The 1,134,469-nt window shown below is 41.3% G+C and overlaps 11 protein-coding genes, 1 long non-coding RNA gene, 351 other non-coding genes and 1 pseudogene across 418 annotated transcripts; 359 read left to right on the top strand and 5 right to left on the bottom strand.

Annotated features, from left to right (window-relative positions):
• Positions 1 to 21,610: 21,610 nt before the first annotated feature.
• On the bottom strand, positions 21,611 to 23,250 carry LOC149982023 (uncharacterized). Its single transcript, XR_016482441.1, has 2 exons — positions 22,996 to 23,250; positions 21,611 to 22,859 (listed from the first exon to the last, which is right to left on the bottom strand). It is a non-coding gene; the product is annotated as an uncharacterized LOC149982023 (long non-coding RNA).
• trnap-ugg (transfer RNA proline (anticodon UGG)) lies at positions 21,914 to 21,985 on the bottom strand. Its single transcript has one exon. It is a non-coding gene; the product is annotated as a tRNA-Pro (tRNA).
• Positions 23,251 to 30,594: 7,344 nt separating the features above from the next.
• On the top strand, positions 30,595 to 54,316 carry LOC110530084 (septin-2B). 4 transcript variants are annotated; one of them, XM_021612883.3, is made up of 14 exons: positions 30,606 to 30,958; positions 31,377 to 31,607; positions 31,854 to 31,893; positions 32,823 to 32,937; positions 40,108 to 40,194; positions 40,418 to 40,541; positions 40,816 to 40,950; positions 41,059 to 41,176; positions 41,432 to 41,533; positions 42,364 to 42,509; positions 42,867 to 42,983; positions 44,147 to 44,207; positions 44,440 to 44,537; positions 52,882 to 54,316. In XM_021612883.3, the coding sequence occupies exons 3-13, from the start codon at positions 31,870 to 31,872 to the stop codon at positions 44,524 to 44,526; spliced, it is 1,116 nt and encodes a 371-aa protein (XP_021468558.1). In that variant the 5' UTR covers positions 30,606 to 30,958; positions 31,377 to 31,607; positions 31,854 to 31,869; the 3' UTR covers positions 44,527 to 44,537; positions 52,882 to 54,316. The 4 variants fall into 4 exon arrangements, with proteins under 4 accessions (XP_021468560.1, XP_021468557.1, XP_021468558.1 ...); XM_090181963.1 differs by having other exon boundaries at positions 30,826 to 30,958; positions 42,867 to 42,950; XM_021612885.3 differs by lacking the exon at positions 31,377 to 31,607 and having other exon boundaries at positions 30,595 to 30,958; positions 42,867 to 42,950.
• A 3,039-nt stretch (positions 54,317 to 57,355) lies between these two features.
• On the top strand, positions 57,356 to 57,428 carry trnav-cac (transfer RNA valine (anticodon CAC)). Its single transcript has one exon. It is a non-coding gene; the product is annotated as a tRNA-Val (tRNA).
• A 2,867-nt stretch (positions 57,429 to 60,295) lies between these two features.
• On the top strand, positions 60,296 to 60,368 carry trnav-cac (transfer RNA valine (anticodon CAC)). The gene has a single exon. It is a non-coding gene; the product is annotated as a tRNA-Val (tRNA).
• A 3,020-nt stretch (positions 60,369 to 63,388) lies between these two features.
• Positions 63,389 to 63,461, top strand: trnav-cac (transfer RNA valine (anticodon CAC)). Its single transcript has one exon. It is a non-coding gene; the product is annotated as a tRNA-Val (tRNA).
• Positions 63,462 to 64,694: 1,233 nt separating this feature from the next.
• trnav-cac (transfer RNA valine (anticodon CAC)) lies at positions 64,695 to 64,767 on the top strand. The gene has a single exon. It is a non-coding gene; the product is annotated as a tRNA-Val (tRNA).
• Positions 64,768 to 66,000: 1,233 nt separating this feature from the next.
• trnav-cac (transfer RNA valine (anticodon CAC)) lies at positions 66,001 to 66,073 on the top strand. Its single transcript has one exon. It is a non-coding gene; the product is annotated as a tRNA-Val (tRNA).
• A 1,233-nt stretch (positions 66,074 to 67,306) lies between these two features.
• On the top strand, positions 67,307 to 67,379 carry trnav-aac (transfer RNA valine (anticodon AAC)). The gene has a single exon. It is a non-coding gene; the product is annotated as a tRNA-Val (tRNA).
• A 1,435-nt stretch (positions 67,380 to 68,814) lies between these two features.
• trnav-aac (transfer RNA valine (anticodon AAC)) lies at positions 68,815 to 68,887 on the top strand. The gene has a single exon. It is a non-coding gene; the product is annotated as a tRNA-Val (tRNA).
• A 1,233-nt stretch (positions 68,888 to 70,120) lies between these two features.
• trnav-cac (transfer RNA valine (anticodon CAC)) lies at positions 70,121 to 70,193 on the top strand. Its single transcript has one exon. It is a non-coding gene; the product is annotated as a tRNA-Val (tRNA).
• A 1,233-nt stretch (positions 70,194 to 71,426) lies between these two features.
• trnav-aac (transfer RNA valine (anticodon AAC)) lies at positions 71,427 to 71,499 on the top strand. The gene has a single exon. It is a non-coding gene; the product is annotated as a tRNA-Val (tRNA).
• Positions 71,500 to 72,934: 1,435 nt separating this feature from the next.
• On the top strand, positions 72,935 to 73,007 carry trnav-aac (transfer RNA valine (anticodon AAC)). Its single transcript has one exon. It is a non-coding gene; the product is annotated as a tRNA-Val (tRNA).
• Positions 73,008 to 75,943: 2,936 nt separating this feature from the next.
• trnav-aac (transfer RNA valine (anticodon AAC)) lies at positions 75,944 to 76,016 on the top strand. Its single transcript has one exon. It is a non-coding gene; the product is annotated as a tRNA-Val (tRNA).
• A 6,147-nt stretch (positions 76,017 to 82,163) lies between these two features.
• trnav-cac (transfer RNA valine (anticodon CAC)) lies at positions 82,164 to 82,236 on the top strand. Its single transcript has one exon. It is a non-coding gene; the product is annotated as a tRNA-Val (tRNA).
• A 2,936-nt stretch (positions 82,237 to 85,172) lies between these two features.
• On the top strand, positions 85,173 to 85,245 carry trnav-cac (transfer RNA valine (anticodon CAC)). The gene has a single exon. It is a non-coding gene; the product is annotated as a tRNA-Val (tRNA).
• A 1,087-nt stretch (positions 85,246 to 86,332) lies between these two features.
• trnav-cac (transfer RNA valine (anticodon CAC)) lies at positions 86,333 to 86,405 on the top strand. The gene has a single exon. It is a non-coding gene; the product is annotated as a tRNA-Val (tRNA).
• A 1,564-nt stretch (positions 86,406 to 87,969) lies between these two features.
• On the top strand, positions 87,970 to 88,042 carry trnav-cac (transfer RNA valine (anticodon CAC)). Its single transcript has one exon. It is a non-coding gene; the product is annotated as a tRNA-Val (tRNA).
• A 6,716-nt stretch (positions 88,043 to 94,758) lies between these two features.
• Positions 94,759 to 94,831, top strand: trnav-cac (transfer RNA valine (anticodon CAC)). Its single transcript has one exon. It is a non-coding gene; the product is annotated as a tRNA-Val (tRNA).
• A 4,035-nt stretch (positions 94,832 to 98,866) lies between these two features.
• On the top strand, positions 98,867 to 98,939 carry trnav-cac (transfer RNA valine (anticodon CAC)). The gene has a single exon. It is a non-coding gene; the product is annotated as a tRNA-Val (tRNA).
• Positions 98,940 to 101,882: 2,943 nt separating this feature from the next.
• trnav-cac (transfer RNA valine (anticodon CAC)) lies at positions 101,883 to 101,955 on the top strand. Its single transcript has one exon. It is a non-coding gene; the product is annotated as a tRNA-Val (tRNA).
• A 4,426-nt stretch (positions 101,956 to 106,381) lies between these two features.
• trnav-cac (transfer RNA valine (anticodon CAC)) lies at positions 106,382 to 106,454 on the top strand. Its single transcript has one exon. It is a non-coding gene; the product is annotated as a tRNA-Val (tRNA).
• Positions 106,455 to 115,424: 8,970 nt separating this feature from the next.
• Positions 115,425 to 115,497, top strand: trnav-aac (transfer RNA valine (anticodon AAC)). The gene has a single exon. It is a non-coding gene; the product is annotated as a tRNA-Val (tRNA).
• Positions 115,498 to 116,856: 1,359 nt separating this feature from the next.
• Positions 116,857 to 116,929, top strand: trnav-aac (transfer RNA valine (anticodon AAC)). The gene has a single exon. It is a non-coding gene; the product is annotated as a tRNA-Val (tRNA).
• Positions 116,930 to 118,029: 1,100 nt separating this feature from the next.
• Positions 118,030 to 118,102, top strand: trnav-aac (transfer RNA valine (anticodon AAC)). The gene has a single exon. It is a non-coding gene; the product is annotated as a tRNA-Val (tRNA).
• A 9,869-nt stretch (positions 118,103 to 127,971) lies between these two features.
• Positions 127,972 to 128,044, top strand: trnav-aac (transfer RNA valine (anticodon AAC)). The gene has a single exon. It is a non-coding gene; the product is annotated as a tRNA-Val (tRNA).
• A 129-nt stretch (positions 128,045 to 128,173) lies between these two features.
• trnav-cac (transfer RNA valine (anticodon CAC)) lies at positions 128,174 to 128,246 on the top strand. The gene has a single exon. It is a non-coding gene; the product is annotated as a tRNA-Val (tRNA).
• A 1,155-nt stretch (positions 128,247 to 129,401) lies between these two features.
• Positions 129,402 to 129,474, top strand: trnav-aac (transfer RNA valine (anticodon AAC)). The gene has a single exon. It is a non-coding gene; the product is annotated as a tRNA-Val (tRNA).
• A 129-nt stretch (positions 129,475 to 129,603) lies between these two features.
• trnav-cac (transfer RNA valine (anticodon CAC)) lies at positions 129,604 to 129,676 on the top strand. Its single transcript has one exon. It is a non-coding gene; the product is annotated as a tRNA-Val (tRNA).
• A 1,233-nt stretch (positions 129,677 to 130,909) lies between these two features.
• trnav-aac (transfer RNA valine (anticodon AAC)) lies at positions 130,910 to 130,982 on the top strand. Its single transcript has one exon. It is a non-coding gene; the product is annotated as a tRNA-Val (tRNA).
• Positions 130,983 to 134,261: 3,279 nt separating this feature from the next.
• Positions 134,262 to 134,334, top strand: trnav-aac (transfer RNA valine (anticodon AAC)). The gene has a single exon. It is a non-coding gene; the product is annotated as a tRNA-Val (tRNA).
• A 10,056-nt stretch (positions 134,335 to 144,390) lies between these two features.
• Positions 144,391 to 144,463, top strand: trnav-cac (transfer RNA valine (anticodon CAC)). Its single transcript has one exon. It is a non-coding gene; the product is annotated as a tRNA-Val (tRNA).
• A 1,232-nt stretch (positions 144,464 to 145,695) lies between these two features.
• Positions 145,696 to 145,768, top strand: trnav-aac (transfer RNA valine (anticodon AAC)). The gene has a single exon. It is a non-coding gene; the product is annotated as a tRNA-Val (tRNA).
• A 1,095-nt stretch (positions 145,769 to 146,863) lies between these two features.
• trnav-cac (transfer RNA valine (anticodon CAC)) lies at positions 146,864 to 146,936 on the top strand. The gene has a single exon. It is a non-coding gene; the product is annotated as a tRNA-Val (tRNA).
• Positions 146,937 to 153,453: 6,517 nt separating this feature from the next.
• trnav-cac (transfer RNA valine (anticodon CAC)) lies at positions 153,454 to 153,526 on the top strand. The gene has a single exon. It is a non-coding gene; the product is annotated as a tRNA-Val (tRNA).
• Positions 153,527 to 161,722: 8,196 nt separating this feature from the next.
• Positions 161,723 to 161,795, top strand: trnav-cac (transfer RNA valine (anticodon CAC)). The gene has a single exon. It is a non-coding gene; the product is annotated as a tRNA-Val (tRNA).
• Positions 161,796 to 164,134: 2,339 nt separating this feature from the next.
• On the top strand, positions 164,135 to 164,207 carry trnav-cac (transfer RNA valine (anticodon CAC)). The gene has a single exon. It is a non-coding gene; the product is annotated as a tRNA-Val (tRNA).
• Positions 164,208 to 174,269: 10,062 nt separating this feature from the next.
• Positions 174,270 to 174,342, top strand: trnav-cac (transfer RNA valine (anticodon CAC)). The gene has a single exon. It is a non-coding gene; the product is annotated as a tRNA-Val (tRNA).
• A 1,426-nt stretch (positions 174,343 to 175,768) lies between these two features.
• Positions 175,769 to 175,841, top strand: trnav-cac (transfer RNA valine (anticodon CAC)). Its single transcript has one exon. It is a non-coding gene; the product is annotated as a tRNA-Val (tRNA).
• Positions 175,842 to 178,784: 2,943 nt separating this feature from the next.
• trnav-cac (transfer RNA valine (anticodon CAC)) lies at positions 178,785 to 178,857 on the top strand. Its single transcript has one exon. It is a non-coding gene; the product is annotated as a tRNA-Val (tRNA).
• A 129-nt stretch (positions 178,858 to 178,986) lies between these two features.
• Positions 178,987 to 179,059, top strand: trnav-cac (transfer RNA valine (anticodon CAC)). Its single transcript has one exon. It is a non-coding gene; the product is annotated as a tRNA-Val (tRNA).
• Positions 179,060 to 180,292: 1,233 nt separating this feature from the next.
• On the top strand, positions 180,293 to 180,365 carry trnav-cac (transfer RNA valine (anticodon CAC)). The gene has a single exon. It is a non-coding gene; the product is annotated as a tRNA-Val (tRNA).
• A 129-nt stretch (positions 180,366 to 180,494) lies between these two features.
• On the top strand, positions 180,495 to 180,567 carry trnav-cac (transfer RNA valine (anticodon CAC)). Its single transcript has one exon. It is a non-coding gene; the product is annotated as a tRNA-Val (tRNA).
• Positions 180,568 to 181,464: 897 nt separating this feature from the next.
• trnav-cac (transfer RNA valine (anticodon CAC)) lies at positions 181,465 to 181,537 on the top strand. Its single transcript has one exon. It is a non-coding gene; the product is annotated as a tRNA-Val (tRNA).
• A 1,435-nt stretch (positions 181,538 to 182,972) lies between these two features.
• On the top strand, positions 182,973 to 183,045 carry trnav-cac (transfer RNA valine (anticodon CAC)). Its single transcript has one exon. It is a non-coding gene; the product is annotated as a tRNA-Val (tRNA).
• A 2,943-nt stretch (positions 183,046 to 185,988) lies between these two features.
• trnav-cac (transfer RNA valine (anticodon CAC)) lies at positions 185,989 to 186,061 on the top strand. The gene has a single exon. It is a non-coding gene; the product is annotated as a tRNA-Val (tRNA).
• Positions 186,062 to 187,496: 1,435 nt separating this feature from the next.
• Positions 187,497 to 187,569, top strand: trnav-cac (transfer RNA valine (anticodon CAC)). Its single transcript has one exon. It is a non-coding gene; the product is annotated as a tRNA-Val (tRNA).
• Positions 187,570 to 189,004: 1,435 nt separating this feature from the next.
• Positions 189,005 to 189,077, top strand: trnav-cac (transfer RNA valine (anticodon CAC)). Its single transcript has one exon. It is a non-coding gene; the product is annotated as a tRNA-Val (tRNA).
• A 1,510-nt stretch (positions 189,078 to 190,587) lies between these two features.
• trnav-aac (transfer RNA valine (anticodon AAC)) lies at positions 190,588 to 190,660 on the top strand. Its single transcript has one exon. It is a non-coding gene; the product is annotated as a tRNA-Val (tRNA).
• A 3,019-nt stretch (positions 190,661 to 193,679) lies between these two features.
• trnav-aac (transfer RNA valine (anticodon AAC)) lies at positions 193,680 to 193,752 on the top strand. The gene has a single exon. It is a non-coding gene; the product is annotated as a tRNA-Val (tRNA).
• A 1,325-nt stretch (positions 193,753 to 195,077) lies between these two features.
• Positions 195,078 to 195,150, top strand: trnav-aac (transfer RNA valine (anticodon AAC)). Its single transcript has one exon. It is a non-coding gene; the product is annotated as a tRNA-Val (tRNA).
• Positions 195,151 to 200,773: 5,623 nt separating this feature from the next.
• trnav-aac (transfer RNA valine (anticodon AAC)) lies at positions 200,774 to 200,846 on the top strand. The gene has a single exon. It is a non-coding gene; the product is annotated as a tRNA-Val (tRNA).
• A 2,608-nt stretch (positions 200,847 to 203,454) lies between these two features.
• Positions 203,455 to 203,527, top strand: trnav-aac (transfer RNA valine (anticodon AAC)). The gene has a single exon. It is a non-coding gene; the product is annotated as a tRNA-Val (tRNA).
• A 1,435-nt stretch (positions 203,528 to 204,962) lies between these two features.
• Positions 204,963 to 205,035, top strand: trnav-aac (transfer RNA valine (anticodon AAC)). Its single transcript has one exon. It is a non-coding gene; the product is annotated as a tRNA-Val (tRNA).
• A 1,435-nt stretch (positions 205,036 to 206,470) lies between these two features.
• Positions 206,471 to 206,543, top strand: trnav-aac (transfer RNA valine (anticodon AAC)). Its single transcript has one exon. It is a non-coding gene; the product is annotated as a tRNA-Val (tRNA).
• Positions 206,544 to 215,507: 8,964 nt separating this feature from the next.
• On the top strand, positions 215,508 to 215,580 carry trnav-cac (transfer RNA valine (anticodon CAC)). The gene has a single exon. It is a non-coding gene; the product is annotated as a tRNA-Val (tRNA).
• Positions 215,581 to 218,523: 2,943 nt separating this feature from the next.
• On the top strand, positions 218,524 to 218,596 carry trnav-cac (transfer RNA valine (anticodon CAC)). The gene has a single exon. It is a non-coding gene; the product is annotated as a tRNA-Val (tRNA).
• Positions 218,597 to 221,270: 2,674 nt separating this feature from the next.
• Positions 221,271 to 221,343, top strand: trnav-cac (transfer RNA valine (anticodon CAC)). Its single transcript has one exon. It is a non-coding gene; the product is annotated as a tRNA-Val (tRNA).
• An 11,382-nt stretch (positions 221,344 to 232,725) lies between these two features.
• trnav-cac (transfer RNA valine (anticodon CAC)) lies at positions 232,726 to 232,798 on the top strand. Its single transcript has one exon. It is a non-coding gene; the product is annotated as a tRNA-Val (tRNA).
• Positions 232,799 to 246,927: 14,129 nt separating this feature from the next.
• On the top strand, positions 246,928 to 247,000 carry trnav-cac (transfer RNA valine (anticodon CAC)). Its single transcript has one exon. It is a non-coding gene; the product is annotated as a tRNA-Val (tRNA).
• A 1,100-nt stretch (positions 247,001 to 248,100) lies between these two features.
• trnav-aac (transfer RNA valine (anticodon AAC)) lies at positions 248,101 to 248,173 on the top strand. Its single transcript has one exon. It is a non-coding gene; the product is annotated as a tRNA-Val (tRNA).
• Positions 248,174 to 248,302: 129 nt separating this feature from the next.
• trnav-cac (transfer RNA valine (anticodon CAC)) lies at positions 248,303 to 248,375 on the top strand. Its single transcript has one exon. It is a non-coding gene; the product is annotated as a tRNA-Val (tRNA).
• Positions 248,376 to 249,810: 1,435 nt separating this feature from the next.
• On the top strand, positions 249,811 to 249,883 carry trnav-cac (transfer RNA valine (anticodon CAC)). The gene has a single exon. It is a non-coding gene; the product is annotated as a tRNA-Val (tRNA).
• A 1,100-nt stretch (positions 249,884 to 250,983) lies between these two features.
• trnav-cac (transfer RNA valine (anticodon CAC)) lies at positions 250,984 to 251,056 on the top strand. The gene has a single exon. It is a non-coding gene; the product is annotated as a tRNA-Val (tRNA).
• Positions 251,057 to 252,289: 1,233 nt separating this feature from the next.
• trnav-aac (transfer RNA valine (anticodon AAC)) lies at positions 252,290 to 252,362 on the top strand. Its single transcript has one exon. It is a non-coding gene; the product is annotated as a tRNA-Val (tRNA).
• Positions 252,363 to 254,559: 2,197 nt separating this feature from the next.
• On the top strand, positions 254,560 to 254,632 carry trnav-aac (transfer RNA valine (anticodon AAC)). The gene has a single exon. It is a non-coding gene; the product is annotated as a tRNA-Val (tRNA).
• A 1,435-nt stretch (positions 254,633 to 256,067) lies between these two features.
• On the top strand, positions 256,068 to 256,140 carry trnav-aac (transfer RNA valine (anticodon AAC)). The gene has a single exon. It is a non-coding gene; the product is annotated as a tRNA-Val (tRNA).
• Positions 256,141 to 257,498: 1,358 nt separating this feature from the next.
• trnav-aac (transfer RNA valine (anticodon AAC)) lies at positions 257,499 to 257,571 on the top strand. The gene has a single exon. It is a non-coding gene; the product is annotated as a tRNA-Val (tRNA).
• A 2,791-nt stretch (positions 257,572 to 260,362) lies between these two features.
• Positions 260,363 to 260,435, top strand: trnav-aac (transfer RNA valine (anticodon AAC)). Its single transcript has one exon. It is a non-coding gene; the product is annotated as a tRNA-Val (tRNA).
• A 6,953-nt stretch (positions 260,436 to 267,388) lies between these two features.
• Positions 267,389 to 267,461, top strand: trnav-cac (transfer RNA valine (anticodon CAC)). Its single transcript has one exon. It is a non-coding gene; the product is annotated as a tRNA-Val (tRNA).
• Positions 267,462 to 270,404: 2,943 nt separating this feature from the next.
• Positions 270,405 to 270,477, top strand: trnav-cac (transfer RNA valine (anticodon CAC)). Its single transcript has one exon. It is a non-coding gene; the product is annotated as a tRNA-Val (tRNA).
• A 1,435-nt stretch (positions 270,478 to 271,912) lies between these two features.
• On the top strand, positions 271,913 to 271,985 carry trnav-cac (transfer RNA valine (anticodon CAC)). Its single transcript has one exon. It is a non-coding gene; the product is annotated as a tRNA-Val (tRNA).
• A 1,435-nt stretch (positions 271,986 to 273,420) lies between these two features.
• On the top strand, positions 273,421 to 273,493 carry trnav-cac (transfer RNA valine (anticodon CAC)). The gene has a single exon. It is a non-coding gene; the product is annotated as a tRNA-Val (tRNA).
• Positions 273,494 to 274,928: 1,435 nt separating this feature from the next.
• On the top strand, positions 274,929 to 275,001 carry trnav-cac (transfer RNA valine (anticodon CAC)). The gene has a single exon. It is a non-coding gene; the product is annotated as a tRNA-Val (tRNA).
• Positions 275,002 to 276,436: 1,435 nt separating this feature from the next.
• On the top strand, positions 276,437 to 276,509 carry trnav-cac (transfer RNA valine (anticodon CAC)). The gene has a single exon. It is a non-coding gene; the product is annotated as a tRNA-Val (tRNA).
• A 1,435-nt stretch (positions 276,510 to 277,944) lies between these two features.
• trnav-cac (transfer RNA valine (anticodon CAC)) lies at positions 277,945 to 278,017 on the top strand. The gene has a single exon. It is a non-coding gene; the product is annotated as a tRNA-Val (tRNA).
• A 1,435-nt stretch (positions 278,018 to 279,452) lies between these two features.
• trnav-cac (transfer RNA valine (anticodon CAC)) lies at positions 279,453 to 279,525 on the top strand. The gene has a single exon. It is a non-coding gene; the product is annotated as a tRNA-Val (tRNA).
• A 1,435-nt stretch (positions 279,526 to 280,960) lies between these two features.
• On the top strand, positions 280,961 to 281,033 carry trnav-cac (transfer RNA valine (anticodon CAC)). Its single transcript has one exon. It is a non-coding gene; the product is annotated as a tRNA-Val (tRNA).
• A 1,435-nt stretch (positions 281,034 to 282,468) lies between these two features.
• trnav-cac (transfer RNA valine (anticodon CAC)) lies at positions 282,469 to 282,541 on the top strand. Its single transcript has one exon. It is a non-coding gene; the product is annotated as a tRNA-Val (tRNA).
• Positions 282,542 to 283,976: 1,435 nt separating this feature from the next.
• trnav-cac (transfer RNA valine (anticodon CAC)) lies at positions 283,977 to 284,049 on the top strand. Its single transcript has one exon. It is a non-coding gene; the product is annotated as a tRNA-Val (tRNA).
• Positions 284,050 to 285,484: 1,435 nt separating this feature from the next.
• On the top strand, positions 285,485 to 285,557 carry trnav-cac (transfer RNA valine (anticodon CAC)). Its single transcript has one exon. It is a non-coding gene; the product is annotated as a tRNA-Val (tRNA).
• Positions 285,558 to 286,992: 1,435 nt separating this feature from the next.
• trnav-cac (transfer RNA valine (anticodon CAC)) lies at positions 286,993 to 287,065 on the top strand. The gene has a single exon. It is a non-coding gene; the product is annotated as a tRNA-Val (tRNA).
• Positions 287,066 to 288,500: 1,435 nt separating this feature from the next.
• Positions 288,501 to 288,573, top strand: trnav-cac (transfer RNA valine (anticodon CAC)). The gene has a single exon. It is a non-coding gene; the product is annotated as a tRNA-Val (tRNA).
• A 1,435-nt stretch (positions 288,574 to 290,008) lies between these two features.
• Positions 290,009 to 290,081, top strand: trnav-cac (transfer RNA valine (anticodon CAC)). The gene has a single exon. It is a non-coding gene; the product is annotated as a tRNA-Val (tRNA).
• Positions 290,082 to 293,024: 2,943 nt separating this feature from the next.
• trnav-cac (transfer RNA valine (anticodon CAC)) lies at positions 293,025 to 293,097 on the top strand. Its single transcript has one exon. It is a non-coding gene; the product is annotated as a tRNA-Val (tRNA).
• Positions 293,098 to 294,532: 1,435 nt separating this feature from the next.
• On the top strand, positions 294,533 to 294,605 carry trnav-cac (transfer RNA valine (anticodon CAC)). The gene has a single exon. It is a non-coding gene; the product is annotated as a tRNA-Val (tRNA).
• Positions 294,606 to 299,818: 5,213 nt separating this feature from the next.
• On the top strand, positions 299,819 to 299,891 carry trnav-cac (transfer RNA valine (anticodon CAC)). Its single transcript has one exon. It is a non-coding gene; the product is annotated as a tRNA-Val (tRNA).
• A 1,435-nt stretch (positions 299,892 to 301,326) lies between these two features.
• trnav-cac (transfer RNA valine (anticodon CAC)) lies at positions 301,327 to 301,399 on the top strand. The gene has a single exon. It is a non-coding gene; the product is annotated as a tRNA-Val (tRNA).
• A 1,435-nt stretch (positions 301,400 to 302,834) lies between these two features.
• trnav-cac (transfer RNA valine (anticodon CAC)) lies at positions 302,835 to 302,907 on the top strand. The gene has a single exon. It is a non-coding gene; the product is annotated as a tRNA-Val (tRNA).
• Positions 302,908 to 304,342: 1,435 nt separating this feature from the next.
• On the top strand, positions 304,343 to 304,415 carry trnav-cac (transfer RNA valine (anticodon CAC)). The gene has a single exon. It is a non-coding gene; the product is annotated as a tRNA-Val (tRNA).
• A 3,145-nt stretch (positions 304,416 to 307,560) lies between these two features.
• On the top strand, positions 307,561 to 307,633 carry trnav-cac (transfer RNA valine (anticodon CAC)). Its single transcript has one exon. It is a non-coding gene; the product is annotated as a tRNA-Val (tRNA).
• Positions 307,634 to 308,866: 1,233 nt separating this feature from the next.
• On the top strand, positions 308,867 to 308,939 carry trnav-aac (transfer RNA valine (anticodon AAC)). Its single transcript has one exon. It is a non-coding gene; the product is annotated as a tRNA-Val (tRNA).
• Positions 308,940 to 310,576: 1,637 nt separating this feature from the next.
• On the top strand, positions 310,577 to 310,649 carry trnav-cac (transfer RNA valine (anticodon CAC)). Its single transcript has one exon. It is a non-coding gene; the product is annotated as a tRNA-Val (tRNA).
• An 898-nt stretch (positions 310,650 to 311,547) lies between these two features.
• On the top strand, positions 311,548 to 311,620 carry trnav-aac (transfer RNA valine (anticodon AAC)). Its single transcript has one exon. It is a non-coding gene; the product is annotated as a tRNA-Val (tRNA).
• A 129-nt stretch (positions 311,621 to 311,749) lies between these two features.
• Positions 311,750 to 311,822, top strand: trnav-cac (transfer RNA valine (anticodon CAC)). The gene has a single exon. It is a non-coding gene; the product is annotated as a tRNA-Val (tRNA).
• A 3,915-nt stretch (positions 311,823 to 315,737) lies between these two features.
• trnav-aac (transfer RNA valine (anticodon AAC)) lies at positions 315,738 to 315,810 on the top strand. Its single transcript has one exon. It is a non-coding gene; the product is annotated as a tRNA-Val (tRNA).
• A 129-nt stretch (positions 315,811 to 315,939) lies between these two features.
• On the top strand, positions 315,940 to 316,012 carry trnav-cac (transfer RNA valine (anticodon CAC)). Its single transcript has one exon. It is a non-coding gene; the product is annotated as a tRNA-Val (tRNA).
• A 1,435-nt stretch (positions 316,013 to 317,447) lies between these two features.
• Positions 317,448 to 317,520, top strand: trnav-cac (transfer RNA valine (anticodon CAC)). Its single transcript has one exon. It is a non-coding gene; the product is annotated as a tRNA-Val (tRNA).
• Positions 317,521 to 318,418: 898 nt separating this feature from the next.
• On the top strand, positions 318,419 to 318,491 carry trnav-aac (transfer RNA valine (anticodon AAC)). Its single transcript has one exon. It is a non-coding gene; the product is annotated as a tRNA-Val (tRNA).
• A 129-nt stretch (positions 318,492 to 318,620) lies between these two features.
• trnav-cac (transfer RNA valine (anticodon CAC)) lies at positions 318,621 to 318,693 on the top strand. The gene has a single exon. It is a non-coding gene; the product is annotated as a tRNA-Val (tRNA).
• Positions 318,694 to 319,926: 1,233 nt separating this feature from the next.
• On the top strand, positions 319,927 to 319,999 carry trnav-aac (transfer RNA valine (anticodon AAC)). Its single transcript has one exon. It is a non-coding gene; the product is annotated as a tRNA-Val (tRNA).
• A 129-nt stretch (positions 320,000 to 320,128) lies between these two features.
• trnav-cac (transfer RNA valine (anticodon CAC)) lies at positions 320,129 to 320,201 on the top strand. The gene has a single exon. It is a non-coding gene; the product is annotated as a tRNA-Val (tRNA).
• A 1,233-nt stretch (positions 320,202 to 321,434) lies between these two features.
• trnav-aac (transfer RNA valine (anticodon AAC)) lies at positions 321,435 to 321,507 on the top strand. Its single transcript has one exon. It is a non-coding gene; the product is annotated as a tRNA-Val (tRNA).
• Positions 321,508 to 322,917: 1,410 nt separating this feature from the next.
• trnav-aac (transfer RNA valine (anticodon AAC)) lies at positions 322,918 to 322,990 on the top strand. Its single transcript has one exon. It is a non-coding gene; the product is annotated as a tRNA-Val (tRNA).
• A 2,842-nt stretch (positions 322,991 to 325,832) lies between these two features.
• Positions 325,833 to 325,905, top strand: trnav-aac (transfer RNA valine (anticodon AAC)). The gene has a single exon. It is a non-coding gene; the product is annotated as a tRNA-Val (tRNA).
• A 1,409-nt stretch (positions 325,906 to 327,314) lies between these two features.
• trnav-cac (transfer RNA valine (anticodon CAC)) lies at positions 327,315 to 327,387 on the top strand. The gene has a single exon. It is a non-coding gene; the product is annotated as a tRNA-Val (tRNA).
• A 2,493-nt stretch (positions 327,388 to 329,880) lies between these two features.
• trnav-cac (transfer RNA valine (anticodon CAC)) lies at positions 329,881 to 329,953 on the top strand. The gene has a single exon. It is a non-coding gene; the product is annotated as a tRNA-Val (tRNA).
• A 129-nt stretch (positions 329,954 to 330,082) lies between these two features.
• On the top strand, positions 330,083 to 330,155 carry trnav-cac (transfer RNA valine (anticodon CAC)). Its single transcript has one exon. It is a non-coding gene; the product is annotated as a tRNA-Val (tRNA).
• Positions 330,156 to 339,629: 9,474 nt separating this feature from the next.
• trnav-aac (transfer RNA valine (anticodon AAC)) lies at positions 339,630 to 339,702 on the top strand. The gene has a single exon. It is a non-coding gene; the product is annotated as a tRNA-Val (tRNA).
• A 5,015-nt stretch (positions 339,703 to 344,717) lies between these two features.
• Positions 344,718 to 344,790, top strand: trnav-aac (transfer RNA valine (anticodon AAC)). The gene has a single exon. It is a non-coding gene; the product is annotated as a tRNA-Val (tRNA).
• Positions 344,791 to 346,225: 1,435 nt separating this feature from the next.
• On the top strand, positions 346,226 to 346,298 carry trnav-aac (transfer RNA valine (anticodon AAC)). Its single transcript has one exon. It is a non-coding gene; the product is annotated as a tRNA-Val (tRNA).
• Positions 346,299 to 351,342: 5,044 nt separating this feature from the next.
• trnav-aac (transfer RNA valine (anticodon AAC)) lies at positions 351,343 to 351,415 on the top strand. The gene has a single exon. It is a non-coding gene; the product is annotated as a tRNA-Val (tRNA).
• A 1,769-nt stretch (positions 351,416 to 353,184) lies between these two features.
• On the top strand, positions 353,185 to 353,257 carry trnav-aac (transfer RNA valine (anticodon AAC)). Its single transcript has one exon. It is a non-coding gene; the product is annotated as a tRNA-Val (tRNA).
• A 6,292-nt stretch (positions 353,258 to 359,549) lies between these two features.
• Positions 359,550 to 359,622, top strand: trnav-aac (transfer RNA valine (anticodon AAC)). Its single transcript has one exon. It is a non-coding gene; the product is annotated as a tRNA-Val (tRNA).
• Positions 359,623 to 362,564: 2,942 nt separating this feature from the next.
• Positions 362,565 to 362,637, top strand: trnav-aac (transfer RNA valine (anticodon AAC)). Its single transcript has one exon. It is a non-coding gene; the product is annotated as a tRNA-Val (tRNA).
• Positions 362,638 to 364,071: 1,434 nt separating this feature from the next.
• Positions 364,072 to 364,144, top strand: trnav-aac (transfer RNA valine (anticodon AAC)). The gene has a single exon. It is a non-coding gene; the product is annotated as a tRNA-Val (tRNA).
• A 2,608-nt stretch (positions 364,145 to 366,752) lies between these two features.
• On the top strand, positions 366,753 to 366,825 carry trnav-aac (transfer RNA valine (anticodon AAC)). Its single transcript has one exon. It is a non-coding gene; the product is annotated as a tRNA-Val (tRNA).
• Positions 366,826 to 367,925: 1,100 nt separating this feature from the next.
• Positions 367,926 to 367,998, top strand: trnav-aac (transfer RNA valine (anticodon AAC)). Its single transcript has one exon. It is a non-coding gene; the product is annotated as a tRNA-Val (tRNA).
• Positions 367,999 to 370,606: 2,608 nt separating this feature from the next.
• On the top strand, positions 370,607 to 370,679 carry trnav-aac (transfer RNA valine (anticodon AAC)). Its single transcript has one exon. It is a non-coding gene; the product is annotated as a tRNA-Val (tRNA).
• Positions 370,680 to 377,104: 6,425 nt separating this feature from the next.
• trnav-aac (transfer RNA valine (anticodon AAC)) lies at positions 377,105 to 377,177 on the top strand. The gene has a single exon. It is a non-coding gene; the product is annotated as a tRNA-Val (tRNA).
• Positions 377,178 to 383,338: 6,161 nt separating this feature from the next.
• Positions 383,339 to 383,411, top strand: trnav-cac (transfer RNA valine (anticodon CAC)). Its single transcript has one exon. It is a non-coding gene; the product is annotated as a tRNA-Val (tRNA).
• A 5,215-nt stretch (positions 383,412 to 388,626) lies between these two features.
• On the top strand, positions 388,627 to 388,699 carry trnav-aac (transfer RNA valine (anticodon AAC)). The gene has a single exon. It is a non-coding gene; the product is annotated as a tRNA-Val (tRNA).
• Positions 388,700 to 390,134: 1,435 nt separating this feature from the next.
• Positions 390,135 to 390,207, top strand: trnav-aac (transfer RNA valine (anticodon AAC)). Its single transcript has one exon. It is a non-coding gene; the product is annotated as a tRNA-Val (tRNA).
• Positions 390,208 to 391,976: 1,769 nt separating this feature from the next.
• On the top strand, positions 391,977 to 392,049 carry trnav-aac (transfer RNA valine (anticodon AAC)). Its single transcript has one exon. It is a non-coding gene; the product is annotated as a tRNA-Val (tRNA).
• Positions 392,050 to 393,484: 1,435 nt separating this feature from the next.
• On the top strand, positions 393,485 to 393,557 carry trnav-aac (transfer RNA valine (anticodon AAC)). The gene has a single exon. It is a non-coding gene; the product is annotated as a tRNA-Val (tRNA).
• A 1,769-nt stretch (positions 393,558 to 395,326) lies between these two features.
• On the top strand, positions 395,327 to 395,399 carry trnav-aac (transfer RNA valine (anticodon AAC)). The gene has a single exon. It is a non-coding gene; the product is annotated as a tRNA-Val (tRNA).
• Positions 395,400 to 396,499: 1,100 nt separating this feature from the next.
• On the top strand, positions 396,500 to 396,572 carry trnav-aac (transfer RNA valine (anticodon AAC)). The gene has a single exon. It is a non-coding gene; the product is annotated as a tRNA-Val (tRNA).
• Positions 396,573 to 400,354: 3,782 nt separating this feature from the next.
• On the top strand, positions 400,355 to 400,427 carry trnav-aac (transfer RNA valine (anticodon AAC)). The gene has a single exon. It is a non-coding gene; the product is annotated as a tRNA-Val (tRNA).
• Positions 400,428 to 402,196: 1,769 nt separating this feature from the next.
• trnav-aac (transfer RNA valine (anticodon AAC)) lies at positions 402,197 to 402,269 on the top strand. Its single transcript has one exon. It is a non-coding gene; the product is annotated as a tRNA-Val (tRNA).
• A 129-nt stretch (positions 402,270 to 402,398) lies between these two features.
• trnav-cac (transfer RNA valine (anticodon CAC)) lies at positions 402,399 to 402,471 on the top strand. The gene has a single exon. It is a non-coding gene; the product is annotated as a tRNA-Val (tRNA).
• Positions 402,472 to 409,736: 7,265 nt separating this feature from the next.
• trnav-aac (transfer RNA valine (anticodon AAC)) lies at positions 409,737 to 409,809 on the top strand. Its single transcript has one exon. It is a non-coding gene; the product is annotated as a tRNA-Val (tRNA).
• Positions 409,810 to 410,910: 1,101 nt separating this feature from the next.
• trnav-aac (transfer RNA valine (anticodon AAC)) lies at positions 410,911 to 410,983 on the top strand. Its single transcript has one exon. It is a non-coding gene; the product is annotated as a tRNA-Val (tRNA).
• A 1,769-nt stretch (positions 410,984 to 412,752) lies between these two features.
• trnav-aac (transfer RNA valine (anticodon AAC)) lies at positions 412,753 to 412,825 on the top strand. Its single transcript has one exon. It is a non-coding gene; the product is annotated as a tRNA-Val (tRNA).
• A 129-nt stretch (positions 412,826 to 412,954) lies between these two features.
• On the top strand, positions 412,955 to 413,027 carry trnav-cac (transfer RNA valine (anticodon CAC)). Its single transcript has one exon. It is a non-coding gene; the product is annotated as a tRNA-Val (tRNA).
• Positions 413,028 to 415,756: 2,729 nt separating this feature from the next.
• trnav-aac (transfer RNA valine (anticodon AAC)) lies at positions 415,757 to 415,829 on the top strand. The gene has a single exon. It is a non-coding gene; the product is annotated as a tRNA-Val (tRNA).
• Positions 415,830 to 417,265: 1,436 nt separating this feature from the next.
• Positions 417,266 to 417,338, top strand: trnav-aac (transfer RNA valine (anticodon AAC)). The gene has a single exon. It is a non-coding gene; the product is annotated as a tRNA-Val (tRNA).
• Positions 417,339 to 419,108: 1,770 nt separating this feature from the next.
• On the top strand, positions 419,109 to 419,181 carry trnav-aac (transfer RNA valine (anticodon AAC)). The gene has a single exon. It is a non-coding gene; the product is annotated as a tRNA-Val (tRNA).
• Positions 419,182 to 419,310: 129 nt separating this feature from the next.
• Positions 419,311 to 419,383, top strand: trnav-cac (transfer RNA valine (anticodon CAC)). Its single transcript has one exon. It is a non-coding gene; the product is annotated as a tRNA-Val (tRNA).
• A 2,728-nt stretch (positions 419,384 to 422,111) lies between these two features.
• On the top strand, positions 422,112 to 422,184 carry trnav-aac (transfer RNA valine (anticodon AAC)). Its single transcript has one exon. It is a non-coding gene; the product is annotated as a tRNA-Val (tRNA).
• A 7,469-nt stretch (positions 422,185 to 429,653) lies between these two features.
• Positions 429,654 to 429,726, top strand: trnav-aac (transfer RNA valine (anticodon AAC)). The gene has a single exon. It is a non-coding gene; the product is annotated as a tRNA-Val (tRNA).
• A 1,101-nt stretch (positions 429,727 to 430,827) lies between these two features.
• On the top strand, positions 430,828 to 430,900 carry trnav-aac (transfer RNA valine (anticodon AAC)). The gene has a single exon. It is a non-coding gene; the product is annotated as a tRNA-Val (tRNA).
• Positions 430,901 to 432,669: 1,769 nt separating this feature from the next.
• trnav-aac (transfer RNA valine (anticodon AAC)) lies at positions 432,670 to 432,742 on the top strand. Its single transcript has one exon. It is a non-coding gene; the product is annotated as a tRNA-Val (tRNA).
• Positions 432,743 to 432,871: 129 nt separating this feature from the next.
• On the top strand, positions 432,872 to 432,944 carry trnav-cac (transfer RNA valine (anticodon CAC)). The gene has a single exon. It is a non-coding gene; the product is annotated as a tRNA-Val (tRNA).
• A 2,729-nt stretch (positions 432,945 to 435,673) lies between these two features.
• On the top strand, positions 435,674 to 435,746 carry trnav-aac (transfer RNA valine (anticodon AAC)). Its single transcript has one exon. It is a non-coding gene; the product is annotated as a tRNA-Val (tRNA).
• A 1,436-nt stretch (positions 435,747 to 437,182) lies between these two features.
• Positions 437,183 to 437,255, top strand: trnav-aac (transfer RNA valine (anticodon AAC)). The gene has a single exon. It is a non-coding gene; the product is annotated as a tRNA-Val (tRNA).
• A 1,770-nt stretch (positions 437,256 to 439,025) lies between these two features.
• Positions 439,026 to 439,098, top strand: trnav-aac (transfer RNA valine (anticodon AAC)). The gene has a single exon. It is a non-coding gene; the product is annotated as a tRNA-Val (tRNA).
• Positions 439,099 to 439,227: 129 nt separating this feature from the next.
• trnav-cac (transfer RNA valine (anticodon CAC)) lies at positions 439,228 to 439,300 on the top strand. Its single transcript has one exon. It is a non-coding gene; the product is annotated as a tRNA-Val (tRNA).
• Positions 439,301 to 442,028: 2,728 nt separating this feature from the next.
• trnav-aac (transfer RNA valine (anticodon AAC)) lies at positions 442,029 to 442,101 on the top strand. Its single transcript has one exon. It is a non-coding gene; the product is annotated as a tRNA-Val (tRNA).
• Positions 442,102 to 443,538: 1,437 nt separating this feature from the next.
• Positions 443,539 to 443,611, top strand: trnav-aac (transfer RNA valine (anticodon AAC)). Its single transcript has one exon. It is a non-coding gene; the product is annotated as a tRNA-Val (tRNA).
• Positions 443,612 to 445,047: 1,436 nt separating this feature from the next.
• trnav-aac (transfer RNA valine (anticodon AAC)) lies at positions 445,048 to 445,120 on the top strand. The gene has a single exon. It is a non-coding gene; the product is annotated as a tRNA-Val (tRNA).
• Positions 445,121 to 446,556: 1,436 nt separating this feature from the next.
• On the top strand, positions 446,557 to 446,629 carry trnav-aac (transfer RNA valine (anticodon AAC)). Its single transcript has one exon. It is a non-coding gene; the product is annotated as a tRNA-Val (tRNA).
• Positions 446,630 to 449,574: 2,945 nt separating this feature from the next.
• trnav-aac (transfer RNA valine (anticodon AAC)) lies at positions 449,575 to 449,647 on the top strand. The gene has a single exon. It is a non-coding gene; the product is annotated as a tRNA-Val (tRNA).
• A 124-nt stretch (positions 449,648 to 449,771) lies between these two features.
• Positions 449,772 to 449,844, top strand: trnav-cac (transfer RNA valine (anticodon CAC)). The gene has a single exon. It is a non-coding gene; the product is annotated as a tRNA-Val (tRNA).
• Positions 449,845 to 451,279: 1,435 nt separating this feature from the next.
• trnav-cac (transfer RNA valine (anticodon CAC)) lies at positions 451,280 to 451,352 on the top strand. The gene has a single exon. It is a non-coding gene; the product is annotated as a tRNA-Val (tRNA).
• Positions 451,353 to 453,122: 1,770 nt separating this feature from the next.
• Positions 453,123 to 453,195, top strand: trnav-cac (transfer RNA valine (anticodon CAC)). The gene has a single exon. It is a non-coding gene; the product is annotated as a tRNA-Val (tRNA).
• Positions 453,196 to 454,428: 1,233 nt separating this feature from the next.
• trnav-aac (transfer RNA valine (anticodon AAC)) lies at positions 454,429 to 454,501 on the top strand. The gene has a single exon. It is a non-coding gene; the product is annotated as a tRNA-Val (tRNA).
• Positions 454,502 to 455,936: 1,435 nt separating this feature from the next.
• Positions 455,937 to 456,009, top strand: trnav-aac (transfer RNA valine (anticodon AAC)). Its single transcript has one exon. It is a non-coding gene; the product is annotated as a tRNA-Val (tRNA).
• Positions 456,010 to 460,125: 4,116 nt separating this feature from the next.
• On the top strand, positions 460,126 to 460,198 carry trnav-aac (transfer RNA valine (anticodon AAC)). Its single transcript has one exon. It is a non-coding gene; the product is annotated as a tRNA-Val (tRNA).
• Positions 460,199 to 462,768: 2,570 nt separating this feature from the next.
• trnav-aac (transfer RNA valine (anticodon AAC)) lies at positions 462,769 to 462,841 on the top strand. Its single transcript has one exon. It is a non-coding gene; the product is annotated as a tRNA-Val (tRNA).
• Positions 462,842 to 464,812: 1,971 nt separating this feature from the next.
• trnav-cac (transfer RNA valine (anticodon CAC)) lies at positions 464,813 to 464,885 on the top strand. Its single transcript has one exon. It is a non-coding gene; the product is annotated as a tRNA-Val (tRNA).
• A 2,367-nt stretch (positions 464,886 to 467,252) lies between these two features.
• Positions 467,253 to 467,325, top strand: trnav-aac (transfer RNA valine (anticodon AAC)). The gene has a single exon. It is a non-coding gene; the product is annotated as a tRNA-Val (tRNA).
• A 1,971-nt stretch (positions 467,326 to 469,296) lies between these two features.
• On the top strand, positions 469,297 to 469,369 carry trnav-cac (transfer RNA valine (anticodon CAC)). The gene has a single exon. It is a non-coding gene; the product is annotated as a tRNA-Val (tRNA).
• Positions 469,370 to 473,178: 3,809 nt separating this feature from the next.
• On the top strand, positions 473,179 to 473,251 carry trnav-cac (transfer RNA valine (anticodon CAC)). The gene has a single exon. It is a non-coding gene; the product is annotated as a tRNA-Val (tRNA).
• A 4,144-nt stretch (positions 473,252 to 477,395) lies between these two features.
• trnav-cac (transfer RNA valine (anticodon CAC)) lies at positions 477,396 to 477,468 on the top strand. Its single transcript has one exon. It is a non-coding gene; the product is annotated as a tRNA-Val (tRNA).
• A 964-nt stretch (positions 477,469 to 478,432) lies between these two features.
• Positions 478,433 to 478,505, top strand: trnav-cac (transfer RNA valine (anticodon CAC)). The gene has a single exon. It is a non-coding gene; the product is annotated as a tRNA-Val (tRNA).
• Positions 478,506 to 484,247: 5,742 nt separating this feature from the next.
• On the top strand, positions 484,248 to 484,320 carry trnav-cac (transfer RNA valine (anticodon CAC)). The gene has a single exon. It is a non-coding gene; the product is annotated as a tRNA-Val (tRNA).
• Positions 484,321 to 487,061: 2,741 nt separating this feature from the next.
• trnav-cac (transfer RNA valine (anticodon CAC)) lies at positions 487,062 to 487,134 on the top strand. Its single transcript has one exon. It is a non-coding gene; the product is annotated as a tRNA-Val (tRNA).
• Positions 487,135 to 490,065: 2,931 nt separating this feature from the next.
• Positions 490,066 to 490,138, top strand: trnav-cac (transfer RNA valine (anticodon CAC)). Its single transcript has one exon. It is a non-coding gene; the product is annotated as a tRNA-Val (tRNA).
• Positions 490,139 to 491,561: 1,423 nt separating this feature from the next.
• trnav-cac (transfer RNA valine (anticodon CAC)) lies at positions 491,562 to 491,634 on the top strand. The gene has a single exon. It is a non-coding gene; the product is annotated as a tRNA-Val (tRNA).
• A 1,435-nt stretch (positions 491,635 to 493,069) lies between these two features.
• On the top strand, positions 493,070 to 493,142 carry trnav-cac (transfer RNA valine (anticodon CAC)). The gene has a single exon. It is a non-coding gene; the product is annotated as a tRNA-Val (tRNA).
• Positions 493,143 to 493,271: 129 nt separating this feature from the next.
• Positions 493,272 to 493,344, top strand: trnav-cac (transfer RNA valine (anticodon CAC)). The gene has a single exon. It is a non-coding gene; the product is annotated as a tRNA-Val (tRNA).
• Positions 493,345 to 494,577: 1,233 nt separating this feature from the next.
• trnav-cac (transfer RNA valine (anticodon CAC)) lies at positions 494,578 to 494,650 on the top strand. Its single transcript has one exon. It is a non-coding gene; the product is annotated as a tRNA-Val (tRNA).
• Positions 494,651 to 495,750: 1,100 nt separating this feature from the next.
• On the top strand, positions 495,751 to 495,823 carry trnav-cac (transfer RNA valine (anticodon CAC)). The gene has a single exon. It is a non-coding gene; the product is annotated as a tRNA-Val (tRNA).
• A 2,608-nt stretch (positions 495,824 to 498,431) lies between these two features.
• On the top strand, positions 498,432 to 498,504 carry trnav-cac (transfer RNA valine (anticodon CAC)). Its single transcript has one exon. It is a non-coding gene; the product is annotated as a tRNA-Val (tRNA).
• A 2,943-nt stretch (positions 498,505 to 501,447) lies between these two features.
• Positions 501,448 to 501,520, top strand: trnav-cac (transfer RNA valine (anticodon CAC)). Its single transcript has one exon. It is a non-coding gene; the product is annotated as a tRNA-Val (tRNA).
• Positions 501,521 to 503,156: 1,636 nt separating this feature from the next.
• trnav-uac (transfer RNA valine (anticodon UAC)) lies at positions 503,157 to 503,229 on the top strand. Its single transcript has one exon. It is a non-coding gene; the product is annotated as a tRNA-Val (tRNA).
• A 1,159-nt stretch (positions 503,230 to 504,388) lies between these two features.
• Positions 504,389 to 504,461, top strand: trnav-aac (transfer RNA valine (anticodon AAC)). The gene has a single exon. It is a non-coding gene; the product is annotated as a tRNA-Val (tRNA).
• A 4,115-nt stretch (positions 504,462 to 508,576) lies between these two features.
• Positions 508,577 to 508,649, top strand: trnav-aac (transfer RNA valine (anticodon AAC)). Its single transcript has one exon. It is a non-coding gene; the product is annotated as a tRNA-Val (tRNA).
• Positions 508,650 to 517,287: 8,638 nt separating this feature from the next.
• On the top strand, positions 517,288 to 517,360 carry trnav-aac (transfer RNA valine (anticodon AAC)). Its single transcript has one exon. It is a non-coding gene; the product is annotated as a tRNA-Val (tRNA).
• A 4,452-nt stretch (positions 517,361 to 521,812) lies between these two features.
• trnav-aac (transfer RNA valine (anticodon AAC)) lies at positions 521,813 to 521,885 on the top strand. The gene has a single exon. It is a non-coding gene; the product is annotated as a tRNA-Val (tRNA).
• A 1,638-nt stretch (positions 521,886 to 523,523) lies between these two features.
• On the top strand, positions 523,524 to 523,596 carry trnav-cac (transfer RNA valine (anticodon CAC)). The gene has a single exon. It is a non-coding gene; the product is annotated as a tRNA-Val (tRNA).
• A 4,249-nt stretch (positions 523,597 to 527,845) lies between these two features.
• On the top strand, positions 527,846 to 527,918 carry trnav-aac (transfer RNA valine (anticodon AAC)). The gene has a single exon. It is a non-coding gene; the product is annotated as a tRNA-Val (tRNA).
• A 2,937-nt stretch (positions 527,919 to 530,855) lies between these two features.
• Positions 530,856 to 530,928, top strand: trnav-cac (transfer RNA valine (anticodon CAC)). Its single transcript has one exon. It is a non-coding gene; the product is annotated as a tRNA-Val (tRNA).
• Positions 530,929 to 531,057: 129 nt separating this feature from the next.
• Positions 531,058 to 531,130, top strand: trnav-cac (transfer RNA valine (anticodon CAC)). The gene has a single exon. It is a non-coding gene; the product is annotated as a tRNA-Val (tRNA).
• Positions 531,131 to 533,865: 2,735 nt separating this feature from the next.
• Positions 533,866 to 533,938, top strand: trnav-cac (transfer RNA valine (anticodon CAC)). Its single transcript has one exon. It is a non-coding gene; the product is annotated as a tRNA-Val (tRNA).
• A 129-nt stretch (positions 533,939 to 534,067) lies between these two features.
• Positions 534,068 to 534,140, top strand: trnav-cac (transfer RNA valine (anticodon CAC)). Its single transcript has one exon. It is a non-coding gene; the product is annotated as a tRNA-Val (tRNA).
• A 3,914-nt stretch (positions 534,141 to 538,054) lies between these two features.
• trnav-cac (transfer RNA valine (anticodon CAC)) lies at positions 538,055 to 538,127 on the top strand. Its single transcript has one exon. It is a non-coding gene; the product is annotated as a tRNA-Val (tRNA).
• A 2,674-nt stretch (positions 538,128 to 540,801) lies between these two features.
• trnav-cac (transfer RNA valine (anticodon CAC)) lies at positions 540,802 to 540,874 on the top strand. Its single transcript has one exon. It is a non-coding gene; the product is annotated as a tRNA-Val (tRNA).
• A 5,689-nt stretch (positions 540,875 to 546,563) lies between these two features.
• Positions 546,564 to 546,636, top strand: trnav-cac (transfer RNA valine (anticodon CAC)). The gene has a single exon. It is a non-coding gene; the product is annotated as a tRNA-Val (tRNA).
• Positions 546,637 to 556,770: 10,134 nt separating this feature from the next.
• On the top strand, positions 556,771 to 556,843 carry trnav-cac (transfer RNA valine (anticodon CAC)). The gene has a single exon. It is a non-coding gene; the product is annotated as a tRNA-Val (tRNA).
• Positions 556,844 to 556,972: 129 nt separating this feature from the next.
• Positions 556,973 to 557,045, top strand: trnav-cac (transfer RNA valine (anticodon CAC)). The gene has a single exon. It is a non-coding gene; the product is annotated as a tRNA-Val (tRNA).
• Positions 557,046 to 559,451: 2,406 nt separating this feature from the next.
• trnav-aac (transfer RNA valine (anticodon AAC)) lies at positions 559,452 to 559,524 on the top strand. The gene has a single exon. It is a non-coding gene; the product is annotated as a tRNA-Val (tRNA).
• Positions 559,525 to 559,653: 129 nt separating this feature from the next.
• trnav-cac (transfer RNA valine (anticodon CAC)) lies at positions 559,654 to 559,726 on the top strand. Its single transcript has one exon. It is a non-coding gene; the product is annotated as a tRNA-Val (tRNA).
• A 2,608-nt stretch (positions 559,727 to 562,334) lies between these two features.
• trnav-cac (transfer RNA valine (anticodon CAC)) lies at positions 562,335 to 562,407 on the top strand. Its single transcript has one exon. It is a non-coding gene; the product is annotated as a tRNA-Val (tRNA).
• A 1,233-nt stretch (positions 562,408 to 563,640) lies between these two features.
• Positions 563,641 to 563,713, top strand: trnav-aac (transfer RNA valine (anticodon AAC)). The gene has a single exon. It is a non-coding gene; the product is annotated as a tRNA-Val (tRNA).
• A 2,531-nt stretch (positions 563,714 to 566,244) lies between these two features.
• trnav-aac (transfer RNA valine (anticodon AAC)) lies at positions 566,245 to 566,317 on the top strand. The gene has a single exon. It is a non-coding gene; the product is annotated as a tRNA-Val (tRNA).
• A 1,435-nt stretch (positions 566,318 to 567,752) lies between these two features.
• Positions 567,753 to 567,825, top strand: trnav-aac (transfer RNA valine (anticodon AAC)). The gene has a single exon. It is a non-coding gene; the product is annotated as a tRNA-Val (tRNA).
• A 2,791-nt stretch (positions 567,826 to 570,616) lies between these two features.
• trnav-aac (transfer RNA valine (anticodon AAC)) lies at positions 570,617 to 570,689 on the top strand. The gene has a single exon. It is a non-coding gene; the product is annotated as a tRNA-Val (tRNA).
• A 2,791-nt stretch (positions 570,690 to 573,480) lies between these two features.
• trnav-aac (transfer RNA valine (anticodon AAC)) lies at positions 573,481 to 573,553 on the top strand. The gene has a single exon. It is a non-coding gene; the product is annotated as a tRNA-Val (tRNA).
• Positions 573,554 to 577,683: 4,130 nt separating this feature from the next.
• On the top strand, positions 577,684 to 577,756 carry trnav-cac (transfer RNA valine (anticodon CAC)). Its single transcript has one exon. It is a non-coding gene; the product is annotated as a tRNA-Val (tRNA).
• Positions 577,757 to 579,191: 1,435 nt separating this feature from the next.
• On the top strand, positions 579,192 to 579,264 carry trnav-cac (transfer RNA valine (anticodon CAC)). The gene has a single exon. It is a non-coding gene; the product is annotated as a tRNA-Val (tRNA).
• A 1,435-nt stretch (positions 579,265 to 580,699) lies between these two features.
• On the top strand, positions 580,700 to 580,772 carry trnav-cac (transfer RNA valine (anticodon CAC)). Its single transcript has one exon. It is a non-coding gene; the product is annotated as a tRNA-Val (tRNA).
• Positions 580,773 to 580,901: 129 nt separating this feature from the next.
• Positions 580,902 to 580,974, top strand: trnav-cac (transfer RNA valine (anticodon CAC)). The gene has a single exon. It is a non-coding gene; the product is annotated as a tRNA-Val (tRNA).
• A 1,233-nt stretch (positions 580,975 to 582,207) lies between these two features.
• On the top strand, positions 582,208 to 582,280 carry trnav-cac (transfer RNA valine (anticodon CAC)). The gene has a single exon. It is a non-coding gene; the product is annotated as a tRNA-Val (tRNA).
• Positions 582,281 to 582,409: 129 nt separating this feature from the next.
• Positions 582,410 to 582,482, top strand: trnav-cac (transfer RNA valine (anticodon CAC)). Its single transcript has one exon. It is a non-coding gene; the product is annotated as a tRNA-Val (tRNA).
• A 1,435-nt stretch (positions 582,483 to 583,917) lies between these two features.
• On the top strand, positions 583,918 to 583,990 carry trnav-cac (transfer RNA valine (anticodon CAC)). Its single transcript has one exon. It is a non-coding gene; the product is annotated as a tRNA-Val (tRNA).
• Positions 583,991 to 585,223: 1,233 nt separating this feature from the next.
• Positions 585,224 to 585,296, top strand: trnav-cac (transfer RNA valine (anticodon CAC)). The gene has a single exon. It is a non-coding gene; the product is annotated as a tRNA-Val (tRNA).
• Positions 585,297 to 586,731: 1,435 nt separating this feature from the next.
• On the top strand, positions 586,732 to 586,804 carry trnav-cac (transfer RNA valine (anticodon CAC)). Its single transcript has one exon. It is a non-coding gene; the product is annotated as a tRNA-Val (tRNA).
• Positions 586,805 to 586,933: 129 nt separating this feature from the next.
• Positions 586,934 to 587,006, top strand: trnav-cac (transfer RNA valine (anticodon CAC)). The gene has a single exon. It is a non-coding gene; the product is annotated as a tRNA-Val (tRNA).
• A 1,233-nt stretch (positions 587,007 to 588,239) lies between these two features.
• Positions 588,240 to 588,312, top strand: trnav-cac (transfer RNA valine (anticodon CAC)). The gene has a single exon. It is a non-coding gene; the product is annotated as a tRNA-Val (tRNA).
• A 1,435-nt stretch (positions 588,313 to 589,747) lies between these two features.
• Positions 589,748 to 589,820, top strand: trnav-cac (transfer RNA valine (anticodon CAC)). Its single transcript has one exon. It is a non-coding gene; the product is annotated as a tRNA-Val (tRNA).
• A 9,160-nt stretch (positions 589,821 to 598,980) lies between these two features.
• Positions 598,981 to 599,053, top strand: trnav-cac (transfer RNA valine (anticodon CAC)). Its single transcript has one exon. It is a non-coding gene; the product is annotated as a tRNA-Val (tRNA).
• Positions 599,054 to 601,661: 2,608 nt separating this feature from the next.
• trnav-cac (transfer RNA valine (anticodon CAC)) lies at positions 601,662 to 601,734 on the top strand. Its single transcript has one exon. It is a non-coding gene; the product is annotated as a tRNA-Val (tRNA).
• Positions 601,735 to 602,834: 1,100 nt separating this feature from the next.
• trnav-cac (transfer RNA valine (anticodon CAC)) lies at positions 602,835 to 602,907 on the top strand. The gene has a single exon. It is a non-coding gene; the product is annotated as a tRNA-Val (tRNA).
• Positions 602,908 to 604,342: 1,435 nt separating this feature from the next.
• On the top strand, positions 604,343 to 604,415 carry trnav-cac (transfer RNA valine (anticodon CAC)). The gene has a single exon. It is a non-coding gene; the product is annotated as a tRNA-Val (tRNA).
• A 1,435-nt stretch (positions 604,416 to 605,850) lies between these two features.
• On the top strand, positions 605,851 to 605,923 carry trnav-cac (transfer RNA valine (anticodon CAC)). Its single transcript has one exon. It is a non-coding gene; the product is annotated as a tRNA-Val (tRNA).
• Positions 605,924 to 606,821: 898 nt separating this feature from the next.
• trnav-aac (transfer RNA valine (anticodon AAC)) lies at positions 606,822 to 606,894 on the top strand. The gene has a single exon. It is a non-coding gene; the product is annotated as a tRNA-Val (tRNA).
• A 129-nt stretch (positions 606,895 to 607,023) lies between these two features.
• On the top strand, positions 607,024 to 607,096 carry trnav-cac (transfer RNA valine (anticodon CAC)). Its single transcript has one exon. It is a non-coding gene; the product is annotated as a tRNA-Val (tRNA).
• Positions 607,097 to 607,994: 898 nt separating this feature from the next.
• On the top strand, positions 607,995 to 608,067 carry trnav-aac (transfer RNA valine (anticodon AAC)). The gene has a single exon. It is a non-coding gene; the product is annotated as a tRNA-Val (tRNA).
• A 129-nt stretch (positions 608,068 to 608,196) lies between these two features.
• On the top strand, positions 608,197 to 608,269 carry trnav-cac (transfer RNA valine (anticodon CAC)). Its single transcript has one exon. It is a non-coding gene; the product is annotated as a tRNA-Val (tRNA).
• A 1,435-nt stretch (positions 608,270 to 609,704) lies between these two features.
• Positions 609,705 to 609,777, top strand: trnav-cac (transfer RNA valine (anticodon CAC)). Its single transcript has one exon. It is a non-coding gene; the product is annotated as a tRNA-Val (tRNA).
• An 898-nt stretch (positions 609,778 to 610,675) lies between these two features.
• trnav-aac (transfer RNA valine (anticodon AAC)) lies at positions 610,676 to 610,748 on the top strand. Its single transcript has one exon. It is a non-coding gene; the product is annotated as a tRNA-Val (tRNA).
• Positions 610,749 to 610,877: 129 nt separating this feature from the next.
• trnav-cac (transfer RNA valine (anticodon CAC)) lies at positions 610,878 to 610,950 on the top strand. Its single transcript has one exon. It is a non-coding gene; the product is annotated as a tRNA-Val (tRNA).
• Positions 610,951 to 612,259: 1,309 nt separating this feature from the next.
• On the top strand, positions 612,260 to 612,332 carry trnav-cac (transfer RNA valine (anticodon CAC)). Its single transcript has one exon. It is a non-coding gene; the product is annotated as a tRNA-Val (tRNA).
• Positions 612,333 to 613,230: 898 nt separating this feature from the next.
• Positions 613,231 to 613,303, top strand: trnav-aac (transfer RNA valine (anticodon AAC)). The gene has a single exon. It is a non-coding gene; the product is annotated as a tRNA-Val (tRNA).
• A 1,435-nt stretch (positions 613,304 to 614,738) lies between these two features.
• On the top strand, positions 614,739 to 614,811 carry trnav-aac (transfer RNA valine (anticodon AAC)). The gene has a single exon. It is a non-coding gene; the product is annotated as a tRNA-Val (tRNA).
• Positions 614,812 to 616,220: 1,409 nt separating this feature from the next.
• Positions 616,221 to 616,293, top strand: trnav-aac (transfer RNA valine (anticodon AAC)). Its single transcript has one exon. It is a non-coding gene; the product is annotated as a tRNA-Val (tRNA).
• Positions 616,294 to 620,564: 4,271 nt separating this feature from the next.
• trnav-aac (transfer RNA valine (anticodon AAC)) lies at positions 620,565 to 620,637 on the top strand. The gene has a single exon. It is a non-coding gene; the product is annotated as a tRNA-Val (tRNA).
• Positions 620,638 to 622,046: 1,409 nt separating this feature from the next.
• Positions 622,047 to 622,119, top strand: trnav-cac (transfer RNA valine (anticodon CAC)). Its single transcript has one exon. It is a non-coding gene; the product is annotated as a tRNA-Val (tRNA).
• A 129-nt stretch (positions 622,120 to 622,248) lies between these two features.
• trnav-cac (transfer RNA valine (anticodon CAC)) lies at positions 622,249 to 622,321 on the top strand. The gene has a single exon. It is a non-coding gene; the product is annotated as a tRNA-Val (tRNA).
• A 2,291-nt stretch (positions 622,322 to 624,612) lies between these two features.
• Positions 624,613 to 624,685, top strand: trnav-cac (transfer RNA valine (anticodon CAC)). Its single transcript has one exon. It is a non-coding gene; the product is annotated as a tRNA-Val (tRNA).
• A 129-nt stretch (positions 624,686 to 624,814) lies between these two features.
• trnav-cac (transfer RNA valine (anticodon CAC)) lies at positions 624,815 to 624,887 on the top strand. The gene has a single exon. It is a non-coding gene; the product is annotated as a tRNA-Val (tRNA).
• Positions 624,888 to 629,541: 4,654 nt separating this feature from the next.
• trnav-aac (transfer RNA valine (anticodon AAC)) lies at positions 629,542 to 629,614 on the top strand. The gene has a single exon. It is a non-coding gene; the product is annotated as a tRNA-Val (tRNA).
• Positions 629,615 to 635,944: 6,330 nt separating this feature from the next.
• Positions 635,945 to 636,017, top strand: trnav-aac (transfer RNA valine (anticodon AAC)). Its single transcript has one exon. It is a non-coding gene; the product is annotated as a tRNA-Val (tRNA).
• Positions 636,018 to 638,695: 2,678 nt separating this feature from the next.
• On the top strand, positions 638,696 to 638,768 carry trnav-aac (transfer RNA valine (anticodon AAC)). The gene has a single exon. It is a non-coding gene; the product is annotated as a tRNA-Val (tRNA).
• Positions 638,769 to 645,963: 7,195 nt separating this feature from the next.
• Positions 645,964 to 646,036, top strand: trnav-aac (transfer RNA valine (anticodon AAC)). The gene has a single exon. It is a non-coding gene; the product is annotated as a tRNA-Val (tRNA).
• A 1,769-nt stretch (positions 646,037 to 647,805) lies between these two features.
• trnav-aac (transfer RNA valine (anticodon AAC)) lies at positions 647,806 to 647,878 on the top strand. Its single transcript has one exon. It is a non-coding gene; the product is annotated as a tRNA-Val (tRNA).
• Positions 647,879 to 649,313: 1,435 nt separating this feature from the next.
• Positions 649,314 to 649,386, top strand: trnav-aac (transfer RNA valine (anticodon AAC)). The gene has a single exon. It is a non-coding gene; the product is annotated as a tRNA-Val (tRNA).
• A 2,902-nt stretch (positions 649,387 to 652,288) lies between these two features.
• Positions 652,289 to 652,361, top strand: trnav-aac (transfer RNA valine (anticodon AAC)). The gene has a single exon. It is a non-coding gene; the product is annotated as a tRNA-Val (tRNA).
• A 1,433-nt stretch (positions 652,362 to 653,794) lies between these two features.
• Positions 653,795 to 653,867, top strand: trnav-aac (transfer RNA valine (anticodon AAC)). Its single transcript has one exon. It is a non-coding gene; the product is annotated as a tRNA-Val (tRNA).
• Positions 653,868 to 654,967: 1,100 nt separating this feature from the next.
• trnav-aac (transfer RNA valine (anticodon AAC)) lies at positions 654,968 to 655,040 on the top strand. Its single transcript has one exon. It is a non-coding gene; the product is annotated as a tRNA-Val (tRNA).
• Positions 655,041 to 661,201: 6,161 nt separating this feature from the next.
• Positions 661,202 to 661,274, top strand: trnav-cac (transfer RNA valine (anticodon CAC)). Its single transcript has one exon. It is a non-coding gene; the product is annotated as a tRNA-Val (tRNA).
• Positions 661,275 to 666,489: 5,215 nt separating this feature from the next.
• Positions 666,490 to 666,562, top strand: trnav-aac (transfer RNA valine (anticodon AAC)). The gene has a single exon. It is a non-coding gene; the product is annotated as a tRNA-Val (tRNA).
• A 1,435-nt stretch (positions 666,563 to 667,997) lies between these two features.
• trnav-aac (transfer RNA valine (anticodon AAC)) lies at positions 667,998 to 668,070 on the top strand. The gene has a single exon. It is a non-coding gene; the product is annotated as a tRNA-Val (tRNA).
• A 1,910-nt stretch (positions 668,071 to 669,980) lies between these two features.
• On the top strand, positions 669,981 to 670,053 carry trnav-aac (transfer RNA valine (anticodon AAC)). Its single transcript has one exon. It is a non-coding gene; the product is annotated as a tRNA-Val (tRNA).
• Positions 670,054 to 671,336: 1,283 nt separating this feature from the next.
• Positions 671,337 to 671,409, top strand: trnav-aac (transfer RNA valine (anticodon AAC)). Its single transcript has one exon. It is a non-coding gene; the product is annotated as a tRNA-Val (tRNA).
• A 129-nt stretch (positions 671,410 to 671,538) lies between these two features.
• On the top strand, positions 671,539 to 671,611 carry trnav-cac (transfer RNA valine (anticodon CAC)). Its single transcript has one exon. It is a non-coding gene; the product is annotated as a tRNA-Val (tRNA).
• A 3,428-nt stretch (positions 671,612 to 675,039) lies between these two features.
• On the top strand, positions 675,040 to 675,112 carry trnav-cac (transfer RNA valine (anticodon CAC)). Its single transcript has one exon. It is a non-coding gene; the product is annotated as a tRNA-Val (tRNA).
• A 5,181-nt stretch (positions 675,113 to 680,293) lies between these two features.
• Positions 680,294 to 680,366, top strand: trnav-aac (transfer RNA valine (anticodon AAC)). The gene has a single exon. It is a non-coding gene; the product is annotated as a tRNA-Val (tRNA).
• Positions 680,367 to 681,725: 1,359 nt separating this feature from the next.
• On the top strand, positions 681,726 to 681,798 carry trnai-aau (transfer RNA isoleucine (anticodon AAU)). Its single transcript has one exon. It is a non-coding gene; the product is annotated as a tRNA-Ile (tRNA).
• Positions 681,799 to 689,189: 7,391 nt separating this feature from the next.
• Positions 689,190 to 689,262, top strand: trnav-aac (transfer RNA valine (anticodon AAC)). The gene has a single exon. It is a non-coding gene; the product is annotated as a tRNA-Val (tRNA).
• Positions 689,263 to 697,583: 8,321 nt separating this feature from the next.
• On the top strand, positions 697,584 to 697,656 carry trnav-cac (transfer RNA valine (anticodon CAC)). Its single transcript has one exon. It is a non-coding gene; the product is annotated as a tRNA-Val (tRNA).
• Positions 697,657 to 703,707: 6,051 nt separating this feature from the next.
• On the top strand, positions 703,708 to 703,780 carry trnav-cac (transfer RNA valine (anticodon CAC)). The gene has a single exon. It is a non-coding gene; the product is annotated as a tRNA-Val (tRNA).
• An 898-nt stretch (positions 703,781 to 704,678) lies between these two features.
• On the top strand, positions 704,679 to 704,751 carry trnav-aac (transfer RNA valine (anticodon AAC)). Its single transcript has one exon. It is a non-coding gene; the product is annotated as a tRNA-Val (tRNA).
• Positions 704,752 to 708,658: 3,907 nt separating this feature from the next.
• On the top strand, positions 708,659 to 708,731 carry trnav-cac (transfer RNA valine (anticodon CAC)). Its single transcript has one exon. It is a non-coding gene; the product is annotated as a tRNA-Val (tRNA).
• Positions 708,732 to 709,629: 898 nt separating this feature from the next.
• trnav-aac (transfer RNA valine (anticodon AAC)) lies at positions 709,630 to 709,702 on the top strand. Its single transcript has one exon. It is a non-coding gene; the product is annotated as a tRNA-Val (tRNA).
• Positions 709,703 to 712,177: 2,475 nt separating this feature from the next.
• trnav-cac (transfer RNA valine (anticodon CAC)) lies at positions 712,178 to 712,250 on the top strand. The gene has a single exon. It is a non-coding gene; the product is annotated as a tRNA-Val (tRNA).
• Positions 712,251 to 715,034: 2,784 nt separating this feature from the next.
• trnav-aac (transfer RNA valine (anticodon AAC)) lies at positions 715,035 to 715,107 on the top strand. Its single transcript has one exon. It is a non-coding gene; the product is annotated as a tRNA-Val (tRNA).
• A 1,075-nt stretch (positions 715,108 to 716,182) lies between these two features.
• Positions 716,183 to 716,255, top strand: trnav-aac (transfer RNA valine (anticodon AAC)). The gene has a single exon. It is a non-coding gene; the product is annotated as a tRNA-Val (tRNA).
• Positions 716,256 to 718,856: 2,601 nt separating this feature from the next.
• trnav-aac (transfer RNA valine (anticodon AAC)) lies at positions 718,857 to 718,929 on the top strand. The gene has a single exon. It is a non-coding gene; the product is annotated as a tRNA-Val (tRNA).
• Positions 718,930 to 721,526: 2,597 nt separating this feature from the next.
• trnav-aac (transfer RNA valine (anticodon AAC)) lies at positions 721,527 to 721,599 on the top strand. The gene has a single exon. It is a non-coding gene; the product is annotated as a tRNA-Val (tRNA).
• Positions 721,600 to 723,027: 1,428 nt separating this feature from the next.
• trnav-aac (transfer RNA valine (anticodon AAC)) lies at positions 723,028 to 723,100 on the top strand. The gene has a single exon. It is a non-coding gene; the product is annotated as a tRNA-Val (tRNA).
• A 3,648-nt stretch (positions 723,101 to 726,748) lies between these two features.
• Positions 726,749 to 726,821, top strand: trnav-cac (transfer RNA valine (anticodon CAC)). Its single transcript has one exon. It is a non-coding gene; the product is annotated as a tRNA-Val (tRNA).
• A 1,233-nt stretch (positions 726,822 to 728,054) lies between these two features.
• On the top strand, positions 728,055 to 728,127 carry trnav-aac (transfer RNA valine (anticodon AAC)). The gene has a single exon. It is a non-coding gene; the product is annotated as a tRNA-Val (tRNA).
• A 1,454-nt stretch (positions 728,128 to 729,581) lies between these two features.
• On the top strand, positions 729,582 to 729,654 carry trnav-aac (transfer RNA valine (anticodon AAC)). Its single transcript has one exon. It is a non-coding gene; the product is annotated as a tRNA-Val (tRNA).
• Positions 729,655 to 735,527: 5,873 nt separating this feature from the next.
• On the top strand, positions 735,528 to 735,600 carry trnav-aac (transfer RNA valine (anticodon AAC)). The gene has a single exon. It is a non-coding gene; the product is annotated as a tRNA-Val (tRNA).
• A 4,096-nt stretch (positions 735,601 to 739,696) lies between these two features.
• On the top strand, positions 739,697 to 739,769 carry trnav-aac (transfer RNA valine (anticodon AAC)). Its single transcript has one exon. It is a non-coding gene; the product is annotated as a tRNA-Val (tRNA).
• A 3,959-nt stretch (positions 739,770 to 743,728) lies between these two features.
• Positions 743,729 to 743,801, top strand: trnav-aac (transfer RNA valine (anticodon AAC)). Its single transcript has one exon. It is a non-coding gene; the product is annotated as a tRNA-Val (tRNA).
• Positions 743,802 to 746,611: 2,810 nt separating this feature from the next.
• Positions 746,612 to 746,684, top strand: trnav-aac (transfer RNA valine (anticodon AAC)). Its single transcript has one exon. It is a non-coding gene; the product is annotated as a tRNA-Val (tRNA).
• Positions 746,685 to 749,494: 2,810 nt separating this feature from the next.
• trnav-aac (transfer RNA valine (anticodon AAC)) lies at positions 749,495 to 749,567 on the top strand. Its single transcript has one exon. It is a non-coding gene; the product is annotated as a tRNA-Val (tRNA).
• A 2,810-nt stretch (positions 749,568 to 752,377) lies between these two features.
• trnav-aac (transfer RNA valine (anticodon AAC)) lies at positions 752,378 to 752,450 on the top strand. Its single transcript has one exon. It is a non-coding gene; the product is annotated as a tRNA-Val (tRNA).
• Positions 752,451 to 755,291: 2,841 nt separating this feature from the next.
• Positions 755,292 to 755,364, top strand: trnav-aac (transfer RNA valine (anticodon AAC)). Its single transcript has one exon. It is a non-coding gene; the product is annotated as a tRNA-Val (tRNA).
• A 6,742-nt stretch (positions 755,365 to 762,106) lies between these two features.
• Positions 762,107 to 762,179, top strand: trnav-aac (transfer RNA valine (anticodon AAC)). Its single transcript has one exon. It is a non-coding gene; the product is annotated as a tRNA-Val (tRNA).
• Positions 762,180 to 764,671: 2,492 nt separating this feature from the next.
• On the top strand, positions 764,672 to 764,744 carry trnav-aac (transfer RNA valine (anticodon AAC)). Its single transcript has one exon. It is a non-coding gene; the product is annotated as a tRNA-Val (tRNA).
• A 1,638-nt stretch (positions 764,745 to 766,382) lies between these two features.
• trnav-uac (transfer RNA valine (anticodon UAC)) lies at positions 766,383 to 766,455 on the top strand. Its single transcript has one exon. It is a non-coding gene; the product is annotated as a tRNA-Val (tRNA).
• Positions 766,456 to 766,584: 129 nt separating this feature from the next.
• Positions 766,585 to 766,657, top strand: trnav-uac (transfer RNA valine (anticodon UAC)). Its single transcript has one exon. It is a non-coding gene; the product is annotated as a tRNA-Val (tRNA).
• A 1,083-nt stretch (positions 766,658 to 767,740) lies between these two features.
• trnav-aac (transfer RNA valine (anticodon AAC)) lies at positions 767,741 to 767,813 on the top strand. The gene has a single exon. It is a non-coding gene; the product is annotated as a tRNA-Val (tRNA).
• Positions 767,814 to 768,665: 852 nt separating this feature from the next.
• Positions 768,666 to 768,738, top strand: trnav-uac (transfer RNA valine (anticodon UAC)). The gene has a single exon. It is a non-coding gene; the product is annotated as a tRNA-Val (tRNA).
• A 112-nt stretch (positions 768,739 to 768,850) lies between these two features.
• trnav-uac (transfer RNA valine (anticodon UAC)) lies at positions 768,851 to 768,923 on the top strand. Its single transcript has one exon. It is a non-coding gene; the product is annotated as a tRNA-Val (tRNA).
• A 1,076-nt stretch (positions 768,924 to 769,999) lies between these two features.
• trnav-aac (transfer RNA valine (anticodon AAC)) lies at positions 770,000 to 770,072 on the top strand. Its single transcript has one exon. It is a non-coding gene; the product is annotated as a tRNA-Val (tRNA).
• A 129-nt stretch (positions 770,073 to 770,201) lies between these two features.
• On the top strand, positions 770,202 to 770,274 carry trnav-uac (transfer RNA valine (anticodon UAC)). Its single transcript has one exon. It is a non-coding gene; the product is annotated as a tRNA-Val (tRNA).
• Positions 770,275 to 770,403: 129 nt separating this feature from the next.
• Positions 770,404 to 770,476, top strand: trnav-cac (transfer RNA valine (anticodon CAC)). The gene has a single exon. It is a non-coding gene; the product is annotated as a tRNA-Val (tRNA).
• Positions 770,477 to 771,374: 898 nt separating this feature from the next.
• On the top strand, positions 771,375 to 771,447 carry trnav-aac (transfer RNA valine (anticodon AAC)). Its single transcript has one exon. It is a non-coding gene; the product is annotated as a tRNA-Val (tRNA).
• A 413-nt stretch (positions 771,448 to 771,860) lies between these two features.
• Positions 771,861 to 771,933, top strand: trnav-aac (transfer RNA valine (anticodon AAC)). Its single transcript has one exon. It is a non-coding gene; the product is annotated as a tRNA-Val (tRNA).
• Positions 771,934 to 773,493: 1,560 nt separating this feature from the next.
• On the top strand, positions 773,494 to 773,566 carry trnav-uac (transfer RNA valine (anticodon UAC)). Its single transcript has one exon. It is a non-coding gene; the product is annotated as a tRNA-Val (tRNA).
• Positions 773,567 to 774,851: 1,285 nt separating this feature from the next.
• Positions 774,852 to 774,924, top strand: trnav-uac (transfer RNA valine (anticodon UAC)). Its single transcript has one exon. It is a non-coding gene; the product is annotated as a tRNA-Val (tRNA).
• A 1,209-nt stretch (positions 774,925 to 776,133) lies between these two features.
• Positions 776,134 to 776,206, top strand: trnav-uac (transfer RNA valine (anticodon UAC)). Its single transcript has one exon. It is a non-coding gene; the product is annotated as a tRNA-Val (tRNA).
• A 1,209-nt stretch (positions 776,207 to 777,415) lies between these two features.
• Positions 777,416 to 777,488, top strand: trnav-uac (transfer RNA valine (anticodon UAC)). The gene has a single exon. It is a non-coding gene; the product is annotated as a tRNA-Val (tRNA).
• Positions 777,489 to 778,697: 1,209 nt separating this feature from the next.
• trnav-uac (transfer RNA valine (anticodon UAC)) lies at positions 778,698 to 778,770 on the top strand. Its single transcript has one exon. It is a non-coding gene; the product is annotated as a tRNA-Val (tRNA).
• Positions 778,771 to 779,979: 1,209 nt separating this feature from the next.
• Positions 779,980 to 780,052, top strand: trnav-uac (transfer RNA valine (anticodon UAC)). Its single transcript has one exon. It is a non-coding gene; the product is annotated as a tRNA-Val (tRNA).
• A 1,209-nt stretch (positions 780,053 to 781,261) lies between these two features.
• Positions 781,262 to 781,334, top strand: trnav-uac (transfer RNA valine (anticodon UAC)). The gene has a single exon. It is a non-coding gene; the product is annotated as a tRNA-Val (tRNA).
• Positions 781,335 to 782,543: 1,209 nt separating this feature from the next.
• Positions 782,544 to 782,616, top strand: trnav-uac (transfer RNA valine (anticodon UAC)). Its single transcript has one exon. It is a non-coding gene; the product is annotated as a tRNA-Val (tRNA).
• A 1,209-nt stretch (positions 782,617 to 783,825) lies between these two features.
• trnav-uac (transfer RNA valine (anticodon UAC)) lies at positions 783,826 to 783,898 on the top strand. Its single transcript has one exon. It is a non-coding gene; the product is annotated as a tRNA-Val (tRNA).
• Positions 783,899 to 785,108: 1,210 nt separating this feature from the next.
• Positions 785,109 to 785,181, top strand: trnav-uac (transfer RNA valine (anticodon UAC)). Its single transcript has one exon. It is a non-coding gene; the product is annotated as a tRNA-Val (tRNA).
• A 1,209-nt stretch (positions 785,182 to 786,390) lies between these two features.
• trnav-uac (transfer RNA valine (anticodon UAC)) lies at positions 786,391 to 786,463 on the top strand. Its single transcript has one exon. It is a non-coding gene; the product is annotated as a tRNA-Val (tRNA).
• A 1,209-nt stretch (positions 786,464 to 787,672) lies between these two features.
• trnav-uac (transfer RNA valine (anticodon UAC)) lies at positions 787,673 to 787,745 on the top strand. The gene has a single exon. It is a non-coding gene; the product is annotated as a tRNA-Val (tRNA).
• A 1,209-nt stretch (positions 787,746 to 788,954) lies between these two features.
• Positions 788,955 to 789,027, top strand: trnav-uac (transfer RNA valine (anticodon UAC)). Its single transcript has one exon. It is a non-coding gene; the product is annotated as a tRNA-Val (tRNA).
• A 1,209-nt stretch (positions 789,028 to 790,236) lies between these two features.
• trnav-uac (transfer RNA valine (anticodon UAC)) lies at positions 790,237 to 790,309 on the top strand. Its single transcript has one exon. It is a non-coding gene; the product is annotated as a tRNA-Val (tRNA).
• A 1,209-nt stretch (positions 790,310 to 791,518) lies between these two features.
• On the top strand, positions 791,519 to 791,591 carry trnav-uac (transfer RNA valine (anticodon UAC)). The gene has a single exon. It is a non-coding gene; the product is annotated as a tRNA-Val (tRNA).
• Positions 791,592 to 792,800: 1,209 nt separating this feature from the next.
• On the top strand, positions 792,801 to 792,873 carry trnav-uac (transfer RNA valine (anticodon UAC)). Its single transcript has one exon. It is a non-coding gene; the product is annotated as a tRNA-Val (tRNA).
• A 4,033-nt stretch (positions 792,874 to 796,906) lies between these two features.
• trnav-cac (transfer RNA valine (anticodon CAC)) lies at positions 796,907 to 796,979 on the top strand. The gene has a single exon. It is a non-coding gene; the product is annotated as a tRNA-Val (tRNA).
• Positions 796,980 to 800,355: 3,376 nt separating this feature from the next.
• On the top strand, positions 800,356 to 800,428 carry trnav-aac (transfer RNA valine (anticodon AAC)). Its single transcript has one exon. It is a non-coding gene; the product is annotated as a tRNA-Val (tRNA).
• Positions 800,429 to 800,557: 129 nt separating this feature from the next.
• trnav-cac (transfer RNA valine (anticodon CAC)) lies at positions 800,558 to 800,630 on the top strand. Its single transcript has one exon. It is a non-coding gene; the product is annotated as a tRNA-Val (tRNA).
• Positions 800,631 to 803,178: 2,548 nt separating this feature from the next.
• On the top strand, positions 803,179 to 803,251 carry trnav-aac (transfer RNA valine (anticodon AAC)). Its single transcript has one exon. It is a non-coding gene; the product is annotated as a tRNA-Val (tRNA).
• A 2,608-nt stretch (positions 803,252 to 805,859) lies between these two features.
• On the top strand, positions 805,860 to 805,932 carry trnav-aac (transfer RNA valine (anticodon AAC)). Its single transcript has one exon. It is a non-coding gene; the product is annotated as a tRNA-Val (tRNA).
• A 3,447-nt stretch (positions 805,933 to 809,379) lies between these two features.
• trnav-aac (transfer RNA valine (anticodon AAC)) lies at positions 809,380 to 809,452 on the top strand. Its single transcript has one exon. It is a non-coding gene; the product is annotated as a tRNA-Val (tRNA).
• A 3,079-nt stretch (positions 809,453 to 812,531) lies between these two features.
• Positions 812,532 to 812,604, top strand: trnav-cac (transfer RNA valine (anticodon CAC)). The gene has a single exon. It is a non-coding gene; the product is annotated as a tRNA-Val (tRNA).
• A 3,376-nt stretch (positions 812,605 to 815,980) lies between these two features.
• Positions 815,981 to 816,053, top strand: trnav-aac (transfer RNA valine (anticodon AAC)). The gene has a single exon. It is a non-coding gene; the product is annotated as a tRNA-Val (tRNA).
• Positions 816,054 to 816,182: 129 nt separating this feature from the next.
• On the top strand, positions 816,183 to 816,255 carry trnav-cac (transfer RNA valine (anticodon CAC)). The gene has a single exon. It is a non-coding gene; the product is annotated as a tRNA-Val (tRNA).
• A 2,548-nt stretch (positions 816,256 to 818,803) lies between these two features.
• Positions 818,804 to 818,876, top strand: trnav-aac (transfer RNA valine (anticodon AAC)). Its single transcript has one exon. It is a non-coding gene; the product is annotated as a tRNA-Val (tRNA).
• A 2,273-nt stretch (positions 818,877 to 821,149) lies between these two features.
• trnav-aac (transfer RNA valine (anticodon AAC)) lies at positions 821,150 to 821,222 on the top strand. The gene has a single exon. It is a non-coding gene; the product is annotated as a tRNA-Val (tRNA).
• Positions 821,223 to 824,099: 2,877 nt separating this feature from the next.
• trnav-aac (transfer RNA valine (anticodon AAC)) lies at positions 824,100 to 824,172 on the top strand. The gene has a single exon. It is a non-coding gene; the product is annotated as a tRNA-Val (tRNA).
• A 1,435-nt stretch (positions 824,173 to 825,607) lies between these two features.
• Positions 825,608 to 825,680, top strand: trnav-aac (transfer RNA valine (anticodon AAC)). Its single transcript has one exon. It is a non-coding gene; the product is annotated as a tRNA-Val (tRNA).
• A 129-nt stretch (positions 825,681 to 825,809) lies between these two features.
• trnav-aac (transfer RNA valine (anticodon AAC)) lies at positions 825,810 to 825,882 on the top strand. Its single transcript has one exon. It is a non-coding gene; the product is annotated as a tRNA-Val (tRNA).
• A 1,435-nt stretch (positions 825,883 to 827,317) lies between these two features.
• trnag-acc (transfer RNA glycine (anticodon ACC)) lies at positions 827,318 to 827,390 on the top strand. Its single transcript has one exon. It is a non-coding gene; the product is annotated as a tRNA-Gly (tRNA).
• A 2,158-nt stretch (positions 827,391 to 829,548) lies between these two features.
• Positions 829,549 to 829,621, top strand: trnav-aac (transfer RNA valine (anticodon AAC)). Its single transcript has one exon. It is a non-coding gene; the product is annotated as a tRNA-Val (tRNA).
• A 3,589-nt stretch (positions 829,622 to 833,210) lies between these two features.
• Positions 833,211 to 833,283, top strand: trnav-aac (transfer RNA valine (anticodon AAC)). The gene has a single exon. It is a non-coding gene; the product is annotated as a tRNA-Val (tRNA).
• Positions 833,284 to 834,715: 1,432 nt separating this feature from the next.
• trnav-aac (transfer RNA valine (anticodon AAC)) lies at positions 834,716 to 834,788 on the top strand. Its single transcript has one exon. It is a non-coding gene; the product is annotated as a tRNA-Val (tRNA).
• A 2,281-nt stretch (positions 834,789 to 837,069) lies between these two features.
• Positions 837,070 to 837,142, top strand: trnav-aac (transfer RNA valine (anticodon AAC)). Its single transcript has one exon. It is a non-coding gene; the product is annotated as a tRNA-Val (tRNA).
• A 1,435-nt stretch (positions 837,143 to 838,577) lies between these two features.
• Positions 838,578 to 838,650, top strand: trnav-aac (transfer RNA valine (anticodon AAC)). The gene has a single exon. It is a non-coding gene; the product is annotated as a tRNA-Val (tRNA).
• Positions 838,651 to 840,931: 2,281 nt separating this feature from the next.
• trnav-aac (transfer RNA valine (anticodon AAC)) lies at positions 840,932 to 841,004 on the top strand. Its single transcript has one exon. It is a non-coding gene; the product is annotated as a tRNA-Val (tRNA).
• A 2,868-nt stretch (positions 841,005 to 843,872) lies between these two features.
• Positions 843,873 to 843,945, top strand: trnav-aac (transfer RNA valine (anticodon AAC)). The gene has a single exon. It is a non-coding gene; the product is annotated as a tRNA-Val (tRNA).
• Positions 843,946 to 846,813: 2,868 nt separating this feature from the next.
• trnav-aac (transfer RNA valine (anticodon AAC)) lies at positions 846,814 to 846,886 on the top strand. The gene has a single exon. It is a non-coding gene; the product is annotated as a tRNA-Val (tRNA).
• A 3,203-nt stretch (positions 846,887 to 850,089) lies between these two features.
• On the top strand, positions 850,090 to 850,162 carry trnav-uac (transfer RNA valine (anticodon UAC)). The gene has a single exon. It is a non-coding gene; the product is annotated as a tRNA-Val (tRNA).
• A 1,488-nt stretch (positions 850,163 to 851,650) lies between these two features.
• Positions 851,651 to 851,723, top strand: trnav-uac (transfer RNA valine (anticodon UAC)). Its single transcript has one exon. It is a non-coding gene; the product is annotated as a tRNA-Val (tRNA).
• Positions 851,724 to 852,578: 855 nt separating this feature from the next.
• Positions 852,579 to 852,651, top strand: trnav-aac (transfer RNA valine (anticodon AAC)). Its single transcript has one exon. It is a non-coding gene; the product is annotated as a tRNA-Val (tRNA).
• A 129-nt stretch (positions 852,652 to 852,780) lies between these two features.
• trnav-cac (transfer RNA valine (anticodon CAC)) lies at positions 852,781 to 852,853 on the top strand. The gene has a single exon. It is a non-coding gene; the product is annotated as a tRNA-Val (tRNA).
• An 898-nt stretch (positions 852,854 to 853,751) lies between these two features.
• Positions 853,752 to 853,824, top strand: trnav-aac (transfer RNA valine (anticodon AAC)). The gene has a single exon. It is a non-coding gene; the product is annotated as a tRNA-Val (tRNA).
• A 129-nt stretch (positions 853,825 to 853,953) lies between these two features.
• trnav-cac (transfer RNA valine (anticodon CAC)) lies at positions 853,954 to 854,026 on the top strand. Its single transcript has one exon. It is a non-coding gene; the product is annotated as a tRNA-Val (tRNA).
• Positions 854,027 to 854,924: 898 nt separating this feature from the next.
• Positions 854,925 to 854,997, top strand: trnav-aac (transfer RNA valine (anticodon AAC)). The gene has a single exon. It is a non-coding gene; the product is annotated as a tRNA-Val (tRNA).
• A 129-nt stretch (positions 854,998 to 855,126) lies between these two features.
• Positions 855,127 to 855,199, top strand: trnav-cac (transfer RNA valine (anticodon CAC)). Its single transcript has one exon. It is a non-coding gene; the product is annotated as a tRNA-Val (tRNA).
• An 898-nt stretch (positions 855,200 to 856,097) lies between these two features.
• trnav-aac (transfer RNA valine (anticodon AAC)) lies at positions 856,098 to 856,170 on the top strand. The gene has a single exon. It is a non-coding gene; the product is annotated as a tRNA-Val (tRNA).
• An 898-nt stretch (positions 856,171 to 857,068) lies between these two features.
• Positions 857,069 to 857,141, top strand: trnav-cac (transfer RNA valine (anticodon CAC)). The gene has a single exon. It is a non-coding gene; the product is annotated as a tRNA-Val (tRNA).
• An 898-nt stretch (positions 857,142 to 858,039) lies between these two features.
• Positions 858,040 to 858,112, top strand: trnav-aac (transfer RNA valine (anticodon AAC)). Its single transcript has one exon. It is a non-coding gene; the product is annotated as a tRNA-Val (tRNA).
• A 129-nt stretch (positions 858,113 to 858,241) lies between these two features.
• On the top strand, positions 858,242 to 858,314 carry trnav-cac (transfer RNA valine (anticodon CAC)). Its single transcript has one exon. It is a non-coding gene; the product is annotated as a tRNA-Val (tRNA).
• Positions 858,315 to 859,212: 898 nt separating this feature from the next.
• Positions 859,213 to 859,285, top strand: trnav-aac (transfer RNA valine (anticodon AAC)). Its single transcript has one exon. It is a non-coding gene; the product is annotated as a tRNA-Val (tRNA).
• A 129-nt stretch (positions 859,286 to 859,414) lies between these two features.
• trnav-cac (transfer RNA valine (anticodon CAC)) lies at positions 859,415 to 859,487 on the top strand. Its single transcript has one exon. It is a non-coding gene; the product is annotated as a tRNA-Val (tRNA).
• An 898-nt stretch (positions 859,488 to 860,385) lies between these two features.
• Positions 860,386 to 860,458, top strand: trnav-aac (transfer RNA valine (anticodon AAC)). The gene has a single exon. It is a non-coding gene; the product is annotated as a tRNA-Val (tRNA).
• A 2,385-nt stretch (positions 860,459 to 862,843) lies between these two features.
• On the top strand, positions 862,844 to 862,916 carry trnav-aac (transfer RNA valine (anticodon AAC)). The gene has a single exon. It is a non-coding gene; the product is annotated as a tRNA-Val (tRNA).
• Positions 862,917 to 864,553: 1,637 nt separating this feature from the next.
• trnav-cac (transfer RNA valine (anticodon CAC)) lies at positions 864,554 to 864,626 on the top strand. Its single transcript has one exon. It is a non-coding gene; the product is annotated as a tRNA-Val (tRNA).
• A 1,435-nt stretch (positions 864,627 to 866,061) lies between these two features.
• On the top strand, positions 866,062 to 866,134 carry trnav-cac (transfer RNA valine (anticodon CAC)). The gene has a single exon. It is a non-coding gene; the product is annotated as a tRNA-Val (tRNA).
• A 1,435-nt stretch (positions 866,135 to 867,569) lies between these two features.
• On the top strand, positions 867,570 to 867,642 carry trnav-cac (transfer RNA valine (anticodon CAC)). The gene has a single exon. It is a non-coding gene; the product is annotated as a tRNA-Val (tRNA).
• A 1,435-nt stretch (positions 867,643 to 869,077) lies between these two features.
• On the top strand, positions 869,078 to 869,150 carry trnav-cac (transfer RNA valine (anticodon CAC)). The gene has a single exon. It is a non-coding gene; the product is annotated as a tRNA-Val (tRNA).
• Positions 869,151 to 871,891: 2,741 nt separating this feature from the next.
• trnav-aac (transfer RNA valine (anticodon AAC)) lies at positions 871,892 to 871,964 on the top strand. The gene has a single exon. It is a non-coding gene; the product is annotated as a tRNA-Val (tRNA).
• A 129-nt stretch (positions 871,965 to 872,093) lies between these two features.
• On the top strand, positions 872,094 to 872,166 carry trnav-cac (transfer RNA valine (anticodon CAC)). The gene has a single exon. It is a non-coding gene; the product is annotated as a tRNA-Val (tRNA).
• Positions 872,167 to 874,908: 2,742 nt separating this feature from the next.
• On the top strand, positions 874,909 to 874,981 carry trnav-aac (transfer RNA valine (anticodon AAC)). The gene has a single exon. It is a non-coding gene; the product is annotated as a tRNA-Val (tRNA).
• A 129-nt stretch (positions 874,982 to 875,110) lies between these two features.
• trnav-cac (transfer RNA valine (anticodon CAC)) lies at positions 875,111 to 875,183 on the top strand. Its single transcript has one exon. It is a non-coding gene; the product is annotated as a tRNA-Val (tRNA).
• Positions 875,184 to 876,416: 1,233 nt separating this feature from the next.
• Positions 876,417 to 876,489, top strand: trnav-aac (transfer RNA valine (anticodon AAC)). The gene has a single exon. It is a non-coding gene; the product is annotated as a tRNA-Val (tRNA).
• A 129-nt stretch (positions 876,490 to 876,618) lies between these two features.
• trnav-cac (transfer RNA valine (anticodon CAC)) lies at positions 876,619 to 876,691 on the top strand. The gene has a single exon. It is a non-coding gene; the product is annotated as a tRNA-Val (tRNA).
• A 2,945-nt stretch (positions 876,692 to 879,636) lies between these two features.
• Positions 879,637 to 879,709, top strand: trnav-cac (transfer RNA valine (anticodon CAC)). The gene has a single exon. It is a non-coding gene; the product is annotated as a tRNA-Val (tRNA).
• Positions 879,710 to 880,942: 1,233 nt separating this feature from the next.
• On the top strand, positions 880,943 to 881,015 carry trnav-aac (transfer RNA valine (anticodon AAC)). The gene has a single exon. It is a non-coding gene; the product is annotated as a tRNA-Val (tRNA).
• A 129-nt stretch (positions 881,016 to 881,144) lies between these two features.
• trnav-cac (transfer RNA valine (anticodon CAC)) lies at positions 881,145 to 881,217 on the top strand. Its single transcript has one exon. It is a non-coding gene; the product is annotated as a tRNA-Val (tRNA).
• Positions 881,218 to 882,450: 1,233 nt separating this feature from the next.
• On the top strand, positions 882,451 to 882,523 carry trnav-aac (transfer RNA valine (anticodon AAC)). The gene has a single exon. It is a non-coding gene; the product is annotated as a tRNA-Val (tRNA).
• An 8,892-nt stretch (positions 882,524 to 891,415) lies between these two features.
• On the top strand, positions 891,416 to 902,900 carry LOC110530083 (bcl-2-related ovarian killer protein homolog A). Its single transcript, XM_021612881.3, has 5 exons — positions 891,416 to 891,853; positions 893,478 to 893,789; positions 894,529 to 894,657; positions 899,319 to 899,482; positions 900,179 to 902,900. The coding sequence occupies exons 2-5, from the start codon at positions 893,582 to 893,584 to the stop codon at positions 900,302 to 900,304; spliced, it is 627 nt and encodes a 208-aa protein (XP_021468556.2). The 5' UTR covers positions 891,416 to 891,853; positions 893,478 to 893,581; the 3' UTR covers positions 900,305 to 902,900.
• A 3,724-nt stretch (positions 902,901 to 906,624) lies between these two features.
• agxtb (alanine--glyoxylate aminotransferase b) lies at positions 906,625 to 918,197 on the bottom strand. The gene is made up of 11 exons (XM_021612880.3): positions 917,237 to 918,197; positions 916,641 to 916,833; positions 916,427 to 916,491; positions 913,490 to 913,590; positions 913,295 to 913,365; positions 913,121 to 913,205; positions 912,869 to 912,967; positions 912,683 to 912,752; positions 909,697 to 909,792; positions 909,306 to 909,434; positions 906,625 to 907,010 (listed from the first exon to the last, which is right to left on the bottom strand). Exons 1-11 carry the CDS (start codon positions 917,504 to 917,506, stop codon positions 906,903 to 906,905), a joined length of 1,287 nt encoding a protein of 428 aa, XP_021468555.1. The 5' UTR covers positions 917,507 to 918,197; the 3' UTR covers positions 906,625 to 906,902.
• Positions 918,198 to 921,775: 3,578 nt separating this feature from the next.
• LOC149981692 (uncharacterized) lies at positions 921,776 to 923,110 on the top strand (annotated as a pseudogene).
• Positions 923,111 to 928,927: 5,817 nt separating this feature from the next.
• Positions 928,928 to 984,609, top strand: kif1ab (kinesin family member 1Ab). 50 transcript variants are annotated; one of them, XM_090181944.1, is made up of 49 exons: positions 928,928 to 929,309; positions 939,008 to 939,196; positions 941,466 to 941,539; positions 941,676 to 941,858; positions 942,568 to 942,636; positions 943,271 to 943,449; positions 943,584 to 943,695; positions 944,267 to 944,344; positions 944,565 to 944,630; positions 944,740 to 944,757; positions 944,935 to 945,013; positions 945,579 to 945,657; positions 951,070 to 951,212; positions 951,387 to 951,425; positions 952,050 to 952,076; positions 952,552 to 952,682; positions 952,987 to 953,066; positions 953,152 to 953,227; positions 953,405 to 953,484; positions 953,733 to 953,839; positions 954,982 to 955,065; positions 956,177 to 956,357; positions 956,474 to 956,546; positions 958,167 to 958,263; positions 958,409 to 958,557; positions 958,887 to 959,065; positions 959,350 to 959,487; positions 960,228 to 960,346; positions 960,549 to 960,634; positions 960,757 to 960,892; positions 961,132 to 961,300; positions 964,380 to 964,470; positions 964,669 to 964,787; positions 964,882 to 964,937; positions 966,629 to 966,737; positions 968,432 to 968,583; positions 968,742 to 968,847; positions 969,156 to 969,179; positions 969,530 to 969,644; positions 969,744 to 969,877; positions 970,124 to 970,185; positions 970,396 to 970,541; positions 970,809 to 970,997; positions 971,169 to 971,213; positions 972,048 to 972,154; positions 972,351 to 972,473; positions 974,357 to 974,549; positions 980,846 to 980,964; positions 981,122 to 984,609. In XM_090181944.1, exons 2-49 carry the CDS (start codon positions 939,091 to 939,093, stop codon positions 981,159 to 981,161), a joined length of 5,067 nt encoding a protein of 1,688 aa, XP_090038070.1. In that variant the 5' UTR covers positions 928,928 to 929,309; positions 939,008 to 939,090; the 3' UTR covers positions 981,162 to 984,609. The 50 variants fall into 50 exon arrangements, with proteins under 50 accessions (XP_090038070.1, XP_090038053.1, XP_090038044.1 ...); XM_090181927.1 differs by having other exon boundaries at positions 961,114 to 961,300; positions 971,169 to 971,240; XM_090181918.1 differs by having other exon boundaries at positions 961,114 to 961,300; positions 964,864 to 964,937; positions 971,169 to 971,240.
• A 9,283-nt stretch (positions 984,610 to 993,892) lies between these two features.
• Positions 993,893 to 1,000,725, top strand: espnlb (espin like b). The gene is made up of 4 exons (XM_090183055.1): positions 993,893 to 994,043; positions 995,700 to 995,818; positions 998,599 to 998,781; positions 999,091 to 1,000,725. The coding sequence occupies exons 1-4, from the start codon at positions 993,893 to 993,895 to the stop codon at positions 1,000,723 to 1,000,725; spliced, it is 2,088 nt and encodes a 695-aa protein (XP_090039181.1).
• A 623-nt stretch (positions 1,000,726 to 1,001,348) lies between these two features.
• LOC110530080 (solute carrier organic anion transporter family member 2A1) lies at positions 1,001,349 to 1,010,791 on the top strand. The gene is made up of 14 exons (XM_021612877.3): positions 1,001,349 to 1,001,683; positions 1,002,669 to 1,002,806; positions 1,004,871 to 1,005,033; positions 1,005,849 to 1,006,067; positions 1,006,531 to 1,006,629; positions 1,006,923 to 1,007,065; positions 1,007,216 to 1,007,288; positions 1,007,684 to 1,007,848; positions 1,008,024 to 1,008,243; positions 1,008,634 to 1,008,781; positions 1,009,319 to 1,009,515; positions 1,009,701 to 1,009,765; positions 1,009,886 to 1,010,009; positions 1,010,178 to 1,010,791. The coding sequence occupies exons 1-14, from the start codon at positions 1,001,636 to 1,001,638 to the stop codon at positions 1,010,296 to 1,010,298; spliced, it is 1,923 nt and encodes a 640-aa protein (XP_021468552.3). The 5' UTR covers positions 1,001,349 to 1,001,635; the 3' UTR covers positions 1,010,299 to 1,010,791.
• An 87-nt stretch (positions 1,010,792 to 1,010,878) lies between these two features.
• Positions 1,010,879 to 1,017,479, top strand: LOC110530079 (ras-related protein Rab-6B). 2 transcript variants are annotated; one of them, XM_021612874.3, is made up of 8 exons: positions 1,010,879 to 1,011,128; positions 1,013,385 to 1,013,443; positions 1,014,068 to 1,014,121; positions 1,014,413 to 1,014,518; positions 1,014,687 to 1,014,798; positions 1,015,376 to 1,015,469; positions 1,016,055 to 1,016,121; positions 1,016,587 to 1,017,479. In XM_021612874.3, the coding sequence occupies exons 1-8, from the start codon at positions 1,011,059 to 1,011,061 to the stop codon at positions 1,016,649 to 1,016,651; spliced, it is 627 nt and encodes a 208-aa protein (XP_021468549.1). In that variant the 5' UTR covers positions 1,010,879 to 1,011,058; the 3' UTR covers positions 1,016,652 to 1,017,479. The 2 variants fall into 2 exon arrangements, with proteins under 2 accessions (XP_021468549.1, XP_021468547.1); XM_021612872.3 differs by having other exon boundaries at positions 1,010,912 to 1,011,128; positions 1,014,068 to 1,014,133.
• A 2,256-nt stretch (positions 1,017,480 to 1,019,735) lies between these two features.
• On the top strand, positions 1,019,736 to 1,034,774 carry aire (autoimmune regulator). Its single transcript, XM_090183054.1, has 12 exons — positions 1,019,736 to 1,019,882; positions 1,020,347 to 1,020,521; positions 1,021,260 to 1,021,388; positions 1,022,216 to 1,022,332; positions 1,026,218 to 1,026,357; positions 1,026,550 to 1,026,665; positions 1,026,801 to 1,026,876; positions 1,027,915 to 1,028,049; positions 1,032,859 to 1,032,980; positions 1,033,258 to 1,033,336; positions 1,033,460 to 1,033,546; positions 1,033,738 to 1,034,774. Exons 1-12 carry the CDS (start codon positions 1,019,736 to 1,019,738, stop codon positions 1,033,819 to 1,033,821), a joined length of 1,407 nt encoding a protein of 468 aa, XP_090039180.1. The 3' UTR covers positions 1,033,822 to 1,034,774.
• Positions 1,034,775 to 1,039,292: 4,518 nt separating this feature from the next.
• LOC110530077 (angiomotin-like 2a) lies at positions 1,039,293 to 1,060,240 on the top strand. Of its 3 annotated transcripts, none has more exons than XM_090181908.1 (10): positions 1,039,293 to 1,039,418; positions 1,051,798 to 1,052,601; positions 1,053,796 to 1,053,964; positions 1,055,874 to 1,056,018; positions 1,056,185 to 1,056,274; positions 1,057,106 to 1,057,577; positions 1,057,745 to 1,057,846; positions 1,058,017 to 1,058,177; positions 1,058,445 to 1,058,579; positions 1,058,954 to 1,060,240. In XM_090181908.1, exons 2-10 carry the CDS (start codon positions 1,051,862 to 1,051,864, stop codon positions 1,059,046 to 1,059,048), a joined length of 2,109 nt encoding a protein of 702 aa, XP_090038034.1. In that variant the 5' UTR covers positions 1,039,293 to 1,039,418; positions 1,051,798 to 1,051,861; the 3' UTR covers positions 1,059,049 to 1,060,240. The 3 variants fall into 3 exon arrangements, with proteins under 3 accessions (XP_090038034.1, XP_021468546.2, XP_021468545.2); XM_021612871.3 differs by lacking the exon at positions 1,039,293 to 1,039,418 and adding an exon at positions 1,050,500 to 1,050,597; XM_021612870.3 differs by lacking the exon at positions 1,039,293 to 1,039,418 and adding an exon at positions 1,050,757 to 1,051,093.
• Positions 1,060,241 to 1,081,475: 21,235 nt separating this feature from the next.
• On the bottom strand, positions 1,081,476 to 1,108,812 carry LOC110530076 (unconventional myosin-VIIb). Its single transcript, XM_036985614.2, has 48 exons — positions 1,108,412 to 1,108,812; positions 1,107,974 to 1,108,011; positions 1,107,205 to 1,107,306; positions 1,106,681 to 1,106,833; positions 1,105,729 to 1,105,913; positions 1,105,389 to 1,105,510; positions 1,105,167 to 1,105,309; positions 1,104,688 to 1,104,801; positions 1,102,316 to 1,102,469; positions 1,101,961 to 1,102,037; positions 1,101,393 to 1,101,512; positions 1,100,964 to 1,101,106; positions 1,100,610 to 1,100,820; positions 1,100,385 to 1,100,520; positions 1,100,078 to 1,100,247; positions 1,099,779 to 1,099,922; positions 1,099,142 to 1,099,300; positions 1,098,922 to 1,099,014; positions 1,098,680 to 1,098,774; positions 1,098,356 to 1,098,440; positions 1,097,896 to 1,098,114; positions 1,097,596 to 1,097,805; positions 1,097,081 to 1,097,395; positions 1,096,666 to 1,096,821; positions 1,096,416 to 1,096,484; positions 1,096,192 to 1,096,316; positions 1,095,798 to 1,095,924; positions 1,095,523 to 1,095,642; positions 1,094,733 to 1,094,906; positions 1,093,795 to 1,094,022; positions 1,092,877 to 1,093,044; positions 1,092,529 to 1,092,646; positions 1,092,245 to 1,092,371; positions 1,091,133 to 1,091,305; positions 1,090,433 to 1,090,614; positions 1,089,470 to 1,089,582; positions 1,089,067 to 1,089,221; positions 1,087,643 to 1,087,796; positions 1,087,323 to 1,087,478; positions 1,086,995 to 1,087,100; positions 1,086,785 to 1,086,898; positions 1,086,546 to 1,086,657; positions 1,086,231 to 1,086,337; positions 1,085,769 to 1,085,954; positions 1,083,017 to 1,083,133; positions 1,082,529 to 1,082,612; positions 1,082,132 to 1,082,251; positions 1,081,476 to 1,081,908 (listed from the first exon to the last, which is right to left on the bottom strand). The coding sequence occupies exons 2-48, from the start codon at positions 1,107,989 to 1,107,991 to the stop codon at positions 1,081,810 to 1,081,812; spliced, it is 6,558 nt and encodes a 2,185-aa protein (XP_036841509.2). The 5' UTR covers positions 1,107,992 to 1,108,011; positions 1,108,412 to 1,108,812; the 3' UTR covers positions 1,081,476 to 1,081,809.
• Positions 1,108,813 to 1,115,696: 6,884 nt separating this feature from the next.
• dis3l2 (DIS3 like 3'-5' exoribonuclease 2) lies at positions 1,115,697 to 1,133,373 on the bottom strand. The gene is made up of 21 exons (XM_021612868.3): positions 1,133,191 to 1,133,373; positions 1,130,835 to 1,131,643; positions 1,130,553 to 1,130,683; positions 1,130,287 to 1,130,340; positions 1,130,104 to 1,130,205; positions 1,128,909 to 1,129,083; positions 1,128,707 to 1,128,747; positions 1,128,227 to 1,128,456; positions 1,125,966 to 1,126,139; positions 1,125,666 to 1,125,745; positions 1,125,400 to 1,125,512; positions 1,125,142 to 1,125,249; positions 1,123,446 to 1,123,679; positions 1,123,095 to 1,123,174; positions 1,122,314 to 1,122,497; positions 1,121,963 to 1,122,049; positions 1,121,015 to 1,121,162; positions 1,120,523 to 1,120,653; positions 1,120,001 to 1,120,105; positions 1,119,271 to 1,119,375; positions 1,115,697 to 1,118,175 (listed from the first exon to the last, which is right to left on the bottom strand). Exons 2-21 carry the CDS (start codon positions 1,131,604 to 1,131,606, stop codon positions 1,118,077 to 1,118,079), a joined length of 3,153 nt encoding a protein of 1,050 aa, XP_021468543.3. The 5' UTR covers positions 1,131,607 to 1,131,643; positions 1,133,191 to 1,133,373; the 3' UTR covers positions 1,115,697 to 1,118,076.
• Between the last annotated feature and the right edge of the window lie 1,096 nt (positions 1,133,374 to 1,134,469).

Genomic DNA, 1,134,469 nt, shown 5'->3' with positions numbered 1-1,134,469 from the left:
AGTGAATTCCCCCAACCTTACAATGTAAATCAGTTGGAAAAGGCTTTAAATGCTGTCTACACACGCAGCCCAATTTGGATCTATTGCCCAATTACTGTCAAAAGAGCTGATCTTCTCATTGGTCAAAAGACCAATTTGTGGGGAAACATGAGAATTGGGCTGCCTGTGTAAACAGGCATAAATCCCAAGTAATTTACCTGAGAAGCCCAGGATTCTGTAGAGGGGCCGGCACTCGGTGAAGCCTGAGGTGCCCGTCTCACAATTCTGCCACAGTCCCTTGTAAGTGTAGACCGAAGTCACCACATGCCCCTGGCGGTCCTTGACGCTCCAGTTGTTCATCCCCGTGGCAACGATGATGGCGGCAACGCCTATCAGGCCAGGACAAATCCACCAGTCTGGAGTGCTGTGGCCATACTCTCCGCCTGCTATAGAGGTCTAGAAATCCTGGATGACAGGAAGCTTGGCCCCAGTGATGTACTGGGCCATACGCACTACCCTCTGTAGTGCCTTGCGGTCGGAGGCCGAGCAGCTGCCACACCAGGCCGTGATGCAACCAATCAGGATGCGCTCGATGGTGCAGCTGTAGAACCTTTTGAGGATCTGAGGACCCATGCCAAATCTTTTCAGTCTCCTGAGGGCGAATAGGTTTTGTCGTGCCCTCTTCACTACTATCTTGGTGTGCTTGAACCATGTTCATTTGTTGCTGATGTGGACAACAAGGAACTTCAAGCTCTCAACCCGCTCCTCCACTACAGCCCCGTCGATGAGAAAGGGGGCGTGCTTGGTCCTCCTTTTCCTGTAGTCCACTATCATCTCCTTTGTCTTGATCGTGTTAAGGGAGAGGTTGTTGTCCTGGCACCACACGGCCAGGTCTCTAACCTCTTCCCTATAGGCTGTCTCGTCGTTGTCGGTGATCAGGCCTACCACTGTTGTGTCATCGGCAAACTTAATGATGGTGTTGGAGTTCAGGCCAAAGAGTTCAGTCTTGGTTTCATCAGACCAGAGCATCTCGTTTCTCATGGTCTGAGTGTCCTTTAGGTGCCTTTTGGGAAACTCCAAGCAGGCTGTCATGTGCCTATTACGGAGGAGTGGCTTCCGTCTGGCCACTCTACCATAAAGGCCTGATTGGTGGAGTGCTGCAGAGATGGTTATCCTTCTGGAAGATTCTCCCATCTCCACAGAGGAAATCTGGAGCTCTGTCAGAGTGACCATCGGGTTCGTGGTCACCTCCCTGACCAAGGCCCTTCTCCCCTGATTCCTCAGTTTGGCCAGGCGGCCAGCTTTAGGAAGAATCTTGGTGGTTCCAAACTTCTTCCATTTAATAATGATGGAAGCCACTGTGTTTATGGGGACTATCAATGATGCAGAAATCTTTTGGTACCCTTCCTCAGATCTGTGCCTCGACACAATACTGTCTCGGAGCTCTAGGGACAGTTCCTTCGACCTCATGACTTGGTTTTTGCTCCAACATGCACTGTCAACTGTGGGACCTTATATAGACAGGTGTGTGCCTTTCCAAATCATGTCCAATCAATTGAATTTACCACAGGTGGACACAAGAGTGCTAGTGAGGTCGGGCACTAATGTTGGGCAATTAGGCCTGGCTCGCAGTCGGCGTTCCAATTAATCTCAAAGGTGTTCGATAGGGTTGAGGTCAGGGCTCTGTGCAGGCCAGTCAAGTTCTTCCACGCCGATCTCAACAAACCATTTCTGTATGGACCTCGATTTGTGCACAGGGGCATTGTCATGGTTAAACAGGAGAGGGCCTTCCCAAAACAGAATCGTCTAGAATGACATTGTATGCTGTGGCGTTAAGATTTCGCTTCACTGGAACTAAGAGGCCTAGCCGGAACCATGAAAAACAGCCCCAGACCATTATTCCTCTTCCACCAAACTTTACAGTTGGCACTATGCATTGGGGCAGGTAGCAGTCTCCTGGCAACCGCCAAACCCAGATTCATCCGTCAGACTGCCAGATGGTGAAGCGTACGGACTCGTCGGAATAGGACTATGCATGTGTGAAGCAACACAACCGATTGTGAATAGAAGCAATATTAACGTTAGTGTAAAGTATTCATAGGTTGCATCCCCGTGCAAGTAGCTAGCAATGCTAAAATTGGCTAGCTAAACTCCGGTGTCCTCCCCTCAATCTAAGATAGCTAGCTAACGCTAATCTGAATCTAATGTCAATCTGACAACACAAAATTATGACAAAAAGGTTTTCCTACTAATAATTTGCGTCCTTTAGAAATATAATTGTATTTCCAAGACACTGTAATGCAATTTTGATGAAATGTCCATCAGCACCATCTGGCAATGCATTATTGTGACGAATCGTGCAACCCATGAATAGCTTTTTTTTTACTAGCTAGTAGGATTGACATGACCTATTGCTGCAGGCTGCAATTTTGTCTTGGCGTAAACGTGCAGAGGAGTATGAATTGCACGAGACTAATGGACATTCATTTTGCACGATTCATATTTTGCATGGGACTGGTATGGACCTTTCATAATATTGTTTTGAATTGTAGAAATTAAAAGCAATTCTCAGCGCATCCCTGTTACTGGCAGGACATCTTTCAGTTGGCCAGGGGGCTCATTTGGACTCATGCTGATTTGTTAGCGATTCACTTAAACGCCTGCACCATTGGGCGACCAAAGAGCTGTTGATATAGGTGATATTGCATTGCTATTTGTAACCCCTATAAATGCACAACAGTGAATCACCGGCTAAGCGCAGCCTCGGCACCGCACTCTGGTTCACATTATCAAAGACCCAGGTTCAAACATTTATTGTCTGGCTAGTTATGGTTAGCTAAACAAATAACACAGTGGGTGATAATCATAAGACTAAACAGAAATATGGTGGAGCACAGTCCCATCCTATCTTTACACCACCAAATTGAAAAACTTTGTTCTGGAAACACCTTTTGTTCCTACGCTTTAGGCCCAGATAACGAAATTGAAAGTTCAAAGTTGGCTGCACCTTGGGGGGCTGTCGCCACTGCCTGCCTAGCTTATTTACAGTGCCTTGCGAAAGTATTCGGCCCCCTTGAACTTTGCAACCTTTTGCCACATTTCAGGCTTCAAACATAAAGATATAAAACTGTATTTTTTTGTGAAGAATCAACAACAAGTGGGACACAATCATGAAGTGGAACGACATTTATTGGATATTTCAAACTTTTTTAACAAATCCAAAACTTTCCCCAGCTTACGCTCTCCAAATGGAAGTTAGCTGTGAGGGCCGAGATGCAATCTAGTCACAGAGCATTTCGTATTATTCGGAACGTATATCCGAGACATTTTGTATGGTACGTAGTAATTTGTGGATGCCCATCACCCATTTCATATGATATGTTACGAATTTGCGAAATGTACAAAATGTTATAAAATGGGAAAATGTACAATGTATTATGAATTTCCAAAACATATGATATGTTCAGAATTCTAACTAGGTGGCTAAGGTTAGCTATGCTAAGGGTTAGGCTTAAGGTTAGGGTTAAGTTTAGGAATTAGGTTAAAGCTTAGGTTAAGTTTAGGGGAAGGGTTATCTAACATGCTACGTAGTTGCAAAGTAGCTAAAAAGTAGTAAGTAGTTGAAAAGGTGCTAATTAGCTAAAATGCAAAAGTTGTCCATGAAGAGATTTGAACTCGCAACCTTTAGGTTGCTAGACATTCGCGTTATATGCCCACCCAACATACCACCCTACTTTTTGCATTAAGTAACCACCTGTCTTATGTAACCATAGCAAAACGTGACATACTGTATCATAGTTATGAATGTGTCTCTGTCTGCCATATGGATGCATTATATGATACACCTGTCACACCCTGATCTGTTTCACCAGTCCTTGTGATTGTCTCAACCCCCTCCAGGTGTCGCTTATTTTTCCTAGTGTATTTATCCCTGTGTTTCCTGTCTCTCTGTGCCAGTTGGTCTTGTATGTTTTTAAGTCAACCAGTGTGTTTTCCTGTGCTCATTTTCTATTCTCTTTTTGCTAGTCCTCCCGGTTTTGACCCTTGCCTGTTTTCTGGGCTCCATTCCCGCCTGCCTGACCATTCTGCCCGCCCTGACCTCGAGCCTGTCTGCCCTTCGGTACCTCCTGGAGTCTGAACTGGTTTTGACCTTTTGCCTGTACACAACCATTATTTTGCCTGTACAAGACCATTCTTTTGCCTAACCATTTTTGGATTTATTAAACTTCAAAGACTCCAACCATCTGCCTCCTGTGTTTGCATCTGGGTCTTGCCTTGTGTCTTTATAGTACAAACTGGCCATGACAGACCCAGCAGACTTGGACCAGCTCCGCCACGCTGTCTCCCTGCATTGGGAGACATGAGGAGCTGTTACAGGACTTTCTGGAAGGGCTCCGTTCCTTGACGGAACACCACAACCAAGAGTTTAAGGCTATAATGGAGCAAATCAGGGAGTTAGCTCAGAGGCAGCCTGCCACCTCTGAGAAACCAACCAGTAACCTTTTCCCTATTTGTGGTGAGTTTGTACAGACTACCCCGGGCTCCCCGAGAACCCCACTTACCTCCTCTGGAGCGATATTCTGGGGATCCTGGTACCTGCCAGGGTTTTCCTTTTCAGTGCTCTCTTATTTTTGAGCTTCAGCCATCTTCGTTTCCTTCAGACCGATCGAAGATAGGGTATATTATCACTCTAATGCCGGGAAGGGCGCTGTCCTGGGCTACGGCAGTTTGGGAGCAACAATCCGCTATTTGTTGTCATCTGGAGGATTTCATGGCAAAGGTGAGGAAGGTATTCGAGTCTCCGGTATCCGGGAGAGAGGCGGCCAGTAAACTTCTTGAATTACGTCAAAACTCCTGTAGTGTGGCAGACTACGTGGCTAATTTTCACACGTTGGCCGCCGAGAGTGCCTGGAATCCGGAGTTTCTTTTCGATACCTTTCTTTGTGGATTATCTGAGGTGGTAAAAGATCAGCTAGCTGCTCGGGAATTGCCGGAGGACCTCGACTCCCTCATCGCCCTAACCATTAGAATTGTTGTGAGAGGAGGTCTGTCCTCGGGCACACTCGTTCATCTGCTATGGCTCGCTCACCTTCAAAGGAATCCGGAAGTTCCCGAAGGCAGTTTTTCAGAGAAGATCCGAAGCCACCCGAGTTCCCTCGTGAATCATCAACAACGGGTGAGTTGGATACTCCTGAACCTATGCAATTGGGAAGAGCTAGGTTATCGGTTGGGGAATGCTCACTTAGGCTGAGTTCTAACTGTTGTCTGTGCTGTGGAGGGGAAGGACATTATATAGCTACCTGCCCTGTAAGGAATCCCTGGTCTCTGGTGGGTACAAGTACTCTGGTGAGCCAGACTGGGAGTTCCTTTTTTTTGTGCTTTTGCTGTGGGTTGACCAATCTAAGTCTCTCCGAGTGCTCATTGACTCTGGGGCTGATGAAAGTTTTATGGATGCTACGAGCCCATTCCAGGACCCGGTTCACATGGATGCTAGGGCTCAATAGGTGGAGTCATCCATAGTACTGTGCCCGTTCATATACGGGTTTCAGGTAACCACAGTGAGACCATACAGTTCCTCCTCATTGCATCTCCCCATGTTCCTGTTGTTTTGGTATTTTCCTGGCTCCAAAAACACAACCCTGTTATTGACTGGACCACAAGCTCCATGCTGGGTTGGAGCCCATTTTGCCATTCCCACTGTCTTCAAGCAGCACAGCTTTCCCCGAGATGTCTTCCACAGGACGTTAGCAAGGCTTGGGATGTTTCTGCCATTCCCACTGAATACCATGACCTCCTTGGAGTTTTCAGTAAGGCACGTGCTACTTCCCCCTTAACGTCCTTATGACTGTGCCATTGATCTTCTCCCAGGCACCACACCACCTCGGGGTCAGCTATATTCTCTATCTGGTCTGGAGACCAAGGCTATGGAGGAGTACATAGAGGAGTCTCTGGCTACTGGGGCTGTCTGTCCGTCTGCATCTCCTGCTGGCGCAGGGTTTTTCTTTGTGGCGTCTGTGCATTGACTACCGGGGACTGAATGACATTACTGTTAAAAATTGTTACCCCCCCTACCACTCTTCTCCTCGACTTTTGAACCTCTCCAGGGGGCCACACATCCAGCGGACATTATGAGTACCAGGTCATGCCGTTTGGACTCACCAACACCCCAGCTGTCTTCCAGGCTTTGGTAAACTGTGTTCTCCGGGACATGCTAAACCGTTATGTGTTCGTCTACCTTGACGACATCCTGTTTTTTTTCTCGGTCTGCCCAAGAACATGTTCTTCATGTTAGGCAGGTCCTTCAGCGCCTCCTGGAGAACCAATTGTTTGTGAAAGCCAAGAAGTGTAAGTTCCACCGCTCTTCTATCGTCTTTCTGGGATATGTCATTGCTGAGGGTAATGTCCAGATGGACCCTGGAAAGGTGAAAGCAGTGGTGGATTGGCTTCAACCTACGTCCAGGGTGCAGTTGCAATGTTTCCTAGGTTTGGAAAGCTTCTACCGCCATTTAATTCAGGGTTACAACACCCTGGCGGCCTCCCTCTCGGCACTCACCTCTCCCAAAGTACCGTTCACATGGTCTTCAGCTGTCGACAAAGCCTTTGTGGACCTGAAGCATCGGTTCAGAACAGTACCCATCCTCATCCATCAGGACCCCTCGCGTCAATTTGTGGTCGAGGTTGATGCTTCTGATGTTGGAGTGGGGGCCATCCTATCCCAGCAATCTGCCCAGGACCATAAGCTTCATCCCTGTGCCTTCCTGTCCTATCGTCTCAATCCTGCAGAGAGGAACTACGACGTAGGCAACCGAGACCTCCTGGTGGTCAAGATGGCGTTGGAAGAGTGGAGGCACTGTCTGGAAGGAGCAGAACAGCCATTCTTGGTCTGGACCGACCATTAAAATGTGGAATATCTCCGTACAGCCAAGCATCATAACTTCAGGCAGGCGCGGTGGGCTCTTTTTGTTTACTAGATTCAACTTCACAATTTCCTACCGCCCAGGGTCCAAAAATTTGAAGTCTGACGCTCTCTCCCACCATTATCCCCACCTCATGCCTTGCAGCCACAGTGGGTTGGGGTATTGAGACCCTGGTTTACAAGGCACAGCGCTCCCAGCCTGGACCTGAAGGGGGCCCGGCTAACCGTCTGTTTGTCCCCAACTCAGTCCGGTCCCGGGGCCTGGAATGGGCTCAGTCCTCCAAGCTAACCTGTCATCCAAGTTCCCGCAGTACCCTGGCATCCCTCCGAAAACGTTTCTGGTGGCCCACAATGGTTCCTGACGTCTCTGCCTTTGTCGCCGCATGCAAGGTGTGCGCCCAGAACAAGACTCCACGGCAAGCTCCTTCTGGCCTTCTTCAGCCACTAACGGTCCCTCATCATCCCTGGTCTCATATGTCTCTGGACTTTGTCACTGGGCTTCCCCTGTCTGATGGCATCACCTTCATTCTGACAGTAGTGGATTGGTTCTCTAAGGCCGCTCATTTAATCGCTCTCCCCAAACTTCCCTCTGCCAAGGAAACGGCCCAGCTCATGGTACAGCAAGTCTTCTGGATCCATGGACTCCCAGTGGATATGGTTTCCAGCCGGGGTCCTCAATTCTCATCTCAGTTTTGGAAGGCGTTCTGCACCCTTATGGGGGCGTCGGCCAGCCTATCCTCCAGATTCCATCCCCAATTGAACGGCCATTCTTTTGCCTACCCCTTTTTGGATTTATTAAACTTCAGACTCTTCCTATCTGCCTCCTGTGTCTGCATCTGGGTCTCGCCTTGTGCCCTTATACACCGAGAGCAAATGGCGCCAAAAGAGCTGAAAACAGAACTCTGAGATACAGTGGGGCAAAAAAGTATTTAGTCAGCCACCAATTGTGCAAGTTCTCCCACTTAAAAAAATGAGAGAGGCCTGTAATTTTCATCATAGGTACACTTTGACTATGACAGACAACATGAGAAAATCACATTTTAGGATTTTTAATGAATTTATTTGCAAATGATGGTGGAAAATAAGTATTTAGGGAAAAAAATACAATGCTGGGGGAAAAGGCCAAATAAAAAGATACAGACAATGCCTTCATCAAACAACACCATTTCACGATGCATCAGTGACATGGCAGGATATGTTTTCAAGCAATTACTGCTTTGCATACAAGCCAGTGAATTCTATGCGTTACAGCTGGAGAGTCAACAGACGTGGCGGGCCTGGCACAGCTCCTGGTATATGTCCGTTACGTTTATGGGGGGTCAATTAAGGAAGACATCCTCTTCTGCAAACCAGGACAACAGGAGAGGATATTTTAAAAGTATTGGACAGCTTTGTGACATCAAATGGACTTTGGTGGTCAAGATGTATCTGTACTGATGGCGCAAAAGCCATGATAGGGAGACATAATGGAGTGGTAACGCGCGTGCAAGCAGTTAGTCCCGAGGCTACTTGGGTACACTGCAGCATCCACCGAGAAGCTCTTGCTGCCAAGTGAATGCCTGACAGCTTGAAAGACATTTTGGACACTACAGTGAAAATGGTTAACTTTGTTCAAGCAAGGCCCCTTATCCTACCTCATTTGCACACACTGTATATAGACTTTTTCAATTGTATTATTGACTGAATGTTTTTTTTATTCCATGTGTAACTCTGTGTTGTTGTTTGTGTCGCACTGCTTTGCTTTATCTTGGCCAGGTCACAGTTGTAAATGAGAACTTGTTCTCAACTAGCCTACCAGGTTAAATAAAGGTGAAATAAAAAAATTTAAAAAAAGATTCAGATCAAATTTTATGACCAATTTATGCAGAAATCCAGGTAATTCCAAAGGGTTCACATACTTTTTCTTGCCACTGTATAAAAGTGATTCCAGCAGAACTACAGTAATCTTTTAGCCAGATGTGTAATGCCAGTAGGCTGCTGAATCATTCACACACGTGGCCCAATTATGGTACTGGACCTGAAATGATTGGCCTCACTGTCTGATGAGGGTGGGAGCTCTGAGGATCTGAACCTGAGGTAGCAGCCACCGGAGAGGGAGATAGAACAGAGGACAAAGCCACAGGTACCTCCAGATCCGATCTTGAATGGGAAGCCAAGAAGGAGGAAGGCGCCGGAACCTCTGGATCCAGGGCGGCAAAGCCGTTTCTGGTCTGTGTCAGGTCCAGGCTTAACATCTCTAAGGACACCCCCATTGCCAGAGTAAGCGTTATTTGATTTCCACGGCGAGTGACATATCTCCATGGCTGGTTGGTTGGGTCAAGAACGGCTCCGTTCTCCAGGGAAGGGGGAGACCCTTTCAGGGATGAATCCCTGCTGAGCACCGGCCAGTCGGCTGTGGCGAGCTGACACGTCGGCAACACTTCCTCCAGACCAGAGCGTGGTCCGCCTACTGGGGTGGAAGAACAATAAAAAGTAGGCCGACGTGGATTCCCCAGTAGCTATTGTAGGTTTGCTACTTGCTTGCTAAGAGTAGCCACTTCACCCCTGTAGTCCTCCGCAAGGAAGCAGTTGCTACATTGAAAGTCAGCGTGGTCCACATTATCCCCGAACAAAGCAAAGTGAGACCGCCGAGCCAACTAGGCTAGCTGGGTATCCATGTCTCTCCATCATTATATCATCATATAATCTGGCAGAATCCCGGGACAGAAAACAGAGCTCACATTAACTAAGCCCAACAGAGCCGCAGGATCCAAAATAAAATAAACTTTTATTTTATAGAATAAAAGAAACACTTTCACCTTTACAAAAAAACAATAAACCGAGATCTCTCGTTCAGCTTTCAGCGTTCAAAAACAAACATACGTTGCGCTCAGATGACCTCAGACAAAGGTTTGATTCTGTAACTCACACATGCAAGTGAAAGTTGCGCCCCTGTCCAGATCACTTGATTGACATATGATTTGCAACTGGTTGCATGCATCCACCGCCATATCTTCTTCAGAACTGTGGCCTCTTTCCCCTTCAACTCTCTTCACTGCCTCCACATAGGACATTTGCTGTACAGCCACGATCCTTGACACCTCAACCCTTTTCACCCTGACAGCGCACTCCCCACCACAGTTGCAACATTTTACATTCACAGACTCTTCAATAACATATTAATTTTGTCTGCAAACACTTGACAAACTTTTTACACTTCTTGCATTGCATCGGGTTTTGCACAGAATGCTCTTACGGCGTATCTTACATATCCAACCTTTACACACGGTGGTAGATCATCTTCATTAAACATCAATAATACAGATCAACTTTGCTCCTTTTTTCCCATTCTCCATAGGGGTCAAGCGACATGCATTAACTACCCCTGGAATGTTTTGCCTAAGATATTGATTATCAATCTCTAACGGAATGCCAGAGGTATCACCTTTTACCTTTGCCCTGCTCCGAAAATCAAAGCTGTCCACTTCAAGGGTCGATAACTTCGCGCCACAATGCACACTCCTTTTGCTCTTTAGATACACATGATAAAACACCATACCACTCCTGGTTACTTTGACTGCATCCACTTTTCCCAACGCCTTCTCCACCATCCGTGTGACTTTAAAATGGTTTCCCAAATGAACATCCTTATCCAAAAAACATACTCCATACAGCTACGATTCATCAGACTCATTTTCCACAACAAATACCTGTTTTTGTTCCATTCTTTGACTTCACTGTTGTCCAATCATCTTTCACACTAACTGTACTCGAGACGCTTTCATCTTCAAGCAACACTTCTGCTTTCGCCTTCTCAACTTCCTCCTGTCAAGCGCACGCTACAGCTCCACCAGAGCCTATCGTTTCCAATGGGAGCAAATTAATCGTAGTGGACAAAACAAGTAAAGAGGTGGGCAGAGCCCAGCATGAGCTAGTGAGATCCTATTGGCGCGTTCTAGCATTTATTTGCACATTTCCGTTAGGGAACTCCTATGTGAAGTGGGCGTGTGCAGTAACTCAATTTGCCTTTGCACTCCTCGAAACAATGCCATTTTTTGAAACTTTAGCAAAGAGTGAAGTCTACAAAACGCAGTCCACTCTGTGTATTACAGATACTAGTTTTGGAAAAAGAGAACGGTATATGGCGATCAAATGTTTCGTTGATGAGAAAATGTGCAGAATGTCAGCCAAAATCCATCTCGCTCCATCTTCTCACACTGCTGGCCAATGGGCTTCCTCTCATCACCATATTTGGTAGTGAGTGGAAACGCCAACCGGATGCTTCACATTTATACATCCGGTGAAATATCTGGCTCATTGTTCTATTTCTGGCAGAGCTGTTGTGAAGTGTTCTTCTTCTTCTTTGGTGCCATGGCGATTTTGTTTGTGCATGCCGCCACCTACTGTGCGGCAGTGTGCGGTCAATCACTTTACATTTTGTGATACAAAATTTAAAAAGTAGGGGATAGGAAAAAAATTGCACCACCAACTAACCCTACACCATATACCACTATTTGAGTGTGAAAAACCCAACGGTGTTGCAGTTCTTGACACAAACCGGTGCGCCTGTCACCTGCTACCAAACCCTGTTCAAAGGCACTTAAATATTTTGTCTTGCCCACACCCTCTGAATGGCACACATACACAATCCTTGTCTCAATTATCGCAAGGCTTAAAAATCCTTCGTTAACCTGTTTCCTCCCCTTCATCTACACTGATTGAAGTGGATTTAACAAGTGACATCAACAAAGGATCATAGCTTTCCCCTGGATTCTCCTGGTCAATCTAGTGTCCAGATCATGGAAAGAGCAGGTGTTCATAATGTTCTGTACACTCAGTGTATAAAGGCAACTTTTTTCATTTGTCGTGTTTTATTGAACCTGAGCATTAAAAGAATACAAAGGGATTCATTTCACAAATAAACAGTAAACAGAAGCTACAGTATGTAAGAGTGAGAATTATGTCCACAGTTACATAAAGTGTATTTACCCTTGTTACCCATACTGTCATCATAACAATAATAATGCATTTAAATTGAAGCAGAAATAATAGACACTAAACTGATCGAAAACTACCAATGAACAGTACTCCATAGTAATACTGCGTTCACATGCTAGTCGGGAACTAGGAAACTCACAAATGTTCGACTTGCTAACTGATGATTGTAGTTCTACACTTGCCACATTCAATGAATTAGCAAATCAGACATTTCTGAGGACCCTAGTTCCGATTAGAATGTTGTAACAGTTTCAACTTGAGGTTATTGTTTGTTAGGGGTGCCAGGTAGGTTGTGCCTACCAGAGAAAATATTGATTTCTCCTTTTTGTTTGTGAGGGAATGAGTCCCGTCTGGTCCGTCAAGTCAAAACCAATGCAAAGTACTCATGTAAAAGTCAGTATAGAAATACAATTTTCATAAACCTTTAAAACATTGGAAATAACTTCAAAATCACTGTTCTTTTGCGTTTGTTGTATTATCACAATAATCACACAATCAATATAATAACAACAACAGCCCCAAAATAATAACAACCTTGGTTCACTGGTAAGTGTCCCATACCTAAAAATAAAATTAAAATCCAGCCCGGGATAATTTAAAAAATTCAGGCCGGTAAATCAGTGCAGCGAACCCAAGTCACCTCAGTCACAAAATTGTCCTTCCATAATGTGATGCATGAAACCGGTCTCAATCAGCACAATAAGACTGCAATAAACTCCAGCTCCACAAACAATAAAGAGTATCGGATATCTCAGTAATCTTCAACTACAACTGAACACATAAACCAACACGGTATAAATCACACTAAAACAAATGAAATACCATATGCAAAAAAGTTGGAGTCAGTCGGTCAGTCAGACAATCAAATCCGCCAACAGATCTCCAGCGGAGAAAGGCCACGGAAAACAGAGGGAGACCAACATAGGTCGGTAGTCCAACAATAGTAGATACGATACTGGTTGATCTTGCGCAGTGGTGATTTTAGCATGTAAATCTTGGTAGGGCAAGAAAAAAAATGCGGGATGCATGCCAACAAAGCCACTACACAACTCAACACTAAACAATATATTAATTGCACTAAAACGGTGACTAAAACGGGCCTCCATAAAGCTGTCCCTGCAGCAGTCCCAACAGTTTACCACTGCTACACCTGGCTATCAGCGGAGCCTTGTCTGGCACCAAAACAGTTCATTCAGCCTCATTTACTATCTTTAAAAAAAACATAGCTGATATGGCTGACTTGCTTAAACAAATGTGGTTTCTAATGACAATCGAGATGTACAAACTATGGCATAAGGGGACGACAAGCGGATTAAAGGCAATCCGCATGTACAGTAAACTTGATAACAAGTGTCTTTGATTGAAATCCAGCCTTAGGGCTCAATTCAATCCGTATTGCCAAAGTTCAGCACTATAAAGATTGAATTTTAAAGGGAATGTTCCCGCATTCACGGTAAACGCTGTATGTCGGCTCAAATTGGCAATGTGGATTGAATCGAGCCCTTAGTGACATAATCTGCTTTAATGTCTTTAAGAATCTAGTGGGCGGTATTATTGCAGCTAATTGCTCATAGCATGCATTGCCAGTAGGCCTTCCCTTTCTGGGGACTGATCTGTAAAAAAAGATCTGGCCTGTAAAAAAATATAACTAAAAAATTCAAAGACCTTCCATAAAAATGGTAAGTACCTCTTAATCATTGACAAAACCCATACATGATCTTCTTGATCAGGTGTTGGGTCATTGTTGTTGGATCTAGCTGATGTCCTGTTGCTGTCATGCGGCTGCGTATCTGTTGGTGTAGGCCTAGCTCTTTTTCGTCTCTGAACTGCCTTTTTCTCTTGCATTAAATTGTTTGCCATTTTGAACAGCTCAGAGCTGTAATATTCGCCATTGTTTTCTGCTACAATCTCATCTATTCTCTCTAGTAGATTCCTGACCTGCTGTTTGTTGGTCGCAGCTTCGTTGTTAAAGACACAGTACCTGCCACCACACATCTCAACCATTTGTTTTAGATACTCGTTTGCCTGTATTTTTTCTTCGATTGGTTGGTTTTTGAGTTCATCACCATGAGTGAAAAGAACCATTGCATATTTCCTAGCATCAGCATCAAATACCTTTTCAAGTAGACGAAGCATGTCAGCGTCATTGCTTGTTACCCTCCCAATCTCAAAAACAAAGACAAAGGCATGTGACCCTGGTGCAGAGAGCACAAAACCCTTCACCATCTCATGAAATACATGCTCAGCAGAGTGTCTCTCATCAGAAAGACCAGGTGTATCTATCACAGTAACTTCCCTTCCTGCTACCGTTGCTGTTTTGGCCTCACTATGTGTGGTTACGGAGCCAAAGCCACAGTCAGACTTAAACTGTTCAGACACTCTCAGATCCAGAATGTTGTTCCCTGATGCACTCTTCCCAACTCCACTTCTACCCAGCAACACGATTCTTCTGTCTTCTGTGTTTTCTGGGACACCTGTTGGATAACCATAGACACCCATGAAAAATACCCTTACTATAGATATAAGACGGTCAGCTTACCATTTGGTATGCACCCATGGACCTAGGTGTTGATAAACATGTAACTTTCTCTGGAAAATATGTACCCTACATTAATCTTAGGTTCTAATTGCCTTGTGGTTTATCATATCAATCACTATTTTTCAGTTAACAAAAGGTCCCAAACAGTCAAAATCATGCTTTTCATGAAATTGGATGATATTTGTATGAAACCAGATCAAAGTCAGACAAATGACTGTTGCTTCTAAATTGACAAAGTTTGATAAAAAAATGACTGGTCCCCTCCCCCAATGTCAAACGTGGATTTAATGAAATGTAAAGTTTCATCAAGAAAGACCCTTGAGTAAACCTCTTTTGCAAAGACGACCTGCCAAATAATAAGATACTTACTCAATGTCAGGTATCCCGACTTGGTCAGAAGCTCCTCAACCTGATCTTGACTTCCAGTGTCATTGTTGAACACATGGTATTTCGCACCAAATCTCCGAACGACTTTTGGGAGAACACCCTCTTCATCTTCAAAAATGAAATCCTCTATTTTCATACCTTTGAGAGCATCGCCATTTTGTGAACAGAATGTAACTCTTGTCTATTCCTTCATCACCCAAGATCTTCTCCATTTTCTTCACTATTTTCTGATCCTCCTCGGTGAACCTGTCTACCTTGAGTACTACCAGAAACAGACAGGGAATGGATGATTCAAGGGCATGTTGACACTCTGATTTAATTTGCTCTTCTTCAATTTGCTCTTCTTCAGTACTGGGTAATTCCTGGTGTGTCGACCACCCAGATTTGTCTTCCAGAGACTTTATCAGTCTGCTCTGTACATGTTTTTGTCACAGCCTTGAAGCTTAATTTTGATTCAAAAGCTGACCTTAATATGACTCATGGCCCTTCTAGCAGTTTCTATTTAGAACAAAAAGTAAGCAAAAATGCCCACAGTCATCAAGCTAGGTAAGAGATCATTATTAAATATGTTCAAGTGATTGATAAGACTGAACTAGATCAATGATAATTCAATAATCAATATTGTGTTAAACCTGTAACCAATAGCCTAACAAATGAACTGGAGGTCGAAGGATTATGATTTTCCCACGCCGATACTGATACCGATTATTGGAGGACCAAAAAAAATCTGATACCGATTAATTGGCCAATTTTTATATATATTTGTAATGGATCTTGTCCTCCTCTTCTGAGGAGGAGTATCGAGAAGGATCAGAGAACCAATGCGCAGCGTGGTAAGCGTCCACAATGTTTAATCAAACACAACAGAACACTGGAACAAAACAATAAACGTAAATAACCAAACCAGTCCCGTGTGGTAACAAACAGACACGGAAGACAAACACCCACAACTCAAAAGTGAAACCAGGCTACCTAAGTATGATTCTCAATCAGGGACAACGATTGACAGCTGCCTCTGATTGAGAACCATACTAGGCCAACACAGAAATCCCAAATTATAGAAAAACGAACATAGACAACCCACCCAACTCACGCCCTGACCATACTAAAACAAAGACATAACAAAGGAACTAAGGTCAGAACGTGACAATATTTGTAATAATGACATTTACAACAATCCTGAATGAACAATTAACCCTTTTATTTGAACTTAATATAATACATAAATAAAATGTACCTATGATGAACATTACAGGCCTCTCTCATCTTTTTAAGTGGGAGAACTTGCACAATTGGTGGCTGACTAAATACTTTTTTTGCCCCACTGTAGGTGCTTCTTTTGCCATTTCTTGCATAAATAATTTTACCGACACAAAAGATGCCACCTTGTCTAGCGTATTTTGTTTTGTCGACATTTTGAAAGTAAGTTTATCAACAAATTTGCTGTTTCCATCAGGCCATGTACTTCATGTGCGTTAAAAGGTTGGCTGATGGAAACCTGGTTCCTGAAACCCTATAATGACAACATACATTTCACGGATGTGAAAAATCACTCACTACCATTATGTCACATTTGTACACAGTATTAGGGCACTGTTTGTTTTTTTCACCACCAGCAGAGAATGTATTCTGAATTTAGATACTCATCTCATCTGGAGTACTGTGGCCTCCATGGTGCTGAAATGACAACTAAATGCAAGAGGTGTCATGACATGTCTTGGTCTAAGGCACTGCATCTCAGTACTAGAGATGTCACTACCGACACCATGGTTTGAATCCAGGCTTTATCACAACTGGCTGTGATTGGGAGTCCCATAGGGTGGTGCACAATTGACAGGAAACATTGCTAAGGAAAGTGTAACCTTGTTTATATCACCTGCCAAAATAACAGTAAGGCCACATTAGTAGGTGACTGCCACGTCTTTTCAGGTAGCCTACCAAACTTAAACAATTATTACTTATGCCCACACTTTCCACAGTTCTCAAACTGCCCTTAAAAGATGACAGGTTCATAGAAATGCTTAACTGCACCCTCAATTGACATAATATGTGTAATTGTGTCTCACCAGACCCAGCCACCATTCCTATCCCAGTGTAATCAATAATAATCACAGAAATAATTCCATAGTCCTTGATGATTCCATTTATTTTGAAATGCTGGTAAATACTATCCCTTATCTGATCAAATGTATATTTATACTATTTTCCTTGATATTGAAATTACATTGATAGGACGGGGCAAAATGCCTGAATGTCCTGGGGGGGAGCAGATTTGTACACAACACAGAAACATTTATATTAGGATTAAACTTTCTAAAAATCTGGTCCCACGAGGGACACCTTTTTGGGGGGATAAGGGAAATACACCCCTCTTCGGGGGTGCCTCAATAGAAGTGGAAGCCCCTAGTTCATTTGACAAAACCCTAAAAACTCAGAAGGCACTTGAACCAAACAGATTATCACCATGACAGACAGATTATAATTTTTTATATTTTTTTTACCCTGATAGACTTGGTACCAGTGGATCAGAGTTGGGAGTGGAGGGTATAAGGACACTTAAACCAGAGTGGAGGCCTTCTTTATTTGAATCCAGCGCCAACCTAACATGGTTAACTCAAATCTGTACATCAGTGGCACTGCAGGGCCACTTTAAAGACAGAAAAATTGATGCTGGGGCAGAGGTTCTAAAGACGTTATTAAACCAGGGGGGTCAGTGGATCCACAGTAACCCCACAACCACGTTATCTATCTGCTGTGGTGAGTTCAGTTCAGAGCTTCAGACACAGGAGGTGTTGACCATACAGCGAGGCTGATTGCTTCTCCAGAACAGGGTATAAATCCGGTTTGTTTTTCAAGCAGTTTGAAGGAATCAGTGAATGGATTAAAATAACAAAGTGTGTAAACACAAATTCAGGTAGTGTCACGCCCTGACCTTAGTTATCTTTGTTTTCTTTATTATTTTGGTTAGGTCAGGGTGTGACTAGGGTGGGTACGTTAGTTTTGTATTGTCTAGGGTTTTTGTATTCTAGGTGATTTGTATGTCTATGGTGGCCTGATATGGTTCCCAATCAGAGGCAGCTGTTTATCGTTGTCTCTGATTGGGGACCATATTTAGGTAGCCATTTTCCCTTTTGTTTTTTTTTGGGGTACTTGTCTATGTGTAGTTGCCTGTCAGCAATCGTTTATATAGCGTCACATTTTGTTAGTTTGTTCAGTGGACACACACATATGTAAATAGTGCCAGACATGCACTCAAACATGTAAAGTTGGCCTTGCTGTTATGATTTTAGTCATCTTTGATGTCCTTTGTTTTTTTTTGCATGCTTGTTTTCTGTTTTCTTTTGTCTTTTTTCTCATGAGTTCATTGTCTTAGTAGTTAGTGCATTGGGGGGGTTCTTGGGGGTGGGGAATGGAAAACATTTTATTTTTAATATATTTTTTATCTTGGGGGTTTGACTGTGGGAGGGGTCTCGGATGGTCGAGGGACAGCTATGGGGAACTGTGGGGGTATCTTGGAGGATTCTCGTCCCCGTTTTCTTTTGGGGGGGGGGGCTTGTAGGAGATCTATCGACATGCCCTTGAGCAGGGCGTTGATCCTGGATGCTTCTGTGTGTCGCTCTGAATGGGAGTCTGTTGGATGACTGGTGTGGTTGTTGAGTGGCTTCACTGCAAGTATATGGTATGTTTTGGATATTCAATAAAATAAAATACAAATAATATAAAATAAAAAATTATGCTGTCATCCGAAATTATTTATGCTGTATGAGGAAAGCTCTGAGAAATGTAACTACATGATGGCAGTGCTATGTGTCGTTTTCTGTACAGTCTGTTTGTGTAAGTAAGTGTTTGGTGTGACTATGTTCTGTGAGGATGGCATTTCCTCTCTAAAATTCGACAAAACCTTGGGTAATAAGAAACTGCCAGAAGCACAAAATGGCAGACATGATCTGGTTACCATCCGGGCTCTGAAGATACTGGTCCTTCGGGAGTCTATCTTTTTCTTGTTATGTCAAAACTGTCCCCCATTCACTCAGGTAGATTAAGAAGTCACGCTTTTGAGAGAAATTGACAGGTACAAAAGACCTGGGGGAAGAAAGTAAACGAAAGAGAAGAATAAAGAAGTTGGGGTAGCTGTACCTCAGGACACCAAGAACTTTCTATTCGATAAAAGGCAAAAAACAGGTAACCACAGAGTTCAAAAAGTAAACAAGCCCTGCTAATTTTGAGTTAAATACTTGCTGCTCTATTCTGTTATTAACTACTAACAACTGGCATGTACCCCAATGGGCACACACTGGTTGAATCAACGTTGTTTCAAACTAATTTGTCAATGTATTGTGACGTGGAATCAACACGGAATGTACATTGGATTTTGAAAAAAAGTAATCAACCAGTAGACTGCTGTTTTCATCTAATTTCAACCTGCGTTGTAAACATTCGCTTTCACTTGGATTCACCTGGTCAGTCTACGTCATGAAAAGAGCAGGTGTCTTAACGTTTAATGGGTGGTTGAAATTATACTGAATTACATATTTGATTAGATATATTTCATCAGCTTCCAAGCTCATTTGCGTAGACTACCTAAATAACATTAAATAGTTGAAAGTAACTCCTCTAACTATTCTTACACAAGCCGTATGTGAAAGTAAATTCGGAGTGTGGTTGGATTTACATAGGCTACATTGACATCAGATTTGCCTAAAGGACACCATAATTTCAATGTGTAGAGATGTATACTATCATTCATCCATGGTTGATTGGATCTTCGGAGGTTTAGAAGTAGTCACCATTAGCCCTATAAATAGGATGCCATATTCATGATATTAATGGATATTGCATTTTATATATGTTATTTATTCATAATGTTCACTAGTGTACAAAACATTAGGAACACCTACACATGAACGATTGATATGCTGGATTCAAGTCTGCATCTCAACCAAAAAAATCTCAGTTAGGGTTAGCACTTTAAATGCATTTCAAATAAAGTTTGATTTGATTTAATCCTTTTCTTCAACTTTGATTTTTGGTTGAGATGGAGATGTGAATCCAACATATTAATAACTTGTAGATTAAATTTGAAATCAACCAACCATCCTTCATTGGGGTGGCAGGGTAGCCTAGTGGTTAGAGCATTGGACTAGTAACCGGAAGGTCATTGAAAATAAGATATATTGTTCTTAACTGACTTGCCTAGTTAAATAAAGGTAAATATGATCAATAGCTCAATGTGTTCACGTGACAGCTCCGCTGAAACCAACGCAGCTTGTTTCGAAAGCCAAGCAGGGTACATAGAGGCAGGCATTTGGCTGGTAGACTTGTTCTCATTGAAGTTTGTTTCTCCTCATGGCACTGTTCAGGCAGAAATCATTGGAGTGTGGCTTCAGGTTTTATTTCAATATACTTCTTCATTTAGATTGATATCATGACATTGAAACAATGATGTTGATTCAAACATACCATTTTACTATCAACATTGAAACAAGGTCAAATAAAATATTTTTAATGCTGGTGACACTGTCAGTGATTTATTTAGAATTCAAGGCACACTTAACCAGCAGGACTACTACAGCATTCTGCAGTGATTCGCCATCCCATTTGGTTTGTGCATAGTGGGACTCTAACCCAGAAGCTTATAAGAAATCGCGCTATACCTTCAATCAAACAGGCAAAGCGTCAATACAGAACTAAGATTGAATCATATTACACCCGGCTCTTACGCTCGTTGGATGTGGCAGGGCTTGCAAACTATTACAGACTACAAAGGGAAGCACGAGCCTACCAGACGAGCTAAATTACTTCTATGCTCGCTTCGAGGCAAGCAACCCTGAAACATGCATGAGAACACCAGCTGTTCCGGGCGACTGTGTGATCACGATCTCCGCAGCCGGTGTGAGTAAGACCTTTAAACAGGTCAACATTCACAAGGCCGCAGGGCCAGACGTATTACCAGGACTTGTACTCCGAGCATGCGCTGACCAACTGGCAAATGTCTGTCTGAGTCTGTAATACCAACAAGCAGACCACCATAGTCCCTGTGCCCAGGAACACTAAGATAACCTGCCTAAATGACTACTGACCCGTAGCACTCCCCCTGATTCCATAGTAAACACTGAGCAATGATGAACAAGACAGGAGACATGATAAAAGCACTAAGACACGACAGAAAGTCAATCTGAAAACAACCCCCAATAGCATGATTGGAGAAGCATCTAGATTTAGAGCAAGTTGGAGAAGCACACCAAGAAAAATCAATGCACACACTGAGGTTAGTGCTGACAATAACATGACATGTCCTTCTACATTTGCATTGTGTGCTGTTTGGGGTTTTAGGCTGGGTTTCTGTAAAGCATTTTGTGACATCGGCAGATGTAAAATGGGCTTTATAAATACATTTGTTTGATTGATTAGTTGATTGATTGATTGCGTGCTTGCTTGATTGATGTAAGGTGTGAAGGACCAGCAGCAGGCATTTACCAAGCAAAAAGGGAGTAACTGCTCATAGCGTGGAACTGAGAAAAATTGCTTTTTATATACCTTGGTTTCACAGTAACTTTATGCAGTTACTGCTAACATGACCCCCATTTTCTCAAAAACACAATAAAATAGAGGCAGGATATCTGTCCACATAATTAAGCATGTATTTAAGGTTGCAAAAAGGACATGAACTCATTTTCGACCAAATGAGCAGTTACTGCCTTTTTGCTTGGTAGGGCAGATTAGGCCTACTGGTCATTTGTTGAAACTGCACACGATTGCAGTACTGAAGAAGGCCAGAAGAGATCAATATACAGTCATTCATTGGGCTATAATTCAGCAAGTAACCTGTACATTTTTTTAATCAACATTTGCAAATAGGTAAACGTGAGGTTAGATCCAACCCTGTTATTTCTGAGACAAGACATTTTCAAGTGTGATTAGGCCTACTTCCAGTCTTAGAGGTCACGGCTGGCAACATAATTAGTTAAGCCACCTATAAAAACACATTCCAGATCAAGATGCATTCATGGACAGACGATGCGAACGTTAGAGGGAAGAACAGTTTATGATAATTGGCCTTGCTACAACATACCGAAAATGTTGAATAAAATGTGAGGACTACGGTGGCAAAAGACGGGCTCGTCCGGGATTTGAACCCGGGACCTCTCGCACCCAAAGCGAGAATCATACCCCTAGACCAACGAGCCACTTACAACAATTGCCGTTGTCGATATATTACTACCAAGAGCATGACATTGTTTTTCTGGGATGAATTTGTCTTCATCGTTGTTGTCTATACATTTATCCGGATGTTGCCGGTAAATTAATAGCTTGGAAAACACAGACTTTCCTTTTTTAATTATGAAGAAAACCCTGGCTTTACGTACCTCAATTTCACCCAACTTGCCTTAATATCTTGTAAAAAATGTTTTGTACACAAATTCTACCTCCGAAGTTTCACGAGCACTGATGTTGTTGATTAATGTCCTCATTACCTCGAGAAAGCTTGCTACATTGTTACGCTGGCTACAGAAGATGAGATACGTAAATACACCTGAGCAGTGTTCGAATACCCATACGGTATACTACACACTTAATGAGTACATACTATTAGTTCATTTTAGTATACTGTAATCAGATTACCGATACTTTTGAAAAACTAGATGATTACTTTTAAATTCAGAAAGAATGTTTTTGCGAAAAAAAATCTGTGTTTTCGCAATGACATTCAAGTCAGCATATAAAAAAGGCGCACATTTAAGTTTGTTCCACCTCAGCAAGTCTGAACACAAGTCAGAGACCACTATGATGACACACCAAATATGTTTGATGGATCGCGGGAAAAGAGCAGGAATGGGTTTTTGTAGGCTACAGTCCAAGCTATGTCTTCCAATGGTGCGACTGCTGTCGGCATCCAAAGATTATCCAATTTGAAAAAACGCTTGAAGGTAAGTATGACAGTGGTAGTGTAGTCTACGGCGATATTCCTTCCTCTGCCGCCGTGTTTTGGCCAAGTTGAAACCAGCCTCATCCACAAAGATGAATATGTGGAGTGTTTGCCTGGCTTCAATCTCCATGACTCTAAAATAAATCCACAAGGCATCATAAGAGTTAGGCTATTACACTAGTTTACATTATACCTAAAAACATGCCATTGTGTGCCCCTGCCCTGTTGGGTTTTGTTCAAAACCAGTTCTGTATTTTATAGTCATCTTACCTGGACATATTGGTTCCTGAGTTGCTTGACTCATTCCGAGTTCCTCTCAAAGTGTACAACTGCTTCATCCTGACTTGATGTTGTTTCAGGACTCTATAAATAGTTGTTATGCTTACATTGTGAATATTTCCAAATGTGATGTTGTCTACCAACGCTCTGTCCCGAATCTCTGTGAGTTTTATGCCATTGTTTCTGATGACCATATCAACAATTGCAGTTTCCTGCACAGCAGTGAAAATCCTATCTCTCCCGCCTGTGGGAGGTAACCGTTGGGTCAGCAGAAATACAAAAACAATTACACACCAGTGGGTTTGGAGGCTTTGCTCAATTTACTTCTGTAATGTGCAGTTCAGTCAGATGCCCTTGTAGAATGCACATCTTACCTGTTGTTTTGCCAGAAATTCTCACAATAGATGCCACTGTTGAGCGTTGCAAATTTGGCTCCACTCTCAGACCAGCCTCTCTCATTGATATACTATGATTTATTACATGATCAATTATAGTAGCCCTAATCTCATCCTAGACTACAGCTCTTGATCTTCCTCTCAGTCTTCTTCCACCACACATACGTACTCCTCTTCCTCTCCCTCTCCCTCTCCCAGCCACTCTTCTTCCTCTGTCAGCCACTTCTCTATCTCTGGCTGGGTCCATGTTTACATTACAGTACAGCATTATTCCTAAAATGTCTCCTTTTGTATAGATGGTAATGAAATTAAAAGACTAACACCTGGGTAGGTGTTCAGCTACAATGGAAATCAGCTGTGGTTGGTCTAATTGTTTTGATAGTATTTCATTTTTTAGATTTGGAATATATTTCAATACGGTATTACTGTAGAAATGTAGCAAATTGCTGTCTTATTCAATTTGGGTTTCTGTTATTCTGTTAGGTTTTGAACTTAAGTTTAACAGTTTTCAAAAGAGTATGTAAACATGTACAAATTGGCCTGTAGGTACATAGAGTTTTGGTGGTTGTTGTGTCTGAGTGAGAAAAGAATTCATGAAATTTGAAAGATGTAGTCATTGAATGCATTTTGTGCCAAAGCAATGAAAAATGATCCACCGTTTAGCCCACATAGATTGCTGTTGTGCTCACTGTGTGAAGAGTTCTGAAAAAGTGAACAAAGTATTGAGAAATGGGTCCTAGCGATTGTAAAAAAATAAATAAAAAAAAACTGTATTCTGAGAGTGGTTACATTTCTCGAGGCCCATCCCTCATCTTTTTACCAAAACAGAGGTGGTTGGTTGCCCAACCATTTTGTTATTGTTTCATCTGTGAATTTGCCCTTTAAACAGCTGCATATCAAAGTGACACTAACAAAAAGGTAAACGATAGGTCTATAGCAAATGCAGCATATGGCATTCATATTTCACATGTAAATAGCACTTTTCAGTAGTGCTCAAAGCATGCCATTCCATGAGCGCAGCATTTACTTTTCAACTCGAATCAATGAGCCCAATCAGTCCTCCATGACAACAAAGTAGGGCTTTACCCTTTCTGCCTGCCCTGAGCCTGCCTGCTGTCCTGTACCTTTGCCCCACCTGTCCAGATTACTGACCCCTGCCTGCCCTTGACCTGTCTTTTGCCTGCCCCTGTTGGATTAATAAACTGTTGTTAATTTGACGGGTCTGCATCTGGGTCTTACCTTGAAACGTGATAGTACGAACTGGCCATGACTGACCCAGCAGACCCTGGCCATCTGCCCCAAGCCATCTCCTCCCAGGAAGCCACCATCAGTAGGCACGAGGAATTGCTTCGTGGCCTTATGGAGGGGGTCCAAACGTTGGCGTAACACCATGACCAGGCTTTGGACATTTTGCTGGAGTAATTCTGCGGGTTGTCTGGGAGGCAGCCTACCATGGTGGTAACCTCTCAGCCCCTCAGTAACTCAGCAGTTAGCAGCGCAGTCTCATCTGTCACTTCAACTTCTCGGGAGCCCTGCTTACCTCCCCCGGATCACTTCAATGGAGAGACAAGCACATGTCAAGGGTTTCTAGCTCAGTGTGCCCTCGTCTTCAAGCTTCAGCCCTCCTCCTCCTCGGAGGATCGCTCCTCGGATCGCTCCAAGATAGCCTACTTCATCACGCTGATGTCCGGGAGGGCTCTCACCTAGGCTACTGCTGTATGGGAACAACAGCCAGCCATATGCGTTAGTCTGGAGGGTTCGTGGGAGAGGTGAAGAAGGATTTTTTGATGTCCCATTCTCCGGGAGAGAAGTTGCCCTAATTCAGCTTCGGCAGGACTCCCACAGTGTGGCAGGCTATGCAGTGGATTTCCGCACGCTGGCAGCGGAGAGGGCTTGGAACCAGGAAGCGCTGTTTGATATATTCCTTTTTTTATTTATCCGTTATTGTACCAGGTAAGTTGACTGAGAACACGTTCTCATTTGCAGCAACAACCTGGGGAATAGTTACAGGGGAGAGGAGGGGGATTAATGAGCCAATTGCTGCTCGGGAGTTACCTACGGTTCTCGATTCTCTCATTGCGTTGACCATCCGCATTGATGGTCGATTATGGGAACGACGGAGGGAGAGGAAATGTTATTTTCCTCGTATGTCCAGGGATTCCACCTTGCCTCCGAGTCATCCCGGAAGTCCACGACGGTCTCGTTGCCGAGAGAACCCGAGGCTTCCTGACCTCCCCCTGGAGTCGCTGAAGACGGCCGTGTCACCTCTTCCCGAGCCTATGCAACTAGGCAGAGCCGGGCTGTCGCCAGCTGAACGGCAATACAGGATCAACACAAAGAGTTGTCTGTATTGCGGGACTCTTGGTGATTTTTGTGTCCTCTTGTGCTTTAAAAAGACCAGGCTCACCGGTAGGGGCGAGTATTCTGGTGGGCCATATGGATAACTTTTCTGCTTCCCTTGCTCTCAGCCCTTAGAGCTTTTTGGACGCTACCCTGGCTTCTGAGCTGAACATCCCCACTCAGCCCCTTTCTATTCCCATGGATGTTAGAGCGCTGGTCAGATTCCCGTGGTTTTGGGATTCTTCTGGCTCCAGCGATACAATCCCCTCATCTACTGGTCTACGGGTGCCATCATGGGCTGGAGTCTGTTCTGCCTTGCCCATTGTCTGAAGTCAGTGCAACCTGTCCCAGGATGTCTTCCTGGGGACTCGGAAGGTTCCCCGGACCTCTCCACCATCCCCGCGGAGTACCAGGACCTCCGGGAGGTGTTCAGCAAGGCCCGGGCCACTTCGCTTCCGCCGCACCGACCCTATGACTGCGGGTTGATCTTCTCCCTAGCACCACGCCACCCCGGGGATGTCTGTACTCTCTGTCGGGACAGGAGACCAAGGCTATAAAGACCTACATTGGGGACTCCCTAGCTGCAGTATTTATCCGTCCCTCTTCTTCTCCCGCCGGCGCAGGGTTCTTCTTCGTGGAGAAAAAGGACAAGACCCTGCGCCCGTGCATTGACTACCGGGGACTCATTGACATTACTGTTAAGAACCGTTACCCGCTACCACTAATTTCCTCGGCCTTCGAGCTGCTCCAGGGGACCACTGTATTTTCCAAGCTGGATCTACGGAACACCTACCAACTGGTGTGGATACGAGAGGAGGACGATTGGAAGACACCTTCAACACAACCAGCAGCCGCTACAAGTATCTGGTCATGCCTTTTGGCCTCACCAACACCCCTGCTGTGTTCCAGGCTCTGGTAAATGATGTTCTCTGCGACATGTTGAACCGTTTCGTCATGGCGGAGATGTCCGGGGCACCTTCCGAGCCCCTAAGAAGACATACAGTGGGGCAAAAAAGTATTTAGTCATCCACCAATTGTGCAAGTTCTCCCACTTAAAAAGATGAGAGAGGCCTGTAATTGTCATCATAGGTACACTTCAACTATGACATACAAAATGAGAAAAGAAATCCAGAAAATCACATTGTAGGATTTTTAATGAATTTATTTGCAAATTATGGTAGAAAATAAGTATTTGGTCACCTACAAACAAGCAAGATTTCTGGCTCTCACAGACCTGTAACTTCTTCTTTAAGAGGCTCCTCTGTCCTCCACTCGTTACCTGTATTAATGGCACCTGTTTGAACTTGTTATCAGTATAAAAGACACCTGTCCACAACCTCAAACAGTCACACTCCAAACTCCACTATGGCCAAGACCAAAGAGCTGTCAAAGGACACCAGAAACAAAATTGTAGACCTGCACCAGGCTGGGAAGACTGAATCTGCAATAGGTAAGCAGCTTGGTTTGAATAAATCAACTGCGGGAGCAATTATTAGGAAATGGAAGACATACAAGACCACTGATAATCTCCCTCGATCTGGGGCTCCACGCAAGAACTCACCCCGTGGGGTCAAAATGATCACAAGAACGGTGAGAAAAAATTCACAGAACCACACAGGGGGACCTAGTGAATGACCTGCAGAGAGCTGGGACCAAAGTAACAAAGCCTACCATCAGTAACACACTACGCCGCCAGGGACTCAAATCCTGCAGTGCCAGACGTGTCCCCCTGCTTAAGCCAGTACATGTCCAGGCCCGTCTGAAGTTTGCTAGAGCGCATTTGGATGATCCAGAAGAAGATTGGGAGAATGTCATATGGTCAGATGAAACCAAAATATTACTTTTTGGTAAAAACTCAACTCGTCATGTTTGGAGGACAAAGAATGCTGAGTTGCATCCAAAGAACACCATACCTACTGTGAAGCATGGGGGTGGAAACATCATGCTTTGGGGCTGTTTTTCTGCAAAGGGACCAGGACGACTGATCCGTGTAAAGGAAAGAATGAATGGGGCCATGTATCGTGAGATTTTGAGAGAAAACCTCCTTCCATCAGCAAGGGCATTGAAGATGAAACGTGGCTGGGTCTTTCAGCATGACAATGATCCCAAACACACCGCCCGGGCAACGAAGGAGTGGCTTCGTAAGAAGCATTTCAAGGTCCTGGAGTGGCCTAGCCACTCTCCAGATCTCAACCCATAGAAAATCTTTGGAGGGAGTTGAAAGTCTGTGTTGCCCAGCAACAGCCCCAAAACATCACTGCTCTAGAGGAATTCTGCATGGGGGAATGGGCCAAAATTACCAGCAACAGTGTGTGAAAACCTTGTGAAGACTTACAGAAAACGTTTGACCTCTGTCATTGCCAACAAAGGGTATATAACAAAGTATTGAGATAAACTTTTGTAAGTGACCAAATACTTATTTTCCACCATAATTTGCAAATAAATTCATTAAAAATCCTACAATGTGATTTTCAGGATTTTTTTTCTTCTCATTTTGTCTGTCATAGTTGAAGTGTACCTATGATGAAAATTACAGGCCTCTCTCATATTTTTAAGTGGGAGAACTTGCACAATTGGTGGCGGACTAAATACTTTTTTGCCCCACTGTATTTTTAAATAATGGGCTAGTATTATTATTAGTAGGCCCATAATCAATCCTATTAGATATCATCGTTGAAAAACTATACAGTTTTATTCTAACTTTAGGGACCTCTTCAAAATCAGGAGGCTGAAGAAATTTAGCTTGGCACCTAAAACACTCAAACCTTTACAGATGCACAACTGAGAGCATCCTGTCGGGCTGTATCACCGACTGGTACGGCAACTGCACCGCCCTCAACCACAGGGCTCTCTAGAGGGTGGTGCGGTCTGCCCAACGCATCCCCGGGGGCAAACTACCAGCCCTCCAGGACACCTACAGCACCCGATGCCACAGGGAGGCCAAAAAATAATCAAGGACAACAACCACCTGAGCCACTGCCTGTTCACCCTGCTAGAAGGCGAGGTCAGTACAGGTGCATCAAAGCCGGGACCGAGAAACTCAAAAACAGCTCCTATCTCAAGCCCATCAGACTATTAAATAGCCATCCCTAGCACATTAGAGGCTGCTGCACTTTATACATAGACTTGAAATCACTGGCCACTTTAATAATGGAACACTAGTCACTTTAATAAAATTTACAGATTTTCCATTACTCATCTCATATGTCTGCATGTACTGTATTTTATTATATTCTACTGTATCTCAGTCTATGCCGCTCTGACATTGCTCGTCCAAATATATATATATATATATATATATATATATATATATATATATATATATATATATATATATATATTTTATATTGTGTTATTGACTGTACGTTTGTTCATGTGTACCTCTGTGTTGTTGTTTTTGTCGCACTGCTTTGCTTTATCTTGGCTAGGTCGCAGTTGTAAATGAGAACTTGTTCTCAACTGGCCTACCTGGTTAAATAAAATAAAGGTGAAATATATATATATTTTTTTATTAAAAAATATATTTATATATTCTCAATCCCATTCCTTTACTTTATATTTGTGTATCTTGTTGTGAAATTGTTAGATATTTCTTGTTAGATATTACTGCACTGTTGGCACTAGAAACACAAGCATTTCGCTACACTCGCAATAACATCTGCTAAACACGTGTATGTGACCAATAAAATTTTATTTGATTTGACTTGAAATTGCTTCTACCTCAGATGGGCAACTGGTGGTCCGCACCCCATTTTGCACCCCACCCCCAGAACAAATTTTATTAAAAAAAATTGGAACTCAGTCGTGGTTCCAACTTACTGTTGCGAGTTAGAATAGTAGAATACACAAGGTCAAATGTAGAAATTTGGTTATCATGGTTAGACCGTCTGGAGGGCCCCCATTGATTTTGTCTTCAGTCTCACTCGGATATCATATTAAAAATTGCAAACATTTTTCACCACCCAATGGCAAAATGTGTAGAATTGCAGAACATTAGCTGTAACAAAGCTAATTTTCCTCTCTGTCCCATGGCACAACCTGTTCTCAGAGTATTTCGTATTATTCTGTAAGTAAAACCAGAATAGTCCTTTTATTACGCTTTGTTATGTTTCGTATGGTTTGTATTAATTTGTGGATGTCCGTCATCCATTCCGTAAGATATGTTACAAGTTGCAATTCATACAATATGTAATGAATTGCAATTTCTTACAATATGTTGCGAATTAGAAAAGCAAACAATAAGTTACGAATTTGCAAACCGTATTATGTTACAATTCAAATTTGTTGCTAAAGTTAGCTAGGTAGCTAGCTGGCTAACGTTAGCAAGGCTAATGTTAGGGTTAAGGTTAGGAGTTAGGTTGTGTTAAGGTTAGCTAAAATAATTAAGGTTAGGGGAAGGGTTAGCTAACATGTTGAAAAGTTGAAAAGTAGCAAGTAGTTGCTAATTAGCTAAAATGCAAACGTTGTCCGTGTTACACACTCATCCTCCCATCTTCCTTTTGTTTTGCCTTCAGTAACCTGTCTTAAGAAACCATATCAAAATGAACATGTCATATTTTTGTATGTTCTGGATTTACATGTCATGTCTAGTGTATGAGAACTGGATTTACTTTACTATGTAACATCTAGTGTATGAGTCCAGGTTGCATGGCAAAATTAGTATAATTATGTGAAATTAGTTATACATACGCAAAATCTTCTTTCCACCCCATGGCAAAATGTATATAATTTCTGCAAACATGCTTTAAAATGGCAACATCTTCTCTACACCGCATGGCAAAATGTGTAGAATTGCACGAAATTAACTCTCTAAGATAAAAATGTGTTTATCTCTCTGCTGTTACTAAAAGGTTTTGCTCGCAATGTGGTGGGGATGGATGTCGGTATGCAAGCAGTTGAGCCACTCATGATGAGTTTAGATTTTTTAAACTCTATGATAATGATGGTTGGCGATGACGTTGGTGGTGATGAATAGCGGTTGCATTACAAATTGTAAAGAAAATCGTTGGTAGTAGAATGACGTGTTCAATTTTATTGATAAGAAAAATCAATACATTATAAGAGGACCAATTTGGGGACAGTCAACGCCCAATGCATTCTGGTCCTTGTGCTGAAGAAGATCCGAAATTTGAGGTGTTGTTCGCCAGTCCGGCCTCCAAACCAATGACTGTATATGTGCACCTAACCCACACGGTTTTCTTTCAGTGACAATCAAAACGGTAAATATTGTATTTATTAGCAATATTCATGACATTTTAAACTGTCTCGTTGAATAAGATACGTTGCTTTAATTTTCTACCGCTTCCCAAATAGCTTGTTAGCAAAGTAGCTAGCTACTTGCTAATTAGTTGGCTAGTTTTCAATGCTTGCGTTTAGACACCTCGCCGGTTTAATGGTCAGTGTTGGATAGCTACCATTTGAAACCCCGTGATACAGTAATCAATTTACAGTTTGTCTACACGGCCCTGTTTGAAATACTTGTTTGCCAGCTAGCTTGAAGGTGTTGATAAGATCATGTTTTGTGATATTATTAGCGTTAAATTAACTAGGCATATTTAAGGTAACTGCAATGTTTAGTTGTATTTAATTCTTTGGGACAGCGCTTTCAACACCTAACGCTAGTTTTTTTTATTTCAGACTTCCACTGCTCCGCGTTGAACAAATAACAGTTCAGAGAGCAGTTAATGCGCTAACTAACTGTAGGAAGTTTTGTTATCGCTTCAAGCTTCTTTTTTTTATAGGTATACTGTAGTAGAAAAGGCACTAACTCACTAAATAAAAGAACAGAATGGAAAGTTGAATTCAAGTTAAAACCAACTTGTGTACATGCATCTGTGAAGTGAAAGCGCGTAACAACATCTTTGGAAGGTAAGGCTGTCAGTTATTTGAGGTTAGATATTCTTTCGGAAAGTCATTATTGAGCAGAAAGCAGACTTCCTGTCTCACGGTCCACTAAATCATGTAGGTAGGCTATCCTCCATTTTGTTGTACACTCGTCATTCTCTTCCAAGTTATAGCTAGGCCTATTGATATAGTATTTGCATGCTCTGCTAACAAACAAAAGAAACAGGAGTACGTTACAGTTGACATGTAATGTTCTCTGTTCTCTGGCAGGTTGAAAGAGTGCAAAATGTCTCAGGCTGAAAAAATTAAGGTACGTTCCCGACCCAGCATAAGAGGATGCTGCTTCCTCTCCGTTTATTTAATCTAAGTAATACTGTCAGGCTGTCCAATAATGATTTCAGAGGGAGCTTATTTTGATTAGGCCTATATAAACCGGATGTGAATCTGCTTTGGGAAAATCAGGATTTATTAGAATTAAACCATTGCAGACATTGAGTTTAAAAAAACAACAATTGAGCATAGAGGATGCAAATATTGTGTATAATCATCTTACCAGAGACATACTTAATTACAGAATGCATGGTCACGCTAGCAGATGCTTCCAGGCAGCTGCTTTCTTCATGACTCACTGTTGTGCCTTGACCTGGGTTGAAATGAGAACACTCCAATGTATGAGCTTAGCCTAGCTATTTTATAGTGACAATTTTTTTGTCACATACACCACGTACAGTAAAATGTTGTTTTGCAGGGGCAGCCATAGTAGTATGGCACCCCTGGAGTAAATTAGGGTTAAGTGCCTTGCTCAAGGGCCCATCGATATATTTTTCACGGTCTGCTCGGGTATTCGAACCAGCAACCTTTCGGTTACTGGCCACTAGGCTATCTGCCGCTCTAGATGTAATGCAATGTAATATATGCTCCTTCCTCACATCTGTTTATAAGCTGAATAGATAGGTTTAGGCATAACTTTGAAACACTTTGGTTAGACTGCATATTCTCCCTGGTTACGTACAGGCCTGTTAGAATGCAGGAAATCATGTTTTTGCAAAGAGATGGCAGAGACGAGACAGTCACCTCACCCAAAGGTCATTCGTGGACAGCTGTTTCTTTTGAGTAGTGGCCTAATTGCTGGTTTTAATCTTTGTTGCTGTGATTTACACAGCCCATGACAACATTTAAATTATGGTATTCCTGAGTTGAATGACTCAGATGCTCATGTTGTTGTCTCATGTATTACAGCAGGGTCAGTTCACCAACCCAGAGACCCCGGGGTATGTGGGCTTTGCCAACCTGCCCAACCAGGTGCACCGCAAGTCAGTCAAAAAGGGCTTTGAGTTCACCCTCATGGTAGTTGGTGAGTGTCATGATATTTGGAACTTAAGAAATGTCTGGTGTTTTTGTTTTGAGAGTATTCTATTGTTCGTATGTAGTATCGAGCCTTAGACAGAACGTCTACACCAGTTGTTTGAGCTTTGCATAAAACCACTTTGTGTCTTTGCTTGTCGGTGAGTGTCAGCCATTTTCTTGTTGCAGTTTTTTTCTCACTTCAGTAGAGATGAGTTTTGGCCTTCAAAGGGGAATGTGTGCCAAAATGATAATGTTCACACAGCTTTGTCAGATCATAACCATTTTAGGAATATAACAGCAAGCAATGCATATTAATAGGGTTGTCACGATACCAGTATCACAATACTATGATACCAGATTTTCCATGGCAAAAAAATAAAACCAGAATTAGACTAAACTCTATGGTCCTATAAAAACCTACTTTATGGAAAATTGTGAGTGCTATAGCTTGCAAAATAAACATGTGACAAAATAATGGTGCTTGTTTCTAATATCAGGACTGTTTTCCTCAAGAAATTAAATCGGCTTCATGTTTTGTTTCTTTGCCACGATACTTCAGAATATCGCAATACTGGTCTCGTGACAACCCACTATGCATTTCCTTGATTCATTTTGAGTTGGAAGGATAGCTTTTTTTCTTTGCCAAACATTCTATATATCTTTTTAACAGAAACAACTGTTTGTTCTAAGCATTTAAGCTATCACTTCATGCTGTCGACAGAATGGAATGTGACTTATTTGACCTTGTGCCCGGACAGTTAGCTAGTTGACATTTCCTTTTCCCATAGCCTCTCCTCACAAATAACATTACCCCCCCCCCTAATTTTTTTTGTCATTAAGCACTGTTCCAAATCGCCTCACTTCCTTTTAGAGTTTTTAACGTGAGTTTATGCATGTCCAGCATACGTGTGTGCCAGAGTGTTTGTGTCTGAGTGGGATATGTGTAGGATCATGTCAGAGGCCCCTGTTTAGGTCACCGTTGTGAGTCCAGCCTCTATATAAACGGATGGAGGCTGGGCGTCTCTGGGTCCTCTGATTTAACTGTGTGAAATGGTTGTCCTTTCTCTCTTCTCCCTCCATGTCTGCCTTAAAATAAACCAGAGTGGAATGTGTGCCTGAGGGGCAGCACCGGACAGGGCTCTGCTGAATAGAGAACAGAATAACAAATAAAATTATGAATAAAAACCACACAAGAACTACGATGACGGTTAAATACATGAGAATGCAAGTATATACAGTGTATTCGGAAAGTATTCAGACCCCTTCACTTTTTTACTTTACAGCCTTATTAAAAAATGTGTTTTTAAATTATTTCTCAATCTACGCACAATACCCCATAATGACAAAGCAAAAACAGGTTTAGAAATGTTTGCTAATTTATTGAAAATAAATTGAAATCACATTTACATAAGTATTCAGACCCTTTACTCAGTACTTTATTGAAGCACCTTTTGGCAGCGATTACAGCCTTGAGTCTTCTTGTGTATGACGCTACAAGTTTGGCACACCTGTATTTGGGGAGTTTCTCCAATTCTTCTCTAACAATCCTCTCAAGCTCTGTCAGGTTGGATGGGGAGCATTGCTTCACAGCTATTTTCAGGTCTCTCCAGAGATCGGGTTCAAGTCCTGGCTCTGGCTGGGCCACTCAAGGACATTCAGAGACTTGTCCTGAAGCCACTCCTGTGTTGTCTTGGCTGTGTGCTTAGGGTTGTTGTCCTGTTGGAAGGTGAACCTTTGCCCCAGTCTGAGGTCCTGAGCAGGATTTCATCAAGAATCTCTCTGTACTTTGCTCCATTCATCTTTCCCTTGATCCTGACTAGTCTCCCAGTCCCTGAAAAACATCCCCACAGCATGATGTTGCCTCCACCATGCTTCACCGTAGGGATGGTGCCAGGTTTCCTCCAGACGTAACGCTTGGCATTCACTCCAAAGAGCTCAATCTTGGTTTCATCAGATCAGAGAATCTTGTTTTTCATGGTCTGAGTCTTTAGGTGCCTTTTGACAAACTCCAAGCGGGCTGCCATGTTCCTTTTACTGAGGATTGGCTTCCGTCTGGCCGTTCTACCATAAAGGCCTGATTGGTGTAGTGCTGCAGAGATGGTTGTCCTTCTGGAAGGTTCTCCCATCTCCACAGAGAAACTATACAGTTCATTGCGTTCCTGGTCACCTCCCCAATCAAGGCCTTTCTGCCCTGATTGCTCAGTTTGGCCAGGCGGCCAGCTCTAGGCAGAGTCTGGAAGGGTCCAAAATTCTTCCATTTTAAGAATGATTGAGGCCACTGTTCTTGGGGACCAATGCTCCAGACATTTTTTGGTACCCTTACCCAGATCTGTGCCTCTACAGTCCTGTCTCGGAGCTCTAGGGACAATTCCTTTGACCTCGTGGCTTGGTTTTAAACATTTTTATTTTTATTTGTTAACTTATTGGTGATTTCGTAGATATCTTTTTTTAGTTTTTTGAATGTTTTCACTAAATAGGCCAAAGCTTTGTTACACAATTAAAGATCAATACACTGTATTTCAAACAGCTGGAATAATCTAAAGAATTAAGGGCTTGTAAAATATAAGCCATCAACCTTAAGACCCACTAAAAATAATGAAATAATATCAAAATAGTTTAACCTGCTTTTTTGCTTGTCCAATGAAAGTTACATTTTGTTTTGACTGAACCATGCACAACCACTAATAATGACCAACTTCTGGTAGCAGGCACTATAGAATATTAACACAAGTCTCATAAACAATCTCTCTAGCCTTTCGTCGTGACTCGCAGTTCCATTACATTAGTCATTGGACGAAGGTGTCTTGTGTAGAGGGGATTTTTTTTTTTTACATTAACACGCAACGCTTGCGATACGGTTTTGCATAAGGATCATATCTTTCATATCGGCGAGAAATCATTTTCAGTTAACAAAATGTTAAATTGATACACAGCTTTTTATAGGGTGGCCATATTTCTATATTACAGTGCTTGTTTCCGTAAAACAGATGGAAGACAGTGGGCTACCTATGCGAGTGGACTAGTTGGCTAGCTGTGTTTCCGAACACCTGTCTAAACGGAAGACTCCAGAAATACTGTATGTTGTCACTGAAAAATACTGTCTGCTACAACTGTGTTAACCGTGAACTATAAGTGTGTATTTTGCATTTTGTGAAATTAATTTGATATGAAAGTGAAGGGATTTATGTTTCTAGAACCGTACAGCAATTGAGAATCGATTCACATTTAGATGTAGTGGCTTCCAGAGCCTGTTCACTTTGTTTCAACATTAAAACACAGGTGGTCAACTAGCATAGGTAGTCCACTGTCTGGATAAGAAGATGCTTATTTCTCAGAATGAGAGTTCCTTATATAAATGTGTCTTTATGCTCATTGCACATTTTATAAAACCCACACTAGACAGCTAGCATATTAGTCTGGCTAAAATGCTGCTAGCGGTACTGCAATGCTGCGCATGACAAACTGAGCATTCATTGTCCACAATTATGTTCATTGATACTCCCATCTTATTAGGCTCTGCAGTGTTTTACATTTTGGGAGTTGAGACATAAAAAGGCTATTGTTATAAAGGTTGTTCTCCTCTATTACAGTAAAATAATGTCTCTGTGTTTAGGTGTCTATATGACTGATTTTTATGTTTGACCAAACCTCAAATGCAATAGCGATTTGAAACGGCTTGTCAGAGATGACGATGCTCTTTCGTCGTTGTTGTGAGCTGCAGGGGGAGGGGCTTGGTGTCTGTGTGCGAGTAGTAAGGTGCACACAGCACAGAAGGAGCAAATTATACGAGACCAAAAAGACACACTCATGAATTCAAACCTAGATTCTTCCAATACATGGGTTTGGAACATTGCGCTAAAACATATATATATATTGAATTAATTTGAATGTATATCGCCCAGCCCTACATGTAAACGGGAGTAATAGTGACCAGTAGCAGGATAAATACACTGCTCAAAAAAATAAAGGGAACACTAAAATAACACATCCTAGATCTGAATGAATGAAATACTTATTAAATACTTTTTTCTTTACAGAGTTGAATGTGCTGACAACAAAATCACACAAATTATCAATGGAAATCAAATTTATCAACCCTTGGAGGTCTGGATTTGGAGACACTCAAAATTAAAGTGGAAAACCACACTACAGGCTGATCCAACTTTGATGTCATGTCCTTAAAACAAGTCAAAATGAGGCTCAGTAGTGTGTGTGGCCTCCACGTGCCTGTAAGACCTCCCTACAACGCCTGGGCATGCTCCTGATGAGGTGGCGGATGGTCTCCTGAGGGATCTCCTCCCAGACCTGGACTAAAGCATCTGCCAACTCCTGGACAGTCTGGTGTGGCGTTGGTGGATGGAGCGAGACATGATGTCCCAGATGTGCTCAATTGGATTCAGGCCTGGGGAACGGGCGGGCCAGTCCATAGCATCAATGCCTTCCTCTTGCAGGAACTGCTGACACACTCCAGCCACATGAGGTCTAGCATTACTTGCATTAGGAGGAACCCAGGGCCAACCACACCAGCATATGGTCTCACAAGGGGTCTGAGGATCTCATCTCGGTACCTAATGGCAGTCAGGCTACCTCTGGCGAGCACATGGGCTGTGCGGCCCCCCCAAAGAAATGCCACCCCACACCATGACTGACCCACCGCCAAACCGGTCATGCTGAAGGATGTTGCAGGCAGCAGAATGTTCTCCACGGCGTCTCCAGACTGTCACGTCTGTCACGTGCTCAGTGTGAACCTGCTTTCATCTGTGAAGAGCACAGGGCGCCAGTGGCGAATTTGCCAATCTTGGTGTTCTCTAGCAAATGCCAAACGTCCTGCACGGTGTTGGGCTGTAAGCACAACCCCCACCTGTGGACGTCGGGCCCTCATACCACCCTCATGGAGTCTGTTTCTGACCGTTTGAACAGACACATGCACATTTGTGGCCTGCTGGAGGTCATTTTGCAGGGCTCTGGCAGTGCTCCTCCTAGCACAAAGGCGGAGGTAGCGGTCCTGCTGCTGGGTTGTTGCCCTCCTACGGCCTCCTCCACGTCTCCTGATGTACTGGCCTGTCTCCTGGTAGCGCCTCCATGCTCTGGACACTACGCTGACAGACACAGCAAACCTTCTTGCCACAGCTCGCATTGATGTGCCATCCTGGATGAGCTGCACTACCTGAGCCACTTGTGTGCGTTGTAGACTCCGTCTCATGCTACCACTAGAGTGAAAGCACCGCCAGCATTCAAAAGTGACCAAAACATCAGCCAGGAAGCATAGGAACTGAGAAGTGGTCTGTGGTCACCACCTGCAGAACCACTCCTTTATTGGTGGTGTCTTGCTAATTGCCTATAATTTCCACCTGTTGTCTATTCCATTTGCACAACAGCATGTGAAATTTATTGTCAATCAGTGTTGCTTCCTAAGTGGACAGTTTGATTTCACAGAAGTGTGATTGACTTGCAGTTACATTGTGTTGTTTAAGGGTTCCCTTTATTTTTTTGAGCAGTGTACTAAAGGTAAATACTAAAGGTAATCAATCTGTGGACTGTCATGCATCGAATCAATAATAATTTTTGTAGCAGTGTAGGTTGTCTGAGTGGGTTGAGACCTGTGGATGGGCATAGTCAGTGTGGATAGTCTGTGGGAGTGGGAGATCAGTAGTTGTTAGCACTTTAACAGTCTTATGGCCAGGGGATAGAAGCTGTTCAGGAGTCTGTTTGTCTGAGTCTTGATTCACCAGGACTGCCTGCCAGACGGAAGCATGGATAACAGTCCATGTCTCAGGTGGCTGTAGTCTTTGGCAATTTTCCAGACCTGTCTCAGACAGCAGCTGGTATGCATGTCCTGAATGGCTTGGAGCTCACCCCCAGTGATGCGCTGGGCTGTCCGGTCTTGCTGTTGCAGACGGTGCAGTTGCCGTGCCATCTGAGGGGCCATGCCAAATCGTTTCAGCCTCCTGAGGGAGAAGATGCGTTGCCGTGCCTTCACGACTGTTCTGGTGTGAGGACCATGTTAAGTCCTCAGTGATATGGACACAGGAACGTGACGCTCTTGACCCTCCACTGCGGCCTGTAGATTTTTTATTTTTTTGTAGTCCATCATCCTGTTGCCCTGGCACCACACTGCCAGTTTTCTCACCTCCTCCCTGAAGGCTGTCTTAACATTGTTGATCAGGCCTACCACCATCATGTCATCAGCAAACATGATGATAGATTGGGAGTTGTGTGTGGCCACAGTCGTGGTTAAATACCCCTGGGGGGGCCCCCGTGTTGAAGGTCAGCCTACTCTCACCACCAGTGGACAGCCTGTCAGGAAGTCCAGGATCCAGTTGCCGATGGAGGTGTTCAGTCTCAGGGTCCCGAGCTTGGAGGGCAATATAGTGTTGCACTGTAGTCGATGAACAGCATTCTCACGTAGGTATTCCTCTTCTCTAGGTGGGAGAGCGCAGTGTGGAGTGCAATTGAGATTGTATCGTCTGTAGATCTGTTGGTGGTAGGAGAGTTTGAAGATGCCTGCCACCTGGACAGCGAATGCTCTGAGTACGTGCCCTGGAATATCTGACCCCATAGCTTTGGGATTGTTAAACCTTGGTGATCTCGCTCTCCAAGGGCAACATGACGAAGTCCTCTAGGACGGCAGGGGCCCTTTCGTGTTTTTTTGGTCAGAGTGCATAAAATTCATTGAGTTTGTCTGGTAGAGGCATTGTTGAATAAATCACAACTAGTCTGTAGCCCCTGCTATATGCATTGAGCGTCAGTGTAATAGGTTTTTAACCTTGTTCCTAAATTTACCTTTTGTGTGCGGTAGCTCTGTCCTTTAGTTTAGCACGTACCTCTGTGTTAATCCAGGGCTTTTGATTGGGGAAGCAGCGACCCTTCACTTGAGCTTGTTGCATTTTTGACTAAGGAAAATGTTAGTCTTGTTTTACTGTGAGGTTCATGCTTTTCCCACGCAATGAAAGGCCTAATGTGTAGGAAGCTGCTTGGCTGCAAATGTAGTGTGCCCATTACATTGGGTATTTTGTGGAAAAAGGTTCACCCTGCACACATCTAATTGTAGATTTTTGTAGTATTTGTGGTTCGTAGACTCAAAGGTAATTGAGTATATTGCTTTACAGGCACAATAGTCTGTTCTTTTTGATTTTCTCTTTTTTTTATATATATTGATTCTGTGCGTTCTGTTTAGGTGAGTCTGGTCTGGGGAAGTCCACCCTCATCAACAGTCTGTTCCTTACGGATCTCTACCCAGAGAGAGTGATCCCCGGAGCAGCAGGTAATGGTTATACACACACAAACACACACCAAGGCCAAACTTTCTGCTAACTATCAAAACCAAATTTCTTCCTGCATAACCTAATGGGAGTCATTTTAAACAGATTACACCAAATCACCCCTCATTTAGTCAGTAAGCCTCAAGAGTATCTCAAAAGTTTTAAAAAAATAATTAAAAAAACATTTTCCTCTCCCCCTGGTCTCCTTTTCATTTTGTCCCACAGAGAAGATTGAGCGCACGGTTCAGATCGAGGCATCTACGGTTGAGATCGAGGAGAGAGGGGTGAAGCTCCGCCTCACCGTGGTGGACACACCTGGATACGGCGACGCCATCAACAGCCAGGACTGGTATGCCACTGCCCACCTTCTTCTTTTGTCCAACATGGAAATTGTTATTGTTGGAATATAGTTGAACTAACATTTTTATCGTTTTAAAAATATATTTTTCTAAAATTTGAAGGGATAGATAGTTCACATTTTAAAAGTTTAAGCTTAGTTTTACATGAGTTTCTGGACGTGGCAGACACCACTATCTAAAATGTCATTCCCCATTGCTCTACTCATGTCATACGGTGTTATATGGGTTGGCTTTTCTAACAGCTGCTGCTTCTCGTTTCTCCAGTTTCAGCACCATCATCGCCTACATCGACGACCAGTTTGAGCGCTATCTCCACGACGAGAGCGGTCTGAACCGACGGCACATCGTGGACAACCGTGTTCACTGCTGCTTCTACTTCATCTCCCCATTAGGCCACGGGTATACACACATTTTCAACATGTACTTTTTAACACCCCCCCCCCCCCCCCCCCCCCCCCCCCCCCCCCCCCCCAGTTCTTACACGCTCTCCCTTTCTCTCTCTCTCAGGCTGAAGCCTCTGGATGTACAGTTCATGAAGGCCATCCACAACAAAGTCAACGTGGTCCCTGTCATCGCCAAGGCCGACACACTCACCCTGAGGGAGAGGGAGAGGCTCAAGCGCAGGGTACGTTATAGCTCAACCTGACTCTAAAAAGTATACAATGGGAGAAGGTTTTTTTTTTTAAGTCGTCTCGCACAAGGGATGTAGATGTAGTGATCTTCCTTTCATATGATACAACTGCACCCATGTACTGCCTGTATTTGAATAATCCCTCTGGATTAATAAAGTACTATATATTCAATTTAATAGTTAAAGTGCAGCTAAAGTAAATAGCCCAAATTTTGTCTATATCCTCCATATTCCTGTGTGTGGCTGTAGATTCTGGATGAGATTGATGAGCACGGCATCAAGATATACCATCTCCCCGACGCGGAGTCTGACGAGGACGAAGACTTCAAGGAGCAGACGAGGATTCTCAAAGTAATCCCCACCTCCTTTTCTAGACTCGGTCCTGCCTCCATAAGGATTCTGAACCCCATTTGACATTTCAGCATACGGTGGGGTCTGAAAGTATTGGAATCCTTGATAAAGATGAGCAATAATAACTATCAAATAAATAATTTTAATACGGATCTATATTGTATGCACATCAAAAAAAATCTCAAATTATATTTTATACTAGTACAATTGTTCAGAGAAAGAGGTTTTGTTTTTAATAATTAATATTTTCTCTCAAAAAGGTAGGTGTCAATTGACACCCCTAAAGATTCTTATAAAGAAAGTAGTCAAAAGTGTATTATTTGGTCCAGTATTCCTAGCACTTGACTACATCAAGCTTGTGACGCTTTGCAGTTCTTCTTGGTTATGTTTCAGAGTTATTTTGGGCCAAATAGAAATGAACGATAAATAATCTATTGTCATTTTGTGGTCACTCTAATTGTAATTAAGAATGGAATGTTTCTAAACTCTTCTACATTAATTTTGATCCTACTATGATTACAAATAATCTTGAATGAATGGTGAAAAATTATAAATGAGAAAGTTAGAGGGTCAACAATTATACCCCCAAGACATGCTTAACTCCCCCTGTCATCTTTTATCTAGGGTGTCAATCATTTTGGTGACCGGAATTGAAATTGAGCATGGTTTCTTTGAGACTTTTACTACTGTTCCTGAAAGTTACTAGCAAATTTAAAATCAAAAGAAAACATACAACTTTACAAATAAGCTCAGAATGGTATGCAATCGCCACTGTCGCAAACATGCTATCTGTTTTGACCGTCAGCACCTGCTCTCTCTCCTCCCTCCAGGCCAGTATTCCCTTTGCGGTGGTTGGCTCCAACCAGCAGATCGAGGCCAAGGGGAAGAAGGTGCGGGGTCGCCTGTATCCCTGGGGTGTGGTGGAGGTGGAGAACCCCGAGCACAACGACTTCCTCAAGCTACGCACCATGCTCATGTGAGTGGGTGGGAGAGCGAGGGCCTGCGCTGGGTCATCCCCGGAGGGGCTCGCTCTGGTTTCTTCATATATAAAACTTGAATAGCAGCTTGAGAATCCCAACTTGAAATAGTGGCTTGGCGATTTAAAATTTAAAAAAAAATAATAACTCAATTTTTAAATTGAGTGTTTATGGTTGATTTGGCTTATACTACAAAAGCTGTGTCAGTTGTATAATATGTTGTCAATCCATTAAGTGTCAGTCATGAGCAGTGGCTGTCCCATCTCACATACTGCTTGGTGTTTCGCTTATGACGATCTTGAGTTGAGTAGTTGGTTTAGTGCTTGATTGATCGACTGACACCTATCCATCTACAGCACCCACATGCAGGACCTGCAGGAGGTGACCCAGGACCTACACTACGAGAATTTCCGTTCGGAGCGCCTCAAACGAGGCGGCAGGTTGTCCTCTCATGGTTACGTTCTGTCTCCTGCGTACGTACCGTTCTGTCTGCTTGCCTTTCTGTACCCTGCCTGCCTCCAAAACTTCCCATACGCAGTAATATAATATACAACCAAAGACACAAAGGCTTAATATAACAGAGCAGGTTGATGGTGTTGAGACATTTGTAACACAAGACTCATGTGTGGCTTGACTTTCTTGGATTTTAATGACTTATCTGGCTAACTAATACAGTGTCTCAGAGTCAGCCAGTTCCACTTATCTTGTGTTAATGTCTATCAAGAAGTGATTGGGCAATAGTCAGCATTGAAAGTAAATCTCCATGTGTTCATTAATATTACATGGTTGAAAAAACGAAAACATTTTAAGTTAAACTATAATTTTGGATGTACATTCTACAGCAATTTGACCTTGGTAGTGGGTTTGAGTTAGGCATGTATAGTCTGTGGGCAATTTTTTTAAAAATCTTTATGGTTTTCTTTTTTTAGTGGGCTATGGGGTTTTTAACCAGCATATAGGTTGTATTTGTAGTAGTATGGGTGGTAGTAGTAGTATGGGTATCATTTAACTCTAGGAGTGTGGACCCTTTGGATTCTTTGAGACCTTCCTCTATAGCCAATCCAGGAGAAGGGAGAGATTTTACTGCCTTCCTATTGGCTCACCATCAGCCCAATGATGGTCTGGTCTGTCCAATCCTCTGAGTGGACTGTTGGAGGTACTGTTTTCAATATGGGAGGTACCACTATCCTCCCTGTCTCACAACCTTGCTGCTCTCTTCTTGCTTCTGCAGCTTGCCCTCTTTCACTTTAACACCCAGCTTTCTACTTTTCTAGCCCACTAATCTGTTCTTTCTCTCTCTCACTAATTTACCTCTGGCTCTTTCTACTTTCTAAGTGTTGCTTTCGTCACGTCTGCTTAAATACTAGAAAGCTAGAAACTGCACCACACACAACCACCAGACGTGGGGATTTACCAAACTGTCTTCCCGAAGAGTTTTCACTCTTCCACCTTTCTGCTGATTCTATGAATGACAATGATATGCTTTTGAATACTGCATTTTCTTCTGAATGCACAAACTATGTAATAACTTGAAATGTATGAGATTTCCAGTGTTCATTTATGTGGATATTTATGGCAAGTCTCCCCAATGATTGTGCCTTGAGCCTAACTCAACAAATCTGTGTCCGTGTTACAGGAAGGGACCGGAGCCGGAGGAAATGGACAAGGACATGATCCTGCAGGAGAAGGAGGCTGAGGTGGGATAGCTAAGCATTCATATCCCTCTCTCACCACCTACCACTCACACTACCCTTATACTGTATACTTCCATTCAAATATCACTATTTTGAATAGCCCACCCACATTACCTCTTATATCCTCACTCTTAGTTGGACTGCAATACGTTTATTTCATGGGGGGGGGGGTTTAGCCAGGTACTCAGTGTTCTATGTTTTGGTATTAATGTTATGTTTATTTTGTTCTGTGCAGCTGAGGAGAATGCAGGAGATGATTACCAAGATGCAGGCCCAGATGCAGATTAAGCCTGATGGAGCGGGAGACGGCCAGCATGTGTGACACTCACCACGGTAAGAACAACACGTCCATTTTGACACTAAACACAGCAAACCCGTGTTATGAAAACTCAAATGTACACTATGGTATATTATGGACCTGTATGGCTCAGTTGGTAAGCGTGTGCAATGCCATGGTTGTGGGTTCAACACCTGTTGTAATCAAAATACACACAAAGATGATTTGAACTCGCTCTACGGTAAATCTCTTTGGATTAACTTCTTGACACACCCATCATGTTAGCGGGATCATTTTCATCAACACCCGCTGAATTGCCGTGTGCCAAATTAAATTACTAAAATGTTTTAATTTTCATGAAATCACAAGTGCAATATAGCAAAACACAGCTTAGTTTGTTGTTAATCCACCTGGCATGTCAGATTTCAATATAGCTTTTTGGCAAAAGCATGACAAGCGTTTATGTAAGAACATCTCTCAGTAGACAAAATATTACAAACACTAGCAGCCAAGTAGATTGGTCAGAAAAATAATAAATGAAATCGCTTACCTTTGATCTTTGGATGTTTGCACTCACGAGACTCCTAGTTACACAATAAATGTTCCTTTTGTTCCATAAAGATTATTTTGTATATCCAAAATACCTCCATTTGTTTGGCGCGTTATGTTCAGAAATCCACAGACTCGAGCGGTCACGACATCGCAGACAAATTCCAGATAGTATCCGTAATGTCCACAAACATGTCAAATGTCTTTTATAATCAATCCTCAGGTTGTTTTTACAATATATAATCGATAATATACCGGGACTGTGGCTTTTTCAATAGGAGAGGGAGAGACAATGGCTGCAAAACTCTGCGAACACCCAGCTATCCACTGACGCGATGTGATCTTTCTCGCTCATTTTTCAAAATAAAAGCCTGAAACTATGTCTAACGACTGACACCTTGAGGAAGCCATAGGAAAAGGAATCTGGTTGATACCCCTTTAAATGGAGGCAAGGCATCCAATGGAACAGAGCTGTCAGGAAAAACAGCACTTCCTTGTTGGATTTTCCTCAGGTTTTCGCCTGCAATATCAGTTCTGTTATACTCACAGACAATATTTTGACCGTTTTGGAAACTTTAGAGTTTTCTATCCTAATCTGACAATTACATGCATATTCTAGTTTCTGGGCCTGAGAAATAGGCAGTTTCAAATGGGTAAAAAAAATGTTTTTGCATTAAATGAAAATCCTGCCCCCTACACTCAAGAAGTTTTAAAGTGTCTGCTAGGTGGTATATATATATTTTTTTACTATACTGAACAAAAATATAAATGAATTATGCAAAAAAATCTGATTTTACTGAGTTAGCAGGAAATAATTTAAATTGATTAATTAGGCCCTATGGATTTCACATGACTGAGAATACAGATATGTAACTGTTGGTCACATACCTTTAAAAAAAGTAGCGGCGTGGTTCAGAAAACCCCAGTATCTGGTGTGACCACCATTTGCCTCATGCAGTGCGACACATCTCCTTTGCATAGAGTTGATCAATCAATCAATCAATCAAATTTATTTTATATAGCCCTTCGTACATCAGCTGATATCTCAAAGTGCTGTACAGAAACCCAGCCTAAAACCCCAAACAGCAAGCAATGCAGGTGAAGAAGCACGGTGGCTAGGAAAAACTCCCTAGAAAGGCCAAAACCTAGGAAGAAACCTAGAGAGGAACCAGGCTATGTGGGGTGGCCAGTCCTCTTCTGGCTGTGCCGGGTGGAGATTATAACAAAACATGGTCAAGATGTTCAAATGTTCATAAATGACCAGCATGGTTGAATAATAATAAGGCAGAACAGTTGAAACTGGAGCAGCAGCACAGCCAGGTGGACTGGGGACAGCAAGGAGTCATCATGTCAGGTAGTCCTGGGGCATGGTCCTAGGGCTCAGGTCCTCCGAGAGAGAGAAAGAGAGAAGGAGAGAATTAGAGAACGCACACTTAGATTCACACAGGACACCGAATAGGACAGGAGAAGTACTCCAGATATAACAAACTGACCCTAGCCCCCCGACACATAAACTACTGCAGCATAAATACTGGAGGCTGAGACAGGAGGGGTCAGGAGACACTGTGGCCCACTCCGAGGACACCCCCGGACAGGGCCAAACAGGAAGGATATAACCCCACCCACTTTGCCAAAGCACAGCCCCCACACCACTAGAGGGATATCTTCAACCACCAACATACCATCCTGAGACAAGGCTGAGTATAGCCCACAAAGACCTCCGCCACGGCACAACTTAAGGGGGGGGGGCGCCAACCCAGACAGGATGACCACATCAGTGACTCAACCCACTCAGGTGACGCACCCCCTCCAGGGACGGCATGAGAGAGCCCCAGTAAAGCCAGTGACTCAGCCCCTGCAATAGGGTTAGAGGCAGAGAATCCCAGTGGAAAGAGGGGAACCGGCCAGGCAGAGACAGCAAGGGTGGTTCGTTGCTCCAGAGCCTTTCCGTTCACCCTCCCACTCCTGGGCCAGACTACACTCAATCATATGACCCACTGAAGAGATGAGTCTTCAGTAGAGACTTAAAGGTTGAGACCGAGTTTGCGTCTCTGACATGGGTAGGCAGACCGTTCCATAAAAATGGAGCTCTATAGGAGAAAGCCCTGCCTCCAGCTGTTTGCTTAAAAATTCTAGGGACAATTAGGAGGCCTGCGTCTTGTGACCGTAGCGTACGTGTAGGTATGTACGGCAGGACCAAATCAGAGAGATAGATAGGAGCAAGCCCATGTAATGCTTTGTAGGTTAGCAGTAAAACCTTGAAATCAGCCCTTGCTTTGACAGGAAGCCAGTGTAGAGAGGCTAGCACTGGAGTAATATGATAAAATTTTTTGGTTCTAGTCAGGATTCTAGCAGCCGTATTTAGCACTAACTGAAGTTTATTTAGTGCTTTATCCGGGTAGCCGGAAAGTAGAGCATTGCAGTAGTCTAACCTGGAAGTGACAAAAGCATGGATTAATTTTTCTGCATCATTTTTGGACAGAAAGTTCCTGATTTTTGCAATGTTACGTAGATGGAAAAAAGCTGTCCTTGAAATGGTCTTGATATGTTCTTCAAAAGAGAGATCAGGGTCCAGAGTAACGCCGAGGTCCTTCACAGTTTTATTTGAGACGACTGTACAACCATTAAGATTAATTGTCAGATTCAACAGAAGATCTCTTTGTTTCTTGGGACCTAGAACAAGCATCTCTGTTTTGTCCGAGTTTAAAAGTAGAAAGTTTGCAGCCATCCACTTCCTTATGTCTGAAACACATTCTTCTAGCAAGGGCAATTTTGGGGCTTCACCATGTTTAATTGAAATGTACAGCTGTGTGTCATCCGCATAGCAGTGAAAGTTAACATTATGTTTTCGAATAACATCCCCAAGAGGTAAAATATATAGTGAAAACAATAGTGGTCCTAAAACGGAACCTTGAGGAACACCGAAATTTACAGTTGATTTGTCAGAGGACAGACCATTCACAGAGACAAACTGATATCTTTCCGACAGATAAGATCTAAACCAGGCCAGAACTTGTCCGTGTAGACCAATTTGGGTTTCCAATCTCTCCAAAAGAATGTGGTGATCGATGGTATCAAAAGCAGCACTAAGGTCTAGGAGCACGAGGACAGATGCAGAGCCTCGGTCCGATGCCATTAAAATGTCATTTACCACCTTCACAAGTGCCGTCTCAGTGCTATGATGGGGTCTAAAACCAGACTGAAGCATTTCGTATACATTGTTTGTCTTCAGGAAGGCAGTGAGTTTTTGCGCAACAGCCTTTTCTAAAATTTGAGAGGAATGGAAGATTCGATATAGGCCGATAGTTTTTTATATTTTCTGGGTCAAGGTTTGGCTTTTTCAAGAGAGGCTTTATTACTGCCACTTTTAGTGAGTTTGGTACACATCCGGTGGATAGAGAGCCGTTTATTATGTTCAACATAGGAGGGCCAAGCACAGGAAGCAGCTCTTTCAGTAGTTTAGTTGGAATAGGGTCCAGTATGCAGCTTGAAGGTTTAGAGGCCATGATTATTTTCATCATTGTGTCAAGAGATATAGTACTAAAACACTTGAGTGTCTCTCTTGATCCTAGGTCCTGGCAGAGTTGTGCAGACTCAGGACAACTGAGCTTTGAAGGAATACGCAGATTTAAGGAAGAGTCCGTAATTTGCTTTCTAATAATCATAATCTTTTCCTCAAAGAAGTTCATGAATTTATCACTGCTAAAGTGAAAGTCATCCTCTCTTGGGGAATGCTGCTTTTTAGTTAGCTTTGCGACAGTATCAAAAAGGAATTTCGGATTGTTCTTATTTTCCTTAATTAAGTTAGAAAAATAGGATGATCGAGCAGCAGTAAGGGCTCTTCGGTACTGCACAGTACTGTCTTTCCAAGCTAGTCGGAAGACTTCCAGTTTGGTGTGTCGCCATTTCCGTTCCAATTTTCTGGAAGCTTGCTTCAGAGCTCGGGTATTTTCTGTGTACCAGGGAGCTAGTTTCTTATGAGAAATGTTTTTAGTTTTTAGGGGTGCAACTGCATCTAGGGTATTGCGCAAGGTTAAGTTGAGTTCCTCAGTTAGGTGGTTAACTGATTTTTGTCCTCTGGCGTCCTTGGGTAGACAGAGGGAATCTGGAAGGACATCAAGGAATCTTTGTGTTGTCTGTGAATTTATAGCACGACTTTTGATGATCCTTGGTTGGGGTCTGAGCAGATTATTTGTTGCAATTGCAAACGTAATAAAATGGTGGTCCGATAGTCCAGGATTATGAGGAAAAACATTAAGATCCACAACATTTATTCCATGGGACAAAACTAGGTCCAGCGTATGACTGTGACAGTGAGTGGGTCCAGAGACATGTTGGACAAAACCCACTGAGTCGATGATGGCTCCGAAAGCCTTTTGGAGTGGGTCTGTGGACTTTTCCATGTGAATATTAAAGTCACCAAAGATTAGAATATTATCCGCTATGACTACAAGGTCCGATAGGAATTCAGGGAACTCAGTGAGGAACGCTGTATATGGCCCAGGAGGCCTGTAAACAGTAGCTATAAAAAGTGATTGAGTAGGCTGCATAGATTTCATGACTAGAAGCTCAAAAGACGAAAACGTCTTTTTTTTTTTTTGTAAATTGAAATTTGCTATCGGAAATGTTAGCAACACCTCCGCCTTTGCGGGATGCACGGGGGATATGGTCACTAGTGTAGCCAGGAGGTGAGGCCTCATTTAACACAGTAAATTCATCAGGCTTAAGCCATGTTTCAGTCAGGCCAATCACATCAAGATTATGATCAGTGATTAGTTCATTGACTATAATTGCCTTTGAAGTAAGTGATCTAACATTAAGTAGCCCTATTTTGAGATGTGAGGTATCATGATCTCTTTCAATAATGACAGGAATGGAGGTGGTCTTTATCCTAGTGAGATTGCTAAGGCGAACACCGCCATGTTTAGTTTTGCCCAACCTAGGTCGAGGCACAGACACGGTCTCAATGGTGATAGCTGAGCTGACTACACTGACTGTGCTAGTGGCAGACTCCACTATGCTGGCAGGCTGGCTAACAGCCTGCTGCCTGGCCTGCACCCTATTTCATTGTGGAGCTAGAGGAGTTAGAGCCCTGTCTATGTTGGTAGATAAAATGAGAGCACCCCTCCAGCTAGGATGGAGTCCGTCACTCCTCAGCAGGTCAGGCTTGGTCCTGTTTGTGGGTGAGTCCCAGAAAGAGGGCCAATTATCTACAAATTCTATCTTTTGGGAGGGGCAGAAAACAGTTTTCAACCAGCGATTGAGTTGTGAGACTCTGCTGTAGAGCTCATCACTCCCCCTAACTGGGAGGGGGCCAGAGACAATTACTCGATGCCGACACATCTTTCTAGCTGATTTACACGCAGAAGCTATGTTGCGCTTGGTGATCTCTGACTGTTTCATCCTAACATCGTTGGTGCCGACGTGGATAACAATATCTCTATACTCTCTACACTCGCCAGTTTTAGCTTTAGCCAGCACCATCTTCAGATTAGCCTTAACGTCGGTAGCCCTGCCCCCCGGTAAACAGTGTATGATCGCTGGATGATTCTCAAGTCTAATACTGCGGGTAATGGAGTCGCCAATGACTAGAGTTTTCAATTTGTCAGAGCTAATGGTGGGAAGCTTCGGCGTCTCAGACCCCGTAACGGGAGGAGTAGAGACCAGAGAAGACTCGGCCTCTGACTCCGACCCGCTGCTTAATGGGGAAAACCGGTTGAAAGTTTCTGTCGGCTGAATGAGCGACACCGGTTGAGCGTTCCTACAGCATTTCCTTCCAGAAACCGTGAGAAAGTTGTCCGGCTGCGGGGACTGTGCCAGGGGATTTATACTACTATCTGTACTTACTGGTGGCACAGACGCTGTTTCATCCTTTCCTACACTGAAATTACCCTTGCCTAGCGATTGCGTCTGAAGCTGGGCTTGTAGCACAGCTATCCTCGCCGTAAGGCGAGTACAGCGACTGCAATTAGAAGGCATCATGTTAATGTTACTACTTAGCTTCGGCTGTTGGAGGTCCTGACGAACCGTGTCCAGATAAAGCGTCCGGAGTGAAAAAGTTGAGTAGGAAAAAACAAAAATATAAACGGTAATTAAAAAGTAAAAACCGTAAATTTGTCAGGTAGCAAAACAGGTTGGCAACAAAACGCACAGCAACTCAAAAACAAGTCTGCAAGTCGTGACCGGATCATGCTGTTGATTGTGGAATGTTGACCCACTCCTCTTCAATGGCTGTGTGAAGTTGCTGGATATTGGCGGGAACTGGAACATGCTGTCATACATGTCGATCCAGAGCATCCCAAACATGCTCAATGGGTGACATGTCTGAGTATGCAAGCCATGGAAGAACTGGGACATTTTCAGCTTCCAGGAATTGTGTACAGATCCTTGCGACATGGGGCTGTGCATTGTCATGCTGAAACATGAGGTGATGGCGGCGGATGAACAGCATGACAATGGGCCTCAGGATCTCATCACAGCATCCCCGTGCATTCAAATTGCCATTGCTAAAGGCAATTGTGTTCGTTCTCTGTAGCTGATCCCTGCCCATACCATAACCCCACCGCCACCATGGGACACCCTCTTCACAACGTTGACATCAGCAAACCGCCCACCCACACAATACCATACACGTGGTCTGCGGTTGTGAGGCCGGTTGTACATACTGTCAAATTCTCTAAAACGACATTGGAAGCAGCTTATGGTAGTGAAATGAACATTAAATTCTCTGGCAACAGCTCTGAACATTCCTGCAGTCAGCATGCCAATTGCACGCTCCCTCAACTTGAGACATCTGTGGCATCATGGCGTGACACAACTGCACAGATCGCAATTTGCTGGGGTGGTTATCAAACTTATTTTTTGGGGTCATGGCAGGGTAGTGTTCATTTTTGGGGGGGGGTTAACATTTGCTCTTGCAGCTTTTACTAGACTTAACAAAAATATAAACACAACATGCAGCAACTTCAAAGATTTTACTGAGTTCCAGTTCATAGTCCCCCCCCCCCCCCCCCCCCCCTCAGACAATTCTGCAGGTGAAGAAGCCAGATGTGGAAGTCTTAGGCTGGCGTGATTACACGTGGTCTGCGGTTGTGAGGCCGGTTGGATATACCTATGTAATGTTGTTTAATCATCTTCTTGATATGCCACACCTGTCAGGTGGCTGGATTATCTTGACAAAGGAGAAATGCTCACTAACAAGGATGTAAACAAGTTTGTGCACAAAATTTGAGAATTTTTGTACATATGGAAAATGTCGTGCAACTTTTATTTCACTCCTGAAACATGGGACCGATGCTACGGTTTGCATTTTATATATTTGTTCATTGCCTAATGAAAGTATTCAGACCCCTTTTTCCACATTTTGTTACGTTACAGCCTTATTCTAAAATGGATTAAAAAAAGTTTTTTTGAAATGTTTGCAAATGTACTAAAAATAAAAAATGTACCTTACGTATTTAAACCGTTTGCTATGAGACCCTAAATTGAGCTCCGGTGCATCCTGTTTCCATTGATCAGGATGATTGGTTGGAATTGGTAAATTCAATTGATTGGACGTGATTTGGAAAGGCCCACGGCTGTCTGTCTGTAAGGTCCCACAGTTGACAGTGCATGTCGGAGCAAAAACCGAGCCATGAGGTCGAAGGAACTGTCCCTAAACTATTTTTAATACATTTTTGAATAAGGCTGTAACCTAACAAAATGTGGAAAAAGTCAAGTGGTCTGAATACTTTCCGATGGCATCAGATGTACTCAATCAGAATTATTGGTCCCTTTTTTTAGTCTGAATTCATATAAATGGAACATTAGGAAGTACAAGTCCTTATGTATCACTTTTGTCTTTCCCTGCAGGTTTTCAAGCTGTTATTTGAGCTTGACCAGAGATGGAGGGATTGCAGAAGAGAAGGGAGTGAAAACAAGAGCAAGATAACTGGTCCTTGTCTCATTCTGCTTGCTACTATATTTAGTTTATTTCAGTCCTACTTGGGATCATTTTGAATTCTTTATTTTTTGTTTTTGTATCTAAGCAGTATTACATTTTTATATTTACACACATTTTCTTTATAATATTCCAAATGGCTCATTATTCATTTGTTCCATTCTATTGGAATGGACCATGCCAGATAGTCATCAAATGAAGAATAACTCTTTTAACCAGGGAAATGCTTTCATTATAGAACCATTGTTCTTTATTACATTTTTTTTCTGTTGAGAAAGCCAAAAGTTGCTGCTGCTCCTCAGTACTGTCATAGCCAAGTCTTTACACTCGGCCTCCGCTAAAACCACTCAGGAACGGTCGATCGTGTTACTTACTGTGGCTCCGCATTACGAGTGGGAAAGGCCAGCTTACTGTGAAAGTTAGCAACGCTCTTCTCTTTCGTGGAGCCAGACAGCTAAAATTGTATTATTATTATTTTTTTCCCTCTAGTGGTTGTCATGCCAATGTTAAAATATCTTTAAACAATAGTCTTTGAAAAGCAGCATAAAGATGTTTCCTTATTGCTAGGATTCGTTGACCGTGTTCTCGTTCTCCTACTCCCTCGCATGCAGCTCTTAACCCAGTCTGAAGTGTCTGAAATATGACTGAAATACATGACACTGTGACCTTCCCAGTTATCCTGTAGCCCTGAACCAATGAAGGAGACATACCTTGGTGTTTTTTACTGCATGTGCCTCTATGAATACTGAGCCTGTAAAGTGTCTCAGAGTAGGAGTGGCAATCTAGGATCAGTTAAGCCTTTTAGATCATAATGAATATGGTTCTATAGACTGGGGGGGACGCAATCCTAGATCAGCACTCCTACTCGGAGACGCTTTATGACAGCCCCCAGGTTTTAACATATTACAAAGTGAATTGATGTTTTAGGCAAAAGTCCTAGCGAACTAAAAGTAAATTGAATTACTGTGATGTTCAAACCAGGCCTATGCATCGAAAAGGACTTTGCTTTTCCTCATGGCCCCCAGTAATATTGATTGTTGAATTAAGTGCATCCAGAGGGTTGTGGAGTTCGTGCTGTAAAGCCCATGCTGTACTTGGTGTAATATGATATCCATATCCTTCTATTCTTTATGGCTGAGTGTCAATGGGTTAAGACTGAAAAGTGGATGACGTTTGGATGTTGGACAGGCCCAGTTAGTTGCTATGACCGCTTGCCTGGTCATTGTGATGACCTAGTTCGCAAGCCGAGTCAGTTATTAACATTCCTGTTTCTGCTGTTTTATCCAATGACTATCAAATAAAACCTTTGACGTATGCCATCTTGTAATAAAGTTTATATTAAAGCTAGATTCTAGTTTGCTTCATTTGTCATTTTACAAAAAACCAAATCCCGATCCAATGTTCCTATATGTATCGTTAATATACACTGCTCAAAAAAATAAAGGGAACACTTAAACACACAATGTAACTCCAAGTCCATCACACTTCTGTGAAATCAAACTGTCCACTTAGGAAGCAACACTGATTGACAAATTTCACATGCTGTTGTGCAAATGGAATAGACAACAGGTGGAAATTATAGGCATTAGCAAGACACCCCCAATAAAGGAGTGGTTCTGCAGGTGGTGACCACAAACCACTTCAGTTCCTATGCTTCCTGGCTGATGTTTTGGTCACTTTTGAATGCTGGCGGTGCTTTCACTCTAGTGGTAGCATGAGACGGCATCTACAACCCACACAAATGGCTCCGGTAGTGCAGCTCATCCAGGATGGCACATCAATGCGAGCTGTGGCAAGAAGGTTTGCTGTGTCTGTCAGCGTAGTGTCCAGAGCATGGAGGCACTACCAGGAGACAGGCCAGTACATCAGGAGACATGGAGGAGGCCGTAGGAGGGCAACAACCCAGCAGCAGGACCGCTACCTCCGCTTTTGTGCAAGGAGGAGCAGGAGGAGCACTGCCAGAGCCCTGCAAAATGACCTCCAGCAGGCCACAAATGTGCATGTGTCTGCTCAAACGGTCAGAAACAGACTCCATGAGGGTGGTATGAGGGCCCGACGTCCACAGGTGGGGGTTGTGCTTACAGCCCAACACCGTGCAGGACGTTTGGCATTTGCCAGAGAACACCAAGATTGGCAAATTCGCCACTGGCGCCCTGTGCTCTTCACAGATGAAAGCAGGTTCACACTGAGCACATGTGACAGACGTGACAGTCTGGCGACGCCGTGGAGAACGTTCTGCTTCCTACAACATCCTCCAGCATGACCGGTTTGGCGGTGGGTCAGTTATGGTGTGGGGTGGAATTTCTTTGGGGGGCTGCACAGCCCTCCATGTGCTCGCCAGAGGTAGCCTGACTGCCATTAGGTACCGAGATGAGATCCTCAGATCCCTTGTGAGACCATATGCTGGTGCGGTTGGCCCTGGGTTCCTCCTAATGCAAGTAATGCTAGACCTCATGTGGCTGGAGTGTGTCAGCAGTTCCTGCAAGAGGAAGGCATTGATGCTATCGACTGGCCCGCCTGTTCCCCAGACCTGAATCCAATTGAGCACATCTGGGACATCATGTCTCGCTCCATCCACCAACGCCACGTTGCAGCACAGACTGTCCAGGAGTTGGCGGATGCTTTAGTCCAGGTCTGGGAGGAGATCCCTCAAGAGACCATCCGCCACCTCATCAGGAGCATGCCCAGGCGTTGTAGGGAGGTCATACAGGCACGTGGAGGCCACACACACTACTGAGCCTCATTTTGACTTGTTTTAAGGACATTACATCAAAGTTGGATCAGCCTGTAGTGTGGTTTTCCACTTTAATTTTGAGTGTGATTCCAAATCCAGACCTCCATGGGTTGATAAATTTGATTTTCATTGATAATTTCTGTGTGATTTTGTTGTTAGCACATTCAACTATGTAAAGAAAGTATTTAATAAGAATATTTCATTCATTCAGATCTAGGATGTGTTATTTTAGTGTTCCCTTTATTTTTTTGAGCAGTGTAGTTTACCATGCCAGGGTAAGCCGACAAGAAACACAGCCCTTATTTTAAGTGTATTTAAAATCCCCTGTGCGGAACATGAAGGGTGGAAAAACGATTGGAACCATTTTCCTGTTTGACCGCTTGTTTTTAATGGGTATTATGGCTCTTTCTGTGGTACTCAATTTGGGATATTATGTGAGGTAGACTTCTGTGCATTACTAATATTTTCCACGACTTCCTCTTTTTGTATTGTAGTTTCCGTAGTCTAGTGGTTATCACGTTCGCCTCACACGTGAAAGGTCCCCGGTTTGAAACTGGGCGGAAACATTTTGTAATATTCAATATTTCCCAATGCCCAGAGGCTAGCATTTGGTTTGAAACAGTTGAGGTTTGTCTTATACTAAAATGGATGAAATAAAATAAAATCTATCTACACACAATACCCCAGAATGACAAAGCGATAACATATAGTTTTTATTAATGAAAAAAACATTTTAAAAATACCTTATTTACATACGTTTTCAGACCCTTTGCTCTGAGGCTGGAAATTGCGCTCAGGTTTATCCTGTTTCCATTGATCATCCTTGAGATGTTTCTTCAACTTGATTGGAGTCCACCTGTGGTAAATTCAAATGATTGGTCATTTCTGCAGCGTTGAAGGTACCCAAGAACACAGAGGCTTCCATCACTCTTAAATGGAAGAAGTTTGGAACCACCAAGCCTCTTCCAAGATCCGGCTGCACACGATAATTCCCGGCTTCTCAAGTCTACCTCACATAATATCCCAAATTGAGTACCACAGAAAGAGCCATAAAACCCATTAAATATTTAAAAAATACCTTATTTACGTACGTTTTCAGACCCTTTGCTATGAGGCTGAAAATTGAGCTCAGGTCCATCCTGTTTCCATTGATCATCCTTGAGATGTTTCTTCAACTTGATTGGAGTCCACCTGTGGTAAATTCAAATGATTGGTCATTTCTGCAGCATTGAAGGTACCCAAGAACACAGTGGCTTCCATCACTCTTAAATGGAAGAAGTTTTGAACCACCAAGCCTCTTCCAAGAGCCGCTGCACACAATAATTCCCGGCTTCTCAAGCCTTATTGTTTAATTAATTGACTAAGTAATTTCTGATTTCATTAGGTTCTGAGAGCGATAAATGTCCCACCCAGCCAAAGTCAGCCACACCCTTAGTATTCCACTCATTGGGTTTCCGTAGTGTAGATGTTATCACGTTCACCTAACACGCGAAAGGTCTCCGGTTCGAGACCGGGCGGAAACACATTTTAACAAATTGGTCCTTCGCACTTCTCAGTATTTGCTATTCAGACTTTAGTGTCAGTAGTGTATTGGTTATCACGTTCGCCTCACACGCGAAAGTCAGTCACACCCTTAGTTTTCCAATCATTCGGTTTCCGTAGTGTAGTGGTTATCACGTTCGCCTCACACGCGAAAGGTCCCCGGTTCGAAACCGGGCGGAAACATTTTGTAATATTCAATATTTCCCAATGCCCAGAGGCTAGCATTTGGTTTGAAACAGTTGAGGTTTGTCTAAACCTTGCTGTCTACCTCTCCGACCTGTGGATCAATGTTGCCGTTTTTTTGGGGACCTCCACCATGCGATCTGTATGAATGTGACCAGACTGACAGCTTCTCTGAGCCAGGCAAATTCATTTATCAGGGTCATTGTAATGGATATATCCAAATAAATGGCAATATAATCCAAGGTAAAACAAACAAAAATGTAGATCGTTTTCTGTCATTTCAGCTGCTTGATGTGATTGTGTGATAGATTTAGTTGGCTGGCTAGCAAAGGAAAAGAAGCTAGCCTGCATAGGTACAGTGCATTCGGAAAGTTTTCAGACCCCTTACTTTTTTCCACATTTTGTTACGTTACAGCCTTATTCTAAAATGGATGAAATAAAATAAAATCTATCTACACACAATACCACATAATGACAAAGCGATAACATATAGTTTTTATTAATGAAAAAAATATTTTAAAAATACCTTATTTACATACATTTTCAGACCCTTTGCTATGAGGCTGGAAATTGCGCTCAGGTTTATCCTGTTTCCATTGATCATCCTTGAGATGTTTCTTCAACTTGATTGGAGTCCACCTGTGGTAAATTCAAATGATTGGTCATTTCTGCAGCGTTGAAGGTACCCAAGAACACAGAGGCTTCCATCACTCTTAAATGGAAGAAGTTTGGAACCACCAAGCCTCTTCCAAGATCCGGCTGCACACGATAATTCCCGGCTTCTCAAGTCTACCTCACATAATATCCCAAATTGAGTACCACAGAAAGAGCCATAAAACCCATTAAATATTAAAAAAATACCTTATTTACGTACGTTTTCAGACCCTTTGCTATGAGGCTGAAAATTGAGCTCAGGACCATCCTGTTTCCATTGATCATCCTTGAGATGTTTCTTCAACTTGATTGGAGTCCACCTGTGGTAAATTCAAATGATTGGTCATTTCTGCAGCATTGAAGGTACCCAAGAACACAGTGGCTTCCATCACTCTTAAATGGAAGAAGTTTTGAACCACCAAGCCTCTTCCAAGAGCCGCTGCACACAATAATTCCCGGCTTCTCAAGCCTTATTGTTTAATTAATTGACTAAGTAATTTCTGATTTCATTAGGTTCTGAGAGCGATAAATGTCCCACCCAGCCAAAGTCAGCCACACCCTTAGTATTCCACTCATTGGGTTTCCGTAGTGTAGATGTTATCACGTTCGCCTAACACGCAAAAGGTCTCCGGTTCGAGACCGGTCGGAAACACATTTTAACAAATTGGTCCTTCGCACTTCTCAGTATTTGCTATTCAGACTTTAGTTTCAGTAGTGTATTGGTTATCACGTTAGCCTCACACGCAAAAGGTCCCCGGTTCGAAACCGGGCGGAAACATTTTGTAATATTCAATATTTCCCAATGCCCAGAGGCTAGCATTTGGTTTGAAACAGTTGAGGTTTGTCTAAACCTTGCTGTCTACCTCTCCGACCTGTGGATCAATGTTGCCGTTTTTTTGGGGACCTCCACCATGCGATCTGTATGAATGTGACCAGACTGACAGCTTCTCTGAGCCAGGCAAATTAATTTATCAGGGTCATTGTAATGGATATATCCAAAGAAATGGCAATATAATCCAAGGTAAAACAAACAAAAATGTAGATCGTTTTCTGTCATTTCAGCTGCTTGATGTGATTGTGTGATATATTTAGTTGGCTGGCTAGCAAAGGAAAAGAAGCTAGCCTGCATAGGTACAGTGCATTCGGAAAGTTTTTAGACCCCTTACTTTTTTCCACATTTTGTTACGTTACAGCCTTATACTAAAATGGATGAAATAAAATAAAATCTATCTACACACAATACCCCAGAATGACAAAGCGATAACATATAGTTTTTATTAATGAAAAAAACATTTTAAAAATACCTTATTTACATACGTTTTCAGACCCTTTGCTATGAGGCTGGAAATTGCGCTCAGGTTTATCCTGTTTCCATTGATCATCCTTGAGATGTTTCTTCAACTTGATTGGAGTCCACCTGTGGTAAATTCAAATGATTGGTAATTTCTGCAGCGTTGAAGGTACCCAAGAACACAGAGGCTTCCATCACTCTTAAATGGAAGAATTTTGGAACCACCAAGCCTCTTCCAAGATCCGGCTGCACACGATAATTCCCGGCTTCTCAAGTCTACCTCACATAATATCCCAAATTGAGTACCACAGAAAGAGCCATAAAACCCATTAAATATTTAAAAAATACCTTATTTACGTACGTTTTCAGACCCTTTGCTCTGAGGCTGAAAATTGAGCTCAGGTCCATCCTGTTTCCATTGATCATCCTTGAGATGTTTCTTCAACTTGATTGGAGTCCACCTGTGGTAAATTCAAATGATTGGTCATTTCTGCAGCATTGAAGGTACCCAAGAACACAGTGGCTTCCATCACTCTTAAATGGAAGAAGTTTTGAACCACCAAGCCTCTTCCAAGAGCCGCTGCACACAATAATTCCCGGCTTCTCAAGCCTTATTGTTTAATTAATTGACTAAGTAATTTCTGATTTCATTAGGTTCTGAGAGCGATAAATGTCCCACCCAGCCAAAGTCAGCCACACCCTTAGTATTCCACTCATTGGGTTTCCGTAGTGTAGATGTTATCACGTTCGCCTAACACGCGAAAGGTCTCCGGTTCGAGACCGGGCGGAAACCCATTTTAACAAATTGGTCCTTCGCACTTCTCAGTATTTGCTATTCAGACTTTAGTGTCAGTAGTGTATTGGTTATCACGTTCGCCTCACACGCGAAAGTCAGTCACACCCTTAGTTTTCCAATCATTCGGTTTCCGTAGTGTAGTGGTTATCATGTTCGCCTCACACGCGAAAGGTCCCCGGTTCGAAACCGGGCGGAAACATTTTGTAATATTCAATATTTCCCAATGCCCAGAGGCTAGCATTTGGTTTGAAACAGTTGAGGTTTGTCTAAACCTTGCTGTCTACCTCTCCGACCTGTGGATCAATGTTGCCGTTTTTTTGGGGACCTCCACCATGCGATCTGTATGAATGTGACCAGACTGACAGCTTCTCTGAGCCAGGCAAATTCATTTATCAGGGTCATTGTAATGGATATATCCAAAGAAATGGCAATATAATCCAAGGTAAAACAAACAAAAATGTAGATCGTTTTCTGTCATTTCAGCTGCTTGATGTGATTGTGTGATATATTTAGTTGGCTGGCTAGCAAAGGAAAAGAAGCTAGCCTGCATAGGTACAGTGCATTCGGAAAGTTTTTAGACCCCTTACTTTTTTCCACATTTTGTTACGTTACAGCCTTATACTAAAATGGATGAAATAAAATAAAATCTATCTACACACAATACCACATAATGACAAAGCGATAACATATAGTTTTTATTAATGAAAAAAATATTTTAAAAATACCTTATTTACATACATTTTCAGACCCTTTGCTATGAGGCTGGAAATTGAGCTCAGGTCCATCCTGTTTCCATTGATCATCCTTGAGATGTTTCTTCAACTTGATTGGAGTCCACCTGTGGTAAATTCAAATGATTGGTCATTTCTGCAGCATTGAAGGTACCCAAGAACACAGTGGCTTCCATCACTCTAAAATAGAAGAAGTTTGGAACCACCAAGCCTCTTCCAAGTTCCGGCTGCACACGATAATTCCCGGCTTCTCATGTCTACCTCACATAATATCCCAAATTGAGTACCACAGAAAGAGCCATAATACCCATTAAATATTTTAAAAATACCTTATTTACGTACGTTTTCAGACCCTTTGCTATGAGGCTGGAAATTGAGCTCAGGTCCATCCTGTTTCCATTGATCATCCTTGAGATGTTTCTTCAACTTGATTGGAGTCCACCTGTGGTAAATTCAAATGATTGGTCATTTCTGCAGCATTGAAGGTACCCAAGAACACAGTGGCTTCCATCACTCTTAAATGGAAGAAGTTTTGAACCACGAAGCCTCTTCCAAAAGCCGCTGCACACAATAATTCCCGGCTTCTCAAGCCTTATTGTTTAATTAATTGACTAAGTAATTTCTGATTTCATTAGGTTCTGAGAGCGATAAATGTCTCACCCAGCCAAAGTCAGTCACACCCTTAGTATTCCACTCATTGGGTTTCCGTAGTGTAGATGTTATCACGTTCGCCTAACACGCGAAAGGTCTCCGGTTCGAGACCGGTCGGAAACACATTTTAACAAATTGGTCCTTCGCACTTCTCAGTATTTGCTATTCAGACTTTAGTTTCAGTAGTGTATTGGTTATCACGTTCGCCTCACACGCGAAGGTCAGTCACACCCTTAGTTTTCCAATCATTCGGTTTCCGTAGTGTAGTGGTTATCACGTTCGCCTCACACGCGGAAGGTCAGTCACACCCTTAGTTTTCCAATCATTCGGTTTCCGTAGTGTAGTGGTTATCACGTTCGCCTCACACGCGGAAGGTCCCCGGTTCGAAACCGGGCGGAAACATTTTGTAATATTCAATATTTCCCAATGCCCAGAGGCTAGCATTTGGTTTGAAACAGTTGAGGTTTGTCTAAACCTTGCTGTCTACCTCTCCGACCTGTGGATCAATGTTGCCGTTTTTTTGGGGACCTCCACCATGCGATCTGTATGAATGTGACCAGACTGACAGCTTCTCTGAGCCAGGCAAATTCATTTATCAGGGTCATTGTAATGGATATATCCAAAGAAATGGCAATATAATCCAAGGTAAAACAAACAAAAATGTAGATCGTTTTCTGTCATTTCAGCTGCTTGATGTGATTGTGTGATAGATTTAGTTGGCCTGCTAGCAAAGGAAAAGAAGCTAGCATGCATAGGTACAGTGCATTCGGAAAGTTTTCAGACCCCTTACTTTTTTCCACATTTTGTTACGTTACAGCCTTATACTAAAATGGATGAAATAAAATAAAACCTATCTACACACAATACCACATAATGACAAAGCGATAACATATAGTTTTTATTAATGAAAAAAATATTTTAAAAATACCTTATTTACATACATTTTCAGACCCTTTGCTATGAGGCTGGAAATTGAGCTCAGGTCCATCCTGTTTCCATTGATCATCCTTGAGATGTTTCTTCAACTTGATTGGAGTCCACCTGTGGTAAATTCAAATGATTGGTCATTTCTGCAGCATTGAAGGTACCCAAGAACACAGTGGCTTCCATCACTCTAAAATAGAAGAAGTTTGGAACCACCAAGCCTCTTCCAAGTTCCGGCTGCACACGATAATTCCCGGCTTCTCATGTCTACCTCACATAATATCCCAAATTGAGTACCACAGAAAGAGCCATAATACCCATTAAATATTTTAAAAATACCTTATTTACGTACGTTTTCAGACCCTTTGCTATGAGGCTGGAAATTGAGCTCAGGTCCATCCTGTTTCCATTGATCATCCTTGAGATGTTTCTTCAACTTGATTGGAGTCCACCTGTGGTAAATTCAAATGATTGGTCATTTCTGCAGCATTGAAGGTACCCAAGAACACAGTGGCTTCCATCACTCTTAAATGGAAGAAGTTTTGAACCACGAAGCCTCTTCCAAAAACCGCTGCACACAATAATTCCCGGCTTCTCAAGCCTTATTGTTTAATTAATTGACTAAGTAATTTCTGATTTCATTAGGTTCTGAGAGCGATAAATGTCTCACCCAGCCAAAGTCAGTCACACCCTTAGTACTCCACTCATTGGGTTTCCGTAGTGTAGAGGTTATCACGTTCGCCTAACACGCGAAAGGTCCCCGGTTTGAGACCGGGCGGAAACACATTTTAACAAATTGGTCCTTCGCACTTCTCAGTATTTGCTATTCAGACTTTAGTTTCAGTAGTGTATTGGTTATCACGTTCGCCTCACACGCGAAAGTCAGTCACACCCTTAGTTTTCCAATCATTTGGTTTCCGTAGTGTAGTGGTTATCACGTTCGCCTCACACGCGAAAGGTCCCCGGTTCGAAACCGGGCGGAAACATTTTGTAATATTCAATATTTCCCAATGCCCAGAGGCTAGCATTTGGTTTGAAACAGTTGAGGTTTGTCTAAACCTTGCTGTCTACCTCTCCGACCTGTGGATCAATGTTGCCGTTTTTTTGGGGACCTCCACCATGCGATCTGTATGAATGTGACCAGACTGACAGCTTCTCTGAGCCAGGCAAATTCATTTATCAGGGTCATTGTAATGGATATATCCAAAGAAATGGCAATATAATCCAAGGTAAAACAAACAAAAATGTAGATCGTTTTCTGTCATTTCAGCTGCTTGATGTGATTGTGTGATAGATTTAGTTGGCCTGCTAGCAAAGGAAAAGAAGCTAGCATGCATAGGTACAGTGCATTCGGAAAGTTTTCAGACCCCTTACTTTTTTCCACATTTTGTTACGTTACAGCCTTATACTAAAATGGATGAAATAAAATAAAATCTATCTACACACAGTACCACATAATGACAAAGCGATAACATATAGTTTTTATTAATGAAAAAAATATTTTAAAAATACCTTATTTACATACATTTTCAGACCCTTTGCTATGAGGCTGGAAATTGAGCTCAGGTCCATCCTGTTTCCATTGATCATCCTTGAGATGTTTCTTCAACTTGATTGGAGTCCACCTGTGGTAAATTCAAATGATTGGTCATTTCTGCAGCATTGAAGGTACCCAAGAACACAGTGGCTTCCATCACTCTCAAATAGAAGAAGTTTGGAACCACCAAGCCTCTTCCAAGTTCCGTCTGCACACGATAATTCCCGGCTTCTCATGTCTACCTCACATAATATCCCAAATTGAGTACCACAGAAAGAGCCATAATACCCATTAAATATTTTAAAAATACCTTATTTACGTACGTTTTCAGACCCTTTGCTATGAGGCTGGAAATTGAGCTCAGGTCCATCCTGTTTCCATTGATCATCCTTGAGATGTTTCTTCAACTTGATTGGAGTCCACCTGTGGTAAATTCAAATGATTGGTCATTTCTGCAGCATTGAAGGTACCCAAGAACACAGTGGCTTCCATCACTCTTAAATGGAAGAAGTTTTGAACCACGAAGCCTCTTCCAAAAGCCGCTGCACACAATAATTCCCGGCTTCTCAAGCCTTATTGTTTAATTAATTGACTAAGTAATTTCTGATTTCATTAGGTTCTGAGAGCGATAAATGTCTCACCCAGCCAAAGTCAGTCACACCCTTAGTTTTCCAATCATTTGGTTTCCGTAGTGTAGTGGTTATCACGTTCGCCTCACACGCGAAAGGTCCCCGGTTCGAAACCGGGCGGAAACATTTTGTAATATTCAATATTTCCCAATGCCCAGAGGCTAGCATTTGGTTTGAAACAGTTGAGGTTTGTCTAAACCTTGCTGTCTACCTCTCCGACCTGTGGATCAATGTTGCCGTTTTTTTGGGGACCTCCACCATGCGATCTGTATGAATGTGACCAGACTGACAGCTTCTCTGAGCCAGGCAAATTCATTTATCAGGGTCATTGTAATGGATATATCCAAAGAAATGGCAATATAATCCAAGGTAAAACAAACAAAAATGTAGATCGTTTTCTGTCATTTCAGCTGCTTGATGTGATTGTGTGATATATTTAGTTGGCTGGCTAGCAAAGGAAAATAAGCTAGCCTGCATAGGTACAGTGCATTCGGAAAGTTTTTAGACCCCTTACTTTTTTCCACATTTTGTTACGTTACAGCCTTATACTAAAATGGATGAAATAAAATAAAATCTATCTACACACAATACCACATAATGACAAAGCGATAACATATAGTTTTTATTAATGAAAAAAATATTTTAAAAATACCTTATTTACATACATTTTCAGACCCTTTGCTATGAGGCTGGAAATTGAGCTCAGGTCCATCCTGTTTCCATTGATCATCCTTGAGATGTTTCTTCAACTTGATTGGAGTCCACCTGTGGTAAATTCAAATGATTGGTCATTTCTGCAGCATTGAAGGTACCCAAGAACACAGTGGCTTCCATCACTCTAAAATAGAAGAAGTTTGGAACCACCAAGCCTCTTCCAAGTTCCGTCTGCACACGATAATTCCCGGCTTCTCATGTCTACCTCACATAATATCCCAAATTGAGTACCACAGAAAGAGCCATAATACCCATTAAATATTTTAAAAATACCTTATTTACGTACGTTTTCAGACCCTTTGCTATGAGGCTGGAAATTGAGCTCAGGTCCATCCTGTTTCCATTGATCATCCTTGAGATGTTTCTTCAACTTGATTGGAGTCCACCTGTGGTAAATTCAAATGATTGGTCATTTCTGCAGCATTGAAGGTACCCAAGAACACAGTGGCTTCCATCACTCTTAAATGGAAGAAGTTTTGAACCACGAAGCCTCTTCCAAAAGCCGCTGCACACAATAATTCCCGGCTTCTCAAGCCTTATTGTTTAATTAATTGACTAAGTAATTTCTGATTTCATTAGGTTCTGAGAGCGATAAATGTCTCACCCAGCCAAAGTCAGTCACACCCTTAGTTTTCCAATCATTTGGTTTCCGTAGTGTAGTGGTTATCACGTTCGCCTCACACGCGAAAGGTCCCCGGTTCGAAACCGGGCGGAAACATTTTGTAATATTCAATATTTCCCAATGCCCAGAGGCTAGCATTTGGTTTGAAACAGTTGAGGTTTGTCTAAACCTTGCTGTCTACCTCTCCGACCTGTGGATCAATGTTGCCGTTTTTTTGGGGACCTCCACCATGCGATCTGTATGAATGTGACCAGACTGACAGCTTCTCTGAGCCAGGCAAATTCATTTATCAGGGTCATTGTAATGGATATATCCAAAGAAATGGCAATATAATCCAAGGTAAAACAAACAAAAATGTAGATCGTTTTCTGTCATTTCAGCTGCTTGATGTGATTGTGTGATAGATTTAGTTGGCTGGCTAGCAAAGGAAAAGAAGCTAGCCTGCATAGGTACAGTGCATTCGGAAAGTTTTCAGACCCCTTACTTTTTTCCACATTTTGTTACGTTACAGCCTTATTCTAAAATGGATGAAATAAAATAAAATCTATCTACACACAAAACCACATAATGACAAAGCGATAACATATAGTTTTTATTAATGAAAAAAATATTTTAAAAATACCTTATTTACATACATTTTCAGACCCTTTGCTATGAGGCTGGAAATTGAGCTCAGGTCCATCCTGTTTCCATTGATCATCCTTGAGATGTTTCTTCAACTTGATTGGAGTCCACCTGTGGTAAATTCAAATGATTGGTCATTTCTGCAGCATTGAAGGTACCCAAGAACACAGTGGCTTCCATCACTCTTAAATAGAAGAAGTTTGGAACCACCAAGCCTCTTCCAAGTTCCGGCTGCACACGATAATTCCCGGCTTCTCATGTCTACCTCACATAATATCCCAAATTGAGTACCACAGAAAGAGCCATAATACCCATTAAATATTTTAAAAATACCTTATTTACGTACATTTTCAGACCCTTTGCTATGAGCCTGGAAATTGAGCTCAGGTCCATCCTGTTTCCATTGATCATCCTTGAGATGTTTCTTCAACTTGATTGGAGTCCACCTGTGGTAAATTCAAATGATTGGTCATTTCTGCAGCATTGAAGGTACCCAAGAACACAGTGGCTTCCATCACTCTTAAATGGAAGAAGTTTTGAACCACCAAGCCTCTTCCAAGAGCCGCTGCACACAATAATTCCCGGCTTCTCAAGCCTTATTGTTTAATTAATTGACTAAGTAATTTCTGATTTCATTAGGTTCTGAGAGCGATAAATGTCCCACCCAGCCAAAGTCAGCCACACCCTTAGTATTCCACTCATTGGGTTTCCGTAGTGTAGTGGTTATCACGTTCGCCTAACACGCGAAAGGTCCCCGGTTCGAGACCGGGCGGAAACACATTTTAACAAATTGGTCCTTCGCACTTCTCAGTATTTGCTATTCAGACTTTAGTTTCAGTAGTGTATTGGTTATCACGTTCGCCTCACACGCGAAAGTCAGTCACACCCTTAGTTTTCCAATCATTCGGTTTCCGTAGTCTAGTGGTTATCACGTTCGCCTCACACGCGAAAGGTCCCCGGTTCGAAACCGGGCGGAAACATTTTGTAATATTCAATATTTCCCAATGCCCAGAGGCTAGCATTTGGTTTGAAACAGTTGAGGTTTGTCTAAACCTTGCTGTCTACCTCTCCGACCTGTGGATCAATGTTGCCGTTTTTTTGGGGACCTCCACCATGCGATCTGTATGAATGTGACCAGACTGACAGCTTCTCTGAGCCAGGCAAATTCATTTATCAGGGTCATTGTAATGGATATATCCAAAGAAATGGCAATATAATCCAAGGTAAAACAAACAAAAATGTAGATCGTTTTCTGTCATTTCAGCTGCTTGATGTGATTGTGTGATAGATTTAGTTGGCTGGCTAGCAAAGGAAAAGAAGCTAGCCTGCATAGGTACAGTGCATTCGGAAAGTTTTCAGACCCCTTACTTTTTTCCACATTTTGTTACGTTACAGCCTTATTCTAAAATGGATGAAATAAAATAAAATCTATCTACACACAAAACCACATAATGACAAAGCGATAACATATAGTTTTTATTAATGAAAAAAATATTTTAAAAATACCTTATTTACATACATTTTCAGACCCTTTGCTATGAGGCTGGAAATTGAGCTCAGGTCCATCCTGTTTCCATTGATCATCCTTGAGATGTTTCTTCAACTTGATTGGAGTCCACCTGTGGTAAATTCAAATGATTGGTCATTTCTGCAGCATTGAAGGTACCCAAGAACACAGTGGCTTCCATCACTCTCAAATAGAAGAAGTTTGGAACCACCAAGCCTCTTCCAAGTTCCGTCTGCACACGATAATTCCCGGCTTCTCATGTCTACCTCACATAATATCCCAAATTGAGTACCACAGAAAGAGCCATAATACCCATTAAATATTTTAAAAATACCTTATTTACGTACGTTTTCAGACCCTTTGCTATGAGGCTGGAAATTGAGCTCAGGTCCATCCTGTTTCCATTGATCATCCTTGAGATGTTTCTTCAACTTGATTGGAGTCCACCTGTGGTAAATTCAAATGATTGGTCATTTCTGCAGCATTGAAGGTACCCAAGAACACAGTGGCTTCCATCACTCTTAAATGGAAGAAGTTTTGAACCACGAAGCCTCTTCCAAAAGCCGCTGCACACAATAATTCCCGGCTTCTCAAGCCTTATTGTTTAATTAATTGACTAAGTAATTTCTGATTTCATTAGGTTCTGAGAGCGATAAATGTCTCACCCAGCCAAAGTCAGTCACACCCTTAGTTTTCCAATCATTTGGTTTCCGTAGTGTAGTGGTTATCACGTTCGCCTCACACGCGAAAGGTCCCCGGTTCGAAACCGGGCGGAAACATTTTGTAATATTCAATATTTCCCAATGCCCAGAGGCTAGCATTTGGTTTGAAACAGTTGAGGTTTGTCTAAACCTTTCTGTCTACCTCTCCGACCTGTGGATCAATGTTGCCGTTTTTTTGGGGACCTCCACCATGCGATCTGTATGAATGTGACCAGACTGACAGCTTCTCTGAGCCAGGCAAATTCATTTATCAGGGTCATTGTAATGGATATATCCAAAGAAATGGCAATATAATCCAAGGTAAAACAAACAAAAATGTAGATCGTTTTCTGTCATTTCAGCTGCTTGATGTGATTGTGTGATAGATTTAGTTGGCTGGCTAGCAAAGGAAAATAAGCTAGCCTGCATAGGTACAGTGCATTCGGAAAGTTTTTAGACCCCTTACTTTTTTCCACATTTTGTTACGTTACAGCCTTATACTAAAATGGATGAAATAAAATAAAATCTATCTACACACAATACCACATAATGACAAAGCGATAACATATAGTTTTTATTAATGAAAAAAATATTTTAAAAATACCTTATTTACATACATTTTCAGACCCTTTGCTATGAGGCTGGAAATTGAGCTCAGGTCCATCCTGTTTCCATTGATCATCCTTGAGATGTTTCTTCAACTTGATTGGAGTCCACCTGTGGTAAATTCAAATGATTGGTCATTTCTGCAGCATTGAAGGTACCCAAGAACACAGTGGCTTCCATCACTCTAAAATAGAAGAAGTTTGGAACCACCAAGCCTCTTCCAAGTTCCGTCTGCACACGATAATTCCCGGCTTCTCATGTCTACCTCACATAATATCCCAAATTGAGTACCACAGAAAGAGCCATAATACCCATTAAATATTTTAAAAATACCTTATTTACGTACGTTTTCAGACCCTTTGCTATGAGGCTGGAAATTGAGCTCAGGTCCATCCTGTTTCCATTGATCATCCTTGAGATGTTTCTTCAACTTGATTGGAGTCCACCTGTGGTAAATTCAAATGATTGGTCATTTCTGCAGCATTGAAGGTACCCAAGAACACAGTGGCTTCCATCACTCTTAAATGGAAGAAGTTTTGAACCACGAAGCCTCTTCCAAAAGCCGCTGCACACAATAATTCCCGGCTTCTCAAGCCTTATTGTTTAATTAATTGACTAAGTAATTTCTGATTTCATTAGGTTCTGAGAGCGATAAATGTCTCACCCAGCCAAAGTCAGTCACACCCTTAGTTTTCCAATCATTTGGTTTCCGTAGTGTAGTGGTTATCACGTTCGCCTCACACGCGAAAGGTCCCCGGTTCGAAACCGGGCGGAAACATTTTGTAATATTCAATATTTCCCAATGCCCAGAGGCTAGCATTTGGTTTGAAACAGTTGAGGTTTGTCTAAACCTTGCTGTCTACCTCTCCGACCTGTGGATCAATGTTGCCGTTTTTTTGGGGACCTCCACCATGCGATCTGTATGAATGTGACCAGACTGACAGCTTCTCTGAGCCAGGCAAATTCATTTATCAGGGTCATTGTAATGGATATATCCAAAGAAATGGCAATATAATCCAAGGTAAAACAAACAAAAATGTAGATCGTTTTCTGTCATTTCAGCTGCTTGATGTGATTGTGTGATAGATTTAGTTGGCTGGCTAGCAAAGGAAAAGAAGCTAGCCTGCATAGGTACAGTGCATTCGGAAAGTTTTCAGACCCCTTACTTTTTTCCACATTTTGTTACGTTACAGCCTTATTCTAAAATGGATGAAATAAAATAAAATCTATCTACACACAAAACCACATAATGACAAAGCGATAACATATAGTTTTTATTAATGAAAAAAATATTTTAAAAATACCTTATTTACATACATTTTCAGACCCTTTGCTATGAGGCTGGAAATTGAGCTCAGGTCCATCCTGTTTCCATTGATCATCCTTGAGATGTTTCTTCAACTTGATTGGAGTCCACCTGTGGTAAATTCAAATGATTGGTCATTTCTGCAGCATTGAAGGTACCCAAGAACACAGTGGCTTCCATCACTCTTAAATAGAAGAAGTTTGGAACCACCAAGCCTCTTCCAAGTTCCGGCTGCACACGATAATTCCCGGCTTCTCATGTCTACCTCACATAATATCCCAAATTGAGTACCACAGAAAGAGCCATAATACCCATTAAATATTTTAAAAATACCTTATTTACGTACATTTTCAGACCCTTTGCTATGAGCCTGGAAATTGAGCTCAGGTCCATCCTGTTTCCATTGATCATCCTTGAGATGTTTCTTCAACTTGATTGGAGTCCACCTGTGGTAAATTCAAATGATTGGTCATTTCTGCAGCATTGAAGGTACCCAAGAACACAGTGGCTTCCATCACTCTTAAATGGAAGAAGTTTTGAACCACCAAGCCTCTTCCAAGAGCCGCTGCACACAATAATTCCCGGCTTCTCAAGCCTTATTGTTTAATTAATTGACTAAGTAATTTCTGATTTCATTAGGTTCTGAGAGCGATAAATGTCCCACCCAGCCAAAGTCAGCCACACCCTTAGTATTCCACTCATTGGGTTTCCGTAGTGTAGTGGTTATCACGTTCGCCTAACACGCGAAAGGTCCCCGGTTCGAGACCGGGCGGAAACACATTTTAACAAATTGGTCCTTCGCACTTCTCAGTATTTGCTATTCAGACTTTAGTTTCAGTAGTGTATTGGTTATCACGTTCGCCTCACACGCGAAAGTCAGTCACACCCTTAGTTTTCCAATCATTCGGTTTCCGTAGTCTAGTGGTTATCACGTTCGCCTCACACGCGAAAGGTCCCCGGTTCGAAACCGGGCGGAAACATTTTGTAATATTCAATATTTCCCAATGCCCAGAGGCTAGCATTTGGTTTGAAACAGTTGAGGTTTGTCTAAACCTTGCTGTCTACCTCTCCGACCTGTGGATCAATGTTGCCGTTTTTTTGGGGACCTCCACCATGCGATCTGTATGAATGTGACCAGACTGACAGCTTCTCTGAGCCAGGCAAATTCATTTATCAGGGTCATTGTAATGGATATATCCAAAGAAATGGCAATATAATCCAAGGTAAAACAAACAAAAATGTAGATCGTTTTCTGTCATTTCAGCTGCTTGATGTGATTGTGTGATAGATTTAGTTGGCTGGCTAGCAAAGGAAAAGAAGCTAGCCTGCATAGGTACAGTGCATTCGGAAAGTTTTCAGACCCCTTACTTTTTTCCACATTTTGTTACGTTACAGCCTTATTCTAAAATGGATGAAATAAAATAAAATCTATCTACACACAAAACCACATAATGACAAAGCGATAACATATAGTTTTTATTAATGAAAAAAATATTTTAAAAATACCTTATTTACATACATTTTCAGACCCTTTGCTATGAGGCTGGAAATTGAGCTCAGGTCCATCCTGTTTCCATTGATCATCCTTGAGATGTTTCTTCAACTTGATTGGAGTCCACCTGTGGTAAATTCAAATGATTGGTCATTTCTGCAGCATTGAAGGTACCCAAGAACACAGTGGCTTCCATCACTCTTAAATAGAAGAAGTTTGGAACCACCAAGCCTCTTCCAAGTTCCGGCTGCACACGATAATTCCCGGCTTCTCATGTCTACCTCACATAATATCCCAAATTGAGTACCACAGAAAGAGCCATAATACCCATTAAATATTTTAAAAATACCTTATTTACGTACATTTTCAGACCCTTTGCTATGAGCCTGGAAATTGAGCTCAGGTCCATCCTGTTTCCATTGATCATCCTTGAGATGTTTCTTCAACTTGATTGGAGTCCACCTGTGGTAAATTCAAATGATTGGTCATTTCTGCAGCATTGAAGGTACCCAAGAACACAGTGGCTTCCATCACTCTTAAATGGAAGAAGTTTTGAACCACCAAGCCTCTTCCAAGAGCCGCTGCACACAATAATTCCCGGCTTCTCAAGCCTTATTGTTTAATTAATTGACTAAGTAATTTCTGATTTCATTAGGTTCTGAGAGCGATAAATGTCCCACCCAGCCAAAGTCAGCCACACCCTTAGTACTCCACTCATTGGGTTTCCGTAGTGTAGTGGTTATCACGTTCGCCTAACACGCGAAAGGTCCCCGGTTCGAGACCGGGCGGAAACACATTTTAACAAATTGGTCCTTCGCACTTCTCAGTATTTGCTATTCAGACTTTAGTTTCAGTAGTGTATTGGTTATCACGTTCGCCTCACACGCGAAAGTCAGTCACACCCTTAGTTTTCCAATCATTCGGTTTACGTAGTCTAGTGGTTATCACGTTCGCCTCACACGCGAAAGGTCCCCGGTTTGAAACCGGGCGGAAACATTTTGTAATATTCAATATTTCCCAATGCCCAGAGGCTAGCATTTGGTTTGAAACAGTTGAGGTTTGTCTAAACCTTGCTGTCTACCTCTCCGACCTGTGGATCAATGTTGCCGTTTTTTTGGGGACCTCCACCATGCGATCTGTATGAATGTGACCAGACTGACAGCTTCTCTGAGCCAGGCAAATTCATTTATCAGGGTCATTGTAATGGATATATCCAAAGAAATGGCAATATAATCCAAGGTAAAACAAACAAAAATGTAGATCGTTTTCTGTCATTTCAGCTGCTTGATGTGATTGTGTGATAGATTTAGTTGGCTGGCTAGCAAAGGAAAAGAAGCTAGCCTGCATAGGTACAGTGCATTCGGAAAGTTTTCAGACCCCTTACTTTTTTCCACATTTTGTTACGTTACAGCCTTATTCTAAAATGGATGAAATAAAATAAAATCTATCTACACACAAAACCACATAATGACAAAGCGATAACATATAGTTTTTATTCATGAAAAAAATATTTTAAAAATACCTTATTTACATACATTTTCAGACCCTTTGCTATGAGGCTGGAAATTGAGCTCAGGTCCATCCTGTTTCCATTGATCATCCTTGAGATGTTTCTTCAACTTGATTGGAGTCCACCTGTGTTAAATTCAAATGATTGCTCATTTCTGCAGCATTGAAGGTACCCAAGAACACAGTGGCTTCCATCACTCTTAAATAGAAGAAGTTTGGAACCACCAAGCCTCTTCCAAGTTCCGGCTGCACACGATAATTCCCGGCTTCTCATGTCTACCTCACATAATATCCCAAATTGAGTACCACAGAAAGAGCCATAATACCCATTAAATTTTTTTAAAATACCTTATTTACGTACATTTTCAGACCCTTTGCTATGACGCTGGAAATTGAGCTCAGGTCCATCCTGTTTCCATTGATCATCCTTGAGATGTTTCGTCAACTTGATTGGAGTCCACCTGTGGTAAATTCAAATGATTGGTCATTTCTGCAGCATTGAAGGTACCCAAGAACACAGTGGCTTCCATCACTCTTAAATGGAAGAAGTTTTGAACCACCAAGCCTCTTCCAAGAGCCGCTGCACACAATAATTCCCGGCTTCTCAAGCCTTATTGTTTAATTAATTGACTAAGTAATTTCTGATTTCATTAGGTTCTGAGAGCGATAAATGTCCCACCCAACCAAAGTCAGCCACACCCTTAGTATTCCACTCATTGGGTTTCCGTAGTGTAGATGTCATCACGTTCGCCTAACACGCGAAAGGTCTCCGGTTCGAGACCGGGCGGAAACACATTTTAACAAATTGGTCCTTCGCACTTCTCAGTATTTGCTATTCAGACTTTAGTTTCAGTAGTGTATTGGTTATCACGTTCGCCTCACACGCGAAAGTCAGTCACACCCTTAGTTTTCCAATCATTTGGTTTCCGTAGTGTAGTGGTTATCACGTTTGCCTCACACACGAAAGGTCCCCGGTTCGAAACCGGGCGGAAACCTTATGTAATATTCAATATTTCCCAGAGGCAAGCATTTGGTTTGAAACAGTTGAGGTTTGTCTAAACCTTGCTGTCTACCTCTCCGACCTGTGGATCAATGTTGCCGTTTTTTTGGGGACCTCCACCATGCGATCTGTATGAATGTGACCAGACTGACAGCTTCTCTGAGCCAGGCAAATTAATTTATCAGGGTCATTGTAATGGATATATCCAAAGAAATGGCAATATAATCCAAGGTAAAACAAACAAAAATGTAGATCGTTTTCTGTCATTTCAGCTGCTTGATGTGATTGTGTGATAGATTTAGTTGGCTGGCTAGCAAAGGAAAAGAAGCTAGCCTGCATAGGTACAGTGCATTCGGAAAGTTTTCAGACCCCTTACTTTTTTCCACATTTTGTTACGTTACAGCCTTATTCTAAAATGGATGAAATAAAATAAAATCTATCTACACACAAAACCACATAATGACAAAGCGATAACATATAGTTTTTATTCATGAAAAAAATATTTTAAAAATACCTTATTTACATACATTTTCAGACCCTTTGCTATGAGGCTGGAAATTGAGCTCAGGTCCATCCTGTTTCCATTGATCATCCTTGAGATGTTTCTTCAACTTGATTGGAGTCCACCTGTGGTAAATTCAAATGATTGGTCATTTCTGCAGCATTGAAGGTACCCAAGAACACAGTGGCTTCCATCACTCTTAAATAGAAGAAGTTTGGAACCACCAAGCCTCTTCCAAGTTCCGGCTGCACACGATAATTCCCGGCTTCTCATGTCTACCTCACATAATATCCCAAATTGAGTACCACAGAAAGAGCCATAATACCCATTAAATATTTTAAAAATACCTTATTTACATACATTTTCAGACCCTTTGCTATGAGGCTGGAAATTGAGCTCAGGTCCATCCTGTTTCCATTGATCATCCTTGAGATGTTTCTTCAACTTGATTGGAGTCCACCTGTGGTAAATTCAAATGATTGGTCATTTCTGCAGCATTGAAGGTACCCAAGAACACAGTGGCTTCCATCACTCTTAAATGGAAGAAGTTTTGAACCACCAAGCCTCTTCCAAGAGCCGCTGCACACAATAATTCCCGGCTTCTCAAGCCTTATTGTTTAATTAATTGACTAAGTAATTTCTGATTTCATTAGGTTCTGAGAGCGATAAATGTCCCACCCAGCCAAAGTCAGCCACACCCTTAGTACTCCACTCATTGGGTTTCCGTAGTGTAGTGGTTATCACGTTCGCCTAACACGCGAAAGGTCCCCGGTTCGAGACCGGGCGGAAACACATTTTAACAAATTGGTCCTTCGCACTTCTCAGTATTTGCTATTCAGACTTTAGTTTCAGTAGTGTATTGGTTTTCACGTTCGCCTCACACGCGAAAGTCAGTCACACCCTTAGTTTTCCAATCATTCGGTTTACGTAGTCTAGTGGTTATCACGTTCGCCTCACACGCGAAAGGTCCCCGGTTTGAAACCGGGCGGAAACATTTTGTAATATTCAATATTTCCCAATGCCCAGAGGCTAGCATTTGGTTTGAAACAGTTGAGGTTTGTCTAAACCTTGCTGTCTACCTCTCCGACCTGTGGATCAATGTTGCCGTTTTTTTGGGGACCTCCACCATGCGATCTGTATGAATGTGACCAGACTGACAGCTTCTCTGAGCCAGGCAAATTCATTTATCAGGGTCATTGTAATGGATATATCCAAAGAAATGGCAATATAATCCAAGGTAAAACAAACAAAAATGTAGATCGTTTTCTGTCATTTCAGCTGCTTGATGTGATTGTGTGATAGATTTAGTTGGCTGGCTAGCAAAGGAAAAGAAGCTAGCCTGCATAGGTACAGTGCATTCGGAAAGTTTTCAGACCCCTTACTTTTTTCCACATTTTGTTACGTTACAGCCTTATTCTAAAATGGATGAAATAAAATAAAATCTATCTACACACAAAACCACATAATGACAAAGCGATAACATATAGTTTTTATTCATGAAAAAAATATTTTAAAAATACCTTATTTACATACATTTTCAGACCCTTTGCTATGAGGCTGGAAATTGAGCTCAGGTCCATCCTGTTTCCATTGATCATCCTTGAGATGTTTCTTCAACTTGATTGGAGTCCACCTGTGTTAAATTCAAATGATTGCTCATTTCTGCAGCATTGAAGGTACCCAAGAACACAGTGGCTTCCATCACTCTTAAATAGAAGAAGTTTGGAACCACCAAGCCTCTTCCAAGTTCCGGCTGCACACGATAATTCCCGGCTTCTCATGTCTACCTCACATAATATCCCAAATTGAGTACCACAGAAAGAGCCATAATACCCATTAAATTTTTTTAAAATACCTTATTTACGTACATTTTCAGACCCTTTGCTATGACGCTGGAAATTGAGCTCAGGTCCATCCTGTTTCCATTGATCATCCTTGAGATGTTTCGTCAACTTGATTGGAGTCCACCTGTGGTAAATTCAAATGATTGGTCATTTCTGCAGCATTGAAGGTACCCAAGAACACAGTGGCTTCCATCACTCTTAAATGGAAGAAGTTTTGAACCACCAAGCCTCTTCCAAGAGCCGCTGCACACAATAATTCCCGGCTTCTCAAGCCTTATTGTTTAATTAATTGACTAAGTAATTTCTGATTTCATTAGGTTCTGAGAGCGATAAATGTCCCACCCAACCAAAGTCAGCCACACCCTTAGTATTCCACTCATTGGGTTTCCGTAGTGTAGATGTCATCACGTTCGCCTAACACGCGAAAGGTCTCCGGTTCGAGACCGGGCGGAAACACATTTTAACAAATTGGTCCTTCGCACTTCTCAGTATTTGCTATTCAGACTTTAGTTTCAGTAGTGTATTGGTTATCACGTTCGCCTCACACGCGAAAGTCAGTCACACCCTTAGTTTTCCAATCATTTGGTTTCCGTAGTGTAGTGGTTATCACGTTTGCCTCACACACGAAAGGTCCCCGGTTCGAAACCGGGCGGAAACCTTATGTAATATTCAATATTTCCCAGAGGCAAGCATTTGGTTTGAAACAGTTGAGGTTTGTCTAAACCTTGCTGTCTACCTCTCCGACCTGTGGATCAATGTTGCCGTTTTTTTGGGGACCTCCACCATGCGATCTGTATGAATGTGACCAGACTGACAGCTTCTCTGAGCCAGGCAAATTAATTTATCAGGGTCATTGTAATGGATATATCCAAAGAAATGGCAATATAATCCAAGGTAAAACAAACAAAAATGTAGATCGTTTTCTGTCATTTCAGCTGCTTGATGTGATTGTGTGATAGATTTAGTTGGCTGGCTAGCAAAGGAAAAGAAGCTAGCCTGCATAGGTACAGTGCATTCGGAAAGTTTTCAGACCCCTTACTTTTTTCCACATTTTGTTACGTTACAGCCTTATTCTAAAATGGATGAAATAAAATAAAATCTATCTACACACAAAACCACATAATGACAAAGCGATAACATATAGTTTTTATTCATGAAAAAAATATTTTAAAAATACCTTATTTACATACATTTTCAGACCCTTTGCTATGAGGCTGGAAATTGAGCTCAGGTCCATCCTGTTTCCATTGATCATCCTTGAGATGTTTCTTCAACTTGATTGGAGTCCACCTGTGGTAAATTCAAATGATTGGTCATTTCTGCAGCATTGAAGGTACCCAAGAACACAGTGGCTTCCATCACTCTTAAATAGAAGAAGTTTGGAACCACCAAGCCTCTTCCAAGTTCCGGCTGCACACGATAATTCCCGGCTTCTCATGTCTACCTCACATAATATCCCAAATTGAGTACCACAGAAAGAGCCATAATACCCATTAAATATTTTAAAAATACCTTATTTACATACATTTTCAGACCCTTTGCTATGAGGCTGGAAATTGAGCTCAGGTCCATCCTGTTTCCATTGATCATCCTTGAGATGTTTCTTCAACTTGATTGGAGTCCACCTGTGGTAAATTCAAATGATTGGTCATTTCTGCAGCATTGAAGGTACCCAAGAACACAGTGGCTTCCATCACTCTTAAATGGAAGAAGTTTTGAACCACCAAGCCTCTTCCAAGAGCCGCTGCACACAATAATTCCCGGCTTCTCAAGCCTTATTGTTTAATTAATTGACTAAGTAATTTCTGATTTCATTAGGTTCTGAGAGCGATAAATGTCCCACCCAGCCAAAGTCAGCCACACCCTTAGTACTCCACTCATTGGGTTTCCGTAGTGTAGTGGTTATCACGTTCGCCTAACACGCGAAAGGTCCCCGGTTCGAGACCAGGCGGAAACACATTTTAACAAATTGGTCCTTCGCACTTCTCAGTATTTGCTATTCAGACTTTAGTTTCAGTAGTGTATTGGTTATCACGTTCGCCTCACACGCGAAAGTCAGTCACACCCTTAGTTTTCCAATCATTCGGTTTACGTAGTCTAGTGGTTATCACGTTCGCCTCACACGCGAAAGGTCCCCGGTTTGAAACCGGGCGGAAACATTTTGTAATATTCAATATTTCCCAATGCCCAGAGGCTAGCATTTGGTTTGAAACAGTTGAGGTTTGTCTAAACCTTGCTGTCTACCTCTCCGACCTGTGGATCAATGTTGCCGTTTTTTTGGGGACCTCCACCATGCGATCTGTATGAATGTGACCAGACTGACAGCTTCTCTGAGCCAGGCAAATTCATTTATCAGGGTCATTGTAATGGATATATCCAAAGAAATGGCAATATAATCCAAGGTAAAACAAACAAAAATGTAGATCGTTTTCTGTCATTTCAGCTGCTTGATGTGATTGTGTGATAGATTTAGTTGGCTGGCTAGCAAAGGAAAAGAAGCTAGCCTGCATAGGTACAGTGCATTCGGAAAGTTTTCAGACCCCTTACTTTTTTCCACATTTTGTTACGTTACAGCCTTATTCTAAAATGGATGAAATAAAATAAAATCTATCTACACACAAAACCACATAATGACAAAGCGATAACATATAGTTTTTATTCATGAAAAAAATATTTTAAAAATACCTTATTTACATACATTTTCAGACCCTTTGCTATGAGGCTGGAAATTGAGCTCAGGTCCATCCTGTTTCCATTGATCATCCTTGAGATGTTTCTTCAACTTGATTGGAGTCCACCTGTGTTAAATTCAAATGATTGCTCATTTCTGCAGCATTGAAGGTACCCAAGAACACAGTGGCTTCCATCACTCTTAAATAGAAGAAGTTTGGAACCACCAAGCCTCTTCCAAGTTCCGGCTGCACACGATAATTCCCGGCTTCTCATGTCTACCTCACATAATATCCCAAATTGAGTACCACAGAAAGAGCCATAATACCCATTAAATTTTTTTAAAATACCTTATTTACGTACATTTTCAGACCCTTTGCTATGACGCTGGAAATTGAGCTCAGGTCCATCCTGTTTCCATTGATCATCCTTGAGATGTTTCGTCAACTTGATTGGAGTCCACCTGTGGTAAATTCAAATGATTGGTCATTTCTGCAGCATTGAAGGTACCCAAGAACACAGTGGCTTCCATCACTCTTAAATGGAAGAAGTTTTGAACCACCAAGCCTCTTCCAAGAGCCGCTGCACACAATAATTCCCGGCTTCTCAAGCCTTATTGTTTAATTAATTGACTAAGTAATTTCTGATTTCATTAGGTTCTGAGAGCGATAAATGTCCCACCCAACCAAAGTCAGCCACACCCTTAGTATTCCACTCATTGGGTTTCCGTAGTGTAGATGTCATCACGTTCGCCTAACACGCGAAAGGTCTCTGGTTCGAGACCGGGCGGAAACACATTTTAACAAATTGGTCCTTCGCACTTCTCAGTATTTGCTCTTCAGACTTTAGTTTCAGTAGTGTATTGGTTATCACGTTCGCCTCACACGCGAAAGTCAGTCACACCCTTAGTTTTCCAATCATTTGGTTTCCGTAGTGTAGTGGTTATCACGTTTGCCTCACACACGAAAGGTCCCCGGTTCGAAACCGGGCGGAAACCTTATGTAATATTCAATATTTCCCAGAGGCAAGCATTTGGTTTGAAACAGTTGAGGTTTGTCTAAACCTTGCTGTCTACCTCTCCGACCTGTGGATCAATGTTGCCGTTTTTTTGGGGACCTCCACCATGCGATCTGTATGAATGTGACCAGACTGACAGCTTCTCTGAGCCAGGCAAATTAATTTATCAGGGTCATTGTAATGGATATATCCAAAGAAATGGCAATATAATCCAAGGTAAAACAAACAAAAATGTAGATCGTTTTCTGTCATTTCAGCTGCTTGATGTGATTGTGTGATAGATTTAGTTGGCTGGCTAGCAAAGGAAAAGAAGCTAGCCTGCATAGGTACAGTGCATTCGGAAAGTTTTCAGACCCCTTACTTTTTTCCACATTTTGTTACGTTACAGCCTTATTCTAAAATGGATGAAATAAAATAAAATCTATCTACACACAAAACCACATAATGACAAAGCGATAACATATAGTTTTTATTCATGAAAAAAATATTTTAAAAATACCTTATTTACATACATTTTCAGACCCTTTGCTATGAGGCTGGAAATTGAGCTCAGGTCCATCCTGTTTCCATTGATCATCCTTGAGATGTTTCTTCAACTTGATTGGAGTCCACCTGTGGTAAATTCAAATGATTGGTCATTTCTGCAGCATTGAAGGTACCCAAGAACACAGTGGCTTCCATCACTCTTAAATAGAAGAAGTTTGGAACCACCAAGCCTCTTCCAAGTTCCGGCTGCACACGATAATTCCCGGCTTCTCATGTCTACCTCACATAATATCCCAAATTGAGTACCACAGAAAGAGCCATAATACCCATTAAATATTTTAAAAATACCTTATTTACATACATTTTCAGACCCTTTGCTATGAGGCTGGAAATTGAGCTCAGGTCCATCCTGTTTCCATTGATCATCCTTGAGATGTTTCTTCAACTTGATTGGAGTCCACCTGTGGTAAATTCAAATGATTGGTCATTTCTGCAGCATTGAAGGTACCCAAGAACACAGTGGCTTCCATCACTCTTAAATGGAAGAAGTTTTGAACCACCAAGCCTCTTCCAAGAGCCGCTGCACACAATAATTCCCGGCTTCTCAAGCCTTATTGTTTAATTAATTGACTAAGTAATTTCTGATTTCATTAGGTTCTGAGAGCGATAAATGTCCCACCCAGCCAAAGTCAGCCACACCCTTAGTACTCCACTCATTGGGTTTCCGTAGTGTAGTGGTTATCACGTTCGCCTAACACGCGAAAGGTCCCCGTTTCGAGACCGGGCGGAAACACATTTTAACAAATTGGTCCTTCGCACTTCTCAGTATTTGCTATTCAGACTTTAGTTTCAGTAGTGTATTGGTTATCACGTTCGCCTCACACGCGAAAGTCAGTCACACCCTTAGTTTTCCAATCAATTGGTTTCCGTAGTGTAGTGGTTATCACGTTCGCCTCACACGCGAAAGGTCCCCGGTTCGAAACCGGGCGGAAACATTTTGTAATATTCAATATTTCCCAATGCCCAGAGGCTAGCATTTGGTTTGAAACAGTTGAGGTTTGTCTAAACCTTGCTGTCTACCTCTCCGACCTGTGGATCAATGTTGCCGTTTTTTTGGGGACCTCCACCATGCGATCTGTATGAATGTGACCAAACTGACAGCTTCTCTGAGCCAGGCAAATTCATTTATCAGGGTCATTGTAATGGATATATCCAAAGAAATGGCAATATAATCCAAGGTAAAACAAACAAAAATGTAGATCGTTTTCTGTCATTTCAGGTGCTTGATGTGATTGTGTGATAGATTTAGTTGGCTGGCTAGCAAAGGAAAAGAAGCTAGCCTGCATAGGTACAGTGCATTGGGAAAGTTTTCAGACCCCTTACTTTTTTCCACATTTTGTTTCGTTACAGCCTTATACTAAAATGGATTAAATAAAATAAAATCTATCTACACACAATACCACATAATGACAAAGCGATAACATATAGTTTTTATTCATGAAAAAAATATTTTAAAAATACCTTATTTACATACATTTTCAGACCCTTTGCTATGAGGCTGGAAATTGAGCTCAGGTCCATCCTGTTTCCATTGATCATCCTTGAGATGTTTCTTCAACTTGATTGGAGTCCACCTGTGTTAAATTCAAATGATTGCTCATTTCTGCAGCATTGAAGGTACCCAAGAACACAGTGGCTTCCATCACTCTTAAATAGAAGAAGTTTGGAACCACCAAGCCTCTTCCAAGTTCCGGCTGCACACGATAATTCCCGGCTTCTCATGTCTACCTCACATAATATCCCAAATTGAGTACCACAGAAAGAGCCATAATACCCATTAAATTTTTTTAAAATACCTTATTTACGTACATTTTCAGACCCTTTGCTATGACGCTGGAAATTGAGCTCAGGTCCATCCTGTTTCCATTGATCATCCTTGAGATGTTTCGTCAACTTGATTGGAGTCCACCTGTGGTAAATTCAAATGATTGGTCATTTCTGCAGCATTGAAGGTACCCAAGAACACAGTGGCTTCCATCACTCTTAAATGGAAGAAGTTTTGAACCACCAAGCCTCTTCCAAGAGCCGCTGCACACAATAATTCCCGGCTTCTCAAGCCTTATTGTTTAATTAATTGACTAAGTAATTTCTGATTTCATTAGGTTCTGAGAGCGATAAATGTCCCACCCAACCAAAGTCAGCCACACCCTTAGTATTCCACTCATTGGGTTTCCGTAGTGTAGATGTCATCACGTTCGCCTAACACGCGAAAGGTCTCCGGTTCGAGACCGGGCGGAAACACATTTTAACAAATTGGTCCTTCGCACTTCTCAGTATTTGCTATTCAGACTTTAGTTTCAGTAGCGTATTGGTTATCACGTTCGCCTCACACGCGAAAGTCAGTCACACCCTTAGTTTTCCAATCATTTGGTTTCCGTAGTGTAGTGGTTATCACGTTTGCCTCACACACGAAAGGTCCCCGGTTCGAAACCGGGCGGAAACCTTATGTAATATTCAATATTTCCCAGAGGCAAGCATTTGGTTTGAAACAGTTGAGGTTTGTCTAAACCTTGCTGTCTACCTCTCCGACCTGTGGATCAATGTTGCCGTTTTTTTGGGGACCTCCACCATGCGATCTGTATGAATGTGACCAGACTGACAGCTTCTCTGAGCCAGGCAAATTAATTTATCTTGGTCATTGTAATGGATATATCCAAAGAAATGGCAATATAATCCAAGGTAAAACAAACAAAAATGTAGATCGTTTTCTGTCATTTCAGCTGCTTGATGTGATTGTGTGATAGATTTAGTTGGCTGGCTAGCAAAGGAAAATAAGCTAGCCTGCATAGGTACAGTGCATTCGGAAAGTTTTCAGACCCCTTACTTTTTTCCACATTTTGTTACGTTACAGCCTTATTCTAAAATGGATGAAATAAAATAAAATCTATCTACACACAAAACCACATAATGACAAAGCGATAACATATAGTTTTTATTCATGAAAAAAATATTTTAAAAATACCTTATTTACATACATTTTCAGACCCTTTGCTATGAGGCTGGAAATTGAGCTCAGGTCCATCCTGTTTCCATTGATCATCCTTGAGATGTTTCTTCAACTTGATTGGAGTCCACCTGTGGTAAATTCAAATGATTGGTCATTTCTGCAGCATTGAAGGTACCCAAGAACACAGTGGCTTCCATCACTCTTAAATAGAAGAAGTTTGGAACCACCAAGCCTCTTCCAAGTTCCGGCTGCACACGATAATTCCCGGCTTCTCATGTCTACCTCACATAATATCCCAAATTGAGTACCACAGAAAGAGCCATAATACCCATTAAATATTTTAAAAATACCTTATTTACATACATTTTCAGACCCTTTGCTATGAGGCTGGAAATTGAGCTCAGGTCCATCCTGTTTCCATTGATCATCCTTGAGATGTTTCTTCAACTTGATTGGAGTCCACCTGTGGTAAATTCAAATGATTGGTCATTTCTGCAGCATTGAAGGTACCCAAGAACACAGTGGCTTCCATCACTCTTAAATGGAAGAAGTTTTGAACCACCAAGCCTCTTCCAAGAGCCGCTGCACACAATAATTCCCGGCTTCTCAAGCCTTATTGTTTAATTAATTGACTAAGTAATTTCTGATTTCATTAGGTTCTGAGAGCGATAAATGTCCCACCCAGCCAAAGTCAGCCACACCCTTAGTATTCCACTCATTGGGTTTCCGTAGTGTAGTGGTTATCACGTTCGCCTAACACGCGAAAGGTCCCCGTTTCGAGACCGGGCGGAAACACATTTTAACAAATTGGTCCTTCGCACTTCTCAGTATTTGCTATTCAGACTTTAGTTTCAGTAGTGTATTGGTTATCACGTTCGCCTCACACGCGAAAGTCAGTCACACCCTTAGTTTTCCAATCAATTGGTTTCCGTAGTGTAGTGGTTATCACGTTCGCCTCACACGCGAAAGGTCCCCGGTTCGAAACCGGGCGGAAACATTTTGTAATATTCAATATTTCCCAATGCCCAGAGGCTAGCATTTGGTTTGAAACAGTTGAGGTTTGTCTAAACCTTGCTGTCTACCTCTCCGACCTGTGGATCAATGTTGCCGTTTTTTTGGGGACCTCCACCATGCGATCTGTATGAATGTGACCAAACTGACAGCTTCTCTGAGCCAGGCAAATTCATTTATCAGGGTCATTGTAATGGATATATCCAAAGAAATGGCAATATAATCCAAGGTAAAACAAACAAAAATGTAGATCGTTTTCTGTCATTTCAGCTGCTTGATGTGATTGTGTGATAGATTTAGTTGGCTGGCTAGCAAAGGAAAAGAAGCTAGCCTGCATAGGTACAGTGCATTGGGAAAGTTTTCAGACCCCTTACTTTTTTCCACATTTTGTTTCGTTACAGCCTTATACTAAAATGGATTAAATAAAATAAAATCTATCTACACACAATACCACATAATGACAAAGCGATAACATATAGTTTTTATTAATTAAAAAAATATTTTAAAAATACCTTATTTACATACATTTTCAGACCCTTTGCTATGAGGCTGGAAATTGAGCTCAGGTCCATCCTGTTTCCATTGATCATCCTTGAGATGTTTCTTCAACTTGATTGGAGTCCACCTGTGGTAAATTCAAATGATTGGTCATTTCTGCAGCATTGAAGGTACCCAAGAACACAGTGGCTTCCATCACTCTTAAATGGAAGAAGTTTTGAACCACCAAGCCTCTTCCAAGAGCCGCTGCACACAATAATTCCCGGCTTCTCAAGCCTTATTGTTTAATTAATTGACTAAGTAATTTCTGATTTCATTAGGTTCTGAGAGCGATAAATGTCCCACCCAGCCAAAGTCAGCCACACCCTTAGTATTCCACTCATTGGGTTTCCGTAGTGTAGTGGTTATCACGTTCGCCTAACACGCGAAAGGTCCCCGTTTCGAGACCGGGCAGAAACAAATTTTAACAAATTGGTCCTTCGCACTTGTCAGTATTTGCTATTCAGTAGTGTATTGGTTATCACGTTCGCCTCACACGCGACAGTCAGTCACACCCTTAGTTTTCCAATCAATTGGTTTCCGTAGTGTAGTGGTTATCACGTTCGCCTCACACGCGAAAGGTCCCCGGTTCGAAACCGGGCGGAAACATTATGTAATATTCAATATTTCCCAATGCCCAGAGGCTAGCATTTGGTTTGAAACAGTTGAGGTTTGTCTAAACCTTGCTGTCTACCTCTCCGACCTGTGGATCAATGTTGCCGTTTTTTTGGGGACCTCCACCATGCGATCTGTATGAATGTGACCAGACTGACAGCTTCTCTGAGCCAGGCAAATTCATTTATCAGGGTCATTGTAATGGATATATCCAAAGAAATGGCAATATAATCCAAGGTAAAACAAACAAAAATGTAGATTGTTTTCTGTCATTTCAGCTGCTTGATGTGATTGTGTGATAGATTTAGTTGGCTGGCTAGCAAAGGAAAAGAAGCTAGCCTGCATAGGTACAGTGCATTGGGAACGTTTTCAGACCCCTTACTTTTTTCCACATTTTGTTTCGTTACAGCCTTATACTAAAATGGATGAAATAGAATAAAATCTATCTACACACAAAACCACATAATGACAAAGCGATAACATATAGTTTTTATTCATGAAAAAAATATTTTAAAAATACCTTATTTACATACATTTTCAGACCCTTTGCTATGAGGCTGGAAATTGAGCTCAGGTCCATCCTGTTTCCATTGATCATCCTTGAGATGTTTCTTCAACTTGATTGGAGTCCACCTGTGTTAAATTCAAATGATTGCTCATTTCTGCAGCATTGAAGGTACCCAAGAACACAGTGGTTTCCATCACTCTTAAATAGAAGAAGTTTGGAACCACCAAGCCTCTTCCAAGTTCCGGCTGCACACGATAATTCCCGGCTTCTCATGTCTACCTCACATAATATCCCAAATTGAGTACCACAGAAAGAGCCATAATACCCATTAAATTTTTTAAAAATACCTTATTTACGTACATTTTCAGACCCTTTGCTATGACGCTGGAAATTGAGCTCAGGTCCATCCTGTTTCCATTGATCATCCTTGAGATGTTTCGTCAACTTGATTGGAGTCCACCTGTGGTAAATTCAAATGATTGGTCATTTCTGCAGCATTGAAGGTACCCAAGAACACAGTGGCTTCCATCACTCTTAAATAGAAGAAGTTTGGAACCACCAAGCCTCTTCCAAGTTCCGGCTGCACACGATAATTCCCAGCTTCTCATTTCTACCTCACATAATATCCCAAATTGAGTACCACAGAAAGAGCCATAATACCCATTAAATATTTTAAAAATACCTTATTTACGTACGTTTTCAGACCCTTTGCTATGAGGCTGGAAATTGAGCTCAGGTCCATCCTGTTTCCATTGATCATCCTTGAGATGTTTCTTCAACTTGATTGTGGACACCTGTGGTAAATTCAAATGATTGGTCATTTCTGCTTTCAAGGTACCCAAGAACACAGTTGCTTCCATCACTCTTAAATGGAAGAAGTTTTGAACCACCAAGCCTCTTCCAAGAGCCGCTGCACACAATAATTCCCGGCTTCTCAAGCCTTATTGTTTAATTAATTGACTAAGTAATTTCTGATTTCATTAGGTTCTGAGAGCGATAAATGTCCCACCCAGCCAAAGTCAGTCACACCCTTAGTTTTCCAATCATTTGGTTTCTGTAGTGTAGTGGTTATCACGTTCGCCTCACACGCGAAAGGTCCCCGGTTCGAAACCGGGCGGAAACATTTTGTAATATTCAATATTTCCCAATGCCCAGAGGCTATCATTTGGTTTGAAACAGTTGAGGTTTGTCTAAACCTTGCTGTCTACCTCTCCGACCTGTGGATCAATGTTGCCGTTTTTTTGGGGACCTCCACCATGCGATCTGTATGAATGTGACCAGACTGACAGCTTCTCTGAGCCAGGCAAATTCATTTATCAGGGTCATTGTAATGGATATATCCAAAGAAATGGCAATATAATCCAAGGTAAAACAAACAAAAATGTAGATCGTTTTCTGTCATTTCAGCTGCTTGATGTGATTGTGTGATAGATTTAGTTGGCTGGCTAGCAAAGGAAAAGAAGCTAGCCTGCATAGGTACAGTGCATTGGGAAAGTTTTCAGACCCCTTACTTTTTTCCACATTTTGTTTCGTTACAGCCTTATACTAAAATGGATGAAATAAAATAAAATCTATCTACACACAATACCACATAATGACAAAGCGATAACATATAGTTTTTATTAATGAAAAAAATATTTTAAAAATACCTTATTTACATACATTTTCAGACCCTTTGCTATGAGGCTGGAAATTGAGCTCAGGTCCATCCTGTTTCCATTGATCATCCTTGAGATGTTTCTTCAACTTGATTGGAATCCACCTGTGGTAAATTCAAATGATTGGTCATTTCTGCAGCATTGAAGGTACCCAAGAACACAGTGGCTTCCATCACTCTTAAATGGAAGAAGTTTTGAACCACCAAGCCTCTTCCAAGAGCCGCTGCACACAATAATTCCCGGCTTCTCAAGCCTTATTGTTTAATTAATTGACTAAGTAATTTCTGATTTCATTAGGTTCTGAGAGCGATAAATGTCCCACCCAGCCAAAGTCAGCCACACCCTTAGTATTCCACTCATTGGGTTTCCGTAGTGTAGTGGTTATCACGTTCGCCTAACACGCGAAAGGTCCCCGTTTCGAGACCGGGCGGAAACAAATTTTAACAAATTGGTTCTTCGCACTTCTCAGTATTTGCTATTCAGACTTTAGTTTCAGTAGTGTATTGGTTATCACGTTCGCCTCACACGCGAAAGTCAGTCACACCCTTAGTTTTCCAATCAATTGGTTTCCGTAGTGTAGTGGTTATCACGTTCGCCTCACACGTGAAAGGTCCCCGGTTCGAAACCGGGCGGAAACATTTTGTAATATTCAATATTTCCCAATGCCCAGAGGCTAGCATTTGGTTTGAAACAGTTGAGGTTTGTCTAAACCTTGCTGTCTACCTCTCCGACCTGTGGATCAATGTTGCCGTTTTTTTGGGGACCTCCACCATGCGATCTGTATGAATGTGACCAAACTGACAGCTTCTCTGAGCCAGGCAAATTCATTTATCAGGGTCATTGTAATGGATATATCCAAAGAAATGGCAATATAATCCAAGGTAAAACAAACAAAAATGTAGATTGTTTTCTGTCATTTCAGCTGCTTGATGTGATTGTGTGATAGATTTAGTTGGCTGGCTAGCAAAGGAAAAGAAGCTAGCCTGCATAGGTACAGTGCATTGGGAACGTTTTCAGACCCCTTACTTTTTTCCACATTTTGTTTCGTTACAGCCTTATACTAAAATGGATGAAATAAAATAAAATCTATCTACACACAATACCACATAATGACAAAGCGATAACATATAGTTTTTATTAATGAAAAAAATATTTTAAAAATACCTTATTTACATTCATTTTCAGACCCTTTGCTATGAGGCTGGAAATTGAGCTCAGGTCCATCCTGTTTCCATTGATCATCCTTGAGATGTTTCTTCAACTTGATTGGAGTCCACCTGTGGTAAATTCAAATGATTGGTCATTTCTGCAGCATTGAAGGTACCCAAGAACACAGTGGCTTCCATCACTCTTAAATAGAAGAAGTTTGGAACCACCAAGCCTCTTCCAAGTTCCGGCTGCACACGATAATTCCCGGCTTCTCATGTCTACCTCACATAATATCCCAAATTGAGTACCACAGAAAGAGCCATAATACCCATTAAATATTTTAAAAATACCTTATTTACGTACGTTTTCAGACCCTTTGCTATGAGGCTGGAAATTGAGCTCAGGTCCATCCTGTTTCCATTGATCATCCTTGAGATGTTTCTTCAACTTGATTGGAGTCCACCTGTGGTAAATTCAAATGATTGGTCATTTCTGCAGCATTGAAGGTACCCAAGAACACAGTGGCTTCCATCACTCTTAAATGGAAGAAGTTTTGAACCACCAAGCCTCTTCCAAGAGCCGCTGCACACAATAATTCCCGGCTTCTCAAGCCTTATTGTTTAATTAATTGACTAAGTAATTTCTGATTTCATTAGGTTCTGAGAGCGATAAATGTCCCACCCAGCCAAAGTCAGCCACACCCTTAGTACTCCACTCATTGGGTTTCCGTAGTGTACTGGTTATCACGTTCGGCTAACACGCGAAAGGTCCCCGGTTCGAGACCGGGCGGAAACACATTTTAACAGATTGGTCCTTCGCACTTCTCAGTATTTGCTATTCAGACTTTAGTTTCAGTAGTGTATTGGTTATCACGTTCGCCTCACACGCGAAAGTCAGTCACACCCTTAGTTTACCAATCATTCGGTTTCTGTAGTGTAGTGGTTATCACGTTCGCCTCACACGCGAAAGGTCCCCGGTTCGAAACCGGGTGGAAACATTTTGTAATATTCAATATTTCCCAATGCCCAGAGGCTAGCATTTGGTTTGAAACAGTTGAGGTTTGTCTAAACCTTGCTGTCTACCTCTCCGACCAGTGGATCAATGTTGCCGTTTTTTTGGGGACCTCCACCATGCGATCTGTATGAATGTGACCAGACTGACAGCTTCTCTGAGCCAGGCAAATTCATTTATCAGGGTCATTGTAATGGATATATCCAAAGAAATGGCAATATAATCCAAGGTAAAACAAACAAAAATGTAGATCGTTTTCTGTCATTTCAGCTGCTTGATGTGATTGTGTGATAGATTTAGTTGGCTGGCTAGCAAAGGAAAAGAAGCTAGCCTGCATAGGTACAGTGCATTCGGAAAGTTTTCAGACCCCTTACTTTTTTCCACATTTTGTTACGTTACAGCCTTATACTAAAATGGATGAAATAAAATAAAATCTATCTACACACAATACCACATAATGACAAAGCGATAACATATAGTTTTTATTAATGAAAAAAATATTTTAAAAATACCTTATTTACATACATTTTCAGACCCTTTGCTATGAGGCTGGAAATTGAGCTCAGTTCCATCCTGTTTCCATTGATCATCCTTGAGATGTTTCTTCAACTTGATTGGAGTCCACCTGTGGTAAATTCAAATGATTGGTCATTTCTGCAGCATTGAAGGTACCCAAGAACACAGTGGCTTCCATCACTCTTAAATAGAAGAAGTTTGGAACCACCAAGCCTCTTCCAAGTTCCGGCTGCACACGATAATTCCCGGCTTCTCATGTCTACCTCACATAATATCCCAAATTGAGTACCACAGAAAGAGCCATTATACCCATTAAATATTTTAAAAATACCTTATTTACGTACGTTTTCAGACCCTTTGCTATGAGGCTGGAAATTGAGCTCAGGTCCATCCTGTTTCCATTGATCATCCTTGAGATGTTTCTTCAACTTGATTGGAGTCCACCTGTGGTAAATTCAAATGATTGGTCATTTCTGCAGCATTGAAGGTACCCAAGAACACAGTGGCTTCCATCACTCTTAAATGGAAGAAGTTTTGAACCACCAAGCCTCTTCCAAGAGCCGCTGCACACAATAATTCCCGGCTTCTCAAGCCTTATTGTTTAATTAATTGACTAAGTAATTTCTGATTTCATTAGGTTCTGAGAGCGATAAATGTCCCACCCAGCCAAAGTCAGCCACACCCTTAGTACTCCACTCATTGGGTTTCCGTAGTGTACTGGTTATCACGTTCGGCTAACACGCGAAAGGTCCCCGGTTCGAGACCGGGCGGAAACACATTTTAACAGATTGGTCCTTCGCACTTCTCAGTATTTGCTATTCAGACTTTAGTTTCAGTAGTGTATTGGTTATCACGTTCGCCTCACACGCGAAAGTCAGTCACACCCTTAGTTTACCAATCATTCGGTTTCTGTAGTGTAGTGGTTATCACGTTCGCCTCACACGCGAAAGGTCCCCGGTTCGAAACCGGGTGGAAACATTTTGTAATATTCAATATTTCCCAATGCCCAGAGGCTAGCATTTGGTTTGAAACAGTTGAGGTTTGTCTAAACCTTGCTGTCTACCTCTCCGACCAGTGGATCAATGTTGCCGTTTTTTGGGGGACCTCCACCATGCGATCTGTATGAATGTGACCAGACTGACAGCTTCTCTGAGCCAGGCAAATTCATTTATCAGGGTCATTGTAATGGATATATCCAAAGAAATGGCAATATAATCCAAGGTAAAACAAACAAAAATGTAGATTGTTTTCTGTCATTTCAGCTGCTTGATGTGATTGTGTGATAGATTTAGTTGGCTGGCTAGCAAAGGAAAAGAAGCTAGCCTGCATAGGTACAGTGCATTCGGAAAGTTTTCAGACCCCTTACTTTTTTCCACATTTTGTTACGTTACAGCCTTATACTAAAATGGATGAAATAAAATAAAATCTATCTACACACAATACCACATAATGACAAAGCGATAGCATATAGTTTTTATTAATGAAAAAAATATTTTAAAAATACCTTATTTACATACATTTTCAGACCCTTTGCTATGAGACTGGAAATTGAGCTCAGGTCCATCCTGTTTCCATTGATCATCCTTGAGATGTTTCTTCAACTTGATTGGAGTCCACCTGTGGTAAATTCAAATGATTGGTCATTTCTGCAGCATTGAAGGTACCCAAGAACACAGTGGCTTCCATCACTCTTAAATAGAAGAAGTTTGGAACCACCAAGCCTCTTCCAAGTTCCGGCTGCACACGATAATTCCCGGCTTCTCATGTCTACCTCACATAATGTTCCACAGAAAGAGCCATAATACCCATTAAATATTTTAAAAATACCTTATTTACGTAAGTTTTCAGACCCTTTGCTATGAGGCTGGAAATTGAGCTCAGGTCCATCCTGTTTCCATTGATCATCCTTGAGATGTTTCTTCAACTTGATTGGAGTCCACCTGTGGTAAATTCAAATGATTGGTCATTTCTGCAGCATTGAAGGTACCCAAGAACACAGTGGCTTCCATCACTCTTAAATGGAAGAAGTTTTGAACCACCAAGCCTCTTCCAAGAGCCGCTGCACACAATAATTCCCGGATTCTCAAGCCTTATTGTTTAATTAATTGACTAAGTAATTTCTGATTTCATTAGGTTCTGAGAGCGATAAATGTCCCACCCAGCCAAAGTCAGTCACACCCTTAGTTTTCCAATCATTCGGTTTCTGTAGTGTAGTGGTTATCACATTCGCCTCACACGCGAAAGGTCCCTGGTTCGAAACCGGGTGGAAACATTTTGTAATATTCAATATTTCCCAATGCCCAGAGGCTAGCATTTGGTTTGAAACAGTTGAGGTTTGTCTAAACCTTGCTGTCTACCTCTCCGACCAGTGGATCAATGTTGCCGTTTTTTTGGGGACCTCCACCATGCGATCTGTATGAATGTGACCAGACTGACAGCTTCTCTGAGCCAGGCAAATTCATTTATCAGGGTCATTGTAATGGATATATCCAAAGAAATGGCAATATAATCCAAGGTAAAACAAACAAAAATGTAGATTGTTTTCTGTCATTTCAGCTGCTTGATGTGATTGTGTGATAGATTTAGTTGGCTGGCTAGCAAAGGAAAAGAAGCTAGCCTGCATAGGTACAGTGCATTCGGAAAGTTTTCAGACCCCTTACTTTTTTCCACATTTTGTTACGTTACAGCCTTATACTAAAATGGATGAAATAAAATAAAATCTATCTACACACAATACCACATAATGACAAAGCGATAGCATATAGTTTTTATTAATGAAAAAAATATTTTAAAAATACCTTATTTACATACATTTTCAGACCCTTTGCTATGAGACTGGAAATTGAGCTCAGGTCCATCCTGTTTCCATTGATCATCCTTGAGATGTTTCTTCAACTTGATTGGAGTCCACCTGTGGTAAATTCAAATGATTGGTCATTTCTGCAGCATTGAAGGTACCCAAGAACACAGTGGCTTCCATCACTCTTAAATAGAAGAAGTTTGGAACCACCAAGCCTCTTCCAAGTTCCGGCTGCACACGATAATTCCCGGCTTCTCATGTCTACCTCACATAATATCCCAAATTGAGTTCCACAGAAAGAGCCATAATACCCATTAAATATTTTAAAAATACCTTATTTACGTACGTTTTCAGACCCTTTGCTATGAGGCTGGAAATTGAGCTCAGGTCCATCCTGTTTCCATTGATCATCCTTGAGATGTTTCTTCAACTTGATTGGAGTCCACCTGTGGTAAATTCAAATGATTGGTCATTTCTGCAGCATTGAAGGTACCCAAGAACACAGTGGCTTCCATCACTCTTAAATGGAAGAAGTTTTGAACCACCAAGCCTCTTCCAAGAGCCGCTGCACACAATAATTCCCGGCTTCTCAAGCCTTATTGTTTAATTAATTGACTAAGTAATTTCTGATTTCATTAGGTTCTGAGAGCGATAAATGTCCCACCCAGCCAAAGTCAGCCACACCCTTAGTTTTCCAATCATTCGGTTTCCGTAGTGTAGTGGTTATCACGTTCGCCTCACACGCGAAAGGTCCCCGGTTCGAGACCGGGCGGAAACACATTTTAACAGATTGGTCCTTCGCACTTCTCAGTATTTGCTATTCAGACTTTAGTTTCAGTAGTGTATTGGTTATCACGTTCGCCTCACACGCGAAAGTCAGTCACACCCTTAGTTTCCCAATCATTCGGTTTCCGTAGTGTAGTGGTTATCACATTCGCCTCACACGCGAAAGGTCCCCGGTTGAAACCGGATGGAAACATTTTGTAATATTCAATATTTCCCAATGCCCAGAGGCTAGCATTTGGTTTGAAACAGTTGAGGTTTGTCTAAACCTTGCTGTCTACCTCTCCGACCAGTGGATCAATGTTGCCGTTTTTTTGGGGACCTCCACCATGCGATCTGTATGAATGTGACCAGACTGACAGCTTCTCTGAGCCAGGCAAATTAATTTATCAGGGTCATTGTAATGGATATATCCAAAGAAATGGCAATATAATCCAAGGTAAAACAAACAAAAATGTAGATTGTTTTCTGTCATTTCAGCTGCTTGATGTGATTGTGTGATAGATTTAGTTGGCTGGCTAGCAAAGGAAAAGAAGCTAGCCTGCATAGGTACAGTGCATTCGGAAAGTTTTCAGACCCCTTACTTTTTTCCACATTTTGTTACGTTACAGCCTTATACTAAAATGGATGAAATAAAATAAAATCTATCTACACACAATACCACATAATGACAAAGCGATAGCATATAGTTTTTATTAATGAAAAAAATATTTTAAAAATACCTTATTTACATACATTTTCAGACCCTTTGCTATGAGACTGGAAATTGAGCTCAGGTCCATCCTGTTTCCCATTGATCATCCTTGAGATGTTTCTTCAACTTGATTGGAGTCCACCTGTGGTAAATTCAAATGATTGGTCATTTCTGCAGCATTGAAGGTACCCAAGAACACAGTGGCTTCCATCACTCTTAAATAGAAGAAGTTTGGAACCACCAAGCCTCTTCCAAGTTCCGGCTGCACACGATAATTCCCGGCTTCTCATGTCTACCTCACATAATGTTCCACAGAAAGAGCCATAATACCCATTAAATATTTTAAAAATACCTTATTTACGTAAGTTTTCAGACCCTTTGCTATGAGGCTGGAAATTGAGCTCAGGTCCATCCTGTTTCCATTGATCATCCTTGAGATGTTTCTTCAACTTGATTGGAGTCCACCTGTGGTAAATTCAAATGATTGGTCATTTCTGCAGCATTGAAGGTACCCAAGAACACAGTGGCTTCCATCACTCTTAAATGGAAGAAGTTTTGAACCACCAAGCCTCTTCCAAGAGCCGCTGCACACAATAATTCCCGGATTCTCAAGCCTTATTGTTTAATTAATTGACTAAGTAATTTCTGATTTCATTAGGTTCTGAGAGCGATAAATGTCCCACCCAGCCAAAGTCAGTCACACCCTTAGTTTTCCAATCATTCGGTTTCCGTAGTGTAGTGGTTATCACATTCGCCTCACACGCGAAAGGTCCCTGGTTCGAAACCGGGTGGAAACATTTTGTAATATTCAATATTTCCCAATGCCCAGAGGCTAGCATTTGGTTTGAAACAGTTGAGGTTTGTCTAAACCTTGCTGTCTACCTCTCCGACCAGTGGATCAATGTTGCCGTTTTTTTGGGGACCTCCACCATGCGATCTGTATGAATGTGACCAGACTGACAGCTTCTCTGAGCCAGGCAAATTCATTTATCAGGGTCATTGTAATGGATATATCCAAAGAAATGGCAATATAATCCAAGGTAAAACAAACAAAAATGTAGATTGTTTTCTGTCATTTCAGCTGCTTGATGTGATTGTGTGATAGATTTAGTTGGCTGGCTAGCAAAGGAAAAGAAGCTAGCCTGCATAGGTACAGTGCATTCGGAAAGTTTTCAGACCCCTTACTTTTTTCCACATTTTGTTACGTTACAGCCTTATACTAAAATGGATGAAATAAAATAAAATCTATCTACACACAATACCACATAATGACAAAGCGATAGCATATAGTTTTTATTAATGAAAAAAATATTTTAAAAATACCTTATTTACATACATTTTCAGACCCTTTGCTATGAGACTGGAAATTGAGCTCAGGTCCATCCTGTTTCCATTGATCATCCTTGAGATGTTTCTTCAACTTGATTGGAGTCCACCTGTGGTAAATTCAAATGATTGGTCATTTCTGCAGCATTGAAGGTACCCAAGAACACAGTGGCTTCCATCACTCTTAAATAGAAGAAGTTTGGAACCACCAAGCCTCTTCCAAGTTCCGGCTGCACACGATAATTCCCGGCTTCTCATGTCTACCTCACATAATATCCCAAATTGAGTACCACAGAAAGAGCCATAATACCCATTAAATATTTTAAAAATACCTTATTTACGTAAGTTTTCAGACCCTTTGCTATGAGGCTGGAAATTGAGCTCAGGTCCATCCTGTTTCCATTGATCATCCTTGAGATGTTTCTTCAACTTGATTGGAGTCCACCTGTGGTAAATTCAAATGATTGGTCATTTCTGCAGCATTGAAGGTACCCAAGAACACAGTGGCTTCCATCACTCTTAAATGGAAGAAGTTTTGAACCACCAAGCCTCTTCCAAGAGCCGCTGCACACAATAATTCCCGGATTCTCAAGCCTTATTGTTTAATTAATTGACTAAGTAATTTCTGATTTCATTAGGTTCTGAGAGCGATAAATGTCCCACCCAGCCAAAGTCAGTCACACCCTTAGTTTTCCAATCATTCGGTTTCCGTAGTGTAGTGGTTATCACGTTCGCCTCACACGCGAAAGGTCCCTGGTTCGAAACCGGGTGGAAACATTTTGTAATATTCAATATTTCCCAATGCCCAGAGGCTAGCATTTGGTTTGAAACAGTTGAGGTTTGTCTAAACCTTGCTGTCTACCTCTCCGACCAGTGGATCAATGTTGCCGTTTTTTTGGGGACCTCCACCATGCGATCTGTATGAATGTGACCAGACTGACAGCTTCTCTGAGCCAGGCAAATTCATTTATCAGGGTCATTGTAATGGATATATCCAAAGAAATGGCAATATAATCCAAGGTAAAACAAACAAAAATGTAGATTGTTTTCTGTCATTTCAGCTGCTTGATGTGATTGTGTGATAGATTTAGTTGGCTGGCTAGCAAAGGAAAAGAAGCTAGCCTGCATAGGTACAGTGCATTCGGAAAGTTTTCAGACCCCTTACTTTTTTCCACATTTTGTTACGTTACAGCCTTATACTAAAATGGATGAAATAAAATAAAATCTATCTACACACAATACCACATAATGACAAAGCGATAGCATATAGTTTTTATTAATGAAAAAAATATTTTAAAAATACCTTATTTACATACATTTTCAGACCCTTTGCTATGAGACTGGAAATTGAGCTCAGGTCCATCCTGTTTCCATTGATCATCCTTGAGATGTTTCTTCAACTTGATTGGAGTCCACCTGTGGTAAATTCAAATGATTGGTCATTTCTGCAGCATTGAAGGTACCCAAGAACACAGTGGCTTCCATCACTCTTAAATAGAAGAAGTTTGGAACCACCAAGCCTCTTCCAAGTTCCGGCTGCACACGATAATTCCCGGCTTCTCATGTCTACCTCACATAATATCCCAAATTGAGTACCACAGAAAGAGCCATAATACCCATTAAATATTTTAAAAATACCTTATTTACGTAAGTTTTCAGACCCTTTGCTATGAGGCTGGAAATTGAGCTCAGGTCCATCCTGTTTCCATTGATCATCCTTGAGATGTTTCTTCAACTTGATTGGAGTCCACCTGTGGTAAATTCAAATGATTGGTCATTTCTGCAGCATTGAAGGTACCCAAGAACACAGTGGCTTCCATCACTCTTAAATGGAAGAAGTTTTGAACCACCAAGCCTCTTCCAAGAGCCGCTGCACACAATAATTCCCGGCTTTTCAAGCCTTATTGTTTAATTAATTGACTAAGTAATTTCTGATTTCATTATTTTCTGAGAGCGATAAATGTCCCACCCAGCCAAAGTCAGTCACACCCTTAGTTTTCCAATCATTCGGTTTCCGTAGTGTAGTGGTTATCACGTTCGCCTCACACGCGAAAGGTCCCCGGTTCGAGACCGGGCGGAAACACATTTTAACAGATTGGTCCTTCGCACTTCTCAGTATTTGCTATTCAGACTTTAGTTTCAGTAGTGTATTGGTTATCACGTTCGCCTCACACGCGAAAGTCAGTCACACCCTTAGTTTTCCAATCATTCGGTTTCCGTAGTGTAGTGGTTATCACGTTCGCCTCACACGCGAAAGGTCCCCGGTTCGAAACCGGGTGGAAACATTTTGTAATATTCAATATTTCCCAATGCCCAGAGGCTAGCATTTGGTTTGAAACAGTTGAGGTTTGTCTAAACCTTGCTGTCTACCTCTCCGACCAGTGGATCAATGTTGCCATTTTTTTGGGGACCTCCACCATGCGATCTGTATGAATGTGACCAGACTGACAGCTTCTCTGAGCCAGGCAAATTCATTTATCAGGGTCATTGTAATGGATATATCCAAAGAAATGGCAATATAATCCAAGGTAAAACAAACAAAAATGTAGATCGTTTTCTGTCATTTCAGCTGCTTGATGTGATTGTGTGATAGATTTAGTTGGCTGGCTAGCAAAGGAAAAGAAGCTAGCCTGCATAGGTACAGTGCATTCGGAAAGTTTTCAGACCCCTTACTTTTTTCCACATTTTGTTACGTTACAGTCTTATACTAAAATGGATGAAATAAAATAAAATCTATCTACACACAATACCACATAATGACAAAGCGATAGCATATAGTTTTTATTAATGAAAAAAATATTTTAAAAATACCTTATTTACATACATTTTCAGACCCTTTGCTATGAGACTGGAAATTGAGCTCAGGTCCATCCTGTTTCCATTGATCATCCTTGAGATGTTTCTTCAACTTGATTGGAGTCCACCTGTGGTAAATTCAAATGATTGGTCATTTCTGCAGCATTGAAGGTACCCAAGAACACAGTGGCTTCCATCACTCTTAAATAGAAGAAGTTTGGAACCACCAAGCCTCTTCCAAGTTCCGGCTGCACACGATAATTCCCGGCTTCTCATGTCTACCTCACATAATATCCCAAATTGAGTTCCACAGAAAGAGCCATAATACCCATTAAATATTTTAAAAATACCTTATTTACGTACGTTTTCAGACCCTTTGCTATGAGGCTGGAAATTGAGCTCAGGTCCATCCTGTTTCCATTGATCATCCTTGAGATGTTTCTTCAACTTGATTGGAGTCCACCTGTGGTAAATTCAAATGATTGGTCATTTCTGCAGCATTGAAGGTACCCAAGAACACAGTGGCTTCCATCACTCTTAAATGGAAGAAGTTTTGAACCACCAAGCCTCTTCCAAGAGCCGCTGCACACAATAATTCCCGGCTTCTCAAGCCTTATTGTTTAATTAATTGACTAAGTAATTTCTGATTTCATTAGGTTCTGAGAGCGATAAATGTCCCACCCAGCCAAAGTCAGCCACACCCTTAGTATTCCACTCATTGGGTTTCCGTAGTGTAGTGGTTATCACGTTCGCCTAACACGCGAAAGGTCCCCGTTTCGAGACCGGGCGGAAACAAATTTTAACAAATTGGTTCTTCGCACTTCTCAGTATTTGCTATTCAGACTTTAGTTTCAGTAGTGTATTGGTTATCACGTTCGCCTCACACGCGAAAGTCAGTCACACCCTTAGTTTTCCAATCAATTGGTTTCCGTAGTGTAGTGGTTATCACGTTCGCCTCACACGTGAAAGGTCCCCGGTTCGAAACCGGGCGGAAACATTTTGTAATATTCAATATTTCCCAATGCCCAGAGGCTAGCATTTGGTTTGAAACAGTTGAGGTTTGTCTAAACCTTGCTGTCTACCTCTCCGACCTGTGGATCAATGTTGCCGTTTTTTTGGGGACCTCCACCATGCGATCTGTATGAATGTGACCAAACTGACAGCTTCTCTGAGCCAGGCAAATTCATTTATCAGGGTCATTGTAATGGATATATCCAAAGAAATGGCAATATAATCCAAGGTAAAACAAACAAAAATGTAGATTGTTTTCTGTCATTTCAGCTGCTTGATGTGATTGTGTGATAGATTTAGTTGGCTGGCTAGCAAAGGAAAAGAAGCTAGCTTGCATAGGTACAGTGCATTCGGAAAGTTTTCAGACCCCTTACTTTTTTCCACATTTTGTTACGTTACAGCCTTATACTAAAATGGATGAAATAAAATAAAATCTATCTACACACAATACCACATAATGACAAAGCGATAGCATATAGTTTTTATTAATGAAAAAAATATTTTAAAAATACCTTATTTACATACATTTTCAGACCCTTTGCTATGAGACTGGAAATTGAGCTCAGGTCCATCCTGTTTCCATTGATCATCCTTGAGATGTTTCTTCAACTTGATTGGAGTCCACCTGTGGTAAATTCAAATGATTGGTCATTTCTGCAGCATTGAAGGTACCCAAGAACACAGTGGCTTCCATCACTCTTAAATAGAAGAAGTTTGGAACCACCAAGCCTCTTCCAAGTTCCGGCTGCACACGATAATTCCCGGCTTCTCATGTCTACCTCACATAATATCCCAAATTGAGTACCACAGAAAGAGCCATAATACCCATTAAATATTTTAAAAATACCTTATTTACGTAAGTTTTCAGACCCTTTGCTATGAGGCTGGAAATTGAGCTCAGGTCCATCCTGTTTCCATTGATCATCCTTGAGATGTTTCTTCAACTTGATTGGAGTCCACCTGTGGTAAATTCAAATGATTGGTCATTTCTGCAGCATTGAAGGTACCCAAGAACACAGTGGCTTCCATCACTCTTAAATGGAAGAAGTTTTGAACCACCAAGCCTCTTCCAAGAGCCGCTGCACACAATAATTCCCGGCTTTTCAAGCCTTATTGTTTAATTAATTGACTAAGTAATTTCTGATTTCATTATTTTCTGAGAGCGATAAATGTCCCACCCAGCCAAAGTCAGTCACACCCTTAGTTTTCCAATCATTCGGTTTCCGTAGTGTAGTGGTTATCACGTTCGCCTCACACGCGAAAGGTCCCCGGTTCGAGACCGGGCGGAAACACATTTTAACAGATTGGTCCTTCGCACTTCTCAGTATTTGCTATTCAGACTTTAGTTTCAGTAGTGTATTGGTTATCACGTTCGCCTCACACGCGAAAGTCAGTCACACCCTTAGTTTTCCAATCATTCGGTTTCCGTAGTGTAGTGGTTATCACGTTCGCCTCACACGCGAAAGGTCCCCGGTTCGAAACCGGGTGGAAACATTTTGTAATATTCAATATTTCCCAATGCCCAGAGGCTAGCATTTGGTTTGAAACAGTTGAGGTTTGTCTAAACCTTGCTGTCTACCTCTCCGACCAGTGGATCAATGTTGCCGTTTTTTTGGGGACCTCCACCATGCGATCTGTATGAATGTGACCAGACTGACAGCTTCTCTGAGCCAGGCAAATTCATTTATCAGGGTCATTGTAATGGATATATCCAAAGAAATGGCAATATAATCCAAGGTAAAACAAACAAAAATGTAGATTGTTTTCTGTCATTTCAGCTGCTTGATGTGATTGTGTGATAGATTTAGTTGGCTGGCTAGCAAAGGAAAAGAAGCTAGCCTGCATAGGTACAGTGCATTCGGAAAGTTTTCAGACCCCTTACTTTTTACCACATTTTGTTACGTTACAGTCTTATACTAAAATGGATGAAATAAAATAAAATCTATCTACACACAATACCACATAATGACAAAGCGATAGCATATAGTTTTTATTAATGAAAAAAATATTTTAAAAATACCTTATTTACATACATTTTCAGACCCTTTGCTATGAGACTGGAAATTGAGCTCAGGTCCATCCTGTTTCCATTGATCATCCTTGAGATGTTTCTTCAACTTGATTGGAGTCCACCTGTGGTAAATTCAAATGATTGGTCATTTCTGCAGCATTGAAGGTACCCAAGAACACAGTGGCTTCCATCACTCTTAAATAGAAGAAGTTTGGAACCACCAAGCCTCTTCCAAGTTCCGGCTGCACACGATAATTCCCGGCTTCTCATGTCTACCTCACATAATATCCCAAATTGAGTTCCACAGAAAGAGCCATAATACCCATTAAATATTTTAAAAATACCTTATTTACGTACGTTTTCAGACCCTTTGCTATGAGGCTGGAAATTGAGCTCAGGTCCATCCTGTTTCCATTGATCATCCTTGAGATGTTTCTTCAACTTGATTGGAGTCCACCTGTGGTAAATTCAAATGATTGGTCATTTCTGCAGCATTGAAGGTACCCAAGAACACAGTGGCTTCCATCACTCTTAAATGGAAGAAGTTTTGAACCACCAAGCCTCTTCCAAGAGCCGCTGCACACAATAATTCCCGGCTTCTCAAGCCTTATTGTTTAATTCATTGACTAAGTAATTTCTGATTTCATTAGGTTCTGAGAGCGATAAATGTCCCACCCAGCCAAAGTCAGTCACACCCTTAGTTTTCCAATCATTCGGTTTCCGTAGTGTAGTGGTTATCACGTTCGCCTCACACCCGAAAGGTCCCTGGTTCGAGACCGGGCGCAAACACATCTTAACAGATTGGTCCTTCGCACTTCTCAGTATTTGCTATTCAGACTTTAGTTTCAGTAGTGTATTGGTTATCACGTTCGCCTCACACGCGAAAGTCAGTCACACCCTTAGTTTTCCAATCATTCGGTTTCTGTAGTGTAGTGGTTATCACATTCGCCTCACACGCGAAAGGTCCCCGGTTCGAAACCGGGTGGAAACATTTTGTAATATTCAATATTTCCCAATGCCCAGAGGCTAGCATTTGGTTTGAAACAGTTGAGGTTTGTCTAAACCTTGCTGTCTACCTCTCCGACCAGTGGATCAATGTTGCCGTTTTTTTGGGGACCTCCACCATGCGATCTGTATGAATGTGACCAGACTGACAGCTTCTCTGAGCCAGGCAAATTCATTTATCAGGGTCATTGTAATGGATATATCCAAAGAAATGGCAATATAATCCAAGGTAAAACAAACAATAATGTAGATTGTTTTCTGTCATTTCAGCTGCTTGATGTGATTGTGTGATAGATTTAGTTGGCTGGCTAGCAAAGGAAAAGAAGCTAGCCTGCATAGGTACAGTGCATTCGGAAAGTTTTCAGACCCCTTACTTTTTTCCACATTTTGTTACGTTACAGCCTTATACTAAAATGGATGAAATAAAATAAAATCTATCTACACACAATACCACATAATGACAAAGCGATAGCATATAGTTTTTATTAATGAAAAAAATATTTTAAAAATACCTTATTTACATACATTTTCAGACCCTTTGCTATGAGACTGGAAATTGAGCTCAGGTCCATCCTGTTTCCATTGATCATCCTTGAGATGTTTCTTCAACTTGATTGGAGTCCACCTGTGGTAAATTCAAATGATTGGTCATTTCTGCAGCATTGAAGGTACCCAAGAACACAGTGGCTTCCATCACTCTTAAATAGAAGAAGTTTGGAACCACCAAGCCTCTTCCAAGTTCCGGCTGCACACGATAATTCCCGGCTTCTCATGTCTACCTCACATAATGTTCCACAGAAAGAGCCATAATACCCATTACATATTTTAAAAATACCTTATTTACGTAAGTTTTCAGACCCTTTGCTATGAGGCTGGAAATTGAGCTCAGGTCCATCCTGTTTCCATTGATCATCCTTGAGATGTTTCTTCAACTTGATTGGAGTCCACCTGTGGTAAATTCAAATGATTGGTCATTTCTGCAGCATTGAAGGTACCCAAGAACACAGTGGCTTCCATCACTCTTAAATGGAAGAAGTTTTGAACCACCAAGCCTCTTCCAAGAGCCGCTGCACACAATAATTCCCGGCTTCTCAAGCCTTATTGTTTAATTCATTGACTAAGTAATTTCTGATTTCATTAGGTTCTGAGAGCGATAAATGTCCCACCCAGCCAAAGTCAGCCACACCCTTAGTTTTCAAATCATTCGGTTTCCGTAGTGTAGTGGTTATCACGTTCGCCTCACACGCGAAAGGTCCCCGGTTCGAGACCGGCGGAAACACATTTTAACAGATTGGTCCTTCGCACTTCTCAGTATTTGCTATTCAGACTTTAGTTTCAGTAGTGTATTGGTTATCACGTTCGCCTCACACGCGAAAGTCAGTCACACCCTTAGTTTCCCAATCATTCGGTTTCCGTAGTGTAGTGGTTATCACATTCGCCTCACACGCGAAAGGTCCCCGGTTCGAAACCGGGTGGAAACATTTTGTAATATTCAATATTTCCCAATGCCCAGAGGCTAGCATTTGGTTTGAAACAGTTGAGGTTTGTCTAAACCTTGCTGTCTACCTCTCCGACCAGTGGATCAATGTTGCCGTTTTTTTGGGGACCTCCACCATGCGATCTGTATGAATGTGACCAGACTGACAGCTTCTCTGAGCCAGGCAAATTCATTTATCAGGGTCATTGTAATGGATATATCCAAAGAAATGGCAATATAATCCAAGGTAAAACAAACAAAAATGTAGATTGTTTTCTGTCATTTCAGCTGCTTGATGTGATTGTGTGATAGATTTAGTTGGCTGGCTAGCAAAGGAAAAGAAGCTAGCCTGCATAGGTACAGTGCATTCGGAAAGTTTTCAGACCCCTTACTTTTTTCCACATTTTGTTACGTTACAGCCTTATACTAAAATGGATGAAATAAAATAAAATCTATCTACACACAATACCACATAATGACAAAGCGATAGCATATAGTTTTTATTAATGAAAAAAATATTTTAAAAATACCTTATTTACATACATTTTCAGACCCTTTGCTATGAGACTGGAAATTGAGCTCAGGTCCATCCTGTTTCCATTGATCATCCTTGAGATGTTTCTTCAACTTGATTGGAGTCCACCTGTGGTAAATTCAAATGATTGGTCATTTCTGCAGCATTGAAGGTACCCAGGAACACAGTGGCTTCCATCACTCTTAAATAGAAGAAGTTTGGAACCACCAAGCCTCTTCCAAGTTCCGGCTGCACACGATAATTCCCGGCTTCTCATGTCTACCTCACATAATGTTCCACAGAAAGAGCCATAATACCCATTAAATATTTTAAAAATACCTTATTTACGTACGTTTTCAGACCCTTTGCTATGAGGCTGGAAATTGAGCTCAGGTCCATCCTGTTTCCATTGATCATCCTTGAGATGTTTCTTCAACTTGATTGGAGTCCACCTGTGGTAAATTCAAATGATTGCTCATTTCTGCAGCATTGAAGGTACCCAAGAACACAGTGGCTTCCATCACTCTTAAATGGAAGAAGTTTTGAACCACCAAGCCTCTTCCAAGAGCCGCTGCACACAATAATTCCCGGCTTCTCAAGCCTTATTGTTTAATTAATTGACTAAGTAATTTCTGATTTCATTAGGTTCTGAGAGCGATAAATGTCCCACCCAGCCAAAGTCAGTCACACCCTTAGTTTTCCAATCATTCGGTTTCCGTAGTGTAGTGGTTATCACGTTCGCCTCACACGCGAAAGGTCCCCGGTTCGAGACCGGGCGGAAACACATTTTAACAGATTGGTCCTTCGCACTTCTCAGTATTTGCTATTCAGACTTTAGTTTCAGTAGTCTATTGGTTATCACGTTCGCCTCACACGCGAAAGTCAGTCACACCCTTAGTTTTCCAATCATTCGGTTTCCGTAGTGTAGTGGTTATCACGTTCGCCTCACACGCGAAAGGTCCCTGGTTCGAAACCGGGTGGAAACATTTTGTAATATTCAATATTTCCCAATGCCCAGAGGCTAGCATTTGGTTTGAAACAGTTGAGGTTTGTCTAAACCTTGCTGTCTACCTCTCCGACCAGTGGATCAATGTTGCCGTTTTTTTGGGGACCTCCACCATGCGATCTGTATGAATGTGACCAGACTGACAGCTTCTCTGAGCCAGGCAAATTCATTTATCAGGGTCATTGTAATGGATATATCCAAAGAAATGGCAATATAATCCAAGGTAAAACAAACAAAAATGTAGATTGTTTTCTGTCATTTCAGCTGCTTGATGTGATTGTGTGATAGATTTAGTTGGCTGGCTAGCAAAGGAAAAGAAGCTAGCCTGCATAGGTACAGTGCATTCGGAAAGTTTTCAGACCCCTTACTTTTTTCCACATTTTGTTACGTTACAGCCTTATACTAAAATGGATGAAATAAAATAAAATCTATCTACACACAATACCACATAATGACAAAGCGATAGCATATAGTTTTTATTAATGAAAAAAATATTTTAAAAATACCTTATTTACATACATTTTCAGACCCTTTGCTATGAGACTGGAAATTGAGCTCAGGTCCATCCTGTTTCCATTGATCATCCTTGAGATGTTTCTTCAACTTGATTGGAGTCCACCTGTGGTAAATTCAAATGATTGGTCATTTCTGCAGCATTGAAGGTACCCAAGAACACAGTGGCTTCCATCACTCTTAAATAGAAGAAGTTTGGAACCACCAAGCCTCTTCCAAGTTCCGGCTGCACACGATAATTCCCGGCTTCTCATGTCTACCTCACATAATATCCCAAATTGAGTTCCACAGAAAGAGCCATAATACCCATTAAATATTTTAAAAATACCTTATTTACGTAAGTTTTCAGACCCTTTGCTATGAGGCTGGAAATTGAGCTCAGGTCCATCCTGTTTCCATTGATCATCCTTGAGATGTTTCTTCAACTTGATTGGAGTCCACCTGTGGTAAATTCAAATGATTGGTCATTTCTGCAGCATTGAAGGTACCCAAGAACACAGTGGCTTCCATCACTCTTAAATGGAAGAAGTTTTGAACCACCAAGCCTCTTCCAAGAGCCGCTGCACACAATAATTCCCGGCTTTTCAAGCCTTATTGTTTAATTAATTGACTAAGTAATTTCTGATTTCATTATTTTCTGAGAGCGATAAATGTCCCACCCAGCCAAAGTCAGTCACACCCTTAGTTTTCCAATCATTTGGTTTCCGTAGTGTAGTGGTTATCACGTTCGCCTCACACGCGAAAGTCAGTCACACCCTTAGTTTTCCAATCATTCGGTTTCTGTAGTGTAGTGGTTATCACGTTCACCTCACACGCGAAAGGTCCCCGGTTCGAAACCGGGTGGAAACATTTTGTAATATTCAATATTTCCCAATGCCCAGAGGCTAGCATTTGGTTTGAAACAGTTGAGGTTTGTCTAAACCTTGCTGTCTACCTCTCCGACCAGTGGATCAATGTTGCCGTTTTTTTGGGGACCTCCACCATGCGATCTGTATGAATGTGACCAGACTGACAGCTTCTCTGAGCCAGGCAAATTCATTTATCAGGGTCATTGTAATGGATATATCCAAAGAAATGGCAATATAATCCAAGGTAAAACAAACAAAAATGTAGATTGTTTTCTGTCATTTCAGCTGCTTGATGTGATTGTGTGATAGATTTAGTTGGCTGGCTAGCAAAGGAAAAGAAGCTAGCCTGCATAGGTACAGTGCATTCGGAAAGTTTTCAGACCCCTTACTTTTTTCCACATTTTGTTACGTTACAGCCTTATACTAAAATGGATTAAATAAAATAAAATCTATCTACACACAATACCACATAATGACAAAGCGATAGCATATAGTTTTTATTAATGAAAAAAATATTTTAAAAATACCTTATTTACATACATTTTCAGACCCTTTGCTATGAGACTGGAAATTGAGCTCAGGTCCATCCTGTTTCCATTGATCATCCTTGAGATGTTTCTTCAACTTGATTGGAGTCCACCTGTGGTAAATTCAAATGATTGGTCATTTCTGCAGCATTGAAGGTACCCAAGAACACAGTGGCTTCCATCACTCTTAAATAGAAGAAGTTTGGAACCACCAAGCCTCTTCCAAGTTCCGGCTGCACACGATAATTCCCGGCTTCTCATGTCTACCTCACATAATATCCCAAATTGAGTTCCACAGAAAGAGCCATAATACCCATTAAATATTTTAAAAATACCTTATTTACGTAAGTTTTCAGACCCTTTGCTATGAGGCTGGAAATTGAGCTCAGGTCCATCCTGTTTCCATTGATCATCCTTGAGATGTTTCTTCAACTTGATTGGAGTCCACCTGTGGTAAATTCAAATGATTGGTCATTTCTGCAACATTGAAGGTACCCAAGAACACAGTGGCTTCCATCACTCTTAAATGGAAGAAGTTTTGAACCACCAAGCCTCTTCCAAGAGCCGCTGCACACAATAATTCCCGGCTTCTCAAGCCTTATTGTTTAATTAATTGACTAAGTAATTTCTGATTTCATTAGGTTCTGAGAGCGATAAATGTCCCACCCAGCCAAAGTCAGTCACACCCTTAGTTTTCCAATCATTTGGTTTCCGTAGTGTAGTGGTTATCACGTTCGCCTCACACCCGAAAGGTCCCCGGTTTGAGACCGGGCGGAAACACATCTTAACAGATTGGTCCTTCGCACTTCTCAGTATTTGCTATTCAGACTTTAGTTTCAGTAGTGTATTGGTTATCACGTTCGCCTCACACGCGAAAGTCAGTCACACCCTTAGTTTTCCAATCATTCGGTTTCCGTAGTGTAGTGGTTATCACATTCGCCTCACACGCGAAAGGTCCCCGGTTCGAAACCGGGTGGAAACATTTTGTAATATTCAATATTTCCCAATGCCCAGAGGCTAGCATTTGGTTTGAAACAGTTGAGGTTTGTCTAAACCTTGCTGTCTACCTCTCCGACCAGTGGATCAATGTTGCCGTTTTTTTGGGGACCTCCACCATGCGATCTGTATGAATGTGACCAGACTGACAGCTTCTCTGAGCCAGGCAAATTCATTTATCAGGGTCATTGTAATGGATATATCCAAAGAAATGGCAATATAATCCAAGGTAAAACAAACAAAAATGTAGATAGTTTTCTGTCATTTCAGCTGCTTGATGTGATTGTGTGATAGATTTAGTTGGCTGGCTAGCAAAGGAAAAGAAGCTAGCCTGCATAAGTCAGTGACACCCTTAGTTTTCCAATCATTCGGTTTCCGTAGTGTAGTGGTTATCACGTTCGCCTCACACGCGAAAGGTCCCCGGTTTGAAACCGGGCGGAAACATTTTGTAATATTCAATATTTCCCAATGCCCAGAGGCTAGCATTTGGTTTGAAACAGTTGAGGTTTGTCTAAACCTTGCTGTCTACCTCTCCGACCTGTGGATCAATGTTGCCGTTTTTTTGGGGACCTCCACCATGAGATCTGTATGAATGTGACCAGACTGACAGCTTCTCTGAGCCAGGCAAATTCATTTATCAGAGTCATTGTAATGGATATATCCAAAGAAATGGCAATATAATCCAAGGTAAAACAAACAAAAATGTAGATCGTTTTCTGTCATTTCAGCTGCTTGATGTGATTGTGTGATAGATTTAGTTGGCTGGCTAGCAAAGGAAAAGAAGCTAGCCAGCATAGGTACAGTGCATTCGGAAAGTTTTCAGACCCCTTACATTTTTCCACATTTTGTTACGTTACAGCCTTATACTAAAATGGATGAAATAAAATAAAATCTATCTACACACAATACCACATAATGACAAAGCGATAACATATCGTTTTTATTAATGAAAAAAATATTTTAAAAATACCTTATTTACATACATTTTCAGACCCTTTGCTATGAGGCTGGAAATTGAGCTCAGGTCCATCCTGTTTCCATTGATCATCCTTGAGATGTTTCTTCAACTTGATTGGAGTCCACCTGTGGTAAATTCAAATGATTGGTCATTTCTGCAGCATTGAAGGTACCCAAGAACACAGTGGCTTCCATCACTCTTAAATAGAAGAAGTTTGGAACCACCAAGCCTCTTCCAAGTTCCGGCTGCACACGATAATTCCCGGCTTCTCATGTCTACCTCACATAATATCCCAAATTGAGTACCACAGAAAGAGCCATAATACCCATTAAATATTTTAAAAATACCTTATTTACGTACGTTTTCAGACCCTTTGCTATGAGGCTGGAAATTGAGCTCAGGTCCATCCTGATTCCATTGATCATCCTTGAGATGTTTCTTCAACTTGATTGGAGTCCACCTGTGGTAAATTCAAATGATTGGTCATTTCTGCAGCATTGAAGGTAACCAAGAACACAGTGGCTTCCATCACTCTTAAATGGAAGAAGTTTTGAACCACCAAGCCTCTTCCAAGAGCCGCTGCACACAATAATTCCCGGCTTCTCAAGCCTTATTGTTTAATTAATTGGCTAAGTAATTTCTGATTTCATTAGGTTCTGAGAGCGATAAATATCCCACCCAGCCAAAGTCAGCCACACCCTTAGTATTCCACTCATTGGGTTTCCGTAGTGTAGTGGTTATCACGTTCGCCTAACACGCGAAAGGTCCTCGGTTTGAGACTGGGTGGAAAACATTTTAACAAATTGGTCCTTCGCACTTCTCAGTATTTCCTATTCAGACTTTAGTTTCAGTAGTGTATTGGTTATCACGTTCGCCTCACACGCGAAAGTCAGTCACACCCTTATTTTTGTAATCGTTCGGCTTCCGTAGTGTAGTGGTTATCACGTTCGCCTCACACGCGAAAGGTCCCCGGTTCGAAACTGGGCGGAAACATTTTGTAATATTCAATATTTCCCAATGCCCAGAGGCTAGCATTTGGTTTGAAACAGTTGAGGTTTGTCTAAACCTTGCTGTCTACCTCTCCGACCTGTGGATCAATGTTGCCGTTTTTTTGGGGACCTCCTCCATGCGATCTGTATGAATGTGACCAGACTGACAGCTTCTCTGAGCCAGGCAAATTCATTTATCAGGGTCATTGTAATGGATATATCCAAAGAAATGGCAATATAATCCAAGGTAAAACAAAATAAAATGTAGATCGTTTTCTGTCATTTCAGCTGCTTGATGTGATTGTGTGATAGATTTAGTTGGCTGGCTAGCAAAGGAAAAGAAGCTAGCCTGCATAGGTACAGTGCATTCGGAAAGTTTTCAGACCCCTTACTTTTTTCCACATTTTGTTACGTTACAGCCTTATACTAAAATGGATGAAATAAAATAAAATCTATCTACACACAATACCACATAATGACAAAGCGATAACATATAGTTTTTATTAATGAAAAAAATATTTTAAAAATACCTTATTTACATACATTTTCAGACCCTTTGCTATGAGGCTGGAAATTGAGCTCAGGTCCATCCTGTTTCCATTGATCATCCTTGAGATGTTTCTTCAACTTGATTGGAGTCCACCTGTGGTAAATTCAAATGATTGGTCATTTCTGCAGCATTGAAGGTACCCAAGAACACAGTGGCTTCCATCACTCTTAAATAGAAGAAGTTTGGAACCACCAAGCCTCTTCCAAGTTCCGGCTGCACACGGTAATTCCCGGCTTCTCATGTCTACCTCACATAATATCCCAAATTGAGTACCACAGAAAGAGCCATAATACCCATTAAATATTTTAAAAATACCTTATTTACGTACGTTTTCAGACCCTTTGCTATGAGGCTGGAAATTGAGCTCAGGTCCATCCTGTTTTCATTGATCATCCTTGAGATGTTTCTTCAACTTGATTGGAGTCCACCTGTGGTAAATTCAAATGATTGGTCATTTCTGCAGCATTGAAGGTAACCAAGAACACAGTGGCTTCCATCACTCTTAAATGGAAGAAGTTTTGAACCACCAAGCCTCTTCCAAGAGCCGCTGCACACAATAATTCCCGGCTTCTCAAGCCTTATTGTTTAATTAATTGGCTAAGTAATTTCTGATTTCATTAGGTTCTGAGAGCGATAAATATCCCACCCAGCCAAAGTCAGCCACACCCTTAGTATTCCACTCATTGGGTTTCCGTAGTGTAGTGGTTATCACGTTCGCCTAACACGCGAAAGGTCCTCGGTTTGAGACTGGGTGGAAAACATTTTAACAAATTGGTCCTTCGCACTTCTCAGTATTTCCTATTCAGACTTTAGTTTCAGTAGTGTATTGGTTATCACGTTCGCCTCACACGCGAAAGTCAGTCACACCCTTATTTTTGTAATCGTTCGGCTTCCGTAGTGTAGTGGTTATCACGTTCGCCTCACACGCGAAAGGTCCCCGGTTCGAAACTGGGCGGAAACATTTTGTAATATTCAATATTTCCCAATGCCCAGAGGCTAGCATTTGGTTTGAAACAGTTGAGGTTTGTCTAAACCTTGCTGTCTACCTCTCCGACCTGTGGATCAATGTTGCCGTTTTTTTGGGGACCTCCTCCATGCGATCTGTATGAATGTGACCAGACTGACAGCTTCTCTGAGCCAGGCAAATTCATTTATCAGGGTCATTGTAATGGATATATCCAAAGAAATGGCAATATAATCCAAGGTAAAACAAAATAAAATGTAGATCGTTTTCTGTCATTTCAGCTGCTTGATGTGATTGTGTGATAGATTTAGTTGGCTGGCTAGCAAAGGAAAAGAAGCTAGCCTGCATAGGTACAGTGCATTCGGAAAGTTTTCAGACCCCTTACTTTTTTCCACATTTTGTTACGTTACAGCCTTATACTAAAATGGATGAAATAAAATAAAATCTATCTACACACAATACCACATAATGACAAAGCGATAACATATAGTTTTTATTAATGAAAAAAATATTTTAAAAATACCTTATTTACATACATTTTCAGACCCTTTGCTATGAGGCTGGAAATTGAGCTCAGGTCCATCCTGTTTCCATTGATCATCCTTGAGATGTTTCTTCAACTTGATTGGAGTCCACCTGTGGTAAATTCAAATGATTGGTCATTTCTGCAGCATTGAAGGTACCCAAGAACACAGTGGCTTCCATCACTCTTAAATAGAAGAAGTTTGGAACCACCAAGCCTCTTCCAAGTTCCGGCTGCACACGGTAATTCCCGGCTTCTCATGTCTACCTCACATAATATCCCAAATTGAGTACCACAGAAAGAGCCATAATACCCATTAAATATTTTAAAAATACCTTATTTACGTACGTTTTCAGACCCTTTGCTATGAGGCTGGAAATTGAGCTCAGGTCCATCCTGTTTTCATTGATCATCCTTGAGATGTTTCTTCAACTTGATTGGAGTCCACCTGTGGTAAATTCAAATGATTGGTCATTTCTGCAGCATTGAAGGTACCCAAGAACACAGTGGCTTCCATCACTCTTAAATGGAAGAAGTTTTGAACCACCAAGCCTCTTCCAAGAGCCGCTGCACACAATAATTCCCAGCTTCTCAAGCCTTATTGTTTAATTAATTGACTAAGTAATTTCTGATTTCATTAGGTTCTGAGAGCGATAAATGTCCCACCCAGCCAAAGTCAGCCACACCCTTAGTATTCCACTCATTGGGTTTCTGTAGTGTAGTGATTATCACGTTCGCCTAACACGCGAAAGTTCCCTGGTTCGAGACCGGGTGGAAACACATTTTAACAAATTGGTCCTTCGCACTTCTCAGTATTTGCTATTCAGACTTTAGTTTCAGTAGTATGTTGGTTATCACGTTCGCCTCACACGCGAAAGTCAGTCACACCCTTAGTTTTCCAATCATTCGGTTTCAGTAGTGTAGTGGTTATCACGTTTGTCTCACACGCGAAAGGTCCCCGGTTTGAAACTGGGCGGAAACATTTTGTAATATTCAATATTTCCCAATGCCCAGAGGCTAGCATTTGGTTTGAAACAGTTGAGGTTTGTCTAAACCTTGCTGTCTACCTCTCCGACCTGTGGATCAATGTTGCCGTTTTTTTGGGGACCTCCACCATGCGATCTGTATGACTGTGACCAGACTGACAGCTTCTCTGAGCCAGGCAAATTCATTTATCAGGGTCATTGTAATGGATATATCCAAAGAAATGGCAATATAATCCAAGGTAAAACAAACAAAACTGTAGATCGTTTTCTGTCATTTCAGCTGCTTGATGTGATTGTGTGATAGATTTAGTTGGCTGGCTAGCAAAGGAAAAGAAGCTAGCCTGCATAGGTACAGTGCATTCGGAAAGTTTTCAGACCCCTTACTTTTTTCCACATTTTGTTTCGTTACAGCCTTATACTAAAATGGATGAAAGAAAATAAAATCTATCTACACACAATACCACATAATGACAAAGCGATAACATATAGTTTTTATTAATGAAAAAAATATTTTAAAAATACCTTATTTACATACATTTTCAGACCCTTTGCTATGAGGCTGGAAATTGAGCTCAGGTCCATCCTGTTTCCATTGATCATCCTTGAGATGTTTCTTCAACTTGATTGGAGTCCACCTGTGGTAAATTCAAATGATTGGTCATTTCTGCAGCATTGAAGGTACCCAAGAACACAGTGGCTTCCATCACTCTTAAATGGAAGAAGTTTTGAACCACCAAGCCTCTTCCAAGAGCCGCTGCACACAATAATGCCCGGATTCTCAAGCCTTATTGTTTAATTAATTGACTAAGTAATTTCTGATTTCATTAGGTTCTGAGAGCGATAAATGTCCCACCCAGCCAAAGTCAGCCACACCCTTACTATTCCACTCATTGGGTTTCTGTAGTGTAGTGGTTATCACGTTCGCCTAACACGTGAAAGGTCCCCGGTTCGAGACCGGGCGGAAACACATTTTAACAAATTGGTCCTTCGCACTTCTCAGTATTTGCTATTCAGACTTTAGTTTCAGTAGTGTATTGGTTTTCACATTCGCCTCACACGTGAAAGGTCCCCGGTTCGAAACCGGCCGGAAACATTTTGTAATATTCAATATTTCCCAATGCCCAGAGGCTAGCATTTGGTTTGAAACAGTTGAGGTTTGTCTAAACCTTGCTGTCTACTTCTCCGACCTGTGGATCAATGTTGCCGTTTTTTTGGGGACCTCCACCATGCGATCTGTATGAATGTGACCAGACTGACAGCTTCTCTGAGCCAGGCAAATTCATTTATCAGGGTCATTGTAATGGATATATCCAAAGAAATGGCAATATAATCCAAGGTAAAACAAACAAAAATGTAGATCGTTTTCTGTCATTTCAGCTGCTTGATGTGATTGTGTGATAGATTTAGTTGGCTGGCTAGCAAAGGAAAATAAGCTAGCCTGCATAGGTACAGTGCATTGGGAAAGTTTTCAGACCCCTTACTTTTTTCCACATTTTGTTTCGTTACAGCCTTATACTAAAATGGATGAAATAAAATAAAATCTATCTACACACAATACCACATAATGACAAAGCGATAACATATAGTTTTTATTAATGAAAAAAATATTTTAAAAATACCTTATTTACATACATTTTCAGACCCTTTGCTATGAGGCTGGAAATTGAGCTCAGGTCCATCCTGTTTCCATTGATCATCCTTGAGATGTTTCTTCAACTTGATTGGAGTCCACCTGTGGTAAATTCAAATGATTGGTCATTTCTGCAGCATTGAAGGTACCCAAGAACACAGTGGCTTCCATCACTCTTAAATAGAAGAAGTTTGGAACCACCAAGCCTCTTCCAAGTTCCGGCTGCACACGATAATTCCCGGCTTCTCATGTCTACCTCACATAATATCCCAAATTGAGTACCTCAGAAAGAGCCATAATACCCATTAAATATTTTAAAAATAACTTATTTACGTACGTTTTCAGACCCTTTGCTATGAGGCTGGAAATTGAGCTCAGGTCCATCCTGTTTCCATTGATCATCCTTGAGATGTTTCTTCAACTTGATTGGAGTCCACCTGTGGTAAATTCAAATGATTGGTCATTTCTGCAGCATTGAAGGTACCCAAGAACACAGTGGCTTCCATCACTCTTAAATGGAAGAAGTTTTGAACCACCAAGCCTCGTCCAAGAGCCGCTGCACACAATAATTCCCGGCTTCTCAAGCCTTATTGTTTAATTAATTGACTAAGTAATTTCTGATTTCATTAGGTTCTGAGAGCGATAAATGTCCCACCCAGCCCAAGTCAGCCACACCCTTAGTTTTCCAGTCATTGGGTTTCTGTAGTGTAGTGGTTATCACGTTCGCCTAACACGCGAAAGGTCCCCGGTTCGAGACCGGGCGGAAACACATTTTAACAAATTGGTCCTTCGCACTTCTCAGTATTTGCTATTCAGACTTTAGTTTCAGTAGTGTATTAGTTATCACGTTCGCCTCACACGCGAAAGTCAGTCACACCCTTAGTTTTCCAATAATTCGGTTTCCGTAGTGTAGTGGTTATCACGTTTACCTCACACACGAAAGGTCCCCGGTTCGAAACCGGGCAGAAACATTTTGTAATATTCAATATTTCCCAATGCCCAGAGGCTAGCATTTGGTTTGAAACAGTTGAGGTTTGTCTAAACCTTGCTGTCTACCTCTCCGACCTGTGGATCAATGTTGCCGTTTTTTTGGGGACCTCCACCATGCGATCTGTATGACTGTGACCAGACTGACAGCTTCTCTGAGCCAGGCAAATTCATTTATCAGGGTCATTGTAATGGATATATCCAAAGAAATGGCAATATAATCCAAGGTAAAACAAACAAAAATGTAGATCGTTTTCTGTCATTTCAGCTGCTTGATGTGATTGTGTGATAGATTTAGTTGGCTGGCTAGCAAAGGAAAAGAAGCTAGCCTGCATAGGTACAGTGCATTGGGAAAGTTTTCAGACCCCTTACTTTTTTCCACATTTTGTTTCGTTACAGCCTTATACTAAAATGGATGAAATAAAATAAAATCTATCTACACACAATACCACATAATGACAAAGCGATAACATATAGTTTTTATTAATGAAAAAAATATTTTAAAAATACCTTATTTACATACATTTTCAGACCCTTTGCTATGAGGCTGGAAATTGAGCTCAGGTCCATCCTGTTTCCATTGATCATCCTTGAGATGTTTCTTCAACTTGATTGGAGTCCACCTGTGGTAAATTCAAATGATTGGTCATTTCTGCAGCATTGAAGGTACCCAAGAACACAGTGGCTTCCATCACTCTTAAATGGAAGAAGTTTTGAACCACCAAGCCTCTTCCAAGAGCCGCTGCACACAATAATTCCCGGATTCTCAAGCCTTATTGTTTAATTAATTGACTAAGTAATTTCTGATTTCATTAGGTTCTGAGAGCGATAAATGTCCCACCCAGCCAAAGTCAGCCACACCCTTACTATTCCACTAATTGGGTTTCTGTAGTGTAGTGGTTATCACGTTCGCCTAACACGTGAAAGGTCCCCGGTTCGAGACCGGGCGGAAACACATTTTAACAAATTGGTCCTTCGCACTTCTCAGTATTTGCTATTCAGACTTTAGTTTCAGTAGTGTATTGGTTTTCACATTCGCCTCACACGTGAAAGGTCCCCGGTTCGAAACCGGCCGGAAACATTTTGTAATATTCAATATTTCCCAATGCCCAGAGGCTAGCATTTGGTTTGAAACAGTTGAGGTTTGTCTAAACCTTGCTGTCTACTTCTCCGACCTGTGGATCAATGTTGCCGTTTTTTTGGGGACCTCCACCATGCGATCTGTATGAATGTGACCAGACTGACAGCTTCTCTGAGCCAGGCAAATTCATTTATCAGGGTCATTGTAATGGATATATCCAAAGAAATGGCAATATAATCCAAGGTAAAACAAACAAAAATGTAGATCGTTTTCTGTCATTTCAGCTGCTTGATGTGATTGTGTGATAGATTTAGTTGGCTGGCTAGCAAAGGAAAATAAGCTAGCCTGCATAGGTACAGTGCATTGGGAAAGTTTTCAGACCCCTTATTTTTTTCCACATTTTGTTTCGTTACAGCCTTATACTAAAATGGATGAAATAAAATAAAATCTATCTACACACAATACCACATAATGACAAAGCGATAACATATAGTTTTTATTAATGAAAAAAATATTTTAAAAATACCTTATTTACATACATTTTCAGACCCTTTGCTATGAGGCTGGAAATTGAGCTCAGGTCCATCCTGTTTCCATTGATCATCCTTGAGATGTTTCTTCAACTTGATTGGAGTCCACCTGTGGTAAATTCAAATGATTGGTCATTTCTGCAGCATTGAAGGTACCCAAGAACACAGTGGCTTCCATCACTCTTAAATAGAAGAAGTTTGGAACCACCAAGCCTCTTCCAAGTTCCGGCTGCACACGATAATTCCCGGCTTCTCATGTCTACCTCACATAATATCCCAAATTGAGTACCTCAGAAAGAGCCATAATACCCATTAAATATTTTAAAAATACCTTATTTACGTACGTTTTCAGACCCTTTGCTATGAGGCTGGAAATTGAGCTCAGGTCCATCCTGTTTCCATTGATCATCCTTGAGATGTTTCTTCAACTTGATTGGAGTCCACCTGTGGTAAATTCAAATGATTGGTCATTTCTGCAGCATTGAAGGTACCCAAGAACACAGTGGCTTCCATCACTCTTAAATGGAAGAAGTTTTGAACCACCAAGCCTCGGCCAAGAGCCGCTGCACACAATAATTCCCGGCTTCTCAAGCCTTATTGTTTAATTAATTGACTAAGTAATTTCTGATTTCATTAGGTTCTGAGAGCGATAAATGTCCCACCCAGCCCAAGTCAGCCACACCCTTAGTTTTCCAGTCATTGGGTTTCTGTAGTGTAGTGGTTATCACGTTCGCCTAACACGCGAAAGGTCCCCGGTTCGAAACCGGGCAGAAAAATTTTGTAATATTCAATATTTCCCAATGCCCAGAGGCTAGCATTTGGTTTGAAACAGTTGAGGTTTGTCTAAACCTTGCTGTCTACCTCTCCGACCTGTGGATCAATGTTGCCGTTTTTTTGGGGACCTCCACCATGCGATCTGTATGACTGTGACCAGACTGACAGCTTCTCTGAGCCAGGCAAATTCATTTATCAGGGTCATTGTAATGGATATATCCAAAGAAATGGCAATATAATCCAAGGTAAAACAAACAAAAATGTAGATCGTTTTCTGTCATTTCAGCTGCTTGATGTGATTGTGTGATAGATTTAGTTGGCTGGCTAGCAAAGGAAAAGAAGCTAGCCTGCATAGGTACAGTGCATTGGGAAAGTTTTCAGACCCCTTACTTTTTTCCACATTTTGTTTCGTTACAGCCTTATACTAAAATGGATGAAATAAAATAAAATCTATCTACACACAATACCACATAATGACAAAGCGATAACATATAGTTTTTATTAATGAAAAAAATATTTTAAAAATACCTTATTTACATACATTTTCAGACCCTTTGCTATGAGGCTGGAAATTGAGCTCAGGTCCATCCTGTTTCCATTGATCATCCTTGAGATGTTTCTTCAACTTGATTGGAGTCCACCTGTGGTAAATTCAAATGATTGGTCATTTCTGCAGCATTGAAGGTACCCAAGAACACAGTGGCTTCCATCACTCTTAAATGGAAGAAGTTTTGAACCACCAAGCCTCTTCCAAGAGCCGCTGCACACAATAATTCCCGGATTCTCAAGCCTTATTGTTTAATTAATTGACTAAGTAATTTCTGATTTCATTAGGTTCTGAGAGCGATAAATGTCCCACCCAGCCCAAGTCAGCCACACCCTTAGTACTCCACTCATTGGGTTTCTGTAGTGTAGTGGTTATCACGTTCGCCTAACACATGAAAGGTCCCCGGTTAGAGCCCGTCGGAAACACATTTTAACAAATTGGTCCTTCGCACTTCTCAGTATTTGCTATTCAGACTTTAGTTTCAGTAGTGAATTAGTTATCACATTCGCCTCACACGCGAAAGTCAGTCACACCCTTAGTTTTCCAATCATTCGGTTTCCGTAGTGTAGTGGTTATCAAGTTCGCCTCACACGCGAAAGGTCCCCGGTTCGAAACCTGGCGGAAACATTTTGTAATATTCAATATTTCCCAATGCCCAGAGGCTAGCATTTGGTTTGAAACAGTGGAGGTTTGTCTAAACCTTGCTGTCTACCTCTCCGACCTGTGGATCAATGTTGCCGTTTTTTTGGGGACCTCCACCATGCGATCTGTATGAATGTGACCAGACTGACAGCTTCTCTGAGCCAGGCAAATTCATTTATCAGGGTCATTGTAATGGATATATCCAAAGAAATGGCAATATAATCCAAGGTAAAACAAACAAAAATGTAGATCGTTTTCTGTCATTTCAGCTGCTTGATGTGATTGTGTGATAGATTTAGTTGGCTGGCTAGCAAAGGAAAAGAAGCTAGCACTGCATAGGTACAGTGCATTCGGAAAGTTTTCAGACCCCTTACTTTTTTCCACATTTTGTTACGTTACAGCCTTATACTAAAATGGATGAAATAAAATAAAATCTATCTACACACAATACCACATAATGACAAAGCGATAACATATAGTTTTTATTAATGAAAAAAATATTTTAAAAATACCTTATTTACATACATTTTCAGACCCTTTGCTATGAGGCTGGAAATTGAGCTCAGGTCCATCCTGTTTCCATTGATCATCCTTGAGATGTTTCTTCAACTTGATTGGAGTCCACCTGTGGTAAATTCAAATGATTGGTCATTTCTGCAGCATTGAAGGTACCCAAGAACACAGTGGCTTCCATCACTCTTAAATAGAAGAAGTTTGGAACCACCAAGCCTCTTCCAAGTTCCGGCTGCACACGATAATTCCCGGCTTCTCATGTCTACCTCACATAATATCCCAAATTGAGTACCACAGAAAGAGCCATAATACCCATTAAATATTTTAAAAATACCTTATTTACGTACGTTTTCAGACCCTTTGCTATGAGGCTGGAAATTGAGCTCAGGTCCATCCTGTTTCCATTGATCATCCTTGAGATGTTTCTTCAACTTGATTGGAGTCCACCTGTGGTAAATTCAAATGATTGGTCATTTCTGCAGCATTGAAGGTACCCAAGAACACAGTGGCTTCCATCACTCTTAAATGGAAGAAGTTTTGAACCACCAAGCCTCTTCCAAGAGCCGCTGCACACAATAATTCCCGGCTTCTCAAGCCTTATTGTTTAATTAATTGACTAAGTAATTTCTGATTTCATTAGGTTCTGAGAGCGATAAATGTCCCACCCAGCCCAAGTCAGCCACACCCTTAGTACTCCACTCATTGGGTTTCTGTAGTGTAGTGGTTATCACGTTCGCCTAACACACGAAAGGTCCCCGGTTAGAGCCCGTCGGAAACACATTTTAACAAATTGGTCCTTCGCACTTCTCAGTATTTGCTATTCAGACTTTAGTTTCAGTAGTGAATTAGTTATCACATTCGCCTCACACGCGAAAGTCAGTCACACCCTTAGTTTTCCAATCATTCGGTTTCCGTAGTGTAGTGGTTATCATGTTCGCCTCACACGCGAAAGGTCCCTGGTTCGAAACCTGGCGGAAACATTTTGTAATATTCAATATTTCCCAATGCCCAGAGGCTAGCATTTGGTTTGAAACAGTGGAGGTTTGTCTAAACCTTGCTGTCTACCTCTCCGACCTGTGGATCAATGTTGCCGTTTTTTTGGGGACCTCCACCATGCGATCTGTATGAATGTGACCAGACTGACAGCTTCTCTGAGCCAGGCAAATTCATTTATCAGGGTCATTGTAATGGATATATCCAAAGAAATGGCAATATAATCCAAGGTAAAACAAACAAAAATGTAGATCGTTTTCTGTCATTTCAGCTGCTTGATGTGATTGTGTGATAGATTTAGTTGGCTGGCTAGCAAAGGAAAAGAAGCTAGCACTGCATAGGTACAGTGCATTCGGAAAGTTTTCAGACCCCTTACTTTTTTCCACATTTTGTTACGTTACAGCCTTATACTAAAATGGATGAAATAAAATAAAATCTATCTACACACAATACCACATAATGACAAAGCGATAGCACATCGTTTTTATTAATGAAAAAAATATTTTAAAAATACCTTATTTACATACATTTTCAGACCCTTTGCTATGAGGCTGGAAATTGAGCTCAGGTCCATCCTGTTTCCATTGATCATCCTTGAGATGTTTCTTCAACTTGATTGGAGTCCACCTGTGGTAAATTCAAATGATTGGTCATTTCTGCAGCATTGAAGGTACCCAAGAACACAGTGGCTTCCATCACTCTTAAATAGAAGAAGTTTGGAACCACCAAGCCTCTTCCAAGTTCAGGCTGCACACGATAATTCCCGGCTTCTCATGTCTACCTCACATAATATCCCAAATTGAGTACCACAGAAAGAGCCATAATACCCATTAAATATTTTAAAAATACCTTATTTACGTACGTTTTCAGACCCTTTGCTATGAGGCTGGAAATTGAGCTCAGGTCCATCCTGTTTCCATTGGTCATCCTTGAGATGTTTCTTCAACTTGATTGGAGTCCACCTGTGGTAAATTCAAATGATTGGTCATTTCTGCAGCATTGAAGGTACCCAAGAACACAGTGGCTTCCATCACTCTTAAATGGAAGAAGTTTTGAACCACCAAGCCTCTTCCAAGAGCCGCTGCACACAATAATTCCCGGCTTCTCAAGCCTTATTGTTTAATTAATTGACTAAGTAATTTCTGATTTCATTAGGTTCTGAGAGCGATAAATGTCCCACCCAGCCCAAGTCAGCCACACCCTTAGTACTCCACTCATTGGGTTTCTGTAGTGTAGTGGTTATCACGTTCGCCTAACACACGAAAGGTCCCCGGTTAGAGCCCGTCGGAAACACATTTTAACAAATTGGTCCTTCGCACTTCTCAGTATTTGCTATTCAGACTTTAGTTTCAGTAGTGAATTAGTTATCACATTCGCCTCACACGCGAAAGTCAGTCACACCCTCAGTTTTCCAATCATTCGGTTTCCGTAGTGTAGTGGTTATCACGTTCGCCTCACACGCGAAAGGTCCCCGGTTCGAAACCTGGCGGAAACATTTTGTAATATTCAATATTTCCCAATGCCCAGAGGCTAGCATTTGGTTTGAAACAGTGGAGGTTTGTCTAAACCTTGCTGTCTACGTCTCCGACCTGTGGATCAATGTTGCCGTTTTTTTGGGGACCTCCACCATGCGATCTGTATGAATGTGACCAGACTGACAGCTTCTCTGAGCCAGGCAAATTCATTTATCAGGGTCATTGTAATGGATATATCCAAAGAAATGGCAATATAATCCAAGGTAAAACAAACAAAAATGTAGATCGTTTTCTGTCATTTCAGCTGCTTGATGTGATTGTGTGATAGATTTAGTTGGCTGGCTAGCAAAGGAAAAGAAGCTAGCACTGCATAGGTACAGTGCATTCGGAAAGTTTTCAGACCCCTTACTTTTTTCCACATTTTGTTACGTTACAGCCTTATACTAAAATGGATGAAATAAAATAAAATCTATCTACACACAATACCACATAATGACAAAGCGATAGCACATCGTTTTTATTAATGAAAAAAATATTTTAAAAATACCTTATTTACATACATTTTCAGACCCTTTGCTATGAGGCTGGAAATTGAGCTCAGGTCCATCCTGTTTCCATTGATCATCCTTGAGATGTTTCTTCAACTTGATTGGAGTCCACCTGTGGTAAATTCAAATGATTGGTCATTTCTGCAGCATTGAAGGTACCCAAGAACACAGTGGCTTCCATCACTCTTAAATAGAAGAAGTTTGGAACCACCAAGCCTCTTCCAAGTTCCGGCTGCACACGATAATTCCCGGCTTCTCATGTCTACCTCACATAATATCCCAAATTGAGTACCACAGAAAGAGCCATAATACCCATTAAATATTTTAAAAATACTTTATTTACGTACGTTTTCAGACCCTTTGCTATGAGGCTGGAAATTGAGCTCAGGTCCATCCTGTTTCCATTGGTCATCCTTGAGATGTTTCTTCAACTTGATTGGAGTCCACCTGTGGTAAATTCAAATGATTGGTCATTTCTGCAGCATTGAAGGTACCCAAGAACACAGTGGCTTCCATCACTCTTAAATGGAAGAAGTTTTGAACCACCAAGCCTCTTCCAAGAGCCGCTGCACACAATAATTCCCGGCTTCTCAAGCCTTATTGTTTAATTAATTGACTAAGTAATTTCTGATTTCATTAGGTTCTGAGAGCGATAAATGTCCCACCCAGCCCAAGTCAGCCACACCCTTAGTACTCCAGTCATTGGGTTTCTGTAGTGTAGTGGTTATCACGTTCGCCTAACACACGAAAGGTCCCCGGTTAGAGCCCGTCGGAAACACATTTTAACAAATTGGTCTTTTGCACTTCTCAGTATTTGCTATTCAGACTTTAGTTTCAGTAGTGAATTAGTTATCACATTCGCCTCACACGCGAAAGTCAGTCACACCCTTAGTTTTCCAATCATTCGGTTTCCGTAGTGTAGTGGTTATCACGTTCGCCTCACATGCGAAAGGTCCCCGGTTCGAAACCTGGCGGAAACATTTTGTAATATTCAATATTTCCCAATGCCCAGAGGCTAGCATTTGGTTTGAAACAGTTGAGGTTTGTCTAAACCTTGCTGTCTACCTCTCCGACCTGTGGATCAATGTTGCCGTTTTTTTGGGGACCTCCACCATGCGATCTGTATGAATGTGACCAGACTGACAGCTTCTCTGAGCCAGGCAAATTCATTTATCAGGGTCATTGTAATGGATATATCCAAAGAAATGGCAATATAATCCAAGGTAAAACAAACAAAAATGTAGATCGTTTTCTGTCATTTCAGCTGCTTGATGTGATTGTGTGATAGATTTAGTTGGCTGGCTAGCAAAGGAAAAGAAGCTAGCACTGCATAGGTACAGTGCATTCGGAAAGTTTTCAGACCCCTTACTTTTTTCCACATTTTGTTACGTTACAGCCTTATACTAAAATGGATGAAATAAAATAAAATCTATCTACACACAATACCACATAATGACAAAGCGATAGCACATCGTTTTTATTAATGAAAAAAATATTTTAAAAATACCTTATTTACATACATTTTCAGACCCTTTGCTATGAGGCTGGAAATTGAGCTCAGGTCCATCCTGTTTCCATTGATCATCCTTGAGATGTTTCTTCAACTTGATTGGAGTCCACCTGTGGTAAATTCAAATGATTGGTCATTTCTGCAGCATTGAAGGTACCCAAGAACACAGTGGCTTCCATCACTCTTAAATAGAAGAAGTTTGGAACCACCAAGCCTCTTCCAAGTTCCGGCTGCACACGATAATTCCCGGCTTCTCATGTCTACCTCACATAATATCCCAAATTGAGTACCACAGAAAGAGCCATAATACCCATTAAATATTTTAAAAATACTTTATTTACGTACGTTTTCAGACCCTTTGCTATGAGGCTGGAAATTGAGCTCAGGTCCATCCTGTTTCCATTGGTCATCCTTGAGATGTTTCTTCAACTTGATTGGAGTCCACCTGTGGTAAATTCAAATGATTGGTCATTTCTGCAGCATTGAAGGTACCCAAGAACACAGTGGCTTCCATCACTCTTAAATGGAAGAAGTTTTGAACCACCAAGCCTCTTCCAAGAGCCGCTGCACACAATAATTCCCGGCTTCTCAAGCCTTATTGTTTAATTAATTGACTAAGTAATTTCTGATTTCATTAGGTTCTGAGAGCGATAAATGTCCCACCCAGCCCAAGTCAGCCACACCCTTAGTACTCCAGTCATTGGGTTTCTGTAGTGTAGTGGTTATCACGTTCGCCTAACACACGAAAGGTCCCCGGTTAGAGCCCGTCGGAAACACATTTTAACAAATTGGTCTTTTGCACTTCTCAGTATTTGCTATTCAGACTTTAGTTTCAGTAGTGAATTAGTTATCACATTCGCCTCACACGCGAAAGTCAGTCACACCCTTAGTTTTCCAATCATTCGGTTTCCGTAGTGTAGTGGTTATCACGTTCGCCTCACATGCGAAAGGTCCCCGGTTCGAAACCTGGCGGAAACATTTTGTAATATTCAATATTTCCCAATGCCCAGAGGCTAGCATTTGGTTTGAAACAGTTGAGGTTTGTCTAAACCTTGCTGTCTACCTCTCCGACCTGTGGATCAATGTTGCCGTTTTTTTGGGGACCTCCACCATGCGATCTGTATGAATGTGACCAGACTGACAGCTTCTCTGAGCCAGGCAAATTCATTTATCAGGGTCATTGTAATGGATATATCCAAAGAAATGGCAATATAATCCAAGGTAAAACAAACAAAAATGTAGATCGTTTTCTGTCATTTCAGCTGCTTGATGTGATTGTGTGATAGATTTAGTTGGCTGGCTAGCAAAGGAAAAGAAGCTAGCACTGCATAGGTACAGTGCATTCGGAAAGTTTTCAGACCCCTTACTTTTTTCCACATTTTGTTACGTTACAGCCTTATACTAAAATGGATGAAATAAAATAAAATCTATCTACACACAATACCACATAATGACAAAGCGATAGCACATCGTTTTTATTAATGAAAACAATATTTTAAAAATACCTTATTTACATACATTTTCAGACCCTTTGCTATGAGGCTGGAAATTGAGCTCAGGTCCATCCTGTTTCCATTGATCATCCTTGAGATGTTTCTTCAACTTGATTGGAGTCCACCTGTGGTAAATTCAAATGATTGGTCATTTCTGCAGCATTGAAGGTACCCAAGAACACAGTGGCTTCCATCACTCTTAAATAGAAGAAGTTTGGAACCACCAAGCCTCTTCCAAGTTCCGGCTGCACACGATAATTCCCGGCTTCTCATGTCTACCTCACATAATATCCCAAATTGAGTACCACAGAAAGAGCCATAATACCCATTAAATATTTTAAAAATACCTTATTTACGTACGTTTTCAGACCCTTTGCTATGAGGCTGGAAATTGAGCTCAGGTCCATCTTGTTTCCATTGATCATCCTTGAGATGTTTCTTCAACTTGATTGTGGACACCTGTGGTAAATTCAAATGATTGGTCATTTCTGCAGCATTGAAGGTACCCAAGAACACAGTGGCTTCCATCACTCTTAAATAGAAGAAGTTTTGAACCACCAAGCCTCTTCCAAGAGCCGCTGCACACAATAATTCCCGGCTTCTCAAGCCTTATTGTTTAATTAATTGACTAAGTAATTTCTGATTTCATTAGGTTCTGAGAGCGATAAATGTCCCACCCAGCCAAAGTCAGCCACACCCTTAGTATTCCACTCATTGGGTTTCCGTAGTGTAGTGGTTATCACGTTCGCCTAACACGCGAAAGGTCCCCGGTTCGAGACCGGGCGGAAACACATTTTAACAAATTGGTCCTTCGCACTTCTCAGTATTTGCTATTCAGACTTTAGTTTCAGTAGTGTATTGGTTATCACGTTCGCCTCACACGCGAAAGTCAGTCACACCCTTAGTTTTCCAATCATTCGGTTTCCGTAGTGTAGTGGTTATCACGTTCGCCTCACACGCGAAAGGTCCCCGGTTCGAAACCGGGCGGAAACATTTTGTCATATTCAATATTTCCCAATGCCCAGAGGCTAGCATTTGGTTTGAAACAGTTGAGGTTTGTCTAAACCTTGCTGTCTACCTCTCCAACCTGTGGATCAATGTTGCCGTTTTTTTGGGGACCTCCACCATGCGATCTGTATGAATGTGACCAGACTGACAGCTTCTCTGAGCCAGGCAAATTCATTTATCAGGGTCATTGTAATGGATATATCCAAAGAAATGGCAATATAATCCAAGGTAAAACAAACAAAAATGTAGATCGTTTTCTGTCATTTCAGCTGCTTGATGTGATTGTGTGATAGATTTAGTTGGCTGGCTAGCAAAGGAAAAGAAGCTAGCCTGCATAGGTACAGTGCATTGGGAACGTTTTCAGACCCCTTACTTTTTTCCACATTTTGTTTCGTTACAGCCTTATACTAAAATGGATGAAATAAAATAAAATCTATCTACACACAATACCACATAATGACAAAGCGATAACATATAGTTTTTATTAATGAAAAAAATATTTTAAAAATACCTTATTTACATTCATTTTCAGACCCTTTGCTTTACCTGTGGTAAATTCAAATGATTGGTCATTTCTGCAGCATTGAAGGTACCCAAGAACACAGTGGCTTCCATCACTCTTAAATAGAAGAAGTTTGGAACCACCAAGCCTCTTCCAAGTTCCGGCTGCACACGATAATTCCCGGCTTCTCATGTCTACCTCACATAATATCCCAAAATGAGTACCACAGAAAGAGCCATAATACCCATTAAATATTTTAAAAATACCTTATTTACGTAAGTTTTCAGACCCTTTGCTATGAGGCTGGAAATTGAGCTCAGGTCCATCCTGTTTCCATTGATCATCCTTGAGATGTTTCTTCAACTTGATTGGAGTCCACCTGTGGTAAATTCAAATGATTGGTCATTTCTGCAGCATTGAAGGTACCCAAGAACACAGTGGCTTCCATCACTCTTAAATAGAAGAAGTTTTGAACCACCAAGCCTCTTCCAAGAGCCGCTGCACACAATAATTCCCGGCTTCTCAAGCCTTATTGTTTAATTAATTGACTAAGTAATTTCTGATTTCATTAGGTTCTGAGAGCGATAAATGTCCTACCCAGCCAAAGTCAGCCACACCCTTAGTATTCCACTCATTGGGTTTCCGTAGTGTAGTGGTTATCACGTTCGCCTAACACGCGAAAGGTCCCCGGTTCGAGACCGGGCGGAAACACATTTTAACAAATTGGTCCTTCGCACTTCTCAGTATTTGCTATTCAGACTTTAGTTTCAGTAGTGTATTGGTTATCACGTTCGCCTCACACGCGAAAGTCAGTCACACCCTTAGTTTTCCAATCATTCGGTTTCCGTAGTGTAGTGGTTATCACGTTCGCCTCACACGCGAAAGGTCCCCGGTTCGAAACCGGGCGGAAACATTTTGTCATATTCAATATTTCCCAATGCCCAGAGGCTAGCATTTGGTTTGAAACAGTTGAGGTTTGTCTAAACCTTGCTGTCTACCTCTCCAACCTGTGGATCAATGTTGCCGTTTTTTTGGGGACCTCCACCATGCGATCTGTATGAATGTGACCAGACTGACAGCTTCTCTGAGCCAGACAAATTCATTTATCAGGGTCATTGTAATGGATATATCCAAAGAAATGGCAATATAATCCAAGGTAAAACAAACAAAAATGTAGATCGTTTTCTGTCATTTCAGCTGCTTGATGTGATTGTGTGATAGATTTAGTTGGCTGGCTAGCAAAGGAAAAGAAGCTAGCCTGCATAGGTACAGTGCATTGGGAACGTTTTCAGACCCCTTACTTTTTTCCACATTTTGTTTCGTTACAGCCTTATACTAAAATGGATGAAATAAAATAAAATCTATCTACACACAATACCACATAATGACAAAGCGATAACATATAGTTTTTATTAATGAAAAAAATATTTTAAAAATACCTTATTTACATTCATTTTCAGACCCTTTGCTATGAGGCTGGAAATTGAGCTCAGGTCCATCCTGTTTCCATTGATCATCCTTGAGATGTTTCTTCAACTTGATTGGAGTCCACCTGTGGTAAATTCAAATGATTGGTCATTTCTGCAGCATTGAAGGTACCCAAGAACACAGTGGCTTCCATCACTCTTAAATAGAAGAAGTTTGGAACCACCAAGCCTCTTCCAAGTTCCGGCTGCACACGATAATTCCCGGCTTCTCATGTCTACCTCACATAATATCCCAAATTGAGTACCACAGAAAGAGCCATAATACCCATTAAATATTTTAAAAATACCTTATTTACGTACGTTTTCAGACCCTTTGCTATGAGGCTGGAAATTGAGCTCAGGTCCATCCTGTTTCCATTGATCATCCTTGAGATGTTTCTTCAACTTGATTGGAGTCCACCTGTGGTAAATTCAAATGATTGGTCATTTCTGCAGCATTGAAGGTACCCAAGAACACAGTGGCTTCCATCACTCTTAAATGGAAGAAGTTTTGAACCACCAAGCCTCTTCCAAGAGCCGCTGCACACAATAATTCCCGGCTTCTCAAGCCTTATTGTTTAATTAATTGACTAAGTAATTTCTGATTTCATTAGGTTCTGAGAGCGATAAATGTCCCACCCAGCCAAAGTCAGCCACACCCTTAGTATTCTACTCATTGGGTTTCCGTAGTGTAGTGGTTATCACGTTCGCCTAACACGCGAAAGGTCCCCGGTTCGAGACCGGGCGGAAACACATTTTAACAAATTGGTCCTTCGCACTTCTCAGTATTTGCTATTCAGACTTTAGTTTCAGTAGTGTATTGGTTATCACGTTCGCCTCACACGCGAAAGTCAGTCACACCCTTAGTTTTCCAATAATTTGGTTTCCGTAGTGTAGTGGTTATCACGTTCGCCTCACACGCGAAAGGTCCCCGGTTCGAAACCGGGGCGGAAACATTTTGTAATATTCAATATTTCCCAATGCCCAGAGGCTAGCATTTGGTTTGAAACAGTTGAGGTTTGTCTAAACCTTGCTGTCTACCTCTCCGACCTGTGGATCAATGTTGCCGTTTTTTTGGGGACCTCCACCATGCGATCTGTATGAATGTGACCAGACTGACAGCTTCTCTGAGCCAGGCAAATTCATTTATCAGGGTCATTGTAATGGATATATCCAAAGAAATGGCAATATAATCCAAGGTAAAACAAACAAAAATGTAGATAGTTTTCTGTCATTTCAGCTGCTTGATGTGATTGTGTGATAGATTTAGTTGGCTGGCTAGCAAAGGAAAAGAAGCTAGCCTGCATAGGTACAGTGCATTCGGAAAGTTTTCAGACCCCTTACTTTTTTCCACATTTTGTTACGTTACAGCCTTATTCTAAAATGGATGAAATAAAATAAAATCTATCTACACACAAAACCACATAATGACAAAGCGATAACATATAGTTTTTATTAATGAAAAAAATATTTTAAAAATACCTTATTTACATACATTTTCAGACCCTTTGCTATGAGGCTGGAAATTGAGCTCAGGTCCATCCTGTTTCCATTGATCATCCTTGAGATGTTTCTTCAACTTGATTGGAGTCCACCTGTGTTAAATTCAAATGATTGGTCATTTCTGCAGCATTGAAGGTACCCAAGAACACAGTGGCTTCCATCACTCTTAAATAGAAGAAGTTTGGAACCACCAAGCCTCTTCCAAGTTCCGGCTGCACACGATAATTCCCGGCTTCTCATGTCTACCTCACATAATATCCCAAATTGAGTACCACAGAAAGAGCCATAATACCCATTAAATATTTTAAAAATACCTTATTTACGTACATTTTCAGACCCTTTGCTATGAGGCTGGAAATTGAGCTCAGGTCCATCCTGTTTCCATTGATCATCCTTGAGATGTTTCTTCAACTTGATTGGAGTCCACCTGTGGTAAATTCAAATGATTGGTCATTTCTGCAGCATTGAAGGTACCCAAGAACACAGTGGCTTCCATCACTCTTAAATGGAAGAAGTTTTGAACCACCAAGCCTCTTCCAAGAGCCGCTGCACACAATAATTCCCGGCTTCTCAAGCCTTATTGTTTAATTAATTGACTAAGTAATTTCTGATTTCATTAGGTTCTGAGAGCGATAAATGTCCCACCCAGCCAAAGTCAGCCACACCCTTAGTACTCCACTCATTGGGTTTCCGTAGTTTAGTGGTTATCACGTTCGCCTAACACGCGAAATGTCCCCGGTTCGAGACCGGGCGGAAACACATTTTAACAAATTGGTCCTTCGCACTTCTCAGTATTTGCTATTCAGACTTTAGTTTCAGTAGTGTATTGGTTATCACGTTCGCCTCACACGCGAAAGTCAGTCACACCCTTAGTTTTCCAATAATTTGGTTTCCGTAGTGTAGTGGTTATCACGTTCGCCTCACACGCGAAAGGTCCCCGGTTCGAAACCGGGGCGGAAACATTTTGTAATATTCAATATTTCCCAATGCCCAGAGGCTAGCATTTGGTTTGAAACAGTTGAGGTTTGTCTAAACCTTGCTGTCTACCTCTCCGACCTGTGGATCAATGTTGCCGTTTTTTTGGGGACCTCCACCATGCGATCTGTATGAATGTGACCAGACTGACAGCTTCTCTGAGCCAGGCAAATTCATTTATCAGGGTCATTGTAATGGATATATCCAAAGAAATGGCAATATAATCCAAGGTAAAACAAACAAAAATGTAGATAGTTTTCTGTCATTTCAGCTGCTTGATGTGATTGTGTGATAGATTTAGTTGGCTGGCTAGCAAAGGAAAAGAAGCTAGCCTGCATAGGTACAGTGCATTCGGAAAGTTTTCAGACCCCTTACTTTTTTCCACATTTTGTTACGTTACAGCCTTATTCTAAAATGGATGAAATAAAATAAAATCTATCTACACACAAAACCACATAATGACAAAGCGATAACATATAGTTTTTATTAATGAAAAAAATATTTTAAAAATACCTTATTTACATACATTTTCAGACCCTTTGCTATGAGGCTGGAAATTGAGCTCAGGTCCATCCTGTTTCCATTGATCATCCTTGAGATGTTTCTTCAACTTGATTGGAGTCCACCTGTGGTAAATTCAAATGATTGGTCATTTCTGCAGCATTGAAGGTACCCAAGAACACAGTGGCTTCCATCACTCTTAAATAGAAGAAGTTTGGAACCACCAAGCCTCTTCCAAGTTCCGGCTGCACACGATAATTCCCGGCTTCTCATGTCTACCTCACATAATATCCCAAAATGAGTACCACAGAAAGAGCCATAATACCCATTAAATATTTTAAAAATACCTTATTTACGTAAGTTTTCAGACCCTTTGCTATGAGGCTGGAAATTGAGCTCAGGTCCATCCTGTTTCCATTGATCATCCTTGAGATGTTTCTTCAACTTGATTGGAGTCCACCTGTGGTAAATTCAAATGATTGGTCATTTCTGCAGCATTGAAGGTACCCAAGAACACAGTGGCTTCCATCACTCTTAAATAGAAGAAGTTTGGAACCACCAAGCCTCTTCCAAGTTCCGGCTGCACACGATAATTCCCGGCTTCTCATGTCTACCTCACATAATATCCCAAATTGAGTACCACAGAAAGAGCCATAATACCCATTAAATATTTTAAAAATACCTTATTTACGTACGTTTTCAGACCCTTTGCTATGAGGCTGGAAATTGAGCTCAGGTCCATCCTGTTTCCATTGATCATCCTTGAGATGTTTCTTCAACTTGATTGTGGACACCTGTGGTAAATTCAAATGATTGGTCATTTCTGCAGCATTGAAGGTACCCAAGAACACAGTGGCTTCCATCACTCTTAAATAGAAGAAGTTTTGAACCACCAAGCCTCTTCCAAGAGCCGCTGCACACAATAATTCCCGGCTTCTCAAGCCTTATTGTTTAATTAATTGACTAAGTAATTTCTGATTTCATTAGGTTCTGAGAGCGATAAATGTCCCACCCAGCCAAAGTCAGCCACACCCTTAGTATTCCACTCATTGGGTTTCCGTAGTGTAGTGGTTATCACGTTCGCCTAACACGCGAAAGGTCCCCGGTTCGAGACCGGGCGGAAACACATTTTAACAAATTGGTCCTTCGCACTTCTCAGTATTTGCTATTCAGACTTTAGTTTCAGTAGTGTATTGGTTATCACGTTCGCCTCACACGCGAAAGTCAGTCACACCCTTAGTTTTCCAATCATTCGGTTTCCGTAGTGTAGTGGTTATCACGTTCGCCTCACACGCGAAAGGTCCCCGGTTCGAAACCGAGCGGAAACATTTTGTCATATTCAATATTTCCCAATGCCCAGAGGCTAGCATTTGGTTTGAAACAGTTGAGGTTTGTCTAAACCTTGCTGTCTACCTCTCCAACCTGTGGATCAATGTTGCCGTTTTTTTGGGGACCTCCACCATGCGATCTGTATGAATGTGACCAGACTGACAGCTTCTCTGAGCCAGGCAAATTCATTTATCAGGGTCATTGTAATGGATATATCCAAAGAAATGGCAATATAATCCAAGGTAAAACAAACAAAAATGTAGATCGTTTTCTGTCATTTCAGCTGCTTGATGTGATTGTGTGATAGATTTAGTTGGCTGGCTAGCAAAGGAAAAGAAGCTAGCCTGCATAGGTACAGTGCATTGGGAACGTTTTCAGACCCCTTACTTTTTTCCACATTTTGTTTCGTTACAGCCTTATACTAAAATGGATGAAATAAAATAAAATCTATCTACACACAATACCACATAATGACAAAGCGATAACATATAGTTTTTATTAATGAAAAAAATATTTTAAAAATACCTTATTTACATTCATTTTCAGACCCTTTGCTATGAGGCTGGAAATTGAGCTCAGGTCCATCCTGTTTCCATTGATCATCCTTGAGATGTTTCTTCAACTTGATTGGAGTCCACCTGTGGTAAATTCAAATGATTGGTCATTTCTGCAGCATTGAAGGTACCCAAGAACACAGTGGCTTCCATCACTCTTAAATAGAAGAAGTTTGGAACCACCAAGCCTCTTCCAAGTTCCGGCTGCACACGATAATTCCCGGCTTCTCATGTCTACCTCACATAATATCCCAAATTGAGTACCACAGAAAGAGCCATAATACCCATTAAATATTTTAAAAATACCTTATTTACGTACGTTTTCAGACCCTTTGCTATGAGGCTGGAAATTGAGCTCAGGTCCATCCTGTTTCCATTGATCATCCTTGAGATGTTTCTTCAACTTGATTGGAGTCCACCTGTGGTAAATTCAAATGATTGGTCATTTCTGCAGCATTGAAGGTACCCAAGAACACAGTGGCTTCCATCACTCTTAAATGGAAGAAGTTTTGAACCACCAAGCCTCTTCCAAGAGCCGCTGCAAACAATAATTCCCGGCTTCTCAAGCCTTATTGTTTAATTAATTGACTAAGTAATTTCTGATTTCATTAGGTTCTGAGAGCGATAAATGTCCCACCCAGCCAAAGTCAGCCACACCCTTAGTACTCCGCTCAATGGGTTTCCGTAGTGTAGTGGTTATCACGTTCGCCTAACACGCGAAAGGTCCCCGGTTCGTGACCGGGCGGAAACACATTTTAACAAATTGGTCCTTCGCACTTCTCAGTATTTGCTATTCAGACTTTAGTTTCAGTAGTATGTTGGTTATCACGTTCGCCTCACACGCGAAAGTCAGTCACACCCTTAGTTTTCCAATCATTCGGTTTCCGTAGTGTAGTGGTTATCACGTTTGCCTCACACGCGAAAGGTCCCCGGTTCGAAACCGGGCGGAAACATTTTGTAATATTCAATATTTCCCAATGCCCAGAGGCTAGCATTTGGTTTGAAACAGTTGAGGTTTGTCTAAACCTTGCTGTCTACCTCTCCGACCTGTGGATCAATGTTGCCGTTTTTTTGGGGACCTCCACCATGCGATCTGTATGAATGTGACCAGACTGACAGCTTCTCTGAGCCAGGCAAATTCATTTATCAGGGTCATTGTAATGGATATATCCAAAGAAATGGCAATATAATCCAAGGTAAAACAAACAAAAATGTAGATCGTTTTCTGTCATTTCAGCTGCTTGATGTGATTGAGTGATAGATTTAGTTGGCTGGCTAGCAAAGGAAAAGAAGCTAGGTACAGTGCATTCGGAAAGTTTTCAGACCCCTTACTTTTTTCCACATTTTGTTACGTTACAGCCTTATACTAAAATGGATGAAATAAAATAAAATCTATCTACACACAATACCACATAATGACAAAGCGATAACATATAGTTTTTATTAATGAAATTTTTTTTTTAAAAATACCTTATTTACATACATTTTCAGACCCTTTGCTATGAGGCTGGAAATTGAGCTCAGGTCCATCCTGTTTCCATTGATCATCCTTGAGATGTTTCTTCAACTTGATTGGAGTCCACCTGTGGTAAATTCAAATGATTGGTCATTTCTGCAGCATTGAAGGTACCCAAGAACACAGTGGCTTCCATCACTCTTAAATGGAAGAAGTTTTGAACCACCACTCTTCCAAGAGCCGCTGCACACAATAATTCCCGGCTTCTCAAGCCTTATTGTTTAATTAATTGACTAAGTCATTTCTGATTTCATTAGGTTCTGAGAGCGATAAATGTCCCACCCAGCCAAAGTCAGCCACACCCTTACTATTCCACTCATTGGGTTTCTGTAGTGTAGTGGTTATCACGTTCGCCTAACAAGTGAAAGGTCCCCCGTTCGAGACTGGGCGGAAACACATTTTAACAAATTGGTCCTTCGCACTTCTCAGTATTTGCTATTCAGACTTTAGTTTCAGTAGTATGTTGGTTATCACGTTCGCCTCACACGCGAAAGTCAGTCACACCCTTAGCTTTCCAATCATTCGGTTTCCGTAGTGTAGTGGTTATCACCTTCGCCTCACACGCGAAAGGTCCCCGGTTCGAAACCGGGCGGAAACATTTTGTAATATTCAATATTTCCCAATGCCCAGAGGCTAGCATTTGGTTTGAAACTGTTGAGGTTTGTCTAAACCTTGCTGTCTACCTCTCCGACCTGTGGATCAATGTTGCCGTTTTTTTTGGGACCTCCACCATGCGATCTGTATGAATGTGACCAGACTGACAGCTTCTCTGAGCCAGGCAAATTCATTTATCAGGGTCATTGTAATGGATATATCCAAAGAAATGGCAATATAATCCAAGGTAAAACAAACAAAAATGTAGATCGTTTTCTGTCATTTCAGCTGCTTGATGTGATTGAGTGATAGATTTAGTTGGCTGGCTAGCAAAGGAAAAGAAGCTAGGTACAGTGCATTCGGAAAGTTTTCAGACCCCTTACTTTTTTCCACATTTTGTTACGTTACAGCCTTATACTAAAATGGATGAAATAAAATAAAATCTATCTACACACAATACCACATAATGACAAAGCGATAACATATAGTTTTTATTAATGAAAAAAATATTTTAAAAATACCTTATTTACGTACGTTTTCAGACCCTTTGCTATGAGGCTGGAAATTGAGCTCAGGTCCATCCTGTTTCCATTGATCATCCTTGAGATGTTTCTTCAACTTGATTGGAGTCCACCTGTGGTAAATTCAAATGATTGGTCATTTCTGCAGCATTGAAGGTACCCAAGAACACAGTGGCTTCCATCACTCTTAAATGGAAGAAGTTTTGAACCACCACTCTTCCAAGAGCCGCTGCACACAATAATTCCCGGCTTCTCAAGCCTTATTGTTTAATTAATTGACTAAGTAATTTCTGATTTCATTAGGTTCTGAGAGCGATAAATGTCCCACCCAGCCAAAGTCAGCCACACCCTTAGTATTCCACTCACTGGGTTTCCGTAGTGTAGTGGTTATCACGTTCGCCTAACACGCGAAAGGTCCCCGGTTTGAGACCGGGCTGAAACACAATTTAACAAATTGGTCCTTCGCACTTTTCAGTATTTGCTATTCAGACTTGAGTTTCAGTAGTGTATTGGTTATCAAATTCGCCTCACACGCGAAAGGTCCCCGGTTCAAAACCGGGCGGAAACATTTTGTAATATTCAATATTTCCCAAAGCCCAGAGGCTAGCATTTGGTTTGAAACAGTTGAGGTTTGTCTAAACCTTGCTGTCTACCTCTCCGACCTGTGGATCAATGTTGCCGTTTTTTTGGGGACCTCCACCATGCGATCTGTATGAATGTGACCAGACTGACAGCATCTCTGAGCCAGGCAAATTCATTTATCAGGGTCATTGTAATGGATATATCCAAAGAAATGGCAATATAATCCAAGGTAAAACAAACAAAAATGTAGATCGTTTTCTGTCATTTCAGCTGCTTGATGTGATTGTGTGATAGATTTAGTTGGCTGGCTAGCAAAGGAAAAGAAGCTAGCCTGCATAGGTACAGTGCATTCGGAAAGTTTTCAGACCCCTTACTTTTTTCCACATTTTGTTACGTTACAGCCTTATACTAAAATGGATGAAATAAAATAAAATCTATCTACACACAATACCACATAATGACAACATATAGTTTTTATTAATGAAAAAAATATTTTTAAAATACCTTATTTACATACATTTTCAGACCCTTTGCTATGAGGCTGGAAATTGAGCTCAGGTCCATCCTGTTTCCATTGATCATCCTTGAGATGTTTCTTCAACTTGATTGGAGTCCACCTGTGGTAAATTCAAATGATTGGTCATTTCTGCAGCATTGAAGGTACCCAAGAACACAGTGGCTTCCATCACTCTTAAATGGAAGAAGTTTTGAACCACCAAGCCTCTTCCAAGTTCCGGCTGCACACGATAATTCCCGGCTTCTCATGTCTACCTCACATAATATCCCAAATTGAGTACCACAGAAAGAGCCATAATACCCATTAAATATTTTTAAAATACCTTTTTCACGTACGTTTTCAGACCCTTTGCTGTGAGGCTAGAAATTGAGCTCAGGTCCATCCTGTTTCCATTGATCATCCTTGAGATGTTTCTTCAACTTGATTGGAGTCCACCTGTAGTAAATTCAAATGATTGGTCATTTCTGCAGCATTGAAGGTACCCAAGAACACAGTGGCTTCCATCACTCTTAAATTGAAGAAGTTTTGAACCACCAAGCCTCTTCCAAGAGCCGCTGCACACAATAATTCCCGGCATCTCAAGCCTTATTGTTTAATTAATTGACTAAGTAATTTCTGATTTCATTAGGTTCTGAGAGCGATAAATGTCCCACCCAGCCAAAGTCAGCCACACCCTTAGTATTCCACTCATTGGGTTCCGGTAGTGTAGTGGTTATCATGTTCGCCTAACACGCGGAAGGTCCCCGGTTCGAAACCGGGCAGAAACATCTTGTAATATTCAATATTTCCCAATGCCCAGAGGCTAGCATTTGGTTTGAAACAGTTGAGGTTTGTCTAAACCTTGCTGTCTACCTCTCCGACCTGTGGATCAATGTTGCCGTTTTTTTGGGGACCTCCACCATGCGATCTGTATGAATGTGACCAGACTGACAGCTTCTCTGAGCCAGGCAAATTCATTTATCATGGTCATTGTAATGGATATATCCAAAGAAATGGCAATATAATCCAAGGTAAAACAAACAAAAATGTAGATCGTTTTCTGTCATTTCAGCTGCTTGATGTGATTGTGTGATAGATTTAGTTGGCTGGCTAGCAAAGGAAAAGAAGCTAGCCTGCATAGGTACAGTGCATTCGGAAAGTTTTCAGACCCCTTACTTTTTTCCACATTTTGTTACGTTACAGCCTTATACTAAAATGGATGAAATAAAATAAAATCTATCTACACACAATACCACATAATGACAAAGCGATAACATATAGTTTTTATTAATGAAAAAAATATTTTAAAAATACCTTATTTACGTACGTTTTCAGACCCTTTGCTATGAGGCTGGAAATTGAGCTCAGGTCCATCCTGTTTCCATTGATCATCCTTGAGATGTTTCTTCAACTTGATTGGAGTCCACCTGTGGTAAATTCAAATGATTGGTCATTTCTGCAGCATTGAAGGTACCCAAGAACACAGTGGCTTCCATCACTCTTAAATGGAAGAAGTTTTGAACCACCAAGCCTCTTCCAAGAGCCGCTGCACACAATAATTCCCGGCATCTCAAGCCTTATTGTTTAATTAATTGACTAAGTAATTTCTGATTTCATTAGGTTCTGAGAGCGATAAATGTCCCACCCAGCCAAAGTCAGCCACACCCTTAGTATTCCACTCATTGGGTTCCGGTAGTGTAGTGGTTATCATGTTCGCCTAACACGTGGAAGGTCCCCGGTTCGAAACCGGGCAGAAACATCTTGTAATATTCAATATTTCCCAATGCCCAGAGGCTAGCATTTGGTTTGAAACAGTTGAGGTTTGTCTAAACCTTGCTGTCTACCTCTCCGACCTGTGGATCAATGTTGCTGTTTTTTTGGGGACCTCCACCATGCGATCTGTATGAATGTGACCAGACTGACAGCTTCTCTGAGCCAGGCAAATTCATTTATCATGGTCATTGTAATGGATATATCCAAAGAAATGGCAATATAATCCAAGGTAAAACAAACAAAAATGTAGATCGTTTTCTGTCATTTCAGCTGCTTGATGTGATTGTGTGATAGATTTAGTTGGCTGGCTAGCAAAGGAAAAGAAGCTAGCCTGCATAGGTACAGTGCATTCGGAAAGTTTTCAGACCCCTTACTTTTTTCCACATTTTGTTACGTTACAGCCTTATACTAAAATGGATGAAATAAAATAAAATCTATCTACACACAATACCACATAATGACAACATATAGTTTTTATTAATGAAAAAAATATTTTAAAAATACCTTATTTACATACATTTTCAGACCCTTTGCTATGAGGCTGGAAATTGAGCTCAGGTCCATCCTGTTTCCATTGATCATCCTTGAGATGTTTCTTCAACTTGATTGGAGTCCACCTGTGGTAAATTCAAATGATTGGTCATTTCTGCAGCATTGAAGGTACCCAAGAACACAGTGGCTTCCATCATTCTTAAATAGAAGAAGTTTGGAACCACCAAGCCTCTTCCAAGTTCCGGCTGCACACGATAATTCCCGGCTTCTCATGTCTACCTCACATAATATCCCAAATTGAGTACCACAGAAAGAGCCATAATACCCATTAAATATTTTAAAAATACCTTATTTACGTACGTTTTCAGACCCTTTGCTATGAGGCTGGAAATTGAGCTCAGGTCCATCCTGTTTCCATTGATCATCCTTGAGATGTTTCTTCAACTTGATTGGAGTCCACCTGTGGTAAATTCAAATGATTGGTCATTTCTGCAGCATTGAAGGTACCCAAGAACACAGTGGCTTCCATCACTCTTAAATAGAAGAAGTTTTGAACCACCAAGCCTCTTCCAAGTTCAAGCTGCACACGATAATTCCCGTCTTCTCATGTCTACCTCACATAATATCCCAAATTGAGTACCACAGAAAGAGCCATAATACCCATTAAATATTTTAAAAATACCTTATTTACGTACGTTTTCAGACCCTTTGCTATGAGGCTGGAAATTGAGCTCAGGTCCATCCTGTTTCCATTGATCATCCTTGAGATGTTTCTTCAACTTGATTGGAGTCCACCTGTGGTAAATTCAAATGATTGGTCATTTCTGCAGCATTGAAGGTACCCAAGAACACAGTGGCTTCCATCACTCTTAAATGGAAGAAGTTTTGAACCACCAAGCCTCTTCCAAGAGCCGCTGCACACAATAATTCCTGGCTTCTCAAGCCTTATTGTTTAATTAATTGACTAAGTAATTTCTGATTTCATTAGGTTCTGAGAGCGATAAATGTCCCACCCAGCCAAAGTCAGCCACACCCTTAGTATTCCACTCACTGGGTTTCCGTAGTGTATTGGTTATCACGTTCGCCTAACACGCGAAAGGTCCCCGGTTTGAGACCGGGCTGAAACACAATTTAACAAATTGGTCCTTCGCACTTTTCAGTATTTGCTATTCAGACTTGAGTTTCAGTAGTGTATTGGTTATCAAATTCGCCTCACATGCGAAAGGTCCCCGGTTCAAAACCGGGCGGAAACATTTTGTAATATTCAATATTTCCCAAAGCCCAGAGGCTAGCATTTGGTTTGAAACAGTTGAGGTTTGTCTAAACCTTGCTGTCTACCTCTCCGACCTGTGGATCAATGTTGCCGTTTTTTTGGGGACCTCCACCATGCGATCTGTATGAATAATATCCCAAATTGAGTACCACAGAAAGAGCCATAATACCCATTAAATATTTTTAAAATACCTTTTTCACGTACGTTTTCAGACCCTTTGCTGTGAGGCTAGAAATTGAGCTCAGGTCCATCCTGTTTCCATTGATCATCCTTGAGATGTTTCTTCAACTTGATTGGAGTCCACCTGTAGTAAATTCAAATGATTGGTCATTTCTGCAGCATTGAAGGTACCCAAGAACACAGTGGCTTCCATCACTCTTAAATGGAAGAAGTTTTGAACCACCAAGCCTCTTCCAAGAGCCGCTGCACACAATAATTCCCGGCATCTCAAGCCTTATTGTTTAATTAATTGACTAAGTAATTTCTGATTTCATTAGGTTCTGAGAGCGATAAATGTCCCACCCAGCCAAAGTCAGCCACACCCTTAGTATTCCACTCATTGGGTTCCGGTAGTGTAGTGGTTATCATGTTCGCCTAACACGTGGAAGGTCCCCGGTTCGAAACCGGGCAGAAACATCTTGTAATATTCTATATTTCCCAATGCCCAGAGGCTAGCATTTGGTTTGAAACAGTTGAGGTTTGTCTAAACCTTGCTGTCTACCTCTCCGACCTGTGGATCAATGTTGCTGTTTTTTTGGGGACCTCCACCATGCGATCTGTATGAATGTGACCAGACTGACAGCTTCTCTGAGCCAGGCAAATGAATTTATCATGGTCATTGTAATGGATATATCCAAAGAAATGGCAATATAATCCAAGGTAAAACAAACAAAAATGTAGATCGTTTTCTGTCATTTCAGCTGCTTGATGTGATTGTGTGATAGATTTAGTTGGCTGGCTAGCAAAGGAAAAGAAGCTAGCCTGCATAGGTACAGTGCATTCGGAAAGTTTTCAGACCCCTTACTTTTTTCCACATTTTGTTACGTTACAGCCTTATACTAAAATGGATGAAATAAAATAAAATCTATCTACACACAATACCACATAATGACAACATATAGTTTTTATTAATGAAAAAAATATTTTAAAAATACCTTATTTACATACATTTTCAGACCCTTTGCTATGAGGCTGGAAATTGAGCTCAGGTCCATCCTGTTTCCATTGATCATCCTTGAGATGTTTCTTCAACTTGATTGGAGTCCACCTGTGGTAAATTCAAATGATTGGTCATTTCTGCAGCATTGAAGGTACCCAAGAACACAGTGGCTTCCATTACTCTTAAATAGAAGAAGTTTGGAACCACCAAGCCTCTTTCAAGTTCCGGCTGCACACGATAATTCCCGGCTTCTCATGTCTACCTCACATAATATCCCAAATTGAGTACCACAGAAAGAGCCATAATACCCATTAAATATTTTAAAAATACCTTATTTACGTACGTTTTCAGACCCTTTGCTATGAGGCTGGAAATTGAGCTCAGGTCCATCCTGTTTCCATTGATCATCCTTGAGATGTTTCTTCAACTTGATTGGAGTCCACCTGTGGTAAATTCAAATGATTGGTCATTTCTGCAGCATTGAAGGTACCCAAGAACACAGTGGCTTCCATCACTCTTAAATAGAAGAAGTTTTGAACCACCAAGCCTCTTCCAAGAGCCGCTGCACACAATAATTCCCGGCTTCTCAAGCCTTATTGTTTAATTAATTGACTAAGTAATTTCTGATTTCATTAGGTTCTGAGAGCGATAAATGTCCCACCCAGCCAAAGTCAGCCACACCCTTAGTATTTCACTCATTGGGTTTCCGTAGTGTAGATGTTATCACGTTCGCAAGGTCTCCGGTTCGAGACCGGGCGGAAACACATTTTAACAAATTGGTCCTTCGCACTTCTCAGTATTTGCTATTCAGACTTTAGTTTCAGTAGTGTATTGGTTATCACGTTCGCCTCACACGCGAAAGTCAGTCACACCCTTAGTTTTCCAATCATTCGGTTTCCGTAGTGTAGTGGTTATCACGTTCGCCTCACACGCGAAAGGTCCCCGGTTCGAAACCGGGCGGAAACATTTTGTAATATTCAATATTTCCCAATGCCCAGAGGCTAGCATTTGGTTTGAAACAGTTGAGGTTTGTCTAAACCTTGCTGTCTACCTCTCCGACCTGTGGATCAATGTTGCCGTTTTTTTGGGGACCTCCACCATGCGATCTGTATGAATGTGACCAGACTGACAGCTTCTCTGAGCCAGGCAAATTCATTTATCAGGGTCATTGTAATGGATATATCCAAAGAAATGGCAATATAATCCAAGGTAAAACAAACAAAAATGTAGATCGTTTTCTGTCATTTCAGCTGCTTGATGTGATTGTGTGATATATTTAGTTGGCTGGCTAGCAAAGGAAAAGAAGCTAGCCTGCATAGTACAGTGCATTCGGAAAGTTTTCAGACCCCTTACTTTTTTCCACATTTTGTTACGTTACAGCCTTATTCTAAAATGGATGAAATAAAATAAAATCTATCTACACACAATACCACATAATGACAAAGCGATAACATATAGTTTTTATTAATGAAAAAAATATTTTAAAAATACCTTATTTACATACATTTTCAGACCCTTTGCTATGAGGCTGGAAATTGAGCTCAGGTCCATCCTGTTTCCATTGATCATCCTTGAGATGTTTCTTCAACTTGATTGGAGTCCACCTGTGTTAAATTCAAATGATTGGTCATTTCTGCAGCATTGAAGGTACCCAAGAACACAGTGGCTTCCATCACTCTTAAATAGAAGAAGTTTGGAACCACCAAGCCTCTTCCAAGTTCAAGCTGCACACGATAATTCCCGGCTTCTCATGTCTACCTCACATAATATCCCAAATTGAGTACCACAGAAAGAGCCATAATACCCATTAAATATTTTAAAAATACCTTATTTACGTACGTTTTCAGACCCTTTGCTATGAGTCTGGAAATTGAGCTCGGTTCCATCCTGTTTCCATTGATCATCCTTGAGATGTTTCTTCAACTTGATTGGAGTCCACCTGTGGTAAATTCAAATGATTGGTCATTTCTGCAGCATTGAAGGTACCCAAGAACACAGTGGCTTCCATCACTCTTAAATGGAAGAAGTTTTGAACCACCAAGCCTCTTCCAAGAGCCGCTGCACACAATAATTCCCGGCTTCTCAAGCCTTATAGTTTAATTAATTGACTAAGTAATTTCTGATTTCATTAGGTTCTGAGAGCGATAAATGTCCCACCCAGCCAAAGTCAGCCACACCCTTAGTACTCCACTCATTGGGTTTCCGTAGTGTAGTGGTTATCACGTTCGCCTAACACGCGAAAGGTCCCCGGTTCGAAACCGGGCGGAAACATTTGGTAATATTCAATATTTCCCAATGCCCAGAGGCTAGCATTTGGTTTGAAACAGTTGAGGTTTGTCTAAACCTTGCTGTCTACCTCTCCGACCTGTGGATCAATGTTGCCGTTTTTTTGGGGACCTCCACCATGCGATCTGTATGAATGTGACCAGACTGACAGCTTCTCTGAGCCAGGCAAATTCATTTATCAGGGTCATTGTAATGGATATATCCAAAGAAATGGCAATATAATCCAAGGTAAAACAAACAAAAATGTAGATCGTTTTCTGTCATTTCAGCTGCTTGATGTGATTGTGTGATAGATTTAGTTGGCTGGCTAGCAAAGGAAAAGAAGCTAGCCTGCATAGGTACAGTGCATTCGGAAAGTTTTCAGACCCCTTACTTTTTTCCACATTTTGTTACGTTACAGCCTTATACTAAAATGGATGAAATAAAATAAAATCTATCTACACACAATACCACATAATGACAAAGCGATAGCATATAGTTTTTATTAATGAAAAAAATATTTTAAAAATACCTTATTTACATACATTTTCAGACCCTTTGCTATGAGACTGGAAATTGAGCTCAGGTCCATCCTGTTTCCATTGATCATCCTTGAGATGTTTCTTCAACTTGATTGGAGTCCACCTGTGGTAAATTCAAATGATTGGTCATTTCTGCAGCATTGAAGGTACCCAAGAACACAGTGGCTTCCATCACTCTTAAATGGAAGAAGTTTTGAACCACCAAGCCTCTTCCAAGAGCCGCTGCACACGATAATTCCCGGCTTCTCAAGCCTTATTGTTTAATTAATTGACTAAGTAATTTCTGATTTCATTAGGTTCTGAGAGCGATAAATGTCCCACCCAGCCAAAGTCAGCCACACCCGTAGTATTCTACTCATTGGGTTTCCGTAGTGTACTGGTTATCACGTTCGGCTAACACGCGAAAGGTCCCCGGTTCGAGACCGGGCGGAAACACATTTTAACAGATTGGTCCTTCGCACTTCTCAGTATTTGCTATTCAGACTTTAGTTTCAGTAGTGTATTGGTTATCACGTTCGCCTCACAAAGTCAGTCACACCCTTAGTTTTCCAATCATTTGGTTTCCGTAGTGTAGTGGTTATCATGTTCGCCTCACACGCGAAAGGTCCCCGGTTCGAAACCGGGCGGAAACATTTGGTAATATTCAGTATTTCCCAATGCCCAGAGGCTAGCATTTGGTTTGAAACAGTTGAGGTTTGTTTAAACCTTGCTGTCTACCTCTCCGACCTGTGGATCAATGTTGCCGTTTTTTTGGGGACCTCCACCATGCGATCTGTATGAATGTGACCAGACTGACAGCTTCTCTGAGCCAGGCAAATTCATTTATCAGGGTCATTGTAATGGATATATCCAAAGAAATGGCAATATAATCCAAGGTAAAACAAACAAAAATGTAGATCGTTTTCTGTCATTTCAGCTGCTTGATGTGATTGTGTGATAGATTTAGTTGGCTGGCTAGCAAAGGAAAAGAAGCTAGCCTGCATAGGTACAGTGCATTCGGAAAGTTTTCAGACCCCTTACTTTTTTCCACATTTTGTTACGTTACAGCCTTATACTAAAATGGATGAAATAAAATAAAATCTATCTACACACAATACCACATAATGACAAAGCGATAACACATAGATTTTATTAATGAAAAAAATATTTTAAAAATACCTTATTTACATACATTTTCAGACCCTTTGCTATGAGGCTGGAAATTGAGCTCAGGTCCATCCTGTTTCCATTGATCATCCTTGAGACGTTTCTTCAACTTGATTGGAGTCCACCTGTGGTAAATTCAAATGATTGGTCATTTCTGCAGCATTGAAGGTACCCAAGAACACAGTGGCTTCCATCACTCTTAAATAGAAGAAGTTTGGAACCACCAAGCCTCTTCCAAGTTCCAGCTGCACACGATAATTCCCGGCTTCTCATGTCTACCTCACATAATATCCCAAATTGAGTACCACAGAAAGAGCCATAATACCCATTAAATATTTTAAAAATACCTTATTTACGTACGTTTTCAGACCCTTTGCTATGAGGCTGGAAATTGAGCTCAGGTCCATCCTGTTTCCATTGATCATCCTTGAGACGTTTCTTCAACTTGATTGGAGTCCACCTGTGGTAAATTCAAATGATTGGTCATTTCTGCAGCATTGAAGGTACCCAAGAACACAGTGGCTTCCATCACTCTTAAATGGAAGAAGTTTTGAACCAGTGTAGTGGTTATCACGTTTGCCTCACACGCGAAAGGTCCCCGGTTTGAAACCGGGCGTAAACATCTTGTAATATTCAATATTTCCCAATGCCCAGAGGCTAGCATTTGGTTTGAAACAGTTGAGGTTTGTCTAAACCTTGCTGTCTACCTCTCCGACCTGTGGATCAATGTTGCCGTTTTTTGGGGACCTCCACCATGCGATCTGTATGAATGTGACCAGACTGACAGCTTCTCTGAGCCAGGCAAATTCATTTATCAGGGTCATTGTAATGGATATATCCAAAGAAATGGCAATATAATCCAAGGTAAAACAAACAAAAATGTAGATCGTTTTCTGTCATTTCAGCTGCTTGATGTGATTGTGTGATAGATTTAGTTGGCTGGCTAGCAAAGGAAAAGAAGCTAGCCTGCATAGGTACAGTGCATTCGGAAAGTTTTCAGACCCCTTACTTTTTTCCACATTTTGTTACGTTACAGCCTTATACTAAAATGGATGAAATAAAATAAAATCTATCTACACACAATACCACATAATGACAAAGCGATAGCATATAGTTTTTATTAATGAAAAAAATATTTTAAAAATACCTTATTTACATACATTTTCAGACCCTTTGCTATGAGACTGGAAATTGAGCTCAGGTCCATCCTGTTTCCATTGATCATCCTTGAGATGTTTCTTCAACTTGATTGGAGTCCACCTGTGGTAAATTCAAATGATTGGTCATTTCTGCAGCATTGAAGGTACCCAAGAACACAGTGGCTTCCATCACTCTTAAATGGAAGAAGTTTTGAACCACCAAGCCTCGTCCAAGAGCCGCTGCACACAATAATTCCCGGCTTCTCAAGCCTTATTGTTTAATTAATTGACTAAGTAATTTCTGATTTCATTAGGTTCTGAGAGCGATAAATGTCCCACCCAGCCCAAGTCAGCCACACCCTTAGTACGCCACTCATTGGGTTTCTGTAGTGTAGTGGTTATCACGTTCGCCTAACACGCGAAAGGTCCCCGGTTCGAGACCTGGCGGAAACACATTTTAACAGATTGGTCCTTTGCACTTCTCAGTATTTGCTATTCAGACTTTAGTTTCAGTAGTGTATTAGTTATCACGTTCGCCTCACACGCGAAAGTCAGTCACACCCTTAGTTTTCCAATAATTTGGTTTCCGTAGTGTAGTGGTTATCACGTTTGCCTCACACGTGAAAGGTCCCCGGTTTGAAACCTGGCCGAAACATTTTGTAATATTCAATATTTCCCAATGCCCAGAGGCTAGCATTTGGTTTGAAACAGTTGAGCTTTGTCTAAACCTTGCTGTCTACCTCTCCGACCTGTGGATCAATGTTGCCGTTTTTTTGGGGACCTCCACCATGCGATCTGTATGAATGTGACCAGACTGACAGCTTCTCTGAGCCAGGCAAATTCATTTATCAGGGTCATTGTAATGGATATATCCAAAGAAATGGCAATATAATCCAAGGTAAAACAAACAAAAATGTAGATCGTTTTCTGTCATTTCAGCTGCTTGATGTGATTGTGTGATAGATTTAGTTGGCTGGCTAGCAAAGGAAAAGAAGCTAGCCTGCATAGGTACAGTGCATTGGGAAAGTTTTCAGACCCCTTACTTTTTTCCACATTTTGTTTCGTTACAGCCTTATACTAAAATGGATGAAATAAAATAAAATCTATCTACACACAATACCACATAATGACAAAGCGATAACATGTAGTTGTTATTAATGAAAAAATATTTTAAAAATACCTTATTTACATACATTTTCAGACCCTTTGCTATGAGGCTGGAAATTGAGCTCAGGTCCATCCTGTTTCCATTGATCATCCTTGAGATGTTTCTTCAACTTGATTGGAGTCCACCTGTGGTAAATTCAAATGATTGGTCATTTCTGCAGCATTGAAGGTACCCAAGAACACAGTGGCTTCCATCACTCTTAAATAGAAGAAGTTTGGAACCACCAAGCCTCTTCCATGTTCCGGCTGCACACAATAATTACCGGCTTCTCATGTCTACCTCACATAATATCCCAAATTGAGTACCACAGAAAGAGCCATAATACCCATTAAATATTTTAAAAATACCTTATTTACGTACGTTTTCAGACCCTTTGCTATGAGGCTGGAAATTGAGCTCAGGTCCATCCTGTTTCCATTGATCATCCTTGAGGTGTTTCTTCAACTTGATTGGAGTCCACCTGTGGTAAATTCAAATGATTAGTCATTTCTGCAGCATTGAAGGCACCCAAGAACACAGTGGCTTCCATCACTCTTAAATGGAAGAAGTTTGGAACCACCAAGCCTCTTCCAAGTTCCGGCTGCACACGATAATTCCCGGCTTTTCATGTCTACCTCACATAATATCCCAAATTGAGTTCCACAGAAAGAGCCATAATACACATTAAATATTTTAAAAATACCTTATTTACGTAAGTTTTCAGACCCTTTGCTATGAGGCTGGAAATTGAGCTCAGGTCCATCCTGTTTCCATTGATCATCCTTGAGATGTTTCTTCAACTTGATTGGAGTCCACCTGTGGTAAATTCAAATGATTGGTCATTTCTGCAGCATTGAAGGTACCCAAGAACACAGTGGCTTCCATCACTCTTAAATGGAAGAAGTTTTGAACCAGTGTAGTGGTTATCACGTTTGCCTCACACGCGAAAGGTCCCCGGTTCGAAACCAGGCGTAAACATCTTGTAATATTCAATATTTCCCAATGCCCAGAGGCTAGCATTTGGTTTGAAACAGTTGAGGTTTCTCTAAACCTTGCTGTCTACCTCTCCGACCTGTGGATCAATGTTGCCGTTTTTTGGGGACCTCCACCATGCGATCTGTATGAATGTGACCAGACTGACAGCTTCTCTGAGCCAGGCAAATTCATTTATCAGGGTCATTGTAATGGATATATCCAAAGAAATGGCAATATAATCCAAGGTAAAACAAACAAAAATGTAGATCGTTTTCTGTCATTTCAGCTGCTTGATGTGATTGTGTGATAGATTTAGTTGGCTGGCTAGCAAAGGAAAAGAAGCTAGCCTGCATAGGTACAGTGCATTCGGAAAGTTTTCAGACCCCTTACTTTTTTCCACATTTTGTTACGTTACAGCCTTATACTAAAATGGATGAAATAAAATAAAATCTATCTACACACAATACCACATAATGACAAAGCGATAGCATATAGTTTTTATTAATGAAAAAAATATTTTAAAAATACCTTATTTACATACATTTTCAGACCCTTTGCTATGAGACTGGAAATTGAGCTCAGGTCCATCCTGTTTCCATTGATCATCCTTGAGATGTTTCTTCAACTTGATTGGAGTCCACCTGTGGTAAATTCAAATGATTGGTCATTTCTGCAGCATTGAAGGTACCCAAGAACACAGTGGCTTCCATCACTCTTAAATGGAAGAAGTTTTGAACCACCAAGCCTCGTCCAAGAGCCGCTGCACACAATAATTCCCGGCTTCTCAAGCCTTATTGTTTAATTAATTGACTAAGTAATTTCTGATTTCATTAGGTTCTGAGAGCGATAAATGTCCCACCCAGCCCAAGTCAGCCACACCCTTAGTACGCCACTCATTGGGTTTCTGTAGTGTAGTGGTTATCACGTTCGCCTAACACGCGAAAGGTCCCCGGTTCGAGACCTGGCGGAAACACATTTTAACAGATTGGTCCTTTGCACTTCTCAGTATTTGCTATTCAGACTTTAGTTTCAGTAGTGTATTAGTTATCACGTTCGCCTCACACGCGAAAGTCAGTCACACCCTTAGTTTTCCAATAATTTGGTTTCCGTAGTGTAGTGGTTATCACGTTTGCCTCACACGTGAAAGGTCCCCGGTTTGAAACCTGGCCGAAACATTTTGTAATATTCAATATTTCCCAATGCCCAGAGGCTAGCATTTGGTTTGAAACAGTTGAGCTTTGTCTAAACCTTGCTGTCTACCTCTCCGACCTGTGGATCAATGTTGCCGTTTTTTTGGGGACCTCCACCATGCGATCTGTATGAATGTGACCAGACTGACAGCTTCTCTGAGCCAGGCAAATTCATTTATCAGGGTCATTGTAATGGATATATCCAAAGAAATGGCGAAATAATCCAAGGTAAAACAAACAAAAATGTAGATCGTTTTCTGTCATTTCAGCTGCTTGATGTGATTGTGTGATAGATTTAGTTGGCTGGCTAGCAAAGGAAAAGAAGCTAGCCTGCATAGGTACAGTGCATTGGGAAAGTTTTCAGACCCCTTACTTTTTTCCACATTTTGTTTCGTTACAGCCTTATACTAAAATGGATGAAATAAAATAAAATCTATCTACACACAATACCACATAATGACAAAGCGATAACATGTAGTTTTTATTAATGAAAAAATATTTTAAAAATACCTTATTTACATACATTTTCAGACCCTTTGCTATGAGGCTGGAAATTGAGCTCAGGTCCATCCTGTTTCCATTGATCATCCTTGAGATGTTTCTTCAACTTGATTGGAGTCCACCTGTGGTAAATTCAAATGATTGGTCATTTCTGCAGCATTGAAGGTACCCAAGAACACAGTGGCTTCCATCACTCTTAAATAGAAGAAGTTTGGAACCACCAAGCCTCTTCCATGTTCCGGCTGCACACAATAATTACCGGCTTCTCATGTCTACCTCACATAATATCCCAAATTGAGTACCACAGAAAGAGCCATAATACCCATTAAATATTTAAAAAATACCTTATTTACGTACGTTTTCAGACCCTTTGCTATGAGGCTGGAAATTGAGCTCAGGTCCATCCTGTTTCCATTGATCATCCTTGAGATGTTTCTTCAACTTGATTGGAGTCCACCTGTGGTAAATTCAAATGATTAGTCATTTCTGCAGCATTGAAGGCACCCAAGAACACAGTGGCTTCCATCACTCTTAAATGGAAGAAGTTTGGAACCACCAAGCCTCTTCCAAGTTCCGGCTGCACACGATAATTCCCGGCTTTTCATGTCTACCTCACATAATATCCCAAATTGAGTTCCACAGAAAGAGCCATAATACACATTAAATATTTTAAAAATACCTTATTTACGTAAGTTTTCAGACCCTTTGCTATGAGGCTGGAAATTGAGCTCAGGTCCATCCTGTTTCCATTGATCATCCTTGAGATGTTTCTTCAACTTGATTGGAGTCCACCTGTGGTAAATTCAAATGATTGGTCATTTCTGCAGCATTGAAGGTACCCAAGAACACAGTGGCTTCCATCACTCTTAAATGGAAGAAGTTTTGAACCACCAAGCCTCGTCCAAGAGCCGCTGCACACAATAATTCCCGGCTTCTCAAGCCTTATTGTTTAATTAATTGACTAAGTAATTTCTGATTTCATTAGGTTCTGAGAGCGATAAATGTCCCACCCAGCCCAAGTCAGTCACACCCTTAGTTTTCCAATCATTCGGTTTCCGTAGTGTAGTGGTTATCACGTTCGCCTCACACGCGAAAGGTCCCCGGTTCGAAACCGGGCGGAAACATCTTGTAATATTCAATATTTCCCAATGCCCAGAGGCTAGCATTTGGTTTGAAACAGTTGAGGTTTGTCTAAACCTTGCTGTCTACCTCTCCGACCTGTGGATCAATGTTGCCGTTTTTTGGGGACCTCCACCATGCGATCTGTATGAATGTGACCAGACTGACAGCTTCTCTGAGCCAGGCAAATTCATTTATCAGGGTCATTGTAATGGATATATCCAAAGAAATGGCAATATAATCCAAGGTAAAACAAACAAAAATGTAGATCGTTTTCTGTCATTTCAGCTGCTTGATGTGATTGTGTGATAGATTTAGTTGGCTGGCTAGCAAAGGAAAAGAAGCTAGCCTGCATAGGTACAGTGCATTCGGAAAGTTTTCAGACCCCTTACTTTTTTCCACATTTTGTTACGTTACAGCCTTATACTAAAATGGATGAAATAAAATAAAATCTATCTACACACAATACCACATAATGACAAAGCGATAGCATATAGTTTTTATTAATGAAAAAAATATTTTAAAAATACCTTATTTACATACATTTTCAGACCCTTTGCTATGAGACTGGAAATTGAGCTCAGGTCCATCCTGTTTCCATTGATCATCCTTGAGATGTTTCTTCAACTTGATTGGAGTCCACCTGTGGTAAATTCAAATGATTGGTCATTTCTGCAGCATTGAAGGTACCCAAGAACACAGTGGCTTCCATCACTCTTAAATGGAAGAAGTTTTGAACCACCAAGCCTCGTCCAAGAGCCGCTGCACACAATAATTCCCGGCTTCTCATGTCTACCTCACATAATATCCCAAATTGAGTACCACAGAAAGAGCCATAATACCCATTAAATATTTTAAAAATACCTTATTTACGTACGTTTTCAGACCCTTTGCTATGAGGCTGGAAATTGAGCTCAGGTCCATCCTGTTTCCATTGATCATCCTTGAGATGTTTCTTCAACTTGATTGGAGTCCACCTGTGGTAAATTCAAATGATTAGTCATTTCTGCAGCATTGAAGGCACCCAAGAACACAGTGGCTTCCATCACTCTTAAATGGAAGAAGTTTGGAACCACCAAGCCTCTTCCAAGTTCCGGCTGCACACGATAATTCCCGGCTTTTCATGTCTACCTCACATAATATCCCAAATTGAGTTCCACAGAAAGAGCCATAATACACATTAAATATTTTAAAAATACCTTATTTACGTAAGTTTTCAGACCCTTTGCTATGAGGCTGGAAATTGAGCTCAGGTCCATCCTGTTTCCATTGATCATCCTTGAGATGTTTCTTCAACTTGATTGGAGTCCACCTGTGGTAAATTCAAATGATTGGTCATTTCTGCAGCATTGAAGGTACCCAAGAACACAGTGGCTTCCATCACTCTTAAATGGAAGAAGTTTTGAACCACCAAGCCTCTTCCAAGAGCCGCTGCACACAATAATTCCCGGCTTCTCAAGCCTTATTGTTTAATTAATTGACTAAGTAATTTCTGATTTCATTAGGTTCTGAGAGCGACAAATGTCCCACCCAGCCAAAGTCAGTCACACCCTTAGTTTTCCAATCATTCGGTTTCCGTAGTGTAGTGGTTATCACGTTCGCCTCACACGCGAAAGGTCCCCGGTTCGAGACCGGGTGGAAACACATTTTAACAGATTGGTCCTTCGCACTTCTCAGTATTTGCTATTCAGACTTTAGTTTCAGTAGTTTATTGGTTATCACGTTCGCCTCACACGCGAAAGTCAGTCACACCCTTAGTTTTCCAATCATTCGGTTTCCGTAGTGTAGTGGTTATCACGTTCGCCTCACACGCGAAAGGTCCCTGGTTCGAAACCGGGTGGAAACATTTTGTAATATTCAATATTTCCCAATGCCCAGAGGCTAGCATTTGGTTTGAAACAGTTGACGTTTGTCTAAACCTTGCTGTCTACCTCTCCGACCAGTGGATCAATGTTGCCGTTTTTTTGGGGACCTCCACCATGCGATCTGTATGAATGTGACCAGACTGACAGCTTCTCTGAGCCAGGCAAATTCATTTATCAGGGTCATTGTAATGGATATATCCAAAGAAATGGCAATATAATCCAAGGTAAAACAAACAAAAATGTAGATCGTTTTCTGTCATTTCAGCTGCTTGATGTGATTGTGTGATAGATTTAGTTGGCTGGCTAGCAAAGGAAAAGAAGCTAGCCTGCATAGGTACAGTGCATTCGGAAAGTTTTCAGACCCCTTACTTTTTTCCACATTTTGTTACGTTACAGCCTTATACTAAAATGGATGAAATAAAATAAAATCTATCTACACACAATACCACATAATGACAAAGCGATAACATATAGTTTTTATTAATGAAAAAAATATTTTAAAAATACCTTATTTACATACATTTTCAGACCCTTTGCTATGAGGCTGGAAATTGAGCTCAGTTCCATCCTGTTTCCATTGATCATCCTTGAGATGTTTCTTCAACTTGATTGGAATCCACCTGTGGTAAATTCAAATGATTGGTCATTTCTGCAGCATTGAAGGTACCCAAGAACACAGTGGCTTCCATCACTCTTAAATAGAAGAAGTTTGGAACCACCAAGCCTCTTCCAAGTTCCGGCTGCACACGATAATTCCCGGCTTCTCATGTCTACCTCACATAATATCCCAAATTGAGTACCACAGAAAGAGCCATTATACCCATTAAATATTTTAAAAATACCTTATTTACGTACGTTTTCAGACCCTTTGCTATGAGGCTGGAAATTGAGCTCAGGTCCATCCTGTTTCCATTGATCATCCTTGAGATGTTTCTTCAACTTGATTGGAGTCCACCTGTGGTAAATTCAAATGATTGGTCATTTCTGCAGCATTGAAGGTACCCAAGAACACAGTGGCTTCCATCACTCTTAAATGGAAGAAGTTTTGAACCACCAAGCCTCTTCCAAGAGCCGCTGCACACAATAATTCCCGGCTTCTCAAGCCTTATTGTTTAATTAATTGACTAAGTAATTTCTGATTTCATTAGGTTCTGAGAGCGATAAATGTCCCACCCAGCCAAAGTCAGCCACACCCTTAGTACTCCACTCATTGGGTTTCCGTAGTGTACTGGTTATCACGTTCGGCTAACACGCGAAAGGTCCCCGTTTCGAGACCGGGCGGAAACACATTTTAACAGATTGGTCCTTCGCACTTCTCAGTATTTGCTATTCAGACTTTAGTTTCAGTAGTGTATTGGTTATCACGTTCGCCTCACACGCGAAAGTCAGTCACACCCTTAGTTTACCAATCATTCAGTTTCTGTAGTGTAGTGGTTATCACGTTCGCCTCACACGCGAAAGGTCCCCGGTTAAAAACCGGGTGGAAACATTTTGTAATATTCAATATTTCCCAATGCCCAGAGGCTAGCATTTGGTTTGAAACAGTTGAGGTTTGTCTAAACCTTGCTGTCTACCTCTCCGACCAGTGGATCAATGTTGCCGTTTTTTTGGGGACCTCCACCATGCGATCTGTATGAATGTGACCAGACTGACAGCTTCTCTGAGCCAGGCAAATTCATTTATCAGGGTCATTGTAATGGATATATCCAAAGAAATGGCAATATAATCCAAGGTAAAACAAACAAAAATGTAGATCGTTTTCTGTCATTTCAGCTGCTTTATGTGATTGTGTGATAGATTTAGTTGGCTGGCTAGCAAAGGAAAAGAAGCTAGCCTGCATAGGTACAGTGCATTCGGAAAGTTTTCAGACCCCTTACTTTTTTCCACATTTTGTTACGTTACAGCCTTATACTAAAATGGATGAAATAAAATAAAATCTATCTACACACAATACCACATAATGACAAAGCGATAGCATATAGTTTTTATTAATGAAAAAAATATTTTAAAAATACCTTATTTACATACATTTTCAGACCCTTTGCTATGAGACTGGAAATTGAGCTCAGGTCCATCCTGTTTCCATTGATCATCCTTGAGATGTTTCTTCAACTTGATTGGAGTCCACCTGTGGTAAATTCAAATGATTGGTCATTTCTGCAGCATTGAAGGTACCCAAGAACACAGTGGCTTCCATCACTCTTAAATAGAAGAAGTTTGGAACCACCAAGCCTCTTCCAAGTTCCGGCTGCACACGATAATTCCCGGCTTCTCATGTCTACCTCACATAATATCCCAAATTGAGTTCCACAGAAAGAGCCATAATACCCACCCTTCTCAAGCCGTATTGTTTAATTAATTGACTAAGTAATTTCTGATTTCATTAGGTTCTGAGAGCGATAAATGTCCCACCCAGCCAAAGTCAGTCACACCCTTAGTTTTCCAATCATTCGGTTTCCGTAGTGTAGTGGTTATCACGTTCGCATCACACGCGAAAGGTCCCCGGTTCGAGACCGGGCGGAAACACATTTTAACAGATTGGTCCTTCGCACTTCTCAGTATTTGCTATTCAGACTTTAGTTTCAGTAGTGTATTAGTTATCACGTTCGCCTCACATGCGAAAGTCAGTCACACCCTTAGTTTTCCAATAATTCGGTTTCCGTAGTGTAGTGGTTATCACGTTCACCTCACACGCGAAAGGTCCCCGGTTCGAAACCGGGTGGAAACATTTTGTAATATTCAATATTTCCCAATGCCCAGAGGCTAGCATTTGGTTTGAAACAGTTGAGGTTTGTCTAAACCTTGCTGTCTACCTCTCCGACCAGTGGATCAATGTTGCCGTTTTTTGGGGGACCTCCACCATGCGATCTGTATGAATGTGACCAGACTGACAGCTTCTCTGAGCCAGGCAAATTCATTTATCAGGGTCATTGTAATGGATATATCCAAAGAAATGGCAATATAATCCAAGGTAAAACAAACAAAAATGTAGATCGTTTTCTGTCATTTCAGCTGCTTGATGTGATTGTGTGATAGATTTAGTTGGCTGGCTAGCAAAGGAAAAGAAGCTAGCCTGCATAGGTACAGTGCATTCGGAAAGTTTTCAGACCCCTTACTTTTTTCCACATTTTGTTACGTTACAGCCTTATACTAAAATGGATGAAATAAAATAAAATCTATCTACACACAATACCACATAATGACAAAGCGATAACACATAGTTTTTATTAATGAAAAAAATATTTTAAAAATACCTTATTTACATACATTTTCAGACCCTTTGCTATGAGGCTGGAAATTGAGCTCAGGTCCATCCTGTTTCCATTGATCATCCTTGAGACGTTTCTTCAACTTGATTGGAGTCCACCTGTGGTAAATTCAAATGATTGGTCATTTCTGCAGCATTGAAGGTACCCAAGAACACAGTGGCTTCCATCACTCTTAAATAGAAGAAGTTTGGAACCACCAAGCCTCTTCCAAGTTCCAGCTGCACACGATAATTCCCGGCTTCTCATGTCTACCTCACATAATATCCCAAATTGAGTACCACAGAAAGAGCCATAATACCCATTAAATATTTTAAAAATACCTTATTTACGTACGTTTTCAGACCCTTTGCTATGAGGCTGGAAATTGAGCTCAGGTCCATCCTGTTTCCATTGATCATCCTTGAGATGTTTCTTCAACTTGATTGGAGTCCACCTGTGGTAAATTCAAATGATTGGTCATTTCTGCAGCATTGAAGGTACCCAAGAACACAGTGGCTTCCATCACTCTTAAATGGAAGAAGTTTTGAACCAGTGTAGTGGTTATCACGTTTGCCTCACACGCGAAAGGTCCCCGGTTCGAAACCGGGCGGAAACATCTTGTAATATTCAATATTTCCCAATGCCCAGAGGCTAGCATTTGGTTTGAAACAGTTGAGGTTTGTCTAAACCTTGCTGTCTACCTCTCCGACCTGTGGATCAATGTTGCTGTTTTTTGGGGACCTCCACCATGCGATCTGTATGAATGTGACCAGACTGACAGCTTCTCTGAGCCAGGCAAATTCATTTATCAGGGTCATTGTAATGGATATATCCAAAGAAATGGCAATATAATCCAAGGTAAAACAAACAAAAATGTAGATCGTTTTCTGTCATTTCAGCTGCTTGATGTGATTGTGTGATAGATTTAGTTGGCTGGCTAGCAAAGGAAAAGAAGCTAGCACTGCATAGGTACAGTGCATTCGGAAAGTTTTCAGACCCCTTACTTTTTTCCACATTTTGTTACGTTACAGCCTTATACTAAAATGGATGAAATAAAATAAAATCTATCTACACACAATACCACATAATGACAAAGCGATAGCATATAGTTTTTATTAATGAAAAAAATATTTTAAAAATACCTTATTTACATACATTTTCAGACCCTTTGCTATGAGACTGGAAATTGAGCTCAGGTCCATCCTGTTTCCATTGATCGTCCTTGAGATGTTTCTTCAACTTGATTGGAGTCCACCTGTGGTAAATTCAAATGATTGGTCATTTCTGCAGCATTGAAGGTACCCAAGAACACAGTGGCTTCCATCACTCTTAAATAGAAGAAGTTTGGAACCACCAAGCCTCTTCCAAGTTCCGGCTGCACACGATAATTCCCGGCTTCTCATGTCTACCTCACATAATATCCCAAATTGAGTACCACAGAAAGAGCCATTATACCCATTAAATATTTTAAAAATACCTTATTTACGTACGTTTTCAGACCCTTTGCTATGAGGCTGGAAATTGAGCTCAGGTCCATCCTGTTTCCATTGATCATCCTTGAGATGTTTCTTCAACTTGATTGGAGTCCACCTGTGGTAAATTCAAATGATTGGTCATTTCTGCAGCATTGAAGGTACCCAAGAACACAGTGGCTTCCATCACTCTTAAATGGAAGAAGTTTTGAACCACCAAGCCTCTTCCAAGAGCCGCTGCACACAATAATTTCCGGCTTCTCAAGCCTTATTGTTTAATTAATTGACTAAGTAATTTCTGATTTCATTAGGTTCTGAGAGCGATAAATGTCCCACCCAGCCAAAGTCAGCCACACCCTCAGTACTCCACTCATTGGGTTTCCGTAGTGTACTGGTTATCACGTTCGGCTAACACGCGAAAGGTCCCCGTTTCGAGACCGGGCGGAAACACATTTTAACAGATTGGTCCTTCGCACTTCTCAGTATTTGCTATTCAGACTTTAGTTTCAGTAGTGTATTGGTTATCACGTTCGCCTCACACGCGAAAGTCAGTCACACCCTTAGTTTACCAATAATTCGGTTTCCGTAGTGTAGTGGTTATCACGTTCGCCTCACACGCGAAAGGTCCCCGGTTCGAAACCGGGTGGAAACATTTTGTAATATTCAATATTTCCCAATGCCCAGAGGCTAGCATTTGGTTTGAAACAGTTGAGGTTTGTCTAAACCTTGCTGTCTACCTCTCCGACCAGTGGATCAATGTTGCCGTTTTTTGGGGGACCTCCACCATGCGATCTGTATGAATGTGACCAGACTGACAGCTTCTCTGAGCCAGGCAAATTCATTTATCAGGGTCATTGTAATGGATATATCCAAAGAAATGGCAATATAATCCAAGGTAAAACAAACAAAAATGTAGATCGTTTTCTGTCATTTCAGCTGCTTGATGTGATTGTGTGATAGATTTAGTTGGCTGGCTAGCAAAGGAAAAGAAGCTAGCCTGCATAGGTACAGTGCATTCGGAAAGTTTTCAGACCCCTTACTTTTTTCCACATTTTGTTACGTTACAGCCTTATACTAAAATGGATGAAATAAAATAAAATCTATCTACACACAATACCACATAATGACAAAGCGATAGCATATAGTTTTTATTAATGAAAAAAACATTTTAAAAATACCTTATTTACATACATTTTCAGACCCTTTGCTATGAGACTGGAAATTGAGCTCAGGTCCATCCTGTTTCCATTGATCATCCTTGAGATGTTTCTTCAACTTGATTGGAGTCCACCTGTGGTAAATTCAAATGATTGGTCATTTCTGCAGCATTGAAGGTACCCAAGAACACAGTGGCTTCCATCACTCTTAAATAGAAGAAGTTTGGAACCACCAAGCCTCTTCCAAGTTCCGGCTGCACACGATAATTCCCGGCTTCTCATGTCTACCTCACATAATATCCCAAATTGAGTTCCACAGAAAGAGCCATAATACCCACCCTTCTCAAGCCGTATTGTTTAATTAATTGACTAAGTCATTTCTGATTTCATTAGGTTCTGAGAGCGATAAATGTCCCACCCAGCCAAAGTCAGTCACACCCTTAGTTTTCCAATCATTCGGTTTCCGTAGTGTAGTGGTTATCACGTTCGCCTCACACGCGAAAGGTCCCCGGTTCGAGACCGGGCGGAAACACATTTTAACAGATTGGTCCTTCGCACTTCTCAGTATTTGCTATTCAGACTTTAGTTTCAGTAGTGTATTGGTTATCACGTTCGCCTCACACGCGAAAGTCAGTCACACCCTTAGTTTCCCAATCATTCGGTTTCCGTAGTGTAGTGGTTATCACGTTTGCCTCACACGCGAAAGGTCCCCGGTTCGAAACCGGGTGGAAACATTTTGTAATATTCAATATTTCCCAATGCCCAGAGGCTAGCATTTGGTTTGAAACAGTTGAGGTTTGTCTAAACCTTGCCGTCTACCTCTCCGACCAGTGGATCAATGTTGCCGTTTTTTTGGGGACCTCCACCATGCGATCTGTATGAATGTGACCAGACTGACAGCTTCTCTGAGCCAGGCAAATTCATTTATCAGGGTCATTGTAATGGATATATCCAAAGAAATGGCAATATAATCCAAGGTAAAACAAACAAAAATGTAGATCGTTTTCTGTCATTTCAGCTGCTTGATGTGATTGTGTGATAGATTTAGTTGGCTGGCTAGCAAAGGAAAAGAAGCTAGCCTGCATAGGTACAGTGCATTCGGAAAGTTTTCAGACCCCTTACTTTTTTCCACATTTTGTTACGTTACAGCCTTATACTAAAATGGATGAAATAAAATAAAATCTATCTACACACAATACCACATAATGACAAAGCGATAACATATAGTTTTTATTAATGAAAAAAACATTTTAAAAATACTTTATTTACATACATTTTCAGACCCTTTGCTATGAGGCTGGAAATTGAGCTCAGTTCCATCCTGTTTCCATTGATCATCCTTGAGATGTTTCTTCAACTTGATTGGAGTCCACCTGTGGTAAATTCAAATGATTGGTCATTTCTGCAGCATTGAAGGTACCCAAGAACACAGTGGCTTCCATCACTCTTAAATGGAAGAAGTTTTGAACCACCAAGCCTCTTCCAAGAGCCGCTGCACACAATAATTCCCGGCTTCTCAAGCCTTATTGTTTAATTAATTGACTAAGTAATTTCTGATTTCATTAGGTTCTGAGAGCGATAAATGTCCCACCCAGCCAAAGTCAGCCACACCCTCAGTACTCCACTCATTGGGTTTCCGTAGTGTACTGGTTATCACGTTCGGCTAACACGCGAAAGGTCCCCGTTTCGAGACCGGGCGGAAACACATTTTAACAGATTGGTCCTTCGCACTTCTCAGTATTTGCTATTCAGACTTTAGTTTCAGTAGTGTATTGGTTATCACGTTCGCCTCACACGCGAAAGTCAGTCACACCCTTAGTTTACCAATAATTCGGTTTCCGTAGTGTAGTGGTTATCACGTTCGCCTCACACGCGAAAGGTCCCCGGTTCGAAACCGGGTGGAAACATTTTGTAATATTCAATATTTCCCAATGCCCAGAGGCTAGCATTTGGTTTGAAACAGTTGAGGTTTGTCTAAACCTTGCTGTCTACCTCTCCGACCAGTGGATCAATGTTGCCGTTTTTTGGGGGACCTCCACCATGCGATCTGTATGAATGTGACCAGACTGACAGCTTCTCTGAGCCAGGCAAATTCATTTATCAGGGTCATTGTAATGGATATATCCAAAGAAATGGCAATATAATCCAAGGTAAAACAAACAAAAATGTAGATCGTTTTCTGTCATTTCAGCTGCTTGATGTGATTGTGTGATAGATTTAGTTGGCTGGCTAGCAAAGGAAAAGAAGCTAGCCTGCATAGGTACAGTGCATTCGGAAAGTTTTCAGACCCCTTACTTTTTTCCACATTTTGTTACGTTACAGCCTTATACTAAAATGGATGAAATAAAATAAAATCTATCTACACACAATACCACATAATGACAAAGCGATAGCATATAGTTTTTATTAATGAAAAAAACATTTTAAAAATACCTTATTTACATACATTTTCAGACCCTTTGCTATGAGACTGGAAATTGAGCTCAGGTCCATCCTGTTTCCATTGATCATCCTTGAGATGTTTCTTCAACTTGATTGGAGTCCACCTGTGGTAAATTCAAATGATTGGTCATTTCTGCAGCATTGAAGGTACCCAAGAACACAGTGGCTTCCATCACTCTTAAATAGAAGAAGTTTGGAACCACCAAGCCTCTTCCAAGTTCCGGCTGCACACGATAATTCCCGGCTTCTCATGTCTACCTCACATAATATCCCAAATTGAGTTCCACAGAAAGAGCCATAATACCCACCCTTCTCAAGCCGTATTGTTTAATTAATTGACTAAGTCATTTCTGATTTCATTAGGTTCTGAGAGCGATAAATGTCCCACCCAGCCAAAGTCAGTCACACCCTTAGTTTTCCAATCATTCGGTTTCCGTAGTGTAGTGGTTATCACGTTCGCCTCACACGCGAAAGGTCCCCGGTTCGAGACCGGGCGGAAACACATTTTAACAGATTGGTCCTTCGCACTTCTCAGTATTTGCTATTCAGACTTTAGTTTCAGTAGTGTATTGGTTATCACGTTCGCCTCACACGCGAAAGTCAGTCACACCCTTAGTTTTCCAATCATTCGGTTTCCGTAGTGTAGTGGTTATCACGTTTGCCTCACACGCGAAAGGTCCCCGGTTCGAAACCGGGTGGAAACATTTTGTAATATTCAATATTTCCCAATGCCCAGAGGCTAGCATTTGGTTTGAAACAGTTGAGGTTTGTCTAAACCTTGCCGTCTACCTCTCCGACCAGTGGATCAATGTTGCCGTTTTTTTGGGGACCTCCACCATGCGATCTGTATGAATGTGACCAGACTGACAGCTTCTCTGAGCCAGGCAAATTCATTTATCAGGGTCATTGTAATGGATATATCCAAAGAAATGGCAATATAATCCAAGGTAAAACAAACAAAAATGTAGATCGTTTTCTGTCATTTCAGCTGCTTGATGTGATTGTGTGATAGATTTAGTTGGCTGGCTAGCAAAGGAAAAGAAGCTAGCCTGCATAGGTACAGTGCATTCGGAAAGTTTTCAGACCCCTTACTTTTTTCCACATTTTGTTACGTTACAGCCTTATACTAAAATGGATGAAATAAAATAAAATCTATCTACACACAATACCACATAATGACAAAGCGATAACATATAGTTTTTATTAATGAAAAAAACATTTTAAAAATACTTTATTTACATACATTTTCAGACCCTTTGCTATGAGGCTGGAAATTGAGCTCAGTTCCATCCTGTTTCCATTGATCATCCTTGAGATGTTTCTTCAACTTGATTGGAGTCCACCTGTGGTAAATTCAAATGATTGGTCATTTCTGCAGCATTGAAGGTACCCAAGAACACAGTGGCTTCCATCACTCTTAAATAGAAGAAGTTTGGAACCACCAAGCCTCTTCCAAGTTCCGGCTGCACACGATAATTCCCGGCTTCTCATGTCTACCTCACATAATATCCCAAATTGAGTACCACAGAAAGAGCCATTATACCCATTAAATATTTTAAAAATACCTTATTTACGTACGTTTTCAGACCCTTTGCTATGAGGCTGGAAATTGAGCTCAGGTCCATCCTGTTTCCATTGATCATCCTTGAGATGTTTCTTCAACTTGATTGGAGTCCACCTGTGGTAAATTCAAATGATTGGTCATTTCTGCAGCATTGAAGGTACCCAAGAACACAGTGGCTTCCATCACTCTTAAATGGAAGAAGTTTTGAACCACCAAGCCTCTTCCAAGAGCCGCTGCACACAATAATTCCCGGCTTCTCAAGCCTTATTGTTTAATTAATTGACTAAGTAATTTCTGATTTCATTAGGTTCTGAGAGCGATAAATGTCCCAAAGTCAGCCACACCCTTAGTACTCCACTCATTGGGTTTCCGTAGTGTACTGGTTATCACGTTCGGCTAACACGCGAAAGGTCCCCGGTTCGAGACCGGGCGGAAACACATTTTAACAGATTGGTCCTTCGCACTTCTCAGTATTTGCTATTCAGACTTTAGTTTCAGTAGTGTATTGGTTATCACGTTCGCCTCACACGCGAAAGTCAGTCACACCCTTAGTTTACCAATCATTCGGTTTCTGTAGTGTAGTGGTTATCACGTTCACCTCACACGCGAAAGGTCCCCGGTTCGAAACCGGGTGGAAACATTTTGTAATATTCAATATTTCCCAATGCCCAGAGGCTAGCATTTGGTTTGAAACAGTTGAGGTTTGTCTAAACCTTGCTGTCTACCTCTCCGACCAGTGGATCAATGTTGCCGTTTTTTTGGGGACCTCCACCATGCGATCTGTATGAATGTGACCAGACTGACAGCTTCTCTGAGCCAGGCAAATTCATTTATCAGGGTCATTGTAATGGATATATCCAAAGAAATGGCAATATAATCCAAGGTAAAACAAACAAAAATGTAGATCGTTTTCTGTCATTTCAGCTGCTTGATGTGATTGTGTGATAGATTTAGTTGGCTGGCTAGCAAAGGAAAAGAAGCTAGCCTGCATAGGTACAGTGCATTCGGAAAGTTTTCAGACCCCTTACTTTTTTCCACATTTTGTTACGTTACAGCCTTATACTAAAATGGATGAAATAAAATCAAATCTATCTACACACAATACCACATAATGACAAAGCGATAACATATAGTTTTTATTAATGAAAAAAATATTTTAAAAATACCTTATTTACATACATTTTCAGACCCTTTGCTATGAGGCTGGAAATTGAGCTCAGTTCCATCCTGTTTCCATTGATCATCCTTGAGATGTTTCTTCAACTTGATTGGAGTCCACCTGTGGTAAATTCAAATGATTGGTCATTTCTGCAGCATTGAAGGTACCCAAGAACACAGTGGCTTCCATCACTCTTAAATAGAAGAAGTTTGGAACCACCAAGCCTCTTCCAAGTTCCGGCTGCACACGATAATTCCCGGCTTCTCATGTCTACCTCACATAATATCCCAAATTGAGTACCACAGAAAGAGCCATTATACCCATTAAATATTTTAAAAATACCTTATTTACGTACGTTTTCAGACCCTTTGCTATGAGGCTGGAAATTGAGCTCAGGTCCATCCTGTTTCCATTGATCATCCTTGAGATGTTTCTTCAACTTGATTGGAGTCCACCTGTGGTAAATTCAAATGATTGGTCATTTCTGCAGCATTGAAGGTACCCAAGAACACAGTGGCTTCCATCACTCTTAAATGGAAGAAGTTTTGAACCACCAAGCCTCTTCCAAGAGCCGCTGCACACAATAATTCCCGGCTTCTCAAGCCTTATTGTTTAATTAATTGACTAAGTAATTTCTGATTTCATTAGGTTCTGAGAGCGATAAATGTCCCACCCAGCCAAAGTCAGCCACACCCTTAGTACTCCACTCATTGGGTTTCCGTAGTGTACTGGTTATCACGTTCGGCTAACACGCGAAAGCTCCCCGGTTCGAGACCGGGCGGAAACACATTTTAACAGATTGGTCCTTCGCACTTCTCAGTATTTGCTATTCAGACTTTAGTTTCAGTAGTGTATTGGTTATCACGTTCGCCTCACACGCGAAAGTCAGTCACACCCTTAGTTTACCAATCATTCGGTTTCTGTAGTGTAGTGGTTATCACGTTCGCCTCACACGCGAAAGGTCCCCGGTTCGAAACCGGGTGGAAACATTTTGTAATATTCAATATTTCCCAATGCCCAGAGGCTAGCATTTGGTTTGAAACAGTTGAGGTTTGTCTAAACCTTGCTGTCTACCTCTCCGACCAGTGGATCAATGTTGCCGTTTTTTTGGGGACCTCCACCATGCGATCTGTATGAATGTGACCAGACTGACAGCTTCTCTGAGCCAGGCAAATTCATTTATCAGGGTCATTGTAATGGATATATCCAAAGAAATGGCAATATAATCCAAGGTAAAACAAACAAAAATGTAGATCGTTTTCTGTCATTTCAGCTGCTTGATGTGATTGTGTGATAGATTTAGTTGGCTGGCTAGCAAAGGAAAAGAAGCTAGCCTGCATAGGTACAGTGCATTCGGAAAGTTTTCAGACCCCTTACTTTTTTCCACATTTTGTTACGTTACAGCCTTATACTAAAATGGATGAAATAAAATAAAATCTATCTACACACAATACCACATAATGACAAAGCGATAGCATATAGTTTTTATTAATGAAAAAAATATTTTAAAAATACCTTATTTACATACATTTTCAGACCCTTTGCTATGAGACTGGAAATTGAGCTCAGGTCCATCCTGTTTCCATTGATCATCCTTGAGATGTTTCTTCAACTTGATTGGAGTCCACCTGTGGTAAATTCAAATGATTGGTCATTTCTGCAGCATTGAAGGTACCCAAGAACACAGTGGCTTCGATCACTCTTAAATAGAAGAAGTTTGGAACCACCAAGCCTTTTCCAAGTTCCGGCTGCACACGATAATTCCCGGCTTCTCATGTCTACCTCACATAATATCCCAAATTGAGTTCCACAGAAAGAGCCATAATACCCATTAAATATTTTAAAAATACCTTATTTACATAAGTTTTCAGACCCTTTGCTATGAGGCTGGAAATTGAGCTCAGGTCCATCCTGTTTCCATTGATCATCCTTGAGATGTTTCTTCAACTTGATTGGAGTCCACCTGTGGTAAATTCAAATGATTGGTCATTTCTGCAGCATTGAAGGTACCCAAGAACACAGTGGCTTCCATCACTCTTAAATGGAAGAAGTTTTGAACCACCAAGCCTCTTCCAAGAGCCGCTGCACACAATAATTCCCGGCTTCTCAAGCCTTATTGTTTAATTAATTGACTAAGTAATTTCTGATTTCATTAGGTTCTGAGAGCGATAAATGTCCCACCCAGCCAAAGTCAGTCACACCCTTAGTTTTCCAATCATTCGGTTTCCGTAGTGTAGTGGTTATCACGTTCGCCTCACACGCGAAAGGTCCCCGGTTCGAAACCGGGTGGAAACATTTTGTAATATTCAATATTTCCCAATGCCCAGAGGCTAGCATTTGGTTTGAAACAGTTGAGGTTTGTCTAAACCTTGCTGTCTACCTCTCCGACCTGTGGATCAATGTTGCCGTTTTTTTGGGGACCTCCACCATGCGATCTGTATGAATGTGACCAGACTGACAGCTTCTCTGAGCCAGGCAAATTCATTTATCAGGGTCATTGTAATGGATATATCCAAAGAAATGGCAATATAATCCAAGGTAAAACAAACAAAAATGTAGATCGTTTTCTGTCATTTCAGCTGCTTGATGTGATTGTGTGATAGATTTAGTTGGCTGGCTAGCAAAGGAAAAGAAGCTAGCCTGCATAGGTACAGTGCATTCGGAAAGTTTTCAGACCCCTTACTTTTTTCCACATTTTGTTACGTTACAGCCTTATACTAAAATGGATGAAATAAAATCAAATCTATCTACACACAATACCACATAATGACAAAGCGATAACATATAGTTTTTATTAATGAAAAAAATATTTTAAAAATACCTTATTTACATACATTTTCAGACCCTTTGCTATGAGGCTGGAAATTGAGCTCAGTTCCATCCTGTTTCCATTGATCATCCTTGAGATGTTTCTTCAACTTGATTGGAGTCCACCTGTGGTAAATTCAAATGATTGGTCATTTCTGCAGCATTGAAGGTACCCAAGAACACAGTGGCTTCCATCACTCTTAAATAGAAGAAGTTTGGAACCACCAAGCCTCTTCCAAGTTCCGGCTGCACACGATAATTCCCGGCTTCTCATGTCTACCTCACATAATATCCCAAATTGAGTACCACAGAAAGAGCCATTATACCCATTAAATATTTTAAAAATACCTTATTTACGTACGTTTTCAGACCCTTTGCTATGAGGCTGGAAATTGAGCTCAGGTCCATCCTGTTTCCATTGATCATCCTTGAGATGTTTCTTCAACTTGATTGGAGTCCACCTGTGGTAAATTCAAATGATTGGTCATTTCTGCAGCATTGAAGGTACCCAAGAACACAGTGGCTTCCATCACTCTTAAATGGAAGAAGTTTTGAACCACCAAGCCTCTTCCAAGAGCCGCTGCACACAATAATTCCCGGCTTCTCAAGCCTTATTGTTTAATTAATTGACTAAGTAATTTCTGATTTCATTAGGTTCTGAGAGCGATAAATGTCCCACCCAGCCAAAGTCAGCCACACCCTTAGTACTCCACTCATTGGGTTTCCGTAGTGTACTGGTTATCACGTTCGGCTAACACGCGAAAGGTCCCCGGTTCGAGACCGGGCGGAAACACATTTTAACAGATTGGTCCTTCGCACTTCTCAGTATTTGCTATTCAGACTTTAGTTTCAGTAGTGTATTGGTTATCACGTTCGCCTCACACGCGAAAGTCAGTCACACCCTTAGTTTACCAATCATTCGGTTTCTGTAGTGTAGTGGTTATCACGTTTGCCTCACACGCGAAAGGTCCCCGGTTCGAAACCGGGTGGAAACATTTTGTAATATTCAATATTTCCCAATGCCCAGAGGCTAGCATTTGGTTTGAAACAGTTGAGGTTTGTCTAAACCTTGCTGTCTACCTCTCCGACCAGTGGATCAATGTTGCCGTTTTTTTGGGGACCTCCACCATGCGATCTGTATGAATGTGACCAGACTGACAGCTTCTCTGAGCCAGGCAAATTCATTTATCAGGGTCATTGTAATGGATATATCCAAATAAATGGCAATATAATCCAAGGTAAAACAAACAAAAATGTAGATCGTTTTCTGTCATTTCAGCTGCTTGATGTGATTGTGTGATAGATTTAGTTGGCTGGCTAGCAAAGGAAAAGAAGCTAGCCTGCATAGGTACAGTGCATTCGGAAAGTTTTCAGACCCCTTACTTTTTTCCACATTTTGTTACGTTACAGCCTTATACTAAAATGGATGAAATAAAATAAAATCTATCTACACACAATACCACATAATGACAAAGCGATAGCATATAGTTTTTATTAATGAAAAAAATATTTTAAAAATACCTTATTTACATACATTTTCAGACCCTTTGCTATGAGACTGGAAATTGAGCTCAGGTCCATCCTGTTTCCATTGATCATCCTTGAGATGTTTCTTCAACTTGATTGGAGTCCACCTGTGGTAAATTCAAATGATTGGTCATTTCTGCAGCATTGAAGGTACCCAAGAACACAGTGGCTTCGATCACTCTTAAATAGAAGAAGTTTGGAACCACCAAGCCTTTTCCAAGTTCCGGCTGCACACGATAATTCCCGGCTTCTCATGTCTACCTCACATAATATCCCAAATTGAGTTCCACAGAAAGAGCCATAATACCCATTAAATATTTTAAAAATACCTTATTTACATAAGTTTTCAGACCCTTTGCTATGAGGCTGGAAATTGAGCTCAGGTCCATCCTGTTTCCATTGATCATCCTTGAGATGTTTCTTCAACTTGATTGGAGTCCACCTGTGGTAAATTCAAATGATTGGTCATTTCTGCAGCATTGAAGGTACCCAAGAACACAGTGGCTTCCATCACTCTTAAATGGAAGAAGTTTTGAACCACCAAGCCTCTTCCAAGAGCCGCTGCACACAATAATTCCCGGCTTCTCAAGCCTTATTGTTTAATTAATTGACTAAGTAATTTCTGATTTCATTAGGTTCTGAGAGCGATAAATGTCCCACCCAGCCAAAGTCAGTCACACCCTTAGTTTTCCAATCATTCGGTTTCCGTAGTGTAGTGGTTATCACGTTCGCCTCACACGCGAAAGGTCCCCGGTTCGAAACCGGGTGGAAACATTTTGTAATATTCAATATTTCCCAATGCCCAGAGGCTAGCATTTGGTTTGAAACAGTTGAGGTTTGTCTAAACCTTGCTGTCTACCTCTCCGACCTGTGGATCAATGTTGCCGTTTTTTTGGGGACCTCCACCATGCGATCTGTATGAATGTGACCAGACTGACAGCTTCTCTGAGCCAGGCAAATTCATTTATCAGGGTCATTGTAATGGATATATCCAAAGAAATGGCAATATAATCCAAGGTAAAACAAACAAAAATGTAGATCGTTTTCTGTCATTTCAGCTGCTTGATGTGATTGTGTGATAGATTTAGTTGGCTGGCTAGCAAAGGAAAAGAAGCTAGCCTGCATAGGTACAGTGCATTGGGAAAGTTTTCAGACCCCTTACTTTTTTCCACATTTTGTTTCGTTACAGCCTTATACTAAAATGGATGAAATAAAATCAAATCTATCTACACACAATACCACATAATGACAAAGCGATAACATATAGTTTTTATTAATGAAAAAAATATTTTAAAAATACCTTATTTACATACATTTTCAGACCCTTTGCTATGAGGCTGGAAATTGAGCTCAGTTCCATCCTGTTTCCATTGATCATCCTTGAGATGTTTCTTCAACTTGATTGGAGTCCACCTGTGGTAAATTCAAATGATTGGTCATTTCTGCAGCATTGAAGGTACCCAAGAACACAGTGGCTTCCATCACTCTTAAATAGAAGAAGTTTGGAACCACCAAGCCTCTTCCAAGTTCCGGCTGCACACGATAATTCCCGGCTTCTCATGTCTACCTCACATAATATCCCAAATTGAGTACCACAGAAAGAGCCATTATACCCATTAAATATTTTAAAAATACCTTATTTACGTACGTTTTCAGACCCTTTGCTATGAGGCTGGAAATTGAGCTCAGGTCCATCCTGTTTCCATTGATCATCCTTGAGATGTTTCTTCAACTTGATTGGAGTCCACCTGTGGTAAATTCAAATGATTGGTCATTTCTGCAGCATTGAAGGTACCCAAGAACACAGTGGCTTCCATCACTCTTAAATGGAAGAAGTTTTGAACCACCAAGCCTCTTCCAAGAGCCGCTGCACACAATAATTCCCGGCTTCTCAAGCCTTATTGTTTAATTAATTGACTAAGTAATTTCTGATTTCATTAGGTTCTGAGAGCGATAAATGTCCCACCCAGCCAAAGTCAGCCACACCCTTAGTACTCCACTCATTGGGTTTCCGTAGTGTACTGGTTATCACGTTCGGCTAACACGCGAAAGCTCCCCGGTTCGAGACCGGGCGGAAACACATTTTAACAGATTGGTCCTTCGCACTTCTCAGTATTTGCTATTCAGACTTTAGTTTCAGTAGTGTATTGGTTATCACGTTCGCCTCACACGCGAAAGTCAGTCACACCCTTAGTTTACCAATCATTCGGTTTCCGTAGTGTAGTGGTTATCACATTCGCCTCACACGCGAAAGGTCCCCGGTTCGAAACCGGGTGGAAACATTTTGTAATATTCAATATTTCCCAATGCCCAGAGGCTAGCATTTGGTTTGAAACAGTTGAGGTTTGTCTAAACCTTGCTGTCTACCTCTCCGACCAGTGGATCAATGTTGCCGTTTTTTTGGGGACCTCCACCATGCGATCTGTATGAATGTGACCAGACTGACAGCTTCTCTGAGCCAGGCAAATTCATTTATCAGGGTCATTGTAATGGATATATCCAAAGAAATGGCAATATAATCCAAGGTAAAACAAACAAAAATGTAGATTGTTTTCTGTCATTTCAGCTGCTTGATGTGATTGTGTGATAGATTTAGTTGGCTGGCTAGCAAAGGAAAAGAAGCTAGCCTGCATAGGTACAGTGCATTCGGAAAGTTTTCAGACCCCTTGCTTTTTTCCACATTTTGTTACGTTACAGCCTTATACTAAAATGGATGAAATAAAATAAAATCTATCTACACACAATACCACATAATGACAAAGCGATAGCATATAGTTTTTATTAATGAAAAAAATATTTTAAAAATACCTTATTTACATACATTTTCAGACCCTTTGCTATGAGACTGGAAATTGAGCTCAGGTCCATCCTGTTTCCATTGATCATCCTTGAGATGTTTCTTCAACTTGATTGGAGTCCACCTGTGGTAAATTCAAATGATTGGTCATTTCTGCAGCATTGAAGGTACCCAAGAACACAGTGGCTTCCATCACTCTTAAATAGAAGAAGTTTGGAACCACCAAGCCTCTTCCAAGTTCCGGCTGCACACGATAATTCCCGGCTTCTCATGTCTACCTCACATAATATCCCAAATTGAGTACCACAGAAAGAGCCATTAAATATTTTAAAAATACCTTATTTACGTAAGTTTTCAGACCCTTTGCTATGAGGCTGGAAATTGAGCTCAGGTCCATCCTGTTTCCATTGATCATCCTTGAGATGTTTCTTCAACTTGATTGGAGTCCACCTGTGGTAAATTCAAATGATTGGTCATTTCTGCAGCATTGAAGGTACCCAAGAACACAGTGGCTTCCATCACTCTTAAATGGAAGAAGTTTTGAACCACCAAGCCTCTTCCAAGAGCCGCTGCACACAATAATTCCCGGCTTTTCAAGCCTTATTGTTTAATTAATTGACTAAGTAATTTCTGATTTCATTATTTTCTGAGAGCGATAAATGTCCCACCCAGCCAAAGTCAGTCACACCCTTAGTTTTCCAATCATTCGGTTTCCGTAGTGTAGTGGTTATCACGTTCGCCTCACACGCGAAAGGTCCCCGGTTCGAGACCGGGCGGAAACACATTTTAACAGATTGGTCCTTCGCACTTCTCAGTATTTGCTATTCAGACTTTAGTTTCAGTAGTGTATTGGTTATCACGTTCGCCTCACACGCGAAAGTCAGTCACACCCTTAGTTTTCCAATCATTCGGTTTCAGTAGTGTAGTGGTTATCACGTTCGCCTCACACGCGAAAGGTCCCCGGTTCGAAACCGGGTGGAAACATTTTGTAATATTCAATATTTCCCAATGCCCAGAGGCTAGCATTTGGTTTGAAACAGTTGAGGTTTGTCTAAACCTTGCTGTCTACCTCTCCGACCAGTGGATCAATGTTGCCGTTTTTTTGGGGACCTCCACCATGCGATCTGTATGAATGTGACCAGACTGACAGCTTCTCTGAGCCAGGCAAATTCATTTATCAGGGTCATTGTAATGGATATATCCAAAGAAATGGCAATATAATCCAAGGTAAAACAAACAAAAATGTAGATTGTTTTCTGTCATTTCAGCTGCTTGATGTGATTGTGTGATAGATTTAGTTGGCTGGCTAGCAAAGGAAAAGAAGCTAGCCTGCATAGGTACAGTGCATTCGGAAAGTTTTCAGACCCCTTGCTTTTTTCCACATTTTGTTACGTTACAGCCTTATACTAAAATGGATGAAATAAAATAAAATCTATCTACACACAATACCACATAATGACAAAGCGATAGCATATAGTTTTTATTAATGAAAAAAATATTTTAAAAATACCTTATTTACATACATTTTCAGACCCTTTGCTATGAGACTGGAAATTGAGCTCAGGTCCATCCTGTTTCCATTGATCATCCTTGAGATGTTTCTTCAACTTGATTGGAGTCCACCTGTGGTAAATTCAAATGATTGGTCATTTCTGCAGCATTGAAGGTACCCAAGAACACAGTGGCTTCCATCACTCTTAAATAGAAGAAGTTTGGAACCACCAAGCCTCTTCCAAGTTCCGGCTGCACACGATAATTCCCGGCTTCTCATGTCTACCTCACATAATATCCCAAATTGAGTACCACAGAAAGAGCCATTAAATATTTTAAAAATACCTTATTTACGTAAGTTTTCAGACCCTTTGCTATGAGGCTGGAAATTGAGCTCAGGTCCATCCTGTTTCCATTGATCATCCTTGAGATGTTTCTTCAACTTGATTGGAGTCCACCTGTGGTAAATTCAAATGATTGGTCATTTCTGCAGCATTGAAGGTACCCAAGAACACAGTGGCTTCCATCACTCTTAAATGGAAGAAGTTTTGAACCACCAAGCCTCTTCCAAGAGCCGCTGCACACAATAATTCCCGGCTTTTCAAGCCTTATTGTTTAATTAATTGACTAAGTAATTTCTGATTTCATTATTTTCTGAGAGCGATAAATGTCCCACCCAGCCAAAGTCAGTCACACCCTTAGTTTTCCAATCATTCGGTTTCCGTAGTGTAGTGGTTATCACGTTCGCCTCACACGCGAAAGGTCCCCGGTTCGAGACCGGGCGGAAACACATTTTAACAGATTGGTCCTTCGCACTTCTCAGTATTTGCTATTCAGACTTTAGTTTCAGTAGTGTATTGGTTATCACGTTCGCCTCACACGCGAAAGTCAGTCACACCCTTAGTTTTCCAATCATTCGGTTTCAGTAGTGTAGTGGTTATCACGTTCGCCTCACACGCGAAAGGTCCCCGGTTCGAAACCGGGTGGAAACATTTTGTAATATTCAATATTTCCCAATGCCCAGAGGCTAGCATTTGGTTTGAAACAGTTGAGGTTTGTCTAAACCTTGCTGTCTACCTCTCCGACCAGTGGATCAATGTTGCCGTTTTTTTGGGGACCTCCACCATGCGATCTGTATGAATGTGACCAGACTGACAGCTTCTCTGAGCCAGGCAAATTCATTTATCAGGGTCATTGTAATGGATATATCCAAAGAAATGGCAATATAATCCAAGGTAAAACAAACAAAAATGTAGATTGTTTTCTGTCATTTCAGCTGCTTGATGTGATTGTGTGATAGATTTAGTTGGCTGGCTAGCAAAGGAAAAGAAGCTAGCCTGCATAGGTACAGTGCATTCGGAAAGTTTTCAGACCCCTTGCTTTTTTCCACATTTTGTTACGTTACAGCCTTATACTAAAATGGATGAAATAAAATAAAATCTATCTACACACAATACCACATAATGACAAAGCGATAGCATATAGTTTTTATTAATGAAAAAAATATTTTAAAAATACCTTATTTACATACATTTTCAGACCCTTTGCTATGAGACTGGAAATTGAGCTCAGGTCCATCCTGTTTCCATTGATCATCCTTGAGATGTTTCTTCAACTTGATTGGAGTCCACCTGTGGTAAATTCAAATGATTGGTCATTTCTGCAGCATTGAAGGTACCCAAGAACACAGTGGCTTCCATCACTCTTAAATAGAAGAAGTTTGGAACCACCAAGCCTCTTCCAAGTTCCGGCTGCACACGATAATTCCCGGCTTCTCATGTCTACCTCACATAATATCCCAAATTGAGTTCCACAGAAAGAGCCATAATACCCATTAAATATTTTAAAAATACCTTATTTACGTAAGTTTTCAGACCCTTTGCTATGAGGCTGGAAATTGAGCTCAGGTCCATCCTGTTTCCATTGATCATCCTTGAGATGTTTCTTCAACTTGATTGGAGTCCACCTGTGGTAAATTCAAATGATTGGTCATTTCTGCAGCATTGAAGGTACCCAAGAACACAGTGGCTTCCATCACTCTTAAATGGAAGAAGTTTTGAACCACCAAGCCTCTTCCAAGAGCCGCTGCACACAATAATTCCCGGCTTTTCAAGCCTTATTGTTTAATTAATTGACTAAGTAATTTCTGATTTCATTATTTTCTGAGAGCGATAAATGTCCCACCCAGCCAAAGTCAGTCACACCCTTAGTTTTCCAATCATTTGGTTTCCGTAGTGTAGTGGTTATCAAGTTCGCCTCACACGCGAAAGGTCCCCGGTTCAAGACCGGGCGGAAACACATTTTAACAGATTGGTCCTTCGCACTTCTCAGTATTTGCTATTCAGACTTTAGTTTCAGTAGTGTATTGGTTATCACGTTCGCCTCACACGCGAAAGTCAGTCACACCCTTAGTTTTCCAATCATTCGGTTTCTGTAGTGTAGTGGTTATCACGTTCGCCTCACACGCGAAAGGTCCCCGGTTCGAAACCGGGTGGAAACATTTTGTAATATTCAATATTTCCCAATGCCCAGAGGCTAGCATTTGGTTTGAAACAGTTGAGGTTTGTCTAAACCTTGCTGTCTACCTCTCCGACCAGTGGATCAATGTTGCCGTTTTTTTGGGGACCTCCACCATGCGATCTGTATGAATGTGACCAGACTGACAGCTTCTCTGAGCCAGGCAAATTCATTTATCAGGGTCATTGTAATGGATATATCCAAAGAAATGGCAATATAATCCAAGGTAAAACAAACAAAAATGTAGATTGTTTTCTGTCATTTCAGCTGCTTGATGTGATTGTGTGAAAGATTTAGTTGGCTGGCTAGCAAAGGAAAAGAAGCTAGCCTGCATAGGTACAGTGCATTCGGAAAGTTTTCAGACCCCTTACTTTTTTCCACATTTTGTTACGTTACAGCCTTATACTAAAATGGATGAAATAAAATAAAATCTATCTACACACAATACCACATAATGACAAAGCGATAGCATATAGTTTTTATTAATGAAAAAAATATTTTAAAAATACCTTATTTACATACATTTTCAGACCCTTTGCTATGAGACTGGAAATTGAGCTCAGGTCCATCCTGTTTCCATTGATCATCCTTGAGATGTTTCTTCAACTTGATTGGAGTCCACCTGTGGTAAATTCAAATGATTGGTCATTTCTGCAGCATTGAAGGTACCCAAGAACACAGTGGCTTCCATCACTCTTAAATAGAAGAAGTTTGGAACCACCAAGCCTCTTCCAAGTTCCGGCTGCACACGATAATTCCCGGCTTCTCATGTCTACCTCACATAATATCCCAAATTGAGTTCCACAGAAAGAGCCATAATACCCATTAAATATTTTAAAAATACCTTATTTACGTAAGTTTTCAGACCCTTTGCTATGAGGCTGGAAATTGAGCTCAGGTCCATCCTGTTTCCATTGATCATCCTTGAGATGTTTCTTCAACTTGATTGGAGTCCACCTGTGGTAAATTCAAATGATTGGTCATTTCTGCAGCATTGAAGGTACCCAAGAACACAGTGGCTTCCATCACTCTTAAATGGAAGAAGTTTTGAACCACCAAGCCTCTTCCAAGAGCCGCTGCACACAATAATTCCCGGCTTTTCAAGCCTTATTGTTTAATTAATTGACTAAGTAATTTCTGATTTCATTATTTTCTGAGAGCGATAAATGTCCCACCCAGCCAAAGTCAGTCACACCCTTAGTTTTCCAATCATTCGGTTTCCGTAGTGTAGTGGTTATCACGTTCGCCTCACACGCGAAAGGTCCCCGGTTCGAGACCGGGCGGAAACACATTTTAACAGATTGGTCCTTCGCACTTCTCAGTATTTGCTATTCAGACTTTAGTTTCAGTAGTGTATTGGTTATCACGTTCGCCTCACACGCGAAAGTCAGTCACACCCTTAGTTTTCCAATCATTCGGTTTCCATAGTGTAGTGGTTATCACGTTCGCCTCACACGCGAAAGGTCCCCGGTTCGAAACCGGGTGGAAACATTATGTAATATTCAATATTTCCCAATGCCCAGAGGCTAGCATTTGGTTTGAAACAGTTGAGGTTTGTCTAAACCTTGCTGTCTACCTCTCCGACCAGTGGATCAATGTTGCCGTTTTTTTGGGGACCTCCACCATGCGATCTGTATGAATGTGACCAGACTGACAGCTTCTCTGAGCCAGGCAAATTCATTTATCAGGGTCATTGTAATGGATATATCCAAAGAAATGGCAATATAATCCAAGGTAAAACAAACAAAAATGTAGATCGTTTTCTGTCATTTCAGCTGCTTGATGTGATTGTGTGATAGATTTAGTTGGCTGGCTAGCAAAGGAAAAGAAGCTAGCCTGCATAGGTACAGTGCATTCGGAAAGTTTTCAGACCCCTTACTTTTTTCCACATTTTGTTACGTTACAGCCTTATACTAAAATGGATAAAATAAAATAAAATCTATCTACACACAATACCACATAATGACAAAGCGATAGCATATAGTTTTTATTAATGAAAAAAATATTTTAAAAATACCTTATTTACATACATTTTCAGACCCTTTGCTATGAGACTGGAAATTGAGCTCAGGTCCATCCTGTTTCCATTGATCATCCTTGAGATGTTTCTTCAACTTGATTGGAGTCCACCTGTGGTAAATTCAAATGATTGGTCATTTCTGCAGCATTGAAGGTACCCAAGAACACAGTGGCTTCCATCACTCTTAAATAGAAGAAGTTTGGAACCACCAAGCCTCTTCCAAGTTCCGGCTGCACACGATAATTCCCGGCTTCTCATGTCTACCTCACATAATATCCCAAATTGAGTTCCACAGAAAGAGCCATAATACCCATTAAATATTTTAAAAATACCTTATTTACGTACGTTTTCAGACCCTTTGCTATGAGGCTGGAAATTGAGCTCAGGTCCATCCTGTTTCCATTGATCATCCTTGAGATGTTTCTTCAACTTGATTGGAGTCCACCTGTGGTAAATTCAAATGATTGGTCATTTCTGCAGCATTGAAGGTACCCAAGAACACAGTGGCTTCCATCACTCTTAAATGGAAGAAGTTTTGAACCACCAAGCCTCTTCCAAGAGCCGCTGCACACAATAATTCCCGGCTTTTCAAGCCTTATTGTTTAATTAATTGACTAAGTAATTTCTGATTTCATTATTTTCTGAGAGCGATAAATGTCCCACCCAGACAAAGTCAGTCACACCCTTAGTTGTCCAATCATTCGGTTTCCGTAGTGTAGTGGTTATCACGTTCGCCTCACACGCGAAAGGTCCCCGGTTCGAGACCGGGCGGAAACACATTTTAACAGATTGGTCCTTCGCACTTCTCAGTATTTGCTATTCAGACTTTAGTTTCAGTAGTGTATTGGTTATCACGTTCGCCTCACACGCGAAAGTCAGTCACACCCTTAGTTTTCCAATCATTCGGTTTCCATAGTGTAGTGGTTATCACGTTCGCCTCACACGCGAAAGGTCCCCGGTTCGAAACCGGGTGGAAACATTTTGTAATATTCAATATTTCCCAATGCCCAGAGGCTAGCATTTGGTTTGAAACAGTTGAGGTTTGTCTAAACCTTGCTGTCTACCTCTCCGACCAGTGGATCAATGTTGCCGTTTTTTTGGGGACCTCCACCATGCGATCTGTATGAATGTGACCAGACTGACAGCTTCTCTGAGCCAGGCAAATTCATTTATCAGGGTCATTGTAATGGATATATCCAAAGAAATGGCAATATAATCCAAGGTAAAACAAACAAAAATGTAGATCGTTTTCTGTCATTTCAGCTGCTTGATGTGATTGTGTGATAGATTTAGTTGGCTGGCTAGCAAAGGAAAAGAAGCTAGCCTGCATAGGTACAGTGCATTCGGAAAGTTTTCAGACCCCTTACTTTTTTCCACATTTTGTTACGTTACAGCCTTATACTAAAATGGATAAAATAAAATAAAATCTATCTACACACAATACCACATAATGACAAAGCGATAGCATATAGTTTTTATTAATGAAAAAAATATTTTAAAAATACCTTATTTACATACATTTTCAGACCCTTTGCTATGAGACTGGAAATTGAGCTCAGGTCCATCCTGTTTCCATTGATCATCCTTGAGATGTTTCTTCAACTTGATTGGAGTCCACCTGTGGTAAATTCAAATGATTGGTCATTTCTGCAGCATTGAAGGTACCCAAGAACACAGTGGCTTCCATCACTCTTAAATGGAAGAAGTTTTGAACCACCAAGCCTCTTCCAAGAGCCGCTGCACACAATAATTCCCGGCTTTTCAAGCCTTATTGTTTAATTAATTGACTAAGTAATTTCTGATTTCATTATTTTCTGAGAGCGATAAATGTCCCACCCAGCCAAAGTCAGTCACACCCTTAGTTTCCAATCATTCGGTTTCCGTAGTGTAGTGGTTATCACGTTCGCCTCACACGCGAAAGGTCCCCGGTTCGAGACCGGGCGGAAACACATTTTAACAGATTGGTCCTTCGCACTTCTCAGTATTTGCTATTCAGACTTTAGTTTCAGTAGTGTATTGGTTATCACGTTCGCCTCACACGCGAAAGTCAGTCACACCCTTAGTTTTCCAATCATTCGGTTTCCGTAGTGTAGTGGTTATCACGTTCGCCTCACACGCGAAAGGTCCCGGGTTTGAAACCGGGTGGAAACATTTTGTAATATTCAATATTTCCCAATGCCCAGAGGCTAGCATTTGGTTTGAAACAGTTGAGGTTTGTCTAAACCTTGCTGTCTACCTCTCCGACCAGTGGATCAATGTTGCCGTTTTTTTGGGGACCTCCACCATGCGATCTGTATGAATGTGACCAGACTGACAGCTTCTCTGAGCCAGGCAAATTCATTTATCAGGGTCATTGTAATGGATATATCCAAAGAAATGGCAATATAATCCAAGGTAAAACAAACAAAAATGTAGATCGTTTTCTGTCATTTCAGCTGCTTGATGTGATTGTGTGATAGATTTAGTTGGCTGGCTAGCAAAGGAAAAGAAGCTAGCCTGCATAGGTACAGTGCATTCGGAAAGTTTTCAGACCCCTTACTTTTTTCCACATTTTGTTACGTTACAGCCTTATACTAAAATGGATAAAAGAAAATAAAATCTATCTACACACAATACCACATAATGACAAAGCGATAGCATATAGTTTTTATTAATGAAAAAAATATTTTAAAAATACCTTATTTACATACATTTTCAGACCCTTTGCTATGAGACTGGAAATTGAGCTCAGGTCCATCCTGTTTCCATTGATCATCCTTGAGATGTTTCTTCAACTTGATTGGAGTCCACCTGTGGTAAATTCAAATGATTGGTCATTTCTGCAGCATTGAAGGTACCCAAGAACACAGTGGCTTCCATCACTCTTAAATAGAAGAAGTTTGGAACCACCAAGCCTCTTCCAAGTTCCGGCTGCACACGATAATTCCCGGCTTCTCATGTCTACCTCACATAATATCCCAAATTGAGTTCCACAGAAAGAGCCATAATACCCATTAAATATTTTAAAAATACCTTATTTACGTAAGTTTTCAGACCCTTTGCTATGAGGCTGGAAATTGAGCTCAGGTCCATCCTGTTTCCATTGATCATCCTTGAGATGTTTCTTCAACTTGATTGGAGTCCACCTGTGGTAAATTCAAATGATTGGTCATTTCTGCAGCATTGAAGGTACCCAAGAACACAGTGGCTTCCATCACTCTTAAATGGAAGAAGTTTTGAACCACCAAGCCTCTTCCAAGAGCCGCTGCACACAATAATTCCCGGCTTTTCAAGCCTTATTGTTTAATTAATTGACTAAGTAATTTCTGATTTCATTATTTTCTGAGAGCGATAAATGTCCCACCCAGCCAAAGTCAGTCACACCCTTAGTTTTCCAATCATTTGGTTTCCGTAGTGTAGTGGTTATCACGTTCGCCTCACACGCGAAAGGTCCCCGGTTCGAGACCGGGCGGAAACACATTTTAACAGATTGGTCCTTCGCACTTCTCAGTATTTGCTATTCAGACTTTAGTTTCAGTAGTGTATTGGTTATCACGTTCGCCTCACACGCGAAAGTCAGTCACACCCTTAGTTTTCCAATCATTCGGTTTCTGTAGTGTAGTGGTTATCACGTTCGCCTCACACGCGAAAGGTCCCCGGTTCGAAACCGGGTGGAAACATTTTGTAATATTCAATATTTCCCAATGCCCAGAGGCTAGCATTTGGTTTGAAACAGTTGAGGTTTGTCTAAACCTTGCTGTCTACCTCTCCGACCAGTGGATCAATGTTGCCGTTTTTTTGGGGACCTCCACCATGCGATCTGTATGAATGTGACCAGACTGACAGCTTCTCTGAGCCAGGCAAATTCATTTATCAGGGTCATTGTAATGGATATATCCAAAGAAATGGCAATATAATCCAAGGTAAAACAAACAAAAATGTAGATTGTTTTCTGTCATTTCAGCTGCTTGATGTGATTGTGTGATAGATTTAGTTGGCTGGCTAGCAAAGGAAAAGAAGCTAGCCTGCATAGGTACAGTGCATTCGGAAAGTTTTCAGACCCCTTACTTTTTTCCACATTTTGTTACGTTACAGCCTTATACTAAAATGGATGAAATAAAATAAAATCTATCTACACACAATACCACATAATGACAAAGCGATAGCATATAGTTTTTATTAATGAAAAAAATATTTTAAAAATACCTTATTTACATACATTTTCAGACCCTTTGCTATGAGACTGGAAATTGAGCTCAGGTCCATCCTGTTTCCATTGATCATCCTTGAGATGTTTCTTCAACTTGATTGGTGTCCACCTGTGGTAAATTCAAATGATTGGTCATTTCTGCAGCATTGAAGGTACCCAAGAACACAGTGGCTTCCATCACTCTTAAATAGAAGAAGTTTGGAACCACCAAGCCTCTTCCAAGTTCCGGCTGCACACGATAATTCCCGGCTTCTCATGTCTACCTCACATAATATCCCAAATTGAGTTCCACAGAAAGAGCCATAATACCCATTAAATATTTTAAAAATACCTTATTTACGTAAGTTTTCAGACCCTTTGCTATGAGGCTGGAAATTGAGCTCAGGTCCATCCTGTTTCCATTGATCATCCTTGAGATGTTTCTTCAACTTGATTGGAGTCCACCTGTGGTAAATTCAAATGATTGGTCATTTCTGCAGCATTGAAGGTACCCAAGAACACAGTGGCTTCCATCACTCTTAAATGGAAGAAGTTTTGAACCACCAAGCCTCTTCCAAGAGCCGCTGCACACAATAATTCCCGGCTTCTCAAGCCTTATTGTTTAATTAATTGACTAAGTAATTTCTGATTTCATTAGGTTCTGAGAGCGATAAATGTCCCACCCAGCCAAAGTCAGTCACACCCTTAGTTTTCCAATCATTCGATTTCCGTAGTGTAGTGGTTATCACGTTCGCCTCACACCCGAAAGGTCCCCGGTTCGAGACCGGGCGGAAACACATCTTAACAGATTGGTCCTTCGCACTTCTCAGTATTTGCTATTCAGACTTTAGTTTCAGTAGTGTATTGGTTATCACGTTCGCCTCACACGCGAAAGTCAGTCACACCCTTAGTTTTCCAATCATTCGGTTTCCGTAGTGTAGTGGTTATCACATTCGCCTCACACGCGAAAGGTCCCCGGTTCGAAACCGGGTGGAAACATTTTGTAATATTCAATATTTCCCAATGCCCAGAGGCTAGCATTTGGTTTGAAACAGTTGAGGTTTGTCTAAACCTTGCTGTCTACCTCTCCGACCAGTGGATCAATGTTGCCGTTTTTTTGGGGACCTCCACCATGCGATCTGTATGAATGTGACCAGACTGACAGCTTCTCTGAGCCAGGCAAATTCATTTATCAGGGTCATTGTAATGGATATATCCAAAGAAATGGCAATATAATCCAAGGTAAAACAAACAAAAATGTAGATCGTGTTCTGTCATTTCAGCTGCTTGATGTGATTGTGTGATAGATTTAGTTGGCTGGCTAGCAAAGGAAAAGAAGCTAGCCTGCATAGGTACAGTGCATTCGGAAAGTTTTCAGACCCCTTACTTTTTTCCACATTTTGTTACGTTACAGCCTTATACTAAAATGGATGAAATAAAATAAAATCTATCTACACACAATACCACATAATGACAAAGTGATAGCATATAGTTTTTATTAATGAAAAAAATATTTTAAAAATACCTTATTTACATACATTTTCAGACCCTTTGCTATGAGACTGGAAATTGAGCTCAGGTCCATCCTGTTTCCATTGATCATCCTTGAGATGTTTCTTCAACTTGATTGGAGTCCACCTGTGGTAAATTCAAATGATTGGTCATTTCTGCAGCATTGAAGGTACCCAAGAACACAGTGGCTTCCATCACTCTTAAATAGAAGAAGTTTGGAACCACCAAGCCTCTTCCAAGTTCCGGCTGCACACGATAATTCCCGGCTTCTCATGTCTACCTCACATAATATCCCAAATTGAGTTCCACAGAAAGAGCCATAATACCCATTAAATATTTTAAAAATACCTTATTTACGTAAGTTTTCAGACCCTTTGCTATGAGGCTGGAAATTGAGCTCAGGTCCATCCTGTTTCCATTGATCATCCTTGAGATGTTTCTTCAACTTGATTGGAGTCCACCTGTGGTAAATTCAAATGATTGGTCATTTCTGCAGCATTGAAGGTACCCAAGAACACAGTGGCTTCCATCACTCTTAAATGGAAGAAGTTTTGAACCACCAAGCCTCTTCCAAGAGCCGCTGCACACAATAATTCCCGGCTTCTCAAGCCTTATTGTTTAATTAATTGACTAAGTAATTTCTGATTTCATTAGGTTCTGAGAGCGATAAATGTCCCACCCAGCCAAAGTCAGTCACACCCTTAGTTTTCCAATCATTGGGTTTCCGTAGTGTAGTGGTTATCACGTTCGCCTCACACGCGAAAGGTCCCCGGTTCGAGACCGGGCGGAAACACATCTTAACAGATTGGTCATTCACACTTCTCAGTATTTGCTATTCAGACTTTAGTTTCAGTAGTGTATTGGTTATCACGTTCGCCTCACACGCGAAAGTCAGTCACACCCTTAGTTTTCCAATCATTCGGTTTCCGTAGTGTAGTGGTTATCACATTCGCCTCACACGCGAAAGGTCCCCGGTTCGAAACCGGGTGGAAACATTTTGTAATATTCAATATTTCCCAATGCCCAGAGGCTAGCATTTGGTTTGAAACAGTTGAGGTTTGTCTAAACCTTGCTGTCTACCTCTCCGACCAGTGGATCAATGTTGCCGTTTTTTTGGGGACCTCCACCATGCGATCTGTATGAATGTGACCAGACTGACAGCTTCTCTGAGCCAGGCAAATTCATTTATCAGGGTCATTGTAATGGATATATCCAAAGAAATGGCAATATAATCCAAGGTAAAACAAACAAAAATGTAGATAGTTTTCTGTCATTTCAGCTGCTTGATGTGATTGTGTGATAGATTTAGTTGGCTGGCTAGCAAAGGAAAAGAAGCTAGCCTGCATAGGTACAGTGCATTCGGAAAGTTTTCAGACCCCTTACTTTTTTCCACATTTTGTTACGTTACAGCCTTATACTAAAATGGATGAAATAAAATAAAATCTATCTACACACAATACCACATAATGACAAAGCGATAGCATATAGTTTTTATTAATGAAAAAAATATTTTAAAAATACCTTATTTACATACATTTTCAGACCCTTTGCTATGAGACTGGAAATTGAGCTCAGGTCCATCCTGTTTCCATTGATCATCCTTGAGATGTTTCTTCAACTTGATTGGAGTCCACCTGTGGTAAATTCAAATGATTGGTCATTTCTGCAGCATTGAAGGTACCCAAGAACACAGTGGCTTCCATCACTCTTAAATAGAAGAAGTTTGGAACCACCAAGCCTCTTCCAAGTTCCGGCTGCACACGATAATTCCCGGCTTCTCATGTCTACCTCACATAATATCCCAAATTGAGTTCCACAGAAAGAGCCATAATACCCATTAAATATTTTAAAAATACCTTATTTACGTAAGTTTTCAGACCCTTTGCTATGAGGCTGGAAATTGAGCTCAGGTCCATCCTGTTTCCATTGATCATCCTTGAGATGTTTCTTCAACTTGATTGGAGTCCACCTGTGGTAAATTCAAATGATTGGTCATTTCTGCAGCATTGAAGGTACCCAAGAACACAGTGGCTTCCATCACTCTTAAATGGAAGAAGTTTTGAACCACCAAGCCTCTTCCAAGAGCCGCTGCACACAATAATTCCCGGCTTCTCAAGCCTTATTGTTTAATTAATTGACTAAGTAATTTCTGATTTCATTAGGTTCTGAGAGCGATAAATGTCACACCCAGCCAAAGTCAGTTACACCCTTAGTTTTCCAATCATTCGGTTTCCGTAGTGTAGTGGTTATCACGTTCGCCTCACACGCGAAAGGTCCCCGGTTCGAGACCGGGCGGAAACACATCTTAACAGATTGGTCCTTCGCACTTCTCAGTATTTGCTATTCAGACTTTAGTTTCAGTAGTGTATTGGTTATCACGTTCGCCTCACACGCGAAAGTCAGTCACACCCTTAGTTTTCCAATCATTCGGTTTCCGTAGTGTAGTGGTTATCACATTCGCCTCACACGCGAAAGGTCCCCGGTTCGAAACCGGGTGGAAACATTTTGTAATATTCAATATTTCCCAATGCCCAGAGGCTAGCATTTGGTTTGAAACAGTTGAGGTTTGTCTAAACCTTGCTGTCTACCTCTCCGACCAGTGGATCAATGTTGCCGTTTTTTTGGGGACCTCCACCATGCGATCTGTATGAATGTGACCAGACTGACAGCTTCTCTGAGCCAGGCAAATTCATTTATCAGGGTCATTGTAATGGATATATCCAAAGAAATGGCAATATAATCCAAGGTAAAACAAACAAAAATGTAGATAGTTTTCTGTCATTTCAGCTGCTTGATGTGATTGTGTGATAGATTTAGTTGGCTGGCTAGCAAAGGAAAAGAAGCTAGCCTGCATAGGTACAGTGCATTCGGAAAGTTTTCAGACCCCTTACTTTTTTCCACATTTTGTTACGTTACAGCCTTATACTAAAATGGATGAAATAAAATAAAATCTATCTACACACAATACCACATAATGACAAAGCGATAGCATATAGTTTTTATTAATGAAAAAAATATTTTAAAAATACCTTATTTACATACATTTTCAGACCCTTTGCTATGAGACTGGAAATTGAGCTCAGGTCCATCCTGTTTCCATTGATCATCCTTGAGATGTTTCTTCAACTTGATTGGAGTCCACCTGTGGTAAATTCAAATGATTGGTCATTTCTGCAGCATTGAAGGTACCCAAGAACACAGTGGCTTCCATCACTCTTAAATAGAAGAAGTTTGGAACCACCAAGCCTCTTCCAAGTTCCGGCTGCACACGATAATTCCCGGCTTCTCATGTCTACCTCACATAATATCCCAAATTGAGTTCCACAGAAAGAGCCATAATACCCATTAAATATTTTAAAAATACCTTATTTACGTAAGTTTTCAGACCCTTTGCTATGAGGCTGGAAATTGAGCTCAGGTCCATCCTGTTTCCATTGATCATCCTTGAGATGTTTCTTCAACTTGATTGGAGTCCACCTGTGGTAAATTCAAATGATTGGTCATTTCTGCAGCATTGAAGGTACCCAAGAACACAGTGGCTTCCATCACTCTTAAATGGAAGAAGTTTTGAACCACCAAGCCTCTTCCAAGAGCCGCTGCACACAATAATTCCCGGCTTCTCAAGCCTTATTGTTTAATTAATTGACTAAGTAATTTCTGATTTCATTAGGTTCTGAGAGCGATAAATGTCACACCCAGCCAAAGTCAGTTACACCCTTAGTTTTCCAATCATTCGGTTTCCGTAGTGTAGTGGTTATCACGTTCGCCTCACACGCGAAAGGTCCCCGGTTCGAGACCGGGCGGAAACACATCTTAACAGATTGGTCCTTCGCACTTCTCAGTATTTGCTATTCAGACTTTAGTTTCAGTAGTGTATTGGTTATCACGTTCGCCTCACACGCGAAAGTCAGTCACACCCTTAGTTTTCCAATCATTCGGTTTCCGTAGTGTAGTGGTTATCACGTTTCCCTCACACGCGAAAGGTCCCCGGTTCGAAACCGGGTGGAAACATTTTGTAATATTCAATATTTCCCAATGCCCAGAGGCTAGCATTTGGTTTGAAACAGTTGAGGTTTGTCTAAACCTTGCTGTCTACCTCTCCGACCAGTGGATCAATGTTGCCGTTTTTTTGGGGACCTCCACCATGCGATCTGTATGAATGTGACCAGACTGACAGCTTCTCTGAGCCAGGCAAATTCATTTATCAGGGTCATTGTAATGGATATATCCAAAGAAATGGCAATATAATCCAAGGTAAAACAAACAAAAATGTAGATAGTTTTCTGTCATTTCAGCTGCTTGATGTGATTGTGTGATAGATTTAGTTGGCTGGCTAGCAAAGGAAAAGAAGCTAGCCTGCATAGGTACAGTGCATTCGGAAAGTTTTCAGACCCCTTACTTTTTTCCACATTTTGTTACGTTACAGCCTTATACTAAAATGGATGAAATAAAATAAAATCTATCTACACACAATACCACATAATGACAAAGCGATAGCATATAGTTTTTATTAATGAAAAAAATATTTTAAAAATACCTTATTTACATACATTTTCAGACCCTTTGCTATGAGACTGGAAATTGAGCTCAGGTCCATCCTGTTTCCATTGATCATCCTTGAGATGTTTCTTCAACTTGATTGGAGTCCACCTGTGGTAAATTCAAATGATTGGTCATTTCTGCAGCATTGAAGGTACCCAAGAACACAGTGGCTTCCATCACTCTTAATAGAATAAGTTTGGAAGCACCAAGCCTCTTCCAAGTTCCGGCTGCACACGATAATTCCCGGCTTCTCATGTCTACCTCACATAATATCCCAAATTGAGTTCCACAGAAAGAGCCATAATACCCATTAAATATTTTAAAAATACCTTATTTACATACGTTTTCAGACCCTTTGCTATGAGGCTGGAAATTGAGCTCAGGTCCATCCTGTTTCCATTGATCATCCTTGAGATGTTTCTTCAACTTGATTGGAGTCCACCTGTGGTAAATTCAAATGATTGGTCATTTCTGCAGCATTGAAGGTACCCAAGAACACAGTGGCTTCCATCACTCTTAAATGGAAGAAGTTTTGAACCACCAAGCCTCTTCCAAGAGCCGCTGCACACAATAATTCCCGGCTTCTCAAGCCTTATTGTTTAATTAATTGACTAAGTAATTTCTGATTTCAATAGGTTCTGAGAGCGATCAATGTCCCACCCAGCCAAAGTCAGCCACACCCTTAGTATTCCACTCATTGGGTTTCCGTAGTGTAGTGGTTATCACGTTCGCCTCACACGCGAAAGTCAGTCACACCCTTAGTTTTCCACTCATTGGGTTTCCGTAGTGTAGAGGTTATCACGTTCGCCTAACACGCGAAAGGTCCCCGGTTCGAGACCGGGCGGAAACACATTTTAACAAATTGGTCCTTCGCACTTCTCAGTATTTGCTATTCAGACTTTAGTTTCAGTAGTGTATTGGTTATCACGTTCGCCACACACGCCAAAGTCAGTCACACCCTCAGTCTTCCAATCTTTTGGTTTCCGTAGTGTAGTGGTTATCACGTTCGCCTCACACGCGAAAGGTCTCTGGTTCGAAACCGGGCGGAAACATTTTGTAATATTCAATATTTCCCAATGCCCAGAGGCTAGCATTGGGTTTGAAACAGTTGAGGTTTGTCTAAACCTTGCTGTCTACCTCTCCGACCAGTGGATCAATGTTGCCGTTTTTTTGGGGACCTCCACCATGCGATCTGTATGAATGTGACCAGACTGACAGCTTCTCTGAGCCAGGCAAATTCATTTATCAGGGTCATTGTAATGGATATATCCAAAGAAATGGCAATATAATCCAAGGTAAAACAAACAAAAATGTAGATTGTTTTCTGTCATTTCAGCTGCTTGATGTGATTGTGTGATAGATTTTGTTGGCTGGCTAGCAAAGGAAAAGAAGCTAGCCTGCATAGGTACAGTGCATTCGGAAAGTTTTCAGACCCCTTACTTTTTTCCACATTTTGTTACGTTACAGCCTTATACTAAAATGGATGAAATAAAATAAAATCTATCTACACACAATACCACATCATGACAAAGCGATAACATATAGTTTTTATTAATGAAAAAAATATTTTAAAAATACCTTATTTACATACATTTTCAGACCCTTTGCTATGAGACTGGAAATTGAGCTCAGGTCCATCCTGTTTCCATTGATCATCCTTGAGATGTTTCTTCAACTTGATTGGAGTCCACCTGTGGTAAATTCAAATGATTGGTCATTTCTGCAGCATTGAAGGTACCCAAGAACACAGTGGCTTCCATCACTCTTAAATAGAATAAGTTTGGAACCACCAAGCCTCTTCCAAGTTCCGGCTGCACACGATAATTCCCGGCTTCTCATGTCTACCTCACATAATATCCCAAATTGAGTTCCACAGAAAGAGCCATAATACCCATTAAATATTTTAAAAATACCTTATTTACATACGTTTTCAGACCCTTTGCTATGAGGCTGGAAATTGAGCTCAGGTCCATCCTGTTTCCATTGATCATCCTTGAGATGTTTCTTCAACTTGATTGGAGTCCACCTGTGGTAAATTCAAATGATTGGTCATTTCTGCAGCATTGAAGGTACCCAAGAACACAGTGGCTTCCATCACTCTTAAATGGAAGAAGTTTTGAACCACCAAGCCTCTTCCAAGAGCCGCTGCACACAATAATTCCCGGCTTCTCAAGCCTTATTGTTTAATTAATTGACTAAGTAATTTCTGATTTCAATAGGTTCTGAGAGCGATCAATGTCCCACCCAGCCAAAGTCAGCCACACCCTTAGTATTCCACTCATTGGGTTTCCGTAGTGTAGTGGTTATCACGTTCGCCTAACATGCGGAAGGTCCCCGGTTCGAGACTGGGCGGAAACACATTTTAACAAATTGGTCCTTCGCACTTCTCAGTATTTGCTGTTCAGACTTTAGTTTCAGTAGTGTATTGGTTATCACGTTCGCCTCACATGCGAAAGTCAGTCACACCCTTAGTTTTCCAATCATTCAGTTTCCGTAGTGTAGTGGTTATCACGTTCGCCTCACACGCGAAAGGTCTCTGGTTCGAAACCGGGCGGAAACATTTTGTAATATTCAATATTTCCCAATGCCCAGAGGCTAGCATTGGGTTTGAAACAGTTGAGGTTTGTCTAAACCTTGCTGTCTACCTCTCCGACCAGTGGATCAATGTTGCCGTTTTTTTGGGGACCTCCACCATGCGATCTGTATGAATGTGACCAGACTGACAGCTTCTCTGAGCCAGGCAAATTCATTTATCAGGGTCATTGTAATGGATATATCCAAAGAAATGGCAATATAATCCAAGGTAAAACAAACAAAAATGTAGATTGTTTTCTGTCATTTCAGCTGCTTGATGTGATTGTGTGATAGATTTTGTTGGCTGGCTAGCAAAGGAAAAGAAGCTAGCCTGCATAGGTACAGTGCATTCGGAAAGTTTTCAGACCCCTTACTTTTTTCCACATTTTGTTACGTTACAGCCTTATACTAAAATGGATGAAATAAAATAAAATCTATCTACACACAATACCACATAATGACAAAGCGATAACATATAGTTTTTATTAATGAAAAAAATATTTTAAAAATACCTTATTTACATACATTTTCAGACCCTTTGCTATGAGACTGGAAATTGAGCTCAGGTCCATCCTGTTTCCATTGATCATCCTTGAGATGTTTCTTCAACTTGATTGGAGTCCACCTGTGGTAAATTCAAATGATTGGTCATTTCTGCAGCATTGAAGGTACCCAAGAACACAGTGGCTTCCATCACTCTTAAATAGAATAAGTTTGGAACCACCAAGCCTCTTCCAAGTTCCGGCTGCACACGATAATTCCCGGCTTCTCATGTCTACCTCACATAATATCCCAAATTGAGTACCACAGAAAGAGCCATAATACCCATTAAATATTTTAAAAATACCTTATTTACGTACGTTTTCAGACCCTTTGCTATGAGGCTGGAAATTGAGCTCAGGTCCATCCTGTTTCCATTGATCAACCTTGACATGTTTCTTCAACTTGATTGGAGTCCACCTGTGGTAAATTCAAATGATTGGTCATTTCTGCAGCATTGAAGGTACCCAAGAACACAGTGGCTTCCATCACTCTTAAATGGAAGAAGTTTTGAACCACCAAGCCTCTTCCAAGAGCCGCTGCACACAATAATTCCCGGCTTCTCAAGCCTTATTGTTTAATTAATTGACTAAGTAATTTCTGATTTCATTAGGTTCTGAGAGCGATAAATGTCCCACCCAGCCAAAGTCAGCCACACCCTTAGTATTCCACTCATTGGGTTTCCGTAGTGTAGTGGTTATCACGTTCGCCTCACACGCGAAAGTCAGTCACACCCTTAGTTTTCCACTCATTGGGTTTCCGTAGTGTAGAGGTTATCACGTTCGCCTAACACGCGAAAGGTCCCCGGTTCGAGACCGGGCGGAAACACATTTTAACAAATTGGTCCTTCGCACTTCTCAGTATTTGCTATTCAGACTTTAGTTTCAGTAGTGTATTGGTTATCACGTTCGCCACACACGCCAAAGTCAGTCACACCCTCAGTCTTCCAATCTTTTGGTTTCCGTAGTGTAGTGGTTATCGCGTTCGCCTCACACGCGAAAGGTCTCTGGTTCGAAACCGGGCGGAAACATCTTGTAATATTCAATATTTCCCAATGCCCAGAGGCTAGCATTGGGTTTGAAACAGTTGAGGTTTGTCTAAACCTTGCTGTCTACCTCTCCGACCAGTGGATCAATGTTGCCGTTTTTTTGGGGACCTCTACCATGCGATCTGTATGAATGTGACCAGACTGACAGCTTCTCTGAGCCAGGCAAATTCATTTATCAGGGTCATTGTAATGGATATATCCAAAGAAATGGCAATATAATCCAAGGTAAAACAAACAAAAATGTAGATTGTTTTCTGTCATTTCAGTTGCTTGATGTGATTGTGTGATAGATTTAGTTGGCTGGCTAGCAAAGGAAAAGAAGCTAGCCTGCATAGGTACAGTGCATTCGGAAAGTTTTCAGACCCCTTACTTTTTTCCACATTTTGTTACGTTACAGACTTATACTAAAATGGATTAAATAAAATAAAATCTATCTACACACAATACCACATAATGACAAAGCGATAACATATAGTTTTTATTAATGAAAAAAATATTTTTAAAATACCTTATTTACATACATTTTCACATTTTGTTACGTTACAGCCTTATAATAAAATGGATGAAATAAAATAAAATCTATCTACACACAATACCACATAATGACAAAGCGATAACATATAGTTTTTATTAATGAAAAAAATATTTTAAAAATACCTTATTTACATACATTTTCAGACCCTTTGCTATGAGGCTGGAAATTGAGCTCAGGTCCACCCTGTTTCCATTGATCATCCTTGAGATGTTTCTTCAACTTGATTGGAGTCCACCTGTGGTAAATTCAAATGATTGGTCATTTCTGCAGCATTGAAGGTACCCAAGAACACAGTGGCTTCCATCACTCTTAAATGGAAGAAGTTTTGAACTACCAAGCCTCTTCCAAGAGCCGCTGCACACAATAATTCCCGGCTTCTCAAGCCTTATTGTTTAATTAATTGACTAAGTAATTTCTGATTTCATTAGGTTCTGAGAGCGATAAATGTCCCACCCAGCCAAAGTCAGCCACACCCTTACTATTCCACTCATTTGGTTTCCGTAGTGTAGTGGTTATCATGTTCGCCTCTCACGCGAAAGTCAGTCACACCCTTAGTCTTCCAATCTTTCGGTTTCCGTAGTGTAATGGTTATCACGTTCGCCTAACACGCGAAAGGTCCCCGGTTCGAGACCGGGCGGAAACACATTTTAACAAATTGGTCCTTCGCACTTCTCAGTATTTGCTATTCAGACTTTAGTTTCAGTAGTGTATTGGTTATCACGTTCGCCACACACGCGAAAGTCAGTCACACCCTAAGTCTTCCAATCTTTCGGTTTCCGTAGTGTAGTGGTTATCACGTTCGCCTCACAAGCGAAAGGTCTCTGGTTCGAAACCGGGCGGAAACATTTTGTAATATTCAATATCTCCCAATGCCCAGAGGCTAGCATTGGGTTTGAAACAGTTGAGGTTTGTCTAAACCTTGCTGTCTACCTCTCCGACCTGTGGATCAATGTTGCCGTTTTTTTGGGGACCTCCACCATGCGATCTGTATGAATGTGACCAGACTGACAGCTTCTCTGAGCCAGGCAAATTCATTTATCAGGGTCATTGTAATGGATATATCCAAAGAAATGGCAATATAATCCAAGGTAAAACAAACAAAAATGTAGATTGTTTTCTGTCATTTCAGTTGCTTGATGTGATTGTGTGATAGATTTAGTTGGCTGGCTAGCAAAGTAAAAGAAGCTAGCCTGCATAGGTACAGTGCATTGGGAAAGTTTTCAGACCCCTTACTTTTTTCCACATTTTGTTACGTTACAGCCTTATACTAAAATGGATGAAATAAAATAAAATCTATCTACACACAATACCACATAATGACAAAGCGATAACATATCGTTTTTATTAATGAAAAAAATATTTTAAAAATACCTTATTTACATACATTTTCAGACCATTTGCTATGAGGTTGGAAATTGAGCTCAGGTCCATCCTGTTTCCATTGATCATCCTTGAGATGTTTCTTCAACTTGATTGGAGTCCACCTGTGGTAAATTCAAATGATTGGTCATTTCTGCAGCATTGAAGGTACCCAAGAACACAGTGGCTTCCATCACTCTTAAATGGAAGAAGTTTGGAACCACCAAGCCTCTTCCAAGTTCCGGCTGCACACGATAATTCCCGGCTTCTCATGTCTACCTCACATAATATCCCAAATTGAGTTCCACAGAAAGAGCCATAATACCCATTAAATATTTTAAAAATACCTTATTTACGTAAGTTTTCAGACCCTTTGCTATGAGGCTGGAAATTGAGCTCAGGTCCATCCTGTTTCCATTGATCATCCTTGAGATGTTTCTTCAACTTGATTGGAGTCCACCTGTGGTAAATTCAAATGATTGGTCATTTCTGCAGCATTGAAGGTACCCAAGAACACAGTGGCTTCCATCACTCTTAAATGGAAGAAGTTTTGAACCACCAAGCCTCTTCCAAGAGCCGCTGCACACAATAATTCCCGGCTTCTCAAGCCTTATTGTTTAATTAATTGACTAAGTAATTTCTGATTTCATTAGGTTCTGAGAGCGATAAATGTCCCACCCAGCCAAAGTCAGCCACACCCTTAGTACTCCACTCATTGGGTTTCCGTAGTGAAGTGGTTATCACGTTCGCCTCACACGCGAAAGGTCCCCGGTTCGAGACCGGGCGGAAACACATTTTAACAAATTGGTCCTTCGAACTTCTCAGTATTTGCTATTCAGACTTTAGTTTCAGTAGTGTATTGGTTATCACGTTCGCCTCACACGCGAAAGTCAGTGACACCCTTAGTTTTCCAATCATTCGGTTTCCGTAGTGTAGTGGTTATCACGTTCGCCTCACACGCGAAAGGTCCCCGGTTTGAAACCGGGCGGAAACATTTTGTAATATTCAATATTTCCCAATGCCCAGAGGCTAGCATTTGGTTTGAAACAGTTGAGGTTTGTCTAAACCTTGCTGTCTACCTCTCCGACCTGTGGATCAATGTTGCCGTTTTTTTGGGGACCTCCACCATGAGATCTGTATGAATGTGACCAGACTGACAGCTTCTCTGAGCCAGGCAAATTCATTTATCAGAGTCATTGTAATGGATATATCCAAAGAAATGGCAATATAATCCAAGGTAAAACAAACAAAAATGTAGATCGTTTTCTGTCATTTCAGCTGCTTGATGTGATTGTGTGATAGATTTAGTTGGCTGGCTAGCAAAGGAAAAGAAGCTAGCCAGCATAGGTACAGTGCATTCGGAAAGTTTTCAGACCCCTTACATTTTTCCACATTTTGTTACGTTACAGCCTTATACTAAAATGGATGAAATAAAATAAAATCTATCTACACACAATACCACATAATGACAAAGCGATAACATATCGTTTTTATTAATGAAAAAAATATTTTAAAAATACCTTATTTACATACATTTTCAGACCCTTTGCTATGAGGCTGGAAATTGAGCTCAGGTCCATCCTGTTTCCATTGATCATCCTTGAGATGTTTCTTCAACTTGATTGGAGTCCACCTGTGGTAAATTCAAATGATTGGTCATTTCTGCAGCATTGAAGGTACCCAAGAACACAGTGGCTTCCATCACTCTTAAATAGAAGAAGTTTGGAACCACCAAGCCTCTTCCAAGTTCCGGCTGCACACGATAATTCCCGGCTTCTCATGTCTACCTCACATAATATCCCAAATTGAGTACCACAGAAAGAGCCATAATACCCATTAAATATTTTAAAAATACCTTATTTACGTACGTTTTCAGACCCTTTGCTATGAGGCTGGAAATTGAGCTCAGGTCCATCCTGATTCCATTGATCATCCTTGAGATGTTTCTTCAACTTGATTGGAGTCCACCTGTGGTAAATTCAAATGATTGGTCATTTCTGCAGCATTGAAGGTAACCAAGAACACAGTGGCTTCCATCACTCTTAAATGGAAGAAGTTTTGAACCACCAAGCCTCTTCCAAGAGCCGCTGCACACAATAATTCCCGGCTTCTCAAGCCTTATTGTTTAATTAATTGGCTAAGTAATTTCTGATTTCATTAGGTTCTGAGAGCGATAAATATCCCACCCAGCCAAAGTCAGCCACACCCTTAGTATTCCACTCATTGGGTTTCCGTAGTGTAGTGGTTATCACGTTCGCCTAACACGCGAAAGGTCCTCGGTTTGAGACTGGGTGGAAAACATTTTAACAAATTGGTCCTTCGCACTTCTCAGTATTTCCTATTCAGACTTTAGTTTCAGTAGTGTATTGGTTATCACGTTCGCCTCACACGCGAAAGTCAGTCACACCCTTATTTTTGTAATCGTTCGGCTTCCGTAGTGTAGTGGTTATCACGTTCGCCTCACACGCGAAAGGTCCCCGGTTCGAAACTGGGCGGAAACATTTTGTAATATTCAATATTTCCCAATGCCCAGAGGCTAGCATTTGGTTTGAAACAGTTGAGGTTTGTCTAAACCTTGCTGTCTACCTCTCCGACCTGTGGATCAATGTTGCCGTTTTTTTGGGGACCTCCTCCATGCGATCTGTATGAATGTGACCAGACTGACAGCTTCTCTGAGCCAGGCAAATTCATTTATCAGGGTCATTGTAATGGATATATCCAAAGAAATGGCAATATAATCCAAGGTAAAACAAAATAAAATGTAGATCGTTTTCTGTCATTTCAGCTGCTTGATGTGATTGTGTGATAGATTTAGTTGGCTGGCTAGCAAAGGAAAAGAAGCTAGCCTGCATAGGTACAGTGCATTCGGAAAGTTTTCAGACCCCTTACTTTTTTCCACATTTTGTTACGTTACAGCCTTATACTAAAATGGATGAAATAAAATAAAATCTATCTACACACAATACCACATAATGACAAAGCGATAACATATAGTTTTTATTAATGAAAAAAATATTTTAAAAATACCTTATTTACATACATTTTCAGACCCTTTGCTATGAGGCTGGAAATTGAGCTCAGGTCCATCCTGTTTCCATTGATCATCCTTGAGATGTTTCTTCAACTTGATTGGAGTCCACCTGTGGTAAATTCAAATGATTGGTCATTTCTGCAGCATTGAAGGTACCCAAGAACACAGTGGCTTCCATCACTCTTAAATGGAAGAAGTTTTGAACCACCAAGCCTCTTCCAAGAGCCGCTGCACACAATAATTCCCGGCTTCTCAAGCCTTATTGTTTAATTCATTGACTAAGTAATTTCTGATTTCATTAGGTTCTGAGAGCGATAAATGTCCCACCCAGCCAAAGTCAGCCACACCCTTACTATTCCACTCATTGGGTTTCTGTAGTGTAGTGGTTATCACGTTCGCCTAACACCCGAAAGGTCCCCGGTTCGAGACCGGGCGGAAACACATTTTAACAAAGTGGTCCTTCGCACTTCTCAGTATTTGCTATTCAGACTTTAGTTTCAGTAGTGTATTGGTTATCACGTTCGCCTCACACGCGAAAGTCAGTCACACCCTTAGTTTTCCAATCATTCGGCTTCTGTAGTGTAGTGGTTATCACGTTCGCCTCACACGCGTAAGGTCCCCGGTTCAAAACCGGGTGGAGACATTTTGTAATATTCAATATTTCCCAATGCCCAGAGGCTAGCATTTGGTTTGAAACAGTTGAGGTTTGTCTAAACCTTGCTGTCTACCTCTCCGACCTGTGGATCAATGTTGCCGTTTTTTTGGGGACCTCCACCATGCGATCTGTATGACTGTGACCAGACTGACAGCTTCTCTGAGCCAGGCAAATTCATTTATCAGGGTCATTGTAATGGATATATCCAAAGAAATGGCAATATAATCCAAGGTAAAACAAACAAAAATGTAGATCGTTTTCTGTCATTTCAGCTGCTTGATGTGATTGTGTGATAGATTTAGTTGGCTGGCTAGCAAAGGAAAATAAGCTAGCCTGCATAGGTACAGTGCATTGGGAAAGTTTTCAGACCCCTTACTTTTTTCCACATTTTGTTTCGTTACAGCCTTATACTAAAATGGATGAAATAAAATAAAATCTATCTACACACAATACCACATAATGACAAAGCGATAACATATAGTTTTTATTAATGAAAAAAATATTTTAAAAATACCTTATTTACATACATTTTCAGACCCTTTGCTATGAGGCTGGAAATTGAGCTCAGGTCCATCCTGTTTCCATTGATCATCCTTGAGATGTTTCTTCAACTTGATTGGAGTCCACCTGTGGTAAATTCAAATGATTGGTCATTTCTGCAGCATTGAAGGTACCCAAGAACACAGTGGCTTCCATCACTCTTAAATAGAAGAAGTTTGGAACCACCAAGCCTCTTCCAAGTTCCGGCTGCACACGATAATTCCCGGCTTCTCATGTCTACCTCACATAATATCCCAAATTGAGTACCACAGAAAGAGCCATAATACCCATTAAATATTTTAAAAATACCTTATTTACGTACGTTTTCAGACCCTTTGCTATGAGGCTGGAAATTGAGCTCAGGTCCATCCTGTTTCCATTGATCATCCTTGAGATGTTTCTTCAACTTGATTGGAGTCCACCTGTGGTAAATTCAAATGATTGGTCATTTCTGCAGCATTGAAGGTACCCAAGAACACAGTGGCTTCCATCACTCTTAAATGGAAGAAGTTTTGAACCACCAAGCCTCGTCCAAGAGCCGCTGCACACAATAATTCCCGGCTTCTCAAGCCTTATTGTTTAATTAATTGACTAAGTAATTTCTGATTTCATTAGGTTCTGAGAGCGATAAATGTCCCACCCAGCCCAAGTCAGCCACACCCTTAGTTTTCCAGTCATTGGGTTTCTGTAGTGTAGTGGTTATCACGTTCGCCTAACACGCGAAAGGTCCCCGGTTCGAGACCGGGCGGAAACACATTTTAACAAATTGGTCCTTCGCACTTCTCAGTATTTGCTATTCAGACTTTAGTTTCAGTAGTGTATTAGTTATCACGTTCGCCTCACACGCGAAAGTCAGTCACACCCTTAGTTTTCCAATAATTTGGTTTCCGTAGTGTAGTGGTTATCACGTTTACCTCACACGCGAAAGGTCCCCGGTTCGAAACCGGGCAGAAACATTTTGTAATATTCAATATTTCCCAATGCCCAGAGGCTAGCATTTGGTTTGAAACAGTTGAGGTTTGTCTAAACCTTGCTGTCTACCTCTCCGACCTGTGGATCAATGTTGCCGTTTTTTTGGGGACCTCCACCATGCGATCTGTATGACTGTGACCAGACTGACAGCTTCTCTGAGCCAGGCAAATTCATTTATCAGGGTCATTGTAATGGATATATCCAAAGAAATGGCAATATAATCCAAGGTAAAACAAACAAAAATGTAGATCGTTTTCTGTCATTTCAGCTGCTTGATGTGATTGTGTGATAGATTTAGTTGGCTGGCTAGCAAAGGAAAAGAAGCTAGCCTGCATAGGTACAGTGCATTGGGAAAGTTTTCAGACCCCTTACTTTTTTCCACATTTTGTTTCGTTACAGCCTTATACTAAAATGGATGAAATAAAATAAAATCTATCTACACACAATACCACATAATGACAAAGCGATAACATATAGTTTTTATTAATGAAAAAAATATTTAAAAAATACCTTATTTACATACATTTTCAGACCCTTTGCTATGAGGCTGGAAATTGAGCTCAGGTCCATCCTGTTTCCATTGATCATCCTTGAGATGTTTCTTCAACTTGATTGGAGTCCACCTGTGGTAAATTCAAATGATTGGTCATTTCTGCAGCATTGAAGGTACCCAAGAACACAGTGGCTTCCATCACTCTTAAATGGAAGAAGTTTTGAACCACCAAGCCTCTTCCAAGAGCCGCTGCACACAATAATTCCCGGCTTCTCAAGCCTTATTGTTTAATTAATTGACTAAGTAATTTCTGATTTCATTAGGTTCTGAGAGCGATAAATGTCCCACCCAGCCCAAGTCAGCCACACCCTTAGTACTCCACTCGTTGGGTTTCTGTAGTGTAGTGGTTATCACGTTCGCCTAACACACGAAAGGTCCCCGGTTAGAGCCCGTCGGAAACACATTTTAACAAATTGGTCCTTCGCACTTCTCAGTATTTGCTATTCAGACTTTAGTTTCAGTAGTGAAATAGTTATCACATTCGCCTCACACGCGAAAGTCAGTCACACCCTTAGTTTTCCAATCAATTGGTTTCCGTAGTGTAGTGGTTATCACGTTCGCCTCACACGCGAAAGGTCCCCGGTTCGAAACCTGGCGGAAACATTTTGCAATATTCAATATTTCCCAATGCCCAGAGGCTAGCATTTGGTTTGAAACAGTGGAGGTTTGTCTAAACCTTGCTGTCTACCTCTCCGACCTGTGGATCAATGTTGCCGTTTTTTTGGGGACCTCCACCATGCGATCTGTATGAATGTGACCAGACTGACAGCTTCTCTGAGCCAGGCAAATTCATTTATCAGGGTCATTGTAATGGATATATCCAAAGAAATGGCAATATAATCCAAGGTAAAACAAACAAAAATGTAGATCGTTTTCTGTCATTTCAGCTGCTTGATGTGATTGTGTGATAGATTTAGTTGGCTGGCTAGCAAAGGAAAAGAAGCTAGCACTGCATAGGTACAGTGCATTCGGAAAGTTTTCAGACCCCTTACTTTTTTCCACATTTTGTTACGTTACAGCCTTATACTAAAATGGATGAAATAAAATAAAATCTATCTACACACAATACCACATAATGACAAAGCGATAGCACATCGTTTTTATTAATGAAAAAAATATTTTAAAAATACCTTATTTACATACATTTTCAGACCCTTTGCTATGAGGCTGGAAATTGAGCTCAGGTCCATCCTGTTTCCATTGATCATCCTTGAGATGTTTCTTCAACTTGATTGGAGTCCACCTGTGGTAAATTCAAATGATTGGTCATTTCTGCAGCATTGAAGGTACCCAAGAACACAGTGGCTTCCATCACTCTTAAATAGAAGAAGTTTGGAACCACCAAGCCTCTTCCAAGTTCCGGCTGCACACGATAATTCCCGGCTTCTCATGTCTACCTCACATAATATCCCAAATTGAGTACCACAGAAAGAGCCATAATACCCATTAAATATTTTAAAAATACCTTATTTACGTACGTTTTCAGACCCTTTGCTATGAGGCTGGAAATTGAGCTCAGGTCCATCCTCTTTCCATTGATCATCCTTGAGATGTTTCTTCAACTTGATTGGAGTTCACCTGTGGTAAATTCAAATGATTGGTCATTTCTGCAGCATTGAAGGTACCCAAGAACACAGTGGCTTCCATCACTCTTAAATGGAAGAAGTTTTGAACCACCAAGCCTCTTCCAAGAGCCGCTGCACACAATAATTCCCGGCTTCTCAAGCCTTATTGTTTAATTCATTGACTAAGTAATTTCTGATTTCATTAGGTTCTGAGAGCGATAAATGTCCCACCCAGCCAAAGTCAGCCACACCCTTAGTACACCACTCATTGGGTTTCTGTAGTGTAGTGGTTAACACGTTCGCCTAACACGCGAAAGGTCCCCGGTTCGAGACCGGGCGGAAACACATTTTAACTAATTGGTCCTTCGCACTTCTCAGTATTTGCTATTCAGACTTTAGTTTCAGTAGTGTATTGGTTATCACGTTCGCCTCACACGCGAAAGTCTGTCACACCGTTAGTTATCCAATAATTCGGTTTCTGTAGTGTAGTGGTTATCACATTCGCCTCACACGCGAAAGGTCCCCGGTTCGAAACCGGGCGGAAACATTTTGTAATATTCAATATTTCCCAATGCCCAGAGGCTAGCATTTGGTTTGAAACAGTTGAGGTTTGTCTAAACCTTGCTGTCTACCTCTCCGACCTGTGGATCAATGTTGCCGTTTTTTTGGGGACCTCCACCATGCGATCTGTATGAATGTGACCAGACTGACAGCTTCTCTGAGCCAGGCAAATTCATTTATCAGGGTCATTGTAATGGATGTATCCAAAGAAATGGCAATATAATCCAAGGTAAAACAAACAAAAATGTAGATCGTTTTCTGTCATTTCAGCTGCTTGATGTGATTGTGTGATAGATTTAGTTGGCTGGCTAGCAAAGGAAAAGAAGCTAGCCTGCATAGGTACAGTGCATTGGGAAAGTTTTCAGACCCCTTACTTTTTTCCACATTTTGTTTCGTTACAGCCTTATACTAAAATGGATGAAATAAAATAAAATCTATCTACACACAATACCACATAATGACAAAGCGATAACATATAGTTTTTATTAATGAAAAAAATATTTTAAAAATACCTTATTTACATACATTTTCAGACCCTTTGCTATGAGGCTGGAAATTGAGCTCAGGTCCATCCTGTTTCCATTGATCATCCTTGAGATGTTTCTTCAACTTGATTGGAGTCCACCTGTGGTAAATTCAAATGATTGGTCATTTCTGCAGCATTGAAGGTACCCAAGAACACAGTGGCTTCCATCACTCTTAAATAGAAGAAGTTTGGAACCACCAAGCCTCTTCCAAGTTCCGGCTGCACACGATAATTCCCGGCTTCTCATGTCTACCTCACATAATATCCCAAATTGAGTACCACAGAAAGAGCCATAATACCCATTAAATATTTTAAAAATACCTTATTTACGTACGTTTTCAGACCCTTTGCTATGAGGCTGGAAATTGAGCTCAGGTCCATCCTCTTTCCATTGATCATCCTTGAGATGTTTCTTCAACTTGATTGGAGTTCACCTGTGGTAAATTCAAATGATTGGTCATTTCTGCAGCATTGAAGGTACCCAAGAACACAGTGGCTTCCATCACTCTTAAATGGAAGAAGTTTTGAACCACCAAGCCTCTTCCAAGAGCCGCTGCACACAATAATTCCCGGCTTCTCAAGCCTTATTGTTTAATTCATTGACTAAGTAATTTCTGATTTCATTAGGTTCTGAGAGCGATAAATGTCCCACCCAGCCAAAGTCAGCCACACCCTTAGTACACCACTCATTGGGTTTCTGTAGTGTAGTGGTTAACACGTTCGCCTAACACGCGAAAGGTCCCCGGTTCGAGACCGGGCGGAAACACATTTTAACAAATTGGTCCTTCGCACTTCTCAGTATTTGCTATTCAGACTTTAGTTTCAGTAGTGTACTGGTTATCACGTTCGCCTCACACGCGAAAGTCTGTCACACCGTTAGTTATCCAATAATTCGGTTTCTGTAGTGTAGTGGTTATCACATTCGCCTCACACGCGAAAGGTCCCCGGTTCGAAACCGGGCGGAAACATTTTGTAATATTCAATATTTCCCAATGCCCAGAGGCTAGCATTTGGTTTGAAACAGTTGAGGTTTGTCTAAACCTTGCTGTCTACCTCTCCGACCTGTGGATCAATGTTGCCGTTTTTTTGGGGACCTCCACCATGCGATCTGTATGAATGTGACCAGACTGACAGCTTCTCTGAGCCAGGCAAATTCATTTATCAGGGTCATTGTAATGGATATATCCAAAGAAATGTCAATATAATCCAAGGTAAAACAAACAAAAATGTAGATCGTTTTCTGTCATTTCAGCTGCTTGATGTGATTGTGTGATAGATTTAGTTGGCTGGCTAGCAAAGGAAAAGAAGCTAGCCTGCATAGGTACAGTGCATTCGGAAAGTTTTCAGACCCCTTACTTTTTTCCACATTTTGTTACGTTACAGCCTTATACTAAAATGGATGAAATAAAATAAAATCTATCTACACACAATACCACATAATGACAAAGCGATAGCATATAGTTTTTATTAATGAAAAAAATATTTTAAAAATACCTTATTTACATACATTTTCAGACCCTTTGCTATGAGACTGGAAATTGAGCTCAGGTCCATCCTGTTTCCATTGATCATCCTTGAGATGTTTCTTCAACTTGATTGGAGTCCACCTGTGGTAAATTCAAATGATTGGTCATTTCTGCAGCATTGAAGGTACCCAAGAACACAGTGGCTTCCATCACTCTTAAATAGAAGAAGTTTGGAACCACCAAGCCTCTTCCAAGTTCCGGCTGCACACGATAATTCCCGGCTTCTCATGACTACCTCACATAATATCCCAAATTGAGTACCACAGAAAGAGCCATAATACCCATTAAATATTTTAAAAATACCTTATTTACGTACGTTTTCAGACCCTTTGCTATGAGGCTGGAAATTGAGCTCAGGTCCATCCTGTTTCCATTGATCATCCTTGAGATGTTTCTTCAACTTGATTGGAGTCCACCTGTGGTAAATTCAAATGATTAGTCATTTCTGCAGCATTGAAGGCACCCAAGAAAACAGTGGCTTCCATCACTCTTAAATGGAAGAAGTTTTGAACCACCAAGCCTCTTCCAAGAGCCGCTGCACACAATAATTCCCGGATTCTCAAGCCTTATTGTTTAATTAATTGACTAAGTAATTTCTGATTTCATTAGGTTCTGAGAGCGATAAATGTCCCACCCAGCCCAAGTCAGCCACACCCTTAGTTTTCCACTCATTGGGTTTCTGTAGTGTAGTGGTTATCACGTTCGCCTAACACGCGAAAGGTCCCCGGTTCGAGACCGGGCGGAAACACATTTTAACAAATTGGTCCTTCGCACTTCTCAGTATTTGCTATTCAGACTTTAGTTTCAGTAGTGTATTGGTTATCACGTTCGCCTCACACGCGAAAGTCTGTCATACCCTTAGTTTTCCAATAATTCGGTTTCTGTAGTGTAGTGGTTATCACGTTCGCCTCACACGCGAAAGGTCCCCGGTTCGAAACTGGGCGGAAACATTTTGTAATATTCAATATTTCCCAATGCCCAGAGGCTAGCATTTGGTTTGAAACAGTTGAGGTTTGTCTAAACCTTGCTGTCTACCTCTCCGACCTGTGGATCAATGTTGCCGTTTTTTTGGGGACCTCCACCATGCGATCTGTATGAATGTGACCAGACTGACAGCTTCTCTGAGCCAGGCAAATTCATTTATCAGGGTCATTGTAATGGATATATCAAAAGAAATGGCAATATAATCCAAGGTAAAACAAACAAAAATGTAGATCGTTTTCTGTCATTTCAGCTGCTTGATGTGATTGTGTGATAGATTTAGTTGGCTGGCTAGCAAAGGAAAAGAAGCTAGCCTGCATAGGTACAGTGCATTCGGAAAGTTTTCAGACCCCTTACTTTTTTCCACATTTTGTTACGTTACAGCCTTATACTAAAATGGATGAAATAAAATAAAATCTATCTACACACAATACCACATAATGACAAAGCGATAACATATAGTTTTTATTAATGAAAAAAATATTTTAAAAATACCTTATTTACATACATTTTCAGACCCTTTGCTATGAGACTGGAAATTGAGCTCAGGTCCATCCTGTTTCCATTGATCATCCTTGAGATGTTTCTTCAACTTGATTGGAGTCCACCTGTTGTAAATTCAAATGATTGGTCATTTCTGCAGCATTGAAGGTACCCAAGAACACAGTGGCTTCCATCACTCTTAAATAGAAGAAGTTTGGAACCACCAAGCCTCTTCCAAGTTCCGGCTGCACACGATAATTCCCGGCTTCTCATGTCTACCTCACATAATATCCCAAATTGAGTACCACAGAAAGAGCCATAATACCCATTAAATATTTTAAAAATACCTTATTTACGTACGTTTTCAGACCCTTTGCTATGAGGCTGGAAATTGAGCTCAGGTCCATCCTGTTTCCATTGATCATCCTTGAGATGTTTCTTCAACTTGATTGGAGTCCACCTGTGGTAAATTCAAATGATTAGTCATTTCTGCAGCATTGAAGGCACCCAAGAACACAGTGGCTTCCATCACTCTTAAATGGAAGAAGTTTTGAACCACCAAGCCTCTTCCAAGAGCCGCTGCACACAATAATTCCCGGCTTCTCAAGCCTTATTGTTTAATTTATTGACTAAGTAATTTCTGATTTCATTAGGTTCTGAGAGCGATAAATGTCCCACCCAGCCAAAGTCAGTCACACCCTTAGTTTTCCAATCATTCGGTTTCTGTAGTGTAGTGGTTATCACGTTCACCTCACACGCGAAAGGTCCCCGGTTCCAGACTGGGTGGAAACACATTTTAACAGATTGGTCCTTCGCACTTCTCAGTATTTGCTATTCAGACTTTAGTTTCAGTAGTGTATTGGTTATCACGTTCGCCTCACACGCGAAAGTCAGTCACACCCTTAGTTTTCCAATCATTCGGTTTCCGTAGTGTAGTGGTTATCACGTTCGCCTCACACGCGAAAGGTCCCCGGTTCGAAACCTGGCGGAAACATTTTGTAATATTCAATATTTCCCAATGCCCAGAGGCTAGCATTTGGTTTGAAACAGTGGAGGTTTGTCTAAACCTTGCTGTCTACCTCTCCGACCTGTGGATCAATGTTGCCGTTTTTTTGGGGACCTCCACCATGCGATCTGTATGAATGTGACCAGACTGACAGCTTCTCTGAGCCAGGCAAATTCATTTATCAGGGTCATTGTAATGGATATATCCAAAGAAATGGCAATATAATCCAAGGTAAAACAAACAAAAATGTAGATCGTTTTCTGTCATTTCAGCTGCTTGATGTGATTGTGTGATAGATTTAGTTGGCTGGCTAGCAAAGGAAAAGAAGCTAGCACTGCATAGGTACAGTGCATTCGGAAAGTTTTCAGACCCCTTACTTTTTTCCACATTTTGTTACGTTACAGCCTTATACTAAAATGGATGAAATAAAATAAAATCTATCTACACACAATACCACATAATGACAAAGCGATAGCACATCGTTTTTATTAATGAAAAAAATATTTTAAAAATACCTTATTTACATACATTTTCAGACCCTTTGCTATGAGGCTGGAAATTGAGCTCAGGTCCATCCTGTTTCCATTGATCATCCTTGAGATGTTTCTTCAACTTGATTGGAGTCCACCTGTGGTAAATTCAAATGATTGGTCATTTCTGCAGCATTGAAGGTACCCAAGAACACAGTGGCTTCCATCACTCTTAAATAGAAGAAGTTTGGAACCACCAAGCCTCTTCCAAGTTCCGGCTGCACACGATAATTCCCGGCTTCTCATGTCTACCTCACATAATATCCCAAATTGAGTACCACAGAAAGAGCCATAATACCCATTAAATATTTTAAAAATACCTTATTTGCGTACATTTTCAGACCCTTTGCTATGAGACTGGAAATTGAGCTCAGGTCCATCCTGTTTCCATTGATCTTCCTTGAGATGTTTCTTCAACTTGATTGGAGTCCACCTGTGGTAAATTCAAATGATTAGTCATTTCTGCAGCATTGAAGGCACCCAAGAACACAGTGGCTTCCATCACTCTTAAATGGAAGAAGTTTTGAACTACCAAGCCTCTTCCAAGAGCCGCTGCACACAATAATTCCCGGCTTCTCAAGCCTTATTGTTTAATTAATTGACTAAGTAATTTCTGATTTCATTAGGTTCTGAGAGCGATAAATGTCCCACCCAGCCCAAGTCAGCCACACCCTTAGTTTTCCACTCTTTGGGTTTCTGTAGTGTAGTGGTTATCACGTTCGCCTAACACGCGAAAGGTCCCCGGTTCGAGACCGAGCGAAAACACATTTTAACAGATTGGTCCTTCGCACTTCTCAGTATTTGCTATTCAGACTTTAGTTTCAGTAGTGTATTGGTTATAACGTTCGCCTCACACGCGAAAGTCAGTCACACCCTTAGTTTACCAATCATTCGGTTTCCGTAGTGTAGTGGTTATCACGTTCGCCTCACACGCGAAAGGTCCCCTGTTCGAAACCGGGTGGAAACATTTTGTAATATTCAATATTTCCCAATGCCCAGAGGCTAGCATTTGGTTTGAAACAGTTGAGGTTTGTCTAAACCTTGCTGTCTACCTCTCCGACCAGTGGATCAATGTTGCCGTTTTTTTGGGGACCTCCACCATGCGATCTGTATGAATGTGACCAGACTGACAGCTTCTCTGAGCCAGGCAAATTCATTTATCAGGGTCATTGTAATGGATATATCCAAAGAAATGGCAATATAATCCAAGGTAAAACAAACAAAAATGTAGATCGTTTTCTGTCATTTCAGCTGCTTGATGTGATTGTGTGATAGATTTAGTTGGCTGGCTAGCAAAGGAAAAGAAGCTAGCCTGCATAGGTACAGTGCATTCGGGAAGTTTTCAGACCCCTTACTTTTTTCCACATTTTGTTACGTTACAGCCTTATACTAAAATGGATGAAATAAAATAAAATCTATCTACACACAATACCACATAATGACAAAGCGATAGCATATAGTTTTTATTAATGAAAAAAATATTTTAAAAATACCTTATTTACATACATTTTCAGACCCTTTGCTATAAGGCTGGAAATTGAGCTCAGGTCCATCCTGTTTCCATTGATCATCCTTGAGATATTTCTTCAACTTGACTGGAGTCCACCTGTGGTAAATTCAAATGATTGGTCATTTCTGCAGCATTGAAGGTACCCAAGTACACAGTGGCTTCCATCACTCTTAAATAGAAGAAGTTTGGAACCACCAAGCCTCTTCCAAGTTCCGGCTGCACACGATAATTCCCGGCTTCTCATGTCTACCTCACATAATATCCCAAATTGAGTACCACAGAAAGAGCCATAATACCCATTAAATATTTTAAAAATACCTTATTTGCGTACATTTTCAGACCCTTTGCTATGAGACTGGAAATTGAGCTCAGGTCCATCCTGTTTCCATTGATCATCCTTGAGATGTTTCTTCAACTTGATTGGAGTCCACCTGTGGTAAATTCAAATGATTGGTCATTTCTGCAGCATTGAAGGTACCCAAGAACACAGTGGCTTCCATCACTCTTAAATGGAAGAAGTTTTGAACCACCAAGCCTCTTCCAAGAGCCGCTGCACACAATAATTCCCGGCTTCTCAAGCCTTATTGTTTAATTAATTGACTAAGTAATTTCTGATTTCATTAGGTTCTGAGAGCGATAAATGTCCCACCCAGCCAAAGTCAGTCACACCCTTAGTTTTCCAATCATTCGGTTTCCGTAGTGTAGTGGTTATCACGTTTGCCTCACACGCGAAAGGTCCCCGGTTCGAGACCGGGCGGAAACACATTTTAACAGATTGGTCCTTCGCACTTCTCAGTATTTGCTATTCAGACTTTAGTTTCAGTAGTGTATTGGTTATCACGTTCGCCTCACACGCGAAAGTCAGTCACACCCTTAGTTTTCCAATCATTCGGTTTCCGTAGTGTAGTGGTTATCACGTTCGCCTCACACGCGAAAGGTCCCCGATTCGAAACCGGGTGGAAACATTTTGTAATATTCAATATTTCCCAATGCCCAGAGGCTAGCATTTGGTTTGAAACAGTTGAGGTTTGTCTAAACCTTGCTGTCTACCTCTCCGACCAGTGGATCAATGTTGCCGTTTTTTTGGGGACCTCCACCATGTGATCTGTATGAATGTGACCAGACTGACAGCTTCTCTGAGCCAGGCAAATTCATTTATCAGGGTCATTGTAATGGATATATCCAAAGAAATGGCAATATAATCCAAGGTAAAACAAACAAAAATGTAGATCGTTTTCTGTCATTTCAGCTGCTTGATGTGATTGTGTGATAGATTTAGTTGGCTGGCTAGCAAAGGAAAAGAAGCTAGCCTGCATAGGTACAGTGCATTCGGAAAGTTTTCAGACCCCTTACTTTTTTCCACATTTTGTTACGCCTTATACTAAAATGGATGAAATAAAATAAAATCTATCTACACACAATACCACATAATGACAAAGCGATAGCATATAGTTTTTATTAATGAAAAAAATATTTTAAAAATACCTTATTTACATACATTTTCAGACCCTTTGCTATGAGACTGGAAATTGAGCTCAGGTCCATCCTGTTTCCATTGATCATCCTTGAGATGTTTCTTCAACTTGATTGGAGTCCACCTGTGGTAAATTCAAATGATTGGTCATTTCTGCAGCATTGAAGGTACCCAAGAACACAGTGGCTTCCATCACTCTTAAATAGAAGAAGTTTGGAACCACCAAGCCTCTTCCAAGTTCCGGCTGCACACGATAATTCCCGGCTTCTCATGTCTACCTCACATAATATCCCAAATTGAGTTCCACAGAAAGAGCCGTAATACCCATTAAATATTTTAAATATACCTTATTTACGTAAGTTTTCAGACCCTTTGCTATGAGGCTGGAAATTGAGCTCAGGTCTATCCTGTTTCCATTGATCATCCTTGAGATGTTTCTTCAACTTGATTGGAGTCCACCTGTGGTAAATTCAAATGATTGGTCATTTCTGCAGCATTGAAGGTACCCAAGAACACAGTGGCTTCCATCACTCTTAAATGGAAGAAGTTTTGAACCACCAAGCCTCTTCCAAGAGCCGCTGCACACAATAATTCCCGGCTTCTCAAGCCTTATTGTTTAATTAATTGACTAAGTAATTTCTGATTTCATTAGGTTCTGAGAGCGATAAATGTCCCACCCAGCCAAAGTCAGCCACACCCTTAGTTTTCCAATCATTCGGTTTCCGTAGTGTAGTGGTTATCACGTTCGCCTCACAAGCGAAAGGTCCCCGGTTCGAGACCGGACGGAAACACATTTTAACAGATTGGTCCTTCGCACTTCTCAGTATTTGCTATTCAGACTTTAGTTTCAGTAGTGTATTGGTTATCACGTTCGCCTCACACGCGAAAGTCAGTCACACCCTTAGTTTCCCAATCATTCGGTTTCCGTAGTGTAGTGGTTATCACGTTCGCCTCACACGCGAAAGGTCCCCGGTTCGAAACCGGGTGGAAACATTTTGTAATATTCAATATTTCCCAATGCCCAGAGGCTAGCATTTGGTTTGAAACAGTTGAGGTTTGTCTAAACCTTGCTGTCTACCTCTCCGACCAGTGGATCAATGTTGCCGTTTTTTTGGGGACCTCCACCATGCGATCTGTATGAATGTGACCAGACTGACAGCTTCTCTGAGCCAGGCAAATTCATTTATCAGGGTCATTGTAATGGATATATCCAAAGAAATGGCAATATAATCCAAGGTAAAACAAACAAAAATGTAGATTGTTTTCTGTCATTTCAGCTGCTTGATGTGATTGTGTGATAGATTTAGTTGGCTGGCTAGCAAAGGAAAAGAAGCTAGCCTGCATAGGTACAGTGCATTCGGAAAGTTTTCAGACCCCTTACTTTTTTCCACATTTTGTTACGTTACAGCCTTATACTAAAATGGATGAAATAAAATAAAATCTATCTACACACAATACCACATAATGACAAAGCGATAGCATATAGTTTTTATTAATGAAAAAAATATTTTAAAAATACCTTATTTACATACATTTTCAGACCCTTTGCTATGAGACTGGAAATTGAGCTCAGGTCCATCCTGTTTCCATTGATCATCCTTGAGATGTTTCTTCAACTTGATTGGAGTCCACCTGTGGTAAATTCAAATGATTGGTCATTTCTGCAGCATTGAAGGTACCCAAGAACACAGTGGCTTCCATCACTCTTAAATAGAAGAAGTTTGGAAGCACCAAGCCTCTTCCAAGTTCCGGCTGCACACGATAATTCCCGGCTTCTCATGTCTACCTCACATAATATCCCAAATTGAGTTCCACAGAAAGAGCCATAATACCCATTAAATATTTTAAAAATACCTTATTTACGTAAGTTTTCAGACCCTTTGCTATGAGGCTGGAAATTGAGCTCAGGTCCATCCTGTTTCCATTGATCATCCTTGAGATGTTTCTTCAACTTGATTGGAGTCCACCTGTGGTAAATTCAAATGATTGGTCATTTCTGCAGCATTGAAGGTACCCAAGAACACAGTGGCTTCCATCACTCTTAAATGGAAGAAGTTTTGAACCACCAAGCCTCTTCCAAGAGCCGCTGCACACAATAATTCCCGGCTTCTCAAGCCTTATTGTTTAATTAATTGACTAAGTAATTTCTGATTTCATTAGGTTCTGAGAGCGATAAATGTCCCACCCAGCCAAAGTCAGTCACACCCTTAGTTTTCCAATCATTCGGTTTCCGTAGTGTAGTGGTTATGACGTTTGCCTCACACGCGAAAGGTCCCCGGTTCGAGACCGGGCGGAAACACATTTTAACAGATTGGTCCTTCGCACTTCTCAGTATTTGCTATTCAGACTTTAGTTTCAGTAGTGTATTGGTTATCACGTTCGCCTCACACGCGAAAGTCAGTCACACCCTTAGTTTTCCAATCATTCGGTTTCCGTAGTGTAGTGGTTATCACGTTCGCCTCACACGCGAAAGGTCCCCGATTCGAAACCGGGTGGAAACATTTTGTAATATTCAATATTTCCCAATGCCCAGAGGCTAGCATTTGGTTTGAAACAGTTGAGGTTTGTCTAAACCTTGCTGTCTACCTCTCCGACCAGTGGATCAATGTTGCCGTTTTTTTGGGGACCTCCACCATGTGATCTGTATGAATGTGACCAGACTGACAGCTTCTCTGAGCCAGGCAAATTCATTTATCAGGGTCATTGTAATGGATATATCCAAAGAAATGGCAATATAATCCAAGGTAAAACAAACAAAAATGTAGATCGTTTTCTGTCATTTCAGCTGCTTGATGTGATTGTGTGATAGATTTAGTTGGCTGGCTAGCAAAGGAAAAGAAGCTAGCCTGCATAGGTACAGTGCATTCGGAAAGTTTTCAGACCCCTTACTTTTTTCCACATTTTGTTACGCCTTATACTAAAATGGATGAAATAAAATAAAATCTATCTACACACAATACCACATAATGACAAAGCGATAGCATATAGTTTTTATTAATGAAAAAAATATTTTAAAAATACCTTATTTACATACATTTTCAGACCCTTTGCTATGAGACTGGAAATTGAGCTCAGGTCCATCCTGTTTCCATTGATCATCCTTGAGATGTTTCTTCAACTTGATTGGAGTCCACCTGTGGTAAATTCAAATGATTGGTCATTTCTGCAGCATTGAAGGTACCCAAGAACACAGTGGCTTCCATCACTCTTAAATAGAAGAAGTTTGGAACCACCAAGCCTCTTCCAAGTTCCGGCTGCACACGATAATTCCCGGCTTCTCATGTCTACCTCACATAATATCCCAAATTGAGTTCCACAGAAAGAGCCATAATACCCATTAAATATTTTAAAAATACCTTATTTACGTAACTTTTCAGACCCTTTGCTATGAGGCTGGAAATTGAGCTCAGGTCTATCCTGTTTCCATTGATCATCCTTGAGATGTTTCTTCAACTTGATTGGAGTCCACCTGTGGTAAATTCAAATGATTGGTCATTTCTGCAGCATTGAAGGTACCCAAGAACACAGTGGCTTCCATCACTCTTAAATGGAAGAAGTTTTGAACCACCAAGCCTCTTCCAAGAGCCGCTGCACACAATAATTCCCGGCTTCTCAAGCCTTATTGTTTAATTAATTGACTAAGTAATTTCTGATTTCATTAGGTTCTGAGAGCGATAAATGTCCCACCCAGCCAAAGTCAGCCACACCCTTAGTTTTCCAATCATTCGGTTTCCGTAGTGTAGTGGTTATCACGTTCGCCTCACAAGCGAAAGGTCCCCGGTTCGAGACCGGGCGGAAACACATTTTAACAGATTGGTCCTTCGCACTTCTCAGTATTTGCTATTCAGACTTTAGTTTCAGTAGTGTATTGGTTATCACGTTCGCCTCACACGCGAAAGTCAGTCACACCCTTAGTTTCCCAATCATTCGGTTTCCGTAGTGTAGTGGTTATCACGTTCGCCTCACACGCGAAAGGTCCCCGGTTCGAAACCGGGTGGAAACATTTTGTAATATTCAATATTTCCCAATGCCCAGAGGCTAGCATTTGGTTTGAAACAGTTGAGGTTTGTCTAAACCTTGCTGTCTACCTCTCCGACCAGTGGATCAATGTTGCCGTTTTTTTGGGGACCTCCACCATGCGATCTGTATGAATGTGACCAGACTGACAGCTTCTCTGAGCCAGGCAAATTCATTTATCAGGGTCATTGTAATGGATATATCCAAAGAAATGGCAATATAATCCAAGGTAAAACAAACAAAAATGTAGATTGTTTTCTGTCATTTCAGCTGCTTGATGTGATTGTGTGATAGATTTAGTTGGCTGGCTAGCAAAGGAAAAGAAGCTAGCCTGCATAGGTACAGTGCATTCGGAAAGTTTTCAGACCCCTTACTTTTTTCCACATTTTGTTACGTTACAGCCTTATACTAAAATGGATGAAATAAAATAAAATCTATCTACACACAATACCACATAATGACAAAGCGATAGCATATAGTTTTTATTAATGAAAAAAATATTTTAAAAATACCTTATTTACATACATTTTCAGACCCTTTGCTATGAGACTGGAAATTGAGCTCAGGTCCATCCTGTTTCCATTGATCATCCTTGAGATGTTTCTTCAACTTGATTGGAGTCCACCTGTGGTAAATTCAAATGATTGGTCATTTCTGCAGCATTGAAGGTACCCAAGAACACAGTGGCTTCCATCACTCTTAAATAGAAGAAGTTTGGAAGCACCAAGCCTCTTCCAAGTTCCGGCTGCACACGATAATTCCCGGCTTCTCATGTCTACCTCACATAATATCCCAAATTGAGTTCCACAGAAAGAGCCATAATACCCATTAAATATTTTAAAAATACCTTATTTACGTAAGTTTTCAGACCCTTTGCTATGAGGCTGGAAATTGAGCTCAGGTCCATCCTGTTTCCATTGATCATCCTTGAGATGTTTCTTCAACTTGATTGGAGTCCACCTGTGGTAAATTCAAATGATTGGTCATTTCTGCAGCATTGAAGGTACCCAAGAACACAGTGGCTTCCATCACTCTTAAATGGAAGAAGTTTTGAACCACCAAGCCTCTTCCAAGAGCCGCTGCACACAATAATTCCCGGCTTCTCAAGCCTTATTGTTTAATTAATTGACTAAGTAATTTCTGATTTCATTAGGTTCTGAGAGCGATAAATGTCCCACCCAGCCAAAGTCAGCCACACCCGTAGTATTCTACTCCTTGGGTTTCCGTAGTGTACTGGTTATCACGTTCGGCTAACACGCGAAAGGTCCCCGGTTCGAGACCGGGCGGAAACACATTTTAACAGATTGGTCCTTCGCACTTCTCAGTATTTGCTATTCAGACTTTAGTTTCAGTAGTGTATTGGTTATCACGTTCGCCTCACACGCGAAAGTCAGTCACACCCTTAGTTTTCCAATCATTCGGTTTCCGTAGTGTAGTGGTTATCAAGTTCGCCTCACACGCGAAAGGTCCCTGGTTCGAAACCGGGTGGAAACATTTTGTAATATTCAATATTTCCCAATGCCCAGAGGCTAGCATTTGGTTTGAAACAGTTGAGGTTTGTCTAAACCTTGCTGTCTACCTCTCCGACCAGTGGATCAATGTTGCCGTTTTTTTGGGGACCTCCACCATGCGATCTGTATGAATGTGACCAGACTGACAGCTTCTCTGAGCCAGGCAAATTCATTTATCAGGGTCATTGTAATGGATATATCCAAAGAAATGGCAATATAATCCAAGGTAAAACAAACAAAAATGTAGATTGTTTTCTGTCATTTCAGCTGCTTGATGTGATTGTGTGATAGATTTAGTTGGCTGGCTAGCAAAGGAAAAGAAGCTAGCCTGCATAGGTACAGTGCATTCGGAAAGTTTTCAGACCCCTTACTTTTTTCCACATTTTGTTACGTTACAGCCTTATACTAAAATGGATGAAATAAAATAAAATCTATCTACACACTATACCACATAATGACAAAGCGATAGCATATAGTTTTTATTAATGAAAAAAATATTTTAAAAATACCTTATTTACATACATTTTCAGACCCTTTGCTATGAGACTGGAAATTGAGCTCAGGTCCATCCTGTTTCCATTGATCATCCTTGAGATGTTTCTTCAACTTGATTGGAGTCCACCTGTGGTAAATTCAAATGATTGGTCATTTCTGCAGCATTGAAGGTACCCAAGAACACAGTGGCTTCCATCACTCTTAAATAGAAGAAGTTTGGAACCACCAAGCCTCTTCCAAGTTCCGGCTGCACACGATAATTCCCGGCTTCTCATGTCTACCTCACATAATATCCCAAATTGAGTTCCACAGAAAGAGCCATAATACCCATTAAATATTTTAAAAATACCTTATTTACGTAAGTTTTCAGACCCTTTGCTATGAGGCTGGAAATTGAGCTCAGGTCCATCCTGTTTCCATTGATCATCCTTGAGATGTTTCTTCAACTTGATTGGAGTCCACCTGTGGTAAATTCAAATGATTGGTCATTTCTGCAGCATTGAAGGTACCCAAGAACACAGTGGCTTCCATCACTCTTAAATGGAAGAAGTTTTGAACCACCAAGCCTCTTCCAAGAGCCGCTGCACACAATAATTCCCGGCTTCTCAAGCCTTATTGTTTAATTAATTGACTAAGTAATTTCTGATTTCATTAGGTTCTGAGAGCGATAAATGTCCCACCCAGCCAAAGTCAGTCACACCCTTAGTTTTCCAATCATTTGGTTTCCGTAGTGTAGTGGTTATCACGTTCGCCTCACACGCGAAAGGTCCCCGGTTCGAGACCGGGCGGAAACACATTTTAACAGATTGGTCCTTCGCACTTCTCAGTATTTGCTATTCAGACTTTAGTTTCAGTAGTGTATTGGTTATCACGTTCGCCTCACACGCGAAAGTCAGTCACACCCTTAGTTTTCCAATCATTCGGTTTCCGTAGTGTAGTGGTTATCACGTTTGCCTCACACGTGAAAGGTCCCCGGTTCGAAACCGGGTGGAAACATTTTGTAATATTCAATATTTCCCAATGCCCAGAGGCTAGCATTTGGTTTGAAACAGTTGAGGTTTGTCTAAACCTTGCTGTCTACCTCTCCGACCAGTGGATCAATGTTGCCGTTTTTTTGGGGACCTCCACCATGCGATCTGTATGAATGTGACCAGACTGACAGCTTCTCTGAGCCAGGCAAATTCATTTATCAGGGTCATTGTAATGGATATATCCAAAGAAATGGCAATATAATCCAAGGTAAAACAAACAAAAATGTAGATTGTTTTCTGTCATTTCAGCTGCTTGATGTGATTGTGTGATAGATTTAGTTGGCTGGCTAGCAAAGGAAAAGAAGCTAGCCTGCATAGGTACAGTGCATTCGGAAAGTTTTCAGACCCCTTACTTTTTTCCACATTTTGTTACGTTACAGCCTTATACTAAAATGGATGAAATAAAATAAAATCTATCTACACACAATACCACATAATGACAAAGCGATAGCATATAGTTTTTATTAATTAAAAAAATATTTTAAAAATACCTTATTTACATACATTTTCAGACCCTTTGCTATGAGACTGGAAATTGAGCTCAGGTCCATCCTGTTTCCATTGATCATCCTTGAGATGTTTCTTCAACTTGATTGGAGTCCACCTGTGGTAAATTCAAATGATTGGTCATTTCTGCAGCATTGAAGGTACCCAAGAACACAGTGGCTTCCATCACTCTTAAATAGAAGAAGTTTGGAACCACCAAGCCTCTTCCAAGTTCCGGCTGCACACGATAATTCCCGGCTTCTCATGTCTACCTCACATAATATCCCAAATTGAGTTCCACAGAAAGAGCCATAATACCCACCCTTCTCAAGCTTTATTGTTTAATTAATTGACTAAGTAATTTCTGATTTCATTAGGTTCTGAGAGCGATAAATGTCCCACCCAGCCAAAGTCAGCCACACCCGTAGTATTCTACTCATTGGGTTTCCGTAGTGTACTGGTTATCACGTTCGGCTAACACGCGAAAGGTCCCCGGTTCGAGACCGGGCGGAAACACATTTTAACAGATTGGTCCTTCGCACTTCTCAGTATTTGCTATTCAGAATTTAGTTTCAGTAGTGTATTGGTTATCACGTTCGCCTCACACGCGAAAGTCAGTCACACCCTTAGTTTACCAATCATTCGGTTTCTGTAGTGTAGTGGTTATCACGTTCGCCTCACACGCGAAAGGTCCCTGGTTCGAAACCGGGTGGAAACATTTTGTAATATTCAATATTTCCCAATGCCCAGAGGCTAGCATTTGGTTTGAAACAGTTGAGGTTTGTCTAAACCTTGCCGTCTACCTCTCCGACCAGTGGATCAATGTTGCCGTTTTTTTGGGGACCTCCACCATGCGATCTGTATGAATGTGACCAGACTGACAGCTTCTCTGAGCCAGGCAAATTCATTTATCAGGGTCATTGTAATGGATATATCCAAAGAAATGGCAATATAATCCAAGGTAAAACAAACAAAAATGTAGATCGTTTTCTGTCATTTCAGCTGCTTGATGTGATTGTGTGATAGATTTAGTTGGCTGGCTAGCAAAGGAAAAGAAGCTAGCCTGCATAGGTACAGTGCATTCGGAAAGTTTTCAGACCCCTTACTTTTTTCCACATTTTGTTACGTTACAGCCTTATACTAAAATGGATGAAATAAAATAAAATCTATCTACACATAATACCACATAATGACAAAGCGATAACATATAGTTTTTATTAATGAAAAAAATATTTTAAAAATACCTTATTTACATACATTTTCAGACCCTTTGCTATGAGGCTGGAAATTGAGCTCAGTTCCATCCTGTTTCCATTGATCATCCTTGAGATGTTTCTTCAACTTGATTGGAGTCCACCTGTGGTAAATTCAAATGATTGGTCATTTCTGCAGCATTGAAGGTACCCAAGAACACAGTGGCTTCCATCACTCTTAAATAGAAGAAGTTTGGAACCACCAAGCCTCTTCCAAGTTCCGGCTGCACACGATAATTCCCGGCTTCTCATGTCTACCTCACATAATATCCCAAATTGAGTTCCACAGAAAGAGCCATAATACCCATTAAATATTTTAAAAATACCTTATTTACGTAAGTTTTCAGACCCTTTGCTATGAGGCTGGAAATTGAGCTCAGGTCCATCCTGTTTCCATTGATCATCCTTGAGATGTTTCTTCAACTTGATTGGAGTCCACCTGTGGTAAATTCAAATGATTGGTCATTTCTGCAGCATTGAAGGTACCCAAGAACACAGTGGCTTCCATCACTCTTAAATGGAAGAAGTTTTGAACCACCAAGCCTCTTCCAAGAGCCGCTGCACACAATAATTCCCGGCTTCTCAAGCCTTATTGTTTAATTAATTGACTAAGTAATTTCTGATTTCATTAGGTTCTGAGAGCGATAAATGTCCCACCCAGCCAAAGTCAGTCACACCCTTAGTTTTCCAATCATTTGGTTTCCGTAGTGTAGTGGTTATCACGTTCGCCTCACACGCGAAAGGTCCCCGGTTCGAGACCGGGCGGAAACACATTTTAACAGATTGGTCCTTCGCACTTCTCAGTATTTGCTATTCAGACTTTAGTTTCAGTAGTGTATTGGTTATCACGTTCGCCTCACACGCGAAAGTCAGTCACACCCTTAGTTTTCCAATCATTCGGTTTCCGTAGTGTAGTGGTTATCACGTTTGCCTCACACGTGAAAGGTCCCCGGTTCGAAACCGGGTGGAAACATTTTGTAATATTCAATATTTCCCAATGCCCAGAGGCTAGCATTTGGTTTGAAACAGTTGAGGTTTGTCTAAACCTTGCTGTCTACCTCTCCGACCAGTGGATCAATGTTGCCGTTTTTTTGGGGACCTCCACCATGCGATCTGTATGAATGTGACCAGACTGACAGCTTCTCTGAGCCAGGCAAATTCATTTATCAGGGTCATTGTAATGGATATATCCAAAGAAATGGCAATATAATCCAAGGTAAAACAAACAAAAATGTAGATTGTTTTCTGTCATTTCAGCTGCTTGATGTGATTGTGTGATAGATTTAGTTGGCTGGCTAGCAAAGGAAAAGAAGCTAGCCTGCATAGGTACAGTGCATTCGGAAAGTTTTCAGACCCCTTACTTTTTTCCACATTTTGTTACGTTACAGCCTTATACTAAAATGGATGAAATAAAATAAAATCTATCTACACACAATACCACATAATGACAAAGCGATAGCATATAGTTTTTATTTATGAAAAAAATATTTTAAAAATACCTTATTTACATACATTTTCAGACCCTTTGCTATGAGACTGGAAATTGAGCTCAGGTCCATCCTGTTTCCATTGATCATCCTTGAGATGTTTCTTCAACTTGATTGGAGTCCACCTGTGGTAAATTCAAATGATTGGTCATTTCTGCAGCATTGAAGGTACCCAAGAACACAGTGGCTTCCATCACTCTTAAATAGAAGAAGTTTGGAACCACCAAGCCTCTTCCAAGTTCCGGCTGCACACGATAATTCCCGGCTTCTCATGTCTACCTCACATAATATCCCAAATTGAGTTCCACAGAAAGAGCCATAATACCCACCCTTCTCAAGCCGTATTGTTTAATTAATTGACTAAGTAATTTCTGATTTCATTAGGTTCTGAGAGGGATAAATGTCCCACCCAGCCAAAGTCAGCCACACCCGTAGTATTCTACTCATTGGGTTTCCGTAGTGTACTGGTTATCACGTTCGGCTAACACGCGAAAGGTCCCCGGTTCGAGACCGGGCGGAAACACATTTTAACAGATTGGTCCTTCGCACTTCTCAGTATTTGCTATTCAGACTTTAGTTTCAGTAGTGTATTGGTTATCACGTTCGCCTCACACGCGAAAGTCAGTCACACCCTTAGTTTACCAATCATTCGGTTTCTGTAGTGTAGTGGTTGTCACGTTCGCCTCACACGCGAAAGGTCCCTGGTTCGAAACCGGGTGGAAACATTTTGTAATATTCAATATTTCCCAATGCCCAGAGGCTAGCATTTGGTTTGAAACAGTTGAGGTTTGTCTAAACCTTGCTGTCTACCTCTCCGACCAGTGGATCAATGTTGCCGTTTTTTTGGGGACCTCCACCATGCGATCTGTATGAATGTGACCAGACTGACAGCTTCTCTGAGCCAGGCAAATTCATTTATCAGGGTCATTGTAATGGATATATCCAAAGAAATGGCAATATAATCCAAGGTAAAACAAACAAAAATGTAGATCGTTTTCTGTCATTTCAGCTGCTTGATGTGATTGTGTGATAGATTTAGTTGGCTGGCTAGCAAAGGAAAAGAAGCTAGCCTGCATAGGTACAGTGCATTCGGAAAGTTTTCAGACCCCTTACTTTTTTCCACATTTTGTTACGTTACAGCCTTATACTAAAATGGATGAAATAAAATAAAATCTATCTACACACAATACCACATAATGACAAAGCGATAGCATATAGTTTTTATTAATGAAAAAAATATTTTAAAAATACCTTATTTACATACATTTTCAGACCCTTTGCTATGAGACTGGAAATTGAGCTCAGGTCCATCCTGTTTCCATTGATCATCCTTGAGATGTTTCTTCAACTTGATTGGAGTCCACCTGTGGTAAATTCAAATGATTGGTCATTTCTGCAGCATTGAAGGTACCCAAGAACACAGTGGCTTCCATCACTCTTAAATAGAAGAAGTTTGGAACCACCAAGCCTCTTCCAAGTTCCGGCTGCACACGATAATTCCCGGCTTCTCATGTCTACCTCACATAATATCCCAAATTGAGTTCCACAGAAAGAGCCATAATACCCATTAAATATTTTAAAAATACCTTATTTACGTAAGTTTTCAGACCCTTTGCTATGAGGCTGGAAATTGAGCTCAGGTCCATCCTGTTTCCATTGATCATCCTTGAGATGTTTCTTCAACTTGATTGGAGTCCACCTGTGGTAAATTCAAATGATTGGTCATTTCTGCAGCATTGAAGGTACCCAAGAACACAGTGGCTTCCATCACTCTTAAATAGAAGAAGTTTGGAACCACCAAGCCTCTTCCAAGTTCCGGCTGCACACGATAATTCCCGGCTTCTCATGTCTACCTCACATAATATCCCAAATTGAGTTCCACAGAAAGAGCCATAATACCCACCCTTCTCAAGCCGTATTGTTTAATTAATTGACTAAGTAATTTCTGATTTCATTAGGTTCTGAGAGGGATAAATGTCCCACCCAGCCAAAGTCAGCCACACCCGTAGTATTCTACTCATTGGGTTTCCGTAGTGTACTGGTTATCACGTTCGGCTAACACGCGAAAGGTCCCCGGTTCGAGACCGGGCGGAAACACATTTTAACAGATTGGTCCTTCGCACTTCTCAGTATTTGCTATTCAGACTTTAGTTTCAGTAGTGTATTGGTTATCACGTTCGCCTCACACGCGAAAGTCAGTCACACCCTTAGTTTACCAATCATTCGGTTTCTGTAGTGTAGTGGTTGTCACGTTCGCCTCACACGCGAAAGGTCCCTGGTTCGAAACCGGGTGGAAACATTTTGTAATATTCAATATTTCCCAATGCCCAGAGGCTAGCATTTGGTTTGAAACAGTTGAGGTTTGTCTAAACCTTGCTGTCTACCTCTCCGACCAGTGGATCAATGTTGCCGTTTTTTTGGGGACCTCCACCATGCGATCTGTATGAATGTGACCAGACTGACAGCTTCTCTGAGCCAGGCAAATTCATTTATCAGGGTCATTGTAATGGATATATCCAAAGAAATGGCAATATAATCCAAGGTAAAACAAACAAAAATGTAGATTGTTTTCTGTCATTTCAGCTGCTTGATGTGATTGTGTGATAGATTTAGTTGGCTGGCTAGCAAAGGAAAAGAAGCTAGCCTGCATAGGTACAGTGCATTCGGAAAGTTTTCAGACCCCTTACTTTTTTCCACATTTTGTTACGTTACAGCCTTATACTAAAATGGATGAAATAAAATAAAATCTATCTACACACAATACCACATAATGACAAAGCGATAGCATATAGTTTTTATTAATGAAAAAAATATTTTAAAAATACCTTATTTACATGGATTTTCAGACCCTTTGCTATGAGACTGGAAATTGAGCTCAGGTCCATCCTGTTTCCATTGATCATCCTTGAGATGTTTCTTCAACTTGATTGTAGTCCACCTGTGGTAAATTCAAATGATTGGTCATTTCTGCAGCATTGAAGGTACCCAAGAACACAGTGGCTTCCATCACTCTTAAATAGAAGAAGTTTGGAACCACCAAGCCTCTTCCAAGTTCCGGCTGCACACGATAATTCCCGGCTTCTCATGTCTACCTCACATAATATCCCAAATTGAGTTCCACAGAAAGAGCCATAATACCCATTAAATATTTTAAAAATACCTTATTTACGTAAGTTTTCAGACCCTTTGCTATGAGGCTGGAAATTGAGCTCAGGTCCATCCTGTTTCCATTGATCATCCTTGAGATGTTTCTTCAACTTGATTGGAGTCCACCTGTGGTAAATTCAAATGATTGGTCATTTCTGCAGCATTGAAGGTACCCAAGAACACAGTGGCTTCCATCACTCTTAAATGGAAGAAGTTTTGAACCACCAAGCCTCTTCCAAGAGCCGCTGCACACAATAATTCCCGGCTTCTCAAGCCTTATTGTTTAATTAATTGACTAAGTAATTTCTGATTTCATTAGGTTCTGAGAGCGATAAATGTCCCACCCAGCCAAAGTCAGCCACACCCGTAGTATTCTACTCATTGGGTTTCCGTAGTGTACTGGTTATCACGTTCGAATAACGCGCGACAGGTCCCTGGTTCGAGACCGGGCGGAAACACATTTTAACAGATTGGTCCTTCGCACTTCTCAGTATTTGCTATTCAGACTTTAGTTTCAGTAGTGTATTGGTTATCACGTTCGCCTCACACGCGAAAGTCAGTCACACCCTTAGTTTTCCAATCATTCGGTTTCCGTAGTGTAGTGGTTATCACGTTCGCCTCACACGCGAAAGGTCCCTGGTTCGAAACCGGGTGGAAACATTTTGTAATATTCAATATTTCCCAATGCCCAGAGGCTAGCATTTGGTTTGAAACAGTTGAGGTTTGTCTAAACCTTGCTGTCTACCTCTCCGACCAGTGGATCAATGTTGCCGTTTTTTTGGGGACCTCCACCATGCGATCTGTATGAATGTGACCAGACTGACAGCTTCTCTGAGCCAGGCAAATTCATTTATCAGGGTCATTGTAATGGATATATCCAAAGAAATGGCAATATAATCCAAGGTAAAACAAACAAAAATGTAGATTGTTTTCTGTCATTTCAGCTGCTTGATGTGATTGTGTGATAGATTTAGTTGGCTGGCTAGCAAAGGAAAAGAAGCTAGCCTGCATAGGTACAGTGCATTCGGAAAGTTTTCAGACCCCTTACTTTTTTCCACATTTTGTTACGTTACAGCCTTATACTAAAATGGATGAAATAAAATAAAATCTATCTACACACAATACCACATAATGACAAAGCGATAGCATATAGTTTTTATTAATGAAAAAAATATTTTAAAAATACCTTATTTACATACATTTTCAGACCCTTTGCTATGAGACTGGAAATTGAGCTCAGGTCCATCCTGTTTCCATTGATCATCCTTGAGATGTTTCTTCAACTTGATTGGAGTCCACCTGTGGTAAATTCAAATGATTGGTCATTTCTGCAGCATTGAAGGTACCCAAGAACACAGTGGCTTCCATCACTCTTAAATAGAAGAAGTTTGGAACCACCAAGCCTCTTCCAAGTTCCGGCTGCACACGATAATTCCCGGCTTCTCATGTCTACCTCACATAATATCCCAAATTGAGTTCCACAGAAAGAGCCATAATACCCACCCTTCTCAAGCCGTATTGTTTAATTAATTGACTAAGTAATTTCTGATTTCATTAGGTTCTGAGAGGGATAAATGTCCCACCCAGCCAAAGTCAGCCACACCCGTAGTATTCTACTCATTGGGTTTCCGTAGTGTACTGGTTATCACGTTCGGCTAACACGCGAAAGGTCCCCGGTTCGAGACCGGGCGGAAACACATTTTAACAGATTGGTCCTTCGCACTTCTCAGTATTTGCTATTCAGACTTTAGTTTCAGTAGTGTATTGGTTATCACGTTCGCCTCACACGCGAAAGTCAGTCACACCCTTAGTTTTCCAATCATTCGGTTTCCGTAGTGTAGTGGTTATCACGCTCGCCTCACACGCGAAAGGTCCCCGGTTCGAAACCGGGTGGAAACATTTTGTAATATTCAATATTTCCCAATGCCCAGAGGCTAGCATTTGGTTTGAAACAGTTGAGGTTTGTCTAAACCTTGCTGTCTACCTCTCCGACCAGTGGATCAATGTTGCCGTTTTTTTGGGGACCTCCACCATGCGATCTGTATGAATGTGACCAGACTGACAGCTTCTCTGAGCCAGGCAAATTCATTTATCAGGGTCATTGTAATGGATATATCCAAAGAAATGGCAATATAATCCAAGGTAAAACAAACAAAAATGTAGATTGTTTTCTGTCATTTCAGCTGCTTGATGTGATTGTGTGATAGATTTAGTTGGCTGGCTAGCAAAGGAAAAGAAGCAAGCCTGCATAGGTACAGTGCATTCGGAAAGTTTTCAGACCCCTTACTTTTTTCCACATTTTGTTACGTTACAGCCTTATACTAAAATGGATGAAATAAAATAAAATCTATCTACACACAATACCACATAATGACAAAGCGATAGCATATAGTTTTTATTAATGAAAAAAATATTTTAAAAATACCTTATTTACATACATTTTCAGACCCTTTGCTATGAGACTGGAAATTGAGCTCAGGTCCATCCTGTTTCCATTGATCATCCTTGAGATGTTTCTTCAACTTGATTGGAGTCCACCTGTGGTAAATTCAAATGATTGGTCATTTCTGCAGCATTGAAGGTACCCAAGAACACAGTGGCTTCCATCACTCTTAAATAGAAGAAGTTTGGAACCACCAAGCCTCTTCCAAGTTCCGGCTGCACACGATAATTCCCGGCTTCTCATGTCTACCTCACATAATATCCCAAATTGAGTTCCACAGAAAGAGCCATAATACCCACCCTTCTCAAGCCGTATTGTTTAATTAATTGACTAAGTAATTTCTGATTTCATTAGGTTCTGAGAGGGATAAATGTCCCACCCAGCCAAAGTCAGCCACACCCGTAGTATTCTACTCATTGGGTTTCCGTAGTGTACTGGTTATCACGTTCGGCTAACACGCGAAAGGTCCCCGGTTCGAGACCGGGCGGAAACACATTTTAACAGATTGGTCCTTCGCACTTCTCAGTATTTGCTATTCAGACTTTAGTTTCAGTAGTGTATTGGTTATCACGTTCGCCTCACACGCGAAAGTCAGTCACACCCTTAGTTTTCCAATCATTCGGTTTCCGTAGTGTAGTGGTTATCACGCTCGCCTCACACGCGAAAGGTCCCCGGTTCGAAACCGGGTGGAAACATTTTGTAATATTCAATATTTCCCAATGCCCAGAGGCTAGCATTTGGTTTGAAACAGTTGAGGTTTGTCTAAACCTTGCTGTCTACCTCTCCGACCAGTGGATCAATGTTGCCGTTTTTTTGGGGACCTCCACCATGCGATCTGTATGAATGTGACCAGACTGACAGCTTCTCTGAGCCAGGCAAATTCATTTATCAGGGTCATTGTAATGGATATATCCAAAGAAATGGCAATATAATCCAAGGTAAAACAAACAAAAATGTAGATTGTTTTCTGTCATTTCAGCTGCTTGATGTGATTGTGTGATAGATTTAGTTGGCTGGCTAGCAAAGGAAAAGAAGCAAGCCTGCATAGGTACAGTGCATTCGGAAAGTTTTCAGACCCCTTACTTTTTTCCACATTTTGTTACGTTACAGCCTTATACTAAAATGGATGAAATAAAATAAAATCTATCTACACACAATACCACATAATGACAAAGCGATAACATATAGTTTTTATTAATGAAAAAAATATTTTAAAAATACCTTATTTACATACATTTTCAGACCCTTTGCTATGAGGCTGGAAATTGAGCTCAGGTCCATCCTGTTTCCATTGATCATCCTTGAGATGTTTCTTCAACTTGATTGGAGTCCACCTGTGGTAAATTCAAATGATTGGTCATTTCTGCAGCATTGAAGGTACCCAAGAACACAGTGGCTTCCATCACTCTTAAATAGAAGAAGTTTGGAACCACCAAGCCTCTTCCAAGTTCCGGCTGCACACGATAATTCCCGGCTTCTCATGTCTACCTCACATAATATCCCAAATTGAGTTCCACAGAAAGAGCCATAATACCCACCCTTCTCAAGCCGTATTGTTTAATTAATTGACTAAGTAATTTCTGATTTCATTAGGTTCTGAGAGGGATAAATGTCCCACCCAGCCAAAGTCAGCCACACCCGTAGTATTCTACTCATTGGGTTTCCGTAGTGTACTGGTTATCACGTTCGGCTAACACGCGAAAGGTCCCCGGTTCGAGACCGGGCGGAAACACATTTTAACAGATTGGTCCTTCGCACTTCTCAGTATTTGCTATTCAGACTTTAGTTTCAGTAGTGTATTGGTTATCACGTTCGCCTCACACGCGAAAGTCAGTCACACCCTTAGTTTTCCAATCATTCGGTTTCCGTAGTGTAGTGGTTATCACGCTCGCCTCACACGCGAAAGGTCCCCGGTTCGAAACCGGGTGGAAACATTTTGTAATATTCAATATTTCCCAATGCCCAGAGGCTAGCATTTGGTTTGAAACAGTTGAGGTTTGTCTAAACCTTGCTGTCTACCTCTCCGACCAGTGGATCAATGTTGCCGTTTTTTTGGGGACCTCCACCATGCGATCTGTATGAATGTGACCAGACTGACAGCTTCTCTGAGCCAGGCAAATTCATTTATCAGGGTCATTGTAATGGATATATCCAAAGAAATGGCAATATAATCCAAGGTAAAACAAACAAAAATGTAGATTGTTTTCTGTCATTTCAGCTGCTTGATGTGATTGTGTGATAGATTTAGTTGGCTGGCTAGCAAAGGAAAAGAAGCAAGCCTGCATAGGTACAGTGCATTCGGAAAGTTTTCAGACCCCTTACTTTTTTCCACATTTTGTTACGTTACAGCCTTATACTAAAATGGATGAAATAAAATAAAATCTATCTACACACAATACCACATAATGACAAAGCGATAGCATATAGTTTTTATTAATGAAAAAAATATTTTAAAAATACCTTATTTACATACATTTTCAGACCCTTTGCTATGAGACTGGAAATTGAGCTCAGGTCCATCCTGTTTCCATTGATCATCCTTGAGATGTTTCTTCAACTTGATTGGAGTCCACCTGTGGTAAATTCAAATGATTGGTCATTTCTGCAGCATTGAAGGTACCCAAGAACACAGTGGCTTCCATCACTCTTAAATAGAAGAAGTTTGGAACCACCAAGCCTCTTCCAAGTTCCGGCTGCACACGATAATTCCCGGCTTCTCATGTCTACCTCACATAATATCCCAAATTGAGTTCCACAGAAAGAGCCATAATACCCACCCTTCTCAAGCCGTATTGTTTAATTAATTGACTAAGTAATTTCTGATTTCATTAGGTTCTGAGAGGGATAAATGTCCCACCCAGCCAAAGTCAGCCACACCCGTAGTATTCTACTCATTGGGTTTCCGTAGTGTACTGGTTATCACGTTCGGCTAACACGCGAAAGGTCCCCGGTTCGAGACCGGGCGGAAACACATTTTAACAGATTGGTCCTTCGCACTTCTCAGTATTTGCTATTCAGACTTTAGTTTCAGTAGTGTATTGGTTATCACGTTCGCCTCACACGCGAAAGTCAGTCACACCCTTAGTTTTCCAATCATTCGGTTTCCGTAGTGTAGTGGTTATCACGCTCGCCTCACACGCGAAAGGTCCCCGGTTCGAAACCGGGTGGAAACATTTTGTAATATTCAATATTTCCCAATGCCCAGAGGCTAGCATTTGGTTTGAAACAGTTGAGGTTTGTCTAAACCTTGCTGTCTACCTCTCCGACCAGTGGATCAATGTTGCCGTTTTTTTGGGGACCTCCACCATGCGATCTGTATGAATGTGACCAGACTGACAGCTTCTCTGAGCCAGGCAAATTCATTTATCAGGGTCATTGTAATGGATATATCCAAAGAAATGGCAATATAATCCAAGGTAAAACAAACAAAAATGTAGATTGTTTTCTGTCATTTCAGCTGCTTGATGTGATTGTGTGATAGATTTAGTTGGCTGGCTAGCAAAGGAAAAGAAGCAAGCCTGCATAGGTACAGTGCATTCGGAAAGTTTTCAGACCCCTTACTTTTTTCCACATTTTGTTACGTTACAGCCTTATACTAAAATGGATGAAATAAAATAAAATCTATCTACACACAATACCACATAATGACAAAGCGATAGCATATAGTTTTTATTAATGAAAAAAATATTTTAAAAATACCTTATTTACATACATTTTCAGACCCTTTGCTATGAGACTGGAAATTGAGCTCAGGTCCATCCTGTTTCCATTGATCATCCTTGAGATGTTTCTTCAACTTGATTGGAGTCCACCTGTGGTAAATTCAAATGATTGGTCATTTCTGCAGCATTGAAGGTACCCAAGAACACAGTGGCTTCCATCACTCTTAAATAGAAGAAGTTTGGAACCACCAAGCCTCTTCCAAGTTCCGGCTGCACACGATAATTCCCGGCTTCTCATGTCTACCTCACATAATATCCCAAATTGAGTTCCACAGAAAGAGCCATAATACCCATTAAATATTTTAAAAATACCTTATTTACTTAAGTTTTCAGACCCTTTGCTATGAGGCTGGAAATTGAGCTCAGGTCCATCCTGTTTCCATTGATCATCCTTGAGATGTTTCTTCAACTTGATTGGAGTCCACCTGTGGTAAATTCAAATGATTGGTCATTTCTGAAGCATTGAAGGTACCCAAGAACACAGTGGCTTCCATCACTCTTAAATAGAAGAAGTTTGGAACCACCAAGCCTCTTCCAAGTTCCGGCTGCACACGATAATTCCCGGCTTCTCATGTCTACCTCACATAATATCCCAAATTGAGTTCCACAGAAAGAGCCATAATACCCATTAAATATTTAAAAAATACCTTATTTATGTAAGTTTTCAGACCCTTTGCTATGAGGCTGGAAATTGAGCTCAGGTCCATCCTGTTTCCATTGATCATCCTTGAGATGTTTCTTCAACTTGATTGGAGTCCACCTGTGGTAAATTCAAATGATTGGTCATTTCTGCAGCATTGAAGGTACCCAAGAACACAGTGGCTTCCATCACTCTTAAATAGAAGAAGTTTGGAACCACCAAGCCTCGTCCAAGTTCCGGCTGCACACGATAATTCCCGGCTTCTCATGTCTACCTCACATAATATCCCAAATTGAGTTCCACAGAAAGAGCCATAATACCCATTAAATATTTTAAAAATACCTTATTTACGTAACTTTTCAGACCCTTTGCTATGAGGCTGGAAATTGAGCTCAGGTCCATCCTGTTTCCATTGATCATCCTTGAGATGTTTCTTCAACTTGATTGGAGTCCACCTGTGGTAAATTCAAATGATTGGTCATTTCTGCAGCATTGAAGGTACCCAAGAACACAGTGGCTTCCATCACTCTTAAATGGAAGAAGTTTTGAACCACCAAGCCTCTTCCAAGAGCCGCTGCACACAATAATTCCCGGCTTCTCAAGCCTTATTGTTTAATAAATTGACTAAGTAATTTCTGATTTCATTAGGTTCTGAGAGCGATAAATGTCCCACCCAGCCAAAGTCAGTCACACCCTTAGTTTTCCAATCATTTGGTTTCCGTAGTGTAGTGGTTATCACGTTCGCCTCACACGCGAAAGGTCCCCGGTTCGAGACCGGGCGGAAACACATTTTAACAGATTGGTCCTTCGCACTTCTCAGTATTTGCTATTCAGACTTTAGTTTCAGTAGTGTATTGGTTATCACGTTCGCCTCACACGCGAAAGTCAGTCACACCCTTAGTTTTCCAATCATTCGGTTTCCGTAGTGTAGTGGTTATCACGTTTGCCTCACACGCGAAAGGTCCCCGGTTCGAAACCGGGTGGAAACATTTTGTAATATTCAATATTTCCCAATGCCCAGAGGCTAGCATTTGGTTTGAAACAGTTGAGGTTTGTCTAAACCTTGCTGTCTACCTCTCCGACCAGTGGATCAATGTTGCCGTTTTTTTGGGGACCTCCACCATGCGATCTGTATGAATGTGACCAGACTGACAGCTTCTCTGAGCCAGGCAAATTCATTTATCAGGGTCATTGTAATGGATATATCCAAAGAAATGGCAATATAATCCAAGGTAAAACAAACAAAAATGTAGATTGTTTTCTGTCATTTCAGCTGCTTGATGTGATTGTGTGATAGATTTAGTTGGCTGGCTAGCAAAGGAAAAGAAGCTAGCCTGCATAGGTACAGTGCATTCGGAAAGTTTTCAGACCCCTTACTTTTTTCCACATTTTGTTACGTTACAGCCTTATACTAAAATGGATGAAATAAAATAAAATCTATCTACACACAATACCACATAATGACAAAGCGATAGCATATAGTTTTTATTAATGAAAAAAATATTTTAAAAATACCTTATTTACATACATTTTCAGACCCTTTGCTATGAGACTGGAAATTGAGCTCAGGTCCATCCTGTTTCCATTGATCATCCTTGAGATGTTTCTTCAACTTGATTGGAGTCCACCTGTGGTAAATTCAAATGATTGGTCATTTCTGCAGCATTGAAGGTACCCAAGAACACAGTGGCTTCCATCACTCTTAAATAGAAGAAGTTTGGAACCACCAAGCCTCTTCCAAGTTCCGGCTGCACACGATAATTCCCGGCTTCTCATGTCTACCTCACATAATATCCCAAATTGAGTTCCACAGAAAGAGCCATAATACCCACCCTTCTCAAGCCGTATTGTTTAATTAATTGACTAAGTAATTTCTGATTTCATTAGGTTCTGAGAGGGATAAATGTCCCACCCAGCCAAAGTCAGCCACACCCGTAGTATTCTACTCATTGGGTTTCCGTAGTGTACTGGTTATCACGTTCGGCTAACACGCGAAAGGTCCCCGGTTCGAGACCGGGCGGAAACACATTTTAACAGATTGGTCCTTCGCACTTCTCAGTATTTGCTATTCAGACTTTAGTTTCAGTAGTGTATTGGTTATCACGTTCGCCTCACACGCGAAAGTCAGTCACACCCTTAGTTTACCAATCATTCGGTTTCTGTAGTGTAGTGGTTGTCACGTTCGCCTCACACGCGAAAGGTCCCTGGTTCGAAACCGGGTGGAAACATTTCGTAATATTCAATATTTCCCAATGCCCAGAGGCTAGCATTTGGTTTGAAACAGTTGAGGTTTGTCTAAACCTTGCTGTCTACCTCTCCGACCAGTGGATCAATGTTGCCGTTTTTTTGGGGACCTCCACCATGCGATCTGTATGAATGTGACCAGACTGACAGCTTCTCTGAGCCAGGCAAATTCATTTATCAGGGTCATTGTAATGGATATATCCAAAGAAATGGCAATATAATCCAAGGTAAAACAAACAAAAATGTAGATCGTTTTCTGTCATTTCAGCTGCTTGATGTGATTGTGTGATAGATTTAGTTGGCTGGCTAGCAAAGGAAAAGAAGCTAGCCTGCATAGGTACAGTGCATTCGGAAAGTTTTCAGACCCCTTACTTTTTTCCACATTTTGTTACGTTACAGCCTTATACTAAAATGGATGAAATAAAATAAAATCTATCTACACACAATACCACATAATGACAAAGCGATAGCATATAGTTTTTATTAATGAAAAAAATATTTTAAAAATACCTTATTTACATACATTTTCAGACCCTTTGCTATGAGACTGGAAATTGAGCTCAGGTCCATCCTGTTTCCATTGATCATCCTTGAGATGTTTCTTCAACTTGATTGGAGTCCACCTGTGGTAAATTCAAATGATTGGTCATTTCTGCAGCATTGAAGGTACCCAAGAACACAGTGGCTTCCATCACTCTTAAATAGAAGAAGTTTGGAACCACCAAGCCTCTTCCAAGTTCCGGCTGCACACGATAATTCCCGGCTTCTCATGTCTACCTCACATAATATCCCAAATTGAGTTCCACAGAAAGAGCCATAATACCCATTAAATATTTTAAAAATACCTTATTTACGTAAGTTTTCAGACCCTTTGCTATGAGGCTGGAAATTGAGCTCAGGTCCATCCTGTTTCCATTGATCATCCTTGAGATGTTTCTTCAACTTGATTGGAGTCCACCTGTGGTAAATTCAAATGATTGGTCATTTCTGCAGCATTGAAGGTACCCAAGAACACAGTGGCTTCCATCACTCTTAAATAGAAGAAGTTTGGAACCACCAAGCCTCTTCCAAGTTCCGGCTGCACACGATAATTCCCGGCTTCTCATGTCTACCTCACATAATATCCCAAATTGAGTTCCACAGAAAGAGCCATAATACCCACCCTTCTCAAGCCGTATTGTTTAATTAATTGACTAAGTAATTTCTGATTTCATTAGGTTCTGAGAGGGATAAATGTCCCACCCAGCCAAAGTCAGCCACACCCGTAGTATTCTACTCATTGGGTTTCCGTAGTGTACTGGTTATCACGTTCGGCTAACACGCGAAAGGTCCCCGGTTCGAGACCGGGCGGAAACACATTTTAACAGATTGGTCCTTCGCACTTCTCAGTATTTGCTATTCAGACTTTAGTTTCAGTAGTGTATTGGTTATCACGTTCGCCTCACACGCGAAAGTCAGTCACACCCTTAGTTTACCAATCATTCGGTTTCTGTAGTGTAGTGGTTGTCACGTTCGCCTCACACGCGAAAGGTCCCTGGTTCGAAACCGGGTGGAAACATTTTGTAATATTCAATATTTCCCAATGCCCAGAGGCTAGCATTTGGTTTGAAACAGTTGAGGTTTGTCTAAACCTTGCTGTCTACCTCTCCGACCAGTGGATCAATGTTGCCGTTTTTTTGGGGACCTCCACCATGCGATCTGTATGAATGTGACCAGACTGACAGCTTCTCTGAGCCAGGCAAATTCATTTATCAGGGTCATTGTAATGGATATATCCAAAGAAATGGCAATATAATCCAAGGTAAAACAAACAAAAATGTAGATTGTTTTCTGTCATTTCAGCTGCTTGATGTGATTGTGTGATAGATTTAGTTGGCTGGCTAGCAAAGGAAAAGAAGCTAGCCTGCATAGGTACAGTGCATTCGGAAAGTTTTCAGACCCCTTACTTTTTTCCACATTTTGTTACGTTACAGCCTTATACTAAAATGGATGAAATAAAATAAAATCTATCTACACACAATACCACATAATGACAAAGCGATAGCATATAGTTTTTATTAATGAAAAAAATATTTTAAAAATACCTTATTTACATACATTTTCAGACCCTTTGCTATGAGACTGGAAATTGAGCTCAGGTCCATCCTGTTTCCATTGATCATCCTTGAGATGTTTCTTCAACTTGATTGGAGTCCACCTGTGGTAAATTCAAATGATTGGTCATTTCTGCAGCATTGAAGGTACCCAAGAACACAGTGGCTTCCATCACTCTTAAATAGAAGAAGTTTGGAACCACCAAGCCTCTTCCAAGTTCCGGCTGCACACGATAATTCCCGGCTTCTCATGTCTACCTCACATAATATCCCAAATTGAGTTCCACAGAAAGAGCCATAATACCCACCCTTCTCAAGCCGTATTGTTTAATTAATTGACTAAGTAATTTCTGATTTCATTAGGTTCTGAGAGGGATAAATGTCCCACCCAGCCAAAGTCAGCCACACCCGTAGTATTCTACTCATTGGGTTTCCGTAGTGTACTGGTTATCACGTTCGGCTAACACGCGAAAGGTCCCCGGTTCGAGACCGGGCGGAAACACATTTTAACAGATTGGTCCTTCGCACTTCTCAGTATTTGCTATTCAGACTTTAGTTTCAGTAGTGTATTGGTTATCACGTTCGCCTCACACGCGAAAGTCAGTCACACCCTTAGTTTACCAATCATTCGGTTTCTGTAGTGTAGTGGTTGTCACGTTCGCCTCACACGCGAAAGGTCCCTGGTTCGAAACCGGGTGGAAACATTTCGTAATATTCAATATTTCCCAATGCCCAGAGGCTAGCATTTGGTTTGAAACAGTTGAGGTTTGTCTAAACCTTGCTGTCTACCTCTCCGACCAGTGGATCAATGTTGCCGTTTTTTTGGGGACCTCCACCATGCGATCTGTATGAATGTGACCAGACTGACAGCTTCTCTGAGCCAGGCAAATTCATTTATCAGGGTCATTGTAATGGATATATCCAAAGAAATGGCAATATAATCCAAGGTAAAACAAACAAAAATGTAGATCGTTTTCTGTCATTTCAGCTGCTTGATGTGATTGTGTGATAGATTTAGTTGGCTGGCTAGCAAAGGAAAAGAAGCTAGCCTGCATAGGTACAGTGCATTCGGAAAGTTTTCAGACCCCTTACTTTTTTCCACATTTTGTTACGTTACAGCCTTATACTAAAATGGATGAAATAAAATAAAATCTATCTACACACAATACCACATAATGACAAAGCGATAGCATATAGTTTTTATTAATGAAAAAAATATTTTAAAAATACCTTATTTACATACATTTTCAGACCCTTTGCTATGAGACTGGAAATTGAGCTCAGGTCCATCCTGTTTCCATTGATCATCCTTGAGATGTTTCTTCAACTTGATTGGAGTCCACCTGTGGTAAATTCAAATGATTGGTCATTTCTGCAGCATTGAAGGTACCCAAGAACACAGTGGCTTCCATCACTCTTAAATAGAAGAAGTTTGGAACCACCAAGCCTCTTCCAAGTTCCGGCTGCACACGATAATTCCCGGCTTCTCATGTCTACCTCACATAATATCCCAAATTGAGTTCCACAGAAAGAGCCATAATACCCATTAAATATTTTAAAAATACCTTATTTACGTAAGTTTTCAGACCCTTTGCTATGAGGCTGGAAATTGAGCTCAGGTCCATCCTGTTTCCATTGATCATCCTTGAGATGTTTCTTCAACTTGATTGGAGTCCACCTGTGGTAAATTCAAATGATTGGTCATTTCTGCAGCATTGAAGGTACCCAAGAACACAGTGGCTTCCATCACTCTTAAATAGAAGAAGTTTGGAACCACCAAGCCTCTTCCAAGTTCCGGCTGCACACGATAATTCCCGGCTTCTCATGTCTACCTCACATAATATCCCAAATTGAGTTCCACAGAAAGAGCCATAATACCCACCCTTCTCAAGCCGTATTGTTTAATTAATTGACTAAGTAATTTCTGATTTCATTAGGTTCTGAGAGGGATAAATGTCCCACCCAGCCAAAGTCAGCCACACCCGTAGTATTCTACTCATTGGGTTTCCGTAGTGTACTGGTTATCACGTTCGGCTAACACGCGAAAGGTCCCCGGTTCGAGACCGGGCGGAAACACATTTTAACAGATTGGTCCTTCGCACTTCTCAGTATTTGCTATTCAGACTTTAGTTTCAGTAGTGTATTGGTTATCACGTTCGCCTCACACGCGAAAGTCAGTCACACCCTTAGTTTACCAATCATTCGGTTTCTGTAGTGTAGTGGTTGTCACGTTCGCCTCACACGCGAAAGGTCCCTGGTTCGAAACCGGGTGGAAACATTTTGTAATATTCAATATTTCCCAATGCCCAGAGGCTAGCATTTGGTTTGAAACAGTTGAGGTTTGTCTAAACCTTGCTGTCTACCTCTCCGACCAGTGGATCAATGTTGCCGTTTTTTTGGGGACCTCCACCATGCGATCTGTATGAATGTGACCAGACTGACAGCTTCTCTGAGCCAGGCAAATTCATTTATCAGGGTCATTGTAATGGATATATCCAAAGAAATGGCAATATAATCCAAGGTAAAACAAACAAAAATGTAGATCGTTTTCTGTCATTTCAGCTGCTTGATGTGATTGTGTGATAGATTTAGTTGGCTGGCTAGCAAAGGAAAAGAAGCTAGCCTGCATAGGTACAGTGCATTCGGAAAGTTTTCAGACCCCTTACTTTTTTCCACATTTTGTTACGTTACAGCCTTATACTAAAATGGATGAAATAAAATAAAATCTATCTACACACAATACCACATAATGACAAAGCGATAGCATATAGTTTTTATTAATGAAAAAAATATTTTAAAAATACCTTATTTACATACATTTTCAGACCCTTTGCTATGAGACTGGAAATTGAGCTCAGGTCCATCCTGTTTCCATTGATCATCCTTGAGATGTTTCTTCAACTTGATTGGAGTCCACCTGTGGTAAATTCAAATGATTGGTCATTTCTGCAGCATTGAAGGTACCCAAGAACACAGTGGCTTCCATCACTCTTAAATAGAAGAAGTTTGGAACCACCAAGCCTCTTCCAAGTTCCGGCTGCACACGATAATTCCCGGCTTCTCATGTCTACCTCACATAATATCCCAAATTGAGTTCCACAGAAAGAGCCATAATACCCACCCTTCTCAAGCCGTATTGTTTAATTAATTGACTAAGTAATTTCTGATTTCATTAGGTTCTGAGAGGGATAAATGTCCCACCCAGCCAAAGTCAGCCACACCCGTAGTATTCTACTCATTGGGTTTCCGTAGTGTACTGGTTATCACGTTCGGCTAACACGCGAAAGGTCCCCGGTTCGAGACCGGGCGGAAACACATTTTAACAGATTGGTCCTTCGCACTTCTCAGTATTTGCTATTCAGACTTTAGTTTCAGTAGTGTATTGGTTATCACGTTCGCCTCACACGCGAAAGTCAGTCACACCCTTAGTTTACCAATCATTCGGTTTCTGTAGTGTAGTGGTTGTCACGTTCGCCTCACACGCGAAAGGTCCCTGGTTCGAAACCGGGTGGAAACATTTTGTAATATTCAATATTTCCCAATGCCCAGAGGCTAGCATTTGGTTTGAAACAGTTGAGGTTTGTCTAAACCTTGCTGTCTACCTCTCCGACCAGTGGATCAATGTTGCCGTTTTTTTGGGGACCTCCACCATGCGATCTGTATGAATGTGACCAGACTGACAGCTTCTCTGAGCCAGGCAAATTCATTTATCAGGGTCATTGTAATGGATATATCCAAAGAAATGGCAATATAATCCAAGGTAAAACAAACAAAAATGTAGATTGTTTTCTGTCATTTCAGCTGCTTGATGTGATTGTGTGATAGATTTAGTTGGCTGGCTAGCAAAGGAAAAGAAGCTAGCCTGCATAGGTACAGTGCATTCGGAAAGTTTTCAGACCCCTTACTTTTTTCCACATTTTGTTACGTTACAGCCTTATACTAAAATGGATGAAATAAAATAAAATCTATCTACACACAATACCACATAATGACAAAGCGATAGCATATAGTTTTTATTAATGAAAAAAATATTTTAAAAATACCTTATTTACATACATTTTCAGACCCTTTGCTATGAGACTGGAAATTGAGCTCAGGTCCATCCTGTTTCCATTGATCATCCTTGAGATGTTTCTTCAACTTGATTGGAGTCCACCTGTGGTAAATTCAAATGATTGGTCATTTCTGCAGCATTGAAGGTACCCAAGAACACAGTGGCTTCCATCACTCTTAAATAGAAGAAGTTTGGAACCACCAAGCCTCTTCCAAGTTCCGGCTGCACACGATAATTCCCGGCTTCTCATGTCTACCTCACATAATATCCCAAATTGAGTTCCACAGAAAGAGCCATAATACCCACCCTTCTCAAGCCGTATTGTTTAATTAATTGACTAAGTAATTTCTGATTTCATTAGGTTCTGAGAGGGATAAATGTCCCACCCAGCCAAAGTCAGCCACACCCGTAGTATTCTACTCATTGGGTTTCCGTAGTGTACTGGTTATCACGTTCGGCTAACACGCGAAAGGTCCCCGGTTCGAGACCGGGCGGAAACACATTTTAACAGATTGGTCCTTCGCACTTCTCAGTATTTGCTATTCAGACTTTAGTTTCAGTAGTGTATTGGTTATCACGTTCGCCTCACACGCGAAAGTCAGTCACACCCTTAGTTTACCAATCATTCGGTTTCTGTAGTGTAGTGGTTGTCACGTTCGCCTCACACGCGAAAGGTCCCTGGTTCGAAACCGGGTGGAAACATTTTGTAATATTCAATATTTCCCAATGCCCAGAGGCTAGCATTTGGTTTGAAACAGTTGAGGTTTGTCTAAACCTTGCTGTCTACCTCTCCGACCAGTGGATCAATGTTGCCGTTTTTTTGGGGACCTCCACCATGCGATCTGTATGAATGTGACCAGACTGACAGCTTCTCTGAGCCAGGCAAATTCATTTATCAGGGTCATTGTAATGGATATATCCAAAGAAATGGCAATATAATCCAAGGTAAAACAAACAAAAATGTAGATCGTTTTCTGTCATTTCAGCTGCTTGATGTGATTGTGTGATAGATTTAGTTGGCTGGCTAGCAAAGGAAAAGAAGCTAGCCTGCATAGGTACAGTGCATTCGGAAAGTTTTCAGACCCCTTACTTTTTTCCACATTTTGTTACGTTACAGCCTTATACTAAAATGGATGAAATAAAATAAAATCTATCTACACACAATACCACATAATGACAAAGCGATAGCATATAGTTTTTATTAATGAAAAAAATATTTTAAAAATACCTTATTTACATACATTTTCAGACCCTTTGCTATGAGACTGGAAATTGAGCTCAGGTCCATCCTGTTTCCATTGATCATCCTTGAGATGTTTCTTCAACTTGATTGGAGTCCACCTGTGGTAAATTCAAATGATTGGTCATTTCTGCAGCATTGAAGGTACCCAAGAACACAGTGGCTTCCATCACTCTTAAATAGAAGAAGTTTGGAACCACCAAGCCTCTTCCAAGTTCCGGCTGCACACGATAATTCCCGGCTTCTCATGTCTACCTCACATAATATCCCAAATTGAGTTCCACAGAAAGAGCCATAATACCCATTAAATATTTTAAAAATACCTTATTTACGTAAGTTTTCAGACCCTTTGCTATGAGGCTGGAAATTGAGCTCAGGTCCATCCTGTTTCCATTGATCATCCTTGAGATGTTTCTTCAACTTGATTGGAGTCCACCTGTGGTAAATTCAAATGATTGGTCATTTCTGCAGCATTGAAGGTACCCAAGAACACAGTGGCTTCCATCACTCTTAAATGGAAGAAGTTTTGAACCACCAAGCCTCTTCCAAGAGCCGCTGCACACAATAATTCCCGGCTTCTCAAGCCTTATTGTTTAATTAATTGACTAAGTCATTTCTGATTTCATTAGGTTCTGAGAGCGATAAATGTCCCACCCAGCCAAAGTCAGCCACACCCGTAGTATTCTACTCATTGGGTTTCCGTAGTGTACTGGTTATCACGTTCGGCTAACGCGCGACAGGTCCCTGGTTCGAGACCGGGCGGAAACACATTTTAACAGATTGGTCCTTCGCACTTCTCAGTATTTGCTATTCAGACTTTAGTTTCAGTAGTGTATTGGTTATCACGTTCGCCTCACACGCGAAAGTCAGTCACACCCTTAGTTTTCCAATCATTCGGTTTCCGTAGTGTAGTGGTTATCACGTTCGCCTCACACGCGAAAGGTCCCTGGTTCGAAACCGGGTGGAAACATTTTGTAATATTCAATATTTCCCAATGCCCAGAGGCTAGCATTTGGTTTGAAACAGTTGAGGTTTGTCTAAACCTTGCTGTCTACCTCTCCGACCAGTGGATCAATGTTGCCGTTTTTTTGGGGACCTCCACCATGCGATCTGTATGAATGTGACCAGACTGACAGCTTCTCTGAGCCAGGCAAATTCATTTATCAGGGTCATTGTAATGGATATATCCAAAGAAATGGCAATATAATCCAAGGTAAAACAAACAAAAATGTAGATTGTTTTCTGTCATTTCAGCTGCTTGATGTGATTGTGTGATAGATTTAGTTGGCTGGCTAGCAAAGGAAAAGAAGCTAGCCTGCATAGGTACAGTGCATTCGGAAAGTTTTCAGACCCCTTACTTTTTTCCACATTTTGTTACGTTACAGCCTTATACTAAAATGGATGAAATAAAATAAAATCTATCTACACACAATACCACAAAATGACAAAGCGATAGCATATAGTTTTTATTAATGAAAAAAATATTTTAAAAATACCTTATTTACATACATTTTCAGACCCTTTGCTATGAGACTGGAAATTGAGCTCAGGTCCATCCTGTTTCCATTGATCATCCTTGAGATGTTTCTTCAACTTGATTGGAGTCCACCTGTGGTAAATTCAAATGATTGGTCATTTCTGCAGCATTGAAGGTACCCAAGAACACAGTGGCTTCCATCACTCTTAAATAGAAGAAGTTTGGAACCACCAAGCCTCTTCCAAGTTCCGGCTGCACACGATAATTCCCGGCTTCTCATGTCTACCTCACATAATATCCCAAATTGAGTTCCACAGAAAGAGCCATAATACCCACCCTTCTCAAGCCGTATTGTTTAATTAATTGACTAAGTAATTTCTGATTTCATTAGGTTCTGAGAGGGATAAATGTCCCACCCAGCCAAAGTCAGCCACACCCGTAGTATTCTACTCATTGGGTTTCCGTAGTGTACTGGTTATCACGTTCGGCTAACACGCGAAAGGTCCCCGGTTCGAGACCGGGCGGAAACACATTTTAACAGATTGGTCCTTCGCACTTCTCAGTATTTGCTATTCAGACTTTAGTTTCAGTAGTGTATTGGTTATCACGTTCGCCTCACACGCGAAAGTCAGTCACACCCTTAGTTTTCCAATCATTCGGTTTCCGTAGTGTAGTGGTTATCACGCTCGCCTCACACGCGAAAGGTCCCCGGTTCGAAACCGGGTGGAAACATTTTGTAATATTCAATATTTCCCAATGCCCAGAGGCTAGCATTTGGTTTGAAACAGTTGAGGTTTGTCTAAACCTTGCTGTCTACCTCTCCGACCAGTGGATCAATGTTGCCGTTTTTTTGGGGACCTCCACCATGCGATCTGTATGAATGTGACCAGACTGACAGCTTCTCTGAGCCAGGCAAATTCATTTATCAGGGTCATTGTAATGGATATATCCAAAGAAATGGCAATATAATCCAAGGTAAAACAAACAAAAATGTAGATTGTTTTCTGTCATTTCAGCTGCTTGATGTGATTGTGTGATAGATTTAGTTGGCTGGCTAGCAAAGGAAAAGAAGCAAGCCTGCATAGGTACAGTGCATTCGGAAAGTTTTCAGACCCCTTACTTTTTTCCACATTTTGTTACGTTACAGCCTTATACTAAAATGGATGAAATAAAATAAAATCTATCTACACACAATACCACATAATGACAAAGCGATAGCATATAGTTTTTATTAATGAAAAAAATATTTTAAAAATACCTTATTTACATACATTTTCAGACCCTTTGCTATGAGACTGGAAATTGAGCTCAGGTCCATCCTGTTTCCATTGATCATCCTTGAGATGTTTCTTCAACTTGATTGGAGTCCACCTGTGGTAAATTCAAATGATTGGTCATTTCTGCAGCATTGAAGGTACCCAAGAACACAGTGGCTTCCATCACTCTTAAATAGAAGAAGTTTGGAACCACCAAGCCTCTTCCAAGTTCCGGCTGCACACGATAATTCCCGGCTTCTCATGTCTACCTCACATAATATCCCAAATTGAGTTCCACAGAAAGAGCCATAATACCCATTAAATATTTTAAAAATACCTTATTTACTTAAGTTTTCAGACCCTTTGCTATGAGGCTGGAAATTGAGCTCAGGTCCATCCTGTTTCCATTGATCATCCTTGAGATGTTTCTTCAACTTGATTGGAGTCCACCTGTGGTAAATTCAAATGATTGGTCATTTCTGAAGCATTGAAGGTACCCAAGAACACAGTGGCTTCCATCACTCTTAAATAGAAGAAGTTTGGAACCACCAAGCCTCTTCCAAGTTCCGGCTGCACACGATAATTCCCGGCTTCTCATGTCTACCTCACATAATATCCCAAATTGAGTTCCACAGAAAGAGCCATAATACCCATTAAATATTTAAAAAATACCTTATTTATGTAAGTTTTCAGACCCTTTGCTATGAGGCTGGAAATTGAGCTCAGGTCCATCCTGTTTCCATTGATCATCCTTGAGATGTTTCTTCAACTTGATTGGAGTCCACCTGTGGTAAATTCAAATGATTGGTCATTTCTGCAGCATTGAAGGTACCCAAGAACACAGTGGCTTCCATCACTCTTAAATGGAAGAAGTTTTGAACCACCAAGCCTCTTCCAAGAGCCGCTGCACACAATAATTCCCGGCTTCTAAAGCCTTATTGTTTAATTAATTGACTAAGTAATTTCTGATTTCATTAGGTTCTGAGAGCGATAAATGTCCCACCCAGCCAAAGTCAGTCACACCCTTAGTTTTCCAATCATTCGGTTTCCGTAGTGTAGTGGTTATCACGTTCTCCTCACACGCGAAAGGTCCCCGGTTCGAGACCGGGTGGAAACACATTTTAACAGATTGGTCCTTCGCACTTCTCAGTATTTGCTATTCAGAATTTAGTTTCAGTAGTGTATTGGTTATCACGTTCGCCTCACACGCGAAAGTCAGTCACACCCTTAGTTTTCCAATCATTAGGTTTCCGTAGTGTAGTGGTTATCACGTTCGCCTCACACGCGAAAGGTCCCCGGTTCGAAACCGGGTGGAAACATTTTGTAATATTCAATATTTCCCAATGCCCAGAGGCTAGCATTTGGTTTGAAACAGTTGAGGTTTGTCTAAACCTTGCTGTCTACCTCTCCGACCAGTGGATCAATGTTGCCGTTTTTTTGGGGACCTCCACCATGCGATCTGTATGAATGTGACCAGACTGACAGCTTCTCTGAGCCAGGCAAATTCATTTATCAGGGTCATTGTAATGGATATATCCAAAGAAATGGCAATATAATCCAAGGTAAAACAAACAAAAATGTAGATCGTTTTCTGTCATTTCAGCTGCTTGATGTGATTGTGTGATAGATTTAGTTGGCTGGCTAGCAAAGGAAAAGAAGCTAGCCTGCATAGGTACAGTGCATTCGGAAAGTTTTCAGACCCCTTACTTTATTCCACATTTTGTTAAGTTACAGCCTTATACTAAAATGGATGAAATAAAATAAAATCTATCTACACACAATACCACATAATGACAAAGCGATAGCATATAGTTTTTATTAATGAAAAAAATATTTTAAAAATACCTTATTTACATACATTTTCAGACCCTTTGCTATGAGGCTGGAAATTGAGCTCAGGTCCATCCTGTTTCCATTGATCATCCTTGAGATGTTTCTTCAACTTGATTGGAGTCCACCTGTGGTAAATTCAAATGATTGGTCATTTCTGCAGCATTGAAGGTACCCAAGAACACAGTGGCTTCCATCACTCTTAAATAGAAGAAGTTTGGAACCACCAAGCCTCTTCCAAGTTCCGGCTGCACACGATAATTCCCGGCTTCTCATGTCTACCTCACATAATATCCCAAATTGAGTTCCACAGAAAGAGCCATAATACCCATTAAATATTTTAAAAATACCTTATTTACGTAAGTTTTCAGACCCTTTGCTATGAGGCTGGAAATTGAGCTCAGGTCCATCCTGTTTCCATTGATCATCCTTGAGATGTTTCTTCAACTTGATTGGAGTCCACCTGTGGTAAATTCAAATGATTGGTCATTTCTGCAGCATTGAAGGTACCCAAGAACACAGTGGCTTCCATCACTCTTAAATGGAAGAAGTTTTGAACCACCAAGCCTCTTCCAAGAGCCGCTGCACACAATAATTCCCGGCTTCTCAAGCCTTATTGTTTAATTAATTGACTAAGTAATTTCTGATTTCATTAGGTTCTGAGAGCGATAAATGTCCCACCCAGCCAAAGTCAGCCACACCCTTAGTTTTCCAATCATTCGGTTTCCGTAGTGTAGTGGTTATCACGTTCGCCTCACACGCGAAAGGTCCCCGGTTCGAGACCGGGCGGAAACACATTTTAACAGATTGGTCCTTCGCACTTCTCAGTATTTGCTATTCAGACTTTAGTTTCAGTAGTGTATTGGTTATCACGTTCGCCTCACACGCGAAAGTCAGTCACACCCTTAGTTTCCCAATCATTCGGTTTCCGTAGTGTAGTGGTTATCACGTTTGCCTCACACGCGAAAGGTCCCCGGTTCGAAACCGGGTGGAAACATTTTGTAATATTCAATATTTCCCAATGCCCAGAGGCTAGCATTTGGTTTGAAACAGTTGAGGTTTGTCTAAACCTTGCTGTCTACCTCTCCGACCAGTGGATCAATGTTGCCGTTTTTTTGGGGACCTCCACCATGCGATCTGTATGAATGTGACCAGACTGACAGCTTCTCTGAGCCAGGCAAATTCATTTATCAGGGTCATTGTAATGGATATATCCAAAGAAATGGCAATATAATCCAAGGTAAAACAAACAAAAATGTAGATAGTTTTCTGTCATTTCAGCTGCTTGATGTGATTGTGTGATAGATTTAGTTGGCTAGCTAGCAAAGGAAAAGAAGCTAGCCTGCATAGGTACAGTGCATTCGGAAAGTTTTCAGACCCCTTACTTTTTTCCACATTTTGTTACGTTACAGCCTTATACTAAAATGGATGAAATAAAATAAAATCTATCTACACACAATACCACATAATGACAAAGCGATAACATATAGTTTTTATTAATGAAAAAAATATTTTAAAAATACCTTATTTACATACATTTTCAGACCCTTTGCTATGAGGCTGGAAATTGAGCTCAGGTCCATCCTGTTTCCATTGATCATCCTTGAGATGTTTCTTCAACTTGATTGGAGTCCACCTGTGGTAAATTCAAATGATTGGTCATTTCTGCAGCATTGAAGGTACCCAAGAACACAGTGGCTTCCATCACTCTTAAATGGAAGAAGTTTTGAACCACCAAGCCTCTTCCAAGAGCCGCTGCACATAATAATTCCCGGCTTCTCAAGCCTTATTGTTTAATTAATTGACTAAGTAATTTCTGATATCATTAGGTTCTGAGAGCGATAAATGTCCCACCCAGCCAAAGTCAGCCACACCCTTAGTTTTCCACTCAATGGGTTTCCGTAGTGTAGTGGTTATCACGTTCGCCTAACACGCGAAAGGTCCCCGGTTCGAGACCGGGCGGAAACACATTTTAACAAATTGGTCCTTCGCACTTCTCAGTATTTGCTATTCAGACTTTAGTTTCAGTAGTGTATTGGTTATCACGTTCGCCTCACACGCGAAAGTCAGTGACACCCTTAGTTTTCCAATCATTCGGTTTCCGTAGTGTAGTGGTTATCACGTTCGCCTCACACGCGAAAGGTCCCTGGTTCGAAACCGGGCGGAAACATCTTGTAATATTCAATATTTCCCAATGCCCAGAGGCTAGCATTTGGTTTGAAACAGTTGAGGTTTGTCTAAACCTTGCTGTCTACCTCTCCGACCTGTGGATCAATGTTGCCGTTTTTTTGGGGACCTCCACCATGAGATCTGTATGAATGTGACCAGACTGACAGCTTCTCTGAGCCAGGCAAATTCATTTATCAGGGTCATTGTAATGGATATATCCAAAGAAATGGCAATATAATCCAAGGTAAAACAAACAAAAATGTAGATCGTTTTCTGTCATTTCAGCTGCTTGATGTGATTGTGTGATAGATTTAGTTGGCTGGCTAGCAAAGGAAAAGAAGCTAGCCAGCATAGGTACAGTGCATTCGGAAAGTTTTCAGACCCCTTACATTTTTCCACATTTTGTTACGTTACAGCCTTATACTAAAATGGATGAAATAAAATAAAATCTATCTACACACAATACCACATAATGACAAAGCGATAACATATAGTTTTTATTAATGAAAAAAATATTTTAAAAATACCTTATTTACATACATTTTCAGACCCTTTGCTATGAGGCTGGAAATTGAGCTCAGGTCCATCCTGTTTCCATTGATCATCCTTGAGATGTTTCTTCAACTTGATTGGAGTCCACCTGTGGTAAATTCAAATGATTGGTCATTTCTGCAGCATTGAAGGTACCCAAGAACACAGTGGCTTCCATCACTCTTAAATGGAAGAAGTTTGGAACCACCAAGCCTCTTCCAAGTTCCGGCTGCACACGATAATTCCCGGCTTCTCATGTCTACCTCACATAATATCCCAAATTGAGTTCCACAGAAAGAGCCATAATACCCATTAAATATTTTAAAAATACCTTATTTACGTAAGTTTTCAGACCCTTTGCTATGAGGCTGGAAATTGAGCTCAGGTCCATCCTGTTTCCATTGATCATCCTTGAGATGTTTCTTCAACTTGATTGGAGTCCACCTGTGGTAAATTCAAATGATTGGTCATTTCTGCAGCATTGAAGGTACCCAAGAACACAGTGGCTTCCATCACTCTTAAATGGAAGAAGTTTTGAACCACCAAGCCTCTTCCAAGAGCCGCTGCACACAATAATTCCCGGCTTCTCAAGCCTTATTGTTTAATTAATTGACTAAGTAATTTCTGATTTCATTAGGTTCTGAGAGCGATAAATGTCCCACCCAGCCAAAGTCAGCCACACCCTAAGTACTCCACTCATTGGGTTTCCGTAGTGAAGTGGTTATCACGTTCGCCTAACACGCGAAAGGTCCCCGGTTCGAGACCGGGCGGAAACACATTTTAACAAATTGGTCCTTCGCACTTCTCAGTATTTGCTATTCAGACTTTAGTTTCAGTAGTGTATTGGTTATCACGTTCGCCTCACACGCGAAAGTCAGTGACACCCTTAGTTTTCCAATCATTCGGTTTCCGTAGTGTAGTGGTTATCACGTTCGCCTCACACGCGAAAGGTCCCCGGTTCGAAACCGGGCGGAAACATTTGGTAATATTCAATATTTCCCAATGCCCAGAGGCTAGCATTTGGTTTGAAACAGTTGAGGTTTGTCTAAACCTTGCTGTCTACCTCTCCGACCTGTGGATCAATGTTGCCGTTTTTTTGGGGACCTCCACCATGAGATCTGTATGAATGTGACCAGACTGACAGCTTCTCTGAGCCAGGCAAATTCATTTATCAGGGTCATTGTAATGGATATATCCAAAGAAATGGCAATATAATCCAAGGTAAAACAAACAAAAATGTAGATCGTTTTCTGTCATTTCAGCTGCTTGATGTGATTGTGTGATAGATTTAGTTGGCTGGCTAGCAAAGGAAAAGAAGCTAGCCAGCATAGGTACAGTGCATTCGGAAAGTTTTCAGACCCCTTACATTTTTCCACATTTTGTTACGTTACAGCCTTATACTAAAATGGATGAAATAAAATAAAATCTATCTACACACAATACCACATAATGACAAAGCGATAACATATCGTTTTTATTAATGAAAAAAATATTTTAAAAATACCTTATTTACATACATTTTCAGACCCTTTGCTATGAGGCTGGAAATTGAGCTCAGGTCCATCCTGTTTCCATTGATCATCCTTGAGATGTTTCTTCAACTTGATTGGAGTCCACCTGTGGTAAATTCAAATGATTGGTGATTTCTGCAGCATTGAAGGTACCCAAGAACACAGTGGCTTCCATCACTCTTAAATGGAAGAAGTTTTGAACCACCAAGCCTCTTCCAAGAGCCGCTGCACACAATAATTCCCGGCTTCTCAAGCCTTATTGTTTAATTAATTGACTAAGTAATTTCTGATTTCATTAGATTCTGAGAGCGATAAATGTCCCACCCAGCCAAAGTCACCCACACCCTTAGTACTCCACTCATTGGGTTTCCGTAGTGTAGTGGTTATCAAGTTCGCCTAACACGCGAAAGATCCCCGGTTCGAGACCGGGCGGAAACACATTTTAACAAATTGGTCCTTCGCACTTCTCAGTATTTGCTATTCAGACTTTAGTGTCAGTAGTGTATTGGTTATCACGTTCGCCTCACACGCGAAAGTCAGTCACACCCTTAGTTTTCCAAAAGTTCGGTTTCCGTAGTGTAGTGGTTATCACGTTTGCCTCACACGCGAAAGGTCCCCGGTTCGAATCCGGGCGGAAACATTTTGTAATATTCAATATTTCCCAATGCCAAAAGGCTAGCATTTGGTTTGAAACTGTTGAGGTTTGTCTAAACCTTGCTGTCTACCTCTCCGACCTGTGGATCAATGTTGCCGTTTTTTTGGGGACCTCCACCATGTGATCTGTATGAATGTGACCAGACTGACAGCTTCTCTGAGCCAGGCAAATTCATTTATCAGGGTCATTGTAATGGATATATCCAAAGAAATGGCAATATAATCCAAGGTAAAACAAACAAAAATGTAGATCGTTTTCTGTCATTTCAGCTGCTTGATGTGATTGTGTGATAGATTTAGTTGGCTGGCTAGCAAAGGAAAAGAAGCTAGCCTGCATAGGTACAGTGCATTCAGAAAGTTTTCAGACCCCTTACTTTTTTCCACATTTTGTTACGTTACAGCCTTATACTAAAATGGATGAAATAAAATAAAATCTATCCACACACAATACCACATAATGACAAAGCGATAGCATATAGTTTTTATTAATGAAAAAAATATTTTAAAAATACCTTATTTACATACATTTTCAGACCCTTTGCTATGAGGCTGGAAATTGAGCTCAGGTCCATCCTGTTTCCATTGATCATCCTTGAGATGTTTCTTCAACTTGATTGGAGTCCACCTGTGGTAAATTCAAATGATTGGTCATTTCTGCAGCATTGAAGGTACCCAAGAACACAGTGGCTTCCATCACTCTTAAATAGAAGAAGTTTGGAACCACCAAGCCTCTTCCAAGTTCCGGCTGCACACGATAATTCCCGGCTTCTCATGTCTACCTCACATAATATCCCAAATTGAGTTCCACAGAAAGAGCCATAATACCCATTAAATATTTTAAAAATACCTTATTTACGTACGTTTTCAGACCCTTTGCTATGAGGCTGGAAATTGAGCTCAGGTCCATCCTGTTTCCATTGATCATCCTTGAGATGTTTCTTCAACTTGATTGGAGTCCACCTGTGGTAAATTCAAATGATTGGTCATTTCTGCAGCATTGAAGGTACCCAAGAACACAGTGGCTTCCATCACTCTTAAATGGAATAAGTTTTCAACCACCAAGCCTCTTCCAAGAGCCGCTGCACACAATAATTCCCGGCTTCTCAAGCCTTATTGTTTAATTAATTGACTAAGTAATTTCTGATTTCATTAGGTTCTGAGAGCGATAAATGTCCCACCCAGCCAAAGTCAGCCACACCCTTAGTACTCCACTCAATGGGTTTCCGTAGTGTAGTGGTTATCACGTTCGCCTAACACGCGAAAGGTCCCCGGTTCGAGACCGGGCGGAAACACATTTTAACAAATTGGTCCTTCGCACTTCTCAGTATTTGCTATTCAGACTTTAGTGTCAGTAGTGTATTGGTTATCACGTTCGCCTCACACGCGAAAGTCAGTGACACCCTTAGTTTTCCAATCATTCGGTTTCCGTAGTGTAGTGGTTATCACGTTCGCCTCACACGTGAAAGGTCCCCGGTTCGAAACCGGGCGGAAACATTTTGTAATATTCAATATTTCCCAATGCCCAGAGGCTAGCATTTGGTTTGAAACAGTTGAGGTTTGTCTAAACCTTGCTGTCTACCTCTCCGACCTGTGGATCAATGTTGCCGTTTTTTTGGGGACCTCCACCATGAGATCTGTATGAATGTGACCAGACTGACAGCTTCTCTGAGCCAGGCAAATTCATTTATCAGGGTCATTGTAATGGATATATCCAAAGAAATGGCAATATAATCCAAGGTAAAACAAACAAAAATGTAGATCGTTTTCTGTCATTTCAGCTGCTTGATGTGATTGTGTGATAGATTTAGTTGGCTGGCTAGCAAAGGAAAAGAAGCTAGCCAGCATAGGTACAGTGCATTCGGAAAGTTTTCAGACCCCTTACATTTTTCCACATTTTGTTACGTTACAGCCTTATACTAAAATGGATGAAATAAAATAAAATCTATCTACACACAATACCACATAATGACAAAGCGATAACATATCGTTTTTATTAATGAAAAAAATATTTTAAAAATACCTTATTTACATACATTTTCAGACCCTTTGCTATGAGGCTGGAAATTGAGCTCAGGTCCATCCTGTTTCCATTGATCATCCTTGAGATGTTTCTTCAACTTGATTGGAGTCCACCTGTGGTAAATTCAAATGATTGGTCATTTCTGCAGCATTGAAGGTACCCAAGAACACAGTGGCTTCCATCACTCTTAAATGGAAGAAGTTTTGAACCACCAAGCCTCTTCCAAGAGCCGCTGCACACAATAATTCCCGGCTTCTCAAGCCTTATTGTTTAATTAATTGACTAAGTAATTTCTGATTTCATTAGATTCTGAGAGCGATAAATGTCCCACCCAGCCAAAGTCAGCCACACCCTTAGTACTCCACTCATTGGGTTTCCGTAGTGTAGTGGTTATCATGTTCGCCTAACACGCGAAAGGTCCCCGGTTCGAGACCGGGCGGAAAAACATTTGAACAAATTGGTCCTTCGCACTTCTCAGTATTTGCTATTCAGACTTTAGTTTCAGTAGTGTAGTGGTTGTCACGTTCGCTTCGCACGCGAAAGGTCCCCTGTTCGAAACCGGGCGGAAACATTTTGTAATATTCAATATTTCCCAATGCCCAGAGGCTAGCATTTGGTTTGAAACAGTTGAGGTTTGTCTAAACCTTGCTGTCTACCTCTCCGACCTGTGGATCAATGTTGCCGTTTTTTTGGGGACCTCCACCATGAGATCTGTATGAATGTGACCAGACTGACAGCTTCTCTGAGCCAGGCAAATTCATTTATCAGGGTCATTGTAATGGATATATCCAAAGAAATGGCAATATAATCCAAGGTAAAACAAACAAAAATGTAGATCGTTTTCTGTCATTTCAGCTGCTTGATGTGATTGTGTGATAGATTTAGTTGGCTGGCTAGCAAAGGAAAAGAAGCTAGCCAGCATAGGTACAGTGCATTCGGAAAGTTTTCAGACCCCTTACATTTTTCCACATTTTGTTACGTTACAGCCTTATACTAAAATGGATGAAATAAAATAAAATCTATCTACACACAATACCACATAATGACAAAGCGATAACATATCGTTTTTATTAATGAAAAAAATATTTTAAAAATACCTTATTTACATACATTTTCAGACCCTTTGCTATGAGGCTGGAAATTGAGCTCAGGTCCATCCTGTTTCCATTGATCATCCTTGAGATGTTTCTTCAACTTGATTGGAGTCCACCTGTGGTAAATTCAAATGATTGGTCATTTCTGCAGCATTGAAGGTACCCAAGAACACAGTGGCTTCCATCACTCTTAAATGGAAGAAGTTTTGAACCACCAAGCCTCTTCCAAGAGCCGCTGCACACAATAATTCCCGGCTTCTCAAGCCTTATTGTTTAATTAATTGACTAAGTAATTTCTGATTTCATTAGATTCTGAGAGCGATAAATGTCCCACCCAGCCAAAGTCAGCCACACCCTTAGTACTCCACTCATTGGGTTTCCGTAGTGTAGTGGTTATCACGTTCGCCTAACACGCGAAAGATCCCCGGTTCGAGACCGGGCGGAAACACATTTTAACAAATTGGTCCTTCGCACTTCTCAGTATTTGCTATTCAGACTTTAGTTTCAGTAGTGTATTGGTTATCACGTTCGCCTCACACGCGAAAGTCAGTCGCGCCCTTAGTTTTCCAAAAGTTCGGTTTCCGTAGTGTAGTGGTTATCACGTTTGCCTCACATGCGAAAGGTCCCCGGTTCGAATCTGGGCGGAAACATTTTGTAATATTCAATATTTCCCAATGCCAAAAGGCTAGCATTTGGTTTGAAACTGTTGAGGTTTGTCTAAACCTTGCTGTCTACCTCTCCGACCTGTGGATCAATGTTGCCGTTTTTTTGGGGACCTCCACCATGTGATCTGTATGAATGTGACCAGACTGACAGCTTCTCTGAGCCAGGCAAATTCATTTATCAGGGTCATTGTAATGGATATATCCAAAGAAATGGCAATATAATCCAAGGTAAAACAAACAAAAATGTAGATCGTTTTCTGTCATTTCAGCTGCTTGATGTGATTGTGTGATAGATTTAGTTGGCTGGCTAGCAAAGGAAAAGAAGCTAGCCTGCATAGGTACAGTGCATTCGGAAAGTTTTCAGACCCCTTACTTTTTTCCACATTTTGTTACGTTACAGCCTTATACTAAAATGGATGAAATAAAATAAAATCTATCCACACACAATACCACATAATGACAAAGCGATAGCATATAGTTTTTATTAATGAAAAAAATATTTTAAAAATACCTTATTTACATACATTTTCAGACCCTTTGCTATGAGGCTGGAAATTGAGCTCAGGTCCATCCTGTTTCCATTGATCATCCTTGAGATGTTTCTTCAACTTGATTGGAGTCCACCTGTGGTAAATTCAAATGATTGGTCATTTCTGCAGCATTGAAGGTACCCAAGAACACAGTGGCTTCCATCACTCTTAAATAGAAGAAGTTTGGAACCACCAAGCCTCTTCCAAGTTCCGGCTGCACACGATAATTCCCGGCTTCTCATGTCTACCTCACATAATATCCCAAATTGAGTTCCACAGAAAGAGCCATAATACCCATTAAATATTTTAAAAATACCTTATTTACGTACGTTTTCAGACCCTTTGCTATGAGGCTGGAAATTGAGCTCAGGTCCATCCTGTTTCCATTGATCATCCTTGAGATGTTTCTTCAACTTGATTGGAGTCCACCTGTGGTAAATTCAAATGATTGGTCATTTCTGCAGCATTGAAGGTACCCAAGAACACAGTGGCTTCCATCACTCTTAAATGGAATAAGTTTTGAACCACCAAGCCTCTTCCAAGAGCCGCTGCACACAATAATTCCCGGCTTCTCAAGCCTTATTGTTTAATTAATTGACTAAGTAATTTCTGATTTCATTAGGTTCTGAGAGCGATAAATGTCCCACCCAGCCAAAGTCAGCCACACCCTTAGTACTCCACTCAATGGGTTTCCGTAGTGTAGTGGTTATCACGTTCGCCTAACACGCGAAAGGTCCCCGGTTCGAGACCGGGCGGAAACACATTTTAACAAATTGGTCCTTCGCACTTCTCAGTATTTGCTATTCAGACTTTAGTTTCAGTAGTGTAGTGGTTATCACGTTTGCCTCACACGCGAAAGGTCCCCGGTTCGAAACCGGGCGGAAACATTTGGTAATATTCAGTATTTCCCAATGCCCAGAGGCTAGCATTTGGTTTGAAACAGTTGAGGTTTGTCTAAACCTTGCTGTCTACCTCTCCGACCTGTGGATCAATGTTGCCGTTTTTTGGGGGACCTCCACCATGCGATCTGTATGAATGTGACCAGACTGACAGCTTCTCTGAGCCAGGCAAATTCATTTATCAGGGTCATTGTAATGGATATATCCAAAGAAATGGCAATATAATCCAAGGTAAAACAAACAAAAATGTAGATTGTTTTCTGTCATTTCAGCTGCTTGATGTGATTGTGTGATAGATTTAGTTGGCTGGCTAGCAAAGGAAAAGAAGCTAGCCTGCATAGGTACAGTGCATTCGGAAAGTTTTCAGACCCCTTACTTTTTTCCACATTTTGTTACGTTACAGCCTTGTACTAAAATGGATAAAATAAAATAACATCTATCTACACACAATCCCACATAATGACAAAGCGATAACATATAGTTTTTATTAATGAAAAAATATTTTAAAAATACCTTATTTACATACATTTTCAGACCCTTTGCTATGAGGCTGGAAATTGAGCTCAGGTCCATCCTGTTTCCATTGATCATCCTTGAGATGTTTCTTCAACTTGATTGGAGTCCACCTGTGGTAAATTCAAATGATTGGTCATTTCTGCAGCATTGAAGGTACCCAAGAACACAGTGGCTTCCATCACTCTTAAATAGAAGAAGTTTGGAACCACCAAGCCTCTTCCAAGTTCCGGCTGCACACGATAATTCCCGGCTTCTCATGTCTACCTCACATAATATCCCAAATTGAGTTCCACAGAAAGAGCCATAATACCCATTAAATATTTTAAAAATACCTTATTTACGTACGTTTTCAGACCCTTTGCTATGAGGCTGGAAATTGAGCTCAGGTCCATCCTGTTTCCATTGATCATCCTTGAGATGTTTCTTCAACTTGATTGGAGTCCACCTGTGGTAAATTCAAATGATTGGTCATTTCTGCAGCATTGAAGGTACCCAAGAACACAGTGGCTTCCATCACTCTTAAATGGAATAAGTTTTGAACCACCAAGCCTCTTCCAAGAGCCGCTGCACACAATAATTCCCGGCTTCTCAAGCCTTATTGTTTAATTAATTGACTAAGTAATTTCTGATTTCATTAGGTTCTGAGAGCGATAAATGTCCCACCCAGCCAAAGTCAGCCACACCCTTAGTACTCCACTCAATGGGTTTCCGTAGTGTAGTGGTTATCACGTTTGCCTAACACGCGAAAGGTCCCCGGTTCGAGACCGGGCGGAAACACATTTTAACAAATTGGTCCTTCGCACTTCTCAGTATTTGCTATTCAGACTTTAGTTTCAGTAGTGTAGTGGTTATCACGTTTGCCTCACACGCGAAAGGTCCCCGGTTCGAAACCGGGCGGAAACATTTGGTAATATTCAGTATTTCCCAATGCCCAGAGGCTAGCATTTGGTTTGAAACAGTTGAGGTTTGTCTAAACCTTGCTGTCTACCTCTCCGACCTGTGGATCAATGTTGCCGTTTTTTGGGGGACCTCCACCATGCGATCTGTATGAATGTGACCAGACTGACAGCTTCTCTGAGCCAGGCAAATTCATTTATCAGGGTCATTGTAATGGATATATCCAAAGAAATGGCAATATAATCCAAGGTAAAACAAACAAAAATGTAGATTGTTTTCTGTCATTTCAGCTGCTTGATGTGATTGTGTGATAGATTTAGTTGGCTGGCTAGCAAAGGAAAAGAAGCTAGCCTGCATAGGTACAGTGCATTCGGAAAGTTTTCAGACCCCTTACTTTTTTCCACATTTTGTTACGTTACAGCCTTATACTAAAATGGATAAAATAAAATAACATCTATCTACACACAATCCCACATAATGACAAAGCGATAACATATAGTTTTTATTAATGAAAAAATATTTTAAAAATACCTTATTTACATACATTTTCAGACCCTTTGCTATGAGGTTGGAAATTGAGCTCAGGTCCATCCTGTTTCCATTGATCATCCTTGAGATGTTTCTTCAACTTGATTGGAGTCCACCTGTGGTAAATTCAAATGATTGGTCATTTCTGCAGCATTGAAGGTACCCAAGAACAGAGTGGCTTCCATCACTCTTAAATAGAAGAAGTTTGGAACCACCAAGCCTCTTCCAAGTTCCGGCTGCACACGATAATTCCCGGCTTCTCATGTCTACCTCACATAATATCCCAAATTGAGTACCACAGAAAGAGCCATAATACCCATTAAATATTTTAAAAATACCTTATTTACGTACGTTTTCAGACCCTTTGCTATGAGGCTGGAAATTGAGCTCAGGTCCATCCTGTTTCCATTGATCATCCTTGAGATGTTTCTTCAACTTGATTGGAGTCCACCTGTGGTAAATTCAAATGATTGGTCATTTCTGCAGCAATGAAGGTACCCAAGAACACAGTGGCTTCCATCACTCTTAAATGGAAGAAGTTTTGAACCACCAAGCCTCTTCCAAGAGCCGCTGCACACAATAATTCCCGGCTTCTCAAGCCTTACTGTTTAATTAATTGACTAAGCAATTTCTGATTTCATTAGGTTCTGAGAGCGATAAATGTCCCACCCAGCCAAAGTCAGCCACACCCTTAGTACTCCACTCATTGGGTTTCCGTAGTGTAGTGGTTATCATGTTCGCCTAACACGCGAAAGGTCCCCGGTTCGAGACCGGGCGGAAAAACATTTGAACAAATTGGTCCTTCGCACTTCTCAGTATTTGCTATTCAGACTTTAGTTTCAGTAGTGTAGTGGTTGTCACGTTCGCTTCGCACGCGAAAGGTCCCCTGTTCGAAACCGGGCGGAAACATTTTGTAATATTCAATATTTCCCAATGCCCAGAGGCTAGCATTTGGTTTGAAACAGTTGAGGTTTGTCTAAACCTTGCTGTCTACCTCTCCGACCTGTGGATCAATGTTGCCGTTTTTTTTGGGGACCTCCACCATGCGATCTGTATGAATGTGACCAGACTGACAGCTTCTCTGAGCAAGGCAAATTCATTTATCAGGGTCATTGTAATGGATATATCCAAAGAAATGGCAATATAATCCAAGGTAAAACAAACAAAAATGTAGATTGTTTTCTGTCATTTCAGCTGCTTGATGTGATTGTGTGATAGATTTAGTTGGCTGGCTAGCAAAGGAAAATAAGCTAGCCTGCATAGGTACAGTGCATTCGGAAAGTTTTCAGACCCCTTACTTTTTTCCACATTTTGTTACGTTACAGCCTTATACTAAAATGGATGAAATAAAATAAAATCTATCTACACACAATACCACATAATGACAAAGCGATAACATATAGTTTTTATTAATGAAAAAAATATTTTAAAAATACCTTATTTACATACATTTTCAGACCCTTTGCTATGAGGCTGGAAATTGAGCTCAGGTCCATCCTGTTTCCATTGATCATCCTTGAGATGTTTCTTCAACTTGATTGGAGTCCACCTGTGGTAAATTCAAATGATTGGTCATTTCTGCAGCATTGAAGGTACCCAAGAACACAGTGGCTTCCATCACTCTTAAATAGAAGAAGTTTGGAACCACCAAGCCTCTTCCAAGTTCCGGCTGCACACGATAATTCCCGGCTTCTCATGTCTACCTCACATAATATCCCAAATTGAGTACCACAGAAAGAGCCATAATACCCATTAAATATTTTAAAAATACCTTATTTACGTACGTTTTCAGACTCTTTGCTATGAGGCTGGAAATTGAGCTCAGGTCCATCCTGTTTCCATTGATCATCCTTGAGATGTTTCTTCAACTTGATTGGAGTCCACCTGTGGTAAATTCAAATGATTGGTCATTTCTGCAGCATTGAAGGTACCCAAGAACACAGTGGCTTCCATCACTCTTAAATGGAAGAAGTTTTGAACCACCAAGCCTCTTCCAAGAGCCGCTGCACACAATAATTCCCGGCTTCTCAAGCCTTATTGTTTAATTAATTGACTAAGTAATTTCTGATTTCATTAGGTTCTGAGAGCGATAAATGTCCCACCCAGCCAAAGTCAGCCACACCCTTAGTACTCCACTCAATGGGTTTCCGTAGTGTAGTGGTTATCACGTTCGCCTAACACGCGAAAGGTCCCCGGTTCGAGACCGGGCGGAAACACATTTTAACAAATTGGTCCTTCGCACTTCTCAGTATTTGCTATTCAGGCTTTAGTTTCAGTAGTGTATTGATTATCACGTTCGCCTCACACGCGAAAGTCAGTCACACCCTTAGTTTTCCAATCATTCGGTTTCCGTAGTGTAGTGGTTATCACAGGTTCGAAACCGGGCGGAAACATTTTGTAATATTCAATATTTCCCAATGCCCAGAGGCTAGCATTTGGTTTGAAACAGTTGAGGTTTGTCTAAACCTTGCTGTCTACCTCTCCGACCTGTGGATCAATGTTGCCGTTTTTTTGGGGACCTCCACCATGCGATCTGTATGAATGTGACCAGACTGACAGCTTCTCTGAGCCAGGCAAATTCATTTATCAGGGTCATTGTAATGGATATATCCAAAGAAATGGCAATATAATCCAAGGTAAAACAAACAAAAATGTAGATTGTTTTCTGTCATTTCAGCTGCTTGATGTGATTGTGTGATAGATTTAGTTGGCTGGCTAGCAAAGGAAAAGAAGCTAGCCTGCAAAGGTACAGTGCATTCGGAAAGTTTTCAGACCCCTTACTTTTTTCCACATTTTGTTACGTTACAGCCTTATACTAAAATTGATTAAATAAAATAAAATCTATCTACACACAATCCCACATAATGACAAAGCGATAACATATAGTTTTTATTAATGAAAAAATATTTTAAAAATACCTTATTTACATACATTTTCAGACCCTTTGCTATGAGGTTGGAAATTGAGCTCAGGTCCATCCTGTTTCCATTGATCATCCTTGAGATGTTTCTTCAACTTGATTGGAGTCCACCTGTGGTAAATTCAAATGATTGGTCATTTCTGCAGCATTGAAGGTACCCAAGAACAGAGTGGCTTCCATCACTCTTAAATAGAAGAAGTTTGGAACCACCAAGCCTCTTCCAAGTTCCGGCGGCACACGATAATTCCAGGCTTCTCATGTCTACCACACATAATATTCCAAATTTAGTACCACAGAAAGAGCCATAATACCCATTAAATATTTTAAAAATACCTTATTTACGTACGTTTTCAGACCCTTTGCTATGAGGCTGGAAATTGAGCTCAGGTCCATCCTGTTTCCATTGATCATCCTTGAGATGTTTCTTCAACTTGATTGGAGTCCACCTGTGGTAAATTCAAATGATTGGTCATTTCTGCAGCATTGAAGGTACCCAAGAACACAGTGGCTTCCATCACTCTTAAATGGAAGAAGTTTTGAACCACCAAGCCTCTTCCAAGAGCCGCTGCACACAATAATTCCCGGCTTCTCAAGCCTTATTGTTTAATTAATTGACTAAGTAATTTCTGATATCATTAGGTTCTGAGAGCGATAAATGTCCCACCCAGCCAAAGTCAGCCACACCCTTAGTATTCAACTCATTGGGTTTCCGTAGTGTAGTGGTTATCACGTTTGCCTAACACGTGAAAGGTCCCCGGTTCGAGACTGGGCGGAAACACATTTTTACAAATTGGTCCTTCGCACTTCTCAGTATTTGCTATTCAGACTTTAGTTTCAGTAGTGTAGTGGTTATCACGTTTGCCTCACACGCGAAAGGTCCCCGGTTCGAAACCGGGCGGAAACATTTGGTAATATTCAGTATTTCCCAATGCCCAGAGGCTAGCATTTGGTTTGAAACAGTTGAGGTTTGTCTAAACCTTGCTGTCTACCTCTCCGACCTGTGGATCAATGTTGCCGTTTTTTGGGGGACCTCCACCATGCGATCTGTATGAATGTGACCAGACTGACAGCTTCTCTGAGCCAGGCAAATTCATTTATCAGGGTCATTGTAATGGATATATCCAAAGAAATGGCAATATAATCCAAGGTAAAACAAACAAAAATGTAGATTGTTTTCTGTCATTTCAGCTGCTTGATGTGATTGTGTGATAGATTTAGTTGGCTGGCTAGCAAAGGAAAAGAAGCTAGCCTGCATAGGTACAGTGCATTCGGAAAGTTTTCAGACCCCTTACTTTTTTCCACATTTTGTTACGTTACAGACTTATACTAAAATGGATAAACTAAAATAACATCTATCTACACACAATCCCACATAATGACAAAGCGATAACATATAGTTTTTATTAATGAAAAAATATTTTAAAAATACCTTATTTACATACATTTTCAGACCCTTTGCTATGAGGTTGGAAATTGAGCTCAGGTCCATCCTGTTTCCATTGATCATCCTTGAGATGTTTCTTCAACTTGATTGGAGTCCACCTGTGGTAAATTCAAATGATTGGTCATTTCTGCAGCATTGAAGGTACCCAAGAACAGAGTGGCTTCCATCACTCTTAAATAGAAGAAGTTTGGAACCACCAAGCCTCTTCCAAGTTCCGGCTGCACACGATAATTCCCGGCTTCTCATGTCTACCTCACATAATATCCCAAATTGAGTTCCACAGAAAGAGCCATAATACCCATTAAATATTTTAAAAATACCTTATTTACGTAAGTTTTCAGACCCTTTGCTATGAGGCTGGAAATTGAGCTCAGGTCCATCCTGTTTCCATTGATCATCCTTGAGATGTTTCTTCAACTTGATTGGAGTCCACCTGTGGTAAATTCAAATGATTGGTCATTTCTGCAGCATTGAAGGTACCCAAGAACACAGTGGCTTCCATCACTCTTAAATGGAAGAAGTTTTGAACCACCAAGCCTCTTCCAAGAGCCGCTGCACACAATAATTCCCGGCTTCTCAAGCCTTATTGTTTAATTAATTGACTAAGTAATTTCTGATTTCATTAGGTCCTGAGAGCGATAAATGTCCCACCCAGCCAAAGTCAGTCACACCCTTAGTTTTCCAATCATTCGGTTTCCGTAGTGTAGTGGTTATCACGTTCGCCTCACACGTGAAAGGTCCCCGGTTCGAGACCGGGCGGAAACACATTTTAACAGATTGGTCCTTCGCACTTCTCAGTATTTGCTATTCAGAATTTAGTTTCAGTAGTGTATTGGTTATCACGTTCGCCTCACACGCGAAAGGTCCCTGGTTCGAAACCGGGTGGAAACATTTTGTAATATTCAATATTTCCCAATGCCCAGAGGCTAGCATTTGGTTTGAAACAGTTGAGGTTTGTCTAAACCTTGCTGTCTACCTCTCCGACCAGTGGATCAATGTTGCCGTTTTTTTGGGGACCTCCACCATGCGATCTGTATGAATGTGACCAGACTGACAGCTTCTCTGAGCCAGGCAAATTCATTTATCAGGGTCATTGTAATGGATATATCCAAAGAAATGGCAATATAATCCAAGGTAAAACAAACAAAAATGTAGATCGTTTTCTGTCATTTCAGCTGCTTGATGTGATTGTGTGATAGATTTAGTTGGCTGGCTAGCAAAGGAAAAGAAGCTAGCCTGCATAGGTACAGTGCATTCGGAAAGTTTTCAGACCCCTTACTTTTTTCCACATTTTGTTACGTTACAGCCTTATACTAAAATGGATGAAATAAAATAAAATCTATCTACACACAATACCACATAATGACAAAGCAATAGCATATAGTTTTTATTAATGAAAAAAATATTTTAAAAATACCTTATTTACATACATTTTCAGACCCTTTGCTATGAGACTGGAAATTGAGCTCAGGTCCATCCTGTTTCCATTGATCATCCTTGAGATGTTTCTTCAACTTGATTGGAGTCCACCTGTGGTAAATTCAAATGATTGGTCATTTCTGCAGCATTGAAGGTACCCAAGAACACAGTGGCTTCCATCACTCTTAAATGGAAGAAGTTTTGAACCACCAAGCCTCTTCCAAGAGCCGCTGCACACAATAATTCCCGGCTTCTCAAGCCTTATTGTTTAATTAATTGACTAAGTAATTTCTGATTTCATTAGGTTCTGAGAGCGATAAATGTCCCACCCAGCCTAAGTCAGTCACACCCTTAGTTTTCCAATCATTAGGTTTCTGTAGTGTAGTGGTTATCACGTTCGCCTCACACGCGAAAGGTCCCCGGTTCGAGACCGGGCGGAAACACATTTTAACAGATTGGTCCTTCGCACTTCTCAGTATTTGCTATTCAGACTTTAGTTTCAGTAGTGTATTGGTTATCACGTTCGCCTCACACGCGAAAGTCAGTCACACCCTTAGTTTTCCAATCATCCGGTTTCTGTAGTGTAGTGGTTATCACGTTTGCCTCACACGCGAAAGGTCCCCGGTTCGAAACCGGGTGGGAACATTTTGTAATATTCAATATTTCCCAATGCCCAGAGGCTAGCATTTGGTTTGAAACAGTTGAGGTTTGTCTAAACCTTGCTGTCTACCTCTCCGACCAGTGGATCAATGTTGCCGTTTTTTTGGGGACCTCCACCATGCGATCTGTATGAATGTGACCAGACTGACAGCTTCTCTGAGCCAGGCAAATTCATTTATCAGGGTCATTGTAATGGATATATCCAAAGAAATGGCAATATAATCCAAGGTAAAACAAACAAAAATGTAGATCGTTTTCTGTCATTTCAGCTGCTTGATGTGATTGTGTGATAGATTTAGTTGGCTGGCTAGCAAAGGAAAAGAAGCTAGCCTGCATAGGTACAGTGCATTCGGAAAGTTTTCAGACCCCTTACTTTTTTCCACATTTTGTTACGTTACAGCCTTATACTAAAATGGATGAAATAAAATAAAATCTATCTACACACAATACCACATAATGACAAAGCGATAGCATATAGTTTTTATTAATGAAAAAAATATTTTAAAAATACCTTATTTACATACATTTTCAGACCCTTTGCTATGAGACTGGAAATTGAGCTCAGGTCCATCCTGTTTCCATTGATCATCCTTGAGATGTTTCTTCAACTTGATTGGAGTCCACCTGTGGTAAATTCAAATGATTGGTCATTTCTGCAGCATTGAAGGTACCCAAGAACACAGTGGCTTCCATCACTCTTAAATAGAAGAAGTTTGGAACCACCAAGCCTCTTCCAAGTTCCGGCTGCACACGATAATTCCCGGCTTCTCATGTCTACCTCACATAATATCCCAAATTGAGTTCCACAGAAAGAGCCATAATACCCATTAAATATTTTAAAAATACCTTATTTACGTAAGTTTTCAGACCCTTTGCTATGAGGCTGGAAATTGAGCTCAGGTCCATCCTGTTTCCATTGATCATCCTTGAGATGTTTCTTCAACTTGATTGGAGTCCACCTGTGGTAAATTCAAATGATTGGTCATTTCTGCAGCATTGAAGGTACCCAAGAACACAGTGGCTTCCATCACTCTTAAATGGAAGAAGTTTTGAACCACCAAGCCTCTTCCAAGAGCCGCTGCACACAATAATTCCCGGCTTCTCAAGCCTTATTGTTTAATTAATTGACTAAGTAATTTCTGATTTCATTAGGTTCTGAGAGCGATAAATGTCCCACCCAGCCTAAGTCAGTCACACCCTTAGTTTTCCAATCATTCGGTGTCTGTAGTGTAGTGGTTATCACGTTCGCCTCACACGCGAAAGGTCCCCGGTTCGAGACCGGGCGGAAACACATTTTAACAGATTGGTCCTTCGCACTTCTCAGTATTTGCTATTCAGACTTTAGTTTCAGTAGTGTATTGGTTATCACGTTCGCCTCACACGCGAAAGTCAGTCACACCCTTAGTTTTCCAATCATTCGGTTTCTGTAGTGTAGTGGTTATCACGTTTGCCTCACACGCGAAAGGTCCCCGGTTCGAAACCGGGTGGGAACATTTTGTAATATTCAATATTTCCCAATGCCCAGAGGCTAGCATTTGGTTTAAAACAGTTGAGGTTTGTCTAAACCTTGCTGTCTACCTCTCCGACCAGTGGATCAATGTTGCTGTTTTTTTGGGGACCTCCACCATGCGATCTGTATGAATGTGACCAGACTGACAGCTTCTCTGAGCCAGGCAAATTCATTTATCAGGGTCATTGTAATGGATATATCCAAAGAAATGGCAATATAATCCAAGGTAAAACAAACAAAAATGTAGATCGTTTTCTGTCATTTCAGCTGCTTGATGTGATTGTGTGATAGATTTAGTTGGCTGGCTAGCAAAGGAAAAGAAGCTAGCCTGCATAGGTACAGTGCATTCGGAAAGTTTTCAGACCCCTTACTTTTTTCCACATTTTGTTACGTTACAGCCTTATACTAAAATGGATGAAATAAAATAAAATCTATCTACACACAATACCACATAATGACAAAGCGATAGCATATAGTTTTTATTAATGAAAAAAATATTTTAAAAATACCTTATTTACATACATTTTCAGACCCTTTGCTATGAGACTGGAAATTGAGCTCAGGTCCATCCTGTTTCCATTGATCATCCTTGAGATGTTTCTTCAACTTGATTGGAGTCCACCTGTGGTAAATTCAAATGATTGGTCATTTCTGCAGCATTGAAGGTACCCAAGAACACAGTGGCTTCCATCACTCTTAAATAGAAGAAGTTTGGAACCACCAAGCCTCTTCCAAGTTCCGGCTGCACACGATAATTCCCGGCTTCTCATGTCTACCTCACATAATATCCCAAATTGAGTTCCACAGAAAGAGCCATAATACCCATTAAATATTTTAAAAATACCTTATTTACGTAAGTTTTCAGACCCTTTGCTATGAGGCTGGAAATTGAGCTCAGGTCCATCCTGTTTCCATTGATCATCCTTGAGATGTTTCTTCAACTTGATTGGAGTCCACCTGTGGTAAATTCAAATGATTGGTCATTTCTGCAGCATTGAAGGTACCCAAGAACACAGTGGCTTCCATCACTCTTAAATGGAAGAAGTTTTGAACCACCAAGCCTCTTCCAAGAGCCGCTGCACACAATAATTCCCGGCTTCTCAAGCCTTATTGTTTAATTAATTGACTAAGTAATTTCTGATTTCATTAGGTTCTGAGAGCGATAAATGTCCCACCCAGCCAAAGTCAGCCACACCCTTAGTTTTCCAATCATTCGGTTTCCGTAGTGTAGTGGTTATCACGTTCGCCTCACACGCGAAAGGTCCCCGGTTCGAGACCGGGCGGAAACACATTTTAACAGATTGGTCCTTCGCACTTCTCAGTATTTGCTATTCAGACTTTAGTTTCAGTAGTGTATTGGTTATCACGTTCGCCTCACACGCGAAAGTCAGTCACACCCTTAGTTTCCCAATCATTCGGTTTCCGTAGTGTAGTGGTTATCACGTTCGCCTCACACGCGAAAGGTCCCCGGTTCGAAACCGGGTGGAAACATTTTGTAATATTCAATATTTCCCAATGCCCAGAGGCTAGCATTTGGTTTGAAACAGTTGAGGTTTGTCTAAACCTTGCTGTCTACCTCTCCGACCAGTGGATCAATGTTGCCGTTTTTTTGGGGACCTCCACCATGCGATCTGTATGAATGTGACCAGACTGACAGCTTCTCTGAGCCAGGCAAATTCATTTATCAGGGTCATTGTAATGGATATATCCAAAGAAATGGCAATATAATCCAAGGTAAAGCAAACAAAAATGTAGATTGTTTTCTGTCATTTCAGCTGCTTGATGTGATTGTGTGATAGATTTAGTTGGCTGGCTAGCAAAGGAAAAGAAGCTAGCCTGCATAGGTACAGTGCATTCGGAAAGTTTTCAGACCCCTTACTTTTTTCCACATTTTGTTACGTTACAGCCTTATACTAAAATGGATGAAATAAAATAAAATCTATCTACACACAATACCACATAATGACAAAGCGATAGCATATAGTTTTTATTAATGAAAAAAATATTTTAAAAATACCTTATTTACATACATTTTCAGACCCTTTGCTATGAGACTGGAAATTGAGCTCAGGTCCATCCTGTTTCCATTGATCATCCTTGAGATGTTTCTTCAACTTGATTGGAGTCCACCTGTGGTAAATTCAAATGATTGGTCATTTCTGCAGCATTGAAGGTACCCAAGAACACAGTGGCTTCCATCACTCTTAAATAGAAGAAGTTTGGAACCACCAAGCCTCTTCCAAGTTCCGGCTGCACACGATAATTCCCGGCTTCTCATGTCTACCTCACATAATATCCCAAATTGAGTTCCACAGAAAGAGCCATAATACCCATTAAATATTTTAAAAATACCTTATTTACGTAAGTTTTCAGACCCTTTGCTATGAGGCTGGAAATTGAGCTCAGGTCCATCCTGTTTCCATTGATCATCCTTGAGATGTTTCTTCAACTTGATTGGAGTCCACCTGTGGTAAATTCAAATGATTGGTCATTTCTGCAGCATTGAAGGTACCCAAGAACACAGTGGCTTCCATCACTCTTAAATGGAAGAAGTTTTGAACCACCAAGCCTCTTCCAAGAGCCGCTGCACACAATAATTCCCGGCTTCTCAAGCCTTATTGTTTAATTAATTGACTAAGTAATTTCTGATTTCATTAGGTTCTGAGAGCGATAAATGTCCCACCCAGCCTAAGTCAGTCACACCCTTAGTTTTCCAATCATTCGGTGTCTGTAGTGTAGTGGTTATCACGTTCGCCTCACACGCGAAAGGTCCCCGGTTCGAGACCGGGCGGAAACACATTTTAACAGATTGGTCCTTCGCACTTCTCAGTATTTGCTATTCAGACTTTAGTTTCAGTAGTGTATTGGTTATCACGTTCGCCTCACACGCGAAAGTCAGTCACACCCTTAGTTTTCCAATCATTCGGTTTCTGTAGTGTAGTGGTTATCACGTTTGCCTCACACGCGAAAGGTCCCCGGTTCGAAACCGGGTGGGAACATTTTGTAATATTCAATATTTCCCAATGCCCAGAGGCTAGCATTTGGTTTAAAACAGTTGAGGTTTGTCTAAACCTTGCTGTCTACCTCTCCGACCAGTGGATCAATGTTGCTGTTTTTTTGGGGACCTCCACCATGCGATCTGTATGAATGTGACCAGACTGACAGCTTCTCTGAGCCAGGCAAATTCATTTATCAGGGTCATTGTAATGGATATATCCAAAGAAATGGCAATATAATCCAAGGTAAAACAAACAAAAATGTAGATCGTTTTCTGTCATTTCAGCTGCTTGATGTGATTGTGTGATAGATTTAGTTGGCTGGCTAGCAAAGGAAAAGAAGCTAGCCTGCATAGGTACAGTGCATTCGGAAAGTTTTCAGACCCCTTACTTTTTTCCACATTTTGTTACGTTACAGCCTTATACTAAAATGGATGAAATAAAATAAAATCTATCTACACACAATACCACATAATGACAAAGCGATAGCATATAGTTTTTATTAATGAAAAAAATATTTTAAAAATACCTTATTTACATACATTTTCAGACCCTTTGCTATGAGACTGGAAATTGAGCTCAGGTCCATCCTGTTTCCATTGATCATCCTTGAGATGTTTCTTCAACTTGATTGGAGTCCACCTGTGGTAAATTCAAATGATTGGTCATTTCTGCAGCATTGAAGGTACCCAAGAACACAGTGGCTTCCATCACTCTTAAATAGAAGAAGTTTGGAACCACCAAGCCTCTTCCAAGTTCCGGCTGCACACGATAATTCCCGGCTTCTCATGTCTACCTCACATAATATCCCAAATTGAGTTCCACAGAAAGAGCCATAATACCCATTAAATATTTTAAAAATACCTTATTTACGTAAGTTTTCAGACCCTTTGCTATGAGGCTGGAAATTGAGCTCAGGTCCATCCTGTTTCCATTGATCATCCTTGAGATGTTTCTTCAACTTGATTGGAGTCCACCTGTGGTAAATTCAAATGATTGGTCATTTCTGCAGCATTGAAGGTACCCAAGAACACAGTGGCTTCCATCACTCTTAAATGGAAGAAGTTTTGAACCACCAAGCCTCTTCCAAGAGCCGCTGCACACAATAATTCCCGGCTTCTCAAGCCTTATTGTTTAATTAATTGACTAAGTAATTTCTGATTTCATTAGGTTCTGAGAGCGATAAATGTCCCACCCAGCCAAAGTCAGCCACACCCTTAGTTTTCCAATCATTCGGTTTCCGTAGTGTAGTGGTTATCACGTTCGCCTCACACGCGAAAGGTCCCCGGTTCGAGACCGGGCGGAAACACATTTTAACAGATTGGTCCTTCGCACTTCTCAGTATTTGCTATTCAGACTTTAGTTTCAGTAGTGTATTGGTTATCACGTTCGCCTCACACGCGAAAGTCAGTCACACCCTTAGTTTCCCAATCATTCGGTTTCCGTAGTGTAGTGGTTATCACGTTCGCCTCACACGCGAAAGGTCCCCGGTTCGAAACCGGGTGGAAACATTTTGTAATATTCAATATTTCCCAATGCCCAGAGGCTAGCATTTGGTTTGAAACAGTTGAGGTTTGTCTAAACCTTGCTGTCTACCTCTCCGACCAGTGGATCAATGTTGCCGTTTTTTTGGGGACCTCCACCATGCGATCTGTATGAATGTGACCAGACTGACAGCTTCTCTGAGCCAGGCAAATTCATTTATCAGGGTCATTGTAATGGATATATCCAAAGAAATGGCAATATAATCCAAGGTAAAACAAACAAAAATGTAGATTGTTTTCTGTCATTTCAGCTGCTTGATGTGATTGTGTGATAGATTTAGTTGGCTGGCTAGCAAAGGAAAAGAAGCTAGCCTGCATAGGTACAGTGCATTCGGAAAGTTTTCAGACCCCTTACTTTTTTCCACATTTTGTTACGTTACAGCCTTATACTAAAATGGATGAAATAAAATAAAATCTATCTACACACAATACCACATAATGACAAAGCGATAGCATATAGTTTTTATTAATGAAAAAAATATTTTAAAAATACCTTATTTACATACATTTTCAGACCCTTTGCTATGAGACTGGAAATTGAGCTCAGGTCCATCCTGTTTCCATTGATCATCCTTGAGATGTTTCTTCAACTTGATTGGAGTCCACCTGTGGTAAATTCAAATGATTGGTCATTTCTGCAGCATTGAAGGTACCCAAGAACACAGTGGCTTCCATCACTCTTAAATAGAAGAAGTTTGGAACCACCAAGCCTCTTCCAAGTTCCGGCTGCACACGATAATTCCCGGCTTCTCATGTCTACCTCACATAATATCCCAAATTGAGTTCCACAGAAAGAGCCATAATACCCATTAAATATTTTAAAAATACCTTATTTACGTAAGTTTTCAGACCCTTTGCTATGAGGCTGGAAATTGAGCTCAGGTCCATCCTGTTTCCATTGATCATCCTTGAGATGTTTCTTCAACTTGATTGGAGTCCACCTGTGGTAAATTCAAATGATTGGTCATTTCTGCAGCATTGAAGGTACCCAAGAACACAGTGGCTTCCATCACTCTTAAATGGAAGAAGTTTTGAACCACCAAGCCTCTTCCAAGAGCCGCTGCACACAATAATTCCCGGCTTCTCAAGCCTTATTGTTTAATTAATTGACTAAGTAATTTCTGATTTCATTAGGTTCTGAGAGCGATAAATGTCCCACCCAGCCAAAGTCAGCCACACCCTTAGTTTTCCAATCATTCGGTTTCCGTAGTGTAGTGGTTATCACGTTCGCCTCACACGCGAAAGGTCCCCGGTTCGAGACCGGGCGGAAACACATTTTAACAGATTGGTCCTTCGCACTTCTCAGTATTTGCTATTCAGACTTTAGTTTCAGTAGTGTATTGGTTATCACGTTCGCCTCACACGCGAAAGTCAGTCACACCCATAGTTTCCCAATCATTCGGTTTCCGTAGTGTAGTGGTTATCACGTTCGCCTCACACGCGAAAGGTCCCCGGTTCGAAACCGGGTGGAAACATTTTGTAATATTCAATATTTCCCAATGCCCAGAGGCTAGCATTTGGTTTGAAACAGTTGAGGTTTGTCTAAACCTTGCTGTCTACCTCTCCGACCAGTGGATCAATGTTGCCGTTTTTTTGGGGACCTCCACCATGCGATCTGTATGAATGTGACCAGACTGACAGCTTCTCTGAGCCAGGCAAATTCATTTATCAGGGTCATTGTAATGGATATATCCAAAGAAATGGCAATATAATCCAAGGTAAAACAAACAAAAATGTAGATAGTTTTCTGTCATTTCAGCTGCTTGATGTGATTGTGTGATAGATTTAGTTGGCTGGCTAGCAAAGGAAAAGAAGCTAGCCTGCATAGGTACAGTGCATTCGGAAAGTTTTCAGACCCCTTACTTTTTTCCACATTTTGTTACGTTACAGCCTTATACTAAAATGGATGAAATAAAATAAAATCTATCTACACACAATACCACATAATGACAAAGCGATAGCATATAGTTTTTATTAATGAAAAAAATATTTTAAAAATACCTTATTTACATACATTTTCAGACCCTTTGCTATGAGACTGGAAATTGAGCTCAGGTCCATCCTGTTTCCATTGATCATCCTTGAGATGTTTCTTCAACTTGATTGGAGTCCACCTGTGGTAAATTCAAATGATTGGTCATTTCTGCAGCATTGAAGGTACCCAAGAACACAGTGGCTTCCATCACTCTTAAATAGAAGAAGTTTGGAACCACCAAGCCTCTTCCAAGTTCCGGCTGCACACGATAATTCCCGGCTTCTCATGTCTACCTCACATAATATCCCAAATTGAGTTCCACAGAAAGAGCCATAATACCCATTAAATATTTTAAAAATACCTTATTTACGTAAGTTTTCAGACCCTTTGCTATGAGGCTGGAAATTGAGCTCAGGTCCATCCTGTTTCCATTGATCATCCTTGAGATGTTTCTTCAACTTGATTGGAGTCCACCTGTGGTAAATTCAAATGATTGGTCATTTCTGCAGCATTGAAGGTACCCAAGAACACAGTGGCTTCCATCACTCTTAAATGGAAGAAGTTTTGAACCACCAAGCCTCTTCCAAGAGCCGCTGCACACAATAATTCCCGGCTTCTCAAGCCTTATTGTTTAATTAATTGACTAAGTAATTTCTGATTTCATTAGGTTCTGAGAGCGATAAATGTCCCACCCAGCCAAAGTCAGCCACACCCTTAGTTTTCCAATCATTCGGTTTCCGTAGTGTAGTGGTTATCACGTTCGCCTCACACGCGAAAGGTCCCCGGTTCGAGACCGGGCGGAAACACATTTTAACAGATTGGTCCTTCGCACTTCTCAGTATTTGCTATTCAGACTTTAGTTTCAGTAGTGTATTGGTTATCACGTTCGCCTCACACGCGAAAGTCAGTCACACCCTTAGTTTCCCAATCATTCGGTTTCCGTAGTGTAGTGGTTATCACGTTCGCCTCACACGCGAAAGGTCCCCGGTTCGAAACCGGGTGGAAACATTTTGTAATATTCAATATTTCCCAATGCCCAGAGGCTAGCATTTGGTTTGAAACAGTTGAGGTTTGTCTAAACCTTGCTGTCTACCTCTCCGACCAGTGGATCAATGTTGCCGTTTTTTTGGGGACCTCCACCATGCGATCTGTATGAATGTGACCAGACTGACAGCTTCTCTGAGCCAGGCAAATTCATTTATCAGGGTCATTGTAATGGATATATCCAAAGAAATGGCAATATAATCCAAGGTAAAACAAACAAAAATGTAGATTGTTTTCTGTCATTTCAGCTGCTTGATGTGATTGTGTGATAGATTTAGTTGGCTGGCTAGCAAAGGAAAAGAAGCTAGCCTGCATAGGTACAGTGCATTCGGAAAGTTTTCAGACCCCTTACTTTTTTCCACATTTTGTTACGTTACAGCCTTATACTAAAATGGATGAAATAAAATAAAATCTATCTACACACAATACCACATAATGACAAAGCGATAGCATATAGTTTTTATTAATGAAAAAAATATTTTAAAAATACCTTATTTACATACATTTTCAGACCCTTTGCTATGAGACTGGAAATTGAGCTCAGGTCCATCCTGTTTCCATTGATCATCCTTGAGATGTTTCTTCAACTTGATTGGAGTCCACCTGTGGTAAATTCAAATGATTGGTCATTTCTGCAGCATTGAAGGTACCCAAGAACACAGTGGCTTCCATCACTCTTAAATAGAAGAAGTTTGGAACCACCAAGCCTCTTCCAAGTTCCGGCTGCACACGATAATTCCCGGCTTCTCATGTCTACCTCACATAATATCCCAAATTGAGTTCCACAGAAAGAGCCATAATACCCATTAAATATTTTAAAAATACCTTATTTACGTAAGTTTTCAGACCCTTTGCTATGAGGCTGGAAATTGAGCTCAGGTCCATCCTGTTTCCATTGATCATCCTTGAGATGTTTCTTCAACTTGATTGGAGTCCACCTGTGGTAAATTCAAATGATTGGTCATTTCTGCAGCATTGAAGGTACCCAAGAACACAGTGGCTTCCATCACTCTTAAATGGAAGAAGTTTTGAACCACCAAGCCTCTTCCAAGAGCCGCTGCACACAATAATTCCCGGCTTCTCAAGCCTTATTGTTTAATTAATTGACTAAGTAATTTCTGATTTCATTAGGTTCTGAGAGCGATAAATGTCCCACCCAGCCAAAGTCAGCCACACCCTTAGTTTTCCAATCATTCGGTTTCCGTAGTGTAGTGGTTATCACGTTCGCCTCACACGCGAAAGGTCCCCGGTTCGAGACCGGGCGGAAACACATTTTAACAGATTGGTCCTTCGCACTTCTCAGTATTTGCTATTCAGACTTTAGTTTCAGTAGTGTATTGGTTATCACGTTCGCCTCACACGCGAAAGTCAGTCACACCCATAGTTTCCCAATCATTCGGTTTCCGTAGTGTAGTGGTTATCACGTTCGCCTCACACGCGAAAGGTCCCCGGTTCGAAACCGGGTGGAAACATTTTGTAATATTCAATATTTCCCAATGCCCAGAGGCTAGCATTTGGTTTGAAACAGTTGAGGTTTGTCTAAACCTTGCTGTCTACCTCTCCGACCAGTGGATCAATGTTGCCGTTTTTTTGGGGACCTCCACCATGCGATCTGTATGAATGTGACCAGACTGACAGCTTCTCTGAGCCAGGCAAATTCATTTATCAGGGTCATTGTAATGGATATATCCAAAGAAATGGCAATATAATCCAAGGTAAAACAAACAAAAATGTAGATCGTTTTCTGTCATTTCAGCTGCTTGATGTGATTGTGTGATAGATTTAGTTGGCTGGCTAGCAAAGGAAAAGAAGCTAGCCTGCATAGGTACAGTGCATTCGGAAAGTTTTCAGACCCCTTACTTTTTTCCACATTTTGTTACGTTACAGCCTTATACTAAAATGGATGAAATAAAATAAAATCTATCTACACACAATACCACATAATGACAAAGCGATAGCATATAGTTTTTATTAATGAAAAAAATATTTTAAAAATACCTTATTTACATACATTTTCAGACCCTTTGCTATGAGACTGGAAATTGAGCTCAGGTCCATCCTGTTTCCATTGATCATCCTTGAGATGTTTCTTCAACTTGATTGGAGTCCACCTGTGGTAAATTCAAATGATTGGTCATTTCTGCAGCATTGAAGGTACCCAAGAACACAGTGGCTTCCATCACTCTTAAATAGAAGAAGTTTGGAACCACCAAGCCTCTTCCAAGTTCCGGCTGCACACGATAATTCCCGGCTTCTCATGTCTACCTCACATAATATCCCAAATTGAGTTCCACAGAAAGAGCCATAATACCCATTAAATATTTTAAAAATACCTTATTTACGTAAGTTTTCAGACCCTTTGCTATGAGGCTGGAAATTGAGCTCAGGTCCATCCTGTTTCCATTGATCATCCTTGAGATGTTTCTTCAACTTGATTGGAGTCCACCTGTGGTAAATTCAAATGATTGGTCATTTCTGCAGCATTGAAGGTACCCAAGAACACAGTGGCTTCCATCACTCTTAAATGGAAGAAGTTTTGAACCACCAAGCCTCTTCCAAGAGCCGCTGCACACAATAATTCCCGGCTTCTCAAGCCTTATTGTTTAATTAATTGACTAAGTAATTTCTGATTTCATTAGGTTCTGAGAGCGATAAATGTCCCACCCAGCCAAAGTCAGCCACACCCTTAGTTTTCCAATCATTCGGTTTCCGTAGTGTAGTGGTTATCACGTTCGCCTCACACGCGAAAGGTCCCCGGTTCGAGACCGGGCGGAAACACATTTTAACAGATTGGTCCTTCGCACTTCTCAGTATTTGCTATTCAGACTTTAGTTTCAGTAGTGTATTGGTTATCACGTTCGCCTCACACGCGAAAGTCAGTCACACCCTTAGTTTCCCAATCATTCGGTTTCCGTAGTGTAGTGGTTATCACGTTCGCCTCACACGCGAAAGGTCCCCGGTTCGAAACCGGGTGGAAACATTTTGTAATATTCAATATTTCCCAATGCCCAGAGGCTAGCATTTGGTTTGAAACAGTTGAGGTTTGTCTAAACCTTGCTGTCTACCTCTCCGACCAGTGGATCAATGTTGCCGTTTTTTTGGGGACCTCCACCATGCGATCTGTATGAATGTGACCAGACTGACAGCTTCTCTGAGCCAGGCAAATTCATTTATCAGGGTCATTGTAATGGATATATCCAAAGAAATGGCAATATAATCCAAGGTAAAACAAACAAAAATGTAGATTGTTTTCTGTCATTTCAGCTGCTTGATGTGATTGTGTGATAGATTTAGTTGGCTGGCTAGCAAAGGAAAAGAAGCTAGCCTGCATAGGTACAGTGCATTCGGAAAGTTTTCAGACCCCTTACTTTTTTCCACATTTTGTTACGTTACAGCCTTATACTAAAATGGATGAAATAAAATAAAATCTATCTACACACAATACCACATAATGACAAAGCGATAGCATATAGTTTTTATTAATGAAAAAAATATTTTAAAAATACCTTATTTACATACATTTTCAGACCCTTTGCTATGAGACTGGAAATTGAGCTCAGGTCCATCCTGTTTCCATTGATCATCCTTGAGATGTTTCTTCAACTTGATTGGAGTCCACCTGTGGTAAATTCAAATGATTGGTCATTTCTGCAGCATTGAAGGTACCCAAGAACACAGTGGCTTCCATCACTCTTAAATAGAAGAAGTTTGGAACCACCAAGCCTCTTCCAAGTTCCGGCTGCACACGATAATTCCCGGCTTCTCATGTCTACCTCACATAATATCCCAAATTGAGTTCCACAGAAAGAGCCATAATACCCATTAAATATTTTAAAAATACCTTATTTACGTAAGTTTTCAGACCCTTTGCTATGAGGCTGGAAATTGAGCTCAGGTCCATCCTGTTTCCATTGATCATCCTTGAGATGTTTCTTCAACTTGATTGGAGTCCACCTGTGGTAAATTCAAATGATTGGTCATTTCTGCAGCATTGAAGGTACCCAAGAACACAGTGGCTTCCATCACTCTTAAATGGAAGAAGTTTTGAACCACCAAGCCTCTTCCAAGAGCCGCTGCACACAATAATTCCCGGCTTCTCAAGCCTTATTGTTTAATTAATTGACTAAGTAATTTCTGATTTCATTAGGTTCTGAGAGCGATAAATGTCCCACCCAGCCAAAGTCAGCCACACCCTTAGTTTTCCAATCATTCGGTTTCCGTAGTGTAGTGGTTATCACGTTCGCCTCACACGCGAAAGGTCCCCGGTTCGAGACCGGGCGGAAACACATTTTAACAGATTGGTCCTTCGCACTTCTCAGTATTTGCTATTCAGACTTTAGTTTCAGTAGTGTATTGGTTATCACGTTCGCCTCACACGCGAAAGTCAGTCACACCCATAGTTTCCCAATCATTCGGTTTCCGTAGTGTAGTGGTTATCACGTTCGCCTCACACGCGAAAGGTCCCCGGTTCGAAACCGGGTGGAAACATTTTGTAATATTCAATATTTCCCAATGCCCAGAGGCTAGCATTTGGTTTGAAACAGTTGAGGTTTGTCTAAACCTTGCTGTCTACCTCTCCGACCAGTGGATCAATGTTGCCGTTTTTTTGGGGACCTCCACCATGCGATCTGTATGAATGTGACCAGACTGACAGCTTCTCTGAGCCAGGCAAATTCATTTATCAGGGTCATTGTAATGGATATATCCAAAGAAATGGCAATATAATCCAAGGTAAAACAAACAAAAATGTAGATAGTTTTCTGTCATTTCAGCTGCTTGATGTGATTGTGTGATAGATTTAGTTGGCTGGCTAGCAAAGGAAAAGAAGCTAGCCTGCATAGGTACAGTGCATTCGGAAAGTTTTCAGACCCCTTACTTTTTTCCACATTTTGTTACGTTACAGCCTTATACTAAAATGGATGAAATAAAATAAAATCTATCTACACACAATACCACATAATGACAAAGCGATAGCATATAGTTTTTATTAATGAAAAAAATATTTTAAAAATACCTTATTTACATACATTTTCAGACCCTTTGCTATGAGACTGGAAATTGAGCTCAGGTCCATCCTGTTTCCATTGATCATCCTTGAGATGTTTCTTCAACTTGATTGGAGTCCACCTGTGGTAAATTCAAATGATTGGTCATTTCTGCAGCATTGAAGGTACCCAAGAACACAGTGGCTTCCATCACTCTTAAATAGAAGAAGTTTGGAACCACCAAGCCTCTTCCAAGTTCCGGCTGCACACGATAATTCCCGGCTTCTCATGTCTACCTCACATAATATCCCAAATTGAGTTCCACAGAAAGAGCCATAATACCCATTAAATATTTTAAAAATACCTTATTTACGTAAGTTTTCAGACCCTTTGCTATGAGGCTGGAAATTGAGCTCAGGTCCATCCTGTTTCCATTGATCATCCTTGAGATGTTTCTTCAACTTGATTGGAGTCCACCTGTGGTAAATTCAAATGATTGGTCATTTCTGCAGCATTGAAGGTACCCAAGAACACAGTGGCTTCCATCACTCTTAAATGGAAGAAGTTTTGAACCACCAAGCCTCTTCCAAGAGCCGCTGCACACAATAATTCCCGGCTTCTCAAGCCTTATTGTTTAATTAATTGACTAAGTAATTTCTGATTTCATTAGGTTCTGAGAGCGATAAATGTCCCACCCAGCCAAAGTCAGCCACACCCTTAGTTTTCCAATCATTCGGTTTCCGTAGTGTAGTGGTTATCACGTTCGCCTCACACGCGAAAGGTCCCCGGTTCGAGACCGGGCGGAAACACATTTTAACAGATTGGTCCTTCGCACTTCTCAGTATTTGCTATTCAGACTTTAGTTTCAGTAGTGTATTGGTTATCACGTTCGCCTCACACGCGAAAGTCAGTCACACCCATAGTTTCCCAATCATTCGGTTTCCGTAGTGTAGTGGTTATCACGTTCGCCTCACACGCGAAAGGTCCCCGGTTCGAAACCGGGTGGAAACATTTTGTAATATTCAATATTTCCCAATGCCCAGAGGCTAGCATTTGGTTTGAAACAGTTGAGGTTTGTCTAAACCTTGCTGTCTACCTCTCCGACCAGTGGATCAATGTTGCCGTTTTTTTGGGGACCTCCACCATGCGATCTGTATGAATGTGACCAGACTGACAGCTTCTCTGAGCCAGGCAAATTCATTTATCAGGGTCATTGTAATGGATATATCCAAAGAAATGGCAATATAATCCAAGGTAAAACAAACAAAAATGTAGATAGTTTTCTGTCATTTCAGCTGCTTGATGTGATTGTGTGATAGATTTAGTTGGCTGGCTAGCAAAGGAAAAGAAGCTAGCCTGCATAGGTACAGTGCATTCGGAAAGTTTTCAGACCCCTTACTTTTTTCCACATTTTGTTACGTTACAGCCTTATACTAAAATGGATGAAATAAAATAAAATCTATCTACACACAATACCACATAATGACAAAGCGATAGCATATAGTTTTTATTAATGAAAAAAATATTTTAAAAATACCTTATTTACATACATTTTCAGACCCTTTGCTATGAGACTGGAAATTGAGCTCAGGTCCATCCTGTTTCCATTGATCATCCTTGAGATGTTTCTTCAACTTGATTGGAGTCCACCTGTGGTAAATTCAAATGATTGGTCATTTCTGCAGCATTGAAGGTACCCAAGAACACAGTGGCTTCCATCACTCTTAAATAGAAGAAGTTTGGAACCACCAAGCCTCTTCCAAGTTCCGGCTGCACACGATAATTCCCGGCTTCTCATGTCTACCTCACATAATATCCCAAATTGAGTTCCACAGAAAGAGCCATAATACCCATTAAATATTTTAAAAATACCTTATTTACGTAAGTTTTCAGACTCTTTGCTATGAGGCTGGAAATTGAGCTCAGGTCCATCCTGTTTCCATTGATCATCCTTGAGATGTTTCTTCAACTTGATTGGAGTCCACCTGTGGTAAATTCAAATGATTGGTCATTTCTGCAGCATTGAAGGTACCCAAGAACACAGTGGCTTCCATCACTCTTAAATGGAAGAAGTTTTGAACCACCAAGCCTCTTCCAAGAGCCGCTGCACACAATAATTCCCGGCTTCTCAAGCCTTATTGTTTAATTAATTGACTAAGTAATTTCTGATTTCATTAGGTTCTGAGAGCGATAAATGTCCCACCCAGCCAAAGTCAGCCACACCCTTAGTTTTCCAATCATTCGGTTTCCGTAGTGTAGTGGTTATCACGTTCGCCTCACACGCGAAAGGTCCCCGGTTCGAGACCGGGCGGAAACACATTTTAACAGATTGGTCCTTCGCACTTCTCAGTATTTGCTATTCAGACTTTAGTTTCAGTAGTGTATTGGTTATCACGTTCGCCTCACACGCGAAAGTCAGTCACACCCTTAGTTTCCCAATCATTCGGTTTCCGTAGCGTAGTGGTTATCACGTTCGCCTCACACGCGAAAGGTCCCCGGTTCGAAACCGGGTGGAAACATTTTGTAATATTCAATATTTCCCAATGCCCAGAGGCTAGCATTTGGTTTGAAACAGTTGAGGTTTGTCTAAACCTTGCTGTCTACCTCTCCGACCAGTGGATCAATGTTGCCGTTTTTTTGGGGACCTCCACCATGCGATCTGTATGAATGTGACCAGACTGACAGCTTCTCTGAGCCAGGCAAATTCATTTATCAGGGTCATTGTAATGGATATATCCAAAGAAATGGCAATATAATCCAAGGTAAAACAAACAAAAATGTAGATTGTTTTCTGTCATTTCAGCTGCTTGATGTGATTGTGTGATAGATTTAGTTGGCTGGCTAGCAAAGGAAAAGAAGCTAGCCTGCATAGGTACAGTGCATTCGGAAAGTTTTCAGACCCCTTACTTTTTTCCACATTTTGTTACGTTACAGCCTTATACTAAAATGGATGAAATAAAATAAAATCTATCTACACACAATACCACATAATGACAAAGCGATAGCATATAGTTTTTATTAATGAAAAAAATATTTTAAAAATACCTTATTTACATACATTTTCAGACCCTTTGCTATGAGACTGGAAATTGAGCTCAGGTCCATCCTGTTTCCATTGATCATCCTTGAGATGTTTCTTCAACTTGATTGGAGTCCACCTGTGGTAAATTCAAATGATTGGTCATTTCTGCAGCATTGAAGGTACCCAAGAACACAGTGGCTTCCATCACTCTTAAATAGAAGAAGTTTGGAACCACCAAGCCTCTTCCAAGTTCCGGCTGCACACGATAATTCCCGGCTTCTCATGTCTACCTCACATAATATCCCAAATTGAGTTCCACAGAAAGAGCCATAATACCCATTAAATATTTTAAAAATACCTTATTTACGTAAGTTTTCAGACCCTTTGCTATGAGGCTGGAAATTGAGCTCAGGTCCATCCTGTTTCCATTGATCATCCTTGAGATGTTTCTTCAACTTGATTGGAGTCCACCTGTGGTAAATTCAAATGATTGGTCATTTCTGCAGCATTGAAGGTACCCAAGAACACAGTGGCTTCCATCACTCTTAAATGGAAGAAGTTTTGAACCACCAAGCCTCTTCCAAGAGCCGCTGCACACAATAATTCCCGGCTTCTCAAGCCTTATTGTTTAATTAATTGACTAAGTAATTTCTGATTTCATTAGGTTCTGAGAGCGATAAATGTCCCACCCAGCCAAAGTCAGCCACACCCTTAGTTTTCCAATCATTCGGTTTCCGTAGTGTAGTGGTTATCACGTTCGCCTCACACGCGAAAGGTCCCCGGTTCGAGACCGGGCGGAAACACATTTTAACAGATTGGTCCTTCACACTTCTCAGTATTTGCTATTCAGACTTTAGTTTCAGTAGTGTATTGGTTATCACGTTCGCCTCACACGCGAAAGTCAGTCACACCCATAGTTTCCCAATCATTCGGTTTCCGTAGTGTAGTGGTTATCACGTTCGCCTCACACGCGAAAGGTCCCCGGTTCGAAACCGGGTGGAAACATTTTGTAATATTCAATATTTCCCAATGCCCAGAGGCTAGCATTTGGTTTGAAACAGTTGAGGTTTGTCTAAACCTTGCTGTCTACCTCTCCGACCAGTGGATCAATGTTGCCGTTTTTTTGGGGACCTCCACCATGCGATCTGTATGAATGTGACCAGACTGACAGCTTCTCTGAGCCAGGCAAATTCATTTATCAGGGTCATTGTAATGGATATATCCAAAGAAATGGCAATATAATCCAAGGTAAAACAAACAAAAATGTAGATAGTTTTCTGTCATTTCAGCTGCTTGATGTGATTGTGTGATAGATTTAGTTGGCTGGCTAGCAAAGGAAAAGAAGCTAGCCTGCATAGGTACAGTGCATTCGGAAAGTTTTCAGACCCCTTACTTTTTTCCACATTTTGTTACGTTACAGCCTTATACTAAAATGGATGAAATAAAATAAAATCTATCTACACACAATACCACATAATGACAAAGCGATAGCATATAGTTTTTATTAATGAAAAAAATATTTTAAAAATACCTTATTTACATACATTTTCAGACCCTTTGCTATGAGACTGGAAATTGAGCTCAGGTCCATCCTGTTTCCATTGATCATCCTTGAGATGTTTCTTCAACTTGATTGGAGTCCACCTGTGGTAAATTCAAATGATTGGTCATTTCTGCAGCATTGAAGGTACCCAAGAACACAGTGGCTTCCATCACTCTTAAATAGAAGAAGTTTGGAACCACCAAGCCTCTTCCAAGTTCCGGCTGCACACGATAATTCCCGGCTTCTCATGTCTACCTCACATAATATCCCAAATTGAGTTCCACAGAAAGAGCCATAATACCCATTAAATATTTTAAAAATACCTTATTTACGTAAGTTTTCAGACCCTTTGCTATGAGGCTGGAAATTGAGCTCAGGTCCATCCTGTTTCCATTGATCATCCTTGAGATGTTTCTTCAACTTGATTGGAGTCCACCTGTGGTAAATTCAAATGATTGGTCATTTCTGCAGCATTGAAGGTACCCAAGAACACAGTGGCTTCCATCACTCTTAAATGGAAGAAGTTTTGAACCACCAAGCCTCTTCCAAGAGCCGCTGCACACAATAATTCCCGGCTTCTCAAGCCTTATTGTTTAATTAATTGACTAAGTAATTTCTGATTTCATTAGGTTCTGAGAGCGATAAATGTCCCACCCAGCCAAAGTCAGCCACACCCTTAGTTTTCCAATCATTCGGTTTCCGTAGTGTAGTGGTTATCACGTTCGCCTCACACGCGAAAGGTCCCCGGTTCGAGACCGGGCGGAAACACATTTTAACAGATTGGTCCTTCGCACTTCTCAGTATTTGCTATTCAGACTTTAGTTTCAGTAGTGTATTGGTTATCACGTTCGCCTCACACGCGAAAGTCAGTCACACCCATAGTTTCCCAATCATTCGGTTTCCGTAGTGTAGTGGTTATCACGTTCGCCTCACACGCGAAAGGTCCCCGGTTCGAAACCGGGTGGAAACATTTTGTAATATTCAATATTTCCCAATGCCCAGAGGCTAGCATTTGGTTTGAAACAGTTGAGGTTTGTCTAAACCTTGCTGTCTACCTCTCCGACCAGTGGATCAATGTTGCCGTTTTTTTGGGGACCTCCACCATGCGATCTGTATGAATGTGACCAGACTGACAGCTTCTCTGAGCCAGGCAAATTCATTTATCAGGGTCATTGTAATGGATATATCCAAAGAAATGGCAATATAATCCAAGGTAAAACAAACAAAAATGTAGATCGTTTTCTGTCATTTCAGCTGCTTGATGTGATTGTGTGATAGATTTAGTTGGCTGGCTAGCAAAGGAAAAGAAGCTAGCCTGCATAGGTACAGTGCATTCGGAAAGTTTTCAGACCCCTTACTTTTTTCCACATTTTGTTACGTTACAGCCTTATACTAAAATGGATGAAATAAAATAAAATCTATCTACACACAATACCACATAATGACAAAGCGATAGCATATAGTTTTTATTAATGAAAAAAATATTTTAAAAATACCTTATTTACATACATTTTCAGACCCTTTGCTATGAGACTGGAAATTGAGCTCAGGTCCATCCTGTTTCCATTGATCATCCTTGAGATGTTTCTTCAACTTGATTGGAGTCCACCTGTGGTAAATTCAAATGATTGGTCATTTCTGCAGCATTGAAGGTACCCAAGAACACAGTGGCTTCCATCACTCTTAAATAGAAGAAGTTTGGAACCACCAAGCCTCTTCCAAGTTCCGGCTGCACACGATAATTCCCGGCTTCTCATGTCTACCTCACATAATATCCCAAATTGAGTTCCACAGAAAGAGCCATAATACCCATTAAATATTTTAAAAATACCTTATTTACGTAAGTTTTCAGACTCTTTGCTATGAGGCTGGAAATTGAGCTCAGGTCCATCCTGTTTCCATTGATCATCCTTGAGATGTTTCTTCAACTTGATTGGAGTCCACCTGTGGTAAATTCAAATGATTGGTCATTTCTGCAGCATTGAAGGTACCCAAGAACACAGTGGCTTCCATCACTCTTAAATGGAAGAAGTTTTGAACCACCAAGCCTCTTCCAAGAGCCGCTGCACACAATAATTCCCGGCTTCTCAAGCCTTATTGTTTAATTAATTGACTAAGTAATTTCTGATTTCATTAGGTTCTGAGAGCGATAAATGTCCCACCCAGCCAAAGTCAGCCACACCCTTAGTTTTCCAATCATTCGGTTTCCGTAGTGTAGTGGTTATCACGTTCGCCTCACACGCGAAAGGTCCCCGGTTCGAGACCGGGCGGAAACACATTTTAACAGATTGGTCCTTCGCACTTCTCAGTATTTGCTATTCAGACTTTAGTTTCAGTAGTGTATTGGTTATCACGTTCGCCTCACACGCGAAAGTCAGTCACACCCTTAGTTTCCCAATCATTCGGTTTCCGTAGCGTAGTGGTTATCACGTTCGCCTCACACGCGAAAGGTCCCCGGTTCGAAACCGGGTGGAAACATTTTGTAATATTCAATATTTCCCAATGCCCAGAGGCTAGCATTTGGTTTGAAACAGTTGAGGTTTGTCTAAACCTTGCTGTCTACCTCTCCGACCAGTGGATCAATGTTGCCGTTTTTTTGGGGACCTCCACCATGCGATCTGTATGAATGTGACCAGACTGACAGCTTCTCTGAGCCAGGCAAATTCATTTATCAGGGTCATTGTAATGGATATATCCAAAGAAATGGCAATATAATCCAAGGTAAAACAAACAAAAATGTAGATTGTTTTCTGTCATTTCAGCTGCTTGATGTGATTGTGTGATAGATTTAGTTGGCTGGCTAGCAAAGGAAAAGAAGCTAGCCTGCATAGGTACAGTGCATTCGGAAAGTTTTCAGACCCCTTACTTTTTTCCACATTTTGTTACGTTACAGCCTTATACTAAAATGGATGAAATAAAATAAAATCTATCTACACACAATACCACATAATGACAAAGCGATAGCATATAGTTTTTATTAATGAAAAAAATATTTTAAAAATACCTTATTTACATACATTTTCAGACCCTTTGCTATGAGACTGGAAATTGAGCTCAGGTCCATCCTGTTTCCATTGATCATCCTTGAGATGTTTCTTCAACTTGATTGGAGTCCACCTGTGGTAAATTCAAATGATTGGTCATTTCTGCAGCATTGAAGGTACCCAAGAACACAGTGGCTTCCATCACTCTTAAATAGAAGAAGTTTGGAACCACCAAGCCTCTTCCAAGTTCCGGCTGCACACGATAATTCCCGGCTTCTCATGTCTACCTCACATAATATCCCAAATTGAGTTCCACAGAAAGAGCCATAATACCCATTAAATATTTTAAAAATACCTTATTTACGTAAGTTTTCAGACCCTTTGCTATGAGGCTGGAAATTGAGCTCAGGTCCATCCTGTTTCCATTGATCATCCTTGAGATGTTTCTTCAACTTGATTGGAGTCCACCTGTGGTAAATTCAAATGATTGGTCATTTCTGCAGCATTGAAGGTACCCAAGAACACAGTGGCTTCCATCACTCTTAAATGGAAGAAGTTTTGAACCACCAAGCCTCTTCCAAGAGCCGCTGCACACAATAATTCCCGGCTTCTCAAGCCTTATTGTTTAATTAATTGACTAAGTAATTTCTGATTTCATTAGGTTCTGAGAGCGATAAATGTCCCACCCAGCCAAAGTCAGCCACACCCTTAGTTTTCCAATCATTCGGTTTCCGTAGTGTAGTGGTTATCACGTTCGCCTCACACGCGAAAGGTCCCCGGTTCGAGACCGGGCGGAAACACATTTTAACAGATTGGTCCTTCGCACTTCTCAGTATTTGCTATTCAGACTTTAGTTTCAGTAGTGTATTGGTTATCACGTTCGCCTCACACGCGAAAGTCAGTCACACCCATAGTTTCCCAATCATTCGGTTTCCGTAGTGTAGTGGTTATCACGTTCGCCTCACACGCGAAAGGTCCCCGGTTCGAAACCGGGTGGAAACATTTTGTAATATTCAATATTTCCCAATGCCCAGAGGCTAGCATTTGGTTTGAAACAGTTGAGGTTTGTCTAAACCTTGCTGTCTACCTCTCCGACCAGTGGATCAATGTTGCCGTTTTTTTGGGGACCTCCACCATGCGATCTGTATGAATGTGACCAGACTGACAGCTTCTCTGAGCCAGGCAAATTCATTTATCAGGGTCATTGTAATGGATATATCCAAAGAAATGGCAATATAATCCAAGGTAAAACAAACAAAAATGTAGATAGTTTTCTGTCATTTCAGCTGCTTGATGTGATTGTGTGATAGATTTAGTTGGCTGGCTAGCAAAGGAAAAGAAGCTAGCCTGCATAGGTACAGTGCATTCGGAAAGTTTTCAGACCCCTTACTTTTTTCCACATTTTGTTACGTTACAGCCTTATACTAAAATGGATGAAATAAAATAAAATCTATCTACACACAATACCACATAATGACAAAGCGATAGCATATAGTTTTTATTAATGAAAAAAATATTTTAAAAATACCTTATTTACATACATTTTCAGACCCTTTGCTATGAGACTGGAAATTGAGCTCAGGTCCATCCTGTTTCCATTGATCATCCTTGAGATGTTTCTTCAACTTGATTGGAGTCCACCTGTGGTAAATTCAAATGATTGGTCATTTCTGCAGCATTGAAGGTACCCAAGAACACAGTGGCTTCCATCACTCTTAAATAGAAGAAGTTTGGAACCACCAAGCCTCTTCCAAGTTCCGGCTGCACACGATAATTCCCGGCTTCTCATGTCTACCTCACATAATATCCCAAATTGAGTTCCACAGAAAGAGCCATAATACCCATTAAATATTTTAAAAATACCTTATTTACGTAAGTTTTCAGACCCTTTGCTATGAGGCTGGAAATTGAGCTCAGGTCCATCCTGTTTCCATTGATCATCCTTGAGATGTTTCTTCAACTTGATTGGAGTCCACCTGTGGTAAATTCAAATGATTGGTCATTTCTGCAGCATTGAAGGTACCCAAGAACACAGTGGCTTCCATCACTCTTAAATGGAAGAAGTTTTGAACCACCAAGCCTCTTCCAAGAGCCGCTGCACACAATAATTCCCGGCTTCTCAAGCCTTATTGTTTAATTAATTGACTAAGTAATTTCTGATTTCATTAGGTTCTGAGAGCGATAAATGTCCCACCCAGCCAAAGTCAGCCACACCCTTAGTTTTCCAATCATTCGGTTTCCGTAGTGTAGTGGTTATCACGTTCGCCTCACACGCGAAAGGTCCCCGGTTCGAGACCGGGCGGAAACACATTTTAACAGATTGGTCCTTCGCACTTCTCAGTATTTGCTATTCAGACTTTAGTTTCAGTAGTGTATTGGTTATCACGTTCGCCTCACACGCGAAAGTCAGTCACACCCATAGTTTCCCAATCATTCGGTTTCCGTAGTGTAGTGGTTATCACGTTCGCCTCACACGCGAAAGGTCCCCGGTTCGAAACCGGGTGGAAACATTTTGTAATATTCAATATTTCCCAATGCCCAGAGGCTAGCATTTGGTTTGAAACAGTTGAGGTTTGTCTAAACCTTGCTGTCTACCTCTCCGACCAGTGGATCAATGTTGCCGTTTTTTTGGGGACCTCCACCATGCGATCTGTATGAATGTGACCAGACTGACAGCTTCTCTGAGCCAGGCAAATTCATTTATCAGGGTCATTGTAATGGATATATCCAAAGAAATGGCAATATAATCCAAGGTAAAACAAACAAAAATGTAGATCGTTTTCTGTCATTTCAGCTGCTTGATGTGATTGTGTGATAGATTTAGTTGGCTGGCTAGCAAAGGAAAAGAAGCTAGCCTGCATAGGTACAGTGCATTCGGAAAGTTTTCAGACCCCTTACTTTTTTCCACATTTTGTTACGTTACAGCCTTATACTAAAATGGATGAAATAAAATAAAATCTATCTACACACAATACCACATAATGACAAAGCGATAGCATATAGTTTTTATTAATGAAAAAAATATTTTAAAAATACCTTATTTACATACATTTTCAGGCCCTTTGCTATGAGACTGGAAATTGAGCTCAGGTCCATCCTGTTTCCATTGATCATCCTTGAGATGTTTCTTCAACTTGATTGGAGTCCACCTGTGGTAAATTCAAATGATTGGTCATTTCTGCAGCATTGAAGGTACCCAAGAACACAGTGGCTTCCATCACTCTTAAATAGAAGAAGTTTGGAACCACCAAGCCTCTTCCAAGTTCCGGCTGCACACGATAATTCCCGGCTTCTCATGTCTACCTCACATAATATCCCAAATTGAGTTCCACAGAAAGAGCCATAATACCCATTAAATATTTTAAAAATACCTTATTTACGTAAGTTTTCAGACCCTTTGCTATGAGGCTGGAAATTGAGCTCAGGTCCATCCTGTTTCCATTGATCATCCTTGAGATGTTTCTTCAACTTGATTGGAGTCCACCTGTGGTAAATTCAAATGATTGGTCATTTCTGCAGCATTGAAGGTACCCAAGAACACAGTGGCTTCCATCACTCTTAAATGGAAGAAGTTTTGAACCACCAAGCCTCTTCCAAGAGCCGCTGCACACAATAATTCCCGGCTTCTCAAGCCTTATTGTTTAATTAATTGACTAAGTAATTTCTGATTTCATTAGGTTCTGAGAGCGATAAATGTCCCACCCAGCCAAAGTCAGTCACACCCTTAGTTTTCCAATCATTCGGTTTCCGTAGTGTAGTGGTTATCACGTTCGCCTCACACGCGAAAGGTCCCCGGTTCGAGACCGGGCGGAAACACATTTTAACAGATTGGTCCTTCGCACTTCTCAGTATTTGCTATTCAGACTTTAGTTTCAGTAGTGTATTGGTTATCACGTTCGCCTCACACGCGAAAGTCAGTCACACCCTTAGTTTTCCAATCATTCGGTTTCCGTAGTGTAGTGGTTATCACGCTCGCCTCACACGTGAAAGGTCCCCGGTTCGAAACCGGGTGGAAACATTTTGTAATATTCAATATTTCCCAATGCCCAGAGGCTAGCATTTGGTTTGAAACAGTTGAGGTTTGTCTAAACCTTGCTGTCTACCTCTCCGACCAGTGGATCAATGTTGCCGTTTTTTTGGGGACCTCCACCATGCGATCTGTATGAATGTGACCAGACTGACAGCTTCTCTGAGCCAGGCAAATTCATTTATCAGGGTCATTGTAATGGATATATCCAAAGAAATGGCAATATAATCCAAGGTAAAACAAACAAAAATGTAGATTGTTTTCTGTTATTTCAGCTGCTTGATGTGATTGTGTGATAGATTTAGTTGGCTGGCTAGCAAAGGAAAAGAAGCTAGCCTGCATAGGTACAGTGCATTCGGAAAGTTTTCAGACCCCTTACTTTTTTCCACATTTTGTTACGTTACAGCCTTATACTAAAATGGATGAAATAAAATAAAATCTATCTACACACAATACCACATAATGACAAAGCGATAGCATATAGTTTTTATTAATGAAAAAAATATTTTAAAAATACCTTATTTACATACATTTTCAGACCCTTTGCTATGAGACTGGAAATTGAGCTCAGGTCCATCCTGTTTCCATTGATCATCCTTGAGATGTTTCTTCAACTTGATTGGAGTCCACCTGTGGTAAATTCAAATGATTGGTCATTTCTGCAGCATTGAAGGTACCCAAGAACACAGTGGCTTCCATCACTCTTAAATAGAAGAAGTTTGGAACCACCAAGCCTCTTCCAAGTTCCGGCTGCACACGATAATTCCCGGCTTCTCATGTCTACCTCACATAATATCCCAAATTGAGTTCCACAGAAAGAGCCATAATACCCATTAAATATTTTAAAAATACCTTATTTACGTACGTTTTCAGACCCTTTGCTATGAGACTGGAAATTGAGCTCAGGTCCATCCTGTTTCCATTGATCATCCTTGAGATGTTTCTTCAACTTGATTGGAGTCCACCTGTGGTAAATTCAAATGATTGGTCATTTCTGAAGCATTGAAGGTACCCAAGAACACAGTGGCTTCCATCACTCTTAAATGGAAGAAGTTTTGAACCACCAAGCCTCTTCCATGAGCCGCTGCACACAATAATTCCCGGCTTCTAAAGCCTTATTGTTTAATTAATTGACTAAGTAATTTCTGATTTCATTAGGTTCTGAGAGCGATAAATGTCCCACCCAGCCAAAGTCAGTCACACCCTTAGTTTTCCAATCATTCGGTTTCCGTAGTGTAGTGGTTATCACGTTCTCCTCACACGCGAAAGGTCCCCGGTTCGAGACCGGGCGGAAACACATTTTAACAGATTGGTCCTTCGCACTTCTCAGTATTTGCTATTCAGAATTTAGTTTCAGTAGTGTATTGGTTATCACGTTCGCCTCACACGCGAAAGTCAGTCACACCCTTAGTTTTCCAATCATTAGGTTTCCGTAGTGTAGTGGTTATCACGTTTGCCTCACACGCGAAAGGTCCCCGGTTCGAAACCGGGTGGAAACATTTTGTAATATTCAATATTTCCCAATGCCCAGAGGCTAGCATTTGGTTTGAAACAGTTGAGGTTTGTCTAAACCTTGCTGTCTACCTCTCCGACCAGTGGATCAATGTTGCCGTTTTTTTGGGGACCTCCACCATGCGATCTGTATGAATGTGACCAGACTGACAGCTTCTCTGAGCCAGGCAAATTCATTTATCAGGGTCATTGTAATGGATATATCCAAAGAAATGGCAATATAATCCAAGGTAAAACAAACAAAAATGTAGATCGTTTTCTGTCATTTCAGCTGCTTGATGTGATTGTGTGATAGATTTAGTTGGCTGGCTAGCAAAGGAAAAGAAGCTAGCCTGCATAGGTACAGTGCATTCGGAAAGTTTTCAGACCCCTTACTTTATTCCACATTTTGTTACGTTACAGCCTTATACTAAAATGGATTAAATAAAATAAAATCTATCTACACACAATACCACATAATGACAAAGCGATAGCATATAGTTTTTATTAATGAAAAAAATATTTTAAAAATACCTTATTTACATACATTTTCAGACCCTTTGCTATGAGACTGGAAATTGAGCTCAGGTCCATCCTGTTTCCATTGATCATCCTTGAGATGTTTCTTCAACTTGATTGGAGTCCACCTGTGGTAAATTCAAATGATTGGTCATTTCTGCAGCATTGAAGGTACCCAAGAACACAGTGGCTTCCATCACTCTTAAATAGAAGAAGTTTGGAACCACCAAGCCTCTTCCAAGTTCCGGCTGCACACGATAATTCCCGGCTTCTCATGTCTACCTCACATAATATCCCAAATTGAGTTCCACAGAAAGAGCCATAATACCCATTAAATATTTTAAAAATACCTTATTTACGTAAGTTTTCAGACCCTTTGCTATGAGGCTGGAAATTGAGCTCAGGTCCATCCTGTTTCCATTGATCATCCTTGAGATGTTTCTTCAACTTGATTGGAGTCCACCTGTGGTAAATTCAAATGATTGGTCATTTCTGCAGCATTGAAGGTACCCAAGAACACAGTGGCTTCCATCACTCTTAAATGGAAGAAGTTTTGAACCACCAAGCCTCTTCCAAGAGCCGCTGCACACAATAATTCCCGGCTTCTCAAGCCTTATTGTTTAATTAATTGACTAAGTAATTTCTGATTTCATTAGGTTCTGAGAGCGATAAATGTCCCACCCAGCCAAAGTCAGCCACACCCTTAGTTTTCCAATCATTCGGTTTCCGTAGTGTAGTGGTTATCACGTTCGCCTCACACGCGAAAGGTCCCCGGTTCGAGACCGGGCGGAAACACATTTTAACAGATTGGTCCTTCGCACTTCTCAGTATTTGCTATTCAGACTTTAGTTTCAGTAGTGTATTGGTTATCACGTTCGCCTCACACGCGAAAGTCAGTCACACCCATAGTTTCCCAATCATTCGGTTTCCGTAGTGTAGTGGTTATCACGTTCGCCTCACACGCGAAAGGTCCCCGGTTCGAAACCGGGTGGAAACATTTTGTAATATTCAATATTTCCCAATGCCCAGAGGCTAGCATTTGGTTTGAAACAGTTGAGGTTTGTCTAAACCTTGCTGTCTACCTCTCCGACCAGTGGATCAATGTTGCCGTTTTTTTGGGGACCTCCACCATGCGATCTGTATGAATGTGACCAGACTGACAGCTTCTCTGAGCCAGGCAAATTCATTTATCAGGGTCATTGTAATGGATATATCCAAAGAAATGGCAATATAATCCAAGGTAAAACAAACAAAAATGTAGATAGTTTTCTGTCATTTCAGCTGCTTGATGTGATTGTGTGATAGATTTAGTTGGCTGGCTAGCAAAGGAAAAGAAGCTAGCCTGCATAGGTACAGTGCATTCGGAAAGTTTTCAGACCCCTTACTTTTTTCCACATTTTGTTACGTTACAGCCTTATACTAAAAAGGATGAAATAAAATAAAATCTATCTACACACAATACCACATAATGACAAAGCGATAGCATATAGTTTTTATTAATGAAAAAAATATTTTAAAAATACCTTATTTACATACATTTTCAGACCCTTTGCTATGAGACTGGAAATTGAGCTCAGGTCCATCCTGTTTCCATTGATCATCCTTGAGATGTTTCTTCAACTTGATTGGAGTCCACCTGTGGTAAATTCAAATGATTGGTCATTTCTGCAGCATTGAAGGTACCCAAGAACACAGTGGCTTCCATCACTCTTAAATAGAAGAAGTTTGGAACCACCAAGCCTCTTCCAAGTTCCGGCTGCACACGATAATTCCCGGCTTCTCATGTCTACCTCACATAATATCCCAAATTGAGTTCCACAGAAAGAGCCATAATACCCATTAAATATTTTAAAAATACCTTATTTACGTAAGTTTTCAGACCCTTTGCTATGAGGCTGGAAATTGAGCTCAGGTCCATCCTGTTTCCATTGATCATCCTTGAGATGTTTCTTCAACTTGATTGGAGTCCACCTGTGGTAAATTCAAATGATTGGTCATTTCTGCAGCATTGAAGGTACCCAAGAACACAGTGGCTTCCATCACTCTTAAATGGAAGAAGTTTTGAACCACCAAGCCTCTTCCAAGAGCCGCTGCACACAATAATTCCCGGCTTCTCAAGCCTTATTGTTTAATTAATTGACTAAGTAATTTCTGATTTCATTAGGTTCTGAGAGCGATAAATGTCCCACCCAGCCAAAGTCAGCCACACCCTTAGTTTTCCAATCATTCGGTTTCCGTAGTGTAGTGGTTATCACGTTCGCCTCACACGCGAAAGGTCCCCGGTTCGAGACCGGGCGGAAACACATTTTAACAGATTGGTCCTTCGCACTTCTCAGTATTTGCTATTCAGACTTTAGTTTCAGTAGTGTATTGGTTATCACGTTCGCCTCACACGCGAAAGTCAGTCACACCCTTAGTTTCCCAATCATTCGTTTTCTGTAGTGTAGTGGTTATCACGTTCGCCTCACACGCGAAAGGTCCCCGGTTCAAAACTGGGTGGAAACATTTTGTAATATTCAATATTTCCCAATGCCCAGAGGCTAGCATTTGGTTTGAAACAGTTGAGGTTTGTCTAAACCTTGCTGTCTACCTCTCCGACCAGTGGATCAATGTTGCCGTTTTTTTGGGGACCTCCACCATGCAATCTGTATGAATGTGACCAGACTGACAGCTTCTCTGAGCCAGGCAAATTCATTTATCAGGGTCATTGTAATGGATATATCCAAAGAAATGGCAATATAATCCAAGGTAAAACAAACAAAAATGTAGATTGTTTTCTGTCATTTCAGCTGCTTGATGTGATTGTGTGATAGATTTAGTTGGCTGGCTAGCAAAGGAAAAGAAGCTAGCCTGCATAGGTACAGTGCATTCGGAAAGTTTTCAGACCCCTTACTTTTTTCCACATTTTGTTACGTTACAGCCTTATACTAAAAAGGATGAAATAAAATAAAATCTATCTACACACAATACCACATAATGACAAAGCGATAGCATATAGTTTTTATTAATGAAAAAAATATTTTAAAAATACCTTATTTACATACATTTTCAGACCCTTTGCTATGAGACTGGAAATTGAGCTCAGGTCCATCCTGTTTCCATTGATCATCCTTGAGATGTTTCTTCAACTTGATTGGAGTCCACCTGTGGTAAATTCAAATGATTGGTCATTTCTGCAGCATTGAAGGTACCCAAGAACACAGTGGCTTCCATCACTCTTAAATGGAAGAAGTTTTGAACCACCAAGCCTCTTCCAAGAGCCGCTGCACACAATAATTCCCGGCTTCTCAAGCCTTATTGTTTAATTAATTGACTAAGTAATTTCTGATTTCATTAGGCTCTGAGAGCGATAAATGTCCCACCCAGCCAAAGTCAGTCACACCCTTAGTTTTCCAATCATTCGGTTTCCGTATTGTAGTGGTTATCACGTTCGCCTCACACGCGAAAGGTCCCCGGTTCGAGACCGGGCGGAAACACATCTTAACAGATTGGTCCTTCGCACTTCTCAGTATTTGCTATTCAGACTTTAGTTTCAGTAGTGTATTGGTTATCACGTTTCCCTCACACGCGAAAGGTCCCCGGTTCGAAACCGGGTGGAAACATTTTGTAATATTCAATATTTCCCAATGCCCAGAGGCTAGCATTTGGTTTGAAACAGTTGAGGTTTGTCTAAACCTTGCTGTCTACCTCTCCGACCAGTGGATCAATGTTGCCGTTTTTTTGGGGACCTCCACCATGCGATCTGTATGAATGTGACCAGACTGACAGCTTCTCTGAGCCAGGCAAATTCATTTATCAGGGTCATTGTAATGGATATATCCAAAGAAATGGCAATATAATCCAAGGTAAAACAAACAAAAATGTAGATAGTTTTCTGTCATTTCAGCTGCTTGATGTGATTGTGTGATAGATTTAGTTGGCTGGCTAGCAAAGGAAAAGAAGCTAGCCTGCATAGGTACAGTGCATTCGGAAAGTTTTCAGACCCCTTACTTTTTTCCACATTTTGTTACGTTACAGCCTTATACTAAAATGGATGAAATAAAATAAAATCTATCTACACACAATACCACATAATGACAAAGCGATAGCATATAGTTTTTATTAATGAAAAAAATATTTTAAAAATACCTTATTTACATACATTTTCAGACCCTTTGCTATGAGACTGGAAATTGAGCTCAGGTCCATCCTGTTTCCATTGATCATCCTTGAGATGTTTCTTCAACTTGATTGGAGTCCACCTGTGGTAAATTCAAATGATTGGTCATTTCTGCAGCATTGAAGGTACCCAAGAACACAGTGGCTTCCATCACTCTTAAATAGAAGAAGTTTGGAACCACCAAGCCTCTTCCAAGTTCCGGCTGCACACGATAATTCCCGGCTTCTCATGTCTACCTCACATAATATCCCAAATTGAGTTCCACAGAAAGAGCCATAATACCCATTAAATATTTTAAAAATACCTTATTTACATACGTTTTCAGACCCTTTGCTATGAGGCTGGAAATTGAGCTCAGGTCCATCCTGTTTCCATTGATCATCCTTGAGATGTTTCTTCAACTTGATTGGAGTCCACCTGTGGTAAATTCAAATGATTGGTCATTTCTGCAGCATTGAAGGTACCCAAGAACACAGTGGCTTCCATCACTCTTAAATGGAAGAAGTTTTGAACCACCAAGCCTCTTCCAAGAGCCGCTGCACACAATAATTCCCGGCTTCTCAAGCCTTATTGTTTAATTAATTGACTAAGTAATTTCTGATTTCAATAGGTTCTGAGAGCGATCAATGTCCCACCCAGCCAAAGTCAGCCACACCCTTAGTATTCCACTCATTGGGTTTCCGTAGTGTAGTGGTTATCATGTTCGCCTCACACGCGAAAGGTCCCCGGTTCGAGACCGGGCGGAAACACATTTTAACAGATTGGTCCTTCGCACTTCTCAGTATTTGCTATTCAGAATTTAGTTTCAGTAGTGTATTGGTTATCACGTTCGCCTCACTCGCGAAAGTCAGTCACACCCTTAGTTTTCCAATCTTTCGGTTTCCGTAGTGTAGTGGTTATCACGTTTGCCTCACATGCGAAAGGTCCCCGGTTCGAAACCGGGTGAAAACATTTTGTAATATTCAATATTTCCCAATGCCCAGAGGCTAGCATTTGGTTTGAAACAGTTGAGGTTTGTCTAAACCTTGCTGTCTACCTCTCCGACCAGTGGATCAATGTTGCCGTTTTTTTGGGGACCTCCACCATGCGATCTGTATGAATGTGACCAGACTGACAGCTTCTCTGAGCCAGGCAAATTCATTTATCAGGGTCATTGTAATGGATATATCCAAAGAAATGGCAATATAATCCAAGGTAAAACAAACAAAAATGTAGATCGTTTTCTGTCATTTCAGCTGCTTGATGTGATTGTGTGATAGATTTAGTTGGCTGGCTAGCAAAGGAAAAGAAGCTAGCCTGCATAGGTACAGTGCATTCGGAAAGTTTTCAGACCCCTTACTTTTTTCCACATTTTGTTACGTTACAGCCTTATACTAAAAAGGATGAAATAAAATAAAATCTATCTACACACAATACCACATAATGACAAAGCGATAGCATATAGTTTTTATTAATGAAAAAAATATTTTAAAAATACCTTATTTACGTACATTTTCAGACCCTTTGCTATGAGACTGGAAATTGAGCTCAGGTCCATCCTGTTTCCATTGATCATCCTTGAGATGTTTCTTCAACTTGATTGGAGTCCACCTGTGGTAAATTCAAATGATTGGTCATTTCTGCAGCATTGAAGGTACCCAAGAACACAGTGGCTTCCATCACTCTTAAATGGAAGAAGTTTTGAACCACCAAGCCTCTTCCAAGAGCCGCTGCACACAATAATTCCCGGCTTCTCAAGCCTTATTGTTTAATTAATTGACTAAGTAATTTCTGATTTCATTAGGTTCTGAGAGCGATAAATGTCCCACCCAGCCAAAGTCAGTCACACCCTTAGTTTTCCAATCATTCGGTTTCCGTATTGTAGTGGTTATCACGTTCGCCTCACACGCGAAAGGTCCCCGGTTCGAGACCGGGCGGAAACACATCTTAACAGATTGGTCCTTCGCACTTCTCAGTATTTGCTATTCAGACTTTAGTTTCAGTAGTGTATTGGTTATCACGTTCGCCTCACACGCGAAAGTCAGTCACACCCTTAGTTTCCCAATCTTTCGGTTTCCGTAGTGTAGTGGTTATCACGTTCGCCTCACACGCGAAAGGTCCCCGGTTCGAAACCGGGTGGAAACATTTTGTAATATTCAATATTTCCCAATGCCCAGAGGCTAGCATTTGGTTTGAAACAGTTGAGGTTTGTCTAAACCTTGCTGTCTACCTCTCCGACCAGTGGATCAATGTTGCCGTTTTTTTGGGGACCTCCACCATGCGATCTGTATGAATGTGACCAGACTGACAGCTTCTCTGAGCCAGGCAAATTCATTTATCAGGGTCATTGTAATGGATATATCCAAAGAAATGGCAATATAATCCAAGGTAAAACAAACAAAAATGTAGATCGTTTTCTGTCATTTCAGCTGCTTGATGTGATTGTGTGATAGATTTAGTTGGCTGGCTAGCAAAGGAAAAGAAGCTAGCCTGCATAGGTACAGTGCATTCGGAAAGTTTTCAGACCCCTTACTTTTTTCCACATTTTGTTACGTTACAGCCTTATACTAAAATGGATGAAATAAAATAAAATCTATCTACACACAATACCACATAATGACAAAGCGATAGCATATAGTTTTTATTAATGAAAAAAATATTTTAAAAATACCTTATTTACATACATTTTCAGACCCTTTGCTATGAGACTGGAAATTGAGCTCAGGTCCATCCTGTTTCCATTGATCATCCTTGAGATGTTTCTTCAACTTGATTGGAGTCCACCTGTGGTAAATTCAAATGATTGGTCATTTCTGCAGCATTGAAGGTACCCAAGAACACAGTGGCTTCCATCACTCTTAAATAGAAGAAGTTTGGAAGCACCAAGCCTCTTCCAAGTTCCGGCTGCACACGATAATTCCCGGCTTCTCATGTCTACCTCACATAATATCCCAAATTGAGTTCCACAGAAAGAGCCATAATACCCATTAAATATTTTAAAAATACCTTATTTACATACGTTTTCAGACCCTTTGCTATGAGGCTGGAAATTGAGCTCAGGTCCATCCTGTTTCCATTGATCATCCTTGAGATGTTTCTTCAACTTGATTGGAGTCCACCTGTGGTAAATTCAAATGATTGGTCATTTCTGCAGCATTGAAGGTACCCAAGAACACAGTGGCTTCCATCACTCTTAAATGGAAGAAGTTTTGAACCACCAAGCCTCTTCCAAGAGCCGCTGCACACAATAATTCCCGGCTTCTCAAGCCTTATTGTTTAATTAATTGACTAAGTAATTTCTGATTTCAATAGGTTCTGAGAGCGATCAATGTCCCACCCAGCCAAAGTCAGCCACACCCTTAGTATTCCACTCATTGGGTTTCCGTAGTGTAGTGGTTATCACGTTCGCCTCACACGCGAAAGGTCCCCGGTTCGAGACCGGGCGGAAACGCATTTTAACAGATTGGTCCTTCACACTTCTCAGTATTTGCTATTCAGAATTTAGTTTCAGTAGTGTATTGGTTATCACGTTCGCCTCACACGCGAAAGTCAGTCACACCCTTAGTTTTCCAATCATTCGGTTTCCGTAGTGTAGTGGTTATCACGTTCGCCTCACACGCGAAAGGTCCCCGGTTCGAAACCGGGTGGAAACATTTTGTAATATTCAATATTTCCCAATGCCCAGAGGCTAGCATTTGGTTTGAAACAGTTGAGGTTTGTCTAAACCTTGCTGTCTACCTCTCCGACCAGTGGATCAATGTTGCCGTTTTTTTGGGGACCTCCACCATGCGATCTGTATGAATGTGACCAGACTGACAGCTTCTCTGAGCCAGGCAAATTCATTTATCAGGGTCATTGTAATGGATATATCCAAAGAAATGGCAATATAATCCAAGGTAAAACAAACAAAAATGTAGATTGTTTTCTGTCATTTCAGCTGCTTGATGTGATTGTGTGATAGATTTAGTTGGCTGGCTAGCAAAGGAAAAGAAGCTAGCCTGCATAGGTACAGTGCATTCGGAAAGTTTTCAGACCCCTTACTTTTTTCCACATTTTGTTACGTTACAGCCTTATACTAAAATGGATGAAATAAAATAAAATCTATCTACACACAATACCACATAATGACAAAGCGATAGCATATAGTTTTTATTAATGAAAAAAATATTTTAAAAATACCTTATTTACATACATTTTCAGACCCTTTGCTATGAGACTGGAAATTGAGCTCAGGTCCATCCTGTTTCCATTGATCATCCTTGAGATGTTTCTTCAACTTGATTGGAGTCCACCTGTGGTAAATTCAAATGATTGGTCATTTCTGCAGCATTGAAGGTACCCAAGAACACAGTGGCTTCCATCACTCTTAAATAGAAGAAGTTTGGAACCACCAAGCCTCTTCCAAGTTCCGGCTGCACACGATAATTCCCGGCTTCTCATGTCTACCTCACATAATATCCAAAATTGAGTTCCACAGAAAGAGCCATAATACCCATTAAATATTTTAAAAATACCTTATTTACGTAAGTTTTCAGACCCTTTGCTATGAGGCTGGAAATTGAGCTCAGGTCCATCCTGTTTCCATTGATCATCCTTGAGATGTTTCTTCAACTTGATTGGAGTCCACCTGTGGTAAATTCAAATGATTGGTCATTTCTGCAGCATTGAAGGTACCCAAGAACACAGTGGCTTCCATCACTCTTAAATGGAAGAAGTTTTGAACCACCAAGCCTCTTCCAAGAGCCGCTGCACACAATAATTCCCGGCTTCTCAAGCCTTATTGTTTAATTAATTGACTAAGTAATTTCTGATTTCATTAGGTCCTGAGAGCGATAAATGTCCCACCCAGCCAAAGTCAGTCACACCCTTAGTTTTCCAATCATTCGGTTTCCGTAGTGTAGTGGTTATCACGTTCGCCTCACACGCGAAAGGTCCCCGGTTCGAGACCGGGCGGAAACACATTTTAACAGATTGGTCCTTCGCACTTCTCAGTATTTGCTATTCAGAATTTAGTTTCAGTAGTGTATTGGTTATCACGTTCGCCTCACACGCGAAAGTCAGTCACACCCTTAGTTTTCCAATCATTCGGTTTCCGTAGTGTAGTGGTTATCACGTTCGCCTCACATGCGAAAGGTCCCTGGTTCGAAACCGGGTGGAAACATTTTGTAATATTCAATATTTCCCAATGCCCAGAGGCTAGCATTTGGTTTGAAACAGTTGAGGTTTGTCTAAACCTTGCTGTCTACCTCTCCGACCAGTGGATCAATGTTGCCGTTTTTTTGGGGACCTCCACCATGCGATCTGTATGAATGTGACCAGACTGACAGCTTCTCTGAGCCAGGCAAATTCATTTATCAGGGTCATTGTAATGGATATATCCAAAGAAATGGCAATATAATCCAAGGTAAAACAAACAAAAATGTAGATCGTTTTCTGTCATTTCAGCTGCTTGATGTGATTGTGTGATAGATTTAGTTGGCTGGCTAGCAAAGGAAAAGAAGCTAGCCTGCATAGGTACAGTGCATTCGGAAAGTTTTCAGACCCCTTACTTTTTTCCACATTTTGTTACGTTACAGCCTTATACTAAAATGGATGAAATAAAATAAAATCTATCTACACACAATACCACATAATGACAAAGCGATAGCATATAGTTTTTATTAATGAAAAAAATATTTTAAAAATACCTTATTTACATACATTTTCAGACCCTTTGCTATGAGACTGGAAATTGAGCTCAGGTCCATCCTGTTTCCATTGATCATCCTTGAGATGTTTCTTCAACTTGATTGGAGTCCACCTGTGGTAAATTCAAATGATTGGTCATTTCTGCAGCATTGAAGGTACCCAAGAACACAGTGGCTTCCATCACTCTTAAATAGAAGAAGTTTGGAACCACCAAGCCTCTTCCAAGTTCCGGCTGCACACGATAATTCCCGGCTTCTCATGTCTACCTCACATAATATCCCAAATTGAGTTCCACAGAAAGAGCCATAATACCCATTAAATATTTTAAAAATACCTTATTTACGTAAGTTTTCAGACCCTTTGCTATGAGGCTGGAAATTGAGCTCAGGTCCATCCTGTTTCCATTGATCATCCTTGAGATGTTTCTTCAACTTGATTGGAGTCCACCTGTGGTAAATTCAAATGATTGGTCATTTCTGCAGCATTGAAGGTACCCAAGAACACAGTGGCTTCCATCACTCTTAAATGGAAGAAGTTTTGAACCACCAAGCCTCTTCCAAGAGCCGCTGCACACAATAATTCCCGGCTTCTCAAGCCTTATTGTTTAATTAATTGACTAAGTAATTTCTGATTTCATTAGGTTCTGAGAGCGATAAATGTCCCACCCAGCCAAAGTCAGTCACACCCTTAGTTTTCCAATCATTCGGTTTCCGTAGTGTAGTGGTTATCACGTTCGCCTCACACGCGAAAGGTCCCCGGTTCGAGACCGGGCGGAAACACATTTTAACAGATTGGTCCTTCGCACTTCTCAGTATTTGCTATTCAGACTTTAGTTTCAGTAGTGTATTGGTTATCACGTTCGCCTCACACGCGAAAGTCAGTCACACCCTTAGTTTCCCAATCTTTCGGTTTCCGTAGTGTAGTGGTTATCACGTTCGCCTCACACGCGAAAGGTCCCCGGTTCGAAACCGGGTGGAAACATTTTGTAATATTCAATATTTCCCAATGCCCAGAGGCTAGCATTTGGTTTGAAACAGTTGAGGTTTGTCTAAACCTTGCTGTCTACCTCTCCGACCAGTGGATCAATGTTGCCGTTTTTTTGGGGACCTCCACCATGCGATCTGTATGAATGTGACCAGACTGACAGCTTCTCTGAGCCAGGCAAATTCATTTATCAGGGTCATTGTAATGGATATATCCAAAGAAATGGCAATATAATCCAAGGTAAAACAAACAAAAATGTAGATTGTTTTCTGTCATTTCAGCTGCTTGATGTGATTGTGTGATAGATTTAGTTGGCTGGCTAGCAAAGGAAAAGAAGCTAGCCTGCATAGGTACAGTGCATTCGGAAAGTTTTCAGACCCCTTACTTTTTTCCACATTTTGTTACGTTACAGCCTTATACTAAAATGGATGAAATAAAATAAAATCTATCTACACACAATACCACATAATGACAAAGCGATAGCATATAGTTTTTATTAATGAAAAAAATATTTTAAAAATACCTTATTTACATACATTTTCAGACCCTTTGCTATGAGACTGGAAATTGAGCTCAGGTCCATCCTGTTTCCATTGATCATCCTTGAGATGTTTCTTCAACTTGATTGGAGTCCACCTGTGGTAAATTCAAATGATTGGTCATTTCTGCAGCATTGAAGGTACCCAAGAACACAGTGGCTTCCATCACTCTTAAATAGAAGAAGTTTGGAACCACCAAGCCTCTTCCAAGTTCCGGCTGCACACGATAATTCCCGGCTTCTCATGTCTACCTCACATAATATCCAAAATTGAGTTCCACAGAAAGAGCCATAATACCCATTAAATATTTTAAAAATACCTTATTTACGTAAGTTTTCAGACCCTTTGCTATGAGGCTGGAAATTGAGCTCAGGTCCATCCTGTTTCCATTGATCATCCTTGAGATGTTTCTTCAACTTGATTGGAGTCCACCTGTGGTAAATTCAAATGATTGGTCATTTCTGCAGCATTGAAGGTACCCAAGAACACAGTGGCTTCCATCACTCTTAAATGGAAGAAGTTTTGAACCACCAAGCCTCTTCCAAGAGCCGCTGCACACAATAATTCCCGGCTTCTCAAGCCTTATTGTTTAATTAATTGACTAAGTAATTTCTGATTTCATTAGGTCCTGAGAGCGATAAATGTCCCACCCAGCCAAAGTCAGTCACACCCTTAGTTTTCCAATCATTCGGTTTCCGTAGTGTAGTGGTTATCACGTTCGCCTCACACGCGAAAGGTCCCCGGTTCGAGACCGGGCGGAAACACATTTTAACAGATTGGTCCTTCGCACTTCTCAGTATTTGCTATTCAGAATTTAGTTTCAGTAGTGTATTGGTTATCACGTTCGCCTCACACGCGAAAGTCAGTCACACCCTTAGTTTTCCAATCATTCGGTTTCCGTAGTGTAGTGGTTATCACGTTCGCCTCACATGCGAAAGGTCCCTGGTTCGAAACCGGGTGGAAACATTTTGTAATATTCAATATTTCCCAATGCCCAGAGGCTAGCATTTGGTTTGAAACAGTTGAGGTTTGTCTAAACCTTGCTGTCTACCTCTCCGACCAGTGGATCAATGTTGCCGTTTTTTTGGGGACCTCCACCATGCGATCTGTATGAATGTGACCAGACTGACAGCTTCTCTGAGCCAGGCAAATTCATTTATCAGGGTCATTGTAATGGATATATCCAAAGAAATGGCAATATAATCCAAGGTAAAACAAACAAAAATGTAGATCGTTTTCTGTCATTTCAGCTGCTTGATGTGATTGTGTGATAGATTTAGTTGGCTGGCTAGCAAAGGAAAAGAAGCTAGCCTGCATAGGTACAGTGCATTCGGAAAGTTTTCAGACCCCTTACTTTTTTCCACATTTTGTTACGTTACAGCCTTATACTAAAATGGATGAAATAAAATAAAATCTATCTACACACAATACCACATAATGACAAAGCGATAGCATATAGTTTTTATTAATGAAAAAAATATTTTAAAAATACCTTATTTACATACATTTTCAGACCCTTTGCTATGAGACTGGAAATTGAGCTCAGGTCCATCCTGTTTCCATTGATCATCCTTGAGATGTTTCTTCAACTTGATTGGAGTCCACCTGTGGTAAATTCAAATGATTGGTCATTTCTGCAGCATTGAAGGTACCCAAGAACACAGTGGCTTCCATCACTCTTAAATAGAAGAAGTTTGGAACCACCAAGCCTCTTCCAAGTTCCGGCTGCACACGATAATTCCCGGCTTCTCATGTCTACCTCACATAATATCCCAAATTGAGTTCCACAGAAAGAGCCATAATACCCATTAAATATTTTAAAAATACCTTATTTACGTAAGTTTTCAGACCCTTTGCTATGAGGCTGGAAATTGAGCTCAGGTCCATCCTGTTTCCATTGATCATCCTTGAGATGTTTCTTCAACTTGATTGGAGTCCACCTGTGGTAAATTCAAATGATTGGTCATTTCTGCAGCATTGAAGGTACCCAAGAACACAGTGGCTTCCATCACTCTTAAATGGAAGAAGTTTTGAACCACCAAGCCTCTTCCAAGAGCCGCTGCACACAATAATTCCCGGCTTCTCAAGCCTTATTGTTTAATTAATTGACTAAGTAATTTCTGATTTCATTAGGTTCTGAGAGCGATAAATGTCCCACCCAGCCAAAGTCAGTCACACCCTTAGTTTTCCAATCATTCGGTTTCCGTAGTGTAGTGGTTATCACGTTCGCCTCACACGCGAAAGGTCCCCGGTTTGAGACCGGGCGGAAACACATTTTAACAGATTGGTCCTTCGCACTTCTCAGTATTTGCTATTCAGACTTTAGTTTCAGTAGTGTATTGGTTATCACGTTCGCCTCACACGCGAAAGTCAGTCACACCCTTAGTTTCCCAATCTTTCGGTTTCCGTAGTGTAGTGGTTATCACGTTCGCCTCACACGCGAAAGGTCCCCGGTTCGAAACCGGGTGGAAACATTTTGTAATATTCAATATTTCCCAATGCCCAGAGGCTAGCATTTGGTTTGAAACAGTTGAGGTTTGTCTAAACCTTGCTGTCTACCTCTCCGACCAGTGGATCAATGTTGCCGTTTTTTTGGGGACCTCCACCATGCGATCTGTATGAATGTGACCAGACTGACAGCTTCTCTGAGCCAGGCAAATTCATTTATCAGGGTCATTGTAATGGATATATCCAAAGAAATGGCAATATAATCCAAGGTAAAACAAACAAAAATGTAGATCGTTTTCTGTCATTTCAGCTGCTTGATGTGATTGTGTGATAGATTTAGTTGGCTGGCTAGCAAAGGAAAAGAAGCTAGCCTGCATAGGTACAGTGCATTCGGAAAGTTTTCAGACCCCTTACTTTTTTCCACATTTTGTTACGTTACAGCCTTATACTAAAATGGATGAAATAAAATAAAATCTATCTACACACAATACCACATAATGACAAAGCGATAGCATATAGTTTTTATTAATGAAAAAAATATTTTAAAAATACCTTATTTACATACATTTTCAGACCCTTTGCTATGAGACTGGAAATTGAGCTCAGGTCCATCCTGTTTCCATTGATCATCCTTGAGATGTTTCTTCAACTTGATTGGAGTCCACCTGTGGTAAATTCAAATGATTGGTCATTTCTGCAGCATTGAAGGTACCCAAGAACACAGTGGCTTCCATCACTCTTAAATAGAAGAAGTTTGGAACCACCAAGCCTCTTCCAAGTTCCGGCTGCACACGATAATTCCCGGCTTCTCATGTCTACCTCACATAATATCCCAAATTGAGTTCCACAGAAAGAGCCATAATACCCATTAAATATTTTAAAAATACCTTATTTACGTAAGTTTTCAGACCCTTTGCTATGAGACTGGAAATTGAGCTCAGGTCCATCCTGTTTCCATTGATCATCCTTGAGATGTTTCTTCAACTTGATTGGAGTCCACCTGTGGTAAATTCAAATGATTGGTCATTTCTGCAGCATTGAAGGTACCCAAGAACACAGTGGCTTCCATCACTCTTAAATGGAAGAAGTTTTGAACCACCAAGCCTCTTCCAAGAGCCGCTGCACACAATAATTCCCGGCTTCTCAAGCCTTATTGTTTAATTAATTGACTAAGTAATTTCTGATTTCAATAGGTTCTGAGAGCGATCAATGTCCCACCCAGCCAAAGTCAGCCACACCCTTAGTATGCCACTCATTGGGTTTCCGTAGTGTAGTGGTTATCACGTTCGACTAACATGCGGAAGGTCCCCGGTTCGAGACCGGGCGGAAACACATTTTAACAAATTGGTCCTTCGCACTTCTCAGTATTTGCTGTTCAGACATTAGTTTCAGTAGTGTATTGGTTATCACGTTCGCCTCACATGCGAAAGTCAGTCACACCCTTAGTTTTCCAAAAGTTCGGTTTCCGTAGTGTAGTGGTTATCACGTTTGCCTCACACGCGAAAGGTCCCCGGTTCGAATCCGGGCGGAAACATTTTGTAATATTCAATATTTCCCAATGCCAAAAGGCTAGCATTTGGTTTGAAACTGTTGAGGTTTGTCTAAACCTTGCTGTCTACCTCTCCGACCTGTGGATCAATGTTGCCGTTTTTTTGGGGACCTCCACCATGTGATCTGTATGAATGTGACCAGACTGACAGCTTCTCTGAGCCAGGCAAATTCATTTATCAGGGTCATTGTAATGGATATATCCAAAGAAATGGCAATATAATCCAAGGTAAAACAAACAAAAATGTAGATCGTTTTCTGTCATTTCAGCTGCTTGATGTGATTGTGTGATAGATTTAGTTGGCTGGCTAGCAAAGGAAAAGAAGCTAGCCTGCATAGGTACAGTGCATTCAGAAAGTTTTCAGACCCCTTACTTTTTTCCACATTTTGTTACGTTACAGCCTTATACTAAAATGGATGAAATAAAATAAAATCTATCCACACACAATACCACATAATGACAAAGCGATAGCATATAGTTTTTATTAATGAAAAAAATATTTTAAAAATACCTTATTTACATACATTTTCAGACCCTTTGCTATGAGACTGGAAATTGAGCTCAGGTCCATCCTGTTTCCATTGATCATCCTTGAGATGTTTCTTCAACTTGATTGGAGTCCACCTGTGGTAAATTCAAATGATTGGTCATTTCTGCAGCATTGAAGGTACCCAAGAACACAGTGGCTTCCATCACTCTTAAATAGAAGAAGTTTGGAACCACCAAGCCTCTTCCAAGTTCCGGCTGCACACGATAATTCCCGGCTTCTCATGTCTACCTCACATAATATCCCAAATTGAGTACCACAGAAAGAGCCATAATACCCATTAAATATTTTAAAAATACCTTATTTACGTACGTTTTCAGACCCTTTGCTATGAGGCTGGAAATTGAGCTCAGGTCCATCCTGTTTCCATTGATCAACCTTGACATGTTTCTTCAACTTGATTGGAGTCCACCTGTGGTAAATTCAAATGATTGGTCATTTCTGCAGCATTGAAGGTACCCAAGAACACAGTGGCTTCCATCACTCTTAAATGGAAGAAGTTTTGAACCACCAAGCCTCTTCCAAGAGCCGCTGCACACAATAATTCCCGGCTTCTCAAGCCTTATTGTTTAATTAATTGACTAAGTAATTTCTGATTTCATTAGGTTCTGAGAGCGATAAATGTCCCACCCAGCCAAAGTCAGCCACACCCTTAGTTTTCCACTCATTGGGTTTCCGTAGTGTAGAGGTTATCACGTTCGCCTAACACGCGAAAGGTCCCCGGTTCGAGACCGGGCGGAAACACATTTTAACAAATTGGTCCTTCGCACTTCTCAGTATTTGCTATTCAGACTTTAGTTTCAGTAGTGTATTGGTTATCACGTTCGCCACACACGCGAAAGTCAGTCACACCCTTAGTCTTCCAATCTTTCGGTTTCCGTAGTGTAGTGGTTATCACGTTCGCCTCACAAGCGAAAGGTCTCTGGTTCGAAACCGGGCGGAAACATTTTGTAATATTCAATATCTCCCAATGCCCAGAGGCTAGCATTGGGTTTGAAACAGTTGAGGTTTGTCTAAACCTTGCTGTCTACCTCTCCGACCTGTGGATCAATGTTGCCGTTTTTTTGGGGACCTCCACCATGAGATCTGTATGAATGTGACCAGACTGACAGCTTCTCTGAGCCAGGCAAATTCATTTATCAGGGTCATTGTAATGGATATATCCAAAGAAATGGCAATATAATCCAAGGTAAAACAAACAAAAATGTAGATTGTTTTCTGTCATTTCAGTTGCTTGATGTGATTGTGTGATAGATTTAGTTGGCTGGCTAGCAAAGGAAAAGAAGCTAGCCTGCATAGGTACAGTGCATTCGGAAAGTTTTCAGACCCCTTACTTTTTTCCACATTTTGTTACGTTACAGCCTTATACTAAAATGGATGAAATAAAATAAAATCTATCTACACACAATACCACATAATGACAAAGCGATAACATATAGTTTTTATTAATGAAAAAAATATTTTAAAAATACCTTATTTACATACATTTTCAGACCCTTTGCTATGAGGCTGGAAATTGAGCTCAGGTCCATCCTGTTTCCATTGATCATCCTTGAGATGTTTCTTCAACTTGATTGGAGTCCACCTGTGGTAAATTCAAATGATTGGTCATTTCTGCAGCATTGAAGGTACCCAAGAACACAGTGGCTTCCATCACTCTTAAATGGAAGAAGTTTGGAACCACCAAGCCTCTTCCAAGTTCCGGCTGCACACGATAATTCCCGGCTTCTCATGTCTACCTCACATAATATCCCAAATTGAGTTCCACAGAAAGAGCCATAATACCCATTAAATATTTTAAAAATACCTTATTTACGTAAGTTTTCAGACCCTTTGCTATGAGGCTGGAAATTGAGCTCAGGTCCATCCTGTTTCCATTGATCATCCTTGAGATGTTTCTTCAACTTGATTGGAGTCCACCTGTGGTAAATTCAAATGATTGGTCATTTCTGCAGCATTGAAGGTACCCAAGAACACAGTGGCTTCCATCACTCTTAAATGGAAGAAGTTTTGAACCACCAAGCCTCTTCCAAGAGCCGCTGCACACAATAATTCCCGGCTTCTCAAGCCTTATTGTTTAATTAATTGACTAAGTAATTTCTGATTTCATTAGGTTCTGAGAGCGATAAATGTCCCACCCAGCCAAAGTCAGCCACACCCTAAGTACTCCACTCATTGGGTTTCCGTAGTGAAGTGGTTATCACGTTCGCCTAACACGCGAAAGGTCCCCGGTTCGAGACCGGGCGGAAACACATTTTAACAAATTGGTCCTTCGCACTTCTCAGTATTTGCTATTCAGACTTTAGTTTCAGTAGTGTATTGGTTATCACGTTCGCCTCACACGCGAAAGTCAGTGACACCCTTAGTTTTCCAATCATTCGGTTTCCGTAGTGTAGTGGTTATCACGTTCGCCTCACACGCGAAAGGTCCCCGGTTCGAAACCGGGCGGAAACATTTTGTAATATTCAATATTTCCCAATGCCCAGAGGCTAGCATTTGGTTTGAAACAGTTGAGGTTTGTCTAAACCTTGCTGTCTACCTCTCCGACCTGTGGATCAATGTTGCCGTTTTTTTGGGGACCTCCACCATGAGATCTGTATGAATGTGACCAGACTGACAGCTTCTCTGAGCCAGGCAAATTCATTTATCAGGGTCATTGTAATGGATATATCCAAAGAAATGGCAATATAATCCAAGGTAAAACAAACAAAAATGTAGATCGTTTTCTGTCATTTCAGCTGCTTGATGTGATTGTGTGATAGATTTAGTTGGCTGGCTAGCAAAGGAAAAGAAGCTAGCCAGCATAGGTACAGTGCATTCGGAAAGTTTTCAGACCCCTTACATTTTTCCACATTTTGTTACGTTACAGCCTTATACTAAAATGGATGAAATAAAATAAAATCTATCTACACACAATACCACATAATGACAAAGCGATAACATATCGTTTTTATTAATGAAAAAAATATTTTAAAAATACCTTATTTACATACATTTTCAGACCCTTTGCTATGAGGCTGGAAATTGAGCTCAGGTCCATCCTGTTTCCATTGATCATCCTTGAGATGTTTCTTCAACTTGATTGGAGTCCACCTGTGGTAAATTCAAATGATTGGTCATTTCTGCAGCATTGAAGGTACCCAAGAACACAGTGGCTTCCATCACTCTTAAATGGAAGAAGTTTTGAACCACCAAGCCTCTTCCAAGAGCCGCTGCACACAATAATTCCCGGCTTCTCAAGCCTTATTGTTTAATTAATTGACTAAGTAATTTCTGATTTCATTAGATTCTGAGAGCGATAAATGTCCCACCCAGCCAAAGTCAGCCACACCCTTAGTACTCAACTCATTGGGTTTCCGTAGTGTAGTGGTTATCACGTTCGCCTAACACGCGAAAGATCCCCGGTTCGAGACCGGGCGGAAACACATTTCAACAAATTGGTCCTTCGCACTTCTCAGTATTTGCTATTCAGACTTTAGTTTCAGTAGTGTTTTGGTTATCACGTTCGCCTCACACGCGAAAGTCAGTCACACCCTTAGTTTTCCAAAAGTTCGGTTTCCGTAGTGTAGTGGTTATCACGTTTGCCTCACACGCGAAAGGTCCCCGGTTCAAATCCGGGCGGAAACATTTTGTAATATTCAATATTTCCCAATGCCAAAAGGCTAGCATTTGGTTTGAAACTGTTGAGGTTTGTCTAAACCTTGCTGTCTACCTCTCCGACCTGTGGATCAATGTTGCCGTTTTTTTGGGGACCTCCACCATGCGATCTGTATGAATGTGACCAGACTGACAGCTTCTCTGAGCCAGGCAAATTCATTTATCAGGGTCATTGTAATGGATATATCCAAAGAAATGGCAATATAATCCAAGGTAAAACAAACAAAAATGTAGATCGTTTTCTGTCATTTCAGCTGCTTGATGTGATTGTGTGATAGATTTAGTTGGCTGGCTAGCAAAGGAAAAGAAGCTAGCCTGCATAGGTACAGTGCATTCAGAAAGTTTTCAGACCCCTTACTTTTTTCCACATTTTGTTACGTTACAGCCTTATACTAAAATGGATGAAATAAAATTAAATCTATCCACACACAATACCACATAATGACAAAGCGATAGCATATAGTTTTTATTAATGAAAAAAATATTTTAAAAATACCTTATTTACATACATTTTCAGACCCTTTGCTATGAGGCTGGAAATTGAGCTCAGGTCCATCCTGTTTCCATTGATCATCCTTGAGATGTTTCTTCAACTTGATTGGAGTCCACCTGTGGTAAATTCAAATGATTGGTCATTTCTGCAGCATTGAAGGTACCCAAGAACACAGTGGCTTCCATCACTCTTAAATAGAAGAAGTTTGGAACCACCAAGCCTCTTCCAAGTTCCGGCTGCACACGATAATTCCCGGCTTCTCATGTCTACCTCACATAATATCCCAAATTGAGTTCCACAGAAAGAGCCATAATACCCATTAAATATTTTAAAAATACCTTATTTACGTACGTTTTCAGACCCTTTGCTATGAGGCTGGAAATTGAGCTCAGGTCCATCCTGTTTCCATTGATCAACCTTGACATGTTTCTTCAACTTGATTGGAGTCCACCTGTGGTAAATTCAAATGATTGGTCATTTCTGCAGCATTGAAGGTACCCAAGAACACAGTGGCTTCCATCACTCTTAAATGGAAGAAGTTTTGAACCACCAAGCCTCTTCCAAGAGCCGCTGCACACAATAATTCCCAGCTTCTCAAGCCTTATTGTTTAATTAATTGACTAAGTAATTTCTGATATCATTAGGTTCTGAGAGCGATAAATGTCCCACCCAGCCAAAGTCAGCCACACCCTTAGTTTTCCACTCATTGGGTTTCCGTAGTGTAGAGGTTATCACGTTCGCCTAACACGCGAAAGGTCCCCGGTTCGAGACCAGGCGGAAACACATTTTAACAAATTGGTCCTTCGCACTTCTCAGTATTTGCTATTCAGACTTTAGTTTCAGTAGTGTATTGGTTATCACGTTCGCCACACACGCGAAAGTCAGTCACACCCTTAGTCTTCCAATCTTTCGGTTTCCGTAGTGTAGTGGTTATCACGTTCGCCTCACAAGCGAAAGGTCTCTGGTTCGAAACCGGGTGGAAACATTTTGTAATATTCAATATCTCCCAATGCCCAGAGGCTAGCATTGGGTTTGAAACAGTTGAGGTTTGTCTAAACCTTGCTGTCTACCTCTCCGACCTGTGGATCAATGTTGCCGTTTTTTTGGGGACCTCCACCATGCGATCTGTATGAATGTGACCAGACTGACAGCTTCTCTGAGCCAGGCAAATTCATTTATCAGGGTCATTGTAATGGATATATCCAAAGAAATGGCAATATAATCCAAGGTAAAACAAACAAAAATGTAGATTGTTTTCTGTCATTTCAGTTGCTTGATGTGATTGTGTGATAGATTTAGTTGGCTGGCTAGCAAAGGAAAAGAAGCTAGCCTGCATAGGTACAGTGCATTCGGAAAGTTTTCAGACCCCTTACTTTTTTCCACATTTTGTTACGTTACAGCCTTATACTAAAATGGATGAAATAAAATAAAAATCTATCTACACACAATACCACACAATGACAAAGCGATAACATATAGTTTTTATTAATGAAAAAAATATTTTAAAAATACCTTATTTACATACATTTTCAGACCCTTTGCTATGAGGCTGGAAATTGAGCTCAGGTCCATCCTGTTTCCATTGATCATCCTTGAGATGTTTCTTCAACTTGATTGGAGTCCACCTGTGGTAAATTCAAATGATTGGTCATTTCTGCAGCATTGAAGGTACCCAAGAACACAGTGGCTTCCATCACTCTTAAATGGAAGAAGTTTTGAACCACCAAGCCTCTTCCAAGAGCCGCTGCACATAATAATTCCCGGCTTCTCAAGCCTTATTGTTTAATTAATTGACTAAGTAATTTCTGATATCATTAGGTTCTGAGAGCGATAAATGTCCCACCCAGCCAAAGTCAGCCACACCCTTAGTTTTCCACTCATTGGGTTTCCGTAGTGTAGAGGTTATCACGTACGCCTAACACGCGAAAGGTCACCGGTTCGAGACCGGGCGGAAACACATTTTAACAAATTGGTCCTTCTCACTTCTCAGTATTTGCTATTCAGACTTTAGTTTCAGTAGTGTATTGGTTATCACGTTCGCCACACACGCGAAAGTCAGTCACACCCTTAGTCTTCCAATCTTTCGGTTTCCGTAGTGTAGTGGTTATCACGTTCGCCTCACAAGCGAAAGGTCTCTGGTTCGAAACCGGGCGGAAACATTTTGTAATATTCAATATCTCCCAATGCCCAGAGGCTAGCATTGGGTTTGAAACAGTTGAGGTTTGTCTAAACCTTGCTGTCTACCTCTCCGACCTGTGGATCAATGTTGCCGTTTTTTGGGGGACCTCCACCATGCGATCTGTATGAATGTGACCAGACTGACAGCTTCTCTGAGCCAGGCAAATTCATTTATCAGGGTCATTGTAATGGATATATCCAAAGAAATGGCAATATAATCCAAGGTAAAACAAACAAAAATGTAGATCGTTTTCTGTCATTTCAGCTGCTTGATGTGATTGTGTGATAGATTTAGTTGGCTGGCTAGCAAAGGAAAAGAAGCTAGCCTGCATAGGTACAGTGCATTCAGAAAGTTTTCAGACCCCTTACTTTTTTCCACATTTTGTTACGTTACAGCCTTATACTAAAATGGATGAAATAAAATAAAATCTATCCACACACAATACCACATAATGACAAAGCGATAGCATATAGTTTTTATTAATGAAAAAAATATTTTAAAAATACCTTATTTACATACATTTTCAGACTCTTTGCTATGAGGCTGGAAATTGAGCTCAGGTCCATCCTGTTTCCATTGATCATCCTTGAGATGTTTCTTCAACTTGATTGGAGTCCACCTGTGGTAAATTCAAATGATTGGTCATTTCTGCAGCATTGAAGGTACCCAAGAACACAGTGGCTTCCATCACTCTTAAATAGAAGAAGTTTGGAACCACCAAGCCTCTTCCAAGTTCCGGCTGCACACGATAATTCCCGGCTTCTCATGTCTACCTCACATAATATCCCAAATTGAGTTCCACAGAAAGAGCCATAATACCCATTAAATATTTTAAAAATACCTTATTTACGTACGTTTTCAGACCCTTTGCTATGAGGCTGGAAATTGAGCTCAGGTCCATCCTGTTTCCATTGATCATCCTTGAGATGTTTCTTCAACTTGATTGGAGTCCACCTGTGGTAAATTCAAATGATTGGTCATTTCTGCAGCATTGAAGGTACCCAAGAACACAGTGGCTTCCATCACTCTTAAATGGAATAAGTTTTGAACCACCAAGCCTCTTCCAAGAGCCGCTGCACACAATAATTCCCGGCTTCTCAAGCCTTATTGTTTAATTAATTGACTAAGTAATTTCTGATTTCATTAGGTTCTGAGAGCGATAAATGTCCCACCCAGCCAAAGTCAGCCACACCCTTAGTACTCCACTCAATGGGTTTCCGTAGTGTAGTGGTTATCACGTTCGCCTAACACGCGAAAGGTCCCCGGTTCGAGACCGGGCGGAAACACATTTTAACAAATTGGTCCTTCGCACTTCTCAGTATTTGCTATTCAGACTTTAGTTTCAGTAGTGTATTGGTTATCACGTTCGCCTCACACGCGAAAGTCAGTGACACCCTTAGTTTTCCAATCATTCGGTTTCCGTAGTGTAGTGGTTATCACGTTCGCCTCACACGCGAAAGGTCCCCGGTTCGAAACCGGGCGGAAACATTTTGTAATATTCAATATTTCCCAATGCCCAGAGGCTAGCATTTGGTTTGAAACAGTTGAGGTTTGTCTAAACCTTGCTGTCTACCTCTCCGACCTGTGGATCAATGTTGCCGTTTTTTTGGGGACCTCCACCATGAGATCTGTATGAATGTGACCAGACTGACAGCTTCTCTGAGCCAGGCAAATTCATTTATCAGGGTCATTGTAATGGATATATCCAAAGAAATGGCAATATAATCCAAGGTAAAACAAACAAAAATGTAGATTGTTTTCTGTCATTTCAGTTGCTTGATGTGATTGTGTGATAGATTTAGTTGGCTGGCTAGCAAAGGAAAAGAAGCTAGCCTGCATAGGTACAGTGCATTCGGAAAGTTTTCAGACCCCTTACTTTTTTCCACATTTTGTTACGTTACAGCCTTATACTAAAATGGATGAAATAAAATAAAATCTATCTACACACAATACCACATAATGACAAAGCGATAACATATAGTTTTTATTAATGAAAAAAATATTTTAAAAATACCTTATTTACATACATTTTCAGACCCTTTGCTATGAGGCTGGAAATTGAGCTCAGGTCCATCCTGTTTCCATTGATCATCCTTGAGATGTTTCTTCAACTTGATTGGAGTCCACCTGTGGTAAATTCAAATGATTGGTCATTTCTGCAGCATTGAAGGTACCCAAGAACACAGTGGCTTCCATCACTCTTAAATGGAAGAAGTTTGGAACCACCAAGCCTCTTCCAAGTTCCGGCTGCACACGATAATTCCCGGCTTCTCATGTCTACCTCACATAATATCCCAAATTGAGTTCCACAGAAAGAGCCATAATACCCATTAAATATTTTAAAAATACCTTATTTACGTAAGTTTTCAGACCCTTTGCTATGAGGCTGGAAATTGAGCTCAGGTCCATCCTGTTTCCATTGATCATCCTTGAGATGTTTCTTCAACTTGATTGGAGTCCACCTGTGGTAAATTCAAATGATTGGTCATTTCTGCAGCATTGAAGGTACCCAAGAACACAGTGGCTTCCATCACTCTTAAATGGAAGAAGTTTTGAACCACCAAGCCTCTTCCAAGAGCCGCTGCACACAATAATTCCCGGCTTCTCAAGCCTTATTGTTTAATTAATTGACTAAGTAATTTCTGATTTCATTAGGTTCTGAGAGCGATAAATGTCCCACCCAGCCAAAGTCAGCCACACCCTAAGTACTCCACTCATTGGGTTTCCGTAGTGAAGTGGTTATCACGTTCGCCTAACACGCGAAAGGTCCCTGGTTCGAGACCGGGCGGAAACACATTTTAACAAATTGGTCCTTCGCACTTCTCAGTATTTGCTATTCAGACTTTAGTTTCAGTAGTGTATTGGTTATCACGTTCGCCTCACACGCGAAAGTCAGTGACACCCTTAGTTTTCCAATCATTAGGTTTCCGTAGTGTAGTGGTTATCACGTTCGCCTCACACGCGAAAGGTCCCCGGTTCGAAACCGGGCGGAAACATTTTGTAATATTCAATATTTCCCAATGCCCAGAGGCTAGCATTTGGTTTGAAACAGTTGAGGTTTGTCTAAACCTTGCTGTCTACCTCTCCGACCTGTGGATCAATGTTGCCGTTTTTTTGGGGACCTCCACCATGAGATCTGTATGAATGTGACCAGACTGACAGCTTCTCTGAGCCAGGCAAATTCATTTATCAGGGTCATTGTAATGGATATATCCAAAGAAATGGCAATATAATCCAAGGTAAAACAAATAAAAATGTAGATCGTTTTCTGTCATTTCAGCTGCTTGATGTGATTGTGTGATAGATTTAGTTGGCTGGCTAGCAAAGGAAAAGAAGCTAGCCAGCATAGGTACAGTGCATTCGGAAAGTTTTCAGACCCCTTACTTTTTTCCACATTTTGTTACGTTACAGCCTTATACTAAAATGGATGAAATAAAATAAAATCTATCTACACACAATACCACATAATGACAAAGCGATAACATATCGTTTTTATTAATGAAAAAAATATTTTAAAAATACCTTATTTACATACATTTTCAGACCCTTTGCTATGAGGCTGGAAATTGAGCTCAGGTCCATCCTGTTTCCATTGATCATCCTTGAGATGTTTCTTCAACTTGATTGGAGTCCACCTGTGGTAAATTCAAATGATTGGTCATTTCTGCAGCATTGAAGGTACCCAAGAACACAGTGGCTTCCATCACTCTTAAATGGAAGAAGTTTTGAACCACCAAGCCTCTTCCAAGAGCCGCTGCACACAATAATTCCCGGCTTCTCAAGCCTTATTGTTTAATTAATTGACTAAGTAATTTCTGATTTCATTAGATTCTGAGAGCGATAAATGTCCCACCCAGCCAAAGTCAGCCACACCCTTAGTACTCCACTCATTGGGTTTCCGTAGTGTAGTGGTTATCACGTTCGCCTAACACGCGAAAGATCCCCGGTTCGAGACCGGGCGGAAACACATTTTAACAAATTGGTCCTTCGCACTTCTCAGTATTTGCTACTCAGACTTTAGTTTCAGTAGTGTATTGGTTATCACGTTCGCCTCACACGCGAAAGTCAGTCACACCCTTAGTTTTCCAAAAGTTCGGTTTCCGTAGTGTAGTGGTTATCACGTTTGCCTCACACGCGAAAGGTCCCCGGTTCGAATCCGGGCGGAAACATTTTGTAATATTCAATATTTCCCAATGCCAAAAGGCTAGCATTTGGTTTGAAACTGTTGAGGTTTGTCTAAACCTTGCTGTCTACCTCTCCGACCTGTGGATCAATGTTGCCGTTTTTTTGGGGACCTCCACCATGTGATCTGTATGAATGTGACCAGACTGACAGCTTCTCTGAGCCAGGCAAATTCATTTATCAGGGTCATTGTAATGGATATATCCAAAGAAATGGCAATATAATCCAAGGTAAAACAAACAAAAATGTAGATCGTTTTCTGTCATTTCAGCTGCTTGATGTGATTGTGTGATAGATTTAGTTGGCTGGCTAGCAAAGGAAAAGAAGCTAGCCTGCATAGGTACAGTGCATTCAGAAAGTTTTCAGACCCCTTACTTTTTTCCACATTTTGTTACGTTACAGCCTTATACTAAAATGGATGAAATAAAATAAAATCTATCCACACACAATACCACATAATGACAAAGCGATAGCATATAGTTTTTATTAATGAAAAAAATATTTTAAAAATACCTTATTTACATACATTTTCAGACCCTTTGCTATGAGGCTGGAAATTGAGCTCAGGTCCATCCTGTTTCCATTGATCATCCTTGAGATGTTTCTTCAACTTGATTGGAGTCCACCTGTGGTAAATTCAAATGATTGGTCATTTCTGCAGCATTGAAGGTACCCAAGAACACAGTGGCTTCCATCACTCTTAAATAGAAGAAGTTTGGAACCACCAAGCCTCTTCCAAGTTCCGGCTGCACACGATAATTCCCGGCTTCTCATGTCTACCTCACATAATATCCCAAATTGAGTTCCACAGAAAGAGCCATAATACCCATTAAATATTTTAAAAATACCTTATTTACGTACGTTTTCAGACCCTTTGCTATGAGGCTGGAAATTGAGCTCAGGTCCATCCTGTTTCCATTGATCATCCTTGAGATGTTTCTTCAACTTGATTGGAGTCCACCTGTGGTAAATTCAAATGATTGGTCATTTCTGCAGCATTGAAGGTACCCAAGAACACAGTGGCTTCCATCACTCTTAAATGGAATAAGTTTTGAACCACCAAGCCTCTTCCAAGAGCCGCTGCACACAATAATTCCCGGCTTCTCAAGCCTTATTGTTTAATTAATTGACTAAGTAATTTCTGATTTCATTAGGTTCTGAGAGCGATAAATGTCCCACCCAGCCAAAGTCAGCCACACCCTTAGTACTCCACTCAATGGGTTTCCGTAGTGTAGTGGTTATCACGTTCGCCTAACACGCGAAAGGTCCCCGGTTCGAGACCGGGCGGAAACACATTTTAACAAATTGGTCCTTCGCACTTCTCAGTATTTGCTATTCAGACTTTAGTTTCAGTAGTGTATTGGTTATCACGTTCGCCTCACACGCGAAAGTCAGTGACACCCTTAGTTTTCCAATCATTCGGTTTCCGTAGTGTAGTGGTTATCACGTTCGCCTCACACGCGAAAGGTCCCCGGTTCGAAACCGGGCGGAAACATTTTGTAATATTCAATATTTCCCAATGCCCAGAGGCTAGCATTTGGTTTGAAACTGTTGAGGTTTGTCTAAACCTTGCTGTCTACCTCTCCGACCTGTGGATCAATGTTGTCGTTTTTTTGGGGACCTCCACCATGCGATCTGTATGAATGTGACCAGACTGACAGCTTCTCTGAGCCAGGCAAATTCATTTATCAGGGTCATTGTAATGGATATATCCAAAGAAATGGCAATATAATCCAAGGTAAAACAAACAAAAATGTAGATCGTTTTCTGTCATTTCAGCTGCTTGATGTGATTGTGTGATAGATTTAGTTGGCTGGCTAGCAAAGGAAAAGAAGCTAGCCTGCATAGGTACAGTGCATTCGGAAAGTTTTCAGACCCCTTACTTTTTTCCACATTTTGTTACGTTACAGCCTTATACTAAAATGGATGAAATAAAATAAAATCTATCTACACACAATACCACATAATGACAAAGCGATAACATATAGTTTTTATTAATGAAAAAAATATTTTAAAAATACCTTATTTACATACATTTTCAGACCCTTTGCTATGAGGCTGGAAATTGAGCTCAGGTCCATCCTGTTTCCATTGATCATCCTTGAGATGTTTCTTCAACTTGATTGGAGTCCACCTGTGGTAAATTCAAATGATTGGTCATTTCTGCAGCATTGAAGGTACCCAAGAACACAGTGGCTTCCATCACTCTTAAATAGAAGAAGTTTGGAACCACCAAGCCTCTTCCAAGTTCCGGCTGCACACGATAATTCCCGGCTTCTCATGTCTACCTCACATAATATCCCAAATTGAGTACCACAGAAAGAGCCATAATACCCATTAAATATTTTAAAAATACCTTATTTACGTACGTTTTCAGACCCTTTGCTATGTGGCTGGAAATTGAGCTCAGGTCCATCCTGTTTCCATTGATCATCCTTGAGATGTTTCTTCAACTTGATTGGAGTCCACCTGTGGTAAATTCAAATGATTGGTCATTTCTGCAGCATTGAAGGTACCCAAGAACACAGTGGCTTCCATCACTCTTAAATGGAAGAAGTTTTGAACCACCAAGCCTCTTCCAAGAGCCGCTGCACACAATGATTCCCGGCTTCTCAAGCCTTATTGTTTAATTAATTGACTAAGTAATTTCTGATTTCATTAGGTTCTGAGAGCGATAAATGTCCCACCCAGCCAAAGTCAGCCACACCCTTAGTACTCCACTCAATGGGTTTCCGTAGTGTAGTGGTTATCACGTTCGCCTAACACGCGAAAGGTCCCCGGTTTGAGACCGGGCGGAAACACATTTTAACAAATTGGTCCTTCGCACCTTCGCGTATTTGCTATTCAGGCTTTAGTTTCAGTAGTGTATTGATTATCACGTTCGCCTCACACGCGAAAGTCAGTCACACCCTTAGTTTTCCAATCATTCGGTTTCCGTAGTGTAGTGGTTATCCCAGGTTCGAAACCGGGCGGAAACATTTTGTAATATTCAATATTTCCCAATGCCCAGAGGCTAGCATTTGGTTTGAAACAGTTGAGGTTTGTCTAAACCTTGCTGTCTACCTCTCCGACCTGTGGATCAATGTTGCCGTTTTTTTGGGGACCTCCACCATGCGATCTGTATGAATGTGACCAGACTGACAGCTTCTCTGAGCCAGGCAAATTCATTTATCAGGGTCATTGTAATGGATATATCCAAAGAAATGGCAATATAATCCAAGGTAAAACAAACAAAAATGTAGATTGTTTTCTGTCATTTCAGCTGCTTGATGTGATTGTGTGATAGATTTAGTTGGCTGGCTAGCAAAGGAAAAGAAGCTAGTCTGCAAAGGTACAGTGCATTCGGAAAGTTTTCAGACCCCTTACTTTTTTCCACATTTTGTTACGTTACAGCCTTATACTAAAATGGATGAAATAAAATAAAATCTATCTACACACAATACCACATAATGACAAAGCGATAACATATAGTTTTTATTAATGAAAAAAATATTTTAAAAATACCTTATTTACATACATTTTCAGACCCTTTGCTATGAGGCTGGAAATTGAGCTCAGGTCCATCCTGTTTCCATTGATCATCCTTGAGATGTTTCTTCAACTTGATTGGAGTCCACCTGTGGTAAATTCAAATGATTGGTCATTTCTGCAGCATTGAAGGTACCCAAGAACACAGTGGCTTCCATCACTCTTAAATAGAAGAAGTTTGGAACCACCAAGCCTCTTCCAAGTTCCGGCTGCACACGATAATTCCCGGCTTCTCATGTCTACCTCACATAATATCCCAAATTGAGTACCACAGAAAGAGCCATAATACCCATTAAATATTTTAAAAATACCTTATTTACGTACGTTTTCAGACCCTTTGCTATGTGGCTGGAAATTGAGCTCAGGTCCATCCTGTTTCCATTGATCATCCTTGAGATGTTTCTTCAACTTGATTGGAGTCCACCTGTGGTAAATTCAAATGATTGGTCATTTCTGCAGCATTGAAGGTACCCAAGAACACAGTGGCTTCCATCACTCTTAAATGGAAGAAGTTTTGAACCACCAAGCCTCTTCCAAGAGCCGCTGCACACAATGATTCCCGGCTTCTCAAGCCTTATTGTTTAATTAATTGACTAAGTAATTTCTGATTTCATTAGGTTCTGAGAGCGATAAATGTCCCACCCAGCCAAAGTCAGCCACACCCTTAGTACTCCACTCAATGGGTTTCCGTAGTGTAGTGGTTATCACGTTCGCCTAACACGCGAAAGGTCCCCGGTTTGAGACCGGGCGGAAACACATTTTAACAAATTGGTCCTTCGCACCTTCGCGTATTTGCTATTCAGGCTTTAGTTTCAGTAGTGTATTGATTATCACGTTCGCCTCACACGCGAAAGTCAGTCACACCCTTAGTTTTCCAATCATTCGGTTTCCGTAGTGTAGTGGTTATCCCAGGTTCGAAACCGGGCGGAAACATTTTGTAATATTCAATATTTCCCAATGCCCAGAGGCTAGCATTTGGTTTGAAACAGTTGAGGTTTGTCTAAACCTTGCTGTCTACCTCTCCGACCTGTGGATCAATGTTGCCGTTTTTTGGGGGACCTCCACCATGCGATCTGTATGAATGTGACCAGACTGACAGCTTCTCTGAGCCAGGCAAATTCATTTATCAGGGTCATTGTAATGGATATATCCAAAGAAATGGCAATATAATCCAAGGTAAAACAAACAAAAATGTAGATTGTTTTCTGTCATTTCAGCTGCTTGATGTGATTGTGTGATAGATTTAGTTGGCTGGCTAGCAAAGGAAAAGAAGCTAGCCTGCATAGGTACAGTGCATTCGGAAAGTTTTCAGACCCCTTACTTTTTTCCACATTTTGTTACGTTACAGCCTTATACTAAAATGGATAAAATAAAATAACATCTATCTACACACAATCCCACATAATGACAAAGCGATAACATATAGTTTTTATTAATGAAAAAATATTTTAAAAATACCTTATTTACATACATTTTCAGACCCTTTGCTATGAGGTTGGAAATTGAGCTCAGGTCCATCCTGTTTCCATTGATCATCCTTGAGATGTTTCTTCAACTTGATTGGAGTCCACCTGTGGTAAATTCAAATGATTGGTCATTTCTGCAGCATTGAAGGTACCCAAGAACAGAGTGGCTTCCATCACTCTTAAATAGAAGAAGTTTGGAACCACCAAGCCTCTTCCAAGTTCCGGCTGCACACGATAATTCCCGGCTTCTCATGTCTACCTCACATAATATCCCAAATTGAGTACCACAGAAAGAGCCATAATACCCATTAAATATTTTAAAAATACCTTATTTACGTACGTTTTCAGACCCTTTGCTATGAGGCTGGAAATTGAGCTCAGCTCCATCCTGTTTCCATTGATCATCCTTGAGATGTTTCTTCAACTTGATTGGAGTCCACCTGTGGTAAATTCAAATGATTGGTCATTTCTGCAGCATTGAAGGTACCCAAGAACACAGTGGCTTCCATCACTCTTAAATGGAAGAAGTTTTGAACCACCAAGCCTCTTCCAAGAGCCGCTGCACACAATAATTCCCGGCTTCTCAAGCCTTACTGTTTAATTAATTGACTAAGCAATTTCTGATTTCATTAGGTTCTGAGAGCGATAAATGTCCCACCCAGCCAAAGTCAGCCACACCCTTAGTACTCCACTCATTGGGTTTCCGTAGTGTAGTGGTTATCATGTTCGCCTAACACGCGAAAGGTCCCCGGTTCGAGACCGGGCGGAAAAACATTTGAACAAATTGGTCCTTCGCACTTCTCAGTATTTGCTATTCAGACTTTAGTTTCAGTAGTGTAGTGGTTGTCACGTTCGCTTCGCACGCGAAAGGTCCCCTGTTCGAAACCGGGCGGAAACATTTTGTAATATTCAATATTTCCCAATGCCCAGAGGCTAGCATTTGGTTTGAAACAGTTGAGGTTTGTCTAAACCTTGCTGTCTACCTCTCCGACCTGTGGATCAATGTTGCCGTTTTTTTTGGGGACCTCCACCATGCGATCTGTATGAATGTGACCAGACTGACAGCTTCTCTGAGCAAGGCAAATTCATTTATCAGGGTCATTGTAATGGATATATCCAAAGAAATGGCAATATAATCCAAGGTAAAACAAACAAAAATGTAGATTGTTTTCTGTCATTTCAGCTGCTTGATGTGATTGTGTGATAGATTTAGTTGGCTGGCTAGCAAAGGAAAAGAAGCTAGCCTGCATAGGTACAGTGCATTCGGAAAGTTTTCAGACCCCTTACTTTTTTCCACATTTTGTTACGTTACAGCCTTATACTAAAATGGATGAAATAAAATAAAATCTATCTACACACAATACCACATAATGACAAAGCGATAACATATAGTTTTTATTAATGAAAAAAATATTTTAAAAATACCTTATTTACATACATTTTCAGACCCTTTGCTATGAGGCTGGAAATTGAGCTCAGGTCCATCCTGTTTCCATTGATCATCCTTGAGATGTTTCTTCAACTTGATTGGGGTCCACCTGTGGTAAATTCAAATGATTGGTCATTTCTGCAGCATTGAAGGTACCCAAGAACACAGTGGCTTCCATCACTCTTAAATAGAAGAAGTTTGGAACCACCAAGCCTCTTCCAAGTTCCGGCTGCACACGATAATTCCCGGCTTCTCATGTCTACCTCACATAATATCCCAAATTGAGTACCACAGAAAGAGCCATAATACCCATTAAATATTTTAAAAATACCTTATTTACGTACGTTTTCAGACCCTTTGCTATGAGGCTGGAAATTGAGCTCAGGTCCATCCTGTTTCCATTGATCATCCTTGAGATGTTTCTTCAACTTGATTGGAGTCCACCTGTGGTAAATTCAAATGATTGGTCATTTCTGCAGCATTGAAGGTACCCAAGAACACAGTGGCTTCCATCACTCTTAAATGGAAGAAGTTTTGAACCACCAAGCCTCTTCCAAGAGCCGCTGCACACAATAATTCCCGGCTTCTCAAGCCTTATTGTTTAATTAATTGACTAAGTAATTTCTGATATCATTAGGTTCTGAGAGCGATAAATGTCCCACCCAGCCAAAGTCAGCCACACCCTTAGTACTCCACTCAATGGGTTTCCGTAGTGTAGTGGTTATCACGTTCGCCTAACACGCGAAAGGTCCCCGGTTCGAGACCGGGCGGAAACACATTTTAACAAATTGGTCCTTCGCACTTCTCAGTATTTGCTATTCAGGCTTTAGTTTCAGTAGTGTATTGATTATCACGTTCGCCTCACACGCGAAAGTCAGTCACACCCTTAGTTTTCCAATCATTCGGTTTCCGTAGTGTAGTGGTTATCCCAGGTTCGAAACCGGGCGGAAACATTTTGTAATATTCAATATTTCCCAATGCCCAGAGGCTAGCATTTGGTTTGAAACAGTTGAGGTTTGTCTAAACCTTGCTGTCTACCTCTCCGACCTGTGGATCAATGTTGCCGTTTTTTTGGGGACCTCCACCATGCGATCTGTATGAATATGACCAGACTGACAGCTTCTCTGAGCCAGGCAAATTCATTTATCAGGGTCATTGTAATGGATATATCCAAAGAAATGGCAATATAATCCAAGGTAAAACAAACAAAAATGTAGATTGTTTTCTGTCATTTCAGCTGCTTGATGTGATTGTGTGATAGATTTAGTTGGCTGGCTAGCAAAGGAAAAGAAGCTAGCCTGCAAAGGTACAGTGCATTCGGAAAGTTTTCAGACCCCTTACTTTTTTCCACATTTTGTTACGTTACAGCCTTATACTAAAATTGATTAAATAAAATAAAATCTATCTACACACAATCCCACATAATGACAAAGCGATAACATATAGTTTTTATTAATGAAAAAATATTTTAAAAATACCTTATTTACATACATTTTCAGACCCTTTGCTATGAGGTTGGAAATTGAGCTCAGGTCCATCCTGTTTCCATTGATCATCCTTGAGATGTTTCTTCAACTTGATTGGAGTCCACCTGTGGTAAATTCAAATGATTGGTCATTTCTGCAGCATTGAAGGTACCCAAGAACAGAGTGGCTTCCATCACTCTTAAATAGAAGAAGTTTGGAACCACCAAGCCTCTTCCAAGTTCCGGCGGCACACGATAATTCCAGGCTTCTCATGTCTACCACACATAATATTCCAAATTTAGTACCACAGAAAGAGCCATAATACCCATTAAATATTTTAAAAATACCTTATTTACGTACGTTTTCAGACCCTTTGCTATGAGGCTGGGAATTGAGCTCAGGTCCATCCTGTTTCCATTGATCATCCTTGAGATGTTTCTTCAACTTGATTGGAGTCCACCTGTGGTAAATTCAAATGATTGGTCATTTCTGCAGCATTGAAGGTACCCAAGAACACAGTGGCTTCCATCACTCTTAAATGGAAGAAGTTTTGAACCACCAAGCCTCTTCCAAGAGCCGCTGCACACAATAATTCCCGGCTTCTCAAGCCTTATTGTTTAATTAATTGACTAAGTAATTTCTGATATCATTAGGTTCTGAGAGCGATAAATGTCCCACCCAGCCAAAGTCAGTCACACCCTTAGTTTTCCAATCATTCGGTTTCCGTAGTGTAGTGGTTATCACGTTCGCCTCACACGCGAAAGGTCCCCGGTTCGAGACCGGGCGGAAACACATTTTAACAGATTGGTCCTTCGCACTTCTCAGTATTTGCTATTCAGAATTTAGTTTCAGTAGTGTATTGGTTATCACGTTCGCCTCACACGCGAAAGTCAGTCACACCCTTAGTTTTCCAATCATTCGGTTTCCGTAGTGTAGTGGTTATCACGTTCGCCTCACACGCGAAAGGTCCCCGGTTCGAAACCGGGTGGAAACATTTTGTAATATTCAATGTTTCCCAATGCCCAGAGGCTAGCATTTGGTTTGAAACAGTTGAGGTTTGTCTAAACCTTGCTGTCTACCTCTCCGACCTGTGGATCAATGTTGCCGTTTTTTTTGGGGACCTCCACCATGCGATCTGTATGAATGTGACCAGACTGACAGCTTCTCTGAGCAAGGCAAATTCATTTATCAGGGTCATTGTAATGGATATATCCAAAGAAATGGCAATATAATCCAAGGTAAAACAAACAAAAATGTAGATTGTTTTCTGTCATTTCAGCTGCTTGATGTGATTGTGTGATAGATTTAGTTGGCTGGCTAGCAAAGGAAAAGAAGCTAGCCTGCATAGGTACAGTGCATTCGGAAAGTTTTCAGACCCCTTACTTTTTTCCACATTTTGTTACGTTACAGCCTTATACTAAAATGGATGAAATAAAATAAAATCTATCTACACACAATCCCACATAATGACAAAGCGATAACATATAGTTTTTATTAATGAAAAAATATTTTAAAAATACCTTATTTACATACATTTTCAGACCCTTTGCTATGAGGTTGGAAATTGAGCTCAGGTCCATCCTGTTTCCATTGATCATCCTTGAGATGTTTCTTCAACTTGATTGGAGTCCACCTGTGGTAAATTCAAATGATTGGTCATTTCTGCAGCATTGAAGGTACCCAAGAACAGAGTGGCTTCCATCACTCTTAAATAGAAGAAGTTTGGAACCACCAAGCCTCTTCCAAGTTCCGGCGGCACTCGATAATTCCCGGCTTCTCATGTCTACCACACATAATATCCCAAATTTAGTACCACAGAAAGAGCCATAATACCCATTAAATATTTTAAAAATACCTTATTTACGTACGTTTTCAGACCCTTTGCTATGAGGCTGGAAATTGAGCTCAGGTCCATCCTGTTTCCATTGATCATCCTTGAGATGTTTCTTCAACTTGATTGGAGTCCACCTGTGGTAAATTCAAATGATTGGTCATTTCTGCAGCATTGAAGGTACCCAAGAACACAGTGGCTTCCATCACTCTTAAATGGAAGAAGTTTTGAACCACCAAGCCTCTTCCAAGAGCCGCTGCACACAATAATTCCCGGCTTCTCAAGCCTTATTGTTTAATTAATTGACTAAGTAATTTCTGATATCATTAGGTTCTGAGAGCGATAAATGTCCCACCCAGCCAAAGTCAGCCACACCCTTAGTATTCAACTCATTGGGTTTCCGTGAGTTGAATATATATCCAAAGAATATGGATATATCCAAAGAAATGGCAATATAATCCAAGGTAAAACAAACAAAAATGTAGATCGTTTTCTGTCATTTCAGCTGCTTGATGTGATTGTGTGATAGATTTAGTTGGCTGGCTAGCAAAGGAAAAGAAGCTAGCCTGCATAGGTACAGTGCATTCGGAAAGTTTTCAGACCCCTTACTTTTTTCCACATTTTGTTTCGTTACCGCCTTATACTAAAATGGATGAAATAAAATCAAATCTATCTACACACAATACCACATAATGACAAAGCGATAACATATAGTTTTTATTAATGAAAAAAATATTTTAAAAATACCTTATTTACATACATTTTCAGACCCTTTGCTATGAGGCTGGAAATTGAGCTCAGGTCCATCCTGTTTCCATTGATCATCCTTGAGATGTTTCTTCAACTTGATTGGAGTCCACCTGTGGTAAATTCAAATGATTGGTCATTTCTGCAGCATTGAAGGTACCCAAGAACAGAGTGGCTTCCATCACTCTTAAATAGAAGAAGTTTGGAACCACCAAGCCTCTTCCAAGTTCCGGCTGCACACGATAATTCCCGGCTTCTCATGTCTACCTCACATAATATCCCAAATTGAGTTCCACAGAAAGAGCCATAATACCCATTAAATATTTTAAAAATACCTTATTTACGTAAGTTTTCAGACCCTTTGCTATGAGGCTGGAAATTGCGCTCAGGTCCATCCTGTTTCCATTGATCATCCTTGAGATGTTTCTTCAACTTGATTGGAGTCCACCTGTGGTAAATTCAAATGATTGGTCATTTCTGCAGCATTGAAGGTACCCAAGAACACAGTGGCTTCCATCACTCTTAAATGGAAGAAGTTTTGAACCACCAAGCCTCTTCCAAGAGCCGCTGCACACAATAATTCCCGGCTTCTCAAGCCTTATTGTTTAATTAATTGACTAAGTAATTTCTGATTTCATTAGGTCCTGAGAGCGATAAATGTCCCACCCAGCCAAAGTCAGTCACACCCTTAGTTTTCCAATCATTCGGTTTCCGTAGTGTAGTGGTTATCACGTTCGCCTCACACGCGAAAGGTCCCCGGTTCGAGACCGGGCGGAAACACATTTTAACAGATTGGTCCTTCGCACTTCTCAGTATTTGCTATTCAGAATTTAGTTTCAGTAGTGTATTGGTTATCACGTTCGCCTCACACGCGAAAGTCAGTCACACCCTTAGTTTTCCAATCATTCGGTTTCCGTAGTGTAGTGGTTATCACGTTCGCCTCACACGCGAAAGGTCCCCGGTTCGAAACCGGGTGGAAACATTTTGTAATATTCAATGTTTCCCAATGCCCAGAGGCTAGCATTTGGTTTGAAACAGTTGAGGTTTGTCTAAACCTTGCTGTCTACCTCTCCGACCTGTGGATCAATGTTGCCGTTTTTTTTGGGGACCTCCACCATGCGATCTGTATGAATGTGACCAGACTGACAGCTTCTCTGAGCAAGGCAAATTCATTTATCAGGGTCATTGTAATGGATATATCCAAAGAAATGGCAATATAATCCAAGGTAAAACAAACAAAAATGTAGATTGTTTTCTGTCATTTCAGCTGCTTGATGTGATTGTGTGATAGATTTAGTTGGCTGGCTAGCAAAGGAAAAGAAGCTAGCCTGCATAGGTACAGTGCATTCGGAAAGTTTTCAGACCCCTTACTTTTTTCCACATTTTGTTACGTTACAGCCTTATACTAAAATGGATGAAATAAAATAAAATCTATCTACACACAATCCCACATAATGACAAAGCGATAACATATAGTTTTTATTAATGAAAAAAATATTTTAAAAATACCTTATTTACATACATTTTCAGACCCTTTGCTATGAGGTTGGAAATTGAGCTCAGGTCCATCCTGTTTCCATTGATCATCCTTGAGATGTTTCTTCAACTTGATTGGAGTCCACCTGTGGTAAATTCAAATGATTGGTCATTTCTGCAGCATTGAAGGTACCCAAGAACACAGTGGCTTCCATCACTCTTAAATAGAAGAAGTTTGGAACCACCAAGCCTCTTCCAAGTTCCGGCTGCACACGATAATTCCCGGCTTCTCATGTCTACCTCACATAATATCCCAAATTGAGTACCACAGAAAGAGCCATAATACCCATTAAATATTTTAAAAATACCTTATTTATGTACGTTTTCAGACCCTTTGCTATGAGGCTGGAAATTGAGCTCAGGTCCATCCTGTTTCCATTGGTCATCCTTGAGATGTTTCTTCAACTTGATTGGAGTCCACCTGTGGTAAATTCAAATGATTGGTCATTTCTGCAGCATTGAAGGTACCCAAGAACACAGTGGCTTCCATCACTCTTAAATGGAAGAAGTTTTGAACCACCAAGCCTCTTCCAAGAGCCGCTGCACACAATAATTCCCGGCTTCTCAAGCCTTATTGTTTAATTAATTGACTAAGTAATTTCTGATTTCATTAGGTTCTGAGAGCGATAAATGTCCCACCCAGCCAAAGTCAGCCACACCCTTAGTATTCCACTCATTGGGTTTCTGTAGTGTAGTGGTTATCACGTTCGCCTAACACGCGAAAGGTCCCCGGTTTGAGACCGGGCGGAAACACATTTTAACAAAGTGGTCCTTCGCAATTCTCAGTATTTGCTATTCAGACTTTAGTTTCAGTAGTGTATTGGTTATCACGTTCGCCTCACACGCGAAAGTCAGTCACACCCTTAGTTTTCCAATCATTTGGCTTCTGTAGTGTAGTGGTTATCACGTTCGCCTCACACGCGAAAGGTCCCCGGTTCGAAACCGGGCGGAAACATTTTGTAATATTCAATATTTCCCAATGCCCAGAGGCTAGCATTTGGTTTGAAACAGTTGAGGTTTGTCTAAACCTTGCTGTCTACCTCTCCGACCTGTGGATCAATGTTGCCGTTTTTTTGGGGACCTCCACCATGCGATCTGTATGAATGTGACCAGACTGACAGCTTCTCTGAGCCAGGCAAATTCATTTATCAGGGTCATTGTAATGGATATATCCAAAGAAATGGCAATATAATCCAAGGTAAAACAAACAAAAATGTAGATCGTTTTCTGTCATTTCAGCTGCTTGATGTGATTGTGTGATAGATTTAGTTGGCTGGCTAGCAAAGGAAAAGAAGCTAGCCTGCATAGGTACAGTGCATTCGGAAAGTTTTCAGACCCCTTACTTTTTTCCACATTTTGTTACGTTACAGCCTTATACTAAAATGGATGAAATAAAATAAAATCTATCTACACACAATACCACATAATGACAAAGCGATAACATATAGTTTTTATTAATGAAAAAAATATTTTAAAAATACCTTATTTACATACATTTTCAGACCCTTTGCTATGAGGCTGGAAATTGAGCTCAGGTCCATCCTGTGTCCATTGATCATCCTTGAGATGTTTCTTCAACTTGATTGGAGTCCACCTGTGGTAAATTCAAATGATTGGTCATTTCTGCAGCATTGAAGGTACCCAAGAACACAGTGGCTTCCATCACTCTTAAATAGAAGAAGTTTGGAACCACCAAGCCTCTTCCAAGTTCCGGCTGCACACGATAATTCCCGGCTTCTCATGTCTACCTCACATGATATCCCAAATTGAGTACCACAGAAAGAGCCATAATACCCATTAAATATTTGAAAAATACCTTATTTACGTACGTTTTCAGACCCTTTGCTATGAGGCTGGAAATTGAGCTCAGGTCCATCCTGTTTCCATTGATCATCCTTGAGATGTTTCTTCAACTTGATCGGAGTCCACCTGTGGTAAATTCAAATGATTGGTCATTTCTGCAGCATTGAAGGTACCTAAGAACACAGTGGCTTCCATCACTCTTAAATGGAAGAAGTTTTGAACCACCAAGCCTCTTCCAAGAGCCGCTGCACACAATAATTCCCGGCTTCTCAAGCCTTATTGTTTAATTAATTGACTAAGTAATTTCTGATTTCATTAGGTTCTGAGAGCGATAAATGTCCCACCCAGCCAAAGTCAGCCACACCCTTAGTATTCCACTCATTGGGTTTCTGTAGTGTAGTGGTTATCACGTTCGCCTAACACGCGAAAGGTCCCCGGTTTGAGACCGGGCGGAAACACATTTTAACAAAGTGGTCCTTCGCACTTCTCAGTATTTGCTATTCAGACTTTAGTTTCAGTAGTGTATTGGTTATCACGTTCGCCTCACACGCGAAAGTCAGTCACACCCTTAGTTTTCCAATCATTCGGCTTCTGTAGTGTAGTGGTTATCACGTTCGCCTCACACGCGAAAGGTCCCCGGTTCGAAACCGGGCGGAAACATTTTGTAATATTCAATATTTCCCAATGCCCAGAGGCTAGCATTTGGTTTGAAACAGTTGAGGTTTGTCTAAACCTTGCTGTCTACCTCTCCGACCTGTGGATCAATGTTGCCGTTTTTTTGGGGACCTCCACCATGCGATCTGTATGAATGTGACCAGACTGACAGCTTCTCTGAGCCAGGCAAATTCATTTATCAGGGTCATTGTAATGGATATATCCAAAGAAATGGCAATATAATCCAAGGTAAAACAAACAAAAATGTAGATCGTTTTCTGTCATTTCAGCTGCTTGATGTGATTGTGTGATAGATTTAGTTGGCTGGCTAGCAAAGGAAAAGAAGCTAGCCTGCATAGGTACAGTGCATTCGGAAAGTTTTCAGACCCCTTACTTTTTTCCACATTTTGTTACGTTACAGCCTTATACTAAAATGGATGAAATAAAATAAAATCTATCTACACACAATACCACATAATGACAAAGCGATAACATATAGTTTTTATTAATGAAAAAAATATTTTAAAAATACCTTATTTACATACATTTTCAGACCCTTTGCTATGAGGCTGGAAATTGAGCTCAGGTCCATCCTGTGTCCATTGATCATCCTTGAGATGTTTCTTCAACTTGATTGGAGTCCACCTGTGGTAAATTCAAATGATTGGTCATTTCTGCAGCATTGAAGGTACCCAAGAACACAGTGGCTTCCATCACTCTTAAATAGAAGAAGTTTGGAACCACCAAGCCTCTTCCAAGTTCCGGCTGCACACGATAATTCCCGGCTTCTCATGTCTACCTCACATGATATCCCAAATTGAGTACCACAGAAAGAGCCATAATACCCATTAAATATTTGAAAAATACCTTATTTACGTACGTTTTCAGACCCTTTGCTATGAGGCTGGAAATTGAGCTCAGGTCCATCCTGTTTCCATTGATCATCCTTGAGATGTTTCTTCAACTTGATCGGAGTCCACCTGTGGTAAATTCAAATGATTGGTCATTTCTGCAGCATTGAAGGTACCCAAGAACACAGTGGCTTCCATCACTCTTAAATGGAAGAAGTTTTGAACCACCAAGCCTCTTCCAAGAGCCGCTGCACAAAATAATTCCCGGCTTCTCAAGCCTTATTGTTTAATTAATTGACTAAGTAATTTCTGATTTCATTAGGTTCTGAGAGCGATAAATGTCCCACCCAGCCAAAGTCAGCCACACCCTTACTATTCCATTCATTTGGTTTCCGTAGTGTAGTGGTTATCATGTTCGCCTAACACGCGAAAGGTCCCCGGTTCGAGACCGGGCGGCAACATTTTGTAATATTCAATATTTCCCAATGCCCAGAGGCTAGCATTTGGTTTGAAACAGTTGAGGTTTGTCTAAACCTTGCTGTCTACCTCTCCGACCTGTGGATCAATGTTGCCGTTTTTTTGGGGACCTCCACCATGCGATCTGTATGAATGTGACCAGACTGACAGCTTCTCTGAGCCAGGCAAATTCATTTATCAGGGTCATTGTAATGGATATATCCAAAGAAATGGCAATATAATCCAAGGTAAAACAAACAAAAATGTAGATCGTTTTCTGTCATTTCAGCTGCTTGATGTGATTGTGTGATAGATTTAGTTGGCTGGCTAGCAAAGGAAAAGAAGCTAGCCTGCATAGGTACAGTGCATTCGGAAAGTTTTCAGACCCCTTACTTTTTTCCACATTTTGTTACGTTACAGCCTTATACTAAAATGGATGAAATAAAATAAAATCTATCTACACACAATACCACATAATGACAAAGCGATAACATATAGTTTTTATTAATGAAAAAAATATTTTAAAAATACCTTATTTACATACATTTTCAGACCCTTTGCTATGAGGCTGGAAATTGAGCTCAGGTCCATCCTGTGTCCATTGATCATCCTTGAGATGTTTCTTCAACTTGATTGGAGTCCACCTGTGGTAAATTCAAATGATTGGTCATTTCTGCAGCATTGAAGGTACCCAAGAACACAGTGGCTTCCATCACTCTTAAATAGAAGAAGTTTGGAACCACCAAGCCTCTTCCAAGTTCCGGCTGCACACGATAATTCCCGGCTTCTCATGTCTACCTCACATGATATCCCAAATTGAGTACCACAGAAAGAGCCATAATACCCATTAAATATTAGAAAAATACCTTATTTACGTACGTTTTCAGACTCTTTGCTATGAGGCTGGAAATTGAGCTCAGGTCCATCCTGTTTCCATTGATCATCCTTGAGATGTTTCTTCAACTTGATCGGAGTCCACCTGTGGTAAATTCAAATGATTGGTCATTTCTGCAGCATTGAAGGTACCCAAGAACACAGTGGCTTCCATCACTCTTAAATGGAAGAAGTTTTGAACCACCAAGCCTCTTCCAAGAGCCGCTGCACACAATAATTCCCGGCTTCTCAAGCCTTATTGTTTAATTAATTGACTAAGTATTTTCTGATTTCATTAGGTTCTGAGAGCGATAAATGTCCCACCCAGCCAAAGTCAGCCACACCCTTAGTATTCCACTCATTGGGTTTCTGTAGTGTAGTGGTTATCACGTTCGCCTAACATGCGAAAGTTCCCCGGTTCGAGACCGGGCGGAAACACATTTTAACAAATTGGTCCTTCGCACTTCTCAGTATTTGCGATTCAGACTTTAGTTTCAGTAGTAAGTTGGTTATCACGTTCGCCTCACACGCGAAAGTCAGTCACACCCTTAGTTTTCCAATCATTCGGTTTCCGTAGTGTAGTGGTTATCACGTTCGCCTCACACGCGGAAGGTCCCCGGTTCGAAACTGGGCGGAAACATTTTGTAATATTCAATATTTCCCAATGCCCAGAGGCTAGCATTTGGTTAGAAACAGTTGAGGTTTGTCTAAACCTTGCTGTCTACCTCTCCGACCTGTGGATCAATGTTGCCGTTTTTTTGGGGACCTCCACCATGCGATCTGTATGAATGTGACCAGACTGACAGCTTCTCTGAGCCAGGCAAATTCATTTATCAGGGTCATTGTAATGGATATATCCAAAGAAATGGCAATATAATCCAAGGTAAAACAAACAAAAATGTAGATCGTTTTCTGTCATTTCAGCTGCTTGATGTGATTGTGTGATAGAGTTAGTTGGCTGGCTAGCAAAGGAAAAGAAGCTAGCCTGCATAGGTACAGTGCATTCGGAAAGTTTTCAGACCCCTTACTTTTTTCCACATTTTGTTACGCCTCATACTAAAATGGATGAAATAAAATAAAATCTATCTACACACAATACCACATAATGACAAAGCGATAACATATAGTTTTTATTAATGAAAAAAATATTTTAAAAATACCTTATTTACATACATTTTCAGACCCTTTGCTATGAGGCTGGAAATTGAGCTCAGGTCCATCCTGTTTCCATTGATCATCCTTGAGATGTTTCTTCAACTTGATTGGAGTCCACCTGTGGTAAATTCAAATGATTGGTCATTTCTGCAGCATTGAAGGTACCCAAGAACACAGTGGCTTCCATCACTCTTAAATGGAAGAAGTTTTGAACCACCAAGCCTCTTCCAAGAGCCGCTGCACACAATAATTCCCGGCTTCTCAAGCCTTATTGTTTAATTAATTGACTAAGTAATTTCTGATTTCATTAGGTTCTGAGAGCGATAAATGTCCCACCCAGCCAAAGTCAGCCACACCCTTACTATTTCACTCATTGGGTTTCTGTAGTGTAGTGGTTATCACGTTCGCCTAACACGCGAAAGGTCCCCTGTTCGAGACCGGGCGGAAACACATTTTAACAAAGTGGTCCTTCGCAGTTCTCAGTATTTGCTATTCAGACTTTAGTTTCAGTAGTGTATTGGTTATCACGTTCGCCTCACACGCGAAAGTCAGTCACACCCTTAGTTTTCCAATCATTCGGTTTCCGTAGTGTAGTGGTTATCACGTTCGCCTCACACGTGAAAGGTCCCCGGTTCGAAACCGGGCGGAATCATTTTGTAATATTCAATATTTCCCAATGCCCAGAGGCTAGCATTTGGTTTGAAACAGTTGAGGTTTGTCTAAACCTTGCTGTCTACCTCTCCGACCTGTGGATCAATGTTGCCGTTTTTTTGGGGACCTCCACCATGCGATCTGTATGAATGTGACCAGACTGACAGCTTCTCTGAGCCAGGCAAATTCATTTATCAGGGTCATTGTAATGGATATATCCAAAGAAATGGCAATATAATCCAAGGTAAAACAAACAAAAATGTAGATCGTTTTCTGTCATTTCAGCTGCTTGATGTGATTGTGTGATAGATTTAGTTGGCTGGCTAGCAAAGGAAAAGAAGCTAGCCTGCATAGGTACAGTGCATTCGGAAAGTTTTCAGACCCCTTACTTTTTTCCACATTTTGTTACGTTACAGCCTTATACTAAAATGGATGAAATAAAATAAAATCTATCTACACACAATACCACATAATGACAAAGCGATAGCATATAGTTTTTATTAATGAAAAAAATATTTTAAAAATACCTTATTTACATACATTTTCAGACCCTTTGCTATGAGGCTGGAAATTGAGCTCAGGTCCATCCTGTGTCCATTGATCATCCTTGAGATGTTTCTTCAACTTGATTGGAGTCCACCTGTGGTAAATTCAAATGATTGGTCATTTCTGCAGCATTGAAGGTACCCAAGAACACAGTGGCTTCCATCACTCTTAAATAGAAGAAGTTTGGAACAACCAAGCCTCTTCCAAGTTCCGGCTGCACACGATAATTCCCGGCTTCTCATGTCTACCTCACATAATATCCCAAATTGAGTACCACAGAAAGAGCCATAATACCCATTAAATATTTTAAAAATACCTTATTTACGTACGTTTTCAGACCCTTTGCTATGAGGCTGGAAATTGAGCTCAGGTCCATCCTGTTTCCATTGATCATCCTTGAGATGTTTCTTCAACTTGATTGGAGTCCACCTGTGGTAAATTCAAATGATTGGTCATTTCTGCAGCATTGAAGGTACCCAAGAACACAGTGGCTTCCATCACTCTTAAATGGAAGAAGTTTTGAACCACCAAGCCTCTTCCAAGAGCCGCTGCACACAATAATTCCCGGCTTCTCAAGCCTTATTGTTTAATTAATTGACTAAGTAATTTCTGATTTCATTAGGTTCTGAGAGCGATAAATGTCCCACCCAGCCAAAGTCAGCCACACCCTTAGTATTCCACTCATTGGGTTTCTGTAGTGTAGTGGTTATCACGTTCGCCTAACACGCGAAAGGTCCCCGGTTAGAGACCGGGCGGAAACACATTTTAACAAATTGGTCCTTCGCACTTCTCAGTATTTGCTATTCAGACTTTAGTTTCAGTAGTATGTTGGTTATCACGTTCGCCTCACACGCGAAAGTCAGTCACACCCTTAGTTTTCCAATCATTCGGTTTCCGTAGTGTAGTGGTTATCACGTTCGCCTCACACGTGAAAGGTCCCCGGTTCGAAACCGGGCGGAATCATTTTGTAATATTCAATATTTCCCAATGCCCAGAGGCTAGCATTTGGTTTGAAACAGTTGAGGTTTGTCTAAACCTTGCTGTCTACCTCTCCGACCTGTGGATCAATGTTGCCGTTTTTTTGGGGACCTCCACCATGCGATCTGTATGAATGTGACCAGACTGACAGCTTCTCTGAGCCAGGCAAATTCATTTATCAGGGTCATTGTAATGGATATATCCAAAGAAATGGCAATATAATCCAAGGTAAAACAAACAAAAATGTAGATCGTTTTCTGTCATTTCAGCTGCTTGATGTGATTGTGTGATAGATTTAGTTGGCTGGCTAGCAAAGGAAAAGAAGCTAGCCTGCATAGGTACAGTGCATTCGGAAAGTTTTCAGACCCCTTACTTTTTTCCACATTTTGTTACGCCTTATACTAAAATGGATGAAATAAAATAAAATCTATCTACACACAATACCACATAATGACAAAGCGATAACATATAGTTTTTATTAATGAAAAAAATATTTTAAAAATACCTTATTTACATACATTTTCAGACCCTTTGCTATGAGGCTGGAAATTGAGCTCAGGTCCATCCTGTTTCCATTGATCATCCTTGAGATGTTTCTTCAACTTGATTGGAGTCCACCTGTGGTAAATTCAAATGATTGGTGATTTCTGCAGCATTGAAGGTACCCAAGAACACAGTGGCTTCCATCACTCTTAAATGGAAGAAGTTTTGAACCACCAAGCCTCTTCCAAGAGCCGCTGCACACAATAATTCCCGGCTTCTCAAGCCTTATTGTTTAATTAATTGACTAAGTAATTTCTGATTTCATTAGGTTCTGAGAGCGATAAATGTCCCACCCAGCCAAAGTCAGCCACACCCTTAGTATTCCACTCATTGGGTTTCTGTAGTGTAGTGGTTATCACGTTCGCCTCACACGCGAAAGTCAGTCACACCCTTAGTTTTCCACTCATTGGGTTTCCGTAGTGTAGAGGTTATCACGTTCGCCTAACACGCGAAAGGTCCCCGGTTCGAGACCGGGCGGAAACACATTTTAACAAATTGGTCCTTCGCACTTCTCAGTATTTGCTATTCAGAGTTTAGTTTCAGTAGTGTATTGGTTATCACGTTCGCCACACACGCGAAAGTCAGTCACACCCTCAGTCTTCCAATCTTTTGGTTTCCGTAGTGTAGTGGTTATCACGTTCGCCTCACACGCGAAAGGTCTCTGGTTCGAAACCGGGCGGAAACATTTTGTAATATTCAATATTTCCCAATGCCCAAAGGCTAGCATTGGGTTTGAAACAGTTGAGGTTTGTCTAAACCTTGCTGTCTACCTCTCCGACCTGTGGATCAATGTTGCCGTTTTTTTGGGGACCTCCACCATGCGATCTGTATGAATGTGACCAGACTGACAGCTCCTTTGAGCCAGGCAAATTCATTTATCAGGGTCATTGTAATGGATATATCCAAAGAAATGGCAATATAATCCAAGGTAAAACAAACAAAAATGTAGATTGTTTTCTGTCATTTCAGTTGCTTGATGTGATTGTGTGATAGATTTAGTTGGCTGGCTAGCAAAGGAAAATAAGCTAGCCTGCATAGGTACAGTGCATTCGGAAAGTTTTCAGACCCCTTACTTTTTTCCACATTTTGTTACGTTACAGCCTTATACTAAAATGGATGAAATAAAATAAAATCTATCTACACACAATACCACATAATGACAAAGCGATAACATATAGTTTTTATTAATGAAAAAAATATTTTAAAAATACCTTATTTACATACATTTTCAGACCCTTTGCTATGAGGCTGGAAATTGAGCTCAGGTCCACCCTGTTTCCATTGATCATCCTTGAGATGTTTCTTCAACTTGATTGGAGTCCACCTGTGGTAAATTCAAATGATTGGTCATTTCTGCAGCATTGAAGGTACCCAAGAACACAGTGGCTTCCATCACTCTTAAATGGAAGAAGTTTTGAACTACCAAGCCTCTTCCAAGAGCCGCTGCACACAATAATTCCCGGCTTCTCAAGCCTTATTGTTTAATTAATTGACTAAGTAATTTCTGATTTCATTAGGTTCTGAGAGCGATAAATGTCCCACCCAGCCAAAGTCAGCCACACCCTTACTATTCCACTAATTTGGTTTCCGTAGTGTAGTGGTTATCATGTTCGCCTCTCACGCGAAAGTCAGTCACACCCTTAGTCTTCCAATCTTTCGGTTTCCGTAGTGTAATGGTTATCACGTTCGCCTAACACGCGAAAGGTCCCCGGTTTGAGACCGGGCGGAAACACATTTTAACAAATTGGTCCTTCGCACTTCTCAGTATTTGCTATTCAGACTTTAGTTTCAGTAGTGTATTGGTTATCACGTTCGCCACACACGCGAAAGTCAGTCACACCCTTAGTCTTCCAATCTTTCGGTTTCCGTAGTGTAGTGGTTATCACGTTCGCCTCACAAGCGAAAGGTCTCTGGTTCGAAACCGGGCGGAAACATTTTGTAATATTCAATATTTCCCAAATGCCCAGAGGCTAGCATTGGGTTAGAAACAGTTGAGGTTTGTCTAAACCTTGCTGTCTACCTCTCCGACCTGTGGATCAATGTTGCCGTTTTTTTGTGGACCTCCACCATGCGATCTGTATGAATGTGACCAGACTGACAGCTTCTCTGAGCCAGGCAAATTCATTTATCAGGGTCATTGTAATGGATATATCCAAAGAAATGGCAATATAATCCAAGGTAAAACAAACAAAAATGTAGATTGTTTTCTGTCATTTCAGTTGCTTGATGTGATTGTGTGATAGATTTAGTTGGCTGGCTAGCAAAGGAAAAGAAGCTAGCCTGCATAGGTACAGTGCATTCGGAAAGTTTTCAGACCCCTTACTTTTTTCCACATTTTGTTACGTTACAGCCTTATACTAAAATGGATGAAATAAAATAAAATCTATCTACACACAATACCACATAATGACAAAGCGATAACATATAGTTTTTATTAATGAAAAAAATATTTTAAAAATACCTTATTTACATACATTTTCAGACCCTTTGCTATGAGGCTGGAAATTGAGCTCAGGTCCATCCTGTTTCCATTGATCATCCTTGAGATGTTTCTTCAACTTGATTGGAGTCCACCTGTGGTAAATTCAAATGATTGGTCATTTCTGCAGCATTGAAGGTACCCAAGAACACAGTGGCTTCCATCACTCTTAAATGGAAGAAGTTTTGAACTACCAAGCCTCTTCCAAGAGCCGCTGCACACAATAATTCCCGGCTTCTCAAGCCTTATTGTTTAATTAATTGACTAAGTAATTTCTGATTTCATTAGGTTCTGAGAGCAATAAATGTCCCACCCAGCCAAAGTCAGCCACACCTTTACTTTTCCACTCATTGGGTTTCCGTAGTGTAGAGGTTATCACGTTTGCCTAACACGCGAAAGGTCCCCGCTTCGACACCGGGCGGAAACACATTTTAACAAATTGGTCCTTCGCACTTCTCAGTATTTGCTATTCAGACTTTAGTTTCAGTAGTGTATTGGTTATCACGTTCGCCTCACACGCGAAAGTCAGTCACACCCTTAGTTTTACAATCATTCGGTTTCCGTAGTGTAGTGGTTATCACGTTCGCCTCACACGCGAAAGGTCCCTGGTTCGAAACCGGGCGGAAAAATGTTGTAATATTCAATATTTCCCAATGCCCAGAGGCTAGCATTTGGTTTGAAACAGTTGAGGTTTGTCTAAACCCTGCTGACTACCTCTCTGACCTATGGATCAATGTTGCCGTTTTTTTGGGGACCTCCACCATGCGATCTGTATGAATGTGACCAGACTGACAGCTTCTCTGAGCCAGGCAAATTCATTTATCAGGGTCATTGTAATGGATATATCCAAAGAAATGGCAATATAATCCAAGGTAAAACAAACAAAAATGTAGATTGTTTTCTGTCATTTCAGCCGCTTGATGTGATTGTGTGATAGATTTAGTTGGCTGGCTAGCAAAGGAAAAGAAGCTAGCCTGCATAGGTACAGTGCATTCGGAAAGTTTTCAGACCCCTTACTTTTTTCCACATTTTGTTACGTTACAGCCTTATACTAAAATGGATGAAATAAAATAAAATCTATCTACACACAATACCACATAATGACAAAGCGATAACATATAGTTTTTATTAATGAAAGAAATATTTTAAAAATACCTTATTTACATACATTTTCAGACCCTTTGCTATGAGGCTGGAAATTGAGCTCAGGTCCATCCTGTTTCCATTGATCATCCTTGAGATGTTTCTTCAACTTGATTGGAGTCCAACTGTGGTAAATTCAAATGATTGGTCATTTCTGCAGCATTGAAGGTACCCAAGAACACAGTGGCTTCCATCACTCTTAAATGGAAGAAGTTTTGAACCACCAAGCCTCTTCCAAGAGCCGCTGCACACAATAATTCCCGGCTTCTCAAGCCTTATTGTTTAATTAATTGACTAAGTAATTTCTGATTTCAATAGGTTCTGAGAGCGATAAATGTCCCACCCAGCCAAAGTCAGTTTTCCACTCATTGGGTTTCCGTAGTGTAGAGGTTATCACCTTCACCTAACACGCGACAGGTCCCCGGTTTGAGACCGGGCGGAAATACATTTTAACAAATTGGTCCTTCGCACTTCTCAGTATTTGCTATTCAGACTTTAGTTTCAGTAGTGTATTGGTTATCACGTTCGCCTCACACGCGAAAGTCAGTCACACCCTTAGTCTTCCAATCTTTCAGTTTCCGTAGTGTAGTGGTTATCACGTTCGCCTCACACGCGAAAGGTCTCTGGTTCGAAACCGGGCGGAAAAATATTGTAATATTCAATATTTCCCAATGCCTAGAGGCTAGCATTTGGTTTGAAACAGTTGAGGTTTGTCTAAACCTTGCTGTCTACCTCTCCGACCTGTGGATCAATGTTGCCGTTTTTTTGGGGACCTCCACCATGCGATCTGTATGAATGTGACCAGACTGACAGCTTCTCTGAGCCAGGCAAATTCATTTATCAGGGTCATTGTAATGGATATATCCAAAGAAATGGCAATATAATCCAAGGTAAAACAAACAAAAATGTAGATTGTTTTCTGTCATTTCAGTTGCTTGATGTGATTGTGTGATAGATTTAGTTGGCTGGCTAGCAAAGGAAAAGAAGCTAGCCTGCATAGGTACAGTGCATTCGGAAAGTTTTCAGACCCCTTACTTTTTTCCACATTTTGTTACGTTACAGCCTTATACTAAAATGGATGAAATAAAATAAAATCTATCTACACACAATACCAATGACAAAGCGATAACATATAGTTTTTATTAATGAAAAAAATATTTTAAAAATACCTTATTTACATACATTTTCAGACCCTTTGCTATGAGGCTGGAAATTGAGCTCAGGTCCATCCTGTTTCCATTGATCATCCTTGAGATGTTTCTTCAACTTGATTGGAGTCCACCTGTGGTAAATTCAAATGATTGGTCATTTCTGCAGCATTGAAGGTACCCAAGAACACAGTGGCTTCCATCACTCTTAAATAGAAGAAGTTTGGAACCACCAAGCCTCTTCCAAGTTCCGGCTGCACACGATAATTCCCGGCTTCTCATGTCTACCTCACATGATATCCCAAATTGAGTACCACAGAAAGAGCCATAATACCCATTAAATATTTTAAAAATACCTTATTTACGTACATTTTCAGACCCTTTGCTATGAGGCTGGAAATTGAGCTCAGGTCCATCCTGTTTCCATTGATCATCCTTGAGATGTTTCTTCAACTTGATTGGAGTCCACCTGTGGTAAATTCAAATGATTGGTCATTTCTGCAGCATTGAAGGTACCCAAGAACACAGTGGCTTCCATCACTCTTAAATGGAAGAAGTTTTGAACCACCAAGCCTCTTCCAAGAGCCGCTGCACACAATAATTCCCGGCTTCTCAAGCCTTATTGTTTAATTAATTGACTAAGTAATTTCTGATTTCATTAGGTTCTGAGAGCGATAAATGTCCCACCCAGCCAAAGTCAGCCACACCCTTACTATTCCACTCATTTGGTTTCCGTAGTGTAGTGGTTATCATGTTCGCCTAACACGCGAAAGGTCCCCGGTTCGAGACCGGGCGGAAACACATTTTAACAAATTGGTCCTTCGCACTTCTCAGTATTTGCTATTCAGACTTTAGTTTCAGTAGTGTACTGGTTATCATGTTCGCCTCTCACGCGAAAGTCAGTCACACCCTTAGTCTTCCAATCTTTCGGTTTCGGTAGTGTAGTGGTTATCACGTTCGCCTCACACGCGGAAGGTCCCTGGTTCGAAACCGGGCAGAAACATTTTGTAATATTCAATATTTCCCAATGCCCAGAGGCTAGCATTGGGTTTGAAACAGTTGAGGTTTGTCTAAACCTTGCTGTATACCTCTCCGACCTGTGGATCAATGTTGCCGTTTTTTTGGGGACCTCCACCATGCGATCTGTATGAATGTGACCAGACTGACAGCTTCTCTGAGCCAGGCAAATTCATTTATCAGGGTCATTGTAATGGATATATCCAAAGAAATGGCAATATAATCCAAGGTAAAACAAACAAAAATGTAGATCGTTTTCTGTCATTTCAGCTGCTTGATGTGATTGTGTGATAGATTTAGTTGGCTGGCTAGCAAAGGAAAAGAAGCTAGCCTGCATAGGTACAGTGCATTCGGAAAGTTTTCAGACCCCTTACTTTTTTCCACATTTTGTTACGTTACAGCCTTATACTAAAATGGATGAAATAAAATAAAATCTATCTACACACAATACCACATAATGACAAAGCGATAACATATAGTTTTTATTAATGAAAAAAATATTTTAAAAATACCTTATTTACATACATTTTCAGACCCTTTGCTATGAGGCTGGAAATTGAGCTCAGGTCCATCCTGTGTCCATTGATCATCCTTGAGATGTTTCTTCAACTTGATTGGAGTCCACCTGTGGTAAATTCAAATGATTGGTCATTTCTGCAGCATTGAAGGTACCCAAGAACACAGTGGCTTCCATCACTCTTAAATAGAAGAAGTTTGGAACCACCAAGCCTCTTCCAAGTTCCGGCTGCACACGATAATTCCCGGCTTCTCATGTCTACCTCACATAATATCCCAAATTGAGTACCACAGAAAGAGCCATAATACCCATTAAATATTTTAAAAATACCTTATTTACGTACGTTTTCAGACCCTTTGCTATGAGGCTGGAAATTGAGCTCAGGTCCATCCTGTTTCCATTGATCATCCTTGAGATGTTTCTTCAACTTGATCGGAGTCCACCTGTGGTAAATTCAAATGATTGGTCATTTCTGCAGCATTGAAGGTACCCAAGAACACAGTGGCTTCCATCACTCTTAAATGGAAGAAGTTTTGAACCACCAAGCCTCTTCCAAGAGCCGCTGCACACAATAATTCCCGGCTTCTCAAGCCTTATTGTTTAATTAATTGACTAAGTCATTTCTGATTTCATTAGGTTCTGACAGCGATAAATGTCCCACCCAGCCAAAGTCAGCCACACCCTTACTATTCCACTCATTGGGTTTCTGTAGTGTAGTGGTTATCACGTTCGCCTAACACGCGAAAGGTCCCCGGTTCGAGACCGGGCGGAAACACATTTTAACAAAGTGGTCCTTCGCACTTCTCAGTATTTGCTATTCAGACTTGAGTTTCAGTAGTGTATTGGTTATCATGTTCGCCTCACACGCGAAAGTCAGTCACACCCTTAGTTTTCCAATCATTCGGCTTCTGTAGTTTAGTGGTTTTCACGTTCGCCTCACACGTGAAAGGTCCCCGGTTCGAAACCGGCCGGAAACATTTTGTAATATTCAATATTTCCCAATGCCCAGAGGCTAGCATTTGGTTTGAAACAGTTGAGGTTTGTCTAAACCTTGCTGTCTACCTCTCCGACCTGTGGATCAATGTTGCCGTTTTTTTGGGGACCTCCACCATGCGATCTGTATGAATGTGACCAGACTGACAGCTTCTCTGAGCCAGGCAAATTCATTTATCAGGGTCATTGTAATGGATATATCCAAAGAAATGGCAATATAATCCAAGGTAAAACAAACAAAAATGTAGATCGTTTTCTGTCATTTCAGCTGCTTGATGTGATTGTGTGATAGATTTAGTTGGCTGGCTAGCAAAGGAAAAGAAGCTAGCCTGCATAGGTACAGTGCATTCGGAAAGTTTTCAAACCCCTTACTTTTTTCCACATTTTGTTACGTTACAGCCTTATACTAAAATGGATGAAATAAAATAAAATCTATCTACACACAATACCACATACTGACAAAGCGATAGCATATAGTTTTTATTAATGAAAAAAATATTTTAAAAATACCTTATTTACATACATTTTCAGACCCTTTGCTATGAGGCTGGAAATTGAGCTCAGGTCCATCCTGTTTCCATTGATCATCCTTGAGATGTTTCTTCAACTTGATTGGAGTCCACCTGTGGTAAATTCAAATGATTGGTCATTTCTGCAGCATTGAATGTACCCAAGAACACAGTGGCTTCCATCACTCTTAAATAGAAGAAGTTTGGAACCACCAAGCCTCTTCCAAGTTCCGGCTGCACACGATAATTCCCGGCTTCTCATGTCTACCTCACATAATATCCCAAATTGAGTACCACAGAAAGAGCCATAATACCCATTAAATATTTTAAAAATACCCTATTTACGTACGTATTCAGACCCTTTGCTATGAGGCTGGAAATTGAGCTCAGGTCCATCCTGTTTCCATTGATCATCCTTGAGATGTTTCTTCAACTTGATTGGAGTCCACCTGTGGTAAATTCAAATGATTGGTCATTTCTGCAGCATTGAATGTACCCAAGAACACAGTGGCTTCCATCACTCTTAAATAGAAGAAGTTTGGAACCACCAAGCCTCTTCCAAGTTCCGGCTGCACACGATAATTCCCGGCTTCTCATGTCTACCTCACATAATATCCCAAATTGAGTACCACAGAAAGAGCCATAATACCCATTAAATATTTTTAAAATACCCTATTTACGTACGTATTCAGACCCTTTGCTATGAGGCTGGAAATTGAGCTCACGTCCATCCTGTTTCCATTGATCATCCTTGAGATGTTTCTTCAACTTGATTGGAGTCCACCTGTGGTAAATTCAAATGATTGGTCATTTCTGCAGCATTGAAGGTACCCAAGAACACAGTGGCTTCCATCACTCTTAAATGGAAGAAGTTTTGAACCACCAAGCCTCTTCCAAGAGCCGCTGCACACAATAATTCCCGGCTTCTCAAGCCTTATTGTTTAATTAATTGACTAAGTAATTTCTGATTTCATTACGTTCTGACAGCGATAAATGTCCCACCCAGCCAAAGTCAGCCACACCCTTACTATTCCACTCATTGGGTTTCTATACTGTAGTGGTTATCACGTTCGCCTAACACGCGAAAGGTCCCCGGTTCGAGACCGGGCGGAAACACATTTTAACAAAGTGGTCCTTCGCACTTCTCAGTATTTGCTATTCAGACTTGAGTTTCAGTAGTGTATTGGTTATCACGTTCGCCTCACACGTGAAAGGTCCCCGGTTCGAAACCGGCCGGAAACATTTTGTAATATTCAATATTTCCCAATGCCCAGAGGCTAGCATTTGGTTTGAAACAGTTGAGGTTTGTCTAAACCTTGCTGTCTACCTCTCCGACCTGTGGATCAATGTTGCCGTTTTTTTGGGGACCTCCACCATGCGATCTGTATGAATGTGACCAGACTGACAGCTTCTCTGAGCCAGGCAAATTCATTTATCAGGGTCATTGTAATGGATATATCCAAAGAAATGGCAATATAATCCAAGGTAAAACAAACAAAAATGTAGATCGTTTTCTGTCATTTCAGCTGCTTGATGTGATTGTGTGATAGATTTAGTTGGCTGGCTAGCAAAGGAAAAGAAGCTAGCCTGCATAGGTACAGTGCATTCGGAAAGTTTTCAAACCCCTTACTTTTTTCCACATTTTGTTACGTTACAGCCTTATACTAAAATGGATGAAATAAAATAAAATCTATCTACACACAATACCACATAATGACAAAGCGATAGCATATAGGTTTTATTAATGAAAAAAGTATTTTAAAAATACCTTATTTACATATATTTTCAGACCCTTTGCTATGAGGCTGGAAATTGAGCTCAGGTCCATCCTGTTTCCATTGATCATCCTTGAGATGTTTCTTCAACTTGATTGGAGTCCACCTGTGGTAAATTCAAATGATTGGTCATTTCTGCAGCATTGAATGTACCCAAGAACACAGTGGCTTCCATCACTCTTAAATAGAAGAAGTTTGGAACCACCAAGCCTCTTCCAAGTTCCGGCTGCACACGATAATTCCCGGCTTCTCATGTCTACCTCACATAATATCCCAAATTGAGTACCACAGAAAGAGCCATAATACCCATTAAATATTTTAAAAATACCCTATTTACGTACGTATTCAGACCCTTTGCTATGAGGCTGGAAATTGAGCTCACGTCCATCCTGTTTCCATTGATCATCCTTGAGATGTTTCTTCCACTTGATTGGAGTCCACCTGTGGTAAATTCAAATGATTGGTCATTTCTGCAGCATTGAAGGTACCCAAGAACACAGTGGCTTCCATCACTCTTAAATGGAAGAAGTTTTGAACCACCAAGCCTCTTCCAAGAGCCGCTGCACACAATAATTCCCGGCTTCTCAAGCCTTATTGTTTAATTAATTGACTAAGTAATTTCTGATTTCATTACGTTCTGACAGCGATAAATGTCCCACCCAGCCAAAGTCAGCCACACCCTTACTATTCCACTCATTGGGTTTCTATACTGTAGTGGTTATCACGTTCGCCTAACACGCGAAAGGTCCCCGGTTCGAGACCGGGCGGAAACACATTTTAACAAAGTGGTCCTTCGCACTTCTCAGTATTTGCTATTCAGACTTGAGTTTCAGTAGTGTATTGGTTATCACGTTCGCCTCACACGCGAAAGTCAGTCACACCCTTAGTTTTCCAATCATTCGGCTTCTGTAGTGTAGTGGTTTTCACGTTCGCCTCACACGTGAAAGGTCCCCGGTTCGAAACCGGCCGGAAACATTTTGTAATATTCAATATTTCCCAATGCCCAGAGGCTAGCATTTGGTTTGAAACAGTTGAGGTTTGTCTAAACCTTGCTGTCTACCTCTCCGACCTGTGGATCAATGTTGCCGTTTTTTTGGGGACCTCCACCATGCGATCTGTATGAATGTGACCAGACTGACAGCTTCTCTGAGCCAGGCAAATTCATTTATCAGGGTCATTGTAATGGATATATCCAAAGAAATGGCAATATAATCCAAGGTAAAACAAACAAAAATGTAGATCGTTTTCTGTCATTTCAGCTGCTTGATGTGATTGTGTGATAGATTTAGTTGGCTGGCTAGCAAAGGAAAAGAAGCTAGCCTGCATAGGTACAGTGCATTCGGAAAGTTTTCAAACCCCTTACTTTTTTCCACATTTTGTTACGTTACAGCCTTATACTAAAATGGATGAAATAAAATAAAATCTATCTACACACAATACCACATAATGACAAAGCGATAGCATATAGGTTTTATTAATGAAAAAAATATTTTAAAAATACCTTATTTACATATATTTTCAGACCCTTTGCTATGAGGCTGGAAATTGAGCTCAGGTCCATCCTGTTTCCATTGATCATCCTTGAGATGTTTCTTCAACTTGATTGGAGTCCACCTGTGGTAAATTCAAATGATTGGTCATTTCTGCAGCATTGAAGGTACCCAAGAACACAGTGGCTTCCATCACTCTTAAATAGAAGAAGTTTGGAACCACCAAGCCTCTTCCAAGTTCCGGCTGCACACGATAATTCCCGGCTTCTCATGTCTACCTCACATAATATCCCAAATTGAGTACCCCATATAGAGCCATAATACCCATTAAATATTTTAAAAATACCTTATTTACGTACGTTTTCAGACCCTTTGCTATGAGGCTGGAAATTGAGCTCAGGTCCATCCTGTTTCCATTGATCATCCTTGAGATGTTTCTTCAACTTGATTTGAGTCCACCTGTGGTAAATTCAAATGATTGGTCATTTCTGCAGCATTGAAGGTACCCAAGAACACAGTGGCTTCCATCACTCTTAAATAGAAGAAGTTTGGAACCACCAAGCCTCTTCCAAGTTCCGGCTGCACACGATAATTCCCGGCTTCTCATGTCTACCTCACATAATATCCCAAATTGAGTACACAGAAAGAGCCATAATACCCATTAAATATTTTAAAAATACCTTATTTACGTACGTTTTCAGACCCTTTGCTATGAGGCTGGAAATTGAGCTCAGGTCCATCCTGTTTCCATTGATCATCCTTGAGATGTTTCTTCAACTTGATTGGAGTCCACCTGTGGTAAATTCAAATGATTGGTCATTTCTGCAGCATTGAAGGTACCCAAGAACACAGTGGCTTCCATCACTCTTAAATGGAAGAAGTTTTGAACCACCAAGCCTCTTCCAAGAGCCGCTGCACACAATAATTCCCGGCTTCTCAAGCCTTATTGTTTAATTAATTGACTAAGTAATTTCTGATTTCATTAGGTTCTGAGAGCGATAAATGTCCCACCCAGCCAAAGTCAGCCACACCCTTAGTATTCCACTCATTGGGTTTCTGTAGTGTAGTGGTTATCACGTTCGCCTAACAAGCGAAAGTTCCCCGGTTCGAGACCGGGCGGAAACACATTTTAACAAATTGGTCCTTCGCACTTCTCAGTATTTGCTATTCAGACTTTAGTTTCAGTAGTAAGTTGGTTATCACGTTCGCCTCACACGCGAAAGTCAGTCACACCCTTAGTTTTCCGATCATTCGGTTTCCGTAGTGTAGTGGTTATCACGTTCGCCTCACACGCGGAAGGTCCCCGGTTTGAAACCGGGCGGAAACATTTTGTAATATTCAATATTTCCCAATGCCCAGAGGCTAGCATTTGGTTAGAAACAGTTGAGGTTTGTCTAAACCTTGCTGTCTACCTCTCCGACCTGTGGATCAATGTTGCCGTTTTTTTGGGGACCTCCACCATGCGATCTGTATGAATGTGACCAGACTGACAGCTTCTCTGAGCCAGGCAAATTCATTTATCAGGGTCATTGTAATGGATATATCCAAAGAAATGGCAATATAATCCAAGGTAAAACAAACAAAAATGTAGATCGTTTTCTGTCATTTCAGCTGCTTGATGTGATTGTGTGATAGATTTAGTTGGCTGGCTAGCAAAGGAAAAGAAGCTAGCCTGCATAGGTACAGTGCATTCGGAAAGTTTTCAAACCCCTTACTTTTTTCCACATTTTGTTACGTTACAGCCTTATACTAAAATGGATGAAATAAAATAAAATCTATCTACACACAATACCACATAATGACAAAGCGATAGCATATAGGTTTTATTAATGAAAAAAATATTTTTAAAATACCTTATTTACATATATTTTCAGACCCTTTGCTATGAGGCTGGAAATTGAGCTCAGGTCCATCCTGTTTCCATTGATCATCCTTGAGATGTTTCTTCAACTTGATTGGAGTCCACCTGTGGTAAATTCAAATGATTGGTCATTTCTGCAGCATTGAAGGTACCCAAGAACACAGTGGCTTCCATCACTCTTAAATAGAAGAAGTTTGGAACCACCAAGCCTCTTCCAAGTTCCGGCTGCACACGATAATTCCCGGCTTCTCATGTCTACCTCACATAATATCCCAAATTGAGTACCCCATATAGAGCCATAATACCCATTAAATATTTTAAAAATACCTTATTTACGTACGTTTTCAGACCCTTTGCTATGAGGCTGGAAATTGAGCTCAGGTCCATCCTGTTTCCATTGATCATCCTTGAGATGTTTCTTCAACTTGATTTGAGTCCACCTGTGGTAAATTCAAATGATTGGTCATTTCTGCAGCATTGAAGGTACCCAAGAACACAGTGGCTTCCATCACTCTTAAATAGAAGAAGTTTGGAACCACCAAGCCTCTTCCAAGTTCCGGCTGCACACGATAATTTCCGGCTTCTCATGTCTACCTCACATAATATCCCAAATTGAGTACACAGAAAGAGCCATAATACCCATTAAATATTTTAAAAATACCTTATTTACGTACGTTTTCAGACCCTTTGCTATGAGGCTGGAAATTGAGCTCAGGTCCATCCTGTTTCCATTGATCATCCTTGAGATGTTTCTTCAACTTGATTGGAGTCCACCTGTGGTAAATTCAAATGATTGGTCATTTCTGCAGCATTGAAGGTACCCAAGAACACAGTGGCTTCCATCACTCTTAAATGGAAGAAGTTTTGAACCACCAAGCCTCTTCCAAGAGCCGCTGCACACAATAATTCCCGGCTTCTCAAGCCTTATTGTTTAATTAATTGACTAAGTAATTTCTGATTTCATTAGGTTCTGAGAGCGATAAATGTCCCACCCAGCCAAAGTCAGCCACACCCTTAGTATTCCACTCATTGGGTTTCTGTAGTGTAGTGGTTATCACGTTCGCCTAACAAGCGAAAGTTCCCCGGTTCGAGACCGGGCGGAAACACATTTTAACAAATTGGTCCTTCGCACTTCTCAGTATTTGCTATTCAGACTTTAGTTTCAGTAGTAAGTTGGTTATCACGTTCGCCTCACACGCGAAAGTCAGTCACACCCTTAGTTTTCCGATCATTCGGTTTCCGTAGTGTAGTGGTTATCACGTTCGCCTCACACGCGGAAGGTCCCCGGTTTGAAACCGGGCGGAAACATTTTGTAATATTCAATATTTCCCAATGCCCAGAGGCTAGCATTTGGTTAGAAACAGTTGAGGTTTGTCTAAACCTTGCTGTCTACCTCTCCGACCTGTGGATCAATGTTGCCGTTTTTTTGGGGACCTCCACCATGCGATCTGTATGAATGTGACCAGACTGACAGCTTCTCTGAGCCAGGCAAATTCATTTATCAGGGTCATTGTAATGGATATATCCAAAGAAATGGCAATATAATCCAAGGTAAAACAAACAAAAATGTAGATCGTTTTCTGTCATTTCAGCTGCTTGATGTGATTGTGTGATAGAGTTAGTTGGCTGGCTAGCAAAGGAAAAGAAGCTAGCCTGCATAGGTACAGTGCATTCGGAAAGTTTTCAGACCCCTTACTTTTTTCCACATTTTGTTACGTTACAGCCTTATACTAAAATGGATGAAATAAAATAAAATCTATCTACACACAATACCACATAATGACAAAGCGATAACATATAGTTTTTATTAATGAAAAAAATATTTTAAAAATACCTTATTTACATACATTTTCAGACCCTTTGCTATGAGGCTGGAAATTGAGCTCAGGTCCATCCTGTTTCCATTGATCATCCTTGAGATGTTTCTTCAACTTGATTGGAGTCCACCTGTGGTAAATTCAAATGATTGGTCATTTCTGCAGCATTGAAGGTACCCAAGAACACAGTGGCTTCCATCACTCTTAAATAGAAGAAGTTTGGAACCACCAAGCCTCTTCCAAGTTCCGGCTGCACACGATAATTCCCGGCTTCTCATGTCTACCTCACATGATATCCCAAATTGAGTACCACAGAAAGAGCCATAATACCCATTAAATATTTTAAAAATACCTTATTTACGTACATTTTCAGACCCTTTGCTATGAGGCTGGAAATTGAGCTCACGTCCATCCTGTTTCCATTGATCATCCTTGAGATGTTTCTTCAACTTGATTGGAGTCCACCTGTGGTAAATTCAAATGATTGGTCATTTCTGCAGCATTGAAGGTACCCAAGAACACAGTGGCTTCCATCACTCTTAAATGGAAGAAGTTTTGAACCACCAAGCCTCTTCCAAGAGCCGCTGCACACAATAATTCCCGGCTTCTCAAGCCTTATTGTTTAATTAATTGACTAAGTAATTTCTGATTTCATTAGGTTCTGAGAGCGATAAATGTCCCACCCAGCCAAAGTCAGCCACACCCTTACTATTCCACTCATTGGGTTTCTGTAGTGTAGTGGTTATCACGTTCGCTTAACACGCGAAAGGTCCCCGGTTTGAGACCGGGCGGAAACACATTTTAACAAAGTGGTCCTTCGCACTTCTCAGTATTTGCTATTCAGACTTTAGTTTCAGTAGTAAGTTGGTTATCACGTTCGCCTCACACGCGAAAGTCAGTCACACCCTTAGTTTTCCAATCATTCGGCTTCTGTAGTGTAGTGGTTATCACGTTTGCCTCACACGCGAAAGGTCCCCGGTTCGAAACCGGGCGGAAACATTTTGTAATATTCAATATTTCCCAATGCCCAGAGGCTAGCATTTGGTTTGAAACAGTTGAGGTTTGTCTAAACCTTGCTGTCTACCTCTCCGACCTGTGGATCAATGTTGCCGTTTTTTTGGGGACCTCCACCATGCGATCTGTATGAATGTGACCAGACTGACAGCTTCTCTGAGCCAGGCAAATTCATTTATCAGGGTCATTGTAATGTATATATCCAAAGAAATGGCAATATAATCCAAGGTAAAACAAACAAAAATGTAGATCGTTTTCTGTCATTTCAGCTGCTTGATGTGATTGTGTGATAGATTTAGTTGGCTGGCTAGCAAAGGAAAAGAAGCTAGCCTGCATAGGTACAGTGCATTCGGAAAGTTTTCAGACCCCTTACTTTTTTCCACATTTTGTTACGTTACAGCCTTATACTAAAATGGATGAAATAAAATAAAATCTATCTACACACAATACCACATAATGACAAAGCGATAACATATAGTTTTTATTAATGAAAAAAATATTTTAAAAATACCTTATTTACATACATTTTCAGACCCTTTGCTATGAGGCTGGAAATTGAGCTCAGGTCCATCCTGTGTCCATTGATCATCCTTGAGATGTTTCTTCAACTTGATTGGAGTCCACCTGTGGTAAATTCAAATGATTGGTCATTTCTGCAGCATTGAAGGTACCCAAGAACACAGTGGCTTCCATCACTCTTAAATAGAAGAAGTTTGGAACCACCAAGCCTCTTCCAAGTTCCGGCTGCACACGATAATTCCCGGCTTCTCATGTCTACCTCACATAATATCCCAAATTGAGTACCACAGAAAGAGCCATAATACCCATTAAATATTTTAAAAATACCTTATTTACGTACGTTTTCAGACCCTTTGCTATGAGGCTGGAAATTGAGCTCAGGTCCATCCTGTTTCCATTGATCATCCTTGAGATGTTTCTTCAACTTGATCGGAGTCCACCTGTGGTAAATTCAAATGATTGGTCATTTCTGCAGCATTGAAGGTACCCAAGAACACAGTGGCTTCCATCACTCTTAAATGGAAGAAGTTTTGAACCACCAAGCCTCTTCCAAGAGCCGCTGCACACAATAATTCCCGGCTTCTCAAGCCTTATTGTTTAATTAATTGACTAAGTCATTTCTGATTTCATTAGGTTCTGACAGCGATAAATGTCCCACCCAGCCAAAGTCAGCCACACCCTTACTATTCCAATCATTGGGTTTCTGTAGTGTAGTGGTTATCACGTTCACCTAACACGCGAAAGGTCCCCGGTTCGAGACCGGGCGGAAACACATTTTAACAAAGTGGTCCTTCGCACTTCTCAGTATTTGCTATTCAGACTTGAGTTTCAGTAGTGTATTGGTTATCATGTTCGCCCCACACGCGAAAGTCAGTCACACCCTTAGTTTTCCAATCATTCGGCTTCTGTAGTTTAGTGGTTTTCACGTTCGCCTCAAACGTGAAAGGTCCCCGGTTCGAAACCGGCCGGAAACATTTTGTAATATTCAATATTTCCCAATGCCCAGAGGCTAGCATTTGGTTTGAAACAGTTGAGGTTTGTCTAAACCTTGCTGTCTACCTCTCCGACCTGTGGATCAATGTTGCCGTTTTTTTGGGGACCTCCACCATGCGATCTGTATGAATGTGACCAGACTGACAGCTTCTCTGAGCCAGGCAAATTCATTTATCAGGGTCATTGTAATGGATATATCCAAAGAAATGGCAATATAATCCAAGGTAAAACAAACAAAAATGTAGATCGTTTTCTGTCATTTCAGCTGCTTGATGTGATTGTGTGATAGATTTAGTTGGCTGGCTAGCAAAGGAAAAGAAGCTAGTCTGCATAGGTACAGTGCATTCGGAAAGTTTTCAAACCCCTTACTTTTTTCCACATTTTGTTACGTTACAGCCTTATACTAAAATGGATGAAATAAAATAAAATCTATCTACACACAATACCACATAATGACAAAGCGATAGCATATAGTTTTTATTAATGAAAAAAATATTTTAAAAATACTTTATTTACATACATTTTCAGACCCTTTGCTATGAGGCTGGAAATTGAGCTCAGGTCCATCCTGTTTCCATTGATCATCCTTGAGATGTTTCTTCAACTTGATTGGAGTCCACCTGTGGTAAATTCAAATGATTGGTCATTTCTGCAGCATTGAATGTACCCAAGAACACAGTGGCTTCCATCACTCTTAAATAGAAGAAGTTTGGAACCACCAAGCCTCTTCCAAGTTCCGGCTGCACACGATAATTCCCGGCTTCTCATGTCTACCTCACATAATATCCCAAATTGAGTACCACAGAAAGAGCCATAATACCCATTAAATATTTTAAAAATACCCTATTTACGTACGTATTCAGACCCTTTGCTATGAGGCTGGAAATTGAGCTCAGGTCCATCCTGTTTCCATTGATCATCCTTGAGATGTTTCTTCAACTTGATTTGAGTCCACCTGTGGTAAATTCAAATGATTGGTCATTTCTGCAGCATTGAAGGTACCCAAGAACACAGTGGCTTCCATCACTCTTAAATAGAAGAAGTTTGGAACCACCAAGCCTCTTCCAAGTTCCGGCTGCACACGATAATTCCCGGCTTCTCATGTCTACCTCACATAATATCCCAAATTGAGTACACAGAAAGAGCCATAATACCCATTAAATATTTTAAAAATACCTTATTTACGTACGTTTTCAGACCCTTTGCTATGAGGCTGGAATTTGAGCTCAGGTCCATCCTGTTTCCATTGATCATCCTTGAGATGTTTCTTCAAATTGATTGGAGTCCACCTGTGGTAAATTCAAATGATTGGTCATTTCTGCAGCATTGAAGGTACCCAAGAACACAGTGGCTTCCATCACTCTTAAATGGAAGAAGTTTTGAACCACCAAGCCTCTTCCAAGAGCCGCTGCACACAATAATTCCCGGCTTCTCAAGCCTTATTGTTTAATTAATTGACTAAGTAATTTCTGATTTCATTAGGTTCTGAGAGCGATAAATGTCCCACCCAGCCAAAGTCAGCCACACCCTTAGTATTCCACTCATTGGGTTTCTGTAGTGTAGTGGTTATCACGTTCGCCTAACAAGCGAAAGTTCCCCGGTTCGAGACTGGGCGGAAACACATTTTAACAAATTGGTCCTTCGCACTTCTCAGTATTTGCTATTCAGACTTTAGTTTCAGTAGTAAATTGGTTATCACGTTCGCCTCACACGCGAAAGTCAGTCACACCCTTAGTTTTCCAATCATTCGGTTTCCGTAGTGTAGTGGTTATCACGTTCGCCTCACACGCGGAAGGTCCCCGGTTTGAAACCGGGCGGAAACATTTTTAATATTCAATATTTCCCAATGCCCAGAGGCTAGCATTTGGTTAGAAACAGTTGAGGTTTGTCTAAACCTTGCTGTCTACCTCTCCGACCTGTGGATCAATGTTGCCGTTTTTTTGGGGACCTCCACCATGCGATCTGTATGAATGTGACCAGACTGACAGCTTCTCTGAGCCAGGCAAATTCATTTATCAGGGTCATTGTAATGGATATATCCAAAGAAATGGCAATATAATCCAAGGTAAAACAAACAAAAATGTAGATCGTTTTCTGTCATTTCAGCTGCTTGATGTGATTGTGTGATAGAGTTAGTTGGCTGGCTAGCAAAGGAAAAGAAGCTAGCCTGCATAGGTACAGTGCATTCGGAAAGTTTTCAGACCCCTTACTTTTTTCCACATTTTGTTACGTTACAGCCTTATACTAAAATGCATGAAATAAAATAAAATCTATCTACACACAATACCACATAATGACAAAGCGATAACATATAGTTTTTATTAATGAAAAAAATATTTTAAAAATACCTTATTTACATACATTTTCAGACCCTTTGCTATGAGGCTGGAAATTGAGCTCAGGTCCATCCTGTTTCCATTGATCATCCTTGAGATGTTTCTTCAACTTGATTGGAGTCCACCTGTGGTAAATTCAAATGATTGGTCATTTCTGCAGCATTGAAGGTACCCAAGAACACAGTGGCTTCCATCACTCTTAAATAGAAGAAGTTTGGAACCACCAAGCCTCTTCCAAGTTCCGGCTGCACACGATAATTCCCGGCTTCTCATGTCTACCTCACATGATATCCCAAATTGAGTACCACAGAAAGAGCCATAATACCCATTAAATATTTTAAAAATACCTTATTTACGTACATTTTCAGACCCTTTGCTATGAGGCTGGAAATTGAGCTCAGGTCCATCCTGTTTCCATTGATCATCCTTGAGATGTTTCTTCAACTTGATTGGAGTCCACCTGTGGTAAATTCAAATGATTGGTCATTTCTGCAGCATTGAAGGTACCCAAGAACACAGTGGCTTCCATCACTCTTAAATGGAAGAAGTTTTGAACCACCAAGCCTCTTCCAAGAGCCGCTGCACACAATAATTCCCGGCTTCTCAAGCCTTATTGTTTAATTAATTGACTAAGTAATTTCTGATTTCATTAGGTTCTGAGAGCGATAAATGTCCCACCCAGCGAAAGTCAGCCACACCCTTAGTATTCCACTCATTGGGTTTCTGTAGTGTAGTGGTTATCACGTTCGCCTAACAAGCGAAAGTTCCCCGGTTCGAGACCGGGCGGAAACACATTTTAACAAATTGGTCCTTCGCACTTCTCAGTATTTGCTATTCAGACTTTAGTTTCAGTAGTAAATTGGTTATCACGTTCGCCTCACACGCGAAAGTCAGTCACACCCTTAGTTTTCCAATCATTCGGTTTCCGTAGTGTAGTGGTTATCACGTTCGCCTCACACGCGGAAGGTCCCCGGTTTGAAACCGGGCGGAAACATTTTTAATATTCAATATTTCCCAATGCCCAGAGGCTAGCATTTGGTTAGAAACAGTTGAGGTTTGTCTAAACCTTGCTGTCTACCTCTCCGACCTGTGGATCAATGTTGCCGTTTTTTTGGGGACCTCCACCATGCGATCTGTATGAATGTGACCAGACTGACAGCTTCTCTGAGCCAGGCAAATTCATTTATCAGGGTCATTGTAATGGATATATCCAAAGAAATGGCAATATAATCCAAGGTAAAACAAACAAAAATGTAGATCGTTTTCTGTCATTTCAGCTGCTTGATGTGATTGTGTGATAGAGTTAGTTGGCTGGCTAGCAAAGGAAAAGAAGCTAGCCTGCATAGGTACAGTGCATTCGGAAAGTTTTCAGACCCCTTACTTTTTTCCACATTTTGTTACGTTACAGCCTTATACTAAAATGGATGAAATAAAATAAAATCTATCTACACACAATACCACATAATGACAAAGCGATAACATATAGTTTTTATTAATGAAAAAAATATTTTAAAAATACCTTATTTACATACATTTTCAGACCCTTTGCTATGAGGCTGGAAATTGAGCTCAGGTCCATCCTGTTTCCATTGATCATCCTTGAGATGTTTCTTCAACTTGATTGGAGTCCACCTGTGGTAAATTCAAATGATTGGTCATTTCTGCAGCATTGAAGGTACCCAAGAACACAGTGGCTTCCATCACTCTTAAATAGAAGAAGTTTGGAACCACCAAGCCTCTTCCAAGTTCCGGCTGCACACGATAATTCCCGGCTTCTCATGTCTACCTCACATAATATCCCAAATTGAGTACCACAGAAAGAGCCATAATACCCATTAAATATTTTAAAAATACCTTATTTACGTACGTTTTCAGACCCTTTGCTATGAGGCTGGAAATTGAGCTCAGGTCCATCCTGTTTCCATTGATCATCCTTGAGATGTTTCTTCAACTTGATCGGAGTCCACCTGTGGTAAATTCAAATGATTGGTCATTTCTGCAGCATTGAAGGTACCCAAGAACACAGTGGTTTCCATCACTCTTAAATGGAAGAAGTTTTGAACCACCAAGCCTCTTCCAAGAGCCGCTGCACACAATAATTCCCGGCTTCTCAAGCCTTATTGTTTAATTAATTGACTAAGTAATTTCTGATTTCATTAGGTTCTGACAGCGATAAATGTCCCACCCAGCCAAAGTCAGCCACACCCTTACTATTCCATTCATTGGGTTTCTATACTGTAGTGGTTATCACGTTCGCCTAACACGCGAAAGGTCCCCGGTTCGAGACCGGGCGGAAACACATTTTAACAAAGTGGTCCTTCGCACTTCTCAGTATTTGCTATTCAGACTTGAGTTTCAGTAGTGTATTGGTTATCACGTTCGCCTCACACGCGAAAGTCAGTCACACCCTTAGTTTTCCAATCATTCGGTTTCCGTAGTGTAGTGGTTATCACGTTCGCCTCACACGCGGAAGGTCCCCGGTTTGAAACCGGGCGGAAACATTTTGTAATATTCAATATTTCCCAATGCCCAGAGGCTAGCATTTGGTTAGAAACAGTTGAGGTTTGTCTAAACCTTGCTGTCTACCTCTCCGACCTGTGGATCAATGTTGCCGTTTTTTTGGGGACCTCCACCATGCGATCTGTATGAATGTGACCAGACTGACAGCTTCTCTGAGCCAGGCAAATTCATTTATCAGGGTCATTGTAATGGATATATCCAAAGAAATGGCAATATAATCCAAGGTAAAACAAACAAAAATGTAGATCGTTTTCTGTCATTTCAGCTGCTTGATGTGATTGTGTGATAGAGTTAGTTGGCTGGCTAGCAAAGGAAAAGAAGCTAGCCTGCATAGGTACAGTGCATTCGGAAAGTTTTCAGACCCCTTACTTTTTTCCACATTTTGTTACGTTACAGCCTTATACTAAAATGCATGAAATAAAATAAAATCTATCTACACACAATACCACATAATGACAAAGCGATAACATATAGTTTTTATTAATGAAAAAAATATTTTAAAAATACCTTATTTACATACATTTTCAGACCCTTTGCTATGAGGCTGGAAATTGAGCTCAGGTCCATCCTGTTTCCATTGATCATCCTTGAGATGTTTCTTCAACTTGATTGGAGTCCACCTGTGGTAAATTCAAATGATTGGTCATTTCTGCAGCATTGAAGGTACCCAAGAACACAGTGGCTTCCATCACTCTTAAATAGAAGAAGTTTGGAACCACCAAGCCTCTTCCAAGTTCCGGCTGCACACGATAATTCCCGGCTTCTCATGTCTACCTCACATGATATCCCAAATTGAGTACCACAGAAAGAGCCATAATACCCATTAAATATTTTAAAAATACCTTATTTACGTACATTTTCAGACCCTTTGCTATGAGGCTGGAAATTGAGCTCAGGTCCATCCTGTTTCCATTGATCATCCTTGAGATGTTTCTTCAACTTGATTGGAGTCCACCTGTGGTAAATTCAAATGATTGGTCATTTCTGCAGCATTGAAGGTACCCAAGAACACAGTGGCTTCCATCACTCTTAAATGGAAGAAGTTTTGAACCACCAAGCCTCTTCCAAGAGCCGCTGCACACAATAATTCCCGGCTTCTCAAGCCTTATTGTTTAATTAATTGACTAAGTAATTTCTGATTTCATTAGGTTCTGAGAGCGATAAATGTCCCACCCAGCGAAAGTCAGCCACACCCTTAGTATTCCACTCATTGGGTTTCTGTAGTGTAGTGGTTATCACGTTCGCCTAACAAGCGAAAGTTCCCCGGTTCGAGACCGGGCGGAAACACATTTTAACAAATTGGTCCTTCGCACTTCTCAGTATTTGCTATTCAGACTTTAGTTTCAGTAGTAAATTGGTTATCACGTTCGCCTCACACGCGAAAGTCAGTCACACCCTTAGTTTTCCAATCATTCGGTTTCCGTAGTGTAGTGGTTATCACGTTCGCCTCACACGCGGAAGGTCCCCGGTTTGAAACCGGGCGGAAACATTTTTAATATTCAATATTTCCCAATGCCCAGAGGCTAGCATTTGGTTAGAAACAGTTGAGGTTTGTCTAAACCTTGCTGTCTACCTCTCCGACCTGTGGATCAATGTTGCCGTTTTTTTGGGGACCTCCACCATGCGATCTGTATGAATGTGACCAGACTGACAGCTTCTCTGAGCCAGGCAAATTCATTTATCAGGGTCATTGTAATGGATATATCCAAAGAAATGGCAATATAATCCAAGGTAAAACAAACAAAAATGTAGATCGTTTTCTGTCATTTCAGCTGCTTGATGTGATTGTGTGATAGAGTTAGTTGGCTGGCTAGCAAAGGAAAAGAAGCTAGCCTGCATAGGTACAGTGCATTCGGAAAGTTTTCAGACCCCTTACTTTTTTCCACATTTTGTTACGTTACAGCCTTATACTAAAATGGATGAAATAAAATAAAATCTATCTACACACAATACCACATAATGACAAAGCGATAACATATAGTTTTTATTAATGAAAAAAATATTTTAAAAATACCTTATTTACATACATTTTCAGACCCTTTGCTATGAGGCTGGAAATTGAGCTCAGGTCCATCCTGTTTCCATTGATCATCCTTGAGATGTTTCTTCAACTTGATTGGAGTCCACCTGTGGTAAATTCAAATGATTGGTCATTTCTGCAGCATTGAAGGTACCCAAGAACACAGTGGCTTCCATCACTCTTAAATAGAAGAAGTTTGGAACCACCAAGCCTCTTCCAAGTTCCGGCTGCACACGATAATTCCCGGCTTCTCATGTCTACCTCACATGATATCCCAAATTGAGTACCACAGAAAGAGCCATAATACCCATTAAATATTTTAAAAATACCTTATTTACGTACATTTTCAGACCCTTTGCTATGAGGCTGGAAATTGAGCTCAGGTCCATCCTGTTTCCATTGATCATCCTTGAGATGTTTCTTCAACTTGATTGGAGTCCACCTGTGGTAAATTCAAATGATTGGTCATTTCTGCAGCATTGAAGGTACCCAAGAACACAGTGGCTTCCATCACTCTTAAATGGAAGAAGTTTTGAACCACCAAGCCTCTTCCAAGAGCCGCTGCACACAATAATTCCCGGCTTCTCAAGCCTTATTGTTTAATTAATTGACTAAGTAATTTCTGATTTCATTAGGTTCTGAGAGCGATAAATGTCCCACCCAGCCAAAGTCAGCCACACCCTTACTATTCCACTCATTTGGTTTCCGTAGTGTAGTGGTTATCATGTTCGCCTAACACGCGAAAGGTCCCCGGTTCGAGACCGGGCGGAAACACATTTTAACAAATTGGTCCTTCGCACTTCTCAGTATTTGCTATTCAGACTTTAGTTTCAGTAGTGTACTGGTTATCATGTTCGCCTCTCACGCGAAAGTCAGTCACACCCTTAGTCTTCCAATCTTTCGGTTTCCGTAGTGTAGTGGTTATCACGTTCGCCTCACACGCGAAAGGTCCCCGGCTCGAAACCGGGCGGAAACATTTTGTAATATTCAATTTTTCCCAATGCCCAGAGGCTAGCATTTGGTTTGAAACAGTTGAGGTTTGTCTAAACCTTGCTGTCTACCTCTCCGACCTGTGGATCAATGTTGCCGTTTTTTTGGGGACCTCCACCATGCGATCTGTATGAATGTGACCAGACTGACAGCTTCTCTGAGCCAGGCAAATTCATTTATCAGGGTCATTGTAATGGATATATCCAAAGAAATGGCAATATAATCCAAGGTAAAACAAACAAAAATGTAGATCGTTTTCTGTCATTTCAGCTGCTTGATGTGATTGTGTGATAGATTTAGTTGGCTGGCTAGCAAAGGAAAAGAAGCTAGCCTGCATAGGTACAGTGCATTCGGAAAGTTTTCAGACCCCTTACTTTTTTCCACATTTTGTTACGTTACAGCCTTATACTAAAATGGATGAAATAAAATAAAATCTATCTACACACAATACCACATAATGACAAAGCGATAACATATAGTTTTTATTAATGAAAAAAATATTTTAAAAATACCTTATTTACATACATTTTCAGACCCTTTGCTATGAGGCTGGAAATTGAGCTCAGGTCCATCCTGTGTCCATTGATCATCCTTGAGATGTTTCTTCAACTTGATTGGAGTCCACCTGTGGTAAATTCAAATGATTGGTCATTTCTGCAGCATTGAAGGTACCCAAGAACACAGTGGCTTCCATCACTCTTAAATAGAAGAAGTTTGGAACCACCAAGCCTCTTCCAAGTTCCGGCTGCACACGATAATTCCCGGCTTCTCATGTCTACCTCACATAATATCCCAAATTGAGTACCACAGAAAGAGCCATAATACCCATTAAATATTTTAAAAATACCTTATTTACGTACGTTTTCAGACCCTTTGCTATGAGGCTGGAAATTGAGCTCAGGTCCATCCTGTTTCCATTGATCATCCTTGAGATGTTTCTTCAACTTGATCGGAGTCCACCTGTGGTAAATTCAAATGATTGGTCATTTCTGCAGCATTGAAGGTACCCAAGAACACAGTGGTTTCCATCACTCTTAAATGGAAGAAGTTTTGAACCACCAAGCCTCTTCCAAGAGCCGCTGCACACAATAATTCCCGGCTTCTCAAGCCTTATTGTTTAATTAATTGACTAAGTAATTTCTGATTTCATTAGGTTCTGACAGCGATAAATGTCCCACCCAGCCAAAGTCAGCCACACCCTTACTATTCCATTCATTGGGTTTCTATACTGTAGTGGTTATCACGTTCGCCTAACACGCGAAAGGTCCCCGGTTCGAGACCGGGCGGAAACACATTTTAACAAAGTGGTCCTTCGCACTTCTCAGTATTTGCTATTCAGACTTGAGTTTCAGTAGTGTATTGGTTATCACGTTCGCCTCACACGCGAAAGTCAGTCACACCCTTAGTTTTCCAATCATTCGGTTTCCGTAGTGTAGTGGTTATCACGTTCGCCTCACACGCGGAAGGTCCCCGGTTTGAAACCGGGCGGAAACATTTTGTAATATTCAATATTTCCCAATGCCCAGAGGCTAGCATTTGGTTAGAAACAGTTGAGGTTTGTCTAAACCTTGCTGTCTACCTCTCCGACCTGTGGATCAATGTTGCCGTTTTTTTGGGGACCTCCACCATGCGATCTGTATGAATGTGACCAGACTGACAGCTTCTCTGAGCCAGGCAAATTCATTTATCAGGGTCATTGTAATGGATATATCCAAAGAAATGGCAATATAATCCAAGGTAAAACAAACAAAAATGTAGATCGTTTTCTGTCATTTCAGCTGCTTGATGTGATTGTGTGATAGAGTTAGTTGGCTGGCTAGCAAAGGAAAAGAAGCTAGCCTGCATAGGTACAGTGCATTCGGAAAGTTTTCAGACCCCTTACTTTTTTCCACATTTTGTTACGTTACAGCCTTATACTAAAATGGATGAAATAAAATAAAATCTATCTACACACAATACCACATAATGACAAAGCGATAACATATAGTTTTTATTAATGAAAAAAATATTTTAAAAATACCTTATTTACATACATTTTCAGACCCTTTGCTATGAGGCTGAAAATTGAGCTCAGGTCCATCCTGTTTCCATTGATCATCCTTGAGATGTTTCTTCAACTTGATTGGAGTCCACCTGTGGTAAATTCAAATGATTGGTCATTTCTGCAGCATTGAAGGTACCCAAGAACACAGTGGCTTCCATCACTCTTAAATGGAAGAAGTTTTGAACCACCAAGCCTCTTCCAAGAGCCGCTGCACACAATAATTCCCGGCTTCTCAAGCCTTATTGTTTAATTAATTGACTAAGTAATTTCTGATTTCATTAGGTTCTGAGAGCGATAAATGTCCCACCCAGCCAAAGTCAGCCACACCCTTAGTATTCCACTCATTGGGTTTCTGTAGTGTAGTGGTTATCACGTTCGCCTAACAAGCGAAAGTTCCCCGGTTCGAGACCGGGCGGAAACACATTTTAACAAATTGGTCCTTCGCACTTCTCAGTATTTGCTATTCAGACTTTAGTTTCAGTAGTAAGTTGGTTATCACGTTCGCCTCACACGCGAAAGTCAGTCACACCCTTAGTTTTCCAATCATTCGGTTTCTGTAGTGTAGTGGTTATCACGTTCGCCTCACACGCGGAAGGTCCCCGGTTTGAAACCGGGCGGAAACATTTTGTAATATTCAATATTTCCCAATGCCCAGAGGCTAGCATTTGGTTAGAAACAGTTGAGGTTTGTCTAAACCTTGCTGTCTACCTCTCCGACCTGTGGATCAATGTTGCCGTTTTTTTGGGGACCTCCACCATGCGATCTGTATGAATGTGACCAGACTGACAGCTTCTCTGAGCCAGGCAAATTCATTTATCAGGGTCATTGTAATGGATATATCCAAAGAAATGGCAATATAATCCAAGGTAAAACAAACAAAAATGTAGATCGTTTTCTGTCATTTCAGCTGCTTGATGTGATTGTGTGATAGAGTTAGTTGGCTGGCTAGCAAAGGAAAATAAGCTAGCCTGCATAGGTACAGTGCATTCGGAAAGTTTTCAGACCCCTTACTTTTTTCCACATTTTGTTACGTTACAGCCTTATACTAAAATGGATGAAATAAAATAAAATCTATCTACACACAATACCACATAATGACAAAGCGATAACATATAGTTTTTATTAATGAAAAAAATATTTTAAAAATACCTTATTTACATACATTTTCAGACCCTTTGCTATGAGGCTGGAAATTGAGCTCAGGTCCATCCTGTTTCCATTGATCATCCTTGAGATGTTTCTTCAACTTGATTGGAGTCCACCTGTGGTAAATTCAAATGATTGGTCATTTCTGCAGCATTGAAGGTACCCAAGAACACAGTGGCTTCCATCACTCTTAAATGGAAGAAGTTTTGAACCACCAAGCCTCTTCCAAGAGCCGCTGCACACAATAATTCCCGGCTTCTCAAGCCTTATTGTTTAATTAATTGACTAAGTAATTTCTGATTTCATTAGGTTCTGAGAGCGATAAATGTCCCACCCAGCCAAAGTCAGCCACACCCTTACTATTCCACTCATTGGGTTTCTGTAGTGTAGTGGTTATCACGTTCGCCTAACACGCGAAAGGTCCCCGGTTCGAGACCGGGCGGAAACACATTTTAACAAAGTGGTCCTTCGCACTTCTCAGTATTTGCTATTCAGACTTTAGTTTCAGTAGTGTATTGGTTATCACGTTCGCCTCACACGCGAAAGTCAGTCACACCCTTAGTTTTCCAATCATTCGGTTTCCGTAGTGTAGTGGTTATCACGTTCGCCTCACACATGAAAGGTCCCCGGTTCGAAACCGGGCGGAAACATTTTGTAATATTCAATATTTCCCAATGCGCAGAGGCTAGCATTTGGTTTGAAACAGTTGAGGTTTGTCTAAACCTTGCTGTCTACCTCTCCGACCTGTGGATCAATGTTGCCGTTTTTTTGGGGACCTCCACCATGCGATCTGTATGAATGTGACCAGACTGACAGCTTCTCTGAGCCAGGCAAATTCATTTATCAGGGTCATTGTAATGGATATATCCAAAGAAATGGCAATATAATCCAAGGTAAAACAAACAAAAATGTAGATTGTTTTCTGTCATTTCAGCTGCTTGATGTGATTGTGTGATAGATTTAGTTGGCTGGCTAGCAAAGGAAAAGAAGCTAGCCTGCATAGGTACAGTGCATTCGGAAAGTTTTCAGACCCCTTACTTTTTTCCACATTTTGTTACGTTACAACCTTATACTAAAATGGATGAAATAAAATAAAATCTATCTACACACAATACCACATAATGACAAAGCGATAGCATATAGTTTTTATTAATGAAAAAAATATTTTAAAAATACCTTATTTACATACATTTTCAGACCCTTTGCTATGAGGCTGGAAATTGAGCTCAGGTCCATACTGTGTCCATTGATCATCCTTGAGATGTTTCTTCAACTTGATTGGAGTCCACCTGTGGTAAATTCAAATGATTGGTCATTTCTGCAGCATTGAAGGTACCCAAGAACACAGTGGCTTCCATCACTCTTAAATAGAAGAAGTTTGGAACCACCAAGCCTCTTCCAAGTTCCGGCTGCACACGATAATTCCCGGCTTCTCATGTCTACCTCACATAATATCCCAAATTGAGTACCACAGAAAGAGCCATAATACCCATTAAATATTTTAAAAATACCTTATTTACGTACGTTTTCAGACCCTTTGCTATGAGGCTGGAAATTGAGCTCAGGTCCATCCTGTTTCCATTGATCATCCTTGAGATGTTTCTTCAACTTGATTGGAGTCCACCTGTGGTAAATTCAAATGATTGGTCATTTCTGCAGCATTGAAGGTAACCAAGAACACAGTGGCTTCCATCACTCTTAAATGGAAGAAGTTTTGAACCACCAAGCCTTTTCCAAGAGCCGCTGCACACAATAATTCCTGGCTTCTCAAGCCTTATTGTTTAATTAATTGACTAAGTAATTTCTGATTTCATTAGGTTCTGAGAGCGATAAATGTCCCACCCAGCCAAAGTCAGCCACACCCTTAGTATTCCACTCATTGGGTTTCTGTAGTGTAGTGGTTATCACGTTCGCCTAACACGCGAAAGTTCCCCGGTTCGAGACCGGGCGGAAACACATTTTAACAAATTGGTCCTTTGCACTTCTCAGTATTTGCTATTCAGACTTTAGTTTCAGTAGTATGTTGGTTATCACGTTCGCCTCACACGCGAAAGTCAGTCACACCCTTAGTTTTCCAATCATTCGGTTTCCGTAGTGTAGTGGTTATCACGTTCGCCTCACATGCGGAAGGTCCCCGGTTCGAAACCGGACGGAAACATTTTGTAATATTCAATATTTCCCAATGCCCAGAGGCTAGCATTTGGTTAGAAACAGTTGAGGTTTGTCTAAACCTTGCTGTCTACCTCTCCGACCTGTGGATCAATGTTGCCGTTTTTTTGGGGACCTCCACCATGCGATCTGTATGAATGTGACCAGACTGACAGCTTCTCTGAGCCAGGCAAATTCATTTATCAGGGTCATTGTAATGGATATATCCAAAGAAATGGCAATATAATCCAAGGTAAAACAAACAAAAATGTAGATCGTTTTCTGTCATTTCAGCTGCTTGATGTGATTGTGTGATAGAGTTAGTTGGCTGGCTAGCAAAGGAAAAGAAGCTAGCCTGCATAGGTACAGTGCATTCGGAAAGTTTTCAGACCCCTTACTTTTTTCCACATTTTGTTACGTTACAGCCTTATACTAAAATGGATGAAATAAAATAAAATCTATCTACACACAATACCACATAATGACAAAGCGATAACATATAGTTTTTATTAATGAAAAAAATATTTTAAAAATACCTTATTTACATACATTTTCAGACCCTTTGCTATGAGGCTGGAAATTGAGCTCAGGTCCATCCTGTTTCCATTGATCATCCTTGAGATGTTTCTTCAACTTGATTGGAGTCCACCTGTGGTAAATTCAAATGATTGGTCATTTCTGCAGCATTGAAGGTACCCAAGAACACAGTGGCTTCCATCACTCTTAAATGGAAGAAGTTTTGAACCACCAAGCCTCTTCCAAGAGCCGCTGCACACAATAATTCCCGGCTTCTCAAGCCTTATTGTTTAATTAATTGACTAAGTAATTTCTGATTTCATTAGGTCCTGAGAGCGATAAATGTCCCACCCAGCTAAAGTCAGCCACACCCTTACTATTACGCTCATTGGGTTTCTGTAGTGTAGTGGTTATCACGTTCGCCTAACACGCGAAAGGTCCCCGGTTCGAGACCGGGTGGAAACACATTTTAACAAAGTGGTCCTTCGCACTTCTCAGTATTTGCTATTCAGACTTTAGTTTCAGTAGTGTATTGGTTATCACGTTCGCCTCACACGCGAAAGTCAGCCACACCCTTAGTTTTCCAATCATTCGGTTTCCGTAGTGTAGTGGTTATCACGTTCGCCTCACACGTGAAAGGTCCCTGGTTCGAAACCGGGCGGAAACATTTTGAAATATTCAATATTTCCCAATGCGCAGAGGCTAGCATTTGGTTTGAAACAGTTGAGGTTTGTCTAAACCTTGCTGTCTACCTCTCCGACCTGTGGATCAATGTTGCCGTTTTTTTGGGGACCTCCACCATGCGATCTGTATGAATGTGACCAGACTGACAGCTTCTCTGAGCCAGGCAAATTCATTTATCAGGGTCATTGTAATGGATATATCCAAAGAAATGGCAATATAATCCAAGGTAAAACAAACAAAAATGTAGATCGTTTTCTGTCATTTCAGCTGCTTGATGTGATTGTGTGATAGATTTAGTTGGCTGGCTAGCAAAGGAAAAGAAGCTAGCCTGCATAGGTACAGTGCATTCTGAAAGTTTTCAGACCCCTTACTTTTTTCCACATTTTGTTACGTTACAGCCTTATACTAAAATGGATGAAATAAAATAAAATCTATCTACACACAATACCACATAATGACAAAGCGATAGCATATAGTTTTTATTAATGAAAAAAATATTTTAAAAATACCTTATTTACATACATTTTCAGACCCTTTGCTATGAGGCTGGAAATTGAGCTCAGGTCCATACTGTGTCCATTGATCATCCTTGAGATGTTTCTTCAACTTGATTGGAGTCCACCTGTGGTAAATTCAAATGATTGGTCATTTCTGCAGCATTGAAGGTACCCAAGAACACAGTGGCTTCCATCACTCTTAAATAGAAGAAGTTTTGAACCACCAAGCCTCTTCCAAGTTCCGGCTGCACACGATAATTCCCGGCTTCTCATGTCTACCTCACATAATATCCCAAATTGAGTACCACAGAAAGAGCCATAATACCCATTAAATATTTTAAAAATACCTTATTTACGTACGTTTTCAGACCCTTTGCTATGAGGCTGGAAATTGAGCTCAGGTCCATCCTGTTTCCATTGATCATCCTTGAGATGTTTCTTCAACTTGATTGGAGTCCACCTGTGGTAAATTCAAATGATTGGTCATTTCTGCAGCATTGAAGGTACCCAAGAACACAGTGGCTTCCATCACTCTTAAATGGAAGAAGTTTTGAACCACCAAGCCTCTTCCAAGAGCCGCTGCACACAATAATTCCTGGCTTCTCAAGCCTTATTGTTTAATTAATTGACTAAGTAATTTCTGATTTCATTAGGTTCTGAGAGCGATAAATGTCCCACCCAGCCAAAGTCAGCCACACCCTTAGTATTCCACTCATTGGGTTTTTGTAGTGTAGTGGGTATCACGTTCGCCTAACACGCGAAAGTTCCCCGGTTCGAGACCGGGCGGAAACACATTTTAACAAATTGGTCCTTCGCACTTCTCAGTATTTGCTATTCAGACTTTAGTTTCAGTAGTATGTTGGTTATCACGTTCGCCTCACACGCGAAAGTCAGTCACACCCTTAGTTTTCCAATCATTCGGTTTCCGTAGTGTAGTGGTTATCACGTTCGCCTCACATGCGGAAGGTCCCCGGTTCGAAACCGGACGGAAACATTTTGTAATATTCAATATTTCCCAATGCCCAGAGGCTAGCATTTGGTTAGAAACAGTTGAGGTTTGTCTAAACCTTGCTGTCTACCTCTCCGACCTGTGGATCAATGTTGCCGTTTTTTTGGGGACCTCCACCATGCGATCTGTATGAATGTGACCAGACTGACAGCTTCTCTGAGCCAGGCAAATTCATTTATCAGGGTCATTGTAATGGATATATCCAAAGAAATGGCAATATAATCCAAGGTAAAACAAACAAAAATGTAGATCGTTTTCTGTCATTTCAGCTGCTTGATGTGATTGTGTGATAGAGTTAGTTGGCTGGCTAGCAAAGGAAAAGAAGCTAGCCTGCATAGGTACAGTGCATTCGGAAAGTTTTCAGACCCCTTACTTTTTTCCACATTTTGTTACGCCTTATACTAAAATGGATGAAATAAAATAAAATCTATCTACACACAATACCACATAATGACAAAGCGATAACATATAGTTTTTAGTAATGAAAAAAATATTTTAAAAATACCTTATTTACATACATTTTCAGACCCTTTGCTATGAGGCTGGAAATTGAGCTCAGGTCCATCCTGTTTCCATTGATCATCCTTGAGATGTTTCTTCAACTTGATTGGAGTCCACCTGTGGTAAATTCAAATGATTGGTGATTTCTGCAGCATTGAAGGTACCCAAGAACACAGTGGCTTCCATCACTCTTAAATGGAAGAAGTTTTGAACCACCAAGCCTCTTCCAAGAGCCGCTGCACACAATAATTCCCGGCTTCTCAAGCCTTATTGTTTAATTAATTGACTAAGTAATTTCTGATTTCATTAGGTTCTGAGAGCGATAAATGTCCCACCCAGCTAAAGTCAGCCACACCCTTACTATTCAACTCATTGGGTTTCTGTAGTGTAGTGGTTATCACGTTCGCCTAACACGCGAAAGGTCCCTGGTTCGAGACTGGGCGGAAACACATTTTAACAAAGTGGTCCTTCGCACTTCTCAGTATTTGCTATTCAGACTTTAGTTTCAGTAGTGTATTGGTTATCACGTTCGCCTCACACGCGAAAGTCAGTCACACCCTTAGTTTTCCAATCATTCGGTTTCCGTAGTGTAGTGGTTATCACGTTCTCCTCACACGTGAAAGGTCCCCGGTTCGAAACCGGGTGGAAACATTTTGTAATATTCAATATTTCCCAATGCGCAGAGGCTAGCATTTGGTTTGAAACAGTTGAGGTTTGTCTAAACCTTGCTGTCTACCTCTCCGACCTGTGGATCAATGTTGCCGTTTTTTTGGGGACCTCCACCATGCGATCTGTATGAATGTGACCAGACTGACAGCTTCTCTGAGCCAGGCAAATTCATTTATCAGGGTCATTGTAATGGATATATCCAAAGAAATGGCAATATAATCCAAGGTAAAACAAACAAAAATGTAGATCGTTTTCTGTCATTTCAGCTGCTTGATGTGATTGTGTGATAGAGTTAGTTGGCTGGCTAGCAAAGGAAAAGAAGCTAGCCTGCATAGGTACAGTGCATTCGGAAAGTTTTCAGACCCCTTACTTTTTTCCACATTTTGTTACGTTACAGCCTTATACTAAAATGGATGAAATAAAATAAAATCTATCTACACACAATACCACATAATGACAAAGCGATAGCATATAGTTTTTATTAATGAAAAAAATATTTTAAAAATACCTTATTTACATACATTTTCAGACCCTTTGCTATGAGGCTGGAAATTGAGCTCAGGTCCATACTGTGTCCATTGATCATCCTTGAGATGTTTCTTCAACTTGATTGGAGTCCACCTGTGGTAAATTCAAATGATTGGTCATTTCTGCAGCATTGAAGGTACCCAAGAACACAGTGGCTTCCATCACTCTTAAATAGAAGAAGTTTGGAACCACCAAGCCTCTTCCAAGTTCCGGCTGCACACGATAATTCCCGGCTTCTCATGTCTACCTCACATAATATCCCAAATTGAGTACCACAGAAAGAGCCATAATACCCATTAAATATTTTAAAAATACCTTATTTACGTACGTTTTCAGACCCTTTGCTATGAGGCTGGAAATTGAGCTCAGGTCCATCCTGTTTCCATTGATCATCCTTGAGATGTTTCTTCAACTTGATTGGAGTCCACCTGTGGTAAATTCAAATGATTGGTCATTTCTGCAGCATTGAAGGTACCCAAGAACACAGTGGCTTCCATCACTCTTAAATGGAAGAAATTTTGAACCACCAAGCCTCTTCCAAGAGCCGCTGCACACAATAATTCCTGGCTTCTCAAGCCTTATTGTTTAATTAATTGACTAAGTAATTTCTGATTTCATTAGGTTCTGAGAGCGATAAATGTCCCACCCAGCCAAAGTCAGCCACACCCTTAGTATTCCACTCATTGGGTTTCTGTAGTGTAGTGGTTATCACGTTCGCCTAACACGCGAAAGTTCCCCGGTTCGAGACCGGGCGGAAACACATTTTAACAAATTGGTCCTTCGCACTTCTCAGTATTTGCTATTCAGACTTTAGTTTCAGTAGTATGTTGGTTATCACGTTCGCCTCACACGCGAAAGTCAGTCACACCCTTAGTTTTCCAATCATTCGGTTTCCGTAGTGTAGTGGTTATCACGTTCGCCTCACATGCGGAAGGTCCCCGGTTCGAAACCGGACGGAAACATTTTGTAATATTCAATATTTCCCAATGCCCAGAGGCTAGCATTTGGTTAGAAACAGTTGAGGTTTGTCTAAACCTTGCTGTCTACCTCTCCGACCTGTGGATCAATGTTGCCGTTTTTTTGGGGACCTCCACCATGCGATCTGTATGAATGTGACCAGACTGACAGCTTCTCTGAGCCAGGCAAATTCATTTATCAGGGTCATTGTAATGGATATATCCAAAGAAATGGCAATATAATCCAAGGTAAAACAAACAAAAATGTAGATCGTTTTCTGTCATTTCAGCTGCTTGATGTGATTGTGTGATAGAGTTAGTTGGCTGGCTAGCAAAGGAAAAGAAGCTATCCTGCATAGGTACAGTGCATTCGGAAAGTTTTCAGACCCCTTACTTTTTTCCACATTTTGTTACGCCTTATACTAAAATGGATGAAATAAAATAAAATCTATCTACACACAATACCACATAATGACAAAGCGATAACATATAGTTTTTAGTAATGAAAAAAATATTTTAAAAATACCTTATTTACATACATTTTCAGACCCTTTGCTATGAGGCTGGAAATTGAGCTCAGGTCCATCCTGTTTCCATTGATCATCCTTGAGATGTTTCTTCAACTTGATTGGAGTCCACCTGTGGTAAATTCAAATGATTGGTGATTTCTGCAGCATTGAAGGTACCCAAGAACACAGTGGCTTCCATCACTCTTAAATGGAAGAAGTTTTGAACCACCAAGCCTCTTCCAAGAGCCGCTGCACACAATAATTCCCGGCTTCTCAAGCCTTATTGTTTAATTAATTGACTAAGTAATTTCTGATTTCATTAGGTTCTGAGAGCGATAAATGTCCCACCCAGCCAAAGTCAGCCACACCCTTAGTACTCCACTCAATGGGTTTCCGTAGTGTAGTGGTTATCATGTTTGCCTAACACGCGAAAGGTCCCTGGTTCGAGACCGGGCGGAAACACATTTTAACAAATTGGTCCTTCGCACTTCTCAGTATTTGCTATTCAGACTTTAGTTTCAGTAGTGTATTGATTATCACGTTCGCCTCACACGCGAAAGTCAGTCACACCCTTAGTTTTCCAATCATTCGGTTTCCGTAGTGTAGTGGTTATCCCAGGTTCGAAACCGGGCGGAAACATTTTGTAATATTCAATATTTCCCAATGCCCAGAGGCTAGCATTTGGTTTGAAACAGTTGAGGTTTGTCTAAACCTTGCTGTCTACCTCTCCGACCTGTGGATCAATGTTGCCGTTTTTTTGGGGACCTCCACCATGCGATCTGTATGAATGTGACCAGACTGACAGCTTCTCTGAGCCAGGCAAATTCATTTATCAGGGTCATTGTAATGGATATATCCAAAGAAATGGCAATATAATCCAAGGTAAAACAAACAAAAATGTAGATCGTTTTCTGTCATTTCAGCTGCTTGATGTGATTGTGTGATAGATTTAGTTGGCTGGCTAGCAAAGGAAAAGAAGCTAGCCTGCATAGGTACAGTGCATTGGGAAAGTTTTCAGACCCCTTATTTTTTTCGACATTTTGTTTCGTTACAGCCTTATACTAAAATGGATGAAATAAAATAAAATCTATCTACACACAATACCACATAATGACAAAGCGATAACATATAGTTTTTATTAATGAAAAAAATATTTTAAAAATACCTTATTTACATACATTTTCAGACCCTTTGCTATGAGGCTGGAAATTGAGCTCAGGTCCATCCTGTTTCCATTGATCATCCTTGAGATGTTTCTTCAACTTGATTGGAGTCCACCTGTGGTAAATTCAAATGATTGGTCATTTCTGCAGCATTGAAGGTACCCAAGAACACAGTGGCTTCCATCACTCTTAAATGGAAGAAGTTTTGAACCACCAAGCCTCTTCCAAGAGCCGCTGCACACAATAATTCCCGGCTTCTCAAGCCTTATTGTTTAATTAATTGACTAAGTAATTTCTGATTTCATTAGGTTCTGAGAGCGATAAATGTCCCACCCAGCCAAAGTCAGCCACACACTTAGTATTCTACTCATTGGGTTTCCGTAGTGTAGTGGTTATCACGTTCGCCTAACACGCGAAAGGTCCCCGGTTCGAGACCGGGCGGAAACACATTTTAACAAATTGGTCCTTCGCACTTCTCAGTATTTGCTATTCAGACTTTAGTTTCAGTAGTGTATTGGTTATCACGTTCGCCTCACACGCGAAAGTCAGTCACACCCTTAGTTTTCCAATCATTCGGTTTCCGTAGTGTAGTGGTTATCATGTTCGCTTCACACGCGGAAGGTCCCCGGTTCGAAACCGGGCGGAAACATTTTGTAATATTCAATATTTCCCAATGCCCAGAGGCTAGCATTTGGTTTGAAACAGTTGAGGTTTGTCTAAAACTTGCTGTCTACCTCTCCGACCTGTGGATCAATGTTGCCGCTTTTTGGGGGACCTCCACCATGCGATCTGTATGAATGTGACCAGACTGACAGCTTCTCTGAGCCAGGCAAATTCATTTATCAGGGTCATTGTAATGGATATATCCAAAGAAATGGCAATATAATCCAAGGTAAAACAAACAAAAATGTAGATCGTTTTCTGTCATTTCAGCTGCTTGATGTGATTGTGTGATAGATTTAGTTGGCTGGCTAGCAAAGGAAAAGAAGCTAGCCTGCATAGGTACAGTGCATTCGGAAAGTTTTCAGACCCCTTACTTTTTTCCACATTTTGTTACGTTACAGCCTTATACTAAAATGGATGAAATAAAATAAAATCTATCTACACACAATACCACATAATGACAAAGCGATAACAAATAGTTTTTATTAATGAAAAAAATATTTTAAAAATACCTTATTTACATACATTTTCAGACCCTTTGCTATGAGACTGGAAATTGAGCTCAGGTCCATCCTGTTTCCATTGATCATCCTTGAGATGTTTCTTCAACTTGATTGGAGTCCACCTGTGGTAAATTCAAATGATTGGTCATTTCTGCAGCATTGAAGGTGCCCAAGAACACAGTGGCTTCCATCACTCTTAAATAGAAGAAGTTTGGAACCACCAAGCCTCTTCCAAGTTCCGGCTGCACACGATAATTCCCGGCTTCTCATGTCTACCTCACATAATATCCCAAATTGAGTACCACAGAAAGAGCCATAATACCCATTAAATATTTTAAAAATACCTTATTTACGTACGTTTTCAGACCCTTTGCTATGAGGCTGGAAATTGAGCTCAGGTCCATCCTGCTTCCATTGATCATCCTTGAGATGTTTCTTCAACTTGATTGGAGTCCACCTGTGGTAAATTCAAATGATTGGTCATTTCTGCAGCATTGAAGGTACCCAAGAACACAGTGGCTTCCATCACTCTTAAATGGAAGAAGTTTTGAACCACCAAGCCTCTTCCAAGAGCCGCTGCACACAATAATTCCCGGCTTCTCAAGCCTTATTGTTTAATTAATTGACTAAGTAATTTCTGATTTCATTAGGTTCTGAGAGCGATAAATGTCCCACCCAGCCAAAGTCAGCCACACCCTTAGTACTCCACTCATTGGGTTTCCGTAGTGTAGTTGTTATCACGTTCGCCTAACACGCGAAAGGTCCCCGTTTCGAGACCGGGCGGAAACACATTTTAACAAATTGGTCCTTCGCACTTCTCAGTATTTGCTATTCAGACTTTAGTTTCAGTAGTGTATTGGTTATCACGTTCGCCTCACACGCGAAAGTCAGTGACACCCTTAGTTTTCCAATAATTCGGTTTCCGTAGTGTAGTGGTTATCACGTTCGCCTCACACGCGAAAGGTCCCCGTTTCGAAACCGGGCGGAAACATTTTGTAATATTCAATATTTCCCAATGCCCAGAGGCTAGCATTTGGTTTGAAACAGTTGAGGTTTGTCTAAACCTTGCTGTCTACCTCTCCGACCAGTGGATCAATGTTGCCGTTTTTTTGGGGACCTCCACCATGCGATCTGTATGAATGTGACCAGACTGACAGCTTCTCTGAGCCAGGCAAATTCATTTATCAGGGTCATTGTAATGGATATATCCAAAGAAATGGCAATATAATCCAAGGTAAAACAAACAAAAATGTAGATCGTTTTCTGTCATTTCAGCTGCTTGATGTGATTGTGTGATAGATTTAGTTGGCTGGCTAGCAAAGGAAAAGAAGCTAGCCTGCATAGGTACAGTGCATTCGGAAAGTTTTCAGACCCCTTACTTTTTTCCACATTTTGTTACGTTACAGCCTTATACTAAAATGGATGAAATAAAATAAAATCTATCTACACACAATACCACATAATGACAAAGCGATAGCATATAGTTTTTATTAATGAAAAAAATATTTTAAAAATACCTTATTTACATACATTTTCAGACCCTTTGCTATGAGACTGGAAATTGAGCTCAGGTCCATCCTGTTTCCATTGATCATCCTTGAGATGTTTCTTCAACGTGATTGGAGTCCACCTGTGGTAAATTCAAATGATTGGTCATTTCTGCAGCATTGAAGGTACCCAAGAACACAGTGGCTTCCATCACTCTTAAATAGAAGAAGTTTGGAACCACCAAGCCTCTTCCAAGTTCCGGCTGCACACGATAATTCCCGGCTTCTCATGTCTACCTCACATAATATCCCAAATTGAGTACCACAGAAAGAGCCATAATACCCATTAAATATTTAAAAAATACCTTATTTACATACATTTTCAGACCCTTTGCTATGAGGCTGGAAATTGAGCTCAGGTCCATCCTGTTTCCATTGATCATCCTTGAGATGTTTCTTCAACTTGATTGGAGTCCACCTGTGGTAAATTCAAATGATTGGTCATTTCTGCAGCATTGAAGGTACCCAAGAACACAGTGGCTTCCATCACTCTTAAATGGAAGAAGTTTTGAACCACCAAGCCTCTTCCAAGAGCCGCTGCAAACAATAATTCCCGGCTTCTCAAGCCTTATTGTTTAATTAATTGACTAAGTAATTTCTGATTTCATTAGGTTCTGAGAGCGATAAATGTCCCACCCAGCCAAAGTCAGCCACACCCTTAGTACTCCACTCATTGGGTTTCCGTAGTGTAGTTGTTATCACGTTCGCCTAACACGCGAAAGGTCCCCGTTTCGAGACCGGGCGGAAACACATTTTAACAAATTGGTCCTTCGCACTTCTCAGTATTTGCTATTCAGACTTTAGTTTCAGTAGTGTATTGGTTATCACGTTCGCCTCACACGCGAAAGTCAGTGACACCCTTAGTTTTCCAATAATTCGGTTTCCGTAGTGTAGTGGTTATCACGTTCGCCTCACACGCGAAAGGTCCCCGTTTCGAAACCGGGCGGAAACATTTTGTAATATTCAATATTTCCCAATGCCCAGAGGCTAGCATTTGGTTTGAAACAGTTGAGGTTTGTCTAAACCTTGCTGTCTACCTCTCCGACCAGTGGATCAATGTTGCCGTTTTTTTGGGGACCTCCACCATGCGATCTGTATGAATGTGACCAGACTGACAGCTTCTCTGAGCCAGGCAAATTAATTTATCAGGGTCATTGTAATGGATATATCCAAAGAAATGGCAATATAATCCAAGGTAAAACAAACAAAAATGTAGATCGTTTTCTGTCATTTCAGCTGCTTGATGTGATTGTGTGATAGATTTAGTTGGCTGGCTAGCAAAGGAAAAGAAGCTAGCCTGCATAGGTACAGTGCATTCGGAAAGTTTTCAGACCCCTTACTTTTTTCCACATTTTGTTACGTTACAGCCTTATACTAAAATGGATGAAATAAAATAAAATCTATCTACACACAATACCACATAATGACAAAGCGATAGCATATAGTTTTTATTAATGAAAAAAATATTTTAAAAATACCTTATTTACATACATTTTCAGACCCTTTGCTATGAGACTGGAAATTGAGCTCAGGTCCATCCTGTTTCCATTGATCATCCTTGAGATGTTTCTTCAACGTGATTGGAGTCCACCTGTGGTAAATTCAAATGATTGGTCATTTCTGCAGCATTGAAGGTACCCAAGAACACAGTGGCTTCCATCACTCTTAAATAGAAGAAGTTTGGAACCACCAAGCCTCTTCCAAGTTCCGGCTGCACACGATAATTCCCGGCTTCTCATGTCTACCTCACATAATATCCCAAATTGAGTACCACAGAAAGAGCCATAATACCCATTAAATATTTAAAAAATACCTTATTTACATACATTTTCAGACCCTTTGCTATGAGGCTGGAAATTGAGCTCAGGTCCATCCTGTTTCCATTGATCATCCTTGAGATGTTTCTTCAACTTGATTGGAGTCCACCTGTGGTAAATTCAAATGATTGGTCATTTCTGCAGCATTGAAGGTACCCAAGAACACAGTGGCTTCCATCACTCTTAAATGGAAGAAGTATTGAACCACCAAGCCTCTTCCAAGAGCCGCTGCAAACAATAATTCCCGGCTTCTCAAGCCTTATTGTTTAATTAATTGACTAAGTAATTTCTGATTTCATTAGGTTCTGAGAGCGATAAATGTCCCACCCAGCCAAAGTCAGCCACACCCTTAGTACTCCGCTCAATGGGTTTCCGTAGTCTAGTGGTTATCACGTTAAACTAACACGCGAAAGGTCCCCGGTTCGAGACCGGGCGGAAATACATTTTAACAAATTGGTCCTTCGCACTTCTCAGTATTTGCTATTCAGACTTTAGTTTCAGTAGTGTATTGGTTATCACGTTCGCCTCACACGCGAAAGTCAGTCACACCCTTAGTTTTCCAATCATTCGGTTTCCGTAGTGTAGTGGTTATCACGTTCGCCTCACATGCGAAAGGTCCCCGTTTCGAAACCGGGCGGAAACATTTTGTAATATTCAATATTTCCCAATGCCCAGAGGCTAGCATTTGGTTTGAAACAGTTGAGGTTTGTCTAAACCTTGCTGTCTACCTCTCCGACCTGTGGATCAATGTTGCCGTTTTTTTGGGGACCTCCACCATGCGATCTGTATGAATGTGACCAGACTGACAGCTTCTCTGAGCCAGGCAAATTCATTTATCAGGGTCATTGTAATGGATATATCCAAAGAAATTGCAATATAATCCAAGGTAAAACAAACAAAAATGTAGATCGTTTTCTGTCATTTCAGCTGCTTGATGTGATTGTGTGATAGATTTAGTTGGCTGGCTAGCAAAGGAAAAGAAGCTAGCCTGCATAGGTACAGTGCATTCGGAAAGTTTTCAGACCCCTTACTTTTTTCCACATTTTGTTACGTTACAGCCTTATACTAAAATGGATGAAATAAAATAAAATCTATCTACACACAATACCACATAATGACAAAGCGATAACAAATAGTTTTTATTAATGAAAAAAATATTTTAAAAATACCTTATTTACATACATTTTCAGACCCTTTGCTATGAGACTGGAAATTGAGCTCAGGTCCATCCTGTTTCCATTGATCATCCTTGAGATGTTTCTTCAACTTGATTGGAGTCCACCTGTGGTAAATTCAAATGATTGGTCATTTCTGCAGCATTGAAGGTACCCAAGAACACAGTGGCTTCCATCACTCTTAAATAGAAGAAGTTTGGAACCACCAAGCCTCTTCCAAGTTTCGGCTGCACACGATAATTCCCGGCTTCTCATGTCTACCTCACATAATATCCCAAATTGAGTACCACAGAAAGAGCCATAATACCCATTAAATATTTTAAAAATACCTTATTTACGTACGTTTTCAGACCCTTTGCTATGAGGCTGGAAATTGAGCTCAGGTCCATCCTGCTTCCATTGATCATCCTTGAGATGTTTCTTCAACTTGATTGGAGTCCACCTGTGGTAAATTCAAATGATTGGTCATTTCTGCAGCATTGAAGGTACCCAAGAACACAGTGGCTTCCATCACTCTTAAATGGAAGAAGTTTTGAACCACCAAGCCTCTTCCAAGAGCCGCTGCACACAATAATTCCCGGCTTCTCAAGCCTTATTGTTTAATTAATTGACTAAGTAATTTCTGATTTCATTAGGTTCTGAGAGCGATAAATGTCCCACCCAGCCAAAGTCAGCCACACCCTTAGTACTCCACTCATTGGGTTTCCGTAGTGTAGTTGTTATCACGTTCGCCTAACACGCGAAAGGTCCCCGTTTCGAGACCGGGCGGAAACACATTTTAACAAATTGGTCCTTCGCACTTCTCAGTATTTGCTATTCAGACTTTAGTTTCAGTAGTGTATTGGTTATCACGTTCGCCTCACACGCGAAAGTAAGTCACACCCTTAGTTTTCCAATCATTTGGTTTCCGTAGTGTAGTGGTTATCACGTTCGCCTCACACGCGAAAGGTCCCCGGTTCGAAACCGGGCGGAAACATTTTGTAATATTCAATATTTCCCAATGCCCAGAGGCTAGCATTTGGTTTGAAACAGTTGAGGTTTGTCTAAATCTTGCTGTCTACCTCTCCGACCTGTGGATCAATGTTGCCGTTTTTTTGGGGACCTCCACCATGCGATCTGTATGAATGTGACCAGACTGACAGCTTCTCTGAGCCAGGCAAATTCATTTATCAGGGTCATTGTAATGGATATATCCAAAGAAATGGCAATATAATCCAAGGTAAAACAAACAAAAATGTAGATTGTTTTCTGTCATTTCAGCTGCTTGATGTGATTGTGTGATAGATTTAGTTGGCTGACTAGCAAAGGAAAAGAAGCTAGCCTGCATAGGTACAGTGCATTGGGAAAGTTTTCAGACCCCTTACTTTTTTCCACATTTTGTTTCGTTACAGCCTTATACTAAAATGGATGAAATAAAATAAAATCTATCTACACACAATACCACATAATGACAAAGCGATAACATATAGTTTTTATTAATGAAAAAAATATTTTAAAAATACCTTATTTACATACATTTTCAGACCCTTTGCTATGAGGCTGGAAATTGAGCTCAGGTCCATCCTGTTTCCATTGATCATCCTTGAGATGTTTCTTCAACTTGATTGGAGTCCACCTGTGGTAAATTCAAATGATTGGTCATTTCTGCAGCATTGAAGGTACCCAAGAACACAGTGGCTTCCATCACTCTTAAATGGAAGAAGTTTTGAACCACCAAGCCTCTTCCAAGAGCCGCTGCACACAATAATTCCCGGCTTCTCAAGCCTTATTGTTTAATTAATTGACTAAGTAATTTCTAATTTCATTAGGTTCTGAGAGCGATAAATGTCCCACCCAGCCAAAGTCAGCCACACCCTTAATATTCCACTCATTGGGTTTCCGTAGTGTAGTGGTTATCATGTTCGCCTAACACGCAAAAGGTCCCCGGTTCGAGACCGGGCTGAAACACAATTTACCAAATTGGTCCTTCGCACTTCTCAGTATTTGCTATTCAGACTTTAGTTTCAGTAGTGTATTGGTTATCACGTTCGCCTCACACGCGAAAGTCAGTGACACCCTTAGTTTTCCAATAATTCGGTTTCCGTAGTGTAGTGGTTATCACGTTCGCCTCACACGCGAAAGGTCCCCGTTTCGAAACCGGGCGGAAACATTTTGTAATATTCAATATTTCCCAATGCCCAGAGGCTAGCATTTGGTTTGAAACAGTTGAGGTTTGTCTAAACCTTGCTGTCTACCTCTCCGACCAGTGGATCAATGTTGCCGTTTTTTTGGGGACCTCCACCATGCGATCTGTATGAATGTGACCAGACTGACAGCTTCTCTGAGCCAGGCAAATTAATTTATCAGGGTCATTGTAATGGATATATCCAAAGAAATGGCAATATAATCCAAGGTAAAACAAACAAAAATGTAGATCGTTTTCTGTCATTTCAGCTGCTTGATGTGATTGTGTGATAGATTTAGTTGGCTGGCTAGCAAAGGAAAAGAAGCTAGCCTGCATAGGTACAGTGCATTCGGAAAGTTTTCAGACCCCTTACTTTTTTCCACATTTTGTTACGTTACAGCCTTATACTAAAATGGATGAAATAAAATAAAATCTATCTACACACAATACCACATAATGACAAAGCGATAGCATATACAGTGCCTTGCGAAAGTATTCGGCCCCCTTGAACTTTGCGACCTTTTGCCACATTTCAGGCTTCAAACATAAAGATATAAAACTGTATTTTTTTGTGAAGAATCAACAACAAGTGGGACACAATCATGAAGTGGAACGACATTTATTGGATATTTCAAACTTTTTTAACAAATCAAAAAATGAAAAATTGGGCGTGCAAAATTATTCAGCCCCTTTACTTTCAGTGCAGCAAACTCTCTCCAGAAGTTCAGTGAGGATCTCTGAATGATCCAATGTTGACCTAAATGACTAATGATGATAAATACAATCCACCTGTGTGTAATCAAGTCTCCGTATAAATGTACCTGCACTGTGATAGTCTCAGAGGTCCGTCAAAAGCGCAGAGAGCATCATGAAGAACAAGGAACACACCAGGCAGGTCCGAGATACTGTTGTGAAGAAGTTTAAAGCCGGATTTGGATACAAAAAGATTTCACAAGCTTTAAACATGCCAAGGAGCACTGTGCAAGCGATAATATTGAAATGGAAGGAGTATCAGACCACTGCAAATCTACCAAGACCTGGCCGTCCCTCTAAACTTTCAGCTCATACAAGGAGAAGACTGATCAGAGATGCAGCCAAGAGGCCCATGATCACTCTGGATGAACTGCAGAGATCTACAGCTGAGGTGGGAGACTCTGTCCATAGGACAACAATCAAAAAGTCATATATTGCACAAATCTGGCCTTTATGGAAGAGTGGCAAGAAGAAAGCCCTTTCTTAAAGATATCCATAAAAAGTGTTGTTTAAAGATTGCCACAATCCACCTGGGAGACACACCAAACATGTGGAAGAAGGTGCTCTGGTCAGATGAAACCAAAATTGAACTTTTTGGCAACAATGCAAAACGTTATGTTTGGCGTAAAAGCAACACAGCTCATCACCCTGAACGCACCATCCCCACTGTCAAACATGGTGGTGGCAGCATCATGGTTTGGGCCTGCTTTTCTTCAGCAGGGACAGGGAAGATGGTTAAAATTGATGGGAAGATGGATGGAGCCAAATACAGGACCATTCTGGAAGAAAACCTGATGGAGTCTGCAAAAGACCTGAGACTGGGACGGAGATTTGTCTTCCAACAAGACAATGATCCAAAACATAAAGCAAAATCTACAATGGAATGGTTCAAAAATAAACATATCCAGGTGTTAGAATGGCCAAGTCAAAGTCCAGACCTGAATCCAATCAAGAATCTGTGGAAAGAACTGAAAACTGTTGTTCACAAATGCTCTCCATCCAACCTCACTGAGCTCGAGCTGTTTTGCAAGGAGGAATGGGAAAAAATGTCAGTCTCTCGATGTGCAAAACTGATAGAGACATACCCCAAGCGACTTACAGCTGTAATCGCAGCAAAAGGTGGCGCTACAAAGTATTAACTTAAGGGGGCTGAATAATTTTGCACGCCCAATTTTTCAGTTTTTGATTTGTTAAAAAAGTTTGAAATATCCAATAAATGTCGTTCCACTTCATGATTGTGTCCCACTTGTTGTTGATTCTTCACAAAAAAATACAGTTTTATATCTTTATGTTTGAAGCCTGAAATGTGGCAAAAGGTCGCAAAGTTCAAGGGGGCCGAATACTTTCGCAAGGCACTGTAGTTTTTATTAATGAAAAAAATATTTTAAAAATACCTTATTTACATACATTTTCAGACCCTTTGCTATGAGACTGGAAATTGAGCTCAGGTCCATCCTGTTTCCATTGATCATCCTTGAGATGTTTCTTCAACTTGATTGGAGTCCACCTGTGGTAAATTCAAATGATTGGTCATTTCTGCAGCATTGAAGGTACCCAAGAACACAGTGGCTTCCATTACTCTTAAATGGAAGAAGTTTGGAACCACCAAGCCTCTTCCAAGAGCCGCTGCACACAATAATTCCCGGCTTCTCAAGCCTTATTGTTTAATTAATTGACTAAGTAATTTCTAATTTCATTAGGTTCTGAGAGCGATAAATGTCCCACCCAGCCAAAGTCAGCCACACCCTTAGTATTCCACTCATTGGGTTTCCGTAGTGTAGTGGTTATCATGTTCGCCTAACACGCAAAAGGTCCCCGGTTCGAGACCGGGCTGAAACACAATTTACCAAATTGGTCCTTCGCATTTCTCAGTATTTGCTATTCAGACTTTAGTTTCAGTAGTGTATTGGTTATCACGTTCGCCTCACACGCGAAAGTCAGTCACACCCTTAGTTTTCCAGTCATTCGGCTTCTGTAGTGTAGTGGTTATCACGTTCGCCTCACATGCGAAAGGTCCCCGGTTCGAAACCGGGCGGAAACATTATGTAATATTCAATGTTTCCCAATGCCCAGAGGCTAGCATTTGGTTTGAAACAGTTGAGGTTTGTCTAAACCTTGCTGTCTGCCTCTCCGACCTGTGGATCAATGTTGCTGTTTTTTTGGGGACCTCCACCATGCGATCTGTATGAATGTGACCAGACTGACAGCTTCTCTGAGCCAGGCAAATTCATTTATCAGGGTCATTGTAATGGATATATCCAAAGAAATGGCAATATAATCCAAGGTAAAACAAACAAAAATGTAGATCGTTTTCTGTCATTTCAGCTGCTTGATGTGATTGTGTGATAGATTTAGTTGGCTGGCTAGCAAAGGAAAAGAAGCTAGCCTGCATAGGTACAGTGCATTCGGAAAGTTTTCAGACCCCTTACTTTTTTCCACATTTTGTTACGTTACAGCCTTATACTAAAATGGATGAAATAAAATAAAATCTATCTACACACAATACCACATAATGACAAAGCGATAGCATATAGTTTTTATTAATGAAAAAAATATTTTAAAAATACCTTATTTACATACATTTTCAGACCCTTTGCTATGAGACTGGAAATTGAGCTCAGGTCCATCCTGTTTCCATTGATCATCCTTGAGATGTTTCTTCAACTTGATTGGAGTCCACCTGTGGTAAATTCAAATGATTGGTCATTTCTGCAGCATTGAAGGTACCCAAGAACACAGTGGCTTCCATCACTCTTAAATAGAAGAAGTTTGGAACCACCAAGCCTCTTCCAAGTTCCGGCTGCACACGATAATTCCCGGCTTCTCATGTCTACCTCACATAATATCCCAAATTGAGTTCCACAGAAAGAGCCATAATACAAATTAAATATTTTAAAAATACCTTATTTACGTACGTTTTCAGACCCTTTGCTATGAGACTGGAAATTGAGCTCAGGTCCATCCTGTTTCCATTGATCATCCTTGAGATGTTTCTTCAACTTGATTGGAGTCCACCTGTGGTAAATTCAAATGATTGGTCATTTCTGCAGCATTGAAGGTACCCAAGAACACAGTGGCTTCCATCACTCTTAAATGGAAGAAGTTTTGAACCACCAAGCCTCTTCCAAGAGCCGCTGCACACAATAATTCCCGGCTTCTCAAGCCTTATTGTTTAATTAATTGACTAAGTAATTTCTGATTTCATTAGGTTCTGAGAGCGATAAATGTCCCACCCAGCCAAAGTCAGCCACACCCTTAGTAATCCACTCATTGGGTTTCCGTAGTGTAGTGGTTATCACGTTCGCCTAACACGTGAAAGGTCCCCGGTTCGAGACCGGGCGGAAACACATTTTAACAAATTGGTCCTTCGCACTTCTCAGTATTTTCTATTCAGACTTTAGTTTCAGTAGTGTATTGGTTATCACGTTCGCCTCACACGCGAAAGTCAGTGACACCCTTAGTTTTCCAATAATTCGGTTTCCGTAGTGTAGTGGTTATCACATTCGCCTCACACGCGAAAGGTCCCCGTTTCGAAACCGGGCGGAAACATTTTGTAATATTCAATATTTCCCAATGCCCAGAGGCTAGCATTTGGTTTGAAACAGTTGAGGTTTGTCTAAACCTTGCTGTCTACCTCTCCGACCTGTGGATCAATGTTGCCGTTTTTTTGGGGACCTCCACCATGCGATCTGTATGAATGTGACCAGACTGACAGCTTCTCTGAGCCAGGCAAATTCATTTATCAGGGTCATTGTAATGGATATATCCAAAGAAATGGCAATATAATCCAAGGTAAAACAAACAAAAATGTAGATCGTTTTCTGTCATTTCAGCTGCTTGATGTTATTGTGTGATAGATTTAGTTGGCTGGCTAGCAAAGGAAAATAAGCTAGCCTGCATAGGTACAGTGCATTCGGAAAGTTTTCAGACCCCTTACTTTTTTCCACATTTTGTTACGTTACAGCCTTATACTAAAATGGATGAAATAAAATAAAATCTATCTACACACAATACCACATAATGACAAAGCGATAGCATATAGTTTTTATTAATGAAAAAAATATTTTAAAAATACCTTATTTACATACATTTTCAGACCCTTTGCTATGAGACTGGAAATTGAGCTCAGGTCCATCCTGTTTCCATTGATCATCCTTGAGATGTTTCTTCAACTTGATTGGAGTCCACCTGTGGTAAATTCAAATGATTGGTCATTTCTGCAGCATTGAAGGTACCCAAGAACACAGTGGCTTCCATCACTCTAAAATAGAAGAAGTTTGGAACCACCAAGCCTCTTCCAAGTTCCGGCTGCACACGATAATTCCCGGCTTCTCATGTCTACCTCACATAATATCCCAAATTGAGTTCCACAGAAAGAGCCATAATACCCATTAAATATTTTAAAAATACCTTATTTACGTACGTTTTCAGACCCTTTGCTATGAGACTGGAAATTGAGCTCAGGTCCATCCTGTTTCCATTGATCATCCTTGAGATGTTTCTTCAACTTGATTGGAGTCCACCTGTGGTAAATTCAAATGATTGGTCATTTCTGCAGCATTGAAGGTACCCAAGAACACAGTGGCTTCCATCACTCTTAAATGGAAGAAGTTTTGAACCACCAAGCCTCTTCCAAGAGCCGCTGCACACAATAATTCCCGGCTTCTCAAGCCTTATTGTTTAATTAATTGACTAAGTAATTTCTGATTTCATTAGGTTCTGAGAGCGATAAATGTCCCACCCAGCCAAAGTCAGCCACACCCTTAGTAATCCACTCATTGGGTTTCCGTAGTGTAGTGGTTATCACGTTCGCCTAACACGCGAAAGGTCCCCGGTTCGAGACCGGGCGGAAACACATTTTAACAAATTGGTCCTTCGCACTTCTCAGTATTTTCTATTCAGACTTTAGTTTCAGTAGTGTATTGGTTATCACGTTCGCCTCACACGCGAAAGTCAGTGACACCCTTAGTTTTCCAATAATTCGGTTTCTGTAGTGTAGTGGTTATCACGTTCGCCTCACATGCGAAAGGTCCCCGTTTCGAAACCGGGCGGAAACATTTTGTAATATTCAATATTTCCCAATGCCCAGAGGCTAGCATTTGGTTTGAAACAGTTGAGGTTTGTCTAAACCTTGCTGTCTACCTCTCCGACCTGTGGATCAATGTTGCCGTTTTTTTGGGGACCTCCACCATGCGATCTGTATGAATGTGACCAGACTGACAGCTTCTCTGAGCCAGGCAAATTCATTTATCAGGGTCATTGTAATGGATATATCCAAAGAAATGGCAATATAATCCAAGGTAAAACAAAAAAAATGTAGATCGTTTTCTGTCATTTCAGCTGCTTGATGTGATTGTGTGATAGATTTAGTTGGCTGGCTAGCAAAGGAAAAGAAGCTAGCCTGCATAGGTACAGTGCATTCGGAAAGTTTTCAGACCCCTTACTTTTTTCCACATTTTGTTACGTTACAGCCTTATACTAAAATGGATGAAATAAAATAAAATCTATCTACACACAATACCACATAATGACAAAGCGATAGCATATAGTTTTTATTAATGAAAAAAATATTTTAAAAATACCTTATTTACATACATTTTCAGACCCTTTGCTATGAGACTGGAAATTGAGCTCAGGTCCATCCTGTTTCCATTGATCATCCTTGAGATGTTTCTTCAACTTGATTGGAGTCCACCTGTGGTAAATTCAAATGATTGGTCATTTCTGCAGCATTGAAGGTACCCAAGAACACAGTGGCTTCCATCACTCTTAAATAGAAGAAGTTTGGAACCACCAAGCCTCTTCCAAGTTCCGGCTGCACACGATAATTCCCGGCTTCTCATGTCTACCTCACATAATATCCCAAATTGAGTTCCACAGAAAGAGCCATAATACCCATTAAATATTTTAAAAATACCTTATTTACGTACGTTTTCAGACCCTTTGCTATGAGACTGGAAATTGAGCTCAGGTCCATCCTGTTTCCATTGATCATCCTTGAGCTGTTTCTTCAACTTGATTGGAGTCCACCTGTGGTAAATTCAAATGATTGGTCATTTCTGCAGCATTGAAGGTACCCAAGAACACAGTGGCTTCCATCACTCTTAAATAGAAGAAGTTTGGAACCACCAAGCCTCTTCCAAGTTCCGGCTGCACACGATAATTCCCGGCTTCTCATGTCTACCTCACATAATATCCCAAATTGAGTTCCACAGAAAGAGCCATAATACCCATTAAATATTTTAAAAATACCTTATTTACGTACGTTTTCAGACCCTTTGCTATGAGACTGGAAATTGAGCTCAGGTCCATCCTGTTTCCATTGATCATCCTTGAGATGTTTCTTCAACTTGATTGGAGTCCACCTGTGGTAAATTCAAATGATTGGTCATTTCTGCAGCATTGAAGGTACCCAAGAACACAGTGGCTTCCATCACTCTTAAATGGAAGAAGTTTTGAACCACCAAGCCTCTTCCAAGAGCCGCTGCACACAATAATTCCCGGCTTCTCAAGCCTTATTGTTTAATTAATTGACTAAGTAATTTCTGATTTCATTAGGTTCTGAGAGCGATAAATGTCCCACCCAGCCAAAGTCAGCCACACCCTTAGTAATCCACTCATTGGGTTTCCGTAGTGTAGTGGTTATCACGTTCGCCTAACAAGCGAAAGGTCCCCGGTTCAAGACCGGGCGGAAACACATTTTAACAAATTGGTCCTTCGCACTTCTCAGTATTTGCTATTCAGACTTTAGTTTCAGTAGTGTATTGGTTATCACGTTCGCCTCACACGCGAAAGTCAGTCACACCCTTAGTTTTCCAATCATTCGGTTTCCGTAGTGTAGTGGTTATCACATTCGCCTCACACGCGAAAGGTCCCAGGTTCGAAACCGGGCGGAAACATTTTGTAATATTCAATATTTCCCAATGTCCAGAGGCTAGCATTTGGTTTGAAACAGTTGAGGTTTGTCTAAACCTTGCTGTCTACCTCTCCGACCTGTGGATCAATGTTGCCGTTTTTTTGGGGACCTCCACCATGCGATCTGTATGAATGTGACCAGACTGACAGCTTCTCTGAGCCAGGCAAATTCATTTATCAGGGTCATTGTAATGGATATATCCAAAGAAATGGCAATATAATCCAAGGTAAAACAAACAAAAATGTAGATCGTTTTCTGTCATTTCAGCTGCTTGATGTTATTGTGTGATAGATTTAGTTGGCTGGCTAGCAAAGGAAAATAAGCTAGCCTGCATAGGTACAGTGCATTCGGAAAGTTTTCAGACCCCTTACTTTTTTCCACATTTTGTTACGTTACAGCCTTATACTAAAATGGATGAAATAAAATAAAATCTATCTACACACAATACCACATAATGACAAAGCGATAGCATATAGTTTTTATTAATGAAAAAAATATTTTAAAAATACCTTATTTACATACATTTTCAGACCCTTTGCTATGAGACTGGAAATTGAGCTCAGGTCCATCCTGTTTCCATTGATCATCCTTGAGATGTTTCTTCAACTTGATTGGAGTCCACCTGTGGTAAATTCAAATGATTGGTCATTTCTGCAGCATTGAAGGTACCCAAGAACACAGTGGCTTCCATCACTCTAAAATAGAAGAAGTTTGGAACCACCAAGCCTCTTCCAAGTTCCGGCTGCACACGATAATTCCCGGCTTCTCATGTCTACCTCACATAATATCCCAAATTGAGTTCCACAGAAAGAGCCATAATACCCATTAAATATTTTAAAAATACCTTATTTACGTACGTTTTCAGACCCTTTGCTATGAGACTGGAAATTGAGCTCAGGTCCATCCTGTTTCCATTGATCATCCTTGAGATGTTTCTTCAACTTGATTGGAGTCCACCTGTGGTAAATTCAAATGATTGGTCATTTCTGCAGCATTGAAGGTACCCAAGAACACAGTGGCTTCCATCACTCTTAAATGGAAGAAGTTTTGAACCACCAAGCCTCTTCCAAGAGCCGCTGCACACAATAATTCCCGGCTTCTCAAGCCTTATTGTTTAATTAATTGACTAAGTAATTTCTGATTTCATTAGGTTCTGAGAGCGATAAATGTCCCACCCAGCCAAAGTCAGCCACACCCTTAGTAATCCACTCATTGGGTTTCCGTAGTGTAGTGGTTATCACGTTCGCCTAACACGCGAAAGGTCCCCGGTTCGAGACCGGGCGGAAACACATTTTAACAAATTGGTCCTTCGCACTTCTCAGTATTTTCTATTCAGACTTTAGTTTCAGTAGTGTATTGGTTATCACGTTCGCCTCACACGCGAAAGTCAGTGACACCCTTAGTTTTCCAATAATTCGCTTTCTGTAGTGTAGTGGTTATCACGTTCGCCTCACATGCGAAAGGTCCCCGTTTCGAAACCGGGCGGAAACATTTTGTAATATTCAATATTTCCCAATGCCCAGAGGCTAGCATTTGGTTTGAAACAGTTGAGGTTTGTCTAAACCTTGCTGTCTACCTCTCCGACCTGTGGATCAATGTTGCCGTTTTTTTGGGGACCTCCACCATGCGATCTGTATGAATGTGACCAGACTGACAGCTTCTCTGAGCCAGGCAAATTCATTTATCAGGGTCATTGTAATGGATATATCCAAAGAAATGGCAATATAATCCAAGGTAAAACAAAAAAAATGTAGATCGTTTTCTGTCATTTCAGCTGCTTGATGTGATTGTGTGATAGATTTAGTTGGCTGGCTAGCAAAGGAAAAGAAGCTAGCCTGCATAGGTACAGTGCATTCGGAAAGTTTTCAGACCCCTTACTTTTTTCCACATTTTGTTACGTTACAGCCTTATACTAAAATGGATGAAATAAAATAAAATCTATCTACACACAATACCACATAATGACAAAGCGATAGCATATAGTTTTTATTAATGAAAAAAATATTTTAAAAATACCTTATTTACATACATTTTCAGACCCTTTGCTATGAGACTGGAAATTGAGCTCAGGTCCATCCTGTTTCCATTGATCATCCTTGAGATGTTTCTTCAACTTGATTGGAGTCCACCTGTGGTAAATTCAAATGATTGGTCATTTCTGCAGCATTGAAGGTACCCAAGAACACAGTGGCTTCCATCACTCTTAAATAGAAGAAGTTTGGAACCACCAAGCCTCTTCCAAGTTCCGGCTGCACACGATAATTCCCGGCTTCTCATGTCTACCTCACATAATATCCCAAATTGAGTTCCACAGAAAGAGCCATAATACCCATTAAATATTTTAAAAATACCTTATTTACGTACGTTTTCAGACCCTTTGCTATGAGACTGGAAATTGAGCTCAGGTCCATCCTGTTTCCATTGATCATCCTTGAGCTGTTTCTTCAACTTGATTGGAGTCCACCTGTGGTAAATTCAAATGATTGGTCATTTCTGCAGCATTGAAGGTACCCAAGAACACAGTGGCTTCCATCACTCTTAAATAGAAGAAGTTTGGAACCACCAAGCCTCTTCCAAGTTCCGGCTGCACACGATAATTCCCGGCTTCTCATGTCTACCTCACATAATATCCCAAATTGAGTTCCACAGAAAGAGCCATAATACCCATTAAATATTTTAAAAATACCTTATTTACGTACGTTTTCAGACCCTTTGCTATGAGACTGGAAATTGAGCTCAGGTCCATCCTGTTTCCATTGATCATCCTTGAGCTGTTTCTTCAACTTGATTGGAGTCCACCTGTGGTAAATTCAAATGATTGGTCATTTCTGCAGCATTGAAGGTACCCAAGAACACAGTGGCTTCCATCACTCTTAAATGGAAGAAGTTTTGAACCACCAAGCCTCTTCCAAGAGCCGCTGCACACAATAATTCCCGGCTTCTCAAGCCTTATTGTTTAATTAATTGACTAAGTAATTTCTGATTTCATTAGGTTCTGAGAGCGATAAATGTCCCACCCAGCCAAAGTCAGCCACACCCTTAGTAATCCACTCATTGGGTTTCCGTAGTGTAGTGGTTATCACGTTCGCCTAACAAGCGAAAGGTCCCCGGTTCAAGACCGGGCGGAAACACATTTTAACAAATTGGTCCTTCGCACTTCTCAGTATTTGCTATTCAGACTTTAGTTTCAGTAGTGTATTGGTTATCACGTTCGCCTCACACGCGAAAGTCAGTCACACCCTTAGTTTTCCAATCATTCGGTTTCCGTAGTGTAGTGGTTATCACATTCGCCTCACACGCGAAAGGTCCCAGGTTCGAAACCGGGCGGAAACATTTTGTAATATTCAATATTTCCCAATGTCCAGAGGCTAGCATTTGGTTTGAAACAGTTGAGGTTTGTCTAAACCTTGCTGTCTACCTCTCTGACCTGTGGATCAATGTTGCCGTTTTTTTGGGGACCTCCACCATGCGATCTGTATGAATGTGACCAGACTGACAGCTTCTCTGAGCCAGGCAAATTCATTTATCAGGGTCATTGTAATGGATATATCCAAAGAAATGGCAATATAATCCAAGGTAAAACAAACAAAAATGTAGATCGTTTTCTGTCATTTCAGCTGCTTGATGTGATTGTGTGATAGATTTAGTTGGCTGGCTAGCAAAGGAAAAGAAGCTAGCCTGCATAGGTACAGTGCATTCGGAAAGTTTTCAGACCCCTTACTTTTTTCCACATTTTGTTACGTTACAGCCTTATACTAAAATGGATGAAATAAAATAAAATCTATCTACACACAATACCACATAATGACAAAGCGATAACATATAGTTTTTATTAATGAAAAAAATATTTTAAAAATACCTTATTTACATACATTTTCAGACCCTTTGCTATGAGGCTGGAAATTGAGCTCAGGTCCATCCTGTTTCCATTGATCATCCTTGAGATGTTTCTTCAACTTGATTGGAGTCCACCTGTGGTAAATTCAAATGATTGGTCATTTCTGCAGCATTGAAGGTACCCAAGAACACAGTGGCTTCCATCACTCTTAAATGGAAGAAGTTTTGAACCACCAAGCCTCTTCCAAGAGCCGCTGCACACAATAATTCCCGGCTTCTCAAGCCTTATTGTTTAATTAATTGACTAAGTAATTTCTGATTTCATTAGATTCTGAGAGCGATAAACGTCCCACCCAGCCAAAGTCAGCCACACCCTTAGTATTCCACTCATTGGGTTTCTGTAGTGTAGTGGTTATCACGTTCGCCTAACACGTGAAAGGTCCCCGGTTCGAGACCGGGCGGAAACACATTTTAACAAATTGGTCCTTCGCACTTCTCAGTATTTGCTATTCAGACTTTAGTTTCAGTAGTATGTTGGTTATCACGTTCGCCTCACACGCTTAAGTCAGTCACACCCTTAGTTTTCCAATCATTCGGTTTCCGTAGTGTAGTGGTTATCACGTTTGCCTCACACGCGAAAGGTCCCAGGTTCGAAACCAGGTGGAAACATTTTGTAATATTCAATATTTCCCAATGGCCAGAGGCTAGCATTTGGTTTGAAACAGTTGAGGTTTGTCTAAACCTTGCTGTCTACCTCTCCGACCTGTGGATCAATGTTGCCGTTTTTTTGGGGACCTCCACCATGCGATCTGTATGAATGTGACCAGACTGACAGCTTCTCTGAGCCAGGCAAATTCATTTATCAGGGTCATTGTAATGGATATATCCAAAGAAATGGCAATATAATCCAAGGTAAAACAAACAAAAATGTAGATTGTTTTCTGTCATTTCAGCTGCTTGATGTGATTGTGTGATAGATTTAGTTGGCTGGCTAGCAAAGGAAAAGAAGCTAGCCTGCATAGGTACAGTGCATTCGGAAAGTTTTCAGACCCCTTACTTTTTTCCACATTTTGTTACGTTACAGCCTTATACTAAAATGGATGAAATAAAATAAAATCTATCTACACACAATACCACATAATGACAAAGCGATAACATATAGTTTTTATTAATGAAAAAAATATTTTAAAAATACCTTATTTACATACATTTTCAGACCCTTTGCTATGAGGCTGGAAATTGAGCTCAGGTCCATCCTGTTTCCATTGATCATCCTTGAGATGTTTCTTCAACTTGATTGGAGTCCACCTGTGGTAAATTCAAATGATTGGTCATTTCTGCAGCATTGAAGGTACCCAAGAACACAGTGGCTTCCATCACTCTTAAATGGAAGAAGTTTTGAACCACCAAGCCTCTTCCAAGAGCCGCTGCACACAATAATTCCCGGCTTCTCAAGCCTTATTGTTTAATTAATTGACTAAGTAATTTCTGATTTCATTAGATTCTGAGAGCGATAAATGTCCCACCCAGCCAAAGTCAGCCACACCCTTAGTATTCCACTCATTGGGTTTCTGTAGTGTAGTGGTTATCACGTTCGCCTAACACGTGAAATTTCCCCGGTTCGAGACCGGGCGGAAACACATTTTAACAAATTGGTCCTTCGCACTTCTCAGTATTTGCTATTCAGACTTTAGTTTCAGTAGTATGTTGGTTATCACGTTCGCCTCACACGCGAAAGTCAGTCACACCCTTAGTTTTCCAATCATTCGGTTTCCGTAGTGTAGTGGTTATCACGTTTGCCTCACATGTGAAAGGTCCCAGGTTCGAAACCAGGTGGAAACATTTTGTAATATTCAATATTTCCCAATGGCCAGAGGCTAGCATTTGGTTTGAAACAGTTGAGGTTTGTCTAAACCTTGCTGTCTACCTCTCCGACCTGTGGATCAATGTTGCCGTTTTTTTGGGGACCTCCACCATGCGATCTGTATGAATGTGACCAGACTGACAGCTTCTCTGAGCCAGGCAAATTCATTTATCAGGGTCATTGTAATGGATATATCCAAAGAAATTGCAATATAATCCAAGGTAAAACAAACAAAAATGTAGATTGTTTTCTGTCATTTCAGCTGCTTGATGTGATTGTGTGATAGAATTAGTTGGCTGGCTAGCAAAGGAAAATAAGCTAGCCTGCATAGGTACAGTGCATTCGGAAAGTTTTCAGACCCCTTACTTTTTTCCACATTTTGTTACGTTACAGCCTTATACTAAAATGGATGAAATAAAATAAAATCTATCTACACACAATACCACATAATGACAAAGCGATAACATATAGTTTTTATTAATGAAAAAAATATTTTAAAAATACCTTATTTACATACATTTTCAGACCCTTTGCTATGAGGCTGGAAATTGAGCTCAGGTCCATCCTGTTTCCATTGATCATCCTTGAGCTGTTTCTTCAACTTGATTGGAGTCCACCTGTGGTAAATTCAAATGATTGGTCATTTCTGCAGCATTGAAGGTACCCAAGAACACAGTGGCTTCCATCACTCTTAAATGGAAGAAGTTTTGAACCACCAAGCCTCTTCCAAGAGCCGCTGCACACAATAATTCCCGGCTTCTCAAGCCTTATTGTTTAATTAATTGACTAAGTAATTTCTGATTTCATTAGGTTCTGAGAGCGATAAATGTCCCACCCAGCCAAAGTCAGCCACACCCTTAGTAATCCACTCATTGGGTTTCCGTAGTGTAGTGGTTATCACGTTCGCCTAACACACGAAAGGTCCCTAGTTCGAGACCGGGCGGAAACACATTTTAACAAATTGGTCCTTCGCACTTCTCAGTATTTGCTATTCAGACTTTAGTTTCAGTAGTGAATTAGTTATCACATTCGCCTCACACGCGAAAGTCAGTCACACCCTTAGTTTTCCAATCATTCGGTTTCCGTAGTGTAGTGGTTATCACGTTCGCCTCACATGCGAAAGGTCCCCGGTTCGAAACCTGGCGGAAACATTTTGTAATATTCAATATTTCCCAATGCCCAGAGGCTAGCATTTGGTTTGAAACAGTTGAGGTTTGTCTAAACCTTGCTGTCTACCTCTCCGACCTGTGGATCAATGTTGCCGTTTTTTTGGGGACCTCCACCATGCGATCTGTATGAATGTGACCAGACTGACAGCTTCTCTGAGCCAGGCAAATTCATTTATCAGGGTCATTGTAATGGATATATCCAAAGAAATGGCAATATAATCCAAGGTAAAACAAACAAAAATGTAGATCGTTTTCTGTCATTTCAGCTGCTTGATGTGATTGTGTGATAGATTTAGTTGGCTGGCTAGCAAAGGAAAAGAAGCTAGCACTGCATAGGTACAGTGCATTCGGAAAGTTTTCAGACCCCTTACTTTTTTCCACATTTTGTTACGTTACAGCCTTATACTAAAATGGATGAAATAAAATAAAATCTATCTACACACAATACCACATAATGACAAAGCGATAGCACATCGTTTTTATTAATGAAAAAAATATTTTAAAAATACCTTATTTACATACATTTTCAGACCCTTTGCTATGAGGCTGGAAATTGAGCTCAGGTCCATCCTGTTTCCATTGATCATCCTTGAGATGTTTCTTCAACTTGATTGGAGTCCACCTGTGGTAAATTCAAATGATTGGTCATTTCTGCAGCATTGAAGGTACCCAAGAACACAGTGGCTTCCATCACTCTTAAATAGAAGAAGTTTGGAACCACCAAGCCTCTTCCAAGTTCCGGCTGCACACGATAATTCCCGGCTTCTCATGTCTACCTCACATAATATCCCAAATTGAGTACCACAGAAAGAGCCATAATACCCATTAAATATTTTAAAAATACCTTATTTACGTACGTTTTCAGACCCTTTGCTATGAGGCTGGAAATTGAGCTCAGGTCCATCCTGTTTCCATTGATCATCCTTGAGATGTTTCTTCAACTTGATTGGAGTCCACCTGTGGTAAATTCAAATGATTGGTCATTTCTGCAGCATTGAAGGTACCCAAGAACACAGTGGCTTCCATCACTCTTAAATGGAAGAAGTTTTGAACCACCAAGCCTCTTCCAAGAGCCGCTGCACACAATAATTCCCGGCTTCTCAAGCCTTATTGTTTAATTAATTGACTAAGTAATTTCTGATTTCATTAGGTTCTGAGAGCGATAAATGTCCCACCCAGCCAAAGTCAGCCACACCCTTAGTATTCTACTCATTGGGTTTCCGTAGTGTAGTGGTTATCACGTTCGCCTAACACGCGAAAGGTCCCCGGTTCGAGACCGGGCGGAAACACATTTTAACAAATTGGTCCTTCGCACTTCTCAGTATTTGCTATTCAGACTTTAGTTTCAGTAGTGTATTGGTTATCACGTTCGCCTCACACGCGAAAGTCAGTCACACCCTTAGTTTTCCAATCAATTGGTTTCCGTAGTGTAGTGGTTATCACATTCGCCTCACACGCGAAAGGTCCCCGGTTCGAAACTGGGCGGAAACATTTTGTAATATTCAATATTTCCCAATGCCCAGAGGCTAGCATTTGGTTTGAAACAGTTGAGGTTTGTCTAAACCTTGCTGTCTACCTCTCCGACCTGTGGATCAATGTTGCCGTTTTTTTGGGGACCTCCACCATGCGATCTGTATGAATGTGACCAGACTGACAGCTTCTCTGAGCCAGGCAAATTCCTTTATCAGGGTCATTGTAATGGATATATCCAAAGAAATGGCAATATAATCCAAGGTAAAACAAACAAAAATGTAGATCGTTTTCTGTCATTTCAGCTGCTTGATGTGATTGTGTGATAGATTTAGTTGGCTGGCTAGCAAAGGAAAAGAAGCTAGCCTGCATAGGTACAGTGCATTGGGAACGTTATCAGACCCCTTACTTTTTTCCACATTTTGTTTCGTTACAGCCTTATACTAAAATGGATGAAATAAAATAAAATCTATCTACACACAATACCACATAATGACAAAGCGATAACATATAGTTTTTATTAATGAAAAAAATATTTTAAAAATACCTTATTTACATACATTTTCAGACCCTTTGCTATGAGGCTGGAAATTGAGCTCAGGTCCATCCTGTTTCCATTGATCATCCTTGAGATGTTTCTTCAACTTGATTGGAGTCCACCTGTGGTAAATTCAAATGATTGGTCATTTCTGCAGCATTGAAGGTACCCAAGAACACAGTGGCTTCCATCACTCTTAAATAGAAGAAGTTTGGAACCACCAAGCCTCTTCCAAGTTCCGGCTGCACACGATAATTCCCGGCTTCTCATGTCTACCTCACATAATATCCCAAAATGAGTACCACAGAAAGAGCCATAATACCCATTAAATATTTTAAAAATACCTTATTTACGTACGTTTTCAGACCCTTTGCTATGAGGCTGGAAATTGAGCTCAGGTCCATCCTGTTTCCATTGATCATCCTTGAGATGTTTCTTCAACTTGATTGGAGTCCACCTGTGGTAAATTCAAATGATTGGTCATTTCTGCAGCATTGAAGGTACCCAAGAACACAGTGGCTTCCATCACTCTTAAATAGAAGAAGTTTGGAACCACCAAGCCTCTTCCAAGTTCCGGCTGCACACGATAATTCCCGGCTTCTCATGTCTACCTCACATAATATCCCAAATTGAGTACCACAGAAAGAGCCATAATACCCATTAAATATTTTAAAAATACCTTATTTACGTACGTTTTCAGACCCTTTGCTATGAGGCTGGAAATTGAGCTCAGGTCCATCCTGTTTCCATTGATCATCCTTGAGATGTTTCTTCAACTTGATTGTGGACACCTGTGGTAAATTCAAATGATTGGTCATTTCTGCAGCATTGAAGGTACCCAAGAACACAGTGGCTTCCATCACTCTTAAATAGAAGAAGTTTTGAACCACCAAGCCTCTTCCAAGAGCCGCTGCACACAATAATTCCCGGCTTCTCAAGCCTTATTGTTTAATTAATTGACTAAGTAATTTCTGATTTCATTAGGTTCTGAGAGCGATAAATGTCCCACCCAGCCAAAGTCAGCCACACCCTTAGTATTCCACTCATTGGGTTTCCGTAGTGTAGTGGTTATCACGTTCGCCTAACACGCGAAAGGTCCCCGGTTCGAGACCGGGCGGAAACACATTTTAACAAATTGGTCCTTCGCACTTCTCAGTATTTGCTATTCAGACTTTAGTTTCAGTAGTGTATTGGTTATCACGTTCGCCTCACACGCGAAAGTCAGTCACACCCTTAGTTTTCCAATCATTCGGTTTCCGTAGTGTAGTGGTTATCACGTTCGCCTCACACGCGAAAGGTCCCCGGTTCGAAACCGGGCGGAAACATTTTGTCATATTCAATATTTCCCAATGCCCAGAGGCTAGCATTTGGTTTGAAACAGTTGAGGTTTGTCTAAACCTTGCTGTCTACCTCTCCAACCTGTGGATCAATGTTGCCGTTTTTTTGGGGACCTCCACCATGCGATCTGTATGAATGTGACCAGACTGACAGCTTCTCTGAGCCAGGCAAATTCATTTATCAGGGTCATTGTAATGGATATATCCAAAGAAATGGCAATATAATCCAAGGTAAAACAAACAAAAATGTAGATCGTTTTCTGTCATTTCAGCTGCTTGATGTGATTGTGTGATAGATTTAGTTGGCTGGCTAGCAAAGGAAAAGAAGCTAGCCTGCATAGGTACAGTGCATTGGGAACGTTTTCAGACCCCTTACTTTTTTCCACATTTTGTTTCGTTACAGCCTTATACTAAAATGGATGAAATAAAATAAAATCTATCTACACACAATACCACATAATGACAAAGCGATAACATATAGTTTTTATTAATGAAAAAAATATTTTAAAAATACCTTATTTACATTCATTTTCAGACCCTTTGCTATGAGGCTGGAAATTGAGCTCAGGTCCATCCTGTTTCCATTGATCATCCTTGAGATGTTTCTTCAACTTGATTGGAGTCCACCTGTGGTAAATTCAAATGATTGGTCATTTCTGCAGCATTGAAGGTACCCAAGAACACAGTGGCTTCCATCACTCTTAAATAGAAGAAGTTTGGAACCACCAAGCCTCTTCCAAGTTCCGGCTGCACACGATAATTCCCGGCTTCTCATGTCTACCTCACATAATATCCCAAATTGAGTACCACAGAAAGAGCCATAATACCCATTAAATATTTTAAAAATACCTTATTTACGTACGTTTTCAGACCCTTTGCTATGAGGCTGGAAATTGAGCTCAGGTCCATCCTGTTTCCATTGATCATCCTTGAGATGTTTCTTCAACTTGATTGGAGTCCACCTGTGGTAAATTCAAATGATTGGTCATTTCTGCAGCATTGAAGGTACCCAAGAACACAGTGGCTTCCATCACTCTTAAATGGAAGAAGTTTTGAACCACCAAGCCTCTTCCAAGAGCCGCTGCACACAATAATTCCCGGCTTCTCAAGCCTTATTGTTTAATTAATTGACTAAGTAATTTCTGATTTCATTAGGTTCTGAGAGCGATAAATGTCCCACCCAGCCCAAGTCAGCCACACCCTTAGTACTCCAGTCATTGGGTTTCTGTAGTGTAGTGGTTATCACGTTCGCCTAACACACGAAAGGTCCCCGGTTAGAGCCCGTCGGAAACACATTTTAACAAATTGGTCCTTCGCACTTCTCAGTATTTGCTATTCAGACTTTAGTTTCAGTAGTGAATTAGTTATCACATTCGCCTCACACGCGAAAGTCAGTCACACCCTTAGTTTTCCAATCAATTGGTTTCCGTAGTGTAGTGGTTATCACGTTCGCTTCACACGCGAAAGGTCCCCGGTTCGAAACCTGGCGGAAACATTTTGCAATATTCAATATTTCCCAATGCCCAGAGGCTAGCATTTGGTTTGAAACAGTGGAGGTTTGTCTAAACCTTGCTGTCTACCTCTCCGACCTGTGGATCAATGTTGCCGTTTTTTTGGGGACCTCCACCATGCGATCTGTATGAATGTGACCAGACTGACAGCTTCTCTGAGCCAGGCAAATTCATTTATCAGGGTCATTGTAATGGATATATCCAAAGAAATGGCAATATAATCCAAGGTAAAACAAACAAAAATGTAGATCGTTTTCTGTCATTTCAGCTGCTTGATGTGATTGTGTGATAGATTTAGTTGGCTGGCTAGCAAAGGAAAAGAAGCTAGCACTGCATAGGTACAGTGCATTCGGAAAGTTTTCAGACCCCTTACTTTTTTCCACATTTTGTTACGTTACAGCCTTATACTAAAATGGATGAAATAAAATAAAATCTATCTACACACAATACCACATAATGACAAAGCGATAGCACATCGTTTTTATTAATGAAAAAAACATTTTAAAAATACCTTATTTACATACATTTTCAGACCCTTTGCTATGAGGCTGGAAATTGAGCTCAGGTCCATCCTGTTTCCATTGATCATCCTTGAGATGTTTCTTCAACTTGATTGGAGTCCACCTGTGGTAAATTCAAATGATTGGTCATTTCTGCAGCATTGAAGGTACCCAAGAACACAGTGGCTTCCATCACTCTTAAATAGAAGAAGTTTGGAACCACCAAGCCTCTTCCAAGTTCCGGCTGCACACGATAATTCCCGGCTTCTCATGTCTACCTCACATAATATCCCAAATTGAGTACCACAGAAAGAGCCATAATACCCATTAAATATTTTAAAAATACCTTATTTACGTACGTTTTCAGACCCTTTGCTATGAGGCTGGAAATTGAGCTCAGGTCCATCCTGTTTCCATTGATCATCCTTGAGATGTTTCTTCAACTTGATTGGAGTCCACCTGTGGTAAATTCAAATGATTGGTCATTTCTGCAGCATTGAAGGTACCCAAGAACACAGTGGCTTCCATCACTCTTAAATGGAAGAAGTTTTGAACCACCAAGCCTCTTCCAAGAGCCGCTGCACACAATAATTCCCGGCTTCTCAAGCCTTATTGTTTAATTAATTGACTAAGTAATTTCTGATTTCATTAGGTTCTGAGAGCGATAAATGTCCCACCCAGCCCAAGTCAGCCACACCCTTAGTACTCCACTCATTGGGTTTCTGTAGTGTAGTGGTTATCATGTTCGCCTAACACACGAAAGGTCCCCGGTTAGAGCCCGTCGGAAACACATTTTAACAAATTGGTCCTTCGCACTTCTCAGTATTTGCTATTCAGACTTTAGTTTCAGTAGTGAATTAGTTATCACATTCGCCTCACACGCGAAAGTCAGTCACACCCTTAGTTTTCCGATCATTCGGTTTCCGTAGTGTAGTGGTTATCATGTTCGCCTCACACGCGAAAGGTCCCTGGTTCGAAACCTGGCGGAAACATTTTGTAATATTCAATATTTCCCAATGCCCAGAGGCTAGCATTTGGTTTGAAACAGTGGAGGTTTGTCTAAACCTTGCTGTCTACCTCTCCGACCTGTGGATCAATGTTGCCGTTTTTTTGGGGACCTCCACCATGCGATCTGTATGAATGTGACCAGACTGACAGCTTCTCTGAGCCAGGCAAATTCATTTATCAGGGTCATTGTAATGGATATATCCAAAGAAATGGCAATATAATCCAAGGTAAAACAAACAAAAATGTAGATCGTTTTCTGTCATTTCAGCTGCTTGATGTGATTGTGTGATAGATTTAGTTGGCTGGCTAGCAAAGGAAAAGAAGCTAGCACTGCATAGGTACAGTGCATTCGGAAAGTTTTCAGACCCCTTACTTTTTTCCACATTTTGTTACGTTACAGCCTTATACTAAAATGGATGAAATAAAATAAAATCTATCTACACACAATACCACATAATGACAAAGCGATAGCACATCGTTTTTATTAATGAAAAAAATATTTTAAAAATACCTTATTTACATACATTTTCAGACCCTTTGCTATGAGGCTGGAAATTGAGCTCAGGTCCATCCTGTTTCCATTGATCATCCTTGAGATGTTTCTTCAACTTGATTGGAGTCCACCTGTGGTAAATTCAAATGATTGGTCATTTCTGCAGCATTGAAGGTACCCAAGAACACAGTGGCTTCCATCACTCTTAAATAGAAGAAGTTTGGAACCACCAAGCCTCTTCCAAGTTCCGGCTGCACACGATAATTCCCGGCTTCTCATGTCTACCTCACATAATATCCCAAATTGAGTACCACAGAAAGAGCCATAATACCCATTAAATATTTTAAAAATACCTTATTTACGTACGTTTTCAGACCCTTTGCTATGAGGCTGGAAATTGAGCTCAGGTCCATCCTGTTTCCATTGGTCATCCTTGAGATGTTTCTTCAACTTGATTGGAGTCCACCTGTGGTAAATTCAAATGATTGGTCATTTCTGCAGCATTGAAGGTACCCAAGAACACAGTGGCTTCCATCACTCTTAAATGGAAGAAGTTTTGAACCACCAAGCCTCTTCCAAGAGCCGCTGCACACAATAATTCCCGGCTTCTCAAGCCTTATTGTTTAATTAATTGACTAAGTAATTTCTGATTTCATTAGGTTCTGAGAGCGATAAATGTCCCACCCAGCCCAAGTCAGCCACACCCTTAGTACTCCACTCATTGGGTTTCTGTAGTGTAGTGGTTATCACGTTCGCCTAACACACGAAAGGTCCCCGGTTAGAGCCCGTCGGAAACACATTTTAACAAATTGGTCCTTCGCACTTCTCAGTATTTGCTATTCAGACTTTAGTTTCAGTAGTGAATTAGTTATCACATTCGCCTCACACGCGAAAGTCAGTCACACCCTCAGTTTTCCAATCATTCGGTTTCCGTAGTGTAGTGGTTATCACGTTCGCCTCACACGCGAAAGGTCCCCGGTTCGAAACCTGGCGGAAACATTTTGTAATATTCAATATTTCCCAATGCCCAGAGGCTAGCATTTGGTTTGAAACAGTGGAGGTTTGTCTAAACCTTGCTGTCTACGTCTCCGACCTGTGGATCAATGTTGCCGTTTTTTTGGGGACCTCCACCATGCGATCTGTATGAATGTGACCAGACTGACAGCTTCTCTGAGCCAGGCAAATTCATTTATCAGGGTCATTGTAATGGATATATCCAAAGAAATGGCAATATAATCCAAGGTAAAACAAACAAAAATGTAGATCGTTTTCTGTCATTTCAGCTGCTTGATGTGATTGTGTGATAGATTTAGTTGGCTGGCTAGCAAAGGAAAAGAAGCTAGCACTGCATAGGTACAGTGCATTCGGAAAGTTTTCAGACCCCTTACTTTTTTCCACATTTTGTTACGTTACAGCCTTATACTAAAATGGATGAAATAAAATAAAATCTATCTACACACAATACCACATAATGACAAAGCGATAGCACATCGTTTTTATTAATGAAAAAAATATTTTAAAAATACCTTATTTACATACATTTTCAGACCCTTTGCTATGAGGCTGGAAATTGAGCTCAGGTCCATCCTGTTTCCATTGATCATCCTTGAGATGTTTCTTCAACTTGATTGGAGTCCACCTGTGGTAAATTCAAATGATTGGTCATTTCTGCAGCATTGAAGGTAGCCAAGAACACAGTGGCTTCCATCACTCTTAAATAGAAGAAGTTTGGAACCACCAAGCCTCTTCCAAGTTCCGGCTGCACACGATAATTCCCGGCTTCTCATGTCTACCTCACATAATATCCCAAATTGAGTACCACAGAAAGAGCCATAATACCCATTAAATATTTTAAAAATACTTTATTTACGTACGTTTTCAGACCCTTTGCTATGAGGCTGGAAATTGAGCTCAGGTCCATCCTGTTTCCATTGGTCATCCTTGAGATGTTTCTTCAACTTGATTGGAGTCCACCTGTGGTAAATTCAAATGATTGGTCATTTCTGCAGCATTGAAGGTACCCAAGAACACAGTGGCTTCCATCACTCTTAAATGGAAGAAGTTTTGAACCACCAAGCCTCTTCCAAGAGCCGCTGCACACAATAATTCCCGGCTTCTCAAGCCTTATTGTTTAATTAATTGACTAAGTAATTTCTGATTTCATTAGGTTCTGAGAGCGATAAATGTCCCACCCAGCCCAAGTCAGCCACACCCTTAGTACTCCAGTCATTGGGTTTCTGTAGTGTAGTGGTTATCACGTTCGCCTAACACACGAAAGGTCCCCGGTTAGAGCCCGTCGGAAACACATTTTAACAAATTGGTCTTTTGCACTTCTCAGTATTTGCTATTCAGACTTTAGTTTCAGTAGTGAATTAGTTATCACATTCGCCTCACACGCGAAAGTCAGTCACACCCTTAGTTTTCCAATCATTCGGTTTCCGTAGTGTAGTGGTTATCACGTTCGCCTCACATGCGAAAGGTCCCCGGTTCGAAACCTGGCGGAAACATTTTGTAATATTCAATATTTCCCAATGCCCAGAGGCTAGCATTTGGTTTGAAACAGTTGAGGTTTGTCTAAACCTTGCTGTCTACCTCTCCGACCTGTGGATCAATGTTGCCGTTTTTTTGGGGACCTCCACCATGCGATCTGTATGAATGTGACCAGACTGACAGCTTCTCTGAGCCAGGCAAATTCATTTATCAGGGTCATTGTAATGGATATATCCAAAGAAATGGCAATATAATCCAAGGTAAAACAAACAAAAATGTAGATCGTTTTCTGTCATTTCAGCTGCTTGATGTGATTGTGTGATAGATTTAGTTGGCTGGCTAGCAAAGGAAAAGAAGCTAGCACTGCATAGGTACAGTGCATTCGGAAAGTTTTCAGACCCCTTACTTTTTTCCACATTTTGTTACGTTACAGCCTTATACTAAAATGGATGAAATAAAATAAAATCTATCTACACACAATACCACATAATGACAAAGCGATAGCACATCGTTTTTATTAATGAAAAAAATATTTTAAAAATACCTTATTTACATACATTTTCAGACCCTTTGCTATGAGGCTGGAAATTGAGCTCAGGTCCATCCTGTTTCCATTGATCATCCTTGAGATGTTTCTTCAACTTGATTGGAGTCCACCTGTGGTAAATTCAAATGATTGGTCATTTCTGCAGCATTGAAGGTACCCAAGAACACAGTGGCTTCCATCACTCTTAAATAGAAGAAGTTTGGAACCACCAAGCCTCTTCCAAGTTCCGGCTGCACACGATAATTCCCGGCTTCTCATGTCTACCTCACATAATATCCCAAATTGAGTACCACAGAAAGAGCCATAATACCCATTAAATATTTTAAAAATACCTTATTTACGTACGTTTTCAGACCCTTTGCTATGAGGCTGGAAATTGAGCTCAGGTCCATCCTGTTTCCATTGATCATCCTTGAGATGTTTCTTCAACTTGATTGGAGTCCACCTGTGGTAAATTCAAATGATTGGTCATTTCTGCAGCATTGAAGGTACCCAAGAACACAGTGGCTTCCATCACTCTTAAATGGAAGAAGTTTTGAACCACCAAGCCTCTTCCAAGAGCCGCTGCACACAATAATTCCCGGCTTCTCAAGCCTTATTGTTTAATTAATTGACTAAGTAATTTCTGATTTCATTAGGTTCTGAGAGCGATAAATGTCCCACCCAGCCAAAGTCAGCCACACCCTTAGTATTCTACTCATTGGGTTTCCGTAGTGTAGTGGTTATCACGTTCGCCTAACACGCGAAAGGTCCCCGGTTCGAGACCGGGCGGAAACACATTTTAACAAATTGGTCCTTCGCACTTCTCAGTATTTGCTATTCAGACTTTAGTTTCAGTAGTGTATTGGTTATCACGTTCGCCTCACACGCGAAAGTCAGTCACACCCTTAGTTTTCCAATAATTTGGTTTCCGTAGTGTAGTGGTTATCACGTTCGCCTCACACGCGAAAGGTCCCCGGTTCGAAACCGGGCCGGAAACATTTTGTAATATTCAATATTTCCCAATGCCCAGAGGCTAGCATTTGGTTTGAAACAGTTGAGGTTTGTCTAAACCTTGCTGTCTACCTCTCCGACCTGTGGATCAATGTTGCCGTTTTTTTGGGGACCTCCACCATGCGATCTGTATGAATGTGACCAGACTGACAGCTTCTCTGAGCCAGGCAAATTCATTTATCAGGGTCATTGTAATGGATATATCCAAAGAAATGGCAATATAATCCAAGGTAAAACAAACAAAAATGTAGATCGTTTTCTGTCATTTCAGCTGCTTGATGTGATTGTGTGATAGATTTAGTTGGCTGGCTAGCAAAGGAAAAGAAGCTAGCCTGCATAGGTACAGTGCATTCGGAAAGTTTTCAGACCCCTTACTTTTTTCCACATTTTGTTACGTTACAGCCTTATTCTAAAATGGATGAAATAAAATAAAATCTATCTACACACAAAACCACATAATGACAAAGCGATAACATATAGTTTTTATTAATGAAAAAAATATTTTAAAAATACCTTATTTACATACATTTTCAGACCCTTTGCTATGAGGCTGGAAATTGAGCTCAGGTCCATCCTGTTTCCATTGATCATCCTTGAGATGTTTCTTCAACTTGATTGGAGTCCACCTGTGGTAAATTCAAATGATTGGTCATTTCTGCAGCATTGAAGGTACCCAAGAACAAAGTGGCTTCCATCACTCTTAAATGGAAGAAGTTTTGAACCACCAAGCCTCTTCCAAGAGCCGCTGCACACAATAATTCCCGGCTTCTCAAGCCTTATTGTTTAATTAATTGACTAAGTAATTTCTGATTTCATTAGGTTCTGAGAGCGATAAATGTCCCACCCAGCCAAAGTCAGCCACACCCTTAGTACTCCACTCATTGGGTTTCCGTAGTGTAGTGGTTATCACGTTCGCCTAACACGCGAGAGGTCCCCGGTTCGAGACCGGGCGGAAACACATTTTAACAAATTGGTCCTTCGCACTTCTCAGTATTTGCTATTCAGACTTTAGTTTCAGTAGTGTATTGGTTATCACGTTCGCCCCACACGCGAAAGTCAGTCACACCCTTAGTTTTCCAATCAATTGGTTTCCGTAGTGTAGTGGTTATCACATTCGCCTCACACGCGAAAGGTCCCCGGTTCGAAACTGGGCGGAAACATTTTGTAATATTCAATATTTCCCAATGCCCAGAGGCTAGCATTTGGTTTGAAACAGTTGAGGTTTGTCTAAACCTTGCTGTCTACCTCTCCGACCTGTGGATCAATGTTGCCGTTTTTTTGGGGACCTCCACCATGCGATCTGTATGAATGTGACCAGACTGACAGCTTCTCTGAGCCAGGCAAATTCATTTATCAGGGTCATTGTAATGGATATATCCAAAGAAATGGCAATATAATCCAAGGTAAAACAAACAAAAATGTAGATCGTTTTCTGTCATTTCAGCTGCTTGATGTGATTGTGTGATAGATTTAGTTGGCTGGCTAGCAAAGGAAAAGAAGCTAGCCTGCATAGGTACAGTGCATTGGGAACGTTTTCAGACCCCTTACTTTTTTCCACATTTTGTTTCGTTACAGCCTTATACTAAAATGGATGAAATAAAATAAAATCTATCTACACACAATACCACATAATGACAAAGCGATAACATATAGTTTTTATTAATGAAAAAAATATTTTAAAAATACCTTATTTACATACATTTTCAGACCCTTTGCTATGAGGCTGGAAATTGAGCTCAGGTCCATCCTGTTTCCATTGATCATCCTTGAGATGTTTCTTCAACTTGATTGGAGTCCACCTGTGGTAAATTCAAATGATTGGTCATTTCTGCAGCATTGAAGGTACCCAAGAACACAGTGGCTTCCATCACTCTTAAATAGAAGAAGTTTGGAACCACCAAGCCTCTTCCAAGTTCCGGCTGCACACGATAATTCCCGGCTTCTCATGTCTACCTCACATAATATCCCAAAATGAGTACCACAGAAAGAGCCATAATACCCATTAAATATTTTAAAAATACCTTATTTACGTAAGTTTTCAGACCCTTTGCTATGAGGCTGGAAATTGAGCTCAGGTCCATCCTGTTTCCATTGATCATCCTTGAGATGTTTCTTCAACTTGATTGGAGTCCACCTGTGGTAAATTCAAATGATTGGTCATTTCTGCAGCATTGAAGGTACCCAAGAACACAGTGGCTTCCATCACTCTTAAATAGAAGAAGTTTGGAACCACCAAGCCTCTTCCAAGTTCCGGCTGCACACGATAATTCCCGGCTTCTCATGTCTACCTCACATAATATCCCAAATTGAGTACCACAGAAAGAGCCATAATACCCATTAAATATTTTAAAAATACCTTATTTACGTACGTTTTCAGACCCTTTGCTATGAGGCTGGAAATTGAGCTCAGGTCCATCCTGTTTCCATTGATCATCCTTGAGATGTTTCTTCAACTTGATTGTGGACACCTGTGGTAAATTCAAATGATTGGTCATTTCTGCAGCATTGAAGGTACCCAAGAACACAGTGGCTTCCATCACTCTTAAATAGAAGAAGTTTTGAACCACCAAGCCTCTTCCAAGAGCCGCTGCACACAATAATTCCCGGCTTCTCAAGCCTTATTGTTTAATTAATTGACTAAGTAATTTCTGATTTCATTAGGTTCTGAGAGCGATAAATGTCCCACCCAGCCAAAGTCAGCCACACCCTTAGTATTCCACTCATTGGGTTTCCGTAGTGTAGTGGTTATCACGTTCGCCTAACACGCGAAAGGTCCCCGGTTCGAGACCGGGCGGAAACACATTTTAACAAATTGGTCCTTCGCACTTCTCAGTATTTGCTATTCAGACTTTAGTTTCAGTAGTGTATTGGTTATCACGTTCGCCTCACACGCGAAAGTCAGTCACACCCTTAGTTTTCCAATCATTCGGTTTCCGTAGTGTAGTGGTTATCACGTTCGCCTCACACGCGAAAGGTCCCCGGTTCGAAACCGGGTGGAAACATTTTGTCATATTCAATATTTCCCAATGCCCAGAGGCTAGCATTTGGTTTGAAACAGTTGAGGTTTGTCTAAACCTTGCTGTCTACCTCTCCAACCTGTGGATCAATGTTGCCGTTTTTTTGGGGACCTCCACCATGCGATCTGTATGAATGTGACCAGACTGACAGCTTCTCTGAGCCAGGCAAATTCATTTATCAGGGTCATTGTAATGGATATATCCAAAGAAATGGCAATATAATCCAAGGTAAAACAAACAAAAATGTAGATCGTTTTCTGTCATTTCAGCTGCTTGATGTGATTGTGTGATAGATTTAGTTGGCTGGCTAGCAAAGGAAAAGAAGCTAGCCTGCATAGGTACAGTGCATTGGGAACGTTTTCAGACCCCTTACTTTTTTCCACATTTTGTTTCGTTACAGCCTTATACTAAAATGGATGAAATAAAATAAAATCTATCTACACACAATACCACATAATGACAAAGCGATAACATATAGTTTTTATTAATGAAAAAAATATTTTAAAAATACCTTATTTACATTCATTTTCAGACCCTTTGCTATGAGGCTGGAAATTGAGCTCAGGTCCATCCTGTTTCCATTGATCATCCTTGAGATGTTTCTTCAACTTGATTGGAGTCCACCTGTGGTAAATTCAAATGATTGGTCATTTCTGCAGCATTGAAGGTACCCAAGAACACAGTGGCTTCCATCACTCTTAAATAGAAGAAGTTTGGAACCACCAAGCCTCTTCCAAGTTCCGGCTGCACACGATAATTCCCGGCTTCTCATGTCTACCTCACATAATATCCCAAATTGAGTACCACAGAAAGAGCCATAATACCCATTAAATATTTTAAAAATACCTTATTTACGTACGTTTTCAGACCCTTTGCTATGAGGCTGGAAATTGAGCTCAGGTCCATCCTGTTTCCATTGATCATCCTTGAGATGTTTCTTCAACTTGATTGGAGTCCACCTGTGGTAAATTCAAATGATTGGTCATTTCTGCAGCATTGAAGGTACCCAAGAACACAGTGGCTTCCATCACTCTTAAATGGAAGAAGTTTTGAACCACCAAGCCTCTTCCAAGAGCCGCTGCACACAATAATTCCCGGCTTCTCAAGCCTTATTGTTTAATTAATTGACTAAGTAATTTCTGATTTCATTAGGTTCTGAGAGCGATAAATGTCCCACCCAGCCCAAGTCAGCCACACCCTTAGTACTCCAGTCATTGGGTTTCTGTAGTGTAGTGGTTATCACGTTCGCCTAACACACGAAAGAGCCCGTCGGAAACACATTTTAACAAATTGGTCCTTCGCACTTCTCAGTATTTGCTATTCAGACTTTAGTTTCAGTAGTGAATTAGTTATCACATTCGCCTCACACGCGAAAGTCAGTCACACCCTTAGTTTTCCAATCAATTGGTTTCCGTAGTGTAGTGGTTATCACGTTCGCTTCACACGCGAAAGGTCCCCGGTTCGAAACCTGGCGGAAACATTTTGCAATATTCAATATTTCCCAATGCCCAGAGGCTAGCATTTGGTTTGAAACAGTGGAGGTTTGTCTAAACCTTGCTGTCTACCTCTCCGACCTGTGGATCAATGTTGCCGTTTTTTTGGGGACCTCCACCATGCGATCTGTATGAATGTGACCAGACTGACAGCTTCTCTGAGCCAGGCAAATTCATTTATCAGGGTCATTGTAATGGATATATCCAAAGAAATGGCAATATAATCCAAGGTAAAACAAACAAAAATGTAGATCGTTTTCTGTCATTTCAGCTGCTTGATGTGATTGTGTGATAGATTTAGTTGGCTGGCTAGCAAAGGAAAAGAAGCTAGCACTGCATAGGTACAGTGCATTCGGAAAGTTTTCAGACCCCTTACTTTTTTCCACATTTTGTTACGTTACAGCCTTATACTAAAATGGATGAAATAAAATAAAATCTATCTACACACAATACCACATAATGACAAAGCGATAGCACATCGTTTTTATTAATGAAAAAAATATTTTAAAAATACCTTATTTACATACATTTTCAGACCCTTTGCTATGAGGCTGGAAATTGAGCTCAGGTCCATCCTGTTTCCATTGATCATCCTTGAGATGTTTCTTCAACTTGATTGGAGTCCACCTGTGGTAAATTCAAATGATTGGTCATTTCTGCAGCATTGAAGGTACCCAAGAACACAGTGGCTTCCATCACTCTTAAATAGAAGAAGTTTGGAACCACCAAGCCTCTTCCAAGTTCCGGCTGCACACGATAATTCCCGGCTTCTCATGTCTACCTCACATAATATCCCAAATTGAGTACCACAGAAAGAGCCATAATACCCATTAAATATTTTAAAAATACCTTATTTACGTACGTTTTCAGACCCTTTGCTATGAGGCTGGAAATTGAGCTCAGGTCCATCCTGTTTCCATTGATCATCCTTGAGATGTTTCTTCAACTTGATTGGAGTCCACCTGTGGTAAATTCAAATGATTGGTCATTTCTGCAGCATTGAAGGTACCCAAGAACACAGTGGCTTCCATCACTCTTAAATGGAAGAAGTTTTGAACCACCAAGCCTCTTCCAAGAGCCGCTGCACACAATAATACCCGGCTTCTCAAGCCTTATTGTTTAATTAATTGACTAAGTAATTTCTGATTTCATTAGGTTCTGAGAGCGATAAATGTCCCACCCAGCCAAAGTCAGCCACACCCTTAGTATTCTACTCATTGGGTTTCCGTAGTGTAGTGGTTATCACGTTCGCCTAACACGCGAAAGGTCCCCGGTTCGAGACCGGGCGGAAACACATTTTAACAAATTGGTCCTTCGCACTTCTCAGTATTTGCTATTCAGACTTTAGTTTCAGTAGTGTATTGGTTATCACGTTCGCCTCACACGCGAAAGTCAGTCACACCCTTAGTTTTCCAATAATTTGGTTTCCGTAGTGTAGTGGTTATCACGTTCGCCTCACACGCGAAAGGTCCCCGGTTCGAAACCGGGGCGGAAACATTTTGTAATATTCAATATTTCCCAATGCCCAGAGGCTAGCATTTGGTTTGAAACAGTTGAGGTTTGTCTAAACCTTGCTGTCTACCTCTCCGACCTGTGGATCAATGTTGCCGTTTTTTTGGGGACCTCCACCATGCGATCTGTATGAATGTGACCAGACTGACAGCTTCTCTGAGCCAGGCAAATTCATTTATCAGGGTCATTGTAATGGATATATCCAAAGAAATGGCAATATAATCCAAGGTAAAACAAACAAAAATGTAGATCGTTTTCTGTCATTTCAGCTGCTTGATGTGATTGTGTGATAGATTTAGTTGGCTGGCTAGCAAAGGAAAAGAAGCTAGCCTGCATAGGTACAGTGCATTCGGAAAGTTTTCAGACCCCTTACTTTTTTCCACATTTTGTTACGTTACAGCCTTATTCTAAAATGGATGAAATAAAATAAAATCTATCTACACACAAAACCACATAATGACAAAGCGATAACATATAGTTTTTATTAATGAAAAAAATATTTTAAAAATACCTTATTTACATACATTTTCAGACCCTTTGCTATGAGGCTGGAAATTGAGCTCAGGTCCATCCTGTTTCCATTGATCATCCTTGAGATGTTTCTTCAACTTGATTGGAGTCCACCTGTGTTAAATTCAAATGATTGGTCATTTCTGCAGCATTGAAGGTACCCAAGAACACAGTGGCTTCCATCACTCTTAAATAGAAGAAGTTTGGAACCACCAAGCCTCTTCCAAGTTCCGGCTGCACACGATAATTCCCGGCTTCTCATGTCTACCTCACATAATATCCCAAATTGAGTACCACAGAAAGAGCCATAATACCCATTAAATATTTTAAAAATACCTTATTTACGTACATTTTCAGACCCTTTGCTATGAGGCTGGAAATTGAGCTCAGGTCCATCCTGTTTCCATTGATCATCCTTGAGATGTTTCTTCAACTTGATTGGAGTCCACCTGTGGTAAATTCAAATGATTGGTCATTTCTGCAGCATTGAAGGTACCCAAGAACACAGTGGCTTCCATCACTCTTAAATGGAAGAAGTTTTGAACCACCAAGCCTCTTCCAAGAGCCGCTGCACACAATAATTCCCGGCTTCTCAAGCCTTATTGTTTAATTAATTGACTAAGTAATTTCTGATTTCATTAGGTTCTGAGAGCGATAAATGTCCCACCCAGCCAAAGTCAGCCACACCCTTAGTACTCCACTCATTGGGTTTCCGTAGTGTAGTGGTTATCACGTTCGCCTAACACGCGAAATGTCCCCGGTTCGAGACCGGGCGGAAACACATTTTAACAAATTGGTCCTTCGCACTTCTCAGTATTTGCTATTCAGACTTTAGTTTCAGTAGTGTATTGGTTATCACGTTCGCCTCACACGCGAAAGTCAGTCACACCCTTAGTTTTCCAATAATTTGGTTTCCGTAGTGTAGTGGTTATCACGTTCGCCTCACACGCGAAAGGTCCCCGGTTCGAAACCGGGGCGGAAACATTTTGTAATATTCAATATTTCCCAATGCCCAGAGGCTAGCATTTGGTTTGAAACAGTTGAGGTTTGTCTAAACCTTGCTGTCTACCTCTCCGACCTGTGGATCAATGTTGCCGTTTTTTTGGGGACCTCCACCATGCGATCTGTATGAATGTGACCAGACTGACAGCTTCTCTGAGCCAGGCAAATTCATTTATCAGGGTCATTGTAATGGATATATCCAAAGAAATGGCAATATAATCCAAGGTAAAACAAACAAAAATGTAGATAGTTTTCTGTCATTTCAGCTGCTTGATGTGATTGTGTGATAGATTTAGTTGGCTGGCTAGCAAAGGAAAAGAAGCTAGCCTGCATAGGTACAGTGCATTCGGAAAGTTTTCAGACCCCTTACTTTTTTCCACATTTTGTTACGTTACAGCCTTATTCTAAAATGGATGAAATAAAATAAAATCTATCTACACACAAAACCACATAATGACAAAGCGATAACATATAGTTTTTATTAATGAAAAAAATATTTTAAAAATACCTTATTTACATACATTTTCAGACCCTTTGCTATGAGGCTGGAAATTGAGCTCAGGTCCATCCTGTTTCCATTGATCATCCTTGAGATGTTTCTTCAACTTGATTGGAGTCCACCTGTGGTAAATTCAAATGATTGGTCATTTCTGCAGCATTGAAGGTACCCAAGAACACAGTGGCTTCCATCACTCTTAAATAGAAGAAGTTTGGAACCACCAAGCCTCTTCCAAGTTCCGGCTGCACACGATAATTCCCGGCTTCTCATGTCTACCTCACATAATATCCCAAAATGAGTACCACAGAAAGAGCCATAATACCCATTAAATATTTTAAAAATACCTTATTTACGTAAGTTTTCAGACCCTTTGCTATGAGGCTGGAAATTGAGCTCAGGTCCATCCTGTTTCCATTGATCATCCTTGAGATGTTTCTTCAACTTGATTGGAGTCCACCTGTGGTAAATTCAAATGATTGGTCATTTCTGCAGCATTGAAGGTACCCAAGAACACAGTGGCTTCCATCACTCTTAAATAGAAGAAGTTTGGAACCACCAAGCCTCTTCCAAGTTCCGGCTGCACACGATAATTCCCGGCTTCTCATGTCTACCTCACATAATATCCCAAATTGAGTACCACAGAAAGAGCCATAATACCCATTAAATATTTTAAAAATACCTTATTTACGTACGTTTTCAGACCCTTTGCTATGAGGCTGGAAATTGAGCTCAGGTCCATCCTGTTTCCATTGATCATCCTTGAGATGTTTCTTCAACTTGATTGTGGACACCTGTGGTAAATTCAAATGATTGGTCATTTCTGCAGCATTGAAGGTACCCAAGAACACAGTGGCTTCCATCACTCTTAAATAGAAGAAGTTTTGAACCACCAAGCCTCTTCCAAGAGCCGCTGCACACAATAATTCCCGGCTTCTCAAGCCTTATTGTTTAATTAATTGACTAAGTAATTTCTGATTTCATTAGGTTCTGAGAGCGATAAATGTCCCACCCAGCCAAAGTCAGCCACACCCTTAGTATTCCACTCATTGGGTTTCCGTAGTGTAGTGGTTATCACGTTCGCCTAACACGCGAAAGGTCCCCGGTTCGAGACCGGGCGGAAACACATTTTAACAAATTGGTCCTTCGCACTTCTCAGTATTTGCTATTCAGACTTTAGTTTCAGTAGTGTATTGGTTATCACGTTCGCCTCACACGCGAAAGTCAGTCACACCCTTAGTTTTCCAATCATTCGGTTTCCGTAGTGTAGTGGTTATCACGTTCGCCTCACACGCGAAAGGTCCCCGGTTCGAAACCGGGCGGAAACATTTTGTCATATTCAATATTTCCCAATGCCCAGAGGCTAGCATTTGGTTTGAAACAGTTGAGGTTTGTCTAAACCTTGCTGTCTACCTCTCCAACCTGTGGATCAATGTTGCCGTTTTTTTGGGGACCTCCACCATGCGATCTGTATGAATGTGACCAGACTGACAGCTTCTCTGAGCCAGGCAAATTCATTTATCAGGGTCATTGTAATGGATATATCCAAAGAAATGGCAATATAATCCAAGGTAAAACAAACAAAAATGTAGATCGTTTTCTGTCATTTCAGCTGCTTGATGTGATTGTGTGATAGATTTAGTTGGCTGGCTAGCAAAGGAAAAGAAGCTAGCCTGCATAGGTACAGTGCATTGGGAACGTTTTCAGACCCCTTACTTTTTTCCACATTTTGTTTCGTTACAGCCTTATACTAAAATGGATGAAATAAAATAAAATCTATCTACACACAATACCACATAATGACAAAGCGATAACATATAGTTTTTATTAATGAAAAAATATTTTAAAAATACCTTATTTACATTCATTTTCAGACCCTTTGCTATGAGGCTGGAAATTGAGCTCAGGTCCATCCTGTTTCCATTGATCATCCTTGAGATGTTTCTTCAACTTGATTGGAGTCCACCTGTGGTAAATTCAAATGATTGGTCATTTCTGCAGCATTGAAGGTACCCAAGAACACAGTGGCTTCCATCACTCTTAAATAGAAGAAGTTTGGAACCACCAAGCCTCTTCCAAGTTCCGGCTGCACACGATAATTCCCGGCTTCTCATGTCTACCTCACATAATATCCCAAATTGAGTACCACAGAAAGAGCCATAATACCCATTAAATATTTTAAAAATACCTTATTTACGTACGTTTTCAGACCCTTTGCTATGAGGCTGGAAATTGAGCTCAGGTCCATCCTGTTTCCATTGATCATCCTTGAGATGTTTCTTCAACTTGATTGGAGTCCACCTGTGGTAAATTCAAATGATTGGTCATTTCTGCAGCATTGAAGGTACCCAAGAACACAGTGGCTTCCATCACTCTTAAATGGAAGAAGTTTTGAACCACCAAGCCTCTTCCAAGAGCCGCTGCACACAATAATTCCCGGCTTCTCAAGCCTTATTGTTTAATTAATTGACTAAGTAATTTCTGATTTCATTAGGTTCTGAGAGCGATAAATGTCCCACCCAGCCCAAGTCAGCCACACCCTTAGTACTCCAGTCATTGGGTTTCTGTAGTGTAGTGGTTATCACGTTCGCCTAACACACGAAAGAGCCCGTCGGAAACACATTTTAACAAATTGGTCCTTCGCACTTCTCAGTATTTGCTATTCAGACTTTAGTTTCAGTAGTGAATTAGTTATCACATTCGCCTCACACGCGAAAGTCAGTCACACCCTTAGTTTTCCAATCAATTGGTTTCCGTAGTGTAGTGGTTATCACGTTCGCTTCACACGCGAAAGGTCCCCGGTTCGAAACCTGGCGGAAACATTTTGCAATATTCAATATTTCCCAATGCCCAGAGGCTAGCATTTGGTTTGAAACAGTGGAGGTTTGTCTAAACCTTGCTGTCTACCTCTCCGACCTGTGGATCAATGTTGCCGTTTTTTTGGGGACCTCCACCATGCGATCTGTATGAATGTGACCAGACTGACAGCTTCTCTGAGCCAGGCAAATTCATTTATCAGGGTCATTGTAATGGATATATCCAAAGAAATGGCAATATAATCCAAGGTAAAACAAACAAAAATGTAGATCGTTTTCTGTCATTTCAGCTGCTTGATGTGATTGTGTGATAGATTTAGTTGGCTGGCTAGCAAAGGAAAAGAAGCTAGCACTGCATAGGTACAGTGCATTCGGAAAGTTTTCAGACCCCTTACTTTTTTCCACATTTTGTTACGTTACAGCCTTATACTAAAATGGATGAAATAAAATAAAATCTATCTACACACAATACCACATAATGACAAAGCGATAGCACATCGTTTTTATTAATGAAAAAAATATTTTAAAAATACCTTATTTACATACATTTTCAGACCCTTTGCTATGAGGCTGGAAATTGAGCTCAGGTCCATCCTGTTTCCATTGATCATCCTTGAGATGTTTCTTCAACTTGATTGGAGTCCACCTGTGGTAAATTCAAATGATTGGTCATTTCTGCAGCATTGAAGGTACCCAAGAACACAGTGGCTTCCATCACTCTTAAATAGAAGAAGTTTGGAACCACCAAGCCTCTTCCAAGTTCCGGCTGCACACGATAATTCCCGGCTTCTCATGTCTACCTCACATAATATCCCAAATTGAGTACCACAGAAAGAGCCATAATACCCATTAAATATTTTAAAAATACCTTATTTACGTACGTTTTCAGACCCTTTGCTATGAGGCTGGAAATTGAGCTCAGGTCCATCCTGTTTCCATTGATCATCCTTGAGATGTTTCTTCAACTTGATTGGAGTCCACCTGTGGTAAATTCAAATGATTGGTCATTTCTGCAGCATTGAAGGTACCCAAGAACACAGTGGCTTCCATCACTCTTAAATGGAAGAAGTTTTGAACCACCAAGCCTCTTCCAAGAGCCGCTGCACACAATAATTCCCGGCTTCTCAAGCCTTATTGTTTAATTAATTGACTAAGTAATTTCTGATTTCATTAGGTTCTGAGAGCGATAAATGTCCCACCCAGCCAAAGTCAGCCACACCCTTAGTATTCTACTCATTGGGTTTCCGTAGTGTAGTGGTTATCACGTTCGCCTAACACGCGAAAGGTCCCCGGTTCGAGACCGGGCGGAAACACATTTTAACAAATTGGTCCTTCGCACTTCTCAGTATTTGCTATTCAGACTTTAGTTTCAGTAGTGTATTGGTTATCACGTTCGCCTCACACGCGAAAGTCAGTCACACCCTTAGTTTTCAAATAATTTGGTTTCCGTAGTGTAGTGGTTATCACGTTCGCCTCACACGCGAAAGGTCCCCGGTTCGAAACCGGGGCGGAAACATTTTGTAATATTCAATATTTCCCAATGCCCAGAGGCTAGCATTTGGTTTGAAACAGTTGAGGTTTGTCTAAACCTTGCTGTCTACCTCTCCGACCTGTGGATCAATGTTGCCGTTTTTTTGGGGACCTCCACCATGCGATCTGTATGAATGTGACCAGACTGACAGCTTCTCTGAGCCAGGCAAATTCATTTATCAGGGTCATTGTAATGGATATATCCAAAGAAATGGCAATATAATCCAAGGTAAAACAAACAAAAATGTAGATAGTTTTCTGTCATTTCAGCTGCTTGATGTGATTGTGTGATAGATTTAGTTGGCTGGCTAGCAAAGGAAAAGAAGCTAGCACTGCATAGGTACAGTGCATTCGGAAAGTTTTCAGACCCCTTACTTTTTTCCACATTTTGTTACGTTACAGCCTTATACTAAAATGGATGAAATAAAATAAAATCTATCTACACACAATACCACATAATGACAAAGCGATAGCACATCGTTTTTATTAATGAAAAAAATATTTTAAAAATACCTTATTTACATACATTTTCAGACCCTTTGCTATGAGGCTGGAAATTGAGCTCAGGTCCATCCTGTTTCCATTGATCATCCTTGAGATGTTTCTTCAACTTGATTGGAGTCCACCTGTGGTAAATTCAAATGATTGGTCATTTCTGCAGCATTGAAGGTACCCAAGAACACAGTGGCTTCCATCACTCTTAAATAGAAGAAGTTTGGAACCACCAAGCCTCTTCCAAGTTCCGGCTGCACACGATAATTCCCGGCTTCTCATGTCTACCTCACATAATATCCCAAATTGAGTACCACAGAAAGAGCCATAATACCCATTAAATATTTTAAAAATACCTTATTTACGTACGTTTTCAGACCCTTTGCTATGAGGCTGGAAATTGAGCTCAGGTCCATCCTGTTTCCATTGATCATCCTTGAGATGTTTCTTCAACTTGATTGGAGTCCACCTGTGGTAAATTCAAATGATTGGTCATTTCTGCAGCATTGAAGGTACCCAAGAACACAGTGGCTTCCATCACTCTTAAATGGAAGAAGTTTTGAACCACCAAGCCTCTTCCAAGAGCCGCTGCACACAATAATTCCCGGCTTCTCAAGCCTTATTGTTTAATTAATTGACTAAGTAATTTCTGATTTCATTAGGTTCTGAGAGCGATAAATGTCCCACCCAGCCCAAGTCAGCCACACCCTTAGTACTCCAGTCATTGGGTTTCTGTAGTGTAGTGGTTATCACGTTCGCCTAACACACGAAAGGTCCCCGGTTAGAGCCCGTCGGAAACACATTTTAACAAATTGGTCCTTCGCACTTCTCAGTATTTGCTATTCAGACTTTAGTTTCAGTAGTGAATTAGTTATCACATTCGCCTCACACGCGAAAGTCAGTCACACCCTTAGTTTTCCAATCAATTGGTTTCCGTAGTGTAGTGGTTATCACGTTCGCTTCACACGCGAAAGGTCCCCGGTTCGAAACCTGGCGGAAACATTTTGCAATATTCAATATTTCCCAATGCCCAGAGGCTAGCATTTGGTTTGAAACAGTGGAGGTTTGTCTAAACCTTGCTGTCTACCTCTCCGACCTGTGGATCAATGTTGCCGTTTTTTTGGGGACCTCCACCATGCGATCTGTATGAATGTGACCAGACTGACAGCTTCTCTGAGCCAGGCAAATTCATTTATCAGGGTCATTGTAATGGATATATCCAAAGAAATGGCAATATAATCCAAGGTAAAACAAACAAAAATGTAGATCGTTTTCTGTCATTTCAGCTGCTTGATGTGATTGTGTGATAGATTTAGTTGGCTGGCTAGCAAAGGAAAAGAAGCTAGCACTGCATAGGTACAGTGCATTCGGAAAGTTTTCAGACCCCTTACTTTTTTCCACATTTTGTTACGTTACAGCCTTATACTAAAATGGATGAAATAAAATAAAATCTATCTACACACAATACCACATAATGACAAAGCGATAGCACATCGTTTTTATTAATGAAAAAAACATTTTAAAAATACCTTATTTACATACATTTTCAGACCCTTTGCTATGAGGCTGGAAATTGAGCTCAGGTCCATCCTGTTTCCATTGATCATCCTTGAGATGTTTCTTCAACTTGATTGGAGTCCACCTGTGGTAAATTCAAATGATTGGTCATTTCTGCAGCATTGAAGGTACCCAAGAACACAGTGGCTTCCATCACTCTTAAATAGAAGAAGTTTGGAACCACCAAGCCTCTTCCAAGTTCCGGCTGCACACGATAATTCCCGGCTTCTCATGTCTACCTCACATAATATCCCAAATTGAGTACCACAGAAAGAGCCATAATACCCATTAAATATTTTAAAAATACCTTATTTACGTACGTTTTCAGACCCTTTGCTATGAGGCTGGAAATTGAGCTCAGGTCCATCCTGTTTCCATTGATCATCCTTGAGATGTTTCTTCAACTTGATTGGAGTCCACCTGTGGTAAATTCAAATGATTGGTCATTTCTGCAGCATTGAAGGTACCCAAGAACACAGTGGCTTCCATCACTCTTAAATGGAAGAAGTTTTGAACCACCAAGCCTCTTCCAAGAGCCGCTGCACACAATAATTCCCGGCTTCTCAAGCCTTATTGTTTAATTAATTGACTAAGTAATTTCTGATTTCATTAGGTTCTGAGAGCGATAAATGTCCCACCCAGCCCAAGTCAGCCACACCCTTAGTACTCCACTCATTGGGTTTCTGTAGTGTAGTGGTTATCATGTTCGCCTAACACACGAAAGGTCCCCGGTTAGAGCCCGTCGGAAACACATTTTAACAAATTGGTCCTTCGCACTTCTCAGTATTTGCTATTCAGACTTTAGTTTCAGTAGTGAATTAGTTATCACATTCGCCTCACACGCGAAAGTCAGTCACACCCTTAGTTTTCCGATCATTCGGTTTCCGTAGTGTAGTGGTTATCATGTTCGCCTCACACGCGAAAGGTCCCTGGTTCGAAACCTGGCGGAAACATTTTGTAATATTCAATATTTCCCAATGCCCAGAGGCTAGCATTTGGTTTGAAACAGTGGAGGTTTGTCTAAACCTTGCTGTCTACCTCTCCGACCTGTGGATCAATGTTGCCGTTTTTTTGGGGACCTCCACCATGCGATCTGTATGAATGTGACCAGACTGACAGCTTCTCTGAGCCAGGCAAATTCATTTATCAGGGTCATTGTAATGGATATATCCAAAGAAATGGCAATATAATCCAAGGTAAAACAAACAAAAATGTAGATCGTTTTCTGTCATTTCAGCTGCTTGATGTGATTGTGTGATAGATTTAGTTGGCTGGCTAGCAAAGGAAAAGAAGCTAGCACTGCATAGGTACAGTGCATTCGGAAAGTTTTCAGACCCCTTACTTTTTTCCACATTTTGTTACGTTACAGCCTTATACTAAAATGGATGAAATAAAATAAAATCTATCTACACACAATACCACATAATGACAAAGCGATAGCACATCGTTTTTATTAATGAAAAAAATATTTTAAAAATACCTTATTTACATACATTTTCAGACCCTTTGCTATGAGGCTGGAAATTGAGCTCAGGTCCATCCTGTTTCCATTGATCATCCTTGAGATGTTTCTTCAACTTGATTGGAGTCCACCTGTGGTAAATTCAAATGATTGGTCATTTCTGCAGCATTGAAGGTACCCAAGAACACAGTGGCTTCCATCACTCTTAAATAGAAGAAGTTTGGAACCACCAAGCCTCTTCCAAGTTCCGGCTGCACACGATAATTCCCGGCTTCTCATGTCTACCTCACATAATATCCCAAATTGAGTACCACAGAAAGAGCCATAATACCCATTAAATATTTTAAAAATACCTTATTTACGTACGTTTTCAGACCCTTTGCTATGAGGCTGGAAATTGAGCTCAGGTCCATCCTGTTTCCATTGGTCATCCTTGAGATGTTTCTTCAACTTGATTGGAGTCCACCTGTGGTAAATTCAAATGATTGGTCATTTCTGCAGCATTGAAGGTACCCAAGAACACAGTGGCTTCCATCACTCTTAAATGGAAGAAGTTTTGAACCACCAAGCCTCTTCCAAGAGCCGCTGCACACAATAATTCCCGGCTTCTCAAGCCTTATTGTTTAATTAATTGACTAAGTAATTTCTGATTTCATTAGGTTCTGAGAGCGATAAATGTCCCACCCAGCCCAAGTCAGCCACACCCTTAGTACTCCACTCATTGGGTTTCTGTAGTGTAGTGGTTATCACGTTCGCCTAACACACGAAAGGTCCCCGGTTAGAGCCCGTCGGAAACACATTTTAACAAATTGGTCCTTCGCACTTCTCAGTATTTGCTATTCAGACTTTAGTTTCAGTAGTGAATTAGTTATCACATTCGCCTCACACGCGAAAGTCAGTCACACCCTCAGTTTTCCAATCATTCGGTTTCCGTAGTGTAGTGGTTATCACGTTCGCCTCACACGCGAAAGGTCCCCGGTTCGAAACCTGGCGGAAACATTTTGTAATATTCAATATTTCCCAATGCCCAGAGGCTAGCATTTGGTTTGAAACAGTGGAGGTTTGTCTAAACCTTGCTGTCTACGTCTCCGACCTGTGGATCAATGTTGCCGTTTTTTTGGGGACCTCCACCATGCGATCTGTATGAATGTGACCAGACTGACAGCTTCTCTGAGCCAGGCAAATTCATTTATCAGGGTCATTGTAATGGATATATCCAAAGAAATGGCAATATAATCCAAGGTAAAACAAACAAAAATGTAGATCGTTTTCTGTCATTTCAGCTGCTTGATGTGATTGTGTGATAGATTTAGTTGGCTGGCTAGCAAAGGAAAAGAAGCTAGCACTGCATAGGTACAGTGCATTCGGAAAGTTTTCAGACCCCTTACTTTTTTCCACATTTTGTTACGTTACAGCCTTATACTAAAATGGATGAAATAAAATAAAATCTATCTACACACAATACCACATAATGACAAAGCGATAGCACATCGTTTTTATTAATGAAAAAAATATTTTAAAAATACCTTATTTACATACATTTTCAGACCCTTTGCTATGAGGCTGGAAATTGAGCTCAGGTCCATCCTGTTTCCATTGATCATCCTTGAGATGTTTCTTCAACTTGATTGGAGTCCACCTGTGGTAAATTCAAATGATTGGTCATTTCTGCAGCATTGAAGGTAGCCAAGAACACAGTGGCTTCCATCACTCTTAAATAGAAGAAGTTTGGAACCACCAAGCCTCTTCCAAGTTCCGGCTGCACACGATAATTCCCGGCTTCTCATGTCTACCTCACATAATATCCCAAATTGAGTACCACAGAAAGAGCCATAATACCCATTAAATATTTTAAAAATACTTTATTTACGTACGTTTTCAGACCCTTTGCTATGAGGCTGGAAATTGAGCTCAGGTCCATCCTGTTTCCATTGGTCATCCTTGAGATGTTTCTTCAACTTGATTGGAGTCCACCTGTGGTAAATTCAAATGATTGGTCATTTCTGCAGCATTGAAGGTACCCAAGAACACAGTGGCTTCCATCACTCTTAAATGGAAGAAGTTTTGAACCACCAAGCCTCTTCCAAGAGCCGCTGCACACAATAATTCCCGGCTTCTCAAGCCTTATTGTTTAATTAATTGACTAAGTAATTTCTGATTTCATTAGGTTCTGAGAGCGATAAATGTCCCACCCAGCCCAAGTCAGCCACACCCTTAGTACTCCAGTCATTGGGTTTCTGTAGTGTAGTGGTTATCACGTTCGCCTAACACACGAAAGGTCCCCGGTTAGAGCCCGTCGGAAACACATTTTAACAAATTGGTCTTTTGCACTTCTCAGTATTTGCTATTCAGACTTTAGTTTCAGTAGTGAATTAGTTATCACATTCGCCTCACACGCGAAAGTCAGTCACACCCTTAGTTTTCCAATCATTCGGTTTCCGTAGTGTAGTGGTTATCACGTTCGCCTCACATGCGAAAGGTCCCCGGTTCGAAACCTGGCGGAAACATTTTGTAATATTCAATATTTCCCAATGCCCAGAGGCTAGCATTTGGTTTGAAACAGTTGAGGTTTGTCTAAACCTTGCTGTCTACCTCTCCGACCTGTGGATCAATGTTGCCGTTTTTTTGGGGACCTCCACCATGCGATCTGTATGAATGTGACCAGACTGACAGCTTCTCTGAGCCAGGCAAATTCATTTATCAGGGTCATTGTAATGGATATATCCAAAGAAATGGCAATATAATCCAAGGTAAAACAAACAAAAATGTAGATCGTTTTCTGTCATTTCAGCTGCTTGATGTGATTGTGTGATAGATTTAGTTGGCTGGCTAGCAAAGGAAAAGAAGCTAGCACTGCATAGGTACAGTGCATTCGGAAAGTTTTCAGACCCCTTACTTTTTTCCACATTTTGTTACGTTACAGCCTTATACTAAAATGGATGAAATAAAATAAAATCTATCTACACACAATACCACATAATGACAAAGCGATAGCACATCGTTTTTATTAATGAAAAAAATATTTTAAAAATACCTTATTTACATACATTTTCAGACCCTTTGCTATGAGGCTGGAAATTGAGCTCAGGTCCATCCTGTTTCCATTGATCATCCTTGAGATGTTTCTTCAACTTGATTGGAGTCCACCTGTGGTAAATTCAAATGATTGGTCATTTCTGCAGCATTGAAGGTACCCAAGAACACAGTGGCTTCCATCACTCTTAAATAGAAGAAGTTTGGAACCACCAAGCCTCTTCCAAGTTCCGGCTGCACACGATAATTCCCGGCTTCTCATGTCTACCTCACATAATATCCCAAATTGAGTACCACAGAAAGAGCCATAATACCCATTAAATATTTTAAAAATACCTTATTTACGTACGTTTTCAGACCCTTTGCTATGAGGCTGGAAATTGAGCTCAGGTCCATCCTGTTTCCATTGATCATCCTTGAGATGTTTCTTCAACTTGATTGGAGTCCACCTGTGGTAAATTCAAATGATTGGTCATTTCTGCAGCATTGAAGGTACCCAAGAACACAGTGGCTTCCATCACTCTTAAATGGAAGAAGTTTTGAACCACCAAGCCTCTTCCAAGAGCCGCTGCACACAATAATTCCCGGCTTCTCAAGCCTTATTGTTTAATTAATTGACTAAGTAATTTCTGATTTCATTAGGTTCTGAGAGCGATAAATGTCCCACCCAGCCAAAGTCAGCCACACCCTTAGTATTCTACTCATTGGGTTTCCGTAGTGTAGTGGTTATCACGTTCGCCTAACACGCGAAAGGTCCCCGGTTCGAGACCGGGCGGAAACACATTTTAACAAATTGGTCCTTCGCACTTCTCAGTATTTGCTATTCAGACTTTAGTTTCAGTAGTGTATTGGTTATCACGTTCGCCTCACACGCGAAAGTCAGTCACACCCTTAGTTTTCCAATAATTTGGTTTCCGTAGTGTAGTGGTTATCACGTTCGCCTCACACGCGAAAGGTCCCCGGTTCGAAACCGGGCCGGAAACATTTTGTAATATTCAATATTTCCCAATGCCCAGAGGCTAGCATTTGGTTTGAAACAGTTGAGGTTTGTCTAAACCTTGCTGTCTACCTCTCCGACCTGTGGATCAATGTTGCCGTTTTTTTGGGGACCTCCACCATGCGATCTGTATGAATGTGACCAGACTGACAGCTTCTCTGAGCCAGGCAAATTCATTTATCAGGGTCATTGTAATGGATATATCCAAAGAAATGGCAATATAATCCAAGGTAAAACAAACAAAAATGTAGATCGTTTTCTGTCATTTCAGCTGCTTGATGTGATTGTGTGATAGATTTAGTTGGCTGGCTAGCAAAGGAAAAGAAGCTAGCCTGCATAGGTACAGTGCATTCGGAAAGTTTTCAGACCCCTTACTTTTTTCCACATTTTGTTACGTTACAGCCTTATTCTAAAATGGATGAAATAAAATAAAATCTATCTACACACAAAACCACATAATGACAAAGCGATAACATATAGTTTTTATTAATGAAAAAAATATTTTAAAAATACCTTATTTACATACATTTTCAGACCCTTTGCTATGAGGCTGGAAATTGAGCTCAGGTCCATCCTGTTTCCATTGATCATCCTTGAGATGTTTCTTCAACTTGATTGGAGTCCACCTGTGGTAAATTCAAATGATTGGTCATTTCTGCAGCATTGAAGGTACCCAAGAACAAAGTGGCTTCCATCACTCTTAAATGGAAGAAGTTTTGAACCACCAAGCCTCTTCCAAGAGCCGCTGCACACAATAATTCCCGGCTTCTCAAGCCTTATTGTTTAATTAATTGACTAAGTAATTTCTGATTTCATTAGGTTCTGAGAGCGATAAATGTCCCACCCAGCCAAAGTCAGCCACACCCTTAGTACTCCACTCATTGGGTTTCCGTAGTGTAGTGGTTATCACGTTCGCCTAACACGCGAGAGGTCCCCGGTTCGAGACCGGGCGGAAACACATTTTAACAAATTGGTCCTTCGCACTTCTCAGTATTTGCTATTCAGACTTTAGTTTCAGTAGTGTATTGGTTATCACGTTCGCCCCACACGCGAAAGTCAGTCACACCCTTAGTTTTCCAATCAATTGGTTTCCGTAGTGTAGTGGTTATCACATTCGCCTCACACGCGAAAGGTCCCCGGTTCGAAACTGGGCGGAAACATTTTGTAATATTCAATATTTCCCAATGCCCAGAGGCTAGCATTTGGTTTGAAACAGTTGAGGTTTGTCTAAACCTTGCTGTCTACCTCTCCGACCTGTGGATCAATGTTGCCGTTTTTTTGGGGACCTCCACCATGCGATCTGTATGAATGTGACCAGACTGACAGCTTCTCTGAGCCAGGCAAATTCATTTATCAGGGTCATTGTAATGGATATATCCAAAGAAATGGCAATATAATCCAAGGTAAAACAAACAAAAATGTAGATCGTTTTCTGTCATTTCAGCTGCTTGATGTGATTGTGTGATAGATTTAGTTGGCTGGCTAGCAAAGGAAAAGAAGCTAGCCTGCATAGGTACAGTGCATTGGGAACGTTTTCAGACCCCTTACTTTTTTCCACATTTTGTTTCGTTACAGCCTTATACTAAAATGGATGAAATAAAATAAAATCTATCTACACACAATACCACATAATGACAAAGCGATAACATATAGTTTTTATTAATGAAAAAAATATTTTAAAAATACCTTATTTACATACATTTTCAGACCCTTTGCTATGAGGCTGGAAATTGAGCTCAGGTCCATCCTGTTTCCATTGATCATCCTTGAGATGTTTCTTCAACTTGATTGGAGTCCACCTGTGGTAAATTCAAATGATTGGTCATTTCTGCAGCATTGAAGGTACCCAAGAACACAGTGGCTTCCATCACTCTTAAATAGAAGAAGTTTGGAACCACCAAGCCTCTTCCAAGTTCCGGCTGCACACGATAATTCCCGGCTTCTCATGTCTACCTCACATAATATCCCAAAATGAGTACCACAGAAAGAGCCATAATACCCATTAAATATTTTAAAAATACCTTATTTACGTAAGTTTTCAGACCCTTTGCTATGAGGCTGGAAATTGAGCTCAGGTCCATCCTGTTTCCATTGATCATCCTTGAGATGTTTCTTCAACTTGATTGGAGTCCACCTGTGGTAAATTCAAATGATTGGTCATTTCTGCAGCATTGAAGGTACCCAAGAACACAGTGGCTTCCATCACTCTTAAATAGAAGAAGTTTGGAACCACCAAGCCTCTTCCAAGTTCCGGCTGCACACGATAATTCCCGGCTTCTCATGTCTACCTCACATAATATCCCAAATTGAGTACCACAGAAAGAGCCATAATACCCATTAAATATTTTAAAAATACCTTATTTACGTACGTTTTCAGACCCTTTGCTATGAGGCTGGAAATTGAGCTCAGGTCCATCCTGTTTCCATTGATCATCCTTGAGATGTTTCTTCAACTTGATTGTGGACACCTGTGGTAAATTCAAATGATTGGTCATTTCTGCAGCATTGAAGGTACCCAAGAACACAGTGGCTTCCATCACTCTTAAATAGAAGAAGTTTTGAACCACCAAGCCTCTTCCAAGAGCCGCTGCACACAATAATTCCCGGCTTCTCAAGCCTTATTGTTTAATTAATTGACTAAGTAATTTCTGATTTCATTAGGTTCTGAGAGCGATAAATGTCCCACCCAGCCAAAGTCAGCCACACCCTTAGTATTCCACTCATTGGGTTTCCGTAGTGTAGTGGTTATCACGTTCGCCTAACACGCGAAAGGTCCCCGGTTCGAGACCGGGCGGAAACACATTTTAACAAATTGGTCCTTCGCACTTCTCAGTATTTGCTATTCAGACTTTAGTTTCAGTAGTGTATTGGTTATCACGTTCGCCTCACACGCGAAAGTCAGTCACACCCTTAGTTTTCCAATCATTCGGTTTCCGTAGTGTAGTGGTTATCACGTTCGCCTCACACGCGAAAGGTCCCCGGTTCGAAACCGGGCGGAAACATTTTGTCATATTCAATATTTCCCAATGCCCAGAGGCTAGCATTTGGTTTGAAACAGTTGAGGTTTGTCTAAACCTTGCTGTCTACCTCTCCAACCTGTGGATCAATGTTGCCGTTTTTTTGGGGACCTCCACCATGCGATCTGTATGAATGTGACCAGACTGACAGCTTCTCTGAGCCAGGCAAATTCATTTATCAGGGTCATTGTAATGGATATATCCAAAGAAATGGCAATATAATCCAAGGTAAAACAAACAAAAATGTAGATCGTTTTCTGTCATTTCAGCTGCTTGATGTGATTGTGTGATAGATTTAGTTGGCTGGCTAGCAAAGGAAAAGAAGCTAGCCTGCATAGGTACAGTGCATTGGGAACGTTTTCAGACCCCTTACTTTTTTCCACATTTTGTTTCGTTACAGCCTTATACTAAAATGGATGAAATAAAATAAAATCTATCTACACACAATACCACATAATGACAAAGCGATAACATATAGTTTTTATTAATGAAAAAAATATTTTAAAAATACCTTATTTACATTCATTTTCAGACCCTTTGCTATGAGGCTGGAAATTGAGCTCAGGTCCATCCTGTTTCCATTGATCATCCTTGAGATGTTTCTTCAACTTGATTGGAGTCCACCTGTGGTAAATTCAAATGATTGGTCATTTCTGCAGCATTGAAGGTACCCAAGAACACAGTGGCTTCCATCACTCTTAAATAGAAGAAGTTTGGAACCACCAAGCCTCTTCCAAGTTCCGGCTGCACACGATAATTCCCGGCTTCTCATGTCTACCTCACATAATATCCCAAATTGAGTACCACAGAAAGAGCCATAATACCCATTAAATATTTTAAAAATACCTTATTTACGTACGTTTTCAGACCCTTTGCTATGAGGCTGGAAATTGAGCTCAGGTCCATCCTGTTTCCATTGATCATCCTTGAGATGTTTCTTCAACTTGATTGGAGTCCACCTGTGGTAAATTCAAATGATTGGTCATTTCTGCAGCATTGAAGGTACCCAAGAACACAGTGGCTTCCATCACTCTTAAATGGAAGAAGTTTTGAACCACCAAGCCTCTTCCAAGAGCCGCTGCACACAATAATTCCCGGCTTCTCAAGCCTTATTGTTTAATTAATTGACTAAGTAATTTCTGATTTCATTAGGTTCTGAGAGCGATAAATGTCCCACCCAGCCCAAGTCAGCCACACCCTTAGTACTCCAGTCATTGGGTTTCTGTAGTGTAGTGGTTATCACGTTCGCCTAACACACGAAAGAGCCCGTCGGAAACACATTTTAACAAATTGGTCCTTCGCACTTCTCAGTATTTGCTATTCAGACTTTAGTTTCAGTAGTGAATTAGTTATCACATTCGCCTCACACGCGAAAGTCAGTCACACCCTTAGTTTTCCAATCAATTGGTTTCCGTAGTGTAGTGGTTATCACGTTCGCTTCACACGCGAAAGGTCCCCGGTTCGAAACCTGGCGGAAACATTTTGCAATATTCAATATTTCCCAATGCCCAGAGGCTAGCATTTGGTTTGAAACAGTGGAGGTTTGTCTAAACCTTGCTGTCTACCTCTCCGACCTGTGGATCAATGTTGCCGTTTTTTTGGGGACCTCCACCATGCGATCTGTATGAATGTGACCAGACTGACAGCTTCTCTGAGCCAGGCAAATTCATTTATCAGGGTCATTGTAATGGATATATCCAAAGAAATGGCAATATAATCCAAGGTAAAACAAACAAAAATGTAGATCGTTTTCTGTCATTTCAGCTGCTTGATGTGATTGTGTGATAGATTTAGTTGGCTGGCTAGCAAAGGAAAAGAAGCTAGCACTGCATAGGTACAGTGCATTCGGAAAGTTTTCAGACCCCTTACTTTTTTCCACATTTTGTTACGTTACAGCCTTATACTAAAATGGATGAAATAAAATAAAATCTATCTACACACAATACCACATAATGACAAAGCGATAGCACATCGTTTTTATTAATGAAAAAAATATTTTAAAAATACCTTATTTACATACATTTTCAGACCCTTTGCTATGAGGCTGGAAATTGAGCTCAGGTCCATCCTGTTTCCATTGATCATCCTTGAGATGTTTCTTCAACTTGATTGGAGTCCACCTGTGGTAAATTCAAATGATTGGTCATTTCTGCAGCATTGAAGGTACCCAAGAACACAGTGGCTTCCATCACTCTTAAATAGAAGAAGTTTGGAACCACCAAGCCTCTTCCAAGTTCCGGCTGCACACGATAATTCCCGGCTTCTCATGTCTACCTCACATAATATCCCAAATTGAGTACCACAGAAAGAGCCATAATACCCATTAAATATTTTAAAAATACCTTATTTACGTACGTTTTCAGACCCTTTGCTATGAGGCTGGAAATTGAGCTCAGGTCCATCCTGTTTCCATTGATCATCCTTGAGATGTTTCTTCAACTTGATTGGAGTCCACCTGTGGTAAATTCAAATGATTGGTCATTTCTGCAGCATTGAAGGTACCCAAGAACACAGTGGCTTCCATCACTCTTAAATGGAAGAAGTTTTGAACCACCAAGCCTCTTCCAAGAGCCGCTGCACACAATAATACCCGGCTTCTCAAGCCTTATTGTTTAATTAATTGACTAAGTAATTTCTGATTTCATTAGGTTCTGAGAGCGATAAATGTCCCACCCAGCCAAAGTCAGCCACACCCTTAGTATTCTACTCATTGGGTTTCCGTAGTGTAGTGGTTATCACGTTCGCCTAACACGCGAAAGGTCCCCGGTTCGAGACCGGGCGGAAACACATTTTAACAAATTGGTCCTTCGCACTTCTCAGTATTTGCTATTCAGACTTTAGTTTCAGTAGTGTATTGGTTATCACGTTCGCCTCACACGCGAAAGTCAGTCACACCCTTAGTTTTCCAATAATTTGGTTTCCGTAGTGTAGTGGTTATCACGTTCGCCTCACACGCGAAAGGTCCCCGGTTCGAAACCGGGGCGGAAACATTTTGTAATATTCAATATTTCCCAATGCCCAGAGGCTAGCATTTGGTTTGAAACAGTTGAGGTTTGTCTAAACCTTGCTGTCTACCTCTCCGACCTGTGGATCAATGTTGCCGTTTTTTTGGGGACCTCCACCATGCGATCTGTATGAATGTGACCAGACTGACAGCTTCTCTGAGCCAGGCAAATTCATTTATCAGGGTCATTGTAATGGATATATCCAAAGAAATGGCAATATAATCCAAGGTAAAACAAACAAAAATGTAGATCGTTTTCTGTCATTTCAGCTGCTTGATGTGATTGTGTGATAGATTTAGTTGGCTGGCTAGCAAAGGAAAAGAAGCTAGCCTGCATAGGTACAGTGCATTCGGAAAGTTTTCAGACCCCTTACTTTTTTCCACATTTTGTTACGTTACAGCCTTATTCTAAAATGGATGAAATAAAATAAAATCTATCTACACACAAAACCACATAATGACAAAGCGATAACATATAGTTTTTATTAATGAAAAAAATATTTTAAAAATACCTTATTTACATACATTTTCAGACCCTTTGCTATGAGGCTGGAAATTGAGCTCAGGTCCATCCTGTTTCCATTGATCATCCTTGAGATGTTTCTTCAACTTGATTGGAGTCCACCTGTGTTAAATTCAAATGATTGGTCATTTCTGCAGCATTGAAGGTACCCAAGAACACAGTGGCTTCCATCACTCTTAAATAGAAGAAGTTTGGAACCACCAAGCCTCTTCCAAGTTCCGGCTGCACACGATAATTCCCGGCTTCTCATGTCTACCTCACATAATATCCCAAATTGAGTACCACAGAAAGAGCCATAATACCCATTAAATATTTTAAAAATACCTTATTTACGTACATTTTCAGACCCTTTGCTATGAGGCTGGAAATTGAGCTCAGGTCCATCCTGTTTCCATTGATCATCCTTGAGATGTTTCTTCAACTTGATTGGAGTCCACCTGTGGTAAATTCAAATGATTGGTCATTTCTGCAGCATTGAAGGTACCCAAGAACACAGTGGCTTCCATCACTCTTAAATGGAAGAAGTTTTGAACCACCAAGCCTCTTCCAAGAGCCGCTGCACACAATAATTCCCGGCTTCTCAAGCCTTATTGTTTAATTAATTGACTAAGTAATTTCTGATTTCATTAGGTTCTGAGAGCGATAAATGTCCCACCCAGCCAAAGTCAGCCACACCCTTAGTACTCCACTCATTGGGTTTCCGTAGTGTAGTGGTTATCACGTTCGCCTAACACGCGAAATGTCCCCGGTTCGAGACCGGGCGGAAACACATTTTAACAAATTGGTCCTTCGCACTTCTCAGTATTTGCTATTCAGACTTTAGTTTCAGTAGTGTATTGGTTATCACGTTCGCCTCACACGCGAAAGTCAGTCACACCCTTAGTTTTCCAATAATTTGGTTTCCGTAGTGTAGTGGTTATCACGTTCGCCTCACACGCGAAAGGTCCCCGGTTCGAAACCGGGGCGGAAACATTTTGTAATATTCAATATTTCCCAATGCCCAGAGGCTAGCATTTGGTTTGAAACAGTTGAGGTTTGTCTAAACCTTGCTGTCTACCTCTCCGACCTGTGGATCAATGTTGCCGTTTTTTTGGGGACCTCCACCATGCGATCTGTATGAATGTGACCAGACTGACAGCTTCTCTGAGCCAGGCAAATTCATTTATCAGGGTCATTGTAATGGATATATCCAAAGAAATGGCAATATAATCCAAGGTAAAACAAACAAAAATGTAGATAGTTTTCTGTCATTTCAGCTGCTTGATGTGATTGTGTGATAGATTTAGTTGGCTGGCTAGCAAAGGAAAAGAAGCTAGCCTGCATAGGTACAGTGCATTCGGAAAGTTTTCAGACCCCTTACTTTTTTCCACATTTTGTTACGTTACAGCCTTATTCTAAAATGGATGAAATAAAATAAAATCTATCTACACACAAAACCACATAATGACAAAGCGATAACATATAGTTTTTATTAATGAAAAAAATATTTTAAAAATACCTTATTTACATACATTTTCAGACCCTTTGCTATGAGGCTGGAAATTGAGCTCAGGTCCATCCTGTTTCCATTGATCATCCTTGAGATGTTTCTTCAACTTGATTGGAGTCCACCTGTGGTAAATTCAAATGATTGGTCATTTCTGCAGCATTGAAGGTACCCAAGAACACAGTGGCTTCCATCACTCTTAAATAGAAGAAGTTTGGAACCACCAAGCCTCTTCCAAGTTCCGGCTGCACACGATAATTCCCGGCTTCTCATGTCTACCTCACATAATATCCCAAAATGAGTACCACAGAAAGAGCCATAATACCCATTAAATATTTTAAAAATACCTTATTTACGTAAGTTTTCAGACCCTTTGCTATGAGGCTGGAAATTGAGCTCAGGTCCATCCTGTTTCCATTGATCATCCTTGAGATGTTTCTTCAACTTGATTGGAGTCCACCTGTGGTAAATTCAAATGATTGGTCATTTCTGCAGCATTGAAGGTACCCAAGAACACAGTGGCTTCCATCACTCTTAAATAGAAGAAGTTTGGAACCACCAAGCCTCTTCCAAGTTCCGGCTGCACACGATAATTCCCGGCTTCTCATGTCTACCTCACATAATATCCCAAATTGAGTACCACAGAAAGAGCCATAATACCCATTAAATATTTTAAAAATACCTTATTTACGTACGTTTTCAGACCCTTTGCTATGAGGCTGGAAATTGAGCTCAGGTCCATCCTGTTTCCATTGATCATCCTTGAGATGTTTCTTCAACTTGATTGTGGACACCTGTGGTAAATTCAAATGATTGGTCATTTCTGCAGCATTGAAGGTACCCAAGAACACAGTGGCTTCCATCACTCTTAAATAGAAGAAGTTTTGAACCACCAAGCCTCTTCCAAGAGCCGCTGCACACAATAATTCCCGGCTTCTCAAGCCTTATTGTTTAATTAATTGACTAAGTAATTTCTGATTTCATTAGGTTCTGAGAGCGATAAATGTCCCACCCAGCCAAAGTCAGCCACACCCTTAGTATTCCACTCATTGGGTTTCCGTAGTGTAGTGGTTATCACGTTCGCCTAACACGCGAAAGGTCCCCGGTTCGAGACCGGGCGGAAACACATTTTAACAAATTGGTCCTTCGCACTTCTCAGTATTTGCTATTCAGACTTTAGTTTCAGTAGTGTATTGGTTATCACGTTCGCCTCACACGCGAAAGTCAGTCACACCCTTAGTTTTCCAATCATTCGGTTTCCGTAGTGTAGTGGTTATCACGTTCGCCTCACACGCGAAAGGTCCCCGGTTCGAAACCGGGCGGAAACATTTTGTCATATTCAATATTTCCCAATGCCCAGAGGCTAGCATTTGGTTTGAAACAGTTGAGGTTTGTCTAAACCTTGCTGTCTACCTCTCCAACCTGTGGATCAATGTTGCCGTTTTTTTGGGGACCTCCACCATGCGATCTGTATGAATGTGACCAGACTGACAGCTTCTCTGAGCCAGGCAAATTCATTTATCAGGGTCATTGTAATGGATATATCCAAAGAAATGGCAATATAATCCAAGGTAAAACAAACAAAAATGTAGATCGTTTTCTGTCATTTCAGCTGCTTGATGTGATTGTGTGATAGATTTAGTTGGCTGGCTAGCAAAGGAAAAGAAGCTAGCCTGCATAGGTACAGTGCATTGGGAACGTTTTCAGACCCCTTACTTTTTTCCACATTTTGTTTCGTTACAGCCTTATACTAAAATGGATGAAATAAAATAAAATCTATCTACACACAATACCACATAATGACAAAGCGATAACATATAGTTTTTATTAATGAAAAAATATTTTAAAAATACCTTATTTACATTCATTTTCAGACCCTTTGCTATGAGGCTGGAAATTGAGCTCAGGTCCATCCTGTTTCCATTGATCATCCTTGAGATGTTTCTTCAACTTGATTGGAGTCCACCTGTGGTAAATTCAAATGATTGGTCATTTCTGCAGCATTGAAGGTACCCAAGAACACAGTGGCTTCCATCACTCTTAAATAGAAGAAGTTTGGAACCACCAAGCCTCTTCCAAGTTCCGGCTGCACACGATAATTCCCGGCTTCTCATGTCTACCTCACATAATATCCCAAATTGAGTACCACAGAAAGAGCCATAATACCCATTAAATATTTTAAAAATACCTTATTTACGTACGTTTTCAGACCCTTTGCTATGAGGCTGGAAATTGAGCTCAGGTCCATCCTGTTTCCATTGATCATCCTTGAGATGTTTCTTCAACTTGATTGGAGTCCACCTGTGGTAAATTCAAATGATTGGTCATTTCTGCAGCATTGAAGGTACCCAAGAACACAGTGGCTTCCATCACTCTTAAATGGAAGAAGTTTTGAACCACCAAGCCTCTTCCAAGAGCCGCTGCACACAATAATTCCCGGCTTCTCAAGCCTTATTGTTTAATTAATTGACTAAGTAATTTCTGATTTCATTAGGTTCTGAGAGCGATAAATGTCCCACCCAGCCCAAGTCAGCCACACCCTTAGTACTCCAGTCATTGGGTTTCTGTAGTGTAGTGGTTATCACGTTCGCCTAACACACGAAAGAGCCCGTCGGAAACACATTTTAACAAATTGGTCCTTCGCACTTCTCAGTATTTGCTATTCAGACTTTAGTTTCAGTAGTGAATTAGTTATCACATTCGCCTCACACGCGAAAGTCAGTCACACCCTTAGTTTTCCAATCAATTGGTTTCCGTAGTGTAGTGGTTATCACGTTCGCTTCACACGCGAAAGGTCCCCGGTTCGAAACCTGGCGGAAACATTTTGCAATATTCAATATTTCCCAATGCCCAGAGGCTAGCATTTGGTTTGAAACAGTGGAGGTTTGTCTAAACCTTGCTGTCTACCTCTCCGACCTGTGGATCAATGTTGCCGTTTTTTTGGGGACCTCCACCATGCGATCTGTATGAATGTGACCAGACTGACAGCTTCTCTGAGCCAGGCAAATTCATTTATCAGGGTCATTGTAATGGATATATCCAAAGAAATGGCAATATAATCCAAGGTAAAACAAACAAAAATGTAGATCGTTTTCTGTCATTTCAGCTGCTTGATGTGATTGTGTGATAGATTTAGTTGGCTGGCTAGCAAAGGAAAAGAAGCTAGCACTGCATAGGTACAGTGCATTCGGAAAGTTTTCAGACCCCTTACTTTTTTCCACATTTTGTTACGTTACAGCCTTATACTAAAATGGATGAAATAAAATAAAATCTATCTACACACAATACCACATAATGACAAAGCGATAGCACATCGTTTTTATTAATGAAAAAAATATTTTAAAAATACCTTATTTACATACATTTTCAGACCCTTTGCTATGAGGCTGGAAATTGAGCTCAGGTCCATCCTGTTTCCATTGATCATCCTTGAGATGTTTCTTCAACTTGATTGGAGTCCACCTGTGGTAAATTCAAATGATTGGTCATTTCTGCAGCATTGAAGGTACCCAAGAACACAGTGGCTTCCATCACTCTTAAATAGAAGAAGTTTGGAACCACCAAGCCTCTTCCAAGTTCCGGCTGCACACGATAATTCCCGGCTTCTCATGTCTACCTCACATAATATCCCAAATTGAGTACCACAGAAAGAGCCATAATACCCATTAAATATTTTAAAAATACCTTATTTACGTACGTTTTCAGACCCTTTGCTATGAGGCTGGAAATTGAGCTCAGGTCCATCCTGTTTCCATTGATCATCCTTGAGATGTTTCTTCAACTTGATTGGAGTCCACCTGTGGTAAATTCAAATGATTGGTCATTTCTGCAGCATTGAAGGTACCCAAGAACACAGTGGCTTCCATCACTCTTAAATGGAAGAAGTTTTGAACCACCAAGCCTCTTCCAAGAGCCGCTGCACACAATAATTCCCGGCTTCTCAAGCCTTATTGTTTAATTAATTGACTAAGTAATTTCTGATTTCATTAGGTTCTGAGAGCGATAAATGTCCCACCCAGCCAAAGTCAGCCACACCCTTAGTATTCTACTCATTGGGTTTCCGTAGTGTAGTGGTTATCACGTTCGCCTAACACGCGAAAGGTCCCCGGTTCGAGACCGGGCGGAAACACATTTTAACAAATTGGTCCTTCGCACTTCTCAGTATTTGCTATTCAGACTTTAGTTTCAGTAGTGTATTGGTTATCACGTTCGCCTCACACGCGAAAGTCAGTCACACCCTTAGTTTTCCAATAATTTGGTTTCCGTAGTGTAGTGGTTATCACGTTCGCCTCACACGCGAAAGGTCCCCGGTTCGAAACCGGGGCGGAAACATTTTGTAATATTCAATATTTCCCAATGCCCAGAGGCTAGCATTTGGTTTGAAACAGTTGAGGTTTGTCTAAACCTTGCTGTCTACCTCTCCGACCTGTGGATCAATGTTGCCGTTTTTTTGGGGACCTCCACCATGCGATCTGTATGAATGTGACCAGACTGACAGCTTCTCTGAGCCAGGCAAATTCATTTATCAGGGTCATTGTAATGGATATATCCAAAGAAATGGCAATATAATCCAAGGTAAAACAAACAAAAATGTAGATAGTTTTCTGTCATTTCAGCTGCTTGATGTGATTGTGTGATAGATTTAGTTGGCTGGCTAGCAAAGGAAAAGAAGCTAGCACTGCATAGGTACAGTGCATTCGGAAAGTTTTCAGACCCCTTACTTTTTTCCACATTTTGTTACGTTACAGCCTTATACTAAAATGGATGAAATAAAATAAAATCTATCTACACACAATACCACATAATGACAAAGCGATAGCACATCGTTTTTATTAATGAAAAAAATATTTTAAAAATACCTTATTTACATACATTTTCAGACCCTTTGCTATGAGGCTGGAAATTGAGCTCAGGTCCATCCTGTTTCCATTGATCATCCTTGAGATGTTTCTTCAACTTGATTGGAGTCCACCTGTGGTAAATTCAAATGATTGGTCATTTCTGCAGCATTGAAGGTACCCAAGAACACAGTGGCTTCCATCACTCTTAAATAGAAGAAGTTTGGAACCACCAAGCCTCTTCCAAGTTCCGGCTGCACACGATAATTCCCGGCTTCTCATGTCTACCTCACATAATATCCCAAATTGAGTACCACAGAAAGAGCCATAATACCCATTAAATATTTTAAAAATACCTTATTTACGTACGTTTTCAGACCCTTTGCTATGAGGCTGGAAATTGAGCTCAGGTCCATCCTGTTTCCATTGATCATCCTTGAGATGTTTCTTCAACTTGATTGGAGTCCACCTGTGGTAAATTCAAATGATTGGTCATTTCTGCAGCATTGAAGGTACCCAAGAACACAGTGGCTTCCATCACTCTTAAATGGAAGAAGTTTTGAACCACCAAGCCTCTTCCAAGAGCCGCTGCACACAATAATTCCCGGCTTCTCAAGCCTTATTGTTTAATTAATTGACTAAGTAATTTCTGATTTCATTAGGTTCTGAGAGCGATAAATGTCCCACCCAGCCAAAGTCAGCCACACCCTTAGTATTCTACTCATTGGGTTTCCGTAGTGTAGTGGTTATCACGTTCGCCTAACACGCGAAAGGTCCCCGGTTCGAGACCGGGCGGAAACACATTTTAACAAATTGGTCCTTCGCACTTCTCAGTATTTGTTATTCAGACTTTAGTTTCAGTAGTGTATTGGTTATCACGTTCGCCTCACACGCGAAAGTCAGTCACACCCTTAGTTTTCCAATAATTTGGTTTCCGTAGTGTAGTGGTTATCACGTTCGCCTCACACGCGAAAGGTCCCCGGTTCGAAACCGGGGCGGAAACATTTTGTAATATTCAATATTTCCCAATGCCCAGAGGCTAGCATTTGGTTTGAAACAGTTGAGGTTTGTCTAAACCTTGCTGTCTACCTCTCCGACCTGTGGATCAATGTTGCCGTTTTTTTGGGGACCTCCACCATGCGATCTGTATGAATGTGACCAGACTGACAGCTTCTCTGAGCCAGGCAAATTCATTTATCAGGGTCATTGTAATGGATATATCCAAAGAAATGGCAATATAATCCAAGGTAAAACAAACAAAAATGTAGATAGTTTTCTGTCATTTCAGCTGCTTGATGTGATTGTGTGATAGATTTAGTTGGCTGGCTAGCAAAGGAAAAGAAGCTAGCCTGCATAGGTACAGTGCATTCGGAAAGTTTTCAGACCCCTTACTTTTTTCCACATTTTGTTACGTTACAGCCTTATTCTAAAATGGATGAAATAAAATAAAATCTATCTACACACAAAACCACATAATGACAAAGCGATAACATATAGTTTTTATTAATGAAAAAAATATTTTAAAAATACCTTATTTACATACATTTTCAGACCCTTTGCTATGAGGCTGGAAATTGAGCTCAGGTCCATCCTGTTTCCATTGATCATCCTTGAGATGTTTCTTCAACTTGATTGGAGTCCACCTGTGTTAAATTCAAATGATTGGTCATTTCTGCAGCATTGAAGGTACCCAAGAACACAGTGGCTTCCATCACTCTTAAATAGAAGAAGTTTGGAACCACCAAGCCTCTTCCAAGTTCCGGCTGCACACGATAATTCCCGGCTTCTCATGTCTACCTCACATAATATCCCAAATTGAGTACCACAGAAAGAGCCATAATACCCATTAAATATTTTAAAAATACCTTATTTACGTACATTTTCAGACCCTTTGCTATGAGGCTGGAAATTGAGCTCAGGTCCATCCTGTTTCCATTGATCATCCTTGAGATGTTTCTTCAACTTGATTGGAGTCCACCTGTGGTAAATTCAAATGATTGGTCATTTCTGCAGCATTGAAGGTACCCAAGAACACAGTGGCTTCCATCACTCTTAAATGGAAGAAGTTTTGAACCACCAAGCCTCTTCCAAGAGCCGCTGCACACAATAATTCCCGGCTTCTCAAGCCTTATTGTTTAATTAATTGACTAAGTAATTTCTGATTTCATTAGGTTCTGAGAGCGATAAATGTCCCACCCAGCCAAAGTCAGCCACACCCTTAGTACTCCACTCATTGGGTTTCCGTAGTGTAGTGGTTATCACGTTCGCCTAACACGCGAAATGTCCCCGGTTCGAGACCGGGCGGAAACACATTTTAACAAATTGGTCCTTCGCACTTCTCAGTATTTGCTATTCAGACTTTAGTTTCAGTAGTGTATTGGTTATCACGTTCGCCTCACACGCGAAAGTCAGTCACACCCTTAGTTTTCCAATAATTTGGTTTCCGTAGTGTAGTGGTTATCACGTTCGCCTCACACGCGAAAGGTCCCCGGTTCGAAACCGGGGCGGAAACATTTTTTAATATTCAATATTTCCCAATGCCCAGAGGCTAGCATTTGGTTTGAAACAGTTGAGGTTTGTCTAAACCTTGCTGTCTACCTCTCCGACCTGTGGATCAATGTTGCCGTTTTTTTGGGGACCTCCACCATGCGATCTGTATGAATGTGACCAGACTGACAGCTTCTCTGAGCCAGGCAAATTCATTTATCAGGGTCATTGTAATGGATATATCCAAAGAAATGGCAATATAATCCAAGGTAAAACAAACAAAAATGTAGATAGTTTTCTGTCATTTCAGCTGCTTGATGTGATTGTGTGATAGATTTAGTTGGCTGGCTAGCAAAGGAAAAGAAGCTAGCCTGCATAGGTACAGTGCATTGGGAAAGTTTTCAGACCCCTTACTTTTTTCCACATTTTGTTACGTTACAGCCTTATTCTAAAATGGATGAAATAAAATAAAATCTATCTACACACAAAACCACATAATGACAAAGCGATAACATATAGTTTTTATTAATGAAAAAAATATTTTAAAAATACCTTATTTACATACATTTTCAGACCCTTTGCTATGAGGCTGGAAATTGAGCTCAGGTCCATCCTGTTTCCATTGATCATCCTTGAGATGTTTCTTCAACTTGATTGGAGTCCACCTGTGTTAAATTCAAATGATTGGTCATTTCTGCAGCATTGAAGGTACCCAAGAACACAGTGGCTTCCATCACTCTTAAATAGAAGAAGTTTGGAACCACCAAGCCTCTTCCAAGTTCCGGCTGCACACGATAATTCCCGGCTTCTCATGTCTACCTCACATAATATCCCAAATTGAGTACCACAGAAAGAGCCATAATACCCATTAAATATTTTAAAAATACCTTATTTACGTACATTTTCAGACCCTTTGCTATGAGGCTGGAAATTGAGCTCAGGTCCATCCTGTTTCCATTGATCATCCTTGAGATGTTTCTTCAACTTGATTGGAGTCCACCTGTGGTAAATTCAAATGATTGGTCATTTCTGCAGCATTGAAGGTACCCAAGAACACAGTGGCTTCCATCACTCTTAAATGGAAGAAGTTTTGAACCACCAAGCCTCTTCCAAGAGCCGCTGCACACAATAATTCCCGGCTTCTCAAGCCTTATTGTTTAATTAATTGACTAAGTAATTTCTGATTTCATTAGGTTCTGAGAGCGATAAATGTCCCACCCAGCCAAAGTCAGCCACACCCTTAGTACTCCACTCATTGGGTTTCCGTAGTGTAGTGGTTATCACGTTCGCCTAACACGCGAAAGGTCCCCGGTTCGAGACCGGGCGGAAACACATTTTAACAAATTGGTCCTTCGCACTTCTCAGTATTTGCTATTCAGACTTTAGTTTCAGTAGTGTATTGGTTATCACGTTCGCCTCACACGCGAAAGTCAGTCACACCCTTAGTTTTCCAATAATTTGGTTTCCGTAGTGTAGTGGTTATCACGTTTGCCTCACACGCGAAAGGTCCCCGGTTCGAAACCGGGGCGGAAACATTTTGTAATATTCAATATTTCCCAATGCCCAGAGGCTAGCATTTGGTTTGAAACAGTTGAGGTTTGTCTAAACCTTGCTGTCTACCTCTCCGACCTGTGGATCAATGTTGCCGTTTTTTTGGGGACCTCCACCATGCGATCTGTATGAATGTGACCAGACTGACAGCTTCTCTGAGCCAGGCAAATTCATTTATCAGGGTCATTGTAATGGATATATCCAAAGAAATGGCAATATAATCCAAGGTAAAACAAACAAAAATGTAGATCGTTTTCTGTCATTTCAGCTGCTTGATGTGATTGTGTGATAGATTTAGTTGGCTGGCTAGCAAAGGAAAAGAAGCTAGCCTGCATAGGTACAGTGCATTCGGAAAGTTTTCAGACCCCTTACTTTTTTCCACATTTTGTTACGTTACAGCCTTATTCTAAAATGGATGAAATAAAATAAAATCTATCTACACACAAAACCACATAATGACAAAGCGATAACATATAGTTTTTATTAATGAAAAAAATATTTTAAAAATACCTTATTTACATACATTTTCAGACCCTTTGCTATGAGGCTGGAAATTGAGCTCAGGTCCATCCTGTTTCCATTGATCATCCTTGAGATGTTTCTTCAACTTGATTGGAGTCCACCTGTGTTAAATTCAAATGATTGGTCATTTCTGCAGCATTGAAGGTACCCAAGAACACAGTGGCTTCCATCACTCTTAAATAGAAGAAGTTTGGAACCACCAAGCCTCTTCCAAGTTCCGGCTGCACACGATAATTCCCGGCTTCTCATGTCTACCTCACATAATATCCCAAATTGAGTACCACAGAAAGAGCCATAATACCCATTAAATATTTTAAAAATACCTTATTTACGTACATTTTCAGACCCTTTGCTATGAGGCTGGAAATTGAGCTCAGGTCCATCCTGTTTCCATTGATCATCCTTGAGATGTTTCTTCAACTTGATTGGAGTCCACCTGTGGTAAATTCAAATGATTGGTCATTTCTGCAGCATTGAAGGTACCCAAGAACACAGTGGCTTCCATCACTCTTAAATGGAAGAAGTTTTGAACCACCAAGCCTCTTCCAAGAGCCGCTGCACACAATAATTCCCGGCTTCTCAAGCCTTATTGTTTAATTAATTGACTAAGTAATTTCTGATTTCATTAGGTTCTGAGAGCGATAAATGTCCCACCCAGCCAAAGTCAGCCACACCCTTAGTACTCCACTCATTGGGTTTCCGTAGTGTAGTGGTTATCAAGTTCGCCTAACACGCGAAAGGTCCCCGGTTCGAGACCGGGCGGAAACACATTTTAACAAATTGGTCCTTCGCACTTCTCAGTATTTGCTATTCAGACTTTAGTTTCAGTAGTGTATTGGTTATCACGTTCGCCTCACACGCGAAAGTCAGTCACACCCTTAGTTTTCCAATAATTTGGTTTCCGTAGTGTAGTGGTTATCACGTTCGCCTCACACGCGAAAGGTCCCCGGTTCGAAACCGGGGCGGAAACATTTTGTAATATTCAATATTTCCCAATGCCCAGAGGCTAGCATTTGGTTTGAAACAGTTGAGGTTTGTCTAAACCTTGCTGTCTACCTCTCCGACCTGTGGATCAATGTTGCCGTTTTTTTGGGGACCTCCACCATGCGATCTGTATGAATGTGACCAGACTGACAGCTTCTCTGAGCCAGGCAAATTCATTTATCAGGGTCATTGTAATGGATATATCCAAAGAAATGGCAATATAATCCAAGGTAAAACAAACAAAAATGTAGATCGTTTTCTGTCATTTCAGCTGCTTGATGTGATTGTGTGATAGATTTAGTTGGCTGGCTAGCAAAGGAAAAGAAGCTAGCCTGCATAGGTACAGTGCATTCGGAAAGTTTTCAGACCCCTTACTTTTTTCCACATTTTGTTACGTTACAGCCTTATTCTAAAATGGATGAAATAAAATAAAATCTATCTACACACAAAACCACATAATGACAAAGCGATAACATATAGTTTTTATTAATGAAAAAAATATTTTAAAAATACCTTATTTACATACATTTTCAGACCCTTTGCTATGAGGCTGGAAATTGAGCTCAGGTCCATCCTGTTTCCATTGATCATCCTTGAGATGTTTCTTCAACTTGATTGGAGTCCACCTGTGTTAAATTCAAATGATTGGTCATTTCTGCAGCATTGAAGGTACCCAAGAACACAGTGGCTTCCATCACTCTTAAATAGAAGAAGTTTGGAACCACCAAGCCTCTTCCAAGTTCCGGCTGCACACGATAATTCCCGGCTTCTCATGTCTACCTCACATAATATCCCAAATTGAGTACCACAGAAAGAGCCATAATACCCATTAAATATTTTAAAAATACCTTATTTACGTACATTTTCAGACCCTTTGCTATGAGGCTGGAAATTGAGCTCAGGTCCATCCTGTTTCCATTGATCATCCTTGAGATGTTTCTTCAACTTGATTGGAGTCCACCTGTGGTAAATTCAAATGATTGGTCATTTCTGCAGCATTGAAGGTACCCAAGAACACAGTGGCTTCCATCACTCTTAAATGGAAGAAGTTTTGAACCACCAAGCCTCTTCCAAGAGCCGCTGCACACAATAATTCCCGGCTTCTCAAGCCTTATTGTTTAATTAATTGACTAAGTAATTTCTGATTTCATTAGGTTCTGAGAGCGATAAATGTCCCACCCAGCCAAAGTCAGCCACACCCTTAGTACTCCACTCATTGGGTTTCCGTAGTGTAGTGGTTATCACGTTCGCCTAACACGCGAAAGGTCCCCGGTTCGAGACCGGGCGGAAACACATTTTAACAAATTGGTCCTTCGCACTTCTCAGTATTTGCTATTCAGACTTTAGTTTCAGTAGTGTATTGGTTATCACGTTCGCCTCACAAAGTCAGTCACACCCTTAGTTTTCCAATCATTTGGTTTCCGTAGTGTAGTGGTTATCACGTTCGCCTCACACGCGAAAGGTCCCCGGTTCGAAACCGGGCGGAAACATATTGTAATATTCAATATTTCCCAATGCCCAGAGGCTAGCATTTGGTTTGAAACAGTTGAGGTTTGTCTAAACCTTGCTGTCTACCTCTCCGACCTGTGGATCAATGTTGCCGTTTTTTTGGGGACCTCCACCATGCGATCTGTATGAATGTGACCAGACTGACAGCTTCTCTGAGCCAGGCAAATTCATTTATCAGGGTCATTGTAATGGATATATCCAAAGAAATAGCAATATAATCCAAGGTAAAACAAACAAAAATGTAGATCGTTTTCTGTCATTTCAGCTGCTTGATGTGATTGTGTGATAGATTTAGTTGGCTGGCTAGCAAAGGAAAAGAAGCTAGCCTGCATAGGTACAGTGCATTCGGAAAGTTTTCAGACCCCTTACTTTTTTCCACATTTTGTTACATTACAGCCTTATTCTAAAAAGGATGAAATAAAATAAAATCTATCTACACACAAAACCACATAATGACAAAGCGATAACATATAGTTTTTATTAATGAAAAAAATATTTTAAAAATACCTTATTTACATACATTTTCAGACCCTTTGCTATGAGGCTGGAAATTGAGCTCAGGTCCATCCTGTTTCCATTGATCATCCTTGAGATGTTTCTTCAACTTGATTGGAGTCCACCTGTGGTAAATTCAAATGATTGGTCATTTCTGCAGCATTGAAGGTACCCAAGAACACAGTGGCTTCCATCACTCTTAAATAGAAGAAGTTTGGAACCACCAAGCCTCTTCCAAGTTCCGGCTGCACACGATAATTCCCGGCTTCTCATGTCTACCTCACATAATATCCCAAATTGAGTACCACAGAAAGAGCCATAATACCCATTAAATATTTTAAAAATACCTTATTTACGTACATTTTCAGACCCTTTGCTATGAGGCTGGAAATTGAGCTCAGGTCCATCCTGTTTCCATTGATCATCCTTGAGATGTTTCTTCAACTTGATTGGAGTCCACCTGTGGTAAATTCAAATGATTGGTCATTTCTGCAGCATTGAAGGTACCCAAGAACACAGTGGCTTCCATCACTCTTAAATAGAAGAAGTTTTGAACCACCAAGCCTCTTCCAAGAGCCGCTGCACACAATAATTCCCGGCTTCTCAAGCCTTATTGTTTAATTAATTGACTAAGTAATTTCTGATTTCATTAGGTTCTGAGAGCGATAAATGTCCCACCCAGCCAAAGTCAGCCACACCCTTAGTATTCCACTCATTGGGTTTCCGTAGTGTAGTGGTTATCACGTTCGCCTAACACGCGAAAGGTCCCCGTTTCGAGACCGGGCGGAAACACATTTTAACAAATTGGTCCTTCGCACTTCTCAGTATTTGCTATTCAGACTTTAGTTTCAGTAGTGTATTGGTTATCACGTTCGCCTCACACGCGAAAGTCAGTCACACCCTTAGTTTTCCAATCATTTGGTTTCCGTAGTGTAGTGGTTATCATGTTCGCCTCACACGCGAAAGGTCCCCGGTTCGAAACCGGGCGGAAACATTTTGTAATATTCAATATTTCCCAATGCCCAGAGGCTAGCATTTGGTTTGAAACAGTTGAGGTTTGTCTAAACCTTGCTGTCTACCTCTCCGACCTGTGGATCAATGTTGCCGTTTTTTTGGGGACCTCCACCATGCGATCTGTATGAATGTGACCAGACTGACAGCTTCTCTGAGCCAGGCAAATTAATTTATCAGGGTCATTGTAATGGATGTATCCAAAGAAATGGCAATATAATCCAAGGTAAAACAAACAAAAATGTAGATCGTTTTCTGTCATTTCAGCTGCTTGATGTGATTGTGTGATAGATTTAGTTGGCTGGTTAGCAAATGAAAAGAAGCTAGCCTGCATAGGTACAGTGCATTGGGAAAGTTTTCAGACCCCTTACTTTTTTCCACATTTTGTTTCGTTACAGCCTTATACTAAAATGGATGAAATAAAATAAAATCTATCTACACACAATACCACATAATGACAAAGCGATAACATATAGTTTTTATTAATGAAAAAAATATTTTAAAAATACCTTATTTACATACATTTTCAGACCCTTTGCTATGAGGCTGGAAATTGAGCTCAGGTCCATCCTGTTTCCATTGATCATCCTTGAGATGTTTCTTCAACTTGATTGGAGTCCACCTGTGGTAAATTCAAATGATTGGTCATTTCTGCAGCATTGAAGGTACCCAAGAACACAGTGGCTTCCATCACTCTTAAATAGAAGAAGTTTGGAACCACCAAGCCTCTTCCAAGTTCCGGCTGCACACAATAATTCCCGGCTTCTCATGTCTACCTCACATAATATCCCAAATTGAGTACCACAGAAAGAGCCATAATACCCATTAAATATTTTTAAAATACCTTATTTACGTACGTTTTCAGACCCTTTGCTATGAGGCTGGAAATTGAGCTCAGGTCCATCCTGTTTCCATTGATCATCCTTGAGATGTTTCTTCAACTTGATTGGAGTCCACCTGTGGTAAATTCAAATGATTGGTCATTTCTGCAGCATTGAAGGTACCCAAGAACACAGTGGCTTCCATCACTCTTAAATGGAAGAAGTTTGGAACCACCAAGCCTCTTCCAAGTTCCGGCTGCACACGATAATTCCCGGCTTCTCATGTCTACCTCACATAATATCCCAAATTGAGTACCACAGAAAGAGCCATAATACCCATTAAATATTTTTAAAATACCTTATTTACGTACGTTTTCAGACCCTTTGCTATGAGGCTGGAAATTGAGCTCAGGTCCATCCTGTTTCCATTGATCATCCTTGAGATGTTTCTTCAACTTGATTGGAGTCCACCTGTGGTAAATTCAAATGATTGGTCATTTCTGCAGCATTGAAGGTACCCAAGAACACAGTGGCTTCCATCACTCTTAAATGGAAGAAGTTTTGAACCACCAAGCCTCTTCCAAGAGCCGCTGCACACAATAATTCCCGGCTTCTCAAGCCTTATTGTTTAATTAATTGACTAAGTAATTTCTGATTTCATTAGGTTCTGAGAGCGATAAATGTCCCACCCAGCCAAAGTCAGCCACACCCTTAGTACTCGACTCATTGGGTTTCCGTACTGTAGTGGTTATCACGTTCGCCTCACACGCGAAAGATCCCCGGTTCGAGACCGGGCGGAAACACATTTTAACAAATTGGTCCTTCGCACTTCTCAGTATTTGCTATTCAGACTTTAGTTTCAGTAGTGTATTGGTTATCACGTTCGCCTCACACGCGAAAGTCAGTCACACCCTTAGTTTTCCAATCATTTGGTTTCCGTAGTGTAGTGGTTATCATGTTCGCCTCACACGCGAAAGGTCCCCGGTTCGAAACCGGGCGGAAACATTTTGTAATATTCAATATTTCCCAATGCCCAGAGGCTAGCATTTGGTTTGAAACAGTTGAGGTTTGTCTAAACCTTGCTGTCTACCTCTCCGACCTGTGGATCAATGTTGCCGTTTTTTTGGGGACCTCCACCATGCGATCTGTATGAATGTGACCAGACTGACAGCTTCTCTGAGCCAGGCAAATTCATTTATCAGGGTCATTGTAATGGATGTATCCAAAGAAATGGCAATATAATCCAAGGTAAAACAAACAAAAATGTAGATCGTTTTCTGTCATTTCAGCTGCTTGATGTGATTGTGTGATAGATTTAGTTGGCTGGCTAGCAAAGGAAAAGAAGCTAGCCTGCATAGGTACAGTGCATTGGGAAAGTTTTCAGACCCCTTACTTTTTTCCACATTTTGTTTCGTTACAGCCTTATACTAAAATGGATGAAATAAAATAAAATCTATCTACACACAATACCACATAATGACAAAGCGATAACATATAGTTTTTATTAATGAAAAAAACATTTTAAAAATACCTTATTTACATACATTTTCAGACCCTTTGCTATGAGGCTGGAAATTGAGCTCAGGTCCATCCTGTTTCCATTGATCATCCTTGAGATGTTTCTTCAACTTGATTGGAGTCCACCTGTGGTAAATTCAAATGATTGGTCATTTCTGCAGCATTGAAGGTACCCAAGAACACAGTGGCTTCCATCACTCTTAAATAGAAGAAGTTTGGAACCACCAAGCCTCTTCCAAGTTCCGGCTGCACACGATAATTCCCGGCTTCTCATGTCTACCTCACATAATATCCCAAATTGAGTACCACAGAAAGAGCCATAATACCCATTAAATATTTTAAAAATACCTTATTTACGTACGTTTTCAGACCCTTTGCTATGAGGCTGGAAATTGAGCTCAGGTCCATCCTCTTTCCATTGATCATCCTTGAGATGTTTCTTCAACTTGATTGGAGTTCACCTGTGGTAAATTCAAATGATTGGTCATTTCTGCAGCATTGAAGGTACCCAAGAACACAGTGGCTTCCATCACTCTTAAATGGAAGAAGTTTTGAACCACCAAGCCTCTTCCAAGAGCCGCTGCACACAATAATTCCCGGCTTCTCAAGCCTTATTGTTTAATTCATTGACTAAGTAATTTCTGATTTCATTAGGTTCTGAGAGCGATAAATGTCCCACCCAGCCCAAGTCAGCCACACCCTTAGTTTTCCACTCATTGGGTTTCTGTAGTGTAGTGGTTATCACGTTCGCCTAACACGCGAAAGGTCCCCGGTTCGAGACCGGGCGGAAACACATTTTAACAAATTGGTCCTTCGCACTTCTCAGTATTTGCTATTCAGACTTTAGTTTCAGTAGTGTATTGGTTATCACGTTCGCCTCAGACGCGAAAGTCTGTCACACCGTTAGTTATCCAATAATTCGGTTTCTGTAGTGTAGTGGTTATCACATTCGCCTCACACGCGAAAGGTCCCCGGTTCGAAACCGGGCGGAAACATTTTGTAATATTCAATATTTCCCAATGCCCAGAGGCTAGCATTTGGTTTGAAACAGTTGAGGTTTGTCTAAACCTTGCTGTCTACCTCTCCGACCTGTGGATCAATGTTGCCGTTTTTTTGGGGACCTCCACCATGCGATCTGTATGAATGTGACCAGACTGACAGCTTCTCTGAGCCAGGCAAATTCATTTATCAGGGTCATTGTAATGGATATATCCAAAGAAATGTCAATATAATCCAAGGTAAAACAAACAAAAATGTAGATCGTTTTCTGTCATTTCAGCTGCTTGATGTGATTGTGTGATAGATTTAGTTGGCTGGCTAGCAAAGGAAAAGAAGCTAGCCTGCATAGGTACAGTGCATTCGGAAAGTTTTCAGACCCCTTACTTTTTTCCACATTTTGTTACGTTACAGCCTTATACTAAAATGGATGAAATAAAATAAAATCTATCTACACACAATACCACATAATGACAAAGCGATAGCATATAGTTTTTATTAATGAAAAAAATATTTTAAAAATACCTTATTTACATACATTTTCAGACCCTTTGCTATGAGACTGGAAATTGAGCTCAGGTCCATCCTGTTTCCATTGATCATCCTTGAGATGTTTCTTCAACTTGATTGGAGTCCACCTGTGGTAAATTCAAATGATTGGTCATTTCTGCAGCATTGAAGGTACCCAAGAACACAGTGGCTTCCATCACTCTTAAATAGAAGAAGTTTGGAACCACCAAGCCTCTTCCAAGTTCCGGCTGCACACGATAATTCCCGGCTTCTCATGACTACCTCACATAATATCCCAAATTGAGTACCACAGAAAGAGCCATAATACCCATTAAATATTTTAAAAATACCTTATTTACGTACGTTTTCAGACCCTTTGCTATGAGGCTGGAAATTGAGCTCAGGTCCATCCTGTTTCCATTGATCATCCTTGAGATGTTTCTTCAACTTGATTGGAGTCCACCTGTGGTAAATTCAAATGATTAGTCATTTCTGCAGCATTGAAGGCACCCAAGAAAACAGTGGCTTCCATCACTCTTAAATGGAAGAAGTTTTGAACCACCAAGCCTCTTCCAAGAGCCGCTGCACACAATAATTCCCGGATTCTCAAGCCTTATTGTTTAATTAATTGACTAAGTAATTTCTGATTTCATTAGGTTCTGAGAGCGATAAATGTCCCACCCAGCCCAAGTCAGCCACACCCTTAGTTTTCCACTCATTGGGTTTCTGTAGTGTAGTGGTTATCACGTTCGCCTAACACGCGAAAGGTCCCCGGTTCGAGACCGGGCGGAAACACATTTTAACAAATTGGTCCTTCGCACTTCTCAGTATTTGCTATTCAGACTTTAGTTTCAGTAGTGTATTGGTTATCACGTTCGCCTCACACGCGAAAGTCTGTCATACCCTTAGTTTTCCAATAATTCGGTTTCCGTAGTGTACTGGTTATCACGTTCGCCTCACACGCGAAAGGTCCCCGGTTCGAAACTGGGCGGAAACATTTTGTAATATTCAATATTTCCCAATGCCCAGAGGCTAGCATTTGGTTTGAAACAGTTGAGGTTTGTCTAAACCTTGCTGTCTACCTCTCCGACCTGTGGATCAATGTTGCCGTTTTTTTGGGGACCTCCACCATGCGATCTGTATGAATGTGACCAGACTGACAGCTTCTCTGAGCCAGGCAAATTCATTTATCAGGGTCATTGTAATGGATATATCCAAAGAAATGGCAATATAATCCAAGGTAAAACAAACAAAAATGTAGATCGTTTTCTGTCATTTCAGCTGCTTGATGTGATTGTGTGATAGATTTAGTTGGCTGGCTAGCAAAGGAAAAGAAGCTAGCCTGCATAGGTACAGTGCATTCGGAAAGTTTTCAGACCCCTTACTTTTTTCCACATTTTGTTACGTTACAGCCTTATACTAAAATGGATGAAATAAAATAAAATCTATCTACACACAATACCACATAATGACAAAGCGATAACATATAGTTTTTATTAATGAAAAAAATATTTTAAAAATACCTTATTTACATACATTTTCAGACCCTTTGCTATGAGACTGGAAATTGAGCTCAGGTCCATCCTGTTTCCATTGATCATCCTTGAGATGTTTCTTCAACTTGATTGGAGTCCACCTGTTGTAAATTCAAATGATTGGTCATTTCTGCAGCATTGAAGGTACCCAAGAACACAGTGGCTTCCATCACTCTTAAATAGAAGAAGTTTGGAACCACCAAGCCTCTTCCAAGTTCCGGCTGCACACGATAATTCCCGGCTTCTCATGTCTACCTCACATAATATCCCAAATTGAGTACCACAGAAAGAGCCATAATACCCATTAAATATTTTAAAAATACCTTATTTACGTACGTTTTCAGACCCTTTGCTATGAGGCTGGAAATTGAGCTCAGGTCCATCCTGTTTCCATTGATCATCCTTGAGATGTTTCTTCAACTTGATTGGAGTCCACCTGTGGTAAATTCAAATGATTAGTCATTTCTGCAGCATTGAAGGCACCCAAGAACACAGTGGCTTCCATCACTCTTAAATGGAAGAAGTTTTGAACCACCAAGCCTCTTCCAAGAGCCGCTGCACACAATAATTCCCGGCTTCTCAAGCCTTATTGTTTAATTTATTGACTAAGTAATTTCTGATTTCATTAGGTTCTGAGAGCGATAAATGTCCCACCCAGCCAAAGTCAGTCACACCCTTAGTTTTCCAATGATTCGGTTTCTGTAGTGTAGTGGTTATCACGTTCGCCTCACACGCGAAAGGTCCCCGGTTCCAGACTGGGTGGAAACACATTTTAACAGATTGGTCCTTCGCACTTCTCAGTATTTGCTATTCAGACTTTAGTTTCAGTAGTGTATTGGTTATCACGTTCGCCTCACACGCGAAAGTCAGTCACACCCTTAGTTTTCCAATCATTCGGTTTCCGTAGTGTAGTGGTTATCACGTTTGCCTCACACGCGAAAGGTCCCCGGTTTGAAACCGGGTGGAAACATTTTGTAATATTCAATATTTCCCAATGCCCAGAGGCTAGCATTTGGTTTGAAACAGTTGAGGTTTGTCTAAACCTTGCTGTCTACCTCTCCGACCAGTGGATCAATGTTGCCGTTTTTTTGGGGACCTCCACCATGCGATCTGTATGAATGTGACCAGACTGACAGCTTCTCTGAGCCAGGCAAATTCATTTATCAGGGTCATTGTAATGGATATATCCAAAGAAATGGCAATATAATCCAAGGTAAAACAAACAAAAATGTAGATCGTTTTCTGTCATTTCAGCTGCTTGATGTGATTGTGTGATAGATTTAGTTGGCTGGCTAGCAAAGGAAAAGAAGCTAGCCTGCATAGGTACAGTGCATTCGGAAAGTTTTCAGACCCCTTACTTTTTTCCACATTTTGTTACGTTACAGCCTTATACTAAAATGGATGAAATAAAATAAAATCTATCTACACACAATACCACATAATGACAAAGCGATAACATTTAGTTTTTATTAATGAAAAAAATATTTTAAAAATACCTTATTTACATACATTTTCAGACCCTTTGCTATAAGGCTGGAAATTGAGCTCAGGTCCATCCTGTTTCCATTGATCATCCTTGAGATATTTCTTCAACTTGATTGGAGTCCACCTGTGGTAAATTCAAATGATTGGTCATTTCTGCAGCATTGAAGGTACCCAAGTACACAGTGGCTTCCATCACTCTTAAATAGAAGAAGTTTGGAACCACCAAGCCTCTTCCAAGTTCCGGCTGCACACGATAATTCCCGGCTTCTCATGTCTACCTCACATAATATCCCAAATTGAGTACCACAGAAAGAGCCATAATACCCATTAAATATTTTAAAAATACCTTATTTGCGTACATTTTCAGACCCTTTGCTATGAGACTGGAAATTGAGCTCAGGTCCATCCTGTTTCCATTGATCATCCTTGAGATGTTTCTTCAACTTGATTGGAGTCCACCTGTGGTAAATTCAAATGATTAGTCATTTCTGCAGCATTGAAGGCACCCAAGAACACAGTGGCTTCCATCACTCTTAAATGGAAGAAGTTTTGAACTACCAAGCCTCTTCCAAGAGCCGCTGCACACAATAATTCCCGGCTTCTCAAGCCTTATTGTTTAATTAATTGACTAAGTAATTTCTGATTTCATTAGGTTCTGAGAGCGATAAATGTCCCACCCAGCCCAAGTCAGCCACACCCTTAGTTTTCCACTCTTTGGGTTTCTGTAGTGTAGTGGTTATCACGTTCGCCTAACACGCGAAAGGTCCCCGGTTCGAGACCGAGCGAAAACAGATTTTAACAGATTGGTCCTTCGCACTTCTCAGTATTTGCTATTCAGACTTTAGTTTCAGTAGTGTATTGGTTATCACGTTCGCCTCACACGCGAAAGTCAGTCACACCCTTAGTTTACCAATCATTCGGTTTCCGTAGTGTAGTGGTTATCACGTTCGCCTCACACGCGAAAGGTCCCCTGTTCGAAACCGGGTGGAAACATTTTGTAATATTCAATATTTCCCAATGCCCAGAGGCTAGCATTTGGTTTGAAACAGTTGAGGTTTGTCTAAACCTTGCTGTCTACCTCTCCGACCAGTGGATCAATGTTGCCGTTTTTTTGGGGACCTCCACCATGCGATCTGTATGAATGTGACCAGACTGACAGCTTCTCTGAGCCAGGCAAATTCATTTATCAGGGTCATTGTAATGGATATATCCAAAGAAATGGCAATATAATCCAAGGTAAAACAAACAAAAATGTAGATCGTTTTCTGTCATTTCAGCTGCTTGATGTGATTGTGTGATAGATTTAGTTGGCTGGCTAGCAAAGGAAAAGAAGCTAGCCTGCATAGGTACAGTGCATTCGGAAAGTTTTCAGACCCCTTACTTTTTTCCACATTTTGTTACGTTACAGCCTTATACTAAAATGGATGAAATAAAATAAAATCTATCTACACACAATACCACATAATGACAAAGCGATAGCATATAGTTTTTATTAATGAAAAAAATATTTTAAAAATACCTTATTTACATACATTTTCAGACCCTTTGCTATGAGACTGGAAATTGAGCTCAGGTCCATCCTGTTTCCATTGATCATCCTTGAGATGTTTCTTCAACTTGATTGGAGTCCACCTGTGGTAAATTCAAATGATTGGTCATTTCTGCAGCATTGAAGGTACCCAAGAACACAGTGGCTTCCATCACTCTTAAATGGAAGAAGTTTTGAACCACCAAGCCTCGTCCAAGAGCCGCTGCACACAATAATTCCCGGCTTCTCAAGCCTTATTGTTTAATTAATTGACTAAGTAATTTCTGATTTCATTAGGTTCTGAGAGCGATAAATGTCCCACCCAGCCCAAGTCAGCCACACCCTTAGTACGCCACTCATTGGGTTTCTGTAGTGTAGTGGTTATCACGTTCGCCTAACACGCGAAAGGTCCCCGGTTCAAGACCGGGCGGAAACACATTTTAACAGATTGGTCCTTTGCACTTCTCAGTATTTGCTATTCAGACTTTAGTTTCAGTAGTGTATTAGTTATCACTTTCGCCTCACACGCGAAAGTCAGTCACACCCTTAGTTTTCCAATAATTTTGTTTTCCGTAGTGTAGTGGTTATCACGTTTGCCTCACACGTGAAAGGTCCCCGGTTTGAAACCTGGCCGAAACATTTTGTAATATTCAATATTTCCCAATGCCCAGAGGCTAGCATTTGGTTTGAAACAGTTGAGCTTTGTCTAAACCTTGCTGTCTACCTCTCCGACCTGTGGATCAATGTTGCCGTTTTTTTGGGGACCTCCACCATGCGATCTGTATGAATGTGACCAGACTGACAGCTTCTCTGAGCCAGGCAAATTCATTTATCAGGGTCATTGTAATGGATATATCCAAAGAAATGGCAATATAATCCAAGGTAAAACAAACAAAAATGTAGATCGTTTTCTGTCATTTCAGCTGCTTGATGTGATTGTGTGATAGATTTAGTTGGCTGGCTAGCAAAGGAAAAGAAGCTAGCCTGCATAGGTACAGTGCATTGGGAAAGTTTTCAGACCCCTTACTTTTTTCCACATTTTGTTTCGTTACAGCCTTATACTAAAATGGATGAAATAAAATAAAATCTATCTACACACAATACCACATAATGACAAAGCGATAGCATATAGTTTTTATTAATGAAAAAATATTTTAAAAATACCTTATTTACATACATTTTCAGACCCTTTGCTATGAGACTGGAAATTGAGCTCAGGTCCATCCTGTTTCCATTGATCATCCTTGAGATGTTTCTTCAACTTGATTGGAGTCCACCTGTGGTAAATTCAAATTATTGGTCATTTCTGCAGCATTGAAGGTACCCAAGAACACAGTGGCTTCCATCACTCTTAAATAGAAGAAGTTTGGAACCACCAAGCCTCTTCCATGTTCCGGCTGCACACAATAATTACCGGCTTCTCATGTCTACCTCACATAATATCCCAAATTGAGTACCACAGAAAGAGCCATAATACCCATTAAATATTTTAAAAATACCTTATTTACGTACGTTTTCAGACCCTTTGCTATGAGGCTGGAAATTGAGCTCAGGTCCATCCTGTTTCCATTGATCATCCTTGAGATGTTTCTTCAACTTGATTGGAGTCCACCTGTGGTAAATTCAAATGATTAGTCATTTCTGCAGCATTGAAGGCACCCAAGAACACAGTGGCTTCCATCACTCTTAAATGGAAGAAGTTTGGAACCACCAAGCCTCTTCCAAGTTCCGGCTGCACACGATAATTCCCGGCTTTTCATGTCTACCTCACATAATATCCCAAATTGAGTTCCACAGAAAGAGCCATAATACACATTAAATATTTTAAAAATACCTTATTTACGTAAGTTTTCAGACCCTTTGCTATGAGGCTGGAAATTGAGCTCAGGTCCATCCTGTTTCCATTGATCATCCTTGAGATGTTTCTTCAACTTGATTGGAGTCCACCTGTGGTAAATTCAAATGATTGGTCATTTCTGCAGCATTGAAGGTACCCAAGAACACAGTGGCTTCCATCACTCTTAAATGGAAGAAGTTTTGAACCAGTGTAGTGGTTATCACGTTTGCCTCACACGCGAAAGGTCCCCGGTTCGAAACCGGGCGGAAACATCTTGTAATATTCAATATTTCCCAATGCCCAGAGGCTAGCATTTGGTTTGAAACAGTTGAGGTTTGTCTAAACCTTGCTGTCTACCTCTCCGACCTGTGGATCAATGTTGCCGTTTTTTGGGGACCTCCACCATGCGATCTGTATGAATGTGACCAGACTGACAGCTTCTCTGAGCCAGGCAAATTCATTTATCAGGGTCATTGTAATGGATATATCCAAAGAAATGGCAATATAATCCAAGGTAAAACAAACAAAAATGTAGATCGTTTTCTGTCATTTCAGCTGCTTGATGTGATTGTGTGATAGATTTAGTTGGCTGGCTAGCAAAGGAAAAGAAGCTAGCCTGCATAGGTACAGTGCATTCGGAAAGTTTTCAGACCCCTTACTTTTTTCCACATTTTGTTACGTTACAGCCTTATACTAAAATGGATGAAATAAAATAAAATCTATCTACACACAATACCACATAATGACAAAGCGATAGCATATAGTTTTTATTAATGAAAAAAATATTTTAAAAATACCTTATTTACATACATTTTCAGACCCTTTGCTATGAGACTGGAAATTGAGCTCAGGTCCATCCTGTTTCCATTGATCATCCTTGAGATGTTTCTTCAACTTGATTGGAGTCCACCTGTGGTAAATTCAAATGATTGGTCATTTCTGCAGCATTGAAGGTACCCAAGAACACAGTGGCTTCCATCACTCTTAAATGGAAGAAGTTTTGAACCACCAAGCCTCGTCCAAGAGCCGCTGCACACAATAATTCCCGGCTTCTCAAGCCTTATTGTTTAATTAATTGACTAAGTAATTTCTGATTTCATTAGATTCTGAGAGCGATAAATGTCCCACCCAGCCCAAGTCAGCCACACCCTTAGTACGCCACTCATTGGGTTTCTGTAGTGTAGTGGTTATCACGTTCGCCTAACACGCGAAAGGTCCCCGGTTCGAGACCGGGCGGAAACACATTTTAACAGATTGGTCCTTTGCACTTCTCAGTATTTGCTATTCAGACTTTAGTTTCAGTAGTGTATTAGTTATCACGTTCGCCTCACACGCGAAAGTCAGTCACACCCTTAGTTTTCCAATAATTTGGTTTCCGTAGTGTAGTGGTTATCACGTTTGCCTCACACGTGAAAGGTCCCCGGTTTGAAACCTGGCCGAAACATTTTGTAATATTCAATATTTCCCAATGCCCAGAGGCTAGCATTTGGTTTGAAACAGTTGAGCTTTGTCTAAACCTTGCTGTCTACCTCTCCGACCTGTGGATCAATGTTGCCGTTTTTTTGGGGACCTCCACCATGCGATCTGTATGAATGTGACCAGACTGACAGCTTCTCTGAGCCAGGCAAATTCATTTATCAGGGTCATTGTAATGGATATATCCAAAGAAATGGCAATATAATCCAAGGTAAAACAAACAAAAATGTAGATCGTTTTCTGTCATTTCAGCTGCTTGATGTGATTGTGTGATAGATTTAGTTGGCTGGCTAGCAAAGGAAAAGAAGCTAGCCTGCATAGGTACAGTGCATTGGGAAAGTTTTCAGACCCCTTACTTTTTTCCACATTTTGTTTCGTTACAGCCTTATACTAAAATGGATGAAATAAAATAAAATCTATCTACACACAATACCACATAATGACAAAGCGATAACATATAGTTTTTATTAATGAAAAAATATTTTAAAAATACCTTATTTACATACATTTTCAGACCCTTTGCTATGAGGCTGGAAATTGAGCTCAGGTCCATCCTGTTTCCATTGATCATCCTTGAGATGTTTCTTCAACTTGATTGGAGTCCACCTGTGGTAAATTCAAATGATTGGTCATTTCTGCAGCATTGAAGGTACCCAAGAACACAGTGGCTTCCATCACTCTTAAATAGAAGAAGTTTGGAACCACCAAGCCTCTTCCATGTTCCGGCTGCACACAATAATTACCGGCTTCTCATGTCTACCTCACATAATATCCCAAATTGAGTACCACAGAAAGAGCCATAATACCCATTAAATATTTTAAAAATACCTTATTTACGTACGTTTTCAGACCCTTTCCTATGAGGCTGGAAATTGAGCTCAGGTCCATCCTGTTTCCATTGATCATCCCTGAGATGTTTCTTCAACTTGATTGGAGTCCACCTGTGGTAAATTCAAATGATTAGTCATTTCTGCAGCATTGAAGGCACCCAAGAACACAGTGGCTTCCATCACTCTTAAATGGAAGAAGTTTGGAACCACCAAGCCTCTTCCAAGTTCCGGCTGCACACGATAATTCCCGGCTTTTCATGTCTACCTCACATAATATCCCAAATTGAGTTCCACAGAAAGAGCCATAATACACATTAAATATTTTAAAAATACCTTATTTACGTAAGTTTTCAGACCCTTTGCTATGAGGCTGGAAATTGAGCTCAGGTCCATCCTGTTTCCATTGATCATCCTTGAGATGTTTCTTCAACTTGATTGGAGTCCACCTGTGGTAAATTCAAATGATTGGTCATTTCTGCAGCATTGAAGGTACCCAAGAACACAGTGGCTTCCATCACTCTTAAATGGAAGAAGTTTTGAACCACCAAGCCTCTTCCAAGAGCCGCTGCACACAATAATTCCCGGCTTCTCAAGCCTTATTGTTTAATTAATTGACTAAGTAATTTCTGATTTCATTAGGTTCTGAGAGCGACAAATGTCCCACCCAGCCAAAGTCAGTCACACCCTTAGTTTTCCAATCATTCGGTTTCCGTAGTGTAGTGGTTATCACGTTCGCCTCACACGCGAAAGGTCCCCGGTTCGAGACCGGGTGGAAACACATTTTAACAGATTGGTCCTTCGCACTTCTCAGTATTTGCTATTCAGACTTTAGTTTCAGTAGTTTATTGGTTATCACGTTCGCCTCACACGCGAAAGTCAGTCACACCCTTAGTTTTCCAATCATTCGGTTTCCGTAGTGTAGTGGTTATCACGTTCGCCTCACACGCGAAAGGTCCCCGGTTCGAAACCGGGTGGAAACATTTTGTAATATTCAATATTTCCCAATGCCCAGAGGCTAGCATTTGGTTTGAAACAGTTGACGTTTGTCTAAACCTTGCTGTCTACCTCTCCGACCAGTGGATCAATGTTGCCGTTTTTTTGGGGACCTCCACCATGCGATCTGTATGAATGTGACCAGACTGACAGCTTCTCTGAGCCAGGCAAATTCATTTATCAGGGTCATTGTAATGGATATATCCAAAGAAATGGCAATATAATCCAAGGTAAAACAAACAAAAATGTAGATCGTTTTCTGTCATTTCAGCTGCTTGATGTGATTGTGTGATAGATTTAGTTGGCTGGCTAGCAAAGGAAAAGAAGCTAGCCTGCATAGGTACAGTGCATTCGGAAAGTTTTCAGACCCCTTACTTTTTTCCACATTTTGTTTCGTTACAGCCTTATACTAAAATGGATGAAATAAAATAAAATCTATCTACACACAATACCACATAATGACAAAGCGATAACATATAGTTTTTATTAATGAAAAAATATTTTAAAAATACCTTATTTACATACATTTTCAGACCCTTTGCTATGAGGCTGGAAATTGAGCTCAGGTCCATCCTGTTTCCATTGATCATCCTTGAGATGTTTCTTCAACTTGATTGGAGTCCACCTGTGGTAAATTCAAATTATTGGTCATTTCTGCAGCATTGAAGGTACCCAAGAACACAGTGGCTTCCATCACTCTTAAATAGAAGAAGTTTGGAACCACCAAGCCTCTTCCATGTTCCGGCTGCACACAATAATTACCGGCTTCTCATGTCTACCTCACATAATATCCCAAATTGAGTACCACAGAAAGAGCCATAATACCCATTAAATATTTTAAAAATACCTTATTTACGTACGTTTTCAGACCCTTTGCTATGAGGCTGGAAATTGAGCTCAGGTCCATCCTGTTTCCATTGATCATCCTTGAGATGTTTCTTCAACTTGATTGGAGTCCACCTGTGGTAAATTCAAATGATTAGTCATTTCTGCAGCATTGAAGGCACCCAAGAACACAGTGGCTTCCATCACTCTTAAATGGAAGAAGTTTGGAACCACCAAGCCTCTTCCAAGTTCCGGCTGCACACGATAATTCCCGGCTTTTCATGTCTACCTCACATAATATCCCAAATTGAGTTCCACAGAAAGAGCCATAATACACATTAAATATTTTAAAAATACCTTATTTACGTAAGTTTTCAGACCCTTTGCTATGAGGCTGGAAATTGAGCTCAGGTCCATCCTGTTTCCATTGATCATCCTTGAGATGTTTCTTCAACTTGATTGGAGTCCACCTGTGGTAAATTCAAATGATTGGTCATTTCTGCAGCATTGAAGGTACCCAAGAACACAGTGGCTTCCATCACTCTTAAATGGAAGAAGTTTTGAACCAGTGTAGTGGTTATCACGTTTGCCTCACACGCGAAAGGTCCCCGGTTCGAAACCGGGCGGAAACATCTTGTAATATTCAATATTTCCCAATGCCCAGAGGCTAGCATTTGGTTTGAAACAGTTGAGGTTTGTCTAAACCTTGCTGTCTACCTCTCCGACCTGTGGATCAATGTTGCCGTTTTTTGGGGACCTCCACCATGCGATCTGTATGAATGTGACCAGACTGACAGCTTCTCTGAGCCAGGCAAATTCATTTATCAGGGTCATTGTAATGGATATATCCAAAGAAATGGCAATATAATCCAAGGTAAAACAAACAAAAATGTAGATCGTTTTCTGTCATTTCAGCTGCTTGATGTGATTGTGTGATAGATTTAGTTGGCTGGCTAGCAAAGGAAAAGAAGCTAGCCTGCATAGGTACAGTGCATTCGGAAAGTTTTCAGACCCCTTACTTTTTTCCACATTTTGTTACGTTACAGCCTTATACTAAAATGGATGAAATAAAATAAAATCTATCTACACACAATACCACATAATGACAAAGCGATAGCATATAGTTTTTATTAATGAAAAAAATATTTTAAAAATACCTTATTTACATACATTTTCAGACCCTTTGCTATGAGACTGGAAATTGAGCTCAGGTCCATCCTGTTTCCATTGATCATCCTTGAGATGTTTCTTCAACTTGATTGGAGTCCACCTGTGGTAAATTCAAATGATTGGTCATTTCTGCAGCATTGAAGGTACCCAAGAACACAGTGGCTTCCATCACTCTTAAATGGAAGAAGTTTTGAACCACCAAGCCTCGTCCAAGAGCCGCTGCACACAATAATTCCCGGCTTCTCAAGCCTTATTGTTTAATTAATTGACTAAGTAATTTCTGATTTCATTAGATTCTGAGAGCGATAAATGTCCCACCCAGCCCAAGTCAGCCACACCCTTAGTACGCCACTCATTGGGTTTCTGTAGTGTAGTGGTTATCACGTTCGCCTAACACGCGAAAGGTCCCCGGTTCGAGACCGGGCGGAAACACATTTTAACAGATTGGTCCTTTGCACTTCTCAGTATTTGCTATTCAGACTTTAGTTTCAGTAGTGTATTAGTTATCACGTTCGCCTCACACGCGAAAGTCAGTCACACCCTTAGTTTTCCAATAATTTGGTTTCCGTAGTGTAGTGGTTATCACGTTTGCCTCACACGTGAAAGGTCCCCGGTTTGAAACCTGGCCGAAACATTTTGTAATATTCAATATTTCCCAATGCCCAGAGGCTAGCATTTGGTTTGAAACAGTTGAGCTTTGTCTAAACCTTGCTGTCTACCTCTCCGACCTGTGGATCAATGTTGCCGTTTTTTTGGGGACCTCCACCATGCGATCTGTATGAATGTGACCAGACTGACAGCTTCTCTGAGCCAGGCAAATTCATTTATCAGGGTCATTGTAATGGATATATCCAAAGAAATGGCAATATAATCCAAGGTAAAACAAACAAAAATGTAGATCGTTTTCTGTCATTTCAGCTGCTTGATGTGATTGTGTGATAGATTTAGTTGGCTGGCTAGCAAAGGAAAAGAAGCTAGCCTGCATAGGTACAGTGCATTGGGAAAGTTTTCAGACCCCTTACTTTTTTCCACATTTTGTTTCGTTACAGCCTTATACTAAAATGGATGAAATAAAATAAAATCTATCTACACACAATACCACATAATGACAAAGCGATAACATATAGTTTTTATTAATGAAAAAATATTTTAAAAATACCTTATTTACATACATTTTCAGACCCTTTGCTATGAGGCTGGAAATTGAGCTCAGGTCCATCCTGTTTCCATTGATCATCCTTGAGATGTTTCTTCAACTTGATTGGAGTCCACCTGTGGTAAATTCAAATGATTGGTCATTTCTGCAGCATTGAAGGTACCCAAGAACACAGTGGCTTCCATCACTCTTAAATAGAAGAAGTTTGGAACCACCAAGCCTCTTCCAAGTTCCGGCTGCACACAATAATTACCGGCTTCTCATGTCTACCTCACATAATATCCCAAATTGAGTACCACAGAAAGAGCCATAATACCCATTAAATATTTTAAAAATACCTTATTTACGTACGTTTTCAGACCCTTTGCTATGAGGCTGGAAATTGAGCTCAGGTCCATCCTGTTTCCATTGATCATCCTTGAGATGTTTCTTCAACTTGATTGGAGTCCACCTGTGGTAAATTCAAATGATTAGTCATTTCTGCAGCATTGAAGGCACCCAAGAACACAGTGGCTTCCATCACTCTTAAATGGAAGAAGTTTGGAACCACCAAGCCTCTTCCAAGTTCCGGCTGCACACGATAATTCCCGGCTTTTCATGTCTACCTCACATAATATCCCAAATTGAGTTCCACAGAAAGAGCCATAATACACATTAAATATTTTAAAAATACCTTATTTACGTAAGTTTTCAGACCCTTTGCTATGAGGCTGGAAATTGAGCTCAGGTCCATCCTGTTTCCATTGATCATCCTTGAGATGTTTCTTCAACTTGATTGGAGTCCACCTGTGGTAAATTCAAATGATTGGTCATTTCTGCAGCATTGAAGGTACCCAAGAACACAGTGGCTTCCATCACTCTTAAATGGAAGAAGTTTTGAACCACCAAGCCTCTTCCAAGAGCCGCTGCACACAATAATTCCCGGCTTCTCAAGCCTTATTGTTTAATTAATTGACTAAGTAATTTCTGATTTCATTAGGTTCTGAGAGCGATAAATGTCCCACCCAGCCAAAGTCAGCCACACCCTTAGTACTCCACTCATTGGGTTTCCGTAGTGTACTGGTTATCACGTTCGGCTAACACGCGAAAGGTCCCCGTTTCGAGACCGGGCGGAAACACATTTTAACAGATTGGTCCTTCGCACTTCTCAGTATTTGCTATTCAGACTTTAGTTTCAGTAGTGTATTGGTTATCACGTTCGCCTCACACGCGAAAGTCAGTCACACCCTTAGTTTACCAATAATTCGGTTTCCGTAGTGTAGTGGTTATCACGTTCGCCTCACACGCGAAAGGTCCCCGGTTCGAAACCGGGTGGAAACATTTTGTAATATTCAATATTTCCCAATGCCCAGAGGCTAGCATTTGGTTTGAAACAGTTGAGGTTTGTCTAAACCTTGCTGTCTACCTCTCCGACCAGTGGATCAATGTTGCCGTTTTTTGGGGGACCTCCACCATGCGATCTGTATGAATGTGACCAGACTGACAGCTTCTCTGAGCCAGGCAAATTCATTTATCAGGGTCATTGTAATGGATATATCCAAAGAAATGGCAATATAATCCAAGGTAAAACAAACAAAAATGTAGATCGTTTTCTGTCATTTCAGCTGCTTGATGTGATTGTGTGATAGATTTAGTTGGCTGGCTAGCAAAGGAAAAGAAGCTAGCCTGCATAGGTACAGTGCATTCGGAAAGTTTTCAGACCCCTTACTTTTTTCCACATTTTGTTACGTTACAGCCTTATACTAAAATGGATGAAATAAAATAAAATCTATCTACACACAATACCACATAATGACAAAGCGATAGCATATAGTTTTTATTAATGAAAAAAATATTTTAAAAATACCTTATTTACATACATTTTCAGACCCTTTGCTATGAGACTGGAAATTGAGCTCAGGTCCATCCTGTTTCCATTGATCATCCTTGAGATGTTTCTTCAACTTGATTGGAGTCCACCTGTGGTAAATTCAAATGATTGGTCATTTCTGCAGCATTGAAGGTACCCAAGAACACAGTGGCTTCCATCACTCTTAAATAGAAGAAGTTTGGAACCACCAAGCCTCTTCCAAGTTCCGGCTGCACACGATAATTCCCGGCTTCTCATGTCTACCTCACATAATATCCCAAATTGAGTTCCACAGAAAGAGCCATAATACCCACCCTTCTCAAGCCGTATTGTTTAATTAATTGACTAAGTCATTTCTGATTTCATTAGGTTCTGAGAGCGATAAATGTCCCACCCAGCCAAAGTCAGTCACACCCTTAGTTTTCCAATCATTCGGTTTCCGTAGTGTAGTGGTTATCACGTTCGCATCACACGCGAAAGGTCCCCGGTTCGAGACCGGGCTGAAACACATTTTAACAGATTGGTCCTTCGCACTTCTCAGTATTTGCTATTCAGACTTTAGTTTCAGTAGTGTATTAGTTATCACGTTCGCCTCACATGCGAAAGTCAGTCACACCCTTAGTTTTCCAATAATTCGGTTTCCGTAGTGTAGTGGTTATCACGTTCACCTCACACGCGAAAGGTCCCCGGTTCGAAACCGGGTGGAAACATTTTGTAATATTCAATATTTCCCAATGCCCAGAGGCTAGCATTTGGTTTGAAACAGTTGAGGTTTGTCTAAACCTTGCTGTCTACCTCTCCGACCAGTGGATCAATGTTGCCGTTTTTTGGGGGACCTCCACCATGCGATCTGTATGAATGTGACCAGACTGACAGCTTCTCTGAGCCAGGCAAATTCATTTATCAGGGTCATTGTAATGGATATATCCAAAGAAATGGCAATATAATCCAAGGTAAAACAAACAAAAATGTAGATCGTTTTCTGTCATTTCAGCTGCTTGATGTGATTGTGTGATAGATTTAGTTGGCTGGCTAGCAAAGGAAAAGAAGCTAGCCTGCATAGGTACAGTGCATTCGGAAAGTTTTCAGACCCCTTACTTTTTTCCACATTTTGTTACGTTACAGCCTTATACTAAAATGGATGAAATAAAATAAAATCTATCTACACACAATACCACATAATGACAAAGCGATAACACATAGTTTTTATTAATGAAAAAAATATTTTAAAAATACCTTATTTACATACATTTTCAGACCCTTTGCTATGAGGCTGGAAATTGAGCTCAGGTCCATCCTGTTTCCATTGATCATCCTTGAGACGTTTCTTCAACTTGATTGGAGTCCACCTGTGGTAAATTCAAATGATTGGTCATTTCTGCAGCATTGAAGGTACCCAAGAACACAGTGGCTTCCATCACTCTTAAATAGAAGAAGTTTGGAACCACCAAGCCTCTTCCAAGTTCCAGCTGCACACGATAATTCCCGGCTTCTCATGTCTACCTCACATAATATCCCAAATTGAGTACCACAGAAAGAGCCATAATACCCATTAAATATTTTAAAAATACCTTATTTACGTACGTTTTCAGACCCTTTGCTATGAGGCTGGAAATTGAGCTCAGGTCCATCCTGTTTCCATTGATCATCCTTGAGATGTTTCTTCAACTTGATTGGAGTCCACCTGTGGTAAATTCAAATGATTGGTCATTTCTGCAGCATTGAAGGTACCCAAGAACACAGTGGCTTCCATCACTCTTAAATGGAAGAAGTTTTGAACCAGTGTAGTGGTTATCACGTTTGCCTCACACGCGAAAGGTCCCCGGTTCGAAACCGGGCGGAAACATCTTGTAATATTCAATATTTCCCAATGCCCAGAGGCTAGCATTTGGTTTGAAACAGTTGAGGTTTGTCTAAACCTTGCTGTCTACCTCTCCGACCTGTGGATCAATGTTGCTGTTTTTTGGGGACCTCCACCATGCGATCTGTATCAATGTGACCAGACTGACAGCTTCTCTGAGCCAGGCAAATTCATTTATCAGGGTCATTGTAATGGATATATCCAAAGAAATGGCAATATAATCCAAGGTAAAACAAACAAAAATGTAGATCGTTTTCTGTCATTTCAGCTGCTTGATGTGATTGTGTGATAGATTTAGTTGGCTGGCTAGCAAAGGAAAAGAAGCTAGCCTGCATAGGTACAGTGCATTCGGAAAGTTTTCAGACCCCTTACTTTTTTCCACATTTTGTTACGTTACAGCCTTATACTAAAATGGATGAAATAAAATAAAATCTATCTACACACAATACCACATAATGACAAAGCGATAGCATATAGTTTTTATTAATGAAAAAAATATTTTAAAAATACCTTATTTACATACATTTTCAGACCCTTTGCTATGAGACTGGAAATTGAGCTCAGGTCCATCCTGTTTCCATTGATCATCCTTGAGATGTTTCTTCAACTTGATTGGAGTCCACCTGTGGTAAATTCAAATGATTGGTCATTTCTGCAGCATTGAAGGTACCCAAGAACACAGTGGCTTCCATCACTCTTAAATAGAAGAAGTTTGGAACCACCAAGCCTCTTCCAAGTTCCGGCTGCACACGATAATTCCCGGCTTCTCATGTCTACCTCACATAATATCCCAAATTGAGTACCACAGAAAGAGCCATTATACCCATTAAATATTTTAAAAATACCTTATTTACGTACGTTTTCAGACCCTTTGCTATGAGGCTGGAAATTGAGCTCAGGTCCATCCTGTTTCCATTGATCATCCTTGAGATGTTTCTTCAACTTGATTGGAGTCCACCTGTGGTAAATTCAAATGATTGGTCATTTCTGCAGCATTGAAGGTACCCAAGAACACAGTGGCTTCCATCACTCTTAAATGGAAGAAGTTTTGAACCACCAAGCCTCTTCCAAGAGCCGCTGCACACAATAATTCCCGGCTTCTCAAGCCTTATTGTTTAATTAATTGACTAAGTAATTTCTGATTTCATTAGGTTCTGAGAGCGATAAATGTCCCACCCAGCCAAAGTCAGCCACACCCTTAGTACTCCACTCATTGGGTTTCCGTAGTGTACTGGTTATCACGTTCGGCTAACACGCGAAAGGTCCCCGTTTCGAGACCGGGCGGAAACACATTTTAACAGATTGGTCCTTCGCACTTCTCAGTATTTGCTATTCAGACTTTAGTTTCAGTAGTGTATTGGTTATCACGTTCGCCTCACACGCGAAAGTCAGTCACACCCTTAGTTTACCAATAATTCGGTTTCCGTAGTGTAGTGGTTATCACGTTCGCCTCACACGCGAAAGGTCCCCGGTTCGAAACCGGGTGGAAACATTTTGTAATATTCAATATTTCCCAATGCCCAGAGGCTAGCATTTGGTTTGAAACAGTTGAGGTTTGTCTAAACCTTGCTGTCTACCTCTCCGACCAGTGGATCAATGTTGCCGTTTTTTGGGGGACCTCCACCATGCGATCTGTATGAATGTGACCAGACTGACAGCTTCTCTGAGCCAGGCAAATTCATTTATCAGGGTCATTGTAATGGATATATCCAAAGAAATGGCAATATAATCCAAGGTAAAACAAACAAAAATGTAGATCGTTTTCTGTCATTTCAGCTGCTTGATGTGATTGTGTGATAGATTTAGTTGGCTGGCTAGCAAAGGAAAAGAAGCTAGCCTGCATAGGTACAGTGCATTCGGAAAGTTTTCAGACCCCTTACTTTTTTCCACATTTTGTTACGTTACAGCCTTATACTAAAATGGATGAAATAAAATAAAATCTATCTACACACAATACCACATAATGACAAAGCGATAGCATATAGTTTTTATTAATGAAAAAAATATTTTAAAAATACCTTATTTACATACATTTTCAGACCCTTTGCTATGAGACTGGAAATTGAGCTCAGGTCCATCCTGTTTCCATTGATCATCCTTGAGATGTTTCTTCAACTTGATTGGAGTCCACCTGTGGTAAATTCAAATGATTGGTCATTTCTGCAGCATTGAAGGTACCCAAGAACACAGTGGCTTCCATCACTCTTAAATAGAAGAAGTTTGGAACCACCAAGCCTCTTCCAAGTTCCGGCTGCACACGATAATTCCCGGCTTCTCATGTCTACCTCACATAATATCCCAAATTGAGTTCCACAGAAAGAGCCATAATACCCACCCTTCTCAAGCCGTATTGTTTAATTAATTGACTAAGTCATTTCTGATTTCATTAGGTTCTGAGAGCGATAAATGTCCCACCCAGCCAAAGTCAGTCACACCCTTAGTTTTCCAATCATTCGGTTTCCGTAGTGTAGTGGTTATCACGTTCGCATCACACGCGAAAGGTCCCCGGTTCGAGACCGGGCGGAAACACATTTTAACAGATTGGTCCTTCGCACTTCTCAGTATTTGCTATTCAGACTTTAGTTTCAGTAGTGTATTAGTTATCACGTTCGCCTCACATGCGAAAGTCAGTCACACCCTTAGTTTTCCAATAATTCGGTTTCCGTAGTGTAGTGGTTATCACGTTCACCTCACACGCGAAAGGTCCCCGGTTCGAAACCGGGTGGAAACATTTTGTAATATTCAATATTTCCCAATGCCCAGAGGCTAGCATTTGGTTTGAAACAGTTGAGGTTTGTCTAAACCTTGCTGTCTACCTCTCCGACCAGTGGATCAATGTTGCCGTTTTTTGGGGGACCTCCACCATGCGATCTGTATGAATGTGACCAGACTGACAGCTTCTCTGAGCCAGGCAAATTCATTTATCAGGGTCATTGTAATGGATATATCCAAAGAAATGGCAATATAATCCAAGGTAAAACAAACAAAAATGTAGATCGTTTTCTGTCATTTCAGCTGCTTGATGTGATTGTGTGATAGATTTAGTTGGCTGGCTAGCAAAGGAAAAGAAGCTAGCCTGCATAGGTACAGTGCATTCGGAAAGTTTTCAGACCCCTTACTTTTTTCCACATTTTGTTACGTTACAGCCTTATACTAAAATGGATGAAATAAAATAAAATCTATCTACACACAATACCACATAATGACAAAGCGATAACACATAGTTTTTATTAATGAAAAAAATATTTTAAAAATACCTTATTTACATACATTTTCAGACCCTTTGCTATGAGGCTGGAAATTGAGCTCAGGTCCATCCTGTTTCCATTGATCATCCTTGAGACGTTTCTTCAACTTGATTGGAGTCCACCTGTGGTAAATTCAAATGATTGGTCATTTCTGCAGCATTGAAGGTACCCAAGAACACAGTGGCTTCCATCACTCTTAAATAGAAGAAGTTTGGAACCACCAAGCCTCTTCCAAGTTCCAGCTGCACACGATAATTCCCGGCTTCTCATGTCTACCTCACATAATATCCCAAATTGAGTACCACAGAAAGAGCCATAATACCCATTAAATATTTTAAAAATACCTTATTTACGTACGTTTTCAGACCCTTTGCTATGAGGCTGGAAATTGAGCTCAGGTCCATCCTGTTTCCATTGATCATCCTTGAGATGTTTCTTCAACTTGATTGGAGTCCACCTGTGGTAAATTCAAATGATTGGTCATTTCTGCAGCATTGAAGGTACCCAAGAACACAGTGGCTTCCATCACTCTTAAATGGAAGAAGTTTTGAACCAGTGTAGTGGTTATCACGTTTGCCTCACACGCGAAAGGTCCCCGGTTCGAAACCGGGCGGAAACATCTTGTAATATTCAATATTTCCCAATGCCCAGAGGCTAGCATTTGGTTTGAAACAGTTGAGGTTTGTCTAAACCTTGCTGTCTACCTCTCCGACCTGTGGATCAATGTTGCTGTTTTTTGGGGACCTCCACCATGCGATCTGTATCAATGTGACCAGACTGACAGCTTCTCTGAGCCAGGCAAATTCATTTATCAGGGTCATTGTAATGGATATATCCAAAGAAATGGCAATATAATCCAAGGTAAAACAAACAAAAATGTAGATCGTTTTCTGTCATTTCAGCTGCTTGATGTGATTGTGTGATAGATTTAGTTGGCTGGCTAGCAAAGGAAAAGAAGCTAGCCTGCATAGGTACAGTGCATTCGGAAAGTTTTCAGACCCCTTACTTTTTTCCACATTTTGTTACGTTACAGCCTTATACTAAAATGGATGAAATAAAATAAAATCTATCTACACACAATACCACATAATGACAAAGCGATAGCATATAGTTTTTATTAATGAAAAAAATATTTTAAAAATACCTTATTTACATACATTTTCAGACCCTTTGCTATGAGACTGGAAATTGAGCTCAGGTCCATCCTGTTTCCATTGATCATCCTTGAGATGTTTCTTCAACTTGATTGGAGTCCACCTGTGGTAAATTCAAATGATTGGTCATTTCTGCAGCATTGAAGGTACCCAAGAACACAGTGGCTTCCATCACTCTTAAATAGAAGAAGTTTGGAACCACCAAGCCTCTTCCAAGTTCCGGCTGCACACGATAATTCCCGGCTTCTCATGTCTACCTCACATAATATCCCAAATTGAGTACCACAGAAAGAGCCATTATACCCATTAAATATTTTAAAAATACCTTATTTACGTACGTTTTCAGACCCTTTGCTATGAGGCTGGAAATTGAGCTCAGGTCCATCCTGTTTCCATTGATCATCCTTGAGATGTTTCTTCAACTTGATTGGAGTCCACCTGTGGTAAATTCAAATGATTGGTCATTTCTGCAGCATTGAAGGTACCCAAGAACACAGTGGCTTCCATCACTCTTAAATAGAAGAAGTTTGGAACCACCAAGCCTCTTCCAAGTTCCGGCTGCACACGATAATTCCCGGCTTCTCATGTCTACCTCACATAATATCCCAAATTGAGTACCACAGAAAGAGCCATTATACCCATTAAATATTTTAAAAATACCTTATTTACGTACGTTTTCAGACCCTTTGCTATGAGGCTGGAAATTGAGCTCAGGTCCATCCTGTTTCCATTGATCATCCTTGAGATGTTTCTTCAACTTGATTGGAGTCCACCTGTGGTAAATTCAAATGATTGGTCATTTCTGCAGCATTGAAGGTACCCAAGAACACAGTGGCTTCCATCACTCTTAAATGGAAGAAGTTTTGAACCACCAAGCCTCTTCCAAGAGCCGCTGCACACAATAATTCCCGGCTTCTCAAGCCTTATTGTTTAATTAATTGACTAAGTAATTTCTGATTTCATTAGGTTCTGAGAGCGATAAATGTCCCACCCAGCCAAAGTCAGCCACACCCTTAGTACTCCACTCATTGGGTTTCCGTAGTGTACTGGTTATCACGTTCGGCTAACACGCGAAAGGTCCCCGTTTCGAGACCGGGCGGAAACACATTTTAACAGATTGGTCCTTCGCACTTCTCAGTATTTGCTATTCAGACTTTAGTTTCAGTAGTGTATTGGTTATCACGTTCGCCTCACACGCGAAAGTCAGTCACACCCTTAGTTTACCAATAATTCGGTTTCCGTAGTGTAGTGGTTATCACGTTCGCCTCACACGCGAAAGGTCCCCGGTTCGAAACCGGGTGGAAACATTTTGTAATATTCAATATTTCCCAATGCCCAGAGGCTAGCATTTGGTTTGAAACAGTTGAGGTTTGTCTAAACCTTGCTGTCTACCTCTCCGACCAGTGGATCAATGTTGCCGTTTTTTGGGGGACCTCCACCATGCGATCTGTATGAATGTGACCAGACTGACAGCTTCTCTGAGCCAGGCAAATTCATTTATCAGGGTCATTGTAATGGATATATCCAAAGAAATGGCAATATAATCCAAGGTAAAACAAACAAAAATGTAGATCGTTTTCTGTCATTTCAGCTGCTTGATGTGATTGTGTGATAGATTTAGTTGGCTGGCTAGCAAAGGAAAAGAAGCTAGCCTGCATAGGTACAGTGCATTCGGAAAGTTTTCAGACCCCTTACTTTTTTCCACATTTTGTTACGTTACAGCCTTATACTAAAATGGATGAAATAAAATAAAATCTATCTACACACAATACCACATAATGACAAAGCGATAGCATATAGTTTTTATTAATGAAAAAAATATTTTAAAAATACCTTATTTACATACATTTTCAGACCCTTTGCTATGAGACTGGAAATTGAGCTCAGGTCCATCCTGTTTCCATTGATCATCCTTGAGATGTTTCTTCAACTTGATTGGAGTCCACCTGTGGTAAATTCAAATGATTGGTCATTTCTGCAGCATTGAAGGTACCCAAGAACACAGTGGCTTCCATCACTCTTAAATAGAAGAAGTTTGGAACCACCAAGCCTCTTCCAAGTTCCGGCTGCACACGATAATTCCCGGCTTCTCATGTCTACCTCACATAATATCCCAAATTGAGTTCCACAGAAAGAGCCATAATACCCACCCTTCTCAAGCCGTATTGTTTAATTAATTGACTAAGTCATTTCTGATTTCATTAGGTTCTGAGAGCGATAAATGTCCCACCCAGCCAAAGTCAGTCACACCCTTAGTTTTCCAATCATTCGGTTTCCGTAGTGTAGTGGTTATCACGTTCGCCTCACACGCGAAAGGTCCCCGGTTCGAGACCGGGCGGAAACACATTTTAACACCTTCGCACTTCTCAGTATTTGCTATTCAGACTTTAGTTTCAGTAGTGTATTGGTTATCACGTTCGCCTCACACGCGAAAGTCAGTCACACCCTTAGTTTTCCAATCATTCGGTTTCCGTAGTGTAGTGGTTATCACGTTTGCCTCACACGCGAAAGGTCCCCGGTTCGAAACCGGGTGGAAACATTTTGTAATATTCAATATTTCCCAATGCCCAGAGGCTAGCATTTGGTTTGAAACAGTTGAGGTTTGTCTAAACCTTGCCGTCTACCTCTCCGACCAGTGGATCAATGTTGCCGTTTTTTTGGGGACCTCCACCATGCGATCTGTATGAATGTGACCAGACTGACAGCTTCTCTGAGCCAGGCAAATTCATTTATCAGGGTCATTGTAATGGATATATCCAAAGAAATGGCAATATAATCCAAGGTAAAACAAACAAAAATGTAGATCGTTTTCTGTCATTTCAGCTGCTTGATGTGATTGTGTGATAGATTTAGTTGGCTGGCTAGCAAAGGAAAAGAAGCTAGCCTGCATAGGTACAGTGCATTCGGAAAGTTTTCAGACCCCTTACTTTTTTCCACATTTTGTTACGTTACAGCCTTATACTAAAATGGATGAAATAAAATAAAATCTATCTACACACAATACCACATAATGACAAAGCGATAACATATAGTTTTTATTAATGAAAAAAACATTTTAAAAATACTTTATTTACATACATTTTCAGACCCTTTGCTATGAGGCTGGAAATTGAGCTCAGTTCCATCCTGTTTCCATTGATCATCCTTGAGATGTTTCTTCAACTTGATTGGAGTCCACCTGTGGTAAATTCAAATGATTGGTCATTTCTGCAGCATTGAAGGTACCCAAGAACACAGTGGCTTCCATCACTCTTAAATAGAAGAAGTTTGGAACCACCAAGCCTCTTCCAAGTTCCGGCTGCACACGATAATTCCCGGCTTCTCATGTCTACCTCACATAATATCCCAAATTGAGTACCACAGAAAGAGCCATTATACCCATTAAATATTTTAAAAATACCTTATTTACGTACGTTTTCAGACCCTTTGCTATGAGGCTGGAAATTGAGCTCAGGTCCATCCTGTTTCCATTGATCATCCTTGAGATGTTTCTTCAACTTGATTGGAGTCCACCTGTGGTAAATTCAAATGATTGGTCATTTCTGCAGCATTGAAGGTACCCAAGAACACAGTGGCTTCCATCACTCTTAAATGGAAGAAGTTTTGAACCACCAAGCCTCTTCCAAGAGCCGCTGCACACAATAATTCCCGGCTTCTCAAGCCTTATTGTTTAATTAATTGACTAAGTAATTTCTGATTTCATTAGGTTCTGAGAGCGATAAATGTCCCAAAGTCAGCCACACCCTTAGTACTCCACTCATTGGGTTTCCGTAGTGTACTGGTTATCACGTTCGGCTAACACGCGAAAGGTCCCCGGTTCGAGACCGGGCGGAAACACATTTTAACAGATTGGTCCTTCGCACTTCTCAGTATTTGCTATTCAGACTTTAGTTTCAGTAGTGTATTGGTTATCACGTTCGCCTCACACGCGAAAGTCAGTCACACCCTTAGTTTACCAATCATTCGGTTTCTGTAGTGTAGTGGTTATCACGTTCACCTCACACGCGAAAGGTCCCCGGTTCGAAACCGGGTGGAAACATTTTGTAATATTCAATATTTCCCAATGCCCAGAGGCTAGCATTTGGTTTGAAACAGTTGAGGTTTGTCTAAACCTTGCTGTCTACCTCTCCGACCAGTGGATCAATGTTGCCGTTTTTTTGGGGACCTCCACCATGCGATCTGTATGAATGTGACCAGACTGACAGCTTCTCTGAGCCAGGCAAATTCATTTATCAGGGTCATTGTAATGGATATATCCAAAGAAATGGCAATATAATCCAAGGTAAAACAAACAAAAATGTAGATTGTTTTCTGTCATTTCAGCTGCTTGATGTGATTGTGTGATAGATTTAGTTGGCTGGCTAGCAAAGGAAAAGAAGCTAGCCTGCATAGGTACAGTGCATTCGGAAAGTTTTCAGACCCCTTACTTTTTTCCACATTTTGTTACGTTACAGCCTTATACTAAAATGGATGAAATAAAATAAAATCTATCTACACACAATACCACATAATGACAAAGCGTTAGCATATAGTTTTTATTAATGAAAAAAATATTTTAAAAATACCTTATTTACATACATTTTCAGACCCTTTGCTATGAGACTGGAAATTGAGCTCAGGTCCATCCTGTTTCCATTGATCATCCTTGAGATGTTTCTTCAACTTGATTGGAGTCCACCTGTGGTAAATTCAAATGATTGGTCATTTCTGCAGCATTGAAGGTACCCAAGAACACAGTGGCTTCCATCACTCTTAAATAGAAGAAGTTTGGAACCACCAAGCCTCTTCCAAGTTCCGGCTGCACACGATAATTCCCGGCTTCTCATGTCTACCTCACATAATATCCCAAATTGAGTACCACAGAAAGAGCCATTATACCCATTAAATATTTTAAAAATACCTTATTTACGTACGTTTTCAGACCCTTTGCTATGAGGCTGGAAATTGAGCTCAGGTCCATCCTGTTTCCATTGATCATCCTTGAGATGTTTCTTCAACTTGATTGGAGTCCACCTGTGGTAAATTCAAATGATTGGTCATTTCTGCAGCATTGAAGGTACCCAAGAACACAGTGGCTTCCATCACTCTTAAATGGAAGAAGTTTTGAACCACCAAGCCTCTTCCAAGAGCCGCTGCACACAATAATTCCCGGCTTCTCAAGCCTTATTGTTTAATTAATTGACTAAGTAATTTCTGATTTCATTAGGTTCTGAGAGCGATAAATGTCCCACCCAGCCAAAGTCAGCCACACCCTTAGTACTCCACTCATTGGGTTTCCGTAGTGTACTGGTTATCACGTTCGGTTAACACGCGAAAGCTCCCCGGTTCGAGACCGGGCGGAAACACATTTTAACAGATTGGTCCTTCGCACTTCTCAGTATTTGCTATTCAGACTTTAGTTTCAGTAGTGTATTGGTTATCACGTTCGCCTCACACGCGAAAGTCAGTCACACCCTTAGTTTACCAATCATTCGGTTTCTGTAGTGTAGTGGTTATCACGTTCGCCTCACACGCGAAAGGTCCCCGGTTCGAAACCGGGTGGAAACATTTTGTAATATTCAATATTTCCCAATGCCCAGAGGCTAGCATTTGGTTTGAAACAGTTGAGGTTTGTCTAAACCTTGCTGTCTACCTCTCCGACCAGTGGATCAATGTTGCCGTTTTTTTGGGGACCTCCACCATGCGATCTGTATGAATGTGACCAGACTGACAGCTTCTCTGAGCCAGGCAAATTCATTTATCAGGGTCATTGTAATGGATATATCCAAAGAAATGGCAATATAATCCAAGGTAAAACAAACAAAAATGTAGATCGTTTTCTGTCATTTCAGCTGCTTGATGTGATTGTGTGATAGATTTAGTTGGCTGGCTAGCAAAGGAAAAGAAGCTAGCCTGCATAGGTACAGTGCATTCGGAAAGTTTTCAGACCCCTTACTTTTTTCCACATTTTGTTACGTTACAGCCTTATACTAAAATGGATGAAATAAAATAAAATCTATCTACACACAATACCACATAATGACAAAGCGATAGCATATAGTTTTTATTAATGAAAAAAATATTTTAAAAATACCTTATTTACATACATTTTCAGACCCTTTGCTATGAGACTGGAAATTGAGCTCAGGTCCATCCTGTTTCCATTGATCATCCTTGAGATGTTTCTTCAACTTGATTGGAGTCCACCTGTGGTAAATTCAAATGATTGGTCATTTCTGCAGCATTGAAGGTACCCAAGAACACAGTGGCTTCGATCACTCTTAAATAGAAGAAGTTTGGAACCACCAAGCCTTTTCCAAGTTCCGGCTGCACACGATAATTCCCGGCTTCTCATGTCTACCTCACATAATATCCCAAATTGAGTTCCACAGAAAGAGCCATAATACCCATTAAATATTTTAAAAATACCTTATTTACATAAGTTTTCAGACCCTTTGCTATGAGGCTGGAAATTGAGCTCAGGTCCATCCTGTTTCCATTGATCATCCTTGAGATGTTTCTTCAACTTGATTGGAGTCCACCTGTGGTAAATTCAAATGATTGGTCATTTCTGCAGCATTGAAGGTACCCAAGAACACAGTGGCTTCCATCACTCTTAAATGGAAGAAGTTTTGAACCACCAAGCCTCTTCCAAGAGCCGCTGCACACAATAATTCCCGGCTTCTCAAGCCTTATTGTTTAATTAATTGACTAAGTAATTTCTGATTTCATTAGGTTCTGAGAGCGATAAATGTCCCACCCAGCCAAAGTCAGCCACACCCTTAGTACTCCACTCATTGGGTTTCCGTAGTGTACTGGTTATCACGTTCGCCTCACACGCGAAAGGTCCCCGGTTCGAAACCGGGTGGAAACATTTTGTAATATTCAATATTTCCCAATGCCCAGAGGCTAGCATTTGGTTTGAAACAGTTGAGGTTTGTCTAAACCTTGCTGTCTACCTCTCCGACCAGTGGATCAATGTTGCCGTTTTTTTGGGGACCTCCACCATGCGATCTGTATGAATGTGACCAGACTGACAGCTTCTCTGAGCCAGGCAAATTCATTTATCAGGGTCATTGTAATGGATATATCCAAAGAAATGGCAATATAATCCAAGGTAAAACAAACAAAAATGTAGATCGTTTTCTGTCATTTCAGCTGCTTGATGTGATTGTGTGATAGATTTAGTTGGCTGGCTAGCAAAGGAAAAGAAGCTAGCCTGCATAGGTACAGTGCATTCGGAAAGTTTTCAGACCCCTTACTTTTTTCCACATTTTGTTACGTTACAGCCTTATACTAAAATGGATGAAATAAAATAAAATCTATCTACACACAATACCACATAATGACAAAGCGATAGCATATAGTTTTTATTAATGAAAAAAATATTTTAAAAATACCTTATTTACATACATTTTCAGACCCTTTGCTATGAGACTGGAAATTGAGCTCAGGTCCATCCTGTTTCCATTGATCATCCTTGAGATGTTTCTTCAACTTGATTGGAGTCCACCTGTGGTAAATTCAAATGATTGGTCATTTCTGCAGCATTGAAGGTACCCAAGAACACAGTGGCTTCGATCACTCTTAAATAGAAGAAGTTTGGAACCACCAAGCCTTTTCCAAGTTCCGGCTGCACACGATAATTCCCGGCTTCTCATGTCTACCTCACATAATATCCCAAATTGAGTTCCACAGAAAGAGCCATAATACCCATTAAATATTTTAAAAATACCTTATTTACATAAGTTTTCAGACCCTTTGCTATGAGGCTGGAAATTGAGCTCAGGTCCATCCTGTTTCCATTGATCATCCTTGAGATGTTTCTTCAACTTGATTGGAGTCCACCTGTGGTAAATTCAAATGATTGGTCATTTCTGCAGCATTGAAGGTACCCAAGAACACAGTGGCTTCCATCACTCTTAAATGGAAGAAGTTTTGAACCACCAAGCCTCTTCCAAGAGCCGCTGCACACAATAATTCCCGGCTTCTCAAGCCTTATTGTTTAATTAATTGACTAAGTAATTTCTGATTTCATTAGGTTCTGAGAGCGATAAATGTCCCACCCAGCCAAAGTCAGTCACACCCTTAGTTTTCCAATCATTCGGTTTCCGTAGTGTAGTGGTTATCACGTTCGCCTCACACGCGAAAGGTCCCCGGTTCGAAACCGGGTGGAAACATTTTGTAATATTCAATATTTCCCAATGCCCAGAGGCTAGCATTTGGTTTGAAACAGTTGAGGTTTGTCTAAACCTTGCTGTCTACCTCTCCGACCTGTGGATCAATGTTGCCGTTTTTTTGGGGACCTCCACCATGCGATCTGTATGAATGTGACCAGACTGACAGCTTCTCTGAGCCAGGCAAATTCATTTATCAGGGTCATTGTAATGGATATATCCAAAGAAATGGCAATATAATCCAAGGTAAAACAAACAAAAATGTAGATCGTTTTCTGTCATTTCAGCTGCTTGATGTGATTGTGTGATAGATTTAGTTGGCTGGCTAGCAAAGGAAAAGAAGCTAGCCTGCATAGGTACAGTGCATTGGGAAAGTTTTCAGACCCCTTACTTTTTTCCACATTTTGTTTCGTTACAGCCTTATACTAAAATGGATGAAATAAAATCAAATCTATCTACACACAATACCACATAATGACAAAGCGATAACATATAGTTTTTATTAATGAAAAAAATATTTTAAAAATACCTTATTTACATACATTTTCAGACCCTTTGCTATGAGGCTGGAAATTGAGCTCAGTTCCATCCTGTTTCCATTGATCATCCTTGAGATGTTTCTTCAACTTGATTGGAGTCCACCTGTGGTAAATTCAAATGATTGGTCATTTCTGCAGCATTGAAGGTACCCAAGAACACAGTGGCTTCCATCACTCTTAAATAGAAGAAGTTTGGAACCACCAAGCCTCTTCCAAGTTCCGGCTGCACACGATAATTCCCGGCTTCTCATGTCTACCTCACATAATATCCCAAATTGAGTACCACAGAAAGAGCCATTATACCCATTAAATATTTTAAAAATACCTTATTTACGTACGTTTTCAGACCCTTTGCTATGAGGCTGGAAATTGAGCTCAGGTCCATCCTGTTTCCATTGATCATCCTTGAGATGTTTCTTCAACTTGATTGGAGTCCACCTGTGGTAAATTCAAATGATTGGTCATTTCTGCAGCATTGAAGGTACCCAAGAACACAGTGGCTTCCATCACTCTTAAATGGAAGAAGTTTTGAACCACCAAGCCTCTTCCAAGAGCCGCTGCACACAATAATTCCCGGCTTCTCAAGCCTTATTGTTTAATTAATTGACTAAGTAATTTCTGATTTCATTAGGTTCTGAGAGCGATAAATGTCCCACCCAGCCAAAGTCAGCCACACCCTTAGTACTCCACTCATTGGGTTTCCGTAGTGTACTGGTTATCACGTTCGGCTAACACGCGAAAGGTCCCCGGTTCGAGACCGGGCGGAAACACATTTTAACAGATTGGTCCTTCGCACTTCTCAGTATTTGCTATTCAGACTTTAGTTTCAGTAGTGTATTGGTTATCACGTTCGCCTCACACGCGAAAGTCAGTCACACCCTTAGTTTACCAATCATTCGGTTTCCGTAGTGTAGTGGTTATCACATTCGCCTCACACGCGAAAGGTCCCCGGTTCGAAACCGGGTGGAAACATTTTGTAATATTCAATATTTCCCAATGCCCAGAGGCTAGCATTTGGTTTGAAACAGTTGAGGTTTGTCTAAACCTTGCTGTCTACCTCTCCGACCAGTGGATCAATGTTGCCGTTTTTTTGGGGACCTCCACCATGCGATCTGTATGAATGTGACCAGACTGACAGCTTCTCTGAGCCAGGCAAATTCATTTATCAGGGTCATTGTAATGGATATATCCAAAGAAATGGCAATATAATCCAAGGTAAAACAAACAAAAATGTAGATTGTTTTCTGTCATTTCAGCTGCTTGATGTGATTGTGTGATAGATTTAGTTGGCTGGCTAGCAAAGGAAAAGAAGCTAGCCTGCATAGGTACAGTGCATTCGGAAAGTTTTCAGACCCCTTGCTTTTTTCCACATTTTGTTACGTTACAGCCTTATACTAAAATGGATGAAATAAAATAAAATCTATCTACACACAATACCACATAATGACAAAGCGATAGCATATAGTTTTTATTAATGAAAAAAATATTTTAAAAATACCTTATTTACATACATTTTCAGACCCTTTGCTATGAGACTGGAAATTGAGCTCAGGTCCATCCTGTTTCCATTGATCATCCTTGAGATGTTTCTTCAACTTGATTGGAGTCCACCTGTGGTAAATTCAAATGATTGGTCATTTCTGCAGCATTGAAGGTACCCAAGAACACAGTGGCTTCCATCACTCTTAAATAGAAGAAGTTTGGAACCACCAAGCCTCTTCCAAGTTCCGGCTGCACACGATAATTCCCGGCTTCTCATGTCTACCTCACATAATATCCCAAATTGAGTACCACAGAAAGAGCCATAATACCCATTAAATATTTTAAAAATACCTTATTTACGTAAGTTTTCAGACCCTTTGCTATGAGGCTGGAAATTGAGCTCAGGTCCATCCTGTTTCCATTGATCATCCTTGAGATGTTTCTTCAACTTGATTGGAGTCCACCTGTGGTAAATTCAAATGATTGGTCATTTCTGCAGCATTGAAGGTACCCAAGAACACAGTGGCTTCCATCACTCTTAAATGGAAGAAGTTTTGAACCACCAAGCCTCTTCCAAGAGCCGCTGCACACAATAATTCCCGGCTTTTCAAGCCTTATTGTTTAATTAATTGACTAAGTAATTTCTGATTTCATTATTTTCTGAGAGCGATAAATGTCCCACCCAGCCAAAGTCAGTCACACCCTTAGTTTTCCAATCATTCGGTTTCCGTAGTGTAGTGGTTATCACGTTCGCCTCACACGCGAAAGGTCCCCGGTTCGAGACCGGGCGGAAACACATTTTAACAGATTGGTCCTTCGCACTTCTCAGTATTTGCTATTCAGACTTTAGTTTCAGTAGTGTATTGGTTATCACGTTCGCCTCACACGCGAAAGTCAGTCACACCCTTAGTTTTCCAATCATTCGGTTTCAGTAGTGTAGTGGTTATCACGTTCGCCTCACAAGCGAAAGGTCCCCGGTTCGAAACCGGGTGGAAACATTTTGTAATATTCAATATTTCCCAATGCCCAGAGGCTAGCATTTGGTTTGAAACAGTTGAGGTTTGTCTAAACCTTGCTGTCTACCTCTCCGACCAGTGGATCAATGTTGCCGTTTTTTTGGGGACCTCCACCATGCGATCTGTATGAATGTGACCAGACTGACAGCTTCTCTGAGCCAGGCAAATTCATTTATCAGGGTCATTGTAATGGATATATCCAAAGAAATGGCAATATAATCCAAGGTAAAACAAACAAAAATGTAGATTGTTTTCTGTCATTTCAGCTGCTTGATGTGATTGTGTGATAGATTTAGTTGGCTGGCTAGCAAAGGAAAAGAAGCTAGCCTGCATAGGTACAGTGCATTCGGAAAGTTTTCAGACCCCTTGCTTTTTTCCACATTTTGTTACGTTACAGCCTTATACTAAAATGGATGAAATAAAATAAAATCTATCTACACACAATACCACATAATGACAAAGCGATAGCATATAGTTTTTATTAATGAAAAAAATATTTTAAAAATACCTTATTTACATACATTTTCAGACCCTTTGCTATGAGACTGGAAATTGAGCTCAGGTCCATCCTGTTTCCATTGATCATCCTTGAGATGTTTCTTCAACTTGATTGGAGTCCACCTGTGGTAAATTCAAATGATTGGTCATTTCTGCAGCATTGAAGGTACCCAAGAACACAGTGGCTTCCATCACTCTTAAATAGAAGAAGTTTGGAACCACCAAGCCTCTTCCAAGTTCCGGCTGCACACGATAATTCCCGGCTTCTCATGTCTACCTCACATAATATCCCAAATTGAGTTCCACAGAAAGAGCCATAATACCCATTAAATATTTTAAAAATACCTTATTTACGTAAGTTTTCAGACCCTTTGCTATGAGGCTGGAAATTGAGCTCAGGTCCATCCTGTTTCCATTGATCATCCTTGAGATGTTTCTTCAACTTGATTGGAGTCCACCTGTGGTAAATTCAAATGATTGGTCATTTCTGCAGCATTGAAGGTACCCAAGAACACAGTGGCTTCCATCACTCTTAAATGGAAGAAGTTTTGAACCACCAAGCCTCTTCCAAGAGCCGCTGCACACAATAATTCCCGGCTTTTCAAGCCTTATTGTTTAATTAATTGACTAAGTAATTTCTGATTTCATTATTTTCTGAGAGCGATAAATGTCCCACCCAGCCAAAGTCAGTCACACCCTTAGTTTTCCAATCATTTGGTTTCCGTAGTGTAGTGGTTATCAAGTTCGCCTCACACGCGAAAGGTCCCCGGTTCGAGACCGGGCGGAAACACATTTTAACAGATTGGTCCTTCGCACTTCTCAGTATTTGCTATTCAGACTTTAGTTTCAGTAGTGTATTGGTTATCACGTTCGCCTCACACGCGAAAGTCAGTCACACCCTTAGTTTTCCAATCATTCGGTTTCTGTAGTGTAGTGGTTATCACGTTCGCCTCACACGCGAAAGGTCCCCGGTTCGAAACCGGGTGGAAACATTTTGTAATATTCAATATTTCCCAATGCCCAGAGGCTAGCATTTGGTTTGAAACAGTTGAGGTTTGTCTAAACCTTGCTGTCTACCTCTCCGACCAGTGGATCAATGTTGCCGTTTTTTTGGGGACCTCCACCATGCGATCTGTATGAATGTGACCAGACTGACAGCTTCTCTGAGCCAGGCAAATTCATTTATCAGGGTCATTGTAATGGATATATCCAAAGAAATGGCAATATAATCCAAGGTAAAACAAACAAAAATGTAGATTGTTTTCTGTCATTTCAGCTGCTTGATGTGATTGTGTGAAAGATTTAGTTGGCTGGCTAGCAAAGGAAAAGAAGCTAGCCTGCATAGGTACAGTGCATTCGGAAAGTTTTCAGACCCCTTACTTTTTTCCACATTTTGTTACGTTACAGCCTTATACTAAAATGGATGAAATAAAATAAAATCTATCTACACACAATACCACATAATGACAAAGCGATAGCATATAGTTTTTATTAATGAAAAAAATATTTTAAAAATACCTTATTTACATACATTTTCAGACCCTTTGCTATGAGACTGGAAATTGAGCTCAGGTCCATCCTGTTTCCATTGATCATCCTTGAGATGTTTCTTCAACTTGATTGGAGTCCACCTGTGGTAAATTCAAATGATTGGTCATTTCTGCAGCATTGAAGGTACCCAAGAACACAGTGGCTTCCATCACTCTTAAATAGAAGAAGTTTGGAACCACCAAGCCTCTTCCAAGTTCCGGCTGCACACGATAATACCCGGCTTCTCATGTCTACCTCACATAATGTTCCACAGAAAGAGCCATAATACCCATTAAATATTTTAAAAATACCTTATTTACGTAAGTTTTCAGACCCTTTGCTATGAGGCTGGAAATTGAGCTCAGGTCCATCCTGTTTCCATTGATCATCCTTGAGATGTTTCTTCAACTTGATTGGAGTCCACCTGTGGTAAATTCAAATGATTGGTCATTTCTGCAGCATTGAAGGTACCCAAGAACACAGTGGCTTCCATCACTCTTAAATGGAAGAAGTTTTGAACCACCAAGCCTCTTCCAAGAGCCGCTGCACACAATAATTCCCGGCTTCTCAAGCCTTATTGTTTAATTCATTGACTAAGTAATTTCTGATTTCATTAGGTTCTGAGAGCGATAAATGTCCCACCCAGCCAAAGTCAGCCACACCCTTAGTTTTCCAATCATTCGGTTTCCGTAGTGTAGTGGTTATCACGTTCGCCTCACACGCGAAAGGTCCCCGGTTCGAGACCGGGCGGAAACACATTTTAACAGATTGGTCCTTCGCACTTCTCAGTATTTGCTATTCAGACTTTAGTTTCAGTAGTGTATTGGTTATCACGTTCGCCTCACACGCGAAAGTCAGTCACACCCTTAGTTTCCCAATCATTCGGTTTCTGTAGTGTAGTGGTTATCACATTCGCCTCACACGCGAAAGGTCCCCGGTTCGAAACCGGGTGGAAACATTTTGTAATATTCAATATTTCCCAATGCCCAGAGGCTAGCATTTGGTTTGAAACAGTTGAGGTTTGTCTAAACCTTGCTGTCTACCTCTCCGACCAGTGGATCAATGTTGCCGTTTTTTTGGGGACCTCCACCATGCGATCTGTATGAATGTGACCAGACTGACAGCTTCTCTGAGCCAGGCAAATTCATTTATCAGGGTCATTGTAATGGATATATCCAAAGAAATGGCAATATAATCCAAGGTAAAACAAACAAAAATGTAGATTGTTTTCTGTCATTTCAGCTGCTTGATGTGATTGTGTGATAGATTTAGTTGGCTGGCTAGCAAAGGAAAAGAAGCTAGCCTGCATAGGTACAGTGCATTCGGAAAGTTTTCAGACCCCTTACTTTTTTCCACATTTTGTTACGTTACAGCCTTATACTAAAATGGATGAAATAAAATAAAATCTATCTACACACAATACCACATAATGACAAAGCGTTAGCATATAGTTTTTATTAATGAAAAAAATATTTTAAAAATACCTTATTTACATACATTTTCAGACCCTTTGCTATGAGACTGGAAATTGAGCTCAGGTCCATCCTGTTTCCATTGATCATCCTTGAGATGTTTCTTCAACTTGATTGGAGTCCACCTGTGGTAAATTCAAATGATTGGTCATTTCTGCAGCATTGAAGGTACCCAAGAACACAGTGGCTTCCATCACTCTTAAATAGAAGAAGTTTGGAACCACCAAGCCTCTTCCAAGTTCCGGCTGCACACGATAATTCCCGGCTTCTCATGTCTACCTCACATAATGTTCCACAGAAAGAGCCATAATACCCATTAAATATTTTAAAAATACCTTATTTACGTACGTTTTCAGACCCTTTGCTATGAGGCTGGAAATTGAGCTCAGGTCCATCCTGTTTCCATTGATCATCCTTGAGATGTTTCTTCAACTTGATTGGAGTCCACCTGTGGTAAATTCAAATGATTGGTCATTTCTGCAGCATTGAAGGTACCCAAGAACACAGTGGCTTCCATCACTCTTAAATAGAAGAAGTTTTGAACCACCAAGCCTCTTCCAAGAGCCGCTGCACACAATAATTCCCGGCTTCTCAAGCCTTATTGTTTAATTAATTGACTAAGTAATTTCTGATTTCATTAGGTTCTGAGAGCGATAAATGTCCCACCCAGCCAAAGTCAGTCACACCCTTAGTTTTCAAATCATTCGGTTTCCGTAGTGTAGTGGTTATCACGTTCGCCTCACACGCGAAAGGTCCCCGGTTCGAGACCGGGCGGAAACACATTTTAACAGATTGGTCCTTCGCACTTCTCAGTATTTGCTATTCAGACTTTAGTTTCAGTAGTGTATTGGTTATCACGTTCGCCTCACACGCGAAAGTCAGTCACACCCTTAGTTTTCCAATCATTCGGTTTCCGTAGTGTAGTGGTTATCACGTTCGCCTCACATGCGAAAGGTCCCTGGTTCGAAACCGGGTGGAAACATTTTGTAATATTCAATATTTCCCAATGCCCAGAGGCTAGCATTTGGTTTGAAACAGTTGAGGTTTGTCTAAACCTTGCTGTCTACCTCTCCGACCAGTGGATCAATGTTGCCGTTTTTTTGGGGACCTCCACCATGAGATCAGTATGAATGTGACCAGACTGACAGCTTCTCTGAGCCAGGCAAATTAATTTATCAGGGTCATTGTAATGGATATATCCAAAGAAATGGCAATATAATCCAAGGTAAAACAAACAAAAATGTAGATTGTTTTCTGTCATTTCAGCTGCTTGATGTGATTGTGTGATAGATTTAGTTGGCTGGCTAGCAAAGGAAAAGAAGCTAGCCTGCATAGGTACAGTGCATTCGGAAAGTTTTCAGACCCCTTACTTTTTTCCACATTTTGTTACGTTACAGCCTTATACTAAAATGGATGAAATAAAATAAAATCTATCTACACACAATACCACATAATGACAAAGCGATAGCATATAGTTTTTATTAATGAAAAAAATATTTTAAAAATACCTTATTTACATACATTTTCAGACCCTTTGCTATGAGACTGGAAATTGAGCTCAGGTCCATCCTGTTTCCATTGATCATCCTTGAGATGTTTCTTCAACTTGATTGGAGTCCACCTGTGGTAAATTCAAATGATTGGTCATTTCTGCAGCATTGAAGGTACCCAAGAACACAGTGGCTTCCATCACTCTTAAATAGAAGAAGTTTGGAACCACCAAGCCTCTTCCAAGTTCCGGCTGCACACGATAATTCCCGGCTTCTCATGTCTACCTCACATAATATCCCAAATTGAGTTCCACAGAAAGAGCCATAATACCCATTAAATATTTTAAAAATACCTTATTTACGTAAGTTTTCAGACCCTTTGCTATGAGGCTGGAAATTGAGCTCAGGTCCATCCTGTTTCCATTGATCATCCTTGAGATGTTTCTTCAACTTGATTGGAGTCCACCTGTGGTAAATTCAAATGATTGGTCATTTCTGCAGCATTGAAGGTACCCAAGAACACAGTGGCTTCCATCACTCTTAAATGGAAGAAGTTTTGAACCACCAAGCCTCTTCCAAGAGCCGCTGCACACAATAATTCCCGGCTTTTCAAGCCTTATTGTTTAATTAATTGACTAAGTAATTTCTGATTTCATTATTTTCTGAGAGCGATAAATGTCCCACCCAGCCAAAGTCAGTCACACCCTTAGTTTTCCAATCATTCGGTTTCCGTAGTGTAGTGGTTATCACGTTCGCCTCACACGCGAAAGGTCCCCGGTTCGAGACCGGGCGGAAACACATTTTAACAGATTGGTCCTTCGCACTTCTCAGTATTTGCTATTCAGACTTTAGTTTCAGTAGTGTATTGGTTATCACGTTCGCCTCACACGCGAAAGTCAGTCACACCCTTAGGTTTCCAATCATTCGGTTTCCATAGTGTAGTGGTTATCACGTTCGCCTCACACGCGAAAGGTCCCTGGTTCGAAACCGGGTGGAAACATTTTGTAATATTCAATATTTCCCAATGCCCAGAGGCTAGCATTTGGTTTGAAACAGTTGAGGTTTGTCTAAACCTTGCTGTCTACCTCTCCGACCAGTGGATCAATGTTGCCGTTTTTTTGGGGACCTCCACCATGCGATCTGTATGAATGTGACCAGACTGACAGCTTCTCTGAGCCAGGCAAATTCATTTATCAGGGTCATTGTAATGGATATATCCAAAGAAATGGCAATATAATCCAAGGTAAAACAAACAAAAATGTAGATCGTTTTCTGTCATTTCAGCTGCTTGATGTGATTGTGTGATAGATTTAGTTGGCTGGCTAGCAAAGGAAAAGAAGCTAGCCTGCATAGGTACAGTGCATTCGGAAAGTTTTCAGACCCCTTACTTTTTTCCACATTTTGTTACGTTACAGCCTTATACTAAAATGGATAAAATAAAATAAAATCTATCTACACACAATACGACATAATGACAAAGCGATAGCATATAGTTTTTATTAATGAAAAAAATATTTTAAAAATACCTTATTTACATACATTTTCAGACCCTTTGCTATGAGACTGGAAATTGAGCTCAGGTCCATCCTGTTTCCATTGATCATCCTTGAGATGTTTCTTCAACTTGATTGGAGTCCACCTGTGGTAAATTCAAATGATTGGTCATTTCTGCAGCATTGAAGGTACCCAAGAACACAGTGGCTTCCATCACTCTTAAATAGAAGAAGTTTGGAACCACCAAGCCTCTTCCAAGTTCCGGCTGCACACGATAATTCCCGGCTTCTCATGTCTACCTCACATAATATCCCAAATTGAGTTCCACAGAAAGAGCCATAATACCCATTAAATATTTTAAAAATACCTTATTTACGTAAGTTTTCAGACCCTTTGCTATGAGGCTGGAAATTGAGCTCAGGTCCATCCTGTTTCCATTGATCATCCTTGAGATGTTTCTTCAACTTGATTGGAGTCCACCTGTGGTAAATTCAAATGATTGGTCATTTCTGCAGCATTGAAGGTACCCAAGAACACAGTGGCTTCCATCACTCTTAAATGGAAGAAGTTTTGAACCACCAAGCCTCTTCCAAGAGCCGCTGCACACAATAATTCCCGGCTTTTCAAGCCTTATTGTTTAATTAATTGACTAAGTAATTTCTGATTTCATTATTTTCTGAGAGCGATAAATGTCCCACCCAGCCAAAGTCAGTCACACCCTTAGTTTTCCAATCATTCGGTTTCCGTAGTGTAGTGGTTATCACGTTCGCCTCACACGCGAAAGGTCCCCGGTTCGAGACCGGGCGGAAACACATTTTAACAGATTGGTCCTTCGCACTTCTCAGTATTTGCTATTCAGACTTTAGTTTCAGTAGTGTATTGGTTATCACGTTTGCCTCACACGCGAAAGTCAGTCACACCCTTAGTTTTCCAATCATTCGGTTTCCATAGTGTAGTGGTTATCACGTTCTCCTCACACGCGAAAGGTCCCCGGTTCGAAACCGGGTGGAAACATTTTGTAATATTCAATATTTCCCAATGCCCAGAGGCTAGCATTTGGTTTGAAACAGTTGAGGTTTGTCTAAACCTTGCTGTCTACCTCTCCGACCAGTGGATCAATGTTGCCGTTTTTTTGGGGACCTCCACCATGCGATCTGTATGAATGTGACCAGACTGACAGCTTCTCTGAGCCAGGCAAATTCATTTATCAGGGTCATTGTAATGGATATATCCAAAGAAATGGCAATATAATCCAAGGTAAAACAAACAAAAATGTAGATCGTTTTCTGTCATTTCAGCTGCTTGATGTGATTGTGTGATAGATTTAGTTGGCTGGCTAGCAAAGGAAAAGAAGCTAGCCTGCATAGGTACAGTGCATTCGGAAAGTTTTCAGACCCCTTACTTTTTTCCACATTTTGTTACGTTACAGCCTTATACTAAAATGGATAAAATAAAATAAAATCTATCTACACACAATACCACATAATGACAAAGCGATAGCATATAGTTTTTATTAATGAAAAAAATATTTTAAAAATACCTTATTTACATACATTTTCAGACCCTTTGCTATGAGACTGGAAATTGAGCTCAGGTCCATCCTGTTTCCATTGATCATCCTTGAGATGTTTCTTCAACTTGATTGGAGTCCACCTGTGGTAAATTCAAATGATTGGTCATTTCTGCAGCATTGAAGGTACCCAAGAACACAGTGGCTTCCATCACTCTTAAATGGAAGAAGTTTTGAACCACCAAGCCTCTTCCAAGAGCCGCTGCACACAATAATTCCCGGCTTTTCAAGCCTTATTGTTTAATTAATTGACTAAGTAATTTCTGATTTCATTATTTTCTGAGAGCGATAAATGTCCCACCCAGCCAAAGTCAGTCACACCCTTAGTTTTCCAATCATTTGGTTTCCGTAGTGTAGTGGTTATCACGTTCGCCTCACACGCGAAAGGTCCCCGGTTCGAGACCGGGCGGAAACACATTTTAACAGATTGGTCCTTCGCACTTCTCAGTATTTGCTATTCAGACTTTAGTTTCAGTAGTGTATTGGTTATCACGTTCGCCTCACACGCGAAAGTCAGTCACACCCTTAGTTTTCCAATCATTCGGTTTCTGTAGTGTAGTGGTTATCACGTTCGCCTCACACGCGAAAGGTCCCCGGTTCAAAACCGGGTGGAAACATTTTGTAATATTCAATATTTCCCAATGCCCAGAGGCTAGCATTTGGTTTGAAACAGTTGAGGTTTGTCTAAACCTTGCTGTCTACCTCTCCGACCAGTGGATCAATGTTGCCGTTTTTTTGGGGACCTCCACCATGCGATCTGTATGAATGTGACCAGACTGACAGCTTCTCTGAGCCAGGCAAATTCATTTATCAGGGTCATTGTAATGGAGATATCCAAAGAAATGGCAATATAATCCAAGGTAAAACAAACAAAAATGTAGATTGTTTTCTGTCATTTCAGCTGCTTGATGTGATTGTGTGATAGATTTAGTTGGCTGGCTAGCAAAGGAAAAGAAGCTAGCCTGCATAGGTACAGTGCATTCGGAAAGTTTTCAGACCCCTTACTTTTTTCCACATTTTGTTACGTTACAGCCTTATACTAAAATGGATGAAATAAAATAAAATCTATCTACACACAATACCACATAATGACAAAGCGATAGCATATAGTTTTTATTAATGAAAAAAATATTTTAAAAATACCTTATTTACATACATTTTCAGACCCTTTGCTATGAGACTGGAAATTGAGCTCAGGTCCATCCTGTTTCCATTGATCATCCTTGAGATGTTTCTTCAACTTGATTGGAGTCCACCTGTGGTAAATTCAAATGATTGGTCATTTCTGCAGCATTGAAGGTACCCAAGAACACAGTGGCTTCCATCACTCTTAAATAGAAGAAGTTTGGAACCACCAAGCCTCTTCCAAGTTCCGGCTGCACACGATAATTCCCGCCTTCTCATGTCTACCTCACATAATATCCCAAATTGAGTTCCACAGAAAGAGCCATAATACCCATTAAATATTTTAAAAATACCTTATTTACGTAAGTTTTCAGACCCTTTGCTATGAGGCTGGAAATTGAGCTCAGGTCCATCCTGTTTCCATTGATCATCCTTGAGATGTTTCTTCAACTTGATTGGAGTCCACCTGTGGTAAATTCAAATGATTGGTCATTTCTGCAGCATTGAAGGTACCCAAGAACACAGTGGCTTCCATCACTCTTAAATGGAAGAAGTTTTGAACCACCAAGCCTCTTCCAAGAGCCGCTGCACACAATAATTCCCGGCTTCTCAAGCCTTATTGTTTAATTAATTGACTAAGTAATTTCTGATTTCATTAGGTTCTGAGAGCGATAAATGTCCCACCCAGCCAAAGTCAGTCACACCCTTAGTTTTCCAATCATTCGGTTTCCGTAGTGTAGTGGTTATCACGTTCGCCTCACACCCGAAAGGTCCCCGGTTCGAGACCGGGCGGAAACACATCTTAACAGATTGGTCCTTCGCACTTCTCAGTATTTGCTATTCAGACTTTAGTTTCAGTAGTGTATTGGTTATCACGTTCGCCTCACACGCGAAAGTCAGTCACACCCTTAGTTTTCCAATCATTCGGTTTCCGTAGTGTAGTGGTTATCACATTCGCCTCACACGCGAAAGGTCCCCGGTTCGAAACCGGGTGGAAACATTTTGTAATATTCAATATTTCCCAATGCCCAGAGGCTAGCATTTGGTTTGAAACAGTTGAGGTTTGTCTAAACCTTGCTGTCTACCTCTCCGACCAGTGGATCAATGTTGCCGTTTTTTTGGGGACCTCCACCATGCGATCTGTATGAATGTGACCAGACTGACAGCTTCTCTGAGCCAGGCAAATTCATTTATCAGGGTCATTGTAATGGATATATCCAAAGAAATGGCAATATAATCCAAGGTAAAACAAACAAAAATGTAGATCGTGTTCTGTCATTTCAGCTGCTTGATGTGATTGTGTGATAGATTTAGTTGGCTGGCTAGCAAAGGAAAAGAAGCTAGCCTGCATAGGTACAGTGCATTCGGAAAGTTTTCAGACCCCTTACTTTTTTCCACATTTTGTTACGTTACAGCCTTATACTAAAATGGATGAAATAAAATAAAATCTATCTACACACAATACCACATAATGACAAAGTGATAGCATATAGTTTTTATTAATGAAAAAAATATTTTAAAAATACCTTATTTACATACATTTTCAGACCCTTTGCTATGAGACTGGAAATTGAGCTCAGGTCCATCCTGTTTCCATTGATCATCCTTGAGATGTTTCTTCAACTTGATTGGAGTCCACCTGTGGTAAATTCAAATGATTGGTCATTTCTGCAGCATTGAAGGTACCCAAGAACACAGTGGCTTCCATCACTCTTAAATGGAAGAAGTTTTGAACCACCAAGCCTCTTCCAAGAGCCGCTGCACACAATAATTCCCGGCTTTTCAAGCCTTATTGTTTAATTAATTGACTAAGTAATTTCTGATTTCATTATTTTCTGAGAGCGATAAATGTCCCACCCAGCCAAAGTCAGTCACACCCTTAGTTTTCCAATCATTTGGTTTCCGTAGTGTAGTGGTTATCACGTTCGCCTCACACGCGAAAGGTCCCCGGTTCGAGACCGGGCGGAAACACATTTTAACAGATTGGTCCTTCGCACTTCTCAGTATTTGCTATTCAGACTTTAGTTTCAGTAGTGTATTGGTTATCACGTTCGCCTCACACGTGAAAGTCAGTCACACCCTTAGTTTTCCAATCATTCGGTTTCTGTAGTGTAGTGGTTATCACGTTCGCCTCACACGCGAAAGGTCCCCGGTTCAAAACCGGGTGGAAACATTTTGTAATATTCAATATTTCCCAATGCCCAGAGGCTAGCATTTGGTTTGAAACAGTTGAGGTTTGTCTAAACCTTGCTGTCTACCTCTCCGACCAGTGGATCAATGTTGCCGTTTTTTTGGGGACCTCCACCATGCGATCTGTATGAATGTGACCAGACTGACAGCTTCTCTGAGCCAGGCAAATTCATTTATCAGGGTCATTGTAATGGAGATATCCAAAGAAATGGCAATATAATCCAAGGTAAAACAAACAAAAATGTAGATTGTTTTCTGTCATTTCAGCTGCTTGATGTGATTGTGTGATAGATTTAGTTGGCTGGCTAGCAAAGGAAAAGAAGCTAGCCTGCATAGGTACAGTGCATTCGGAAAGTTTTCAGACCCCTTACTTTTTTCCACATTTTGTTACGTTACAGCCTTATACTAAAATGGATGAAATAAAATAAAATCTATCTACACACAATACCACATAATGACAAAGCGATAGCATATAGTTTTTATTAATGAAAAAAATATTTTAAAAATACCTTATTTACATACATTTTCAGACCCTTTGCTATGAGACTGGAAATTGAGCTCAGGTCCATCCTGTTTCCATTGATCATCCTTGAGATGTTTCTTCAACTTGATTGGAGTCCACCTGTGGTAAATTCAAATGATTGGTCATTTCTGCAGCATTGAAGGTACCCAAGAACACAGTGGCTTCCATCACTCTTAAATAGAAGAAGTTTGGAACCACCAAGCCTCTTCCAAGTTCCGGCTGCACACGATAATTCCCGGCTTCTCATGTCTACCTCACATAATATCCCAAATTGAGTTCCACAGAAAGAGCCATAATACCCATTAAATATTTTAAAAATACCTTATTTACGTAAGTTTTCAGACCCTTTGCTATGAGGCTGGAAATTGAGCTCAGGTCCATCCTGTTTCCATTGATCATCCTTGAGATGTTTCTTCAACTTGATTGGAGTCCACCTGTGGTAAATTCAAATGATTGGTCATTTCTGCAGCATTGAAGGTACCCAAGAACACAGTGGCTTCCATCACTCTTAAATGGAAGAAGTTTTGAACCACCAAGCCTCTTCCAAGAGCCGCTGCACACAATAATTCCCGGCTTCTCAAGCCTTATTGTTTAATTAATTGACTAAGTAATTTCTGATTTCATTAGGTTCTGAGAGCGATAAATGTCCCACCCAGCCAAAGTCAGTCACACCCTTAGTTTTCCAATCATTCGGTTTCCGTAGTGTAGTGGTTATCACGTTCGCCTCACACCCGAAAGGTCCCCGGTTCGAGACCGGGCGGAAACACATCTTAACAGATTGGTCCTTCGCACTTCTCAGTATTTGCTATTCAGACTTTAGTTTCAGTAGTGTATTGGTTATCACGTTCGCCTCACACGCGAAAGTCAGTCACACCCTTAGTTTTCCAATCATTCGGTTTCCGTAGTGTAGTGGTTATCACATTCGCCTCACACGCGAAAGGTCCCCGGTTCGAAACCGGGTGGAAACATTTTGTAATATTCAATATTTCCCAATGCCCAGAGGCTAGCATTTGGTTTGAAACAGTTGAGGTTTGTCTAAACCTTGCTGTCTACCTCTCCGACCAGTGGATCAATGTTGCCGTTTTTTTGGGGACCTCCACCATGCGATCTGTATGAATGTGACCAGACTGACAGCTTCTCTGAGCCAGGCAAATTCATTTATCAGGGTCATTGTAATGGATATATCCAAAGAAATGGCAATATAATCCAAGGTAAAACAAACAAAAATGTAGATCGTGTTCTGTCATTTCAGCTGCTTGATGTGATTGTGTGATAGATTTAGTTGGCTGGCTAGCAAAGGAAAAGAAGCTAGCCTGCATAGGTACAGTGCATTCGGAAAGTTTTCAGACCCCTTACTTTTTTCCACATTTTGTTACGTTACAGCCTTATACTAAAATGGATGAAATAAAATAAAATCTATCTACACACAATACCACATAATGACAAAGTGATAGCATATAGTTTTTATTAATGAAAAAAATATTTTAAAAATACCTTATTTACATACATTTTCAGACCCTTTGCTATGAGACTGGAAATTGAGCTCAGGTCCATCCTGTTTCCATTGATCATCCTTGAGATGTTTCTTCAACTTGATTGGAGTCCACCTGTGGTAAATTCAAATGATTGGTCATTTCTGCAGCATTGAAGGTACCCAAGAACACAGTGGCTTCCATCACTCTTAAATAGAAGAAGTTTGGAACCACCAAGCCTCTTCCAAGTTCCGGCTGCACACGATAATTCCCGGCTTCTCATGTCTACCTCACATAATATCCCAAATTGAGTTCCACAGAAAGAGCCATAATACCCATTAAATATTTTAAAAATACCTTATTTACGTAAGTTTTCAGACCCTTTGCTATGAGGCTGGAAATTGAGCTCAGGTCCATCCTGTTTCCATTGATCATCCTTGAGATGTTTCTTCAACTTGATTGGAGTCCACCTGTGGTAAATTCAAATGATTGGTCATTTCTGCAGCATTGAAGGTACCCAAGAACACAGTGGCTTCCATCACTCTTAAATGGAAGAAGTTTTGAACCACCAAGCCTCTTCCAAGAGCCGCTGCACACAATAATTCCCGGCTTCTCAAGCCTTATTGTTTAATTAATTGACTAAGTAATTTCTGATTTCATTAGGTTCTGAGAGCGATAAATGTCACACCCAGCCAAAGTCAGTTACACCCTTAGTTTTCCAATCATTCGGTTTCCGTAGTGTAGTGGTTATCACGTTCGCCTCACACGCGAAAGGTCCCCGGTTCGAGACCGGGCGGAAACACATCTTAACAGATTGGTCCTTCGCACTTCTCAGTATTTGCTATTCAGACTTTAGTTTCAGTAGTGTATTGGTTATCACGTTCGCCTCACACGCGAAAGTCAGTCACACCCTTAGTTTTCCAATCATTCGGTTTCCGTAGTGTAGTGGTTATCACGTTTCCCTCACACGCGAAAGGTCCCCGGTTCGAAACCGGGTGGAAACATTTTGTAATATTCAATATTTCCCAATGCCCAGAGGCTAGCATTTGGTTTGAAACAGTTGAGGTTTGTCTAAACCTTGCTGTCTACCTCTCCGACCAGTGGATCAATGTTGCCGTTTTTTTGGGGACCTCCACCATGCGATCTGTATGAATGTGACCAGACTGACAGCTTCTCTGAGCCAGGCAAATTCATTTATCAGGGTCATTGTAATGGATATATCCAAAGAAATGGCAATATAATCCAAGGTAAAACAAACAAAAATGTAGATAGTTTTCTGTCATTTCAGCTGCTTGATGTGATTGTGTGATAGATTTAGTTGGCTGGCTAGCAAAGGAAAAGAAGCTAGCCTGCATAGGTACAGTGCATTCGGAAAGTTTTCAGACCCCTTACTTTTTTCCACATTTTGTTACGTTACAGCCTTATACTAAAATGGATGAAATAAAATAAAATCTATCTACACACAATACCACATAATGACAAAGCGATAGCATATAGTTTTTATTAATGAAAAAAATATTTTAAAAATACCTTATTTACATACATTTTCAGACCCTTTGCTATGAGACTGGAAATTGAGCTCAGGTCCATCCTGTTTCCATTGATCATCCTTGAGATGTTTCTTCAACTTGATTGGAGTCCACCTGTGGTAAATTCAAATGATTGGTCATTTCTGCAGCATTGAAGGTACCCAAGAACACAGTGGCTTCCATCACTCTTAATAGAAGAAGTTTGGAAGCACCAAGCCTCTTCCAAGTTCCGGCTGCACACGATAATTCCCGGCTTCTCATGTCTACCTCACATAATATCCCAAATTGAGTTCCACAGAAAGAGCCATAATACCCATTAAATATTTTAAAAATACCTTATTTACATACGTTTTCAGACCCTTTGCTATGAGGCTGGAAATTGAGCTCAGGTCCATCCTGTTTCCATTGATCATCCTTGAGATGTTTCTTCAACTTGATTGGAGTCCACCTGTGGTAAATTCAAATGATTGGTCATTTCTGCAGCATTGAAGGTACCCAAGAACACAGTGGCTTCCATCACTCTTAAATGGAAGAAGTTTTGAACCACCAAGCCTCTTCCAAGAGCCGCTGCACACAATAATTCCCGGCTTCTCAAGCCTTATTGTTTAATTAATTGACTAAGTAATTTCTGATTTCAATAGGTTCTGAGAGCGATCAATGTCCCACCCAGCCAAAGTCAGCCACACCCTTAGTATTCCACTCATTGGGTTTCTGTAGTGTAGTGGTTATCACGTTCGCCTAACATGCGGAAGGTCCCCGGTTCGAGACTGGGCGGAAACACATTTTAACAAATTGGTCCTTCGCACTTCTCAGTATTTGCTGTTCAGACTTTAGTTTCAGTAGTGTATTGGTTATCACGTTCGCCTCACATGCGAAAGTCAGTCACACCCTTAGTTTTCCAATCATTCAGTTTCCGTAGTGTAGTGGTTATCACGTTCGCCTTACACGCGAAAGGTCCCCGGTTCGAGACCGGGCGGAAACACATTTTAACAAATTAGTATTTGCTATTCAGACTTTAGTTTCAGTAGTGTATTGGTTATCACGTTCGCCTCACACGCGAAAGTCAGTCACATCCTTAGTTTTCCAATCATTCGGTTTCCGTAGTGTAGTGGTTATCATGTTCGCCTCACACGTGAAAGGTCCCCGGTTCGAAACCGGGTGGAAACATTTTGTAATATTCAATATTTCCCAATGCCCAGAGGTTAGCATTTGGTTTGAAACAGTTGAGGTTTGTCTAAACCTTGCTGTCTACCTCTCCGACCTGTGGATCAATGTTGCCGTTTTTTTGGGGACCTCCACCATGCGATCTTTATGAATGTGACCAGACTGACAGCTTCTCTGAGCCAGGCAAATTCATTTATCAGGGTCATTGTAATGGATATATCCAAAGAAATGGCCATATAATCCAAGGTAAAACAAACAAAAATGTAGATCGTTTTCTGTCATTTCAGCTGCTTGATGTGATTGTGTGATAGATTTAGTTGGCTGGCTAGCAAAGGAAAAGAAGCTAGCCTGCATAGGTACAGTGCATTCGGAAAGTTTTCAGACCCCTTACTTTTTTCCACATTTTGTTACGTTACAGCCTTACAATAAAATGGATGAAATAAAATAAAATCTATCTACACACAATACCACATAATGACAAAGCGATAACATATAGTTTTTATTAATGAAAAAAATATTTTAAAAATACCTTATTTACATACATTTTCAGACCCTTTGCTATGAGGCTGGAAATTGAGCTCAGGTCCACCCTGTTTCCATTGATCATCCTTGAGATGTTTCTTCAACTTGATTGGAGTCCACCTGTGGTAAATTCAAATGATTGGTCATTTCTGCAGCATTGAAGGTACCCAAGAACACAGTGGCTTCCATCACTCTTAAATGGAAGAAGTTTTGAACTACCAAGCCTCTTCCAAGAGCCGCTGCACACAATAATTCCCGGCTTCTCAAGCCTTATTGTTTAATTAATTGACTAAGTAATTTCTGATTTCATTAGGTTCTGAGAGCGATAAATGTCCCACCCAGCCAAAGTCAGCCACACCCTTACTATTCCACTCATTTGGTTTCCGTAGTGTAGTGGTTATCATGTTCGCCTCTCACGCGAAAGTCAGTCACACCCTTAGTCTTCCAATCTTTCGGTTTCCGTAGTGTAATGGTTATCACGTTCGCCTAACACGCGAAAGGTCCCCGGTTCGAGACCGGGCGGAAACACATTTTAACAAATTGGTCCTTCGCACTTCTCAGTATTTGCTATTCAGACTTTAGTTTCAGTAGTGTATTGGTTATCACGTTCGCCACACACGCGAAAGTCAGTCACACCCTAAGTCTTCCAATCTTTCTGTTTCCGTAGTGTAGTGGTTATCACGTTCGCCTCACAAGCGAAAGGTCTCTGGTTCGAAACCGGGCGGAAACATTTTGTAATATTCAATATCTCCCAATGCCCAGAGGCTAGCATTGGGTTTGAAACAGTTGAGGTTTGTCTAAACCTTGCTGTCTACCTCTCCGACCTGTGGATCAATGTTGCCGTTTTTTTGGGGACCTCCACCATGCGATCTGTATGAATGTGACCAGACTGACAGCTTCTCTGAGCCAGGCAAATTCATTTATCAGGGTCATTGTAATGGATATATCCAAAGAAATGGCAATATAATCCAAGGTAAAACAAACAAAAATGTAGATTGTTTTCTGTCATTTCAGTTGCTTGATGTGATTGTGTGATAGATTTAGTTGGCTGGCTAGCAAAGTAAAAGAAGCTAGCCTGCATAGGTACAGTGCATTGGGAAAGTTTTCAGACCCCTTACTTTTTTCCACATTTTGTTACGTTACAGCCTTATACTAAAATGGATGAAATAAAATAAAATCTATCTACACACAATACCACATAATGACAAAGCGATAACATATCGTTTTTATTAATGAAAAAAATATTTTAAAAATACCTTATTTACATACATTTTCAGACCATTTGCTATGAGGTTGGAAATTGAGCTCAGGTCCATCCTGTTTCCATTGATCATCCTTGAGATGTTTCTTCAACTTGATTGGAGTCCACCTGTGGTAAATTCAAATGATTGGTCATTTCTGCAGCATTGAAGGTACCCAAGAACACAGTGGCTTCCATCACTCTTAAATGGAAGAAGTTTGGAACCACCAAGCCTCTTCCAAGTTCCGGCTGCACACGATAATTCCCGGCTTCTCATGTCTACCTCACATAATATCCCAAATTGAGTTCCACAGAAAGAGCCATAATACCCATTAAATATTTTAAAAATACCTTATTTACGTAAGTTTTCAGACCCTTTGCTATGAGGCTGGAAATTGAGCTCAGGTCCATCCTGTTTCCATTGATCATCCTTGAGATGTTTCTTCAACTTGATTGGAGTCCACCTGTGGTAAATTCAAATGATTGGTCATTTCTGCAGCATTGAAGGTACCCAAGAACACAGTGGCTTCCATCACTCTTAAATGGAAGAAGTTTTGAACCACCAAGCCTCTTCCAAGAGCCGCTGCACACAATAATTCCCGGCTTCTCAAGCCTTATTGTTTAATTAATTGGCTAAGTAATTTCTGATTTCATTAGGTTCTGAGAGCGATAAATATCCCACCCAGCCAAAGTCAGCCACACCCTTAGTATTCCACTCATTGGGTTTCCGTAGTGTAGTGGTTATCACGTTCGCCTAACACGCGAAAGGTCCTCGGTTTGAGACTGGGTGGAAAACATTTTAACAAATTGGTCCTTCGCACTTCTCAGTATTTCCTATTCAGACTTTAGTTTCAGTAGTGTATTGGTTATCACGTTCGCCTCACACGCGAAAGTCAGTCACACCCTTATTTTTGTAATCGTTCGGCTTCCGTAGTGTAGTGGTTATCACGTTCGCCTCACACGCGAAAGGTCCCCGGTTCGAAACTGGGCGGAAACATTTTGTAATATTCAATATTTCCCAATGCCCAGAGGCTAGCATTTGGTTTGAAACAGTTGAGGTTTGTCTAAACCTTGCTGTCTACCTCTCCGACCTGTGGATCAATGTTGCCGTTTTTTTGGGGACCTCCTCCATGCGATCTGTATGAATGTGACCAGACTGACAGCTTCTCTGAGCCAGGCAAATTCATTTATCAGGGTCATTGTAATGGATATATCCAAAGAAATGGCAATATAATCCAAGGTAAAACAAAATAAAATGTAGATCGTTTTCTGTCATTTCAGCTGCTTGATGTGATTGTGTGATAGATTTAGTTGGCTGGCTAGCAAAGGAAAAGAAGCTAGCCTGCATAGGTACAGTGCATTCGGAAAGTTTTCAGACCCCTTACTTTTTTCCACATTTTGTTACGTTACAGCCTTATACTAAAATGGATGAAATAAAATAAAATCTATCTACACACAATACCACATAATGACAAAGCGATAACATATAGTTTTTATTAATGAAAAAAATATTTTAAAAATACCTTATTTACATACATTTTCAGACCCTTTGCTATGAGGCTGGAAATTGAGCTCAGGTCCATCCTGTTTCCATTGATCATCCTTGAGATGTTTCTTCAACTTGATTGGAGTCCACCTGTGGTAAATTCAAATGATTGGTCATTTCTGCAGCATTGAAGGTACCCAAGAACACAGTGGCTTCCATCACTCTTAAATGGAAGAAGTTTTGAACCACCAAGCCTCTTCCAAGAGCCGCTGCACACAATAATTCCCGGCTTCTCAAGCCTTATTGTTTAATTCATTGACTAAGTAATTTCTGATTTCATTAGGTTCTGAGAGCGATAAATGTCCCACCCAGCCAAAGTCAGCCACACCCTTACTATTCCACTCATTGGGTTTCTGTAGTGTAGTGGTTATCACGTTCGCCTAACACCCGAAAGGTCCCCGGTTCGAGACCGGGCGGAAACACATTTTAACAAAGTGGTCCTTCGCACTTCTCAGTATTTGCTATTCAGACTTTAGTTTCAGTAGTGTATTGGTTATCACGTTCGCCTCACACGCGAAAGTCAGTCACACCCTTAGTTTTCCAATCATTCGGCTTCTGTAGTGTAGTGGTTATCACGTTCGCCTCACACGCGTAAGGTCCCCGGTTCGAAACCGGGTGGAGACATTTTGTAATATTCAATATTTCCCAATGCCCAGAGGCTAGCATTTGGTTTGAAACAGTTGAGGTTTGTCTAAACCTTGCTGTCTACCTCTCCGACCTGTGGATCAATGTTGCCGTTTTTTTGGGGACCTCCACCATGCGATCTGTATGACTGTGACCAGACTGACAGCTTCTCTGAGCCAGGCAAATTCATTTATCAGGGTCATTGTAATGGATATATCCAAAGAAATGGCAATATAATCCAAGGTAAAACAAACAAAAATGTAGATCGTTTTCTGTCATTTCAGCTGCTTGATGTGATTGTGTGATAGATTTAGTTGGCTGGCTAGCAAAGGAAAATAAGCTAGCCTGCATAGGTACAGTGCATTGGGAAAGTTTTCAGACCCCTTACTTTTTTCCACATTTTGTTTCGTTACAGCCTTATACTAAAATGGATGAAATAAAATAAAATCTATCTACACACAATACCACATAATGACAAAGCGATAACATATAGTTTTTATTAATGAAAAAAATATTTTAAAAATACCTTATTTACATACATTTTCAGACCCTTTGCTATGAGGCTGGAAATTGAGCTCAGGTCCATCCTGTTTCCATTGATCATCCTTGAGATGTTTCTTCAACTTGATTGGAGTCCACCTGTGGTAAATTCAAATGATTGGTCATTTCTGCAGCATTGAAGGTACCCAAGAACACAGTGGCTTCCATCACTCTTAAATAGAAGAAGTTTGGAACCACCAAGCCTCTTCCAAGTTCCGGCTGCACACGATAATTCCCGGCTTCTCATGTCTACCTCACATAATATCCCAAATTGAGTACCACAGAAAGAGCCATAATACCCATTAAATATTTTAAAAATACCTTATTTACGTACGTTTTCAGACCCTTTGCTATGAGGCTGGAAATTGAGCTCAGGTCCATCCTGTTTCCATTGATCATCCTTGAGATGTTTCTTCAACTTGATTGGAGTCCACCTGTGGTAAATTCAAATGATTGGTCATTTCTGCAGCATTGAAGGTACCCAAGAACACAGTGGCTTCCATCACTCTTAAATGGAAGAAGTTTTGAACCACCAAGCCTCGTCCAAGAGCCGCTGCACACAATAATTCCCGGCTTCTCAAGCCTTATTGTTTAATTAATTGACTAAGTAATTTCTGATTTCATTAGGTTCTGAGAGCGATAAATGTCCCACCCAGCCCAAGTCAGCCACACCCTTAGTTTTCCAGTCATTGGGTTTCTGTAGTGTAGTGGTTATCACGTTCGCCTAACACGCGAAAGGTCCCCGGTTCGAGACCGGGCGGAAACACATTTTAACAAATTGGTCCTTCGCACTTCTCAGTATTTGCTATTCAGACTTTAGTTTCAGTAGTGTATTAGTTATCACGTTCGCCTCACACGCGAAAGTCAGTCACACCCTTAGTTTTCCAATAATTTGGTTTCCGTAGTGTAGTGGTTATCACGTTTACCTCACACGCGAAAGGTCCCCGGTTCGAAACCGGGCAGAAACATTTTGTAATATTCAATATTTCCCAATGCCCAGAGGCTAGCATTTGGTTTGAAACAGTTGAGGTTTGTCTAAACCTTGCTGTCTACCTCTCCGACCTGTGGATCAATGTTGCCGTTTTTTTGGGGACCTCCACCATGCGATCTGTATGACTGTGACCAGACTGACAGCTTCTCTGAGCCAGGCAAATTCATTTATCAGGGTCATTGTAATGGATATATCCAAAGAAATGGCAATATAATCCAAGGTAAAACAAACAAAAATGTAGATCGTTTTCTGTCATTTCAGCTGCTTGATGTGATTGTGTGATAGATTTAGTTGGCTGGCTAGCAAAGGAAAAGAAGCTAGCCTGCATAGGTACAGTGCATTGGGAAAGTTTTCAGACCCCTTACTTTTTTCCACATTTTGTTTCGTTACAGCCTTATACTAAAATGGATGAAATAAAATAAAATCTATCTACACACAATACCACATAATGACAAAGCGATAACATATAGTTTTTATTAATGAAAAAAATATTTTAAAAATACCTTATTTACATACATTTTCAGACCCTTTGCTATGAGGCTGGAAATTGAGCTCAGGTCCATCCTGTTTCCATTGATCATCCTTGAGATGTTTCTTCAACTTGATTGGAGTCCACCTGTGGTAAATTCAAATGATTGGTCATTTCTGCAGCATTGAAGGTACCCAAGAACACAGTGGCTTCCATCACTCTTAAATGGAAGAAGTTTTGAACCACCAAGCCTCTTCCAAGAGCCGCTGCACACAATAATTCCCGGATTCTCAAGCCTTATTGTTTAATTAATTGACTAAGTAATTTCTGATTTCATTAGGTTCTGAGAGCGATAAATGTCCCACCCAGCCCAAGTCAGCCACACCCTTAGTACTCCACTCATTGGGTTTCTGTAGTGTAGTGGTTATCACGTTCGCCTAACACATGAAAGGTCCCCGGTTAGAGCCCGTCGGAAACACATTTTAACAAATTGGTCCTTCGCACTTCTCAGTATTTGCTATTCAGACTTTAGTTTCAGTAGTGAATTAGTTATCACATTCGCCTCACACGCGAAAGTCAGTCACACCCTTAGTTTTCCAATCATTCGGTTTCCGTAGTGTAGTGGTTATCACGTTCGCCTCACACGCGAAAGGTCCCCGGTTCGAAACCTGGCGGAAACATTTTGTAATATTCAATATTTCCCAATGCCCAGAGGCTAGCATTTGGTTTGAAACAGTGGAGGTTTGTCTAAACCTTGCTGTCTACCTCTCCGACCTGTGGATCAATGTTGCCGTTTTTTTGGGGACCTCCACCATGCGATCTGTATGAATGTGACCAGACTGACAGCTTCTCTGAGCCAGGCAAATTCATTTATCAGGGTCATTGTAATGGATATATCCAAAGAAATGGCAATATAATCCAAGGTAAAACAAACAAAAATGTAGATCGTTTTCTGTCATTTCAGCTGCTTGATGTGATTGTGTGATAGATTTAGTTGGCTGGCTAGCAAAGGAAAAGAAGCTAGCACTGCATAGGTACAGTGCATTCGGAAAGTTTTCAGACCCCTTACTTTTTTCCACATTTTGTTACGTTACAGCCTTATACTAAAATGGATGAAATAAAATAAAATCTATCTACACACAATACCACATAATGACAAAGCGATAGCACATCGTTTTTATTAATGAAAAAAATATTTTAAAAATACCTTATTTACATACATTTTCAGACCCTTTGCTATGAGGCTGGAAATTGAGCTCAGGTCCATCCTGTTTCCATTGATCATCCTTGAGATGTTTCTTCAACTTGATTGGAGTCCACCTGTGGTAAATTCAAATGATTGGTCATTTCTGCAGCATTGAAGGTACCCAAGAACACAGTGGCTTCCATCACTCTTAAATAGAAGAAGTTTGGAACCACCAAGCCTCTTCCAAGTTCCGGCTGCACACGATAATTCCCGGCTTCTCATGTCTACCTCACATAATATCCCAAATTGAGTACCACAGAAAGAGCCATAATACCCATTAAATATTTTAAAAATACCTTATTTACGTACGTTTTCAGACCCTTTGCTATGAGGCTGGAAATTGAGCTCAGGTCCATCCTGTTTCCATTGATCATCCTTGAGATGTTTCTTCAACTTGATTGGAGTCCACCTGTGGTAAATTCAAATGATTGGTCATTTCTGCAGCATTGAAGGTACCCAAGAACACAGTGGCTTCCATCACTCTTAAATAGAAGAAGTTTTGAACCACCAAGCCTCTTCCAAGAGCCGCTGCACACAATAATTCCCGGCTTCTCAAGCCTTATTGTTTAATTAATTGACTAAGTAATTTCTGATTTCATTAGGTTCTGAGAGCGATAAATGTCCCACCCAGCCCAAGTCAGCCACACCCTTAGTACTCCACTCATTGGGTTTCTGTAGTGTAGTGGTTATCACGTTCGCCTAACACACGAAAGGTCCCCGGTTAGAGCCCGTCGGAAACACATTTTAACAAATTGGTCCTTCGCACTTCTCAGTATTTGCTATTCAGACTTTAGTTTCAGTAGTGTATTAGTTATCACGTTCGCCTCACACGCGAAAGTCAGTCACACCCTTAGTTTTCCAATAATTTGGTTTCCGTAGTGTAGTGGTTATCACGTTTACCTCACACGCGAAAGGTCCCCGGTTCGAAACCGGGCAGAAACATTTTGTAATATTCAATATTTCCCAATGCCCAGAGGCTAGCATTTGGTTTGAAACAGTTGAGGTTTGTCTAAACCTTGCTGTCTACCTCTCCGACCTGTGGATCAATGTTGCCGTTTTTTTGGGGACCTCCACCATGCGATCTGTATGACTGTGACCAGACTGACAGCTTCTCTGAGCCAGGCAAATTCATTTATCAGGGTCATTGTAATGGATATATCCAAAGAAATGGCAATATAATCCAAGGTAAAACAAACAAAAATGTAGATCGTTTTCTGTCATTTCAGCTGCTTGATGTGATTGTGTGATAGATTTAGTTGGCTGGCTAGCAAAGGAAAAGAAGCTAGCCTGCATAGGTACAGTGCATTGGGAAAGTTTTCAGACCCCTTACTTTTTTCCACATTTTGTTTCGTTACAGCCTTATACTAAAATGGATGAAATAAAATAAAATCTATCTACACACAATACCACATAATGACAAAGCGATAACATATAGTTTTTATTAATGAAAAAAATATTTTAAAAATACCTTATTTACATACATTTTCAGACCCTTTGCTATGAGGCTGGAAATTGAGCTCAGGTCCATCCTGTTTCCATTGATCATCCTTGAGATGTTTCTTCAACTTGATTGGAGTCCACCTGTGGTAAATTCAAATGATTGGTCATTTCTGCAGCATTGAAGGTACCCAAGAACACAGTGGCTTCCATCACTCTTAAATGGAAGAAGTTTTGAACCACCAAGCCTCTTCCAAGAGCCGCTGCACACAATAATTCCCGGATTCTCAAGCCTTATTGTTTAATTAATTGACTAAGTAATTTCTGATTTCATTAGGTTCTGAGAGCGATAAATGTCCCACCCAGCCCAAGTCAGCCACACCCTTAGTACTCCACTCATTGGGTTTCTGTAGTGTAGTGGTTATCACGTTCGCCTAACACATGAAAGGTCCCCGGTTAGAGCCCGTCGGAAACACATTTTAACAAATTGGTCCTTCGCACTTCTCAGTATTTGCTATTCAGACTTTAGTTTCAGTAGTGAATTAGTTATCACATTCGCCTCACACGCGAAAGTCAGTCACACCCTTAGTTTTCCAATCATTCGGTTTCCGTAGTGTAGTGGTTATCACGTTCGCCTCACACGCGAAAGGTCCCCGGTTCGAAACCTGGCGGAAACATTTTGTAATATTCAATATTTCCCAATGCCCAGAGGCTAGCATTTGGTTTGAAACAGTGGAGGTTTGTCTAAACCTTGCTGTCTACCTCTCCGACCTGTGGATCAATGTTGCCGTTTTTTTGGGGACCTCCACCATGCGATCTGTATGAATGTGACCAGACTGACAGCTTCTCTGAGCCAGGCAAATTCATTTATCAGGGTCATTGTAATGGATATATCCAAAGAAATGGCAATATAATCCAAGGTAAAACAAACAAAAATGTAGATCGTTTTCTGTCATTTCAGCTGCTTGATGTGATTGTGTGATAGATTTAGTTGGCTGGCTAGCAAAGGAAAAGAAGCTAGCACTGCATAGGTACAGTGCATTCGGAAAGTTTTCAGACCCCTTACTTTTTTCCACATTTTGTTACGTTACAGCCTTATACTAAAATGGATGAAATAAAATAAAATCTATCTACACACAATACCACATAATGACAAAGCGATAGCACATCGTTTTTATTAATGAAAAAAATATTTTAAAAATACCTTATTTACATACATTTTCAGACCCTTTGCTATGAGGCTGGAAATTGAGCTCAGGTCCATCCTGTTTCCATTGATCATCCTTGAGATGTTTCTTCAACTTGATTGGAGTCCACCTGTGGTAAATTCAAATGATTGGTCATTTCTGCAGCATTGAAGGTACCCAAGAACACAGTGGCTTCCATCACTCTTAAATAGAAGAAGTTTGGAACCACCAAGCCTCTTCCAAGTTCCGGCTGCACACGATAATTCCCGGCTTCTCATGTCTACCTCACATAATATCCCAAATTGAGTACCACAGAAAGAGCCATAATACCCATTAAATATTTTAAAAATACCTTATTTACGTACGTTTTCAGACCCTTTGCTATGAGGCTGGAAATTGAGCTCAGGTCCATCCTGTTTCCATTGATCATCCTTGAGATGTTTCTTCAACTTGATTGGAGTCCACCTGTGGTAAATTCAAATGATTGGTCATTTCTGCAGCATTGAAGGTACCCAAGAACACAGTGGCTTCCATCACTCTTAAATAGAAGAAGTTTTGAACCACCAAGCCTCTTCCAAGAGCCGCTGCACACAATAATTCCCGGCTTCTCAAGCCTTATTGTTTAATTAATTGACTAAGTAATTTCTGATTTCATTAGGTTCTGAGAGCGATAAATGTCCCACCCAGCCCAAGTCAGCCACACCCTTAGTACTCCACTCATTGGGTTTCTGTAGTGTAGTGGTTATCACGTTCGCCTAACACACGAAAGGTCCCCGGTTAGAGCCCGTCGGAAACACATTTTAACAAATTGGTCCTTCGCACTTCTCAGTATTTGCTATTCAGACTTTAGTTTCAGTAGTGAATTAGTTATCACATTCGCCTCACACGCGAAAGTCAGTCACACCCTCAGTTTTCCAATCATTCGGTTTCCGTAGTGTAGTGGTTATCACGTTCGCCTCACACGCGAAAGGTCCCCGGTTCAAAACCTGGCGGAAACATTTTGTAATATTCAATATTTCCCAATGCCCAGAGGCTAGCATTTGGTTTGAAACAGTGGAGGTTTGTCTAAACCTTGCTGTCTACGTCTCCGACCTGTGGATCAATGTTGCCGTTTTTTTGGGGACCTCCACCATGCGATCTGTATGAATGTGACCAGACTGACAGCTTCTCTGAGCCAGGCAAATTCATTTATCAGGGTCATTGTAATGGATATATCCAAAGAAATGGCAATATAATCCAAGGTAAAACAAACAAAAATGTAGATCGTTTTCTGTCATTTCAGCTGCTTGAAGTGATTGTGTGATAGATTTAGATGGCTGGCAAGCAAAGGAAAAGAAGCTAGCCTGCATAGGTAGAGTGCATTCGGAAAGTTTTCAGACCCCTTACTTTTTTCCACATTTTGTTACGTTACAGCCTTATACTAAAATTGATGAATTAAAATAAAATCTATCTACACACAATACCACATAATGACAAAGCGATAACATATCGTTTTTATTAATGAAAAAAATATTTTAAAAATACCTTATTTACATACATTTTCAGACCCTTTGCTATGAGACTGGAAATTGAGCTCAGGTCCATCCTGTTTCCATTGATCATCCTTGAGATGTTTCTTCAACTTGATTGGAGTCCACCTGTGGTAAATTCAAATGATTGGTCATTTCTGCAGCATTGAAGGTACCCAAGAACACAGTGGCTTCCATCACTCTTAAATAGAAGAAGTTTGGAACCACCAAGCCTCTTCCAAGTTCCGGCTGCACACGATAATTCCCGGCTTCTCATGTCTACCTCACATAATATCCCAAATTGAGTACCACAGAAAGAGCCATAATACCCATTAAATATTTTAAAAATACCTTATTTACGTACGTTTTCAGACCCTTTGCTATGAGGCTGGAAATTGAGCTCAGGTCCATCCTGTTTCCATTGATCAACCTTGACATGTTTCTTCAACTTGATTGGAGTCCACCTGTGGTAAATTCAAATGATTGGTCATTTCTGCAGCATTGAAGGTGCCCAAGAACACAGTGGCTTCCATCACTCTTAAATAGAAGAAGTTTGGAACCACCAAGCCTCTTCCAAGTTCCGGCTGCACACGATAATTCCCGGCTTCTCATGTCTACCTCACATAATATCCCAAATTGAGTACCACAGAAAGAGCCATAATACCCATTAAATATTTTAAAAATACCTTATTTACGTACGTTTTCAGACCCTTTGCTATGAGGCTGGAAATTGAGCTCAGGTCCATCCTGTTTCCATTGATCATCCTTGAGATGTTTCTTCAACTTGATTGGAGTCCACCTGTGGTAAATTCAAATGATTGGTCATTTCTGCAGCATTGAAGGTACCCAAGAACACAGTGGCTTCCATCACTCTTAAATGGAAGAAGTTTTGAACCACCAAGCCTCTTCCAAGAGCCGCTGCACACAATAATTCCCGGCTTCTCAAGCCTTATTGTTTAATTAATTGACTAAGTAATTTCTGATTTCATTAGGTTCTGAGAGCGATAAATGTCCCACCCAGCCCAAGTCAGCCACACCCTTAGTACTCCAGTCATTGGGTTTCTGTAGTGTAGTGGTTATCACGTTCGCCTAACACACGAAAGGTCCCCGGTTAGAGCCCGTCGGAAACACATTTTAACAAATTGGTCCTTCGCACTTCTCAGTATTTGCTATTCAGACTTTAGTTTCAGTAGTGAATTAGTTATCACATTCGCCTCACACGCGAAAGTCAGTCACACCCTTAGTTTTCCAATCAATTGGTTTCCGTAGTGTAGTGGTTATCACGTTCGCCTCACACGCGAAAGGTCCCCGGTTCGAAACCGGGGCGGAAACATTTTGTAATATTCAATATTTCCCAATGCCCAGAGGCTAGCATTTGGTTTGAAACAGTTGAGGTTTGTCTAAACCTTGCTGTCTACCTCTCCGACCTGTGGATCAATGTTGCCGTTTTTTTGGGGACCTCCACCATGCGATCTGTATGAATGTGACCAGACTGACAGCTTCTCTGAGCCAGGCAAATTCATTTATCAGGGTCATTGTAATGGATATATCCAAAGAAATGGCAATATAATCCAAGGTAAAACAAACAAAAATGTAGATCGTTTTCTGTCATTTCAGCTGCTTGATGTGATTGTGTGATAGATTTAGTTGGCTGGCTAGCAAAGGAAAAGAAGCTAGCCTGCATAGCTACAGTGCATTCGGAAAGTTTTCAGACCCCTTACTTTTTTCCACATTTTGTTACGTTACAGCCTTATTCTAAAATGGATGAAATAAAATAAAATCTATCTACACACAAAACCACATAATGACAAAGCGATAACATATAGTTTTTATTAATGAAAAAAATATTTTAAAAATACCTTATTTACATACATTTTCAGACCCTTTGCTATGAGGCTGGAAATTGAGCTCAGGTCCATCCTGTTTCCATTGATCATCCTTGAGATGTTTCTTCAACTTGATTGGAGTCCACCTGTGTTAAATTCAAATGATTGGTCATTTCTGCAGCATTGAAGGTACCCAAGAACACAGTGGCTTCCATCACTCTTAAATAGAAGAAGTTTGGAACCACCAAGCCTCTTCCAAGTTCCGGCTGCACACGATAATTCCCGGCTTCTCATGTCTACCTCACATAATATCCCAAATTGAGTACCACAGAAAGAGCCATAATACCCATTAAATATTTTAAAAATACCTTATTTACGTACATTTTCAGACCCTTTGCTATGAGGCTGGAAATTGAGCTCAGGTCCATCCTGTTTCCATTGATCATCCTTGAGATGTTTCTTCAACTTGATTGGAGTCCACCTGTGGTAAATTCAAATGATTGGTCATTTCTGCAGCATTGAAGGTACCCAAGAACACAGTGGCTTCCATCACTCTTAAATGGAAGAAGTTTTGAACCACCAAGCCTCTTCCAAGAGCCGCTGCACACAATAATTCCCGGCTTCTCAAGCCTTATTGTTTAATTAATTGACTAAGTAATTTCTGATTTCATTAGGTTCTGAGAGCGATAAATGTCCCACCCAGCCAAAGTCAGCCACACCCTTAGTACTCCACTCATTGGGTTTCCGTAGTGTAGTGGTTATCACGTTCGCCTAACACGCGAAAGGTCCCCGGTTCGAGACCGGGCGGAAACACATTTTAACAAATTGGTCCTTCGCACTTCTCAGTATTTGCTATTCAGACTTTAGTTTCAGTAGTGTATTGGTTATCACGTTCGCCTCACACGCGAAAGTCAGTCACACCCTTAGTTTTCCAATAATTTGGTTTCCGTAGTGTAGTGGTTATCACGTTCGCCTCACACGCGAAAGGTCCCCGGTTCGAAACCGGGGCGGAAACATTTTGTAATATTCAATATTTCCCAATGCCCAGAGGCTAGCATTTGGTTTGAAACAGTTGAGGTTTGTCTAAACCTTGCTGTCTACCTCTCCGACCTGTGGATCAATGTTGCCGTTTTTTTGGGGACCTCCACCATGCGATCTGTATGAATGTGACCAGACTGACAGCTTCTCTGAGCCAGGCAAATTCATTTATCAGGGTCATTGTAATGGATATATCCAAAGAAATGGCAATATAATCCAAGGTAAAACAAACAAAAATGTAGATCGTTTTCTGTCATTTCAGCTGCTTGATGTGATTGTGTGATAGATTTAGTTGGCTGGCTAGCAAAGGAAAAGAAGCTAGCCTGCATAGGTACAGTGCATTCGGAAAGTTTTCAGACCCCTTACTTTTTTCCACATTTTGTTACATTACAGCCTTATTCTAAAAAGGATGAAATAAAATAAAATCTATCTACACACAAAACCACATAATGACAAAGCGATAACATATAGTTTTTATTAATGAAAAAAATATTTTAAAAATACCTTATTTACATACATTTTCAGACCCTTTGCTATGAGGCTGGAAATTGAGCTCAGGTCCATCCTGTTTCCATTGATCATCCTTGAGATGTTTCTTCAACTTGATTGGAGTCCACCTGTGGTAAATTCAAATGATTGGTCATTTCTGCAGCATTGAAGGTACCCAAGAACACAGTGGCTTCCATCACTCTTAAATAGAAGAAGTTTGGAACCACCAAGCCTCTTCCAAGTTCCGGCTGCACACGATAATTCCCGGCTTCTCATGTCTACCTCACATAATATCCCAAATTGAGTACCACAGAAAGAGCCATAATACCCATTAAATATTTTAAAAATACCTTATTTACGTACATTTTCAGACCCTTTGCTATGAGGCTGGAAATTGAGCTCAGGTCCATCCTGTTTCCATTGATCATCCTTGAGATGTTTCTTCAACTTGATTGGAGTCCACCTGTGGTAAATTCAAATGATTGGTCATTTCTGCAGCATTGAAGGTACCCAAGAACACAGTGGCTTCCATCACTCTTAAATGGAAGAAGTTTTGAACCACCAAGCCTCTTCCAAGAGCCGCTGCACACAATAATTCCCGGCTTCTCAAGCCTTATTGTTTAATTAATTGACTAAGTAATTTCTGATTTCATTAGGTTCTGAGAGCGATAAATGTCCCACCCAGCCCAAGTCAGCCACACCCTTAGTACTCCACTCATTGGGTTTCTGTAGTGTAGTGGTTATCACGTTCGCCTAACACACGAAAGGTCCCCGGTTAGAGCCCGTCGGAAACACATTTTAACAAATTGGTCCTTCGCACTTCTCAGTATTTGCTATTCAGACTTTAGTTTCAGTAGTGAAATAGTTATCACATTCGCCTCACACGCGAAAGTCAGTCACACCCTTAGTTTTCCAATCAATTGGTTTCCGTAGTGTAGTGGTTATCACGTTCGCCTCACACGCGAAAGGTCCCCGGTTCGAAACCTGGCGGAAACATTTTGCAATATTCAATATTTCCCAATGCCCAGAGGCTAGCATTTGGTTTGAAACAGTGGAGGTTTGTCTAAACCTTGCTGTCTACCTCTCCGACCTGTGGATCAATGTTGCCGTTTTTTTGGGGACCTCCACCATGCGATCTGTATGAATGTGACCAGACTGACAGCTTCTCTGAGCCAGGCAAATTCATTTATCAGGGTCATTGTAATGGATATATCCAAAGAAATGGCAATATAATCCAAGGTAAAACAAACAAAAATGTAGATCGTTTTCTGTCATTTCAGCTGCTTGATGTGATTGTGTGATAGATTTAGTTGGCTGGCTAGCAAAGGAAAAGAAGCTAGCACTGCATAGGTACAGTGCATTCGGAAAGTTTTCAGACCCCTTACTTTTTTCCACATTTTGTTACGTTACAGCCTTATACTAAAATGGATGAAATAAAATAAAATCTATCTACACACAATACCACATAATGACAAAGCGATAGCACATCGTTTTTATTAATGAAAAAAATATTTTAAAAATACCTTATTTACATACATTTTCAGACCCTTTGCTATGAGGCTGGAAATTGAGCTCAGGTCCATCCTGTTTCCATTGATCATCCTTGAGATGTTTCTTCAACTTGATTGGAGTCCACCTGTGGTAAATTCAAATGATTGGTCATTTCTGCAGCATTGAAGGTACCCAAGAACACAGTGGCTTCCATCACTCTTAAATAGAAGAAGTTTGGAACCACCAAGCCTCTTCCAAGTTCCGGCTGCACACGATAATTCCCGGCTTCTCATGTCTACCTCACATAATATCCCAAATTGAGTACCACAGAAAGAGCCATAATACCCATTAAATATTTTAAAAATACCTTATTTACGTACGTTTTCAGACCCTTTGCTATGAGGCTGGAAATTGAGCTCAGGTCCATCCTGTTTCCATTGATCATCCTTGAGATGTTTCTTCAACTTGATTGGAGTCCACCTGTGGTAAATTCAAATGATTGGTCATTTCTGCAGCATTGAAGGTACCCAAGAACACAGTGGCTTCCATCACTCTTAAATGGAAGAAGTTTTGAACCACCAAGCCTCTTCCAAGAGCCGCTGCACACAATAATTCCCGGCTTCTCAAGCCTTATTGTTTAATTAATTGACTAAGTAATTTCTGATTTCATTAGGTTCTGAGAGCGATAAATGTCCCACCCAGCCCAAGTCAGCCACACCCTTAGTACTCCAGTCATTGGGTTTCTGTAGTGTAGTGGTTATCACGTTCGCCTAACACACGAAAGGTCCCCGGTTAGAGCCCGTCGGAAACACATTTTAACAAATTGGTCCTTCGCACTTCTCAGTATTTGCTATTCAGACTTTAGTTTCAGTAGTGAATTAGTTATCACATTCGCCTCACACGCGAAAGTCAGTCACACCCTTAGTTTTCCAATCAATTGGTTTCCGTAGTGTAGTGGTTATCACGTTCGCCTCACACGCGAAAGGTCCCCGGTTCGAAACCGGGGCGGAAACATTTTGTAATATTCAATATTTCCCAATGCCCAGAGGCTAGCATTTGGTTTGAAACAGTTGAGGTTTGTCTAAACCTTGCTGTCTACCTCTCCGACCTGTGGATCAATGTTGCCGTTTTTTTGGGGACCTCCACCATGCGATCTGTATGAATGTGACCAGACTGACAGCTTCTCTGAGCCAGGCAAATTCATTTATCAGGGTCATTGTAATGGATATATCCAAAGAAATGGCAATATAATCCAAGGTAAAACAAACAAAAATGTAGATCGTTTTCTGTCATTTCAGCTGCTTGATGTGATTGTGTGATAGATTTAGTTGGCTGGCTAGCAAAGGAAAAGAAGCTAGCCTGCATAGGTACAGTGCATTCGGAAAGTTTTCAGACCCCTTACTTTTTTCCACATTTTGTTACGTTACAGCCTTATTCTAAAATGGATGAAATAAAATAAAATCTATCTACACACAAAACCACATAATGACAAAGCGATAACATATAGTTTTTATTAATGAAAAAAATATTTTAAAAATACCTTATTTACATACATTTTCAGACCCTTTGCTATGAGGCTGGAAATTGAGCTCAGGTCCATCCTGTTTCCATTGATCATCCTTGAGATGTTTCTTCAACTTGATTGGAGTCCACCTGTGTTAAATTCAAATGATTGGTCATTTCTGCAGCATTGAAGGTACCCAAGAACACAGTGGCTTCCATCACTCTTAAATAGAAGAAGTTTGGAACCACCAAGCCTCTTCCAAGTTCCGGCTGCACACGATAATTCCCGGCTTCTCATGTCTACCTCACATAATATCCCAAATTGAGTACCACAGAAAGAGCCATAATACCCATTAAATATTTTAAAAATACCTTATTTACGTACATTTTCAGACCCTTTGCTATGAGGCTGGAAATTGAGCTCAGGTCCATCCTGTTTCCATTGATCATCCTTGAGATGTTTCTTCAACTTGATTGGAGTCCACCTGTGGTAAATTCAAATGATTGGTCATTTCTGCAGCATTGAAGGTACCCAAGAACACAGTGGCTTCCATCACTCTTAAATGGAAGAAGTTTTGAACCACCAAGCCTCTTCCAAGAGCCGCTGCACACAATAATTCCCGGCTTCTCAAGCCTTATTGTTTAATTAATTGACTAAGTAATTTCTGATTTCATTAGGTTCTGAGAGCGATAAATGTCCCACCCAGCCAAAGTCAGCCACACCCTTAGTACTCCACTCATTGGGTTTCCGTAGTGTAGTGGTTATCACGTTCGCCTAACACGCGAAAGGTCCCCGGTTCGAGACCGGGCGGAAACACATTTTAACAAATTGGTCCTTCGCACTTCTCAGTATTTGCTATTCAGACTTTAGTTTCAGTAGTGTATTGGTTATCACGTTCGCCTCACACGCGAAAGTCAGTCACACCCTTAGTTTTCCAATAATTTGGTTTCCGTAGTGTAGTGGTTATCACGTTTGCCTCACACGCGAAAGGTCCCCGGTTCGAAACCGGGGCGGAAACATTTTGTAATATTCAATATTTCCCAATGCCCAGAGGCTAGCATTTGGTTTGAAACAGTTGAGGTTTGTCTAAACCTTGCTGTCTACCTCTCCGACCTGTGGATCAATGTTGCCGTTTTTTTGGGGACCTCCACCATGCGATCTGTATGAATGTGACCAGACTGACAGCTTCTCTGAGCCAGGCAAATTCATTTATCAGGGTCATTGTAATGGATATATCCAAAGAAATGGCAATATAATCCAAGGTAAAACAAACAAAAATGTAGATCGTTTTCTGTCATTTCAGCTGCTTGATGTGATTGTGTGATAGATTTAGTTGGCTGGCTAGCAAAGGAAAAGAAGCTAGCCTGCATAGGTACAGTGCATTCGGAAAGTTTTCAGACCCCTTACTTTTTTCCACATTTTGTTACATTACAGCCTTATTCTAAAAAGGATGAAATAAAATAAAATCTATCTACACACAAAACCACATAATGACAAAGCGATAACATATAGTTTTTATTAATGAAAAAAATATTTTAAAAATACCTTATTTACATACATTTTCAGACCCTTTGCTATGAGGCTGGAAATTGAGCTCAGGTCCATCCTGTTTCCATTGATCATCCTTGAGATGTTTCTTCAACTTGATTGGAGTCCACCTGTGGTAAATTCAAATGATTGGTCATTTCTGCAGCATTGAAGGTACCCAAGAACACAGTGGCTTCCATCACTCTTAAATAGAAGAAGTTTGGAACCACCAAGCCTCTTCCAAGTTCCGGCTGCACACGATAATTCCCGGCTTCTCATGTCTACCTCACATAATATCCCAAATTGAGTACCACAGAAAGAGCCATAATACCCATTAAATATTTTAAAAATACCTTATTTACGTACGTTTTCAGACCCTTTGCTATGAGGCTGGAAATTGAGCTCAGGTCCATCCTGTTTCCATTGATCATCCTTGAGATGTTTCTTCAACTTGATTGGAGTCCACCTGTGGTAAATTCAAATGATTGGTCATTTCTGCAGCATTGAAGGTACCCAAGAACACAGTGGCTTCCATCACTCTTAAATAGAAGAAGTTTTGAACCACCAAGCCTCTTCCAAGAGCCGCTGCACACAATAATTCCCGGCTTCTCAAGCCTTATTGTTTAATTAATTGACTAAGTAATTTCTGATTTCATTAGGTTCTAAGAGCGATAAATGTCCCACCCAGCCAAAGTCAGCCACACCCTTAGTATTCCACTCATTGGGTTTCCGTAGTGTAGTGGTTATCACGTTCGCCTAACACGCGAAAGGTCCCCGTTTCGAGACCGGGCGGAAACACATTTTAACAAATTGGTCCTTCGCACTTCTCAGTATTTGCTATTCAGACTTTAGTTTCAGTAGTGTATTGGTTATCACGTTCGCCTCACACGCGAAAGTCAGTCACACCCTTAGTTTTCCAATCATTTGGTTTCCGTAGTGTAGTGGTTATCATGTTCGCCTCACACGCGAAAGGTCCCCGGTTCGAAACCGGGCGGAAACATTTTGTAATATTCAATATTTCCCAATGCCCAGAGGCTAGCATTTGGTTTGAAACAGTTGAGGTTTGTCTAAACCTTGCTGTCTACCTCTCCGACCTGTGGATCAATGTTGCCGTTTTTTTGGGGACCTCCACCATGCGATCTGTATGAATGTGACCAGACTGACATCTTCTCTGAGCCAGGCAAATTCATTTATCAGGGTCATTGTAATGGATGTATCCAAAGAAATGGCAATATAATCCAAGGTAAAACAAACAAAAATGTAGATCGTTTTCTGTCATTTCAGCTGCTTGATGTGATTGTGTGATAGATTTAGTTGGCTGGTTAGCAAAGGTAAAGAAGCTAGCCTGCATAGGTACAGTGCATTGGGAAAGTTTTCAGACCCCTTACTTTTTTCCACATTTTGTTACGTTACAGCCTTATACTAAAATGGATGAAATAAAATAAAATCTATCTACACACAATACCACATAATGACAAAGCGGTAACATATAGTTTTTATTAATGAAAAAAATATTTTAAAAATACCTTATTTACATACATTTTCAGACCCTTTGCTATGAGGCTGGAAATTGAGCTCAGGTCCATCCTGTTTCCATTGATCATCCTTGAGATGTTTCTTCAACTTGATTGGAGTCCACCTGTGGTAAATTCAAATGATTGGTCATTTCTGCAGCATTGAAGGTACCCAAGAACACAGTGGCTTCCATCACTCTTAAATAGAAGAAGTTTGGAACCACCAAGCCTCTTCCAAGTTCCGGCTGCACACGATAATTCCCGGCTTCTCATGTCTACCTCACATAATATCCCAAATTGAGTACCACAGAAAGAGCCATAATACCCATTAAATATTTTAAAAATACCTTATTTACGTACGTTTTCAGACCCTTTGCTATGAGGCTGGAAATTGAGCTCAGGTCCATCCTGTTTCCATTGATCATCCTTGAGATGTTTCTTCAACTTGATTGGAGTCCACCTGTGGTAAATTCAAATGATTGGTCATTTCTGCAGCATTGAAGGTACCCAAGAACACAGTGGCTTCCATCACTCTTAAATGGAAGAAGTTTTGAACCACCAAGCCTCTTCCAAGAGCCGCTGCACACAATAATTCCCGGCTTCTCAAGCCTTATTGTTTAATTAATTGACTAAGTAATTTCTGATTTCATTAGGTTCTGAGAGCGATAAATGTCCCACCCAGCCAAAGTCAGCCACACCCTTAGTACTCCACTCATTGGGTTTCCGTACTGTAGTGGTTATCACGTTCGCCTAACACGCGAAAGGTCCCCGGTTCGAGACCGGGCGGAAACACATTTTAACAAATTGGTCCTTCGCACTTCTCAGTATTTGCTATTCAGACTTTAGTTTCAGTAGTGTATTGGTTATCACGTTCGCCTCACACGCGAAAGTCAGTCACACCCTTAGTTTTCCAATCATTTGGTTTCCGTAGTGTAGTGGTTATCATGTTTGCCTCACACGCGAAAGGTCCCCGGTTCGAAACCGGGCGGAAACATTTTGTAATATTCAATATTTCCCAATGCCCAGAGGCTAGCATTTGGTTTGAAACAGTTGAGGTTTGTCTAAACCTTGCTGTCTACCTCTCCGACCTGTGGATCAATGTTGCCGTTTTTTTGGGGACCTCCACCATGCGATCTGTATGAATGTGACCAGACTGACAGCTTCTCTGAGCCAGGCAAATTCATTTATCAGGGTCATTGTAATGGATGTATCCAAAGAAATGGCAATATAATCCAAGGTAAAACAAACAAAAATGTAGATCGTTTTCTGTCATTTCAGCTGCTTGATGTGATTGTGTGATAGATTTAGTTGGCTGGCTAGCAAAGGAAAAGAAGCTAGCCTGCATAGGTACAGTGCATTGGGAAAGTTTTCAGACCCCTTACTTTTTTCCACATTTTGTTTCGTTACAGCCTTATACTAAAATGGATGAAATAAAATAAAATCTATCTACACACAATACCACATAATGACAAAGCGATAACATATAGTTTTTATTAATGAAAAAAATATTTTAAAAATACCTTATTTACATACATTTTCAGACCCTTTGCTATGAGGCTGGAAATTGAGCTCAGGTCCATCCTGTTTCCATTGATCATCCTTGAGATGTTTCTTCAACTTGATTGGAGTCCACCTGTGGTAAATTCAAATGATTGGTCATTTCTGCAGCATTGAAGGTACCCAAGAACACAGTGGCTTCCATCACTCTTAAATAGAAGAAGTTTGGAACCACCAAGCCTCTTCCAAGTTCCGGCTGCACACGATAATTCCCGGCTTCTCATGTCTACCTCACATAATATCCCAAATTGAGTACCACAGAAAGAGCCATAATACCCATTAAATATTTTAAAAATACCTTATTTACGTACGTTTTCAGACCCTTTGCTATGAGGCTGGAAATTGAGCTCAGGTCCATCCTGTTTCCATTGATCATCCTTGAGATGTTTCTTCAACTTGATTGGAGTCCACCTGTGGTAAATTCAAATGATTGGTCATTTCTGCAGCATTGAAGGTACCCAAGAACACAGTGGCTTCCATCACTCTTAAATGGAAGAAGTTTTGAACCACCAAGCCTCTTCCAAGAGCCGCTGCACACAATAATTCCCGGCTTCTCAAGCCTTATTGTTTAATTAATTGACTAAGTAATTTCTGATTTCATTAGGTTCTGAGAGCGATAAATGTCCCACCCAGCCAAAGTCAGCCACACCCTTAGTACTCCACTCATTGGGTTTCCGTACTGTAGTGGTTATCACGTTCGCCTAACACGCGAAAGGTCCCCGGTTCGAGACCGGGCGGAAACACATTTTAACAAATTGGTCCTTCGCACTTCTCAGTATTTGCTATTCAGACTTTAGTTTCAGTAGTGTATTGGTTATCACGTTCGCCTCACACGCGAAAGTCAGTCACACCCTTAGTTTTCCAATCATTTGGTTTCCGTAGTGTAGTGGTTATCATGTTTGCCTCACACGCGAAAGGTCCCCGGTTCGAAACCGGGCGGAAACATTTTGTAATATTCAATATTTCCCAATGCCCAGAGGCTAGCATTTGGTTTGAAACAGTTGAGGTTTGTCTAAACCTTGCTGTCTACCTCTCCGACCTGTGGATCAATGTTGCCGTTTTTTTGGGGACCTCCACCATGCGATCTGTATGAATGTGACCAGACTGACAGCTTCTCTGAGCCAGGCAAATTCATTTATCAGGGTCATTGTAATGGATGTATCCAAAGAAATGGCAATATAATCCAAGGTAAAACAAACAAAAATGTAGATTGTTTTCTGTCATTTCAGCTGCTTGATGTGATTGTGTGATAGATTTAGTTGGCTGGCTAGCAAAGGAAAAGAAGCTAGCCTGCATAGGTACAGTGCATTCGGAAAGTTTTCAGACCCCTTACTTTTTTCCACATTTTGTTTCGTTACAGCCTTATACTAAAATGGATGAAATAAAATAAAATCTATCTACACACAATACCACATAATGACAAAGCGATAACATATAGTTTTTATTAATGAAAAAAATATTTTAAAAATACCTTATTTACATACATTTTCAGACCCTTTGCTATGAGGCTGGAAATTGAGCTCAGGTCCATCCTGTTTCCATTGATCATCCTTGAGATGTTTCTTCAACTTGATTGGAGTCCACCTGTGGTAAATTCAAATGATTGGTCATTTCTGCAGCATTGAAGGTACCCAAGAACACAGTGGCTTCCATCACTCTTAAATAGAAGAAGTTTGGAACCACCAAGCCTCTTCCAAGTTCCGGCTGCACACGATAATTCCCGGCTTCTCATGTCTACCTCACATAATATCCCAAATTGAGTACCACAGAAAGAGCCATAATACCCATTAAATATTTTAAAAATACCTTATTTACGTACGTTTTCAGACCCTTTGCTATGAGGCTGGAAATTGAGCTCAGGTCCATCCTCTTTCCATTGATCATCCTTGAGATGTTTCTTCAACTTGATTGGAGTTCACCTGTGGTAAATTCAAATGATTGGTCATTTCTGCAGCATTGAAGGTACCCAAGAACACAGTGGCTTCCATCACTCTTAAATGGAAGAAGTTTTGAACCACCAAGCCTCTTCCAAGAGCCGCTGCACACAATAATTCCCGGCTTCTCAAGCCTTATTGTTTAATTCATTGACTAAGTAATTTCTGATTTCATTAGGTTCTGAGAGCGATAAATGTCCCACCCAGCCAAAGTCAGCCACACCCTTAGTACACCACTCATTGGGTTTCTGTAGTGTAGTGGTTAACACGTTCGCCTAACACGCGAAAGGTCCCCGGTTCGAGACCGGGCGGAAACACATTTTAACAAATTGGTCCTTCGCACTTCTCAGTATTTGCTATTCAGACTTTAGTTTCAGTAGTGTATTGGTTATCACGTTCGCCTCACACGCGAAAGTCTGTCACACCGTTAGTTATCCAATAATTCGGTTTCTGTAGTGTAGTGGTTATCACATTCGCCTCACACGCGAAAGGTCCCCGGTTCGAAACCGGGCGGAAACATTTTGTAATATTCAATATTTCCCAATGCCCAGAGGCTAGCATTTGGTTTGAAACAGTTGAGGTTTGTCTAAACCTTGCTGTCTACCTCTCCGACCTGTGGATCAATGTTGCCGTTTTTTTGGGGACCTCCACCATGCGATCTGTATGAATGTGACCAGACTGACAGCTTCTCTGAGCCAGGCAAATTCATTTATCAGGGTCATTGTAATGGATATATCCAAAGAAATGGCAATATAATCCAAGGTAAAACAAACAAAAATGTAGATCGTTTTCTGTCATTTCAGCTGCTTGATGTGATTGTGTGATAGATTTAGTTGGCTGGCTAGCAAAGGAAAAGAAGCTAGCCTGCATAGGTACAGTGCATTCGGAAAGTTTTCAGACCCCTTACTTTTTTCCACATTTTGTTACGTTACAGCCTTATACTAAAATGGATGAAATAAAATAAAATCTATCTACACACAATACCACATAATGACAAAGCGATAACATATAGTTTTTATTAATGAAAAAAATATTTTAAAAATACCTTATTTACATACATTTTCAGACCCTTTGCTATGAGACTGGAAATTGAGCTCAGGTCCATCCTGTTTCCATTGATCATCCTTGAGATGTTTCTTCAACTTGATTGGAGTCCACCTGTTGTAAATTCAAATGATTGGTCATTTCTGCAGCATTGAAGGTACCCAAGAACACAGTGGCTTCCATCACTCTTAAATAGAAGAAGTTTGGAACCACCAAGCCTCTTCCAAGTTCCGGCTGCACACGATAATTCCCGGCTTCTCATGTCTACCTCACATAATATCCCAAATTGAGTACCACAGAAAGAGCCATAATACCCATTAAATATTTTAAAAATACCTTATTTACGTACGTTTTCAGACCCTTTGCTATGAGGCTGGAAATTGAGCTCAGGTCCATCCTGTTTCCATTGATCATCCTTGAGATGTTTCTTCAACTTGATTGGAGTCCACCTGTGGTAAATTCAAATGATTAGTCATTTCTGCAGCATTGAAGGCACCCAAGAACACAGTGGCTTCCATCACTCTTAAATGGAAGAAGTTTTGAACCACCAAGCCTCTTCCAAGAGCCGCTGCACACAATAATTCCCGGCTTCTCAAGCCTTATTGTTTAATTTATTGACTAAGTAATTTCTGATTTCATTAGGTTCTGAGAGCGATAAATGTCCCACCCAGCCAAAGTCAGTCACACCCTTAGTTTTCCAATCATTCGGTTTCTGTAGTGTAGTGGTTATCACGTTCACCTCACACGCGAAAGGTCCCCGGTTCCAGACTGGGTGGAAACACATTTTAACAGATTGGTCCTTCGCACTTCTCAGTATTTGCTATTCAGACTTTAGTTTCAGTAGTGTATTGGTTATCACGTTCGCCTCACACGCGAAAGTCAGTCACACCCTTAGTTTTCCAATCATTCGGTTTCCGTAGTGTAGTGGTTATCACGTTTGCCTCACACGCGAAAGGTCCCCGGTTTGAAACCGGGTGGAAACATTTTGTAATATTCAATATTTCCCAATGCCCAGAGGCTAGCATTTGGTTTGAAACAGTTGAGGTTTGTCTAAACCTTGCTGTCTACCTCTCCGACCAGTGGATCAATGTTGCCGTTTTTTTGGGGACCTCCACCATGCGATCTGTATGAATGTGACCAGACTGACAGCTTCTCTGAGCCAGTCAAATTCATTTATCAGGGTCATTGTAATGGATATATCCAAAGAAATGGCAATATAATCCAAGGTAAAACAAACAAAAATGTAGATCGTTTTCTGTCATTTCAGCTGCTTGATGTGATTGTGTGATAGATTTAGTTGGCTGGCTAGCAAAGGAAAAGAAGCTAGCCTGCATAGGTACAGTGCATTCGGAAAGTTTTCAGACCCCTTACTTTTTTCCACATTTTGTTACGCCTTATACTAAAATGGATGAAATAAAATAAAATCTATCTACACACAATACCACATAATGACAAAGCAATAGCATATAGTTTTTATTAATGAAAAAAATATTTTAAAAATACCTTATTTACATACATTTTCAGACCCTTTGCTATGAGACTGGAAATTGAGCTCAGGTCCATCCTGTTTCCATTGATCATCCTTGAGATGTTTCTTCAACTTGATTGGAGTCCACCTGTGGTAAATTCAAATGATTGGTCATTTCTGCAGCATTGAAGGTACCCAAGAACACAGTGGCTTCCATCACTCTTAAATAGAAGAAGTTTGGAACCACCAAGCCTCTTCCAAGTTCCGGCTGCACACGATAATTCCCGGCTTCTCATGTCTACCTCACATAATATCCCAAATTGAGTTCCACAGAAAGAGCCATAATACCCATTAAATATTTTAAATATACCTTATTTACGTAAGTTTTCAGACCCTTTGCTATGAGGCTGGAAATTGAGCTCAGGTCTATCCTGTTTCCATTGATCATCCTTGAGATGTTTCTTCAACTTGATTGGAGTCCACCTGTGGTAAATTCAAATGATTGGTCATTTCTGCAGCATTGAAGGTACCCAAGAACACAGTGGCTTCCATCACTCTTAAATGGAAGAAGTTTTGAACCACCAAGCCTCTTCCAAGAGCCGCTGCACACAATAATTCCCGGCTTCTCAAGCCTTATTGTTTAATTAATTGACTAAGTAATTTCTGATTTCATTAGGTTCTGAGAGCGATAAATGTCCCACCCAGCCAAAGTCAGCCACACCCTTAGTTTTCCAATCATTCGGTTTCCGTAGTGTAGTGGTTATCACGTTCGCCTCACAAGCGAAAGGTCCCCGGTTCGAGACCGGGCGGAAACACATTTTAACAGATTGGTCCTTCGCACTTCTCAGTATTTGCTATTCAGACTTTAGTTTCAGTAGTGTATTGGTTATCACGTTCGCCTCACACGCGAAAGTCAGTCACACCCTTAGTTTCCCAATCATTCGGTTTCCGTAGTGTAGTGGTTATCACGTTCGCCTCACACGCGAAAGGTCCCCGGTTCGAAACCGGGTGGAAACATTTTGTAATATTCAATATTTCCCAATGCCCAGAGGCTAGCATTTGGTTTGAAACAGTTGAGGTTTGTCTAAACCTTGCTGTCTACCTCTCCGACCAGTGGATCAATGTTGCCGTTTTTTTGGGGACCTCCACCATGCGATCTGTATGAATGTGACCAGACTGACAGCTTCTCTGAGCCAGGCAAATTCATTTATCAGGGTCATTGTAATGGATATATCCAAAGAAATGGCAATATAATCCAAGGTAAAACAAACAAAAATGTAGATTGTTTTCTGTCATTTCAGCTGCTTGATGTGATTGTGTGATAGATTTAGTTGGCTGGCTAGCAAAGGAAAAGAAGCTAGCCTGCATAGGTACAGTGCATTCGGAAAGTTTTCAGACCCCTTACTTTTTTCCACATTTTGTTACGTTACAGCCTTATACTAAAATGGATGAAATAAAATAAAATCTATCTACACACAATACCACATAATGACAAAGCGATAGCATATAGTTTTTATTAATGAAAAAAATATTTTAAAAATACCTTATTTACATACATTTTCAGACCCTTTGCTATGAGACTGGAAATTGAGCTCAGGTCCATCCTGTTTCCATTGATCATCCTTGAGATGTTTCTTCAACTTGATTGGAGTCCACCTGTGGTAAATTCAAATGATTGGTCATTTCTGCAGCATTGAAGGTACCCAAGAACACAGTGGCTTCCATCACTCTTAAATAGAAGAAGTTTGGAAGCACCAAGCCTCTTCCAAGTTCCGGCTGCACACGATAATTCCCGGCTTCTCATGTCTACCTCACATAATATCCCAAATTGAGTTCCACAGAAAGAGCCATAATACCCATTAAATATTTTAAAAATACCTTATTTACGTAAGTTTTCAGACCCTTTGCTATGAGGCTGGAAATTGAGCTCAGGTCCATCCTGTTTCCATTGATCATCCTTGAGATGTTTCTTCAACTTGATTGGAGTCCACCTGTGGTAAATTCAAATGATTGGTCATTTCTGCAGCATTGAAGGTACCCAAGAACACAGTGGCTTCCATCACTCTTAAATGGAAGAAGTTTTGAACCACCAAGCCTCTTCCAAGAGCCGCTGCACACAATAATTCCCGGCTTCTCAAGCCTTATTGTTTAATTAATTGACTAAGTAATTTCTGATTTCATTAGGTTCTGAGAGCGATAAATGTCCCACCCAGCCAAAGTCAGTCACACCCTTAGTTTTCCAATCATTCGGTTTCCGTAGTGTAGTGGTTATCACGTTTGCCTCACACGCGAAAGGTCCCCGGTTCGAGACCGGGCGGAAACACATTTTAACAGATTGGTCCTTCGCACTTCTCAGTATTTGCTATTCAGACTTTAGTTTCAGTAGTGTATTGGTTATCACGTTCGCCTCACACGCGAAAGTCAGTCACACCCTTAGTTTTCCAATCATTCGGTTTCCGTAGTGTAGTGGTTATCACGTTCGCCTCACACGCGAAAGGTCCCCGATTCGAAACCGGGTGGAAACATTTTGTAATATTCAATATTTCCCAATGCCCAGAGGCTAGCATTTGGTTTGAAACAGTTGAGGTTTGTCTAAACCTTGCTGTCTACCTCTCCGACCAGTGGATCAATGTTGCCGTTTTTTTGGGGACCTCCACCATGTGATCTGTATGAATGTGACCAGACTGACAGCTTCTCTGAGCCAGGCAAATTCATTTATCAGGGTCATTGTAATGGATATATCCAAAGAAATGGCAATATAATCCAAGGTAAAACAAACAAAAATGTAGATCGTTTTCTGTCATTTCAGCTGCTTGATGTGATTGTGTGATAGATTTAGTTGGCTGGCTAGCAAAGGAAAAGAAGCTAGCCTGCATAGGTACAGTGCATTCGGAAAGTTTTCAGACCCCTTACTTTTTTCCACATTTTGTTACGCCTTATACTAAAATGGATGAAATAAAATAAAATCTATCTACACACAATACCACATAATGACAAAGCGATAGCATATAGTTTTTATTAATGAAAAAAATATTTTAAAAATACCTTATTTACATACATTTTCAGACCCTTTGCTATGAGACTGGAAATTGAGCTCAGGTCCATCCTGTTTCCATTGATCATCCTTGAGATGTTTCTTCAACTTGATTGGAGTCCACCTGTGGTAAATTCAAATGATTGGTCATTTCTGCAGCATTGAAGGTACCCAAGAACACAGTGGCTTCCATCACTCTTAAATAGAAGAAGTTTGGAACCACCAAGCCTCTTCCAAGTTCCGGCTGCACACGATAATTCCCGGCTTCTCATGTCTACCTCACATAATATCCCAAATTGAGTTCCACAGAAAGAGCCATAATACCCATTAAATATTTTAAAAATACCTTATTTACGTAAGTTTTCAGACCCTTTGCTATGAGGCTGGAAATTGAGCTCAGGTCTATCCTGTTTCCATTGATCATCCTTGAGATGTTTCTTCAACTTGATTGGAGTCCACCTGTGGTAAATTCAAATGATTGGTCATTTCTGCAGCATTGAAGGTACCCAAGAACACAGTGGCTTCCATCACTCTTAAATGGAAGAAGTTTTGAACCACCAAGCCTCTTCCAAGAGCCGCTGCACACAATAATTCCCGGCTTCTCAAGCCTTATTGTTTAATTAATTGACTAAGTAATTTCTGATTTCATTAGGTTCTGAGAGCGATAAATGTCCCACCCAGCCAAAGTCAGCCACACCCTTAGTTTTCCAATCATTCGGTTTCCGTAGTGTAGTGGTTATCACGTTCGCCTCACAAGCGAAAGGTCCCCGGTTCGAGACCGGGCGGAAACACATTTTAACAGATTGGTCCTTCGCACTTCTCAGTATTTGCTATTCAGACTTTAGTTTCAGTAGTGTATTGGTTATCACGTTCGCCTCACACGCGAAAGTCAGTCACACCCTTAGTTTCCCAATCATTCGGTTTCCGTAGTGTAGTGGTTATCACGTTCGCCTCACACGCGAAAGGTCCCCGGTTCGAAACCGGGTGGAAACATTTTGTAATATTCAATATTTCCCAATGCCCAGAGGCTAGCATTTGGTTTGAAACAGTTGAGGTTTGTCTAAACCTTGCTGTCTACCTCTCCGACCAGTGGATCAATGTTGCCGTTTTTTTGGGGACCTCCACCATGCGATCTGTATGAATGTGACCAGACTGACAGCTTCTCTGAGCCAGGCAAATTCATTTATCAGGGTCATTGTAATGGATATATCCAAAGAAATGGCAATATAATCCAAGGTAAAACAAACAAAAATGTAGATTGTTTTCTGTCATTTCAGCTGCTTGATGTGATTGTGTGATAGATTTAGTTGGCTGGCTAGCAAAGGAAAAGAAGCTAGCCTGCATAGGTACAGTGCATTCGGAAAGTTTTCAGACCCCTTACTTTTTTCCACATTTTGTTACGTTACAGCCTTATACTAAAATGGATGAAATAAAATAAAATCTATCTACACACAATACCACATAATGACAAAGCGATAGCATATAGTTTTTATTAATGAAAAAAATATTTTAAAAATACCTTATTTACATACATTTTCAGACCCTTTGCTATGAGACTGGAAATTGAGCTCAGGTCCATCCTGTTTCCATTGATCATCCTTGAGATGTTTCTTCAACTTGATTGGAGTCCACCTGTGGTAAATTCAAATGATTGGTCATTTCTGCAGCATTGAAGGTACCCAAGAACACAGTGGCTTCCATCACTCTTAAATAGAAGAAGTTTGGAAGCACCAAGCCTCTTCCAAGTTCCGGCTGCACACGATAATTCCCGGCTTCTCATGTCTACCTCACATAATATCCCAAATTGAGTTCCACAGAAAGAGCCATAATACCCATTAAATATTTTAAAAATACCTTATTTACGTAAGTTTTCAGACCCTTTGCTATGAGGCTGGAAATTGAGCTCAGGTCCATCCTGTTTCCATTGATCATCCTTGAGATGTTTCTTCAACTTGATTGGAGTCCACCTGTGGTAAATTCAAATGATTGGTCATTTCTGCAGCATTGAAGGTACCCAAGAACACAGTGGCTTCCATCACTCTTAAATGGAAGAAGTTTTGAACCACCAAGCCTCTTCCAAGAGCCGCTGCACACAATAATTCCCGGCTTCTCAAGCCTTATTGTTTAATTAATTGACTAAGTAATTTCTGATTTCATTAGGTTCTGAGAGCGATAAATGTCCCACCCAGCCAAAGTCAGCCACACCCGTAGTATTCTACTCCTTGGGTTTCCGTAGTGTACTGGTTATCACGTTCGGCTAACACGCGAAAGGTCCCCGGTTCGAGACCGGGCGGAAACACATTTTAACAGATTGGTCCTTCGCACTTCTCAGTATTTGCTATTCAGACTTTAGTTTCAGTAGTGTATTGGTTATCACGTTCGCCTCACACGCGAAAGTCAGTCACACCCTTAGTTTTCCAATCATTCGGTTTCCGTAGTGTAGTGGTTATCAAGTTCGCCTCACACGCGAAAGGTCCTTGGTTCGAAACCGGGTGGAAACATTTTGTAATATTCAATATTTCCCAATGCCCAGAGGCTAGCATTTGGTTTGAAACAGTTGAGGTTTGTCTAAACCTTGCTGTCTACCTCTCCGACCAGTGGATCAATGTTGCCGTTTTTTTGGGGACCTCCACCATGCGATCTGTATGAATGTGACCAGACTGACAGCTTCTCTGAGCCAGGCAAATTCATTTATCAGGGTCATTGTAATGGATATATCCAAAGAAATGGCAATATAATCCAAGGTAAAACAAACAAAAATGTAGATTGTTTTCTGTCATTTCAGCTGCTTGATGTGATTGTGTGATAGATTTAGTTGGCTGGCTAGCAAAGGAAAAGAAGCTAGCCTGCATAGGTACAGTGCATTCGGAAAGTTTTCAGACCCCTTACTTTTTTCCACATTTTGTTACGTTACAGCCTTATACTAAAATGGATGAAATAAAATAAAATCTATCTACACACTATACCACATAATGACAAAGCGATAGCATATAGTTTTTATTAATGAAAAAAATATTTTAAAAATACCTTATTTACATACATTTTCAGACCCTTTGCTATGAGACTGGAAATTGAGCTCAGGTCCATCCTGTTTCCATTGATCATCCTTGAGATGTTTCTTCAACTTGATTGGAGTCCACCTGTGGTAAATTCAAATGATTGGTCATTTCTGCAGCATTGAAGGTACCCAAGAACACAGTGGCTTCCATCACTCTTAAATGGAAGAAGTTTTGAACCACCAAGCCTCTTCCAAGAGCCGCTGCACACAATAATTCCCGGCTTCTCAAGCCTTATTGTTTAATTAATTGACTAAGTAATTTCTGATTTCATTAGGTTCTGAGAGCGATAAATGTCCCACCCAGCCAAAGTCAGCCACACCCGTAGTATTCTACTCCTTGGGTTTCCGTAGTGTACTGGTTATCACGTTCGGCTAACACGCGAAAGGTCCCCGGTTCGAGACCGGGCGGAAACACATTTTAACAGATTGGTCCTTCGCACTTCTCAGTATTTGCTATTCAGACTTTAGTTTCAGTAGTGTATTGGTTATCACGTTCGCCTCACACGCGAAAGTCAGTCACACCCTTAGTTTTCCAATCATTCGGTTTCCGTAGTGTAGTGGTTATCAAGTTCGCCTCACACGCGAAAGGTCCCTGGTTCGAAACCGGGTGGAAACATTTTGTAATATTCAATATTTCCCAATGCCCAGAGGCTAGCATTTGGTTTGAAACAGTTGAGGTTTGTCTAAACCTTGCTGTCTACCTCTCCGACCAGTGGATCAATGTTGCCGTTTTTTTGGGGACCTCCACCATGCGATCTGTATGAATGTGACCAGACTGACAGCTTCTCTGAGCCAGGCAAATTCATTTATCAGGGTCATTGTAATGGATATATCCAAAGAAATGGCAATATAATCCAAGGTAAAACAAACAAAAATGTAGATTGTTTTCTGTCATTTCAGCTGCTTGATGTGATTGTGTGATAGATTTAGTTGGCTGGCTAGCAAAGGAAAAGAAGCTAGCCTGCATAGGTACAGTGCATTCGGAAAGTTTTCAGACCCCTTACTTTTTTCCACATTTTGTTACGTTACAGCCTTATACTAAAATGGATGAAATAAAATAAAATCTATCTACACACTATACCACATAATGACAAAGCGATAGCATATAGTTTTTATTAATGAAAAAAATATTTTAAAAATACCTTATTTACATACATTTTCAGACCCTTTGCTATGAGACTGGAAATTGAGCTCAGGTCCATCCTGTTTCCATTGATCATCCTTGAGATGTTTCTTCAACTTGATTGGAGTCCACCTGTGGTAAATTCAAATGATTGGTCATTTCTGCAGCATTGAAGGTACCCAAGAACACAGTGGCTTCCATCACTCTTAAATAGAAGAAGTTTGGAACCACCAAGCCTCTTCCAAGTTCCGGCTGCACACGATAATTCCCGGCTTCTCATGTCTACCTCACATAATATCCCAAATTGAGTTCCACAGAAAGAGCCATAATACCCATTAAATATTTTAAAAATACCTTATTTACGTAAGTTTTCAGACCCTTTGCTATGAGGCTGGAAATTGAGCTCAGGTCCATCCTGTTTCCATTGATCATCCTTGAGATGTTTCTTCAACTTGATTGGAGTCCACCTGTGGTAAATTCAAATGATTGGTCATTTCTGCAGCATTGAAGGTACCCAAGAACACAGTGGCTTCCATCACTCTTAAATGGAAGAAGTTTTGAACCACCAAGCCTCTTCCAAGAGCCGCTGCACACAATAATTCCCGGCTTCTCAAGCCTTATTGTTTAATTAATTGACTAAGTAATTTCTGATTTCATTAGGTTCTGAGAGCGATAAATGTCCCACCCAGCCAAAGTCAGTCACACCCTTAGTTTTCCAATCATTTGGTTTCCGTAGTGTAGTGGTTATCACGTTCGCCTCACACGCGAAAGGTCCCCGGTTCGAGACCGGGCGGAAACACATTTTAACAGATTGGTCCTTCGCACTTCTCAGTATTTGCTATTCAGACTTTAGTTTCAGTAGTGTATTGGTTATCACGTTCGCCTCACACGCGAAAGTCAGTCACACCCTTAGTTTTCCAATCATTCGGTTTCCGTAGTGTAGTGGTTATCACGTTTGCCTCACACGCGAAAGGTCCCCGGTTCGAAACCGGGTGGAAACATTTTGTAATATTCAATATTTCCCAATGCCCAGAGGCTAGCATTTGGTTTGAAACAGTTGAGGTTTGTCTAAACCTTGCTGTCTACCTCTCCGACCAGTGGATCAATGTTGCCGTTTTTTTGGGGACCTCCACCATGCGATCTGTATGAATGTGACCAGACTGACAGCTTCTCTGAGCCAGGCAAATTCATTTATCAGGGTCATTGTAATGGATATATCCAAAGAAATGGCAATATAATCCAAGGTAAAACAAACAAAAATGTAGATTGTTTTCTGTCATTTCAGCTGCTTGATGTGATTGTGTGATAGATTTAGTTGGCTGGCTAGCAAAGGAAAAGAAGCTAGCCTGCATAGGTACAGTGCATTCGGAAAGTTTTCAGACCCCTTACTTTTTTCCACATTTTGTTACGTTACAGCCTTATACTAAAATGGATGAAATAAAATAAAATCTATCTACACACAATACCACATAATGACAAAGCGATAGCATATAGTTTTTATTAATGAAAAAAATATTTTAAAAATACCTTATTTACATACATTTTCAGACCCTTTGCTATGAGACTGGAAATTGAGCTCAGGTCCATCCTGTTTCCATTGATCATCCTTGAGATGTTTCTTCAACTTGATTGGAGTCCACCTGTGGTAAATTCAAATGATTGGTCATTTCTGCAGCATTGAAGGTACCCAAGAACACAGTGGCTTCCATCACTCTTAAATAGAAGAAGTTTGGAACCACCAAGCCTCTTCCAAGTTCCGGCTGCACACGATAATTCCCGGCTTCTCATGTCTACCTCACATAATATCCCAAATTGAGTTCCACAGAAAGAGCCATAATACCCACCCTTCTCAAGCTTTATTGTTTAATTAATTGACTAAGTAATTTCTGATTTCATTAGGTTCTGAGAGCGATAAATGTCCCACCCAGCCAAAGTCAGCCACACCCGTAGTATTCTACTCATTGGGTTTCCGTAGTGTACTGGTTATCACGTTCGGCTAACACGCGAAAGGTCCCCGGTTCGAGACCGGGCGGAAACACATTTTAACAGATTGGTCCTTCGCACTTCTCAGTATTTGCTATTCAGACTTTAGTTTCAGTAGTGTATTGGTTATCACGTTCGCCTCACACGCGAAAGTCAGTCACACCCTTAGTTTACCAATCATTCGGTTTCTGTAGTGTAGTGGTTATCACGTTCGCCTCACACGCGAAAGGTCCCTGGTTTGAAACCGGGTGGAAACATTTTGTAATATTCAATATTTCCCAATGCCCAGAGGCTAGCATTTGGTTTGAAACAGTTGAGGTTTGTCTAAACCTTGCCGTCTACCTCTCCGACCAGTGGATCAATGTTGCCGTTTTTTTGGGGACCTCCACCATGCGATCTGTATGAATGTGACCAGACTGACAGCTTCTCTGAGCCAGGCAAATTCATTTATCAGGGTCATTGTAATGGATATATCCAAAGAAATGGCAATATAATCCAAGGTAAAACAAACAAAAATGTAGATCGTTTTCTGTCATTTCAGCTGCTTGATGTGATTGTGTGATAGATTTAGTTGGCTGGCTAGCAAAGGAAAAGAAGCTAGCCTGCATAGGTACAGTGCATTCGGAAAGTTTTCAGACCCCTTACTTTTTTCCACATTTTGTTACGTTACAGCCTTATACTAAAATGGATGAAATAAAATAAAATCTATCTACACATAATACCACATAATGACAAAGCGATAACATATAGTTTTTATTAATGAAAAAAATATTTTAAAAATACCTTATTTACATACATTTTCAGACCCTTTGCTATGAGGCTGGAAATTGAGCTCAGTTCCATCCTGTTTCCATTGATCATCCTTGAGATGTTTCTTCAACTTGATTGGAGTCCACCTGTGGTAAATTCAAATGATTGGTCATTTCTGCAGCATTGAAGGTACCCAAGAACACAGTGGCTTCCATCACTCTTAAATAGAAGAAGTTTGGAACCACCAAGCCTCGTCCAAGTTCCGGCTGCACACGATAATTCCCGGCTTCTCATGTCTACCTCACATAATATCCCAAATTGAGTTCCACAGAAAGAGCCATAATACCCATTAAATATTTTAAAAATACCTTATTTACGTAAGTTTTCAGACCCTTTGCTATGAGGCTGGAAATTGAGCTCAGGTCCATCCTGTTTCCATTGATCATCCTTGAGATGTTTCTTCAACTTGATTGGAGTCCACCTGTGGTAAATTCAAATGATTGGTCATTTCTGCAGCATTGAAGGTATCCAAGAACACAGTGGCTTCCATCACTCTTAAATGGAAGAAGTTTTGAACCACCAAGCCTCTTCCAAGAGCCGCTGCACACAATAATTCCCGGCTTCTCAAGCCTTATTGTTTAATTAATTGACTAAGTAATTTCTGATTTCATTAGGTTCTGAGAGCGATAAATGTCCCACCCAGCCAAAGTCAGTCACACCCTTAGTTTTCCAATCATTTGGTTTCCGTAGTGTAGTGGTTATCACGTTCGCCTCACACGCGAAAGGTCCCCGGTTCGAGACCGGGCGGAAACACATTTTAACAGATTGGTCCTTCGCACTTCTCAGTATTTGCTATTCAGACTTTAGTTTCAGTAGTGTATTGGTTATCACGTTCGCCTCACACGCGAAAGTCAGTCACACCCTTAGTTTTCCAATCATTCGGTTTCCGTAGTGTAGTGGTTATCACGTTTGCCTCACACGCGAAAGGTCCCCGGTTCGAAACCGGGTGGAAACATTTTGTAATATTCAATATTTCCCAATGCCCAGAGGCTAGCATTTGGTTTGAAACAGTTGAGGTTTGTCTAAACCTTGCTGTCTACCTCTCCGACCAGTGGATCAATGTTGCCGTTTTTTTGGGGACCTCCACCATGCGATCTGTATGAATGTGACCAGACTGACAGCTTCTCTGAGCCAGGCAAATTCATTTATCAGGGTCATTGTAATGGATATATCCAAAGAAATGGCAATATAATCCAAGGTAAAACAAACAAAAATGTAGATTGTTTTCTGTCATTTCAGCTGCTTGATGTGATTGTGTGATAGATTTAGTTGGCTGGCTAGCAAAGGAAAAGAAGCTAGCCTGCATAGGTACAGTGCATTCGGAAAGTTTTCAGACCCCTTACTTTTTTCCACATTTTGTTACGTTACAGCCTTATACTAAAATGGATGAAATAAAATAAAATCTATCTACACACAATACCACATAATGACAAAGCGATAGCATATAGTTTTTATTAATGAAAAAAATATTTTAAAAATACCTTATTTACATACATTTTCAGACCCTTTGCTATGAGACTGGAAATTGAGCTCAGGTCCATCCTGTTTCCATTGATCATCCTTGAGATGTTTCTTCAACTTGATTGGAGTCCACCTGTGGTAAATTCAAATGATTGGTCATTTCTGCAGCATTGAAGGTACCCAAGAACACAGTGGCTTCCATCACTCTTAAATAGAAGAAGTTTGGAACCACCAAGCCTCTTCCAAGTTCCGGCTGCACACGATAATTCCCGGCTTCTCATGTCTACCTCACATAATATCCCAAATTGAGTTCCACAGAAAGAGCCATAATACCCACCCTTCTCAAGCCGTATTGTTTAATTAATTGACTAAGTAATTTCTGATTTCATTAGGTTCTGAGAGGGATAAATGTCCCACCCAGCCAAAGTCAGCCACACCCGTAGTATTCTACTCATTGGGTTTCCGTAGTGTACTGGTTATCACGTTCGGCTAACACGCGAAAGGTCCCCGGTTCGAGACCGGGCGGAAACACATTTTAACAGATTGGTCCTTCGCACTTCTCAGTATTTGCTATTCAGACTTTAGTTTCAGTAGTGTATTGGTTATCACGTTCGCCTCACACGCGAAAGTCAGTCACACCCTTAGTTTACCAATCATTCGGTTTCTGTAGTGTAGTGGTTGTCACGTTCGCCTCACACGCGAAAGGTCCCTGGTTCGAAACCGGGTGGAAACATTTTGTAATATTCAATATTTCCCAATGCCCAGAGGCTAGCATTTGGTTTGAAACAGTTGAGGTTTGTCTAAACCTTGCTGTCTACCTCTCCGACCAGTGGATCAATGTTGCCGTTTTTTTGGGGACCTCCACCATGCGATCTGTATGAATGTGACCAGACTGACAGCTTCTCTGAGCCAGGCAAATTCATTTATCAGGGTCATTGTAATGGATATATCCAAAGAAATGGCAATATAATCCAAGGTAAAACAAACAAAAATGTAGATCGTTTTCTGTCATTTCAGCTGCTTGATGTGATTGTGTGATAGATTTAGTTGGCTGGCTAGCAAAGGAAAAGAAGCTAGCCTGCATAGGTACAGTGCATTCGGAAAGTTTTCAGACCCCTTACTTTTTTCCACATTTTGTTACGTTACAGCCTTATACTAAAATGGATGAAATAAAATAAAATCTATCTACACACAATACCACATAATGACAAAGCGATAGCATATAGTTTTTATTAATGAAAAAAATATTTTAAAAATACCTTATTTACATACATTTTCAGACCCTTTGCTATGAGACTGGAAATTGAGCTCAGGTCCATCCTGTTTCCATTGATCATCCTTGAGATGTTTCTTCAACTTGATTGGAGTCCACCTGTGGTAAATTCAAATGATTGGTCATTTCTGCAGCATTGAAGGTACCCAAGAACACAGTGGCTTCCATCACTCTTAAATAGAAGAAGTTTGGAACCACCAAGCCTCTTCCAAGTTCCGGCTGCACACGATAATTCCCGGCTTCTCATGTCTACCTCACATAATATCCCAAATTGAGTTCCACAGAAAGAGCCATAATACCCATTAAATATTTTAAAAATACCTTATTTACGTAAGTTTTCAGACCCTTTGCTATGAGGCTGGAAATTGAGCTCAGGTCCATCCTGTTTCCATTGATCATCCTTGAGATGTTTCTTCAACTTGATTGGAGTCCACCTGTGGTAAATTCAAATGATTGGTCATTTCTGCAGCATTGAAGGTACCCAAGAACACAGTGGCTTCCATCACTCTTAAATAGAAGAAGTTTGGAACCACCAAGCCTCTTCCAAGTTCCGGCTGCACACGATAATTCCCGGCTTCTCATGTCTACCTCACATAATATCCCAAATTGAGTTCCACAGAAAGAGCCATAATACCCACCCTTCTCAAGCCGTATTGTTTAATTAATTGACTAAGTAATTTCTGATTTCATTAGGTTCTGAGAGGGATAAATGTCCCACCCAGCCAAAGTCAGCCACACCCGTAGTATTCTACTCATTGGGTTTCCGTAGTGTACTGGTTATCACGTTCGGCTAACACGCGAAAGGTCCCCGGTTCGAGACCGGGCGGAAACACATTTTAACAGATTGGTCCTTCGCACTTCTCAGTATTTGCTATTCAGACTTTAGTTTCAGTAGTGTATTGGTTATCACGTTCGCCTCACACGCGAAAGTCAGTCACACCCTTAGTTTACCAATCATTCGGTTTCTGTAGTGTAGTGGTTGTCACGTTCGCCTCACACGCGAAAGGTCCCTGGTTCGAAACCGGGTGGAAACATTTTGTAATATTCAATATTTCCCAATGCCCAGAGGCTAGCATTTGGTTTGAAACAGTTGAGGTTTGTCTAAACCTTGCTGTCTACCTCTCCGACCAGTGGATCAATGTTGCCGTTTTTTTGGGGACCTCCACCATGCGATCTGTATGAATGTGACCAGACTGACAGCTTCTCTGAGCCAGGCAAATTCATTTATCAGGGTCATTGTAATGGATATATCCAAAGAAATGGCAATATAATCCAAGGTAAAACAAACAAAAATGTAGATTGTTTTCTGTCATTTCAGCTGCTTGATGTGATTGTGTGATAGATTTAGTTGGCTGGCTAGCAAAGGAAAAGAAGCTAGCCTGCATAGGTACAGTGCATTCGGAAAGTTTTCAGACCCCTTACTTTTTTCCACATTTTGTTACGTTACAGCCTTATACTAAAATGGATGAAATAAAATAAAATCTATCTACACACAATACCACATAATGACAAAGCGATAGCATATAGTTTTTATTAATTAAAAAAATATTTTAAAAATACCTTATTTACATGGATTTTCAGACCCTTTGCTATGAGACTGGAAATTGAGCTCAGGTCCATCCTGTTTCCATTGATCATCCTTGAGATGTTTCTTCAACTTGATTGTAGTCCACCTGTGGTAAATTCAAATGATTGGTCATTTCTGCAGCATTGAAGGTACCCAAGAACACAGTGGCTTCCATCACTCTTAAATAGAAGAAGTTTGGAACCACCAAGCCTCTTCCAAGTTCCGGCTGCACACGATAATTCCCGGCTTCTCATGTCTACCTCACATAATATCCCAAATTGAGTTCCACAGAAAGAGCCATAATACCCATTAAATATTTTAAAAATACCTTATTTACGTAAGTTTTCAGACCCTTTGCTATGAGGCTGGAAATTGAGCTCAGGTCCATCCTGTTTCCATTGATCATCCTTGAGATGTTTCTTCAACTTGATTGGAGTCCACCTGTGGTAAATTCAAATGATTGGTCATTTCTGCAGCATTGAAGGTACCCAAGAACACAGTGGCTTCCATCACTCTTAAATGGAAGAAGTTTTGAACCACCAAGCCTCTTCCAAGAGCCGCTGCACACAATAATTCCCGGCTTCTCAAGCCTTATTGTTTAATTAATTGACTAAGTAATTTCTGATTTCATTAGGTTCTGAGAGCGATAAATGTCCCACCCAGCCAAAGTCAGCCACACCCGTAGTATTCTACTCATTGGGTTTCCGTAGTGTACTGGTTATCACGTTCGGCTAACGCGCGACAGGTCCCTGGTTCGAGACCGGGCGGAAACACATTTTAACAGATTGGTCCTTCGCACTTCTCAGTATTTGCTATTCAGACTTTAGTTTCAGTAGTGTATTTGTTATCACGTTCGCCTCACACGCGAAAGTCAGTCACACCCTTAGTTTTCCAATCATTCGGTTTCCGTAGTGTAGTGGTTATCACGTTCGCCTCACACGCGAAAGGTCCCTGGTTCGAAACCGGGTGGAAACATTTTGTAATATTCAATATTTCCCAATGCCCAGAGGCTAGCATTTGTTTTGAAACAGTTGAGGTTTGTCTAAACCTTGCTGTCTACCTCTCCGACCAGTGGATCAATGTTGCCGTTTTTTTGGGGACCTCCACCATGCGATCTGTATGAATGTGACCAGACTGACAGCTTCTCTGAGCCAGGCAAATTCATTTATCAGGGTCATTGTAATGGATATATCCAAAGAAATGGCAATATAATCCAAGGTAAAACAAACAAAAATGTAGATTGTTTTCTGTCATTTCAGCTGCTTGATGTGATTGTGTGATAGATTTAGTTGGCTGGCTAGCAAAGGAAAAGAAGCTAGCCTGCATAGGTACAGTGCATTCGGAAAGTTTTCAGACCCCTTACTTTTTTCCACATTTTGTTACGTTACAGCCTTATACTAAAATGGATGAAATAAAATAAAATCTATCTACACACAATACCACATAATGACAAAGCGATAGCATATAGTTTTTATTAATGAAAAAAATATTTTAAAAATACCTTATTTACATACATTTTCAGACCCTTTGCTATGAGACTGGAAATTGAGCTCAGGTCCATCCTGTTTCCATTGATCATCCTTGAGATGTTTCTTCAACTTGATTGGAGTCCACCTGTGGTAAATTCAAATGATTGGTCATTTCTGCAGCATTGAAGGTACCCAAGAACACAGTGGCTTCCATCACTCTTAAATAGAAGAAGTTTGGAACCACCAAGCCTCTTCCAAGTTCCGGCTGCACACGATAATTCCCGGCTTCTCATGTCTACCTCACATAATATCCCAAATTGAGTTCCACAGAAAGAGCCATAATACCCACCCTTCTCAAGCAGTATTGTTTAATTAATTGACTAAGTAATTTCTGATTTCATTAGGTTCTGAGAGGGATAAATGTCCCACCCAGCCAAAGTCAGCCACACCCGTAGTATTCTACTCATTGGGTTTCCGTAGTGTACTGGTTATCACGTTCGGCTAACACGCGAAAGGTCCCCGGTTCGAGACCGGGCGGAAACACATTTTAACAGATTGGTCCTTCGCACTTCTCAGTATTTGCTATTCAGACTTTAGTTTCAGTAGTGTATTGGTTATCACGTTCGCCTCACACGCGAAAGTCAGTCACACCCTTAGTTTTCCAATCATTCGGTTTCCGTAGTGTAGTGGTTATCACGTTCGCCTCACACGCGAAAGGTCCCCGGTTCGAAACCGGGTGGAAACATTTTGTAATATTCAATATTTCCCAATGCCCAGAGGCTAGCATTTGGTTTGAAACAGTTGAGGTTTGTCTAAACCTTGCTGTCTACCTCTCCGACCAGTGGATCAATGTTGCCGTTTTTTTGGGGACCTCCACCATGCGATCTGTATGAATGTGACCAGACTGACAGCTTCTCTGAGCCAGGCAAATTCATTTATCAGGGTCATTGTAATGGATATATCCAAAGAAATGGCAATATAATCCAAGGTAAAACAAACAAAAATGTAGATTGTTTTCTGTCATTTCAGCTGCTTGATGTGATTGTGTGATAGATTTAGTTGGCTGGCTAGCAAAGGAAAAGAAGCAAGCCTGCATAGGTACAGTGCATTCGGAAAGTTTTCAGACCCCTTACTTTTTTCCACATTTTGTTACGTTACAGCCTTATACTAAAATGGATGAAATAAAATAAAATCTATCTACACACAATACCACATAATGACAAAGCGATAGCATATAGTTTTTATTAATGAAAAAAATATTTTAAAAATACCTTATTTACATACATTTTCAGACCCTTTGCTATGAGACTGGAAATTGAGCTCAGGTCCATCCTGTTTCCATTGATCATCCTTGAGATGTTTCATCAACTTGATTGGAGTCCACCTGTGGTAAATTCAAATGATTGGTCATTTCTGAAGCATTGAAGGTACCCAAGAACACAGTGGCTTCCATCACTCTTAAATAGAAGAAGTTTGGAACCACCAAGCCTCTTCCAAGTTCCGGCTGCACACGATAATTCCCGGCTTCTCATGTCTACCTCACATAATATCCCAAATTGAGTTCCACAGAAAGAGCCATAATACCCATTAAATATTTAAAAAATACCTTATTTATGTAAGTTTTCAGACCCTTTGCTATGAGGCTGGAAATTGAGCTCAGGTCCATCCTGTTTCCATTGATCATCCTTGAGATGTTTCTTCAACTTGATTGGAGTCCACCTGTGGTAAATTCAAATGATTGGTCATTTCTGCAGCATTGAAGGTACCCAAGAACACAGTGGCTTCCATCACTCTTAAATAGAAGAAGTTTGGAACCACCAAGCCTCGTCCAAGTTCCGGCTGCACACGATAATTCCCGGCTTCTCATGTCTACCTCACATAATATCCCAAATTGAGTTCCACAGAAAGAGCCATAATACCCATTAAATATTTTAAAAATACCTTATTTACGTAACTTTTCAGACCCTTTGCTATGAGGCTGGAAATTGAGCTCAGGTCCATCCTGTTTCCATTGATCATCCTTGAGATGTTTCTTCAACTTGATTGGAGTCCACCTGTGGTAAATTCAAATGATTGGTCATTTCTGCAGCATTGAAGGTACCCAAGAACACAGTGGCTTCCATCACTCTTAAATGGAAGAAGTTTTGAACCACCAAGCCTCTTCCAAGAGCCGCTGCACACAATAATTCCCGGCTTCTCAAGCCTTATTGTTTAATTAATTGACTAAGTAATTTCTGATTTCATTAGGTTCTGAGAGCGATAAATGTCCCACCCAGCCAAAGTCAGTCACACCCTTAGTTTTCCAATCATTTGGTTTCCGTAGTGTAGTGGTTATCAAGTTCGCCTCACACGCGAAAGGTCCCCGGTTCGAGACCGGGCGGAAACACATTTTAACAGATTGGTCCTTCGCACTTCTCAGTATTTGCTATTCAGACTTTAGTTTCAGTAGTGTATTGGTTATCACGTTCGCCTCACACGCGAAAGTCAGTCACACCCTTAGTTTTCCAATCATTCGGTTTCCGTAGTGTAGTGGTTATCACGTTTGCCTCACACGCGAAAGGTCCCCGGTTCGAAACCGGGTGGAAACATTTTGTAATATTCAATATTTCCCAATGCCCAGAGGCTAGCATTTGGTTTGAAACAGTTGAGGTTTGTCTAAACCTTGCTGTCTACCTCTCCGACCAGTGGATCAATGTTGCCGTTTTTTTGGGGACCTCCACCATGCGATCTGTATGAATGTGACCAGACTGACAGCTTCTCTGAGCCAGGCAAATTCATTTATCAGGGTCATTGTAATGGATATATCCAAAGAAATGGCAATATAATCCAAGGTAAAACAAACAAAAATGTAGATTGTTTTCTGTCATTTCAGCTGCTTGATGTGATTGTGTGATAGATTTAGTTGGCTGGCTAGCAAAGGAAAAGAAGCTAGCCTGCATAGGTACAGTGCATTCGGAAAGTTTTCAGACCCCTTACTTTTTTCCACATTTTGTTACGTTACAGCCTTATACTAAAATGGATGAAATAAAATAAAATCTATCTACACACAATACCACATAATGACAAAGCGATAGCATATAGTTTTTATTAATGAAAAAAATATTTTAAAAATACCTTATTTACATACATTTTCAGACCCTTTGCTATGAGACTGGAAATTGAGCTCAGGTCCATCCTGTTTCCATTGATCATCCTTGAGATGTTTCTTCAACTTGATTGGAGTCCACCTGTGGTAAATTCAAATGATTGGTCATTTCTGCAGCATTGAAGGTACCCAAGAACACAGTGGCTTCCATCACTCTTAAATAGAAGAAGTTTGGAACCACCAAGCCTCTTCCAAGTTCCGGCTGCACACGATAATTCCCGGCTTCTCATGTCTACCTCACATAATATCCCAAATTGAGTTCCACAGAAAGAGCCATAATACCCACCCTTCTCAAGCCGTATTGTTTAATTAATTGACTAAGTAATTTCTGATTTCATTAGGTTCTGAGAGGGATAAATGTCCCACCCAGCCAAAGTCAGCCACACCCGTAGTATTCTACTCATTGGGTTTCCGTAGTGTACTGGTTATCACGTTCGGCTAACACGCGAAAGGTCCCCGGTTCGAGACCGGGCGGAAACACATTTTAACAGATTGGTCCTTCGCACTTCTCAGTATTTGCTATTCAGACTTTAGTTTCAGTAGTGTATTGGTTATCACGTTCGCCTCACACGCGAAAGTCAGTCACACCCTTAGTTTACCAATCATTCGGTTTCTGTAGTGTAGTGGTTGTCACGTTCACCTCACACGCGAAAGGTCCCTGGTTCGAAACCGGGTGGAAACATTTTGTAATATTCAATATTTCCCAATGCCCAGAGGCTAGCATTTGGTTTGAAACAGTTGAGGTTTGTCTAAACCTTGCTGTCTACCTCTCCGACCAGTGGATCAATGTTGCCGTTTTTTTGGGGACCTCCACCATGCGATCTGTATGAATGTGACCAGACTGACAGCTTCTCTGAGCCAGGCAAATTCATTTATCAGGGTCATTGTAATGGATATATCCAAAGAAATGGCAATATAATCCAAGGTAAAACAAACAAAAATGTAGATCGTTTACTGTCATTTCAGCTGCTTGATGTGATTGTGTGATAGATTTAGTTGGCTGGCTAGCAAAGGAAAAGAAGCTAGCCTGCATAGGTACAGTGCATTCGGAAAGTTTTCAGACCCCTTACTTTTTTCCACATTTTGTTACGTTACAGCCTTATACTAAAATGGATGAAATAAAATAAAATCTATCTACACACAATACCACATAATGACAAAGCGATAGCATATAGTTTTTATTAATGAAAAAAATATTTTAAAAATACCTTATTTACATACATTTTCAGACCCTTTGCTATGAGACTGGAAATTGAGCTCAGGTCCATCCTGTTTCCATTGATCATCCTTGAGATGTTTCTTCAACTTGATTGGAGTCCACCTGTGGTAAATTCAAATGATTGGTCATTTCTGCAGCATTGAAGGTACCCAAGAACACAGTGGCTTCCATCACTCTTAAATAGAAGAAGTTTGGAACCACCAAGCCTCTTCCAAGTTCCGGCTGCACACGATAATTCCCGGCTTCTCATGTCTACCTCACATAATATCCCAAATTGAGTTCCACAGAAAGAGCCATAATACCCATTAAATATTTTAAAAATACCTTATTTACGTAAGTTTTCAGACCCTTTGCTATGAGGCTGGAAATTGAGCTCAGGTCCATCCTGTTTCCATTGATCATCCTTGAGATGTTTCTTCAACTTGATTGGAGTCCACCTGTGGTAAATTCAAATGATTGGTCATTTCTGCAGCATTGAAGGTACCCAAGAACACAGTGGCTTCCATCACTCTTAAATAGAAGAAGTTTGGAACCACCAAGCCTCTTCCAAGTTCCGGCTGCACACGATAATTCCCGGCTTCTCATGTCTACCTCACATAATATCCCAAATTGAGTTCCACAGAAAGAGCCATAATACCCACCCTTCTCAAGCCGTATTGTTTAATTAATTGACTAAGTAATTTCTGATTTCATTAGGTTCTGAGAAGGATAAATGTCCCACCCAGCCAAAGTCAGCCACACCCGTAGTATTCTACTCATTGGGTTTCCGTAGTGTACTGGTTATCACGTTCGGCTAACACGCGAAAGGTCCCCGGTTCGAGACCGGGCGGAAACACATTTTAACAGATTGGTCCTTCGCACTTCTCAGTATTTGCTATTCAGACTTTAGTTTCAGTAGTGTATTGGTTATCACGTTCGCCTCACACGCGAAAGTCAGTCACACCCTTAGTTTACCAATCATTCGGTTTCTGTAGTGTAGTGGTTGTCACGTTCGCCTCACACGCGAAAGGTCCCTGGTTCGAAACCGGGTGGAAACATTTTGTAATATTCAATATTTCCCAATGCCCAGAGGCTAGCATTTGGTTTGAAACAGTTGAGGTTTGTCTAAACCTTGCTGTCTACCTCTCCGACCAGTGGATCAATGTTGCCGTTTTTTTGGGGACCTCCACCATGCGATCTGTATGAATGTGACCAGACTGACAGCTTCTCTGAGCCAGGCAAATTCATTTATCAGGGTCATTGTAATGGATATATCCAAAGAAATGGCAATATAATCCAAGGTAAAACAAACAAAAATGTAGATTGTTTTCTGTCATTTCAGCTGCTTGATGTGATTGTGTGATAGATTTAGTTGGCTGGCTAGCAAAGGAAAAGAAGCTAGCCTGCATAGGTACAGTGCATTCGGAAAGTTTTCAGACCCCTTACTTTTTTCCACATTTTGTTACGTTACAGCCTTATACTAAAATGGATGAAATAAAATAAAATCTATCTACACACAATACCACATAATGACAAAGCGATAGCATATAGTTTTTATTAATGAAAAAAATATTTTAAAAATACCTTATTTACATACATTTTCAGACCCTTTGCTATGAGACTGGAAATTGAGCTCAGGTCCATCCTGTTTCCATTGATCATCCTTGAGATGTTTCTTCAACTTGATTGGAGTCCACCTGTGGTAAATTCAAATGATTGGTCATTTCTGCAGCATTGAAGGTACCCAAGAACACAGTGGCTTCCATCACTCTTAAATAGAAGAAGTTTGGAACCACCAAGCCTCTTCCAAGTTCCGGCTGCACACGATAATTCCCGGCTTCTCATGTCTACCTCACATAATATCCCAAATTGAGTTCCACAGAAAGAGCCATAATACCCACCCTTCTCAAGCCTTATTGTTTAATTAATTGACTAAGTAATTTCTGATTTCATTAGGTTCTGAGAGGGATAAATGTCCCACCCAGCCAAAGTCAGCCACACCCGTAGTATTCTACTCATTGGGTTTCCGTAGTGTACTGGTTATCACGTTCGGCTAACACGCGAAAGGTCCCCGGTTCGAGACCGGGCGGAAACACATTTTAACAGATTGGTCCTTCGCACTTCTCAGTATTTGCTATTCAGACTTTAGTTTCAGTAGTGTATTGGTTATCACGTTCGCCTCACACGCGAAAGTCAGTCACACCCTTAGTTTACCAATCATTCGGTTTCTGTAGTGTAGTGGTTGTCACGTTCGCCTCACACGCGAAAGGTCCCTGGTTCGAAACCGGGTGGAAACATTTTGTAATATTCAATATTTCCCAATGCCCAGAGGCTAGCATTTGGTTTGAAACAGTTGAGGTTTGTCTAAACCTTGCTGTCTACCTCTCCGACCAGTGGATCAATGTTGCCGTTTTTTTGGGGACCTCCACCATGCGATCTGTATGAATGTGACCAGACTGACAGCTTCTCTGAGCCAGGCAAATTCATTTATCAGGGTCATTGTAATGGATATATCCAAAGAAATGGCAATATAATCCAAGGTAAAACAAACAAAAATGTAGATCGTTTTCTGTCATTTCAGCTGCTTGATGTGATTGTGTGATAGATTTAGTTGGCTGGCTAGCAAAGGAAAAGAAGCTAGCCTGCATAGGTACAGTGCATTCGGAAAGTTTTCAGACCCCTTACTTTTTTCCACATTTTGTTACGTTACAGCCTTATACTAAAATGGATGAAATAAAATAAAATCTATCTACACACAATACCACATAATGACAAAGCGATAGCATATAGTTTTTATTAATGAAAAAAATATTTTAAAAATACCTTATTTACATACATTTTCAGACCCTTTGCTATGAGACTGGAAATTGAGCTCAGGTCCATCCTGTTTCCATTGATCATCCTTGAGATGTTTCTTCAACTTGATTGGAGTCCACCTGTGGTAAATTCAAATGATTGGTCATTTCTGCAGCATTGAAGGTACCCAAGAACACAGTGGCTTCCATCACTCTTAAATAGAAGAAGTTTGGAACCACCAAGCCTCTTCCAAGTTCCGGCTGCACACGATAATTCCCGGCTTCTCATGTCTACCTCACATAATATCCCAAATTGAGTTCCACAGAAAGAGCCATAATACCCATTAAATATTTTAAAAATACCTTATTTACGTAAGTTTTCAGACCCTTTGCTATGAGGCTGGAAATTGAGCTCAGGTCCATCCTGTTTCCATTGATCATCCTTGAGATGTTTCTTCAACTTGATTGGAGTCCACCTGTGGTAAATTCAAATGATTGGTCATTTCTGCAGCATTGAAGGTACCCAAGAACACAGTGGCTTCCATCACTCTTAAATAGAAGAAGTTTGGAACCACCAAGCCTCTTCCAAGTTCCGGCTGCACACGATAATTCCCGGCTTCTCATGTCTACCTCACATAATATCCCAAATTGAGTTCCACAGAAAGAGCCATAATACCCACCCTTCTCAAGCCGTATTGTTTAATTAATTGACTAAGTAATTTCTGATTTCATTAGGTTCTGAGAGGGATAAATGTCCCACCCAGCCAAAGTCAGCCACACCCGTAGTATTCTACTCATTGGGTTTCCGTAGCGTACTGGTTATCACGTTCGGCTAACACGCGAAAGGTCCCCGGTTCGAGACCGGGCGGAAACACATTTTAACAGATTGGTCCTTCGCACTTCTCAGTATTTGCTATTCAGACTTTAGTTTCAGTAGTGTATTGGTTATCACGTTCGCCTCACACGCGAAAGTCAGTCACACCCTTAGTTTACCAATCATTCGGTTTCTGTAGTGTAGTGGTTGTCACGTTCGCCTCACACGCGAAAGGTCCCTGGTTCGAAACCGGGTGGAAACATTTTGTAATATTCAATATTTCCCAATGCCCAGAGGCTAGCATTTGGTTTGAAACAGTTGAGGTTTGTCTAAACCTTGCTGTCTACCTCTCCGACCAGTGGATCAATGTTGCCGTTTTTTTGGGGACCTCCACCATGCGATCTGTATGAATGTGACCAGACTGACAGCTTCTCTGAGCCAGGCAAATTCATTTATCAGGGTCATTGTAATGGATATATCCAAAGAAATGGCAATATAATCCAAGGTAAAACAAACAAAAATGTAGATTGTTTTCTGTCATTTCAGCTGCTTGATGTGATTGTGTGATAGATTTAGTTGGCTGGCTAGCAAAGGAAAAGAAGCTAGCCTGCATAGGTACAGTGCATTCGGAAAGTTTTCAGACCCCTTACTTTTTTCCACATTTTGTTACGTTACAGCCTTATACTAAAATGGATGAAATAAAATAAAATCTATCTACACACAATACCACATAATGACAAAGCGATAGCATATAGTTTTTATTAATGAAAAAAATATTTTAAAAATACCTTATTTACATGGATTTTCAGACCCTTTGCTATGAGACTGGAAATTGAGCTCAGGTCCATCCTGTTTCCATTGATCATCCTTGAGATGTTTCTTCAACTTGATTGTAGTCCACCTGTGGTAAATTCAAATGATTGGTCATTTCTGCAGCATTGAAGGTACCCAAGAACACAGTGGCTTCCATCACTCTTAAATAGAAGAAGTTTGGAACCACCAAGCCTCTTCCAAGTTCCGGCTGCACACGATAATTCCCGGCTTCTCATGTCTACCTCACATAATATCCCAAATTGAGTTCCACAGAAAGAGCCATAATACCCATTAAATATTTTAAAAATACCTTATTTACGTAAGTTTTCAGACCCTTTGCTATGAGGCTGGAAATTGAGCTCAGGTCCATCCTGTTTCCATTGATCATCCTTGAGATGTTTCTTCAACTTGATTGGAGTCCACCTGTGGTAAATTCAAATGATTGGTCATTTCTGCAGCATTGAAGGTACCCAAGAACACAGTGGCTTCCATCACTCTTAAATGGAAGAAGTTTTGAACCACCAAGCCTCTTCCAAGAGCCGCTGCACACAATAATTCCCGGCTTCTCAAGCCTTATTGTTTAATTAATTGACTAAGTAATTTCTGATTTCATTAGGTTCTGAGAGCGATAAATGTCCCACCCAGCCAAAGGTCCCCGGTTCGAGACCAGGCGGAAACACATTTTAACAGATTGGTCCTTCGCACTTCTCAGTATTTGCTATTCAGAATTTAGTTTCAGTAGTGTATTGGTTATCACGTTCGCCTCACACGCGAAAGTCAGTCACACCCTTAGTTTTCCAATCATTAGGTTTCCGTAGTGTAGTGGTTATCACGTTCGCCTCACACGCGAAAGGTCCCTGGTTCGAAACCGGGTGGAAACATTTTGTAATATTCAATATTTCCCAATGCCCAGAGGCTAGCATTTGGTTTGAAACAGTTGAGGTTTGTCTAAACCTTGCTGTCTACCTCTCCGACCAGTGGATCAATGTTGCCGTTTTTTTGGGGACCTCCACCATGCGATCTGTATGAATGTGACCAGACTGACAGCTTCTCTGAGCCAGGCAAATTCATTTATCAGGGTCATTGTAATGGATATATCCAAAGAAATGGCAATATAATCCAAGGTAAAACAAACAAAAATGTAGATCGTTTTCTGTCATTTCAGCTGCTTGATGTGATTGTGTGATAGATTTAGTTGGCTGGCTAGCAAAGGAAAAGAAGCTAGCCTGCATAGGTACAGTGCATTCGGAAAGTTTTCAGACCCCTTACTTTTTTCCACATTTTGTTACGTTACAGCCTTATACTAAAATGGATGAAATAAAATAAAATCTATCTACACACAATACCACATAATGACAAAGCGATAGCATATAGTTTTTATTAATGAAAAAAATATTTTAAAAATACCTTATTTACATACATTTTCAGACCCTTTGCTATGAGACTGGAAATTGAGCTCAGGTCCATCCTGTTTCCATTGATCATCCTTGAGATGTTTCTTCAACTTGATTGGAGTCCACCTGTGGTAAATTCAAATGATTGGTCATTTCTGCAGCATTGAAGGTACCCAAGAACACAGTGGCTTCCATCACTCTTAAATAGAAGAAGTTTGGAACCACCAAGCCTCTTCCAAGTTCCGGCTGCACACGATAATTCCCGGCTTCTCATGTCTACCTCACATAATATCCCAAATTGAGTTCCACAGAAAGAGCCATAATACCCATTAAATATTTTAAAAATACCTTATTTACGTAAGTTTTCAGACCCTTTGCTATGAGGCTGGAAATTGAGCTCAGGTCCATCCTGTTTCCATTGATCATCCTTGAGATGTTTCTTCAACTTGATTGGAGTCCACCTGTGGTAAATTCAAATGATTGGTCATTTCTGCAGCATTGAAGGTACCCAAGAACACAGTGGCTTCCATCACTCTTAAATGGAAGAAGTTTTGAACCACCAAGCCTCTTCCAAGAGCCGCTGCACACAATAATTCCCAGCTTCTCAAGCCTTATTGTTTAATTAATTGACTAAGTAATTTCTGATTTCATTAGGTTCTGAGAGCGATAAATGTCCCACCCAGCCAAAGTCAGCCACACCCTTAGTTTTCCAATCATTCGGTTTCCGTAGTGTAGTGGTTATCACGTTCGCCTCACACGCGAAAGGTCCCCGGTTCGAGACCGGGCGGAAACACATTTTAACAGATTGGTCCTTCGCACTTCTCAGTATTTGCTATTCAGACTTTAGTTTCAGTAGTGTATTGGTTATCACGTTCGCCTCACACGCGAAAGTCAGTCACACCCTTAGTTTCCCAATCATTCGGTTTCCGTAGTGTAGTGGTTATCACGTTCGCCTCACACGCGAAAGGTCCCCGGTTCGAAACCGGGTGGAAACATTTTGTAATATTCAATATTTCCCAATGCCCAGAGGCTAGCATTTGGTTTGAAACAGTTGAGGTTTGTCTAAACCTTGCTGTCTACCTCTCCGACCAGTGGATCAATGTTGCCGTTTTTTTGGGGACCTCCACCATGCGATCTGTATGAATGTGACCAGACTGACAGCTTCTCTGAGCCAGGCAAATTCATTTATCAGGGTCATTGTAATGGATATATCCAAAGAAATGGCAATATAATCCAAGGTAAAACAAACAAAAATGTAGATAGTTTTCTGTCATTTCAGCTGCTTGATGTGATTGTGTGATAGATTTAGTTGGCTAGCTAGCAAAGGAAAAGAAGCTAGCCTGCATAGGTACAGTGCATTCGGAAAGTTTTCAGACCCCTTACTTTTTTCCACATTTTGTTACGTTACAGCCTTATACTAAAATGGATGAAATAAAATAAAATCTATCTACACACAATACCACATAATGACAAAGCGATAACATATAGTTTTTATTAATGAAAAAAATATTTTAAAAATACCTTATTTACATACATTTTCAGACCCTTTGCTATGAGGCTGGAAATTGAGCTCAGGTCCATCCTGTTTCCATTGATCATCCTTGAGATGTTTCTTCAACTTGATTGGAGTCCACCTGTGGTAAATTCAAATGATTGGTCATTTCTGCAGCATTGAAGGTACCCAAGAACACAGTGGCTTCCATCACTCTTAAATGGAAGAAGTTTTGAACCACCAAGCCTCTTCCAAGAGCCGCTGCACATAATAATTCCCGGCTTCTCAAGCCTTATTGTTTAATTAATTGACTAAGTAATTTCTGATATCATTAGGTTCTGAGAGCGATAAATGTCCCACCCAGCCAAAGTCAGCCACACCCTTAGTTTTCCACTCATTGGGTTTCCGTAGTGTAGAGGTTATCAAGTTCGCCTAACACGCGAAAGGTCACCGGTTCGAGACCGGGCGGAAACACATTTTAACAAATTGGTCCTTCTCACTTCTCAGTATTTGCTATTCAGACTTTAGTTTCAGTAGTGTATTGGTTATCACGTTCGCCACACACGCTAAAGTCAGTCACACCCTTAGTCTTCCAATCTTTCGGTTTCCGTAGTGTAGTGGTTATCACGTTCGCCTCACAAGCGAAAGGTCTCTGGTTCGAAACCGGCCGGAAACATTTTGTAATATTCAATATCTCCCAATGCCCAGAGGCTAGCATTGGGTTTGAAACAGTTGAGGTTTGTCTAAACCTTGCTGTCTACCTCTCCGACCTGTGGATCAATGTTGCCGTTTTTTGGGGGACCTCCACCATGCGATCTGTATGAATGTGACCAGACTGACAGCTTCTCTGAGCCAGGCAAATTCATTTATCAGGGTCATTGTAATGGATATATCCAAAGAAATGGCAATATAATCCAAGGTAAAACAAACAAAAATGTAGATCGTTTTCTGTCATTTCAGCTGCTTGATGTGATTGTGTGATAGATTTAGTTGGCTGGCTAGCAAAGGAAAAGAAGCTAGCCTGCATAGGTACAGTGCATTCAGAAAGTTTTCAGACCCCTTACTTTTTTCCACATTTTGTTACGTTACAGCCTTATACTAAAATGGATGAAATAAAATAAAATCTATCCACACACAATACCACATAATGACAAAGCGATAGCATATAGTTTTTATTAATGAAAAAAATATTTTAAAAATACCTTATTTACATACATTTTCAGACCCTTTGCTATGAGGCTGGAAATTGAGCTCAGGTCCATCCTGTTTCCATTGATCATCCTTGAGATGTTTCTTCAACTTGATTGGAGTCCACCTGTGGTAAATTCAAATGATTGGTCATTTCTGCAGCATTGAAGGTACCCAAGAACACAGTGGCTTCCATCACTCTTAAATAGAAGAAGTTTGGAACCACCAAGCCTCTTCCAAGTTCCGGCTGCACACGATAATTCCCGGCTTCTCATGTCTACCTCACATAATATCCCAAATTGAGTTCCACAGAAAGAGCCATAATACCCATTAAATATTTTAAAAATACCTTATTTACGTACGTTTTCAGACCCTTTGCTATGAGGCTGGAAATTGAGCTCAGGTCCATCCTGTTTCCATTGATCATCCTTGAGATGTTTCTTCAACTTGATTGGAGTCCACCTGTGGTAAATTCAAATGATTGGTCATTTCTGCAGCATTGAAGGTACCCAAGAACACAGTGGCTTCCATCACTCTTAAATGGAATAAGTTTTGAACCACCAAGCCTCTTCCAAGAGCCGCTGCACACAATAATTCCCGGCTTCTCAAGCCTTATTGTTTAATTAATTGACTAAGTAATTTCTGATTTCATTAGGTTCTGAGAGCGATAAATGTCCCACCCAGCCAAAGTCAGCCACACCCTTAGTACTCCACTCAATGGGTTTCCGTAGTGTAGTGGTTATCACGTTCGCCTAACACGCGAAAGGTCCCCGGTTCGAGACCGGGCGGAAACACATTTTAACAAATTGGTCCTTCGCACTTCTCAGTATTTGCTATTCAGACTTTAGTTTCAGTAGTGTATTGGTTATCACGTTCGCCTCACACGCGAAAGTCAGTGACACCCTTAGTTTTCCAATCATTCGGTTTCCGTAGTGTAGTGGTTATCACGTTCGCCTCACACGCGAAAGGTCCCTGGTTCGAAACCGGGCGGAAACATTTTGTAATATTCAATATTTCCCAATGCCCAGAGGCTAGCATTTGGTTTGAAACAGTTGAGGTTTGTCTAAACCTTGCTGTCTACCTCTCCGACCTGTGGATCAATGTTGCCGTTTTTTTGGGGACCTCCACCATGAGATCTGTATGAATGTGACCAGACTGACAGCTTCTCTGAGCCAGGCAAATTCATTTATCAGGGTCATTGTAATGGATATATCCAAAGAAATGGCAATATAATCCAAGGTAAAACAAACAAAAATGTAGATTGTTTTCTGTCATTTCAGTTGCTTGATGTGATTGTGTGATAGATTTAGTTGGCTGGCTAGCAAAGGAAAAGAAGCTAGCCTGCATAGGTACAGTGCATTCGGAAAGTTTTCAGACCCCTTACTTTTTTCCACATTTTGTTACGTTACAGCCTTATACTAAAATGGATGAAATAAAATAAAATCTATCTACACACAATACCACATAATGACAAAGCGATAACATATAGTTTTTATTAATGAAAAAAATATTTTAAAAATACCTTATTTACATACATTTTCAGACCCTTTGCTATGAGGCTGGAAATTGAGCTCAGGTCCATCCTGTTTCCATTGATCATCCTTGAGATGTTTCTTCAACTTGATTGGAGTCCACCTGTGGTAAATTCAAATGATTGGTCATTTCTGCAGCATTGAAGGTACCCAAGAACACAGTGGCTTCCATCACTCTTAAATGGAAGAAGTTTGGAACCACCAAGCCTCTTCCAAGTTCCGGCTGCACACGATAATTCCCGGCTTCTCATGTCTACCTCACATAATATCCCAAATTGAGTTCCACAGAAAGAGCCATAATACCCATTAAATATTTTAAAAATACCTTATTTACGTAAGTTTTCAGACCCTTTGCTATGAGGCTGGAAATTGAGCTCAGGTCCATCCTGTTTCCATTGATCATCCTTGAGATGTTTCTTCAACTTGATTGGAGTCCACCTGTGGTAAATTCAAATGATTGGTCATTTCTGCAGCATTGAAGGTACCCAAGAACACAGTGGCTTCCATCACTCTTAAATGGAAGAAGTTTTGAACCACCAAGCCTCTTCCAAGAGCCGCTGCACACAATAATTCCCGGCTTCTCAAGCCTTATTGTTTAATTAATTGACTAAGTAATTTCTGATTTCATTAGGTTCTGAGAGCGATAAATGTCCCACCCAGCCAAAGTCAGCCACACCCTAAGTACTCCACTCATTGGGTTTCCGTAGTGAAGTGGTTATCACGTTCGCCTAACACGCGAAAGGTCCCCGGTTCGAGACCGGGCGGAAACACATTTTAACAAATTGGTCCTTCGCACTTCTCAGTATTTGCTATTCAGACTTTAGTTTCAGTAGTGTATTGGTTATCACGTTCGCCTCACACGCGAAAGTCAGTGGCACCCTTAGTTTCCCAATCATTCGGTTTCCGTAGTGTAGTGGTTATCACGTTCGCCTCACACGCGAAAGGTCCCCGGTTCGAAACCGGGCAGAAACATTTGGTAATATTCAATATTTCCCAATGCCCAGAGGCTAGCATTTGGTTTGAAACAGTTGAGGTTTGTCTAAACCTTGCTGTCTACCTCTCCGACCTGTGGATCAATGTTGCCGTTTTTTTGGGGACCTCCACCATGAGATCTGTATGAATGTGACCAGACTGACAGCTTCTCTGAGCCAGGCAAATTCATTTATCAGGGTCATTGTAATGGATATATCCAAAGAAATGGCAATATAATCCAAGGTAAAACAAACAAAAATGTAGATCGTTTTCTGTCATTTCAGCTGCTTGATGTGATTGTGTGATAGATTTAGTTGGCTGGCTAGCAAAGGAAAAGAAGCTAGCCAGCATAGGTACAGTGCATTCGGAAAGTTTTCAGACCCCTTACATTTTTCCACATTTTGTTACGTTACAGCCTTATACTAAAATGGATGAAATAAAATAAAATCTATCTACACACAATACCACATAATGACAAAGCGATAACATATCGTTTTTATTAATGAAAAAAATATTTTAAAAATACCTTATTTACATACATTTTCAGACCCTTTGCTATGAGGCTGGAAATTGAGCTCAGGTCCATCCTGTTTCCATTGATCATCCTTGAGATGTTTCTTCAACTTGATTGGAGTCCACCTGTGGTAAATTCAAATGATTGGTGATTTCTGCAGCATTGAAGGTACCCAAGAACACAGTGGCTTCCATCACTCTTAAATGGAAGAAGTTTTGAACCACCAAGCCTCTTCCAAGAGCCGCTGCACACAATAATTCCCGGCATCTCAAGCCTTATTGTTTAATTAATTGACTAAGTAATTTCTGATTTCATTAGATTCTGAGAGCGATAAATGTCCCACCCAGCCAAAGTCACCCACACCCTTAGTACTCCACTCATTGGGTTTCCGTAGTGTAGTGGTTATCAAGTTCGCCTAACACGCGAAAGATCCCCGGTTCGAGACCGGGCGGAAACACATTTTAACAAATTGGTCCTTCGCACTTCTCAGTATTTGCTAGTCAGACTTTAGTTTCAGTAGTGTATTGGTTATCACGTTCGCCTCACACGCGAAAGTCAGTCACACCCTTAGTTTTCCAAAAGTTTGGTTTCCGTAGTGTAGTGGTTATCACGTTTGCCTCACACGCGAAAGGTCCCTGGTTCGAATCCGGGCGGAAACATTTTGTAATATTCAATATTTCCCAATGCCAAAAGGCTAGCATTTGGTTTGAAACTGTTGAGGTTTGTCTAAACCTTGCTGTCTACCTCTCCGACCTGTGGATCAATGTTGCCGTTTTTTTGGGGACCTCCACCATGTGATCTGTATGAATGTGACCAGACTGACAGCTTCTCTGAGCCAGGCAAATTCATTTATCAGGGTCATTGTAATGGATATATCCAAAGAAATGGCAATATAATCCAAGGTAAAACAAACAAAAATGTAGATCGTTTTCTGTCATTTCAGCTGCTTGATGTGATTGTGTGATAGATTTAGTTGGCTGGCTAGCAAAGGAAAAGAAGCTAGCCTGCATAGGTACAGTGCATTCAGAAAGTTTTCAGACCCCTTACTTTTTTCCACATTTTGTTACGTTACAGCCTTATACTAAAATGGATGAAATAAAATAAAATCTATCCACACACAATACCACATAATGACAAAGCGATAGCATATAGTTTTTATTAATGAAAAAAATATTTTAAAAATACCTTATTTACATACATTTTCAGACCCTTTGCTATGAGGCTGGAAATTGAGCTCAGGTCCATCCTGTTTCCATTGATCATCCTTGAGATGTTTCTTCAACTTGATTGGAGTCCACCTGTGGTAAATTCAAATGATTGGTCATTTCTGCAGCATTGAAGGTACCCAAGAACACAGTGGCTTCCATCACTCTTAAATAGAAGAAGTTTGGAACCACCAAGCCTCTTCCAAGTTCCGGCTGCACACGATAATTCCCGGCTTCTCATGTCTACCTCACATAATATCCCAAATTGAGTTCCACAGAAAGAGCCATAATACCCATTAAATATTTTAAAAATACCTTATTTACGTACGTTTTCAGACCCTTTGCTATGAGGCTGGAAATTGAGCTCAGGTCCATCCTGTTTCCATTGATCATCCTTGAGATGTTTCTTCAACTTGATTGGAGTCCACCTGTGGTAAATTCAAATGATTGGTCATTTCTGCAGCATTGAAGGTACCCAAGAACACAGTGGCTTCCATCACTCTTAAATGGAATAAGTTTTCAACCACCAAGCCTCTTCCAAGAGCCGCTGCACACAATAATTCCCGGCTTCTCAAGCCTTATTGTTTAATTAATTGACTAAGTAATTTCTGATTTCATTAGGTTCTGAGAGCGATAAATGTCCCACCCAGCCAAAGTCAGCCACACCCTTAGTACTCCACTCAATGGGTTTCCGTAGTGTAGTGGTTATCACGTTCGCCTAACACGCGAAAGGTCCCCGGTTCGAGACCGGGCGGAAACACATTTTAACAAATTGGTCCTTCGCACTTCTCAGTATTTGCTATTCAGACTTTAGTTTCAGTAGTGTATTGGTTATCACGTTCGCCTCACACGCGAAAGTCAGTGACACCCTTAGTTTTCCAATCATTCGGTTTCCGTAGTGTAGTGGTTATCACGTTCGCCTCACACGTGAAAGGTCCCCGGTTCGAAACCGGGCGGAAACATTTTGTAATATTCAATATTTCCCAATGCCCAGAGGCTAGCATTTGGTTTGAAACAGTTGAGGTTTGTCTAAACCTTGCTGTCTACCTCTCCGACCTGTGGATCAATGTTGCCGTTTTTTTGGGGACCTCCACCATGCGATCTGTATGAATGTGACCAGACTGACAGCTTCTCTGAGCCAGGCAAATTCATTTATCAGGGTCATTGTAATGGATATATCCAAAGAAATGGCAATATAATCCAAGGTAAAACAAACAAAAATGTAGATTGTTTTCTGTCATTTCAGCTGCTTGATGTGATTGTGTGATAGATTTAGTTGGCTGGCTAGCAAAGGAAAAGAAGCTAGTCTGCAAAGGTACAGTGCATTCGGAAAGTTTTCAGACCCCTTACTTTTTTCCACATTTTGTTACGTTACAGCCTTATACTAAAATTGATTAAATAAAATAAAATCTATCTACACACAATCCCACATAATGACAAAGCGATAACATATAGTTTTTATTAATGAAAAAATATTTTAAAAATACCTTATTTACATACATTTTCAGACCCTTTGCTATGAGGTTGGAAATTGAGCTCAGGTCCATCCTGTTTCCATTGATCATCCTTGAGATGTTTCTTCAACTTGATTGGAGTCCACCTGTGGTAAATTCAAATGATTGGTCATTTCTGCAGCATTGAAGGTACCCAAGAACAGAGTGGCTTCCATCACTCTTAAATAGAAGAAGTTTGGAACCACCAAGCCTCTTCCAAGTTCCGGCTGCACACGATAATTCCCGGCTTCTCATGTCTACCTCACATAATATCCCAAATTGAGTACCACAGAAAGAGCCATAATACCCATTAAATATTTTTAAAATACCTTATTTACGTACGTTTTCAGACCCTTTGCTATGAGGCTGGAAATTGAGCTCAGGTCCATCCTGTTTCCATTGATCATCCTTGAGATGTTTCTTCAACTTGATTGGAGTCCACCTGTGGTAAATTCAAATGATTGGTCATTTCTGCAGCAATGAAGGTACCCAAGAACACAGTGGCTTCCATCACTCTTAAATGGAAGAAGTTTTGAACCACCAAGCCTCTTCCAAGAGCCGCTGCACACAATAATTCCCGGCTTCTCAAGCCTTACTGTTTAATTAATTGACTAAGCAATTTCTGATTTCATTAGGTTCTGAGAGCGATAAATGTCCCACCCAGCCAAAGTCAGCCACACCCTTAGTACTCCACTCATTGGGTTTCCGTAGTGTAGTGGTTATCATGTTCGCCTAACACGCGAAAGGTCCCCGGTTCGAGACCGGGCGGAAAAACATTTGAACAAATTGGTCCTTCGCACTTCTCAGTATTTGCTATTCAGACTTTAGTTTCAGTAGTGTAGTGGTTGTCACGTTCGCTTCGCACGCGAAAGGTCCCCTGTTCGAAACCGGGCGGAAACATTTTGTAATATTCAATATTTCCCAATGCCCAGAGGCTAGCATTTGGTTTGAAACAGTTGAGGTTTGTCTAAACCTTGCTGTCTACCTCTCCGACCTGTGGATCAATGTTGCCGTTTTTTTGGGGACCTCCACCATGAGATCTGTATGAATGTGACCAGACTGACAGCTTCTCTGAGCCAGGCAAATTCATTTATCAGGGTCATTGTAATGGATATATCCAAAGAAATGGCAATATAATCCAAGGTAAAACAAACAAAAATGTAGATCGTTTTCTGTCATTTCAGCTGCTTGATGTGATTGTGTGATAGATTTAGTTGGCTGGCTAGCAAAGGAAAAGAAGCTAGCCAGCATAGGTACAGTGCATTCGGAAAGTTTTCAGACCCCTTACATTTTTCCACATTTTGTTACGTTACAGCCTTATACTAAAATGGATGAAATAAAATAAAATCTATCTACACACAATACCACATAATGACAAAGCGATAACATATCGTTTTTATTAATGAAAAAAATATTTTAAAAATACCTTATTTACATACATTTTCAGACCCTTTGCTATGAGGCTGGAAATTGAGCTCAGGTCCATCCTGTTTCCATTGATCATCCTTGAGATGTTTCTTCAACTTGATTGGAGTCCACCTGTGGTAAATTCAAATGATTGGTCATTTCTGCAGCATTGAAGGTACCCAAGAACACAGTGGCTTCCATCACTCTTAAATGGAAGAAGTTTTGAACCACCAAGCCTCTTCCAAGAGCCGCTGCACACAATAATTCCCGGCTTCTCAAGCCTTATTGTTTAATTAATTGACTAAGTAATTTCTGATTTCATTAGATTCTGAGAGCGATAAATGTCCCACCCAGCCAAAGTCAGCCACACCCTTAGTACTCCACTCATTGGGTTTCCGTAGTGTAGTGGTTATCACGTTCGCCTAACATGCGAAAGATCCCCGGTTCGAGACCGGGCGGAAACACATTTTAACAAATTGGTCCTTCGCACTTCTCAGTATTTGCTATTCAGACTTTAGTTTCAGTAGTGTATTGGTTATCACGTTCGCCTCACACGCGAAAGTCAGTCGCGCCCTTAGTTTTCCAAAAGTTCGGTTTCCGTAGTGTAGTGGTTATCACGTTTGCCTCACATGCGAAAGGTCCCCGGTTCGAATCTGGGCGGAAACATTTTGTAATATTCAATATTTCCCAATGCCAAAAGGCTAGCATTTGGTTTGAAACTGTTGAGGTTTGTCTAAACCTTGCTGTCTACCTCTCCGACCTGTGGATCAATGTTGCCGTTTTTTTGGGGACCTCCACCATGTGATCTGTATGAATGTGACCAGACTGACAGCTTCTCTGAGCCAGGCAAATTCATTTATCAGGGTCATTGTAATGGATATATCCAAAGAAATGGCAATATAATCCAAGGTAAAACAAACAAAAATGTAGATCGTTTTCTGTCATTTCAGCTGCTTGATGTGATTGTGTGATAGATTTAGTTGGCTGGCTAGCAAAGGAAAAGAAGCTAGCCTGCATAGGTACAGTGCATTCAGAAAGTTTTCAGACCCCTTACTTTTTTCCACATTTTGTTACGTTACAGCCTTATACTAAAATGGATGAAATAAAATAAAATCTATCCACACACAATACCACATAATGACAAAGCGATAGCATATAGTTTTTATTAATGAAAAAAATATTTTAAAAATACCTTATTTACATACATTTTCAGACCCTTTGCTATGAGGCTGGAAATTGAGCTCAGGTCCATCCTGTTTCCATTGATCATCCTTGAGATGTTTCTTCAACTTGATTGGAGTCCACCTGTGGTAAATTCAAATGATTGGTCATTTCTGCAGCATTGAAGGTACCCAAGAACACAGTGGCTTCCATCACTCTTAAATAGAAGAAGTTTGGAACCACCAAGCCTCTTCCAAGTTCCGGCTGCACACGATAATTCCCGGCTTCTCATGTCTACCTCACATAATATCCCAAATTGAGTTCCACAGAAAGAGCCATAATACCCATTAAATATTTTAAAAATACCTTATTTACGTACGTTTTCAGACCCTTTGCTATGAGGCTGGAAATTGAGCTCAGGTCCATCCTGTTTCCATTGATCATCCTTGAGATGTTTCTTCAACTTGATTGGAGTCCACCTGTGGTAAATTCAAATGATTGGTCATTTCTGCAGCATTGAAGGTACCCAAGAACACAGTGGCTTCCATCACTCTTAAATGGAATAAGTTTTGAACCACCAAGCCTCTTCCAAGAGCCGCTGCACACAATAATTCCCGGCTTCTCAAGCCTTATTGTTTAATTAATTGACTAAGTAATTTCTGATTTCATTAGGTTCTGAGAGCGATAAATGTCCCACCCAGCCAAAGTCAGCCACACCCTTAGTACTCCACTCAATGGGTTTCCGTAGTGTAGTGGTTATCACGTTCGCCTAACACGCGAAAGGTCCCCGGTTCGAGACCGGGCGGAAACACATTTTAACAAATTGGTCCTTCGCACTTCTCAGTATTTGCTATTCAGACTTTAGTTTCAGTAGTGTAGTGGTTATCACGTTTGCCTCACACGCGAAAGGTCCCCGGTTCGAAACCGGGCGGAAACATTTGGTAATATTCAGTATTTCCCAATGCCCAGAGGCTAGCATTTGGTTTGAAACAGTTGAGGTTTGTCTAAACCTTGCTGTCTACCTCTCCGACCTGTGGATCAATGTTGCCGTTTTTTGGGGGACCTCCACCATGCGATCTGTATGAATGTGACCAGACTGACAGCTTCTCTGAGCCAGGCAAATTCATTTATCAGGGTCATTGTAATGGATATATCCAAAGAAATGGCAATATAATCCAAGGTAAAACAAACAAAAATGTAGATTGTTTTCTGTCATTTCAGCTGCTTGATGTGATTGTGTGATAGATTTAGTTGGCTGGCTAGCAAAGGAAAAGAAGCTAGCCTGCATAGGTACAGTGCATTCGGAAAGTTTTCAGACCCCTTACTTTTTTCCACATTTTGTTACGTTACAGCCTTGTACTAAAATGGATAAAATAAAATAACATCTATCTACACACAATCCCACATAATGACAAAGCGATAACATATAGTTTTTATTAATGAAAAAATATTTTAAAAATACCTTATTTACATACATTTTCAGACCCTTTGCTATGAGGTTGGAAATTGAGCTCAGGTCCATCCTGTTTCCATTGATCATCCTTGAGATGTTTCTTCAACTTGATTGGAGTCCACCTGTGGTAAATTCAAATGATTGGTCATTTCTGCAGCATTGAAGGTACCCAAGAACAGAGTGGCTTCCATCACTCTTAAATAGAAGAAGTTTGGAACCACCAAGCCTCTTCCAAGTTCCGGCTGCACACGATAATTCCCGGCTTCTCATGTCTACCTCACATAATATCCCAAATTGAGTACCACAGAAAGAGCCATAATACCCATTAAATATTTTAAAAATACCTTATTTACGTACGTTTTCAGACCCTTTGCTATGAGGCTGGAAATTGAGCTCAGGTCCATCCTGTTTCCATTGATCATCCTTGAGATGTTTCTTCAACTTGATTGGAGTCCACCTGTGGTAAATTCAAATGATTGGTCATTTCTGCAGCAATGAAGGTACCCAAGAACACAGTGGCTTCCATCACTCTTAAATGGAAGAAGTTTTGAACCACCAAGCCTCTTCCAAGAGCCGCTGCACACAATAATTCCCGGCTTCTCAAGCCTTACTGTTTAATTAATTGACTAAGCAATTTCTGATTTCATTAGGTTCTGAGAGCGATAAATGTCCCACCCAGCCAAAGTCAGCCACACCCTTAGTACTCCACTCATTGGGTTTCCGTAGTGTAGTGGTTATCATGTTCGCCTAACACGCGAAAGGTCCCCGGTTCGAGACCGGGCGGAAAAACATTTGAACAAATTGGTCCTTCGCACTTCTCAGTATTTGCTATTCAGACTTTAGTTTCAGTAGTGTAGTGGTTGTCACGTTCGCTTCGCACGCGAAAGGTCCCCTGTTCGAAACCGGGCGGAAACATTTTGTAATATTCAATATTTCCCAATGCCCAGAGGCTAGCATTTGGTTTGAAACAGTTGAGGTTTGTCTAAACCTTGCTGTCTACCTCTCCGACCTGTGGATCAATGTTGCCGTTTTTTTTGGGGACCTCCACCATGCGATCTGTATGAATGTGACCAGACTGACAGCTTCTCTGAGCAAGGCAAATTCATTTATCAGGGTCATTGTAATGGATATATCCAAAGAAATGGCAATATAATCCAAGGTAAAACAAACAAAAATGTAGATTGTTTTCTGTCATTTCAGCTGCTTGATGTGATTGTGTGATAGATTTAGTTGGCTGGCTAGCAAAGGAAAATAAGCTAGCCTGCATAGGTACAGTGCATTCGGAAAGTTTTCAGACCCCTTACTTTTTTCCACATTTTGTTACGTTACAGCCTTATACTAAAATGGATGAAATAAAATAAAATCTATCTACACACAATACCACATAATGACAAAGCGATAACATATAGTTTTTATTAATGAAAAAAATATTTTAAAAATACCTTATTTACATACATTTTCAGACCCTTTGCTATGAGGCTGGAAATTGAGCTCAGGTCCATCCTGTTTCCATTGATCATCCTTGAGATGTTTCTTCAACTTGATTGGAGTCCACCTGTGGTAAATTCAAATGATTGGTCATTTCTGCAGCATTGAAGGTACCCAAGAACACAGTGGCTTCCATCACTCTTAAATAGAAGAAGTTTGGAACCACCAAGCCTCTTCCAAGTTCCGGCTGCACACGATAATTCCCGGCTTCTCATGTCTACCTCACATAATATCCCAAATTGAGTTCCACAGAAAGAGCCATAATACCCATTAAATATTTTAAAAATACCTTATTTACGTACGTTTTCAGACCCTTTGCTATGAGGCTGGAAATTGAGCTCAGGTCCATCCTGTTTCCATTGATCATCCTTGAGATGTTTCTTCAACTTGATTGGAGTCCACCTGTGGTAAATTCAAATGATTGGTCATTTCTGCAGCATTGAAGGTACCCAAGAACACAGTGGCTTCCATCACTCTTAAATGGAATAAGTTTTGAACCACCAAGCCTCTTCCAAGAGCCGCTGCACACAATAATTCCCGGCTTCTCAAGCCTTATTGTTTAATTAATTGACTAAGTAATTTCTGATTTCATTAGGTTCTGAGAGCGATAAATGTCCCACCCAGCCAAAGTCAGCCACACCCTTAGTACTCCACTCAATGGGTTTCCGTAGTGTAGTGGTTATCACGTTCGCCTAACACGCGAAAGGTCCCCGGTTCGAGACCGGGCGGAAACACATTTTAACAAATTGGTCCTTCGCACTTCTCAGTATTTGCTATTCAGACTTTAGTTTCAGTAGTGTAGTGGTTATCACGTTTGCCTCACACGCGAAAGGTCCCCGGTTCGAAACCGGGCGGAAACATTTGGTAATATTCAGTATTTCCCAATGCCCAGAGGCTAGCATTTGGTTTGAAACAGTTGAGGTTTGTCTAAACCTTGCTGTCTACCTCTCCGACCTGTGGATCAATGTTGCCGTTTTTTGGGGGACCTCCACCATGCGATCTGTATGAATGTGACCAGACTGACAGCTTCTCTGAGCCAGGCAAATTCATTTATCAGGGTCATTGTAATGGATATATCCAAAGAAATGGCAATATAATCCAAGGTAAAACAAACAAAAATGTAGATTGTTTTCTGTCATTTCAGCTGCTTGATGTGATTGTGTGATAGATTTAGTTGGCTGGCTAGCAAAGGAAAAGAAGCTAGCCTGCATAGGTACAGTGCATTCGGAAAGTTTTCAGACCCCTTACTTTTTTCCACATTTTGTTACGTTACAGCCTTATACTAAAATGGATAAAATAAAATAACATCTATCTACACACAATCCCACATAATGACAAAGCGATAACATATAGTTTTTATTAATGAAAAAATATTTTAAAAATACCTTATTTACATACATTTTCAGACCCTTTGCTATGAGGTTGGAAATTGAGCTCAGGTCCATCCTGTTTCCATTGATCATCCTTGAGATGTTTCTTCAACTTGATTGGAGTCCACCTGTGGTAAATTCAAATGATTGGTCATTTCTGCAGCATTGAAGGTACCCAAGAACAGAGTGGCTTCCATCACTCTTAAATAGAAGAAGTTTGGAACCACCAAGCCTCTTCCAAGTTCCGGCTGCACACGATAATTCCCGGCTTCTCATGTCTACCTCACATAATATCCCAAATTGAGTACCACAGAAAGAGCCATAATACCCATTAAATATTTTAAAAATACCTTATTTACGTACGTTTTCAGACCCTTTGCTATGAGGCTGGAAATTGAGCTCAGGTCCATCCTGTTTCCATTGATCATCCTTGAGATGTTTCTTCAACTTGATTGGAGTCCACCTGTGGTAAATTCAAATGATTGGTCATTTCTGCAGCAATGAAGGTACCCAAGAACACAGTGGCTTCCATCACTCTTAAATGGAAGAAGTTTTGAACCACCAAGCCTCTTCCAAGAGCCGCTGCACACAATAATTCCCGGCTTCTCAAGCCTTACTGTTTAATTAATTGACTAAGCAATTTCTGATTTCATTAGGTTCTGAGAGCGATAAATGTCCCACCCAGCCAAAGTCAGCCACACCCTTAGTACTCCACTCATTGGGTTTCCGTAGTGTAGTGGTTATCATGTTCGCCTAACACGCGAAAGGTCCCCGGTTCGAGACCGGGCGGAAAAACATTTGAACAAATTGGTCCTTCGCACTTCTCAGTATTTGCTATTCAGACTTTAGTTTCAGTAGTGTAGTGGTTGTCACGTTCGCTTCGCACGCGAAAGGTCCCCTGTTCGAAACCGGGCGGAAACATTTTGTAATATTCAATATTTCCCAATGCCCAGAGGCTAGCATTTGGTTTGAAACAGTTGAGGTTTGTCTAAACCTTGCTGTCTACCTCTCCGACCTGTGGATCAATGTTGCCGTTTTTTTTGGGGACCTCCACCATGCGATCTGTATGAATGTGACCAGACTGACAGCTTCTCTGAGCAAGGCAAATTCATTTATCAGGGTCATTGTAATGGATATATCCAAAGAAATGGCAATATAATCCAAGGTAAAACAAACAAAAATGTAGATTGTTTTCTGTCATTTCAGCTGCTTGATGTGATTGTGTGATAGATTTAGTTGGCTGGCTAGCAAAGGAAAATAAGCTAGCCTGCATAGGTACAGTGCATTCGGAAAGTTTTCAGACCCCTTACTTTTTTCCACATTTTGTTACGTTACAGCCTTATACTAAAATGGATGAAATAAAATAAAATCTATCTACACACAATACCACATAATGACAAAGCGATAACATATAGTTTTTATTAATGAAAAAAATATTTTAAAAATACCTTATTTACATACATTTTCAGACCCTTTGCTATGAGGCTGGAAATTGAGCTCAGGTCCATCCTGTTTCCATTGATCATCCTTGAGATGTTTCTTCAACTTGATTGGAGTCCACCTGTGGTAAATTCAAATGATTGGTCATTTCTGCAGCATTGAAGGTACCCAAGAACACAGTGGCTTCCATCACTCTTAAATAGAAGAAGTTTGGAACCACCAAGCCTCTTCCAAGTTCCGGCTGCACACGATAATTCCCGGTTTCTCATGTCTACCTCACATAATATCCCAAATTGAGTACCACAGAAAGAGCCATAATACCCATTAAATATTTTAAAAATACCTTATTTACGTACGTTTTCAGACCCTTTGCTATGAGGCTGGAAATTGAGCTCAGGTCCATCCTGTTTCCATTGATCATCCTTGAGATGTTTCTTCAACTTGATTGGAGTCCACCTGTGGTAAATTCAAATGATTGGTCATTTCTGCAGCATTGAAGGTACCCAAGAACACAGTGGCTTCCATCACTCTTAAATGGAAGAAGTTTTGAACCACCAAGCCTCTTCCAAGAGCCGCTGCACACAATAATTCCCGGCTTCTCAAGCCTTATTGTTTAATTAATTGACTAAGTAATTTCTGATTTCATTAGGTTCTGAGAGCGATAAATGTCCCACCCAGCCAAAGTCAGCCACACCCTTAGTACTCCACTCAATGGGTTTCCGTAGTGTAGTGGTTATCACGTTCGCCTAACACGCGAAAGGTCCCCGGTTCGAGACCGGGCGGAAACACATTTTAACAAATTGGTCCTTCGCACTTCTCAGTATTTGCTATTCAGGCTTTAGTTTCAGTAGTGTATTGATTATCACGTTCGCCTCACACGCGAAAGTCAGTCACACCCTTAGTTTTCCAATCATTCGGTTTCCGTAGTGTAGTGGTTATCCCAGGTTCGAAACCGGGCGGAAACATTTTGTAATATTCAATATTTCCCAATGCCCAGAGGCTAGCATTTGGTTTGAAACAGTTGAGGTTTGTCTAAACCTTGCTGTCTACCTCTCCGACCTGTGGATCAATGTTGCCGTTTTTTTGGGGACCTCCACCATGCGATCTGTATGAATGTGACCAGACTGACAGCTTCTCTGAGCCAGGCAAATTCATTTATCAGGGTCATTGTAATGGATATATCCAAAGAAATGGCAATATAATCCAAGGTAAAACAAACAAAAATGTAGATTGTTTTCTGTCATTTCAGCTGCTTGATGTGATTGTGTGATAGATTTAGTTGGCTGGCTAGCAAAGGAAAAGAAGCTAGCCTGCAAAGGTACAGTGCATTCGGAAAGTTTTCAGACCCCTTACTTTTTTCCACATTTTGTTACGTTACAGCCTTATACTAAAATTGATTAAATAAAATAAAATCTATCTACACACAATCCCACATAATGACAAAGCGATAACATATAGTTTTTATTAATGAAAAAATATTTTAAAAATATCTTATTTACATACATTTTCAGACCCTTTGCTATGAGGTTGGAAATTGAGCTCAGGTCCATCCTGTTTCCATTGATCATCCTTGAGATGTTTCTTCAACTTGATTGGAGTCCACCTGTGGTAAATTCAAATGATTGGTCATTTCTGCAGCATTGAAGGTACCCAAGAACAGAGTGGCTTCCATCACTCTTAAATAGAAGAAGTTTGGAACCACCAAGCCTCTTCCAAGTTCCGGCGGCACACGATAATTCCAGGCTTCTCATGTCTACCACACATAATATTCCAAATTTAGTACCACAGAAAGAGCCATAATACCCATTAAATATTTTAAAAATACCTTATTTACGTACGTTTTCAGACCCTTTGCTATGAGGCTGGAAATTGAGCTCAGGTCCATCCTGTTTCCATTGATCATCCTTGAGATGTTTCTTCAACTTGATTGGAGTCCACCTGTGGTAAATTCAAATGATTGGTCATTTCTGCAGCATTGAAGGTACCCAAGAACACAGTGGCTTCCATCACTCTTAAATGGAAGAAGTTTTGAACCACCAAGCCTCTTCCAAGAGCCGCTGCACACAATAATTCCCGGCTTCTCAAGCCTTATTGTTTAATTAATTGACTAAGTAATTTCTGATTTCATTAGGTTCTGAGAGCGATAAATGTCCCACCCAGCCAAAGTCAGCCACACCCTTAGTACTCCACTCAATGGGTTTCCGTAGTGTAGTGGTTATCACGTTCGCCTAACACGCGAAAGGTCCCCGTTTCGAGACCGGGCGGAAACACATTTTAACAAATTGGTCCTTCTCACTTCTCAGTATTTGCTATTCAGGCTTTAGTTTCAGTAGTGTATTGATTATCACGTTCGCCTCACACGCGAAAGTCAGTCACACCCTTAGTTTTCCAATCATTCGGTTTCCGTAGTGTAGTGGTTATCCCAGGTTCGAAACCGGGCGGAAACATTTGGTAATATTCAGTATTTCCCAATGCCCAGAGGCTAGCATTTGGTTTGAAACAGTTGAGGTTTGTCTAAACCTTGCTGTCTACCTCTCCGACCTGTGGATCAATGTTGCCGTTTTTTGGGGGACCTCCACCATGCGATCTGTATGAATGTGACCAGACTGACAGCTTCTCTGAGCCAGGCAAATTCATTTATCAGGGTCATTGTAATGGATATATCCAAAGAAATGGCAATATAATCCAAGGTAAAACAAACAAAAATGTAGATTGTTTTCTGTCATTTCAGCTGCTTGATGTGATTGTGTGATAGATTTAGTTGGCTGGCTAGCAAAGGAAAAGAAGCTAGCCTGCATAGGTACAGTGCATTCGGAAAGTTTTCAGACCCCTTACTTTTTTCCACATTTTGTTACGTTACAGACTTATACTAAAATGGATAAACTAAAATAACATCTATCTACACACAATCCCACATAATGACAAAGCGATAACATATAGTTTTTATTAATGAAAAAATATTTTAAAAATACCTTATTTACATACATTTTCAGACCCTTTGCTATGAGGTTGGAAATTGAGCTCAGGTCCATCCTGTTTCCATTGATCATCCTTGAGATGTTTCTTCAACTTGATTGGAGTCCACCTGTGGTAAATTCAAATGATTGGTCATTTCTGCAGCATTGAAGGTACCCAAGAACAGAGTGGCTTCCATCACTCTTAAATAGAAGAAGTTTGGAACCACCAAGCCTCTTCCAAGTTCCGGCTGCACACGATAATTCCCGGCTTCTCATGTCTACCTCACATAATATCCCAAATTGAGTTCCACAGAAAGAGCCATAATACCCACCCTTCTCAAGCCGTATTGTTTAATTAATTGACTAAGTAATTTCTGATTTCATTAGGTTCTGAGAGGGATAAATGTCCCACCCAGCCAAAGTCAGCCACACCCGTAGTATTCTACTCATTGGGTTTCCGTAGTGTACTGGTTATCACGTTCGGCTAACACGCGAAAGGTCCCCGGTTCGAGACCGGGCGGAAACACATTTTAACAGATTGGTCCTTCGCACTTCTCAGTATTTGCTATTCAGACTTTAGTTTCAGTAGTGTATTGGTTATCACGTTCGCCTCACACGCGAAAGTCAGTCACACCCTTAGTTTACCAATCATTCGGTTTCTGTAGTGTAGTGGTTGTCACGTTCGCCTCACACGCGAAAGGTCCCTGGTTCGAAACCGGGTGGAAACATTTTGTAATATTCAATATTTCCCAATGCCCAGAGGCTAGCATTTGGTTTGAAACAGTTGAGGTTTGTCTAAACCTTGCTGTCTACCTCTCCTACCAGTGGATCAATGTTGCCGTTTTTTTGGGGACCTCCACCATGCGATCTGTATGAATGTGACCAGACTGACAGCTTCTCTGAGCCAGGCAAATTCATTTATCAGGGTCATTGTAATGGATATATCCAAAGAAATGGCAATATAATCCAAGGTAAAACAAACAAAAATGTAGATCGTTTTCTGTCATTTCAGCTGCTTGATGTGATTGTGTGATAGATTTAGTTGGCTGGCTAGCAAAGGAAAAGAAGCTAGCCTGCATAGGTACAGTGCATTCGGAAAGTTTTCAGACCCCTTACTTTTTTCCACATTTTGTTACGTTACAGCCTTATACTAAAATGGATGAAATAAAATAAAATCTATCTACACACAATACCACATAATGACAAAGCGATAGCATATAGTTTTTATTAATGAAAAAAATATTTTAAAAATACCTTATTTACATACATTTTCAGACCCTTTGCTATGAGACTGGAAATTGAGCTCAGGTCCATCCTGTTTCCATTGATCATCCTTGAGATGTTTCTTCAACTTGATTGGAGTCCACCTGTGGTAAATTCAAATGATTGGTCATTTCTGCAGCATTGAAGGTACCCAAGAACACAGTGGCTTCCATCACTCTTAAATAGAAGAAGTTTGGAACCACCAAGCCTCTTCCAAGTTCCGGCTGCACACGATAATTCCCGGCTTCTCATGTCTACCTCACATAATATCCCAAATTGAGTTCCACAGAAAGAGCCATAATACCCATTAAATATTTTAAAAATACCTTATTTACGTAAGTTTTCAGACCCTTTGCTATGAGGCTGGAAATTGAGCTCAGGTCCATCCTGTTTCCATTGATCATCCTTGAGATGTTTCTTCAACTTGATTGGAGTCCACCTGTGGTAAATTCAAATGATTGGTCATTTCTGCAGCATTGAAGGTACCCAAGAACACAGTGGCTTCCATCACTCTTAAATGGAAGAAGTTTTGAACCACCAAGCCTCTTCCAAGAGCCGCTGCACACAATAATTCCCGGCTTCTCAAGCCTTATTGTTTAATTAATTGACTAAGTAATTTCTGATTTCATTAGGTTCTGAGAGCGATAAATGTCCCACCCAGCCTAAGTCAGTCACACCCTTAGTTTTCCAATCATTCGGTTTCTGTAGTGTAGTGGTTATCACGTTCGCCTCACACGCGAAAGGTCCCCGGTTCGAGACCGGGCGGAAACACATTTTAACAGATTGGTCCTTCGCACTTCTCAGTATTTGCTATTCAGACTTTAGTTTCAGTAGTGTATTGGTTATCACGTTCGCCTCACACGCGAAAGTCAGTCACACCCTTAGTTTTCCAATCATTCGGTTTCTGTAGTGTAGTGGTTATCACGTTTGCCTCACACGCGAAAGGTCCCCGGTTCGAAACCGGGTGGGAACATTTTGTAATATTCAATATTTCCCAATGCCCAGAGGCTAGCATTTGGTTTAAAACAGTTGAGGTTTGTCTAAACCTTGCTGTCTACCTCTCCGACCAGTGGATCAATGTTGCCGTTTTTTTGGGGACCTCCACCATGCGATCTGTATGAATGTGACCAGACTGACAGCTTCTCTGAGCCAGGCAAATTCATTTATCAGGGTCATTGTAATGGATATATCCAAAGAAATGGCAATATAATCCAAGGTAAAACAAACAAAAATGTAGATCGTTTTCTGTCATTTCAGCTGCTTGATGTGATTGTGTGATAGATTTAGTTGGCTGGCTAGCAAAGGAAAAGAAGCTAGCCTGCATAGGTACAGTGCATTCGGAAAGTTTTCAGACCCCTTACTTTTTTCCACATTTTGTTACGTTACAGCCTTATACTAAAATGGATGAAATAAAATAAAATCTATCTACACACAATACCACATAATGACAAAGCGATAGCATATAGTTTTTATTAATGAAAAAAATATTTTAAAAATACCTTATTTACATACATTTTCAGACCCTTTGCTATGAGACTGGAAATTGAGCTCAGGTCCATCCTGTTTCCATTGATCATCCTTGAGATGTTTCTTCAACTTGATTGGAGTCCACCTGTGGTAAATTCAAATGATTGGTCATTTCTGCAGCATTGAAGGTACCCAAGAACACAGTGGCTTCCATCACTCTTAAATAGAAGAAGTTTGGAACCACCAAGCCTCTTCCAAGTTCCGGCTGCACACGATAATTCCCGGCTTCTCATGTCTACCTCACATAATATCCCAAATTGAGTTCCACAGAAAGAGCCATAATACCCATTAAATATTTTAAAAATACCTTATTTACGTAAGTTTTCAGACCCTTTGCTATGAGGCTGGAAATTGAGCTCAGGTCCATCCTGTTTCCATTGATCATCCTTGAGATGTTTCTTCAACTTGATTGGAGTCCACCTGTGGTAAATTCAAATGATTGGTCATTTCTGCAGCATTGAAGGTACCCAAGAACACAGTGGCTTCCATCACTCTTAAATGGAAGAAGTTTTGAACCACCAAGCCTCTTCCAAGAGCCGCTGCACACAATAATTCCCGGCTTCTCAAGCCTTATTGTTTAATTAATTGACTAAGTAATTTCTGATTTCATTAGGTTCTGAGAGCGATAAATGTCCCACCCAGCCAAAGTCAGCCACACCCTTAGTTTTCCAATCATTCGGTTTCCGTAGTGTAGTGGTTATCACGTTCGCCTCACACGCGAAAGGTCCCCGGTTCGAGACCGGGCGGAAACACATTTTAACAGATTGGTCCTTCGCACTTCTCAGTATTTGCTATTCAGACTTTAGTTTCAGTAGTGTATTGGTTATCACGTTCGCCTCACACGCGAAAGTCAGTCACACCCTTAGTTTCCCAATCATTCGGTTTCCGTAGTGTAGTGGTTATCACGTTTGCCTCACACGCGAAAGGTCCCCGGTTCGAAACCGGGTGGAAACATTTTGTAATATTCAATATTTCCCAATGCCCAGAGGCTAGCATTTGGTTTGAAACAGTTGAGGTTTGTCTAAACCTTGCTGTCTACCTCTCCGACCAGTGGATCAATGTTGCCGTTTTTTTGGGGACCTCCACCATGCGATCTGTATGAATGTGACCAGACTGACAGCTTCTCTGAGCCAGGCAAATTCATTTATCAGGGTCATTGTAATGGATATATCCAAAGAAATGGCAATATAATCCAAGGTAAAACAAACAAAAATGTAGATTGTTTTCTGTCATTTCAGCTGCTTGATGTGATTGTGTGATAGATTTAGTTGGCTGGCTAGCAAAGGAAAAGAAGCTAGCCTGCATAGGTACAGTGCATTCGGAAAGTTTTCAGACCCCTTACTTTTTTCCACATTTTGTTACGTTACAGCCTTATACTAAAATGGATGAAATAAAATAAAATCTATCTACACACAATACCACATAATGACAAAGCGATAGCATATAGTTTTTATTAATGAAAAAAATATTTTAAAAATACCTTATTTACATACATTTTCAGACCCTTTGCTATGAGACTGGAAATTGAGCTCAGGTCCATCCTGTTTCCATTGATCATCCTTGAGATGTTTCTTCAACTTGATTGGAGTCCACCTGTGGTAAATTCAAATGATTGGTCATTTCTGCAGCATTGAAGGTACCCAAGAACACAGTGGCTTCCATCACTCTTAAATAGAAGAAGTTTGGAACCACCAAGCCTCTTCCAAGTTCCGGCTGCACACGATAATTCCCGGCTTCTCATGTCTACCTCACATAATATCCCAAATTGAGTTCCACAGAAAGAGCCATAATACCCATTAAATATTTTAAAAATACCTTATTTACGTAAGTTTTCAGACCCTTTGCTATGAGGCTGGAAATTGAGCTCAGGTCCATCCTGTTTCCATTGATCATCCTTGAGATGTTTCTTCAACTTGATTGGAGTCCACCTGTGGTAAATTCAAATGATTGGTCATTTCTGCAGCATTGAAGGTACCCAAGAACACAGTGGCTTCCATCACTCTTAAATGGAAGAAGTTTTGAACCACCAAGCCTCTTCCAAGAGCCGCTGCACACAATAATTCCCGGCTTCTCAAGCCTTATTGTTTAATTAATTGACTAAGTAATTTCTGATTTCATTAGGTTCTGAGAGCGATAAATGTCCCACCCAGCCAAAGTCAGCCACACCCTTAGTTTTCCAATCATTCGGTTTCCGTAGTGTAGTGGTTATCACGTTCGCCTCACACGCGAAAGGTCCCCGGTTCGAGACCGGGCGGAAACACATTTTAACAGATTGGTCCTTCGCACTTCTCAGTATTTGCTATTCAGACTTTAGTTTCAGTAGTGTATTGGTTATCACGTTCGCCTCACACGCGAAAGTCAGTCACACCCATAGTTTCCCAATCATTCGGTTTCCGTAGTGTAGTGGTTATCACGTTCGCCTCACACGCGAAAGGTCCCCGGTTCGAAACCGGGTGGAAACATTTTGTAATATTCAATATTTCCCAATGCCCAGAGGCTAGCATTTGGTTTGAAACAGTTGAGGTTTGTCTAAACCTTGCTGTCTACCTCTCCGACCAGTGGATCAATGTTGCCGTTTTTTTGGGGACCTCCACCATGCGATCTGTATGAATGTGACCAGACTGACAGCTTCTCTGAGCCAGGCAAATTCATTTATCAGGGTCATTGTAATGGATATATCCAAAGAAATGGCAATATAATCCAAGGTAAAACAAACAAAAATGTAGATTGTTTTCTGTCATTTCAGCTGCTTGATGTGATTGTGTGATAGATTTAGTTGGCTGGCTAGCAAAGGAAAAGAAGCTAGCCTGCATAGGTACAGTGCATTCGGAAAGTTTTCAGACCCCTTACTTTTTTCCACATTTTGTTACGTTACAGCCTTATACTAAAATGGATGAAATAAAATAAAATCTATCTACACACAATACCACATAATGACAAAGCGATAGCATATAGTTTTTATTAATGAAAAAAATATTTTAAAAATACCTTATTTACATACATTTTCAGACCCTTTGCTATGAGACTGGAAATTGAGCTCAGGTCCATCCTGTTTCCATTGATCATCCTTGAGATGTTTCTTCAACTTGATTGGAGTCCACCTGTGGTAAATTCAAATGATTGGTCATTTCTGCAGCATTGAAGGTACCCAAGAACACAGTGGCTTCCATCACTCTTAAATAGAAGAAGTTTGGAACCACCAAGCCTCTTCCAAGTTCCGGCTGCACACGATAATTCCCGGCTTCTCATGTCTACCTCACATAATATCCCAAATTGAGTTCCACAGAAAGAGCCATAATACCCATTAAATATTTTAAAAATACCTTATTTACGTAAGTTTTCAGACCCTTTGCTATGAGGCTGGAAATTGAGCTCAGGTCCATCCTGTTTCCATTGATCATCCTTGAGATGTTTCTTCAACTTGATTGGAGTCCACCTGTGGTAAATTCAAATGATTGGTCATTTCTGCAGCATTGAAGGTACCCAAGAACACAGTGGCTTCCATCACTCTTAAATGGAAGAAGTTTTGAACCACCAAGCCTCTTCCAAGAGCCGCTGCACACAATAATTCCCGGCTTCTCAAGCCTTATTGTTTAATTAATTGACTAAGTAATTTCTGATTTCATTAGGTTCTGAGAGCGATAAATGTCCCACCCAGCCAAAGTCAGCCACACCCTTAGTTTTCCAATCATTCGGTTTCCGTAGTGTAGTGGTTATCACGTTCGCCTCACACGCGAAAGGTCCCCGGTTCGAGACCGGGCGGAAACACATTTTAACAGATTGGTCCTTCGCACTTCTCAGTATTTGCTATTCAGACTTTAGTTTCAGTAGTGTATTGGTTATCACGTTCGCCTCACACGCGAAAGTCAGTCACACCCATAGTTTCCCAATCATTCGGTTTCCGTAGTGTAGTGGTTATCACGTTCGCCTCACACGCGAAAGGTCCCCGGTTCGAAACCGGGTGGAAACATTTTGTAATATTCAATATTTCCCAATGCCCAGAGGCTAGCATTTGGTTTGAAACAGTTGAGGTTTGTCTAAACCTTGCTGTCTACCTCTCCGACCAGTGGATCAATGTTGCCGTTTTTTTGGGGACCTCCACCATGCGATCTGTATGAATGTGACCAGACTGACAGCTTCTCTGAGCCAGGCAAATTCATTTATCAGGGTCATTGTAATGGATATATCCAAAGAAATGGCAATATAATCCAAGGTAAAACAAACAAAAATGTAGATTGTTTTCTGTCATTTCAGCTGCTTGATGTGATTGTGTGATAGATTTAGTTGGCTGGCTAGCAAAGGAAAAGAAGCTAGCCTGCATAGGTACAGTGCATTCGGAAAGTTTTCAGACCCCTTACTTTTTTCCACATTTTGTTACGTTACAGCCTTATACTAAAATGGATGAAATAAAATAAAATCTATCTACACACAATACCACATAATGACAAAGCGATAGCATATAGTTTTTATTAATGAAAAAAATATTTTAAAAATACCTTATTTACATACATTTTCAGACCCTTTGCTATGAGACTGGAAATTGAGCTCAGGTCCATCCTGTTTCCATTGATCATCCTTGAGATGTTTCTTCAACTTGATTGGAGTCCACCTGTGGTAAATTCAAATGATTGGTCATTTCTGCAGCATTGAAGGTACCCAAGAACACAGTGGCTTCCATCACTCTTAAATAGAAGAAGTTTGGAACCACCAAGCCTCTTCCAAGTTCCGGCTGCACACGATAATTCCCGGCTTCTCATGTCTACCTCACATAATATCCCAAATTGAGTTCCACAGAAAGAGCCATAATACCCATTAAATATTTTAAAAATACCTTATTTACGTAAGTTTTCAGACCCTTTGCTATGAGGCTGGAAATTGAGCTCAGGTCCATCCTGTTTCCATTGATCATCCTTGAGATGTTTCTTCAACTTGATTGGAGTCCACCTGTGGTAAATTCAAATGATTGGTCATTTCTGCAGCATTGAAGGTACCCAAGAACACAGTGGCTTCCATCACTCTTAAATGGAAGAAGTTTTGAACCACCAAGCCTCTTCCAAGAGCCGCTGCACACAATAATTCCCGGCTTCTCAAGCCTTATTGTTTAATTAATTGACTAAGTAATTTCTGATTTCATTAGGTTCTGAGAGCGATAAATGTCCCACCCAGCCAAAGTCAGCCACACCCTTAGTTTTCCAATCATTCGGTTTCCGTAGTGTAGTGGTTATCACGTTCGCCTCACACGCGAAAGGTCCCCGGTTCGAGACCGGGTGGAAACACATTTTAACAGATTGGTCCTTCGCACTTCTCAGTATTTGCTATTCAGACTTTAGTTTCAGTAGTGTATTGGTTATCACGTTCGCCTCACACGCGAAAGTCAGTCACACCCATAGTTTCCCAATCATTCGGTTTCCGTAGTGTAGTGGTTATCACGTTCGCCTCACACGCGAAAGGTCCCCGGTTCGAAACCGGGTGGAAACATTTTGTAATATTCAATATTTCCCAATGCCCAGAGGCTAGCATTTGGTTTGAAACAGTTGAGGTTTGTCTAAACCTTGCTGTCTACCTCTCCGACCAGTGGATCAATGTTGCCGTTTTTTTGGGGACCTCCACCATGCGATCTGTATGAATGTGACCAGACTGACAGCTTCTCTGAGCCAGGCAAATTCATTTATCAGGGTCATTGTAATGGATATATCCAAAGAAATGGCAATATAATCCAAGGTAAAACAAACAAAAATGTAGATCGTTTTCTGTCATTTCAGCTGCTTGATGTGATTGTGTGATAGATTTAGTTGGCTGGCTAGCAAAGGAAAAGAAGCTAGCCTGCATAGGTACAGTGCATTCGGAAAGTTTTCAGACCCCTTACTTTTTTCCACATTTTGTTACGTTACAGCCTTATACTAAAATGGATGAAATAAAATAAAATCTATCTACACACAATACCACATAATGACAAAGCGATAGCATATAGTTTTTATTAATGAAAAAAATATTTTAAAAATACCTTATTTACATACATTTTCAGACCCTTTGCTATGAGACTGGAAATTGAGCTCAGGTCCATCCTGTTTCCATTGATCATCCTTGAGATGTTTCTTCAACTTGATTGGAGTCCACCTGTGGTAAATTCAAATGATTGGTCATTTCTGCAGCATTGAAGGTACCCAAGAACACAGTGGCTTCCATCACTCTTAAATAGAAGAAGTTTGGAACCACCAAGCCTCTTCCAAGTTCCGGCTGCACACGATAATTCCCGGCTTCTCATGTCTACCTCACATAATATCCCAAATTGAGTTCCACAGAAAGAGCCATAATACCCATTAAATATTTTAAAAATACCTTATTTACGTAAGTTTTCAGACCCTTTGCTATGAGGCTGGAAATTGAGCTCAGGTCCATCCTGTTTCCATTGATCATCCTTGAGATGTTTCTTCAACTTGATTGGAGTCCACCTGTGGTAAATTCAAATGATTGGTCATTTCTGCAGCATTGAAGGTACCCAAGAACACAGTGGCTTCCATCACTCTTAAATGGAAGAAGTTTTGAACCACCAAGCCTCTTCCAAGAGCCGCTGCACACAATAATTCCCGGCTTCTCAAGCCTTATTGTTTAATTAATTGACTAAGTAATTTCTGATTTCATTAGGTTCTGAGAGCGATAAATGTCCCACCCAGCCAAAGTCAGTCACACCCTTAGTTTTCCAATCATTCGGTTTCCGTAGTGTAGTGGTTATCACGTTCGCCTCACACGCGAAAGGTCCCCGGTTCGAGACCGGGCGGAAACACATTTTAACAGATTGGTCCTTCGCACTTCTCAGTATTTGCTATTCAGACTTTAGTTTCAGTAGTGTATTGGTTATCACGTTCGCCTCACACGCGAAAGTCAGTCACACCCATAGTTTCCCAATCATTCGGTTTCCGTAGTGTAGTGGTTATCACGCTCGCCTCACACGCGAAAGGTCCCCGGTTCGAAACCGGGTGGAAACATTTTGTAATATTCAATATTTCCCAATGCCCAGAGGCTAGCATTTGGTTTGAAACAGTTGAGGTTTGTCTAAACCTTGCTGTCTACCTCTCCGACCAGTGGATCAATGTTGCCGTTTTTTTGGGGACCTCCACCATGCGATCTGTATGAATGTGACCAGACTGACAGCTTCTCTGAGCCAGGCAAATTCATTTATCAGGGTCATTGTAATGGATATATCCAAAGAAATGGCAATATAATCCAAGGTAAAACAAACAAAAATGTAGATTGTTTTCTGTCATTTCAGCTGCTTGATGTGATTGTGTGATAGATTTAGTTGGCTGGCTAGCAAAGGAAAAGAAGCTAGCCTGCATAGGTACAGTGCATTCGGAAAGTTTTCAGACCCCTTACTTTTTTCCACATTTTGTTACGTTACAGCCTTATACTAAAATGGATGAAATAAAATAAAATCTATCTACACACAATACCACATAATGACAAAGCGATAGCATATAGTTTTTATTAATGAAAAAAATATTTTAAAAATACCTTATTTACATACATTTTCAGACCCTTTGCTATGAGACTGGAAATTGAGCTCAGGTCCATCCTGTTTCCATTGATCATCCTTGAGATGTTTCTTCAACTTGATTGGAGTCCACCTGTGGTAAATTCAAATGATTGGTCATTTCTGCAGCATTGAAGGTACCCAAGAACACAGTGGCTTCCATCACTCTTAAATAGAAGAAGTTTGGAACCACCAAGCCTCTTCCAAGTTCCGGCTGCACACGATAATTCCCGGCTTCTCATGTCTACCTCACATAATATCCCAAATTGAGTTCCACAGAAAGAGCCATAATACCCATTAAATATTTTAAAAATACCTTATTTACGTAAGTTTTCAGACCCTTTGCTATGAGGCTGGAAATTGAGCTCAGGTCCATCCTGTTTCCATTGATCATCCTTGAGATGTTTCTTCAACTTGATTGGAGTCCACCTGTGGTAAATTCAAATGATTGGTCATTTCTGCAGCATTGAAGGTACCCAAGAACACAGTGGCTTCCATCACTCTTAAATGGAAGAAGTTTTGAACCACCAAGCCTCTTCCAAGAGCCGCTGCACACAATAATTCCCGGCTTCTCAAGCCTTATTGTTTAATTAATTGACTAAGTAATTTCTGATTTCATTAGGTTCTGAGAGCGATAAATGTCCCACCCAGCCAAAGTCAGCCACACCCTTAGTTTTCCAATCATTCGGTTTCCGTAGTGTAGTGGTTATCACGTTCGCCTCACACGCGAAAGGTCCCCGGTTCGAGACCGGGCGGAAACACATTTTAACAGATTGGTCCTTCGCACTTCTCAGTATTTGCTATTCAGACTTTAGTTTCAGTAGTGTATTGGTTATCACGTTCGCCTCACACGCGAAAGTCAGTCACACCCATAGTTTCCCAATCATTCGGTTTCCGTAGTGTAGTGGTTATCACGTTCGCCTCACACGCGAAAGGTCCCCGGTTCGAAACCGGGTGGAAACATTTTGTAATATTCAATATTTCCCAATGCCCAGAGGCTAGCATTTGGTTTGAAACAGTTGAGGTTTGTCTAAACCTTGCTGTCTACCTCTCCGACCAGTGGATCAATGTTGCCGTTTTTTTGGGGACCTCCACCATGCGATCTGTATGAATGTGACCAGACTGACAGCTTCTCTGAGCCAGGCAAATTCATTTATCAGGGTCATTGTAATGGATATATCCAAAGAAATGGCAATATAATCCAAGGTAAAACAAACAAAAATGTAGATCGTTTTCTGTCATTTCAGCTGCTTGATGTGATTGTGTGATAGATTTAGTTGGCTGGCTAGCAAAGGAAAAGAAGCTAGCCTGCATAGGTACAGTGCATTCGGAAAGTTTTCAGACCCCTTACTTTTTTCCACATTTTGTTACGTTACAGCCTTATACTAAAATGGATGAAATAAAATAAAATCTATCTACACACAATACCACATAATGACAAAGCGATAGCATATAGTTTTTATTAATGAAAAAAATATTTTAAAAATACCTTATTTACATACATTTTCAGACCCTTTGCTATGAGACTGGAAATTGAGCTCAGGTCCATCCTGTTTCCATTGATCATCCTTGAGATGTTTCTTCAACTTGATTGGAGTCCACCTGTGGTAAATTCAAATGATTGGTCATTTCTGCAGCATTGAAGGTACCCAAGAACACAGTGGCTTCCATCACTCTTAAATAGAAGAAGTTTGGAACCACCAAGCCTCTTCCAAGTTCCGGCTGCACACGATAATTCCCGGCTTCTCATGTCTACCTCACATAATATCCCAAATTGAGTTCCACAGAAAGAGCCATAATACCCATTAAATATTTTAAAAATACCTTATTTACGTAAGTTTTCAGACCCTTTGCTATGAGGCTGGAAATTGAGCTCAGGTCCATCCTGTTTCCATTGATCATCCTTGAGATGTTTCTTCAACTTGATTGGAGTCCACCTGTGGTAAATTCAAATGATTGGTCATTTCTGCAGCATTGAAGGTACCCAAGAACACAGTGGCTTCCATCACTCTTAAATGGAAGAAGTTTTGAACCACCAAGCCTCTTCCAAGAGCCGCTGCACACAATAATTCCCGGCTTCTCAAGCCTTATTGTTTAATTAATTGACTAAGTAATTTCTGATTTCATTAGGTTCTGAGAGCGATAAATGTCCCACCCAGCCAAAGTCAGTCACACCCTTAGTTTTCCAATCATTCGGTTTCCGTAGTGTAGTGGTTATCACGTTCGCCTCACACGCGAAAGGTCCCCGGTTCGAGACCGGGCGGAAACACATTTTAACAGATTGGTCCTTCGCACTTCTCAGTATTTGCTATTCAGACTTTAGTTTCAGTAGTGTATTGGTTATCACGTTCGCCTCACACGCGAAAGTCAGTCACACCCTTAGTTTTCCAATCATTCGGTTTCCGTAGTGTAGTGGTTATCACGCTCGCCTCACACGTGAAAGGTCCCCGGTTCGAAACCGGGTGGAAACATTTTGTAATATTCAATATTTCCCAATGCCCAGAGGCTAGCATTTGGTTTGAAACAGTTGAGGTTTGTCTAAACCTTGCTGTCTACCTCTCCGACCAGTGGATCAATGTTGCCGTTTTTTTGGGGACCTCCACCATGCGATCTGTATGAATGTGACCAGACTGACAGCTTCTCTGAGCCAGGCAAATTCATTTATCAGGGTCATTGTAATGGATATATCCAAAGAAATGGCAATATAATCCAAGGTAAAACAAACAAAAATGTAGATCGTTTTCTGTCATTTCAGCTGCTTGATGTGATTGTGTGATAGATTTAGTTGGCTGGCTAGCAAAGGAAAAGAAGCTAGCCTGCATAGGTACAGTGCATTCGGAAAGTTTTCAGACCCCTTACTTTTTTCCACATTTTGTTACGTTACAGCCTTATACTAAAATGGATGAAATAAAATAAAATCTATCTACACACAATACCACATAATGACAAAGCGATAGCATATAGTTTTTATTAATGAAAAAAATATTTTAAAAATACCTTATTTACATACATTTTCAGACCCTTTGCTATGAGACTGGAAATTGAGCTCAGGTCCATCCTGTTTCCATTGATCATCCTTGAGATGTTTCTTCAACTTGATTGGAGTCCACCTGTGGTAAATTCAAATGATTGGTCATTTCTGCAGCATTGAAGGTACCCAAGAACACAGTGGCTTCCATCACTCTTAAATAGAAGAAGTTTGGAACCACCAAGCCTCTTCCAAGTTCCGGCTGCACACGATAATTCCCGGCTTCTCATGTCTACCTCACATAATATCCCAAATTGAGTTCCACAGAAAGAGCCATAATACCCATTAAATATTTTAAAAATACCTTATTTACGTAAGTTTTCAGACCCTTTGCTATGAGGCTGGAAATTGAGCTCAGGTCCATCCTGTTTCCATTGATCATCCTTGAGATGTTTCTTCAACTTGATTGGAGTCCACCTGTGGTAAATTCAAATGATTGGTCATTTCTGCAGCATTGAAGGTACCCAAGAACACAGTGGCTTCCATCACTCTTAAATGGAAGAAGTTTTGAACCACCAAGCCTCTTCCAAGAGCCGCTGCACACAATAATTCCCGGCTTCTCAAGCCTTATTGTTTAATTAATTGACTAAGTAATTTCTGATTTCATTAGGTTCTGAGAGCGATAAATGTCCCACCCAGCCAAAGTCAGTCACACCCTTAGTTTTCCAATCATTCGGTTTCCGTAGTGTAGTGGTTATCACGTTCGCCTCACACGCGAAAGGTCCCCGGTTCGAGACCGGGCGGAAACACATTTTAACAGATTGGTCCTTCGCACTTCTCAGTATTTGCTATTCAGACTTTAGTTTCAGTAGTGTATTGGTTATCACGTTCGCCTCACACGCGAAAGTCAGTCACACCCATAGTTTCCCAATCATTCGGTTTCCGTAGTGTAGTGGTTATCACGTTCGCCTCACACGCGAAAGGTCCCTGGTTCGAAACCGGGTGGAAACATTTTGTAATATTCAATATTTCCCAATGCCCAGAGGCTAGCATTTGGTTTGAAACAGTTGAGGTTTGTCTAAACCTTGCTGTCTACCTCTCCGACCAGTGGATCAATGTTGCCGTTTTTTTGGGGACCTCCACCATGCGATCTGTATGAATGTGACCAGACTGACAGCTTCTCTGAGCCAGGCAAATTCATTTATCAGGGTCATTGTAATGGATATATCCAAAGAAATGGCAATATAATCCAAGGTAAAACAAACAAAAATGTAGATCGTTTTCTGTCATTTCAGCTGCTTGATGTGATTGTGTGATAGATTTAGTTGGCTGGCTAGCAAAGGAAAAGAAGCTAGCCTGCATAGGTACAGTGCATTCGGAAAGTTTTCAGACCCCTTACTTTTTTCCACATTTTGTTACGTTACAGCCTTATACTAAAATGGATGAAATAAAATAAAATCTATCTACACACAATACCACATAATGACAAAGCGATAGCATATAGTTTTTATTAATGAAAAAAATATTTTAAAAATACCTTATTTACATACATTTTCAGACCCTTTGCTATGAGACTGGAAATTGAGCTCAGGTCCATCCTGTTTCCATTGATCATCCTTGAGATGTTTCTTCAACTTGATTGGAGTCCACCTGTGGTAAATTCAAATGATTGGTCATTTCTGCAGCATTGAAGGTACCCAAGAACACAGTGGCTTCCATCACTCTTAAATAGAAGAAGTTTGGAACCACCAAGCCTCTTCCAAGTTCCGGCTGCACACGATAATTCCCGGCTTCTCATGTCTACCTCACATAATATCCCAAATTGAGTTCCACAGAAAGAGCCATAATACCCATTAAATATTTTAAAAATACCTTATTTACGTAAGTTTTCAGACCCTTTGCTATGAGGCTGGAAATTGAGCTCAGGTCCATCCTGTTTCCATTGATCATCCTTGAGATGTTTCTTCAACTTGATTGGAGTCCACCTGTGGTAAATTCAAATGATTGGTCATTTCTGAAGCATTGAAGGTACCCAAGAACACAGTGGCTTCCATCACTCTTAAATGGAAGAAGTTTTGAACCACCAAGCCTCTTCCAAGAGCCGCTGCACACAATAATTCCCGGCTTCTAAAGCCTTATTGTTTAATTAATTGACTAAGTAATTTCTGATTTCATTAGGTTCTGAGAGCGATAAATGTCCCACCCAGCCAAAGTCAGTCACACCCTTAGTTTTCCAATCATTCGGTTTCCGTAGTGTAGTGGTTATCACGTTCTCCTCACACGCGAAAGGTCCCCGGTTCGAGACCGGGCGGAAACACATTTTAACAGATTGGTCCTTCGCACTTCTCAGTATTTGCTATTCAGAATTTAGTTTCAGTAGTGTATTGGTTATCACGTTCGCCTCACACGCGAAAGTCAGTCACACCCTTAGTTTTCCAATCATTAGGTTTCCGTAGTGTAGTGGTTATCACGTTCGCCTCACACGCGAAAGGTCCCTGGTTCGAAACCGGGTGGAAACATTTTGTAATATTCAATATTTCCCAATGCCCAGAGGCTAGCATTTGGTTTGAAACAGTTGAGGTTTGTCTAAACCTTGCTGTCTACCTCTCCGACCAGTGGATCAATGTTGCCGTTTTTTTGGGGACCTCCACCATGCGATCTGTATGAATGTGACCAGACTGACAGCTTCTCTGAGCCAGGCAAATTCATTTATCAGGGTCATTGTAATGGATATATCCAAAGAAATGGCAATATAATCCAAGGTAAAACAAACAAAAATGTAGATCGTTTTCTGTCATTTCAGCTGCTTGATGTGATTGTGTGATAGATTTAGTTGGCTGGCTAGCAAAGGAAAAGAAGCTAGCCTGCATAGGTACAGTGCATTCGGAAAGTTTTCAGACCCCTTACTTTATTCCACATTTTGTTACGTTACAGCCTTATACTAAAATGGATGAAATAAAATAAAATCTATCTACACACAATACCACATAATGACAAAGCGATAGCATATAGTTTTTATTAATGAAAAAAATATTTTAAAAATACCTTATTTACATACATTTTCAGACCCTTTGCTATGAGACTGGAAATTGAGCTCAGGTCCATCCTGTTTCCATTGATCATCCTTGAGATGTTTCTTCAACTTGATTGGAGTCCACCTGTGGTAAATTCAAATGATTGGTCATTTCTGCAGCATTGAAGGTACCCAAGAACACAGTGGCTTCCATCACTCTTAAATAGAAGAAGTTTGGAACCACCAAGCCTCTTCCAAGTTCCGGCTGCACACGATAATTCCCGGCTTCTCATGTCTACCTCACATAATATCCAAAATTGAGTTCCACAGAAAGAGCCATAATACCCATTAAATATTTTAAAAATACCTTATTTACGTAAGTTTTCAGACCCTTTGCTATGAGGCTGGAAATTGAGCTCAGGTCCATCCTGTTTCCATTGATCATCCTTGAGATGTTTCTTCAACTTGATTGGAGTCCACCTGTGGTAAATTCAAATGATTGGTCATTTCTGCAGCATTGAAGGTACCCAAGAACACAGTGGCTTCCATCACTCTTAAATGGAAGAAGTTTTGAACCACCAAGCCTCTTCCAAGAGCCGCTGCACACAATAATTCCCGGCTTCTCAAGCCTTATTGTTTAATTAATTGACTAAGTAATTTCTGATTTCATTAGGTCCTGAGAGCGATAAATGTCCCACCCAGCCAAAGTCAGTCACACCCTTAGTTTTCCAATCATTCGGTTTCCGTAGTGTAGTGGTTATCACGTTTGCCTCACACGCGAAAGGTCCCCGGTTCGAGACCGGGCGGAAACACATTTTAACAGATTGGTCCTTCGCACTTCTCAGTATTTGCTATTCAGAATTTAGTTTCAGTAGTGTATTGGTTATCACGTTCGCCTCACACGCGAAAGTCAGTCACACCCTTAGTTTTCCAATCATTCGGTTTCCGTAGTGTTGTGGTTATCACGTTCGCCTCACATGCGAAAGGTCCCTGGTTCGAAACCGGGTGGAAACATTTTGTAATATTCAATATTTCCCAATGCCCAGAGGCTAGCATTTGGTTTGAAACAGTTGAGGTTTGTCTAAACCTTGCTGTCTACCTCTCCGACCAGTGGATCAATGTTGCCGTTTTTTTGGGGACCTCCACCATGCGATCTGTATGAATGTGACCAGACTGACAGCTTCTCTGAGCCAGGCAAATTCATTTATCAGGGTCATTGTAATGGATATATCCAAAGAAATGGCAATATAATCCAAGGTAAAACAAACAAAAATGTAGATCGTTTTCTGTCATTTCAGCTGCTTGATGTGATTGTGTGATAGATTTAGTTGGCTGGCTAGCAAAGGAAAAGAAGCTAGCCTGCATAGGTACAGTGCATTCGGAAAGTTTTCAGACCCCTTACTTTTTTCCACATTTTGTTACGTTACAGCCTTATACTAAAATGGATGAAATAAAATAAAATCTATCTACACACAATACCACATAATGACAAAGCGATAGCATATAGTTTTTATTAATGAAAAAAATATTTTAAAAATACCTTATTTACATACATTTTCAGACCCTTTGCTATGAGACTGGAAATTGAGCTCAGGTCCATCCTGTTTCCATTGATCATCCTTGAGATGTTTCTTCAACTTGATTGGAGTCCACCTGTGGTAAATTCAAATGATTGGTCATTTCTGCAGCATTGAAGGTACCCAAGAACACAGTGGCTTCCATCACTCTTAAATAGAAGAAGTTTGGAACCACCAAGCCTCTTCCAAGTTCCGGCTGCACACGATAATTCCCGGCTTCTCATGTCTACCTCACATAATATCCCAAATTGAGTTCCACAGAAAGAGCCATAATACCCATTAAATATTTTAAAAATACCTTATTTACGTAAGTTTTCAGACCCTTTGCTATGAGACTGGAAATTGAGCTCAGGTCCATCCTGTTTCCATTGATCATCCTTGAGATGTTTCTTCAACTTGATTGGAGTCCACCTGTGGTAAATTCAAATGATTGGTCATTTCTGCAGCATTGAAGGTACCCAAGAACACAGTGGCTTCCATCACTCTTAAATAGAAGAAGTTTGGAACCACCAAGCCTCTTCCAAGTTCCGGCTGCACACGATAATTCCCGGCTTCTCATGTCTACCTCACATAATATCCCAATTTGAGTTCCACAGAAAGAGCCATAATACCCATTAAATATTTTAAAAATACCTTATTTACGTAAGTTTTCAGACCCTTCGCTATGAGACTGGAAATTGAGCTCAGGTCCATCCTGTTTCCATTGATCATCCTTGAGATGTTTCTTCAACTTGATTGGAGTCCACCTGTGGTAAATTCAAATGATTGGTCATTTCTGCAGCATTGAAGGTACCCAAGAACACAGTGGCTTCCATCACTCTTAAATGGAAGAAGTTTTGAACCACCAAGCCTCTTCCAAGAGCCGCTGCACACAATAATTCCCGGCTTCTCAAGCCTTATTGTTTAATTAATTGACTAAGTAATTTCTGATTTCAATAGGTTCTGAGAGCGATCAATGTCCCACCCAGCCAAAGTCAGCCACACCCTTAGTATTCCACTCATTGGGTTTCCGTAGTGTAGTGGTTATCACGTTCGACTAACATGCGGAAGGATCCCGGTTCGAGACCGGGCGGAAACACATTTTAACAGATTGGTCCTTCGCACTTCTCAGTATTTGCTATTCAGAATTTAGTTTCAGTAGTGTATTGGTTATCACGTTCGCCTCACACGCGAAAGTCAGTCATACCCTTAGTTTTCCAATCATTCGGTTTCTGTAGTGTAGTGGTTATCACGTTCGCCTCACACGCGAAAGGTCCCCGGTTCGAAACCGGGTGGAAACATTTTGTAATATTCAATATTTCCCAATGCCCAGAGGCTAGCATTTGGTTTGAAACAGTTGAGGTTTGTCTAAACCTTGCTGTCTACCTCTCCGACCAGTGGATCAATGTTGCCGTTTTTTGGGGGACCTCCACCATGCGATCTGTATGAATGTGACCAGACTGACAGCTTCTCTGAGCCAGGCAAATTCATTTATCAGGGTCATTGTAATGGATATATCCAAAGAAATGGCAATATAATCCAAGGTAAAACAAACAAAAATGTAGATCGTTTTCTGTCATTTCAGCTGCTTGATGTGATTGTGTGATAGATTTAGTTGGCTGGCTAGCAAAGGAAAAGAAGCTAGCCTGCATAGGTACAGTGCATTCGGAAAGTTTTCAGACCCCTTACTTTTTTCCACATTTTGTTACGTTACAGCCTTATACTAAAATGGATGAAATAAAATAAAATCTATCTACACACAATACCACATAATGACAAAGCGATAGCATATAGTTTTTATTAATGAAAACAATATTTTAAAAATACCTTATTTACATACATTTTCAGACCCTTTGCTATGAGACTGGAAATTGAGCTCAGGTCCATCCTGTTTCCATTGATCATCCTTGAGATGTTTCTTCAACTTGATTGGAGTCCACCTGTGGTAAATTCAAATGATTGGTCATTTCTGCAGCATTGAAGGTACCCAAGAACACAGTGGCTTCCATCACTCTTAAATGGAAGAAGTTTTGAACCACCAAGCCTCTTCCAAGAGCCGCTGCACACAATAATTCCCGGCTTCTCAAGCCTTATTGTTTAATTAATTGACTAAGTAATTTCTGATTTCATTAGGTTCTGAGAGCGATAAATGTCCCACCCAGCCTAAGTCAGTCACACCCTTAGTTTTCCAATCATTCGGTTTCCGTAGTGTAGTGGTTATCACGTTTGCCTCACACGCGAAAGGTCCCCGGTTCGAGACCGGGCGGAAACACATTTTAACAGATTGGTCCTTCGCACTTCTCAGTATTTGCTATTCAGACTTTAGTTTCAGTAGTGTATTGGTTATCACGTTCGCCTCACACGCGAAAGTCAGTCACACCCTTAGTTTTCCAATCATTCGGTTTCCGTAGTGTAGTGGTTATCACGTTTGCCTCACACGCGAAAGGTCCCCGGTTCGAAACCGGGTGGGAACATTTTGTAATATTCAATATTTCCCAATGCCCAGAGGCTAGCATTTGGTTTGAAACAGTTGAGGTTTGTCTAAACCTTGCTGTCTACCTCTCCGACCAGTGGATCAATGTTGCCGTTTTTTTGGGGACCTCCACCATGCGATCTGTATGAATGTGACCAGACTGACAGCTTCTCTGAGCCAGGCAAATTCATTTATCAGGGTCATTGTAATGGATATATCCAAAGAAATGGCAATATAATCCAAGGTAAAACAAACAAAAATGTAGATCGTTTTCTGTCATTTCAGCTGCTTGATGTGATTGTGTGATAGATTTAGTTGGCTGGCTAGCAAAGGAAAAGAAGCTAGCCTGCATAGGTACAGTGCATTCGGAAAGTTTTCAGACCCCTTACTTTTTTCCACATTTTGTTACGTTACAGCCTTATACTAAAATGGATGAAATAAAATAAAATCTATCTACACACAATACCACATAATGACAAAGCGATAGCATATAGTTTTTATTAATGAAAAAAATATTTTAAAAATACCTTATTTACATACATTTTCAGACCCTTTGCTATGAGACTGGAAATTGAGCTCAGGTCCATCCTGTTTCCATTGATCATCCTTGAGATGTTTCTTCAACTTGATTGGAGTCCACCTGTGGTAAATTCAAATGATTGGTCATTTCTGCAGCATTGAAGGTACCCAAGAACACAGTGGCTTCCATCACTCTTAAATAGAAGAAGTTTGGAACCACCAAGCCTCTTCCAAGTTCCGGCTGCACACGATAATTCCCGGCTTCTCATGTCTACCTCACATAATATCCCAAATTGAGTTCCACAGAAAGAGCCATAATACCCATTAAATATTTTAAAAATACCTTATTTACGTAAGTTTTCAGACCCTTTGCTATGAGACTGGAAATTGAGTTCAGGTCCATCCTGTTTCCATTGATCATCCTTGAGATGTTTCTTCAACTTGATTGGAGTCCACCTGTGGTAAATTCAAATGATTGGTCATTTCTGCAGCATTGAAGGTACCCAAGAACACAGTGGCTTCCATCACTCTTAAATGGAAGAAGTTTTGAACCACCAAGCCTCTTCCAAGAGCCGCTGCACACAATAATTCCCGGCTTCTCAAGCCTTATTGTTTAATTAATTGACTAAGTAATTTCTGATTTCAATAGGTTCTGAGAGCGATCAATGTCCCACCCAGCCAAAGTCAGCCACACCCTTAGTATGCCACTCATTGGGTTTCCGTAGTGTAGTGGTTATCACGTTCGACTAACATGCGGAAGGTCCCCGGTTCGAGACCGGGCGGAAACACATTTTAACAAATTGGTCCTTCGCACTTCTCAGTATTTGCTGTTCAGACATTAGTTTCAGTAGTGTATTGGTTATCATGTTCGCCTCACATGCGAAAGTCAGTCACACCCTTAGTTTTCCAATCATTCAGTTTCCGTAGTGTAGTGGTTATCACGTTCGCCTCACACGCGAAAGGTCCCCGGTTTGAAAACGGGCGGAAACATTTCTTAATATTCAATATTTCCCAATGCCCAGAAGCTAGCATTTGGTTTGAAACAGTGTAGGTTTGTCTAAACCTTGCTGTCTACCTCTCCGACCTGTGGATCAATGTTGCTGTTTTTTTGGGGACCTCCACCATGCGATCTGTATGAATGTGACCAGACTGACAGCTTCTCTGAGCCAGGCAAATTCATTTATCAGGGTCATTGTAATGGATATATCCAAAGAAATGGCAATATAATCCAAGGTAAAACAAACAAAAATGTAGATCGTTTTCTGTCATTTCAGCTGCTTGAAGTGATTGTGTGATAGATTTAGATGGCTGGCAAGCAAAGGAAAAGAAGCTAGCCTGCATAGGTACAGTGCATTCGGAAAGTTTTCAGACCCCTTACTTTTTTCCACATTTTGTTACGTTACAGCCTTATACTAAAATTGATGAATTAAAATAAAATCTATCTACACACAATACCACATAATGACAAAGCGATAACATATCGTTTTTATTAATGAAAAAAATATTTTAAAAATACCTTATTTACATACATTTTCAGACCCTTTGCTATGAGACTGGAAATTGAGCTCAGGTCCATCCTGTTTCCATTGATCATCCTTGAGATGTTTCTTCAACTTGATTGGAGTCCACCTGTGGTAAATTCAAATGATTGGTCATTTCTGCAGCATTGAAGGTACCCAAGAACACAGTGGCTTCCATCACTCTTAAATAGAAGAAGTTTGGAACCACCAAGCCTCTTCCAAGTTCCGGCTGCACACGATAATTCCCGGCTTCTCATGTCTACCTCACATAATATCCCAAATTGAGTACCACAGAAAGAGCCATAATACCCATTAAATATTTTAAAAATACCTTATTTACGTACGTTTTCAGACCCTTTGCTATGAGGCTGGAAATTGAGCTCAGGTCCATCCTGTTTCCATTGATCAACCTTGACATGTTTCTTCAACTTGATTGGAGTCCACCTGTGGTAAATTCAAATGATTGGTCATTTCTGCAGCATTGAAGGTACCCAAGAACACAGTGGCTTCCATCACTCTTAAATGGAAGAAGTTTTGAACCACCAAGCCTCTTCCAAGAGCCGCTGCACACAATAATTCCCGGCTTCTCAAGCCTTATTGTTTAATTAATTGACTAAGTAATTTCTGATTTCATTAGGTTCTGAGAGCGATAAATGTCCCACCCAGCCAAAGTCAGCCACACCCTTACTATTCCACTCATTGGGTTTACGTAGTGTAGTGGTTATCAAGTTCACATTACACGCGTAAGGTCCCCAGTTCGAGACCGGGCGGAAACACATTTTAACAAATTAGTATTTGCTATTCAGACTTTAGTTTCAGTAGTGTATTCGTTATCACGTTCGCCTCACACGCGAAAGTCAGTCACATCCTTAGTTTTCCAATCATTCGGTTTCCGTAGTGTAGTGGTTATCACGTTCGCCTCACACGCGAAAGGTCCCCGGTTCGAAACCGGGCGGAAACATTTTGTAATATTCAATATTTCCCAATGCCCAGAGGTTAGCATTTGGTTTGAAACAGTTGAGGTTTGTCTAAACCTTGCTGTCTACCTCTCCGACCTGTGGATCAATGTTGCCGTTTTTTTGGGGACCTCCACCATGCGATCTGTATGAATGTGACCAGACTGACAGCTTCTCTGAGCCAGGCAAATTCATTTATCAGGGTCATTGTAATGGATATATCCAAAGAAATGGCCATATAATCCAAGGTAAAACAAACAAAAATGTAGATCGTTTTCTGTCATTTCAGCTGCTTGATGTGATTGTGTGATAGATTTAGTTGGCTGGCTAGCAAAGGAAAGAAGCTAGCCTGCATAGGTACAGTGCATTCGGAAAGTTTTCAGACCCCTTACTTTTTTCCACATTTTGTTACGTTACAGCCTTATACTAAAATGGATGAAATAAAATAAAATCTATCTACACACAATACCACATAATGACAAAGCGATAACATATAGTTTTTATTACTGAAAAAAATATTTTAAAAATACCTTATTTACATACATTTTCAGACCCTTTGCTATGAGACTGGAAATTGAGCTCAGGTCCATCCTGTTTCCATTGATCATCCTTGAGATGTTTCTTCAACTTGATTGGAGTCCACCTGTGGTAAATTCAAATGATTGGTCATTTCTGCAGCATTGAAGGTACCCAAGAACACAGTGGCTTCCATCACTCTTAAATAGAAGAAGTTTGGAACCACCAAGCCTCTTCCAAGTTCCGGCTGCACACGATAATTCCCGGCTTCTCATGTCTACCTCACATAATATCCCAAATTGAGTACCACAGAAAGAGCCATAATACCCATTAAATATTTTAAAAATACCTTATTTACGTACGTTTTCAGACCCTTTGCTATGAGGCTGGAAATTGAGCTCAGGTCCATCCTGTTTCCATTGATCAACCTTGACATGTTTCTTCAACTTGATTGGAGTCCACCTGTGGTAAATTCAAATGATTGGTCATTTCTGCAGCATTGAAGGTACCCAAGAACACAGTGGCTTCCATCACTCTTAAATGGAAGAAGTTTTGAACCACCAAGCCTCTTCCAAGAGCCGCTGCACACAATAATTCCCGGCTTCTCAAGCCTTATTGTTTAATTAATTGACTAAGTAATTTCTGATTTCATTAGGTTCTGAGAGCGATAAATGTCCCACCCAGCCAAAGTCAGCCACACCCTTAGTTTTCCACTCATTGGGTTTCCGTAGTGTAGAGGTTATCACGTTCGCCTAACACGCGAAAGTTCCCCGGTTCGAGACCGGGCGGAAACACATTTTAACAAATTGGTCCTTCGCACTTCTCAGTATTTGCTATTCAGACTTTAGTTTCAGTAGTGTATTCGTTATCACGTTCGCCACACACGCGAAAGTCAGTCACACCCTTAGTCTTCCAATCTTTCGGTTTCCGTAGTGTAGTGGTTATCACGTTCGCCTCACAAGCGAAAGGTCTCTGGTTCGAAACCGGGCGGAAACATTTTGTAATATTCAATATCTCCCAATGCCCAGAGGCTAGCATTGGGTTTGAAACAGTTGAGGTTTGTCTAAACCTTGCTGTCTACCTCTCCGACCTGTGGATCAATGTTGCCGTTTTTTTGGGGACCTCCACCATGCGATCTGTATGAATGTGACCAGACTGACAGCTTCTCTGAGCCAGGCAAATTCATTTATCAGGGTCATTGTAATGGATATATCCAAAGAAATGGCAATATAATCCAAGGTAAAACAAACAAAAATGTAGATTGTTTTCTGTCATTTCAGTTGCTTGATGTGATTGTGTGATAGATTTAGTTGGCTGGCTAGCAAAGGAAAAGAAGCTAGCCTGCATAGGTACAGTGCATTCGGAAAGTTTTCAGACCCCTTACTTTTTTCCACATTTTGTTACGTTACAGCCTTATACTAAAATGGATGAAATAAAATAAAAATCTATCTACACACAATACCACATAATGACAAAGCGATAACATATAGTTTTTATTAATGAAAAAAATATTTTAAAAATACCTTATTTACATACATTTTCAGACCCTTTGCTATGAGGCTGGAAATTGAGCTCAGGTCCATCCTGTTTCCATTGATCATCCTTGAGATGTTTCTTCAACTTGATTGGAGTCCACCTGTGGTAAATTCAAATGATTGGTCATTTCTGCAGCATTGAAGGTACCCAAGAACACAGTGGCTTCCATCACTCTTAAATGGAAGAAGTTTTGAACCACCAAGCCTCTTCCAAGAGCCGATGCACATAATAATTCCCGGCTTCTCAAGCCTTATTGTTTAATTAATTGACTAAGTAATTTCTGATATCATTAGGTTCTGAGAGCGATAAATGTCCCACCCAGCCAAAGTCAGCCACACCCTTAGTTTTCCACTCATTGGGTTTCCGTAGTGTAGAGGTTATCACGTACGCCTAACACGCGAAAGGTCCCCGGTTCGAGACCGGGCGGAAACACATTTTAACAAATTGGTCCTTCGCACTTCTCAGTATTTGCTATTCAGACTTTAGTTTCAGTAGTGTATTGGTTATCACGTTCGCCTCACACGCGAAAGTCAGTGACACCCTTAGTTTTCCAATCATTCGGTTTCCGTAGTGTAGTGGTTATCACGTTCGCCTCACACGCGAAAGGTCCCCGGTTCGAAACCGGGCGGAAACATTTTGTAATATTCAATATTTCCCAATGCCCAGAGGCTAGCATTTGGTTTGAAACAGTTGAGGTTTGTCTAAACCTTGCTGTCTACCTCTCCGACCTGTGGATCAATGTTGCCGTTTTTTTGGGGACCTCCACCATGAGATCTGTATGAATGTGACCAGACTGACAGCTTCTCTGAGCCAGGCAAATTCATTTATCAGGGTCATTGTAATGGATATATCCAAAGAAATGGCAATATAATCCAAGGTAAAACAAACAAAAATGTAGATCGTTTTCTGTCATTTCAGCTGCTTGATGTGATTGTGTGATAGATTTAGTTGGCTGGCTAGCAAAGGAAAAGAAGCTAGCCAGCATAGGTACAGTGCATTCGGAAAGTTTTCAGACCCCTTACATTTTTCCACATTTTGTTACGTTACAGCCTTATACTAAAATGGATGAAATAAAATAAAATCTATCTACACACAATACCACATAATGACAAAGCGATAACATATCGTTTTTATTAATGAAAAAAATATTTTAAAAATACCTTATTTACATACATTTTCAGACCCTTTGCTATGAGGCTGGAAATTGAGCTCAGGTCCATCCTGTTTCCATTGATCATCCTTGAGATGTTTCTTCAACTTGATTGGAGTCCACCTGTGGTAAATTCAAATGATTGGTCATTTCTGCAGCATTGAAGGTACCCAAGAACACAGTGGCTTCCATCACTCTTAAATGGAAGAAGTTTTGAACCACCAAGCCTCTTCCAAGAGCCGCTGCACACAATAATTCCCGGCTTCTCAAGCCTTATTGTTTAATTAATTGACTAAGTAATTTCTGATTTCATTAGATTCTGAGAGCGATAAATGTCCCACCCAGCCAAAGTCAGCCACACCCTTAGTACTCCACTCATTGGGTTTCCGTAGTGTAGTGGTTATCACGTTCGCCTAACACGCGAAAGATCCCCGGTTCGAGACCGGACGGAAACACATTTTAACAAATTGGTCCTTCGCACTTCTCAGTATTTGCTATTCAGACTTTAGTTTCAGTAGTGTATTGGTTATCACGTTCGCCTCACACGCGAAAGTCAGTCACACCCTTAGTTTTCCAAAAGTTCGGTTTCCGTAGTGTAGTGGTTATCACGTTTGCCTCACACGCGAAAGGTCCCCGGTTCGAATCCGGGCGGAAACATTTTGTAATATTCAATATTTCCCAATGCCAAAAGGCTAGCATTTGGTTTGAAACTGTTGAGGTTTGTCTAAACCTTGCTGTCTACCTCTCCGACCTGTGGATCAATGTTGCCGTTTTTTTGGGGACCTCCACCATGTGATCTGTATGAATGTGACCAGACTGACAGCTTCTCTGAGCCAGGCAAATTCATTTATCAGGGTCATTGTAATGGATATATCCAAAGAAATGGCAATATAATCCAAGGTAAAACAAACAAAAATGTAGATCGTTTTCTGTCATTTCAGCTGCTTGATGTGATTGTGTGATAGATTTAGTTGGCTGGCTAGCAAAGGAAAAGAAGCTAGCCTGCTTAGGTACAGTGCATTCAGAAAGTTTTCAGACCCCTTACTTTTTTCCACATTTTGTTACGTTACAGCCTTATACTAAAATGGATGAAATAAAATAAAATCTATCCACACACAATACCACATAATGACAAAGCGATAGCATATAGTTTTTATTAATGAAAAAAATATTTTAAAAATACCTTATTTACATACATTTTCAGACCCTTTGCTATGAGGCTGGAAATTGAGCTCAGGTCCATCCTGTTTCCATTGATCATCCTTGAGATGTTTCTTCAACTTGATTGGAGTCCACCTGTGGTAAATTCAAATGATTGGTCATTTCTGCAGCATTGAAGGTACCCAAGAACACAGTGGCTTCCATCACTCTTAAATAGAAGAAGTTTGGAACCACCAAGCCTCTTCCAAGTTCCGGCTGCACACGATAATTCCCGGCTTCTCATGTCTACCTCACATAATATCCCAAATTGAGTTCCACAGAAAGAGCCATAATACCCATTAAATATTTTAAAAATACCTTATTTACGTACGTTTTCAGACCCTTTGCTATGAGGCTGGAAATTGAGCTCAGGTCCATCCTGTTTCCATTGATCATCCTTGAGATGTTTCTTCAACTTGATTGGAGTCCACCTGTGGTAAATTCAAATGATTGGTCATTTCTGCAGCATTGAAGGTACCCAAGAACACAGTGGCTTCCATCACTCTTAAATGGAATAAGTTTTGAACCACCAAGCCTCTTCCAAGAGCCGCTGCACACAATAATTCCCGGCTTCTCAAGCCTTATTGTTTAATTAATTGACTAAGTAATTTCTGATTTCATTAGGTTCTGAGAGCGATAAATGTCCCACCCAGCCAAAGTCAGCCACACCCTTAGTACTCCACTCAATGGGTTTCCGTAGTGTAGTGGTTATCACGTTCGCCTAACACGCGAAAGGTCCCCGGTTCGAGACCGGGCGGAATCACATTTTAACAAATTGGTCCTTCGCACTTCTCAGTATTTGCTATTCAGACTTTAGTTTCAGTAGTGTATTGGTTATCACGTTCGCCTCACACGCGAAAGTCAGTGACACCCTTAGTTTTCCAATCATTCGGTTTCCGTAGTGTAGTGGTTATCACGTTCGCCTCACACGCGAAAGGTCCCCGGTTCGAAACCGGGCGGAAACATTTTGTAATATTCAATATTTCCCAATGCCCAGAGGTTAGCATTTGGTTTGAAACAGTTGAGGTTTGTCTAAACCTTGCTGTCTACCTCTCCGACCTGTGGATCAATGTTGCCGTTTTTTTGGGGACCTCCACCATGAGATCTGTATGAATGTGACCAGACTGACAGCTTCTCTGAGCCAGGCAAATTCATTTATCAGGGTCATTGTAATGGATATATCCAAAGAAATGGCAATATAATCCAAGGTAAAACAAACAAAAATGTAGATTGTTTTCTGTCATTTCAGTTGCTTGATGTGATTGTGTGATAGATTTAGTTGGCTGGCTAGCAAAGGAAAAGAAGCTAGCCTGCATAGGTACAGTGCATTCGGAAAGTTTTCAGACCCCTTACTTTTTTCCACATTTTGTTACGTTACAGCCTTATACTAAAATGGATGAAATAAAATAAAATCTATCTACACACAATACCACATAATGACAAAGCGATAACATATAGTTTTTATTAATGAAAAAAATATTTTAAAAATACCTTATTTACATACATTTTCAGACCCTTTGCTATGAGGCTGGAAATTGAGCTCAGGTCCATCCTGTTTCCATTGATCATCCTTGAGATGTTTCTTCAACTTGATTGGAGTCCACCTGTGGTAAATTCAAATGATTGGTCATTTCTGCAGCATTGAAGGTACCCAAGAACACAGTGGCTTCCATCACTCTTAAATGGAAGAAGTTTGGAACCACCAAGCCTCTTCCAAGTTCCGGCTGCACACGATAATTCCCGGCTTCTCATGTCTACCTCACATAATATCCCAAATTGAGTTCCACAGAAAGAGCCATAATACCCATTAAATATTTTAAAAATACCTTATTTACGTAAGTTTTCAGACCCTTTGCTATGAGGCTGGAAATTGAGCTCAGGTCCATCCTGTTTCCATTGATCATCCTTGAGATGTTTCTTCAACTTGATTGGAGTCCACCTGTGGTAAATTCAAATGATTGGTCATTTCTGCAGCATTGAAGGTACCCAAGAACACAGTGGCTTCCATCACTCTTAAATGGAAGAAGTTTTGAACCACCAAGCCTCTTCCAAGAGCCGCTGCACACAATAATTCCCGGCTTCTCAAGCCTTATTGTTTAATTAATTGACTAAGTAATTTCTGATTTCATTAGGTTCTGAGAGCGATAAATGTCCCACCCAGCCAAAGTCAGCCACACCCTAAGTACTCCACTCATTGGGTTTCCGTAGTGAAGTGGTTATCACGTTCGCCTAACACGCGAAAGGTCCCCGGTTTGAGACCGGGCGGAAACACATTTTAACAAATTGGTCCTTCGCACTTCTCAGTATTTGCTATTCAGACTTTAGTTTCAGTAGTGTATTGGTTATCACGTTCGCCTCACACGCGAAAGTCAGTGACACCCTTAGTTTTCCAATCATTCGGTTTCCGTAGTGTAGTGGTTATCACGTTCGCCTCACACGCGAAAGGTCCCCGGTTCGAAACCGGGCGGAAACATTTTGTAATATTCAATATTTCCCAATGCCCAGAGGCTAGCATTTGGTTTGAAACAGTTGAGGTTTGTCTAAACCTTGCTGTCTACCTCTCCGACCTGTGGATCAATGTTGCCGTTTTTTTGGGGACCTCCACCATGAGATCTGTATGAATGTGACCAGACTGACAGCTTCTCTGAGCCAGGCAAATTCATTTATCAGGGTCATTGTAATGGATATATCCAAAGAAATGGCAATATAATCCAAGGTAAAACAAACAAAAATGTAGATCGTTTTCTGTCATTTCAGCTGCTTGATGTGATTGTGTGATAGATTTAGTTGGCTGGCTAGCAAAGGAAAAGAAGCTAGCCAGCATAGGTACAGTGCATTCGGAAAGTTTTCAGACCCCTTACATTTTTCCACATTTTGTTACGTTACAGCCTTATACTAAAATGGATGAAATAAAATAAAATCTATCTACACACAATACCACATAATGACAAAGCGATAACATATCGTTTTTATTAATGAAAAAAATATTTTAAAAATACCTTATTTACATACATTTTCAGACCCTTTGCTATGAGGCTGGAAATTGAGCTCAGGTCCATCCTGTTTCCATTGATCATCCTTGAGATGTTTCTTCAACTTGATTGGAGTCCACCTGTGGTAAATTCAAATGATTGGTCATTTCTGCAGCATTGAAGGTACCCAAGAACACAGTGGCTTCCATCACTCTTAAATGGAAGAAGTTTTGAACCACCAAGCCTCTTCCAAGAGCCGCTGCACACAATAATTCCCGGCTTCTCAAGCCTTATTGTTTAATTAATTGACTAAGTAATTTCTGATTTCATTAGATTCTGAGAGCGATAAATGTCCCACCCAGCCAAAGTCAGCCACACCCTTAGTACTCAACTCATTGGGTTTCCGTAGTGTAGTGGTTATCACGTTCGCCTAACACGCGAAAGATCCCTGGTTCGAGACCGGGCGGAAACACATTTTAACAAATTGGTCCTTCGCACTTCTCAGTATTTGCTATTCAGACTTTAGTTTCAGTAGTGTTTTGGTTATCACGTTCGCCTCACACGCGAAAGTCAGTCACACCCTTAGTTTTCCAAAAGTTCGGTTTCCGTAGTGTAGTGGTTATCACGTTTGCCTCACACGCGAAAGGTCCCCGGTTCAAATCCGGGCGGAAACATTTTGTAATATTCAATATTTCCCAATGCCAAAAGGCTAGCATTTGGTTTGAAACTGTTGAGGTTTGTCTAAACCTTGCTGTCTACCTCTCCGACCTGTGGATCAATGTTGCCGTTTTTTTGGGGACCTCCACCATGCGATCTGTATGAATGTGACCAGACTGACAGCTTCTCTGAGCCAGGCAAATTCATTTATCAGGGTCATTGTAATGGATATATCCAAAGAAATGGCAATATAATCCAAGGTAAAACAAACAAAAATGTAGATCGTTTTCTGTCATTTCAGCTGCTTGATGTGATTGTGTGATAGATTTAGTTGGCTGGCTAGCAAAGGAAAAGAAGCTAGCCTGCATAGGTACAGTGCATTCAGAAAGTTTTCAGACCCCTTACTTTTTTCCACATTTTGTTACGTTACAGCCTTATACTAAAATGGATGAAATAAAATTAAATCTATCCACACACAATACCACATAATGACAAAGCGATAGCATATAGTTTTTATTAATGAAAAAAATATTTTAAAAATACCTTATTTACATACATTTTCAGACTCTTTGCTATGAGGCTGGAAATTGAGCTCAGGTCCATCCTGTTTCCATTGATCATCCTTGAGATGTTTCTTCAACTTGATTGGAGTCCACCTGTGGTAAATTCAAATGATTGGTCATTTCTGCAGCATTGAAGGTACCCAAGAACACAGTGGCTTCCATCACTCTTAAATGGAATAAGTTTTGAACCACCAAGCCTCTTCCAAGAGCCGCTGCACACAATAATTCCCGGCTTCTCAAGCCTTATTGTTTAATTAATTGACTAAGTAATTTCTGATTTCATTAGGTTCTGAGAGCGATAAATGTCCCACCCAGCCAAAGTCAGCCACACCCTTAGTACTCCACTCAATGGGTTTCCGTAGTGTAGTGGTTATCACGTTCGCCTAACACGCGAAAGGTCCCCGGTTCGAGACCGGGCGGAAACACATTTTAACAAATTGGTCCTTCGCACTTCTCAGTATTTGCTATTCAGACTTTAGTTTCAGTAGTGTATTGGTTATCACGTTCGCCTCACACGCGAAAGTCAGTGACACCCTTAGTTTTCCAATCATTCGGTTTCCGTAGTGTAGTGGTTATCACGTTCGCCTCACACGCGAAAGGTCCCCGGTTCGAAACCGGGCGGAAACGTTTTGTAATATTCAATATTTCCCAATGCCCAGAGGCTAGCATTTGGTTTGAAACAGTTGAGGTTTGTCTAAACCTTGCTGTCTACCTCTCCGACCTGTGGATCAATGTTGCCGTTTTTTTGGGGACCTCCACCATGAGATCTGTATGAATGTGACCAGACTGACAGCTTCTCTGAGCCAGGCAAATTCATTTATCAGGGTCATTGTAATGGATATATCCAAAGAAATGGCAATATAATCCAAGGTAAAACAAACAAAAATGTAGATTGTTTTCTGTCATTTCAGTTGCTTGATGTGATTGTGTGATAGATTTAGTTGGCTGGCTAGCAAAGGAAAAGAAGCTAGCCTGCATAGGTACAGTGCATTCGGAAAGTTTTCAGACCCCTTACTTTTTTCCACATTTTGTTACGTTACAGCCTTATACTAAAATGGATGAAATAAAATAAAATCTATCTACACACAATACCACATAATGACAAAGCGATAACATATAGTTTTTATTAATGAAAAAAATATTTTAAAAATACCTTATTTACATACATTTTCAGACCCTTTGCTATGAGGCTGGAAATTGAGCTCAGGTCCATCCTGTTTCCATTGATCATCCTTGAGATGTTTCTTCAACTTGATTGGAGTCCACCTGTGGTAAATTCAAATGATTGGTCATTTCTGCAGCATTGAAGGTACCCAAGAACACAGTGGCTTCCATCACTCTTAAATGGAAGAAGTTTGGAACCACCAAGCCTCTTCCAAGTTCCGGCTGCACACGATAATTCCCGGCTTCTCATGTCTACCTCACATAATATCCCAAATTGAGTTCCACAGAAAGAGCCATAATACCCATTAAATATTTTAAAAATACCTTATTTACGTAAGTTTTCAGACCCTTTGCTATGAGGCTGGAAATTGAGCTCAGGTCCATCCTGTTTCCATTGATCATCCTTGAGATGTTTCTTCAACTTGATTGGAGTCCACCTGTGGTAAATTCAAATGATTGGTCATTTCTGCAGCATTGAAGGTACCCAAGAACACAGTGGCTTCCATCACTCTTAAATGGAAGAAGTTTTGAACCACCAAGCCTCTTCCAAGAGCCGCTGCACACAATAATTCCCGGCTTCTCAAGCCTTATTGTTTAATTAATTGACTAAGTAATTTCTGATTTCATTAGGTTCTGAGAGCGATAAATGTCCCACCCAGCCAAAGTCAGCCACACCCTAAGTACTCCACTCATTGGGTTTCCGTAGTGAAGTGGTTATCACGTTCGCCTAACACGCGAAAGGTCCCTGGTTCGAGACCGGGCGGAAACACATTTTAACAAATTGGTCCTTCGCACTTCTCAGTATTTGCTATTCAGACTTTAGTTTCAGTAGTGTATTGGTTATCACGTTCGCCTCACACGCGAAAGTCAGTGACACCCTTAGTTTTCCAATCATTAGGTTTCCGTAGTGTAGTGGTTATCACGTTCGCCTCACACGCGAAAGGTCCCCGGTTCGAAACCGGGCGGAAACATTTTGTAATATTCAATATTTCCCAATGCCCAGAGGCTAGCATTTGGTTTGAAACAGTTGAGGTTTGTCTAAACCTTGCTGTCTACCTCTCCGACCTGTGGATCAATGTTGCCGTTTTTTTGGGGACCTCCACCATGAGATCTGTATGAATGTGACCAGACTGACAGCTTCTCTGAGCCAGGCAAATTCATTTATCAGGGTCATTGTAATGGATATATCCAAAGAAATGGCAATATAATCCAAGGTAAAACAAATAAAAATGTAGATCGTTTTCTGTCATTTCAGCTGCTTGATGTGATTGTGTGATAGATTTAGTTGGCTGGCTAGCAAAGGAAAAGAAGCTAGCCAGCATAGGTACAGTGCATTCGGAAAGTTTTCAGACCCCTTACTTTTTTCCACATTTTGTTACGTTACAGCCTTATACTAAAATGGATGAAATAAAATAAAATCTATCTACACACAATACCACATAATGACAAAGCGATAACATATCGTTTTTATTAATGAAAAAAATATTTTAAAAATACCTTATTTACATACATTTTCAGACCCTTTGCTATGAGGCTGGAAATTGAGCTCAGGTCCATCCTGTTTCCATTGATCATCCTTGAGATGTTTCTTCAACTTGATTGGAGTCCACCTGTGGTAAATTCAAATGATTGGTCATTTCTGCAGCATTGAAGGTACCCAAGAACACAGTGGCTTCCATCACTCTTAAATGGAAGAAGTTTTGAACCACCAAGCCTCTTCCAAGAGCCGCTGCACACAATAATTCCCGGCTTCTCAAGCCTTATTGTTTAATTAATTGACTAAGTAATTTCTGATTTCATTAGATTCTGAGAGCGATAAATGTCCCACCCAGCCAAAGTCAGCCACACCCTTAGTACTCCACTCATTGGGTTTCCGTAGTGTAGTGGTTATCACGTTCGCCTAACACGCGAAAGATCCCCGGTTCGAGACCGGGCGGAAACACATTTTAACAAATTGGTCCTTCGCACTTCTCAGTATTTGCTACTCAGACTTTAGTTTCAGTAGTGTATTGGTTATCACGTTCGCCTCACACGCGAAAGTCAGTCACACCCTTAGTTTTCCAAAAGTTCGGTTTCCGTAGTGTAGTGGTTATCACGTTTGCCTCACACGCGAAAGGTCCCCGGTTCGAATCCGGGCGGAAACATTTTGTAATATTCAATATTTCCCAATGCCAAAAGGCTAGCATTTGGTTTGAAACTGTTGAGGTTTGTCTAAACCTTGCTGTCTACCTCTCCGACCTGTGGATCAATGTTGCCGTTTTTTTGGGGACCTCCACCATGTGATCTGTATGAATGTGACCAGACTGACAGCTTCTCTGAGCCAGGCAAATTCATTTATCAGGGTCATTGTAATGGATATATCCAAAGAAATGGCAATATAATCCAAGGTAAAACAAACAAAAATGTAGATCGTTTTCTGTCATTTCAGCTGCTTGATGTGATTGTGTGATAGATTTAGTTGGCTGGCTAGCAAAGGAAAAGAAGCTAGCCTGCATAGGTACAGTGCATTCAGAAAGTTTTCAGACCCCTTACTTTTTTCCACATTTTGTTACGTTACAGCCTTATACTAAAATGGATGAAATAAAATAAAATCTATCCACACACAATACCACATAATGACAAAGCGATAGCATATAGTTTTTATTAATGAAAAAAATATTTTAAAAATACCTTATTTACATACATTTTCAGACCCTTTGCTATGAGGCTGGAAATTGAGCTCAGGTCCATCCTGTTTCCATTGATCATCCTTGAGATGTTTCTTCAACTTGATTGGAGTCCACCTGTGGTAAATTCAAATGATTGGTCATTTCTGCAGCATTGAAGGTACCCAAGAACACAGTGGCTTCCATCACTCTGAAATAGAAGAAGTTTGGAACCACCAAGCCTCTTCCAAGTTCCGGCTGCACACGATAATTCCCGGCTTCTCATGTCTACCTCACATAATATCCCAAATTGAGTTCCACAGAAAGAGCCATAATACCCATTAAATATTTTAAAAATACCTTATTTACGTACGTTTTCAGACCCTTTGCTATGAGGCTGGAAATTGAGCTCAGGTCCATCCTGTTTCCATTGATCATCCTTGAGATGTTTCTTCAACTTGATTGGAGTCCACCTGTGGTAAATTCAAATGATTGGTCATTTCTGCAGCATTGAAGGTACCCAAGAACACAGTGGCTTCCATCACTCTTAAATGGAATAAGTTTTGAACCACCAAGCCTCTTCCAAGAGCCGCTGCACACAATAATTCCCGGCTTCTCAAGCCTTATTGTTTAATTAATTGACTAAGTAATTTCTGATTTCATTAGGTTCTGAGAGCGATAAATGTCCCACCCAGCCAAAGTCAGCCACACCCTTAGTACTCCACTCAATGGGTTTCCGTAGTGTATTGGTTATCACGTTCGCCTCACACGCGAAAGTCAGTGACACCCTTAGTTTTCCAATCATTCGGTTTCCGTAGTGTAGTGGTTATCACGTTCGCCTCACACGCGAAAGGTCCCCGGTTCGAAACCGGGCGGAAACATTTTGTAATATTCAATATTTCCCAATGCCCAGAGGCTAGCATTTGGTTTGAAACAGTTGAGGTTTGTCTAAACCTTGCTGTCTACCTCTCCGACCTGTGGATCAATGTTGCCGTTTTTTTGGGGACCTCCACCATGAGATCTGTATGAATGTGACCAGACTGACAGCTTCTCTGAGCCAGGCAAATTAATTTATCAGGGTCATTGTAATGGATATATCCAAAGAAATGGCAATATAATCCAAGGTAAAACAAACAAAAATGTAGATCGTTTTCTGTCATTTCAGCTGCTTGATGTGATTGTGTGATAGATTTAGTTGGCTGGCTAGCAAAGGAAAAGAAGCTAGCCAGCATAGGTACAGTGCATTCGGAAAGTTTTCAGACCCCTTACATTTTTCCACATTTTGTTACGTTACAGCCTTATACTAAAATGGATGAAATAAAATAAAATCTATCTACACACAATACCACATAATGACAAAGCGATAACATATCGTTTTTATTAATGAAAAAAATATTTTAAAAATACCTTATTTACATACATTTTCAGACCCTTTGCTATGAGGCTGGAAATTGAGCTCAGGTCCATCCTGTTTCCATTGATCATCCTTGAGATGTTTCTTCAACTTGATTGGAGTCCACCTGTGGTAAATTCAAATGATTGGTCATTTCTGCAGCATTGAAGGTACCCAAGAACACAGTGGCTTCCATCACTCTTAAATGGAATAAGTTTTGAACCACCAAGCCTCTTCCAAGAGCCGCTGCACACAATAATTCCCGGCTTCTCAAGCCTTATTGTTTAATTAATTGACTAAGTAATTTCTGATTTCATTAGGTTCTGAGAGCGATAAATGTCCCACCCAGCCAAAGTCAGCCACACCCTTAGTACTCCACTCAATGGGTTTCCGTAGTGTAGTGGTTATCACGTTCGCCTAACACGCGAAAGGTCCCCGGTTCGAGACCGGGCGGAAACACATTTTAACAAATTGGTCATTCGCACTTCTCAGTATTTGCTATTCAGACTTTAGTTTCAGTAGTGTATTGGTTATCACGTTCGCCTCACACGCGAAAGTCAGTCACACCCTTAGTTTTCCAATCATTCGGTTTCCGTAGTGTAGTGGTTATCACGTTCGCCTCACACGCGAAAGGTCCCAGGTTCGAAACCGGGCGGAAACATTTTGTAATATTCAATATTTCCCAATCCCCAGAGGCTAGCATTTGGTTTGAAACAGTTGAGGTTTGTCTAAACCTTGCTGTCTACCTCTCCGACCTGTGGATCAATGTTGTCGTTTTTTTGGGGACCTCCACCATGCGATCTGTATGAATGTGACCAGACTGACAGCTTCTCTGAGCCAGGCAAATTCATTTATCAGGGTCATTGTAATGGATATATCCAAAGAAATGGCAATATAATCCAAGGTAAAACAAACAAAAATGTAGATCGTTTTCTGTCATTTCAGCTGCTTGATGTGATTGTGTGATAGATTTAGTTGGCTGGCTAGCAAAGGAAAAGAAGCTAGCCTGCATAGGTACAGTGCATTCGGAAAGTTTTCAGACCCCTTACTTTTTTCCACATTTTGTTACGTTACAGCCTTATACTAAAATGGATGAAATAAAATAAAATCTATCTACACACAATACCACATAATGACAAAGCGATAACATATAGTTTTTATTAATGAAAAAAATATTTTAAAAATACCTTATTTACATACATTTTCAGACCCTTTGCTATGAGGCTGGAAATTGAGCTCAGGTCCATCCTGTTTCCATTGATCATCCTTGAGATGTTTCTTCAACTTGATTGGAGTCCACCTGTGGTAAATTCAAATGATTGGTCATTTCTGCAGCATTGAAGGTACCCAAGAACACAGTGGCTTCCATCACTCTTAAATAGAAGAAGTTTGGAACCACCAAGCCTCTTCCAAGTTCCGGCTGCACACGATAATTCCCGGCTTCTCATGTCTACCTCACATAATATCCCAAATTGAGTACCACAGAAAGAGCCATAATACCCATTAAATATTTTAAAAATACCTTATTTACGTACGTTTTCAGACCCTTTGCTATGTGGCTGGAAATTGAGCTCAGGTCCATCCTGTTTCCATTGATCATCCTTGAGATGTTTCTTCAACTTGATTGGAGTCCACCTGTGGTAAATTCAAATGATTGGTCATTTCTGCAGCATTGAAGGTACCCAAGAACACAGTGGCTTCCATCACTCTTAAATGGAAGAAGTTTTGAACCACCAAGCCTCTTCCAAGAGCCGCTGCACACAATGATTCCCGGCTTCTCAAGCCTTATTGTTTAATTAATTGACTAAGTAATTTCTGATTTCATTAGGTTCTGAGAGCGATAAATGTCCCACCCAGCCAAAGTCAGCCACACCCTTAGTACTCCACTCAATGGGTTTCCGTAGTGTAGTGGTTATCACGTTCGCCTAACACGCGAAAGGTCCCCGGTTCGAGACCGGGCGGAAACACATTTTAACAAATTGGTCCTTCGCACCTTCGCGTATTTGCTATTCAGGCTTTAGTTTCAGTAGTGTATTGATTATCACGTTCGCCTCACACGCGAAAGTCAGTCACACCCTTAGTTTTCCAATCATTCGGTTTCCGTAGTGTAGTGGTTATCCCAGGTTCGAAACCGGGCGGAAACATTTTGTAATATTCAATATTTCCCAATGCCCAGAGGCTAGCATTTGGTTTGAAACAGTTGAGGTTTGTCTAAACCTTGCTGTCTACCTCTCCGACCTGTGGATCAATGTTGCCGTTTTTTTGGGGACCTCCACCATGCGATCTGTATGAATGTGACCAGACTGACAGCTTCTCTGAGCCAGGCAAATTCATTTATCAGGGTCATTGTAATGGATATATCCAAAGAAATGGCAATATAATCCAAGGTAAAACAAACAAAAATGTAGATTGTTTTCTGTCATTTCAGCTGCTTGATGTGATTGTGTGATAGATTTAGTTGGCTGGCTAGCAAAGGAAAAGAAGCTAGTCTGCAAAGGTACAGTGCATTCGGAAAGTTTTCAGACCCCTTACTTTTTTCCACATTTTGTTACGTTACAGCCTTATACTAAAATTGATTAAATAAAATAAAATCTATCTACACACAATCCCACATAATGACAAAGCGATAACATATAGTTTTTATTAATGAAAAAATATTTTAAAAATACCTTATTTACATACATTTTCAGACCCTTTGCTATGAGGTTGGAAAATGAGCTCAGGTCCATCCTGTTTCCATTGATCATCCTTGAGATGTTTCTTCAACTTGATTGGAGTCCACCTGTGGTAAATTCAAATGATTGGTCATTTCTGCAGCATTGAAGGTACCCAAGAACAGAGTGGCTTCCATCACTCTTAAATAGAAGAAGTTTGGAACCACCAAGCCTCTTCCAAGTTCCGGCGGCACACGATAATTCCAGGCTTCTCATGTCTACCACACATAATATTCCAAATTTAGTACCACAGAAAGAGCCATAATACCCATTAAATATTTTAAAAATACCTTATTTACGTACGTTTTCAGACCCTTTGCTATGAGGCTGGAAATTGAGCTCAGGTCCATCCTGTTTCCATTGATCATCCTTGAGATGTTTCTTCAACTTGATTGGAGTCCACCTGTGGTAAATTCAAATGATTAGTCTTTTCTGCAGCATTGAAGGCACCCAAGAACACAGTGGCTTCCATCACTCTTAAATGGAAGAAGTTTTGAACCACCAAGCCTCTTCCAAGAGCCGCTGCACACAATGATTCCCGGCTTCTCAAGCCTTATTGTTTAATTAATTGACTAAGTAATTTCTGATTTCATTAGGTTCTGAGAGCGATAAATGTCCCACCCAGCCAAAGTCAGCCACACCCTTAGTACTCCACTCAATGGGTTTCCGTAGTGTAGTGGTTATCACGTTCGCCTAACACGCGAAAGGTCCCCGGTTCGAGACCGGGCGGAAACACATTTTAACAAATTGGTCCTTCGCACCTTCGCGTATTTGCTATTCAGGCTTTAGTTTCAGTAGTGTATTGATTATCACGTTCGCCTCACACGCGAAAGTCAGTCACACCCTTAGTTTTCCAATCATTCGGTTTCCGTAGTGTAGTGGTTATCCCAGGTTCGAAACCGGGCGGAAACATTTTGTAATATTCAATATTTCCCAATGCCCAGAGGCTAGCATTTGGTTTGAAACAGTTGAGGTTTGTCTAAACCTTGCTGTCTACCTCTCCGACCTGTGGATCAATGTTGCCGTTTTTTTGGGGACCTCCACCATGCGATCTGTATGAATGTGACCAGACTGACAGCTTCTCTGAGCCAGGCAAATTCATTTATCAGGGTCATTGTAATGGATATATCCAAAGAAATGGCAATATAATCCAAGGTAAAACAAACAAAAATGTAGATTGTTTTCTGTCATTTCAGCTGCTTGATGTGATTGTGTGATAGATTTAGTTGGCTGGCTAGCAAAGGAAAAGAAGCTAGTCTGCAAAGGTACAGTGCATTCGGAAAGTTTTCAGACCCCTTACTTTTTTCCACATTTTGTTACGTTACAGCCTTATACTAAAATTGATTAAATAAAATAAAATCTATCTACACACAATCCCACATAATGACAAAGCGATAACATATAGTTTTTATTAATGAAAAAATATTTTAAAAATACCTTATTTACATACATTTTCAGACCCTTTGCTATGAGGTTGGAAAATGAGCTCAGGTCCATCCTGTTTCCATTGATCATCCTTGAGATGTTTCTTCAACTTGATTGGAGTCCACCTGTGGTAAATTCAAATGATTGGTCATTTCTGCAGCATTGAAGGTACCCAAGAACAGAGTGGCTTCCATCACTCTTAAATAGAAGAAGTTTGGAACCACCAAGCCTCTTCCAAGTTCCGGCGGCACACGATAATTCCAGGCTTCTCATGTCTACCACACATAATATTCCAAATTTAGTACCACAGAAAGAGCCATAATACCCATTAAATATTTTAAAAATACCTTATTTACGTACGTTTTCAGACCCTTTGCTATGAGGCTGGAAATTGAGCTCAGGTCCATCCTGTTTCCATTGATCATCCTTGAGATGTTTCTTCAACTTGATTGGAGTCCACCTGTGGTAAATTCAAATGATTGGTCATTTCTGCAGCATTGAAGGTACCCAAGAACACAGTGGCTTCCATCACTCTTAAATGGAAGAAGTTTTGAACCACCAAGCCTCTTCCAAGAGCCGCTGCACACAATAATTCCCGGCTTCTCAAGCCTTATTGTTTAATTAATTGACTAAGTAATTTCTGATATCATTAGGTTCTGAGAGCGATAAATGTCCCACCCAGCCAAAGTCAGCCACACCCTTAGTATTCAACTCATTGGGTTTCCGTAGTGTAGTGGTTATCACGTTTGCCTAACACGCGAAAGGTCCCCGGTTCGAGACTGGGCGGAAACACATTTTTACAAATTGGTCCTTCGCACTTCTCAGTATTTGCTATTCAGACTTTAGTTTCAGTAGTGTAGTGGTTATCACGTTTGCCTCACACGCGAAAGGTCCCCGGTTCGAAACCGGGCGGAAACATTTGGTAATATTCAGTATTTCCCAATGCCCAGAGGCTAGCATTTGGTTTGAAACAGTTGAGGTTTGTCTAAACCTTGCTGTCTACCTCTCCGACCTGTGGATCAATGTTGCCGTTTTTTGGGGGACCTCCACCATGCGATCTATGAATGTGACCAGACTGACAGCTTCTCTGAGCCAGGCAAATTCATTTATCAGGGTCATTGTAATGGATATATCCAAAGAAATGGCAATATAATCCAAGGTAAAACAAACAAAAATGTAGATTGTTTTCTGTCATTTCAGCTGCTTGATGTGATTGTGTGATAGATTTAGTTGGCTGGCTAGCAAAGGAAAAGAAGCTAGCCTGCATAGGTACAGTGCATTCGGAAAGTTTTCAGACCCCTTACTTTTTTCCACATTTTGTTACGTTACAGCCTTATACTAAAATGGATAAAATAAAATAACATCTATCTACACACAATCCCACATAATGACAAAGCGATAACATATAGTTTTTATTAATGAAAAAATATTTTAAAAATACCTTATTTACATACATTTTCAGACCCTTTGCTATGAGGTTGGAAATTGAGCTCAGGTCCATCCTGTTTCCATTGATCATCCTTGAGATGTTTCTTCAACTTGATTGGAGTCCACCTGTGGTAAATTCAAATGATTGGTCATTTCTGCAGCATTGAAGGTACCCAAGAACAGAGTGGCTTCCATCACTCATAAATAGAAGAAGTTTGGAACCACCAAGCCTCTTCCAAGTTCCGGCTGCACACGATAATTCCCGGCTTCTCATGTCTACCTCACATAATATCCCAAATTGAGTACCACAGAAAGAGCCATAATACCCATTAAATATTTTAAAAATACCTTATTTACGTACGTTTTCAGACCCTTTGCTATGAGGCTGGAAATTGAGCTCAGGTCCATCCTGTTTCCATTGATCATCCTTGAGATGTTTCTTCAACTTGATTGGAGTCCACCTGTGGTAAATTCAAATGATTGGTCATTTCTGCAGCAATGAAGGTACCCAAGAACACAGTGGCTTCCATCACTCTTAAATGGAAGAAGTTTTGAACCACCAAGCCTCTTCCAAGAGCCGCTGCACACAATAATTCCCGGCTTCTCAAGCCTTACTGTTTAATTAATTGACTAAGCAATTTCTGATTTCATTAGGTTCTGAGAGCGATAAATGTCCCACCCAGCCAAAGTCAGCCACACCCTTAGTACTCCACTCATTGGGTTTCCGTAGTGTAGTGGTTATCATGTTCGCCTAACACGCGAAAGGTCCCCGGTTCGAGACCGGGCGGAAAAACATTTGAACAAATTGGTCCTTCGCACTTCTCAGTATTTGCTATTCAGACTTTAGTTTCAGTAGTGTAGTGGTTGTCACGTTCGCTTCGCACGCGAAAGGTCCCCTGTTCGAAACCGGGCGGAAACATTTTGTAATATTCAATATTTCCCAATGCCCAGAGGCTAGCATTTGGTTTGAAACAGTTGAGGTTTGTCTAAACCTTGCTGTCTACCTCTCCGACCTGTGGATCAATGTTGCCGTTTTTTTTGGGGACCTCCACCATGCGATCTGTATGAATGTGACCAGACTGACAGCTTCTCTGAGCAAGGCAAATTCATTTATCAGGGTCATTGTAATGGATATATCCAAAGAAATGGCAATATAATCCAAGGTAAAACAAACAAAAATGTAGATTGTTTTCTGTCATTTCAGCTGCTTGATGTGATTGTGTGATAGATTTAGTTGGCTGGCTAGCAAAGGAAAAGAAGCTAGCCTGCATAGGTACAGTGCATTCGGAAAGTTTTCAGACCCCTTACTTTTTTCCACATTTTGTTACGTTACAGCCTTATACTAAAATGGATGAAATAAAATAAAATCTATCTACACACAATACCACATAATGACAAAGCGATAACATATAGTTTTTATTAATGAAAAAAATATTTTAAAAATACCTTATTTACATACATTTTCAGACCCTTTGCTATGAGGCTGGAAATTGAGCTCAGGTCCATCCTGTTTCCATTGATCATCCTTGAGATGTTTCTTCAACTTGATTGGGGTCCACCTGTGGTAAATTCAAATGATTGGTCATTTCTGCAGCATTGAAGGTACCCAAGAACACAGTGGCTTCCATCACTCTTAAATAGAAGAAGTTTGGAACCACCAAGCCTCTTCCAAGTTCCGGCTGCACACGATAATTCCCGGCTTCTCATGTCTACCTCACATAATATCCCAAATTGAGTACCACAGAAAGAGCCATAATACCCATTAAATATTTTAAAAATACCTTATTTACGTACGTTTTCAGACCCTTTGCTATGAGGCTGGAAATTGAGCTCAGGTCCATCCTGTTTCCATTGATCATCCTTGAGATGTTTCTTCAACTTGATTGGAGTCCACCTGTGGTAAATTCAAATGATTGGTCATTTCTGCAGCATTGAAGGTACCCAAGAACACAGTGGCTTCCATCACTCTTAAATGGAAGAAGTTTTGAACCACCAAGCCTCTTCCAAGAGCCGCTGCACACAATAATTCCCGGCTTCTCAAGCCTTATTGTTTAATTAATTGACTAAGTAATTTCTGATATCATTAGGTTCTGAGAGCGATAAATGTCCCACCCAGCCAAAGTCAGCCACACCCTTAGTACTCCACTCAATGGGTTTCCGTAGTGTAGTGGTTATCACGTTCGCCTAACACGCGAAAGGTCCCCGGTTCGAGACCGGGCGGAAACACATTTTAACAAATTGGTCCTTCGCACTTCTCAGTATTTGCTATTCAGGCTTTAGTTTCAGTAGTGTATTGATTATCACGTTCGCCTCACACGCGAAAGTCAGTCACACCCTTAGTTTTCCAATCATTCGGTTTCCGTAGTGTAGTGGTTATCCCAGGTTCGAAACCGGGCGGAAACATTTTGTAATATTCAATATTTCCCAATGCCCAGAGGCTAGCATTTGGTTTGAAACAGTTGAGGTTTGTCTAAACCTTGCTGTCTACCTCTCCGACCTGTGGATCAATGTTGCCGTTTTTTTGGGGACCTCCACCATGCGATCTGTATGAATGTGACCAGACTGACAGCTTCTCTGAGCCAGGCAAATTCATTTATCAGGGTCATTGTAATGGATATATCCAAAGAAATGGCAATATAATCCAAGGTAAAACAAACAAAAATGTAGATTGTTTTCTGTCATTTCAGCTGCTTGATGTGATTGTGTGATAGATTTAGTTGGCTGGCTAGCAAAGGAAAAGAAGCTAGCCTGCAAAGGTACAGTGCATTCGGAAAGTTTTCAGACCCCTTACTTTTTTCCACATTTTGTTACGTTACAGCCTTATACTAAAATTGATTAAATAAAATAAAATCTATCTACACACAATCCCACATAATGACAAAGCGATAACATATAGTTTTTATTAATGAAAAAATATTTTAAAAATACCTTATTTACATACATTTTCAGACCCTTTGCTATGAGGTTGGAAATTGAGCTCAGGTCCATCCTGTTTCCATTGATCATCCTTGAGATGTTTCTTCAACTTGATTGGAGTCCACCTGTGGTAAATTCAAATGATTGGTCATTTCTGCAGCATTGAAGGTACCCAAGAACAGAGTGGCTTCCATCACTCTTAAATAGAAGAAGTTTGGAACCACCAAGCCTCTTCCAAGTTCCGGCGGCACACGATAATTCCAGGCTTCTCATGTCTACCACACATAATATTCCAAATTTAGTACCACAGAAAGAGCCATAATACCCATTAAATATTTTAAAAATACCTTATTTACGTACGTTTTCAGACCCTTTGCTATGAGGCTGGAAATTGAGCTCAGGTCCATCCTGTTTCCATTGATCATCCTTGAGATGTTTCTTCAACTTGATTGGAGTCCACCTGTGGTAAATTCAAATGATTGGTCATTTCTGCAGCATTGAAGGTACCCAAGAACACAGTGGCTTCCATCACTCTTAAATGGAAGAAGTTTTGAACCACCAAGCCTCTTCCAAGAGCCGCTGCACACAATAATTCCCGGCTTCTCAAGCCTTATTGTTTAATTAATTGACTAAGTAATTTCTGATATCATTAGGTTCTGAGAGCGATAAATGTCCCACCCAGCCAAAGTCAGTCACACCCTTAGTTTTCCAATCATTCGGTTTCCGTAGTGTAGTGGTTATCACGTTCGCCTCACACGCGAAAGGTCCCCGGTTCGAGACCGGGCGGAAACACATTTTAACAGATTGGTCCTTCGCACTTCTCAGTATTTGCTATTCAGAATTTAGTTTCAGTAGTGTATTGGTTATCACGTTCGCCTCACACGCGAAAGTCAGTCACACCCTTAGTTTTCCAATCATTCGGTTTCCGTAGTGTAGTGGTTATCACGTTCGCCTCACACGCGAAAGGTCCCCGGTTCGAAACCGGGTGGAAACATTTTGTAATATTCAATGTTTCCCAATGCCCAGAGGCTAGCATTTGGTTTGAAACAGTTGAGGTTTGTCTAAACCTTGCTGTCTACCTCTCCGACCTGTGGATCAATGTTGCCGTTTTTTTTGGGGACCTCCACCATGCGATCTGTATGAATGTGACCAGACTGACAGCTTCTCTGAGCAAGGCAAATTCATTTATCAGGGTCATTGTAATGGATATATCCAAAGAAATGGCAATATAATCCAAGGTAAAACAAACAAAAATGTAGATTGTTTTCTGTCATTTCAGCTGCTTGATGTGATTGTGTGATAGATTTAGTTGGCTGGCTAGCAAAGGAAAAGAAGCTAGCCTGCATAGGTACAGTGCATTCGGAAAGTTTTCAGACCCCTTACTTTTTTCCACATTTTGTTACGTTACAGCCTTATACTAAAATGGATGAAATAAAATAAAATCTATCTACACACAATCCCACATAATGACAAAGCGATAACATATAGTTTTTATTAATGAAAAAATATTTTAAAAATACCTTATTTACATACATTTTCAGACCCTTTGCTATGAGGTTGGAAATTGAGCTCAGGTCCATCCTGTTTCCATTGATCATCCTTGAGATGTTTCTTCAACTTGATTGGAGTCCACCTGTGGTAAATTCAAATGATTGGTCATTTCTGCAGCATTGAAGGTACCCAAGAACAGAGTGGCTTCCATCACTCTTAAATAGAAGAAGTTTGGAACCACCAAGCCTCTTCCAAGTTCCGGCGGCACTCGATAATTCCCGGCTTCTCATGTCTACCACACATAATATCCCAAATTTAGTACCACAGAAAGAGCCATAATACCCATTAAATATTTTAAAAATACCTTATTTACGTACGTTTTCAGACCCTTTGCTATGAGGCTGGAAATTGAGCTCAGGTCCATCCTGTTTCCATTGATCATCCTTGAGATGTTTCTTCAACTTGATTGGAGTCCACCTGTGGTAAATTCAAATGATTGGTCATTTCTGCAGCATTGAAGGTACCCAAGAACACAGTGGCTTCCATCACTCTTAAATGGAAGAAGTTTTGAACCACCAAGCCTCTTCCAAGAGCCGCTGCACACAATAATTCCCGGCTTCTCAAGCCTTATTGTTTAATTAATTGACTAAGTAATTTCTGATATCATTAGGTTCTGAGAGCGATAAATGTCCCACCCAGCCAAAGTCAGCCACACCCTTAGTATTCAACTCATTGGGTTTCCGTGAGTTGAATATATATCCAAAGAATATGGATATATCCAAAGAAATGGCAATATAATCCAAGGTAAAACAAACAAAAATGTAGATCGTTTTCTGTCATTTCAGCTGCTTGATGTGATTGTGTGATAGATTTAGTTGGCTGGCTAGCAAAGGAAAAGAAGCTAGCCTGCATAGGTACAGTGCATTCGGAAAGTTTTCAGACCCCTTACTTTTTTCCACATTTTGTTTCGTTACCGCCTTATACTAAAATGGATGAAATAAAATCAAATCTATCTACACACAATACCACATAATGACAAAGCGATAACATATAGTTTTTATTAATGAAAAAAATATTTTAAAAATACCTTATTTACATACATTTTCAGACCCTTTGCTATGAGGCTGGAAATTGAGCCCAGGTCCATCCTGTTTCCATTGATCATCCTTGAGATGTTTCTTCAACTTGATTGGAGTCCACCTGTGGTAAATTCAAATGATTGGTCATTTCTGCAGCATTGAAGGTACCCAAGAACAGCGTGGCTTCCATCACTCTTAAATAGAAGAAGTTTGGAACCACCAAGCCTCTTCCAAGTTCCGGCTGCACACGATAATTCCCGGCTTCTCATGTCTACCTCACATAATATCCCAAATTGAGTTCCACAGAAAGAGCCATAATACCCATTAAATATTTTAAAAATACCTTATTTACGTAAGTTTTCAGACCCTTTGCTATGAGGCTGGAAATTGCGCTCAGGTCCATCCTGTTTCCATTGATCATCCTTGAGATGTTTCTTCAACTTGATTGGAGTCCACCTGTGGTAAATTCAAATGATTGGTCATTTCTGCAGCATTGAAGGTACCCAAGAACACAGTGGCTTCCATCACTCTTAAATGGAAGAAGTTTTGAACCACCAAGCCTCTTCCAAGAGCCGCTGCACACAATAATTCCCGGCTTCTCAAGCCTTATTGTTTAATTAATTGACTAAGTAATTTCTGATTTCATTAGGTCCTGAGAGCGATAAATGTCCCACCCAGCCAAAGTCAGTCACACCCTTAGTTTTCCAATCATTCGGTTTCCGTAGTGTAGTGGTTATCACGTTCGCCTCACACGCGAAAGGTCCCCGGTTCGAGACCGGGCGGAAACACATTTTAACAGATTGGTCCTTCGCACTTCTCAGTATTTGCTATTCAGAATTTAGTTTCAGTAGTGTATTGGTTATCACGTTCGCCTCACACGCGAAAGTCAGTCACACCCTTAGTTTTCCAATCATTCGGTTTCCGTAGTGTAGTGGTTATCACGTTCGCCTCACACGCGAAAGGTCCCCGGTTCGAAACCGGGTGGAAACATTTTGTAATATTCAATGTTTCCCAATGCCCAGAGGCTAGCATTTGGTTTGAAACAGTTGAGGTTTGTCTAAACCTTGCTGTCTACCTCTCCGACCTGTGGATCAATGTTGCCGTTTTTTTTGGGGACCTCCACCATGCGATCTGTATGAATGTGACCAGACTGACAGCTTCTCTGAGCAAGGCAAATTCATTTATCAGGGTCATTGTAATGGATATATCCAAAGAAATGGCAATATAATCCAAGGTAAAACAAACAAAAATGTAGATTGTTTTCTGTCATTTCAGCTGCTTGATGTGATTGTGTGATAGATTTAGTTGGCTGGCTAGCAAAGGAAAAGAAGCTAGCCTGCATAGGTACAGTGCATTCGGAAAGTTTTCAGACCCCTTACTTTTTTCCACATTTTGTTACGTTACAGCCTTATACTAAAATGGATGAAATAAAATAAAATCTATCTACACACAATCCCACATAATGACAAAGCGATAACATATAGTTTTTATTAATGAAAAAAATATTTTAAAAATACCTTATTTACATACATTTTCAGACCCTTTGCTATGAGGTTGGAAATTGAGCTCAGGTCCATCCTGTTTCCATTGATCATCCTTGAGATGTTTCTTCAACTTGATTGGAGTCCACCTGTGGTAAATTCAAATGATTGGTCATTTCTGCAGCATTGAAGGTACCCAAGAACACAGTGGCTTCCATCACTCTTAAATAGAAGAAGTTTGGAACCACCAAGCCTCTTCCAAGTTCCGGCTGCACACGATAATTCCCGGCTTCTCATGTCTACCTCACATAATATCCCAAATTGAGTACCACAGAAAGAGCCATAATACCCATTAAATATTTTAAAAATACCTTATTTACGTACGTTTTCAGACCCTTTGCTATGAGGCTGGAAATTGAGCTCAGGTCCATCCTGTTTCCATTGGTCATCCTTGAGATGTTTCTTCAACTTGATTGGAGTCCACCTGTGGTAAATTCAAATGATTGGTCATTTCTGCAGCATTGAAGGTACCCAAGAACACAGTGGCTTCCATCACTCTTAAATGGAAGAAGTTTTGAACCACCAAGCCTCTTCCAAGAGCCGCTGCACACGATAATTCCCGGCTTCTCATGTCTACCTCACATAATATCCCAAATTGAGTACCACAGAAAGAGCCATAATACCCATTAAATATTTTAAAAATACCTTATTTACGTACGTTTTCAGACCCTTTGCTATGAGGCTGGAAATTGAGCTCAGGTCCATCCTGTGTCCATTGATCATCCTTGAGATGTTTCTTCAACTTGATTGGAGTCCACCTGTGGTAAATTCAAATGATTGGTCATTTCTGCAGCATTGAAGGTACCCAAGAACACAGTGGCTTCCATCACTCTTAAATAGAAGAAGTTTGGAACCACCAAGCCTCTTCCAAGTTCCGGCTGCACACGATAATTCCCGGCTTCTCATGTCTACCTCACATGATATCCCAAATTGAGTACCACAGAAAGAGCCATAATACCCATTAAATATTTGAAAAATACCTTATTTACGTACGTTTTCAGACCCTTTGCTATGAGGCTGGAAATTGAGCTCAGGTCCATCCTGTTTCCATTGATCATCCTTGAGATGTTTCTTCAACTTGATCGGAGTCCACCTGTGGTAAATTCAAATGATTGGTCATTTCTGCAGCATTGAAGGTACCCAAGAACACAGTGGCTTCCATCACTCTTAAATGGAAGAAGTTTTGAACCACCAAGCCTCTTCCAAGAGCCGCTGCACACAATAATTCCCGGCTTCTCAAGCCTTATTGTTTAATTAATTGACTAAGTAATTTCTGATTTCATTAGGTTCTGAGAGCGATAAATGTCCCACCCAGCCAAAGTCAGCCACACCCTTAGTATTCCACTCATTGGGTTTCTGTAGTGTAGTGGTTATCACGTTCGCCTAACACGCGAAAGGTCCCCGGTTTGAGACCGGGCGGAAACACATTTTAACAAAGTGGTCCTTCGCACTTCTCAGTATTTGCTATTCAGACTTTAGTTTCAGTAGTGTATTGGTTATCACGTTCGCCTCACACGCGAAAGTCAGTCACACCCTTAGTTTTCCAATCATTCGGTTTCCGTAGTGTAGTGGTTATCACGTTCGCCTCACACGTGAAAGGTCCCCGGTTCGAAACCGGGCGGAATCATTTTGTAATATTCAATATTTCCCAATGCCCAGAGGCTAGCATTTGGTTTGAAACAGTTGAGGTTTGTCTAAACCTTGCTGTCTACCTCTCCGACCTGTGGATCAATGTTGCCGTTTTTTTGGGGACCTCCACCATGCGATCTGTATGAATGTGACCAGACTGACAGCTTCTCTGAGCCAGGCAAATTCATTTATCAGGGTCATTGTAATGGATATATCCAAAGAAATGGCAATATAATCCAAGGTAAAACAAACAAAAATGTAGATCGTTTTCTGTCATTTCAGCTGCTTGATGTGATTGTGTGATAGATTTAGTTGGCTGGCTAGCAAAGGAAAAGAAGCTAGCCTGCATAGGTACAGTGCATTCGGAAAGTTTTCAGACCCCTTACTTTTTTCCACATTTTGTTACGTTACAGCCTTATACTAAAATGGATGAAATAAAATAAAATCTATCTACACACAATACCACATAATGACAAAGCGATAGCATATAGTTTTTATTAATGAAAAAAATATTTTAAAAATACCTTATTTACATACATTTTCAGACCCTTTGCTATGAGGCTGGAAATTGAGCTCAGGTCCATCCTGTGTCCATTGATCATCCTTGAGATGTTTCTTCAACTTGATTGGAGTCCACCTGTGGTAAATTCAAATGATTGGTCATTTCTGCAGCATTGAAGGTACCCAAGAACACAGTGGCTTCCATCACTCTTAAATAGAAGAAGTTTGGAACCACCAAGCCTCTTCCAAGTTCCGGCTGCACACGATAATTCCCGGCTTCTCATGTCTACCTCACATAATATCCCAAATTGAGTACCACAGAAAGAGCCATAATACCCATTAAATATTTTAAAAATACCTTATTTACGTACGTTTTCAGACCCTTTGCTATGAGGCTGGAAATTGAGCTCAGGTCCATCCTGTTTCCATTGATCATCCTTGAGATGTTTCTTCAACTTGATTGGAGTCCACCTGTGGTAAATTCAAATGATTGGTCATTTCTGCAGCATTGAAGGTACCCAAGAACACAGTGGCTTCCATCACTCTTAAATGGAAGAAGTTTTGAACCACCAAGCCTCTTCCAAGAGCCGCTGCACACAATAATTCCCGGCTTCTCAAGCCTTATTGTTTAATTAATTGACTAAGTAATTTCTGATTTCATTAGGTTCTGAGAGCGATAAATGTCCCACCCAGCCAAAGTCAGCCACACCCTTAGTATTCCACTCATTGGGTTTCTGTAGTGTAGTGGTTATCACGTTCGCCTAACACGCGAAAGGTCCCCGGTTAGAGACCGGGCGGAAACACATTTTAACAAATTGGTCCTTCGCACTTCTCAGTATTTGCTATTCAGACTTTAGTTTCAGTAGTATGTTGGTTATCACGTTCGCCTCACACGCGAAAGTCAGTCACACCCTTAGTTTTCCAATCATTCGGTTTCCGTAGTGTAGTGGTTATCACGTTCGCCTCACACGTGAAAGGTCCCCGGTTCGAAACCGGGCGGAATCATTTTGTAATATTCAATATTTCCCAATGCCCAGAGGCTAGCATTTGGTTTGAAACAGTTGAGGTTTGTCTAAACCTTGCTGTCTACCTCTCCGACCTGTGGATCAATGTTGCCGTTTTTTTGGGGACCTCCACCATGCGATCTGTATGAATGTGACCAGACTGACAGCTTCTCTGAGCCAGGCAAATTCATTTATCAGGGTCATTGTAATGGATATATCCAAAGAAATGGCAATATAATCCAAGGTAAAACAAACAAAAATGTAGATCGTTTTCTGTCATTTCAGCTGCTTGATGTGATTGTGTGATAGATTTAGTTGGCTGGCTAGCAAAGGAAAAGAAGCTAGCCTGCATAGGTACAGTGCATTCGGAAAGTTTTCAGACCCCTTACTTTTTTCCACATTTTGTTACGCCTTATACTAAAATGGATGAAATAAAATAAAATCTATCTACACACAATACCACATAATGACAAAGCGATAACATATAGTTTTTATTAATGAAAAAAATATTTTAAAAATACCTTATTTACATACATTTTCAGACCCTTTGCTATGAGGCTGGAAATTGAGCTCAGGTCCATCCTGTTTCCATTGATCATCCTTGAGATGTTTCTTCAACTTGATTGGAGTCCACCTGTGGTAAATTCAAATGATTGGTGATTTCTGCAGCATTGAAGGTACCCAAGAACACAGTGGCTTCCATCACTCTTAAATGGAAGAAGTTTTGAACCACCAAGCCTCTTCCAAGAGCCGCTGCACACAATAATTCCCGGCTTCTCAAGCCTTATTGTTTAATTAATTGACTAAGTAATTTCTGATTTCATTAGGTTCTGAGAGCGATAAATGTCCCACCCAGCCAAAGTCAGCCACACCCTTAGTATTCCACTCATTGGGTTTCTGTAGTGTAGTGGTTATCACGTTCGCCTCACACGCGAAAGTCAGTCACACCCTTAGTTTTCCACTCATTGGGTTTCCGTAGTGTAGAGGTTATCACGTTCGCCTAACATGCGAAAGGTCCCCGGTTCGAGACCGGGCGGAAACACATTTTAACAAATTGGTCCTTCGCACTTCTCAGTATTTGCTATTCAGAGTTTAGTTTCAGTAGTGTATTGGTTATCACGTTCGCCACACACGCGAAAGTCAGTCACACCCTCAGTCTTCCAATCTTTTGGTTTCCGTAGTGTAGTGGTTATCACGTTCGCCTCACACGCGAAAGGTCTCTGGTTCGAAACCGGGCGGAAACATTTTGTAATATTCAATATTTCCCAATGCCCAAAGGCTAGCATTGGGTTTGAAACAGTTGAGGTTTGTCTAAACCTTGCTGTCTACCTCTCCGACCTGTGGATCAATGTTGCCGTTTTTTTGGGGACCTCCACCATGCGATCTGTATGAATGTGACCAGACTGACAGCTCCTTTGAGCCAGGCAAATTCATTTATCAGGGTCATTGTAATGGATATATCCAAAGAAATGGCAATATAATCCAAGGTAAAACAAACAAAAATGTAGATTGTTTTCTGTCATTTCAGTTGCTTGATGTGATTGTGTGATAGATTTAGTTGGCTGGCTAGCAAAGGAAAAGAAGCTAGCCTGCATAGGTACAGTGCATTCGGAAAGTTTTCAGACCCCTTACTTTTTTCCACATTTTGTTACGTTACAGCCTTATACTAAAATGGATGAAATAAAATAAAATCTATCTACACACAATACCACATAATGACAAAGCGATAACATATAGTTTTTATTAATGAAAAAAATATTTTAAAAATACCTTATTTACATACATTTTCAGACCCTTTGCTATGAGGCTGGAAATTGAGCTCAGGTCCACCCTGTTTCCATTGATCATCCTTGAGATGTTTCTTCAACTTGATTGGAGTCCACCTGTGGTAAATTCAAATGATTGGTCATTTCTGCAGCATTGAAGGTACCCAAGAACACAGTGGCTTCCATCACTCTTAAATGGAAGAAGTTTTGAACTACCAAGCCTCTTCCAAGAGCCGCTGCACACAATAATTCCCGGCTTCTCAAGCCTTATTGTTTAATTAATTGACTAAGTAATTTCTGATTTCATTAGGTTCTGAGAGCGATAAATGTCCCACCCAGCCAAAGTCAGCCACACCCTTACTATTCCACTAATTTGGTTTCCGTAGTGTAGTGGTTATCATGTTCGCCTCTCACGCGAAAGTCAGTCACACCCTTAGTCTTCCAATCTTTCGGTTTCCGTAGTGTAATGGTTATCACGTTCGCCTAACACGCGAAAGGTCCCCGGTTTGAGACCGGGCGGAAACACATTTTAACAAATTGGTCCTTCGCACTTCTCAGTATTTGCTATTCAGACTTTAGTTTCAGTAGTGTATTGGTTATCACGTTCGCCACACACGCGAAAGTCAGTCACACCCTTAGTCTTCCAATCTTTCGGTTTCCGTAGTGTAGTGGTTATCACGTTCGCCTCACAAGCGAAAGGTCTCTGGTTCGAAACCGGGCGGAAACATTTTGTAATATTCAATATTTCCCAATGCCCAGAGGCTAGCATTGGGTTAGAAACAGTTGAGGTTTGTCTAAACCTTGCTGTCTACCTCTCCGACCTGTGGATCAATGTTGCCGTTTTTTTGGGGACCTCCACCATGCGATCTGTATGAATGTGACCAGACTGACAGCTTCTCTGAGCCAGGCAAATTCATTTATCAGGGTCATTGTAATGGATATATCCAAAGAAATGGCAATATAATCCAAGGTAAAACAAACAAAAATGTAGATCGTTTTCTGTCATTTCAGCTGCTTGATGTGATTGTGTGATAGATTTAGTTGGCTGGCTAGCAAAGGAAAAGAAGCTAGCCTGCATAGGTACAGTGCATTCGGAAAGTTTTCAGACCCCTTACTTTTTTCCACATTTTGTTACGTTACAGCCTTATACTAAAATGGATGAAATAAAATAAAATCTATCTACACACAATACCACATAATGACAAAGCGATAACATATAGTTTTTATTAATGAAAAAAATATTTTAAAAATACCTTATTTACATACATTTTCAGACCCTTTGCTATGAGGCTGGAAATTGAGCTCAGGTCCATCCTGTGTCCATTGATCATCCTTGAGATGTTTCTTCAACTTGATTGGAGTCCACCTGTGGTAAATTCAAATGATTGGTCATTTCTGCAGCATTGAAGGTACCCAAGAACACAGTGGCTTCCATCACTCTTAAATAGAAGAAGTTTGGAACCACCAAGCCTCTTCCAAGTTCCGGCTGCACACGATAATTCCCGGCTTCTCATGTCTACCTCACATGATATCCCAAATTGAGTACCACAGAAAGAGCCATAATACCCATTAAATATTTGAAAAATACCTTATTTACGTACGTTTTCAGACCCTTTGCTATGAGGCTGGAAATTGAGCTCAGGTCCATCCTGTTTCCATTGATCATCCTTGAGATGTTTCTTCAACTTGATCGGAGTCCACCTGTGGTAAATTCAAATGATTGGTCATTTCTGCAGCATTGAAGGTACCCAAGAACACAGTGGCTTCCATCACTCTTAAATGGAAGAAGTTTTGAACCACCAAGCCTCTTCCAAGAGCCGCTGCACAAAATAATTCCCGGCTTCTCAAGCCTTATTGTTTAATTAATTGACTAAGTAATTTCTGATTTCATTAGGTTCTGAGAGCGATAAATGTCCCACCCAGCCAAAGTCAGCCACACCCTTACTATTCCATTCATTTGGTTTCCGTAGTGTAGTGGTTATCATGTTCGCCTAACACGCGAAAGGTCCCCGGTTCGAGACCGGGCGGCAACATTTTGTAATATTCAATATTTCCCAATGCCCAGAGGCTAGCATTTGGTTTGAAACAGTTGAGGTTTGTCTAAACCTTGCTGTCTACCTCTCCGACCTGTGGATCAATGTTGCCGTTTTTTTGGGGACCTCCACCATGCGATCTGTATGAATGTGACCAGACTGACAGCTTCTCTGAGCCAGGCAAATTCATTTATCAGGGTCATTGTAATGGATATATCCAAAGAAATGGCAATATAATCCAAGGTAAAACAAACAAAAATGTAGATCGTTTTCTGTCATTTCAGCTGCTTGATGTGATTGTGTGATAGATTTAGTTGGCTGGCTAGCAAAGGAAAAGAAGCTAGCCTGCATAGGTACAGTGCATTCGGAAAGTTTTCAGACCCCTTACTTTTTTCCACATTTTGTTACGTTACAGCCTTATACTAAAATGGATGAAATAAAATAAAATCTATCTACACACAATACCACATAATGACAAAGCGATAACATATAGTTTTTATTCATGAAAAAAATATTTTAAAAATACCTTATTTACATACATTTTCAGACCCTTTGCTATGAGGCTGGAAATTGAGCTCAGGTCCATCCTGTGTCCATTGATCATCCTTGAGATGTTTCTTCAACTTGATTGGAGTCCACCTGTGGTAAATTCAAATGATTGGTCATTTCTGCAGCATTGAAGGTACCCAAGAACACAGTGGCTTCCATCACTCTTAAATAGAAGAAGTTTGGAACCACCAAGCCTCTTCCAAGTTCCGGCTGCACACGATAATTCCCGGCTTCTCATGTCTACCTCACATGATATCCCAAATTGAGTACCACAGAAAGAGCCATAATACCCATTAAATATTAGAAAAATACCTTATTTACGTACGTTTTCAGACTCTTTGCTATGAGGCTGGAAATTGAGCTCAGGTCCATCCTGTTTCCATTGATCATCCTTGAGATGTTTCTTCAACTTGATCGGAGTCCACCTGTGGTAAATTCAAATGATTGGTCATTTCTGCAGCATTGAAGGTACCCAAGAACACAGTGGCTTCCATCACTCTTAAATGGAAGAAGTTTTGAACCACCAAGCCTCTTCCAAGAGCCGCTGCACACAATAATTCCCGGCTTCTCAAGCCTTATTGTTTAATTAATTGACTAAGTATTTTCTGATTTCATTAGGTTCTGAGAGCGATAAATGTCCCACCCAGCCAAAGTCAGCCACACCCTTAGTATTCCACTCATTGGGTTTCTGTAGTGTAGTGGTTATCACGTTCGCCTAACATGCGAAAGTTCCCCGGTTCGAGACCGGGCGGAAACACATTTTAACAAATTGGTCCTTCGCACTTCTCAGTATTTGCGATTCAGACTTTAGTTTCAGTAGTAAGTTGGTTATCACGTTCGCCTCACACGCGAAAGTCAGTCACACCCTTAGTTTTCCAATCATTCGGTTTCCGTAGTGTAGTGGTTATCACGTTCGCCTCACACGCGGAAGGTCCCCGGTTCGAAACTGGGCGGAAACATTTTGTAATATTCAATATTTCCCAATGCCCAGAGGCTAGCATTTGGTTAGAAACAGTTGAGGTTTGTCTAAACCTTGCTGTCTACCTCTCCGACCTGTGGATCAATGTTGCCGTTTTTTTGGGGACCTCCACCATGCGATCTGTATGAATGTGACCAGACTGACAGCTTCTCTGAGCCAGGCAAATTCATTTATCAGGGTCATTGTAATGGATATATCCAAAGAAATGGCAATATAATCCAAGGTAAAACAAACAAAAATGTAGATCGTTTTCTGTCATTTCAGCTGCTTGATGTGATTGTGTGATAGAGTTAGTTGGCTGGCTAGCAAAGGAAAAGAAGCTAGCCTGCATAGGTACAGTGCATTCGGAAAGTTTTCAGACCCCTTACTTTTTTCCACATTTTGTTACGTTACAGCCTTATACTAAAATGGATGAAATAAAATAAAATCTATCTACACACAATACCACATAATGACAAAGCGATAACATATAGTTTTTATTAATGAAAAAAATATTTTAAAAATACCTTATTTACGTACGTTTTCAGACCCTTTGCTATGAGGCTGGAAATTGAGCTCAGGTCCATCCTGTTTCCATTGATCATCCTTGAGATGTTTCTTCAACTTGATTGGAGTCCACCTGTGGTAAATTCAAATGATTGGTCATTTCTGCAGCATTGAAGGTACCCAAGAACACAGTGGCTTCCATCACTCTTAAATGGAAGAAGTTTTGAACCACCAAGCCTCTTCCAAGAGCCGCTGCACACAATAATTCCCGGCTTCTCAAGCCTTATTGTTTAATTAATTGACTAAGTAATTTCTGATTTCATTAGGTTCTGAGAGCGATAAATGTCCCACCCAGCCAAAGTCAGCCACACCCTTAGTATTCCACTCATTGGGTTTCTGTAGTGTAGTGGTTATCACATTCGCCTAACACGCGAAAGTTCCCCGGTTCGAGACCGGGCGGAAACACATTTTAACAAATTGGTCCTTCGCACTTCTCAGTATTTGCTATTCATACTTTAGTTTCAGTAGTACGTTGGTTATCACGTTCGCCTCACACGCGAAAGTCAGTCACACCCTTAGTTTTCCAATCATTCGGTTTCCGTAGTGTAGTGGTTATCACGTTCGCCTCACATGCGGAAGGTCCCCGGTTCGAAACCGGACGGAAACATTTTGTAATATTCAATATTTCCCAATGCCCAGAGGCTAGCATTTGGTTAGAAACAGTTGAGGTTTGTCTAAACCTTGCTGTCTACCTCTCCGACCTGTGGATCAATGTTGCCGTTTTTTTGGGGACCTCCACCATGCGATCTGTATGAATGTGACCAGACTGACAGCTTCTCTGAGCCAGGCAAATTCATTTATCAGGGTCATTGTAATGGATATATCCAAAGAAATGGCAATATAATCCAAGGTAAAACAAACAAAAATGTAGATCGTTTTCTGTCATTTCAGCTGCTTGATGTGATTGTGTGATAGAGTTAGTTGGCTGGCTAGCAAAGGAAAAGAAGCTAGCCTGCATAGGTACAGTGCATTCGGAAAGTTTTCAGACCCCTTACTTTTTTCCACATTTTGTTACGCCTCATACTAAAATGGATGAAATAAAATAAAATCTATCTACACACAATACCACATAATGACAAAGCGATAACATATAGTTTTTATTAATGAAAAAAATATTTTAAAAATACCTTATTTACATACATTTTCAGACCCTTTGCTATGAGGCTGGAAATTGAGCTCAGGTCCATCCTGTTTCCATTGATCATCCTTGAGATGTTTCTTCAACTTGATTGGAGTCCACCTGTGGTAAATTCAAATGATTGGTCATTTCTGCAGCATTGAAGGTACCCAAGAACACAGTGGCTTCCATCACTCTTAAATGGAAGAAGTTTTGAACCACCAAGCCTCTTCCAAGAGCCGCTGCACACAATAATTCCCGGCTTCTCAAGCCTTATTGTTTAATTAATTGACTAAGTAATTTCTGATTTCATTAGGTTCTGAGAGCGATAAATGTCCCACCCAGCCAAAGTCAGCCACACCCTTACTATTTCACTCATTGGGTTTCTGTAGTGTAGTGGTTATCACGTTCGCCTAACACGCGAAAGGTCCCCGGTTCGAGACCGGGCGGAAACACATTTTAACAAAGTGGTCCTTCGCAGTTCTCAGTATTTGCTATTCAGACTTTAGTTTCAGTAGTGTATTGGTTATCACGTTCGCCTCACACGCGAAAGTCAGTCACACCCTTAGTTTTCCAATCATTCGGTTTCCGTAGTGTAGTGGTTATCACGTTCGCCTCACACGTGAAAGGTCCCCGGTTCGAAACCGGGCGGAATCATTTTGTAATATTCAATATTTCCCAATGCCCAGAGGCTAGCATTTGGTTTGAAACAGTTGAGGTTTGTCTAAACCTTGCTGTCTACCTCTCCGACCTGTGGATCAATGTTGCCGTTTTTTTGGGGACCTCCACCATGCGATCTGTATGAATGTGACCAGACTGACAGCTTCTCTGAGCCAGGCAAATTCATTTATCAGGGTCATTGTAATGGATATATCCAAAGAAATGGCAATATAATCCAAGGTAAAACAAACAAAAATGTAGATCGTTTTCTGTCATTTCAGCTGCTTGATGTGATTGTGTGATAGATTTAGTTGGCTGGCTAGCAAAGGAAAAGAAGCTAGCCTGCATAGGTACAGTGCATTCGGAAAGTTTTCAGACCCCTTACTTTTTTCCACATTTTGTTACGTTACAGCCTTATACTAAAATGGATGAAATAAAATAAAATCTATCTACACACAATACCACATAATGACAAAGCGATAGCATATAGTTTTTATTAATGAAAAAAATATTTTAAAAATACCTTATTTACATACATTTTCAGACCCTTTGCTATGAGGCTGGAAATTGAGCTCAGGTCCATCCTGTGTCCATTGATCATCCTTGAGATGTTTCTTCAACTTGATTGGAGTCCACCTGTGGTAAATTCAAATGATTGGTCATTTCTGCAGCATTGAAGGTACCCAAGAACACAGTGGCTTCCATCACTCTTAAATAGAAGAAGTTTGGAACCACCAAGCCTCTTCCAAGTTCCGGCTGCACACGATAATTCCCGGCTTCTCATGTCTACCTCACATAATATCCCAAATTGAGTACCACAGAAAGAGCCATAATACCCATTAAATATTTTAAAAATACCTTATTTACGTACGTTTTCAGACCCTTTGCTATGAGGCTGGAAATTGAGCTCAGGTCCATCCTGTTTCCATTGATCATCCTTGAGATGTTTCTTCAACTTGATTGGAGTCCACCTGTGGTAAATTCAAATGATTGGTCATTTCTGCAGCATTGAAGGTACCCAAGAACACAGTGGCTTCCATCACTCTTAAATGGAAGAAGTTTTGAACCACCAAGCCTCTTCCAAGAGCCGCTGCACACAATAATTCCCGGCTTCTCAAGCCTTATTGTTTAATTAATTGACTAAGTAATTTCTGATTTCATTAGGTTCTGAGAGCGATAAATGTCCCACCCAGCCAAAGTCAGCCACACCCTTAGTATTCCACTCATTGGGTTTCTGTAGTGTAGTGGTTATCACGTTCGCCTAACACGCGAAAGGTCCCCGGTTAGAGACCGGGCGGAAACACATTTTAACAAATTGGTCCTTCGCACTTCTCAGTATTTGCTATTCAGACTTTAGTTTCAGTAGTATGTTGGATATCACGTTCGCCTCACACGCGAAAGTCAGTCACACCCTTAGTTTTCCAATCATTCGGTTTCCGTAGTGTAGTGGTTATCACGTTTGCCTCACACGTGAAAGGTCCCCGGTTCGAAACCGGGCGGAATCATTTTGTAATATTCAATATTTCCCAATGCCCAGAGGCTAGCATTTGGTTTGAAACAGTTGAGGTTTGTCTAAACCTTGCTGTCTACCTCTCCGACCTGTGGATCAATGTTGCCGTTTTTTTGGGGACCTCCACCATGCGATCTGTATGAATGTGACCAGACTGACAGCTTCTCTGAGCCAGGCAAATTCATTTATCAGGGTCATTGTAATGGATATATCCAAAGAAATGGCAATATAATCCAAGGTAAAACAAACAAAAATGTAGATCGTTTTCTGTCATTTCAGCTGCTTGATGTGATTGTGTGATAGATTTAGTTGGCTGGCTAGCAAAGGAAAAGAAGCTAGCCTGCATAGGTACAGTGCATTCGGAAAGTTTTCAGACCCCTTACTTTTTTCCACATTTTGTTACGCCTTATACTAAAATGGATGAAATAAAATAAAATCTATCTACACACAATACCACATAATGACAAAGCGATAACATATAGTTTTTATTAATGAAAAAAATATTTTAAAAATACCTTATTTACATACATTTTCAGACCCTTTGCTATGAGGCTGGAAATTGAGCTCAGGTCCATCCTGTTTCCATTGATCATCCTTGAGATGTTTCTTCAACTTGATTGGAGTCCACCTGTGGTAAATTCAAATGATTGGTGATTTCTGCAGCATTGAAGGTACCCAAGAACACAGTGGCTTCCATCACTCTTAAATGGAAGAAGTTTTGAACCACCAAGCCTCTTCCAAGAGCCGCTGCACACAATAATTCCCGGCTTCTCAAGCCTTATTGTTTAATTAATTGACTAAGTAATTTCTGATTTCATTAGGTTCTGAGAGCGATAAATGTCCCACCCAGCCAAAGTCAGCCACACCCTTAGTATTCCACTCATTGGGTTTCTGTAGTGTAGTGGTTATCACGTTCGCCTCACACGCGAAAGTCAGTCACACCCTTAGTTTTCCACTCATTGGGTTTCCGTAGTGTAGAGGTTATCACGTTCGCCTAACACGCGAAAGGTCCCCGGTTCGAGACCGGGCGGAAACACATTTTAACAAATTGGTCCTTCGCACTTCTCAGTATTTGCTATTCAGAGTTTAGTTTCAGTAGTGTATTGGTTATCACGTTCGCCACACACGCGAAAGTCAGTCACACCCTCAGTCTTCCAATCTTTTGGTTTCCGTAGTGTAGTGGTTATCACGTTCGCCTCACACGCGAAAGGTCTCTGGTTCGAAACCGGGCGGAAACATTTTGTAATATTCAATATTTCCCAATGCCCAAAGGCTAGCATTGGGTTTGAAACAGTTGAGGTTTGTCTAAACCTTGCTGTCTACCTCTCCGACCTGTGGATCAATGTTGACGTTTTTTTGGGGACCTCCACCATGCGATCTGTATGAATGTGACCAGACTGACAGCTCCTTTGAGCCAGGCAAATTCATTTATCAGGGTCATTGTAATGGATATATCCAAAGAAATGGCAATATAATCCAAGGTAAAACAAACAAAAATGTAGATTGTTTTCTGTCATTTCAGTTGCTTGATGTGATTGTGTGATAGATTTAGTTGGCTGGCTAGCAAAGGAAAAGAAGCTAGCCTGCATAGGTACAGTGCATTCGGAAAGTTTTCAGACCCCTTACTTTTTTCCACATTTTGTTACGTTACAGCCTTATACTAAAATGGATGAAATAAAATAAAATCTATCTACACACAATACCACATAATGACAAAGCGATAACATATAGTTTTTATTAATGAAAAAAATATTTTAAAAATACCTTATTTACATACATTTTCAGACCCTTTGCTATGAGGCTGGAAATTGAGCTCAGGTCCACCCTGTTTCCATTGATCATCCTTGAGATGTTTCTTCAACTTGATTGGAGTCCACCTGTGGTAAATTCAAATGATTGGTCATTTCTGCAGCATTGAAGGTACCCAAGAACACAGTGGCTTCCATCACTCTTAAATGGAAGAAGTTTTGAACTACCAAGCCTCTTCCAAGAGCCGCTGCACACAATAATTCCCGGCTTCTCAAGCCTTATTGTTTAATTAATTGACTAAGTAATTTCTGATTTCATTAGGTTCTGAGAGCGATAAATGTCCCACCCAGCCAAAGTCAGCCACACCCTTACTATTCCACTAATTTGGTTTCCGTAGTGTAGTGGTTATCATGTTCGCCTCTCACGCGAAAGTCAGTCACACCCTTAGTCTTCCAATCTTTCGGTTTCCGTAGTGTAATGGTTATCACGTTCGCCTAACACGCGAAAGGTCCCCGGTTTGAGACCGGGCGGAAACACATTTTAACAAATTGGTCCTTCGCACTTCTCAGTATTTGCTATTCAGACTTTAGTTTCAGTAGTGTATTGGTTATCACGTTCGCCACACACGCGAAAGTCAGTCACACCCTTAGTCTTCCAATCTTTCGGTTTCCGTAGTGTAGTGGTTATCACGTTCGCCTCACAAGCGAAAGGTCTCTGGTTCGAAACCGGGCGGAAACATTTTGTAATATTCAATATTTCCCAATGCCCAGAGGCTAGCATTGGGTTAGAAACAGTTGAGGTTTGTCTAAACCTTGCTGTCTACCTCTCCGACCTGTGGATCAATGTTGCCGTTTTTTTGGGGACCTCCACCATGCGATCTGTATGAATGTGACCAGACTGACAGCTTCTCTGAGCCAGGCAAATTCATTTATCAGGGTCATTGTAATGGATATATCCAAAGAAATGGCAATATAATCCAAGGTAAAACAAACAAAAATGTAGATTGTTTTCTGTCATTTCAGTTGCTTGATGTGATTGTGTGATAGATTTAGTTGGCTGGCTAGCAAAGGAAAAGAAGCTAGCCTGCATAGGTACAGTGCATTCGGAAAGTTTTCAGACCCCTTACTTTTTTCCACATTTTGTTACGTTACAGCCTTATACTAAAATGGATGAAATAAAATAAAATCTATCTACACACAATACCACATAATGACAAAGCGATAACATATCGTTTTTATTAATGAAAAAAATATTTTAAAAATACCTTATTTACATACATTTTCAGACCCTTTGCTATGAGGCTGGAAATTGAGCTCAGGTCCATCCTGTTTCCATTGATCATCCTTGAGATGTTTCTTCAACTTGATTGGAGTCCACCTGTGGTAAATTCAAATGATTGGTCATTTCTGCAGCATTGAAGGTACCCAAGAACACAGTGGCTTCCATCACTCTTAAATGGAAGAAGTTTTGAACTACCAAGCCTCTTCCAAGAGCCGCTGCACACAATAATTCCCGGCTTCTCAAGCCTTATTGTTTAATTAATTGACTAAGTAATTTCTGATTTCATTAGGTTCTGAGAGCAATAAATGTCCCACCCAGCCAAAGTCAGCCACACCTTTACTTTTCCACTCATTGGGTTTCCGTAGTGTAGAGGTTATCACGTTCGCCTAACACGCGAAAGGTCCCCGCTTCGACACCGGGCGGAAACACATTTTAACAAATTGGTCCTTCGCACTTCTCAGTATTTGCTATTCAGACTTTAGTTTCAGTAGTGTATTGGTTATCACGTTCGCCTCACACGCGAAAGTCAGTCACACCCTTAGTTTTACAATCATTCGGTTTCCGTAGTGTAGTGGTTATCACGTTCGCCTCACACGCGAAAGGTCCCTGGTTCGAAACCGGGCGGAAAAATGTTGTAATATTCAATATTTCCCAATGCCCAGAGGCTAGCATTTGGTTTGAAACAGTTGAGGTTTGTCTAAACCCTGCTGACTACCTCTCTGACCTATGGATCAATGTTGCCGTTTTTTGGGGGACCTCCACCATGCGATCTGTATGAATGTGACCAGACTGACAGCTTCTCTGAGCCAGGCAAATTCATTTATCAGGGTCATTGTAATGGATATATCCAAAGAAATGGCAATATAATCCAAGGTAAAACAAACAAAAATGTAGATTGTTTTCTGTCATTTCAGCCGCTTGATGTGATTGTGTGATAGATTTAGTTGGCTGGCTAGCAAAGGAAAAGAAGCTAGCCTGCATAGGTACAGTGCATTCGGAAAGTTTTCAGACCCCTTACTTTTTTCCACATTTTGTTACGTTACAGCCTTATACTAAAATGGATGAAATAAAATAAAATCTATCTACACACAATACCACATAATGACAAAGCGATAACATATAGTTTTTATTAATGAAAGAAATATTTTAAAAATACCTTATTTACATACATTTTCAGACCCTTTGCTATGAGGCTGGAAATTGAGCTCAGGTCCATCCTGTTTCCATTGATCATCCTTGAGATGTTTCTTCAACTTGATTGGAGTCCACCTGTGGTAAATTCAAATGATTGGTCATTTCTGCAGCATTGAAGGTACCCAAGAACACAGTGGCTTCCATCACTCTTAAATGGAAGAAGTTTTGAACCACCAAGCCTCTTCCAAGAGCCGCTGCACACAATAATTCCCGGCTTCTCAAGCCTTATTGTTTAATTAATTGACTAAGTAATTTCTGATTTCAATAGGTTCTGAGAGCGATAAATGTCCCACCCAGCCAAAGTCAGTTTTCCACTCATTGGGTTTCCGTAGTGTAGAGGTTATCACCTTCACCTAACACGCGACAGGTCCCCGGTTTGAGACCGGGCGGAAATACATTTTAACAAATTGGTCCTTCGCACTTCTCAGTATTTGCTATTCAGACTTTAGTTTCAGTAGTGTATTGGTTATCACGTTCGCCTCACACGCGAAAGTCAGTCACACCCTTAGTCTTCCAATCTTTCGGTTTCCGTAGTGTAGTGGTTATAACGTTCGCCTCACACGCGAAAGGTCTCTGGTTTGAAACCGGGCGGAAAAATATTGTAATATTCAATATTTCCCAATGCCTAGAGGCTAGCATTTGGTTTGAAACAGTTGAGGTTTGTCTAAACCTTGCTGTCTACCTCTCCGACCTGTGGATCAATGTTGCCGTTTTTTTGGGGACCTCCACCATGCGATCTGTATGAATGTGACCAGACTGACAGCTTCTCTGAGCCAGGCAAATTCATTTATCAGGGTCATTGTAATGGATATATCCAAAGAAATGGCAATATAATCCAAGGTAAAACAAACAAAAATGTAGATTGTTTTCTGTCATTTCAGTTGCTTGATGTGATTGTGTGATAGATTTAGTTGGCTGGCTAGCAAAGGAAAAGAAGCTAGCCTGCATAGGTACAGTGCATTCGGAAAGTTTTCAGACCCCTTACTTTTTTCCACATTTTGTTACGTTACAGCCTTATACTAAAATGGATGAAATAAAATAAAATCTATCTACACACAATACCACATAATGACAAAGCGATAACATATAGTTTTTATTAATGAAAAAAAAAATTTAAAAATACCTTATTTACATACATTTTCAGACCCTTTGCTATGAGGCTGGAAATTGAGCTCAGGTCCATCCTGTTTCCATTGATCATCCTTGAGATGTTTCTTCAACTTGATTGGAGTCCACCTGTGGTAAATTCAAATGATTGGTCATTTCTGCAGCATTGAATGTACCCAAGAACACAGTGGCTTCCATCACTCTTAAATAGAAGAAGTTTGGAACCACCAAGCCTCTTCCAAGTTCCGGCTGCACACGATAATTCCCGGCTTCTCATGTCTACCTCACATAATATCCCAAATTGAGTACCACAGAAAGAGCCATAATACCCATTAAATATTTTAAAAATACCCTATTTACGTACGTATTCAGACCCTTTGCTATGAGGCTGGAAATTGAGCTCAGGTCCATCCTGTTTCCATTGATCATCCTTGAGATGTTTCTTCAACTTGATTGGAGTCCACCTGTGGTAAATTCAAATGATTGGTCATTTCTGCAGCATTGAATGTACCCAAGAACACAGTGGCTTCCATCACTCTTAAATAGAAGAAGTTTGGAACCACCAAGCCTCTTCCAAGTTCCGGCTGCACACGATAATTCCCGGCTTCTCATGTCTACCTCACATAATATCCCAAATTGAGTACCACAGAAAGAGCCATAATACCCATTAAATATTTTTAAAATACCCTATTTACGTACGTATTCAGACCCTTTGCTATGAGGCTGGAAATTGAGCTCACGTCCATCCTGTTTCCATTGATCATCCTTGAGATGTTTCTTCAACTTGATTGGAGTCCACCTGTGGTAAATTCAAATGATTGGTCATTTCTGCAGCATTGAAGGTACCCAAGAACACAGTGGCTTCCATCACTCTTAAATGGAAGAAGTTTTGAACCACCAAGCCTCTTCCAAGAGCCGCTGCACACAATAATTCCCGGCTTCTCAAGCCTTATTGTTTAATTAATTGACTAAGTAATTTCTGATTTCATTACGTTCTGACAGCGATAAATGTCCCACCCAGCCAAAGTCAGCCACACCCTTACTATTCCACTCATTGGGTTTCTATACTGTAGTGGTTATCACGTTCGCCTAACACGCGAAAGGTCCCCGGTTCGAGACCGGGCGGAAACACATTTTAACAAAGTGGTCCTTCGCACTTCTCAGTATTTGCTATTCAGACTTGAGTTTCAGTAGTGTATTGGTTATCACGTTCGCCTCACACGCGAAAGTCAGTCACACCCTTAGTTTTCCAATCATTCGGCTTCTGTAGTGTAGTGGTTTTCACGTTCGCCTCACACGTGAAAGGTCCCCGGTTCGAAACCGGCCGGAAACATTTTGTAATATTCAATATTTCCCAATGCCCAGAGGCTAGCATTTGGTTTGAAACAGTTGAGGTTTGTCTAAACCTTGCTGTCTACCTCTCCGACCTGTGGATCAATGTTGCCGTTTTTTTGGGGACCTCCACCATGCGATCTGTATGAATGTGACCAGACTGACAGCTTCTCTGAGCCAGGCAAATTCATTTATCAGGGTCATTGTAATGGATATATCCAAAGAAATGGCAATATAATCCAAGGTAAAACAAACAAAAATGTAGATCGTTTTCTGTCATTTCAGCTGCTTGATGTGATTGTGTGATAGATTTAGTTGGCTGGCTAGCAAAGGAAAAGAAGCTAGCCTGCATAGGTACAGTGCATTCGGAAAGTTTTCAAACCCCTTACTTTTTTCCACATTTTGTTACGTTACAGCCTTATACTAAAATGGATGAAATAAAATAAAATCTATCTACACACAATACCACATAATGACAAAGCGATAGCATATAGGTTTTATTAATGAAAAAAATATTTTAAAAATACCTTATTTACATATATTTTCAGACCCTTTGCTATGAGGCTGGAAATTGAGCTCAGGTCCATCCTGTTTCCATTGATCATCCTTGAGATGTTTCTTCAACTTGATTGGAGTCCACCTGTGGTAAATTCAAATGATTGGTCATTTCTGCAGCATTGAAGGTACCCAAGAACACAGTGGCTTCCATCACTCTTAAATAGAAGAAGTTTGGAACCACCAAGCCTCTTCCAAGTTCCGGCTGCACACGATAATTCCCGGCTTCTCATGTCTACCTCACATAATATCCCAAATTGAGTACCCCATATAGAGCCATAATACCCATTAAATATTTTAAAAATACCTTATTTACGTACGTTTTCAGACCCTTTGCTATGAGGCTGGAAATTGAGCTCAGGTCCATCCTGTTTCCATTGATCATCCTTGAGATGTTTCTTCAACTTGATTTGAGTCCACCTGTGGTAAATTCAAATGATTGGTCATTTCTGCAGCATTGAAGGTACCCAAGAACACAGTGGCTTCCATCACTCTTAAATAGAAGAAGTTTGGAACCACCAAGCCTCTTCCAAGTTCCGGCTGCACACGATAATTCCCGGCTTCTCATGTCTACCTCACATAATATCCCAAATTGAGTACACAGAAAGAGCCATAATACCCATTAAATATTTTAAAAATACCTTATTTACGTACGTTTTCAGACCCTTTGCTATGAGGCTGGAAATTGAGCTCAGGTCCATCCTGTTTCCATTGATCATCCTTGAGATGTTTCTTCAACTTGATTGGAGTCCACCTGTGGTAAATTCAAATGATTGGTCATTTCTGCAGCATTGAAGGTACCCAAGAACACAGTGGCTTCCATCACTCTTAAATGGAAGAAGTTTTGAACCACCAAGCCTCTTCCAAGAGCCGCTGCACACAATAATTCCCGGCTTCTCAAGCCTTATTGTTTAATTAATTGACTAAGTAATTTCTGATTTCATTAGGTTCTGAGAGCGATAAATGTCCCACCCAGCCAAAGTCAGCCACACCCTTAGTATTCCACTCATTGGGTTTCTGTAGTGTAGTGGTTATCACGTTCGCCTAACAAGCGAAAGTTCCCCGGTTCGAGACCGGGCGGAAACACATTTTAACAAATTGGTCCTTCGCACTTCTCAGTATTTGCTATTCAGACTTTAGTTTCAGTAGTAAGTTGGTTATCACGTTCGCCTCACACGCGAAAGTCAGTCACACCCTTAGTTTTCCGATCATTCGGTTTCCGTAGTGTAGTGGTTATCACGTTCGCCTCACACGCGGAAGGTCCCCGGTTTGAAACCGGGCGGAAACATTTTGTAATATTCAATATTTCCCAATGCCCAGAGGCTAGCATTTGGTTAGAAACAGTTGAGGTTTGTCTAAACCTTGCTGTCTACCTCTCCGACCTGTGGATCAATGTTGCCGTTTTTTTGGGGACCTCCACCATGCGATCTGTATGAATGTGACCAGACTGACAGCTTCTCTGAGCCAGGCAAATTCATTTATCAGGGTCATTGTAATGGATATATCCAAAGAAATGGCAATATAATCCAAGGTAAAACAAACAAAAATGTAGATCGTTTTCTGTCATTTCAGCTGCTTGATGTGATTGTGTGATAGATTTAGTTGGCTGGCTAGCAAAGGAAAAGAAGCTAGCCTGCATAGGTACAGTGCATTCGGAAAGTTTTCAAACCCCTTACTTTTTTCCACATTTTGTTACGTTACAGCCTTATACTAAAATGGATGAAATAAAATAAAATCTATCTACACACAATACCACATAATGACAAAGCGATAGCATATAGGTTTTATTAATGAAAAAAATATTTTTAAAATACCTTATTTACATATATTTTCAGACCCTTTGCTATGAGGCTGGAAATTGAGCTCAGGTCCATCCTGTTTCCATTGATCATCCTTGAGATGTTTCTTCAACTTGATTGGAGTCCACCTGTGGTAAATTCAAATGATTGGTCATTTCTGCAGCATTGAAGGTACCCAAGAACACAGTGGCTTCCATCACTCTTAAATAGAAGAAGTTTGGAACCACCAAGCCTCTTCCAAGTTCCGGCTGCACACGATAATTCCCGGCTTCTCATGTCTACCTCACATAATATCCCAAATTGAGTACCCCATATAGAGCCATAATACCCATTAAATATTTTAAAAATACCTTATTTACGTACGTTTTCAGACCCTTTGCTATGAGGCTGGAAATTGAGCTCAGGTCCATCCTGTTTCCATTGATCATCCTTGAGATGTTTCTTCAACTTGATTTGAGTCCACCTGTGGTAAATTCAAATGATTGGTCATTTCTGCAGCATTGAAGGTACCCAAGAACACAGTGGCTTCCATCACTCTTAAATAGAAGAAGTTTGGAACCACCAAGCCTCTTCCAAGTTCCGGCTGCACACGATAATTTCCGGCTTCTCATGTCTACCTCACATAATATCCCAAATTGAGTACACAGAAAGAGCCATAATACCCATTAAATATTTTAAAAATACCTTATTTACGTACGTTTTCAGACCCTTTGCTATGAGGCTGGAAATTGAGCTCAGGTCCATCCTGTTTCCATTGATCATCCTTGAGATGTTTCTTCAACTTGATTGGAGTCCACCTGTGGTAAATTCAAATGATTGGTCATTTCTGCAGCATTGAAGGTACCCAAGAACACAGTGGCTTCCATCACTCTTAAATGGAAGAAGTTTTGAACCACCAAGCCTCTTCCAAGAGCCGCTGCACACAATAATTCCCGGCTTCTCAAGCCTTATTGTTTAATTAATTGACTAAGTAATTTCTGATTTCATTAGGTTCTGAGAGCGATAAATGTCCCACCCAGCCAAAGTCAGCCACACCCTTAGTATTCCACTCATTGGGTTTCTGTAGTGTAGTGGTTATCACGTTCGCCTAACAAGCGAAAGTTCCCCGGTTCGAGACCGGGCGGAAACACATTTTAACAAATTGGTCCTTCGCACTTCTCAGTATTTGCTATTCAGACTTTAGTTTCAGTAGTAAGTTGGTTATCACGTTCGCCTCACACGCGAAAGTCAGTCACACCCTTAGTTTTCCGATCATTCGGTTTCCGTAGTGTAGTGGTTATCACGTTCGCCTCACACGCGGAAGGTCCCCGGTTTGAAACCGGGCGGAAACATTTTGTAATATTCAATATTTCCCAATGCCCAGAGGCTAGCATTTGGTTAGAAACAGTTGAGGTTTGTCTAAACCTTGCTGTCTACCTCTCCGACCTGTGGATCAATGTTGCCGTTTTTTTGGGGACCTCCACCATGCGATCTGTATGAATGTGACCAGACTGACAGCTTCTCTGAGCCAGGCAAATTCATTTATCAGGGTCATTGTAATGGATATATCCAAAGAAATGGCAATATAATCCAAGGTAAAACAAACAAAAATGTAGATCGTTTTCTGTCATTTCAGCTGCTTGATGTGATTGTGTGATAGAGTTAGTTGGCTGGCTAGCAAAGGAAAAGAAGCTAGCCTGCATAGGTACAGTGCATTCGGAAAGTTTTCAGACCCCTTACTTTTTTCCACATTTTGTTACGTTACAGCCTTATACTAAAATGGATGAAATAAAATAAAATCTATCTACACACAATACCACATAATGACAAAGCGATAACATATAGTTTTTATTAATGAAAAAAATATTTTAAAAATACCTTATTTACATACATTTTCAGACCCTTTGCTATGAGGCTGGAAATTGAGCTCAGGTCCATCCTGTTTCCATTGATCATCCTTGAGATGTTTCTTCAACTTGATTGGAGTCCACCTGTGGTAAATTCAAATGATTGGTCATTTCTGCAGCATTGAAGGTACCCAAGAACACAGTGGCTTCCATCACTCTTAAATAGAAGAAGTTTGGAACCACCAAGCCTCTTCCAAGTTCCGGCTGCACACGATAATTCCCGGCTTCTCATGTCTACCTCACATGATATCCCAAATTGAGTACCACAGAAAGAGCCATAATACCCATTAAATATTTTAAAAATACCTTATTTACGTACATTTTCAGACCCTTTGCTATGAGGCTGGAAATTGAGCTCACGTCCATCCTGTTTCCATTGATCATCCTTGAGATGTTTCTTCAACTTGATTGGAGTCCACCTGTGGTAAATTCAAATGATTGGTCATTTCTGCAGCATTGAAGGTACCCAAGAACACAGTGGCTTCCATCACTCTTAAATGGAAGAAGTTTTGAACCACCAAGCCTCTTCCAAGAGCCGCTGCACACAATAATTCCCGGCTTCTCAAGCCTTATTGTTTAATTAATTGACTAAGTAATTTCTGATTTCATTAGGTTCTGAGAGCGATAAATGTCCCACCCAGCCAAAGTCAGCCACACCCTTACTATTCCACTCATTGGGTTTCTGTAGTGTAGTGGTTATCACGTTCGCTTAACACGCGAAAGGTCCCCGGTTCGAGACCGGGCGGAAACACATTTTAACAAAGTGGTCCTTCGCACTTCTCAGTATTTGCTATTCAGACTTTAGTTTCAGTAGTAAGTTGGTTATCACGTTCGCCTCACACGCGAAAGTCAGTCACACCCTTAGTTTTCCAATCATTCGGCTTCTGTAGTGTAGTGGTTATCACGTTTGCCTCACACGCGAAAGGTCCCCGGTTCGAAACCGGGCGGAAACATTTTGTAATATTCAATATTTCCCAATGCCCAGAGGCTAGCATTTGGTTTGAAACAGTTGAGGTTTGTCTAAACCTTGCTGTCTACCTCTCCGACCTGTGGATCAATGTTGCCGTTTTTTTGGGGACCTCCACCATGCGATCTGTATGAATGTGACCAGACTGACAGCTTCTCTGAGCCAGGCAAATTCATTTATCAGGGTCATTGTAATGTATATATCCAAAGAAATGGCAATATAATCCAAGGTAAAACAAACAAAAATGTAGATCGTTTTCTGTCATTTCAGCTGCTTGATGTGATTGTGTGATAGATTTAGTTGGCTGGCTAGCAAAGGAAAAGAAGCTAGCCTGCATAGGTACAGTGCATTCGGAAAGTTTTCAGACCCCTTACACACGATAATTCCCGGCTTCTCATGTCTACCTCACATAATATCCCAAATTGAGTACCACAGAAAGAGCCATAATACCCATTAAATATTTTAAAAATACCTTATTTACGTACGTTTTCAGACCCTTTGCTATGAGGCTGGAAATTGAGCTCAGGTCCATCCTGTTTCCATTGATCATCCTTGAGATGTTTCTTCAACTTGATCGGAGTCCACCTGTGGTAAATTCAAATGATTGGTCATTTCTGCAGCATTGAAGGTACCCAAGAACACAGTGGCTTCCATCACTCTTAAATGGAAGAAGTTTTGAACCACCAAGCCTCTTCCAAGAGCCGCTGCACACAATAATTCCCGGCTTCTCAAGCCTTATTGTTTAATTAATTGACTAAGTCATTTCTGATTTCATTAGGTTCTGACAGCGATAAATGTCCCACCCAGCCAAAGTCAGCCACACCCTTACTATTCCAATCATTGGGTTTCTGTAGTGTAGTGGTTATCACGTTCACCTAACACGCGAAAGGTCCCCGGTTCGAGACCGGGCGGAAACACATTTTAACAAAGTGGTCCTTCGCACTTCTCAGTATTTGCTATTCAGACTTGAGTTTCAGTAGTGTATTGGTTATCATGTTCGCCCCACACGCGAAAGTCAGTCACACCCTTAGTTTTCCAATCATTCGGCTTCTGTAGTTTAGTGGTTTTCACGTTCGCCTCAAACGTGAAAGGTCCCCGGTTCGAAACCGGCCGGAAACATTTTGTAATATTCAATATTTCCCAATGCCCAGAGGCTAGCATTTGGTTTGAAACAGTTGAGGTTTGTCTAAACCTTGCTGTCTACCTCTCCGACCTGTGGATCAATGTTGCCGTTTTTTTGGGGACCTCCACCATGCGATCTGTATGAATGTGACCAGACTGACAGCTTCTCTGAGCCAGGCAAATTCATTTATCAGGGTCATTGTAATGGATATATCCAAAGAAATGGCAATATAATCCAAGGTAAAACAAACAAAAATGTAGATCGTTTTCTGTCATTTCAGCTGCTTGATGTGATTGTGTGATAGATTTAGTTGGCTGGCTAGCAAAGGAAAAGAAGCTAGTCTGCATAGGTACAGTGCATTCGGAAAGTTTTCAAACCCCTTACTTTTTTCCACATTTTGTTACGTTACAGCCTTATACTAAAATGGATGAAATAAAATAAAATCTATCTACACACAATACCACATAATGACAAAGCGATAGCATATAGTTTTTATTAATGAAAAAAATATTTTAAAAATACCTTATTTACATACATTTTCAGACCCTTTGCTATGAGGCTGGAAATTGAGCTCAGGTCCATCCTGTTTCCATTGATCATCCTTGAGATGTTTCTTCAACTTGATTGGAGTCCACCTGTGGTAAATTCAAATGATTGGTCATTTCTGCAGCATTGAATGTACCCAAGAACACAGTGGCTTCCATCACTCTTAAATAGAAGAAGTTTGGAACCACCAAGCCTCTTCCAAGTTCCGGCTGCACACGATAATTCCCGGCTTCTCATGTCTACCTCACATAATATCCCAAATTGAGTACCACAGAAAGAGCCATAATACCCATTAAATATTTTAAAAATACCCTATTTACGTACGTATTCAGACCCTTTGCTATGAGGCTGGAAATTGAGCTCAGGTCCATCCTGTTTCCATTGATCATCCTTGAGATGTTTCTTCAACTTGATTTGAGTCCACCTGTGGTAAATTCAAATGATTGGTCATTTCTGCAGCATTGAAGGTACCCAAGAACACAGTGGCTTCCATCACTCTTAAATAGAAGAAGTTTGGAACCACCAAGCCTCTTCCAAGTTCCGGCTGCACACGATAATTCCCGGCTTCTCATGTCTACCTCACATAATATCCCAAATTGAGTACACAGAAAGAGCCATAATACCCATTAAATATTTTAAAAATACCTTATTTACGTACGTTTTCAGACCCTTTGCTATGAGGCTGGAATTTGAGCTCAGGTCCATCCTGTTTCCATTGATCATCCTTGAGATGTTTCTTCAAATTGATTGGAGTCCACCTGTGGTAAATTCAAATGATTGGTCATTTCTGCAGCATTGAAGGTACCCAAGAACACAGTGGCTTCCATCACTCTTAAATGGAAGAAGTTTTGAACCACCAAGCCTCTTCCAAGAGCCGCTGCACACAATAATTCCCGGCTTCTCAAGCCTTATTGTTTAATTAATTGACTAAGTAATTTCTGATTTCATTAGGTTCTGAGAGCGATAAATGTCCCACCCAGCCAAAGTCAGCCACACCCTTAGTATTCCACTCATTGGGTTTCTGTAGTGTAGTGGTTATCACGTTCGCCTAACAAGCGAAAGTTCCCCGGTTCGAGACCGGGCGGAAACACATTTTAACAAATTGGTCCTTCGCACTTCTCAGTATTTGCTATTCAGACTTTAGTTTCAGTAGTAAATTGGTTATCACGTTCGCCTCACACGCGAAAGTCAGTCACACCCTTAGTTTTCCAATCATTCGGTTTCCGTAGTGTAGTGGTTATCACGTTCGCCTCACACGCGGAAGGTCCCCGGTTTGAAACCGGGCGGAAACATTTTTAATATTCAATATTTCCCAATGCCCAGAGGCTAGCATTTGGTTAGAAACAGTTGAGGTTTGTCTAAACCTTGCTGTCTACCTCTCCGACCTGTGGATCAATGTTGCCGTTTTTTTGGGGACCTCCACCATGCGATCTGTATGAATGTGACCAGACTGACAGCTTCTCTGAGCCAGGCAAATTCATTTATCAGGGTCATTGTAATGGATATATCCAAAGAAATGGCAATATAATCCAAGGTAAAACAAACAAAAATGTAGATCGTTTTCTGTCATTTCAGCTGCTTGATGTGATTGTGTGATAGAGTTAGTTGGCTGGCTAGCAAAGGAAAAGAAGCTAGCCTGCATAGGTACAGTGCATTCGGAAAGTTTTCAGACCCCTTACTTTTTTCCACATTTTGTTACGTTACAGCCTTATACTAAAATGGATGAATAAAATAAAATCTATCTACACACAATACCACATAATGACAAAGCGATAACATATAGTTTTTATTAATGAAAAAAATATTTTAAAAATACCTTATTTACATACATTTTCAGACCCTTTGCTATGAGGCTGGAAATTGAGCTCAGGTCCATCCTGTTTCCATTGATCATCCTTGAGATGTTTCTTCAACTTGATTGGAGTCCACCTGTGGTAAATTCAAATGATTGGTCATTTCTGCAGCATTGAAGGTACCCAAGAACACAGTGGCTTCCATCACTCTTAAATAGAAGAAGTTTGGAACCACCAAGCCTCTTCCAAGTTCCGGCTGCACACGATAATTCCCGGCTTCTCATGTCTACCTCACATGATATCCCAAATTGAGTACCACAGAAAGAGCCATAATACCCATTAAATATTTTAAAAATACCTTATTTACGTACATTTTCAGACCCTTTGCTATGAGGCTGGAAATTGAGCTCAGGTCCATCCTGTTTCCATTGATCATCCTTGAGATGTTTCTTCAACTTGATTGGAGTCCACCTGTGGTAAATTCAAATGATTGGTCATTTCTGCAGCATTGAAGGTACCCAAGAACACAGTGGCTTCCATCACTCTTAAATGGAAGAAGTTTTGAACCACCAAGCCTCTTCCAAGAGCCGCTGCACACAATAATTCCCGGCTTCTCAAGCCTTATTGTTTAATTAATTGACTAAGTAATTTCTGATTTCATTAGGTTCTGAGAGCGATAAATGTCCCACCCAGCCAAAGTCAGCCACACCCTTACTATTCCACTCATTTGGTTTCCGTAGTGTAGTGGTTATCATGTTCGCCTAACACGCGAAAGGTCCCCGGTTCGAGACCGGGCGGAAACACATTTTAACAAATTGGTCCTTCGCACTTCTCAGTATTTGCTATTCAGACTTTAGTTTCAGTAGTGTACTGGTTATCATGTTCGCCTCTCACGCGAAAGTCAGTCACACCCTTAGTCTTCCAATCTTTCGGTTTCCGTAGTGTAGTGGTTATCACGTTCGCCTCACACGCGAAAGGTCCCCGGCTCGAAACCGGGCGGAAACATTTTGTAATATTCCATTTTTCCCAATGCCCAGAGGCTAGCATTTGGTTTGAAACAGTTGAGGTTTGTCTAAACCTTGCTGTCTACCTCTCCGACCTGTGGATCAATGTTGCCGTTTTTTTGGGGACCTCCACCATGCGATCTGTATGAATGTGACCAGACTGACAGCTTCTCTGAGCCAGGCAAATTCATTTATCAGGGTCATTGTAATGGATATATCCAAAGAAATGGCAATATAATCCAAGGTAAAACAAACAAAAATGTAGATCGTTTTCTGTCATTTCAGCTGCTTGATGTGATTGTGTGATAGATTTAGTTGGCTGGCTAGCAAAGGAAAAGAAGCTAGCCTGCATAGGTACAGTGCATTCGGAAAGTTTTCAGACCCCTTACTTTTTTCCACATTTTGTTACGTTACAGCCTTATACTAAAATGGATGAAATAAAATAAAATCTATCTACACACAATACCACATAATGACAAAGCGATAACATATAGTTTTTATTAATGAAAAAAATATTTTAAAAATACCTTATTTACATACATTTTCAGACCCTTTGCTATGAGGCTGAAAATTGAGCTCAGGTCCATCCTGTTTCCATTGATCATCCTTGAGATGTTTCTTCAACTTGATTGGAGTCCACCTGTGGTAAATTCAAATGATTGGTCATTTCTGCAGCATTGAAGGTACCCAAGAACACAGTGGCTTCCATCACTCTTAAATGGAAGAAGTTTTGAACCACCAAGCCTCTTCCAAGAGCCGCTGCACACAATAATTCCCGGCTTCTCAAGCCTTATTGTTTAATTAATTGACTAAGTAATTTCTGATTTCATTAGGTTCTGAGAGCGATAAATGTCCCACCCAGCCAAAGTCAGCCACACCCTTAGTATTCCACTCATTGGGTTTCTGTAGTGTAGTGGTTATCACGTTCGCCTAACAAGCGAAAGTTCCCCGGTTCGAGACCGGGCGGAAACACATTTTAACAAATTGGTCCTTCGCACTTCTCAGTATTTGCTATTCAGACTTTAGTTTCAGTAGTAAGTTGGTTATCACGTTCGCCTCACACGCGAAAGTCAGTCACACCCTTAGTTTTCCAATCATTCGGTTTCCGTAGTGTAGTGGTTATCACGTTCGCCTCACACGTGAAAGGTCCCCGGTTCGAAACCGGGCGGAAACATTTTGTAATATTCAATATTTCCCAATGCGCAGAGGCTAGCATTTGGTTTGAAACAGTTGAGGTTTGTCTAAACCTTGCTGTCTACCTCTCCGACCTGTGGATCAATGTTGCCGTTTTTTTGGGGACCTCCACCATGCGATCTGTATGAATGTGACCAGACTGACAGCTTCTCTGAGCCAGGCAAATTCATTTATCAGGGTCATTGTAATGGATATATCCAAAGAAATGGCAATATAATCCAAGGTAAAACAAACAAAAATGTAGATCGTTTTCTGTCATTTCAGCTGCTTGATGTGATTGTGTGATAGATTTAGTTGGCTGGCTAGCAAAGGAAAAGAAGCTAGCCTGCATAGGTACAGTGCATTCTGAAAGTTTTCAGACCCCTTACTTTTTTCCACATTTTGTTACGTTACAGCCTTATACTAAAATGGATGAAATAAAATAAAATCTATCTACACACAATACCACATAATGACAAAGCGATAGCATATAGTTTTTATTAATGAAAAAAATATTTTAAAAATACCTTATTTACATACATTTTCAGACCCTTTGCTATGAGACTGGAAATTGAGCTCAGGTCCATCCTGTTTCCATTGATCATCCTTGAGATGTTTCTTCAACGTGATTGGAGTCCACCTGTGGTAAATTCAAATGATTGGTCATTTCTGCAGCATTGAAGGTACCCAAGAACACAGTGGCTTCCATCACTCTTAAATAGAAGAAGTTTGGAACCACCAAGCCTCTTCCAAGTTCCGGCTGCACACGATAATTCCCGGCTTCTCATGTCTACCTCACATAATATCCCAAATTGAGTACCACAGAAAGAGCCATAATACCCATTAAATATTTTAAAAATACCTTATTTACGTACGTTTTCAGACCCTTTGCTATGAGGCTGGAAATTGAGCTCAGGTCCATCCTGCTTCCATTGATCATCCTTGAGATGTTTCTTCAACTTGATTGGAGTCCACCTGTGGTAAATTCAAATGATTGGTCATTTCTGCAGCATTGAAGGTACCCAAGAACACAGTGGCTTCCATCACTCTTAAATGGAAGAAGTTTTGAACCACCAAGCCTCTTCCAAGAGCCGCTGCACACAATAATTCCCGGCTTCTCAAGCCTTATTGTTTAATTAATTGACTAAGTAATTTCTGATTTCATTAGGTTCTGAGAGCGATAAATGTCCCACCCAGCCAAAGTCAGCCACACCCTTAGTACTCCACTCATTGGGTTTCCGTAGTGTAGTTGTTATCACGTTCGCCTAACACGCGAAAGGTCCCCGTTTCGAGACCGGGCGGAAACACATTTTAACAAATTGGTCCTTCGCACTTCTCAGTATTTGCTATTCAGACTTTAGTTTCAGTAGTGTATTGGTTATCACGTTCGCCTCACACGCGAAAGTCAGTGACACCCTTAGTTTTCCAATAATTCGGTTTCCGTAGTGTAGTGGTTATCACGTTCGCCTCACACGCGAAAGGTCCCCGTTTCGAAACCGGGCGGAAACATTTTGTAATATTCAATATTTCCCAATGCCCAGAGGCTAGCATTTGGTTTGAAACAGTTGAGGTTTGTCTAAACCTTGCTGTCTACCTCTCCGACCAGTGGATCAATGTTGCCGTTTTTTTGGGGACCTCCACCATGCGATCTGTATGAATGTGACCAGACTGACAGCTTCTCTGAGCCAGGCAAATTCATTTATCAGGGTCATTGTAATGGATATATCCAAAGAAATGGCAATATAATCCAAGGTAAAACAAAGAAAAATGTAGATCGTTTTCTGTCATTTCAGCTGCTTGATGTGATTGTGTGATAGATTTAGTTGGCTGGCTAGCAAAGGAAAAGAAGCTAGCCTGCATAGGTACAGTGCATTCGGAAAGTTTTCAGACCCCTTACTTTTTTCCACATTTTGTTACGTTACAGCCTTATACTAAAATGGATGAAATAAAATAAAATCTATCTACACACAATACCACATAATGACAAAGCGATAGCATATAGTTTTTATTAATGAAAAAAATATTTTAAAAATACCTTATTTACATACATTTTCAGACCCTTTGCTATGAGACTGGAAATTGAGCTCAGGTCCATCCTGTTTCCATTGATCATCCTTGAGATGTTTCTTCAACGTGATTGGAGTCCACCTGTGGTAAATTCAAATGATTGGTCATTTCTGCAGCATTGAAGGTACCCAAGAACACAGTGGCTTCCATCACTCTTAAATAGAAGAAGTTTGGAACCACCAAGCCTCTTCCAAGTTCCGGCTGCACACGATAATTCCCGGCTTCTCATGTCTACCTCACATAATATCCCAAATTGAGTACCACAGAAAGAGCCATAATACCCATTAAATATTAAAAAAATACCTTATTTACATACATTTTCAGACCCTTTGCTATGAGGCTGGAAATTGAGCTCAGGTCCATCCTGTTTCCATTGATCATCCTTGAGATGTTTCTTCAACTTGATTGGAGTCCACCTGTGGTAAATTCAAATGATTGGTCATTTCTGCAGCATTGAAGGTACCCAAGAACACAGTGGCTTCCATCACTCTTAAATGGAAGAAGTTTTGAACCACCAAGCCTCTTCCAAGAGCCGCTGCAAACAATAATTCCCGGCTTCTCAAGCCTTATTGTTTAATTAATTGACTAAGTAATTTCTGATTTCATTAGGTTCTGAGAGCGATAAATGTCCCACCCAGCCAAAGTCAGCCACACCCTTAGTACTCCACTCATTGGGTTTCCGTAGTGTAGTTGTTATCACGTTCGCCTAACACGCGAAAGGTCCCCGTTTCGAGACCGGGCGGAAACACATTTTAACAAATTGGTCCTTCGCACTTCTCAGTATTTGCTATTCAGACTTTAGTTTCAGTAGTGTATTGGTTATCACGTTCGCCTCACACGCGAAAGTCAGTGACACCCTTAGTTTTCCAATAATTCGGTTTCCGTAGTGTAGTGGTTATCACGTTCGCCTCACACGCGAAAGGTCCCCGTTTCGAAACCGGGCGGAAACATTTTGTAATATTCAATATTTCCCAATGCCCAGAGGCTAGCATTTGGTTTGAAACAGTTGAGGTTTGTCTAAACCTTGCTGTCTACCTCTCCGACCAGTGGATCAATGTTGCCGTTTTTTTGGGGACCTCCACCATGCGATCTGTATGAATGTGACCAGACTGACAGCTTCTCTGAGCCAGGCAAATTAATTTATCAGGGTCATTGTAATGGATATATCCAAAGAAATGGCAATATAATCCAAGGTAAAACAAACAAAAATGTAGATCGTTTTCTGTCATTTCAGCTGCTTGATGTGATTGTGTGATAGATTTAGTTGGCTGGCTAGCAAAGGAAAAGAAGCTAGCCTGCATAGGTACAGTGCATTCGGAAAGTTTTCAGACCCCTTACTTTTTTCCACATTTTGTTACGTTACAGCCTTATACTAAAATGGATGAAATAAAATAAAATCTATCTACACACAATACCACATAATGACAAAGCGATAGCATATAGTTTTTATTAATGAAAAAAATATTTTAAAAATACCTTATTTACATACATTTTCAGACCCTTTGCTATGAGACTGGAAATTGAGCTCAGGTCCATCCTGTTTCCATTGATCATCCTTGAGATGTTTCTTCAACGTGATTGGAGTCCACCTGTGGTAAATTCAAATGATTGGTCATTTCTGCAGCATTGAAGGTACCCAAGAACACAGTGGCTTCCATCACTCTTAAATAGAAGAAGTTTGGAACCACCAAGCCTCTTCCAAGTTCCGGCTGCACACGATAATTCCCGGCTTCTCATGTCTACCTCACATAATATCCCAAATTGAGTACCACAGAAAGAGCCATAATACCCATTAAATATTTAAAAAATACCTTATTTACATACATTTTCAGACCCTTTGCTATGAGGCTGGAAATTGAGCTCAGGTCCATCCTGTTTCCATTGATCATCCTTGAGATGTTTCTTCAACTTGATTGGAGTCCACCTGTGGTAAATTCAAATGATTGGTCATTTCTGCAGCATTGAAGGTACCCAAGAACACAGTGGCTTCCATCACTCTTAAATGGAAGAAGTATTGAACCACCAAGCCTCTTCCAAGAGCCGCTGCAAACAATAATTCCCGGCTTCTCAAGCCTTATTGTTTAATTAATTGACTAAGTAATTTCTGATTTCATTAGGTTCTGAGAGCGATAAATGTCCCACCCAGCCAAAGTCAGCCACACCCTTAGTACTCCGCTCAATGGGTTTCCGTAGTCTAGTGGTTATCACGTTAAACTAACACGCGAAAGGTCCCCGGTTCGAGACCGGGCGGAAATACATTTTAACAAATTGGTCCTTCGCACTTCTCAGTATTTGCTATTCAGACTTTAGTTTCAGTAGTGTATTGGTTATCACGTTCGCCTCACACGCGAAAGTCAGTCACACCCTTAGTTTTCCAATCATTCGGTTTCCGTAGTGTAGTGGTTATCACGTTCGCCTCACATGCGAAAGGTCCCCGTTTCGAAACCGGGCGGAAACATTTTGTAATATTCAATATTTCCCAATGCCCAGAGGCTAGCATTTGGTTTGAAACAGTTGAGGTTTGTCTAAACCTTGCTGTCTACCTCTCCGACCTGTGGATCAATGTTGCCGTTTTTTTGGGGACCTCCACCATGCGATCTGTATGAATGTGACCAGACTGACAGCTTCTCTGAGCCAGGCAAATTCATTTATCAGGGTCATTGTAATGGATATATCCAAAGAAATTGCAATATAATCCAAGGTAAAACAAACAAAAATGTAGATCGTTTTCTGTCATTTCAGCTGCTTGATGTGATTGTGTGATAGATTTAGTTGGCTGGCTAGCAAAGGAAAAGAAGCTAGCCTGCATAGGTACAGTGCATTCGGAAAGTTTTCAGACCCCTTACTTTTTTCCACATTTTGTTACGTTACAGCCTTATACTAAAATGGATGAAATAAAATAAAATCTATCTACACACAATACCACATAATGACAAAGCGATAACAAATAGTTTTTATTAATGAAAAAAATATTTTAAAAATACCTTATTTACATACATTTTCAGACCCTTTGCTATGAGACTGGAAATTGAGCTCAGGTCCATCCTGTTTCCATTGATCATCCTTGAGATGTTTCTTCAACTTGATTGGAGTCCACCTGTGGTAAATTCAAATGATTGGTCATTTCTGCAGCATTGAAGGTACCCAAGAACACAGTGGCTTCCATCACTCTTAAATAGAAGAAGTTTGGAACCACCAAGCCTCTTCCAAGTTTCGGCTGCACACGATAATTCCCGGCTTCTCATGTCTACCTCACATAATATCCCAAATTGAGTACCACAGAAAGAGCCATAATACCCATTAAATATTTTAAAAATACCTTATTTACGTACGTTTTCAGACCCTTTGCTATGAGGCTGGAAATTGAGCTCAGGTCCATCCTGCTTCCATTGATCATCCTTGAGATGTTTCTTCAACTTGATTGGAGTCCACCTGTGGTAAATTCAAATGATTGGTCATTTCTGCAGCATTGAAGGTACCCAAGAACACAGTGGCTTCCATCACTCTTAAATGGAAGAAGTTTTGAACCACCAAGCCTCTTCCAAGAGCCGCTGCACACAATAATTCCCGGCTTCTCAAGCCTTATTGTTTAATTAATTGACTAAGTAATTTCTGATTTCATTAGGTTCTGAGAGCGATAAATGTCCCACCCAGCCAAAGTCAGCCACACCCTTAGTACTCCACTCATTGGGTTTCCGTAGTGTAGTTGTTATCACGTTCGCCTAACACGCGAAAGGTCCCCGTTTCGAGACCGGGCGGAAACACATTTTAACAAATTGGTCCTTCGCACTTCTCAGTATTTGCTATTCAGACTTTAGTTTCAGTAGTGTATTGGTTATCACGATCGCCTCACACGCGAAAGTAAGTCACACCCTTAGTTTTCCAATCATTTGGTTTCCGTAGTGTAGTGGTTATCACGTTCGCCTCACACGCGAAAGGTCCCCGGTTCGAAACCGGGCGGAAACATTTTGTAATATTCAATATTTCCCAATGCCCAGAGGCTAGCATTTGGTTTGAAACAGTTGAGGTTTGTCTAAATCTTGCTGTCTACCTCTCCGACCTGTGGATCAATGTTGCCGTTTTTTTGGGGACCTCCACCATGCGATCTGTATGAATGTGACCAGACTGACAGCTTCTCTGAGCCAGGCAAATTCATTTATCAGGGTCATTGTAATGGATATATCCAAAGAAATGGCAATATAATCCAAGGTAAAACAAACAAAAATGTAGATTGTTTTCTGTCATTTCAGCTGCTTGATGTGATTGTGTGATAGATTTAGTTGGCTGACTAGCAAAGGAAAAGAAGCTAGCCTGCATAGGTACAGTGCATTGGGAAAGTTTTCAGACCCCTTACTTTTTTCCACATTTTGTTTCGTTACAGCCTTATACTAAAATGGATGAAATAAAATAAAATCTATCTACACACAATACCACATAATGACAAAGCGATAACATATAGTTTTTATTAATGAAAAAAATATTTTAAAAATACCTTATTTACATACATTTTCAGACCCTTTGCTATGAGGCTGGAAATTGAGCTCAGGTCCATCCTGTTTCCATTGATCATCCTTGAGATGTTTCTTCAACTTGATTGGAGTCCACCTGTGGTAAATTCAAATGATTGGTCATTTCTGCAGCATTGAAGGTACCCAAGAACACAGTGGCTTCCATCACTCTTAAATGGAAGAAGTTTTGAACCACCAAGCCTCTTCCAAGAGCCGCTGCACACAATAATTCCCGGCTTCTCAAGCCTTATTGTTTAATTAATTGACTAAGTAATTTCTAATTTCATTAGGTTCTGAGAGCGATAAATGTCCCACCCAGCCAAAGTCAGCCACACCCTTAATATTCCACTCATTGGGTTTCCGTAGTGTAGTGGTTATCATGTTCGCCTAACACGCAAAAGGTCCCCGGTTCGAGACCGGGCTGAAACACAATTTACCAAATTGGTCCTTCGCACTTCTCAGTATTTGCTATTCAGACTTTAGTTTCAGTAGTGTATTGGTTATCACGTTCGCCTCACACGCGAAAGTCAGTGACACCCTTAGTTTTCCAATAATTCGGTTTCCGTAGTGTAGTGGTTATCACGTTCGCCTCACACGCGAAAGGTCCCCGTTTCGAAACCGGGCGGAAACATTTTGTAATATTCAATATTTCCCAATGCCCAGAGGCTAGCATTTGGTTTGAAACAGTTGAGGTTTGTCTAAACCTTGCTGTCTACCTCTCCGACCAGTGGATCAATGTTGCCGTTTTTTTGGGGACCTCCACCATGCGATCTGTATGAATGTGACCAGACTGACAGCTTCTCTGAGCCAGGCAAATTAATTTATCAGGGTCATTGTAATGGATATATCCAAAGAAATGGCAATATAATCCAAGGTAAAACAAACAAAAATGTAGATCGTTTTCTGTCATTTCAGCTGCTTGATGTGATTGTGTGATAGATTTAGTTGGCTGGCTAGCAAAGGAAAAGAAGCTAGCCTGCATAGGTACAGTGCATTCGGAAAGTTTTCAGACCCCTTACTTTTTTCCACATTTTGTTACGTTACAGCCTTATACTAAAATGGATGAAATAAAATAAAATCTATCTACACACAATACCACATAATGACAAAGCGATAGCATATACAGTGCCTTGCGAAAGTATTCGGCCCCCTTGAACTTTGCGACCTTTTGCCACATTTCAGGCTTCAAACATAAAGATATAAAACTGTATTTTTTTGTGAAGAATCAACAACAAGTGGGACACAATCATGAAGTGGAACGACATTTATTGGATATTTCAAACTTTTTTAACAAATCAAAAAATGAAAAATTGGGCGTGCAAAATTATTCAGCCCCTTTACTTTCAGTGCAGCAAACTCTCTCCAGAAGTTCAGTGAGGATCTCTGAATGATCCAATGTTGACCTAAATGACTAATGATGATAAATACAATCCACCTGTGTGTAATCAAGTCTCCGTATAAATGTACCTGCACTGTGATAGTCTCAGAGGTCCGTCAAAAGCGCAGAGAGCATCATGAAGAACAAGGAACACACCAGGCAGGTCCGAGATACTGTTGTGAAGAAGTTTAAAGCCGGATTTGGATACAAAAAGATTTCACAAGCTTTAAACATGCCAAGGAGCACTGTGCAAGCGATAATATTGAAATGGAAGGAGTATCAGACCACTGCAAATCTACCAAGACCTGGCCGTCCCTCTAAACTTTCAGCTCATACAAGGAGAAGACTGATCAGAGATGCAGCCAAGAGGCCCATGATCACTCTGGATGAACTGCAGAGATCTACAGCTGAGGTGGGAGACTCTGTCCATAGGACAACAATCAAAAAGTCATATATTGCACAAATCTGGCCTTTATGGAAGAGTGGCAAGAAGAAAGCCCTTTCTTAAAGATATCCATAAAAAGTGTTGTTTAAAGATTGCCACAATCCACCTGGGAGACACACCAAACATGTGGAAGAAGGTGCTCTGGTCAGATGAAACCAAAATTGAACTTTTTGGCAACAATGCAAAACGTTATGTTTGGCGTAAAAGCAACACAGCTCATCACCCTGAACGCACCATCCCCACTGTCAAACATGGTGGTGGCAGCATCATGGTTTGGGCCTGCTTTTCTTCAGCAGGGACAGGGAAGATGGTTAAAATTGATGGGAAGATGGATGGAGCCAAATACAGGACCATTCTGGAAGAAAACCTGATGGAGTCTGCAAAAGACCTGAGACTGGGACGGAGATTTGTCTTCCAACAAGACAATGATCCAAAACATAAAGCAAAATCTACAATGGAATGGTTCAAAAATAAACATATCCAGGTGTTAGAATGGCCAAGTCAAAGTCCAGACCTGAATCCAATCAAGAATCTGTGGAAAGAACTGAAAACTGTTGTTCACAAATGCTCTCCATCCAACCTCACTGAGCTCGAGCTGTTTTGCAAGGAGGAATGGGAAAAAATGTCAGTCTCTCGATGTGCAAAACTGATAGAGACATACCCCAAGCGACTTACAGCTGTAATCGCAGCAAAAGGTGGCGCTACAAAGTATTAACTTAAGGGGGCTGAATAATTTTGCACGCCCAATTTTTCAGTTTTTGATTTGTTAAAAAAGTTTGAAATATCCAATAAATGTCGTTCCACTTCATGATTGTGTCCCACTTGTTGTTGATTCTTCACAAAAAAATACAGTTTTATATCTTTATGTTTGAAGCCTGAAATGTGGCAAAAGGTCGCAAAGTTCAAGGGGGCCGAATACTTTCGCAAGGCACTGTAGTTTTTATTAATGAAAAAAATATTTTAAAAATACCTTATTTACATACATTTTCAGACCCTTTGCTATGAGACTGGAAATTGAGCTCAGGTCCATCCTGTTTCCATTGATCATCCTTGAGATGTTTCTTCAACTTGATTGGAGTCCACCTGTGGTAAATTCAAATGATTGGTCATTTCTGCAGCATTGAAGGTACCCAAGAACACAGTGGCTTCCATTACTCTTAAATGGAAGAAGTTTGGAACCACCAAGCCTCTTCCAAGAGCCGCTGCACACAATAATTCCCGGCTCCTCAAGCCTTATTGTTTAATTAATTGACTAAGTAATTTCTAATTTCATTAGGTTCTGAGAGCGATAAATGTCCCACCCAGCCAAAGTCAGCCACACCCTTAGTATTCCACTCATTGGGTTTCCGTAGTGTAGTGGTTATCATGTTCGCCTAACACGCAAAAGGTCCCCGGTTCGAGACCGGGCTGAAACACAATTTACCAAATTGGTCCTTCGCATTTCTCAGTATTTGCTATTCAGACTTTAGTTTCAGTAGTGTATTGGTTATCACGTTCGCCTCACACGCGAAAGTCAGTCACACCCTTAGTTTTCCAGTCATTCGGCTTCTGTAGTGTAGTGGTTATCACGTTCGCCTCACATGCGAAAGGTCCCCGGTTCGAAACCGGGCGGAAACATTATGTAATATTCAATGTTTCCCAATGCCCAGAGGCTAGCATTTGGTTTGAAACAGTTGAGGTTTGTCTAAACCTTGCTGTCTGCCTCTCCGACCTGTGGATCAATGTTGCTGTTTTTTTGGGGACCTCCACCATGCGATCTGTATGAATGTGACCAGACTGACAGCTTCTCTGAGCCAGGCAAATTCATTTATCAGGGTCATTGTAATGGATATATCCAAAGAAATGGCAATATAATCCAAGGTAAAACAAACAAAAATGTAGATCGTTTTCTGTCATTTCAGCTGCTTGATGTGATTGTGTGATAGATTTAGTTGGCTGGCTAGCAAAGGAAAAGAAGCTAGCCTGCATAGGTACAGTGCATTCGGAAAGTTTTCAGACCCCTTACTTTTTTCCACATTTTGTTACGTTACAGCCTTATACTAAAATGGATGAAATAAAATAAAATCTATCTACACACAATACCACATAATGACAAAGCGATAGCATATAGTTTTTATTAATGAAAAAAATATTTTAAAAATACCTTATTTACATACATTTTCAGACCCTTTGCTATGAGACTGGAAATTGAGCTCAGGTCCATCCTGTTTCCATTGATCATCCTTGAGATGTTTCTTCAACTTGATTGGAGTCCACCTGTGGTAAATTCAAATGATTGGTCATTTCTGCAGCATTGAAGGTACCCAAGAACACAGTGGCTTCCATCACTCTTAAATAGAAGAAGTTTGGAACCACCAAGCCTCTTCCAAGTTCCGGCTGCACACGATAATTCCCGGCTTCTCATGTCTACCTCACATAATATCCCAAATTGAGTTCCACAGAAAGAGCCATAATACAAATTAAATATTTTAAAAATACCTTATTTACGTACGTTTTCAGACCCTTTGCTATGAGACTGGAAATTGAGCTCAGGTCCATCCTGTTTCCATTGATCATCCTTGAGATGTTTCTTCAACTTGATTGGAGTCCACCTGTGGTAAATTCAAATGATTGGTCATTTCTGCAGCATTGAAGGTACCCAAGAACACAGTGGCTTCCATCACTCTTAAATGGAAGAAGTTTTGAACCACCAAGCCTCTTCCAAGAGCCGCTGCACACAATAATTCCCGGCTTCTCAAGCCTTATTGTTTAATTAATTGACTAAGTAATTTCTGATTTCATTAGGTTCTGAGAGCGATAAATGTCCCACCCAGCCAAAGTCAGCCACACCCTTAGTAATCCACTCATTGGGTTTCCGTAGTGTAGTGGTTATCACGTTCGCCTAACACGCGAAAGGTCCCCGGTTCGAGACCGGGCGGAAACACATTTTAACAAATTGGTCCTTCGCACTTCTCAGTATTTTCTATTCAGACTTTAGTTTCAGTAGTGTATTGGTTATCACGTTCGCCTCACACGCGAAAGTCAGTGACACCCTTAGTTTTCCAATAATTCGGTTTCCGTAGTGTAGTGGTTATCACGTTCGCCTCACACGCGAAAGGTCCCCGTTTCGAAACCGGGCGGAAACATTTTGTAATATTCAATATTTCCCAATGCCCAGAGGCTAGCATTTGGTTTGAAACAGTTGAGGTTTGTCTAAACCTTGCTGTCTACCTCTCCGACCTGTGGATCAATGTTGCCGTTTTTTTGGGGACCTCCACCATGCGATCTGTATGAATGTGACCAGACTGACAGCTTCTCTGAGCCAGGCAAATTCATTTATCAGGGTCATTGTAATGGATATATCCAAAGAAATGGCAATATAATCCAAGGTAAAACAAACAAAAATGTAGATCGTTTTCTGTCATTTCAGCTGCTTGATGTTATTGTGTGATAGATTTAGTTGGCTGGCTAGCAAAGGAAAATAAGCTAGCCTGCATAGGTACAGTGCATTCGGAAAGTTTTCAGACCCCTTACTTTTTTCCACATTTTGTTACGTTACAGCCTTATACTAAAATGGATGAAATAAAATAAAATCTATCTACACACAATACCACATAATGACAAAGCGATAGCATATAGTTTTTATTAATGAAAAAAATATTTTAAAAATACCTTATTTACATACATTTTCAGACCCTTTGCTATGAGACTGGAAATTGAGCTCAGGTCCATCCTGTTTCCATTGATCATCCTTGAGATGTTTCTTCAACTTGATTGGAGTCCACCTGTGGTAAATTCAAATGATTGGTCATTTCTGCAGCATTGAAGGTACCCAAGAACACAGTGGCTTCCATCACTCTAAAATAGAAGAAGTTTGGAACCACCAAGCCTCTTCCAAGTTCCGGCTGCACACGATAATTCCCGGCTTCTCATGTCTACCTCACATAATATCCCAAATTGAGTTCCACAGAAAGAGCCATAATACCCATTAAATATTTTAAAAATACCTTATTTACGTACGTTTTCAGACCCTTTGCTATGAGACTGGAAATTGAGCTCAGGTCCATCCTGTTTCCATTGATCATCCTTGAGATGTTTCTTCAACTTGATTGGAGTCCACCTGTGGTAAATTCAAATGATTGGTGATTTCTGCAGCATTGAAGGTACCCAAGAACACAGTGGCTTCCATCACTCTTAAATGGAAGAAGTTTTGAACCACCAAGCCTCTTCCAAGAGCCGCTGCACACAATAATTCCCGGCTTCTCAAGCCTTATTGTTTAATTAATTGACTAAGTAATTTCTGATTTCATTAGGTTCTGAGAGCGATAAATGTCCCACCCAGCCAAAGTCAGCCACACCCTTAGTAATCCACTCATTGGGTTTCCGTAGTGTAGTGGTTATCACGTTCGCCTAACACGCGAAAGGTCCCCGGTTCGAGACCGGGCGGAAACACATTTTAACAAATTGGTCCTTCGCACTTCTCAGTATTTTCTATTCAGACTTTAGTTTCAGTAGTGTATTGGTTATCACGTTCGCCTCACACGCGAAAGTCAGTGACACCCTTAGTTTTCCAATAATTCGGTTTCTGTAGTGTAGTGGTTATCACGTTCGCCTCACATGCGAAAGGTCCCCGTTTCGAAACCGGGCGGAAACATTTTGTAATATTCAATATTTCCCAATGCCCAGAGGCTAGCATTTGGTTTGAAACAGTTGAGGTTTGTCTAAACCTTGCTGTCTACCTCTCCGACCTGTGGATCAATGTTGCCGTTTTTTTGGGGACCTCCACCATGCGATCTGTATGAATGTGACCAGACTGACAGCTTCTCTGAGCCAGGCAAATTCATTTATCAGGGTCATTGTAATGGATATATCCAAAGAAATGGCAATATAATCCAAGGTAAAACAAAAAAAATGTAGATCGTTTTCTGTCATTTCAGCTGCTTGATGTGATTGTGTGATAGATTTAGTTGGCTGGCTAGCAAAGGAAAAGAAGCTAGCCTGCATAGGTACAGTGCATTCGGAAAGTTTTCAGACCCCTTACTTTTTTCCACATTTTGTTACGTTACAGCCTTATACTAAAATGGATGAAATAAAATAAAATCTATCTACACACAATACCACATAATGACAAAGCGATAGCATATAGTTTTTATTAATGAAAAAAATATTTTAAAAATACCTTATTTACATACATTTTCAGACCCTTTGCTATGAGACTGGAAATTGAGCTCAGGTCCATCCTGTTTCCATTGATCATCCTTGAGATGTTTCTTCAACTTGATTGGAGTCCACCTGTGGTAAATTCAAATGATTGGTCATTTCTGCAGCATTGAAGGTACCCAAGAACACAGTGGCTTCCATCACTCTTAAATAGAAGAAGTTTGGAACCACCAAGCCTCTTCCAAGTTCCGGCTGCACACGATAATTCCCGGCTTCTCATGTCTACCTCACATAATATCCCAAATTGAGTTCCACAGAAAGAGCCATAATACCCATTAAATATTTTAAAAATACCTTATTTACGTACGTTTTCAGACCCTTTGCTATGAGACTGGAAATTGAGCTCAGGTCCATCCTGTTTCCATTGATCATCCTTGAGCTGTTTCTTCAACTTGATTGGAGTCCACCTGTGGTAAATTCAAATGATTGGTCATTTCTGCAGCATTGAAGGTACCCAAGAACACAGTGGCTTCCATCACTCTTAAATAGAAGAAGTTTGGAACCACCAAGCCTCTTCCAAGTTCCGGCTGCACACGATAATTCCCGGCTTCTCATGTCTACCTCACATAATATCCCAAATTGAGTTCCACAGAAAGAGCCATAATACCCATTAAATATTTTAAAAATACCTTATTTACGTACGTTTTGTTACGTTACAGCCTTATACTAAAATGGATGAAATAAAATAAAATCTATCTACACACAATACCACATAATGACAAAGCGATAACATATAGTTTTTATTAATGAAAAAAATATTTTAAAAATACCTTATTTACATACATTTTCAGACCCTTTGCTATGAGGCTGGAAATTGAGCTCAGGTCCATCCTGTTTCCATTGATCATCCTTGAGATGTTTCTTCAACTTGATTGGAGTCCACCTGTGGTAAATTCAAATGATTGGTCATTTCTGCAGCATTGAAGGTACCCAAGAACACAGTGGCTTCCATCACTCTTAAATGGAAGAAGTTTTGAACCACCAAGCCTCTTCCAAGAGCCGCTGCACACAATAATTCCCGGCTTCTCAAGCCTTATTGTTTAATTAATTGACTAAGTAATTTCTGATTTCATTAGATTCTGAGAGCGATAAACGTCCCACCCAGCCAAAGTCAGCCACACCCTTAGTATTCCACTCATTGGGTTTCTGTAGTGTAGTGGTTATCACGTTCGCCTAACACGTGAAAGGTCCCCGGTTCGAGACCGGGCGGAAACACATTTTAACAAATTGGTCCTTCGCACTTCTCAGTATTTGCTATTCAGACTTTAGTTTCAGTAGTATGTTGGTTATCACGTTCGCCTCACACGCTTAAGTCAGTCACACCCTTAGTTTTCCAATCATTCGGTTTCCGTAGTGTAGTGGTTATCACGTTTGCCTCACACGCGAAAGGTCCCAGGTTCGAAACCAGGTGGAAACATTTTGTAATATTCAATATTTCCCAATGGCCAGAGGCTAGCATTTGGTTTGAAACAGTTGAGGTTTGTCTAAACCTTGCTGTCTACCTCTCCGACCTGTGGATCAATGTTGCCGTTTTTTGGGGGACCTCCACCATGCGATCTGTATGAATGTGACCAGACTGACAGCTTCTCTGAGCCAGGCAAATTCATTTATCAGGGTCATTGTAATGGATATATCCAAAGAAATGGCAATATAATCCAAGGTAAAACAAACAAAAATGTAGATTGTTTTCTGTCATTTCAGCTGCTTGATGTGATTGTGTGATAGATTTAGTTGGCTGGCTAGCAAAGGAAAAGAAGCTAGCCTGCATAGGTACAGTGCATTCGGAAAGTTTTCAGACCCCTTACTTTTTTCCACATTTTGTTACGTTACAGCCTTATACTAAAATGGATGAAATAAAATAAAATCTATCTACACACAATACCACATAATGACAAAGCGATAACATAGAATTAGTTGGCTGGCTAGCAAAGGAAAATAAGCTAGCCTGCATAGGTACAGTGCATTCGGAAAGTTTTCAGACCCCTTACTTTTTTCCACATTTTGTTACGTTACAGCCTTATACTAAAATGGATGAAATAAAATAAAATCTATCTACACACAATACCACATAATGACAAAGCGATAACATATAGTTTTTATTAATGAAAAAAATATTTTAAAAATACCTTATTTACATACATTTTCAGACCCTTTGCTATGAGGCTGGAAATTGAGCTCAGGTCCATCCTGTTTCCATTGATCATCCTTGAGATGTTTCTTCAACTTGATTGGAGTCCACCTGTGGTAAATTCAAATGATTGGTCATTTCTGCAGCATTGAAGGTACCCAAGAACACAGTGGCTTCCATCACTCTTAAATGGAAGAAGTTTTGAACCACCAAGCCTCTTCCAAGAGCCGCTGCACACAATAATTCCCGGCTTCTCAAGCCTTATTGTTTAATTAATTGACTAAGTAATTTCTGATTTCATTAGGTTCTGAGAGCGATAAATGTCCCACCCAGCCAAAGTCAGCCACACCCTTAGTAATCCACTCATTGGGTTTCCGTAGTGTAGTGGTTATCACGTTCGCCTAACACGCGAAAGGTCCCTGGTTCGAGACCGGGCGGAAACACATTTTAACAAATTGGTCCTTCGCACTTCTCAGTATTTGCAATTCAGACTTTAGTTTCAGTAGTATGTTGGTTATCACGTTCGCCTCACACGCGAAAGTCAGTCACACCCTTAGTTTTCCAATCATTTGGTTTCCGTAGTGTAGTGGTTATCACATTCGCCTCACAAGCGAAAGGTCCCCGGTTCGAAACCGGGCGGAAACATTTTGTAATATTCAATATTTCCCAATGCCCAGAGGCTAGCATTTGGTTTGAAACAGTTGAGGTTTGTCTAAACCTTGCTGTCTACCTCTCCGACCTGTGGATCAATGTTGCCGTTTTTTTGGGGACCTCCACCATGCGATCTGTATGAATGTGACCAGACTGACAGCTTCTCTGAGCCAGGCAAATTCATTTATCAGGGTCATTGTAATGGATATATCCAAAGAAATGGCAATATAATCCAAGGTAAAACAAACAAAAATGTAGATCGTTTTCTGTCATTTCAGCTGCTTGATGTGATTGTGTGATAGATTTAGTTGGCTGGCTAGCAAAGGAAAATAAGCTAGCCTGCATAGGTACAGTGCATTCGGAAAGTTTTCAGACCCCTTACTTTTTTCCACATTTTGTTACGTTACAGCCTTATACTAAAATGGATGAAATAAAATAAAATCTATCTACACACAATACCACATAATGACAAAGCGATAACATATAGTTTTTATTAATGAAAAAAATATTTTAAAAATACCTTATTTACATACATTTTCAGACCCTTTGCTATGAGGCTGGAAATTGAGCTCAGGTCCATCCTGTTTCCATTGATCATCCTTGAGATGTTTCTTCAACTTGATTGGAGTCCACCTGTGGTAAATTCAAATGATTGGTCATTTCTGCAGCATTGAAGGTACCCAAGAACACAGTGGCTTCCATCACTCTTAAATGGAAGAAGTTTTGAACCACCAAGCCTCTTCCAAGAGCCGCTGCACACAATAATTCCCGGCTTCTCAAGCCTTATTGTTTAATTAATTGACTAAGTAATTTCTGATTTCATTAGGTTCTGAGAGCGATAAATGTCCCACCCAGCCAAAGTCAGCCACACCCTTAGTATTCCACTCATTGGGTTTCTGTAGTGTAGTGGTTATCACGTTTGCCTAACACGTGAAAGGTCCCCGGTTCGAGACCGGGCGGAAACACATTTTAACAAATTGGTCCTTCGCACTTCTCAGTATTTGTTATTCAGACTTTAGTTTCAGTAGTATGTTGGTTATCACGTTCGCCTCACACGCGAAAGTCAGTCACACCCTTAGTTTTCCAATCATTGGGTTTCTGTAGTGTAGTGGTTATCACGTTCGCCTCACACGCGAAAGGTCCCCGGTTCGAAACCGGGCGGAATCATTTTGTAATATTCAATATTTCCCAATGCCCAGAGGCTAGCATTTGGTTTGAAACAGTTGAGGTTTGTCTAAACCTTGCTGTCTACCTCTCCGACCTGTGGATCAATGTTGCCGTTTTTTTGGGGACCTCCACCATGCGATCTGTATGAATGTGACCAGACTGACAGCTTCTCTGAGCCAGGCAAATTCATTTATCAGGGTCATTGTAATGGATATATCCAAAGAAATGGCAATATAATCCAAGGTAAAACAAACAAAAATGTAGATCGTTTTCTGTCATTTCAGCTGCTTGATGTGATTGAGTGATAGATTTAGTTGGCTGGCTAGCAAAGGAAAAGAAGCTAGGTACAGTGCATTCGGAAAGTTTTCAGACCCCTTACTTTTTTCCACATTTTGTTACGTTACAGCCTTATACTAAAATGGATTAAATAAAATAAAATCTATCTACACACAATACCACATAATGACAAAGCGATAACATATAGTTTTTATTAATGAAAAAAATATTTTAAAAATACCTTATTTACATACATTTTCAGACCCTTTGCTATGAGGCTGGAAATTGAGCTCAGGTCCATCCTGTTTCCATTGATCATCCTTGAGATGTTTCTTCAACTTGATTGGAGTCCACCTGTGGTAAATTCAAATGATTGGTCATTTCTGCAGCATTGAAGGTACCCAAGAACACAGTGGCTTCCATCACTCTTAAATGGAAGAAGTTTTGAACCACCAAGCCTCTTCCAAGAGCCGCTGCACACAATAATTCCCAGCTTCTCAAGCCTTATTGTTTAATTAATTGACTAAGTCATTTCTGATTTCATTAGGTTCTGAGAGCGATAAATGTCCCACCCAGCCAAAGTCAGCCACACCCTTACTATTCCACTCATTGGGTTTCTGTAGTGTAGTGGTTATCACGTTCGCCTAACACGTGAAAGGTCCCCGTTTCGAGACCGGGCGGAAACACATTTTAACAAATTGGTCCTTCGCACTTCTCAGTATTTGCTATTCAGACTTTAGTTTCAGTAGTGTATTGGTTATCACGTTCGCCTCACACGCGAAAGTCAGTCACACCCTTAGCTTTCCAATCATTGGGTTTCTGTAGTGTAGTGGTTATCACGTTCGCCTCACACGCGAAAGGTCCCCGGTTTGAAACCGGGCGGAATCATTTTGTAATATTCAATATTTCCCAATGCCCAGAGGCTAGCATTTGGTTTGAAACAGTTGAGGTTTGTCTAAACCTTGCTGTCTACCTCTCCGACCTGTGGATCAATGTTGCCGTTTTTTTGGGGACCTCCACCATGCGATCTGTATGAATGTGACCAGACTGACAGCTTCTCTGAGCCAGGCAAATTCATTTATCAGGGTCATTGTAATGGATATATCCAAAGAAATGGCAATATAATCCAAGGTAAAACAAACAAAAATGTAGATCGTTTTCTGTCATTTCAGCTGCTTGATGTGATTGAGTGATAGATTTAGTTGGCTGGCTAGCAAAGGAAAAGAAGCTAGGTACAGTGCATTCGGAAAGTTTTCAGACCCCTTACTTTTTTCCACATTTTGTTACGTTACAGCCTTATACTAAAATGGATGAAATAAAATAAAATCTATCTACACACAATACCACATAATGACAAAGCGATAACATATAGTTTTTATTAATGAAAAAAATATTTTAAAAATACCTTATTTACATACATTTTCAGACCCTTTGCTATGAGGCTGGAAATTGAGCTCAGGTCCATCCTGTTTCCATTGATCATCCTTGAGATGTTTCTTCAACTTGATTGGAGTCCACCTGTGGTAAATTCAAATGATTGGTCATTTCTGCAGCATTGAAGGTACCCAAGAACACAGTGGCTTCCATCACTCTTAAATGGAAGAAGTTTTGAACCACCAAGCCTCTTCCAAGAGCCGCTGCACACAATAATTCCCAGCTTCTCAAGCCTTATTGTTTAATTAATTGACTAAGTCATTTCTGATTTCATTAGGTTCTGAGAGCGATAAATGTCCCACCCAGCCAAAGTCAGCCACACCCTTACTATTCCACTCTTTGGGTTTCTGTAGTGTAGTGGTTATCACGTTCGCCTAACACGTGAAAGGTCCCTGGTTCGAGACCGGGCGGAAACACATTTTAACAAATTGGTCCTTCGCACTTCTCAGTATTTGCTATTCAGACTTTAGTTTCAGTAGTATGTTGGTTATCACGTTCGCCTCACACGCGAAAGTCAGTCACACCCTTAGCTTTCCAATCATTCGGTTTCCGTAGTGTAGTGGTTATCATGTTCGCCTCACACGCGAAAGGTCCCCGGTTCGAAACCGGGCGGAAACATTTTGTAATATTCAATATTTCCCAATGCCCAGAGGCTAGCATTTGGTTTGAAACAGTTGAGGTTTGTCTAAACCTTGCTGTCTACCTCTCCGACCTGTGGATCAATGTTGCCGTTTTTTTGGGGACCTCCACCATGCGATCTGTATGAATGTGACCAGACTGACAGCTTCTCTGAGCCAGGCAAATTCATTTATCAGGGTCATTGTAATGGATATATCCAAAGAAATGGCAATATAATCCAAGGTAAAACAAACAAAAATGTAGATCGTTTTCTGTCATTTCAGCTGCTTGATGTGATTGTGTGATAGATTTAGTTGGCTGGCTAGCAAAGGAAAATAAGCTAGCCTGCATAGGTACAGTGCATTCGGAAAGTTTTCAGACCCCTTACTTTTTTCCACATTTTGTTACGTTACAGCCTTATACTAAAATGGATGAAATAAAATAAAATCTATCTACACACAATACCACATAATGACAAAGCGATAACATATAGTTTTTATTAATGAAAAAAATATTTTAAAAATACCTTATTTACATACATTTTCAGACCCTTTGCTATGAGGCTGGAAATTGAGCTCAGGTCCATCCTGTTTCCATTGATCATCCTTGAGATGTTTCTTCAACTTGATTGGAGTCCACCTGTGGTAAATTCAAATGATTGGTCATTTCTGCAGCATTGAAGGTACCCAAGAACACAGTGGCTTCCATCACTCTTAAATAGAAGAAGTTTGGAACCACCAAGCCTCTTCCAAGTTCCGGCTGCACACGATAATTCCCGGCTTCTCATGTCTACCTCACATAATATCCCAAATTGAGTACCACAGAAAGAGCCATAATACCCATTAAATATTTTAAAAATACCTTATTTACGTACGTTTTCAGACCCTTTGCTATGAGGCTGGAAATTGAGCTCAGGTCCATCCTGTTTCCATTGATCATCCTTGAGATGTTTCTTCAACTTGATTGGAGTCCACCTGTGGTAAATTCAAATGATTGGTCATTTCTGCAGCATTGAAGGTACCCAAGAACACAGTGGCTTCCATCACTCTTAAATGGAAGAAGTTTTGAACCACCAAGCCTCTTCCAAGAGCCGCTGCACACAATAATTCCCGGCTTCTCAAGCCTTATTGTTTAATTAATTGACTAAGTAATTTCTGATTTCATTAGGTTCTGAGAGCGATAAATGTCCCACCCAGCCAAAGTCAGCCACACCCTTAGTATTCCACTCATTGGGTTTCTGTAGTGTAGTGGTTATCACGTTCGCCTAACACGCGAAAGGTCCCCGGTTCGAGACCGGGCGCAAACATTTTGTAATATTCAATATTTCCCAATGCCCAGAGGCTAGCATTTGGTTTGAAACAGTTGAGGTTTGTCTAAACCTTGCTGTCTACCTCTCCGACCTGTGGATCAATGTTGCCGTTTTTTTGGGGACCTCCACCATGCGATCTGTATGACTGTGACCAGACTGACAGCTTCTCTGAGCCAGGCAAATTCATTTATCAGGGTCATTGTAATGGATATATCCAAAGAAATGGCAATATAATCCAAGGTAAAACAAACAAAAATGTAGATCGTTTTCTGTCATTTCAGCTGCTTGATGTGATTGTGTGATAGATTTAGTTGGCTGGCTAGCAAAGGAAAATAAGCTAGCCTGCATAGGTACATTGCATTCGGAAAGTTTTCAGACCCCTTACTTTTTTCCACATTTTGTTACGCCTTATACTAAAATGGATGAAATAAAATAAAATCTATCTACACACAATACCACATAATGACAAAGCGATAACATATAGTTTTTATTAATGAAAAAAATATTTTAAAAATACCTTATTTACATACATTTTCAGACCCTTTGCTATGAGGCTGGAAATTGAGCTCAGGTCCATCCTGTTTCCATTGATCATCCTTGAGATGTTTCTTCAACTTGATTGGAGTCCACCTGTGGTAAATTCAAATGATTGGTCATTTCTGCAGCATTGAAGGTACCCAAGAACACAGTGGCTTCCATCACTCTTAAATGGAAGAAGTTTTGAACCACCAAGCCTCTTCCAAGAGCCGCTGCACACAATAATTCCCGGCTTCTCAAGCCTTATTGTTTAATTAATTGACTAAGTAATTTCTAATTTCATTAGGTTCTGAGAGCGATAAATGTCCCACCCAGCCAAAGTCAGCCACACCCTTAGTATTCCACTCATTGGGTTTCCGTAGTGTAGTGGTTATCATGTTCTCCTAACACGCAAAAGGTCCCCGGTTCGAGACCGGGCTGAAACACAATTTACCAAATTGGTCCTTCGCACTTCTCAGTATTTGCTATTCAGACTTTAGTTTCAGTAGTGTATTGGTTATCACGTTCGCCTCACACGCGAAAGTCAGTCACACCCTTAGTTTTCCAGTCATTCGGTTTCCGTAGTGTAGTGGTTATCACGTTCGCCTCACATGCGAAAGGTCCCCGGTTTGAAACCGGGTGGAAACATTTTGTAATATTCAATATTTCCCAATGCCCAGAGGCTAGCATTTGGTTTGAAACAGTTGAGGTTTGTCTAAACCTTGCTGTCTACCTCTCCGACCTGTGGATCAATGTTGCCGTTTTTTTGGGGACCTCCACCATGCGATCTGTATGAATGTGACCAGACTGACAGCTTCTCTGAGCCAGGCAAATTCATTTATCAGGGTCATTGTAATGGATATATCCAAAGAAATGTCAATATAATCCAAGGTAAAACAAACAAAAATGTAGATCGTTTTCTGTCATTTCAGCTGCTTGATGTGATTGTGTGATAGATTTAGTTGGCTGGCTAGCAAAGGAAAATAAGCTAGCCTGCATAGGTACAGTGCATTCGGAAAGTTTTCAGACCCCTTACTTTTTTCCACATTTTGTTACGTTACAGCCTTATACTAAAATGGATGAAATAAAATAAAATCTATCTACACACAATACCACATAATGACAACATATAGCTTTTATTAATGAAAAAAATATTTTAAAAATACCTTATTTACATACATTTTCAGACCCTTTGCTATGAGGCTGGAAATTGAGCTCAGGTCCATCCTGTTTCCATTGATCATCCTTGAGATGTTTCTTCAACTTGATTGGAGTCCACCTGTGGTAAATTCAAATGATTGGTCATTTCTGCAGCATTGAAGGTACCCAAGAACACAGTGGCTTCCATCACTCTTAAATAGAAGAAGTTTGGAACCACCAAGCCTCTACCAAGTTCCGGCTGCACACGATAATTCCCGGCTTCTCATGTCTACCTCACATAATATCCCAAATTGAGTACCACAGAAAGAGCCATAATACCCATTAAATATTTTAAAAAACCTTATTTACGTACGTTTTCAGACCCTTTGCTATGAGGCTGGAAATTGAGCTCAGGTCCATCCTGTTTCCATTGATCATCCTTGAGATGTTTCTTCAACTTGATCGGAGTCCACCTGTGGTAAATTCAAATGATTGGTCATTTCTGCAGCATTGAAGGTACCCAAGAACACAGTGGCTTCCATCACTCTTAAATGGAAGAAGTTTTGAACCACCAAGCCTCTTCCAAGAGCCACTGCACACAATAATTTCCGGCTTCTCAAGCCTTATTGTTTAATTAATTGACTAAGTAATTTCTGATTTCATTAGGTTCTGAGAGCGATAAATGTCCCACCCAGCCAAAGTCAGCAACACCCTTAGTACTCCACTCATTTGGTTTCCGTAGTGTAGTGGTTATCACGTTCGCCTAACACGCGAAAGGTCCCCGTTTCGAGACCGGGCGGAAACACATTTTAACAAATTGGTCCTTCGCACTTCTCAGTATTTGCTATTCAGACTTTAGTTTCAGTAGTGTATTGGTTATCACGTTCGCCTCACACGCGAAAGTCAGTCACACCCTTAGTTTTCCAAAAATTCGGTTTCTGTGGTGTAGTGGTTATCACGTTTGCCTCACACGCGAAAGGTCCCTGGTTCGAAATCAATATTTTCCAATGCCCAGAGGCTAACATTTGGTTTGAAACAGTTGAGGTTTGTCTAAACCTTGCTGTCTACCTCTCCGACCTGTGGATCAATGTTGCCGTTTTTTTGGGGACCTCCACCATGCGATCTGTATGAATGTGACCAGACTGACAGCTTCTCTGAGCCAGGCAAATTCATTTATCAGGGTCATTGTAATGGATATATCCAAAGAAATGGCAATATAATCCAAGGTAAAACAAACAAAAATGTAGATCGTTTTCTGTCATTTCAGCTGCTTGATGTGATTGTGTGATAGATTTAGTTGGCTGGCTAGCAAAGGAAAAGAAGCTAGCCTGCATAGGTACAGTGCATTTGGAAAGTTTTCAGACCCCTTACTTTTTTCCACATTTTGTTACGTTACAGCCTTATACTAAAATGGATGAAATAAAATAAAATCTATCTACACATAATACCACATAATGACAAAGCGATAACATATAGTTTTTATTAATGAAAAAAATATTTTAAAAATACCTTATTTACATACATTTTCAAACCCTTTGCTATGAGGCTGGAAATTGAGCTCAGGTCTATCCTGTTTCCATTGATCATCCTTGAGATGTTTCTTCAACTTGATTGGAGTCCACCTGTGGTAAATTCAAATGATTGGTAATTTCTGCAGCATTGAAGGTACCCAAGAACACAGTGGCTTCCATCACTCTTAAATAGAAGAAGTTTGGAACCACCAAGCCTCTTCCAAGTTCCGGCTGCACACGATAATTCCCGGCTTCTCATGTCTACCTCACATAATATCCCAAATTGAGTACCACAGAAAGAGCCATAATACCCATTAAATATTTTAAAAATACCTTATTTACGTACGTTTTCAGACCCTTTGCTATGAGGCTGGAAATTGAGCTCAGGTCCATCCTGTTTCCATTGATCATCCTTGAGATGTTTCTTCAACTTGATTGGAGTCCACCTGTGGTAAATTCAAATGATTGGTCATTTCTGCAGCATTGAAGGTACCCAAGAACACAGTGGCTTCCATCACTCTTAAATGGAAGAAGTTTTGAACCACCAAGCCTCTTCCAAGAGCCGCTGCACACAATAATTCCCGGCTTCTCAAGCCTTATTGTTTAATTAATTGACTAAGTAATTTCTGATTTCATTAGGTCCTGAGAGCGATAAATGTCCCACCCAGCCAAAGTCAGCCACACCCTTAGTATTCTACTCATTGGGTTTCCGTAGTGTAGTGGTTATCACGTTCGCCTAACACGCGAAAGGTCCCCGGTTCGAGACCGGGCGGAAACACATTTTAACAAATTGGTCCTTCGCACTTCTCAGTATTTGCTGTTCAGACTTTAGTTTCAGTAGTGTATTGGTTTTCACGTTCGCCTCACACGTGAAAGGTCCCCGGTTCGAAACCGGCCGGAAACATTTTGTAATATTCAATATTTCCCAATGCCCAGAGGCTAGCATTTGGTTTGAAACAGTTGAGGTTTGTCTAAACCTTGCTGTCTACTTCTCCGACCTGTGGATCAATGTTGCCGTTTTTTTGGGGACCTCCACCATGCGATCTGTATGAATGTGACCAGACTGACAGCTTCTCTGAGCCAGGCAAATTCATTTATCAGGGTCATTGTAATGGATATATCCAAAGAAATGGCAATATAATCCAAGGTAAAACAAACAAAAATGTAGATCGTTTTCTGTCATTTCAGCTGCTTGATGTGATTGTGTGATAGATTTAGTTGGCTGGCTAGCAAAGGAAAAGAAGCTAGCCTGCATAGGTACAGTGCATTGGGAAAGTTTTCAGACCCCTTACTTTTTTCCACATTTTGTTTCGTTACAGCCTTATACTAAAATGGATGAAATAAAATAAAATCTATCTACACACAATACCACATAATGACAAAGCGATAACATATAGTTTTTATTAATGAAAAAAATATTTTTAAAATACCTTATTTACATACATTTTCAGACCCTTTGCTATGAGGCTGGAAATTGAGCTCAGGTCCATCCTGTTTCCATTGATCATCCTTGAGATGTTTCTTCAACTTGATTGGAGTCCACCTGTGGTAAATTCAAATGATTGGTAATTTCTGCAGCATTGAAGGTACCCAAGAACACAGTGGCTTCCATCACTCTTAAATAGAAGAAGTTTGGAACCACCAAGCCTCTTCCAAGTTCCGGCTGCACACGATAATTCCCGGCTTCACATGTCTACCTCACATAATATCCCAAATTGAGTACCACAGAAAGAGCCATAATACCCATTAAATATTTTAAAAATACCTTATTTACGTACGTTTTCAGACCCTTTGCTATGAGGCTGGAAATTGAGCTCAGGTCCATCCTGTTTCCATTGATCATCCTTGAGATGTTTCTTCAACTTGATTGGAGTCCACCTGTGGTAAATTCAAATGATTGGTCATTTCTGCAGCATTGAAGGTACCCAAGAACACAGTGGCTTCCATCACTCTTAAATGGAAGAAGTTTTGAACCACCAAGCCTCTTCCAAGAGCCGCTGCACACAATAATTCCCGGCTTCTCAAGCCTTATTGTTTAATTAATTGACTAAGTAATTTCTGATTTCATTAGGTTCTGAGAGCGATAAATGTCCCACCCAGCCAAAATCAGCCACACCCTTAGTATTCTACTCATTGGGTTTCCGTAGTGTAGTGGTTATCACGTTCGCCTAATACGCGAAAGGTCCCTGGTTCGAGACCGGGCGGAAACACATTTTAACAAATTGGTCCTTCGCACTTCTCAGTATTTCCTGTTCAGACTTTAGTTTCAGTAGTGTATTGGTTTTCACGTTCGCCTCACACGTGAAAGGTCCCCGGTTCGAAACCGGCCGGAAACATTTTGTAATATTCAATATTTCCCAATGCCCAGAGGCTAGCATTTGGTTTGAAACAGTTGAGGTTTGTCTAAACCTTGCTGTCTACCTCTCCGACCTGTGGATCAATGTTGCAGTTTTTTTGGGGACCTCCACCATGCGATCTGTATGAATGTGACCAGACTGACAGCTTCTCTGAGCCAGGCAAATTCATTTATCAGGGTCATTGTAATGGATATATCCAAAGAAATGACAATATAATCCAAGGTAAAACAAACAAAAATGTAGATCGTTTTCTGTCATTTCAGCTGCTTGATGTGATTGTGTGATAGATTTAGTTGGCTGGCTAGCAAAGGAAAAGAAGCTAGCCTGCATAGGTACAGTGCATTCGGAAAGTTTTCAGACCCCTTACTTTTTTCCACATTTTGTTACGTTACAGCCTTATACTAAAATGGATGAAATAAAATAAAATCTATCTACACACAATACCACATAATGACAAAGCGATAGCATATAGTTTTTATTAATGAAAAAAATATTTTAAAAATACCTTATTTACATACATTTTCAGACCCTTTGCTATGAGGCTGGAAATTGAGCTCAGGTCCATCCTGTTTCCATTGATCATCCTTGAGATGTTTCTTCAACTTGATTGGAGTCCACCTGTGGTAAATTCAAATGATTGGTCATTTCTGCAGCATTGAAGGTACCCAAGAACACAGTGGCTTCCATCACTCTTAAATAGAAGAAGTTTGGAACCACCAAGCCTCTTCCAAGTTCCGGCTGCACACGATAATTGCCGGCTTCTCATGTCTAACTCACATAATATCCCAAATTGAGTACCACAGAAAGAGCCATAATACCCATTAAATATTTTAAAAATACCTTATTTACGTACGTTTTCAGACCCTTTGCTATGAGGCTGGAAATTGAGCTCAGGTCCATCCTGTTTCCATTGATCATCCTTGAGATGTTTCTTCAACTTGATTGGAGTCCACCTGTGGTAAATTCAAATGATTGGTCATTTCTGCAGCATTGAAGGTACCCAAGAACACAGTGGCTTCCATCACTCTTAAATGGAAGAAGTTTTGAACCACCAAGCCTCGTCCAAGAGCCGCTGCACACAATAATTCCCGGCTTCTCAAGCCTTATTGTTTAATTAATTGACTAAGTAATTTCTGATTTCATTAGGTTCTGAGAGCGATAAATGTACCACCCAGCCCAAGTCAGCCACACCCTTAGTTTTCCACTCATTGGGTTTCTGTAGTGTAGTGGTTGTCACGTTCGCCTAACACGCGAAAGGTCCCCGGTTCGAGACCGGGCGGAAACACATTTTAACAAATTGGTCCTTCGCACTTCTCAGTATTTGCTATTCAGACTTTAGTTTCAGTAGTGTATTAATTATCACGTTCGCCTCACACGCGAAAGTCAGTCACACCCTTAGTTTTCCAATAATTCGTTTTCCGTAGTGTAGTGGTTATCACGTTTGCCTCACACGCGAAAGGTCCCCGGTTCGAAACCGGGCGGAAACATTTTGTAATATTCAATATTTCCCAATGCCCAGAGGCTAGCATTTGGTTTGAAACAGTTGAGGTTTGTCTAAACCTTGCTGTCTACCTCTCCGACCTGTGGATCAATGTTGCAGTTTTTTTGGGGACCTCCACCATGCGATCTGTATGAATGTGACCAGACTGACAGCTTCTCTGAGCCAGGCAAATTCATTTATCAGGGTCATTGTAATGGATATATCCAAAGAAATGACAATATAATCCAAGGTAAAACAAACAAAAATGTAGATCGTTTTCTGTCATTTCAGCTGCTTGATGTGATTGTGTGATAGATTTAGTTGGCTGGCTAGCAAAGGAAAAGAAGCTAGCCTGCATAGGTACAGTGCATTCGGAAAGTTTTCAGACCCCTTACTTTTTTCCACATTTTGTTACGTTACAGCCTTATACTAAAATGGATGAAATAAAATAAAATCTATCTACACACAATACCACATAATGACAAAGCGATAGCATATAGTTTTTATTAATGAAAAAAATATTTTAAAAATACCTTATTTACATACATTTTCAGACCCTTTGCTATGAGGCTGGAAATTGAGCTCAGGTCCATCCTGTTTCCATTGATCATCCTTGAGATGTTTCTTCAACTTGATTGGAGTCCACCTGTGGTAAATTCAAATGATTGGTCATTTCTGCAGCATTGAAGGTACCCAAGAACACAGTGGCTTCCATCACTCTTAAATAGAAGAAGTTTGGAACCACCAAGCCTCTTCCAAGTTCCGGCTGCACACGATAATTGCCGGCTTCTCATGTCTAACTCACATAATATCCCAAATTGAGTACCACAGAAAGAGCCATAATACCCATTAAATATTTTAAAAATACCTTATTTACGTACGTTTTCAGACCCTTTGCTATGAGGCTGGAAATTGAGCTCAGGTCCATCCTGTTTCCATTGATCATCCTTGAGATGTTTCTTCAACTTGATTGGAGTCCACCTGTGGTAAATTCAAATGATTGGTCATTTCTGCAGCATTGAAGGTACCCAAGAACACAGTGGCTTCCATCACTCTTAAATGGAAGAAGTTTTGAACCACCAAGCCTCGTCCAAGAGCCGCTGCACACAATAATTCCCGGCTTCTCAAGCCTTATTGTTTAATTAATTGACTAAGTAATTTCTGATTTCATTAGGTTCTGAGAGCGATAAATGTACCACCCAGCCCAAGTCAGCCACACCCTTAGTTTTCCACTCATTGGGTTTCTGTAGTGTAGTGGTTGTCACGTTCGCCTAACACGCGAAAGGTCCCCGGTTCGAGACCGGGCGGAAACACATTTTAACAAATTGGTCCTTCGCACTTCTCAGTATTTGCTATTCAGACTTTAGTTTCAGTAGTGTATTAATTATCACGTTCGCCTCACACGCGAAAGTCAGTCACACCCTTAGTTTTCCAATAATTCGTTTTCCGTAGTGTAGTGGTTATCACGTTTGCCTCACACGCGAAAGGTCCCCGGTTCGAAACCGGGCGGAAACATTTTGTAATATTCAATATTTCCCAATGCCCAGAGGCTAGCATTTGGTTTGAAACAGTTGAGGTTTGTCTAAACCTTGCTGTCTACCTCTCCGACCTGTGGATCAATGTTGCAGTTTTTTTGGGGACCTCCACCATGCGATCTGTATGAATGTGACCAGACTGACAGCTTCTCTGAGCCAGGCAAATTCATTTATCAGGGTCATTGTAATGGATATATCCAAAGAAATGACAATATAATCCAAGGTAAAACAAACAAAAATGTAGATCGTTTTCTGTCATTTCAGCTGCTTGATGTGATTGTGTGATAGATTTAGTTGGCTGGCTAGCAAAGGAAAAGAAGCTAGCCTGCATAGGTACAGTGCATTCGGAAAGTTTTCAGACCCCTTACTTTTTTCCACATTTTGTTACGTTACAGCCTTATACTAAAATGGATGAAATAAAATAAAATCTATCTACACACAATACCACATAATGACAAAGCGATAGCATATAGTTTTTATTAATGAAAAAAATATTTTAAAAATACCTTATTTACATACATTTTCAGACCCTTTGCTATGAGGCTGGAAATTGAGCTCAGGTCCATCCTGTTTCCATTGATCATCCTTGAGATGTTTCTTCAACTTGATTGGAGTCCACCTGTGGTAAATTCAAATGATTGGTCATTTCTGCAGCATTGAAGGTACCCAAGAACACAGTGGCTTCCATCACTCTTAAATAGAAGAAGTTTGGAACCACCAAGCCTCTTCCAAGTTCCGGCTGCACACGATAATTGCCGGCTTCTCATGTCTAACTCACATAATATCCCAAATTGAGTACCACAGAAAGAGCCATAATACCCATTAAATATTTTAAAAATACCTTATTTACGTACGTTTTCAGACCCTTTGCTATGAGGCTGGAAATTGAGCTCAGGTCCATCCTGTTTCCATTGATCATCCTTGAGATGTTTCTTCAACTTGATTGGAGTCCACCTGTGGTAAATTCAAATGATTGGTCATTTCTGCAGCATTGAAGGTACCCAAGAACACAGTGGCTTCCATCACTCTTAAATGGAAGAAGTTTTGAACCACCAAGCCTCGTCCAAGAGCCGCTGCACACAATAATTCCCGGCTTCTCAAGCCTTATTGTTTAATTAATTGACTAAGTAATTTCTGATTTCATTAGGTTCTGAGAGCGATAAATGTACCACCCAGCCCAAGTCAGCCACACCCTTAGTTTTCCACTCATTGGGTTTCTGTAGTGTAGTGGTTGTCACGTTCGCCTAACACGCGAAAGGTCCCCGGTTCGAGACCGGGCGGAAACACATTTTAACAAATTGGTCCTTCGCACTTCTCAGTATTTGCTATTCAGACTTTAGTTTCAGTAGTGTATTAATTATCACGTTCGCCTCACACGCGAAAGTCAGTCACACCCTTAGTTTTCCAATAATTCGTTTTCCGTAGTGTAGTGGTTATCACGTTTGCCTCACACGCGAAAGGTCCCCGGTTCGAAACCGGGCGGAAACATTTTGTAATATTCAATATTTCCCAATGCCCAGAGGCTAGCATTTGGTTTGAAACAGTTGAGGTTTGTCTAAACCTTGCTGTCTACCTCTCCGACCTGTGGATCAATGTTGCAGTTTTTTTGGGGACCTCCACCATGCGATCTGTATGAATGTGACCAGACTGACAGCTTCTCTGAGCCAGGCAAATTCATTTATCAGGGTCATTGTAATGGATATATCCAAAGAAATGACAATATAATCCAAGGTAAAACAAACAAAAATGTAGATCGTTTTCTGTCATTTCAGCTGCTTGATGTGATTGTGTGATAGATTTAGTTGGCTGGCTAGCAAAGGAAAAGAAGCTAGCCTGCATAGGTACAGTGCATTCGGAAAGTTTTCAGACCCCTTACTTTTTTCCACATTTTGTTACGTTACAGCCTTATACTAAAATGGATGAAATAAAATAAAATCTATCTACACACAATACCACATAATGACAAAGCGATAGCATATAGTTTTTATTAATGAAAAAAATATTTTAAAAATACCTTATTTACATACATTTTCAGACCCTTTGCTATGAGGCTGGAAATTGAGCTCAGGTCCATCCTGTTTCCATTGATCATCCTTGAGATGTTTCTTCAACTTGATTGGAGTCCACCTGTGGTAAATTCAAATGATTGGTCATTTCTGCAGCATTGAAGGTACCCAAGAACACAGTGGCTTCCATCACTCTTAAATAGAAGAAGTTTGGAACCACCAAGCCTCTTCCAAGTTCCGGCTGCACACGATAATTCCCGGCTTCTCATGTCTAACTCACATAATATCCCAAATTGAGTACCACAGAAAGAGCCATAATACCCATTAAATATTTTAAAAATACCTTATTTACGTACGTTTTCAGACCCTTTGCTATGAGGCTGGAAATTGAGCTCAGGTCCATCCTGTTTCCATTGATCATCCTTGAGATGTTTCTTCAACTTGATTGGAGTCCACCTGTGGTAAATTCAAATGATTGGTCATTTCTGCAGCATTGAAGGTACCCAAGAACACAGTGGCTTCCATCACTCTTAAATGGAAGAAGTTTTGAACCACCAAGCCTCGTCCAAGAGCCGCTGCACACAATAATTCCCGGCTTCTCAAGCCTTATTGTTTAATTAATTGACTAAGTAATTTCTGATTTCATTAGGTTCTGAGAGCGATAAATGTACCACCCAGCCCAAGTCAGCCACACCCTTAGTTTTCCACTCATTGGGTTTCTGTAGTGTAGTGGTTGTCACGTTCGCCTAACACGCGAAAGGTCCCCGGTTCGAGACCGGGCGGAAACACATTTTAACAAATTGGTCCTTCGCACTTCTCAGTATTTGCTATTCAGACTTTAGTTTCAGTAGTGTATTAATTATCACGTTCGCCTCACACGCGAAAGTCAGTCACACCCTTAGTTTTCCAATAATTCGTTTTCCGTAGTGTAGTGGTTATCACATTTGCCTCACACGCGAAAGGTCCCCGGTTCGAAACCGGGCGGAAACATTTTGTAATATTCAATATTTCCCAATGCCCAGAGGCTAGCATTTGGTTTGAAACAGTTGAGGTTTGTCTAAACCTTGCTGTCTACCTCTCCGACCTGTGGATCAATGTTGCCGTTTTTTTGGGGACCTCCACCATGCAATCTGTATGAATGTGACCAGACTGACAGCTTCTCTGAGCCAGGCAAATTCATTTATCAGGGTCATTGTAATGGATATATCCAAAGAAATGGCAATATAATCCAAGGTAAAACAAACAAAAATGAAGATCGTTTTCTGTCATTTCAGCTGCTTGATGTGATTGTGTGATAGATTTAGTTGGCTGGCTAGCAAAGGAAAATAAGCTAGCCTGCATAGGTACAGTGCATTCGGAAAGTTTTCAGACCCCTTACTTTTTTCCACATTTTGTTACGTTACAGCCTTATACTAAAATGGATGAAATAAAATAAAATCTATCTACACACAATACCACATAATGACAAAGCGATAGCATATAGTTTTTATTAATGAAAAAAATATTTTAAAAATACCTTATTTACATACATTTTCAGACCCTTTGCTATGAGGCTGGAAATTGAGCTCAGGTCCATCCTGTTTCCATTGATCATCCTTGAGATGTTTCTTCAACTTGATTGGAGTCCACCTGTGGTAAATTCAAATGATTGGTCATTTCTGCAGCATTGAAGGTACCCAAGAACACAGTGGCTTCCATCACTCTTAAATAGAAGAAGTTTGGAACCACCAAGCCTCTTCCAAGTTCCGGCTGCACACGATAATTCCCGGCTTCTCATGTCTACCTCACATAATATCCCAAATTGAGTACCACAGAAAGAGCCATAATACCCATTAAATATTTTAAAAATACCTTATTTACGTACGTTTTCAGACCCTTTGCTATGAGGCTGGAAATTGAGCTCAGGTCCATCCTGTTTCCATTGATCATCCTTGAGATGTTTCTTCAACTTGATTGGAGTCCACCTGTGGTAAATTCAAATGATTGGTCATTTCTGCAGCATTGAAGGTACCCAAGAACACAGTGGCTTCCATCACTCTTAAATGGAAGAAGTTTTGAACCACCAAGCCTCGTCCAAGAGCCGCTGCACACAATAATTCCCGGCTTCTCAAGCCTTATTGTTTAATTAATTGACTAAGTAATTTCTGATTTCATTAGGTTCTGAGAGCAATAAATGTACCACCCAGCCCAAGTCAGCCACACCCTTAGTTTTCCACTCATTGGGTTTCTGTAGTGTAGTGGTTATCACGTTCGCCTAACACGCGAAAGGTCCCCGGTTCGAGACCGGGCGGAAACACATTTTAACAAATTGGTCCTTCGCACTTCTCAGTATTTGCTATTCAGACTTTAGTTTCAGTAGTGTATTAGTTATCACGTTCGCCTCACACGCGAAAGTCAGTCACACCCTTAGTTTTCCAATAATTTGTTTTCCGTAGTGTAGTGGTTATCACGTTTGCCTCACACGCGAAAGGTCCCTGGTTTGAAACCGGGTGGAAACATTTTGTAATATTCAATATTTCCCAATGCCCAGAGGCTAGCATTTGGTTTGAAACAGTTGAGGTTTGTCTAAACCTTGCTGTCTACCTCTCCGACCTGTGGATCAATGTTGCCGTTTTTTTGGGGACCTCCACCATGCGATCTGTATGACTGTGACCAGACTGACAGCTTCTCTGAGCCAGGCAAATTCATTTATCAGGGTCATTGTAATGGATATATCCAAAGAAATGGCAATATAATCCAAGGTAAAACAAACAAAAATGTAGATCGTTTTCTGTCATTTCAGCTGCTTGATGTGATTGTGTGATAGATTTAGTTGGCTGGCTAGCAAAGGAAAAGAAGCTAGCCTGCATAGGTACAGTGCATTTGGAAAGTTTTCAGACCCCTTACTTTTTTCCACATTTTGTTACGTTACAGCCTTATACTAAAATGGATGAAATAAAATAAAATCTATCTACACACAATACCACATAATGACAAAGCGATAACATATAGTTTTTATTAATGAAAAAAATATTTTAAAAATACCTTATTTACATACATTTTCAGACCCTTTGCTATGAGGCTGGAAATTGAGCTCAGGTCCATCCTGTTTCCATTGATCATCCTTGAGATGTTTCTTCAACTTGATTGGAGTCCACCTGTGGTAAATTCAAATGATTGGTCATTTCTGCAGCATTGAAGGTACCCAAGAACACAGTGGCTTCCATCACTCTTAAATGGAAGAAGTTTTGAACCACCAAGCCTCTTCCAAGAGCCGCTGCACACAATAATTCCCGGCTTCTCAAGCCTTATTGTTTAATTAATTGACTAAATAATTTCTGATTTCATTAGGTTCTGAGAGCGATAAATGTCCCACCCAGCCCAAGTCAGCCACACCCTTAGTTTTCCACTCATTGGGTTTCTGTAGTGTAGTGGTTATCACGTTCGCCTAACACGCGAAAGTTCCCCGGTTCGAGACCGGGCGGAAACACATTTTAACAAATTGGTCCTTCGCACTTCTCAGTATTTGCTATTCAGACTTTAGTTTCAGTAGTGTATTAGTTATCACGTTCGCCTCACACGCGAAAGTCAGTCACACCCTTAGTTTTCCAATAATTCGTTTTCCGTAGTGTAGTGGTTATCACGTTTACCTCACACGCGAAAGGTCCCTGGTTTGAAACCGGGTGGAAACATTTAGTAATATTCAATATTTCCCAATGCCCAGAGGCTAGCATTTGGTTTGAAACAGTTGAGGTTTGTCTAAACCTTGCTGTCTACCTCTCCGACCTGTGGATCAATGTTGCCGTTTTTTTGGGGACCTCCACCATGCGATCTGTATGACTGTGACCAGACTGACAGCTTCTCTGAGCCAGGCAAATTCATTTATCAGGGTCATTGTAATGGATATATCCAAAGAAATGGCAATATAATCCAAGGTAAAACAAACAAAAATGTAGATCGTTTTCTGTCATTTCAGCTGCTTGATGTGATTGTGTGATAGATTTAGTTGGCTGGCTAGCAAAGGAAAAGAAGCTAGCCTGCATAGGTACAGTGCATTGGGAAAGTTTTCAGACCCCTTACTTTTTTCCACATTTTGTTTCGTTACAGCCTTATACTAAAATGGATGAAATAAAATAAAATCTATCTACACACAATACCACATAATGACAAAGCGATAGCATATAGTTTTTATTAATGAAAGAAATATTTTAAAAATACCTTATTTACATACATTTTCAGACCCTTTGCTATGAGACTGGAAATTGAGCTCAGGTCCATCCTGTTTCCATTGATCATCCTTGAGATGTTTCTTCAACTTGATTGGAGTCCACCTGTGGTAAATTCAAATGATTGGTCATTTCTGCAGCATTGAAGGTACCCAAGAACACAGTGGCTTCCATCACTCTTAAATGGAAGAAGTTTTGAACCACCAAGCCTCGTCCAAGAGCCGCTGCACACAATAATTCCCGGCTTCTCAAGCCTTATTGTTTAATTAATTGACTAAGTAATTTCTGATTTCATTAGGTTCTGAGAGCAATAAATGTACCACCCAGCCCAAGTCAGCCACACCCTTAGTTTTCCACTCATTGGGTTTCTGTAGTGTAGTGGTTATCACGTTCGCCTAACACGCGAAAGTTCCCCGGTTCGAGACCGGGCGGAAACACATTTTAACAAATTGGTCCTTCGCACTTCTCAGTATTTGCTATTCAGACTTTAGTTTCAGTAGTGTATTAGTTATCACGTTCGCCTCACACGCGAAAGTCAGTCACACCCTTAGTTTTCCAATAATTCGTTTTCCGTAGTGTAGTGGTTATCACGTTTGCCTCACACGCGAAAGGTCCCTGGTTTGAAACCGGGTGGAAACATTTTGTAATATTCAATATTTCCCAATGCCCAGAGGCTAGCATTTGGTTTGAAACAGTTGAGGTTTGTCTAAACCTTGCTGTCTACCTCTCCGACCTGTGGATCAATGTTGCCGTTTTTTTGGGGACCTCCACCATGCGATCTGTATGACTGTGACCAGACTGACAGCTTCTCTGAGCCAGGCAAATTCATTTATCAGGGTCATTGTAATGGATATATCCAAAGAAATGGCAATATAATCCAAGGTAAAACAAACAAAAATGTAGATCGTTTTCTGTCATTTCAGCTGCTTGATGTGATTGTGTGATAGATTTAGTTGGCTGGCTAGCAAAGGAAAAGAAGCTAGCCTGCATAGGTACAGTGCATTGGGAAAGTTTTCAGACCCCTTACTTTTTTCCACATTTTGTTTCGTTACAGCCTTATACTAAAATGGATGAAATAAAATAAAATCTATCTACACACAATACCACATAATGACAAAGCGATAGCATATAGTTTTTATTAATGAAAGAAATATTTTAAAAATACCTTATTTACATACATTTTCAGACCCTTTGCTATGAGACTGGAAATTGAGCTCAGGTCCATCCTGTTTCCATTGATCATCCTTGAGATGTTTCTTCAACTTGATTGGAGTCCACCTGTGGTAAATTCAAATGATTGGTCATTTCTGCAGCATTGAAGGTACCCAAGAACACAGTGGCTTCCATCACTCTTAAATGGAAGAAGTTTTGAACCACCAAGCCTCGTCCAAGAGCCGCTGCACACAATAATTCCCGGCTTCTCAAGCCTTATTGTTTAATTAATTGACTAAGTAATTTCTGATTTCATTAGGTTCTGAGAGCAATAAATGTACCACCCAGCCCAAGTCAGCCACACCCTTAGTTTTCCACTCATTGGGTTTCTGTAGTGTAGTGGTTATCACGTTCGCCTAACACGCGAAAGTTCCCCGGTTCGAGACCGGGCGGAAACACATTTTAACAAATTGGTCCTTCGCACTTCTCAGTATTTGCTATTCAGACTTTAGTTTCAGTAGTGTATTAGTTATCACGTTCGCCTCACACGCGAAAGTCAGTCACACCCTTAGTTTTCCAATAATTCGTTTTCCGTAGTGTAGTGGTTATCACGTTTGCCTCACACGCGAAAGGTCCCTGGTTTGAAACCGGGTGGAAACATTTTGTAATATTCAATATTTCCCAATGCCCAGAGGCTAGCATTTGGTTTGAAACAGTTGAGGTTTGTCTAAACCTTGCTGTCTACCTCTCCGACCTGTGGATCAATGTTGCCGTTTTTTTGGGGACCTCCACCATGCGATCTGTATGACTGTGACCAGACTGACAGCTTCTCTGAGCCAGGCAAATTCATTTATCAGGGTCATTGTAATGGATATATCCAAAGAAATGGCAATATAATCCAAGGTAAAACAAACAAAAATGTAGATCGTTTTCTGTCATTTCAGCTGCTTGATGTGATTGTGTGATAGATTTAGTTGGCTGGCTAGCAAAGGAAAAGAAGCTAGCCTGCATAGGTACAGTGCATTGGGAAAGTTTTCAGACCCCTTACTTTTTTCCACATTTTGTTTCGTTACAGCCTTATACTAAAATGGATGAAATAAAATAAAATCTATCTACACACAATACCACATAATGACAAAGCGATAGCATATAGTTTTTATTAATGAAAGAAATATTTTAAAAATACCTTATTTACATACATTTTCAGACCCTTTGCTATGAGACTGGAAATTGAGCTCAGGTCCATCCTGTTTCCATTGATCATCCTTGAGATGTTTCTTCAACTTGATTGGAGTCCACCTGTGGTAAATTCAAATGATTGGTCATTTCTGCAGCATTGAAGGTACCCAAGAACACAGTGGCTTCCATCACTCTTAAATGGAAGAAGTTTTGAACCACCAAGCCTCGTCCAAGAGCCGCTGCACACAATAATTCCCGGCTTCTCAAGCCTTATTGTTTAATTAATTGACTAAGTAATTTCTGATTTCATTAGGTTCTGAGAGCAATAAATGTACCACCCAGCCCAAGTCAGCCACACCCTTAGTTTTCCACTCATTGGGTTTCTGTAGTGTAGTGGTTATCACGTTCGCCTAACACGCGAAAGTTCCCCGGTTCGAGACCGGGCGGAAACACATTTTAACAAATTGGTCCTTCGCACTTCTCAGTATTTGCTATTCAGACTTTAGTTTCAGTAGTGTATTAGTTATCACGTTCGCCTCACACGCGAAAGTCAGTCACACCCTTAGTTTTCCAATAATTCGTTTTCCGTAGTGTAGTGGTTATCACGTTTGCCTCACACGCGAAAGGTCCCCGGTTCGAAACCGGGTGAAAACATTTTGTAATATTCAATATTTCCCAATGCCCAGAGGCTAGCATTTGGTTTGAAACAGTTGAGGTTTGTCTAAACCTTGCTGTCTACCTCTCCGACCTGTGGATCAATGTTGCCGTTTTTTTGGGGACCTCCACCATGCGATCTGTATGACTGTGACCAGACTGACAGCTTCTCTGAGCCAGGCAAATTCATTTATCAGGGTCATTGTAATGGATATATCCAAAGAAATGGCAATATAATCCAAGGTAAAACAAACAAAAATGTAGATCGTTTTCTGTCATTTCAGCTGCTTGATGTGATTGTGTGATAGATTTAGTTGGCTGGCTAGCAAAGGAAAAGAAGCTAGCCTGCATAGGTACAGTGCATTGGGAAAGTTTTCAGACCCCTTACTTTTTTCCACATTTTGTTTCGTTACAGCCTTATACTAAAATGGATGAAATAAAATAAAATCTATCTACACACAATACCACATAATGACAAAGCGATAGCATATAGTTTTTATTAATGAAATAAATATTTTAAAAATACCTTATTTACATACATTTTCAGACCCTTTGCTATGAGACTGGAAATTGAGCTCAGGTCCATCCTGTTTCCATTGATCATCCTTGAGATGTTTCTTCAACTTGATTGGAGTCCACCTGTGGTAAATTCAAATGATTGGTCATTTCTGCAGCATTGAAGGTACCCAAGAACACAGTGGCTTCCATCACTCTTAAATGGAAGAAGTTTTGAACCACCAAGCCTCGTCCAAGAGCCGCTGCACACAATAATTCCCGGCTTCTCAAGCCTTATTGGTTAATTAATTGACTAAGTAATTTCTGATTTCATTAGGTTCTGAGAGCGATAAATGTCCCACCCAGCCCAAGTCAGCCACACCCTTAGTTTTCCATTCATTGGGTTTCTGTAGTGTAGTGGTTATCACGTTTGCCTAACACGCGAAAGGTCCCCGGTTCGAGACCGGGCGGAAACACATTTTAACAAATTGGTCCTTCGCACTTCTCAGTATTTGCTATTCAGACTTTAGTTTCAGTAGTGTATTAATTATCACGTTTGCCTCACACGCGAAAGGTCCCTGGTTTGAAACCGGGCGGAAACATTTTGTAATATTCAATATTTCCCAATGCCCAGAGGCTAGCATTTGGTTTGAAACAGTTGAGGTTTGTCTAAACCTTGCTGTCTACCTCTCCGACCTGTGGATCAATGTTGCCGTTTTTTTGGGGACCTCCACCATGCAATCTGTATGAATGTGACCAGACTGACAGCTTCTCTGAGCCAGGCAAATTCATTTATCAGGGTCATTGTAATGGATATATCCAAAGAAATGGCAATATAATCCAAGGTAAAACAAACAAAAATGTAGATCGTTTTCTGTCATTTCAGCTGCTTGATGTGATTGTGTGATAGATTTAGTTGGCTGGCTAGCAAAGGAAAAGAAGCTAGCCTGCATAGGTACAGTGCATTGGGAAAGTTTTCAGACCCCTTACTTTTTTCCACATTTTGTTTCGTTACAGCCTTATACTAAAATGGATGAAATAAAATAAAATCTATCTACACACAATACCACATAATGACAAAGCGATAGCATATAGTTTTTATTAATGAAAGAAATATTTTAAAAATACCTTATTTACATACATTTTCAGACCCTTTGCTATGAGACTGGAAATTGAGCTCAGGTCCATCCTGTTTCCATTGATCATCCTTGAGATGTTTCTTCAACTTGATTGGAGTCCACCTGTGGTAAATTCAAATGATTGGTCATTTCTGCAGCATTGAAGGTACCCAAGAACACAGTGGCTTCCATCACTCTTAAATGGAAGAAGTTTTGAACCACCAAGCCTCGTCCAAGAGCCGCTGCACACAATAATTCCCGGCTTCTCAAGCCTTATTGGTTAATTAATTGACTAAGTAATTTCTGATTTCATTAGGTTCTGAGAGCGATAAATGTCCCACCCAGCCCAAGTCAGCCACACCCTTAGTTTTCCATTTATTGGGTTTCTGTAGTGTAGTGGTTATCACGTTTGCCTAACACGCGAAAGGTCCCCGGTTCGAGACCGGGCGGAAACACATTTTAACAAATTGGTCCTTCGCACTTCTCAGTATTTGCTATTCAGACTTTAGTTTCAGTAGTGTATTAATTATCACGTTTGCCTCACACGCGAAAGGTCCCTGGTTTGAAACCGGGCGGAAACATTTTGTAATATTCAATATTTCCCAATGCCCAGAGGCTAGCATTTGGTTTGAAACAGTTGAGGTTTGTCTAAACCTTGCTGTCTACCTCTCCGACCTGTGGATCCATGTTGCCGTTTTTTTGGGGACCTCCACCATGCAATCTGTATGAATGTGACCAGACTGACAGCTTCTCTGAGCCAGGCAAATTCATTTATCAGGGTCATTGTAATGGATATATCCAAAGAAATGGCAATATAATCCAAGGTAAAACAAACAAAAATGTAGATCGTTTTCTGTCATTTCAGCTGCTTGATGTGATTGTGTGATAGATTTAGTTGGCTGGCTAGCAAAGGAAAAGAAGCTAGCCTGCATAGGTACAGTGCATTGGGAAAGTTTTCAGACCCCTTACTTTTTTCCACATTTTGTTTCGTTACAGCCTTATACTAAAATGGATGAAATAAAATAAAATCTATCTACACACAATACCACATAATGACAAAGCGATAACATATAGTTTTTATTAATGAAAAAAATATTTTAAAAATACCTTATTTACATACATTTTCAGACCCTTTGCTATGAGGCTGGAAATTGAGCTCAGGTCCATCCTGTTTCCATTGATCATCCTTGAGATGTTTCTTCAACTTGATTGGAGTCCACCTGTGGTAAATTCAAATGATTGGTCATTTCTGCAGCATTGAAGGTACCCAAGAACACAGTGGCTTCCATCACTCTTAAATAGAAGAAGTTTGGAACCACCAAGCCTCTTCCAAGTTCCGGCTGCACACGATAATTCCCGGCTTCTCATGTCTACCTCACATAATATCCCAAATTGAGTACCACAGAAAGAGCCATAATACCCATTAAATATTTTTAAAATACCTTATTTACGTACGTTTTCAGACCCTTTGCTATGAGGCTGGAAATTGAGCTCAGGTCCATCCTGTTTACATTGATCATCCTTGAGATGTTTCTTCAACTTGATTGGAGTCCACCTGTGGTAAATTCAAATGATTGGTCATTTCTGCAGCATTGAAGGTACCCAAGAACACAGTGGCTTCCATCACTCTTAAATGGAAGAAGTTTTGAACCACCAAGCCTCTTCCAAGAGCCGCTGCACACAATAATTCCCGGCTTCTCAAGCCTTGTTGTTTAATTAATTGACTAAGTAATTTCTGATTTCATTAGGTTCTGAGAGCGATAAATGTCCCACCCAGCCAAAGTCAGTCACACCCTTAGTTTTCCAATCATTCGGTTTCTGTAGTGTAGTGGTTATCACGTTCGCCTCACACGCGAAAGGTCCCCGGTTCGAAACCGGGCGGAAACATTTTGTAATATTCAATATTTCCCAATGCCCAGAGGCTAGCATTTGGTTTGAAACAGTGGAGGTTTGTCTAAACCTTGCTGTCTACCTCTCCGACCTGTGGATCAATGTTGCCGTTTTTTTGGGGACCTCCACCATGCGATCTGTATGAATGTGACCAGACTGACAGCTTCTCTGAGCCAGGCAAATTCATTTATCAGGGTCATTGTAATGGATATATCCAAAGAAATGGCAATATAATCCAAGGTAAAACAAAAAAAAATGTAGATCGTTTTCTGTCATTTCAGCTGCTTGATGTGATTGTGTGATAGATTTAGTTGGCTGGCTAGCAAAGGAAAAGAAGCTAGCCTGCATAGGTACAGTGCATTTGGAAAGTTTTCAGACCCCTTACTTTTTTCCACATTTTGTTACGTTACAGCCTTATACTAAAATGGATGAAATAAAATAAAATCTATCTACACACAATACCACATAATGACAAAGCGATAACATATAGTTTTTATTAATTAAAAAAATATTTTAAAAATACCTTATTTACATACATTTTCAGACCCTTTGCTATGAGGCTGGAAATTGAGCTCGGGTCCATCCTGTTTCCATTGATCATCCTTGAGATGTTTCTTCAACTTGATTGGAGTCCACCTGTGGTAAATTCAAATGATTGGTCATTTCTGCAGCATTGAAGGTACCCAAGAACACAGTGGCTTCCATCACTCTTAAATGGAAGAAGTTTTGAACCACCAAGCCTCTTCCAAGAGCCGCTGCACACAATAATTCCCGGCTTCTCAAGCCTTATTGTTTAATTAATTGACAAAATAATTTCTGATTTCATTAGGTTCTGAGAGCGATAAATGTCCCACCCAGCCAAAGTCAGCCACACCCTTAGTATTCCACTCATTGGGTTTCTGTAGTGTAGTGGTTATCACGTTTGCCTAACACGCGAAAGGTCCCTGGTTCGAGACCGGGCGGAAACACATTTTAACAAATTGGTCCTTCGCACTTCTCAGTATTTGCTATTCAGACTTTAGTTTCAGTAGTATGTTGTTTATCACGTTCGCCTCACACGCGAAAGTCAGTCACACCCTTAGTTTTCCAATCATTCGGTTTCCGTAGTGTAGTGGTTATCACGTTCGCCTCACACGCGAAAGGTCCCCGAATCGAAACCGGGCGGAAACGTTTTGTAATATTCAATATTTCCCAATGCCCAGAGGCTAGCATTTGGTTTGAAACAGTTGAGGTTTGTCTAAACCTTGCTGTCTACCTCTCCGACCTGTGGATCAATGTTGCCGTTTTTTGGGGGACCTCCACCATGCGATCTGTATGAATGTGACCAGACTGACAGCTTCTCTGAGCCAGGCAAATTCATTTATCAGGGTCATTGTAATGGATATATCCAAAGAAATGGCAATATAATCCAAGGTAAAACAAACACAAATGTAGATCGTTTTCTGTCATTTCAGCTGCTTGATGTGATTGTGTGATAGATTTAGTTGGCTGGCTAGCAAAGGAAAAGAAGCTAGCCTGCATAGGTACAGTGCATTCGGAAAGTTTTCAGACCCATTACTTTTTTCCACATTTTGTTACGTTACAGCCTTATTCTAAAATTGATTAAATAAAATAAAATCTATCTACACACAATACCACATAATGACAAAGCGATAACATATAGTTTTTATTAATGAAAAAAATATTTTAAAAATACCTTATTTACATACATTTTCAGACCCTTTGCTATGAGGCTGGAAATTGAGCTCAGGTCCATCCTGTTTCCATTGATCATCCTTGAGATGTTTCTTCAACTTGATTGGAGTCCACCTGTGGTAAATTCAAATGATTGGTCATTTCTGCAGCATTGAAGGTACCCAAGAACACAGTGGCTTCCATCACTCTTAAATGGAAGAAGTTTTGAACCACCAAGCCTCTTCCAAGAGCCGCTGCACACAATAATTCCCGGCTTCTCAAGCCTTATTGTTTAATTAATTGACTAAATAATTTCTGATTTCATTAGGTTCTGAGAGCGATAAATGTCCCACCCAGCCAAAGTCAGCCACACCCTTAGTATTCCACTCATTGGGTTTCTGTAGTGTAGTGGTTATCACGTTTGCCTAACACGCGAAAGGTCCCTGGTTCGAGACCGGGCGGAAACACATTTTAACAAATTGGTCCTTCGCACTTCTCAGTATTTGCTATTCAGACTTTAGTTTCAGTAGTATGTTGTTTATCACGTTCGCCTCACACGCGAAAGTCAGTCACACCCTTAGTTTTCCAATCATTCGGTTTCCGTAGTGTAGTGGTTATCACGTTCGCCTCACACGCGAAAGGTCCCCGAATCGAAACTGGGCGGAAACGTTTTGTAATATTCAATATTTCCCAATGCCCAGAGGCTAGCATTTGGTTTGAAACAGTTGAGGTTTGTCTAAACCTTGCTGTCTACCTCTCCGACCTGTGGATCAATGTTGCCGTTTTTTGGGGGACCTCCACCATGCGATCTGTATGAATGTGACCAGACTGACAGCTTCTCTGAGCCAGGCAAATTCATTTATCAGGGTCATTGTAATGGATATATCCAAAGAAATGGCAATATAATCCAAGGTAAAACAAACACAAATGTAGATCGTTTTCTGTCATTTCAGCTGCTTGATGTGATTGTGTGATAGATTTAGTTGGCTGGCTAGCAAAGGAAAAGAAGCTAGCCTGCATAGGTACAGTGCATTCGGAAAGTTTTCAGACCCATTACTTTTTTCCACATTTTGTTACGTTACAGCCTTATTCTAAAATGGATTAAATAAAATAAAATCTATCTACACACAATACCACATAATGACAAAGCGATAACATATAGTTTTTATTAATGAAAAAAATATTTTAAAAATACCTTATTTACATACATTTTCAGACCCTTTGCTATGAGGCTGGAAATTGAGCTCAGGTCCATCCTGTTTCCATTGATCATCCTTGAGATGTTTCTTCAACTTGATTGGAGTCCACCTGTGGTAAATTCAAATGATTGGTCATTTCTGCAGCATTGAAGGTACCCAAGAACACAGTGGCTTCCATCACTCTTAAATGGAAGAAGTTTTGAACCACCAAGCCTCTTCCAAGAGCCGCTGCACACAATAATTCCCGGCTTCTCAAGCCTTATTGTTTAATTAATTGTCTAAGTAATTTCTGATTTCATTAGGTTCTGAGAGCGATGAATGTCCCACCCAGCCAAAGTCAGCCACACCCTTAGTATTCCACTCATTGGGTTTCCGTAGTGTAGTGGTTATCACGTTCGCCTAACACGCGAAAGGTCCCCGTTTCGAGACCGGGCGAAAACACATTTTAACAAATTGGTCCTTCGCACTTCTCAGTATTTGCTATTCAGACTTTAGTACCAGTAGTGTATTGGTTATCACGTTCACCTCACACGCGAAAGTCAGTCACACCCTTAGTTTTCCAATCATTCGGTTTCTGTAGTGTAGTGGTTATCACATTCGCCTCACACGCGAAAGCTCCCCGGTTCGAAACCGGGCGGAAACATTTTGTAATATTCAATATTTCCCAATGCCCAGAGGCTAGCATTTGGTTTGAAACAGTTGAGGTTTGTCTAAACCTTGCTGTCTACCTCTCCGACCTGTGGATCAATGTTGCCGTTTTTTTGGGGACCTCCACCATGCGATCTGTATGAATGTGACCAGACTGACAGCTTCTCTGAGCCAGGCAAATTCATTTATCAGGGTCATTGTAATGGATATATCCAAAGAAATGGCAATATAATCCAAGGTAAAACAAACAAAAATGTAGATCGTGTTCTGTCATTTCAGCTGCTTGATGTGATTGTGTGATAGATTTAGTTGGCTGGCTAGCAAAGGAAAAGAAGCTAGCCTGCATAGGTACAGTGCATTCGGAAAGTTTTCAGACCCCTTACTTTTTTCCACATTTTGTTACGTTACAGCCTTATACTAAAATGGATTAAATAAAATAAAATCTATCTACACACAATACCACATAATGACAAAGCGATAACATATAGTTTTTATTAATGAAAAAAATATTTTTAAAATACCTTATTTACATACATTTTCAGACCCTTTGCTATGAGGCTGGAAATTGAGCTCAGGTCCATCCTGTTTCCATTGATCATCCTTGAGATGTTTCTTCAACTTGATTGGAGTCCACCTGTGGTAAATTCAAATGATTGGTCATTTCTGCAGCATTGAAGGTACCCAAGAACACAGTGGCTTCCATCACTCTTAAATGGAAGAAGTTTTGAACCACCAAGCCTCGTCCAAGAGCCGCTGCACACAATAATTCCCGGCTTCTCAAGCCTTATTGTTTAATTAATTGTCTAAGTAATTTCTGATTTCATTAGGTTCTGAGAGCGATGAATGTCCCACCCAGCCAAAGTCAGCCACACCCTTAGTATTCCACTCATTGGGTTTCCGTAGTGTAGTGGTTATCACGTTCGCCTAACACGCGAAAGGTCCCCGTTTCGAGACCGGGCGAAAACACATTTTAACAAATTGGTCCTTCGCACTTCTCAGTATTTGCTATTCAGACTTTAGTACCAGTAGTGTATTGGTTATCACGTTCACCTCAAACGCGAAAGTCAGTCACACCCTTAGTTTTCCAATCATTCGGTTTCTGTAGTGTAGTGGTTATCACGTTCGCCTCACACGTGAAAGCTCCCCGGTTCGAGACCGGGCGGAAACACATTTTAACAAATTGGTCCTTCGCACTTCTCAGTATTTGCTATTCAGACTTTAGTTTCAGTAGTGTATTAATTATCACGTTTGCCTCACACGCGAAAGGTCCCTGGTTTGAAACCGGGAGGAAACATTTTGTAATATTCAATATTTCCCAATGCCCAGAGGCTAGCATTTGGTTTGAAACAGTTGAGGTTTGTCTAATTCTTGCTGTCTACCTCTCCGACCTGTGGATCAATGTTGCCGTTTTTTTGGGGACCTCCACCATGCGATCTGTATGAATGTGACCAGACTGACAGCTTCTCTGAGCCAGGCAAATTCATTTATCAGGGTCATTGTAATGGATATATCCAAAGAAATGGCAATATAATCCAAGGTAAAACAAACAAAAATGTAGATCGTTTTCTGTCATTTCAGCTGCTTGATGTGATTGTGTGATAGATTTAGTTGGCTGGCTAGCAAAGGAAAAGAAGCTAGCCTGCATAGGTACAGTGCATTGGGAAAGTTTTCAGACCCCTTACTTTTTTCCACATTTTGTTTCGTTACAGCCTTATACTAAAATGGATGAAATAAAATAAAATCTATCTACACACAATACCACATAATGACAAAGCGATAACATATAGTTTTTATTAATGAAAAAAATATTTTAAAAATACCTTATTTACATACATTTTCAGAGCCTTTGCTATGAGGCTGGAAATTGAGCTCAGGTCCATCCTGTTTCCATTGATCATCCTTGAGATGTTTCTTCAACTTGATTGGAGTCCACCTGTGGTAAATTCAAATGATTGGTCATTTCTGCAGCATTGAAGGTACCCAAGAACACAGTGGCTTCCATCACTCTTAAATAGAAGAAGTTTGGAACCACCAAGCCTCTTCCAAGTTCCGGCTGCACACGATAATTCCCGGCTTCTCATGTCTACCTCACATAATATCCCAAATTGAGTACCACAGAAAGAGCCATAATACCCATTAAATATTTTAAAAATACCTTATTTACGTACGTTTTCAGACCCTTTGCTATGAGGCTGGAAATTGAGCTCAGGTCCATCCTGTTTCCATTGATCATCCTTGAGATGTTTCTTCAACTTGATTGGAGTCCACCTGTGGTAAATTCAAATGATTGGTCATTTCTGCAGCATTGAAGGTACCCAAGAACACAGTGGCTTCCATCACTCTTAAATGGAAGAAGTTTTGAACCACCAAGCCTCTTCCAAGAGCCGCTGCACACAATAATTCCCGGCTTCTCAAGCCTTATTGTTTAATTAATTGACTAAGTAATTTCTGATTTCATTAGGTTCTGAGAGCGATAAATGTCCCACCCAGCCAAAGTCAGTCACACCCTTAGTTTTCCAATCATTCGGTTTCTGTAGTGTAGTGGTTATCACGTTCGCCTCACACGCGAAAGGTCCCCGGTTCGAAACCGGGCGGAAACATTTTGTAATATTCAATATTTCCCAATGCCCAGAGGCTAGCATTTGGTTTGAAACAGTGGAGGTTTGTCTAAACCTTGCTGTCTACCTCTCCGACCTGTGGATCAATGTTGCCGTTTTTTTGGGGACCTCCACCATGCGATCTGTATGAATGTGACCAGACTGACAGCTTCTCTGAGCCAGGCAAATTCATTTATCAGGGTCATTGTAATGGATATATCCAAAGAAATGGCAATATAATCCAAGGTAAAACAAACAAAAATGTAGATCGTTTTCTGTCATTTCAGCTGCTTGATGTGATTGTGTGATAGATTTAGTTGGCTGGCTAGCAAAGGAAAAGAAGCTAGCCTGCATAGGTACAGTGCATTTGGAAAGTTTTCAGACCCCTTACTTTTTTCCACATTTTGTTACGTTACAGCCTTATACTAAAATGGATGAAATGAAATAAAATCTATCTACACACAATACCACATAATGACAAAGCGATAACATATAGTTTTTATTAATGAAAAAAATATTTTAAAAATACCTTATTTACATACATTTTCAGACCCTTTGCTATGAGGCTGGAAATTGAGCTCAGGTCCATCCTGTTTCCATTGATCATCCTTGAGATGTTTCTTCAACTTGATTGGAGTCCACCTGTGGTAAATTCAAATGATTGGTCATTTCTGCAGCATTGAAGGTACCCAAGAACACAGTGGCTTCCATCACTCTTAAATGGAAGAAGTTTTGAACCACCAAGCCTCTTCCAAGAGCCGCTGCACACAATAATTCCCGGCTTCTCAAGCCTTATTGTTTAATTAATTGACTAAATAATTTCTGATTTCATTAGGTTCTGAGAGCGATAAATGTCCCACCCAGCCAAAGTCAGCCACACCCTTAGTATTCCACTCATTGGGTTTCTGTAGTGTAGTGGTTATCACGTTCGCCTAACACGCGAAAGGTCCCTGGTTCGAGACCGGGCGGAAACACATTTTAACAAATTGGTCCTTCGCACTTCTCAGTATTTGCTATTCAGACTTTAGTTTCAGTAGTATGTTGTTTATCACGTTCGCCTCACACGCGAAAGTCAGTCACACCCTTAGTTTTCCAATCATTCGGTTTCCGTAGTGTAGTGGTTATCACGTTCGCCTCACACGCGAAAGGTCCCCGGATCGAAACCGGGTGGAAACGTTTTGTAATATTCAATATTTCCCAATGCCCAGAGGCTAGCATTTGGTTTGAAACAGTTGAGGTTTGTCTAAACCTTGCTGTCTACCTCTCCGACCTGTGGATCAATGTTGCCGTTTTTTGGGGGACCTCCACCATGCGATCTGTATGAATGTGACCAGACTGACAGCTTCTCTGAGCCAGGCAAATTCATTTATCAGGGTCATTGTAATGGATATATCCAAAGAAATGGCAATATAATCCAAGGTAAAACAAACACAAATGTAGATCGTTTTCTGTCATTTCAGCTGCTTGATGTGATTGTGTGATAGATTTAGTTGGCTGGCTAGCAAAGGAAAAGAAGCTAGCCTGCATAGGTACAGTGCATTCGGAAAGTTTTCAGACCCATTACTTTTTTCCACATTTTGTTACGTTACAGCCTTATTCTAAAATGGATGAAATAAAATAAAATCTATCTACACACAATACCACATAATGACAAAGCGATAACATATAGTTTTTATTAATGAAAAAAATATTTTAAAAATACCTTATTTACATACATTTTCAGACCCTTTGCTATGAGGCTGGAAATTGAGCTCAGGTCCATCCTGTTTCCATTGATCATCCTTGAGATGTTTCTTCAACTTGATTGGAGTCCACCTGTGGTAAATTCAAATGATTGGTCATTTCTGCAGCATTGAAGGTACCCAAGAACACAGTGGCTTCCATCACTCTTAAATGGAAGAAGTTTTGAACAACCAAGCCTCTTCCAAGAGCCGCTGCACACAATAATTCCCGGCTTCTCAAGCCTTATTGTTTAATTAATTGTCTAAGTAATTTCTGATTTCATTAGGTTCTGAGAGCGATGAATGTCCCACCCAGCCAAAGTCAGCCACACCCTTAGTATTCCACTCATTGGGTTTCCGTAGTGTAGTGGTTATCACGTTCGCCTAACACGCGAAAGGTCCCCGTTTCGAGACCGGGCGGAAACACATTTTAACAAATTGGTCCTTCGCACTTCTCAGTATTTGCTATTCAGACTTTAGTACCAGTAGTGTATTGGTTATCACGTTCACCTCACACGCGAAAGTCAGTCACACCCTTAGTTTTCCAATCATTCGGTTTCTGTAGTGTAGTGGTTATCACGTTCGCCTCACACGCGAAAGCTCCCCGGTTCGAAACCGGGCGGAAACATTTTGTAATATTCAATATTTCCCAATGCCCAGAGGCTAGCATTTGGTTTGAAACAGTTGAGGTTTGTCTAAACCTTGCTGTCTACCTCTCCGACCTGTGGATCAATGTTGCCGTTTTTTTGGGGACCTCCACCATGCGATCTGTATGAATGTGACCAGACTGACAGCTTCTCTGAGCCAGGCAAATTCATTTATCAGGGTCATTGTAATGGATATATCCAAAGAAATGGCAATATAATCCAAGGTAAAACAAACAAAAATGTAGATCGTGTTCTGTCATTTCAGCTGCTTGATGTGATTGTGTGATAGATTTAGTTGGCTGGCTAGCAAAGGAAAAGAAGCTAGCCTGCATAGGTACAGTGCATTCGGAAAGTTTTCAGACCCCTTACTTTTTTCCACATTTTGTTACGTTACAGCCTTATACTAAAATTGATTAAATAAAATAAAATCTATCTACACACAATACCACATAATGACAAAGCGATAACATATAGTTTTTATTAATGAAAAAAATATTTTAAAAATACCTTATTTACATACATTTTCAGACCCTTTGCTATGAGGCTGGAAATTGAGCTCAGGTCCATCCTGTTTCCATTGATCATCCTTGAGATGTTTCTTCAACTTGATTGGAGTCCACCTGTGGTAAATTCAAATGATTGGTCATTTCTGCAGCATTGAAGGTACCCAAGAACACAGTGGCTTCCATCACTCTTAAATGGAAGAAGTTTTGAACCACCAAGCCTCTTCCAAGAGCCGCTGCACACAATAATTCCCGGCTTCTCAAGCCTTATTGTTTAATTAATTGTCTAAGTAATTTCTGATTTCATTAGGTTCTGAGAGCGATGAATGTCCCACCCAGCCAAAGTCAGCCACACCCTTAGTATTCCACTCATTGGGTTTCCGTAGTGTAGTGGTTATCACGTTCGCCTAACACGCGAAAGGTCCCCGTTTCGAGACCGGGCGAAAACACATTTTAACAAATTGGTCCTTCGCACTTCTCAGTATTTGCTATTCAGACTTTAGTACCAGTAGTGTATTGGTTATCACGTTCACCTCACACGCGAAAGTCAGTCACACCCTTAGTTTTCCAATCATTCGGTTTCTGTAGTGTAGTGGTTATCACGTTCGCCTCACACGTGAAAGCTCCCCGGTTCGAGACCGGGCGGAAACACATTTTAACAAATTGGTCCTTCGCACTTCTCAGTATTTGCTATTCAGACTTTAGTTTCAGTAGTGTATTAATTATCACGTTTGCCTCACACGCGAAAGGTCCCTGGTTTGAAACCGGGAGGAAACATTTTGTAATATTCAATATTTCCCAATGCCCAGAGGCTAGCATTTGGTTTGAAACAGTTGAGGTTTGTCTAATTCTTGCTGTCTACCTCTCCGACCTGTGGATCAATGTTGCCGTTTTTTTGGGGACCTCCACCATGCAATCTGTATGAATGTGACCAGACTGACAGCTTCTCTGAGCCAGGCAAATTCATTTATCAGGGTCATTGTAATGGATATATCCAAAGAAATGGCAATATAATCCAAGGTAAAACAAACAAAAATGTAGATCGTTTTCTGTCATTTCAGCTGCTTGATGTGATTGTGTGATAGATTTAGTTGGCTGGCTAGCAAAGGAAAAGAAGCTAGCCTGCATAGGTACAGTGCATTGGGAAAGTTTTCAGACCCCTTACTTTTTTCCACATTTTGTTTCGTTACAGCCTTATACTAAAATGGATGAAATAAAATAAAATCTATCTACACACAATACCACATAATGACAAAGCGATAACATATAGTTTTTATTAATGAAAAAAATATTTTAAAAATACCTTATTTACATACATTTTCAGAGCCTTTGCTATGAGGCTGGAAATTGAGCTCAGGTCCATCCTGTTTCCATTGATCATCCTTGAGATGTTTCTTCAACTTGATTGGAGTCCACCTGTGGTAAATTCAAATGATTGGTCATTTCTGCAGCATTGAAGGTACCCAAGAACACAGTGGCTTCCATCACTCTTAAATAGAAGAAGTTTGGAACCACCAAGCCTCTTCCAAGTTCCGGCTGCACACGATAATTCCCGGCTTCTCATGTCTACCTCACATAATATCCCAAATTGAGTACCACAGAAAGAGCCATAATACCCATTAAATATTTTAAAAATACCTTATTTACGTACGTTTTCAGACCCTTTGCTATGAGGCTGGAAATTGAGCTCAGGTCCATCCTGTTTCCATTGATCATCCTTGAGATGTTTCTTCAACTTGATTGGAGTCCACCTGTGGTAAATTCAAATGATTGGTCATTTCTGCAGCATTGAAGGTACCCAAGAACACAGTGGCTTCCATCACTCTTAAATGGAAGAAGTTTTGAACCACCAAGCCTCTTCCAAGAGCCGCTGCACACAATAATTCCCGGCTTCTCAAGCCTTATTGTTTAATTAATTGACTAAGTAATTTCTGATTTCATTAGGTTCTGAGAGCGATAAATGTCCCACCCAGCCAAAGTCAGTCACACCCTTAGTTTTCCAATCATTCGGTTTCTGTAGTGTAGTGGTTATCACGTTCGCCTCACACGCGAAAGGTCCCCGGTTCGAAACCGGGCGGAAACATTTTGTAATATTCAATATTTCCCAATGCCCAGAGGCTAGCATTTGGTTTGAAACAGTGGAGGTTTGTCTAAACCTTGCTGTCTACCTCTCCGACCTGTGGATCAATGTTGCCGTTTTTTTGGGGACCTCCACCATGCGATCTGTATGAATGTGACCAGACTGACAGCTTCTCTGAGCCAGGCAAATTCATTTATCAGGGTCATTGTAATGGATATATCCAAAGAAATGGCAATATAATCCAAGGTAAAACAAACAAAAATGTAGATCGTTTTCTGTCATTTCAGCTGCTTGATGTGATTGTGTGATAGATTTAGTTGGCTGGCTAGCAAAGGAAAAGAAGCTAGCCTGCATAGGTACAGTGCATTTGGAAAGTTTTCAGACCCCTTACTTTTTTCCACATTTTGTTACGTTACAGCCTTATACTAAAATGGATGAAATGAAATAAAATCTATCTACACACAATACCACATAATGACAAAGCGATAACATATAGTTTTTATTAATGAAAAAAATATTTTAAAAATACCTTATTTACATACATTTTCAGACCCTTTGCTATGAGGCTGGAAATTGAGCTCAGGTCCATCCTGTTTCCATTGATCATCCTTGAGATGTTTCTTCAACTTGATTGGAGTCCACCTGTGGTAAATTCAAATGATTGGTCATTTCTGCAGCATTGAAGGTACCCAAGAACACAGTGGCTTCCATCACTCTTAAATGGAAGAAGTTTTGAACCACCAAGCCTCTTCCAAGAGCCGCTGCACACAATAATTCCCGGCTTCTCAAGCCTTATTGTTTAATTAATTGACTAAATAATTTCTGATTTCATTAGGTTCTGAGAGCGATAAATGTCCCACCCAGCCAAAGTCAGCCACACCCTTAGTATTCCACTCATTGGGTTTCTGTAGTGTAGTGGTTATCACGTTCGCCTAACACGCGAAAGGTCCCTGGTTCGAGACCGGGCGGAAACACATTTTAACAAATTGGTCCTTCGCACTTCTCAGTATTTGCTATTCAGACTTTAGTTTCAGTAGTATGTTGTTTATCACGTTCGCCTCACACGCGAAAGTCAGTCACACCCTTAGTTTTCCAATCATTCGGTTTCCGTAGTGTAGTGGTTATCACGTTCGCCTCACACGCGAAAGGTCCCCGGATCGAAACCGGGTGGAAACGTTTTGTAATATTCAATATTTCCCAATGCCCAGAGGCTAGCATTTGGTTTGAAACAGTTGAGGTTTGTCTAAACCTTGCTGTCTACCTCTCCGACCTGTGGATCAATGTTGCCGTTTTTTGGGGGACCTCCACCATGCGATCTGTATGAATGTGACCAGACTGACAGCTTCTCTGAGCCAGGCAAATTCATTTATCAGGGTCATTGTAATGGATATATCCAAAGAAATGGCAATATAATCCAAGGTAAAACAAACACAAATGTAGATCGTTTTCTGTCATTTCAGCTGCTTGATGTGATTGTGTGATAGATTTAGTTGGCTGGCTAGCAAAGGAAAAGAAGCTAGCCTGCATAGGTACAGTGCATTCGGAAAGTTTTCAGACCCATTACTTTTTTCCACATTTTGTTACGTTACAGCCTTATTCTAAAATGGATGAAATAAAATAAAATCTATCTACACACAATACCACATAATGACAAAGCGATAACATATAGTTTTTATTAATGAAAAAAATATTTTAAAAATACCTTATTTACATACATTTTCAGACCCTTTGCTATGAGGCTGGAAATTGAGCTCAGGTCCATCCTGTTTCCATTGATCATCCTTGAGATGTTTCTTCAACTTGATTGGAGTCCACCTGTGGTAAATTCAAATGATTGGTCATTTCTGCAGCATTGAAGGTACCCAAGAACACAGTGGCTTCCATCACTCTTAAATGGAAGAAGTTTTGAACAACCAAGCCTCTTCCAAGAGCCGCTGCACACAATAATTCCCGGCTTCTCAAGCCTTATTGTTTAATTAATTGTCTAAGTAATTTCTGATTTCATTAGGTTCTGAGAGCGATGAATGTCCCACCCAGCCAAAGTCAGCCACACCCTTAGTATTCCACTCATTGGGTTTCCGTAGTGTAGTGGTTATCACGTTCGCCTAACACGCGAAAGGTCCCCGTTTCGAGACCGGGCGAAAACACATTTTAACAAATTGGTCCTTCGCACTTCTCAGTATTTGCTATTCAGACTTTAGTACCAGTAGTGTATTGGTTATCACGTTCACCTCACACGCGAAAGTCAGTCACACCCTTAGTTTTCCAATCATTCGGTTTCTGTAGTGTAGTGGTTATCACGTTCGCCTCACACGCGAAAGCTCCCCGGTTCGAAACCGGGCGGAAACATTTTGTAATATTCAATATTTCCCAATGCCCAGAGGCTAGCATTTGGTTTGAAACAGTTGAGGTTTGTCTAAACCTTGCTGTCTACCTCTCCGACCTGTGGATCAATGTTGCCGTTTTTTTGGGGACCTCCACCATGCGATCTGTATGAATGTGACCAGACTGACAGCTTCTCTGAGCCAGGCAAATTCATTTATCAGGGTCATTGTAATGGATATATCCAAAGAAATGGCAATATAATCCAAGGTAAAACAAACAAAAATGTAGATCGTTTTCTGTCATTTCAGCTGCTTGATGTGATTGTGTGATAGATTTAGTTGGCTGGCTAGCAAAGGAAAAGAAGCTAGCCTGCATAGGTACAGTGCATTCGGAAAGTTTTCAGACCCCTTACTTTTTTCCACATTTTGTTACGTTACAGCCTAATACTAAAATGGATGAAATAAAATAAAATCTATCTACACACAATACCACATAATGACAAAGCGATAACATATAGTTTTTATTAATGAAAAAAATATTTTAAAAATACCTTATTTACATACATTTTCAGACCCTTTGCTATGAGGCTGGAAATTGAGCTCAGGTCCATCCTGTTTCCATTGATCATCCTTGAGATGTTTCTTCAACTTGATTGGAGTCCACCTGTGGTAAATTCAAATGATTGGTCATTTCTGCAGCATTGAAGGTACCCAAGAACACAGTGGCTTCCATCACTCTTAAATGGAAGAAGTTTTGAACCACCAAGCCTCTTCCAAGAGCCGCTGCACACAATAATTCCCGGCTTCTCAAGCCTTATTGTTTAATTAATTGACTAAGTAATTTCTGATTTCATTAGGTTCTGAGAGCGATAAATGTCCCACCCAGCCAAAGTCAGCCACACCCTTAGTACTCCACTCATTGGGTTTCCGTAGTGTAGTGGTTATCACGTTCGCCTAACACGCGAAAGATCCCAGGTTCGAGACCGGGCGGAAACACATTTTAACAAATTGGTCCTTCGCACTTCTCAGTATTTGCTATTCAGACTTTAGTTTCAGTAGTGTATTGGTTATCACGTTCGCCTCACACGCGAAAGTCAGTCACACCCTTAGTTTTCCAATCATTCGGTTTCCGTAGTGTAGTGGTTATCATGTTCGCCTCACACGCGAAAGGTCCCCGGTTCGAAACCGGGCGGAAACACATTTTAACAAATTGGTCCTTCGCACTTCTCAGTATTTTCTATTCAGACTTTAGTTTCAGTAGTGTATTGATTATCACGTTCGCCTCACAAGCGAAAGTCAGTCACACCATTAGTTTTCCAATCATTCGGTTTCCGTAGTGTAGTGGTTATCACATTCGCCTAACACGCGAAAGGTCCCGGGTTCGAGACCGGGCGGAAACACGTTTTAACAAATTGGTCCTTCGCACTTCTCAGTATTTGCTATTCAGACTTTAGTTTCAGTAGTGTATTGGTTATCACGTTCGCCTCACACGCGAAAGTCAGTCACACCCTTAGTTTTCCAATCATTCGGCTTCTGTAGTGTAGTGGTTATCACGTTCGCCTCACACGCGAAAGGTCCCCGGTTCGAAACCGGGCGGAAACATTTTGTAATATTCAATATTTCCCAATGCCCAGAGGCTAGCATTTGGTTTGAAACAGTTGAGGTTTGTCTAAACCTTGCTGTCTACCTCTCCGACCTGTGGATCAATGTTGCCGTTTTTTTGGGGACCTCCACCATGCGATCTGTATGAATGTGACCAGACTGACAGCTTCTCTGAGCCAGGCAAATTCATTTATCAGGGTCATTGTAATGGATATATCCAAAGAAATGGCAATATAATCCAAGGTAAAACAAACAAAAATGTAGATCGTTTTCTGTCATTTCAGCTGCTTGATGTGATTGTGTGATAGATTTAGTTGGCTGGCTAGCAAAGGAAAAGAAGCTAGCCTGCATAGGTACAGTGCATTCGGAAAGTTTTCAGACCCCTTACTTTTTTCCACATTTTGTTACGTTACAGCCTTATACTAAAATGGATGAAATAAAATAAAATCTATCTACACACAATACCACATAATGACAAAGCGATAACATATAGTTTTTATTAATGAAAAAAATATTTTAAAAATACCTTATTTACATACATTTTCAGACCCTTTGCTATGAGGCTGGAAATTGAGCTCAGGTCCATCCTGTTTCCATTGATCATCCTTGAGATGTTTCTTCAACTTGATTGGAGTCCACCTGTGGTAAATTCAAATGATTGGTCATTTCTGCAGCATTGAAGGTACCCAAGAACACAGTGGCTTCCATCACTCTTAAATAGAAGAAGTTTGGAACCACCAAGCCTCTTCCAAGTTCCGGCTGCACACGATAATTCCCGGCTTCTCATGTCTACCTCACATAATATCCCAAATTGAGTACCACAGAAAGAGCCATAATACCCATTAAATATTTTAAAAATACCTTATTTACGTACGTTTTCAGACCCTTTGCTATGAGGCTGGAAATTGAGCTCAGGTCCATCCTGTTTCCATTGATCATCCTTGAGATGTTTCTTCAACTTGATTGGAGTCCACCTGTGGTAAATTCAAATGATTGGTCATTTCTGCAGCATTGAAGGTACCCAAGAACACAGTGGCTTCCATCACTCTTAAATGGAAGAAGTTTTGAACCACCAAGCCTCTTCCAAGAGCCGCTGCACACAATAATTCCCAGCTTCTCAAGCCTTATTGTTTAATTAATTGACTAAGTAATTTCTGATTTCATTAGGTTCTGAGAGCGATAAATGTCCCACCCAGCCAAAGTCAGCCACACCCTTAGTATTCCACTCATTGGGTTTCTGTAGTGTAGTGGTTATCACGTTCGCCTAACACGCGAAAGTTCCCCGGTTCGAGACCGGGCGGAAACGCATTTTAACAAATTGGTCCTTCGCACTTCTCAGTATTTGCTATTCAGACTTTAGTTTCAGTAGTATGTTGGTTATCACGTTCGCCTCACACGCGAAAGTCAGTCACACCCTTAGTTTTCCAATCATTCGGTTTCCGTAGTGTAGTGGTTATCATGTTCGCCTCACTCAACCGGACGGACACATTTTGTAATATTCAATATTTCCCAATGCCCAGAGGCTAGCATTTGGTTAGAAACAGTTGAGGTTTGTCTAAACCTTGCTGTCTCCCTCTCCGACCTGTGGATCAATGTTGCCGTTTTTTTGGGGACCTCCACCATGCGATCTGTATGAATGTGACCAGACTGACAGCTTCTCTGAGCCAGGCAAATTCATTTATCAGGGTCATTGTAATGGATATATCCAAAGAAATGGCAATATAATCCAAGGTAAAACAAACAAAAATGTAGATCGTTTTCTGTCATTTCAGCTGCTTGATGTGATTGTGTGATAGAGTTAGTTGGCTGGCTAGCAAAGGAAAAGAAGCTAGCCTGCATAGGTACAGTGCATTCGGAAAGTTTTCAGACCCCTTACTTTTTTCCACATTTTGTTACGCCTTATACTAAAATGGATGAAATAAAATAAAATCTATCTACACACAATACCACATAATGACAAAGCGATAACATATAGTTTTTATTAATGAAAAAAATATTTAAAAAATACCTTATTTACATACATTTTCAGACCCTTTGCTATGAGGCTGGAAATTGAGCTCAGGTCCATCCTGTTTCCATTGATCATCCTTGAGATGTTTCTTCAACTTGATTGGAGTCCACCTGTGGTAAATTCAAATGATTGGTGATTTCTGCAGCATTGAAGGTACCCAAGAACACAGTGGCTTCCATCACTCTTAAATGGAAGAAGTTTTGAACCACCAAGCCTCTTCCAAGAGCCGCTGCACACAATAATTCCCGGCTTCTCAAGCCTTATTGTTTAATTAATTGACTAAGTAATTTCTGATTTCATTAGGTTCTGAGAGCGATAAATGTCCCACCCAGCCAAAGTCAGCCACACCCCTAGTACTCCACTCAATGGGTTTCCGTAGTGTAGTGGTTATCATGTTCGCCTAACACGCGAAAGGTCCCTGGTTCGAGACCGGGCGGAAACACATTCTAACAAATTGGTCCTCCGCACTTCTCAGTATTTGCTATTCAGACTTTAGTTTCAGTAGTGTATTGATTATCACGTTCGCCTCACACGCGAAAGTCAGTCACACCCTTAGTTTTCCAATCATTCGGTTTCCGTAGTGTAGTGGTTATCCCAGGTTCGAAACCGGGCGGAAACATTTTGTAATATTCAATATTTCCCAATGCCCAGAGGCTAGCATTTGGTTTGAAACAGTTGAGGTTTGTCTAAACCTTGCTGTCTACCTCTCCGACCTGTGGATCAATGTTGCCGTTTTTTTGGGGACCTGCACCATGCGATCTGTATGAATGTGACCAGACTGACAGCTTCTCTGAGCCAGGCAAATTCATTTATCAGGGTCATTGTAATGGATATATCCAAAGAAATGGCAATATAATCCAAGGTAAAACAAACAAAAATGTAGATCGTTTTCTGTCTTTTCAGCTGCTTGATGTGATTGAGTGATAGATTTAGTTGGCTGGCTAGCAAAGGAAAAGAAGCTAGCCTGCATAGGTACAGTGCATTCGGAAAGTTTTCAGACCCCTTACTTTTTTCCACATTTTGTTACGTTACAGCCTTATACTAAAATGGATGAAATAAAATAAAATCTATCTACACACAATACCACATAATGACAAAGCGATAACATATAGTTTTTATTAATGAAAAAAATATTTTAAAAATACCTTATTTACATACATTTTCAGACCCTTTGCTATGAGGCTGGAAATTGAGCTCAGGTCCATCCTGTTTCCATTGATCATCCTTGAGATGTTTCTTCAACTTGATTGGAGTCCACCTGTGGTAAATTCAAATGATTGGTCATTTCTGCAGCATTGAAGGTACCCAAGAACACAGTGGCTTCCATCACTCTTAAATGGAAGAAGTTTTGAACCACCAAGCCTTTTCCAAGAGCCGCTGCACACAATAATTCCCGGCTTCTCAAGCCTTATTGTTTAATTAATTGACTAAGTAATTTCTGATTTCATTAGGTTCTGAGAGCGATAATTGTCCCACCCAGCCAAAGTCAGCCACACACTTAGCATTCTACTCATTGGGTTTCCGTAGTGTAGTGGTTATCACGTTCGCCTAACACGCGAAAGGTCCCCGGTTCGAGACCGGGCGGAAACACATTTTAACAAATTGGTCCTTCGCACTTCTCAGTATTTGCTATTCAGACTTTAGTTTCAGTAGTGTATTGGTTATCACGTTCGCCTCACACGCGAAAGTCAGTCACACCCTTAGTTTTCCAATCATTCGGTTTCCGTAGTGTAGTGGTTATCATGTTCGCCTCACACGCGGAAGGTCCCCGGTTCGAAACCGGGCGGAAACATTTTGTAATATTCAATATTTCCCAATGCCAAGAGGCTAGCATTTGGTTTGAAACAGTTGAGGTTTGTCTAAACCTTGCTGTCTACCTCTCCGACCTGTGGATCAATGTTGCCGTTTTTTGGGGGACCTCCACCATGCGATCTGTATGAATGTGACCAGACTGACAGCTTCTCTGAGCCAGGCAAATTCATTTATCAGGGTCATTGTAATGGATATATCCAAAGAAATGGCAATATAATCCAAGGTAAAACAAACAAAAATGTAGATCGTTTTCTGTCATTTCAGCTGCTTGATGTGATTGTGTGGTAGATTTAGTTGGCTGGCTAGCAAAGGAAAAGAAGCTAGCCTGCATAGGTACAGTGCATTCGGAAAGTTTTCAGACCCCTTACTTTTTTCCACATTTTGTTACGCCTTATACTAAAATGGATGAAATAAAATAAAATCTATCTACACACAATACCACATAATGACAAAGCGATAACATATAGTTTTTATTAATGAAAAAAATATTTTAAAAATACCTTATTTACATACATTTTCAGACCCTTTGCTATGAGGCTGGAAATTGAGCTCAGGTCCATCCTGTTTCCATTGATCATCCTTGAGATGTTTCTTCAACTTGATTGGAGTCCACCTGTGGTAAATTCAAATGATTGGTCATTTCTGCAGCATTGAAGGTACCCAAGAACACAGTGGCTTCCATCACTCTTAAATGGAAGAAGTTTTGAACCACCAAGCCTCTTCCAAGAGCCGCTGCACACGATAATTCCCGGCTTCTCATGTCTACCTCACATAATATCCCAAATTGAGTTCCACAGAAAGAGCCATAATACCCATTAAATATTTTAAAAATACCTTATTTACGTACGTTTTCAGACCCTTTGCTATGAGACTGGAAATTGAGCTCAGGTCCATCCTGTTTCCATTGATCATCCTTGAGATGTTTCTTCAACTTGATTGGAGTCCACCTGTGGTAAATTCAAATGATTGGTCATTTCTGCAGCATTGAAGGTACCCAAGAACACAGTGGCTTCCATCACTCTTAAATGGAAGAAGTTTTGAACCACCAAGCCTCTTCCAAGAGCCGCTGCACACAATAATTCCCAGCTTCTCAAGCCTTATTGTTTAATTAATTGACTAAGTCATTTCTGATTTCATTAGGTTCTGAGAGCGATAAATGTCCCACCCAGCCAAAGTCAGCCACACCCTTACTATTCCACTCATTGGGTTTCTGTAGTGTAGTGGTTATCACGTTTGCCTAACAAGTGAAAGGTCCCCGGTTCGAGACCGGGCGGAAACACATTTTAACAAATTGGTCCTTCGCACTTCTCAGTATTTGCTATTCAGACTTTAGTTTCAGTAGTATGTTGGTTATCACGTTCGCCTCACACGCGAAAGTCAGTCACACCCTTAGCATTCCAATCATTCGGTTTCCGTAGTGTAGTGGTTATCACGTTTGCCTCACATGCGAAAGGTCCCCGGTTCGAAACCGGGCGGAAACATTTTGTAATATTCAATATTTCCCAATGCCCAGAGGCTAGCATTTGGTTTGAAACAGTTGAGGTTTGTCTAAACCTTGCTGTCTACCTCTCCGACCTGTGGATCAATGTTGCCGTTTTTTTGGGGACCTGCACCATGCGATCTGTATGAATGTGACCAGACTGACAGCTTCTCTGAGCCAGGCAAATTCATTTATCAGGGTCATTGTAATGGATATATCCAAAGAAATGGCAATATAATCCAAGGTAAAACAAACAAAAATGTAGATCGTTTTCTGTCTTTTCAGCTGCTTGATGTGATTGAGTGATAGATTTAGTTGGCTGGCTAGCAAAGGAAAAGAAGCTAGCCTGCATAGGTACAGTGCATTCGGAAAGTTTTCAGACCCCTTACTTTTTTCCACATTTTGTTACGTTACAGCCTTATACTAAAATGGATGAAATAAAATAAAATCTATCTACACACAATACCACATAATGACAAAGCGATAACATATAGTTTTTATTAATGAAAAAAATATTTTAAAAATACCTTATTTACATACATTTTCAGACCCTTTGCTATGAGGCTGGAAATTGAGCTCAGGTCCATCCTGTTTCCATTGATCATCCTTGAGATGTTTCTTCAACTTGATTGGAGTCCACCTGTGGTAAATTCAAATGATTGGTCATTTCTGCAGCATTGAAGGTACCCAAGAACACAGTGGCTTCCATCACTCTTAAATGGAAGAAGTTTTGAACCACCAAGCCTTTTCCAAGAGCCGCTGCACACAATAATTCCCGGCTTCTCAAGCCTTATTGTTTAATTAATTGACTAAGTAATTTCTGATTTCATTAGGTTCTGAGAGCGATAATTGTCCCACCCAGCCAAAGTCAGCCACACACTTAGCATTCTACTAAGTGGGTTTCCGTAGTGTAGTGGTTATCACGTTCGCCTAACACGCGAAAGGTCCCCGGTTCGAGACCGGGCGGAAACACATTTTAACAAATTGGTCCTTCGCACTTCTCAGTATTTGCTATTCAGACTTTAGTTTCAGTAGTGTATTGGTTATCACGTTCGCCTCACACGCGAAAGTCAGTCACACCCTTAGTTTTCCAATCATTCGGTTTCCGTAGTGTAGTGGTTATCATGTTCGCCTCACACGCGGAAGGTCCCCGGTTCGAAACCGGGCGGAAACATTTTGTAATATTCAATATTTCCCAATGCCAAGAGGCTAGCATTTGGTTTGAAACAGTTGAGGTTTGTCTAAACCTTGCTGTCTACCTCTCCGACCTGTGGATCAATGTTGCCGTTTTTTGGGGGACCTCCACCATGCGATCTGTATGAATGTGACCAGACTGACAGCTTCTCTGAGCCAGGCAAATTCATTTATCAGGGTCATTGTAATGGATATATCCAAAGAAATGGCAATATAATCCAAGGTAAAACAAACAAAAATGTAGATCGTTTTCTGTCATTTCAGCTGCTTGATGTGATTGTGTGGTAGATTTAGTTGGCTGGCTAGCAAAGGAAAAGAAGCTAGCCTGCATAGGTACAGTGCATTCGGAAAGTTTTCAGACCCCTTACTTTTTTCCACATTTTGTTACGCCTTATACTAAAATGGATGAAATAAAATAAAATCTATCTACACACAATACCACATAATGACAAAGCGATAACATATAGTTTTTATTAATGAAAAAAATATTTTAAAAATACCTTATTTACATACATTTTCAGACCCTTTGCTATGAGGCTGGAAATTGAGCTCAGGTCCATCCTGTTTCCATTGATCATCCTTGAGATGTTTCTTCAACTTGATTGGAGTCCACCTGTGGTAAATTCAAATGATTGGTCATTTCTGCAGCATTGAAGGTACCCAAGAACACAGTGGCTTCCATCACTCTTAAATGGAAGAAGTTTTGAACCACCAAGCCTCTTCCAAGAGCCGCTGCACACGATAATTCCCGGCTTCTCATGTCTACCTCACATAATATCCCAAATTGAGTTCCACAGAAAGAGCCATAATACCCATTAAATATTTTAAAAATACCTTATTTACGTACGTTTTCAGACCCTTTGCTATGAGACTGGAAATTGAGCTCAGGTCCATCCTGTTTCCATTGATCATCCTTGAGATGTTTCTTCAACTTGATTGGAGTCCACCTGTGGTAAATTCAAATGATTGGTCATTTCTGCAGCATTGAAGGTACCCAAGAACACAGTGGCTTCCATCACTCTTAAATGGAAGAAGTTTTGAACCACCAAGCCTCTTCCAAGAGCCGCTGCACACAATAATTCCCAGCTTCTCAAGCCTTATTGTTTAATTAATTGACTAAGTCATTTCTGATTTCATTAGGTTCTGAGAGCGATAAATGTCCCACCCAGCCAAAGTCAGCCACACCCTTACTATTCCACTCATTGGGTTTCTGTAGTGTAGTGGTTATCACGTTTGCCTAACAAGTGAAAGGTCCCCGGTTCGAGACCGGGCGGAAACACATTTTAACAAATTGGTCCTTCGCACTTCTCAGTATTTGCTATTCAGACTTTAGTTTCAGTAGTATGTTGGTTATCACGTTCGCCTCACACGCGAAAGTCAGTCACACCCTTAGCATTCCAATCATTCGGTTTCCGTAGTGTAGTGGTTATCACGTTTGCCTCACATGCGAAAGGTCCCCGGTTCGAAACCGGGCGGAAACATTTTGTAATATTCAATATTTCCCAATGCCCAGAGGCTAGCATTTGGTTTGAAACAGTTGAGGTTTGTCTAAACCTTGCTGTCTACCTCTCCGACCTGTGGATCAATGTTGCCGTTTTTTTGGGGACCTGCACCATGCGATCTGTATGAATGTGACCAGACTGACAGCTTCTCTGAGCCAGGCAAATTCATTTATCAGGGTCATTGTAATGGATATATCCAAAGAAATGGCAATATAATCCAAGGTAAAACAAACAAAAATGTAGATCGTTTTCTGTCTTTTCAGCTGCTTGATGTGATTGAGTGATAGATTTAGTTGGCTGGCTAGCAAAGGAAAAGAAGCTAGCCTGCATAGGTACAGTGCATTCGGAAAGTTTTCAGACCCCTTACTTTTTTCCACATTTTGTTACGTTACAGCCTTATACTAAAATGGATGAAATAAAATAAAATCTATCTACACACAATACCACATAATGACAAAGCGATAACATATAGTTTTTATTAATGAAAAAAATATTTTAAAAATACCTTATTTACATACATTTTCAGACCCTTTGCTATGAGGCTGGAAATTGAGCTCAGGTCCATCCTGTTTCCATTGATCATCCTTGAGATGTTTCTTCAACTTGATTGGAGTCCACCTGTGGTAAATTCAAATGATTGGTCATTTCTGCAGCATTGAAGGTACCCAAGAACACAGTGGCTTCCATCACTCTTAAATGGAAGAAGTTTTGAACCACCAAGCCTCTTCCAAGAGCCGCTGCACACAATAATTCCCGGCTTCTCAAGCCTTATTGTTTAATTAATTGACTAAGTAATTTCTGATTTCATTAGGTTCTGAGAGCGATAATTGTCCCACCCAGCCAAAGTCAGCCACTTAGCATTCTACTCATTGGGTTTCCGTAGTGTAGTGGTTATCACGTTCGCCTAACACGCGAAAGGTCCCCGGTTCGAGACCGGGCGGAAACACATTTTAACAAATTGGTCCTTCGCACTTCTCAGTATTTGCTATTCAGACTTTAGTTTCAGTAGTGTATTGGTTATCACGTTCGCCTCACACGCGAAAGTCAGTCACACCCTTAGTTTTCCAATCATTCGGTTTCCGTAGTGTAGTGGTTATCATGTTCGCCTCACACGCGGAAGGTCCCCGGTTCGAAACCGGGCGGAAACATTTTGTAATATTCAATATTTCCCAATGCCCAGAGGCTAGCATTTGGTTTGAAACAGTTGAGGTTTGTCTAAACCTTGCTGTCTACCTCTCCGACCTGTGGATCAATGTTGCCGTTTTTTGGGGGACCTCCACCATGCGATCTGTATGAATGTGACCAGACTGACAGCTTCTCTGAGCCAGGCAAATTCATTTATCAGGGTCATTGTAATGGATATATCCAAAGAAATGGCAATATAATCCAAGGTAAAACATACAAAAATGTAGATCGTTTTCTGTCATTTCAGCTGCTTGATGTGATTGTGTGGTAGATTTAGTTGGCTGGCTAGCAAAGGAAAAGAAGCTAGCCTGCATAGGTACAGTGCATTCGGAAAGTTTTCAGACCCCTTACTTTTTTCCACATTTTGTTACGCCTTATACTAAAATGGATGAAATAAAATAAAATCTATCTACACACAATACCACATAATGACAAAGCGATAACATATAGTTTTTATTAATGAAAAAAATATTTTAAAAATACCTTATTTACATACATTTTCAGACCCTTTGCTATGAGGCTGGAAATTGAGCTCAGGTCCATCCTGTTTCCATTGATCATCCTTGAGATGTTTCTTCAACTTGATTGGAGTCCACCTGTGGTAAATTCAAATGATTGGTCATTTCTGCAGCATTGAAGGTACCCAAGAACACAGTGGCTTCCATCACTCTTAAATGGAAGAAGTTTTGAACCACCAAGCCTCTTCCAAGAGCCGCTGCACACGATAATTCCCGGCTTCTCATGTCTACCTCACATAATATCCCAAATTGAGTTCCACAGAAAGAGCCATAATACCCATTAAATATTTTAAAAATACCTTATTTACGTACGTTTTCAGACCCTTTGCTATGAGACTGGAAATTGAGCTCAGGTCCATCCTGTTTCCATTGATCATCCTTGAGATGTTTCTTCAACTTGATTGGAGTCCACCTGTGGTAAATTCAAATGATTGGTCATTTCTGCAGCATTGAAGGTACCCAAGAACACAGTGGCTTCCATCACTCTTAAATGGAAGAAGTTTTGAACCACCAAGCCTCTTCCAAGAGCCGCTGCACACAATAATTCCCGGCTTCTCAAGCCTTATTGTTTAATTAATTGACTAAGTAATTTCTGATTTCATTAGGTTCTGAGAGCGATAAATGTCCCACCCAGCCAAAGTCAGCCACACCCTTAGTAATCCACTCATTGGGTTTCCGTAGTGTAGTGGTTATCACGTTCGCCTAACACGCGAAAGGTCCCCGGTTCGAGACCGGGCGGAAACACATTTTAACAAATTGGTCCTTCGCACTTCTCAGTATTTGCTATTCAGACTTTAGTTTCAGTAGTGTATTGGTTATCACGTTCGCCTCACACGCGAAAGTCAGTCACACCCTTCGTTTTCCAATCATTCGGTTTCCGTAGTGTAGTGGTTATCACGTTTGCCTCACACGCGAAAGGTCCCAGGTTCGAAACCGGGCGGAAACATTTTGTAATATTCAATATTTCCCAATACCCAGAGGCTAGCATTTGGTTTGAAACAGTTGAGGTTTGTCTAAACCTTGCTGTCTACCTCTCTGACCTGTGGATCAATGTTGCCGTTTTTTTGGGGACCTCCACCATGCGATCTGTATGAATGTGACCAGACTGACAGCTTCTCTGAGCCAGGCAAATTCATTTATCAGGGTCATTGTAATGGATATATCCAAAGAAATGGCAATATAATCCAAGGTAAAACAAACAAAAATGTAGATCGTTTTCTGTCATTTCAGCTGCTTGATGTGATTGTGTGATAGATTTAGTTGGCTGGCTAGCAAAGGAAAAGAAGCTAGCCTGCATAGGTACAGTGCATTCGGAAAGTTTTCAGACCCCTTACTTTTTTCCACATTTTGTTACGTTACAGCCTTATACTAAAATGGATGAAATAAAATAAAATCTATCTACACACAATACCACATAATGACAAAGCGATAACATATAGTTTTTATTAATGAAAAAAATATTTTAAAAATACCTTATTTACATACATTTTCAGACCCTTTGCTATGAGGCTGGAAATTGAGCTCAGGTCCATCCTGTTTCCATTGATCATCCTTGAGATGTTTCTTCAACTTGATTGGAGTCCACCTGTGGTAAGTTCAAATGATTGGTCATTTCTGCAGCATTGAAGGTACCCAAGAACACAGTGGCTTCCATCACTCTTAAATGGAAGAAGTTTTGAACCACCAAGCCTCTTCCAAGAGCCGCTGCACACAATAATTCCCAGCTTCTCAAGCCTTATTGTTTAATTAATTGACTAAGTCATTTCTGATTTCATTAGGTTCTGAGAGCGATAAATGTCCCACCCAGCCAAAGTCAGCCACACCCTTACTATTCCACTCATTGGGTTTCTGCAGTGTAGTGGTTATCACGTTTGCCTAACAAGTGAAAGGTCCCCGGTTCGAGACCGGGCGGAAACACATTTTAACAAATTGGTCCTTCGCACTTCTCAGTATTTGCTATTCAGACTTTAGTTTCAGTAGTATGTTGGTTATCACGTTCGCCTCACACGCGAAAGTCAGTCACACCCTTAGCATTCCAATCATTCGGTTTCCGTAGTGTTGTGGTTATCACGTTTGCCTCACATGCGAAAGGTCCCCGGTTCGAAACCGGGCGGAAACATTTTGTAATATTCAATATTTCCCAATGCCCAGAGGCTAGCATTTGGTTTGAAACAGTTGAGGTTTGTCTAAACCTTGCTGTCTACCTCTCCGACCTGTGGATCAATGTTGCCGTTTTTTTGGGGACCTGCACCATGCGATCTGTATGAATGTGACCAGACTGACAGCTTCTCTGAGCCAGGCAAATTCATTTATCAGGGTCATTGTAATGGATATATCCAAAGAAATGGCAATATAATCCAAGGTAAAACAAACAAAAATGTAGATCGTTTTCTGTCTTTTCAGCTGCTTGATGTGATTGAGTGATAGATTTAGTTGGCTGGCTAGCAAAGGAAAAGAAGCTAGCCTGCATAGGTACAGTGCATTCGGAAAGTTTTCAGACCCCTTACTTTTTTCCACATTTTGTTACGTTACAGCCTTATACTAAAATGGATGAAATAAAATAAAATCTATCTACACACAATACCACATAATGACAAAGCGATAACATATAGTTTTTATTAATGAAAAAAATATTTTAAAAATACCTTATTTACATACATTTTCAGACCCTTTGCTATGAGGCTGGAAATTGAGCTCAGGTCCATCCTGTTTCCATTGATCATCCTTGAGATGTTTCTTCAACTTGATTGGAGTCCACCTGTGGTAAATTCAAATGATTGGTCATTTCTGCAGCATTGAAGGTACCCAAGAACACAGTGGCTTCCATCACTCTTAAATGGAAGAAGTTTTGAACCACCAAGCCTCTTCCAAGAGCCGCTGCACACAATAATTCCCAGCTTCTCAAGCCTTATTGTTTAATTAATTGACTAAGTCATTTCTGATTTCATTAGGTTCTGAGAGCGATAAATGTCCCACCCAGCCAAAGTCAGCCACACCCTTACTATTCCACTCATTGGGTTTCTGTAGTGTAGTGGTTATCACGTTTGCCTAACAAGTGAAAGGTCCCCGGTTCGAGACCGGGCGGAAACACATTTTAACAAATTGGTCCTTCGCACTTCTCAGTATTTGCTATTCAGACTTTAGTTTCAGTAGTATGTTGGTTATCACGTTCGCCTCACACGCGAAAATCAGTCACACCCTTAGCATTCCAATCATTCGGTTTCCGTAGCGTAGTGGTTATCACGTTCGCCTCACACGTGAAAGGTCCCTGGTTCGAAACCGGGCGGAAACATTTTGTAATATTCAATATTTCCCAATGCCCAGAGGCTAGCATTTGGTTTGAAACAGTTGAGGTTTGTCTAAACCTTGCTGTCTACCTCTCCGACCTGTGGATCAATGTTGCCGTTTTTTTGGGGACCTCCACCATGCGATCTGTATGAATGTGACCAGACTGACAGCTTCTCTGAGCCAGGCAAATTCATTTATCAGGGTCATTGTAATGGATATATCCAAAGAAATGGCAATATAATCCAAGGTAAAACAAACAAAAATGTAGATCGTTTTCTGTCTTTTCAGCTGCTTGATGTGATTGAGTGATAGATTTAGTTGGCTGGCTAGCAAAGGAAAAGAAGCTAGCCTGCATAGGTACAGTGCATTCGGAAAGTTTTCAGACCCCTTACTTTTTTCCACATTTTGTTACGTTACAGCCTTATACTAAAATGGATGAAATAAAATAAAATCTATCTACACACAATACCACATAATGACAAAGCGATAACATATAGTTTTTATTAATGAAAAAAATATTTTAAAAATACCTTATTTACATACATTTTCAGACCCTTTGCTATGAGGCTGGAAATTGAGCTCAGGTCCATCCTGTTTCCATTGATCATCCTTGAGATGTTTCTTCAACTTGATTGGAGTCCACCTGTGGTAAATTCAAATGATTGGTCATTTCTGCAGCATTGAAGGTACCCAAGAACACAGTGGCTTCCATCACTCTTAAATGGAAGAAGTTTTGAACCACCAAGCCTCTTCCAAGAGCCGCTGCACACAATAATTCCCAGCTTCTCAAGCCTTATTGTTTAATTAATTGACTAAGTCATTTCTGATTTCATTAGGTTCTGAGAGCGATAAATGTCCCACCCAGCCAAAGTCAGCCACACCCTTACTATTCCACTCATTGGGTTTCTGTAGTGTAGTGGTTATCACGTTTGCCTAACAAGTGAAAGGTCCCCGGTTCGAGACCGGGCGGAAACACATTTTAACAAATTGGTCCTTCGCACTTCTCAGTATTTGCTATTCAGACTTTAGTTTCAGTAGTATGTTGGTTATCACGTTCGCCTCACACGCGAAAGTCAGTCACACCCTTAGCATTCCAATCATTTGGTTTCCGTAGTGTAGTGGTTATCACGTTCGCCTCACAAGCGAAAGGTCCCCGGTTCGAAACCGGGCGGAAGCATTTTGTAATATTCAATATTTCCCAATGCCCAGAGACTAGCATTTGGTTTGAAACAGTTGAGGTTTGTCTAAACCTTGCTGTCTACCTCTCCGACCTGTGGATCAATGTTGCCGTTTTTTTGGGGACCTCCACCATGCGATCTGTATGAATGTGACCAGACTGACAGCTTCTCTGAGCCAGGCAAATTCATTTATCAGGGTCATTGTAATGGATATATCCAAAGAAATGGCAATATAATCCAAGGTAAAACAAACAAAAATGTAGATCGTTTTCTGTCATTTCAGCTGCTTGATGTGATTGTGTGATAGATTTAGTTGGCTGGCTAGCAAAGGAAAAGAAGCTAGCCTGCATAGGTACAGTGCATTCGGAAAGTTTTCAGAGCCCTTACTTTTTTCCACATTTTGTTACGTTACAGCCTTATACTAAAATGGATGAAATAAAATTAAATCTATCTACACACAATACCACATAATGACAAAGCGATAACATATAGTTTTTATTAATGAAAAAAATATTTTAAAAATACCTTATTTACATACATTTTCAGACCCTTTGCTATGAGGCTGGAAATTGAGCTCAGGTCCATCCTGTTTCCATTGATCATCCTTGAGATGTTTCTTCAACTTGATTGGAGTCCACCTGTGGTAAATTCAAATGATTGGTCATTTCTGCAGCATTGAAGGTACCCAAGAACACAGTGGCTTCCATCACTCTTAAATAGAATAAGTTTGGAACCACCAAGCCTCTTCCAAGTTCCGGCTGCACACGATAATTCCCGGCTTCTCATGTCTACCTCACATGATATCCCAAATTGAGTACCACAGAAAGAGCCATAATACCCATTAAATATTTTAAAAATACCTTATTTACGTACGTTTTCAGACCCTTTGCTATGAGGCTGGAAATTGAGCTCAGGTCCATCCTGTTTCCATTGATCATCCTTGAGATGTTTCTTCAACTTGATTGGAGTCCACCTGTGGTAAATTCAAATGATTGGTCATTTCTGCAGCATTGAAGGTACCCAAGAACACAGTGGCTTCCATCACTCTTAAATGGAAGAAGTTTTGAACCACCAAGCCTCTTCCAAGAGCCGCTGCACACAATAATTCCCGGCTTCTCAAGCCTTATTGTTTAATTAATTGACTAAGTAATTTCTGATTTCATTAGGTTCTGAGAGCGATAAATGTCCCACCCAGCCAAAGTCAACCACACCCTTAGTATTCCACTCATTGGGTTTCTGTAGTGTAGTGGTTATCACGTTCGCCTAACACGCGAAAGGTCCCCGGTTCGAGACCGGGCGGAAACACATTTTAACAAATTGGTCCTTCGCACTTCTCAGTATTTGTTATTCAGACTTTAGTTTCAGTAGTATGTTGGTTATCACGTTCGCCTCACACGCGAAAGTCAGTCACACCCTTAGTTTTCCAATCATTGGGTTTCTGTAGTGTGCTGGTTATCACGTTCGCCTCACACGCGAAAGGTCCCCGGTTCGAAACCGGGCGGAATCATTTTGTAATATTCAATATTTCCCAATGCCCAGAGGCTAGCATTTGGTTTGAAACAGTTGAGGTTTGTCGAAACAGTTGAGGTTTGTCTAAACCTTGCTGTCTACCTCTCCGACCTGTGGATCAATGTTGCCGTTTTTTTGGGGACCTCCACCATGCGATCTGTATGAATGTGACCAGACTGACAGCTTCTCTGAGCCAGGCAAATTCATTTATCAGGGTCATTGTAATGGATATATCCAAAGAAATGGCAATATAATCCAAGGTAAAACAAACAAAAATGTAGATCGTTTTCTGTCATTTCAGCTGCTTGATGTGATTGTGTGATAGATTTAGTTGGCTGGCTAGCAAAGGAAAAGAAGCTAGCCTGCATAGGTACAGTGCATTCGGAAAGTTTTCAGACCCCTTACTTTTTTCCACATTTTGTTACATTACAGCCTTATACTAAAATGGATGAAATAAAATAAAATCTATCTACACACAATACCACATAATGACAAAGCGATAACATATAGTTTTTATTAATGAAAAAAATATTTTAAAAATACCTTATTTACATACATTTTCAGACCCTTTGCTATGAGGCTGGAAATTGAGCTCAGGTCCATCCTGTTTCCATTGATCATCCTTGAGATGTTTCTTCAACTTGATTGGAGTCCACCTGTGGTAAATTCAAATGATTGGTCATTTCTGCAGCATTGAAGGTACCCAAGAACACAGTGGCTTCCATCACTCTTAAATAGAAGAAGTTTGGAACCACCAAGCCTCTTCCAAGTTCCGGCTGCACACGATAATTCCCGGCTTCTCATGTCTACCTCACATAATATCCCAAATTGAGTACCACAGAAAGAGCCATAATACCCATTAAATATTTTCAAAATACCTTATTTACGTACGTTTTCAGACCCTTTGCTATGAGGCTGGAAATTGAGCTCAGGTCCATCCTGTTTCCATTGATCATCCTTGAGATGTTTCTTCAACTTGATTGGAGTCCACCTGTGGTAAATTCAAATGATTGGTCATTTCTGCAGCATTGAAGGTACCCAAGAACACAGTGGCTTCCATCACTCTGAAATGGAAGAAGTTTTGAACCACCAAGCCTCTTCCAAGAGCCGCTGCACACAATAATTCCCGGCTTCTCAAGCCTTATTGTTTAATTAATTGACTAAGTAATTTCTGATTTCATTAGGTTCTGAGAGCGATAAATGTCCCACCCAGCCAAAGTCAGCCACACCCTTAGTATTCCACTCATTGGGTTTCTGTAGTGTAGTGGTTATCACGTTCGCCTAACACGCGAAAGGTCCCCGGTTCGAGACCGGGCGGAAACACATTTTAACAAATTGGTCCTTCGCACTTCTCAGTATTTGTTATTCAGACTTTAGTTTCAGTAGTATGTTGGTTATCACGTTCGCCTCACACGCGAAAGTCAGTCACACCCTTAGTTTTCCAATCATTGGGTTTCCGTAGTGTAGTGGTTATCACGTTTGCCTCACACGCGAAAGGTCCCCGGTTCGAGACCGGGCCGAAACACATTTTAACAAATTGGTCCTTCGCACTTCTCAGTATTTGCTGTTCAGACTTTAGTTTCAGTAGTGTATTGGTTTTCACGTTCGCCTCACACGCGAAAGGTCCCCGGTTCGAAACCGGGCGGAAACATTTTGTAATATTCAATATTTCCCAATGCCCAGAGGCTAGCATTTGGTTTGAAACAGTTGAGGTTTGTCTAAACCTTGCTGTCTACCTCTCCGACCTGTGGATCAATGTTGCCGTTTTTTTGGGGACCTCCACCATGCGATCTGTATGAATGTGACCAGACTGACAGCTTCTCTGAGCCAGGCAAATTCATTTATCAGGGTCATTGTAATGGATATATCCAAAGAAATGGCAATATAATCCAAGGTAAAACAAACAAAAATGTAGATCGTTTTCTGTCATGTCAGCTGCTTGATGTGATTGTGTGATAGATTTAGTTGGCTGGCTAGCAAAGGAAAAGAAGCTAGCCTGCATAGGTACAGTGCATTCGGAAAGTTTTCAGACCCCTTACTTTTTTCCACATTTTGTTACGTTACAGCCTTATACTAAAATGGATGAAATAAAATAAAATCTATCTACACACAATACCACATAATGACAAAGCGATAGCATATAGTTTTTATTAATGAAAAAAATATTTTAAAAATACCTTATTTACATACATTTTCAGACCCTTTGCTATGAGGCTGGAAATTGAGCTCAGGTCCATCCTGTTTCCATTGATCATCCTTGAGATGTTTCTTCAACCTGATTGGAGTCCACCTGTGGTAAATTCAAATGATTGGTCATTTCTGCAGCATTGAAGGTACCCAAGAACACAGTGGCTTCCATCACTCTTAAATAGAAGAAGTTTGGAACCACCAAGCCTCTTCCAAGTTCCGGCTGCACACGATAATTCCCGGCTTCTCATGTCTACCTCACATAATATCCCAAATTGAGTACCACAGAAAGAGCCATAATACCCATTAAATATTTTAAAAATACCTTATTTACGTACGTTTTCAGACCCTTTGCTATGAGGCTGGAAATTGAGCTCAGGTCCATCCTGTTTCCATTGATCATCCTTGAGATGTTTCTTCAACTTGATTGGAGTCCACCTGTGGTAAATTCAAATGATTGGTCATTTCTGCAGCATTGAAGGTACCCAAGAACACAGTGGCTTCCATCACTCTTAAATAGAAGAAGTTTGGAACCACCAAGCCTCTTCCAAGTTCCGGCTGCACACGATAATTCCCGGCTTATCATGTCTACCTCACATAATATCCCAAATTGAGTACCACAGAAAGAGCCATAATACCCATTAAATATTTTAAAAATACCTTATTTACGTACGTTTTCAGACCCTTTGCTATGAGGCTGGAAATTGAGCTCAGGTCCATCCTGTTTCCATTGATCATCCTTGAGATGTTTCTTCAACTTGATTGGAGTCCACCTGTGGTAAATTCAAATGATTGGTCATTTCTGCAGCATTGAAGGTACCCAAGAACACAGTGGCTTCCATCACTCTTAAATGGAAGAAGTTTTGAACCACCAAGCCTCTTCCAAGAGCCGCTGCACACAATAATTCCCGGCTTCTCAAGCCTTATTGTTTAATTAATTGACTAAGTAATTTCTGATTTCATTAGGTTCTGAGAGCGATAAATGTCCCACCCAGCCAAAGTCAGCCACACCCTTAGTATTCCACTCATTGGGTTTCTGTAGTGTAGTGGTTATCACGTTCGCCTAACACGCGAAAGTTCCCCGGTTCGAGACCGGGCGGAAACACATTTTAACAAATTGGTCCTTCGCACTTCTCAGTATTTGTTATTCAGACTTTAGTTTCAGTAGTATGTTGGTTATCACGTTCGCCTCACACGCGAAAGTCAGTCACACCCTTAGTTTTCCAATCATTGGGTTTCCGTAGTGTAGTGGTTATCACGTTTGCCTCACACGCGAAAGGTCCCTGGTTCGAAACGGGCGGAATCATTTTGTAATATTCAATATTTCCCAATGCCCAGAGGCTAGCATTTGGTTTGAAACAGTTGAGGTTTGTCTAAACCTTGCTGTCTACCTCTCCGACCTGTGGATCAATGTTGCCGTTTTTTTGGGGACCTCCACCATGCGATCTGTATGAATGTGACCAGACTGACAGCTTCTCTGAGCCAGGCAAATTCATTTATCAGGGTCATTGTAATGGATATATCCAAAGAAATGGCAATATAATCCAAGGTAAAACAAACAAAAATGTAGATCGTTTTCTGTCATTTCAGCTGCTTGATGTGATTGAGTGATAGATTTAGTTGGCTGGCTAGCAAAGGAAAAGAAGCTAGGTACAGTGCATTCGGAAAGTTTTCAGACCCCTTACTTTTTTCCACATTTTGTTACGTTACAGCCTTATACTAAAATGGATGAAATAAAATAAAATCTATCTACACACAATACCACATAATGACAAAGCGATAACATATAGTTTTTATTAATGAAAAAAATATTTTAAAAATACCTTATTTACATACATTTTCAGACCCTTTGCTATGAGGCTGGAAATTGAGCTCAGGTCCATCCTGTTTCCATTGATCATCCTTGAGATGTTTCTTCAACTTGATTGGAGTCCACCTGTGGTAAATTCAAATGATTGGTCATTTCTGCAGCATTGAAGGTACCCAAGAACACAGTGGCTTCCATCACTCTTAAATGGAAGAAGTTTTGAACCACCAAGCCTCTTCCAAGAGCCGCTGCACACAATAATTCCCAGCTTCTCAAGCCTTATTGTTTAATTAATTGACTAAGTCATTTCTGATTTCATTAGGTTCTGAGAGCGATAAATGTCCCACCCAGCCAAAGTCAGCCACACCCTTACTATTCCACTCATTGGGTTTCTGTAGTGTAGTGGTTATCACGTTTGCCTAACAAGTGAAAGGTCCCCGGTTCGAAACCGGGCGGAAACACATTTTAACAAATTGGTCCTTCGCACTTCTCAGTATTTGCTATTCAGACTTTAGTTTCAGTAGTATGTTGGTTATCACGTTCGCCTCACACGCGAAAGTCAGTCACACCCTTAGCATTCCAATCATTCGGTTTCCGTAGTGTAGTGGTTATCACGTTTGCCTCACACGCGAAAGGTCCCCGGTTCGAAACCGGGCGGAAACATTTTGTAATATTCAATATTTCCCAATGCCCAGAGGCTAGCATTTGGTTTGAAACAGTTGAGGTTTGTCTAAACCTTGCTGTCTACCTCTCCGACCTGTGGATCAATGTTGCCGTTTTTTTGGGGACCTCCACCATGCGATCTGTATGAATGTGACCAGACTGACAGCTTCTCTGAGCCAGGCAAATTCATTTATCAGGGTCATTGTAATGGATATATCCAAAGAAATGGCAATATAATCCAAGGTAAAACAAACAAAAATGTAGATCGTTTTCTGTCTTTTCAGCTGCTTGATGTGATTGAGTGATAGATTTAGTTGGCTGGCTAGCAAAGGAAAAGAAGCTAGCCTGCATAGGTACAGTGCATTCGGAAAGTTTTCAGACCCCTTACTTTTTTCCACATTTTGTTACGTTACAGCCTTATACTAAAATGGATGAAATAAAATAAAATCTATCTACACACAATACCACATAATGACAAAGCGATAACATATAGTTTTTATTAATGAAAAAAATATTTTAAAAATACCTTATTTACATACATTTTCAGACCCTTTGCTATGAGGCTGGAAATTGAGCTCAGGTCCATCCTGTTTCCATTGATCATCCTTGAGATGTTTCTTCAACTTGATTGGAGTCCACCTGTGGTAAATTCAAATGATTGGTCATTTCTGCAGCATTGAAGGTACCCAAGAACACAGTGGCTTCCATCACTCTTAAATAGAAGAAGTTTGGAACCACCAAGCCTCTTCCAAGTTCCGGCTGCACACGATAATTCCCGGCTTCTCATGTCTACCTCACATGATATCCCAAATTGAGTACCACAGAAAGAGCCATAATACCCATTAAATATTTTAAAAATACCTTATTTACGTACGTTTTCAGACCCTTTGCTATGAGGCTGGAAATTGAGCTCAGGTCCATCCTGTTTCCATTGATCATCCTTGAGATGTTTCTTCAACTTGATTGGAGTCCACCTGTGGTAAATTCAAATGATTGGTCATTTCTGCAGCATTGAAGGTACCCAAGAACACAGTGGCTTCCATCACTCTTAAATGGAAGAAGTTTTGAACCACCAAGCCTCTTCCAAGAGCCGCTGCACACAATAATTCCCGGCTTCTCAAGCCTTATTGTTTAATTAATTGACTAAGTAATTTCTGATTTCATTAGGTTCTGAGAGCGATAAATGTCCCACCCAGCCAAAGTCAGTCACACCCTTAGTTTTCCAATCATTTGGTTTCCGTAGTGTAGTGGTTATCACGTTCACCTCACACGCGAAAGGTCCCCGGTTCGAAACCGGGCGGAATCATTTTGTAATATTCAATATTTCCCAATGCCCAGAGGCTAGCATTTGGTTTGAAACAGTGGAGGTTTGTCTAAACCTTGCTGTCTACCTCTCCGACCTGTGGATCAATGTTGCCGTTTTTTTGGGGACCTCCACCATGCGATCTGTATGAATGTGACCAGACTGACAGCTTCTCTGAGCCAGGCAAATTCATTTATCAGGGTCATTGTAATGGATATATCCAAAGAAATGGCCATATAATCCAAGGTAAAACAAACAAAAATGTAGATCGTTTTCTGTCATTTCAGCTGCTTGATGTGATTGTGTGATAGATTTAGTTGGCTGGCTAGCAAAGGAAAAGAAGCTAGCCTGCATAGGTACAGTGCATTGGGAAAGTTTTCAGACCTCTTACTTTTTTCCACATTTTGTTTCGTTACAGCCTTATACTAAAATGGATGAAATAAAATAAAATCTATCTACACACAATACCACATAATGACAAAGCGATAGCATATAGTTTTTATTAATGAAAAAAATATTTTAAAAATACCTTATTTACATACATTTTCAGACCCTTTGCTATGAGGCTGGAAATTGAGCTCAGGTCCATCCTGTTTCCATTGATCATCCTTGAGATGTTTCTTCAACTTGATTGGAGTCCACCTGTGGTAAATTCAAATGATTGGTCATTTCTGCAGCATTGAAGGTACCCAAGAACACAGTGGCTTCCATCACTCTTAAATAGAAGAAGTTTGGAACCACCAAGCCTCTTCCAAGTTCCGGCTGCACAAGATAATTCCCGGCTTCTCATGTCTACCTCACATAATATCCCAAATTGAGTACCACAGAAAGAGCCATAATACCCATTAAATATTTTAAAAATACCTTATTTACGTACGTTTTCAGACATTTTGCTATGAGGCTGGAAATTGAGCTCAGGTCCATCCTTTTTCCATTGATCATCCTTGAGATGTTTCTTCAACTTGATTGGAGTCCACCTGTGGTAAATTCAAATGATTAGTCATTTCTGCAGCATTGAAGGTACCCAAGAACACAGTGGCCTCCATCACTCTTAAATGGAAGAAGTTTTGAACCACCAAGCCTCTTCCAAGAGCCGCTGCACACAATAATTCCCGGCTTCTCAAGCCTTATTGTTTAATTAATTGACTAAGTAATTTCTGATTTCATTAGGTTCTGAGAGCGATAAATGTCCCACCCAGCCCAAGTCAGCCACACCCTTAGTTTTCCACTCATTGGGTTTCTGTAGTGTAGTGGTTATCACGTTCGCCTAACACGCGAAAGGTCCCCGGTTCGAGACCGGGCGGAAACACATTTTAACAAATTGGTCCTTCGCACTTCTCAGTATTTGCTATTCAGACTTTAGTTTCAGTAGTGTATTGGTTATCACGTTCACCTCACACGCGAAAGGTCCCCGGTTCGAAACCGGGCGGAAACATTTTGTAATATTCAATATTTCCCAATGCCCAGAGGCTAGCATTTGGTTTGAAACAGTGGAGGTTTGTCTAAACCTTGCTGTCTACCTCTCCGACCTGTGGATTAATGTTGCCGTTTTTTTGGGGACCTCCACCATGCGATCTGTATGAATGTGACCAGACTGACAGCTTCTCTGAGCCAGGCAAATTCATTTATCAGGGTCATTGTAATGGATATATCCAAAGAAATGGCCATATAATCCAAGGTAAAACAAACAAAAATGTAGATCGTTTTCTGTCATTTCAGCTGCTTGATGTGATTGTGTGATAGATTTAGTTGGCTGGCTAGCAAAGGAAAAGAAGCTAGCCTGCATAGGTACAGTGCATTGGGAAAGTTTTCAGACCTCTTACTTTTTTCCACATTTTGTTTCGTTACAGCCTTATACTAAAATGGATGAAATAAAATAAAATCTATCTACACACAATACCACATAATGACAAAGCGATAACATATAGTTTTTATTAATGAAAAAAATATTTTAAAAATACCTTATTTACATACATTTTCAGACCCTTTGCTATGAGGCTGGAAATTGAGCTCAGGTCCATCCTGTTTCCATTGATCATCCTTGAGATGTTTCTTCAACTTGATTGGAGTCCACCTGTGGTAAATTCAAATGATTGGTCATTTCTGCAGCATTGAAGGTACCCAAGAACACAGTGGCTTCCATCACTCTTAAATAGAAGAAGTTTGGAACCACCAAGCCTCTTCCAAGTTCCGGCTGCACACGATAATTCCCGGCTTCTCATGTCTACCTCACAAAATATCCCAAATTGAGTACCACAGAAAGAGCCATAATACCCATTAAATATTTTAAAAATACCTTATTTACGTACGTTTTCAGACCCTTTGCTATGAGGCTGGAAATTGAGCTCAGGTCCATCCTGTTTCCATTGATCATCCTTGAGATGTTTCTTCAACTTGATTGGAGTCCACCTGTGGTAAATTCAAATGATTGGTCATTTCTGCAGCATTGAAGGTACCCAAGAACACAGTGGCTTCCATCACTCTTAAATGGAAGAAGTTTTGAACCACCAAGCCTCTTCCAAGAGCCGCTGCACACAATAATTCCCGGCTTCTCAAGCCTTATTGTTTAATTAATTGACTAAGTAATTTCTGATTTCATTAGGTTCTGAGAGCGATAAATGTCCCACCCAGCCAAAGTCAGTCACACCCTTAGTTTTCCAATCATTCGGTTTCCGTAGTGTAGTGGTTATCACGTTCGCCTCACACGCGAAAGGTCCCCGGTTCGAAACCGGGCGGAAGCATTTTGTAATATTCAATATTTCCCAATGCCCAGAGGCTAGCATTTGGTTTGAAACAGTTGAGGTTTGTCTAAACCTTGCTGTCTACCTCTCCGACCTGTGGATCAATGTTGCCGTTTTTTTGGGGACCTCCACCATGCGATCTGTATGAATGTGACCAGACTGACAGCTTCTCTGAGCCAGGCAAATTCATTTATCAGGGTCATTGTAATGGATATATCCAAAGAAATGGCAATATAATCCAAGGTAAAACAAACAAAAATGTAGATCGTTTTCTGTCATTTCAGCTGCTTGATGTGATTGTGTGATAGATTTAGTTGGCTGGCTAGCAAAGGAAAAGAAGCTAGCCTGCATAGGTACAGTGCATTCGGAAAGTTTTCAGACCCCTTACTTTTTTCCACATTTTGTTATGTTACAGCCTTATACTAAAATGGATGAAATAAAATAAAATCTATCTACACACAATACCACATAATGACAAAGCGATAACATATAGTTTTTATTAATGAAAAAAATATTTTAAAAATACCTTATTTACATACATTTTCAGACCCTTTGCTATGAGGCTGGAAATTGAGCTCAGGTCCATCCTGTTTCCATTGATCATCCTTGAGCTGTTTCTTCAACTTGATTGGAGTCCACCTGTGGTAAATTCAAATGATTGGTCATTTCTGCAGCATTGAAGGTACCCAAGAACACAGTGGCTTCCATCACTCTTAAATAGAAGAAGTTTGGAACCACCAAGCCTCTTCCAAGTTCCGGCTGCACACGATAATTCCCGGCTTCTCATGTCTACCTCACATAATATCCCAAATTGAGTACCACAGAAAGAGCCATAATACCCATTAAATATTTTAAAAATACCTTATTTACGTACGTTTTCAGACCCTTTGCTATGAGGCTGGAAATTGAGCTCAGGTCCATCCTGTTTCCATTGATCATCCTTGAGATGTTTCTTCAACTTGATTGGAGTCCACCTGTGGTAAATTCAAATGATTGGTCATTTCTGCAGCATTGAAGGTACCCAAGAACACAGTGGCTTCCATCACTCTTAAATGGAATAAGTTTTGAACCACCAAGCCTCTTCCAAGAGCCGCTGCACACAATAATTCCCGGCTTCTCAAGCCTTATTGTTTAATTAATTGACTAAGTAATTTCTGATTTCATTAGGTTCTGAGAGTGATAAATGTCCCACCCAGCCAAAGTCAGCCACACCCTTAGTTTTCCACTCATTGGGTTTCCGTAGTGTAGAGGTATCATGTTCGCATAACACACGAAAGGTCCCCGGTTCGAGACCGGGCGGAAACACATTTTAACAAATTGGTCCTTCGCACTTCTCAGTATTTGCTATTCAGACTTTAGTTTCAGTAGTGTATTGGTTATCACGTTCGCCTCACACGCGAAAGGTCCCCGGTTCGAAACCGGGCGGAAACATTTTGTAATATTCAATATTTCCCAATGCCCAGAGGCTAGCATTTGGTTTGAAACAGTTGAGGTTTGTCTAAACCTTGCTGTCTACCTCTCCGACCTGTGGATCAATGTTGCCGTTTTTTTGGGGACCTCCACCATGCGATCTGTATGAATGTGACCAGACTGACAGCTTCTCTGAGCCAGGCAAATTCATTTATCAGGGTCATTGTAATGGATATATCCAAAGAAATGGCCATATAATCCAAGGTAAAACAAACAAAAATGTAGATCGTTTTCTGTCATTTCAGCTGCTTGATGTGATTGTGTGATAGATTTAGTTGGCTGGCTAGCAAAGGAAAAGAAACTAGCCTGCATAGGTACAGTGCATTCGGAAAGTTTTCAGACCCCTTACTTTTTTCCACATTTTGTTACGTTACAGCCTTATACTAAAATGGATGAAATAAAATAAAATCTATCTACACACAATACCACATAATGACAAAGCGATAACATATAGTTTTTATTAATGAAAAAAATATTTTAAAAATACCTTATTTACATACATTTTCAGACCCTTTGCTATGAGGCTGGAAATTGAGCTCAGGTCCATCCTGTTTCCATTGATCATCCTTGAGATGTTTCTTCAACTTGATTGGAGTCCACCTGTGGTAAATTCAAATGATTGGTCATTTCTGCAGCATTGAAGGTACCCAAGAACACAGTGGCTTCCATCACTCTTAAATAGAAGAAGTTTGGAACCACCAAGCCTCTTCCAAGTTCCGGCTGCACACGATAATTCCCGGCTTCTCATGTCTACCTCACATAATATCCCAAATTGAGTACCACAGAAAGAGCCATAATACCCATTAAATATTTTAAAAATACCTTATTTACGTACGTTTTCAGACCCTTTGCTATGAGGCTGGAAATTGAGCTCAGGTCCATCCTGTTTCCATTGATCATCCTTGAGATGTTTCTTCAACTTGATTGGAGTCCACCTGTGGTAAATTCAAATGATTGGTCATTTCTGCAGCATTGAAGGTACCCAAGAACACAGTGGCTTCCATCACTCTTAATTGGAAGAAGTTTTGAACCACCAAGCCTCTTCCAAGAGCCGCTGCACACAATAATTCCCGGCTTCTCAAGCCTTATTGTTTAATTAATTGACTAAGTAATTTCTGATTTCATTAGGTTCTGAGAGCGATAAATGTCCCACCCAGCCAAAGTCAGCCACACCCTTAGTATTCCACTCATTGGGTTTCCGTAGTGTAGTGGTTATCACGTTCGCCTAACACGCGAAAGGTCCCTGGTTCGAGACCGGGCGGAAACACATTTTAACACATTGGTCCTTCACACTTCTCAGTATTTGCTATTCAGACTTTAGTTTCAGTAGTGTATTGGTTATCACGTTCGCCTCACACGCGAAAGTCAGTCACACCCTTATTTTTGTAATCGTTCGGCTTCTGTAGTGTAGTGGTTATCAAGTTCGCCTCACACGCGAAAAGTCCCCGGTTCGAAACCGGGCGGAAACATTTTGTAATATTCAATATTTCCCAATGCCCAGAGGCTAGCATTTGGTTTGAAACAGTTGAGGTTTGTCTAAACCTTGCTGTCTACCTCTCCGACCTGTGGATCAATGTTGCCGTTTTTTTGGGGACCTCCACCATGCGATCTGTATGAATGTGACCAGACTGACAGCTTCTCTGAGCCAGGCAAATTCATTTATCAGGGTCATTGTAATGGATATATCCAAAGAAATGGCAATATAATCCAAGGTAAAACAAACAAAAATGTAGATCGTTTTCTGTCATTTCAGCTGCTTGATGTGATTGTGTGATAGATTTAGTTGGCTGGCTAGCAAAGGAAAAGAAGCTAGCCTGCATAGGTACAGTGCATTTGGAAAGTTTTCAGACCCCTTACTTTTTTCCACATTTTGTTACGTTACAGCCTTATACTAAAATGGATGAAATAAAATAAAATCTATCTACACACAATACCACATAATGACAAAGCGATAACATATAGTTTTTATTAATGAAAAAAATATTTTAAAAATACCTTATTTATATACATTTTCAGACCCTTTGCTATGAGGCTGGAAATTGAGCTCAGGTCCATCCTGTTTCCATTGATCATCCTTGAGATGTTTCTTCAACTTGATTGGAGTCCACCTGTGGTAAATTCAAATGATTGGTCATTTCTGCAGCATTGAAGGTACCCAAGAACACAGTGGCTTCCATCACTCTTAAATAGAAGAAGTTTTGAACCACCAAGCCTCTTCCAAGAGCCGCTGCACACAATAATTCCCGGCTTCTCAAGCCTTATTGTTTAATTAATTGACTAAATAATTTCTGATTTCATTAGGTTCTGAGAGCGATAAATGTCCCACCCAGCCAAAGTCAGCCACACCTTTAGTATTCCACTCATTGGGTTTCTGTAGTGTAGTGGTTGTCACATTCGCCTAACACGCGAAAGGTCCCCGGTTCGAGACCGGGCGGAAACACATTTTAACAAATTGGTCATTCGCACTTCTCAGTATTTGCTATTCAGACTTTAGTTTCAGTAGTATGTTGTTTATCACGTTCGCCTCACACGCGAAAGTCAGTCACACCCTTAGTTTTCCAATCATTCGGTTTCCGTAGTGTAGTGGTTATCACGTTCGCCTAACACGCGAAAGGTCCCCGGTTTGAGACCGGGTGGAAACATTTGGAAAGTATTTGCTATTCAGACTTTAGTTTCAGTAGTGTATTGGTTATCACGTTCGCCTCACACGCGAAAGTCAGTCACACCCTTAGTTTTCCAATCATTCAGTTTCTGTAGTGTAGTGGTTATTGCGTTCTCCTCACACGCGAAAGGTCCCCGGTTCGAAAACGGGCGGAAACATTTTGTAATATTCAATATTTCCCAATGCCCAGAGGCTAGCATTTGGTTTGAAACAGTTGAGGTTTGTCTAAACCTTGCTGTCTACCTCTCCGACCTGTGGATCAATGTTGCCGTTTTTTTGGGGACCTCCACCATGCGATCTGTATGAATGTGACCAGACTGACAGCTTCTCTGAGCCAGGCATATTCATTTATCAGGGTCATTGTAATGGATATATCCAAAGAAATGGCAATATAATCCAAGGTAAAACAAACAAAAATGTAGATCGTGTTCTGTCATTTCAGCTGCTTGATGTGATTGTGTGATAGATTTAGTTGGCTGGCTAGCAAAGGAAAAGAAGCTAGCCTGCATAGGTACAGTGCATTCGGAAAGTTTTCAGACCCCTTACTTTTTTCCACATTTTGTTACGTTACAGCCTTATACTAAAATGGATGAAATAAAATAAAATCTATCTACACACAATACCACATAATGACAAAGCGATAACATATAGTTTTTATTAATGAAAAAAATATTTTAAAAATACCTTATTTACATACATTTTCAGACCCTTTGCTATGAGGCTGGAAATTGAGCTCAGGTCCATCCTGTTTCCATTGATCATCCTTGAGATGTTTCTTCAACTTGATTGGAGTCCACCTGTGGTAAATTCAAATGATTGGTCATTTCTGCAGCATTGAAGGTACCCAAGAACACAGTGGCTTCCATCACTCTTAAATAGGAGAAGTTTGGAACCACCAAGCCTCTTCCAAGTTCCGGCTGCACACGATAATTCCCGGCTTCTCATGTCTACCTCATATAATATCCCAAATTGAGTACCACAGAAAGGGCCATAATACCCATTAAATATTTTAAAAATACCTTATTTACGTACGTTTTCAGACCCTTTGCTATGAGGCTGGAAATTGAGCTCAGGTCCATCCTGTTTCCATTGATCATCCTTGAGATGTTTCTTCAACTTGATTGGAGTCCACCTGTGGTAAATTCAAATGATTGGTCATTTCTGCAGCATTGAAGGTACCCAAGAACACAGTGGCTTCCATCACTCTTAAATAGAAGAAGTTTTGAACCACCAAGCCTCTTCCAAGAGCCGCTGCACACAATAATTCCCGGCTTCTCAAGCCTTATTGTTTAATTAATTGACTAAGTAATTTCTGATTTCATTAGGTTCTGAGAGCGATAAATGTCCCACCCAGCCAAAGTCAGCCACACCCTTCGTATTCCACGCATTGGGTTTCCGTAGTGTAGTGGTTATCACGTTCGCCTAACACGCGAAAGGTCCCGGTTTTGAGACCGGGCGGAAACACATTTTAACAAATTGGTCCTTCGCACTTCTCAGTATTTGCTATTCAGACTTTAGTTTCAGTAGTGTATTGGTTATCACGTTCACCTCACACGCGAAAGTCAGTCACACCCTTAGTTTTCCAATCATTCGGTTTCCGTAGTGTAGTGGTTATCACGTTCGCCTCACACGCGAAAGCTCCCCGGTTCGAAACCGGGCGGAAACATTTTGTAATATTCAATATTTCCCAATGCCCAGTGGCTAGCATTTGGTTTGAAACAGTTGAGGTTTGTCTAAACCTTGCTGTCTACCTCTCCGACCTGTGGATCAATGTTGCCGTTTTTTTGGGGACCTCCACCATGCGATCTGTATGAATGTGACCAGACTGACAGCTTCTCTGAGCCAGGCAAATTCATTTATCAGGGTCATTGTAATGGATATATCCAAAGAAATGGCAATATAATCCAAGGTAAAACAAACAAAAATGTAGATCGTTTTCTGTCATTTCAGCTGCTTGATGTGATTGTGTGATAGATTTAGTTGGCTGGCTAGCAAAGGAAAAGAAGCTAGCCTGCATAGGTACAGTGCATTCGGAAAGTTTTCAGACCCCTTACTTTTTTCCACATTTTGTTACGTTACAGCCTTATTCTAAAATGGATGAAATAAAATAAAATCTATCTACACACAATACCACATAATGACAAAGCGATAACATATAGTTTTTATTAATGAAAAAAATATTTTAAAAATACCTTATTTACATACATTTTCAGACCCTTTGCTATGAGGCTGGAAATTGAGCTCAGGTCCATCCTGTTTCCATTGATCATCCTTGAGATGTTTCTTCAACTTGATTGGAGTCCACCTGTGGTAAATTCAAATGATTGGTCATTTCTGCAGCATTGAAGGTACCCAAGAACACAGTGGCTTCCATCACTCTTAAATGGAATAAGTTTTGAACCACCAAGCCTCTTCCAAGAGCCGCTGCACACAATAATTCCCGGCTTCTCAAGCCTTATTGTTTAATTAATTGTCTAAGTAATTTCCGATTTCATTAGGTTCTGAGAGCGATGAATGTCCCACCCAGCCAAAGTCAGCCACACCCTTAGTATTCCACTCATTGGGTTTCCGTAGTGTAGTGGTTATCACGTTCGCCTAACAAGCGAAAGGTCTCCGGTTCGAGACCGGGCGGAAACACATCTTAACAAATTGGTCCTTCGCACTTCTCAGTATTTGCTATTCAGACTTTAGTTCCAGTAGTCTATTGGTTATCACGTTCGCCTCACACGCGAAAGTCAGTCACACCCTTAGTTTTCCAATCATTCGTTTTCAGTAGTGTAGTGGTTATCACGTTCGCCTAACACGCGAAAGGTCCCCGTTTCGAGACCGGGCGGAAACACATTTTAACAAATTGGTCCTTCGCACTTCTCAGTATTTGCTATTCAGACTTTAGTTTCAGTAGTGTATTGGTTATCACGTTCACCTCACACGCGAAAGTCAGTCACACCCTTAGTTTTCCAATCATTCGGTTTCTGTAGTGTAGTGGTTATCACGTTCGCCTCACACGCGAAAGCTCCCCGGTTCGAAACCGGGCGGAAACATTTTGTAATATTCAATATTTCCCAATGCCCAGAGGCTAGCATTTGGTTTGAAACAGTTGAGGTTTGTCTAAACCTTGCTGTCTACCTCTCCGACCTGTGGATCAATGTTGCCGTTTTTTTGGGGACCTCCACCATGCGATCTGTATGAATGTGACCAGACTGACAGCTTCTCTGAGCCAGGCAAATTCATTTATCAGGGTCATTGTAATGGATATATCCAAAGAAATGGCAATATAATCCAAGGTAAAACAAACAAAAATGTAGATTGTGTTCTGTCATTTCAGCTGCTTGATGTGATTGTGTGATAGATTTAGTTGGCTGGCTAGCAAAGGAAAAGAAGCTAGCCTGCATAGGTACAGTGCATTCGGAAAGTTTTCAGACCCCTTACTTTTTTCCACATTTTGTTACGTTACAGCCTTATACTAAAATGGATTAAATAAAATAAAATCTATCTACACACAATACCACATAATGACAAAGCGATAACATATAGTTTTTATTAATGAAAAAAATATTTTAAAAATACCTTATTTACATACATTTTCAGACCCTTTGCTATGAGGCTGGAAATTGAGCTCAGGTCCATCCTGTTTCCATTGATCATCCTTGAGATGTTTCTTCAACTTGATTGGAGTCCACCTGTGGTAAATTCAAATGATTGGTCATTTCTGCAGCATTGAAGGTACCCAAGAACACAGTGGCTTCCATCACTCTTAAATAGAAGAAGTTTGGAACCACCAAGCCTCTTCCAAGTTCCGGCTGCACACGATAATTCCCGGCTTCTCATGTCTACCTCACATAATATCCCAAATTGAGTACCACAGAAAGAGCCATAATACCCATTAAATATTTTAAAAATACCTTATTTACGTACGTTTTCAGACCCTTTGCTATGAGGCTGGAAATTGAGCTCAGGTCCATCCTGTTTCCATTGATCATCCTTGAGATGTTTCTTCAACTTGATTGGAGTCCACCTGTGGTAAATTCAAATGATTGGTCATTTCTGCAGCATTTAAGGTACCCAAGAACACAGTGGCTTCCATCACTCTTAAATAGAAGAAGTTTTGAACCACCAAGCCTCTTCCAAGAGCCGCTGCACACAATAATTCCCGGCTTCTCAAGCCTTATTGTTTAATTAATTGACTAAGTAATTTCTGATTTCATTAGGTTCTGAGAGCGATAAATGCCCCACCCAGCCAAAGTCAGCCACACCCTTAGTATTCCACTCATTGGGTTTCCGTAGTGTAGTGGTTATCACGTTCGCCTAACACGCGAAAGGTCCCCGTTTCGAGACCGGGCGGAAACACATTTTAACAAATTGGTCCTTCGCACTTCTCAGTATTTGCTATTCAGACTTTAGTTTCAGTAGTGTATTGGTTATCACGTTCGCCTCACACGCGAAAGTCAGTCACACCCTTAGTTTTCCAATCATTCAGTTTCCGTAGTGTAGTGGTTATCAGGTTCGCCTCACACGCGAAAGGTCCCCGGTTCGAAACCGGGCGGAAACATTTTGTAATATTCAATATTTCCCAATGCCCAGAGGCTAGCATTTGGTTTGAAACAGTTGAGGTTTGTCTAAACCTTGCTGTCTACCTCTCCGACCTGTGGATCAATGTTGCCGTTTTTTTGGGGACCTCTACCATGCGATCTGTATGAATGTGACCAGACTGACAGCTTCTCTGAGCCAGGCAAATTCATTTATCAGGGTCATTGTAATGGATATATCCAAAGAAATGGCAATATAATCCAAGGTAAAACAAACAAAAATGTAGATCGTTTTCTGTCATTTCAGCTGCTTGATGTGATTGTGTGATAGATTTAGTTGGCTGGCTAGCAAAGGAAAAGAAGCTAGCCTGCATAGGTACAGTGCATTCGGAAAGTTTTCAGACCCCTTACTTTTTTCCACATTTTGTTACGTTACAGCCTTATTCTAAAATGGATGAAATAAAATAAAATCTATCTACACACAATACCACATAATGACAAAGCGATAACATATAGTTTTTATTAATGAAAAAAATATTTTAAAAATACCTTATTTACATACATTTTCAGACCCTTTGCTATGAGGCTGGAAATTGAGCTCAGGTCCATCCTGTTTCCATTGATCATCCTTGAGATGTTTCTTCAACTTGATTGGAGTCCACCTGTGGTAAATTCAAATGATTGGTCATTTCTGCAGCATTGAAGGTACCCAAGAACACAGTGGCTTCCATCACTCTTAAATGGAATAAGTTTTGAACCACCAAGCCTCTTCCAAGAGCCGCTGCACACAATAATTCCCGGCTTCTCAAGCCTTATTGTTTAATTAATTGTCTAAGTAATTTCCGATTTCATTAGGTTCTGAGAGCGATGAATGTCCCACCCAGCCAAAGTCAGCCACACCCTTAGTATTCCACTCATTGGGTTTCCGTAGTGTAGTGGTTATCACGTTCGCCTAACAAGCGAAAGGTCTCCGGTTCGAGACCGGGCGGAAACACATCTTAACAAATTGGTCCTTCGCACTTCTCAGTATTTGCTATTCAGACTTTAGTTCCAGTAGTCTATTGGTTATCACGTTCGCCTCACACGCGAAAGTCAGTCACACCCTTAGTTTTCCAATCATTCGTTTTCAGTAGTGTAGTGGTTATCACGTTCGCCTAACACGCGAAAGGTCCCCGTTTCGAGACCGGGCGGAAACACATTTTAACAAATTGGTCCTTCGCACTTCTCAGTATTTGCTATTCAGACTTTAGTTTCAGTAGTGTATTGGTTATCACGTTCACCTCACACGCGAAAGTCAGTCACACCCTTAGTTTTCCAATCATTCGGTTTCTGTAGTGTAGTGGTTATCACGTTCGCCTCACACGCGAAAGCTCCCCGGTTCGAAACCGGGCGGAAACATTTTGTAATATTCAATATTTCCCAATGCCCAGAGGCTAGCATTTGGTTTGAAACAGTTGAGGTTTGTCTAAACCTTGCTGTCTACCTCTCCGACCTGTGGATCAATGTTGCCGTTTTTTTGGGGACCTCCACCATGCGATCTGTATGAATGTGACCAGACTGACAGCTTCTCTGAGCCAGGCAAATTCATTTATCAGGGTCATTGTAATGGATATATCCAAAGAAATGGCAATATAATCCAAGGTAAAACAAACAAAAATGTAGATTGTGTTCTGTCATTTCAGCTGCTTGATGTGATTGTGTGATAGATTTAGTTGGCTGGCTAGCAAAGGAAAAGAAGCTAGCCTGCATAGGTACAGTGCATTCGGAAAGTTTTCAGACCCCTTACTTTTTTCCACATTTTGTTACGTTACAGCCTTATACTAAAATGGATTAAATAAAATAAAATCTATCTACACACAATACCACATAATGACAAAGCGATAACATATAGTTTTTATTAATGAAAAAAATATTTTAAAAATACCTTATTTACATACATTTTCAGACCCTTTGCTATGAGGCTGGAAATTGAGCTCAGGTCCATCCTGTTTCCATTGATCATCCTTGAGATGTTTCTTCAACTTGATTGGAGTCCACCTGTGGTAAATTCAAATGATTGGTCATTTCTGCAGCATTGAAGGTACCCAAGAACACAGTGGCTTCCATCACTCTTAAATAGAAGAAGTTTGGAACCACCAAGCCTCTTCCAAGTTCCGGCTGCACACGATAATTCCCGGCTTCTCATGTCTACCTCACATAATATCCCAAATTGAGTACCACAGAAAGAGCCATAATACCCATTAAATATTTTAAAAATACCTTATTTACGTACGTTTTCAGACCCTTTGCTATGAGGCTGGAAATTGAGCTCAGGTCCATCCTGTTTCCATTGATCATCCTTGAGATGTTTCTTCAACTTGATTGGAGTCCACCTGTGGTAAATTCAAATGATTGGTCATTTCTGCAGCATTTAAGGTACCCAAGAACACAGTGGCTTCCATCACTCTTAAATAGAAGAAGTTTTGAACCACCAAGCCTCTTCCAAGAGCCGCTGCACACAATAATTCCCGGCTTCTCAAGCCTTATTGTTTAATTAATTGACTAAGTAATTTCTGATTTCATTAGGTTCTGAGAGCGATAAATGCCCCACCCAGCCAAAGTCAGCCACACCCTTAGTATTCCACTCATTGGGTTTCCGTAGTGTAGTGGTTATCACGTTCGCCTAACACGCGAAAGGTCCCCGTTTCGAGACCGGGCGGAAACACATTTTAACAAATTGGTCCTTCGCACTTCTCAGTATTTGCTATTCAGACTTTAGTTTCAGTAGTGTATTGGTTATCACGTTCGCCTCACACGCGAAAGTCAGTCACACCCTTAGTTTTCCAATCATTCAGTTTCCGTAGTGTAGTGGTTATCAGGTTCGCCTCACACGCGAAAGGTCCCCGGTTCGAAACCGGGCGGAAACATTTTGTAATATTCAATATTTCCCAATGCCCAGAGGCTAGCATTTGGTTTGAAACAGTTGAGGTTTGTCTAAACCTTGCTGTCTACCTCTCCGACCTGTGGATCAATGTTGCCGTTTTTTTGGGGACCTCCACCATGCGATCTGTATGAATGTGACCAGACTGACAGCTTCTCTGAGCCAGGCAAATTCATTTATCAGGGTCATTGTAATGGATATATCCAAAGAAATGGCAATATAATCCAAGGTAAAACAAACAAAAATGTAGATCGTTTTCTGTCATTTCAGCTGCTTGATGTGATTGTGTGATAGATTTAGTTGGCTGGCTAGCAAAGGAAAAGAAGCTAGCCTGCATAGGTACAGTGCATTCGGAAAGTTTTCAGACCCCTTACTTTTTTCCACATTTTGTTACGTTACAGCCTTATTCTAAAATGGATGAAATAAAATAAAATCTATCTACACACAATACCACATAATGACAAAGCGATAACATATAGTTTTTATTAATGAAAAAAATATTTTAAAAATACCTTATTTACATACATTTTCAGACCCTTTGCTATGAGGCTGGAAATTGAGCTCAGGTCCATCCTGTTTCCATTGATCATCCTTGAGATGTTTCTTCAACTTGATTGGAGTCCACCTGTGGTAAATTCAAATGATTGGTCATTTCTGCAGCATTGAAGGTACCCAAGAACACAGTGGCTTCCATCACTCTTAAATGGAATAAGTTTTGAACCACCAAGCCTCTTCCAAGAGCCGCTGCACACAATAATTCCCGGCTTCTCAAGCCTTATTGTTTAATTAATTGTCTAAGTAATTTCCGATTTCATTAGGTTCTGAGAGCGATGAATGTCCCACCCAGCCAAAGTCAGCCACACCCTTAGTATTCCACTCATTGGGTTTCCGTAGTGTAGTGGTTATCACGTTCGCCTAACAAGCGAAAGGTCTCCGGTTCGAGACCGGGCGGAAACACATCTTAACAAATTGGTCCTTCGCACTTCTCAGTATTTGCTATTCAGACTTTAGTTCCAGTAGTCTATTGGTTATCACGTTCGCCTCACACGCGAAAGTCAGTCACACCCTTAGTTTTCCAATCATTCGTTTTCAGTAGTGTAGTGGTTATCACGTTCGCCTAACACGCGAAAGGTCCCCGTTTCGAGACCGGGCGGAAACACATTTTAACAAATTGGTCCTTCGCACTTCTCAGTATTTGCTATTCAGACTTTAGTTTCAGTAGTGTATTGGTTATCACGTTCACCTCACACGCGAAAGTCAGTCACACCCTTAGTTTTCCAATCATTCGGTTTCTGTAGTGTAGTGGTTATCACGTTCGCCTCACACGCGAAAGCTCCCCGGTTCGAAACCGGGCGGAAACATTTTGTAATATTCAATATTTCCCAATGCCCAGAGGCTAGCATTTGGTTTGAAACAGTTGAGGTTTGTCTAAACCTTGCTGTCTACCTCTCCGACCTGTGGATCAATGTTGCCGTTTTTTTGGGGACCTCCACCATGCGATCTGTATGAATGTGACCAGACTGACAGCTTCTCTGAGCCAGGCAAATTCATTTATCAGGGTCATTGTAATGGATATATCCAAAGAAATGGCAATATAATCCAAGGTAAAACAAACAAAAATGTAGATTGTGTTCTGTCATTTCAGCTGCTTGATGTGATTGTGTGATAGATTTAGTTGGCTGGCTAGCAAAGGAAAAGAAGCTAGCCTGCATAGGTACAGTGCATTCGGAAAGTTTTCAGACCCCTTACTTTTTTCCACATTTTGTTACGTTACAGCCTTATACTAAAATGGATTAAATAAAATAAAATCTATCTACACACAATACCACATAATGACAAAGCGATAACATATAGTTTTTATTAATGAAAAAAATATTTTAAAAATACCTTATTTACATACATTTTCAGACCCTTTGCTATGAGGCTGGAAATTGAGCTCAGGTCCATCCTGTTTCCATTGATCATCCTTGAGATGTTTCTTCAACTTGATTGGAGTCCACCTGTGGTAAATTCAAATGATTGGTCATTTCTGCAGCATTGAAGGTACCCAAGAACACAGTGGCTTCCATCACTCTTAAATAGAAGAAGTTTGGAACCACCAAGCCTCTTCCAAGTTCCGGCTGCACACGATAATTCCCGGCTTCTCATGTCTACCTCACATAATATCCCAAATTGAGTACCACAGAAAGAGCCATAATACCCATTAAATATTTTAAAAATACCTTATTTACGTACGTTTTCAGACCCTTTGCTATGAGGCTGGAAATTGAGCTCAGGTCCATCCTGTTTCCATTGATCATCCTTGAGATGTTTCTTCAACTTGATTGGAGTCCACCTGTGGTAAATTCAAATGATTGGTCATTTCTGCAGCATTTAAGGTACCCAAGAACACAGTGGCTTCCATCACTCTTAAATAGAAGAAGTTTTGAACCACCAAGCCTCTTCCAAGAGCCGCTGCACACAATAATTCCCGGCTTCTCAAGCCTTATTGTTTAATTAATTGACTAAGTAATTTCTGATTTCATTAGGTTCTGAGAGCGATAAATGCCCCACCCAGCCAAAGTCAGCCACACCCTTAGTATTCCACTCATTGGGTTTCCGTAGTGTAGTGGTTATCACGTTCGCCTAACACGCGAAAGGTCCCCGTTTCGAGACCGGGCGGAAACACATTTTAACAAATTGGTCCTTCGCACTTCTCAGTATTTGCTATTCAGACTTTAGTTTCAGTAGTGTATTGGTTATCACGTTCGCCTCACACGCGAAAGTCAGTCACACCCTTAGTTTTCCAATCATTCAGTTTCCGTAGTGTAGTGGTTATCAGGTTCGCCTCACACGCGAAAGGTCCCCGGTTCGAAACCGGGCGGAAACATTTTGTAATATTCAATATTTCCCAATGCCCAGAGGCTAGCATTTGGTTTGAAACAGTTGAGGTTTGTCTAAACCTTGCTGTCTACCTCTCCAACCTGTGGATCAATGTTGCCGTTTATTTGGGGACCTCCACCATGCGATCTGTATGAATGTGACCAGACTGACAGCTTCTCTGAGCCAGGCAAATTCATTTATCAGGGTCATTGTAATGGATATATCCAAAGAAATGGCAATATAATCCAAGGTAAAACAAACAAAAATGTAGATCGTTTTCTGTCATTTCAGCTGCTTGATGTGATTGTGTGATAGATTTAGTTGGCTGGCTAGCAAAGGAAAAGAAGCTAGCCTGCATAGGTACAGTGCATTCGGAAAGTTTTCAGACCCCTTACTTTTTTCCACATTTTGTTACGTTACAGCCTTATACTAAAATGGATGAAATAAAATAAAATCTATCTACACACAATACCACATAATGACAAAGCGATAACATATAGTTTTTATTAATGAAAAAAATATTTTAAAAATACCTTATTTACATACATTTTCAGACCCTTTGCTATGAGGCTGGAAATTGAGCTCAGGTCCATCCTGTTTCCATTGATCATCCTTGAGATGTTTCTTCAACTTGATTGGAGTCCACCTGTGGTAAATTCAAATGATTGGTCATTTCTGCAGCATTGAAGGTACCCAAGAACACAGTGGCTTCCATCACTCTTAAATGGAAGAAGTTTTGAACCACCAAGCCTCTTCCAAGAGCCGCTGCACACAATAATTCCCGGCTTCTCAAGCCTTATTGTTTAATTAATTGACTAAGTAATTTCTGATTTCATTAGGTTCTGAGAGCGATAAATGTCCCACCCAGCCAAAGTCAGCAACACCCTTAGTATTCCACTCATTTGGTTTCCGTAGTGTAGTGGTTATCACGTTCGCCTAACACGCGAAAGGTCCCCGGTTCGAGACCGGGCGGAAACACATTTTAACAAATTGGTCCTTCGCACTTCTCAGTATTTGCTATTCAGACTTTAGTTTCAGTAGTGTATTGGTTATCACGTTCGCCTCACACGCGAAAGTCAGTCACACCCTTAGTTTTCCAAAAAGTCGGTTTCCGTAGTGTAGTGGTTATCACGTTTGCCTCACACGCGAAAGGTCCCTGGTTTGAAACCGGGCGGAAACATTATGTAATATTCAATATTTCCCAATGCCCAGAGGCTAACATTTGGTTTGAAACAGTTGAGGTTTGTCTAAACCTTGCTGTCTACCTCTCCGACCTGTGGATCAATGTTGCCGTTTTTTTGGATGTGACCAGACTGACAGCTTCTCTGAGCCAGGCAAATTCATTTATCAGGGTCATTGTAATGGATATATCCAAAGAAATGGCAATATAATCCAAGGTAAAACAAACAAAAATGTAGATCGTTTTCTGTCATTTCAGCTGCTTGATGTGATTGTGTGATAGATTTAGTTGGCTGGCTAGCAAAGGAAAAGAAGCTAGCCTGAATAGGTACAGTGCATTGGGAAAGTTTTCAGACCCCTTACTTTTTCCACATTTTGTTTCGTTACAGCCTTATACTAAAATGGATGAAATAAAATAAAATCTATCTACACACAATACCACATAATGACAAAGCGATAACATATAGTTTTCATTAATGAAAAAAATATTTTAAAAATACCTTATTTACATACATTTTCAGACCCTTTGCTATGAGGCTGGAAATTGAGCTCAGGTCCATCCTGTTTCCATTGATCATCCTTGAGATGTTTCTTCAACTTGATTGGAGTCCACCTGTGGTAAATTCAAATGATTGGTCATTTCTGCAGCATTGAAGGTTCCCAAGAACACAGTGGCTTCCATCACTCTTAAATAGAAGAAGTTTGGAACCACCAAGCCTCTTCCAAGTTCCGGCTGCACACGATAATTCCCGGCTTCTCATGTCTACCTCACATAATATCCCAAATTGAGTACCACAGAAAGAGCCATAATACCCATTAAATATTTTAAAAATACCTTATTTACGTACGTTTTCAGACCCTTTGCTATGAGGCTGGAAATTGAGCTCAGGTCCATCCTGTTTCCATTGATCATCCTTGAGATGTTTCTTCAACTTGATTGGAGTCCACCTGTGGTAAATTCAAATGATTGGTCATTTCTGCAGCATTGAAGGTACCCAAGAACACAGTGGCTTCCATCACTCTTAAATAGAAGAAGTTTTGAACCACCAAGCCTCTTCCAAGAGCCGCTGCACACAATAATTCCCGGCTTCTCAAGCCTTATTGTTTAATTAATTGACTAAGTAATTTCTGATTTCATTAGGTTCTGAGAGCGATAAATGTCCCACCCAGCCAAAGTCAGCCACACCCTTAGTATTCCACTCATTGGGTTTCCGTAGTGTAGTGGTTATCACGTTCGCCTAACACGCGAAAGGTCCCCGTTTCGAGACCGGGCGGAAACACGTTTTAACAAATTGGTCCTTCGCACTTCTCAGTATTTGCTATTCAGACTTTAGTTTCAGTAGTGTATTGGTTTTCACGTTCGCCTCACACGTGAAAGGTCCCCGGTTCGAAACCGGCCGGAAACATTTTGTTATATTCAATATTTCCCAATGCCCAGAGGCTAGCATTTGGTTTGAAACAGTTGAGGTTTGTCTAAACCTTGCTGTCTACTTCTCCGACCTGTGGATCAATGTTGCCGTTTTTTGGGGGACCTCCACCATGCGATCTGTATGAATGTGACCAGAATGACAGCTTCTCTGAGCCAGGCAAATTCATTTATCAGGGTCATTGTAATGGATATATCCAAAAAAAATGGCAATATAATCCAAGGTAAAACAAACAAAAATGTAGATCGTTTTCTGTCATTTCAGCTGCTTGATGTGATTGTGTGATAGATTTAGTTGGCTGGCTAGCAAAGGAAAAGAAGCTAGCCTGCATAGGTACAGTGCATTCGGAAAGTTTTCAGACCCCTTACTTTTTTCCACATTTTGTTACGTTACAGCCTTATACTAAAATGGATGAAATAAAATAAAATCTATCTACACACAATACCACATAATGACAAAGCGATAACATATAGTTTTTATTAATGAAAAAAATATTTTAAAAATACCTTATTTACATACATTTTCAGACCCTTTGCTATGAGGCTGGAAATTGAGCTCAGGTCCATCCTGTTTCCATTGATCATCCTTGAGATGTTTCTTCAACTTGATTGGAGTCCACCTGTGGTAAATTCAAATGATTGGTCATTTCTGCAGCATTGAAGGTACCCAAGAACACGGTGGCTTCCATCACTCTTAAATAGAAGAAGTTTTGAACCACCAAGCCTCTTCCAAGTTCCGGCTGCACACGATAATTCCCGGCTTCTCATGTCTACCTCACATAATATCCCAAATTGAGTACCACAGAAAGAGCCATAATACCCATTAAATATTTTAAAAATACCTTATTTACGTACGTTTTCAGACCCTTTGCTATGAGGCTGGAAATTGAGCTCAGGTCCATCCTGTTTCCATTGATCATCCTTGAGATGTTTCTTCAACTTGATTGGAGTCCACCTGTGGTAAATTCAAATGATTGGTCATTTCTGCAGCATTGAAGGTACCCAAGAACACAGTGGCTTCCATCACTCTTAAATGGAAGAAGTTTTGAACCACCAAGCCTCTTCCAAGAGCCGCTGCACACAATAATTCCCGGCTTCTCAAGCCTTATTGTTTAATTAATTGACTAAGCAATTTCTGATTTCATTAGGTTCTGAGAGCGATAAATTTCCCACCCAGCCAAAGTCAGCCACACCCTTAGTACTCCACTCATTGGGTTTCCGTAGTGTAGTGGTTATCACGTTCGCCTAACACGCGAAAGGTCCCCGGTTCGAGACCGGGCGGAAACACATTTTAACAAATTGGTCCTTCGCACTTCTCAGTATTTGCTATTCAGACTTTAGTTTCAGTAGTGTAGTGGTTGTCACGTTCGCTTCGCACGCGAAAGGTCCCCTGTTCGAAACCGGGCGGAAACATTTTGTAATATTCAATATTTCCCAATGCCCAGAGGCTAGCATTTGGTTTGAAACAGTTGAGGTTTGTCTAAACCTTGCTGTCTACCTCTCCGACCTGTGGATCAATGTTGCCGTTTTTTTTGGGGACCTCCACCATGCGATCTGTATGAATGTGACCAGACTGACAGCTTCTCTGAGCCAGGCAAATTCATTTATCAGGGTCATTGTAATGGATATATCCAAAGAAATGGCAATATAATCCAAGGTAAAACAAACAAAAATGTAGATTGTTTTCTGTCATTTCAGCTGCTTGATGTGATTGTGTGATAGATTTAGTTGGCTGGCTAGCAAAGGAAAAGAAGCTAGCCTGCATAGGTACAGTGCATTCGGAAAGTTTTCAGACCCCTTACTTTTTTCCACATTTTGTTACGTTACAGCCTTATACTAAAATGGATAAAATAAAATAAAATCTATCTACACACAATCCCACATAATGACAAAGCGATAACATATAGTTTTTATTAATGAAAAAATATTTTAAAAATACCTTATTTACATACATTTTCAGACCCTTTGCTATGAGGTTGGAAATTGAGCTCAGGTCCATCCTGTTTCCATTGATCATCCTTGAGATGTTTCTTCAACTTGATTGGAGTCCACCTGTGGTAAATTCAAATGATTGGTCATTTCTGCAGCATTGAAGGTACCCAAGAACAGAGTGGCTTCCATCACTCTTAAATAGAAGAAGTTTGGAACCACCAAGCCTCTTCCAAGTTCCGGCGGCACACGATAATTCCAGGCTTCTCATGTCTACCACACATAATATCCCAAATTTTATTACCACAGAAAGAGCCATAATACCCATTAAATATTTTAAAAATACCTTATTTACGTACGTTTTCAGACCCTTTGCTATGAGGCTGGAAATTGAGCTCAGGTCCATCCTGTTTCCATTGATCATCCTTGAGATGTTTCTTCAACTTGATTGGAGTCCACCTGTGGTAAATTCAAATGATTGGTCATTTCTGCAGCATTGAAGGTACCCAAGAACACAGTGGCTTCCATCACTCTTAAATGGAAGAAGTTTTGAACCACCAAGCCTCTTCCAAGTTCCGGCGGCACACGATAATTCCCGGCTTCTCATGTCTACCACACATAATATTCCAAATTTAGTACCACAGAAAGAGCCATAATACCCATTAAATATTTTAAAAATACCTTATTTACGTACGTTTTCAGACCCTTTGCTATGAGGCTGGAAATTGAGCTCAGGTCCATCCTGTTTCCATTGATCATCCTTGAGATGTTTCTTCAACTTGATTGGAGTCCACCTGTGGTAAATTCAAATGATTGGTCATTTCTGCAGCATTGAAGGTACCCAAGAACACAGTGGCTTCCATCACTCTTAAATGGAAGAAGTTTTGAACCACCAAGCCTCTTCCAAGAGCCGCTGCACACAATAATTCTCGGCTTCTCAAGCCTTATTGTTTAATTAATTGACTAAGTAATTTCTGATATCATTAGGTTCTGAGAGCGATAAATGTCCCACCCAGCCAAAGTCAGCCACACCCTTAGTATTCAACTCATTGGGTTTCCGTAGTGTAGTGGTTATCACGTTTGCCTAACACGCGAAAGGTCCCCGGTTCGAGACTGGGTGGAAACACATTTTTACAAATTGGTCCTTCGCACTTCTCAGTATTTGCTATTCAGACTTTAGTTTCAGTAGTGTAGTGGTTATCACGTTTGCCTCACACGCGAAAGGTCCCCGGTTCGAAACCGGGCGGAAACATTTGGTAATATTCAGTATTTCCCAATGCCCAGAGGCTAGCATTTGGTTTGAAACAGTTGAGGTTTGTCTAAACCTTGCTGTCTACCTCTCCGACCTGTGGATCAATGTTGCCGTTTTTTGGGGGACCTCCACCATGCGATCTGTATGAATGTGACCAGACTGACAGCTTCTCTGAGCCAGGCAAATTCATTTATCAGGGTCATTGTAATGGCTATTTCCAAAGAAATGGCAATATAATCCAAGGTAAAACAAACAAAAATGTAGATCGTTTTCTGTCATTTCAGCTGCTTGATGTGATTGTGTGATAGATTTAGTTGGCTGGCTAGCAAAGGAAAATAAGCTAGCTTGCATAGGTACAGTGCATTCGGAAAGTTTTCAGACCCCTTACTTTTTTCCACATTTTGTTACGTTACAGCCTTATACTAAAATGGATGAAATAAAATAAAATCTATCTACACACAATACCACATAATGACAAAGCGATAACATATAGTTTTTATTAATGAAAAAAATATTTTAAAAATACCTTATTTACATACATTTTCAGACCCTTTGCTATGAGGCTGGAAATTGAGCTCAGGTCCATCCTGTTTCCATTGATCATCCTTGAGATGTTTCTTCAACTTGATTGGAGTCCACCTGTGGTAAATTCAAATGATTGGTCATTTCTGCAGCATTGAAGGTACCCAAGAACACAGTGGCTTCCATCACTCTTAAATAGAAGAAGTTTGGAACCACCAAGCCTCTTCCAAGTTCCGGCTGCACACGATAATTCCCGGCTTCTCATGTCTACCTCACATAATATCCCAAATTGAGTACCACAGAAAGAGCCATAATACCCATTAAATATTTTAAAAATACCTTATTTACGTACGTTTTCAGACCCTTTGCTATGAGGCTGGAAATTGAGCTCAGGTCCATCCTGTTTCCATTGATCATCCTTGAGATGTTTCTTCAACTTGATTGGAGTCCACCTGTGGTAAATTCAAATGATTGGTCATTTCTGCAGCATTGAAGGTACCCAAGAACACAGTGGCTTCCATCACTCTTAAATGGAAGAAGTTTTGAACCACCAAGCCTCTTCCAAGAGCCGCTGTACACAATAATTCCCGGCTTCTCAAGCCTTATTGTTTAATTAATTGACTAAGCAATTTCTGATTTCATTAGGTTCTGAGAGCGATAAATGTCCCACCCAGCCAAAGTCAGCCACACCCTTAGTACTCCACTCATTGGGTTTCCGTAGTGTAGTGGTTATCATGTTCGCCTAACACGCGAAAGGTCCCCGGTTCGAGACTGGGCGAAAACACTTTTTGACAAATTGGTCCTTCGCACTTCTCAGTATTTGCTATTCAGACTTTAGTTTCAGTAGTGTAGTGGTTGTCACGTTCGCTTCGCACGCGAAAGGTCCCCTGTTCGAAACCGGGCGGAAACATTTTGTAATATTCAATATTTCCCAATGCCCAGAGGCTAGCATTTGGTTTGAAACAGTTGAGGTTTGTCTAAACCTTGCTGTCTACCTCTCCGACCTGTGGATCAATGTTGCCGTTTTTTTGGGGGACCTCCACCATGCGATCTGTATGAATGTGACCAGACTGACAGCTTCTCTGAGCCAGGCAAATTCATTTATCAGGGTCATTGTAATGGATATATCCAAAAAAAATGGCAATATAATCCAAGGTAAAACAAACAAAAATGTAGATTGTTTTCTGTCATTTCAGCTGCTTGATGTGATTGTGTGATAGATTTAGTTGGCTGGCTAGCAAAGGAAAAGAAGCTAGCCTGCATAGGTACAGTGCATTCGGAAAGTTTTCAGACCCCTTACTTTTTTCCACATTTTGTTACGTTACAGCCTTATACTAAAATGGAAGAAATAAAATAAAATCTATCTACACACAATACCACATAATGACAAAGCGATAACATATAGTTTTTATTAATGAAAAAAATATTTTAAAAATACCTTATTTACATACATTTTCAGACCCTTTGCTATGAGGCTGGAAATTGAGCTCAGGTCCATCCTGTTTCCATTGATCATCCTTGAGATGTTTCTTCAACTTGATTGGAGTCCACCTGTGGTAAATTCAAATGATTGGTCATTTCTGCAGCATTGAAGGTACCCAAGAACACGGTGGCTTCCATCACTCTTAAATAGAAGAAGTTTTGAACCACCAAGCCTCTTCCAAGTTCCGGCTGCACACGATAATTCCCGGCTTCTCATGTCTACCTCACATAATATCCCAAATTGAGTACCACAGAAAGAGCCATAATACCCATTAAATATTTTAAAAATACCTTATTTACGTACGTTTTCAGACCCTTTGCTATGAGGCTGGAAATTGAGCTCAGGTCCATCCTGTTTCCATTGATCATCCTTGAGATGTTTCTTCAACTTGATTGGAGTCCACCTGTGGTAAATTCAAATGATTGGTCATTTCTGCAGCATTGAAGGTACCCAAGAACACAGTGGCTTCCATCACTCTTAAATGGAAGAAGTTTTGAACCACCAAGCCTCTTCCAAGAGCCGCTGCACACAATAATTCCCGGCTTCTCAAGCCTTATTGTTTAATTAATTGACTAAGCAATTTCTGATTTCATTAGGTCCTGAGAGCGATAAATGTCCCACCCAGCCAAAGTCAGCCACACCCTTAGTACTCCACTCATTGGGTTTCCGTAATGTAGTGGTTATCACGTTCGCCTAACACGCGAAAGGTCCCTGGTTTGAGACCGGGCGGAAAAACATTTTAACAAATTGGTCCTTCGCACATCTCTGTATTTGCTATTCAGACTTTAGTTTCAGTAGTGTAGTGGTTGTCACGTTCGCTTCGCACGCGAAAGGTCCCCTGTTCGAAACCGGGCGGAAACATTTTGTAATATTCAATATTTCCCAATGCCCAGAGGCTAGCATTTGGTTTGAAACAGTTGAGGTTTGTCTAAACCTTGCTGTCTACCTCTCCGACCTGTGGATCAATGTTGCCGTTTTTTTTGGGGACCTCCACCATGCGATCTGTATGAATGTGACCAGACTGACAGCTTCTCTGAGCAAGGCAAATTCATTTATCAGGGTCATTGTAATGGATATATCCAAAGAAATGGCAATATAATCCAAGGTAAAACAAACAAAAATGTAGATTGTTTTCTGTCATTTCAGCTGCTTGATGTGATTGTGTGATAGATTTAGTTGGCTGGCTAGCAAAGGAAAAGAAGCTAGCCTGCATAGGTACAGTGCATTCGGAAAGTTTTCAGACCCCTTACTTTTTTCCACATTTTGTTACGTTACAGCCTTATACTAAAATGGATGAAATAAAATAAAATCTATCTACACACAATACCACATAATGACAAAGCGATAACATATAGTTTTTATTAATGAAAAAAATATTTTAAAAATACCTTATTTACATACATTTTCAGACCCTTTGCTATGAGGCTGGAAATTGAGCTCAGGTCCATCCTGTTTCCATTGATCATCCTTGAGATGTTTCTTCAACTTGATTGGAGTCCACCTGTGGTAAATTCAAATGATTGGTCATTTCTGCAGCATTGAAGGTACCCAAGAACACAGTGGCTTCCATCACTCTTAAATAGAAGAAGTTTGGAACCACCAAGCCTCTTCCAAGTTCCGGCTGCACACGATAATTCCCGGCTTCTCATGTCTACCTCACATAATATCCCAAATTGAGTACCACAGAAAGAGCCATAATACCCATTAAATATTTTAAAAATACCTTATTTACGTACGTTTTCAGACCCTTTGCTATGAGGCTGGAAATTGAGCTCAGGTCCATCCTGTTTCCATTGATCATCCTTGAGATGTTTCTTCAACTTGATTGGAGTCCACCTGTGGTAAATTCAAATGATTGGTCATTTCTGCAGCATTGAAGGTACCCAAGAACACAGTGGCTTCCATCACTCTTAAATGGAAGAAGGGCGGAAACCGGGCGGAAACATTTGGTAATATTCAGTATTTCCCAATGCCCAGAGGCTAGCATTTGGTTTGAAACAGTTGAGGTTTGTCTAAACCTTGCTGTCTACCTCTCCGACCTGTGGATCAATGTTGCCGTTTTTTGGGGGACCTCCACCATGCGATCTGTATGAATGTGACCAGACTGACAGCTTCTCTGAGCCAGGCAAATTCATTTATCAGGGTCATTGTAATGGATATATCCAAAGAAATGGCAATATAATCCAAGGTAAAACAAACAAAAATGTAGATTGTTTTCTGTCATTTCAGCTGCTTGATGTGATTGTGTGATAGATTTAGTTGGCTGGCTAGCAAAGGAAAAGAAGCTAGCCTGCATAGGTACAGTGCATTCGGAAAGTTTTCAGACCCCTTACTTTTTTCCACATTTTGTTACGTTACAGCCTTATACTAAAATGGATAAAATAAAATAACATCTATCTACACACAATCCCACATAATGCATGCACAAAGCGATAACATATAGTTTTTATTAATGAAAAAATATTTTAAAAATACCTTATTTACATACATTTTCAGACCCTTTGCTATGAGGTTGGAAATTGAGCTCAGGTCCATCCTGTTTCCATTGATCATCCTTGAGATGTTTCTTCAACTTGATTGGAGTCCACCTGTGGTAAATTCAAATGATTGGTCATTTCTGCAGCATTGAAGGTACCCAAGAAGTGGCTTCCATCACTCTTAAATGGAAGAAGTTTTGAACCACCAAGCCTCTTCCAAGAGCCGCTGCACACAATAATTCCCGGCTTCTCAAGCCTTATTGTTTAATTAATTGACTAAGTAATTTCTGATTTCATTAGGTTCTGAGAGCGATAAATGTCCCACCCAGCCAAAGTCAGCCACACCCTTAGTATTCCACTCATTGGGTTTCCGTAGTGTAGTGGTTATCACGTTCGCCTAACATGCGAAAGGACCCTGGTTCGAGACCGGGCGGAAACACATTTTAACAAATTGGTCCTTCGCACTTCTCAGTATTTGCTATTCAGACTTTAGTTTCAGTAGTGTATTGGTTATCACGTTCGCCTCACACGCGAAAGTCAGTCACACCCTTAGTTTTCCAATCATTCGGTTTCCGTAGTGTAGTGGTTATCACGTTCGCCTCACACGCGAAAGGTCCCCAGTTCGAAACTGGGCGGAAACATTTGGTAATATTCAATATTTCCCAATGCCCAGAGGCTAGCATTTGGTTTGAAACAGTTGAGGTTTGTCTAAACCTTGCTATCTACCTCTCCGACCTGTGGATCAGTGTTGCCGTTTTTTGGGGGACCTCCACCATGCGATCTGTATGAATGTGACCAGACTGACAGCTTCTCTGAGCCAGGCAAATTCATTTATCAGGGTCATTGTAATGGATATATCCAAAGAAATGGCAATATAATCCAAGGTAAAACAAACAAAAATGTAGATCGTTTTCTGTCATTTCAGCTGCTTGATGTGATTGTGTGATAGATTTAGTTGGCTGGCTAGCAAAGGAAAAGAAGCTAGCCTGCATAGGTACAGTGCATTCGGAAAGTTTTCAGACCCCTTACTTTTTTCCACATTTTGTTACGTTACAGCCTTATACTAAAATGGATGAAATAAAATCAAATCTATCTACACACAATCCCACATAATGACAAAGCGATAACATATAGTTTTTATTAATGAAACAATATTTTAAAAATACCTTATTTACATACATTTTCAGACCCTTTGCTATGAGGTTGGAAATTGAGCTCAGGTCCATCCTGTTTCCATTGATCATCCTTGAGATGTTTCTTCAACTTGATTGGAGTCCACCTGTGGTAAATTCAAATGATTGGTCATTTCTGCAGCATTGAAGGTACCCAAGAACAGAGTGGCTTCCATCACTCTTAAATAGAAGAAGTTTGGAACCACCAAGCCTCTTCCAAGTTCCGGCGGCACACGATAATTCCCGGCTTCTCATGTCTACCACACATAATATCCCAAATTTAGTACCACAGAAAGAGCCATAATACCCATTAAATATTTTAAAAATACCTTATTTACGTACGTTTTCAGACCCTTTGCTATGAGGCTGGAAATTGAGCTCAGGTCCATCCTGTTTCCATTGATCATCCTTGAGATGTTTCTTCAACTTGATTGGAGTCCACCTGTGGTAAATTCAAATGATTGGTCATTTCTGCAGCATTGAAGGTACCCAAGAACAGAGTGGCTTCCATCACTCTTAAATAGAAGAAGTTTGGAACCACCAAGCCTCTTCCAAGTTCCGGCGGCACACGATAATTCCCGGCTTCTCATGTCTACCACACATAATATCCCAAATTTAGTACCACAGAAAGAGCCATAATACCCATTAAATATTTTAAAAATACCTTATTTACGTACGTTTTCAGACCCTTTGCTATGAGGCTGGAAATTGAGCTCAGGTCCATCCTGTTTCCATTGATCATCCTTGAGATGTTTCTTCAACTTGATTGGAGTCCACCTGTGGTAAATTCAAATGATTGGTCATTTCTGCAGCATTGAAGGTACCCAAGAACACAGTGGCTTCCATCACTCTTAAATGGAAGAAGTTTTGAACCACCAAGCCTCTTCCAAGAGCCGCTGCACACAATAATTCCCGGCTTCTCAAGCCTTATTGTTTAATTAATTGACTAAGTAATTTCTGATATCATTAGGTTCTGAGAGCGATAAATGTCCCACCCAGCCAAAGTCAGCCACACCCTTAGTATTCAACTCATTGGGTTTCCGTGAGTTGAATATATATCCAAAGAATATGGATATATCCAAAGAAATGGCAATATAATCCAAGGTAAAACAAACAAAAATGTAGATCGTTTTCTGTCATTTCAGCTGCTTGATGTGATTGTGTGATAGATTTAGTTGGCTGGCTAGCAAAGGAAAATAAGCTAGCCTGCATAGGTACAGTGCATTCGGAAAGTTTTCAGACCCCTTACTTTTTTCCACATTTTGTTACGTTACAGCCTTATACTAAAATGGATGAAATAAAATAAAATCTATCTACACACAATACCACATAATGACAAAGCGATAACATATAGTCTTTATTAATGAAAAAAATATTTTAAAAATAGCTTATTTACATACATTTTCAGACCCTTTGCTATGAGGCTGGAAATTGAGCTCAGGTCCATCCTGTTTCCATTGATCATCCTTGAGATGTTTCTTCAACTTGATTGGAGTCCACCTGTGGTAAATTCAAATGATTGGTCATTTCTGCAGCATTGAAGGTACCCAAGAACACAGTGGCTTCCATCACTCTTAAATGGAAGAAGTTTTGAACCACCAAGCCTCTTCCAAGAGCCGCTGCACACAATAATTCCCGGCTTCTCAAGCCTTATTGTTTAATTAATTGACTAAGTAATTTCTGATTTCATTAGGTTCTGAGAGCGATAAATGTCCCACCCAGCCAAAGTCAGCCACACCCTTAGTATTCCACTCATTGGGTTTCCGTAGTGTAGTGGTTATCACGTTCGCCTAACACGCGAAAGGACCCTGGTTCGAGACCGGGCGGAAACACATTTTAACAAATTGGTCCTTCGCACTTCTCAGTATTTGCTATTCAGACTTTAGTTTCAGTAGTGTATTGGTTATCACGTTCGCCTCACACGCGAAAGTCAGTCACACCCTTAGTTTTCCAATCATTTGGTTTCCGTAGTGTAGTGGTTATCACGTTCGCCTCACACGCGAAAGGTCCCTGGTTCGAAACTGGGCGGAAACATTTGGTAATATTCAATATTTCCCAATGCCCAGAGGCTAGCATTTGGTTTGAAACAGTTGAGGTTTGTCTAAACCTTGCTATCTACCTCTCCGACCTGTGGATCAGTGTTGCCGTTTTTTTGGGGACCTCCACCATGCGATCTGTATGAATGTGACCAGACTGACAGCTTCTCTGAGCCAGGCAAATTCATTTATCAGGGTCATTGTAATGGATATATCCAAAGAAATGGCAATATAATCCAAGGTAAAACAAACAAAAATGTAGATCGTTTTCTGTCATTTCAGCTGCTTGATGTGATTGTGTGATAGATTTAGTTGGCTGGCTAGCAAAGGAAAAGAAGCTAGCCTGCATAGGTACAGTGCATTCGGAAAGTTTTCAGACCCCTTACTTTTTTCCACATTTTGTTTCGTTACAGCCTTATACTAAAATGGATGAAATAAAATCAAATCTATCTACACACAATACCACATAATGACAAAGCGATAACATATAGTTTTTATTAATGAAAAAAATATTTTAAAAATACCTTATTTACATACATTTTCAGACCCTTTGCTATGAGGCTGGAAATTGAGCTCAGGTCCATCCTGTTTCCATTGATCATCCTTGAGATGTTTCTTCAACTTGATTGGAGTCCACCTGTGGTAAATTCAAATGATTGGTCATTTCTGCAGCATTGAAGGTACCCAAGAACACAGTGGCTTCCATCACTCTTAAATAGAAGAAGTTTGGAACCACCAAGCCTCTTCCAAGTTCCGGCTGCACACGATAAATTCCCGGCTTCTCATGTCTACCTCACATAATATCCCAAATTGAGTACCACAGAAAGAGCCATAATACCCATTAAATATTTTAAAAATACCTTATTTACGTACGTTTTCAGACCCTTTGCTATGAGGCTGGAAATTGAGCTCAGGTCCATCCTGTTTCCATTGATCATCCTTGAGATGTTTCTTCAACTTCATTGGAGTCCACCTGTGGTAAATTCAAATGATTGGTCATTTCTGCAGCATTGAAGGTACCCAAGAACACAGTGGCTTCCATCACTCTTAAATGGAAGAAGTTTTGAACCACCAAGCCTCTTCCAAGAGGCGCTGCACACAATAATTCCCGGCTTCTCAAGCCTTATTGTTTAATTAATTGACTAAGTAATTTCTGATTTCATTAGGTTCCGAGAGCGATAAATGTCCCACCCAGCCAAAGTCAGCCACACCCTTAGTATTCCACTCATTGGGTTTCCGTAGTGTAGTGGTTATCACGTTCGCCTAACACGCGAAAGGTCCCCTGTTCGAGACCGGGCGGAAACACATTTTAACAAATTGGTCCTTCGCACTTCTCAGTATTTGCTATTCAGACTTTAGTTTAAGTAGTGTATTGGTTATCACGTTCGCCTCACACGCGAAAGTCAGCCACACCCTTAGTATTCCACTCATTGGGTTTCCGTAGTGTAGTGGTTATCACGTTCGCCTTACACGCGAAAGGTCCCCAGTTCGAGACCGGGCGGAAACACATTTTAACAAATTGGTTCTTCGCACTTCTCAGTATTTGCTATTCAGACTTTAGTTTCAGTAGTGTATTGGTTATCACGTTCGCCTCACACGCGAAAGTCAGCCACACCCTTAGTATTCCACTCATTGGGTTTCCGTAGTGTAGTGGTTATCAAGTTCGCCTTACATGCGAAAGGTCCCCAGTTCGAGACCGGGCGGAAACACATTTTAACAAATTAGTATTTGCTATTCAGACTTTAGTTTCAGTAGTGTATTGGTTATCACGTTCGCCTCACACGCGAAAGTCAGTCACACCCTTAGTTTTCCAATCATTCGGTTTCCGTAGTGTAGTGGTTATTACGTTCCCCTCACACGCGAAAGGTCCCCGGTTCGAAACCGGGCGGAAACATTTTGTAATATTCAATATTTCCCAATGCCCAGAGGCTAGCATTTGGTTTGAAACAGTTGAGGTTTGTCTAAACCTTGCTGTCTACCTCTCCGACCTGTGGATCAATGTTGCCGTTTTTTGGGGGACCTCCACCATGCGATCTGTATGAATGTGACCAGACTGACAGCTTCTCTGAGCCAGGCAAATTCATTTATCAGGGTCATTGTAATGGATATATCCAAAGAAATGGTAATATAATCCAAGGTAAAACAAACAAAAATGTAGATCGTTTTCTGTCATTTCAGCTGCTTGATGTGATTGTGTGATAGATTTAGTTGGCTGGCTAGCAAAGGAAAAGAAGCTAGCCTGCATAGGTACAGTGCATTCGGAATATTTTCAGACCCCTTACTTTTTTCCACATTTTGTTACGTTACAGCCTTATACTAAAATGGAAGAAATAAAATAAAATCTATCTACACACAATACCACATAATGACAAAGCGATAACATATAGTTTTTATTAATGAAAAAAATATTTTAAAAATACCTTATTTACATACATTTTCAGACCCTTTGCTATGAGGCTGGAAATTGAGCTCAGGTCCATCCTGTTTCCATTGATCATCCTTGAGATGTTTCTTCAACTTGATTGGAGTCCACCTGTGGTAAATTCAAATGATTGGTCATTTCTGCAGCATTGAAGGTACCCAAGAACACAGTGGCTTCCATCACTCTTAAATGGAAGAAGTTTTGAACCACTAAGCCTCTTCCAAGAGCCGCTGCACACAATAATTCCCGGCTTCTCAAGCCTTATTGTTTAATTAATTGACTAAGTAATTTCTGATTTCATTAGGTTCCGAGAGCGATAAATGTCCCACCCAGCCAAAGTCAGCCACACCCTTAGTATTCCACTCATTGGGTTTCCGTAGTGTAGTGGTTATCACGTTCGCCTAACACGCGAAAGGTCCCCGGTTCGAGACCGGGCGGAAACACATTTTAACAAATTGGTCCTTCGCACTTCTCAGTATTTGCTCTTCAGACTTTAGTTTCAGTAGTGTATTGGTTATCACGTTCGCCTCACACGCGAAAGTCAGCCACACCCTTAGTATTCCACTCATTGGGTTTCCGTAGTGTAGTGGTTATCACGTTCGCCTAACACGCGAAAGGTCCCCAGTTCGAGACCGGGCAGAAACACATTTTAACAAATTAGTATTTGCTATTCAGACTTTAGTTTCAGTAGTGTATTGGTTATCACGTTCGCCTCACACGCGAAAGTCAGTCACACCCTTAGTTCTCCAATCATTCGGTTTCCGTAGTGTAGTGGTTATTACGTTCACCTCACAAGCGAAAGGTCCCCGGTTCGAAACCGGGCGGCAACATTTTGTAATATTCAATATTTCCCAATGCCCAGAGGCTAGCATTTGGTTTGAAACAGTTGAGGTTTGTCTAAACCTTGCTGTCTACCTCTCCGACCTGTGGATCAATGTTGCCGTTTTTTGGGGGACCTCCACCATGCGATCTTGAGGGTTGTCTTATTGTTTAATTAATTGACTAAGTAATTTCTGATTTCATTAGGTTCCGAGAGCGATAAATGTCCCACCCAGCCAAAGTCAGCCACACCCTTAGTATTCCACTCATTTGGGTTTCCGTAGTGTAGTGGTTATCACGTTCCCCTAACACGCGAAAGGTCCCCGGTTTGAGACCGGGCGGAAACACATTTTAACAAATTGGTCCTTCGCACTTCTCAGTATTTGCTATTCAGACTTTAGTTTCAGTAGTGTATTGGTTATCACGTTCGCCTCACACGCGAAAGTCAGCCACACCCTTAGTATTCCACTCATTGGGTTTCCGTAGTGTAGTGGTTATCACGTTCGCCTTACACGCGAAAGGTCCCCAGTTCGAGACCGGGCGGAAACACATTTTAACAAATTAGTATTTGCTATTCAGACTTTAGTTTCAGTAGTGTATTGGTTATCACGTTCGCCTCACACGCGAAAGTCAGCCACACCCTTAGTATTCCACTCATTGGGTTTCCGTAGTGTAGTGGTTATCACGTTCGCCTTACACGCGAAAGGTCCCCAGTTCGAGACCGGGCGGAAACACAATTTAACAAATTAGTATTTGCTATTCAGACTTTAGTTTCAGTAGTGTATTGGTTATCACGTTCGCCTCACACGCGAAAGTCAGTATAGTTTTCCAATCATTCGGTTTCCGTAGTGTAGTGGTTATCACGTTCGCCTCACACACGAAAGGTCCCAGGTTCGAATCCGGGCGGAAACATTTTGTAATATTCAATATTTCCCAATGCCCAGAGGCTAGCATTTGGTTTGAAACAGTTGAGGTTTGTCTAAACCTTGCTGTCTACCTCTCCGACCTGTGGATCAATGTTGCCGTTTTTTTTGGGGACCTCCACCATGCGATCTGTATGAATGTGACCAGACTGACAGCTTCTCTGAGCCAGGCAAATTCATTTATCAGGGTCATTGTAATGGATATATCCAAAGAAATGGTAATATAATCCAAGGTAAAACAAACAAAAATGTAGATCGTTTTCTGTCATTTCAGCTGCTTGATGTGATTGTGTGATAGATTTAGTTGGCTGGCTAGCAAAGGAAAAGAAGCTAGCCTGCATAGGTACAGTGCATTCGGAAAGTTTTCAGACCCCTTACTTTTTTCCACATTTTGTTACGTTACAGCCTTATACTAAAATGGATAAAATAAAATAAAATCTATCTACACACAATCCCACATAATGACAAAGCGATAACATATAGTTTTTATTAATGAAAAAATATTTTAAAAATACCTTATTTACATACATTTTCAGACCCTTTGCTATGAGGCTGGACATTGAGCTCAGGTCCATCCTGCTTCCATTGATCATCCTTGAGATGTTTCTTCAACTTGATTAGAGTCCACCTGTGGTAAATTCAAATGATTGGTCATTTCTGCAGCATTGAAGGTACCCAAGAACAGAGTGGCTTCCATCACTCTTAAATGGAAGAAGTTTTGAACCACCAAGCCTCTTCCAAGAGCCGCTGCACACAATAATTCCCGGCTTCTCAAGCCTTATTGTTTAATTAATTGACTAAGTAATTTCTGATTTCATTAGGTTCCGAGAGCGATAAATGTCCCACCCAGCCAAAGTCAGCCACACCCTTAGTATTCCACTCATTGGGTTTCCGTAGTGTAGTGGTTATCACGTTCGCCTAACACGCGAAAGGTCCCCGGTTCGAGACCGGGCGGAAACACATTTTAACAAATTGGTCCTTCGCACTTCTCAGTATTTGCTCTTCAGACTTTAGTTTCAGTAGTGTATTGGTTATCACGTTCGCCTCACACGCGAAAGTCAGCCACACCCTTAGTATTCCACTCATTGGGTTTCCGTAGTGTAGTGGTTATCACGTTCGCCTTACACGCGAAAGGTCCCCAGTTCGAGACCGGGCGGAAACACATTTTAACAAATTGGTCCTTCGCACTTCTCAGTATTTGCTATTCAGACTTTAGTTTCAGTAGTGTATTGGTTATCACGTTCGCCTCACACGCGAAAGTCAGTCACACCCTTAGTTTTCCAATTATTCGGTTTCCGTAGTGTAGTGGTTATCACGTTTGCCTCACACGCGAAAGGTCCCCGGTTCGAATCCGGGCGGAAACATTTTGTAATATTCAATATTTCCCAATGCCAAAAGGCTAGCATTTGGTTTGAAACTGTTGAGGTTTGTCTAAACCTTGCTGTCTACCTCTCCGACCTGTGGATCAATGTTGCCGTTTTTTTGGGGACCTCCACCATGTGATCTGTATGAATGTGACCAGACTGTCAGCTTCTCTGAGCCAGGCAAATTCATTTATCAGGGTCATTGTAATGGATATATCCAAAGAAATGGCAATATAATCCAAGGTAAAACAAACAAAAATGTAGATCGTTTTCTGTCATTTCAGCTGCTTGATGTGATTGTGTGATAGATTTAGTTGGCTGGCTAGCAAAGGAAAAGAAGCTAGCCTGCATAGGTACAGTGCATTCAGAAAGTTTTCAGACCCCTTACTTTTTTCCACATTTTGTTACGTTACAGCCTTATACTAAAATGGATGAAATAAAATAAAATCTATCCACACACAATACCACATAATGACAAAGCGATAGCATATAGTTTTTATCAATGAAAAAAATATTTTAAAAATACCTTATTTACATACATTTTCAGACCCTTTGCTATGAGGCTGGAAATTGAGCTCAGGTCCATCCTGTTTCCATTGATCATCCTTGAGATGTTTCTTCAACTTGATTGGAGTCCACCTGTGGTAAATTCAAATGATTGGTCATTTCTGCAGCATTGAAGGTACCCAAGAACACAGTGGCTTCCATCACTCTTAAATGGAAGAAGTTTTGAACCACCAAGCCTCTTCCAAGAGCCGCTGCACACAATAATTCCCGGCTTCTCAAGCCTTATTGTTTAATTAATTGACTAAGTAATTTCTGATTTCATTAGGTTCTGAGAGCGATAAATGTCCCACCCAGCCAAAGTCAGCCACACCCTTAGTACTACACTCATTGGGTTTCCGTAGTGTAGTGGTTATCACGTTCGCCTAACACGCGAAAGGTCCCCGGTTCGAGACCGGGCGGAAACACATTTTAACAAATTGGTCCTTCGCACTTCTCAGTATTTGCTATTCAGACTTTAGTTTCAGTAGTGTATTGGTTATCATTTTCGCCTCACACGCGAAAGTCAGTCACACCCTTAGTTTTCCAATCATTCGGTTTCCGTAGTGTAGTGGTTATCACGTTCGCCTCACACGCGAAAGGTCCTCGGTTCGAAACCGGACGGAAACATTTTGTAATATTCAATATTTCCCAATATTGAATATTATTTCCCAATATTTCCCAATATCTTCCAAGAGCCGCTGCACACAATAATTCCCGGCTTCTCAAGCCTTATTGTTTAATTAATTGACTGAGTAATTTCTGATTTCATTAGGTTCTGAGAGCGATAAATGTCCCACCCAGCCAAAGTCAGCCACACCCTTAGTACTCCACTCATTGGGTTTCCGTAGTGTAGTGGTTATCACGTTCGCCTAACACGCGAAAGGTCCCCGGTTCGAGACCGGGCGGAAACACATGTTAACAAATTGGTCCTTCGCACTTCTCAGTATTTGCTATTCAGACTTTAGTTTCAGTAGTGTAGTGGTTGTCACGTTCGCTTCGCAGGCGAAAGGTCCCCTGTTCGAAACCGGGCGGAAACATTTTGTAATATTCAATATTTCCCAATGCCCAGAGGCTAGCATTTGGTTTGAAACAGTTGAGGTTTGTCTAAACCTTGCTGTCTACCTCTCCGACCTGTGGATCAATGTTGCCGTTTTTTTTGGGGACCTCCACCATGCGATCTGTATGAATGTGACCAGACTGACAGCTTCTCTGAGCCAGGCAAATTCATTTATCAGGGTCATTGTAATGGATATATCCAAAGAAATGGCAATATAATCCAAGGTAAAACAAACAAAAATGTAGATTGTTTTCTGTCATTTCAGCTGCTTGATGTGATTGTGTGATAGATTTAGTTGGCTGGCTAGCAAAGGAAAAGAAGCTAGCCTGCATAGGTACAGTGCATTCGGAAAGTTTTCAGACCCCTTACTTTTTTCCACATTTTGTTACGTTACAGCCTTATACTAAAATGGATAAAATAAAATAAAATCTATCTACACACAATCCCACATAATGACAAAGCGATAACATATAGTTTTTATTAATGAAAAAATATTTTAAAATACCTTATTTACATACATTTTCAGACCCTTTGCTATGAGGTTGGAAATTGAGCTCAGGTCCATCCTGCTTCCATTGATCATCCTTGAGATGTTTCTTCAACTTGATTGGAGTCCACCTGTGGTAAATTCAAATGATTGGTCATTTCTGCAGCATTGAAGGTACCCAAGAACAGAGTGGCTTCCATCACTCTTAAATAGAAGAAGTTTGGAACCACCAAGCCTCTTCCAAGTTCCGGCGGCACACGATAATTCCCGGCTTCTCATGTCTACCACACATAATATCCCAAATTTAGTACCACAGAAAGAGCCATAATACCCATTAAATATTTTAAAAATACCTTATTTACGTACGTTTTCAGACCCTTTGCTATGAGGCTGGAAATTGAGCTCAGGTCCATCCTGTTTCCATTGATCATCCTTGAGATGTTTCTTCAACTTGATTGGAGTCCACCTGTGGTAAATTCAAATGATTGGTCATTTCTGCAGCATTGAAGGTACCCAAGAACACAGTGGCTTCCATCACTCTTAAATGGAAGAAGTTTTGAACCACCAAGCCTCTTCCAAGAGCCGCTGCACACAATAATTCCCGGCTTCTCAAGCCTTATTGTTTAATTAATTGACTAAGTAATTTCTGATTTCATTAGGTTCTGAGAGCGATGAATGTCCCACCCAGCCAAAGTCAGCCACACCCTTAGTATGCCACTCATTGGGTTTCCGTAGTGTAGTGTTTATCACGTTCGCCTAACACGCGAAAGGTCCCCGATTCGAGACCGGGCGGAAACACATTTTAACAAATTGGTCCTTCGCACTTCTCAGTATTTGCTATTCAGACTTTAGTTTCAGTAGTGTATTGGTTATCACGTTCGCCTCACACGCGAAAGTGAGTCACACCCTTAGTTTTCCAATCATTGGGTTTCCGTAGTGTAGTGGTTATCACGTTCGCCTTACACGCGAAAGGTCCCCAGTTCGAGACCGGGCGGAAACACATTTTAACAAATTAGTATTTGCTATTCAGACTTTAGTTTCAGTAGTGTATTGGTTATCACGTTCGCCTCACACGCGAAAGTCAGTCACACCCTTAGTTTTCCAATCATTCGGTTTCCGTAGTGTAGTGGTTATTACGTTCGCCTCACACGCGAAAGGTCCCCGGTTCGAAACCGGGCGGAAATATTTTGTAATATTCAATATTTCCCAATGCCCAGAGGCTAGCATTTGGTTTGAAACAGTTGAGGTTTGTCTAAACCTTGCTGTCTACCTCTCCGACCTGTGGATCAATGTTGCCGTTTTTTGGGGGACCTCCACCATGCGATCTGTATGAATGTGACCAGACTGACAGCTTCTCTGAGCCAGGCAAATTCATTTATCAGGGTCATTGTAATGGATATATCCAAAGAAATGGTAATATAATCCAAGGTAAAACAAACAAAAATGTAGATCGTTTTCTGTCATTTCAGCTGCTTGATGTGATTGTGTGATAGATTTAGTTGGCTGGCTAGCAAAGGAAAAGAAGCTAGCCTGCATAGGTACAGTGCATTCGGAATATTTTCAGACCCCTTACTTTTTTCCACATTTTGTTACGTTACAGCCTTATACTAAAATGGAAGAAATAAAATAAAATCTATCTACACACAATACCATATAATGACAAAGCGATAACATATAGTTTTTATTAATGAAAAAAATATTTTAAAAATACCTTATTTACATACATTTTCAGACCCTTTGCTATGAGGCTGGAAATTGAGCTCAGGTCCATCCTGTTTCCATTGATCATCCTTGAGATGTTTCTTCAACTTGATTGGAGTCCACCTGTGGTAAATTCAAATGATTGGTCATTTCTGCAGCATTGAAGGTACCCAAGAACACAGTGGCTTCCATCACTCTTAAATGGAAGAAGTTTTGAACCACTAAGCCTCTTCCAAGAGCCGCTGCACACAATAATTCCCGGCTTCTCAAGCCTTATTGTTTAATTAATTGACTAAGTAATTTCTGATTTCATTAGGTTCCGAGAGCGATAAATGTCCCACCCAGCCAAAGTCAGCCACACCCTTAGTATTCCACTCATTGGGTTTCCGTAGTGTAGTGGTTATCACGTTCACCTAACATGCGAAAGGTCCCCGGTTCGAGACCGGGGGGAAACACATTTTAACAAATTGGTCCTTCGCACTTCTCAGTATTTGCTATTCAGACTTTAGTTTCAGTAGTGTATTGGTTATCACGTTCGCCTCACACGCGAAAGTCAGCCACACCCTTAGTATTCCACTCATTGGGTTTCCGTAGTGTAGTGGTTATCACGTTCGCCTTACACGCGAAAGGTCCCCAGTTCGAGACCGGGCGGAAACACATTTTAACAAATTAGTATTTGCTATTCAGACTTTAGTTTCAGTAGTGTATTGGTTATCACGTTCGCCTCACACGCGAAAGGTCCCCGGTTCGAAACCGGGCGGAAACATTTTGTAATATTCAATATTTCCCAATGCCCAGAGGCTAGCATTTGGTTTGAAACAGTTGAGGTTTGTCTAAACCTTGCTGTCTACCTCTCCGACCTGTGGATCAATGTTGCCGTTTTTTGGGGGACCTCCACCATGCGATCTGTATGAATGTGACCAGACTGACAGCTTCTCTGAGCCAGGCAAATTCATTTATCAGGGTCATTGTAATGGATATATCCAAAGAAATGGTAATATAATCCAAGGTAAAACAAACAAAAATGTAGATCGTTTTCTGTCATTTCAGCTGCTTGATGTGATTGTGTGATAGATTTAGTTGGCTGGCTAGCAAAGGAAAAGAAGCTAGCCTGCATAGGTACAGTGCATTCGGAATATTTTCAGACCCCTTACTTTTTTCCACATTTTGTTACGTTACAGCCTTATACTAAAATGGAAGAAATAAAATAAAATCTATCTACACACAATACCATATAATGACAAAGCGATAACATATAGTTTTTATTAATGAAAAAAATATTTTAAAAATACCTTATTTACATACATTTTCAGACCCTTTGCTATGAGGCTGGAAATTGAGCTCAGGTCCATCCTGTTTCCATTGATCATCCTTGAGATGTTTCTTCAACTTGATTGGAGTCCACCTGTGGTAAATTCAAATGATTGGTCATTTCTGCAGCATTGAAGGTACCCAAGAACACAGTGGCTTCCATCACTCTTAAATGGAAGAAGTTTTGAACCACTAAGCCTCTTCCAAGAGCCGCTGCACACAATAATTCCCGGCTTCTCAAGCCTTATTGTTTAATTAATTGACTAAGTAATTTCTGATTTCATTAGGTTCCGAGAGCGATAAATGTCCCACCCAGCCAAAGTCAGCCACACCCTTAGTATTCCACTCATTGGGTTTCCGTAGTGTAGTGGTTATCACGTTCACCTAACATGCGAAAGGTCCCCGGTTCGAGACCGGGCGGAAACACATTTTAACAAATTGGTCCTTCGCACTTCTCAGTATTTGCTATTCAGACTTTAGTTTCAGTAGTGTATTGGTTATCACGTTCGCCTCACACGCGAAAGTCAGCCACACCCTTAGTATTCCACTCATTGGGTTTCCGTAGTGTAGTGGTTATCACGTTCGCCTTACACGCGAAAGGTCCCCAGTTCGAGACCGGGCGGAAACACATTTTAACAAATTAGTATTTGCTATTCAGACTTTAGTTTCAGTAGTGTATTGGTTATCACGTTCGCCTCACACGCGAAAGGTCCCCGGTTCGAAACCGGGCGGAAACATTTTGTAATATTCAATATTTCCCAATGCCCAGAGGCTAGCATTTGGTTTGAAACAGTTGAGGTTTGTCTAAACCTTGCTGTCTACCTCTCCGACCTGTGGATCAATGTTGCCGTTTTTTGGGGGACCTCCACCATGCGATCTGTATGAATGTGACCAGACTGACAGCTTCTCTGAGCCAGGCAAATTCATTTATCAGGGTCATTGTAATGGATATATCCAAAGAAATGGTAATATAATCCAAGGTAAAACAAACAAAAATGTAGATCGTTTTCTGTCATTTCAGCTGCTTGATGTGATTGTGTGATAGATTTAGTTGGCTGGCTAGCAAAGGAAAAGAAGCTAGCCTGCATAGGTACAGTGCATTCGGAATATTTTCAGACCCCTTACTTTTTTCCACATTTTGTTACGTTACAGCCTTATACTAAAATGGAAGAAATAAAATAAAATCTATCTACACACAATACCATATAATGACAAAGCGATAACATATAGTTTTTATTAATGAAAAAAATATTTTAAAAATACCTTATTTACATACATTTTCAGACCCTTTGCTATGAGGCTGGAAATTGAGCTCAGGTCCATCCTGTTTCCATTGATCATCCTTGAGATGTTTCTTCAACTTGATTGGAGTCCACCTGTGGTAAATTCAAATGATTGGTCATTTCTGCAGCATTGAAGGTACCCAAGAACACAGTGGCTTCCATCACTCTTAAATGGAAGAAGTTTTGAACCACTAAGCCTCTTCCAAGAGCCGCTGCACACAATAATTCCCGGCTTCTCAAGCCTTATTGTTTAATTAATTGACTAAGTAATTTCTGATTTCATTAGGTTCCGAGAGCGATAAATGTCCCACCCAGCCAAAGTCAGCCACACCCTTAGTATTCCACTCATTGGGTTTCCGTAGTGTAGTGGTTATCACGTTCAGCTAACATGCGAAAGGTCCCCGGTTCGAGACCGGGCGGAAACACATTTTAACAAATTGGTCCTTCGCACTTCTCAGTATTTGCTATTCAGACTTTAGTTTCAGTAGTGTATTGGTTATCACGTTCGCCTCACACGCGAAAGTCAGCCACACCCTTAGTATTCCACTCATTGGGTTTCCGTAGTGTAGTGGTTATCACGTTCGCCTTACACGCGAAAGGTCTCCAGTTCGAGACCGGGCGGAAACACATTTTAACAAATTAGTATTTGCTATTCAGACTTTAGTTTCAGTAGTGTATTGGTTATCACGTTCGCCTCACACGCGAAAGGTCCCCGGTTCGAAACCGGGCGGAAACATTTTGTAATATTCAATATTTCCCAATGCCCAGAGGCTAGCATTTGGTTTGAAACAGTTGAGGTTTGTCTAAACCTTGCTGTCTACCTCTCCGACCTGTGGATCAATGTTGCCGTTTTTTGGGGGACCTCCACCATGCGATCTGTATGAATGTGACCAGACTGACAGCTTCTCTGAGCCAGGCAAATTCATTTATCAGGGTCATTGTAATGGATATATCCAAAGAAATGGTAATATAATCCAAGGTAAAACAAACAAAAATGTAGATCGTTTTCTGTCATTTCAGCTGCTTGATGTGATTGTGTGATAGATTTAGTTGGCTGGCTAGCAAAGGAAAAGAAGCTAGCCTGCATAGGTACAGTGCATTCGGAATATTTTCAGACCCCTTACTTTTTTCCACATTTTGTTACGTTACAGCCTTATACTAAAATGGAAGAAATAAAATAAAATCTATCTACACACAATACCATATAATGACAAAGCGATAACATATAGTTTTTATTAATGAAAAAAATATTTTAAAAATACCTTATTTACATACATTTTCAGACCCTTTGCTATGAGGCTGGAAATTGAGCTCAGGTCCATCCTGTTTCCATTGATCATCCTTGAGATGTTTCTTCAACTTGATTGGAGTCCACCTGTGGTAAATTCAAATGATTGGTCATTTCTGCAGCATTGAAGGTACCCAAGAACACAGTGGCTTCCATCACTCTTAAATGGAAGAAGTTTTGAACCACTAAGCCTCTTCCAAGAGCCGCTGCACACAATAATTCCCGGCTTCTCAAGCCTTATTGTTTAATTAATTGACTAAGTAATTTCTGATTTCATTAGGTTCCGAGAGCGATAAATGTCCCACCCAGCCAAAGTCAGCCACACCCTTAGTATTCCACTCATTGGGTTTCCGTAGTGTAGTGGTTATCACGTTCACCTAACATGCGAAAGGTCCCCGGTTCGAGACCGGGCGGAAACACATTTTAACAAATTGGTCCTTCGCACTTCTCAGTATTTGCTATTCAGACTTTAGTTTCAGTAGTGTATTGGTTATCACGTTCGCCTCACACGCGAAAGTCAGCCACACCCTTAGTATTCCACTCATTGGGTTTCCGTAGTGTAGTGGTTATCACGTTCGCCTTACACGCGAAAGGTCCCCAGTTCGAGACCGGGCGGAAACACATTTTAACAAATTAGTATTTGCTATTCAGACTTTAGTTTCAGTAGTGTATTGGTTATCACGTTCGCCTCACACGCGAAAGGTCCCCGGTTCGAAACCGGGCGGAAACATTTTGTAATATTCAATATTTCCCAATGCCCAGAGGCTAGCATTTGGTTTGAAACAGTTGAGGTTTGTCTAAACCTTGCTGTCTACCTCTCCGACCTGTGGATCAATGTTGCCGTTTTTTGGGGGACCTCCACCATGCGATCTGTATGAATGTGACCAGACTGACAGCTTCTCTGAGCCAGGCAAATTCATTTATCAGGGTCATTGTAATGGATATATCCAAAGAAATGGTAATATAATCCAAGGTAAAACAAACAAAAATGTAGATCGTTTTCTGTCATTTCAGCTGCTTGATGTGATTGTGTGATAGATTTAGTTGGCTGGCTAGCAAAGGAAAAGAAGCTAGCCTGCATAGGTACAGTGCATTCGGAATATTTTCAGACCCCTTACTTTTTTCCACATTTTGTTACGTTACAGCCTTATACTAAAATGGAAGAAATAAAATAAAATCTATCTACACACATTACCATATAATGACAAAGCGATAACATATAGTTTTTATTAATGAAAAAAATATTTTAAAAATACCTTATTTACATACATTTTCAGACCCTTTGCTATGAGGCTGGAAATTGAGCTCAGGTCCATCCTGTTTCCATTGATCATCCTTGAGATGTTTCTTCAACTTGATTGGAGTCCACCTGTGGTAAATTCAAATGATTGGTCATTTCTGCAGCATTGAAGGTACCCAAGAACACAGTGGCTTCCATCACTCTTAAATGGAAGAAGTTTTGAACCACTAAGCCTCTTCCAAGAGCCGCTGCACACAATAATTCCCGGCTTCTCAAGCCTTATTGTTTAATTAATTGACTAAGTAATTTCTGATTTCATTAGGTTCCGAGAGCGATAAATGTCCCACCCAGCCAAAGTCAGCCACACCCTTAGTATTCCACTCATTGGGTTTCCGTAGTGTAGTGGTTATCACGTTCACCTAACATGCGAAAGGTCCCCGGTTCGAGACCGGGCGGAAACACATTTTAACAAATTGGTCCTTCGCACTTCTCAGTATTTGCTATTCAGACTTTAGTTTCAGTAGTGTATTGGTTATCACGTTCGCCTCACACGCGAAAGTCAGCCACACCCTTAGTATTCCACTCATTGGGTTTCCGTAGTGTAGTGGTTATCACGTTCGCCTTACACGCGAAAGGTCCCCAGTTCGAGACCGGGCGGAAACACATTTTAACAAATTAGTATTTGCTATTCAGACTTTAGTTTCAGTAGTGTATTGGTTATCACGTTCGCCTCACACGCGAAAGGTCCCCGGTTCGAAACCGGGCGGAAACATTTTGTAATATTCAATATTTCCCAATGCCCAGAGGCTAGCATTTGGTTTGAAACAGTTGAGGTTTGTCTAAACCTTGCTGTCTACCTCTCCGACCTGTGGATCAATGTTGCCGTTTTTTGGGGGACCTCCACCATGCGATCTGTATGAATGTGACCAGACTGACAGCTTCTCTGAGCCAGGCAAATTCATTTATCAGGGTCATTGTAATGGATATATCCAAAGAAATGGTAATATAATCCAAGGTAAAACAAACAAAAATGTAGATCGTTTTCTGTCATTTCAGCTGCTTGATGTGATTGTGTGATAGATTTAGTTGGCTGGCTAGCAAAGGAAAAGAAGCTAGCCTGCATAGGTACAGTGCATTCGGAATATTTTCAGACCCCTTACTTTTTTCCACATTTTGTTACGTTACAGCCTTATACTAAAATGGAAGAAATAAAATAAAATCTATCTACACACAATACCATATAATGACAAAGCGATAACATATAGTTTTTATTAATGAAAAAAATATTTTAAAAATACCTTATTTACATACATTTTCAGACCCTTTGCTATGAGGCTGGAAATTGAGCTCAGGTCCATCCTGTTTCCGTTGATCATCCTTGAGATGTTTCTTCAACTTGATTGGAGTCCACCTGTGGTAAATTCAAATGATTGGTCATTTCTGCAGCATTGAAGGTACCCAAGAACACAGTGGCTTCCATCACTCTTAAATGGAAGAAGTTTTGAACCACTAAGCCTCTTCCAAGAGCCGCTGCACACAATAATTCCCGGCTTCTCAAGCCTTATTGTTTAATTAATTGACTAAGTAATTTCTGATTTCATTAGGTTCCGAGAGCGATAAATGTCCCACCCAGCCAAAGTCAGCCACACCCTTAGTATTCCACTCATTGGGTTTCCGTAGTGTAGTGGTTATCACGTTCACCTAACATGCGAAAGGTCCCCGGTTCGAGACCGGGCGGAAACACATTTTAACAAATTGGTCCTTCGCACTTCTCAGTATTTGCTATTCAGACTTTAGTTTCAGTAGTGTATTGGTTATCACGTTCGCCTCACACGCGAAAGTCAGCCACACCCTTAGTATTCCACTCATTGGGTTTCCGTAGTGTAGTGGTTATCACGTTCGCCTTACACGCGAAAGGTCCCCAGTTCGAGACCGGGCGGAAACACATTTTAACAAATTAGTATTTGCTATTCAGACTTTAGTTTCAGTAGTGTATTGGTTATCACGTTCGCCTCACACGCGAAAGGTCCCCGGTTCGAAACCGGGCGGAAACATTTTGTAATATTCAATATTTCCCAATGCCCAGAGGCTAGCATTTGGTTTGAAACAGTTGAGGTTTGTCTAAACCTTGCTGTCTACCTCTCCGACCTGTGGATCAATGTTGCCGTTTTTTGGGGGACCTCCACCATGCGATCTGTATGAATGTGACCAGACTGACAGCTTCTCTGAGCCAGGCAAATTCATTTATCAGGGTCATTGTAATGGATATATCCAAAGAAATGGTAATATAATCCAAGGTAAAACAAACAAAAATGTAGATCGTTTTCTGTCATTTCAGCTGCTTGATGTGATTGTGTGATAGATTTAGTTGGCTGGCTAGCAAAGGAAAAGAAGCTAGCCTGCATAGGTACAGTGCATTCGGAATATTTTCAGACCCCTTACTTTTTTCCACATTTTGTTACGTTACAGCCTTATACTAAAATGGAAGAAATAAAATAAAATCTATCTACACACAATACCATATAATGACAAAGCGATAACATATAGTTTTTATTAATGAAAAAAACATTTTAAAAATACCTTATTTACATACATTTTCAGACCCTTTGCTATGAGGCTGGAAATTGAGCTCAGGTCCATCCTGTTTCCGTTGATCATCCTTGAGATGTTTCTTCAACTTGATTGGAGTCCACCTGTGGTAAATTCAAATGATTGGTCATTTCTGCAGCATTGAAGGTACCCAAGAACACAGTGGCTTCCATCACTCTTAAATGGAAGAAGTTTTGAACCACTAAGCCTCTTCCAAGAGCCGCTGCACACAATAATTCCCGGCTTCTCAAGCCTTATTGTTTAATTAATTGACTAAGTAATTTCTGATTTCATTAGGTTCCGAGAGCGATAAATGTCCCACCCAGCCAAAGTCAGCCACACCCTTAGCATTCCACTCATTGGGTTTCCGTAGTGTAGTGGTTATCACGTTCAGCTAACATGCGAAAGGTCCCCGGTTCGAGACCGGGCGGAAACACATTTTAACAAATTGGTCCTTCGCACTTCTCAGTATTTGCTATTCAGACTTTAGTTTCAGTAGTGTATTGGTTATCACGTTCGCCTCACACGCGAAAGTCAGCCACACCCTTAGTATTCCACTCATTGGGTTTCCGTAGTGTAGTGGTTATCACGTTCGCCTTACACGCGAAAGGTCTCCAGTTCGAGACCGGGCGGAAACACATTTTAACAAATTAGTATTTGCTATTCAGACTTTAGTTTCAGTAGTGTATTGGTTATCACGTTCGCCTCACACGCGAAAGGTCCCCGGTTCGAAACCGGGCGGAAACATTTTGTAATATTCAATATTTCCCAATGCCCAGAGGCTAGCATTTGGTTTGAAACAGTTGAGGTTTGTCTAAACCTTGCTGTCTACCTCTCCGACCTGTGGATCAATTTTGCCGTTTTTTGGGGGACCTCCACCATGCGATCTGTATGAATGTGACCAGACTGACAGCTTCTCTGAGCCAGGCAAATTCATTTATCAGGGTCATTGTAATGGATATATCCAAAGAAATGGCAATATAATCCAAGGTAAAACAAACAAAAATGTAGATCGTTTTCTGTCATTTCAGCTGCTTGATGTGATTGTGTGATAGATTTAGTTGGCTGGCTAGCAAAGGAAAAGAAGCTAGCCTGCATAGGTACAGTGCATTCGGAATATTTTCAGACCCCTTACTTTTTTCCACATTTTGTTACGTTACAGCCTTATACTAAAATGGAAGAAATAAAATAAAATCTATCAACACACAATACCATATAATGACAAAGCGATAACATATAGTTTTTATTAATGAAAAAAATATTTTAAAAATACCTTATTTACATACATTTTCAGACCCTTTGCTATGAGGCTGGAAATTGAGCTCAGGTCCATCCTGTTTCCATTGATCATCCTTGAGATGTTTCTTCAACTTGATTGGAGTCCACCTGTGGTAAATTCAAATGATTGGTCATTTCTGCAGCATTGAAGGTACCCAAGAACACAGTGGCTTCCATCACTCTTAAATGGAAGAAGTTTTGAACCACTAAGCCTCTTCCAAGAGCCGCTGCACACAATAATTCCCGGCTTCTCAAGCCTTATTGTTTAATTAATTGACTAAGTAATTTCTGATTTCATTAGGTTCCGAGAGCGATAAATGTCCCACCCAGCCAAAGTCAGCCACACCCTTAGTATTCCACTCATTGGGTTTCCGTAGTGTAGTGGTTATCACGTTCAGCTAACATGCGAAAGGTCCCCGGTTCGAGACCGGGCGGAAACACATTTTAACAAATTGGTCCTTCGCACTTCTCAGTATTTGCTATTCAGACTTTAGTTTCAGTAGTGTATTGGTTATCACGTTCGCCTCACACGCGAAAGTCAGCCACACCCTTAGTATTCCACTCATTGGGTTTCCGTAGTGTAGTGGTTATCACGTTCGCCTTACACGCGAAAGGTCTCCAGTTCGAGACCGGGCGGAAACACATTTTAACAAATTAGTATTTGCTATTCAGACTTTAGTTTCAGTAGTGTATTGGTTATCACGTTCGCCTCACACGCGAAAGGTCCCCGGTTCGAAACCGGGCGGAAACATTTTGTAATATTCAATATTTCCCAATGCCCAGAGGCTAGCATTTGGTTTGAAACAGTTGAGGTTTGTCTAAACCTTGCTGTCTACCTCTCCGACCTGTGGATCAATTTTGCCCTTTTTTGGGGGACCTCCACCATGCGATCTGTATGAATGTGACCAGACTGACAGCTTCTCTGAGCCAGGCAAATTCATTTATCAGGGTCATTGTAATGGATATATCCAAAGAAATGGCAATATAATCCAAGGTAAAACAAACAAAAATGTAGATCGTTTTCTGTCATTTCAGCTGCTTGATGTGATTGTGTGATAGATTTAGTTGGCTGGCTAGCAAAGGAAAAGAAGCTAGCCTGCATAGGTACAGTGCATTCGGAATATTTTCAGACCCCTTACTTTTTTCCACATTTTGTTACGTTACAGCCTTATACTAAAATGGAAGAAATAAAATAAAATCTATCTACACACAATACCATATAATGACAAAGCGATAACATATAGTTTTTATTAATGAAAAAAATATTTTAAAAATACCTTATTTACATACATTTTCAGACCCTTTGCTATGAGGCTGGAAATTGAGCTCAGGTCCATCCTGTTTCCATTGATCATCCTTGAGATGTTTCTTCAACTTGATTGGAGTCCACCTGTGGTAAATTCAAATGATTGGTCATTTCTGCAGCATTGAAGGTACCCAAGAACACAGTGGCTTCCATCACTCTTAAATGGAAGAAGTTTTGAACCACTAAGCCTCTTCCAAGAGCCGCTGCACACAATAATTCCCGGCTTCTCAAGCCTTATTGTTTAATTAATTGACTAAGTAATTTCTGATTTCATTAGGTTCCGAGAGCGATAAATGTCCCACCCAGCCAAAGTCAGCCACACCCTTAGTATTCCACTCATTGGGTTTCCGTAGTGTAGTGGTTATCACGTTCAGCTAACATGCGAATAGGTTCCCGGTTCGAGACCGGGCGGAAACACATTTTAACAAATTGGTCCTTCGCACTTCTCAGTATTTGCTATTCAGACTTTAGTTTCAGTAGTGTATTGGTTATCACGTTCGCCTCACACGCGAAAGTCAGCCACACCCTTAGTATTCCACTCATTGGGTTTCCGTAGTGTAGTGGTTATCACGTTCGCCTTACACGCGTAAGGTCTCCAGTTCGAGACCGGGCGGAAACACATTTTAACAAATTAGTATTTGCTATTCAGACTTTAGTTTCAGTAGTGTATTGGTTATCACGTTCGCCTCACACGCGAAAGGTCCCCGGTTCGAAACCGGGCGGAAACATTTTGTAATATTCAATATTTCCCAATGCCCAGAGGCTAGCATTTGGTTTGAAACAGTTGAGGTTTGTCTAAACCTTGCTGTCTACCTCTCCGACCTGTGGATCAATTTTGCCGTTTTTTGGGGGACCTCCACCATGCGATCTGTATGAATGTGACCAGACTGACAGCTTCTCTGAGCCAGGCAAATTCATTTATCAGGGTCATTGTAATGGATATATCCAAAGAAATGGCAATATAATCCAAGGTAAAACAAACAAAAATGTAGATCGTTTTCTGTCATTTCAGCTGCTTGATGTGATTGTGTGATAGATTTAGTTGGCTGGCTAGCAAAGGAAAAGAAGCTAGCCTGCATAGGTACAGTGCATTCGGAATATTTTCAGACCCCTTACTTTTTTCCACATTTTGTTACGTTACAGCCTTATACTAAAATGGAAGAAATAAAATAAAATCTATCTACACACAATACCATATAATGACAAAGCGATAACATATAGTTTTTATTAATGAAAAAAATATTTTAAAAATACCTTATTTACATACATTTTCAGACCCTTTGCTATGAGGCTGGAAATTGAGTTCAGGTCCATCCTGTTTCCATTGATCATCCTTGAGATGTTTCTTCAACTTGATTGGAGTCCACCTGTGGTAAATTCAAATGATTGGTCATTTCTGCAGCATTGAAGGTACCCAAGAACACAGTGGCTTCCATCACTCTTAAATGGAAGAAGTTTTGAACCACTAAGCCTCTTCCAAGAGCCGCTGCACACAATAATTCCCGGCTTCTCAAGCCTTATTGTTTAATTAATTGACTAAGTAATTTCTGATTTCATTAGGTTCCGAGAGCGATAAATGTCCCACCCAGCCAAAGTCAGCCACACCCTTAGTATTCCACTCATTGGGTTTCCGTAGTGTAGTGGTTATCACGTTCACCTAACATGTGAAAGGTCCCCGGTTCGAGACCGGGCGGAAACACATTTTAACAAATTGGTCCTTCGCACTTCTCAGTATTTGCTATTCAGACTTTAGTTTCAGTAGTGTATTGGTTATCACGTTCGCCTCACACGCGAAAGTCAGCCACACCCTTAGTATTCCACTCATTGGGTTTCCGTAGTGTAGTGGTTATCACGTTCGCCTTACACGAGAAAGGTCCCCAGTTCGAGACCGGGCGGAAACACATTTTAACAAATTAGTATTTGCTATTCAGACTTTAGTTTCAGTAGTGTATTGGTTATCACGTTCGCCTCACACGCGAAAGGTCCCCGGTTCGAAACCGGGCGGAAACATTTTGTAATATTCAATATTTCCCAATGCCCAGAGGCTAGCATTTGGTTTGAAACAGTTGAGGTTTGTCTAAACCTTGCTGTCTACCTCTCCGACCTGTGGATCAATGTTGCCGTTTTTTGGGGGACCTCCACCATGCGATCTGTATGAATGTGACCAGACTGACAGCTTCTCTGAGCCAGGCAAATTCATTTATCAGGGTCATTGTAATGGATATATCCAAAGAAATGGTAATATAATCCAAGGTAAAACAAACAAAAATGTAGATCGTTTTCTGTCATTTCAGCTGCTTGATGTGATTGTGTGATAGATTTAGTTGGCTGGCTAGCAAAGGAAAAGAAGCTAGCCTGCATAGGTACAGTGCATTCGGAATATTTTCAGACCCCTTACTTTTTTCCACATTTTGTTACGTTACAGCCTTATACTAAAATGGAAGAAATAAAATAAAATCTATCTACACACAATACCATATAATGACAAAGCGATAACATATAGTTTTTATTAATTAAAAAAATATTTTAAAAATACCTTATTTACATACATTTTCAGACCCTTTGCTATGAGGCTGGAAATTGAGCTCAGGTCCATCCTGTTTCCATTGATCATCCTTGAGATGTTTCTTCAACTTGATTGGAGTCCACCTGTGGTAAATTCAAATGATTGGTCATTTCTGCAGCATTGAAGGTACCCAAGAACACAGTGGCTTCCATCACTCTTAAATGGAAGAAGTTTTGAACCACTAAGCCTCTTCCAAGAGCCGCTGCACACAATAATTCCCGGCTTCTCAAGCCTTATTGTTTAATTAATTGACTAAGTAATTTCTGATTTCATTAGGTTCCGAGAGCGATAAATGTCCCACCCAGCCAAAGTCAGCCACACCCTTAGTATTCCACTCATTGGGTTTCCGTAGTGTAGTGGTTATCACGTTCACCTAACATGCGAAAGGTCCCCGGTTCGAGACCGGGCGGAAACACATTTTAACAAATTGGTCCTTCGCACTTCTCAGTATTTGCTATTCAGACTTTAGTTTCAGTAGTGTATTGGTTATCACGTTCGCCTCACACGCGAAAGTCAGCCACACCCTTAGTATTCCACTCATTGGGTTTCCGTAGTGTAGTGGTTATCACGTTCGCCTTACACGAGAAAGGTCCCCAGTTCGAGACCGGGCGGAAACACATTTTAACAAATTAGTATTTGCTATTCAGACTTTAGTTTCAGTAGTGTATTGGTTATCACGTTCGCCTCACACGCGAAAGGTCCCCGGTTCGAAACCGGGCGGAAACATTTTGTAATATTCAATATTTCCCAATGCCCAGAGGCTAGCATTTGGTTTGAAACAGTTGAGGTTTGTCTAAACCTTGCTGTCTACCTCTCCGACCTGTGGATCAATGTTGCCGTTTTTTGGGGGACCTCCACCATGCGATCTGTATGAATGTGACCAGACTGACAGCTTCTCTGAGCCAGGCAAATTCATTTATCAGGGTCATTGTAATGGATATATCCAAAGAAATGGTAATATAATCCAAGGTAAAACAAACAAAAATGTAGATCGTTTTCTGTCATTTCAGCTGCTTGATGTGATTGTGTGATAGATTTAGTTGGCTGGCTAGCAAAGGAAAAGAAGCTAGCCTGCATAGGTACAGTGCATTCGGAATATTTTCAGACCCCTTACTTTTTTCCACATTTTGTTACGTTACAGCCTTATACTAAAATGGAAGAAATAAAATAAAATCTATCTACACACAATACCATATAATGACAAAGCGATAACATATAGTTTTTATTAATGAAAAAAATATTTTAAAAATACCTTATTTACATACATTTTCAGACCCTTTGCTATGAGGCTGGAAATTGAGCTCAGGTCCATCCTGTTTCCATTGATCATCCTTGAGATGTTTCTTCAACTTGATTGGAGTCCACCTGTGGTAAATTCAAATGATTGGTCATTTCTGCAGCATTGAAGGTACCCAAGAACACAGTGGCTTCCATCACTCTTAAATGGAAGAAGTTTTGAACAACTAAGCCTCTTCCAAGAGCCGCTGCACACAATAATTCCCGGCTTCTCAAGCCTTATTGTTTAATTAATTGACTAAGTAATTTCTGATTTCATTAGGTTCCGAGAGCGATAAATGTCCCACCCAGCCAAAGTCAGCCACACCCTTAGTATTCCACTCATTGGGTTTCCGTAGTGTAGTGGTTATCACGTTCACCTAACATGCGAAAGGTCCCCGGTTCGAGACCGGGCGGAAACACATTTTAACAAATTGGTCCTTCGCACTTCTCAGTATTTGCTATTCAGACTTTAGTTTCAGTAGTGTATTGGTTATCACGTTCGCCTCACACGCGAAAGTCAGCCACACCCTTAGTATTCCACTCATTGGGTTTCCGTAGTGTAGTGGTTATCACGTTCGCCTTACACGCGAAAGGTCCCCAGTTCGAGACCGGGCGGAAACACATTTTAACAAATTAGTATTTGCTATTCAGACTTTAGTTTCAGTAGTGTATTGGTTATCACGTTCGCCTCACACGCGAAAGGTCCCCGGTTCGAAACCGGGCGGAAACATTTTGTAATATTCAATATTTCCCAATGCCCAGAGGCTAGCATTTGGTTTGAAACAGTTGAGGTTTGTCTAAACCTTGCTGTCTACCTCTCCGACCTGTGGATCAATGTTGCCGTTTTTTGGGGGACCTCCACCATGCGATCTGTATGAATGTGACCAGACTGACAGCTTCTCTGAGCCAGGCAAATTCATTTATCAGGGTCATTGTAATGGATATATCCAAAGAAATGGTAATATAATCCAAGGTAAAACAAACAAAAATGTAGATCGTTTTCTGTCATTTCAGCTGCTTGATGTGATTGTGTGATAGATTTAGTTGGCTGGCTAGCAAAGGAAAAGAAGCTAGCCTGCATAGGTACAGTGCATTCGGAATATTTTCAGACCCCTTACTTTTTTCCACATTTTGTTACGTTACAGCCTTATACTAAAATGGAAGAAATAAAATAAAATCTATCTACACACAATACCATATAATGACAAAGCGATAACATATAGTTTTTATTAATGAAAAAAATATTTTAAAAATACCTTATTTACATACATTTTCAGACCCTTTGCTATGAGGCTGGAAATTGAGCTCAGGTCCATCCTGTTTCCATTGATCATCCTTGAGATGTTTCTTCAACTTGATTGGAGTCCACCTGTGGTAAATTCAAATGATTGGTCATTTCTGCAGCATTGAAGGTACCCAAGAACACAGTGGCTTCCATCACTCTTAAATGGAAGAAGTTTTGAACCACTAAGCCTCTTCCAAGAGCCGCTGCACACAATAATTCCCGGCTTCTCAAGCCTTATTGTTTAATTAATTGACTAAGTAATTTCTGATTTCATTAGGTTCCGAGAGCGATAAATGTCCCACCCAGCCAAAGTCAGCCACACCCTTAGTATTCCACTCATTGGGTTTCCGTAGTGTAGTGGTTATCACGTTCAGCTAACATGCGAAAGGTCCCCGGTTCGAGACCGGGCGGAAACACATTTTAACAAATTGGTCCTTCGCACTTCTCAGTATTTGCTATTCAGACTTTAGTTTCAGTAGTGTATTGGTTATCACGTTCGCCTCACACGCGAAAGTCAGCCACACCCTTAGTATTCCACTCATTGGGTTTCCGTAGTGTAGTGGTTATCACGTTCGCCTTACACGCGAAAGGTCTCCAGTTCGAGACCGGGCGGAAACACATTTTAACAAATTAGTATTTGCTATTCAGACTTTAGTTTCAGTAGTGTATTGGTTATCACGTTCGCCTCACACGCGAAAGGTCCCCGGTTCGAAACCGGGCGGAAACATTTTGTAATATTCAATATTTCCCAATGCCCAGAGGCTAGCATTTGGTTTGAAACAGTTGAGGTTTGTCTAAACCTTGCTGTCTACCTCTCCGACCTGTGGATCAATTTTGCCGTTTTTTGGGGGACCTCCACCATGCGATCTGTATGAATGTGACCAGACTGACAGCTTCTCTGAGCCAGGCAAATTCATTTATCAGGGTCATTGTAATGGATATATCCAAAGAAATGGCAATATAATCCAAGGTAAAACAAACAAAAATGTAGATCGTTTTCTGTCATTTCAGCTGCTTGATGTGATTGTGTGATAGATTTAGTTGGCTGGCTAGCAAAGGAAAAGAAGCTAGCCTGCATAGGTACAGTGCATTCGGAATATTTTCAGACCCCTTACTTTTTTCCACATTTTGTTACGTTACAGCCTTATACTAAAATGGAAGAAATAAAATAAAATCTATCTACACACAATACCATATAATGACAAAGCGATAACATATAGTTTTTATTAATGAAAAAAATATTTTAAAAATACTTTATTTACATACATTTTCAGACCCTTTGCTATGAGGCTGGAAATTGAGCTCAGGTCCATCCTGTTTCCATTGATCATCCTTGAGATGTTTCTTCAACTTGATTGGAGTCCACCTGTGGTAAATTCAAATGATTGGTCATTTCTGCAGCATTGAAGGTACCCAAGAACACAGTGGCTTCCATCACTCTTAAATGGAAGAAGTTTTGAACAACTAAGCCTCTTCCAAGAGCCGCTGCACACAATAATTCCCGGCTTCTCAAGCCTTATTGTTTAATTAATTGACTAAGTAATTTCTGATTTCATTAGGTTCCGAGAGCGATAAATGTCCCACCCAGCCAAAGTCAGCCACACCCTTAGTATTCCACTCATTGGGTTTCCGTAGTGTAGTGGTTATCACGTTCACCTAACATGCGAAAGGTCCCCGGTTCGAGACCGGGCGGAAACACATTTTAACAAATTGGTCCTTCGCACTTCTCAGTATTTGCTATTCAGACTTTAGTTTCAGTAGTGTATTGGTTATCACGTTCGCCTCACACGCGAAAGTCAGCCACACCCTTAGTATTCCACTCATTGGGTTTCCGTAGTGTAGTGGTTATCACGTTCGCCTTACACGCGAAAGGTCCCCAGTTCGAGACCGGGCGGAAACACATTTTAACAAATTAGTATTTGCTATTCAGACTTTAGTTTCAGTAGTGTATTGGTTATCACGTTCGCCTCACACGCGAAAGGTCCCCGGTTCGAAACCGGGCGGAAACATTTTGTAATATTCAATATTTCCCAATGCCCAGAGGCTAGCATTTGGTTTGAAACAGTTGAGGTTTGTCTAAACCTTGCTGTCTACCTCTCCGACCTGTGGATCAATGTTGCCGTTTTTTGGGGGACCTCCACCATGCGATCTGTATGAATGTGACCAGACTGACAGCTTCTCTGAGCCAGGCAAATTCATTTATCAGGGTCATTGTAATGGATATATCCAAAGAAATGGTAATATAATCCAAGGTAAAACAAACAAAAATGTAGATCGTTTTCTGTCATTTCAGCTGCTTGATGTGATTGTGTGATAGATTTAGTTGGCTGGCTAGCAAAGGAAAAGAAGCTAGCCTGCATAGGTACAGTGCATTCGGAATATTTTCAGACCCCTTACTTTTTTCCACATTTTGTTACGTTACAGCCTTATACTAAAATGGAAGAAATAAAATAAAATCTATCTACACACAATACCATATAATGACAAAGCGATAACATATAGTTTTTATTAATGAAAAAAATATTTTAAAAATACCTTATTTACATACATTTTCAGACCCTTTGCTATGAGGCTGGAAATTGAGCTCAGGTCCATCCTGTTTCCATTGATCATCCTTGAGATGTTTCTTCAACTTGATTGGAGTCCACCTGTGGTAAATTCAAATGATTGGTCATTTCTGCAGCATTGAAGGTACCCAAGAACACAGTGGCTTCCATCACTCTTAAATGGAAGAAGTTTTGAACCACTAAGCCTCTTCCAAGAGCCGCTGCACACAATAATTCCCGGCTTCTCAAGCCTTATTGTTTAATTAATTGACTAAGTAATTTCTGATTTCATTAGGTTCCGAGAGCGATAAATGTCCCACCCAGCCAAAGTCAGCCACACCCTTAGTATTCCACTCATTGGGTTTCCGTAGTGTAGTGGTTATCACGTTCAGCTAACATGCGAAAGGTCCCCGGTTCGAGACCGGGCGGAAACACATTTTAACAAATTGGTCCTTCGCACTTCTCAGTATTTGCTATTCAGACTTTAGTTTCAGTAGTGTATTGGTTATCACGTTCGCCTCACACGCGAAAGTCAGCCACACCCTTAGTATTCCACTCATTGGGTTTCCGTAGTGTAGTGGTTATCACGTTCGCCTTACACGCGAAAGGTCTCCAGTTCGAGACCGGGCGGAAACACATTTTAACAAATTAGTATTTGCTATTCAGACTTTAGTTTCAGTAGTGTATTGGTTATCACGTTCGCCTCACACGCGAAAGTGAGTCACACCCTTAGTTTTCCAAACATTCGGTTTCCGTAGTGTAGTGGTTATCACATTCGCCTCACATGCGAAAGGTCCCCGGTTCGAAACCGGGCGGAAGCATTTTGTAATATTCAATATTTCCCAATGCCCAGAGGCTAGCATTTGGTTTGAAACAGTTGAGGTTTGTCTAAACCTTGCTGTCTACCTCTCCGACCTGTGGATCAATTTAGCCGTTTTTTGGGGGACCTCCACCATGCGATCTGTATGAATGTGACCAGACTGACAGCTTCTCTGAGCCAGGCAAATTCATTTATCAGGGTCATTGTAATGGATATATCCAAAGAAATGGCAATATAATCCAAGGTAAAACAAACAAAAATGTAGATCGTTTTCTGTCATTTCAGCTGCTTGATGTGATTGTGTGATAGATTTAGTTGGCTGGCTAGCAAAGGAAAAGAAGCTAGCCTGCATAGGTACAGTGCATTCGGAATATTTTCAGACCCCTTACTTTTTTCCACATTTTGTTACGTTACAGCCTTATACTAAAATGGAAGAAATAAAATAAAATCTATCTACACACAATACCACATAATGACAAAGCGATAACATATAGTTTTTATTAATGAAAAAAATATTTTAAAAATACTTTATTTACATACATTTTCAGACCCTTTGCTATGAGGCTGGAAATTGAGCTCAGGTCCATCCTGTTTCCATTGATCATCCTTGAGATGTTTCTTCAACTTGATTGGAGTCCACCTGTGGTAAATTCAAATGATTGGTCATTTCTGCAGCATTGAAGGTACCCAAGAACACAGTGGCTTCCATCACTCTTAAATGGAAGAAGTTTTGAACCACTAAGCCTCTTCCAAGAGCCGCTGCACACAATAATTCCCGGCTTCTCAAGCCTTATTGTTTAATTAATTGACTAAGTAATTTCTGATTTCATTAGGTCATTAATTTAACAAATTGGTCCTTCGCACTTCTCAGTATTTGCTATTCAGACTTTAGTTTCAGTAGTGTATTGGTTATCACGTTCGCCTCACACGCGAAAGTCAGTCACACCCTTAGTTTTCCAATCATTCAGTTTCCGTAGTGTAGTGGTTATCACGTTCGCCTCACACGCGACAGGTCCCCATTTCAAAACCGGGCGGAAATATTTTGTAATATTCAATATTTCCCAATGCCCAGAGTCTAGCATTTGGTTTGAAACAGTTGAGGTTTGTCTAAACCTTGCTGTCTACCTCTCCGACCTGTGGATCAATGTTGCCGTTTTTTTGGGGACCTCCACCATGCGATCTGTATGAATGTGACCAGACTGACAGCTTCTCTGAGCCAGGCAAATTCATTTATCAGGGTCATTGTAATGGATATATCCAAAGAAATGGCAATATAATCCAAGGTAAAACAAACAAAAATGTAGATCGTTTTCTGTCATTTCAGCTGCTTGATGTGATTGTGTGATAGATTTAGTTGGCTGGCTAGCAAAGGAAAAGAAGCTAGCCTGCATAGGTACAGTGTATTTGGAAAGTTTTCAGACCCCTTACTTTTTTCCACATTTTGTTACGTTACAGCCTTATACTAAAATGGATGAAATAAAATAAAATCTATCTACACACAATACCACATAATGACAAAGCGATAACATATAGTTTTTATTAATGAAAAAAATATTTTAAAAATACCTTATTTACATACATTTTCAGACCTTTTGCTATGAGGCTGGAAATTGAGCTCAGGTCCATCCTGTTTCCATTGATCATCCTTGAGATGTTTCTTCAACTTGATTGGAGTCCACCTGTGGTAAATTCAAATGATTGGTCATTTCTGCAGCATTGAAGGTACCCAAGAACACAGTGGCTTCCATCACTCTTAAATAGAAGAAGTTTGGAACCACCAAGCCTCTTCCAAGTTCCGGGTGCACACGATAATTCCCGGCTTCTCATGTCTACCTCACATAATATCCCAAATTGAGTACCACAGAAAGAGCCATAATACCCATTAAATATTTTAAAAATACCTTATTTACGTACGTTTTCAGACCCTTTGCTATGAGGCTGGAAATTGAGCTCAGGTCCATCCTGTTTCCATTGATCATCCTTGAGATGTTTCTTCAACTTGATTGGAGTCCACCTGTGGTAAATTCAAATGATTGGTCATTTCTGCAGCATTGAAGGTACCCAAGAACACAGTGGCTTCCGTCACTCTTAAATGGAAGAAGTTTTGAACCACCAAGCCTCTTCCAAGAGCCGCTGCATGCAATAATTCCCGGCTTCTCAAGCCTTATTGTTTAATTAATTGACTAAGTAATTTCTGATTTCATTAGGTCATTAATTTAACAAATTGGTCCTTCGCACTTCTCAGTATTTGCTATTCAGACTTTAGTTTCAGTAGTGTATAGGTTATCACGTTCGCCTCACACGCGAAAGTCAGTCACACCCTTAGTTTTCCAATCATTCGGTTTCCGTAGTGTAGTGGTTATCACGTTCGCCTCACACGCGACAGGTCCCCATTTCAAAACCGGGCGGAAATATTTTGTAATATTCAATATTTCCCAATGCCCAGAGGCTAGCATTTGGTGTGAAACAGTTGAGGTTTGTCTAAACCTTGCTGTCTACCTCTCCGACCTGTGGATCAATGTTGCCGTTTTTTTGGGGACCTCCACCATGCGATCTGTATGAATGTGACCAGACTGACAGCTTCTCTGAGCCAGGCAAATTCATTTATCAGGGTCATTGTAATGGATATATCCAAAGAAATGGCAATATAATCCAAGGTAAAACAAACAAAAAAGTAGATCGTTTTCTGTCATTTCAGCTGCTTGATGTGATTGTGTGATAGATTTAGTTGGCTGGCTAGCAAAGGAAAATAAGCTAGCCAAAATAGGTACAGTGCATTCGGAAAGTTTTCAGACCCCTTACATTTTTCCACATTTTGTTACGTTACAGCCTTATACTAAAATGGATGAAATAAAATCAAATCTATCTACACACAATACCACATAATGACAAAGCGATAACATATCGTTTTTATTAATGAAAAAAATAATTTAAAAATACCTCATTTACATACATTTTCAGACCCTTTGCTATGAGGCTGGAAATTGAGCTCAGGTCCATCCTGTTTCCATTGATCATCCTTGAGATGTTTCTTCAACTTGATTGGAGTCCACCTGTGGTAAATTCAAATGATTGGTCATTTCTGCAGCATTGAAGGTACCCAAGAACACAGTGGCTTCCATCACTCTTAAATAGAAGAAGTTTGGAACCCCCAAGCCTCTTCCAAGTTCCGGCTGCACACGATAATTCCCGGCTTCTCATGTCTACCTCACATAATATCCCAAATTGAGTACCACAGAAAGAGCCATAATACCCATTAAATATTTTAAAAATACCTTATTTACGTACGTTTTCAGACCCTTTGCTATGAGGCTGGAAATTGAGCTCAGGTCCATCCTGTTTCCATTGATCATCCTTGAGATGTTTCTTCAACTTGATTGGAGTCCACCTGTGGTAAATTCAAATGATTGGTCATTTCTGCAGCATTGAAGGTACCCAAGAACACAGTGGCTTCCATCACTCTTAAATGGAATAAGTTTTGAACCACCAAGCCTCTTCCAAGAGCCGCTGCACACAATAATTCCCGGCTTCTCAAGCCTTATTGTTAAATTAATTGACTAAGTCATTTCTGATTTCATTAGGTTCTGAGAGCGATAAATGTCCCACCCAGCCAAAGTCAGCCACACCCTTAGTATTCCACTCATTGGGTTTCCGTAGTGTAGTGGTTTTCACGTTCGCCTAACACCAGAAAGGTCCCCGGTTCGAGACTGGGTGGAAACACATTTTAACAAATTGGTCCTTCGCACTTCTCAGTATTTGCTATTCAGACTTTAGTTTCAGTAGTGTATTGGTTATCACGTTCGCCTCACACGCGAAAGTCAGTCACACCCTTAGTTTTCCAATCGTTTGGCTTCCGTAGTGTAGTGGTTATCACGTTCGCCTCACACGCGAAAGGTCCCCGGTTCGAAACCGGGCGGAAACATTTTGTAATATTCAATATTTCCCAATGCCCAGAGGCTAGCATTTGGTTTGAAACAGTTGAGGTTTGTCTAAACCTTCCTGTCTACCTCTCCGGCCTGTGGATCAATGTTGCCGTTTTTTTGGGGACCTCCACCATGCGATCTGTATGAATGTGACCAGACTGACAGCTTCTCTGAGCCAGGCAAATTAATTTATCAGGGTCATTGTAATGGATATATCCAAAGAAATGGCAATATAATCCAAGGTAAAACAAACAAAAATGTAGATCGTTTTCTGTCATTTCAGCTGCTTGATGTGATTGTGTGATAGATTTAGTTGGCTGGCTAGCAAAGGAAAAGAAGCTAGCCTGCATAGGTACAGTGCATTCAGAAAGTTTTCAGACCCCTTACTTTTTTCCACATTTTGTTACGTTACAGCCTTATACTAAAATGGATGAAATAAAATAAAATCTATCTACACAGAATACCACATAATGACAAAGTGATAGCATATAGTTTTTTTAATGAAAAAAATATTTTAAAAATACCTTATTTACATACATTTTCAGACCCTTTGCTATGAGACTGGAAATTGAGCTCAGGTCCAGCCTGTTTCCATTGATCATCCTTGAGATGTTTCTTCAACTTGATTGGAGTCCACCTGTGGTAAATTCAAATGATTGGTCATTTCTGCAGCATTGAAGGTACCCAAGAACACAGTGGCTTCCATCACTCTTAAATGGAAGAAGTTTTGAACCACCAAGCCTCTTCCAAGAGCCGCTGCACACAATAATTCCCGGCTTCTCAAGCCTTATTGTTTAATTAATTGACTAAGTAATTTCTGATTTCATTAGGTTCTGAGAGCGATAAATGTCCCACCCAGCCAAAGTCAGCCACACCCTTAGTATGCCACTCATTGGGTTTCCGTAGTGTAGTGGTTATCACGTTCGCATAACACGCGAAAGGTCCCCGGTTCGAGACCGGGCGGAAACACATTTTAACAAATTGGTCCTTCGCACTTCTCAGTATTTGCTATTCAGACTTTAGTTTCAGTAGTGTATTGGTTATCACGTTCGCCTCACACGCGAAAGTGAGTCACACCCTTAGTTTTCCAAACATTCGGTTTCCGTAGTGTAGTGGTTATCACATTCGCCTCACATGCGAAAGGTCCCCGGTTCGAAACCGGGCGGAAGCATTTTGTAATATTCAATATTTCCCAATGCCCAGAGGCTAGCATTTGGTTTGAAACAGTTGAGGTTTGTCTAAACCTTGCTGTCTACCTCTCCGACCTGTGGATCAATTTAGCCGTTTTTTGGGGGACCTCCACCATGCGATCTGTATGAATGTGACCAGACTGACAGCTTCTCTGAGCCAGGCAAATTCATTTATCAGGGTCATTGTAATGGATATATCCAAAGAAATGGCAATATAATCCAAGGTAAAACAAACAAAAATGTAGATCGTTTTCTGTCATTTCAGCTGCTTGATGTGATTGTGTGATAGATTTAGTTGGCTGGCTAGCAAAGGAAAATAAGCTAGCCTGCATAGGTACAGTGCATTCGGAAAGTTTTCAGACCCCTTACTTTTTTCCACATTTTGTTACGTTACAGCCTTATACTAAAATGGATGAAATAAAATAAAATCTATCTACACACAATACCACATAATGACAAAGCGATAACATATAGTTTTTATTAATGAAAAATATATTTTAAAAATACCTTATTTACATACATTTTCAGACCCTTTGCTATGAGGCTGGAAATTGAGCTCAGGTCCATCCTGTTTCCATTGATCATCCTTGAGATGTTTCTTCAACTTGATTGGAGTCCACCTGTGGTAAATTCAAATGATTGGTCATTTCTGCAGCATTGAAGGTACCCAAGAACACAGTGGCTTCCATCACTCTTAAATGGAAGAAGTTTTGAACCACCAAGCCTCTTCCAAGAGCCGCTGCACACAATAATTCCCGGCTTCTCAAGCCTTATTGTTTAATTAATTGACTAAGTAATTTCTGATTTCATTAGGTTCTGAGAGCGATAAATGTCCCTCCCAGCCAAAGTCAGCCACACCCTTAGTATTCCACTCATTGGGTTTCCGTAGTGTAGTGGTTATCACGTTCGCCTAACACACGAAAGGTCCCCGGTTCGAAACCGGGCGGAAACATTTTGTAATATTCAATATTTCCCAATGCCCAGAGGCTAGCATTTGGTTTGAAACAGTTGAGGTTTGTCTAAACCTTGCTGTCTACCTCTCCGACCTGTGGATCAATTTTGCCGTTTTTTGGGGGACCTCCACCATGCGATCTGTATGAATGTGACCAGACTGACAGCTTCTCTGAGCCAGGCAAATTCATTTATCAGGGTCATTGTAATGGATATTTCCAAAGAAATGGCAATATAATCCAAGGTAAAACAAACAAAAATGTAGATCGTTTTCTGTCATTTCAGCTGCTTGATGTGATTGTGTGATAGATTTAGTTGGCTGGCTAGCAAAGGAAAAGAAGCTAGCTTGCATAGGTACAGTGCATTCGGAAAGTTTTCAGACCCCTTACTTTTTTCCACATTTTGTTACGTTACAGCCTTATACTAAAATGGATGAAATAAAATAAAATCTATCTACACACAATCCCACATAATGACAAAGCGATAACATATAGTTTTTATTAATGAAAAAAATATTTTAAAAATACCTTATTTACATATATTTTCAGACCCTTTGCTATGAGGCTGGAAATTGAGCTCAGGTCCATCCTGTTTCCATTGATCATCCTTGAGATGTTTCTTCAACTTGATTGGAGTCCACCTGTGGTAAATTCAAATGATTGGTCATTTCTGCAGCATTGAAGGTACCCAAGAACACAGTGGCTTCCATCACTCTTAAATAGAAGAAGTTTGGAACCACCAAGCCTCTTCCAAGTTCCGGCTGCACACGATAATTCCCGGCTTCTCATGTCTAACTCACATAATATCCCAAATTGAGTACCACAGAAAGAGCCATAATACCCATTAAATATTTTAAAAATACCTTATTTATGTACGTTTTCAGACCCTTTGCTATGAGGCTGGAAATTGAGCTCAGGTCCATCCTGTTTCCATTGATCATCCTTGAGATGTTTCTTCAACTTGATTGGAGTCCACCTGTGGTAAATTCAAATGATTGGTCATTTCTGCAGCATTGAAGGTACCCAAGAACACAGTGGCTTCCATCACTCTTAAATGGAAGAAGTTTTGAACCACCAAGCCTCTTCCAAGAGCCGCTGCACACAATAATTCCCGGCTTCTCAAGCCTTATTGTTTAATTAATTGACTAAGTAATTTCTGATTTCATTAGGTTCTGAGAGCGATAAATGTCCCACCCAGCCAAAGTCAGCCACACCCTTAGTACTCCACTCATTGGGTTTCTGTAGTGTAGTGGTTATCACGTTCGCCTAACACGCGAAAGGTCCCCGGTTCGAGACCGGGCGGAAACACATTTTAACAAATTGGTCCTTCGCACTTCTCAGTATTTGCTATTCAGACTTTAGTTTCAGTAGTGTATTGGTTATCACGTTCGCCTCACACGCGAAAGTCAGTCACACCCTTAGTTTTCCAATCATTCGGTTTCTGTAGTGTAGTGGTTATCACGTTCGCCTCACACGCGAAAGGTCCCCGGTTCGAAACCGGGCGGAAACATTTTGTAATATTCAATATTTCCCAATGCCCAGAGGCTAGCATTTGGTTTGAAACAGTTGAGGTTTGTCTAAACCTTGCTGTCTACCTCTCCGACCTGTGGATCAATGTTGCCGTTTTTTTGGGGACCTCCACCATGCGATCTGTATGAATGTGACCAGACTGACAGCTTCTCTGAGCCAGGCAAATTCATTTATCAGGGTCATTGTAATGGATATTTCCAAAGAAATGGCAATATAATCCAAGGTAAAACAAACAAAAATGTAGATCGTTTTCTGTCATTTCAGCTGCTTGATGTGATTGTGTGATAGATTTAGTTGGCTGGCTAGCAAAGGAAAAGAAGCTAGCTTGCATAGGTACAGTGCATTCGGAAAGTTTTCAGACCCCTTACTTTTTTACACATTTTGTTACGTTACAGCCTTATACTAAAATGGATGAAATAAAATAAAATCTATCTACACACAATACCACATAATGACAAAGCGATAACATATAGTTTTTATTAATGAAAAAAATATTTTAAAAATACCTTAATTACATATATTTTCAGACCCTTTGCTATGAGGCTGGAAATTGAGCTCAGGTCCATCCTGTTTCCATTGATCATCCTTGAGATGTTTCTTCAACTTGATTGGAGTCCACCTGTGGTAAATTCAAATGATTGGTCATTTCTGCAGCATTGAAGGTACCCAAGAACACAGTGGCTTCCATCACTCTTAAATAGAAGAAGTTTGGAACCACCAAGCCTCTTCCAAGTTCCGGCTGCACACGATAATTCCCGGCTTCTCATGTCTACCTCACATAATATCCCAAATTGAGTACCACAGAAAGAGCCATAATACCCATTAAATATTTTAAAAATACCTTATTTATGTACGTTTTCAGACTCTTTGCTATGAGGCTGGAAATTGAGCTCAGGTCCATCCTGTTTCCATTGATCATCCTTGAGATGTTTCTTCAACTTGATTGGAGTCCACCTGTGGTAAATTCAAATGATTGGTCATTTCTGCAGCATTGAAGGTACCCAAGAACACAGTGGCTTCCATCACTCTTAAATAGAAGAAGTTTGGAACCACCAAGCCTCTTCCAAGTTCCGGCTGCACACGATAATTCCCGGCTTCTCATGTCTACCTCACATAATATCCCAAATTGAGTACCACATAAAGAGCCATAATACCCATTAAATATTTTAAAAATACCTTATTTACGTACGTTTTCAGACACCCTTAGTTTTCCAATCATTCAGTTTCCGTAGTGTAGTGGTTATCACATTCGCCTCACACGCAAAAGGTCCCCGGTTTGAAACTGGGCGGAAACATCTTGTAATATTCAATATTTCCCAATGCCCAGAGGCTAGCATTTGGTTTGAAACAGTTGAGGTTTGTCTAAACCTTGCTGTCTACCTCTCCGACCTGTGGATCAATGTTGCCGTTTTTTTGGGGACCTCCACCATGCGATCTGTATGAATGTGACCAGACTGACAGCTTCTCTGAGCCAGGCAAATTCATTTATCAGGGTCATTGTAATGGATATATCCAAAGAAATGGCAATATAATCCAAGGTAAAACAAACAAAAATGTAGATCGTTTTCTGTCATTTCAGCTGCTTGATGTGATTGTGTGATAGATTTAGTTGGCTGGCTAGCAAAGGAAAAGAAGCTAGCCTGCATAGGTACAGTGCATTCGGAATGTTTTCAGACCTCTTACTTTTTTCCACATTTTGTTACGTTACAGCCTTATACTAAAATGGATGAAATAAAATAAAATCTATCTACACACAATACCACATAATGACAAAGCGATAACATATAGTTTTTATTAACGAAAAAAATATTTTAAAAATACCTTATTTACATACATTTTCAGACCCTTTGCTATGAGGCTGGAAATTGAGCTCAGGTCCATCCTGTTTCCATTGATCATCCTTGAGATGTTTCTTCAACTTGATTGGAGTCCACCTGTGGTAAATTCAAATGATTGGTCATTTCTGCAGCATTGAAGGTACCCAAGAACACAGTGGCTTCCATCACTCTTAAATAGAAGAAGTTTGGAACCACCAAGCCTCTTCCAAGTTCCGGCTGCACACGATAATTCCCGGCTTCTCATGTCTACCTCACATAATATCCCAAATTGAGTACCACAGAAAGAGCCATAATACCCATTAAATATTTTAAAAATACCTTATTTATGTACGTTTTCAGACCCTTTGCTATGAGGCTGGAAATTGAGCTCAGGTCCATCCTGTTTCCATTGATCATCCTTGAGATGTTTCTTCAACTTGATTGGAGTCCACCTGTGGTAAATTCAAATGATTGGTCATTTCTGCAGCATTGAAGGTACCCAAGAACACAGTGGCTTCCATCACTCTTAAATGGAAGAAGTTTTGAACCACCAAGCCTCTTCCAAGAGCCGCTGCACACAATAATTCCCGGCTTCTCAAGCCTTATTGTTTAATTAATTGACTAAGTAATTTCTGATTTCATTAGGTTCTGAGAGCGATAAATGTCCCACCCAGCCAAAGTCAGCCACACCCTTAGTATTCCACTCATTGGGTTTCCGTAGTGTAGTGGTTATCACGTTCGCCTAACACGCGAAAGGTCCCCGGTTCGAGACCGGGCGGAAGCACATTTGAACAAATTGGTCCTTCGCACTTCTCAGTATTTGCTATTCAGACTTTAGTTTCAGTAGTGTATTGGTTATCACGTTCGCCTCACACGCGAAAGTCAGTCACACCCTTAGTTTTCCAATCATTCGGTTTCCGTAGTGTAGTGGTTATCACGTTTGCCTCACACGCGAAAGGTCCCCGATTCAAAACCGGGCGGAAACATTTGGTAATATTCAGTATTTCCCAATGCCCAGAGGCTAGCATTTGGTTTGAAACAGTTGAGGTTTGTCTAAACCTTGCTGTCTACCTCTCCGACCTGTGGATCAATTTTGCCGTTTTTTGGGGGACCTCCACCATGCGATCTGTATGAATGTGACCAGACTGACAGCTTCTCTGAGCCAGGCAAATTCATTTATCAGGGTCATTGTAATGGATATATCCAAAGAAATGGCAATATAATCCAAGGTAAAACAAACAAAAATGTAGATCGTTTTCTGTAATTTCAGCTGCTTGATGTGATTGTGTGATAGATTTAGTTGGCTGGCTAGCAAAGGAAAATAAGCTAGCCTGCATAGGTACAGTGCATTCGGAAAGTTTTCAGACCCCTTACTTTTTTCCACATTTTGTTACGTTACAGCCTTATACTAAAATGGATGAAATAAAATAAAATCTATCTACACACAATACCACATAATGACAAAGCGATAACATATAGTTTTTATTAATGAAAAAAATATTTTAAAAATACCTTATTTACATACATTTTCAGACCCTTTGCTATGAGGCTGGAAATTGAGCTCAGGTCCATCCTGTTTCCATTGATCATCCTTGAGATGTTTCTTCAACTTGATTGGAGTCCACCTGTGGTAAATTCAAATGATTGGTCATTTCTGCAGCATTGAAGGTACCCAAGAACACAGTGGCTTCCATCACTCTTAAATGGAAGAAGTTTTGAACCACCAAGCCTCTTCCAAGAGCCGCTGCACACAATAATTCCCGGCTTCTCAAGCCTTATTGTTTAATTAATTGACTAAGTAATTTCTGATTTCATTAGGTTCTGAGAGCGATAAATGTCCCACCCAGCCAAAGTCAGCCACACCCTTAGTATTCCACTCATTGGGTTTCCGTAGTGTAGTGGTTATCACGTTCACCTAACACGCGAAAGGTCCCCGGATCGAGACCGGGCGGAAACACATTTTAACAAATTGGTCCTTCGCACTTCTCAGTATTTGCTATTCAGACTTTAGTTTCAGTAGTGTATTGGTTATCACGTTCGCCTCACACGCGAAAGTCAGTCACACCCTTAGTTTTCCAATCATTCGGTTTCCGTAGTGTAGTGGTTATCACGTTCGCCTCACACGCAAAAGGTCCCCGATTCGAAACCGGGCGGAAACATTTGGTAATATTCAGTATTTCCCAATGCCCAGAGGCTAGCATTTGGTTTGAAACAGTTGAGGTTTGTCTAAACCTTGCTGTCTACCTCTCCGACCTGTGGATCAATGTTGCCGTTTTTTGGGGGACCTCCACCATGCGATCTGTATGAATGTGACCAGACTGACAGCTTCTCTGAGCCAGGCAAATTCATTTATCAGGGTCATTGTAATGGATATATCCAAAGAAATGGCAATATAATCCAAGGTAAAACAAACAAAAATGTAGATCGTTTTCTGTAATTTCAGCTGCTTGATGTGATTGTGTGATAGATTTAGTTGGCTGGCTAGCAAAGGAAAATAAGCTAGCCTGCATAGGTACAGTGCATTCGGAAAGTTTTCAAACCCCTTACTTTTTTCCACATTTTGTTACGTTACAGCCTTATACTAAAATGGATGAAATAAAATAAAATCTATCTACACACAATACCACATAATGACAAAGCGATAACATATAGTTTTTATTAATGAAAATAATATTTTAAAAATACCTTATTTACATACATTTTCAGACCCTTTGCTATGAGGCTGGAAATTGAGCTCAGGTCCATCCTGTTTCCATTGATCATCCTTGAGATGTTTCTTCAACTTGATTGGAGTCCACCTGTGGTAAATTCAAATGATTGGTCATTTCTGCAGCATTGAAGGTACCCAAGAACACAGTGGCTTCCATCACTCTTAAATAGAAGAAGTTTGGAACCACCAAGCCTCTTCCAAGTTCCGGCTGCACACGATAATTCCCGGCTTCTCATGTCTACCTCACATAATATCCCAAATTGAGTACCACAGAAAGAGCCATAATACCCATTAAATATTTTAAAAATACCTTATTTATGTACGTTTTCAGACCCTTTGCTATGAGGCTGGAAATTGAGCTCAGGTCCATCCTGTTTCCATTGATCATCCTTGAGATGTTTCTTCAACTTGATTGGAGTCCACCTGTGGTAAATTCAAATGATTGGTCATTTCTGCAGCATTGAAGGTACCCAAGAACACAGTGGCTTCCATCACTCTTAAATGGAAGAAGTTTTGAACCACCAAGCCTCTTCCAAGAGCCGCTGCACACAATAATTCCCGGCTTCTCAAGCCTTATTGTTTAATTAATTGACTAAGTAATTTCTGATTTCATTAGGTTCTGAGAGCGATAAATGTCCCACCCAGCCAAAGTCAGCCACACCCTTAGTATTCCACTCATTGGGTTTCCGTAGTGTAGTGGTTATCACGTTCGCCTAACACGCGAAAGGTCCCCGGTTCGAGACCGGGCGGAAGCACATTTGAACAAATTGGTCCTTCGCACTTCTCAGTATTTGCTATTCAGACTTTAGTTTCAGTAGTGTATTGGTTATCACGTTCGCCTCACACGCGAAAGTCAGTCACACCCTTAGTTTTCCAATCATTCGGTTTCCGTAGTGTAGTGGTTATCACGTTTGCCTCACACGCGAAAGGTCCCCGATTCAAAACCGGGCGGAAACATTTGGTAATATTCAGTATTTCCCAATGCCCAGAGGCTAGCATTTGGTTTGAAACAGTTGAGGTTTGTCTAAACCTTGCTGTCTACCTCTCCGACCTGTGGATCAATGTTGCCGTTTTTTGGGGGACCTCCACCATGCGATCTGTATGAATGTGACCAGACTGACAGCTTCTCTGAGCCAGGCAAATTCATTTATCAGGGTCATTGTAATGGATATATCCAAAGAAATGGCAATATAATCCAAGGTAAAACAAACAAAAATGTAGATCGTTTTCTGTAATTTCAGCTGCTTGATGTGATTGTGTGATAGATTTAGTTGGCTGGCTAGCAAAGGAAAATAAGCTAGCCTGCATAGGTACAGTGCATTCGGAAAGTTTTCAGACCCCTTACTTTTTTCCACATTTTGTTACGTTACAGCCTTATACTAAAATGGATGAAATAAAATAAAATCTATCTACACACAATACCACATAATGACAAAGCGATAACATATAGTTTTTATTAATGAAAAAAATATTTTAAAAATACCTTATTTACATACATTTTCAGACCCTTTGCTATGAGGCTGGAAATTGAGCTCAGGTCCATCCTGTTTCCATTGATCATCCTTGAGATGTTTCTTCAACTTGATTGGAGTCCACCTGTGGTAAATTCAAATGATTGGTCATTTCTGCAGCATTGAAGGTACCCAAGAACACAGTGGCTTCCATCACTCTTAAATGGAAGAAGTTTTGAACCACCAAGCCTCTTCCAAGAGCCGCTGCACACAATAATTCCCGGCTTCTCAAGCCTTATTGTTTAATTAATTGACTAAGTAATTTCTGATTTCATTAGGTTCTGAGAGCGATAAATGTCCCACCCAGCCAAAGTCAGCCACACCCTTAGTATTCCACTCATTGGGTTTCCGTAGTGTAGTGGTTATCACGTTCGCCTAACACGCGAAAGGTCCCCGGTTCGAGACCGGGGCGGAAGCACATTTGAACAAATTGGTCCTTCGCACTTCTCAGTATTTGCTATTCAGACTTTAGTTTCAGTAGTGTATTGGTTATCACGTTCGCCTCACACGCGAAAGTCAGTCACACCCTTAGTTTTCCAATCATTCGGTTTCCGTAGTGTAGTGGTTATCACGTTTGCCTCACACGCGAAAGGTCCCCGATTCAAAACCGGGCGGAAACATTTGGTAATATTCAGTATTTCCCAATGCCCAGAGGCTAGCATTTGGTTTGAAACAGTTGAGGTTTGTCTAAACCTTGCTGTCTACCTCTCCGACCTGTGGATCAATGTTGCCGTTTTTTGGGGGACCTCCACCATGCGATCTGTATGAATGTGACCAGACTGACAGCTTCTCTGAGCCAGGCAAATTCATTTATCAGGGTCATTGTAATGGATATATCCAAAGAAATGGCAATATAATCCAAGGTAAAACAAACAAAAATGTAGATCGTTTTCTGTAATTTCAGCTGCTTGATGTGATTGTGTGATAGATTTAGTTGGCTGGCTAGCAAAGGAAAATAAGCTAGCCTGCATAGGTACAGTGCATTCGGAAAGTTTTCAGACCCCTTACTTTTTTCCACATTTTGTTACGTTACAGCCTTATACTAAAATGGATGAAATAAAATAAAATCTATCTACACACAATACCACATAATGACAAAGCGATAACATATAGTTTTTATTAATGAAAAAAACATTTTAAAAATACCTTATTTACATACATTTTCAGACCCTTTGCTATGAGGCTGGAAATTGAGCTCAGGTCCATCCTGTTTCCATTGATCATCCTTGAGATGTTTCTTCAACTTGATTGGAGTCCACCTGTGGTAAATTCAAATGATTGGTCATTTCTGCAGCATTGAAGGTACCCAAGAACACAGTGGCTTCCATCACTCTTAAATGGAAGAAGTTTTGAACCACCAAGCCTCTTCCAAGAGCCGCTGCACACAATAATTCCCGGCTTCTCAAGCCTTATTGTTTAATTAATTGACTAAGTAATTTCTGATTTCATTAGGTTCTGAGAGCGATAAATGTCCCACCCAGCCAAAGTCAGCCACACCCTTAGTATTCCACTCATTGGGTTTCCGTAGTGTAGTGGTTATCACGTTCACCTAACACGCGAAAGGTCCCCGGATCGAGACCGGGCGGAAACACATTTTAACAAATTGGTCCTTCGCACTTCTCAGTATTTGCTATTCAGACTTTAGTTTCAGTAGTGTATTGGTTATCACGTTCGCCTCACACGCGAAAGTCAGTCACACCCTTAGTTTTCCAATCATTCGGTTTCCGTAGTGTAGTGGTTATCACGTTCGCCTCACACGCAAAAGGTCCCCGATTCGAAACCGGGCGGAAACATTTGGTAATATTCAGTATTTCCCAATGCCCAGAGGCTAGCATTTGGTTTGAAACAGTTGAGGTTTGTCTAAACCTTGCTGTCTACCTCTCCGACCTGTGGATCAATGTTGCCGTTTTTTGGGGGACCTCCACCATGCGATCTGTATGAATGTGACCAGACTGACAGCTTCTCTGAGCCAGGCAAATTCATTTATCAGGGTCATTGTAATGGATATATCCAAAGAAATGGCAATATAATCCAAGGTAAAACAAACAAAAATGTAGATCGTTTTCTGTAATTTCAGCTGCTTGATGTGATTGTGTGATAGATTTAGTTGGCTGGCTAGCAAAGGAAAATAAGCTAGCCTGCATAGGTACAGTGCATTCGGAAAGTTTTCAAACCCCTTACTTTTTTCCACATTTTGTTACGTTACAGCCTTATACTAAAATGGATGAAATAAAATAAAATCTATCTACACACAATACCACATAATGACAAAGCGATAACATATAGTTTTTATTAATGAAAATAATATTTTAAAAATACCTTATTTACATACATTTTCAGACCCTTTGCTATGAGGCTGGAAATTGAGCTCAGGTCCATCCTGTTTCCATTGATCATCCTTGAGATGTTTCTTCAACTTGATTGGAGTCCACCTGTGGTAAATTCAAATGATTGGTCATTTCTGCAGCATTGAAGGTACCCAAGAACACAGTGGCTTCCATCACTCTTAAATGGAAGAAGTTTTGAACCACCAAGCCTCTTCCAAGAGCCGCTGCACACAATAATTCCCGGCTTCTCAAGCCTTATTGTTTAATTAATTGACTAAGCAATTTCTGATTTCATTAGGTTCTGAGAGCGATACATGTCCCACCCAGCCAAAGTCAGCCACACCCTTAGTACTCCACTCATTGGGTTTCCGTAGTGTAGTGGTTATCACGTTCGCCTAACACGCGAAAGGTCCCCGGTTCGAGACCGGGCGGAAACACATTTTAACAAATTGGTCCTTCGCACTTCTCAGTATTTGCTATTCAGACTTTAGTTTCAGTAGTGTATTGGTTATCACGTTCGCCTCACACGCGAAAGTCAGTCACACCCTTAGTTTTCCAATCATTCGGTTTCCGTAGTGTAGTGGTTATTACGTTCGCCTCACACGCGAAAGGTCCCCGGTTCGAAACCGGGCGGAAACATTTTGTAATATTCAATATTTCCCAATGCCCAGAGTCTAGCATTTGGTTTGAAACAGTTGAGGTTTGTCTAAACCTTGCTGTCTACCTCTCCGACCTGTGGATCAATGTTGCCGTTTTTTGGGGGACCTCCACCATGCGATCTGTATGAATGTGACCAGACTGACAGCTTCTCTGAGCCAGGCAAATTCATTTATCAGGGTCATTGTAATGGATATTTCCAAAGAAATGGCAATATAATCCAAGGTAAAACAAACAAAAATGTAGATCGTTTTCTGTCATTTCAGCTGCTTGATGTGATTGTGTGATAGATTTAGTTGGCTGGCTAGCAAAGGAAAAGAAGCTAGCTTGCATAGGTACAGTGCATTCGGAAAGTTTTCAGACCCCTTACTTTTTTCCACATTTTGTTACGTTACAGCCTTATACTAAAATGGATGAAATAAAATAAAATCTATCTACACACAATACCATATAATGACAAAGCGATAACATATAGTTTTTATTAATGAAAAAAATATTTTAAAAATACCTTATTTACATACATTTTCAGACCCTTTGCTATGAGGCTGGAAATTGAGCTCAGGTCCATCCTGTTTCCATTGATCATCCTTGAGATGTTTCTTCAACTTGATTGGAGTCCACCTGTGGTAAATTCAAATGATTGGTCATTTCTGCAGCATTGAAGGTACCCAAGAACACAGTGGCTTCCATCACTCTTAAATAGAAGAAGTTTGGAACCACCAAGCCTCTTCCAAGTTCCGGCTGCACACGATAATTCCCGGCTTCTCATGTCTACCTCACATAATATCCCAAATTGAGTACCACATAAAGAGCCATAATACCCATAAAATATTTTAAAAATACCTTATTTACGTACGTTTTCAGACCCTTTGCTATGAGGCTGGAAATTGAGCTCAGGTCCATCCTGTTTCCATTGATCATCCTTGAGATGTTTCTTCAACTTGATTGGAGTCCACCTGTGGTAAATTCAAATGATTGGTCATTTCTGCAGCATTGAAGGTACCCAAGAACACAGTGGCTTCCATCACTCTTAAATGGAAGAAGTTTTGAACCACCAAGCCTCTTCCAAGTTCAGGCTGCACACGATAATTCCCGGCTTCTCATGTCTACCTCACATAATATCCCAAATTGAGTACCACATAAAGAGCCATAATACCCATTAAATATTTTAAAAATACCTTATTTACGTACGTTTTCAGACACCCTTAGTTTTCCAATCATTCAGTTTCCGTAGTGTAGTGGTTATCACATTCGCCTCACACGCCAAAGGTCCCTGGTTCGAGACCGGGCGGAAACACATTTTAACAAATTGGTCCTTCGCACTTCTCAGTATTTGCTATTCAGACTTTAGTTTCAGGAGTGTATTGGTTATCACGTTCGCCTCACACGCGAAAGGTCCCTGGTTCGAAACCGGGCGGAAACATTTTGTAATATTCAATATTTCCCAATGCCCAGAGGCTAGCATTTGGTTTGAAACAGTTGAGGTTTGTCTAAACCTTGCTGTCTACCTCTCTGACCTCTGGATCAATGTTGCTGTTTTTTTGGGGACCTCCACCATGCGATCTGTATGAATGTGACCAGACTGACAGCTTCTCTGAGACAGGCAAAATCATTTATCAGGGTCATTGTAATGGATATATCCAAAGAAATGGCAATATAATCCAAGGTAAAACAAACAAAAATGTAGATCGTTTTCTGTCATTTCAGCTGCTTGATGTGATTGTGTGATAGATTTAGTTGGCTGGCTAGCAAAGGAAAAGAAGCTAGCCTGCATAGGTACAGTGCATTCGGAAAGTTTTCAGACCCCTTACTTTTTTCCACATTTTGTTACGTTACAGCCTTATACTAAAATGGATGAAATAAAATAAAATCTATCTACACACAATACCACATAATGACAAAGCGATAACATATAGTTTTTATTAATGAAAAAAATATTTAAAAAAATACCTTATTTACATACATTTTCAGACCCTTTGCTATGAGGCTGGAAATTGAGCTCAGGTCCATCCTGTTTCCATTGATCATCCTTGAGATGTTTCTTCAACTTGATTGGAGTCCACCTGTGGTAAATTCAAATGATTGGTCATTTCTGCAGCATTGAAGGTACCCAAGAACACAGTGGCTTCCATCACTCTTAAATAGAAGAAGTTTGGAACCACCAAGCCTCTTCCAAGTTCCGGCTGCACACGATAATTCCCGGCTTCTCATGTCTACCTCACATAATATCCCAAATTGAGTACCACAGAAAGAGCCATAATACCCATTAAATATTTTTAAAATACCTTATTGACATACATTTTCAGACCCTTTGCTATGAGGCTGGAAATTGAGCTCAGGTCCATCCTGTTTCCATTGATCATCCTTGAGATGTTTCTTCAACTTGATTGGAGTCCACCTGTGGTAAATTCAAATGATTGGTCATTTCTGCAGCATTGAAGGTACCCAAGAACACAGTGGCTTCCATCACTCTTAAATGGAAGAAGTTTTGAACCACCAAGCCTCTTCCAAGAGCCGCTGCACACAATAATTCCCGGCTTCTCAAGCCTTATTGTTAAATTAATTGACTAAGTCATTTCTGATTTCATTAGGTTCTGAGAGCGATAAATGTCCCACCCAGCCAAAGTCAGCCACACCCTTAGTATTCCACTCATTGGGTTTCCGTAGTGTAGTGGTTTTCACGTTCGCCTAACACCAGAAAGGTCCCCGGTTCGAGACTGGGTGGAAACACATTTTAACAAATTGGTCCTTCGCACTTCTCAGTATTTGCTATTCAGACTTTAGTTTCAGTAGTGTATTGGTTATCACGTTCGCCTCACACGCGAAAGTCAGTCACACCCTTAGTTTTCCAATCGTTTGGCTTCCGTAGTGTAGTGGTTATCACGTTCGCCTCACACGCGAAAGGTCCCCGGTTCGAAACCGGGCGGAAACATTTTGTAATATTCAATATTTCCCAATGCCCAGAGGCTAGCATTTGGTTTGAAACAGTTGAGGTTTGTCTAAACCTTCCTGTCTACCTCTCCGGCCTGTGGATCAATGTTGCCGTTTTTTTGGGGACCTCCACCATGCGATCTGTATGAATGTGACCAGACTGACAGCTTCTCTGAGCCAGGCAAATTAATTTATCAGGGTCATTGTAATGGATATATCCAAAGAAATGGCAATATAATCCAAGGTAAAACAAACAAAAATGTAGATCGTTTTCTGTCATTTCAGCTGCTTGATGTGATTGTGTGATAGATTTAGTTGGCTGGCTAGCAAAGGAAAAGAAGCTAGCCTGCATAGGTACAGTGCATTCAGAAAGTTTTCAGACCCCTTACTTTTTTCCACATTTTGTTACGTTACAGCCTTATACTAAAATGGATGAAATAAAATAAAATCTATCTACACAGAATACCACATAATGACAAAGTGATAGCATATAGTTTTTTTAATGAAAAAAATATTTTAAAAATACCTTATTTACATACATTTTCAGACCCTTTGCTATGAGACTGGAAATTGAGCTCAGGTCCAGCCTGTTTCCATTGATCATCCTTGAGATGTTTCTTCAACTTGATTGGAGTCCACCTGTGGTAAATTCAAATGATTGGTCATTTCTGCAGCATTGAAGGTACCCAAGAACACAGTGGCTTCCATCACTCTTAAATGGAAGAAGTTTTGAACCACCAAGCCTCTTCCAAGAGCCGCTGCACACAATAATTCCCGGCTTCTCAAGCCTTATTGTTTAATTAATTGACTAAGTAATTTCTGATTTCATTAGGTTCTGAGAGCGATAAATGTCCCACCCAGCCAAAGTCAGCCACACCCTTAGTATGCCACTCATTGGGTTTCCGTAGTGTAGTGGTTATCACGTTCGCATAACACGCGAAAGGTCCCCGGTTCGAGACCGGGCGGAAACACATTTTAACAAATTGGTCCTTCGCACTTCTCAGTATTTGCTATTCAGACTTTAGTTTCAGTAGTGTATTGGTTATCACGTTCGCCTCACACGCGAAAGTGAGTCACACCCTTAGTTTTCCAAACATTCGGTTTCCGTAGTGTAGTGGTTATCACATTCGCCTCACATGCGAAAGGTCCCCGGTTCGAAACCGGGCGGAAGCATTTTGTAATATTCAATATTTCCCAATGCCCAGAGGCTAGCATTTGGTTTGAAACAGTTGAGGTTTGTCTAAACCTTGCTGTCTACCTCTCCGACCTGTGGATCAATTTAGCCGTTTTTTGGGGGACCTCCACCATGCGATCTGTATGAATGTGACCAGACTGACAGCTTCTCTGAGCCAGGCAAATTCATTTATCAGGGTCATTGTAATGGATATATCCAAAGAAATGGCAATATAATCCAAGGTAAAACAAACAAAAATGTAGATCGTTTTCTGTCATTTCAGCTGCTTGATGTGATTGTGTGATAGATTTAGTTGGCTGGCTAGCAAAGGAAAATAAGCTAGCCTGCATAGGTACAGTGCATTCGGAAAGTTTTCAGACCCCTTACTTTTTTCCACATTTTGTTACGTTACAGCCTTATACTAAAATGGATGAAATAAAATAAAATCTATCTACACACAATACCACATAATGACAAAGCGATAACATATAGTTTTTATTAATGAAAAATATATTTTAAAAATACCTTATTTACATACATTTTCAGACCCTTTGCTATGAGGCTGGAAATTGAGCTCAGGTCCATCCTGTTTCCATTGATCATCCTTGAGATGTTTCTTCAACTTGATTGGAGTCCACCTGTGGTAAATTCAAATGATTGGTCATTTCTGCAGCATTGAAGGTACCCAAGAACACAGTGGCTTCCATCACTCTTAAATGGAAGAAGTTTTGAACCACCAAGCCTCTTCCAAGAGCCGCTGCACACAATAATTCCCGGCTTCTCAAGCCTTATTGTTTAATTAATTGACTAAGTAATTTCTGATTTCATTAGGTTCTGAGAGCGATAAATGTCCCTCCCAGCCAAAGTCAGCCACACCCTTAGTATTCCACTCATTGGGTTTCCGTAGTGTAGTGGTTATCACGTTCGCCTAACACACGAAAGGTCCCCGGTTCGAAACCGGGCGGAAACATTTTGTAATATTCAATATTTCCCAATGCCCAGAGGCTAGCATTTGGTTTGAAACAGTTGAGGTTTGTCTAAACCTTGCTGTCTACCTCTCCGACCTGTGGATCAATTTTGCCGTTTTTTGGGGGACCTCCACCATGCGATCTGTATGAATGTGACCAGACTGACAGCTTCTCTGAGCCAGGCAAATTCATTTATCAGGGTCATTGTAATGGATATTTCCAAAGAAATGGCAATATAATCCAAGGTAAAACAAACAAAAATGTAGATCGTTTTCTGTCATTTCAGCTGCTTGATGTGATTGTGTGATAGATTTAGTTGGCTGGCTAGCAAAGGAAAAGAAGCTAGCTTGCATAGGTACAGTGCATTCGGAAAGTTTTCAGACCCCTTACTTTTTTCCACATTTTGTTACGTTACAGCCTTATACTAAAATGGATGAAATAAAATAAAATCTATCTACACACAATCCCACATAATGACAAAGCGATAACATATAGTTTTTATTAATGAAAAAAATATTTTAAAAATACCTTATTTACATATATTTTCAGACCCTTTGCTATGAGGCTGGAAATTGAGCTCAGGTCCATCCTGTTTCCATTGATCATCCTTGAGATGTTTCTTCAACTTGATTGGAGTCCACCTGTGGTAAATTCAAATGATTGGTCATTTCTGCAGCATTGAAGGTACCCAAGAACACAGTGGCTTCCATCACTCTTAAATAGAAGAAGTTTGGAACCACCAAGCCTCTTCCAAGTTCCGGCTGCACACGATAATTCCCGGCTTCTCATGTCTAACTCACATAATATCCCAAATTGAGTACCACAGAAAGAGCCATAATACCCATTAAATATTTTAAAAATACCTTATTTATGTACGTTTTCAGACCCTTTGCTATGAGGCTGGAAATTGAGCTCAGGTCCATCCTGTTTCCATTGATCATCCTTGAGATGTTTCTTCAACTTGATTGGAGTCCACCTGTGGTAAATTCAAATGATTGGTCATTTCTGCAGCATTGAAGGTACCCAAGAACACAGTGGCTTCCATCACTCTTAAATGGAAGAAGTTTTGAACCACCAAGCCTCTTCCAAGAGCCGCTGCACACAATAATTCCCGGCTTCTCAAGCCTTATTGTTTAATTAATTGACTAAGTAATTTCTGATTTCATTAGGTTCTGAGAGCGATAAATGTCCCACCCAGCCAAAGTCAGCCACACCCTTAGTACTCCACTCATTGGGTTTCTGTAGTGTAGTGGTTATCACGTTCGCCTAACACGCGAAAGGTCCCCGGTTCGAGACCGGGCGGAAACACATTTTAACAAATTGGTCCTTCGCACTTCTCAGTATTTGCTATTCAGACTTTAGTTTCAGTAGTGTATTGGTTATCACGTTCGCCTCACACGCGAAAGTCAGTCACACCCTTAGTTTTCCAATCATTCGGTTTCTGTAGTGTAGTGGTTATCACGTTCGCCTCACACGCGAAAGGTCCCCGGTTCGAAACCGGGCGGAAACATTTTGTAATATTCAATATTTCCCAATGCCCAGAGGCTAGCATTTGGTTTGAAACAGTTGAGGTTTGTCTAAACCTTGCTGTCTACCTCTCCGACCTGTGGATCAATGTTGCCGTTTTTTTGGGGACCTCCACCATGCGATCTGTATGAATGTGACCAGACTGACAGCTTCTCTGAGCCAGGCAAATTCATTTATCAGGGTCATTGTAATGGATATTTCCAAAGAAATGGCAATATAATCCAAGGTAAAACAAACAAAAATGTAGATCGTTTTCTGTCATTTCAGCTGCTTGATGTGATTGTGTGATAGATTTAGTTGGCTGGCTAGCAAAGGAAAAGAAGCTAGCTTGCATAGGTACAGTGCATTCGGAAAGTTTTCAGACCCCTTACTTTTTTACACATTTTGTTACGTTACAGCCTTATACTAAAATGGATGAAATAAAATAAAATCTATCTACACACAATACCACATAATGACAAAGCGATAACATATAGTTTTTATTAATGAAAAAAATATTTTAAAAATACCTTAATTACATATATTTTCAGACCCTTTGCTATGAGGCTGGAAATTGAGCTCAGGTCCATCCTGTTTCCATTGATCATCCTTGAGATGTTTCTTCAACTTGATTGGAGTCCACCTGTGGTAAATTCAAATGATTGGTCATTTCTGCAGCATTGAAGGTACCCAAGAACACAGTGGCTTCCATCACTCTTAAATAGAAGAAGTTTGGAACCACCAAGCCTCTTCCAAGTTCCGGCTGCACACGATAATTCCCGGCTTCTCATGTCTACCTCACATAATATCCCAAATTGAGTACCACAGAAAGAGCCATAATACCCATTAAATATTTTAAAAATACCTTATTTATGTACGTTTTCAGACTCTTTGCTATGAGGCTGGAAATTGAGCTCAGGTCCATCCTGTTTCCATTGATCATCCTTGAGATGTTTCTTCAACTTGATTGGAGTCCACCTGTGGTAAATTCAAATGATTGGTCATTTCTGCAGCATTGAAGGTACCCAAGAACACAGTGGCTTCCATCACTCTTAAATAGAAGAAGTTTGGAACCACCAAGCCTCTTCCAAGTTCCGGCTGCACACGATAATTCCCGGCTTCTCATGTCTACCTCACATAATATCCCAAATTGAGTACCACATAAAGAGCCATAATACCCATTAAATATTTTAAAAATACCTTATTTACGTACGTTTTCAGACACCCTTAGTTTTCCAATCATTCAGTTTCCGTAGTGTAGTGGTTATCACATTCGCCTCACACGCAAAAGGTCCCCGGTTTGAAACTGGGCGGAAACATCTTGTAATATTCAATATTTCCCAATGCCCAGAGGCTAGCATTTGGTTTGAAACAGTTGAGGTTTGTCTAAACCTTGCTGTCTACCTCTCCGACCTGTGGATCAATGTTGCCGTTTTTTTGGGGACCTCCACCATGCGATCTGTATGAATGTGACCAGACTGACAGCTTCTCTGAGCCAGGCAAATTCATTTATCAGGGTCATTGTAATGGATATATCCAAAGAAATGGCAATATAATCCAAGGTAAAACAAACAAAAATGTAGATCGTTTTCTGTCATTTCAGCTGCTTGATGTGATTGTGTGATAGATTTAGTTGGCTGGCTAGCAAAGGAAAAGAAGCTAGCCTGCATAGGTACAGTGCATTCGGAATGTTTTCAGACCTCTTACTTTTTTCCACATTTTGTTACGTTACAGCCTTATACTAAAATGGATGAAATAAAATAAAATCTATCTACACACAATACCACATAATGACAAAGCGATAACATATAGTTTTTATTAACGAAAAAAATATTTTAAAAATACCTTATTTACATACATTTTCAGACCCTTTGCTATGAGGCTGGAAATTGAGCTCAGGTCCATCCTGTTTCCATTGATCATCCTTGAGATGTTTCTTCAACTTGATTGGAGTCCACCTGTGGTAAATTCAAATGATTGGTCATTTCTGCAGCATTGAAGGTACCCAAGAACACAGTGGCTTCCATCACTCTTAAATAGAAGAAGTTTGGAACCACCAAGCCTCTTCCAAGTTCCGGCTGCACACGATAATTCCCGGCTTCTCATGTCTACCTCACATAATATCCCAAATTGAGTACCACAGAAAGAGCCATAATACCCATTAAATATTTTAAAAATACCTTATTTATGTACGTTTTCAGACCCTTTGCTATGAGGCTGGAAATTGAGCTCAGGTCCATCCTGTTTCCATTGATCATCCTTGAGATGTTTCTTCAACTTGATTGGAGTCCACCTGTGGTAAATTCAAATGATTGGTCATTTCTGCAGCATTGAAGGTACCCAAGAACACAGTGGCTTCCATCACTCTTAAATGGAAGAAGTTTTGAACCACCAAGCCTCTTCCAAGAGCCGCTGCACACAATAATTCCCGGCTTCTCAAGCCTTATTGTTTAATTAATTGACTAAGTAATTTCTGATTTCATTAGGTTCTGAGAGCGATAAATGTCCCACCCAGCCAAAGTCAGCCACACCCTTAGTATTCCACTCATTGGGTTTCCGTAGTGTAGTGGTTATCACGTTCGCCTAACACGCGAAAGGTCCCCGGTTCGAGACCGGGCGGAAGCACATTTGAACAAATTGGTCCTTCGCACTTCTCAGTATTTGCTATTCAGACTTTAGTTTCAGTAGTGTATTGGTTATCACGTTCGCCTCACACGCGAAAGTCAGTCACACCCTTAGTTTTCCAATCATTCGGTTTCCGTAGTGTAGTGGTTATCACGTTTGCCTCACACGCGAAAGGTCCCCGATTCAAAACCGGGCGGAAACATTTGGTAATATTCAGTATTTCCCAATGCCCAGAGGCTAGCATTTGGTTTGAAACAGTTGAGGTTTGTCTAAACCTTGCTGTCTACCTCTCCGACCTGTGGATCAATTTTGCCGTTTTTTGGGGGACCTCCACCATGCGATCTGTATGAATGTGACCAGACTGACAGCTTCTCTGAGCCAGGCAAATTCATTTATCAGGGTCATTGTAATGGATATATCCAAAGAAATGGCAATATAATCCAAGGTAAAACAAACAAAAATGTAGATCGTTTTCTGTAATTTCAGCTGCTTGATGTGATTGTGTGATAGATTTAGTTGGCTGGCTAGCAAAGGAAAATAAGCTAGCCTGCATAGGTACAGTGCATTCGGAAAGTTTTCAGACCCCTTACTTTTTTCCACATTTTGTTACGTTACAGCCTTATACTAAAATGGATGAAATAAAATAAAATCTATCTACACACAATACCACATAATGACAAAGCGATAACATATAGTTTTTATTAATGAAAAAAATATTTTAAAAATACCTTATTTACATACATTTTCAGACCCTTTGCTATGAGGCTGGAAATTGAGCTCAGGTCCATCCTGTTTCCATTGATCATCCTTGAGATGTTTCTTCAACTTGATTGGAGTCCACCTGTGGTAAATTCAAATGATTGGTCATTTCTGCAGCATTGAAGGTACCCAAGAACACAGTGGCTTCCATCACTCTTAAATGGAAGAAGTTTTGAACCACCAAGCCTCTTCCAAGAGCCGCTGCACACAATAATTCCCGGCTTCTCAAGCCTTATTGTTTAATTAATTGACTAAGTAATTTCTGATTTCATTAGGTTCTGAGAGCGATAAATGTCCCACCCAGCCAAAGTCAGCCACACCCTTAGTATTCCACTCATTGGGTTTCCGTAGTGTAGTGGTTATCACGTTCACCTAACACGCGAAAGGTCCCCGGATCGAGACCGGGCGGAAACACATTTTAACAAATTGGTCCTTCGCACTTCTCAGTATTTGCTATTCAGACTTTAGTTTCAGTAGTGTATTGGTTATCACGTTCGCCTCACACGCGAAAGTCAGTCACACCCTTAGTTTTCCAATCATTCGGTTTCCGTAGTGTAGTGGTTATCACGTTCGCCTCACACGCAAAAGGTCCCCGATTCGAAACCGGGCGGAAACATTTGGTAATATTCAGTATTTCCCAATGCCCAGAGGCTAGCATTTGGTTTGAAACAGTTGAGGTTTGTCTAAACCTTGCTGTCTACCTCTCCGACCTGTGGATCAATGTTGCCGTTTTTTGGGGGACCTCCACCATGCGATCTGTATGAATGTGACCAGACTGACAGCTTCTCTGAGCCAGGCAAATTCATTTATCAGGGTCATTGTAATGGATATATCCAAAGAAATGGCAATATAATCCAAGGTAAAACAAACAAAAATGTAGATCGTTTTCTGTAATTTCAGCTGCTTGATGTGATTGTGTGATAGATTTAGTTGGCTGGCTAGCAAAGGAAAATAAGCTAGCCTGCATAGGTACAGTGCATTCGGAAAGTTTTCAAACCCCTTACTTTTTTCCACATTTTGTTACGTTACAGCCTTATACTAAAATGGATGAAATAAAATAAAATCTATCTACACACAATACCACATAATGACAAAGCGATAACATATAGTTTTTATTAATGAAAATAATATTTTAAAAATACCTTATTTACATACATTTTCAGACCCTTTGCTATGAGGCTGGAAATTGAGCTCAGGTCCATCCTGTTTCCATTGATCATCCTTGAGATGTTTCTTCAACTTGATTGGAGTCCACCTGTGGTAAATTCAAATGATTGGTCATTTCTGCAGCATTGAAGGTACCCAAGAACACAGTGGCTTCCATCACTCTTAAATGGAAGAAGTTTTGAACCACCAAGCCTCTTCCAAGAGCCGCTGCACACAATAATTCCCGGCTTCTCAAGCCTTATTGTTTAATTAATTGACTAAGCAATTTCTGATTTCATTAGGTTCTGAGAGCGATACATGTCCCACCCAGCCAAAGTCAGCCACACCCTTAGTACTCCACTCATTGGGTTTCCGTAGTGTAGTGGTTATCACGTTCGCCTAACACGCGAAAGGTCCCCGGTTCGAGACCGGGCGGAAACACATTTTAACAAATTGGTCCTTCGCACTTCTCAGTATTTGCTATTCAGACTTTAGTTTCAGTAGTGTATTGGTTATCACGTTCGCCTCACACGCGAAAGTCAGTCACACCCTTAGTTTTCCAATCATTCGGTTTCCGTAGTGTAGTGGTTATTACGTTCGCCTCACACGCGAAAGGTCCCCGGTTCGAAACCGGGCGGAAACATTTTGTAATATTCAATATTTCCCAATGCCCAGAGTCTAGCATTTGGTTTGAAACAGTTGAGGTTTGTCTAAACCTTGCTGTCTACCTCTCCGACCTGTGGATCAATGTTGCCGTTTTTTGGGGGACCTCCACCATGCGATCTGTATGAATGTGACCAGACTGACAGCTTCTCTGAGCCAGGCAAATTCATTTATCAGGGTCATTGTAATGGATATTTCCAAAGAAATGGCAATATAATCCAAGGTAAAACAAACAAAAATGTAGATCGTTTTCTGTCATTTCAGCTGCTTGATGTGATTGTGTGATAGATTTAGTTGGCTGGCTAGCAAAGGAAAAGAAGCTAGCTTGCATAGGTACAGTGCATTCGGAAAGTTTTCAGACCCCTTACTTTTTTCCACATTTTGTTACGTTACAGCCTTATACTAAAATGGATGAAATAAAATAAAATCTATCTACACACAATACCATATAATGACAAAGCGATAACATATAGTTTTTATTAATGAAAAAAATATTTTAAAAATACCTTATTTACATACATTTTCAGACCCTTTGCTATGAGGCTGGAAATTGAGCTCAGGTCCATCCTGTTTCCATTGATCATCCTTGAGATGTTTCTTCAACTTGATTGGAGTCCACCTGTGGTAAATTCAAATGATTGGTCATTTCTGCAGCATTGAAGGTACCCAAGAACACAGTGGCTTCCATCACTCTTAAATAGAAGAAGTTTGGAACCACCAAGCCTCTTCCAAGTTCCGGCTGCACACGATAATTCCCGGCTTCTCATGTCTACCTCACATAATATCCCAAATTGAGTACCACATAAAGAGCCATAATACCCATAAAATATTTTAAAAATACCTTATTTACGTACGTTTTCAGACCCTTTGCTATGAGGCTGGAAATTGAGCTCAGGTCCATCCTGTTTCCATTGATCATCCTTGAGATGTTTCTTCAACTTGATTGGAGTCCACCTGTGGTAAATTCAAATGATTGGTCATTTCTGCAGCATTGAAGGTACCCAAGAACACAGTGGCTTCCATCACTCTTAAATGGAAGAAGTTTTGAACCACCAAGCCTCTTCCAAGTTCAGGCTGCACACGATAATTCCCGGCTTCTCATGTCTACCTCACATAATATCCCAAATTGAGTACCACATAAAGAGCCATAATACCCATTAAATATTTTAAAAATACCTTATTTACGTACGTTTTCAGACACCCTTAGTTTTCCAATCATTCAGTTTCCGTAGTGTAGTGGTTATCACATTCGCCTCACACGCCAAAGGTCCCTGGTTCGAGACCGGGCGGAAACACATTTTAACAAATTGGTCCTTCGCACTTCTCAGTATTTGCTATTCAGACTTTAGTTTCAGGAGTGTATTGGTTATCACGTTCGCCTCACACGCGAAAGGTCCCTGGTTCGAAACCGGGCGGAAACATTTTGTAATATTCAATATTTCCCAATGCCCAGAGGCTAGCATTTGGTTTGAAACAGTTGAGGTTTGTCTAAACCTTGCTGTCTACCTCTCTGACCTCTGGATCAATGTTGCTGTTTTTTTGGGGACCTCCACCATGCGATCTGTATGAATGTGACCAGACTGACAGCTTCTCTGAGCCAGGCAAAATCATTTATCAGGGTCATTGTAATGGATATATCCAAAGAAATGGCAATATAATCCAAGGTAAAACAAACAAAAATGTAGATCGTTTTCTGTCATTTCAGCTGCTTGATGTGATTGTGTGATAGATTTAGTTGGCTGGCTAGCAAAGGAAAAGAAGCTAGCCTGCATAGGTACAGTGCATTCGGAAAGTTTTCAGACCCCTTACTTTTTTCCACATTTTGTTACGTTACAGCCTTATACTAAAATGGATGAAATAAAATAAAATCTATCTACACACAATACCACATAATGACAAAGCGATAACATATAGTTTTTATTAATGAAAAAAATATTTAAAAAAATACCTTATTTACATACATTTTCAGACCCTTTGCTATGAGGCTGGAAATTGAGCTCAGGTCCATCCTGTTTCCATTGATCATCCTTGAGATGTTTCTTCAACTTGATTGGAGTCCACCTGTGGTAAATTCAAATGATTGGTCATTTCTGCAGCATTGAAGGTACCCAAGAACACAGTGGCTTCCATCACTCTTAAATAGAAGAAGTTTGGAACCACCAAGCCTCTTCCAAGTTCCGGCTGCACACGATAATTCCCGGCTTCTCATGTCTACCTCACATAATATCCCAAATTGAGTACCACAGAAAGAGCCATAATACCCATTAAATATTTTTAAAATACCTTATTGACATACATTTTCAGACCCTTTGCTATGAGGCTGGAAATTGAGCTCAGGTCCATCCTGTTTCCATTGATCATCCTTGAGATGTTTCTTCAACTTGATTGGAGTCCACCTGTGGTAAATTCAAATGATTGGTCATTTCTGCAGCATTGAAGGTACCCAAGAACACAGTGGCTTCCATCACTCTTAAATGGAAGAAGTTTTGAACCACCAAGCCTCTTCCAAGAGCCGCTGCACACAATAATTCCCGGCTTCTCAATCCTTATTGTTTAATTAATTGACTAAGTAATTTCTGATTTCATTAGGTTCTGAGAGCGATAAATGTCCTACCCAGCCAAAGTCAGCCACACCCTTAGTACTCCACTCATTGGGTTTCCGTAGTGTAGTGGTTATCACGTTTGCCTAACACGCGAAAGGTCCCCGGTTCGAGACCGGGCGGAAACACATTTTAACAAATTGGTCCTTCGCACTTCTCAGAATTTGCTATTCAGACTTTAGTTTCAGTAGTGTATTGGTTATCACGTTCGCCTCACACGCGAAAGTCAGTCACACCCTTAGTCTTCCAGTCATTCGGTTTCCGTAGTGTAGTGGTTATCACGTTCGCCTCACACGCGAAAGGTCCCAGGTTCGAAACCGGGCGGAAACATTTTGTAATATTCAATATTTCCCAATGCCCAGAGGCTAGCATTTGGTTTGAAACAGTTGAGGTTTGTCTAAACCTTGCTGTCTACCTCTCCGACCTGTGGATCAATGTTGCCGTTTTTTTGGGGACCTCCACCATGCGATCTGTATGAATGTGACCAGACTGACAGCTTCTCTGAGCCAGGCAAATTCATTTATCCGGGTCATTGTAATGGATATATCCAAAGAAATGGCAATATAATCCAAGGTAAAACAAACAAAAATGTAGATCGTTTTCTGTCATTTCAGCTGCTTGATGTGATTGTGTGATAGATTTAGTTGGCTGGCTAGCAAAGGAAAAGAAGCTAGCCTGCATAGGTACAGTGCATTCGGAAAGTTTTCAGACCCCTTACTTTTTTCCACATTTTGTTATGTTACAGCCTTATACTAAAATGGATTAAATAAAATAAAATCTATCTACACACAATACCACATAATGACAAAGCGATAACATATAGTTTTTATTAATGAAAAAAATATTTTAAAAATACCTTATTTACATACATTTTCAGACCCTTTGCTATGAGACTGGAAATTGAGCTCAGGTCCATCCTGTTTCCATTGATCATCCTTGAGATGTTTCTTCAACTTGATTGGAGTCCACCTGTGGTAAATTCAAATGATTGGTCATTTCTGCAGCATTGAAGGTACCCAAGAACACAGTGGCTTCCATCACTCTTAAATAGAAGAAGTTTGGAACCACCAAGCCTCTTCCAAGTTCCGGCTGCACACGATAATTCCCGGCTTCTCATGTCTACCTCACATAATATCACAAATTGAGTACCACAGAAAGAGCCATAATACCCATTAAATATTTTAAAAATACCTTATTTACGTACGTTTTCAGACCCTTTGCTACGAGGCTGGAAATTGAGCTCAGGTCCATCCTGTTTCCATTGATCATCCTTGAGATGTTTCTTCAACTTGATTGGAGTCCACCTGTGGTAAATTCAAATGATTGGTCATTTCTGCAGCATTGAAGGTACCCAAGAACACAGTGGCTTCCATCACTCTTAAATGGAAGAAGTTTTGAACCACCAAGCCTCTTCCAAGAGCCGCTGCACACAATAATTCCCGGCTTCTCAAGCCTTATTGTTTAATTAATTGACTAAGTAATTTCTGATTTCATTAGATTCTGAGAGCGATAAATGTCCCACCCAGCCAAAGTCAGCCAAACCCTTAGTACTCCACTCATTGGGTTTCCGTAGTGTAGTGGTTATCATGTTCGCCTAACACGCGAAAGGTCCCCGGTTCGAGACCGGGCGGAAACACATTTTAACAAATTGGTCCTTCGCACTTCTCAGTATTTGCTATTCAGACTTTAGTTTCAGTAGTGTATTGGTTATCACGTTCGCCTCACACGCGAAAGTCAGTCACACCCTTAGTTTTCCCAAAATTTGGTTTCCGTAGTGTAGTGGTTATCACGTTCGCCTAACACGCGAAAGGTCCCCGGTTCGAGACCGGGCGGAAACACATTTTAACAAATTGATCATTCGCACTTCTCAGTATTTGCTATTCAGACTTTAGTTTCAGTAGTGTATTGGTTATCACGTTCGCCTCACACGCGAAAGTCAGTCACACCCTTAGTTTTCCAATCATTCGGTTTCCGTAGTGTAGTGGTTATCACGTTCGCCTCACACGCGAAAGGTCCCAGGTTTGAAACCGGGCGGAAACATTTTGTAATATTCAATATTTCCCAATCCCCAGAGGCTAGCATTTGGTTTGAAACAGTTGAGGTTTGTCTAAACCTTGCTGTCTACCTCTCCGACCTGTGGATCAATGTTGTCGTTTTTTTGGGGACCTCCACCATGCGATCTGTATGAATGTGACCAGACTGACAGCTTCTCTGAGCCAGGCAAATTCATTTATCAGGGTCATTGTAATGGATATATCCAAAGAAATGGCAATATAATCCAAGGTAAAACAAACAAAAATGTAGATCGTTTTCTGTCATTTCAGCTGCTTGATGTGATTGTGTGATAGATTTAGTTGGCTGGCTAGCAAAGGAAAATAAGCTAGCCTGCATAGGTACAGTGCATTCGGAAAGTTTTCAGACCCCTTACTTTTTTCCACATTTTGTTACGTTACAGCCTTATACTAAAATGGATGAAATAAAATAAAATCTATCTACACACAATACCACATAATGACAAAGCGATAACATATAGTTTTTATTAATGAAAAAAATATTTTAAAAATACCTTATTTACATACATTTTCAGACCCTTTGCTATGAGGTTGGAAATTGAGCTCAGGTCCATCCTGTTTCCATTGATCATCCTTGAGATGTTTCTTCAACTTGATTGGAGTCCACCTGTGGTAAATTCAAATGATTGGTCATTTCTGCAGCATTGAAGGTACCCAAGAACAGAGTGGCTTCCATCACTCTTAAATAGAAGAAGTTTGGAACCACCAAGCCTCTTCCAAGTTCCGGCTGCACACGATAATTCCCGGCTTCTCATGTCTACCTCACATAATATCCCAAATTGAGTACCACAGAAAGAGCCATAATACCCATTAAATATTTTAAAAATACCTTATTTACGTACGTTTTCAGACCCTTTGCTATGAGGCTGGAAATTGAGCTCAGGTCCATCCTGTTTCCATTGATCATCCTTGAGATGTTTCTTCAACTTGATTGGAGTCCACCTGTGGTAAATTCAAATGATTGGTCATTTCTGCAGCATTGAACGTACCCAAGAACACAGTGGCTTCCATCACTCTTAAATGGAAGAAGTTTTGAACCACCAAGCCTCTTCCAAGAGCCGCTGCACACAATAATTCCCGGCTTCTCAAGCCTTATTGTTTAATTAATTGACTAAGCAATTTCTGATTTCATTAGGTTCTGAGAGCGATAAATGTCCCACCCAGCCAAAGTCAGCCACACCCTTAGTACTCCACTCATTGGGTTTCCGTAGTGTAGTGGTTATCACGTTCGCCTACCACGCGAAAGGTCCCCGGTTCGAGACCGGGCGGAAACACATTTTAACAAATTGGTCCTTCGCACTTCTCAGTATTTGCTATTCAGACTTTAGTTTCAGTAGTGTATTGGTTATCACGTTCGCCTCACACGCGAAAGTCAGTCACACCCTTAGTTTTCCAATCATTTGGTTTCCGTAGTGTAGTGGTTATCACGTTCGCCTCACACGCGAAAGGTCCCAAGTTTGAAACCGGGCGGAAACATTTTGTAATATTCAATATTTCCCAATGCCCAGAGGCTAGCATTTGGTTTGAAACAGTTGAGGTTTGTCTAAACCTTGCTGTCTACCTCTCCGACCTGTGGATCAATGTTGCCGTTTTTTTTGGGGACCTCCACCATGCGATCTGTATGAATGTGACCAGACTGACAGCTTCTCTGAACCAGGCAAATTCATTTATCAGGGTCATTGTAATGGATATATCCAAAGAAATGGCAATATAATCCAAGGTAAAACAAACAAAAATGTAGATTGTTTTCTGTCATTTCAGCTGCTTGATGTGATTGTGTGATAGATTTAGTTGGCTGGCTAGCAAAGGAAAAGAAGCTAGCCTGCAAAGGTACAGTGCATTCGGAAAGTTTTCAGACCCCTTACTTTTTTCCACATTTTGTTACGTTACAGCCTTATACTAAAATTGATTAAATAAAATAAAATCTATCTACACACAATCCCACATAATGACAAAGCGATAACATATAGTTTTTATTAATGAAAAAATATTTTAAAAATACCTTATTTACATACATTTTCAGACCCTTTGCTATGAGGTTGGAAATTGAGCTCAGGTCCATCCTGTTTCCATTGATCATCCTTGAGATGTTTCTTCAACTTGATTGGAGTCCACCTGTGGTAAATTCAAATGATTGGTCATTTCTGCAGCATTGAAGGTACCCAAGAACAGAGTGGCTTCCATCACTCTTAAATAGAAGAAGTTTGGAACCACCAAGCCTCTTCCAAGTTCCGGCGGCACACGATAATTCCCGGCTTCTCATGCCTACCACACATAATATCCCAAATTTAGTACCACAGAAAGAGCCATAATACCCATTAAATATTTTAAAAATACCTTATTTACGTACGTTTTCAGACCCTTTGCTATGAGGCTGGAAATTGAGCTCAGGTCCATCCTGTTTCCATTGATCATCCTTGAGATGTTTCTTCAACTTGATTGGAGTCCACCTGTGGTAAATTCAAATGATTGGTCATTTCTGCAGCATTGAAGGTACCCAAGAACACAGTGGCTTCCATCACTCTTAAATGGAAGAAGTTTTGAACCACCAAGCCTCTTCCAAGAGCCGCTGCACACAATAATTCCCGGCTTCTCAAGCCTTATTGTTTAATTAATTGACTAAGTAATTTCTGATATCATTAGGTTCTGAGAGCGATAAATGTCCCACCCAGCCAAAGTCAGCCACAGCCTTAGTATTCAACTCATTGGGTTTCCGTGAGTTGAATATATATCCAAAGAATATGGATATATCCAAAGAAATGGCAATATAATCCAAGGTAAAACAAACAAAAATGTAGATCGTTTTCTGTCATTTCAGCTGCTTGATGTGATTGTGTGATAGATTTAGTTGGCTGGCTAGCAAAGGAAAATAAGCTAGCCTGCATAGGTACAGTGCATTCGGAAAGTTTTCAGACCCCTTACTTTTTTCCACATTTTGTTACGTTACAGCCTTATACTAAAATGGATGAAATAAAATAAAATCTATCTACACACAATACCACATACTGACAAAGCGATAACATATAGTTTTTATTAATGAAAAAAATATTTTAAAAATAGCTTATTTACATACATTTTCAGACCCTTTGCTATGAGGCTGGAAATTGAGCTCAGGTCCATCCTGTTTCCATTGATCATCCTTGAGATGTTTCTTCAACTTGATTGGAGTCCACCTGTGGTAAATTCAAATGATTGGTCATTTCTGCAGCATTGAAGGTACCCAAGAACACAGTGGCTTCCATCACTCTTAAATGGAAGAAGTTTTGAACCACCAAGCCTCTTCCAAGAGCCGCTGCAAACAATAATTCCCGGCTTCTCAAGCCTTATTGTTTAATTAATTGACTAAGTAATTTCTGGTTTCATTAGGTTCTGAGAGCGATAAATGTCCCACCCAGCCAAAGTCAGCCACACCCTTAGTATTCCACTCATTGGGTTTCCGTAGTGTAGTGGTTATCACGTTCGCCTAACACGCGAAAGGACCCCGGTTCGAGACCGGGCGGAAACACATTTTAACAAATTGGTCCTTCGCACTTCTCAGTATTTGCTATTCAGACTTTAGTTTCAGTAGTGTATTGGTTATCACGTTCGCCTCACACGCGAAAGTCAGTCACACCCTTAGTTTTCCAATCATTTGGTTTCCGTAGTGTAGTGGTTATCACGTTCGCCTCACACGCGAAAGGTCCCAAGTTTGAAACCGGGCGGAAACATTTTGTAATATTCAATATTTCCCAATCCCCAGAGGCTAGCATTTGGTTTGAAACAGTTGAGGTTTGTCTAAACCTTGCTGTCTACCTCTCCGACCTGTGGATCAATGTTGCCGTTTTTTGGGGGACCTCCACCATGCGATCTGTATGAATGTGACCAGACTGACAGCTTCTCTGAGCCAGGCAAATTCATTTATCAGGGTCATTGTAATGGATATATCCAAAGAAATGGCAATATAATCCAAGGTAAAACAAACAAAAATGTAGATTGTTTTCTGTCATTTCAGCTGCTTGATGTGATTGTGTGATAGATTTAGTTGGCTGGCTAGCAAAGGAAAAGAAGCTAGCCTGCAAAGGTACAGTGCATTCGGAAAGTTTTCAGACCCCTTACTTTTTTCCACATTTTGTTACGTTACAGCCTTATACTAAAATTGATTAAATAAAATAAAATCTATCTACACACAATCCCACATAATGACAAAGCGATAACATATAGTTTTTATTAATGAAAAAATATTTTAAAAATACCTTATTTACATACATTTTCAGACCCTTTGCTATGAGGTTGGAAATTGAGCTCAGGTCCATCCTGTTTCCATTGATCATCCTTGAGATGTTTCTTCAACTTGATTGGAGTCCACCTGTGGTAAATTCAAATGATTGGTCATTTCTGCAGCATTGAAGGTACCCAAGAACAGAGTGGCTTCCATCACTCTTAAATAGAAGAAGTTTGGAACCACCAAGCCTCTTCCAAGTTCCGGCTGCACACGATAATTCCCGGCTTCTCATGTCTACCTCACATAATATCCCAAATTGAGTACCACAGAAAGAGCCATAATACCCATTAAATATTTTAAAAATACCTTATTTACGTACGTTTTCAGACCCTTTGCTATGAGGCTGGAAATTGAGCTCAGGTCCATCCTGTTTCCATTGATCATCCTTGAGATGTTTCTTCAACTTGATTGGAGTCCACCTGTGGTAAATTCAAATGATTGGTCATTTCTGCAGCATTGAAGGTACCCAAGAACACAGTGGCTTCCATCACTCTTAAATGGAAGAAGTTTTGAACCACCAAGCCTCTTCCAAGAGCCGCTGCACACAATAATTCCCGGCTTCTCAAGCCTTATTGTTTAATTAATTGACTAAGCAATTTCTGATTTCATTAGGTTCTGAGAGCGATAAATGTCCCACCCAGCCAAAGTCAGCCACACCCTTAGTACTCAACTCATTGGGTTTCCGTAGTGTAGTGGTTATCACGTTCGCCTAACACGCGAAAGGTCCCCGGTTCGAGACCGGGCGGAAAAATATTTTAACAAATTGGTCCTTCGCACTTCTCAGTATTTGCTATTCAGACTTTAGTTTCAGTAGTGTAGTGGTTGTCACATTCGCTTCGCACGCGAAAGGTCCCCTGTTCGAAACCGGGCGGAAACATTTTGTAATATTCAATATTTCCCAATGCCCAGAGGCTAGCATTTGGTTTGAAACAGTTGAGGTTTGTCTAAACCTTGCTGTCTACCTCTCCGACCTGTGGATCAATGTTGCCGTTTTTTTTGGGGACCTCCACCATGCGATCTGTATGAATGTGACCAGACTGACAGCTTCTCTGAGCAAGGCAAATTCATTTATCAGGGTCATTGTAATGGATATATCCAAAGAAATGGCAATATAATCCAAGGTAAAACAAACAAAAATGTAGATTGTTTTCTGTCATTTCAGCTGCTTGATGTGATTGTGTGATAGATTTAGTTGGCTGGCTAGCAAAGGAAAAGAAGCTAGCCTGCATAGGTACAGTGCATTCGGAAAGTTTTCAGACCCCTTACTTTTTTCCACATTTTGTTACGTTACAGCCTTATACTAAAATGGATGAAATAAAATAAAATCTATCTACACACAATCCCACATAATGACAAAGCGATAACATATAGTTTTTATTAATGAAAAAATATTTTAAAAATACCTTATTTACATACATTTTCAGACCCTTTGCTATGAGGTTGGAAATTGAGCTCAGGTCCATCCTGTTTCCATTGATCATCCTTGAGATGTTTCTTCAACTTGATTGGAGTCCACCTGTGGTAAATTCAAATGATTGGTCATTTCTGCAGCATTGAAGGTACCCAAGAACAGAGTGGCTTCCATCACTCTTAAATAGAAGAAGTTTGGAACCACCAAGCCTCTTCCAAGTTCCGGCGGCACACGATAATTCCCGGCTTCTCATGCCTACCACACATAATATCCCAAATTTAGTACCACAGAAAGAGCCATAATACCCATTAAATATTTTAAAAATACCTTATTTACGTACGTTTTCAGACCCTTTGCTATGAGGCTGGAAATTGAGCTCAGGTCCATCCTGTTTCCATTGATCATCCTTGAGATGTTTCTTCAACTTGATTGGAGTCCACCTGTGGTAAATTCAAATGATTGGTCATTTCTGCAGCATTGAAGGTACCCAAGAACACAGTGGCTTCCATCACTCTTAAATGGAAGAAGTTTTGAACCACCAAGCCTCTTCCAAGAGCCGCTGCACACAATAATTCCCGGCTTCTCAAGCCTTATTGTTTAATTAATTGACTAAGTAATTTCTGATATCATTAGGTTCTGAGAGCGATAAATGTCCCACCCAGCCAAAGTCAGCCACAGCCTTAGTATTCAACTCATTGGGTTTCCGTGAGTTGAATATATATCCAAAGAATATGGATATATCCAAAGAAATGGCAATATAATCCAAGGTAAAACAAACAAAAATGTAGATCGTTTTCTGTCATTTCAGCTGCTTGATGTGATTGTGTGATAGATTTAGTTGGCTGGCTAGCAAAGGAAAATAAGCTAGCCTGCATAGGTACAGTGCATTCGGAAAGTTTTCAGACCCCTTACTTTTTTCCACATTTTGTTACGTTACAGCCTTATACTAAAATGGATGAAATAAAATAAAATCTATCTACACACAATACCACATACTGACAAAGCGATAACATATAGTTTTTATTAATGAAAAAAATATTTTAAAAATAGCTTATTTACATACATTTTCAGACCCTTTGCTATGAGGCTGGAAATTGAGCTCAGGTCCATCCTGTTTCCATTGATCATCCTTGAGATGTTTCTTCAACTTGATTGGAGTCCACCTGTGGTAAATTCAAATGATTGGTCATTTCTGCAGCATTGAAGGTACCCAAGAACACAGTGGCTTCCATCACTCTTAAATGGAAGAAGTTTTGAACCACCAAGCCTCTTCCAAGAGCCGCTGCAAACAATAATTCCCGGCTTCTCAAGCCTTATTGTTTAATTAATTGACTAAGTAATTTCTGGTTTCATTAGGTTCTGAGAGCGATAAATGTCCCACCCAGCCAAAGTCAGCCACACCCTTAGTATTCCACTCATTGGGTTTCCGTAGTGTAGTGGTTATCACGTTCGCCTAACACGCGAAAGGACCCCGGTTCGAGACCGGGCGGAAACACATTTTAACAAATTGGTCCTTCGCACTTCGTAGTTGCTATTCAGACTTTAGTTTCAGTAGTGTATTGGTTATCACGTTCGCCTCACACGCGAAAGTCAGTCACACCCTTAGTTTTCCAATCATTCGGTTTCCGTAGTGTAGTGGTTATCACGTTCGCCTCACACGCGAAAGGTCCCCGGTTCGAAACTGGGCGGAAATGTTTGGTAATATTCAATATTTCCCAATGCCCAGAGGCTAGCATTTGGTTTGAAACAGTTGAGGTTTGTCTAAACCTTGCTATCTACCTCTCCGACCTGTGGATCAGTGTTGCCGTTTTTTTGGGGACCTCCACCATGCGATCTGTATGAATGTGACCAGACTGACAGCTTCTCTGAGCCAGGCAAATTCATTTATCAGGGTCATTGTAATGGATATATCCAAAGAAATGGCAATATAATCCAAGGTAAAACAAACAAAAATGTAGATCGTTTTCTGTCATTTCAGCTGCTTGATGTGATTGTGTGATAGATTTAGTTGGCTGGCTAGCAAAGGAAAAGAAGCTAGCCTGCATAGGTACAGTGCATTCGGAAAGTTTTCAGACCCCTTACTTTTTTCCACATTTTGTTTCGTTACAGCCTTATACTAAAATGGATGAAATAAAATCAAATCTATCTACACACAATACCACATAATGACAAAGCGATAACATATAGTTTTTATTAATGAAAAAAATATTTTAAAAATACCTTATTTACATACATTTTCAGACCCTTTGCTATGAGGCTGGAAATTGAGCTCAGGTCCATCCTGTTTCCATTGATCATCCTTGAGATGTTTCTTCAACTTGATTGGAGTCCACCTGTGGTAAATTCAAATGATTGGTCATTTCTGCAGCATTGAAGGTACCCAAGAACACAGTGGCTTCCATCACTCTTAAATAGAAGAAGTTTGGAACCACCAAGCCTCTTCCAAGTTCCGGCTGCACACGATAATTCCCGGCTTCTCATGTCTACCTCACATAATATCCCAAATTGAGTACCACAGAAAGAGCCATAATACCCATTAAATATTTTAAAAATACCTTATTTACGTACGTTTTCAGACCCTTTGCTATGAGGCTGGAAATTGAGCTCAGGTCCATCCTGTTTCCATTGATCATCCTTGAGATGTTTCTTCAACTTGATTGGAGTCCACCTGTGGTAAATTCAAATGATTGGTCATTTCTGCAGCATTGAAGGTACCCAAGAACACAGTGGCTTCCATCACTCTTAAATGGAAGAAGTTTTGAACCACCAAGCCTCTTCCAAGAGCCGCTGCACACAATAATTCCCGGCTTCTCAAGCCTTATTGTTTAATTAATTGACTAAGTAATTTCTGATTTCATTAGGTTCTGAGAGCGATAAATGTCCCACCCAGCCAAAGTCAGCCACACCCTTAGTATTCCACTCATTGGGTTTCCGTAGTGTAGTGGTTATCACGTTCGCCTAACACGCGAAAGGACCCCGGTTCGAGACCGGGCGGAAACACATTTTAACAAATTGGTTCTTCGCACTTCGTATTTGCTATTCAGACTTTAGTTTCAGTAGTGTATTGGTTATCACGTTCGCCTCACACGCGAAAGTCAGTCACACCCTTAGTTTTCCAATCATTCGGTTTCCGTAGTGTAGTGGTTATCACGTTCGCCTAACACGCGAAAGGTCCCCGGTTCGAGACCGGGCGGAAAAATATTTTAACAAATTGGTCCTTCGCACTTCTCAGTATTTGCTATTCAGACTTTAGTTTCAGTAGTGTAGTGGTTGTCACATTCGCTTCGCACGCGAAAGGTCCCCTGTTCGAAACCGGGCGGAAACATTTTGTAATATTCAATATTTCCCAATGCCCAGAGGCTAGCATTTGGTTTGAAACAGTTGAGGTTTGTCTAAACCTTGCTGTCTACCTCTCCGACCTGTGGATCAATGTTGCCGTTTTTTTTGGGGACCTCCACCATGCGATCTGTATGAATGTGACCAGACTGACAGCTTCTCTGAGCAAGGCAAATTCATTTATCAGGGTCATTGTAATGGATATATCCAAAGAAATGGCAATATAATCCAAGGTAAAACAAACAAAAATGTAGATTGTTTTCTGTCATTTCAGCTGCTTGATGTGATTGTGTGATAGATTTAGTTGGCTGGCTAGCAAAGGAAAATAAGCTAGCCTGCATAGGTACAGTGCATTCGGAAAGTTTTCAGACCCCTTACTTTTTTCCACATTTTGTTACGTTACAGCCTTATACTAAAATGGATGAAATAAAATCAAATCTATCTACACACAATCCCACATAATGACAAAGCGATAACATATAGTTTTTATTAATGAAAAAATATTTTAAAAATACCTTATTTACATACATTTTCAGACCCTTTGCTATGAGGTTGGAAATTGAGCTCAGGTCCATCCTGTTTCCATTGATCATCCTTGAGATGTTTCTTCAACTTGATTGGAGTCCACCTGTGGTAAATTCAAATGATTGGTCATTTCTGCAGCATTGAAGGTACCCAAGAACAGAGTGGCTTCCATCACTCTTAAATAGAAGAAGTTTGGAACCACCAAGCCTCTTCCAAGTTCCGGCGGCACACGATAATTCCCGGCTTCTCATGCCTACCACACATAATATCCCAAATTTAGTACCACAGAAAGAGCCATAATACCCATTAAATATTTTAAAAATACCTTATTTACGTACGTTTTCAGACCCTTTGCTATGAGGCTGGAAATTGAGCTCAGGTCCATCCTGTTTCCATTGATCATCCTTGAGATGTTTCTTCAACTTGATTGGAGTCCACCTGTGGTAAATTCAAATGATTGGTCATTTCTGCAGCATTGAAGGTACCCAAGAACACAGTGGCTTCCATCACTCTTAAATGGAAGAAGTTTTGAACCACCAAGCCTCTTCCAAGAGCCGCTGCACACAATAATTCCCGGCTTCTCAAGCCTTATTGTTTAATTAATTGACTAAGTAATTTCTGATATCATTAGGTTCTGAGAGCGATAAATGTCCCACCCAGCCAAAGTCAGCCACACCCTTAGTATTCAACTCATTGGGTTTCCGTGAGTTGAATATATATCCAAAGAATATGGATATATCCAAAGAAATGGCAATATAATCCAAGGTAAAACAAACAAAAATGTAGATCGTTTTCTGTCATTTCAGCTGCTTGATGTGATTGTGTGATAGATTTAGTTGGCTGGCTAGCAAAGGAAAATAAGCTAGCCTGCATAGGTACAGTGCATTCGGAAAGTTTTCAGACCCCTTACTTTTTTCCACATTTTGTTACGTTACAGCCTTATACTAAAATGGATGAAATAAAATCAAATCTATCTACACACAATACCACATAATGACAAAGCGATAACATATAGTCTTTATTAATGAAAAAAATATTTTAAAAATAGCTTATTTACATACATTTTCAGACCCTTTGCTATGAGGCTGGAAATTGAGCTCAGGTCCATCCTGTTTCCATTGATCATCCTTGAGATGTTTCTTCAACTTGATTGGAGTCCACCTGTGGTAAATTCAAATGATTGGTCATTTCTGCAGCATTGAAGGTACCCAAGAACACAGTGGCTTCCATCACTCTTAAATGGAAGAAGTTTTGAACCACCAAGCCTCTTCCAAGAGCCGCTGCACACAATAATTCCCGGCTTCTCAAGCCTTATTGTTTAATTAATTGACTAAGTAATTTCTGATTTCATTAGGTTCTGAGAGCGATAAATGTCCCACCCAGCCAAAGTCAGCCACACCCTTAGTATTCCACTCATTGGGTTTCTGTAGTGTAGTGGTTATCACGTTCGCCTAACACGCGAAAGGACCCTGGTTCGAGACCGGGCGGAAACACATTTTAACAAATTGGACCTTCGCACTTCTCAGTATTTGCTATTCAGACTTTAGTTTCAGTAGTGTATTGGTTATCACGTTCGCCTCACACGCGAAAGTCAGTCACACCCTTAGTTTTCCAATCATTCGGTTTCAGTAGTGTAGTGGTTATCAGGTTCGCCTCACACGCGAAAGGTCCCCGGTTCGAAACTGGGTGGAAACATTTGGTAATATTCAATATTTCCCAATGCCCAGAGGCTAGCATTTGGTGTGAAACAGTTGAGGTTTGTCTAAACCTTGCTATCTACCTCTCCGACCTGTGGATCAGTGTTGCCGTTTTTTTGGGGACCTCCACCATGCGATCTGTATGAATGTGACCAGACTGACAGCTTCTCTGAGCCAGGCAAATTCATTTATCAGGGTCATTGTAATGGATATATCCAAAGAAATGGCAATATAATCCAAGGTAAAACAAACAAAAATGTAGATCGTTTTCTGTCATTTCAGCTGCTTGATGTGATTGTGTGATAGATTTAGTTGGCTGGCTAGCAAAGGAAAAGAAGCTAGCCTGCATAGGTACAGTGCATTCGGAAAGTTTTCAGACCCCTTACTTTTTTCCACATTTTGTTTCGTTACAGCCTTATACTAAAATGGATGAAATAAAATCAAATCTATCTACACACAATACCACATAATGACAAAGCGATAACATATAGTTTTTATTAATGAAAAAAATATTTTAAAAATACCTTATTTACATACATTTTCAGACCCTTTGCTATGAGGCTGGAAATTGAGCTCAGGTCCATCCTGTTTCCATTGATCATCCTTGAGATGTTTCTTCAACTTGATTGGAGTCCACCTGTGGTAAATTCAAATGATTGGTCATTTCTGCAGCATTGAAGGTACCCAAGAACACAGTGGCTTCCATCACTCTTAAATAGAAGAAGTTTGGAACCACCAAGCCTCTTCCAAGTTCCGGCTGCACACGATAATTCCCGGCTTCTCATGTCTACCTCACATAATATCCCAAATTGAGTACCACAGAAAGAGCCATAATACCCATTAAATATTTTAAAAATACCTTATTTACGTACGTTTTCAGACCCTTTGCTATGAGGCTGGAAATTGAGCTCAGGTCCATCCTGTTTCCATTGATCATCCTTGAGATGTTTCTTCAACTTGATTGGAGTCCACCTGTGGTAAATTCAAATGATTGGTCATTTCTGCAGCATTGAAGGTACCCAAGAACACAGTGGCTTCCATCACTCTTAAATGGAAGAAGTTTTGAACCACCAAGCCTCTTCCAAGAGCCGCTGCACACAATAATTCCCGGCTTCTCAAGCCTTATTGTTTAATTAATTGACTAAGTAATTTCTGATTTCATTAGGTTCTGAGAGCGATAAATGTCCCACCCAGCCAAAGTCAGCCACACCCTTAGTATTCCACTCATTGGGTTTCCGTAGTGTAGTGGTTATCACGTTCGCCTAACACGCGAAAGGACCCCGGTTCGAGACCGGGCGGAAACACATTTTAACAAATTGGTTCTTCGCACTTCGTATTTGCTATTCAGACTTTAGTTTCAGTAGTGTATTGGTTATCACGTTCGCCTCACACGCGAAAGTCAGTCACACCCTTAGTTTTCCAATCATTCGGTTTCCGTAGTGTAGTGGTTATCACGTTCGCCTAACACGCGAAAGGTCCCCGGTTCGAGACCGGGCGGAAAAATATTTTAACAAATTGGTCCTTCGCACTTCTCAGTATTTGCTATTCAGACTTTAGTTTCAGTAGTGTAGTGGTTGTCACATTCGCTTCGCACGCGAAAGGTCCCCTGTTCGAAACCGGGCGGAAACATTTTGTAATATTCAATATTTCCCAATGCCCAGAGGCTAGCATTTGGTTTGAAACAGTTGAGGTTTGTCTAAACCTTGCTGTCTACCTCTCCGACCTGTGGATCAATGTTGCCGTTTTTTTTGGGGACCTCCACCATGCGATCTGTATGAATGTGACCAGACTGACAGCTTCTCTGAGCAAGGCAAATTCATTTATCAGGGTCATTGTAATGGATATATCCAAAGAAATGGCAATATAATCCAAGGTAAAACAAACAAAAATGTAGATTGTTTTCTGTCATTTCAGCTGCTTGATGTGATTGTGTGATAGATTTAGTTGGCTGGCTAGCAAAGGAAAATAAGCTAGCCTGCATAGGTACAGTGCATTCGGAAAGTTTTCAGACCCCTTACTTTTTTCCACATTTTGTTACGTTACAGCCTTATACTAAAATGGATGAAATAAAATCAAATCTATCTACACACAATCCCACATAATGACAAAGCGATAACATATAGTTTTTATTAATGAAAAAATATTTTAAAAATACCTTATTTACATACATTTTCAGACCCTTTGCTATGAGGTTGGAAATTGAGCTCAGGTCCATCCTGTTTCCATTGATCATCCTTGAGATGTTTCTTCAACTTGATTGGAGTCCACCTGTGGTAAATTCAAATGATTGGTCATTTCTGCAGCATTGAAGGTACCCAAGAACAGAGTGGCTTCCATCACTCTTAAATAGAAGAAGTTTGGAACCACCAAGCCTCTTCCAAGTTCCGGCGGCACACGATAATTCCCGGCTTCTCATGCCTACCACACATAATATCCCAAATTTAGTACCACAGAAAGAGCCATAATACCCATTAAATATTTTAAAAATACCTTATTTACGTACGTTTTCAGACCCTTTGCTATGAGGCTGGAAATTGAGCTCAGGTCCATCCTGTTTCCATTGATCATCCTTGAGATGTTTCTTCAACTTGATTGGAGTCCACCTGTGGTAAATTCAAATGATTGGTCATTTCTGCAGCATTGAAGGTACCCAAGAACACAGTGGCTTCCATCACTCTTAAATGGAAGAAGTTTTGAACCACCAAGCCTCTTCCAAGAGCCGCTGCACACAATAATTCCCGGCTTCTCAAGCCTTATTGTTTAATTAATTGACTAAGTAATTTCTGATATCATTAGGTTCTGAGAGCGATAAATGTCCCACCCAGCCAAAGTCAGCCACACCCTTAGTATTCAACTCATTGGGTTTCCGTGAGTTGAATATATATCCAAAGAATATGGATATATCCAAAGAAATGGCAATATAATCCAAGGTAAAACAAACAAAAATGTAGATCGTTTTCTGTCATTTCAGCTGCTTGATGTGATTGTGTGATAGATTTAGTTGGCTGGCTAGCAAAGGAAAATAAGCTAGCCTGCATAGGTACAGTGCATTCGGAAAGTTTTCAGACCCCTTACTTTTTTCCACATTTTGTTACGTTACAGCCTTATACTAAAATGGATGAAATAAAATCAAATCTATCTACACACAATACCACATAATGACAAAGCGATAACATATAGTCTTTATTAATGAAAAAAATATTTTAAAAATAGCTTATTTACATACATTTTCAGACCCTTTGCTATGAGGCTGGAAATTGAGCTCAGGTCCATCCTGTTTCCATTGATCATCCTTGAGATGTTTCTTCAACTTGATTGGAGTCCACCTGTGGTAAATTCAAATGATTGGTCATTTCTGCAGCATTGAAGGTACCCAAGAACACAGTGGCTTCCATCACTCTTAAATGGAAGAAGTTTTGAACCACCAAGCCTCTTCCAAGAGCCGCTGCACACAATAATTCCCGGCTTCTCAAGCCTTATTGTTTAATTAATTGACTAAGTAATTTCTGATTTCATTAGGTTCTGAGAGCGATAAATGTCCCACCCAGCCAAAGTCAGCCACACCCTTAGTATTCCACTCATTGGGTTTCTGTAGTGTAGTGGTTATCACGTTCGCCTAACACGCGAAAGGACCCTGGTTCGAGACCGGGCGGAAACACATTTTAACAAATTGGACCTTCGCACTTCTCAGTATTTGCTATTCAGACTTTAGTTTCAGTAGTGTATTGGTTATCACGTTCGCCTCACACGCGAAAGTCAGTCACACCCTTAGTTTTCCAATCATTCGGTTTCAGTAGTGTAGTGGTTATCAGGTTCGCCTCACACGCGAAAGGTCCCCGGTTCGAAACTGGGTGGAAACATTTGGTAATATTCAATATTTCCCAATGCCCAGAGGCTAGCATTTGGTGTGAAACAGTTGAGGTTTGTCTAAACCTTGCTATCTACCTCTCCGACCTGTGGATCAGTGTTGCCGTTTTTTTGGGGACCTCCACCATGCGATCTGTATGAATGTGACCAGACTGACAGCTTCTCTGAGCCAGGCAAATTCATTTATCAGGGTCATTGTAATGGATATATCCAAAGAAATGGCAATATAATCCAAGGTAAAACAAACAAAAATGTAGATCGTTTTCTGTCATTTCAGCTGCTTGATGTGATTGTGTGATAGATTTAGTTGGCTGGCTAGCAAAGGAAAATAAGCTAGCTTGCAGAGGTACAGTGCATTCGGAAAGTTTTCAGACCCCTTACTTTTTTCCACATTTTGTTTCGTTACAGCCTTATACTAAAATGGATGAAATAAAATCAAATCTATCTACACACAATACCACATAATGACAAAGCGATAACATATAGTTTTTATTAATGAAAAAAATATTTTAAAAATACCTTATTTACATACATTTTCAGACCCTTTGCTATGAGGCTGGAAATTGAGCTCAGGTCCATCCTGTTTCCATTGATCATCCTTGAGATGTTTCTTCAACTTGATTGGAGTCCACCTGTGGTAAATTCAAATGATTGGTCATTTCTGCAGCATTGAAGGTACCCAAGAACACAGTGGCTTCCATCACTCTTAAATAGAAGAAGTTTGGAACCACCAAGCCTCTTCCAAGTTCCGGCTGCACACGATAAATTCCCGGCTTCTCATGTCTACCTCACATAATATCCCAAATTGAGTACCACAGAAAGAGCCATAATACCCATTAAATATTTTAAAAATACCTTATTTACGTACGTTTTCAGACCCTTTGCTATGAGGCTGGAAATTGAGCTCAGGTCCATCCTGTTTCCATTGATCATCCTTGAGATGTTTCTTCAACTTCATTCGAGTCCACCTGTGGTAAATTCAAATGATTGGTCATTTCTGCAGCATTGAAGGTACCCAAGAACACAGTGGCTTCCATCACTCTTAAATAGAAGAAGTTTGGAACCACCAAGCCTCTTCCAAGTTCCGGCTGCACAAGATAATTCCCGGCTTCTCATGTCTACCTCACATAATATCCCAAATTGAGTACCACAGAAAGAGCCATAATACCCATTAAATATTTTAAAAATACCTTATTTACGTACGTTTTCAGACCCTTTGCTATGAGGCTGGAAATTGAGCTCAGGTCCATCCTGTTTCCATTGATCATCCTTGAGATGTTTCTTCAACTTGATTGGAGTCCACCTGTGGTAAATTCAAATGATTGGTCATTTCTGCAGTATTGAAGGTACCCAAGAACACAGTGGCTTCCATCACTCTTAAATGGAAGTAGTTTTGAACCACCAAGCCTCTTCCAAGAGCCGCTGCACACAATAATTCCCGGCTTCTCAAGCCTTATTGTTTAATTAATTGACTAAGCAATTTCTGATTTCATTAGGTTCTGAGAGCGATAAATGTCCCACCCAGCCAAAGTCAGCCACACCCTTAGCACTCCACTCATTGGGTTTCCGTAGTGTAGTGGTTATCACGTTCGCCTAACACGCGAAAGGTCCCTGGTTCGAGACCGGGCAGAAACACATTTTAACAAATTGGTCCTTCGCACTTCTCAGTATTTGCTATTCAGACTTTAGTTTCAGTAGTGTAGTGGTTGTCACGTTCGCTTCGCACGCGAAAGGTCCCCTGTTCGAAACCGGGCGGAAACATTTTGTAATATTCAATATTTCCCAATGCCCAGAGGCTAGCATTTGGTTTGAAACAGTTGAGGTTTGTCTAAACCTTGCTGTCTACCTCTCCGACCTGTGGATCAATGTTGCCGTTTTTTTTGGGGACCTCCACCATGCGATCTGTATGAATGTGACCAGACTGACAGCTTCTCTGAGCAAGGCAAATTCATTTATCAGGGTCATTGTAATGGATATATCCAAAGAAATGGCAATATAATCCAAGGTAAAACAAACAAAAATGTAGATTGTTTTCTGTCATTTCAGCTGCTTGATGTGATTGTGTGATAGATTTAGTTGGCTGGCTAGCAAAGGAAAAGAAGCTAGCCTGCATAGGTACAGTGCATTCGGAAAGTTTTCAGACCCCTTACTTTTTTCCACATTTTGTTACGTTACAGCCTTATACTAAAATGGATGAAATAAAATCAAATCTATCTACACACAATCCCACATAATGACAAAGCGATAACATATAGTTTTTATTAATGAAAAAATATTTTAAAAATAGCTTATTTACATACATTTTCAGACCCTTTGCTATGAGGCTGGAAATTGAGCTCAGGTCCATCCTGTTTCCATTGATCATCCTTGAGATGTTTCTTCAACTTGATTGGAGTCCACCTGTGGTAAATTCAAATGATTGGTCATTTCTGCAGCATTGAAGGTACCCAAGAACACAGTGGCTTCCATCACTCTTAAATGGAAGAAGTTTTGAACCACCAAGCCTCTTCCAAGAGCCGCTGCACACAATAATTCCCGGCTTCTCAAGCCTTATTGTTTAATTAATTGACTAAGTAATTTCTGATTTCATTAGGTTCTGAGAGCGATAAATGTCCCACCCAGCCAAAGTCAGCCACACCCTTAGTATTCCACTCATTGGGTTTCCGTAGTGTAGTGGTTATCACGTTCGCCTAACACGCGAAAGGACCCTGGTTCGAGACCGGGCGGAAACACATTTTAACAAATTGGACCTTCGCACTTCTCAGTATTTGCTATTCAGACTTTAGTTTCAGTAGTGTATTGGTTATCACGTTCGCCTCACACGCGAAAGTCAGTCACACCCTTAGTTTTCCAATCATTCGGTTTCCGTAGTGTAGTGGTTATCATGTTCGCCTCACACGCGAAAGGTCCCCGGTTCGAAACTGGGTGGAAACATTTGGTAATATTCAATATTTCCCAATGCCCAGAGGCTAGCATTTGGTTTGAAACAGTTGAGGTTTGTCTAAACCTTGCTATCTACCTCTCCGACCTGTGGATCAGTGTTGCCGTTTTTTTGGGGACCTCCACCATGCGATCTGTATGAATGTGACCAGACTGACAGCTTCTCTGAGCCAGGCAAATTCATTTATCAGGGTCATTGTAATGGATATATCCAAAGAAATGGCAATATAATCCAAGGTAAAACAAACAAAAATGTAGATCGTTTTCTGTCATTTCAGCTGCTTGATGTGATTGTGTGATAGATTTAGTTGGCTGGCTAGCAAAGGAAAATAAGCTAGCTTGCAGAGGTACAGTGCATTCGGAAAGTTTTCAGACCCCTTACTTTTTTCCACATTTTGTTTCGTTACAGCCTTATACTAAAATGGATGAAATAAAATCAAATCTATCTACACACAATACCACATAATGACAAAGCGATAACATATAGTTTTTATTAATGAAAAAAAATTTTTAAAAATACCTTATTTACATACATTTTCAGACCCTTTGCTATGAGGCTGGAAATTGAGCTCAGGTCCATCCTGTTTCCATTGATCATCCTTGAGATGTTTCTTCAACTTGATTGGAGTCCACCTGTGGTAAATTCAAATGATTGGTCATTTCTGCAGCATTGAAGGTACCCAAGAACACAGTGGCTTCCATCACTCTTAAATAGAAGAAGTTTGGAACCACCAAGCCTCTTCCAAGTTCCGGCTGCACACGATAAATTCCCGGCTTCTCATGTCTACCTCACATAATATCCCAAATTGAGTACCACAGAAAGAGCCATAATACCCATTAAATATTTTAAAAATACCTTATTTACGTACGTTTTCAGACCCTTTGCTATGAGGCTGGAAATTGAGCTCAGGTCCATCCTGTTTCCATTGATCATCCTTGAGATGTTTCTTCAACTTCATTCGAGTCCACCTGTGGTAAATTCAAATGATTGGTCATTTCTGCAGCATTGAAGGTACCCAAGAACACAGTGGCTTCCATCACTCTTAAATAGAAGAAGTTTGGAACCACCAAGCCTCTTCCAAGTTCCGGCTGCACAAGATAATTCCCGGCTTCTCATGTCTACCTCACATAATATCCCAAATTGAGTACCACAGAAAGAGCCATAATACCCATTAAATATTTTAAAAATACCTTATTTACGTACGTTTTCAGACCCTTTGCTATGAGGCTGGAAATTGAGCTCAGGTCCATCCTGTTTCCATTGATCATCCTTGAGATGTTTCTTCAACTTGATTGGAGTCCACCTGTGGTAAATTCAAATGATTGGTCATTTCTGCAGTATTGAAGGTACCCAAGAACACAGTGGCTTCCATCACTCTTAAATGGAAGTAGTTTTGAACCACCAAGCCTCTTCCAAGAGCCGCTGCACACAATAATTCCCGGCTTCTCAAGCCTTATTGTTTAATTAATTGACTAAGCAATTTCTGATTTCATTAGGTTCTGAGAGCGATAAATGTCCCACCCAGCCAAAGTCAGCCACACCCTTAGCACTCCACTCATTGGGTTTCCGTAGTGTAGTGGTTATCACGTTCGCCTAACACGCGAAAGGTCCCTGGTTCGAGACCGGGCAGAAACACATTTTAACAAATTGGTCCTTCGCACTTCTCAGTATTTGCTATTCAGACTTTAGTTTCAGTAGTGTAGTGGTTGTCACGTTCGCTTCGCACGCGAAAGGTCCCCTGTTCGAAACCGGGCGGAAACATTTTGTAATATTCAATATTTCCCAATGCCCAGAGGCTAGCATTTGGTTTGAAACAGTTGAGGTTTGTCTAAACCTTGCTGTCTACCTCTCCGACCTGTGGATCAATGTTGCCGTTTTTTTTGGGGACCTCCACCATGCGATCTGTATGAATGTGACCAGACTGACAGCTTCTCTGAGCAAGGCAAATTCATTTATCAGGGTCATTGTAATGGATATATCCAAAGAAATGGCAATATAATCCAAGGTAAAACAAACAAAAATGTAGATTGTTTTCTGTCATTTCAGCTGCTTGATGTGATTGTGTGATAGATTTAGTTGGCTGGCTAGCAAAGGAAAAGAAGCTAGCCTGCATAGGTACAGTGCATTCGGAAAGTTTTCAGACCCCTTACTTTTTTCCACATTTTGTTACGTTACAGCCTTATACTAAAATGGATGAAATAAAATCAAATCTATCTACACACAATCCCACATAATGACAAAGCGATAACATATAGTTTTTATTAATGAAAAAATATTTTAAAAATAGCTTATTTACATACATTTTCAGACCCTTTGCTATGAGGCTGGAAATTGAGCTCAGGTCCATCCTGTTTCCATTGATCATCCTTGAGATGTTTCTTCAACTTGATTGGAGTCCACCTGTGGTAAATTCAAATGATTGGTCATTTCTGCAGCATTGAAGGTACCCAAGAACACAGTGGCTTCCATCACTCTTAAATGGAAGAAGTTTTGAACCACCAAGCCTCTTCCAAGAGCCGCTGCACACAATAATTCCCGGCTTCTCAAGCCTTATTGTTTAATTAATTGACTAAGTAATTTCTGATTTCATTAGGTTCTGAGAGCGATAAATGTCCCACCCAGCCAAAGTCAGCCACACCCTTAGTATTCCACTCATTGGGTTTCCGTAGTGTAGTGGTTATCACGTTCGCCTAACACGCGAAAGGACCCTGGTTCGAGACCGGGCGGAAACACATTTTAACAAATTGGACCTTCGCACTTCTCAGTATTTGCTATTCAGACTTTAGTTTCAGTAGTGTATTGGTTATCACGTTCGCCTCACACGCGAAAGTCAGTCACACCCTTAGTTTTCCAATCATTCGGTTTCCGTAGTGTAGTGGTTATCATGTTCGCCTCACACGCGAAAGGTCCCCGGTTCGAAACTGGGTGGAAACATTTGGTAATATTCAATATTTCCCAATGCCCAGAGGCTAGCATTTGGTTTGAAACAGTTGAGGTTTGTCTAAACCTTGCTATCTACCTCTCCGACCTGTGGATCAGTGTTGCCGTTTTTTTGGGGACCTCCACCATGCGATCTGTATGAATGTGACCAGACTGACAGCTTCTCTGAGCCAGGCAAATTCATTTATCAGGGTCATTGTAATGGATATATCCAAAGAAATGGCAATATAATCCAAGGTAAAACAAACAAAAATGTAGATCGTTTTCTGTCATTTCAGCTGCTTGATGTGATTGTGTGATAGATTTAGTTGGCTGGCTAGCAAAGGAAAATAAGCTAGCCTGCATAGGTACAGTGCATTCGGAAAGTTTTCAGACCCCTTACTTTTTTCCACATTTTGTTTCGTTACAGCCTTATACTAAAATGGATGAAATAAAATCAAATCTATCTACACACAATACCACATAATGACAAAGCGATAACATATAGTTTTTATTAATGAAAAAAAAATTTTAAAAATACCTTATTTACATACATTTTCAGACCCTTTGCTATGAGGCTGGAAATTGAGCTCAGGTCCATCCTGTTTCCATTGATCATCCTTGAGATGTTTCTTCAACTTGATTGGAGTCCACCTGTGGTAAATTCAAATGATTGGTCATTTCTGCAGCATTGAAGGTACCCAAGAACACAGTGGCTTCCATCACTCTTAAATAGAAGAAGTTTGGAACCACCAAGCCTCTTCCAAGTTCCGGCTGCACACGATAAATTCCCGGCTTCTCATGTCTACCTCACATAATATCCCAAATTGAGTACCACAGAAAGAGCCATAATACCCATTAAATATTTTAAAAATACCTTATTTACGTACGTTTTCAGACCCTTTGCTATGAGGCTGGAAATTGAGCTCAGGTCCATCCTGTTTCCATTGATCATCCTTGAGATGTTTCTTCAACTTCATTCGAGTCCACCTGTGGTAAATTCAAATGATTGGTCATTTCTGCAGCATTGAAGGTACCCAAGAACACAGTGGCTTCCATCACTCTTAAATAGAAGAAGTTTGGAACCACCAAGCCTCTTCCAAGTTCCGGCTGCACACGATAATTCCCGGCTTCTCATGTCTACCTCACATAATATCCCAAATTGAGTACCACAGAAAGAGCCATAATACCCATTAAATATTTTAAAAATACCTTATTTACGTACGTTTTCAGACCCTTTGCTATGAGGCTGGAAATTGAGCTCAGGTCCATCCTGTTTCCATTGATCATCCTTGAGATGTTTCTTCAACTTGATTGGAGTCCACCTGTGGTAAATTCAAATGATTGGTCATTTCTGCAGCATTGAAGGTACCCAAGAACACAGTGGCTTCCATCACTCTTAAATGGAAGAAGTTTTGAACCACCAAGCCTCTTCCAAGAGCCGCTGCACACAATAATTCCCGGCTTCTCAAGCCTTATTGTTTAATTAATTGACTAAGCAATTTCTGATTTCATTAGGTTCTGAGAGCGATAAATGTCCCACCCAGCCAAAGTCAGCCACACCCTTAGCACTCCACTCATTGGGTTTCCGTAGTGTAGTGGTTATCACGTTCGCCTAACACGCGAAAGGTCCCTGGTTCGAGACCGGGCAGAAACACATTTTAACAAATTGGTCCTTCGCACTTCTCAGTATTTGCTATTCAGACTTTAGTTTCAGTAGTGTAGTGGTTGTCACGTTCGCTTCGCACGCGAAAGGTCCCCTGTTCGAAACCGGGCGGAAACATTTTGTAATATTCAATATTTCCCAATGCCCAGAGGCTAGCATTTGGTTTGAAACAGTTGAGGTTTGTCTAAACCTTGCTGTCTACCTCTCCGACCTGTGGATCAATGTTGCCGTTTTTTTTGGGGACCTCCACCATGCGATCTGTATGAATGTGACCAGACTGACAGCTTCTCTGAGCAAGGCAAATTCATTTATCAGGGTCATTGTAATGGATATATCCAAAGAAATGGCAATATAATCCAAGGTAAAACAAACAAAAATGTAGATTGTTTTCTGTCATTTCAGCTGCTTGATGTGATTGTGTGATAGATTTAGTTGGCTGGCTAGCAAAGGAAAAGAAGCTAGCCTGCATAGGTACAGTGCATTCGGAAAGTTTTCAGACCCCTTACTTTTTTCCACATTTTGTTACGTTACAGCCTTATACTAAAATGGATGAAATAAAATCAAATCTATCTACACACAATCCCACATAATGACAAAGCGATAACATATAGTTTTTATTAATGAAAAAATATTTTAAAAATACCTTATTTACATACATTTTCAGACCCTTTGCTATGAGGTTGGAAATTGAGCTCAGGTCCATCCTGTTTCCATTGATCATCCTTGAGATGTTTCTTCAACTTGATTGGAGTCCACCTGTGGTAAATTCAAATGATTGGTCATTTCTGCAGCATTGAAGGTACCCAAGAACAGAGTGGCTTCCATCACTCTTAAATAGAAGAAGTTTGGAACCACCAAGCCTCTTCCAAGTTCCGGCGGCACACGATAATTCCCGGCTTCTCATGTCTACCACACATAATATCCCAAATTTAGTACCACAGAAAGAGCCATAATACCCATTAAATATTTTAAAAATACCTTATTTACGTACGTTTTCAGACCCTTTGCTATGAGGCTGGAAATTGAGCTCAGGTCCATCCTGTTTCCATTGATCATCCTTGAGATGTTTCTTCAACTTGATTGGAGTCCACCTGTGGTAAATTCAAATGATTGGTCATTTCTGCAGCATTGAAGGTACCCAAGAACACAGTGGCTTCCATCACTCTTAAATGGAAGAAGTTTTGAACCACCAAGCCTCTTCCAAGAGCCGCTGCACACAATAATTCCCGGCTTCTCAAGCCTTATTGTTTAATTAATTGACTAAGTAATTTCTGATTTCATTAGGTTCCGAGAGCGATAAATGTCCCACCCAGCCAAAGTCAGCCACACCCTTAGTATTCCACTCATTGGGTTTCCGTAGTGTAGTGGTTATCACGTTCGCCTTACACGCGAAAGGTCCCCAGTTCGAGACCGGGCGGAAACACATTTTAACAAATTGGTTCTTCGCACTTCTCAGTATTTGCTATTCAGACTTTAGTTTCAGTAGTGTATTGGTTATCACGTTCGCCTCACACGCGAAAGTCAGCCACACCCTTAGTATTCCACTCATTGGGTTTCCGTAGTGTAGTGGTTATCACGTTCGCCTAACACGCGAAAGGTCCCCAGTTCGAGACCGGGCGGAAACACATTTTAACAAATTAGTATTTGCTAGTAAGACTTTAGTTTCAGTAGTGTATTGGTTATCACGTTCGCCTCACACGCGAAAGTCAGTCACACCCTTAGTTCTCCAATCATTCGGTTTCCGTAGTGTAGTGGTTATTACGTTCGCCTCACACGCGAAAGGTCCCCGGTTCGAAACCGGGCGGAAACATTTTGTAATATTCAATATTTCCCAATGCCCAGAGGCTAGCATTTGGTTTGAAACAGTTGAGGTTTGTCTAAACCTTGCTGTCTACCTCTCCGTCCTGTGGATCAATGTTGCCGTTTTTTGGGGGACCTCCACCATGCGATCTGTATGAATGTGACCAGACTGACAGCTTCTCTGAGCCAGGCAAATTCATTTATCAGGGTCATTGTAATGGATATATCCAAAGAAATGGTAATATAATCCAAGGTAAAACAAACAAAAATGTAGATCGTTTTCTGTCATTTCAGCTGCTTGATGTGATTGTGTGATAGATTTAGTTGGCTGGCTAGCAAAGGAAAATAAGCTAGCCTGCATAGGTACAGTGCATTCGGAATATTTTCAGACCCCTTACTTTTTTCCACATTTTGTTACGTTACAGCCTTATACTAAAATGGATGAAATAAAATAAAATCTATCTACACAAAATACCACATAATGACAAAGCGATAACATATAGTTTTCATTAATGAAAAAAATATTTTAAAAATACCTTATTTACATACATTTTCAGACCCTTTGCTATGAGGCTGGAAATTGAGCTCAGGTCCATCCTGTTTCCATTGATCATCCTTGAGATGTTTCTTCAACTTGATTGGAGTCCACCTGTGGTAAATTCAAATGATTGGTCATTTCTGCAGCATTGAAGGTACCCAAGAACACAGTGGCTTCCATCACTCTTAAATGGAAGAAGTTTTGAACCACCAAGCCTCTTCCAAGAGCCGCTGCACACAATAATTCCCGGCTTCTCAAGCCTTATTGTTTAATTAATTGACTAAGTAATTTCTGATTTCATTAGGTTCCGAGAGCGATAAATGTCCCACCCAGCCAAAGTCAGCCACACCCTTAGTATTCCACTCATTTGGGTTTCCGTAGTGTAGTGGTTATCACGTTCCCCTAACACGCGAAAGGTCCCCGGTTTGAGACCGGGCGGAAACACATTTTAACAAATTGGTCCTTCGCACTTCTCAGTATTTGCTATTCAGACTTTAGTTTCAGTAGTGTATTGGTTATCACGTTCGCCTCACACGCGAAAGTCAGCCACACCCTTAGGATTCCACTCATTGGGTTTCCGTAGTGTAGTGGTTATCACGTTCGCCTTACACGCGAAAGGTCCCCAGTTCGAGACCGGGCGGAAACACATTTTAACAAATTAGTATTTGCTATTCAGACTTTAGTTTCAGTAGTGTATTGGTTATCACGTTCGCCTCACACGCGAAAGTCAGCCACACCCTTAGTATTCCACTCATTGGGTTTCCGTAGTGTAGTGGTTATCACGTTCGCCTAACACGCGAAAGGTCCCCAGTTCGAGACCGGGCGGAAACACATTTTAACAAATTAGTATTTGCTAGTAAGACTTTAGTTTCAGTAGTGTATTGGTTATCACGTTCGCCTCACACGCGAAAGTCAGTCACACCCTTAGTTCTCCAATCATTCGGTTTCAGTAGTGTAGTGGTTATTACGTTCGCCTTTTCAGACCCCTTACATTTTTCCACATTTTGTTACGTTACAGCCTTATACTAAAATGGATGAAATAAAATAAAATCAATCTACACACAATACCACAAAATGACAAAGCGATAACATATAGTTTTTATTAATGAAAAAAATATTTTAAAAATACCTTATTTACATACATTTTCAGACCCTTTGCTATGAGGCTGGAAATTGAGCTCAGGTCCATCCTGTTTCCATTGATCATCCTTGAGATGTTTCTTCAACTTGATTAGAGTCCACCTGTGGTAAATTCAAATGATTGGTCATTTCTGCAGCATTGAAGGTACCCAAGAACACAGTGGCTTCCATCACTCTTAAATGGAAGAAGTTTTGAACCACCAAGCCTCTTCCAAGAGCCGCTGCACACAATAATTCCCGGCTTCTCAAGCCTTATTGTTTAATTAATTGACTAAGTAATTTCTGATTTCATTAGGTTCTGAGAGCGATAAATGTCCCACCCAGCCAAAGTCAGCCACACCCTTAGTACTCCACTCATTGGGTTTCCGTAGTGTAGTGGTTATCACGTTCGCCTAACACGCGAAAGGTCCCCGGTTCGAGACCGGGCGGAAACACATTTTAACAAATTGGTCCTTCGCACTTTTCAGTATTTGCTATTCAGACTTTAGTTTCAGTAGTGTATTGGTTATCACGTTCGCCTCACACGCGAAAGTCAGTCACACCCTTAGTTTTCCAATCATTCGGTTTCCGTAGTGTAGTGGTTATCACGTTCGCCTCACACGCGAAAGGTCCCCGGTTCGAAACCGGGCGGAAACATTTTGTAATTTTCAATATTTCCCAATGCCCAGAGGCTAGCATTTGGTTTGAAACAGTTGAGGTTTGTCTAAACCTTACTGTCTACCTCTCCGACCTGTGGATCAATGTTGCCGTTTTTTTGGGGACCTCCACCATGAGATCTGTATGAATGTGACCAGACTGACAGCTTCTCTGAGCCAGGCAAATTCATTTATCAGGGTCATTGTAATGGATATATCCAAAGAAATGGCAATATAATCCAAGGTAAAACAAACAAAAATGTAGATCGTTTTCTGTCATTTCAGCTGCTTGATGTGATTGTGTGATAGATTTAGTTGGCTGGCTAGCAAAGGAAAAGAAGCTAGCCTGCATAGGTACAGTGCATTCGGAAAGTTTTCAGACCCCTTACATTTTTCCACATTTTGTTACGTTACAGCCTTATACTAAAATGGATGAAATAAAATAAAATCAATCTACACACAATACCACAAAATGACAAAGCGATAACATATAGTTTTTATTAATGAAAAAAATATTTTAAAAATACCTTATTTACATACATTTTCAGACCCTTTGCTATGAGGCTGGAAATTGAGCTCAGGTCCATCCTGTTTCCATTGATCATCCTTGAGATGTTTCTTCAACTTGATTAGAGTCCACCTGTGGTAAATTCAAATGATTGGTCATTTCTGCAGCATTGAAGGTACCCAAGAACACAGTGGCTTCCATCACTCTTAAATGGAAGAAGTTTTGAACCACCAAGCCTCTTCCAAGAGCCGCTGCACACAATAATTCCCGGCTTCTCAAGCCTTATTGTTTAATTAATTGACTAAGTAATTTCTGATTTCATTAGGTTCTGAGAGCGATAAATGTCCCACCCAGCCAAAGTCAGCCACACCCTTAGTACTCCACTCATTGGGTTTCCGTAGTGTAGTGGTTATCACGTTCGCCTAACACGCGAAAGGTCCCCGGTTCGAGACCGGGCGGAAACACATTTTAACAAATTGGTCCTTCGCACTTTTCAGTATTTGCTATTCAGACTTTAGTTTCAGTAGTGTATTGGTTATCACGTTCGCCTCACACGCGAAAGTCAGTCACACCCTTAGTTTTCCAATCATTCGGTTTCCGTAGTGTAGTGGTTATCACGTTCGCCTCACACGCGAAAGGTCCCCGGTTCGAAACCGGGCGGAAACATTTTGTAATTTTCAATATTTCCCAATGCCCAGAGGCTAGCATTTGGTTTGAAACAGTTGAGGTTTGTCTAAACCTTACTGTCTACCTCTCCGACCTGTGGATCAATGTTGCCGTTTTTTTGGGGACCTCCACCATGAGATCTGTATGAATGTGACCAGACTGACAGCTTCTCTGAGCCAGGCAAATTCATTTATCAGGGTCATTGTAATGGATATATCCAAAGAAATGGCAATATAATCCAAGGTAAAACAAACAAAAATGTAGATCGTTTTCTGTCATTTCAGCTGCTTGATGTGATTGTGTGATAGATTTAGTTGGCTGGCTAGCAAAGGAAAAGAAGCTAGCCTGCATAGGTACAGTGCATTCGGAAAGTTTTCAGACCCCTTACATTTTTCCACATTTTGTTACGTTACAGCCTTATACTAAAATGGATGAAATAAAATAAAATCAATCTACACACAATACCACAAAATGACAAAGCGATAACATATAGTTTTTATTAATGAAAAAAATATTTTAAAAATACCTTATTTACATACATTTTCAGACCCTTTGCTATGAGGCTGGAAATTGAGCTCAGGTCCATCCTGTTTCCATTGATCATCCTTGAGATGTTTCTTCAACTTGATTAGAGTCCACCTGTGGTAAATTCAAATGATTGGTCATTTCTGCAGCATTGAAGGTACCCAAGAACACAGTGGCTTCCATCACTCTTAAATGGAAGAAGTTTTGAACCACCAAGCCTCTTCCAAGAGCCGCTGCACACAATAATTCCCGGCTTCTCAAGCCTTATTGTTTAATTAATTGACTAAGTAATTTCTGATTTCATTAGGTTCTGAGAGCGATAAATGTCCCACCCAGCCAAAGTCAGCCACACCCTTAGTACTCCACTCATTGGGTTTCCGTAGTGTAGTGGTTATCACGTTCGCCTAACACGCGAAAGGTCCCCGGTTCGAGACCGGGCGGAAACACATTTTAACAAATTGGTCCTTCGCACTTTTCAGTATTTGCTATTCAGACTTTAGTTTCAGTAGTGTATTGGTTATCACGTTCGCCTCACACGCGAAAGTCAGTCACACCCTTAGTTTTCCAATCATTCGGTTTCCGTAGTGTAGTGGTTATCACGTTCGCCTCACACGCGAAAGGTCCCCGGTTCGAAACCGGGCGGAAACATTTTGTAATTTTCAATATTTCCCAATGCCCAGAGGCTAGCATTTGGTTTGAAACAGTTGAGGTTTGTCTAAACCTTACTGTCTACCTCTCCGACCTGTGGATCAATGTTGCCGTTTTTTTGGGGACCTCCACCATGAGATCTGTATGAATGTGACCAGACTGACAGCTTCTCTGAGCCAGGCAAATTCATTTATCAGGGTCATTGTAATGGATATATCCAAAGAAATGGCAATATAATCCAAGGTAAAACAAACAAAAATGTAGATCGTTTTCTGTCATTTCAGCTGCTTGATGTGATTGTGTGATAGATTTAGTTGGCTGGCTAGCAAAGGAAAAGAAGCTAGCCTGCATAGGTACAGTGCATTCGGAAAGTTTTCAGACCCCTTACATTTTTCCACATTTTGTTACGTTACAGCCTTATACTAAAATGGATGAAATAAAATAAAATCAATCTACACACAATACCACAAAATGACAAAGCGATAACATATAGTTTTTATTAATGAAAAAAATATTTTAAAAATACCTTATTTACATACATTTTCAGACCCTTTGCTATGAGGCTGGAAATTGAGCTCAGGTCCATCCTGTTTCCATTGATCATCCTTGAGATGTTTCTTCAACTTGATTAGAGTCCACCTGTGGTAAATTCAAATGATTGGTCATTTCTGCAGCATTGAAGGTACCCAAGAACACAGTGGCTTCCATCACTCTTAAATGGAAGAAGTTTTGAACCACCAAGCCTCTTCCAAGAGCCGCTGCACACAATAATTCCCGGCTTCTCAAGCCTTATTGTTTAATTAATTGACTAAGTAATTTCTGATTTCATTAGGTTCTGAGAGCGATAAATGTCCCACCCAGCCAAAGTCAGCCACACCCTTAGTACTCCACTCATTGGGTTTCCGTAGTGTAGTGGTTATCACGTTCGCCTAACACGCGAAAGGTCCCCGGTTCGAAACCGGGCGGAAACATTTTGTAATTTTCAATATTTCCCAATGCCCAGAGGCTAGCATTTGGTTTGAAACAGTTGAGGTTTGTCTAAACCTTACTGTCTACCTCTCCGACCTGTGGATCAATGTTGCCGTTTTTTTGGGGACCTCCACCATGAGATCTGTATGAATGTGACCAGACTGACAGCTTCTCTGAGCCAGGCAAATTCATTTATCAGGGTCATTGTAATGGATATATCCAAAGAAATGGCAATATAATCCAAGGTAAAACAAACAAAAATGTAGATCGTTTTCTGTCATTTCAGCTGCTTGATGTGATTGTGTGATAGATTTAGTTGGCTGGCTAGCAAAGGAAAAGAAGCTAGCCTGCATAGGTACAGTGCATTCGGAAAGTTTTCAGACCCCTTACATTTTTCCACATTTTGTTACGTTACAGCCTTATACTAAAATGGATGAAATAAAATAAAATCAATCTACACACAATACCACAAAATGACAAAGCGATAACATATAGTTTTTATTAATGAAAAAAATATTTTAAAAATACCTTATTTACATACATTTTCAGACCCTTTGCTATGAGGCTGGAAATTGAGCTCAGGTCCATCCTGTTTCCATTGATCATCCTTGAGATGTTTCTTCAACTTGATTAGAGTCCACCTGTGGTAAATTCAAATGATTGGTCATTTCTGCAGCATTGAAGGTACCCAAGAACACAGTGGCTTCCATCACTCTTAAATGGAAGAAGTTTTGAACCACCAAGCCTCTTCCAAGAGCCGCTGCACACAATAATTCCCGGCTTCTCAAGCCTTATTGTTTAATTAATTGACTAAGTAATTTCTGATTTCATTAGGTTCTGAGAGCGATAAATGTCCCACCCAGCCAAAGTCAGCCACACCCTTAGTACTCCACTCATTGGGTTTCCGTAGTGTAGTGGTTATCACGTTCGCCTCACACGCGAAAGGTCCCCGGTTCGAAACCGGGCGGAAACATTTTGTAATTTTCAATATTTCCCAATGCCCAGAGGCTAGCATTTGGTTTGAAACAGTTGAGGTTTGTCTAAACCTTACTGTCTACCTCTCCGACCTGTGGATCAATGTTGCCGTTTTTTTGGGGACCTCCACCATGAGATCTGTATGAATGTGACCAGACTGACAGCTTCTCTGAGCCAGGCAAATTCATTTATCAGGGTCATTGTAATGGATATATCCAAAGAAATGGCAATATAATCCAAGGTAAAACAAACAAAAATGTAGATCGTTTTCTGTCATTTCAGCTGCTTGATGTGATTGTGTGATAGATTTAGTTGGCTGGCTAGCAAAGGAAAAGAAGCTAGCCTGCATAGGTACAGTGCATTCGGAAAGTTTTCAGACCCCTTACATTTTTCCACATTTTGTTACGTTACAGCCTTATACTAAAATGGATGAAATAAAATAAAATCAATCTACACACAATACCACAAAATGACAAAGCGATAACATATAGTTTTTATTAATGAAAAAAATATTTTAAAAATACCTTATTTACATACATTTTCAGACCCTTTGCTATGAGGCTGGAAATTGAGCTCAGGTCCATCCTGTTTCCATTGATCATCCTTGAGATGTTTCTTCAACTTGATTAGAGTCCACCTGTGGTAAATTCAAATGATTGGTCATTTCTGCAGCATTGAAGGTACCCAAGAACACAGTGGCTTCCATCACTCTTAAATGGAAGAAGTTTTGAACCACCAAGCCTCTTCCAAGAGCCGCTGCACACAATAATTCCCGGCTTCTCAAGCCTTATTGTTTAATTAATTGACTAAGTAATTTCTGATTTCATTAGGTTCTGAGAGCGATAAATGTCCCACCCAGCCAAAGTCAGCCACACCCTTAGTACTCCACTCATTGGGTTTCCGTAGTGTAGTGGTTATCACGTTCGCCTAACACGCGAAAGGTCCCCGGTTCGAGACCGGGCGGAAACACATTTTAACAAATTGGTCCTTCGCACTTTTCAGTATTTGCTATTCAGACTTTAGTTTCAGTAGTATATTGGTTATCACGTTCGCCTCACACGCGAAAGTCAGTCACACCCTTAGTTTTCCAAACATTCGGTTTCCGTAGTGTAGTGGTTATCACGTTCGCCTCACACGCGAAAGGTCCCCGGTTCGAAACCGGGCGGAAACATTTTGTAATATTCAATATTTCCCAATGCCCAGAGGCTAGCATTTGGTTTGAAACAGTTGAGGTTTGTCTAAACCTTGCTGTCCACCTCTCCGACCTGTGGATCAATGTTGCCGTTTTTTTGGGGACCTCCACCATGCGATCTGTATGAATGTGACCAGACTGACAGCTTCTCTGAGCCAGGCAAATTCATTTATCAGGGTCATTGTAATGGATATATCCAAAGAAATGGCAATATAATCCAAGGTAAAACAAACAAAAATGTAGATCGTTTTCTGTCATTTCAGCTGCTTGATGTGATTGTGTGATAGATTTAGTTGGCTGGCTAGCAAAGGAAAAGAAGCTAGCCTGCATAGGTACAGTGCATTCGGAAAGTTTTCAGACCCCTTACATTTTTCCACATTTTGTTACGTTACAGCCTTATACTAAAATGGATGAAATAAAATAAAATCAATCTACACACAATACCACAAAATGACAAAGCGATAACATATAGTTTTTATTAATGAAAAAAATATTTTAAAAATACCTTATTTACATACATTTTCAGACCCTTTGCTATGAGGCTGGAAATTGAGCTCAGGTCCATCCTGTTTCCATTGATCATCCTTGAGATGTTTCTTCAACTTGATTAGAGTCCACCTGTGGTAAATTCAAATGATTGGTCATTTCTGCAGCATTGAAGGTACCCAAGAACACAGTGGCTTCCATCACTCTTAAATGGAAGAAGTTTTGAACCACCAAGCCTCTTCCAAGAGCCGCTGCACACAATAATTCCCGGCTTCTCAAGCCTTATTGTTTAATTAATTGACTAAGTAATTTCTGATTTCATTAGGTTCTGAGAGCGATAAATGTCCCACCCAGCCAAAGTCAGCCACACCCTTAGTACTCCACTCATTGGGTTTCCGTAGTGTAGTGGTTATCACGTTCGCCTAACACGCGAAAGGTCCCCGGTTCGAGACCGGGCGGAAACACATTTTAACAAATTGGTCCTTCGCACTTTTCAGTATTTGCTATTCAGACTTTAGTTTCAGTAGTATATTGGTTATCACGTTCGCCTCACACGCGAAAGTCAGTCACACCCTTAGTTTTCCAAACATTCGGTTTCCGTAGTGTAGTGGTTATCACGTTCGCCTCACACGCGAAAGGTCCCCGGTTCGAAACCGGGCGGAAACATTTTGTAATATTCAATATTTCCCAATGCCCAGAGGCTAGCATTTGGTTTGAAACAGTTGAGGTTTGTCTAAACCTTGCTGTCCACCTCTCCGACCTGTGGATCAATGTTGCCGTTTTTTTGGGGACCTCCACCATGCGATCTGTATGAATGTGACCAGACTGACAGCTTCTCTGAGCCAGGCAAATTCATTTATCAGGGTCATTGTAATGGATATATCCAAAGAAATGGCAATATAATCCAAGGTAAAACAAACAAAAATGTAGATCGTTTTCTGTCATTTCAGCTGCTTGATGTGATTGTGTGATAGATTTAGTTGGCTGGCTAGCAAAGGAAAAGAAGCTAGCCTGCATAGGTACAGTGCATTCGGAAAGTTTTCAGACCCCTTACATTTTTCCACATTTTGTTACGTTACAGCCTTATACTAAAATGGATGAAATAAAATAAAATCAATCTACACACAATACCACAAAATGACAAAGCGATAACATATAGTTTTTATTAATGAAAAAAATATTTTAAAAATACCTTATTTACATACATTTTCAGACCCTTTGCTATGAGGCTGGAAATTGAGCTCAGGTCCATCCTGTTTCCATTGATCATCCTTGAGATGTTTCTTCAACTTGATTAGAGTCCACCTGTGGTAAATTCAAATGATTGGTCATTTCTGCAGCATTGAAGGTACCCAAGAACACAGTGGCTTCCATCACTCTTAAATGGAAGAAGTTTTGAACCACCAAGCCTCTTCCAAGAGCCGCTGCACACAATAATTCCCGGCTTCTCAAGCCTTATTGTTTAATTAATTGACTAAGTAATTTCTGATTTCATTAGGTTCTGAGAGCGATAAATGTCCCACCCAGCCAAAGTCAGCCACACCCTTAGTACTCCACTCATTGGGTTTCCGTAGTGTAGTGGTTATCACGTTCGCCTAACACGCGAAAGGTCCCCGGTTCGAGACCGGGCGGAAACACATTTTAACAAATTGGTCCTTCGCACTTTTCAGTATTTGCTATTCAGACTTTAGTTTCAGTAGTATATTGGTTATCACGTTCGCCTCACACGCGAAAGTCAGTCACACCCTTAGTTTTCCAAACATTCGGTTTCCGTAGTGTAGTGGTTATCCTGTTCGCCTCACACGCGAAAGGTCCCCGGTTCGAAACCGGGCGGAAACATTTTGTAATATTCAATATTTCCCAATGCCCAGAGGCTAGCATTTGGTTTGAAACAGTTGAGGTTTGTCTAAACCTTGCTGTCCACCTCTCCGACCTGTGGATCAATGTTGCCGTTTTTTTGGGGACCTCCACCATGCGATCTGTATGAATGTGACCAGACTGACAGCTTCTCTGAGCCAGGCAAATTCATTTATCAGGGTCATTGTAATGGATATATCCAAAGAAATGGCAATATAATCCAAGGTAAAACAAACAAAAATGTAGATCGTTTTCTGTCATTTCAGCTGCTTGATGTGATTGTGTGATAGATTTAGTTGGCTGGCTAGCAAAGGAAAAGAATATATAGTTTTTATTAATGAAAAAAATATTTTAAAAATACCTTATTTACATACATTTTCAGACCCTTTGCTATGAGGCTGGAAATTGAGCTCAGGTCCATCCTGTTTCCATTGATCATCCTTGAGATGTTTCTTCAACTTGATTGGAGTCCACCTGTGGTAAATTCAAATGATTGGTCATTTCTGCAGCATTGAAGGTACCCAAGAACACAGTGGCTTCCATCACTCTTAAATAGAAGAAGTTTGGAACCACCAAGCCTCTTCCAAGTTCCGGCTGCACACGATAATTCCCGGCTTCTCATGTCTACCTCACATAATATCCCAAATTGAGTACCACAGAAAGAGCCATAATACCCATTAAATATTTTAAAAATACCTTATTTACGTACGTTTTCAGACCCTTTGCTATGAGGTTGGAAATTGAGCTCAGGTCCATCCTGTTTCCATTGATCATCCTTGAGATGTTTCTTCAACTTGATTGGAGTCCACCTGTGGTAAATTCAAATGATTGGTCATTTCTGCAGCATTGAAGGTACCCAAGAACACAGTGGCTTCCATCACTCTTAAATGGAAGAAGTTTTGAACCACCAAGCCTCTTCCAAGAGCCGCTGCACACAATAATTCCCGGCTTCTCAAGCCTTATTGTTTAATTAATTGACTAAGTAATTTCTGATTTCATTAGGTTCTGAGAGCGATAAATGTCCCACCCAGCCAAAGTCAGCCACACCCTTAGTATTCCACTCATTGGGTTTCCGTAGTGTAGTGGTTATCACGTTTGCCTAACACGGGAAAGGTCCCCGGTTCGAGACCGGGCGGAAACACATTTTAACAAATTGGTCCTTCGCACTTCTCAGTATTTGCTATTCAGACTTTAGTTCCAGTAGTGTATTGGTTATCACATTCGCCTCACACGTGAAAGGTCCCCGGTTCGAAACCGGGCGGAAACATTTTGTAATATTCAATATTTCCCAATGCCCAGAGGCTAGCATTTGGTCTGAAACAGTTGAGGTTTGTCTAAACCTTGCTGTCTACCTCTCCGACCTGTGGATCAATGTTGCTGTTTTTTTGGGGACCTCCACCATGCGATCTGTATGAATGTGACCAGACTGACAGCTTCTCTGAGCCAGGCAAATTCATTTATCAGGGTGTTTGTAATGGATATATCCAAAGAAATGGCAATATAATCCAAGGTAAAACAAACAAAAATGTAGATCGTTTTCTGTCATTTCAGCTGCTTGATGTGATTGTGTGATAGATTTAGTTGGCTGGCTAGCAAAGGAAAAGAAGCTAGCTTGCATAGGTACAGTGCATTCGGAAAGTTTTCAGACCCCTTACTTTTTTCCACATTTTGTTACGTTACAGCCTTATACTAAAATGGATGAAATAAAATAAAATCTATCTACACACAATACCACATAATGACAAAGCGATAACATATAGTTTTTATTAATGAAAAAAATATTTTAAAAATACCTTATTTACATACATTTTCAGACCCTTTGCTATGAGGCTGGAAATTCAGCTCAGGTCCATCCTGTTTCCATTGATCATCCTTGAGATGTTTCTTCAACTTGATTGGAGTCCACCTGTGGTAAATTCAAATGATTGGTCATTTCTGCAGCATTGAAGGTACCCAAGAACACAGTGGCTTCCATCACTCTTAAATGGAAGAAGTTTTGAACCACCAAGCCTCTTCCAAGAGCCGCTGCACACAATAATTCCCGGCTTCTCAAGCCTTATTGTTTAATTAATTGACTAAGTAATTTCTGATTTCATTAGGTTCTGAGAGCGATAAATGTCCCACCCAGCCAAAGTCAGCCACACCCTTAGTATTCCACTCATTGGGTTTCCGTAGTGTAGTGGTTATCACGTTCGCCTAACACGCGAAAGGTCCCCGGTTCGAGACCGGGCGGAAACACATTTTAACAAATTGGTCCTTCGCACTTCTCAGTATTTGCTATTCAGACTTTAGTTTCAGTAGTGTATTGGTTATCACGTTCGCCTCACACGCGAAAGTCAGTCACACCCTTAGTTTTCCAATCATTCGGTTTCCGTAGTGTAGTGGTTATCACATTCGCCTCACACGCGAAAGGTCCCCGGTTCGAAACCGGGCTGAAACATTTTGTAATATTCAATATTTCCCAATGCCCAGAGGCTAGCATTTGGTTTGAAACAGTTGAGGTTTGTCTAAACCTTGCTGTCTACCTCTCCGACCTGTGGATCAATGTTGCTGTTTTTTTGGGGACCTCCACCATGCGATCTGTATGAATGTGACCAGACTGACAGCTTCTCTGAGCCAGGCAAATTCATTTATCAGGGTCATTGTAATGGATATATCCAAAGAAATGGCAATATAATCCAAGGTAAAACAAACAAAAATGTAGATCGTTTTCTGTCATTTCAGCTGCTTGATGTGATTGTGTGATAGATTTAGTTGGCTGGCTAGCAAAGGAAAAGAAGCTAGCTTGCATAGGTACAGTGCATTCGGAAAGTTTTCAGACCCCTTACTTTTTTCCACATTTTGTTACGTTACAGCCTTATACTAAAATGGATGAAATAAAATAAAATCTATCTACACACAATACCACATAATGACAAAGCGATAACATATAGTTTTTATTAATGAAAAAAATATTTTAAAAATACCTTATTTACATACATTTTCAGACCCTTTGCTATGAGGCTGGAAATTGAGCTCAGGTCCATCCTGTTTCCATTGATCATCCTTGAGATGTTTCTTCAACTTGATTGGAGTCCACCTGTGGTAAATTCAAATGATTGGTCATTTCTGCAGCATTGAAGGTACCCAAGAACACAGTGGCTTCCATCACTCTTAAATAGAAGAAGTTTGGAACCACCAAGCCTCTTCCAAGTTTCGGCTGCACACGATAATTCCCGGCTTCTCATGTCTACCTCATATAATATCCCAAATTGAGTACCACAGAAAGAGCCATAATACCCATTAAATATTTTAAAAATACCTTATTTACGTACGTTTTCAGACCCTTTGCTATGAAGCTGGAAATTGAGCTCAGGTCCATCCTGTTTCCATTGATCATCCTTGAGATGTTTCTTCAACTTGATTGGAGTCCACCTGTGGTAAATTCAAATGATTGGTCATTTCTGCAGCATTGAAGGTACCCAAGAACACAGTGGCTTCCATCACTCTTAAATGGAAGAAGTTTTGAACCACCAAGCCTCTTCCAAGAGCCGCTGCACACAATAATTCCCGGCTTCTCAAGCCTTATTGTTTAATTAATTGACTAAGTAATTTCTGATTTCATTAGGTTCTGAGAGCGATAAATGTCCCACCCAGCCAAAGTCAGCCACACCCTTAGTATTCCACTCATTGGGTTTCCGTAGTGTAGTGGTTATCACGTTCGCCTAACACGCGAAAGGTCCCGGGTTCGAGACCGGGCGGAAACACATTTTAACAAATTGGTCCTTCGCACTTCTCAGTATTTGCTATTCAGACTTTAGTTTCAGTAGTGTATTGGTTATCACGTTCGCCTCACACGCGAAAGTCAGTCACACCCTTAGTTTTCCAATCATTCGGTTTCCGTAGTGTAGTGGTTATCACATTCGCCTCACACGCGAAAGGTCCCCGGTTCGAAACCGGGCGGAAACATTTTGTAATATTCAATATTTCCCAATGCCCAGAGGCTAGCATTTGGTTTGAAACAGTTGAGGTTTGTCTAAACCTTGCTGTCTACCTCTCCGACCTGTGGATCAATGTTGCTGTTTTTTTGGGGACCTCCACCATGCGATCTGTATGAATGTGACCAGACTGACAGCTTCTCTGAGCCAGGCAAATTCATTTATCAGGGTCATTGTAATGGATATATCCAAAGAAATGGCAATATAATCCAAGGTAAAACAAACAAAAATGTAGATCGTTTTCTGTCATTTCAGCTGCTTGATGTGATTGTGTGATAGATTTAGTTGGCTGGCTAGCAAAGGAAAAGAAGCTAGCTTGCATAGGTACAGTGCATTCGGAAAGTTTTCAGACCCCTTACTTTTTTCCACATTTTGTTACGTTACAGCCTTATACTAAAATGGATGAAATAAAATAAAATCTATCTACACACAATACCACATAATGACAAAGCGATAACATATAGTTTTTATTAATGAAAAAAATATTTTAAAAATACCTTATTTACATACATTTTCAGACCCTTTGCTATGAGGCTGGAAATTGAGCTCAGGTCCATCCTGTTTCCATTGATCATCCTTGAGATGTTTCTTCAACTTGATTGGAGTCCACCTGTGGTAAATTCAAATGATTGGTCATTTCTGCAGCATTGAAGGTACCCAAGAACACAGTGGCTTCCATCACTCTTAAATAGAAGAAGTTTGGAACCACCAAGCCTCTTCCAAGTTTCGGCTGCACACGATAATTCCCGGCTTCTCATGTCTACCTCACATAATATCCCAAATTGAGTACCACAGAAAGAGCCATAATACCCATTAAATATTTTAAAAATACCTTATTTACGTACGTTTTCAGACCCTTTGCTATGAAGCTGGAAATTGAGCTCAGGTCCATCCTGTTTCCATTGATCATCCTTGAGATGTTTCTTCAACTTGATTGGAGTCCACCTGTGGTAAATTCAAATGATTGGTCATTTCTGCAGCATTGAAGGTACCCAAGAACACAGTGGCTTCCATCACTCTTAAATGGAAGAAGTTTTGAACCACCAAGCCTCTTCCAAGAGCCGCTGCACACAATAATTCCCGGCTTCTCAAGCCTTATTGTTTAATTAATTGACTAAGTAATTTCTGATTTCATTAGGTTCTGAGAGCGATAAATGTCCCACCCAGCCAAAGTCAGCCACACCCTTAGTATTCCACTCATTGGGTTTCCGTAGTGTAGTGGTTATCACGTTCGCCTAACACGCGAAAGGTCCCGGGTTCGAGACCGGGCGGAAACACATTTTAACAAATTGGTCCTTCGCACTTCTCAGTATTTGCTATTCAGACTTTAGTTTCAGTAGTGTATTGGTTATCACGTTCGCCTCACACGCGAAAGTCAGTCACACCCTTAGTTTTCCAATCATTCGGTTTCCGTAGTGTAGTGGTTATCACATTCGCCTCACACGCGAAAGGTCCCCGGTTCGAAACCGGGCGGAAACATTTTGTAATATTCAATATTTCCCAATGCCCAGAGGCTAGCATTTGGTTTGAAACAGTTGAGGTTTGTCTAAACCTTGCTGTCTACCTCTCCGACCTGTGGATCAATGTTGCTGTTTTTTTGGGGACCTCCACCATGCGATCTGTATGAATGTGACCAGACTGACAGCTTCTCTGAGCCAGGCAAATTCATTTATCAGGGTCATTGTAATGGATATATCCAAAGAAATGGCAATATAATCCAAGGTAAAACAAACAAAAATGTAGATCGTTTTCTGTCATTTCAGCTGCTTGATGTGATTGTGTGATAGATTTAGTTGGCTGGCTAGCAAAGGAAAAGAAGCTAGCTTGCATAGGTACAGTGCATTCGGAAAGTTTTCAGACCCCTTACTTTTTTCCACATTTTGTTACGTTACAGCCTTATACTAAAATGGATGAAATAAAATAAAATCTATCTACACACAATACCACATAATGACAAAGCGATAACATATAGTTTTTATTAATGAAAAAAATATTTTAAAAATACCTTATTTACATACATTTTCAGACCCTTTGCTATGAGGCTGGAAATTGAGCTCAGGTCCATCCTGTTTCCATTGATCATCCTTGAGATGTTTCTTCAACTTGATTGGAGTCCACCTGTGGTAAATTCAAATGATTGGTCATTTCTGCAGCATTGAAGGTACCCAAGAACACAGTGGCTTCCATCACTCTTAAATAGAAGAAGTTTGGAACCACCAAGCCTCTTCCAAGTTTCGGCTGCACACGATAATTCCCGGCTTCTCATGTCTACCTCACATAATATCCCAAATTGAGTACCACAGAAAGAGCCATAATACCCATTAAATATTTTAAAAATACCTTATTTACGTACGTTTTCAGACCCTTTGCTATGAAGCTGGAAATTGAGCTCAGGTCCATCCTGTTTCCATTGATCATCCTTGAGATGTTTCTTCAACTTGATTGGAGTCCACCTGTGGTAAATTCAAATGATTGGTCATTTCCGCAGCATTGAAGGTACCCAAGAACACAGTGGCTTCCATCACTCTTAAATGGAAGAAGTTTTGAACCACCAAGCCTCTTCCAAGAGCCGCTGCACACAATAATTCCCGGCTTCTCAAGCCTTATTGTTTAATTAATTGACTAAGTAATTTCTGATTTCATTAGGTTCTGAGAGCGATAAATGTCCCACCCAGCCAAAGTCAGCCACACCCTTAGTATTCCACTCATTGGGTTTCCGTAGTGTAGTGGTTATCATGTTCGCCTAACACGCGAAAGGTCCCGGGTTCGAGACCGGGCGGAAACACATTTTAACAAATTGGTCCTTCGCACTTCTCAGTATTTGCTATTCAGACTTTAGTTTCAGTAGTGTATTGGTTATCACGTTCGCCTCACACGCGAAAGTCAGTCACACCCTTAGTTTTCCAATCATTCGGTTTCCGTAGTGTAGTGGTTATCACATTCGCCTCACACGCGAAAGGTCCCTGGTTCGAAACCGGGCGGAAACATTTTGTAATATTCAATATTTCCCAATGCCCAGAGGCTAGCATTTGGTTTGAAACAGTTGAGGTTTGTCTAAACCTTGCTGTCTACCTCTCCGACCTGTGGATCAATGTTGCTGTTTTTTTGGGGACCTCCACCATGCGATCTGTATGAATGTGACCAGACTGACAGCTTCTCTGAGCCAGGCAAATTCATTTATCAGGGTCATTGTAATGGATATATCCAAAGAAATGGCAATATAATCCAAGGTAAAACAAACAAAAATGTAGATCGTTTTCTGTCATTTCAGCTGCTTGATGTGATTGTGTGATAGATTTAGTTGGCTGGCTAGCAAAGGAAAAGAAGCTAGCTTGCATAGGTACAGTGCATTCGGAAAGTTTTCAGACCCCTTACTTTTTTCCACATTTTGTTACGTTACAGCCTTATACTAAAATGGATGAAATAAAATAAAATCTATCTACACACAATACCACATAATGACAAAGCGATAACATATAGTTTTTATTAATGAAAAAAATATTTTAAAAATACCTTATTTACATACATTTTCAGACCCTTTGCTATGAGGCTGGAAATTGAGCTCAGGTCCATCCTGTTTCCATTGATCATCCTTGAGATGTTTCTTCAACTTGATTGGAGTCCACCTGTGGTAAATTCAAATGATTGGTCATTTCTGCAGCATTGAAGGTACCCAAGAACACAGTGGCTTCCATCACTCTTAAATAGAAGAAGTTTGGAACCACCAAGCCTCTTCCAAGTTTCGGCTGCACACGATAATTCCCGGCTTCTCATGTCTACCTCACATAATATCCCAAATTGAGTACCACAGAAAGAGCCATAATACCCATTAAATATTTTTAAAATACCTTATTTACGTACGTTTTCAGACCCTTTGCTATGAGGCTGGAAATTGAGCTCAGGTCCATCCTGTTTCCATTGATCATCCTTGAGAAGTTTCTTCAACTTGATTGGAGTCCACCTGTGGTAAATTCAAATGATTGGTCATTTCTGCAGCATTGAAGGTACCCAAGAACACAGTGGCTTCCATCACTCTTAAATGGAAGAAGTTTTGAACCACCAAGCCTCTTCCAAGAGCCGCTGCACACAATAATTCCCGGCTTCTCAAGCCTTATTGTTTAATTAATTGACTAAGTAATTTCTGATTTCATTAGGTTCTGAGAGCGATAAATGTCCCACCCAGCCAAAGTCAGCCACACCCTTAGTATTCCACTCATTGGGTTTCAGTAGTGTAGTGGTTATCACGTTCGCCTAACACGGGAAAGGTCCCCGGTTCGAGACCGGGTGGAAACACATTTTAACAAATTTGTCCTTCGCACTTCTCAGTATTTGCTATTCAGACTTTAGTTTCAGTAGTGTATTGGTTATCACGTTCGCCTCACACGCGAAAGTCAGTCACACCCTTAGTTTTCCAATCATTCGGTTTCCGTAGTGTAGTGGTTATCACATTCGCCTCACACGCGAAAGGTCCCCGGTTCGAAACCGGGCGGAAACATTTTGTAATATTCAATGTTTCCCAATGCCCAGAGGCTAGCATTTGGTTTGAAACAGTTGAGGTTTGTCTAAACCTTGCTGTCTACCTCTCCGACCTGTGGATCAATGTTGCTGTTTTTTTGGGGACCTCCACCATGCGATCTGTATGAATGTGACCAGACTGACAGCTTCTCTGAGCCAGGCAAATTCATTTATCAGGGTCATTGTAATGGATATATCCAAAGAAATGGCAATATAATCCAAGGTAAAACAAACAAAAATGTAGATCGTTTTCTGTCATTTCAGCTGCTTGATGTGATTGTGTGATAGATTGAGTTGGCTGGCTAGCAAAGGAAAAGAAGCTAGCTTGCATAGGTACAGTGCATTCGGAAAGTTTTCAGACCCCTTACTTTTTTCCACATTTTGTTACGTTACAGCCTTATACTAAAATGGATGAAATAAAATAAAATCTATCTACACACAATACCACATAATGACAAAGCGATAACATATAGTTTTTATTAATGAAAAAAATATTTTAAAAATACCTTATTTACATACATTTTCAGACCCTTTGCTATGAGGCTGGAAATTGAGCTCAGGTCCATCCTGTTTCCATTGATCATCCTTGAGATGTTTCTTCAACTTGATTGGAGTCCACCTGTGGTAAATTCAAATGATTGGTCATTTCTGCAGCATTGAAGGTACCCAAGAACACAGTGGCTTCCATCACTCTTAAATAGAAGAAGTTTGGAACCACCAAGCCTCTTCCAAGTTTCGGCTGCACACGATAATTCCCGGCTTCTCATGTCTACCTCACATAATATCCCAAATTGAGTACCACAGAAAGAGCCATAATACCCATTAAATATTTTAAAAATACCTTATTTACGTACGTTTTCAGACCCTTTGCTATGAGGCTGGAAATTGAGCTCAGGTCCATCCTGTTTCCATTGATCATCCTTGAGATGTTTCTTCAACTTGGTTGGAGTCCACCTGTGGTAAATTCAAATGATTGGTCATTTCTGCAGCATTGAAGGTACCCAAGAACACAGTGGCTTCCATCACTCTTAAATGGAAGAAGTTTTGAACCACCAAGCCTCTTCCAAGAGCCGCTGCACACAATAATTCCCGGCTTCTCAAGCCTTATTGTTTAATTAATTGACTAAGTAATTTCTGATTTCATTAGGTTCTGAGAGCGATAAATGTCCCACCCAGCCAAAGTCAGCCACACCCTTAGTATTCCACTCATTGGGTTTCCGTAGTGTAGTGGTTATCACGTTTGCCTAACACGGGAAAGGTCCCCGGTTCGAGACCGGGTGGAAACACATTTTAACAAATTGGTCCTTTGCACTTCTCAGTATTTGCTATTCAGACTTTAGTTTCAGTAGTGTATTGGTTATCACGTTCGCCTCACACGCGAAAGTCAGTCACACCCTTAGTTTTCCAATCATTCGGTTTCCGTAGTGTAGTGGTTATCACATTTGCCTCACACGCGAAAGGTCCCCGGTTCGAAACCGGGCGGAAACATTTTGTAATATTCAATATTTCCCAATGCCCAGAGGCTAGCATTTGGTTTGAAACAGTTGAGGTTTGTCTAAACCTTGCTGTCTACCTCTCCGACCTGTGGATCAATGTTGCTGTTTTTTTGGGGACCTCCACCATGCGATCTGTATGAATGTGACCAGACTGACAGCTTCTCTGAGCCAGGCAAATTCATTTATCAGGGTCATTGTAATGGATATATCCAAAGAAATGGCAATATAATCCAAGGTAAAACAAACAAAAATGTAGATCGTTTTCTGTCATTTCAGCTGCTTGATGTGATTGTGTGATAGATTTAGTTGGCTGGCTAGCAAAGGAAAAGAAGCTAGCTTGCATAGGTACAGTGCATTCGGAAAGTTTTCAGACCCCTTACTTTTTTCCACATTTTGTTACGTTACAGCCTTATACTAAAATGGATGAAATAAAATAAAATCTATCTACACACAATACCACATAATGACAAAGCGATAACATATAGTTTTTATTAATGAAAAAAATATTTAAAAAATACCTTATTTACATACATTTTCAGACCCTTTGCTATGAGGCTGGAAATTGAGCTCAGGTCCATCCTGTTTCCATTGATCATCCTTGAGATGTTTCTTCAACTTGATTGGAGTCCACCTGTGGTAAATTCAAATGATTGGTCATTTCTGCAGCATTGAAGGTACCCAAGAACACAGTGGCTTCCATCACTCTTAAATAGAAGAAGTTTGGAACCACCAAGCCTCTTCCAAGTTTCGGCTGCACACGATAATTCCCGGCTTCTCATGTCTACCTCACATAATATCCCAAATTGAGTACCACAGAAAGAGCCATAATACCCATTAAATATTTTAAAAATACCTTATTTACGTACGTTTTCAGACCCTTTGCTATGAGGCTGGAAATTGAGCTCAGGTCCATCCTGTTTCCATTGATCATCCTTGAGATGTTTCTTCAACTTGGTTGGAGTCCACCTGTGGTAAATTCAAATGATTGGTCATTTCTGCAGCATTGAAGGTACCCAAGAACACAGTGGCTTCCATCACTCTTAAATGGAAGAAGTTTTGAACCACCAAGCCTCTTCCAAGAGCCGCTGCACACAATAATTCCCGGCTTCTCAAGCCTTATTGTTTAATTAATTGACTAAGTAATTTCTGATTTCATTAGGTTCTGAGAGCGATAAATGTCCCACCCAGCCAAAGTCAGCCACACCCTTAGTATTCCACTCATTGGGTTTCTGTAGTGTAGTGGTTATCACGTTCGCCTAACACGCGAAAGGTCCCCGGTTCGAGACCGGGCGGAAACACATTTTAACAAATTGGTCCTTCGCACTTCTCAGTATTTGCTATTCAGACTTTAGTTTCAGTAGTTTATTGGTTATCACGTTCGCCTCACACGCGAAAGTCAGTCACACCCTTAGTTTTCCAATCATTCGGTTTCCGTAGTGTAGTGGTTATCACATTCGCCTCACACGCGAAAGGTCCCCGGTTCGAAACCGGGCGGAAACATTTTGTAATATTCAATATTTCCCAATGCCCAGAGGCTAGCATTTGGTTTGAAACAGTTGAGGTTTGTCTAAACCTTGCTGTCTACCTCTCCGACCTGTGGATCAATGTTGCTGTTTTTTTGGGGACCTCCACCATGCGATCTGTATGAATGTGACCAGACTGACAGCTTCTCTGAGCCAGGCAAATTCATTTATCAGGGTCATTGTAATGGATATATCCAAAGAAATGGCAATATAATCCAAGGTAAAACAAACAAAAATGTAGATCGTTTTCTGTCATTTCAGCTGCTTGATGTGATTGTGTGATAGATTTAGTTGGCTGGCTAGCAAAGGAAAAGAAGCTAGCTTGCATAGGTACAGTGCATTCGGAAAGTTTTCAGACCCCTTACTTTTTTCCACATTTTGTTACGTTACAGCCTTATACTAAAATGGATGAAATAAAATAAAATCTATCTACACACAATACCACATAATGACAAAGCGATAACATATAGTTTTTATTAATGAAAAAAACATTTTAAAAATACCTTATTTACATACATTTTCAGACCCTTTGCTATGAGGCTGGAAATTGAGCTCAGGTCCATCCTGTTTCCATTGATCATCCTTGAGATGTTTCTTCAACTTGATTGGAGTCCACCTGTGGTAAATTCAAATGATTGGTCATTTCTGCAGCATTGAAGGTACCCAAGAACACAGTGGCTTCCATCACTCTTAAATAGAAGAAGTTTGGAACCACCAAGCCTCTTCCAAGTTTCGGCTGCACACGATAATTCCCGGCTTCTCATGTCTACCTCACATAATATCCCAAATTGAGTACCACAGAAAGAGCCATAATACCCATTAAATATTTTAAAAATACCTTATTTACGTACGTTTTCAGACCCTTTGCTATGAGGCTGGAAATTGAGCTCAGGTCCATCCTGTTTCCATTGATCATCCTTGAGATGTTTCTTCAACTTGGTTGGAGTCCACCTGTGGTAAATTCAAATGATTGGTCATTTCTGCAGCATTGAAGGTACCCAAGAACACAGTGGCTTCCATCACTCTTAAATGGAAGAAGTTTTGAACCACCAAGCCTCTTCCAAGAGCCGCTGCACACAATAATTCCCGGGCTTCTCAAGCCTTATTGTTTAATTAATTGACTAAGTAATTTCTGATTTCATTAGGTTCTGAGAGCGATAAATGTCCCACCCAGCCAAAGTCAGCCACACCCTTAGTATTCCACTCATTGGGTTTCCGTAGTGTAGTGGTTATCACGTTTGCCTAACACGGGAAAGGTCCCTGGTTCGAGACCGGGTGGAAACACATTTTAACAAATTGGTCCTTTGCACTTCTCAGTATTTGCTATTCAGACTTTAGTTTCAGTAGTGTATTGGTTATCACGTTCGCCTCACACGCGAAAGTCAGTCACACCCTTAGTTTTCCAATCATTCGGTTTCCGTAGTGTAGTGGTTATCACATTTGCCTCACACGCGAAAGGTCCCCGGTTCGAAACCGCGCGGAAACATTTTGTAATATTCAATATTTCCCAATGCCCAGAGGCTAGCATTTGGTTTGAAACAGTTGAGGTTTGTCTAAACCTTGCTGTCTACCTCTCCGACCTGTGGATCAATGTTGCTGTTTTTTTGGGGACCTCCACCATGCGATCTGTATGAATGTGACCAGACTGACAGCTTCTCTGAGCCAGGCAAATTCATTTATCAGGGTCATTGTAATGGATATATCCAAAGAAATGGCAATATAATCCAAGGTAAAACAAACAAAAATGTAGATCGTTTTCTGTCATTTCAGCTGCTTGATGTGATTGTGTGATAGATTTAGTTGGCTGGCTAGCAAAGGAAAAGAAGCTAGCTTGCATAGGTACAGTGCATTCGGAAAGTTTTCAGACCCCTTACTTTTTTCCACATTTTGTTACGTTACAGCCTTATACTAAAATGGATGAAATAAAATAAAATCTATCTACACACAATACCACATAATGACAAAGCGATAACATATAGTTTTTATTAATGAAAAAAATATTTAAAAAATACCTTATTTACATACATTTTCAGACCCTTTGCTATGAGGCTGGAAATTGAGCTCAGGTCCATCCTGTTTCCATTGATCATCCTTGAGATGTTTCTTCAACTTGATTGGAGTCCACCTGTGGTAAATTCAAATGATTGGTCATTTCTGCAGCATTGAAGGTACCCAAGAACACAGTGGCTTCCATCACTCTTAAATAGAAGAAGTTTGGAACCACCAAGCCTCTTCCAAGTTTCGGCTGCACACGATAATTCCCGGCTTCTCATGTCTACCTCACATAATATCCCAAATTGAGTACCACAGAAAGAGCCATAATACCCATTAAATATTTTAAAAATACCTTATTTACGTACGTTTTCAGACCCTTTGCTATGAGGCTGGAAATTGAGCTCAGGTCCATCCTGTTTCCATTGATCATCCTTGAGATGTTTCTTCAACTTGATTGGAGTCCACCTGTGGTAAATTCAAATGATTGGTCATTTCTGCAGCATTGAAGGTACCCAAGAACACAGTGGCTTCCATCACTCTTAAATGGAAGAAGTTTTGAACCACCAAGCCTCTTCCAAGAGCCGCTGCACACAATAATTCCCGGCTTCTCAAGCCTTATTGTTTAATTAATTGACTAAGTAATTTCTGATTTCATTAGGTTCTGAGAGCGATAAATGTCCCACCCAGCCAAAGTCAGCCACACCCTTAGTATTCCACTCATTGGGTTTCTGTAGTGTAGTGGTTATCACGTTCGCCTAACACGCGAAAGGTCCCCGGTTCGAGACCGGGCGGAAACACATTTTAACAAATTGGTCCTTCGCACTTCTCAGTATTTGCTATTCAGACTTTAGTTTCAGTAGTTTATTGGTTATCACGTTCGCCTCACACGCGAAAGTCAGTCACACCCTTAGTTTTCCAATCATTCGGTTTCCGTAGTGTAGTGGTTATCACATTCGCCTCACACGCGAAAGGTCCCCGGTTCGAAACCGGGCGGAAACATTTTGTAATATTCAATATTTCCCAATGCCCAGAGGCTAGCATTTGGTTTGAAACAGTTGAGGTTTGTCTAAACCTTGCTGTCTACCTCTCCGACCTGTGGATCAATGTTGCTGTTTTTTTGGGGACCTCCACCATGCGATCTGTATGAATGTGACCAGACTGACAGCTTCTCTGAGCCAGGCAAATTCATTTATCAGGGTCATTGTAATGGATATATCCAAAGAAATGGCAATATAATCCAAGGTAAAACAAACAAAAATGTAGATCGTTTTCTGTCATTTCAGCTGCTTGATGTGATTGTGTGATAGATTTAGTTGGCTGGCTAGCAAAGGAAAAGAAGCTAGCTTGCATAGGTACAGTGCATTCGGAAAGTTTTCAGACCCCTTACTTTTTTCCACATTTTGTTACGTTACAGCCTTATACTAAAATGGATGAAATAAAATAAAATCTATCTACACACAATACCACATAATGACAAAGCGATAACATATAGTTTTTATTAATGAAAAAAATATTTAAAAAATACCTTATTTACATACATTTTCAGACCCTTTGCTATGAGGCTGGAAATTGAGCTCAGGTCCATCCTGTTTCCATTGATCATCCTTGAGATGTTTCTTCAACTTGATTGGAGTCCACCTGTGGTAAATTCAAATGATTGGTCATTTCTGCAGCATTGAAGGTACCCAAGAACACAGTGGCTTCCATCACTCTTAAATAGAAGAAGTTTGGAACCACCAAGCCTCTTCCAAGTTTCGGCTGCACACGATAATTCCCGGCTTCTCATGTCTACCTCACATAATATCCCAAATTGAGTACCACAGAAAGAGCCATAATACCCATTAAATATTTTAAAAATACCTTATTTACGTACGTTTTCAGACCCTTTGCTATGAGGCTGGAAATTGAGCTCAGGTCCATCCTGTTTCCATTGATCATCCTTGAGATGTTTCTTCAACTTGATTGGAGTCCACCTGTGGTAAATTCAAATGATTGGTCATTTCTGCAGCATTGAAGGTACCCAAGAACACAGTGGCTTCCATCACTCTTAAATGGAAGAAGTTTTGAACCACCAAGCCTCTTCCAAGAGCCGCTGCACACAATAATTCCCGGCTTCTCAAGCCTTATTGTTTAATTAATTGACTAAGTAATTTCTGATTTCATTAGGTTCTGAGAGCGATAAATGTCCCACCCAGCCAAAGTCAGCCACACCCTTAGTATTCCACTCATTGGGTTTCTGTAGTGTAGTGGTTATCACGTTCGCCTAACACGCGAAAGGTCCCCGGTTCGAGACCGGGCGGAAACACATTTTAACAAATTGGTCCTTCGCACTTCTCAGTATTTGCTATTCAGACTTTAGTTTCAGTAGTGTATTGGTTATCACGTTCGCCTCACACGCGAAAGTCAGTCACACCCGTAGTTTTTCAATCATTCGGTTTCCGTAGTGTAGTGGTTATCACATTCGCCTCACACGCGAAAGGTCCCCGGTTCGAAACCGGGCGGAAACATTTTGTAATATTCAATATTTCCCAATGCCCAGAGGCTAGCATTTGGTTTGAAACAGTTGAGGTTTGTCTAAACCTTGCTGTCTACCTCTCCGACCTGTGGATCAATGTTGCTGTTTTTTTGGGGACCTCCACCATGCGATCTGTATGAATGTGACCAGACTGACAGCTTCTCTGAGCCAGGCAAATTCATTTATCAGGGTCATTGTAATGGATATATCCAAAGAAATGGCAATATAATCCAAGGTAAAACAAACAAAAATGTAGATCGTTTTCTGTCATTTCAGCTGCTTGATGTGATTGTGTGATAGATTTAGTTGGCTGGCTAGCAAAGGAAAAGAAGCTAGCTTGCATAGGTACAGTGCATTCGGAAAGTTTTCAGACCCCTTACTTTTTTCCACATTTTGTTACGTTACAGCCTTATACTAAAATGGATGAAATAAAATAAAATCTATCTACACACAATACCACATAATGACAAAGCGATAACATATAGTTTTTATTAATGAAAAAAATATTTTAAAAATACCTTATTTACATACATTTTCAGACCCTTTGCTATGAGGCTGGAAATTGAGCTCAGGTCCATCCTGTTTCCATTGATCATCCTTGAGATGTTTCTTCAACTTGATTGGAGTCCACCTGTGGTAAATTCAAATGATTGGTCATTTCTGCAGCATTGAAGGTACCCAAGAACACAGTGGCTTCCATCACTCTTAAATAGAAGAAGTTTGGAACCACCAAGCCTCTTCCAAGTTTCGGCTGCACACGATAATTCCCGGCTTCTCATGTCTACCTCACATAATATCCCAAATTGAGTACCACAGAAAGAGCCATAATACCCATTAAATATTTTAAAAATACCTTATTTACGTACGTTTTCAGACCCTTTGCTATGAGGCTGGAAATTGAGCTCAGGTCCATCCTGTTTCCATTGATCATCCTTGAGATGTTTCTTCAACTTGGTTGGAGTCCACCTGTGGTAAATTCAAATGATTGGTCATTTCTGCAGCATTGAAGGTACCCAAGAACACAGTGGCTTCCATCACTCTTAAATGGAAGAAGTTTTGAACCACCAAGCCTCTTCCAAGAGCCGCTGCACACAATAATTCCCGGGCTTCTCAAGCCTTATTGTTTAATTAATTGACTAAGTAATTTCTGATTTCATTAGGTTCTGAGAGCGATAAATGTCCCACCCAGCCAAAGTCAGCCACACCCTTAGTATTCCACTCATTGGGTTTCCGTAGTGTAGTGGTTATCACGTTTGCCTAACACGGGAAAGGTCCCCGGTTCGAGACCGGGTGGAAACACATTTTAACAAATTGGTCCTTTGCACTTCTCAGTATTTGCTATTCAGACTTTAGTTTCAGTAGTGTATTGGTTATCACGTTCGCCTCACACGCGAAAGTCAGTCACACCCTTAGTTTTCCAATCATTCGGTTTCCGTAGTGTAGTGGTTATCACATTTGCCTCACACGCGAAAGGTCCCCGGTTCGAAACCGGGCGGAAACATTTTGTAATATTCAATATTTCCCAATGCCCAGAGGCTAGCATTTGGTTTGAAACAGTTGAGGTTTGTCTAAACCTTGCTGTCTACCTCTCCGACCTGTGGATCAATGTTGCTGTTTTTTTGGGGACCTCCACCATGCGATCTGTATGAATGTGACCAGACTGACAGCTTCTCTGAGCCAGGCAAATTCATTTATCAGGGTCATTGTAATGGATATATCCAAAGAAATGGCAATATAATCCAAGGTAAAACAAACAAAAATGTAGATCGTTTTCTGTCATTTCAGCTGCTTGATGTGATTGTGTGATAGATTTAGTTGGCTGGCTAGCAAAGGAAAAGAAGCTAGCTTGCATAGGTACAGTGCATTCGGAAAGTTTTCAGACCCCTTACTTTTTTCCACATTTTGTTACGTTACAGCCTTATACTAAAATGGATGAAATAAAATAAAATCTATCTACACACAATACCACATAATGACAAAGCGATAACATATAGTTTTTATTAATGAAAAAAAATATTTTAAAAATACCTTATTTACATACATTTTCAGACCCTTTGCTATGAGGCTGGAAATTGAGCTCAGGTCCATCCTGTTTCCATTGATCATCCTTGAGATGTTTCTTCAACTTGATTGGAGTCCACCTGTGGTAAATTCAAATGATTGGTCATTTCTGCAGCATTGAAGGTACCCAAGAACACAGTGGCTTCCATCACTCTTAAATAGAAGAAGTTTGGAACCACCAAGCCTCTTCCAAGTTTCGGCTGCACACGATAATTCCCGGCTTCTCATGTCTACCTCACATAATATCCCAAATTGAGTACCACAGAAAGAGCCATAATACCCATTAAATATTTTAAAAATACCTTATTTACGTACGTTTTCAGACCCTTTGCTATGAGGCTGGAAATTGAGCTCAGGTCCATCCTGTTTCCATTGATCATCCTTGAGATGTTTCTTCAACTTGGTTGGGGTCCACCTGTGGTAAATTCAAATGATTGGTCATTTCTGCAGCATTGAAGGTACCCAAGAACACAGTGGCTTCCATCACTCTTAAATGGAAGAAGTTTTGAACCACCAAGCCTCTTCCAAGAGCCGCTGCACACAATAATTCCCGGCTTCTCAAGCCTTATTGTTTAATTAATTGACTAAGTAATTTCTGATTTCATTAGGTTCTGAGAGCGATAAATGTCCCACCCAGCCAAAGTCAGCCACACCCTTAGTATTCCACTCATTGGGTTTCCGTAGTGTAGTGGTTATCACGTTTGCCTAACACGGGAAAGGTCCCCGGTTCGAGACCGGGTGGAAACACATTTTAACAAATTGGTCCTTTGCACTTCTCAGTATTTGCTATTCAGACTTTAGTTTCAGTAGTGTATTGGTTATCACGTTCGCCTCACACGCGAAAGTCAGTCACACCCTTAGTTTTCCAATCATTCGGTTTCCGTAGTGTAGTGGTTATCACATTCGCCTCACACGCGAAAGGTCCCCGGTTCGAAACCGGGCGGAAACATTTTGTAATATTCAATATTTCCCAATGCCCAGAGGCTAGCATTTGGTTTGAAACAGTTGAGGTTTGTCTAAACCTTGCTGTCTACCTCTCCGACCTGTGGATCAATGTTGCTGTTTTTTTGGGGACCTCCACCATGCGATCTGTATGAATGTGACCAGACTGACAGCTTCTCTGAGCCAGGCAAATTCATTTATCAGGGTCATTGTAATGGATATATCCAAAGAAATGGCAATATAATCCAAGGTAAAACAAACAAAAATGTAGATCGTTTTCTGTCATTTCAGCTGCTTGATGTGATTGTGTGATAGATTTAGTTGGCTGGATAGCAAAGGAAAAGAAGCTAGCTTGCATAGGTACAGTGCATTCGGAAAGTTTTCAGACCCCTTACTTTTTTCCACATTTTGTTACGTTACAGCCTTATACTAAAATGGATGAAATAAAATAAAATCTATCTACACACAATACCACATAATGACAAAGCGATAACATATAGTTTTTATTAATGAAAAAAATATTTTAAAAATACCTTATTTACATACATTTTCAGACCCTTTGCTATGAGGCTGGAAATTGAGCTCAGGTCCATCCTGTTTCCATTGATCATCCTTGAGATGTTTCTTCAACTTGATTGGAGTCCACCTGTGGTAAATTCAAATGATTGGTCATTTCTGCAGCATTGAAGGTACCCAAGAACACAGTGGCTTCCATCACTCTTAAATAGAAGAAGTTTGGAACCACCAAGCCTCTTCCAAGTTTCGGCTGCACACGATAATTCCCGGCTTCTCATGTCTACCTCACATAATATCCCAAATTGAGTACCACAGAAAGAGCCATAATACCCATTAAATATTTTAAAAATACCTTATTTACGTACGTTTTCAGACCCTTTGCTATGAGGCTGGAAATTGAGCTCAGGTCCATCCTGTTTCCATTGATCATCCTTGAGATGTTTCTTCAACTTGATTGGAGTCCACCTGTGGTAAATTCAAATGATTGGTCATTTCTGCAGCATTGAAGGTACCCAAGAACACAGTGGCTTCCATCACTCTTAAATGGAAGAAGTTTTGAACCACCAAGCCTCTTCCAAGAGCCGCTGCACACAATAATTCCCGGCTTCTCAAGCCTTATTGTTTAATTAATTGACTAAGTAATTTCTGATTTCATTAGGTTCTGAGAGCGATAAATGTCCCACCCAGCCAAAGTCAGCCACACCCTTAGTATTCCACTCATTGGGTTTCTGTAGTGTAGTGGTTATCACGTTCGCCTAACACGCGAAAGGTCCCCGGTTCGAGACCGGGCGGAAACACATTTTAACAAATTGGTCCTTCGCACTTCTCAGTATTTGCTATTCAGACTTTAGTTTCAGTAGTGTATTGGTTATCACGTTCGCCTCACACGCGAAAGTCAGTCACACCCTTGGTTTTCTAATCATTCGGTTTCCGTAGTGTAGTGGTTATCACATTCGCCTCACACGCGAAAGGTCCCCGGTTCGAAACCGGGCGGAAACATTTTGTAATATTCAATATTTCCCAATGCCCAGAGGCTAGCATTTGGTTTGAAACAATTGAGGTTTGTCTAAACCTTGCTGTCTATCTCTCCGACCTGTGGATCAATGTTGCTGTTTTTTTGGGGACCTCCACCATGCGATCTGTATGAATGTGACCAGACTGACAGCTTCTCTGAGCCAGGCAAATTCATTTATCAGGGTCATTGTAATGGATATATCCAAAGAAATGGCAATATAATCCAAGGTAAAACAAACAAAAATGTAGATCGTTTTCTGTCATTTCAGCTGCTTGATGTGATTGTGTGATAGATTTAGTTGGCTGGCTAGCAAAGGAAAAGAAGCTAGCTTGCATAGGTACAGTGCATTCGGAGAGTTTTCAGACCCCTTACTTTTTTCCACATTTTGTTACGTTACAGCCTTATACTAAAATGGATGAAATAAAATAAAATCTATCTACACACAATACCACATAATGACAAAGCGATAACATATAGTTTTTATTAATGAAAAAAATATTTTAAAAATACCTTATTTACATACATTTTCAGACCCTTTGCTATGAGGCTGGAAATTGAGCTCAGGTCCATCCTGTTTCCATTGATCATCCTTGAGATGTTTCTTCAACTTGATTGGAGTCCACCTGTGGTAAATTCAAATGATTGGTCATTTCTGCAGCATTGAAGGTACCCAAGAACACAGTGGCTTCCATCACTCTTAAATAGAAGAAGTTTGGAACCACCAAGCCTCTTCCAAGTTTCGGCTGCACACGATAATTCCCGGCTTCTCATGTCTACCTCACATAATATCCCAAATTGAGTACCACAGAAAGAGCCATAATACCCATTAAATATTTAAAAAATACCTTATTTACGTACGTTTTCAGACCCTTTGCTATGAGGCTGGAAATTGAGCTCAGGTCCATCCTGTTTCCATTGATCATCCTTGAGATGTTTCTTCAACTTGATTGGAATCCACCTGTGGTAAATTCAAATGATTGGTCATTTCTGCCGCACTGAAGGTACCCAAGAACACAGTGGATTCCATCACTCTTAAATGGAAGAAGTTTTGAACCACCAAGCCTCTTCCAAGAGCCGCTGCACACAATAATACCCGGCTTCTCAAGGCTTATTGCTTAATTAATTGACTAAGTAATTTCTGATTTCATTAGGCTCTGAGAGCGATAAATGTCCCACCCAGCCAAAGTCAGCCACACCCGTAGTATTCCACTCATTAGGTTTCTGTAGTGTAGTGGTTATCACGTTCGCCTAACACGCGAAAGGTCCCCGGTTCGAGACCGGGCGGAAACACATTTTAACAAATTGGTCCTTCGCACTTCTCAGTATTTGCTATTCAGACTTTAGTGTCAGTAGTGTAGTGGTTATCACGTTCGCCTCACACGCGAAAGTCAGTCACACCCTTAGTTTTCCACTCATTCTGTTTTCGTAGTGTAGTGGTTATCACGTTCGCCTCACACGCGAAAGGTCCCCGGTTCGAAACCGGGCGGAAACATTTTGTAATATTCAATATTTCCCAATGCCCAGAGGCTAGCATTTTTTTGGAAAAAGTTGAGGTTTGTCTAAACCTTGCTCTCTACCTCTCCGACCTGTGCATCAATGTTGCCGTCTTTTTGGGGACCTCCACCATGCGATCTGTATGAATGTGAACAGACTGACAGCTTCTCTGAGCCAGGCAAATTCATTTATCAGGGTCATTGTAATGGATATATCCAAAGAAATGGCAATATAATCCAAGGTAAAACAAACAAAAACGTAGATGGTTTTCTGTCATTTCAGCTGCTTGATGTGATTGTGTGATACATTTAGTTGGCTGGCTAGCAAAGGAAAAGAAGCTAGTCTGCATAGGTACAGTGCATTCGGAAAGTTTTCAGACCCCTTACTTTTTTCCACATTTTGTTACGTTACAGCCTTATACTAAAATGGATGAAATAAAATAAAATCTATCTACACACAATACCACATAATGACAAAGCGATAACATATAGTTTTTATAATGAAAAAAATATTTTAAAAATACCTTATTTACCTAAATGTTCAGACCCTTTGCTATGAGGCTGGAAATTGAGCTCAGGTCCATCCTGTTTCCATTGATCATCCTTGAGATGTTTCTTCAACTTGATTGGAGTCCACCTGTGGTAAATTCAAATTATTGGTCATTTCTGCAGCATTGAAGGTACCCAAGAACACAGTGGCTTCCATCACTCTTAAATGGAAGAAGTTTTGAACCACCAAGCCTCTTCCAAGAGCCGCTGCACACAATAATTCCCGGCTTCTCAAGCCTTATTGCTCAATTAATTGACTAAGTAATTTCTGATTTCATTAGGTTCTGAGGTTCACGTTCGCCTAACAAGCAAAAGGTCCCCGGTTCGAGACCGGGCGGAAACACATTTTAACAAATTGGTCCTTCGCACTTCTCAGTATTTGCTGTTCAGACTTTAGTTTCAGTAGTGTAGTGGTTATCACGTTCGCCTAACACTCGAAAGGTCCCCTGTTCGAGACCGGGCGGAAACACATTTTAACAAATTGTTCCTTCGCACTTCTCAGTATTTGCTATTCAGACTTTAGTTTCAGTAGTGTAGTGGTTATCACGTTCACCTCACACGCGAAAGTTAGTCACACCCTTAGTTTTTTTCTCATTCGGTTTCCGTAGTGTAGTGGTTATCACGTTCTCCAAACACGCAAAAGGTCCCCGGTTCGAGACTGGGCAGAACTACATTTTAACGAATTGGTCCTTCGCACTTCTCAGTATTTGCTATTCAGACTTTAGTTTCAGTAGTGTAGTGGTTATCACGTTCGCCTCCACCTGTGGTAAATTCAAATGATTGGTCATTTCTGCAGCATTGAAGGTACCCAAGAACACAGTGGCTTCCATCACTCTTAAATGGAAGAAGTTTTGAACTACCAAGCCTCTTCCAAGAGCCGCTGCACACAATAATTCCCGGCTTCTCAAGCCTTATTGCTCAATTAATTGACTAAGTAATTTCTGATTTCATTAGGTTCTGAGGTTCACGTTCGCCTAACAAGCAAAAGGTCCCCGGTTCGAGACCGGGCGGAAACACATTTTAACAAATTGGTCCTTCGCACTTCTCAGTATTTGCTATTCAGACTTTAGTTTCAGTAGTGTAGTGGTTATCACGTTCGCCTAACACTCGAAAGGTCCCCTGTTCGAGACCGGGTGGAAACACATTTTAACAAATTGTTCCTTCGCACTTCTCAGTATTTGCTATTCAGACTTTAGTTTCAGTAGTGTAGTGGTTATCACGTTCACCTCACACACGAAAGTTAGTCACACCCTTAGTTTTTTTCTCATTCGGTTTCTGTAGTGTAGTGGTTATCAGGTTCGCCTCACACGCGAAAGGTCCCCGGTTTGAATCCGGGCGGAAACATTTTGTAATATTCAATATTTCCCAATGCCCAGAGGCTAGCATTTGGTTTTAAACAGTTGAGGTTTGTCTAAACCTTGCTGTCTACCTCTCCGACCTGTGGATCAATGTTGCCGTTTTTTTGGGGACCTCCACCGTGCGATCTCTATGAATGTGACCAGACTGACAGCTTCTCTGAGCCAGGCAAATTCATTTATCAGGGTCATTGTAATGGATATATCCAAAGAAATGGCAATTTAATCCAAGGTAAAACCAACAAAAATGTAGATACCTTTTCTGTCATATCAGCTGCTTGATGTGATTGTGTGATAGATTTAGTTGGCTGGCTAGCAAAGGAAAAGTAGCTTGCCTGAAACCTTGTCTAAAGATTGTTGTGCGTAATGATGGTGACAGGTGTGCGTAATGAAGGGCAGCCTGGCGAAGTAGAGAGTGGGAGCATGGTTGACAGTACCCCCTCCCCCCACCCTCTAGGGGTGCCACCCGGTGTCCCACCTGGGTGAGCCTGACAGACCGGCCACGGCATGGGCGCTGGAGAAGCCGGCTGGAGCGTAGAAGGCCGATGAACCGGCAGAGGCGTGGGAGGCTAGCGAGACGGCTCAGGTGTGGGAGCCTGACAATGTGGCTGAGGCGTGAGAGCCCAGTGATCCCGCTGAGGTGTGGGAATCCGACGAACCTGCTGAGGCGCGGGAGCCTGATGGCCGGCTGAAGCATGACGTGGGGTCGGCGCATGCCGAGCCCACCTAGGCAAGACGACCTCTCGAGCCAGCTACGGCGTGGATGCCCAACGAGCTAGCTGAGGCACCTCCGGTTCCCTCGGCAATAGCACCCAGACTCCACGTCACCAACCAAAACTCCATGATGCTTCTGCAAGAAGGAAGTACAGGGAGTGAACGTTTAATTAGCACCTCGAGCACAAGAGAGGGAGAGCGGGAGCAGGCATGACACACATCAAACTCTGCTCCTTGTAGCACCGAATCCGCTCCTTCATTTTTTAAAACGTCATCCTTTCTCTCTTCAGTTCTTTCAAACTCCATGTCACTCTCATCAGTTTCACGTTCTGAGCTACTGAAGTATGGTTTTCGATTTTCTACTTGACACCCAAAATCTTCTCTTTCCCAAAGGTTTAACTTGTACCCTCGACCTTTCCCCCATCTTCTTCCTTGTCAGTTTCACCTTTCGAACTGCTGTAGCACTCCTCTCTTTTTCTAGGTTTTTTCCCCCTTTGTTTCTTCAACTTTTCCACTTTCTTCCACAAGTCCTTCCTCATTAGCTACTGAAATACGTTTTTTAATTTTTGTACTTGACACCTATCAACCTCCCGTCCCCGTCCTCTATATTTGAAACCCCCCAATCCTACGAGGTGTAATCATACCTTTCTGGAACTCACCTGCGGTTGTGCACCTGACATCTTTCTCCATAAGGTCTTCTTCTTTGGTATCATGGCGTTCGCACATTTTGTTTGTGCATGACGTCATCTACTCTGCAGTAGTGTGTGGTCGATCACATTAGATTTAGTGATGCACAAAAAAAAAAGGAAGGGGGAAAGGAAAAAAATTGCACCACCAACTAACCCTACACTACACCGCTATTACATACCACCAACTAACCCTAGACTTATTACATACTACATACTACTTATTACATATTACATACCACCAACTAACCCTACACTTATATACCACTATTTCATAATTTAAAAAAATGAAACACCCCATTACACTACTTTAACCCTAACTGACCCTACACCAGGCCAACGGCCTGGGAGGAAGGGACTCAATACACCTTGTAACTCTCAAACACCCAAGTACTTATCCGCAGCTGCTATCACAACATATATTTTCTATGATTGACAATGTATGCTAAGAAGGCAACCTTATTGAAGCACAAATTCCTACCACTCTGTATTGGCCTAGGCCTAGTAACCACGCTTGAACCATCATCCTCTACTCACCTTCTGTTCTACTCGGACCTTGGCAACCTCAACCTGTCTCTCTCGCACCAGTTACTTCTGATCCCCAGCCACATGGACACACCCACAATTGAAACCATTTGTTTTTCTCCCCACCAACACTACTCATTCCTTTGTTCCGTCTCGGGAATCAAATCCAATTGTATTCATCACATGCTTTGTAAACAACAACAACACTAACAGTGAAACGCTTACACACGGGCCCTTACCAACAATGCAGAGAGAAAGAAAATAGAGAAACAATAGCAAAGTAATAATAAAATATAGAATAATAATAAAAGTAGACCAAAGTGAAGGGAGAAAAAAAACAAATGCAAAGAAAACCAGTGAAGGAATCTACTGTTGAGAAATAATATAAATGTAAAACATGTAATAATAAAAGTATCTGTGTTATCTAGTGGAAATCGCTCTGTCATTTCATGGTTGCAAAAATTCTACAGGATTTGCTCAATTTCAGTTTATGTGAGAAGACAAGCACTGAATAGTGTGTGGAATCATTGTACCATCTAAAATGCTGTGAAATAGATTTTCAATAACCAAAAATATTGTTTGTACAGCTGTTTGAAGCTGGTGGACCAAAACCACTGTTTGAACCTGGTGGACCAAAACCACTGTTTGAAGCTGGTGGACCAAAACCACTGTTTGAACCTGGTGGACCAAAACCACTGTTTGAACCTGGTGGACCAAAACCACTGTTTGAACCTGGTGGACCAAAACCACTGTTTGAACCTGGTGGACCAAAACCACTGTTTGAACCTGGTGGACCAAAACAACTGTTTGAACCTGGTGGACCAAAACCACTGTTTCAACCTGGTGGACCAAAACCACTGTTTCAACCTGGTGGACCAAAACCACTGTTTGAACCTGGTGGACCAAAACCACTGTTTGAACCTGGTGGACCAAAACCACTGTTTGAAGCTGGTAGACCAAAACCAGTTTTGGTCCACAGCTGTAAAAAATATATTTTTTGTTATTGAAAAGATACAGTGCCTTGCGAAAGTATTCGGACCCTTGAACTTTGCGACCTTTTGCCACATTTCAGGCTTCAAACATAAAGATATAAAACTGTATTTTTTTGTGAAGAATCAACAACAAGTGGGACACAATCATGAAGTGGAACGACATTTATTGGATATTTCAAACTTTTTAAACAAATCAAAAACTGAAAAATTGGGCGTGCAAAATTATTCAGCCCCCTTAAGTTAATACTTTGTAGCGCCACCTTTTGCTGCGATTACAGCTGTAAGTCGCTTGGGGTATGTCTCTATCAGTTTTGCACATCGAGAGACTGACATTTTTTCCCATTCCTCCTTGCAAAACAGCTCGAGCTCAGTGAGGTTGGATGGAGAGCATTTGTGAACAGCAGTTTTCAGTTCTTTCCACAGATTCTCGATTGGATTCAGGTCTGGACTTTGACTTGGCCATTCTAACACCTGGATATGTTTATTTTTGAACCATTCCATTGTAGATTTTGCTTTATGTTTTGGATCATTGTCTTGTTGGAAGACAAATCTCCGTCCCAGTCTCAGGTCTTTTGCAGACTCCATCAGGTTTTCTTCCAGAATGGTCCTGTATTTGGCTCCATCCATCTTCCCATCAATTTTAACCATCTTCCCTGTCCCTGCTGAAGAAAAGCAGGCCCAAACCATGATGCTGCCACCACCATGTTTGACAGTGGGGATGGTGTGTTCACAGCTCATCACCCTGTTGCTTTTACGCCAAACATAACGTTTTGCATTGTTGCCAAAAAGTTCAATTTTGGTTTCATCTGACCAGAGCACCTTCTTCCACATGTTTGGTGTGTCTCCCAGGTGGCTTGTGGCAAACTTTAAACAACACTTTTTATGGATATCTTTAAGAAATGGCTTTCTTCTTGCCACTCTTCCATAAAGGCCAGATTTGTGCAATATACGACTGATTGTTGTCCTATGGACAGAGTCTCCCACCTCAGCTGTAGATCTCTGCAGTTCATCCAGAGTGATCATGGGCCTCTTGGCTGCATCTCTGATCAGTCTTCTCCTTGTATGAGCTGAAAGTTTAGAGGGACGGCCAGGTCTTGGTAGATTTGCAGTGGTCTGATACTCCTTCCATTTCAATATTATCGCTTGCACAGTGCTCCTTGGGATGTTTAAAGCTTGGACAATCTTTTTGTATCCAAATCCGGCTTTAAGCTTCTTCACAACAGTATCTCGGACCTGCCTGGTGTGTTCCTTGTTCTTCATGATGCTCTCTGCGCTTTTAACGGACCTCTGAGACTATCCCAGTGCAGGTGCATTTATACGAAGACTTGATTACACACAGGTGGATTGTATTTATCATCATTAGTCATTTAGGTCAACATTGGATCATTCAGAGATCCTCACTGAACTTCTGGAGAGAGTTTGCTGCACTGAAAGTAAAGGGGCTGAATAATTTTGCACGCCCAATTTTTCAGTTTTTTGTTTGTTAAAAAAGTTTGAAATATCCAATAAATGACGTTCCACTTCATGATTGTGTCCCACTTGTTGGTGATTCTTCACAAAAAAATACAGTTTTATATCTTTATGTTTGAAGCCTGAAATGTGGCAAAAGGTCGCAAAGTTCAAGGGGGCCGAATACTTTCGCAAGGCACTGTATATCACAGCGATTTAGATGGTACGCTATTCAGGAATGTCATCAGGGTTCATTTCCACACACAAACACACACGGTTTAGGTTTGTGTATAGTCAACGCTTTGTTATTAAAAGAGTATTGTGCCTCTCATTCAGATCTGCCATGCACACCTCTGCTAGCAACACTAGCACTGCCCCAGTCAGCTTCTTACTGTGTTGCCAGCACAAGGCCCATCAAGACAGGAGGTCACGTTTTTGTCTTGGACCACGGTCGATGGAAAGAGCCCATGAGAACAGCCATTGATGGGGTCCTGGCCAAGCACCATGGTGAGAAAGACAGCCTGAATCCTGAAGCAGGTGGATGGGGATGATGCTGCCCTAGTGCAGAGTACATGCAATGACCCAAACAGCATCCTGCACCCTACCGCAAGGCAGCATATCTCCAGGCATGTGAAACATCTGGCCAAGCATAAGAACATCAGCTCTGCTCTTAACACCAGCACAGAGAAGCTCCTGGACACACAGGAGCGGTGGCAGCGTCTTACTGCAGAGAGTGAAACGGTCACTGTTCCAGTCACACCCCAGGCACCTGCTCCAGTAAACTCACCAGGGGTGTGTCCTCCCCAGGATGCCCCTCTGCCACAGGTTGCAGTCGAGAGGATGGTGAAAGAGATCAGCAGTTAAAAGGGGGCAGTGAGGAAGCCGCAAACAGAGGAAAAGAGGAAAGAGAAAATCCTCAGAGCAGCATCCCTCAGGCTGTCTGAGCAGGTTTTGCCACCAGCCACTGAAACAAGGCCCCAACAGCCCAGACATAAATATCAGCTTTCCTGGAGTGTCAGGAAAATGTATCTACTGCCTAGCCAAAGTGTTTTCCCTGTACCATGCACAGGGCATGATGACAGATGACCTGGAGGGATTTCCAACAATCTGCTTTTTATGAGACTGAAAAGCAGAGATGGGTGGTGAAAAGTGGAAGTGACTCTGTAGTCACACACACACACACACACACACACACACACACACACACACACACACACACACACACACACACACACACACACACACACACACACACACACACACACACAGGAGCTTTTCATCTATTTCCATTGAAGGAAGTGGTTTGGATTCATGTTTGATTAGTATTTATGTAGTACCTTTGAAATACTACATATTACATTACTGAACCCCACCACACATACCTTTCCAAATGAAATCATTACCCTTATGTAAATCAATTGATTAATCTTAAGTAATAAAGTCATGTTTAATTGTCATTGATGGGGAGTAGTGAACTTCATGTATTTCAACTAGTAATCTACCTACATTTTGTAGTAACTTGGTGGTTGTTGAACTCAATTTAACTCAATGTAATTTTTGACATGTAGAGGTGTAGCTAACTACTGGAACTACACACAACTTTTTTTGCAGAAAGAAAATTAAATATGGGTGAAGTAGGCAATAACTTATTTCCTTTTTTTAGCACCAGACCTGCCTAATTCTCACTTGAAACATAGATTTTGTGTTTAATAGGCGAAATGACACATTCTGTTAACATCTGACTTCAAAATGATCTGTTCTTGCAATTTGTAGTCTGACATTATATATTTAGATATGATACTTTTCCCACTAAGTAGTGTTGATGCAATGAACTACTTTTACAAAGTAACTTGAGTTTTAAGGAAACCATATTTTTCTTAAGTGTAGATTTAGTGTATCTTCACTTCTTCCAGTAATAAGTAATTGGCATAATCTTCGTAAAGTACATTTTCTGAGTAGCTTCCCCAACACTGTTTATTGTTATGGCCTACATTTGGAATGTGGAGAGCAATGTTTGCGTGTAAGGACTAAGGAGCTGGTTTCTATTTCTAATCCTTTTAACCCATTGGGATTAAAGGTGCGCCACTCCTGGCCCCTTTGTCTTTGGGACGAGTTAAATATAGAGATAATACATGGTGTTTTGTCCGGTATAGGTAGACTAAACAATGGTAACAGTGGCATTGGTGTTCAATCAATAACCTTATAAATGGATTATACCCAGTAGGCCTATGAGATCGTTATTTTATTGAGTTGCAGGCTAGCCTATTTGTTAGGTCTTTATTTAAATACAATTTAGAATGCGATTCATTCAGATAACCAAGACATATGATACAACTAATTATATGAATATGAATGAATTTTCATGGTTATTATGTTAAAGCAGACACAAATACATGCTCCGTTTATAAAGGTTATGACTGTGGCCAAGGACCGCTGCGCTGCACAGAGAGTGGTTCAAAATACGTACTCTGCGCTTCCCGTCTCCTCCGCACAAATCAAATCGTTTGCCACGGAAAGAAGGAAATTGAAGAGCTGGTTTACCTTAAACTTGTTCAATGAATTTTGTCTTTACGGGCTAGTAGCTACATTAATCGCGGGGCTTATCTGCAGTTTGCCAAAGCGTTAGGTTTTAATTGTAGAAGGTTGCGAGTGCAAGACAAGGAATTCCATAAATTATATCCCCGTTGAGATGGGGTTGTTTGATTCGATTGTGACGACGGTAATGCAGACAGGAATTAGAATTTGAACATCGTATCCGAGAGGACTTGTCTTAGCTTGGCACCTGAGGAATGATTTGAATCCAATCAAAAAGTCGTCGTTGAATTCCCTGTGATGCGTGTCTTTCAGCAGGTGTCAGGTGAGTTCACTCTATCCTCGTTACTTATAATAAATACCCAGGTTAAAAGGTGTGATTGAGAATGAATGAGTAACGAAGAAGAAAATGCTATTTCACCGTAATTCTAAGCGATGCATATATGTTTAATACATTGGTATATTTTCGCAGTAAAATAAATGATGGGAAATGCTCTAAGCTAATTGTGCGGTTAATATAGCTTGTGACACATGTATACGTTTCTAATACACGTAGGGATATTAAATAATCGTAGGCTTATAATAATAATATTGTCTCATGCCCTGGGGTAGACCTTGATCATGACTCTCCTTTAAATAAGATTTTTGGGATGAAAGCGTCTTCTGTAGGGGGGAGTTTTGTTTAAAGAGCTGCAACGCTTGGTCTGAACATGAACATGAATCGCTTGTGGTACGGTTTTGGAAGAATAACAGCAATAAATTATTTTCAAAATACAAGGTTAAATTGACACATACATTTGATAGGATTCCCACATGGCCATATTCCCACGTTACAGGGCTTGTTTATGGAAGACATAATGGACTACCTGTGATAATTAGATATCTGTCTCCAAACATGTGTGAACTGAAGACGGATGCCACAAACGTTTTGTCACTGAAAAACAATGTAAGCTGCAACTGTGTTAAAACCGGTTTAAACAGTGTACACAGTAATTGTGTATTTTGCATTTGTGAAATTATTTTGATGTGATATGAAAGTAGAGGGATTATGTTTCTAGAACCATACTGCAATTGGGAATGGATTCTAGTTTAGTTGGAGAATGTGGCTGTTTTGGCTTCGAGGTAATTCGCCCTTTAAACAAAACAAGTAAAGTCCTTTATTCCAATAATGGGCTAGGCCAGGGGTTCCAAACTAATTTTGCCAAGGGGGCTGCATTTGGTCTTCAACGAGCATCACTGAAAATTGGTTATAGTTCCTTGCTGTCTAAATTTGCAAAAAAAATGTAGTCCTCTCTCCATTGTTTTTGGAATTATCTGTGCTATCTGAATGTCTAGATTTCATTTAGGTGATTATTCGCGAGCTGGACACAGTCAAGAAACTGTATGAATGTATGTTTCAGATACATGTTAGAGGTGAGGTTTTTGAAGTAATTTTTTTTTTAAGTATGCTTTGGCCACATATGAGTAGCCTACAGGATGAGTCAACAACATTATTTGGGTATAAGTTAACAGAATATGAACTTTTAAGTGAGATTTTCACTGGACAGTAACTTTAATTCCAGGTTTTAGATGCTAACCCCATCCCCAAATGAAAACTAAACATGGATTCCATGTTGTGATCTCACTTTGCGTGCACACCTGTCTGTTTCACACCTGTTTGTCTAGCTAATCAGCCTCGCAATACGGGCTAGCTGGTACAGTCATTGGACCATGACTTATCTCGCAAGTTGTTGCTATGGAATGCCCTTAGAACACGTCTTATTCATAAAATAATTAATAAAGGTGTCTAAATTTGGGCTATGGCAAGTTTATGAATCATACAACCTACTTGAAGATGCATAAGAAAGTGGTGTATGATATTAAATCATGCATTTTTACCCATTTTTATTGTTTCATATATTCACAAATCTTTAATTTGATAAATACAAAACATTTGACTTTTTCAACAGATTGGAGATTTAGTTCATTGTAGTGGCTCCAGCTGAGAAGAACCACTCAGGCACTGATACACCAAAGTGATCAGGTTTTCCCTGATCAGAATCCTGCTTTGGAGATGGAGGTGATTCGTCGCTCCTCTGTGTTTGCAGCCGGGGTGATGGAAGCCTTTGACCATTCCCCGTCCGACAAAGAACTGGTGTCCCAGTCCAAGGCACTGTGTAGGGACTACATACACTCTAGGCTCAACATCTATGGGCTGGGCTCGTCCAAAACTCAGGTGGACTCAACTCTTTGTGAGGTGTCTGTCGTGCTTCTCTGTCTCGGTAAGAACCTGCTGCAAACTGTTACAAACTTAATGTACCAAAAAAATCCTGCATGTGCACCACTTGTCTTCAAATCTAGCATTTTACAGTATAGGTCAGTGCTTTGGAGCTGTGTTTCCCTTGAGATTCCCTATGTTCCCTGAATAGATTGGACACACTGTACTGGTTTTGTCCTCCACATGTATATTGCTTCTTTCTTGAGATTAAGGACAGGCAGCGGACTGACATGCATGACTGAGATAGGTATCAAAAAATGTCTGACAATCCGAGGTGAAGGCATTCAAGCTACGACATTGTTCAGTTTAGTAGGCTAACCAAGGCAGGTGAGGCAGGCCTAAATGCAAGATTTGAAGAGCAATGTAATATAGTGAGGTAATGTGGTCATCTACATTTACCAAAAGGTGGTGCAGGACCTGTCTGGACACTGGTGGGTTTATGGGCTTTGGCTGATTTGTTCAGCTTGGGTTGGGTTATGGCCGAGACGATGAATTTGTTTGCTAAGATTATTACAACAAATCTATAAAAGCTTGGACACAGAGCCCAAAAGATTGGGAACAACTGACCTATGACAGTTTCTCTGACCAGTCTGGTTTTCCTAATGCCCCTGTGCTTCAATGATTGTTTCAACGAAGTCAGTTTGTCATGAAGTTGTTAATTGGGTAGATAGACCTGTTGTTCTTTCTCAGTGCTACCCTGTCTCTAATTGTTCAGCCCTTGTGGTCCTTCCTGGTTTTCCTAGGTGATGAGCTGGAGTGCATGCGGCCGAGTGTCTACCGGAACGTGGCGAGACAGCTCAACATCTCAGTGGCCATGGAGACCACGGTATCCGATGCCTTTGTTGCCGTGGCAACAGATATATTTTCTGCAGGTGAACAGCTGCAAGGGAAGGGGCAGCAATTGTGGGGATAGATTTAGGAGGTTGATGTCGCGTAAGCCCTTTAAGAATCTGCACACGTATTTTCCCACGTTTTCCCATTGACATGCATGATTAACTCTTTCGTCCCAAGGTTTGGGAACAAATCTTAAGTTGATTTTTAAACCCTATGTGTTTGGGACCAAGCAATCCTACATGAGCTTTGAGGAATGTGTGTTTTGAGACAGGGCTACAAGATGCCCGGTTATTTGAAACTATTGCTTCTTGCAACACTTTGTTGAGCATTGTTTTTGTGACACATTTTTCACCCAGTAGCATCATTTACCATAAATATGAGAGGATGTACTCCCTAAAGACAGAGTTCTGAAAATGTACCAAAAAACACGTACCCATGTCTTCTCTTTGTCCGTCTACACACGAGAACATTGGGTGTCTGGAACAACTGTTCTATTCCGTCACTGGTACATACAGTCTCTGCTGTGTGAATGCATCTCACTGTACATCTTTGTCTGTTTACTTGACAAGTTGAAACTTTAACAGAAACATCACTAGTATACACAGTTTCTGCTACGGGACTTGCCACTCTGGCATGATTAAAGATAAAGAGTTATTCAATGTCACACATGAATTACTGCTACAGCACAGTATGAGTTCCCTGGACCGCATGAATAATAAGTCTCTCAAACTTGGCTCTATGTCTGGAAAGATAAAAATAGCCTCAATTTCAAGCATTTTCCTAGCTAACATTTTGGCTGAACTGTGACTGTTTTGACGTCACCAGGGGCATTTTTGGAACACCGTGGGATTCCTCCAGAGAGGAAAACAAACCACTGACCCAGGCAACGTTGGCCTTTAAGGGATGTGGGGTTCAACAGCTGTATATTTATCGGACTGAAAAGATAAGCGACATTCTTTACATGCGATGATTTGCAATAGAGAATAAGGATGTTATGTCAATCAAATGCTGCACTAAGGCAAACGGACCATAATGGATCATAGTCGCAGGTTTGATCACGATTCGTGGTTCAAAAACTCTTGAAATGAAGGGTTCCGACATCCAGTAATACACCATTATGTGACATAATTGGTTTCTACATTTGATGAGGAAGTACTTTGGCGACACTTTTCGCCGCTAGACACTATTTGGGGTGTTTTTTTCCAGTCCCCCCTACATCATTCTGATTGATGAGAGGTGTTTCAGACATAATTATGCCCTAGAGCGTTATTTATAAACAATTGTGCCGGGAGAGTTGAACCAATCGTTTGATTGAGCCAGCTGTCTAATCTACAAAAAATTGAATGGAGTCATGTTTTGTCGCAATTGTTGTGGCCGTTGTGTTTTAGCCAATTGCACGGTCTCACTAGGATGAGTAGATGTGGTTGTCCTTGTTCAACAGAGCCACTGAACTTAACGGCGCTCCTATCTGCCAGGACATTGAAGGATATCTAGGGTGACTCGTTTTCCCTGGCTTTGTAAAGACTACAGCCTGACGGGAGCCATGCTTCCTTGTCCAATTGTGTTCCCACCCTTGAAGGCATCCTGAAATCGCTATCAATTCTGGATATTGTGGTTTGCTTACAACCAGGAAATGTAGATGGCCTGTTTTTCTACCGGTGAGACGCAGAAACATATGTGTGTAGTGAGACAATTCTCGATTTTTTATGACCCATATAATATGTTAATAACATATTAATGGACATACCTCAGGAGGCTGAAGAAATTTGGCTTGTCACCAAAAGCACTCACAAACTTCTACAGATGCACAATCAAGAGCATCCTGTCGGGCTGTATCACCGCCTGGTACGGCAACTGCTCCGCCCACAACCGTAAGGCTCTCCAGAGGGTAGTGCGGTCTGCACAACGCATCACCGGGGGCAAACTACCTGCCCTCCAGGACACCTACACCACCCGATGTCACAGGAAGGCCATAAAGATCATCAAGGACAACAACCACCCGAGCCACTGCCTGTTCACCCCGCTATCATCCAGAAGGCGAGGTCAGTACAGGTGCATCAAAGCAGGGACTGAGAGACTGAAAAACAGCTTCTATCTCAAGGCCATCAGACTGTTAAACAGCCACCACTAACATTGAGTGGCTGCTGCCAACACACTGACTCAACTCCAGCCACTTTAATAATGGGAATTGATGGAAATTGATGGAAATATATCACTAGCCACTTTAAACAATGCTACTTAATATAATGTTTACATAGAATACATTATTCATCTCATATGTATATGTATATACTGTACTCTATATCATCTACTGCATCTTTATGTAATACATGTATCACTAGCCACTTTAAACTATGCCACTTTGTTTACATACTCATCTCATATGTATATACTGTACTCGATACCATCTACTGCATCTTGCCTATGCCGTTCTGTACCATCACTCATTCATATCTTTATGTACATATTCTTTATCCCTTCACACTTGTGTGTATAAGGTAGTAGTTTTGGAATTGTTAGGTTAGATTACTCGTTGGTTACTACTGCATTGTCGGAACTAGAAGCACAAGCATTTCGCTACACTCGCATTAACATTTGCTAACCATGTGTGTGTGACAAATACATTTGATTTGATGCATTGAAAGAGCAGCTTTCTCTTGTACACTTCCTGCCAAGTGCACCAACCAAGCTTGCTTCCCCCAAATGTGCCCCAGTTCTCGCTCTTCCACTCCTCTCCCTTCCCTCCATCTTCTTCTTATACCTAGACAATCTTCTCTCTATTCTGGGCTGTGTTGTCTCACATCAGGGTCAGATCTCTGTAGGGAGTTAGACATTGCGAGTACAGTCCTGTCCCAGAGGGAGTTACCTTATTTAAACCTTCCCAGAAGTCTGTAGAGCCAAGCCACAGGTCAGTCAGTTCAGGCAAACAAAACGGCTTAAAGGAGGCTAATGCCATTAGCCTCGCTATTGCATCACAGCCATAACAAGGGTGGCACCCGAACGGCTTTAATAGGAAACAAGTGACCTCTTTGATGTGAAGCTCTGATGCGGTCGCAACCATCACTTGCTCTTTCTCTCTATTAGCTAATACTGTACAGTAGACTTCTGAATTATGTAGTGTCTTGGGACTGCATATGTGCACTAAACTGGAGCATGTAGATATAGGTAACTGCCAAACTAAAGGAACCCCAAAACAGTATCTTAAAGTAACTGCCTAGTGCACGTCTCACTTTTTAAACGTCGTATTCTGTTAACTCGTACCAAATAATGATGTTGACTCGTTTTATACTTGTGTTTGTGGCCAAAGCACAAATGGGGGGGGGGGGGGGGGCATTTAAAAAAAAACACCTCAAAACTTGTTTCTCAAACCGGCCATTTCAAAAATGCTTGCTCTTTCCTCATAGAACATGATTTCAACTTCATGAGGAGGATGAGCTGTCCAATCAATGGTCTACTTGCGTGATTATTTTTAATGACTGGTATACGCCCATACCATTCTGTTGTTGGGGGTACGTACACACCATTCCAACACAGAAAAGCAGCTTTTTAACATGCTTCGTTACCATTTTCTGGATGGAAAACTATTTCACTTGTATTTCATAGAAATCTGGAAACACTGGGCAGTTACTTTAATTGGGTGTCTGGCTGCCAGAGCAGCTTCAATGCCCCTTGGCATAGATTCTACTAGTGTCTGGAATTCTATTCGGGGAATGCAACACCATTCTTCCACAAGAAATTCTATAATTTGGTGATTTTGCTGATGGTGGTGTCAAACCCTGTCCCAGGTGCCGATCCAGAATCAAAAATGTGGGAAGAAGTCAATGGGTGTGAATACTTTCCGAATGCACTGTATAGCCTTTTGTGTAATTCCTTGCCCTGCTGAGTTTCTGCTTACCGCCAGGGTGTGATATTTTACGCACCAGCACATAATCTAGTCTTTTACGCATACAACTCTGACAGAGTATCCCTTTACGCACAGTCTTTGTATACATTCCTGTGCACTATTTTTCATGTTGCATTTATTTTTCATATTATTTCACATGTTGCCTCTATACGCTGATGTGATAATGTTGTACATGTGTTTACACATTTATTTACGTGTCATGTGACATTTACCTGATCCCCACCTCTATTTCTAAAACTATTTAATACATTTTTCAATATGGCTGTAACATAACAAAATGTGGAAAAAGTTAAGGGGTCTGAATACTTTCCCGAATGCAATGTACACGGCAGACCAATCCGAACTCCTCTCTCGGCATGTCCAGCCAATCCCTTATCTAAGCCAATCATGGCTAGCGGGAAGGTTCCTGTATTTTTCCGTAGCTAAACTATAACTAGACTCGCAATTTAACAATTTGATTTGTATTTACAGTTGCGACACAAGTTTGTTATTAAGTCACATGAAAGTTCACATGTTCCAGAAGGCATTTCTGCCGAAAAAACACATGTTTACGTTCACATGCCTCTCCTGTGAAGTAGTGACACATATGCCTAGTTTCCTGAAACGATTCACAAATACATTTTTGAATTGGGACTGGTTAACTACAATGCACACTTATTTGGAGTCTACTGTTTTGATATTAGCTAAGTACTTTTCATTAATGCTTTAGTATTGCAATAAAAAAGTATGAAGCATCAAGATCCCCTACACCACAATCAGCCAACTAATCTGTGATTCTCTCTCTCCTGTCCATAGGCATCACATGGGGTAAGGTAGTATCTATGTATGCCGTGGCCGGCGCTCTGGCGGTGGACTGTGTACGTCAGAACCAGCCTGCTACGGTCCAAACCATAGTGGACAGTCTGGGTCAGTTTGTCCGTAAGAACCTGGCCCCTTGGCTGAAGAAACGTGGAGGATGGGTGAGTGACTGGACTGTTATTGTTGCTGGACTGTTGTTGCTGACCAAGGGACAGTTTTTTTTTGTTTTGTAACTACCACATAGTTGTGGCTTAAGTAAAAGGAAGATTATTGAATCCGCATTCTGGATTTTGATTTGACTTATTAGGATCCCCATTAGCCGACACCAATGGCAACAGCTAGTGTCCTCCACCCCATCAGAGATCTGTATATAATGACAAGATGCTCATGTCTCCGCCTAAAAATGGGATGTCGTTGTCCCAAATGCGGGAAGGCAGGGGACAAGCTTAGATCCAAAATTAGCCCATAAGCCCATAGGGCTAATTTTGGACAGTTTGGAGAGAGTGAAACCTTTTGCTTCGCCTCTTCCTCTCTGCCTCCATGTCGTTTTTTGAATTACACTGATGTGAGTAGTTTCCCTATGTTGCCCTCTACTGGTTCCCAGGGGAAGCACATGGGCAACATATAACCAACAATTTTTTGTTTTCTTCTCAATTGAAGGAACATTGATTCCTTACATCCTCCTTCTCCAAAAAAAATGTTGTCCTTCCCTCTGACCTTCTCCTCTAATGTGTTTTTGAGAAGGAAGAAAGGCTAGAGGACACAAGGCATTTAGGAAATAATGATATGTGGGACAAGTGTGTCCTGAAAGTTTCCAACTGTGACCTTTCCAATGTGACCTCTTTGTCTTTTTCCAGACCGACATTAAGAAATGTGTGGTGAAGTTAGATGCCGTTCCTCAGACCCATTGGCTGTCTCCCGTTGCCGAATCCTGCAAGCACTTTCTGTCAACACTGTACATCTACATTATGAAGGAGCCATGAAGGAATTGGGAGAGGAACTGTGGTTGAAAGGCCAAGAGCTCCAAGTCCTTGAATTTGAAGGCTCTGTGCTTCAGATGAACTAGACAGCAGACACCCTCTATCTTTTTGATGGAACACATTTTGTTAAGATTGGTGATGGCCATCTAAACAGTGACTCTCCTTCGTGCAGAGTGCAAGTCACAGTATCACATTTTGTATAATCATCATCAATTTAATCAACAATGACTGCTCTTCTTCCGAAGAGTAATCCCAGTTACCCGGAAGTAAAATTCTCGCGTACGTTTTCACTTCCCGGCCATGAGAGATTATACAAAGTGTAGTCACAGTCAATTTCATATACACATATCTTCAGTTCCGATGATCAACTTTTGCTCAAAGTACTTGTACAAAACCATGTATCTTTCAGTGTTGTAATATAGTTTCCGCTACCGTGTTGCAGTGAGTATGCGTACTGTGGTAGGTGCTCAAATCTCTGAAGTAAGATCCAGTCTGATGATAACTCAAGAATATCATCTGGGACTTTACACTGAAAAATGGACAAAGTGATAGCATCTGCTCTATGGACAAGAATGTGATGCTTTTTGCTGCACCCCTGTGAAGGACATATGAAATGTATGATGAGTAACTACTTTGTTGTGATGGGATGCAACAGTCTATCCAGGCTTTGTCCAAACTGTACAGTGCTGTTGATCTCAGGGGTGCATTCACTAGGAAGCAAACGAGCAGAAACGGGGAGGGATCTACCTTGCATTTTGTCCAATAAGAAACACTTTTGTTGCAAAATGTTTTGATACAGTGTGCACTAAGGAGTACGCCCCAGTTGTACCCCTCAATATGTACCATTGAGTACAAAAGACAGAATGATGCCTATTCTATTTCTTTGAGACTTTTTAAATACTATCTTTAACTAATGTATTTTATTGGGAAACTGTAGTGATGATGATTGAATCTGTATCTCTTTACAGCATCTTTCCTGTGGTCACTTGCAATATTTACTTAAAAAATTGCTGCATTGGACCTTTATCTCAATATCAAATCATTTCTGGATAACAATTTAGTACCTTATTGTGATTATTTTCAATTAAAATTGTCCAAATGAAACAGCTTCTTAGCAAAGAGCAATTCCTCAAGCAAAAAATGTTGCTGTCTGGTAGTGGTCTGAGTGGGGAGGGGAAAACTAGTTGTTATTGGCAGAGAGGTTTGTAACTTTTATTTATTTATGGTGACGTTACCAGGCAGGCCAAAACTCCATCCCTCCAAAACAGGCTGACATTTCAGGCAGTCTTTTCAAACAGCTCTTACACTAAAAAAAAGTGCATTATCATAATTTTCACAATTTCACAGTGTTATTCCAACCTCCGTGTCAAAATATATATATATATAACGCACAGTGAACTCTAATTCGTGACTACACTGGGCCTTTAATATTGAGCTTTTATATGCAAAATAAACGTAACACTATCGAGATAATGGTGTTGTAAACAGCGGAGCAAAATCATCACAATTAGATCATTTTAATTGTTCAAATCAATCCAATTGTATTGGTCACATACAGATGGTTAGCAGATGTTAATGCGAGTGTAGCGAAATGCTTGTAAACAATGTACGAAATAATACATATAAAAACAAATAACTGCCTAGTTTTCTAAGGACCTGAAGCGAAGCGAACATCTCTGTCGGCGCCATCAAGGAGTTTCATTTGTTTTTATTCAACAGATCCATTTGGGTTCAATACAGCCTTTGTGGGAAGGACACAACCTGGTTTATGGTAGCATTAAATTAAGTGCTTCATACTGAACTCATACAAAACATTACAAATGATTTGTAGAAAAAACATCACCCGTTTCAGTGATACATAGTTTTTTTTCTTCAAATGTTACTCTCACGCACTCCCCATGAGACACATGCATTTGATCCTCTTATCTCACACACATTGAATAGTACTGCTTTCATAATTCTAATTAGTCCATTGTGTAGTCAGTGTGTTATTTTCTCGACTGTTCTCCAAATTGTATTGAGATCGGAGCATCTGAACCTGCAATTTAACACCACGAGCCAACCTGGTCTCAGAGCATTTCATATTATTTTGTAGAAAGAAGACGAGTAGGCAGCCGTGAACTATTAACATAATATATTTACAAAATAATAAATATGGGAACAGTCAGCCGAGTATCAGGACGCACAACTGCAACGCGTTTTGTCTACTAGAGTCTTCGTCAGGCAGCGTTGTGGACGGAAGCTGACGTGTCTCTCGAAATAGAGGTGGGGACAGGTAAATGTCACATGACAAGTAAACTATATGAAAAACACCTGCAACAGTATCACATCAGCGTATAGAGGTGCGTAAAATTCATTGCATAAAAACACAGGAAGCATACCATGGCGGAAATCAGAAACTCATCAGAGCAAGGAATTACACAAAAGGCTACACACTGCATTCAGAAAGTTTTCAGACCCCTTGACTTTTTCCACATTTTTGTCCCTCACCTACACACAATACCCCATAATGACAAAGCGAAAACAGGTTTTTAGAATAATTGGCAAAAGTATTTAAAAAAATTAATAATAAAAATACCAATTGTGATGAGACTTGAAATTGAGCTCAGTTGCATCCTGTTTCCATTGATCATCCTTGAGATGTTTCTACAACTTGATTGGAGTCCACCTGTGGTATATACTGTATTATTGACTGTATGTTTGTTTATTCCATGTGTAACTTTGTGTCGTTGTATGTGTCAAACTGCTTTGCTTTATCTTGGCCAGGTCGCAGTTGTAAATGAGAACTTGTTGGAAAGGCACACATTTGTCTATATAAGGTCCCACAGTTGACAGTGCATGTCAGAGCAAAAACAAGCCATGAGGTTGAAGGAATTGTCCGTAGAGCTCCGAGACAGGTCTGTGTCTCGACACAATCCTGGGGAAGGGTACAAAACAATTTCTGCAGCATTGAAGGTCCCCAAGAACACAGTGGCCTTCATCATTCTTAAATGGAAGATGTTTGGAACCCCCAAGACTCTTCTTAGAGCTGGCCACCCCAGCCAAACTGAGAAATCAGGGGAGAAGGGCCTTGGTCAGGGAGGTGACCAAGAACCCGATGGTCACTCTGACAGAGCTCCAGAGTTCCTCTGTGGAGATGGGAAAACCTTCCAGAAGGGCAGCCATCTCTGCAGCCAATCAGGCCTTTATGATAGAGTGGCCGGACAAAAGCTGTACATGGGGTCCTGGCCAGGGCATGGGCATGTGGAGTTGACTGCTGTCCAGTCAGGTCTCCTTACTCTTTCTCCTTCAGCCCTCTAGAGGAGATAACACCAGCTTAGGTGTTGAACTGACATGAAAAGGTTGCAGGTTCAAGTCCCACTTGGTCTACCCCCTGAATTTGCTGCAGGATATGCATGTATAGGCTAGGTCTAGGCTTGGAGTTTGAACAGTCCAATACCTGAGATTTGTGCCATAACGAAGGCTACTCTGTTGCATTCTGAGGAAGCCACATTCCCCGTGTATTGATTTCTTATTCTCAGCATTGAACCTGCAGAACAGGGAAAATGTATGTACACGTGATTACAGTTATAGGTCCATGCAGTATTGCACTGTGACAGAATACAAACAAACGCTTTTCAATAGGGCAAAAAATCAGAGTAGGCTAAGCCACCTTAACAGGTGAGTAGGCAGCCTATCCTTGTGTAGAATTATTTTTGTTAGGCCTGCTGTACAGTACTCAGCTGTCAGTGGCAGTCAAACTCACAAAGTTGATGACTGGTTGGCCCACATGTGATAAGTGCAGAGTCTCGGTGTAGCGGAAAGGTGGAATTGAGGAGAAGGAGCCCTCTCCTGGCTTGTCGGACTCCCAGACCCTGAGAAGCCAGTTCAACGCCAGCAGCTTGGGGTTCACTTCAGGTATGTGGGAATACAAGGGCTTTCAATGAGGACACTATACAGTGCATTCGGAAAGTATTCAGTATGACTTTCCCCCCCCAAAATTACGTTAGTCATATTCTAAAATGTAGTCAATTATTTTTTCCCCTCATCAATCTACACACAATACCCCATAATGGTAAAACAAAAACTGTTTTAAAGAAATGTTTGCTAATTTATAATACATTTTTTTTAAATCACATTTACATAAGTATTCAGACACAGTCTTCTTGGGCATGTCTCTACAAGCTTGGCACACCTGTATTTGGGGAGTTGCTCCCATTCTTCTCTGCAGATGCTCTCTGCAGATCCTCTCAAGCTCTGTCAGGTTGGATGGGGAGCGTGGCTGTACAGCTATTTTCAAGTCTTTCCAGAGATGTGCGATTGGGTTCAAGTCCGGGCTCTGTCTGGGCCACTCAAGGACATTCAGAGACTTGTCCCGAAGCCACTCCTGTGTTGTCTTAGCTTCCTCCCTGCTTTTGAAAGACATCCCCACAGCATGACGCTGCCATCAACATGCTTCACCGTAGGGATGGTGCCAGGTTTTCTCCAGAAGTGATGCTTGGCATTCAGGACAAATTCAATCTTGGTTTCATCAGACCAGGGAATCTTGTTTCTCATGGTCTGAGTCCTTTAGGTGTCTTTTGGCAAACTCCAAGCGGACTGTCATGTGCCTTTTACTGAGGAGTGGCTTCTGTCTGGCCACTCTACCATAATGGCCTGATTGGTGGAGTGCTGCAGAGATGGTCATTCACTGGAAGGTTCTCCCATCTCCACAGAGGAACTCTGGAGCTCTGTCAGAGTGACCATCTGGTTCCTGGTCACCTTCCTGACCAAGGCCCTTCTCCCCCGATTGCTCAGTTTGGCCAGGTGGCCAGCTCTAGGAAGAGTCTTGGTGGTTCCAAACTTCTTCCATTTAAGAATGATGGAGCCAACTTTGTTCTTGGGGACCTTCAATGCTATAGACATTGGTACTCTGACAAAAGTTTGTGCTTTGACACAATCCTGTCTCAGAGCTCTAGGGACAATTCCTTCGACCTCATGGCTTATTTTTGCTCTGACATGCACTGTCAACTGCTGGGCCTTATATAGACAGGTGTGTTCCTTTCCAAATCATGTCGAATCAATTGAATTTACCACAGGTGGACTCCAATCAATTTGTCGAAACATTGGAAACAGGATGCACCTGAGCTCAATTTCGAGCCTCATAGCAAAGTGTCTGAATACTTATGTAAATAAGGTATTTCTGTTATGGAATTTTTATACATTTGCAAACATTTCTAAAAACCTTTTTCACTTTGTCATTGTGGGGTATTGTGTGTAGATTGATGAGGGGGGAAAACTATTTAATCAATTTTAGAATAAGGCTGTAACGTAACAAATTGTGGAAAAACTCAAGGGGTCTGAATACTTTCCGAATGCACTGTATGCGTCATTTGCGTATCCTACCAGTCAACCATGGCACGTATATGACGTAGCCTATGAATACAATCATAGTGAATAAATACACTCGTAGTGTAAGACAACTGTTGCTTGGGACGTTTGTTATTGACATCTTGAATCTAACCTTATAGCCACCCTACATGAAGAGCGATGTCAGAAGTAATGTATGTTAAAACAATTGAAAGGTATATCCACAAGTTAAGTTGTATCGAGTTGGTTTGCTGTTGACATTGAAGATACATCCAGACGCAGTTCATTCATTTGCAACATTGTAGTGATACAATGTTTCACCGTTGGAATTTAGATGTAAAAAATTGTCTAAACATCAGAATGTTACCATGGTTACTCCATGGGATATCAGTCTGAAAGAAGTTAATGTAAAAAAGACGCAAAGTCTCTACAAGCCAGAATGTTGAATAAAATGATATTTAAACATACTTTACCCGTTGTCTGTGCTGTTGGTCCTTTTGTCAGTGGTTTTATGACGTTTTTATGTGTATAACATGATGTCCAAAAACATATATGAGCTGTTTTTAAAGGAAATGCAATAACAAAAACTTTTCCTAAACTAATTTTTAAAAATAAAAAATTATGCACCCATGAGCTCTCGTCAGGTGAGCTGGGGCGTATTCATTACGCCTACTCTGTTGCAAAACGTTTCTTAAATGGAAGCAAACGGGGAGGGACCTACCTGAATTTGTCCAATATAAATTCTTGTTTTTTTCCGTTTTGCGACTGATTACACTCCTGTTATACCTACATTTCCCTGTGTGTGTGTGTGTGTGTACAATACAGGCTATGCAGTGTTGAATCTGTTCAAGTTTATTTCTATGAGCAACCATTTTCTTATCATGCTGTCTGGAAAAATTATTTGGGGTGTAAGTCAAATGTGTTGGCACTTCCATCATTTTGTCTTTTGAAGGCCATTTATTTCCCTGAATATGCAAGGTAACATGGACGCAATGCAGAATTGTATATATTTTATTGACTCCTTGAAACATATTTTATATTCTTTCCCTGTAGAGCATTTACCTTCTACAGCAATTACAAAGTCTCTATTAGGAAAGCAGTTGTACGTATGTCGGAATCTGTCTTTTTACATTTGTGCTTCAAATCTCTGGGCTCACAAACACCCGTGATAATACTTTCACAGATTGACGCCTTTGCCCATTCATTCCAGGTGTCCTCCAGCATGGCCAAATGCATGTTTGTTTAGGGTATTAAAAGGCATTATAAACGTTCTTTATGCTTTGCTCTTTTTGCAGTTCTTCAAAGCGTCGGCCAGGGCAGCCAGTGCCATGTCTGCATTGGTCTTCTGGCAGTTGTATCCCATCAGACCCACACGCATCACCTGGGGTGAAACAAAATGGTGGACACATCACTGACAGAGCTTACATGAGAAATTCAACCATCAAATAATTGCTCAAGACACCCGATTACTAGATTCACTAGATGTTGGAACATTTCTGCAGGGACTTGCTTCCATTCAGCCACGAGCGTTAGTGAGGCCGGATTAGGCCTGGCTCGCAGTCCAATTCATCCAAAAGATGCTGGATGGAGTTGAGATCAGTGCTCTGTGCAGGCCGGCCAGTCAAGTTCTTCCACACCGATCTCGATAAACCATTTCTGTAAGGACCTTGCTTTGTGCATTGGGGCATTATCATGCTGAAACAGGAAAGGGCCTTCCCCAAACTGTTTCCACAAAGTTGGAAGCACAGAATTGTTTAGAATGTCATTGTATGCTGTAGCGTTAAGATTTCCCTTTACTGGAACTAAGGGGCCTAGCCTGAACCATGAAAAACATATCCTGACCATTATTCCTTCTTCACCAAACTTTACAGTTGGCACTATGCATTGGGGCAGGTAGTGTTTTCCTGGCATTCATTGGAACTGCCAGATGGTGAAGTGTGATTCGTCACTCCAGAGAACGTGTTTCCACTGCTCCAGAGTCCAATGGCAGCGAGCTTTACACCACTCCACCCAATGCTCAGCATTGCGCATGGCGATCTTAGGCTAGTGTGCGGCTGCTCGGCCATGGAAAGCTCCCGACGGACAGTTCTTGTGCTGACGTTGCTTCCAGAGGCAGTTTGGAACTCGGTCGGGAGTGTTGCAAACGAGGACAGACGATTTTTACACGCTTCAGCCCTCGGCGGTCCCGTTCTGTGAGCTTGTGTGGCCTACCACTTCGCGGCTGAGCCGTTGTTGCTCCTAGACATTTCCACTTCACAATAACAGCTCTTTACAGTTGACCGGGACAGCTCAAGCAGGGCAGAAATTTGACAAAGTGACTTGTTGGAAAGGTGGCGTCCTATGTCAGTGCCATGTTGAAAGTCACTGTGCTCATCAGTAAGGCCATTCTACTACTAATGTTTGTCTATGGAGATTTCATGGATGCATACTTGATTTTATACACCTATCAGCAACGGGTGTGGCTGAAATAGCCGAATCCACTAATTTGAAGCGATGTCCGCATACTTTTGTTTATAGAGTATATGTATTATTTCTCCTATCCATCGCATGCACTTATGTTAGCTTTTTCAAAAGCATTAACACGGGCAATGATAATGTTCAGAATAAACCAACAGACCACTTCAACCACAATAACATTCTGAGTAACGGTTGTTATGACTGCGATATGTTGTTGTTTATCTGTCTTAGTTGAATGCACTGACTGTAAGTTACTCTGGATAAGAGTGTCTGTTGAATGGCCTAAATGTTAAACAAAACACTTGCAAAGCATGCTGGGTATATAAAATAAAAAAAAGTTGGTTTATTGTCGGTGCAGTGAAATGTGTTGTTTTTTACAGGGTCAGCCATAGTAGTACAGCGTCAGGAGTTAAGTGCCTTGCTTAAGGACCCATTGACAGATGTTTCACCTTGACTGCTCGGGTATTCAAACCAGCAATCTTTCGGTTAGTGGCCCAAAGCTCTAACCGCTAGGCTACCTGTTGTCTCTTATTATTCTAATGAGCTCCGGCCCCAAACAAGTACACATTTCGTCAGTGCGGACCTGATCCAAATCATTGCAAATCATAGACGTCTAGGCTACGTTTCACAAGTTTGAACATCATAGTTTAGCACAGTAGAACATGGTATGGTACGGTACAGGACAGTAAAGTTGTATTCAGTAGAGTACAGTTTAGTTCAGTAGAGTTAATTAGAGTAAAGTAGGGTACAATACATTACACTATACTTTACTGTATTGTACTGCACCCTACTGTACTATACTTTTCTTTACTGTACTGTAATATACTGTACTCTGCTGTTCTGTACTGTGCTATCCAAACTAGTGATACATAAATGTCTATGATTCGTTCAGATCTGAACCAATTATAGATATCTATGTTTGGGCTAATCAAGGCCTGTCCGGATGTCTGTGGACGTTGAAATCAAGGCCAGTCCGGACCAAAAAAAGATGGAGGACCAAAACAGGAGGTCCAAAAGACGTCGCCTGATGTCAAATGCTTAGTGGGACAGCCTTGACGACAACAAGGTACTTTCTTCCCTACATTGATTGTCTAACCATCCCATTTGTTCTACAGGCGGTTTCAACTCCCATATCAAATGGAATGGTTTATAAACCTATTCATGTTAGTAGTTATGCATAGGCAATTAGCTAGAACTTTAACACTCCCCTTACACTCACCATGCCAGTGGAGGGCCCCAGGCCCCCAGTCATCTCCATATTGTGGTGCTTCATGATGTACTGCAGCATCTCTCTCCAGTTGTAGCCCTCAGGTATGGCAATGGTGGTGACGGAGGGCAGCCTAAGGTCCTGCATGAATAAAATATCACGGTGCCACATTTAGACACACTTCTGTGAAATTCAAGACCAAGGAATTGCACCAGCCTTGAAATTGGAGGATGTTAAAAAAGTGACACTGTTATTGTAGAACGTAAATTGTTTGTTTTACAATCTGTCTGAAATGGACCTCTATTCCACACTGCACTACTTCATATGAAAATAGCATCTGGAGAAAAGTAGTGCACCGAATAGGGAATAGGGTGTGATTACAGTTGCGTGGCAAGTCTTTTACCTTGTTTTGGATGAATAGCTTGAGGCCCATGTCTTCCAGGCCCTTCCAGAGGTACCCTGCCACCTCCCTGTGGTGCCTCCAGGACTCCTCCAGACCCTACGGGAAGACAAAGACTAGGTACTGATGGGACAGGCCCAGTAAACCGGAAACGGGTCAAAAACGGCTAGTAAATACTTTTTTCTGATTTATTTCGAGAATTAGAAGCAACGTTCAAAGTAATCAGCTAATAGGACTGCATCATAATGAACATAAACATGGTTTATTCATTAAGGTTATTATTCCATCATGGAGAGCTCAGTGCACCTAACGGAGGGCTCAGTGAATCACATGTGCTTACCGTAAAAATGTTATTAATAGCCTGACGTTTATTTGCTTAAATCACTGAACACAACAGGCACTTACTAGAGACAGGCTTCTATTTGAGCCAGGTATCTATTTCCTTAATGCACACAGCTTTTGCTCATTTGCATAGTTAATTTTTTAATCCCAGCATTCACTTCCAACATTTTAATACATTTCTTAATTTCCTGCACTGCGTTATCATTCACACACTTTCACATTTTAACTCAGCAAGAAAAGAAACGTCCCTTTTTTCAGGACCCGGTCTTTCAAAGAATTCGTAAACATCCATATAACTACAGATCTTCATTGTAAAGGGTTTAAACACTGTTTAACAGTGCTTGTTCAATGAACCATAAACAATTAATGAACATGCACCTGTGGGATGGTCGTTAAGACACTAACAGCGTACAGGCGGTAGGCAATTAAGGTCACAGTTATGAAAACTTAGGACACTAAAGATGCCTTTCTACTGACTCTGGAAAAACACCAAAAGAAAGACGCCCAGGGTCCCTGCTCATCTGCGTGAACGTGCCTTAGGCATGCTGCAAGGAGGCATGAGGACTGCAGATGTGGTCAGGGCAATAAATTGCAATGTCCGTACTGCGAGACGCCTAAGACAGCGCTACAGGGAGACAGGACGGACAGCTGATCGTCCTCGCAGTGACAGACCACATGTAACAACACCTGCACAGGATCGGTACATCCGAACATCACACCTGCAGGACAGGTACAGAATGGCAACAACAACTGCCTGAGTTACACCAGGAACGCACAATCCCTCCCTCAGTGCTCAGACTGTCCGCAATAGGCTGAGAGAGGCTGGACTGAGGGCTTGTAGGCCTGTTGAAAGGCAGGTCCTCACCAGACATTACCGGCACCAACGTCGCCTATGGGCACAAACCCACCATCGCTGGACCAGACAGGACTGGCAAAAAGTGCTCTTCACTGACGAGTCACGGTTTTGTCTCACCGGGTGTGATGATCGGATTTGCGTTTATCTTCGAAGGAATGAGCGTTACACCGCGGCCTGTACTCTGGAGCGGGATCGATTTGGAGGTGGAGGGTCCGTCATGGTCTGGGGCGGCGTGTCACGGCATCATCGGACTGAGGCTGAACAACCACAACAGACCCAGGTGAATTGAAGCTCATAAACCCCATGTTAATCTGTCTGTCTGTACTGCAGTGGTGGTCACACTGCAACTGTGTCCATTACTAAAGGAGAAGTTGAGCAGGGAGAAGATACCTTTTCTAAAGGAGAAAGGCATCTGCTTTTGTCGTCTCACCAAGGGGCACATGAGCAGAGACTGTAGTAGGCGTCTCATATGTGTGCAACTAAGTCCACCCTCGTGTGCTTCATATGGAGCTACAGAAAGGAGGACCGGGAATATTGAGTCGGTGAAGAGAGGTTTGTTCTATCCATCATACCGGTTCAAGTGAAATCCAGCAAAGGAAACAAGGTATTGCGAACATATACATTCTTAGACACAGGTAGCTCGGCAACATTCTGCACCGACAAGCTGGCTCAGCAGCTGAATGTAACAGGAACAAGAAGGAACGCCCTGCTGCGTACCATGGGCCAGGAAAGGCCTGTCAAAGGTGAGTGGGCTTGACACCAACAAGTTCATGAAACTATCGGAAGTTTACACTCACAAAAACCTACCAGTGACAAAGGAAAACATTCCCAGACAAGATGAGCTGTCCAAGTGGCCATATCTGGGAGAGGTTAAGCTGTCACACACATGCTGACATTGGATTGCTAAATAGGAACAATGCATCACAAGTAATGCAGGTGATCCATAGTCAAGTAGCAGGCCCGTATGCTGTCGAGACCCTACTAGGATTGGGTGGTGACTGTCCACTTAGAGAATGCAGTGACCGACGTGACACACAGGTACCGGTCGCTGCCAATAGGGTCTCCTTGATAAACCTGCTGGACCCGACGAGCCACTGTGGCACTGATTTCAGTGAGAAGGTGGAGAAGTCTGAAAGGTCAGAGCACAGCACGTTTGCCAGCTGAGGTGGTGAAGCAGAGTGCATCAGCTAAAGCGAGGAATGATGTCATACCCCATGTCATACACCCGCACATTTTGGCCCTTTTCTAAACATGTTTAGATAATTGTTGTTGCCTCACGTTACATACAATAAGGGGCCGGTATGTAAGGGCCAAATAGCAGGTTTTGTTATTTGTATAAATTAGAATTATATTATTTGTTTATATGCCATTCTGATTGTTTGTCATATTGTTTGACTGATCTTAATCACGTGCAGGTGTCTATGCCTCTCTCTGCAGGCTGGAGATGGCTTAAATAGTCATGGGCGCAGAGGCCTGCTGGGAATAGCTGGCTGGAGCCCATACAGTCTTTTGACCGTGCTTCCTTTGTCTTTGTGATATTGTTTGATTGTTTGATCCAAGAATTCTTAAGTTATAGCTTAAATATAGTCTTTTGATTTACTTTTTGCAACATTTTGTAGCCAAGATATGAAATAAATGTAACTTTATTTTTTTACGGCAAACAACCTGTGGACATTCGATTTCTGGATTCATGGACTACACACGGCAGGAACAAATAGTCAGCTCATTCTCCACTGTGGCTATAAGAAAAATAAAATAGGGTTTTAAAATGGTTACAAATAGCCACTACACCTTCTCAGCAAGAATAGCAAGACTTTCCCTCAGGGAAAAGAACCCAGACACTGGTCCTGTGTGGTGGTATCTGAAATGGGGCAAAATGAAAGAGTGTTATTTATTTATTTATTATTATTTCACCTGGTTAGGATGGGAGATTTTCTCAAAACAAAGTACTGTTCATTGACAATACTGTAGACTTACAGTCTGGCTGGTTGACCATCATTTCCCCAATAGTTAGACAAGTGGGCCATGTCAAAGAGGTAGGACACTGGTTTTGTTTTCCTGTTGAACATCTTTTGGCTGTATGGTGGGGGGGGGGGGGGGGGGGGGGGGTTCAAGAGGGAGTGTGTAAAGTCCACATTTCTCAAAATTCAAGCATTCATTTGGTCTCCATTCAAAATCATTCCCCCTCTTTCTTCCCTCTCTCTCTCTCACACACACACAAACCCTCACCATGCTCTTTCATTGAAGGAGATGGGTGCTGTACCAGGGGGTGCATTCAATGCCTTTTGAGAGCCAGTGTACAGGATGTCAATATCTACAAAGACAAGAAAACGATGACATCATACACCCCATACACTAAGACAGACAGACTGAAAATGAAATAGGTGTCTGAAGCTCTCTTACTCTGCTGGTCCATGAAAATAGGCGACGCCCCAAGAGACGCGACAGTATCTACAAGAAACAGGGTATTGTGTCTGAGGAGAGAGAAGAGAGAGGAATGTAGGCCTGGAATTCGAAGCCGCTGTCATCATTGTGTGAACTGAGAGAAATGCAGTGGAGATATCCTGCAGTATGTTTTGAGATGGAGCGGAGTCTCACTTGCGGCAGAGGTCTCCAATGCCGTCGACAGGGTGGGCGAGGCCAGCAGAGGACTCTCCATGTGTGAGGAAGAACAGAACGGGCTTGTGTTTGGCCAGGGCCTATCGATAGACAGGAGATAAGTAGTCAGATAAACAAAATACTTTTGGCACTAAATGCCCTCCATAGTTACCCAAGCCCTTGCCATGTTGACGATATGAATTTAATATATACGCTATATGACTGAAATCAGGGCAGGCTCTGACCTTTTGGGGGCCATACGTGAGATTTGGTTGGGGGGCCAACCCACCAAGTGGACACATTTTTTTGTGGCCCCCTCTCTTGAAGGCGGAGAGACAATATACGAATAGAATATGTTTCTGAATACTTCTACATTCATGTGGATGCTACTATGATTACGGATTGTCCTGAATTAATCATGAGTAATGATGAGTGAGAAAGTTACAGATGCATAAATATCATACCCCAAAGACACCTCTCACCATTACAATAACAGTGTTTTTTTTTGGGGGGGGGGTATGATATTTATGCCTCCGTAACTTTCTCAGTCATCATTTTTCAAGATTCATTTCAGTATTATCCCTAATCATGGTAGCATCCACATTAATGTAGAAGTATTTAGAATCATATTATATTCTTATTTACAATAACAGTGACTCCAAAATGACACAATACATTATTTACCATTAATTTCTATTGGGTACAAAATGATCTGAAACAACCAAAACAAACAGCAATTGCATCCAACATGTTTGTAGAGTTATAAGCTTGATGTAATCATTGCGTGTTAGGAATATGGGACCAAATACTAAACTTTTGACTACTTTAATACACACAAGTTTAATTTCTACAGTGGTGGAATTATTACCATCACTCCTGTGTTCCAATGACACGTTGTGTTAGCTAATCCAAGTTTAGCATTTTAAAAGGCTAATAGATCATTAGAAAACACTTTTGCAATTATGTTAGCACAGCTGAAAACTGTTGTTCTGATTAAAGAAGCAAAAAAACTGGCCTTCTTTAGAGTACTTGAGTATTTTGACCATCAGCATTTGTGGGTCAGATTACAGGCTCAAAATGGCCAGAAACAAAGACCTTTCTTCTGAAACTCGTCAGTCTATTCTTGTTCTGAGAAATGAAGGCTATTCCATGCGAGAAATTGCCAAGAAACTGAAGATCTCGTACAACGCTGTCTACTACTCCCTTCCCAGAACAGCGCAAACTGGCTCTAACCAGAATAGAAAGATGAGTGGGTGCACAACTGAGCAAGAGGACAAGTACATTTAGAGTGTCTAGTTTGAGAAACAGACGCCTCACAAGTACTCAACTGGCAGTTTAATTTAATAGTACCCGCAAAACACCAGTCTCAACGTCAACAGTGAAGAGGCAACTCCGGGATGCTGGCTTTCTAGGCAGAGTTGCAAAGAAAAAGCCATTTCTCAGATTGGCCAATAAAAATGAAATATTAAAATGGGCAAAAGAACACAGACACTGGACAGAGGAAGATTGTAAAAAAAGTGCTATGGACAGACGAATCCAAGTTTGAAAAGATGCTGGAGGAGTGATTGACGCCATCTGTCAAGCATGGTGGAGACAATGGGATGGTCTGGGGATGCTTTGGTGGTGGTAAGTGGGAGATTTGTACAGGGTAAAAGGGGGCTTGAAGAAGGAAGGCTATCACTCACATTTTGCAACGCCATGCCATACCATGTGGATGGTGCTTAATTGGAGCCAATTGCCTCCTACAACAGGACAATGACCCAAAGCACAGCTCCAAACTATGTAAGAACTATTTAGGGAAGAAGCAGTCAGCTGGTATTCTGTCTATAATTGAGTGGCCTGCACAGTCACCAGATCTCAACCCTATTGATCTGTTGTGGGAGCAGCTTGACCGTAAGAAGTGCCCATCAAGCCAATCGAACTTGTGGGAGGTGCTTCAGGAAGCATGGGGTGAAATCTCTTCAGATTACCTCAACAAATTGTCAGCTAGAATGCCAAAGGTCTGCAAGGCTGTAATTGCTGCAAATGGAGGATTCTTTGACAAAAGCAAAGTTTGAAGGACACAATTATTATTTCAATTAAAAATCATTATTTATAACTTTGTCAATGTCTTGACTATATTTCCTATTCGTTTTGCAACTCATTTCATGTATGTTTTCATGGAAAACAAGGACATTTCTAAGTGACTCCAAACTTTTGAACAGTAGTGTAAGTATCAAATGTAAATGTATTTGCTAAAATATACTTAATTATCAAAAGTAAAATTATAAATTGTATCAAATTCCTTATATTAAGCTAACAAGATGGCACAAATGTTTTTGTGGATAGCCAAGGCCACGCTCCAACACTCAGACATACAACAAAAAAGCATTTGTGTTTAGTGAGTCTGCCAGATCAGAGGCAGAAGTGATGACCACTTCTCTTGATAAGTGCACGAATTGGACCATTTTCCTGTCCTGCTAAGCATTAAGTACTTTTGGGTATCAGGGGAAATGTATGGAGTAAAAAGTACATTGTTTTATTTTGGAGTAAAAGTAAAAGTTTTCAAAAAAAATAAAAATATTACAGTACAGATACCACCCCAAAACCACTTTAGTAGTACTTTAAAGTGTTTTTTCTTAAGTACTTTACACCACAGAATTTCTAAATGGTTCATCCAATATTGAAGAAAATACCTAAAGCTGCCAGTCATTGTAACATTTCAAATTCAGTGCTGGAGTACAAAGCCCCCCCCCCCCCCCCCCCCCCCCCTCCCCCCACTGTCCAAATATTTTTGTCACTGTCCAAATATTTTTGGGGCTCACTGTTTAACTAGAATTGGTCACAGGTGAGGGTTGGTGACCTTGAAGTCGCCGATGAGCCTGTATTGAAACCTGTATTGAACAATTTCTATGTGAATGCTACTTTGGTAGGCCTAATGCATTAACAAACAATTACCTTTTCAATTTCTCCATTGCTGAAAACTCCACCCGGTGCTTTTACCATGATGTGAACATTGGCACCTGGAATAAATCCAGATGAAAGTCTAATATCCGGACAAAACAGATGTATACAAGACCATAAACAATTTTCTCAAATTACATTAACTCGCAAACATTGGTCTTGTTTCGAGACCGCTGAACTCGTGAGTAAAACCGTGCGTAAAACATACCCATTCTCTCGGCGATTTCAGCCACTCGCTCTCCCCATATTCCATTGACAGCCACGAGCACGCTCTCCCCGGGTTCTACCGTGTTGAAGACGGCGCACTCCATGGCTGCGTGTCCCGAGCCGCTCATTGCTATCGTCATGTTGTTCTGTGTCTGAAAAGCGTACTGGATCCCCTTCTTGATGTCGTTCATGATCTACAAGCAACGCGTGAAATTGTTGAATAAAACAGTTGTAGTTCTAGGCCCACATAGATTAATTATGAGTGGTTCATTATAACCTTTGTCAGTTGTGAAGGGTAAAATGTGTCAAAATACGTATTTGACGCATTCACAATTACGCAGGAGACTTGTTTTGATAATTCCATAAATTGTAAAAAAAAAAAAAAAAAAAAAAAAACTATTTTAATTCACATCTCAATTTAGAAATAGTAAATAATATCCTAAATGTGTTCCTTCATATTGACCATGCATTTATAGGCGCACTGAGTAGTCTATAAATAACATAACTTCTGGACAATGAACCCCCTCTGGCGGTGCCAAAAAGTACAAAATAGTTATCAAACAATGAATTTATCAGCAATAGGGGTTACGCATTTACCTCGTACATTTCTGGGTGCAAATGGCCGATAATTCCCCTACCACCTGCGGCTAAAACTCGGGGCGGCACGTTGGACGGTCCTGGTCCGAACAGGTAGCGGAAAGGAACTTCGAGCGGCCGGAGCATGCACTCCGGGGGCGGGATGGTCACCGAGGACATGGCACGGTCAAGGCGCGGCTGTAGAGGCGCGCTCATCGGGAGCAGTGATACCTCCACAGCCGCCTTTTGCGCCAGCAGCGCTCCCCTGCGAAACAAAGTCCGCTGCATCATCGTTAGCTCCTCGCTCCGGTGTTTACAACGACTGTGACTTGCACTGACAGACAGAGGGACTGGAGTTGACTTCGGGTTTTAGTGAAGATTTAATACAAACAGGTCTTTGACCTCTTGGCCACCGAGCGTTGTGCGTCACGTCATGGACAAAACTGTACAGAGGTGGAATTGGCTCAAGTGTTCTATATTATATTGTCAGCCATCAACTGTTAAAGATTGTTCACTTTAACATACTTTTTAACATTATCGATCAATTATTAATGAGAGCATGTGATTATCATGACCATATTCATCTGAAGGTATGTGTTTCCTTAGTTTGAATGAGTGAAGTTTTAGAGGGGGTTTATACTATTACCAATATTTGCTATCCTTGGGCATGACATTATGAGTTAGGCCTAACTGAACGTTTTCTCAAACACCTGTTATATGGAATATTTTGGGAACTCCTTTTCGCCATACAATGTTCACTAAATATCCATGTATCAATTGAACCATGAAGAAGCATAATTACATGTATTTCAAATACGCATAGTATAAATAACTAGCATGTCTATCATGAGAAAAGTGAAGACTTGCACTTGGCACAGTTTGGAAATAGGTGTGCTTGGATCCAGTTGAGTTTGGTTTGGACTTGTAGCAGGAGGTGTATGCTCTGTTGATCTTTCCCACCCCTTGTGCTGCACTCGCTCGGGATTTTAGAGGAGTCTACCCTTTTTAAGTGAGAGGATTGGCTGAACAGAGGACAAACAAAGAGGCATGTGCCTACACACACATTCGCACATTCACTTTTCATGTGTACCAAATTAAATCAATATTTCACTCGTCTGTCTAGAGCCCTTTCCTCGAAAAGTGAGTTAACACCGGCTTTTGTGGTTAATGGATCATTGTTTAAAATGGAATTTGAGTTGGCCATAATTGGAAAAACAACCTAACGTAACATTTCCCACAGATTCCTGTGTCGAGAAAAAGCAATAGAACAACTTCATACAGCTCATACTCAAAATCAAATGCGTTAATTCATTCATTCATTCACTGTATAAAAGCAGAGGCTTGCTAGCTGTGACCAGCTCTTTCAGTGAAGCAAATCTCAACGTTACAGAGAGAACTTTCTTCGGTCCCAAGAAGCACGCATTCTATACTGTAAAACCAAAGAAGTTATGTCTACTCAAACAGTTTGAGGAAACCGATTACCTAAAAGTTAAGAAACTTAAATAGCTGACTACAGCAGTGCTACCTTTATATGAGTAATACAAATGCATTTTTTTTAAGTACACTGTACTTAAATGTAATGTCCCCAGGAAGCCACGCCTCAAATCATTTTCCAGTGTACCTTGTCTTTTTGATTGAGTTGTAGAGGTACCACCCATGACTGTATTTGTTAGTGACAGATACATGGTTGTTGAATTCCATTGTTGTCATTCTTGTGGCCTTCATTAAGTGAGTTCCTAGCTGAATACAATTATCATACTTGAACCAATATGATAATTATTTTAAGAAGTAAAGGGGGGTTATTTTAAGAAGTAAAGAAAGGGAATTAGAAGAGGGGGAGAAGTGCACTAGGTACTTTTTTAAGAAAATAGTTAGTAAGGGTAGGTTAATGACTGGTTTAAAAAATAAAGATGGGGTTTTAAAAACAGATACAGGGGGAATAAAATAAGTAGTCAAGGATTTTTATGGGGAACTGTTTGGGGTAAAAGATGTGTGCAAGGAAACAATGGGGGACCTTTTAACATACATTGACAAGACCCTACACAACACGGACGACCTGATAAAAGACCCGACGAGGACAGAAATCGACCAAAGACTGAAACATTTTAAGAGGGGTAAAATCACCTGGGGAGGACGGCCTCCCTTTGGAGTTTTTATTTTACCTTTTGGGATGTTTCAGCCGACGAACTTCTGACTGTTTTTACTGACTTTGAACATCTTGACAGACTACCTGACAGTTTTAGAGTGGGGATCGTGACTCTTTTACCTTAGAAAAACGACAGGATGGACCTGAAGAACTGGAGACCGATAACCCTTTTAAACTTTGATAGTTAGTACTTTTTACCAAGGTTTTAACACTCAGAATGTCTTCTGTTTTTGGGGAGGTGATCCACCCGGATCAAACCTGTGCCGTTCCCGGAAGGAAGGAAGATCACGGCCAGCCTGATACTGATCCGAGATGCCATCTGTTATGCGAGAGACAGAAATATGCGGCTTGTAGTCCTACATTTTGAAAAAGCCTTTGATCGGGTCTCGCACCAGTACCTCTTTAAGGTACTGCAAAAAATGGGTTTCCCGGACAGGGACTGCTGTACGGGGACATCACCAGCAAAATCCTTGTAAATGGGCATCTGTCAAAAGCAGTGGGAGTACACTGCGGCGTCCGTCAGGACTGTCCGTTATCTCCTCTTCTGTTCGTGGCCTGTATTGAACCACTGGCACAGGTCTTGAGAAGGGACCAACGGATCAGTGGGGTGGGTATCCCGGGGAGTGGGGGGATGACCGCCAAGTGCGTCTTTTACATGGACGACGTCAACATTTTATGTACCGGCCTTTTATCCGTCGACAAGACTCTGGGGAGAACTGTGTCACGCCCTGGCCTTAGTTATCTGTGTTTTCTTTATTATTTTGTTTAGGCCAGGGTGTGACATGGGTGATTATATGTGTCTTTTTTTGTCTAGGGGTTTTGTAGTCTATGGTCTATTGTGTTCAGTTGAGTGTTCTAGGTAAGTCTATGGTTGCCTGGAGTGGTTCTCAATCAGAGGCAGGTGTTTATCGTTGTCTCTGATTGGGAACCATATTTAGGCAGCCATATTCTTTAGGTATCTTGTGGGTGGTTGTTCCTGTCTCTGTGTTTTGCCCCAGTTAGGACTGTGTCGGTTTTTCCACGTTTTCTTATTTTGTATAATGTTCACGTTTTCATCTTTCATTAAAGATGTTTATAAATATCCACGCTGCATTTTGGTCCTCTCCTTCTCAGGAAGAAAACCATTACAGAACCACCCACCACAACAGGACCAAGCGGCATGGTGACAGGCAGCGGCAGCAGGAGCAGCACAAGGAGGAATGAACATGGGATGATGTGTTGGACAGCAAGGGTTGCTACACATGGGAGGAGATCCTGGCGGGAAAGGATCGCCTCCCATGGGAACAGGTGGAGGCAGCTAGGAGAGCAGAGGCAGCCAGAGAGAGGAGCGATACGAGGGAACACGGCTGGCAAGGAAGCCCGAGAGTCAGCCCCAAACATTTCTTGGGGGGGGAGGCACACAGGGAGTATGGCGAAGCCAGGTAGGAGACCTGTGCCAACCTCCTGTGCTTACCGGAGGGCGAGAGAGACCGGGCAGGCACCGTGTTATGCTGTGGAGCGCACAGTGTCCCCAGTGCGGGTGCATAGCCCGGTGCGGTACATACCAGCTCCTCGTATCGGCCGGTGCTAGAGTGGGCATCGAGCCAGGTGTCACGAAGCCGGCTCTACGCATCTGGTCTCCAGTGCGTCTCCTTGGGCTGGCGTACATGGCACCAGCCTTACGCATGGTGTCCCCGGTTCGCCTGCACAGCCCAGTGCGGTCTATTCCACCTCGCCGCACTGGCAGGGCGACCAGGAGCATTCAACCGGGTAAGGTTGGGCAGGCTCGGTGCTCAAGAGCTCCAGTGCGCCTGCACGGTCCGGTCTATCCAGTACCACCTCCACGCATCAGCCCTCCAGTGGCAGCTCCCCGCAATCGCCCTGAGGTGTGTGTCCTCGGCCCAGTACCACCAGTGCCGGCACCACGCACCAGGCCTACAGTGCGCCTCGTCTGTCCAGTTCTGCCAGAGCCTTCCTCCTCTCCAGCACTAGCAGAGTCTCCCGTCTGTCCAGGGCCGCCAGAGTCTCCCGTCTGTCCAGGGCCGCCAGAGTCTCCCGTCTGTCCAGGGCCGCCAGAGTCTCCCGTCTGTCCAGGGCCGCCAGAGTCTCCCGTCTGTCCAGGGCCGCCAGAGTCTCCCGTCTGTCCAGGGCCGCCAGAGTCTCCCGTCTGTCCAGAGCCGCCAGAGTCTCCCGTCTGCCAGGATCCGCCAGAGCCGCCATTCTAGGTAAGTATATGGTTGCCTGGAGTGGTTCTCAATTTATCGTTGTCTCTGATTGGGAACCATATTTAGGCAGCCATATTCTTTAGGTATCTTGTGGGTGGTTGTTCCTGTCTCTGTGTTTTGCACCAGTTAGGACTGTTTCGGTTTTTCCACGTTTTCTTATTTTGTATAGTGTACATGTTTTCATCTTTCATTAAAGATGTTTATAAATAACCACGCTGCATTTTGGTCCTCCTCTCCTTCCCAGGAAGAAAACCGTTACAGACTGACTGGCACGGACGAGCCTCTGGGGCGAGACTGAACAGAGACAAGACAGAGGCCCAATTTCTCGGACCGTGGGCAGACCCAGACTTGACCAGACTACCTCTGACAGTCAAAATGACGGACATAAAGGTACTGGGGGTAAAGTTTGACCGGGGGGGATGAGGGATCGGTAACTGGAGTGGGATCCTGGGGACAGTAAGACAGAGACTGGGTTTTTGGGGACTGCGACAGCTGACTTTTGTGGGCAAGGTTTTAATCATTAAAGCTGTGATTTTACCTGTGCTTTTATTAATCAGTTATGTTTTTATTCCCCCTCAAAGGAGTATTTTAGACCTGGAGCGGATGCTTTTTTAGTTCCTGTGGGAGAGGCTCAGGAGGGAGCTGGTAAAGAGGCCCAGGTCCAAGGGGGGGAAAGGCTTGCTTGTTCCTGGGCAGCCGCTACACAGCGTTACCTCTGACTCTTGCCACCTCCCCGGTCAACAACAAGACTCAGGCCCTCGCACAGTTCTGGCTGGGATCTTACCTCAGGACTCTGAGGCTGATCCCAGTCGACCTGCGAGCCCCAGTCTCTTTCCTGTTACCCACACACTACGTCCAGCTCCAGAAGTTTTAAGACATTTTAAACTGGAAAAAGAAACAGTCACGGTCTTCACTAAACACCGCTCTCTCCTCTCTCTTGTGCAAGATCGGGAACCAGTGTGTCCACAACGGTTTGGCGCAACGTGGCCCATCCTGCTCTCCTGAATCGGCATCGGGACCTGTCCTGGATGGTCGCCCACGAGATCCTCCTGGTGATGGCCGTTATGCACTCACGCGGCATGGCGAGGACATCCGCGTGCCCCCGACCAGGCTGCGGCCAAGAAGAGTCGGTGAGGCACATGCTCTGGGAGTGCAGAGCTGCCATGGACCTGTGGAAGGAAGCAGGCCCCCTGATAACCCTGTGTCTGCCAGCAGGGGAGGACCTAACACCTCAGCTCGTGCTGTATGGAGTGGGCCGACGGTATAAATAAGGCCTTCACCAAGTACTGGCCCACCCTCCTGTGCTTGAAGGAAGCACTGTGGTCCTCCCGCAACCTGCTGGTAGGGAAAAGCGTAGAGACCACCCCCCAGGCAGTGGCGATGGTAGCCACGGAAGCCCTGGGGTGGTATGGAAGGAAGGGGGCCTCGACCCCAGGCGAAGGGTCCCCCACAACACCCTAGGTCCCGGCGGCCACGGCCTGACAGCGCTGCGGCGCCTAGGGCGATGCGCCTAGGGGAGGGATCTCCTCTGGGCCCCGACGGAGGGGACGGTAATTTATTCAGAGGAGCAGGATGAGGTGCGTTTGATAAGGACTCACCCCGCTCCTGTACAAGGGACCGAAGACAGCCTTTTAACAAAGTGACTTTTTAACATGTTTTTCATGTCTTCAATTTTTTTACCTTTGTTAGATCATTAGTACACATTTTAAATGGCTTTTACAGATTTGATGTTTACAAGGAAAGTACTTTTATTTATGGTTGTTTTCATTGATTTTAACAACACATACTTTTTAACAAATTGAAATGTAACTTTCAAATGCTGTGTTTTATGCTTTGTTGCCGTTTGTATGTGTATAAATGATGTAAAAAATGTATGAGCTGTTTTTAAAGGAAATGTGTTAATAAAACTTTTCCGAAAGTAAAAAAAATCATACTTGAACCATTACATACTGTATGTCATAAGGCCTTATACATTGGCCTGAAACTCGTTGTTTTACGGGCCACATCAAGCCTGCAAGAAAGATTGCAAAACTCTGCAAATATTTTTCCTGTAATCTTCCAACCAGGGTTTCTGGAAAACTTACTAGAATTCTGCAACCCTAACTGTTCACATTACATTGGCTTGCAAAGGGATGAGCAATTACTATTGGAATCTAGCCAGCATTAGTCCAACAGTTGACATTTGTATTCACCTGCATTCATAATGACTGCCAAAGTTAAGAAGAGTGGGCAGAAACTACCTAAGACATTTCAACTGGAACAACCATTTCAGTAACCGGTGCAAAACTTCAATGATTGGATTAGTTTAGAAAAAATTATATATTTTTTATAGCATAACATTAATCAATCAATGTACAATGCAAAAACACATGAAAAACAATTTTAAAAAATCTATCTGAAATAGAGCATGCTGGGAAAAAAAGCTAATTTGTTATCATAATTTACAAAAATAGAGTTGGTGTGACTTTCATTTACACTAAACAAAAATATAAACACAGAATGTAACACTTTTTGAGATTTTAAAGAGTTAAACTGAGTTACAGTTCAAAGAAGGAAATCAGTCAAATGAAATAAATTAAGCCCTAATCTATGGATTTCACATGACTAGGCAGGGGTGCAGCCATGGGGTTACACGTTTGCCTCGTACTTTTCTTGGTGCAAATGGCCGATAATTGCCCTACCACCTGCGGCTAAAACATGGGGCGGCACATTGGACGGTCCTGGGTTTTTTTTGAGAGTATGTGCGTATGGAACATTTCTGGGATCTTTGATTTCAGCTCATGCACATTAGGACCAACACTTTACATGTTGCGTTTATATCCATTTTTAGTATAGATTTGAGTCAGTATCACATAAATATTTTAAAGTAGTAATGACTTTTCATTGACTTTGAGTACAGTGAAGTCATTCAGGGTGGGAGTTTTGACCAACTTGTCGACTTAAAAGAGTTCAAGGAAGGAAGGGGTAAGATAAATTAAAGGAGTTACTTGAAGGAGTACTATAATATACATTTGATTCACATCATCAATTGATCGATTGAATGAGAATACAATGTGATAGCCAGAACTCTATTTTCAGAAATCCATGCAGAAACACATGTAATGGGTATAAGAATATACCATCCATTGTGAATGAATGTCTAGTGGACAGGATGAATCATTTAGAATTTTCCTTGCTTGTTGAAACAAAGTTGTGAGTTTCTCGAAGTAGTGGGCAGCTCAATTGGCTTCAAGTTTTTCCAGTCTGGTTTAGCTATTATGTTACAGCAGGATCTTGTGCCTCCCTCTGATGTCACGTGATCAATCATTTGACAGACTGTTTATCTCTGTGGCCTTTGCGCTAGAGAGAGAGAGAGAGCACGAGATAGAGAGAGCGAGAGAATGGGGTGAGAGGAAGAGAGAGAGAGAGAGAGAAAGAGAGAGGGGGGGGGGTGAGAAGGGGGTAAGAGGAAGCGAGAAAGAGACGTAGAGGGAGAGAAAGGGGAAGAGAAAGGGTATATTGATTTGGTTTGGGTAAAGCGAAAAAGGGGAAATCAAATCTGGCATGATCATGAGCACTGTTAGGACCCCTGTACTGAATATATATGCACTGGCCCCACATGTCCAAATAACGTGCCAGCTTAACACTGTATGTCCTGCCTACATCATGTCTTTCCTTATCTGATGAACAGAAGAGCAGACATGACGTCTGTCAGGCTATCAGTTTGTCACTGTTGTCCATCACAAACCGAGCATACAATTTTTGTGATCCCTTGCACAAGTCAATACTGCAAAACAGGTTCACAAAATAGTGACCTTCAAACATTTGATTATTTTTATAAGCATGTATTAGTCTTTAATATATATTTTTTAATATCTTTAATATCTTTTGTCTCTACATTTTCAAATGACTAAAGATGTTAGGTAGTCAGAATCATTACTATATTATGAGAGGAAAATGAGACATGATAAGGTAGGTTCTTATGGCAGATCTTTTAATGCATTATAACCACATCACAAAGCATTTGACGGTCTCCTAACCAACTATGCTATTTTGTGTGTTTTTTTCTCATTGTTTTTTAACCTATTTTGTACATAATGTTGCTGCTACTGTCTCTTATGACCAAAAAGAGCTTCTGGATATCAGAACAGCGACTACTCACCTCAAACTGGACGAAGATCTTTTCTTTAATGAGTCCGACGCAAAGGATATACTGCTTCTCAGAGACCAGGCCCGAATCCCCAACATTTGCGTGAATAGAAGATGGAAATATAGGGGGCGGAGAGCGGGGTGCCTTGTGAGAATTCATCGGCGTGTGGGTAACCCGCCTCTACTATCCGTTCTATTGGCCAACGTGAAATCACTGGAGAATAAAATGGATGATCTCCGCTCAAGACTATCCTACCAGCGGGACATTATGGGTGGATGGGTGGTGGTGTGTGTCTATTTATAAATAACAGCTGGTGCGCGTTGTCTAATATTAAGGAGGTCTCGGTATTGCTCGCCTGAGGTAGAGTACCTCATAAGCTGTAGACCACACTATCTGCCCAAGAGAGTTTTTATCTATATTTTTCGTGGCCATCTATTTAGCACCACAAACTGATACTGGCACTAAGACCGCACTCAACGAGCTGTATAAGGCCATAAGCAAACAAGAAAATGCTCATCCAAAAGCGGCGCTCCTCGTGGCCGGGGACTTTAATGCAGGCAAACTTTAATTTGTTTTAGCTAAATTCTACCAGCATGTCACGTGCAACCGGAGAAAAAAAATCACTCTAGACCACATTTACTCCACACACAGAGACGCATACAGAGCTCGCCCTCCCGGACCACTCTCATATCTTTTGGACTTGCCCCGCAATCGAAACTTACTGGGGAGAAATAAGATCTAACATTGGAAAAATAATGGGATTTGACATAGAACAAACATTCATTTCTTTGTACATGGGTGAAATACCTGATAACTTACACAATAGAGAAAAGTACCTCTTGAAGGTTCTACTTGCAGCCAGGAAAAAGGCTATAACTAGGAAATGGCTTCAATTAGACCCTCCCACAGTGACACAATGGATAGACATTGTAGAAGAAATACACCACATGGAGCGTATGACCTTTAAGAACTCAACAGGAGAGAGGTCAAGAATACTGGGAAAAAATGGGTTTCGTACTTGGAAAAGGTCTCATTCAAAGATGTCAATGTAACTAACATGATGATATGATGATGAAGGTATGAAGTGCACTGTAACTGCCAGATCTTTTTTTGTTGTTATTTTATTTGACTTTATTTGTACTTTCTTTGTGTTCCTACAATAAAAACTAAGTATATATATAAAAAAAAACATTTTAAAAGCTTGCCCTCCATTTGGAAAATCTGACCATAATTCTATCCTCCTGATTCCTGCGTACATGCAAAAACTAAAGCAGGAAGTACCAGTGACTCGCTCAAAATGGAAGTCATCAGATGATGTGGATGCTACGCTACAGGACTGTTTTGCTAGCACAGACTGGAATATGTTCTCTGATTCATCCAATGGCATTGAGGAGTATACCAACTCAGCCACCAGCTTCATCAATAAGTGCATCAACGACATCGTCCCCACAGTGACCCACTCCAATTGGCATACCGCCCCAACAATCTCAATCCCCTCCTGTCTCAGCCTCCAGTATTTCTGCTGCAGTTGTTTATGTGTCGGGGGGCTAGGGTCAGTTTGTTATATCTGGAGTACTTCTCCTGTCCTATTCGGTGTCCTGTGTGAATTTAAGTGTGCTCTCTCTAATTCTCTCTTTCTCTCTTTCTTTCTCTCTCTCGGAGGACCTGAGCCCTAGGACCATGCCTCAGGACTACCTGACATGATGACTCCTTGCTGTCCCCAGTCCACCTGGCCGTGCTGCTGCTCCAGTTTCAACTGTTTTGCCTTATTATTATTGGACCATGCTGGTCATTTATGAACATTTGAACATCTTGGCCATGTTCTGTTATAATCTCCACCCGGCACAGCCAGAAGAGGACTGGCCACCCCAGTCTCTGCTTCCACATGGCTAGCGTTATCGGAGTGCCAAGTCTATGCCCAAAAGGCTCCTTAACAGCTACTACCCCCAAGCCATATGACTGCTGAACAATTAATCAAATGGCCACCTGGACTATTTACATTGACACCCCCCTTTGTTTTTACACTGCTGCTACTTGCTGTTTATCATCTATGCAAAGTCACTTTACCTCTACCTACATGTACAAATTACTTTGACTAACCTGTACCCCCTCACATTAACTCGGTACTGGTACCCCCTGTATATAGCCTCGGTATTGTTATTTTATTGTGCTATTTTGATTTGATTTGATTATCTACGCCGGCTTTATGTAATAGTAACAGCTGTCCAGCAGATGGCGATGAAACATTGCGCTTCTACTACCCTCCTCAGCGTCCTCTATTTTTATTATTATTATTTTTAAATGTTAACCTTCATTTAACTAGGCAAGTCAGTTAAGAACAAATTCTTATTTACAATGACAGCCTACACCGGCCAAACCCGGACGACGCTGGGCCAATTGTGCACCGCCCCTACGGGACTCTCAATCATGGCCGGTTGTGATACCGGGCTCTGATAGAGCATATGATCAAGGATACTGTTATTTCAAAATGATGACGTATTAAGTTGATTTGAGAAAGAGCTTCATTAGAATATCTCGGAAGAGAACTACAGTGTCTTGAAAGGAGGAAGATCCCATGAATATATTTACTTCACAGAGATCACTCACGGAAATACAAATACAGGGAATTACATGGTGACTTCTTAGAACATTTCGAACATATCTCTGCTCTCTACTCTGTATTCGTGTTGCAGTCCAGTGTAATAACACAAATCCTTTGTGTCACTAGACAAAGAAACCATATTTGCCAGAAACAATGACCCAAATTGTTGACTGGTGTCCACACAGCTGAATACTTGATCTCGAACAACAAAGACTTCATTCACTGAACAGCCAGTGGATGCATGTTTGGTGTGGTACTGTATGTGCACATGCATTGACCCCGGGATAGAATTACAACGTTACTCTCTACTGTTTAGCTTAGTGAGACACCAATGAGATCTACCCCACCTCAAAGTACTGTATCTGTTCTTTGTATCATGGCGGCAACACATGGATCCCTAGCCATTTCCTATCCATCCCAGCCTTTTCATTCCCTGTTTGCTCTCTCCCTCAGTTTCCCCCTCCCTCCTCCCTTCTCTGTGTTGCATCACTGGGTTCTATTATTTAATTCCCCCCATTATATTACACTGTATTGATGTGTAATATTGTTATTATTGTTGCAATACATTTTTTTCTTCTTAAATAACTGCTCTACTGCCTGCTCCCACTATGATGATGCCGATGTCATCACTGACTCCCAGCAGCCTTGGCTGAGGCACCTGAGTCATTTTTACTGTGGACCAACCAAAGGTCGTTCTCTTCTGAGCTCGCCTCCTGCATCCATCTAGCTCTAGCCTAATTCCTCTCCTCTCTCCTCCCTGTCTATTCCCCTACCCTACCATACCCATGTCTGGCTTGCTGGCAGACAGACTGACGTGCTACTGTGTACCAGGCCCTGTTAGAACCCATTCACCAATAGCCCTGACTGGGGTGGTCTAGCTCTGTGTCTCTTTCTATTGCTCGGGGCGGATACTCCCTGCATGGATACACCGAGGGAGGCTGTTAGCTGATATCGACGGGAGGAAAACATATCAAGGAGGAACCCACTGCTGTCGTCGAATTCGAGGTGGTTAGGTAAAACGATTGAGATGTGTTATTTTCTGATGAGATGTTGTTTTTTGATCATGGCCTTGGGTTGACGCAGTGGGGAACCAAGGGTGGTGCTCCGCTCTTTCTCAGGGTTGAAACAATTGTTTTTACAGGTTTACAGAATAACCTTGTCAATAGCCTATTTAATTCAATCTGATTCACAGTCAAAACAAACAACTACATCTGATAATCCTGAATTTGCTTAACGTGTCGCAGGGATGAATTTATGGGCGGATGAATTCAATGACATCGATATTTACAGTGGGCGAATAGCATAGCACCAAATGGAGTGATGGCCTTTTGCTTTGACAGTGCGTTTGCATTGAGGTGCGGCAGCGCAAGATGTTGGAGAAGACAATATTTACGTTATGAATTTTCGGTCTTTTCGAGTGTAAACAGAAAACCACGAACTAGGTCGGTGCATAATATTTGTCAATTATGTAATTTATGTATTTATTACATTTTTTTTTTTGCGTGCTGTATGTTTTGTGATGCTGGCAAAAATATGTGTTCTGACGGTGTGCACATGAAAGATATGACTGGGGAGATTTTTCGCAACCACATTGGGTTGATAGCCTATTGATTTCTGTAGAATCAAGGAAATCATGAAACGTAACAAGCCAAACTATTTTGTAATGGATGGGACATTATTTGGTCAATAGGCCTACCGACGCAGGCCCTAATTAGGCTACATATTGGCATTGTCAGCTGCTGCGTTGTAGACTAAAATATTTAAATACCCATCGAGAATGAAAATAAATAAGAGCAGTGATCGATTGTACAGATAGCCACGCTAGTTTGCCCTCATGTTGGTGCTAGCAAGCAGGCTATGTAGTGCTACACATTGCTTTAAATTGACAAATTAAAATACTGTACTAAAATACTGTATTACCTATGTTGCTGTATATCTACAGCAGCATACTGTGAATTATGATGCATTGTGGGAAAATGTGGTTTGCAAAATAATCTCTGTCTCATTAACATATTTTGAGGTGCGCCTTGTAAAAGGCTATATTTTCTTGCACCCATTAGTTAGAATGCTGTACCCTACATAATACAGTAGTCTACATACCAATATATACAAATATGTATGTATTTGTTCTGTATATCTACAGTAACACACTGGCTACTGTACTGTTAGATATGTACTGAAACACAGTACCACCCACAGAATACAGTGAGAAACTGTTTTGTGAATTTAAAAACCTTTCCCTGTAAATCTACAGTAATATACTGTAATTCAGTACTCCCAGTACAATAATATTGTACCATACTGTAATTTTGGAGTGCCAAAAGCATTTTTCGGGTTCATGGTATTGTTGTGTTCCATTAACACATTTCAATAATGGGCCCGCAATTTGGGGCATTCCTGCATGTGGGCATTCCCCCTCAAGCATTCCATTGATTCTTCATGAACAGCCCCCCGCTAGCACCGTAGGCTGGGGTGACACTGTGTAGCTAGCTAACTAGCTAACTTGCTCGTTAGGGACACGGTGTGCTAACAAGCTAACTTGCTCGTTAGGGACACCATGTGCTAGCTAGCTAGTTAGTTAGCTAGCGAGCACACAATGTCGCCACCGCCTCCCGGACTACCAGACTAGCTGGCTAAGCTAGCACACAGTGTCCTTCGCTCTCTCCTGTTGAACACCTACCCCTGCCGTCATTAACAGAACTGCGAGAAAACTGCGCCCGACAGGCGAGGACAAAGGACACTGTCTACTGGTGTATGTTTAGCTAACTACCGTTGTCGCCCCCTCCCCTTCTTCTCTGGGGTTTATCGGCATCCAACGTTATTGTGCATTAACGCCATCTACTGTACTGGAGCGCCCAAAGTCTCCCGCCTGTCCTAGCTTAAAAATGTAACGTTCTACAGTGCATTCGGAAAGTATTCAGACCGCTTGACTGTTTCTACATTTTGTTACTTTACAGCCTTATTCTAAAATGGATTCAATTGTTTTTTCTCCTCATCAATCTACACACAGTATCCCATAATGACAAAGCAAAAACAGGTTTTTAGGAATTCTTCTAATTTATATAAAAAAAGAAATATCACATTTACATAAGTATTCATACCCTTTAATCAGTACTTTGTTGTAGCACCTTGGTAGCGATTACAGCCTCAAGCTTCTTGGGTATGACATTACAAGCTTGGCACACCTGTATTTGGGGAGTTTCTCCCATTCTTCTCTGCAGGTCCTGTCAGGTTGGATGGAGAGCGTCGCTGCACAGAGATGTTCGATCGGGTTCAAGTCCGGGCTCTGGCTGGGCCACTCAAGGACATTCAGAGACTTGTCCCGAAGCCACTCCAGCATTGTCTTGGCTGTTTGCTTAGGGTCATTGTCCTGTTGGAAGGTGAACCTTCCAACCTTCCATTTTGAGGTCCTGAGCGCTCTAGAGCAGATATTCATCAAGGATCTTTCTGTACTTTGCTCAGTTCATCATTCCCTCGATCCTGACTAGTTTCCCAGTCCCTGCCGCTGAAAAACATCCCCACAGCATGATGCTGCCACCACCATGCTTCACCGTAGGGATGGTGCCAGGTTTCCTCCAGACGTGACACTTGGCATTAAGGCTAAAGAGCTCAATCTTGGTTTCATGAGACCAGAGAATCTTGTTTCTCATGGTCTAAGAGTCCTTTAGGTGCCTTTTGGCAAACTCCAAGCGGGCTGTCATGTGCTGTTTACTTGGGAGTGTTTTCCGTGTCGCCACTCTACAGTAAAGGTCAGATTGGTGGAGTGCTGCAGAGATGGTTGTCCTTCTGGAAGGTTCTCCCATCTCCACATAGGAACCATCAGGTTCTTGGTCACCCTCCCTGACCAAGGTCCTTCTCCACCAATTGCTCAGTTTGGCCGGGCGGCCAGCCCCTGGAGAGTCTTGGTGGTTCCAAACTTCTTCCATTTAAGATTGGTGGAGGCCACTATGTTGTTGGGGACCTTCAATTCTGCAGACCTTTTTTCCTGCCCTTCCCCAGATCTGTGCCTCGACACAATCCTGTCTCTACGGACAATTCTTTCGACCGCATGGCTTGGTTTTTGCTCTGACATGCACTGTCAACTGTGGAACCTTATATAGGCAAATCATGTCCAATCAATTTAATTTACCACAGGTGGACTCCAATCAAGTTGTAGAAACAGCTCAAGAACGATCAATGCAAGCAGGATGCACCAGAGCTCAATTTCGTGTCTCCTAGCAAAGGGTCTGAATACTTATGTAAATAAGGTATTTCTGTTTTTATTTAGAAATAAATGAGCAAAAATAATCTAAAAACCAGTTTTTGCTCAGTTATTGTGGGGTTGTGTGTGTAGATTGATGAGGGAAAAAAATATTTAATCCATTTTAGAGCAAGACTGTAAAGTAACAAAATGTGGAAAAAGGGAAGGGGTCTGAATACTTTCCGAATGCACTGTAAGTACAAAGAGAGGTTCCTGAAGATGCAGGAATGCCCACGTGCCAGAACTCCCTAAAATTGCAGTCCACAATTTGCACCCTTCTCACAAATTTGGAGGTATACCTTGTAAGAGGCTATATTTGTTTCACCCGTTAGTGAGAGTGCTGTACCAATGTAAATGAGATGTGTTTGCTCAATTTTACAAGACTGTATATAATCACTATATGACAAATGTTTCTATCCCTTTGCCATGTTTGTGAGTGTAGTGTTTGTTGTTCATTTCTGATTGTCTAGTTCACTTGCTTTGGCAATGTAAACACATGTTACCCATGCCAATAAACCCCATTGAATTGTTCAAGTGAAACAAGTTCAAGTGAAATAAAACGCCAAATTGGTATGCTGATATATATAATTACATATTTGATGTTAGCAATTGCTGTACTTTTATTACAGTAACATTTAACAATAAAGTACTGTCTGCTGTATATTTACTGCAGCATTCTCTAAAATATAGTGTATTGTAGGAAAATGTTGTGGGAGGGGAAAGCATCACTGGCTCATTAACTTATTTTGAGGCGTGCCTTGTAAGTTATTTCATGCACCCGTTATTGAGAATGCTGTGTACCAATTGATATGTTGGAGTAGTTTTCTAGCTGTTTAAGGTGTATAAAGAACACATCAGTGACAGCAGGTCTTAAACTTCAAATGGTTGAATATATATCTGTGTCATTTTGATCTGTTTTGCACTGTAATCCCAGCCAGTTTGGAAGACTTTCAGGCCTCTAGAAGTCCAATTGCTACACAAATGCTAACATGCTTACAGTTGCATTTACTTTCTTTTTTTACCCGTGTTGCGCTGTCATTGCTCAGAATTTTACAGTAACTTACAGGAAGCTAGTGGCAAGTTACTGTGAACATAGCAATGCACTAGCCAGAGATGTGCAGAGATACATCAGAACGGTATCTTGTAACAAATCCAGGTTCATTTGAAGACCAATGCATCCTTAACTACAACAACATTCCCAGTAACGGTTACAGAAAGGGTTTACTTGCTATGACTGCTAAATACTGCCTGTTGTTGGCACTAGCTACTGGCGCTGAACATCTTCGTAAGCCCCTCAGCCCTCGTTTATAGTCGTGTTTGCGAGTGTATAATTATGTTCACTCCGGGGCCTGAAACGCCCCCGAAAACAACATCAATGGTGTAACGGTTGTCTTCCTGGGAAGGAGAGGCGGACCAAAACGCAGCGTGGTTATAGTTCATGGTTCTTTAATAAGAGACACTTAACATGAACTAACTACAAAACAATACATGTGAAAACCGAAAACAGTCCTATCTGGTGCATAGACACAAAGACAAGAAACAATCACCCACAAATCCCAACACAAAACAGGCTACCTGATATGGTTCCCAATCAGAGACAATGACTAACACCTGCCTCTGATTGAGAACCATATCAGGCCAAACACAGAAACAGACAAACTAGACATACAACATAGAATGCCCACCCAGCTCACGTCCTGACCAACACTAAAACAAGGAAAACACACAAGAACTATGGTCAGAACGTGACAGTACCCCCCCCCCCCAGTAGCTCAGGACTGAAGGATAGCTCAGGCCTGAGGGGTAGCTTAGGACTGAGAGGTAGCTCAGGCTGGTTGACGGCTCTGGCAGCTTCTGGCTGACTGACAGCTCTGGCGGATTCTGGCTGACTGGCGGCTCTGGAGGATCCTGGCTGACTGGTGGCTCTGGAGGATCCTAGGTTGACTGGCGGCTCTGGCGGCTCCATGCTGACTGGCGGCTCTGGCGGCTCCATGCTGACTGGCGGCTCTGGCGTCTCCATGCTGACTGGCGGCTCTGGCGGCTCCATGCTGACTGGCAGCTCTGGCGGATCCTGGCTGACTGTCGGCTCTGGCGGATCATGGCTGACTGGCGGCTCTGGCGGATCCTGGCTGACTGGCGGCTCTGGCGGATCCTGGCTGACTGGCGGCTCTGGAGGATCCTGGCTGACTGGCGGCTCTGGAGGATCCTGGCTGACTGGTGGCTCTGGAGGATCCTGGCTGACTGGCGGCTCTGGCGGCTCCATGCTGAATTGCGGCTCTGGCGGCTCCATGCTGACTGGCGGCTCTGGCGGCTCCATGCTGACTGGCGGCTCTGGCGGCTCCATGCTGACTGGCAGCTCTGGCGGCTCCATGCTGACTGGCGGCTCTGGCGGCTCCATGCTGACTGGCGGCTAAGGCGGCTCCATGCTGACTGGCGGCTCTGGCGGCTCTGGACAGACGGGAGACTCTAGCGGCTCTGGACAGACGGGAGACTCTAGCGGCTCTGGACAGACGGGAGACTCTAGCGGCTCTGGACAGTCGGGAGACTCTAGCGGCTCTGGACAGACGGGAGACTCTAGCGGCTCTGGACAGACGGGAGACTCTGCTAGCGCTGGAGAGGAGGAAGGCTCTGGCAGCGCTGGACAGACGAGGCGCACTGTAGGCCTGGTGCGTGGTGCCGACACTGGTGGTACTGGGCCGAGGACACGCACCTCAGGGCGAGTGCGGGGAGCTGCCACCGGAGGGCTGGTGCGTGGAGGTGGTACTGGATAGACCGGACCGTGCAGGCGCACTGGAGCTCTTGAGCACCGAGCCTGCCCAACCTTACCTGGTTGAATGCTCCCGGTCGCCCTGCCAGTGCGGCGTGATGGATTAGCCCACACTGGGCTGTGCAGGCGAACCGGGGACACCATGCGCAAGGCTGGTGCCATGTACGCCGGCCCAAGGAGACGCACTGGAGACCAGATGCGTAGAGCTGGCTTCATGACACCTGGCTCGATGCCCACTCTAGCCCGGCCGATACGAGGAGCTGGTATGTACCGCACCGGGCTATGCACCCGCACTGGGGACACCGTGCACTCCACAGCATAACACGGTGCCTGCCCGGTCTCTCTCGCCCTCCGGTAAGCACAGGAAGTTGGCGCAGGTCTCCTACCTGGCTTCGCCATACTTCCTGTGTGCCCCTCCCCAATACATTTTTGGGGCTGACTCTCAGGCTTCCTTGCCAGCCGTGATCCCTCGTATCGCCGGCTCCTCTCTCCGGCTGCCTCTGCTCTCCTAGCTGCCTCCACCTGTTCCCATGGAAGGCGATCCTTTCCCGCCAGGATCTCCTCCCAAGTGTAGCAACCCTTGCCGTCCAAAACATCCTCCCATGTCCATTCCTCCTTGCGCTGCTCCTGCTGCCGCTGCCTGTCACCACGCCTCTTGGTCCTGTTGTGGTGGGTGATTCTGTAACGGTTGTCTTCCTGGGAAGGAGAGGCGGACCAAAACGCAGCGTGGTTATAGTTCATGGTTCTTTAATAAGAGACACTTAACATGAACTAACTACAAAACAATACATGTGAAAACCGAAAACAGTCCTATCTGGTGCATAGAAACAAAGACAAGAAACAATCACCCACAAATCCCAACACAAAACAGGCTACCTAAATATGGTTCCCAATCAGAGGCAATGACTAACACTTGCCTCTGATTGAGAATCATATCAGGCCAAACACAGAAACAGACAAACTAGACACACAACATAGAATGCCCACCCAGCTCACGTCCTGACCAACACTAAAACAAGGAAAACACACAAATTATGGTCAGAACGTGACAAATGGAGAAGTCAACATACAAGTGTAAGTAAAAATAAATGCAAATAAGTTAGAAATTGTGCTACTAATGACAGCACAAACACGTCTCATAAATGTTTTTGTTTGTTTATCTTTTGGAAATTGTACAAATAAAACATTTTCCTTCTTCAGAAACTCCAGCTAGGCAGGCTGACGTTAGTTTGCTAATTAATTTGCTAGTTATCACACATTAGGTGTATATTAATAACGATATACAGTATGATGACACTCGTTTTCCTAACAAAAAAACAGGAAGATAAATATAATAGCAAGGTGCAATAATTTGCTGTTAGTGAGAAAAGTGAAAATCTATTGTAACAGAGACATAGGGAGTCATGAAGCAGGTGCAGTTGGTGAGTTTAATAATAACTAATGTGGCAAGATACAAAACAAGAGCAGCAGTCTGGACAAGAAAACAGAACCAATACTGTCTGTTGAATGAGGCTACAGAGTGCTAGATAAAGGGGAAGTAATCAAGGCAGTGATGAAGTCCAGGTGTGTATAATGATGGGGCGCAGGTGTGCGTAATGATGGTTGCCAGGTGTGCGTAATGATGGTTGCCAGGTGTGCGTAATGATGGTTGCCAGGTGTGTGTAATTCTGGATTGCCAGGACTGGCGCTTAGTAAACCGGCTACGTCGTGCGCCGGGGTGGGAGAGTGGGAAATAGGCATTTATTTCCTATGACTTATTTCATTTCCATGATCATTGCAGAATAAATTCCTCACCTTTTCTGACTGTGATGTTTTCCTATTCGCGAAATAGCCTATAGGCCTTCAACAAGTTAAGATAGGTTACCATTTGTCCCATCTCTCATTTAATTGCACCCAGATTACAGTAGTAAATAGATAAGCTATTTAAAGTATTTTGCTCTATTTGATCCGAGACAGTTCACCTTTTCCATTGACGTTTTGTAGGCTACGTCTGAATACTGTACTGTCAAATTTCCAGAGCAGACAATATTTCACTTATAAACATAGTACATGTATCATAACCATTGCAAAATAAATTCCTCAACTTTTATGGCCACGATGAGTTCATATTCCCCAAGTAGCCATACAACAAATTATTGAGCGCACCTCTCATTGTGCCTATTCAATATTATAATTTCACATTTTTATGTCCGAAAGAGAGTGCGGTTTACATACAGTAGAATTTCACAGGTGAACAGACAGTTGATCTTTTGCATTGATGTGTGTAGGCTACCACTGTATGTGGGCTTACTGTAGGCTAGTTTAGATTAGAAAGTAGAAAATGTTTCAGAATTCGCAGACAGTGCAGCATATTTAGGTTCACGAAAAAGTAAATACAAAACATTATTGAATTAAAACAATCTGTTTACAGGTTCACAACAATGTGCACTTGTTGTTGTCTTTCAGAAACGGTCAGATACAGCAAATGTCACTGCAAAAGAAAACATTCTGCCAACATCTCTAAAGACATTTGATCAAGTTCGCCATGCAATGCTATTTCCTTAGATACAGTCTTGGCCTAATTCCAATTCCTCCCCAGTATACAGAAAATACGGGTGTTATTGTCACTATAAAAGGGGTTATTTGCGGAGGGATAGGGTTCTACCAAGAACCGTTTTGATCAGAAGAACCCTTTTTGGAAAACTACCTAGAACCTTTATTAACATCATATGAACTGTTTTTGGAAGTCTTTGATGATTCCTTGGAAGGCAAGAAGTGTTCTACAAAGACCCATATATAATTTGTCCCAGCATGCTCTATTACAGGTAGTGTTTCAGAATGGTTTGTTTTACTGTAATATCTGTGTTTTTGCATGTACATTGATTGGTTGATACATTTTATGTTGCACAAATATAAATAACATACAGTTTTCTAAACGAATCCACTCTGTTAGTAATTGGATTTATGGCACCCGTTACTGAGATGGTTGAGACAGTTTAGATGTTTGAGGTAGTCTCAATATTCCATATTCCCTACCTTGGCAGTCGAGAATGCAGGTTGCGGGTGATTAACAATTCCACTTGTTGGATATCCTAACTCTGGCTGGATTGCAGTAAGAATTACACATCACTTTATAAGCCAACATTGTAAACCAGGAGATTCTTAACATCACTGTGTTAGGATAAAACTTGGCCCTTAAAGAAAGGTCTTCTGATACAGTAAATATTATGTATTGTCATAATAAGGCTGATGGGCTCTATACATTCATAAAAAGTGTTTTCGTTAGAACCCTTCGTAGATGGCTTAGGAAGAACCTTTAGATGATAAAATGGTTCATGGTAGAACCATTCATAGACGACTCTAGGCAGAACCATATTTTATGCATGGGGTTCCTTGAAAAACCCTACATAGAGGGTTCTGGATAGAACCCTCTGCAAAGGGTTCTACCCAGCACCAAAAGGTGTTCCCCTGTGGGGACAAACCGAAGAACCCTGTATGGTTCTACTTGGCACCTTTTTCCCTAAGAGTGTATAATGCTCGTTCACAGTTTCACGACATGTCTGATTCATAACGGGAAACATGCGCATACGTATGGCGTACGCCAAGTTTATACACCTCAATATTTTTGTGCGTGCGCAGTCTTTTCTTAGATGATGGCATTACAAATTCGTTCAAATTAGATCTTCAATCAAATCACCATCTCACTATGGCTTCCCTCTCCACAGGTGTTAAGCATCTACCTGGTGACAAGCCCCTCCTGACTGAGCCCCTCTATAGTCGCGGGCGCATCCCCCCACTGACAGGCATCATGGCGGGGGCTTCAGTGAAGGTGGCCGTCCGGGTCCGTCCCTTCAACTCTCGAGAGATCGGGAAGGACAGCAAGTGCATCATCCAGATGTCAGGGAACACCACAAGTGAGTATTGCATATTTGCATGATAAGAAATGTCTATTATATTGTCATTGGTGTAAGAAAACACATGGACCTGAGGTCACTCTGAGCTTTGCTCTTTCGTTTCTAGGTTACTTCTTGATTAACCTGGGATGGATGTTAATTGGCCCCCAAATCAGAAGGCCTATCCAGGGTTGGGCTACCACAACCAAAACAAAACATTTCTATTGAAGTATTTCAAACCTAAAATATTTTAGTTGGGCCAAGTCAACTGATGAGGAAGTGATTTGGGGCCCGCCATGCCTACGTACTGGTAGGGGAAATATTAGAGTCTATGTAGGTAATGTTCTATACTAGTAATGTCTCTGGAATATGTATTGATGAATCCTCGAAAGGCCTTCCATTGGGATATACAGCATTTCCAGTCTGATAACTCCAGGCAGAGATGTTCTCATCAATAATGAATGTAGTTTGATGAAATATTTACTAATGTGGTCTGCTTTAGATTGGGCTTTTAGGAGACAGCCTCATATGGCATTTTAAATGGTTTTGGAGGTGCTATTATGCATTCCATCTAACACCATCTCAAGCTTATTTTAATAAATTCATCACAACATAGACCCTTCATGGTGGATTCCGATCATCTCTACTGTAGAGAATCACTGAAACATTGCGCTTCTGCCATTTTCTGCTTGGTGCTCGGAACACATGCTTGAAAGCGACAGGATGGTGGGTAGTGAGGCGTGCAACACATGAGACAAAGGCTCCAATGAGAACTGAGAGCCTCTCTCTGTGTGTATGTGTTTGTGGGGGTCCCCTCTAGAGCTTCTCATCCCTCATCACATGGCCCAGAGGGTCCAAAAGGCCTCGTTGTTTCTGTCTCAGCTGAGACGCTAGGTCAGATGATATGTGTGTGTGTGTGTGTGTCATATTCTGCTTCTTTGTGCCTGTCAACGGTCTGATGATGACCTCATTCCCACAGTCTTTAGCATGGCACAGATTCGGAATACTCAAAAATGGCTTCCTTTCCTCTTCCTGACTGATGTGAAAGTACTGGACCGTTGAAAGTAATAGGGAGGACGGCAAATAGCAATATCAACCATCCTCTTCAATTTCACCTTTCCAGTCAATACAAGCGAACAAGGATGAGGAACTAGAAAATACGATAGGAAATAGTTGTCCTCTCTCTTGGATGCAACTGTCTCAGGAGGACTGAACCACATTATTCTGTTCCACACAACAAAGACTTCCAATTTGGCTGATCACATATCCCTATGAATACCTGATGCACAATATATAACCCACAAACCCAGTCTATTGAAGTGCATAAGTGACATCATCATAGGTCAGTCACCACTGAGGATGCTGCTGTATTAACCAGAGGAACATCATCACTATTGCATCACTGCAGTACCTACACTGAGTACACAAAACCACTCAGTGTAGGTACATAGACATAGATTGACCAGGTGAATCCAAGTGAAAGCTATGATCCCTTATTGATTTTCACCTGTTACATCCTCTTCAATCAGTGTAGATGGAAGTGGAGGAGACTGGTTAAAGATGGATTTTTTAAGCATTGCGACAATTGAGACATGGATTGTGTATGTGTGCCGTTCAGAGGGTGAATGGGCAAGACAAAAGATTTAAGTGCCTCTGAACAGGGTATGGTAGTAGGAGTCAGGCGGAAAGGTTTGAGTGTGTCAAGAACTGCAACGCTGCTGTTTTTTTTTCGCGATCAACAGTTTCCTGTGTGTATCAAGAATGGTCCACCATGCAAAGGACATCCAGCCAAAACACAACTTTGGGAAGCATTGGAGTCAACATGCATCCCTGTGGAACGCTTGCTACACCTTGTAGAGTCCATGCCCCGACTAATTGAGGCTGTTCTGAGGGCAAAAGGGGGTGCAACTCAGTATTAGGAAGGTGTTCCTAATGTTTTCTTAACTCAGTGTATATGGGCCACAGACAGTGGCTGCTAACAGGAGCATGATCAACGTTTGTGCTTTGGCCATTCAAGCCTTCACAGAGAGGCACTTGCTCAGATTTCCCCAAACGCCTGGCCTAATTTCAGATTCCACCAGGTCTACAATTATCCCTAAAATGATGACAATGCATTTTGCACTAATTATATCTATGTAGCCAGCCAAAGACTCTTTCTAGTTGCTATTTACATTTGGTCTGCCATAGCCAAGAACTACACAGTGTTTCACCATAGCTTACTTTCTGCTAGTTTATGGGCTTGGTCTGGGCACTTCTCTAACCTTTGTTTACTTGTTGTCTGTGCTTTTAGCAATCATAAACCCCAAACAGCCGAAGGAGAACAAGAGCTATAACTTCGACTACTCTTACTGGTCACACACAACAGTGAGTTTCACCACATACACCTGAAAGACTTGAATATCATGTGTTTCAAGACCATGCAAGCCATGAGCTCTGCATTCACTCCGTAATAGCTAACTAACGGTGTATTCATACTCAAACACTGTCTTTCTCTCTGCAGCCGGAGGACATCAACTATCATTCCCAGAAGCAGGTGTACAAGGACATTGGGGAGGAGATGTTGCTGCATGCCTTTGAGGGATACAATGTTTGTATCTTTGCCTATGGCCAGACTGGATCTGGGAAGAGCTACACCATGATGGGCAAGCAGGACCAGAAGGATCAGCAAGGCATCATCCCTCTGGTAATCTGGATGGTTGGATGGCTGGGTGGATGGAATGATGGATGGGTGGGTGGGTTGATGGATGGATGAATGGGTGGGTGGGTGGAAGGGTGATGGGTGGAAGTGTGGATGGAGTAATGGTGGAATGATGGATGGGTGGGTGGATGGAAGGGTGGGTTGATGGATGGATGAATGATTGGGTGAGTGGAAGTGTGATGGGTGGAAGTGTGGATGGGTTAATGGTGGAAGAGTGGATGGATGTATGGATGGAAGGGTGAATGGGTGGATGGAAGGGTGGGTTGATGGATGGGTGGGTGGAAGGGTGAAGGATGGGTGGAAGGATGGATGGATGGATATATGGGTGGATGGATGAATGAATGAATGAATGAATGACAAAATGTAGTTAAACATCATATAATGTAAAGTTACTTCATCATGTCAGATACGGGATATTTGGAAACCCATTTAGCTTTATGCCAAAAACATCAAAGCCTTTAATTGATAATGCATATGCTGTGTTCATATCAGGGTTGGGGTAAATTCCATTTAAATTCCAGTCAATTCAGACACTAAAACAAATTCCAATTCCACATTTTCCTAATTGAAAAGCATTGAAGATCATTGGAATTTCAGTGTACTTCCTTAATTGGATGGAATTGAAGTGGAATTGACCCCAACCCTGGTTCATAGCCGAGTCTAACAATGCTCCTCCATGTTCTCTGTCTGCCAGCTGTGTGAGGATCTCTTCACCAAGATAAGTGACAGCAATAAGGAAAACAGCTTGTCCTACTCCGTGGAGGTGAGTGCTCCCTCTAGTGGTTTGAGAATGAGCTTCTATACAGGACAGGCCCACTGCTTATCAGTGGGGTAGGGCTTTTACTTCCTGGGTGATACATACTGAACAAAAATCTAAAGTGTTTGTCCCATTTTTAATGAGCTCAAATCAAAGATCCCAGACAAGATCCCATACTGTATGCACAAATTTGTTTACATCCCTGTTAGTGAGCATTTCTCCTTTGACAAGATAATCCATCCACCTGACAGGTGTGGCATATCAAGAAGCTGATTAAACAGCATGATCATTACACAGGTACACCTTGTGCTGGGGACAATAAAAGGCCACTCTCTAAAATGTGCAGTTTTGTCACACAACACAATGCCACAGATGTCTCAATTGGCATGCTGACTGCAGGAATGTCCAACAGAGCTGTTGCCAGATAATTGTATGTAAATTTCTCTACCATAAGCCGCCTCCAACGTCGTTTTAGTGTACATTTCCGAGTTAAATGCATTCCATTAATTTTGCTCTGCATATGTTAAGAGTTCAGATAAGAGTGTCTTCTCTGCCCCAAGGTGGTGTTGCTCAATAGACATTTGATTGGCACTTAGTTATCTTGATTGGCACTTCTATAGAGTATTGACAACCTCCACAGGTGAGCTACATGGAGATCTACTGTGAGCGTGTGCGTGACCTACTGAACCCGAAGAACAAGGGGAATCTGCGTGTGAGAGAGCACCCCCTGATGGGGCCCTACGTGGAGGACCTGTCCAAGCTGGCCGTTACCTCCTACAATGACATCCAGGACCTCATGGAGTCTGGCAACAAGGCCAGGTAAATGGGACTTAGAATGGATGGATGGGTGGGTCGGTGGATGTGGGGGGTGGATGGACTGGATAGATGGATAAATAGGTGGATGGATTAATGAATGGATGGATGTCATAAGGTTAAATTATTTCTTCCTTCAGGACGGTGGCAGCCACCAACATGAACGAGACCAGCAGCCGCTCTCATGCTGTCTTCAACATCATCTTCACGCAGAAGAAACACGACATGGATTCAGAAAACACATCTGAGAAGGTACTGCGCAGACTTAATAACCAGGTTCAACCTCATATTCAAGCTACTGCAATAGGTTGAGGCCATAGAGTTATAAACCCCTACAGATGTAGGATCTTAATTTGATCCCTCTTGTTCCAGGTTTCAAAGGGCTTTTAAAGTTTGTAATTTCCACACCAAAAGAAATCAGACATGATTCGCCCTAAAGAAAAATGTATTGACCTCTACAAAAAATGTCCATTAATTATAATCCACAAAATAACTCACATTTCCTCTTGCTGCTGGGATTATTTTCCTGCTGTAGCAAACTGTCTCAAATGAAGATCCCTCAAGATGCCTCACACCAGGGTTTTGTAACACTTTGACCTATGCATGGTTTATAACTCTATGATTGAGGTCTATATTGCCATGCTATCTGGACATCCACTGTGTTATCGTTCATGATAACACTACTCATTACAGATAAGTCCTCAAAGAGAGTTTCTTGGGGCTACCACTGTGCATTTGGAATCTGGGCATTTCCCACTGTGATACAGAGTATCAAAGCAGATTCATGCCAAAACAAATGATAACAGAGAGTTTCTTGTTGCAGGTGAGCAAGATCAGCCTGGTGGATCTGGCTGGGAGTGAGAGAGCAGACTCTACAGGAGCCAAAGGAACCAGGCTGAAGGTGAGAGGGTATTTTGGGTCAACTTTATGGGCTGAATCCGACCCCCCAGTGATATCAATGTATGAATTCCTCCGTTTCAAGTTAACATTTCAAGTTGACATGTCTATGAACTTTACAAAGCCTCTAGGTTCTGTTTCTCAAGATTGTGGACTGTGTAGTTGTTTGTGTTGCACGCAAGGCTTTTCGTTTGATTAAGTGTGCCCCATCTGTTCCTTTTCAGGAAGGAGCAAATATCAATAAATCTTTGACCACACTGGGGAAAGTCATCTCTGCATTAGCTGAAGTGGTGAGAGTCTATAGTTTTCAGTACACAACTCTTTGTCTGTATGGTCATTGAAGGAATTTTGGTAAGACTGCCAATTAATTAAGTTCGGTCAACTTCTTTTTCTTTCTAGGACTCAGCACCAAATAAGGTACACAATTTCAATGACTTCTTCCATTTTTTTTCTCCGAAAATATTTGGGGAAATGGTATTAAGAGATTGGGAAGTAGATGATTCACGAGCGTTTCTTCTTGTATTTCCCAACAGGTAAATGCACTTTTATTGAGACAGTATCCTTATCCTAATTGTTAAAATGAACTGTTAACAGAACAAGAAGAAGAAGAAGGTGGAGAGCCACATCCCCTATAGAGACTCAGTGCTGACCTGGCTTCTCAGAGAGAACCTGGGTACGTACTTTCCACTTACTAGCCCAGAACCTGCCGACTACGCCAATTGTAACATTCTTAGCACTGTTTGCTATTTTGTTTAATTCCCCTGCAGATGATGATTCAAAGATTTTATTCAACTTTTCCATAATTTCCACGGTGAACAATTCACACGTCTATAAACATATTAGATGCCCATATCCATCCAAGCAGCTTACAACTCAAATCCCACTGGTTTTCAAATACCTGTTTGGTTGTTTCCAGGGGAAAAGATGGGCAACCAACGCCCCCCCCCCCCCCCCCCCATTATTTTGCAGGGGGCTGCAGTAAACAAAACATCAATAAACATAAGACATCCAAAGCACACAAGACCTGGCAACCTACCTTCTAGTCCTCCCTCACCTACCTGACCAGCCGCGGCCCCCCTTTCCACCTACTAGCCCAGATCCTGCCGACTACGTCAAATGTAGCATCCTTATCACTGTTTACTCTTTTGTTGAATTCCTCTGCAGATGCCCTTTAAATAATCTTTCCTCCTCTTGCCCTCATCCCCAAATGAACCTCTTTGCCCCTTTCTGTCCATTAGGAGGTAACTCTCGCACCGCCATGGTGGCAGCCCTCAGCCCTGCTGACATCAACTATGACGAGACCCTGAGCACCCTCAGGTAACAACCCAGCTCTGAGGTCAAATGCTCAGGTTAAAAAAAACGTCAAATCCATAGTTATTCTGTGACCCTACAGTACTTCAGTATCACTGTCATTCTCTGTGAGGATCAGTTTTAGTTCCAGCCACCTGCCTCCTTATAATGTAATGTACACAAGTGTAATGGCTACACACAAAAGTGGTTCTAAATAGTACAAGACAGGGGTTATTTTTGGTGCTTTATAGAACCCTTGTTTGAAGGTTCAATAAAGAGCCATGCTCATCAGGTTCTAAATGGAACCTGTATGGTGCTAAAAATAACAATTTCCTAAGGTTCTATAAAGAACCAATAACCCTTTAACAGGCAGCTCAACTGGGCAGTTGAGCTAATTTTGACAACCAATTTTAAATTCAATTAAGCATATGCATTTTGTTTGGCATATTTTATCATCTCATCCAATGTAATTTAGTAAATTGATCATGCGGTCATTGTTATTGGACTCCCATATTTTTTGAAACATGCATTCCAAAATGGTTGAAAACCAGCAAGTGAACGTCATTTACCAATCATTATTATTAATTATTAACTCATTGGGTATAAAATGGACATATACAACGTTGAAAAATGTTGTTGACATCTAAAACATCATTTAAGAATGATTCAATTACAAATGTGTTGTTGTTACTAATTTAGGAACTCTTGAAGTCTATGCTCTACCAGGTGGTTGAGTTGCCCATTAAAGGAGTGCTATTAAGTCAAAGCTAGTGATAATGGACAATGGAGAAATATTGTTATGGGACTTTCTTTGTCTGTGCAAATACAAAAATCCTTTGAAATTCATATCATGATTCAATGTCTGCCTGTTATCTTCTATATGATTCACAATATCATTCAATACATGTCATTTTACTGGTATTCTGAGCATATAAACTGTAAACACATTCAAAAGTCTATGCAAATTCAGATAGAAAACTAGTTTACTCTAAATGGGCAACTCAACCGGCTGGTTGAGATGTTTGCAATGCATTATCTATCAAAGTTTAAATCATGCAAAGAAAAATACCTCAATTATGGCCTATATTGAGGCTAATACACATATTTTACAGAAACATATACGTTTTTCTTGGTGTGCCAGTTAAAGGGTTAACAATGGTTCTATATAGCACCATTTATTATTCTTTTTTAATTAAAAATCAAAAGTTGAAATGTCTTGAGTCAGTAAGTATTCAACCCCTTTGTTATGGCAAGCCTAAATAAATCCAGGCTTAACAAGTCACATAATAATTTCGATGGACTCACTCTGTGTGCAATTATAGTGTTTAACATGATTTTTGAATGACTACCTCATCTCTGTACGCCACACATACAATTATCTCTAAGTTCCCTCAGTCTAGCAGTGAATTTCAAACACAGATTCAACCATAAATCAATCAAATGTATTTATAAAGCCCTTCTTACATCAGCTGATGTCACAAAGTGCAGTACAGAAACCCAGCCTTAAACCCCAAACAGCAAGCAATGCAGGTGTAGAAGCACGGTGGCTAGAAAGGCCAGAGCCTAGGAAGAAACCTAGAGAGGAACCAGGCTATGAGGGGTGGCCAGTCCTCTTCTGGCTGTGCCGGGTGGAGATTATAACAGAACATGGACAAGATGTTCAAATGTTTATAGATGAACAGCAGGGTCAAATAATAATAATCACAGTGGTTGTCGAGGTTGCAACAGGTCAGCAACTCAGGAATAAATGTCAGTTGGCTTTTCATAGCCGATCATTGAGAGTATCTCTACCACTCCTGCTGTCTCTAGAGAGTTGAAAACAGCAGGTCTGGGACAGGTAGCACGTCCGGTAAACAGGTCAGGGTTCCATAGCCACAGGCAGAACAGTTGAAACTGGAGCAGCAGCACGGCCAGGTGGAATGGAGACAGCAAGGAGTCATCAGGCCAGGTAGTCCTGAGGCATGGTCCTAGGGCTCAGGTTCTCCAAGAGAGAGAAAGAAAGAAAGAAAGAAAGAAAGAGAATGAAAGAGAGAGAAAGAGAGAGAGAATTAGAGAGAGCATACTTACTTTAAAACAGGAGAAATACTCCAGTTATAACAGACTGACCCTAGCCCCCCGACACATAAACTACTGCAGTATAATACTGGAGGCTGAGACAGGAGGGGTTGGGAGACACTGTGGGCCTGTCCGACGATACCCCTGGACAGGGCCAAACAGGCAGGATATAACCCCACCCACTTTGCCAAAGCACAGCCCCCAGACCACTATGATATCTTCAACCACCAACTTACCATCCTGAGACAAGGCCAAGTATAGCCCACAAAGATCTCCGCCACGGCACAACCCAAAGGGGTGGGGCGCCAACCCGGACAGGAACATCACGTCAGTGACTCAACCCACTTAAGTGACGCACCCTTCCTAGGGACGGCAGGGAAGAGCACCAGTAAACCAGTAAACCAGTGACTCAGCCCCTGTAATAGGGTTAGAGGCAGAGAATCCCAGTGGAGAGAGGGGAACCGGCCAGGCAGAGACAGCAAGTGCGGTTCGTTGCTCCAGTGCCTTTCCGTTCACCTTCACACTCCTGGGCCAGACTACACTCAATCATAGGACCTACTGAAGAGATGAGTCTTCAATAAAGACTTAAAGGTTGAGACCGAGTCTGCGTCTCTCACATGGATAGGCAGACCATTCCATAAAATTGAGCTCTATAGGAGAAAGCCCTGCCTCCAGCTGTTTGCTTAGAAATTCTAGGGACAGTAAGGAATCCTGCGTCTTGTGACCATAGCGTACGTGTAGGTATGTACGGCAGGACCAAATCGGAAAGATAGGTAGGAGCAAGCCCATGTAATGCTTTGTAGGTTAGCAGTAAAACCTTGAAATCAGCCCTTGCCTTAACAGGAAGCTAGTGTAGAGAGGCTAGCACTGGAGTAATATGATCCAATTTTTGGTTCTAGTCAAGATTCTAGCAGCCGTGTTTAGCACTAACTGAAGTTTATAAGTTTATTTTTCCGGTTGCCGGAAAGGAGAGCATTGCAGTAGTCTAACCTAGGAGTGACAAAAGCATGGATACATTTTTCTGCATCATTTTTTGGACAGAAAGTTTCTGATTTTTTGCAATGTTACAATGCAACAGTCTTGATTTGTTCGTCCAAAGAGAGATCAGGGTGCAGAGTAACGCCGAGGTTCTTCACAGTATTATTTGAGACGACTGGACAACCATCTAGATTAATTGTCAGATTCAACAGAAGATCTCTTTGTTTCTTGGGACCTAGAACAAGCATCTCTGTTTTGTCCGAGTTTAAAAGTATAATATTTTCAGCCATCCACTTCCTTATGTCAGAAACACAGGCTTCCAGGCAAGGCAATTTTCATTGAAATGTACAGCTGTGTGTCATCTGCATAGCAGTGAAAGTTAACATTATGTTTCCGAATGACATCACCAAGAGGTAAAAATATATAGTGAAAACAATAGTAGTCCTAAAACGGAGCCTTAATTAGCATTTTATTGCATGACATAACTATTTGATACATCAGAAAAGCAGAACTTAATATTTGGTACAGAAACCTTTGTTTGCAATTACAGAGATCATACGTTTCCTGTAGTTCTTGACCAGGTTTGCACACACTGCAGCAGGGATTTTGGCCCACTCCTCCATACAGACCTTCTCCAGATCCTTCAGGTTTCGGGGCTGTCGCTGGGCAATACGGATTTTCAGCTCCCTCCAAAGATTTTCTATTGGGTTCAGGTCTGGAGACTGGCTAGGCCACTCCAGGACCTTGAGATGCTTCTTACAGAGCCACTCCTTAGTTGCCCTGGCTGTGTGTTTCAGGTCATTGTCATGCTGGAAGACCCAGTCACAACCCATCTTCAATGCTCTTACTGAGGGAAGGAGGTTGTTGGCCAAGATCTCGCGATACATGGCCCCATCCATCCTCCCCTCAATACGGTGCAGTCATCCTGTCCCCTTTGCAGAAAAGCATCCCCAAAGAATGATGTTTCCACCTCCATGCTTCACGGTTGGAATGGTGTTCTTGGGGTTGTACTCATCCTTCTTCTTCCTCCAAACACGGCGAGTGGAGTTTAGACCAAAAAGCTATATTTTTGTCTCATCAGACCACATGACCTTCTCCCATTCCTCCTCTGGATCATCCAGATGGTCATTGGCAAACTTCAGACAGGCCTGGACATGCGCTGGCTTGAGAAGGGGGACCTTGGGTGCGCTGCAGGATTTTAATCCATGACGGCATAGTGTGTTACTAATGGTTTTCTTTGAGACTGTGGTCCCAGCTCTCTTCAGGTCATTGACCAGGTCCTGCCATATAGTTCTGGGCTGATCCCTCACCTTCCTCATGATCATTGATGCCCCACGAGGTGAGATCTTGCATTGAGCCCCAGACCGAGGGTGATTGACTGTCATCTTGAACTTCTACCATTTTCTAATAATTGCGCCAACATTTGTTGCCTTCTCACCAAGCTGCTTGCCTATTGTCCTGTAGCCCATCCCAGCCTTGTGCAGGTCTACAATTTATCCCTGATGTCCTTACACAGCTCTCTGGTCTTGGCGATTGTGGAGAGGTTGGAGTCTGTTTGATTGAGTGTGTGGACAGGTGTCTTTTATACAGGTAACAAGTTCAAACAGGTGCAGCTAATACAGGTAATGAGTGGAGAACAGGAGGGCTTCTTAAAGAAAAACTAACAGGTCTGTGAGAGCCGGAATTCTTACTGGTTGGTAGGTGATCAAATACTTATGTCATGCAATAAAATGCAAATGAATTACTTAAAAATCATACAATGTGATTTTCTGGATTGTTGTTTTAGATTCCGTCTCTCACAGTTACAAATACAAATTACAATACAAGTTACAAATACAGTTACAAATTACAGACCTCTACATGCTTTGTAAGTAGGAAAACCTGCAAAATCGGCAGTGTATCAAATACCACTGAGGACCCCCAGCTGGCACCAGGGCATATGTGAGTCTTTCACAAGACACCGTCACTGGCCGTAGTTACATAAAATAGCATAACACATAGTTACATAAAATAGCATAACACATTAGATAAACTGGAATGACACTCTCACTCATGGTTACACAAAAAGAGCTGTGAGCAAACCAGGCCGAGCTTCCTCCCCTACATTTTAACTATCACTAAAAGAGCAAAGGGCCCTTTTGTGAACTGCAAAGAACAATTGAAGAGCTCAAAGTGTTCTTTGAGTCATTATGTGTCCACATAGAACCATCACCCTTCCCAAAGAACCCTCGAGGAACCCTAATTTTTATGCATTGAGAGACTAAACTAGGAAGTGATCCAGGAACTGCAAATAATGATACCTTGAACCTATGTTGTCCCTATCTACGACAATGTTTCTCCCATCATATAAACAGTGGACATATTTTTGGGGTGAACCTGCCTTTGAATGGTTTTGATCCTTCCCAGGTATGCTGACCGCGCCAAACAGATCCGCTGTAACGCCGTCATCAACGAGGACCCCAACAACCGTCTGGTGCGTGAGCTGAAGGAGGAGGTGTGCCGACTCAAGGACCTCCTCTACGCCCAGGGCCTAGGAGATATCATAGACAGTGAGTACCTACCTACACACACACACACACACACACACACACACACACATACACACACACACACACACACACACACACACACACACACACACACACACACACACACTGGATGAGAGCCATACAGATGTGTGTGTGAGTGTCTCACACACTCTTCTCTCTCCTCTTTCCTCTCAGCGTATCGATGTCCCGATCCTGTGATAGCTGGTTTGAAAAGTGTGTATATTCTAGCAACCCCCCCCCCCCCCCCCCGCTTTGCAGCTAACTGAAAATAAAGCTAAACCTCTACCATACTAAAATCCTATAACACCCCAGAGCTATATGGAAGGACTCCAACCCAAAAACCCATCTAAAATCCATAAATCCAGTACACACTGAAGAAAATACATTTTTACTGTCCGCCTCTTTGGGACTGGAATGCGTCTCAAAAGTTTAACATGGCATCTTCTCCTCATCTCCTTTTTCTTCCTCTGCACTGATCTGCAAACATGGGATAGGTGAAAGCAAGATGGTGGACTCCTCTAAGAGAATAGACTTTCCCCTTTCCAGTCCTTTCAGATCAGTGCAGATGAAGATGGGGGGGAGGAAGCCATTTTAGACTGTTGGGAATGCAGCCTGTGTTATACTCTGGTTCTCTGGGTGTGTAGCTATCTGATTGGACGCTCTGCTTCTGTAGAGGGTCTTTGATATGCCAGGTTCTTAATGTGGGCTCTGGCTAGGGCTCTAGAGCTCTGCTGCCTTACTTCTAATTCACACTGCTTGCCCTGCATAACTGTCGCTTGCGGGATAAATTCCGTTTTTAGGAATTGCATTGATTTTAATTGTATAATACTTTCACAGCCTTTCAGCCTGGAGATTATGCTGCAAGTAAGAACTAAAATACATGTATTCTAGATTGGCTGCCCTATATATCATATGACATATGCTTGTTTTTCAGCTTGTTACTGTATGTATTTTGCATATGAATGGCAGAGAAAAACGTTTGCTCTCTAACTTCTCGTATGCTTTGCATATCCACCAGTGTAAGTTGCTCTTTTCTCGCTCTCTCTGCAATGCCTTTGGTGAGCACCTGTCTCTGCTTCTACGATACATTTTTTTTGTTGAGCTCTCTTCTTCTGTTTTTACTCCTCCCTTGTTTTCCCTTTCTTCCGTATACCCACTTCTCTGCGTTTCTTTCTCTCCAACCCCAATGTCTCCTCCTCCTCACCTTCCTGCTGTTTGCTCCCCTCTCTTTCCTTCTCTCCCCCACACACTCCCGCTCTTCTTCTGGCAGACTTGTGCGATTACAAGAACTTTGTCAATAATCGCCAGGCTGTCAATCAAACGGGTGATCTATCCACAGTGACCAATGCCATGACTGGGATGAGTCCTTCCCCCTCTCTCTCCGCCCTGTCCAGCCGTGCGGGCTCCATGGCAAACCTGCATGACCGCATCTTCAGCCCTGCCTCTGAGGAGGCCATAGAGAGACTCAAGGTAGGGAGGAGGAAGGGAGGGAGGGTGAACTTAGAGGTGGTGAGTGGGTGAGTGAGTGAGTGAGTGAGTGAGTGAATGAATGAGTGAGTGAGCGAGATGGAAGGAGAAAGAGAGGAGGAGAGGAAGGGCAGTGGAGAGATAGAGGGATAGTTAGACAGCTGCGGACAGATGGAGAAAGAGATCAGGGAGGGGAACCAGGAGGTTAGAGATAGAGAGAGATGGTAAGGGTCATGGAGGCTAACCATAATGTTATGGCATGTATGTACCATGCCAACTTAGACATTTGTCGTTCTTTTCACTCTAGGAAACAGAGAAAATCATTGCTGAGCTCAATGAGACATGGGAGGAGAAGCTGCGCCGTACTGAAGATATCCGGATGCAGAGGTGTGTCAGACGGCTTTAACCTTTAACCTCTATCCTTATCTGAGTCCACCTGTCTCAAATAACTGTGGTTCTCTGCTATATGTAGGGAGGCCCTACTGGCTGAGATGGGTGTGGCCATGAGAGAAGATGGAGGCACCGTGGGCGTGTTCTCCCCCAAGAAGGTCAGAACCCCAGTACACCCTTTATGGCAACTGTAGTGAGATGTACTACGCTACCCACAATCCTCTGTGCATGATATCCATTTCCATCATGCTACAACAACCCCTGTCAACAGTATTTCAACACAAAATGTCAACATATGTGGAAGCAAAGTCACCATGTTCTTGTCTTTCTTTTAGACCCCTCACCTGGTGAACCTGAATGAGGACCCACTGATGTCTGAGTGCTTACTCTACTACATCAAAGATGGGACCACCAAGTAAGAACGACTCTTTCATCTGCAGGAAATGTGTACCTCCAGTCCCGTGGCACAGTACGGATGGATTTGGAGTAGGGAGTCAGCTGTTTTATGTTTACTACCTGGAATATCAAGGATCAGACTGGCCCTGTGAAGTGGGCAACGATGTTCCCTTCGGAATTTGAAGAGTGAAACAGTGCTCTTACAAGAAAGACATCTATGTAAAAAGCTAATCAATCGACTCCGTATCCGATGCATCTTTCCCTCAGGGTTGGACGTGACGACGCCAGAAGTCGCCAGGACATCGTGCTCAGTGGCCATTTTATCCAAGACGAGCACTGCACCTTCAGTAGCACCGCAGGCTCCGGCGGAGAAGGTGAGACTGAACTGACCAACTGTGGACGAACCATGATAGTTTCTATTAGTTCTAGTTCTATGAGAATAATCATTAGCAGATTTTGCTTGCGTGCACCAGAGGTTATAGGGTCCGTAGAGGCTGGGACTATTGAGACTGGGTTATGGACTAAAGAGACTTGGACTAGTGAGGCTATAGTTATAGTAAATTATAAACTGGGTGGTTCGAGCCCTGAATGCTGATAGGCTGACAGCCGTGGTTTATCAGACCGTATACCATGGGTATGACAAAAACATTTTTGTACTGCTCTAATTACGTTGGTAACCAGTTTATAAAAGCAATAAGGCCTGTGGGGGGTGCGGTATATGGCCAATATGACCACGGCTAAAGGCTGTTCTTAGGCACGACGCCAACGCCATATAACACACCCCCTCGTGCCTTGTTGCTTTTATAAACTGGATGCCAATGTAAAATGGTTAGCATAGCAACTACTGTAGCTATCTAGTAAACTTGCTAGCTACGTCAGTGAATGTTGAACACGTTTCTTTCCCGGCAAATCAACACATTTCTAGCGCAAATGTGTTCAATTATAACCATGGAACAAAAGGGATAATCAACTACCGTCTTTTTCTGCCGTGATTACATAAGGGATAATCAACTCGGGCCTCTATGCGTTCTCTGGACAATAGTGTAACACTGTGGAAGGTCAGTTCCACTCCGCTAACGCTTCGTGGAACACACCTTCCACCTCATTCATTATTTTCCAAAGAACGCATAGCCCCTCGTTGATTATCCCTTATGTAATCACGGCAGAAAAAGACGGTAGTTGCCTTTTACCCTCTTGCCTTTACCTATGCAGGCTTTGTAGATCACAGCTCATTGAGGGCAAACAAATGATCCATTCAGTACATGTACATCAGGGCTGCCCAATTCCCGGTCCCGGAGGGCCAAAACATTTCTTTTTTTTTGTTTCTACGCGGTAGTTAATTGCACTCACCTGGTGTGACAGGTGTGAATTACTCCCCGATTTAGAAGGAGAGGATGAAAACTAGAAGTGTTTTGGTCCTCCAGGACTGGAAATTGAGTTAGAAAGGGAGCCATTGTAGAATGGCCAAAGGCTCACCATCCCCGGTGGTTCTTGTCTGTTGATGATGATGACACAGGGAACGTCAGCCTGGAGCCCTGCGAGGGGGCTGAGATCTACGTCAACGGGAAACTGGTGACCACGCCTACTCTGCTTCGTTCAGGTAAGGCTTAAACCCCTCAGCATCTTCCACTAAGTACAGGAAAAGATACACAACAGACACAAAACATACTGAAAAACACTACACTGATTTGAATTAAATATTTTGTATTTGTCTAGGCATGAATCTGCTTCCATATACAACATCATAAATACACAAAGAATCACCATAGGTGATTCACACTGGTGATTCTCACTTGAACAGTCCAAGTTTAAAATCATTACAGTTTTTGACAATTGCTTCCACATGATTTCTGAAACTATGGCTCCTCGTCTCTCGACTCTACACACAAAACCCAAAAAAACACACACGCACAACATGCAAAACGTCACAGATCTCTTGCAAAACCAAACACTTTATTCAAAACGGTATTTAACTCTTCTCAAAGTGGTGTTTTTGCACCACAACTCTACGCACAAACCATCAAATGATTAGCTCCTATACACGCCAACTACACACGGATGTGACAAATGTAAAACACTACTACCTTGCGTCTTTTGCATGTTCAGTGGTGTCCACGGCAGTTTGTCATAGCACTCACACGTACATGTATGTGCACAAATATATACAGTATGTATGCATATTCAGTATATATTCACACTATGAACAGAAATGCAAGGAGGGGAAAAAATAAAATGAATTTCTTTCTCAAAACATTGTGTATTCATCCTCCTTCTCTTTGTCATCGTCTTCCTCCCACTCCTCTCCCTCTAACTCTCTCTCCAAAATTGGCCTCCTTTCTTGTCCGAACCAAGAAAGCCAACCTGAAGCCTATTTACAGTGCTCAAGCTCTGATTTCTATGTGAACTGGGTTTAGGTAATCGGTAAATGAGTGTGGCATTTTGAATGGAAGTGTTTTCCAAAAGAAACACAAGACCTGTTGGTTTTGAATGATGTGTCTAATGCAGAGAACTGTGTTTAGTGTTTTGCACAAAGTGTGTTTTGCGGACTTTGCGGACTTTGTCTGGAGATTAGGTACTAGAGTTAACCGTTTCACAGTGTGCCTCGAGTCCCACTTTTAGTGTGTAAGCGATTGTAAAACAAACTGTAATAGGTTTATGGCATTGATGAAATTACTGAGGTGTGATGCGACTGACCGGACTCCTGACCTCAGGAAATCGCATTATCATGGGGAAGAGCCATGTGTTCCGCTTCAATGACCCGGAGCAGGCGCGGCAGGAGCGGGAGAGGACCCCCTGCGCCGAGACCCCCGTGGAGCCCGTGGACTGGGCCTTCGCCCAGAGAGAGCTGCTGGAGAAACAGGGCATCGACATGAAGCAGGAGATGGAGTCAAGGTACAATAACAGATGGACTGCCTTTGGCAAAGCACCAGCTGTAGTAACACATCATCCTTTTGTATGACTTTGTATGACTTCGCTTGAAAAGGATTTGCAATTATTTTGTTTTGCAGGCTTCAAGAGTTAGAAGATCAATACCGCCGAGAACGAGAGGAGGCCAGTAACCTTCTGGAACAACAGAGACTGGTAAGACAGGCCACTAAGAGAAAGCAAATCTTTAGTTTTTTATAAATACAGGTAACTGTGTAAATAAAGGAAACACAAAGGGACACAAAGTACTGTATATTGAAGGCAGTTGCCCATTATTCTCCTCTACCATGGCTAGAAGAAGACATCTCAGTGACTTTGAAAGAGGGGTCTCAAATGAGCATAAGGAGGGGGTTTAAAGGGTGTTTGTGTCTCAGTCACCAGATCTCAACCCAGTTGAACACTAATGGGAGATCCTGGATTGGCGCCTGAGACAGAGTTTTCGACCACCAGCAACAGAACACCAAATGATGGAAGAATGGTGTCACATCCCTCCAATAGAGTTCCAGACACTTGTAGAATCTATGCCCAAGGCTCATTGAAGCTGTTCTAGCTGCGCTGGTGGCCCAGCGCCCTATTAAGACACTTTATTGGGTGTTTCCTTTATTTTGGCAGTTACTTGGATATGGAGACACTCAGTGGCCAGTTTATTAGGTACACCCATCTAGTACCGGGTCGGACCCCTGCTTTTGCCTCCATAACATCCTGAATTCTTCGGGGCATGGATTATACAACGTTCAAACGTTGCTCAATTGGTATCAAGAACCGGGATTCCTCGGACCAGGCAATGTTGTTCCACTCCTCAGTTGTCCAGTGTTGGCGATGGCGTGCCCACTGGAGCCGCTTCATCTGTTTTTTTAGCTGATAGGAGTGGAACCCGGTGTGGTCGTCTGCAATAGTCCATCCGTGACAAGGACCGAGACGAGTTGTGCGTTCCGAGATGCTGTTCTACACACCACTGTTGTTAGGACTGCCACTGACAGGATGTTTTTTTTGTCTCACCATTCTCAGTAAACTCTAGACACTGTCGTGTGTGAAAAGCCCAGGAGGCCGTTTCTGAGATACTGGAACCGGTGGCGCCCGGCACCGACGATCAAACCACGCTCAAAGTCGCTTAGGACATTAGTTTTGCCCATTCCAACGTTCATTCGAAGAGTAACCGAATACCGCAATGCCGGTCTGCCTGCTTTATCCTGCGAACAATGGCCACGTGACTCACTGTCTGTGGGAGAGAACCTTTTTCGTAAACGGGGTGGTGTACCTAATCAAATCAAATCGAATTGTATTAGTCACATGCGCCGAATACAAAATGTGTAGACCTTACAGGGAAATGCTTACTTACGAGCCCCTAACCAACAATGCAGTTAAATAAATTAAACAATCAAATCAAAATAAAGACAAAAATAATAATAAAAAATATATATGTATAGTATATTTAAAAAAATATGAATTAGAAATAAAAGTAATAAGCAATTAAAGAGCAGCAGTAAAATAACTATATACAGGGTGTTACCAGTACAGATTCATGGGGCAATGCAAATAGTCTGGGTAGCCATTTGAGGAGATGTTCAGGAGTCTTATGGCTTGGGGTTAGACGCTGTTTAGAAGCCTCTTGGACCTAGGCTTGGTGCTCCGGTACCGCTTGCCGTGCGGTAGCAGAGAGAACAGTCTATGACTAGGGTGGCTGGAGTCTTTGACAATGTTTCAACTGGCCGGTGAGTGTATATAGCCGTTATTCTGTCATGTGATTTGATGTGTCTGTACCGGGGTCTCTCCCAGGACTATGAGAGTAAACTGGAAGCCCTGCAGAAACAGGTGGACAGAAACTCCCGTTACCTGGAGTCCCCAGACGAAGAAGAGGAGCCTGAGGAGGAAGGTGAGACATTGATTGACAGTTACCCATCTTGAACAACCTTTATCAAATGTTTACAATGATTTTGAAATAAAATATCTATTTCTGAGGTAAGGTCAGAGAATGAAATATTTTCTGAATTATGGAATGTTTTAAGTCTTTCCCATAGTTCCGTGGACAAAGCGTGAGATGGAGCTTGCATCCTGGGCGTTCCGTAAGTGGCATTTCTACCAGTTCACCTCCCTCAGGGACCTGCTGTGGGGCAATGCCATCTTCCTCAAGGAAGCCAACGCCATCAGTGTGGAGCTCAAGAAGAAGGTACACTGTCATTATATACAATCTATAAAGTAGAACAAGGATTCAGTGGTGAAACTGTGAGGTATCAGTCAAAGGAAACTGCGTTATTAATCAGTTCAGTCAGTCTACCAAATGAGTGTACATCGAATGAGTCTATTCTTAGAAAACAATGAATCGATTCGATGAGTCAGCAAAGACTGGTATTGCGAAATAGTGCCCCTGCAAAGTCATTGAATCAGATCGGCTCTATTGTGAATCGGTTCGATGAGTCCGCAAAATTAGATTTCAATTGACAACAACGATTTTGTCGCTAACCTGCTGACATGCTAAACTGGTCCTCTCCTTTACAGGTCCAGTTCCAGTTTGTGCTGCTCACAGACACACTGTACTCCCCGTTGCCCCCGGACTTGCTGCCCCCCAGCGTGGCCATGGAGCGGGAGAAACGGCCCTTCCCCAGCACCATCGTAGCTGTGGAGGTCCAGGACCAGAAGAACGGGGCCACACACTACTGGACCCTGGAGAAACTCAGGTATGTGTGTGTGGGGGGGAATTGTGTGTGTGTGTGAGTTTGTACAGTATCACTATACTTGTGAGGACCTTGACATTAGACTGTGTGAGTGTGTTTTCGTGGCTCTGAGCATTTGTTCCCGGTTATTTCTCTGCGGTTTTACGTTATGATATGTGTCTCTGTACACGCGAGGCCCTGGTATGTAGGCCTATATGGACTTACCCGGTCTGCGTCTACTTTACAGTGTATGTTGCTCTGATGTGCTCTGTCCTGGTCGTGTGCCTTGTCTTTGCTGCCCCCTATAGACAGAGGCTGGACCTGATGAGGGAGATGTACGACCGTGCGGCGGAGGTGCCTAGCAGCACTGTGGAGGACTGTGACCAGGCTCTGACTGGAGGAGACCCCTTCTATGACCGCTTCCCATGGTTCCGTCTGGTGGGCAGGTCAGTCACCGTCCCAGGTCATAGTCTTTTCTAATGTCATCCCCTTCCTTTCTTGAGGTAATCACTAAGTAGCCAGTGGTTTCCTAATAAGAGCAAAAGGATGGAAACAGAGACAATACAATACACTTATAGGAGGATGCACATGAGAAATATTTGAACAGGGCCAGGGTCAGTAGACTTGCCCCACTAGAGATTACCTCAACATTCTACGACAGTCCTCTGCTCTGAAATGATTGCCCTGTGTCTGAGATAGCTCCCCCTATATTCCTCTCTCCCTCTCTATCCCTCTCTCCCCCTCTATTCCTCTCTCCCCCTCTATTCCTCTCTCCCCCTCTATTCCTCTCTCCCCCTCTATTCCTCTCTATTCCTCTCTCCCCCTCTATTCCTCTCTCCCCCTCTATCCCTCTCTATCCCTCTCTCCCCCTCTATTCCTCTATCCCTCTCTCCCTCTCTAACCCTCTCTCCCCCTCTATTCCTCTATCCCTCTCTCCCCCTCTCTCCCCCTCTATTCTTCTCTCCCCCTCTATTCCTCTATCCCTCTCTCCTCCTCTCTATCTATCCCTCTCTCCCCCTCTATCCCTCTCTCCCCCTCTATTCCTCTCTCCCCCTTTATCCCTCTCTCCCCCTCTATTCCTCTCTCCCTCTCTATTCCTCTCTCTCCCTCTCTCCTCCTCTATCACTCTCTCCCCCTCTTTTCCTCTCTATCCCGTTCTCCCCTTCTATTCCTCCCCCGTCCGCAGGGCCTTTGTGTACCTGAGTAACCTGCTGTACCCCGTGCCGCTCGTGCACCGCGTGGCCATCGTCAGTGAGAAGGGAGAGGTGAAGGGCTTCCTCAGGGTGGCAGTACAGGCCATCTCAGGTACCAGCTACTGTGCCATATTGTCATGTCTCTATCCTTTTACTGTGCGATACATTTGTGTTAACATGCAGTATTAGACACAAATGTTTAGTGTTTTGTGAAGGACACCCACGTGGGTGCTGAGAGAGTAGTGAATTGCTGTTTGATAAAAATGGCCTTCAAAATAGGATGAGGTTCCAACATTTTTATTGTCTCTCCCCAGCTGATGAAGAAGCCCCTGACTATGGTTCTGGCGTAAGGCAGTCAGGAACCGCCAAGATATCCTTTGAGGACCAACAGTTTGAGAAGGTAGAATCCGTAAGAAATTATACAAGAACTTGAATTACTTGCCAAATCGCTGTCTGCATACAGTATCGAGATTGGGAAAATGCTGTGTCATTATTTAAAAGGCCACGTGTTTGGCTGGTCAGTTCCAGACAGAGTCGTGTTCCGGCGGCATGTCCCATTCTAACACCTCTCACGAAGAGCTGCGCTTCGTGGAAGGGGAGGGACAGAACTCTGATGTAGGAGCTGACCCTGACGAGGTCAACAACAACACCTGTGCAGGTAAGGAGATCCTCCCAATCATGTTGTTTTTCGATTAAATCATTGTGGCGGTAGATATAAACAGCACACATTTGTTTAGTAGGGGAAGACTTAACTGAAAAGGTCATGTACTTATAATTTGTGTAAGTCATGGTGCAGGAGTAAAGTGTCTCCCCCGTCATACCGTGTGCAGGAGTGCAGGCATTTCCTGTCTTTATCATGTGTACTTACCATGACCACAGACTTGTCCCCCGTCACAGCCACACCAGAGGTCCCCAGGAGCCCACTGAAGGGTGGTCTGGGTCTGGAGCTGCCCCTGGAGAAGGCCCTGTCCCACCTCCACATAGGCTCCACCTTCACCTTCAGGGTCACAGTGCTGCAGGCCTCCAGCATTTCCGCTGAGTATGCTGACATCTTCTGCCAGTTCAAGTAAGTGCCCCCCACTCATTCAAGCCCTTTCATTTTGTGGTATTTTAGCTTTGACCAGGACGGTTTGGAGTTTTTTTTCAGGGAGAGACTTGACAAGATGTCATTGAGGGAAAGTGTTTTGAATGATGACGATGACAAGATGATGCATACAGAGGCATTTGTTTCTAAAAATCTCTCCATAGGAACATCTGCAAGTGCCAGTGGTTCTGGCACTTTAACAATGTAAACTCCCTGAATTTAGAAAAAAAAAAGAATAAGTAATAATAACAGCAACAACAGAGACAAAAGTCGTCAAGGCAGTTCAAATTGAGAAGCTAACTTCAACGACCTCTGCATCCCTTACACGATAGGAAGATTAAAAAGACAACAACAACAAAAAAAACAGCTAGGCCAAGGTTTAAAACGCACTAGGAGTTCAGGGCTGAGAAAGTTCCAGAGAGTGGGGGTGGCATTGCTGGGGGGGGGGGGGTAGGCCAGAGACAGAGGATCGAAGGCTGCGGGTGGGGGTGTAGATGTGTTGCATGTTGGAAAGAGGGAAGGGAGCCAAGTCATGCAATGATGTGCAGGTAAGGAGTTTGATTGGAAGCCAGTGGAGGTGGAGAAGTGTGTGTGTGTGATGTGCTCCCAGGGTTTGGTGAGGAGTCTTATAGCTGAGTTCTGGATATACTGAAGTTTGTTGAGGGAGCTGGCAGGGAGTCCATTGCAATAGTCCAGGCGTGAGGTAATGAAGGCAATGAATAAGGTTTTCAGCAACTGAGTCAGTAAGTGAGGGGCTGAGACTGCCTAAGTTCTTGAGATGGAAGAAGGCAGATTTTGTGATGGGTTTAATGTGGGCATCAAAGGATGAGTGTGGTATCGAGGATGACCCCCAGATTATTCACCTGAGAGGTAGTACAGATAGAGCAGCCGTCAACGTTAAGGTCAACCTTCTTCAGGAGAGATCTGGGTGCCACCAACATAGCTTCTGTCTTATCGCCGTTGAACTTCAGGACGTCAAGCTCATCCATGTTTTTATGTATTTTAGACAGTTGACAACTGATGATGGGGGGTGGGGGGGTGGGGGGGTGTCTGCTGTCAGAGGTGGGTTTGGAGTGAACATAGATTTGTGTGTCATCAGCGCAACAGTGGAATTCCAGACTGTGTTGACGGAGGATTTTGCCGGAATGGTACGATATAGACGATGACAAGGAGTGGTAACAGCCGGTTTGAGTTCAGGGGGTACAGAGCCAGAGCAGAGGGACACATTGACAATGTCAACCATGAGGCAGTTGTAGCTTATAGATCAGGGAGGAGGGAGCTCTCGGGCTATGACCTTTTTCTGATGTTAGAGTAGTGGGTAGACTTGGCCTTGTAGGGAGCGTCAGGGTTCTCATGGGACTGAATCAGTTCAATCAGGGGGGTTGACAGTTTTTGCATTTCTGAGGGTCATGGTGCATTTGGTACGGGGCTTGGGGAGGGAGATGGAAAGATTAAATAGGATGGCCACGTGGTCAGAAATGGTGAGGTTCAGGCCACACGTGTCGGAGGGATCTATGGCCAGTGTAGCACACCAGATCCAGGTTGTAGCCTTTGACATAGGTTGTAAAAGTCACATGCTGGAGTGTACATGAACGTTTAAGTCCCCAAGCAGCACATGGAGCAGGAAGATGTCAGTGCCTTAAACTCTTGAGTGGAAGACAAGGGAGACTATGGGAGGCCTGTATATCAAAATGAGGAGCAGTGGTTTTGGGCCAAACAGTGTGAGCGCTAGGCATTCAAATTAGGTCAGATTCTGTACCTGAGTTACAGCCCGTTTGAGGTCTGATCGCAAGGTTAAAAGGCCAAACATTCATACGGGTTGTTGCCAGGTTTCAGTCAAACACATGACATCAATTGCATCTTCTGTGATCAGCCCCTCTGAGAATAGCCAACCTATGAAACGGGATCAATCCTTTAATAACGGTGAGGCCAGAGGGGAAAAGGGGGCTGCTTTATAGCGACACGATTGGAATTGATACAGTCCAATGGAGAAGTAGCCAATTAGAGCCACGTCCAGTGTTGAATGTGCCAGTTACATCCGTAGAGTTGTTAGAGCAGAAATCCTTGCGGCGGTCACTCGACCAAGCAGCCACCGCAAGCCGCAGATGGACACCGCGGAAGAGGTCACGGAAAAATGCGAGAGTCTCGCTCACTGCTAATGCCGACCCGAAAAGGCTAGCAAAAGCAAGAGGGGTGATAGCGCTGTAGACATGACAGTAACACATGTCACTGCCAGAGTAATGAGGACGTGGGGCACACAATCCAGGGTGGCTTGTTTAGGTGCTGGGAGGCAGAGTCTATGAAATGGTGCCAATTTTGCACTGTCACATAACATGATCATATCCATTTGACAGTTGTAAGGAAGCCGAAATCTAATAGTTAGTCATGTATAATTGGACTGTTATGTGTCGAAAGCAAAATGAGTCATTTCAAGGCCTGTTCCTCAACTTTATTTCCTATTTTCATCATATTTTGACTATGTACTATGTTTTGTCTCCTCGGCAATTTACAACGATTTTTATTGAGTCAGGATTCTACATTTTAGATGACATCTAACACGTGAACTATTTGAAAGCTATGCTATGGAAAAGGGCGGCAGGCAGCCTAGTGGTTTACCGCGTTGTGCCAGTAACTGAAAGGTTGCTGTCTCAAATCCCTGAGCTGACTCTGTGAAAATTCTGTCTGTGCCCCATAAGCAAAGCACCTTCCCGTAATTTCTACTGTAATTGTCTCTGAAATAAGAGCATCTGCTAAATGACTCAAATGTAAATGCAAAAAGCCTTGTCTTTCAAGACCTTTCACTTCTCTCTTTTCTTCATCCAGAAACGACTCCATCCTCTCTTGGTTTAAACAAACAAAATTCTCATGGTTAGTGTTATTCCTGAAGTAGACTCGTCTGATGGTGCGAGACAAGTGTCCCACCAAATGTGATCGTAATCAGTGCGCCACATTGAGAGTAGTCAACAGTACATAGTAGTAATGCAACAGTGTCGTCGTTTTAATATATATGTGTAGTGAATAGGTACGCATATTGACTGAATGTGGTCTCCCTACTTTCCAGCTTCATCCACCGACATGATGAGGCTTTCTCCACTGAGCCACTCAAGAACACTGGCAGAGGACCTCCGCTGGGATTCTACCATGTACAGAATGTAAGCGCCGCCCGGAAATAACATTGCTATTCCTTATTATTATTCATAGGTTACTACAAGCGTTATTTCTTTGATATTGCCATGAATGAATCATGAATTACCGATTGTTGTTGTGTTGCCTTGTAATCATCCTGTTGTCGCTGGCCTCGTTAAGGGACTTGCGTGATAGCCTACCTCGTTTTTTTTATGGTCTATTAGATCACGGTAGAGGTTACCAAGTCGTTTGTGGAGTACATCAAGACCCAGCCCATCGTCTTTGAGGTGTTTGGCCACTACCAGAAACATCCATTCCCACCCCTCTGCAAAGACCTCATCAGGTGAGAACTGTACTTGCCCTCTTCTTCTTCAAATGATCCCGTTTTACTGTCTTGCTAAAGTAGACCATTTTAAAAGTTCACACTTCTATTTCAGTCCCCTTCGACCTTCTAGGAGGCAGTTCCCAAGGGTCATGCCCTTGTCTAAACCAGGTGAGTGGTTTATTTGGTATGCGTCTCTTTCTACATCTTTGTGAATGTGCCAGCCACCAAGCTGAGCAAGTTGGCACTGCAGCCATTTTGTACGAGAATGTTAAACAGATATTGGTTAGTAGTACAAATGTGACGTCCCTTCCCAAATGGGGCTTATGACGAAAAATGCTTATGGCCAACCCTCAGCATGGTCAAACCCTCCATTATCTCAGCCAATCATGGCTAGCCAGAAAGGATCCTGTCTTTCTGTCGTTCATATGTTCATAAAGGCATTACTGGAGAAAAAAATGTGTAAAATATTTATATATGTTTTATATATAAATTCAGCCAAAAAATAAACGTCCTCTCACTGTCAACTGCGTTTATTTTCAGCAAACTTAACGTGTCAATATTTCTATGAACATAACAAGATTCAACAACTGAGAGATAAACTGAACAAGTTCCACAGACATGTGACCAACAGAAGTGGAATAGTGTGTCCCTGAACAAAGGGGGGGGGGGGGGGGTCAAAATCAAAAGTAACAGTCAGTATCTGGTGATGCCACCAGCTGCATTAAGTACTGCAGTGCATCTTCTCCTGATGGACTGCACCAGATTTGTCAGTTCTTGCTGTGAGATGTTACTCCACTCTTCCACCAAGGCACCTACAAGTTCCCGTACATTTCTGGGGGGAATGGCCCTAGCCCTCACCCTCCGATCCAACAGGTCCCAGACATGCTCAATGGGATTGATATCCGGGTTCTTCGCTGGTCATGGCAGAACACTGACATTCCTGTCTTGCAGGAAATCACGCACAGAACGAGCAGTGTGGCTGGTGGCATTGCTGGAGGGTCATGTCAGGATGAGCCTGCAGGAAGGGTACCACATGAGGGAGGAGGATGTCTTCCCTGTAACGCACAGCGTTGAGATTGCCTGCAATGACAACAAGCTCAGTCCGATGATGCTGTGACACACCACCCCAGACCATGATGGACCCTCCACCTCCAAATTATTCTCGCTCCAGAGTACAGGCCTCGGTGTAACGCTCATTCCTTCTAAGAAAAATTGTGCGTTCCTGGTGTTACTCGGGCAGTTGTTGTTGCCATCCTGTACCTGTCCCGCAGGTGTGATGTTCGGATGTACCGATCCTGTGCAGGTGTTGTTACACGTGGTCTGCCACTGTGAGGACGATCAGCTGTCCGTCCTGTCTCCCTGCAACGCTGTCTTAGGCGTCTCACAATACGGACATTGCAATTTATTGCCCTGGAAACATCTGCAGTCCTCATGCCTCCTTGCAGCATGCCTAAGGCACGTTCACGCAGATGAGCAGGGACCCTGGGCATCTTTCTTTTGGTGTTTTTCAGAGTCAGTAGAAAGGCCTCATTAGTGTCCTACGTTATCATAATTGTGACCTTAATTGCCTACCGTCTGTAAGCTGTTAATGTCTTAATGACCGTTCCACAGGTGCATGTTCATTTATTGTTTATGGTTCATTGAACAAGCATGGAAAACAGTGTTCAAACCCTTTACATTGAAGATCTGTGAAGTTATTTGGATTTTTACGAATTATCTTTGAAAGACAAGGTCCTAAAAAAGGGGCGATTATTTTTTTTGCTGATTTTATATATTTTTAAACATCCCTACCTTCATCCACCTGATTGTGCTTGCGTGTCACAAATATTCAGACACATTTCTGACCTTCTCTTTCACAGTACCAGCCACCAAGCTGAATACCCTGACCCGTTCCACGGCCGGCCCGTGCCACTCCAAATATGACCTCATGGCCTTCTTCGAGATCTGTGAGCTGGAGGCCAATGGAGAGTAAGTATTGTCTTGTCTCTGACTATGATTAAATGCTATGACATGCTATTTTATCAAATCGATTACGTAATGTTAAATTGATTACGTGATTGAATTAAACCATGCAACAATTAAACCATTAATAACCTGGGGCACCACGGAAGCATTAATTTATATAGAATCCACTTTCTTAAAGATCTGAAGATCTTTTATATAAATAGCAGTCAATTATTAATCGTCACCTTGATCAGTCTCGTTCTGTTTGTCGTAAGTACTTGGTTATCTGCACGAACCCTAGCTAACAAGTTGAATCAGCAATACACAAATTGGCTTAACTATTTATTTACTAAATACCCAAATAATCACACAGAATTACATATATATATAGACACAGGATAGATCACACATCGATTACTAATCATGTCATGAAAAGCCCCTGGTGGGCTATCCCGAAATGACGGCTAGTTACACAAAGGAAAGGGGTTGGGTTTGAATGAAAGAGCGGGAAGACTGAGGGACAAAGGGATTGGGTCTCTATCGGACCTTGAGAAGCTTTGCTACCGTAAATACAGAATCATATGCATTCTAATATCCGCCCATTCGGAAAAGAAAAATGCAAGATATATATTTACTCTGAGCTGAGCTGTGCTTCAATAGATGGGTCGAAGATGGAAGACAGAAATCGCCATTGTCCTTTGAAGAATCTTTCTGGTTGTAGTGTTGTAGAGCGGATACGTTAAAGTACCCTGTTGTTCTTAGGAGATATCTGTCCTTTCCTAGGCCGCGTATGTTTACAGCTGCAGCTGATAACTCGACGTCTAGGAGGTATCACTTCTTCTTTAGTGAATAATAGATCAAAGTTCATAACAAGTTGCCATAATCAGCTCATGCTGTATTCTGGCTGGTCTAGTCGAAATTCACCATTCCCGCATGGTGATTGTCACCTCCACGTTGAAATTTGACCTTTTAAATGTACGGACACCAGTCATCGGGAACTGACGTTGACTTCTGTCAACGGGCTTTTGTACTGGGGGAGAGAAGGGTGTGTTTCATAGTTCTCAACCAATGTCGGTTCACTTGGGTGTGGCCACTGACTGGGCCTACGTTTTACTGTGAAACAATGATCTTAATTAGGAGGCAAAAATGACATTTAATCTTTTTACAAATAGTTTCATGTTTAAACATTTAAATATTTCCCCTTCTTCATGGTCATTAAAGTGGCAATATGTCACTTTTTGGGCAACCCAACCAAATTAACATAGAAATATGAGTTATAGATCTGTCATTCTCATTGAAAGCAAGTCTAAGAAGCGGTAGATCTGTTATACATGCACTATTTCTATGCTTCCCATTCTTAAGTTTTGCCTTTTACTTTCGGTTTTGTACACCAGCTTCAAACAGCTGAAAATACAATATTTTTGGTTATGGAAAATATATTTCACAGCGGTTTAGATGGTACGATGATTCTCTACACAATGACTGCTTGTTTTGTCACATAAACTGAAATTAGGCAAACTATTAGAGTTTTTGCAACCAGGAAATTCTGGATTGATTTCTACATATTGCACCATTAGCCATTGAAATTACAGCATTTTCTCACCAAGTAATTTCATGGTAAATACCAGTGGTAATAGAACTGCAAAGTTAAGCGTTACTGACAGTTTAGGGTCATTCATGTGAGTCATTGATGAATATGCCATTTTGTTTGTCCTTAGCTACATCCCTTCAGTGGTGGACCACAGAGGGGGCATGCCCTGCCACGGAACCTTCCTGCTTCATCAGGGCATCCAGCGGAGGATCACAGTCACCATAGCGCACGAGACAGGAAATGACGTGGAGTGGAAGGAGGTCAAGGAGCTGGTGGTGGGTGAGTACGGATGAAAGTAGACGACAATGACATGGGCACAGTAAATTCATCTTTACCGCACATCAAGATCCCGTAGATCCGTCTTTACGGAGCATAAAGATTGCATAGGTTCATATTTTCAGCACATAAAGATCCACCACTGACCTTTGACCTCTCAGGGCGGATCCGGAATACTCCAGAGGCTGATGAGACCATCATCGACCCCAACATCCTGTCTCTCAACATTCTATCTGCGGGCTACATCTGGCCCTCATATAATGACAAGTACGTCCCCTCTCCTCTTTACACAGCTAGTTCCTGTACATACTGTAACACCTAATAACATGGTTGTGTATTAATGGCCTTTTCCATAATGGAACGTTTTGAGTATGTTTTGTTTTCTCTCGTTCTCTTTTTCTCTTTTTGTTTTTACTGTATTTTGGCACTGAAGACCACATGTATTTGTATCCAATATTCTATTGTGTTTACTTGTCTTCTTCATTTTTTTGCCACTTTGTTACTGTAAAATCCACAGCCGAGCTGCTTGCTTATAACTTCTCGCCCTTTTCTCTTCGCGCTTCACTGTATGGCAGCATGTCCCTGGGAGTTGACCATAGGTATAACACACAACCTTTCTCCTTCTCCTCTTGTCAATTGTATGTTCCCTGAATCAGCTTTCTGTTCTTGTTGTTGTTGTTGTTGTCTGTTTCCTCATGCTTTCATTTGACTTCACTCTCAAAGGTGAACTCAGCGGTGTTTGTTTCTGTCCTTGTAAATACGTGTTTATATAGTTTGTTTGAGTGTTGTTTTAGAGGGTCTTGTGCAACTTAATCATTTTTTTCCCCCCTGATATGCTGATGGAAAAAAATCATATTTACATGTCTCCATTCATTCACCATTGACAAAATGAAAACATGTTCTATACACAAAACCCCCCGTAACGTTTGCCTGTATGTTGACTGAACAGGACGTTTTACCGATTTGAGGCGGCGTGGGATAGCTCCATGCACAACTCCCTCCTCCTGAACCGTGTCACTCCCTATGGAGAAAAGATCTACATCACTCTCTCCGCTTACCTAGAGGTAAACGCATCAACATTCGTTCTAAACCGTAACCCAAGTAGTATCGGCTTGGATTAAGTGAGTTCTGACTTGGATACATTTTGTTCCAACTTTCTTCAGATGGAGAACTGCACCCAACCAACAGTGATCACCAAAGACTTCTGTATGGTGTTCTACTCCCGTGACGCCAAGCTTCCCGCCTCACGCTCCATCAGGAACCTCTTCAGCACCGGCTGTCTCAGGCCCTCTGAGAGGTTCGACCTCCTTTCTGGAACTCTGAATCTGAACTTTATTTCTATGTTGTTTGTAGAGTAGACACAACTCATTCTCTCTCTCTCTCTCTCTCTCTCTCTCTCTCTCTCTCTCTCTCTCTCTCTCTCTCTCTCTCTCTCTCTCTCTCTCTCTCTCTCTCTCTCTCTCTCTCTCTCTCTCTCTCTCTCTCTCTCTCTCTCTCTCTCTCTCTCTCTCTCTCTCTCTCTCTCTCTCTCTCTCTCTCTCAGTAATCGTGTCACTGGAGTGTATGAAGTCAGTCTCTGCCATGTCGCTGATGCCGGAAGTCCCGGTAAGTTAAAGAATGACACAAATGAACGCTCCATGTTGTCACTCTTACACAATTTGTCACAAGCATGGATGCCGCATGTCTGTCATCCCGTGTGCATCAGAACCTTGATTTAACCACTGGGCATATCACCAAATGATCTCTTGGCAGTGTGTATCTGTTATTCTACATGGCATATATGAAACACTCTGTTGCCCTCTTGTTCACCCTCAGGCATGCAGCGGCGGCGCAGGCGCGTCTTGGACACCTCGGTGGCATACGTCCGTGGGGAAGAGAACCTGGCTGGGTGGAGGCCCCGTAGCGACAGCCTCATCCTGGACCACCAATGGGAGCTGGAGAAACTCAGCCTTCTGCAGGAGGTGAGGCCTGGCATTGGTGGGGTCTGTAGGGTGTTTGGGGCGAAGACTCCACAGAGTAGTGGAGTCAATTTGTAATGGAATTGGTTGGTCAATAAATAGGAATACATTATGCATCATGGTTGGCATTCATATACAGTAGCTGTTTTCAAAGTACCTTTTATTGAATAGAGTTAATACTCACCAATGAAGGTGACTCACCTGGACGATGCATGACGGCCATTTTGTGCCAAAATAAAGTCAATGGTTTCTCTGGTTGTGTCTGTACAGGTGGAGAAGACCAGACACTACCTGCTGCTGCGGGAGAAACTGGAGGCCACCCTGGCAGTGGGGCAGGACGCTCTCTGCAAGAGTGGTGACCTTAGCGACTTTGCCAAGAGCCCCATCCTCAGCCACTGCCCCGGGGGTAGCCCCGCCCTGGAGAGTCCCAGCCAGAGGCAGAGGGAGCTGGCTGCCAAGGTGACTACCAGTCCCTGGCTTCAGTTAGGAACCAGGCCTAACACTTGCTTGGCCACCTTTTTGGTTATCTCTCTTTGTTGGATTAAAATGCATTATAACTTGTATTGGTAGTTATTATGAGTAATAATAATCTCTCTTTTTCCTCGTCCTCTTTTCCTCCTGGGGTCTCAGTGTCTGCGGCTGCTCATGCACACGTTCAACAGGGAGTACAGCCAGGTGAGCAGCAGTGCCAGTGAGAGCAAGGTGAGCCCCAGCCCCCCAGGCCCTTTAACCCCCTCTATAACCCACTTAACCCCATGCAGGCTACTTTTAACCAGCCAGAACCCTAGCCCGAAGCCCTTTGTATCCCATAAAAACGTGGCCCCTGTGGACTCCGGGCCTATTGTCACTGATCCCACCCAAGATACTTTCCCCTCCTGATCCCCTGTCTCGTTCACACACTCAGCCTCTCCGAGAATTGAGTATTCCAACAAATGACTGAATTCTAACGAGGAACTGCATTCTAAGAAAGTACTTGAACTAAAAACAGAGTAACTAAATGATTCACTGCACTCAGTTCCTTCATTCATTCACGTGTACTTGCTCTTGTCCTCATCAATCATAAACCCCGTCCCCTAAGCCAAGGTCCCATATTCTCTGTAGATTTACCTCTGACCTATGGAATCCTTCACCCAGACCCTCCTCAACCTAGCCTTTTTTGATCATACCCCTAGCCCCCTCTTTTCTCCCCCCCTCAGAGAATGGCAGGCCTCTTTGTCCCTACTACAGCATGTTGCCTGTAACATGTTTAACCAAAAGGCCTGGGGCAGAAACCTATCTCTTCTCGTGACCTCATCGCATTGCCTGATTGGTATCAGACCTTGCAGACCCTTCAAAGTGCAATACAGTACATGGGAGCTGTTGATTTATGTATAATGGTGTCGCTGTATGTGTCTTTTTGTGTGCTTATTTTTGTGTGTTTGTTTGTTCTCGTGTACGTGCATATCTCTCTGTGTGTGTGTGTGTCTGTGTGATTATCTGTATGCACTTGTATGTGTGTGTGCGTTTCAGCTGTCTGAGATGTCAGCGTCGCTGATGTCTCCATCCTCTTCTAGTCTGAGCACGCTAACTCCGTCCTCTACTTGCCCCTCATTGGTGGAGGGAAATTATGACATCAGGTATGTGACCTTTCAACTGTCACCTCTTACTCCCATTTTATTCACCCAAGGCTTGCTCCTGGACAAATAGCATATGCAAATGAGTTTGTTCTCTTTGTTGAGAGGACCTTGTTAATAGGGCATTGATAGGACATTGAGAGAGCGCAGAGAATATTTTGAGAGCGTTGCGAGAGTTTTTTTCCCCCCTGGTCTGCAGACACACTGAGCCCATCTCTGGCGCTTCCAGCCCAGACCTGGACCCCTTCAGTCCTGTGGACAAGAAGAGGACCCTGGGTAGAGGCTGCACCTTCGTCCCTGACATCCAGGAGATCCGCGTCAGGTGAGACCAGACCATTTTTTGGTTATCACTATGCCTCCAGGAAGAATGAAAAATCACAATATTTACATCTTATGACGAAATTAGGAAAGGAATATACAGTGGGGCAAAAAAGTATTTAGTCAGCCACCAATTGTGCAAGTTCTCCCACTTAAAAAGATGAGAGAGGCCTGTAATTTTCATCATAGGTACACTTCAACTATGACAGACAAAATGACAACATTTATTTGCAAATTATGGTGGAAAATAAGTATTTGGTCACCTACAAACAAGCAAGATTTCTGCCACTCACAGACCTGTAACTTCTTCTTTAAGAGGCTCCTCTGTCCTCCACTCTTTACCTGTATTAATGGCACCTGTTTGAAATTGTTATCAGTATAAAAGACACCTGTCCACAACCTCAAACAGTCACACTCCAAACTCCACTATGGCCAAGACCAAAGAGGATACCAGACACCAGAAACAAAATTGTAGACCTGCTCCAGGCTGGGAAGACTGAATCTGCAATAGGTAAGCAGCTTGGTTTGAAGAAATCAACTGTGGGAGCAATTATTAGGAAATGGAAGACATACAAGACCACTGATAATCTCCCTCGATCTGGGGCTCCACGCAAGATCTCACCCCGCGGAGTCAAAATGATCACAAGAACGGTGAGCAAAAATCCCAGAACCACACGGGGGGACCTAGTGAATGACCTGCAGAGAGCTGGGACCAAAGTTACAAAGCCTACCATCAGTAACACACTACGCTGCCAGGGACTCAAATCCTGCAGTGCCAGACGTGTCCCCCTGCTTAAGCCAGTACATGTCCAGGCCCGTCTGAAGTTTGCTAGAGAGCATTTGGATGATCCAGAAGAAGATTGGGAGAATGTCATATGGTCAGATGAATCCAAAATATAACTTTTTGCTAAAAACTCAACTCGTCGTGTTTGGAGGACAAAGAATGCTGAGTTGCATCCAAAGAACACCATACCTACTGTGAAGCATGGGGGTGGAAACATCATGCTTTGGGGCTGTTTTTCTGCAAAGGGACCAGGACGACTGATCCGTGTAAAGGAAAGAATGAATGGGGCCATGTATCGTGAGATTTTGAGTGAAAACCTTCCATCAGCAAGAGCATTGAAGATGAAACGTGGCTGGGTCTTTCAGCATGACAATGATCCCAAACACAACGAAGGAGTGGTTTCGTAAGAAGCATTTCAAGGTCCTGGAGTGGCCTAGCCAGTCTCCAGATCTCAACCCCATAGAAAATCTTTGGAGGGAGTTGAAAGTCCGTGTTGCCCAGCAACAGCCCCAAAATATCACTGCTCTAGAGGAGATCTGCATGGAGGAATGGGCCAAAATACCAGCAAAAAACCTTGTGAAGACTTACAGAAAACGTTTGACCTCTGTCATTGTCAACAAAGGGTATATAACAAAGTATTGAGAAACTTTTGTTATTGACCAAATACTTATTTTCCACCATAATTTGCAAATAAATTAATAAAAAATCTTACAATGTGATTTTCTGGATTGTTCCCCCTCATTTTGTCTGTCATAGTTGAAGTGTACCTATGATGAAAATTACAGGTCTCTCTCATCTTTTTAAGTGGGAACTTGCACAATTGGTGGCTGACTAAATACTTTTTTTGCCCCACTGTAACAAAAGTACGATTAAACTAGGACTACTGTACAGGATTCCATAGAGACCAGATGAGTCATGCAGTATGATATTGTTGTGAATTATGACAGGCAGTATCCATGCTAGATTCATTATTTAGAATCACTTTTAATGTTGGAAAATATATAAACACCACCTGAGTTATTTGGATAATAATCAATGTATTGAATGGGCTGTTTTTTGTTTATCAACAACAAATAATCAAATAGAAATTATGTTTATTTCAGCCCCATCGTGTCTAAGAAAGGCTACCTACACTTCCTGGAGCCCCACACCAGTGGCTGGGTGAAGCGCTATGTAGTGGTGCGCCGGCCCTACGTCTACCTGTACCGCAACAAGAGGGACAGCGTTGAGCGTTCCGTCATCAACCTTTCCTCCGCCCAGGTGGAATACAGCGAGGACAAGCAGACTCTGCTCCGGGTACGACCAACCAGAACTACTTTCAAATATAACATACAGTGCATTTGGAAAATATTCAGACCGCTCAACTTTTTACACATTTTGTTATGTTACAGCCTTATTCTAAAATTGATTCAATTGTTTTTTCCACCTCATCAATCTACACACAATACCCCATAATGACAAGTTGAAAACGTTTTTGCAAATGTATTAAAAAGAAAACACAGAAGTACCTTGTACCTTGAAATACCTTGTACATTGAAATTGAGCTCAGGTGGGTCCTGTTTCCATTGATCATCCTTGAGATTTCTACAACTTGATTGGAGTCCACCTCTGGTAAATTCAATTGATTGGACATGATTTGGAAAGGCACACACCTGTCTGTCTATATAAGGTCCCACAGTTGACAGTGCATGTCAGAACAAAAACCAAGCCATGAGGTCGAAGGAATTGTCCCTAGAGCTCCGAAACAGGATTGTGTCGAGGCACAGATCTGGGGAAGGGTACCAAAACATTTCTGCAGCATTGAAGGTACCCAAGAACACAGTGGCCTCCATCATTCATAAATGGAAGAAGTTTGGAAGCACCAAGACTTTTCCTAGAGCTGGCCATCCGGCCAAACTGAGCAATTGGTGTGAGAAGGGCCTTGGTCAGGGAGGTGCTCCAGAGTTCCTCTGTGGAAATGGGAGAACCTTCCAGAAGAACATCCATCTCTGCAGCAATCAGGCATCTCTGGTCTGATGAAACCAAGATTGAACTCTTTGGCCTTAATGCCAAGCGTCACGCCTGGAGGAAACCAGGCACTGCTCATCACCTGGTCAATACCCTACGGTGAAGCATGGTGGTGGCAGCATCATGCTGTGGGAATGTTTTTCATCGGCAGGGACTGGGAGACTAGTCAGAATCGAGGGAAAGATGAACGGAGCAAAGTACAGAGAGATCCTTGATGAAAACCTGCTGTAGAGCGCTCAGGACCTCAGACTGGGGAGAAGGTTCACCTTCCCGCCAGAGCCCGGACTTGAACCCAATCTGACATTTCTGGAGAGACCTCAAAATAGTTGTGCACTGACGCTCCCCATCCAACCAGACAGAGCTTGAGAGCATTTGCAGAGAAGAATGGGAGAAACTCCCCAAACACAGGTGTGCCAAGCTTGTAGCTTCATACCCAAGAAGTCTCGAGACTGTAATCGCTGCCAAAGGTGCTTCAACAAAGTACTGATTAAAAGGTCTGAATACTTACGTAAATGTCATATTTCAGTTTTTTATTTTATGTAAAAAAAACTGTTTTTACTTTGTCATTATGGGGTAGGAACAAAAATCTATTTAATCAGTGTTAGAATGAGGCTGTAACGTAACAAAATGTGGAAAAAGTAAAGGAGTCTGAATACTTTCCGAATGCACTGTAAATATGTTTATTTATTAGACATTTTACAGGATGAAATCTCTTGAGATGCACCATCTCATTTTCAATTGTCCAAATGAAAAAATATGTAACACATAACCTTGTATGTGGACACCCCTCCAAATTAGTGGATTGGGCTATTTCAGTCACACCCAATGCTGACAGGTGTATAACATTTGAGCCCACAGCCATGCAATATCCATAGACAAACATTGACAGTAAAATAGCCTTAATGAAGAGCTCAGTGACTTTCAACGTGACACCGTCATAGGATGCCACCCTTCCAACTTGTCAGTTTGTCAAATTTCTACCCTGTTAGAGCTTCCCTGGTCTGTAAGTGCTGTTATTGTGAAGTGAAAACGTCTGAGAGCAACAACAGCTTAGCTGCGAAGTGGTAGGCCACACAAGCTCACAGATAGGGACCGTCGAGTGCTGAAGCGCGTAGCGCGTAAAAATTGTCTGCCCTCGGTTGCAACACTCACTACCGAGTTCCAAATTGCCTCTGGAAGTAACGTCAGCACAATAACTATTCATCGGGAGCTTCATCAAATGGGTTTCCATGGCCGAGTAGCCGCACACAAGCCTAAGACCACCATGCGTAATGCCATGCATCAGTGGTGTCAAGCTCTCTACCATTGCACACTGGAGCAGTGGAAACGCGCTCTCTGAAGTGATGAGTCACACTTCACCATCTGACAGTCAGACGGACAAATCTGGGTTTTGGCGGATGCCAGGAGAACGCTACCTGCCCCAATAAATAGTGCCAACTGTAATGTTTGGTGGTTGAGGATTAATAGTCTGTCTGTTTTTTTATTGTTCGGACTAAGCCCCTTAATTCCATTGAAGGGAAATATTAACGCTACAGCATAAAATTACATTCCAGACGACTCTGCCCCTGTGCACAAAGCGAGGTCCATACAGAAATGGTTTGTCCAGATCGGTATGGAATAATAGCAGTAAAGCAGGGACCAAATCCATATTAATGCTCATGATTTTGGAATGTGATGAGCAGGTGTCCACATACAGTGCCTTGCGAAAGTATTCGGCCCCCTTGAACTTTGCGACCTTTTGCCACATTAAAGGCTTCAAACATAAAGATATAAAACGGTATTTTTTTGTGAAGAATCAACAACAAGTGGGACACAATTGTGAAGTGGAACGACATTTATTGAATATTTCAAACTTTTTTAACAAATCAAAAACTGAAAAATTGTCCGTGCAAAATTATTCAGCCCCCTTAAGTTAATACTTTGTAGCGCCACCTTTTGCTGCGATTACAGCTGTAAGTCGCTTGGGGTATGTCTCTATCAGTTTTGCACATCGAGAGACTGAATTTTTTTCCCATTCCTCCTTGCAAAACAGCTCGAGCTCAGTGAGGTTGGATGGAGAGCATTTGTGAACAGCAGTTTTCAGTTCTTTCCACAGATTCTCGATTGCATTCAGGTCTGGACTTTGACTTGGCCATTCTAACACCTGGATATGTTTATTTTTGAACCATTCCATTGTAGATTTTGCTTTATGTTTTGGATCATTGTCTTGTTGGAAGACAAATCTCCGTCCCAGTCTCAGGTCTTTTGCAGACTCCATCAGGTTTTCTTCCAGAATGGTCCTGTATTTGGCTCCATCCATCTTCCCATCAATTTTAACCATCTTCCCTGTCCCTGCTGAAGAAAAGCAGGCCCAAACCATGATGCTGCCACCACCATGTTTGACAGTGGGGATGGTGTGTTCAGCTGTGTTGCTTTTACGCCAAACATAACATTTTGCATTGTTGCCAAAAAGTTCAATTTTGGTTTAATCTGCCCAGAGCACCTTCTTCCACATGTTTGGTGTGTCTCCCAGGTGGCTTGTGGCAAACTTTAAACAACACTTTTTATGGATATCTTTAAGAAATGGCTTTCTTCTTGCCACTCTTCCATAAAGGCCAGATTTGTGCAATATACGACTGACTGATTGTTGTCCTATGGACAGGGTCTCCCACCTCAGCTGTAGATCTCTGCAGTTCATCCAGAGTGATCATGGGCCTCTTGGCTGCATCTCTGATCAGTCTTCTCCTTGTATGAGCTGAAAGTTTAGAGGGACGGCCAGGTCTTGGTAGATTTGCAGTGGTCTGATACTCCTTCCATTTCAATATTATCGCTTGCACAGTGCTCCTTGGGATGTTTCAAGCTTGGGAAATCTTTTTGTATCCAAATCCGGCTTTAAACTTCTTCACAACAGTATCTCGGACCTGCCTGGTGTGTTCCTTGTTCTTCATGATGCTCTCTGCGCTTTTAACGGACCTCTGAGACTATCACAGTGCAGGTGCATTTATACGGAGACTTGATTACACACAGGTGGATTGTATTTATCATCATTAGTCATTTAGGTCAACAACGGATCATTCAGAGATCCTCACTGAACTTCTGGAGAGAGTTTGCTGCACTGAAAGTAAAGGGGCTGAATAATTTTGCACGCCCAATTTTTCAGTTTATGATTTGTTAAAAAAGTTTGAAATATCCAATAAATGTCGTTCCACTTCATGATTGTGTCCCACTTGTTGTTGATTCTTCACAAAAAAAATACAGTTTTATATCTTTGTTTGAAGCCTGAAATGTGGCAAAAGGTCGCAAAGTTCAAGGGGGCCGAATACTTTCGCAAGGCACTGTAGCTGATATGAGATGAGTAATGTAGGGTATGTAAACATTATATAAAGTGGCATTGTTTAAAGTGGCTAGTGATACATTTAGTACATACATTTTTCATTACTAAAGTGGCTAGAGATGAGTCAGTATGTTGGCTGCAGCCACTCAATGTTAGTGATGGCTGTTTAACAGTCTGATGGCCTTGAGATGGAAGCTGTTTTTCAGTCTCTCAGTCCCAGCTCGGACTCCACTTTGATGCACCTGTACAACTGTGCAGTTGCCGTACCAGGCGGTGATACAGCCCGACAGGATGTTCTCGATTGTGCATCTGTAAAAGTTTGAGTGTTTTTGGTGACAAGCCAAATTTCTTCAGCCTCCTGAGGTTGAAGAGGCGCTGCTGCGCCTTCTTCACCACGCTGTCTGTGTGGGTGGACCATTTCAATTTGTCCGTGATGTGTACGCCTAGGAACTTTCCACCTTCTCCACTACTGTCCCATCGATGTGGATAAAGGGGCTGCTCCCTCTGGTGTTTCCTGAAGTCCACGATCATCTCCTTTGTTTTGTTGACATTGAGTTTGATGTTATTTTCCTGACACCACACTCCGAGGGCCCTCACCTCCTCCCTGTAGGCCATCTCGTCGTTGTTGGTAATCAAGCCTACGACTGTAGTGTTGTCTGCAAACTTGATGATTGAGTTGGAGGAGTGCATGGCCACGCAGTCATGGGTGAACAGGGAGTACAGGAGAGGGCTGAGAACGCACCCTTGTGGGGCCCCAGTGTTGAGGATCAGCGGGGTGGAGATGTTGTTACCTACCCTCACCACCTGGGGGCGGCCTGACAGGAAGTCCAAGACCCAGTTGCACAGGGCCGGGTGGGTCTCGAGCTTAATGACGAGTTTGGAGGGTACTATGGTGTTAAATGCTGAGCTGTAGTCGATGAACAGCATTCTTACATAGGTATTCCTCTTGTCCAGATGGGTTAGGGCAGTGTGCAGTGTGATTGCGATTGCGTCGTCTGTGAACCTATTAGGGTGGTAAGCAAATTGGAGTGGGTCTAGGGTGTCAGGTAGGGTGGAGGTGATATGGTCCTTGACTAGTCTCTCAAAGCACTTCATGATGACGGAAGTGAGTGCTACGGGGCAATAGTCATTTAGTGTCGTGTGCGCTAGCGTTGCAAAATACATTTAGAAATCTATATTATTCAATTATTGCACCCACACTGCTCGCGCACGCCAACGAGCGTCTGCGTTGACAGGCACTAAAATCGAAGTCAGTTATATTTGTGATGCAGATCTCTCGCAGCAAGTCCTTCCTCTCCCATCTCCTCATTGGTTTATAGAAGCAGGTACCCACGTACCATCTCCTCATTGGTTATACCCACTTGGGTGACTGAAAGACGAACGAGGTCATTGGCGGTAATGCACCTAATTTATGAATGTTGCCAATTACAATATAAAGTCCAGAGAATAAAAATCCTAGAGGGAGGAGAGATGACTAGAAATGATTCAATTGACTGTTTTATTTGTGGATTAATTGTCGGAGTAGAGGACCTTGTGCATTTCAGGTAAAATAATAACTCAATGTTTTATATTCGAGGACAAATTAGCTAGCAACAGCAAGCTAGCTAAATAGGACAACTTAGATAGCAAGTGCAAGCCAGCTAGCTAAATTGCCATAAATGTTTAATGCTTTTCGACCTGTCCCCAAATGAATGTAATCGGTTCAGAGTTTGTTTTGATATTTTAACCTGCGTGTCGTGATCGCGTTTGATGTGGGGGGACAAAGTTAATGCATGCTAGATGGCCCATCCGCACAGCCGGTTTGGGTTCTGTGTTAGTCCCACTATCATTTGTTTTTCAACAGGACAATGACCAAATCACACCTCCAGGCAGTGTAAGGGCTATTTGACCAAGAAGGAGAATGCCAAGAGTGTGCAAAGCTGTCATCAAGGCAAATGGTGGCCACTTTGAAAAATACAAAAGATAAAATATATTTTGATTTGTTAACACTTTTTTGATTACTACATGATGCCATATGTGTTATTTCATAGTTTTGATGTCCTCACTATTATTCTACATGTAGAAAATAGTAAAATAGAGAGAACCCCTTGAATGAGTAGGCGTGCAAACTTTTGACTGGTACTGTATGTCATTATACATTTGTTCTGTCAATATATTTGTAAATATATAATACATATACCCTTACGTAATGTTATCCTGGGTCTTTCCAAATGTAGCTCATTTACCATGTGTCATCCTCCTTGTAACCACAGAATATGCTCTCTGTTTTTAGACTCCAAACACATTTGCAGTGTGCACCGAACATCGTGGAATACTCCTCCAGGCCAGTAATGACAAGGAGATGCATGACTGGCTGTATGCTTTTAACCCCTTGCTCGCCGGAACCATCAGGTATAGGAACCCCTCACTGCCTCAACCTGGTTACTTTACGTGTTCATGAGTGAAAACCTTTCCTCAACTCTTGATTTTTAGTGTAATACCAGATTAGTTCAATCTCCTTGTAAACACTTATTTAAGATTAACCATCCCCTCTCTTACCTCTTCAAAGGTCTAAGCTCTCCAGAAGAAAGTCAGGCCAGAGGATGTGAGGAACAGGAACACCCGCTGTGTGTGGGGGGGGGGGGGGACATCTGAAATGTCCACGGACCCTCTGCTGTATATAGCTTATCTAAACAGCTCTCTCCTGCGCTGCTCTCCGTCCTAACAGTGCTCCATCCTGTCGCTGATACGTCCTCGAACAGCACTTAAAACCATCCCAGCCGATCTCCTATTTGACGCCTCTTCCTGGTTACCTGGATCATGCATGGTATAAACTACCCATTAAAGACCATTAAAACCCATATACTGTAAGACTACCTAACAACGCAACCCTGAGTAGTGGGGCTTAGCTCCGCTGGCTGTTATGCTCCTTATTGTCATGTGTATGTAGACCTTACCTTCCAGGCTTACAGCCCCTATAGGGTTTAGCCAAACAAAGGAAGAATATAACGTTTATGTCTTAGTCCGAGTTGTTATCAGTTCCAATATCATGCAACTTACTACTACCACCCTCTATTTGTATATGATGCCCCATATCCAAACCTCTCATGTATTTCTTATAAACACTGTAGTCTAATAAGAAAAAGAATAATGGGAAAATGGTATATTCCCTTTTCTAGTCCTCTCATAAGATATCTCTGTTTCTGTGTGTGTGTGTTTAGTGCAGAGAAGATAGCAGTACCTATCAATGCTCTTTCTCATGTTAAAACAGCGTATCCATATTACCTCATGTTGAAAATCGCTGGGCTGCAGGCGCACACTGTAACTCGTTGTCATTGCATCTGTTTTGTATCCAAGGTTTTGGACGATATACAGTGTGATAGATGGGATGCTGTGAAGGTACATTGGACAGTGTAGGGTGAAAAGTGACATAATAGGACAATGTTTTGTTGCCAATGTTTTGGACAGAATACAGTGGGATAGAATTGTAATAGTTGGATAATATGATGGATAGAATATGATAGGACAATAGGATGACTCTTTGGCTTCCATGTTTGGATAATGGTGAGTTCGCTGTGCTGACATTTCATAGTAACACGTTTGCTACAGTAGAGTATAAAGCATGTCATTTCGCTGGCTGCCTGACAGTGGAGAGCAGTTGTGTCCCTGATTTATTTTCACCTTATGTGTTTTTCCATATTATTTGTGTACGTACATTATTTGTTCTTTTTTTTTATTTGTATGGGATCACTGACCAGTTTTGTCGCGTCGCACTTTATTGTTGCATTATGTACACTTTATTTCACTCAGTTGCTTTAAACCAAAGCATTCCAATCTCAATTTTAAATAGTAAAGATTTTCTCTGTTGTGTAGACTTGACAAAATGGCTCCCAGGTTTTAGAGATATTAATGTAATCTTCAAAACATCAAAACCTACTATTCTACTCCTCTATGTTGACCCTGAATGTCTGTTTATAAGTGAATTATACCATGTGGATACACTGAGAATGGTTCCAATCGAGCAAGTTGACGTCTATTCCGTTCTATGGTGGTGGGTTTACAGTAATGTTGAATAATTGTAAGGACAAATTTGATCCTACTGTATTGACGGGTTAGTGGGATATTTTTGACCTTTTTTTTCTCGACAGTCCAGTTGTGAGTCTGAAAGTACATCGTTATGCACCAGGTAGTGCCTACCTTCTCTCTCTCTTTCCAGTTTTTCATCAATCCCACACTTTCACATCGTTGACGTCCACCACGCTCGCTCAGTACTACATGTATCAAAGCAAACATTTATTTACTGGGCTGCTATGAACCTTCTATTGACGCTATGTGTCCATGTGAATCTATCCGTTTGGATTAAATAGCCCTGATACAGTATATAGCCTACGTCAGCTCCTTGTTGTAAAGTAGCGTCTTAACATCCTTTGCTCTGCTTTTGTATAGCTTGTTTTACAGCCTGGCGTTTGTATCCGAAACCTATACAGTATGAACCTGTCTCACATCCAGGGACTTAGGAAGCCGTTTATTGTTTCTGTGACCATACTGCTACATCCAGATGACATGCAAAACTGCTCTCTGGAACAAAACGAGTCCTAAGTCAATCAAGGGGGCGCTGCCGACTGAAGTAAAAGCAAAGTGACTCTTTCAGCGCTACGTTGGTCTAGCAGCCCATAAAAGATGGGCAATTTCAAACTAAAGTTGCCGGTTGCCTCCTAGTCTAGCTGTGCTATGCTCTTGCGTGGACATGCTTTATTGAAAATCAAGTGCTAGTCTTGCGTTTACGGTAACGTCGTGTGTTAGCGCAGCAGACCAGGGCCGTGGCCAGACAGCCAATTGGATCATGTCTTACTGTTGTTCCTTGTTCTTACTGCGAGGGTCGTGGTTCGGGTCAAACACAATTCTCCCGTTGTAGCAGATCGTGCATGCTTTAGGCCAGCCAACCTACAGAGCATGCTGAGGTAGACACGGCAAGGTAAAACATGCAAGACATGGCATGCTCACACGCTGTCCCATAACTACGCGTTTATAGCCTCCAATTATAAACATATCCTCCCAATAAGGAATATAATTGCTGTTATACTAGCGGTTCTTTCTGTTTTCTGATTCTAGAACGCTGACACCAAAAACACGACCTATCGCTAGGTAAATACCATTAACTACGGAATCTGGGATTCATATGGTGGGTCAAGTTGGGGTCATCTTGGTGTATGCATTTTAAGCTTTGTTGTACACTGGTATGCCACTTTATTTTGTCTGCTCGAACAATGGAAGAAAATAAAGCTTTATTTATGAATTATTGTTGCTATTTGGAGGTGGAGTATGTCAGCGGGGAATGTTTGAGCTATTGAATTGTCATCCAAGTCTAATGTATTGTATTTATCACACCTCATAATTTGAATGAATAATGTGTGAGTAAGATTGGTTGGGGGGTAGGATATCCTTCAACAGAAGGAGATGTTGTTTTTTCAACTGTACCATTGTCGCTTTAGCGTGTAGCACCTTAAATGCATCTTACTGCATCTACTGTAAAGGGGACTCTTAACTCTACTTGTTAATGCTAGGATAGCTGACTTTCTGTCCTCAAAGAAGAAATCACTGCAAGTTAAAACAACGCATTTGAAGTTCAGTGATCTGGCTATAGACGAATATGGATTGGCTCTTTCACTGATTTGACTGCTTTTTTAACATGGCATTTCCTGGATCCAAGCATGTAGATGTGTCTCTTCCTCACCCTGGTCTCTCTGTCTCTTTCCCTTACTGCTTGCTATTGATGTCCTATCCCCCTCAGTGCAGCCCTGTAGAGAAACGCCCACCTCCATGACTTGGTATTGACTCTTCTTGACATTTGATTGGCACCTTTCTTGTAAATAATTAACCTGATAGGATCCACCACAGCCAATCGCACAGATGTAACCCCCCTGTTCCTTTATACAATAACTGGCCTGTGACATCATCTCAGTGCTCACGTTATCTTTGAGTGTTGGAGTTCTAGTGTCTTCTAATGTTTGTGGACACGTAACCAGTTGTCGAAATAAATGTGACATTTATGCAACACTTGCTTGTGTCCTTTGTTTGGATTTTGTTTGTCATCATTTATTAGCTAAAGATCATAGATGTGCTGGTTTGGACAACTCAACTGGACATCGAGAACTCTAAGCATCTCTAATGCAGTGCTATTCATTCCTCTTCCTGGGGAACCTACATGGTGTGCATGTTTTTGGTCCAGTCCAGCACAAACACAGCGGATTCAATTAATCAAATTCTTGATGATTAGTTTTTTTGGATGAACAGCCAATGTGTGTGTCCGTGTGTCTTGTGTGTGTGTTTGGCCCTACCTGTTCAGTGTTTGTGTGTGTGTTTGTGTTTGGCCTTACCTGTTCAGTGTGTGTGTGTGTGTGTGTGGTTCTACCTGTTCAGTGTGTGTGTGTGTCTGTGTTTGGCCCTACCTGTTCAGTGTGTGTGTGTGTGTGTCTGTGTTTGGCCCTACCTGTTCAGTGTGTGTGTGTGTGTGTGTGTGTGTGTTTGGCCCTACCTGTTCAGTGTGTGTGTGTGTGTGTGTGTGTGTGTGTGTGTGTTTGGCCGTACCTGTTCAGTGTGTGTGTGTGTGTGTTTGGCCCTACCTGTTCAGTGAGTGTGTGCGTGTTTGGCCCTACCTGTTCAGTGTGTGTGTGTGTGTGTGTGTGGTTCTACCTGTTCAGTGTGTGTGTGTTTGGCCCTACCTGTTCAGTGAGTGTGTGTGTGTTTGGCCCTACCTGTTCAGTGTGTGTGTGTGTGTGTGGTCCTCAACGCCCGTGATGGCCTCCCTCCATAATTGATAATGCACTCAGGATGTTCTCAGGCCAGACAGACAGGTCATTAAGCCTAATCCCTTAATAACAGAGACATAAATGTTTTGCTTAATACTCCACACAATGGGACTCAATAGTGTGCCATGGTGGGGATGGTGCAGAAGGGATTACAGGACAATTCACAATTCAGGGATTAAAAGGGCTTTGTAATCTGGGACATATTGGGGAGCATGGCCTGTTGTATGTACAGTGCCTTGCGAAAGTATTCGGCCCCCTTGAACTTTGCGACCTTTTGCCACATTTCAGGCTTCAAACATAAAGATATAAAACTGTATTTTTTTGTGAAGAATCATCAACAAGTGGGACACAATCATGAAGTGGAACGACATTTATTGGATATTTCAAACTTTTTTAACAAATCAAAAACTGAAAAATTGGGCGTGCAAAATTATTCAGCCCCTTTACTTTCAGTGCAGCAAACTCTCTCCAGAAGTTCAGTGAGGATCTCTGAATGATCCAATGTTGACCTAAATGACTAATGATGATAAATACAATCCACCTGTGTGTAATCAAGTCTTCGTATAAATGCACCTGCACTGGGATAGTCTCAGAGGTCCGTTAAAAGCGCAGAGAGCATCATGAAGAACAAGGAACACACCAGGCAGGTCCGAGATACTGTTGTGAAGAAGTTTAAAGCCGGATTTGGATACAAAAAGATTTCCCAAGCTTTAAACATCCCAAGGAGCACTGTGCAAGCGATAATATTGAAATGGAAGGAGTATCAGACCACTGCAAATCTACCAAGACCTGGCCGTCCCTCTAAACTTTCAGCTCATACAAGGAGAAGACTGATCAGAGATGCAGCCAAGAGGCCCATGATCACTCTGGATGAACTGTAGAGATCTACAGCTGAGGTGGGAGACTCTGTCCATAGGACAACAATCAGTCGTATATTGCACAAATCTGGCCTTTATGGAAGAGTGGCAAGAAGAAAGCCATTTCTTAAAGATATCCATAAAAAGTGTTGTTTAAAGTTTGCCACAAGCCACCTGGGAGACACACCAAACATGTGGAAGAAGGTGCTCTGGTCAGATGAAACCAAAATTGAACTTTTTGGCAACAATGCAAAACGTTATGTTTGGCGTAAAAGCAACACAGCTCATCACCGTGAACACACCATCCCCACTGTCAAACATGGTGGTGGCAGCATCATGGTTTGGGCCTGCTTTTCTTTAGCAGGGACAGGGAAGATGGTTAAAATTGATGGGAAGATGGATGGAGCCAAATACAGGACCATTCTGGAAGAAAACCTGATGGAGTCTGCAAAAGACCTGAGACTGGGACGGAGATTTGTCTTCCAACAAGACAATGATCCAAAACATAAAGCAAAATCTACAATGGAATGGCTCAAAAATAAACATATCCAGGTGTTAGAATGGCCAAGTCAAAGTCCAGACCTGAATCCAATCGAGAATCTGTGGAAAGAACTGAGGACTGCGGTACACCATCCAACCTCACTGAGCTCGAGCTGTATTGCAAGGAGGAATGGGAAAAAATGTCAGTCTCTCGATGTGCAAAACTGATAGAGACATACCCCAAGCGACTTACAGCTGTAATCGCAGCAAAAGGTGGCGCTACAAAGTATTAACTTAAGGGGGCTGAATAATTTTGCACACCCAATTTTTCAGTTTTTGATTTGTTAAAAAAGTTTGAAATATCCAATAAATGTCGTTCCACTTCATGATTGTTGTTGATTCTTCACAAAAAAATACAGGTCGCAAAGTTCAAGGGGGCCGAATACTTTCGCAAGGCACTGTATGTGGAATTGTGAACACGAGCATGTGTTTGGGGGGGAGGAGGGGGGGCGCGCCAGTGCGTGTGTGTGCGTTTCTGGCTTTGGTGCTTTGCCTTTTCTTACCCAAAAAGTTCTCCCATACAGCCTCAATAATTTTGTTCTGGCCCCATCACTGCAAAGCCAGATCTCTTTATCAATCAATAGCCTGATGCCAATGAATGTCTCCGACGCCACAACATAATGGCGAGCCAATCAGCCAAGCGCTATTCAATGCCTCGCTGCCTTCAATCTGACTGACAGGCATTGCTCGCCTTCCTTTGTCACATGTCATTTCTTTCACCTGCCCCCAGCCTTTGGTTCCCTCGCATACATACATCCACATGACATTGGGTCTACTTGTACTTCCATATCCCTGGACATCCAATCCCACCCTTGAATAATTAACATTAAGAAGGCCCCTATCTGAGGGTTTGGAACATGGGCCACTCTTCCTTGTTCATTGGCTGGCCCGGCTAAAGAGGGCGTCAAAGAAGTTGAAGACCGTTTCTCAAACATACCAGCACTTAATCTATGCCGGGAGTCCAGCAGTTATTGTAAGTATACATCTTTGCTTAGAGGAATCTCTAGTATAAAAATAAAAAAATTATGTGGGAACCATAGTTGGGTGTTTTGAGAGGGCAAAACATGTGATGATTGGAGTACTGCAGGGTAGAGTTTCACCAGCAGAGACAGATCTGTGTCTAGATTAATTGTCAGTAGTTTTAGTATTAACACAAATGACTTTCTGAAATAATGAATGCCAAGCCATGTTGTCGAATTCCTTGAACCAAAGGATGGTTTTCTTTTATAAAACGGGGAAATAACCATAGCAGGGTCACTTACACCATTACATTTGTCTCACATTGTTGTTCAGTGTGTCAGTCTCCAGGTGAGGTGACTGATAAACTCCTGCTACTGTGAACAGATAGGGATTTATTTTGTTTCATATTGACCCTATCTTTCAGTAATAGGAATCATTGCTGTGATTGTGTGGGGGGGGGCTTACGGATGCTTATAAAACAAGCTTTCTCCAAATTAGATATGGAAAGCATACGTTTGCTTATGTGTTCATGCATTCAATGAATCCTTCTTTCAATTGGGCTCTTGATATCTTAATATTGACTAATTAGAGTGTGTATCACTGTAGCTAAGGAACCACAGCACTTGGATTAAGTGCCAGTGCAGTGTTATTGGGTGGCACAGTCTACCATAAGTGGACCCTGTAGCATTTAGGCTAATGCTAATGAATAGCATTAAGTCCTTAAACATCCTGTGAATCACTAAGGTTACCTGAACCGTACTATCAGGTGTCTGACCTCTTACACACTCACTGTCTGTCTCTCCTACATCCCATGGGGGGGTATGCTACATTCAACAGTCTGGGCTCACGTTTCACCTCTAGCTTTTACCTCTGGACTTTGTGTACAGTAGCGTGTGTGTGTGCTTGTGTGGGTGTTAGCATACTGTATGTATCCTCCTTCCTGGGGGTCTTGGTCTCTTAGAAGATTGGTTTGGGGCCTCTTATCGACTCGTGGGTCATGTTCTGAGGTCACGTTTCTCTCTAGGTGGGGTACTCTTGGCCAGCTCGGGTCTGTGAGTTACTGATGTCGTCGTCGTTGTTGTTGTTAAAATGCTTAATGTAGGTGAAATGTCATGTGAACAGTATGGCTAACCCAATTCACTACTGATTATCATCCGACAGTAACGGCAACTGCTACGTTATGTGGTGTTCTTCCTCTCTAACACTGTCTTTCAGAGAGGGTTCCCATCCAGAGAGAAAGAGAGGAGTGGGAGACCAACAGTGTATTAGAGGCTCTGGGTCTGAAGATACTCCTTGGATTTGACCTTGAACTATCCTGCCTCTACCTGGACCAAAGGAGGAACCTATTCACGGGCTGAAATGGAGAGCAGCAAGGTGACCGACCCTGAAGTCTGGGAAACCAGTCACCGTTGAATAAATCGGATCAAAGTTTATTTGTCACGTGCGCCGAATACAAAAGGTGTAGACCTTACAGTGAAATGCTTACTCACAGGCTCTAACCAACAGTGCAAAAAGGTATTAGGTGAACAATAGGTAAGTAAAGAAATAAAAACAACAGTAAAAAGACAGTGAAAAATAACAGCAGCGAGGCTACATGTATATAGACACCTGATTGAGGTAATATGTGCATGTAGATATGGTTAAAGTGACTATGCACATATGATTAACAGAGAGTAGCAGTAGTGTAAAAGAGGGGTTGGCGGGTGGCGGGTGGCTGGACACAATGCAGATAGCCCGGGTTAGCCAATTTGCAGGGGCACTGGTTGGTCGGGCCAATTGAGGTAGTATCTACATTAATGTATAGTTAACGGGACTATGCATATATGATGAACAGAGAGTAGCAGCAGCGTAAAAGAGGGGTTGGGGGGGCACACAATGCAAATAGTCCGGGTAGCCATTTGATTACCTGTGCCGGAGTCTTATGGCTTGGGGGTAAAAACTGTTGAGAAGCCTTTTTGTCCTAGACTTGGCACTCTGGTACCACTTGCCATGCGGTAGTAGAGAGAACAGTCTATGACGGGTGGCTGGGGTCTTTCACAATTTTTAGGGCCTTCCTCTGACACCGCCTGGTATAGAGGTCCTGGATGGCAGGCAGCTTAGCCCCAGTTGATGTACTGGGTTGAACGCACTACCCTCTGTAGTGCCTTGCTTTTGGAGGCCGAGCAATTGCCGTACCAGGCAGTGATGCAACCAGTCAGGATGCTCTCGATGTTGCACCTGTAGAACCCATGCCAAATCTTTTTAGTTTCCTGAGGGGGAATAGGATTTGTCATGCCCTCTTCACGACTGTCTTGATGTGTTTGGACCATTCTTGTTTGTTGGTGATGTGGACACCAAAAAAATTGGAGCTCTCAACCTGCTCCACGACAGCCCCGTCGATGAGAATGGGGGCGTGCTTGGTCCTCCTTTTCCTGTAGTCCACAATCATCTCCTTAGTCTTGGTTACGTTCAAGGATAGGTTGTTATTCTGGCACCACCCGGCCTGGTCTCTGACCTCCTCCCTATAGGCTGTCTCGTCGTTGTCAGTGATCAGGCCTACCACTGTTGTGTCGTCTGCAAACTTAATGATGGTGTTGGAGTTGTGCCTGGCCATGCAGTCGTGGGTGAACAGGGAGTACAGGAGGGGACGGAGCACGCACCCCTGAGGAGCTCCAGTGTTGAGGATCAGCGTGGCAGATGTGTTGCTACCTACCCTCACCACCTGGAGGCGGTCTGTCAGGAAGTCCAGGATCCAGTTGAAGAGGGAGGTGTTTAGTCCCAGGATACTTAGCTTAGTGATGAGCTTTGAGGGTACTGTGGAGTTGAACGCTGAGTTGTAGTCAATGAATAGCATTCTCACGTAGGTGTTCCTTTTGTCCAGGTGGGAAAGGGCAGTGTGGAGTGCAATAGAGATTGCATCATCTGTGGATCTGTTTGGGCGGTATGCAAATTGGAGTGGGTCTAGGGTTTCTGGGATAAGGGTGTTGATGTGAGCCATTACCATCCTTTCAAAGCACTTCATGGCTACGGACGTGAGTGCTATGAGTCTGTAGTCATTTAGGAAGGTTGCCTTCGTGTTCTTGGGCACAGGGACTATGGTGGTCTGCTTGAAACATGTTGGTATTACAGACTCAATCAAGGACATGTTGAAAATGTCAGTGAAGACACCTGCCAGTTGGTCAGCACATGCCCGGAGCACATGTCCTGGTAATCCATCTGGCCCCGCAGCCTTGTGAATGTTGACCTGTTTAAAGGTCTTACTCACATCGGCTACGGAGAGCATGATCACACAGTCATCCGGAACAGCTGATGCTCTCATGCATGCCTCAGTGTTGCTTGCCTCGAAGCGAGTATAGAAGTGATTTAGCTCGTCTGGTAGGCTCATGTCACTGGGCAGCTTGCGGCTGTGCTTCCATTTGTAGTATGTAATAGTTTGCAAGTCCTGCCACATAAGACAATCGTTGGAGCCGGTGTAGTACGATTCAATCTTAGGCCTATATTGACGCTTTGTCTGTTTGATGGTTCATCGGAGGGCATAGCAGGATTTCTTACAAGCTTCCAGGTTAGGGTCCTGCACCTTGAAAGCGGCAGCTCTACCCTTTAGCTCAGTGAGAATGTTGCCTGTAATCCATGGCTTCTGTTTGGGATATGTACGTACAGTCACTGTGGGGACGACATCCTCGGTGCACTTATTGATAAAGCCAGTGACTGATGTGGTGTACTCCTCAATGCCATCGAATGAATCCCGGAACATTTTCCAGTCTGTGCTAGCAAAACAGTCCTGTAGTTTAGCATCTGCTTCATCTGACCACTTTTTTATAGACCGAGTCACTGGTGCTACCTGATTTAATTTTTGCTTGTAAGCAGGAATCAGGAGTATAGAATTGTGGTCAGATTTACAAAATGGAGGGCGAGGGAGAGCTTTGTACGCGCCTCTGTGTGTGGAGTACAGGTGATCTAGAATTTTTTTCCCTCTGCTTGCACATTTAACATGTTGATAGAAATTAGGTAGAACTGATTTAAGTTTCCCTGCATTAAAATCTCCGGTCACTAGGAGCGTCACCTTTGGGTGAGTTGTTTCCTGTTTTCTTATTTCCTTATACAGCTGACTGAGTGCGGTCCTGGTAAATAAACAGCCACGAAAAGTATAGCTGAAAACTCTCTAGGCAAATAGTGGTCTGCATTTTGTCACAAGATACTCGACTTCAGGTGAGCAAAATCTAGAGACTTCCTTCGATTTCGTGCACCAGCTGTTGTTTACAAACATGCACAGACCCCCCCCCCCCCCCCCCCTCCCCCTCGTCTTACTGTGCTGTTCTATCTTGCTGGTGCAGCGTATATCCTGCTAGCTGAATATCCATGTCATCATTCAGCCATGATTCCGTGAAACATAAGATGTTACAGTTTTTGATGTCCCGTTGGTAGGATATTCGTGATCGTGCCTCGTCTAATTTATTGTCCAATGATTGCACGTTGTCAATTAATATTGACGTTAACGGCAGCTTTCCCAGTCGCCTTCTGCTAGTGAGTGTGTTGTAATACATATTATATGTATAGACACTGAGTATACAAAACATTATGAACACTGGCTGTTCCATGACATAGACTGACCAGGTGAATCCAGGTGAAAGCTATGATCCCTTATTGATATATATATATTTTACGTTTTATTGTTGCATATCCTTTAAAACAGCTCAAATATATTTTTGCACGTAATTTTATACACATTAAAACGGCATAAAAGCATAAAACACAGCATTTGAATATTACATTTAAAAAGTACAATTCGTTAAAAACAATAGAAACAACCATGAATAATAGTACTTTTTTTTGTAAAATGTCCAATCTGTAAAAGCCATTTAAAATGTGTACAAATGATTTAACAAAAGTAAAACATTTTTAAGACATGAAAACATGTTAAAAAGTAACTTTGTTAAAAAGCTGTCTTCGATCACTTATTGATGTCACTTGTTAAAACCACTCCAATCAGTGTAGATGAAGGGTAGGAGACAGGGTAGCCTTTTCCTGACGTCAAATGACCTAGTGGCCTCATGGGTGGAATGTTGTTCATATTTTTCATAATTTAGTAATTAATAAACCTTTTTTTTTTTTACTCAAAAATTGTCAAACAATTTTGTTATATTTCAGTCTTCTGTGATGTATATAAAGTGTAATATTGTGATGAAAACTCTACATTTAATAAATTTCAACTCTTATATCTGACCTGGTATTTCTTGTAATTCCATAACCATGCGTGTGAGGTGTATACTTTTGTTTCAAATTAGATTTGGTTAAGACTACCAATAAACACTCTGTGTGACCCTGATTTAGCCCACTGCAGGAAAGAAGGATTTTTAAGCCTTGAGACAATTGAGACATGGATTGTGTATGTGTGCCATTCAGAGGGTGTAGGGCAAGACAAAAGATTGAAGTGCCTTTGAATGGGGTATGGTAGTAGGTGCCAGGAGCACCGGTTTGTGTCAAGAACTGCAAAGTTGCTGGGGTTTTCACGCTCAACAGTTTCCCGTGTGCATCAAGAATGGTCCACCACCCAAAGGACATCCAGACAAATTTGTAGTCCATGCCCCAACGGTTCTGAGGGCTAAAGGGGGGGTGCAACTCAATATTAGGAAGGTGTTCTTTATGTTTTGTACACTCAGTGCACATATACAGTGCCTTGCGAAAGTATTCGGCCCCCTTGAACTTTGCGACCTTTTGACACATTTCAGGCTTCAAACATAAAGATATAAAACTGTATTTTTTTGTGAAGAATCAACAACAAGTGGGACACAATCATGAAGTGGAACGACATTTATTGGATATTTCAAACTTTTTTAACAAATCAAAAACTGAAAAATTGGGCGTGCAAAATTATTCAGCCCCCAATAAATGTCGTTCCACTTCATGATTGTGTCCCACTTGTTGTTGATTCTTCACAAAAAAATACAGTTTCATATCTTTATGTTTGAAGCCTGAAATGTGGCAAAAGGTCGCAAAGTTCAAGGGGGCCGAATACTTTCGCAAGGCACTGTACATACAGTGTATATAATATCAGAAATATATTGTAAATATATATATTTCTCTATATACATTACAATACTAAATATATGTGTAATATATTTGTAATATATCTTTGTTCCAATATATTTATCTATTACTGTTTATTCATTGACATACTCCTCACCCCTGTCCCGTATGTGTCCCCAGCAGCCGGTGAAGGAGGTGCCTCTCCAGCCTCGCTACCCCACCCCGCCCCTGGCATCATCCTCATCTTTGACCCCGATATACTCCCCCTCAATGAGAAACGCCACGGGCTCCATGCAACATGTACAGGTGGCCTCTTCTGGTAAGGAGCATTTAGGACTTTGCAAGACACCTCCAGATAATTGTTTGAACTGGATGGAATATGGGGGAAAATGCACCAAATTATTTTTGAATCTTCAACATGGAAATGATACCAAAAATAATTTACTGAAACGTTTTACAAATGATGGAGTCACCCATGATTCACCAAACCATAATTGACAGCTGTGCCATATAGATTGCAAAATAGTTGGGATAAGATTTTCGATGTACCGATTCCATGGCGCATGGTTTAGGAACTGATACGGAAAATGACACCGGATTCAAAACTTAGAATTTTTCTATTTAAATTATTATACAAAATTATTGGAACCAATAGAATGTTATATATTTATATGGGAGACACAACCTTCCCAGCTCTGTAGATTTTGTGGCGCAGAGACAGTCATTAGATCATTTATTTTGGTAATGTCCATATGTAGCTCTCCCACTTTAGCACCACCAAAGCACCCCCAGACTATCACATTGTCTCCACCATGCTTGATAGATGGCGTCAATCACTCCTCCAGCATCTTTTCATTTTTTTTCTGCGTCTCGCAAATGTTCTTCTTTGTGATCCAAACACCTCACACTTAGATCCGTCTGTCCATAACACTTTTTTCCAATCTTCCTCTGTCCATTGTCTGTGTTCTTTTGCCCGTCTTAATCTTTTATTTTTATTGGCCAGTCTGAGATTTTTCTTTGCAACTCTGCCTTCAAGGCCAGCATCCCGGAGTTGCCTCTTCACTGTTGACGTTGAGACTGGTGTTTTGTGGGTAAGTCCTCAACTGGCAGCTTCATTAAATAGTACCCGCAAAACACCAGTCTCAACGTCAACAGTGAAGAGGCGACTCCGGGATAGACACTCTAATGTACTTGTCCTCTTGCTCAATTGTGCACTGGGGCCTCCCACTCCTCTTTCCATTCTGGTTAGGGCCAGTTTGTTCTGTGAATGGAGTAGGACACAGCATTGTACGAGATATTCAGTTTCTTGGCAATTTCTCGCATGGAATAGCCTTCATTTCTCAGAACAAGAATAGACTCACGAGTTTCCGAAGAAAGGTCTTTGTTTCTGGACATTTTGAGCCTATAATCGAACCCACAAATGCTGATACTCAACTAGTCTAAAGAATGCCAGTTTTATTGCTTCTTTAATAAGGACAACGGTTTTCAGCTGTGCTAAAATAATTGCAAAAGGTTTTTCTAATGATCAATTAGCCTTTTAAAATTATAAACTTGACAATAAATGTGCTTTTCTTTCAAAAACAAGTGAACCCAAACTTTTGAATGGTAGTGTGGTACAGTGGGGAGAACAAGTATTTGATACACTGCCGATTTTGCCGGTTTTCCCACTTACAAAGTACGTAGAGGTCTGTAATTTTTATCATAGGTACATTTCATTTCTACAATCTATCTGCAATATTAAAGCCAAGTCAGCTGCGACACTCTCACCAGGGGAAGTTTGAGCTAGCATTTTCACTTTGGGTATGCTAGCTAACATGTCAAAAAACCTATTAACCCCAAGTAATCATACACCATTCGTACATTACAATAAACCACAAGGTTTAAAGTATCCAAAACAACTCAAATCAAAATTTCCACAAAGATACATTTTTGTTGAAGCGTGATATAACAGACTGTGTTGTGTTTGCCTTTGTAGTTGTTGGCTCCTTTAATTTGCTGAAGCCTCCAGAGAGGGACCAAACCCTGTTCTCCCAGATGAAGCCTATCAAGTCTCTGAGACAGGCTGGGATCACTGCTGTCTTCACTGGACAAAACGTCAGTCCTTTCATGGAGCTTGTTCTGATAGATAGATAGATAGATAGATAGATAGATAGATAGATAGATAGATAGATAGATAGATAGATAGATAGATAGATAGATAGATAGATAGATAGATAGATAGATAGATAGATAGATAGATCTTATCTGTGCACTATTGTTTCATTGCCTTTTCACCTGCCGAGTGTTGAGCAACACAAGTCAATGTAGGCCTATATAAATAAAGTAAAATATCATTTGTATGCTCCGTGTAATATAATGCTCTATTATGATTCCAAAATGCTATATCCATTTTCAGAAATGTTGGTAATTCTGTATTTTTTTTTATACTTATGAAAGAGATTGGTGTGTATTTTTCATATCTAATCATGGCATGGAGTTGTTAAATGACAGACATGTGTTTGTTTGAAACCTATCACTAGACACTTTTTTTTCAGAGAGACTATCACATCTATTGCCAAACAAGATATACAGTGCATTCGGAATGTATTCAGACCCCTTTACTTTTGTCCACATTTTGTTACGTTACAGCCTCATTCTAAAATGGATGAAATAGATGTTTTTCCCTTCATCAATCTACACCCAATACCCCATAATGACAATGAAAAAAATAGTTTAATTTTTTTTAAATAAACAGAAATATGACATTTACATAAGTATTCAGACCCTTTACTCAGTACTTTGGTGAAGCACCTTGGCAGCGATTACAGACTGGAGTCTTCTTGGGTATGATACTACAAACTTTGCACACCTGTATTTGGGGAGTTTCTTCCATTCTTATCTCAAGCTCTGTCGGGTTGGATGGGGAGCGTCGCAGCACAGGTATTTTCAGGTCTCTCCAGAGATCGGGTTCAAGTCTGGTCTCTGGCTGGGCCACTCAAGGACATTCAGAGACTTGTCCTAAAGCCACTCCTGCGTTGTCTTGGCCGTGTGCTTAGGGTCATTGTCCGGTTGGAAGGTGAACCTTCGCCCCAGTCTGAGGTCCTGAGCGCTCTGCAGCATGTTTTCATCAAGGATCTCTCTGCACTTTGCTCCATTCGTCTTTCCCTCGATCCTGACTAGTCTCCCAGTCCCTGCCACGGAAAAAAACCACCCCACGGGATGATGCTGCCACCACCATGCTTCACTGTAGGGATGGTGCCAGGTTTCCTCCAGACATGATGCTTGGCATTCAGGCCAACGAGCTCAATCTTGGTTTCATCAGACCAGAGAATCTTTCTCATGGTCTGAGAGTCGATTAGGTACTTTTTTGGCAAACTCGAAGTGGGCTGTCATGTGCCTTTTTTACAGAGGAGAGGCCTTAGTCACCTCCCTGACTAAGGCCTTTCTCCCCCGATTACAAGGTTTGGCTTGGGCGGCCAGCTCTATGTGGGTCCAAACATCTTCCATTTAAGAATGATGGAGACCACTGTGTTCGTGGGGACCTTCAATGCTGCAGACATTTTTTGATACCCTTCCCCAGATCTGTGCCCCGACACAATCCTGTCTCTGAGCTCTACGGACAATTCCTTCGACTTCATGGCTTGGCTTTTGCTCTGACATGCACTGTCAACTGTGGGACCTTATATAGACAGGTGTGTGCCTTTCCAAATCATGTCTAATCAATTGAATTTACCAGAGGTGGACCCCAATCAAGTTGTAGAAACATATCAAGGATGATCAATGGAAACAGGATGCACCTGAGCTCAATTTTGAGTATCATAGCAAAGGGTCTGAATACTTAAATACCGTAAATAAGGTATTTCTGTTTTTATATTTAATACTTTTTGCAAAAAAAATCAAAAAACCTGTTTACACTTTCTCATTATTGTCACGCCCTGCCCTTAGAGAGCCTTTTTTTTTCTCTATTTGGTTAGGTCAGGGTGTGACTTGGGTGGGCAAATCTATGTTTCTATTTCTTTGTTGGCCCAGTATGGTTCCCAATCAGAGGCAGCTGTTTATCGTTGTCTCTGATTGGGGATCATACTTAGGCAGCCCTTTTTCCCACCTTAGATTGTGGGATCTTGTTTGTGTGTAGTTGCTTTCTGCACTGCATGTAGCTTCGTTTTTGTATTTTGTTGTTTTTTCGGTGTCATTTAATAAAAGTCAAATGTATACGCTGCACCTTGGTCCAATCCATCTCTAAACGATAGTGACAATTATGGGGTATTGTGTGTAGATTGATGAGGATTTGTATTTATTTAATCCAATTTTAGAATAAGGCTCTAACATGACAAAATGTATAAAAAGTCAAGGGGTCTGAATACTTTCCGAATGCACTGTATCCGACTCACTCTCAGAGAAAAGTAGCACTGCAAGGCTTTACACAGTCAAAGGTGACAAATAATTACATTGTTAATAAAGAACTGTACAAATGATACATCTGTGACATCAATATTTTAAAAAAAAATAATAATAATTGTTTTATATCTTTGCAGTAGTATGAGATCTGGACTCTGGTCAAAAGTAATGCACGTCTTGGTATTACGCCACAAGGGAATACGGTGCCATTTGGGACGAGGCCTAACTCTAACCGAACACTATAGAATGATGCTTGATTCATGATGGGTTGAATTTATATTTTAAATATACCCGATATGAATATCCATTCCAGCTAAACAATGGATATATAGCATATTGCAACAAAGCCCATTTTAAAACAAAAAAATATATTAAATCTGAGAAAAATAATATTTTACATACACATAAAGGTACCCATAAGCATTTAATTCTGTTGAAAAATTAGTGGAGAAAGTTTTTTGGAAATAAACTGTGTTGATGGTATATTATCTCCTCAGAGGGCTGACAGTGAGGGGGAGCTACTGGAGCTCATTCCCATAGAGGAGGTGATCCTGGCTGACATAGACTCTCTGGTGCCCACCCACGACGAGAGTGGCCGGCCCATTGCAGAGTGGAAGAGGCAGGTTATGGTGCGCCAACTCAAGGCCAGGTTACATGACGAGGAGGAGCAAAGAATGAAGGTATGTTTTCACTGACATGCATGTAGCATTCTGTACAGTCGTTAACTGCGATGGAAGCAGATTGATGCTTCCATAGTTTTCCGGATATGGACTGGAGTAAATTACCATTGGGTGTCTGAGGATTGTGCCATTTATAGTGTGGAAGAAACTCTAACATCGTCACAAACAAGTATTTTTCATGTGTAACACTAGTTTTGTTTAGCATGTAGATAGCTAAAGGTAGCATGTAGCTGATGATGCTAACCCTTTTAGCTTCAACCTTTCCATTGTTTTTAAGTTGAGACCTTTCCTTTCTTTGCTCACCACCAGGACATGGCTAATAGCTACACCGAAGCAGATGGTTGGAAGTACTCACAGGCCCACAACGCCATCCTGGGCCCGTTCGGTGAGCTGCTGACTGAGGACGACCTGCTCTACCTTGAGAGGCAGATTGAGAACGTGTCCATGCAGAAGCGCTGCCAGGCCTACGAGCTGGAGCTGGCACGTCTCACCGAGGAGCTCCGCGCCATCCTACCCGACCCCATCGCCAACATCGCCGTCAACAATGAGTTCCTCCAGCAGATGGACGCAGACGGACATCTACCTCTCCCTGTGTGGTGTAGTCGTGTCTCTGGCATTGTCAAGAGCATGTACCAACTCCTGGCCAGTCTGACGAGCCGAGATGAGGAAGTGGTTATGGAGGTGGTGGGGGAAGGGGAGGGGGAAACGGTGGGGGCGGGGATTGAGAGGGGCATGTGTAGGCTTCAGCGTGTTGAGATGGTGTCATCCTTCAGCCACCGCTTGGAGAGCCAGAGCTACAGCAAAGGGAGGAGGGAGAGGGTGGAGAGGGAGATCCAGCAGTCCGGGGTGTCGGTGAGGAGTTTGAGGTCCAACTTTGAAGGTCAAATTGGGGGGATTTACCCGTTTGGGGGGTTTGTGAATGACTCGCATCGACCGGTTACAAGGAGCCAGACTCCGAGAGGGAGGGTGGAAGCTTCTAAGATAGCTGTTCAAACCCCCAACACCGCTCTAGGCTGTGAACTTGAACTAGCCCGCCATGACATCCCTACCCCAATCCGGGTCATGGAGACGACCAGCCTGAGAAAAGAACGCATTGTTGTCCTGTTCTTGAGCCACTGGAAGAAGTCAGCATACGCCATCTCTGTGAGAGCCAGGGTGAGAAAGGAGGCAGTCGAAAGAGCAGAGGCCGTGGTCGACACAATAAGGAACTCGACACAGTCAGGGACACCAAATCAGACAACAACAATACAATCAGGGATACAAAATTGGACGACACAAATGGGGACGCCACACCGGACCAGCTCTCTCTTTCTCTTCTACCGCCAAAAAACTGCAGTAGACAAGATGCTCAACACCTGGCGGAGCGCCAAAATACAGTCTTCGCCGGAATCCCTAAGCCAGTGGTGCCCCACCACCTATTCCCCCGAGCACTTCCTGCCTATCCAGGTGGACGGGGCGCCGGTTGCCTACGACAGCCTGACCCTTGACCTTTTCATGCTGGGCTACTTCCACATCCTGGAGCAGGATTTGCTGGCTGAGGAGCGGAAAATGAGGCACCTGCTGTGCTTCGAGGTCTTCGATCATGTAGGTTGTTTCCCATGGGAGACCGTCAGGGACTTCCACAAGGCCATCCTCCAGGAGATCCAAGAAGGGAAGCGGCAGTGGAGTGACGGATTTGAGGACATCAAAGCCAGGTTCTTTGGGAATGCTGTAGTACCTGGAAGGTCCCATCCTGGGGTTGCCAGAGAGTGCCAGTATCCAGACACAAGGCTAGTGCCCAAGGTCCTAGTGCAGACTGCCACTCCGGAAGAAGAAGAGCTTCTCAAGTGTAGCAGCGGCACGGACTTCTCCTGTTTCAGCAATGACGAGATCTGTAAATACATCAACCGTAGCTTTGCTTTCTGGAAGGAGAAAGAAGCTGAGCTGTTTGATTTCAAACACTAGTCCTTGTTTTCACTTTGCCTTTTGATATTTTTGTATAACGTTGTTGCATTTCTAGATTTTTCTTTGCTAATCTGGTGCTTTCAGAAGGTAAATTGGAAGATTGAATGCTCTGAATTCAGTTTATGAGTGTGCGTACATGTTATGCAATTGTGAATCAATTGAAAGAAGCCGAGTCTACTGTAATTAAATCCAAATCCAAATTGTTTTTTTGGCATGACTCTGCTTCCATAATGAGTATATTATGATATCGATACTGCAAATATTAAGACCAAGAGCATACGTCCCTACAACATAACTTAAGGTCTTCCCACGCCCAAGGTAGAACATGATTTACTGCAGCTCAAACTGTTTTTTATTGAACCACTACAACACTATAAAGCACCTTATGTCGAATGACCTTTGAAGGATCAAGTCCTCTGGATGTTCTCTGATGTTAAGCCATTCTTCTGTTGGGTGTAGACCAGAATGTCCATCCGATCTTAGACCAGAATGCACAACAATCCAGGTTGGGCCATACAGTTGGCTAAACATGTACCTTCCCGGGATTTGATTGGAGTTGCTTTGCTCACGTGGGAAGGGGGGGGAACCCATTCAGCCAATTACTGACTCAGATGTTACCATGTGCTTGCGACAACTCTCTGTTTCTGTACCGTCTGACACATTGGACGTTTTATCACATTCCTGTCCAGGTGTGGTTTGGGAAGGGACTTTTTGTTCTCGGAGGCATTTAAGGGTTAACTCGAAGAATTTGTTGTGACCACCCAACGCACATGTACACCACGATTCCACCTTGACATCCACACACACACACACACACACACACACACTCTCACACGCAGTCGGCAAGAAGCGTGGAAGTTTGGATTGTTTTCCGCCTGTTGGGGTGAGTGAACGTTGCCAAGCTGTCAGAATGGAGGAGGAGAAAAAAGAGAAGTCAAAACCATCTTGTAACATCAAGGTATGTATGAATGCGTGTGCTCTTCGGGACATTCTCAGCTGTTTTTACATCTCAAAAATGTTAGAGTTTCTAGATGAGTGCATGACATCGGCTGTGTAGATCCGGCTATCCCTCAAAACCAAATAAATGTAAAAGATAAGCACGTCTGTAAATTGCATGGTGCTTATGTTTTCCATTCATTCTGAAGTGTGGCGCATAGCTTGATCTACAAAACAGATGGCCTGGGATGTGGACTTATCTGAGGTCTGTAAACATCTGACAAACTTTGATTTTGGAGTTGAACATCCCTTTAATTTATATCTGCAGCGGAACGCTGCTGACCAATTTGATTCAAAACTAAAATGTCCATTAAGCAAGCAAGCAATTTTGAAACGACTGATTCAACTGTCCAACAAGAATAAGGGGGGGGGGGGGGGATGAGGAAAAGTGCAAGTGTTTTGTGGTGAGGGAAAAGACTTTGAAGATCAACACAAATATTGCTTCTAGATCCCACTTGTTGCACGGACTGCAAACGTTCTATACTTAGGCTCAAAGTCGAGATCAAAAACCGTTTCCCCTCATTCTTCAGTCACAGCACGACATAAGAGGTAGAACAAAGGTTACCAGAGGGAAAAAACAGAACACACAAGGACAAAGAATTTCATGTAGGTTTTCAGTGCCTATCGACTTACTATTGGCACACAGAGAAAGTCTATAAGCAGTGAAGACCTCCAAGTACCAACATCTGCAGGTAACTCCATGACTGATGGGATTCAGGTAGTAGCAGTAGCAGAGAATATCTTCTTTGCTGTGGGCTGACAGTTTGAGTTATGTCTGCTCTCTCTCTCTCCCTCTCTATCTCTCTCTCTTCCTTCCAACATCTCTCTTTTCATCCCCTATTCCTCTCTCGGTCGCTGGTTCTCCCTCTGTCTCTCTCCTTCCCCTATTTCTCTCTTTACCATGCGACTACTACCCCCCCCCCCCCCCCCCCCCAACACACACATAGATATTTGTGCTGTGTCACAGTCTGCTCCAGCTCACCCAGTTGCTGCACAGTGCCTACTTCAAGAGCTGCATCACCACCATTGAACGGCGCTTCGGTTTCAACAGCATGTCTATGGGCACCGTCTCCTCTCTGCACGAGGTACAGCAGCCCCTGCTGGTCTCCACTGGGATTAAACACCTGCGTGTGCAACTGTCTATGCACTCCAGCACTTCTATATAGCCTGGATGAGCACAGCAATACTTGAAATCACTAAAGAATGTATTTTTTTAATACATATGTATGACAGTATAGATATGTCAAAAGTACATGGGAAACATAGCGTCAATACACAGGAATAAGAGCCACTTTGAAGTCACATTCTTTGAAATTCTATTAAATAAAAAAGGGATTTAATGTAACATATTATGTGGTGCTCCATTCTCACTTTAGAGAGACCCTTTAGAAGGGTCTCTCCCCCACTCTCCCAGCAGGCATGGCTGATTGAAAAGACATAATTACAACCAGTTTACAACCTTAACCTAGCTGAAATGACAGTCCAACCAGTTACAGTTGATGTCGGAAGTTTACATACACTTAGGTTGGAGTCATTCAAACTCATTCGTCAACCACTCCACACATTTCTTGTCAACAAACTATAGGTTTGGCAAGTCGGTTAGGACTTCTACTTTGTGCGTGACACAAGTCATTTTTCCAACAATTGTTTACAGACAGATTATTTCACTTATAATTCGCTGTTTTACAATTCCAGTGGGTCAGAAGTTAACATTGACTGTGCCTTTAAACAGCTTGGAAAATTTGGTCATGGCTTTAGAAGCTTCTGATAGACGATTTGACATCATTTGAGTCAATTGGAGGTGTACCTGTGGATGTATTTCAAGGCCTACCTTCAAACTCAGTGCCTCTTTGCTTGACATCATGGGAAAATCTAAAGAAATCAGCCAAGACTTCAGAAAATAAATTGTAGACCTCCACAAGTCTGGTTCATCCTTGGGAGCAATTTCCAAACACCTGAAGGTACCACATTCATCTGTACAAACAACAGTATGCAAGTATAAACACCATGGGACGACGCAGCTGTCATACCGCTCGCGAAGGAGACGCGTTCTGTCTCCTAGAGATGAACGTACTTTGGTGCGAAAAGTGCAAATCAATCCCAGAACAACAGCAAAGGACCTTGTGAAGATGCTGGAAGAAACAGGTACAAAAGTATCTATATCAACAGTAAAACGAGTCCAATATCGACATAACCTGAAAGGCCGCTCAGCAAGGAAGAAGCAACTGCTCCAAACCGCCATTAAAAAAAGCCAGACTACGGTTTGCAACTGCACATGGGGACAAAGATCGTACTTTTTGGAGGAATATCCTCTGGTCTGATGAAACAAAAATAGAACTGTTTGGCCATAATGACCATCGTTATGTTTGGAGGAAAAAGGGGGAGGCTTGCAAGCCGAAGAACACCATCCCAACCGTGAGGCACGGGGGTGACAGCATCATGTTGTGGGGGTGTTTTGCTGCAAGAGGGACGAGTGCACTTCACAAAATAGATGGCGTCATGAGGAAGGAAATGTATGTGGATATATTGAAGCAACATCTCAAGACATCAGTCAGGAAGTTAAATCTTGGTCGCAAATGGGTCTTCCAAATGGACAATGACCCCAATCATACTTCCCAAGTTGTGGCAAAATGGCTTAAGGACAACGAAGTCAAGGTATTGGAGTGGCCATCACAAAGCCCTGACCTCAATCCTATAGAAAATGTGTGGGCAGAACTGAAAAAGCATGTGTGAGCAAGGAGGCCTACAAACCTGACTCAGTTACACCAGCTCTGTCAGAAGGAATGGGCCAAAATTCACCCAACTTATTGTGGGAAGCTTGTGGAAGGCTTGTGGAAGGTTTGACCCAAGTTAAACAATTTAAAGGCAATGCTACCAAATACTAATTGAGCTTATGTACACGTCTGACCCACTGCGAATGCGATGAAATAAATAAAAACTGAAATAAATAATTCTCTCTACTATTATTCTGACATTTCACATTCTTAAAAAAAGTGGTGATCCTAACTGACCTAAGACAGAGAATTTCTACTCAGATTAAATGTCAGGAATTGTGAAAAACGTGAGTTGAAATGTATTTGGCGTATGTAGGTGTATGTAAACTTCCGACTTCAACTGTATGTCCGCTTTGCTGTGACTGTGTCCTACAGATGGGGAACATGGTGCTGGTGGTGTTTGTCAGTTACTTTGGGAGCCGGGTCAACCGGCCTCGTTTCATTGGCTTTGGGGGGCTGCTCATGTCCTGTGCTGCTGCCACCTTGGCCCTACCTCACTTCCTGTCCAAGCCCTACCAGTACCACTCTATGTCAGCTGGTAAGAAGACAAAACCCTATATATTACTCTCAATATATTACTGTGCAGGGAATATTACAAGGCAGTTTTGCCAAAATTCAATGCATTACAGTGCAGGCTGGCTCGAGATAGTACACTTTAGAGAAAATGTATGTATAAAATGTATAAAATGTTTAAAATGTAGTTAGTGTAGATTTTATCAACACTTTTATCAATTTAGTTATATTTCAACTAATCTCTCATGGACAGATGAAACGGTGAGAATCTGTTAAGGCTCACATAGAATTATGTTAATACGAGCAGCAGTAGTTAGTTCTTGGTTTGGTAAAAAACAAAAACAAAAGTGGACTAAACAGGATTGGGTGAAGGCGGTGTGTGAAATGGTCCAGTGTGCGGACGGTTTCTACTAGATTCCACAGCTACAAAGTCAAAATGTTCTGCATTGCAAAAAGTAATGAAAACAAAAATGTGATTCTTGCCCATGATAAACACGGTGTTTAAAGAGAGGTGTTTGGGTGAGAGTTTCCGTTCGCGAGGAAGTCACCTTCCTCACAAATTCACAATTGTTAACTGCATTCCCCCCAGAAGTAAAACAGGAAATTAAAAACTTTAACTTTGTATTTCTGGGAAACCGAGGGGGGGGGGGGGGGGGGGGGGGGTGCAACTCAATATTAAATATTAAGGTGTCCTTAATGTTTTGTACACTGAGTGTATATATATATTTTTTGTTTTTGTACTTCATAGGTTGGCACAAGTAATAATAACGCTCAATGCATGTTTCTCAACGGGACTGAACTGATCACCACACAGAAATATATATATGAATGTGCTTTTAGCCGGTGGGTCATGGGACATGTGTGTTCCAAGGGAGAATTCCTCTGCCCCTGAAGTGTGCAGACAGGGGGGCGGTGGGGACCCCTCTGAGGCGCGGACCCAGTGGCTGACCTTGGCAGCTTCCCAGGTGCTGTTTGGCATTGGCTCGGTGCCCATCCAACCCTTTGGCATCTCCTACATAGATGACTTTGCTGAGCCTGGGAATTCAGCTCTTTACATTGGTAAGTTACTGCTACAGTGCTGCCTGAGTGCTGCTTTACCTGAATCTGTTATGATCAGGGATCAGTGCTAGAGGCGTCACTATAGACCCAGGCTGTATCACAACCGGCCGTGATTGGGAGTCCCACAGGGCGGCGCACAATTGGCCCAGTGTCGTCCGGGTTAGGGGAGGGTTTGGCCGGGGTAGGCCGTCATCGTAAATAATAATTTGTTCTTAACTCACTTGTCTAGTTAACTAAAGGCTAAATAAAAAATAAAAATATGTTTCTGGCAGGAGAACCGGACAAACTGTTAATTGAAACATTTGTTAGATTTAAATGTTTTGTTGATGATTTTGATTTGATCTGAGGATATTATCAATTAAATCATTTATGGGGATTCATTGAATCTGGTCCTGGTGAGGAGAATATTTCAAGTATCACCTGATTGAAATTTAAGTCATAATTGAGTTATTCTGTGTTCTAGCCATCCTGTTCTCCATCTCTGTGTTTGGGCCAGCCTTTGGGTACCTCCTGGGTTCCATGATGCTCCGAATCTATGTAGATGTGGACAAGATAGGTTTAGGTAAGTCACTGTTGAACCGTTAGATCCTGTTTGTGAGAATGAGAAGAACATATACAGTATACACAATATGAAGCAATGACTTTCATTTTCTCTACCTTTCTCTCCCTGCTCCTGAGCCCCATCCCTCTTCTTCTCCCCCATCCTCTCTCTCTATCTCTCCATCCATCCATCCATCCATCCATCCATCCATTATCATCCCAATCCTTATCCCCATCCCCTCTCACCCCTCTCTACCATCCCCTCCGTATTCCCTGTATCTCCCATCCCTCTGATACCCCTCTATCCCACCCCAGACAGTCCATTGGACCTAACCCTGTCTGACCCTCGCTGGGTTGGGGCATGGTGGATGGGCCTGCTGGTCTCCTCTGGATGTCTGGCTCTGGCCTCCATCCCCTACTTCTTCTTCCCCAGGGTCAAGGTACCGGCCCAGGCCAAAGTAGGTGGTCAACCACTTCCTGGGTTTGGGTTCATTCTATTCTAAGGGGTTCATTTTGGGTTCATTCTATTCTAAATCGATTCAAGAGATAACTAATACCTCATTCTCAAAATGTTTCAGGCTATTGACTGATTATCTGGCTTTTTTCAGGCACCTAAGACTGAAAGTGACCCTTTGAAAGATGAGACCTCTTCAGAGACCTCTTTAATTGACTTCTTAAAGAGTAAGTTCCTTTAAAGGGATTAAGTCGATGTTTGTGTGTATGTTCTTGTGTATGTTAATATACACTACATGACCAAAAGTATTGGGACACCTGCTCGCCGAACATCTCATTCCAAAATCTTTTACTTTAATATGGAGTTATTAATATGCAGAAATTTGACAAAGTGACTTGTTGGAAAGTTGGCATCCTATGACGGTGCCACATTTAAAGTCCCTGAGCTCTTCAGTACGGCCATTCTACTATAGAGATTGCATGGCTGTGCGCTCAATTTGGCTGTCAGCAACGGGTGTGGCTGAAATTGCCGAATCCACTCATTTGAAGCGGTGTCCATATACTTTTGTATGTATGGTGTATATGTGTGTGGCCGTTGTGTTGTGTTCTTGTGCATATCCCAGTGTTCCCGCGTCTGCTACTGAGGATTCTGCTGCGGCCCGTCTTCCTGCTGCTGATCCTGTCTCAGTGTTGTTTCTCCTCCTCCATCACCGGCCTCGCCACCTTCCTCAGCAAGTTCCTGGAGCACCAGTACGGCACTACCGCCGCCTACAGCAGCTTACTCATCGGTGAGGAGTTACATACGCCACACACGCACAGGCACACGTACACAAACCTATGCACACGAAACATACGCGCATACGAACACACACCACACACATAATGTCCTCTTAGTAGTTTTCAACTTTCCATCGTTTTTTCTCAATAACCAACTGTGACCTCCACCCTGTTGTCTTTCTCCAGGGGCCATCAACCTGCCCATGGCTGCTGTAGGGCTGCTGCTGGGCGGGGTGGTGATGAAGTGTGTACGCCCACCTGTGCGGACCCTTCTCTGGCTGTGTTTGGCACCTCTCTCCCTCTCCATACTGCTCTGTGTACCTCTCTTCTTCATGGGCTGTTCCACTCAGAGAGTGGCGGGGGTCAACACAGGCTATGGTGACACACAGGACCAGTGGACTAATAGGTGAGCGGGATCTGTCTATACAAAAATACCCCTCATTACTGTGCGGTATTCTACTGTGTGATTCAAAAATAAAAATAATAATAATAATAATCGGCAGCACAAATCCTCTGCTCTCAATTATTCATGTTAAGTCTCCCTATACTCTCTCTACATCACGACCTTTCTACAGATCACTGACTTTATTGTACACTCAACATGTTGCACCATTGTAGCCTTCACTCAATACATTCCTAATCAACCATCACTGAAATGTTAGCAAATATTCTATTCCATTCTATCACTAACTCAAATAGTATATCTTGAAAGGCACAAGTCAGTCGTCATCAAAATCTGTGATTCTATCTGAGGACCACCCGATCTCAGTTGTGTTGTTATCCCCCCCTCCCCCAGGTCTCTATCTCTCTGTAACTCCAACTGTTCCTGTCTGAATAACATGTTTAACCCCGTGTGTGGAGAAGACAACACAGAGTACATCTCTCCCTGTCACGCTGGCTGCACCGATGTCTCCGTCGACACATTAAACCCTCACAGAGTCCAGGTACGACATTAGGTCATCCTTGAGATAGACTGTATGTGAAACCTAGCCCTGGTCAACAGATCTGTGGCGAGATAGCACGAACCAATTTGAAACCAAACTATCTGGAAGTTGGTATTCAAAAGACATTTGGTAGCCTCTTGTATCTCATAAACGAGTCAAAGGGCTACTTGTCCTTTTGCTTACAGACGTGGGATCTTAAACTTGATCACTCTTTTGTTGCTGAGGATTCTCCTGCACAGCTGTGAATGCAAACTTGTGGTTTATTCAAGGTTTAAAAAGGATTTTAAAGTTTGTGATTTCCACTCTAAAATGTCAAATTTGATTTGCCCTATCGAAAATGTATCAGCAAGAAACCTACAAAAAAATTCCATTGATTATAATACACATAGTAATTCATATTTCCTTCTGATGGGATTATTTTCCTGCTGTTAGCAAACTGGCTCAAATTAAGATCCTAATTATGTATGCTGTGTGGGACATCCTTTAAGACTGTAAGAAAATACTGTTAAAATAATGTACCCTTTCTCTCCTCCCTAGACTTACACCATGTGTAGCTGTGTGACTGCTCTGTCTGCTGTGCCCGCTGGCGCGGCTGGTATGGGGATGGGCAGGGCCCTCCCAGGTTCTTGCACCAAGAGCTGCCCTCACCTCGTCCTGCCTGCCATTCTCCTCATCGCCTTCGCTGGCTTCATTGCCAGCCTCTCCCACAACCCCATCTATATGATGGTGCTCAGGTACCGGCGATGACGGTTGTGGTGGTGATGATGGTGTTGATAGTGGTGGCAATGATGAGGATGGTGGTGTTGATGATGGTGCTGGTGGTGATGATGATTATGGTGTTGATGATGACGATGACAGTGGTGGTGGGGTGAAGATGATGACGATGATATGTATGCATGATTTGTATTTATTTTTTCAGGACAGTCTTTCAAGACGAGAAATCCTTCGCAATTGGAGTCCAGTTCCTGCTGATAAGAATGCTAGGTAAGTTAGCCTCTAAGCGCATGTGATTGCTGGACAACAGTGCCCTATCTTTAATTTTCCATTATGTTCCAGTCCCCCAAAAAATCCAATGTCTGAATATATTTTGTATATATGTTTCAGCCTGGCTGCCAGCCCCTGCTGTGTTTGGGCTGGCCATTGACTACTCCTGTGTCTGGTGGAAGCACGCCTGTGGGAAAAAACAGGGCGCCTGTGGTTACTACGACAACAACATCCTTCGGAACAGGTGCGCCCGCACTTGATGTGCTTGCAAATTAGGGGTCACTGAGAACAAAGTCTTATTGTCCTTGTGAGTGTTTTTTTTTATTTTTATCGAGATTGGGAATAAATAAAGACACTTATCATGATGAATATACTGAATAAGGTACATTTCTTGCTGTGTCCTCTCTCCCAGGTACTTTGGGCTGCAGTTGGGTTATAAGTGCCTGGGGTTGGTGCTGCTAGCCCTGGCAGGCTGGAGAGTACAGCACACGCCTTGTCTGAGTATTGAGAAGGAGCCTGGGGTGCCGGTGTGAGAGGCCTGCACTGACCATGAGGGGCCACTGGGGAAAGGGTCAAGACCATTGGTTCTTACGGCTCAAGTTAGAGCACAATACGGGCAACACTAAGGTTGCAGGTTCAATTCCCGCATCGGCCAATTAAACTGAGTATGTGCCACTGTTAACGACAGCTGTCTTAGTCGCTTTGGATAAAAGTGTCTGCTAAATGTTATTATTATGTAGTATCAACACTGAAAGTGTTTCATTTTGGACTATAATCAAAATTGACATAGTTTCTTCCATTATTTTAAGGGACTTTTGATAACTTCATATGCTACTTTAATAAAGGAATGTTTTTGGTTTGCTTATCATGAAAACCTGTATACACTACTGTTTTATTGTACATTATTTACATTGTTTGTATGTGTATAAATGACACTATTTGTGAATGAATCTGAATGTCATATTACTACAACAAATGGTTTATAACACATTCTGTTTGAAAATAAAACTAACCGGAAAGCATCAATATTGTATTATGTTACTTACTTTACTGTTGAGTAGCTCTACACTGTGTATTTAACGTGAGAAAATACTATAATATTCAAGAAGGTGAGAGGATGAATAAGGTGAGGTCACGCAGGCGCACACGCATCCTAAATTGACAGGACGACGCTGAGCTGCATTCCCATCATTCTATGAGCAGACGAGGATCCCGACACACCGATAGTGATCGAACCAACGCCTCTGGATCAGAAAACCTCTATTATAATCCGATAGAGTTATCGCTGTAACCATGTCCGCCGGAGGAGACTTGGGGAACCCTCTGAGGAAATTCAAACTGGTCTTTTTAGGAGAACAGAGCGGTGAGTTGAGTCCTTTGGAACGCCTTGGAGGCTTGGTTATCAGTTGCCAAACACGATAACGCATCTTGAAGGCCATAACTGTATTCTTTGGTCTATTTGAAAGTTTTCACTATTTTGTAAATGTGCTGAGAGTTTGTGTCAAATGTTAACTCAATCAACCAATTCACTGGTTCCTGTCACGATTTTGTTTCTGTAGAAAATCTGATTAGTCATCCATTTCGATCTAAAACGTCATGAAATACAATGTAGGCTATCCTCCGCATTTTACCGATATTAATATTTTATTTCAAACAATTTCTCTGTTTAATCATGTTTCATTGTATTTCATCATCATTGGTATTACAGGTACAGTAAGCGACGTGATATAAGAATTTGGATGTTTTGATGTGGTGCAGTGGCCGGCAGAAATATTCGCTCTGTTTCAAAATTATAATAACATTTAATCACAGTTCAATCGTTGACTATAGACTTCAACATTGAAACTTATTATATGATTAGCTATGATTTTTTCCCCCCGGTTTAAAATGGTTATATAGATAAATAGTTACCATGTGTCATTTCGGGACACACCCAGGTTGGCGATGTCTGTCGAATTTATAAACCTCGCAGTCACTGTCTCCAATCCGTTGACTCACCGTTCCAAATCATAATATCCTAATTGTCACGAATGGTCTGTTAGTGTCATAACATGATGATTTATTCAATAATTCTATAATTTAGAGAACAATGACTGTTTACGTGGTTGATATGGCAAAGACTCAAGAGATCGATAATGGTTCAGCGCTATAAACCTCTTAGAATACGTGGTCAGACAGCAGACAGTCGGAGTGGCTATCCACCTCTGCTCGATCATGGAGTTGAAGTGTAAAATACTATACATTTGGGCATTGTAATGGTTTATTTATAATATAATGGATTTGTGTGTGTGTGTGTGTGTGTGTGTGTGTGTGTGTGTGTGTGTGTGTGTGTGTATGTGTGAGAGAGAGAGAGAGAGAGAGAGAGAGCGAGAGAGAGAGAGAGAGTGTGTGTCATGTCTATTCCATAACTGAGTGTATGTTCTTGTATGGTTGTGTGTATATAATGGTAGCTGTCATGGCTTTCCATAGAAAAGGATGCTGAGATGTAGCTGTCCATGGTACTGTGTGCGAGTGTGTTTGTTTCTGTGTGTGCATGTGTGTTATTGCATTTGTATGTAGCAGCCTAGTGGCTTTCCATAATGTATGCTGTTATGTAGCTGTCCGTGGTGCTTATTTCAAGCCTGTATTGGCCAATGCCAATTGTTTTCTGTAGGCTACTAATTGTGATGAGTGTCCCCTAAAACACTGAATTGGTGATCTTTAGATCTTCAGGTTTTAATAAATTGCTTAACCTCATTTTGTTTTGGCCTGTGAGTGATAAACATTGGGTAATGGGTGCTAACGAGGCTGTCATTCAGTGTACCTGTGATTGTGGGTTTCGTGTGTGTGTGTGTGTCTGGGTGTGTGTGCGCGAGAGCGTGCTTGTGCATGCATACATATATGTATATGAAGAGTTTCGTCCCAAAATACTATACAGTATATCCATTTTCAGAAACGTTGGCATATTAGTTTTTTTTGTTTAAAGAACTTCTGAAAGAGATTGGGGTTTCATGGCATGGGGTTGTTAAATGACACTAGATGGTTTTATTTCAGAGAGACAAACGATCCCAATTTGTTGCATAACTGGATATAGCCGCCTTCATCTCAGAGAAAAAAGTCAAATGTGATAAAAAAAATAATACATTTTTAATAAAGAACTGTAGAAATGATACATTTGTAACATCAATGTTGAATATATATATATATTTTACTAAATTAATCAATACAGTAATATGTGATCTGTGCTCTGGTCTAAAGTAGGGCACTATATAGGGAATAGGGCTCTTGTCAAAGTAGGGCACTATATAGGGAATAAGGTGCCATTTGGGACGAGACATAACTCTAACCAAACACTATAGAATGATGCTAGATTTATGATGGGTTGAATTTATATGTTAAATATACAGTATACGAATATTCAATTCCAGCAAAAAAAAATGATATATAGCCCTTTGCAACAAAATCCATTTTAATACACATCTAAAATCTAGGAATAGAAATTCTGAAACCAGTAATATTGCACACCCACAAAAAGGTACCCATAAGCATTCATTTCTGATGAAAAAAGACAATGGTGGACGTAGCTTTTTTTAGAAATAAACTCTTCAATATTCAACCCTGTGTTCTGTTCCTCTTCCAGTGGGGAAGACATCGCTGATCACCCGGTTTATGTACGACAGCTTCGACAACACATATCAGGTAAGACCTGGCTGCTTTACTTCCTGTTCTGGTACAAACAAATGATAGGACAACAACTACAGTACAAAGGGCAATGCAAATCTAATTACAATAGACATGATTAGATTTGCGCACTTGGCCTTCACACAAAATATATGTTTTATGTTTCCTATCTATCACAGTAGATCCCTTTCCTTTGTGAATAACAAAAGATAGAGGGTGACACACTGTACCCTGTGTGCTATTATTGTGACACACTGTAACCTGTGTGCTATTATTGTGACACAGTGTAACCTGTGTGATATTATTGTGACACAGTGTAACCTGTGTGCTATTATTGTGACACAGTGTAACCTGTGTGATATTATTGTGAGACAGTGTAACCTGTGTGATATTATTGTGACACAGTGTAACCTGTGTGCTATTATTGTGACACAGTGTAACCTGTGTGCTATTATTGTGACACAGTGTAACCTGTGTGATATTATTGTGACACAGTGTAACCTGTGTGCTATTATTGTGACACAGTGTAACCTGTGTGATATTATTGTGACACACTGTAACCTGTGTGATATTATTGTGACACACTGGACTTTTATTGCACTATTATTGCGAGTATCACTTTCCTGTTGTTTCATTTGACAGGCGACCATTGGGATTGACTTCTTATCAAAGACCATGTACCTGGAGGACCGAACAGTAAGAAACTCTGTCAGTTACCTGAAATGAACACAGATCAACATTGACTACATTATTTACCAATTTTTTTTAGGGGCCTAGCACTCTAACTAGTACAAAGCACCCTAATTTGTCCTAGCATACTACACATACTAACTATACATACTATACATATTACTGCATAATGTAAATGAGTCATTCATAAATTATTATGGTGAAATGAAGTTAAATCAACATGTTTGTAACGGCTTGTTGTAGGTTAACAGTGTTGCTTAGCAAGTACTGCAGCTCAGTGGGCTTGTGTGTGTCTAGGTGAGACTGCAGCTGTGGGATACAGCAGGTCAGGAGCGCTTCAGGAGCCTCATCCCCAGCTACATACGGGACTCTACTGTCGCTGTGGTTGTGTATGACATTACAAGTGAGTGGCAGAACTCACACGATGAGCAGAACCTGATGGATGCACACGCACACACACACACACACACACACACACACACACACACACACACACTGTGCCCTACAATGGCATACATTGTAACACACAGTAACATCCAGTAGAAAGGTACATAATATATTTCCTTCCCAGACGTGAACTCGTTCCAGCAGACCTGTAAGTGGATTGACGACGTTCGAACAGAGAGGGGCAGTGATGTCATCATCATGTTAGTGGGCAACAAGACAGACCTGGAGGAGAAGAGGTGGGTGATCGTTTACGTCTGGTGCACATGTTATTTACATATTAGGCCTGCATACTGAATACATGCTGTATACAGGTGTTCTATCTTAATTTGACCAGTTTCTCACAGCAGGAAAATAATCCTGCAGCAACAGGACATGTGAATTATTATGTGGATTATAATGAATGGACATTTTTATAGGAGTTGATACATTTTTTTGTTAGGACATTTTTGTGGCTTCCAAAGTTTGTATGTGGAAATTAAAAACTTTAGAAGCCTTTTAAACCTCAAATACACTACAAGTTTGCAAAATGCTCTTCGACAAAAGAGTGATCAAATTCAGATAGTACATCTGTATCTGTTTTTGAATGCTTTGAACTTGGATAATCCTATCAGGGTCTTTTGTCTGCCTTATTTTGACTTTTTTAGTCCTTTAAAATGGATTACATATGGATTGAAATGATGAACATAAGTTACCTGATTTGATTTAATGCATCAATTGTTTAACGCCATTGGTTCTAAAAAAAACTCTTAAAGATTTCTAGCAAGTATTCCCCTTTAACATCTGAATGTATGCTTTGGTCTGATTCTCCCACAGACAAATCACTATTGAAGAGGGAGAACAGAGAGCCAAAGAACTGAACGTGATGTTCATCGAAACCAGTGCCAAAACAGGCACCAATGTCAAACAGGTGATTCTTCCTATAAACATTTTCAATTTCTTAATTAGGCACTTTATATGCTTCAGGTTTGACTCAGTCAAGAATACACACAAAAAAAGTAGGGTTCCTCAAGGGTTTTTTAGGGAAAGATGATGGTTCTAAACTCAGAAAAAAAAACTTTTTCAGGATTATGTTTTTCAAAGATAATTCGTAAAAATCCAAACAACTGCAGTACTTAATGCAGCTGGTGGCCACACCAGATACTGACTGTTACTTTTGATTTTGACCCCCCCCCCCTGTTTAGGGACACATTATTCCATTTATGTTAGTCACATGTCTCTGTGGAACTTGAAGTTTCCAATTAGAACCCGATGAGCATAGTTCTTTATAGAACCTTCAAAAAAAGGTTACATATAGCACCAAAAAGGGTTCTGCTGTTTGCAAGCCAAATAACTATGTTTTTGGCACTATACAGAACCATTTGTTTATAGTGTGTAAGATTTACGTAGTGGAAATTCCTTTTAAGATGTAGCTTTATGTTAATTGTATTATGTATTTTCAATGTATTTTCCTTCCTCTCTCTCCCCCTTTCTCCCCCCCTCTCTCTATCACTAGCTGTTTCGACGTGTGGCAGCAGCCTTACCTGGGATGGAGAGCTTGGACGATGCGAACCCTGAAGGCAGTATCCTTTAGAACAGAGAGTCACTGAGTGACTTAACAATCTGTCAACCAAGGCCCAGAACAGCAAAGAGAGACTCAGTGCAGAGACAATTTGGTTTAACTCATCGTGGTTGCTGGCACTGTCACAAATAAATAAGTAGAAATAGGCAGACGTCTTCAGTGCAGTGAACCAGGAATATTACTTAGTTGATTGGTATGAATTCTATAGGACAGGGGGAGAGGATGCCCCCTAGTGACGGTATAGCAGGGTAGCACCCTGTGCCTAGGGAAACATGATGAAGGATAGACAATGTGTGAGAAAGCGAGAGAGAGCGAGAGAGAGAGAGAGAGAGAGAGAGAGAGAGGGGAGTGTCTATTATGTTGCATTATAGTCCTCTCTGTTTACTCTTTTTTGTTGTTGAGAATGGAATATGCAGATAATGTTTTATCTATTCCCTAAGTTTTTCCTTAATTGGATACTTTCCAGTGATTGACATTAAGCTGGACAAACCAGCAGAACCCACTGTCCCTGAGGGTGGGTGCTTGTGTTAATGCAGAGCTGTCGGACAGCTTCCTTCACACCATAGGCTTGTTGTGTTGCTTCCTACTGGTTAGCTTCCAGTTGACTTTTCTGATTGGATATGGGCTGTGTACCGTATATCTGATTGGACGAATCAAGTGTTATTTCAGTCTTCAGTTGTAAAATAGTGTATACTTTGTCAATATGTAAGTGCCAGAGAAGGAAAAAAAAGAGAAAAAAAAGTTTTAGAAAATGAAAAAAGGGAGGAAATGGAGTGAAACTCGAATTCTTTTCGCCGTTATGTTTTGTATTTTTTTATATAAAAGGGAAAGCACCAAAAATGACACGTAAATTGGGAAAAGTGGGGAAGTCCATTTCCAAGATGGCTGCCCTGTCTGAATATCTGCAGCACGCATGCACGCTGATCTCAAACCTTACAACCCTGGAGTGGCTCGACTAACGTAGAATGTTTTATAGCATAATAATAGCATACTCATATCAACAATGTGTTCCATTTGATATTCCCCACAGGCGTCGATTTACCATAGATTCACCCTTACTTACAGTACTATAGCTGTGAAAATATGTCACTCTCAATGGGCAACTTTTATAGAACACCTGTGCTGTGGTAAATGAAGAAGAAAAAAAGCCAATGGAATTTCACAAGCCCTCCCCCTCCCCCTCCCTCTTCCTTCCTCCTTTCCCCTGGTAATACACATTAAGCTCCACTGTACTGCACTGCACTGTATATAATAATGTAATATGTATGTTATGAACGTCCCTCGGTAGAAGTGGTCCTTGTTCACTGGTATGAATAATGTAATAATGTTTAATTATTAATAAATGAAAGATTAAAGGGCTTCACTTTCCTAAACCATCCACACTTACCCATTGCGAAATGGTCTCGTCTGTCAAAAGGGAATGGTGAATTATTATGAACCTACAAAAGAACCTTCAAGTATTTCCAGACTGCTCTACTTATTTAAAAATGCAGACCTGTAAAGGTGTGGCGCATTGAAATTCAATTGAAATTCAAGAATTCGTTGGAATTAGAGAGCAGTAAAGTGTGGCGCATTGAAATTCAATTGTAATTCAAGAATGAATTGCAATTAAAGAGCAACTCACAACTCAATTCAGAATTGGCCCCGAACCTAATTTTTAAACAACTGAGTCAACCCGAGCAGCAGTTTACTGGCCTGGCTACACCTCCAACACAGTTGCTGGAACCGTGCTTGAAAGGACAATGCGGAAAGAAAATGACTTGGTCAACACAGCACTGTTTGCACAATAGTGTGAATAGGTTATATCTGAAATTCCATTTGATATCTTTAGTCGTTTAGCGGACTCTCTTATCCAGAGCCACTTACAATTCGTGCATTCATTTTAAGATAGCTAGGTGAGACAACAACACCTCATACCAAGTACATTTTCCCATCGGCAAAGTTTTTTTTTAAACCAGCTAAGTCAGTGCTAGTGGGGAAAAGACAAGAAAAGACCTCCGCGTCGTCATTTAGGGTGGAACCCCTTAACTTGAGATACAGGATGTTGACAATCACGCCAATCGTGCACCGAGTCAATTAAAAATGAGTAATGGGAAGGGATCTCAAGTTAGGTTTCGGGCCAAAAGCAGAGGCCTGATTAGGAATGTATAATATAATCTGTTGAGGGAGTGACAAGTACTTGAGGGTGCGACACAAAGGTGTTTCAGTACCTTTAGAGACGTCGAGGGTTGACTTCAGTGTGGTTATGCCGCACCAAATTGTTTCGCGCCACACCAGTATGTTCCAGCGTCGTTTGACGTCAAGTCGGTGACGGTCACAATGAGGACTCTGTCCCTTTCGTCAGCACACGGGGCATTATCTCCCTTCAGAGGTCCATCCTCAGTCTCAATTACTTTGTGTGCCCGAAGAATACACGTTGAAATGTATGCCTTGGCGGAGATACTTCTGGTGGCTCTCATCATAAGAGTATCTGAGGTCGTAGCTACATAAGACTGTTTTTGTTTTTTTTGCATTAAAGAAACTACAACATCAAAGTAGAAGACGCAATTTCAAAAATGGGTTGTTTTCACTCATTGACAGTCACTCAATTTAACCTATGTAAGATAGCCAGCTATCTGAACTTGTAGTAATCATTACTGACCTGGCACTCAGAGAACGTGTTAAATGATAGTTTTGAGTTAATCTGAGTTGACGTGTGGCGGGTAATTGTATAGCCATGTGTCTGTAGATCAACTGAGGTGAATGAAGCTACAGCATCCAAGGTGATAATGATCATATTTGCTTGTTTTTTTTGCAGTTCTCCAAACAGCATTTAGAGTTTTTAAATTGCATAGAAATGCCGTAAATAAAACACATTGTGGGGAATAGTCACTGTTATTGAATGGTTTATAACACATTTAGAAATGATTAAATAAACCATTAATCATGTAATTACATGTCAAATGTTACCCAATCTGGTGACAGTATCAATATGACCACACTTTCACGATTAATACTTGTGGCCGAGATCATAGCAGACAAACAATGACACATTTTGGGGGAAGTTGAAGTGGAAAGCACCTTCTAATAGATTCGAATCACAGTGACGTGTAGACTGCCACTCACCTGGGCTCTCAGTCCCCAAGGGTTTGGGCTTTTCTAGTGAGACTGGAATCAGGTATTCCCCTGCAGGAGTTAGTGGTGGTCTTTAGTTACACCCCCCCCCCCCCCCCCCCGAGAGACAGGTGGACACAGGCAAGGCGGTTAGAGTACTAATGTACATGTGGACCCTGGAGAGGTGAGTGGCAGAGCAAATCTCAGTGGCTTAACTGAGGACTTTCTAAATAATCATTCAAATGCGTTTGTGTGTGTGTGTGTGTGTTCATCTGGAAAAAGGAAACCAGAAACACTTTTGAGCAACCATGGCGGACATACCCATCAAGTGACCCTCACCTGGACTAGCCACACCTCCAACACTGAGGTCACAAACCAAAGGTCACTTCAATCATTTCAGATTCTCCTGTTACACTTCGCCGGTGCGACTTAACAGCAACACACCACACATAAAAGCCAGACAACATTAGACCACTTGAACATACTGTATGAATGAACACCACACATACTAAACTGTGAGCCATGTCCAGAGTCGAGGCTTTTGAGGATCCTGACCCCCGTTCCCAGCTCAAGGAATTCCGCACGGACATCTCCATGGTGATTGATGATCCCTTCCCACTGCTCTATGGGTTGGTGGACCGCAGCATCATCAGCGACCAAATTCTGAAGGTGAGCTATGGGTAGTATATAATAATAATGGTATATTTCGTATTGATGTAAGAGCTCTTATGGAGAAAGTTTGAGCATTTCCTGATGTTAGCTTGGACGGAGGTCATGTACAATTATAATATTTTTTCTTCAATACATCGCCTTGTGGATTGTCTCTCGTAACAGCCTTAACTGATTTGGTTCTGGGTGCTGAGAAGACCTTGCAGATCATCTAAATCTTATTCTTATCTATTAACAACAACAAAAAAATCGGTGTATATTTCACTCTGTACCATTTTCTACAGTACATGGAACATTGAATGACAGTTGGTAGAGCATGGCACTTGCAACATCAGGATAGTGGGTTCAATTCCCGGCACTAGCCCCAAGTAAAAATGTATGCCCGCATGACTGTAAGTCGCCTTGGATAAAAATGTTTGCTAAAAAGTATTATTATCATAAAAATTTGTTATGACCACCCATAGGATACCCTGGAGAAGGAGGGCAGAGAGGGGATCCACAAGGCCATGTACTCCCTGCTTTCCTGGCTCCTGGAGCAGAGTAGGACCACCATCCAGGCCTTCTGGACCAACCTGGCCAAGGACTACAACCAGCACAGCTACCCAAGACTGCAGGCCCTCCTGACCAGCATTCAACCAGGTTGGTAATCCCATTTTAAGCAGTTTCTCATCCTGTGGCACTAGAACCTCTGAGGGTACTTGGTTTATCCTCAGGGGGTACTTGGGGTAGTGATCAATTGCATATGAGGGGGTAGTTTGGGCAGAGAAAAACAGTTGATTGAAAGACTGTGTCCCTGAAGTGAGGAAGTTGAGTTGTAGTGACATTGGAGCGTCTTAAGGATCCGACCCTTTTTTTCAATTTTCGCCTAAAATGACATACCAAATCTGTCTGTAGCTCAGGACTTGAAGCAAGGATATGCATATTCTTGACACCATTGAAGTTTGTGGAAATGTGAAATTAATGTAGGAGAATATAACACATTAGATCTGGTAAAAGATAATACAAAGAAAAAAACGTGTTTTTTGTTTGTTTTTTGTACCATCATTTTTTAAATGCAAGAGAAAGGCCACAATGAATTATTCCAGCCCAGGCGTAATTTAGATTTTGGCCACTAGATGGCAGCAGTGTATGTGCAAAGTTTTAGACTGATCAAATGAACCATTGCATATCTGTTCAAAATGTTGTATCAAGACTGCACAAATGTGCCTAATTGGTTTATTAATATATTGTCAAGTTCATAATTGTGCACTCTCCTCAATAGCATAGTATTCTTTCACTGTAAAAGTTACTGCGAATTGGACAGTGCGGTTAGATTAACAAGAATTTAAGTTTATTATAATTATAATTTATTCTGTGGGTGGTGTTCCATTTTGTCAGGTAGGGAGATGGTGGGCTCCAAGCAGGGGAAGAGATCCCCACGAGGGTCTCGAGAGTCCCACAGCAGGAAGAGGGGCCTGGGGGAGAGACACCCTCATCACCCTCACCACTCTCAGCACCACGGAAAAAGTAACAACAGTTTAGGTGTGATATAAGATATTGTACCAGATACCCATTATAATGCACTCCGTAACCATATGGCAAGTTGTACTACAATATCCTCAAAACTCAAGTGTTTCTTTATTTTATTTTATTTTTTTACCCCCTTTTCTACCCAATTTCGCGGTATCCAATTGTTAGTAATTACTATCTTGTCTCATGGCTACAACTCCCGTACGGGCTCGGGAGAGACAAAGGTCGAAAGCCATGCGTTCTCCGAAACACAACCCAACCAAGCCACACTGCTTCTTAACACAGCGCACATTTAACCCGGAAGCCAGCCGCACCAATGTGTCGGAAGAAACACTGTGCACCTGGCAACCTTGGTTAGCGCGCACAGCGCCCGGCCCGCCACAGGAGTCGCTGGTGCGCGATGAGACAAGGATATCCCTAGCGGCCAAACCCTCCTTAACCCGGACGACGCTAGGTCAATTGTGCATCGCCCCACGGACCTCCCGGTCGCAGCCGGCTACGACAGAGCCTGGGCGCGAACCCAGAGTCTCTGGTGGCACAACTAGCACTGCGATGAAAACTCAAGTGTTTCTTAACCAAGCTCATTATACATGTTTTGGTGTCATTGTTCCAGGTGGCAAAGTGAAGTCGGTGAAGAAAAGTGAAGGTGCTGCAGTGGTCTCTCAGATACCAACTGGAAAGGGTCATCAAATCTGTTTGATATTCCATTCTCTGTTTGTGATTCTGTGATGATTTGGGGAAGGCACAAAATATTTGATATCAGCCTAAATGTATCAACATCATCACTATAAACTGACCATTATTACTGTGCTATTACCATGTAGCAGGTGTCCAGGCGGTGTCCACCTCGGTACAGAGGGCAGTCACTCTGTCGTCCAGTGAGCTGCCGGTCAGCTGTGGGGCCAGAGAGGAGATCCTCATCAAACAGGTGTTTGGATCTGGTGAGTAACACTGGAATCACAACACTATCCTGACCACAACCCTAACCTGATGACTGTAAACCTTGTGTTCCAAGTTCAAATCAAATCACATTTTATTTGTCACATACACGTGTTTAGCAGATGTTATTGCGGGTGTAGTAAAATGCTTGTGTGTCTAGCTCCAACCGTACAGTAATATCTAACAAGTAATATCTAACAATTTCCAACAATACCCAAATCACACATATCTAAGTAAAGGAATGGAATTAAGAATAAATGAATATATGGATGAGCAAAATCAGAGCGGCATAGACTAAGATACAGTAGAATAGAATAGAATACAGTATATACATATGAGATGAGTAATGCAAAATATGTAAACATTATTAAAGTGACTAGGGTTCCATTTATTAAAGTGGCCAGTAATTTCAAGTCAATGTATATAGGCAGCAGCCTCTAAGGTGCAGGGTTACGTAACCGGGTGAAAGCCGCCTAGTGATGGCTATTTAACAGTCTGATGGCCTTGAGATAGAAGCTGTTTTTCATTCTCTCGGTCCCAGCTTTGATGCACCTGTACTGACCTCGCCTTCTGGATGATAGCAGGGTGAACAAGCAGTAGCTTGGGTGGTTGTTGTCCTTGATGATCTTTTTGGCCTACCTGTGACATCTGGTGCTGTAGGTGTCCTGGAGGGCAGGTAGTTTACCCCCGGTGATACTTTGGGCAGACCGCACCACTCTCTGGAGAGCCCTGCGGTTGCAGGCGGTGCAGTTGCTGTTCCATGCGGTGATACAGCCCGACAGGATGCTCTCAATTGTGCATCTGTAAAGGTTTGTGAGGGTTTTAGGTGCCAAGACAAATTTATTCAGTCTTCTGAGGCTGAAGAGGGGCCGTTGCGCCATCTTCAGCACACTGTCTGTGTGGGTGGACCATTTCAGTTTGTCAGTGATGTGTACACTGATGAACTTGAAGCTTTCCAAATTCTCCACTGCGGTCCCAATGATGTGGATAGGGGGGTGATCCCTCTGCTGTTTCCTGAAGTTCACGATCATCTCCTTTGTTTTGTTGACTTTGAGTGAGAGGTTATTTTCCTGGCACCACACTCCCAGAACCTCCCTGTAGGCTGTATCGTCATTGTTGATAATCAAGCCTACTACTGTTGTGTCATCTGCAACTTGATGATTGAGTTGGAAGTGTGCGTGGTCATGCAGTCATGGGTGTACAGGGAGTACAGGAGGGGGCTGAGCACGCACCCTTGTGGGGCCACAGTGTTGCGGATCAGTGAAGTGGATGTGTTGTTTCCTACCTTCACCACCTGGTGGAGGCCCATAAGGAAATTGAAGTGGGTCTAGGGTGGGTCTAGGGTGACAGGTGATATGATCCTTGACTAGTCTCTCAAAGCACTTCATTACTACAGAAATGAGTGTCATTTAGTTCAGTTACCTTTGCTTTCTTGAGTACAGGAACAATGGTGGCCATCTTGAAGCATGTGGGGACAGCAGACTGGGATAGGGAAAGATTGAATATGTCTTTAAACACAACAGCCAGCTGGTCTGCACATGCTCTGGGAACGCGGCTAGGGATGCCGTCTGGGCCGGCAGTCTTGCGAGGGTTAACACGCTTGAATGTCTTACTCACATCGGCCACGGAGAAGGGGAGACCACAGTCCTTGGTAGCGTCGGTGGGACTGTGTTATCCTCAAAGCAGGCGAAGAAGGTGTTTAGCTTGTCCGGAAGCAAGACTCCGGTGTCAGCGATGTGTCTGTTTTTCCTTTTCTAGTCTGTAGAACCTGCCACATATTGCTCGTGTCTGAGCTGTTTAATTGCGACTCCACTTTGTCTCTATACTGATATTTTGCCTGTTTGTTTGCCTTGCGGAGGGAATAACTGTCACACTCTGACCATGATTTGCGTTGTTTGTTTCTATGTTTTGTTTGGTCAGGGTGTGATAGGAGTGGGCATTCTATGTTGTATGTCTAGTTTGTCTATTTCTATGTGTTTTGGCTTGATATGGTTCTCAATCAGTGGCAGGTGTTTGTCGTTGTCTCTGATTGGGAACCATATTTAGGTAGCCTGTGATGTATTGTAGTTCATGGGTTATTGTCTATGTGTAGTTGCCTGTGTCTGCACTCGTTGTCATAGCGTCACGTTCGTTTTGTTGTTTTTTGTTTAAGTGTTCTTCGTGTTCTTCATTCATTAAAAGAAGAATGTATTCTAATCACGCTGCACTTTGGTCTCCTCTTTACGACGATCGTGACAATAACTACACTGTTTGTATTCTGCTATATTCCCAGTCACCTTGCCAGGGTTAAATGCGGTGGTTTGCGCTTTCAGTTTTGCGCGAATGCTGCCATCTATCCACGGTTTCTGATTAGGTTAGGTTTTAATAGTCACAGTGGGTACAACATCTGCTATACACTTCCTGATAAACTCAGGCGCCATATCAGTATATTCATCAATGTTTTTCTCAGAGGCTACCCGGAACAAATCCCAGTCCCGGTGATCAAGCAATCTTGAAGTGTGGATTCCAATTGGTCAGGGCAGCGTTGAATAGTAATTAGCATGGGTACTTCCTGTTTCAGTTTCTGCCTATAGGATGGGAGGAGCAAAATGGTGTCGTGGTCAGATTTGCCGAAAGGTGGGCGGGGGAGGACCTTGTAGGCATCCTGAAAGTTGGAGTAGCAGTGGTCGAATGTTTTAGCAGCGCGAGTACTACAGTCAATGTGTTGACAGAAATTTGGCAGCCTTTTTTTCAAATTTGCTTTGTTAAAATCCCCAGCTACAATAAATGCAGCCTCAGGATATGTGGTTTCCAGTTTGTATGAAGTCCAGTCAAGTTCTGTGAGGGCCATCGTGGCATCGGCTTGAAGGGGGATAGACACGGCTGTGACTATAACTGAAGAGAATTCTCTTGGTTAATAATAGGGTCGGCATTTGATTATGAGGTATTCTAGGTTGGGTGAACAAAAGGACTTCAGTTCCTGTAATTTATCACAATCACACCATGAGTCGTTAATCATGAAACAACACCACCTTTCTTCTTCCGGAGAGATATTTATTCCTGTCTGCGCGATGAACTGAGAACCCAACTGCCTGGACGGACTCAGACAGTATATCCCGAGTAAGCCATGTTTCCATGAAACAGAGTATGTTACAATCTCTGTTATCTCTCTGGAAAGAATTGCTCGCCCTGAGCTCATCAACTTTATTATCCAGAAACTGAACATTAGCGAGTAATATACTCGGAAGCAGTGTGTGGTGTGCATGCCTCCTAAGTCGGACTAGAAGTCCGCTCCGAGTACCTCTCCTCCGCAGGCGGTGTTTTGGGTCGGCCTCTGGAATCAGTTCAATTGCCCTGGGGGGTACGAACAAAAGATCTGATTTGGGAAAGTCATATTCCTGTTCATAATGCTGGTAGTGCTGGTGAGTTACCACCACTCTGATAACCATTAGTTCTGTAATAACACAAACAATTTTCTGGGCTAATAAAGATAAATATAATACATACAAAAATAAAATACTGCAAAGTTTCCTAAGAGCTAGAAGCACGACAGCCCTCACTGTCGGCACCAATTTATGAGCCAATAGAGAGTTTATAGGAGTGCACAGTAAATATGCATTGCAGTTGCGCTGTAAATATGTGGCTTATTGCACTTCCATATTAATTTGATTGTGTATTATTCTATGTTTTTATGTATTATGTACTTTTTCTTTTTAAGTACATAACCAAATGATTTCCCCCCTGGTGGGATACTAAAGTTGATTTTAATCTAATCTAGATAGCCGTCAGCCAATGAACCTCCACAGACACCATAAGACACCATCTCACCATAACAGGTTTCATTGTAGGCATTTAAATATTAAGAACAAAAGGGGAAAGTAGGACTACATTTTGTTGTCTTTCTACAGGAAGTGCCAAAAAGTGCATTAAAGTGGGTGGTGAGTATTACACCTCTGGGCCATTCAATGAGCTGACTGGAGGACACAAGACAAAGTCTGCAAATACTAAATACCACCACAAGGAGGAGTCCAGCACCAGGGTAAGAGACGTAAGTGACTGTTCAAGCAATACAGTTGTATTCATACATTATTTTCCCAGGGAGTGTGTTTCTGTATTTGCCTCATGTAGTTGACAAAGAAAATGCACATTCATCAACATTTACATTTTCACATTGATTTGAAAATAGATTGTATATGAAAGATGAGTGTCTATCAGTGTGTGTGTGTGTATCCAGGCCCAGCGTAATGATGATGAGTGTGCAGTGTGTAAAGATGGAGGTGAGCTCATCTGTTGTGATGGCTGTCCCAGGGCCTACCACCTGACCTGCCTAGACCCTCCTCTCACCACAATACCAAGGTATACTTTATGTGGACAGAATCCTTACTTGACTTCTGTGCATATAACTTTGTTTTATTTGTGTGTTTTTTTTTTACATTAGGCCAACAAAAGTCAAAATCTTTCATAAGACCCAAGCTTTTTTCCTTTCTCTAGTGGCACTTGGCGCTGTCAATCATGCCATAGCAATAAGGTGAGAAGAGAGAGAATCTACCCAGTACTACCTGTTCAGGTCAGTGTCAAAAGTTGGTATTTTCTTCAATATCATACCATTTTACTTCCACTACTATTTCTACTACTTCCACCCTAAAGGTATGACATTGAGGTATTGTGGTTCTACATCAGTATTATAATGCAGTATATGATTTTTAACTCAGTATGATATTGTGGTATTAACGGTCTACCTCAGTATGATATTGAGGTATAATGGTTCCAACTCGGTATTACGGTTCTACCTCATGATCATGAGGTATAATGGTTCTACCCTGGGGTTGGAACCGGTTCAGGGATCAGAACAGAAAACCGGAAAAGAAGAGAACATTTCAACAAATGGAAACAGAATCGGGAACAAAAGTGATCTTATAGTGTTCCGGAACATAAGCACTTTTTTAAAAGCATGAGCCAACTCTTGGATGTTCAAAGTTATGTAATTAAGAATAATTATGTAATTCAGTGAAGTAATGATAGGCCTGCTAATATCCTTAACACATTATAATGCACGTCGTATCATGATGCCTAGCGCTTCAAGCCAAGCCTCCTTAATGTCCACCTCTCTCTCTCACTCCCACCTGCACAAGGAGTGGAATGTTACAGAGGCCGGAACTCAGACCAGTAAACAACTAGCTTGCCCAGTCCGTAGCAAGCTGCTCTATCCGCACTGATTTGTGGAGTTATTTGTCGAGCTAAATGTAAAAATCAATGTCTATTTCGCAGGTTGAAGAAGGAACTTAACGGAACTCTATAAACAGCTACTTTTTGGGGGTTCGAAACTTTATTATGCTGGTGGGAACAGTGGAACGGAACAGAATTTTTGGGGGTTCTATTCAGAATGAAATGATTGGAAAATATATTTAGGTTCCAACCCCTGTTTCTACCCCAATATGAACATTGAGACATAACGGTTCTAACTCAGTATGACGTTGATGTGAAAGAGTTATACCTCATTATGATATTGAGGTATAACGGTTCTACCTCAGTGTGACATTGACGCATAACGGTTCGATCTCAGTACGATACTGAGGTATGACAGTTCTCGTCTTCTCTCCCACAGCCCTTGGCTCAGAGCCAGTTGACAGAGACCAGCTCCAGTAACTCCACCATCGACTTCTCCTTCTTCTCTTCCTTATCCTCCACCTCTCTCTCCGGCGTCACCACAACCAAGAGCGGTCAGGTCTGTGCATATCAGGTGATTCTTTAGTTTTGTGGCCTTTAGTCTCCTCCAATTGTCTATTCTATTTTCTCTATTTTCTCTCCAAACGGTTAGTGTTATCGTTAGTCATTTCAAAGTCTCTTTCAGATTAGTTTGTGCAATTTATAATAACACCTTGTAATAAAGCTTGTATAATGGTTAGTACATAGTTTATTCATCATTTATTAAATCATTACTTTATGTTTGTGTTTCGAGTGACCAGTGTAATTTCTCACAAAAAGGCGGACATGCCATTGGTAGACATTCCCAGCAGTACCTGATGCTCTTTAAAATAGCCTAGAACATATCAATGGTAAAAGAGTAAGGACACGACATGTCAAATCATATCCAATCCAATTTTATTTGTCACATACACATGGTTAGCAGATGTTAATGCGAGTGTAGCGAAATGCTTGTGCTTCTAGTTCCGACAATGCAGTAATAACCAACGAGTAATCTAACCAAACAATTCCACAACTACCTTATACACACAAGTGTAAAGGGATAAAGAATATGTACATAAAGATATATGAATGGGTGATGGTACAGAACGGCATAGGCAAGATGCAGTAGATGGTATCGAGTACAGTATGTACATATGAGATGATTAATGTTGGGTATGTAAACATGATATTAAGTGGCATTGTTTAAAGTGGCTAGTGATACATTTTTTACATGTATGGCAGCAGCCACTCAATGTTAGTGGTGGCTGTTTAACAGTCTGATGGCCTTGAGATAGAAGCTGTTTTTCAGTCTCTCGGTCCCTGCTTTGATGCACCTGTACTGACCTCGCCTTCGTGGTTGTTGTCCTTGATGATCTTTATGGCCTTCCTGTGACATCGGGTGGTGTAGGTGTCCTGGAGGGCAGGTAGTTTGCCCCCGTGATGCGTTGTGCAGACCTTACTACCCTCTGGGGAGCCTTACGGTTGTGGGCGGAGCAGTTGCCGTACCAGGCTGTGATACAGCTCGACAGGATGCTCTCGATTGTGCATCTGTAAAAGTTTGTGAGTGCTTTTGGTGACAAGCCAAATTTCTTCAGCCTCCTGAGGTTGAAGAGGCGCTGCTGCGCCTTCTTCACCACGCTGTCTGTGTGGGTGGACCAATTCAATTTGTCCGTGATGTGTACGCCAAGGAACTTAAAACTTTCTACCCTCTCCACTACTGTCCCGTCGATTTGGATAGGGGGGGTGCTCCCTCTGCTGTTTCCTGAAGTCCACGATCATCTCCTTTGTTTTGTTGACGTTGAGTGTGAGGTTATTTTCCTGACACCACACTCCGAGGGCCCTCACCTCCTCCCTGTAGGCCGTCTCGTCGTTGTTGGTAATCAAGCCTACCACTGTAGTGTCGTCTGCAAACTTGATGATTGAGTTGGAGGCGTGCATGGCCACGCAGTCTTGGGTGAACAGGGAGTACAGGAGAGGGCTCAGAACGCACCCTTGTGGGGCCCCAGTGTTGAGGATCAGCGGGGTGGAGATGTTGTTACCTACCCTCCCACCTGGGGGCAGCCCGTCAGAAAGTCCAGTACCCAGTTGCACAGGGCGGGGTTGAGACCCAGGGTCTTGAGCTTGTGGACGAGTTTGGAGTGTACTATGGTGTTAAATGCTGAGCTGTAGTCGATGAACAGCATTCTCACATAGGTATTCCTCTTGTCCAGATGGGTTAGGGCAGTGTGCGGTGTGGTTGCTGTTGCATCGTCTGTTGCGTCGTCTATTGGGGCGGTAAGAAAATAGGAGTGGATCTAGGGTGTCAGGTAGGGTAGAGGTGATATGGTCCTTGACTAGTCTCTCAAAACACTTCATGATGACGGAAGTGAGTGATACGGGGCGGCAGTCGTTTAGCTCAGTTGCCATAGCCTTCTTGGGAACAGGAACAATGGTGGCCCCTTTGAAGCATGTGGGAACAGCAGACTGGAATAAAGATTGATTGAATATGTCCGTAAACACCAGCCAGCTGGTCTGCGCATGCTCTGAGGACGCGCCTGGGGATGCCGCCTGGGCCTGCAGCCTTGCGAGGGTTAACACGTTTAAATGTTTTACTCACGTCGGCTGCAGTGAAGGAGAGTCCGCAGGTTTTGGTAGCGGGCCGTGTCAGTGGCACTGTATTGTCCTCAAAGCGAGCAAAGAAGTTGTTTAGTCTGTCTGGGAGCAAGACATCCTGGTCCGCAATGGGGCTGGTTTTCTTTTTGTTATCCGTGATTGACTGTAGACCCTGCCACATACCTCTTGTGTCTGAGCTGTTGAATTGCGAATCTACTTTGTCTCTATACTGACGCTTAGCTTGTTTGATTGCTTTGCGGAGGGAATAGCTACACTGTTTGTATTCGGTCAGGTTTCCGGTCACCTTGCCCTAGTTAAAAGCAGTGGTTTGCGCTTTCAGTTTCACGCGAATGCTGCCATCAATCCACGGTTTCTGGTTGGGGAATGTTTTAATAATTGCTGTGGGTACGACATCGCCGATGCACTTGCTAATGAACTCGCTCACTGAATCAGCGTATTCGTCAATGTTGTTGTTTGACACAATGCGGAACATATCCCAATCCACGTGATCGAAGCAATCTTGAAGCGTGGAATCAGATTGGTCGGACCAGAGTCGAACAGACCTGAGAGCGGGAGCTTCCTGTTTTAGTTTCTGTCTATAGGCTGGAAGCAACTAAATGGAGTCGTGGAGTCGTGGTCAACACAGAACGTTTGAAAGAAATCTATCAACCATTTCATTCATAAAACTGTTCCAAGGACATGGGGATGAGTTGTAAATGCAAATGTTTTGCTGTTGTTGTCAACCTCGAACAAATCACAGGGAGATAGTTTGTCTCTAGTGGATTTTTAATCCTTCATTTACTAGTGATATGTGACTGAGGTAGAATGTTATATGTATGACTTGATAGTAGAAATGTGGCATGTACAACCTTTAAATGCTTCCAGTGCTTCAGTCTTTTAAGCGCAGACTATTTTCACATTTGCTTTGTTCGGGGGCACTTTTACTGAGCCTTTAGAAGTAGTAACTCTTTCCACGTAATGTGATGGCAGTCTATTGACTGCTCCAAGGAGTGACTGCAGTCAACGCATTGGTTTTGGTAGAAAAGTCAATGCCAATACATGATAATATTAGCATTTTCAGACGAAATACGTAATTTTTCTCTGCATAGAATGTGTCTGAATTTAGACATCACACTACTACAACAGTGTGACTGTCTTTAAATCACATTTTTTTAATATAGTGCCTTAAACATCTTCTGTCGTGTGTGCTTATTGTTTTACCATTGATATGTTCTAGGCTATTTTGAGCATCAGGTACTGCTGGAATGTCTAACAATGGCATGTCCATCTTTTTGTAAGAAATTACACTGGTCAATCAAAACATTTATAAAGTATAATTAGCTCTCACTTTAGATGAGGCCCTGCAAAAATACTTTACTAATGATTAGTGCACGGTTTGTAAGGACCCATATTAAAACGCTTAAAAGTTGTTTATAAATGTTTCTATAACCGGTTGGTCAAAACAAGCATTGTGGTTGGTTGAGATGTGTTCTAAGCCATACTGAAAAACTTGTTTAGCAAAAATGGGCATCTTGTTTTCTGTTCCATCTGAGAAATCCCTGTGCATCAACTGTCCTATCAGTCCAAATCATTAACTTGATCTCCACTGTAAAAATCATCTAGACATTTTTTCCCCATTGCTTCTCGCCTAACATTTGGTTTGTAACAACGGAGGGAGGATTTGTACAAACTTTTATGTAGGTTTCTTGACATTTGCAACATTGTTTCAATACTAAAATTTGATCTCCACCGTCTTATTAAGAATTAACGTGTCAGGACGAGACGGACATATTTTCTCAAATCATGAATCAGCATCATTTTTATGGATATATAAAAATAAATGTCAATAGAAGAACAGGTCAAACTAAATGAAATGCAGCTGCTTTGCTGTGTTAGCCATAGTCAGCTAGCTAGCAAGCAAGGGATAAGAGCGTTGCCAGATAGCATGGCAATAGAACATTTAGAACAAACGACTGGGCCGCGTCCATAGATAGACAACAGAAATACTTCACGAATGGTTTGCTGTCTTACCAGCTTCAGTTTGAAATGATTACATTAGCTGTGTAGTTGGCTAGCTCCTCTGAACAGTGTCCTGGAGAGAGAGCACATTTTCTATGCCAAGTGAAATCACGCATCATTAGCTCATTGCCATGGATGTATCCAAAACAGCTTAAACAAATTCCGCTACTTTGCTGATATTTTAGCTGCACTGTCTGACCTGAATGTGTTAGCTGTAGTTGGCTAGCTAGCAAGGGATAAGAGCGTTGCCAGCAGGCCTGGCAACCAAACATTTAGAATGACTGATATAGATATAGAACAAAAAGACTGCCTGGCTTACAACCATAGATGTGTCGGGACCAGGCCTATATTTTCATTGAGGGCTGAAATAGTAGCCTGACTGCATTTATAAAAATACTAATTTTATTTAATAGGAAACCTATATTAGAAAAGCAACTGTACACATTCGAGGTTGTGCGAAACAACTTTTTTAACACGGCTGTGCTAAAAAAAAGTAGTTTAGTACGCATTCTCGTGTACAATTGCATTAGTGAATAACTAGCTAACTAACATTACCTAATGTGTGAGTAATGATTTATAGATGATGAATAAACTATTATACATGCTTTATAACAAGGTGTTATAAGGGCTGCAGCATAAGTGCTACAGTATGCTAACAGTGTGTGTGTGTGTGTGTGTGTGTGTGTGTGTGTGTGTGTGTGTGTGTGTGTGCGTGCGTGCGTGCGTGCATGCATGCATTTGTTTGTACCAGTGTGCAGGTGGCGAGGTGGTGGAGGTCAGGGAGACGTGTGGGGTTTGCCTCCTCAGTGGAGGAGACCTGACCCTCTGTCTCCAGTGCCTACAGAAGTACCACACCTACTGCCACTTCCCAAAGTAAGACCACCTCTAAATCCATCTCGTCCCACCTCTGAGTATTACACTTTTTAACCTATCAAGTCATATCTTCTGTTTCTGATAGTGTATTCACCGGTTCATTCAATATTATAAGCTGCACCATCTATTTTCTAAAAGCAACAGCGTTCTTTACTGTACATCAACTGAAAGTTTGAGGTCACGTGATCATTTGTGTGACGCTAATGGCTACTAATGGCTAGTAATGGAACGTTCAACAGCATATCAGTCAGCATTCTTCTGTCTTTGTCTGTGACAGTGGGAGGTCCATCTGCTCCTCCTGCAGTAGGCCCTGGGGCAGCTCAACAGACAGAGAGGCGGAATCCAAGGGCTTACAGGTACAGTGTGTGTGTGTGTGTGTGTGTGTGTGTGTGTGTGTGTGTGTGTGTGTGTGTGTGTGTGTGTGTGTGTGTGTGGTCATTATACAGTCTTATTTTCTCTCTCAACCACTATACACCCAGGTTGGTCTGACTCCACACACTCAGGAGCACTCCTCTCTCTCAGAGCCCATCCTACACAAGGATGAACTAGACTCCATCATGGGAGAGGTGAATCAGACTTTCATGTGAATCAAGATAAGTGATATAAGATGTGAATAACATGTCATTACATCCCTCCGCTATTTCATATAGAGAAAGTTCTCTATTATGTCTATTGTCTATCTCTCGGAGATAGACAATAGACATGTCTGTGGCAGGGAACTATTATTTAATGAAGTTCTATATTTGTCCTCTTTCAGCAGAGCTCCATAGATGGGATCCTGCAGTGGGCTTTCCATAACATCTCCAGGCCTCTCTCAGACACTCAGGGCTACTTCCAATGACATACACACGCACACATAACAAGCTCAAAACACATGTTATGATCTCACACAAACACAATCCCTCTCTCTTTTTATCTCTCTATCTCTCTCCTCCTTAAAAGAAGGATCCACAGTTCAACATAACAGATGATTTAATTTCTATTGCTCCAGACACTGAGAATGTCTCAGTTCTAGAATTTCTTGAAGACCGTCACTTAGCTCAGGAATGTTGTTTTTGTACATTTTCAGGAGTTTAGCATAACTCCACGAGGGATGCAGTGCAATGGGCGTTTATTCCCCGACGGGACATTAAAGAAACCGTCTCCTAGCGGGGGCTCACTTCTCATAGGCTAGATGTCATGTAGTAAATCCGGGACACTCAAATTAATATGATATGTTACGTTTGGTATGGTTACTTAATTAAGGCTAAAATGAAAGTAGAGTGGTCGGTCGGGGTGGATGGATGGACACATAAGCAAACGTCTAGCAAACCAAAGGTTGCGTGTTAGAATCTCACCACAGACAACTGTAACATTGTAGCAACTGCAACTACTGCTCTAAACCTAACCTTAACCCCTAACCCCTAGCTTAGCTACCGCTAGCCAGCCAGCTAACTTCAGCCACAAGAAATTGGAATTCATGACATATCCTACATTTTGCAAATCTGTAACATATTGTACAAACTGCAAATCCTGTAACGTATCATAGAAATGGTCATTCTTAACATATCATACGAAATGGATGACGGACATGCAGAAATGAACACATACCATACAGTTTAATGGGGTGTTCCCATTAAACTGAGTGGTTGTGGATAAAAGGCTGTGGGTGATGACGTAGTGCACGTAAAAATATATTTCAATTCCCATGTATCGCATTTTCCCCTCTACTGTTGGTTTTGGTCTGTTAAAATGTTGTGGCCACTCTAGTCATGGCACGTGTGCTCCAGCCATTAAAGGTTGGATTAAAACCTGGTTAGTGAGTCACTCAATCTATGAAAGGCCCAACATCGTGTACAATCTGTCGTGCTTCATTGAAACCAAACATTTGTGATAACTCTCAATTAACCATATCGCCAGCACTGAAGGCCCGTCGGAAGAGTGACTCTGAAGGAGAGAGAGAGAGAGAGAGAGAGAGAGAGAGAGAGAGAGAGAGAGAGAGAGAGAGACGGGGGAACTTGCCAAGGCACAGAGCAGGGGGACGTTGCCATTCTTCTTATTTCCAAAACAAACAGGAGATGTGAACATTGTGAACCAGATGGGTTTAATGTATCTGGTATTTGCACAAGATCAGGCCTGGATGTACCCTGGCTCTGTTAAGTTCTGCAACCCTCTATGTCATGTGTTTCCACTGTTTTTCAATAGTAATTTGCCAATCTTAGATACCATTAAAATTTAAGCCATTTCTGAGACTCACTTAAACAGTACCTTTGATGATACAGCAGTAGGAATACAAGGATATAACGTCTATAGAAAATACAGGAATGTCTATGGGGGAGGTGTTGCTAAATACAGTACCAGTCAAAATAATGTTTTTTCTTTATTTTTACTATTTTCTACATTGTAGAATAATAGGGAAGACATCAAAACTATGAAATAACACATATGAAATCATGTAGTAACCGAAAAAAAAGTGTTAAACAAATCTAAATATATTTTATGTTTTAGATTCTTCAAAGTAGCCACCCATTGGTGGGGCTATCATTTGTTTTTCAATTGGACAATGACCCAACACACCTCCAGGCTGTGTAAGGGCTATTTGCCCATGAAGGAGCGTGATGGAGTGCTGCATCAGATGACCTGGCCTCCGCACCCAACTTCAACCAAATTGAGATAGCTTGGGATGAGTTGGACTGCAGAGTGAAGGAAAAGCAGCCAACAAGTGCTCAGCACAGTCTTCTAACAAGACTGTTAGAAAAGCATTCCAGCTGAAGCTGGTTGAGAGAATGCCAAGAGTGTTCAAAGTTGTCATCAAGGCAAAGGGTGGCTACTTTGAAGAATCTCAAATATAATATATATTTGTTTAATTAACACTTTTTTGGTTACTACATGATTCCATATGTGTTATTTCAGTGTAGAAAATAGTAAAAATAAAGAAAAACCCTTGAATGACTAAGTGTGTCCAAACGTTTGACTGGTACTGTATATATTCAGAGCCATATTCCTGTAAAGCTCAAAGAGGATCTGATGACAAATGAAGTAGAAGTGCCTGCCTCACCTGTCTCATCTGAAGCCTCTTCTTTTAGTGTGCTGCTATAGGCCACCAAGTGAAAACTGTCAGTATCTGGAGAATATATATGTGATGTTTGATATTTCACCTTTATTTAACCAGTTCTCATTTACAACTGCGACCAGGCCAAGATAAAGCAATGCGACAAAAACAACACAGAGTGACACATAAACAAACATACAATCAATAACACACAAAAAAGAACAATTGAAAAATCTATGTACAGTGTGTGCAAATGTAGAAGAGTAGGAAGGTAGGCAATAAATAGGCCCCAGAGGCTAAAATAATTACAATGTAGCAATAATACTGGAGTGATAGATGTGCAGATGATGATGTGCAAGTAGAGATACTGGGGTGCAAGAGGGTAAGTAATAATATGGGGATGAGGTAGTCGGGTGTGCTATTTACAGATTGGCTGTGTACAGATGCAGTGATCGGTAAGCTGCTCAGACAGCTGATGCTTAAATTTAGAGAGGGAAATATAAGACTCCAGCTTCAGAGATTTTTTCAATTCGTTCCAGTCATTGACAGCAGAGAACTAGAAGGAAAGGCAGCCAAAGGAGTGTTGGCTTTGGGAATTGACCAGTGCAATGTACCTGCTGGAGCGCGTGCTACGGGTGGGTGTTGCTATGGTGACCAGTGAGATAAGGCGGGGCTTTACCTAGCAAAGACTTATAGATGACCTGGAGCCAGTGGGTTTGGCAATGGATATGTAGTGAGGAATCTTCTCGGTTCCTAGTCCAACACTCTAACCACTAGGCTACCCTGCCGCCCAATTAAGCTCCATCATTCATTGAAGTTGATGGGTCGTTTATAACAAAACCTTTTGATATAACCAATCATTTCAATGACTATTTCATAGGTTCAGTGGACAAACTGAGCAGTGAAATCACAACATCGAACAGTGAACCATCATATTTGTGTATTTAAGATCTAATAATGAAAGACAAGGATTGCCCTTTTGAATTTGGTCAAGTTTGTCTGGAAGAGGTGGAAAAATGGTTGTTATCCATCAATAATGTTCCCATTCTCAAACTATTGAGAATGGTAGCAGACTGTATTGCCACCCCTATTTGCCATGTCTTTAACCAAAGCCAAAAGGAGTGTGTGTGTGTCCACAGGGGTGGGAGGAAACTAAATTAATTCCACTACCTAAAAATAGTAAAGCACTCATTGCTGGCCCTAACAGCCTCCCAATCAGTTTGCTGTTGGTTCTTAGTAAACTGATGTAGAGAATGTTTGAACAAATACAATGCTATTTTTATAGGACAAGTTAACTACCGACTTTCAGCATGTTTGTAAGGGAAGGGTACTCAACTTGTACTGCACTGACTCAGATGACTTATGATTGGCTGAAATAAATGGATAATAAGGTTATAGTTGGAGCTGTATTGATAGATTTCAGTGCAGCCTTTGAAGTTATTGATCATAGTTTGTTATTGAAAAACTCACTTGTTTTGGCTTTATATCACCTGCCATCACATAGTTGGAGTGTTACTTATCCAATAGAACTCAGAGAGTATTCTTCAATTGAAGCTTCTCTAACAATAGATATGTAAGTGCGGTATCCCTCAAGGCAATTGCCTTGGGCCGTTACTCTTCTCTATTATTACAAATTATTTACCACTTGTCTTACAAGAAGCTAAAATGACTATATATGCTGATGAATGCACACTCTACACATCACCACCTACAGCCAGTGAGCTCACTGAGAATCTTAGCAAGGAGTTGGGTAAGTAATGGGTAAAAACCTCTGAAATAAAAATAATTGTATTTGGTTCAAAGCATTCTCTTAGACCTAAACCTACAACAAGTTGAAGAAGCTGAACTCCTAGGAGTAACATTGGATGGTCAGTTATCATGGTCAAGTCATATTGACAAGTTGTTGTAAAGATTGGGACAGGTATTTGTGTTATAAAAATATGTTCTGTGTGCAGCAAAGAAACTGGCTCAAAACAAAGGGCTTTGCCCTTACCTGCACACACAGAACTAACATCAACAACATGCATGATAGTCTTTCATGGTTGAGGGTTGAGGAGAAATTGACTGCTTGTCTTCCAGTCCTTTTAAGAAAAATGTGTGTGTTGAAAACACTTGTACAATCTATTTGCACACACTTCAAACAGACATACATACCCCACCAGACACGCCTCTGTGGGTTTCGTCACAGTACCCAAACCAGAAACAGATTTAATGAGTCGCTTAGTTAAGTATAGAGCCATGTCATCGTTGAATGCTCTGCCACAAGAGGTTTTAAAAAATAATAATTGTATCACTGTGCCCATCCTCTTTTAAAGATCTAATTTAACTGTACTGTATATAAGAATATGAATATGTATAAATGAATTGTGTGTAAATAGTATTTTTCTTGCCTCTTGGTATCTTTCCTATAACTCTTATTTAATTTAGATGATTCTTTTCATGCAATATCTTATGTTGTTCTTGTCTATTACTGTTCTGTACTTTGCCATGTATGTGTATGTTTTCTGTGGACCCCAGGAAGAGTACTGTAGCTGCTGCATGTGCAGTAGCTAATGGGGATGGGTAGCTAATGGGGATCCTAATAAAAGAAAACTCTCCTAACAAGGCCTTCATGAACTCTTTATAAAGCGTATATAGATTATGCAGAAATTGTTCTTAAGGGTCATACCACATTTGCCAAAGAACAAGACATTGTTACATCTTTCTGCAGACTAAAGTACACTGTATATGCCAGCCTTACGTGACAAGTTTAAAACTAAATACAGATAGATGTAAAAGTGTTTGTTAGTGAGAATGTTCTTGGAAATGCAAACAGGTAGAGTATTTGAGGTTTAAAAAGGCTTCTAAAGTTAGAAATTTCCCCTTTAAAATATCAGACTTGATTTCCCCTAAGGAAAACTGTATCAACCCTTAAAAATGTTTTCTATGAAGTAGAATCCACATTATAATTCACATTTCCTGTAGCTGCAGGATTATTTTCAGGCTGTAGCATACTCTACATCTGTGTATGTTGCTGTTTACAAATGTCCAAACTACTGTACTCCCTCTACCACTAAGTATCTTTGTGGTTCAACCCTACGCTTAAGTCATCTTTGTTTTGAAAGGCTGGAATGTTTCTCCGCCATTTTTGTTTCATGTTTGGGCTGTGAGTTGTGCTAAAATGGGGCCATATGTGTGCGTGCACATACAGAGGTGATCTCTCATTCTACTTCTCAAGATGAGCTTCCACCAGACCCTGTCACTGTGCTGTTGCTCATGCCCTGGAATTCCATGCAATAATGTAATAACCTAAATTTTAACTCTTTTCACAGCTTTTCGACATTGCAGAGAATCTACTCAGGCATTATTTGGGTGCAGCATTCACACGGGTGTTCCTGTTGTTCCATGACTGATCTGAGGGAGATGAGGTGAGCTTGAATTCCAGGCAGGACCCCTCTCTTGCAACACCAACATTGGTATGGAGATGAAATGGTGCTTATTGTCTTTGCCTCTGTGGGTCCAGCCTAGGCTGGGGTCCTCAATCAGTGAATGGCAGGGCAGTGGTTGGGTGGGCTCTGGGGCTGACACTGGGGGGTAAGACTTAAAAGTCAACAGACATGCAGTTGACACTTGACGCTGGAATTCAATTGAAGCTGCCAAAGCAAAGCCGTCATTTACAAACTACTACCAGATCAACACATCTTAGCCAGAAAACTGATAGTATCTAAATGTGAAGTCTGGTGGTAGTATTAGTATTAGTAGTAGTATTAGTAGTATTATTAGTAGTAGTAATAGTAAATGTAGCAGTAGGTTTTTACAGTACTGAAACATGTCAAGCAATTTGATTTGATTGAACTGAGCCCTACAGGTACTGTACATGTACATTTACGGTATTTAAGTGCTAGTGAATGGATAGTTTGCTGAGGTGGAGATCATTTATTACATGGATCCAGTACAGTTCCTAACCCAGGGATTTTGTATTATACATTCCATTTCCTGTGGAATGTGACACTCAAGCCAGCTTTGGTATAGTATTGTACTCTATTTACTACTACTCGATTATATAACCGTGTTTAAAAGTCAATCAAGCCAGCTAGACTTTGTTCCTATTTGTTCTTTCACATCTCACTGAAGTGGAACAGAACATAGAGTCACGGGGGCAAATTCCCTGCCAACACACACACACACGGACGAACTTACGCACGTGCACACACACACGAACGAACACACGCGCGGATACATGCACAAATACACGCAGGCACGCACAAACACAATCGAAACAATCGTGCATTTAGTGATAAAAGTACCACACTTGGCAAAGAGTTAAATTTGTAGACCCTGATAAGATTTAGATATGAAGCCAACCCTGATTTAGCCCCTGGGGGACGTGGTAGCCAATATCCAAAATGGACCTATACGGTAAAACTATTTTACAATTCAGAAGGACTATTTTGATGTAAACACACCAAATTTGTCACAGAGGTAGATTCATGTAGCTTAAAAAGATTTTGATTTGGAGCCACCACAGATTTGGCCCCTGGGGAGCTTGGTAGGCTCCTGGGGGCCTTGGCAGTCATCTTATGAAATGGCCACTGAAAGTTTAGAAGGCATATTTTGAGATTAACACACCAAATTTGGCACTGAGGTAGATTTAGGTACCCTGAAAATATTTAGATATGAAGCCACTACAGATTTGGCCCCTGGGGGCCGTGGTAGCCTTTTTACTAAAAGGCTGCAGACTTTACCACTATTTTACAAACCTTTAATCTACAAAAAGTAATTGCCTATACTTAATTATTTTTTGAAAGTCATATATTTCTTGCCTATACTCCTTGCCCTGTATCTACTGAAAGTCAAAGGTTTAACAGTAACACACAGTATATTACAGTATAATATTACAGAGTGAAACACAGCAGTCATGTAGGCCAAATTGTAGAAGAAAGTAAACATTTCTAGGATGAGTGTAGCGGACGTAAGTTAAAATGCTCTAGGGATGAGGTAGCACTGCCTGCAACTTAAAGGGTAGGTAGCATAAACGTAACCACATGCAACATATGGATTTGCATTAGTATACATTTTCATACACATCAAAAGTCTCAATGCAAAGTTACACCTCACTTTTCTATTTTTAGATTTTTTTTTACATACAACTGATCAGAATTCTGAAGAATGACGAAGTCATGTCAGAAAATATTTTTCCAGGCGGTGTGACTTAATATGGAGGACCCGGCATGCCAACCTATTCCCTGTAATGTAAACTCCATGTATAACTTCAAATTAAAACAAATAATTTGCACTCATGACTACTGGTTTTAGTAAAATGTTCACTTTACAAGCAAATACTTTACGAATTTATTGTTACAAAATAACTTGCAAGGTTGCGAGCCAATTAGCCTGCTAACAATAGCCTTACTAGCCTGATAACGTTATCCCTACCAGCCTGCCAACATTACTTTCACACCAAATGAGGATTATTTAAGATACTCTGTGAAGAGGTAGGGTTTCAGATGTTTTCGGAAGATGGGCAGGGCAGCTGTCCTAGCCTCAGGGTGAAGCAGGTTCCACCATCGGGGTGTCAGGATAGAGAGGAGGTTTAATTGGGTTGAGCAGGAGCTGGAGGGCCAAGAGACCATTTACATTTGACATTTTAGTAATTTAGCAAACGCTCTTATCCAGATTGACTTACAGCAGTGAGTGCATACATTTTCATACTTTCTTCATACTGACCAGAGATGGCAGAACGGAGTACTCCGGTTGGGTTGAAGCGTTTCAGCATAGCCTGAAGGTAGGGAGGGGCAGTTTCTTTTTAAATGGCTGCCACGCCCCCCAGGGGTCAAATCTGGGGCGGCGCCATATATAAATATTTTCAGGGTCCATAAATCAAATTTACTGCTTATATCACAAAATGCCCAATTGTTTTTGCTTAGCTGCTCCATTATAAGGGTAGGCAAAAAGTAGGTTTCCACTTTTATTTTAACTAGGCAAGTCAGTAAAGAACACATTTTATTTTCAATGACAGCCTAGTTCAGGGGCAGAAGGACAGACGTGTACCTTGTCAGTTAGGGGATTTGAACTTGCAACCCTTTTGGTTACTAGTCCAATGCTCTAACCACTAGGCTACGCAGCCTCCCCACTTTCTAGCTCTGTCCTGCGTTTTGTTTGTATTATTTTGATACAGTACGCAAAGATAAGGAAGGATAAGTAAAATATGTACTTTGTAAGACAACCAACAATATCGCTACTGTGAGTAAAACTAAGTTAATGCGCATTGGTCGGGTTGACAATGTCCTCAAACATTCTTCAAAAAAAAATGCAATGACAAGAGGTGGCATACTACTAATGTGACGAAACCACCCAACAGCAGGCATGACAAGTATAGCCTTCTAGTGGGACATGTAACTATGCAACATAACAGAAGAGCCCAGATGCTTGTCTAGACATCTCCTCCTAATAGTGTTTACTGCATCTTAAAGAGACATGGTATGAGACACACACATAGCTGTCTGTGGTTTAAGTGTTCTCCGGCGTAAGAGGGTCAGATGGAGAGACGTCCACGACATCCAATAAGACAGGAGAAAATTTTAAAGTACTCCAACTCTCCCCCCGAGCAAGGCCAAGATAATGACATGGTTGGAGGGAAATTGTAGGATAACGTCGGCCTGGAACGGTAAACACTGACCCGTAGAATCCCATTTTGGGCATTCCGGAATGTCCCTGGGATTCTTGGAAGCGCTCCGTGTTTGCATTCTTCCCCCAGAGAAGTGGAGTGTTGGTGCTAACAGTGCTTGCCTGTGATCACTGCCTTGTCCTGAGTGAGAATTATAGATGAGGTTGGAAGTGGAGGCTTGCCGATGTTGTGCGTCTCCGGGAATTTGGACTAGGACATAGCTGGGCCAGGAGTTTTCCTGACCAAGGGACTTGACTGGGATTAAACTCCAGATGAACAAATTTGAGGTTTTACTCTAACTCTGGCCCACATTTTACTGTAACTAGGGCCCACATTTGACTGTAACTATGGCCCACATTTTACTGTAACTAGGGCCCACATTTTACTGTAACTAGGGCCCACATTTTACTGTAACTAGGGCCCACATTTTACTGTAAGTAGGGCCCACATTTTACTGTAACTAGGGCCCACATTTTACTGTAAATAGGGCCCACATTTTATTCATGGTCAGATCAGGTGGTCAGCAAACACTCCTCCTCCCGATTTAAGGGCCAAACTTCTGGCCCTAGACATTGATGCTCTATGAAGGTAGCTGCACAGAATTCCTAGATGAAATATAACATAGTATATTAGATTGTGGCAGCTAGTTGGAGCGAGCTTAGAGTTCCCACAGTATGAAAGATAGTATGATAAAACTTGACTGGTTCAATAATAGAGTGAATCCAAGTGTTTTCAGTGGACTAGGACAACTGCATCTAATTCCTTTATAATGAATAAAGGTACTCCTTTCTAAGGGATCTACGGTAACATGATAATACAATGTGATTGACAGGAACTTAAGTTTTGGAACAGGCTGCATCAGGAGCGCACTTGTTCTATTTTAACACAATGAACTGTGTACAACAGAAGTATTGAGTTCAAATTTCAACCCGAGTTCAACTTTAACTGGCCCGCTCCGTCCATCGTGGTTAATGAACAGTAGCACTGTTCATCTCCTCATCTTCAGAACTATTCGAATGTGTTTGTTCCACTGCACGTCGTACATCACTTAGATTTTGATTCATCCCAAAATAGATGTTTTTTCCCCCCAATGTCTTAAAAATAGTCTCTGTCGGAAATAGACAATGCCCCTCTTTTTGCGCACCAAACAATACACGGTGCCTCATGTGAGACCAGCTGACGTGTTGAGCTACGAGGTACCTCCATTGACATGCTTCATGGCTGAATCATATGTTCACATGTAGAGAGTCATGAGTCACTTTCAACTTATAGAGACTCCAACTCTCAGTGTGCCTGACTTGGAGGTTGCATCCTCCATCAGTCCAAGTCAATGTTTCAACCATCAATGTTTCTTAGGGGCAAAACTACATTCACTTCATTTGATATTCGTCGTCCAATCAAATTGTAAGCATAATCATGATCAACGAATCCGCAAACACATCTAAACTCCCCTCCAGGCCATGTATGTCGACGGAAAGTCCCTCAGCGGCTCCCAGCTCCAGTCATAAAGGGCTCTCTCTTTCCACCACGCTGCCGGTGGCCAACATGACTGCTCTTCCGCTATGTGCCGGGTCAGCAATGGCAGAGGCAGCAGCGGCAGCAGATAGCTATGTACTGTGGGCACACATGCCGAGCGTGGCTGAATGATTGGCATTCCTGTGATCCCCCCCCCCCCCCCCCCCTGGCTGGTGGAGGACCGTTTTAGGAACAGATGTCATCGTTGGACACAGAACTGCTGTGTCATTTGTCTCTCACTTGGATGAGTGACTGCAAAGGAAAAGCCTCATGTGCACAAAAAAAAACAGTATAAAGGTAAACTAGTCTCGCCAGCTTTCTAAACTTGTAGTAATCATGGTGCAATTACCGACCGGGCCCCCCATTGATATCGTTAGTCACCCTCACTCCGATATTATATTAATAACGCCAAACATCTCCACCCTATGGCAAATTGTGTAGAATTGCAGGACATTAGCCGTAAAACTGCAACAACCAAAAAAATCCGCTCCATGGCAAAATGTGTAGAATTGCAGTAAACGTTTTTCTCTCCCCTGTCAAGAGGGGGGCCGCTAAAATGTTTTGCTCGCGAGTTCACTTAGGGACCCCAAAAGGCTAGGGCTGGCTCTGACTGCATGTATGGATATGGATGTGGGTACACAGAACCGTGAGCCACTTCAGCCGCTCGTGATGAGTTCAGATTCATCAAAGTTGCCCATCCCTGCTCCACAAGCAAACCCTGGTTGAAAAGTTCATGAGCATTCTTTCTCACCAGAGTTGTCATGTCTGTCTTAATGATTTGTTTCCTCCCCTCTTTAGAACTAAGCAACACTTAAAAAAAAAAAAGAAAAGTGTCATCTTAAGAACTTAGGAACTTGCCAAGTTCTTTGGTGTTTTCCGAGCTACTTAAAAACAGTGAAGGCAGGCCACATGTATGTGTTTGTGAGTGAAAGCGATAGATAGAGAGAGGGGGAACAGAGAACATCATTACGGTGACGCTCAACTATTTGCGATCAGAGGCGTGTGACTAACATGTGTGAGAGCAGACGCCAACTATTTAGAGTGTTCTCAGACAAAGGGGAACAACCATCAAGTCCCCATGGCGATGTCATGACATACTCTGTATTTTCAATATGGAGGAGAGGAATGGTGGCAAAAGAGCTTAAGTACAAAGCAGGAAGAGTCAAATGCTCCTATAGAAAAGTGGAAAATGGCCTAGGACTTTTTCGTTTTCCTTTGCTGTATTCATTCCCAACGGCACTGAGCCTCGTCCTGTGTAAGCTAATGCGTTCATGAGAAGAGTGTCTCAGATATCGAGGCACAGGAAAAAAAATGTCACCAGTCCGGTTTGACACAGAAAGTCAGGCGATAGGGGGAATGCTGCTTACCGTGTGTTCAGAAACAGTACACGCAACAAATAACAATACACAAGCACACATTAGTTCAATTCTTTCAAACGGTTCCTGAATTCTTTTAACAGGTTCGATATTTGCTGTAAGCCTTCAAGTTGTTTCCAAGATGTAGGCCAGCCAAGAATAGTGTTGTATTTACACAATCCTGCAACAGCGGTGTGGCCTAGTCAAAGACTTCTGGGATTACGGTCCTACGAGTCATTGTCGGATCTGTGTCTGCCAGAAAATGTGCTGGAAATTCTCTGACCTTCAACTGGAGTGGATGGAGCAAGCAGGAGATTGCTCGATATCTTGCTGTAGTAATAGCAGAAATATTTCTGCGTTTCCTCATGATGGTTCTTCTCAGAAGTTAATAATGAGGAATTTGAACCAAATAAACAACACTAGCCAGTCCTATCGGAGACCATTTCCCAGAATCATTCAAATGCACATAAACAGTCAAAGTCAGTCGTTCTGTATTGAAATATGAATACTTGGGAATATCCAATGTCATTGGCGTACCAGAACAAAATGCCATCACAACACATTCCATCATATCCCTATATATCCATATCCATATCTATTGCTCTCTGTTTGAATGTGAATGCCCAGAGAAGGAATCCATCCCACCCAAATCCAACCCCACCTTATCGTAATACTCTGTATTCCATTCAGTCCAATTATTTCCCACACTATCCTACCCCATTGTATCTCACCCCTTTAGAATTCTACTCTACCCGGTTCTGTCATGTCCAGTTTCAATCCCATTCGATTGTCCACTCCACTCTGAGCCTCTAGGCCCAAACCCAGTCATCAGTGAGATGGCCTCTCTTCCTACTCTCTTTTAGAGGAAGTCATTCAGTGAAGTAATGCCAACCTGCTTGGCCTATCACAGTTCGGTGAAAGCTCCTTCCTTCCAAAATGTCTTGTGTCAAATCAAAATCCATTGCATTTTGTGTTGCTCTTTTTTTTTAGAAAGTAATTTATCATAGCATGCTGAACACGGACCAAAACACAGTCCCTCTTCAGGATGTATTCCGTCCTACAACTGGTCATTTGAATAATGTACCCTGAACAAAAATATAAACGCAACATGAAAAGTGCTGGTCCTATGTTTCATGAGCTTAAATAAAAGATCCCAGAAATGTTCCATATGCACAAAAAGCTTATTTCTCTCAAATGTTGAGCACAAATTTGTTTACATCCCTGTTAGTGAGCATTTCTCCTTTGATTTTCCATCCACCTGACAGGTGTGGCATATCAAGAAGCTGATTAAACAGCATGATCATCACACCTTGTGCTGGGGATAATAAAAGGCAACTCTAAAATGTGTAGTTTTGTCTCACAACACAATGCCACAGTCTCAAGTTTTGAGGGAGCATACAATTGGCATGTTGACTGCAGGAATGTTCACCAGAGCTGTTGCTAGAGAATTGAATGTTAATTTCTGTACCATAAGCAGCCTCCAACATTGTTTTAGAGAATTTGTCAGGAAGTCCATCCAGCCTCGTAACCACGCCAGACCAGGACCACCACATCCGGCTTCTTCACCTGCAGGAACGTCTGAGACCAGCCACTGGATAGCTGATAGAACAGTGGGTTGGGGCACAGCCAAATAATTTCTGCACAAACTGTCAGAAACGGTCTCAGGAAAGCTCATCTGCATGCTCGTCGTCCTCACCAGGGTCTTGACCTGACTGCAGTTCGGCGTCGTAGCTGACTTCAGTGGGAAAATGCTCGACTTCGATGGCCACTGGCACACTGGGAAAATGTGCTCCCGGTTTCAACTGTGCAGATGGCAGACGTGTATGGCGTCGTGTGGGCGAGCGGTTTGCTGATGTCAACGTTGTGAACAGAGTGCCCCATGGTGGTGGTAGGGTTATGGTATGGGCCGGCATAAGCTACAGACAACAAACAGTTGTATTTTATCGATGGCAAATTGAATGCACAGAGATGAGATCCTGAGGCCTATTGTTGTGCCATTTATCTGCCGCCATCACCTCATGTTTCAGCATGACAATCTACGCCCCTCCCTTTTTTTTTTTAAGGTATCTGTGACCAACAGATGCATAACTGAATTCCCAGTCATGTGTAATCCATAGATTAGGGCCTATTTAAATTGACTGATTTCCTTTTATGAACTGGAACTTTTGTTCAGTGTAATATTGTGTTCACTTTGAACAAAAAAATAAAATGGAATGATGTCATATTGTGACATAAAAACAACAACAAAGAAAAACGGTTTGGTGTAACAGCAAAGTATTGTGTCTTTGTCAAAAAAAACAACGTTCTTTCAATCCCAAAACCACAAACAGAGGCAGGAGGCAAGCAATCAGTTTATGGTTCTTTAATAATTGTATTTTCTCAGTATTAAATGGGGGGGTTACAGGATAAAAGCGACACAGAACACACGGGCCCAGGCACTCACACCACATACACGTTACAGTCCATAGTCGTAGCAGGCCACTTCTGGGGAGGGTGGAGAAAGCTTCATCAGTAACGTCATCATACTGGAAACCATTGGTACGCACTCACACGTCATTTGGCTCTTCATCCCCAGCAGGTCCCGATTAGGGTCACACTCATCTGGTTCCCCTTTCCCACAGACGCGGCGGCGGTAGTGGTAGGGGTGTGGCTGAGCACGGCCTGTGGCACCTGTCCTCTCCTATTGCTGGCTAGAATCTGACAAACTTCTTCTGTGGGGTTTGTCGGCAGTTGGCATCCAATGGTATGGTGCATTGCCGCCACCTGTCTCGGTTTCCTGGCACAGTAATCACACCTTCCTGTTGGATGCTTTCCTATCACATTTAACGTCGTATTCAACCGGATGTGTCCCACCCTTAGCCTTTTAAAGATGGCCTCCTCTCTTCTGTCTCTTCCTGCCGCCCTCCCTGACTTTACTCTATACTTGGAATAGACGCCTGCCCTTAGTGTCTCTGTCCCACTGCTCCTGCCAGCTCTGCACCACCACTTTCCATACCATTCCCTTAGGCATCTGACAAACTTTGACTGAGAGCTGCCTTTGTGCTCATTAACCCCGACACTCCTCGGGGGGGGCTAGCTCAGGTCTCTAATTAACACACCCATTCCCCCATTGGGGGGATTCTGGGTGAAGCCAGTGAGGGAGGCACGCCCTGCTCAAATAAACAGCCATCTGTGCCGCTTGGTCGTGTTGTCAACAAGGCAGCATGGTGCATTGTTCGGAAACATACGTCTCTTTTCCATCAAATAGATGTTTGAATTTTCAAACTAGTTTTAATTAGGAAGGCAGATTGATTTAAAAAAAAAATAAAAAAATAAGGCATTCACTTTTGAATGTGAAAACACAGAATTCTACTCATTACTCCATGTGCTTAACCTAAATCACATTTGTTTTGAGCCAACCTAGCCGTCGGCCAGATCGGGGCACACGGCTCATACCCGGGAGGCAGTCCGGTTCCAACTATACCTACCCGGGCGCTCGGGTTAATCAAATGCCCTCATTCACACACCAAGACAAACACTCAAAAGGGGTTAACCAATTCCAAGGAAGTCGCTCAAATAAGTAAATAAGAAGTAAACCAAAACACAGCACCTGATAGGAATAAATAAATATTGAAGCACTTCTAAGTAAATGAATTGAAAATAAATCAAACATGAGGGAATAAGGAAAAATGACTAAATAGAACCATGTGACATCTTTCTTGCAGTGCTGTTCTCACATATCGTATAAAGTATAACCTATAACCATTTGGTCAACTGAAGCCCGCCTGAGTCTGCAGACAGCAGGAATTTTTATGGCCAGCGATTTTGAATGTCCACTAACACCGGGAATGGCTCCTTTCAATGTCCATGATTTCAAAGGGCCACTCCACTCAGCATTCCTTTGGAAGTTCACAGGAAGTCTGCCACAATGGGGGCAAATGGCTAGAGGCTGCGAGTTAACCAGCGGAGATGAAGGGGGGTGAGGGTCAGTGGGAGGAGGGGGGGGGGGGGGGGGGGGGGGGTGGAAGAGGAAGTAGTGGGGAGGTGTTAAATGAAAAGCCACGCTTTTAAAGGGTGCTTCCACTATCCACCACTGTCAACATTTGAGGGGAAACTCAAACACGCTTTTAATACCTTGCAAATGGCCGCCTAGACATTCAGACAACTTGGCTGCGTAAAAAAAAGTATGTTTAAGAATACTTAGCACCAGTGGAGGCTGCTGAGGGGAGGACGGCTCATAATAATGGCTGGAACGGACCAAATGGAATGGCATCAAACCATATTTAATGTATGTGATACCATGTATGTGATACCATTCCATTACCACGAGCCTGTCCTTCCCAATTAAGGTGAAACCAACCTCCTGTGCTTACCACCACCCAAAACATATGTGGAATGTGTGCTGTAAACTTCCAGAGAAAAACCATCAACATGGTGGTTTATTGTGCCTTTTTTTTGCCTTCATTATGTGTTTTGAAAGGTTTAGAAGCTTTGTGGCCTCACAGAATGCCACTAAAATTGTGTTCTTAGTTCATTGGGCTATGGAGGCAAATTATGTTAATTCATGAAGCATGCTGACCTCATGTCTCATTCCACAGCCCTTATGCTCCTACATATTTGAGATTTTAACCCATAGTTCAATCAGGTGCTTCTGTTTGACATTCTCTACCACTCTGCATCATGTAGTGCTTGTGGGGCTCAACAACTTTCTATGTCTTTGGTCACAGGGAAAAGCCACAGATTCCAATGGACAGCTGCCTATCCATATACTCTGTCCCGTCCTGTTGAGACGCTCATCTCCCATACAAGTCAATGGCTACTTTCATCACTAGATAATTATATAGTTTATAGTTTAGTAGTCCTGAATCTATAGGCATTTTTTCTTTAGATAAATCCTAGAGCCATATAGCCCCCCCGCCCCCCCCCCCCCCCCCCCCCCCCCCCCAGAGCAAACAGAGACAGGACAAGGTCACATGCACAGTTGCCCTTGAATGAAATGTCAAAACAGATCTATAGAGTTAGTCTATAGGCTATTCCTATCCGCTCAATCAGTATCTGCAAAATGCCAATAGCAGACAGACACTCAGAGAGGTAAGGAAAATGTCAACGTGGACTATCTACATTCAGGTTATTTTCATCATTATAACATGTTATTGACATGCTGTTAGGCCTACGTAACTTCTGCCTGCTGGTTTCCCTGTGATTAATTCCCATTTGTAGTTTATTACCTGGAACACTATCGCTGTCCTCATGGTTGTGAGGAGAATTGCAGCTATTCCGTTTGGCCTCCTCTCTCATATTGGAACCGTGTGGGTTACGCTTTTGATCCCCGAGGGAACTCGCGCTCTCACATTCCTGGCATTCCCGACCTCAGTCCCTCCGTCCCCAGTTACTTATACTCGCTCAGCTCTCGACAACCGGTTCAGTGTTGAGCAAGTTCTGACCAGAGTAAACCACAAACTCGCGGTGGAAGGATGATAACTGTTTAAGCGAAACATTGTGCATTACTTTTGACCTTATTTTAAAGTTGAACGTTTAAAAAAAAAAAAAAAAAAAAACGTTTTTGCTGGGATGACAGCGTGAACTGGTAAGATTTGTTTTTATTTCGGCTACTTTGTAACATTCGAGGCTTGAATTGTAAACAGTCGGTTATCGCGCGTTAACACAAAACATATTGTATTGTGGTTTCTAATTTATTATGCAACTTAATTGTTCCATCGTTGGTTCTGAAAACTGTTTGTAGAAATATGCGCTTGACTCCTGGGTGAGAATGGAATTTCGACGCACATTTTAACAGCAGTAGTACCACGGAGCAACCACGTTTCCCTTCTGTCGCTATGTGGCTTGTATGAATGTTACTTTTCACGACCAACAAACATTTGATCCATAATGTTGACAATTTAACTAATGTAAAATGGAACATGTTTAAGAAAAAAACACATCTGTTAGTGAAATAGTGATGGCATACTTATACAATTAAGAGGGAAAATGTATTTCCATTAGGAAATTCATGGAATGCCATCACTCAAAAGTAGAGCATACTTGATTTTTGCTTCACTCTACCTGGACGACAAAGGCCTTGAGTAATGTATGGGATATTCAACAAATCATGAATATTATGTTGGTTTTTTTTGCAGTCTTTACAGTATTCTACAGTAGTGTTTTGGAGGAGCACAAATCATTTGCATGATCTTGTAAATGTTGTACATTAGCAATGATCAACTATACTGTTTTAGGTGTAGGACTACTTGTAAGTATGCTTATTGATTCATTTTTTTGATCCTGTTCCAGGTTCACAGCCATCTATAAAAATTCTGTCTACACTTGATCACTAGCTTCAAACAACAGAACCATCATGTCATCCACAGAAGAGCCGTCTGGCACGGTCCTGCACCGCCTCATCCAGGAACAACTACGCTACGGCAACCCCACAGACGCACGTACCCTCCTGGCCATCCAGCAGCAGGCCCTGCGCGGAGGCAGCGGAGGGTCCCCTGGTGGGGGGCCTGGGAGTGGAGCAGGAGAGGGCCCCGGTGGAAGTCCTCGCTCCTCTCTGGAGAGCCTCACCCAGGAAGACTCCTCATTCCTCCAACTATCAGCCCGCCAGGAGCCCCAGGGCCAGGAACACCAGGGAGACTACCAGCACTCGGAGAGTAGCTACCAGCTTTACCAGCTCCACGGCGAGGAGCTGCCCACCTACGAGCAGGCCAAAGCCCACTCTCAGTACCTGGCTCAGCATTGGGCACCCGCCACAGGCGCCCACAATCAGCTGCGCGAACGGGACTGCCGTGCGGCGGATGAGGAGCTGATTGAGTTGAAGCGAGGGCATATGCGATCGCTGAGTGAGCATCTCCTGCAGCTGTCTCTGGAGAGGAATTGTGCCATGGCGAAGTCTGAGGCGGTCAAGAGCTCCTCACATAGCTACCCGGAGCTGGGTTACTGCGCCCCCCCACAAGGCCTCCGGGACAAATGTAGCCCACACCCAGAGTACTCATCTGTTCCCATCATGTCCCAAGGATATATGCCCATCCATGCCCAAGAGCCCCAGTGTGTGTACAGGGACATTCCCCAGCCAATCCAGACCGAGCAGCACAGGTACTAAGGCATTACGGCCATTCACAACTGTGTGTGTGGGTGTTGGCTATACAGTGAGATCATGTAAAGGTGTTCCCGCTGTTGGTGTGTTCCCAATGTCTTTGCCATGAATCAACAGCGATCACACATTAAATAGCGTGCTAATTTCTGTGGCCGTAGCCGCTCGCATAATGGATTCCAAGCCTTGTCATTGTGCGTCCTGCCTTCCTTACCTCCCTAGCATGCATTGTGAATCATTACATGCGTAGGTTGGAATTCCGATCGCCTTTCTGAAACACTATTATGTCAACCCGTCTAGGGTGGAGTTGATGTGTTCATTATAATATAAGATAGTTGTGATATCTGTGGATGCCAATTTTGGAATGTCGCAGTGTCGTTTTTCATCACAAAAGGGGCAGCTTCTTGTAATACGCGCCGGCATTCAACATATTTTTTTACTACCTGAAAATGATACACGCCTCAGGACTCACAGCAGTGGGGGCAGTGTTGACTCTTGGTTCTTTTATCTATAGCCATATATTGGCTATAGGCAATTCATCAAAGTAGCCAATTATGCATTGATAACCAAATATAATCTCAGCGACTGTTCAAACAGTAAATCAAATGAAAAGAATCCACCCAGAAACTAGTAATTACAGGCTATTGTAAAGGGTAGAACCTGCGGTAGCCAACTGGCTAGCCATGTGCTTTTTTCCCTCCGTGACCAAAACATGACATTCTATTTTTAGCCGATATGGGAATGAATACAAAAGCAGCATATCAAACTGGGATAATGTTTTATAAGAATACTTGCCGGGGCATATTTATTTACATAGAGATGTGGGAAGCTGAAAAGGCTAGCTTTTTTAGCCAGGCTAAAGCCAGTTATTTACCACTAGCCAGGGATGGCGACTCTTCCTTGCTTTCACAAAATGAAAAGACAAAAACAAAAAAGCGTTGAATCGCCCCCTTGTGAATGGGAGTGGGACTGGCAAGAACATGTTACCAAAATGTGTCAGCGACTCAAAAAAATCTCACTCCATGCACGGACATACGTAGATCAGCGGCGGGAAGCTTGTGGTAAACTTTAACGAGCAAAGGTTGCTCACGTAACCACAGCTCTATGAGCTAAGGTACTATTGCTAGCTAGTCACTCATGGGGAGACGGTAGTGGCCAGTCACACTCAATTCAACAACACACGTCCTTCTTCGCAGGTATGTGGCCCCAGTTCAGCAGCAAACGGAGACCTGCTACAGCATGTTCACCAGTCGGCCCCCTGGTGTCGTGGAGGAGCCCAAGCAGGTGGAACTGCTGATGCTGGAGAACGAGAGGCTGAGGCAGGAGCTGGAGGGCCACCGAGAGAAGGCCTGCCGCATCCACAAGGTGAGAATCACACATTTTTCATTGAAGAGAATTATATTGTATCTATATGGTGGGAATATTCTCCTTTCAGTCCCTCTCTAAAATGGTGACATGCCATAGGATACGTTTGTACTGCTATATGCATGAAGGACTGATATTATATTGGAGAAACAAATCATGTTCAACTTTGGGCAAATCTCCCATTGAAATCGATTGCATGATGGAATGCACAACTTTGAGTCACACACAGCACGTGGAACTTCTGAAGTAGGCATGCCCACGCTGCCCATGCTGAATAGCAAAGGACTGTAGTCTGCAACATGTGTCGCTTAATGAAGGGAATGGAGGGAAACCCAAATAGCAGATAGCTTGTGTAGAGCCACCTCAGGCACACTGCCCCATCTGTACAACTGCTGCTACCACTGGCTGCAAATAGAGAACATATAGAGGCCAGAGTCTGCTACTGTGTCCACACTCCCTGCATTGTGCTGCAGCCAGGGGGTTGTGAGCATGTGCCCTTTAGCCATAGATTTTTTTTGTTGTTGGTCCTATCCAGGGCATGTCAGACAGCAGTCGATAGGGTTGTAACCCCTGAAATGCTCAAGAGTGCCCAGAGAGAGAGAGATATTCTGTTCGCCATGGCAGGTGGCAGGGCTACTCTGTGTTGAAACTGAACCATTGGGAATTGCCAGGGACGTCACGATATTTCCATGATACTTAGGTGCCGATATGATATGTATTGCGATTCTCACAATTCCATATGTATTGCGTTTCGATACTGTGATTCTATTGCGATTCTCACAATTCCATATGTATTGCCTTTCGATACTGTGATTCTATTGCGATTTGATGTTCCAAACGTATTGCTAACTATGCGTCTGCTGCAAAGAGACTAAAGAACATGAGAAAATACGTTTTGATGAATCAGGGAAATAAAAGTGCCGGAAACAAATTGGCTCCCTATTTAAAAAGATCAAGATCAAGCTATAAAGGGAAAATACTGTAGTTTTGGTGCAGGTACAGCCAACTAGCGCAAAAATAATATTGCGATATGTCTGTTATCTGTTTCCCCCCCACCTCCCATCACTAATTGAGTATGTTATTGCCTCTTATAAATCAAGATAGTGGCAACATCATTAGCTGACAGACTTCACATATTTATCTTGGTAGATGCAATAGAGGTAGATGGAGGACTAAAATAGGTTATATCCATCTTCCTATATCTTATGGTAAATGCATACTGTAGCAAGACTTTGCTGCTCTCCTGTGGAGTTACGTCACCCCACTTCTTGTGCTCCCTCAGCCTTAAAGAATGATAATTACTGGGTTGGAAAATTTCCCCTGACCGTCGGGCCGCAGCCCTGAGTAAACATGCCTTAGTGGCTGCTGTAATGGTGGGCGTTTCTACTTCTTCACTTCTCTGCCTGTTTCTGTTTCCACAGCACAGGCGTGCACACCTTCCCCGCAATGACAACCCGCCCATATCTCTCTCTCTGTCTCTCTGTCTCTCTGTCTGTCTCTGTCTGTCTCTGTCTGTCTGTGCATGTGATCGTGAACCACCCACACCTAGAACCATGGCTGTTAGCTCCCAGGAATGCAGATATAAACCACTCACACACGGGGAGTGGTGTTAGCTCAAATTCCTCTGGATTATAGGCATGTAGTGTATGTACCGTATAAACACAGTATGAGGCTATGTGCCACATGTATGGAATGTGCTCCCAGGTATATTTATGTATATATGCCCATATGTATGTTTATATACGTGCCCACATGTTTATGTGCTGTACTGCACATACAGATGTACTAGGTCTGAACCAACACCCCCCCCCCCCCATCTCCAGCACGCATAAAGATATTAAACAAACAAACAAGATGGCTGACCAAGAATGTTTTTCTTTCCCCTCCTTGCTTCTCTCTGTCCATTCAGTTGGAGCAGGAGATCCAGAGGATCTCAGAGGCCTATGAGGCTCTGATGCAGGGCAGCAGTAAGAGGGAGAGCCTGGAGCAGACCCTGAGGGGCAGACTGGTGGCCGAGATCAGGAGGCTGCAGGACTTCAACATGGACCTTAGAGGTAAGGACTACAAATACCAGAACATCTCCGGTTGGTTAGCACTTTAGTCCAGAGCCATTTTTTAAAAGATTATAATGGTTTATACAGAGTGGAACTGTTTGCAGAGAAACTTTTTCCCAAATCAGTTTTAGTGTATAATGCTTAACTTTCAATATTTGCGTTACAGAAAGCCTGGAAAATGCCAGAACACAGGCCGCCAAAGAAGTGGAAGCTGCTGACCACAACCAGCACGTCATGACCAAACTGCTCGAGCAAAGTAAGTGTCACCCATCCCATCTCCTTTCCTACCACTCCAAGTCTTAGACCCACTTCAGCCATGTTGCGCATTCCTCACAGGATTGGAGCATAGCACAGGGCCACTCGGTAGCTAAGCTACATCCTGTATGGAAGAATTTCCATTGCATAACCTCCGCTTATTTGGTGAGAACGCCTCAACAGTAAACGCAACCCAGCTACGAGGAAGGAAGGGGAGCTATAAATGAGAACTGTTGAACTAACATCAGGTTCCTGGGGTTGTTGGTTTTGATTTACGTTGTCTATTTAAGCAGTGGGCCTTTCCCAGGGCCAGATGAGAGAGGGTTGGAGGTGTACGGCCTTGATTGAAGGAATGTTCCTTGTTAAGTGGGTCAAAGGGATAGGAGCTTCCCCTCCTCTTTCTAACCCTCGACATTCCACAAATGCTTGAGCAAATGAAGACCGTCGGCCGTGATGGCTGAATTCGGGGACGTATTAGCTGGGTTAGAGCGATGGTAGTGTGATGGCTGAATTCGGGGACGTATTAGCTGGGTTAGAGCGATGGTAGTGTGATGGCTGAACTCTGGGACGTATTAGCTGGGTTAGAGCGATGGTAGTGTGATGGCTTAAGACTTCGACCAAGCTCTCATTTTCCCCCTCGAAATATCTTCATGTGGCCTTAGACTGGTTCATGCCTTGTGTCCGTCCCAGTACCCAAGACTAGCTTGTATCCTGATGTATCCTGTCAATTTATCCTGTGTGTGAATGTTGTACCGTTTTGTAGCTTTGTGGCTTTACCGTGTCTGACTTTTCTTTCCCCCCTTCTCTTCTCCTCTTTCTTTCCCCCCATCAGGCGAGGAGCAGCAGTTTGAGCGTGAGCGTGCCGAGCGCGAACTCCAGAGGCTCCGCAACTTCGCAGAGGAGCAGGGCCTGAGGGCGGAGCAGCTCGAGGAGGCCCTAGAGTCCCAGCGGTGCAGGGGCCGGCAGCTGGAAGAGGAACTGCGGCGGAAGCGGGCCTACGTGGAGAAGGTGGAGCGGCTGCAGAGCGCCCTGGCTCAGCTGCAGGCCACCTGCGAGAAGCGCGAGGGCCTGGAGATGAGGTTGAGGACACGCCTGGAGCAAGAGCTGAAGAGCCTTAGGGCGCAGCAGAGGCAGTCTCACCCGCCGGGCGTGACTGTGGGCTCGCTGCACGAGCGTCTGAGGGAAAGAGAGGAGCGTATCCTAGCCCTGGAGGCGGACATGATGCGCTGGGAGCAGAAGTACTTAGAGGAGAGCACCATGAGGCAGTTCGCCATGGACGTGGCCGCCACCGCCGCCGCTCAGAGGTGAGGGTCAGAGGTTTAACGTTAGGGGATCGATGGTTCAAGGGTTATGTTCTGTATGCACATACGAGAGAGAACATTTTCAAAACGTCTGGGCTAAATACGTTCATTATACTTCCCATTTTTTACCTGCATCCAGTTCCTAACATAATCTATTTTCTCCCTTCCAGAGACACAACCATCATCAACCATTCCCCCTGTCACTCTTCAAACAACAGCTTCAACGAGGACCTGCCTGTATCTGACTACCGAAACCAGGAGATGGAAAACCGGTATGAAGATGGAACTTTTTTCCCGAGAAATGATCCGCCATTTGTAGCATTGTTGCCGTCTTGACACTTTGTATGCATTTAATACGTCTGATCTACTTCGTTGTATCAGATAGCAATGCTCAGAGAGCCACCATTTGTCTACTCTGACGCCATTTCTCTCCTGCACGTAGGATCCGCGCTCTCTACGCCCATATCCTGGAGAAAGATGCTGTCATTAAGGTACTCCACCAGCGTTTGCACCAGGACCAGGTCGAGAAGAGTGGGTTTTGTCTGCGCGCCGCCATGTCCACTTCTTCAATCAGCACGGCCAAGTGCGCCAGCGTAAGCAAAGGTAAGGACGAGTCACGATATTGTCAGAGACTAAAAAAACTTTTTAACACCTTTTTAACTATTATTTGAGGGGTCTCTCAGGGCTCTGTTCAGGAGGCATTGTTGCTCGCTTCATACATGCAATCTAATCGGAATATGAACTAGGGAGTTATTGTCAAAGATCATTTTGATGGACATTGAAGTGGATTGAGGGTAGAATTAGAGCACATGTTTATCATTTAAATGTGTGCCAGACAGTGGTTGATATTTCACATGCTCTGTGTTGTAGGTAAGAGTCTGTCAGACGACCAGACTCCTGTCTCTCCTTTCCGGTGCTCCTCCCCAGCTCACCCCAGCCAGAGCTGTGGATCAGAGGATGGAGCTAAGGTCAAGGAGCCAACCACTGGTTCTAAACTCAGCATTGGTGAGTAGTCTGTCACACACACATACACACACATGCACACACAGTTACCCAAACACCCAAACCATTCTTTGTAATTGCATCACACTCTGTGTCAGAGCAGTCATTGATTTACCAACCATACCCCCGTAGAACCAGCCAATCGGCGATGGCCTTGTAGGTCGGAGGTCGTCTGTGGGCTGTCGGAATGTGCTATGTTGTCACACTTAGCCCTGATTATTGACTGCACTGATTTAACCGAATGGCTCATCCCAATGTAGAACAATCAGCATGTTTATTTGGTTAAAGGTGATGTACTGTAATAGTGGCGTATTTTTCCACCATTTCTACTCTTCCCACACATTCCTCTAATCATTTGACCTCTCTCTGTTTTCCAGACAACGCTGCTGCTCAACAACTAAAGTCCTCCTCCTTGAACACATTGAGAGGCCTGGATGACTTGGAGGCAGAGGCAGTGGAAATCTTCATTTGAGGAAGTCAGACTTTTGATCTTCGACAAGCGATTCACTCGAGGGGGTGTGAGCTCTCGGGAAGCTGCGCAGAGTACCGACTACGTCAATGGTCAGAGTTCTGAAGAAAAATGTACAAAAGACAAGAATGATGCAGAATGAGAGAGGAACGTATGGAAAAAGGACTTGTGCTTTCACATTTAGAGGGGAACTGTGCTATTCCTCTATCTCTTTCTCTCTTAGTCAGGCGACTGCAGGCTAGCCATCTGGGTCTATGAGACAAAATGTGAAACATTCTAGGTACTTGGACAGTATTGCTGTTTTGTAACGGGCAACATACTACTGTCCTGTCAGTGTATGCCAACGTATTTATATTTGCTGCTTTTCACATATTCACAACACCTTTCTCATGTTCTGTCGTGTACAATGATGATCCATGGGGTTCGGGAACTTCATATTCTCTTCTTAAATAATTAGATCTGTTTTTTCTCATTTCCAAATATTAACTGAAAGCCTCACGCTTTTCCAGATAACCTTGTCTGTAGAATGTATATTTTTATGGACTTTTTAACCCCCGTTCCCTCCCTGTGCAGAAATGTCGAGTGAATCTGGCCACATTCCTGTGCCATGGAATTCTTCAGAGTTGAGCAAAACTCCCTCATCTCCATCATTTAATAAAAATGCCAAAAACTCTTAACGTTCATATTTTCACCAGCCATATTCCCTAAGCCTGAGTAGCCGGTTCTACAGGTTTAGAAATATAACTTGTGATGGTCTTTTTTTTTTCTTTAGATTTCTAAATACGATATTTTGCTTTTCAGCAAGTTCTGTTATTGTTATTTTCCAAATGTTTCTTTGTGTGTATTTTCTGATGTGGTGAATCCGCTGGTCAGATTCATCATAGGGATTTAAGCTGTAAACTACACCATTTGGTTTTCGTTTACCGTGAGCCTTTTTCTGAACTAACAGGTTAATATATATTTTATACAGATGTTTGTGTAATTATTTTAGATATGTAGTGCTATGAACAGGATGCCAAAGAGGTTTGTGTGTTGTAAGTTATGTGCTGACAATCATGGTTCTGTCCAGCTGTCCAACAACAGACAAAGCGTTGACCTCCAGCAAATACATTTCTGTGAACTCCTAACAATATGAAGGTTGTGAATTTGAATTCAAACAACATTTCGTAAAGCAATAAAATATTCTAATATATAACTCCTGTTACTTTGTTGCCATATTTTTCTTGGAAAAAAACATCTTTCTGAGAAGAATTTTGACGTCGACGCAAAACTTTTTGGCAAATTTTTTACTATTTATTTTTTCTCTTTCCCTCAATCTACCTCTCATCTTCTCTTCACACGTTCATTCCTTCTTTCCGGAGGAAGAGAGGGATTGAGGGCTCTCGTTAGTTAATGAAAGCCAGAGAAGCATTCTTCAGGCTCAATTTTCCCAAATGGCTAGCTCTGTTGTTATCCCTTTGCACCTTTTAAGAGCACGCTTGACATGGTTAGCATTCTTAAACAGACATGGAACAATATAAATAACAAACAAAAAATTGCAACTGATCCTGGTTGAAGTTGCCACGCACAATGAAATTCAGACAACACCTATAGTAACTTTGAATGCTTTACCACCCCTGTGTGTATATTTACAGTGTGTGCCGTATAGTTTTGAGTTAGGTTTGCTATATATACAGGTATATGGATATATATATATATATATATTTGGCATGTGCATCTTTCCCTCTCAAGGCAATTCGATACGTATATACACTGAACAAAAATATATAAGCAACATGTACAAGTGTTGGTCCCATGTTTCATGAGCTGAAATAAAAGATCCCAGAAATTGTCCATGCACACAAAAAGCTTTTTTCTCTCAAATGTTGTGCAAAAATGTATTCACATCCCTGCTAGTGAGCATTTCTCCTTTGCCAAGATAATCCATCCACCTGACAGTTGTGGCATATCAAGAAGCTGATTAAACGGCATAATCATTACACAGGTGCACCTTGTGCTGGGGGTAATAAAATGCCCCTCTAAAATGTGCATGTTGCCACAGATGACTGAAGTTTTGAAGGAGCTGTTACCAGATGATTTAATGTTAATTTCTCTACCATAAACCGCCTGCAGCGTCGTTTTAGAGAATTTGGCAGTATGTCCAACCGGCCTCACAACCGCAGACCACATGTAACCAGGACATCCACATCCGGCTTCTTCCCCTGTGGGATAATCGTCTGGGACCAGCCACCCGGACAGCTGATGAAACTGTGGGTTTGAACAACCAAAGAATTTCTGCACAATCTATCAGAAACTGTCTCAGGGAAGCTCATCTGTGTGCTCATCCTCACCAGGCTGCAGTTTGGCGTTGTAACTGCAGTTTGGCGTTGTAACTGACAGTGTGCAAATCCTCACCTTCGATGGCCACAGGCATTCTAAAGAAGTGTGCTCTTCACGGATTAATCCCGGTTTTAACTTTACCGGGCAGGTGGCAGTATGGCGTTGTGTGGGCGAGCGGGTTTGCTGATGTCAATGTTGTGAACAGAGTGCCCCATGGGGGTGGTGGGGTTATGCTATGGGCAGGCACAAGCTACGCTGCTATGGTGACCAGTGAGCTGAGATAAGGCGGGCCTTAACCTTGCAAAGACTAGATGACCTGGAGCAAGTGGGTTTGGTGACGAAAATGAACGAGGGCCAGCCAACAAGAGCATACAGGTCGCAGTGGAGGGTAGTATATGGGGCTTTGGTGACAAAACAGATGGCACTGTGATAGACTGCATCCAATTTGCTGAGTAGAGTGTTGGAGGCTATTTTGTAAATGACATCGCCGAAGTCAAGGTTCAGTAGAATAGACAGTTTTACGAGGGTATGTTTTGCAGCATGAGTGATGGATGCTTTGTTGCCAAATAGGAAGCCGATTCTAGATTTAATTTTGGATTGGAGATGCTTAATGTGAGTCTTGAAAGAGAGTTTACAGTTTAACCAGACCCCTAGGTACTTGCAGTTGTCCACATATTCTAAGTCAGAACCATCCAGAGTAGTGATGCTAGACAGGCGGGTAGGTGCGGGCAGCGATCAGTTGAAGAGCATGCATTTAGTTTTAGTTGCATTTAAGAGCAGTTAGAGGCCACGGGAGGATAGCTGTATGGCATTGAAGCTTATCTGGAGGTCAGTTAATTAACACAGTGTCCAAAGAAGGGCCAGAAGTATACAGAATGGTGTCGTCTGCGTAGAGGTGGATGAGAGAATCACCAGCCGCAAGAGCGACATCATACACAGAAAAGAGTCGGCCCGAGAATTGAACCCTGTGGCACCCCCAAAGAGACTGCCAGAGGTCCGGACAACAGGCCCTCCAATTTGACACACTGAACTCTGTCTGTGAAGTAGTTGGTGTACCAGGCGAGGCAGTTATTTGAGAAACCAAGGCTGTTGAGACTGCCGATAAAAATGCAGTGATTGACAGAATCAAAAACATTGGCCAGGTCAATGAGTACGGATGCACAGAATTGTCTTTTATCGATGGCGGTTATGATATTGTTTAGGACCTTGAGCGTGGCTGAGATGCACCAATCACCAGCTCGGAAACCAGATTGCATAGCGGAGAAAGTACGGTGGGATTCGAAATGGTCGGTGATCTGTTTGTTAACTTGGCTTTCGAAGACCTTAGAAAGGCAGGGTAGGATAGATATAGAGTTGAAGTCGGAAGTTTACATACACCTTAGCCAAATACATTTAAACTCAGTTTTTCACAATTCCTGACATTTAATCATAGTAAAAATTCCCTGTCTTAGGTCAGTTACTTTATTTTAAGAAGGTGAAATGTCAGAATAATAGAAGAGAGAATTCTTTTTTTCAGCTTTTATTTCTTTCATCACATCCCCAGTGGGTCAGAAGTCTACATACACTCAATTAGTATTTGGTAGCATTACCTTTAAATTGTTTAACTTGGGTCAAATGTTTTGGGTAGCCTTCCACAAGCTTCCCACAATAAGTTGGGTGAATTTTGGTCCATTCCTCCTGACAGAGCTGGTGTAACTGAGTCAGGTTTGTAGGCCTCCTTGCTAGCACATGCTTATTCAGTTCTGCCCACAAATGTTCTATGGGATTGAGTTCAGGGCTTTGTGATGGCCACTCCAATACCTTGACTTTGATGTCCTTAAGCCATTTTGCCACAACTTTGGAAGTATGCTTGGGGTCATTGTCCATTTGGAAGACCCATTCGCGACCAAGCTTTAACTTCCTGACTGATGTCTTGAGATTTTGCTTCAATATATCCACATACTTTTCCTTCCTCATGACGCCATCTATTTTGTGAAGTGAACCAGTCCCTCCTGCAGCACCCTCCTGCACCCCCACAACATGATGCTGCCACCCCTGTGCTTCACGGTTGGGATGGTGTTCTTCGGCTTGCAAGCCTCCCCCTTTTTCCTCCAAACGCCAAACAGTTAGATTTTTGTTTCATCTGACCAGAGGACATTTCTCTAAAAAGTACGATCTTTGTCCCCATGTGCAGTTACAAACCGTAGTCTGGCTTTTTTTATGACGGTTTTGGAGCATTGGCTTCTCCTTGCAGAGTGGCCTTTCAGGTTATGTCAATATAGGACTCATTTTACTGTGGAAAAATATACTTTTATAACTGTTTCCTCCAGCATCTTCACAAGGTCCTTTGCTGTTGTTCTGGGATTGATTTGCACTTTGCACCAAAGTACGTTAATCTCTAGGAGACAGAACGCGTCTCCTTCCTGAGCGGTATGACGGCTGCGTGGTCCCATGGTGTTTATACCTGTGTACTATTGTTTGTACCTTCAGGCATTTGGAAATTGCTCCCAAGAATGAACCAGACTTGTGGAGGTCTACAATTTTTTTCTGAGGTCTTGGCTGATTTCTTTTGATTTTCCCATGATGTCAAGCAAAGAGGCACTGAGTTTGAAGGTAGGCCTTGAAATACATTAACAGGTACACCTCCAATTGATTCAAACGATGTCAATAAAGCCATGACATCATTTTCTGGAATTTTCCAAGCTTAGTGTATGTAAACTTCTGACCCACTGGAATTGTGATACAGTGAATTATAAGTGAAATAATCTGTCTGTATACAATTGTTGGAAAAATTACTTGTGTCGTGCACAAAGTAGATGTCCTAACCGACTTGCCAAAACTATAGTTTGTTAACAAGAAATTTGTGGAGTGGTTGATAAACAAGTTTTAATGACTCTAACCTAAGTGTATGTAAACTTCCGACTTCAACTGTAGATCTGAAACAGTTTGGGTCTAGAGTGTCTCCCCCTCTGAAGGGATCTCAGACGTTACGAAAGAGAGGCTGAATATGTGAGTAATAGTTAGCCAGGCGGAAAGCATGGCCAGCCGTAAAAAAAAAATGCTAATTGAAATTCTCAATCATCGTGGATTTATTGGTTCCGACAGTGTTTCCTAGCCTCAGTGCAGTGGGCAGCTGGGAGGAGGTGCTCTTATTCTCCGTGGACTTTACAGTGTCCCAGAACTTTTGGGAGTTTGTGCTACAGCATACAAATTTCTGTTTGAAAAATGCTGGCCCATGTTGACTCATTTCTTTGGGGGCTTGGACTCTAAGAGGTGTCGAAAGCATTCTACAGGGATGCTGGCCCGTGTCGACTCCAACGCTTCCAACAGTTGTGTCAAGTTGGCTGGATGTCCTTTTGGGTGGTGGACCCTTCTTGATACACACGGGAAACTGTTGAGTGGGGAAAACGCAGCATTGCAAATCTTGACACAAACCGGTGCGCCTGGGACCTACTGCCATACCCCGTTCAAAGGCCCTTAAATAGTTTGTCCTTCTCATTCACCCTTTGAATGGCACACAATACACAATCCGTATCTCAATTGTTTCAATCCTTCTTTAACCGGTCTTCTCCCTTTCCATCTACACTGATTTAAGGAGGATTTAACAAGTGACATCTATAAGGGATCATAGGTTTCACCTAGATTCACCTGTTCAGTCTATGTCATGGAAAGAGCAGGTGTCTTTAATGTTTTTTATACTGTATATATAAACAGACCTTTTTGGATGCTTTCTGCCATTTGATAGGGTGTTGCATTGGATTCAACTCTGTTTGAAAGCGAAGATTGCTCCACATTGGCCTGGATTGGCTTTACTGGGGTCGTGTTCAGTAGGGATTGGTTTTGCTCCATCAGCGTCAGCAAAACCAAGGTGCTGATGGTGGACTACAGGAAATGGGGGGTCAACTGTCATCGACGGCGTTGCAGTGTACAGTGTCAAAAGCTTCAAGTTCCTTGGCGTGCACGTCACAGAAGACCTGACATGGTCCAATCACACCACTGTGGTGAAGACGCAACAATGCATATTCAACCTCGGGTGACTGAAGAAATTCAGCATGGTCCCATGGATCCTCAAGAAGTTCTTCAGCTGCACAATCAAAAGCATCTTGACCGGCTACGTGACCGGCTGCGTCCTCTGCGTCCATTACATCACTGGGGGCGAGCTCCCTGCCCTCCAGGATATCTACACCCAGCGGTGTCTGAGGAAGTTCCAAAAGATTGAGATTATTTGCACTGACTACTCACACATCCAACCCTTACTTACACACACACGCACGCACGCACGCACGCACGCACGCACGCACGCACGCACGCACGCACACACACACACACACACACACACACACACACACACACACACACACACACACACACACACACACACACACACACACACACACACACACACACACACACACACACACACACACACACACACACACACACACACACACACACACACACACACACAAAAGTATGTGAACACCTGCATGTCGAACATCTCATTCCAAAATCATGGGCATTAATATGGAGTTGGTCTCCCCTTTGCTGCTATAACAGCCTCCACTTTTCTGGGAAGGCTTTCCACTCTATGTTGGAACACTGCTGCAGGGACTTGCTTCCACTCAGCCACAAGAGCATTAGTGAGGTTGGGCAATTAGGCCTGGCTCGCAGTCGGCGTTCCAATTCATCCCAAAGGTGTTCGATGGGGTTGAGGTCATGGCTCTGTGCAGGCCAGTCAAGTCCTTCCAAACAGATCTCGACAAACCATTTCCTGAAACAGGAAAGGGCCTTCCCGAAACTGTTGCCAAAAAGTTGGAAGCACAGAATAGTCTAGAATGTCATTGTATCCTGTAGCGTTAAGAATTCCCTTCACTGGAACTAAGGGGCCTAGCCTGAACCATGAAAAACAGCTCCAGACACATTATTCCTCCTACACTAATCTCTACAGTTGGCACTATGCACTGGGACAAGTAGCATTCTCCTGGCATCCGCCAAACCCAGATTTGTCCGTAGGACAACCAGATGGTGAAGCGTGATTCATCACTCCAGAGAACGCATTTCCACTGCTCCAGAGTCCAATGGTGAGGAGCTTTACACCACTCCAGCCGACGCTTGGCATTGCGCATGGTGATCTTCGGCTTGTGTGTGGCTACCTGGCCATGGAAACCCATTTCATAAAGTTCCCGACGAACAGTTCTTGTGCTGACGTTGCTTCCAGAGGTAGTTTGGAACGCGATAGTGAGTGTTGCAACCGATGACAGATTATTTTTTTATGCGCTATGCGCTTCAGCACTAGTCGGTCCCGTTTTGTGAGCTTGTGTGGCCTACCACTTCATGGCTCAGCCGTTATTGCTCGTAGATGTTTCCACCTCACAATAACAGCACATACAGTTGACCAGGTCAGCTCTAGCAGGGCAGAAATTTGACAAACAAATTTGTTGGCAAGGTGCCACATTGAAAGTCACTGAGCTCATCAGTAAGGCCACTCTACAGCCAATGTTTGTGTGCTCGATTTTATGCACCTGTCTGCAATGGGTGCCGCTGAAATGCCCGAATCCACTCATTTGAAGGGGTGTCCACATACTTTTGTAGTTATAGTGTATACACTATTTATTACACCAAGTCATTACTCACTTTATAGTTGTAAATACATTGTAAAAACAGTAATTATTACAATGCATACTACCTCTTCTATTACTTGTTATTTTTGACTTGACAGTTATTGTTGTAATTGATTAATGTACTGCATTGTTGAAGGAGCTAGCGTTTCACTGCACCTTTTATACCTGCCTTGAACAGTGTACGTGACAAATAACATTTTATTTTATTTGACAATGTTCTGAACCTGAGGGAAACGGGAAGGTACTACTTGAACTTGCCAATAAGAACTACGATTTTTGTTTTCCGTTGCAAAATGTTTTTCTACAGGGTTGCCCTACTGACCATGACCCAGCTTTCATAGCGCTCATCTGTACACCACAATAAGGTGTCTGAGTACAGGACAATGACAGAGAACGTGCTGGGGTATGGTAGTACCAGAGGTTCACTTACGTGCCTCAATGTGCCCTGTGGGTGTGTGTGTGTGTGTGTGAGAGAGGGTGTCATTATGAGCTCCCAGATATTCATGTGGAAAACAAGCCAGACCGCTCTATAGTTTTGACTAACTCTAGTGAGCAAGGGGATGTCAAACCGCCATGACTTCATGTTGACCTCTGTGTATCCTGAGTTGTTCATTCAGTTCCATCTGATCCATAACCGATCCATAGTTGCACAACCGACCCATAGATACAGAGCTGTCGACACTAATTTCAAGTCAAGTCAGAACCCACTGGTCAAAAACTGATTGAATCAACAATGTCATCTATCAATGTATTGGACATGGAATCTAGACATAGACATGGAATCAAGGTGGAAAATACATTGAAATTTGAAAAAAAAAGTTTGTGTTTTAGGGGGAAATAGAAAACACACGATTATGTGATCATGGTAACCAAATTTCTACAGACAAACAGACAAACCTTTTACAAAATATGTTGAATTTGTATCTTTAAACACCCACACCAGTAACAATACACTTTTCGAGCTGAAAGATGGTGGCCAGAGCTTACCATGATGTTGCACCATGATTTAAGTCAATACACTGCATTCGGAAAGTATTCAAACCCCTTCTCTTTCTCCACATTTTGTTACGATACAGCCTTGTTCTAAAATGGATTACATCGTTTTATCCCCTTATCAATCTACACAAAATACCTCATAATGACAAGGAAAAAAACGTTTTTTTCAATGTTAGCAAAGTTACAACAAAAAAAAACGTCACATTTACATAAGTATTCAGACACTTTACTCTGTACCTTGTTGAAGCACCTTTAGCAGCGATTACAGCCTCAAGTCTTCTTGGGTATGAGGCTACAAGCTTGGCATACCTGTATTTGGGGAGTTTCTCCCATTCTCCTTGGCAGATCCTCTCAAGCTCTGTCAGGATGGGAAACGTCACTGCATAGATATTTTCAAGTCTCTTCAGAGATGTTCGATCGGGCTCTGGCTGGGACACTCAAGGGCAAACAGAGACTCTTTCCGAAGCAACTCCTGCATTGTCATGAGCTTAGGGTCATTGTCCTGTTGGAAGGTGAACCTTTACCCCAGTCTGAGGTCCTGAGCGCACTGGAGCAAGTTTTCATCAAGGATCTCTCTGTACTTTGCTCCGTTCATCTTTCCCTCAATCTTGACTAGTCTCCCAGTCCCTGCCTCTGAAAAACATCCCCACGGCATGATGCTGCCACCACCATGCTTCACCGAATGGATGGTATTGGCCAGGTGATGAGCGGTGCCTGGTTTCCTCCAGACGTGATGCTTGGCATTCAGGCCAAAGAGTTAATTCTTGAGAATTTTGTTTTTCTCATGGTCTGAGAGTCCTTTAGGTGCCTTTTGGCAAACTCCAAGCCAGGCTGTCATGCGCCTTTTGCTGAGGAGTGGCTTCCGTCTGGCCACTCTAACATCAAGGCCTGATTGGTGGAGTGCTGCAGAGATGGTTGTCTTTCTGGAAGGTTATCCCATCTCCACAGAGGAACTCTGGAGCTCTGTCAGAGTGACCATTGTTTTTTAGTCACCTCTCTGACCAAGGCCCTTCTCCCCCGATTACTCAGTTTGCCTGGGCGTCCAGCTCTAGGAAAAGTCTTGGTGGTTGAATGATGGACGCCACTGTGTTCTTGGGGACCTTCAATGCTGCAGACATTTTTTGGTACCCTTCCCCAGATCTGTGCCTCAACACAATCCTGTCTCGGAGCTCTACGGACAATTCCTTCAAACTCTTGGCTTTGTTTTTACTCTGATATGCACTGTCAACTGTGGGACCTTATATGGGCAGGTGTGTGCCTTTCCAAATCATGTCCAATCAATTGAATGAACCACAGGTGGACTCCAATCAAGTTGTAGAAACATCTCAAGGTTGATTAATGGGAACAGGATGCACCTGAGCTCTATTTCGAGTCTCATAGCAAAGTGTCTGAATACTTATGTAAATAAGGTATTTCTGTTTTTTTTTATTATTTTTTGCTTTGTCATTATGGGGTATTTTGTGTAGATTGATGAGATTTTTTTTTTTAAATGAATCCATTTTGGAACCGCAATGTAACAAAATGTGGAAAAAGTGAAGGGTTCTGAATGCTTTCCGAATGCAGTCATCGTGTTTTGTCAAAGTGTGATATGTTTGGTGACAAATCCGAACTGCCCACTTTGTGCAAATCTGTATTAATGCTGTGTCTTTTCTTGTGATATGACATACAAATGATTTTATATGAATGTTACCACCCACCAGCCAGACATTGTTCATAAATCAGAAACAGCTGCAAAGTTTTTCCTCTTCACAACTGAGATGAGACAAACAGCCTTGTGCCCACTTGGGTGCCTGAGACATGGCGCAATAGGGGTTGCAAAGGTATGGTTTTGCACATCCACTTAATTTTTTAATGGAAAATGATCATAATCGATAGGATCATTTGTACTTTTTTACTTCCTTTTAAGAAAAACGCATATCAGCTATCTTTCAATAGTGATCCATATTACTGGAGCTTCCTTTAATTCTTTCAAACTATTTCTATGGCAGACTCACGGCGGAAATTTCTGGAAGGTGGCTAAACTTGATGACAAATTCAGCTGTAGAACCAGCCATAGAGCCAGCTGGCTAATCTTTTGAATACAGTGTAGTTTAAAAAAACAGCAACAGCAGATAACATTAGCTAGCTAGATAAGGTTGGCAAGATAGCTAGCTAGCTAGATAAGATAGGCGTGCTAGCCCTATTTGTTGATGTTTATCAACTCCATGTGGAATTTCCCACACCCAATTCATGAACATGTATAAGTATATTTCATCATTCTTTGGAGGTGGAACCTAAACGTGCATTTCCTCTCTAGGACAAATTTGGGAAAAAACGTAGAAATATTGGCAGCAACTTGCTCTGGGGGGGATCCTTTAAAACAATGTCAGATCTTCAATGTTATATCTACTCTCATAAAATAATAGTCTAAACAGCACCTCCTACTGGAGAGTTTATCTGCTACCCTTTGGCCACCCATCCAGGGTCTTAACCAAGCCCAGCTGAACAATGATATTTGTCACTAAATATTACCAATGTGCTATCGTGAGAACAATTGTTGAGAAATCTGTACTTAAAAACAAAAATAGATTCACTGTTGCTATCGAAATCATTCCAAAGGGTAGGTTTAACAGAGCAAATGAAATGTGACCATACTTTATCACTCATATATCATCATTGATGCTATTAGATTCTGCAAAGTCCTCAACAGCTATTGTTTCAATTAATTCCCAGATTCAAGTACAAATAAGTAATAGATAGGCCAAGGGTTTCAAGATCTGGTTGATTTGAAATGGAAGGATATTTAGTAATATTGAATTGTGTTTGGTTGTCAACGCAACCCAGTGACTGTATATATGAATGGACAAAGCCATTGATAACGTGACACTATTCATTCCTACTGTATGTGAAGATGTAGCGCATTGAAGTCAAATGAAGTCGGTTAAGATGGCGTCTCATGGAGACATAAGATGCGCAGTTTGAGCTACTCCAGGAGGTGACGTTGCAGGCTAGCTTATTGCTGCCCCCTCTCATTGATTAACTCAAGTTGAAGGTCGACCAGGGTACTGCAGGCTGCCATTAGCAACTCTTCTCTGTGATATTTTTAAAATAATCGGTTCAAGGATATACTTCTGGTGTGTTAGAAGCAATTATTTACATGAAGATTGACCACAAAGGTTGCCATTTGTCCATTAGCTATAATGGGGGATCCTGTTATCTGCTTACAATGCCTGGCAGTACCAAGGTCAGCTTTGAACTTCTGTGACTCTCTGTAAGTGAGGGGGCAGTTGTTCTACCCTGATGCAACCATATATCAACATTTGAAGGAGATGTATCTTCTGCTTGGGAAGTTAGAACAGCGCCACTGACTTAGTCTGGCTTTAATTCCAGTGTGTCTGCAAATTAATAATTGATATGTTGTATCCACATCTCCATCTCCATCTGTAGACCTGCACAAGGCTGGAATGGGCTACAGGACAATAGGCAAGCAGCTTGGTGAGAAGGCAACATCTGTTGGAGCAATCATTAGAAAATGGAAGAAGTTCAAGATGACGGTCAATCACCCTCGGTCTGGGGATCCATGCAAGATCTCACCTCATGGGGCATCAATGATCATGAGGAAGGTGAGGGATCAGCCTAGAACTACACGGCAGGACCTGGTCAATGACCTGAAGAGAGCTGGGACCACAGTCTCAAAGAAAACCATTAGTAACACACTACGCCATCATGGATTAAAATCCTGCAGTGCACGCAAGGTCCCCCTGCTCAAGCCAGCGCATGTCCAGGCCCGTCTGAAGTTTACCAACGACCATCTGGATGATCCAGAGTAGGAATGCGAGAAGGTCATGTGGTCTGATGAGACCAAAATAGAGCTTTTTGGTCTAAACTCCACTCGCTGTGTTTGGAGGAAGAAGAAGGTTGAGTACAACCCCCAAAACACCAACCCAACCGTGAAGCATGGAGGTGGAAACATCATTCTTTGGGGATGCTTTTCTGCAAAGGGGACAGGACGACTGCATCGTATTGAGGGGAGGATGGATGGGGCCATGTATCGTGAGATCTTGGCCAACAACCTCCTTCCCTCAGTAAGAGCATTGAAGATGGGTGGTGGCTGGGTGTTCCAGCATGACAACGACCCGAAACACACAGCCAGGGCAACTAAGGAGTGGCTGCGTGAGAAGCATCTCAAGGTCCTGGAGTGGCCTAGCCAGTCTCCAGACCTGAACCCCATAGAAAATCTTTGGAGGGAGCTGAAAGTCCGTATTGCCCAGCGACAGCCCTGAAACCTGAAGGATCTGGAGAAGGTCTGTATGGAGGAGTGGGCCGAAATCCCTGTTGCAGTGTGTGCAAACCTGGTCAAGAACTACAGGAAACGTATGATCTCTGTAATTACAAACAAAGGTTTCTGTACCAAATATTAAGTTCTGCTTTTCTGATGTATCAAATACTTATGTCATGCAATAAAATGCAAATTAATTACTTAAAAATCGTACAATGTGATTTTCTGGATTTTTTTTATATTCTGTCTCTCACAGTTGAAGTGTACCTATGATAAAATTACAGATCTCTACATGCTTTGTAAGTAGGAAAACCTGCAAAATTGGCAGTGTATCAAATACTTGTTCTCCCCACTGTATATGGACTCACTCTGTGTGAAATACGGTTGACATGATTTTTGAATGACTACCTCTTCCACAGTCAAGTATTGAATTTCAAGCACAGGTTCAACTTCAAAGACCAGGGAGATTTTTCCCTCATAAAGAAGGCCAGTGATTGGTAGATGGGTAATAATAACAAATAGCCTAGTGGTTAGAGTGTTGGGCCAGTAACCAAAAGTTGCTAGATCGAATCCCTGAGCTGACAAGGTACAAAATCTGCCGTTCTGCCCCTGAACAAGGCAGTTAACCCACTGTTCCTAGGCCGTCATTGTAAATAAGAATTGGTTCTTAACTGACTTGCCTAATTAAGTAAAAAACATATATTTTAAGCATGTTAAAGTTAATAATTATGCTATGGATGATGTATTAAACCACACAGACACATCAAAGATGCAGTCGTCCTTCTGAACTGAGCTGCGGGAAAGGAAGACAACTGCTTAGAGATGTCACCATGAGGCCAGGGGTGATTTTAAAACAGATACAAAATTCAATGGCTGTGACGGGAGAAAACTGAGAATGGATCAACAACATTGTAGTGACTCCACAATAATGACCTATATAACAGAGTAAAAATAAGAATACAAACATACAAAACATGCATGGGTGAAAAATGTTTGTTTTTTAAAATTACATATAATCAATTTCAATTCCACTTGGTATCATATTCAAATGTGAAGTAATCCAGAGACTTTCTATAGGCACTGTACTTTTAATGTAATCTCGACTGCAATCCAGGTTATTTGGTTCCGCTATTAGATGAAGCACAGTGACAATGCATTCGTCTTGTATAAATAAACAAAATGTCTGACATTGTATTCCCATTTCAACTTTGCTGTGCTTTGAAACGGTTGAAAGCGCAGTGATAGACATTTGGGTGACAACTAAAGCAAAAATCTGACTTTGTTTTGCCATTGGAATTTGGTTGGGCTTTTAGATGGTTGAAAGCATAGTAATGACACTTTGGAAATTCAACCTAACTTTTGACTGTCTTTCTGAGTGGATGAATTATAGGTCTCAACCAAATATTGCCCAATTATGTACGTTTAAATAAAGTGGTGTGCTCAGATTTTCACATACAAGCATCCAAGGCAGGCACGATTCCAACAGGCAGAGGTACTGTAGGTTGGTTGATAGTTAGAGGTTGGCACCTCAACAAGTATGAACTTGGCAGGGCCCTCCCTTGTATAAGCCAGCAGAAATCAGATGGCAAGATATGGCTGATTTAATAGGAGCGGAAAAGCCTCTATGGGAACACAGGAACTGGAGGTATGCGCACGCCGCACAGCTATCAATCTTGTTTATGAACTGAGTGTGTTTTTCTTCCCCCTTTCACTGACAGTAGTTTGAGGAACTGCCAACATTCTTTCTGATTCTCTTCAAGGCGGTTGACATGTTTCAACCAAGGTTCTCTTTCCCAGACTTTAAATGATGGATAGGAATGTCGACAGGGTAACAGGTGAAATTCCGCAGTGGGGCTAGCATGTCAGGAGAGAATACATTTTATTTTGTTGCTCAACCACTTGAAAGCTCTGCCTTGTCCTCCGTCAATTGTGATTGGAAGATCAAATCAGTTGATGTGTTTATGCACAGGAAATTATTTGATGTACACTTGTTTTTGTAGCATTTGTGGCTTCTTGGGCCCTTTACGTTTTACAATGTATGCCTAATAGGCTAGAAGAGGCGTTGTAGTAGAACACTGATGGGCTTAGAAAACTGATGGGAAAAAGTGATATCAGAGCAGTGGGTGTTGTGGGAGGAGCTTTGGAAGTCACATTACAGCCAAACCAAGCTGAGCCAAGCCAAGCTGTGCTAGGCTGGCCTGGTTAGGCATCCACCATAGTTGCTGGAACCATGCTAGAAGTGACAATGTGAAAAGGAAATCCCAGAGCCAGCACAGTATGTTTCGGGTTGGCATGATCGTGTGAATCAAGCAGTGGAGATTAGAGATCTTTATATTGAGCCTATCAACACATGGTATGCGTCGTTAGATGCACTTATGCATAGCACTCCATTTCAAACTCACTTTGGCTTTGGCAAGAAGTGCTGTAAAAGTATAATCTTTGAAAGTGATTCAAGAGAAGAACACATACTTAATGATTCATTTATTTTTTATTCCAAACATTAGACACCACAAAGAAATACTCAACATTTCAGTCTACTGCCTTTGTCGAGGGATGGGCTCTCTGCACTATGCTGGTAGGAATGCTGTGAAGCAATGTGATTTCCAGTCATCTGTGTTTGAAGTTTGCGCAAACCAGTTTTGATCTTCCAAACTCGGATTGTGTCCAATTAAGTCCCCATGAAAGCGCCCCACTGGGGCTGAGCTCATAGTATGTTGTTGTGACGCTTTCAGTGGTGAGATTGATTCCCTTTTCCAAGGGCAGACATTTCCACTATTGATTAATGGACACATGGAATAACGTTCAGAGCCCGGGTCTGCTCCAGTTTATTGGGATTTCTAAAACACCCGGAGGGGAAATGAATTGACTTAGCCGCGCGACATTTGTTTTTCTTGTCGTCAAACCAAAACATATTTTGGACCTTAGGTAATGCTTGAGGGAGGTAACTGGCACCACCTATTCGCCTACTAAAGCCAAAAGCTGTTAGTGGCAACTCTAACCCCTTTTTAATTTGCCCATTTGCTCACTCCCTCATTAGGTTTGAAGCTTTTTTTTTATGAGCACTTAGTTCTAATGTGATCGTACCATTTAGTGAGTGTGAACCAATTTAGAACTTGGGTAGACCTAATTAGGGAACTAAAAAAACGACACGTTAATCAATGTCTATTGATGATCACTAGGGGGAGTGGCCATTGGGCAGACACGGTTGACGATGAACTGACAGGAATTTTACAATTGAGCTTTCGTATTTGGAATCCTTCAGCAAGGACAGGGGATGGCAAAAACATAGGCCTAAATAACTCCAGAAGGAGTTTTCCTTGACTTATTTTCCCCACTATACACCCACAATGTTAACACAAGCAGAAGTGTTGTTTTATTTTGGGTGCAAAATTCAGTTTTTTACCGCCCGTCCTTCACACTCATCTGGGACCCACCTCTCACTGACATCATTTCCCCTTTCCACACAGCCAAACATTGTCCAAACATCCCTCAGTGAATGAAGCGAGTGAAGCTAAAGCTTGTGGGAAAGTATGTGTCATGTCTCTAAGCATTATGGGGTATGCGGTCCAGAATCAATGACCGCCAGTCTTTACAATGTAACGTTTTCAGGGAGCATTAAAAGGAAAAAGGGAGAAATCTACATTGTGTGAATGCTCCATTGTACACCAGTGGTTATGCCCTTGACATGCTAAAACTATATACTAAATACTGCCTCCTAGTGGCTCTGACCAGCTTGGTTCATCAAATTCAATATGCCAATCAAATGTATTTTATAAAGCTATTTTTGCATCATCAGCAGTTGTAACAAAGTGCTTTACAGATACTCAGCCTAAAAACCCCAGAAGCGCCGTGGTTAGGAGAAACTCAAAATGTTAGTAGTCAATAATAAACGCGATCTTGCATTTCAATACGCGTGTTCTGTGCAGGTCTGGCTGTGGACCAAAATGACCACCCTAACTCTGAGGAAGATGGGAAGGGCTGCGTCTCCCAAATTGCAAATAGGGAATAGGGTGCTATTTGAGATTCAGCCCAGGTCACGTATACTTCACACATAACCATCTGACAGTCAAGGAACAACTGGCATTTTGTCCTGGTAGAGGGTCTACCCTTTAGTCGTTTGACACATTTCTCTCTTGTTGGCACTGAATACATTTTTGGTGAACAATCTCCGCAGAAAAAGAGAGATCAGCTGAGTGTAAGTACATGTTTACGGAGTTGTGGTCCACCTCTCTTTCTCTCCGAGTGAGCCTCCCTCCATATTTCCTCTCTGTCATCCAAAACGTTGCTGCTTTTTCTTTAGCGTTGTTCACATCCTGCCTTATTCTTCCCATCTTAGATAAAAGGTCATTTTGTTCTTATCTTCTGCATTGTTTCTGTTTCTGTCCAATCCTCTTTCCTTGCGGATGTTATTAGCTGGTCACTCTTCCGCAGACATGTCATTTATCCCCGGCGCGAATCCGTATATGCCCTTTTGCGGAAAATGTTTGGTTGTCCTTGAACCATTTTCCATAGTCACCACAGCTAAAGGGATTTCTCCCCTGTGTGAGTCGGGAATATGTGAACACCTTAGCCAAATACATTTAAACTCAGTTTTTCACAATTCCTAACATTTAATCAGGTCAGTTAGGATCACCATTTTATTTGAAGAATGTGACAAGTCAGAATAATAGTAGAGAGAATGATTTATTTAAGCTTTTATTTCTTTCATCACATTCCCAGTGGGTCAGAAGTTTACATGCACTCAATTAGTATTTGGTAGCATTGCCTTAAAATTGTTTAACTTGGGTCAAACGTTTCGGGTAGCCTTCCACAAGTTTCCCACAATAAGTTGGGTGAATTTTGGCCCATTCCTCCTGACAGAGCTGGTGTAACTGAGTCAGGTTTGTAGGCCTTCTTGCTCACACACGCTCTTTCAGTTCTTTCAGGGCTTTGTGATGGCCACTCCAATACCTTGACTTTGTTGTCCTTAAGCCATTTTGCCACAACTTTGGAAGTGTGCTTGGGGTCATTGTCCATTTGGAATACCCATTTGTGAACAAGCTTTAACTTCCTGACTGATGTCTTGAGATGTTGCTTCAATATATCCACATCATTTTCCTGTCTCATCATGCCATCTATTTTGTGAAGTGCACCAGTCCCTCCTGCAGCGAAAGCACCCCCACAACATGATGCTGCCACCCCCGTGCTTCACGGTTGGGATGGTGTTCTTCGGCTTGCAAGCCTCCCCCTTTTTTCTCCAAACATAATGATGGTTATTATGGCCAAATAGTTCTATTTTGTTTCATCAGACCAGAGGACATTTCTCCAAAAAGTACGATCTTTGTCTCCATGTGCAGTTGCAAACCGTAGTTTGGCATTTTTATGGCAGATTTGGAGCAGTGGTTTCTTCCTTGCTGAGCTGCCTTTCAGGTTATGTCGATATAGGACTAGTTTTACTGTTGATATAGATACTTTTGTACCTGTTTCCTCCAGCATCTTTCTTTTGATTTTCCCATGATGTCAAGCAAAGAGGCACTGAGTTTGAAGGTGAATCCACAGGTACACCTCCAACTGACTCAAATTATGTCAATTAGCCTATCAGAAGCTTATAAAGCCATTAAATAATTTTCTGGAATTTTCCAAGCTGTTTAAAGGCACAGTCAACTTAATTTATGAAAACTTCTGACCCACTGTAATTGTGATACAGTGAAATATATGTCTGTAAACAATTGTTGGAAAAATGACTTGTGTCATGCACAAGGTAGATGTCCTAACTGACTTACCATAACTGTAGTTTGTTAACAAGAAATTTGTGGAGTGGTTGAAAAACAAGTTTTAATGACTCCAACCTGAGTGTATGTAAACTTCCGACTTCAACTGTATATGTGTTGTCAGGTTTTTCCTTCTGATTGAAGCTTTTTCCACAGTAACCACAGCTTTCTCACCTGTTTAGATCACTTTGCTAATATTGAGTTGCACCCCCTTTTGCTCTCAGAACAGCCTCACTTCGTTTGAGCTTTGGACTCTACAAGGTGTCGAAAGCGTTCTACAGGGATGCTGCTGGCCCATGTTGACTCCAATGCTTCCCACAGTTGTGTCCAGTTGGCTGAATGTCCTTTGGGTCGTGGACCATTCTTGATACACACGGGAAACTGTTGAACGTGAAAAATCCAGCAGCACTGCAGTTCTTGACACACTCAAACCGTTGCGCCTGGTACCTACTACCATAACCCGTTCGAAGGCACGGAAATCTTTTACATCTTGCCCATTCACCCGCTGAATGGCACACATACACAGTCCATGTCTCAATTGAATCAAGACTTAAAAATCCTTCTTTAAATTTTTTTTTAACTAGGCAAGCCAGCTAAGAACAAATTCTTATTTACAATGACTGCCTACACCAGCCGAACCCGGACTACGCTGGACCAATTGTGCATCGCCCTATGAGACTCCAAATCACAGCCGGTTGTGATACAGCCTCGATTCGAACCAGGGTGTCTGTAGTGACGCCTCTAGCACTGAGATGCAGTGCCTTAGACCGCTGCGCCACTCTGCAACCTGTCTCCTCCCCTTCAACGACACTGATTGTAGTGGATTTAACAGGTGACATCAATAAGGGATCATAGCTTCCACCTGGGTTCACCTGGCCAGTCGATGTCATGGAAAAAAGCAGGTATTCCTAATGTTCTGTGCACTCAGTGTATGTGCTTTCAGGTTTTCCTTGCGAATGAAGCTTTTTCCACAGTCACCACAGCCAAATAGGTTCTCCCCTTTGGGTTTTGAGGTTCTTGCCACAAACGGGGCAGGGGTACGATTTGCCGCTGTGACAGAGTCAGACATGGGTCTTTGGTGGACAGGTAGGTTTACTGGGTCACTGCCTATGACTAAGCTGTGGCTGCAAGCATTGTTGTGGTTATCTGGAGGGTCACAGGGAATTCTTAAACTGTAGGTGGATATCAAAAGGTTTTCCTCGGGCTGGGTGAAGGAATGCCTGAATAACTCAGCCTCCAGCCCTTGCTGCTCTTCCTGAGTCTTCCTGAGTCCTGAGCTGCTCTTCCTGGTCCTGAGGCTCCCCTGTAATCTGTGTGGGCTCTGGGTCCTCTTGCCCCACAACGCGCCTGTCCAGGGGAAACCTCCTCTACAGAGACAGGAAGAGAAAGCTGCAGGGTGTCTGGAAGGAAGTAGAGAGGAACAGAGGCCTATCGAGTATGTTACCGTTTTAGACGTACCTTGGCCTAGTGCCTAGTGCCATGACATGCCATTTCAAAATGCTGTTCGTGATGCAGACATTTATCGCAAATAAAAAAAATATTTCTTAAAAATATTTCTTAAACACTTTGATTGAGTAGAACTGTAGCTAGTGGGATTAGTAGATGACATAGTTAGCTGATCATTTTCCTCCTGGTACTCCTCTACTGCTTTCTCTAGTGCCCCAAAAAATCTCAATGGCAGCTGCTGATAAAAGCTCATTGAAAAACACACGCAACGACTGTAATTTTCAGATAGTGGACCAAGAGAAGTATTCAGTTGATATTTAATCTGGGTACCAGTCTGTTTAGCTATGACTTCATTCCTTGCCACTCCTTGTCATGTTTAGCAATGACATGGAGTACAAGGAGTGTAATGTTAGCAAATTAGCTTCTATATTTCAGGCTAGCGTAGTCCACATGGGCCTTTTCTCAATTAGATTTGATCAACTTGCATCCTCTCTCCTCCGTCCTCTGGCCTCCTTTTGAAAAAGAAAATGCGCTTCCAATCGCACCTCATCAGGCAAATTACATTTGCAAATAAATGTATAAAGTGATCCAATCAAATGTAGCTAGTTGTGCAAGACATTTTATAGATAAAAGGATAAGTAGCATATTGTTTGAAAATGCTTGCACGCTTTTCTCCTTCAAGAAACAATAGCTGATTCAAAGGGTGTGTGGCAGATTTCAGAACTCTGTGAAGGACTCAGATAGGATACACTTATGCTTCCTCACTAAAAGGAGGCTATCGAGGAGGGGAGGACCGTGGTCCGTTTGCCTACTAACTAATTAACACACTCCTTGACCACTTATCAGTTTCCAGGTCACGGAGGAGAAAGGACTGAGGACGGACTTTTGCCAAAACAAGAAAAAAACAAGTAATTATAAAAATCCTAACAAACTCACCTCCAATCTACTTCTGTGTTCTTCTTCTTCTGTGGATTTTATTGTCAATTTCAATGGTGAATTATTTACCGCCCACTACTGAACTGGAGAGTGGACCAGTGGCAGGGAAAAAAACCTTGACAATATGGTGTTAGAACTCTGCCCCCACCAACTCCCTAAGAAAACAACATTTAAATATAGAAATCACATATCCGGTGGTTTACTAAGCATCTCTTTCATATCTGCCTCCTGAATGCTGTTAAACTCACCAGGAAACTCTCCCTTTCCCTCCCATATTGCTGACATGTTCCATTGTCTCCACCTGGCCATAATCTCACCTCCTAGATGGGTGCTGCTTATGCTATTCAACATAGTATGCTTTCAACCTAATATGACCCACTCTTGGCCTAGAAATGATGACCTCCCTGCCCCCACCTTTCCCAGGATCTTATAAAGATGTCAGCCCTTTCCCTCTTTAATCCACACAGGGGTGGACTGGGACCAGAAATTAGCCCGGGCAATTCTAACACACTGGCCCATTCCTTCCCTCAAGGCCCCCCACACCTGCCCATTTTTTTTGTTGCCTCAAGGCCCTCATTATTATGCAAATAATGATAATAATGCTCAAAACCCCCCATTTAGACTGGCCCACTAGGCTAAAAATGGACACGCCCATCTAGCATTTCCACATCTCCTGCCACTTCTTAACAACAACATCTTCCTAAAATGAACCACTTGGCCTCCGCCTCATCTGGACCTCCATGTCAACATGAATATGTCTAAGAGTTTCGTTGGCAAAAAAAATTAGAGGAGCTGAGGGGTGGGATTAAAAAGCTCCTGATTGGTAATAGTTATTACTGAAAACACTATAGATAATCGTGTATGCCGGAGATGTCTGAGTACTATCTATCCTAAATGTAATGTCTATATATATAAAAAAACGATATATCTTTGTTACGTAACTACTGTGTATGAAAGTACCATGTGTGTCAAATGTGTGTATGTAAACACAAAAGCTGTAAAAACAAAAACACAAAGTAGCTTTGGTCCTCTGAAGAGTTGGTGGGTGAGCCAATAAAAAAAGTCAAAACGTTTTAATGAAGAATAAAAAAACGTCCAATTTATGCACACACACACAACGTGAGCTGCCATCTCATAATTCAAAAATGCTTTATTAATTTTGTTCTGTGAGGGCAAGCCTTGTTTGTATATACACATGATTTGTCTTTTTTTTTCTAGTTCCACACTGTGGATACTGGTATTCAAAATGGTGATGAGAACCCTTTTACACACAACACAAGACAAGGCACAGTGCCAATTCAATATGGCAACCATTACAAAGCTATGCAAAGGGGTTTAGACCAGATGAAAAGTAATCCCTCCGTCAAATTACAAGCTGTATCCATTGGGTTTCCCTTCATGCTTGGTTTACTGTTTTATAAATTAATCTGCCTTGTCCTGCCTATTTCCCAGCCAGGCATTAGGTGGGGAACATGGAGTTATTTCTGGGTCGCACAGACTGCCTCTGCATCTCGTACATGTTCACATAAGATGATAGGAGGTCATCCATTTTGTAACCCTGAAGAGGAGACAAAACACAGTTGTTGGGGTATGCACGTTGAGGCAGTTAAGTTAAGTCACATTCTCTAGTGAAGTCACTACAATACAAGTGTTTGTGAAGGTCACTTAGTACGCCCTCAACAAACACTATCAGCACTTTGGATTCACACAAAATGTACACGTGCTGGTTTATAGGAGGTAACATCTCTCATTTTGAGAGCGAAGACGTAATGGCCACTTACCAATGAGGTCTCACAAAGGAAAGAGTTCCCTTTGACCAGGTTGCCAATGGTCATGTGGAAGTAGGTGCTCCCGCTGGACCAATTGGTGATGCGGTTGAACGGGTGCATGACCAGCAACTCCTGAGGTTTAGGGTAAGATCAAAAGGTCATGTTTGGTTAAAACAGGGAAGGTCAATACTTTATAGTGCTGATGGTGGCAGAAGTGGGATCCTAGCTTGGTGTTGTGGTGCAGCATATGGAGTTCACGTGTAAGCATCTCAGATTTGTGGTTTTAAGAAAAGGTCAGCATAGTTACTGCGTATGACCATCTGGCAGTAAATGCCCTCTAGATGTAAGTCAAATGATCTGATAATGGTGATAACATGGAAATAATCATATACAACTATTGTGCTTTTACCTTTGTTTTGGGGTCGATAAAGCTGACTCCTTGCTTGCTGATTGCAATCTGGACAATACTCGGGTAACTCGGTTCAGAGGTTTGCTGTGAAGCAAGAACATACAGAAAGTCAACACTGGCATGAAAAGTCCGGTGTGTCAACATGCATCATTTTCATATTTACATCAGACACTCTTATCCAGAGCCTCGTTATTCTTATTGTGTTACTTTTAATTATTACTTTTTATTTTAGTCTACTTGGTAAATATCTTCTTCTTCTTGAACTGCGCTCTTGGCTAAGGGCTTGTAAGTCAGCATTTCACGGTAAAGTCTACACTTGTTGTATTCGGCGCATGTGACAAATAAAGATTGATTTGACAAGGGTGAAGTGGCTTGCTCGAGTGCACACTGACAGATTTTTCACCTAGTCAGCTCAGGGATTTGAACCAGCAACGCCCAACAATCTTAACCACTAAGCTACCTTTGACTTGAGCTATCTCCCAACGTACCTTTACTTCAAAGAAAGCACAGCCGAACGTCGGCCAGTGGCAGATGCCTTTTAGGAAGGCCACTTTAGCCTCGTCCAAGGTGATCCCGGCCTGCTTGTTGTAGGAGGAGATGATGTGCTTTAAGGGAAGAAGAAAACAACAGATTCAGAAATGCGAGTTTCAGTATTTCTTTACTACTATATGCTTTCAATCATTACCATATGCATGATATAAATCTGGGCAAAATGTGTCATAGTGATGCTATTAATACACTGTTGGGGATTTTGGCTGAATAACTAGACTTGAGGTCGTGATGGTAGTTCTAATTGCAGAAAGGATCCTTCATTGAAATGATTGAAATGAGCCATCTGCTTAGTAATAGCAGTGGTGTAAAGTACTTTAATTAAAAATACTTCAAAGAACTACTTAAGTCGTTTTTTGGGGGTATCTGTACTTTTTTTGTTGTTTTTGTGACAACTTTTACTTTCTACATTCCTACCGAAAATAATGTACTTTTTACTCCAAACATTTCCCCTGACACCCAAAAGTACTCGTTACATTTTGAATGCTTAGCTGGACAGGAAAATGGTCCAATTCAAGCACAGGAGAACATCTGTAATCGTCCCCGCTGCCTCTGATCTGGCGGACTCATTAAACCATGTTTGAGTGTTGGCTATCTGTTAATGTTTTAAAAAAATATATAAAAAAAATGGTGGTGTCTGCTTTGCTTACTATAAAGAATTTGAAATATTTTATAATTTTACTTTTATTTAATTTAAGCAATTACATTTACTTTTGATATTTAAGTATATCTAGAACCAAATACTTTTAGACTTTTACTCAAGTAGTATTTTACTGGGTGACTTTTACTTTGAGTAACTTTTCATAAAAAGGTAGCTATACTTTTACTCAAGTATCACAATTGGATACTTTTTCCACCACTTAGTAATGGACAGAGTAAGAGAGGCATTCCAAATCTCATATAAAGCTAAATAACATGAAGGACTGACAGTGTAGCAGTGTACAATAGATAGAAATACAGTTGAAGTCGGAAGTTTACATACACCTTAGTCAAATACATTTAAACTCCGTTTTTCACCATTTCCGACATTTTATCCTAGTAAAAATGCCCTGTCTTAGGTCAGATAGGATCACCACTTTATTTTAAGAAGGTGAAATGTCAGAATAATAGTAGAGAGAATGATTTATTGAAGCTTTTATTTCTTTCATCACATTCCCAGTGGGTCAGAAGTTTACATACGCTCAATTAGTATTTGGTAGCATTGCCTTTATTGTTTAAATTGTTTAACTTGGGTCAAACGTTTTGGGTAGCCTTCCACAACATTCTCACAATAAGTTGGGTGAATTTTGTCCCATTCCTCCTGACAGAGCTGGTGTAACTGAGTCAGGTTTGTAAGGCCTCCTTGCTCGCACATGCTTTTTCAGTTCTGCCCACAAATGTTCTATAGGATTAAGGTCAGGGCTTTGTGATGGCCACTCCAATACCTTGACTTTGGTGTCCTTTAGCCATTTTGCCACAACTTTGGAAGTATGCTTGGGGTCATTGTCTATTTGGAAGACCCATTTGCGAGCAAGCTTTAACTTCCTGACTGAAGTGCACCAGTCCCTCCTGCAGCAAAGCACCCCCACAACATGATGAAACCACCACCATGCTTCACAGCTTGCAAGCCTCCCCCTTCTTCCTCCAAACATAACGATGGTCATTATGGCCAAACAGTTCTATTTTTGTTTCATCAGACCAGATTTTCTTCTCCAAAAATCGTTATCCCCATGTGCAGTTGCAAATCGTAGTCTGGCTTTTTTATGGCGGTTTTGGAGCAGCAGATTCTTCCTTGCTGAGCGGCCTTTCAGGTTATGTCGATATAGGTCTCGTTTTACATTGGATATAGATAATTTTGTAACTGTTTCCTCCAGCATTTTCACAAGGTCCTTTGCTGTTGTTCTGGGATTGATTTAAACATCAGCTATCTGAGCAGCTAACCGATCGCTGCAGCTGTACATAGCCTATCTGTAAATAGCCCACCCTATCGACCTACCTCATCCCTATATTGTTTTTATTTACTTTTCTGCTCTTTTGCACACCAGTATTTCTACTTGCACATCACCATCGGCTCATCTATCACCCCAGTTCATTTTCTAAATTGTAATTACTTCGCTATTATGGCCTATTTATTGCCTTACCTCCTCACGCCATTTGCACACACTGTATATAGATGTTATTTTTTTTCTATTGTGTTATTGACTGTATGCTTGTTTATTCCATGTGTAACTCTGTGTTGTTGTTTGCAAAGAGGCACTGAGTTTGAAGGTAGGCCTTGAAATACATTAACAGGTACACCTCCAATTGATTCAAACGATGTCAATTAGCCTATCAGAAGCTTCTAAAGCCATGACATAATTTTCTGGAATTTTCCAAGCTGTTTAAAGGCACAGTCAACTTAGTGTATGAAACTTCTGACCCGCTGTAATTTTGATACAGTGACATATAAGTGAAATAATCTGTCTGTAAACAATTGTTGGAAAAATTACTTGTATCATGCACAAAGTAGAAGTCCTAACTGAATTGCCAAAACTATAGTTTGTTAACAAGAAATTTGTGGAGTGGTTGCAAAATGAGTTTTAATGACTCCAACCTAAGTGTATGTAAACTTCCGACTTCAACTGTAAAAGTCATATGTGTCATCTTCCTCCTCCTCTTCTCTCTCCTCTTCTCCCTCCTCCTCCTCCTCCTCCCCCCTCCTCCTCCTCCTACCTTCTTCCAGTCCTCTGGGGACATGGTTTTAATCTCATCAGCCGGCACCAGCTCTTTCAGCATCCTGGGAATCATGACAAACTGGGATCTGTCCGTGTCCACTTTGACCCTGAACAGCAGGCCAGCCAGGCTGATCATCTCCTCCTTGGTACACTTGTGGTAGCCACGCAGGTACTTTGGGAACTCCTGAGGGGGAGAGGTTTGTGTATGAGTTTTGGTGAAGAACTGGGTGGGTGGATGGGTGTGTGTGTGTGTGTGTGTGTGTGTGTGTGTGTGTGTGTGTGTGTGTGTGTGTGTGTGTGTGTGTGTGTGTGTGTGTGTGTGTGTGTGTGCATGTGAGCATGTGCGTGTGTGTGTGTGCGTGTGTGCGTGTTGTGTGTGTGCGTGTGTGCGTGCGTGCGTGTGAGGGTGTGTGCGTGTGTGTGTGTGTGCACGTATGTGTATGTGTGTTTTCTGCTCGACCTGTGGGAAGTGGAAAGTAAGGTCAGAGGTCAGGTCTCTTCCTGGGGTCACGTTGAACCACAGCTTCCTCATGTAGATGACCAGGTAGGGCATGGTGGCCGGAGCTCCTGAAAAACAGGGACCCTCAGACCTCATAGCATAGCATAGCAGTTTCAATCCACTGACAACTTGGTGGGTGTAAGGGTCTACTTTGATATTTTGCATACATTATATTATGCTTTTGCCTGTTTGTTTTCTTGAGCAACCATCTTAAAGCACTGACAACTTGGTGGCCACATATGCATTGTATCTGTTCAATTCAATACTGTGCCTTACCCTCCGTTTTACCACCTTTTCTTGCCTCTCTGACTTTCTTTGTTTTCTTAGGTTGGTCTGTGGTCTGCCTCAAACTGTCAAAGAAGTAGTTTTGATCCTCCAAGCTCATCACCTGAAAGCAACAAAGCAAGAAAATGTTTACGTGCACTCATTCACACTACCAACACAAACTTAAGCTGTGGCTTGAAAATAGTTTTTTCTCTCTCTCCAAAAAGTTGTGATAAGAACTTGAAATGAACCTTGTTTGGCGTTTTCATGAAGAGACTGTAACCGTCAGCTGAGGCCAGAATGAGCTTGTAGGCAATATTACGGACAAGGTCACGAATCCTAGTTGTTGAAGTCACCTCGAAGAGCTAAATTAAAGAGTAACACGCAAGACAAGATACATTATGTTGTGATAGACATAAGATAACTGTACTAAACAAGTACAATGGAAGCATGTGGCCCACCTCAGTTGAGTCATTGGGGAAGTGGATTTTATGGAAGATTTGGCTGCTGTTCTGTTGAATGGCGTCCACCTCCACCTGATGGGGAGGCAGCTTCCTGGGCTCCATACTACAACCAGAGGACAGTAGCGTTAATTTCCCCCCAATCATTTTAGTACGTAATACCTCAATACCAGATATTGTAGCATCGTTAGCACAACACCAGAAACCTTGTCCAAGTGATTCAGATTGAGACCTCTTGGTAACTTGGCTTAGGTGTTGTATTCGCAGGGGCATTGGTTCGAGTCCCAGTCTCCCCCCAAATTCACTGCAGTGTGTTTTGGAGCCGTACCTGAGCAGCATTTGTAGCCGTTGGAGGCAGTCTGCAGCCAGGGGCTCTCTGGGCCGTGACTCTAGGAAACGCTGGGTGTACCTCAGCAGGGACTGGCTGGGGGAGAAAAGGCCGGTGCACAGCCACATGAGCTGCCAACCATAGTCTACACTCATCCTGCGAGAGAGAGAGAGAGAGAGAGAGAGAGAGAGAGAGAGAGAATTTTTATCATAGAATAAGAAATCGAGCACCATACATACATACATATACATGATTATTTCCTAGTAATACATGTGCAATAGCTGGCATGACAGTTTATCGTTGGTCATTACCACACATACCTGCTGCTGTTACTGGTCATCTGCCTCATGATCTGGCAGTAGACCTCGTCCTGTAAAGGTACATGCTGAGTGGCCGGACCAAAGATCTGGTCAGTCAGCTCTATGGGCTGGCGCACCTGTTTGATAGGGTAATCTCCCATGTACTTTAGGATAGGTGAGGGAAAGGTTAAGGACAACAGGAAAACTCCACTTGGAGAGACATTTTTGTGGGGTAATTGGGTAAATGCTACTCCATTGAATTATTATTATTTTTATTCACTTTTAGAGGTCTTCAGTTCTAATAAACACAGGTATAATCAGTCCCGAGTGTCTTCTTCAAATATCTCCAGTGTTAGCCTCAATAGCAACATGAACATCATCAAATGGCCCTAAATTAAAGGGGAAGTTCAGGATTTTACAACTTGATATTAGATGGGTTTTTCACCCTGAAAGTAATCTTTGGGCCAGAAAAAACTGTTATCCGTGGTTCGGTATTCTCTAAACAGCCACTACAAATTTCAGATAAGTTTAGCCACAGCTAGCTAAAAGCAGAGCTGGGGAGAATCATGCATCAAGGTGAAAAATAAAGAAATAAAATGCAGTACATATGCTACTGCTCTATCGCACGTGCAATGATTTCCGAGTGGGAAACAGTGTGTGAGGTTTGCAGCAACTTCTTTGTTGTTGTAATATCGCAAAGGGACATGGTAGTTTTACCATTAAGGATGGCAGATTTAAAGGCCCAATGCAGATGCTTTTTTCTCAATATCAAATCCTTTCTGGGTAACAATTAAGTACCTTACTGTGATTGTTTTCAATCGAAACGGGCAAAAAGAAACAAAAACAGTTTTTTTTGCAAAAAGCCATTTCTCAAGCAAGAATTTTGCTAGGGTTGTCTGGGAGTGGTTTGAGTGAGGGGTCTAATTGGACGAGCCTAATAGGAGGGATATGAACCCTGAAAACTAGCTGTTATTGGCAGAGAGGTTTGAAACTCTCTTTGTTATTGGTCTGTTAATTTATACCGTCTGGTGATGTCACCATGCAGCACAAAACTCCATGCCACCAAAACAGGATGACATTTCAGGTGGCCCTTTTAAACAGCTCTTGCATAATTTTCACAATTTCACAGTATTATTCCAACTTCATATGTGAAAATATATATAAAATACAGGACAACCACATGTTTGACTGCACTGGGCCTTTAGAGGTGATTTGGCCATTTAAAAAAAATACATGAACGCAAGAACCTATCATTTCAATTGACTGGTAGCTAGTGGTGGCTAAAGTTAGCTTGAGTTTGTAGTGGCTGTTTAAAGAAAAACTGTAATCCCTGGTTCAGTTATCATAGCCTACAGACTACTTTCAGGGTGAGGAACCATCTAACAATCATGTTGCAAAATCCTGAACTTCCCCTTTAACAAATAATGTATTTCAGTAAAGGATATCAGTGAAGGAGATGCAGGCCAGATGGCTAAGGTCGGTGTTGCCCACCAGACTCTTCAGTAGGGGCTGTTTGATGGGTTCTTTGGAGGCAGCCCACAGTTTCTCCCTGCCTGCCCCTCTGGCCTGCGCCCCACGGCCGCCCTCTTTACCAGGCTGCCTGGGGGAACAAAGAAAACAAAGTTAAGTTGATGCCTTGAGAATAAAGTGTAACTGTAGAATTGGCTGTAAACCACGCAAAATGTGGTAGTGAGATAATTGGTCAGGTTACTGTGACATTGGAATCATAAAAAAAAAAAAACATCAGGGTAATTATTACATTTGAAATGGTGAGTCAGTGGTTGCATCTGTAATTGAAATAAAAGTGAGAGTGGATTTCGAGTGGATTTATTGAAGGGTTTTCTCTACCTAAAGTACTCAAGGGCAAACTCTTTCAGTGAGACGGGGGAGATTGCTTCTTCCCTTTCGTGGGCGTTCTGAGCCACTGTCTTCTTCTGGTCTGGGCTCAGATTCAGCAGACTCTGATGGTTCAAACAAACAAAAACACAACTTTAGTACGACCAGCAGAGGGTAGTCTTCCCCTGCCGCAATCCTCCTAAGAATGGGGACTGGACATGATGTGGACTTGCCCCACCATAAGCGTATTGTTTGTAACAGTGAAAACACCAAGTACAACTGAAATGACAACTTAAAACACAAAATAAAAAATATCCCTTCACAAACTTCTTATAGCTTATTAGACACATTTCCACTTGCTGAACACAGACTACTTAAATAAAACATACAGCCTTTTCTTAGTAAAACGCAAAAGTAGAACCAGTCTGACCATATAGTCAGACACGTTCAATTCACAGGCTTGTACACAGCACAGAGTTTGGAGTAGCCTTTCATCAGTGCAGGAGATGCTGATACGGAACATGGGATCAACAATCAATATGATAAATATACAAAAACATACATGTAGGTGTACTCCACCAAGGTTCCATTATATTGTCTTCCCCTATCTCATCTCTACAGACAGACAGCAGTTCAAAGGACAACTGTCTGGAATGGAATGCAGCCATGTGCCATTATTACCTTACATATGAGAATCTTATCATTCACCCTTGCACATCCCCGTTGGCACTATGTTCGTATCTCAATATAGTCCCATCCCATTTTTTAAATTTTTTTATCACCCTCTTCTGTGTTTGTACAACTGTCTTTGCACTGTTTATTTTATCCTGGTCCCAGATCTGTTTGTGTCGTCTTGCCAACTTCTATGTGTGTTGTAAAGACCACACAAATAGATCTGGGACCAGTTGACTGTTCCACGGCCTATTCTTCTAACCATACGAATAAGTGTTTGAACTGAGTCTAGAACCTTCTTACCAGTGTGGTATCGCTGGGCTTTTCAAGAGTTGGCAGAACCAGGACAGTGTCCGTGGAGATGGCGCCGGTGTTCCCGGTGCGCTCGTTAGTGCCTTTGATCCATCCCCGGGCGGGGGAGTACTCTCCATCCTTCACGATGACCAGCACGTCCCCTCTCTTGTAGCTCAGCAACGTGGGGTCGTCTGCCGTGTGAGAAAGCGAGAGAGAAAGCGCGCGTGAGAGAGAGAGAGAGAGAGATAGAAGTAGACTCACCCACGTACATAAGACGAACCATAATGGTCATGCACGATCCCCAGCCCAAAAAAACCCTACTGTCTATGTATGACTGGTCCTTTTTTGGATATACTTGTTTTTTATTAAACACTGACTACCTACTAACTGCGTTGTCTGATAGGGATAAAACAAATTGTTTTACAGTACAATTTACAGCACTAGGATTCTATGGAATACATCCAGATACACACCACTCTTAAGCAGTGCTATACAGCATGGCCTTTGCCTATCTCATCCAAATAGATGAACCACGGGTTGTCATACTCATACACTGTCTATTGATATACTATGATTCTGCCAAATGCATCCATCTAGTTAACCCTTTGGAGCTCACAGATACACAGTTTAACCCAAGCCAAACCTATCCAAAATCAGTCAATCTAAGCTGTGAGGTGAGTGATCAAGTGATTCATTGTCATACTCCTACCCTGTTTGTTGACGTCCTGCAGGGCCACTGCGTAGACGGAGCGCTCCTTCAGGCCCTCCAGGTACCACTGGATCAGGTCAGCCATCTCTCCTGCATCCACAGACTGCAGTAGGAACTGCCCTCTCAGTGTGGCCAGGCTCACCGACTGACCGCTGTCGATCCTGCCGTCATCACTGAGGAACATATGAAACGTACGTGAAACATGTGAAGTGTATGTGAAACATGTGAAGTGTATGTGAAACATGTGTGAAGTGTATGTGAAACATGTGAAGTGTATGTGAAACGTGTGAAGTGTATGTGAAACATGTGCGAAGTGTATGTGAAACATGTGTGAAGTGTATGTGAAATATATGTGATAACTTCATGGTGGATCGGGTGTCTGTATGAGGGAGTATGTGAACAGTGACGACCACCACTACTTGACAACTGAACAATAAACTGCCACTGTAGAAAATTAGTTTGGATTGTGTATTCTGAGCCCTGTTTGAAAACTTAACAAATGCATCCTTTCTTGTTTCCTTGAGGTAAGTACAGATCTATAAGTGATTGTATAGGTGAAAGTACATTTATCCCTCTATTGCTTCCACAAATCCAACCAAATCAGATCAGTGATCACTTGAAGGAAGGTAGGAAGGAAGTGTTGGGTTCGGAGAATATGAAATATACTTATTCATGTATAACGTTTAGATTATGTCAGGATATGCTATTGTTAGCCTTCAGTGATCCTATGGGATGGATCCTCTGGGAGGAGAAGAGACACAGTCTGGTAGCAGTCACCATAACAGCCGTGAGTTGGGAAGAAGTGAGCAGTTTGGGGCAGAGGTCAGGTCAGATGAAGTGCGGAAGAACAGATATCACTAAGGTTCTGTCTAGCAACAGAGATGCATTGGCTGTTTAGATGTGTAGGAGGAGACTCAGCCTAGTTAAATATCAGTGCTTGTGTGAATATGTCATTGTCTAATGCAGCTGTATTGATCCTCTGGGATAAGTTAAACTTGGTTTCATAGTGTCCGTAGAGTGTTTACTCAAAAACAATTAGAACCTAACAGAAGGAAGGAAGGAAAGAAACAAGGACGCATTTCTGAAATATTTGAACAGGGCCTTGTCCATACCTTGACTTGTTCACCCCAGTCACCTCCGGGTAGGACAGCTCAATGAGCTTCTTCTCTTTCTCATCCTGGAAGGAGATCCCATTCCAGTTGATGGCCACAATAAAATTGCTTTTGGGTAGAGGAGGTCCTGTGGATGTGTAAATAGCTTAGTACTAAAAATCCTCTTTGACAAAGAACATTTCTATTTTGCCTGATGTGAACCAGCTACTGTAAAAGGTTCATCGTGTGAAATGAAACCAGCCTCACCTGGTCCATTGTTGCAGACGTATTCCTGTTAGACTTACCGGACATTTGCGTAACCTCGTAGAACTTGGAGAAGTAAATGGGCCATTTCTGACGAGCGTAGTCAACCACGTCCCCCTTCACGCTGTCTGTGCTCTTTCTGCTGTTTATGTAAGGACCCTGTAAGAATGATTGGGATGATTATTTGTTGATACATTTTTGTCTGGCATCAACGTTATTCTACTCTACATAACTTAACATAACTTTTTATTTGACTTCCCTTTACATTACTTAACTTTGCCATGGTTGATTGGGATAACATACACTAATTAAAATTTCATTGCAGGACATTTTTTATAAAATACAAATTGTCTGGCCATTACTTATTTTACCAGTGAGTAGCAGTTTACCTGTGTGTGTGCTGCGTTGACCAGCTGAATCAATTTTCCTTGTGACTTGGTCTCAATAAGTTCAGTGGTGATGCATTCCTCCACCACCTTCTTGGCATTCTCTCCACTGATGGCAGACCCAAACGTCACATAGTAGTACATTGCTGCGAGCTGCACAAAGTCATCCTCCTGCATGACAGAAAAATAAAACAAAACATCTGTTTAGGTCCAATTACAAAGAAAGACAGTCTTGTTTAGTTAATAGAATTTCCACAGCACCGCATCGCAGTGCTTGAGGCGTCACTACAGCTCCGGGTTCGATCCCAGGCTGTGTCACAGCCGGTCGTGACCAGGAGACCCATGAGGCGGTGCACAATTGGCCCAGCGTCGTCTGGAATATGGGATGGTTTGGCCGGCCAGGGATTTCTTTGACCCATTGCGCTCTAGCGACTCCTTGTGGCGAGCCGGGCGCCTGCACGCTGACAACGGTCGCCAGCTTGACGGTGTTTCCTCCGACACATTGCTGCGGCTGGCTTCCCGGGTTAAGCGAGCAGTGTGTCAAGAAGCAGTGCGGCTTGGCAGGGTTGTGTTTCGAGGACGCATGGCTCTTGCCCTTCAACTCTCCCGAGTCTTAGCGATGGGACAAGACTGGAACTACCAATTGGATATCCCGAAAAGGGGGTAAAACAATAAATAATCCACTTCAAACAGTCTTTATATATATTTTTTTCTTGTTTTTCTTTCATGACTTTTCACATAGAGTCCAGTGTGACAATGTGACTCCTAAGATCCACGCTTGGTTCATAGTCAATCTACCTCGAGAGAGAGAGACGTGGAGGCCACATTCACAATTACACCATTGCCGTATCTGTGATATGATATCCACATCGTCTGGGTGGGTGGGCTCTTAGACGTGTGCACTGTCAAAAAACGGCTCACCTTCTCAGAATGGTACTCCCCAGACTTGAGGCCTCTGATGACCTGTCTGTAGATGAGATCCGTGCTGACGGCATCGATCGAGGAATCGTGCCAGGGCGTGAACAGCTCCTTGCGGAAGTAGAGTCTCCAAGGGGCGTGCTGCTCCTCCTCGCCCTTCCGCCTCACTTCCTGCTCGCACTGCGAGATGGCGTCCATCACGTGCCTCCCGCCACTGCCCAGGGACCACACCTGGAAAAAGCACAGTGACAAGACATGCCACAGGGCTAGTCAAAACATGTCACAGGGCTAGTCAAAACATGTCACAGGGCTAGTCAAAACATGTCACAGGGCTAGTCAAAAATGTCACAGGGCTAGTCAAAACATGTTACGGGGCTAGTCAATGCAAGTTCTGAAAGCTAGCGAATATGCTAATAAATGGTAGTCAAATGATGTCAAGACTAATTTCCAAATTCTTTTTAAATGTTCCTTCTTAATATTCAACTGACACAATAAATGTCTCAATTCAGAAGGCACGATGCCCAGAACCAGGATACCACAGTAATGTATCCCCTAGCCATGTGACGAGGAAGAGAACCTATTGACACTGCTGTATTCATTATGCCTCTTCTTCGTTAATGTGTACTTCTTTTATTTGCATGGCTAGGTGTGCCAAAAAACCCGTGGGGGTTTCCTCCTCTAAAAATGGTTTATAATCTATGCATAGTCACTTTAACTCTACCTACATGTACATATTACCTTGACTAACCGGTGCCCCCGCACATTGACTCTGTACCGGTACCCCCTGTATATAGCCTCGCTTGTTATATTACTGCTGCTGTTTAATTATTATTATTATTAACTTCTTAAAGCATTGTTGGTCAAGGGCTTGCTAAGTAAGCATTCCACTGTAAGGTTGTATACGGCGCATGTGCATGTGACAAATACGATTTGATTCGCACCTTCTCACAGAAGCCGATGTAGAGAGAGAATCCGTAGATGTCCTTGAGGTTGACTTTCTTGGCCAGAGCCTGGCACACCTCGGCGGAGGTACAGGCTGAGTCTACCGGCAGGCTGACACTAAGGCCGTCCATCAAGGCCACAGACACTTGCGTGGCCTTCTTGGTCTTGACGGCCTACACATGAGAAGATGGAGTCGTGGTAAGAAGTCGTCTTTGTAGCATGATGTACTACAACAGCACCCATAAATGCTCTGTATATATACTGTATATGTCCTCCTTACCAACACAGTCACTGTCATAAGAGTAAGACTAAGATCGCTTTATTTGCCAAATGCCCACAAGGCTGAACCCGCCCACATAAAGGTATGTCGGCAGAGCAAAAAAACAGAGAATGGATCGATTTTACAGGTCAGACATTAACACTGGTTAATGTAGCTGTAGTTCAGCAACTTTCTCCCAGATAACTCTGATATTACCTCTTGTGGTGGAGTGTGGGTGGGTGGGTGGGTGGGTGGGTGCCGGTGTGTTTCTGTTTCTTTGTCGTCGGACCAAACCCGACTCAAGAATAATACCGTCCATGACTTGTAATGCTGACACTGCTTGACAGCAGCAGTAGTCCACACCTAGCAACATTGTCAAGAGAGGTAAGCTTCTTTGGCTACAGTGTTGGACTGACAATCGAAAGGACCCGGGATTTGAGTCCTGACAGGCCCCCCTATTCTATTGCATTGTGTCAGAAGGGAGATGGCACCCAGATGAGTATCTCCGTGTCTCGGATGTTGTGTCTTACCTGGAGCTCTATCCAACAGGGTGGTTCACCTCGCTCCCCATTGGCCACGATGCGACGCAGACGCTCAGCACAGTACGGACCGTAGCTACTTGGTCCTCTGCCCAGGAAGCTCTCCAGGTACTGTGGAATAGAGTCAAACAGAATAGAATAGAACACAATATAAATACAGTGTATGTAATTGATTGACTGTGCATAAAATGATGATTATGGATGATTATGCATAAAACAGCGCCTTAAGACATAGAGAATATAAAAAAGGAAAACTTTAGACTGACCTGCATAAGGAGTTCTGTTGGGGGGAAGATACCCAAACAGATAGAGAGGAGGACCCAGCCTCTGAGAGAACTCTTCTGGTTCTTATTGTTCACCAGCTGTTTAATGATCTGACAATAGATCTCATCCCTACACGGACAAACAAGGACAGACAAGGCCTCAAGTAGTTTAGATGGATCCAGTTTAGAGGAATCCAGTTTAGAGGGATCCAGTTTAGATGGATCCAGTTTAGAGGGATCCAGTTTAGATGGATCCAATTAATTTGCATTGCAACTGTAATCTACTATCAGTTCGGAATTGAACAATCTTGGTATTAAAGCAAATCACCTTTCTAGACATTGATAACTGGAGCATTTCTGGGTAACATTGTTCACATGTTGTTATTCGGTTTGGTACCTTATATCTCGTCTGGATAGGGCGTATCCAACAATAATATGCAGTTTTTCAAGGTCGGATATTGGCCGATCCAAGGTGCGCCCCTCTCCAATCAGAATGTCTTTCTCCTCCGTCATTGTCTCTGACTGGAGGAGGTGAGAAGAGACAATTATCCTGTGTTGTTGCATCATGGATATTCCGCTTAATTTTAGTTCTTAGTACAAAATAATATTTATGTAGCATACCTCCTCTATAATGGTCGAAGCTTTTCTATTCCCCGTTCCTTGTTTCTTTCTATTTTTCCTTAGTATTTTCTGATGGAATAATGGATATGACATCTATTATATTTAGACATCTGACAAACTGTTATAGTGTGTCAAACTCAGTAACAACAGTAACCTATTGGAAGCATGTAAAATGACAAATCAGGGATGAATAAAGTCGTACTGAACGAAATTGAACTGAATTTGTCCTATGAGTCCTAATGTACAGTACCTGATCCAGGCCCACCAGGTTGCTGAGCCTCCTGTTCTGCCTCTGGCCCAGGTTATTCTGGTTGGGAGTGGGGGCGGAGGGCTCCTGGTTGATCAGTTTTGGCTCAGCTATGTCCCCCATGAACCTCAGGATGATCCACCACACTGTCAGACAGGCCTGGGGAGGAGAGGAGCAGAGGAGAAAGTGGGGAAGGGAAGAAAAATAACAAAGGGAGAAAAAAAGGGGTGAGGAACAAATTGTGTTTTTTTTTAAATAGGGAGGAAAGCAGAGGAAAGGGAATAAGGAGAGGAGTAAGTAGGGTACACAAAGAGAAAAGAGGAGAGGAAAATATGGAATATGTCATTGAGGAAGAAAATGTCATACTTGCTTTGGATTCCTCTGAGAATCACACTGAAGCCTGATATTGAGTACTCACCAGTGCGTCTCCCTCGTCCTCGTGGTAGAGCAAGGGCTGCCGCAGCCTCTGCTTGATGTGACTGTAGGTAGCAGAGCCCTGGAAGTGCAGAGCACTGAACTTGGTGAAGGAGAACTCCTCATTCTCATCATCGTAGTCCACCACTGGTTGCTCCTCTGGTACTGCGATTGGTACGGGTTCTGGAGCTGGTACAGTCCGAGCTAGTGCTGGTACTGGTACTTGTATTACTACTGGAGCTGGGCTTTCCTCTCGAGCTGGACTCTCCTCTCGGCTCTCCTCAATCACCTCTGGGACGGTCAGCGTTCTCTCCAAGTCCTGAGGACGGGTAGGGAGAGTGCAGTTGGAAACTCAGTTCATTTTCTTTGCTTTTCTTTAAGTGGTAGGGAATAGTAAAATGGTATAATGCTTCTTCAATGAGAAGAAACGATTCAGTCATTCTATTAGCAGTGTTAATCATTGAGCAAGAAGCCTATGTTGATATACTGTGGAGATCTACCATTGGTTGTGAGCCTAACCTCAAAGCCCTCGGGAGCTGGTCCCTCCCGTCCTCCTACTGCCACTCTGTTGGGCAGGAAGCCAAACATAGTTTCCACCATTTCCTGCTCATTGACTGGCTCCGGCTTGGCAGCAGCCTCTTGTGATTGGCTGAGGACGTCCTCTAGCCTCTGCTGGAGCTCCGCAGCTGACCGCTCCCGCGCCATCCGCTCCTGGGCAGATAGGAAGACCTAACACACACAAACACACATAAATATTGAACTCACACAATTGCACACACAGGTGCACAAACCCACTTTTTCTCAAATGACAGCACTCACATCGGTCTTCATCTTGTTGGTGGTCTTCCTAGCCAGCATGCCTCTGGTGTGGGCCTGCAGGACTGTCACAGCTTCTCTCTTGCTCTTATAACTCTTCCTGGCTAGGTACCCGCGCACCTGGGACTGCATTGTGACGGCCGCCGCCAGCTCCTTCAGGTAACGCCCTCGGGCCAGACGGCCACGGATCGTAGACTGCAGACGCTCAAAGCCAAGCTGGAGCTGATTGAACGAGACAGAGAGGAGTAGAAATGATTCCCGAAGCAGCAGGTACATGTGATCATTAGTCTATAAAAAAAAAAGCAAATATGAGCAAATCTCCATCAGCACAATACCGTGCACTCCTAAGCTACGGCAATGAATCAATATCACCTCCGTTTGTCTTCAGAAGTGTATCTGAGTTGACTCCTTACCGTGCTCATGTTGACGTGACATTAGTAGACCTTGACTGCCAGTGACTTACTTTTCTGTATTCCTTTTTCTCTCTATAACCTCTCCACCGCTTCTGTATTACCACAGCAGCTCTCCTTTTCTTCACAAAGCTCTTCCTGCAAAGAGGAATACATTTATACCAAACTGGAATATTTACTGACTGTTAACACCTACTGTATTACAATAGGAGCAACTGAAGTAACTCTGGGGTAAAAGCTTTAGATTTGGGGTGTTAGAGGATAACAGATAACGCCATCCCACAACATCCCAAACCTGTGTCAGGTATGACACGTCGCCCGGTCATTCTCTATCCTGGGTTCTGCCCAAGCGGTGTGTCTCAGTGTTCATCCCTTACCTGTCTCTTTGGCCAAGCATCACCCTCTGGATGATGAGGGCTTTCCTATTGAGCTCTCGCTCTCGCTCCCGCTCTAGTAGGGAGTCATGGGCATCCTGAGTGGGATGAAAGTGAGAAACCGGTTATAGAGGGTGAATATGACCTCTTTGAATTGCTTCTTGTGACTGACATTTGGGATTCCATCACTACTGTTACAACATGCCAATGTTTGTGGTTGTCTAGTGTGGTAGATATAACTGTACCTTTAGAAAAATCTTAGTCGTGCCGATCTTCCAGCCATCCTGCCCTGTGATCACGGCCTTGCAGATGGCATTGCAGCAGGCTACGGCTGACTCCTGAGTTAGGACAAGGAGGAGGATATTGGGAACCATAACCACCCCACTAAAAGCAATTGTAACCGTGGAGCTTTTTGTGCTAACAAATATGTCATCATATTCAAAATAATGAAGGTATATGTCTCACAGTTTTGGGGTCACAAACGGTTGTATTCAGAAGCACTCTGTACCGCTGCAGAAACTGCTTGAACGTGTGACGGATCGGATATCCCAGTTTCCGGATTTTGATGGTATCAATCATTCCAGAATACCGCAGCTGACGTATGCACAGGTTTCTGTCAAAAACCTGAAGACAGAGACATTCCTAAGCTTGACTAGTAGAGTGGAGTGCACTGTAGTATGGACAAATTGGACTTTCGTGGAATTGTCCCATTTTCATTCTGTATAACGGCCTATATTGTTTCTGTTTTGTGTGAGTTTGACCTCTACCGATTGTGACATTGCACCGTTAAAACAATGAATCATGTCTTCCTGTATCTGGCCCAGTGCTACAAAACAATTAATCATCTCTTCCTGTATCTGGCCCAGTGCTACAAAACAATGAATCATGTCTTCTTGTATCTGGCCCAGTGCTACAAAACAATGAATCATGTCTTCCTGTATCTGGCCAAGTGCTACAAAACAATGAATAATTTCTTCCTGTATCTGGCCAAGTGCTACAAAACAATGAATAATTTCTTCCTGTATCTGTCCCAGTGCTACAAAACAATGAATCATGTCTTCCTGTATCTGGCCCAGTGCTACAAAATGGCTGCCTTATTCACCATGGACTTCTTATCGTCGTTGGGTTTGAAGCAGCGGATGAAATGGGGTTGGCATTTGGACAGGGCATTCATGAGGGAGTCCAGGGACTGGCGGAACTGACCGCTCAGCGTGGACACCTGCCTCCTGCCGTCCGTCTGGGCCACCTGCGGGTAGAAAAATCACAATATCAACTGCATGGATTTTTGGACCGTTGTCAGTGACTATCTCTGCAGGAAAGCTATGTGAAGAAACTGGTGGATATAGCTAAATGGGAGTTGGCGTGAGAGTCAGAATCGTAATAGTAACAACAGCTACAAACCCGTAGAGAGCTCTTGGGTGTCATAACGATCCTGTTGTTGCTTGCAAGGTTCTTCACCACATTTGCAGAGAGCTCCTTCTCAAAGAGCTGTTGCAGCAGCGTGTTGGTGGATGCTTCAATCAACTTGAGGATGCCTGAGTTAAGAGCATCTCTGTTCTTCTCCAGGAATCCTGAAGGAAAAGCAGACAGGATCAAATGGTGCCCCCCTCCCCCCCGAAAAACGTGACAATATCCAATTGATCACACTCCTATGTTTGAGCGAATCAACTAATGTTGTATAGGTGCAATCCCTTTTTTGTCTGTTTACCGTTTGAGTCGTAGTGAACAACCCCAGCAAAATGGCGGATCCCAAACTCCATGTCGTGGGTGTTCTTGGATGGAATGTACTTGTTGCACTTCGCATGAGCCCGGTTCATCTTGTTCAGCATGGTGACATCTGTGCCCTGGAAGAAACATTCAAGGTTGTCACAAACCTCGCCAATTCAAACTGCCACCGCAACATGGTTGAATAGAGGAATGTGAGATTGTATACCTTGGGAAAGTGGCTCTCCTCATCGATCAGGGCCAACACGTTGAGGGGCTTCACAGCGAGGAGATCAAGGGTGTCTGTGTTGTCGCTAAAGGTGATGTTCTTCCAAAAAATGTCCTCCTTAGTGTACTCCTCCTGCTCCAGCTTGAACACATGGCGCACAAAAAACTGCTGCAGCTGCTCATTGGCAAAGTTGATGCATAGCTGTTCAAAGCTGCGAAAAAGCATGGGGAAAAGGTTTGTGTTATTGACTGGTTGGTTATATGCCATCAGGGAGAGAGGATGAAGGACATACAAGGAGTATATTGCCCCACACAAACGACAAGGGGAATTAGTATTTGACATTGGCTGGCATACCTGTTTGAGTCGAAGTTCTCAAAACCAAAGATGTCCAGCAATCCGATGGAGTTACGGACGTATTTGGGACCGTTGGTGGGAGTCTTATGGATGGCACTGTTGATTCTCCCAACGATCCAGATGAAGAGTTTGCCATATATCGCCTGACGAAATCATGACACAAACGACACACATTCTGTACACTTGAGTCGAATACGGGCCAAACCCTTACTTGAAATGTGCATGTTTAACTCAACAATCAAATAAATCATGTATTGATGTCAATGGAAGACTTGCGCGAAAACTTGAGTTACGTCCATTCGCCCACAGATCTCAAGTCAGGATTCGGGCCTATGTGCCTTTGTGAATATTTATGTTTATGCCTCCTCTCTTGTTACAGCCTATTGTCTATCTTGCCTTGGTACCTTCAAACAGGAGCGGCCTCATTACCTTGACGAAGGCGTCCCTGGAGTCGGCTGCCTGTTCAGAGTTGAGGGGTTTGGACACTCGCTCTCTGTTGGTCATGAAGGAGCGGTAGGTCAGGCTCACAGCCAGAGCCGCAGGCTGCACCTGTAGGAAACAGACAAAGACTATGTATATAGTAGGCCGTCATTGTAAATAAGAATTTGTTCTCATCTGACTTGCCTAGTTAAATAAAGCTACTGTAAATAAACTACTGTATATTTAAGCAATAAGGCACGAGGGGGTATGGTACATGGCCAATATACCACAGCTAAGGGCTGTTCTTATACATGACGCAACGTGGAGTGTTAGGACACAGCCCTTAGCCGTGGTATATTGGCCATATGTCACAAACCCCAGAGGTGCCTTATTGCTATTATAAACGGGTTACCAATGTAATTAGAGCAGTAAAAATACAAGTTTTGTCATACCCATGGTATATGGTCTGATATACCACGGCTTTCAGCCAATCAGCATTCAGGGCTTGAACTTCCCAGTTTATAAGTTATTACAGAACATACCAGCAAAGAATGAAAATGCCAATAAACATACATACCTCCAGCAATTTGGCAGCAAAGGTGAAGTGATCCGACAAACTGACATCAGAGCTCTCCATGTTATTCAAGATGGTGGCTGCAAGGCAAATAACAAAAGAAAACTTGGTCAATCACAGCTTTCACGTAGAAAAAAAATCTACAACATAAACATTTCAGTTGTTCACCTGACTAGGTATCCATCCCCCTTTCCTTTCAACATTCAAGTATTTCAGGGTCTCAATACATTTGGCCATTGGGGTTGGGGGGGGGGGGGGGGGGGGGGATGACAAGGCGCAGGTCATGTTCCCTAAGAACTCCGGTCATAGATCATACACTCAGACATTAACCGAGTTATACACCCAGAGAGGACCCCACCTTCGAAGCTGACATTGCCCAGGTGGAGGAGTGCAGCAAGCAGCTTGAGGATCTCCCAGCAGTGGGTCTCAGTGAAAGTGAGGATCTTCAGGGCCGTGCGGATACGGGTGTAGTCCTTAGCATCGTCACGTCCATCGCAGACAATGCAGTCACCCTATTGAACACAGGGTCAGAGGTTATACTGTCGGTTGTAGCTATTGCCCCATCTCTCCACTTAATTACAGCTACTATCGACAAGGGCTGTGGCGGTCACGACAGCCGGTGATTGTCAAGCAAATAACTATCGGTCTCACGGTAATTACCATCAATTAACATAAACACATGTAGCGTCTCCTGGCTTCCACGCGAGCCACTGATGCAGACCTTAGGAACGTCTACATTTTAAAGAGTCTAATAAATCCGTGTAGCCTACACCTTCACAATAAATCAATTTAGACAGGTCTATATGTTAGGGCTATATGTTTTGATTAATAATACATTATAAGGCTGCATGATGCGACTCTAATGACCATTAGAAAAAAGTTGCTTGAAAAGGCATGAGCTCTGCTTTTTTTTTTTTTGCGCAGGCTGTACACACTGTCAGTCTCTCATTCAAAACTTGAGAAGCACTTGATAATGCCGTGAATTGTCTGGCGGCATCCCCTTTGTGTGGCCTTAATGCACCCTAAAAAAAATCCATGCCATTTGAAGCCCTTCAACCTGAGTGCTGCCTGCTCCGAAGCACCTCTCACTCACACTCTCACTGCAAGTGAAGACAGACACATTGGGGACGCAACTGTGCGCATCCTTATCCAATTCCAAGGTGCATATTGAAGATATTGGAAGAACTGTCCACATTTACTTTTCGTCAGCCAACAAGATGAGTAGGACTAACGAACAGCAAAAGCATTAGCCAATGTCAATCTACTATCACCCATAGTACAATATTGACCTATTCTATTCTGTGCAAGAAATAAATATTCCAAACGTAGTCTGAGAAAGTTGTGGGATGCGATAAATCCCAAATGAATACAACCGCTAGCATCAACAAAAAAAAAAGGCAGACGCAACAGATCGGAACGTTTAGCTTAAAATGTTCATAAACTATTAGGCTATTTCTTCACATGATATGTGCAGCAATGTGCACACGGTTATAAGGTTATAGGTTATAAGTGCGAATGTTCCATCAGCTGGAAAACACCATTATCAAAAGTGATCACACATGCAATTATGCATGTAATGCTTATATTATAAAGTTGCATTTTTATGGTGAAAATGATCTTCCCCAAACTTGAAACTCACACGCTGCTTATGAATGACAGTTAGACTCTACACCCCTTGTAAAGCGGATGAATGTGCTTAATTTTGTTAAGTTATTTGACCACTTTAGTTGTGATACAAACCTTATCAAAACGTATAGGTCTATGGGCTAGGCTACATGATTCGAAAATGCTTTTTTTTAAAGTAATTGTTTCTTGCCTTAAGCTGGGCATCATTCACAAGTGATAATATATCATTCACAAGTGATAGGCTAATATTGTCCCCCATCAGACTAATATTGATCTAATCTTGTCTTTACATGTACTAAATAATATATGGAAAAAATACATGTCATCTCTGCACTTAAATAGCGAATGGAGGACGCTTTTCATGTGGGTCATTTTCATTTTCACGGTAGGCCGTACTCCTGTTGTAAAGAGAAGCAATGTGCTTAATATTAGGAAAGTTGAGAAATAAATATAGTAGGCCTAACCTATAGAGAACTGATGGAATCCTCCTCTTTTTAATAGAGGCCATCACTGTTTTCTCACGCAATTGCATAGCCTATAGAAATGTTGCGCAACATTAGCTCATGGGCTCTCATGAAGTGTTTGATTAGATTTTGAATTACATTTGAATTGATGCCAGAGTGATTCGAGGGACAATAGAGTGCCGAGTACGAGGCAGTTGGCAAGTTTGGTAGGCTACTAATGACCATCAGCAGCATCAGAGCTTGGAGAAGCCTAATTACTGTGACTAAATGGTCATGTGGAATTTGACTGCCTTCATGACTGTGACTGCAGGTGTGGCGGTAATACGGTCACCACAACAGCCCTACTATCGACCCGTCTCTCTCTTCAATGGTGATCCTAAAGCAAATCATATTTGTTAGGGGCTACAGCGTTCTACAAAGTTATAGCTACTATCACCCAATCTCTCTTCAAATGGTGATGCTAAAGCAAATCATAAATCATACAGGAGTTTGTTTTTCCAGCTCTGGGGCAGTTTCCTAGGAGCATTGTAAAGAGGACGTCAGTAAAACTTAGTTGTACTCAGTAAAAATGTCCTTAATGAGGAAGATGTAAGTGGTAAAACCTGTAAGGGATGTTGTTTTAGTAGTGCGTTGCTATTACCCTCTTGAGGTAGCTGAATTCGGCGGCATTTCCCAAACACAGTGTTTTCTTCTGTTCTGCCGTCATCCCCGCTAACATGCAGTAGAATATGTGGTAGTTCCGCTCCTCCATGGCCTAGAGTTAATTAGTTCAAAGGAACAAGTAGTGTTACAGCTAACTGTAAGTCGCTCTGGATAAGAGTGTCTGCTTAAATGACTAAAATGTAAACGAGTATAAGAGACAACATCTCTTGACATTACACCATTTTGCCTGGTGACTGGACAATCCAGCAATGGATTTGGCCCTCTTCCAAGTACGAACAAAGCATGTCAACGAGACTTAAATTAGATAAACCTGTTGTTTATGAGAGATAGTTTTGAAGGCAATTCACTTTGAGGCAATTAGCTATGAGATTTCTACATTTCATTCAAATATAAAGGGCAACAGCAAAACATCCTGGTTCACCAATTGTTCTGATTTTACAGCCTGCGCTTCCACACCTGATGGCAGACACGAGACTTCTCCAGTAAGTACTGTTCCATGCGAGCCCCTTCGATGGCGCCATCTTTGTTGAAGAAGATTTCCACGTATTTGCCAAAGCGGCTGGAGTTATCGTTGCGAATTGTTTTGGCATTCCCAAATGCTGGGGGAACACAGAAATGGGAAGTGGGTCAGTTGTGATAATGTGGGAGAGAGATATTTTAATAGTAAAGAAATCCTACCTTCCAGTATAGGGTTAGCCTCCAGTATCTGCTGCTCTATCCAGGAGTGCTGTCCACTTACTGCAGCAAGGAACTGAAGGACCAGCTTGGTGCTCTCTGTCTTCCCTGCACCTGACTCTCCACTAACAGGAAGAAAGAGATAGTGTGTCATATTCTTGGATTTCAGTTTAATTCCAGTGTAAATGTCAATATAAAAAGTATAACTGAACCACTCCAAAGAGCGTCTTCCACAACATTGGAATGTAACGCTTCTGCCTTGGTTTCCTTTTGTCCAATCGAATGACTTGGGTGTCAAAAGCGGAACGTTGCCGGTCTGGGATGGTTGTACTTTTGGCCTCACCTAATGATGCAGCACTGGTCTCGGTTGTGGCGGCGCATGTTGAAGTAGCAGGTATCTGCGATGGCAAAGACGTGCGGGGGCAGCTCACCCAGCCTACGCCCGTGGTACAGCCTCACTTGGTCGGCTGTGTAGAGAGGAAGCTCTTGGTAGGGGTTGACTGCCACCAGCACAGAGCCTGTGTAGGTCTGGACACAGCACAATAACAGCGATTTAGGCTTGTGCCGCCCACATTTGTTTTGGAGCACCCTGTAACAGCGGCTAATGTTATAACACTAGTTAATGTAATAACTTTTCTATTTGTAATACTTTTTTTTAAAATTATGTAGTAAAACCAGTTAATGTAATAACTTGCTGGGTAACGTAATAAAATGTTGATTGGTTAACGTAATAACTTTACCAGCTAAATGTAACGTTATTACATTAACCGGTGGTTATTACATTAACTGGTGAGTAACAACTTTTTTGATATGTAGTGTAATAACTTCAACCGGTCAAGTAATAGTTTTTATGTAGTACTTCCCTCAATTTGATGCACATACCACCACCTACTGCCAATTACCACACAAACAAACTCATGCACATCATACATGAATGCTCATACATAGAGACACTCACAAGCACACATTGAAATGTACACCCTTACATAAAAACCACATGATTTCACACAAAATTTCACGTGAAACCATGTGAAAAATTGTGTTTTTGGAACACTTCACATGTGATCACGTTTTCACTGTATGCTACAATCCGCAAAAATACTACATGAATTACTATAGTATATACTACAGTTTTATTTTACTACAGTATTATACTATAGGTAACTGTTAATACTACAGTATACTACAATATTCATGTTTTGGCTGTCAGTGAATACAATAATATTCATACCGTAATGCACTATAGTATTTTTTTCATGTGGGTGTAGTACATCATGATCCATTAGGGGACTCACATAGATGATGCCCTGCCTGTGTCGGACCAGCAGGTTCCTGAGGAGCCCGGCCTCGTTGAGGTCCCCCAGGCGGATCATGTCGTCCACCCCCTCCACTGAGGTTGGGTGCATCACTCTGATGGAGCCCTCCTCCTTCTGGGAGAGCTTGTGTTCCTGGAATGACATAGGACAATTCAGGAAGTTATATGGCGGTGCGATGTGAACCTTTGCACAAATCTTCAATGTAGGATTTGTTCGAAATCTTTGGTTACATATAACGTAACTTTTTTGAGGTCTGAAGGTCTGAAAACTTAAGGATTTGGTTCTATACCATCCATTTAAGTCTGGGGGTTTGGCATTATACTGTTGCATTTGCCCAGCGTCGTCCGGGGTAGGCCGTCATTGTAAATAAGAAATGTGTTCTTAACTCACTTGCCTAGTTAAATAAAGGTTACATGCATTTACATTTGGGACCAACAGTATATTCAAATACAGTAGACACACAATTCAACACAACACATGTAATAAAGAAATGCCATGGTCACCTTTCCTTCATCATCCACCAGTAGCTGGTGTCCAGTATCGATCAATTTGACCCGGGCTCCGATGGGCACCCCGATACCAGGGTCCACCCATACCCACTCACCCTGAAAGCAAGGAGCACAGTGGGTCACGGTCAGGGTCATACATCGAAAGAATGCAGCTTTTACCCTTCATTTAATTCAATTGACGAAAGTAGTGCGCTTGTAATTCCACCAAAACTGGTGAAAGTAAAGATAAATAAAAGAGCCTTTCGTGAACTAACGCGAGAACGTGACTTCGTTCACCTCTTGCGAGCTCTGACTGCTGATACCTACTTTACTGAGGGGAAATGTACTTACTATGACTGAGATAGGTGTTTGTTGTCCCATCTAGCCACTGTATCTTAAGATGAATGAACTAACAGTAAGTCGCACTGGGTAAGAGTGTCTGCTAAATGACTCAAATGTAAACGATTTCAAGTGTGCTAAAGATCACTGTTTGTGCTGTCTCGCCAACTCCTATTAGCCATAGGAGTTGGTTATATGTACAGCGCAAACAGATATGGGAAAAGACTAAGGATTTCCCATTTCAAGCCATTTCCAGAAATGAATGGCAATGGCATTGACTCCAAACCCTAGATGATCACATCCAGACACAATTGGAGATTCTCCATAGAATGACTAGGCAATGGAAGTGTTGATTACATTACATTTCAAAAACCTTTAGAATCAAAGGATGGCATTCGGGTTACATTGATCAAATAGTCCACAAAGATTATGTTGAGGATCTTACCTTTCTCAACATCACCATAATTACAACCCTCCTTTTCCCTAAATTCAAGAAACAAGAAAGACAAAAGTCATGCATTTTCTAAAACATATCTGTGGACGACATGAGTCTGGACATAGTGTGATCTCAGTGTGTGTCTTCTCAATGTTGTATGAAAGACTTCGCTGTCACTCCATTTTTAAGATCCAATGGTGATTGTATGGTGACAATGGTGCGCAATGACTACAATCATCCATGCAAACAACATACTATACATGGCAAACAATACAGAACTTAAGTCAATAATTCTGCTACCTTTCTCTATAAATAAGCATGACTGAAATGACTGCACATCGTTACTCTACACCATTCAGCCTAACGATTCTATAAGGGCGACTGAAATGACTGCACATCGTTACACCAAAACCACCACACACAAAAAAAACACATCAGCCATCTTACTTATAGCAACTCAAGTGATGGTCCTCATTGAAATCCCAGTCCTTTAGTAAGTCCTGTGCAGTTGCTGTGGAGCTCAAATGATTGTTAGCTGACGTTCACTCCAACCCACCTGGATACCACAAGGAACAAGGAAGTGGGTGGCACCCTTGACACATCTCCTTTATGGCACTTTGACTTTGATCTGTCATGCTGCAGACTCACAGCTCAAGAAGACCGGAGCAAAGTCACCTCCTACCCACTCATTCTCCTAATGCGTTTGGCTCAATTCGCCCTTCAATTCTGGGCCTGCTTCTAACCATTAATAGTGGAAACACCATAATATTATATTTAAAAAGTGACAACTTCAACTACAGAACATGTTAGATAGAGTTTGTGAGTTAGGGCCACTTAAGGGAGTGCCCTTTGGACCTATGGGTTGAAGTCAGATGACACTGATGACGCTGGTATTACAGCACGAATGACACAGTAAATCACTGAGATAGTTAGCCATCTAATACAGTACTAGGAGGGAGACCGGTCCCCACACCTGCCTGTGTCACTCTGATAACGATTAGTTGAGGAATTCCCTCTAGATAATAAGACTCGTGCGTCACCACACACACACGGACAGTCATTGGCTGTACAACAATAAGACATTTATTTCCTACAATAAGCGCTGTGTCCCGTTCAAAGAGCACATCTCGCCGAGCAACAGCAAACTACTCCAGAGTGACATCTAAACTCTGTGGTGCCCTCAATCTGTGGTACCCTTTGTCCATGATTGTAAAATAGTAATTGTTTCTTCACTGAACACAAATGATATGAAACAAGTGGGGTCCAGATTGAGGGTAGATTTCCTTGTGGAATTAGAAAACAAAACAGGTGATATACACCTGATGGGGCGAGTCATATTACATAGAAATGAGTCAAGTTTATGTAACCAGTTCTGATAAGGACATCATAAAGGTATGTCAATTTCCTGGATTGCTTATTGGAAGGAAATTAAATTAGGAAACGAAATGAACAACTCCCTGTGCCTCTAGTCACTGCCCTGACCTTAATTAGCTTTGTATGTCACGTTCTGACCTTTATTCCTTTGTTTTGTCTTTATTTAGTATGGTCGGGGCGTGAGTTGGGGTGGGCAGTCTATGTTAGTTTTTCTATATTTTCTATTTCTGTGTTTGGCCTGATATGGTTCTCAATCAGAGGCCGCTGTCTATCGTTGTCCCTGATTGAGAACCATATTTAGGTAGCCTGTTTTCCTTTGTGTTTTGTGGGTGGTTATTTTCAGTCTTTGTGTGTCTGCACCAGATAGAACTGTTTCGGTTTTCACTTTGATGTTTTGTATTTTTGAAGTGTTCAGTTTCTTATTAAAAAGATGAACACTAACCACGCTGCGATTTGGTCTTCTCCTTCTTCCACCTCTGAATGCCATAATTTTTTTTTTTTTACATGGGTTGAAGAAGGGTCAGGGTAAGCTAATGTGTTTACTGTAAGTAAGCTATGATATCAGCTGTTTTTCTTTTTACCGCTGAAATCCTGATACACAAATTGATGCAGTGTTTTCACCTATGTAAGTTTACAGTTGCGGTCTAATATGGCACAATCGCACATTTCTTAAATAATTCCCTTTTTTGTCAAATAAGTTGAAATTGGCCTCCCAGGTGGCGCAATGGTCTAGTTGGTGGTTTAGTTAATGGTCTCCTCCGATACATTGGTGCGGCTGGCTTCAGGGTTGGATGCGCGCTGTGTTAAGAAGCAGTGCGGCTTGGTTGGGTTATGTTTCGGAGGATGCATGACTTTCGTCCTTTGTCTCTCCCGAGCCCGTACGGGAGTTGTAGCGATGACACAAGATAGTAACTACTAATAATTGGATACTACGAAATTTGGGAGAAAAGGGGGGGTAAAATAACAACAAATATATAATAATAATAAAATAAATAAGTTGAAATTGAAGAAATTTGTCAGCGATGAGTCCAGATTTGAATCCCATCAAAAACGATGGAGAGGTCTGAAAAGATATGGAGCAGTTTGCCACTAAAGAGTGGGCCAAATTGCCGGTAAAGAAAGATGGAGAAAGCTCTTTGGCTACAATAAATGTTTGTAGGCAGTTATCTTAGCCAAAGGCTGTGCAACCAAGCACTAGCTCCTCTGTGCCAATCATTTTGTCAATGCCATTTGTTTTCACTTTCTAAATTAAAAAAGCTGAGGGTTGTGACTGGAGAAATGTAACCACTCTCAAATTCATAAACAGAGTTATGGATGCAAGAACTGATAATCAATGATATCAAAATTATAGTTTTAACCATGTTTGGAGATACAGTGTACGATGGTCGAACTGAGCATTTGTAAGTTATATTCTTCAAGAATCAATGGGTACATATTATTCATGTATCAGTCCAAAAATGGATGACTGCTGATTGCCCCTTTAAGTCACTCCCCCCCCACAACAAAAAATGTGCTCGGCAATGTTCCAAATCCAATAACAAGGTATGAAGACCCCCCCCCCCCCCCCCCCCCTCCCGTAAATTCTCATATTTCAACTTATTTGAGAAGAAATTGTGAAAACTGCAAGACGCCAATATCTTAAGCCGCAACGTTAAGATCGAGTCCACTTTAATTTTGGCTATGGGTTCATCCAGTGCACTGTTGCCATTGACCTTCACCTTGATATACAGTCAGTGTCTACAATCCAAATAATCTTATCAGGCTCATGTTGTGCTTATCTCCAGGGAGGATTCTCCAGTTTATATGGTCATCTTTGCATGGAGTTTCTAGGAGCGGTACACAGTGGATATGGTCAGTAAATGAGTGCGTGTGAGCAATGGGGCGGAGGAAAGATACAGATAGGCCTGGGTGTATACATGGGAGTTGCTACATAGAATCTTTCATTTATTAACTTAAAATTGATAGTCTCCTCCTCCATGATGTCATGGAACCCTGTTGGTTCATGATTCATGAGGGTGAAACCTTGACAATGTTCCAGATAAAAAATAAAAACCCTCACACAATCATGTCAGAGTCAAATATAAAGATCTCAGAGTCATGTAAGTTCTGGACAACACATTTATATCTCCTAAAAAGCCCAGTTGTCTACAAAACCCTTGATGAAACAGATTCGTCAATCTGCCATCTTGATAAATTGTTTACACAATTCAGTGTCGTTTTACTGAGCTGTGTACCATAGGGTAATACATCCTTTCTAGAGATTTCTACGGTTATGTCATATTAACCCTTGTGTAGTCTTAACATTCTGTATACTTCCCTTGTCCTAAGGGTAAAAAAATTACCCGCCTTCACTAAACTCCTAAAATAAAGCAGCTTAATTGAATTTTAAACCCCAAATCTATTTTGCATGAAGAAACAACCTGTCATTCATCACAAACTTTGTGAATATCTGGGTTTTCCATCTTCACAATTCAGAAAGACTGCATTTAATCAGTACACCTGTCATAATTGTTTTCTTTACTAAAGTAGGGGTTAATTATTATTAGTATTGCTAAAGGAACTGCATAGGTGTAAACATACACTTTTTTAGCAAGATATAGCACTTGTATAGCCTAAGAAAGTAGCAGAAATGTGCAGAAAATATTTTTGAATGCATTTTATTGAAGGGAAACAATAATAGTATTGAACCTTTTTGGCAACATAGTGATATATTCTTATATACTGTACAGTTCAACTACAAAATACTAGTCTTCTCCCATTTTTAACCATTGCCCCCACCCACAAGGTGTATAAACAACACCAATAAATAACAAAATGAGATACAAACAAAAAATTTGAAAAACATAAATCAATCAACTCTAATTAGCACATGGACAGTATGCATGTGTGTGTGCATGGACTTTGCAGATGTATTTATCACACAGCACATAGTATTTGCTTTACAGTCCTTCTTTGGGGAGCAGAATTGGCATCTCCTCCTCTTGCCATCTCCTCCTCTTGCCTGCCCCAGCTGCAGCCTCAGGTGGATCAGGACAAGATTCAGCCCCCTGAACAGCTTTCACAAGCGCTGCAGAGGCTGCTGTGCGGGGGAGGCACTCCCTTCTTTGAATGTGTGGGGTTACAAGCGTCTTTCCCAGCTGCTCCAGGAACACACTCCTCTTGTTCCGCTTATCAGGCATCCAGGTAGGGTTGATCTTGTTTCATATCACAAAGGTATTGTATGAGGACACATCAATGATGTTAAGGAAGATGACCAGGGGCCAGCGGGCAGTCATCCTCCTGCAGCTGTAAGTTCCAATCACCTTGTCCAGGTTGTCCACACCTCCTTTGTTGTGGTTGTAGTCCAGGATTATGGCTGGCTTCCTGTCCTCACAATTACTGATCTCAGCCGTTTTGTGCAGTGTGCTCAGGAGGACCACATTCTTGTTAATCTTTGGAGGTAAGAAACTAGAGTGGTGGTGCTGTGAAGGCAAACTTTGATGAGAAGGCCCCTCTCCCCCTTGCGAGGAGGGCAGGGGGGAACCAGTTGCTCATCCACTGTTACTTCAGGCCTAGGGTTGTAGAGGTATGGCAGACGCTCCACCCACTTCTCCCAGACCTCTCTTATGGCCACCAGTTTGTCTCTCACACGTCTTGCAGGTCTTAACTCACGGTGATCAAATCGCATCATTCTTGAGAGTGTGAAAGTGTGAAAGACTTTCAGTGGCATCCTAGCCTCACCTCGGGACCTATACACACCCGCTAAGATTAGCAGCCCTATGTAGGCACGCAGATCAATCTCATCCATTCTTTTCCAGTTGTCTCCATATTTACAGAAACCCTCCAAATGTGTCATCTCCAGGATGATTTTTTTCGATGGCTGGTGTGATGAACATGTAGAATGTTGGTTAAGGCGATGTCCTGGGCATGGGTAACTGCATGTCTTGTGGGCCCTGGGGTCATCCTTATGACATTTTGTGCTGCCATCCTGCCCTGGTTGTCATATGGTGACAAGGACCATGCTATTTTGCTGTTCTTTGACAAAAATGTCTCTCAGCTTGGCGGATTTCTTCTTCATCTGAAGATGATGCATCGTGCTCTGGCTTGTATTCTTCCCCATCTTCTTCAGATACCACCTCCTCTTCTAAATCATTGTTCTCTTGTTCCTCCTGGATATCTGAAAAAAATCACATCTACGACCTGTTGGGCACTGAAACGTGCAGTCATGGTTTCAGCAAAGAGAGAACTGGCGGTACTGTCATCTGCAGCACCCTCATAGCCTCTGACTGCATTCCCCTTTACTAAACAATGCTTTCAAGAAATGTTAATTTTGTCAAAGTGTTTTTATTTTGTCTGTGAACTTGAGTCATGTGTGGGGTCATGGAGGGGAGATGTTGCACATGCACAAGGAAGATGTAGTTTTGTCTGAGTTCAATCAGTAGCACACAATCTCAATTTGTCATTGTGTGTGTGTGTGTGTCTCTTTGTGGTTTTTGTGTTGTGTAAATTATTTTGGAACTGCCTGGTCAGAAATGACCCTAAGGCAATCTTTGTACCCTGGTGGTGTACAGCTTTCATGGAACTATGAACAAAGGTGATGTTTCACTTTTTCTAATGTTGGGGTCACTCTATGAAAAGTAATCAAATTTCAAGGTGAAAAAATATCATTTAGTGGGGTTTCTCTGCTGTTAAACATAGTGGCTGGTCATTTTTGTCCCTTAAGACACACAAGGGTTAATACTTAGTGAAAGTCTACAGACCCCTTGCACAGTCTTCACATTTTGCTGCCTAAATATTACATCTAAAAAGGGATTCAATTGTATTTTTTCCTACGGATCCACACAACCTATTCCACATTTTCAAAGTTAATGAAATATATAAAACATTTTCCAAATTAATAATGGTCTTGATTGTGTATATCTTCACAATGATGCAAAACACAGCATTATATGATTGCACAAATTGACTGAGGTAGTGCAATTTTGACAAAGAACAATTTATATATGTTGCCCTAAGTGTTGTGTAAGGTTGGTACAATGTTAATCAAACGCTTCCCACATTTGTTTCAAATTGGCTGGATGTACTTTAGGTGGTGGACCATTTTTTATACACACAGGAAACTATTGAGTGAAAAACCCAGCAGTGTTGCAGTTCTTGACACAAACCGGTGCGCCTGGCACCTACTACCATACCCAGTTCAAAGGAACTTCCATGTGTCGTCTTGCCCATTCACCCTCTGAATGGCACACATACACAATACATGTCTCAATTGTCTCAAGGATTAATTTTTTTATTACATAAAACATATTTGTCTTCTCTTCATCTACTCCGATTGATGTGGATTTAACAAGTGACATCAATAAGGGATCATAGCTTTCACCTGGATTCACCTGGTCAGTTCATGTCATGGATAGCAGGTGTTCTTAATGTTTTGTATACATTTACACACTGAGGTTGGAATAATACTGTGAAATTGAGTAAATGATAATGCCATTATATGGTAAGAGGTGTTTGGTGGGATGGCGTTTGACTGTCTGGTGACCAGGCGGTAAATTAGTTTATAGACCAAGAGAGTTCCAAACCTTTGCCAATTAAAGCTAGTTTTCAGTTTTCCCCTCCCAACTCAGACAACTCCCAGACAGTCCTAGCTAAAGTATTGGTTGAGAAATGTCCCTTTGCTGAGAAGCCGTGTTTCTTTGTGACCATTTATCAATCACATTAAGATACTTAAATTGTAACTTACATTATTTGGTAGAGATAAAAATGGCTGCACTGGACCTATGCAAGACACTCATTTTGTATTTCTTAGTAATTTGGACAATAAAATTGTTTTATCACTTTGAAAACATGGAGTAGGTTGGGTAGATCAATAAGAAAACAATTTTAAGGCAGCAAAATGTGAAGACTGTGGAAAGGGTTAGTTGACTCCCACTAGCGACTATGGCATGCCAGAATACCGCTAATCTCAAAACACAAATGAGCCAAATTTTTATGTCAGTTTTCTAAAATGACATTGCCATTTAGCAGATATTCTTATCCAAAGCGATTTAGTGCATTCAACGAAGCCTCGGTAAGAGAACCATAATCAGTCGTTGTTGCTATTAACCTCAATAGTCACTACCCTTTGAGCAGTCAGTCCTTTGTAGTAATTAATAACGTTCCTTCCTTGTCATGATGATTAGGAGGGTGTGGGGATTGCTGTGAAGTCAAATGACACATACCAATGCTTTACCATTTCAACTCCGACACTAATTTCTCCATCTTTATTGCACAAGAGCCATCTAATAACTGATTTGGTAAAAATTCACAGGTACACCCTTTATTAAATTATTTTTTAAAATGTATTCAGTACGGTACAAAATGGACAGTACTAGAACAATTTAGTGAAGCCGATGTTTATTTGGTTCACAGGGGCCAGCCACATCAAGTACACTTTTACACCAATTCCTATGTGATCACTGCTAATACATTAATATTGCGTGTCCAGTTGGATAGTATAACATGTTAACACAGCACAGTTCTCCCACTCCCCAAGCAACAGGACAACACCTGGGTCATGTTCAGTAGAGCACAATTAAGCAAAACGTTTTGCAAAGGCAAACAATTTTTTTTCTTTCTTATTGGACAAGTTATTGTGGTATATCCATGTTTCACTGTTTTATTACATTTTCTTCCTATTGAACATAACAGGGTCCACTATAACAAGGTTAATAGAAGTTTGAGACATTGACAACCACTGCAGTCTATACATTGGCATCACCATGAGCAAGGCAATGCAAGTACACCTACAGTACTAACGTCACGAATGGAACGGGGAGTGCAGTAAAAAAATAATGTAATCAATGAAAAGATGCTTGAATCCTAAATCTTACAACTGAAAGCTCAACTTATTTTCATGTAAGGCATAGGTTACGTGGGCAAAATGAATGGAATATATTACGTAAAACAAGCGCAAAGGAAATAAGGTATTGTGTGGACTGACGGCCTAGCTCTCCCGTTCCTGTTAAAGGCCCACTACTCAATTGCTCTCGGCGACCCGATTACAAAAGACAATCGCAAGCTTTTTAAAATCGCACCAACAAAAAACAGCCCCCTTTAAATAGAGAGCTCTGGAAATGGGTTGTTTTTGCTAATATTTAATGGACTCCAAAATTGTAATTACTTAGTAAAAAGGCAAAAAGGTTTATTTGTTATTGAAGAAAAAAAACTTTTTTTTCTAAACCCAGATTGTAACTCCATCTGGTCACAAAGACTAAACAGAAATTTAGGAGTGAGCTACAGCTACTCGTTAGAATTATACTACTTTAGCAACACATCCGATTTGTGAGTTTGAACATGGTATCAAGAGTTGAAAGGAGTTCCTTGCTACTGGCACCTTACAATTTGCAGAACATTTATGGTCTTACATCATATTAGCTTAACTTAATTTACAATGTAAACCAAACAAGATAAAGGTTGTTTTACTCTAGAAAGAAAAGCAATGTTACGGAAAAAGGCACACCTGCTTATGGAGCAAGACCACTAAGATGGCTGCCCTCCAAAACAATACGAGATTTATAAATCATATCATTACTGTCATGTACAATACTGAGATGAAAGACAAAAAAAAAAAGTATTGTGTCAGTATTGTTTGGACATGCAGGCCATTAGGAGGATTTTTTATGGGAGACAAAAATGGTCAAGGCCTCACATTCACAAGGTAGTTCTCAACAGCAGCATCGTACGCCGTCATTTTAGAGTCACTGTCAAAACTGTCACGAAAAAAGTCAATTTCACACACTTGACAACTTTGAGACAATGGATTAGCATGCTTAGAATCTGCACTGTAAATGCCAGCATGCACTGCCATAAACATATCAACGGCGGTATATTAGCGGATAGGGTAGGTTCATCTTTTTGTTTTTCACTAAGGAACAGTTCCGTCAACAAGGATTTCAGGTCTCACTTTAAACGACTTCACAAGACACTGTAGATGCTCCACAGACAATTTACAAGCAAATGTCTTGCTATATAAAAAAAAAAGGGTGGCAAAGCATTTGGCAAAAAGTCAGACGTTGCTCATTGTGCAAATTCACTTTTAAAATAACTGAAGCCTCTACAAAGTCCTTACGGAAAAAGGTTGATGAACGCTTCGTCGAGCCTTTAAAGTAGATTAATGTGGGGACGAGTGTCATACTATGAATTGAAGTGGAAAAGCATACAAGCTCTTACTAGGTTACAGCTACAAATAAACAATGACAATTGCATTGCGACTGAAACGACCAGTTACAGTACACTTGACATTAATGGAACAGCTTCAATAAAACTGGTTTGAAACCTAAAATAGTTTAAGCCATCATCTTCACACATTGACTGTGTATATAATTATAATATCTAAAAATGACCTCCTAAAAAAAGGTAAAAACTGCAAAATAAAAAGTTCATTGCACAGTCTTGGCGCTTTTTCAGTTAAGCAGCCTGGCCCCTACAACAATACCACTGCTTCAGTGCTACGGTCCAGCCTCGGCTCCTCAATGGTAACTGAACTGTAAAGTTTAACTACAAAAAAGTTGCTTTTCTAATACATATTAAAAAAACGTGCAAGAACGTGTGTGTTTGTGTAGTCAATGTCAAAATACTGGCAAAACTTCTTCGGCAGTGCTGTGTGTGTGTGTGCGCGCGTGTGTCAGAGAATGTGTGACATGGTGTGTGTGTGTGTGTGTGTGTGTGTGTGTGTGTGTGTGTGCGAGTGTGTTATTCGGGACACATGAGAGTACTCATTACGCCGTCTCATTAGGCCTCTTGATGACAGCGCTGTATTTCATAGGCGCTCCATCTGCCCTCAGCTGCACATCCACCAGACTAAAGATGGAGATCTCCTAGAAGGAGAGGCCGGAACAGGACAACCCTCTGTTAGTGACAGACACTCAAAATAATAACATTCTGTTTGCATTCAGCGGCTAGTTTAACATGGGGTTGGGCTTCAATGCTCTACTGTTTAAGAGAACCTGCTTAAAAATGTCCTAGCGGTCTAGCGCCTTCAAAACAATCCAACCAAAACACTTCAGCTGAGCTCTTGGATTTGTATTGAGAACTGTTATCGTAGCAAATATGCTTAATCATTCAATGTACCATGGTTGGGGCCTCTGGAAACAGCAGTTGGAACATGGCTCATCTAGAGTTTTGCTTGTGTATCCAATACCCCCCCCCCCCCACTTTTCTCAATTTTGTCTCATTGCTGTAACTCCCCAACGGGCTCGGGAGAGGCGAAGGTGGAGTCACGCGTCCTCCGAAACATGACCCACCTAACCGCACTCCTCAACACCTGCCAGCTTAACATGGCCCGCCACAAGGAGCCAAGTAAAGTCCCCCCCCAGACAAACCCTCCCCTAACCCGGAACAAATTGTGCACCGCCCTATGGGACTCCCACCAAAGCCGGTTGTGGCACAGCCCGGGAATGAACCCGGGTCTGTAGTAACACCTCTAGCAGTGCGATGCAGTCCCTTAAACCACTGCGCCACTCGGGAGGCTACATCCCTTTCTGTAAGCAGTAATTTCCAAAAGCCTAATGGGAGCTTGGGTGAGTCGATCTTGCGTTGAGGGAGCGGTCGGATAGAAATTTAGTGAGACATACCAGAGGGAAAAGAGAATGGAGGGAAGAAGGCCTGTGATCACTTGGCTAGGTTTCTTTTTTTGTGGTGAGTCACTAATGGACATAACAAATGGAAGGAACACTTAACGGTTGTCTTCGGGACAAAATGTCACCTGCCCAGTCGGGCAGCTACAAAGCAGATTGAAGAGGCCTAAGCCCACTGTACGACTGCGGTCGAACTTCATTGCCCTTTAGCAGACATGCCACGCAACAGGATTTCACTTGGATGTTCATGAAATGTTCCAATCATTTTATAGGAAAACTATTAGATGGCGGTTACATTTTTATTTAAAGTCATTTGGCACGATCCCTAGGTCTTACCTGCCGTACGCTAGGCTTCCCGGGTTCCTCTGCGGCCCACACCAGAGTCAACTCCCCCTTTTTCCCCACCTTGTGGAAGTGGAACGTCTCCAGGCCATGTAGACCCTGAAGAACATGACAACACAACTTAACACATCAACTACACACCTCCGCATTCATTCTGTTCATCCAAAACAGGAGAATAATTTACTCTCATACATCTAGGTTGTGTTCATCAGGGCACGTAACAAAAATAAATGTGGTAGTCCCTCCCCGTTTCAGTCCATTAATCTACCGTTTGATGTCAATTGAATATGAACCCGATTTCATTCAACTTAGAATCAATGAATGTCATTCAAATTTGACTAAAGCTTATTTTTGTTGTTGTTGTAGTTGTGTAGTGCAAGAGCTGACAAATGGATGCAATCATGCTGTGTGTCAGCCAAGGTCTTGGGGTGCAAAGTTATGAAATGACGACCTAACAATGTTTATGTAAATTCTTCTCTAGACCATTGCCGAACCTTATCATGTATATCATAGTACACGATAAAGCCTAGAGAGAGGACCATAAAGCTTGATGTGGTATCTGATAGAAAGATTAGTCACTTATGAATGGTAACCTGGGTCATGTTTACACGGCACAAAAATTGGCATTGTACGGACCCAAGCAGTAGATAAAACAAAAAATCTCAAAATCAGATCTGGTATCGTCACACAAAATGAATACTGCCCTGGTTCGAGTGGCACTCACTTTGCAGTAGATGCGTTTCTGCACCCCGTAGCGCAGCACGAGGACGTCGAAGGCCTGATCCAGAATTCCCATCACCATGGCCTCAGAGTCCAGAGGACCACTCTCCTGCAGGGGGGGTGGGGGGGACAAATAACATTCTGAACAGTGCCACACTTGGGTTGCCCTGAATGCAACACCAGGGGCTAAATCCTAACTGAAGATATGAGTGTGTAACAGCCCTGGGTTCAAATAGTATTTGTTTTCTTTCAAATAATTCAGATGCACTCGATTAAGGTTGCCTGGTGCAATGGAACCAATAGACCAGTCCCAAAAGTACACCACCCATCTAAGACTTAGCAGGCTCAATTAATTGCTCATAGTATTTGAAATTTAACATAGTATTTCAAACCATATCTGGTATAGGGCCCTCAAATGCAACTCCGAACGTCAAAGCCGGTTCAACTGGATTTTCTCGTTGTTCCCCTCTAATCAGGGACCGATTTAAACCTGGGACACCAGGTGGGTGCAAAGTCTTGGGTGTACCTTGACGAACACACTGAAGAACAGCTCTGAGCTGAGCTCCTGGACTCTCTTAGAGGCCGTCTTCTTATCGTTGCAGTGGGACGCCTGCTTCTGCACCTCCTCCCCTTTCAACTCCAGGTGAGTACCACAGCCTACACAAACCAGAAATAAGCAAAGGATGTATTGTAAAGACAAGACAGGCAAAACGACACACACACTGGAGTCAACTTGAACTACTTCTCTCTTACAGAGATGGCAGCACTACACCGTCAAAAAGTGGTGAATCTCAGACAGACACAGGGACAAAAAATAAACATCAGGTCAGATTCAGGGTGTTTTGGAATCTAAGGGACGCTTTCGTGTTTTACCATTCTACCACCAGAGCCACATTTTCTTTGGGCACAACCACACAGCCGAGACACCGCCCTGCCCTCGGTCCACCCCTCTTAACACAGCGAAGCCATTGTTCTCTAATGGGGTAAAACACACACAGCACAGTGTCTCACCACCCACCAAGAGAGGCGGCCAGCAGCCTGTGGACGATGACGTCAGCGTAGCGCCGTATGGGCGAGGTGAAGTGGGTGTAGAAGGGTACGTTGAGGGCGTAGTGACGGAACAGGAGTTCCTCCTTCAACACCCCCGTACAGAAGTACATAGCCATCTGGGGAGGGAAGCATTCACATATCATTGGTCACAGTGAATTTTTATATTATTTTTATTTTTTAATTTTACCCTCTTTTCATAGTATCCAATTGTTAGTAGTTACTATCTCGTCTCATCGCTACAACTCCCGTACGGGCTCGGGAGAGACGAAGGTCAAAAGCCATGCGTCCTCCGAAACACAACTCAACCAAGCCGCACTGCTTCTTAACACAGCGCGCATCCAACCCGGAAGCCAGCCGCACCTGTGTCGGAGGAAACACTGTGCACCTGGCGACCTTGGTTAGCGTGCACTGCGCCCGGTCCGCCACAGGAGTCGCTGGTGCGCGATGAGACAAGGATATCCCTACCGGCCAAACCCTCCCTAACCCGGACGACGCTAGGCCAATTGTGCGTCGCCCCACAGACCTCCCGGTTGCGACAGCGCCTGGACGCGAACCCAGAGTCTCTGGTGGCACAGCTAGCGCTGCAGTGCCCTAGACCACTGCAGCACCCGGGAGGCACACAGTGACATTTTTGAAGTTGGCTCAAAAGCAAAATAGGTTAGCGAGAGAGAGTGTAGAAGGTAGCCTTCAACAAGACCATTGACATTAACTGGTATAATACAAATAGATTTTCTAAATGTTTTGGACATGTTGTTTGGCTACCTGGGGGCAGCCCAAGAGGAAAACACATGGGGACAATCCAGATAAACATAGAGCTAGAGCCCCAGTAGACTAGCGGTGGACTGAAACAACCCACACAGGAAGCCAAAGGAGGCAGCAGTATAGAGAGAGACGACGGGTAGTGGCACACACTAACCTGCATGGGTCTGGAGCACATGTGGGTCAGGACCTCTTTCCTGGCGCTGGTGTACTCGTCATCGCCAAGAGTCTCATTCAAACTTTTCTATTGAGGGGAGGGGCAGAATGCATTCCGGCTGAATTTATGTGCTTCAGAGAATGAGTGTCCATTTGGTATTAATATATGAGCAGTGATGTGGGGGAGATGGTAAGGACAAGGGACAAGTTAAAAAGAGACAAACCCACTTAACACATACGTGAACATTTGTTTTAAAAAGTTATATTCTGCATTTCTGTTATTTTTGAGTAGGCCTCCCATTGACAGACTTGTTGTGTTTTAGAGTGCATGCTGGGAGTTGGAGATACCCACATGGAGCGTCCCGGCCGTGGAGAAGTCGATGTGGAGGCCCATCTGGTCGCAGAACTCCTGCAGGTCGTCCACCATCTTGGTCTGGGGCGGGGGGTGGCGTCGCAGCAGGGCCTTGTTGGGGAAGGAGCGGTAGATCTGGTGGGCCGTGGCCATGTTGGCCAGCAACATGAACTCCTCTACCAACCTGGGAGAGAAGACAGCGAGAAAAGCATTCAAACAAAAAACTTGACATGCAAGACATAGTATAGAATCGGATAGTATCTCCATCTGAGAGCACCGTCGCTGTTAAGCTCACTTTAATTCCGTTAGCTTGCTTAGGGAGCCGACTCTTTGGGTATGTATGCACATACAGAGTGTACAAAACATCAGGAACACCTTAATATTGAGTTGCACACCCTTTTGCCCTCAGAACAGCCTCAATTCATCGGGTCATGGACTCTAAGGTGTTGAAAGCTTTCCACAGGGATGCTGGGCAATGTTGACTCCAATGCTTCCCACAGTTGTGTCAAGTTGGCTGGATGTCCTTTGCGTGGCGGACCATTCTTGATACACACTGGAAACTATTAAGCGTGAAATACCCAGTAGCGTTGCTTTTCTTGACTCAAACTGGTGCGCCGTCCCCTCCCCTTCATCTACACTGATTGACGTGGATTTAACAAGTGACAAAAAGGGATTATGGCTTTTACATGGAGTCGCCTGGTCATTCTACCTCATGGAAGGAGCAGGTGTTCCTAATGTTTCGTACAGTCGGAGTATGTGTATTGTTGTGGGGTTGACTTACTTGTTGCTGTCCCTGTACTGGTAGACATAGCATCCCTGGGGCATGCTGGTCTCTCTGTCTAGCGTGAAAGACAGCTTCAACTGCGAAAAAACAAAGGAGATCATAGTCATCATTCTGAGATTTAGCTCTGTCCTTTCACATGGTAAAAATAGAAAAACGTTTTTGTAAATCTTTAGATTCAAAAAGTGTCTCGGGGTAGCAGTGCAGATCGAGGATCGGGTCCCCTGTTCAGTCATTGTGATCTACAAGGCTAAACTGATCCAATATCAGCACTCCTATTCCCGAGACCTTCTGACAACAGCACAAAAATGGCATGACACAGCGGTCCTATACTATGCAGCGCCCTCTGACCTGGTCAAGGCGCAGGGCGCCACCCTGAAAGCGCTGGGCACGGAGCCTCTTGGCGATGGCGTGCAGGTTGAGCACGGCCTGGTGGATCTCGTCCATGGGGTGCTCGGCGGCACAGGGGGGCAGCTCGTCTGCCTGGAACAGCTTGTCGGGGGACTCGATCATGCTCTGGGCGTGGTCGTAGCTCAGCTTGACGCACGAGCGGATCACCGAGCGACCGAACCACTCACTCAGGATCTAGAGGGGTAGAGACGGAGTGTGGTGAATGTGCCACACATCTGCATACAGTGCATTTGGAAAGTATTCAGACCCCTTGACTTTTTCCATATTTAGTTATGCTACAGCATTATTCTAAAAGGTTCTATGTCACAATACTCCATTACAACAAGAAACAGGTTTCTGGAATTTAACAAAAAAATGTAAATGTGATATTTCAGTTAATACAAGTATTCAGACCCTTTGTACTTTGTTGAAGCACATTTTGGCAGTGATTACAGCTTAGTGTCTTTCTGGGTATGAAGCTACAAGTTTGCTACACCTGTATTTGGGGAGTTTCTCCCATTCTTCTCAAGCTCTGTCAGGTCAGATGGGGAGCGTTGCTGCACAGCTATTTTCAGGTCTCTCCAGAGATGTTCGATCGGTTCAAGTCCGGGCCACTCAAGGACATTCAGAGACTTGTCTCGTAGCCACTCCTGCGTTGTCTTGGTTGTGTGCTTAGGGTCGTTGTCCTGTTGGAAGGTGAACCTTCTCCCCAGTCGGAGGGCCTGAATGCTCTGGAGCAGGTTTTCATCAAGGATCTCTGTACTTTGCTCCATTCATCTTTCCCTCGATCCTGACCAGTCTCCCAGTTCCTGAAGCTGAAAAACATCCCCACAGCATGATGCTGCCACCACCACCATCATGCGTCACCGTAGGGATGGTGCCAGATTTCCTCCAGAATTTTCTCCCATCTCCACAGCAGAACCATAGGGTTCTTGGTCACCTCCCTGACCAAGGCCCTTCTCCCCCGATTGCTCAGTTGGGCTGGGCAGCCAACTCTAGGATGAATCTTGGTGGTTCCAAACTTCTTCCATTTAAGAATGGAGACCACTGTGTTCTTTGGGACCTTCAATGCTGCAGACATTTTTTTGGTACCCTTCCCCAGATCTGTGCCTCGACACAATCCTGTCTCGGAGCTCTACGGACAATTCCTTCAACCTCATGGCTTGGTTTTTGCTCTGACATGCACTGTCAACTGTGGGACCTTATTTATAAATACATACACAAATCATGACCAATCAATTGAATTTACCACGGGTGGACTCCAATCAAGTTGTAGAAACATTTCAAGGATGATCAATGGAAACAGGATGGACCCGAGCTCAATTGAGTCTCTTAGCAACGAGTCTGAATACCTAAGTAAATAAGGTGTTTTTTATTTTGTATAAATTAGCAAACATTTCTAAAAAATCTGTTTTTCGCTTTGTCATTATGGGGTATTTTGTGTAGACTGAGGATTTTTTAGATTTTTTAAATCCATTTTAGAATTAGACTAATGTAACAAAATATGGAAAAAGGGAAAGGGTCTGAATACACTGTATAGTATTATAAAGATTTTAAACTTCATGCAATACAATTACAGTGCATCCATCTGAGAAACAGTGCCACAGCTTCCGGTTTCTATGGAAACACTAGCATACTTAGTTTGAAGGTGTTGTACCTTGCCCTCAGGGGTGATCTTCCAGATGACGGAGAAGGTGAGTCTGTCAGTCAGGGGGTTTAGACTGCACAGCTCCTCACACAGCAGACGAGGCAACATGGGGATCACCTGGGAGTAGCACAGGCCAACGTCAACAGTTAATTACCAGCTGGGCATACAGTAAGTTATCTAATAGTCAGAACTTACTTGCTCCAATAATACATTCATTCATTATCAATTGACTAATACATTAATCATTTGGTAATAACAAACAAAGACCTTCTGAACCATGTAGACACTGGTGGCTCGCCGACTGGCGATGAAGTCCAGCGCATTGCCTTCTTCCACGAAATAACTCACGTCAGCAATGTGGACGCCCAGCTCAAAGTTGCCTAACAAAGAGAACATACCAGGAGAACTTTTGTCATTGATGAATTCCACAAGTCAATAAAAACATGAGTAAATTCAAAACCCATCTGCATTAATAAACCATCAAAATTGCATTCCCTATGCTTCGTTTCCAAAAGGAACACAAAATGGCTCACCGTCGGGCAGTGGTTTGCAAGACAACGCATCGTCCAGGTCTCTGGCGGTAGCTGGGTCAATTGTGAATATGCATTCTTTCCTGAATAGAAAACAATAACTTTGCATATATGAGTGTTGTCTCCACCTCTTCAGTTGTGTCAAATTAGTATTTATAAAAAAGGCAAAGACAATGGCGCAATACATATGTACATCGAGTGGCTCCATTGGAATTGGGCATGCGAGAGCCTTTGTGTACGGCGTCAATGACAACTGACGACTTCCTGATATGGATGCCGTATTTGTGAGCGTCCTCTACTCACCTCAGGTCTCTCCTGTTGCCTAACTCCTCAGGGGGGATGGTCCAGGGCAGCTTCTGGGGCAGGCAGCCCAGCACCTCGACAGAGAACTCGGAGAAGTCCACGTCGTACTCTATCAAGATGCCCTCGGTCTCCGGCTCAATCTCCCCGGCCTGGCCCAGAGTCTTAGCAAGTCGACTGGGGGGGGGCATAAGGAGGACTGTCAGCATCCGATAGATATGGGCAAGATGTGAGCTTCGATGTAACTTAAAAGTGTATTACATAGATAATGAGTGTCGTAGAGCTGATCCTCTAGAAGCACAAGTGCATCATCCCCTACTAGAATTCACAGACAAGCACTTACACTCAGTGGGCACCCTGTACACCAAAAAGGTTAGCTCCCACAGAGTGAGTAATGTGGCCGGGGTTTGCAATATAAAGCAGGCATTCAGTTACATTTCCATTGAAAGTTAGAGTGGGCGAAACGAGTGACCTAAGAGACTGCTTGGGGTCGACAGCACGTCGTCTGTTCTTTTGACCAGTCTATTGTATTTATTCAGCTTGTTGGATGCTTTAAGTGCACTGTTTGATGAAATAATTAGGACAGACAAATTTCTTTACAGGGAGTCCAAACGCAATTGACTTCATTGTGCCGGGCTCAGACTAAATGCAATGTAAAAAAATGTAAAAAAAAAAAAAACAGAGTGCCTGTGTCTCGCTCGCCTTCCTGCTGCAGCAACCACCACAGAACAGGGTTTATCGCACTGTTCGTGTTGCTGCAACATAAGCCATCTGACTAAAGTTATTTTACCAAAATCCTTCATTTAAGGAAAAATATTCCCAATTCCCTCAACCCTTGCTCTCTTTACGTGACATGTACGCATCGTGACCACTGGTGCCTGACATATAGCCCATCAATAAACTGGTTATAAAACTGAACACGCGACAGCAAAAATGGTTGCTCAGGAGGGAAAGGGGAAGTCAGATGTGTGGAAGAAATTTGACAAGTTGTGGAAACTACTGAAGATCAAGAAGAAGCAAGCGCTGCATGCATATTGGCCAAACAGGTGGTGAGAAAAGTAATACCAAAGAGGCCGTTCTAACAACAACAGAAAGTGAAAAGCCGCAATCACAGCATGGCAAAGAATAAAAACAGCCAAAATTGTGCAATTGCTTTCTCCAACATGTGGTTGCGTAAGGCTTGGAGCTCACAGAATCAGTAGGCTATCGAACAAACATTCAAAACCAGCAACAGAAGCATGACCCGTCTTATTTCTGTAGATAGTTATATGGATGATTTATAGTCAGGCACATTTAACAGTCAGGCTATTGGTTATAGACCTAATCAAGTTGGGGTTTCCCCGCTCCTCACTTTTCTTAGACAATAAGGAAAGAGCTGTTCTTATCTCCCCAGTCGGCATTGTTCTCAAAACCAATATGCTGGTTACCTTTGCTATTATGCACAAAGCAACATGGTCTAGGAAAAGGCGCCAATTCAACAGCACACTGATGTTTCAGAACCGCAGACAATGACCGCTATCCAACGCAGGAGAAAGGCTATTTGTTATAAAAAAAAATTTTTTTATTGTGGCACCATCGTCCTTACATAATGTAACCATGTGCAATTTCAGTAGCGCGTCTTAGAATGTACAGTGCCATCCCCAAGGCCTCCGCAATGGATTAGTCCACTCAGACAGGCGTGAAGCAGACAGGCATCTTGAGCAGCTATCGACCAAACAATCGATCAGTCGACTAAACGGACTTAGCCCTACTTTTCCACGCACAACGTGTCTAGGGTTTACCGCGAATGGTGCGGCATCTCTGGAACGCACAACTCGTCAGTCCTTGTCACGGATGGGCTAGTGCAGCAGACGACCACAACCGGGTTCCACTCCTATCAGCTAAAAACAAGAAGTGGCTCCAGGGGGCACGCGATCACCAACACTTTACAATTGAGGAGTGGAAAAACATTATTTGGTCCAACGAATCCCCGTTCCTGTTGCGTCATGCTGATTGGCAGAACCAGGAAATGGCTAAGTAGCATGAGTCCATGGCTCAATCCTGCCTAGTGTCAACAGTACAGGCTGGTGGCGGTGGTGTAATGTTTTCCCTGGTACTTGTTTGGAGGGGAGGGTACCAGATGGGTGTACCTAAAACTCTAGAATTATTTTACGAGCCATAAAGTCAAAAACTTATGCGTGAAGGAGAGTATAAACGAACGAGACAATGCTACGGGGTAGGGATGCAGACAATTCCCTACAGTGAGACAGTGACTCATTACATACCCCTCTGCAAAGTTGCTGTCGTCTGGCCAGCTGGTAATGCGGACGATGAACAGGATATTGGCGTAGTCTCCCGGGCGGGAGCAAAAGTCGTGGGGGCAATCTGGCAGGGGAACATTTACCCGTGGAACACGGTGGTCAACAGGAGAGAACATGGCAAAGGGCTTGTCTGGGAGGAACTTGAGGAAGCCTGTGGCGGCCCGCGAGTGCTTCTGCTCCACTATGTACACCACCTAGGAGAGAAGGTGCAGATGAAGAGGACACAGGAACATCGATTTTGACTAATGAAAAAAATAAACTAAAGCAAAGAGAAGCGAACCCTTTGACAGAAGGATAGGTCTCAATGCAAATGTTTCTGTAGAGCGAGATGTTTGTTGGAAATCAGTACATTTTCTTTGAAAATGTTTGTGACTAGAAGTAGGTCTTTCTTCATGCAATAGCACAACAGCCATAAGGATCCAATTTCAAAATAAAACTGCTTACCTTAGCAGTCCTTTGGAGTATCTCTTTTTTAATTCCATCTTCTGCAGAGGCAGAACAGCAAAATTAATTGGGGGAAGTGCTGGAAGTTACCAATCGGTGTCGATTTCCTATTTTTGTCAAATGGATTTGCTCTACAGTTTTGAGAACTTTTGCCATAAATGTGTGTGGTTTCATTAAACCTGCTGAGGGGAAATGCCTGTACCTGTGGCGTTGAGGCTGATGTTCTCCACCCTCTTGGCCAGTTGTTCCTCAGCTTCAGTCTCGGCTTCCACAATGACATCAGGACTGGGGGGGCGTTTGGTCTTCTTTCCTGGTGTCTGGCTCCTCCCAGACTGGGTCTCTGGTTCGCTCACGCCTTCACTGTCTGACTTCACAACCTGTACACGTACAACCACTTAGTTCCGTTTTTAGGATAGCCACTGTGCATCAGCAGTGTTGGAGACGATCTGACTTGAGCCAGTTTTGGTCTGTTTGTAACAGTATAATGAACCTGGCAGTAGTGATCGTCAGGTTAGATGGAATGATCTATATGCATTGTATTTGAGCAGAAGGTGTACAAAAAGGCCTGGAATGGGGGGCTTAGTCAGAAAATATAAGTGCTTGTGTGACGTGTCGGGGTCTTTTGCCGGTGCAACAGTCAGTGAGGTGAATAAATCTAGCTTGAAGCTAACAGCGGGTAAATTGTGTATATTATGAAGAGCATGACAAGTTATTGCCTCAGTGGATATAAATGAGTGGTTCAAACTTAAGTGCCATAACCAGACATCGATGGTCATAATCATTGACAGTTGGTGGTAACCCACCTAAATCTACTTGAATGTAGGGGAAACACTGATACTCCTCTTACATAGCAGTGGATGCGATATAGCTGCTCTACACCGAGTGTACAAAGGCTGATGCACAGCTATGATCCCTTATTGATGGGACTTACTAAATCCACTTCAACCAACGTAGATGAAGGAGAGGAGACACACTAAAGGACTTTTAAGCTTTGAGACAATTGAGACATGGATTGTGTGTGTGTGCCATTCCGAGGGTGAATGGGCAAGACAAAATAGTGCCGTTTAACGGGGTATGGTAGTAGGTGCACCAGTGTGTCAAGAACTGCAAACGCTGCTGGGTTTTTCATGCTCAACAGTTTCCCGTATGTATCAAGAATGGTCCACCACCCAAAGGACATCCAGACAAATTTACAAAACTGTGGGAATTACTGGAGTCGACACAGGCCAGCATCCCTGTGGAACGCTTTAGACACTTTGTAGAGTCCACGCCCAAACTAATTGAGGCTGTTCTGAGGGCAAGAGGGGGGGGATGCGACTCAGTATTAGGAAGGTATTCTTAAAGTTGTGTACACAGTGTATTTATGCTGAGGCGGAATCTTCCACCATGGAGCTCACCTTCCACTGCTCCTGAGGGAGAACTTGCACCACTACCACATCCCCGTTCAGGGCCCTGTTGCGGGCTGCGGTTCCATCCAGGAAGATATCCCGCTTGCCATCCTGCAGAGATGCACAGTCCCATTAGACAAATATTACTGCCAACACCTATAAGCTACTGTATATTTCTATTGACACACTCACCGGTGCTGCAATGAAAGCCTCGTGGTACTTTTTGGGGTTGATTCTTATGGATCCCTGAAAAGAATATGGAAATGTTTCTATTAGTAGGCTAAACTTGTCACGCCCTCGTGTCAGATAATCTTTGACTGATAAAGCCTTAGGTCAGAATTTTCTGACCTTCGGTAAACAAGTAACCGTTTACATTAGTGAGGTTAATTGGTTTGATACAATAACCATATATATTTTTAGTTATTTATGAAGGTTTAGTCTTAGAACGCTGGTTTCACCTGAATGAGCTCTCCTCTCTTTAGGCCGTGGGAAACGTCCTCTGTGGTCATGTACGCTTCAAACACTTGCTTCTTTGATCCTCCTTGGCTTCCTCTAGTCTTCTTACCCTTGTCAGAAGGTGTAGAGGCACCTGAGGATGACAATAGAAGTCCGATTACAATCCATTACAATACATCTTCAACAGAAAATGCAGCTGTTTGCAAAAGCTTGATCACATATGACAACTTTGCAGTCAGGGTATTTCAAAAAGTATATTCACTTTAGTCAAGACCATTTTTTACCTTGTGGTTGCATGTTTTTGGATTTGTTAAGGGGGGATGTTGACATGTCTGCATCGAAGTCAGGATACATGGGCCCACCTCTCTTGTTATCTGCGTTGGTCTTTGGCACATTCTTCTTCTTGGACTTCTTCTTCTCTTGCGCCTGAGCTGGGAAAGATGAGAAGGCTTTCGGGGGGGATGCCCCATAACTCATGTCCTTGTTCACTTGGTTACTTGTGGGCACTTTGTAAGCATGGTCTTTGTAGCCTTTGTTTCTTATCTGTTGTTGCTGCTGCTGGGAGTCCCTCTGTTTGAGGGAGGCAAACTCCTCACCGGACTCCACATCTCCATCCTGACTGGTGTTGGTGTCCCTCCTCTCCCCGCGTCGCTGCTTGTCGGAAACCCCCTGCCTCCTCTCTGGCTCCTGCAGGGCTCCTCGACTATTCAGCTTGTCCATGTACAAGGATAGAGAGCTCTCTTCACCTCCTTTACCTTTCATAGGCGAAGGCGAGAAGTCACTCGAGTCAGAGCACTCGATAAACGCCTGGTCCCTTTTTCTCTGCGGTATGTCTTGTTTTTCGCTGTATGCTAATCCCTGCCTCTGTTCGCTCGGCCCTCTCTCTTCCCCCTGTTGTTGGACATACTGGTCCAGGTAGGATCTGAACTTGCTGCTGTGATGCTGGCTGAGGAGTCTGGCATAGGCATCTTTCTGATGAGGGACAGTGGACTGGCTCGGTCCACGTTTGCCATCCCGAGGCCTGTTGCCTCCCTTGGATTGATGAGGAGGATCCATTTGCCTAAGATATGTCCTTGTCCTGTGAGAGTACTGCCTAGAAGAAGTAAAAACAGACAACGTCACCAGTGTTAACTAGATTGATAATGCATTCATTCTATCAATGTAATACATTATTCTGGTGAGCACTGCTTTATTAGTCTTCCAGGGCAAAAAGTTAGGACAGGCCTAGGTGCAGCTTCTCTTCTAACTATAGTAAAACAAATGGCCTACCAAATGGTCCAGTACGGAGTATCAGCTAAATAAATATTTACGGTGGATCGAACTGAGCAGGTAGCCAGCCTACTTTTCAGAGTGACTCCTTTGACAAACATCACATGATAGGCGAAACAGCCTGTGCAGACCACCAAAAAGAAGACGTTTACATGCCATAGTATCCCGTCTAAGAGCAACATATCCCAGGCATCTTATCCGAGTTTCTCATAACCGGGATGCAAGCTTTTTGGGGATATTGTAAACGGATATTATGTTTATTAAATGCGTCAACTCAAGTATTCTGTGTTTGAGTATGTCGAATAAAAACTGGATATTTGTATGTAAACGTGGTCAATTAGTAGATGATCTTATCAAGAGCCACTATGATCTTAAGATAGCTAGCGGAGACAACCACATATCATTGTCAAATACAGTATACGAACATTCCATCCCACCTAAACAATTGATAGCGTTCTGCAAAAAAAATAAATGAATACACAGCTAAAAATCTATGAATTAAAAATGTGAAAACACTAATATTTTAGACATGAAGGTATCCATAAGCAAACATTTCAATGTGAAAATTGGTGGATATAAGAGCTTTTCCAGAAATAAACTCTTCAAGTATACAATTATACCAGCAAAAGCATACAGATACGTAGATTGACTAGTTAGTTGCCACTTTGACCAATCTGTTAAACTGAAAGGCTGCTTTGTCTAGCTAGTTTACGTGACCTCCAAGGTTATTTTGCTCCATCCACACTGATGCAAGGCTCTCCAACCCTGTTCCTGGAGAGCTACCGTATGTTCTCGCTTCCATCCTAATCTAGCGCACCCGACTCTAATAATAAACTGGTTGATAAACTGAATCAGGTTAGTTAAAACGAGGGTTGGATCGAAAATCTACAGGAGGTTAACGTTAACTCTCCAGGAACATGGTTGAGAGCCCTGCACTGACTGACGTGTGGTCAGAGATTGTGGCCAAGTTGACACAGCTGCAAACACTAATTTGATTTAGCCATGCATGACATCAAGTTATTTGCTAACTAAGACAATGTAACTTAGCTAGTTAGATAACTAGACTCGCTACCTAACGTTAGTTATACTAGAAACACAAGCAACCTCATACACCTCAGTTTTTATTGTCACTCACCAATTATAGGTGTCGATTATCAATTTTCCTGAGTCATAATATGTCCTGAGGCTGAACTAAATATCCAGTTAGCAATTGTAGTAGCTATTATAACTCGCCAATGTTGCTTCCGTTCAGCGGTAACGTTAGCTAGTAAGTTAGTCGATATAACCAAACTTGAACTTTGTATAACACGTCAGCTGTAAATGACAGTTGGTTATACGAAAAGCAGATTGCTATAAACAAGACGACATTACCTGAATGCTGTCCTGCTGTTGTTCGCTTCGTGAAATCGATTAGGTAGCTTTTGTTAGCTAGTTAAATGACTAGCAAACATTAAACTATTTCCGGGGGTTGGGTCGAAGTGCATGCTGGGAAAGAAACTTTACGACGACGTTCGCGAAATGTTCCGTGCTATTCGGGATCCTTGGGACGACCCTACCGCATTGAAGTTGACATGTACAATGGTTAAGGTGGTTGAGTATTGTGATCTATTGGATGACTTCCATGTTATCTTATTTTTGAATATTCAGAAAGCATTTGATACCGTAACTCACAGTTTTATCTTTGATTGTCTTAAGCATTGGAAGTTTGGTAATTGTTGTTGGTGACGCTATTAGAACGCTGCATAATGGTGCCAATAGCTGTATCAAACTGTCATGGAACATCCTCAAGGTTTAACATTTACCAAGGAATACGACAAAGTTGTCCAATCTCACCTTTTATTTTTATTTTTGTTAGTATCTCAAACCTTATGCTCATTAGTTTATCACAGTCAATCTGAAGGCATTTACATTCCAGGCCAGAGCGCTCAAGATATTCCAATTGACAGATGACACGTCACTTTTTTTGAAAAAATGTGTCAGTGGCTAGATTTGCATTGGATATTGTTAAGGAGTTCTCCAAAATCTCAGGTTTGGTATTAAATCTTTCCAAATGTGAGATGTTGGTTCTTAAAGGAGCTGTCAATCCAACAGGTTGTAACATCTCTGAATTAAAAAAAAAAATGTAACCTTTATTTAACTAGGCAAGTCAGTTAAGAAGAAATTCTTATTTACAATGACGGCCTACACCAGCCAAACCTGGATGACGCTGGGTGCTGCCCTATGGGACTCCCAATCACGGCCGGTTGTGATACAGCCTGGATTCAAACCATCTGTCTGTAGTGACACCTCAAACACTGAGATGCAGTGCCTTAGACCGCTGTGCCACTCGGGAGCTAGATACTGTAACCTACAGTGCCTTCGGAAAGTATTCAGACCCCTTGACTTTTCCCACATTTTGTTAGGTTACAGTCTGTGAGAGAATAATCACTATTTAACTGATGTGTTTAATATTAATACTTAACTTTCTTCAGTGTCAATGCTGTGCTTCTGAGAAAGGATGGTTCTTCTCTTCCACGTTCACTCCCCACAGCTGTTCTGGGCATGTAGTCAAGGACATGAGATAGAGATCAGCTCAAGGAATTGTTTTGGAATTGATATTGTTTCAATGTCTCTTTGCTTCTGAGTAACCTGGTCACACGGCATAATACAA

Source organism: Oncorhynchus mykiss, chromosome 8 (assembly GCF_057628025.1).
Source record: "Oncorhynchus mykiss isolate SJ-2025 chromosome 8, ASM5762802v1, whole genome shotgun sequence".
Classification (NCBI taxonomy): Eukaryota; Metazoa; Chordata; class Actinopteri; order Salmoniformes; family Salmonidae; genus Oncorhynchus; species Oncorhynchus mykiss.
Note: the sequence above shows the minus strand (reverse complement) of the source record. Positions and strands in the feature narration are given on the sequence as shown.

What these genes read in the sequence shown, in the direction of transcription:
- LOC110530084 (XM_021612882.3), top strand. Translation starts at nt 31,870, where the DNA reads ATGTCTCAGGCTGAAAAAATTAAG. An exon ending in GGGAGAGGCTCAAGCGCAGG is followed by an intron (nt 41,177 to 41,431) that starts GTACGTTATAGC and finishes GTGTGGCTGTAG; the next exon opens with ATTCTGGATGAGATTGATGA. An exon ending in AAGCTACGCACCATGCTCAT is followed by an intron (nt 42,510 to 42,866) that starts GTGAGTGGGTGG and finishes ATCCATCTACAG; the next exon opens with CACCCACATGCAGGACCTGC.
- LOC110530083 (XM_021612881.3), top strand. Translation starts at nt 893,582, where the DNA reads ATGGAGGTGATTCGTCGCTCCTCTGTGTTTGCAGCCGGGGTGATGGAA. An exon ending in TGTCGTGCTTCTCTGTCTCG is followed by an intron (nt 893,790 to 894,528) that starts GTAAGAACCTGC and finishes TGGTTTTCCTAG; the next exon opens with GTGATGAGCTGGAGTGCATG. An exon ending in TGAAGAAACGTGGAGGATGG is followed by an intron (nt 899,483 to 900,178) that starts GTGAGTGACTGG and finishes GTCTTTTTCCAG; the next exon opens with ACCGACATTAAGAAATGTGT.
- agxtb (XM_021612880.3), bottom strand. Translation starts at nt 917,506, where the DNA reads ATGATGCAGCGGACTTTGTTTCGCAGGGGAGCGCTGCTGGCGCAAAAG. An exon ending in TGAAATCGCCGAGAGAATGG is followed by an intron (nt 916,492 to 916,640) that starts GTATGTTTTACG and finishes GATTTATTCCAG; the next exon opens with GTGCCAATGTTCACATCATG. An exon ending in TATTTTCATGGACCAGCAGA is followed by an intron (nt 913,206 to 913,294) that starts GTAAGAGAGCTT and finishes TTGTCTTTGTAG; the next exon opens with ATATTGACATCCTGTACACT.
- kif1ab (XM_090181910.1), top strand. Translation starts at nt 939,091, where the DNA reads ATGGCGGGGGCTTCAGTGAAGGTGGCCGTCCGGGTCCGTCCCTTCAAC. An exon ending in CCAAAGGAACCAGGCTGAAG is followed by an intron (nt 944,345 to 944,564) that starts GTGAGAGGGTAT and finishes GTTCCTTTTCAG; the next exon opens with GAAGGAGCAAATATCAATAA. An exon ending in AACTCAGCCTTCTGCAGGAG is followed by an intron (nt 970,542 to 970,808) that starts GTGAGGCCTGGC and finishes GTGTCTGTACAG; the next exon opens with GTGGAGAAGACCAGACACTA.
- espnlb (XM_090183055.1), top strand. Translation starts at nt 993,893, where the DNA reads ATGTGTCCCCAGCAGCCGGTGAAGGAGGTGCCTCTCCAGCCTCGCTAC. An exon ending in TGTACAGGTGGCCTCTTCTG is followed by an intron (nt 994,044 to 995,699) that starts GTAAGGAGCATT and finishes TTGCCTTTGTAG; the next exon opens with TTGTTGGCTCCTTTAATTTG. An exon ending in AGGAGGAGCAAAGAATGAAG is followed by an intron (nt 998,782 to 999,090) that starts GTATGTTTTCAC and finishes GCTCACCACCAG; the next exon opens with GACATGGCTAATAGCTACAC.
- LOC110530080 (XM_021612877.3), top strand. Translation starts at nt 1,001,636, where the DNA reads ATGGAGGAGGAGAAAAAAGAGAAGTCAAAACCATCTTGTAACATCAAG. An exon ending in GTACCACTCTATGTCAGCTG is followed by an intron (nt 1,005,034 to 1,005,848) that starts GTAAGAAGACAA and finishes ATGTGCTTTTAG; the next exon opens with CCGGTGGGTCATGGGACATG. An exon ending in AGGTACCGGCCCAGGCCAAA is followed by an intron (nt 1,007,066 to 1,007,215) that starts GTAGGTGGTCAA and finishes GGCTTTTTTCAG; the next exon opens with GCACCTAAGACTGAAAGTGA.
- LOC110530079 (XM_021612872.3), top strand. Translation starts at nt 1,011,059, where the DNA reads ATGTCCGCCGGAGGAGACTTGGGGAACCCTCTGAGGAAATTCAAACTG. An exon ending in ACCGAACAGTAAGAAACTCT is followed by an intron (nt 1,014,134 to 1,014,412) that starts GTCAGTTACCTG and finishes GTGTGTGTCTAG; the next exon opens with GTGAGACTGCAGCTGTGGGA. An exon ending in GGTTGTGTATGACATTACAA is followed by an intron (nt 1,014,519 to 1,014,686) that starts GTGAGTGGCAGA and finishes TTTCCTTCCCAG; the next exon opens with ACGTGAACTCGTTCCAGCAG.
- aire (XM_090183054.1), top strand. Translation starts at nt 1,019,736, where the DNA reads ATGTCCAGAGTCGAGGCTTTTGAGGATCCTGACCCCCGTTCCCAGCTC. An exon ending in CAAACAGGTGTTTGGATCTG is followed by an intron (nt 1,022,333 to 1,026,217) that starts GTGAGTAACACT and finishes GTCTTTCTACAG; the next exon opens with GAAGTGCCAAAAAGTGCATT. An exon ending in CCTCTCACCACAATACCAAG is followed by an intron (nt 1,026,666 to 1,026,800) that starts GTATACTTTATG and finishes TCCTTTCTCTAG; the next exon opens with TGGCACTTGGCGCTGTCAAT.
- LOC110530077 (XM_090181908.1), top strand. Translation starts at nt 1,051,862, where the DNA reads ATGTCATCCACAGAAGAGCCGTCTGGCACGGTCCTGCACCGCCTCATC. An exon ending in AGGCCTGCCGCATCCACAAG is followed by an intron (nt 1,053,965 to 1,055,873) that starts GTGAGAATCACA and finishes CTGTCCATTCAG; the next exon opens with TTGGAGCAGGAGATCCAGAG. An exon ending in AACCAGGAGATGGAAAACCG is followed by an intron (nt 1,057,847 to 1,058,016) that starts GTATGAAGATGG and finishes TCCTGCACGTAG; the next exon opens with GATCCGCGCTCTCTACGCCC.
- LOC110530076 (XM_036985614.2), bottom strand. An exon ending in GGGAGTACCATTCTGAGAAG is followed by an intron (nt 1,093,045 to 1,093,794) that starts GTGAGCCGTTTT and finishes TCTGTCATGCAG; the next exon opens with GAGGATGACTTTGTGCAGCT. An exon ending in TTACTTTCCACTTCCCACAG is followed by an intron (nt 1,085,955 to 1,086,230) that starts GTCGAGCAGAAA and finishes TCTCCCCCTCAG; the next exon opens with GAGTTCCCAAAGTACCTGCG.
- dis3l2 (XM_021612868.3), bottom strand. Translation starts at nt 1,131,606, where the DNA reads ATGGATCCTCCTCATCAATCCAAGGGAGGCAACAGGCCTCGGGATGGC. An exon ending in TGTGCTCCAGACCCATGCAG is followed by an intron (nt 1,121,163 to 1,121,962) that starts GTTAGTGTGTGC and finishes TTCCCTCCCCAG; the next exon opens with ATGGCTATGTACTTCTGTAC. An exon ending in AGAAACGCATCTACTGCAAA is followed by an intron (nt 1,119,376 to 1,120,000) that starts GTGAGTGCCACT and finishes CATGTTCTTCAG; the next exon opens with GGTCTACATGGCCTGGAGAC.